Source organism: Homo sapiens, chromosome 1 (genome assembly GCF_000001405.40).
Source record: "Homo sapiens chromosome 1, GRCh38.p14 Primary Assembly".
Taxonomy (NCBI): Eukaryota; Metazoa; Chordata; class Mammalia; order Primates; family Hominidae; genus Homo; species Homo sapiens.
Window position 1 is genome coordinate 18,617,130 of NC_000001.11, and position 958,325 is coordinate 19,575,454.

Sequence of the window (958,325 nt, forward strand, 5' to 3'; positions counted from 1 at the left end):
CTTTTTTTCACTCAATGTTTCATGAATACTTTTGCAGGTCATGAAATTTTTCCAGGTACAAATTTCAAGGGATAGGATAGTTCCATTAAGAAAGTAGACTCATGGCCGGGCGTGGAGGCTCACGCCTGTAATCCCAGCACTTTGGGAGGCCGAGGAGGGCAGATCACCTGAGGTCGGGAGTTCGAGACCAGCCTGACCAACATGGAGAAACCCCATCTCTACTAAAAATACAAAATTAGCTGGGCGTGGTGGCACGTGCCTGTAATCCCAGCTACTCAGGAGGCTGAGACAGGAGAATCACTTAACCTAGGAGGCAGAGGTTGTGGTGAGCCGAGATCGTGCCATTGCACTCCACTCCAGCCTGGGCAACGAAAGCGAAACTGTCTCAAAAAAAAAAAAAAAAAAAAGAACATAGACTCAGCCAGGTGCAGTGGCTGACACCTGTAATCCCAACACTTTGGGAGACTGAGGCAGGCGGATCGCTTAAGCCCAGGAATTCGAGACCAGCCTGGGCAACATAGTGAAACCACAACTTCTACAAAAAATGCAAAATTTAGCTGGGCATGATGAGGCACACCTGTAGTCCCAGCTATTCGGGAGGCTGAGGTTGGGGGATCACTTGAGCACAGGTAGGTGGAGGCTGCACTGTGCTGTGATTGCACCACTGCACTCCAGCCTGGGTGACAGAGTGAGACCCTGTATCAAAAAAATAAAAATAAAAATAAAGAACATGTATGTAGCCGGGCGCGGTGGCTCATGCCTATAATCCCAGCACTTTGGGAGGCCGAGGCGAGTGGATCACGAGGTCAGGAGATCAAGACCATCCTGACTAACATGGTGAAACCCTGACTCTACTAAAAAATACAAGAAAAATTAGCCGGGCATGGTGGTGTGCGCCTGTAGTCCCAGCTACTCGGAAGGCTGAGGCAGGAGAATGGCGTGAATCTGGGAGGCGGAGCTTGCAGTGAGCCAAGATCGCGCCACTGCACTCCGGCCTGGGAGGAAGAGCGAGACTCCATCTCAAAAAACAAAAAGAACATGTATGTAGACTCTGAAGCCAAACTACCTGAATTCACACTGGCGTCTGCCACTTACCAGATAAGGGAAGTTGGACAAGTTACTTAACTTCTGAGTGTCTCCGTTTCTTCACCAGTATAATTGGGATGATAGTATTTGTACCTATCACAAACAGTTGTTAGGAGAATTAGATGAGCTAATCTATGTAAGTCATTTAGGATGGTTGCTAGCATGAAGCTAAATTTTTGGTGGAATATGGGTTATAGCCTAGAAACATTACACATTGTTGCCTCTTATTATGTGTCCTTGCAATGGCCTGGAGTATTCCATTATATGGATGTTTCATAATATATCTGTCAATATCCTATTGTTAGGAATGTTTACTTTTTTCCAGTTTTCCCTATTAGAAAAAAATATTGTGATGTACTTATATCTTTGCACATATGCGTGGTAAATTCCTAGGCATACAGTGATGTACTAAGGATGGTTCTAAACATTTCTAGAGCTTTTGATACATACTTGCTAAATTGCCCTTCAGAAAGCACAGTAATTTACTCTGCCACACAGTATGTGAGTCACACGTTCCAGACCTCTCAGTCATCCTGATAGTACCATTCTCCCCTTCACAACTGCCACTTAGATAGGCGGGGCATGGCATATCATTGTTTTAATTTGCTTTTCTTTGAGGTTTCTGGTAAGACAGACCATTTTTCATATACTACCAGCCCTCGAGTATGTCTTTCATAAATTGCCTGTCTATGTCCTTTGCCCAGAGATTGTTCATCATCCATATTGATTTGCAAGTGCTCTTTATATAGCAAAGATATTAACCCTTTTCAGCAGAGGCATTGAAAGCATTTAATCTAGTGTGCCATTTGCTGTCAATTTTATTTTCGGTGTTTTATCTTCCCCACCGCGTGTCACTTTGTTTGCCTCAGATCCCAGCCAGGGGAGCCATAGTCTCCTCCCCCTCAGCATCTTCCCTGCCCAGCTCCACCAGCCTTGGGCCCTTTTAAGTCTGCAGCCTGGGGCAGTCTCTTTGATTTACTGTCCCCTACGTAATGAAAAACCCCAGATTGGAAAGTGGTCTATCAGGTCTTTTCAGAAGTCTAAGATGACCCCCAAATCCACTGGGTTCCTACCCCTGCTGGCTGCCTCATAAGGTCACAGGTCATAGGTCATCACGCCCCAATGACCCCCAAAAAGGGATAACTCAAGCCCCCTGGTGATAACAGTTGATGCCAGCCAACTGGTTTGGCTGCTTGCTTCTCTAAATTTCCCTGATAATTTTTGGCGGAATGTAGATTATAGCCTAGGACTGCAAGAGGAAAAATAATATTCAATTGAGGATAAAAGATAAGAGATGCCCCTTACTGAGCCCTGCTAAGTGCCAGCCGCTCTACATGCATTATTATCTCTGCAGCAATCTCCACAAGCTAAGTATCACTGTGCTCATTTCTTAAAAGTGGAAATGGAAGTTCAGAGAGGTTAAGTAACTTGCCCCAAGAAACCCAGCTCCTGAGGATTGAAGCCAAGATTAAAATTTAGCTTGTCAGATTTCAAAACTTGTGTCCTCTTCCTGAGCCCCACTCACCAGGTTTAACCCCGGCTTTGCCACATGCTTGTTTTATGACACCAGAAAACCCCTTCACCACACTAGTCCCCAGGTTTCTTTCATCTGGGGATAATAACAGCTTGCCTCCATACCATGCAGTATCAAGAAGAGAGCCAAGGTTTTTAAAAAACATGGACATGAAGACTCCATAACTGTAAACTGACAGTTTACCTTTGACAAAGGCACACATGGCACCTTCTTAGATGAATTCTCGGAATATAGCCATTAATTCACTTTCAATCTTACAACCTGTAACAGTCATATATAGTCAGATACTTATATTTACAGGATGGATTGCCAACCCCCCTTCCCATTCCCACAAATTGTTTTCATTTATTCAACAGATATTCACAGTTTTCCAGGTCCTGTGGGAGACAAGACTGTCTGTGACCTCGAGGAGCTCACACTGATCCACAGATGCACACACATACACACACATGCATTCTCACCTCCATTTGAGTTTTCCTTTAGAGTGTCTTTTTTTTTTTTTTTTTGAGACAGAGTCTCGCTCTGTGGACAAGGATAGAATGCAGTGGCACGATCATAGCTCACTACAACCTCTGCCTCCTGGGTTCAAGCAATTCTCCTGTCTCAGCCTCCCAAGTATCTGGGACTACAGATGAATGCCACCATGCCCAGCTAATTTTTGTATGTTTAATAGAGGGGTTTCACCATATTGGTCAGTTTGGTCTCGAACTCCTGAACTCAGGTGATCCACCCGCTTCAGACTCCCAAAGTGCTAGGATTAGAGGCGTGAGCCACCGCGCCCGGCTAGCGTATCTTTCTCTTCCATGGCTTGAAACCTCTTGACTCTCCAAGGTCTTAGAGACACAGAATCCCTCGGTTCACATGAAACTGGGTCCCTAACAAACCCGGCCTTCCTGACACATGGCAAACCTGTGTTCAGCTGAGTCCCCGTACCTGGAGGTGCAGTCAGAGTGGGTGTGGCCCTACCCTTTCAGAACATGGCAGCCAGCGGCCAAGTGCCATGGCTCATGCCTGTAACCCTAGCATTTAGGGAGTCCAAAGCGTGCGGATCACCTGACGTCAGGAGTTCAAGACCAACCTGGCCAACATGGTGAAACCCCATCTCTCCTAAAAATGCAAAAGTTAGCTGGGTGTGGTGGCAGGCACCTGTAATACCAGCTACTTGGGAGGCTGAGGCAGGAGAATCACTTGAACCCGGGAGGTGGAAGTTGTAATGAGCCAAGATTGCACCATTGCACTCCAGCCTGGGTGACAGAGTGGGACTCCATCTCAAAACAACAACAACAACAAAAAAGAACGTGGCAGCCAGAGCCAACCCTGCATTTGCCCTGCAGAGCCCATTCTGCAGATGCAACTCCAATATCCTTCAGAATCCAACTGCATCTGCCCAGCAAGTGAGACTCTTTCTTTCTTTGAAACCAACATTACCTGGGTCAATAACGATAATCTCGAAAACATGATGTTGAGCAAGAGAAGTTTCAGAATGATGCCTAAAGTATACTGTTACATAAACTGTAAAAACTGTTTATTTTAATATACATATGTAGTAAAAAATATGGGCCAGGAGCAGTCGCTCATGCTTGTAATCCCAGCAATTTGAAGGCCAAAGCAGGAGGATTACTTTAGCCCAAGAGTTCAAAGCCAGCCTGGGCAACACGGCAAGACCATGTCTCTACAAAAAATTTTAAAAACTAGCCGGGTATGGTGGTGTGTGCCTGTAGTCCCAGCTACTTGAGAGGCTGAGAAGGGAGGATCGCTTGAGCCGGAGAGGTGGTGGCTGCAGTGAGCCGTGTGTGTGCCACTGTACTCCAGCCTGGGCGGCAGAGAACCTGTCTCCAAAAAAAATTATAAAAGCATGTATATTCGTTTCCTATGGCTGCTGTAACAAATTCCTAAAAACCTGGTGACTAAAAATAACAAAAAATTATGCTCTCATGGTCTGGAGGTCAGAAGTCCTCAATTACTATCACGGGGCTGAAATCAAGGTGTCAGGTGAGCAGAACGCGCTCTCTCTGGATGCTGCAGAAGAGAATCCCTCCCTTGCTTCTTCCAGCTTCTAGTGGCTGCCGGCATTCCTAGACTTACGGCCACATCACCCAGTCTCTGCCTCCATGGCCACATTACCTTCTCTTCCATCTGTGTCAAAGCTCCCTTTTCTTCCCTCTTATAATGACACTTGTGATTGCATTTAGGGGCCACCAAGAAAATCCAGGATAATCTCCCCATCTCATGATCTGTAACTTAGTCACATCTGCAAAGACCCTTTTTCATTTGAAGGTAACACTTACACGTTCCAGGGATTAAGAACTGATATTTCTAGGGCCGTTATCCAGGCTACTACAAAATGTAGAGAAACGACAGATGCCACCTTAGGGAGTGTGCTTCCTTCCGGGGAGAGAAGAAAGGGACTGAGGCAGGGAAGGGGTACTCGATGGTGTTGACTCTGTCCCTAAATAGTTAATGGTAAACATTTATTAAAATAAATAAATAACTTAAAGTTTAAAATTTTAAGGCCTGCTTTCTCCTAGCTATGCAACCCTAGGCAATTTATTTCACATCTCGGGACCTTTATCTCCTCATCTGTCATATAAGGATGCCAATATCTACTCCATGGATTTGTATGAGAATTAAATAATATAATGAATGGAACATGCCTAACACAGCGTCCGGCTCATTGTGAGTACTGAGTTACCATTATGATTATTATTTTTTTAAGACAGAGTCTCACTCTTGTTGCCCAGGCTGGAGTGCAGTGGCATGATCATTGCTCACTGCAGCCTCTGTCTCCCGGGATTCTCTGTCTTCAAGGGATTCTTATGCTTCAGCCTCCCAAGTAGCTGGGATTACGGGTGTGTGACATCACACTTGGCTCATTTTTGTATTTTTACTAGAGGTGGGGTTTTACCATGTTGGCCAAGCTGGTCTAGAACTTCTTTTTTTTTTTTTTTTTGAGACAGAGTCTCACTCTATAGCCCAGGCTGGAGTGCAGTGGCACGATCTCAGCTCACTGCAACCTCCGCCTCCCAGGTTCAAGAGATTCTCCTGCCTCAGCTTCCCGAGTAGCTGGGACTACAGGCATGCGCCACCATGCCCAGCTGATTTTTTATTTTTAATAGAGACAGGGTTTCACTATGTTGGCCAGGCTGGTCTAGAACTTCTGACCTCAGGTGATCCACCCACCTCAGCCTCCAAAAGTGCTGGGATTACGGGAGTGAGCCACTGTGCCCCGCCAGGCTGGTCTAGAACTTCTGACCTCAAGTGATCTACCTGCCTTGGCCTCCCAAAGTGCTGGGATTACAGGTGTGAGCCACCGCCCCCGGCCCATCATTATTATCGTTGTTGTGGTTGCTACCTTTCTGAAAGTGAGGAGCATTTTCTACAATGCACCTGTGGGTGCCAACATGTGCATGAGGGCACACACACACACACACACACACCCACATGCAAGCGCATGACCCTTTCTGATGAGAGAAATAAGTTTTTCTGCTCCAAGCCCTGGTTTCTGAAACTCAGCATTGGTAGGGGCGTGGGTACTCAGGCGAGCTGGAAACTACAATGGTAGAAGCGGGGGGAGCCCTTTGCAAAGGTACTTTTTGATCTGCTCTAACTGCCACTATAGAGAATTAGATGGAATTCATTTTTATGATGAAGGAATTAATGGCTATGGAGAGAATCGGGTTCAGGTGGAAGACTTGAATCCAAAGAAGGGAATAAAGCCTTGAAATTCAAATGAAAAATTATTATATAAGCATAAAGGAAACCTATTTTACACCTGTAAGACTAAATGTATAAATATGAACCAACTGCTCCCTCTGGGAAATGGGGATTGTGCTTTTAATTCACCTAGACAAATATGCAGTGCATTCTCACTTCCATCTATACATTTCAATGAAGACCGGGCACCCGCCAGAGGCTCCTGAGTACCCCTAGACTGGCCACCTCCTTCCCCAGGCTAAGCACCTTCTGGCCCAGCAAAAGCCTCTCTGGCTTCCCCAGAACTCCCAGAAAGCAAGTGAGGCTCTCTAAGCTGCAAAATCCTTGAGCAAGGGCATGTCAAATGCTGCTTCCTGGCAGTAACATTCTCTGATCCTACAGTCCCACACCCCCACCAGGACTCCCAAGGCAGTATCTAAAATCTCACAGTCATCAGAATGTTTCAGCTGCATTCCGTCATTCAATCATTCATTCATTTAATAACACCGCTGAGTACCCACCATGCACCAGTCTCTGTGCTCAGTGTTGAAGATCATCTGGTTTACAAAAGAGAAACTGATGCTGCAAGAGAAGAAACAGAAGCAAAAAAGAGCTTTGAAATCTAGGAGGCCTAAGTGAAAAATATCTTCCCGGCCAGGCGCGGTGGCTCACACCAGTAATCGCAGCTACTTGGGAGGCTGAGGCAGGAGAATCGCTTGAACGGGGGAGGCGGAGGTTGCAGTGAGCCGAGACTACACCATTGGACTTCAGCCTGGGCAACAAGAATGTGACTCCATCTCAAAAAAAAAAAAAAAGGAGAAGAAGAAGAAGAAGAAAAAAGAAAAGAAAAATCTCTTCCATGCTATCTGATAACTCTTTGACCTTGGACTCCTCTCTGAGCCTCCCTGAGTCTATTTCTTCCTCTGTAAAATAGAGATGCTGCTATCTCCTACTTGGGGTAGCTTTGAGATTAAGCAGGCTTACTGTCAATTGTGTGGCACAGAGTGGGCATTCAAAAATTCTAGTTATAAACGTGAGTGCCCAAGGTCAAAGAGTAACATAAGCTTCCAACTTCAAGATCATTCAGCTCTTTACTGTGCACCATCTGTGTTCTTTCAGACACTGAGCTCCGTCCCAGAATTGCAGAGATAAATACAAAAAAAAAAATCCCAGTGGCCAACTATCAAGGAAGTGGGAAACAAGGAAGCCAGCTTGCGTTGACTGCCAACCAACTGTAGACCAACCATGACGCTAGGCGTTTTCCCCCAACTCATCCCTGCTCCTCAGGACAGTACAGATCACCATGTTTTGAGTTCTGTTGGAGCACTGTTCACCATGCCTATATGGCCATGCACCCTCGTGGTGCTCCAAGGGACAAGTCTCCAGTTAACCTATGAGGAAACCTTAGCACATAGAGAGCAAGCCAAGGTTCAATGTGCTAGGATAATTCATTCATCCATTCATTCACCCAATGATGTTTACTGAGCATCTACTATGGTATATAGTATACAGCAATGAATACACAGAACAAGTACCCTTGTCCCTGTGGAGCTTCCATAAGCTTCTACCAAGTCCATCCGTATGCTCCTCCTGCATGTGGGAGAGGAAAGACCCCTCTGCATGGAGTGAACCATGATAGAGGAGGGAGATCCCCAGGGAGAGAAGGAAGCAGGAGACTTGCAAGCAAGAAAACTCAATTCCATCAGCTTCCTCGTCTCAACAAGCCAATCTAAGGTGGAGTACAGGCAGCGTTTGATCTTTTCATCTTATTCCCATCCTGCCTCAGCCCTGAGAAAGCCTGGGGGCCTGGAGGGAAAGTTCACCTGGGCTTGTGGGCTTCCCTGGAACTTGTGCACAGCCTGGAGCTCCAGGCCGGCCAGTGCTGGGCTCACCACATCCCTTTGATTGTTTAATGAAAGTGCTTTGAAGGTCCCACAGATGCTCCACTGTGATAAGGTAATTGTCCAAGGGCAATGTCTACAACCCATTAATGCTGGACTTGGTGCAAATTGAACTTGGAGAAGGTGCCTCGACACCGTCTGACACTTGGTCTTTTGTTCCGGCAACTGGGAGTTTGGGAGGAGGCTTTCCTCCCGAAGCTTCCAAAGGGTGCCAAGAGAGAGAAATTCCTGTTACACACGCCCTACCTCACATCTCTGCATGAGCATATGCACTCGTGTGTACACACATGCACATAAGTACATATGTAGGCGCACTCATACTCTCTTGTGTACAGGCTCTTGTATACTCTTACATAGGTGCACACATGCCCTCAGCTTCACATATTCATATGAACGTATCCCAATATACCTTCATCCCAATCCATTACCTTTAAACCACTGGGACCAGACTGGGGCGGGCTGGCAGGGGAGGAGGGGTATTCTCTTCCTCCTGGGAAGGTTCTTTTTCCACTTGAGAAATGGAAAGGAAAGAGGGATTACCAGACACGGGCAGAGAGGAAAAGGCTTTTACAGATATCAGGGAACACTCTGTAAAGATGGCTTCAACCGCATCTCTGAAAGCCAGTAGAAAAGCATTAATAGGAGAGGAAACTGCAGAGAGGAGAAGGAAGAGAAGTGGGAGAAGCACCTTGGCCCGTCTTGGGTCTCTCTCTAAGCTTTAGCCTTGCTTGTCTTTATTTCCAGAACCTTGAGAGGTAAAAGGCTCCCAGGACCAGCCTGAGAAGGAGATGAAGGGAGAAATGGAGGAAAAGAAAGCAGAGAGGAGGAGAAAAGGAGGAAGGAGAAGAAGAGAAGGAGAAAAAGAGGAGACATAAGAAACAGGGAGGAGAAGGAAGAATGGAGGAAGGAGAAAGAGGGAGAGGGAGAAGAGGAGGATGAGGAGGGGAGGAAGGAGAACACAAGGAAGAGAAGGAAAAGAGGTGAAGAGTGCCCCATGCCTGTAATCCCAGCAATTTGGGAGTCTGAGGTGGTTGGATCACCTGAGGTCAGGAGTTCGAGACCAGCCTGGCCAACAATGGTGAAACACCATCTCTACTAAAAATCCAAAAATTAGCCAGGTGTGGTGGGGGGTCCCTGTAATCCCAGCTACTCGGGAGGCTGAGGTGGGAAAATTGCTTGAACCTGGAAGGCAGAGGCTGCGCTGAGCCAAGATCACACCACTGCACTTCAACCTGGGTGACAGAGTGAGACCCTGTCTCAAAAAAAAAAAAAAAAAAAAAAAAAAAAAGAGGTGTAGAGGAGGAGGAGGCGAAGGAAGAGGAAGAAAACAGAGGAGAAAGAGAAAACAGAAAAGGAAGGGGAGGAAGAGGAAGAAAACAGAGGAGAAAGAGAAAACAGAAAAGGAAGGGAAGGAAGAGGAAGAGAAAGGGTGAAGGAAGAGAGGAAGAGGAGGAGAAGGAGAGGAAGGAAGAAGACCAGGAAGAAAAAAGGGAGGAGGCTCACTCGAGAGCCCACTTAGCAGTAGGCCTGAGAGAAACCTGGTTATTATTACTGTTGTTGTATCTTTAGTGATGTTGTTCTTGCCCAGTTCTTGAGAACTGGAATCCAGTGCATACTATTCCATTTTTCTGGGGAAAATGAAAATGTCAAGCAAGCTATCAACTTTCCTTTTTGTTTCTATTCAGGTTTGGGCAGATTATTTCAAGCTCACCCCTAGAAGAGTGCCACTTCTTAAAAGAAAAGCATAATAATAAAAGGTCGGTGCCTCTTGGAAATGTAGCGCTGAGGAATTCCAGCCTCCGAAACCTGGAAGGAGACTCCTGAGAGTCCTTTGTTCCTGGATGTTCAGTTTCCCTCCCCACCCCCACGCCCACCCCCTCCTCTCTCATTATCAAACATTTGAAGACTGAGTAATTCCATTTGTTGATGTCTTTGGCCTCCTCTAGCAGAGCAGGCCAGAGCCTCTGAAAATGCAAAGGCCCCCAATGAAATAAAAACCCCTGGTTTTCAAGGTGGATTTATCACCCTTTAAAGGAATATTTATTGGGTAATCACTTTCCAAAAGTGCTCATGACACAGGGGACTGAAATAAAGAGCGTCCTCTCCCTCGGGCTGAGGGAAGAGGCTGTTGGCCACTTGGATGCAGGGAGGAGGGAGCCTCTTTGTGGCCTATGTCTTGGGAGGGAGCAGCCAGAGACAGGCCAAGTTTCCCCAGCTAAACTCAAGCTGGGGTCTTGCTTCTGTACCTTGGGCCTACTTATTTCTCTCCCGTTTCCAAACCCAAATTGGGTTTGGAAGATGCCACTTGGAAACTTGGGAAGAAGAATTCCTATTAGCATTGTTGTTGCCTTTAAGAAAAGGGAAAAGGAGGAATGCAGAGATTTCAGACCAGACGGGGTGAGCTAGAGATAGGAGACAATCATCCAAGCCAGACCACACTGAGACGGGAATGATTCCTGGCGGATTAGTGGGCTGGGCTGGGCCGGGCCGGGAGATGCACCCCAAGACCAAGCAGAGAAGGAGGATCTCTTCCCCAAGGTCTTTAGCCAACCTCATCTGGACCAAAGGATCTTCCCAGGGATTCAGGTCTGAGTTACAGCCCAGAGAGCAATGGAGGCCCATACATACCTCAGGAAACCATGGAGATGGGGGAGGCGGTGACAAGACAGACAGTCCCAGAGAAAAGCCGCTGGGGTGAAGCCAGAAAGGCAAGGAGGAAAAGAGAAAGAGAGACCAAAAGAACAAAACAGATGGAGGAGACCATAAGATAGACTGAGGGGGAAAGAGAGACAGGAAAAATGTTTGTGTGTGAGAGAGAGACAGAGAGAAAGAGGGTGAAAGAGGGTGAGGAGAGACAGGGATAGAAAGAGGGGGTCAAGGGCTAAAGGAAAACTTTCTGGAACAAGTCTGGCCCAGCCCACACACTCAGAAGCCCTCACACCCTCCCAGCAGCAACTGGAGGTCTTAGGAGTTGATTAAGCCTGCATGGGGGTGACTTTTTCTAGACAAGGGGGTAAGCAAAGGGAAACAAGAGGAGGGGACGCGGCTCTCCCCCATCCCCAGCCACAGTTCCCAGGTGAACCCCCCTTTCCCCTGCTGGATGTGAAATCGCCATTTCACCCCACCACACTCCTTAATTGTTGCAAAAATCATTTGTGAAATTGGTCTCCAACAGGCAAGAACGGCCACGCTCATTCCAATAGACAACCCCACCTCAACCCTTCCCTCTGCAAGGGCCCATGGAATCCCGGAGCTGCAGAAACCCTGGGGGCCTGTGTCGCTACTGCACCCACTACTGTGAGTCTTTTGCAGGGAGGGTGAGGGACCACACTGTGGGCAAGGTGGCCCCAGTGCAGGACTCCTGAGGTTCTGAGGGTCCCTGGCAGCAGAAGTGTCCAGCTATGCACTCGCCCCACTCAGCTCAAGATGCTACATGAGCACTGGCCAGAAGAGAGGGAGCCTCCCACCCTTGGCACACCCTGGAGGTCTTTTCTCACTTGAGAATTGACCTAAACACACACTCACACATTCCTGACGCGCGCTTAGAGCCATACCAAGGCAACCTGGAGGTGACCTCAAAGCAGAAATACAGACATGGACCCTCACTTAGAAACACACATTTACTCAAACTGACCCCAAACAGACCTACACACAAAACCCACCTGCACCTTGACACACAGACCCGGGCACAGGCCTATATTCACACGCAAGCACACTGGCCCATTCCACAAATACAGGGAAGAAGTGCCTTGAAACCTTCCAGGCAGAGGACAGCTAGTGACGAATGAATGGATGAATATGCAATATACCTAATATATATGTGTGTGTGTTATACGTGTGTATGCATAAGTGTATATGATACAAATACATGTATATATACACACAGAGAATATATATCCACCTATGGAGGTCAAAGCAGGCCAGGTCCCCAGCAAGGCTGGTGATGTAAGGGGGTTGCTGTCTTCCCTGGGCACACATGCTATGGCTTAAAGCTTGATCTCCCAATCTCTCCCGGGGGAGGGCCCCATAACTTGGGCCAGGCAAAGTACCCCGGTGTCCCCCTTCCAATTCGAAAGCTACTTGGCATCTGTCTTCTCAGTTAGAGAGAGTATGAGCTCAACAAGTTTTTCATCAGGGCCCCCATTCCCAGAAGGCCCCCCCAAAATCTGATGAGCCCCTTGTGCTAGGAGAGTGGGGAGAGGAGGGAGATCTGTCACATGCTGCAAGGGGCAAAGGTCACAGGTGAGGCGAAGGGGAGGGATGGGGACACCCTGGGGCCAGCCAGCGGTGAGCGCCCCAGGCTAAGACAAGGCTGACCCCACTGCCGAGAGAGGGCGGGCAGGGGGTGAGATTGAGGGCTGGGTTCATTTTATTGTATTTTGCCTCCAGCGTGGGGCCAGAGACGCTCTTTCCCCCGGGAGACAAAAGGCCTGCAGTTGTGGCGTCCTGCCCCGCTGGGAGGGCGTTTCGCCCCCAGGACTCGGTGTCCCGAGGTTGAGGCTACTGGTCACCCTGGCTTCAGAAAGCGAAGAATTCAGGAACCTCTGATCACCCCACCCTGACTCCTGATCATTCAGTTGGGGCGTCCCCTCAAACCCACCAGCAAGGAGCTCAGAGTTGGTGAGTTCAGAGCTGTATCAAGTCTTGACGGGCTCCCTCCCTCCCATTTCCCACCTCTTTGGGCCCCCAGATCCTCACACCAGCACCAACTCCCTGTAAACCCAACTACCTGCTGGAAAGGAGTTATAGGCCCGGCCTGGGGGCCTGAGGAGGACGGCGGCGGCTGGAGACGTCTGCACGGGGCGGAACTGGAAGGGGAGGAAGAAACCTGTGCCTAGCACTTGGCAGACCCACTTTGCCAAGCCTCGGAACCAGATACGGTTACTGGGGGCTTCTCAGAGCGGCAGGAAGGTAGAGTAAGAACCGGACACCGGGGCTCTGACATTACACAGAAAAGGTCAGAATTCCTCCCTTCAAGTCACCCTAGGCCGGTTCCCGGGGAGCCTCACTGGAGGAATTTCAGAGGGTGTAAGACGAGGGAGAAGATGAGAAATAGGGCGGACTCTGGCCCTCGGAGGCCAGAGAAAAGGCGAGACTCCAGAGAGGCGCCGGACCCGAGGCAGACATTCCCATACAGCCGGGACTCCGAGAGCAGCCGTGGGCGACCTGGGGGCCGGGGACTCGGCGGATCCGGCCCATTCATCAAAGGAAGGCACTGGGACAAAGTTGGCCCCCTCCCCTTCTCCCCCAGCCCCCAACTCGCCGGGATCGGCTCCCTCTCTTTTCACGGCGGTTCAAATTCTCCCCCAAAACGAGGTCGAGCCGGGGATTAGAAAAGAGGGAAAAAAATATTCGTTGGCGATTTCTTTTCGTTATTGGTCCTCCGCTCCCTTGCGCCCTGGCCCCCTTCCCTCCTCATGAATAAAAGAAAAGTCCGAACCTATCAGATCGCGCTCACTGCCTCCTCCTCCTCCTCCTCCTCCTCCTCCTCGTACTTCGGTGAACACTTTTGCACAACTTACCCAGCTGATCACTCGCGCCCCCTCGCTTTTCCATTTCTCTTTCCCCAACCCCGTCACCCCCTGTCTCCTCCGTCCAGCCCTGAAACCCGAGGAGGCTCCTTCTTCCGTCTGTCCCCGGGTCTCCTAGGGGACGGGGCTGTGAAAGCTGGTGTGGAGGGAGAAGCGAGTGTGGTCCGGAGAAAGAAGGCGTGGAGAAGAGGGAGGGAGCGAGAGCGAGAGAATAAATATATAAATAAATACGAGAACGAAATCCACTCCGCAGTCTCCGGGCTCGGAAACTTTGGCCCCGAGCGCCAGAGCGCCAGAGCGCGAGAGCGCGGCGCTCGCCACTCTGAGGCTGGCGGCCTCGATTCCGGCCGCGTTCCCCCGGCCCCCCTCCGCCGCGGGGCCTGGTCTCCGGGTTCTGCCAGGCGCATCAGCCCGCACAACTTCTGGCCGAGGCCAGCCGGCAGAGGCGGACTTGGGGTTGGAGTGTTTGTTTGTTTGAACTTCCTCGTCGTCGCCACCTTCCCTCCCCCCAACCTCCACCCCACCTCACCCCCCTCCCCAGCTTCTGGACGCGTTTGACTGCAGCCAGGGGTGGGGGGTGGGGGTAGGGAGTGTGTGTGGAGGGGAGGGAGAAGAGGTTAAAAAAAAGAAGACGAAGAAGACGGAAAGAAAGAGATCGCAGCAGGGGTGAAGGGAGCGGACGGGAAGCGATTTTTGCCGACTTTGGATTCGTCCCCGGCGTGCGCAAGAATGGCGGCCCTTCCCGGCACGGTACCGAGAATGATGCGGCCGGCTCCGGGGCAGAACTACCCCCGCACGGGATTCCCTTTGGAAGGTAAGAACGCCCAGGCTGGCCTCGCCGCGACTCCGCCGCCCGGAACTCGGGGTCCTTGGAGAGGCTGCGGTCTCCAGGGGACGGTGGCGGCGCCGGCGATAGCAGAGGGATCCCGTTCTCTTCTGGGTCCCAGTCCGGGCGCGGAACCCAGGGAGTTTCTGGGACCCATACTTGTCCGCTTCTGCGTGGGTTTCACTGCCCGGCGGCCTTCGTTTCGCAGGTCGCTAGCTGCCGGTCTTTACCCGCAGGGCTGAAATTCTGGTAGATTTGGACTCCTAGTAAATATCAGGTCCTGGTGAATTTCAGCTCTTTCCACTATTTCCAGACACTTCTTCCCTGACAGTTTCTCGGCTCTCCTGGCTCGCTGGCTGCCAGCTTTCTACTCTTGTTTTGAATTATTTTTTCCACCCCCGGGATTGGTCTTCCAGTCCTTTATTTCGAACCACCTACCATGGGTGATACTTTATATGCCTCAACTACCACGGCTATCCATTTCTTCCGAAGCCACAGTCAAACACTCCTGCTTTTCCGCCTGGAAACAAACTAATTGGAAATAATAATTAGTAATGATTTTCCCCCTAAAACTTTTTACTCGGGCTTCCGCACTCTGGAAATCTCCCGGGAGAGAACCTCTAAACGGCGAGGTTTAGAGAACCTCTAAACGGCGAGAGGGGCACGGCAATGTCCAAACGAGAAGAAAGAGCTGATTTTGTAAAGCGTCCTTCCTAAACATCCAGCGCCCGCCCGGGGAGACCCGATAGGACGGGCGGCGGCGAACCGGGTCCTGGCTGGAGAAAAGGCTGGGAGCGCACAGCGGAGAGACCCGCTCCTGTGTTTTTGTTCTGTTTTCTTTTTAAACTAATGGAAGGCCTCAACCTGTCACTGAGGGATCATTTGGCTTCTGAGGGTAGGTAGCCTAGGGTGTCACAGAGAAGTCATTAGAAATATGTGCGACTTTTTTTTTTTAAATTACTCTTCCTGTGATCGTTTGAGTCCCTGGCGCGTGAGGAAGGGGAGAGGAGGCAGGGAGGGGGTGGGTGGGCTGGCAGCCTGCGATCCGGGAGGAGCTCCCTTGGGCAGCGAGACGGCGCCGGGTCCCTGAATTAGACAGAGGCGAAGAGAGCGGCTCCGTGATCAAGTGCGCGCCGGCAGCCACGCAGGCGGGAGAGCGCGCAAACCCGGGGATTTGCAGTGGCACTCTCCTGTAGCGAATGCAAGTAAAACAGGCGGCTGAGGACGCGCGGCGGATTAGAACAATATTTGCCCAACATGACGCAGAATACTGAGGAGAGCCGAGTGCCGGTCGCTAAAGAGGCTCTTGAATATAAAGTTGGGCGCTCGAGAGCTCTTGAGCGCTAATGGCATATCCCGCCACGGAGACCGAGTGACTCCGACTTTGCGACGCACGATTTCTGATTAAATCCGAGAGTGGCTTCAGACACCGACTTTTACAAAGAGAGGTGGGGGGACCGGGAGAGCGAGGGAGGGGGCGGTAGGAACGGCCCAGCAGCGGAGCCTCTTCTCGCCTCCTCCCTTTCAATTACAGTCAGCTCCCTCCACTCCCGCGGCTGTGAAATCGTTCTAATCTTCCAGATCTCCGCAGCCGCTGAGTCCCCAAATTGGGGGGATCGAGGCCGGATTAGTGCGCTGGGTGTCCCCCCAATCTTCTGTGAGGAAATTGTGTAGACTTTGCATTAAGGCAACCAGGCGTTCTCCCCTCCCCAGCACACACCAGTGATGCCTGTCTTCCCGGTTCCCAAAGTCACCCCCACCCGGGGGGACTGTGTCCCATCTGCCTACCAGCCTCGCAGAGCCTGCAGGCACAGTTCATGGATTTGTGAGGCCAAGTCGACTATTTAATTTAGGAGCTTTGGGGCAGTAGTGTCCTAAAATTGTCCCAAAACGAAATTAGGACTTCGAGGGTGGTTAGAAGCAAGGAGAGTCACCCAAGGGACAACCAGGTGCCCTTGGAGGCAGCAGCCAACAGCATATGTCACCCGTCCCTCGGCTGTGCCTCAGCTGTTCCCTGGGACAGTTCCACGGCTCTAGCCAGAGCTGTAAATGTAGTAATCAGCCAGGCCTTTCTAGCCCCCAACAAACTGGATCATTCATGACTACCAGGAGCGTAGAACTGAGCAGATGAGCCACATCACACCCGTTATTGGCCTCTCCAAGACGCAGGCAGGCCTGCAGCCCAAGCTTCGGCCTGAGGGACAGATAGTCATTGGTCCCAAGATCTCTAAGGCTCTACCAGCCTGGTGGCTCTGTCTGCAGTCTCATCTTCATCTCTCTCCCTCCCCTTCTTAGCAGCATTCGAATCCCCCAGGTGTGTCCTCATCCCTCGTAGTGTGGCAGGAGTTGGGGGACACAGCATCTGGGGAGACTCTTGCAGCTGTGACTCCTCTATCCATCTCTGCAGGAGATTTCCTAGATTTATGACAGTTGTTTCTCAAACTACCTACCTACCGAAGCCCCAGTGTGAGGACCACCGGGATTGCTGTCTGAGGTCTTGGGGCTCAAACAAACAAAACTGGAGTCAGGGAGTGTACTCAGTGTCTGCTCTCCATCCTCACCCTGCACCTCTCTCCTTCTGCATCTCCCCTCCCTTCTCCAGTGTCCACCCCGCTTGGCCAAGGCCGGGTCAATCAGCTGGGAGGGGTCTTCATCAATGGGCGACCCCTGCCTAACCACATCCGCCACAAGATAGTGGAGATGGCCCACCATGGCATCCGGCCCTGTGTCATCTCCCGACAGCTGCGTGTCTCCCACGGCTGCGTCTCCAAGATTCTTTGCCGCTACCAGGAGACCGGGTCCATCCGGCCTGGGGCCATCGGCGGCAGCAAGCCCAGAGTGAGTGTCTTTGCCACAGAGGCTGGCAGCTGGCTTCCTATAGTCGGGGGCTCCTGGTTGTGGCCCCTCTTACTACCTCGTGGCACCAGGCTGTAGGAAAGTACAGCTGGAGGGTGTCTTCTACTCCCAGATGTCCTCCCATTGTTTTCCTATTATTTGAATTTCTCAGAGATGGAGCTAAGTGAGGTCTAGGTTGTGCAAGACCTTGAGGCCAATGAGCCATTCCTGGACTGTCCCCACATTTGCCTCAACCCCTGTCACCTTCCAAGACCAGAAGACATCTTCTCTCAGTCTTTCCTGAGATAATGACGGGGACCCTGGGGGTCCTAATTAGAGTTTTTTATTGCCTATCCATGTCCCACCCCACCCCACCTGGCCAGACCCCCAGCTGCCTTCCTGGGAGCCAGGAACCGGTTTCTTGAAAGGATAAAGCCAATCTCTTGGGGGATGGGGGGACACAAGGTAACCAGAACCACCAGCCTGGTCTGGGGCTCTTAAGAGGTGATATTAAAAGTATTTTCCTCCCCCCATCCCATCTTTCCACTCCTACTCTCCCACCTCCACCTCTGAAGCAGGTGGCGACTCCGGATGTAGAGAAAAAGATTGAGGAGTACAAGAGGGAAAACCCAGGCATGTTCAGCTGGGAGATCCGGGACAGGCTGCTGAAGGATGGGCACTGTGACCGAAGCACTGTGCCCTCAGGTGAGAAGGCAGCTGAGCCGGCAGAGCTGGCCCAGAGTGTGGCCAGGGGTCCAGTGTGGAGGGCTGGAGGTGGGAGAGAGGGGAGAGGAGATGATGGCTGACTGTGAACTTACTGAGAAGTTGGGAGGAAAGGAGTACAGAAAGGCAGAGTTAAGGCATAGGAGTAAATCAAAACAGAATGGAATAAGATGGAAAGAAGGAATAGGGAAAGAAAAAAAGTTAAGAAAGGAGAGAGAAATAAGAAAGGGAGGAAGAAGGAAGGAAGGAAGGTAGGAAGGAAGGAAGGAAAGAAGGAAGGAAGGAAGGAAAGCAGGCAGGCAGGTGGGCAGGCAGGAATGGGCAAAAAGTTAACCTAGAAAGCTGGATGATAAGAGAGCCCCCCTGGAGGCTTTTTCGGAGAAAATGGCTTCAATAGATGGATCTGTCCTAGGAGGGTGGATGCCCATGGGCTTCCCTAGACCACCGTCTCAGAGTTATGATTTCTGCTGTCGCCAACACCAGCCATTTGAGTCCTAAATTTGGAGGTCCCAAACCATACTGCCTGTGAGAGAGAAAGTGATCTGTTGTGTGTGTGTGTGTATGTGTGTGTGTGTGTGTACATGTGCATTCAGGCACGCAGGGCCAGAATGCACACCTGAGTGTGGGAGTGGCAGCAGGAGCTGGAGAGACTCCAGAGAGGCCCTGGGACCTCTCGGGGGTGTGGGTGGAAGTGCACCTAGGCAGGTGTTAGTGTAAGGCACGAATGCATGCAAGCATCTGCATAGAAATGCACAGTCTAACCACCCTGTGAGTGCCCGGGGTGTGAGTCAGGCTTCTCCAAGTGGATGCTGGTTATGGAGTACGTGTCAATGCCTAAATGCCTGTGTGTGGAAGAGGGATGAATGGATATCTGTAAGGAAGCAGGGGGCTTCCTGACTTTCTCCCAGGGGCCCAGGCCACCGCTCGCTCCTCTGCTCCAACAACTTATACTTGCTCTTTTGCCTTTGAATTTCTGAGGTTTAGTGAGTTCGATTAGCCGCGTGCTCAGAATCAAGTTCGGGAAGAAAGAGGAGGAGGATGAAGCGGACAAGAAGGAGGACGACGGCGAAAAGAAGGCCAAACACAGCATCGACGGCATCCTGGGCGACAAAGGTAGGGAACTTCCCTGGGCTGCGAGGCCCCAGCCCGGGTTTTCCCACGCTCCGGTGTGCGGGCCAGTGGTTCGCTCCCGCCGCCGGAGCAGGCGACCAGAACTCCAGCGGAGAAACTCTCATGCTGCGGGGCAGCTGGGAGCCGCTCAGGCTTTGCCGACAGCGCCCCCTCGGTGCGCACCCCGGATGCCGGCTAGATGCGAAGCCCGCGCCTTCTTTGCGCTATGGAGGCCGGGCACGGACGGCCTGTGAGTCCCGGGAGAGCCCGGCTGCGGGGCTGCGCGCCTGGTCTACCCCAATACTGCGGGGAGTGCGTCCTCCCGGGCTGGCGTTTTGGCTGCTACTCTCGGCGTCGATCAATTATTTATAGGAAACTTGGGCAAGGGGGCGGGGGACGGGAGGGAGGGAGAGAGGAAGGAGGAGCCGGCCCGCGGCTCCCTAAATGAATTTGTTAACCAGACCCCCACACGCTCTCTAAACGGTCCCTTGAAACCCCGCCTGACAGTTGACTGACCGCTGCAATCAATAAAAATTAGCCAGGGCCGCCGCCTGACTCAGCCCCGCGTTGCCAGGGCGGACTGGGGGACAGAGAGTGCCTTCCTCTGTGGCGTGCGCCGGCAGGGCTGGGAGTGGAGGCCAAGTTCCCAGATGCCCAGGGTCGGAGGATCGCAGTGGGGGAGAGACCCAGGCTCCACACACCCTCTCCCCATTCTTAGCACGGCTTCCGCGGGCAGGCTGGAGTCTGAGTCCTGCGCCATGCTTTTTCTCAGGATCAGCTAAGGAGGGCGTTTAGTTTTCAAGCGCCCGGAAGCCCGGGAAAGGGGATTGTGCTTTTGTTTCTTGACGGGAGGAAGTTTCGAGAGAAGGAAGGGAAAGTTTTTCCTCATTACCCCCTCCCCTTCCTCATTGCCCTCATAATTCCCCTCCTAAGTCTCTTTGAGACTTGGTAAGTGCACGTTAAGGGGCGACAGGGAGAGAAACAGAAATGGAAGACCCAGAGTCACAAAGACTGACAGTTAAAGAAAAGGCCCCAAACACATACGCGGAGAGGCGGCAGGCTGAGGGAATCGGAAAGACAGTGGCCATGGGAACCCGCAGACTGATGGCTTTGGAAAAAGTGGCGAGTGCCCTGGAACCTGAAAGCTTGCAAAAAGCCAGTGTTGTTTCAGTCTCCCTTCAGAGGTTTCTCCCAGCACCCCTCTCCTCACGACCCAAGCACTCCTAGCCCAGGTCTCTCTCCAGTTCTCAGAAGACCCTCCCAACCTTGAAGATGAACTTCACAGACAAAGCCGGCTTACTAAGACAACTCCCATCTACGCCCAGCCCCCACAGGCGTGGTCCGAGGAGGAAGGATGGGTGGCCGGGCAGCCCCGTGTGACAGCGGCCTGGAGCGAAGGGAAGGGGCGGCCATTGACAGACAGGGCCCCTAGTGATGCCGCAGTCCCGCCCGGGACAAAAGGGCGAGGGAAGAAAGGGAGCCAGCTGTGCCGGGCGCCCCGCTGTGCCCGGCCTGCCGAGGGGCCACGGGTCTGCGGCGGGAGGCAGCCCTGCACTGCCAAGCGGTCCTTGGCTAGGCCAGTCGGCCCAGAGCCCTGGGACACCTGCCGGGGGACCCAGTCCTTATTTCAGTTCCCATTGGAAGGAGACTAGATGGACTTTTTGTGGGTTGTGGAGGGGAGGCATAGAACTCGAATAATCTTTCCTGGACAAATAATCTTTCCTGCACAACAAACAACTCTTCTGAGGTTATCCCAGGGAGAAGCAGAGGAGGTTTGGTTTTCCTTGGAGAGACTTTAATTGTGTTTGCACGCAGGGAGTATATCCAGTTCAATCTGTGAGGAAGCACAAATAGGTAAATTTCCTCTGAGAAAAAAGGGAAGGGAAGGAAAGGAAGAGGATGGAAAGATCGTGCGGTTTGGAGGATTCCTCTGATTCCAGGGAATGCGGGGCGTTCCATGCTGGCCTGTGCTCACCACACCAGCTAACAAGCCACTTTGCTGGATAGAGGTTTTCCCTGCAGCAGAACCAGGAAGAACCACGTCTCCAAGGGTTTAAAGTGGAGCCTGTGCCAGATGGGGGAGGCTGAGGACACAGGTGCTAAGTCTAGAGGAGCTGAAGAAATGAAATGATCTTATGCAGTGAGCCTGGTCTCCAGAAAGTCCCGCAGTTTTTGCGTGACAGTGGGTGTGCTGGGTGCGCTGATTGTGCTTTGAATGGCTGTGTAAGCGCAAGCATCTCTTAGTGTGACTGTTTACCCACGGGCCTTCTGATCTGAATGCTGTAGGCCATATATCTGTGCAAATGGGATTCAGCATAGATGTGCAGGGAGTGTGTAGATGGGTGTGAATGGGCAATATGATGGTGCAGATGAGAGAGGGCCATCTATCCATCTGTGAGCAAATTGTATCCGTTTCCTATTTGAGTTCCTGGGCTGGTCGGCAGGCACCCCTGTGAACCCCTCATCTCTCTTCCAGGCCCCAGACATCAGTTTCATGTCCAAGTTAAAGGTGAAAAGACCTTCCAATCTCCATCCGAGTAATCCAGGTAGGGAGAGGCAGAGATGCCCCATGGCCAGAGCAGGGGGAGTTGTGCACACCCACAACTTTGTTTTGGCTTCTTGCTCTTGAAAAATGCTTTCTCTGGGGGAGTTGCCCCTCTCATGGCAGGGAGCCACCAAAGAAGGGGTTTAAGAGCTCTCCTCTTTAAGCACTAAAGAGAGATCCCTCCCTGAGTCCGTTTTTTCCTATCGTCCGCTTGGCATTTAATAATGTTAAGACTTATTAGAGCTGGTAATGAAAACTGGGACTGCTGAATAGGAAACTGTGTTGGAGAGGGGTGTAATAGCTTCCAGGCATGGTAAGAAACTATTTATCCGCAATCAGTTCTCACTCTCAGAGTTTGAAGCACAAACGTTAAGTTGAAGGGTTTTAAAGCAGATTAAATTGAGCTTTTATTTCTGTGCACTTTCATCTCTGAACAGCTCACTCCTGCTCCCCTTGGGCTGATATTCATGAGGCTGTTCATATTTTTTTTTTTGCTCTTATCCTTGTTAAGACTGAGTTATTAGGATTGTTGGTGGTGAGTATTCTCAGACCGTTGCCGATAGGTGCTTGCCCCAGTCAAGCTTGGCTCACCTGGAAAGGGAAGTGGACAGTTCCTTGCCCCCATGCACTTAGACTCCCTCCTCTTCACCCCTTTCTCCGAGGATCAGGGGATAGACAGGCCGGGGACCCAACAGGGAGGGGATTTGAGGAGAGAAGAGAAAGGAAAAGATTTTCATAGAATCTGAGCTCAGAGAGATTCTTGTGGGGAATTTGATAGGGGTTTGCAATGGGTCAAACCGTTCCTCAGTGGGAGCTGAGGGAGTGAGTGTGAAGAAATAAGCAATAGTATAAAAAACAATAACAGCAGTGACAAACAATAAGAACACCAAAGCCGCATGCATCTGACAGTGCACCAGTTTAAGCCAAAACTGACCGGATCAGACCAGGGGCTCCGCTTTGTTCTCTAGGATGGAAAGGCCAATGAGGTTACAATTAATATGAAATATAGGGAAAAGTTACAAGATTAGAAAAAAGAAGTAGTAGTAGTGGAGGTAGCATTTTTCTCCAGGGGACGGGGCGGGGGGGAAATCCTGGGGGTGTCAAAGTCCAGGTGGAGAATTTGCAGACTTCCTGGGTGTGAAAGACCATCTGAGGTGGGGGGAGGATTGGCGAGGACGGCGAGTGAGGCAGATTTGTTTCTCTTTGTATTTTTCCTTTATTTATTTTTAAGGCAGCAAACTTACAGGTGTGGAGTGGGAAATGACGGGGAAGGATCGGAAAGGAGGGGAGAGCCCGGAGTGTCGGTTTTAGACACTTGTAAAAGGAGGTGGGAAACAATTTAATTTGGCAGCAGCGATAGCTGCTAATGCGGTTTTCGGTCGTTTGCTACACTGGAGGAAGCTGTTTTGATTGTGTGTACAAGGACCTGCCAAATTTAATTAGGCTCCGGGGGAGCGAGTGAATAGGGGAAGGGGGGCACGGCTCCCCTCAGCCCACACCATTTTTTCGGCTTCACACCTGGAAGGGACATTGTTTACGGGATCTTCGAAAACCAGGAAGGGGCGGGGGCGGAGAGGGACAGGAGCCTTGGAAGCGGGGGCGAGGGAGGGGACGAGGATAGTCCATTTATCACGAAACAATCTGCATTGATTTAAACCAACAAGTTCCCTCCTCTGTAAATGTGTGTTTAGAGAAAGGTAATTGACACTCCACCAAATCAAAGGATTACCCCGGGTTGGCAATCTAATCAAACAGAGTCCAGGCGGGATTTGAAGCTGTTCAGAGTGGGATCAGCTTCGCATAATGGGGGCTCGGAGGAAGATGGGAGGGTGTCAGGCAATTCCCGGCTTTAGGCAGCGCTCGGCGGTGGATATCCAGTGCGACCAGAGGGAGAGAGGGAGGGGGCGCTGGAGGGGCGCGCCGGGCCGGGGGCTGGGGGGGATGGGGCGAGCGGAGAGGGGCGTGCGGAGCTGGGAACGTCCCGGCGGAGGGGGCTCCCGGCGGAGGGGGCTCCCGGCGAGGGGCCGAGCCCACACTGGGCTGACAAGGCTCCCCTTTTCTTCCCTCCATCCCCCCAACCGAAGAAGAGAGAGGGGGAGGCGGGAGCAGAGACTAACGAGAAACAACAATGAGGAGATAACTATTACAAAGGCAAACACTGGCGCTCGCGCGCTCGCAGCCCCAGAACCCGCGGTAAATAAACAAAGTCTGCAAACTGTTTGCTAGATAAACTCGTGCCTAAATTGAGTGTGACGAGCAAGGAGAGAAGAGACAGAAGGAGATAAGGTTGGAGGGGGATGAATGAGCATAATCTAATAGAAGACATTTAGAAAACAAACTTTAAACAAGGGAGAACAGGCGAGCGGAGGGCAATTATCCGCCCCAGAGAGCGGGGGAAGCCGTCGGAGGTCTGGGAAGGGGTGGAAGGGAGGGGACTGGGAGCTGCGGAAGAGCTGAGTGTTGGGGGGTGCCTTTGGGACTCCGTGGGGAGCCAAGAGGGGCTCCCCAGGGCGCGCAAGAAAAGAGGCTCGGTTCCCGGATTGAGTGAGGTTCCCGTGCTCAGCCGGTCTTGGAACGCAGGCACGTCTGAACCGGGTGGGGTCCCCCGCTGCGAGGGCGTGCGGGTTTTGTGTTCCCCTCGGGGCACGCACCGCCACACTTGGGCTGTTTCAAGGCGTTTGTACCTAAAAGACTAGTGTGCACGGCGCAGCGGTTAAAGGAATTAGATATTTACCAGTTTGAAATAAGCCTGGCTAAGAAGAAGAGAGAAGAGAGACATTGAAAAGACGAGGCTGGGGGAAGACTTCAAACGAATTCATCATTTGGAATGGTGGAGGGGAGATTTACCAGACAGTATTGGGAAGTTATTTAGATATTAATAACACATTTTCCTGAGGCGCGACCACAGCAGCCATCTGCGCTGCTCTCGGAGCTATTTGGCTGGGTAAAATATGGGCGTCTCAAATGTTGGGAAGAGATAACGCAATCAGGCTAACCCTGGTCCTGAGACTGCATCGCAGCGTTAAACCCGGATTAACCTCCCCCCCCCCAACTCCCGCGGCCCCCTCCCCTTTCACAGCTTTCCAAATTTTCAGTGGAATTTACATGGAAGGATTTAAAAGCACATATAACAGTAGCCTTAAAGCAGTAAGGTGATTATTTGGGCTTTTTTTTTTAAGAATGTCTTTCTGAAAATGATAGTTGTCACACATTACATTATATATAAATAATATTATATAAAACATATTTTTATATAGGAAAAGAGGGCTGAGCAAATGAGATTTCATTCCAGGTTACCTCTTTGGAGTTTCTATTTGCCATCATTCTATCACCATCAACAAAGTTGATGAGGCTTCATTCTGTACTGTGAGGCAAGAGCACCTAAGGATATAAACATGTAATGTACAAGGTCCTGGCCGTGGCCCTGGAAGCTCATAGTCTAAGACTAGACAGAACTCACACCCCTGAAAAGACAATGCCTGGTTGAGGGAAGGGTTCCTGCACAGAGGAGAGACCCCCAAAGAAAGGTTCTCTAGAGGCTCTGGGGCCTTGAAGGCCATGACTAAGGGGGGAGGACACATTCCAGAAATTCCAGAAAAATAGCTCTTCTCTCCCTCCCATTGCAGACTAAAGGGGTAATTAGCAAACAGGATGAGGGTTAGAGGCGCTGGGAAGATTAGGATGCCCCCCTCAGTTTTTGCTGTCCGGGGCCTTCCCTCTTCTTTTCCCCTTCCCCCAACTCTGGCTGAAAGAGGAAAAGGTGGAAATGGGGTCAGCGCTTTCTGACCTGCTCTGGAGCGATTGGCCCCGGCTGGGGTGGAGCAGGGGGAGGGAGGGAGGGAACTCGCCTTCCCAAATCGAATCAAGGCAGAACGGTGACCTAAGGGGGAAACTTCGCCATTAGTAGATAGATGTCTCCAAAACTTCAAACGAAGTGGGGTGGGGGAGAGGTGAGGCGGGGAAGGAGTCCAGTGAGAGCGCAGGGGGAACTACCAGCATGGGAAGGGGAGGGGCCTGGAGGAGGAAGAGACGGGGTCGAGGGCAAAGGGGAGGCGGGGGCCAAAGGAAAGGGTGTGGGGAGGGGATGCGAAGGGAGGGGGTCGGCTGCACTTGGAACTTCAACCTCCTGGGAGAGGAAAAGCGTCTGCGGGTCGCTACAGCCTCGGGAGGGGTGAAGGGAAGTTGTGTGCGCCCCAAGTCCAGCTCAAAAGAGGCCCCGAGGGCATTCTAGGGCGCCTTGGGCACGCGTGCCAGGCCCCCGGTTTGGCAGCCGAGCTGAGCGAGGGTGGATTGCGAGGGGCACTGGGGCCGCCGCGGAGCTCTGCGTGTCGGCTGCCAGTGAATTGGCCGATTTCCCCAGTCTGAGGGTCAGCGAACGGACCTTTCCATGGCTTGGTCGCCCTGGTCCTGGAGGTGCGCTGGGCCCGAGCTCCGGTGGAGACCAAGGGAGGGGTGGGGAGAGGCAGCGGAGACAGAGAGCCACAGAGGAGGAGAGAGCTAGAAAATTCAGAGTGAGAAAGTCTGAGCGCAGCAGAAGAGAATCTTGCGCACAGTTTGAGGACGCTGGAAAATGCGGAGGCGCCGAGGGAGGCGCCGAGCAGCAGGAAGAAAGACAAAGAGATGCAGAATCACCGAGAGACTGGCCCTGGGACAGGCGGATCAGGAGAGCCAGCGGGACCTAGAGACAGCCCGCGGGAGAGCACGGGCCGAGAGGGCGAGTGCTCAAAGCCGGGCAGCGGCTAGGGGAAGATAGGAGGCGGGCGAGCCGCGGCCGCCCTTTTGATCCTTCGTGGCTTCGCCTTATCAGAAGCGCTTTCGGTGACATCCGCACAAAGGCAGTTCATCATATTACAGCACGTCCCGGCGGCTCGCTGCGATCCTGCCGCTTAATTAGAGGCGAGCGAGCTGGGCCGGCAGGGCGGGAGGGAGGCCGACCCCGAGGCGGGAGGCCGGGTTCTGCGCTCCAACCCGGGGCGCTGGGCAGGGGCCAGCCCGCGTGCCTGGCGGTGTTGGGACGTGGAGAGAGGGAGAGGCCGGGAACTGCATTCAGAGCGTTGCTAAATTAACAGGCCGGCCCGGGCTTCACTGCCCGGAGAGTGAAGCTCGCCGCCTTCCAATTTAGCCGCCGCCCCTTCTAAGTTCTTGGGAAGGGATGGCGCTCCGGCCACTTTCCCCTCTTCCAGGCTGCGAACGCTGCGGACTGGAGGGCGAGTAATGGGGAGGCAACCCAGGGCGAGCTGAAGGCTTAGTGCAACTCCGGGTCCAGGTCGCACCCACCAGCCCCCCGCGGCTGTGTTCCATCCCCTCCTCCGACCGCCTTGCTCTCCATCCGAACCCAGGTGTGCCAGGCTGGAGCAATCTGAGAGGGGCAAAGTGCATCGTGGTCGAGGTTCTACTGTCCATCCCACCCGCAACTCACTAGCGATATCACTCTAGACAACCCATTCAACTTCTTTGGGCCTCAGTTTCCTTCCATGAAAAAAGAGAATTAGCTAAGACAAATGTTGTTATCCTTTTAGGGGATCCTGGATCCCTTTAAGAATAGGCTAAAACCGAAAAAATAATTCTAAAACCTTGCCATTTACATACTTATATACTTTCATACAGGCAGAATTTTTCATCTAGTATAAAGGGGTCTTTGGGGCTTCTAGAGGCCACACCCCATTCAGAACCTCACATCTGCGTGCTTCCTGATGACTTCAGTATTCTCCAGGGAGCTTCTGATTCCAGCATCAGGAAGCTCAAAATGAGGACATGGGGCGGAGGGGCACTGAGATCCTGCCCTTGGTCTGGTCCTTGCTGCTTCCTCCCCTCTCCAAAACAGAGCGGAGAGCTTCTCCTCCACCCCACTTGGTATTGGAAGGGTCCTTTGGGAAGTGTTTATATGCTGATATAAGCACGTGTACTATGCTCCCCCTTTTACCTATACCACCCAAAAGAGAAATTTTCCTCTGGAGTGTATGTGTGTGAATGTCTTCATTCATTCTGCAAAAATTTTTGGAGCACCTACTAGGTGCCAGGCGTTGTGTTAAGTGACCTCAAGAAGGTCCCTGCCCTCATGGAGTTCTGAGCCAGGCGGTGGAGACAGAAAATAAACAAGCCCGCAAATAAACAGATGTGTCTCGTTATGTGTTTGTTGTGTGTTTACCTGGATAGCTTTGTGGGCTTCCCTCTTCGCAAGACTGTCTTGTGTCTGGGTGTTTGTGAATGGTGTGTGAGTGTGTGTGCGCGCGCGCGCGTGCGTGCGCACGACAGCAGAGTGTGTTTGCGGGGCTGGGGCTGAATTTGGCAGCCAGCCCCCAAGCTGACCTCTGGAGTGGCCCGCGTCGGCGGGCTGGGCCTTGCTTCGCCACGGGTTCGAGGGAGAGGCGGAGGGAGGAGCGGCTGGGCTGCGGAGCCTCTTGCCTTCACTGCACTCTTTGTCTGACACCACGAAAAGACCGAAGATCAAAGAGGCCCCCGAGCGGGACAGAAAAAGGGGTGGGGCGGCGGGCGCGATAAGTAGCTCGGAAAACTCCACCCTAAACTTTTCTGGGTCCTTTCCATGGGACCCAGACCCTACAGAACCTCACCCAAGTGGGCGAGTGGGCGGCCGGCCGTGGGTTCTCTACAGTCCCAAGCCTCCGCGAGGGCGACAGGTGGAGAGGGACAGCTACGGCTGCGGGCTCCAATTCAGGCCGAGGTCTTTCGGTGACTGGAGAAGGTGGAGACAGAGCAACATTCAGAAGTTTTGTGAGGCGTGTGTGTGTTTGTGCGGTGTGTTCTGAACACTTTTGCAGGGAGATTGTGAGTCTGGATCAAGCCTCCTGGTTTCCTGAAAACTTGCCTTAAGTCTGCTCTGGCTTTACCTGGGCTGCAGACTTGGGAGTTGGAAGGAGTCAGGAGGAGTCCTAAGGAAGCTTCTGGAACCTCTTGTTCCCAGTGGAAGCCTGCAGAAGCACCTCCGTCTCCCGCACTTTCTTGTAACCACAGCCCTAACTCAGGAAGCTGGTCTCTAAGCCACCTGGCAAGGCGCTTTCCCCCGCCTCCCGCGGTCCTCACCCTGCAGCTCTCCTTCCCGCCTGGACTTCTTGAGTTCGAATTCACCCTTCCGAGGGTCTAAAAATATGGTAGAAAAATAAAGTCCAATGTGGGGGGATATACCCCATCCTCCATTCTCCTCCCTCCCGCTGCCTGCAAATGCCAAAATTCAAAATGCCCACCCGTTCTACCTTTTCCATGGGGGAAGATTCTGAATGATTGCAGAATCCCAGCATGTCCGGGATTTGTCGGAGGTCCTCGGAGTGAACCCTAAGAAAAGAGGCCTTGGAACTTTCTTTAATAAATGGGGCTGAACCTCCCTCTCTCTTCAAATTAGGTTCTGGTTGGGACTTTTTCTCTGGTGGCCTGGTGGCCCATACAGGGGACACAGAGAGGTTTGCCCAGAGCTGCCTGTTACAGGCAATTACTGCTGTAAATGGCCCCCTTTGCGTCGACCCTCTTCCCCAAAAACCCGGTCTTTTCCGTCTCGGCGGTACCTGAGCCTCAGTTTCCCTATCTGATTAGTGAGGATAAGAGCCGCTCCTGGCCTCCCCAGGCAGCAGGAAATTAGGGCCGGGAAAGCGGTTTGGAAACTGGTCAGCGGGTGCAGGCGGGCAGAGGGTGGGAGGCGTCAGGAGTTCGTCCTCCTCCCCGGGGCGCCCCCTCCCCGCCGCCCTCTCGGCACAGTCCCCGCTCGCGCCTCAATGGCCACTTTAGAAATACAAACAACTTTAGAAATAAAGTAACCAAACCCCCGAAAGCGGCTTTGAAGAGGCGAATGCCTGGTGGCGCTTTACTATGGTGTGGGCCGAGGCCCCGGCCTAATCCCGCTTTCATTTCCACCGACGGCCGCGGGGGAAGCGCTCCCGGCCTCCCGGCCCCTCAGGAGGCTGATTAGGCCACAAAGAGCCCCCATTATCCCGAGAAGAAAACCGGGGGGCGGCGCGGGGCGGCGCGGCGCGGGGGGAGCGGCCCGCCCGCGCCCGGGCTATTGACTTAGTGGATGAAGTCAAGAGCGGGCACGCTGGGAGCCCGGGGGTGGGGTGGGGGGGAGGGCTGGGGCCTTGGGCGGGGATCCCGGAGGTGGGGTGGGGGAAGGGCTGGAGGGGGAGGGGCGACCCGCGCGGGAAGGGGCGGGGGACGGAACAAAACAGAACGCACAAAACCCACAACAAAACCGAGCTCCGGGCGAGGGGAGCCGGGCCCTGGTGCAGGGCCTCGTCTGCTGAGCTTGGCTGGGTCAGCTGCCCGCGCCGGCCAGCGGAGGGGAGGGGGGCAAAGGACCTGGGCTCCGCCGCCACTGCCGCCTGGGCTGGGTTGCTTACTTGGGACGGGGTGGTGGAGGAAAGGAGAAAGTTGCAGCCGTTGGACAGTCTGTCGCTAAGTGCTACATGGCTTGGGCACGCGGCTCTGTGGCTCAGGCTCTCTAGTCCTCCTCTGTGACCCCAGGGAGCTGGGTACAGAGGTCTCCAAAAGTCATCCCCGCTGTGGTGGCCTGCGAATCTGTGGTCACAGCTATAGTGGATGCTGTAGAGGAGATGCCTGAATTGGGCGGGGTGGGGGGGGAGAGGAGAAGGAGGCAGGAGATTGAAGGAGAAAGAGGAGGACCCTGGATTCTGAAAGATCTGGGTAATTTTGAGTGAAGCATTCTGAGATCCTAGATGTCCTCTTCTGCAAAATGGGTCCATGGACACAACCTCAAAGTAGGCTAGGAAGCGTAAATGCTATAATTACGTAAAGTACAGGGCAAACTGGGAGGCTGGAGAAATATCACTCCCCCATCCTCTCCTGCCTCCTCATTTCCTCCAAGGCTTCTTTCAGTCACTCCCCTATGACTTGAGAAATAATAGGGGCCTTGGAAGAAACGGGCTGTGAATCCATAAGTGATCACCAAATGTGGGCGCAGGTGGGGTGGGGGCAGATGCTCAGCCAAGTGCAAATAAATAGTATCCCTCCTGATCTACAGTTCTAGACAGAAGAAATAGACCTGCTCTGTGGGCAGCTCCTCATTCAGCAGAAGGTCAAGAGAAGAAGGTAGAAACGCACAGAGCCAGTTCCTGGAGCCCAGTAGACACTGTTCTGTGTGTGGAGGGACTTCCCTCCCCTGATGGCTTCTGTCCCCACAGGCAGAGGCTGGGCAGCCTTGACTGACAGGGTAGGGAGGTGTGGGTGAGTGCTCTGGTTTGAGGAGATGGTGAAAACATCCTCCAGGTATAAAGGAGGTAGGTGAGGGTATGTGACACAGGCTCCTACCTGACTGGCCCCCAGTCACCTCCCCTCCCCAACCACAGCTGTTTTCCCCACCCCCAGCCATCTCCCAGAAAAGGGGCCCTGACTCCAGTGATTTGGAAGTTCTTTGAAGGCAATGTCACTCTTCATCCATTCACTCTACTACTTTATTTTTGTCTTTTTTTTTTTTTTTTTTTGAGACTGGGTCTTGCTCTGTCACCCAGGCTGGAATGCAGTGGTGTGATCACTGCTCAGTGTAGCCACAACCTCCCAGGCTCAAGCGATTCTCTCACCTCTGCCTCCCGAGTAGCTGGGACTACAGGCACGCACCACCACACCTGGCTAGTTTTTGTGTCTTTTTGTAGAAACAGGATTTTGCCACGTTGCCTGGGCTGTTCTGGAACTCTTGGACTCAAGCGATCCTCCCATCTTGGCCTCCCAAAGTGCTGGGATTATAGTGATGAGCCGCCATGCCCAGCCATTCCACTACTATTTATCAAACCCTAGGTTGTGTGGGATGTGCTGGGGAGGATAACCCCCACTGCCGGTCCAGACTCATCAAAGGCTAAGTTAAGGAGGTAGGACTTATTCCAAGGGCAGCGGGGAGCCATGGAGGATATTTCAGTAGGGGACTGATGGATTCACCGAGCCGAGAATGTACCGGAAGATGTGGAGATACCAGCTAGGAGGTCAAGGCTGTGGGAAAGGAGCAGAGAGGTGCAGAGGGGCTGGAGAGCAGAGGATGCAAGGAGACATGGTTAGGAGAGGACTGCCCCAGCTGGAGGTGGAAGAGGAGGAAAGCAGCCCATTCCCAGACTCCCGCCACTGATGCCCAAGGGTACTGAGCCCGTGACTGGCTGCTAGGTTCATTCAAGGGAACTTGGAATTCCTCTGCAGGCTGAGATTACAAAGGGTGGAGTCAGACTCAAACAGGCCTTAGAGGTCATCTGGCCATTTTACAGATGGAAAAGCTCAGGTCCAGAGGGAGTGACATGAGTGAGGCCAATGGAGGGGAAGGCCACTCTGGTCTGCTGACAGTTATGTGCGGGTACAGGAGCAAAACGGACTGGTGGAAGCTTTGCTCCCAGGAATTAGGAAGGCATGGGATAAGGACAGCCATGGGAATGAGGCCTTTCCCCATGCTGGCAGTTCATCGCCCTTCGTGTTTAATGTGACACATGCCTTAAAGTTCTGATTCACAGAGGGGGAGACTGAGGCACAGAGAGTTGATTAGCCCAAGGAAGTAAGGGGAGGAGGGTCCCCTTCTAACAGGCTCTGCAGGACTCTGACACCTTTGCCCTAAGAAGCCTGAAGGGCAGCAAGAATCTCCTCTTCTTACCCCATCTGGACAATTGCAGCCCCCATCCCCCTCCCCCGTTCTTCATAAACCCCAGATTCTCAGGTCCAGGGGAGACTGTGGTTCAAGCCATTGCCACACCCACCCCACCCCGCTATCACCCACACTCCCAGCACCCATAAGCACCTACTGGGATCTCAAGCCCTGCTAGATGCCACAAACTTGGCCTGCTGAAGGGTTAGTCTGTCCACCATCCGGGGAACTGTCCTTTCAACAGCAAGGGAAAATAAAGCCCAGAGGGAAAAGAATCACAGATTGTGGTTAGGGTTGGAATTCAGATCCTCATGTAAATGGCCCCATGCAGAGGCCCTAGCCTGAGCACTAACTGCTGTGTCATTCTGGAAGAGCCGCTTCATGTCTCTGGCCCCTGGTCCTTTTGTCTGAACAATGGCAAGGCAGGATCCACCTAGTGGTTTTCAAACTGTGTTCCATGGAGTCCTGGGATTCTCAGCCTCAGGGGCCATCCTTTGAGCTGTAATACTCTGGGCGTGTGTTTAGTGGAGGGGAAGCAGTGAAAAAACAGCCTGTTTCCCCATGGATAGAGGAAACTCCGGGGAGGCAGGGCTTTGTCCTGGGAAGAGCAAGGACCACTTCCCATCCAAGGCTACTCTGGAGGAGGGTGAGGGGAAGAAGCTCTGTATACTCCTGGAATCAGAGCCCTCAGGCTGTGGTTATTGGTCTTCAGAGATAAGGTGATAACTGCTTATCTGGTGACAAATGATTATCCTCCTCTTCTATTCCTCTGATTAGGGAACTTTCTCTCCTGGCTGGGAGGTCTCTTTGGAAAAAGGGCAGGGCTGGTCAAGAGACACTGACATCTGCCTCTTCAGTCCCTGCCCGGCTTGCTGTGTGACCAGAAAGCAGTTACACACTCTGTGCTTCATTTTGGGGCCTGGTGGAGCAGCTGGCTTGCAATGCCATCCTGGGATGGTGCTGGAAGGAGGATTCAATGCAGCCTGTGGGGGATGGAAGGAGCAGGAGGGCAGAGGGCGGAGGACAGAGGGCTGTGCCCCGGAGTCACCCAGGTGCTTTTGCAAGACATACACACCTGGGTACTTTCTTGATTTGGGACATCTGAGTACAGTGGCTTTGGAGCAATCTGTCCCGATCATTCTGATGGCCTCCCCAGCAAGAGCCACTGGTCTCATGCAACACCTTTTTTTATAGATGGAGAAACTGAAGCCCAAAGAAGGGAAGAGAATTGTTACCTGTTGCATAGCAAACGGAGAGGAGTCAGAAGAGAGACCCAGTCCCCAAAGTATTATGCCAGGCACCATGAAGGGAACATTCTTCCAAAGTTTCTGGGTCCCTCAGCTTTTGTTACGGTCACCTGTCCCTACTGAGGGTCCCATCTGCCAGGGTACCATGCTGGGAACAATGGGGCTGGCAGGGCAAGACCTCTGCTTTGTCCTACTGTCCCCAACTCCTGCTTGTGCCATGGATGGTCTCCCAGACACTCACTGTCATCTCAGCTCTGGGCTCTGAGCCCTTATATCCACAGGCAGCTTCAGTGCACGGAAGGACCCCTGGACTTGGAATCAGTAAGACCCAGGTTCCTCCCCATTGCTGCCCCCACCATGTCCCCTGAGCTGTGGCTTCCCCTCTCTCAGCCTTAGTTTTCTCATCCAGACAATGGGAGCAAATGAATTAAAACACAGAAAAGCTATGTGGCACATAGGAAGTACATGCTTAAAATGAGATGAAAGACCTGAAAGTGATTTGTGTGAAATACATGATCCCTAAAAGTCTATATGCTGAGAATTTCCCAAGTCAAAAGCGCATTGTCTCATCGGTGGCTCTAAAATGTATATGCATATATTTTTATAGGTTTTTGAAAGATTTATTGCAAAAGTAATATGTACTTGTAAAATTTCGCATCGTAAAAAAGTATATAAAATAAAAATTAACAATCCTTCTCTATCCCTAGCAACAGCTTTGTTGAGTTGGGATATAACTGTCTAGATTTATACAGTGATATCTAGATACGTCTCTCTATCTAGATCTACCTATCCATCTATCTGTTCAGATGCAGATATATATTTGAAGGAAAGTGGTGTCACATCTGCTTAACTTGGGGGCAATAGAAGCTTCAAGGGGTGACTGTGAATCCGCAGAATTAATTTATCAGTGGTGGGTATGAGTCTGGAGAGAGATTCCGAGTGTTCCAGAGCTCAGGGTCCCCCAAAGGTTAAGCATCCTGAGTTGGAAGATTTGCAGGTGTTTGTCCTCTCAAAGTTCCGTCCCTCCCCAACACCCTCCCTCCAGGCTTCACAGTGCCACCCCTCCCCCTCTCCCCTCCCCGCCCCCCCCACCCCACCGCCTCTTCATGCACCTGCTGAGGCTTCCGGCCTCTGCTGCTTCAAAGAGGCAGGCTGGGCTTTACCTGCCTGCCTTGGAGAAAAGCAGCCTGGTTTGAAAGGGGAAGTGGCATTTCAGGCACTTAATTAGACCCGGGACAAGAATGGAAGTTGGCTCTCAGGTCAGGCCAGGGGGGATTGTTGGGGGATTAACACTCAGGTAAACCCATCAAGGCTCACCGGCCCCCTGGCAGGAGGCAGCAAGAGAATCCCGGGCAGCAGCGGAAAGGCTGGGCCGGCTGGGCCCACAGCCTGGGAATCACATTCCAGAGTGGGGTAGTGGGGGTGTGCAGAGCCGGTAGAGGGTGGGAGGGGAAGGGTGGGCCACTGGCTGCCTCCACCCTTAACCTCAACTGGCCCCCTTCTCTTCCCCGCCCCCCCATTGCCCCAGGAAGGTAGAGTTAGAACTACCATTTTATTCCTGCAGCAAAATGTATTGAGAACCCACTATGTGCCAGGCGCTATTCCTAGGAGCACAGCCAGCAATAGCGCAAGGTCCCGGCTGCACAGAGCTCACACACTGGGGGAAGAGCAGGTTCACCAATACGGAAAGGCTTTCAGAAGGTAGATAAGGGCTTGACAAATATAAAGCAGAATTGTGATAGAAAGGGACTGACAGAGGAGTGATGTTTATTAATAGTTGGGCTATCAGGGAGGCCTGCCACCAGAAGAGGTGATATTTGACCTGAAACCTGGATGGAAGGAAAGAGGTAACCATTTATGGAAAACATCTACTACTTAGGACAATGGCCAGTTGAGAGCTGACTGCATATGTGTTAAGTGCTTTACATTAATGAATTCATCAGATCCTCCCAAGAATACCTCAAAGGAGAGATTATTAATTAAGAAGCCCATTAGTAGATACAGAAATTGAGGCATACAGAGAGGTGCCTCAGCTCTTTGGGTCCAGATGGGCAGGGCCATCTCACTGGACACCTGTGCCCTCCCCTTGCCCACCTCTTGCTATGTGCCAGAAACTGAGCCAGGTGCTCTATACACCTCCCTTAACTCCCCAGCCATGCCCCGTGGGTATCTGTTTTCCCAGTTTTGTAGATGAAAGCACAGCTCAGAGAGGTTTACTCAGTTGCCTGGAGTCACACAGTCAACAAGTGGAGAGCCAGTCATTGAATCTGGTACCACAAACTCTTCCTGCTGCAACAGCTGTGCTTTTGCAGGCACTGACTTTGGAATACCCTCAGCTGATTCACAGGGTCCTTTGTCCTGGGGAATGGCCTTCCCTGTCTCCTTCAGGGAAAGGGTTTCATCCTTCAGGGAAGATTCATTGAATCAGGATTTGCTGGGTTTTTTTCATTTTTTTTTTTCATTTCTTTTTTTTTTACACGAATGGGCTTCCTGGCCCGCATTTTGATTTGCGCTTGGGTTTATGAATTGAGGAATCACAGTCAGCCTTGGGAATTAGTTGCAAGATAAATATTGCAATCCTGGTTAAGGACTTAAGAATTGTCACTTGTGTGTGTATATTGTTGTTGTTGTTGCAACGGTGCTGTGTACGCACGGTTACAGTGGATCAAATTTGGGGAGTTAGGAAGTGGCGTTGGTTTGTGGTTAGACTTGGGGGAGGTGTCGCTTTCGGTTGTTGGTGTGCTGGTGGCTGTGTTCCTGTGATATGGAATGTACTGTCTGAGAATGTGTTCAGGGGTCTGTGGTTATGTGGATATGGGTGTGTAGCTGCTGATGACATGGATGGAGGGATGTATCTGGGTGTGTTTCTGCAGAACAAGTGATACCTGTACCATGTGACTTTGTCAGTTCCACCATGTCCAGGCACAGGTCGGGGGGGTTGTCCATGGTTCTGAACGTATCTGCCCCCATTTTACAGATAGGAAACCAAGACTTAGAGAGGCCAAGTCATCTGCTTGAAGTCATCTAGCTGAGAAGCGGCTGAGCCTGAAGGGAAACCAGGGCTGCCTTCAGAGTCCAGCCTCTTTTCCCTGCTCCCCAGGAAAGGTTTTAGTAACAATAAAAGGTTTAAATGCCAGCAAAAGGTCTAAACGCCAGCGTCGGTCATGGGGCCTGGCAGACGTGTGTGCGGTCACATGCATGTCCCCATTCTCGTTCTGGTGTCTCAGCTCCTGCCCATTCTATGGGCCCCCAGCCCAGCCCTGTCGCAGGAGAGCCTTTCTTTCTCGGGACTGCAAATACGCCAAAGATGAACGCCGCCCGCAGCTGGCTGGCTGCAGCCCTGAACAATGGCAAGACCTAGGAAGTGAAGAAATTGCCCGAGGAGCACAGCAGCCCAGTCCAGAGAGGCAGTTCACAGAGTCTGCCTGCTGGCTCTGGCTCGAATGCAGTGAGCCCTCCCCCCACCCGCCAGCTCCACACTCCTGGCTGAAAGGATAAACAGTCTGCAAAGAAATTTTCCCTAGAAAGAACACTTCGCTCAAGTGCAAGTCCACCACCTTAGACCAGTGATTAGGGGAGAGTTAAAGAAGGGGAGGGGTGTCCCCTCTCAGGGGGAAATATGCAATAAATAATCACAGGTGGGAGAGCGTGAAGTGGAGGGGCTGGAATCCCAGCTGCATGCTGAACCCAGCTCCAACACCGTTCTCCAGAATGGATGACAAAATGCAACACAGTAAAACAAATCTGGTGCTCATGTGCAATGCCTTCCTCCTTCCTAAATCTCCACTCACCCACTTCTTCCCAGCGAGTGGCAAGGTGGCAGGTGCCATCTGAGAACTATCTAGGGTAGCAGAGGAAAAAAACCACAACAGCGGGTGGGCTGCAAGGTAGCTTGTACAAATTTGCCAGGCCGTAATAATTAGAGATGAACAGAGCATGCTCACGTCCAGTTGGGAGGGAGCTCTGGAAAGCAAACTTGGAATTCTGGAGGATTTACCATGAGCTAGACACAGCTCCTTTAATCAGCACAGCCCTATGAACTTCACAGGTTTTACTAATCCCATTTTACAGATGAGGGAACTGAGGCTCAGTGAGGTAAAGTCACTTGCCTGAGATCACAGGGCTGAAGAAAGAGGCAAGAGGAAGCATTTGAATCCAGGCCTCTCAGGCTTTGGGCCTGGGGCCTCCTATCACCCCTGGGGTGGCAAGGGAGGAGCCGATCAAAGGAAGAACTAATCTTGCTTGGCACGTGCCTACAATGCCACCGTGATATTAGTTCCTGGGCCAGAACCATATATGCATTCCTTTAATTTGGGCATCATTGTTATCATTTAATTTTAACTCTGCTATTTTGTCTGGAGCTAGTCAGGTTTCACAAACTCCTTCCCAATTCATCTCATTACTGCAAAAAATAAAGACTGTTATTTTCAATGAAGACAATGTGACTCCTTTCCAGGGGCCAGAAGCTGGTCTCCCTGGATTCCAGTTTCCACGGTCAGAAACAAGGGCTGCGGCCGGTCCCAGCCCATGACTACAGAGCTTAGAAATGCAGGTGGCACGTCCCCTCCGTAGATGAAGCCACTTAATTACCATGCAATCAATATGCAAACAAGTGCCAAACTGGGTTTGAATCAAATTTCTCATTGGGGACTCAGTGGGGGAGGAAAGTCCAGCCGAAGGGGGCCAACCGGGATGAGCTGGCAGGGAGGGGGCTGCAGGATGAAGAGATGGGCTTCAGCTGGGACCCAGGCACCTGAGGGTTGCTCAGACACCCTCCACAGTCCCCAGTGTCTGGCACGGGGCCTCGCTCCCATTGAGGGGAGCCGGGGCCTGTGGCTCAGGGCTGCAGTCGGCGGGAGGGTTTCCAGGCCTGTCAGCTGAAGTCTGGCGGCCTCCGCTAATTCATTTGACTCGGAAATCTCAACTTGACCAGGTTCCCCCTCCCTTCTTTAAAACAAACTCATTAAACTTGTCAACACTCATTAGGCCTGTAAAACATTGAACTAGAGCCACTGGGGAGACTTGGAGAGGGTGTGTGTGTGTGTGTGTGTGTGTGTGTGTGTGTGTGTGTCTGGGAGTGTGTGCTCCAAAGCTGAACCAGGCCCTGGGAGACCCATCTCCTAGGCTTTGCAGGGGCAGAAGTCACATTCGTTTGTTCATCTACTTCCTTCCTTCCTGCATCTGTGTTTCATCAAAGGCGGAACAGCTTGGGGGTTTGCAGCATCAGACTTGAGCTGGAATCGGCCTTTACCCTCCTGGCACTCCAATGCAGCCCTCTCCTTAGCCTTGCCAGTGTATCAGTTTAACCCATCTGCGATATGGGTATTGTCATAACGGACCCATTTCACTGGGCTGTTGGGAAAATAATGCATCTAATGCGCTTATAACAATGCCTGGTGCATTTTAAGAGTGCAATGACTGGTAGCTATTATTCTTGTTGCTGTGATTGATGATCTAAAATGTAAGAGGCAAGTCCGGGCGCAGTGGCTCACGCCTGTAATCCCAGCACTTTGGGAGGCCGAGGCAGGTGGATCACTTGAGGTCAGGAGTTCGAGACCAGCCTGGACAACATGGTGAAGCCCTGTCTCTATTAAAAATACAAAAAACAAATTAGCCAGGTGAGGTGGTGCACACCTGTAATCCCAGCTACTCGGGAGGCTGAGGCACGAGAATCACTCGAACCTGGGAGGGCAGAGGTTGCAGCGAGCCGAGATACCGCCACTGCACTGCAGCCTGGGTGACAGAGTGACGCTGTCTCAAACAAATAAATAAATAAAATGTAACAGGCGGCTTCATTTAGCACTTTGAAATTTGGATTTGGAAAGATTCAAGTTTGGATTTGGAAAGATTCAAGTTTGAATTTCAGCTTCCTGGTATGAGACTCTAGATCACAGACCATTTCCCTGAGTTTTAGTTTCCCAAAGTAAAATGAGTAAAATAAATGCATGCATAAAAAAAAGGGGGGGATAATGAGGCGAGACGTGGTGGCTCATGCCTGTAATCCCAGCACTTTGGGAAGCTGAGGCAGGAGGATTGCATGAGCCCAGGAGTTAGAGAGCAGCCTGGGTGACACGAACCCTCTCTCTACCAAAAAATAAAAAAATTAGCCGGGCATGGTGGGGCACGCCTGTGGTCACAGCTACTCGGGAGGCTGAGGAGGGAGGATTGCCTGAGCCTGGGAGGTCGAGGTTGCAGTGAGCCGTGATCACACCACTGCACTGCAGCCTTGACAACAGAGCAAAACCCTGTCTCAAAAAATAAATAAAGAAAAAATAGGATCATGTCAAGAAGTGAGTTAACACATATGGAATCAAAACTAGTATGGTGTCTGTTGCTGTAGGAATATCAGGAATGTCCTTTTTTCTTTATTTCCCTCCCTATTCAACCCACGACCCCACCTTACCAGGCAGCGCACAATCAGGGGGACAGGTTGAGATCCCATTGCTTTGGCATGGAGCATGGGGGTGATAAGAGGCTACACCTTCTTATGACCTAATCCAAAAGTGAGGCAGATATGGGCTCCCAGGAGAGGGGCTGGGGATTGAAACTCCACCCCCAGCCTAAGGGTGGAGGTCCCTCTGATCTGAGAAGCAGAAGCCTCATGTGGAGAGGAAAAAGTGCTCAGAGGAGGAAAAACTGGCCCCATCGCCTCCACCTTCCATGAAAAAAAAAAAGCCTGCAGTTTTTAAAAACTGCCTGATGGCAAAGAGACCAAATGACCCCAGATCTAGAAAGAGAAACCAGAGGAAGGGTTCCTGGCTGCTCTTGCTTTCTGTCACTCTTTCCTCCTAAGAAGCTCCTCTTCTTAGCCCGCACTCTCTGAGCTAGAGACCTGGTCTCCTCTGCCTCCTCCAGGCTGCCAGCAGGACCCAGCTCCGCTAGGCCCAGGGACACTTAAAGGGAAGCAGAATTCAGGGGCCCGATGAATAGCGGTTTTGTCTGGGCTGCCTTTTAGGATCTGCGACTGCAGTGGTGGTGTGTTCTTTTTCCCTTTAAAGCGGAGTGTCTGCTGGCTCTCTCTCTCCTCTCTCTCTCCCCTTCCCCTTCTTATTGAGAATGCCCCCTAAAAAAAAAGACGCCAGCCTTCTGCTATTTTTCTTCTCTCTCTGAAAATGAGAACATCAGCTATTGAAGCGGATTGATGAACTCTTCCCAAAAGTTTATTAAGGGAAGGTTAGACAAAGGCCCCAGGGCCCGCAGGCGACTGAGCAGTCAGTATATATACTGGGCCCTTTTGTCCCCCCAGGGCCGACGCATGAATACCTCTCAATGGCCCTCTTTAGAGTGACAAGATCAAGCCAGACAACAGCTTGTTAAAAGGAACTGCGAGCTGTTTCTCTTTTTCCAGCCCAAAGCTCCGTCCATCACTTCTCCTGCATTAATGTACATCTGCAGCGGGAGGAATAATCGGCTGGAATTCTGTCGGTTTTGTGTGGGTTTTTCTTTTTTCTTAAATACACCCTTCTCCTCCTCTTCCCTGCCCCCACCTGCCCCTCCTCGCTCCTGCCCTCCCCCTCCCCCCACAAAGGTCCTGGAGCCATATGTTACTGAGCCCATCCTGGCTGTGTCTTCGAGGGACCCCAGGGTGGGTATTTCTGGAAGACAGCAAGAGAAGGGGGTTCTGAAGCTTCTGTTCCTTCCAGTGCATGCTTATAATAATCACCCCGTTTCCGAACACTTACTGTGTAGCAGGGGCTGGACTAGGGACCCAGGTGTACCATCGCCTCTGCAGACTTTTTCATCAAGGTAGGTGTTATTGGCCCCACATGATGGAAGGGAAAGTGAGGCAAGAGAGAAGTAACTTTCTCAGGGAATCATCTGGGATGCAACTCTAGGCCTGGCCCACTCTTGGGGGCTCACCCTGATTTTCAGCTGCTGCATGCAGGACAGGGGTTAAAGCCAAAAGCAAATCTTAGCCCCAGTTCTATGGCAGGCTTCTGCCCGGCTGACTATGGCTCAGGCAGCTCAGAGAGAATGTGTTCTGCAAGGAAGGTTTGCTGGTAGAAGCCTGACCCCAAGGACACGTGGCTGGGCAAGGTTGTAGGAGAGCTGGCTGGGGTTGACATTTCATAAACATGAAGTTGCCTTGGGAGAAACCTTTCTTCATTATCAATGCTAAGGGAACCCTTGCTCAAACAAGCCAGGGTTATGCAAAACTCCAAAATTTCCTTCATTTGAGCTGGAGAGTGTGTGTGCATATGTGTGTGTGCATGCACGTATATGTGTGTGTGTACACATATGTATGTGTGTGTTGTGTGTGCATGCATGTGTAATGTGTGCATGCCTGTATGTATATGTGTGTGCATATGTATTTGTGTGCATGCATGTGACTGTGTGCACATAAGCATGTGTGTGACATGTGTGTGTATGTGTGTGTCTGTGTGTGTACTGCAGATTCACTGTCCTAGTGAGTTTTGTTCTGTGTTTTCAGCTCCTGCACCAGATTAGGACCTTCTTTGAGAGCAAGGACCAGTCAACTACATTTTATTCTGCTTTGATCTCACCTATTTAGTGCCAGTGCAATACCATATGCAGAACAGGTGCTCAATAAATGCTCCCTAACTTGAGAACTTCTCTGAGACACCTGAGCAGGAAAGGGGAGGGGGCAGCCAGGCCTCTGCTGAGAATTGAAGGCAAGGCTTTCCCTCCCCCTCCTTTCCACTTCTCTTCCTCCCTCTCTCCCAATCCCACATCTGTCTTAATTTGGGTGCTACTGAGGGGGCCTGAAAAGGGAGTGTCCCTAATGATCATGGTGTAGAGAATTCCACCCATGCCATTTACCTTCACCTTCTAAGGAGCTTCCCTGCTAGCAGGGCCAGGGAGGTCATTTGTACTCACCTTCCCTGGTGGTTTTTCCCCTGGGGAAAGAGAGAGTGGAAAGGAAAGGACCTTAGGCAAGTAGCCAGGTGGAGGGAAAACTGCTCTTGCCTGAGAGGTGGGAACCCTGCCTCTGAGTCCTGGTAGCAGGCAACTGTCCCATTTGGCCTGGGACTTTCCTGGTTTTCCCACTGAGGGTCCCACATTCCAGAAAAGCCTTCAGTCCCAGGCAGACTGGGATTGTTGCTCACCCTACCCCCTGGCGTGTAAGGATCAATCCCGTAGGTCCGTGGGGCTCAGGTACCTGTCACAAGGAACGGCCTCAACCTCCTCCCACCTTTGTTAAGGAATGGGTTGGAAGGGAAGAGTGACTGCAAAAGAATTGGGAAAAGCCCAGCGGGCCATGTGCTCGAGGACCTTACCCTTCGGCATCTGCCCCTTGCGTGGGGTGGTTGAGGGGAAGCATGGATGTAGGAGGTCGGAATTCGTCCACGTTTGTGGGTAGAATTGGAGCCCAGTGGCTGGAGCCTGGGGTGTCCTCCTTATCAACGCTCCCAAATTGGAGCCTCTGTCAGGGGAGGGGCCCCTAGGATAGGGCCAAATGGGCCTCCCATTTGGAGCTTGGCTCTTTGACTTAGACCAACTCAAGTTCGAATCCTGGCTCTGCCACTTGCTGGCTGGGAGGTTTTGGCCAAGTCATCCCCCTACCTGTGGAAGACAGGTGACACCACTCCAACCCAACTCTGCCCAGGACACAGCAGGCCTCTGACACACGCCACATTCTTCTCTTCCTTTCTGCTCTTCTCTTCCCCTAGACACCTTATTTTTTCTGGCTTAAGGACAAAATTAGGAGGGAGGAAAACGGAAAATCCAGATGCCAAGTCCTTCCAGGGAAACCAAAGTGGGGGATGATTGAGGCCTGGGAGGTGGAGGGAGGGTTGTTGTGGAGTCATCATAATTTAAGAAATCTGCCTCCCTTCCACGCCCCAAGATGAGCATTACTATTTCATGGATGATTCAAGTCTAACTTCCCCCTAGGAAGGGCTGTGACCCCTGACCCCTGCAACCTGTATTTACCACGTTCAAAAGCCCCTACTAGCCCCAGAGAGCTGACCTGAGCTGGGACCAAGGCACCAGGACTGGCAGGGCTATAAACAAGCCTGCCTCCTTGGGCTCAGGAATCCTGAGTGAAAAAACAGAAGGGGGCTCAGAGGTGGGGCCCAGTCCTGGCCTGTGAGCCAGCGGCTAAAGGGAGGGGAGAGAGGACTCACGGGGGTGGGGGACCTGGAGGATGAGTTAGGGGAGAAATGGGCACATAAGGAGCTATTTCCTCCCCTTGACCCTCGGTTTTCTTGGCTGTAAAATGGAGCAAAAGCTACTTTGCTCGTTAGGGTTTTGTAAGGCTGAAGTGAAATAGTGAGTGTAAGGGCTTCAGAGTGCTAGAGGGGAAAGTAAAAAGCACACACGCATGCTAGAGCAGGGGGCATAGAATAGGGAGGGGGCCAAAGCATGGAGGATTAGACAGTTGACACGTGGTTGTTAGATGATCAGTAAATCTCTGTTGAGAAATAAATACCCAGAGCTTGGCTGAAACAGAACAACGTGGGTCCATCCCTGCCCTCAGAGGCCCCCTTGCTTGGTGGGGTAGACAGGCAAACAGATATCCCTCCCTTCAGTGTAAGGGTTGCCATGAGGAGTAGGGGGCATAGGGGCTGTGGGAGAGTCCCGCTTTGGGGTCCATGAGGTGGAAATGAATTCGTCTTTATTTTTTCAAACTCACATTTCCTGTGCCTCTTTGCAGAAACTTTCTGATCTCTCCTCCCACCCCAAACTTGCCTTTGGTGTGTCCACGTCTCTTGGATTAGACTTTAATCCTCCTCCAGCTCCTTGATGGGCATGCAGAGGCTGAGAGGATCGAACTGGCCTTTCCCAGCACTTGCTCTGGGACTATCTGGAAGCCTGCACGCTAACTCAGCCCACTGCCCCGCCCTGTAACTGCAGACAAGAAATGACCTCCATGAGCCTCAGTGTTCTCATCTGTAAAATAGGGCTAACAACACCCACCTCACAGTGTCGGACAAAGCCACGTGTGGTGCCTGGCACACAGTAGGTGCTCAGAGTATGGGCCTGGAGCCCATGCTGGCTTTCTGGCTGCAGCACACAAGAGCCTGGGCTCCCTCGGCCAACTGGGCCTGGCCTTTGAAGCTTAGTGTGGCTCCTTATTATGGCAATTAATTACCCAGGGACAATGGAGCACAGCCCTGCCCTCTGCCCGCGCCTTCCAGTGACAGGGGGTGGGCGGAGGGCGCCGGGAGGGGGAAGTTAAGCGGCTGCCTGTTTGTTTATGGGCACAGGAAGCTTTATTGGTTTTACACTCCAGCCTGTTCTGAAATCAAAGACGATTTCCAGGGAGCAGGTGGGAGTCAGCCACTTGGAGCTCAGAGAGTGGCTTTGTTTATTTTGGGGGCCCTGACTGAGCACAACCTGGTCTCTGCCTGCACCAGTGTCCTAGAGACCTGCTCTGGGGTTGGGCAACAGGAGTTGGTGCTTCGCTGGGGGTAGGGTGGGTGCTGGGGGGTTGAGGGGGGCGAGGAGGCAGCTCCTCCTGCAGGCCTGGGAGGAGAGGGAGCTTTGGTTTCCCAAAGCCTGGGGTGAGTGCTGCTGAAGTTATGTGACCCGGCCTTGGCCAAGCTACTCCTGCTCTCTGAGCTTTGGTGATCTTGCCTTCAAAACGGGCCTAAAGATGACCCCTGCCCCGGCAGTCTTGGAGAATGCGCGGGGCAATGCTCATTGGTGTGGTTCCATGAGGCGACCTTTCTGCAGTCCTGGAATTTGCAGTGCTCCTTTGTTCCTTCTTTAGTTCATTCATTCATTCATTCATTCATTCACTCATTCTCTCATCCTGTAAGAGAGCCTGTAGATTCACACTTCTACTTGGAATTAGAGAAAAGAAAGCTGGTTTCTCAAATTCAAAAACATTGTATTAGTTCTAGTTTTTTGTTTGTTTGTTTGTTTTGTTTTGTTTTTGTTTTGAGACAGAGTCTCACTCTGTCACCCAGGCTGAAGTGCAGTGGCACAATCTAAGCTCGCTGCAGCCTCCGCCTCCTGAGTTCAACCAGTTCTCCTGCCTCAGCCTCCCGAGTAGCTGGGGTTACAGGGACACGCCATCATGCTCAGTTAAATTTTTTTGTACTTTTAGTAGAGATGGGGTTTCACCATGTTGGCCAGGATGGTCTAAATGTCTGACCTCAGGTGATCCTCCTGCCTTGGACTCCCAAAGTCCTGGGATTACAGGCATGAGCCACCACACCCAGCCTGTAAGTTCTTTATATTGAAGGAATCACATATTATTGTGAAGAAAAAAAAAAAACCTCAAACACTAAAAGAATATAGAAAGTAAAAAAGCTTGTCAGCCTCTGCTTCCTACTCTCCAGAGTTAAATACAATGAATAACTTGGGAGTCTGATCTTCTAGATGTTTCTCCACAGAGAAACGGCACATCTATACATATGTTTATTTTGACAAAGTGGGATTGTGCAACAGACACTGCTCTGGACTTAATCAGTTAATAATGTGTCCAGGACATCATTTTCCGGAGGCTGGTTCCTTCTCGACACCTCGCCAGTGATGGGTTTTACCCATTGTTTTATCACCTTCAACCTGATGGTAGCTGAGCCCTGGGCTCATCACTTCCACCTGTTAACTGAGGAGCCATTGCTGTCCCCATTGTACAGATGATAAGACTGAGGGCCAGAGAAGCTGGATGATTTCTTCAGGTCTCCTGCTAGAAAGCAGATGAACTGGAATTTGTGGGGTTTGTTTTGTTTTGTTCTGTTTTGTTTTTGAGACAGAGTCTTGCTCTGTTACCCAGGCTGGAGTGCAGTGGCATGATCTCAGCTCATTGCAACCTCTGCCTCCCATGTTCAAACGATTCTTGTGCCTCAGCCTCTCGAGTAGCTGGGATTACAGCCATGTGCCACCATGCCCAGCTAATTTTTATATTTTCAATAGAGGTGGGGTTTCGCCATGTTGGCCAGCTGGTCTGAAACTCCTGGCTTCAAGTGATCCACCCGTCTCGGCCTCCCAAAGTGCTGGGCTTACAGGCGTGAGCCACCACAGCCAGCCTGAGCTGGAATTTGAATTTGGGTTTTCTGACTCTCAATCCTCTAGGATAATTTGGGGTACGTGGAGGAACTGGCCGTATCCTAAGTTCAGAAGACAGACTCCAGACAAGAAGTATAACAGCCTGTGGTGAAAGATACGTGGTATTGACATCTTCCCACAGGTCAGGAACAGTTATCACTTTAACATAGCCTTGAAGTTCAGGCCAGCTGCTACCAGCCCATGCCAGATGGCTTCTTAGTGCCACAGTCTTCCCTTTTCCCTCCCAGTGAGAAAGCACAGAGGTGAAATGGGGGCTTAGAAAGCCCCCACCCCACCCACTGGCCTTAATAAAGTGGGATTCCAGGGCTGCAATTCACTTTTCCAATCCAGGATCTTGAAACTCACAGCTCTCCCAGATCGTTGTACCAAGATTGGGACCTGGAGCTGAAAGAGCTTCTCCAGCAGACACTCCTCAGATGTCAGCTCTGGAAGCATCCAGTCTGACCCTCTCACTTTCACAGATGGATGGGCAGAGGCCCCAGGAAGGTTAAGTGACTTGCCCAAGGTCACACAGCTAATCAGTGGCAGAGCTGGGACAGATTCCCTTTTGTTGGAAAGATGATCTCGTGCCTCTGAGGCGGTAGTGACCTCTCTCCTGGCCCCTGTCAGCCTATGGCCACATCTGAGTTTTTCCTTCCCAACTGTTGAAAGTCTTCCAAACCTCGGGGAGGCCGGGAGGCGTAACAAATGGGGAGCTGGTGACCTGGAAGAGGGAACACCATGCCTGGGGAAGGGGAGGGAGGAGGGCGAGGCAGCCACACGAAAGTCCAGTTACCAGGCTGTCACAGCACTCTCATTTGGTCAGCACTTTACAGTTTATGAAGCTTGTCCCAAGCTGTGATCCTCACAGCCCTCTATGAACTAGCCTTGTCATCCCTATTTTCCACATGGGGAAATCGAGAGGCTCAGAGGATGACATCCGTTGCTCAGAGTCCCACAGTAAGTGATGGAATGTCAGATCTGGGGTGAGGCAGGGGCAGCTTGGGACCATCTAGTCCTATCCCCCCATTTTACAGATCAGGAAGGTGAGCCCCCGAGAAGGGGAGGCTAGGAGCTCCCTGTTGTAATGCTCATTTCCCTAGACATATGCTGGCCTCCTGGGCATATGATGGTAAACCCCAAATCCTGAAGGGAGACTGGATGATGTGTTCCCTTTCCAGGGAGCGTGCTTCTTGACAGGGCCTAGTGGGAGACATTACCCTTTGGTTCCAGTGATTCTAAACCTGGCAGTGTAGTGTGGTGGCTAATCTTGAGTCAGCTGGACCCAAGCTCCAGTCCTGACTCTGCTGTGTGTCCTTAGGAAGATGACATCTCTCTGTGCCTCAGTCTGCTCACGTGCAATATAGAGCTCCATTACAGGGTGGTTGAGTGGGTTAGATGATGTGATGTGTGCACACAGCTTAGCAGCGAGCCTGGGCACAGTAAGTGCTCAGTAAAGGTTAGCAGCTTATTATTATTTCTTAAATCAGGGCCTAGTGAGAGGGGTGGAGGATGTCCCAGCTCTCAACCTCAATGGCCTTAACAACACACCTATGGCACATGACCTTCACAGGTCTCTAGCCAACCTGTGAAGGTGAGCAATGAGGCGGGCTTGTGCCTGGAACTAGAGAGATATGGCATGAGCGGGCTCGGGTGGCATTGCTTTTTTTTCCTTTTTCTTTCTCTTTTGTTTTTGAGACAGAGTCTCACTCTGTCACCAGGCTGGAGTGCAGTGGCACGATCTCGGCTCACCGCAACCTCCACCTCCCTAGTTCAAGCAATTCTCCTGCCTCAGCTTCCCGAGTAGCTGGGACTATAGGCACGTGCCACCACACCCAGCTAATTTTTGTATGTTTAGTAGAGATGGGGCTTACCATGTTGGCCAGGATGGTCTCCATCTCTTGACCTCGTGATCCACCTGCCTCACCCTCCCAAAGTGCTGGGATTACAGGCGTGAGCCACTGCGCCCAGCCTTTTTTTTTTTTTTTTGAAACAGAGTCTTGCTTTGTTGCCCAGGCTGGAGTACATGGCATAATCTTGGTTCACTGCATACTCTGCCTCCCATGTTCAAGAGATTCTCCTGCCTCAGCCTCCCCAGTAGCTGGGACTACAGGCGTGCACCACCATGCCTGACTGATTTTTTTGTATTTTAAATAGAGACAAAGTTTCGCCACGTTGTCCAGGCTGGTCTCAAACTCCTGACCTCTGGTGATCCGCCTGCTTCAGCCTCCCAAAGTGCTGGGATTACAGGCATGAGCCACCATGCCCGGCTGGGGTGGCATTTCAGCTGCAGAAATGGTGAAGTTTTCCTGTAGAAAAAAGAAAGAGGCTGGGCATTGTGGCTCCAGCCTGTAATCCTAGCACCTCAGGAGGCTGAGGCAGGAGGATCGCTTGGGCCCAGGAGTTTGAAACCAGTCTGGGCAGCGTAGCTCCGTCTCAATAAAATAAGACTGCATCTCAATAAAAATAAAAGAAAGGTGGTAGTTCATTTGCACCTCCTTTCCCCAGGCTGTGCCCATCTAATTCATTCTGTTTCAAAATCATCATTTAATTTAGAGGGGAAAAAAATAGCTCTGCAGACCAGGGCTGAAGGCCAACTCCAAACCTTGGGTCTGTCCCCCACCCCTTTGCACTTAGTGGCCTGGCTGTGGTCTAGGGGAGGCCCCGAACTTGCTGTGATCTGTGGGGACCTCATAGGCTCTCCAAAGAAGTTGTCAGGGAAGGAGGTGGCATAGTCCCTGCCACAGGCCCCAGAAAGGCTGATGGCACAGATGAACATACCTGCAAATGCCATAGTCTTCCTAATAGCTGCCCAGCAACATTTTCAGGGGTGCTAAGGGCCTGCGGTCAGCTTTGATCCTCTTAGCCCCCAATCTGAGTAAAGGTGATGCCAGCCAGTGATTGTGGGCAAAGGCTTTGGGGTGGGGGAAAGGGTTGATGGGGCCTGGAGGGTGACTGAGGGAGGCATCTAGCCAATCACAGAGCCCTGACACCACCCCATTGCCCGGCAAAGTCCTCGGGGTTCAACCCTTCACCCAGGTGCTGTTTGGCTGCGCTCCACCTGGAGACAGGCTTTGAAAGTGAATTATTTGAAACTGAGGAAGTCAAGGCCTCGGGCCTCTCAGCATTCTCAGAGCAAACAAACTTTTGGCAAGTTCAGAGAAAAGGAAGTGGGATTGAATTTCCTCTTCGACTCACCTGGGGAAAAATTCAGACTGCTTGGTGGTGGGGGCATCAGGGACCTGGCTCCAGGATAGGCTGAGGGAGTGGGGGTCCTCTGGGGTCATTGAGAAGGGTCCCTGAGACGCTCCGTAGCTTCTCCATAGCAGCTGGTTCTAGAGCTAAGGGCTACCAAGTTTGGACAGTTCTTCGTTTGGTCTGATTTCATTCCCTCCTGCTGCAGATCAAAAGACAGCTTCTCCCTTGCTCACCAGCTGAGTTGAGGAGTCAGGTTCAAGTCCTGACCCTAGCTGTGTGTGCTGTCAGATAAGCTGCTTTACCTCTCTGTGCCTTTCCTCATCTATAAAATTGGGGAAAATAATAATTGCCCCCTCAGAAGTTCTGGGCCAAGTGGAAAATTTTACAAGAAGGGAAGAGGTGGGGAGAAGTTTGTACAGTGGTTGGGTTTTGCCCGCATCTTCAGAGAGTGGAAGGAAGGAAGGAAGGAAAAAAGAAGGAGAGAAGGAAGGAGAAAGGAAGGAAGGAAGGAAGGAAGGAAGGAAGGAAGGAAGGAAGGAAGGAAGGAAGGAAGGAGCTTTGGTCTGCACACACCCCGGAGCAGCAGCCCGGTAAAAGCGGATCTTTCCCCAAGAAGCCAGATTCTCATAAAACTACGGAGCGCCAGGAGGACAAATCACAGAAGGTAGATAGTGGAGGATGCGGTGGAGGGATTGAGATTAGACATAAGGAAACACAAACCTGTTAGTATCTACAAGTCATGGAATCCTGGGTTTAAGGGGGTGGAAATTTGAGGGCCATTGAAAAGAACTCTACAAATGTGGTAGAGTCAGGGATATGGTGTCAATGACCTTCCTGCATCACACCCAGGAACTCTGGCCCACCTGCCTACTTATGTGGGATCCCTGTCCCTAAGCTAGCCTAACCAGCACTGGGGGTTGATGAAGGTCCAATCTTTGCTTTCCTCATTCCCCAGCCAAGGCCAGTAGGACACATGCCCTCTCCCCAGCTCCCAATCCTCCCTTTCCTCTGAGGAATTAGCTACATGCCTCCCAGCTGAGCCATCAAAGGATGCTTCCTCTACATCCCAGTCTCCTAACCATGCTGCCTCTGGAACCGAGTAAAATATGGGAAACTTCCGGGCAAAACCCAGGAGCCCAGGAGCAGGGGTTCTCAGCCTTGGCTGCACACGAGATTCATATGAGGGAGCTTTCACAAATCCCAGTGCCCAAGATGCACCACAGCCCCATTAAATCAAAATGGACAGGGGGTGGGGCAGTATTTTTTAAAGCTCCTTGAGTGATTCCAAGGAGCAGCCCAGGCTGAGAAGTTCTGGCCCAGAGTCAGAGCTGTGGATATTCCAGCCACATTAGATGCCTGAGCCACACCCTCTGAATTTCAACGTCCTGGCCCACACAAAGCAGGCACTGTCAGGATCATCTCACAGAGCTGTAAGGCAGGCAAGAAGAGAAAGCAGTGTGAGGCAGCAGTGCCTGGCACCTAGTAGGTGCTCAGTAAATGCTTGTTAAAAATAATAACAATGGCCAGGTGTGGTGGCTCACACCTGTAATCCCAGCACTTTGGGAGGCCAAGGCAGGCAAACTGCTTGAGGTTAGGAGTTAGAGACAATCCCTAGCAACATAGTGAGACCCCATCTTTACAAAAAATTTAAAAAAAATTAGCTGGGCATGGTGGCATGTACTTGTGGTCCCAGCTACTCAGGAGGCTAAGGTGGGAGGATGGCATGAGCCTGGGAGGTCGGGGCTGCAGTGAGCCTTGATCTTGCCACTGCACTGCAGCCTGGGCAACAGAGTGAGACTCTGTTTCAAAATCATAATAATGACATAACAATAATAATAACAGCTCTCATTTTTGCAATGCCTACCTGGTACCAGATACTTTGCATGCATTCACATAAACTTTTCTCTGGACCTGAATGATTCCTGGGATTGGCACCACATTTCCCAAGAGGAGGGCTGCCTTTGTCCTGGTTTGAGGCAGGCGGGTGTGTCTGGAAGCCCTGGAGCAGGACCCTGGCTGGTTCTTGTTTGGACACATCTTAGGTAACCTTCAGCAAACAGTGACTCAGCCGCCTTGGCTATAGATGAGTTCTTCCCAGGCCAGGCCTGGCTTCCTCAAGTTTCCTCCTGCAACATGTCAGGGCCCAGGAGGATGTGCTAAGCACCTGTGTTGGTTTTCCTTGGGGGCCCTTGGGAGGGATCGGGGGCCAAGGGACAGGGGTCTCTCCTTTCCTTCTGCTTTCTGAAGTGCTTGTTTTGCTGGAGCATCTTCCTGCCTGCTAGATGCTGGGGCTCAGAGAGGCAGAGTGAGCAGCCCAAGGGCACCAGGATTCAAACCTAGTCCTCAGTCTCTAAAGCTATATTCTGCTGGCAGCCTCTGGTTCCACATAGCAGGGGAGTAGAGGAGGAATCCATAGCCTCTTTAGAGCTCCACAGCTGGTGTCCCGAGTCAGTGGCCTTAGGATTTAGCAAAAACAGTGACCATATGGTGGCACCCTCAGGAGATCTGCTGTTGGCCACCCCTTCACCCCTTACTGATAAACCCCTAGAGTGTCTGAGAACCAGTCCCAGCTCCCTCACTGACTGCCGTGTGACCTCTAGCAAGTCACATTCCCTCTCTGGGCTCAGTATTTGCATCTGGAAGACAATGAGTTGGGACTAGGTTATCTCTCAGGTTGCTTCCAGCTTGAACCGACTCTTTTGATGCAGAGAGGATGTCTCAGACATTGGAGACAAAGTCCGTACTGGGGGAAGCTGTCCCAAAAAGGAAGGCTGGTGCCTGCCCCAGACCTGAGTACAATCCCATACTCTGCTGCTTAGAAGCTTTGAGACGTGGACAGTAGCTTGGCCTCTCTGAGTTCTGGCTTCTTTATCTGCAAATGAAATGATAATGGTTGCAACATAGTTGTAATGGATAAAGGAGCTAATCCACAAAAAGCCCTTAATAGGGAGGCCAAGGCAGGTGGATCACGAGGTCAGGAGTTCGAGACCAGTCTGGCCAACATGGTGAAACCCCGTCTCTACTAAAAATACAAAAATTAGCTGGGCGTGGTGGCACGTGCCTGTAGGCCAGCTACTCGGGAGGCTGAAGCAGGAGAATCATTTGAACCCAGGAGGCAGAGGTTGCAGTGAGCCGAGATCGTGCCACTGCACTCCAGTCTGGGTGACAGAGTGAGACTCCATCTCAAAAAAAAAAAAAAAAAAAAGAGCCCTTAACAGCTCCTGGTACATAGGAAGCACTTTTTATGAGCTGAAATTATCACTGATGAGGATTTCTCTGCATCTTAGACCCCCTGCCTATAAATAGTACCTACCTTGTAGAGCCATGGCAAGGCTAAAATGAAACAGTAAGTGCCTGTAGCTTGGTGTCCAGCAAATGATCCCAACTATTGTAAAATCAATTATTTGCATGGGTGTGGCTGAGTCTCCTGTTTCCAACCCCCATCATGAGAGCAGAAACTAAGGAGTGGAGCATTGCAGGGCAGGATGGAGGTGGCTTTTGTTTGCCCTGCCCAGGGTGCCAAAGACATTCAGTTCCCAAAGTCCTGAGTGCCCAGGCCCAGGGGACCTGTCTGCGCCCCTCCCACCTCCTCGGCTGTGGCACTACCAGCCCTAGCCCAGGCCTTGTTCTCCACTAAGCACCTCTCCACTCTCTTGCTTTCCCTCGGGCCTGAGCTCTCAACCCCTAATTCATGAAACCTGTTGACTCAGGGCCCAGACCTGCAGCCCCAGGCATCCGTCCGTCAGTCTATCTGTCCATCCGTCACACCAGAAGCCTTGCTGGCCTCTCTCCAGGGCCTGGTCAGAGGGTGCCAGCCAGCCGGCAGGGGCTGCAGGCCATGGAGACGACAGCCCGGGCCCGTGCGAGTCCCTCCACCTGGCTCCTTGTCCCATCAGGCACCACTTAAGAGGATGTACCGTTACATGTAGAGGGCAAAGGCAGGGCTGGAGACGCCTTCAGAAATGGAAATGGGACCCATTTGTTTATAATTTACTCTCTGACACTTAACAGGAACCTGATGGGACCAATAAAGGCTCAGAACTCACCCAACTCCTGCCTCAAAAGTGCTGGAGCCGGTCCAGTTCTCTAGAGGCAAACACATCTCAAAGCCTGGCAAACCGCTTGGCTCCCAGCACCCCATACCCCCTCGCTCCCTCCCTCCTCGCTAAACTTTTGAAAGACCCCTCACTGTTCCCTAGCTCAGTGGGCCTGCCAGCCTTTCCAAGCTGTGGGGCAGGAAGGCAGCAGGACTTGCTTTTGAGGTAGAGAGGGGCCTAGAAGGCAATTCGGGAGAGGACTAGAATATTCTGGGCACAAGGTAGGCAAAGAGAGGGGGCCAGTGATGGAGGAGGAATCCAGTTTTCAATTTTCCTCAACAGAAAAATGAGTGCATGAGAGACAGAATAATTTTCCAGTGTGCAGGCCCTAAGTGAAACCTCCTTGAGACATTGTGAGTCATTAAAGAGGAGGAAAGAAAAGAAATGGTAAAATCAGTTTGCCTTTAGCAGAACTGTACAATGCACTCTTATTTCCAGGGGAATCTAATTAGAGGGCAGACAGCCGAGCCTGGAAGGGGAAGAAAGCCAGAGGTTGGGGCTGGGAGGCCCCAGTGGGCCAGGTGGGAGGAGGGTGTGATGGTGGAGGTTGGGCCCTGGGAGGACGACCTTGGAGAGACATATTCCCTCCCAGCATCTCGGAGGGCTCAGCAGGCCTGGATTCAAATCCTGAATCTTGGCCCTGCCTTATATCTTTGGGTTGGTGGCATAACCAGTACCTCCACTTTCTTCATTTTAAAATGGGAACAGGCCAGGCCTGGTGGTTCATACCTGTAACCCCAGTGCTTTGGGAGACTGAAGCAGGAGGATCACTCGAGGCCAGGAGCTGGCATAGCAAGACCCTAACTCTATAAAAAAAAAAAAAAATTAAAAAATGAGCCAGGCATGGTGGTGCCCACCTGTAGTCCTAGCTGCTTGGGAGGTCGAGGCAGGAGGATCACTTAAGCCCAGGAGTTAGAGGCTGCACTGAGCTATAATTGCATCACTGCACTTCAGCCTGGGTGACAGAACAAGACCCTGTCTCTTAAAAAAAAAAAAGTAAATAAATAACTAAATAAAATAGGAATAATAAAGTTCCTGTTGGTGTAGTTGTCAAGATGAAATGAGGGAATGTCTGAGCAGAGTATGGCACATACAGGGCACTCTGTGAGTGTTTGTTTCTGTCCCTCCTCATTCACCAAGGTGATCAGCCTGATGTCCAACCCTAACAGCTTCCTCATCCCACGCACCCTTGATAATACCCTTTACTTTCCAGAATCTCCCTTTGCCATCTCCTGTTCTTTCACCACTGCCCCTCTGAAACTAGCCACCAGGTCCCCTGGCATCCTGGTATTACAGATCTAGCTTAGCCTCTGAGACCACCAAGCCATCCCCTTCCCCCATCTCTTACAGAATACATAAGATTCTTATAATAAAATATCAACTTTTTTTTGTTTAGAAACATGTAACAGGAAATAAATGTCCTCAGGATTGTAAGGGTGCGCCATGCACCCACCCAGCAGAACCATGGCTGGCAGGAGGTGTGTGTCCTTCCATGTCAATTTCAGGAAACACGAGGTGCAGCATCTTCCCAGGATATGCATCCCTGTCTCAGATGCAGTGTCCCCTCCTGCCAAATGCGGCCCTAGACTGGAGAGCACTGTGTTTTTTTTTTTTTTTTTTTTTGTGAGACTAAGTCTCGCTCGCTCTGTCGCCCAGGCTGGAGTGCAATGGCGAGATCTGGGCTCACTGCAACCTCCGCCTCCCATGTTTAAGCAATTCTCCTGCCTCAGCCTCCCGAGTAGCTGGGATTATAAGCATGTACTACCACGCCCGGCTAATTTTTGTAGTTTTGGTAGAGAGGGGGGTTTCATCAGGTTGGCCAGGCTAGTCTTGAACTGACCTCAGGTGATCTGCCTGCCTCAGCCTCCGAAAATGCTGGGATGACAGGAGTGAGCCACTGCATCTGGCCAGAGCACTGGTATTTTATGAAGCCTCTATCGGGGCTATTTAGAGCAAGCACAGCACGGCGCTGATGCGGGGAAGAGGAGGTAAAAGATTGTGGATGCAGCAGCACTGGCACATGCAGAGCTGCAATTTCCAAGGCCTCCTCACTGCCCTCCCTTAGTGAAAGGGAGTTGGAGTGGCAAGGGGTCTGTAGCGTGGGTTCCGACTCCCGATGGGCCTGGGTTCAAGTCCTGACCCAGCCACATATAGCTGTGTGACCTTGGATAAATCACTGCCCCTCTCAGAGTCTCTTCTTTAGGACTGGTTTAATATTGATGCCTACCATCTCTGAGCGCTTGGAATGATGACAATTACGCATGCAAAGCTTAGTACCTGGCATAAGGCAAGAGCGTCATAGACACCCGTTACCACTGTTTTATCCCCATGGAGAAGACCACATGCTCTTCAGAACTAAGAAGCCCAATCCCACACGGTCAGCTCCTTAAGTGAACACATTTTTGTCCACTCCCAAATATCTAGAAGCATGACTTCGTGCCCTGTCAGAACCAGTGTGTTTTCAGATTGTACCACCCCCTGCTAGTTTAATGTAACTAACCTATGGTTGGCCACATTTTTGGAAAATAACATTGTTTATTTGATCAAGATTCAGTAAACTGGGCTCAGAGCAATAATTGTCCCAGGGTGCGAGTAACAGATTTTATTTTTATTGATCAAAAAAAAGTTTTTATCTAAAACACATCAAACTTTTAAAAGGCGTCAACAGCAGGATCAAATTGGATTTTAACTCCTTTAAAAAGTGGCTCCTTCAGGAACCCATTCCAAAGATGTCCGACCCTTTGCAGTGAGATACTCAAACCCCAGGGTGGATGAGGGATTCCACGGGCAAGGGAGGTTATTTTGGAGCCATAATGAAGACACTGCATTTGCATTTGGGGGCCCTCTGAGCAGCTGAGACATCTGGAAGCAGAAGGGGGAATTCGACGGAATATCTGTGTGTTGGTTTAGAGTGTCAGTCCTCGACCTCTTGGAACTGTTCAGCTGGCTAGCTGGGGCTTCCAGCGTGGGGCCAGGTGTCTGGTGTTGCATAAATACATCTCTAATGAAATTATTGTACAAAACAATCCTAACACACTCACCAACAATCACGTTGGCTTGAAGAGCAAACTATTTGGAACATTGCACCTTATTGCACAGATCTGGCCATATAGGAGGACGCAATTCTTTGACTCCTTCAACAAATGTCTGTTGAGCAATTACCATGGGCCAGGCCCTCTTCTGGGCATTGAGGATAAAGCAATGAATAAAACAGATAAAATCCTTATCTTCTTGGAGCGGAAACAGGGTTCCTCCAAATAATTCAAGAGGGGAGGCTGGAAGACAGCTCATGGAGGAGGTAGGTGTCCGGTGTGGTTCCTGACTTCAGTCTTTTAAAGGCCACTCTCCTGATACTATGACGGCTCTTTCTCCTTGCAAACACCAGTGACACACCTGATTGCTGAACACAAAGGAAAAGATGGTGAGGAGAAACGGGACTTAGGGAAAGAGCCAGGGTGGAGAAGAAGAGGTGAAAAGAGGTGAGTTCAGAGCCCGGAGCAGGCAGGGAGGCAGGCTTCCAGGCTGTGGTCTGTCAAGAATCTGATGGCACAGCCACCATGGCAAGTTGCAGGAGCAGGCACAGAGAAAGAAGTTCCTCCTCCAAGCTGGCCCCCTTGGCATCGTCTCCACCCTTCCCATGTGAAAAAGATCCAGGGCTTTGGAGCCACGAGGGGCTAGGGCATGGCACCGCTGTCTGTCCCCCTTTTTCCACTGTGCTGATGGGTGAGAGGGGTTGTGTGTTTCTCCCCAGGCTCTTGCTCCCTTTCACAGAGCAGCGTGGTCCTGTTTATTTGCTGATGCTGGTTTTCTCTGCATTTCTATAGAACAGTGGTTCTCAAATTGTGAACCACCCCCACCAACAGCAGTGGCAGCATCATCTGGGAACTTGCTGGGAATGAGACTTCCTAGGCTCCCTCATGGGGCCCAACAACCTGTGTTTCCAGAGGCCCTCTAGGTGATTCTGATGCTGCTAACACTTGACAGCTGGTCTAGAAGATGTTGGGGAGGTGGCTTGCTTTGCTTAAAATGCATTCATTGGCTTCGGTGTCTGCCCCACCTGGGTTTGGATGGAGACTTTGCTGCTTAGCATCTGAGCAAGTCTGCACCTCTTTTTGAGTGTTTGAAAGAGTCCTCTTCCCACGAGATGATTGTGAGGGTTCTATGAAAGGATGTAGTGCACGATGACTTCCTGGGACATAGTGGACCCTCAGCAGCCCCCTTCTTTCCTCTGTGGCTGCCTTACCTGACACACGCCCACCATGAAAAAAAGCCGAAAGTGTCCAATAGGCACGTGCCGATCGCCTTGGAAAAATCAACCTCACCAACTCTGACAGCAACAGAACCACAGCATCTTAGAATCACAGAATCTTAAGATGTTAGAACCAAAAAGGGAATATTTAGCCCCACCCAGCCTACCCAGTTTTTATGGGTGAAGGAACAGAGGCTCAGAGAGACCACCTACCTGGCCAAGGTGACATAGCATGTCAGGGCATCTCTCCTCTCCCCAGCCCAATTGCATGCCGGTGCTGTCCTGGGCTCTGGAGGTGGGGTAATTAATACATCAGATACAGCCCAGGACCCCTTCTCAGGCTGTCCCCCCAACCCCACCTGCTGTCCTGCTCTCTGAACAGCTTTGCAGAGACTCTTAGCCAGGAAGCCGAAATGAGCCCCCGGCTGCTTTTTGTAAACAGCTTTTGAAGTCTCATTTTCTGTCGCAGCTCTCATAACTAGCTCAGAACGGGGCTCATACCTGTGTTCGACCCCGATGTGTTGAGTGAATTCATATCTTGAAGGCATGGCTCTAAGTTCGAGTCTCTCTTTCACTTCTTCTCTTGGTGGTGTCTCGGGGGCCAGGAGTCCCGGCAGCGGGGAGATGCAGCAGGCCCCAGGGTCGCTCCCCTGATCAGGGCAGGTGACAGCCCTCACTTAGCCTCCCATCTGCCCACCAGCATCCCTGCACCAGGAGCTGGCTCCAAGCCGGGGTCCGCTCAGGACCAAGTTTTCCAGGGTTGGGGCATCTGCCTGACATAATACGTAACAGTAATTAAGAAATAAGCCACCTCGCCCAGCTTCACAGCAATCATTTGGCTAAGTAACTACCATGGTCCAGTGCCTCAAAAATCACCATTAGAGTACGCTCCTTATGGCCATAAAATTTCTCGTTTTCTGCCTTTCACCAGCCTCCCCCTGCCATCTTCGCCTTGCTTTATTTATACATTCGTCCTCAAACAATGGCAATAAACTCTTTCCCAGAGTGTTGCAAATCAGAAATTTGTCCACATTTTTCCACCACCTTCCACTGTGGACCTGCTCTGCCTGGGAACGGCCCATCCAGGCCAGCTGGAGAGGGCTGGGTTGCAGTAGATTGATGGGGGCACGACAGGTTGGGGTTGCTGGGGAGAGAGGGTGGGGAGGGGGGCAGCGGGAGAATGCACCATGAAAGGCCTCTCGCTGCCCAGCGACCAGCCGGAGACACAAGAGGCCCATGAGTGGCTGGGGGAGGGGAGGGGAGGGGAGGGGAAGTTGGGGGAGGAGAGGGGAAAGGAAGGATAAGTCTTCCCCACCCCCTTCTCCTAAGAGGAAAAGAGGGGGATTGGGGGATCCTGGGAGGCAGGGCAGGCCCCAGGCAGAATGGGAGGGTGATGAAATTGGTCCTTCCCCTCCCCCACAGGAAGCAGATGATCTCAGGGTGTCCTGTAGCTCATGCTGCACACGCAACTTAGGATCATAGTCCCTTCTGAAACTCCTCACCACCCCCACCAGTCAATGATCCTTTCTCCAGCAACAGGCATTGTTGAGAGCCAGCCCCGCTGTATGCCTGGCACTGTCCTGAACCCTGAAGGTGGAGTTTATCCATCAGATACAGCCCAGACCCCTTCTCAGGGGGCTGTTCTTTGAGATCCAGGAAGACCCCTTGGTTTTAGGGGTAGGGAAAATGCAGCTCAGAGAGGGGTTTAGAGGTGAAGTCAGGGACAAACTTCAGGGTTTCAACCCCAAGCCCCCTCGTCTTTACAGCCAGCCCACGGGCTCCTGGGGGATGCCCCTCTGGGCAAGGTGAAGAGTCCTCTCATCTAAATGGGGCATGCTAGCTGACTGTAGGTGATTTGGGGGACACTTCCGCCCTGACAACTCGTGTTTTAATCTGGCATTCCTGGAGGCAGTAGCAGGGGAAATAACCAAGTTGATGGCTTTGGTGTTGGTGTCTCCAGAGGGTGAAGTCTGTTTCATAGGGTGGGCTTCTCAGGTGGAGATCTTGTTTCTAAGGGGGGCGGCATGGCCTCCATTACAGCAACTGCCCCAGTGGTGGGGGTGTCAGGCTTATGTTTCCAGTGATCCTGCTTGACTTTCTCATCAGCACTCCAGGACCGGCGCACAGCAGACCCATCTTTCGGAGAGTGGGTCTCTTTCATGGTGGCATGATCCTGAGACCCCTAGTTCCTGTTGCAATGAACATTCACTGCTGTAGCTTTTGTTAGTGTGGTTTGTGAGGCACCAGTGGGTGCTTGGTGAACACCTGTTGGGCACATGCTTCTCTGTACACCTTGTTAGGTGCACAGAATGTTAGGTTTCAGAGTTTTCCTGGGAGGCCTATTTGAAGGAAGATAGAAATGTGGGGATAGACGGGAAGCTGGAAGCATAGAAATAACTCTGGAGGGAAAAGAAACTGGCACAGAGTCCTGGGAGAGAAGCTGTGACTCTGGGGAAGCTTAATCAGTTCTCCTTGCTGTGTGTGTAATGATGAGGGTCCGTGGCTTCTTTATTTAACTGATGGCTGCAGTTCCTTTAGACTGTGATTAAAAGCATTCTAGCCAGGCGCAGTGGCTCACGGCTGTAATCTCAGCACTTTGGGAGGCTGAGGTGGGCAGATCACAAAGTCAGGAGTTCAAGACCAGCCTGACCAATATGGTGCAACCCTGTCTCTACTAAGCATACAAAAATTAGCCGGGCGTGGTGGCATTCTCCTGTAGTCCCAGCTACTCCGGAGGCTGAGGCAGGAGAAATGCTTCAACCCAGGAGGTGGAGGTTACACTGAGCCAAGATCGTGCCACTGCACTCCAGCCTGGGTGACAGAGCGAGACTCCGTCTGAAAAAAAAAAAAAAAGAAAAAGAAAAGAAAGAAAGAAAAGAAGCATTTAGCCGGGCGCAGTGGCTCACGCCTGTAATCCCAGCACTTTGGGAGGCCGAAGCAGGTGGATTACCTGAGGTTGGGAATTCGTGACAAGCCTGACCAACATGGAGAAACCCTGTTTCTACTAAAAATACAAAATTAGCTGAGCATGGTGGTGCATGCCTACTCAAGAGGCTGAGACAGGAGAATCGCTTGAACCCAGGAGGCGGAGGTTGCAGTGAGCCGAGATTGTGCCATTGCACTCCAGCTTGGACAACAAGAGCAAAACTCTATCTCAAAAATAAAAAAAAAAGTGTTCTAGAATGATAGGAACTACAGAGCTGTTCTTAGTTACCCTGCCCTCGAGTAATGCCCGATATAAGAAAAAATAGAGTTTCCATCCTCGAGGAACTCCCTGTCTTATTGTAAAGGCACCATCTCTACCCTGAGCTGTCCTCAGTTTGATGGGGAGATGGACTTTCCACACATATCCACTAAAAGCTAATGATTAGTCTCCAGCAGGAGTTGATACCAAGGGCTGAGAAGATGGCACAGGCAGCAAGTGCCACAGGGATTCAAGCAGAGTTCTCTGGATGTGGTAGTCCTGGAGGGCTTCATGGATTATGTGGCCTTCATGTCTAGATTGGGAGGATGGTGGGGTTAGACAACAGGAACTAATTTGAAGCCATCATCCCAGGGCACAAGTCGGTATGGAGGCTGGAAGTGGCTCTGCAGGGTGGGCATGTTTGAGCCTGTGCAGGAGACCTGGCATGGCACGCTCAGAAGTGCCCATCGCGATGGTTAAGAGGGCTCTGGGACTGGCTGCCTGGCCGTCACGGTCACTCTGCCATTGAGTTACTTAACCCCTTTGAGCCTCAGTTTTCACACCTGTAAAATGGGGCTAATAGAAATACTGATGAGCATTGTAGTGAGGTGTTGTGATTTGCTACAGGAAAGGTGCTTCGTAAGGTCAAAGCACACCAGCAGCGGTTTGAACGCTTCTTCTCTGTGGCCTTCACACCCAGCCCCACTGGGGGATGCTGCATGGGTTCACAGAGCCCCATCTTCAGGGTAGAGTGAGCCCCAGGTTTAAGTCCTTCTTCATGGCTGAGCCCGGAAGCAGGGAGTTACATGGACAGAGGGACGAGGCCCAAAGCCATTTTCCATCTCCACCTCCAAACAACTTTCCAACTGGACACAGCCCCTGTGTCTCCCAGGGCTCCAGCACTGAGGAGGGGTGAGGGCGTGGGGAGGGGGAGAAGGAGGGTCCCGCAGGCTTGGCCTCTCAGGCATATGGTCCTTTCACAGCCGCTTTGTGGGGCGCGGATGGGTGGTCAGGCTGCCTTTTCCTTTCCATGCCGGGCAGCTTCATCTGGCCACTGGAGCCCCAGCTGCTGCTCTTTCCCCTCTGCTGATTTTGAGACCTCTCCTTAGGCCTCCCCTGCTCCAGCTTCCTGGGCGTCTGTCTTCCTCTGGCCCCTTAGTGCCTCTAGCATTTATGCTACAGCTGAATCACTTACCTGAGACCACCTGGCCCCCTCTTCTCTGTAGGTACGTTTTGCATCCAGGACAGATTTCTGGGAAAAGGATGGGATGGGATGGACGTGGGGTCTGTAGGCATGGCTTGGGGATCTGCAAAGCCTCCACCGTGGAAGAATAAGGAAAGGATGACAAAGGCATGTTCATTCATTCAGTCAGTTGTTCATTCATTCAGGCATTTGTTCATTCATTCATCCATGCATTCATTCCTTGCCTTTGTGTTTTGCGCCAGGCAACTGTGCTTGCCTCTGAGGGATACAGAAGTAAAATAGGTCCACACTACATGGAGGGGCCAATAATAACAATAGCAGCAATAATAATCGCTAACATGGATTGGGTGCTTACTGAGTACCTGGAACTGTTCTTGCCTTGCAGTAATTCCTTTCATCTTTGTGCATGACAACTCTGTGGGGTTGGTACTATTCTTGTCCTCATTTTACAGATGAGGAAATTGAGGCCCAGAGGGATGAAGTTACTTTCCTAGGTTAGTGGGGGGCTGGGACAGTTGTATCAAGGGTACCTCTGTCTGTGTATTTCTCAAGGTTCCCACCCCTGGAGCTGCATCAGTACCCTAGGGAATAGGCAGGATGGCAGCTCTTATTCCCAGGGGGATGGATAAGCAAATAGAGATTCCAAGAGGACAAGTGACAAGTGACATGCTCAGGGTCACACAGCAGGTCATGGATGAGCCCAGAGTGCCAACTCCCCACCTGCCAGGCTTCTGTTCTGAAGGAGAGGAGAGACTGGGTCTGGGATTGGTGGCTGGCAGGCTGGCCAGCCCAGGAGCGCCTGTCACACACAAGGCTGGGAGCTCAGCCTCCATCTAGTTTTCCTCACCTCCCCTCCTCCTTTCTGTCTCCCATCACTCTCACCATTTAGAAATAACAAGAACGAGGCTCAGGACTTAAACATACCCAGGAGTTATGGCTGGTAGGAGGCAGATTCCGAACTCAAACCCAGGTCCGTCTGACCTCACTGCCTCTACTCTTCTCACCTCTCCCCCAGTGCCAGCCCTTGCTACCTCCACCACACTTTGTAAGATAGGACCAAGCGGGCAAGCCCTTCAGGAGCAGCATAGTGACCTCTGCTCTGCCCAGCACAATCGTTGCTCTCCCTGCTGCTTAAATAACTTGGATGAGTAAATGATTGAAATAACCCATGAGAGAAGTGAATGAGAACTAGTGAGTAATTTCAAGATGGACTTAAAGTCACAGGAAGAGTGTAAAAGATTTTGAGCCGGGCGCGGTGGCTCACGCCTGTAATCCCAGCACTTTGGGAGGCTTTGGGAGGCTAAGGTGGGCAGATCACCTGAGCTCAGGAGTTCAAGACCAGCCTGACCAACATGGAGAAACCCACTCTCTACTAAAAATACAAAGTTAGCCAGGCATGGTGGCACATGCCTGTAATCCCAGCTACTCGGAAGGCTGAGGCAGGAGAATCGCTTGAACCTGGGAGGCGGAGGTTGCGGTGAGCTGAGATTGTACCATTGCACTCCAGCCTGGGCAACAAGAGCAAAACTCCGTAAAAAAAAAAAAAAAAAAAAAAAAAAAGATTTTGAGCTGAGCTCCTCATAGAGTGGGCCTGCCCCTGCCCCCAAGGTGCCCTCTTAAAATGTCCCACCTCATCCTCCTCACTAATTCACAGCTGCCACCCCTTCCAAAACTCCATATTAGCTGCACAGGACACCAGCATGTTAAAGAGACCAAGTTAGAAGGGTCCTCATGATATCTTCAACTTCAACCTCTTGCTTCATCTCCCATATGTGCTTTGTGCTTGGTTCACAGCTTGGCGCAGAAGAAAGAGCTCTGGGTCTGCCACGAGAATACAGGGCTCTGAATTCTGTCCATGCAACTACACAGTACCATTTCCAGCAGTACTACTTCCTTCTTCCTAGAAAGGCTCTTTCCTGGCAGGAATGTATACACAGTGCCCTCTAGTGTCTAAGGACAGTACCATGCTGCTAGCAGAGAGCCAGGATCAGAGAATGCCCCACTGCAGTTTCCCCTTGCATCAGATTTTGTGGTGCAAATCATCTACCTAGGGCTTAGAATTTATTTTATTTTATTTTATTTTATTTTATTTTATTTTATTTTATTTTATTTTATTTTATTTTTATTTTTATTTTTTGATACGGCGTTTCATTCTTGTTGCCCAGGCTGGAGTGCAATGGTGCAATCTCAGCTTACTGCAACCTCTGCCTCACGGGTTCAAGTGATTCTTCTGCCTCAGCTGGGATTACAGGCATGCACCAACATGTCTGGCTAATTTTGTATTTTTAGTAGAGACGGGTTTCACCATGTTGGTCAGGCTGGTCTCGAACTCCTGACCTCAGATGATCCACCCACCTTGGCCTCCCAAAGTGCTGGGATTACAGGTGTGGGCCACTATGTCCGGCCGGGCTTAGAATTTTAAAATCCGGCCTGGTGGGGTTCGATGGGAGCTCCCTGGAGAAAAAGTTTTGTCAAGTTTTGTGAACAAGGTGAGAGTCCAACTCTGGCTTTCCTAAAGACACTCTCCTCCCTCCCTCCTCTCCTTGAGTTGGGAGAGTGAAATTGAACCTGTGGGGGTCTCTCAGTCACTGGGAGAGAGTGTAGGATTTGGAGTCAGACAGAGCATATTTGGATCCTCACATTGCCAATGCTTCCTAGCCCCCAGGAGGCCTCTGGGGCAGCCAGAGGACCTGGCCATGGAGCCTGAGGCCTAGGTTCTGGTTAGGGGCCGGTGGGACCCTTCAGACATCAGCATGGAGGAGTCTTGCCCTTTGCCAGCTGTTGGGCCCCATGGAGGGGGAGGAGCCATGTTGCCCCCTTTCTAGAATCTCCTTCGAGAAGAAGCAAGAAGTGTTCTCCCTGGATCAATGCCAGCTCACCCTGTCTTCTTCCCAGTGGAGAACTGGGGATGGGAGGAGCAGCCTGAAGTGGGCGGGACTCCAGCCCTAGAAAACCCCACATTAGAATCCCACCCTGCCACCTTCTGGCAGTGGCCCTGGGCAAGTCCCTGAGACTCTGAGCTGCCACCCCCTCCTCTGGGGCCAGCAACTTGGTGGTTTAGCCTTGGTCCAAGGGCTGGAGATAATGGACTCCCCAGATGTGCTGTGGCCTTAAGACATTCTCGGCCCCTCCTGGGTCTGCCTGGGAAGGGGAGAGAGGAGGTGCTGCCGGGCTGTGGGGGCGGGGTAGGCAGGACCTAGGGAGTTGATGGAGAACCCATCTTTCAAGGACTGGTCTCAAGGGGAATATGCAGAGCCCCCTCCCTGCTCCTGTACCCTCACTCAATCCCCTTCTCCACCTGTCCCTGCACAGCTGCCCAGCTGCCTGGGTGGGGCAGGGCACCTGGCTGGGGTCCCTGCTCACCAGGACAGGGGAGTACCTGTGTGGGGGAAGTGGATGGGGGTCAGGAAAGTGGTCAGCTACAGCCAGAAACCAGAGCAGGGCCAACTGGTCAGGCGGTTGACTCAGTGGCTCTATCCAGGACCTGACCTCCCCTCCACCCATCTCCCCTGCACCCCCAGAGTAGGGCTGGGTTGATTTCACCTTTGAACTCCTAGATACTGGGACTGAGTGAGCACACAGACACATTTGAAATGAATCAAGCGTGGATAGTTTTGCTCTGTCTCAGCAATGAGAATGCAGCTATGGATACCTTAGACCCAGAGCACCGAGGAAGGCTTACCTGTCCCCGGCACTGTTGTTTTTCTAAATTTCGTTTTCTTTGAACATTCAGTTGTTACCAACCCAGCACTACTTTATGTGCCGTAAGATACCAAGTCATTTTATCATCCATTCATTCATGCAACAAATATTTGAGTGTCCACTTTGTGCTGAGCATTGGAGATTCGGCAACGAATCAATGAATTTGAATGAATTTGGACAGTCAATGCTCTTGACTATCCAAAGGACAGTCAAGAATGCCCATTGGCCGGGTGCGGTGGCTCATGCCTGTAATCCCAGCACTGTGGGAGGCTGAGGCGGATGGATCATCTGAGGTCAGGAGTTTGAGACCAGCCTGGCCAAAATGGCAAAACCTTGTCTCTGCTAAAAATACAAAAATTAGTCCGGCACGGTGGTCGGTGCCTCTAATCCCAGCTACTCGGGAGGCTAAGGCATGAGAATCACTTGAGCCTGGGAGGCGGATGTTGCAGTGAGCTGAGATCAAGCCACCGCACTCAAGTGTGGGCAACACAGGGAGACTGTCTCAAAAATAATAATAATAATAATACCCATCCTTGTGGAGTGTGCGGTGGGTGGTGGATGGGTGCTGGGGACAGATGACAAAACAGAATACATAGCACGTCTGTGATTGTGCTGAGGGAGGGTCGAGGGTTTCTCTGTTATTATCTGTGTTTTCACATGTGGGGGCCACAGAATCCAGCCAGACTGAGCCCGGAGTCTGTGCTCCTCAGTGCCCGCTCTTCCTGGCCTGACCCGCTGCAAACTGCAGGGGTTCACCAGGCCATGAGGAGGGTGGGACAGGGCATGGGCAGAGGGCACAGCCTTTGCAAAGCCCTGCCATTGCTGGGGAAGAAGGTGGTGGCTGGAGTCCAGGAAGAGATGGGGTGGGCGGATGCCAGGACAGGTTCCAAGCTAACAGGGACTCGGGATCTCCTGGCCTCAGTGCTGGGCCAGCTGCATGAGAGGCGTGAAGGGAGAGGAGGGGATGAAGGACAGTGCTGGCTGGGTATGGTGCCCAATGCTGAGATGAGCTCCCAAAAGGAGTGTGAGCAGAAGAGGTGGACTGTAATGGGACGCTTCATCCTCTCCTGGGCCCCCAAGGAGGTTTAACTTGGATTCCAAGCCCCTGCCTCTCAGTCTGCTCCTCCGTCGCCCTGTCCTTGTGTGCAATCTGACTCCCGCAGCCACGCCCGAGCCCCGTACACCGTGCGCTGGTTACAGCTGAGCAGTTCCCTCGGAGGAGCAGGGAGGGCCCTTGCCATGGTCCCGGCTTGCCGGGCCCCCAGCTGAGCTGTAAATGACTTTTCCATTTTCTGAGACCTGCGCCCAGGCCTGTTTGGTATTCAGAGACGCCTGGCCCACACTCGCCAGCTCTCAGCTCTGCCCGAATTACTTGATTAAAACGCATATCAACTATTATGTGATTCGTTTCTCTGCCGCAGCTCAACACCGGGGCCTATGTTAAACTGTAAGAAAAGCTGGGTTGGGAGGCTGCGGGAGAGGGGAGCGCAGAAGCAGGGGTGGGAGGGTTTCCGGAGGGTGTGAGGGAGGCTGAGAGAAGGACCCCAAACCTCAGGGCCACTGCCGGCCTCCACTGATCCGGGATGGGTGATTTAGAAATGGGTCAGCTCCTGGTCCTCTGTGAGCTGGGTAGATTCAGAGATTGTGGCCACCTTATTTCAAGGCTTTTCCTCTGGCAAAAGAGGGAGGAGGGAAAGGTTGGGGATGGAAGAGAAGCCACGTTGGTTTTCAGGACCAGAAATGGAATTTTCCATCACCCGGGAACTTGCTGTAGCCATATTGGCCTTCTCCGGGCTGGGAGTCCTGAGTCCTGGGTTTACTTTGCAGCCCCACTGCCCTGAGACTCCACTGAACATCTGTAGAATGGGGATAACACTGCCTGCCTTCCCCTCCCTTTATTGGGAGAAACTGTTGGGACAACAAAAGGGCTTGTAAACTGTAGAGTGTTGTGTGCAAGTTCGGGGGGTGACTGCTGCAGTGTGTCAGAGTTTAAGAGAGACTTTGCCAAGCTCTGTCAAGCTCTATTCATTCAAGAGGCCTTTATTGAGCACATGCTGTGTCCTAGGCATAGTCCCTGCCGCACTCAAGGATCTCCCAGACCAGTGAGACCCACAGACCCATAAACAGTCTAGTTCAGTGTCTCCTGATGAGCTTTGAGAACGCCAAGAAAGGGAACTGAAATCACCTTGGATGGGCCCAGGAAGCCTTGCTGGGGGAGGTGGCCCAAGAGCTGGATGGTGCTGGGTGAGCACTCCCAGGAAGAGGGAAGGCACTCTGAGCAGAGGAAGCTCATGTTCAAAGGCGTCAAAGCAAGACCCACCTGGCTCACTCACTCACAGAAGCCATGAGTGGCTGGACAGGGAACTGTATGGGATGGCAAGGTGAGTGGGGACACATGGGCAAGGCCCATAGTGGTTGAGGCCTTGCTGGCGTGGCTGAGGCTTCCTGGCACATGCTGGCAGTCAGTGATGGCTTCCAGAGGTCAGTAGCTGTGAAAGGAGGCTTTGAAGGGAGAGGCAAAGGCTGGGGGAGAGATGATGGGAGCTGCCCCCAGCAACCTTCCATCCATCACCATCACCATCACCATCACCATCACCATCACCACCATCACCTCAGCCTGGGCCGGACTTTGCCCGGCCAACTTGCTCCTGCCCACCCCAAAGCTTTGACAACGCAAATGGCTCCCAGCACCTTCCGCCCCTCATTCTGTCCTAAGGCTCTGCTGCTTTAACGAGCCACAAGCTGCCTTGATGTTTTACGTCTGTCCTGTGCCCCGGTTCATCTGGCAGTGTTTCCTCCACTGGACTGGAAAATCCCCAGGACAAGGTGATACCTCCTCCATCTGACTGGGAGCTTCCTAAAACAGAGGCTGTTTCTCCCCCATGAGATTGGGAGGTCTCTCAGGTAGGAGCTGCAATTCTCCTTTGCTCAGTATGGACTGCTCCACATCCCTGACTAGAGACAGGATCCAGGAACTCAGAGAAAGCATCTCTCCCTGTATCCTTCTCTTTTGGGGCAATCTCCAGACCAGCACCCCCTGGGACCATCCCATTCCTTAGCTGTTTGATAGTGCGAGGGCAGGAGCCCAGGCTGGCCATGAGGCTGCTCCCCTACTGCGTACCCCGAATCTGGCTGCCGTTTAATGAATGCGTTCCCATGTTCACTCCCCCCACGTCCCCCTCCTCGAACCAGCTGCCCAGGCTTCACCAAGGTACCTGCTTTTGGTACACAGAAGACTCAGCCCCAACCAGCAGGGCCTCTGTGGCCAATTCCACCTAATCCTGTTGATTAATTTAACTCTGAGGCTAAAGGATTTCCAGGGGTGGGGAGAGAGAAGGGCACCCCAAGAGAGTGGGGGTGCAGGAAGCTGAAGTGAGGTTGATGTGGTGGCATTGGGGCTCTTTGTGTCTTCTCACACTGCTTTGACCCTGTACTCCCCGCCCCGTTTCCTTTTCTGTCATCACCACCGTCATTGTCCTCATCATCAACAATAGTAATAGCCTTCATGGGTCCTTGAAGTTGCAAATTACTCCTATCATCTTTATTTTATTTTATTATTATTATTATTATTTTTTGAGACAGAGTCTTGCTCTGTTGCCCTGGGGGACATGCAGTGGCGTGATCTCAGCTCACTGCAACCTCCACCTCCCAGATAGAAGTGATTCTCCTGCCTCAGCCTCTCAAGTAGCTGGGATTACAGGCGCATACCACCATGCCCAGCTAATTTTTGTATTTTTAGTAGAGACGGGGTTTCACCATGTTGCCCAGGGTGGTCTTGAACTCCTGACCTCAGGTGATCCACCCGCCTCAGCCTCCCAAAGTGCTGGGATTATAGACATGAGCCACCACACCAGGCCCCATCATCTTTATCTCATTCCATTCTCAAAGCCATCCAGGGAGGGAGGCATACAAGGGTGTATTGTTATCTTCATTTTTATAGCGGAGAAAACCAAGGTCCTGAGAAGGGGAGCGACTTGTCCAAGACCACACAGCTAGGGAAAGACAGAGCCCACAAGCCAGGTCTCAGGCTGCCGAGACCAGGATTCCTGATTAGACCGGGGCTGTCCCAGAGGACCCTCAAACTCCTTCCCAATCTGTCCCTTCCCGCCAATCCCTCTCCAGGGCTCACTGGCTGTGTGTCCTCCATCCAAGTGACTGAACCTCTCTGAGCCTCGGTATACCTATTTGTAAAAGAGTCAATAGTCCCTGCTTCACAGACCTATGAAGGCTGGCACAGAGGTTTCTAAAATGGGGGTCTCTTCCCCTGAGCTTGGCCAAGGCGGGTAGTGGATGCTCTTTTTTAGGGGTTGAAGTCACAAACAAACTGCAGTTCTGTTCTCTTGAGATCTCTCTGGATCTCGGTGGGCAGTGAGACAGAGCTCTGCCCTCCCCACTCAGTGTCCAGAGGGTTGTTATGGCAACCTCCAACATCCAAGAGGATCATGCCAGATCCTTTCGGACAAGAGAGATCTGTGGGCCCTGCTTGGCCTTCCCCAGTCTGGGCTTCGGTCTGGGCATCTCTCTGGATCCACGGAGTTCCCCAGATCCCTGCAGAATAAGGAGTGGGAGGGACAAGGAGACAGGAAGGAATTAGACCCAGAACTCCATGGTGAGTCTAGAAAGCTGCAGGTGACTTGCAGGACCCAGGGATCAGCTGAAGCATGGGAGGGCACTGGGGCCCGGGGCTTGGCAGAAGCACTTGAATTTTATCTCTCAGTGGCATAAAGCAAATGTTGGTCCTTTGCTAACTGCAGTCATGATTTTGGTCACAACTCTATATCTTGTCCTATTATTTCCTTAATATTTTACTATATCTAAAAGCACCTTTAAAAAACTAATTCAAGGATACTAATGCTCTTATAAATGGAAAATGAGTATCATTTCCTGTAAATAGATGGGAACCATAAAAACCATAAATAGCATAAAAACAAGGAACGTTGTTAAATTCTACCTAGAGACTAGCACACGGGAAGTTGTGAGCGTGGGGCCTGCCCTCTCTTTGTTAAGAAGAGACAACAACTGTGTTAATGACTGTATCGGATTGTGCTGGCCTCAGTGGTGGCCACCAGCCACGTGTGACTATGCAAATTTGAATTACAATTAAATACAATGAAAGACGAAGTTCTTCAGTTGCAGTAGGGAAGTTTCAGGTGCTCAAAACCCCATGTAGCTAGTACTGCCACATTGAACACTGCGAATCTAGAACGTTTCCGTCATCGCAGAAACTTCTATTGGACAGCACTGCTCTAGAACTGAATGGAGACTCAGTCAGATTAGTATTTCCAGGCCAGGCATGGTGGCTCATGCCTGTAATCCCAGCAATTTGGGAGGCCGAAGCAGGCGGATCACCTGAGGTCAGGAGTTCAAGACCAGAGTTCGAGACTAGCCTGGCCAACATGGCAAAACCCTGTCTCTACTAGAAATACAAAAATTAGCTGGCCATGGTGGTGTGTGCCTGTAGTCCCAGCTACTCGGGAGGGTGAGGCACGACAACCATTTGAACCCGGGAGATGGAGGCTGCAGTGAGCAGAGATGGCGCCACTGCACTCTAGCCTGGGCGACAGAACAAAACTCCATCTCAAAAATATAAAAATAAAAAATAAATAAGAAAGACTAGGATTTCCCCCAGGACAAGGCTGTGCCTCCTCCATCAGACTGGGGCTTTCTGAGGGTAGGGCCTGTGTCTGCCCTCATCTCTGACCTCACAGCTCTGAGGACAGTCTCTGCCCAGAGACTGCACTCCCTACAACTCTAGTCCCCATCCGCCTCAGCTCCTGTCTGAGCTCAAGTGTCCTCACTGGAGAACTGAATCTGGTGCCCCACTCCCCATCCACGGGCTGGCCTCGCTGCCTGCCAGACAAATGCCTGCTTCCTTCTTCTGAAGCCCCAAGGGCTGGCTTCCGTTGTCACCGTCAGAACACTGAGGTTATGCACTGCATTTCAGGAATTGAATCCTTGGCATTAGTTGTATTTGGCTCTGAGCCCCAGAAATGGTGGGGAAGGGGCCCCAGGATGGCAGCTGTGCCCACTGTGGTCTCCCCACAGTGACTGGGGGGCTGGGTAACTGGAAGCCCTGGCAGGAAAGGCCAGGGCAGAGCCCTGGCAGGAAAAGCAAGGGCAGGGGTTAGATCTGACTCCAGGTCTCTGCCCTTGGGGATGAGCCAGGCCATGATGAAGGCAGGACTCCCTTGCAATCCATTCCTTCGCTGTGTGGCATGGCGTCACCATCAGAGACCACCTGGCACTGGCCAAAAAAAAAGCAAGGATAACTTTCCAACGGACAAGATAGCAGGATGGAAGGAAGTGGGCCCAGGGCAGAGAGGCATTGCCAAGATGGATGACCCTCCAGGCGCATGACCTCTCACACATCCGGGCCATACCCACCAGCTTCCTGGCTATGAATGTGGCACCATGATTAAATTACCCAGCATGCCTTTTGACACACCAGGCGTTTGCATGTGCTCTCCTGTCTGCCTGCAGTGCCCTTCCCTTCACCTCCACTTAACATGTAAGGCAGTACTAGTTTCTCTTTTTGTTTTTGTTGCGGGGAGGAGGGGGTTGCCCCTTGGGGGAGGGGCCTAGGCCTATTCCTATAATTAACACTTGAAGCGATTGGGAGGAAGGGATCTTTGTATTGGTGGAAGGGGTCAGGGGCGGGGAGCACAGTTTGAGTGAACCTCACGTTACCTTTCTGGGACTCAGCTTCTCCCATCTCTGATGCGAGCACAAGGTCTCCCAAGATCTTCTAGCTTGACTCAGGCTGAATGCTCCAAGCCCAGGGCTCAGGTCCTACCTTGCCCACTGCATACCTAGCCTCTTCAGGTGCATAGCAGATACTCAATAAATGCTTTAGGGGAAGGAGTGAATGAGTCAATGACAAAAAATAAAAGTGCTTCCAGGAATACCAGAGATGGAGAAGGAGAGGAAGGGGGAGAAAGAAATGAAGGCAAAAGAGAAAAAGGAGGAAGAGGAGTGGGGAGGAAGGAAGGTAGCCTCTGAGTGTCTGCTCTCTTTTCCATCTTCCTTTCTGCTTCCTCTTCTCTATGCTTCCCGCAGCTCCCCAGGGGCTGCTGAGGGGCAGCTTCAGCGCCCCGGCTGGGAGATGCCCTGCTAGCATCCCCTCTGTTGGGTCAGACGTGGGCAGGAGCCACAGGATTGATGGGGACAGGGAGCTGATACCTGGGTGTCTCAGCCCCAACAGCTAAGGAGGCTGAGCAGGGGCTTCCTGCAGCCTCCCTAGCTTGGGCCCAGGGCTGAAGCAGATTCCTGGCCTGATAACCCCAACCAGGCCTGGGAAGTGAGCTGACTCCAACCTTCTGGGCTCTCCAGGCCCAGGCCCAGGAAGCAACAGGCCTTCACCCACCCCCAGTCTCCATGGTGGAAATTAGTGGGGATAATGGGGTGGGGTCCATGGCCTTGACCAAGGTCATTCAGGTGAGGTCTCCTCTAGCCTGGGGGAATCACTCAGAGACCCTGGGACATCCCAGAGAGAGCTTGTCAGTGGAAGTCGCCTAATCCAAACCCTTCATGTCACAAATGGGGAAAGTGAGGCCCGAGGAGGGGAGGTGGCCTTCCCAGGGTCACCAGCATTTAGGAGCAGAGCCAGGCCTGGAATCTAAGCTTCTTGATGGGCAGCTCTGGACACGTGCACTTTTTCTTTTGATGAGACAGGGTCTTGCTCTGTTGTCCAGGCTGAAGTGTGGTGGTGTGATTGGCTTACTATAACCTGGAACTCCAGGGCTCAAGCGATTCTCCCACCTCAGCCTCTTGAGTATCTGGGACTACAGGCATGCACTTCCACACTCAGCTAATTTTCTTACTTTTTTCTGGAGGTTGGTTCTTACTGTGTTGTCCAGGCTGGTCTTGAACTCCTGGGCTCAAGCAATCCTCCTGCCTCAGCCTCCCAAAATGCTGGGATTACAGGCATGAGCCACCATACATGGAGGCCTTTTTCTTAAAGTCAGGATTATTGAGGTATAGTTAATATACAGTAAAATTCTGTCCTTTTAACTGAGAATACAGCTCTACGGATTTTGTCAAGTGTATCTCACCACGAAACCATCCCTTGAGTCTTATGTCATGGACATCCTTGCATGTCAGTGGAAATAAACAAAATGCCCAACCAGAGGGGACTGTTTTGTTGTTGTTTGTTTGTTTGTTTTTCCCTAAAGGGAAAGGTTTTACAAGAAAGTATTTAAGCAATACTCTAGGGTTGGGCATGGAGGTTGCTTCCCATCCTTCACATTGATAAACAATGCTAGGGTGAGCATCCTTCTATCTTGTGCTTGGGAGGAGTCTGATCGAAGTGCAGTCATGGGTCCTAGGTGGGCACGAGTGTGCCTTGTGCTCTCCTCCCAGACCCCGGCACCCTTCCATCTCTCTAAGCCCCTGCCTTCTCCCTCCCTCTCCTCCGGCTGTAGGGAACCGGCTGGACGAGGGCTCGGATGTGGAGTCGGAACCTGACCTCCCACTGAAGCGCAAGCAGCGACGCAGTCGGACCACATTCACGGCCGAGCAGCTGGAGGAGCTGGAGAAGGCCTTTGAGAGGACCCACTACCCAGACATATACACCCGCGAGGAGCTGGCGCAGAGGACCAAGCTGACAGAGGCGCGTGTGCAGGTGAGGAGGCACCTGCGGTGTCGGTGCTGCAGATATACTCCAGAGATTCAGAAGTTTGGGATGGCCAAGGTCAGTGGGTTTAATGGGACCCCTCGGGGGGTTTACAACAGGTTCAGGGGGTTGTGTAGGCAAGTAATGCCACCAGCATTTGATGCAGAGTTAGTTGGCAGCAAATGTTGGTTGACTGAGAGCTGGACAGCCCAAGGAGGAGGGAAGAATGAAGGGAGAGATAGAGGGAAGGGGGGAAGAAAAGGAAGAAGGTGGAAGGGAAAGAAGGACAAAAGAAGGAATGAAAGAAGGGAGGGAGGCCAGGTGTGGTGGCTCACACCTGAAATCCCAGCACTTCGGGAGGCCGAGGTGGGCGGATCACATGAGGTCAGCAGTTCAAGACCTGCCTGGCCAACATGGTGAAACCCCATCTCTACTAAAAACACAAAAATTAGCTGGGCTTGGTGACGGGCACCCGTAATCCCAGCTACTCGGGAGGCTGAGGCAGGAGAGTCACTTGAACGTGGGAGGCGGAGGTTGCAGTGAGCCAAGATTGCGCCACTGTACTCCAGCCTGGGTGACAGAGCGAGACTCCATCTCACAAAAAGAAAGAAAGAAAGAAGGGAGGGAGGGAGGGCATTAGTTCAGCCAGAAGAGAGGGTTTGGGGAGTATAAGAATCTCCAAATCTCTGATGAGCAGAGGAAGTGATCAGGAGGAAGATTTCCAAACAAGCCTAGCTTCCTCAGATGGATGATGAGTGTTCTGTTACCGGAAGCATGCACGTAGGCTGGGTAGGCCAGTTCCTGGCAGGTTAGATGCCTCAGGGCAGGGTGGGCAGCCCCCAAAGACCCTGAACATCCCCTCCATGGCCTCAATATATGGGAAGGAAGAGGGGAGAAGAGCAAGAGCCTCCCAATGGCTCGAGGACTGCCCCGCCTGCTCTCTGTCAGTGGGTTGAGGGGCAAAGGCCTGCTGTAGGGGGCCTGGGGACATTGCCTCACCTCCCCAGGCCAAACTCTCGGATTCCAGGAGGCCTACAGTTGTTCTCCAAGTGCAGGAGCCTCTCTGGGGATCTGGCTGGAAAGGGCTGAGGCTGGAGGGTTGGGGATGGAGGAGGAAGAGCCGGGACAAGTCGTGATGAACGGCTCTTGTGGGAATCCATTCCCTGGCTGTCTTCTGCATGGATTGGGAGGCATAGAGAGAGGGGAAAGATCCCCATTACCAGAATCTAAGCAGTGCTCAGGGAGTCAGAGCGGCCTGCAGAGGGGCCACCCCAAACTGCTGACGGCGGGCACTTCCATCCAAGAGGAGCCAGCCTTTGCCCGGCACCCACTTGGTGCCAGTGGCATTGCTGGGGCTGCTTCTCAAACGTGACCTAGTGGAAGCTCAGACCACCTTGTCGGGTCAGCGTGGTCACCCCCTGCAAGCCACGGGTGCAGAAACTGGAAGTTCAGAGAAGCAACATGCCCAGGGGCACAAGCTGGATGGGGGCTGAGCCAGGCCCAGCTGCTGGCAAAAACCACGTCCTTTCCATCCAGGGAAATGAACAAGCTGAGTCACAAGCTGAAATTTGAAAGCAACTGGGACAATCCTAGAAGCAAGGGACGTTTCAGCACTCCAGGACCCAGCGGACACCCCTCCGCCCCCTGTCCTCACTCCCAGATTAGGGGTCCTTCGCTTCCTTTGAGGGAGACCCCAAGGGGAAAGAGGCGGGAGGCAGCAGCCAGCTCATCTCTTTCCCTCCCCTCCTGACCGAGGTGATATCCGAGCTGGCTCCAGGCCTCCCTCCCGCTCTGATCCTCCTGCAGCTGTTCTCCTGGGCACATTCCTGGGCGCTTTCTCGTTCCCACGTCTGGCGGCCACGGCGGCTTCCCACCACCTTGAAGCCTGACTGCTCCTTGTAAAATTTCCTGGCTGTCAGAGCAGTGCTTTTATTGGCCCAGGGGACTCAGAAACAGGTGTCACTCAAGGTCCACGGAGGGAGGGGGTCTGGGAATGGAGAGGCAGCCGGAGCCCAGGCAAAGCCATCCTGAGGGGGCGGGGCCCGCCTCCTGCGTCTTATTGACTTCCTATCATACTCTGGGCTTCCCCAGTGCATGGAGCTCCCTCTAGGGCAGGGCAGGGACTCCCCATTAGACCAGAATCTCTCCCAGGGCAGGGCTGGATCTCCCCATTTAGCCTGAGAGCTTTCTCAGAGAAGAGGGAACAAAAAACGTTTGAGTTTTTAAAGAATAAACGGACTGGTGCGGTGGTTCACTCCTGTAATCCCAGCCCTTTGGGAGGCCGAGGCAGGTGGATCACCTGAGGTCGGGAGTTTGAGACCAGCCTGACCAACATAGAAACCCTGTCTCTACTAAAAATACAAAATTAGCCGGGCATGCTAGCGCATGCCTGTAATCCCAGCTACTCGGGAGACTGAGGCAGGAGAATCGCTTGAACTCGGTAGGTGGAGGTTGCAGTGAGCCGAGATCATGCCATTGCACTCCAGCCTGTGCAGCAAGAGCAAAACTCTGTCTCGAAAATAAATAAATAAATAAATAAATAAATAAATAAATAAATAAATAAATATAAAATAAAATAAATCAAGAACATTTAGCCTGGAGAAGTGGAGACTTGAAAGATACAGCTGCTCTGAGCATCCCCAAAGGGTTAACCCAGGGCCAGGGTCAAGAGAGGAGCATCTAAAGTCCAACATGAAGGTCTCCAGGAAAGAGCTCAGGACTGAGAGCTCAGGGTTCCTGCCTTTGGTCAGCTGTGTCACCTTCAACAGGTCAATTTCCTTTCCTGAGACTTCGTTTCCTGTCTGCAAATAAGGGGATGGAACTCAACAATTACTAAGACCCTTACATTTCTGGGATCCCTATTTACTGACAATCAGGGATGCTTTGTGAGGTGATGAGATTCCCATTACCAGAAGTGTTCAAACAAAAGCACAATGTCCAGTCAATCAGGGACCCTGAGGTCTTTGAGTTATGACCTCAAAGCCCCCTGAGTACTGCTTACATTGTATGGCTTCATACATTTTAGGTCTTGGTCTTTGATTCTAAAGGTCTGTGGTTCTGGGATTTTCCAATCGTATAATATCTCATCTCAGTGGACCTGGCAGATGGGTGGGTTAGTGGATTGGTTCAGGGTAGGCTTGGAGCCAAATACCTAGATGTGGATTCCAGCTCCATGTCTTACCCTTTCCACCCTCCACCCATCTCTCACAGGCAAGATGATGATAATGATGTCTACCTTGCTCTGAGGATTAAATGATTACATGTAAAAAAAAAAAGAAAAAAAAAGAGGAAGTACCTGCACACAGAAGTGCCATAAATGGGGGTTGTTCTTACTAAAACTCTGCCCGTTCTTGGCAGCTCCAATTCTAGCCACCTTTGCAGCTCCAGGTACATTCACCCAGCAGTCATTTACAGAGTACTTGCTGTGTGCCAGGCGCTGTTCTAGGCATTGGGGATTCACTGGGCAAAAAGCTCTGCTGTCTTGAAGCTGGCATTCTCATAAATACGTGCACAGGTAAACATGATGTCAGGTGGGGATCTGGTCACCAAAGAGTGGCCTGTTATCCCCTCTGGCTCCCTCAAGCTCTGCCTTCCTGCAGGGGCCAGGAGCCTCTGCTTGAAGCCTGCTAGATGTTACCAGTGCCTGTAACACCTCTGCCTCAGCCAGGAGAAAGCCAGAGCCACATGAAGGGCAGCCAAGGGGGTGTCAGGCAGGAGAACCCATGCCTGGGGACCCATGACTCCTTTCTCTGGAGTGATACATATATCTTCCTTAGAGGTGAACAGACCCATTTTTTCCTGGGTGCCACAACCCTGAGCCTGTGAATTTCTTCTAGAAATAGAGGCTGCAGGGCTAATAGGTCCCAAGGTCACCCCATGGCCTCTCCCATGACTGCCTCTGATGACTTCCCCATCCTTCAGATGATCAGCACCAGGAAACTAGGGCAGTGTACAACGCCTCTTTACTTTACCGTCCTTGGAACCCTGCTCTGTGCTTGGGGTAGGGGTGGGATGTTCTGAACGGAAATCCCATTGTGGAAGCACTACAGAGATTCACTAATTAACAACTTACACTGAATCTCTTAATAACACTAGGTAGCATTCATGGTGCATTTCTTTTCTTTTTTTTTTTTTTTTTTTGAGACAGAGTTTCACTCATCGCCCAGGCTGGAGTGCAATGGCGCAGTCTCAGCTCACTGCAACCTCCGCCTCCCGGTTTCAAACGATTCTCCTGCCTCAGCCTCCCGAGTAGCTGGGATTACAGGTGCCCACCACCATGCCTGGCTAATTTTTTGTATTTTTAATAGAGACAGGGTTTTGCCATGTTGGCCAGGCTGGTCTTGAACTCCTGACCTCAGGTGATCTGCTGGTCTTGGCCTCCCAAAGTGCTGGGATTACAGGCATGAGCCACTGCACCCAGCCTTCATGGTGCATTTTTTATGTGCCAGGCATGATGGCTCACCAGTCTACGTGTGTTATGTTTATTAATTCTCACCATGACCCTGCGGGGTATGTGTGATTCTTCTCTCCATTTTGCAGATGAGAAAACTGAGATGTAGCTAAGGAAAGTAACTTCCTAAAGCACAGCTATACATATACACAGTGGAGTACTATTCAGCCATAAAAAAGAATGAGATCCTGTCGTTTGCAACAACATGGATGGAACTGGAGGTCATTATGTTAAGTGAAATAAGCCAGGCACAGAAAGACAAACTTCACATGTTCTCATTTATTTGTGAGAGCTAAAAATTAAGGCAATTGAGCTCATGGAGATAGAGAGTAGAAGGATGGTTACCAGAGGCTGGGGCGGGTAGTGGGAGGTGAGGGGAGAAGTGGGGATGGTTAACGGGTTCAAAAAAGGAATAAGGATAAAGAAGATGTATTTGTATTTGATAACACAATAGGGTGACTATAGTCAATAATAAGTTAATTGTACCTTTAAAAATAACTAAAAGAATATAATTGGACTGTTTGTAACACAAAGGGTAAATGCTTGAGGTGATGGATACCCCATTTACCCCGATGTGATTATTATACATTATATGTCTATATCAAAGATCCCCTCTATCCTATAAATATGCATGCCTACTATGTAGCCACAAAAACTAAAACTTAAAAAAAAGATACAGTTCAAAGTGACTGTGCTGGGACTTGAACCCAAGTCTATCTGCTCAGGTTCGTTTCCTCTGTGCTACATGAAGAGAAGGGCCAGATGGAATATTGGACACAGTACACAGATGGCATCAACTGTACCCTACTCCCAGCGCAGGGTATTGAGAGAAGGATCAGAAATGAAGAATAAAACCCAGCGCCTGCTTTCAAAGAACTCAGTCCTGACCAGAGATTCTGGGTAGGGTGCTGGGGCTGTCACTGTCCCTTTTAGAGCGTTTATTTCCCTCTCTGTAAACGGGCAGCTCATACGAGACGCTGGCAGAGACCCTTCCAGCTCAGCTATCTCAGAGGGTCTCCAGCAGAATGATACTTACCTGTGGCTGGCGCTGTTCTAAGCATGTTGCCTGTGCTAGCTCATTTGAGGTCCAGAACCACCTAGGAGGTGGCTGTTATTAGCCCCATTTTATGAAGAAACTGGGATAACAAAAATTTTCCCATCTTAGGAGTTAGAGGCAGAATTCCATCCCAGGCAGTTGACTCCAGCATCCCTGCTGTCAACCATCCTGTTACACTTAGTGAGAAGGGAGGTGCCTACTGGGAAGGAGGTGAACCTAGGGACATAGGACAATGAAGGAAGAAGAGATGACAGAATTGGCAACAAAGGCATGCCCTCTCCTCCAGGAAGTCCTCCTGGATTCTGAGAGGCAAAGTTGGAAGCCCCTCCTCTGAGCTCCTTACCCAACCTTGCATGTCACCCCATCTGAGCTTATTGCACTGAAAAGCAGCTGCTCTTTGACTCGTGCCCAGGCAAAGGGCAGTTTGAGGGCTAGGAGTGGGTCCTGTCCATCTCTCTAGCCTGTCTTGCTTGGCACAGAGAGGAGTCCCAGTAAAAGTTTGAGAGGAGAAGGTGGGAATAAAGAAGGAAGGGAAGAGTAGGAAAAGAAAAGGAAGGGATTAGAAGGGAAGGGAAGGAGGAAGAATGCATCCAACTTTATTCAGCATTCTTTTTTTGAGGAAAAGATGAGCGGCACCTAAGGACCTGCTGCTACATGACAAACTACAGTGGCATATCCCAAATGCCCATCGCTCTCCCACCCACCCAAGATGTTCGCCACCTTCACCTATTATCTATATTGTTATTTACTTTTCAACGAAATCAAGTGTTTTAAAATAAAAATGCACAACACTCCCATAAAGGGAAGGCAATTGTTAAAATACACACACACACACACACACACACACACACTACACACAAAGGAAAACAAAACAACATGATTAAAGCCTTTCAGGAAAATGTCACCTGCAAACGCCTCCTCTCCCTGCATTCAGAAGGGAGATTGGCACAGGTTAGAAAGGCACTGAGGATGCATTAGCACCAAACTGAGACCCCTCTTCCCCCCTTCTCCATGCCCAGGAGGCCTGGGAGAGAAGTGGAATGGAATAACTTTCCCATCCTCATGTCCAGGTTATTGAATTCTGTTTCTCCAACAGGGAGCAGTGGCAGGAGGCCCACTGTTTGGGAAACACTGAATTAGTACAAAGACCTCCTCACACCCTTCCCGCAGAGCCTGGAAGCTCGGAGGCAAGGCCATTCCTTGCAGGGCTCCCTCCAGCATCCCTGCCACTCCAGGGTGCCCCGGGGAAACCCTCGGCGCCCTGTGGAAGTGGGGAGAAGCCAGGGCTTTGAATCCATCGGGAGCCAGTCGTTTTTCCTCCAGGCTTGGCTGCCTCCTCTCCCTTTCTCTGTGAAACCTCAACAGGTGAAAGCCGGCAGCTCTTGTTTATCCAGCCTGCAAGCTGAACGCTGCTTTTCCCACCCGGGAAGGATGGCTCTAGGGGTGCATAAGCGCCCTCCACCTGGCTGCATTCCCCTCCCCCATCTCAGCAGACACGGCCCAGAGATTTGGGGGTCTTGGGTGATCAGGTGCCAGGGGAGGTGGCGGCCTTCACCCCCCATCAGGATGGAACACCAACCAAGCCTTGTAGCCCCAGCCCCAGCAAAGGCACCCCAGTGCCAATCCTGCCTCCCCTTGTTCATTCATTCATTCGTCATTCACTCCTTCATTCATTCAACAAGTATTCCTTGAACACTTACTGAGCTCCAGGCATTGGGCAAGGAATGCATGGCCTCTGTCCCGTGGAGCCTGAGTCTGAGGGGGACATTAGGAGCAGCACAGCCAAGAAACAGATATATAGAATCATTGATCCTGTGGGGAAGCACACAGGTAGGAGGCCCACCTGACAGAAGGCAGAGAACCTACCTGAACCCACCTTAGATGCGGCAATTAAGGAGTAGGAGTAGGAGGAAGCATTTCAGCTGAGCTCTGAAGGCCAAAGAGCCAGCTGCAGGAAGAGTGTTCAGGGGAGAGGGAACAGCATGTGCAAAGCTGAAGGTGGAAAAGAGCCCCCTCAAGGCAGCCCCAGTGTGCACCCTCATTCTCCTCTTTCTCTGACCTGTCCCAGGAAACTTGCAAATCCAGATAAGTGGGCTCTAGAAAGCCAGACTGATTTTTTTTTTTTTTTGAGGCAGAGTCTCGCTTGTCGCCCAGGCTGGAGTGCAGTGGCGTGATCTCAGCTCACTGCAAGCTCTGCCTCCCGGGTTCACGCCATTCTCCTGCCTCAGCCTCCCGACTAGCTGGGACTACAGGCGCCCACCACCATGCCCGGCTAATTTTTTTGTATTTTTAGTAGAGACAGGGTTTCACCTTATTAGCCAGGATGGTCTCAATCTCCTGACCTCGTGATCCGCCCGCCTCGGCCTCCCAAAGTGCTGGGATTACAGGTGTGAGCCGCTGCGCCCGGCCAGACTGATTTTAAGTTTGAACCTCAGCTCCAACACAGACTAGCTGTGTGGACTTGGGCAAGCAACTTGACCTCTGTGAGCCTTGGTTTCCCCTTCTGTAAAATGGGAATAGGAGAATACGTCTCATGGGTCTATGTATGGATTGATACGTGAAGTGCCAGCACAGGAAGGGGAGACAAAAATGTTGGGTTATTATCCCACTAATGTTTGATAAATCCGTGTGTGTGTGTGTGTGTGTGTGTGTGTGTGTGTGTGTGTTTCCTATTTCAAGGAGGCCCAGGGTGTGTAAGCAAAGTAGGGCCTCAGTCTCCAGAGAAAGAACCCGGCTTGCACATCTGGGTCTGAAGTGCAGGTCTCATTCAGGTGGGTTGCAGATGCGTGGCTTCCTCCTGGGGGGCTTCCTGGAGGAGGTGGTCAAGCAGGGCACCAGCATCCCTCCAGGAAGGAGCAGCTGCAGAGGAAAGAGCACTGGCCTGAGAGCCACACAGGACTGGCTGGACCACTGACTCAACCTGGCCCATGGACAAGTCACCCACTTTCTTTGGGTCTTGGTTTCCTCATCTGTAAAATGGGGATAATATAGAACCCCCTCACTGGTGGTTGTGAGGGCAGAATGGGGTCATACCTATGAAATCACTCTGCAAAGCGTCCTGTGCTGCACAATGCCGGGGCCTGCAGGAGGATGCTGGCTGGATCAGAGGGTGATGGCTTGGGCAACTGGGTCTACATGTGTTGCAGCTCTCTGCCAGGAACCTGGCCGAGGGGTCTCCATTCTCTGCTCTCCACCTCCCAGGTCTGGTTCAGTAACCGCCGCGCCCGTTGGCGTAAGCAGGCAGGAGCCAACCAGCTGGCGGCGTTCAACCACCTTCTGCCAGGAGGCTTCCCACCCACCGGCATGCCCACGCTGCCCCCCTACCAGCTGCCGGACTCCACCTACCCCACCACCACCATCTCCCAAGGTGAGTGTCTTGGCCCCGTCCTGCCATCTCAGTGGTGCCCCTTCCCTTCTTTCTTTACTTTCACTTACAAAGGCTCTTCTTTTTTTTATGACCATTTCTTACTTTCATGTAAGCAGGCTATTGAGAGCAAAAAGATGCAATCCTGCCCTTGAAATTCTTGGCCCTGACACAGAGCAGCCAGGTGGGATCCCCAAGGCAGCCCCTGTGCACCTGTTTAGAACTGAGCTTCTCAAATGGTACCAGGGATCTCCCAGGAATGTTACTAAAATGCTGGTCTGGGTGAGGCCTGAGATTCTGCACTTCTAAAAATCCCCCTGGGAATGCCCAAGCTGGTGGAGCATGGACCAGGCTTTGAGCAGCGAGGATTTGGAGGAGAGGACACTGGGCTGACCTGCTTTGGAGGGAAAGGAACGGATTCTGCAGGGACTTTGGGACCATGCATAGTCACAGTCTTTGAGTTTTTAAAGTGAGAGAGTGACATGAGTACAAATGTGCGTGTGAGTGCGTGCATGAGTGTGTGCGTGTGAGTGCATGAGTGTGTGCGTATGAGTGAGTGAATGAGTGTGTGTGGGTGTGTGCATGAGTGTGTGCGTATGAGTGAGTGAATGAGTGTGTGAGTGTGTGCATGAGTGTGTGCATGTGCACGTGTGTGTGTACTTGTTGGGAAGATGTTGGAATCATGTTGGAATCATTTTTTTTTTTAGATTATGTTGGTCTCCAACCTATGACAAAAAAAAAATTTACAAAGGGGCTTAAATAATTTGCTGGGACCTCATTTTCTTGCCTCTCTCTGGAAAGATCCATTTTCAGAGATGGAATAAAGGTCAGGGTCTCCTTTGAGGACCTGAGAAAGCTCCCTATGAGGGATTCCCCCCACTCTGGGGTGAACAGCCCTAGGCCAGGCTGGGCTGAGAGGGGTCAGAGCCCTCAGGTCCTCCTGGGAAGGAGGCCTCACTTGAGCCCAGTTCTCCCAGTGGCTTGAAGTATAAGATTCCCTTCTAGCGCTGGAAAGGGATAGGCAGAGGGAAGAAGGTGAGTGGGTGAGAGAGGATAGGGGATCAGGGGGCCTTGGGAGAGGAAAGGAAAGTCTGGGTCTCAGGAGAGAAGGTGAGCCTTGTAGGGGAAGAAGGGTTCCCTCCCCCTACCTCACCGGAACTTGCTCTCATTCTGTCACCCCAGAAGCCCTGTCCCAGCACACACCAGGAATACCACTACTTGATATTGGCCTCATGGGCTGGGCGCAGTGGCTCACAACTGCAATCCCAGCACTTTGGGAGGCTGAGGCGGGCGGATCTCTTGAGGCCAGGAGTTGGAGACCAGCCTGGCCAACATGTGAAACTCCATCTCTACTAAAAATACAAAAAAAAAAAATTATCTGGGCATGGTGGCGTGCATCTGTAATCCCAGCTACTCAGGAGGCTGAGGCAGGGGAATCGCTTGAACCCGGGAGGCGGAGGTTGCACGGAGCCCAGATCGCGCCACTGCACTCCAGCCTGGGCGACAGAGTGAGACTCCATCTCAAAAAAAAAATTAAATTTTAAAAAAGATAGCTACCTCATAAAGCCTCCTCTTAAATGACTGGCAGGCTGGAGTTCTGGAGGCCAAGGAAAGAGTCAAAGAGCCCCCTCCAGCACCACTGTGACTTGGTAAGATAAATTGAACCAGTGTTGAGGGTCCCAGCCTCTGCAAAGCTGCACAGAAGGGCCCAGAGAGCGCAGAATAACAGCCTAGCAGCAAAGAACAGAGATGGCTCCAGAGTTAGGCCATTCAAATCCTGGTCCCATCACTCACTAGCCTGGTCATCTTGTGTGAGTGCCCCAAGCCCACCAAGCCTTGGTTTCTTCATCTGTAAAATGGGATTTACAGTCTTGCTTCATACCCTTAGGCAGCGTTTGTAAAAGCACCTGGCAAGTGGTTGACGCTCACAAAACAAAACAGACTGGGTAGATTAACAGAGTCCCCATCAAGGTCTGGTTTTCAGCCCAGCTGACATTTATTGAGCACCTACTGTGTGCCAAGCACTGAGGAACAGTGGCTGGTGTGCACCTGTCTAGGGGTTGTCTAGAATGTTGGGTTGTCAGTCAAGACCTGGCCAGTGCCTACTGCCCTGCCCAGGAGCCAACTTGTCTCATCCCAGGTAGCATGAGAGGGTGGTCCCTTCCCTCCAAGGAATGGAGACCGGGAGGAGGAGTCTCTTGGCTTGCCTTCTGCTCTCAGAGGCCCAGCGTCCAGGATGAGGCCACTTGCTTAGGACCTCTCTTGGGTCTCTCTACAGATGGGGGCAGCACTGTGCACCGGCCTCAGCCCCTGCCACCGTCCACCATGCACCAGGGCGGGCTGGCTGCAGCGGCTGCAGCCGCCGACACCAGCTCTGCCTACGGAGCCCGCCACAGCTTCTCCAGCTACTCTGACAGCTTCATGAATCCGGCGGCGCCCTCCAACCACATGAACCCGGTCAGCAACGGCCTGTCTCCTCAGGTAGGTGGTCTCAGCCCAGCACCCAGGATCCCACCGCCACGAAAGTCAGACATCTGCAGACAGCACGTGGGTGGAAGCCTTGCGCTCTTTCCTGTAGCAGGCTGACTGCGGTTGGGGTTTTTGTTCTAGAATCAGGAATCCTCCCTGGACTCTGTCCTGTGCTCTTGGCTTTTCACCAGGAGTGACCAATTCCTGAAAGGCAGGACCATGTCCTATTGGTGGAGAGAATTGTGGATGGGGTTCTGGGCCGGTAACTCTACCCTGATTGGTCAATGGAATTCTGTTTGCTCCTGTGTGATTGGTTAAGTCATTCATTGCCTCGGGGTGCTGTTAGAAGTCACAGGACCTGCTTTGGATGAAGTCAGAGAGATAATGTGGGCGCTGATGGTGGTTATTGGTGAGTTTGGGGAACAGGACTTGATAATGCCGGAAGTCCCAATGAACTTGAGGAACTGATGGGCTCATTTTTTTGTAGCTTCAGCAGGCTCCCAAATATCCGTGGGGGAAGGGATGAAGTGCCCCCTGCCACATGTCTGTGGTGAGAATCCACTGCACATGATCCAAACTGATCTGAAGAGCCATAGTGTGGCAGAACAGTGAAGCCTGTGGAATGGGTCTAAATCCCAGCTCTACTGCTCAGGGGTCTCTGAGGCAAGTCAGCATCTGTGAGCCTCAGTTTATCCCCTATTAAACAAAGAGAGTCTGTAACTAACGTCTCAACAAGAGGTGCTTGCCACATTCAATATGCTAACAGGTCAGAGCACCTAGCCCAGAGCCTGGCACGAAATCAGTGCCAAGTAAATATTAGTTCTCTGGCCCTCCCAGTGTCAGGACAATGTAATTAATATGGGAAACCCATTACCTAAAAGGAGAATAGAAAGAATTCAAAGAAGGCCAGCAAGCTACATCCTGCGGGCCACATCTGTCCAGCTCCCTGTTTTTTGTAAATAAAGTTTTATTGGAATACAGCCATGTCCATTTATGTATGGTGGCTTTTTTGCCACCACAGCAGAATTGAGTAGTTTTAAAAGAGATCATATAAGGCCGAGCGTGGTGGCTCACACCTGTAATCCCAGCACTTTGGGAGGCCGAGGCGGGTGGATCACCTGAGGTCAAGAGTTCGAGACCAGCCTGGCCAGTACGGTGAAACTTTGTCTCTACAGCAATACAAAAATTAGCCAGGCATGATGGCAGGTGCCTGTAATTTCAGCTACTTGGGAGGCTGAGGCGAGAGAATCGCTTGAACCTGGGAGACAGAGGTTGCAGTGAGCCAAGATTGCACCATTGCACTCCAGCCTGGGTGACAGAGTGAGACTCCATCTCAAAAAGATAAATAAATAAATAAAAAGAGAGACCATGTGGTCCACAAAGCCTAAAATATTTACTATCAGGCCCTTACAGTAAATTAAAAAAAAAAACAAACCTTTGTCTGAAACATTCCCAAGAATGTTAATTTTCTGCTTGTCTGGATTCATTTCTGTTTGCCTCCATTAATTTGTGTAGTTGAGGGTTAATTGCCTTTCAGCTGCATCGTTTATTTATGGGAAAACCCTTGAGTAAGTCCCTTCCCCTTTCTATGCCTCAATTTTCTCATCTATGAAATGGAGATAAGCCCAGTACTTGCCTCCCAAGGTTGCTGGGGATTGAATGAGATGATCTGTGGAAGGCAGTCAGCTCAGGTCTGGCACAGAGTGAGTGCCCAGTACCTGTAGGCAGCTGCCTGCGGAGCTCCTAATGGTGACGTATCAAGCCCTCTCAGGGTCCGCAGTATGAAGGGTGATGCCACTTACTTGGCTGACCTTGTCAGCCCCTGCACTAGTCCTCACCAGGCCACCCCACTCTCTTGCTGGGATCCCAGGTGAGCTAAACCCTGCACATGGAATACAGCCTGTCGGCCAGAATGTCTTCCCTGGGGACCCCAGTTGGCTTCTTTGAGGTTCAAGGTCATGGCCTCCATCTCACTAGTGCTAACCTTCCAGAGCCCTTGAGATGAGTCACAACAGGATCCCTGAACTGGCTGGGGGAGGACACTGCCGAGATCCAAGCTTTCCACACCCAAGAATAGGGTCCAGGCGTGGCTTGGTGGTACAAAACAAATTTGGGGGAGTGTCCTTAGAAAGCTGAAGAGGGTCTTTGGGGTTCTGTGTGCAGCTGTCTTGCTTTGGAGATGGAGGGCCCCAGTACACATTGGCCAGGCCAGGGTTGACAATCCGGCGCACCTGACTCCATGACCACTGCTTTTCCTAGCCCGCCCTGTCTCACTGTGGGCTGAGGTTTATCCCCAACACAGGACTCTGTCACAGGACAAAAGAGAGACTTAGCAAAGAAGGGGCCCCAGGCCTCCAGAGTGTGGGTCGGGGATGGGAAACCAACCCACTGGTGTGAGCAGTGGATCAAGGGGAAGTATCTCCCCCATGGCAAGGAGACTTCAGGGTTGGATGACGTGTTTTCCATCCTCTCCTGGAAGTTCCTAAGTTGGACGCCCAGCCCTCCACCCAGCCCAGAATTTTACTGAAGCTAAAAGCGAGAGGCCTCCAGCCCATTCCTCAGGGCTGGGAGGCTGACATGATGAATCGGAGAAGCTCAGAGGCTCCCATCAAAGGTGTGAAGACAGATGGAGGGTCTGACCGGGGCAGAGGGGACCAGGAGGTGAACAGCTGCTGGAGGAGGGCGGGTGCAGGGGCAGCAGGGCAGGCCGTGTGTGCTTCTGTGCATGTAAACCGCAGAGGTTAACCTGCGAGCACTTCCTGAAGGACGGGTGCAGCGAGCAGGGCGGGAGTTTCTGGGTCTTGTACAAAAGCTCCCGGGGTTGCTAGGCTCCGACTCCCACTGCCCTCCCTCCTCACTCTGGGCAGGTGGACTTGACACCATCAGCACATCACTGTGGTCCTGGGAGGTGTGGGGCCAGGAATCCTCTGTGTATAAGGATCTGCAGGGAGACGCCCTGTGAGGACAGATCTGCCTCCTGCATCCTCTCTTCCCAACAGGACCGGCTTCTCTATAGCTCACCTGGGCAAGAGGGACAGGTTAAGCTTCCCCGCTGGGCTGTGGGGTAGGCACACTGTCCCTTTCCCCAGGATGGCAGGTCCCTGACACATTGCCCAGATAGATGTGGACCTCAAAACTGGAAGGAATTTTTTTCTTTTCTTTTCTCTCTCTCTCTCTTTTTTTTTTTTTTTTTTTGAGACAGAGTCTAAGTCTGTTGCCCAGGCTGGAGTGCAGTGGCGCGATCTTGGCTGATTGCAACCTCCGCCTCCTGGGTTCAAGCAATTCTCCTGTCTTCGCCTCCAATTCTCCTGTCTTCGCCTCCTGAGCAGCTGGGATTACAGGCCCCTGCCGCCACTCCCAACTAATTTTTGTATATTTAGTAGAGACAGGGTTTTGCCATGTTGGCCAGACTGGTCTTGAACTCCTGACCTCAGGTGATCCACCCACCTTGGCCTCCCAAAGTGCTGGTATTACAGGCGTGAGCCACTGCGTCTGGCCGGAATTTTTGTTCTTACAGAAGCCAAAGGGGCTTACACTGGAGGATGAATTTGTGGCTCTACCGAGAACCTGGACAGACCCGGGTTAAGCTAGCTGTGCATCACGCTGGCCAGCTTGCTACTACCGTGGGGAAGACATGCCTCCTCCAGTGGCTTGACCCAAGTCCCTTGTCTCAAACCCAGCCTGGGAAGTGGGGACCACAGAACATCAAGGACTCCATGCAGAATCTCAAGGAAAAGCCATTTACTCATCTCATCTCTGCACGTGCCCCCTGGCTTGGAAGGGAGTCACTAACATAATGAATATTTATAGAGAATCTACTATGTGCCAGGCACTGTTCTAGGCACTTGGGATAAATCAGTGAACATGAGAGGAAGACCCTTATATTGTCCTAGTGGAGGTGACAGTACAACAGGGTCAGACAGACAAAAAATATAATTTTAAAAGGCATACAGTATGTTTAATACCAGTGTTGACAAGGACAGCTGAATTTTCTGGAGCCCTTCTGACTTTCAGATCCTGCTCTGGGTGTTTTACTTATATTAATCCACTTAAAGGGTAGAGCCAGGATTCAAACCCATGTCTTTAGAGCCTGAAATCTTTTCCTTTTCTTTCCTTTTCTTTTTTTCTTTCTTTTTTTTTTTTTTTTTTTTTTGAGATAGGGTTTCACTCTGTTACCCAGGCTGGAGTGCAGTGGCGCGATCTCAGCTCATTGCAACCTCTGCCTCCTCCCAGGTTCAAGCAATTTTCCTGCCTCAGCCTCCAGAGTAGCTGGGACTACAGGCATGCGCCACCATGCCCAGCTAATTTTTTTGTATTTTTAGTAGAGGCGGAATTTCACCATGTTGGCCAGGCTGGTCTTGAACTCCTGACCTCAAGTGATCCACCCACCTCAGCCTCCCAAAGTGTTAGGATTACAGGCATGAGCCACTGCGCCTGGCCTAGAGCCTGAATCTTAGTTACTTGTTCTGTCTTCCTGCCTCTCAGAAATGCCCTCACTTGCACTCTTTTTAGAGATTGGCTGGTGCAAGAAGAAACCATCTAGGGAAGCCACCCCCCATCTATGGAAGCCACCCCCTTCAGTTTGGTGGAGGAAATAGCTCATTCGACTCATGTGGTGGATGAGAAAACTGAGGCCAATGACTCAGGTTAGGGACCAATAGGCAGAGCTGAGTTATATGGGCAAATGCTTTTCAGGAGGTTTAGATACCCTTGAGGCTTGGTTCCCTGATTGTCTCCCCTACCCACCCAAGCCCCAGCCTAATAGGATTAGGGATTAGGCACTCAGCACATGCATGTCCCTGGCTTTGTGCACTGGGTCCTTCTGAAGAGATGTAGGGAAAAGGAATCCTGCTCATGAGACCTCATTCCTGATAACGTTCATCTGGGGTTAGGATCATAGACTACCCGCAACCCCCAGCCCACTCTCTCCCCTCTGCTCCGGGCTGAGGGCCAGTTACTTGGACAACGACTGTAAGAAAACAACTTAGAGGTGGGGTGCCGTGGCTCACATCTGTAGTCCCAGCACTTTGGGAGGCCGAGGTGGGAGGATCACTTGAGGTCAGAGTTCAAGACCAGCCTGAGCAACATAGCAAAACCCAGTGTCTACAAAAAATTTAAAAATTAGCCAGATACGGTGGGGCGAGCCTGTGGTCCCAGCTACTAGGGTGGCTGAGGTGGGAGGATTGATTGACCCTGGGAGGTTGAGGCTGCAGTGAGCTGTGATTGTGCCACTGTGCGCCAGCCTAGGCGACAGAGAGAGACCCTGTCTCAAAATTAATTAATTAATTAAAAACATAAAATGACTTAGGATGAAAGGAACCTTTTGTAACGCAAATGACTTTGAATAATGTGACACCTGCAGATTCATCCCTTCATACCAGCCCCTGTCTAGGAATCCCAAGCAGGCCAGGCTCTTAGGAGTAGTGACCACAGGCAGAAAGGAGAACACAAGGCTGGCCCTTCAGGGATCTCCAGTCTGGTGGGGAAGACACAGCCCCTGTCTTCAGGAACTCATAGTCTGACGGAAGAGACAAAACCCTCATCCTTAGATGCCTTAGTCTGATGGTGGAAGCACAGCCCTCTCTTGGAACAGAGCTCCAAGAGACAGGTGGGGAAGACAGGCATCAGAAAGTCATTCAGAGCTGCAGTATTTGGCAGGCTGAGATCCCAAGCAAAGAACCAGGAGAAAAGTTCTGCCAGTTTCGAGGGTCCCTTGGGTTGAAGGCTGCAGGCAGGGTGCCTTGTGCTGGAGGCTTCCTCAGGGCCCAGGTGGTGTGTGCCAGGTGGGGCTGGGAGGTGTGGTTAGCTGGAACTTCCTCATCTCCCAACCTTTTTAAGATGCCAACTATATCAGAGTAGGAAGTGGAAACTGAGGCCCAGAGAGGGCCCAATCTCCCCCGAGATTTTCTGAAAATCACACGGTTGGGTTAGCGGCATCCTTGGCTGGGGTCTGGAGGGCTCCTGCCACGACCTCGTGGAAGGGGCGTCTGTCTCCCCAGCACCGCTCCTGGTGCTCTTTTGTAATGTCCCATACTCATCGTCTCCTTTGTTCCTTTCTGGAGCTTAAAACGAAGGAAGCCATAAAGGGATTTACATATTTACAATTTCCCCACACACCGACCTAATGAAGAATATTCTCTAAGTGTGCAGTTAACCACACAACCACGATCACGGCCAACCAGCCTTTCTGTCCTTTCCTGCTTCTTGATACCCTTCTCTCCGGTCCAGCCTGTGCCTTTAGTAATTACGGCGACAGCAATGGCAGAGATCATGCTTACAGAGGGCCAGGTCCCGATGGGCCTGAATGCTGACCCCACTTGCCCTCCTTGACTCTTGGCTGTTATCTTGTGACCCTCGTTTTACAGATGAGGAAACCTTCCTTGTCCAGGGTCCCCTATCCATCCAACCACCTAAGAAACATTTATGGAGCCTCTTCCAGGTGCCAGGTTGTGTGCTAGGATCTGGCAAGTGGCAGAGTTAGGATTCCAACAGTGGCTCCAGAGCTCACGATGCTACTGTGTTGTATCTGCCTGGTGAGGTTGGTCTGGTGGTCCATCCAGGGAAGCTGAGGTCCTAAGTCATAGGGGCAATTAATGGCAGAGTCAGGTTCAGAGTCGCTGTCCCCAAACGCCAAGCTTCCTCTTTCCTCCTGAGACCCACAGAAATCAAGCTCAAGGCTTTACCTTTATTTATTTGTGAATGGGGTCTCCTGGGTGCGTCTTAACAGCACATGCCCAGTACTGCCCTCCTGGCATTGTCTGAGGCCTCTGGGCAGCCAGTTCAGCAAGAAAAGACATTCCATCAATGGCACACCTACTGGACGCCAGATCCCATGTAAGCACTTTGCCTATCTGAAGTCATTCCAGCCCCACAGCAACCCTACTCTTGGGGAAATAGGCTCAGAGAGGTCAAGTCACTTGCTGAAGGTCACAGAGCAGGTGAGTGATGGAGATGGGGTTCTAATTCAGGTCTGCCGGACCCAGGAACCTCACCACCACTTGACTCTCAGCAAGACACGACCAAGACAGTCCTCTTGCCCTAGGGAACTGAGCAGTGCCACTCACACAGTGGACACTGGAGATTCCTACCTCTCTCTCCTATCACTTCCTCTTCATGCCCCCACCCCTTCATTGGCGACACTGCGTTTATAATAGGCATTTAAAATGAGTCTTGCTGGACCAGGGACGAGGAAGGAGGAGGGAGCGAGAGATTTGTAGGCAGGAAGATGGGGAGGGGGATTGTGGGGTGTTAAATAGCCCAGAATTTAAAAAAAAACTGATGCAAATCACTGGTAGGAGAGAAAATTATGTGCAATTACGTCCTGATATTGGAAGGTTTTGCCTAGCCCAGGCAACAAGATCTCATTAACAAGCAGAAAATAAGATTGAAATGGTGTGTAAAAGAGCTGAAAAATGAATTTGAATGCTGCGTTTGTCCACAATTACCCCCTCCTTCACACATATTTTATTGCAATTTTTTTATTATTCTTAATCTCTCCATTCCTCAAAGCAGATTGGGGACATCCTGGCATTACCAGGGCGTCAGGAGGAGGTGTGGAGGATTGCCTGCCCCGCTGAAAGGAGACCCTTCTCTCGCACATTTTCCGAGGTTGGGTTTTGGAGGGATCAGAATTCATTTCTCCGGCTTAGCAGGTTGTAGGAACATGGGGCTTTAACCCCAGCTGCGCGCTCCTCTGCGCCCCGCCCAGCCCTTCCTTCTCCTCCCTTCCTGGGCGAGTCTCCTGCTGCCCGCTTCCTCCCTTTGCCTTCTCTGGGTCTCTTTCAGGCCTCCGCTTTCTCGGGAGGCCTCTCCCTCAGGCCCCATGGGTAGAAGGAAGCCTGGAGCGAGAGAAACTGTGCCACCTGTGCCAACAAGCAGCCGTGAGTTGGAGCTCTGGTTCTGCCATTTACTAAATTGCTGTGTGGCCCTGGCACAGCTTGCTTAACCTCTCTGGGCTTCCTTTTCCTCATCGGAAAACAGGGGTAATCATTGCTACCTCTCAGGGGTTGCTGTGAGAACTAAGGGAAAATTCAAATTAGGTGCCTGGTGCAAGTAGGAGCTCACTAAATGTGCCCTCGTCACACCCCCCTCACCTGTGCCCTGGCCTCCACCTCTGCCTCACTGCCATCCCTTCTGTTTCCTTCCCTCTGTTCCCTTCTTTTACTTCCCTGCTCTCCTTGACCCCCTTCAGTTAACTGGACAATGCTTGAGTTGGTTTCCTATCCAGGGCAATGTAAGGGGTTCTGCTGACCTAAGTCTGGGGAGGAGAAGGTGCCAGGTGCAGGGGGTTCCCTCTCTGCAGAAAGCAGGGGAAAGGCTGTCTCCTGCTCCTCCCTCAAGCCCCTGGGGAAGGACGAGCTGATGGAGGAGTGCTTGACTCAAGTTGGCAGGGCATGGGCTGAGTGGTTTTTCCCAGGATTAGGGGAAAGCTAACTGAGTCATCCCCCCACCCTCCAACACACATCCCCACACCCCTGTTTCTCTTTCTCTTCATGACCAGTGCGGTTGGTACAGAGTCAGGGGTCAGTTTGTGGAGTGGACCAGGAGTCCGTGGCTGGATCTTCTTGGACCTGAAGCCGAATGACATTTTTCAGTGTCTGCCCTCCCCAACTGGCCTTCTGCACCCAGGAAGAGCCCAGCTCCCAGAGACTGCTCCCCTGCCCCACCCAAACCACATCCACCAGCCCCTGGTCACAGCATCAGGCTAACAGTTAGGCTGCCCGTCCACTCTGCTCATCAGGCAGCCCCCAATCCCCCAGGGCTTTTTCCCCCGGTTCTCTTGGCGAGGCCAGCCCCAGGGTAGGGATGAACTGCAAGGCTCAGGGAAGCAGCCAAGGCGTAGGTGTGAACTGATGGTCAGTGTGAATTGATGGTCAGTGTGAACTGACGGTCGCTTTAGTCCTTGGCCCTGAGCATCCTCAGCCCTTCCAGAACCTGGGGAGACAGACCCGGCCAAGACCCTGCTCTCACATCCAGCTCCATCTTTGTCCACAGTTAACCCACCTCAGTGGGAAACGCTCAGTTATTTCCCCCCGGCAGCTCCTCACCAAACAAAACCACCTGCTCAAGTCCATCAGAGGCCTCAGCTCCAGCCCACAAGGGAGCGGCCTGGGCAGAGCCTCTTCTCCTGTGAAAATAGACTCGTGTTTATGTCTCTGCCTTTCCTACCCCTTTTTCCTGGGTGGAGGGAAATGAGGGGGCAGGGGAGAAGGAGGAAACCCCTCCCGGAAAGAAAGGCTAAACCAGGATTAGGAACTTTCCAGACTGCTGCTGAGGGGAGTGGAGCATGCCTATGAGTAGGCTCTGCTAGGAACTGGGAGGCCTGGCGGATTGCCTGGCTTTCAGGGTGACATTAGAGCCCTTGGATCATTGAAGGAGAAGTGGGAGAGCAACCCTGACCTTGCCTCCTTTCTTAGAGAACTGGGTAGAATTCTGGGAAGATATCGGGTCTTCAGCCCACCTATCTGAGTCCGAACAAGAGGTGGGTGGAGGGTGGCCTTCAAGGACCACTCTGGGGCCGGGTGTGGTGGCTCACGCCTGTAATCCCAGCACTTTGGGAGGCTGAGGCGGGCGGATCGCTTGAGGTCAGGAGACTGAGACCAGCCTGGGCAACATGGTGAAACCCCCCCTCTACTAAAAATACAAAAATTAACTGGGCGTGGTGGTGCATGCCTGTAATCCCAGCTACTTGGGAGGCTGAGGGGGGAGGATCGTTTGAATCCAGGAGGCGGAGGTTGCAATGAGCTGAGATAACGCTACTGCCTTCAAGCCGGGGCAACAGATCAAGACTCCATCTCAAGAAAAAAAAGGGGAGGGGCACTCTGGGCCTCTTTTATGCCCACCAGCAAAACATCTTCCATCCAAACTCCACACCTCCAGAGGGTGTGGGCAGGAGCTGACCTCTGCCCCTTTACACAGATGGAGTAGAGGCCTGGTATAAACAAGTGGGGAAGGGGAAAGTAGCCTGCTTGGAAGCTCTAGATGTTTCCACACACCACTGTTGTCAGGGACCATGGTCTTCAGTAGGACCACAGGCAGCATGGCAGTACTTGGCACACAAAATCTTGGTGTGACACTTGTATTATAACTAGGTGTCTGGCAGGTAACGGACCACCACCAACTGTTGGGCAACCCGCAGGCATACAGCAGGCCTGGTGAGACACAGCTGTAGTCCATTCTCAGGAGGATTTTGAGGCAGCTGATCATGTGGTTTGCACTTGAATATCATTACATATGATTCCCTTCAAATTCATTTATCTAACTCCACTTAACAGCCTAGAGGGAGACTCAAGAAAGAAATATGCATGGCTGTCTCTGCTCTTATACTTTGGAGAGACAATACTCCTCATCCCACCCCAGAGATAAATTAGAGTATTCATTGTAGACAATTTAGTGTGATTTCTAGTCAGACAGGAAGACCAGAGGAAGTCTAGAGGAGGGAGGGCATAGTCAGAGAAGGCTTCCTGGAAGAGGAGTTCCAGAGGGAAGACTGGATTTGCACAGGGATAAAGGAAGGGGTAGGAGGTTGGTGCCGACCAGACAGCAGCAAATGACATGGCAGATGTGAAAACAGTCACTAATTTAGGCACATCGTGGACACAGTGGAATGAACATACAGACCAGGGCTCAAATGCTCACGTGCTCAGCCGGGCACAGTGGCTCATGCCTGTAATCCCAGCACTTTGGGAGGCCAAGGCGGGTGGATCACTTGAGGCCGGGAGTTCGAGACTAACCTGGCCAGCATGGTGAAACCCCGTCTCTACTAAAAATACAAAAATTAGCCGGGCATGGTGGTGCGTGCCTGTAGTCCCAGCTACTCGGCTGAGGCAGGAGAATTGCTTGGACCCCGGAGGCGGGGGCTGCAGTGAGCCGAGATCTAGTCACTGCACTTCAGCCTGGGTGACAGAATGAGGCTCCGTCTCAAATAAATAAATAAATAAATAAATAAATAAATATACAAAAACAAATTCTAGCTCCTCTACTTATTTGCTGTGTGATCACAGGCAAGTTATATGAGCGCTCAGAGCCTCATTTTACTCATCTGTGAAATGGGGCCTCTGCCACTCACCTTGCAGGCTTATGAGAATTAAATGCGATTGTTCATGTGAAACCCTTAGTTCCACACCCGGCATCTAGTAAGAGCTTAAGACAATGTTCCTCTTTCTGCTTCTCCTCGCCCTGAACAGAAATTGAACTCCAGAAGTCTTGCTAGGTTTCTCTACCCAGGCAATTTCCTTTCTGGTCAAAGGTTGGAAACTCAGGAGATCCAAGTTTCCTCTAGACTCTGCCTCCAAACCACCATGTGATCTTGATAGAGGCCTTACTGCTGTGGGCCTCAGTTTCCCCATCTGTGCAATGAAAGAGATGGACCAACTGCTAGCAGAGAGCCTTCCTATTCAGAATCAGTGATTCTGTGGGTTACTTGTACATCCAGGGGAGTCACAGCCTCCAGATCTGCGGGCAGGGCTGGCCCGCCTCTCAGTTGTACATCCGCACCTCCTTCCTGCCTCCTGAGAAGCCTAGCAGGCCCGGGTTTAGCCTTCCAGAGCTGCATGGCTTGGTGGGAAAGAATGCAAATAGTGGATCTGTCCTTCTTTCTGATTAGCACAGGGACTGGGGACGAGACAGTACAGCAGACAGAAGGAAAGAAAATGAGGGAGATTAGGAATTAATACAGCAGGCAGACTTAGAGTTTCTCAGGCCTGTCCCTGGGGTCCCCTGCAGGAGGAAGGCCGCTGGGATGGTTGGGCAATCGGGCCTGGGAGGCCAGGCAAGATCGCAGGTAGGAGAGACGGGGGGTGACTTTGAGGGTCCCCAAAGGAGACTTGTGCTCTCCTCTGCCTCCAAGCCTTTGTACCTGCTGCTCCCTTGGCCGGGAACACCTTCTCCACCACCCCATTGTCATCTCAAGCCCACCCGTACTTCTTTTTTAAGACTTGGCTCCCTTCCATGAAGCTTTCCTTCAGGACACCCCCCACACGGTGGGTTAGCTGTGCTTTCCCTGTGCAGTTACCACATTTTATCAGTACATTAAATGTATATATTGATATAAGTAATACAGTATGTCTGTATTGCTACACAAATATTATTAAATAGTAATAAGTAAAATGTTTTAGCATTTACCACAAGCCAGATGCTGTGCTAAGTCAGCTACATGAATTATCTCATTTAATCGTTATAACATCCCCTTGGAGGAAGTGCTGGAATGATTATTTCTGTCCTACAGATATAGGGACAGAGGCATGGAGCAGTTTAAATAATTTGTCCAGGGTAAGTTGCTCTTTAAGGCAGGAGAGCAGGGGGGTCAAGATGCATGCTAGAATCCCAGTGCTTGGGCTCAATCCCCAGCATTGTCACTTCCTACCTGTGTGACCCCAAACAGGCTCTTCCCTGCCTCTGTTTCCCCTTCTGTAAGGTGAGGCTAATAATCATGCCCATTTTATAGAGCTAGCCTGAGAAGTGTGTTCATATATGCAAAGCATGAAGAAGAACAGCTAGCATAATATGAGGTAGCTGTTTGCAGATGGGGTCTGAGGCTCCAGCAGGTGCCACCAGGGGCCAAGGTCACAGTGAGTTAGCGCAGGGCCGGGATGCAGACCTCCTGTTGCAGAATTCATGTTCCCTCAACACCTTTGCAGCTGTCTCTTCCACACTCATTTCCCATCTTCTTTCCATCAGCCTTTTCCATCCTGTTCCCCCCGCTCCTTCTTGTCCCCCACTCTAGGTTCCTGCCCTGCTCCCACCTCAGCCCCAGGGCTCCCTAACCTTCCCCACCGGCCCTTCTCTCTCCTGGCCCTTTCCCCGGCTGTGAACACGCTTCTCCAACACCTTTTTCAGTGGGGACGGGTGTCCTTGGCCACCAGGGGAGTTCTGCTAAGGGCAGGGGAGGCTCCTCCCTTGGAGCTTTGGAGAACATCAGAGACCTGGGTCGGGTCCCCCAGGACATTGTTGGAGGCCTTTGGAAGGATGGGCCTGGGTGCGCCCTAATTCCTGCGCACCTCGGCCTTGTCACTCCCCCACTCTGTGGCTCTGTCGCCTTCTGAGTGATAAGGGCCTGCACTTTCTTGAGAGGGTGGACAGCCTCCCCCACCCCTCAGCCCAGCCAGGCCTGCCTTTCACTTTCTCCTCCAGCCATTCGTGCCTCCCTGTCCCCTGCCACAGCCCAGAACTTTCTCTTGGGCTCAGTTGATGGGAAATCCACGTCTGTTTGTTGTTTTTTGTTTTTTGTTTTTTTCACACACTCTCTGCTTCCTATTTCTTTCCTTTCCCCACTTCCTCTTTTCTCCCTTCGCGCCCCATTTCCCTTCGCCCCCTGTGCCACCACCCCCTTGCTCACCGTCTCCCTGATCGCGTCATAACCCTGAGAATACCTCCAGCCTGGGTCCTCTCTCCACCCACTCCATTCTCTCAAACCCTCATTTCCCTCTTTGCCTGCCTCCTCCCATAGCTGGCCTCGCCTCTACCCATTCTCTTCCCCCTAATCTCTCTCATTCTCCTCTCCTCTCTCATTCCGCACCCAACAAACACCTCTTCCCCCTCCATCTTCAGCCCCTGCGCGCCCCCCTTGCCCTTGCCCTCTCCCCCACCCCCGTGTCCCCTTTCCGAATTCCTCCGCTGCTGGTGGGCTCCGAGGCAGGGACCGGGCGCGGGCTCCCGAGGCCGGGCGGACCCAAGTCCAGGGCGGGGGTTGGGGCGGCGGCCGGAGCGGGGATCGGGTCTGGGGGGATCCGCGCGGCCGCCCCTCCCCGCGCTCCGCCGCCGCCGCCGTCGCCGCCGCGCCTTTGATCCATGGCCCGAGGCCGCCTGACAGTGGAAAATGCGGGGAGACAAAACCACTCAGTCAAAGTGATTCCCAACAACTGTCTCCCCGAGATAAGGACGCCCTCGGGCTCGGCGGCCTGCTTAATTCCCGCTGCCCGGGCCTGGGATCCCGAGCAGCCGCGCGCCTGGCCGCCCCCCGGACTGCGGAGCCGCCGCTCGCTCGTCCAGTCTTGGTCGCGGGGCCTCGGCCGTCTCGGGACGGGGCAGGCGGCGAAGGGACGGGCAGCCGGTAAGCAAGACCCTTGCTGCCTGCTGGAGAGAGAGGCTCCCTCGGGAGCGCCCCGTTCCCCACCCGTTCATTAGTTCATTAGGGCCTTCTCCACCAATGCACTTGCCCTTCCCTCCACCTAGAACCTTCTTGCCCCTCCTCTCCTCGCTTAGCCAGCTCTGCTCATCTCTCTGGTCTCAGCTCAGAGGTTGTTTGCTCCAGAAGTTTGCCCTGACCTGGCTGTGGTGGCCAGGCCCCCTCCCATGCCCCTTGTATTCCCCTGGGTAGCAGCTTTGCCTCTGGTTTCTAACTTTTTGGATACCGCTCTCTCCCTCTAATGCAAGGACCCTAGGCTCTTGGCGTGTGTCCCCAGCACAAAGCCTGGCACGAAGTAGGTGCCCAATAAACAGCTGCAAACATGCCCTGGGCTCTCCTGAGGGTCTATTTTGTGCCCCATTCTGTGCACAGAGGATGCCAGGTGGGCTAAACCTGGCCTCTGCCCTCAAGAACCTTCCAGTTAGTCCACCCACAGACAAGCAAGTGACAAACCATGAGCCAGAAGCCTCCAGAGAGGAGGGAGGCCTAGGGAGGGTCTGCAGCCCCCTCTTAGGGGGAGAAATACCGTCTTGACGGCCAGCTGGCCTGACTCGCTGGATAGACCACCTAGAGCCCCGACTCTGCTGTCTGACCACCCTCCTTAACAAGCTATGGTTCAACAATGTGTAGATTCCAGAGGGACAGGAGATGAGATTATATAAAGTGAGGCCAAAAGGGAGCCCTCATGATCCCACCTGAACCTCCATGGGGGTGTCAGGGACAGGAGAGCCAGCATGTTTGGGATGATGGCAGGAGGCACACGTCCTGTGGAGGCAGAATTCAGCTGAACTGAGTTCACTCAGAGCTGGCCAGGGATGGAAGGGGTAACTTTGGAAAGCAGGGAGTGCGCCATCTCTGCTCAGAGCGGGGTGCCAGCAGAATCCAGGCCATACCTGCCAAAAGGATTGGAGGGTGAGTCTTTGCAGGGTGGGGCGATTGAGCTAGAGTCAGTGGTTCCCAAACCTGAGCCTGTCAAAAATCTCAATTTGCAGACTCCACCCTGAGAGCCTGTTATAGTAGGTCCATGGTGGGACTGGGGAAATCTGTGTTTTTTAAAAAGGTACAGTGCAAGGCAGCCGGTCCCAGGCCTGGCACATCCAAAGCATGGATTAGCGAGGTTCCATCTTGTAAACCTCTCCCCAAGTGGAGGAACGTGGGGATCTGTTGAAGGCCTCCCTAACCTCAGTGCACCTGGGGGTCCCTGTGCACCCCAATGGTATCCACGCCTTGACCCTTCCTTTTTTTTTTTTTGAGATGGGAGTCTCGCTGTGTCGCCAGGCTGGAGTTCAGTGGCTCGATCTCAGCTCACTGCAACCTCCGCCTCCCAGGTTCAAGTAATTCTCCTGCCTCAGCCTCCCGAGTAGCTGGGATTACAGGCATGCACCACCACGCTGGCTAATTTTTGCATTTTTAGTAGAGACAGGGTTTCACCATGTTGGCCAGGCTGGTCTCAAACTCCTGACCTCATGATCCTCCCGCCTCAGCCTCCCAAAGTGCTGGGATTACAGGCATGAGCCACGGCACCCAGCCGACCCTTCTTTTCTTTAGAAAACAGGTTGGGGGGAGTGTCTGCTTGAAATGAACTGAGATCCCCCTCCCCAGCAATCTCAGAGCTAGAAGGCACCTAGAAAGAGTTAACTGGCTGTCTCATTTTGCAAATAGAGACACTCACAATGCTCCTGCACACTTTCACTGTCCAAAAAGACTCAGGAGTTAGCAGGGCTTTTGAGGGCACAGTGGGTGCAGCAATGGCCTTATCATTGCAAGAGGTTGATTTGCAGCACGTGGGGTCATTCATGCTTCTGCTCCCAGTGGCTTAGGTGACTTCTGCTTTGACACAGAGCCCTGGGAAATCTTTTCAAGCATCCACAAAAGAGGTAACCCGTGTGGGCGAATGAGTGCTGGATGAGGAGACGGGAGACCTGGGTGGGGCTTTTGAGGGAGATCCGCCCCTGCCCTGTTCCTGTCCCTCCATCCTGCTGCGTGAGGGCTGGGGCTTTGGGGAATAGGAGACAGTGTGCGCTCTCGGAACCCAGCCCCTAGGCCCTGAGGACTGCCAGTGGAACTGGCCTGAGGCCAAATGAATGTGACCCTCTCACCAGACCAGGGGTCTCTGACCAGCGGCATCGAAGGATTAAGGTCCCGTGAGGGCCCTGGCAAGTGTCTTATCACAAAGGGGACATGTCCAGGCTGAAATTGAGACATACTGCCCAGGGGCAGAAGTTCCGGAGCCTCCCCGGCAAGGGGCTCCCTTCCCTTCTTGGGCATAGATAATGACCTCTGCTGGCCCTGGAACTCCATAGCATCCTTCCCTGAGCCCCCTGGACTGTGGCTCCAACCCCAACCAACTTCATTCTCCTTGTCTAGGTCTCTGGGGTGAAACAGCTGTCCCAACTGGGTCATATTCTGCTTTTACCCCCAAAGAAGTGAAGTTGGTATCCCAGCATGGTTACTGATCATAGTAGCAGTCATGCCACACCACATTGGTTTGGCAGTTGGCAAAGGCACCTCTACTCCTATTAGTATTTGGCCCTCCCTGAGCCCTAAGGGCTTGGAATCATTGTACCCATTTTGCAGACTCGGAGAGGTGAGCCCCGTGGTCAGCAGCAAGGCACAATGTTGGAACCAAAACCCTTGGTTTATCCAGATACTAAATTCTCTCCTCCAAGCTGGGCTGCCAGAACAGGCAGGGTCTGGAGCAGATCCTTGCTACTCCAAGTCTGTTCTGCACTTTAACGAGGTCCCTCCAAGGCTCTGCGTGCCTGCGGATGTTTGAGAAGCACTAGAGGATGACCTCTCATGCCGTCCCCTCCTCCCAGCTCTCAGATGCTCCATAAGCTCCCTGCGATGACTCAAAGTAAACACCCTGAACAGCAGAGGACAGAGAAAGGAAGGGGCCTGGGAGGGAACCCCAAATCCTTCCGAGGCCCAGAGGAAGAGGCAGGAGAGCAAGGGAGGTGGCTGCGTTTCTGTACTCAGCCAACACCCAGCTAGACCAGGGTATGGGCCTGGCACCCTGGCATGACAGCTCAACCCTGGGCACATCAAGCTCCTGGGCTGATTTGGCAGGTGAATCTAGCAGGGAGGTATGCAGTGGGCAAGGAAGTGGTCAGAGAGACAGACAGACAGACCCAGAGAGAGCTGGGGTATGAGGTGCTGATGGAGAGAAGGGAGGTGTGTGTGGATGGACCCATGGAGAGAGGGGAGGTGGGCGCAGACGGACCCATGGAAAGAAGGGAGGTGGGTGTGGATGGACCCACTGAAGCATCAAGGAAAAGGAGGGATGGAGAGTGGTGGAGACTGGGGGGAGAGAGAGAGAGAGAGAGGTAGAGAGACACCCAGAGACCAAGAGACAGAAACAGGAGCAAGAAAACCTAGGGCAGAGCAATGCGGAGGCAGGGGCATATACAAGGGTGGGGCCAGGAGAGGAAGAGACACAGGGAGAGAGATAAATCAAGAAGGCCAGGGATGATGGAGGGGGGACCCAGAGCTGGAGGGACGAAGGTGCAGAGAGAGGGCTTGAGGGCTCGGAGGAGAGGGACACAGACAGCTCTGCCATCAGAGGAACCCGAATTTGAATTCCAGGCCCACCACCTGCTCCCCCATGTTGGTCCACGGGAGCAGCAGCAGCAGGCAGGTCCCTTTCTCTCCCAGCCTAGTGACCTGCCAGAGCCAGCTTCTCTCCACACTCCCTCCAGCCTCTTCTCCCACTCCCAGTCCAGGTGTCTGTGGCGAGGACCTTTTCCCATGCACAGGGGGCTGCCCGGGCCTGAACCCCAGATGCCCTGGCCTCCCAGTGCAGCGGTGGTGGGTCCCAGAGCGCTCAGAGCCCAGGGTGAGAAGTCCTGCCCTTTTGCCAAGTGTTTTCCTTTAGTTCCAGATGCCACCCTGACAGGTGCTACCCTGTGATTAATGTCCCCACCCCCAAGGCCTGGGACCAGCCCCTCCTCCCCAAGCCAGAGGTGGCGGTGGGTGTGCAGCGCAGGGACTGAGCTTCCCGAATCCCTTCCTGGTTCCTCCCTCTCCCTCGACCCCCTCCAGCCACCAGGAGCAGAGAGCAGACCCCTCCTCAAAGACACTCTCAGATAAGCCACATGGCCGTGACTGAGTTTCCCTTTAAGCCTCAGTTTCCCTGGCTCTCTGAAGGTGGCAATAGTCCTGCTGCTGTGCTCAGGAGGCTGTGCCAGCAGAAAGCCCGGAGCTCCCTGGGGCAAAGCAGAGAGGCTGCTGGGGGCCTCTGGGGAGCCCCACACACTCTTGATACCAGAGCCACTCATGGTGGTGGATGTGGGGATAAAAAGAACCATTTCTGCTCCGTCAGTGATGCGGGGAGGAGAAGCTGGCAGTTGTCGGACCATGTCTGGAAACACACAGGCTTCAGCAACTTGAAGGCCCTGTGCAGAGTGGCAGAGAAGCAGACCATGGTTACTTCAAAGAGAGTCATAACTAGGGACATTGCATGGTTTGGGGGACTGCTGTCAGAGATGGGGATCAAGGTTGGAGTTAGAATTGGTCGTGTTAAATTGGAGAGTATTATCTAAGTTGGTGGCAATGGTTACCAGCTGTGTGATCTTGGGCAAGTCACTTGACCTCTCTGTGCCTCCATTTGCTCATCTATCAAATGTGGATGACACAGGGTTAGACCTGCTTCCCAGGGCTGTTGTGAGGAGTAAATGGGTTAACTCACTGAAATGCTTAGAATACTACCTGAGATGGAGACAGCATTACAGAAATATTAGCTTAGGATTATGGGTGGCTGACCTTGGAAGTGTGGTCAGCACCAGGGTCATGGAGTGGGGTCGTAATCAGAGCGGGGGGCCCAGGTTGGAGTTGGGGTGCATGCAGTATAGGATAAGGCGGGGACTCCATTTGCCCAACCCCTTCCCCATATAACCCGAGGCATCGCCTTTCCAGCCTGCATCGCCAGCGAGAAAGCTACTATCTCCTCCCGCATCTCTTAGGGCCTGGGGACTGAAACGAGACAACATCTCTCCACCACCGTCCCCAGCCTCTTGTTTGTTTGGTACGTCAATGCCGTGGGCATGTTTTTGCTAATTTCGTAGCTGCCTTTATCAAATGGGGATTCACAGGCGCTTTATCCTCGATAAGTGGATTAGTCTTTGAGCTAAACAAGAAGGTGTGGGACGCGGGGGGCTGCTCCGGAGAAGATATTTGTTTTGTAAAGAATGGAGCCTGCGTTCCCTGCCCTGTGTGGGTGAGGCGGCAGGGCGTCGACATAGCTGGAAGGGCTGTCTCTGTTCCTTCTCCCAGGGCCCCAGAAGCCCTAACTCGTGGGAACTTTCTACAGTGCCAGCAGGGAGCAGGAGGGAGGCTGGATCTCTGGAGAAAGAGCTCCTGGGTCCATCTCGTGAGGGGAGAGTGAAACTCCAAATCAGACCTGGGTAAATAGGTATACCGGGGCTCATTTTGAGTTGTGTCACCTCCTTGGGTTGCAGCTTTTTCCTCTCCATCTTCTGTCTGCATCCACCTTTCCTTTCCTTCCTACCCTTCACCTCCTTTATTTGTCTCCTTTCCTCATCCCTCAAACCCCTCCAAGGGCCTTTTGCTAAGAACTGCACATTCAGGCACCAATAAGACATTGTTTCTGCTCTTGCAGACTTCATAGTCCAGTTGGACAAAACCAAGACAACAAATTAATGGGCCCCCAAATGTGGCAGCAAGAGGCGAATCTGGTTGGAAACCCTAGAATGCTTCCAGCTGCTTCCTTAGCCTTGATGCTCTCTAAGGAATGGCCATCTGCTGCTCACAGGGCTTCTCAAGCTTCTCAAGCTTCTCTTCAAACACCCGGGATAATAGTTGAGTATGTTCCCCCCGAGGCCCTGGGGGTGGGGTGTAATATAGAGTTTAATGTATTCTCTTTGAGATGCATTCTTTGCCACTACGGAGCCATATATGTTGGGTCATAATAATGGAATAAGTTGGCATCGTGTCAAGTTGACTCCTCTCCAGGAAGTTGCGCCATGTTTAGCTTGTGGCTTTCCATGGCACATGAAGGACAGCCGAATATGGGCACTGAGAGGGAAATCGAAGATGATTGGGATGTCTGAAGTCTGAGTGACCAAGAAGGTGAGGTATCGTAGACAGAAACAGGGAATGCAGGAGGAGGACCTGGGTCAGAGCTAGCTCTTTGTAGGTCAAGACCAGGAGATAGCCACAAACGTGTCCAGGACAGAGGTTGGGGCAAAGATGTGGATTTCAGAGACATCTCTCTGCAGAGACCTGGAGGTGGAATAAGATGCACAGGGAGAGAAGAGAGAAAGGCTGGGAGGTTTCATTGCACCCATGGCGGGGGGACCCAAATGCTTTCTTTTTCCCTTCCATTTTTAATATGCATAGCCAGGATCTTGAGGTCCTTGCTCTGTGTTGCAGCAAGAGCCTGGCTGAGGGGGAGAGAGGGAGCAGAGACTCTAAGAAGGAAAGAAAAGAGTGGAGCAGAGCATTCCGGTCCCCAGCTGGTCTTTAGCAGCGTCTGTCCTCCCCAAGCTGCCTCCAGCTGAGTGTGATTTTGCTATTTATTTACATGTAATTATTGCTATGAGGTGCAGATATTAACGCTGTCAAGAGCAATTTGCTCTGACATTTTTCACTCGCTCAGTGCCCCCGCCACTCTCAATGGGGCCCAGGGTTCTCCCGGCTCAGGCCGCTGCGTGCTCGGTGGGCCGGCCGGGAACCACCCAGCCGGCAAGGAGTGGCGTCAGCGGGCTCACCCGGCTCCTCTGCAAACTCATTAAGCTTCGAAATTGAATTTGGTCCGGGAGAGGGCTGGCTGGGCCCCACTCCACCAGTCGAGGCTGGCTCAAGGCCTCCCTGCTCTGTCTTCCACAGAGAAAACTGGGCAGGGCCAAGCTCACTGGGGCACAGGCCAGTGGCTAAGGCTGGCAGCAGGCTGCAGAGGCAGCTGGTGAAGGCAGTGGAGGGTCATGGTCAGAGAGGTGAGATGTACACAGCCACCATCAGCAGAGCCCCAACACAGCCAAGGCACACTGCGGGCATGGTAGCTCAAACCCTCTCTGTCTGCTCCATTACCAGGTCACCCAGAAAACCAATCCGTAACTTCGAGGGACAGCACTGCAATTGACAGGTGCACCCACCTAACTAACAGACTGTCCTATGAAGCCAGTCAAACACCTTAGTCATCCTGCAGAGGATGGTACTATGGAGGTAGGAAGAGGTGCTGAGCTGGCCCTGCAGCAAGGCCCCTGGGTGGATGCTAGAAACAGAACCGACTCTATTTACAACTTTTGAGTTCAAATCCAACCCCCAGTGCTTACTAATTGTGGAGACTGGGGCAAATTATTTAGCTTTCTAGAGCCTCCGTTTCCTGATCTTGAAAATGGAACAGGCATTTTTCATTATATTTCATATTTCATTGAATCTAAGACATCTGATCCTGGCCCTCCCTTGATCCTATCAGAAGATGGGAACAAAAGCTTTCCACACAGCTACGCAGCCACATAGCCACAGCAAGGCACTGACGAAGGCAATACACATCCTCATTTCAGAGAAGTGAAAATGCATGTCTTCGACCTGCTGTGGGGAGGAGGGGCTGGCAGTCCGCCTGCACAAAGTAGGTGATGGGCACATAGTAGGTGCTTAAGGCTATGATCCTTTGCCCATGTGAGCTTCTCTATAACCAGGGGCCATTTTACAAATGGGGAAACTGAGGCTTGTTTATTAATTCATTCCACTGAAGGGATTTTGTTCCTGGGAGGGGGCAAGCCGGGCCTGAGCTATCACGGCCCTGAGTCCTTAACACGTTGTGATATGTGCCAGCTTGTCTGCCCAGGTACTAACAAGGCCTCCCTGCCACCGCTCAGTCCCTGCCAGAGCCAATCTGCATCCTCGTCTCCACCAATTACAGAGGTGGAGACGCCCCCCCCCCGCCCCACCAACACCGCCAGGCCAGGGGGGCCTGAGAGCCCAGACGTCCTCCTTTTCCAACCTGGGCGGGGGACCAGAGTCAAGGAGGCCCTCCTCCCTCCCCTCTCCTTCCTCCCGCCTGCCCCTCCTCCCCTCAGCTCGGCCAATTAGGCCCCTGACACCTGGAGCCGCTGACAAACTGTTTCTGTCACTTGCTCTCTGTCTTTCATTAGGGCCGCAGAAGAGGGGGAGCAGGGAAGGGAGGGGGAGGAGATGGGATCTTTCATGCTTAGTAAGGCCAGATACATTAATTACAAAACGGCCATTTGCCGCGTGAAAGTGTGCTAATTAAATTTATGCAATCATTATCTTTAAATAGTCATATCTTTTCCAGCGATCGGCCCCTTCCCCCCGAGCCTCGCCGCTCCGAGCAGAGTCACTCTAATCCCTCGTCCACCATTTATCGAGCCATCAGAGATGGTTTCAGAATCTCACTACACCGTTAGCACCAGGACCCACCAGGGGCCCTGAGCCCTTGGACCCATCCTGGCGTGGGCACCTTCAGACTCAGGCCAACCCAAGGATCTGCCCTGGGATGAGGGGCAAAGCCTCCATCTGGTGTTTCCAGATATTTCTAGATGTTTCCAGAAATTTGGAGATTGACATCTTGTAAAACAGACATTGGAAGAGTGTGTGTGTGTGTGCGCGCGCGCGCGTGCGCGCGTGTGTGTGCGTGTGTTTGTGTGTGTGTGTGTCTTTGACTTCTTGGACAATAAGTGGAATGCCATTCTGTTCCTCCCTCCGCCCCCACCTCACCTCTAGACATCTTATAAAACAGACATTGGAAGAGTGTGAGTGTGTGTGTGTGTGTGTGTGTGTGTGTGTGTGTCTTTGACTTCTTGGACAATGAGTGGAAAGCCATTCTGTTCCTCCCTCCACCCCCACCTCACCTCTAGACAGTCCTTAACTAAAAGCCTCCAAGGACCCCTGGAATGGGGAGGGGGCACTTAGAAACCCATTGGGTTGGAGGATGTTTGCAATATGTCCCCTCAATTTATTCTTTTCCTCCAACCAACTCTGTGCTAGATCCTGTGCTCAGGATAAAAAGATAAATTCATTTCTTCATTCATGAATTCCTCACTTAGCAAATGTTTATTGGGTGCCTTCTGTGTCCCAGGCACTGGGAATAAGACGCCAAGTCTGTCCCCAGGCAGCTCCTGGCCAAATCCAGGCACGTCATGGCCAAATCCAGGCACGTCATGGCCACAAGAAAACAACAAACAGGGTGAGGCTCAGTCTGTTCCCAGGCAGAGGGTTGGGCCTTAGTGGGACTGAAAGTTTCCACGGGGTAAGGCTTGAACACAGGGACCTCACAGCCTCTTTTGGCTGCACCTCCCAGGGTCTCTCCCTCACACACCAGAAGGTTCTTACCAAAGTCTCAGCTGGATGTCTTCTGCTGCAGTTTCACAAATTATCCCCTCTGCTTTCCTCTTCACTCAGACAGAGCCGGCCTCATGAGTCTTTCCAAGTCTGTATATCAAGCTGCACGTGGGAGGAGAAGAGACCCCACCAGGGTTGTGGGTGGCTAGCCCCCACCCTGGTCAGAGATGGCAGTCAATGACCCGGTGTTCACCACGTATCCTCTGAGCTTCCAAGGTCCCCGAGCTTCAGCCTGTACTCTGGGTTGGGGCACACAGGATCTGTGCCCTATACATGTGCAGTGCTCACATGCACACACACCATGCACACACAGTAGTAGATACTGCATGCACATGCAATACTTATGCACACACAATACTCACAGAAACACATAAAAAATTCACACATATACACACAAATACTTGCACATGCACACACAGATTCTACACATGCACATACAATACTCCCATGCACATATAACACACAGGCACATACAAAGACACAATGCTCACACATCACACAAGGACTTAGAAGCATGCATACAACACACACACACAGTACTTCCATGTGCACAAGTTGCATGAACACACAGTACTCACACATGCACACACAGTATTCACACATGCACACACTCTCTCATCCTCTCTCTCTCTCTCTCTCATACACACACACACACACACACACACACACACACACACACAGAGTTAACACTCAGGTAATAAATGACCCTGAGCCACCTATGGTAAATGAAGGCCACAGCCAGGCACAAGGCGATCACCTTCTAGCATCAGACCAGAAGTCGAGAGTCAAGGGTCCTTGCCCCAGTCCTGTCACTCATCCCCCAGGTGATTCTGGGTGAGCCGCTAAGCCTCAGTTTTCTCATCTGAAAAATGGGGTCACAGTACTTCCTAGAGTCATGATGAGGCTTAAAGGGAAATACTTCACAAACTGTAAAGTGCTGTGCTTGTGCAAGAGAATGCCATCAGCCAGGCTTAGAAAAGCGTTCATGGAGGGCTTCGAGGGTGACAAATGAGAGGGAACCAGGAGTCAGGGGGCTGGGTCGGGAGAGGGAAGGGAACCTTCTTGCCCACACGGCAGGTGCAGGGCTTCGGTGTGGGATGCTGGTAGTGGAGGGGGTTGGGTGTGGAGGCCATAAGCAGAGATGGAAACTGAAGTGGGGGACAGGGAGACCTGCAGGAAATCTTGTTTGGAAGCTCCAAGTCAGCACCCGAAGCCTATTACCGCTGTCCACAGGGGGAAAGGAGGGGGAGGGTCCAGATCCTCTTAGTGGAGTATTGAGAGGAAGAGGGGGTGAGGGTGGGCAGCTGCCCGGGTGGGTAATTTCTGGCTTGCACTAATCCCAGTGTGGGGCTGGGAACAGGCAGCCGCCAGTAGGGGCATGCGTGTGTCTGGGTGTCCCCTGGGGGCTGGAGGAGGGTGAAGGGCGCACAGGTTTGCGTGAGTGAGCTGACGAAGGCGGAGTTGTGGGGTGGCAGTGTGTGGGTGCGTGAGGGTCTGTGTACCTCTTTGTGTGCACATCGGGGAGGCCGGTGGATCTGTGGCCAGCGGGATGGGTGCCTGCGGGTTTTCATGGATGTCGTTCTCTGTCTGTTCGTGTTGGCGTGTCTGTAATGTGTGTGTCTTCCTGCACGGGTGTCTGGGTGTGTGTTGGTGCGTCTGTAATGTGTGTGTCTTCCTGCATCGGTGTCTGGGTGTTTTTTGTGTGCATCCCATATCTTCGCCTGTATGAGTATGGATGTGTCATGGTATTACGCGTGTGTAGCAATTCACAGTGATGTCTTGAGACTAGTGGCCGTCAAACTTGGCTGCTCATTAGAATCACCCGGGAGCTTTAAAAACTCCTGACCTGACCGGGCGTCGTGGCTCACGCCTGTAGTCCCAGCACTTTGGGAGGCCAAGGCAGCCAGATCACCTGAGGTCAGGAGTTCGAGACCAGCGTGACCAACATAGAGAAACCCCATTCTACTAAAAAAAAAAAAAAAAAATTAGCCGGGCTTGGTGGTGCATGCCTGTAATCCCAGCTACTCAGGAGGCTGAGCCAGGAGAATTGCTTGAACCTGGGAGGCAGAGGTTGCGGTGAGCCGAGATCACACCATTGCACTCCAGCCTGGGCAACAAGAGTGAAACTCCGTCTCAAAAAAAAAAACAAAAAACTCCTGACCCCCAGACCCCCAAGTGATTCCAGTGGACAGTCAAGACGGAGAACCAGTGATGGAGCAGACAGACCCAGGGGAGAGGCCCATCTCTCTTGCCCAGTCCTCAGCCTGCTCTGACAGGATCTGCCTGGAGGCAGAGGTGGATTCCAGACCCCAGACCCTTAGGAACCAAGGCAAGTTGTGAGCTGGGCTGCCACAGGTCATCTCCCAGCCTGGGGACAGTTCTTGGTCCATAGGGACACTTTCATGCAATTCAGACAAAGCATTCTATTCCTGGCAAGCTGTGTTCTGACAATGGGAACAGAGGGCTCTGAAAATATCTCCTCTTCTCACCTCTTGGGGAAGTCAAAACGGTGAGCCAGGGCTGGAGGTGGACCTGAGGCTTGGAGATGAAAGTGCTCTGTGTGTCAAGCCAGCAGATCCTTTTGGAACCACACCCAAGACAGGGGGCAGGAGGGAGTGGCAGTAATCCCTGGGGTGCCAAGTCACTCTCCCTCTTTCAGCCTCAGTTTCCCCATCTGTGAACATGCAGCAAACTCCAAGTTGCCTCCCAAGTTTCATGTGCATATTTGGGTGTATTTACATGCAAGTGTGTGCATGTGTAAGTGTATTGGATGAGTTTAGGAAAGTGGGAGTGCAAATGGGAAAAACTATCCTGCCCGTTAACTGGGGCTCTGATGAAAGGCTATTTGGCGATTGGGACCAGAGATATTTTCAATGGACTCATCGTCCTGGATTCAGTTGTGTGTCCTGCAGAGTGTGGTGTGGGCTGCCCTGTGCAGTGTGTGTGTTGTGGAGTTGTGTGGATTCCAGGCCTTGCTCAGCTGAGACTGGGAGACTCCAAGGATTTGTACTTTGATGGTTCCTTCTTCCTATAGGGGAGCACACTCAGGCCAGAGTGGGGTGCAACTTGTCAAAGCCTCACACTCCTGCTCCCTTTCCAGTGTGCAGGCCCCAGCTTCTGCGTGGGGACAGAACAGTTCTAAGGGGGCAGAGCAATGCTTCATTCAGAAAGAACCCACTGGGTGTTGGCCCCCATGGGAGAAAAAGATGAAAAACTGCACAGCCCCTGACTGAGAGCTGTTCCCAGAGTCTGCTTCCAAGTGCTCATTTCCATCTCAGGCAAGGTCCCTGAGCCACCTGCCTCTTCCCTTCTAATCCAGGCAGAAGAGGTGTCGGGGAGGTGAAAAAGGAAGGGGAGGGGGACAGCTGATATTTACTGGGAACTAACAATGCACCAGGCATGGCACATCCAGTGTACATTTACTCACTTAATCCTTACAATAACTCTCTAGGTAGCTACAATTATCATCATACCTATTTTATAGATGAGAAAACCGAGGCACAGAAGGTTAAAGAAATTGCTCAGAGTCGCAGTTAGTCAGGGCAGATATTCTGGCCCCTATGCTGCAGGAAAGCCCTTCTGAGCACTGACTGGTCCAGGCCCAGTGCCCTCGGGGAAACTGTTGTCCCTCTTAGAGCCTCAGGGTCCCTCTCAGGCAGTGTAGAGGTGGGGCTCTGTGTCCTGCCGATGGTCCCTGCAGCCTTGACCTGATTCCTGACCCCCACCCCTATCCTGACCTTCAGTCTCTAGGCCCTGTGCCTCCCTCTTCCTCTGCACCCTGCTGCGGCCCCCACCCACCCACCACAAACCCTGCCACAGAGCCCCAATGATGGCGATTGCCCCTTCTAATTGCAGCCACACTCCCAAAGCCACGTTCAGTTATCACAGAGGGTGCAGATCTCGCAGCTCAGCCTCCTCAGTCCCAGGCCCTCGGGGCCAGCTCAGGAACGGAGGGAACTAATTACATTTTTCCCATCCCCTTCTTTTAAAGTAGGGGAGCGCGCCGGCATGTCCCAGGGGAGGGGGCGGTGAGCAGAGGCTGTGGAAGGGGGGCCCCCACCCCCAAACCAGCAAGCCTCTCCCCAGCAGACGGAAGGGAGGGTGAGGCTGGCCTCTTATTGATTTAGTCTGGTCGAGGCTGGGACTGATTTGGAGTAGAGGGAGAGGAAGGGGTTGGGGGTGGGGTAGGGGCCGTGGCGGGTGGGGGGAAATGGAGGAGGAAGGGAGAGGAAGGGACGGCTGTCTGTCAGCCTGACGGACAGCCCTGAGATTTGCCTTCAGATAAAACCTTACAGATGTGGAGGTCGGTATTGATTTTGAGTTAGTAACGGTAACCTACCAAGAAGTAATACATTAGTGAAAGCAAGGTCACCAGGAAAAAAGTAAAATCTACCCGGGGAGAGGCCTTAGCATTCTTGAGAGGGGTGGATTACTGCATCAGACCTGAACTTCCTCAAGTTGAAAAGTTTGCAGGCTCCGGACCTCAGCTGGATTCCTAACTGTGGGCCAATGCTTCCTGCTTCTGCAGGCCAAGAGGGAGCCCTAAAGGTCCCCGGGAAGCCAGAGGCCAGCGAGGGGCATTTAGGCCCATAGGGCTCTGTGCAGTGAGGTTGCCAAACCTCTCCCTGTGTGCTCTCCAGCACAGCTGGTGGCAGGGAAAGAGCACAGCTAGGGACCCGGGAGACCTGGGTGCAAATCCCAGCTCTGCCACTTACCGGCTGTGTGGTTGTGGGTGAGCCCTTTTGCTTCCTCGTGTCTCAATTTCCCCATCTGCATAATGGGAGTAATGATACCCCATCTGCTTGAGGAGTCCATGAACTGGCCAATATATGACTCAGGCCTTGTGGTCTTCATCAGTGAGTGTTCTCCCCTCCCGCCGCTCTCCAGTTGGGTCCTGTCCCATTAGCTTAGACGCTGCCCTGCCTGGAGACAGGGGGTTGGATGAAATGGAAGCCCTTTGATCCACAGACCCCCAGGGGCTCTGGGAGAGAGTAAGCAGTGGCAGCACATCCTCCATTCACACCCTCCCCAGATGTGGATTTGATTTGATGTTCCAGGGCAAATCCCATTGAGCAAATCCCATTACGGGAAAAGCTCCCTGGACCCAAGCTGTTTCTGAGCTGTCAGTTCACAGCCCAGGGTCCAAGGCCTCTTGAGCCACCGGGCACCACCCAAGCCCCTTCTGAGAAAGGACTGCACAAGCCCTCGCAGCTCCTGGAATTTTTACTCTCCGCCTTCACCTTCTTGCTATTTCCTAAACCTGCTGGGTGTATCTCGTGATTCAGCCCCCTCAGCCCCAGGGACCTCAGGGCCTTTGCACTTGCTGACTTCTCTGCCTGGAAAGCTCCCCTGCCTCGTCTTCTCAGGGCTGTTCTTTCTGGTCTTGCTGGATATCACATCTTTGGGGAGGTCTTGCCTGACTGCCCCACATAGCCCCTTATTTTTCCTCCGTAGCATTTATCAGTATCAGAAATTATATTATTTGTTCACTTGTTTATTGTCAGCTTCGTTCCTTAGGCCGACAGCTCCAGGAGGACATGGGATTGGCATTTTTCATGGCTGTGTCCCCAGTGCCTGGCTTAGTGTCTGGCATATAATAGGTGCTCAGTAAATGTTTGTTAAAGGAATACACATGAATTCAGCAGAGGTTTTCTGAGCTCAGAATATGTAGCAAGTACCACGTAGGCACTGGGACTACAGAGACGGACAAAATGCAGTTCCATCCTGCTCTCAAAGAGCTCATAGTCCAGCCCTAGCTCCAGACTGGCACATAGTAGCACCCTATGAAATGCTTGTTGGACGAATACGTGAATGAATGAAGGATATCTTCAAGAAATACCACATTGTTTGGGATAGCTGGAAGGTAAAGTGCAGGGTAGAAAGGGGTGAAAGGAGTTGGGACAGGCAGCTAGAGGTCTGGTCACTAGGAGCTTTTGCTGAGAGATAATGGGGAGCCATTCATAATTCTTGAGTGATACTGTCAGATTGGGCAGCAGTTCTGTGCAGGTCTCTGTCTTAGAGGATGAGTAGTGGGACTACACATAGCTCTCAGCCTGTCTCAAAACATCCTCGTCCTCTTCCTAACCATCCCCCGACTCCTCCCCTCCCATCATCCCATCCGGGCTTGGCATCCTGGGGATGGGCAGGAGGGAAGGATCAAACTGGAGTCTCACGGGAGCTGACAAACCCTCCCAGTAGTCTCCCAGCCCCCGTCAACTGTCCTTCTGAAAGAAGTGATCTGGAGCCTGAGTGTTTTTTCTGAGCCTCTAAGTCTATTCTTGGAGTCCAGGCCTCCTTTGAGCAGGGAGCAGGGTCCGTGTTTGTGTTGGGTGAGAAAGGAGATGGGTGGGAAAAGGTCTAGACTGAGAACCCCAGGGTAGACTCAGATTCCTGAGTCTGCCCTGGGACCTTGCTCTCCTCCCCAAGCCCCTTAGCACATTCTTCAAGCTAAGGAGATCCCATCTTGACAGACAGAAAGCAACAAACACAGTCCCACAGTGTCAGACACCCTCACATACCACTACCCCAGCACCCTACTGTTGACCCGACCACAACAAAGATCTCAGAAGCACATTCAACACAGAGCGAGTTAGGGAGACCTCAGCTCCCTAAAGTAGTGCTAGTGTCCAAAGGACTCTAGACCCTCCCCAGCCCAGCCTCCTGCCTCCCAGGCAGACTTTCTCTCTCCTTCTTGCAAACCCATTCCAGTGTGTCTTTGCCATCTTGATGAGGTTGACACACCCCTATGTCCCACCCAAATCTCCCCAGCTGTGTGGAGATGAAGACTAGCCAGTTGACGGTCTCAGCTGGTCTGAGCTCTGAGCTCTGGTTCTGGGGTGAGAGTGACAGAGGGAAAAGGTGGAGGAGGGGAGACCCCCAGGGCTGAGGGCATGGGGGAAAGAACCAGGCAGAGGCTCTGCTCAAGACATTCCAGAGGACCTAAGCTTCCCCCAGAGCAAGGGACCCCACCCCACTCACCCCACATTAGCTGCCCAGGAAACAAACTACTGCTGGTCCTTGGAGTGAGACCCTCTAAAGTGATCAGATGCCTCAACCTCATTCATTCTTGAGAGTTGAACTTGACATTTTGCAGGTGAGCCAGGGTCAGGCGAACTGAGCCCTGGGCCTGCTGTGAGATCTAGGGAAGCCACGGCCCCTTTGCGGGCCTCAGTTTTTCATCTGGGAAATGGGCATCCTAGCTTTGCCCCACAAATCTCTGTGGGCTTTTGGGTTGGGAGAGTCAAATGAGTTAACTGCTCAGGGATACTCCCGAGGTTACACAGCTGGTAAACGGAGGAGCTCGCTGTCTGTCCCTAGCCCGAGGAATCCATCAGTGCCCTCGACTGTGGCCAGGCCTCAATGCCTGTGGCACAAGCCAATAATAAAGGCAAAGGTAAAAATCTTCAGAAGGTGTCTAGTCGGCAAAACGATCACTGCTCGAATGCCCGCAGCCTGCTTTCTTACCCTGTAAGGGGAGTCAGGGAACTCAACTGTGTGCCCAGCAGGGATTGCCACGTGGTTCTCCGTCTCGGTGCTGGGCAGATTATCAGCAAAGCCGTCCCCACCTCATACTCAGGGTCTTCCTCCCATAAAGGGCGGCATCACCAGGAGGTCATCAGGGGCCTGGGCCCTGCAGGTTAGGTTCACGAGGGCCTGCCTCTCCCTCCTACCCTCTCCCCTGCCCTCCTCTGAACTCACTGGGACACTGTGCCCTCTCTCTCCTGCCCTCTCCCCTGCTCTGCTCTGAACTGACTGGGACACTGTGCCCTCCCACTCTCCAGGAGCTCCTGCTGCACCACTCCCAGTCCCACCCCAGGAAAGCACTGCTTCTCCCCGTCCTCTTTCCTGGAGAGCTAGACAGCAGGTTCCACCTCCCCTAGATTTCCCAGACTGCCAAGGATGACTGGGTGCCCTCCTCTGTGTCCTTTGATAGATAAGATGCCTGTATCACTACTCCATGTCTCTATGATCTTTGCTAGTAGCTTCCCTCACCCGACCCAGACCCTTCCTCCTCCTCTCCCCCGACCGAGGGCAGGGACCATGGCTCTTTCTCCTCTGAAGTCTCAGAGCCTTCAGCTCTCAGCCTGGGGCCAGAGTCACCATCCATGCCTGTTTGTGGAGTAAACAAGTGAACATCCCAGTAAGTGAACACCTGGACCTCCATCCAGGTCCCCTAAGCTGAGCTTCTAGAGACAAGCCTCCCCTGGTAGTCTGTGTTGCCAGCACTGACAGTGAGTTCCTATTTGCGGAACCTGGCCAGGCAGGGAAGGAGGGGATGCTCACAGACCTCAGGAGCTGGTAGAATCAAAGGAAGGGGCCTGAGAGGCTCTTTGAAAGCATTGGCTGTGGGCTTCAGTGTCGAAGGGGCAGGAACCTCAGAGTCCGGAGGAGTGGCAGGCAGAGCAAGCCACACACAGTGACAGCAGACAGATCAAGAGTCCTGCTGTAATGTTTGTGTTAGAAGATGGGGCCATCCCAGTCTGATGGGGGAGGCACAGTTCTCTGAGCTTGGAGAACTCCCTGACTGATGGGAGAGGCCTCATTAGCCAGTTCGTTCATTCATGCATTCATTCATGCATTTATTCATTCAATAGACAGGCCCAGAGTGACCCTTAGGGCCAGACCCTGGAGCTAGAGAGGCGAGTAAGGCCCTGCTGAGTTCTCAGTGGAAGGAGGATCCCTGGGTCAGGACCCTCCTTCAAGAGAAACACCGAAGACCAGCAGCCATCCCATGCATGAGGGCACGCAAATCAGGTAAACTGAGGACCTCGAAGCTACAGAGACTTCAAGGGAACAACTCTGGCAAAGAGTGTTCCAGGGCCAGCCTGGCATTGTGCCCAGTGTGCTCGTGTCTCTGGGGTCTGTCCGGTGAGCCTGGCACTAATGGCCTTTTCCCCACAGGTGATGAGCATCTTGGGCAACCCCAGTGCGGTGCCCCCGCAGCCACAGGCTGACTTCTCCATCTCCCCGCTGCATGGCGGCCTGGACTCGGCCACCTCCATCTCAGCCAGCTGCAGCCAGCGGGCCGACTCCATCAAGCCAGGAGACAGCCTGCCCACCTCCCAGGCCTACTGCCCACCCACCTACAGCACCACCGGCTACAGCGTGGACCCCGTGGCCGGCTATCAGTACGGCCAGTACGGCCAGAGTGAGTGCCTGGTGCCCTGGGCGTCCCCCGTCCCCATTCCTTCTCCCACCCCCAGGGCCTCCTGCTTGTTTATGGAGAGCTACAAGGTGGTGTCAGGGTGGGGAATGTCCATTTCACAGATGGAAAAATTGAAGTCCAGCCAGATGGAACAGTTCACCTAAAATGACACTGAGTTGGGCAAAACCCAGGACATCTCCTGGCTAAGCCTCTGCTTCCGTACTATGGCTCCAACAGAAATAAAATACACAACACAAATATCACTTAACATTTCTAGTGGCCACATTTTAAAACATAAGAAGAAACAGGCCAGGCGTGGTGGCTCATGCCTGTAATCCCAGCACTTTGGAAGGCTGAGGCAAACGAATCACTTGAGCCCAGGAGTTCAAGACCAGCCTGGTCAACATGGTGAAACTCTGTCTCTACTAAAAATACAAAAATTAGCCAGGCATGGTGGCGCACACCTGTAATCCCAGCTACTCAAGTAGGTGAGGCACAAGAATCACTTGAACCCGGGAAGCGGAGGTTGCAGTGAGCCGAGATCACGCCACTGTACTCCAGCCTGTGTGACAGAGCAAGACTCTGTCTCAAAAAAAAAAAAAAAAAATCAAGGAGAAGAAACAATGGAATTATTTTTACTAACATTTTATTTAACCCAGTACATCCAAAAGATTATCATTTCAAAATGCAATTCATATATAATTATTGAGATATTTTACATTCTCTTCTTTATGCTATGTCTTTGACATCATGTGTGTGTTTTACACTTACAGCCCATTTTAATTCGGACACTGAGTTTTCAACAGAAATACTTGATCTGTATTTAAATTTCATATAGTTTGCAACTGAGAAAATATACTTACAAACCCAAAGTGTTCCAAATTGTAAGTTTTCCAACTACTAAATAACCCAATTGAAGATTGGTTTTTGACTTTAAATTAGTTCAAGTGAAATCGGCATTTGAAATTCTGTTTCCCAGTCGCACTAGCCACATTTCAAGTGCTCAGCAGCCATGTGCTGCTGGTGGCCACTGTGCTGGACAGCTCAGTGGGAGACCCTGCCCCTTCTGCCGCAGGGCATGGGAAAGCTGTGTTTCCAACTCTCTCCTCCACTCCAAACTCTGCAATGGTCTCATGCACCCATCCCAGCTGCTATCCCCTTTGTGCCTTGCCTTGAGGCAGGGACCGTGGATCCTCACACCAAAGGCTGGAAAACGCAGGCCTGGACACAGCCTCCACCGCCTGGCAAGGCCAGCAGCAGGGCAGGTCCAGATGGGACAGGGAGCCAGAGGTCATGGGTCACTTTCCTGCCCCACCGCCCTGCAAAGGCCTCACCTGCTGGTGTCAAACTAATCAGAAGGGCGTGTGGCAAGAGGGTGAGGCCCCCATCCCTGAGGGTGTCCTCTCCCCCAGCCCAGCCCTGGGCCAGCCTTTCTGACCTCTGCTTCCTGCCCACCCCCCCAAACCCACTCCTCTTCACGTGTCGTTGGCCTCCACTGCCAAATGAGGGCCACTGCCAAATGAGGGCCAGCTATGTCGGCCTCCACCTCCCAGCTGTGTTCACAACCCTTCCTGTGCATGTACATGTTTGCATATGTGTATGTACACATGTGTGTATGGGTGTTTGTGAGTACGTATGTTGGGACATGTTACAATTCTTGTGTGTGTGTGCATGTGATGCTTCTATTTCAGCACCCATGTGTTATTGCATGCATCTTTGCATATGCGCGAATACATGTATGTGTCAGTGGGCACATGTGAGCATATGTGTATATGACTTCACATGCGTGCACATAAATGAGCATATTGTGCATACATGATGTGCACATCTGTGTGTGTGAACACACATGTGCACACATATATGTAAGTATATGTATCTGCTTAAACATGTTTAAATGTGCATTCAAGTCTGTACATATGGTTGAGCGTGTCTTTATGTGTGCCTCCATGTTTGGCATAGGTATGCATATGTCAATATGTAGATAGGTATAATGAATATGTATGCGTGTGTATAGATGTATATGAGTGTGCAAACATGTGACTGTATGTACATGTGTATAGCCATGCATTGAGGCATGCACACATGCTTGAGTGTGTCTGTGATTGTGTGTTTGGAAGTACCTGTGTGTGGACACATATTCTGTGTGCAGTGTGTAAATAGGGGTGAGTGTATGAGTGTATGTTTGAGTATGTCATAGGTGTGGCTGTGTGTACATGTGTATGGATGTACATCTGGGTGTAGACATACACTGTGTCTGTGTGTATAACTGTGTGTGTGTGTGTGTGAATGTGTACGTGGGGGTCTGCATGTATATTTGAGAGCAGGGTGCACGCATGTGCATGGGAGAATTTCCAGAGGGTCCCAGGGTGACCTCCTGACCCAGCCCGTGTTCCTGGGCATGCAGCAGGACACACATGCTCTTGATAAATATTTTAGAGTGACCCCAGCGGCAGCGGCAGCCCCGGCCTGGGGCAGGCGTTAGTCACACCCAAGCTCGGTGCCCTGCTCCAGGGGCGCCTGCTCAATTCGGAAATAAAATTAACCCCAAAGTCAGCATGGGGGCAGCAGGGGAGGGGATCAAAAGGGAAGGGGCCTAGGAGGCGAGAAAGGAGGGTTTGTTCTCCTCTTGCTTGGACAAAGCCAGCCAGAGCAGCTTCCTCCTCCCCCACCACCCCCTACTCCATTCTTCTCTTTTCCATCCTCTCTTTCCACTCCCTTCTCCTCCTGTCACTCCCCTTCCAGCTCCACCCCTGCTGCCCTGGCTTCTCCAGGAATAGCTCAGAGCTCCTCTTGGCCACATTCTCCAGCCCTCCCCAAAGGGAGCCCAGCACAGACCCCAACTCACCCCACAGAGACTCTGGGCCCAAGCTGGGAGGGAAGGGCTGGAGGAAAAGCCCCCTCCTCTGCCCCCAATTAGTGCAGGCAGCCACACACTTGCCTCTCTGAGCCTCAGTCTTCCCATCTGTGAAATGGAGGCCACGAATTAGACTTAGCCGTCTCAAAGTGTTTCCATTGCACCACCTCCCTCTCCTTTGGCATTTTGGAGGCCCTGAGACACATCATGTTCCCGCTAACCACTTGCCCCACATCCCTGGGCAACTTAATCCATCTGTGGCTGGGATGCCCCAGTGTGTGTGCAAGAGTCCCATGTCCTGGACTGTGCCCGCCTATGCCCAGGTCCATCTGTCCTCCCTTAACACCTGCCCTCTGCCCAAGTTCATCCCACAGGGCACTGGGCAAAATGCATGCTCCTCATTCATGTCATTCTCTAAGTTATTTGTCCCCAGGTTGCAGGTGCAAAAACGAGGCTCAGAGAGGCGAGGTAGCTTTTCCAAAATCCCACAGCATGGCAATGGTGGACCCAAAGTCTTCTAACTTCAAACCACAGATTTGTGGAGGCCACTGAGCAGCGATACACACCTGAGCCCACCCATGCGTGGATTCATGTCCACAGCTTCACATGCATGTGCATATGGATAGACACACACGCAGAGAGAGGGGTTTATATGTGAGTGTTCACTAATGTGTGTACACAGCTTTAAGATATAAATATACAAAATGTGCATGTGTAAAGGAAGGAGGAACGACCATTTATTGAGCATCTACTATGGGTCTAGCATTTCATCCTTATGCCACCCTATGCAGTACACGTGGTTATTCCCATTGGACAGATGAGGAAATGGGATCCCAGAGAGGCTGTTTATGCAAGGTCACCCGGCAGCCCATACTGATGTGTACACAGCCACACCTGCAGCCTGGTTCCTGGAGAGCCACCTTCAGGTGTGCATGGAACAAGCCTACACATGGGCCAAACTCTTAGGCCCCAGAGTACTCCTCCTCTTCTCCGTGGGCTTCTCATCTTGCCAGGGACACCTTCACTCCTTTTCCTGCTCTGGCCATTGTCCATCCACCTGTCCGTCTTTCCTCGTCTCTAGGGGAGTGGGGGCAGGGGCCCAGGGATGGGGCACATGGCAGATTAATACGGCCCTGGTGTTCCCAGAGGCCAGGGCTGTACTAATAATGGGGCTGATAGAACGCTGAAGTGTGAAAAGAATTTTAATAGATCTGACAAGTCTAATAAGAATTTGTGTCTAGAAGGGTCCTCCTCTGGGGCTGCGGGCTGACGAGGCGCTGACGGCTGAGATTGTTTACCGGTTGGCATCACCACCACATCTCCTGCCAACTCCCAATTAATCTAATTTGAGACATTTAGAGCCCAGCCACGGGCGCGAGGCAGAAGAGGGGAGATGCGGAGAGACAGAGGGACAGGGAGGGCCGTTGACGGAGGCCATAATAAGAGATGTCACAACCCTGCCCTCGCCGGCCCCTCGGCTCCACCCCTGGGAGAGGCAGGCTGTGCAGCCTGTTGGGTGCCCTTGAAGTTGGCAGGGTCATCAGGAAAGTTTGGCTTCCTGGTGTTTCCTTGGCTACCTAGACAGGGCCTGGCAAGCTCCTACTGTGTGCTGGGCCCATGGGCTGGTCGCTGGGAGAGGCTGACAAGGATAAGGCACGCAGAGTGGCCAGAGGCACAAGCAGGACCAATGCAGACTCCTCCTCCATGTCACGCACTGCATGTGACTCTGGGCCAGCGACCTCTCCGTACCTCAGTTTCCTCATTTATAGAAGGAGAACGCTGATACCTAAAGCATGGGGCAGTTGAAAGAAATAGATGTGGTCATGCCTGCCAGCACACAGTAGGTGGTCCATACATGAGGGTGCTCGCCTTGTTGTTCTGATTATTATTCAAAGCCAGTGAAAACTAGAACTACCATATTTATCAAAAGGATAGGAATCAGTGTATCAAAGGGATGCCTGCACTCCCATGTTTATTGCAAAACCATTCACAATAGCCAAGACGTAGAATCAACCTAAGTATCCATCAACAGATGAATGGATAAAGAACATATAGTGTATCTACCCAGTGGAATACTATTCAGCCATAAAAAAGAATAAAATCCTGTCATCTGCAGCAACATGGATGGAACTGCAGGTCATTTTGTTAAGTAACATAAGCCAGGCACAGAGAGACAAACATCACATGTTCTCATATATGGGAGCTAAGAAGGTTGATCTCATGGAGGTAGAGAGTCAAATGATGGTTACTAGAGGCAGGGAAGCAGGGAGGGAGATGAAGAGAGGTTGGTTAATGGGTGCAAACATACAGTTAGATAGAAGGAATAAGCTCTAGTGTTTGATAACAGAATAGGGTGACTACAGCTAACAACAATGTATTGTATATTTCAAAATAGCTAGAAGAGAGGATTTGAAACACATAGAAATGATAAATACTGGGCCAGGCATGGTGGCTCACACCTGTCATCCCAGCACTTTGGGAGGCCAAAGTGGGCAGATCACCTGAGGTCGGGAGTTTGAGACCAGCCTGGCCAACATGGTGAAACCCCATCTCTACTAAAAAATACAAAAATTAGCCAGGTGTATTGGTGGGCACCTGTAATCCCAGCTACTTGGGAGACTGAGGCAGGAGAATTGCTTGAACTCGGGAGGCGGAGGCTGCAATGAGCCAAGATTGCACTGTTGCACTACAGCCTGGGAGACAGAGTGAGACTCCGTCTCAAAAAGAAAAAAAAAAAGAAAGAAAGAAAGAAAAGATAAGATAAATCCTGAAGGTGATGGATGCCCTAAACAGCCTTACTTGATCATTACACATTCTATGCACGTAGCAAAACATCAGAGGTACCCCCAAAAATATGTGCAAATATTATGTATCAATTGTTTAAAAAGACAGAGCTCTCAGCCCATCCACAGGAATAGCTGAAGAGGTTGGTGTGAGAGGCTGGCATGGTGTGAAGTAAGGAGGGGAGGCAGCGGCTGCTGTGACTCCGGGAAAGTGTCACCTGCTTTAGCGGTGTGCCCTTGGACAGATCGCTTACATTGCCTGGAGCAGAACATGGGATCAATGCAGAATTTGGGGTGCAGAGCACCTCGTGCCCTCTAGTGTTTTGCATGTACAAAGGGTTATTCTCTAGGAGCCTGCAGGGGTGGCTGGGATCCAGGCTCAGACTGCCTGGGTTTGAATCCTGGCTCCACAATTTATGAACTGTGTGATCTTTGAAGTGGTGCAGTCTCTCAGAGCCTCAGTTCCATCATCTGTAAGATGCGGATACCACCACTACCAGCCTCATAGAGTTGTTGTAAGAATTAAATGGAAAATGAGCACAAAATGCTTAGAACAGGACTAGGATAGAACAAGCTCTCTGTAAACCCTGGCTTCTCCTCTTTCTATTCCGACTGTCCCTCTAAGAATGAGGCTTCTTTTTTTTTTTTTTTTTTTTTTTTTTTGAGACGGAGTCTTGCTCTGTTGCCCAGGCTGGAGTGCAGTGGTGCGATCTTGGCTCACTGCAAGCTCCGCCTCCCAGGTTCATGACATTCTCCTGCCTCAGCATCCCGAGTAGCTGGGACTACTGGCATGCGCCACCACGTCCGGCTAATTTTTGTATTTTTAGTAGAGACAGGGTTTCACGGTGTTAGCCAGGATGGTCTCAATCTCCTGACCTCGTGATCCACCCACCTTGGCCTCCCAAAGTGCTGGGATTACAGGCATGAGCCACCGTGCTCGGGCAGAATGAGGCTTCTTAATGGGATGGACACTGGAGCCCGGGTAAGGCAGGCTTCCAGTAGCAGAGTTGGTGTGGCCAGGGCTACAGAGTCCCCCCAAGGCCAGAGATGGGAATGGCCCTACCCTCACACAGAGTAAGGGGCAGACCCAAGGCAGGGCCAGGCTGACTGCCACCAACTCTGCTCTACCAACTGGGAGCCTGGAGGCCAAGTGACTTCAGAGGAAGGCTGGCAGTCCCTGGGGGCTCAGCTCAGACCCTAGGCAGACTTAACTTTCCTCTCATCACCCACCCTGGAGCCTGGTAAGCAGAGGGGCACAGGGTTCAGACACTCCAGAGAGATTCCAGGGCATTTGCACATCCCTTGGGACTGTCGAGGGCCAAGCCCCTTCATGCTCTGTAACCACCATCTTAAAGAACAGTGTCTCACTTCATCCTGATAGCAGCAGCCCTGGAGGAGGCTGGACTTTATTTCCCCCATTCTGCAGACAAGGAAGCAGGTCTAGAGAGGTCAAGTGATGTGCCCAGGGCCACATGAGCAGGAGGTAACTGGGACTGCAGCCACCTCATCTGCTGCTTCATCCCCTCCTGCCCCCATCAAAGGCCATGTTTACTTACTAAATCCCAATCCTAGTCTTCTGCTGCTTCCAAACCAACATCTCTCAAGCTCACATTGTGCCAGGCATAGTACTAGCTAGCCACTTTGTACGTATTTCTTCTTTAACCTTCATAACAGCTCCTCAGATAGCTGCTGTTACGATCCCCATTTTACAGACAAGGAAACTGAGGTTTGAATAGATGAGGTGGGATGCCCCAGAGCACACGTTAAAAGTTGGCATGTGCAGGATTTGAACCTCCGTCATTTGAACCACTAGGCAATACAGCCTCCCGTGGCTCAACGATTGGCACTGTCCACTTGGCCTCCCTGGCCTCATCCTCAGGCCGTGCGTATCACCTTTTGGCTCCACCCACCTGCCCTGGGCAGGAACCTCCAACCTTGGGGAAGCATGTAGAGTGCTACAGCGTCCCCTGTGGTCAGGTGACAGAACAAGTGTTGAACCAGGCCTTGCAATTCTTAACACAGTGTTCTTTCCATCTTCCTCTTGCTTCTGGATCCTACAAATCCCAGGGGTTTGGACTGGCCACAGCCACAGATCCCAGCTTGGGAGGCAGCATCTCTGTGCTTCTGGAGGCCTTGGCCACACCCCAGCCAAATCATTTGGTCAGGGCTGATTTCTTTTGTAGCCTCAGAAAGGCAGAATTAGTACAGTCAAGACAGAACACTTGTACATGCAGGTCAAGGGTCATCCCTGCACATACACAAATATAGAGGCAGGTACCTGGCTGAGTTGGAACTCACCTGTACACAGTGCCTGCACATGCACTGGCATTCCCAAGGTTCATCTATTCACAAAGGTGCACACAACTCACACACATATGTGCATGTGTGTGTGCAAATGTTGCTCTTCTGTGGACATTCATGTGCAGTCTAATTCAAGGAGATTCTTGTTTCAGTTGTTCACACACACAAGTATGCACCACTCTCAGGCACACACACCCTCAGACACTCATCTGTCTCCTCTGGGGGACCAGATGGACAGAGCTGTAGGTCTCAGCTCCCTGCGTATCTGTGTCCTGGCTCCTTCTGCATGGATCCCTCAGCTCACCCACAGCCACTTTGGCCTCGCAGCAAAGGTCTTGCTTTGCCTTATCTGTAAGCTGGGCACAGATAGAGAAGGCAGAGAGACCTTGCCCTCATCATTACCTGCACTCAGGGATTCACAGGGCCTTCTCCATAGCAGGTATATGTAGTGGGCTTGTTGAGGGGTGGTTAATTCTTTGCTCAGCAATGTGGGTAATCTTCTGTGCCTCCCTAGGAACTTACCAGGGAGCTGGGCACAAAATGCATTAAACATATTTGCTGAATGATTGGAGAGGAGGTGAGAGAAAGAGCTTCATGAAGAGATGGATAGATGGAAGGATGGATGGATGGATGGATGGATGGATGGATGGATGGATGGATGGATGGATAAATGGATGGATGGATGGACAGAGAATGGATAAATGAATGAATGGATGGATAGATGGACAGAATGGATGGGTGGATGGAGGCATGGATGCATGGATATGGCTGGATGGATGAGAAGATGAGTGGATAGAAGGATGGAAGGATGATGGATGGATGAAAGAATGGATGAGTAGACAGGACGGATGGATGGATGGATGGATGGATGGATAAATGGATGGATGGATGGATGGATGGATGGATGGATGGATGGATGGATGGATGGGTGTAGATAGAGTGAATGGAAGAATAAACAAAAAGAACCTCAATTTCTAGGAGAGTCTCTTCTTTTTTCCAGCTGCTGTTGATTATCTGGCCAAAAATGTGAGCCTCTCCACCCAGCGTCGCATGAAGCTCGGGGAGCACTCTGCTGTGCTGGGACTCCTGCCTGTGGAAACTGGCCAGGCCTACTAGGGCCCCTGGGGCGACTTGCCCCAGCCCAATTCCCAGCCCAACCCTAACTGACCCCTGAGCTTCCCAGCCTTGCCGCCTCACCCCCCTGTTGTCCTAGGAGGCCAGGAAAGGAGCCCACCTGCTTCTCATCACCAGCCCCCTGGAGGTAGACAGCCAGCTTGTCACTCACCTGTGGTTAGGGATCCAGAGTGATGCCCTTGGAGTCTGCTCCCCACTTTCCCCAAGGAGGGTTTCTGGTCAGCCTGAGGTCCTCCCCTGTCAAATCCCATGGTGGCCTCTGTGCCATCTCAGGCATGGAGATTGGGGCCCACCTTGAACACCTTGGGTGTCCAGAGGAGGATGGTGCCTGAGAGGAGGTCCTACAGCCCTTTGGACCCAACTCCAGTGGGGGCCCTAGCTAGAAGTGGAGGTGAAGCTTTCAGGGCTGCTCTCAGCTGGATGTACTGGGAGCCAGCCCTGCAAGGAGGGTCTCTGGCTCAGTGTCAGAACCACAGCCCTTTCCTCCTCTAGACATTGGGACTCCAGCAAAGAGGGGACCCTGGCCCTGGGGTCTTCCCAGGGGAGTCAGCAGGGGGGCAGTCTCACCCCCACCCAGGAATTTGAAGGACTTCAGAACCCTCCCCAGACACCTCTACTGGGTGCATGGGGAAATCTAGCACAGGCAGGGAGACTGGGGAGACCAGGAAGAGGCTTAACCAGAGGGTAGGGGCACATGGGGGTGGGGCTTGTCAGCCGTGGGCCCGCCCAGGATACAAGGACCCAACTCAGGCTTCTGGAAGCAGAGGGCTCTTATCCTGAAGCCCAAGTTCCCAGCATGTCCACTCCATCTGGGGCCTGGGGAGCCCACAGAACTTTTCAGTTTCCTTCATTAGCTGAATCAGATGAGATGGGGAGGGGATAAAGTCTTGAGGATACATGAGTGGAGGAGCAGGAAGTGGGCTCAGAAGGCACTTTCATAACCAGATCCCTCTGTTTGTGGGAGGGCAAGCCTTTGTTGCCCAAGGCTTCAGCTCTCTGCCTGCAAGTCCACACCCCAGGGAGTTGAGATTTTGCCCAAAGCCTTCCGCAGAGGCCCGAGCCCATCCTTACCATGCCCCATCCTCTAGGAAGAGGTCTCCATCTTCCCCAAACCCCTTTCAGTTTGTGGGGATGCAGAGAGCTACCCTCAGAGCTTTGGAGGAGGGTTGTAGACTGGGCAGGGATGGTTTGCCCCACAGACAAGATGATCCCCCCTGGCATGTTGTTAGGGGCAAATTGCTGTCCTGCTCAGAGTGGCATCTTTCAATGTTGCCTCCATCTTGGCCAAGAGGTCCCTGCCTCCTGATCCGGCACAGCTGAGCTGAGGCAGATGTGACCAGTTTTCAAGCTACCAGCCCTGGGCAGAGGAAGATGTCAACAATTCCAGAGCAGAGGGAAGAGGCACCTTCCTTGACCACACCAGTGGCCTCCTGAAGTTCCATGCTTTTAAGAGCTGGGACCTTGGGAGGATGATTCAAACCCTCAATTCCTCCTCCCTGGGAACTTTTTACCACCTTTACCTATTTATCAAAATCATATTCATCTTTACCATCACTGTCACTGTAATCTACATTCCATCACCTTTATCAGGTGCTGCTGAGTACAAAGCACTTGGGATGGGAGACACAGCACTGAATTCACAAACATTGGACCAAACTGTTTGTCCCCATCTGGGTTCATGAGGCCACCTCTTTGCTCAATCCATGCCTCTTGCCCTCAGTCAACAAGACATTCCTAGAGGGAAAGGGCTGCTGCTCTGGGAGTCAACCTGAGTTCCTCCCTCCTGGGAAGCTGGGTTGGCAAGATTCTAGGACACTCACCTGCATGGACATCACCTCTGTGACAAATGCTTACCTGTTTCTCATCTTCAGACTTGGCGATATCAAGCCTGTTCTGGACCATGACCAGGCTGGCTCATATCTCTGGTTTAGAGAAACCTATGAATAACTGGGGACAAACAGACTCTTTGGTAGCAGCAGACACATGTGATCCATCAAGATCAACCAAGGTTGCAACTGGAGCGTCCACTGCCAGAGACCTTTGGCTCTTCAAGCTCGGGACAAAAAAGAAGACTCTGTTGTCCCTTGGTAACCCAGTCCCTGCTTTTGTAGCTATCACAGCAGAAAGCAACTCTTCCTGAAGACCAAACACTCGTCATCCACATTCCTTGAATGGCCAATCCTTCCATCTGGAGGCCTGGCTCAGAAAGTATCTGAGTATCCTGACACCCTCTGTGACTCAGGAGCAGGGATCTCAGGCAGCTGATATCAAAACCACCCAGCCCCATCCCCAGGAGGCGACATTCCAATGCTAGGACCAATCCCAGATATCTGGTCCCGATGGTGAAATGGAACAAAGACCTGCTTGGGAATAAACCAAATGATTTCTCATGACGTTGAACATAAGTTCTCCCAAGCCATCATCTTGGTAGAAAATGGGACTTATTCCTTGACAGGCCCCACCCCCTTCAGAAAGAGGCCCTTGACCCTGATAGGTTCTCTCTAAAACCCGTATATTAACGCATCTGGCCAACTTGGGTTATAAAATTCAGCCTTGTGTTGGCAACTCGAAACATCACCAGAGAGGTGATGTTGAATGAGAGACACAAGGCCTCCATCTCTTTGGGGCTGACCACAGCCTGAGAAAGAAGGTCTGGGTTCCAGTGGCCAGGCCGTCCCAGAAACAACCCCCATCCATCCCTGTAAATAGAGTCTGTAGCAAAATAAGAGCTGCTTCCTCCAACTTATCACAAGTCGCCGTTGGTCCTCTCTAAGGAGGGCTCTCTTCTGAGTTCATTGTACAATAGTTGGAAACGTGGTGATGTGCTGTTCGTTTATAGAAAGCTGACTTTTTATAAATATATATATATACTAAAAAAGGAAAGAAATCCCCCACAGTGTGTGTCGTGCTAGTGCCAGAGACCATCTGTAGGGATATATCTTCATATTGTGTGTTTCAAATTATGCATTCCAGGCTCTAGTGGGTTCTTTCAATCTTGTTCCTTTATTTTTTTCATTTGGTATTTCTCTCTTGCTATATAAAGAAAAAAAGAAGTGATGTGTAAGAACCAAGCTATGCTTTTATACTTCCATTTTATACTTGATTTAGCTTTGTTGTTCTTTTGCCAGAGGAACATCAAAGGGCAGAGCAAACAGAGAACTAGGGGGATAAGAGAGAAGAAAAGAAGAATGGAGAGAGAGGTTTGCCCAGAAGGAAAACGAAGAGCCAGATTGAAATCTGACTCTGGCTTGAGAACAGGACGGGTCCCAGAGTTTGACCACTGCCAGAATCCAGTGTTTCAAGATGGAGTTGGTGAAGCATCCAAGATTTTGGATCCTGGGCCTCAGTGACACTCCATCACCCAACTAAAAAGATGTTCTCTGGGACCTCTCTCAGGCTGATGTTCTTCTCATCAAGCTCCCGAATGTGTCTCGCACTATTGGACACTTTTTGGGGGTACACAGGTCTTCTCTCCTCCCCTCCTGCAGAGGCACCAAAACCAAGACCAAATGGGGGTTCTCTAGCCGCCAACTTGAAACGCTCTGAGACTTCTGTGTATTTGATGCTTCTTCAAGTCAGCTCTGACGTGGCCAATTCCCTGACCTGGGAAATATTTACATAGTACTCTAGATCATTCCTTCTTCCTAGTAACTGCAACTTTGTTGCTTCTGTGTTTGACTCACAGCCACTTTCCCCCATGCGGAAGTGAGTGGGTGTACGTGAGGGTGTGAGTGGGGTGTGTGCGTGGGCGTGTGGGCGTGAGGTGTGTGTTTAAATATAATCACACCATAATTTATTCAGCTATATGGAGTAGTAGACTAGAAAGAGAAACTGGTATTTGCTTTAACTACCTGCTGCTTGTAAGCGCTTCCTCTGTAACTCAGGCGTAACTGTTATACATTAAAAGAAATTAAAAGCATTTTGAAGGTTTCGTGTACTCAATTGATTGTCATTATGCAGCTGCTCCAAAAGGGACTCTGAGGGGTGTCCAAGAAGCCTTTGGACCTAATTTAGAGGATCAGCGTAGAAACTGTGTTTCTCTTGCTCCCCACTGGGTCCTCTAGTGCCAAGCAGCTGCGAGGTTTCTAGTGAATGCCTAATCAATATTTGTTCAATGGATGTTGTTACTTTAAGCCTCGCTCTGAGCTCATAGAAACAGCACAGTGTCAAAGAATAAGGTGAAACTTTAGTTCTCTTCACCAGAGCAAACTTTTCCTGCTGCTAATCTTAGAACCCTCAGTGGCTGTCTCCCATTACATAGGATTTGGGAGGTAGAAGAGAGCTCAGAAACTTACATATTGCTTGGAAGCATATGGGGATTCTCGGGCAAATTTCTGGCTTTGTTCTTTTTAGAGATGGGGTCTTGCTATGTTGCCCAGGCTGGAGTGCAAGGCTATTCACAGGTGTGATCATAGCACACCGAAGCCTTGAACTCCTGGGCTCAAGTGATCTTCCCGTCAGCATCCTGAGTCATTGGGACTACCAGTATGCCTGGCTCTTTTTCTCTTTTTGAATTATTGATGGAGAGATCTCCAGAGAAAGCTGTAAGGGAATGAAGGAAGCAAGATAGGACAAGTAAAGAAGGTGAGCAAAGAGGTGGTTTTACCTGGAGTCCAGCTTGAACCTGATGCTACAAGGAGCTCTGGAGTGTGGATTGTAGTACCAGAGTAGTCCCACCTTGAGGCTGGGGGCTGGCTTTTGGTACTGTGTCAGTCAGTCATTGACTGCTGGCTGTCCCATTGATGTGGGTGGGTGGGTGATATGTAAGTGATATGTAAACTATCTGCCCAAGCATCTCTAAAGTGGCTTTTGTGGGCTGCAGGCACTCCTGCAGAGAAAGCACAGCTATGAGCCCTTAGCAACAACAAGCACATCAGTTAGGGGACAGGTGCACTGGCCCAGGAAAAGGGACCTGGGCAGGGACCAGCAATGTCCACTCCACATATGTTCCCCTGGCCCTAAAACCTGGGTATCCAAGTCATTCCAGGGCTCTGGTTTCCTTGGATTGTCTTCTGAACCAGGAATGCAGTGGGGTGAGAGAGTTGTTGGTTGAAATTGTACATGAAGAATTGATAAGGTGCTCCTGTCGACCTGTGTCCAGTTAATCCAGCCAAATTCCCCAGGGCAAGATCTGGAGGGAAACCCTTGGATCTTCCTAGGGTCTGAAACCAATCAGAAGTTGCCCCAGTATCTTCCTCTTCACAGAGTCCCTGGAGTGTGATAAGCTCTGTGCCAGTCCCCTATGGAATCCAGAAAGCGTATATCAGAGCTAGTGCTCCCAGCCATGTCCTGTCTCACATCTGTCCCCCACCTACCCATCTGCAACCAATCTATCCTTCAGGTAAGTCAGGAAGATGTGGGGGAGAGTCAGCTCTGCAGCTAACTCACTATGGGTCCTCAGACAATTTTCTTCCCTTCTTGGACCCTATTTTCATATATTTTAAAAAAACAGGCTTGCTGACACCTAAGGATCTTCCAGGTCACCGTGATGATAACCTAAGCCAAAGGTTTGTTGTCATGCAGGCAGCTCAGAGAGTGCCTGCATCACTTGGAGGTGTCCATCACAAGTGCTGGGAAAGCAACACAAGACATGAGGTGCTGAGTGCATGAGGCCAAGGAGCTCCACAACATAGCCTGCCCTTTGAGACCCCCAACTTGAGGAGCTTTGCTAGAAGCACCCCCTGCCCCCAAAGACCTTTGTGTGCATCCCAAGGAAAGCTGAGGAATGTAGTTTTCTACCCAGGCACATGACTGCCCAGAATAAAATCAGGTTCCTGTATATAAAAGAAAAGAGGAGATGGATATTGGATAGACAAGTGTATCAGTCAGCTACTGCCACAGTAATGCTGTGTAACAAAGCAGTCTCTCTTCCTGGTTTCATTGATCTGCACGCCTTATGATGAATGAGTTTCACAGCCTTTCCTTGGACAAAATTTGCTAGTTAGGGAAAGGAGCTCCTTAGATAAATGAAGCCTCTGAGGTGGGAGGGACACACAGGACAGGGAGACCGAAAGCAATTGCACATGCTGTGTGGCTGAATCTAGAATATCTGGTCCTCCTGACAGTACAGATTCCAGAGCTCCACCATTCCCCTCCCTAGGCTGCCACTGACTTACTCTGAACAGAGATCATTTTCCTACTGCTGAGTAGGAAACAGCTGCAGTGTAAACAGCTGCAGTGAGGAGTGGGGACCCATTTCCTGAAGGCAGCAAGTGGGGCTGGTGTTCAGAGCTCCAGTCACCTTAGCTCTTAGCACCTTAGTTCAGAGCTCCAGTCACCTTAAAAAGTGCTTCCTTAGGTAAAGCCCCACCCCTTAGTACTCTCTGTGTGACCATAGGCAAGTCACTTCCCCTCCGCTGTCTCGTCTTTCAGATGGAAGTAAAGTCTGTCCCACTGTGTCAGCATAGAATACAGTAACCAACAACCCCAAATGTTGGTGGCTTAAAACACCAGAGGTTTGCTTTCTTCTCATCCATATTCATGACCACTACTCATCCTAGTCAGCCTGATGGAGACAGGCATCCTCTCGAGCGTGCTGGCCTCAGTTACCTAAGGAAAGACAGAGCAGGTGGATCAGCCACTGGCTTTTAAAGCTTCCACTCAAAACAGGACACATCTGCTCACATGCCATTGGCCAGAGCAAGTCACATGGCCACACTGCACTTCAAAGGGAGCAGGGAGGTGTAATCTACCACTTGCCTGGGAAGTGGGAAGCGGGATTGCACTCGCTGCCCAGAGGGTTTTTATGAGGATCAAGAGGAGAAGCAAACACCTTCCTGAAGCACCTGCTCTGTGCTCCTCTCCAAGGTGGGCCCTGGAGGGAGGGTGGGGCAGGGAGCTTCATTAAAAAGAACAGGAGACATAGATGGCCCCTGCTCTGAGGGAAGGGGAATGCCATTTAATTGAGCTCCTAATTGGCTCCAGGCAGCAGCTTTTTGTGTATCATCAGTGTAAAAACAGCCTTGTGAGGTGGGAATTTAACCTTTTGATGTACAGGAAGGAAATCAATGGTCAGAAATTTAAAGTCTTGGCTCAAGCTCACACCACTGGTCAGTGGTGGAGACTGAGCTCTCCATGTTCATGTCTGATTTTTAATATCAAAGCACTGGGGAGATGGAGCAGGGGTCTTGTGTGAGGGTGAATCCCTGGGGTCTCTACCCCATAGAAAACAGGTGGGGCTGCCTTCTGCTAGGGGGCTCACACCAGAGGGGCTACCCCAGGTCAGGGAGCCCCGGGGGTCACCTTCTCATCTGGCAATGAGACACCTGCCAGGAAACCCTCAGGTATTAGCAGTGGAGTGACCCCTCCCAGAATTCACACCACATTCATTCTCTTGGGCCTGTTGGCTAGAACTAAGAGCTTAAGAGAGAAACACTAATATTACGTACCAGGTACTCCACGTCCATAGTTTTAGTTAACCCTCCCAATATCCTGCAAGATAGGCATTGTGAGTCCCATCAGACAAATGAGGACATGGACCCAGACAGTGAAGTAACTGGATCAAGCCTCCCCCAACTAGAAATTGGAGAAGTAGGGATTCAAACCCAGATCTGCCTGATCTCAAATGCCTTGTCCATCATACCAGGCTGCTTCCCCAAAGTGGAGCTATGACACTGGTTAAACTAGAAGGACAGTGCTTATTGAAAGGAAATTTAACAGTCAGCTATGTCACAATAATGTTGCATAACAAACCACCTCAAAACTCAGTGGCTTAAAACAACAAGCATTAATTCTCACATTCACAGGTTTGTGGGTTGACTATGGTTGGGTTAATCTAGGCATGGATGGTGTGATAGGCACAACATTAAGATGTCCCCTAAGATTCCTGGCCCTTGGTGTACACACTCTATTTAGTTCCCACCCCTTTAGCATGAACAGGATCTGTGAATATAATGGACTAGTCACTACCTTCACAGGGTTATGTTACCTGGCAAAGGTGATGGAATAGTCAGTCACTCTCATGATTATGTTACGTTACATAAGACTTCATCACAGCAGACTGCAATGAGATCCTCCTGCTGGCTTTGAGAAGTAAGCTGGCTACATGGCTAGGATGTTAAGGCATCTTCTAAGAGCTGAGAGTGACCCTTGTCGAGCAGCCAGCAATAAAATGGAGACCTCAGTCTTACACCCACTAGAAATTGAATTCTTCCAAAAGCCCAAATGAGCTTGGGAACAAATTCTTCCCCACACAGGCCTTCAGATGAGATCATAGCCCCTGCCAGCCCCCAATTTCAACCTGGTCAGATCCTCAGCAGAATGCCTAGCTCTTCTGCACTCAGACTTTGACTTGCAGAAACTGTGAGAAAATAAAATGAATGTTGAGTTAATCCATAGAGTTTGTGGTACTTTGTGATGCAGCAATAGAAAACGAATACAGCCAAGCAGCTTTGCTTCAGGCTGCAAGTCTGACAATATTTGTTCTGGGACCCCATTAAGAAGGCAGCTTCTAGGCAATGATTACAACTCATGAGTTCAATGGATGTCGTGGGGGTTCCAGTTCAATCTCCATTTCAAGCTCCTTTTCTTGTGAGATTCACTGATATCCCATGGCCAATGCAAGTTTCATGGCCAAGCTCAAAGTCAAGGAATGGGGATGTATATTCCACCCATCTTAATGCATGAAAAGAGTATAAATGTCTAATTCTGTAATAGTGAAGAATTAGGACCCATTATTCAGGAAATTTAGGGGAAAATCCCTCTATCTGTTTCTACCTCCTCCACTTCCATGGATACACGGCTGATCAATAAGCAGTTACCTCCATGCTGAGTTTAAAGTTCATCAAACCCCATACCAGCCCTGTCACATTGGTCCACAGAAGATAGGCCTCCAAGAGAGAAATATGGGACTTAGGGGAAGTCCGGCGAATGTCAGAATATCAGTAGGAGTATCGGGATGAAGTTTGTGGGGTATCAGGAGACGCTTTGGACATCTGAACACCAGCAGGAGCATTCCCAGGCAAAAGGGTAGAAAAGTTGACATAGAGGTGGCTGGTTTCCCTGGGACCTTGTGCTGGGTCCCACCTAATTGACCCTACAGATCCCTTCCTCCTTTTGTGAAGCCAGGCTTGAGGTAAGCACTTTAGCTGCCCATACTATAAGGATAAGCATTTTTTTTTCTGTGTCAGGCACTTTACATACAAGATTTGACTACAGTTTCAAGACAGCCGACTCTGGATCCAAGCAGCCTATGTTCCAGTCCTGACACCACTACTGTATAATCTTGAGCAAGTGGTCTAAACTTCTCTGAAGACTCAGTTTCCTCATCATCTATAAAACTGGCATAATAATGGCACCAACCTCCAAGGTGGTTGTGAGGTTAAATGAGATCACAGAATAAAGAAATCAACCTAACTTTCTTTAGCCCTGTGTTTTGCACATTTATTTGATCATAGGGCCTTTTATTGTAGGAATGCTTATTAACATTACAGGGAGATGCTTGGAGCTTTCTAGCAGCCAACAGAAAGTGGGAAATCTGAAGAGTTACACAACCACTGATGCCAATGAGAAAATAAGAATCTTACTAAGGGAAGGTTCAAAGATTTCTACCCTTCAAAAGGGTAGGTTCAAATAATTTCTCTCTGGGAAGAGACTGTGTGATACAATAAATAAAAACTCAGGAAACTTGTGAAATGTATAAAGATGAGTTGTGAGGGATTGTTTCTCACAATGGTCTTCAATATAGGTTGACAGCAGTGTAGCAAATATAATCCTGCTGGCAGGTGAGGAGATATGAGAACAGGATATAATCTAGATACTGAATTCTTTGATGTGTTCATTTGATCTAGGGATCGTTTGGGAGCATCTAGAGAAGGAGGGTAATCCCATTAAGAAAATCATACTTAACATGACCTTTTAAGAACTAGACTTTTGTTTAATGGCAAAGAACTGAAAAATATACACTCTGGAAAATTTTTAGAGTGTCAGTTATATAGATATGTAGGTTTTTTATAGACAGCATTATCAGAATCTGACAATCTCTATCTTTTAAGGTCTATGTTTAGACCTTTTACATTTAATGTAATAAGTGATGTAGTTGGATTTAGGTCTACCATTTTATCTTTTTTTTCTGGTTTTAACCTCTTTTGTTCATTTGTTTCTGTGTTGCCTTTGTGCTGCCTTCCTTCAGATTATTTTAATATATTTTAGTATTTCATTTTAATTTATCTATTGGCTTTTTGCTTATATCTCTTTCTATTATTTTTTAGTGATTGACCTAGGGATTATAATATACATACCTAACTTTTTACAGTCTACTTAGAGTTAATTTGTACCTGTAAATAAAAATAAAACATAGAAGCCTTACAATCCTTGATATTATAGTTGTCCTATGTACATACATTGAACCCTCCCAGACAATGTTATATTTTATAATCATGTATTTTAAAGAACTTAAGAGACGAAAAATAGTGTATTATATTTACCCAGATATCTAACATTTCTGTTGCTCTTTCTTTATTCCAAGTTTTCTTCTGGTATTGATTCCCATCATCAAGAAGAACTCCCTTTAACTTTTCTTTCAGGGCATTTCTTCTGGTTAAGAATTCTCTTAGTCACAATAACGAGATCGGGTTGTTTAAAAGCGTTGCAAACCACCGCCTTTAACCTTGTTGCTCCTGCTCTGACCATGTGACATGTCTGCTCCTACTTGGCCCTCTGCTATAAGTAAAAGCTCCCTGAGGTCCCCCCAAAAGCCAAGCAAATGTTGATGCCATGCTTGTATAGCTTGCAGAACTGTGAGCCAATTAAACCTCTTTCCTTTACAAATTACCCAGCCTCAGGTACTCCTTTATAGCAACACAAGAACAGACTAACACAGGGGTGGAAGTGATAATGTGACTTCCAGGCCAAAGGATTAAATTGTCATATATGTTTCTCTAACAATCTTTTCCCCTACTATATTCATCAGAGAAGCTGCATAATCCAGAAAATGCAGCTACATGATGATGAAATCTAATGGATGCAGATGCTGAGACCTATAGCAGACTTTATAAGATAAAAACATAAAACCTTGCTGTATTCAGGAACTGAGATTTTGAAGTTGTAGATTACTGCAACTTATCCCCACTAATCCTGAATAATATCCCACATGAGAAATATTTAGTTTCTAAAACATGTCTCTAGAGTTTAAAAAATGATACTAAGAATTAACAGATTGAACTACAATGATGAATACATCATTATACATTTGTCAAAATCTGTAGAATGTACAGCACCGAGAATACACCCTAATGTAAACTATGAACTTCGGATGATAATGACGTTGGTGCAGTTTGGATCTGTGTCCCCACCCAAATCTCATGTTGAATTTTAATCCCCAGTATTGGAGGTGGAGCCTGGTGGGAGGCGACTGGATCCTGGGGGTGGATCCTTCATGAATGCTTTAGCATCACCCTCAATGCTGTTCTTGTGACATGTGAGTGAGTGAGTTACCGTGAGATCTGGTTGTTTAAAAGTGTGCAGCACCTCCCTCTTCTCTCTCTTCCTCCTGCTCCAGCCATGTGAAGACACTTGCTCCTGCTTTTCCTTCCGCCATGAATAAAAGCTTCCTGAGGTCTCCCCAGGAGCAGAAGCCACTATGCTTCTTGTACAGTCTACAGAAGCATGAACCAATTAAACCTCCTTTCTTTATAAATTACCCAGTCTCAGGCATTTCTTTACAGCAGAGTGAGAATGGACTGATACAGATGTGTTAAAGTAGACTCATCAGTTTTAATAATGTATCCCTCTGGCAGGGGATGTCAAGAGTTGGGGAGGTTGTGCATGTGTGGGGGTGAGGGGTAGATGGTAACTTTCTGTACTTTATGCTTAATTTTTCTGTAAATCTAAATCTGCTCTTAAAAAAATTAGGTCTATTAAAAAAAACTTTGGGAAGCCGAGGTGGGCGGATCACGAGGTCAGGAGATCGAGACCATCCCGGCTAACGTGGTGAAACCCCGTCTTTACTAAAAATACAAAAAATTAGCCAGGCGTGGCGGTGGGCGCCTGTAGTCCCAGCTACTTGGGAGGCTGAGGGAGGAGAATGGCATGAGCCCGGGAGGTGGAGCTTGCGGTGAGCCGAGATCACTGCACTCCAGCCTGGGTGACAGAGCAAGACTCCATCTCAAAAAAAAAAGAAAAAAAAAAATCACAGATTGAGATATTGTATTTTTTAAACCACACATTTTAATGTTGATATCTATTTCTTATTTCTCTGCTATAATGAGAAAATTGGCATTTCCTTCAATGTTTCTTCAAATTCTTACAAAATTTTTGTTACATTATTATTTTTACTTTATTATGCCCATATCAAATTACATTCTGTTTTATAAACATAATTTTCATAGTTGTTATGTCTTACATGTCTATTTAATAAATGGATTAAATGCCTATCACAAATGCTTTCAACATGGTTTCTATAAAATTTTTTTAAAAAGAATCCTCTTAGTTTTCCTTCATCTAAGAATACCTTTCTTTTGTTTTCATTTCTGAAGGATATTTTTGTTAAATAAACAATTCTGGGTTGACAATTATTTCTTTCAGAAAAGATGTCCCAGTGTTTCTTCTAGCATCTATGGTTTCTGATGAAATATTCACAGTTATTTGAACTGTTGTTTGTTCTTAGGTAACATGTATCATTTTTCTGACTACTTTAACAATTTCTCTTTGTTTTTGGCTTGCAGAATTTTTGTTAGGTTGTGTCTGGGCATGGGTTTTTTAAAAATTTATCTTCTTTGGGCTTTACCAAACCTCTTGAACCTGAATATGTATGGATTTTTCTCCATTAAGTTTGGAAACTTTCCAGCCATTATTTCAAAAAATATTTTTTCTGTATCCATCTCTTACTCTTCCTATTCAGGTATTCCAATGACAGAAAGGTTAGAGTTTTGATTTTTTTGTTTGTTTGTTTTTGTCCCATAGGTTCTATTCTGCTATTAAACTCATTCAGTGATCTTAAAATACATATATGTATAATATGTTTCAGTTATAATATTTTGTTTGGTTCCTTTTTATAGTTTCTATTTCTCTGCTAAGAATTTTTATCTCTTCACTCATTTTAATACCTTTACCTCATGGGGTATGGTTATAATGGCCCCATTAAAGTCTGATAATTCCAACATCTGGGTCATCTCAGGGTTAGCATCTGTTGATTGTCTTTTCCCTTGAGAACTGGTTTAGGGTTTCCTGGTTTCTGGTCTATCAACTAATTTTGGACTTTCTGAATATTACATTGTGAGACTCTCAATCCTGTTAAAATCCTCTGGAGGATGGAATTTTTGTTTTTTAGGTTTTTTTTAATTGTTTTAATTTAGCAGGCCATCAACCTGTTGATGTTCAGAACCCAAGATCCACCTTGCCTTCCATGAATGATGGCTTCAACTTCAGTCCAGTTTTCAAAGCCTTTGCTATGCTGTTTGGGTCTGTCCCTCCCAGAGGTTGGTCTCAGACTTGGGCAGTGTTTTATGTCATCATTCACTTCTCAAATCCTTTGCTTTTTTTAAATATGTATTTCATGCATGCATCACTTGAAGGTGAGCCTGGGACTTATGTCAGTTCATACACAGAATTAGGGGGTTTCCTTCTCCATCCTCTTCTCTTGGAGATTTTGCCCACATCCTGTCACTTCCAGGGGTCCCATTTTCTGGTCCCTCTGGCCAGAAAAATGACATTCTCTGAGTGTTTTAGCCTCCCTTGCTATCACACAGATGCATGTGAGTGGGTCTGCCCTTAGGAAGAAGGCACAAGATATTTTAAAAGATTTTTAAAATTCTAGTCATAAAGAGATTCACCATTTGTCTCATGTATTTGGAAAAGAAAAAAAACCTCTAAACTCTTTCCACACTCCACAAAATAGGGGGTCCCTCTGCCTGGCTCCTCTATCCGGGGTGACAGGTTTTCTCTCTGGCCCTTAGGTGCCCACGTGCCACCAGCATCATTACAGAAGTGTGGCTTCACTACTAGGGTTGGTCTCAGAGTAGAGCAGAGAATATTTTAAAAGAAGAAAAAGAGGCTGGGCACAGTGGCTCATACCTGTAATCCCAGCACTTTGGGAAGCCGAGGCAGGTGGATCATTTGAGGTCAGGAGTTTGAGGCCAGCCTGGCCAACGTGGTGAAACCCTGACTCTACTAAAAATACAAAAATTAGCTGGGTGTTTTAGCGGTCACCTGTAATCCCAGCTACTCTGGAGGCTCAGGCAAGAGAATTGCTTGAACCGGGGAGGCAGAGGTTGCAGCGAGCAGAGATCACACCATTGCACTCCAGCCTAGGCGACAGAGAGACTCCATCTCGAAGAAGGAGAAGGAGGAGGAGGAGGAGGAGGAAGAGGAGGAGGAGGAGGAGGAGGAGGAGGAGGAGAAAAGGAGAAGAAGAAAAATAAAACAAATATTTTTCTTACATTTTCCAGCCTAGAGGGATATTTTTTTCCTGATCCTATGGCCAGAAAGACAGTTTCCAATCTGTCCCACCTGCAGGTAAGTGGAGTCCATATGACCCTGGTCCTTGTGTGTCAGGATGCAGACTCGGTGTGATCCTTTGAACCCTCCATAAACTGTCTGTCCACTTACTCCAGCATTCTGTGCCTTCTTTTTGTTTTTTTCTGAGACAGTGTCTCACACTGTCACCTGGGCTGGAGTGCAGTGGCGCAATCTCAGCTCGCTGCAACCTCCACATCCCAGGTTCAAGCGATTCTCCTGCCTCAGCCTCCCGAGTAGCTGGGATTACAGGCTCCCGCCACCACATCCAGCTAATTTTTTGTATTTTTAGTAGAGACAGGGTTTCACTATGTTGGCCAGGCTGGTCTTGAACACCTGACCTCATTATCTACCCGCCTCAGCCTCCCAAAGTGCTGGGATTACAGGAATGAGCCACCGCGTTGGGCATTTTTTTTTTTTTTTTTTTTGAGATGGAGTCTCGCTGTGTTGCCCAGGCTGGAGTGCACTGGTGCAATCTCAGCTCACAGCAACCTCCACCTCCTGGGCTCAAACGATTCTCCTGCCTCAGCCTCCCAAGTAGCTGGGACTACAGGCACGAGCCACCATGCCCAGCTAATTTTTTATATTTTTAGTAGAGACGAGGTTTCACCATATTGGCCAGGCTGGTCTCGAACTCCTGACCTCGTGATCTGCTCGCCTTCTTGGTTCCCCAGTTTTGTAGGTAGTCCTAAAAATAAAAAAGAAAACTTTTGCTTCTCTGTAGATAAGAGGTCCAAGATGCAGGTGGGAATTAGGAGCTTAATTTAGGGGTGGCTGAAAAAGAAAATGAACGTTGTGCTAGTCCGAACTTAATAATGACATTGTGTGTCTCATCTGTTTGAACAGCTTTAAAACAGCTCATCTCAAACCAACATTTTCCTGAGAGCCTGGCCTATGCCAGCTCCTGCCCAAGATGGTTCAGAAACAGCTTAGCTGGGGAGAGACAAGTAGAAAACTTCAGTGGAGCATGACAGAGACTCTGAGAGGGAGGCCAGGGGAGGAGCATGCGCCTCAGTGATTCTGATCCCTGGGTCAGAATCCAAACCTGGCAGGCCTCTAAAGCTTACCAGTGGGACCCCACCTCAGCCAATTGTATCAGCATCTTGGTGGGGGGGTGGCAATAATTTTTGAGACAGGGTCTCACTATGTTGCCCAGACTGGAGTGCAGTGGCATGATTTCAGCTCACTGCAACCTCAATCTCCCTGGCTCAGGTTATCCTCTCACCTCAGCCTCCTGAGTAGCTGGGATTACAGAGGCATCCTGCCCCACCCCATGCCTGGCTAATTTTTCTGTCTTTTTCAGAGTTGCCCAAGGGGCTGGTCTTGAACTCCTAGGCTCAAGTGATCCTCCAGCCTTGGCCTCCCAAATTGCTGGGATTGCAGGCATAAGCCAGCGCCTGAGGTAGGAGTAATTTTTAAAGTGTCCCAAGTGATTGCAAACTGTAGCCAAGATGAAGACCCCCAACCACCTGGGTAGAGGCATCTAGATCTACCCAACAGTGCATTTGGTCTCATGGGACGCTGAAGGTAGACTGGAAATCAGGGAAATGAAAAGTGCAGGAAGCAGAAGGATCTTCATCAACGTGGGTGAGAGCAGGTGTACTTGCCTGAAAGGAGGGCTGGAAGAGGGGGAAAGACCAATGCAAAGACTCCACAAAGGGAACAAGACATACAGGCCACAAAGTCATGCCAATAATCCTATAGCCTACAGTGCTGCACTAGTTCCGTAATTTCTAATCAAATGTCACTTTCCATTGTCTGATTTTATTATTTTCTTCATCCACTGGCATCCTCCTTCTTGAATGTATGTCCTTAGAGTCTTGAAAATTAGCTTTATGTGTGTTATAAATTTACATCAATGTCTTTGTGATGCAGATTTTCTCTGTTTCTGCTCATTTTCAGGTGGCACTGACCCTCCTCCATGTGACTATATTCAAGCATCACCTCTGTGTGCTAATGAACATTTCATCACAGTTCACTTCTCCAGTCCCTGAGGGATGCACACCTGAGCTCCCTCCAGCTCCCGCTCCCACCAGCAGTGCTGAAATGAACATCTTCATACCAGACCCCTTGCAGATGTGACCTGAACATCCAGATGGGGCTGCAAGTTCATCAGACTCTGTCAGATGACCCAGTGTTGTCAAAGGAGAGTCTCCATCATTTTCCTCATTTGTGATGTTGGCCCCTGAGGACAGATGGGCCCATGAATCTATCTCCAGGGTCTGGCAAGGTCCATTCACATGGTGCCACCTTTGGCTCCAGGTCTTTCATGAGGGAAAGCAAAGGCAGCTTGAAGTCAGGGGGGCAGTCCACAGACCACCCTCACTTCTAACTGTGGAGTTTGGGCGTTCATTCCCAAGGCCATTCTCAGGTTTGACCATTTGCTAGAAAGACTCATGGAAGTCACTGAAAGTGTTTATACCCATGGTTATGGTTTATTACTGTGTAAGGATACAGATCAAATCAAGGAAGACACATGTGGGGTAGAACCCAAGAGGGTTCCAATGTCAGAGCTCCCATTGTTCATTGCCTGTGGAGTCACAGACAGGGCTGACTCCTCCAGGTATGATGTGTGACAATAAGCAGAATATTGCCAACCGGGGGGCTTACCTGAGCCTTGGTGTTCTGAGTTTTTACTGGGGAGTCATGGTCGATGCCTGCCTGCCTGCATGGCTGACCTTTAGACCCCAGACCCTGGAGGTTGAAATGATATTTTCAACAGGCCCTGTTATTAGTCAGGTTAGGCTTGGCTCTGCTGCAGAGGCAGATAAACCCCCAAGCTCAGCAGTGCTAGACAATAAAGGTTTGTTTCCTCCATTGCGGTCCCATGTCATTTGGAATGCATGGCCCCCAAGGTCACTGCATCTGGGGAAGAGGAGGGAGGCCAAGGCGCTCTGGCTGTTAACCGCCGTGGCCCAGAAGTTACACGTGTCATTTCCTCTCACAGCCCATTGATGGGGATTAGTCACACGGCTGCAACTTACTACTGTAAGGAAGTCTGGGACACGGAGGACAACTCATGGAATATTTGCCGAATGGAGGCCCAGTCCCCAAGAAGACACCCTCCAATCATGAGACAATCCCTATCCCTTCCTGTCAGCCCAGGGGAAGTGGACAGGCACTGAGTAGGAAGTAGGTGACCTGCCAAGTTCATCCATGCTCCATACCCAGCTGGAATTCCTGGAGGGCTTCCAACGCTCTATGCCAACTCCTGAGAGTCCGAGAACACTGAAATAATTCAACCAGCCCAGACAGCTGATGAGAGAAGGGGGCCAGCCCCTCAAGAGTGCAGAGGAAGCAAGGGGAAAGGGCTGAATGGGTGGGAGGGTCCCCTCATCTGTGGCTTCAGCAAGGACCTTGCTGTCTGCTCAACCACCAGGAATTCCAGATGAGGCCTTTTCACAGCTGGTGCCGAGGGGTGGAGGGCTTGCACGAACTCAGAGTCCTTCATGGGGATTAGAAGTTTTGTCTCCATCCTGCTGTCTGGGTAGCTCAGACTCCCTCCAGGGCCATCACAAGGCTTAGGGCCGCCCTCGCAATCTGGGCTGGAGGTAGACTGAGGATACTGCTAGGGTGAGGTTCTGGAATGAGGCTGTCTTCCCTGTCTACTTGCAGACAGTGAAGTCCTTGTAGCGATGTCAGAGGAGCTGCTATGAGCCCTGAGGAGTCCTGCTATTGGCCAGGTCCTCACTCTGTGCAGGTGGTCCACATACTGTCCTGGGTCATCTTACTCAATCCTTACAACAACCCTGTCAGCTGGAAATGATTATGCTCAGTTTAGGGAGGAGGAAACCAAGGTCTAGAGAAGCAAAGAAAAGTATTCAAGATGACACCCTGGGTGGTGAAGCCAGGGCATAAACCCAGACAAGAATTCAGTGTTCACACTTTAAAAGTCATCGTAAGATGGAAAATATCACAAGAGTTAAAGACATAGCCATCACCGGCCTCCACAGTTACCAGCTTACCACCCATCCCATTTCATGTGTCCCCCCACCAATCACTCCTCCACACCCTGGGTTAGGTTGAAGCAAATTCCAGACCTCACATCATCTTTAGATAGTTCAGCATTGTCTCTAAAAGATAAGGAAGGGCCTGTGTTCTTAACTACAGGACCTCGCATGGAGTGGACATCAATAACTATTCAATAAATCTTCACTTATTATCTATGTGAATAAAATCTCTAAGCATCTGTCAAGCCAAAAGTGTATTTGCGCATCTCTAAAAGGCAGTCAGGAGTAGTGGGAAGATAACGGGCTTCACCATAAGCTTTGGGTTCAAACCCTGGCTCTGCCAGTTGCCATGGCTATGGGATACTGGGTGAGTTCATGGAAACTGCATGAGCCTCCGTTTCCTCCTATGAAATCCACACATCATGGCACTTTGACTTGTAAAGTAGTTAGGATTCAATGAGCACATAAATGCGGGCACATGCCCTGCAGAGAGCCTGGCTTTCTGGGGTAGTTTGTCAACAGCATAACCCTGAGTAACTCATCGAACCTCTTGTGCTTCAGTCTCCTCATCTGTAAAATGGAGTAATAAGAGTACCTGCCCCAAAGGGCTGCTGTGAGGAGTCAGTGAGTTGATCTATGTTAGATGTGGGATGCCTGGCACTTAATAAGTGTTCCATGTGAGTTACTGATCACTAGAAGCCTGCAGTGTGGATAAGTAATGTCCAGTGTAGGGGTTATTATCCTGCAACATCGAACAGCTCCGGATCAAGCTATGCTTAAGATTTGAGCAATGGTTCTTACCTGGGGGCAATTTTACTGTAATCCTAACTGGGGGCAATCTGTTGTCTTACTGACCCCAGGAGACATTTGGCAATGTCTGGAGACACTTGTGGCTATAACAGTTGGGTGGGTGAGCTGCTACTGGCATCTAATGAGTAGAGGCCAGGGATGCTGCTCAACATCCTATGAGGCACAGGACAGTCCTTTCAACATACAATTATCTGGCCCAAAATGTCAGTGGCAAGGTTGAGAAACCCTGGATTAGAGAAAGGATCGGGAGGGGGTTAGCTCCATTGCACAGAGGCTGGGAGATTGACGCTTCAGTCATCTGGGGCTGTGTCCAGACTCAGGAAATTAATGGGATTTTTTCCATCTTCAGCAGAGTAGCAGTTGATCTGGTTCTTTCCGGAAGACAGCTGGATGTGGCAGCACGCCCTTTTTGAGTTGGGTACACTTTGTCTTATGAAGTGTCCTCTCCAAGCCTCTGCAGCTGGTTTGGGAGTGGCCAGGCGCTGGTGGGTGGAGGGTTCTGCAGCACGAGGGGGCCCAGCTCCCTGCCCGAAAGCAGGGTCAGGTGGGGATTTCTGGCAGCAGCTGGATGTGCTTCTGGTCCCAACCTGGAGACAAGAGGAGGGATCTGGGGATAGAAAGCACATTCAGAGAAAAAGCACGACGAGGACATCATGAGCTTTGGAACCAGATGGGCAGCTGTTCAAATTCTAGCTCTTTCAGCTACCACTGGATGACCTTGGCATGGAACTTACCCCCTCCAAGACTCCTTTGACAAGACAAGCAGGAGTTGTCCAAAGTCCCAGAGTAACCAGGGCTTGAGTCCATGTTTCTTAATTCTCAGTCTAGGCCCTTCCCCATGCATTCATTCATTTATTCATCCATTTACTCAATCAGCCTTACATTTGTGATAGGAGATTGGAAGGGTGAAATGGACAGTGGCCACAGAATAAAGGGCCTTGTAGATCCTGGCAAAGAAGTTAGATTTTATTCTAAGAATGAATGAAAACCATGGAGGGTCTTGAGGGACATAATCAGACTTAGAAAAAGTCTGTTTGACTATCGTATGAAGCTGGACAGGCAAGAAGCCAGGGGCTCAGTGACAATGGTGGCTTTGACAGGGTGGTGGCAATGAGGTGGAGAGGAGAGAGATTCAGGACACATTTTGGAGGAAAAGCCAGCAGGTCCTGCTCATGAATTGGGATATGGTGGGGGTTAGGAAAGGAGGGAATGGAGAGTAACTCCTCGGCTTTGCTCCTTTACAGTTGGGGAGACATGGAGGCCACTAACTGAGATGGGAAAGGCTGGGAAAGGGGTAGGGTGCAGGGGGCAGAGATTCAACAGGTCTGCTCAGCCATGGCAGAGCTGGGAGCTCCACAGGAGACCCCGAGTAAAGATGGCGCTGCCTGACAATTTTGTAGCCTGGAGAAGATGATGCATGTGGCTCTGGAAATTTGGCTGGAATGCAAATTTGATTGAGATCATTTAGGGAGGGGGTAAGATAGAACATGGAAGAAGAAAAGAGAGCCAGGGACTGGACCCTGGGTGCTCCAACCTTTAGAGTTCAAAAGAAAATCAGCTTCCAGCAAAGCAGTCTGCAAAGTAGCAGCAGACAACAGGGGAAGAGCAGGGAAGAAGGATGCCAGAGCCGCAGAAGAGAGGGCTGGGTGAGGCCACACGCCCCGGCACATAGCAGGTCCTCCATGAGGCGACATGCGTAAGGCATCTGGAACATAGCAGGCCTACAGTAATTGGTCCATATTGGTATTAACTCTTAAACATGCTTGGAAGATGACTGCCACATATCAGTCCACCATCAGCCAATTGATGCTGGAGTCTGGCCCTTGTCTGACAGGGCAGATGCTTTTTGGGAGGACATCGGGTCTCAGGCTCCAGCCCCCACAGCCTCAGCATCCATTCTCAGCTCTGCCTGCCCTGGGGGTGTGGCCCTGAGCATGTTCCAGAAGCTCTTGGAGCCCACGTGTTCTCATCTGTAACATAGGGTTATTGATAGAATGTGGGGACAGAATTAGGATTCGAATCCACTTCTGCTGACCCCGGAGCCCACTGTCTTTCCATGACATAGCACGGCAGCCATTCCCATAGCAGGAGGGAGCTGCTGAAGGGGCACTGAAGACGGGGCTGCCTGGAGGCGCTATTCTTGATGATTTCTGCCACACAGGGGCCCTGCTTCAAGTACATTGAATCCACTTGTTCTCAATTCTGGCTGCTGCCTGTTAGAATCAGATCTGGGTAGGTGAAGAGGGCAGAGGGAAGGGGGCTAAAACATATCAATGTCCAGGCCTCTCCCCTGCCCCGTTAAATCAGAACCTCTGGGAATAAAGCCCAGGTATCAGGATCATTATCATCATCATCATTGTCATCATCATCATCATCATCATTTTAGGTCCCCCGTTGATTCTGACACAATCCAGTCTTGAAAACCAATGGAGAACCTGAAGCCCTAGAGCTCTAACCCTAAGTCTTTCCTATCCTGAGTTCCTACAGGATGGAAAATAAGGCTGGCTTTCTCTTCCCTGCATAAAAGACCTCCAGAGAGGAAGTGTGATGGGTAGTTAAGAACCCCCAGCATGGGGTTAAACCCTTCTGAGTTATGTTTTAGCCACATGGCCTTAGTTAAGTTCTCTCCAGCCTGATTCCTGGGAAAGATCAACTCTTCAATAACCATTGCACGACTCTATACAGTTGATAAGGCATTTTGATATACACCATCTGTTTGAATTCTCCCCCACAATCCTGTAAGGAAGAGGGAAATGATTAGTTCCATTTTCTAGTTGGGGAAACTGAGGCTCAGAGATGAAGTCAGTTGCCAAAGTACATTCAGCTATGGTTTGAGTGCAGGTTTTCTTTCTCTTTGCCAAAGGGAGGCTGGAATTAAGAAGGCCCACAATGGAGCTTTGCCTAAGACAGTGACTGGAACATAGGAGAGGCTTGGAAATTGCAGAATGAATGAATGAGTGAGCTAAAAGATGGGCAGGAGATGCTTCTAAACAGGGTCCTGTAGTGACCAAGGCCCCCACCTCAGTGAAAGGAGAGGAAGAAACTAACCATTCCAGGCAGTGGCTGCACCAGGAACAGGCCAGCCATTTACACGCAGCATAGGGCATTCACAGTCATACTTCTGCTGGAAGGGACCCATTTTACAGGTGGGAGGTTGAGGCCCACAGTCACAGGGTGGACAAGATCCTCTAACTCCTGATCCAGAGCCCCTTCTGACATCCCAGAGTTCAAAAAAAGTCATGGAATTTTCGAGAAAAGTCTGGGTAAAGCTTCTCTGGGGAAACAAAGTCCTCATTCTGGTGTTCATCCCAAAGAGAAATTCTGCATCTCTGACCGGTATGTATCAGGTATAAGCTGGAAAATGGAAACTGCCGCAGGAACACTGACTGGTTAATTTTCTTCCTGACATCCAAACTCCCTCACATCCCATGCCAGATTGGGTTAAGTGCTTTACTTATGTTATTTCAGGGGCTGGCAAACTTTATCCACAAAGGTCCAGTTAGTAAATATCTGAGACTTCTTGGACCATCCAGTCTCTGCCAGTTTCTCTGCTCTTAATGTTGTACAAAAGCAGCCACGTGTAAACACATGAGCATGTCTGTGTTCCAGGAAAATTTTTTCCAGCCCAGGCTGGAGTGCAGTGGCACAATCTCGGTTCACTGCAACCTCCACCTCCCTGGTTCAAGCAATTCCCCTGCCTCAGCCTCTCGAGTAGGTGGGATTACAGGTGCACACCACCACACCCGGCTAATTTTTTTGTATTTTTAGTAGAGATGGGGTTTCACCATGTTGGCCAGACTGGTCTCGAACTCCTGACCTCAGGCAATCCGCCTTGGTCTCCCAAAGTGCTGGGATTACAGGCGTGAGGCACTGCACCCGGCTCCAGGAAAATTTAATATGTGCCAGTTAAATTTGCATTTCACATAATTACATATCACAAAATGTTGTTCTTCTTTGAATTTATTTGTCAACCATTAAAAAATGCAAAAACTCCTCTTAGCTCCCAGCCTGTATGGACAGGGGACAGGAGGATTTGGTCCAAAAGGGCCACAGTTTGCTGGCAGAAACCATACGAAGTAGATTTTGTTGTTACCCCCATTTTAAAGATGAAGAAACTGAGTCCCAGAGAGGTTCAGGAATTTTCGTAAGATCACACAGCTAGCAAGTAGCAAAACTTGGAGTCATAGTCAGACTCGGAGTCAGGCAGTTGGGCTCCAGAGCCAGGCTCTTAACCACTCAGTTGCCATATGGACACAGAATCTTCACGTGGAGGAAACTTTTAAGTGCATGAAACTGAGGCCCAGAGAGGGGATTAAGGCTGCAACCTAACAGAGACACACAGTGATGGAGAGGCAGAGCCCCACCTGGCTCCCTGACTCAGTCCAGGGTTGGTTCCTCCAGATCAGGCAGCTTCCTCATTTATTCCAACTAATTATCATCAGTTAAGCAGATCTGGAAATGCCGACATGAGAGTTGGAAGTGGGGGTGGGTGACTGACAAGGCGGGAGAGGGAGGTGGGCAAGAGGGGCCCCTGCCTCCACACGCGTCCACACGTATCCACATGCACGCACACACACAACGGCTTCCATTTCCTGAGATGTCCACCTGCTTTTATGAATATAAGTGGATTTGTAACAAGCATTGCAGCTGCATATAAGGCATTCAGACATGGAGACAATTTTACTAGATAATAGACTATCATGCAGGATACAATTTAAATTAAAAAATGCAATTTTCACCTTGAAATGAACAAATGATTACAATTTCTATACAAATTAAGGCATTCAGCCTCTCTTTCAGTAGTGGCACCAGCCCATGAAATATGACATAATTACCATGAAATACATTTTCAAATATTTTGATTTTTGTCCGCTGCTTTTTAAAAAACATAGGCCGCCTTCTAGGTCTCCGAGTATGTGTTGGCATTTCCCACCTTCTGGGAAAAACACATTAAAAAGAAAAGCCAAAGTCCCCGAAGATGAAGTTGGCCCCCCTCCCTGCCCTCCCCTCCTCCTATCTCCTCACCCCTCAGAGTTCTCTGCCCTCCCCCTCCCCCTCCCTTGGCTCAGAGATAAAATTGAAAAAAGGCAGACAGAGGAGAGGGGACACAGGCGCCCACCTCCAAAGCCTGAAATTTATCTAAGTTGCCACGCTTATCTGCAGAATCGCATCTGTTGGTTATCACGACGCCAACTGCTCCAACCCTCCATCCCGCTCTTCTCTGGAAATGGCTCCCCCATCCCTCCTACCAATGCATTCCCCCCCGCCTCAACCTGCACTCTTATTTTTTAATTATTTTTCCATTGTGTTATCTCTTTGTGGCTGGAGATGGAAGGATGAAAAGCCACTGCCTGTGGCTTGATCCAGCCCCATGGAACTTTGGAGTTCAGAAGGAGTGGACAGGGTAGGCAGCCAGTGAGTCTCAGCTACCGAACTGGGTGGAGCTCTCTGTTCTTTGTCCTAGTTGAGTGACCTTGATGAAGGTCATTCCTACCTGCATCCATCTCCTCCCTGTGCCTGTAAACCTGCCGTCTTGAACAACCCATCCCTTTGGTCCAAGCTTTGGGTGGAAGATCTCTTGGGACATTAGATCTGCATCCAAAATACTTACAGGCAGACCTTCGTCCTCTTCCTTGGTTCTTAGCGTTGGTCTGAGTCTTCTGTTCTGAACCAGCATCCACTAGGCAGGCTTCACCACTCCCGATTCTGCATCTGCTGTCCCCAGAACTTGGTTCCTATCTGTTGCGTGGTCTCACATCACTCTTTGGGCCAGCTGTGCCCTGCCTTTCCCTCCTTAAGGATTATTCTGGCTCTTCCTCCATCCTGGCTAGTCTAGTCTGGCCCAAGTCTCCTCCACTTCAGGGGGTTGTCCTTCTACCTAAACGAAGCCTGTGGAGGAAGATTGAAGATGAGATGCAGCGCTTAAAGCCCATTGCTTTTGCTTAGCACATTTGTTTTGGTTTTCCAAGCATTTTCACCTGCTTCAACATGATCCCATCTTGCCACGGCCCTGTACGGGGGACCTCGCTCACAAAGGAAGCATTCAACATTTTATAGAGGAGTAACCAGGTATTCTAGACCAATGTGGGAAATGACCAAAGCAAGTCCACACTCATTCTTGGAGCGTGGACCACACTCTCTTCCTCTGATCCCAGCCTACCCTACATTCCACCCTCCCTACTCTCCTTCCTCGGCCCAGGGCGAGGTGAAGACTGGATCACACTCCAGCTCAGAGAGCAAAATGGGACATCCTAGTGGAAAGAGAATGGGTTTTAGGATCAAACATTCAGAGTCTCAGACTCTGATCTCCACCTCTTTCTTGTTCTCTGACCTTGGCCAAATTAATTGGTCTCTGTGCCTCGAGTGTTCTCCTCTGTAAGATGTAGAAAATGATCTCTTCTGCATGGAGGCTGTGAGAATGAACTTTGCAAGAGTGTGGCAGACCTTCAGCAGATGTAAATTTCCCCTCTCATGCTCTGACTCCCAGCTTGCTTAGGGATTTTGAGGTTTTATTTTTAATTCCTTTGGTTCACTAAGAAAAGCCCAAGCCCCAAAGTGTTCATCACTTAGAAACTTTTTGGTATTTGGGGGTGAGTCAAGTGTCTATGCCTGAACCAGATACCAGGGTATTGAGAGATGAACGTGCTAGCATCCAGGGAGGGGGTGGTGGAGTTGAGGGGAAGCAGGAGGGCAAGGGATGATCATAACAATGTTTTACTAAACACCCACGCTCTGTCGTAGCCACTGTGCTAAGGGTCTTCATCTCGTTAATCCTCACGATCATATTATGAAGTTAATATTAACCCCATTTAACAGATGGAAAAACTGAGTCACAGAGAAGTTATGTCATTTGCCCAAGATCACACAGCTAGGAAGTGACAGAGCTGGGATGTAAACCCAGGCTTCCTGGCTCTAACAAAATGCTCTACTCAAGTATTCTGGGTTGACCAGATGACCATCTTTTCCCAACTATGTATTTTCTTAGTAAAAATATATAAACAAATGACATGTGCCCTAGGAAGTTAAGGCACATCAACAGATAGCTGGTTAAGTAAGACAAGTACACAATTAGCTTTAAGTAAGACAAATACACAATTAGCTTTACTCCAAGGCAAAATTGACTGATGCCAAGCACAGGAGGCAGGATTGCCAAGCACCCATGGCACTCTGCTCAGACTATGACCCAGGGAGCAGCTGAGCCATGCGGCTGGGAGAAAGGATAGCACATGCATAGTCAGGCAGTCAGATTCCACTCCTGGTTCTGCAAAGCCCCCCATGTGGTGTGGCCAGATCACCTAGTGACTCTGGGCCTCCCCATCTTCACGGGTGGAATGAAGGGACTGATCTGAAATCAGTGATCTGCACATATTTCCACAATCAACCCTAGGATAGGAGAAAGGAGCTGTGAGTGCCCACACCCAGGGCACACAGAGTGGGGAAGTAACCCCACCTAGCCCACCCCAGGCCAACATTTACTTAAATGGTCAAAATGGTCTTTTTTTTTTTTTTTTTTTTTTTTTTTTGAGACGAGTCTCGCTCTGTCGCCCAGGCTGGAGCACAGTGGCGCGATCTTAGCTTACAGCAAGCTCTGCCTCCCGGGTTCACGCCTCCTCCTGCCTCAGCCTCCCGAGTAGCTGGGACTACAGGCACCCACCACCATGCCTGGATAATTTTTTGTATTTTTTAGTAGAGACGGGGTTTCACCGTGTTAGTCAGGATGGTCTCCATCTCCTGACCTTGTGATACGCCCGCCTCGGCCTCCCAAAGTGCTGGGATTACAGGCATGAGCCACAGCGCCCGGCCTAAATGGTCAAATTTTTTAAGTGTCAAAAATGCATGCAAATTTGGCGTTCTGTTCCCCAATGCGCACTATATTATAAAAACGGTGACAGTTCAGTTTGGAATTTTTCTTTGCAAAATTCTGTCTAAAACCACTACTACCAACCGCCAGAAAAGTTATATCACATTTTTTTCTGTGGCTTTTTTCATGTCTACAAATTCAGCAAAAGGCCAGATCCTCTGTAATAGTCCTTTATTTTATTTAATAAAATAAAATAAAGCCAAAGTTCTTCTAGGACAATGTTCTATCCATTATTATAACACCCACACATTCTAATATTGAGTTGTTTTTAACACTCTAACATTATAACATTGTTACCCTTGATTATTCTAATGTGCAGACACTATCTCATTCTAATATTCAACCTCTCTACCACATTGAAAGATCCTCTAATCTTCAATTCACCTGTTTTTAGTATTTGATTCTAAGTCATGGATGGACAGGAAGGTGCTTCCTTGTCATGGGAGGGCAAATGAGCCCCCAGGAACCCGTGGGAGCCTTTCTGCCAGCACCCAGGCAATTAACAACCTCCACAGCCACATGACTTGAATTTGTTCATCCTGAAAACGGGACAAAATGACTATCTTAGAAGTTGTTTGAGATCCTTTTCTGCAATGTAATAGCAGTTTATAGCTAATATTTGCTGGGTGCTTACTAAGAACTTTACATGCATTCTATCATTTAATCCACCCAAACACCTTACAGGCTGCTATTATTGTTCCCAATTTAGAGGAAAAACTGAGACTAAGAGAGGTTCAATGACTTGCTCAAGTCTCACAGCTAATTGGGAGAGAGACAGGATTTTAACCCATGACTGTCTGACCTCAGCTCATTCCTCTGTTGAACTAATGAGCACAGATGGAACTTAGGGGAATAAGGAATCAACCCCAGAACCTAACACAGTGCTAATTAAATATTTATTGAGTAAATGATTGAGTGAGTGAACAGTACTCTTAGAAATGGACCAATCCTAGGAAATCACTCACTGGCATTCAGATGGGTGAAGGGTTAACCCTACTTTAAAGATAAGATGTTTTGCAAGATCACACAGCAACAAAGTGGCAGGGATGGGGATGGTGGGTGGACACGGCTGGGACCCAGGTTTGCTTCACATGGTGGCAGAGCTCTCTGTCCTCCACCCTGCTGCTCCAACAGTGGAGCAGTGCCCACCCTTGGCAGGACCATCCTGGATACCTTGGAAATTTGCTTGCACTGGCTTCAGACAGTCTTGGATTTAGGTAACTTGGAGATGCTTTAGGGAAACAAGTGTGAAATTTGTGTCTCTCAAGTGAAAGGCAGGATTTTTAAAACCACAGATTAAAATAAAGCTACTTAGAGGTAATGGGGATGTGAATCAAGAGAATCAAGATCCTTAACCATCTTTATAGCTGCTTCACCATCTCCCTAAAGCCTTAACCATCTTCATAGATCCTTGGCCATCGTCATAGTCATTGGCCACTCCTGGGAATTCAAGCCTCAGAGAAAAACCTATGATAAGGGCAAAGCTCTCTTCATGGAGATGCCTGGGATAGTGAAATAAAATCAGAACAACCCAAAGGTTCAATAATAGAAGGGTGGTTAAGGAAAATGTGGTATTTCCACTCAAGGGGCTACTCTTTAATGTCCATTAAAATGTACATTTTCCACATTTTTAATATAGGGAGATATTGATACTCCACTGATGAGCCAGATAACATAGGACAGGAAACTGGCCCTTATGATGTGACCTCAAGGTACTAGAAGGTAGACTAGAAGGGGCAGTATGAACGTGTCCATAGAAGTTGCCGTGGAGAATGGAATTATGGGGATTATTTTACTCTCCAAATGGACGCTCTATTGCTTTGATAACTAGAAATTCATTAAAAAGAGAAAAGCAGACAAGGAATAAATATAAGAAGGAAGACGAGAAGAAAAATGCCCTGTTCTTGGCTGTCACTTCTTTTAAGTGACAGCTTCCCAAGGAAAGCGGAAGTCGCCCCATAGAAAGAAAAATAGAGGAAAAGGATTTAACAAAATCAGAAAGCTTCAAGCCCAAATGTACCCCATGACTAAGAACCGATAAAAGCCTGCAAAAGAAAACTCCCACCCCATCTGTCTCCACGACCGAGGCCACCATTCATGAGCCATCAGCATGGCTGTTTCTAAACAGAGGATTCCAGCTTCAACACAGCACATGTGTCATGACCTTCAACAATTTTCATGCCCTGCCACAGGACTGAGCAACAATACTTATTTTTAAAATGAATAATAGTTGTCAAAGCAGCCATTATGTATGGAGTACCAACTGTGTGCCAGGTACAGAGTCAACACCTCAACATGCTTGACCTTATTTTATCTAGATGGCAACTCACAAGACAGGTGCTGGGGTCGTCCTTTGGAGAGATGTGACCTGAGGTTCTTCCATTTTAGTAGCCCACCCGGGGCCAGTGGCAGAGCTAGAATTCAAACCCTGGCCTCTGACCTTCACCACAACCAGACCCAGCTCCCTAGGCAGGAGCTCTGGAAATATCAACCAACCCATTGCACAGAAGGAAACATTGCTCCTTTTTCTGCTGCCATAAATAAGAATGTGGATGTTCTCTAGTTATTAATTATGGAACGATCTCCAAGTTATCCAGTTAGATTAAAAAATAATAATAAAATGCATGGTATACCACTTGTGTATGAAAAATAAAAAAGAATAAATCAATGTGCTTGCCTGTACAGGTATAAAGAAGTCTCTGGAAGCTATGTGAAAAGCTGGTTACATTGGTTACCTTTAGGGAGGGCGACTGGGAGCAATGCCTTTGTCCTTTTGAATTTTGAATCATGTGAATGCATGATATTAAGCATATAGAATTTACAAATTCTTAAAATTTAAGGAAAACAAATTTAAAGAACTCATTGCTCTTGAAGGTACAAACAGGTAGATGTCACCAGCCACGTACTCATTAGGACAGGCTCTGAACCATCCCTCCTGGGCTGCCCTTGGGTTTCGCAGCATTAGACCTGGATTTCTTGCCTGTCATTGCCCATAAAAGCTTATTGGCACCATCAGGTAGTTCTTTAAAGGAGCCCAAGTTAGTGAGTTAGTTCCAAGGGCAGGAACGTATTTGATGGTTGAGATTTGAACTAGGAAGTTCAAAATAAAAAGAGAGACAAAAAAGTTCAATAACATTTGACTGAAAGAGAGAGAGAGGATTAAAAAGGATTTGATCTATTCCACAAACATTACATAAGCCCTTTTGTATCCCAGAGCATTGTTGGGCACTGGGATGCAGCAGGAACAGCACGGAGTTCCTGACCTCAGGGAGCTCACGTTCTAGCAGGTGGAGGCAGATGGTAAGTCGCTGAGAAATTACGTATTGAAAATAGTCATTGCAACTTGTCTTAAGCCTGGCAAGGGAGCAGAGGGCTCTGGGAGGGGCTAGCAGGGCTGCATTCAGTGCCTCTCAGGAGGCTACATTCTTACAGCAACCTAAGTGATGTCCAGGAGGCAGCCACCTAGAAGCTTGGGAAAGGCATTCCCTGGCTGAAGGAACAGCCAGTGCAAAGGCCCTGAGGCGGAATCTTCCAGAGTGGGAGATCATGCACTCTGGGGTGAGAACACCCTGACTGTGGTAGGGGTCTCAGCAAGTCATTCAACCTCTGTGAACCTTAAATCCCTCCCTGGAAATGGAATAGCAGTAGCTCCAGAGTCCCAAGGCTTTGCACAAGTGCTGTGTGAAGCCCCTTATGAGCCTGTCTCCTCCTCCTTCAGCTTTACCAGTGGTTCCCAAAGTGGCTCCCATCAACGGCAGCATCTGGGAACCTGCTAGAAATGCAAACTACCCAGCTTCACCCCAGATCCCCTGAATCTGAAACTCTGGAACTGGGGACCAGCAGTCTATGTTTTAACAAGCCTTCCTAGTGATGCTTGTTGCAAACTCCGGTACAAAAACCATAGATCTACATCATGGTCACCATCATCCTCTTCACCCTTCTTGTCTAGCACTTCCTCTGATACCATCCCTTAACAAGTCACCCACTTCCCAATGTCTCCAATGTTGACCGCTAGGCCCTTCTGTGGTCCTGAATCAGCAGCTTTTGCTACATGCCTTCAAGGTCCCAGAAGGTATGTCCCTGCCCCTTCTCCCCTTCTCCAGGGACTCACCAGCCACACGTGCATCCAGGGGGGGCCCATTTCCTTTATAAGTGAAATGAAGTGATTTAACACACAGAGGCCGGGCACGGTGGCTCATGGCTGTAATCCTAGCACTTTGGGAGGCCGAGGCAGGCAGATCACTCGAGGTCAGGAGTTTGAGACCAGCCTGGGCAACATGGTGAAACCATGTCTCTACTAAAAATACAAAAATTAGTAGAGTGTGGTAGCAATTGCCTGTAATCTCAGCTACTCGGGAAGCTGAGCCAGGGGAATCACTTGAACCAGGGAGGCGGAGGTTGCAGTGAGCCGAGATCATGCCACTGCACTCCAGCCTGGGTAACAGAGTGAGACTCTATCTCAAAAACAACAACAAAAAAAGACAAACACACACACACACACACACACACACACACACACAGATAGTTTGAATCCTGGCTCTTCTACTTACCAGCTGTGCGTTCCCAGAAAAGTTTCTTAACCTCTCTGTGTCTTGATGGCTCATCTTTAAAACAAAGATAATACATTTCCAGGATGGTTGAAAGGATTAAAGATATTAATGTAGATAAAGGTTGGAACAACACCTGCCAGGGGGCACACAATTGAATTTTAGAAATTCTGGTTCTCCGGGCCCTTTCTACCCAGGCTCCTGGATTTACCTGCTCCTGTTTCCCTCCGTGTACCTCAGGGACCAGCCAGACTGGGCCACTGTGATTCCCGAATCTGCATTTTTTTTCATGCCTCCATCCTTTTCCCCATGCTGTGACTTCTATCTGAAACGCTTCTTCCTCCTCACCTACAAAACTCCTGCTAGCCCATCCTTCCCCTCTGTCCTGCCCCCTCTCCATTCACAACCAGGCTGGCCTAACTACCCCCTCCCCCAACATATGACATCCCTCCCTCTCAGCCTTCAGTCCCCAGGTACTTAAATGCCTGGTTTTGATGTCTGGCTTCCCTCCTAGTATGTGAGTTCCCTGAAAGCAGAGTTTAGGTCTTATTCATCTTCATAACCTACATCTGGCTCTTAGTGAGTGTTTAATAAACATTCATGGAGTAAAAATTAGGAGTGAATTTTTAAAAATGAATTAGAGTTACAGGGACCAACAACTCAAGATCTTTAAGATACAGTAAGTAACAATTAGAGATGGCAGAAAATTACATACAACACGATCCCATACAGTGACCCTCCGAAAGCTGTATTTCTGGATGTGCATTTATATATTGTGTGCAGGATATCTGGAAGAGTAACCAGCAGTAATACCAGGGCTGGAGTTAGGCAGAGAGACTCATTTCAATGGTGGGTGAAGGGTTTGTCTCCCTGTCTTGTTTGAATTATTACCAAGAGAATGAAGAATTTGTTGTATACTAAAATCAAAGAAAAGAGTTCTCCTATAAAGAGTTGATGTGGAAGCCTTCCCTCCCCCCGCTTCAGATCCATCCTACATCTGCAGGGGGCTGGGGAGGCCAACAGGTCCTCTGGGCCTGTCCTCCCTGCCCCCCCCCAACCCCCCCACAGTCCTCGCTCCTTCCTTGGCTGAGGTGTGATGGACTGGTGAGCAGGACAGTGCTGATGGGGCTGCTTTGGGAAGGGTGGTCAGGCCAAGGGGTGCCTCAGTCACCTGGGAAACAGCCAGGGAAGGAGAAGATCAGTGAGTGTGGATGGAAGGAAGAGAGAAAAGGATGGAGAGCCTTCTGAAAATCACTGAACCAGCATTTAGTGAGCATCTACTGTGTTCTGGGAGCTTGCAAGGAACCCAACAGGCCTTACATTTCAGATGGAGAAACTGAGGCCCAAACATGGGAAGGGGCTTGTCTAGATAGAGGTAGGCCTGGGACTAGAACCCGGGTCTCTCTGCCCTGAGTTCTTCACTGAGAGAGTGGCTCCCAAGGCAGGCCAGGCTTTTCTTACAGACTCCAGGAGATGGGCTGCCGCACCTCTGGCTGCTTGGGCGCTGGCCCACAACCCCGGAAGGCAGGAGGGAAGCACCTGCCCTTTGTCAGGCTCCTACTACATGCCAGTTCTCCCCGGAACCCTGAAAGGTAGGCACAATTATCTCCATTTTACAGATGAGAAAACTGAGGTTCCAAGTGATGAAGTGACCTGCCCAAGACTGTTTGGTGAATACCTGCTATGTGCCACTCCTACTATGTGCCAAACTAGCCCCCACCTACTGGTCTTGGAGCGATGCTGGGATATCCTAGCTGGTTCAGCAGGTGAGGAAGACAAGGCTCAGAGAGGCTCAGATGAGGTTGTGTCACCCGAGGTCACACAGCCAGCACATGTGGGCATTCTCACCCTCACCTAGAGAGAAGAGGACGCTTTCTGGAAAAGGTAGAGTTGGTTGGACAGGGGGTACCTGGGTTTGGGTGTGTCTGTATAGCCCTCCGCTGACCCTAGACAGTGGGGCTCCTACCTCATTTCTGTCCTCCGTGCCCCAGTCCTTGCAGCTGTGCCTGCCCCTTCTGGCCCCCTCAACTGTCACGGATTATGCCAGGGACCCTGGGGACAGGGGAGCAAACATCTGGATCCTGTTACAGGGCCTAGCTGGAGGTATGGGGGCAGGGGTGTGAAGCCAGTGGAGCAGGGGCTCTAAATGAGATTCAGAATCTCAGCAGGGCCCTAGCATGGGTGGGTGAGGGGCCGAGGGGCCGCAGATCCGGGCTGGGCAGGAAGGTGGGATCAGAGCAGACCAGCAAACCCTTCCTGAGCTGCTGGGGCCAGGCAGGAGGCAGGATTATGGAATTAGTTCAGGAGGCAGTTTTGGGCAGGGGCTGGTGATGGTGGCCCCGGGCAATTGCCCAGCCAGGTTGTGTCCACCTCCCAGTGGGACACTGGGAGTTCAGTGGGAATATGGTTTGGTTTAGAGGCCAGCCCTTAAGGACAGGTCGCATCAAATTCAGCCTGAAATTCCGGGCCAGTCAAGGCAGCCCCGTTGTGTAACAAAGTCAACAGGGAGCCTGGGAAGGGCTGTGCAGGGAGCATGGATGGAGGTCCTCACCATGGGGGTGTCCAAGGGGCTTCACTGTTGCTACCCAGTATGGCCCGCTCTGTGTTGGCAGATTGGGAGGATCAAAAGAAGAAACCCCGCAGTGGGCACCACTTTCAAAGCACTTACTGTGCTTGGAGAACATTTGGTGTTCAAGAAAATGCCACAGTGTGGGCATGGTGAGTGTCCACTTGACAGATGAGAAAATAGAGGCTTAGAGAGGTTGGTGAAGAAACAACTCCCTGGGAGGAGGTGAAACTCAAGCTGGAACAACAGAGAGAGAAGGTGGAGAAGGTATTCCAGGCAGAGGACACAGCAGAAGCAAAACCAAGGTGGCAGGACATCCCATGCATTGGGTGGGTGCCTTCTGGGGAAACAGAAGTTTCTCTTGGGCAGGGTAAGAATTCAGATTGGACAGTGAGGAGGGAGGTTCAAGACGGTTTCTGAAGTGCTTTGAATGTCAAGGTAAGCGGTTTGGACTTTGTCTTGGAAGTAAGAGGGAGCCATCGAAAGTTCGTAAAGATGGCAGTGCCACGATTAGAGATGGGCTATCAGGAGAGTCACGAGGGCAACTCTCACCAAATGGGTTAAAGAGAGGAGACAGTGAACACGGAGAGGCAGGCGAGCAAGGACTCTGTTCACGGGGCCCTGAACAAATGGGCTACTGCACAAATATGTCATGAAGAGGAGGAAATCAAAGAATAATTCTGATTGAAATTACAGTGGTGTTAGGCCATTCTTGCATTGCTCTAAAGAAACACCTGAGACTGAGCTGGGCACATGGAATCATGCCTGTAATTCCAGCACTTTGGGAGGCTGAGGCAGGAGAATCACTTGAAGCCAGGAGTTTGAGACCAGCCTGGCCAACACAGTGAAACCCCGCCTCTATCAAAAAATGCAAAAATTAGCCAGGTGTGGTGGCACATGCATGGAGTCCCAGCTACTCGGGATGTTGAGGCAGGAGAATTGCTTGAACCCACGAAGCAGAGGTTTTAGTGAGCCGAGACTGTGCCACTGCACTCCAGCCTGGGTGACAGAGTGAGACCCTGTCTCAAAAAAAGAGAAATACCTGAGACTGGACAATTTATAAAGAAAAGAAGTTTAATTGGCTCACGGTTCTGTAGACAGTACAGAAAGCATGATGCTGGCATCTGCTCGGCTCCTGCGGAGGCCTCAGGAAGCTTTTGCTAATGGCAGAAGGTGAAGCGGGAGCAGGCCCATTACCTGGTGAAAGCAGGAGCAAGGGATAGGAGGAGGCACCACACACTTTTAAACAACCAGATCTCAGGAGAACTCACTATTGCAAGGACAGCACCAAGGGGATGGTCCTAAGCCATTCATGAGAAATCCACTCCCATGATTTAATCACCTCCCACCAGAACTCACCTCTGACACTGGGGGCTACATTTCAATGTGAGATTTGTTGGGGACACAGATCCAAACTATATCAATCGCTTAATGTTTACTGTGAGCTTCCAAGCTTACTGAGTTCCAACATCTACTGAGCCTCATTCTGAGTGCGTGCAGTATCTGCCTGGGAAGCGGTGTTAGCATCCCCATTCAATAAATAAGGACGCTGAGATGCATAGGGACCACTTGCCAGAAGGCCACAGAGCTAAGAGGCAGCTGAGCTGGGGCTGGGATGGAGGCCTCCTTACTCTCCCAACAGTGCTGTTTCCCCGGACCACACTCTCTCCCCACAAGTGTGAGGTGCCAATAGCCAAAGTGGAGTGGTGAGATCTAGGCCAAGGGCACTGGTAACTAAAGGGGCAGGGCTGGACACCGAGGCACTGACGCCCAGCTCCCTACATTCCTGAGCCTTCCAGGGCCAAGTCTGCCCTCCAGATGCTTGGACCTAAAGGCACTGGCCATGGGAAAAGCCTTACATAAGGCCTATGTGAGACAAACCTCGGATCATGGGACAAGTGGTTACAGATGGCAGCAAGAGGACAGGGGATATTTACTCCCACTCTGTCCTTAATCTAGAAAGACTTCTTAGCCAGAGTGGAACCTCAGGGACAAGAAGTAGACATAGTGCTGTATCATGGTTAAGATCATGGATTTTGGAGTCAGATAGATCTAGGTTTGAATCCAGTCTCTTCCTTGTACCTGCTGTGTGATCTTGGGCAAATTATTTAACCTCTCTGAGCCCAATTTCCTTATCTTTAAAAAAAAGAATGATGATGCCTTCCTCTCAGAATTTTTGTGAGCATTACATAAGGTAATAAATGTAAATTACTTAGCTTCAGGACTGGCACATAGTAGATACACAATAAATAATAGTCAGATTAGAGCCTGGGGCTCACCCCCATGACCATGTGACACCATGGGTGATCCCAGTTGGATCTAAGTTCCTTGGGGATCTCTGAATTCCTGATAGCATGTGGTGGCGTTGGCACATCCCAAGGCAGGTGTGTGCCCATCCTAGGATGGGGCTGCAGGTATTCCAGGTACCTACATCTGGGTCCCAGGCCAGTGCTTCTTGGGGGCTGGGGTGAGGATCAAAATAACAATGGCAGTGGTGGGGGTGGTGACAAGGAGGATGTCAGAGGTGATGAAGTCTTGTGGAACCCTAATCTGAGTCCTTCCCTCACCCCACCCCCACACTTTTAGTAAAAATTTCAACACTGACTGAGCCATTGTTTGCACTGTTTTCAAAGCTTTACACGCATCGGCACATCAATCTTCCCAGTATCCCTGTGAGGTGGCTCTGTGCCATCCCCATTTTCAGATGAGGAAGCTGAGGCACAAGCAGGCAGAATGGCTTGCCCCAGATCCCATAGCTGTAAGTAGCAGATCCAAGATGCTAACTCAAGTCTGTCTGATTCTGGGGCCCAGACACCTGGTCTCCCAGAGCTGCCTCCTCAGCCCAGTATTCAAAAGTTCATGCCAACACTGCTCAGATTTTAAGAGTGGAATTGGCCAAGCGCGGTGGCTTCTGCCTGTAATCCCAGCACTTTTGGAGGCTGAAGGAGGTGGATCACTTAAGGTCAGGAGTTCAAGACCAGCCTGAACAATATGGTGAAACCCCGACTCTACTAAAAATACAAAAATTAGCTGGGTGTGGTGGTGTGCTACATAGTCCCAGCTACTCAGGAGGCTGAGGCAGGAGAATCACTTGAACCCGGGAGGTGGATGTTGCAGTGAGCCGAGATCGCGCCACTGCACTCCAGCCTGGGCAAAAGAGCGAAACTCCGTCAAAAAAAAAAAAAAGTGGAATTGTAGAGAGTTTTGCAGTATTCTGTGGGTTTCCAGAAAGACAGGTTGGCAGGCTTCGAGGAGAGGGTACTCTTCTCCTGCCTGCCTGTTCATGAAGCCCATCAGAAAGGCAGAAGGTCTGGTGTTTAAGAACCTGAATGCCGAAGCCAGACAGTTTGGGCTTAAATCTTCCCTTTGCCGTTGACCTCTGCATGTCCCTGGGAAAGTTGCCTAATTTCTCTGTGCCTCTAATTCCTCATCTGGGTAAATGGGGTTCATGATCATGCCTGGATCTCAGAGGTGTCCTGGAGGTTAAATTTTTAGATGTTTTTTAATGCTTGTAATGTGCTTATAATGTTGCCTGGTAGACAGCAAGCAATAGGGGCGTCCCAGGCTAGGTCTCAGCTATCAGGGCCATGTGGTTCTGGAAGGCAGAGGACACTTGGCTGAAATGGAGCCATCAGGGAGTGCAGAGACCCAGGCCATCAGCAAGGGCGTTGATGTCTCAGGATCTAAATTTTTCATTCCCACTCTACCTGCCAGGAAGCCCTGCTTGCCGGCTCCCTCTCCTCCACCCCTAGTCCAGGAGGCCACCAAGACCTGAGACTGCCTGAGAGTCCTAGAGAGCCCCAGATGCAAGGTTGCATGCTGATTTGGAGGCCCAAGATGTCAAGCCAGCCCCCAACTAATCTTTGTTTCTGAAGCCAGTGGAGCCCAGCTGCCCAGCCTTGGGGGGACCACAACCACGACAGAAACTGATTAAGTTGCTCTGCAAGTGTTTGCTGAGTGCCTATTGTGTGCCAGGCACTGTCCTTGGCACTGGAGATCAGGCTGCAAACAAAGTCTCTGCTCACATAGAGCTCACATCCTAGCAGAGTCAGTGGTGGGAAATTAAAAAAATAAACCAGTGTGGCCAGGCGTGGTGGCTCACGCCTGTAATCCCAGCATTTTGGGAGGCGAGGCGGGCGGATCACAAGGTCAGGAGATCGAGACCATCCTGGCTAACACGGTGAAACACCATCGCTACTAAAAAAAAAAAAAAAAAAACTACAAAAAATTAGCCGGGCGTGGTGGCAGGCACCTGTAGTCCCAGCTACCCAGGAGGCTGAGGCAGGAGAATGGCATGAACCCAGGAGGCGGAGCTTGCAGTTATCCGAGATCGCACCACTGTACTCCAGCCTGGGGAACAGAGCGAGACTCCGTCTCAAAAAAATAATAATAATAATAGATAAAAAATAAAAATAAATAAATAAACGAGTGTGAGATTTAATATGATAATTTGAGGAACTGATAAGTATAGTGAAGAGAAACAGAATGAGTCAAAGGGTGGAGAGGGAGGAGGGAATCTTGGGAAAAGAAGATTGTAGACATCTGGAAAAACGACTTAAAAAGAACTAACTTTTCTGGTCTTCCACTAAACATTTGCTCAGGAAAGTGAACAGATTCAGGATATGTATAAAAACTGGATTCTTGGTAGGAAACCCTTTTGTAGAATCAAGAATCACTTGGTCAAATGCCCTTAAATGATAGCCAGTTATAGGCACGAGCTCAGTCTACCTTGTTAAACCCATGACAGAGCCTCTACCCTTCTAAGCCTCAGTTTCTTCAGCTGTAAAATGGGATCACAAGCCCCTACTGGTGGAGTGGTTAGCCAAGCTCAAGGAGATAGTCTGTGTGGAGCCTTCACACAGCCCCACCCCAGCCGGGCACTCACTGTTCACTAAGCAACATTGTTGAGCGCCTGCTGGATACACTGCAATCCAGCGTCTCAGGACTTCTTCCTTCCCCAGGTCTGCCATCCCCCTTCATGCCCAGGTCTCAGTGGTGCCTGGCGCTAGGCTGGCCCGGCATCCCCAAGCAGGAAAGGGAAGCGGCTCCTTTAAGGCAGGCCCCAGCTGGGCCGCCTGGATATTGGAGCATGGACGAGATTAGGTGGCGGAGGCGCTGGCCGGGCCAGATGCGCCTGAGCGCGGCCTCGTTATGTATTCATGAGCTGTGAGGAAAAGAAATAAAAGGATTCATTATCGTCCAAACTGTTACTAATGACATGTACCTGGAGCCCGTGCACCTCTGGAAATCTAATGCGACACACTCCGAGAGAAAATGTATTCCCGGGCTCGGCGCCGCGGCCGACGGAAAATGTCCCCTCCCCGCCCTTCCTCATTGCCATTCACTCAGGGCGACATTTACAATTCTTCTGCCATTATGTCCGACCAGGGCCTCTGAGCCTCTGTCACGACCTGCACATTAGCTGAAAATTGGAAATTCCACAGCGTGGCCGTGGCCATGGCCGTGGCCGCGGTGGGCTGGGCCAGAGCAGGGCTCGGAAACCGAGAGGCACAAGGGACTGAGCAAGAGGGGCGCCCAGGGGCAAGGCGAATGGACAAGGGGAGGAACAGTGCTGCTGGCCTTTAGGGGTCCTGCTGGCTCCGATCTGCCCCCAAGCTGGCCACCCACCATGCCAAGCCCAGCCTCGGGGTGCCCAGGGTGGCGACCCCAACCCCTTTTACCTCTTCACCTTTGCTCTCCCCCCACCCCTATCCTGCTCTGAAAGTCTTCTGCCTCCCACATAGCAATCCCAATCCTTTGCTCCCTTCAAAGACCCAGTAAAAATATTAACAACACAACAAGAGACATCCGTCTGAAGCTTATTTTGCAAGATAAACCTGTCTCAGGTGCATTATAAAAGCATTGTCTCAACTGATCTTCACCACTACCCTGTGAGGTGAGTTCTATTCTGATCCCCATTTTACAGAGGAGAAAAACTCAGACTTGCAGAGTAAAGGGACTTGCCCACAGTCACGCAAGGAGAAAGGAACAGAGCTGGGATTTGCCCCCTGGCTGGAGTGATTCCAAGACTTGGGCCTTGTCCTAGCACCACATGGGAACTCCAGGCTCCAGGCTCAGCTCCTCCAAGAAGGCTTCCCAGGCAGGTCTCTGCCTATTGAAGTTAAATCCTTGGGATGCGAGCCTCTGGGCTCCCATGTGACAAACTACGGGCCTCTGTTTAATGCACCTTCCTGGGAAAGACACAGCTGCCCATCCAGACTGCTGTGCCCTAGAAGGCAGGTGCCCATCACCTGAACCTTCTGTGTCTGCTTGCAATGTTTATCAGTCAGTACGTGCACAGCTAAGTCCTGTGGAGTATACGTCTGTCCCATGTGGCTTCAGAGGCAGAGCTGGGATGGAATGGGGCACCCAGGGAAAGCGGATTTGGGCCTTATCCAAGGAAGAGCTTTTAGTAGAAAGGACAAATAAAAAACAGTATTTCAAATAGAAAATGAATAGTGTATTAGTCCATTTTCACGCTGCTATAAAGAAATGCCTGAGACTGGGTGATTTATAAAGGAAAGAGGTTTAATTGATTCACAATTCAGCATGGCTGGGGAGGCCTCAGGAAACTTACAGTCATGGTGGAAGGTGAAGAGGAAGCAAGACACCTTCTTCATAAGGCGAAGGAGGAACTTCCAAGCACTTATAAAACCATCAGATCTCGCGAGCGCTCCCTCACCATCATGAGAACAGCATAGGAGAATCACCCCCATGATCCAAATCGCCTCCCTCCTTTGACAGGTTAGGATTACAAGTTCCCCCCCTTGACATGTGGGGATTACAATTCGAGATGAGATTTGGGTGGGGACACAGGCCAAACCATATCAAATAGCTTTTCAGTGTAAATATATCTCAAATATCATTGTTTATTTGAAATTCAAATTAACTGGGTGTCCTGTCTTTTGATTTGCTAAATCTGGTAGTCCAAGCTTGGAGATACCCCAAGCAAACCCACAATGGGCCTGACTCACCTAGGAGATTTGGGGTCAGTGCCCCAGGCCACTAGATCCTGAACTCTTAGAAACATCAGCCAGAGATTCTATTCCCCAGACTTCCTTTCGTCTAAGTGTGGTCACATGACTAAGTTCTGGTCAGCGGAATGCGAGTAAAAGTGATACCAGACCCTTCTGGTTAAAAGGAAAGGACAGACATTTATCTTGCCCTTTCCCCCTTCCTGCTTGCTGGGTTGCAGAAGAAATGGCAGGAACTGCAGCAGCTATATTTGACCCAGAGGTAGAAGCCACATGTTGAGGATGACACAGTTGTCCCTAGTAGGCCTGGACCACTTACCTCTGGAGTGTTATTCAAGGTAAAACAAACAAATAAATAAACAAAAAAGAGCTAATTGTTTAAGCCACTGTATGGTTGGGTTTATTTGTTCTAGTAGCTTTGACTGTACCCCTAACTAACACATTCTCCCACCAAAATATCAGCCCCCAGGAAGGTGAGGACTTAATCATTCAATGTGCTAACACCAACACGTGTCACCAAGTAGATCCTCAATAAATGCTTATTGAACAAATAAATGAATGAATGGCCTAGATGACCTCTGAGAGTAAATAAACAAACAGCTGACTAATTAATTATACTAACTAGCAATTACTGAATGCTCACAAAATTTTCTTATAACCATTGACTCCTTCAATCCTCACAACCCTATGATGTAGGAACCATTCACATCCCCACTTTATAAATGAGGACACTAAGGTGGCTTGGCCTGGTTTAGAGAGCAGGTGAGTGATGGAGCCAGGGTGCAGTCTGGCTCTGGGGCCCTCTCGCTTAACCTTCTCTCCTGCCTCTCTTTAGAAAAAGCGATGAGCCAGTGGGTGAATGAAAGGGCAACTCTCTAACTTTGTTTATTCAGCAAATCTTTTACTGAGTGCGACATGTACCCGGAGCCTGAGCACCTCTAGAAATCTAATCTAGGGCACTGTTCTAGAAGCTGGGAATTTAGCAATAAACAAGACAAACAAAAATCCATACCTACAGTGCTTATATCCTAGCTGGGCAGACAGGCAATAAACAAGATAAACAAGCCAAATGGATAGTGTTACTATAGAATTCTGTTTATATGAAGTTCAAGAACAAGCAAAACTAATCCATGGGGACAGAAATCACGGCAGTGGTTGCCCTCGGAAGGAGGATTGGAGGAAGGGGCTCTCTGGGGTGGTGGAAATATTGTTTATCTTGTTTGGATATTGGTAACATAGAGGTAGCTTTTTTTTTTTTGAGATGGAATCTCGCTCTGTTGCCCAGGCTGGAGTGCAGTGGTGCCATCTCAGCTCACTGCGACCTCCACCTCCTGGGTTCATGCCTCAGCCTCCCAAGTAGCTGGGATTACAGGTGTCCGCCACCTTGCCCAGCTAATTTTAGTATTTTTAGTAGAGATGAGGTTTCACAGTGTTGGCCAGGCTGGTCTCAAACTCCTGACCTCAGATGATCCGTCTGCCTCAGCCTCCCAAAGTGCTGGGATTACACAAGTGAGCCACCGTGCCCAGCCGGAGGTAGATATTTACCAAAACTTGTCAAACTTTATATGTAAGGCCTGTGCATCTTACTGTATGTATATAAAGTAAACCTCAGTCGAGAATCAGTAAAATCAATATGTATAGAAAATAGATATAATATTGGGTGGTTCTAAATACTAGGGAGAAAATAAGAAGAAAACCAAGGTAGGGTAGGGAGATTTTACATAGAGTGTCATGGAAGGAAGGAAGGAAGGAAGGAAGGAAGGAAGGAAGGAAGGAAGGAAGGAAGGAGGGAGGGAGGGAGGGAGGGAGGGAGGGAAGGAAGGAGGGAAGGAGGGAAAAAGGGAGGAAAAGAGAGAGGGAGGCAGGGGAGGAGGGAGGGAGAGAAAGGGGGAGGGAAAGAAAGAGGGAGGGAGAGAAAGAGAGAGGAAGAGAAGGGGGAGGGAGGGAGGGAGGGATGGGCAAATGAGGGAGTAAAAGCCACGTCTTGTCCAGAAAGGAGCACTCCCGGTGAACAGGGATTCATGCTCCCAGAGCTCCAAGCCCTGGGGAATCAGGCTTCTCCAGTGTGGGAGGGGCAGTGGTGGTGTCTGTTTGAGAACAGCCTCTTGCATGGAGTCCTGCTAAGGAGTAGTTTGAGGACAAACCCTAAATCCCAGGGTCTAGGAGATAGAAATCACGGGGCAGACAGACTACTCTGCTAATTAAAGAAAAGGAGATGTCCCTTAACTCTGCTCACCCTGCCCCCAACCCTAATGTCTCTACCAGCACATTTCCCACCCACCCCAGCCTCCCTACCTCCAACAATAACTGGACATCCCAAAAAACAGCAGTGGGAATTGGAAATCCATATGCGAAAAAAAAAATCGAAACCCTCCTTCACACCATACACAGAACATCATTCCACATGGATTGCAGATCTAAATGTGGAAGGTAAAACAGTAAAACTTTACAGTAAAACAGAACATCTCTATGACCTTGAAGCAGGCAGAAATTTCTTCTAAAATGTGCTATCTATCAAAAAAAAAATCTAAATTAGGCTATGTTAAAATTAGGAGCTGCTGTTCATCAAACAATATCATTAGGAAGGTGAAAATGCAACCTAGAGAAAAATAAGATATTTGAATATATTTGACAAGGGACTCATATCCATTATGTTTCTTTTTTTTCTTTTTCTTTTTTTTTTTGAGACGGAGTCTCGCACTGTAGCCCAGGCTAGAGTGCAGTGGCACGATCTCGGCTCACTGCAAGCTCTGCCTCCTGGGTTCACGCCATTCTCCTGCCTCAGCCTCCTGAGTAGCTGGGACTACAGGTGCCCGCCAACACGCCCAGCTAAATTTTTTGTACTTTTAGTACAGACGGGGTCTCACCATGTTAGCCAGGATGGTCTTGATCTCCTGACCTCGTGATACGCCCACCTCGGCCTCCCAAAGTGCTGGGATTACAGGCATGAGCCACTGCGCCTGGCCCCATTATATATCTTAAAAAGTTTTTCTACTAATAAATGTGAAAAAAATAAACCCATAGAAATATGGTCAAGAGTTTGGAACAGATACTTGAAAAAAGAAAACACCCAAATGGCTAATTAACACGAAAAGATACTCAATGCCACTAATCATTAAGGAAATGCAAATTAAAACTACATATCAGAATGAGGACACAGGAAAAGATACTAAGTACTGTTGAGGATGTGGTGGAGCTCTTCGTGCTCTGCTATTAGGGCTTGAACTGGCATGATCACTTCAGAAAACTGTTTTGCAGTGTCTGTAAAGGTGAATGTGTGCCTTCCCTATGGCTCACCAGTGCCACTCCTAAGTACATATTCAACAGGTGTGCTTATGCCTTTTGCAACAATGCTCGTGGCTATTTATGGAGCCCCAAACCAAAACTCCAGGCCCCTCTTGCTTAATGTTCTCTCCTGCCTCTCTTAGAAGAAACGATGAGCCAGTGGGTGAATGAAATGGCAACTCTATAACTTTATTTATTCAACAAATCTTTTACCGAGTATGACATGTATCTACAGCCTGAGCACCTCTGGAAGTCTAATCTAGGTCACTGTTCTAGAAGCTGGGAATTTAGCAATAAACAAGACAAACAAAAATCCATACCCACAGTGCTTATATCCTAGTTGGGCAGACAGGCAATAAACAAGATAAACAAGTCAAATGGATAGTGTTACTGTAGGATTCCATTTATATGAAGTTCAAGAACAAGCAAAACTAATCCATGGGGATATAAATCAGGGCAGTGTTTGCTTTCAGAAGGAAGGGACATATTTAAATGTCCCTCAAGAGTAGAACAGATCAAGAAACTGAGACTTATTCATGCAACAGAATAGAATACTACAAGACACTGAGAATCAGTAAATGAAGATCAACTAGCCATACGCAACAGCAGGTCAAGTAGAAGAAGCCACGCACAAAACAGAATGTGTTGTGTGATTCCATGTATAGGAAAGCGGCCATTTTTGAGGGGCGGTGACTGGCAGGAGGGATCGGGGAGGTTCGGGAAACCAGTGATGTTCTATTTCTTGACCTGGATGCTGGCTTCCCAGGTGCACTTACCTGGGGAAACATTTTCCAGCTGCATGCCTACAATTTGTGCTCTTTTCTGTGCTTAGGATGTAAAGCAATACAAAATTTTAGAAAAAGACAACTTTAAAATAAAAATCTGTTGCTTACAGCAGGGGCTCAGCTCGCCAGCTCCTTGACATCCTGAAGTGACAACTACTTGTCCACCCTTAGTTGCTGAGCTTTTAATGAGAACTGCCTTTCTTTGTGGTTAGGTGTGTGTTTTTCTGAGAATGGCTTTTTCCTCTTTTCTGTGATTTGTGAGAGAAAGATAGAGAGAGGGAGAGACGGAGCGCTGTCAGAAAACTCCTGTAACATAGGATCAAGACACTTTTGGCCAGGGAGGGATAAATAGGGTTCTCATTCCACATACCCCATGCTTTGGAAATCACAGATCTGATTAAATTTTCCACCCCAAAATTTATGTTGCTTATCCATCAGCATAAAGAGGTGCTCAATAAATGAACGAATGCATACAAAAATCAGTGAATGGCTGGCCATGGTGGCTTACACCTGTAATTCCAGCACTTTGGGAGACTGAGGTGGGAGGATCACTTGAGCTCAGGAGTTCAAAACCAACCTGGGCAACATGGTGAAACCTTATCTCTACAAAAAATACAAAAATTAGACTGGCATTGTGGCGAGTGCCTGTAGTCCCAGCTACTTGGGAGGCTGAGGTGGGAGGATCACTTGAACCCGGGAGGAGAAGGTTGTGGTGAGCCGAGATTGCACCACTGCACTCCAGCCTGGGCAACAGAGAGAGACCCTGCCTCAAAAAAAAAAAAAAATCAGTGAATGAATGAAACAAAGGCTCTGTAGCACCTCTGATCCTGGTTACACACATCTGGTGATGGGTAACTTATCCCCTCTAGGGGAAGCCTGACCTGCCACTGAGGAGCTCCAGTTGGCAAAGGCTGCCCTTAATGGAACCCTTGTTCTCCTCTCCATCCTCCTCTTCCCATTTCTCCAACCTTCCTTCAGTATAAACCTCCCCCAAAGGGCATGGGTCCCAGCTGTCCACCCCCAAACACACACACACACACACACACACACACACAGAGAGAGAGAGAGAGAGAGGTTCCCTGTTAGAACCAAGGAAGGAGGGGAGATCCGCTCATGCCTGTAAGTGGGGAAAGAAAGGAAAAGATAATCTGAGACCACATTGTGCATTCATTCATTCATTCACTTACTCGTTTATTCACTTATCAGTTAACCTCTTGGCTCCCCTTCCTGGGCAGATCTTGAGCTAAGCATTAAGACCTGAAAGGAGGCCAGGTACAGTGGTTCATGCCTTTAACCCCAGCACTTGGAAGGCCGAGGTGGGAGTAACACTTGAGGCCAGAAGTTCAAGACTAGCCCGGGGAAGATAAGTGAGACCCTGTCTCTACAAAACAAAAAAGAAATTAGCCCTGCATGGTTGTGCATGTACCTGTAGTTCCAGCTACTCAGGAGGCTGAGGCAGGAGGATCACTTGAGCCCAGGAGTTGGAGGTTACAGTGAACTATGGTCCTGCCACTGCACTCCAGCCTGGGCAGCAGAGCCAGACCCTGTCTCAAAAAAAGATAACCATGATGAATAAGAAATCACTTTTGCCCTCAAGGAGCTTCCAGTTCGGTGGGGGTCAGGCTGACATGTAAGAATATCTGTGCATTACCTGGGCTGCACTTGAATCCAGGAAGGTGGTTGATGGGGAGTGGCGGGACCTGGAGCTGATATTTCTCTCCCAGCATCCCCCCACCCCACGTCTAAAGAGGAAAGAGATTCATAAACAAATGGTCACCGACCATGCAGATGCTTGCTGGGCTGGTGAAAATAATAGTGCTAATAATAATAGTAGCAGTTTTTCAAGCAACTAATCTTCAATGCTATTATTATCTTCCAGTTTACAGATGAGGAAGCTGAGAGGTTAAGTCACATGGCTCAGGACACGCACTGCTAATGGGAAAGGAAATGAGATTCAAACCTGTAATCGTCTGACCTAATGACCAAGGTGCCTCCTTGGAGAGGAGTATGCGAGCATGGAAGGAGGACACCCACTCTGACCTTGGAGGCTAAGGAAGGCTTCCTGGAGGCAGTGGCCCTTGATCTTGTTCTTGAACGATGTTGAAAGACTGAATATACAAATGGACAATGGCCAGACCATATATGAAGATAGAACTTAGCCCGCAACCCACAGCACCCTGCCCAAGAAACAAACTCCCTCATCTGCAAAAGAAAAAACAACCCAGGAAACCAGCCTGCTGGAAGTCACACATGCTATCTCTAGGGACAATCCAGAAAGCTAAACAATAACTTCTATAACAATAGACCCAAAATGGTCAGGCCCTGATTAATAACTGACAGCTTCCCTAATTTTTGTTCCTGTATCCAACTTACAACCAGAGAAAGCCAAATGTGCACCCCTAATCAATCACACGGGATGCCCCGCTTCTAGTTAGCCACCTCCAGCCTCCCCATGCCCATGGCCTCCCATCGGGCCACACCCGAGGCTTCTCTTCCCTCACCACCCCACCGCTCCTCTCTTTGAATCTCAGCCAAAACACAAGTGATGGAGGCTGACTCCTTTGCTACAGCAAGCTCAGAATAAATAGCCTTTGCTTTTCTCATTGGGTCAGTCTTCTTTATTTCCACAAGATGTAGGAGTTTGCCAGGTGGCACAGTAAGGGAAGGAAGAAGCCAGAGAGAACGGCATGTGCAAAGGCATGGAGGTGTGAATTAGCCAACCATGGGAAGCGGAGAAAATAAGAGATAAGGCCAGTGAGCCAAGAAAACTCCTACTCATCCAACAACACCCAGTTTGAGAAGTCTCCTCTATGCATACAGAATAAGTACCTCTGGGGTCTGCAGGGACCAAGTGAACTTGCTCAGCTGGTACCCACCCAAGACCCCCAGGAGTAGCTTACATCACCAGGTGAGGGTGGTTGGAGATGGGGAGCTCTGTTGCCTAGATGCGGGGCCAAGGCCAGTGAGCCCTTCTTATGCTCCTGCCCTGTCTGGGCTGCCCAAGCCTCCGCCTGGCCCTGCACCCCACACCCTGGTGCCCCCTCCCCTCATGCATCAGCCATGTCTTCTCCACCTTAGCTGCCCTCCGTGACTGTGCTAATGGGTATGGACTGGCAGCGTGTTGTGATTTAATCAAGGCTGGAGACAGGATTCCCCCCGCTGCCACCGCTTGTACTGCCCGGGGCCCAGGATGCTCAGATTAATTTACAGGATGTCACAGACACTGTTCTGCCGTGCTTTTCATCTTCCCCAGCCAGGTGTAAGGTTTCCCAAGGTCCTGAACATGAAGCCTCAGCACCCGGGCTCAGAGGCTCCATGCTCCATCCCGTCCTCATATACCTCCCCAGCTTAGGGGTACAGGCTGCAAATGAGACACTCCAGCCACGAGGAGGGGCCTGGGGTGGAAGCTCCATTCAGATGTCTGAATCTGGGATGGGCTGTGTGGCACAGGAAGAGAGAGGCTAGCCTGGGATGCAAAAGAAATGGGTTAGATTGTCAGCCCCAGTCTAGAGGACATTAAATCATCCTAAGCTCCCTATTTACCCCCGACCCTCACGCCAATTCCTTCCTCTTTTCATCTTCAACTTAACAAGTGTTGTCTGATCACAGCCTATGGGCCAAGGGCTGGGGATGCTACAGGGAATAAGATACGGTTCCCGGCTGTAGATAGTCAGTGTTCTCTGGGCCTCAGTTTCTCATCTGCAGAACGGGGCACCAATCCCTCCCTGGATGGCTTCATGGAGCGACTGTGAGGATCCTGGAGGGTCGTTAATGTGGGCATAGTGGGAAAGCAGTTGGTGCAGAGAATAGATCACCCAACACAGAGTCAGGGTGCCTGGGTTCAAGTCCCGGTATAGCCACCGGCAAGCTGAGGGGCTGCAGGCAAATTACTGCTTCTCCCTGAGCCTGTCTTCTCGCTGCAAAGTGGGGAGAGCAGACATAACCTAAATAATATCTATTTGTCAAGCACTTACATGTGCCGGGCACTGTTCCAAGCTCTTCGGAAGACATGAGTTAATTTAAGCTCCACAACCTCCCGTTTCGTAGATGAAAGAAACTGAAACACAAGAGGTCAAATAACAGGCCCAAGGCCACACAGCCAGGCAGTCTGGCTCCAGTACCTGCTCTCCTAAGCCCCTTGCTCCGGCATCTCTCACCACCCATCCATGAGCACCTCGGCCCAATCAGGCATCTCTCCGCCTCCCCAGAGTTCACGCAAAACAAATGCCTCTATAATGCTCTCTCAGAGTCCACGGCAACCAGGTCTCATTTTATTTTTACCTTTCTTGGTATGTGTTTCTGTCTTTTGGTTTGGTTTTAAGCATCAGACAGGAAACTCTATCAGGGCAATTGCTATGCCTCCCCCATCCGGTAGCTCCCTCAAACAGGGGCTGATCTCCCCATCATTCTGGGGGTTCCCCAGAGTGAGGACAGGAGGGGAGCTCTGGGTCTCATGGCAGTTTTTCCACCGGCCTGTTCTTAACCTCCCCAGTTCCCATCGGAGGCCCAGCCCTTCCTGGAGCCATCTGGTCTACCTCCTCAGGGGCACCACCTGCAGGATGATTCTCTCCAGCCGCCTTGGGGAAATGAATATGGTAATACCCTTTCCTAAATTACTGTCGTAGTTGGCTGAATGTGAGAAACCTAGAGCTGGGGGCATTGGCAGCTCAAGTGCTAAGAGTTAATTCAATTAGCCAGAGCACAGAAAGCTTGGGCCTGCTGTCTGCCTGCAGCACAGACCAGCAGGCTTCCGGGGCACTTTCCACACCTCTGAAATCTCAGCTCCCCTTCCACACCCCATGTGGCTTTCCCAGTCTTCCCTTATCCAAAACTAAGGCTTAGATTAGGACAAATACCTAATGCATGCAGGGTTTAAAACCTAGATGATGGGTCGATAGGTGAGCAAGCCACCGTGGCACGTGTATACCTATGTAACAAACCTGCACATTCTGCACATGTATGCCAGAACTTAAAGTAAAATACATAAAATAAAATAAAATAAAATAAAATAAAATAAAATAAAATAAAATAAAATAAAATAAAATAAAATAAAATAAAATAAAACTAAGGCTTGGAAGCATGAGCGAGTCCAACTCCAACAGGCGACCTGACATGAAAGGGCCCTGACCCGAGGCCCCTCAGCACGTCGTGGCAGCCTCAGGCTTTGAACCCAGGACTTCCGGTTCAAAGTTCTGCTTTTGCATTTGCTGCTCCCCCTGCCTAGAATGCTCTCCCCTAGATCTTTGCCCAGCCCCCTCCTTCTCATCCTTCCCTAATCCCATCATCTAAAGCCCAGGCACACTCCCTCCAGGGCAGCACCCATCCCCCTCCCTGCCTTGCTTTCCAAGCGTGTTGTCTTCCACGGAGAGGGCCCTGTCTACCTGATCCCCACCTCCCCCCATGTTTAGGCTGCCAGCCCCATGAAGCCAGCGCCACGGCCGTCTGCCTCACATCAGTCTAGGTCACAGCTGTGTTGCCAGAACCTGGCATGTGGTTGTCTTCAGTAAATCTTTGTGGAATGAACAAATGGGGGTCCATGAAGACCCCATAGCCTGGAACTTGGGCCTCTTGTTCTGTGGCCATGGCAGGAGGGATGCCAGGGGGACCAGCACTATGGGCCACACCCTTCCCAAAGCCTAGCTGTGGCTGCAGCCGCCTCTGATTAGGCCCCGATTCACAGAGAGGCCTTTTGGCCATCAGCTTCCATTAGTTGCATCAAATTTTAGCTGGGAAGCCTGGCTGTTGCCCAAGAAGGTGGTCTCCAGAGAGGCCTGGGCAGGAGTAAGCTTGGGTGAGACTCAGCATCCAGGGTCTCAGCAATGTGACAGTACAAGCTCTGCGGGAAGGCTGGGGTAGGGTGAGGGAAGGGCAGGGGAAGCTAGGGGCAGCGAGGAGTGTTCCCTGAGTGGTGCCTCTGACATCCATCACGGGGTCAGGAGCTCACTCAGCCTCCCCCTTCTTCACCCTTATTCTGGATCTGCCACCACCATTCCGTGTGACCTTGGGCCAGTCACTTGCCTTCTCCAGGGCTCACTTCCATGACTGCAAAGGGAGGGGATAAAACATTTTGGGGGCTCCCCCAGCTTAGGGATTCCGAGGTTCCATCTGGCTATGATTCCCACATTCCCTGGATGCTCGGGGGTCTCCACGATCTCCCTGCCTCTTTCCCCCAATCACCCTGTCTCCCTGTGGCTGGAGTTATCTTTCTAGCACAAATCACCCCATGTCCTGTCCCTCAGCCTCTGTCTCTGCTGCCTCATCTCTTGCCACTTGCCACCAAATGTAGCAGTTCCTTTAAAAACCAAACATACACATACCACGCAACGCAGCAGGGGCGCTCCTGGGCATTTATCCCAGAGATAGGAAAGCTGATGTCCGCACAAAACCTGTGCACACAGATTCGTAGCAGCTGTATTTGTTGGAATGGCCAAAAGTTGGAAACAACCAAAATGCCCTTCAGTGGGTACATGGTTAGGCACACCCTGGCTCATCCATCCCATGGAATAATACTCAGCATGAAAAGGAATCAACTATTGATACATGTAGCACCTGGATGAATCTCTAAAGAGTCATGCTGGGGCTGGGCGTAGTGTCTCATTCCTATAATCCCAGCACTTTGGGAGGCCAAGGCCGACGGATCCCTTGAGCTCAGGTGTTTGAAACCAGCCTGGGCAACATGGCAAAACCCCACCTCTACAAAAACAAAATCAAAAAAGAACCTACAAAAATTAGCCAGGCGTGGTGGCATGTGCCTGTAGTCCTAGCTACACTGGAGACTGAGGTAGAAGGATTGCTTGAGCCCAAGAGGGTGAGGCTGCAGTGAGCCCAGATCGCACCCCTGTACTCCAGCCTGGGTAACAGAACAAGACCCCTGTCTCGAAAAACAAACAAACAAAAAAAACCCTGCTGGGTAAAATAAACAAAGCCAACTCAAAGTCACATGCTGTATGAGTTCAATTCTATAACACTCTTGAAATGATGAAATCATAGATCAACAGATTAGAGACTGCCAGAGGTTAAGGATGGTTGTGGGAGGAAGGAGAGCGTGGTTATAAAGGGGTAGCACAGGGGTCTTTGTGTTCTGTATATTGGGTGTGGTGGTGGTTACACAAATCTACACATGTGAAAAAATGGCAGGGAACTGGCTGGGCTAGGTGGCTTATGCCTGTAATCCCAGCACTTTGGGAGGCCAAGGCGGGCAGATCACTTGAGGTCAGGAGTTCGAGACCAGCCTGGCCAACATGGCGAAACCCTGTCTCTACTAAAAATACAAAAATTAGCCAGGCATTGTGGCACACACCTGTAGTCCGAGCTACTCGGGAGGCTGAGGCAGGGGAATCACCTGAACCTGGGAGGCAGAGGTTGCAGTGGGCCGAGATCACCTCACTGCACTCCAGCCTGAGCAATGGAGCAAGACTCTGTCTCAAAAAAAAAAAGAAAGAATAAAAAAAAAGAAAAAAAGAAAAGAAAAAAAGCAGGGAACTATACAACACATTGTCCCAATGTCAACTGCCTGGCTTTGATATCAAACTAGAGCTATGTAAGATGTCACTATTGGGGAAAACTGGGTGAAGGGTACATGGAACCCCTCTGTACTATCTTTGCCAATCCCTGCGAATCCATAGTGATTTCTAAATAAAGATTTTTTTTAAGCAGGATTCAAAAGTCTATACAGCATGGCTCTAATGATGGGATGACGGTTGTGGGGAAGGTGGAGGCCGCTTTTCCATAATAACACCATGGTAGACTCACATGATCCCTGAAAGGCTCTTTACAAGCATCAGCTCATCTTATTCAGACAATCCTCCCATGATGTTGAAAGGGATTCTTATTCCCATCTTACAAAAAAGGAAACTGAGTCTCAGGAAATTGGAGTCGCTGTCCCAGGGGCAGAAGAGAAATTTAAGCCCAAAGTGTCCTACTTTCAACCCCCCCCCCACCTGCCCCTCGCCTCTGCTTTAGTCTCATTTGCCATTGGGTGGTGGTGTTTATTTTCTTCTTTCTACTTCTCTGTATTTCCTCTAATAAGCATGCCTTCCTGTAATAATCAGAAGAAAAAATAAGCAAACACTAGAAAGTGTTCCTTGGTGGGTTGCCTGTTTCTTCTGGAGCCTGTGGCACCACAGTCTACGATTTCTGTCTCCTTGGCACTCTCCTGGCTGCCCAGGACGGCAGCCGCCTCCAGGGCCTTCTGCCACACGCACCCCCACTTGCCCACTGTAGACAGTGGGGTCTGCAGTCAAAGCCCCAGGGCTGCTCACACACACTAGGAGCCCTAGCACAAAACTCTTAACCTGGGAGCCTCAGATTCCTCATCTGCAAAATGGGAATTAGTAATACTTCCCGCTTGTCAAGGTTGTTGTGAAGATCCAATGGAATAAGATGGTAATATTCCACCGATATTTGCTGTGTGCCTACTGTGTGAGAGCATTTGATCATTTGCAAAACTGAACGCTGCCTCAAATCCCTCCTGGACCATGGTGAGGTAGGAATTGCTAAGTAAACATCACGGCTGTTATCGTTGTTCTTGTCCCTGCCTAGCTGGCGGCAGCCTTGTACATCCAGACGGGCAGTGGTTCCTTGGGAACCTCGCAGAACCGGGTGGAACCGAGCCTCCCTGGGAATGGCAGCCCCAGAGGAGAGTGGAACATGCCACAGCCCACAAGACCCCGAAAGACCCCGCTAGACCCCGCTTTGCCTGCTGGTTTTCTGCACCAAGAATCGATTTTCAAGGGTGTTTCCCAGAAGTGGTCTGGCCTCTCTGGTATCATCATTCATCCCACCCTGGCCGCCAGCCACTCCTCACCAAGCCCTCTCTGCCCTGACCGCCTCTTGTAATTGGGGCCCCCATCACAAGTGAGAAGGGGGAGCAGCTGGGACAGGAAGCCGCTTCCTGAAAATACCCTGACCTCACCCATGAGGGTCTGGATGCCAGCACCCCCTGCCCGCCATGTCCTGGCCTTCACCCCCTGAGGCCCTTGGCAAGGCTGGGCCAGGAATGCCACACTGGGGCCAGGGGAGCCTTTCCCAGGCTGGGGCTTAGAGAAGAAGGGTCTAGGCCAAGTGGTCAGAGCTGAGGGTGGGGTACTTCCTGCGTTCCAGGGGGAAACGAAGCCACTGCCAGCTTCCCATGCTCATCCCAGCTTGCAGATGTTCCAGAGAGTGTTCAGAGGAAGTGCAAGGATTAAGACAGGGAGTAGGGGACAGAACAGGAGAGGATCCACCCAGGGAAGGTGAGAGAAGAGCCCTGGAGAGGTCACAGGGATCAGTGGGAGGAGCCTGGGACAGAGGACACACAGGCTGCCGCTGCTGCTGACCTGCTGCATGACCCTGGGACAGTCACATCCCACTCTGGACCTCAGTCCATCTGCAATCCAAGGGGGCTAAACAAGACAGTTTATTTCAAGAATTCACTCAGCACCTCCTGCTGCGGGCCCTGGGCTGGCCCCTGGGGGCAGAGAAGCAAAGGAGACAGGCCTCCTTCCTGCCCCCTGGAGCTAACTGTGGGTGGGAAGGCAGAGAACAAACAATTTCAATAAGGAATGTGAGATGGGAAGTGAAAGGGTGCCAGGGCAGACCGGGGTGCCAGGGGCTGGGAGGATGGGGCAGGGTCTTCCTGGGGGATCAGGAGGGCTTCCCTAAGGAAGGAAAGACCTGGATACATAGGAATCCACTGGATGTCCCAGACTCAGGGAATAGCATGGCTGGGACTGGGAAGCTGGTATACGGGGAGGACCAAAAGGCCCAGGGGGGCTGGGCCATTGTCCCTGTTGGCCACGGTAAGGATTTTGATCCTCTAACAAGAAACCACGGAAGGGGAAGATGGAATAGAGGTGCTGCTGTGCCTGGGGCTGGGGCCTTCAGTCCCCTTCTCATTTGCAGAGGTGCCTCAGTGGAATCCCAAGGCCTCAAGGAACCCAGTTGGGAACCACTAGGGCGGCCAATTTCTAAGGACACTTCTGGGCTCCATGAGGATTCTAGGCCATCCCCAAGCTGCACTTGGGCCCATGCTAGCACCCTCCAGCAAGGCTTTGACCAAGCCCCACCCCAACCTGACCCAAGGGAGCAGCTCACCAGGGCCTCGTGCCCAAGAGGCTCATCACTGACCACCACCCCCCACCAAGTCTCAGGAAGTAAGGAGGGGAGAAGTGAGGTCATCTGGCCCCAAATAAAGGCTGGTTTCTGCAGATGTAAGGCCTTTCCTTCTTCCTTCCTCCTGTTCCGGCCCTTATCATGTCCAGGTCAGGCGCCACCTCTTGAGGAAAGCTTCCCTGGACCCCTTAGGCAGAGTTGATCCCTCCCTCCCTTTGGCTCCACGCCACTGTAGCCACTGATGATCTCACCAGTGTGTGAGTTCCCAGAGACAGGGGTGGCATGGCTGCATCTGTGCATTCATTCATTCGTTCATTCAACAGGGGCTGGGAATGCTGTGATGAACAAGGTAGGCCAGCTCCCTGTGCTCAGGGTGCTCGCAGTCACCTGTGACCTAAAATAGTGCCATATTTATCTTTGTACCTCAGGGGCCCTCTCAGGGCCTGGCACCAAGGGCCCCCAGTGAGTCTGCTGAATAAGTGGATCAGAGAACAACAAGGGTGGACAGAAAGAGAGTTAGGGGAATGTGGAAGTGGGGAGGAAAAGCCCCAGTAGGGAAGGTTCTGTGGGCCTCACCTTCCCCAGGTCTCACCCACATCCTAGGTTGCCCCCAACCTAGGGCAACTTCTCACCCAACTCAAGGACCTTGCTTAGCAGCGCTACCGGACACCCTGATCCCCTCCCTAACCCCACTGAACTGTGGCCATATGCTTTCCAGTCCATGCTGGATTTTTCAAAAGGAAAACAAGGAACGGCAAAGAAAACCAGATCCCAAAGAAAGCACACAGGCATGGCCGCAGGTACAGATGCCTTCAGGCAAGTCTGCCTGGACAGCTGAAGGGATGTTGGCCAAGGCATTGTTTCAGCATGGCTGGGCGGGTGCTGCACCCAGAACACAACAGCATCCCTCAAACCACCACCACCACCAACATCAGTAACAGTGTCAGCATCAACACCACCACGACCACCACCAAAACCAGTAATAACATTAGTACAAACACCACCACCACCACCACCACCACCACCAGTAACAATGTCAACACCAATACCACCACCAACACCAAAACCAGTAACAATGTTAGCACCACCACCACCAAAACCGGTAATAACATTAGTACAAACACCACCACCAGCAACAATGTTGGCACCAATACCGATACCACCACCATCAAAACTAGTAATAATGTTAGCACCAACATCACCAACACTGACACCACTTGTAACCATGTTAGCACCACCACCAACACCACTGTCAGCATAACATTAATACCACCACCAACACCACCATCAGCATAACATTAATACCAACACCAACACCTCCAAAACCGATAATAATGTTAGCACCAACACCAACATTAACACTACCAGTAATCGTGTTAGCACCAACACCACCAAAACCAAAACCAGTAATAACATTAGCACCAACACTACCACCAACACCACCAGTAATCATGTTAGCACCACCAGCACCAACACCAAAACTAGTAATAACAGTAGCACCAACACCATCACCAACAAAAATACCACCTGTAATCATGTTAACACCACCACCACCAACAGCAAAACCAGTAATAATGTTGGCACCAACATCACCAACACTGACACCACTTGTAACCATGTTAGCACCAACACCAACACCACCATCAGCATAACATTAATACCAACACCAACACCACCATCAGCATAACATTAATACCAACACCAACACCACCAAAGCTGATAATGTTGGCACCAACACCAACATTAACACTACCAGTAATCATGTTAGTACCACCACCACCAAAACCAAAACTACTAATAATAGTAGCACCAACACCATCACCAACAAAAATACCACCTGTAATCATGTTAACACCACCAACACCAACACCAAAACCAGTAATGATGTTAGCACCAACATCATCAACACTAACACCACCCGTAATCATGTTAGCACCACCTCCAACACTACCATTAGCAATAACGTTAATAGCAACACCACCACCATCAACCCCATAACATTACCACCTCCAATAACAATAAAAAGAACACCCTCAACACCAACACCAATAACTTCAACATTACCAGTAGTGACAATACCCCCAACACCAATAACAACATAACACCTACATCACCAGTAAAACATTAACACTACTATCACCATCACCACCACCACTCCTAATAACCTCAACACCTAATAACCTCAACACCAACACCAGTAACTTCAACATGATCAATACCAACAACACGATCCCTCTCTAACAACACTACCAGCAGCAACATTAACACCAACACTGTCAGTGTCAACGCCAGCATCAACAACCCCAACACCAATAGCAAAACATGACCAATACCAACACTACTACCAACTACATCAATACCCCAGCATCATCACCAATACCATATCACCGCCGTCAACAACAGCAGCAACAATTATTCCAACAACAGCCACTGCTACCTTAACCCACCTGTAACACCTTCTACATTAGTAGCAAACCCGGTAATACCATGATATCAACAAAAACCCCCTTCCCGACACCCCACTGCCACCAGCACTCACTTCGTACCAGGAACTGTGCCATGCACTCTACACACATGATTTCAATGAAGGCTCATCCCAACCCCATTCAGTGTCTCTCTTATTATCTCCAGCTACATAGGAAAATACAGAGGCTCATAAAGGTTAGCCACTGTGTATCAGGACAAGAATGCTGGACTCCTGACTCCTAGTCCAGTGCTCTTCCCACTGTATCTGTGTCTATCTCCATTGCCTGGACATCCTCCTCCAGCCTGCTCCTCTTGCTCTGTGAAGTTGGGCTGAAATTTTCTCCATGGCACACACAAGCTGTGACGCCTTGGGTGAGTCTCTCCATATGTCAGGGTCTTTCTACCCCCTCCTGCAAAACAAGACGGTACATTATTCTATCCTGAGCGGCAGGCAGACCCTGAGATCGCACATATAAGTCTTCAGGCAGGGCGCCCAGGGCACAGAAGGCATGGAGTAAGGGGCAGTTGTTATTGTTATCAGGATTGGCAAGAAAAAAAAAGAGTACTCTCATTCTGCCGACCAGGGCTGAAAGCCTGCATTCATTCATTCGATGTTGGTAGCAACAATCACAGCCATAACAGCTTGTGTTTATCGAGGACTCACTGTGTTGCCAGGCATGTCCAAAGCGCAGCACATGAGAAAACTGAGGTTCAGAAATGTTAATGAATTAACCAAGCCGAGAAGTGGCAGAGGTGGGATTTGAACCCAGGCAGCCAGGCTCTGCCTGTGCTCTTAATCGTTTGTCTACACCTCCTCCAGTAATATAATTAGCCTCTACTGAGCACCTACTATGTGCTGGTGCTTCTCAGGTATTATCTCTCATCTTCACAACAACCTTGCAGAGCAGATAATACTGACCCTGAAATGAACTTGAACTTGGAGTCCACCAGGCTCTCGCTGTGCCACGGGGCCCCCACCTCCCTGTCTCCTGGGCCATGGCACTCTGGATACCCGGGGGAAACCCTGGCACCCTGGGGGCAATGTCCTCAGGTCCCCTCCCAGGGCAGGTCTATGTTAAAGGCTATTCAGGCACACAGAGGGTGGCTGATTCCAGGCAGGGCCCTCCTGGCTCCCAGAGCTCTTTGGGATCCAAATGCCACCCCCTAACTATCACAGCCCCAGGGGAGCCCAGGGGCCAGGCCGGTTGGTTTTTGGCATCCCCATGAGCAGCTGCCCGGGCAGAAGGGTTTCGTCTTTCCAGGCTGGATGGGAGAATCCTGCCTCCCTCCCGAGTTCTTGTTCCCAGGGAAAGACCTTGGCAAGATCCCTGATCCTTCCCTTCCCTGGGACGGATGGCTTCCAGCTGCCTGCCGCCCCCAGCCTGGGAAAATTCCTCTGTGCTCTGCGGGTCCCTGGATCTCTGAAACCTGAGTGGCGCCTCCATGGCCCCACGCAGGGCTCCCTTGGCCACCATTTTGCTTTAGCACCAAGCGCTTTTGTATTCCCAGCAAGACTCCAATTACAGCAATAACAGGAACGGGCGACTTTAACCTGGGACGGGCTTAAAACAAAGAAATTCTCAGTCACTTCTCCCCTATGTGTGCCAGGCCCTGTGCTAGGCACCTTACAAATGGCAAGTGGGTGATCCCACATGCCTGTGAGTTTAGCATTTTACAAATAGGGAAACTGAGGCTGGGGCAGCTCTCCATCACTGATTAATGACAGAGCTGCGTAGTAACTCGGGCTGGTCAGAGGTCCACCACACTTTGTCCGTCCAACTCCCTCATTACAAAGGTGTGGAAACTGAGGCCCAGAGAAGGGAGGTACCTTCACAAGGGACACTGCCAGGAGTACCGGGCTGGGTACAGCCCAAGAGGATTTGACTCTCAGGCTCGTTCTCAGTCTCCCCTCTGCCTTCCTTGGGAACGCATCCCTGACCTCCCCTATTGTTCTCTGCCTTGTTGTTCACCTCAACCCCTCCTCCCCTCCGAGAGCAGAGAGGTTTTCACGTGTACCGCTCCTGCTTGCGAACACACAGCCACCTGCAATCACTGTCAAAATTAGTCCACACGCATGCCCTGTCTCTAATCTAGCTCCCCGCGCCGATCTCATACCCTGTGAGTTTCCCAACATGCCCTGCCCTGCCGAGCCTCTGGGCTTTCACAGGTGCTGTTCCTGCAGCCTAGCTTGCCCTTCCCCTCACTGCCCGTGCCACCTCTGCACTGTAACTGCCTGCTGACTCTGTCTTGCTTTTGAAGTTCAAGCCCTAGCAGGGCCAGGGCTGGCTTCTCTCCTCTCTGGGGGACCCCAGGGCCTGCCACCCCTTCTGGAAGAGAAACCAGCATACTAGAGCAGTGGGAAAGCCCAGGCTTTCAGGGACCCCCACTCTTGTCACAGCCCTGTCACCCTGAAAATGTCAGCAATGCTCAGGGTCTGTGACTGTGACAGAGGTTCCCCAGTCCCCCTCCCCACCCCTATCACCCCCTTCACGAGGGACTGGAAGGATCCTCGGTGCTGAGCTTAGGGAGAGTGAGAGCGACAGGTGTTGCCCCTGCCAGCGGGGCCTTTCCCACATGCAGCCGCCAGCTGGGAAGATGGATGGGCCTTCCCGAGCCAGGGCCAAGGAACGGGGAGCTCATGTCGCCAGAGCTTCACATCCCTGGCTGGAAAGGGCCGTAAAACGTTCCGGGGCCAGACACAGGATTTGGGCCATTCTTCAAGTCATGGGGGATCCATTGTTTTGTTTTCTTTTTAAGGAAGAAAAAAGAGAGCAAGAAGGAGGAGGAGGAAAGACCATCTGCAGTGCTACCCCCAACCCCATATCCAGAGGCATGGCCGGGAGACACCAGCAGCTCCCAGAACGGACCCTGGTTCCATCTTTGACCTGCCCTGCCTCTAGCAAGCTCGGTTGACCTTGGGCCAGGGAGCTCTCTGGGCCTTAGTCACTCATCTGCCAGATGTATGGGATGATGCCCTCCCAGCTCTATTTTCTACAAACCAGGATTTATCAGGAGCAGAGGCAGGATTCCAGAGGAGTTTCTGAAAAGCCTCATCCAAAGCAGAGAAATTAGGCAGAGTGGGGAGAGGGTGAGAACCATTGAGAGGCTTCTCCCCTGAATCTGCGGACAACTTAGGCCCTTAACTAAATATTCAGGACTTCCCCTCTTGGGACTCGATTTTCCCTGCTGGGATATGAGTATGAAGGTTCCTTTGATTATGGAGAGGAGACTGAGTGCTTACAATGTGCCAGGCACACTGAAGCCCTGCGTTTAGCACAGCAGTGTCTATGCTGAGTAGAGGTGCTGACCTCCTTCCATACAGCAGGTGTGAAAGGGAGGCTAAGGCCTGCCCCGGGGTCATCCAGGAGTGAGCAGCAGGGATTTGCACCCAATATGCTCCCCTGCCTCCTCTGGCTGCCTGTGGGTGGCCTTCTCCGACCCAAAGAATGCAGAACCTAAGCAATGCTAAAGGCCCTGAGCCAAAGCCAGGAGCCCCTGGGGCAGCTCGTGAGGAGGGACCCTTAACCTGGGCCCAGCTTCCAGGGCTGGCCTTCCTGTGGCCACTGTGATGCCCACGCTCCAATGTGAAACCAGCAGCCGAGAGGCACAGACTCATCCCAGACCCTCCCCAATTCCCTCCCCAATCAGTTCTTGCCCTTCACCCCAGTCTGTGCTCCAGGCCATCTCTCCAACCCCTGCCTGGCCTTTTGCTCATTGCTTCAGAATTCAAGGAATCTGGGAGCATGTCCACCAGCCCCATTAGACTGTTATAGCTCCTTGAGGCCAGGACCTATCTTACTGCTTCCTGGAGCTTCCAGAGTGCCCAGCAGAGGGCCCACCAATGGCTCATTCATTCAGCAATTATTTATTGAGAACCTACTATGTGCCAGATGTAGGCCCTACTATGTGCCTGTGTGTAGGCCCTGGAATACAACAGGGAACAAGAAGCCACACCCTCCCTCACGGAGCTTACCTTCTAGAGGGAGAGATGGGCAAAGATGAAGCCACTGGGGACAGTGCTGAGGGCAAGAAGTGGAGGAAGGATGATAGGGTGGGTGGAGGAGAGGGGCAGGCTCTCTAAGGAGGTGATACTTCTGTATTTTTTTGAGAGACAGGGTCTCACTCTGTTGCCCAAGCTCAAGTGCAGTGACATGATCATAGCTCACTGCAGCCTTGAGCTCCTGGACTCAAGCGATCCTCCAGCCTCAGCCTCCCAAAGTGCTGGGATCACGGGCAACCACCACCATGCCCGGCCAGGAGGTGATGTTTAAACTGAGACCTAAAGCATGAGCAGGAGCCAGCCTGGCTCACTGTTTCCTGGGAAATGAGAGAAATTTAGACCAACTTCTTCTACTTACGCATGGGGAAACTGAGACCCAAAGGGGTCACACAGCCATTTAGAAGCTTGACCCCTGTACCCGGACTTGGGTTCTTTTCCTCCCCAGGAGCACAGGAGGAGGGAAGGGAGGGTCTCAGCCTGAGGCACAGCCAGGGGAAGAGGCAGGGGGTAGGGGAAGTGACAGGACTTCTAGCGCTGGGGGAGGGGCTGCCTTCCACCTGCTGGACACAGAGCCCCTCCCCATCCTAGACCCAAGGTTCCCCAAGGCCTGCCTGCCCACCCCACTGACCAGGCTTCAGAAAATTGATTTCCTAACAGCCATCCATCAACACGGCACCTCCAGCTGTTGGTGTGACACCCGTGTCCCCAGAGCCTAGTCCGCCCAAGGAAGCTGCTCCTGGAACGCCCTCCCTCACCCCTAAAATGACCTCTGTGATTCCAGGAACTGGTAACTGGAGACCCAAGACAGCACCTCCCCTGTGATTGCTCCTCCCCACCCCCACCCCCCATCACTCTGAAAGTGGTTTTCAACCGCTTCCCCCAGAGGCCCTCTGCAGCCTCACAATACTGGGTCTACTTGAATACCCCTCAGTGACAGGGTGCTCAGCCCCTCCTGGGGCAGCCCTGATGATAACTCAGGTTCCATTGATCGTGGAGCAACTGGGAGTGGTCATCACTGTAGTTAAGCCTCAAGGTAATTAGGCAAGGCAGTGTTATCCTTCTCATTTGAGAGATGACAACATTGAGGCTCCAAGGTCAACCGTTCTCCCCAAGGGCTGGCTCACCCCCAAAGGTATAGGTGTCACCCCTGCCTTCCCAGTTCTCCTTCCCGGTAGTAAACAAGTTCCTTCACCCCATGGCTCCTCCCACCGGCCTTGGTTCCCCTGAAGACCACATGGCATCTTCCCTAGGCTGCCCCTGGAAGGTCATAGCTGGGAGCAGTGGCTTCAAGCCAACTCTGAGCTTCTATTCCTTGGCCCGAGTCCCCCCAGCCTCCATTCACAGGGGAGACTGGACATCCATCTGATCACCTTAGCCCTGACAGCAACCCAAGATCCTGGAATGGCCCACAGATCCCCTTCCAGTGGCAGGAGGGAGGAAAGGAGATGGGAGGAGGGTGTTAGCCCTGGGATCAGCAGCTCCAGCTTAATTTGCAGCAATTTGCTGTATGATCTTGGGTAATAGAAACTCCTATCTGGGCCTCAGGTTCCAAAATGGAAACAGGAATTAAGAGGCTCTATGGAGAAGCTCTTCCTGGAGGAAGGAATCTGGTGTGAAGATGGTGGAGCCCAAGGCCAGTTTCACCCACATTGAAGACACTGGGACAACCACGGTGAGATCAGCAAGGGGTCAGCTGGGAGGTGAGGAGCAAGCCCAGAGAGGGGAAACAACTTGCCTGAGGTCACATAGCCACAAAGTAGAGAGACCTTGAGCCAGAACACAGATTTCCAGGTAGGGCCAAAACCATCCTCTAATCCATGGGCCTTTCTGCAGGTCTCTGGGAGCAGTCAAGACCCCAGAAGACCTTGTCACCTCCGTGTAAGTCCCTCTGTCACCCCTGAGGGACCTAGTTTGGTAGGGTTGGAGGAGAGGAGCTGTGCCCACAGCTGGTAGAAACAGGACCACAAAGGGTTAAGGCGCTGCCCGGGTCTGCTTGATCCCCCTAAGCAGGCAGGACCCCAGGCAGAGTCGGGGCTTGGGTTTCATGCCACCCCCACCCTGGTCTGGCTATAAAATACAATCGTGTCTCGCTGCTGATTGATGGTCTGGGGGAAACCTTGGGGAGATGGGCTGGGGCGAGATCAGATTTTCAAGGGCTCAGCCACTGATATTCTATCTGGGGCCTTCCAGAACCTGCCACCGGCCCATCTCCATGGGCCCTCCAAATCCTGGAGGAGGCAGGAGTAGAGAGGCAGTCAGATCACCCTCTGAGGCCACGCCACAAGGCAGAGGTGCCTGGGCTTACCTCCAGCCCTGAGAGTGGCCTACAGAGTCCCCTCCAGAAATCTCAGGAGACTTGCCTGGGTGGCTGTTCATTCATTCATTCATCCATTCATTCATTTCCCAAATACCTACTAGATTATTTCAGGCAAAGGGGTTCCAGAGGTGAGCCTCGGCCAGAGATAGTCCAGAGACAGCTCCTGGCCTCATGAAGTTTTCCATGTAGCAGGCCCAGAAGAGCACGATTCTGAGACTTCAGGCCCACCCCCAGCATCCAGGATTGAGGACCAGACCAAGACTGAAGCAACAACTGGGGCTTGGGCTCTGTCTCCAGGCTGATCTGAGTTTAAATCCCAACTCTGCCACTTAGGAACTACGTGACCTTGGGCACGTTGCTTAACCTTTCCATGCCTCATCTATAAAATGGGCAGGTAATAGCATCTACCACTTGGCATTCTGGTGTGGAACAAATGAAGCAATGAATCCAGAGTGCTTAACATCGAGCCTGGCATTGAGTAATTGAGTAATTATAGTTTCCCATTATGATTTTGGATTCTGGTAGACTGTCTGGCACTCTGTGTGAATGAATGAATGAACGAATGAAGCTGGTATGCCAGGATGTATTTGGTGCTTCCTACAAAATATCTCATTTAACCTCCACCATGATGGGGAAACTGAGGAGGCATTCTCAGAAGCATTCCCTTCCTCCTGCAAGCCCCAGGCCCTCAGTTTTGGCCTCGACTGGAGACTGACCACTTTCATAATGGGGGTCCCCATCTTTGTTCTCCCAGTCAATCAAGAGAGTGCTGGGGACAGAGGTGGTGCCAGTTTGTCTCTGAGACCTCTTCTTGCTCATTTGGCACCAAGCACACAGGAGGCATGAAGGAAAGGGAAGAAAGAAGAAGGCAGGAGGGAGATCAGAAAAGGGGACAGGGGCAGGGGTCCCAGCCAACCCAAGGGCCTTGGCTCCAGGTGCCTGCGCTCCAGGCACAGCTCAGACAGAAACCGTGCAAACCATTTCAGGTTCCTCTTTCTGCCCCCACAGCCATGGACATCCATACCCAGCAGGTGAGTTTAATATGCAGGCTTGAGGGTCCAGCTGCCTGGATTCCAGTCTCACCATCCTCTAACAATGACGTGAGCTTGGGTGAGTCATCTCCCCTCCCTGGGGCTCAGTTTTTCCCCTCTGTGAAATGGGAATAATAATAGTGAGATCCTGCAGACTTTTCCTTGCCTATTCACGCTGGCCCAGCCTGGTCATCTGAGCACAGCCTCCTCGAATGGTCTTTGAAGGAAAAGGAGCCCCGACCCAGCAGCTGGCCCTCAGCCCTGCCCCTCTTCTCCCCCTCTTCTCAGTACCCCCAATCCCCAGGCCCCAGGGTCCTTAATCCACCCCAGAGTGACATGGAGCAAGTGCTGTATCCCAGCGCCCGCCTGCTGCGAGGGGCGGAGGATCACACAGGCCGGGAGAAACCCTAGCTCCGCGTGCAGCCTGGGGACCCAGCAGACTGTCAACAGTAGATTAGACCCCACACTGTTCCCAGGATCCAAGAAGGGTGAGGGGGGCTCTCTCCCCCGAGTCCCTCCTAACTTTCTGCTGGGGGTGAGAGACCCAGGCGCCTGTCCCCAGAGCTTGGAAAGGCAGAACTGTTGAGAGAATTTATTCACTCATGTCACAGAGGCTCAGAGATGGAGAGGGGCTGGCCCACGGTCACAGAGCAGGCTTGTCCAGAGCCAAGGCCAGATCTCTGGCTTCCTTGCTCCCAGACCTTGCTGCTTCCTGCATCCCAGTCTAATGCCAGTGATTTGCCCTGACTGTGACCTTGACCAGGTCAACAGAGCTTTTCTTCCTCATTAACTTGTCAGCTACCAATGCACTGCCTCAAATACCCTGGACTGATCTATCTCCCCCTGCCGCAACCTCAGAAAGTCCCAAATCTCTTCAGCCAGGTGTTCTGTAGACAAGGGTCCACACTGGCCAGCTCTGGGCCCACGGCCATTTTATTTGAAGAGTGAGGGTTCTTGCACCATAGCTGTGGGAAATTTGCATTAAAATTCGCATTTCTAGCCTCTCTTAAAATAAACGTTCAGGCTACAGAGTTCCCCATCGTCCCTGCCTGAGCAAAAACCCTGTGTCGCACATTATTCTGGGTATGTCACATATATCAAGTCCTTTAGTCCTTATAACAATGGGAATTCCTATTCCATCAACAAAGAAACCAGACGCAGAGAGTGAGCTGGCACACAAAGATCATCTTCACAGCCTGGAAATGGCAGAAGTGGAACTCAAACCCAAGTCCAGTGACTCCAAAAACTCGGAGCTCCTACTGCTTCTCGTTCAAGGCAATGGGGTTACTGCCTCACAGCCCTGCAAACTGAAGTCTCAAATTCTCTCCAGTTCACATGGTTTTCTAGTTGACCTCTCCTTTCCTCCTCGACAATTGGCATGGAGCTGAGCTTAGAGAAGCTTCCTCCCCGAGTCTCTCTCCCTCTGGACTGACTTCCTGGGAAATGTCCTAGGGTCCAGATTGAACCCCAGTTTCCCTTTATTACCCACACTGTCACCATGATAGTGAGACAAACGCCAAGGGTCTGGCTTTGTGGGCACACCATGGTCTAATCCAGCTCACCTTCCTCCTTCATCTTTCTCCCTTCTCCTCCTGTCATCCCATGTCCCCAGGAAAACTAAGCCACTCCCCGATTCCACAGCCAGTTGCTCTTTCCTACCGCCTTCCCCAGCTCACACCAGACCCCCTGTCGGAAATTCTCTCCTCACTCCATTTCCCCTGGCCCTCAATTGTGTCCTCCCCCATCCCAATCACATGTGACCTCCTGCTTTCTCTTAGGCATAGATTTTGGAGCCAGACAGACCTGGATATGAATCCAGCTCTGCCATGTGCCAGCTGGGTTACCCTTAGGCGATGCACTGTCCTTGCATTCCTCAACTTCCCCATCTGTAAAATGGGTTTTTTTGATAATTCATCTCATCCTCTCTCCAACTGCTATTAATTCAATGAGGACTCGATGGGATGATGTTTGCAAAGCACCTCCCACATAGTAGGTGCTGCCTGGCTTGCATTAGACCATTGTCAATGTCTCTTCTCTTATGCTCTGCACTTTAAGCACCCTGAAGGCAGAATCTTATTTTTGTGCACTTTTTTTTGCCCTGGGCCTAGTAGGCCACATGGCACGTAGCAAGAAGTTCATGCTTTGAGTATTGCAGGAAGAAACATGAGTCTCAGTGTTTCAGGGATTAGGCCCAAAGTGTCCTTGGCTCACTGACAACAGCAGGGGTGGGGTCCCAGCCTGGGAGTGTCAGGCAGACAGGCAGGTGGCTAGAGAGGAAATGTCACCTTTGAACTCAAGGCGATCTTGGTCATGTAGTCAGTCAGTCAATCACTAGCTTATTGAGCACCTATGATGTGCTGACGTTGTACTAGGAACAGGGGTTACAGGAGTAAACAGAACAGATGAAGTCTTCGCTCTCAGAATGTTTATATTTTAGGTCAGGGAGACGGATCATAAACTCAAAAGCAAAGAAGCAAGTGAGATGATTTCAGATGTTGCTAAGCACTATGAAGACAGTCCAGCCCAGTGATGTAATTGGAGATCAATGTCAGCAAAGGCCAGGCTGAATCGACAGGGAGACAGCAGTGCATAAATGTGGGGAAGAACAATCCAAGCAGAAGAAAGAGCACATGCAAAGGCCCTGGGGTGGGAACAAGCTTGGCGGGTTCAAGAAAAAGGAAGGAGGGCATTTGTGTCTGACACAACAAGAGGGTGACAAGAATAATGACGAGAGTTGTGGGAGATGAGATCAGAGCAGAGGGAGACAGGGCTGCGTGGGGGCCTATGGGCTGACTGAAAAGCCTACAGTTTCTTCTAAAATTGGAGGTGAGTGACACGATCTGATTCCCACTAGTGGAAGTGTCCCTGGCTGCTTTGGGAAGAATGAATTGCCTGGGTTGGGGCGGGAGCAAGGATGGAGGCAGAAACAAGCAAAGAGGCCGTAGGTATCCGAGCAAGAAAAGATTGCAGCCAGGCCGGGCGCGGTGGCTCACACCTGTAATCCCAGCACTTTGGGAGGCCGAAGTGGGAGGATCCCTTGAGCCCAGGAGTTCAAGACCAGCCTGGGCAATATGGTGAAACCCTGTCTCTACAAAAAATACAAAAATCAGCCAATCATGATGGCCCACGCCAGTGGTACCAGTTACTTAGGAAGCTGAGGTGGAGGATTGCTTGAGCCCAGGAGGTCAAGGCTGCAATGAGCCATGATAGCGCCACTGCACTCCAGTCTGGGTGATGGAAAGAGACTCTGTCTCAAAACAGACAAGAAAGCAGCCAGTTTCAACATGGTACCCATGGAGACAGAGTCAAGATTTGGGAGACGTGAAGGAGGATGGGAGGAATTAAGGATGACTCCTGTATCGCCAGCAGGAGCCACTGGGTCTGTGAAGAGTTCACAATTCCTAGCCTGCATTCAGTGTCTAGGAAGATTTGCTACTATTATTATCTGCTGTGTGACTAAGCGAATCACCTCAATCGTCTGAGGCTCAGTGTCCACAAGTGTACAATGGATTCACAACATACACAGAGTGCGCAGTTAGGATCACACGAGATCATGGGCGTGAAGGGCTTAGTAATCTCTGAAATACTATAAAATAGAAACTACCAAAGCTATTAACTGTTTATAAAATCAAAAAGCTATGAAATGTTATTAGTATCCTCATTATTACTATTTCAAGGTTGGAGTTCCCGGCTGGTGAGCGGACATGTGGCACCCTGTGTAAGTAAGCTGAGCCAACGGAGTCTGTGTCCACTGTCCAGTTAAACTCCTTCCCCGAGACGGGGGCAGGATGAGGAGCAGCTTGGGCAATAGAGGAGGTTCCAGCTTTGGGGCCAGGAGCCTTGGGCCTGTTCCTAACTCAGCCACTGATTCTTGGGTGACCTTGAGCCACTTGATGCCCATCCTTCTCTGGGCCTCAGTTTCCCCTTCTATAAAGCAAGAGGGTAGGGCTAGAGGCCCCCAGTGGCCTTTCCAGCTGTGACCCTGTTAAAAGCTAGTTCCCTGGACAGGCGCGATGGCTCATGCCTGTAATCCCAGCACTTTGGGAGGCTGAAGCGGGCGGATCATCTGAGGTCGGGAGTTCGAGACCAGCCTGGTCAACATGGTGAAACCCCGTCTCTACTAAAAATACAACAATTAGCCAGATGTGGTGGCGGGTGCCTGTAATCCCAGCTACTCAGGAGGCTGAGGCAGGAGGATCCCTTCAACCTGGGAAGTGGAAGTTGCAGTGAGCCGAGATCGATCACTCTATCGCACTCAAGCCTGGGTGACAGAGCAAAACTCCGTCTTTAAAAAAGAAAAGCCTGTTTTTCTCCTCCCACTCTGTCATGCTCAGAAGTTTAGTCTCCCAGCACCTCCTAGGGAGGGCCAGCTGGCCACACCTGGGGATCGACTACCCAGAGCAGGCTCACCCACAGGCTCTTTCAGACCTCGCCTACTCCCCTCCCTAACCCCAAGTCGCCTCTGCTTGCCTTTCTCTTCCCACTTCCCCACCTGCTGACTCCAGCCCTGCCAGGGTTAATTGGCCCGCAGCTCCCACCCCTGCAGGAAAAGCAGAGAAGGGGGGCCCAGGCTCCCCCCACACCCGCCACAGCTGTCTCCCCACATCCAGGATAAACAGGTCCCAGGAGCCTGGGAGGAAGCGGACCACATTCTTGAGGGCCTTATGTCAGGCTGGCTGCTTCCCACTCCCCTCCCCAACCCACCAGCCCCCCATCAGCCCTCCAGACCCCTCCCTCACTCTCCCCTGCCAAGGCGGCTCAGCGGGCACAGAGCCAGCCAGGCCTGGGCATGAATCCTGGCTGGACAAGCTTCCTACCTTCCTTCTCGGTTTCTTCATCTGCAAAGCGGGGATAATTCCTACTTCAAGGGGGGACAGGATTCAACAAAGCTAATTTGCATATACAAAGTGCAGAGCACATACTAACAGCTAGGTTTTCCACGGGGCAGCTACGCCCTAGGGCCTACATACAAACTCACTTAATCCTAAACCGAGGCACAGAGAGGCTGAGTAGATTGCCTGAGGTCACACAGCACTAAGTGGTAAAGCTAGGATTCAAATCCAGGCCTTTCTGGCTCCAAAGTCCACAGGCTTAATTACACCGTGTCCACTAGATAAGGGGTAGTTTCCTTTGTCCCTACTCCCCCTGTCCTCCACTGCTCCCCACCCCGGTGGTCAACCCAGTGAGGGGAGAACCCTGGACAAGATGGGGGTCACACCGTGGCTTTCACCTGTGTCCCCTGAGCTGCTGTTCTGCCTCCTCTGGCTGTGTGGCATCGGGCAAGGTGCTGCCCTCTCTGTCATGACACACATCTGGGACACCAACATCAGAAGAGGAGGCACTGGCATGGAATGTGCTTTCTTAGACTTTGATGTATGCAGGTAACTAAGCTCCCAGAGCTGCTGGCCATGGGGGAAGGGAGGCTGGCGGCCAGAGATGCATCTGCAGATACATTTTAAACATGCAAATGAGAGGAAAGGAGGGATGTTCAGACATCCCTGTGTGATTCCTCAGAAATGGATCTCAACCCTGATGTCACACATGCCGGCCTGATTACCTCCGAGGATGCCTTCTGCAAGGTCAGCATCTGCTTGCTAAAATGAGGATTCAAATGCACTCGGTGTGTCCGTCTGTAAAATGGACACTAAATCAAGAGGCTTGAAGCCTTGGGGAAACCAGGGCCTATTTCTAGGGACAGAGACAGCCCAGGGTCATAGAGAAGGTCAGGAGTGGAGCTGGGACTAGAACCAGAGCTTGAGACTAAACATCAAGGTTCCTCTTCCTCTCCCGCCAGTCCCCCACCCCCAGCCCTGGCTCCCACCTCTCACTCTTCCCTCAGCTTGCAAGAAGCACCATCCCTGCGCTTACCCCTTTCCTGCCTCCTGGAACACCCAGCCTCGGAACCACCTCCCCCTGGTGCCTTCGCCCTGCTCCTCCTCTGATGGAAAGCACCCAGTTGACATCCAATCATGTGCCACCTTGTTTTTGTTTTTATTATTATTATTATTATTATTATTATTATTATACTTTAAGTTTTAGGGTACATGTGCACAATGTGCCGGTTAGTTACATATGTATACATGTGCCATGCTGGTGTGCTGCACCCATTAACTAGTCATTTAGCATTAGGTATATCTCCTAATGCTATCCCTCCCCCCTCCCCCCACCCCACAACAGTCCCCAGAGTTTTATTCCTACCATATGTGTGTGAATTTTCTATTTTATTCATGACTCCTGAAAACCAAGGGTCGTATTTATTTTTCCCCCAAATTTGCTGACACAAAACACATGCTGCTTGTTTAACCGACAATTGAATTAATCAGTCTTAAGCTTCTCTGTCACCATCACCATCATCAACATCATCAGCATCACTTCGCCCTGTCAACTGCCCCTGCATCAGGAAAAGCACCCACAATGGCCATCTTCATCCCCTTCCTCCCAAATGTCACCATCATCATCCCCAGGAATAGTAGCAGCCCTGGGGCCATCACCACCAAGCTATCATCCTAATGATGTCATTCCGCGCATGGTCACTCAAAACCTCACGTGGGCCAAGCACTGCGCTAAGAGCTCTCCAGGCATCTTCTCATTTAATCCTGACAACAGACCTAGTCCCAGCCATGCCCCAATGGAGTAGGTACTCTTATGGTACCTGCTTTACAGATGGGAAAACTGAGACACTGAAGGGTTTCTTGGATGCCTAAAGCGATAGGGGCAGGAGAGGAGCCCAGGTTTGCCTAACTCCAAAGTCCATTTTCTCAAACATGCTTTGTACCATCACCCCAAAGCCACAGCAAAATTGCCATTGTTTCCACTGCCAAATAAGCAACCAACATCAGCATGAGTATTTTCATTACCGCCATCATCAACACAGTCACCACCACTGCCAAGAGCTGTCACCTTTAGCCTCACCACCATCAGCTCCACCCACCCCACCAGCCACATGAGCATTCTTTACATTTTGCTCAGCTGACAGCCCCCAAGCACCATCACACATCAGAGACAGAAGAGAGACAGAGGAGCAGGCTTGGCCCCTGGCCTCAGAGAGCCTATTTCCCCTCCCCTCATCACGACCATTCCTTCCTCTCCCAGCCTCATCACCCTCATTACACAAAGGAAGGCCTGGAGCAGACCCATTCTCTTCCTCATGATTGCGGGGAGGGACATTGTCACGGCCAAAAGATCAGGCCTTTGAGTGGCTGTACTCAGCAAACATTCATCCGATAATTCATTCAATTCACTAAGCATTTATTGGGCATCACTGTATGAGCCCAACAGCTACAGAAGTAAAGAAAACAGAGAGGGCCTACTCGGATGGAATGAGGAGGACAGATGTCAAATAAATCACTACAGGAGGGATGGGGTGCCAAAGAGATGAGTTGATTGTAAAAAGGGGTGAAGTGGAACAACCTAGCCTAGTCTGGGAAATCCAGGAGGACTTCCTGGAGGAAGCACCAGCTAAGCTGAGACCCCAGTGCTAAGTGGAAGCGAGCTAGGCAAAGAGGAGAATATGCTGGGGCTACTAGGAAGGCGTTCTGATGGCAGGCACAGCATGTACAAAAGCCCTGAGCTGGGAAAGACTTCTGCTTTTAGAGCAACCAGAGGGAACCTAATGTGGCTGATGCCAGGTGACACGGGAATGAGGAGGTGACCAGAAACTGAGGAAGCCCTGCCAGCCTCATGGGGAGTGCAGCGGGGATGGCAGTGGAGGGCAGGGGGGCAGCTCTCGCGAGGACTTGGAAAAACAGCACCCAGCCCCGGAAGAGAGGGCATGGGCAACCCAGCGTGAGGCCCAGAGGAAGGAGCCCAGAGGGCCAATGGGGGCTGATGAAATGTTATGGACGGTGCTGAGCGATTATGCAGAGAGAATCGATTGCTCGGGCTGGTGCCTGCCTGGCACAGAGACACAAGCGCTGAAATGTCAGGCCTGTGATCTGAGAGTGCCACCCGGCAGCCGCTGAGCTAGACAGCCCCCACGGGTGCAGACCGAGCTGCGGGTGTGCAAAAAGAAATCCCAACGCCCCCCAGATGGAACTGTTGTCCTGGCAGGGCTGAGGCAGCAGGGATAGGGACGGGGCATCTCAGAAGGTTCTGGAGAGGAGGGGCCGGGTGGACCTGCTTTTCTCGGTTCTCGTGCATGCAGATAGCTCAGCTCCCAGAGACGCAGGCAGGAAGGGAGGGAGGCAGAAAGGCTGGGCCCCGTGCTAGAGAGATGCGTCTGCAGATACATTCTAAACATGCAAATCAGAGAAGGGAAGGGGCACTGGGAGACTTCCAAATGCCCACTCCCTGGGGCACAGTGTAGGGTGGAGGGAGGGCTGGAGGGAAGGCAGGTGGAGGGGGAGCTGAGGGAGGTGGGGGGGAGCTGAGGGAGATGGAGGAGGAGACCATGGGACCTCACGTGAGCCTGACCCCCTCCTGGCCATACCCCTGCCCCCAAAGCCACCTCTCTGCAGAACGGACTGGTTCCTGCCTCCCAGCCAAAGAAGGCTGGGTAGGCTGGAGCAACTCCCCAACACAAGCATCCTGAGCGCCTGCTATGTGTTACAGGCTTTCCCAGTTCTCAGGGATTCTACAGGGAGAAAACTGCCGTTAAGAGACTTCAGTGACTTGTGCCAGGCCATATGGGTCACTTAGTGATCAGCAAGATCACAACAGCTCTGACGATGTGACAGGCACTGCACAGAGCCCTCGCCTGCTCCATCCTGTTTCATCCTCACTGCTACCATCAGGTGCTCTAAGAAGCATCATTACCGTCATTTTACAGATGGGGAAACTGAGGCTCTCAGAGAAGCAACTTGACTGAAGTCATCCTGCCAATAACAGACCAGCTAGAATTCGAGCCCTGAGCTGGGATAGAGGGTCTATGCCTGGAGACCTCACTCCCAGGCTTCACAGTGGTAAAATAAGTCACCCCAGGCATAAGAAAATAAGCCGGGGAAAGAGCCTGCTTTAGGGTGGGGCCAAGGGGAAGGGAGAAACCAGGTAGAGGGCTTGCTCAACGGTACGGAGTTCAAATCACAGCTTCCCAGGCCCCCCGTGCCCTAAACGCACCGGCTCAGGGTGGCTTTTTTATAGAATCCCTGCCACATCCTGGTCTCCTTCTGCAGTCATTGGTCCCCATAGAGCATTCTCCACATTGCATCTGGTGATCTTTCAAGCACGAATCAGATCGGGTCCTCTCCTGCTTAAATTCTCTGGGTGACGTCCTGTTGCCCTGAGAATGAAATCCTGAGAGGCCCTGCCCCATCCAGCTCCTGCCCCCTCCCCATCCCTCTGTCCGGAAGATGCTTTCCCCAGAACCTGCTGCGGCTGCCCCTCCCCGACAGCCTCCCTCCCTGGCCACAAGCGGCCCCAGCCCCTGTCTGTCCAGTCGCCCCGGCCATTCTTCACAGCACTTACCTCACTTACTTCAGTCTCGGCGCTTCCCCGCTTCCCTTTATTGTGGGAATTTGGGCTTGTGCACTGGAGTTTGGGCTTCATGAGGGTGGAGAGCTGGCCTGTCCTGTTCCCCATGGCACCCCCCAGTGTCGCATAGTAGATGCCCAATAAACATTTGTTTAATGGGGAAGGGGCAGTGCCCAACAAGGTCTCTTGCATGCTGTCAGGGCATAGCATGCCTGGGCCGAGCCCGTTGCCTGGCAGATAGGGAAACTGAGGCTCTGAGGGGCTGACCCCACAGCTAAGGGCAGAGGCCAATGCTCTGAGGGAGCACTTAGCTCCCAAGCCAGGATTTTCCACTGCCCCAGGAGTCACGGGCTCCCTTCCCTCCTCTCATCCTTGCCACTCTCCCCTGCCTCTCCCCACCGGTGATCACCAGCACCACGTCTCTCCCTCCTGCCAGGCTGGCTTGAGGCAAAGGTGATTTGCTGACAGGGCCTGGGGCTGGACTTAGGTTCAACACCCAGCTCCGCCACCTCCTCGCTGACTGACCACAGGCAAGTTCCTCTACCTCCCCCAGCCTCAGTTTCCTCCTCTGTACTGTGGGGACGTCAAGGGTTGTTAGACGAGAGTGTGTGTGAGTGGAAAGGGCCCAGCAAGTGCCTGGTGCCGAGGACACTCATTTAACCCGTGATGAGAGTGGCAGTGCCATCTCCCCGCAGCTCGTGAGGACTGGCGCGCCCCTCCCCGATCCGGGCCAGGGTCTCTGCGCACTGGGTCCACCTGCTTCAGCCTTCACCCTCCTAACAAAGAGGTTGGTTGGTCTTTCCAGCCTGTCTACTCACACCCTCCCTACTACTCAAACCATTCATCATTCCTCCTGCTTCCTGTCCCATCAGCCCAGCCAAAAGGTTGTGATTACCACACAAGCACACGCACGTACCAAACACACGTGTGCACGCAAGCACAGATGCCTGTATGCACAGTCATAGACGCACACATCTCCCCACACACAGCCAAATAGTCGCCCAGAGGGACACGGCGTTGGGGTGCTTAACACGCACCCCCTCGCACACCCGCGTGCACACACGGGTCTCCGTGGGCACTGCGTACACACGAACCACAGACACTAGCACCTGTGTGCCTGCATTCACCCACACAAACCGCCCTGCTTTCGGCCCTTGCCTCTCTCCGACACCTGCAGCCTGGCAGACCCCGTGCCGTAGAGGTGACACAGAAACACACACTGGGTGAGTTAACAGTCGGGGCTGGCATTTGGCACCACACTCTGGATAGACGGGAACAGCCTGCACGCATGCACCTCCGTGTCTCTGCATCGTGTGTTTGTGTGTGTGTGTGTCTACCCAAGCGTCCAGCCTTGGGCCTGGAAGAGACGGGACTTCAAGCCCTGCCCAGCACTTCCAAGCACGGAGCCCCTGGCAGCGGCTCAGCCTCCCTTTGCACAGGAATGGGGCCAACAGCACCATCTGCTGTCAGCTTCTGGAAGTGCCCTGCAGAGAGCGCACACCTGGCTCTCGGATCAGCTTTCCAGAAGGACCTGGGCTGTGGCCGCTATCCTGACAACAAGCTGGGCCACAGGGACATCCCCAGTCCAGTGAACTAGAATGAGGCTGGTCTTCAGAACCACCGGGAAAATTTGTGTCCAAGTTAGGGACCACTCTCCTTGCGTGGATGGGGAAACAGGCCCAGAGGCAGGGAGTGACGGGGTCCATTGGTTGGCCCAGGGAAGAGGATCATAGCGATTTCATAGAGTTCTTGTTCTCCAGCTCCTCATTTTGGTTCATATCTTGACTGTGTTTCATGTTTTGACAGGCAGGGCACTGATTTAGGGGAGCCGCCCAGGAGGCAGGCAGGCTGGGGTGAAGTGATGGGATTCGCAGGTCCCCTGCCCACACCAGGCCTTGCCCTGGACAGGAAGGCCCGCTGCAGGAATCCTGTTCTCAGCCACACCGAGGTACACATACCTGACGCCCTGTGAGAAGGGCTGTGGACGGAGATAGGGAGGCCGAGGCAAGAAACAGCAAACGGAACGAGCGATGAGGAAGGCCAGGCCACAGGTGGATGGGGAGATGCTGAGGTCCTGCTGTGCTGGACTGAATGCAGATGGGAAGCAGCCTTAGCTTAGAGATGACCTGATCCAGATTGGGAGACTGAGGCCCAGGGAGGAGGGGTGACGGGCCCAAGGTCACTGGAGCCAACAGCCTGGCTAAGAATCGATCCAGGTCTTCTGGTTCCCAATCCAGAGCTCTTGCCTCTCGCGTGACTGGCTCCTTCCTTCCCCTGGGTTAAGAATTACTCTTTCCAGCGGAGCAGGGGCCGTCTTTTCACATCCCTGGCAAAAGTGGCTGAGATAAGCCCTTAAAGAGTCTGAGAAGCTCCCCCTCTTAGATCAAGAGGATCTAGGGAGCCTGGAGGCAGAGGAGACCTGGGGACTCTACCAGTTTCCTAAGTTCAACTCTAGGCCAACCCCTATTCCTGCCTCCCTTTTGTTAATGCATACATATCATGGACCGTTGGGGTTAAGAATTCACAATAATAGTAGTCATGATGCTATGGACTGAATGTTTATGTCCCCCAAAAATGCATCTGTTAAAATACTAATCCCTAATGTGATGGTATTGAGAGGCAGCGTCTTTGGGGGTGATTAGGTCATAAGAAGGGAGCCCTCACAAATGGGATTAGTGCCCTTCTTTTTTTTTTTTTTGAGACGGAGTATCGCTCTGTCACCCAGGCTGGAGTGCAGTGGTGCAATCTTGGCTCACTGCAAGCTCCGCCTCCCAGGTTCACGCCATTCTCCTGCCTCAGCCTCCCGATTAGCTGGGACTACAGGCGCCCACCACCATGCCCAGCTAATTTTTTGTATTTTTAGTAGAGACAGGGTTTCACCGTGTTAGTCAGGATGTTCTCCATCTCCTGACCTCGTGATCTGCTCACCTCGGCCTCCCAAAGTGCTGGGATTACCGGTGTGAGCCACCGCACCCGGCCCTTTTTTTTTTTTCTTTTCTTTTTTTTTTTTTTTTTTTTTTTTGAGACAGTATTTTGCTCTTGTTGCCCAGGCCGGAGTGCAATGGCACAATCTCGGCTCACCGCAACCTCCACCTCCCAGGTTCAAGCAATTCTCCTGCCTCAGACTCCTGAGTAGCTGGGATTACAGGCATGTGCCACCACACCTGGCTAATTTTGTATTTTTAGTAGAGACGGGGTTTCTCCATGTTGATCAGGCTGGTCTCAAACTTCTGACCTCAGGTGATCTGCCTGCCTCAGCCTCCCAAAGTGCTGGGATTACAGGCGTGAGCCACCAAGCCCGGCTGGGATTCGTGCCCTTCTAAAAGGGACCCCACAGCGTTCTCTCACCCTCTTTCCACCATGTTAGGATATAACAAGTCAGCAATCTGCAACCAGAGGAGGGCCCTCACCAGGACCCAACTATGCTTGCACCCTGAACTCAGACTTCCAGCCTCCAGAACTATGAGAAATAAAGGTCTGTTGTTTATAACCCACTCAGTTTATAATATTTTGTTATAGCATCTGAAGCTAAGACACATGATAATAGTAGCTACTGTGTGTTAAGTAGCCTGGAGACATCTCCCTGCAGTGATGGATTATTCTTATTTCATTTACAGCTAGGATAAGCCCAGGGAGGGGCAGTAGCTTACCCAACATCACAACACCCCAAGTGGCTGCAGCAGGATACACCCTGGGACACCAGCTTCAAGTCCAAGGCCCTCCCCACTGCTCCTCACCACTACATACAGGACAGGAAGAGTTTGTGTCCTTGAATTTGTTCAGCAGTATCAGTGCCCGACTGCAACAGGGGTACAAAAAACACAGAAGTTCATTGAACAAGTATTTAGTGAGCACCTACTATATGCCAAGCTCTGTCCCAAGTGCTGAGGGTACAGCAGAGAATAAAACAGACAAAACTGCCCTCTATTGGCAGGGGCATAGGGGACAGATAAACACAATGAGCTAGCAAACACGTATCCTGCCAGATGGTGACATGGGCTGTGGCGTAAAGTGGAGTATGGAGGGAGGATAGGGAGTGAGGGTGACGATACGCAGAGGGGGCCTCAGGAAGGTGTCACTGAGAGGGGAATGGCTGAGCAGAGGCCTGAAGGAGGTGGAGGAACCAGCCAAGTGAGTGTGCTTCTAGCAGAGGAAATGACCTGTTCAAAGGCCCTGAGGCAGGCCCATGGTTCATGTGTCTGAGAAACAGCAAGGAGGCCAGTGCCGCTGGAACAGAGGGGAAAGTAGATGAGATCAAGGAGGTTACCGGGAGACCAGGTAGGGCCTGTGACAAATCTGGCTTTTACCCAGATGAAATGGGAAGCCATTTTGAGCAGAGAGGTAGCAAAATCAGACTTGGGTTTTAAAGGGCACTTTGAAAGTCGTGTGGTTGTATTCATCCGTTTAATACTTTTGCATTGCAGATTAAGTTTCGTATTAGTTTGTTCTCACTCAGCTATAAAGAAATGCCTAAGACTGGGTAATTTACAAAGAACAGAGGTTTAATTGGCTTACATTTCTGCAGGCTGTACAAGAAGTATGGAGGCTTCTGCTCAGCTTCTGGGGAGGCCTCAGGAAACTTACAATCACGGCGGAAGGTGAAGGGGAAACAGCTTTGTCTTACATGGCTGGAGTAGGAGCAAAAGAGAGAGATGGGGGAGGTGCTACATACTTTTAAACAATCAGATCTTGTGAGAACTCACTCACTATGCAGTACCAAGGGGAGATGGTGCTTAACCACTCATGAGAACTCCACCCCCATGACCCAACCATCTCCCACCAGGCCCCTCCTCCAACACTGGGGATTACAATTTGACATAAGATTTGGGTGGGGACACAGATCCAAACCATGTAAGTGGTTAATAGATTTTACAGGGCCAAGGACAGAAGCATGGGGGCTACTGAGGAGCTGCCCAGCACCCAGGGGTGATGAGCTGGAGAGTTAGGCTAAGGTTGTCAGGGTGGAAGAGGTGCAAAGTGGTCAGATCTGTGAAATGTTTTTGAAGGTAGACACACACACACACACACACACTCATACACACACACACACGGGAGAAGCCTGTGAGCCACGCTTAGCTGTAATGGGACCCGCCATACCTGACCATCCATGCTTTTTCATGCAGTACCCAGTGATCAGACTACATAGGTCAGAGAACCCGTCAGACAAGCTGATGGTGATGCCTGGCAAGGCTGCTCAGGGGGCCTGGCGTGGTTTGTCCACTTCACTCTTGCCCCACAGCAGTGCTTGTGCCACTGGGAGAAACAGCTTAAATCCTCAGCCCTTGTCCAGCCTCTTCATTATGCAAGTGGGGAAACTGAGACACCAAGAAGCAAAGGGACTTGACACTCAGGGAGTCAGAACACAGGCACAGTCTCCTGACTCCCTGTCCAGTGCTCTCTCGTACCACAAGCCCAAACTTGCCCCTCAGGACTGGGTGACAAGGACACAGGGGCTTGGTCAGGCCTGCACAATCTTTTCTAGAGAAGGGGGTGACGGTGAGGGGCCTTGGCCTCCAAACTTCATCCCCACTTCACTCCATCCCACAGGCTGCTCTGCCCAGCCAGAATGTGGGTGAATCCCCTAATGACCCAAATCTGACAAGGAGCAGAGTCCGTATGTTGCCAGCATAAGAAAGGACAAAAGAAGAAGCCTTAGCCTTTGGCCCCTAACTGGAGGCTTAATGAAGGCATCCAGCAAGAAAGGAAAGGGTCAGCATTAGTATCTTTGTCAACATCACCACCACCACCATCACCATCACAATTACCAACATCACCACTACCACCATCATTATCACCATCACCATCACCATTACCAACATCATCACTACCACCATCATTACCACCACCATCACCAACACCACTACTACCACTACCATCAACACTACCACCATCATTATCACACCACCATCACCATCTCCAACATGGTAACCACCACCGCTATCACCACCTCAATACAAAAAACAACACCATCATCACTACCAACACCAATACCAATACTCTACCACCACCACCACATCACCATCGCCATGACCAACATCACCCCTACCACCGTCATTATCACCATCACCATCACCATTACCAACATCATCACTACCACCATCATTACCACCACCATCACCAACACCACTACTACCACTACCATCAACACTACCACCATCATTATCACACCACCATCACCATCTCCAACATGGTAACCACCACCGCTATCACCACCTCAATACAAAAAACAACACCATCATCACTACCAACACCAATACCAATACTCTACCACCACCACCACATCACCATCGCCATGACCAACATCACCCCTACCACCGTCATTATCACCACCACCATCACCAACACCACTACTACCACTGCCATCAACACTACCAACATCATTATCACCACCACCATCACCATCTCCAACATGATAACCACCGCCGCTATCACCACCTCAATACAAACAGCAGCAACACCATCATCATCTATCAACACCAATTCCAACACTCTACCACCACCACCACCACCATCACCATCACTACCAATATCATTAGGATCTCTAACACCATCACCATCATCATCACCACTAACACCATCAATACCATCAACACCTCTTCACCCTCATCACCACCGTCACTGAGCCAGATCTAGTTTGGGTTGCACTGGAGAACAAAGAGGACCCCCTGTAGCTAACACTGAAGCCAGAAAGCTTCCCAGATAGACTGTGCATGGGCTGGGCATCTGCCCCGGGGAGAGCCAAATGGCTATCGGTCGTCAGGGACATGGAGCTGGAATGGCAGGAGATGGGGTTGAGTTAGGACTGGGGAGTAGAGGCAGCAGACACGAGTCTATCCAGGGCAGCCAACAGGCTGGCTAGGAGAAGGAGGGACTAGGGAGTCTAAGGAGTGAGAAGGCAGCTGGCAGCTGTTCGGATGGAATGTCAAAGAGGGAAAGAGAACAGCCCCTACAGGAGCCCGTTCATGAGGTGAAGAGCAGGCCAGGAGTGGGTGGAGTGCAGCAGGCAGGTAAGCATAGCCCAGTTGAATGAACATCACCATTACACCTCCACAGCATCCCACTCTCTAGCACAGCCATGGCCACCATCACCATGACAACCAGCCTGAACAGCACCTTCCCCATAGCTATGGACTCTCTCACATCCCCCAGTGACCACCACCACGACTGAAGCAGAGACTGCTCTTGCCCATCAGCAGTCACTGTACCCTGCTGCCTTCAGAGCTCCCAAGTTTATCTGGGCATAGGAATGCTGTTGCAGGTTGGCTTGCCCTGCAAGCAGACCCTGAGATGGAGATCAGCAGGCAGATGGGCTGGGGGTCGCCCTTGGGGTCAACACACGTGTAGGAGCAGGAAAAGAAATGGAATTGGACAAAGGGACATGCTGGCTTCATGCCGTCTCAGATAAGGCCTTGGCTGACCCCACAAGGACCTGTGAAGACCGGGTAGCCCTTCAGAATTGTGCAGGTTGTGACACTCCCATGCCATCAAGCCACTGTGTGCAGGCTACCCCCAGGTAGGGAGCATAACCTTGGGTAGGGCAGCTCTCTCCGGCCAAGAGCCATTTCTGGAAAGCGTTGAGGACTGTCAGCCAGCAGCCCTCCCAGCAGCTGGAAAAAGATGTCCTTCAGTTCCAAAGGGTATTGGAGTGGAGCATCACAATGTTCACCCCCAATGCCCACTAAATACCACATTCCCATCTTCCCTTGTAGCAAGATGTGGCCAAGTGGCTGAATTCTGACCAAGGACATATGAGAGCAAATTATGTCTGCCACTTCCAAGTCGTGCCTGAAAAGAAATAGCCATGTACCCCTCTTCCCACTCTCCCTCCCACTAGTTGGGCTGCAGATGTGGTGACGGGAGCTGGAACAGCCACCTTGGATCCAGAGATGGATGCTAAGTGTAGAGGGTGGCAGTTGCTTACCAGTTCTCAACTACACACCTGCCACCTCCAGACTGTTACATAGCAGAGAAATAACTTCTGCTGCGCTTACACATTGGGGGAATCTCTGTTTCAGCCAACTCTCCTTTACCCCAGTTGGACAGCCGTGACCTCCATCACGGGTCCCCAGTCCCCAGTATCGGTCTGTGGCGTGTTAGAAACCAGGCTGTACAGCAGGAGGTGAGTGGCAAGTGAGCCATCGAGAGAGGCTTCATATGTATTTACAGCCACTCCCCATCACTATCATCACCATCTGAGCTCTGCCTCCTGTCAGATCAGCAGCAGCATTAGATTCTCATAGGAGCGCGAACCCTATTGAGAACTGTGCATGTGAGGGATCTAAGTTGTATGCTCACTATGAAAATCTAATGCCTGATGATCTGTCACTGTCTCCCATCACCCCCAGATGGGACTGTCCAGTTGCAGGAAAACAAGCTCAAGACTCCCACTGATTCTACATTATGGTGAGTTGTATAATTATTTCATTACATATTACAATGTAATAATAACAGAAATAAAGTGCACAATAAATGTAATGCGCTTGAATCATCCCAAAACTATCCCACCACTCTGGTCCATGGAAAAATTGTCTTCCATGAAACGAGTCCCTGGTGCCAAAAAGGTTGGGGACTGCAGACCTACATCACTATCCTGCCAACCATATGACCACTTGTCCACTGTCACCAACACCAAGTGACCACTCCAGGTTCCAATCCTGGCTGTGCCATCTATATGCTCTATGATCTTGGACACAGCACTGTATATTTCTGGGCTTCAGTCTCCTCTTCAGAAAATATGTCACTTCATAATAACGTAATTTTTTATACCTTGGAAGGTTGTCATAAGGATTAAACACAAGATCTACATATGACAGGAAGGAAATGTGTTAACATACAAGCTTTGCCCTCCTTCACACCTTCCCACCCTGTTGTCTGAACTTAGAGCTGTCTCAATGGTGGCTGTTGTCATTGATACTGCTGTTACATTCAATGTTATCACAGCATTGTTACAAAGGCCACTGTGCTATCCCCACCTTAACCACTAGAAGAGCCACTTCCATTTTCATTTTAGAGTCAGACAGACTTGAGTCCTAGTCTCAACTCGAACCATGACTGAATGAATGGCCCAGGACAACTTACTTAACTCCCCTGCACTTCAGTTTTCCCATCTAGAAAATGGGGATAATAGCAATGCCCAAGTGGGTGGCTAGGAAGATTAAATGGGATGATGTGTGCAAAATGCTAAACACTGTACCTGTTTCATAGGAAAAGGCCAATAAATGGCACCCATTGCCATTGCAGTGGTTGTTCCTTATCTTTGTAAAACACCTTCAGTTTGTCATCATAAGAAAGCCATGCACATGGTCCTCCTTGGACTTTGAGATGTTTTGGGCAAGGTGGGAGGCACACCCATTCTCGGGGGCTTTGTAACTTGTGTTCAAAGGACCTGCTGGCACCACAACCAGGCAGCAACCCCGAGGGCTGGGAGAAAGGACTGAGAATGGTGCAGCCCAGAACCCAGAGTTCAGCAAACATGTCCCCTCCCCGGGAGCCTGTGTGTCCAGGTCACTAGGAGAGGAGCTACAGACACACAAGTCCACTTGAGGAACCCCCAGAAAGGCAGGTCTTGAGGCGACTCCTGAATGTCTGCTTGGGCAGGCCAGCTCATGGCTCAGAGCACAGTCAAAGAGTGAGCCTCTATTGATGGCTCAGCCTTGGGCCAGCGGTCTGGGGTAAGCAATCCAGGCAGCCTCCCTCACAGGTACTGGGAAGGCCTCCTTGGCAAAATTCTCCTCCTTCCAGGCTGGTGTGTCAAGCGTGGTGTCCAGGTTTCCTCCTGAGGGCTCCTAACTCACCTTTTATGAATTATTCTACGCGAGCCTTTTCCTTACAGCAGCAGGGATCAGACAGGCTCGGGGAGGGCCCTGAGCTCCTGGGAAACCAGAGCCTGAAGGGAGAAAGAGCACAAACAAGTGTGGGGACATTAATGACAACATTTGAGAAACTCATCATTGTGCCACAATCCAAATCAAACTCTTGACTAAACATTCGAATAATAACCCTCCCTGTCTGTGGGCCCCTGTGTTCATCAGAACCCTCCACACATCGGGAGCCCCCCCTGCTGTGAGAGGACTTAACTCCCTCACCCATCAACACTGGGCTTAAGATCAAGTAACTTGCTTTGGCCAGTGAGATGTGAGCATGGGTACATATGCCACCCCCTGCAGAAGCTTTAAGAGTCAAGGTGAGCTTTTGCTGTGACTCTGTTCCCTCTGCTGTGACTATAGCACATTTCAGACAGGCCTGCTCCTTCAGCCCAGACCCAGGAAAGAAGACACAAGGAAGAAAGCCACAGCCAGCCCACAGTGGCTATGTAACACAAGAGAGAAATCCATCTTTTTTCCTGTAAACCATTGAGATTCAGGGGATGTTTGTCACAACAGCACAACTCATCAAACACTGACTAATACAATAGCTAGCACCCATCTAGTGTGTGCTTGGGCCAGGCACAGTATTGAGGACTTGACATGTATTATCTCACTTAATACTTATGACAACCCAAGTATTAACCCTGTTTTACAGGTAAGGTTAGTAACAGATGAATTGCTTAACCGACAGGTTAAGTATTCTGTCCTAGTCTGGGCAATGTGGCAAAACCCTATCTCTATAAAAAAAAAATATCCAATAATTAGTCAGTCATGGTGTCGTGCACCTATGGTCCCAGCTACTTGGGAGGCTGAGGTGGGAGGATCGCTTGAGCTAGGAGGCTGAGACTGCAATGAGCCATGATCATACCACTGCACTCCAGCATGCTTAACAGAACCAGACCCCGTCTCAAAAAAAAAAAAAAAATTCTGTCCAAAACAGTAAGTAGCAAATCAGGGATCTAAACCAAATCTATCCACCTTGAGTGAGGCAGGATTATTTTCCCCCATTTCACACGTGGGAAAGCTGAGTCTCTAAGAGACGAAGTCACTTGCCCAAAGCCACGTAGCATCAATTCTTTCATGCGGTGTGACCCGCAGCAGGTCGTATGGGAAGTAAGTACTGAGGTCTTTCCACTTTGTGCTCAATACTTCTCCACCGTCACTTCTCTTTGCCTTGGCTGGACCTGAGGGCTCCTGGGTGTCCCCAACCACAGCTGGTGTCAGGAAGCCACCCTCCGAGGCCTCTTCCCTCCCCCTCAACGTTCAAGCTTAAGTTTCAGGAGCCCCCGCGCCCCTCCTCGTCGGCCCAGGGGGAAGAAGGCAGGGCTGCATCTGCCCAGGCGCTTCAAAGCTTCTTGACACTTGTGAATATCCTCCCGCTTCTGTGCACGAGGGTCTGGTTCGCATTAGCACCCCAGACCCCGCGGTGGTAGGATGTAGGGCTTGGGCTCCATCCAAAAAGTGTCAGACTCCGCTGGGGCTGCTCTAACTACTTATCTAACATGGAACATCAAATGGTTTGATCTGCCAATTAGGCTCACCCAGAGCTGCTAACTGGAAGCAGATGGGCCTGTCCATTATTGTATGGAAAACTTGCATTTCCCACTTCCCTGTAGAAGGGGAAGGCAGTGCCCTGGCCCCTCCTCTCACCCACCCCACACACCCCACAGATGGCAGTGGGTCTGAGGGTCTCCTGGGGAAGCCCAGGGTGGGAGAGTTGAAGCCCAGGAAAAATGGGCCTTATCTCCTGTCCCTGAGGATGAGTAAGAGTGGTTGCTTCTGGTTATGGAGTGGGCCTAGATGGGCATCTGCCCAGGAGGTCCCAAATTCTCAGAGTGTCTACAACCTTCTGCCAGGTTTCTCCATCCAGTGTTCATGGGCCTGCCCGGGGAGACAGATATGGTTTGGATCTGTGTCCCCTCCCAAATCTCATGTCGAATTGCAATCCTCAGTGTTGGAAGTGGGGCCTGGTGGGAGGTGACTGGATCATGGGGGTGGATTCTCATGAATGATTTAGTGCCATCCTCTTGGTGCTGTCCTCGCAATAGTGAGTTCTCATGAGATCTGGTTATTTAAAAGAGTATGTCACCTCCCCACTCTCTCTCTCATCCCTCTCCCACCCTATGAGATGCCTTGCTCCTCCTTTGCCTTCCGCCATGATTGGAAGCTTTCTGAGGGCTCTCCAGAAGCAGACGCTTCTATGCTTCCTGTTCAGCCTGCAGAACTGTGAACCAATTACACCTCTTTTCTTTATAAAGTACCCAGTCTCAGGTATTTCTTTGTAGCCATGCAAGAATAAACTCACAGAGACCTTTATAAACCAGACCAGCACTGGCCACTAGGCTGGGTCCTAGGCCTGCCCTGAGGCAGGGGCATGGTGGGAATGACTTCAGGGTGTCCCTTCTCACTCTTGGGTGGTACAAACACAGCCACCCAACAGCCTTTTCAGCTAACCGCTGCCCAAACCAGGGTGTGCCCACCCTGTCTCACTCCCACGGCCAGCCAGTCACCAAGACCACTGATGTGGCCCCAGCACCACAGCCACCACTGGCCAGTGCCAGGCCACCATCCTCACTCACCTGGGCCCAGTGGCAGACTCCAAGGGGTCTCCATGCCTCCTCCCTCAGACCCCTTGAGCCCATTCCCCACATTGCCATCTCCTCTCTCCAAAACCCCTTCAAGGTTCTACCCTAGGAGAAAATCCAAATTCCTTAGAATCAGCGCAGCTAACAGTGGGGGAGCACCTGTGCACATGCCAGGCATCCCTGCTTTGAGCTTCCCAGCAGCCCTGGGAGGGCAGTGCTGGCATCATACCCCATCACACAGAAGGGAAGGGCAGCACAGAGGGGTGAGGGCCTCCAACCCAAGCTGCACAGCCCAACAGTCTCTCTCTCTCTCTCTCTCTCCCTACCCCACTTCCTCCCTTCTTCTCTTCTTTCCTCTCAGTTTCTCCCTTCCTCTCTGATATGGTTTGGCTGTGTCCCCACCCAAATCTCATCTTGAATTATAGCCCCCATAATCCCCAAGTGCCATGGGAAGGACCCAGTGGGAAGTAAGTGAATCACAGGGGCAGGTTTTCCCCATGCTGTTTTCAAGATAGTGAATAAGTCTCACAAGATCTGATGGTTTTATAAAGGGCAGTTCCCCTGCACAGGCTGTCTTGCCTGCCACCATGTAAGACGTGCCTTTGCTCCTCCTTCACCTTCCACCATGATTGTGAGGCCTCCCCTCCCTTGTGGAACTGTGAGTCTATTAAACCTCTTTTCTTTATAAATTACCCAGTCTCAGGTATGTCCTTATGGCAGTGTGAAAACAGACTAATGCACTCTCCTTCCCTTTTCTCTCTCTCCTTTGTCCTCCTTCCCTTCTTCTCTCTCATCTCTCTCCTCCTCTCTCCTCACTCTCTCCCCCTCTCCTTCCCTCTCTTTTTTCCCTCTGTTCTCTCCCTCTTCCCTTCTATACCCCTCTCTCCCTTTTCTGCCTCCCCCTCCAACTCCCTCCCTCTCTTCTTTCTGTCTCCCCACTCTCTTTCCCTCTATTTGCCCCTGCCTGCCTCTCCCTGTCTCCCTGTCTTCCCCTCCCCAAGCTCACCCACTTTCTCTCCAGCTCCAGCTCCACTAGCCCCCACTCTTTTTTTTTTTCTGACCTTCCCAGTCTCCCTGCCCTGGGTCCTTGCCCAGGCTGCTCCTCTGTCTGGTGCACTCCTGGTGACACCTCCCTTGCTTGGCTCACAGTGATTCGTTCTTCAGGTCTCTACTTGAGGCCTGAATGCTCAGGAAGCCTTCCTCCACCTCCCAAGGCAAGAAACCTTTTCTGGGTGTCTCTGTGGCACCATGAGCCACCCCATCACAGAGGATCGCATGGTGTTGTGAGCATCTGCCTTGTGTCCTGAGTCCTCCACTAGAATGTGAGCTGCTTGGGAACGGGGACTATGCTCCTGGGTGCATACCCTCAGTGCCACACAGGGCCTGACCCTTAATAGTGCTCAACAGCCATGTGCTAAGTGAATGAATAAGTGAATGAGAGTAAATGAATGAATGAGTGAATGAGGTGTTGGCCACCAACACCCTCTCCTTGCTCACAGACTCACTCTGTCCATTACCTTCCCTATTTCCTGGCCTGCTGCAAGTTCTCTTGGCTTCTGACCTCATGATCCATTAAAGTTCTGTTTCACTCATTCATTCACTCATTCTTTCTTTCTTTCTTTCAAACAGCACCTACTGAGCACCATTCTGTGCCAAGTGCTTTTCTGGGTTCTTGAGAAACATCTGCAAACAAAATGGACAAAATTTGCTGCCTTCACGGAGTTCACAGTATATTGGGAGAGATAAAGACAAAGAAGTGAACCATATAATGAGTTAGACAGTGGTAAGTGTTAAGGAAAAGAGTTAAGCAGGAAGAGAAATAAATGAGGGAGCGAGCCACGTGCCTATATGGAGAAGAGCATTTCATGAAGAGAGAACAGCCAGTGCAAAAGCCCTGGGGCAGAAATCATGGCATGTTCAGGGGATGATGAGGAGGCCAGTGTGGCTGCAGAGGGGTGTAGGAGGCAAGAGGAGGCTGCAGAGAGGTCACAGAGGTAGAGGGGAGCCTGTGGGTCTGACACACGCATCAGGACTTTGGATCTTCTGTCCAGTGAGCTGGAGAGCTCTGGAGGGTATGGAGTAAAGAATGAACATGAACCAATTCAGAGTTTTAAAGGACCACTCCTGACTCGGAGGGCAAGGATAGAGGCAGAGAGGGCAATTAGGAGGCTGTTGCAGGAATCTGGGCTTACCTATGTTTGGGGTATATTTTGAAGGTAGAGCAGATAGTTTTGCTGACAGTGTTAACGGAAAAACCAAACTCTGTCAAATATCTTAAAGAGGTTTATTCTAAGCCAATATGAATGACCACAGCCCGGGGACACACAGTCGCAAGGAGTCCTGAGAAAGTGTGTCTGAGGCGGTCGGATTACAGTTTGGTTTTATACATTTCAGGGATGCCAGGGTTACAAGAAAAGAGATAAATCAATCCATGGAAGGGATACATTGATTTGGCCCAAAAAGACAGAATATCTTGAAGTGGGGGCTTACAAGTCATAAGTGGATTCAGAGATTCTGTAATCCACAATTGCTTAAAGGAAGAAAACTTCTTTGTCTAAAAAGTTTGAGTTAGCAGAAAGGAATGTTTAAGTTAAGATAAGGATGCTGTAGGCTGGACACAATGGTTCACACCTGCAATCTTGGCATTTTGGGAGGCCAAGGTGAGCAAATCACTTGAAGTCAGGAGTTCAAAACCAGCCTGGCCAACATGGTGAAAACCTGTCTCTACGAAAAATACAAAAATTTAGCCACGTGTGGTGGTGGGTGCCTGTAATTCCAGTTACTCCGGAGGCTGAGGCAGAAGAATTGCTTGAACCTGGGAGGCGGAGGTTGCAGTGAGCTGAGATCATGCCACTGCACTCCAGCCTGGGCAACAGAGCAAGACTCCATCTCAAAAAATGAAAAAATAAGGATGCTGTATCAGAGTCAGTCACGCTATGGCCTGTTTAGCAAGATCAATGGCCTGCAGGTTGACTTAACCCTTCCTTGCCATGGCTTTCGGTCTTGCTTATAACTTGGTATCTTATTGCCACAAAGAGCCTATTATGTCTGTCTTATGATCTCGATTTTACCATGAATGCTGGTTAGTTGTGCCTAAACCCCAAAATGGAAGGGACATAACAAGGCATATCTGACTTCCCTTCTCTTCATGACCTAGGACTCTGTTTTTAAGGTTTCTCTGGTCCCCTTGGCCAAGAGGGGGTCCTTACCATAAGGTGCGGGATGGGAGAAAAACAGAGTCAAGGATGACTCAGGTTTCTGGTCTGAGTGATGGAGATGCCACCTGTGAGACCCGACCACACCTTCCTCCTTACCTATGAGGCTCAGCTCCAGCCTCTGCCTTCCCCTTGTCACCCTTTCCTTCCCCCTCTGCAGCCCCAGCCACTGGAGGAAATTCTGGCCCATTTCACCTGGTCTGGAGCCAGGTCGCCCGATTGCAGCCAACTCCCCACAAAGGACACTCCCACCAGGTCCAGTGCCAGCCCTGCAAATGGCTCCAGGGATTGCCCTGCCCAGCCAACAAGTGCTCAAGGCTTCAAGCAGCAATGGGCCGTAGGTGACCACAACAGGTGAGAAAAGAGCTGCACAGAGAACAGAGCTGAACCTCTCCTGCAGGAAGTCCCAGACCAGAAAGACAGCAGCCAGGTCCCAAGCGTTAGGACCAACGGTATGAAGCTCAAGAGGCTATGGGAGCAGAGAATCCCCTCTGCCACAAGGCAGGAAAGGCTTCCCGGGGGAGGAGGCATTTGACCCGGGCCCTGAAGGATAAATACAAGCTTCCCATAGGAAGATCAAGAAGGAACATCTTGAGCAAAGGTGTGAAATCAGGAACCATGTTTGGGGACAGCCAGGAGTCCAGTGGGGCCACTGGGAGATGAGGCTGGGAAGATGAGCAGGATTCAGATTTTGTGAGGCTTTCCACACACAAAGGAGGTCAGGCATGACTGTCCAGGAAGTCCTCACTTAATGCTGTAGTGGATAGGTTTTTGGAAACTGCGACTTTAAGCAAAAGGACGTACAGCGGGTCCTCAAATAACGTTGTTTCATTATAACATATTATAATACGGATGAGAACAAAATATTGGTTTCATTATATGCCTTGTCCTTTTATCTAAAGTCAGAGTTTCCAAGAATGTAGCAACAACGTTAATGAGGACTTACTGCCCAGGCACTGGGGAGCCACAGGAGGTTCCTGAGGCAGGAGGGCTCCTGACTGTGTCAGGTTTAGGGGACATGACTCAGGCGGCCAGAGACTGTGGATTTGGGAAGGATGACAGGAACCAAAGAAAGGAAAGCTCGAAAAGTGGTCGAAGAGAGGGGCTTGCAAATCAGAGTGTCCAAAGGAAAGGACCGGGATGGTGGCCAAAATCATGTCCTAAGAGCACCTGGGACCTTCAGACCAAAGAAGAGATGACGTGAGGAGAACACAATTGCTGTAACCCCTCCCAAATCCCCCCTTTGAGCCCAAATCCTAGCTCGCTCACTTAAGAGCTGGGTGACCCTGGGCAAGTTAATCAGCGTCTCTGAGCTTCAGTTTCCTTTACAGTAGTACAGGGATGCTTTGGGTTGCAGAGGACAGAAAATCCAACTCAAGTTAACTTAAGCAATAAGGGATATTAACCGACTCATGAAATGGAAGTTTTCAGAGGCAGGGCTGCCGTCAGGTGAGATCCAATAGCTCACAAAGAGTTTTAAGGGCTGAGTTTTTCTATCCTTCCTCTTTGCCTTCTATAAGGTTCAGCTTTCCCCTGAGGCTGACTCGCCTCGTGATCCCACAAGAACTGCCCCCAGCTCTTTGCTCTAGGGCCTTTCAAGTTATTATACAAAGAAGCTTGGTTCCAGCAAAAGTTCTGAGAGTCTCTCTGATTGGACCAACCAAGGTCATGTGCCCACCTCTGAGCCAATCACTGCAGACTGGGAAGAACAGTGCCGATTGGCTTGGCCTAGGTCACTTGCTGCAGCCCCTGGAGCCAGGAGATGGCCTCATCTTCCCTGGAACCATATAGGGGCTGCCAGGTAGGGCGGAGGGAAGGGGTGTGGGAGGCATCAGCCTGTGTCCACCAACGTCACTGGTACCCATGGGGCATGGTCATTCTGGGGACTGGAGATGATGTGTGAAAAGTACCTGGCACACAGCAGGTGCTCCTTGAAAGGCAATTCTTTTTGTTATTGTATATAAAAGGCATCATGAGAAAGAGGAATTCGATTTTGTGGGGAAGGGTGAGACAAGATCTTGCTCTGTCGCCCAGGCTGCAATGCAGTGGCACAATCACTGCTCACTGTAGCCTTGAACTCCTGCACTCAACAGATCCTCCTGCCTCAGCTTCTTGAGTAGCTGGGACTACAAGCGTGCACCACCATGCCCAGCTAATTTTTACTTCTGTAGAGATGGGGTCTTGCTACATTGCCCAGGTTGATCTCAAACTCCTGGCCTCAAGCAATCTTCCCACGTTGGCCTCCCAAAGTGCTGAGATTACAGGTGTGAGCTACCATGCTTAGGCTAGGAATTAGATTTAATTCATGGTCCCAAAGGATAAAACTAGTGTCCATAAACTGAAATCCCAGGGAGTAGGGTTTTGATTGAATCTAAGAATTTTTTGACAACTACAGTTGTCCTCGGTGAGGCTCCCATCACCGGAGGGGAACTTTAAAGGCTTAACATCCCAGCCTCAGGGCTGCTTTAGGAGGTGTGGAGCAGAGGCCCCCTGAGGTCAGTGGGATTCCAGGATTCTCTTCTCTCATGGTGGTCTGTGAGGCAGAACCAAGAAATTAGGTGATTATCTCTTTTACAAAAAAAAAAAAAAAAAAACTAAACCAAGGCATCAGAAGCATGCAAGAAAACAGAGTTAATAGCTTAAAACTCTCTGAGCCTCTGACAATCTGGTCCCCAGGGCAAGGGGGATGGGACACAGCCGCACCCAGGGACGGATCATTCAGTGTGGCTCCCTGAAAGCTTGGGGCTGGGGTGGGCCTTGGCCCAAGCTCTGGGCTCCCCTGGGAAGTAACTGGAGGGGACAGAGAAAGGACATTCTGGAAAGACCCTGACCATCTATTCTTGGGGTCTGCGCCCAGCAGTCTCCAGCCCACTAGGCCAGGCCAGCGCTGGGGACTGTGGGAAGAGGACCCAGCCACAGAGGAGGCTGGTCACAGTGGCCAGACAGGGCCTGGATGGCATCCCAGGTGACCCAGGAGAGGGGTAAACCAGCATGTGCACAGGATGCTGACAGTAGCCACCCAGAGAAGACAAGGTCCAGACACCCAGGGCCAGGCCCCCCACATATGGCCCTAGCTGTCCTTCGAAGCTGGGTTCTCACAGTCCGGCCACTCTCAGCCACACGATCCTCCTGGAACTGCCTGGTCTTCCTTCCATCCCACCTTTCCTCCTGCTGTCCCCACCTGCCCCTCCCCCACACACCCAAATTTCCTGCCTTCCAACACTTCTCTGTCCTTCAAGGCTCTTTCCAAATGTCAGCTTCTCTCAAAGGCTTTCCTGGTCACTGCACCCACCAGCCACCTGCCTAAAATCTGAAGCCCCTGCCATAGCACAGTTCCTTGTCCGGGGAGCTGGAGCCTTCCCCCTGTGCACTGTGGTGGGGACAGCTTCCCAGGCAGGGCTGCCTGGATGTTACTCTGTAGAGGACAGTGGCTCCAGGAATGGGCTCTGGGGAGGGGAAGGAGGTGCTCAGACAAGCTTTATGACTCTGGGTAAGCTCCATAAACTCTTTGAGTTCTTCTTCCCCCTGCCCTCACCCCACCATCTGTAAAATAAGGAGCATAATTGCACCCAACCAACAGAGTTTTGTGAGGAATACATGGGTAAAGTAGTAAAGTTCTTAGCCAGGGACTTGGCAATAAATGTTAGCTGTTGTCCCCATCAAAGTCAACACAACGGCCCAAAGTCACACAGTTTGGAAGTGGCACTACTGGCATTGAGACTGAGGTCTCTCTGATTCCACATGTTCTTTCTCAGGGGACGTCCAAAAACAGGAAGGAAGTGCATTCATTTCACCCAAGTGAGGTTTATTCACAAGCATTTGGGAAGCACGCTATGCCTGGCCATCCTTTAGAGATAACCCAGGGACCTGGGCCCGAGCGCTTCGGGAATAACGAAAGGAAATGGACACGTGAGACAGCTACCAAATGGAGCCATGGCTGCACTATCCGAGCTCACATGCTGAACGGCAGGCCCCACCCACCTACACCAACCCTGGCCCAGACCAGAACAGCCCACCCAGCCCAGTGCACCCAAGGCCTCCCTTGGCCTTGAACATGAGTGAAGGGAATGAGCTGCAACCTGCTGGTGCCCACTGTGACCGCCAGATGCGGCTATAGGCTGCTAAATCAGACTTTGTCTTTGGAGACCAATAGGTCACCTTGGGTGGTTTTTTTCTAGAAGATGACAGTGCCTGGCATGTAAAATAGGTCAAGGGAAAGCAATGAAGTGTGGATGTTTTAAGACACCCAACACTAAGTGGGTAAAAATGGCCCAGATGCAAAGGACCTCCAAGGAATGCTAAATTATTAACCAGGGCAAGGTGGGAGTAATTGGGGATGGCTTCCCTGCTTCCATCTGGAGTTGAACCAGCCAGGGAAGACCCCTGGCTTCCGCCTCCCAACTCTGTGGCCCTCCCTCCCTCCCAGACGCCACCGGATGGCACTAGTCCCTCCTCATGGTGTAGCCCTGGATCATGCTGTTGAAGTAGGCGGGCGTGTTGCGCTCCGGGTAGAAGAGGATCATGTAGCACTTGGGGCCGAAGTAGCCCAGGCTGATGGCCAGGAGGTTGAGCACAGTGACCAAGAGGTCCACGATGGTGACCAGCACCCCGCTGTAGGCAGACATGAAGGTGCAGAGGGAGACGGATGAGGTGAAATAGAAGGTCATGCTGAGGGTGATGAACTTGGCCTCGTTGTAGTTGGTGGGCAGCTCTTTGCCCATGTAGGCGAAGCTGAAACCCACCACTGAGAGCAGCAGGTCCAGGCTGGTGTTGAACAGCAGGCTGTTGCGGTAGTTGGGGTTACAGGAGACAATTGTGATCTTGGGGTCATCGGGGTCAGTACGGGTGGTGGGACTGAGGCCCGTGGCCAGCATGCCAATTACCACAATGACCATTTTGAGTACCGTGATAAATGCCATAGAGACGTAGGGCCCCTGGTAGCGGACCCAGTAGCTGTAGGCGCGTGGGAAGCGGCTGGCCATCTTGAAGGCGCAGACGATCTGGAAAGAACGCACGGCGATACAGGAGATGCAGATTGTGAAGCAGAGGGGAAAGAGGGCCTGGCGGCAGAGGCAGGTGGAGACCTTGGGCGGCCCCACGTACACCGGGACCACCATGTATGCCACCAGCAGCAGTGTCAGCATCAGGAAGCACATGGGGCCCCCAGCCGAGCGAACTATGGGTGTCTGGAAGTGCCTCCAGAATATCACCAGGATGGCCAGGGTGCTGAGGAAGCCCAGGGCGGCCAGCAGGGCCACAGCGATGGTGGGTGCCTCATGCCATTCCAGGAAGACCAGCTGCCGCTTGAAGCAGGAGGTCTCACTCTGGTAGGACCACTCGTTATTCGGGCAGGCCTGGCATTCATATTCATCTGCAAAAGCCACAGCGACTCCCATTAGCCAAGCCCATCTTCCAAGCACCTGCATCCTCCCAGCCCTGCACAGGGCCAGGCTCCAGGGATGAAGAGAGAGCACCAAGGGCAACCCTTGCATTCACAGCCAGTACTCCTCAAGTCTCATGTGCATTGGCTCATCAAATCCTCACAGCAACTGCATTTCACAGATGAGGAAACCAAGGCTCAGCCAGGTTAAGTAATTTGCCCAAAGCCAGTAAGTTAGAGAGGCAGGACTTGAATCCAGGTCTCCTTGACCCAGAGCCTACCAACTGCAGTTCCTCCCTTCCAAGACCTCACCCTCTGGTGTGAGAGGCATTCAACCACTGACTCAAAGAATGCATTCAATACACGTGTTTTTGAGCACCATCCATTGTGACAGGGACCTGGGGTGGAAGGCCACAGAGAGATGGATAAAACCCAGCCCTCACCTCGCCGCTATTGACTGACTGTGGGAGGAAGGCCAATGAAATCATTCCACAAACTTGTTCACCACCTGCTCTGTGTCCTGTGCTCTGCTAGGCACATATTAAATACTTGCATTGGTAAATGTCATCATCCATTTAATTTACATGAAGTCATGAAAAAGAATTGAGCTCCAAACTCTGAACTGTGCTAAACACTAATGTGGACAGAGATGACGTTGTCTGCATGTTCCTAGATTTTATGTTCTATAGGGAGAAATGATCATTCTTCTCATCAAGGAAGTCATTCAACAAGCACCCACTGAGCAACTATGCTATGCTTTGAGCTACGCTAGGCACTTGGGAGGCCAGAGGGATAAATGAGATGGTGTCTTCCCTGTCTGCCAGAAACTTTCCTCCTATTGCAAATACCATTCATTCATTCATTCATTCATCCAGTGGGTGTTCCCCAGCCTGACTCCCTGGGCCCTGGGCTATGTGTGTGTGGAGTGGGATCAGCTGCAGTCCAGCGTGGGGGAGTGTCGTCCCTTCCCTTCTCCCTCCCTCTCTGAAGCAGCCTGTATGGAGGATTTTGCTCTACACTAGGTTTTGGGAGGATACAAGAGGAATCAGATCTGGTCCCTGGCCTTTGGACACTCACACCCCCTGTGGGGTACTCCAGAGACCCTGCCAAGGAGGACAAGCCCTAGAGACTCCAGGGGCAGGGCAGGGGCAGGGCAGGGGCAGGGCAGGAGTGCTAGGCCTGTGAATCATACCTTCAGTGTGGTTGAGGAAGGTGCCGGGAAGGCAGTCGATGCACTCGAAGCAGCAGACGTGGATGCCCACAGGCTTCTTCTTTTGCCCTGACTGGCACCTCTTGGAACACATGGACATAGGGATCTGGAGGGAGGAGGGCAAGAGACCCTGAGTCCTCTTTTCCCACATTCTGGGGGCCCCCTCCCCTCTCCAACCAGCAGGATGTTCAGGGGAGGAAGCCTAGAAGCCCCCTAGGTTTTGGGGTGGAAACTGTAGAAAAAAAAAAAAAAACTCTCATGCTTCTAGCAGGGGATAAGGAAAGCAGCCATTCTGAAATATGCTCAGAGCATTCTGTTCTCCTTAACAAATGCCTTTCCTCAAGGGAAACCATTTTACCAGAACCCAACTGATGTGAATTTTACCAGAGCTTAACTGACATGGAAAGAGAAATTCTGAACTCCAGCCCTCTCTAGCCTTCTTGTCTTACCTAAGGGGGTGGGGTGAGAAGCACTTATGAAGGTCACAGTTCTGGGGCACAGGCTTACTGAAAGATTGAGACCTAATCACAGGATTACAGAACACTTCCCCTCTATCTCACCACCACATCAATCAAGGCATACAACCGAAATAACTGCAAGGCTGAGACTGCATTTAAGAAGGAATATCTAGGGAAACCCAAAGATAAAATGGGAGACAAAAAAGGACACTGGAGAAAATTTTGGCCTCTGACACCATTGCTATTTATTTATAGCAAATAGTAAGCATAGTTTTAATAAACTTGAAAGGACTGAAATAATAACAGGTATGTTCCCCAACAACAATGTAATGAAATAGAAATCAATAACAGAAGGAAGTTTGGGGAATTCAAAGACATGTGGAAATTAAACAACATACCCTTAAATAACAATAGGTCAAAGTAGTATTCACAAGGGAAATTAGAAAATACTTTGAGATTAATGAAAATAAAAACACAACATAACCCCACAAAAAGACAAATACTGTATGATTCTACTTATATGAGGTGTCTTAGGTAGTCAAACTCATAGAAACATAAAGTAGAAGGATGGTTGCCAGAGGCTGGAGGAAGGAAGAAATGGGGAGTTGTTCAATGGGAATAGAGTTAGAAATTTGCAAAATGAAAAAGTTCTAGAGATCTGTTGCACAAAAATGCGAATATACTTAACATTACTGAAATGCATGCTTAAAAATAAACAAATTGGTAAATGTTATGTTATATGTCTTTTATCACAAAAATAAAAAATTTTAATGTACCAAAATTAATGGGGTACAGTGAAAACAATACTTAAGAGGGAAATTTATTATTATAAACATCTGTATTTAAAAAGAAGAAAGATGTTACATCATTAACACTCACTATCTTATCAAATCACTGACATTCACTATCTTATCGTAGAGTTTACTCTTTCACTCTCGATCTCAATGTAGTCCACATGGAAGTTGTTCATCTTGACATTCTGCAGAATATCACGCTGGTCTATGATATTCATGACACCGTGGTAATTGGACCTGGTTAGTAGAAAGTAGCAAGCACTTTTATATCCAAGTAAGACCTATGAATGCCAGAGGATTGGAGATAAACCTTGTAAAGATTCAAAACTTGGGGTTGGGGGTGCTGTTACATTGGTGATGTTTTTAGGAGGCCAAAGGTACAGAGAATGCCAGGACATCCATTCTAAGATAATAGACAAGTCATCCACCCTACACCTGCTACCATGAAAGTATGGAACTTTATAAACCTCTTTAGATTTGCGGGACAACATAAATTGCTCCTGGAAATACTACTGCAACCCGTTTATCAGGTGATTCAGAAGGCTTTCAGTTTCAAGGCAGAGGGTAACAAGTCCAGAAAATGACTCTGAAGAAGGCCCTGGCTTCTGTATAAGCGATCCTGCCACTGGGGCCACATGATCGAGGAGATCTGATGATGTTTGAGTTATCTATGCTTATAAGAATGGGCAAGCCCAAAGAGAGAGATGCAACAATGCCATGCCTTCTACAACAACATGCTACTCACTACTTGAAAATCAACTCTTGGAGTCCTGCTGGGCCATCATGGAAATTGAGTACCTGACCCCAGGACATCAAGTGACTATCAGATTCACAGAGTCTTATAGAGAGGCAGGAATAAAAACAAGTCTTCATATAAGGGAAATGGTATCCAAGAAGCGCCAGTGGGTCCAAGTAAATTTCTTAAATCAATTATTGTGACTCCTGTATCTATTTCTGTTGTAACAAATGCCTCTCCCTCAAATCATACCTAAGACCTCAGGGAGAGATTCTTTATGACAAATAAATAGAGGAGAACATTCAGGAATGATTCACAAGTAGGTTGGTTTGATATATTAATGTGAGCTGACAGTGGACTGCTGCCATACTAAGCTTTTTTCAGGGATACAAAGCTTTTTTCAGGGTGAATTCTGAAGGACAGTAATGATGGGAGATACTGCTTGTATGTGGAGATGCAAGCAGGACACTTGGTTGTTTGCTTTGTGTGAATGGAGAGATGTCCTGAAGGATGGATATTCTTGAGATCCTGGACATATGGAATGGCTTGGCTGGTTGTTCAGGGGCCTGGAAGGAGCAAGAGTGGAAGAATGGAGACAAAGTTGCTTGGGGAAAGGTATATGTATGGATCCATGAGAGTGAGCACAAAGCATGAAGATCTCTGTGTCTCATGTTAATGCAAACCAGAGAGCAAACACAGAGTAATAGAAACCAGATTAAAAGGTTGACTTGTCCCAGCCAGGCACCGTGGCTCATGCTTGTAATCTCAGCATTTTTTGGGAGGCCAAGGTCGGCAGATCAATTGAGGTCAGGAGTTCCAGACCAACCTGGCCAACATGGCGAAATGCTGTCTCTACTAAAAACACAAAAATTAGTCAGGTGTGATGGTGCATTTCTGTAATCCCAGCTACTTGGGAGGCTGGGGCAGGAGAATCTCTTGATCCCTGGGGGCGGAGGTTGCAATGAGCCAAGATTGTGCCACTGCACTCCAGCCTGGGCGACAGAGCGAGACTGTCTCAGAAAAAAAAGAAGAAGAAGAAGAAGAAGAAGGTTGACTTGTCCAATGAAGGTCAGCTGGCTTTTGTCCTCAGCCACCCCAAGGCCTGCACAGAGTGGCCATGATGTCAGGGATGGAGGCTACAGATATGAACCCAACAGCTTGAGCTTCCTCTCATCATGGCTGACCTAGCTACTGCCATTGCAGAACACCTAACATTCCAGCATCAGAGACCCACCCATGCTGAGCCCTTGACTTGATACAATTCTTCAAAAAGACCAGCCAACCAACTGCTGAAAGATCTATTACATCAGATCTTTTCCTCTCTGGGAAAATTCCAGGAAGGGAATTTTCCTTCCCTGATTTCAATGCAGCATCGCCATCTGGGGGCTTACAGAGCAAATGATTTATTGATGCAGGACACTGTATCACCTCAGATCAGGAGTCAACTTCATGGTAAAGGGGTGTGACATGGGCATGTGACCACAGGCTCCACTGATCCTAACATATACCACATTACCCAGAAGTATCCTATCTAACCAGGTGATGAGATGACATACTAAAAGCTCAGCTAAGGTACCATCTTCAGGACCCCCTGCAAGGTGGGGACACTGCCCTTTAAGATGAAGTTTTGAATGAATGGCTTGTGTATAGTGTTGTGGCCTCAACAGCTAGAATATGTGTATCCAGCAACCAGAAGGATTGGCTACATGCACCATTATTCTCAGGAACCCATTGCAGCATTGGTGCTTCTCCTCTCTACAATCTTACACTCTGCTGGAATAGAGATTCTGGTCCCCAAAGGGGGAATACTTCCACCAGCAGACACTATAGGGCTCTACGATTACCATGTGGTCATTTTGGGTTCCTCATGCCAGTGAATGAGAAGGCCAAGAAAGGAAGAAGTAACTGACCTGGATTCGTGGGTGGAGCTGAGGTGGTTGCTACACAAGTGGAGTAGGAAGGAGTAGGTCTGGCACCCAAGGACTCACCAGGCAACCCTGGGTGCTTCAATCCCAGTGCACCTGCGGGTGGGAATCTGCAGCAGGCACAGCCCAGAAATGCAAGGCAACTAAGGGCCCAGACACCTTGGGGAAGAAGGTCTGGATCACCCCCCAGGCAAGTGACTGAGAGCAGCCAAATGCTGGCTGAGAGTGAAGAAACCCAGAATGGTAAGCAGAAGAGAGAGATGAATATCAGTGACAACTTTGGGTAGTGGCTAAGTCCGCCAAACTCCCTTTCTGTTAGAGACTGAGCTGGCGGCTGCTCTAAAAAGTCTGTGACTCCTCAGGCTCAAGGAAAGCCACTGAGTGGAACAAGAAATGGGCCTCTCTGTGGCCTGCCTCATATTTTCTCAACCCACTGTTTATTCCAGCCATTGCTGCAGTCACCAGTTTCAAGCAAGTGCCACCTGTCAGCACCTGGCCTCGGCTACACAGCTGTGTCTTGTATTCTGCCCTAAGGCTGCAGTATGAAATGCCCATGGGAGGCCTCTGAAGCTAACACCCCACAGAGCAACCCCTGACCACCAGGTGATGGGAGCTAGTGGATTACTGCCACCCTCCTCCCTCCTCTGGGAGACAATGCTAAGGTGGCTCTTCGGGAGGTCCCAGTAAGATTGACCTCCAGTTGCTCAGAGTAGTGTGTGGCTTGAGGTTGTTCTCTTGGACCAACTTTCCCTGTTCCCTGTGGAACTCTCCCCAGTCTCCCACTCCTGTTCCTGTCCATGTATCATGTCCTGGAATAAATCTTCTGCACATAAACCCTTGTCTCAGGCTCTGCTTTCTGGGAGACACCAAAGCTAAGACAGTATATGGGCTGAACTATATCCTGCTTAAAGTCCTAGTCCCCAGGACCCCAGAATGTGACCTCATTAAGAAATAGGGTCACTGCAGTCAACATAGTCATATAATTAGTTAAGATGAAGTCATCCTGGAGGAGGGTGGGTCCTTAATCTCATATGAGTGATGTTCTCATAAAAGGGATGAACTTGGAGACAGACACATGGAGAACACCACCTGAAGGTGAAAGCAGAGATGGGGTGGTGATGTGGGTGTCCCCACCCAAATCTCATGTCCAGTTGTAGTCCCCAGCGTTGGAGGTGAGTCCTGGTGGGAGGTGATTGGATCATGGGGATAGAGTTCTCAAGAATGGTTTAGTACTATCCTCTTGGCACTCTCCTCCTGATTGTGAGTGAGTTCTTGTGAGATCTGGTCGTTTAAATGTGTGTGATATCTCCTCCTTCACTCTCTCTTGCTGCTCCAGCCATGTAACAAGGTGGCTCCCCCTTTGCCTCCCACCATGACTGTAAATTTTCTAAGGCCTCCCCACAAGCTGAGCAGATGCCAGCATCATGCTTCCTGTACAGCCTGCAGAACAGTATGCCCATGCAACCTCTTTTCTCTATAAATTACCCAGTCTCTGGCATTTCTTTGTAACAATTCAAGAGTGGACTAATATGGGTGGTGCATCTACAGTCAAGGAATATCAAAGAGTGCCAGCAAACCACCAGGAGCTTGGGGAGAAGCCTGGAACAGATTCTACCTCACAGCTCTCAGAAGGAGCCAACCCTGCTGACACTTTGATCTTGGACTTCCAGGCTCCAGAACAGTGAGACAATAAATTTCATCTGTTTAAGCTCCCTACCCACCCCAGTCTGTGATACTTTGTGAGGCAGGCCTAGGAAACTAACACAGACACCACCCTAATTTACTCCACAAAAATCCCCAAGGCACTCAGAAACTCACAGCATCAGGTACCTCTGCAACTGGGGATAGAGTGCTGTCGGGGACTGGGGGGAAGAGGGTGCAGGCTATTAGCAAAGGAGAGTGATGAAGTCTCTTCCAGAAGCTTTTAGATCTCTAGATCCCCTCCCCAACTCCACAAGGCAGGTCTCTATCCTTTCCTACTCCAGCAGAATTCTGATGGTCTACTCTCTAAAGAGGGTAAAATAATGGATCTTTAGATTGACAGATGTCAGACTCAGTTGAAGGCATAGCTACCAAACTAAAACAAGAGTATCCAATGACAGGCTGTATTAGTCCACTTTCAAGCTGCTGATAAAGACATACCCAAGACTGGACAATTTACAAAAGAAAGAGGTTTAATGGACTTACAGTTCCACATGGCTGGGGAGGCCTCACAATCATGGCAGAAGGCAAGGAGAAGCAAGTCACGTCTTAAATGGATAGCAGCAAGCGGAGAGAGCTTGTGCAGGGAAACTCCCATTTTTAAAACCTTCAGATCTTGTGAGACTTATCCACTATCAGGAGAACAGCACAGGAAAGACCCACCCTCATGATTCAATTATCTCACACTGGATCCCTCTCACAACATGTGGGGATTATGGGAGCTACAAGATGAGATTTGGGTGGGGACACAGAGCCAAGCCATATCACAGGCTTTAGCCTGAATGCTGTATATAGAGAACCTCCGCCACAGACTAGCTGTATGCTGTATATAGAGAACCTCCACCACAGACTAGCTGTGTGGCCTCAGACAGGTCACACAACCTCTCGGTGCCTTCAGTTTCCTAACCTATAAAATGGAGAAAATGGTAGCATTTATCCTCTAGGGTTGATATGAGAATTGAGGTCCTTAGCACCAGGCCTGGCACACACATGTTCAGTGAGTGTTTACTTTGCAGAGGTCTCTGAACCCCTCTTCCTGGGGAGCTGGAAAGCCCTGAACATGCATAGTTCCCAATCAGTGGGGGAAGGACAGGACCCCAGACTGTATACCCACGAATAGAGGTCCTACCAGCTATTGATAAAGCAGAGGTCCCTAATCCCCGGGACACAGACCAGTACCAGTCTGTGGCCTGTTAGGAACCTGGGCCACACAGCAGGAGGTGAGCAGCAGGTGAGCGAGAGCAGAGCTTCATCTGTATTTACAACTGCTCCCCATCACTTGATTACCACCTGAGCTCCACCTCCTGTCAGATCAACATCCGCATTAGATTCTCATAGGAGCACAAACCCTATTGTGAACTGTGCATACAAGGGATCTAGGTTGCACACTCCTTATGAGAATCTAATGTCTGATGATCTGTTACTGTCTCCCATCACCCCCAGATGGGATCGTCTAGTTGCAGGAAAACAAGCTCAGGGCTTCCATTAATATTACATTAGGGTGAGTTGTACGATTATTTCATTATATATTACAATTATATGTTACGATAATAATAGAGATAAAGCACACAGTGTAATGCACTTGAATCATCCGGAAACTATCCTCCTCCCAGTCTGTGGAAAAATTGTCTTCCACTAAACCAGTCCCTGGCGCCAAAAAGGTTGGGGACCACTGCCCCAGGGTTGATGTGAGAATTGAAATCATTAGCACCAAGTCAGGCACACACACAAAGTGAACGTTTACCTTGCAGAGGCCCCTGAGCCCCTCTTCCTGGGAAACCAGAAAGCCCTGAACAGGCATAGTTCCCAATCAATGGGGGAAGGAAAGGACCCCAGACGATACACCCACAAATAGACATCCCCCCAGAGATTGATAAAGCATCTCCAGGCTCTGTCCCTAATGAAAAGGGCCCTAGCCACTCCAGCAAGGGCCCCAGGCCCCGCCCCAGGCCTGCCCACCCACCAGGCCCCCTGGCTGACCGTGTTGTTGATGGTGTGCCAGGAGATGTCTTGGATGTTCTTCAGCTGTCGCTGCAGGGGGTAGTAGGAGGCGACGCTCTGGAAGGGATTCTGGCTCCGGTCCCATTGCCACTGGACAATCTCCAAGTGCAGAGCCACGTCCCCTTGCGGGTCGAAGAAGATTTGGTGGTCCAGGAGAGTGAAGTTGACCTTCCAGATCTCCTCAAGCAGCTGGCGGGGTCAGAGGGAAGGGAAGTGGAGCTAGCATCAGAATCTGAGCCAGAATTTTTCCTGGACCTGGGAAAGATTCTACCATTCCATTAGCCTTGATTTCCAACTCTGTAATATGGAGGCAATAAATCTCCGAAAGGGTGGCAATTTAGGAGTCAGTGGCTGAGAGCTCTGCTTTGGAGCCAGACACATCTGGGTTCAGGCCTCAGCTCTGCCCCTTGCTGTGAGGCCTTGGGCCTGTTTCTTAACCTCTCTGAACCCGTTTCCTCTTCTGCAAAGTGGGAGCAATAAAAACTCTATCTTCTGGGCTTGGAAGCAAAAAATAAGTTCATCTATGTTAGAGACTTAGAGCAGAGCCTGAGACAGGAAGCACTCCTACCAAGGTGCTGATAGATTTCCTTTTCCCTGGAAGTCACCTCAGTCATCCCTCTTGAACCCAATACATGAGATGAGGTACAGAGTCCACTGTCTCTGTCACCTGCAAAGGCCAATTGGGGTCTCCCCTGATCCCTGGGTCCTTCCTACCTCCCCAGACCTTAGGGTCAGCTCTCATTCCAGTCTCTCCCCACCTCCCAACCCCCCATCACTCTCAGTAGGCAGCAGCTGGGACAAACTAGAGCACACTTTGAACTGGGCATCCTCCGACCTAAAGTCCAGTCCCAGTTCTGTTCGCAATTTGCTGTGTGACTCTGAGCAAGTTTCTGAACCTTGCTGGGCTAACGCTGAAAGGACTTCCAGCTCAAATATCCCATGGACCTGGCTCCTAGATTTTCCCTCCATAAATGGTAGTGTCCATTTGGCTATATCTTTAGGGCTCACCTGGCCTCAGGGACTGATACACACAGACAGGTAGCCAAGGGAGTCGGGCCCTGGCCTTCTCCCTTCCCTGCCTAGCACGTGAGGTCCTGACTCAGAAAGACTCTTTGGAATGTGCACAGGTTGCTAAGCCCAAGGGCAATGGTCCTTTGAGCCAAGAAGGAGGCTCCAACCAGGTGGTCGGCCTGAGGATGAGGATCAGGATGGCGGAGGCCCCTGGGAATCAGGTCCTGGGTGCCCATGTTGCACCTCTGCAATGACCTGCCCAAGCAGGGTTGAGCACTTGGGACTTGAGGGATCCAAGATATCACCCCCAAGGGGTCGGAAAGCACTGGCCTTGTAATTGTCCTGAGTGGGTGGGAGCCTAGACTATTATTGGCAGGGACTTGGGCACCTTGGGGTTCCCTCATCAGGTTGAACCCCGTTTCCCCTTCCCCATCTAGCCCTACCCCTATCCCAGCATAAGCTGTACATTTAAGGCAGACTCAAGTCCACCTCTCCAACCCCACACTCTCTCCTGAGGCCAGCACTCGGTGTCAGAGAAGAGGAAGAGGAGGAGTACATTCAGCCTCTTCGCTGCCCCAGGTAATTTGCATCATGATTGCACATCCCCTCAATAACTCAGCAGGGCACATATGATTCCTTCCATTTAACAGATGAGAAAATCAAGGCTCAGAGATATTAAATTTGCCCAGGTTTGCACAGCTAGTAGTGGCAGCACTGGGATTCCATTCCAGGTATGATAGCTAAGCTCTGCCCAGCTCACCGCCACCTGCCTTACAATGTACGAACAGGTGGGCCATATCCGAGATGCCCGAGGGGTGGAGAAATGTGGAGAGAGCTGTGTGGGGAAGAGCCAGACCAGTGCCGAGGGCCCCATTTGTGAAATAAAAGGATTGGACCAGAACCTGAGAAGAGCTCGCAACCCTGACCCTCCTGATTCAATGACTGGCTGAACATTTTGTTTTGCTTTTTTTTTAAGACGGAGTCTCACTCTGTCGCCCAGGCTGGAGTGCAGAGGTGCGATCTCAGATCGGACTACAACATCCGTCTCCTGGGTTCAAGCAATTCTCCTGCCTCAGCCTCCTGAGCAGCTGGGATTACAGACGCCCTCCACTATGCCCAGCTAATTTTTTGTTTTTTTAGTAGAGATGGGGTTTCACCATGTTGGCCAGGCTGGTCTCGAACTCCTGACGTCATGATTCATCTGCCTCGGCCTGCCAAACTGCTGGGATTACAGGTGTGAGCCACCGCACCCGGCCAACCTGCTGAACAGTTTTGCTGTGATGGCCACAAATTTGCCAGCCTGGATTTACCCAACCTCCCACTGATCTGACCCCACCACCACCATCAGCACGGGCAGCACATCTACCCAGTGTCATCTCCAACTCTTCTCATCGCCCCTGAGTCCTGTCTCTCTACCTCGCCTCTCATGGGGTGCCCATCCCCACTACCCCAGCACTATTTCATCACCATCCCTTACCACCACCCCTGGCCACTCCCTAGCTGGGTGCCTGTCACTTCTTTGAACCTCAGTTTGACCTGTGTATGGGACAGCAACCGTGTAGTAACAGTATCTGCTCAACAGTGTCTGTCTGGGGGTGACTGAGAATTCATGTAAAGAGGTGAACACCGTGTCCGGCACATAAGTGCCCATTCATTCATCCAATATTCACTGAGAATCAACGCGAAGCCAGACCAGTGCTAGCAACTTGGGATACAGCATTGGAAAGGATTGGCAGGGTCCCTGCTCTCACTGGCCTCGGTTTGGGAGGTGTGGGGAATAGCCAATAAACAAACAAAGGATATCAACACAATCACAACTTGGGATACCTGTTATGACAAAAATAAACAGAGTGCCGTGGTGTGACCCAGCAAGGAGGGTGGGAGGTAGTAAGGACACCACATACCATTTTGCAGGTTGAGCCCTTCATGAGGGGGTCCATTTAGGACAACTGGGAGGAACAGCTGGAGTCCAGCCCATTCAGGCCACAAAGCCATGTGCCTGCCACAGGTCTGCGTGCATCCAAAGCCAAAGAGCATCTTGGTCTAACTTGTCTGCACAAAAGGGCATCATTTTCTAATTCTCCCAAGGACGCTGTTTATGCCAGCAGAGACCCTGGGTGAAGCCTACATAGGGTGGGCTGGGCTCCCTGCCTCTTGACTGCATCATCCCCAGCCCTAAATTGGCTTGTTGGGCTGTCTCAAGAATGTCATCTCAGTGCTTGGAATGCTCTATGAACGCCTGCTGCCTCTAGACAAAGCCGCCTCTCCTTCGGGGCACTAGATGCCCTCCAGTAACACCTGCAGTTCCCGTCGCCTCTCAGTCTTCACCACTCAAGCCCAGTCACGTGGCCAGGCCACCACTCTCCCACTCTCCTCCTGGAAGGTCCAGTGCCTGTTCACTCCCTACTTCAGTCCTGCCTTCCCTGACCCTCTCCCACCATGATGATGCCCCTGCTCTGTGCACAGGTGCAATTCTGACTTCTTGCTGCACTTGGCAGACAGATCTTATTAACTGTCCTCATCTCCTCCTAGGTTGGGGGTCCCCCAGGCCTGGCACATAGTAGGTGCTCAACAAAAGGGATGGGACATCCTGGTTGCTATGATTGGTGCCCTTTGGTCTCCGCTGCTGGGAGAAGGAAAAAGTCAACTGTCTTTCATCATAGCTCCTGCCAGTTGCAGCTGGGAGGATGCCCAGAAGGTGAAGTGGGAAAACCACAGCAGAATGGGCCAGACCTGGGTTCAAAAGCATGGTCCACCACTTACCACTGAGCGATCACGGGCTAGTCACATTGACTTCCTGCCCCTCAGCTTTTCTACCTGTAGATTATCCTCACAGGAGGGTCATGAGTTAGATGTGATGTATACTAGGCATTCAGTGCCTAGTAGGCACTCAAAGAGGAGTAAAGCACCCATGATAATTATGTATATTATTAATGTAACAGGACATACAGCAATACACAGTATTTTTACCAACTGGCACCAGAATTCCTTTTAAAGAATAACTGCAATCTTTTAAAAGAAAAGTGTTTAAGGTTGCAAGGTTAGGATCTGAGATTATGGGATAGAGAGGTACAATTATATAGAATGAGAGAGAGAATTTCTTCAGAGCAAACTAATTTGTTCTGTTAAGGAAGTGAACAGTTATTTGAGGATGGGAGAGGGATCTAGCAAGGGGGCGAAAGGGGAGAACAAAGAGGGGAGTTGGACAGGGTTTAGGGAAGTGGCTAAATAGCAGGGTGGGAGGCTGGCCCCAAACTGTGAAAAAGCCAAGGAACCATTTAAGAACAGAGATCTCTAACAGCAAAGTATAAAGTGTGCGTCTCTAATGTAAATCCCCCCTGCTCCTCTGATCCTCAGTAAAACCTTCTATATCCCAGAAAGCTTCGTGGTGGGAGGTCTCTGTGTGTGCCTGTGGATGTGGATGTGTGTGTTAAGCCAGAAGAACAGATTTAAAGTCTATGTCTGAACCAGGGTGATAGAGAACTAGGGTAATGAAGACCCACAAAAGCAATTCAAGGCCTTTAGAGGGTCCACGCGAAAACACAAGCCCGTCCCAGGCTCTCAACCTTGGAGAGACTGGGGGAGGGGGGCGCTGCCGTTCCCACTGCCTGTGGGATTTCCTTCTGGTGAATTCCACCTGAATCTCCCAAGAACAGACTACTATCTTGAATGGTGAGTGTTCAATTAATTTAAAAAGCAATTTTGTTTTGGCACCAGGAAGGACTAGTGCTATGTGTCTGGAAGAATGGGATACTCATGCCCTTTCACACCCATTTGCCCAGAACCCCAGGGGAGGAGGATGGAGGTGCCCTGCAGACTCTATGGCAGCCACCCCCTCACCTGCCAGGGGTAGACCACCCTCTTGGTGCAGGTGCTTTTGTCACAGCCGAGGAGGCTGTGCAGGGCATGGGCCACAGCATAGACCGCAGAGTACACGCTGTAGACGACACGCTCCCCAGAGAGCCTGAGAATGGTGTTGAAGGACAAGGTGGCGTTCAGGCAGTTGTCGCACTCCTGGTTGCAGGTATAGCTCTGGCTGGTCCTGCTGAGGGGTGGCGGCCCAGCCTGTGGGCCCCACTCGCGGAACTCACTGAAGCCCGGGATGGGCACGCTCTGGATGGTGATGCCCAGGAAGGTGCCCAAGTGGCGCAGCTCCGTGAGGTTGTGCAGGACCGGGTCGATGGCCCAGGACTCGGAGGCGATCCACACGGCGCCAGTGAAGTTCTGGCGCAGCACCTCATTGAAGAAGTGGTACAGGGTCAGGTCGGGCGAGAACACGACCACGACGCGCGCTGTGCTCTGCTGCAGCTTGTCCACAATGGTCACCAGGCGCTGGCGCTCCTCTGACGTCATGTTCTGGTTGGGCTGCAGTGTGGGCAGCGTCTCCTGGAAGGCGATGCAGATGTCGCGCCGGGCCACGCGCTCGCCAAGCAGCTGGCCATTGTCGCGGCCATAGGTGTCGCTGCTCACCAGCACAATGATCCAGTTCCAGCGGAAGTGCAGCATCAGCTGCACCATGGCCTCGATGTGGTGGTCGGCGCTGGGTGTGGTACGCAGCAAAGCCGGGAAGCGCACCTTGTCTCGCAGCTCATCGCTGATGGCGCTGTAGGTGATCTGCAAGGGGAAGGGCTGTGGCATGAGCGAGTGCCCCGCTGGGTGCTCTGCCCCCACCCCAGGGCTCTATCCACCATCATCATCTGGGAAGCACCTAGTGCAAGCCACCCCAGGGGTAGGTGGTTTACACCATCGTCAATCATCATGGTCCCCAGGTAGCCCCATGCAATAAGAACCTACTGTGTGCCAGGCCCTAGGCCAGGTGCCTTATCTCAGTCTTATCACGATTATTGAGCACCTACTGTGTACCACACCCTGGGCCAAGCCACATACACCATCATCCTCATGGTCATCAGCACACTGGCTTTTATTGAGAACCACATCCTGGGCTAGGTGAATGACATAGCCATCATCCCCATCATCTAGAAACTCTTACTAAGCACAGCGCTTTCCTCCTCCCCCTCATCACCGTCAGGCTCATCAACTAGCCACATTTCTTCCCTCCACCTCCAGGGCTCCATGGTTTCCTTCCCAACTCACTGGGAGTTCCATCTCCTTTCCTGGTTCCTTCTCTTCTCTATGACCTCTTAACCTTGGAGGACCCTGGGCTCAGGCCTCAGTCCCTGCCTTTTCTCCAGCTGCTCTCCCCCTCCCTTGGTGGTCCCATCCAGCCTCATGGCTTAATATCCCATTTCCACGTCAACAACTCCCAGTGGATAGCCCTGGCCGGGACTTCTCTCCTGAACTTCAGATGCATACCACAACTGCCTGCCTGACATCTCAAACTTCACAGATCGAAACTGAACCCTGTTCTCCTCTGAGCCTGCTCCATCCACACCCTCCCCCATCTTGGCTGGTGATGAATCCATCATTCCAGTGACTCAGGGCAAAAACTCTGGAGTCGTCCTTGACTCTTCTTTCGCACACAGGTCACACTGGATCCATCAGCAAATCCTCTTGGCTCTACCTTTAAAATGTATCCATCCAGTGCCTACCAGCTCCCCACTCCCTCCTGTCCAGCCACCATCATCCCCGGCCTGCACTGCAACATTACCCATCCACCTTTCCCCTATAGTCTATGCTTAACATGGCAGCCCAGTGACCCTGCTCACACACATGTCAGGTCACTTTACTCCTCTTCTCAGAACTCCTCAACAGCTCCTAACGTCACCCAGGAAAAGCCAGTCCTTGAATGGCCCCTAAGGGCTCCGTCATTTATCTGCACAACTCTCGCCTGTCTGATTTCATCTCCTTCTCCTCTCCCTCTGGTTCCAGTTCTGCTCATCTAGTTCCGCAAACATACCAGGCACCTCCTGGCCTTGGCACTTGCTAACCCCTCTTCTTGGAATGTTCTTCTGCTAGGTCCCTCATGGCTCCCTCACTCCTTCACCTCCCTCAAGTCTTCGCCCAATTGTCAGTGACACCCACCTGACCACCCTGTTGAAAATTGCAATCTCCTTCTACCAACTCCTCCTTTCCACTGACATGCCAGACACCCCCACCCTGCCCACATTTTTATTTTATTCATTGCACTTCTCACCTCTAACATCCTGCATCACCTATTATTGTTTACATTTATTTTCTGTCTCTCTCCACTAGAAGAGAAACTCCATGAGGGCGATGATTTCTAAGTTGTTGCCAGCTGTATCCCAGCACCTACAACAGTACCTGGCACATAGTAGGTGCTCAATAAATATCTGTTACATGAATGAAAGAATGAATTCAGTCCTCAGCTAGATGCTTCATGTAAAAGTACTAACATTAAACAGTAACAATCACAATATTTGTGACTACCTACTGTGTGCCAAGTCTTTTGCTAGCTGATCTTTAATGAATATATAGCCTGTACCAGTACTGCACTTGGCACTTTCAATCATGATTATGATAATAGTTATAATAATAGTAGTAATACAAATCACCCTTTTGTGAGGACCTACTACGAGGCAGACCTTGTGCTAGGCAGCTGTACAGAATAATACTAAGCACTTCAAGTTTTTATTCCTGTGCAAGATGCTTTATAAAACAACATTATTTACTACCTACTGTGTGCCAGAAATTTACACAGGTTGAACACTAACCTTCAGACAGTCCTGGGATGGAACGCTTATCATCCCACTTTACAGGTGAGGAAACTGAGGCTAGAAGAGTCAAGAGATTTGCCAAAGGCTTCACTGTGGCCAAGGCTCGGTGCCAAGTTGCACAACCAGATCTGCCCGCTTCCAAAGCCTGAGCCCTTACTCCATAAGCTGGGCTACCTTCTCAAGATTTGGGCTGATGTCCTGACCCTGCTTCTGGTCCTATCATCACCTCCCATGATTGATGGAGGAAGTGGCTTCTGAGGCCTCTAGACAGCCATTCCTCTGCCCCCCTCCCCAGGTCCTTCTCCAGGGCCCAGGGGCCTCACCTGTGGAAGGAGAAATAGGGAGAGGAAGTTGGCCACAGTCATGACAGACTCGGAGTTGTCAGGGCCAATGACAGCCACCACACGGGAAATGTAGTTACTGTAGTCCTCTTGGATGGGAAGGAGGTTGTCCTCGTGTGCCAGGAAGTAGAGCACCGGCTGGACATTGTTGGAGATGTAGCACACATCCACGATCTCATAGCCCAGCAGCACACCAGGCAGCAGGCTGCTGTCATTGTTGATCTCCTCCACCGCAAAGCGCATGGCCTGCATGAGGTTGTAGCCTATCACCTTCACTTCATACCTGGAGGGGCCACAGCATCATGAGGTGGAAGCAGATCCAGAATGAGGAAGGAAGAGATAAGAGAACCAGCCCACTCCTCCTTCCTGCCACAGGAAAGCCAAGGCATTGACTGAGAAGAGCCACTCCAGAAGACTCGGGCATTTTCACCATGTCATTGTCACCATACCACATCTCTAGGGTCACCATTGCCCATATGGCCACCACTGATACTGTTATCCATGTGGCCATCATCACTACTATCCCTATAACCTCCATCACCACTCTACCAATGTCCACCAATGTGACCATCATTATCCACTAAGACTTCCATCACCACCATCACCACTATCACCATCATCACCCACTACCCATATTACCAATATCACCACCAGGGCCATCACTGTCACCACAACCTTGTGACCATCATCACCACCATCATCACCGTCACCACCATCACTATCAGCACGACCATTATCACAGCCATCATCACCACCATCACCACCACCATTTCCACCATCACCACCACCAACATCATCATCACTACCATCACCAACGCCATCAGTAACACCCTCACCACCATCACCATCATCAGCACCATCATTATCAGCATCACCATCATCACCACCCCCATCACCATCATCACTACCATCACCAACGTCATCACTAACACCATCAGCACCATCATCAGCATCACTACGATCACCACCATCACCAACACCATCACTAACACCATCACCAGCATCACTACCATCGCCATCATCACCAACACCATCACCACCATCAGCACCATCTTCAGCATCACTATCATCACCACCAACACCATCATCACTACCATCACCATCATCACCAACACTATCGTTAAAACCATCACCATCATCAACGCAACCATCACCATTATCACTACCAGCACCATCACTGCCAACACTATTACCACCACTGCCATCATCATCACTACCATCACCATCATCACCACCATTACCACTATCATCATCATCATCACCATCATACTTTTTATCATTGTCATCATCACCAGTATTACTGTTATCAACATTATCAGCATCACCACCATTACTTTCATCACAACTATCACCATCATTATACACCCCACCATGATCACAAGCATTAGAAAACCCAGCATCATGCCTGGTGCCATCACCTTCACCATTCTCAAGCCAGCATATAATCTTCCCCAGTGTCATAAATGATGCATTTCTCATACTCAACCCTTAATCATCTTTTGCACTGTTCTTCCTTTCTCCTTGTCTCCCGCAATACCTTCACCCTCTCTGCAAGAGGTCACTCTTTTTTAGTCCCAGGCTGGCTCCATGTCCTTCGTGCTTGCATGCAGATGCACACAGCCCCCACAATCTCCAAGTGATGCTGCCACCCCAAGGGGCTCAGGGAGGAGGTGGGGGAAGAGGAACTTCCCTCTCGGCCCAAAAGCACCCCTACCCACCACAGAACCTGCTACAGAAAAATCACATTCTGCCTCCCAAAGGTTTTCAGAATGGGCTTTGACATGGACCCATTGGGAGTCCCCCAGTTGCCAAAGTGGGTGGGAGCAGTCTTGATGGCCTCTAAGAGCCCTCTAGGCTCAAACATTCTGTAACTCTATTTAAAAAAAATGGCACTGAGATGACCCCAGTCTCAGTGTTTCAGAGCACAGTCGCCAAAGATTTTGGTAACCCATATTATACGGGGCCTCCCTGAGGACTAGGGGCATGGATCCAGAATAAGGGGGTTGGCAATGAATGGGGAGGAGTGCTTTAAGCCCTTGGTCCTGGTCTGGCTCCCAAGGACCCACAGGACCAGGCCTGGCCTCCCACCCCATCCCCACTGCCACTTCCAGCCCCACACTGGAGACTCACTCCTTGCACATGGGCACCTGCAGGAAGTTAAGGTGAACAATGCCCTTCATGTTGGCATGGAGGGAGAAGAGGCCACCCAGGAGGTAATCCCCAGGCAGGTAGAAGTCCGAGTTCTCAGCCGGCTCAGCCAGGACCCATAGGAGGAAGAACAGGGAGGAGATGGTCTTTGCCCTGGGCCCCATGGCTGGGAAGTGATGGTCTCAGGAGGTAGTCCTGCCTCACTGGAGAATTGGCAGCTTGACACCAGGGTATTTGCACAGACATTTACATAGCGATGGTCCTGCCACCGACTGTGGGGCACCTGGAGCAGGTGGAGAGGTTTGGGGGCCCAGAGGGAGGAAAGGAGGGTGGAATTATGATGATTCTTTCTTAGAGCATAGAGGGGCTAGGTGGTCTAGGGGAACCCTATTTGGAAAGAGAGAGCATCCTGATAACTTGGCCATGCCCTGGCCTTCTGCCACTTGTCCAAGGACAAGTCTCATCTTCCTGACATTTCAAATATTTCAGGAGTAAAGGACATAAGTGCTGTCAGGAAACAGAGTACTGTGGCCAAAAGAGCCCAAGCTCTGGAGTCCAGCCAAGTTAGGCCAGGCATGTAGTGATGTATAGGTGTGGAGAAAGTGGTAGCCATTGTCAATAAGAACCAGGCATCATGCTGGTGTCGCGGTTCATCATCTCATATAATGGTTGCAGTAACCGGGACTATTACTAACCCCATTTCAAAGATGAAGAAATGGAGGCACTGAGAAATTAAGAAATCCAGCCCAGGCTTCCTGACTAGCAGAGCTGAGATTCAAACCACATGGTCTGACTCCGGGGCTGGGTCCTTCATCGCTACATCACATTACATCACAAAATTAGTGCTTTTGATAAAAAAAAAAAAAAAAAAAAAACCCAGCGGTGTCAAAGAGGGTGGGGGAAGGAGGGAAGGGAGGGGTGGTCTCACTCCCTCTGAAGGCTGCCATCAGTCAGCCTAGCAACACCCACTCTGGGTCCCCGACCCCTTGGACCCCACACCAAAGGGCAGGGTTGTTGGCAAAACAGAAAGTTGAAAATTCCTAAATTCAAAGGTGAATACGCCCAAGGAGTCAGAAGCGGGGAGGTGGCTCCAGTGAATTAGGGACCCATTTGAATCAGAGACCCCTGTCCATTTAGTGCTGTTTTGCTCCTTTCCAGGCCTACCAACATGTGGCCGAGCCCTAGGGAACCTGCCACACACCACATGGCTGGAATGGGTCTGTCACAGGCACATACCCGGCTGCTGCGCTCCATGGTTCTGATGGGCAGAGGCTTCAAGGTAGAAAAAGGTGATCAAAAACCCCATGATCGGCTGGGCACGGTGGCTTACGCCTGTAATCCCAGCACTTTGGGAGGCCGAGACAGGAAGATCATCTGAGCTCAAGAGTTTGAGACCACCTTGGGCAACGTGGTGAAACCCGGTCTCTACTAAAAATACAAAAAATTAGCTGGGTATGGTGGCACACACTGTAATCCCAGCTACTCGAGAGGCTGAGGCACAAGAATCGAGAATCGCTTGAGCCTAGGAGGCAGAGGTTGCAGTGAGCTGAGGTCATGCCACTGCACTCCAGCTTGGGCTACAGAGTGAGACTCCATCTCAAAAAATAAAAAATAAAAACAAATAAAAACATGCTCTCTCCTGCCCCACCCCAGCCAAGCCCTGCTCCTCCTTCAGGGCCCAGTCTGAGCTTCTCCTCCTCCTAGGAACCACTCCTGCCCCCAGTTCAAGGGAACCTCCCCGGCTCTGAGCAGCAACAAGCCTCCTGTCTGCGTCATCGCTGGGCACTGGCTACCAGCCTTACACCGTTAACCGGATCCTGCTGCGTGTGTCCACTCTACTTGAGGACCCTTGAAACCACGTGACGTGGACCCACCTGGATTTGACATCAGCTGTTTGCTGGATGAGCATGGGCAGGTTCCTTAATCTCTCTGAGGCTCTGTTTCTTCCCCGTTGAAACAAGGATAACAATTTCAGCCTCATGGACTTGGTGTGGGAATTAAGTTAAATAAAACTGGGGGGTGTGGAGCAGGCTTGGAGAAAGGTGAGTTTGCCAAAGTGCGAGGTTGTTTCTTTTTACAACGAAATCAACTGCCGCAGGGGGCACCGTGGGCTCCATGACCAGCTGAAATTGCCCCTTTGTGTCCCAAAGCCTCTCGAAGTTACCCTGAAGGATGTTGGATGTCTTTAGCTACTGCAGAGCCGAAGTGGCGCCTCCTCCCCTGCCCCTGACCTCTCCTGGGACGGGGTCATCCCGTGGGCCTGTAAGCCAACAAGGGGAGGCCTCCTGGTGCTGCAGGAAGAGGCAGAATTGGCTGTGTGATCTGGGCTTGTCCCTGCCCCTCTCTGGGCCTGTGTAAACCAGTGGATTGGAGGTGGGGACTCATAAAATAAAAGGAAGCGCCCTGCAAGGGGTGTTTGGAGGTGTGGGTTCTGGGCCTGACTCTCCTCTCTCTGGGTCTCAGTCCCCTCATCTGTACAGTGGGGAGCCCCTCTTTGCACTGCCCGTGTCTGCCTCCATGTCAGCTGGCCCAAAACCCCAGCACTGACCCGTCACCACTGCCCCATGGGTTCTCTCCATGCCCTCCCACTTTCCACGCCACAACCCCCGCAGACCCTCATCACCCCCTTTCTGCACCTCTCCATCTGCCCCACACTGACTGTTTAAAACCCCAAACCACAGCTGTCAGCTAATCACTCCTCTGCTCTAATACCCGCCGGGGCTCCCCGTCACCAGCTGGATCAAGTCTGAGCTCCTTGTCCTGGCATTTGAGGCCTCCCCAGCCCAGCCCCAGCTCACTCATCCTCCCTTTCCTGGCCTTTCCAGCCTGGTCTCTCCTGCACCACGTGCCACAAACCACAGCCACACTGGCCTCCTTGGGTCTGGGTCCCTGGAGGATCTTCCTGGGGTGGCATTCTAGGGGCCTCCGAGACCATAGACGCCCGCCCTGCCAAATACCTAGGGGTTTATGAGTGGGTTGTAACAACAAATAGCGCCTTTCCCAGAGTGTGATGTATTGTTTCTGTTTTTTAGAGACAGGGTCTCACTCTGTCACCCAGGCTGGAGTGCAGTGGCATGATGAAAACTCACTGCAGTCTTGACCTTCTGGGCTCAAGTGATCCTCCCACCTCAGCCTCCTGAGTAGCTAGGGCTACAGGCACGTGCCACCACACCCAGCTAAGTTTTTTTAATTTTTTGTAGAGATGGAGTCTCTTTATGTTGCCCAGAATGGTCATGAACTCCTGGCCTCAAGAGGTTCTCCCTCCTCTGCCTGCTAAAGTGCTGGGATGACAGGTGTAAATCACCACGCCTGGTGTGTATTAAATCCACCCAGAGTCTATTAAACACCAGGCATTGTGCCAAGCATTTTATATACATTATCATTTAATTCTTACAACTCCCCTTCAAAGTAGCCATTTTTACTACCATTTTGAAGATGAGGAAACTGAGGCTCAAAGAGGCTAAGCAACTTTCCAGAAGTCACAAAGCTACTAGGTGGTGAAGCCAGAATGTAAATCCACGCTGCCCAAGCTCTTAGCCCCTGTGCTAAGTGTGTTCTGCCTACAGAAGCTGTCACTGCACCTCCTGCCATGGGGGTTCTGGGATGGCCCTGCCCTCCCTCAACTCAGGTCCCACCCCAGCTGTTGGGGAAGGATTCGTTCCTGGTACAGCCACAAGAAGGCACATATGACTGCACATGTCAGTTCTGAATTGGGGAATAAAGAGGCCAGGAGGCACTGGGATGTCCTGAAGACTTCTAGAAAAGGCACATTATTTGGCAAAGCTTAGGGGTGGGGGTATGCCAGAGAGAGAGAGAGAGCATCTAAGTTAACTGGGAAGCCCAGGATGTAGCCCTGATCTCAGGGCACGCCCCTCCCTGCCCCTGACCACCCCTGGGGCAGGGCCATCCTGTGGGCCTTTAAGTCAAGATGGGGAGGCCTCCTGGTGCTGCAGGAAGAGGCAGAATTGGCTGTGTGATCAGGGCCTGTCCCTGCCCCTCTTTGGGTAAACCACTGGATGGGAGGTGGGGACTCATAAAACAAAAGGAAGCACCTTGCGTGGGGTGTTGGGACGTGTGGGCTCTGGGCCTGACTCTCCCTTCTCTGGGTCTCAGTTTCCTCATCTATAGAGTGGGGAGGCCCTCTTTGCCCTCTTTGCACTGTCTTCATCTGCCTCCATGTCAGTCGGCCCAAAGCCCCAGTCTCAGGGTTTGGGACGGGGAGGGTGGTAGAAAACAAGAATGGTTAAGCAAGCTGTTTATCCAGTGGGCACCAGCTGAGCCCACTGTGTGACAGGGTTTACCATCCGGAGACAGAAACCAGGGCCCGGGTGAGGGCAGTGCACACTGGAAGACACCGGGGAACCAGGCCCATCCGCAGTGTGATGTACTGTGTCAGAGCTGAGAGAGCCTACGGAGACCCACAAACCCACCCAGTATACAGATAGGGAAACTGAGGCCTGGAAAGGGGCAGTCACCCAAGTCCAGAAAGGCATATTGACTTTCAGGACCAAGTTCTTTCTGGACCAAGTCCAGAAAGGCAGATTTCTTTCAGGAACAAGGGGCTAAGGCTGGGATTTGAGACCTCTGCTCTAATAAAGTCAATCAAAAGTACATCAGGACGGTGTGTGATGCCACCGGGATAGAGTAAAGAGGAAGGAAGGCACCGACCAGCCAAGAGCTCCTTGGGGAAGGCAGGGTCTGTGCCTTGAAACATGGGACAATGATGGTGATAGTGAGCACGAGTGATTTATGTTGTTAACGTGATTTGAGTGCTCACTCTCCACCAGGTGCTGCGCTGAGCCCTTGTTATGCTCCGCCATTCTGTTTTATTCTACCTCTTTTTTTTTTTTTTTTTTGAGATGGAGTCTTGCTCTGACACCCAGGCTGGAGTGCAGTGACGCGATCTCGGCTCACTGCAACCCCCACCTCCCGGTTCAAGCGATTTCCATGCCTCAACCTCCCGGGTAGCTGGGATTACAGGCATGTGCCACCATGTCTGGCTGATTTTTGTATTTTTAGGAGAGATGGGGTTTCGCCATATTGGTCAGGCTGGTCTCAAACTCCTGACCTCAGGTGATCCACACACCTTGGCCTCTCAAAGTGCTGGGAATACAGGAGTGAGCCACTGCGCCTGGCCTATTCTACCTTTTAAGGTGCTACTATGTCCTCATTTTGCAGAAGAGGAAATTGAGGTTCAGCGAGGACCAGTAACTTATTCAAAAGCACATAGCAAGTATGTGGATTGGAACAACCCAGCACCCTAATGGGGGCTAATGGGAGTGGTAGAGATGCAGGGGCTCCAACGAGGAAGAAATAATGGGGGTCCCATTGACAGGGAGAGCTTTTTTTAGAGTGGGCTGCCAGTATGGATAGATGATGTCCCTGAAGACCGAAATCTGAAGGCACACTGGACAGAGAGCCAAAATCCTGGTCCAGCTCTGCCCCAACTTGCGATGCTGCCCTTGAACAAGTCACTTCCATTCTCTGGGCCTCATCCTCCCATCTGTAAAATGGACTCAGTGCTTCTTAATGGTTTTGAGATGAGCATCCTTTTGAGATTCTGACGACAGCCCTGCATGCCAACACGCCCCCAACAAATGCAGCCATGCACCCACATCCAGGGCATTGCCAGCCCTTGAGGCTCATCTGAGAACTCTGGACTGAGATGATCTGCAAGGTCCCCTCAGGCCCTGACGTTTATCTAGGAGGGGCAAGCGGACACCATCCAGAGCACTGGCTTCCCTGAGGACAGATGCCTGGGAATGCTATGGGAATGCCTGGGAATGTCACTGGGATTCTCCTTCAGTGCCACACACACAGCACATGCCCCCGCGTGGCTGGACACAGCGCAGGCCAGCCCCAGCCATCACCCTCACCGCCTGGTCCAGGGCCTGCCGTCCCCATGCTCATACCTGTGTGGCTGCCAAGGTGACCAACAGCCATGACAGACTTATGCAAAGTCCACGGGGGAAGGAGAGAGGGGTGAGCCATGGAAACAGCCAGCCAGGAGCTGCCCATTTGCCTTGGCATCTGCTTCCCCTGAGGTGCAGGGAAAGGAAATGGGCATGTCGGCTGGAAGGGACTGCCCTGAACGTCCTTCCTCCCCCTGCCCTGCGGTTGGATGGAGGATGGGGCACAGGGGGAGCCCCCAAGAGGATCCTGACCCTAGGGACTGGGGGATACATCAGCTGCTGCCCCTGCCCCACCCTCTGATCTGTCTCTGTCTCTCTACTTGCATATCTCTCCATTCACTCCTGTCTCCTCCTTCCCCACCCACCATTCTCTCTCCCTCTTTCTCACCAGCACTCCATACTCCAGGACAAAACTGGGCCGCTAGAAACCCACCTCCAGTCTGGCTTATGATGGGGAGAGGGTGGGCATGCAGGGCCACCCCAAGAAAGTTCTGGGAGATGGGCAGTTCCTAAGCCAACCCACTTGGTTCAGAAGCACCTCGGAGGAGGGTTGCTGGGAAGGCCTCAAAGCCAGTTCTCAGAGGGCCCAGCCTCATCGGCACTCCTCATCCGACCCCTCTGAAACAAGAAGTCCAAGGAGTGGAGTGGTGTGGGCTCCTAAAGTTGGGAAGCCAGGGATCGGCTAAGACCTCAGGAAGGGACTCTGCTGTGGTTGGGATACTCTTTCGCACCCAGGGATCCACTCAAGCCTCCTCACCAAACTTTGCTGAGTGACGGTGAGCAGTTTGCCTCTCAACCAGAAAAAGAGCTGGAGGTCTCAAATGACCACAAGCTCAATAAGAGCCAAAAGGGTAATAATGACTAAAGCCTAAAGGAAAGGAAGCAGCTTTTATGGAGCCTCTGCAATGCTTTCAAACATCACCGCATCTGCTCTCCAGAACTCCGTGAAGGATTTTGTATCACCATTGTACAGATGAAGAAACCAGGGCTCAGGAGGTTAAGTGGCTTGTCCAAAGTCCCTGGGAATTGACTTTTTTTTTTTTAAGAGAAAGATCTTGCTCTCTTGCTCTGTTGCCCAAGCTGGAGTGCAGTGGCGTGATCATGGCTCACTGTAGCTTCAACCTTCCGGGCTCAAGAGATCTCTTGCCTCAGCCTCTCAAGTAGCTGGGAGCACAGTCACATGCCAGCATTCCTGGCTAATTTTTAAACTTCTCTTTTTTTTTTTTTTTTTTTTTGGTAGAAGTCGGGTCTCACTACGTTGCCCAGGCTGGTCTGAAATTCCTGTCCTCAAGTGATCTCCCTCCTCGGCCTCCCAAAGCACTGGGATTACGGCAAGAACCACCGCGCCCGGCCTGAATCCACTTTCATTGCACTCCAGAGTTCTTAATCTTTCCACTGTATTCGTGTAAGCCAAGTGAAATTTAAGGTTATAGCCAAAGGAGCAGATTGTCCAGAACAAGAGAGGTGATCGTCCTGCCGTGTGATGTTGTGATCAGACCTCACACGGGTGCATGACCTTAACAGTACTGGCTCATGTTGACTGACCTGTTCCTGGCCACCAGGCCCAGCACAAAATCTGTTTTCACATTTCAGACCATTCAGTCCTCCTAACAATTGTAAGGGATGAGTACTATCAACATTATGTCCCCATTTGACAGCAGAGTAGACTGAGGCCCAGAGAGGGGATGTGATTCAGCCAATGTCACACAGCCTGGATCCCAGTTCAGGATGATTCCAGACTCTACTCCCTGGCATCACCAGAGCAGCTCACTAGGTAGACAAAGATCCAGAAACTACATCCCACAGAGAGTAGCTGAAGGAATAAAAGATGTTCAGCCTGGGAAGGAAGAGGCTCAGGGAGCTCTTGATGGAAAATAAAGGGCTGGGATGAGGACAAGGGAGTGGTCCTGTTCTGTGGGGCTCCTGAGGCCCCAGCCTGGCCCAAGGGACAGGGGACAACAAGCAGGCTTTGACTCCTCGAAGCTTCCCCACCTGTAAAACGGCCACAGGCACCCTCAAATGGTGATTAAATGAGGTTAATATATCAAGCACCTGCTTAGTAAATGATCACCAATAAATGATGCCCTCCAGTGCCGATGGCTTTGTGCCTGGCATGGTACTGGCAAGGGACCCTCAATTTTTTTTAATTTTTATTTTTGAGACGGAGTCTTACTCTGTCACCCCGGCTGGAGTGCAATGGCACAATCTCAGATCACTGCAACCTCTGTCTCCCGGGTTCAAGAGATTCTCCTGCCTCAGCCTCCTGTGTAGCTGGGATTACAGGTGCTCACCACCACATCCGGTTAATTTTTGTATTTTTAGTAGACACGGGGTTTCACCGTGTTGGCCAGGCTGGTCTCGAACTCTCGACCTCAAGTGATCCTCCCGCCTCAGCTTCCCAAAGTGCTGGGGTTACAGGCGTGAGCCAGCACGCCTGGCCGGGACCCTCAATTTTAGCCCTAGTAAAAGGCTGGGGTCTGTGACTCTATGGCTGTCGACTAACACTCTAATCTGACTCACTGGGGTTCCAATTCTGGCTCTGCCACTTGCTGTGTGGCCTCTTCCGGGCATTTCCCTCGCTGAGGCTCACTCTCCCTCCAGCGACGCCTGCCCCGATGCACATCCTGGAGCAGGTGCCCAACTGAACGTCAGCTCCCTCCAACCTCTATGGACCAGATGCTTCGGGGATGAGGGCAACTGCCTGGGCACATAGGGCTGAGGGAAAGCATGGCAGAGGCCTGGAACAGCCTTCTGCTTTACCTTGGGTGCCTGAGGGGCATGTGGTACCTGCTCCGTCATCCAGGGGGGCTGGCAGCCCCCCGGACACAGGACAAGGCTGGCTGGTTGTGTTCAGAGCCATGACAGCAGCAGTGCCTCCTCCCACCCATGCACAGAACACCCGGAAGGATGGATTCCTGTGAGGGACAATGACAAGGGGTTGCTGGTATGTTCATCAGAAACAAGTTCTTCTCTTGCCCCCGTCCCTTACTAAGCAGGTCTCTCTTCACCTCTTTAAGCCTCAGTCCTCATCTGTGAAATGGTGCTAAAATACTATCTCACAGGCCGGTGTGGTCCAAGAGAATTTGTAGGAACGATTGGCCTATTGATAGGTGCTCATTTAAATCTGGCTTCTCCTCTTTCCTGGGGAACACACATATCTAGGATGAAGAAGTGTTGAGGTTGAAAATTAAAAGTTCACATTGATTGGGCACCTCACCCTGGCAGGCCATGGGATGCAGCGTTTTGTTTTTAAATATTTCATTTGGTCCTCAGCTCCTGGAGGAGTCTGAAGCTGGGAGGTCAAGGCACAGGAACAAGACGCTAAGGTTGGGATCTGAGCCCAGCGCCTGTCCAGCTCCAGGGCACTGTGCAGTGGTGGTTATGGCCAGGGGCTTGGGAGTCAGAGGTGTGGGACTAAAACCCAGTTTGTTCATTTCCTACTGGCATGTTAGTTACTTAACCCATTGGTGTCAGTTTCCTCCTTTGTAAAATGGGAGTAACAGCACCTACTTTATGAGACTTCCATGAGGATCCGAGGCCATGATGCCCGAAGCATTTAGCCCAATGCCTGGCACACAGCCTGCATTCAAACAATGGTGGCTCTTGTTATTTACTAATCTGGCCCCTAAACAGAACACCCAGGAAGTAAGACGATGAATGGGTCGGGGACGAACTAGTGAAAATGAAGACTCTCTGGAGAGGGTGGGTCTGCCTCCTGCCACTTCCCCTGACTCCCCCCGCCAGGAGCTCTGGGTCAGCCTGGTGGCCTGCAGCCAGCACAGGTGGCCCCTCATTTCCTTAGAGGGCATGCTCCACTGGCGGCCCGTGGGACAGTGGTGGCAGGGACATCCGGCCTCAGTCAAATGGTTCACGCTCCAAGCCCTGGCCCTGGCCACAGCAGGGAAATGAAGGGGCTCCTTGGGCCACCGCAGACACAGGGACTTATTGTGGTGACCATGCAAAGAGGCCTCAGGTCCCCGAGCAGGCACTGGGCCCTCAAGAGCCACCAGCCCCAAGTCTAGGGGACGAGGTAGAGGAGAGAGAACAGGGTAAGCAACAGCTTTGAGTCACCCCTAGTCCAAAAGGAGGCAAAGGTGACAGGTTGAGGAAGGTTGGATAAAATAATATTAGGAGAGGAGGAGCTTGGAAGTCAGGAGCCCAATGGAGCAGGTGGCGAAGAGCGTGGGCCGTGGGCAGCTGCAGACCCGGGTGCAAGCCCGAGCCTTCCTCCTAACCAGCTGCGTGAGCTTGAGCTAGTTATCCCACCTCTGACCTCTGTGGGTCCTGCCACAGTTACCTGGTAAGGTCACTGCCAAGGCTCTAAGTGACCAGGTAGGTAAAGCATTTAGTAATTAGCCAACTCTGTCTCAGTGTGATCTTAAGCAAGTCACACCAATGGTTCAAACACATCCACAGCCTGCTGGTCCCACGACTATAAATGCAGTTGCCACCCTTCCCTTCTGTGCTCCAGCCTGGGGCACTCTGGGTATTGCCTATTGTCCCTGGAGGTGTCAGTGTGGTTTACAAAACAGCCCCTTTTACATCATGGGCAGGTGGGAACAGGCCAGGTCACATGTTTCCACCCCTCCACAAGTCACCTGGCCTGCATGGGCTAGGGCCCACAGACCTGGGCTCAAGCTAACTGGCTGCAGTGGCTCCTCTCAGTCATCGTTTGGCCAGCTGAGCGTGTCTTTCCAAGACAGCAGTCATATGTGCCTTCTTGTGGCTGTACCAGGAACGAATCCTTCCCCAACAGACCAGGGTTTACGTCTCAGCAATACCATACCCCCAGGAAGGCCCCTGACCTCTGTACCTAAATTTCCTTCTCTCCAAAATGGGAGGGTGGCAGAATTCCTTCCAAAGGCTGTTGTAAGGAAACATACTGGGCCTTCAGCACACATATTCATCAGGATCCTCCAGAGACACAGAACAGGAGCAAGAGAGAGGTTTTAAGAATTTGCTCATGTGATTATGGAGGCTTACTAAGTCCAAAATCTGCATGGCAGCCCAGCAGGCTGGAGGCCCAAGGAAGAGCTGCAGCGATTCAGTGCAAGGGGAATCTGCTGGCAGAATTCCTTCCCGCGTGGAGAGCTCATTCTTCACTTTATGAAGACCTTCAGCTGATTAGACCACGCCCACCCACAGGATGAACGGTCACCTGCCTTGCTTTTTACTTTTAAAACTCCACTGATTTAAATGTTAATCTCATCCAAATACACCTTCACAGAAACACCCAGAATGTTTGACCAAATACCTGGGCACCATGCCCAGCCAAAGTGACACATAAAATTAACCATCACCACACAGGATAGTGGTTCTTACAACGAAAATGGGTAACGGGTATTTTTTTTTTTTTTTTTTGAGGCAGAGTCTCACTTTGTCACCCAGGCTGGAGTACAGTGGCGTGATCTCAGCTCACTGCAACCTCTGCTTTCCAGGTTCAAGAGATTCTCCTGTCTCAGCCTCCCCAAGTAGCTGGGATTACAGGTGCATGCTGCCATGCCTGGTTAATTTTTTTATTTTTAGTAGAGATGGGGTTTCACCATGTTGGCCAGCCAGGTCTCAAACTCCAGGCTTCAAGTGATCCGCCTATCTCGGCCTCCCAAAGTGCTGGGGTTACGGGCGTGAGCCACCGCACCCGGCCTTATGGGTAATATTTTTGAATCATCATGTGTCTGGCACTATTCTAAGCATGTGGAAGTGTTAACTCATTCAATTCTCATGATGACCCATGGCGGGGAGAGGGGGCGGTTACCCCATCTTATGGATGAAGAGATGGAAGGTCAGAGAGGTTGCATAACTTTGTGGCAATCATCTGGCTGGCGGGGGGGCAGTGAGCCAGGATGTGAACCCAGCCCCACCGCCTCCAACAGACAATTTCAAACATCAGCACCTACTGTTCCTTCTGTCACACTGAGAGCACTGTGCCCATGACCAGGTGACACATTGGCAATGACACCAGACTTAAAAGATGTTGGCTGCCCCCACCATCCCCTCCAGAAAGACCATCCACCACTGTGATTAAGTAACAGGCATTTTATTGGGTGGCATCTGAGCAAATCCCATTGCCACCTCACAGTGTAGAACCAGTAGAACTAAGAATACTCCAGCCTGTGCCCCCACCCAGCCACCTGCCCCGGCCCCTCATGGGAAATGACACATATCCTGGAAGGACACAGAACCCACACCCAGCCCAGCTGGCACCAGCACCCACCCCCATCCATGGGCCAGTGGCACTTGGGGAATGGCCACACCAGCTCCGGGTGGGGTCCCATGCAGGCATCCTGGAGGAAGACCCAACACTTTCACAGTCCCCTAAGAACCATCCTTGAAAGTCATGCTTTACAGATCTCTGACCACTCAGAATCCAAGCAGGAGGCATCTGTGGGAGGAATCGTGGTCACAGATTGGCTGCGTCAAAAAAAGAATGGGCCAGTGAGGGACTGGTCCACACAGAGCCACTCCCAGGCAGAGGAGGATTCTACAGGCAACGTCCTCGGCCCATGCTGACGAACCCAAGGCCAGGCCTCTGGGGGCTGGGAGAAGGGAGGGCCAATGTCTGCCTTGGCCTGTGTCACCATGGCACAGTGGTGGCTGAGCTCCTGCAGGGAAATCCCAGACCCTGAGACTGGCTCTAGGAGTGGAGGTCTCTACAGGTAGGGCCTGAGGATCAAAGGGAAGGCTGACATAGGACGAAGGCCCATCCAAGGTTTTCCAGAATCACGGCCTAAACCGGCAGGACCATCCCATCCCACGCCTTGGCAGGTGGCCTCCAGCGGCCCCCCAACCCCGCCATGTGGTGCAGACCGGGAATCACACAGGCCTCGGCCAAACACAGGCACCTGGAGTAAGGCATGCCAGCATCTAAGGTGTGTGGCTGGGGACAGGGGCCTACTGGCCCAGGTGGGTCTGGGCAAAGATACAGTGAGGAAGGTAGACAGCCCAGACCAGAGAGGGCAAGGCCAGCTGGTGCCCCCTGTGCCCCACAGGTCAGTCTGAGTTACACTTTACCCTGGACACCTGGAGGGGCAGGGATCAAGGCCAGGAGCCTCTGTGAGTGGTGAGGTTTGCCAAGGGGCCCAGAATGGCCTCCTTTTCCCCAAAGGATCCCAAGAGCTGCTCCATCTCCTTTCCCCAGGTCCCTGAGCCACTGGGCCCAGTGGAGGGCAGAGGGAGAACCTGCCAGGCACCAGGGTCATACCTCCCACATGGCCGATGGGATAAGGGGTAGTGGCCATGTTCCTCCCCAGCACGATCTCAAACCAGAGCCTGAGGCATGGGAGAGGCCAGAATACAGTGGTAAGAAGGGAGTCAAGCCCGGATTATAGAAAGGCAGCTGTGCATGAAGAAGGGGTGGAGGGGCTGGAGTGGGGTCTGTGCAGTGAGGTCGGCCACCTGGACGGACAGACAGCTGGACGGTGGAGCCCGAGAGGGGCTCACTGCATGTACGCGTAGCTCCAGTCCCCCAGGGGCTTATGTGTCTCCTTGATGACCTGCGGCGACGTCCAGCGCAGGATGTAGTGTGGGCCCCCTGGCTTGTCATTGGTTCCTGCGGAAAAGACACTTCTGTTTTTCTCTGAAAAGATGCAACAGCCTGGGCAGAAGGGGAAGGGAGGAGATGATGGAATCAACGGACCAGCAGTGTAGCGGCCAGCAGCGAGCCTGCTGCCAAGCTTGGGGCATGCAGAAGAGCCAGAGGGATGGACAGGAGACCCTGCCTCCAGTCTCCAGTCTGTGGGGAGCCTCCATTGTTCTCTCCAGTCGCACCCAGCCTTGCATCCTTGCTGGGATGCGAGGATGTCTAAGAGGCAGGGTGTGGCGTGGAGAGAACACTAGACTGAGAGGCAGGGACTTGGCATGGTCCTGGGGTGCCATAAGAGGTACATATCTAGCCTTCACCCCTGGTTCCTAGCCAGAATTCCTAAAGCTCTTGGAATTTCCAGAGTGATGGGGGTGAAAGGAGTGTCTTCCGTTATTCATAACAAGCCCCTTCTAATCACACATGAGTTTATGCTAATGAGGGCTCTTGCAGGATGGCACTGATTGGCAAAGGAACCAACCCTGTGATTAGAGGCTTGGAACCTTCAGCCCCAGGGAGGGCAGAGGGGCTGGAGGTTGAGTCGACCCCAATGGCCAATGATTGAATCAATCGTGCCTGTGTAATGCAGCCTCCATAAAAACCTAAAAGGACAGGGTCGGGAGAGCTTCCAGATTGGTGAACACGTCCACATGCCAAGGGGGTGGCACAGCCCGAACTCCAGGGGGACGGCGGTGCCCCTGCCGGGGACCCTTCCAGTCTTTGCCCTATGTGTCTGCGCATCTGGCTGTTCATCTGTATCCTTTAAAATACCCTCTGCAATACATGGGTAATAGTAAGCACGCTTCCCCTCGGTTCCGTGAGCTGTTCTAACAACGTATCAAAACTCAAGAGGGCATCATGGGAGCTTCTAATGCGTCGCAAAGTCAGACAAGGTGTGGGTAACCTGGGGTCCCAGTACTTGTGATTGGCATCTGAAGTTGGGGGGTCAGTCTTACGGGACTGAGTTCTTAACCTGTGGGGTCTGCACTAACCCCAGGCAGTGAGCATCAAGTTAAACTGTAGGACACCCAGCCAGCATCCATCAAGAGCTGGAGAACTGGTCGGTGTGGGAAACCCCAGCACGCCTGGGTTCAGCCCTGGCTCTGCCACTCAGGAGCAGTCACCTTTGGCAAGCCATTGCTCCTCCTGAGCCTCAGTTCCCCATTGTGAAGTAGAGGTTGTTGGACTTAAGGGACACTGGCTATGGTGCAGAAAGTGCGGCTGCTGGAGCCAAAATTACAATCCCACCAGGGTCATGTGGCCTTGAGCCTCAGTTTCCTCCTCTGTAAAATGGGAAGAATAGTCCCTTTGCTCACGAGTTTGCTGAAAGGACCCTGAGCTAGTGCACTTGCTTGGCCCACAATAAGTGCTCAGTAAATGGTATCCTTCCTATTACTCTGAAGCCCCTCGAGACGTAACATCTAGGGTCTCCCACCAGGAACTCAGCTCCCCTGTGGGAAGGGGGACCCACTCACCAGAGGCTCGGGCCCCCCCAAAGGGCTGCTGGCCCACTATCGAGCCAGTGGACTTGTCGTTGATGTAGAAGTTGCCGGCAGCATTCCTCAGCACCTTTGTGGCCTCCTGCACGACGTCCCTACAAAGCAGAGCAGTGGTGACAGAGCAACCAGCTCATCTCCCCTCCAGCCCCAGCTCCAGCCTCAACACCCCTGCTCCAGCCCACACTGGCTTTCCAGGTTCAACAGGAGGCCGAGTCAGGGATGAGGGATGCTGCCAGCTGTTGGCTGTGGGCCTTCGGTCAGGTTACCCAGTCTCTGAGCCCAGCTTCCTCCTCTGGGGAGGGGCTTGGCACGCCTCGTTACAGGGCTACTGCGAAGTTGAAGGGAGTGGCCTGTCCTGGTCCAATGTTCCTGTCCCTCAGGAGCAGCGGAAACTCCAGCTCCCAGGCCCACACCCTTCCTCCCTCTCCAAGCTCACCTCCACTTTCTCATAGAGGCAGACATGGGGGCAACCAGTGCCACGGAGGAAAGAAGAGGCGAAGCCTCAAGTTTAGCCTCATGTGACCCAGGTTCGAATCCTGCCTCTGCAGCCCCTGGCCTGCCCTGCTTTGTAGCATGGGACAATCACCTCACTCAGTGGGGCAACACCAGATCCCGCAGAGCCAGTCGAAGACACCAATTCCTAGCCCTGCCCCTAGAGGTTCAGATCCACTGGTCCCCAGTGGCACCCTGGCACCGGCACCACCAGTACCGGCAACAAAGAGCCTGCTGCTGTGGGCCCATGTGGCGAGCCCTGGCTGCCTGTCTGGGCTGAGGGGAGGGGACAGAGAGAAGGTAGGGGCAGCATTATTACTGGGAACCACGTCCAGGAGGTGGGGATGGGGACACGGACAGGACACCCGGAGCACAGCACCAGGGCTGCGGCCTGGCCACTCACTTATCCTGGGAGAACACTGCCCCCGTGAGGCCATAGCTGGTGGTGCTGTCAACCAGCTGCAGCGTCTCCTTGTACTTGTCATCCGGGTAGACGTACACAGACAGTACAGGCCCGAAGATCTCCTAGGAGAGAGGCCCCGGCGTCAGACCCTCCACGGGACCAGGGACCAGGGCCCTGAGCCCTCCCAGTGCCCCTGCTCTGGCTCACCCTCTCCCCAGTCCCTGGGCCTCAGTTTACACTTCAGTGTCTGCAAGAAGGGTCAGGTGTCGCCTCCTCCTGGGTTCCCTCCAGGACAGCAACGTGCCCAGCTCCCTGTCCTGTCCATCCCACCACAAGCCGGCAAAAGATGCAAACATTTTCTGGCTCTCCCTGCCAAACCCACACCCGGAGAACTAAGGGTCCAGGTCCCAGAGGCTTCCAGCAGCAGCTGGCATGAGAGTTGCCCAGAGATACCATTCCCTCCAGAAGGGTTCATGGTTCCCTCTGCCACCAAGGGGCTGGGGGGAAGATCTTCTCAGGCACACTCCAGCCCTGCACTACCAACTTGGGCAAGTGCCTTGACCTCAGTTTCTCATCTGTAAAATGGGAACAGTAACACCCACGTCATCTCAGCCAAGTGCTCAGCCACAGCTGGCCCCACAGTAAAAGTCTATCAGTGTCAGCCATTATGATGGCTGCAGTGGACGTGGTTGCTGAGGGCACTGGAAATGCTCAGACCCCAGCCAGGGTCAAGGACACAGCCCCGGATTTGGAGTTAGGCAGCCTGAGCTCAAAACCTGGCTCTACTCTCTCCCGGTCGGAGGCATTCCCTTTTAGGGTCTCCCTTTAGGGCCTCATCTGTGAAATGGGAGAATGTCTCCAGGAGAACTGTGTGTGTGCTGTGCTCCGGTGGGATTGTCCTCCTCTGGACCCCAGGCTGCCCACCCCAGTCACCTCCTTCATGATGGGCTCCTGAGGGTCCTTGCTCTCCACGATGCAGGGCTCCACAAAGTAGCCCACGGAGTCATCACACTTGCCCCCGGCCAGGATGGTGAGGCTGGGTGAGGAGCGTGCGTGCTCCAGCCACTTCTTGATACGGGCAAAGGACTGGGGTGGGCAGGGAGGAGGGAGGTCTAAGAGGCTGGGAAGGCATCCCTGCGGCAGCCCCCACAACACACTCACCCCGAAACACCTGCACCTGAAGGGCCCAACTCCTGAAACAGGGGCAGGGGTAGGGGACGCCAAGGGCAAAAGCCAGGGTCTGGCTGAGCCACAGCAGAGACAAGGACAGACATGAACACTGTGTGTGTGTGTGTGTGTACACACACAAGTGTACGTGTGTTAGTACTACAGGTGCACTCGCATATAAACACAGACACACATCAATCAATGCATATATAGGCATATGCATGGTCACATGTCTAAGCATGTAGGGATCTGCATGCCTTCTCCATGTACATGCGTGTGGGTGGACTTATCGACATATGCGTGTGTGTGCTTATGTGCAAATGGATATGTACGTGTTTATATGGAAAGACCTACATGTGGAGCCACACGGAGCCCTATATGAACACATTCACAAACACACGTGTACATGCACTCATGCAAATGCTATTAGGAGCTCGCTGAGCCTGGTTCCAGGGTGGCCGCAAGATGAGCTCTTGTCTGGCTACGGCTGATTCTGCCCTTTCTGAAGCTGGAGGTGCGTGTGTGGCTGCTGAGCTGCCTTGATCAAAGCAGTGGGGCTGGGTCATGCCCTGGGTCAGGGTACCCTGTATCTCTTCCTCCCTCTTCCACCCACTCCAGGGCTTGCCCCCACCCAGGAACGCCCACTTCCCACCCCGTACCTTGGCATCAATCACTGCAGAGAAGAAGGTCCCAAAATCCTCTGCAGGCTGGAGGCAAGGGAGGCGCCAGAAGAGACGAGTCACTGCAGGCCGAGACCAAGGGAGACCCCTCCCCGCACACCCCAGCCCCGGCTGCAGAGGAGCCTCCCAGGGACCCAATCCCATCAGCCCCCCGCTGGGCCGCGGCGGGGGTGACGGTGCCACTCACGTCGCCCACTTTGATCCGACTGTGCTCCTCCAGCAGCCGCCCTTTGATCTGCGGCCACAGCGAGTGCGGCACGTAGAGACGCGAGCACGCGGAACACTTCTGGCCACCGTACTCGAAGGCTGAGCGGAGGGTCCCGCTCACCACGCTCTCCACGTCGGCCGAGCGGTGCACGAAGTGGAAGTTCTTTCCGCCGCACTCTACAGGGGTCGGGGGTGGGGAAATGACCAGAGGAGCTGGCTCCCCCGGTTGCCCAGGGGCCCAAAACACCACCTACGCCATCCATGGCCCGGGACCAACACGAGCACGGAGCAGCCCAGAGCGGGCGGAGGCTCAGAGTGAGCGCTGGCCAACATCCCAGAGACCCACGGGCCAGGCCCATTCTCCCACTCCACAGATGAGGAAACTGAGGCCCAGGGAGGGGTGAAGGGCATCAGAGGTGATCAGGTCCAACAGCCCCATTACACTGATGGGAAAACTGAAACTACCCAACACAACAGCAGAGGACAGATGAGAACCCAAGGCCCCCGAGAGCCAGCCATTCCCAGAAGTGGGCACAGCTTTTTGTGAGGTTCTCCTGAGCCCTCGTCCACGAGGGACATTGGAGCCTACCCTATGTCGGCTGCCAGGGTTGGGCCCCTCCTCCCCACGCGTGCTGGAAACCGCTCCCCCATTTCCCCAGTGGGAGGGAGCTTCAGACAGGTCACTTCACTCTCCCGGCCTCAGTTTCCTCCCTCCGTGGGAAGCAGCAGCTAACAGCAGCTGAAAGCACTTAACAGCTGCCCAACTCTGGACGAAGTACGCTGTGCTTTGTCTGACCAAAGCCTCACAACAACCTCCCATTACTATCCCCAATTTCAAGCCAAGAAAACTGAGGCACAGAGAGATGAAGTCACCTGCTCCAGGTTGGAAAGTGGTAACCAGCGGCCTCTCTCCCTCAGGGAGGCAGGGAAGGAGGCTCTGAGAGCAGAAAGCCACACAGCTGACCCTGAGGAGCGCTCACCTTCCCTGACACCCCCATCCGAACTCCCACCAGTCCAGGAACAGGGTCCAGACTCCCCAGTGGGCCCCAATTCACGCCACAGAGAAACATGCTGGACCACCGGTCCCAGCTCTGCTGGTCACGTGCTGGCTGCAACTCTCCCTCCCTCTAGGCCTCAGCACATTCCCAAAATGTGCTCCACAAAACACTTGGTCCATGGGGGTCTTTGCAGAAACGGGGTTCCATGGCCCAATGCGTGTGGGAAACACTACATGGCAGACCTTGTCCTTGAAGATGTGCCATGCGTATTAGAGCATTCAAGGCTCTGAGAAGTTCTGCACGGGAGGAGTCCATTTTGCTTTAACACCACACATGCCAAATTTCCTTGACCATGAAACTGTTTCTTTGTGGGAAAACTTTAATATGCCAACAAGGTCCAGCCCTGCCTACGTCTCAGCCCGTCTTCTCCTACCAGCCCTCCTCCCTCCCTACTCATGGGCCTTGCTTTGTTTCTTCAAATACAAGTTCATTCCCACTTCTGGTCTCTGCATTTGCACTTGCCTCCGCTTACAGCTGCAATGCCCGACACGGCAGCCACCAGCCACGACTGGCTACTAAGATTTAACTTAATTAAAATGAAAGAAAACTAGATAATGCAGTTCCTCAGTCGCACAGGCCACCCTTCAAGGGCTCCATGGCCATGTGTGGCTGGTGGCTGCATATTGGAGAGTGAAGGTACTGGACGCATCCCTCATCACAAAAAGTTCTACTGGGCAGTGCTGGTGCCTGAAATGGTTCATCCACCTGACTTGTGGCTGGATCCCCTCTACCTCCCTCCTCTTTCATAATGGCCAGGGGAGGGGTCCCTGGGGCCACACGGGAGGAGGAGGTGAGGCAGGCCTTACCTCCAGCCAGGCGTGGGAAGGTGTGGAACCGGTCCAGGTTCTGGGCCACCTGCTTCCACAGGTGTTTGAAGGTGCTGGAACCACAGGAGAAAGGGTGGGGTTCAGGGAGCCAGGCCAGAGGAAGGGGGCGGAAAAGCCCAGGGAGGAGCATTGCCGGGGGCAGCCCAGCAGGAGGTGGGAGCCAAGTCGGGGATGGCGGCTGGGAACAGGCTGCATTCCAAGACTACGGGGAGCGGGCAACGGGGGGCTAGGCAGCAAGATGCTGCAGAGGAGGTCCATGTTCTGCAGCCAGGAGGACACTAAGGGCTGTGTGATCCTGGGTTCATTACTTAACCTCTCTGAGCCTCGAATTCTGCACCTCATCTGGGAAACAGGGAGAACAATCCTGACCTGGCAGGGTTGTTTTGTGATGAGTTCAAGTGTGAGGCATGTGCTTAAGACATGCTGGGCACACTGCAGGTACCTGGCAGGGAACAGACCCCGCTGTGGTCTGCGAAGGATCCCCCCCAAGCCCAGCGCCCAGGCCTGAGAGGCCAAACCGAGGAGAGTCCTGGGAGAGGGAGCTCAGGCCCCGCCCGAAGCCACCACCCTGGAGGGCCTCGCCTCCTCCCCAGGCTCCAAGTGTGACCAACCTCAGCACCACAAAACAATAAAAATGCTAATCACCCGGGAGCCAGCGACACAGTAGCTAATACTAATTTATGGCCTTCCCACCTTTAAGCCCGCTGCTCATCAGAGCGTGGAGAATGGGGTCCAGGCCCGCTCCGCCCGCTGATAGGCGGGGAGCCCAGGGGCCCGTGGCTGGCAGAGCAGGCCTTTTGGAAAACGGCCCTTCTCAGCAGTTCTAACGCTGCCACCACCCACTCCCACCCCCAGCAAAGCTGCGGGGAAGGGGGTGGCAGAGCCTGGGGCCTGGAAGAGGAGGTAAGAAGGACCCTGAGCTGCAGACCCGGGCGTCTGGCTGCCTCCAGGCATCTCCACCCAGATAACACCCGAAGTGACCAACAGGAGATTCATCTTCCCCCGAGCCCGCTCGCCCTCCCAGGTGCCCATCTTGAACATTCTCGCTGACAACCCCCCTCATCCCCACACGCACCCCAACCCCAACTCCAGGACAGGCAATGGCCACTGTGCCTCCCTGCATCCTTCTCACCTGAACCTGCCCCCTTCTCCACATCCCCCATCTCTCCCCTGGTTCAAGCCCCTACCACCCCTCCCTGGAGGTCAACAGTCCCTGGCCAGTCTCCTGCATCAGGTCACAGAGAGATCACTGAGAATGAGGGTGCCAACACAGGGGCCCAGAGGAGCCAGCAGGGAAAGGAAACAGCGTGGATCAGGTATGCAGGGAGCCAGAGGGCACCCACCCACTTCCAGCCAGTGGTACCACCAGGAAATGCAAGATCAGAGCATCCAGGTCCAGGGGACCAAGACAGGCCAATATTTGGATTTATCTATGAAATTGTCCCAATTATACAAAGTTGGGCCATCACTGTTAGGAGTCAAAGAAAGTAGAGCCTCTTGCCAGATCCAATTTGGGGGCCATTATTTGCAATCTCTGCCTGACACAGAACTCTGACTCAGCCACTCTCCCTGCTTGAAGCCTTCCATGGCTCCCATCACCTTCAGGATAAAGGCCAGACACCTTTGCAGACTCCTAAGTATCTTATGGTCACTGAACCACTCCCTGCCGCCACCTCCAGCCTGAGAGCCGGGACCTTGTCCCTGGTGTGTGCTCACCACTGAGCCTTAGTGTGAGCTCCAAATTTCCTGCTCAGCCAGTGAGTGCATGGATGGTCGAGATCAGGTAGTGGCCTGCCTCCCCTACCTCAACTCAAACCATGCCCTGCCCTCACTCTCTTGCCCTGTCGCCCCCAAACTCCACACTCCAGCCACACAGGATCCTGCCATGCCCCAGAGCACAAGTTTTTGGCTTGGCAACATTGTATGTGCTATTCCCTCTCCCAACATATATATTCTTCTCCTGCCTCTTCCCCTCTGCCTGGCCAACTCCTCTGCTTAGATGTCACCTCCTCCAGGAAGGCTTCCTGACTCCTCCAGTTCATTCTGTGCTCCCCTGTGCCCTTTCCAGTAGCAGAGGTAGCACTGAAATCAATATTACCCACAGCTGTAGGGTGCACTTCCAGTCTGCGAAGCTCTTTCCTGTTCATTAACATGTTTAATCCTTGCAATGACTCTGCAAATTAAGGATAATCACTCCCTGTACAGGTGAAGAAATGGAAGCTCAGAGAGGTGAAGTGGCTCACTCATAGCCACACAGCAAGTAAGGGAGTAGAGTCCGTGCATGACCCCTGGGTTCACAGCCCCATCCCCAGGCAGACAGCAGGTGAGCAGGTGAACGTCCCCTAGCCACCACAGCCTACACCATCCCCAGGGACTTACGGCACACTGCCTGTGAAGTTGATGCCACAGAGGTGCTCTGAGCTGGTGACAGTGTCCCCAAATAGGGGCCCATCAGCTGGCACAAACTGGATGATGTTGGGGGGCAGGCCAGCCTCCCGAAGGATGCGGTAGACAGCATAGCTGGCCAGCATGGCAGTGTCACTGGGCTTCCATAGGACCACGTTGCCCTGCCCGGGAGGTGTTTCAGTGATGCATGAGGATGGCGCCACCAGCCCCCAACCCCCACCCCACCCTACCCTACAGCATGGTTGTCCCTCACCTGGAACCACCAGACTCTGTGCCAACCAGGACATCCCCTACCCGACCCCACTCCTCCAAGGCGTCTGGCCCTATCTCCAAAAGTCCCTGCCAAGGAGGCCACGGCACAGCCCAATCTGCCCCACGCTCTGGCCAAGGCTCCCTTTCCCCAGAAGCCTGCACCAACCGGTCCTGCCATCACCTAGGCAGGTCTGTTCTTACTGCTAGAGTCACTGAGTGCTCACCGGGCGCGGCGGGGCAAGTACACACGGGCTCTCTCAGCACATGTCCTGGGTCAGGCATGTGCAGCAGCCAGGCACGTGGGCGCCTGGCCATGCACCGTGTTTGTCTGTGCACAGATGCATGAGGACGTCCCCATCCATGTCCCTAGTACACACTCCGGCATCAGCATCCAGTGCCCCTGTCTGGGGCTCGGGGTTCCCGACAACTATGTGGACCTCTCCCACCCAGGCTGTCTGGGAGCTGGGCTGCACCTCCCCCACAGGCCTGGGACTTCATCCAGTAATAGCCAACCTCACTCCGATAATGGCAGAGGAGTGACTTGAATACCATCAACCCCGAGAGAGACTACATCCAAATCTTTCTCTGCTCCATCATTTATTTACTAGTCACTCAGTCTTGCCAAGTAAGTCACGGCTGTGTGTCTCAGTTTTGTCATCTGGCAAAGAGGCAGAGTCACAACTCCCTCTCGAAGCTGCTGAGAGGATGAAATGAGATCATCTCCATGCCGTGCTTGACAGCAGCAGGCACGTGGTGAGCACTGAAGGTCAGCGGTAATGATCATCAACAGAGCCACCAACACTCAGCCAGCTCCGGGCCAGCCCTGCCTGCTGCTGGATGTGTCTCATTTGAGCCTCACAACCCAGTCATGGAGGCTTTCCTATTATTTCCACTTTGCAGATGAGGAAACTGTGCCTCAGAGAAGTTCAGGGATTGCCAGGGTCTCCCAGGCAGAGAGGCACGACGCTGGGATTCAAACTGGGTCTCTGGTCCCAAAGCCTACCCACAGCCCCAAGCTGCCTCCACCTTCTGTGCCTCTCCCCATGACTAGGCTGAGACCCAAGGGGCTCAGGGTGGCCTCTGTCTGTCTGTTGGGACCAGGAGGACAACCAGCTGCCGCTGTCCCACCTGTGCCCACATCTCACCATCAGGGCCGGTGCCCCCGCCAGGTTGCCGCCGATTGCAGTGAAGTTAAAGGGCGAGATGGCCGCCACGAAGCCCTGGGGAAGGAGGCAGCGGTGAGATCAGGCCCATGGCATTGGGCTGCCCCGCCTGCTCGCCCACTGCCTCCTGCAGGTACCTCCAGACCCCGGTACACCGTGCTGTTGGTGCTCGGGGGCACGCTGATGGGCTGCTGCCCCTCCAGCTCCACCGCATACTTGGCATTGAACCGGAAGAAGTCGATGAGTTCCGCTGCAGCGTCAATCTCCGCTTGGATCACGGTCTTACCCTGCAAGGCAGAGGGCCGGGGGTCAGGAGCAGCCAACAGCCTCCTGTCCATCCTCTTCTCACATCTGACGCTGTGCCCAAAGCGAGCACTGAGCCGGGCCCCAGGAGGGACCAGGAAACATTTGGAGGGCTCACCAGGTCCCATCCCAGGGGCTGAGGGGGAAAGGATTCTCAAGCCCCTGAGCTAGCACCTCCTGTAGCCGGCCCTCTGGGCTGGACGGGGATCAGAAGAATTTTAGTGATCCTCTGTAGCAGGCCAGGTACTTGCCATGCACTGTCTTCATTTCATAGCAACTCTGAATGGTGGTGCATGGCAAAGGATCTATGGTCAAGCCTCAGACTAAATTCAGGATCAGAGCCTTCCAGACAGAAGGGCAGATTAGCATGAGCTGGAGATTGGTCACTGGAAAACCAGGAGAGAGACTCGGTGTGTGGGAGGTGGATGGCTCCTTCCCCAGGAATGATGTTCGGCCTTGCTGGTTAGTTTGGGCCAAAAACCAAGAGGCGAGTGACTGTGATTCCCTTAAACCGTCAATTCTTAATAACAGCAAATGTGAGCTGCAGGGAAAAGAACTGTGGACAGCCAAGAACGGGGCTTTTCCAGATTGACGTGGCCTCCTCTTGGCACCCAAGGTCACTGGCAGGTGCACGACCTATTAGAGACACACAGCCCATGAAGCTGAGCTAAGATGTGTACCTTGCTTCCTAGAAGTTCCTGAGTCTTAGGCCAAATACAGAGAAAGCCTAAACTGATCCTAGACTGTCTTCCCAGCAACGTGCGGCTCACCAGGAACACGCAGAGCTGACGCCCACCCCAGAGGGCTGCTGAGCCAATCTAAGAAGGCATTTAGCAGGCTGAGGGGCTGTCATACCAGCTCTGTGCAGCAGAGGGGGCGCTCACCATGGGGACCGAGGAGCAGGCAGTGGCAAATGCCTGATCCAGAAAGCAGCCTGGGTTCTGGCTCCTGCAATTTACCCTTCAGGAACCCAGGTTAGTTGGCAGCGTAGGGCTCAGGTCCTGGAGGTGGTGAAATAACCCTTTCTCCCTCGACTCCTGTCCCCCGCACACTCTGCCTGCTAGAGCCACTCCTCACTCAACTTGCATTTAGCAGGGTGAGGAGCTGTCATGCCAGCTCTGTGCAGAGAAAACCATTGATCAGGGGCTTGCTATGCCTCCTGAAAGGTATCATGCAAAGCCCAGAAAAAGACCGAGAATGTCAAGACATGTTTACTATGTCCAAAAAGCTTGTAAAGGGGCAGTACCTAGGAACTCAATACACTCCAGTGCAATCTGAGCTGTAACTGATGCAGGAACAACATGCTCTGGGGAAACAGAGGCAGGAATAGTCCTTTCGGCTGGAGAAGGCTCAGGAAGTCTCACGGAGGGGGTGACATCTGGGCTGGACCAGGAGGTAAGAGTTCACTGAGCACGGAAGAGACAGCAGGCATTCCAGGCAGGAGGACACGTGGGCAGAGGCAGAGAGGATGCCTGCCATGGCCGGGGAGTCCTGCTAAGTGCCAAATGGCTACACTATGGGCAGGACAGCTTGGCAGGGAAATGCAGAGCAGTGGGCGAGCTGGACAGAGGTGGGCAGAAGGGCCCTGGGTATGGGGCTCAGGTCTTGGGACTTGCCTCTCAGTGGTGGAGAGGTCTGGGTGGGTCATAAGCCAGGAGTAACATCCTGGAGGTGTTGGAAAGACCACTCTGAGGGCGGCGAGGGGCTGACCAAGCTAGGAGGCAGGGAGACAGTGCAGGCCACCACCAGTCCAGGCAAAGCATGACAAAGGCCTAGGAGCGAGGACAGAGGGATGGAGGAGAGGGGACATTTCCGAGGCAGGACACATGGGCTCTGCACAATCTGTCTCGCCTAATAATCTGTGATCATCCATCCCAGCTCCTAGGCCTTGTCCCTTGAGGACATCTCTGGGTCCCCAAAAGGGCTTAGGACCCAGAAGCGCTTCAGCTGATGTCTGCTGCCATGGGTAGGGCACACCTGACTCCCACCCCACCCCGCCCCACCCACCCGGGCCCACCAGCACCTCACCTGTCCCACCATGGTCTTGGCGAGGATCTCAGCCCTGCGCGGCCCACTCAGCATGTCTGCCGCCTTCAGGAAGATCTGGGCCCGGTCTGCAATAGGCTTCAGGTCCCACTCTTTCCGGGCAGCCAGGGCAGCCTCAATGGCTTTGTTGAGCAGGCTCTAAAGGGAGAGGGAGAGGTTGGGGACTGCCACCTGCAGCGGGAAAGGCCCTGGGGAGTGAGCGAGGGAGGAGAGACCTGGGAGGCCACTCTCTTCCATCCGGGGACAATGCCTGTCTCCCTGGGCCCTCAGCCCCCTGCCACCATAGCTGCCAACAACAGCGTCCCATCAGAGCCTGTAGTGGCTGCCAGTCTGAAGCCTGAAGGGCCCGGCCAGGTTGGTCAGCTCTCCGAGGCCTTGGCACTGAGTCCCGCAGCTGTTACACTGGCTCCACTTTCTCTCATGGTCTAATCAAAACCTTACCTTATTCTTGGGACCTGGTGCCCCTTAACCCACCATCCAGAAACTTGAGGTCAACTGGAGCCTGAGACACGGCTCTGCTGCTGGCCTCCCAGACCCCAACTGCCCTCATCGCCACACAATGCCAGTTCCTGGACCCCCAGCCACCCCAGCCCCTCCTGCTGGCCCTTTCCAGTGCCAATTCTTGGCCTAGCTTTCCATCAATGGTGTCTCCAATTGCCCTGACTCAGCCTTCCAGAATCCACCTCCTCCCCAGTCCAAGGTCTGCCCCACCACAATGGGCATGTCTGGGAATGTCTCAGCCCTGGCTGAGGCAGCTTGTGTTTGGCTCAAGTTAACCTTTGTATGCCTGGCCCAGTCAAAGACATCACCCAGGGACTCCCTCAGTGTCAGCCACCCCCTGCCCACCTACCCACCATGGCCAAAGAAGGACACAGCAACTGATGCCCCCTGCCCCCGCCATATCAGCAGCTGGCAGGGCAGAGCAGGGGCAGCAACCCTAACCCCGGGTCACCAGGCACACAGGCTCACTCACCTTGTCTGCATAACAGAACTTGGCCACCTTATGTCCATGGTTAAAAGGCTGAAAGGAGAGAAGAGTGAGGTCCTTGCCCGGGAGGGAGGTGCCAGGATAAGGATGAAGAGGACTGGACTCAGAGCCGGTTTTCCAGGAAAGTCCTGGACACGCCTGCTGTCCCCCCTCCCCCGCTCCCATGAAACCCTCCCCAGTGCCCGGCCCACAGGTTGCTCCCTGTTAAGGGTGCTGGTGTACCCGCTATACCATGAGTAAGACATGGCTCCTTCTCCAGAAGGCTCAGAGTCCAGGAGAAAGGCATAGACCCCAGGGTCTTTCCAGGAAAGCACGGACCTTTGTGGTCAGAGAGACATGGGTTCGAATCCTGGCTCTGCCACCTACTAGCTGTGGGGCCCCAGGTAAGCTCACTTCCTTCCCTAAGTCTCTTCATCTAGGAAATGGGGACTGCCCTCCCTGTCTCTTAGCATGGACAGGAGAACCAAAGGGGATCATGGATGAAAATTCTTTGGTCCAGTATGAGGCTGCGACTATGGGCAACAAAACCAGGTGAGGCCCAAAAGAATGCACCGGTGTTGTGACATGCTTGGGACTTCCGCCCTGCCCCGAAGCCATCATGGACAGAGCAATTGTTTCCTAAGCCCCAGATTTACTAATCTAAATAGGAAGATCCTCAACAAACATTTATAAACACAACCTGGTGTTGGTCCAAACCGCACCATTTTGTCAGCTCCCCGCTATTTTGCAGACCTCGGGCCAAGTGAAACATTTCACAGGAGCTCAGGCCATGAGAACCATCCGGCTCAGCCGCCTGACCGCAAGGCGGACGAAGGCCCACCTAAAGAAACTTCCCTGTTGGCCGGGCGCGGTGGCTCACACCTGTGATCCCAGCACTTTGGGAGGCCAAGGCGGGCGGATCACAAGGTCAGGAGATCGAGACCATCCTGGCTAACATGGTGAAACCCTCTCTCTACTAAAAATACAAAAAATTAGCTGGGCGTGGTGGCGGATGCCTGTAATCCCAGCTACTGGGGAGGCTGAGGCAGGAGAATGGCATGAACCTGGGAGGCGGAGCTTGCAGTGAGCCGAGATCGCACCACTGCACTCCAGCCTGGGCGACAGAGCGAGACTCCGTCTCAGAAAAAAAAAAACCATCCCTATCATATCTTGCTGGGTAAAGGTACAAGGAACACCACGATGACATCCCACCGGAGAGGGCCAAACCACCTGATCATAACAACATCTTATCAATATCCTGCCAGGCAGCAAGCCATACTGCCCAGACCCGTCTCACCCATACCGATGAGTACCTCAGCCTGTAAGCAGCGGTGGGCCCTGGCATTAAGCTGGTCCCCCACTTCCTCAGGTTTCTGCAATATACTGGTGTTGCTGTTTCAGCTGCCCTCTCTCTGTGTGTGTGTCTTTCTTTAACCCCTGTCTTCCCTTCAAAACCTAATGCCCGGCAGTGGTGAACGCTAGCATGACCAATGAAGCAGGGAGAAATTTCACTTCTTTCCTTCCTAGGGCTGGCAAGATAGTTTATATCGTAATAGCTGACACTTTTGCTACCTATCCGTCTTCTGGTGGGTTATTGGAGCTTTCCTGTCTAAAAGAGTAGCCACGAGCCACATTTCACATGCTCAACAACCACACGTGGCGGCTCATGGCCGCTGGAACGGACAATGCAGATCTGGAACATTTCTGTCCTCACTGCAGGAAATTCTACTGGCCGGCGCTGGTCTAGGCTTGAGTAGAAAGTGACCATTCTCCTTCATGTTAAAGCTTGGCACAGTCACTCTGTATTCGGGCCACACCTGAGATTGGCCTGTGATGCTTAAGGGCAGAGAAGGTGGCTGCGACCTGGGCCCCAGTGGACTGCAGAACCCCGTCAGCACTATGTCCCGGCAAACATAGATCCTGCCCTCACATGCCCCAGAACCCCAAATGTCTCGTGCCACAGTGATCAGCACATGGCCAGAATCTCCAGCCAGGTCGGCAAGGCAATGTGGGAAATGAAAATCAGCAGTATCCACCCAGGGGCTTATCAGAATGCCGGAGCCTCGCTGCCTGGAAAAATCCCAGCTGCCATGCAGCCTCAGACGCCTGCGGAGCTACAGGTGAGGGCAAGCTCTAGGCAGCTACAGAGACAACCAGGGAGCTGGGTGGCAGGTGCTGCTGTCAGCTGGCACCTGCACACACACCCAGTGACAGACAGAGTGACCTGGCCAATGCCTGCAGACCCCAGGCCATGCTTGGACAGCTCCAGGTAGTCCTGACCCAGCAACTAGAGCTCCAGGACACTGCTGTGGTCAACTCCTGCCCCAGGCTGTCCTGGGAACCTTCAGAGTGGGGGACCTGGGTCCTCCCCCTCAGTCACCCCTCCCCCTGCACACGTCTGCCCAGGGTTTCAGCCGGACAGAGCCAGAATGTGCTTGCCCTGTTTGCAAAAGGGCTGACCTTTTATTCTCCCTCAAATCACAGACCTATGAGTTTCCTGGCCCACGTAAAGTGCATGCCAGTTTCTGGATGGATAAACTCCAAGCATGGGGGCTTCTTAGGCCAATGCCATCTGAGGTGCTCGGGGCCCGGGGCCCAGCTTTTTGTCATTAGCTCCCAAACCCCCTTGGCAAGAAATCTATGAGGAATAACAGAAGATGCTGTGTGGCCCCCTCATGGCCTTTCTTGCCCAGACACAGGATGCCGCTATGGGCTGGATGCAGTGTGGGTGCCGTCCTTTGCTTTGGGAGTTTTACTGGTCCACAGAATTCAAAATCTGGGGTGGGGAGGGGCACTATAAAGGCCTTGAAGTCAGAGCCCACACATTATAAGCTTACGAGCTGTCAGAGAAAGAGGTCACATATTCAGGGGAGGGGCTGAGCTCTGCCCACCCGCTGGACATACCGACACTTGGTACTGCACGTCCGACGTCCACACCTCCTCATCCCCCACCACGCATGGGATGGCTTCCATCCGGCCCTTCAGGTCCTTCAAGGCCTGGGGAGAGGGACAAGAGTGGGTATGGTCACCGCCTTCCTCGCTTCCTCCCATCTAAAACCCTAACGCAGAGTCCACAGACGGAGGTGCCCAGGCAATACAGAAATGAGAAGGGGGCCAGGCCAGGTCGGTGGCCATCAGAGAACATGTGCTGCCCTCGGGGACAGCCGGACTCTGCTCCAGCCATTGTCACCCTGCAGGAAGGTGAGGTCTACCCATGACACAGAGATAAAAAAACTGCACCTGAAACTTATATGAAATCTCATGATTTTTAAAATGCTGGCAATTAACTGGAAAACATGTTTAACTATAAAACAACTAGGTTTATGACATCTGACCTGGCCTGAGAAGCCCCAGAGTAGCTCCAGGCTGCCACCTTGGTCCTCCCAGCTGTTCCCACACTCCAGACCCACAGCCCTCCCAGGCTTCCACCCAAGGCTGGGAGCAAGGGTAGAAGCGGGTGATGGCTGCAGGCACGGGGCGCTATCTCAGGGCTGCTGGGGATGGCCTCTGCTCCATGCCCTGCACCTCTCGGGTGCCTCCCACCCTCCCATTACCTTTTGCAGGGCATCTCGCTCAGGGCTGCCCTGCGTGAAGGCTAAGACGGGCTCGTTGGCCACCTTCAGGGAGGAGGTGTGCTTCCACCGCAGGCTGGAACACAAGGGCAGGGGACAGAGGCAGAGAGGTCAGCAGCGGCCCCACCACCAGACCCCAGCCCCTCTACCTCCGACAGGGGGTCCTAGGTGGGCACCCAGAGCCTGAAATCCAATGCAACTAGAAAGTGGGGGGTCAAAACCCCACCTTGGGCTGGGCATGGTGGCTCACACCTGTAATCCCAGCACTTTGGGAGACCAAGGCGGGCAAATCACTTGAGGTCAGGAGTTCGAGACCAGCCTGGCCAACACGGTGAAATCCCGTCTCTACTAAAAATATTTTAAACGTTAGCCAGGTGTGGTGGCATGTGTGCCTGTAGTCTGAGCTACTCAGGAGGCTGAGGCAAGAGAATTGCTTGAACCCAGGAGGCAGAGGTTGCAGTGAGCCGAGATCGTGCCACTGCACTCCAGCCTGGGTGAGAGAGCGAAAAACTCCATCTCAAAACAACAACAAAAACCCACCTTGGGGGTCCACAACCCAAGGTTCAAGTCCCAGTCCCACGGTTGTGTGTCCTTGAGCCTGTGAGTTGCCTCCTGTGAACGTGGTTCTACGTCTATCAAGTAAGAATAATCGCACCGAACTCACGCGGTTGTTTGAAGTTTAAACACACAGATGCAAAACCACGTTGAAGTATTTTCCACATGCAAAGCGTTACTCTCCCTTTCTTCTCCCACAAGGCAGGCTTTATCCCAAAAAGACCCAAACTCCTCTCTCTAAGCTGAAAGGGCAGCACATTCCAGAACACAGTCTCAGAATGTGAACCAGCTGAGATCCCCTTGGCACAAAGGGCTGAGAGCTCTGGCTGGGCAGGAATGTCCAAGATGTGGACCATGAACTTGGAGAGCTGCCCTGAGCTCAGCTCACAGCCCCGGGAGGGCTGGCCCTGGGGGTGAGGTGCCTGATTCCAGGACACTGAGTCTCAAGAACTCCTTGCTCAAATCCTCTGACCTCTTTCCACCACCCCCTACCACATCTGAGGGTCACAAGGTGGGAGGTCAGGTGGCTCAAAGCTAGGACGCTGGGGTCAGTCATTCCAGAGCTGGAGCCTCAGCCCTGCCACCTCCCAGCTGTGGGGCTTCCCCTTCAGGCCTGTTTCCCCCTCTGTAAATGAGAAGAATGATGATGACAAAGTCAACTAATGCCCAAAGGGCACTTGAAATTGACAAACTTCCCATCTACCGTGGCATAGGACGGGCCTCACCAGCCACCTCTCTACAGAAATAAGGTCATTTTGGTCCTAAAAGGAAAATGACTAGTTCAAGATCAAGAGTAGGGGAAACCTGCACTTGAGTCCAGAAGGCCCAGATACCATCTCTCTCTGGTGTCAATGGCCCCAGACAACCCGAACAGCTGGAAGTGCACAGGTGGGGTTCACTGGTCGGCGCAATGAGGGAAAACACACAGCGTAGGGAACCACAGGGCATCTCAGTAAGATGCTGTTAGGAAACCCATGGGGTTTGGCAGGGTGACTTGGGGAGGGTTTAAGGAAGCCACGGTTAGCTCTGGATTGGCTGCCATCAGAAAGTGGGGGTGAGGCTGACTGGGAAAAAAGGAACATTTACCAAGATGTGCAGAGCTTTGTGGGTGGCACAGAGACCTTGTTTTTGTCCGTGCTTAGACAAAAATCATGAAGAGAAGGCCCGGCATGGTGGCTCACACCTGTAATCACAGGACTTTGGGAGGCCAAGGTGGGCGGATCACTTGAGGTCAGGAGTGTGAGACCAGCCTGGCCAATATGGTAAAACCCCGTCTCTACTAAAAATACAAAAATTAGCTGGGCGTAGTGGCCCACTCCTGTACTCCCAGCTACTTGGGAGGCTGAGGCAGAAGAATCACATGAACCCGGGAGGCAGAGGTTGCAGTGAGCTGAGATCACGCCACTGCACTCCAGCCTGGATGACAGAGCAAGATTCCATCTCAAGGAAAAAAAAAAAAATCAGGAAGAGGGCTTATTGTGTCTCATCTGATCATGGTCTCAGAGGGACGTGGCCTGAGGCTAGTGTTCTGCGGGATTGTTTTTGCCCTATGGGAGACAGACTGGCCCGGCTATGAGTGTCGGGGGCCAGAAGGAGTCTGGGGCTCAAAGACCCAGCCTGGGAAGCCTGAAGGAAGGACACAAAACCAAAGGAGTGTGGCCAGGCCCTGTGTTCATTCCACTTGACTTGAGGTTGACTGAGGACCTGCTGGGTCTCTGGTGCCGTCTCAGACCCTGGAGATAAAGCAGTGACAGAGACAGCGAGGCCCCTGGCTGCACACAGGTGACCTTCAGTGTGAGGCCTGGTCAGGAAATAAGCAAGGTAACCGCAGATGGTGAGCATGGCAAACAAGGGGGAGAATAGGGCTGCTTCAGCCAGGGTGGTCAGGGAAGGCCTCTCTGAGGAGGTGACCCTGAGAGGGACTTAAAGGAGGCTTGAGAGGAGCTGGGAAGAGCATCCCAGGTAGAAGGAGGCGGGGGGGGGCTGAGAGGGGCCTGCGTGGTAGAGGGAGAGGGAGAGGCAGGGGCAGGGCACCCAAGATCCTGACAGGTAAAGTGAGCACATAGGACCTTCTCTCCACTCCCCTCCCCTCCCCACCAACCTCCACCCTGAGCCGGTAGCTCTGCACTCCCCACCCCCACTCTGCCTCCCACTAGCTGTGTGACCTTGGGCAAGTCACATGTCTTGAAGCCAGTTTCCCTCCCTCCCTAAAACACTGACACCCCCTCATGGGGTTAATATGGAGATTTGATAACGATAAATACATTAAAATCTGCACGGCCCTCTTCCATCTACCATCATGAGAAGAATGGAGAGGCAGCCACGAGTCTCCACAGTCCCTCAGGAAGGGACAAGGCAGTGTCAATCCCCTGGGACCATCTGGAAGCTTCTGACAGGGACCTCAGCTAAGCTCCTGACCCTGCATTCAAGCTGCGCTCCAGGCCTCAACAGCACCACACCCACCAAAGATGGTGAGCCAGATATCACCATCAACTCTTTCAGCCGAGAAGCGGGACTCCAAATAACTGAGTCTGTCCCAGCCCCTCTTTGGAGCCCAGGTCCCAGTGGATGGGAAAAGCACAGGCCCCAGAAGTGGACAAATCCGGAGGCAAAGCTCACACCTGCTCCATGACCTCAGTGCATTCTTAGAAAGTCTGCGAGCCTCAGTTTCCTCACCTGGAAAATGGGTACAATACTACCGAAAAGAGAAAAATAGCTCAGAGCAGCGTGAGCTATGTGAAGTATGCAAAATGTATCAGGCCCAGGGAGACACGAATATGGGACCTGAGTCATGCCCTTTGCATCCACACCCGATGGCAATTATTTCAAGGCATTTTGTTTCTGACTAGCTGCCTCATCCATTAACTTCATGATCCTGGAAAGCGTCACACAAAGAACAATGCACAGCAAATCAGTAGCTTTTTTTTTTCTTTTTTGAGTCGGAGTCTTACTCTGTCACCCAGGCTGAAGTGCAGTGGTGCGATCTCAGCTCACTGCAACCTCCGCCTCCCGAATTCAAGCAATTCTCCTGCCTCAGCCTCCCAAGTAGCTGGGATTACAGGTGCCCGCCACCACACCCAGCTCATTTTTTGTATTTTTAGTAGAGATGGGGTTTCACCATGTTGGCCAGGCTGGTCTCGAACTCCTGACCTCAAGTGATCCACCCGCCTTGGCCTCCCAAAGTGCTGGGATTACAGGCGTGAGCCACTGTGCCCAGCCGGTAGCTTATATTATTTTAATATAAATTTTTGGTAAATGACTTAGAAACTGCCTCTTTCCTCCGCACCTTAAAATCCCACTTGTTACTGCAGCTAATCGGAGTGTATATTCGAGGTAACTTGAATCTATGCTCCCCGGTGGCCATCCTCAAGTTCTGAGCTCGAATAAACTACTTAATCCTTCTTTCTGAATCTCACTATTTAAGGTTGACATGATGCACCTTGCAGGGCCATCAGGAGGATTACAAGTGTTGGCCTTTCCTCACCCCTCCTGCTCTTGCTTTCCAAAGAAAACTGTAAAGGTCTCAGAATGCTATTTCAGTAGATCAGGCTTTCAGAGACAAATGGGCTCCCAGATGCCCCCAAAAATCACAGCCTCGGGGACTGGCCCAGGTACTCAGCAACTGCTGGAGGAATACACAGCACCATATTCCATCCCCAGGTTAAAACGGAGTAGGCCGGTTGCAGTGGCTCACGCCTGTAATCCCAGCACTTTGGGAGGCTGAGGTGGGCGGATTGCTTGAGGTCAGGAGTTCGAGACCAGCCTGGCCAACATGGCAAAACACCATCTCTACTAAAACTACAAAAAAATTAGCCAGACGTGGTGGCACGCGCCTATACACCCAGCTACTCAGGAGGCTGAGGCAGGAGAATCACTTGAACCTGGGAGGTAGAGGTAGCAGTGAGCCCAGATCGTGCCACTGCACTCCAGCCTGGGCAAGAGAGCAAGACTCCATCTCAAAATATATAAATAAATGTAGTAGCGGCCAGTTCTCCTTTCTCCGTTCCCTCCCAGGAAATGTCAGAGTCAGAGATCCTGCAGGCCTCCCTCCTCCTTCCACAGGGCAGAGGCCCAGATGCCCACTGTGACCTCAGGATCACATGCCCCCACGGCTTTCCCTGTGCCTGGAAGTCTCCAAGCACTGGCCCAGCTGTCCGTCCATCAGTCTGAGTGTGGCCTGGAGAACAGACACTAGTTCAAAGTTCAGCCTGAGTCGACTGCAGCTAAAAATAACCTAAGGACTCCCACCCATCAGTGCTTTCTTTTTTCTTTCTTTCTTTCTTTTTTTTTTTTTTTTTTTTTGGTTCATGAACAATTTTGGGCTAACAGGAGTATCCATCCACTGGCTGCTCGGGTGAAGGCAGAGATGAATCAGTCACAGGACTTGGGGCCTCTCTGAGGATCCATGAGGACCTTCTTGGCAGGACAGCATTCCTCATCCATTCACGCATTTATGCAGTCAGTACACATTTATTCCACATGGCAACGATGCAGAGATAAATTGGATCAGGTCAATAACAGCTCACTCAATTATTCAGCATGCGTTTTCCAAGCACCCAGGAAGTGCCTGGCTCTGGGAGGCAGATATGGATCCAACCCAACCTTTCTCAGAGCAGCCCTCAGTCCTCCCACTTAGGGAAGGCGGCACAAGACAGAGTCTGAATCTGACTCAGGTTTCCCTGAAAATCTGCAGTGCCCTTTCTGCTCATGCCCTGAGCCTGAGACCTCAAGTTGGTCCCCCTCACCCTCTACAAGTGGGATCTAATCTACGAAGGCCATGCACCGTTTCACCTCCTGCACTGGAAGTTGTCAGGGCTACAAATGCTGGGATCTGATCCACGAAGGCCATGTACCGTTTCACCTCCTGCAGCGGGACATGTCAGGGCTGCAAGTACTGGGATCCGATCCATGAAGGCCATGCACCATTTCACCTCCTGTGGCAGGAGATGTCAGGGCTACAAGTACTGAGATATGATCTACAAAGGACATGCACCATTTCACCTCCTGCACCAGATGTCAGGGTTGCAAGTACTGGGATCTGATCTACAAAGGCCAGGCACCATTTCACCTTCTGCACCAGGAGATGTCAGGGTTGCAAGGAGCTGTGGGCCAGCCAATGCAGCTTCAGAAATCTATAGAGGGAAAAACTGAAAAGACACAGAGGGCCCAGACTCCACCTTGCCCAAGACACCTCGTCCGAGGTACTAGTCACTTCAACCTGGACTCACGCCATGCCAGCCCTGCTCCAGTCTCCAAGTCACTCAGGTCCACACCGCAACCAAAGTTAACATGAAAATCTGATCATCAGAGAGATGGCACAGTGGGGAGCTCAGTGAGAAACTACTCAGTGGCTTCTCATTTCTTCTAAAATAAAGACATCAGAATCCTTACCAAGGCCTCCAAATGTATTCCCCATCACCCTGCCCCATTTGGTGCAATCCGGTCACCCCGGTCTCTTCTGGGGTCCTCTCTGCTTGAGATGTCCTCCACTGGTCCAACCTCACATAGCCGGAATGGGGCTCCTATCGGATTCCTCTCATAGCTCTAGACTTTTCTGGAAGCACTAGTGAAAACCCTATTATAGAGCTCTGACTGACCATCTGTGTGCCCGCCAGGCCACAGGCTCCACACAGCCAGCCCGTACCCATCCCATTCACCACCAGGCACCCCAAGCCTAACACACTGACTGGCCACAGTAAGCACCTGAGAAATACAATCAATGCATGAGTGTCAGAGCTGACACCAGGCCCCCAGGACTGGACTCCAAGGCCAGTGCTCTTCTGCTATCACCTGGGGCTGGACACTGGCCCCTTGGGTTCCCCAGTGGCTAAGGTGAGGGGTGGCCAAGGACAAGGAGAGGAGAAATAGAAAGGAAATTATCTTTGCTTCATGCAGCCTCCTGACTTTTCCAGCCATTATCTGGAGCCTGATAAGGCTAATCCTCCCTATCACCGACATAAAGGCAACACTAGGTGAGCAGAGAAAGTGCAGGGCCCAGGGCGGGGCCTGGAGGGAAAGAAAGGCCCAGCCAGGCAAAGTGGCTCACACCTGTAATCCCAACACTTTGGGAGGCTGAGGAGGGTGGATCACTTGAGGTCAGGAGTTTGAGACCAGCCTGGCCAACATGGTGAAACCCCGTCTCTACTAAAAATACAAAAATTAGCTGGACATGGTGGCACATGCCTGTAATCCCATCTACTTGGGAGGCTGAGGAAGAGGAATTGCTTGTACCCGGGAAGAAGAGGTTGGAGTGAGCCAAAATCGTGCCACTGCACTCCAGCCTGGGCAACAGAGTGAGACGATGTCTCAAAAAAAAAAAAAAGAAAGAAAGACCCAATGCCAGGGATGAGCTGCTTCAGCCACTGCCCAGCAAACATCAGGCAACATTTGTCAAGCACTTGCCACCACATGCCAAGCATTAACCTAAGTGAGACAGGATCATCTCACTGAATCCACCACATAAGCGTATGAGGAACGCATGACAAGTTGAGCATCCCTGATCCAAAAATCCAAAATCCGAAATGTTCCAAAATCTGAAACTTTTTGAGTGTCAACGTGACGCTCAAAGGAAATGCTCATTGGAGCATTTTGGACTTTGGAACTTGGGAGTAGGGATGCTCAACTTGTTCGGCAAATTCTCCAAAATCCAAGCAAGTCCAATATACAAAACACTTCCGGCCAGGCGCAGTGGCTCATGCCTATAATCCCAGCGCTTTGGGAGGCGGAAGAGGGCGGATCACTTGAGGTCAGGAGTTCTAGACCAGCCTGGCCAACATGGCAAAACCCCATCTCTACTAAAAGTACAAAAATTAGCTGGACGTGGTGGCGTGTGCCTGTAGTCTCAGCTACTTAGGAGGCTGAGGTAGGAGGATGGCTTGAGCCCAGGAGGTGAAGGTTGCAGTGAGCCAAGATCTGGCCACTATACTCCAGCCTGGGAGGTAGAGCGAGACTCCGTCTCAAAAAAACAAAAACCCAAAAAACGAAACACTCTGTTCTGAAGCATTTCAGATGAGGGACACTCGACCGTAGAATGATCTGTTTACGGATGAGGTTCAGAGTTACTCACTCCTGGCTCAGGGTCACAGCTCATGAGTGACAGAGCAGGATTTGACCCCAGCTGTTCCTTACTCAGGAGACTTACAGTATGGCTGAAGCACCTGGAACATCTCAGAGGCCCATGGTCAGGTGGGGCTGATGGGACACGTTCATCCTCCTCACCATACAGCTAGAACCTCATTTCCACCTGAGGAAAGCCGCCGCCCCAAGGTGGGCAGTGACTTGCCCAAGGTCACTCAGCTGTCCACTGGCACAGCAGCTCAGCCCAGGGACTCTTCACTCCATGCCATGACCTCTGCCAGGAAAGGGAAGGTTTGGGGATTAAGGAGGCTGCAAGAAAGGGAGAAGTCTTTTCCATCCCCTGAGGTGAGCAGGGTCAAAACCCTAACAGAAGGTCGGACGCAGTGGCTCACGCCTATAATCCCAGCACTTTGGGAGGCTGAGGCAGGAGGATCACTTCAGCCCAGGAGGTTGAGATCATCCTGGCCAACATGGTGAAACCCCGTCTCTACGAAAAAAAAAAAATACAAAAATTAGCTGGGTATGGTGATGTGCGCCTGTAGTTCCAGCTACTTGGGAGGCTGAGGTGGGAGGATGACTGAGCCCAGGAGGTTGAGGCTGTAGTGAGCTGAGATCATGACACTGTACTCCAGCCTGGACAACAGAGTGAGACTCTGTCTCCAAAACAAACAAACAAACAAACCAACAATAATAACAGAAGAGGTTTGGCATCTGGGGTACTTAATTGGAATAAACAGAAGAGACCGAGGACATCTGAGTTCCATACCTCCCCTCCTGCCACCATCCTTCACTGCTGGGCCCTGCTGTCTTGATATTCCTGATCGAAGATGATCACTCCAGGAAGCCCATTGGTGGGAGAGGGGGATCATCATAACCACAGCAGCACTTACTGAGCATTTCAGGTGCTGGGCACTCCAAAGTGCTTTCCATGTATGAGACCATTTAACACGCAGGACAATCCTATGAGGTGACTACTACTGTCATCTTTATTTTCCATATGAGAACATAAGGGAGCCCAGAGAGGGTGAGTAACCTGCCCGGGGCCACAGAGCTGCCAAGAGTTGGAGCCAGGATCCAAGCCATGCTGTGTTCTGGACCATCTCAACAGCAACCGTTCAACGCCTACTGTGTGCCGGGCCAGATGCAGGGCACAGGAGGCAGGCTGCTCCCAGGGGTGCCACTGCCAAGCACTGCCTCAATGGCGCTTTCACTACTTTAGAAGTGTGATGATAATCACAGGTTTTAATTATTCTCCAACTCAAATACTCACAGAGCACGCATTCGGTACCAGCATCCAGGAAACCACTGATCACATCACCGCTAATCCTTGCAGCCACCTGCTACGTGGCTGTTAATACAATCATCCCCATTTTGCAGACGAGGATACTGAAGGGACAGAAGCTGCCTTGCCAAGGCCACAAAGCACTGGATGGGCTCACCGAGGTGGCCAGCAGGACATTCCAGGCCAAAGGCACTGCCCCAGCCACTGGTTGGAGGAGTTCAAGAGCAGAGAATGTCTAAGGAATGGTGGGAAATGCCAGCCCTCGACCCAGGGCAAGCTGTGCCCATCCAAGGGCTGGGCAGACTAGGAAAAGCATTGTGTGCTTTTGATATTTTGAAAATTAAACCATCAGGTAGCCTGAGAAGAGTCCAAAACCACCCAGGATCACTGCAGGGGACACGGTAGTAACCAATTCCGGCCCACAAGCCCCCTGATGTCAGACGGGCTGAGCTGGAGTCATGTCTGGGCTTGGCACAAGAAATAAGGAACAGAAGTGAACTCTTATAAGCCTACTACATGCCTGGGCTGGCTATTAATCTGTATCCTGCCTGTTTCCAAAGAGAACTGAGGATACTGATGGTAAAGTTGATTGAGAAAAAAACAGGAAGTCAGGGTTAAAGGAGGAAAGAGACAGTCAGTTGGGAGGCCTGGTGTTCACCAGCTCAAGGCCTCGGACAAGTTTTCCTTAATTTCCATGGGCCTCAGTTGTTTAATCTGTGAAATGGGGGTGGTAACCCCTACATCATAGGTTGCTGAGAGGCTGAGTAAAATAATCCACATGAAAAGTAAATGGCAGTCATTGTCACCAGCTGCCATCCCTGGGCCCACCTATAAAGGCCACACTTTATGGTGATTGTCCTGAGGCTGGCCGTGATAAATATCGATTGACAAGGAAGGGCTCACATGATTAGTTCATTCATTCCCTAAATGTTTGCCAAGGGCTTACCAGGTGCCAGACACAGTTCCAGGGCCTGGGAACATACTGTAAGGCAGACAAGTGTATAAAGGGAAAAAACAAGCTACAATAAAGTATGGGCAGATGAGCTTGTTTCTATGAGGTTTTTTTTAAAAGCATATCTATTCATGGAAAGTTAAAGGACATGAATCAAAATGTTAACAGTGGGTACCTCTGTGTGGTACAATTCCAGGTGATTTTTCTATTTTTTTGCCTTATCTGTACTTTTCACAGTTGACATGTATTAAACTAAAAGAAAACATGTATCAAGGGTATTTTTTAAAACTAGCAGAGATTCCTGGCACTCAAGGCAAAAAAGAAAACACTAAGAAGCATCTCCTATACCCGTTCCTCAAAAGCAGCGGTTTTTCTCAGGACTAGAGTTTTACACGTAGGACACTGAGGGATGTCACTGAAAATGCCCTGCGACTGTTTCTCCATAAATGCAGACATGGCATGTCACGGGTGTGCTCTAAATGTTCACTGAGTAAATGAACAAGTGATCAAACATCAAAGCTGTTCCTCTAGAGCACTGGCTCTCAACCGGAGGTGACTTTTGTCCCCCAGGTAACATCTGACAATGTCTGGGAACTTGTGTTTCCTGTCAGGGCCAGGGTTTTTTTCGTAATTGTCAGGGCCGGGGGTGCCCCTGACATGCAGCGGGTAAAGGCCAGAGACGCTGCTAAACATTCTACAGTGCACAGGACAGACTCCACAGCAACCAAAATGTAGCCCCAAATGCGAATAGTGGTGAGGTTGAGAAATCCTGTCTAGGGCATGCGGCCAGCTGCTGTATCAAAGGGGTAACTTGAGCCCAGGGAACCAGCTGCAAAATGCTCTTTCTCTTTCCCCTCTCAATTCAGGAGGCCTCATAATTCAGAGCATAAATCTGGATTTAGACCAAATGTAATTTCAGTCATATATCTCTGATGGCAGATCGTTTCCCATGATAATACAGGAATGAGACAGTACTTACCGGCTCGGTGTTAGGCCCATGGTGCTTGATTGCTTGATAATCATTATTGTTATCATGGGCTTATCTTTTAGAATATGGATTGCTTTCTACTAGATATTGGAGGGTTTTCCTATGCATTTCTCCCCTATTAAGCCGAAAACTCCTCAAAGGCCCCACCCCATGTAAATTCCCTGGGTACCCCTCATCTCTAGGGTGTTTGGCAGAGCACCAGCTCACAGTAGGCACTCAGTAAACACAGGACTCTATAAGCTCCATCTTCCTGAGTCTCAGAGTGCAGGGAAGGCCTGCAAACGGGATCACACAGGGAGTATGGCAAGTGTGGCCCCAGTCTCAGCCTAGAAGAGGAACCCCTCTGTCCCATGTCCTCTTCCTGCGCCCTTTCCTATCCCCTCTTCACCCACAGAGGACACACAGCAGTGTTGCAACTCACTTGTGCTCAGAGCACCACCATGCCATCCCTTGGGGGAAGGGAGAGGGCCACTGATTAACTCAGAAAGGGCACAGCTCATCAGGAAAGACACTGCCACTAACAGCCCCAGGGGTCAAGCAAACAAACCTCAAATGGGAGGGGGGGCTGATCCACAGGTGGGCAGCCCCACCAGACTAGGAACCCCTCTGGGGCAGGGTCTGTGTCCCACCTACCTCTCCAAACCTAGCTCCGAGCTGGAGGGGCTCTGAGAATATTTGTCATTGAGTGGGCAAGGGTCCAGGCACCTGGCTCCACAATGTCAGGTTTGCAAATCGGGATTTGAAGGGCAGGTCCACCCCTGAACTGCTCCTGGGTTTCTTCATTATTTGGAATAATGACCTGCCTCACAGGAGTGAGAAGTTTAAATAGAGGTGATAATGATGATGATCGTGGCAATAATAATAACCGGGCGCTGCCTTTGTGCTGGGCACTGTTCAGTGCACTCCCCATGTATTAACTCATTTAATCCTCATAAGACACCTGCCAATTGCCCGGCCAGCATTTGGTTCATTATAAGCACTCTATAAATATGATTATTCCACCTACAAGAAGAAAGGAATCCTTTTTTCTGTCCAACATTTAACTTGAAAAAAAAAAAAAAAAACGGGCGGCGGGGTGTGTGGGGAGCGGAAAAGAGAGAGGTAGAAATCCTGGTAGAAGGAGAGGACTCGGGGAATCCGGGGCGGGATGGGGACACTGAACGTGAGACGAGGGTGGGGAAGTGAGATGTGTGGTGTGCTAAAAATAGAAGGGCCCCTCAGGGGAAGCCAGCAAATTGCGAAGATCCAGTATTAGGAGTGAGGTGAGTGACTACAGAGGCTACTTTCCGAGCGTGGGAACCGGCAGGGCCACCGAGGCACCCTACTCGGTCGCAGGATTCGGGAAGAGGGGTCCCCTCGCTAAAGGAAGGTGACTACCTGAGGGAGGAGGCTAAGGGATCTCAGTGGGAGAAAGGCCTGGGTGGGGGTCGGAGGGGAGCCCCTGAGGAACCCGGCGTTGACCGAGGCAGCTTGGGGGTCCGGCAGGGAGGGAGTGCGGCGCGGGGGACGCCCAGTGACTCTCAGGCTCCCGGGCCCCAGGCGCGCGCTCGGGCCGCCCCGGGCCCCGTGCTCACTCACCCGGCCCCGGTCCAGGGGCGGGACAGCAGGGCGCGGCGGAGCGCGGGCGCCGGCAGCAGCATCTCGGGTTAGAAGCGGGGCTGTTCGCTGGATCGTCCGCCCGGGCGCGGCGAGAATGCACAACCCCGTCCAGAGCGCACCACCTCGATCCTCGGGGGGAAACGGATCACCCCGGCTGTCCTCCGAGCTCGGGATCAGCCAAAGTCCCACTATATTTAGCTTCGGCTAATAAAAAATATTTCTAGTGCCATAACGGGGGCATTACACAACACAGGACAAGGGAACCCGAAAGCGAAGTCCTGAAATGCATGCGTTTTCCCCTCCTCTCTTTATGGTATGACCCGGGAGAGAGGGCGTGAACTCTGTCGACCAGTCAGAGTGACACACCAAAGCTTCTGAACCAATCAGCGGGGCGGTCCTGCGGCAGCCTTCCAAAGCGGAGCAGAGAGGGGCTGAATAGAGCCAATGAGATAACCGAAATGGGACACGTGCTGAAGCGGGGCAGAAGGACTCGCTGCGTCCGGCCCTCTGGCGTGCGCCCCGGGTTCGATGGGAGTCCGACTGACTTCTCTCGGGCTGCCGGTGGCTTGTACAAGGCTGGAAACCTGTCCGCTACCAGACTCCTCGACCCCGCAGGGCCACAGCGCGGCCAGCCCCCTGCTTCTTCCCGGGGGCTGCGGCCCCTGGAATGAGCCTGCCTTCCAGCTTCTTGGCCAGGACCCAGCCGCTCTCCACCTACCCTCCAGGCGCGGGGCCGGCCAGCTTCTTAGCTTCCTTGCAGATTACGATCAATGCAAGATAAAACCTGAGCTGGCCAACGCTTAGCTTTTCATTTAAAGCCTTTGGCCGCAAAACCAGTTGTTCCTGAGCCTTTTACCCCCAAGTAAAAATTTCAGCTTTCTTTGCAAAATGTTGTGTGCTTGGTAAACACTAGAATGCTATTTAAAACTTGGATTCTGAAGTCTTCTCTGATGACGAGGTCTCAGGGACCCAATCTATTCCTAAAGTAATGTTACGTTTCCTTACTCTCTGTTCTAATTTGTTTATATTTCTTCCAGCAGCATGAACCGCGCACCTGCTTAGGAGTCAGTTCCCATGCTGATTTTGGTTCCTCAAGCAGGGCACTAGGCAGACTACATATCCTTTCCGGGCCTCAGTTTCCTCATCTGTAAAACGGAAGTAATAGTACCCAACTCACAAAGCCCCCGTGATCTTAAGCCACTTATTTTTCTCCAGATTACACCATTTGAGGTACTTTGGGAGAATGTAAACATTTAAATGAAGAGTAGGAGAGGGAGATTACCTAAATGCCAAGTATTAGGAATGGCAAAAAGCAAATTGGAATTGGTGGCGGCTATTTGTCTTCACCTTTGGAGAAAACCCTAGACAGGTGGGCTCAGTTCACATTTGGGCAATGTTGCCCTGAACATGCCCATTGACAAGAAAAACTAGAACATTGGTTACTGTCAAATCCAGAGCCTGGGAAGGTGACCTCCTGTGGGCACGTTGGAGAGCCTGGAAAAATGGGGGCTTTGTGGTTAAAAGGACATCAGTTCCAAACCAGGCCAAGCCAGTTACTGAGCCTGTGATGTCTCATGTCCTCTCTTCCCCTTCAGTAAAATGTGTGTAATGATTCCTGCTTTGTCATCTTCCAAAGCTTTTATTGTGAGCTACAAATGTAACAGGTGATATGAAATCCCCTATTTTATGGCTAATTAACTAATGAGTTTGAGGGTTTCTGTGGCCTTCCGTCCTCCTACCCCTCCCCCAACACCAGATTCATCTTCTGTTTAAAAACAAAAACAAAAAAAAGCACCATCAGTTCTAAGACATTTCACTTTATTTAAAAGAAGCCAATATACAGGATATAAAGGGCATGATATTTACAACAGTACAGTAAACAGGTTGGTTTCCGGTAGGATCAGTAGTCTTTCCATGAGTATAAATCCCCCCCTTCCCTGTGATGCTAGACCCAGCTGGCAGACAACAGCAACGGTGGGGCAGGATCATGGGGTATAAAGTCTCCCTGGGTGGGGCTAAAAATCAGGTAGATGCAAAAACATCCACAAGGGGTCTTGCAGGGAAGGGCTTTGCCTCATTTCTTTGAGGGCTTGGGAGGGAAGGGTCTTGGTGAGGGATTTGCTCAGAACTAACACACAGCCCACCCTGAGCCTGGAAATCATCCATTCATAGAAAATTCCCTTCCAGAGAGAATCTGGCTTTACCTGCACCCACCCAGTCCCCTCCAGACTCCCCACTCCAGGAGAGAGCTCTTCTAGAGCCAGAGCTTGGTGTCTCAAGGGGGAAGACCCCTGTCCTAGGAAACCCCCAGCACCCTGATCCCTCCCCCCAGGGCCCTGGGGGGAACATAGCAAGGACTGCAGCCCAGGCTTGGCCTGGAGTAGACACAGCCGGGGCTGGGCTATGAGCATCTTAAGCCATTTCCACTTCTGCTCCAGCTGCCTGACCACCTGGGACCCGCAAAGGCCCAGGCTCCAAGGAAGTCGTGTGCTCCCACTGTCACCCATGCTCTGCTGCCTCCCAACCCTCTCCCAACGCAACTGGGTTGGAAATGGATCTCGGCAGACCAGAGTCAGAGTAACTAATTAATCAGAGCCTATCCCCAGAGCCCAGCTTGTTCCCTCCCTAATGCGCCTTGTCCCTTCCCCCACCCACCACATTTCTGAATTTCCTGCAGCCCACCCACCCCCTCAGATCCCCACCCCAAGACTTCCAAGGAGCTGAGGGGTCAGAGGAGAGGAGAATGGGGTGAAGTGGGACCTACACTCTGCTGAAGCTGCTCATGGGTGTGGATGACCAAAAGTGAGGACAGAAGACGAGGCCGGGGGACAGGAATGGGTTCCATTCAATCCAGCAACAACATGCACCATGTCTCGTCCACAGGAAAATGCTGGGCTACCACAACTGCCTACCCTAGATTAAAAAACCCTTCCTTTCATAAAAATAGATGAGAGTCTCTTGCTTTATAAATAGATTACATTTAGCTTAAGTTACATCTTATATTCTCCCCCACCCCACCCCCTCTCCTCCCACTCCAAGCTTAAGTGGTTTAATTCTCCCTAGGTCATCTGAGCTCTACCCACAGAGTTAGTCCACGATGGATTTGGCCCTTCAGGGACCTCAAGACATTTTCTCAAGACGAGAAAGAAAAATGTGTTGATTTGCCAATAATTTTTTTCTCTGTTCGGAGTCTCAGAGGAGTGCGAGTGTGTGTGTGTGTGTGTGTGTGTGTGTGTGTATTTCACAACCAACCAGGGAGCCAAAAGGATGCTAGTCTTCCTATCCCTCCCCAATCCTCTGTTTGTATAAAACCCCCAAAAACAGGAGACAGAGGGCAGCGCAGGAGAGCCCATCTGAGAAAATTCTAAAATACCAGTGTCAATATGACACTGGGCTTAGAAATAGAAAGTCAAAATTAAGTATTTACAGCTTTACAAAGGATGGACCAATTCGTCCCAGCTAGGACTGGTGCTGCCCCAGCGAGCGTTGGGGTCTTTCTTGGCAAGCTGTGGGCTCATGGTGAGGGGACAAGCAGGGCCCACTGACATTAACTGAAAAAAGCATGTGGTGGAGAGGCAGGCAGGCAGGCAGGCAGGCCGGACCCAGGAACCAGCCCAGGAGGCAGGCCCATCACACTCTGGCTTTCCCTCTCCTACCCACCTGCCCCAAGTCCTCACTCCCAAGAGGAGAGCAGATATTAAAAGCCAGCCAGAAGGGACTCTCAGGCCAGGATCTCTTTCTGGCTCCTGCAGTTTTCAAACTCCCTAGAGTACCCTAGTCCTCAAAGACAAATGACCTATGTATACAAGGAGGAAAGTAAAAATAATACCGCCGGACACCGATAACCACAGTAACCTTAGTTACTCCCATGCTAACACTGCTGCCTTACAGTCTTAAGTCTAAAGATATATCTGTCACCCTCCCACCACCTTGGGGAACAACCCAGGGCCGGCTTCCACGCTGCCCACGAAACTCCCATACCACATTGTCCAATGCCTCCCTCGGCCCTGGACGGAGGAGACCCACGAGGGTGGATGTTTTCCTGCCCTCGAGGAAACGGAAAATCTTTTTAGCAGCTGAGGTCCAAGCCCAACTGGCTCTGATAACCTTTGGTTAAAATAAAAATTCAACAACAATAACAACAAGAATCAGGTATGTTTGAACCCTGTAACCTTTAGAACAAGGGTGAGTGAGGAGAGAGAAGGGCCGTCTCTCTTCCAAAACCATTGTCCCTCCAAGTACCTGTCAAAGGGAACTGTTTGGCTAACAAGAGATGCTGACTATGGAAGTGTCACAGCCAGACTGCCACAGGGGACCCGTGGGAGGTGCCCCCAGCAAAAGAAAACAAAGGAAAAAACTCATGACGAAGGCCACCAAATCGTGATAAATTACATCACACATAGTCACTAACACATTCTCACGCTCTCTCTCTCTCTCTACATATATCTTTTATGTACAGTATTTTTAAGACTGTAACACAGGTGGGGGAAACAGAAAAGAGAGAAGAGCCTTAAAGGCCACGGACCCCTGGGGACCACAATCCCAGTCAAACCCAGAGCCCCCTCCTTCTGCCTCCAGGCAAGGCAGAGGGACCCAAGTTCTAGTCCTTGGGCACATTTTGCTACCTTGACCACTAGAGGGAGCTCCTGGGACAATAAAAAATTAAAATTGGCAACAGACCCACTGCAGTAGGCTTAAAAAATAATAATAAAGCAAAGCCTGCTCAGCTGGCTCCAAGCTGAGATTTGGAAGGGGGCCACACAGTGCCCTTCAACGCAGTCCCACTCAAGCCATTCAAGTCTTGGGGGATGCTGGCTCAGATCAATACCCCGACTGGCCAGTCGAGGGAACTGCTGAGAGCGGCTTGCGTGTGTCGAGGAGCAGAAAGAGGATGGCCCTCACTCCAGCTCCTGCACTGCCAGCAGCCCACCCTGCTTCTCTCCTGCCAGCAGCCAAAAGCAGGCAACTGCCGGACAGTCCTAACCCAAGGCGGGTAGAAGGGAGCAGAGACCAGGCCTGGCCCCTTCAGACTTTCTCACAGAGAAATTACAGATCTCTAAGCCTCTATTGTTGGCTGGCGAGGGAGGGAAGAACATCAAGTTATCAGGGAAATCAAGGATCCCTCCGCCCCCGCCCTGAACCCAGAGGTCCGGAAGGAAGCAAGCGGTCAGGGAGGCCAGTGCCTTGCGGGAACCCCAGCCTCATGACCAACCTCGGCCAAACCCACACTACCCAGTCAGTGCTGCCACACAGATCACCCTAACCCCGGCCTCTCTCCCAGCTCCAGGGGGAAGCCAGGAGCCCAGGAGAGGTCCTGCCTTCCACAATGATATAAGGCAAGCTGCTTTTGTTGTTTGTTTTGTTTTTTGCATAGTAGTTTAAACACAGTGAGGCTCTGCCTTCCCCTCACAGTGCCTTGTCCCTTCAACTTTGCCACTCGATCCCCCCAAAAAATTAAAATGTGTCCTCCTTCCCTTCCTTCCACCTTTCTCTCCTTCAGGGAGTGAGAAAATTGGGGTGGTCCCTACCCAGGCCTAGAAAGCTCACAGAGGCAAGCGGCTCCTTCCTGGGGGTTGGCAGAGCACCCCAAGCTCCAGGCCGAGTCTGGGCTGGCTCAGGAGGAAGGGAGGGCATAGCCCATGGCCAATCAGAGGAGCAGGTGGGACGGACGGCAGAAACCACATTACACCACGGCCGGTTGGCCCGGCCCTCAGCTTAGAGTTCTGTATAAAAACACCTGCTAGGAATAATTCTTTGGAGCTCAAAGTGGCTCAGCTTAAGGGAGAAGGCACAGTTAACACTGCAAAGTCCGCACAGAAGTCTGCATTTGTAATGTGGAGAACAATAGAAATTGACAGCACCATTCCTTGGGTGGGTGGGGGATGGAGACGGGGCACCCGTTGGTGGTGTGGAAGGAAGGAAGGAAGCAGCAGTCCCTCAGGGCCTCCAGAGAAGGGAGGGCAGAGAAAGTCTGTGTGGTGTGGCTTCGAACCCCACTCCGAGGGGCCTTCCTGGCCCCATGAGGAGAGGTGGCAGGGCCCCATCACCAAGACCACCAGGCTCGCAGGGCCTCAGTCATCAGCTGACCATGGGCTCCACATCCGCCTCGCGCTCGAACTCATCCTGGATCTCATCTGTACTTCCTGAGTCGCTGCTGGCCACGGAGCTGGGGGACGGTGAATTCCTGAGAAGCACAAGAGAGTGGGGAAATTCAGAGAGCAGCCCTGGGCCTCTGAAGGGTCAAGGAGTGGGAAGGCTGAGCTGCCACTTCTATAAGATCTACTCTCAGAGGGGCCTGGTCCTGAGCTCCTGCCTCACTCAGCTATCCTTAAGATCCTTTAAGCTCACGAGGTAACCCCCTGCACCAGCCCCTACTTGGTCTGGCTGTGTTGGCTTCTCTAGGAAGAAAGCCCCTTGGGAGCTGGACCGTGGATCAAGTTTGGCTGTTACTCTCCAAGCACCTAACCCATGTCTGGGCATATAGTAGGTGCTAAGTAAAACCTGAATGACTCAGAGCTCAAAAGGAGGCCATGCGGGATATGGTTAACATCACTGGGGTGCAGTTCTGATTCTATCTCGGATGAGCTGGGGGTGGGGGAACTTGGGCAAACCGTTTAACCTGCCTGAGCGTCTGCTCTTCTGTCTGGATAATGGAGATAACCACACTGGGTTCTGGGGGTTTGAGGAGTTAAAGGTCTGAAAGGCAAGGCTACGGCCCTGCACACAGATCTGGCCCCCACAGAGCTGTCCCTCCCTCTCGTACAGTAATGCAGCAAAACGAGGAAAACAGTGACAACGTATTTGTGCTGTGTGGCAGGCATTCTCCTCATATTAGCTCATTCTCAGCGTGGCTGTCCCCCGATAAGGCTGTGTGTCTTTGAAGGCAGGGGCTCTGCTTTATGTGCCATGCCTGACACTTGTCAGTCTCCTGGGGACAGGCCCTGGGTTGGAAGAGGATGCTATGGTTTGGCTGTGTTCCCACCCAAATTGCATCTGGAATTGTAGCTCCCATAATCCCCACGTGTCATGAGAGGGACCAGTTAGAGATAATTGAATCGTGGGGGCGGTTTCCCCCATCCTGTTCTTGTGATAGGGAGTTAGTTCTCACGAGATCTGATGGTTTTATAAGGGGGGGTTTCCCCTTTGCTAGGCACTCATTCTCTCCCCTGCCGCCCTGTGAAGAGGTGCCTTCTGCCATGACTATAAGTTTCCTGAGGCCTCCTCAGCCATGTGGAACGGTGAGTCAACGAAACCTCTTTCCTTTATAAATTACCCAGTCTCAGGCATTTCTTTTTTTTTGAGACGGGGTCTTGCTATGTTGCCCAAGCTAGCTGTGAACTCCTGGGCTCAAGCAATCCTCCCACCTCAGCCTCCCAAAGTGCTGGGATTACAGGTGTGAGCCACCACGCCCAGCCTCAGGCAATTCTTTATAGCACCATGAGAACAGACTAACAGATGGGAAAGGAAGGGAAATCACTTCCTGTGAGCAAATGGGAGCATGCCCTGTCCACCTCTGCTCCCCATTTCAGCAGAAAATGGGGCTTAAGCTCCTTGAGGGCAGGGGCTATACTTACTGGCCCCACCGTCTTGCACAGAGCAGGCCTTTGGCAAGTATCTATTGAATCAACAAAGGGCAGGGTGGTGGTGGGACTTGCATGAGGTTAGATATGTAAGGCATCTGGCACATAGGTGTGCTAATAGTCACTGGATGGATGGATGGATGGATGGATGGACGGACGGACGGACAGATGGACGGACAGAGAGACAGGTTGGGAGCATGACACATGGCCGAGTTGCAGCCTTGGGAATTCCCCTCCAAGGATGCCATAGCTGAATCCCCTGGGAGGATGGGCGGGTACCTGTCTGCGGAGCCTTTGATGAGCCGGCGGCAGGTCTCCATCTGCACGTCCAGGCCTCGCTTCATGCTGCACATCTCCATGTACTCGTGCAGGTGTCGGTTCATGTCACTTTTGGCTGTGGCCAGCTCGAGCTGGGAGGAACCAATGAGGAATAAGGGTGAGGGCAAGTCATCCTCGTGACAGAAGCCTCGGCAACCTCTCCTCCTGGATTCCTCAGGGATGGTGCCATCAAGGCCACCATTGGACACCATGCCATCAGGACCCTGCCTCCGGACATCAACCTCCCTCACCCTCTGCTCTCTGCACATGGGTCCACTTCCCCTAGAACTCCTTCTGGCCAAAGGGGAATGGTTGCTTAGCAACCCCAGCAGCAGCCTGGCTCTGATGCACCCCACCCGGTTCTGAGAACTCAACATCTTTGGGTTCCTTTATCCAGACCTGATTACAAAAATCCTGAAGGCTTTTTCATGTTTCTGACTCTTGTCCTCTATCAAGTGATACTTCCTCTAGGGAAGGAGCTGGGCTTCCCTTTCTCCTGCATAATAGCAATGACTATCGTTTATAGAAGTGATCACATGCACAGCCTCTGGAGCCAGAGAGAATTATACTTCAATGCTGCTTCCTGGCCGCAAGGCCTTGGGCAAGTCACTTGGTCCTTTCCAGCCTCATCTCCTCCTCTGTAAAAGGGGTGCACGGTGCCTACTGCATAGGGCACAGGTAAGGATACCGGGCATACTCAGCACCTTGTGTCACTCACTATCACTCGAATGTCAGCTCTGTGGTTATTATGGGATCATCTCAGCTACATATATTCTTTCTAATTCTCTGAGGCAGGCAAGGATCACCACCCCCATTTGACAGATTAGGAAACTGAGGCCCTAAGAAAGACATTACTCGCCCCGAGGCCTCCTGACTCCCGATCCTGCGCCTGCCCCACTCTACCAGCCCCTGCCCATGACACATGGGTGTTTGATCGCCAGGATCTCAACCATGTGGACCTCAGGAGAGCCTCACGAGTGGGCTCCACGTCCCGAGCCCTCACCTCGATCTGACCTATCGTTTCCTGGTACTCCTTGTCTCTCGTCTTGAAGAAGGATTCGGTCTCATGGATCAAGTTGCCCAAGTTTTCCTCTTGCTGGGGAAATAGAACAAACGGGACAGTTTATTTTATTTATTTATTTATTTATTTATTTATTTATTTATTTATTTATTCTTGAGACGGAGTCTCGCTCTGTCACCCAGGCTGGAGTGCAGAGGTATGATCTCGGCTCACTACAACCTCTGCCTCCTGAATTCAAGCGATTCTCCTGCCTCAGCCTCCCGAATAGCTGGGATTACAGGTGCCCACCACCAGGCCTGGCTAATTTTTATATTTTTAGTAGAGATGAGATTTCGCCATATTGGCCAGGCTGGTCTCGAACTCCCAACCTCAGGTGATCCGCCCACCTCGGCCTCCCAAAGTGCTGGGATTACAGGCATGAGCCACTGCGCCTGGCCCAAAGGGGACAGTTTAGCTGTGTGGTGGGGGCTGTAGAAAAATAACAGGGATGAGGGACCATTGAAAGGCGGTGTCCCCCAGACCCCTAGTCCTGGCCTTTGGGAAGCCAGGCGCTGGGCTTACCTCGCCCTGCAGGTCGATGGTCGGATTGCAGTTGGTGAAATCCTCCCAGAGCAGCAGCGTGTCTTCATTCTCTTCCCACGTCAGGCTGTCACAGTCGTCGTCAAAGTCAAAGGTCTCCCGCCTGTGGGGGTGACACCAGAGGGCATGACTGAACAGAAGGCAGGCTCCAGGGACCCATACAGGGGACAGAAAGGGGCAGCTGCCCAGCAGGTACACAGCTTCAAGGCTGTCCTCAGGAAAGACAGGGGTAGTAAGCCAAAGGGGACATTCGCCTTATCCAAAAGGAGTTTAACTCTTTTAAAATGCAGAATGTATTTATGTATTGCTTGTACAATTAAAAATGTGTATTTTTTTTTTAATGTCAGGCTTTAATTAATTGGGACTAAAGATATTTTCCTCCAAGTCCAATCTTGCAATTTTCCTCATTCATTTAACAGCTATTTCTTGAGCCTCTAGTTTGAGTGAGATGTTCAATATAATATCATCTTCTCTGCAATTTGGAAAGGTTGGTATTATACCTATTTTACAGATGAAGAAATGGTGGCTCAGAAAGGATAACTCAACTGTCTAAAGCCACACAGCTAGCATGTAGCAGAAATAGGCTAGAATGCCGAATGTTTCTGTTTCCTACAGCTTTTTCCTCCCCATCAAGACACTCCCCAAGCACCCATTAGGTGCTGGGCACTGGACCAGCCACTAAGCATGCAGCAAAATGCAACGCCCTCAAAACAATTCCACCCTCAAAACAATCCTATGAGGTAAGCATAACTATCGTTCCCATTTTGCAGGTGAGGAAACAGAGGCTCAGAGGGATTCAGTGGCCTTCTAGACCAATACATGCTGGAAATGAGATTTGAATTCAAAGCCTGGGAGATGTCAAGACCTCCCTATTGGCTAGAACTAGAAGTAGGTTGACCAACCAGGCAGGTTTGCCTGGGACTAAGGGGTTCCCAAGATGCCTTGGTTACCCCAACTGGAGGAGACCTAAAGATCAGCTCATCCAACATACCCCTATTTCCAAGGGGAAGGCTGAGTCTGTAGGAGTGAAATCACTTGACTCAGTGCATCGGTAGCACAGGACAATGTGGACCCTGTCTCCAGGCTGCCATCCCAGGGCTCTCCCCATTGCCTGCCCTCCCTCAACTCCTTCCTGGATCCTCCAGAGCAACAATGAGTGTTCCCAATGGACTGGGTTGGGGACTGGGCCGGTCCCAAGAAGGCCGTCTGGTAAAAAGCTGCCTCGAGCGCCCCCTGGAGTCAGGCCGGGCCGGCTCCCCTCCAAAAGCCATTCCCACAGGAGCCCATAGGTGGCTCCCCGAGTCCAGGGTCCTGAGCTGGTAGGGGGTGGGTGCTGGAGAGGGCCGTGTGGCCCGGAGCCGCCAGGGTCCAGTGGTCACTGCATCACACACTCAATTCCTGACTTCACTTCCTTCCCAGCGTCTGGGATCTGAAGGAAACCCCAGCCGAGGGACAGGAAGCTGGAAAGGACAGAAAGACGGGCAAGAGAAGGGACTCGGAAGAGGCCTCCACTTCACAAATCTGCGGAGTGGGGCTGAGGAGGAGCCTTGGCCCCAGCGGGGGAGACCCACACGTTCCCCCTCTTCTCCTTGGTCTGAAGCCCAAACAACCGACTTGGATCAAAACAAAACACAACTGTAACACGGCTGCATTATTCAAACACTTCATCAGATCTGGCCAGGGGCAGCCTGGCTAGGGTCCTGCCCACAGCTGGTGGAGATGTCCATGGGAAAGGCCCAGGGCCCCGCCTGGGGTGGGGTCAGGGCGGCCCACACAGAACTGCAGAATGGGGGTGGGGGGTGATCAAAGTGATCAGAGGTTTCGTTGTTTGTTGTTGTTGTTGTTTTTTTGTTTGTTTGTTTGTTTGTTTGAGACGGAGTCTCGCTGTCGCCCAGGCTGGAGTGCAGTGGTGCGATCTCGGCTCACTGCAGGCTCCGCCCCCTGGGGTTCACGCCATTCTCCTGCCTCAGCCTCCTGCGTAGCTGGGACTACAGGCGCCCGCCACCACGCCCGGCTAATTTTTTGTATTTTTAGTAGAGACAGCGTTTCACCGTGTTAGCCAGGATGGTCTCGATCTCCTGACCTCGTGATCCGCCTGCCTCGGCCTCCCAAAGTGCTGGGATTACAGGCGTGAGCCACCGCGCCCGGCCTGTTTGTTTTAACTTAGGTAACTTTACAACCAGCTAAATCGAATTCCATACTGAACCCAATTTAGCTCTATCAACACAGAGGCGCCCACTCCTGCAGCCAGTCTCGCCTGACTTGGATCTGAATGCTCTTTCTACACACTGGAGCCTTTGCCCATGGGGCCCCCTGGCTTCCACTCTGATCTGTCTCCTTTTTAGCTCACTCCATTGCTGGTCAGCTTAACAATGCCCTGGGGACTTTATAAAAGCAGGGACAACAATTTCTTCAGATAAGTCCTTTAATTTAACCACATGGACCCAGCCTGGGATCTCCGGGACATACAATCCTGTCTTAGGGCTCAGAAGTGCCCAGGGCAACGTTCAGAAAACCTAGACCCAACCACTGCTTCTTTCCAAAAGCCCCTATTGGCCAGGTGCAGTGGCTCATGCCTGTAATTCCAGGACTTCGGGAGGCCAAGGTGGGCGGATCACTTTAGGACAGGAGTTTGAGACTAGCCTGGGCAACACGGTAAAACCCAGTCTCTACTAAAAAAATACAAAAAAAAATTAGCTGGGTGTGGTGGTGTGTGCCTGTAGTCTCAGCTACTTCGGAGACTGAGGCAGGAGAATTGCTTGAACCCAGGAGGTGGAAGCTGCAGTGAGCTGAGATCGCACCACCACACTCCAGCCTGGGCAACAGAACAAGGCTCCATCTCAAAAAAAAAAAAAAAAAAGCCCCTCTTGGCAGGCAGCAAAAGATGAGAATATGAGATGGGGGGTATCAAAAGAGGAATCAAGAATCTAGGGGTCTCCTTATCACCCTTAAATAGCAAACCCCCAAAATACAGCTCCGATCCCAGTTCTGTTTCAAGGGAATGGCAGGTCCAGGAAGTATCAGGCAAAAGAGTTCCTGTCCCCACCCAGTTCCAACCCTGCCTCTGCCTCCTGTCTACCTTAAAAGTCAGCCTAGAATAGGGACAGAAGAGAGAATTCTCTTCCAGGCATGGCGTGGGGGACAAAGCACTGGACCAAGAGTTGGGGGCCTGGCTCTGTGTGCCCCTCTGAGTCCATTCTCTCATTTGTACAATGAAGTGGCTGGGCAGAGTGAGCTCTGGACTATGGAATTCTGAGCCAGCCTCAGAGCTCTGCAGGGAGGTTAGGAGAGCCCGTGCCCTGGGCTTTTGAAACAAATGATGTCAAAGGCATCTGCTAGAAGGAGCATGCCCTCTCTGGGGGGCTTCCGGGAGGTGGCAGAGCCTCCCAGAGCTCTGATTGGTAGCTCTGATTTCCTGCAATGGCAAATTTTAAGGTACTAATATGACATCACTGAGCCTGGAGTGGGTATAGCAGCTTCTAAGAGCTGGCGCCAGCAGGCTCGCCCACCACTGATCATACCCAGCCCAGACCCTGCCACCACCCCAAGCAGTGTTTCCTACTGACAGCGTACTAGCGTGGGAGGCAGCCTGGCTCTGAATCCCAGCTCAGCCACATACTAGCTGAGTGGTGTTACCCAAGTCCCTTCTCCTCTCAGAGTCTCAGTTTCCCTGTCTACAAAAGGGGAGTGATACCCCATCTCCTAGGATGGGCGTCTGGAGTGAGCAAAGTGACATTTGTGAAGCCCCCTCCAAGCGAACATCAGGAGCCATTTCTGCAAGCCGTGCGGTCAACACAGCCAGCCCACCAAGGGAAACTAGTGCAGGTGGGTCTGGTTAAGGTCTGCTCAAGAACGGCCCACAGGCTAGGAACGGTAGCTCATGCCAGTAATCCCAGCACTTTGGGAGGCAGAGGTAGGCAGATCACTGGAGGTCAGGAGTTCGAGACCAGCCTGGCCAACGTGGTAAAACCCTGCCTCTACTAAACATGCAAAAATTAGCCGGGCATCATGGTGCATGCCTGTGATTCCAGCTACTTGGGAGGCTGAGGCAGGAGAAACACTGGAACCCGGGAGGCAGAGGTTGCAGTGAGCCGAGATCTGGCCGCTATACTCCAGTCTGGGTGACAGAGTGAGACTGTCTCAAAAAAAAAAATAGCCTACAAATAAGACCACATCTGCCATTGCCCCTTCTGGGTTCATGACATCCTCAGACACAGACATGTCCAGAGAGAGGACAGCCCAGCCCCTGTATCTCATGGGCAAGAACACCCCTTCTCCCACCGCTTTTTTGGAGGAAGCTTTCGAAGGAAAGGCAGGAGAATGGCAGACAGGGAACATAAAGGATGCTGGCGAATGGAAGAGTATGCGCCTGTCCAGATTCAGCAGCTGCCATCCAGCCCTGTCAACTGTGCCCCAGGCTCAGCAATGCCTGACCTCCTCGAGCTTCCAAGAGAGGCTGAACATATGAAATTTCCCAAATTACAAATGTTGAAAATGAGTCTTGGCTGTGTGCAGTGGTTCACGCCTGTAATCCCAGCACTTTGGGAGGCCAAGGCAGAAGCATCGCTTGAGCTCAGGAATTTGAGACCAGCCTGGGCAACACAGTGAGACCCTGTCTCTACAAAAAAATTTAAAAATTAGCTGGGCATGGTGGCACATGCCTGTGCTCCCAACTACTTGGGAGGCTGAGATGAAAGGATCCCTAAACCCAAGAGGTTGAGGCTGCAGTGAGCTGTGACCATGCCGCCGCACTCCAGCCTCCAGCCTGGGTGACAAAGTGAGACCCTGTCTCAAAAAAAAAAAGGAAATGAATTCAAATTCTTCCAGTGCTGCAGGCTACTCTCAGCCCAAGCCTCCCATTCACCGCCCCTGTGCAAGCAATCCGGGGAAACGGAGAGTGTGCGGGCCACGGGGATACTCACAGCTGGTTAAACATGCGCTTCATCTCATCGGTGATGTTCATGGAGCCGACCTCATCGTCCGAGAACCGGTTCACCTCCCCGTCCTGCTCAGAGATGTCATCATCGGAAGCCACCTTACGCTCTTTCTTTTTGGGGACCACCTGAACCGGAAAGGAAGCAATCAAGGTAACTGGGGGGCTCGGCTAGGATGGAAGGTAGGGGTGAACTGGGAAGGGAGCCGGCATCTCACAGGATGATGAGCGTGACTGGGGCCGGCCAGTGCCAGGAAAGGTGCAGGTCCTCTAAGAAGCAGGCGGCGTTAGCAGGAAGCGCGAGGTGGGAGACATGCAGGGGGACACAGACGGCCTGGACTCTTCCCTGCCCTGGGCGGCCTGGTGGGTGCGCCGGCTCGGCTCGCCCTTTTACCACAGAAGCAGCCCCACAGTTTGGGGAGAGGAGCAGGCCAGACCGGGACACAGAGTTGCCTGGGATATCTCAGAGCCAGCCAGAGAGATGGAGAACCCCTGACAAAGGCTATACGGCCCCATGCTGACCAGAGCCCTCCTGCTCACATGCAAAGGCAAAGGACAGACGGCCCAAGGTTCACCGAAAGCTTCCACTCCAAGCAGACAAGCCACGAGCAAACGAAGGCTGCGTTGGCCTCCCCTGCTTCCCGGCAGAGGGACAGCAAGAAGGCATGGAGGTGGAGAGAGGGCCCCAGGGAGGCCCAGATCTGGCCCAGCGACGTCAAAGTCACACACACAGAGCGACAACACACCGTATTGCCCTGGGCTCAAGCAAAAGCCAAACCACAACCCGAAACTCAAGAAGCAGCCTTCGGAGAATGACATGTGCCTCATTCGGCTGGACTGGCCCCCCAAGCCCTCTCTGGAAGACAGCCTCACTGGCGCTAACCTGATCGCCGTCTCTCGGGGGCACCCACACTTGCACGTTAGGTCGGGGGGGTATCGAGAGCCTCTTTGGGGTGGAATGAAAAATAGTCAAAGGCCAACAGCTCCTCTTCTGAACTCTGAGGCCCCTCTACCAGAGCTCAGGCCAGCTCCCCCACTTCTCCCCATAACCTGGCCAGGGTTCCCCAACCGTGGGGATGATGCCCAGTTCTGGCACCCAGAGGAAGGGGCAGGAAGCGGGACAATGGGTACAGTGTGGGCTGGTGAACCAAGCCCTGGAGGGGCAGGAGACTGATTTCTGCCACTTCCTTCCGTGAGCACAGCACATCACCCTCTGGGCCTCGGTCTCCCCAGCCATAGGATGAAGCAGTCAGACGAGCCTATGAGTCCACGGGTGCCTGATTCTACGTTTTCCTGGGGAGGCCACAGGGTCAGGTAGTGCTACCTCTCGGGGAAGGGGAGGGAGTGAGTGGGATGTGGAGGCAAACGGGTTGGCCGGGCAGGGGTGGAGGCCAGGGCTGCTCTGGGAGAGTGGGGGGTTGGCTGGTGAGCAGGGCAGCCCTAGTCACCTGGAAGATCTTGGACACGTCTTCTGAGTTCCGCTGCTGTGCGACATCGCACAGCTTGGCCGTGATATCGATTCGGCGGCAGATGTCCATGTCCACCTTCATGGCCTTTTCTTGGATCTTTGTGTCCAGGTCTGTCATGGGCTGCAGGGAGGACAGCAGGGTTTACATGAGCGAGGGATGGAGCAAGCCTGGGGGGCTTGGCAGAGAGGTGGGGAGACCCCTAGGTGTCAGCAGGGGTGGTGCGGGGAGGCCTCCAGAGTCCGAGGGTGCCTTGGGCTTTTCCGTGGAGTGGAGGGCTGCGGCGGCACTGGTCAGGGTGGGATGGGGTTGGGGCCTTGGGAGTCAGGGGCCAGTGTGACGCCGTGTGTGCTGCTCTCCCTAAGGGCTGGAAGGCATCCTCCCAGCAGACACAGGGTCCGTGTTCACTTTGTTAGAGCGAAGAAAAAAGACAACTCCCGCTGGAGAAAGACAGCCCTTCTTTTCCCACCGGCACACCCCACCTGTCCCCCACACAGGCAGCTCTCTCTCCTGGATGCCTCCCAAGGCCGGCAGTGGGAGTCACTGAGGACCACAGGGTTGATCCCCTTGGACACAAGTGAGAGGGAGCCCAGTGGCCTCCAACTAGGGTCCTGGGAGGCTTCTACCAACCACACCCAGCTTCACGTCCCTCCACACCAGGAGCCATGCCAGGCTCAGTCACCCACGTTCTGGCCCCTTCTGCCTTCTGGTGGGGTCTCCCCCTGTACTGCCCACTGTTTGAAGGGGAGGAGACCTGGGTCCCCAGCAGCAAGGAGCCCTTTGCTGCCAACAGCTCCCCCCACCCACAGATACTTAGAGGGGCCCCAGATTGTCAAAAAGACACGCGCACTGGCCTTTCCTGACCTCATGGAGCAACCCTGCCAAAGGCCGCTGGGCCTGCGAGTCTCTCAGGCCCGCACAGACCAGACGGCACCTGGCCCAACCTGCCAGACGCCCTGCTACGCCCAGACACCGAGGCCTGCCCTCATCAAGGCGAGCTGGGAAGGAGTGGGAGCAAACACACACAGACCATCAGGGGAGCCCGGGGGAGGGCGGGATAGGTTAAGCGGCAGATTAATGCATCTCTACTCAGACCGAGGGAAGCAGAAGTGGGGAGGGGGCGGGAGGAGGGTGCCTGGTCTCCGATGCATCCAATGCATCCGTCATCCTCATGGTCAAACACAGCCAGCCAGGATTCTAACTAGAAGCCGAGCCCCGGAGCCTCGGAGGGAATGAAGCATTTTGCATGATGGGTGTGGGGGAGGTCATGACACCCAGGGGCGGCGGGCGGCACTTACGTCACTCATAAGCCCCTTAAACACCACCAGCTCGGCCTTGAGCCGCTCGATCTTCTCATTCATCTCCTCCTGGATGGCATCAGCCTCCTGTGCTGCCTGCGGGGACGGAGATGGGGAGGCTTCAGAGGGGCCGGGTCCTCTGGGGATAGGAGGGTCTGGACACCTGAGTCCAGAGCCCTAGGCACCCGATGTCCACCCCAGCTGGGCACCTGCAGCCAGGGAAGGGGCACCAAGGACCTCATCCCAGCCTGACTTCCCACTGAACACTGTTGACTGCTTAAAACACTTTTCAAAGCGTTATCTATTACGTGGGAAAATCCATGGAAGGTATTAAAAGAGCAGGTTAATTAACAAGCAATCCTATTACGTTAAAAATATGAGATCAATCCGTGTGAAACTGCCAGTATTGGGCCATCTCTGCTTTCAAAAATGACAATGTCATGTGTGTCGACCTAACATGCGTCTGAAGAGCGTGGGTGTGTGTCCACACAGACAAGATCGGAAGGTCACACGCCAGTTTTTCAACTGTGGAAGGAGGAACTGGAAATAATTTTTATTTTTGGGCTTTTCTATAGTTTCCACATATTTGACGATGAACCCGTTAAATTTATAAAGAAAAAAGCCCTTTCATTATAAAAGAAAGGGAGATATTCAACCTTTTCCTTCTACGCATTGACAATTATCTTAATCTGTCTCTAACTGTCTTAGACGACAAATGCTTTCAGTATCAGAACGCAATTTCTAGACATTTTTGGAAGAACTTTTCATGCCTTCTCATGGGGTTGCTACTCTTGCTCCCACTTGTCAGAGAGGAAAATAGAGGCTGAGAAGATGAAGTTTGCTGCCCAGGTTACACCGCAGGTGGGGGAGTTGCAGAGCCCAGAATGCAGAGATTCCAGCTAGAGCAGCAAGGGGAATGTTCCCAAATGCCCACCACAGAGAGCCTGCTCAGGCTGGGAGCCCACCTGCGACGTGCCCACCTGCCCTCTCCAAGGCCTTCAGCCCCAACCGAGGGCACCCTTCTTGCTTGGGGGCTTACAAACCACCTAGTCCAAGCCTCAGGTGGGGAGACAGTGACGGGTGAGAAGGGTCGCTGGTCCCAGGTCATACAGCAGCTGGGACTTGCACCCCGGGACCTGGACCCAGGCTTCTCAACCCCTGCATCAGAGCTCTTGTGCAACACTGTGCTGGTCCATTCCTAGCTTCCAAGCAGAGGAAGTGGAAGGGATCTCTTGGCTCCATAAAGGAGAGACTGAGGTGGTAGGAGGTAACAGAGTAGGGGCTGTGCAAGAATTTCCTGGCTTTGCCGCATGAAGACTGTGCCCCTTGGCCACATGGCTCTCTGGCGTGCCTCTCCTGGTCGGGATATCGGAGGGCTCTTACCTCCTGCAGCGTGTCCACCATGGTCTGAAGGTTCATGCGCTTGGCGAGCTCCTCCTCCCACCTGCAAAAGCCAAGAGGAACAGGTGGTCAGAAGGTGAGTTCCCTGTGCCAGTCCAGCCCTCAGACACAACCCCAACACCCACCCAGGGACTATCTTGAGCTGGGCAAGGAAGGTGCATTGGGGCATCCATCCCTGCCTGCCCTCTGGGAGCTCCCAGCCTAGGGGAGGTGGTGTGAGAGGACAGCCAGGCTGACATATAACCAGAGTATCAGGTGGTGGTGACAAGTGCCACGTTAAGGTATGAGCCCAGCACTTCGTGAAGACAGAGGTGGGAGGGACCACCACCCTGCCTGCATGCAAACTGTAAAGTGCTGTGCAAGCACTGCTGCTCCTGTTGTTGCTGCAAGATGCAGTAGCAAAGCCAGTCCTTAGGAGCCAGGCTGCAGCCAGCTCCACTCTCAGGCTGTTCTTTGCACCCACAAGAAACAAACTTTTATTGTGCTAAGCATTGCGATGCCCGACAGCCTACCCAAACCAACACAGATCTCTCCTACGTAGGTGTTATCATTCCATTTTACAGAAGTGGAAACTGAGGCTCGGAGAGGTTAAATAAACATCTAACCCAAAGACACACAGCGAGTCAGCAGGTGGGGCTGTTTTATTACATTGAAACAAAACTCAATAAATACAGTTCCCACTGATTTAGCGTTTACTATGTGCCAAGCCCTGTTGTTCCAAGGGCTTCCACACCACTACTTTGACACGAGTACTGCCCGAAGCTGAATAGGAAACGCGGGCGGGAGGGGAGAAGGCAAAGGAGGGTTCAGTGGACCCCCGCCCTTAACTGCAGGAAGGGGTGGGAGCAGTTCCCTGGGACTGGATGATATTACCAATTCCAGAACCACCTTCACTGGGACTTACTTTGTACCAGGCACTGTTCTACATGAAGTTAATTCAATCCTCGTAACAACCTATGACGTAGGCACCGTCATTATCCCCAGGTGCAGAAAGCAAGGCCCAGAGGCACAAGCTGAACCCAAGGCCAGGGTGAGATAGTGTGGAACTAGGACTGAAACCCAGGTGGGGACGCTCCAGACTGGTTGCTCAGAATCCCCTTGCGGAGCTCCTCATAGACCCAGGAACTGTCAAAGCCTAAAGGCCCTAACCCAGCTCCTCCAACAGAGTTCCTCCCTCCCTGGAGGAAGCTGGGGGCAGGTTCTTTCCCTCCTCGGATGTCTGTCCATCCTGGGACAGACAGAGGAGTTTCTTTCCTTCCTCACCCCACTGCTACCCTCCCTACATGGCCTCGGAGCAGGGCAGTCTGGAACCCTTTTAGGATGCTGTCAGGGCCAGCTAAAAATAGGCCAGAGGGGAGGGAGGGGTGGAGAGCCGGTTACGTCACCGGCTTTTGGAAACAAGAGAAAACGGATACTGTTTGCACACACAGAGGAAAATTCCTCCTCTCTCCCACAGGAGACAGCCCAGCCAGGGCTCCTGGAGGACACACACTCTCTCCCTCTCCCCCTTTTCTCCAGCCTTTCCCAGCCCCAGCATTAGCTGTTAGGCTGAGATCTGCGTGGGCTCCCGGGCCCGGACCTGGAGGGCAAGGGGCTGGGATTCCTTCCAGGGCTGGAGGGCACAGAGAAAGCTAAGAGGGGGCAGGGAGGGAACCTAAGGGCCTAATCCAGCCAGGACCATCTCACTGAACCTCCCCTCATTGTACAGATGGGGCAACTGAAGCCGAGTGGTCAAGCCATTTGCCCACATCACCCAGTATATCAGGAGCAAGGCTAGGAGTCCGGTCCCAGGCCACCTCTCACCGAGAAGAGCAGGCCCCATGTTGGGGACAGGAATCACAATGGGGGGAAAGTTCCCAGGCCACCCCATCCCTGCCCAGGAGCACAGGGCATCTGGGGCTTCTCTGGGGGGTAAAGGCTGGAGCACAGGTCCCGAGCTGAATCATCTCTCCTGGCCACACGGCTCAGAGCGGGGAAGGCGACTCAATTCCAAAGCCGCTGAGCAGGGCAGGTGCAAGGGCGAGCCCCGGCAAGCCTCTGGCTGCAGCCTGGAGTCTAGAGCGAACCTGCTAACACATCTTGCAGCAAGAGCAGGAGTAGCAAAGAAGGGCACAAAAAATAAAGAATGGCATGGCTCCTCCCTTGGACGCAGGCACCCAGGGGCACCTCCCCGACACTCCCCATTCCCCAGAGGGGCCCTTGGGAATGAGGCCCAGCACCCCTCACTTCTCCTTTGAGCAACCATCTCATGAGGAAGGCGAGGCAGGGGCCAATAGAACCCTTGTACAGACGGAGAAAACGAGGACCAGAGAGGGAATGAGACTTGCCCCAAATCCACCCAAGGTGACAGCAGGAGCCCAGATCTTTGGCTTTCCAGACACAATAACAGCAACAGCACCAGCAACCATTAACTGGGGGGTACGTTCTGGGCCCCACACACCCGGCTCACTGCCTTGGACACACACATCACTGGCTTGAATGTGAATTATTAACCCTCTTGGGGAAAGAATTTCTAACTAAGCCCATCTTGCAGATGAGGGAGCTGAGGTTCAAAGAGGTAAAGTAACTTGTCTAAGGTCACAGAGCTAGCAAGCAGGGAGCTGGGACTCAAAGCTAGTCCAGTCTCTAAAGCAGCGTGTCTCAGCCTAGAATGTGCATACCAATCACCTGGGCATCTTATTAACATGCAGAAGCTGGTTCCGCAGGCGAGGGCTGGGGCAGACAGCTCCCCAGTGATGCTGGGCTACAGATGGCACTGAGTGGCCAGGCTCTGAAGACCACACAACCCAGCCCCTCCACCTCACCTCTCCCTTCCTGCCCCGAGTTCTGCACCCTCCCAACCCCACATCTCAATCGTGTTTCCTGACTGCACATACCACACCCCCAGGATGAGCTTGCACAAATGATTTCACGGGCTTTTTATTTCCAAAGCCAGACGGGGGAGGCAGCCGGCTGGCCTGCTCCCAGGAGGTTGAGGACAGACCCCGCATGTGGACAGCAGCTGGCTTGACTGAAGAGCCTGTCGCCCGCCCTGACATCCCTCCCGGCGGTGGTGGAGAAAACCTGGCTCCGCCAGCTCCAGTGTTGACAATGCAGAAAAGCTCTGTCCTTGGATCGTTCTGAGGACTGGCATGAAGGGCCAGGTGGGCGATGTGTTTCTTACGGCACTCCAGACACCTGTATTCCCTGCCCACCCACCCAGAGCCAGGGAGCACTCAGCTTAACTGAGAACTGGTGAACCAAGTTGCTGGCACAGAGATTTCAACACCAGCTTCCCAAGCACAACCCTCCCTCTTCCCTGGGTCTGCCCACAAGAGTAAGGTTTCAGTGGGGAGGGTGTTTCAGGCAGAGGGACCAACAGAAACAAAGAGGGCAGCAGGAAGGGACAGGCCAGGCGCTGTCTGCCACCAAGAGGCGGGTGCACCTACTTTGGATCAGCGGTTTGCAGACATCGTTTCCTTTCAGCCTGCACCATCCCCTCTCCCAGCCCCAGCCCATGGCTGAGCAAACGACTTGCCCAAAGACTGCCTAGGAAGTGGCAGCGCCTGGATTCGAACCCAGGTCTGACAGAATCCTACGCCCGGGCCCTTTAAGGCTGAAAGGGGAAGGAAGGCTGGAGTGAACATAAAGAGATCACTTTTGGGGCACAAAGGCCATTTTCCTCGAGTCTCCCTCAGCAGTCCAGGAGCTGTTCTGTTGGCTGGGGAGGGGTCCTTTCTGGTCTTTTGAAGACTCCAGAATATTGACAGGCCTGCCACTGGCAGAAAATGAGGTGACAAACACATCCCAGTGCTCTCTGCAGGGCCTTTCCATAGATCCCCTCCATCATACTGCACATGCACTGGGCTGGAAAGCTACCCTGTCCCCACTTTACAAGTGGGAAAATGAAGACCCAGGGCCTATGGACAACTCCAGCCACGGCTGACACGGCCTGAATCACTGAGAGCCGCCCCTGCCCACCCTGACCCAACAGCTCATAAAACTTCCAAATCCTTCTCTTTTCTAGCGCTGGATGAGAGAAGGGACATTTATTGATTACCTTCTCGGTGGTATCCACCACATTAGGCACTCATACTTCCCTCTATAAAATCCCGCTGAGCCCTCCCCTGGGGATCATCCCCATGTTGCAGATGAGGCTCAGAGGTCAGGTAACTCATTTCCCCTCTTCCTCTCTCCTCCTCAGCCTCCTGAAACCCTAGCCATTCTCCCAGGCTTGTCTCAAATGTCATCTCTTCCCCAAGCCTCACATCCACTTCCATTGTTTGCCCCACAGCTTAAAGCAGTGGAGGCCCCAGGATCTCCTCTTCCCCAGTGGCATGGTTGTGGGATCCCACGGCACACAGCTCTTGCCCAAAGGAGCCAGTCCCGTGACGCCAGGGCCAGTGATGGCTCCATTGTGTGGTCACCGCCACTTCCACCTTCCCCACCGCCACCGGGGGCTGGCACTCATCTCGGGAGGTCTCAGGCACAGAGATGGGGCAAAGAGGAAGCAAGAGGCAAGTTCCCTGGTCTAGGTGGGAAAACAGGCACAGGAGCCGGGTCTCAGGTCGGGGGTCCAGTCCTTCTGCAGGCCCAGAGAGCTGGTTATGATGATCATTCCTGTGCTTGCTACTGTATTCCCTGCACCTCAAACTGGCTGGGCACTTGCTAAGGAGTCAGACATTTATCGAATGGATTGGTTGGATGGATGGATGGATGGATGGATTGGTTGGATGGATGGATGGATTGGTTGGATGGATGGATGGATGGATGGATGGATGGATGGATGGATGGATTGGTTGGATGGATGGATGGATGGATGGATGGATGGATGGATTGGATGGATTGGTTGGATGGATGGATGGATGGATGGATGGTTGGATGGATGGATGGATGGATTGGTTGGATGGATGGATGGATGGATGGATGGATGGATGGATGGATTGGTTGGATGGATGGATGGATGGATGGATGGATGGATGGATGGATGGATGGATTGGTTGGATGGATGGATGGATGGATGGATGGATGGATGGATGGATGGATTGGTTGGATGGATAGATGGATGGATGGATGGATGGATGGATGGATGGATCCAAAGCTGCACTTACTCCTCAGTGCCCTGATGGCCCTCGCCTCCAGACAGAACTCCTTTCCCCCAGAGCATCCTTAGACTGAACATCCCAGCCCAGGGGCTCACAGGAGGCAAATTCCCAGCATAGCCCCTGCACTCAGCTTCATCCATTCGGCTCCAGAGCCTCTCCTGGGAGAGGCCAGGCCAGGCCAGGGGGAGGGATGGCCAGGGCAGGAAGCAGGCAGGAGAAGGAGAAACCTTCCCTTTCCCACTTCCCACAGCCCTGGGCCAGGGAGGGGAGGCAGGGATGTCAGAACAAAGAGTGCAGGGAGAGGAAATGACTCCACAAAAGCACAAAGCAGCTGAGATCAGGGGCCTCGGCCACCATCTTAGCAGAACAAGCACTCTCTGAGGCTGGTGGCCAGGAGGGAGAGGTGGCAGCACCACCCCAGCCAGATGTGGTCTCTCCGCATTCCTGAGGAGCCACCACTGGAACCACGTGAGGGACGAGAAGTCTCTGCTGGCCTCTGGGGAAAAGGGGTGGGCAGATTCTATGCCAGTCCCCACCCCCACCCCACTCAGGGCCAGTGCCTCCCCCTCTCCCGTCAGCTCAAGATGACACACAGACCCGCAGGAAAGGGACCGACAAGCCTGCCCTACAGAGGGGCGGAAACCCAAGCTGAAGTCACCAGCAGAGGGGCTGACTCACAGATTTTTCACTTCCTGTGCAGTCAGAAAAAGAGGCTCGAGGCTCCCGCTCAGGAGGAAAGTAGGTGCAGGCCCAGCAAAACAATGAAGCCCTCCAGGGACGAACCTGGGGCTCCTGGAGTGAGCATCCCAAGACACCAGGGCAGCAAGAGACGGGTTCAAATCCTGCCCCATCACTTCCCAGTTGCGTGATCTTGAGCAAGTCAGTTACCCTCTCTGGGCCTCAGTTGTCCCCTCTGTGAGTTGGGAAACCAGCCACCCCCTTTCGAAGGTGGCTGTGAGAACTACAGGAAGGGGATGGTGTGGGTAAAAGCACCCTGGCATCCAGCAGACCATGGGTGTTCAGCAGCTCCACGTCAACGGCACAGCGCATGGCTGCCTCCCACCTCCAGAGTTGGGAGGGAGGTGTGGAAATGGCCCACACCTTGCGGGAAGGCGAGCGGCCGGCACGCCTAGGCCGACTCACTCAGGTGAAGGGAAATGAGCTCAGGTGAGGCTGGGCTGGAGCCCTCAGTGGAAGACTTCATTCTGGGCCAAGCGTGGGCCTGGCCTCTGGCAGAGGGCAGGTGGGGGCAGAGAGCAGCTTCCTTCCCGGCGGGTGGAGGGCTGGCACCTTCTCAGCTCCACCCTGGCCTCGGGGAGCTCACCCCACTGCAGCAGGGCTGGATGCAGGTGGCCAGGGAGCTGTGCTGGAGCCCGGCTGCTCAAACCACAGATTTGGCCCAGCCAATGCCCCTCAGCTCTGCGCTGCCCTAGCTCCTGTGTTTGCCCACCTGCAGATGCACAGAGGCATCCTCACAGCAGAGCCAGGGCCAAGCCTGGGGGCCCCAATCAGCTGTTCTTCTCTAAAATAATATCTGAGCTGGAAGAAGAGGCTGCAGGCACAGTGGTAGACCAGGGGAGCCCTTTCTGCAAATGCAGTTTTGCAGAAGCTGATGGATTGGGAAGACCAGAGCAGGCTCCCCGGTGGGGTCAGGGCTGCGTGCCCCCAACAGCCTCCACTTGCTTCTTCTGAGCCCTTCTAGAGAACCTGAAAACCACAACCGAGTCAACTTCCTCCTTGCACACCATCCCCCTCGAATACCACAGACAATTCATATTTAAGGCAGAAAGAAAATCCGATAAGGGAGTGGGAGTGGGGCAGGGCTGGGAATACAATGTGGAAATCCCGCCACCACTGCTAACACAGGGCTCACCTCCTGGGCAGCTCAGCACTGATGCACGTGTGGATGCCTTGCCTCCTGACTTTCTCTCCCACATGGCACGCTGCAAGCCCGTCTTCTCCCCCGAAAATGGACAGCCAATAAGCTCTAGCCCCTGCGCATGAAAGAGGCCCCCTCCTGCCTGCCCCAAGCCCCACCCCCTGGGGACACCTGGCACCACCTCTTGTGGCCTCCCGGCTCCCATCTCCATGGAGCCCCTGATCCCAAGGAAAGGCTGTCTCGCAGACGTGCCCATCAGAGCCCGGCTGCCCAGCTGTACTCTCCAGCTCTCGGAAGGAAAGACAAATTAAATGCCAACTGATTGTCTCCACGGAGGAGGTATTAATTTAATGTGAACACTTAACCAGGGCAGCCGATTCCATTACAGGCGGGCAGTAATGGCCTGAGCAGGACGGAGCACAGGCTGTACACTGAGGATGGGGGCCAGGTTTGAGAAGCCACTAATCAAGTGTGCCCCCAGAACACTGCCACCCACACAGACACACAGAGCTGCTTTCAACCAGAAACGGCAGCCTCCTCCAGGGATCCCAGCGTGCCAGGTCTGCGCAAGGCTGCTCAGGGGAGAGGCAGAGGGGTCTGACATCCATAGGGAAGTTCCCTGTGGAAGAGCGGGTACTGGGCTAGGAAGCAGGAGGTCCTGGTTCATGCCCTGGCTGCGTTGCTAATTTGCTGCATGACCCTGAGCAAGTCCCTTCTCTGCCCTGGGCCTCAGTCTCCCCATCTATAATAGGATCTCCCAAAATCCCTCGGGACATGACATTTGCAGTGTTATTTGCACGCCCTGGATAGGGCCCTTCCTTGGAGTCCAGAAGTGGTGACAGCCTCAGGGATACCAACTCCATCCGGAGTTATCCTGGGTGCCATCAGGGCTCTGACAGCCTGCACTCAACAGCAGACACCCGCTGGGTGCCCTCTCCCAGAAGAAGCAGCAGCGTGGTGTGGGAGCATGCATTCATTCGTTTGCCCCTCACTCATTCATTCCATAAACAGTTCCTGAGGGCTTGCCACGAGCCCCGCAGGCCTTAGAGAGTCAAAGGTTGTAGGCAATTCTGCAGAAGGAAGGGCAGGTGAGCTGAGAAAGTCATCTGCCTCTGTGTGATCCCCTGAGGGCCTGCCTACCTCAAGCTAGGAGCCTCAGTCTCCACTTCTGTAAAACGGGGATAGCAATCCCACCTTGTAGGGCTCATGGATGGATCAGGAGAGCAGGCTCAAGTGAGGCACACAGATGCCCTTGACAGATGATGCCCATGCTCTTCACCGGTGTCACCCTGGCTCTACCCACCTGGGGGAGGGAGGGGCAAATGGGTGGGTGAAAGTCTGGGCCCCCTCAGCAAGGACACTTCTCCAACCTGTCCTGGCCCTCTGGGGACCCAGGAGCAACTGAGAGAGGCAGCACTGAAATCGAGTTGCTAAGGAGTTTTCCCAGCAAGGAGGTGAAAGTGAGTCCCATCGCCAGGCAGGGGGGATGAGCTGTGTGGGGTCATCACATTCCCCCACCTGACATTCCCCTCACCTGACATTCCCCCCACTTGTTTCCTGGTGACCAAGGGGCCCTTTGCAGGGCAGCTAGCTGGTCTCTGGGCTCTCTGTGGTGACTTGAGAGGTGAGAGGTGAGTGGGAAAGAACGGCAAGCCCCTAACTGGGCTCCGGCCCCCCAGCCACACACCCCTTCAGGCAACGAGGCAGCAGCCTTGTGCTGGAAGTCCTGAAGCTAGTCCTGCCTCTGCCCCAGCTGGCTCCGTGATCTTGGGCAAGTCCCTTCCCCTCCTCTGGCACCACTTTCCCATCAGTAATGCAATGATGTCAAACTGGATGAATTCTAAGGGCCCACCCAGCCAAGCCAGAAAACAACTGCCATGATCCCTGGACAAGCATCCTACACTGACCACAAAGCCGCCTGACAAACCACAAATGCTCAAAAGCCAGCTGAGACGTCTGTCCTTGCGTTCCAACCAGTGTGTGTAGTGGAGAGGGGAGCAGGGACTCTGGAGCCAGAGGGTCCTGGGATCAAATCCCAGCTATCCATCTTGCAGTTCTGTGACCTTGAGCAAGCTATGACCCTCTCTGGGCCTTGGTAATACCTCCCAGCTCCGAGGGGTTTTGCCCACATTCCATGGAATAGCATATGAAAAGTGCCCAGAATAGTGCCTGGTCTACCATGAGCATGCCATTGGTGTCATTCTCATCCTCACGACCTCCCAATGACAGCTGCTCAGAGAGGTGGGGAGAGGCTGGGAGAATGCTCTTGGACCACATCGTAAGTGAGGGGGTCAGACTTGAACCCAAGGCCATCTGACCCCAGAGCCACTGTCTGCATAACAGTCATGTTGTTGATAGTCATGGTAATGAGCTAGATGCCGCCTTCACCTGGCTGGGTGGCTGGCAGTACAAGGGGACAGGGTGGCAGAAGGAAAGAAGCCAGATGCTAATGCCACAGAACCCCCGTCAGCAAAACCCACTGAAAACCCTGCTTTCACCGTCCACACCCCATAGACATACCCCAGGAACTAATGGGCATGCCCAGCCCTTTGAGGTCTGTCCTAACAAGGGCCACTGTGGCAGCAGGTGGGTCCAGGGCAGGAGAGCCCAGCTGGTCTCATGGCACCTTCCAACACACACAAGGCATTTAAGGGTATTCACCCAGGCCAGCTGCTGGCTCTTTTGGGCAACATGGGGCCCAGGGAACCCCCGGGTCACCTGCCCCAATGCCAATCTGAGGTTTCAGTTGTTTTCTGAGCCACCTGTCCAATTCCCTCCTGTCTATATTTGCCCAGGTTCCCAGCATCACTGCCACTTGGTATTGCTTATTGAACACAACTTTGGAGAGGCTGAACATGGTGGCTCACGGCTGTAATCCCAACACTTTGGGAGGCTGAGGCAGGAGGATCATTTGAAGCCAAGAGTTCAACACCAGCCTGAACAACATAGTGAGATCCCATCCCTACAAAAAATTTTAAAAATTAGCCAGGCATGGTGGCACGCACCTGTAGTCCTAGCTACTTGGGAGGCTGAGGTTGGAGGATCCCTCGAGCCTAGTAGTTCAAGGTTGCAGTGAGCTAGGATCGGGCCACTGCACTCCATCCTGGGTGACAGAGTGTGACCCTGTCTCAAAAACAAACAAAAAACACCTTTGGAGAAACTGCAGCTCTGTGGACACCCATAATCCCAAGCAGCATGCTTGGCAGTGCCCTCCTCCCACTGCTTCTGTCTAGAAACTACACCCACGTGGGCACTCCCCCTACCCCTAAAAAACCAGGCCACTCCAAGGAGGAAATTGTCTCAACCAGCATCTCACAGTGAGGAAAAATCTGCATCACAAATTGCAGGCCACCATGAAGTTTCTGGAGTACCACTGCCAGCCTCTTCCAGGCTTGGGTACCCCTTCATCACCTCCTCCAGGGAGCTTTTCATGACTTCCCCAGAATAAGTCACTATGCCCATTCTGATGTTCCCAGTCCTGAACCCACTCCTTCAGCACTGGCATCCAGGGGCTGTGAATTTTCACTTCCCTGTCTCTCTCATCAGACTCCACTCTTCTACGAGAAGGGAAGAATTTGCATTTATTGTAAAATGCTGATTAGGTGCTAATCATTCGACACCCACCATCTCTAATTCTCACCACAGTTCTGTGAGCCGGATGTTATCATTCCCACTATACACACTCAGGTGAAATGACCTGTTCAAGGTCAAATCCAGGTCCATATGGCTCCCAAGCCTGGGCAGCCTCTCTATGGTCTGATGGTGTCTCGTCGGCTCCATAAGCCCCACTCCCTGCCCACACCCCCAGCACATCACTTAGAAAATGCCCCTGGGTTACAGTGCCACGGTCAGATGCACAGATGTGTACACATGGGGTCACAGTCACTGACCTGGAAACAAAGCCACTTTGCCCATGCACTTATTTCTCAGCGCCAGAGAACCCAGGGTGCAGGAAGGCCTCGGCACACCACCACCTCCACTGCCAAGGCAACGAGCTGGGGCCGGCACGTGGTGAGCAAGAAAGGCACCAAGCTCTGGAGCTGGACGGAACAAGGCTCAAATCCCAGTGGTACCAACCACACGCTCCCGGGCAAGTGATTTCCAATCCCTAAGCCTCCCCATTTGGTCATCATAAAGATCCCCCCTGCCTCTGGAGGCTGCTACAGTTTGTGAAAAGGAGGGTATACACAGGCTCCGAATAAACGGAGGCTCTCGTCCCTTCTCCGCCTTCCCTGTCACTGGCTCCAGGGTCTGAGAGAGCAGCAACCTTGTTTCTCTGGTCTGTAAAATGGTCTGTTTCTTTCTGGCTCCACTGCGCTATGGAAATCGTGGGGTTGCGGGGAGGCTGCAGCTTGTCATCCAGCCCCCAGGCACTGACTGCAGAGATCCCACCCCTGACCCCCCCAGACTGGGATGCCAGGAGGGGCAGAGGATCTGCACTTCTGAGCTGTGTGCCTTGAGCCAAGCACTTGACCGCCTGTGCTCCAGGTCCCCTAGCTTTGAGCAGGGGCTAACGGAAGAACCTGCCTTGCCAGGTTGTTGTAGTAAATGAGTCAACACACGTTTCACACTTAGCACAGTGCCCAGCTCCCAGTAAATGCTCAATAGATGGAAGCTATGATTAGTCATGGAACACGGCCTTTCTGCTGTCCTCCCTGCCATGGAAAATGGGTAACTCAGCTGGAGGGCAGTTCCTCTGTGTAGACTGGCCAAGGCCCCGGGGATGAGGCAGGGTACCTGGGTGCCAAACCAGCCCCCTCTGCTACCAATGCTCGGCAACACACCGACAGTCAAGACACACAGGAGGACGTCCCATCTCCCTTGTATCCAATTCGGCACCATATCCCAGTGCCTGGCACAAGACCTGGCACCAAGAGAGCCTTCATGAGCGAGCGTTGGGTGTTTCTGGAGACACCCAGGCCCGGCAGCCCAGAATATCTCCCACAGCCCAACTCAGGCTGGCTGCCGGCTTACATTTCATCTTCTTCCCCCAGGACAGAATCAACAAACATTTCCCAAGTGCTCACCCAGGAGCCAAGTGCTGGGGACACAGAAGTGGATTAAGAGTATTCTCTTCCTGCTGAGAGAGGGGAGGCGAGTTCCGGAGCTCTCGCTGGGGCAGGACCTCTGGCTCCTCCAGCCTCAGATCCTCAATCCCTTCAACCCAAGAAGTGTGGGAAGTTCTGGGCACTGGCTGCCTTGTGCCAGGCAAGCAGGGATGGAAGGGAATGCTCACCCTGGGACAGGGGGCATCTTCCTCCGTCCATGAGTGAAGGGGCCCCATCCAAGTTGCCACTGCCCATTTGTACCCAGGGGCACGAGAAAGGAAACCAAGCATCCACCATCACACTGAAAACATTGGTTCCCTTCAGCAGCGACGTGGGTGGCTGGGGATTATGGGGTAGAACTGTCACTCTGTCCCCTCTGTATCTTTTCTTAATACACATAACAGGCCAGGCACGTTGGCTCACGCCTGTAATCCCAGCACTTTGGGCAGGTGGATCACTTGAGCCCAGGAGTTCCAGACCAGCCTGGGCAACATGGCGAAACCCCATCTCTACAAAAAATTTAGCCAGGTGTGGTGGCACCGCTTATAGTCCCAGATACTCAGGAGGCTGAGGTGGGAGGATTGCTTGAGCCCAGGACCTCAAGGCTGCAGTGAGCCAAGATCGCGCCACTGCACTCCAGCCTGGGTGACAGAGCAAGACCCTGTCTCAAAAATAAATAAATAAATAAACCATATAACATAGAATTTACCATCTTAACCATTTTTAAAGTGGCATTAAGTGCATTCACACTGCTGTGCAACCATCACCTCCATCCATCTCCAGAACTCTTTCATCTTGCAAAACTGCAACTGTGCCTGTTAAGCAGTAGTACCCCGTACCCCTCTCCCCGCAGCCCCTGGCAACCACCCTTCTACTTTCTGTCTCTGTGGATTCGACTTCTGGGTACTTTGTATAAATAGAATCAGATAGTATCTGTCCTTCTGTGAATAGCTTATTTCTCTTATTTCTTTTTTTTTTTTTTTTTTTTTTTTTTTGAGACAGCGTCTCACTCTGTTGCCCAGGCTGGAGTGCAGTGGTACAATCACACAACTCACTGCACCTCCACCTCCTGGGCTCAAGCAATCCCCCTGCCTCAGCCTCTGGAGCAGCTGGGACTATAGGCATGAGCCACCATGCCCAGTTAATTTTTAAAAATTATTTTTTGTAGAGACGGGGTTTCACCATGCTGTCCAGCAGGTCTCGAACTCCCGGGCTCAAGCAATTCTCCCACCTTGGCCTCCCAAAGTATTGAGATGACAGGTGTGAGCCACCGCGCCCAGCCTGGCTGATTTCATTTAGCATAATATCCTCAAGGTTCATCCATGTTGTAGTGTGTGTCAGAATTTCCCCTCCTTCTGTATCTTTTTAATTTTGAATGATGTCATGTATACCTGCTCAAAACATCAAAACCACTTAAATTTTTAAAAGACAAAAATACCTGCTCGTTTTCCCCTTGCTTTAAATTGCATGAGTGTTTACAATGATTACACAAGAAATAGAAAAAGAAAAAAACAGGTAAGCCAGATAAAACCAATGTAAAACCCACCCAAATGAATCCCCCTCCCTGAGAGAATTACGGTTAACATCGGCTCTATATCCTTCCCAACTTTTTCTTATGAGATTTTCTCTTCTTATGAGATTGGTTTTTAACGACAACGGGATGCGACCATATGTGGTTTTCAAATGCATTTTTTCCACCTAACAATATACGGCAGCATCCTCCCGAGCAGGTGACACAGCAGGTGGCTGCAGGGCCACTGGTTTGATGGGTCCTCCACTGTCAGCGCAGAGTCCTTGCAATCTAAACAAGACTGTGAACACCTTTGTACCCTCACATTTGCATATGTGTCCAGGTATCCCTCTGGGATACCCAGATTGGGTTTCTGGATCAAGTGTGCAGATGTAGAAAAGGCTTTTGTGCCCCTCTAAAGAGCCATGTGTGACGTGTTAGAGAGAACGCTCTCTGGCATTCTCTACCACAGGCTCCCAGTTGCCCAGGGAGCCAAGGAAAAGCAGGGTCCTGGGCCCTTACTCCAGTTCCTGCAGCAACAATGTTTTGTGCCTTAGTTTCCTCATTAGTCAAAAGATTGCCTCCGTTGGGTGCAGGAAGACTCCGCTATAAATACTGTTCTTCCTCACCAGTGGCCCTCTACCTTCCCCAAGGAGCAAGGGTTGGGAGATCAGGCTCATCTGAGAAATGGGCCAGACACTTCTTCTCCAAAAGGGTAGACAGAGGTCTCACCTGGTGGGTGATAAGCCCTGGAGAACAAGGCCACGTGCTAGGGTAGAGTAAGGCTGAATAGCATCCCCCCAACACCTCCAGCCCCCCTGTGCCAAGCTCCATCACACCTCCAAGGCATGGGCTGCATTCTCTGCCCAACAGGTTCTACACCCCTTCCCCTTTGTCCTTTTCCTCTCTCTCTCCCTTACCTAATGTGACTTCAGGACCCAGCTTATAACCCCCTCCAGGAGGCTGACCCGACTCCTTGGTCAGGGTCAAGTGCCACTATTCTGTACTACAAAGGCTCTGGGCCACTTGGTATTGAGGTTACTGATCCCCTGCTGGTCTCCTCTGCTTAACTCATCTTTCTTTTCTCTCTCTCCTTCTGTCTTTTTTTTTTTTTTTGAGATAAGATCTCGCTGTGTGCCCAGGCTGGAGCACAGGGGTGCAACAACAGCTCTCTCGACCTCCTAGGCTCAAGGGATCCTCCTGCCTTAGCCTCCCAAGTAGCTGGGATTATAGGTGCATGCCACCACACCTGGCTAATTTTTCTATTTTTTTTTTTTTTTTTTTTTTTGTAGAGACAAGGTCTCACTATGTTGCCCAGATTGGTCTCAAACTCCTGGGCTGAAGCGATCCTCTCGCCTCAGACTCCCAAAGTGCTGGCATTACAGGTGTGAGCCACTGCGCCCGGCCCTCATCTCTTTCAAGATCAGGCCCATCTATGGGTCACAGCTGCAACTCCAGTGCCCAGCACAGAGCCTGGCACATAGGAGGCCCCATAAATATTCACTGGATTAAAAAGGCCCAGTAAGTGTCATCTCCAGGGCCTTCTCTAGGAGATCCAATCTAGGCCAATGCAGCCCTGTCGCCTTAGATATGGCCACCCTGCCAGCCCCTCCCTGCCAGCCTCAGTTTCCCCAAACAACCTCCACAGTCCAGGCCAACTCTGCTACTCTCTTCTCTGCACCTTGAAGCCTGGGCCTACCTTGCATGGAGCAGATGATGGGAAAGTTGGTGTCCACGGCTCTCCATCCCTGGGACATTGTCTTTCTGCCTAGGCCTGGCCAAGCCCCCATGGACCCTCCACCCCATCCCCATCCCGTGTCTGCTGGCTCTTGCTTAAGTGGAAGCCAGCAGGGGGTCTGGGCAGCAGGTCTTTGGGCACTCAGGTCAAGAGGCAGGAGGCCCAGGGGGTCTGTGCCCAGGAGAGTGTGGGGGCCCCCAGGCCCAGGGTTATGTTTACAGCTTTGAGAAAAACAGCAACTCCCAAGGCTATTTTGGAAACCTAATATGTACTTTGGGTCTCTCCACTGTTTATTCCAAGTGACTGTGCTGCCCTGGAGGTAAATGTAGGGCACCTCAGGGTAATCTCCCGCATACTTACTCACCCGCAGCCGCCCTGGAGCCAGCTGCCTGGGAGCCCAGATTTTCCTTATCATGTGCAGCCTGAAAAAATGAGGGGCTGGCAGCCAGGCAGAGCCCACCAGGCAAGAGTCAGCACACCTGGGTTGAAAGCAAGGCTCTGCGGCCTTAAGCCAAGTCACTTCTCTAGGGCTCAGTCTCCTCACCTGTAAAATGGGTGAGAATGACCCCACCTGGATTCAATGAGGATGTGCAAACACAAACTGGCTGCAGGTGGGGCAAAAAAAAAAAAAAAGCACAGAACACAGGATCCTAGGACATCAGACGGGGAAGTCCAGGTCATTCATAAATGAGAAGTCTGAAGCTCAGAGGTGGGAGGTGATATGTCCAAGGTCCCACACAGGCAGCGGCTGGCTCAGTGCAACTCCAGAGACTAGGAGCTGCCTGCCATGCCGCTGGTAAGGGGAGGAGAACATTCCAGAGCAATCTCCAGGAGGGAGGAGGGAAGAGTGACAAGGACCCAGCTAACAAAAGACACGTGGGGCTTGTGCAACCAAGGATGGGTAACAGGGCAACGGTCACCTGTCTGTGCAGAGCCGTCATGGTCCTCACTAGCTGGGAAGGGGCAGGTTCCAGCGCAGCTGAGGCAGGTAATTAGACTGCAAACACGCGCACCAAAAGAATTAGTGACTAAATACAGCTCAAGGGGATGGACTCATTACTTAATCCCAGGCTCCTGTCATCATGGCGGGCCCTGGCATTCCACCTGATGTGAACCACTGGGGAGTGTGGAGGCTGAGCACCAGGCAACCCCACAACACACAAACAAGAGTGTTCCTCCCAACTACCCATGGGGCTGGAGAGAGAAGTCAGTCCCCTTAAGATGAGACGGGGAATGAAATGGAGCAAAGCCTCCCAGGGACCCTTCCATGACTGCAAAGCCCCTCGGAGGGCATCTTTATTGGAGCTTGTCATCTCCTCACCCTCATTCTGCTGATGGGGAAAGTGAGGCTCACCAAGGTGCAGTGACTCATCCAGGGTCACATAATCATAACAGCATTATGGAGGCTCCCAACGGCCTGGCCCAGCCGCCACTGGAGGGCAGAGCCTTGGGGCTCTCAGATGGATGGAGGGTCCTCCGAGGGGAATCCCTCAAGCGCTGCCCAGATGCTGCCGAGCACCCCACACATGGGATGCAGAGGGTCACTAGCCCCAGCTATGCAAAAGAACCGGCACCAGCACAGCCTCTCTTCTCAACTCCAACCCAGCGGGGGCTCTCTTCCCCCTGAGATTTGGGCCTCCAGCCACAGGATTCCCAGCCCGGACTCAGCAAAAAGCCAAAAAGGAGATGGTCCAGGCCAGCATGGCGAGAAGAAGCCGGCTTGGGGCAAAGTGGGAGGCCACTTGCAGCCACCCCCTGTCCCTTATCCCAAAACACTTTGACGTCAGGCAGAGCTGGGATGGGCGTCCAACTCAGCCGCTCCGCAGCTGGTGATCTGCTAAAGCGACTTTACCTCTCTGAGCCTCAGTTTCCTCATCTGTAAAATGGGAATAACAATAGTACCTACACCTCCCTGGATGGTGAAGACCCCATAAGATCATAAACACCAGTGCCTAACATTATTTTGCTCCTCCTAGTGAGCAAGCCCCACCTCCAGCTGCTGGGAAGGCTGGGAGGGAGGCTACTGGGAGGGCTGCTACAGCGTCCAGGGCCCCGGGCTTGGCTGAGCTGCACCATGCTTCCCCTTAGAGGCTCTGTCTCTGGGTTCCCTCTCCCATGCTGGGACTGGGGAACTGTCTGGTATCCAGAGTGACCAAGTGCCCAGCACACCGTAGGCCCTCAACCGCTACTGACTGGATGAATGAGCTTGTGAGCTGGAGCCACTGGGCGTAACCACCAGCAGGCCTCGGGGGAAGCCCAGCTCTGCCTGTGCTGACTTACTGTGTGGCCTTGAGCCCATCCCTGCACCTCTCTAGACCTTCTGCACAAGGAAGCTCCGACCACACCAGGGACTGAGACTCCCCCACCTCACACCTAGGGAGACCCTGCAGGGAGGGTGGCCAGAGGACAGCCTGCCCAGTGGGGAGCCCCTCCCAACTGGCCTGGCCCCCCCAGGGACAGACAGCAGGGGCCACGCCCACCCCTGCAGGCCCTCAAAGGCAGTAGGCAGTCTCCTCCTGGTGATTTTGCCTTGGGACAGATGGGACACAGTGTGGTATCTGTCAGGCCAGATGGCCTGGTTGGCCCCAGGGGCCGGGACACCAGCTGGGAGTCCAGCCCTGGCAGGCAACACTGCTTAACCCCTTCTTGCCCCAGCCACAGGAGCTAGTGTCCCCCTGGCAACTTAATTACTGGTGTACACTCAGGCCTCCTGTCCTCTCCCCTTGGAGGTGAGGGGCCTCCCTGGCACCTCTAGGGCCAAAAGGGAGGCTGGGAGGCTGTGGGAGAGAGGAAGCCACAGGGTGGGTGGGAGCGGAGAAGATGCCACTGCTTGGCCCTGAGGGCAGCCCAGGACCGCCAGGAATCTGCCAACCCAGGGAACCAGCAGGCAGGAGCACTGATTCCAGGCCAGGGAGCCCTCTGGGGCCACATGGGGCTGGCTGTTCTGCTTCCAGGACATCTGTCTGCGGCAGGGACCACCAGGCCAGAGGCCACCGGCCACCTTTATCAAGCCCCCTGCCCAAACCATAGAAACAGCATTGCCACATGAAGGAGGACACCCAACTCGGACAGGCTGGCTGAATGGCTGTGGACATGTTGCTCAACCTCTCTGGGCCTCAGTTTCCCCATCAGGAAAGATGGGACCAGAGTGATCCCTGGGATTCAGGCCACTTCTAGCTCAGAGGGCTCCCTGACTCCTAGAAAAGGAATGTGCCTCCCTCCCAGAAACTTGTGGGATACTACAGGGACCAGCCAGATCTTTTCTGCATGAAGATTGTGTCTCAACTTGTATCTGAGTCAAGGCACAGTCTCTCAGGAAGTGGAGAAAAGGGAGATTGTAGGTGGGAAGAGGGTACGCAGCAAGGTAATGGTGCTGCCTTGAGAACCACCAGGCAATTGATATCCAACCACTTTCCTCCTCTGTGAAAGGCTAAACAAAGGGGGAAATGAAGCAGTAGGGATCATGGTTAGACACCAGGAAGCACTTCCCAATGGAAAAGGCCACAAGGACACTGGACGGCCCGTCTCAGAAAGGGTTCTGGAATGTGCTTCCTAGGCAGTAAGATCTTCAGGCAGGATTTGCAGTGGTCCTAGCCCCAAGATGAGGAAGAAACAGATGACCTCTGGAGACCCTTGGAGGAAAAGAAGCCAGTGTCCAGTAGGGTAAAGTAAACAGGGCCTTGGAGTCTCTCCCCTCAGGGGCTCAGCCAACCTGCTGTTCCAGATGCGGGAGGGTGTCATCTCAGGGCAGAGCATAGCCAAGCTTGGCCCCAGTCTGGGGCCTGCATGCTGGTTCAGTAGACACCTCTAGAAGTCTCTCAGAACAGAGGCTGCCAGCAACTCCCGAAAAGCCAAGAACCCATGAAAACAGCAGAGGAGGAAGAGCTAGGTAAGGGAGCTGCCGGCCAGGAGTGAGAGCTGTCTGTTGACACAGCAGAGAAGCAGAAACTTGGGGCTGGGACCTACAGACCTGACTTTGAGCCCTAGCTCCGCCACTCGCCCCGTGCAACTTTGGGCAAGTCACTGCCCCTCTCTGACAAAAGGGAGAGAAAATATCTAACCAATCTCTAAGGACTCTTCCAGCCCTGATTTAACAGTTCCTTGGCAAGCTCCCCAGATTCTGCAAGCTCCCAGTTCATGCAGCATCATCCCCAAAGCCCAAGCATAGGGACTGAGCACCGTGGCCCAGAAAAGGATGGATGGATGGACAGACTGATGGACAAACGGATGGATGGATGGATGGATGGATGGATGGATGGATGGATGGATGGACAGACGGACGGACAGACGGATGGAAGAATAAATGATCAAGTAGGGTAATCCTGGCAAAGAAGAGCAGAAGGTCCTAGGTGTCCCCTGGGATGACTCTTTACACCTGCCCACAAGGCCTCCCTGGAATCACTTGCCAGTGATACAGACCCTCCAGTATCCAAATCCCTTCTTTAACTTGTACGTACACGTGCAAATACCTAAACATGCAGATACAAATACGCAACACGTGCTCAAAGCAGTGACCCAACTCTGAATCCTGACAAGAGAAAGCTCCAAGTCCCCCCCAAAAGCCATGAGGTTTATCTGCTCCAGTCTGATTCCAGGGTATCTTGGCTTTTAGAATTCCCTTTCCAAAGCTGGGTGCAACACGAGACTCTAGTGGTGGAACCCAGTGGTGATCTTGGAAGCCAAAGAGACCTGAGGTCACATGCCCACTCTGCCACTCTCTAGCTTTGACAAGGAACAAGTCATTTCACCTGGCACGACTCAAAGTTTTCTCATCTGTACAATGGACATACCCACAGCCACCTTGCTGGAGTGGTGCGATGTTCCAGAGAACACATGTGTGCGGCTTCAAACACTGCAGTGGGCATACAGAGTGCTCTCGGGAAGTGAGCAAGATGGCGATAGAATTATGAGATCTTGGCTCCCTTCTTGGAGGGGCTGAGCGCAAGCCAAGCCTCCCAAGGCTTCTCTGTTTGGGCCCTGCAATCCCTTCCACCTCGTTTCCCACCTTGGGGGGTGATGTGCTTGGACTTAAACCGGGCAGAAGCTACAAAGCAGCCTTTGTCTCACAGATGAAACCCTAAACCAGCTGCCCTGACGTCAACTCTGGAAAAACAATGCCAAGCCAGCCTTCAACGTCACTCCTCTGCCAAGGTCTGGGATTGGGCCCTTCACCCACAAGGCCTCGCAAGGCAGTCTATGAAAACACAGAAACCATCTACCCATCGCCTACAGGGGCCCAGAAGGAGGAACGGCTGCCTTGCTGCTGCTGGGTGCAGGGCAGGGCTTGAACCCCTGTCTTCCAATTCCCCTATCTCAGCCTGCCAGAATGAGCTTGCATGTGTGGCAGAGAGTACTTTGGGTAACAGTCTGCAAGAGGCAGGTTCGAATCCTGATCCTGGCCCTACCTCATAGTGAGACCTCAGACCAGCAATGTGACCCCCTGAGGCTGCTTCCAAATCCACACAACGGGGAGGCTGAGACAGTCCATGATCCCCAGGGAGGCGGGGACAGGGAAAGATTCCCCCATTCATGTCCACATTCCATCAGGCCCTCCTAGGAGCCACAGGCTCCAGGTGACACCCTGCACTGGACACAGCCTTGAATGCCAGGTCTTGCCTTCCCAGTCACCCTGTGCTGACAGTCTGCTCGAGAAGAGAGGGGACATGACCTCCTCCTGGCTGCCCAGGCGGCTCTACCGGGGAGAGGAAGTGCTCAGAACACAAAAGGCCAGTCTTCAGCCAAAGCGGGAGGGAGCAGGCAGTTCTCACTGTGCCGCGTTTTCCTTTTGTATGAGATGGGATGGGATGATGAGAACCACAGGGTGTTGGTGAGCCTGACCCAGGAAAGGCTGCCCTGTCTCCTTATCTCCGGGGTAAGCCCTGGAGCTGGAAGGCTTGAGAACTTTGCCTAGAATGTTGGAGTTGGGTGAACCATAGAGGCTGATCCTTCATTCCCCCACAAAGACTATGTTTCCAGAGCTCCTTGTCTGGGGATGTGGCCTGACAAATAGTACTTTGGCATTTGTTCACATTTTTATGTGTACAAATTGGGGCCTGGGGGCTGGTGGGAGCCAGGCCAGGGCAGGAGGGAGGGAGCGGTAACAGCTGAGGGGCCAGCAGCACACGTAGCACTCTGCAGGCAACATCAAATCCTCGCAACCTCATCAGCTAAGATTGTCATCCCCATTTTACAGATGAGAGAACTGAGGCTCAGAGCAGTAACACAACTCCAAGCAGTGTCACCTCAGAGCCAGAGTTCCCACCCAAGAGAAGGCCCAAATCACGGGCCAACAGGAAACATGAAGCAAGAGCAAATGAAGCAATTTCTTTTTAATTCCCCACAATTGAATTATGTCTTAGGGCTCAGAAAAGGAATAACCTACAAGTTGGAGGTCCCTCAACTTGGCATCAGGTTAATTCTGGCTCTGCCAGCAGTAGCTTGCTGAGTTCAGGCCATCAGTCTCCAAGTCAGATAAGTCCTGATGTTTTATTTTATATTATTTCTTTTTTTTTTTTTTTTGAGATGGAGTCTCATTCTGTCGCCTAGGCTGGAGTGCAGTGGCAAGATCTTGGCTCACTGCAACCTCCACCTTGCGGGTTCAAGCCATTCTCCTGCCTCTGCCTCCCAAGTAGCTGGGATTACAGGCTCGTGCCACCACACCCGGCAAATTTAAGTCCTGATGTTTTAAATGCTAATATTTTATTTAAAGGTAAGTGTGAAACCAACAGCAATGTAATATTAAGACTCAGCCAGCCATGGTGGCTCACATCTGTAAGCCCAGTACTTTGGGAGGCCAAGGCAGGAGGATCACTTGAGGCCAGGAGTTCAAGACCAGCCCCGGCAACATAGCGAGACCCCTATCTCAACAAAAATTATTTTTTTTAAAAAAAAATTAGCTGGGTGTAGTGGTGTGTGTCTGAAGTCCTAGCTCCTCGGGAGGCTGAGGCAGGAGGATTGCTTGTGCCTAAGGAGTTGAAGGATGCAGCAAGCAGTGACTATTCAACAGCACTCCAGGCAGGGCAACAGAGCAAGACCCTGTCTTAAAAAAAATGTCTTTCCATATAAAAACATGTGCAAATCCCAAAGTACTATTTGTCAGGCCACATGCCCAGACAAGGAGCCCTGGAAACATGGTCTTTATGGGGAATGAAAGATCAGCCTCTACGGTTCACCCAACTCCAACATTCTAGGCAAAGTTCTCAAGACTTCCAGCTCCAGGGCTTAACCCAGAGATAAGGAGACAGGGCAGCCTTTCCTGAATCAGGCTCACCAACACCCTGTGGGTATCATCATCCCATCCCATCCCATACAAAAGGAAAACGAGGCACAGAGAAATGGTGCAGCCAAGCACAGGGCTGGCAGATCGGGAAGGCAGATCAGTGTCAGCATCCCAAGACCTCAAAACCAGGCCAGAGGCTGGAGAAGTGCCTTTTGCGACATGGAGACAAACCCCACGGGCAACCTCAGATGTCTCTTTTGTAGGTGGAGGGAGCTTCATCCACAGCGCCAGGGACCCAGATGTCTGGTCAAGGAGCAGGGCCCTGTCTCTGCGGACCCCACTGTACAGGCTCCGAGTCATGCCTTTGGCAGTTGCTTCTCTGCTCCAAGTGCTCTGTCCTCTGGGAGTTTTCCAAACCCCTCCTGAAAGTGCCAGCAGCCCCCAGAGGGAGCCCTGAGCTCAAGGGTTTAAGGGGAGTCCTGTGGAGGGGACAGGGTGAAAATACCTGGGTTCCGGCCCCTGCTCTGTTGCGTGACCTCAAGGTAGCTGCTCTCCTTCGCTGGGCCTCAGTTTTCTCATCTATAAAATGGTCGTGAATATGCAAATAGGGGTGAGAGAGAAATAGAAACCACTACAGAATGGCTGAAGGTCGCTTTGAAAGACAGAAGGCATAGCTAACTTGGTTGGGATGTCAGGGAATGATTTTGCCTGGAAGCAGGAGGATGGATGAGATGAGCTTGAAGGGTACCTCAAGTCCTCTGGGGCATCCAGGGGATGAGAGGAAGTCATAGGTGTGAGGGAGAAGGGACAGCCAGGGCGATCGGGGGCCGGGGCGGGGAGAGGTAAGGGGAGCAGCCAAGCCTCCCCCCAGCCCCAATTCCTGACCTGTGTCTAATCCTAGGCCCTGGACCATAATGGGGGATGGGGAGGCTGAGGGTCTCCAGTGGCCAGCATTGAGCTCCAAACCAGCAGCTTCTCTCTCACTAGGCAGCCTCCCTTGCCCCCCACCATGATGTCAAGACCCTACCCCCAGCCCCATAGTACAAGGGGTCTGCAGGGCCCGCCACAGGCAGGGCAATGACCTTAAGGGCTCCAAATCCAGAGGCTCCAGACCTGTGCTCACATGCGTGTATACACACACACACGTACATACATGCACACTCATGGGCTCACAAGGCCCCAGCAGTAAGAGCCACTCACCAGGGCCCAGCATCTGGCTGAGGGATGGGGGACAGGATGTCCCTCAGAGCCCTGCCCCAAGCAGGATGGGAGTGAGACAGCCAGCCATAAAGAGTAGAGATCAAAACAAGAAAGAAAGGAAAGAGGGAGAGGAAAGGAGAGCAAGACAGAAAATGAGAGCCAAGAAGAGCATGAGGAGGGAGGAGGGGACAAGACAGGGCAGAAGCAAGCACAGGACAGGCCAAGTTCTGGCAGTGCCAGGCTCAAGCCCGGGCACCAGGAGCAGCTCCACACTGTTCTGCACAGCAGCTCAACTCCAGGCCCTTGTACACGCTGTCCTCTCTATCTGGAACACCCTCTCTCCTTCTCTTCCACTCTTACTGAACCTTCCAGATACAACCTAGGTGATGTCACCTCCAGGAAACCTTTCTTGACTGGCCCTGAACTGGCTTGGGTACCTTCCAGAATCCCTGGGTTTTGGGCACCCTAGGGTCTCACCAGTGTCCCACCCAGACCTCCGAGACTCTCTGGTCGTGACTTTGCAACAAGCTTTCCCTAAATCTTCCACTACCACCCCCCAAGATGGCCTTCTGCCTATTGCCACAGTGGGCCAGGAGCAAAACGGGGGTGCCAACGGGCCCTGGGAAGATGGGCTGACCCTATACAGAGAGGAGCCTGTCTGCTGGGGAACTTCACAAGATCTACTTAGACCAGTAGCTCTTCCCCTCCCCCAAGACAGCAAACAGGCGGCAGTGAGCCAAGAACCGTCTTAAATAACTCAAGTAATAAAGATAGCCAATTAAGAGGGCGGAAGGCGCTGTCTCCGCTGCAGGGGCCTCTCTCCATCGAGCAGCAGATGAGCAGGGTCTGTGTGAACACACATCCCAGAGTCGGAGCACGCAGGCCAGAGGGCGCTGAGCAAGCATCTCAGAGACAGCTCAGAGACAGGCCCCACCCCCAGCACAGCCACATGGAGGGGCTTCTGCCAGGGCCAAGGCCCAAACGCCATTCGATTCCTGCCCAGCTCCTCTCCCCAGAACCCCCAGCCTTATTTAGTGATTTTTGCCACAGCAGCCAGAATCGGAGCACCATCATCGCACTTGCCATCCACGCAACATGACCATTCCCATTTCCAGATAAGAAACGGAGGCTCAGAGAGGCACAGTGACTCTCCCAAGGTCTCAGAGCTGACAGGCAGCAGAAATAAACCCTGCAGGTTCCTCTCTTCCCAGCTTTTGGGTTCCACACAAACGTTCTGCTCTAAGCTGTCTAACATAGCAGGTTTCTGTCCAACCTCCCGTCCCAGGATCTAGGGGAGGTGTGAATGTAAAGGCAAGAGAGGACAAGGCATTGCATGGAGCTTCAAGGAGCTTCAGCCTGCATGGGAAGTTGGAAAAGAAACCGCAGTGTGGGTAGAGCTCAGGGCTCCCAAGGATTTGGTCCCCACAGGCACTCCGCTTGCCAGTTTACAAAGTGCTCCACGGGTATCATTTTAGACAGCCCTCCAAACAGCCTCATGAGGTCAGATTTATTACTTCCATTTCATAGAAGTGAAAACTGAGGCTCAAGCAGGGAAGCTACTTGCAATGGGCACGGCCCTTTCTGGTACTACACAGGTTTAAGGTTGGAACTGGAACCTGACTTCCTGCGGTCAGATCTGGGCTTGCCACTTTCTTTTTTTTTTTTTTTTTTTTTTTGAGATGGAGGCTCACTCTGTTGCCCAGGCTGGAGTGCAGTGGCGAGATCTCGGTTCACTGCAACCTCCGCCCTCCAAGTTCAAGCCATTCTCCTGCCTCAGCTTCCTGAGTAGCTGGGATTACAGGTGCCTGCCACCATGCCCGGCTAATTTTTTTGTATTTTTTTTGTAGAGACAGGGTTTCACCATCTTGGCCAGGCTGGTCTTGAACTCCTGACCTCATGATCTACCCGCCTCGGCCTCCTAAAGTGCTGGGATTACAGGCATGAGCTACCGCACCGGGCCTGGGCTTGCCACTTTCAAGGTGTCTTGGCCCAGTTCCCTCCCCTGCCTCTGTGGCTCAGTTTTAGCATCTCTAAAATGGGCTAATGATAGCACCCAACTCACAGGGTTATTACAGCTTCCATGAATTAAATGTTTGCAAACCACTTTGAATGAAGCCTGGCAAAGAGTAAATGTTGTATAAATATTTAATGAAATTCATTAACTAACACATGTTTATTGTGTTCCTACTATCCGCAAGCACTGTTGGAGAAGGTACTGGGCACATGCTGTTGTCACATGATGCTGCCACATGGCATGACACATTTGTCTATGTCCCCAGATTCTGAGTTCTCGAGGGCAGGGGCCTGGCCCACGGTGGGTACTCAGCCACTGTTCTGAAACCACCACCACTTTGGCTTCTCAGACATCCACACCCAGCAGTCTCATCTTCCCCAACAAGAGGCACCAAACGATTGTAACAACTTCCCTGTTCCCTGGCAAAGTTCACAGCACTGACTGAAAGCAAAAGCTAGGGATACTCCAGCCCAGGGCGGAGGCGAGCTCCCAAACAGCCACCAGAATGCCCGAGGCCCTCTGCTGCTGGTGATCCGTGGATGAGAACCTCGGGCTGGCTGTGCCCTGAGGACACTCAGGGGCCGGGCAAGATAAATGGAGCATTAATTGAGAGCCTGAGATCCACAGCCTGCCCCAGCTTTGCTAGGCAACATTTCACAGAAATGAAAACTGAGGCTCACAGCAGGAAAGCGGCTTGCAATGGGCATGGCCCTTTCTGGGTACAGCACAGGATAAAGGTTGGATCTGGAGCCTGACTTCCAAGTTACTTCTCCTCTCTGAGCCTCGGTTTCCATCCTGCAGTGCCACCACCGGGTTTAAATGAGACCGCGTGGAAATCACCAGACGGGTCATAATATGTGTTCCCTGTTCCCCAACTCCTCCCCTGCCAGCCCTGCCAGCCCCCATTGAGACCTTCTCCAAAGAGCAGGGGCCTGGACAGGCCTGCTACAGTGGCCCGGGAGCCTCATCTGCCTGCTACTGCCAGTGATTCATTTGCTTCTCAAGAAATAATTTCTGTAAAGTGACAGCAGGGAGTCTTCCCAGCGCAGCAGCCGCCTCCTATTCTGCCACCCGCCATGGCAATATTGTGACAGGTGCTGGGGAGACCCCGTGCCTCCTGCCTGCCTCCTCACCCTGAGCCAGCCTTTGGCAACCTCCAGGGGCATGGGACAAGGCCACCTCCTGGGAGGAGCACTGACCTTGGGGTCCAGAGACCCAGACGGACTCGTGGCGAGATCTGGGACAGAAGTCTTCACCTCTCTGAACCTCTCATTTGTAAAATGAGCATAATCACTTCCCACTGCTTGGGACTGCTCCCATAATTATCACATATTTAAAGAAGTCATCACTGCACCTAGCACAAAGTAGGTGCTCAATAAACGGAAGCATTAAGCCATATTGATTTATTTTCAAATCCTTTTGCAAAATGTTTTCCTACTGCACTGTTTTAATTGACTTTTACCTCAACCCTGGGAAGCAGAACTCGTAAGAAACCACACCCCCATTGTACAGAGCGACAAACTGAGGTGCAAGAGATTAAATGGCATGCACAGAGTTGTGCTACATTACGGAGAGAACGTAGTCTTCATAGGGTTGCTGGGCAAGCCCACCTTCCCACTGTCCCCATTCCCACGTGGGCATAGTGAAGCTCAGACCACATCGCAGGCAAACCCAGACCAGGACCTGGGCTCCACGGACCCTCCAGAGAACCAGGCATTGCCATTTGCCAGGTTTACTGTTGGGTGAAAACTACCCTCTCTTGTACCAGGTCTAGAATGAGAAACCACATCCTGCTCAGGAAGCCAAGCACCCGGTGCCCAGTGTGGGTGGGAGGACACTCCCCTCGTGGGCAGGCGGCGGCAACATCACAAACCTTCAGCAGTCTCCCATCTGGCCTGGAATTTTCTAAACACCTCACAGTCTGGCAATGCTCAAAGGGCTGTGCAACTCACAGATGCTGCCAGCAAAGGGCACGGGACACCCTCTCCCAGTTTCCAGCTTGGTTCTCAACCTCTGCCCACCCCACAGGGCCAGCACAGATCTGCCTCTGTAGGGCACCCACTCTCTGCCCTGTGAAATCATTCTGAACTTGACTGTTTACACGCCCTGTGCTGTAGCTAGGCGAGCCTGTCTACTTCTTCCACAACCTCCGGACACAGAGCTTAGCATCCCTGTTTTACAGATGAAGAAACTGAGGCTCGAGAGGCAGTGACTAGCCCAAGCTCACTCGGCTTTTAACTCCTGCCCTGGGGCCCCAGCACCCTGCACTGCCAGGCTTGGGGGTTCATTCAAACTTTGAACTTTGGCCCAGGCCTTCTGATTCCAAGTGCAGGCCCTCCCCTCCACAAACAGCCGAATCCCTGGACGTGGTCTGTGTTGTCCGTCTTCTGTCCCATCCTCCTGGAGGCCTACTAGCTCACAGCAGCCAGACACAGAGGCCTCCCTGCTGCATGAGTATTTACTCAGCATGGACCTTGGCCAGGTCCTGGCTGGGATCTGCCAGTGGGAGACGAAGCCAGAGTTGGAGCCGGCCCCCACAGAGCTTCCAGTCGATGCAGGGGCAGACACATGCCAGGTAGTTACAACTCCGGGTGTGGGGGGCTGTGATCGGGAGGTGGTGGGTGCTTAGGACCGCCTGACAGCAGAAAGTCAGGAAAAAGCAACACATCCCTAATCCTGAGCACAGGGACATGACAGGGCTGCCTCCTTCCCGTCCCGGGCCTTCAGCCATCCGCGACATAGGAAATAAATGGAATGCCAGCCGGCCTTCACCTCTCAATGCGATCAAAAGCCAGGACTGCAAATGCAAAGCCCACAGCCTCCGGTGTCACTGACACATGGCACAGTTTAAATCAATTCTCCTGGAAGGCAACGCATCTCGTTGCAGCAAAGGGCGTGTTCAAATTCCGGGTCTACCCTTCTGTGTCCTTCAAACACGGTCATGTGTGGGGACGTGGGCCACAGGACTGAACGGAGAGTCTGGTGTGTGCATCTGCATGTGTATGTGAATGTGTGTGTGTGCACGTACATGTGTGTGAGTGTGAGTGTGCATACACGTGGGGGGAAGGGGGACCCGGGGACCCGCATCCGGTCTCGTTTGCCAAGGCAAAGCCCCGCCTCGCATTCCTCTGAGAAGGAATCTTCAGCGTCAGCTGTCTCCCTGCTTCCTTTTCTTTTCTGGGACCTCATTCCCCTCCCTCTAGCTTGAGGCTCTGAGAATCGCTCCCAAATTTGTCCCCAGTGAGAATGCCAACCCAGCCAAGGGATTCTGTAATATAGTTCTCAAGGGACCCGAGGCGCTAGATGGAGGGGTTTGTGTGTTTCTCTTAAAGGAAGTTGGGAGAAAGGGCTGGGGGATGGCGAGAGATTTCCGGAGGCACAAATCAACTGCTAAGAGTAGGTCAAACAGCCTTCTTAGATGCCGGACAAAGAAGCAGCCGTTCTCCCTCCACCCCCAACACCATCTCTGGCGCCTCCATGGGACAGAGAGAGCGGCGACATGCCCTGAAATGGACTTGTTAGGCAGTCAGGGCCATGCTGAGAAATCCTTGTAAATTAAAGGAACAGACTTTGCCAGGGGAAGGGGGCTGGGCTGGGGTGGAGGTAGGTATGCCCAAAATCTGCCAAGCCCCAGGTACCTTAACACCAGACCTCATTTGTTCCTTCTCAATCCCTGGGAGAGCAACAAGATGATCCCTCTTTTACAGAGGACGAAGCGGGGAGCTCCACGGGCAGCTCAGAGAGGCCAAGCCACTTGCCCATGTTCACACAGACAGTGGCAGAGCCAGGATGCAAAACCCTTTTCCACCATCGAAGGCTGCCTCACTGGAAAATCAGAAATAAAGAATCCGTATCGGTGCCAGCTTCAGAAATAACGAAAGTGTCAATGGGAGTGGCAGGGAACAAAGCCCTCAGCTTTCTATTCCAGGGCAGCCTTCGGGCTTCGGGACATTCAGGGGCCAGCACCCACCTGCTTGAGGGCCCCCCTGGGGTGTGACGGGAATGGGCGGGGGACACTCCAGCTGACCCACCCACCATCCCTTTTTGGAGTCCTCCATTCCAGCCGACAGCCCAGCCCCTTCCGGCTCACAGTCAGAAATAGCTGTGACAAAAGTCCCTCCCATCCCAGAAAGTGGCTTTTTAAAAAAATGTTTAAAACAGACATACAAAAAGGTGGAAAGAACATAACAAAGCCTCGACTGCTGGCGGATGATGCGGGCATCATGTCGAGGCGGGGAGGCCAGCTCTGCACGGCAGATGGAAGGTCTGTCCAGCTCAGCACTGAGGGCCAGCCCCCCTCTGGGCCTTGGTTTCCCCACCTTTAAAATGAAAGTACTCAGCTGAATCAGCGGTTTCTTTCTTTTTAAAACAGCAGAACCCTTTTTAAAATGGAATACTTTTTGGACAGTCTGGGAGTCAGAGAGGCATGGAGCTATGGTGGGCAACATGGGTCAAATCTCAGGTACTCAGCCTCCCACTGTCCCCCGAGTCTCCCAAGGCGCCCTGCTATGGACTCCAGGGCTCTAAAAAGCCCACCTGAAAGCCACCAGGCTGAATGATCACAGTGGTCTCTCCAGGCTCCCAAACCACCCTCCAATCACCCCAGGCACCAGGAAAAAAAGAAACCTAGCCTCCAGGCTGACTTCAACTGGGGGGCGCATACAGTCAGCCACTCGCACGGGAGGGAACCAGGCCAGCCAGCTGCAAATCACACTAGGCCTGAGGGGGCCAGGATGGCTGGACAGGCTTCTGGACAGGGACACCAGGCCCCCAAAAGAGTCGCCCTGTCTGATAGGCAGCTAGGCCAGCACTACTAGCGCCGGGCAACTTCCTCTACCAGCCCAGGGCAACTTCCCCTACCAGTCCATGGCAACTTTGTGACAGCTGCCAGGCTGGAGGGACCTTTTTCTTGACAGCCTTAAAGATTTCCTGCATCCTTCCTTGGAGCCAATGAAGACAGGGGAAACGGTTGAACCGGTTAAGCCTGGGGATGGGATGGCCAGCGCTGCCTATGCCTGGAGCCTGGACCCTAGTTATCTGGGGCAGAGATAGGAGAGGGAAGGGGAAGCCCAGAACAGAGAAAGGCTTCAGCGAACACAGTGTGGTCTCCAGAGGCAGAAAGATCAGCCACAACACGGGCCTCTTGGAGTCACTGACCTAAAGTAGAGAGCAAGCTGAGAGAGATCACCCACAGGAACTCCTGCATGTAAAGGTGGAGGAGCTGAGGCCCAGAGAGGGCAGCGGTTGGCCAGAGGTCACACAGCACCTAGTGGCAGAGCTGGACCTAAAGTCCAGGTCTCCTGGATGCCAACTCAGGGAACTCTCCACTGTTGAGTTCAGATAAACTCAGTGGGAAACTCCAGGGAAAAGCCCCCAGCTTGCAAAGTCAGAACAAGATATTTTAGTGGCCCTGGGTGGTGACAGAGTAGAGATGTTTGTTTTGGTTTCCAAATCAACGCTTGACAACCTCGTCCTCATTGCGGCTTCAGCGACCACATTTCCCACGTGGTAAAGACCTGGTTGGGCCAAGGGAAAACCAAAGCAGTGGTGACTGGGGCCAGGACCCAGGCACCCCAGGCCAGGGGCTCTGGTTTGGGTTGGTGTTTCCAAAGCACAGTTTGTGGACCACTGATGGCACATGAGATGATGCTCGGTGGTATACAGTTGACGTTTTAAATTTAAAATACATTGAATACCTGGGTGGATTCATAAACACAATATGGTCTATACTACAGAGGAATATTTTTAGCTATAAAAAGGAACAGCCTACAAATACATGCTACAACATGGATGAACTTCAAAAAAAATTCTCTAAGTGAAAAAAGCCAAACACAAAAGACTGCAGAGTGTATGTTTCTATTTCTATGAAATGTCCGGAAAAGGCTAGTTTCTAGAGACAGAGCAGGTCAGTGATTACCTGGGCTGGGCTTGGAATTGGAATTTTCTGTAAATGGACATGAAGGATCTTTTTGGGGGCTGATGCAATGCCCTAAAACGGGATTGTGGTAATGACTGCACAACTCTGTGAATTTACTCATCTTGACTTGTACACTTAAAATGGGCAGTTTTTGTGATATGCAAGTTGTACCTCAATGAAGTTGTTAAAATATTTTATGTACGTAATAGCACAGGCGGTAGTACATGGATGTGGCCAGAAATCATGGAGGTGGAACTCAACAAGCGTCCGGCTTGAAGATCGCTGAGCCTCGCAGCCTAAGTTGTCCTTTGGGGAAGCAAGTGGGGGTCTCTGGAGCTGCAGCTTCCTCCAGGTGGACCAGGGGAAACCCTGGAACCTTTCCCTTCTGGGTTAGGCTCCTTCTGGGCATCATTGCTTGGAGTTCTGTAATAGATATCCTGGGATGATTTAAAGCCCTTCATGGCCACAACAGTCCAGGCAGACACCTGGGTCTCATCCCTTAGACGGTGACTTCTCTTATGGCCAGGGGATCAGAAGCGGGCTGGGAGCTCAAACTCAGATTTATATATTGCCAAGGCTGGGAAGACCCTTTGAGATCATCTAGCCCAGTGGTTTTTCAACTTTTTAAAAAATGTTTATCAAATGTCTGCCCTCCTCCCCAAAGAAAATTCTTAGGGATACCCAAAACATACTACTAACAAGTTAGCATGTTAGTAGAACCCAGTGAGTTAATATTAAGAACTTAAAGGTGGGTGAGCACATTTTTATCACTGTATTAACGTCTTAATGTTCTTTTAAATGATCATTTTTATTAGATATTCAAGGAAACCCTAAAGCATCTCTAAGAAAGCCTGGGGTTTCAAGGACCGCAATTCTAGCCCCCCCTCAACCTCACTTCACAGACGGGGAAACTGAGGCCCCAGGAAAGGAATATACCTGCTTTGGAAAAATCCAACATGAGTCTTGAGTTAACTTCAGAAAATAAATGGAAGACAAGGTGTGCACGCATCCCAGAAGGGCGGGAAGAGAGACGCCCGCACTCCACCTGTCTCAGCAGCACCGTCTCATTCCAGGCCAGCGCCAGAAGCTGACATCACACCCCACGCCCTGGGTGCAACTTGAATAGATCGTTGCTCAATGCCAACCCATCTCCCTCCAAGACTGGGCACGGTTTTTCCATCACCTTAGTAGCCAGGTCCAAAAAGCACACACACAATAAAACAAACACAACACAAGCCTGAGGCATGACAACACAATCAACAGTGGCAGACAGGAGGGCCCGGCCCATCCCTCCCCAGTTTCACCATTGAGAGCAAGTGCCTGCTTCCCTAGCCTGCCCCAATGACATTGACCATGAGGGGCGGCGAGGTGGCCTCCCTGTGGCAAGGCACCAGGCGGGCCATTCTCAAGTCCTCCAGAGAAACAGGTAACCCAGGAGAGAAGCCCGTCTCCCAGTGGAGTGTAAGACCTACCCCCAGGAAGCTAGGCGCCACATGAGAGAGCTTGAGGACTCTCAGCATTTCTACTCCCTGCTAGCTTGACAAAGTGCCTATCATCTTTAATAACACCAGCATGATTACTTTATACCTCCCAAAGAGCATCACCATCCTGCTGTCTCCTCGAGCAACTGTGGGCAGATTTTATTATTCCCATTTCTCTGATGAGCAAACAGGCTTTCAAGTGATTTGATAATCTCACCAGCAGGTATAAGGCTGGCATTTGAATCCTACCCAGTTGCTAGCCTGTCCAATGGGAGAATACGGAAGGAGACCTATGCCCAGCTCCCTGGACAGACCTTTAGAGATGGAAGGAAGGGTCCTTCTCAGTACATCCTCCAAGCCCTGGAGTTCAGAGCCAATAGCTCCGAATGGAAGGCTGCCTGTGCCTGGAACAGCGATTGCCAGGGCCAGAGGGCCCCTTCCCCAGCCAGGCCTGAGATGCCAAAGACAGACCCTTCTTCTCTTATGGGAAGAGGAGGAGGATAGGAGACCCCTCTCCTCTTATCGGAAAGCCAAGCAGACAGTATTGTCGGCCAGACTGCAGACAGGAAGCAATGACAGTTTCCCAGCTGGGGAATCTGGGCTAGGCAGGAATGCACTGGCCAGTCTTGCAGAGTCTGGACCCCAGTTCTAGCCAGAGATTGTGGTCTCAGTCCATTCAATGTCCAGTCTCCAGCCCAACATTATCTTCTCCTGGGGGCTTTTAAGGCTGAGTTTGTTAGGGCTCAATAAACCATGAGACTCAGGGAGTGGGGAGAAGAGGGATGAAAGGAGGCATTTTATAAAAGCTTGTGAGCAGTCTGTTGTAGTTGTGGTTATCCAACCCAGCAAGCTGGACCTTACAGAGCTGGAGCAAGACGGCAGACACTGGCCCCAGGGGGTAGGGGCAGATCCATCCATTTTCAAAAACGTGATCTCATTTAATTCAAGAAATAAAAAGGCAGTGGGTTGGTTAGAGTTTTTCTTTTCATATGTTGAGGGAGGGGAGCATATTTCCTACTTCCTTGGTAAAAATACTTATGCTAGGAGACAGACTAGCCAGGAGTGGTTAAAATCTCTGGTTGAAATCCCGGTTTCACCACTTACTCGCCAAGCCACCTTAGGCAAATCACTTAGCATTTCTGCACCTCGGTTTCCTCATCTGCGAGATGAGGATAAGACTGCCTTACACAATACGCTGTATTGTGCTGAGAATTAAATGAGATCGCATAAAACACAGACAGTTATTATGTCACCTAGAAAACAATGTGCCTCACCAGTGACAGCATCGAGGTGGCCCCCACGGTAGCCAGCGCCCGCCCCCATCCTGGGATCTAGATAACTGGGCCTTCCTGGCGTACGTAAGACGCTCTGCAAACACAGCTTCCAGCCCACCTGCCAGTACCAGCTGCCCGCCCGGCCCCCGTCCCGCATACGCATTCCGCGGCAGCCTGGACCTGGGCGCCCCGTCCCAGGGCGGCGGGGGAGGGGCGGCCACTCACCTCCGCTTATACTCGTCGCGCTCGCGCTTCACCTTGGCCAGCACGTTGTAGAGCGCGCGGATCTCCGGCGTGATGGTGTCGATCTGCACGCCCACGCCGTCGGGGTGCACCCACGACACGCCGGGGCCCTGCACGGTCTCCACGCCGCCGCCGCCCGTGCGCCGCACCTGCGTGTAGCTCCAGATGGTCCCGGGCAGGCGGCCGTAGTGCTGCGGGTGCGAGCCGCCGCCGGGGGGCAGGCCGCCCAGGGCCACGGCATTGGCGTTGGCGCCGGCCGCCGCGCCACTGCTGAGGCCGTGCCCGCCGCCGGGCGCCGGGGGCCGCAGCAACTCGGGCCCGGTCTGCACGGCCTGCTCGCGGGAGAAGGTCTTGTAGCGCAGCCGCCGCTCGCGCTCGCTCTGCTGCTGCTCCAGCTGCTTCTCCAGCAGCCGGTTGCGCCGCTCCAGCTCGTGCACCTTAGCCAGGAAGCAGCGGAAGCGCACGTTGAGCCCCTTCAAGAGGTGGATGTTGGAGCCCAGGTCGTCCCGCAGCGCCGCCGTCACCGGCGACGGACCCGGCCCTGCCCCGCCGCCGCCGCCGCCCCCGCCAGGGCAGCCCCCGCCGCCGCCGCCCGGCGGGCAGCCGAAGGCCAAGGCCATCTCCCCGAACAGCAGCGAGTTCACCATGCGCCGGCTGCGCGGCTCAGGGCCCCGGGCCCGCGGCTCCAGGTGCGGCTCCAGCTCCGGGCAGGGCTCCCGGCGCGGCCGGGCCAGGGTGGGCGCGGGCTCCAGCGCGGCCGGCCGGGCGGTTCCAGATGCGCGCCAGATGCGGCCTCCGCAGAGACGGCAGGACGGATGGCCCCGGATGCGGGCGCCGAGGCGAGAGAGGGCACTCGGCCGCTCCTCGGGACGCGGTGGAGGCCGCGGTATCTGCGCGGGGCCAGAAGGGTCGCGGGTCTCACCGCCCGGGCTGTCAGAGACGCTGTGGAGGGGCCGCGGCAGCCGCACGCAGAGGACTCTCGGCCGGCACTGCCCCTTCTGCGGCGGGCCCCGCCCACTGCAGACACTGGCCCCGCCCCCGCCGCGGCCCCGCCCACCCCTCCTCCCTCTGCGGCGTTCCCCGAGCCCGAGGCTCCGCCCCACGAGGCCCGCAGCGCCGGGCCCCACCCACAGACCCTCGGCTCCGCCCACCTCCGGGTTCTCCCGCTTTCTCCGCAGCATAGACTCCGCCCAGCTCCCCGGCGGGGCCACGCCCTCTCCTGCGTCTGGTCCTGCCTCCCCGCCGGGTGCCGATTCTCTGCTGGGGGACCCGGACCGCAGAGCTGCACCAGGGACCGGGTTAGCTGGAACCGCCGCAGAGCCAGCCGGGCCTCTTAAAGGGGCCAGCAGCCTCGGCAACGCTCGCTTTCCACTTTTTAGGGCGCTCCTCTCCCACGTCGCCTGCCGAGAGGGCTCCGTTTCTCTGTCCTCTCTGCCCGCAATGCCCCTGGCCCCAAATTCCTTCGGATGTGCGCGACCGCGGCTGGAAGGGCTGGGGGACCACAGTATCCGAAGGTGCATCGGCACCCCACCCCCACTCTAGCCTGGGGAGGCCCAGATCGACCTTTCGGGGATAAGAGGGCGCCCGTGCCCCACGCTGCGGACCCGGGGGTGGGCTCCTCGAATGCTAGCTGCGGGCCTTGTCCTCTCGAGATCGGCCCGGGCACAGCTAAGCCCGCTGGTTCCCCCGCCCACTGAGGAGCCGAGCAGCATGGGGGTTGGGGAGGCCGAGCAAGACCCTCCCGGGATGACACCCACAAACTCGGCCTGGGCCTCGCCTCTGCTGAGCTGCTCAGCACCTCCCCACCACCCACACCCACACGCTGAGATGAAGCTGACCCCGAGAGCTGGGGATTCATTTCACAGACATGGGGCTTAGCGGGCCGCCTGGGGCAGACCGAGGCAACCCGAGGACCCATTCATTCATTCATTCATTCATTCAAATGTTTTCACACCTACCACGTTAAAGGCCAAGTTCTCCAGTCTCTGGTGTCTCCTGAACCGTGTTGCAAACATTAGTATATGTCAGGCGCCATACTTATTTATTATCCCCATTTTACAGAGAAGGTCACTGAGACGTTAAGTAGCCACAATGGTCCAAAGTGCATGCTCTAACCGGCCTTCCACAATGCTGGCCTCGGGCCTCGTGTCCATTTCCGCATTTGGTCCTCACCGCAAACCTCAGAGGGGAGGTGACCCCCACCTTGAACCCCCACCTTTGAACGCCTGTGGCTTGCATTGTATGCACTTAACCAGATATGTGGCATGTTTCAGATACTTCCGACTGCATTTTTTACTAGCAGTTTAATTTTTGTCTTGTTATTAACTTTTGTGTTTGTTTTGTCTCTTTGTATGTAAGCTTGAGGACAGGCACACTGTCTTACATGGACAATGCCTTGGTGTTCTTGGTGACAAAGGAGACACGGGCTTGCCCTGGAGTGATGTGGCTGTGATGTTAGTCTGCTGTGTTTTTGATTTAGCCACAAAAGCAAACCTTCCCCATAGTTCCTTCCCTCAACCACAGTTCCTTGCTTCCTGCCAACACGGACTCACCTTAAACACCCAGCTCTGAAACTCACTCATCTAGAAACCTTTCTCTGCTTAACCCAACCCAGTCTGGACACTGCCCTTTACTCTTCGTTCTCTCGTCTCTTGATGATGTTCTTGTTTATCTAACCTAAGGAATCAAAACCCCTTTGCCTTGAAGCAGAGGTTCATGGACCCCCAAGAGGACTGAGGATAGAATTCTGGGGGGTCCATGACACAGGGGTGGACAAAAGTTATACCTTTAGCCTCACTAATCTCTAAAGGCTTTGTTGTCTGTTTGTTTATTTGTTTGTTTGAAACAGAGTTTCACTCTTGTTGCCCAGGCTAGAGTGCAATGGTGCGATCTTGGCTCATCACAACCTCCACCTCCGGGGTTCAAGAGATTATCCTGCCTCAGCCTCCCAAGTAGCTGGGATTACAGGCATGCGCCACCACACCCGGCTAATTTTTTTGTATTCTTAGTAGAGATGGGGGTTTCTCTATGTTGGTCAGGCTGGTCTTGAACCCCCAACCTCAGGTGATCCGCCCACCTTGACCTCCCGAAGTTCTGGGATTACAGACGTAAGCCACCGTGCCCAGCCAATGGTTTTTAACATATCCTTTGATTATGAATGTAGGCAGCAAGTAGATGTCCCTGTGATTTTGTCACTAGTAGAAATCACAGGTATTTATGTAACACACTACAGTTATTGTAAACATCTCAAGATATCATCTAAGCTACGAGAACTGTGAAATTAAAGTCATATTAGACCGACCACTAAATCTTATTTAATGTATTAGTAAAAGAGAACGTATGTTACTATATGAGAAATTGTTAATAGTTTGATATCTATTTTTAGTAAAATGACTTTTCATAGTAATCCTAATGCCTTTTTAAAAAAATTATTCTCAGAAGGGGTCCACAGGCTCCACCCAATGCCTGAGTGGTCCCATGGAAGAGAAAGGGTTAAGAAGTCACACCTGGGGAGTGGCTCCCTGCAACCTCTTCCAGGAAGGATCTGTCCTTCCAACAAAGTTGCCCTGGAATTGGGGTGTGCAGCCCTCCTTGAGGGTGGGGGCAGCCCTGCCCTGGGCCCTGGAGATATTCAGACTTTCCGTGATGACTTGTGGAGCACCTGCTTCGGCACAAATCCTGCATTAAATGCAGAGGAAGGAGCTAAAGGGGCTCCAGGGGAGCTGATGGAGACAACCAAAAAAGACCATCCTGAGGCATGGGAGTGGGTGCAGAGGGGGGAAAAGGAGATGGCCAAGCAGAGCCCAGAAGATCTGAAGGAATTGAGGGAAGTGGTAGCTGGACCTGAGAGGGTTTTCAGCTGAACCCTAGAAACATGATATGTGCAAACAAAATGGCTTGAAAATAGCTTCGTGGCCACATAGGAATAAAGGCGGGTGCTGCGTGTCTTGCTCTTTGTGGGTAAAATGTGAGGTTAGGTTAACCTAACAGTCCTCCAGCTAGGGTGACCAACCATCCCAATTTATCAGGAACTGAGAAGGTTTCTCTTGATGCTAAAACCTGGAAAGTAAATCAGAACGAGCAAATCAGAACAAATGTGTCACCCTACTTCCAGCCCATATCAATCTGGAGGCATCTGAGGCCAGAAGTCCTATAGTTCAGGATACAGCCAGCCCAGATTTCTTGTTTCAGGGACCAGAAAACTGAGGACCACAGAGAGGTAAGGACTGACCCAGGTCTCCTGAATAATTGGTATCAAAGCCTGGTCTGGAATTCTGGTCCCATTCCCTTTCCAATGGTAGGTCCTCCCTGGCCCAGACAATGAATTCAGTGGTCTCCTCCCCTTAACCCCAGACACTGGCAGGCTGGCTCCCCCATTCAAGATCCAAAGGGGGCTAAAGGTGGGTCCTCAAGGCAGCGGAAGAGTTCCAACAGACAAAGGAACATCCCTGTGGGGGACGCCAGCCTCCTCTCACTAAACAAGGATAATTAGGTTTTTGTTTTTTGGCAGGGTACCTCCCCTTGACCCTCAAAGTCACAGCGGTGTGTCTAACCTGTCCAGACTGTTTTTGGAGGCAAGAGTGGGGAGTGGAAAAAGGTGGGCTTTTAAGACAAGAGATTGGCTAAGGTTTGTATCTAAGTCACTTTACCTCTCTGAGGCTCTATTTCCTCATCAGGGAAATGGGCATAACTGCTCTCAATGAACAGTTGCTGAATGAATGAATAAAAGAATTAAGAAATGAATGAGAAAATGACTTTTATTCTTCCTGCCCCACTCCCCAGCCATTTCACCTGCTAACAACTCCTCATCCTTCAGGTCCCAGCCTCAAGCACGGAACCTTCTCTTCTCGGAAACTTCTCTTCTCGGAACCTTCTCAAGTACCTGCCAGGTCTGGGTGGAGGGTGCTTCCTCCAGGCTCTGCCAGCACTGCCCACCCTGTGGCAGCCCCAAGTATACGCTCTTGTCATTGCTGGATTTCTCATCTGCATCTCCACCCCTTCTAGCCCAGCCTTCTAACACTTGCTAACCCATATTCTCTATTAGAGCAGAAGCACTTGATCAGATTCACCCTGGAACCCATATCCTGGCATGGTACCTGGCACATAATAGGTGCTCAACAAAGATGAGTTCAGGTGAACAAATGAATGAGCTGTTAGTTACTGGAGAAATTCCTGTAAAGTGGATCATGGCTGCTTAGGAAATGTTATATTTGCAGAACGTAATTGCATTTCTTTTTTTTACTTTATTGAGGAATATTTTACATATTATGTAATTCACCCATGTCAATGGTTTTTAATAAATTTACCAAGTTGTGCAAACAACGCTATAAACCAGTTTTAGAATATTTCATCATCCCCACTCCTACCCCCTGCCCCAGACAACCGCTAATCTGGGATCTGTCTCTATGGAGTTGCCTTTTCTACATATATCAGATAAATGACATTTTACAATATGTGATCTCTTGTGTCTGGCCACTTTCATTGAGCACAATGTCTTTGAGGCTCATCCATGTGGTAGCATGTATCAGTAGTTTGTTCCTCTTTATAAATGATCTCTTTTTAAATTTCAATAGTTTTAATTTTTCCTTTTCTGTACTCAGTTCTTCATCTGGAAATAAGACTATAGGACTATCTGACCTGGGGCCAGGTGCAGTGGCTCACACCTGTAATCCCAACACTTTGGGAGACCGAAGCGAGTGGATCACTTGAGACCAGGAGTTTGAGACCAGCCTGGCCAAAGGCTTAACACCGTCTCTAGTAAAAATGCAAAAAAATTAGCTGGGCATGGTGGCATGTGCCTGTAGTCCCAGCTACTCAGGAGGCTGAGGCACAAGAATCACTTGAACCCCCAGAGGCCAAGATTGCACCACTACACTCCAGGCCAGCCTGGGTGAGAGTGAGACCTGGTATAAAAAAAAGAATATCTGACCTGGTGCAGTGGCTCACACCTATAATCCCAGGACTTTGGGAGGCCGAAGTGGGAGGATCGCTTGAGCCCAGGAGTTCGAGTCCAGCCTGGGCAACGTAGTGAGACCCCATCTCTACAAAAAAAATTTTTTAAAAATTAGCTGAGCATGGTGGCACATGCCTATGGGGTCCTAGCTACTTGGGAGGCTGAGGTGGGAGGATCATGTAAGCCTGGGAGGTAGAGTCTGCAATGAGCTATAATCTTGCCACTGCACTCCAGCCTGGGTGACAGAGTGAGACTGCCTCCAAAAAAAAAAAAAAAAAAGGTGGTTGTAAGGGTTAAGTGAGTTCATACATGGAAAGTCAGTATGTTCGATAAATGCTCAATCGATGCCAGCAATGCTCAATAAATGTTAACTATTATCATTGTCATTTTTTAACTTTTTTGCTTAAGCAAATATGGAAAGCCCATAAAATGTATAAAGAGGCAGGAAAAAAACAAACATCTCCCACAGTCTCACACCCAGTGGCCCTCTGGCACCAAAGTTCAGTCCTGCTGCCAGGGAGAATAAACTGCTCCCCACTCCTCGCATCCCCCGTCCCCACCCCTAGGCTGCAGTTTCCAGAACATTCCTATCAAGTCTCTTCATGGTGGAATTAAAGAGAACAGTAAAACATGATGGTACAGAGGATAGGGAGTGGCTGTGAGTCCACATGAGGCTGCACGTGAGAATTCAGCAGCACAGGCGAATTCCTGAGATGTCCCATCTCTCCTCCCAAAAAACAATGACAACAGCTAAGAAAAAAAAAAAAAAAAAAGCTTGGCAAAAACAGTGACTCTTACTGGTTTTGGCAGTGGCAGCTCATTGCTGGGCCTCAGCCTTCACAGGCACCTCAGGGCTTATGAGCGGCTTAAGCTGCTTGTTGGCTCAACAATTATTCTGGGTGGGTTTGCCTTCCTCAAAAAGGGCGTGGATTTTGCCAAAGTCAGGGCATTGGAGTGTCCCCCTGGCTGCCCTGACAGCACTGATCTTGGTCAGCAGCCCTGGGGGAGCCCTGGTTGCCTTTGGCACCTTCTCCAGGCCTCCCGGTAGAGGCAGCTTAGGCGGCCTCATCTGTTCTGGCCGTGTGGTAGTGTCGTTAGGTACAGGGGACGAGGGCCAGGCTCCATCAAATATTAACAGAGTGATTTTGAGCAAGTCACTCAAACGCTCTGTGCCTCAGTTTCCCCTCTGTAAAACGGGAAGGTAGACATCCATAGGTCTGCTGGGAGGATCAAAACAGAAGTCCACAGGTATGACACATTTGGAGCAATGCCTGGCACATATTAGGCACTAGCTATTATAACCCAATGCTTCTTGAATCCCTGGTATGTGCCAGGCACTGTTTGAGGTGGTGGTTTAAGTTCTATGTGACAGATGATCAATGCCGGGGTTTGCAGAGGCCTTATCAGGGCCACACTCAATCACTTTAGGGGGAGCCCTGGGCCTGGCATGGGGCCCTTGCCTTCAGACCTTATTCCCTCATTCCCATATGATGGGCACCTGTTGAACACCTCCTGCAGCCAACTCTCTCACTAAAACTCTGTATGTTAAGAAGACCTTCTTACTGATGGGGAAACTGAGGCTCATAGGGGAGAAAGGGCTTCTCCAAGAACACACAGTTCATGGCATAGCTAAGCTTTGAATCCAGCTTTGAATTCCAAGGCCAGCCCCTCTCCTGCTCTGACTGTAGCTCCTCCCTCAACAACTCAAAAGTAGAACATTAAACATGGACTGGAGGAGCGTGTTTTGAAATGACTTCTGTCAACCTAGTTCACTGTGTCAGTGGAAACCTCCAAATGAGTGGAAGGGGGCATAGAGAAGAGAAGGACAGGAGCACCATCGGCAACCCTGGAACCAGGCAGAGAAGCAACACCACACACTCGGGCCCCTGGGTCTTTGCACCTTCTGGCTTCTCCTCCAAGACACCATCCCCCTCCTCACTGGCTGGCCCTTGCTTATTGGCCAGAACTTAGCTTTGGGAGCCCTTCTCCTTCTCTTTTGTTGTCTTGTTTTGACTTTGCATAGAGGTGCGTATATAGGTAGAGTGCACAAATACTAATCGTAGAGCTCTATGAATTCCTACATATGCACCCCCGATGAGCTCACCAGGTCATTTCCCACACACCAGAAGGTCCCTTCATGCTCCTTCTCAGTTGATACTTCCCAAAGGTAACCAGGTGCTGACTTTTCTTTCCCCAGATTCCTTTCTAGGCTTCATTAAATGGAATCATACGGTCTAGTTTTGGCTTCTTTTGTTCAACCCTACGTGTATGAGATTCATCCATTTAGTTGTGTGTTGTGTTTTGCTTCATCCATTTAGTTGTGTGTTGTGTTTTGCTCTTTTTCTCTGCTACATAAAGTTAGATGGTGTGAGCATCACCATTTATTTATCCATTCTACTGCTGATTTGGGCTGTTTCTTAGTTTGGGGCTACTAGGAGTCAAGCTGGAACCTTCTCATATATGTCTTTTGGTGAACACAGTACTTGTTCGTCTTGGGACTCGCCCCAGGGGCAGGATTGCTGTGTCACAGGGGACGCACATTTTTAACATTGGCAAATACTGCCAAACAGATTTTCAAGTAGCCATGCAATTTTACCTCCCCACCGGCAATGCATGAGGGTTCTGATTGCTCCACCTCCCAGCTAACATTTAATAAGTCAGTCCCTTTTATGTTAGACTTTCTGGTGAAGGTGAGGGCAGCACTTTTTCCTAGAAGCCACCCCACACCCCGTAACCCAGGGTAGGGACCTCCTGTTCTTCTCCATTGTAAGCATTCATTTCTCTGTAGCATTTCCACCAGTTCACTGTCTTCCCCATCTCAGGAAGGGAGGGCTCATTGAGGGAGGGAAGGACACTATCTGCCCGACTCACAGCTCCTTCCGGAGGGAGAAGCCAGACCCTATGGCCCCAGCCCCAAGCACTCACCTTCTGACTCTTCTCTCTACAGCCAGAAGTCCTGCCCTGAGGACACAGTACCCCTGTCTTTGATGTGCCCTAATTTATTTATTTATTTATTTTTTTGAGTCAGTCTTACTCGCTCTGTCGCCCAGGCTGGAGGGCAGTGGCACAATCTCGGCTCACTGCAACCTCCGCCTCCCTGGTTTAAACAATTCTCACACCTTCCAAGCAGCTGGGACTACAGGTGTGCACCACCCTGCCCAGCTAAATTTTGTATTTTTAGTGGAGACGGGGTTTTGCCATGTTGGCCAGGCTGGGCTCGTACTTCTAACCTCAAGTGATCCGCCCACCTCGGCCTCCCAAAGTGCTGGGTTACAGGCATGAGCCACAGTGCCCAGCCCCTAATTAATTTAAAGCCCAATGCTTAACAAGACAGCTTCTTCCAGAGGCCTCTCCCAGCCTCAGTTTCCCCATCTATAAAATAGGAAAGGCACCTCTGCCCCTTAGGGTTTTGGTGAGGGCTAAATGAAATGCTGTCCAAGTCCTTGGAAGGATGCCTGGCAGAGGGCAAGTGCTGCATCAGGATGACTCTCTGAGGCCACTCCAGAGCCTGCAGCCCTCTCTCAGCAGAGACGGCCTCTCCTGCCTCATTCTTATCATCATGGGAAAGCACTGTAAAGTGCCCAACAGTGTGAATCGATGCATCTATCTCTGTCCAAAGAGATGACTCCCTGACCTCAGGAACCAACACCCCTGAGCTCCTTCTCATTGCTCCACACACCATCTCTCATTCATCCTCACCTCACCCTGCTCGGACCAGTTCTAACGGCAGTGGTTTATGGAGCACCTAGACATCAAATCGAGTGCCAGGCATCAGATGGAGGCTTCACATGCATCATTTCATTCCATCCTAACCTCATCAATTTCAGGAAGGCCCATCATTCCCATCTTACACATGGAGACGCTGAGGCTTGGAGAGGAGAAGCTCCCTGGCCGAGGGAAGATTCCAGGGCCTGGACATCATAGGTCCAAAATAGTAAGCCAGGTCCTGCCTAGAGACTGCAATGTCCACACCAGCCTCAGGGCAATGGATGAATCCACAGCTGAATGCAGGACCAGGATAAGTGGGTTGTTGCCAGGGAGACCCTGGGAGTTCCACAAACCCCAGGGCAAAGGAGGACAAGGGCATCCTTGCCCTGGGGGTCCCTCCTGTCTTCTCCACCAGCTTGCTGAAGGCGAGCCCGGTAAATCCCCACTTACCTCACCTCTGACTGCTGGTTTACAAATGACTCTCTCACGTGTCAGGGAAAACCCTCCAAGGGAATCAGGGCAGGTCCCCTGAAGTTTCATCATCTTATTTCTGCTGAAACAGAAGTCGCAGCAATGGAGACACCTCCTGGGAGGTGACTGAAAGGAAAGGGTGAGTCAAAAGGCCTTCTTCCCGGAGGACTGCCCCGTCCAACGCTATGAAAAGGAGGAATGCGGCTGAGCTCATCCCAGCCCCACGACAGGAATGTCTCCCTAATTGTCCTTAACACAACTTCAAAATTACTTGCCAGCCAGAAGTCACTGTGTCAGCCTGGTGACATCCCTGATGGCTGATTTGTAACTGCAGAGGCCTCCGCCGGTGGGAGGCTTCCTTGGTCTACACCTGCCCAGCACTTTCCAGCCCTACCCAGAACAGATTATGGGAATCACCGAGTGCCATCAACAGGAGATTGACTAAATAAGTCATGGCACATCCATACCGTACAATACTCAGGGCCATCCAGCAGGATAAAACACATCTGTAGTTATTGGTGGAGAAAGAGTTCCTCCACTTATCAATAAAGTAAGAAGGCACACTGTAAAACACAGAACGACCATTTTAAAAAGTGTGTGTGTTTTATATCTGTGAGTTGTCTAAATTTATATACATGGAAAAACATCAGTGAGGACATCCCAGAAGATCAGCAGATGTTTTTTTACTTTTTGAAATGCCCTATGTGTTTTTTGAACTAATGAAAATGACAATACTTGGAAGGCTCTGTGACAGACACAATGGCAGGCACCTTACCAGCTTTATCACAGGTAATCCTCGCATCAAGATGATGGAGGGAGGTAAAATTCTTTCCCTATTTTACAATGAGCACTGATTACTTTTATTAGGAGAAAAAAATGGAAAAGCTATTTGCACTTTTTTAAAAAAACACATTGGTTGGATATGACTGCATCAAATGTACTAGGCCAAGTGGGAAATCTAAAGATGTTTGGGAGTGGCCCTTGACTTCAAGAAGTTTCCAGCCCCAGGTGTCTAAATAACAAGAATACCTGTTCACACTTGGTAAGTGGACCAAGGGAGAAACCGGAGATGTGTTATGAGAACACAGAACAAGACATGGCTTTAAGGGCAATGAAACAAATATTTATTGGGCAGCTACTATGTGCCTACTGCTCTGAGCACTTTGTCTCATTTTGGGCTCACAACAGCCTTCGAGGTTAATGTAACTTCCACCCTTGTACCCTTGAGGAAATGCAAGCTCCTGGCTTTTTCCAGGGCTATGAAATTAGTAGTAGTGGAGATGGGATTCAAACTTCTGTCTCCAAATCTGATGCCATCTCTCCTGCCCTCACCATTCCCAAAATCCCTGGGGATATATTAAGGACAAAGCAGCTTTCGAGGCCAACCTTGCTTCATAGGTCATGTTTCAACAGCAGGAGAGGAAAAGAAGGCAATTCTCTCTCCAAGCCTCAGTTTTCCCACCTTTAAATTGGGGGTACTCATACCTACTTCATAGGGTTGGTGTGAGGATTAAAGGAGAAATCCAAGGTATTGCAGGGCAGATGCAGTAGAGATAATCCTGAGCTTAAAGCACCTGGATAATATGCCTGGCCAGGGGGAGTGTTTGGTGACATAGAAGCTGTATGGGTTCTGGAATCAGGCCGCATGGGTTCTGAGAACCTGGGGAGGCTTCCTGGAGGAGGTAGCCTTGAACTGGGTCTTGCAGGTGGTGGAGCTAGGGCACCCCTTGGGGACCCTGCACCTTGTAGCAATCACTCTGCTTCAGCCAGATGCAGCAAAGAATCATTTATGGAACTTCTACCCAGTGCTTAAGACATACAATCCTAACTGTGACCCTGTGAGGTGGCTGTCACTATGCTCATGTTTTAGATAGGGAACTTGAAGCTCAAAAGACTAAGTAATGTGTCTAGGGTGGTGGCATGAAGGTTGACGCCAGGCGCATCTGACCACCAAACCTGTGCCACTCATACAGTAAAAACCCAGTCCCCGAAGGTTAGAGCTGGTCCCACTCCCCACATGACCCCATCCGACTTCACAGCCTGGGCTCAATCCAGCTTTCTGCCTTACTTGCTGTGTTACCTTAGAAAATGTACCCCAATTTTCTGATCCTTGGGTTCCTTATCTGAAAAATAGACAAATGGACCAAGGGAGTCCTTAAGTAAGAATGCTTACTTAGAAGAATTTCTTTTTGGGTTTTTTTTTTTTTTTTTTTTTTTTTTTTTGAGACAGAGTCTCGCTCTGTGTCCCAGGCTGGAGTGCAGTGGCGCAATCTCAGCTCACTGCAAGCTCTGCCTCCTGGGTTCACGCCATTCTCCTGCCTCAGCCTTCCGAGTATCTGGGACTACAGGCGCCCGCCACCACGCCTGGCTAATTTTTCTATTTCTTTTTTTTTTTTTTTAGTAGAGACGGGGTTTCACCGTGTTAGCCAGGATGGTCTCAATCTCCTGACCTTGTGATCCACCTGCCTCGGCCTCCCAAAGTGCTGGGATTACAGGCATGAGCCACCGTGCCTGGCCAACTTAGAAGAATTTCTGTGAAGATTAAACAAGATGCTATATCTGACATGCTCAGCACAGCCCCTGGAATAGTATAAATACCCAACAGTTGATAGCTACTTTGTTATTTGACATGGTTTGGCTCTGTGTCCCCACCTAAATCTCATGTCAAATTGTAATCCCCACGTGTTGCAGGACCTGGTGGGAGGTGATTGGATCATGGGGGCAGACTTCCCCCTTGCTGTTCTCGCTGTTCTTGTGAGCTCTCATGAGATCTGGTTGTTTAAAAATGTGCAGCGCTCCCTGCTTTGCTCTCTCTCTCCTGCTGCCATGTGAAGGTGTGCTTGCTTCCCCTTCAACCTTCCGCCTTGATGTAAGTTTCCTGAGGCCTCCCCAGCCATGCCTCCTGTACAGCCTGTGGAGCTGTGAGTCAATTATACCTCTTTTCTTTATAAATTACCTGGTGTCAGGTAGTTCTTTATAACAGTGTGAGAATGGACTAATACATTATCATTGCTATTATTATGACAATGACTGTTTCAATTATTATTAAGGCAAATAATATCTATTAAGCAGGCATCACAATTTCAAATGCCTACAGAGGCTGAACAGGCAACACAAATCTATGAATAGGGCAGTGAGCAATAATGGGGCATGGTGGAGTCTGTGGCAAATTGGAGTGTGCATGCCTTTGCTTAAAGGCACTCTGTGAAATAATTAAAAAATAAATATTTAATCTTTTTGTCTGGTTTCTAGTTCTCAGCAGGGTTTCTGAGTTTCTCGGAATTTACTGTACTTTGCTTGCTAGTGAGGGGACTCCCAAAGAGCTTCAGGATGAGAGCTAGTCACCAAAAAGACCAAGCCATGATTAGAGGGTTGAAACTTTCAGCACCACCACTCATCTCTGGGAAGCGGAGAGGGGCTGGAGATGGAATTTAATCACCCATGGCCAAAGATTGTAATCAATCATGCCTAAATAATGGAACCTCCATAAAAACCCCTTAACAATGGGGTTCAGAGAGTTTCTGAGTTGGTAAACACATGGAGGTGCTGGGTGGGAGGGTAGGGGGCCGGGAGAGGACACAGAAGCTCTGCGCCCCTCCACCAGTACCTTCCATCTGGCTGTTCCGGAGTTGTACCCTTTGTAACAAGCCAGCAAACATAAATGAAGTGTTTTCCTAAAATCTGCGAGTCATGCAAGTGAAATATTGAGCCTGAGGCGGGGTCAGGAGAACTCTCGATTTGTAGCCAATTGGTCAGAAGTCTGGGTGATCTCCTGGGACCAGTGTCTGAAGTCAGGCAGTTTTGGGGGACTGAGCCCTTCACTTGTGCAGTCCGCATGCATTCCAAGTAGTTACTGTCGGAATTGAATTGAATTATTGGACCCTCAGTTGGTGTCGGAGAATTGCAGAATAGGTGTGAAAAAACAACAACATAATTTAGTGTCAGCTTAAGAAGACAGCAAGGTAGCACATGGCCAAACTAAAAATAATAATAATATTTTAAAGTACAGGCTGGGTGCAGTGGCTCATACTCGTAATCCCAGTGCTTCAGGAGGCCAAGGTGGGATGATTGCTTGAGTCCAGGAGTTGACCAGCCTGGGCAACATGGCAAGACCCTGTCCCCACAAAAAATTTACAAATCAGCCAGGCATGGTGGTGCACACCCATAGTTCTAGCTACTCAGGAGGCTGAGGCGGGAGGATCTCTTGAATCCAAGAGGTGAAGGCTGCAGTGAGCTATGATCACACCACAGCACTCCAGCCTGGGCGATAGAGCAAGACTCTGTCTCAAAAAAAATAAAAAAAGTACAGCACAGTGTCAAGTGACTGAAGGAGGCCCAGGGTGAATCCTGAGGGGCCAGCCATGCTTGGTTGGTGGTTACCCCAGTGTCTGCTAGGTGACAGTTCACTGAGCCAGTTAATAAAGTATTGTACTTGTTTCTGTCTGTGTTATTACTTTACCATATGTAATAAATCTCAAAAGCTGTTTATAAGTATTTAACTATACAAGTCAAATAAAAAACATCTAAGGACCAGATCTGGCCCCCAGGCAGTGCGTTTACTACCCCTGAGTTAGGTACTCCTCCCAGAACGAGAGCACCTGGCATGCTGCAATCACCTGGGTACCAGGAGTTAAGAATCTCATCGAGTAAGAGCTGGCAGAATTGGAACAGGACCAGAAGAGCTCATCTGGTCCATGCACATATGCTATTATCATTCCCATTTCTCAGATGAGGCCACTGAGGCCCGGAACATCAGAAGGCATCATGTCACTTGGGACCTTAAAATTCCCAACAGCCTGACTCTTTTGTCCTGTCTTCTTCACAAGCCTCATGAAGCCCCCCAGCAAGCTGGTGTCTAGAAAAGGCAGGCGGGGTTGCGAGGTTATCTCAGTCAGCTTTTATGTTCTTGATTCCCCCTTGTTGCGATTTCAATTATTATTTTAGCGATGCTTTTCAAAAATACTCCAAAGCTTTCAGGCATTAATGTCTCATCAACCTGGATTCATCATAGTTGTGATTACAATCTTCTTAAGAATAATAATTCTCTGCATTGGCCATCAACTTGTCAGTAGGCAAGCTCAAAACACTTAGCAGAGGTTGACTCATGCCCCCGAGGCTGATCAGAGACAGAAATTTTCTCCCCAGATATTCAGCAATCTTGGTTATAACTCAGGGCACCATGCAGCCACCAGCGGTCTCCAGTAATAGAGCCAGGCTCATCTCTAGGCACTGGATGACATCACATCAGTGCTGCCTCCCACCGTGGATCCCAAGATGATTTGAGGCTGTACAAGGCAAAGCATTGAATAAACATTGACTTACATTAAGAGATAACCTCTCATTCATTCCTTTCCCATTTTTTCTCGCAGATTTCAACAAGTAGAAAGTCTCAGTCTTGTTCTCATCTGTCCTTGACACCTCTGTATTCCTCTTCAACAAAGAAAGAACAAGCCCCAGGCTCAGATGAGAGGTCTGTCGAGAATTTAATAATGTAAATTTGCATTAATCATTTTTTTTTTTGAGTCGGAGTCTCACTCTGTTGCCCAGGCTGGAGTGCAATGGTGCGATCTTGGCTCACTGAAACCTCTGCCTCCCGGGTTCAAGCGATTCTCCTGCCTCAGCCTCCTGAGTAGCTAGGATTACAGGCACGTGACACCATGCCCGGCTAATTTTTGTATTTTTAGTAGAGACGGGGTTTCACTGTGTTGGCCAGGCTGGTCTCAAACTCCCAACCTCAGGTGATCCGCCTGCATCAGCCTCCCAGAGTGCTGGGATTACAGGTATGAGCCACCGCACCCTGCCTATCATAGTTACATGGCCATCTTGTATCTATGTTAAGTGACGTTGGTATGATGAAAATTTCCTTTTCAAAGGAATTGTTTAAGTAAGTAAAAGGTGAATCTAAAAAATATATAATAATTTAGGTCACAGGTCTGCAAACTATGAGTCGAGTCAAATCTGGCCAACTGCCTGTTTATGCACCGTTCACAAACTAAGAATGGATTTTATGGCCAGACATGGTGGCTTACGTCTGTAATCCTAGCACTTTGGGAAGCCAAGGCAGGCAGATCACCAGGTCAAGAGATCGAGACCATCCTGCTCAACATGGTGGAACCCCATCTCTACTAAAAATACAAAAATTAGCTGGGCGTGGTGGCGGTCACCTTTAGTCCCAGCTACTTGGGAGGCTGAGGCAGGAGAATTGCTTGAACCCGGGAGGCAGAGGTTGCAGTGAGCCGAGATCACACCACTGCACTCCAGTCTGGTGATGGAGCGAGACTCTGCCTCAAAAAAAAAAAAAATGGATTTTACATTTTTTAATGGCTGGAACAAAGATCAAAGGAAGAATACTATTTTGTGTGAGTCAGCCATGGTGACTCACACCTGTAATCCCAGCATTTTGGAAGGCTGAGGCAGGAGGATAGCTTGAGGCCTGGGGTTCAAGACCAGCCTAGGCAACATAGCAAGACACCATTGCTACAAACAATTTAAAAATTAGTTGGGCATGGTGGAGTACATCTGTGGTCCCAGCTACCTGGGAGGCTGAGGTGGGAGGATCACTTGAGCCCAGGAGGTTGAGGTTACAGTGAGTTATGAGCACACCACACACTTCAGCTTGGGTGACACAACAAGACCCTGTCTCTAAAAATAATAATATTTTGTGGTAGTGACAAATATATGAAGTTCAAATTTCAGGGTCCATAAATAAAGTTTAATTGGCATACATCCAGGTTCATTAGTTTACTTCTTGTGTAAGGCTTCTTTCCTGCTACAATGGCACAGTTGAGTAGTTGCAACAGACAATGGGCTGCAAAGTCTAAAATATTTATTATTTAATCCTTTATGGAAAGAGTTTGCCACCTCCTGGTGGAGGTGGTTAGCTAATATGGCAAAGATCTTGGTGATATGGCAAAGATCCAGTGAACTCGTCACTGAAACTCTGGGAGATTGTCATCATTTATTTCCACCCAGTTTATAGGTGAGGAGGAAACTAAGGCTCAGCGAGGTTCAGTGGCTTCCCCAAGGTCACACAGCTAGTCAGCAGCAAGCAGGGATTTGAAATCAAGTTAGATTTGAAAGGGGCAGGAGGATACACAGGGCTAAAAATAACATATGCTTTACTGAGCTTTCTTTCCACAACTCACACCCGCTCCGTTCTGCATGTCCCCCACACACTTCCCACTATCTCTCTTTTTTATTTTTATTTTTTATTTTTATTTTTTAAGAGATGATATCTCTCTATGTTGTCCAGGCTGGATTTGAAGTCCTAGGCTCAAGAGATGCTGCCGCCTCATCCTCTCGAGTAGCTGGGACTGCAGCCCTTCCTCTTCTGCCCTCACTCTATGGGAGGAAGCCGTGGATTCATCATCATTTCCTAATAATGTGGCTCGTCTCCTCAAGCTCAGGACAGGCCCCTGGGGAGGGAACTGTGTCTTATACAAAGTTCACACACTTTAGCAGGACAGGAGAGGTCCTCTGCGGCTTGAGCCTGGTCTCCAGCCTCACCTCACCTCTCCCTTGCTTATGTTTGATGCTCCAGCGATCCTGAATTGTAACTCCCAAACCCGTCCCCAAGTAATATCACTACCAGTTACAACTTCCCCAGCCTAATGTGCTAGCTCAGGATTCTACCTTTACACAGGCTGTTCCTTCTGCTGAAAACCCTCCCTGCCTCTTTTATACCTAACTCCTATTCATTTTTCAAAGCCTCAATCAGGCATCAGTATGGAAACCACTGTGTTCTCCAGTCTCACTCCCAACAGAGGAGATCTGTCCCCCGTGCTGCCTCCGTGCCTCCTGTTATTGATAAGACCGTAGAACGGGCAGCTTAGACTGCAAGTTCTGGAGCCAAACAGCCTGGGTTCCAGTCTGGCTCCTCCTAGTTCTAACTGTGTGTTCTTAGACAAGTGACTGAGCCTCTCTTTGCCTCAGCTGCTTCATCTGTAAAATGGGTGCAGTGACAGTAGATTGTGCCTGGCATCAGTGTTAGGATTGAATAACACCCGTGAAACCCCTGCACATAGTAAGTGCTCGATAAATTTTTGCTGTTATACTGCACTGTATTTGCAGTTGTCAGTTTCTTTCCCCTCCCACACACCCTGGAGTTGATCGATCAGGGGTTCTGTGGGACTGGAGACTGGCTCTTGCCTAAGGGGACAACTCCCCAGTGCCTAATGCAGTGTCAGATATGGGATAGATACTCAGTAAAGGTGAGTTCCCTCCCATCTTTTTCCTCCTCACCTCCACCCTACCCCTGCTCCCAGCTGAATCAAGCAAACTGAGCACAAGCAAACTTGTACTAGCCTGCCCAAGTACAAGTCTGCTTTCTCACGGGGGTCCCAGGGCCATGCCAGGAGCTGCCCCTGCGGTGTCCCTTCCAGCCCCTTGAAAATCAGAGGACAGGCCGGACGCCATGGCTCACGTCTGTAATCCTAGCACTTTGGGAGGTCGAGGCAGGTGGATCACTTGAGGTCAGAAGTTTGAGACCAGCCTGGCCAATATGGTAAAACCCCGTCGTACTAAAAATACAACAACAACAAAAAAAAATAGCCAGGCATGGTAGTGGGTCCCTGTAATCCCAGCTGCTCGGAAGGCTCAGGCAAGAGAATCGCTTCAACCTGGAAGGCAGAGGTGGTGGTGAGCCAAGATCATGCCACTGCACTCCAGCCGGAGCGTCAGAGAGAGACTCCATCTCAAAAAATAAAAAAAAAATAAAATAAAAAGAAAGGAAAGAAAGAAAGAGAGAGAGAGAGGAAGGAAGGGAAGGAAATCAGAGAAGAGTACCCTATAAACACTGGTTTATGAGCCAGGAAACAGACTAAGAGGCTTGCCTTGTTCCTGAGTCAGTGGGACCTCAAACAAGGCCACAGCAGCGTCCTTGTTCCTGGTCCAGCCCCAGCCTCTCTCCTGTGAGTGGGCTTCCCTGCTAAACATAAATCTGTTAAAAAAAAAAAAAAAAAACCCAGCCAAAGACATGCCTGAATGGTGTCCTCGCAGCTGGGCTGGGGGCCAAGGTAGCAGGAGGCAGAGCAAGGCCGAGCCTCCCCAGTCAAACCAGAGTCCCCATCCGTCTAAATGGAAAGGAGGTGGGTCAGCTGCAAAACAGGCCTGAAAGCCCGGGTATAACACCATAGCGAAGAGCTCCGGCCCTGGGTTCAAATGTGAACCTCACAACTTAATAGCTGTATAACCTTGGGCAAGGCACTTCACCTCTCTGAGCTTCAGTAAAATGGGAATAGTAGCATCCTGTCTCACAGAGTGGCCATGAGGATGAACAAGCACTGGAAAGTGCTTTGCACACAGAGCCAGGCACAAAGTACTGTCATCCGCCCTTCCCTGTAGCTTCACCTTCCGCAGTTTTGGTTACCCCTGGTCAACAGTGGCCTGAACACAGGTGAATATGTACAGCACAATAAGAGTTGTTGAGGGAACGAGAAAGATCACATTTACGTAACTTTTATCACAGGATACGGTTATAATTATTCTCTTTTACTTTTACTGTTGTTAATATCTTACTGTGCCTAACTTATAAATTAAACTTTATCATAGGTATGTATGTATAGAAAAAAACACAGTATATATAGGGTTTAGTACTATCTGCAGTTTCAGGCATCCACTGGGGGTCTTGGAATGTAGCCCTCTCAGATAAGGGGGACAATTGTAAGTCTTTACTTCACCCAGCTCTTTTATTTATTTATCTATTTATTTATTGGGAAAAGATCTCTCTCTGTCTCTCAGGCTGGAGTACAGTGGTGTGATCACGGCTCACTACAGCCTCGACCTCCCGGACTCAAGCTATCCTCCCACCTCAGCCTCCCCAGTAGCTGGGACTACAGGCTCACGCTACCACGCCAGGCTAATTTTTGTATTTTTTGTAGAGATAGAGTTTTGCCATGTTGCCCAGGCTGGTCTCAAACTCCCAGGCTCAAGCAATCTGCCTGCCTCAGCCTCCCAAAGTGCTAGGATTACAGGCATGAGCCAACGCACCCAGCCAAACCGGCCCTTATCCTCAGTGTAGGCACTTCCAGTGACTCACGGGAATCCTTGGGACCCCGTCTTTCCTTCTCCAGGCCTCAGCTCCTTCAGCGTAAGTCATTCCTTATATTCACCTCCTCAGGGTGGAGAATAGAAAGACCAGGCTTGTGGGGCACACTGGGAACAAGATGTGGATGGGCCAGCAGGGGTCATGAGACTCATCTGGCCCCCATAGGACCATAATCACAACTAGTGCTTGGGAGCACTGCCTAAGCCAGGGTGCCCCCAAAAGCTGATCTGATACAAGGCTTCGTGTACCTGAATATGTCGCTTACTGGGGTGAGAAGTTTGAGGTCAGAAGTTTGAGACCAGCCTGGCCAATATGGTGAAACCCCCCAATATGGTGAAACTGGGGAGGTGATCCCAGGATGAGGAAGTGAGACAGAAAAAGGAAGGCAGACAGCCACCTCCGCGGACAGCTAGTGTTCATTCCTTCCCAATGGGGGGATCCTGGGAGCCACTGGAGAACATGAGCCGAGGGATCTGGGGTCTTCGTACACCAACTCCCGTTTGCCACTTTACAGAGGGCTGCTATCTACATATGTGATGGAGGAGTGTTAATTCCCCATCACTTTATACCTGCGGAGGCAGCATGAAAAAATCCCAGGCAAAAGGTGGAAGGGGCTGGCAGCTGGAAATGGGGTGTGTGCTGTTGCCAATGAGGGTGAGGGACAGTGGAGGCACCCACTGCACCTGCTACAAGCTCCTACTGTGTTCCAGGCACTCAGGCACCATCCACATGATTTCTCACTTAATCCCCCCAACAACCTTGAAAGATGGGCATCACTATCTCCTTTCTTTTTATTTATTTATTTATTTTTTCTTATTTTTTTTCTCTCCTCTCTTTTTAAAGCAGCTTTATTGGCCGGGCACGGTGGCTCATACCTGTAATCCCAGCACTGCGAGGCTGAGGCAGGCGTATCACCTGAGGTCAGGAGTTGGAGACCAGCCTGGCCAACATGGTGAAACCTCGTCTCTACTAAAAATATAAAAATTAACCAGGGGTGGTGGCGCATGCCTGTAATCCCAGTTACTCAGGAGGCTGAGGCAGGAGAATCACTTGAATCTGGGAGGTGGAGGTTGCAGTGAGCCAAGATCATGCCATTGCACTCCAGCCTGGGAGACAGAGCAAGACTCTGTCTCAAAAATAAAAAATAAAAAATAGGAAGCCACGGTGGCTCAAGCCAGTTATCCTGGTGCATAAAGAGGTGAGGCTACGTGTTTGAGGCCAACATAGGCAACATTAAAAAAAAAAAAAAAACTCTTACTCATTAAAAAAAAAACCGCTTTATATACCACAAAATTCACCCATTTTAAGTGGACAATTCAACTTTTTTTAGTCTATTTGCAGAGTTTGGCCACCATCGCCACAATCTAATGTTAGAACATTGCCCATTTGCAGTCACTCCCCATTTTCCCACCATGGACACCTCCCACCAGTCCTAGGCACTCATTAATTTCCAATTTCACTTATTTCACTATTTCCTGTCTCCATACATCTATCTATTCTGGACATTTTATATACATGGAGTCATACTGTGTTAGTCTGTTTTTGCTATGTCATAGAGGAATATCTGCAACTGTGTAATTTATCAAGAAAGGAGGTTTAATTGGCTCATGGTTCTTCAGGCTGTACGGAAGCACGGTACCAGCATCTGCTTCTGGTGAGGGTCTCAAGAAGCTTCCATCATGGCAGAGGCAAAGGGGGAGGATGTGAGTCACATGGTAACAGCAGGAGTGAGAGAGGGTGTAACGGGGCCGGGGGGTGGTTAATGCCACTCTTAAACTACCAGATCTCGTGTGAACTCACTGAGCGAGAACTTACTCATCACCAAGGGGATGGCACTAAGCCATTTATGAGGGATCCACCCCGCACAATCCAAACACCCCCCACCAGGCCCCACCTCCAACATTGGGGATTACAATTCAACATGAGATTTGGAGGGGACAAACATCCAAACCATATCACATACAACATAGGGTCTTTTGTGTCTGGCTTCTTTCACCTAGCATAATGCTTCTGAGGTTCGTCCATGTTGTAAATGTTTCAACACTTCATTCTTTTTTATTGCTAAGTGGTATTCCATCATATGGATGCACCACATTCTGTCTATCCCTTCATCTATTGATAGAATTTGAATTGTTCCCACTCTCTGGCTATTGTGAATAGCCAACATGCTATGGACATTCACATACAAGTACTTGTGTGGACATCTGTTTTCACTTTCCTTGAGCAGACTTAGGAGTGGAATTGCCTGATCATATGGTAACTCTGTTTACTATTTTGTGAAAATGCTTTTTCAAAGACACTGCACCATTTGACATTCCCACCACAATGGATGAAGCCTCCAATTCTTGACCACCTTGTCACCACTTGTTATTATCTGTCTTTCCAGTGTAGCCGTCCTGGTGGGTGTGAAGTGGTATCTCACTGCGGTTTTGATTTGCATTTCCCTAAGGATGCAAAGCACTAAGCAAGTGGAGCAGCTTTCCATGTGAAAATCTTCTTTGGAAATGACTATTCAAATCCTTTGTCCATTTTGTAATTGGGTGATATGTCATTTTTACCATCTCCCTTTTATGCAGAGCAGCTTGTGGGGACCAAGCAGCCTGACCCCTGGGCACTGCCCTACCCCAAGCTGTCTTCAGATCCCCATTTGACCTGATTGCCTGAGGGCAGAGTTAAACGCTGGATGAGAGTCGAACTTTTGATTCTTTGGAAACGGGCTGGGAGATTCCACATCACTCCTGCTTTCAGAGGCCTGTAATTACCAGAGAAGTCCCAGAGGAAAGTGCTTTGCTTCAGCCTGCTCCCCTCACCCAGATAAGCCTGCACCTCTTCCAGAACGAGGGACCAGGTCACAGCCCAGGCCCATCCTGCCAGGTGCTCTGAGTTTGCAGACGTGTGTTGTGAACCATGTGGCTCCTTCAGCCTCCTACCCCCATCCCTCCCTGCCCTCCACTTAAGAGCATGGCCTGCTTTCTTCTGACCTCAGGTCTTGGCTCTACTTCTAGCTACTATTCTCGGCTCTTCTCCACAGTGCAATGATTGCACTAATGGCCCTGTGGGTAACACCCCTGCTGGGCTGACCCAGCTCTCCTCTAGAAGTCATCAGTCAGTCCTCTCAATGGACATTGTCTTAGCACCTGCTTGGTGCAGGATGCTGGGGACATGGAGAGAACAGGACAGTCTGTGCCCCTGACAAACCCCCAGCCTGGTGGAGGAGGCAGAACCATCAATGATTGATGGCAATGAAGTTTTATGGGAGGAATATTAGGCATGAAAAGTCTGTTGGAAAATTGTGGGGTGAGGGGTAGGAGGCAGAAGTGAAGCCAGTTTCATGGACAGCCTCACTGTTGGAGGGTCGGCTTGGGAAAGGGCGTTCCAGGCAGAGGGAACAGCAAGACCATGGCAGAGAGGTGCAAAATATGTTTAGGGAAATACAGGTTGCTCTGAGTTGTTGGATCATAAAAGGAAGGAGTGGGGACCTAGTAGGGCTGGGGTCATAGAGGGTCTTGAGTGCCATGCAAAGGAGTTTGGAACAGGGGGAGTGAATGAGGGATTTAAGCAGGGAAGGGGCTGTTCAAATCTGTAGTCTGGAAAAACACAACTATGTAGATCAGTTTCTATTTATTTATTTATTTAATTTGTTTATTTTGAGGTGGAGTCTCACTCTGTCACCCAAGCTGGAGTGCAATGGCATGATCTCAGCTCACAGCTGAGATTACAGGTGCCTGCCACCATGCCCGGCTGATTTTTGTATTTTTAGTACAGACAGGGTTTCACCATGTTGGCCAGGCTGATCTCAAACTCCTGACCTCGAGTGATCCACCCGCCTCGGCCTCCCAAAGTGCTGGGATTACAGGTGTGAGCCACCAAGCCCAGCACAGTATCTCTTTAAATGCAGCCCTCTGCTGCTCCCTGGGGTCTCTCGTGCTGCCAGGTAATTCCACTACATTTCCCAATCCATTCACACTCCCACTCTCCTAAATGACCGTTTCACACCTTCCCTCTCCCATAGCTCTGACACCTCCTCCCCATCCCCCATCTCAGCTAATGACCTTCCTTGCTACTTATGAAGAAGAGAAGCAACCAGAAGAGACAGCCCACACCCATCCATCCCCTCATTCCCAACCTATGTGCCTCTGTGCTCTGTGGTTCCTTTTGTTGCTATGAGTGAACTCTCCCACTCTTGCCTGAGACCAATTCCTCCTCTTGTGTATTGGACCTCTTCAGCTAGGAAGGACATCCATCAGCTGGCCCCTGTCTGCTGGGTCATTCTCCTCACCATACAAATCTCTACCTTACTGATATGGTTTTGCCTTGTCCCCATCCAAATCTCATCTTGAATTGTAGTTCCCATAATCCCCATGTGTCTTGGGAGGGACCCAGTGGGAGATAATTAAATCACAGAGGCAGTTACCTCCATGCTGTTCTCATGATAGTGAGTGAGTTATCGAGAGATCTGATGGTTTTATAAGGAGTTTTCCCCACTTCGCTCTACACTTCTCTTTCCTGCCACCATGTGAAGAAGGACATGTTTGCTTCCCCTTCCACCATGATTGTAAGTTTCCTGAGGCCTCCCCAGCCCTGCAGAACTGTGAGCCAATTAAACCTCTTTTCTTTATAAATTACCTAGTCTCAGGTATTTCTTCATAGCACCATGAGAACAGACTAATACTCTTACCTTAAGATAATTTCTCAATCCTCACTTTTTTTTTTTTTTTGACCCTACATGTCCCTCCAGGTACTGGCTCATTTCTCTGATCATTTTTAAGAACCCAATAACATTTTTAGAAATAAAAATATATTAATTGAAATTTAAAAATCAGTGGCTAGATTAAAAAGCAGATGATATAGGGTTGAAAAGATAATGGAGAAAATGGAAGATAGATTGGAAGAAACTGTCCAGAATGCAGCACAGAGACAGAATTATAAACTATGAAAAAGAGATTAAAGACATAGAGGACAGAGTGGGAATATCTAACATGTATCTCATTGAAGTTTCAGAAGGAAATGAGTGTGGTAGGATTAAAAATTCAGAAATTTTCAGAAAAGATGGGTGTGGTAGGATTAAAAATCCCCTCCCTCCAGATATCCATGTCCTAATCACTACAACCTGTGAATGTTACCTTATGCAGCAAAACAGGGAAGGGGATCTTTGCAGAGGTGATTAAGTTAAGGGTCATAAGATGGGGAAATTAGCTTGGGTCATCTGGGTAGACCTTAAAGGCAATCATATGAGTCCTTGTAAGAGAGAGATGGAGACTCAACAACACACAGAAAAGAGGTCTGTATGAAGACAGAACAGGGAGAGATTTGAAAATGCTGCCCCTGAAGATTGAAATGGAGCTGCCACCAACTAAGAAATGTTGACAGTCATCAGAAGCAGGAAGAGCCAAGGAATAAATTTGCCCCTAGAGCCTCCAAAGAAAGCATGGCCCTGTCAACATCTTGATTTCAACCCAATAATTTTGATCTAGTACTTCTGACCTTCAGAATAATGAAAGAATACATTTCGGTTTTAAGCCATCAAGTCTGTGGAAATTTGTTACAGCAACTACAGGAAACTAATACAATGGGAGAGAAGCAATATTCAAAAGGATGATAGCTAAAAAATGTTCAGAACTGATGAAAGACATGAATTGTCAGATTCAAGAAGTGCAGGAAATAAAGAGCAAGATGACAGTTTAAAGCCACATCTAAATATAATGAACCTGCAGGAGCGTGTGGTCAAAAATGAAACATAGGCCAGGCATGATGGCTCATGCCTGTAATACCAGCACTTTTGTAGGCTGAGGCAGGAGGATTGCTTGAACCCAGGAGTTAAAGACCAGCCTGCGCAATATAGGGATACCCCATCTCTACAGAAAATTTAAAAAATTAGCCAGGCATGGTGATGCATGCCTGAGGTTCCAGCTACTTGGGAGGCTGAGGCAGGAGGATTGCTTGAACATGGGAGGTTGAGGCTGCAGTGAGCCACGATCACACAACTGCACTCCAGCCTTGGTGACAGAGTGAGACAGGAATGAAAGAAAGAAAGAAAGAAAGAAAAAGAAAGAAAGAAAGAAAGAAAGAAAGAAAGAAAGAAAGAAAGAAAGAAAGAAAGAAAGAAAGAGGGAGGGAGGGAGGAAGGAAGGAAGGAAAGAGAGGAAGGAAGGAAAGAAGGAAGGAAAAGAAAGAGAGAGAGAGGAAGAAAGAAAGAAAGAGAAAGAAGAAAGAAAAAGAAAGAGAAAGAAGGAAGGAAGGAAGGAAGGAAAAGAAAGAAAGAAAGAGAAAGAAAGAAAGAAAGAAAGAAAGAAAGAAAGAAAGAAAGAAAGAAAGAAAGAAAGAAGAAAGAAAAAGAAAGAAAGAGAAAGAAGGAAGGAAGAGAGAAAGAAAGTCAGAGAGACAAACAACAGATTACCAACAAAGTAACAGGGACTAGTGGGCAGCTGACTTTTCAACAGTAACAACTGTAGCCAGAAGACAGTGTAACAATATTTTGAAAGGGCTAATAGAAAATAAGAGTCTAGAATGATGTACCCAGCAAAACTATCTCTCAAGAACAAGGACAAAATATTCAAACAAAGCAATGTTGAGTGTGTTGGCCACCAACAAACCTTCATCAAAGGAGTTTATTAGATACACCTCAGGAGGAAGGAAAATGATCCCAATGTAAGGTCTAAAATGCAAGATAAAACAATAAGAGGCAAAAAGAGGCAAAGAGATAGGTAACTATTAGTAAATATTAACTATAAAAATAGTATCTGTACAAATTAATTTATTATTCAATGCAGCTCCAAATTAAACCCCAACAAGGTGTTCATGGCATATGACAATCTCTTTCTATAATTTAGAAGCAAAGGGTCAAAAGGAGCCAAGACATTCCTGAAGAAGAATAGCAAGGAGTAGGGCTTGGTCTACCAGGTCTCAAGAGAACATAAAGTGATAATTAAGACTTGCTTTAAAGCACTTGTGATCAAGATAGTGTGGAATTGGCCCAGGGATAGACACATAGACAGTGAATGAGACTAGAGAGTCCAGAAGCAGACTCAAGAATAAATGAAAATGTGATCTGTAGATGACATGGTTTTGCAAAATAAGGTAAAATATGAACTATTCAATAAACATAGCTTATGTAGTTACTTATCCATATGGAAAAAAACTGAAATTGTATCCTTCTCTATACAAAATCAATTCCAGATGGATTAAAGTCTTAAATGCATAAGGCACAACTTTTAGAAGAAAATAAAGGAAAAGTACTTCTGTAACCTCAGGGGAAGGAGGAATTTCTTTTAAAGGACACAAAAAGCACAAATAATAAAGGAAAGTATCAACAAACTCTACTACATTAAAAATAAGAACTTCGGCTAGGTGTGGTGGCTCATGCCTGTAATCTCAGCACTTTGGGAGGCCGAGGCGGGTGGATCACAAGGTCAGGAGATTAAAACCAGCCTGGCTAACATGGTGAAACCCTCTCTCTACTAAAAACACAAAAAATTAGGCGGGCATGGTGGCATGCACCTGTAGTCCCAACTACTCGGGAAGCTGAAGCAAGAGAATTGCTTGAACCTGAGAGGCAGAGGTTGCAGTGAGCCAAGATGGTGCCACTGCACTCCAGCCTGGCAACAGAGTGAGACTCCATCCCCCCACCCCTCCCCCCCAAAAAATAACTTCTGTTCACACACACAAAAACACCATCTAGAAAATGAAAAGACAAGTCACAGGTTGGGAAATGATACTTAGAATGCATATAATTTACCTAAGATTAGGATAAGAATATGTAAAATGCTCCTGAAGAATCAATACAAAAAAAGCAACACAAAAGAAAAAGGACTAAAAACATAGCTAGACCTTGTGGAGACAAGGAAACAAGTATTGCCAATAAACATGAAAAGATGCCCAAGCTCATTAGAAATTAGGGAAATGCAAGTTTAAAGCCTCCATTTTATGCCAACTTACACCCACCAAGTTGGCAAAAATGTTAAAGTCTGGCAACCTCAAGTGTTGTAAGGGCTGTGGAACAATGCAAGCTCTTATGTATTGCTTAGGGGAGTGTAAATTCATATAAACATTTTGGAAAGCAACATGGTATTGTCCGGTCAAGTTCAAATGCACATAACTTCCTATCCAGAATTTCTATTTCTGTGTACTTCACCTGCAGACCCTTACACACTTGTATCAAGAGATATAACAGATATTGATGAGAGCAATCCTATATCCATCAAGAGGAGAATGGATCCATAATCTGTGGTTTATTAATACAGTACAGGGCCAGGCGCAGTGGCTCATGCCTGTAATCCCAGCACTTTGGAAGGTGGAGGTAGGAGGATTATTTAAGTCCAGGAGTTTGAGACCAGCCTGAGCAACATAGCAAGACCTCATCTTCACAAAATATTTCAAAAATTACCCAGGCATGGTGGCACGTACCTGTAGTCCTAGCTACTCAGGAGGCTGAGGCAGAAAGAGTCCTTGAAGGCAGGAGTTCCAGGCTGCAGTGAGCTATGATCACACCACTGCACTCCAGCCTGGCTGACAGAGCAAGACCCTGTCTCTACACGAACACACAAACAAAAATACAATAAACTACTTCATGGCAGCGAAAATGAATGAATCACAGCTATACTCAACAACGTGAATGAAAAATGTGTAGCAAAAACACACACGCTATAAGAAAACACATATGGTAGAAATTCTCCAAATGAAAAAAATGCGTATGTTACATATGAGACTATTTCTCCAAAGTTCAAAGGCATGCAAAACTAGACAATATATTGTTCAGGAACGCAACTATCTGTGAGGAATCAGTAAAGAAAAGGGCAAAGAAATAATAAACATAAAAATCAAAGCAATCATTACCTCTGGATAAGAGGGAGAGGAGAGCTTGAGGAAGTCATGGGGAAAGATTTCACAAACTTGTAATGTCAGCTCTCCAAAGCTGAATCGCAGGTACATGGATTTATTATTATTATTATTATTATTATTATTATTATTATTATTATTATTTATATGTCACACATATGATATGTTTTATATGGATGGATGTTCTTAATTTTATCAAGGAAGTGATTGTGGGATGAGAGAGCCAATAATGATATCATTATTTCATTGTGTGTGTTAATATACTTAGTATTTGCAGAAAAAGCAGGGACTAGTAGGGAGAAGCAATTGAAGGTCTCAGGGGTGATGGCTGCTTCTGATGCATGTTTGGGTCACACGGAAGGTTGTTGTTATTAATATGCTGTGTGCACTGGACTGAAGAAGCAGAGTGAAGAAAGTTAGATGGAGACTTTGTATAAAGGAGGAGAATTGAGGACTCACTGGAGGAGCTGCCCCTAGACCCACCCTTGGAGCCATGTGCAGACTCCATAGCTTGAGGGCAAGGCTGCTTCAGCCCCAAGGCAACGCCAAAGAGTTTGCTGTCACCTTTTTGGTTCATAGAACCTTTCTATCATGAGGCTTTTTCATTGTCTCTTAAAAATGCCCAGGCGATGGCTCACGCCTGTAATCCCAGCACTTTGGGAGGCCAAGGAGGCAATCAGGTGGGTGGTGGCCTTGAGCTCAGGAGTTCAAAACCAGCCTGGGTAACATGGTAAAACCTCACCTCTACAAAAAAAAAATACAAAAAATTAGCTGGGCATGGTGGTGCATGCCTATGTTCCCAGCTACTCAGGAGGCTGAGGTGGGAGGATCACCTGAGCCCCGGAAGTCAAGGCTGCAGTGAGCGTGATTGCGCCACTACACTCCAGCCTGGGTGACAAAGTGAGACGCTGTCAAAAAACAAACAAACAAACAAACAAACAAAAATGCCTGGCATCTTGTGGATATCTGTGGAAACTCCTGCCTGAGCTCTTGGAGGCAAAGTCTTTGGAGACCCACCCAGAGTCCCTGGCACTCACAGCAGAGGTCAAGGTTAATCTTGATCCTTGATGCTGCTTCCACAGTTTGTCTTGTTGTCATTGAAACCTAAAATCCAGTTCTGGAAGGGACCTCAAAAGACCGCCTGAGCAGCTCTGCCTCTGGAGACCAACTCAGACAGATCTTGATCTCTTCCCTCTCTGAATGTTTCCTGTCGGGGAGAGGCCATTGATTCCCTTAGGAATATTTTCTCCATCTACATCAGAAGTTCCTCTTGAAAAGCTTGAGGCAAAGGGGTTTATTGGGAACATACTGCCTTGTTCAGACTTCAGTGAGCTCCCCATTTGCGGAAGGCATATGGACAATGTCTATCAAAAGCTTTAAAGTGGCTTTAGCCTGGCACACTTTCCTAATAAAACTATCCTAAATGAGCAATGGGACAGCTGTATCAAGATGCATTTCCAAGGCTGTATATAATAAAGGAAATTTTTAAATGAGCTGTGTGTCAACATGAAGGGATTTAAATATATAATATAAATCCAAGCAGCATGATGCAACGCGTTCATTAAGAAAAAAAAGAAAACCTGTCTTGGGAGAATATTTAATGGCATGGAAAGATATCTTCAATATAGCATAAAGCGTTAAAAAAAGCAGATTGTAAGACAGTATATTCAACGGAGTCATATGTTTACTTTTTAAGCATAGAAAAATATAGAAAAGATTTGGAAAGATGTAATAAGATTTTTTTTTTAGACAGGGTCTCTCTGTCATCCAGGCTGGAGTGCAGTAGTGCCATTACTGCTCACTGCAGCCTTGACCTCCCAGGCTTAAGTGATGCTCCTTACTCAGTCTCTAGAGTAGCTGGGACTATAGACGCATGCCACCACACCTGGCTAATTTTTTTGTTTTGTTTTGTTTTGTTTTTTGAGACAGAGTCTTGTACGTCGCCCAGGCTGGACTGCAGTGGCGCAATCTTGGCTCACTGCAACCTCCGCCTCCCAGGCCCAAGCAATTCTCATGCCTCAGCCTCCCAAGTATCTGGGATTATAGGCGTGCACCACCACGCCTGGTTAATTGTCATATTTTTAGTAGAGACAGGGGTTTCACCATGTTGCCCAGGCTGGTCTCGAACTCCCGACCTCCAGTGATCTGCCTGCCTCAGCCTCCCGAAGTGCTGGGATTACAGGCGTGAGTCACCGAGCCAGCCTAATTTTTGTATTTTTAACAGAAACGGGGGTTCGCCATATTACACAGGCTGGTCTCAAATTCCTGAGCTCAAGCGATCCACCTGCCTCGGCCTCCCAAAGTGCTAGGATTACAGGCATGAGCCACCGCACCCAGTCAGTAAGATCTTAACATGATTATCTTCGGGTGTAGTGTTGTGTTTTTTTCCCCTTCGTTTGGCAAGGCTGCATTTTCAAAGGATCAGCAATGAATATATATTAGGTCTAATTTTAACTTTTTCATTGCACAAGTAATGCATGAAGGCAGACTCATGGTGAAATATTCAAACAAAACACAGAAGGTCAGCTTCACCTTTAACCACCCGCTGCCCACCCCAGTACCTGTCCCTCCTCATGTGTGACCACTGTCCCAAGTTTAATGTCATTCCTCTCAGTCCTTCTTCTGTGCATCTCGCTCACTGCCCCCTGCTCACTCCAGGCCAAGCACCCTGGCCCCCCTTCCTATTCCGCATAGATCCCCAGCCCCTTCTTGCCTCGGGTTCTTGCCCAGGTTATTCCCAGGTTAAAGACCCTCCTCTTCCCAGGTTGGCTCCTGCTCCTCTTTCAAGTCTTGGCTTAAATGCCACACTATCTAAAATGAGTCTTCCCTTTCTTGTCCTAATTTTCCATCCTCTGCCTTCATAGCACTTATCAGACCAGAAACACAGAAGTTAATCTGTGTGGTTGTTTCAGGCATTTCAGGTCCATCTTCCCATCAGGCTGGGAGCCCATGAGGGCAGGGCCTTGTCCATCATGTTCTTCTCTGTGTCTTCAGTACCAAATACAGTGCCTGGCACATACTAGATGCTCTGTAAGGACTGATGAATGAATGAATGAAGGAAGGAAGGAAGGAAGGAAGGAAGGAAAGAAGGAAGGAAGGAAGGAAGGAAGGAGGTATCCTCCAGAAAGAGGGAGAAGAGGCAGCCTGGAAACCAGAGAAAAGATACAGAAGTAAGACAGTATGGAGAGGGTTAAGGAAGTCCTTTACCATGGAAGGAGAGCTCAGGGGAAACCCCACCAGGAAGGAGTCCTGGGAGGTGGTGGTGGCCCAGAAATTGCTAAGAAGATGAACATCTATTTTCATCCCCAAACCTTGACCCCAAATCTCAATAAGAAGCCTGTGCTGCTCAAGTGAGTGATGCCTTGAGAAGCAGATAAAGGAAAAATCGAGCTGCTCGTGAGTACACGTCAGGTGGAGAGAAGAGAACAATTGCAGGGCCCGGAGAAACATAAGCCTCTGGGAATCCCTGGGAATCTGGGCCGGGTGGGGACACCACGGGTCTTCATGATAGGGACTCATGGAAGGGAAGGGTGACCCCACAAGTCTAGAGGAATTTGGTGACACCATTTTTCTACCAGATTCATCACCTAAAACTTCAGAGGAAAAGAATATTAGAAAAAAATCAGAAATAAGCCAGGTACAGTGGCTCATGCCTGTAATCCCAACAATTTGGGAGGCCAAGGCGGTGGATCACTCAAGGTCAGAAGTTCGAGACCAGCCTGACCAACATAGTGAAACCCCATCTCTACTAAAAATACAAAAGATTAGCCAGGCGTGGTGGTGCATGCCTGTAATCCCAGTTACTTGGGAGGCTGAGGCAGGAGAATCACTTGAACTGAGGAGGTGGAGGTTGCAGTGAGCCGAGATTGCTCCACTGCCCTCCAGCCTGGGTGAAAGAGTGAGACTCTGTCTCAAAAGGAAAGAAAAGAAAGAAAGAAAGAGAGAGAGAGAGAGAGGGAGGAAAGAAAGAAAGAAAGAAAGAAAGAAAGAAAGAAAGAAAGAAAGAAAGAAAGAAAGAAAGAAAGAAGGAAGGAAGGAAGGGGGGAAGGAAGGAAGGATGGAAGGAAGGAAGGAAGGAAGGAAGAAACAGAAAGAAAAACATCAGAAATAACACAAAAAAGGAGGTGGCTCATTCCTCTTTGTGTGGTGTGGGGGCAGGGTGTGCATGGAACAAGCCTGGGCTTTGGACTCAGGTAAGTTTTGGGTTCGAATCCCAGATCTTCCTTCTCATCTTCACTTCCTCATATGGAGAGTGGGCATGATAGCCATTATTGACATCGGATGTTGACAGATGACATGAGATAATAAACCTCTAAAGCACTAGCTGGCATGCCTTTGGCCTCCCTCACAGTGGGTGGAGAGAAGGGAAGATACAGGCCAGTGCAAACAGTGGGGGACCTTGTGTGTCTGTGTGTGTGCAGGGCCAGCTTCTCCGACGTGTGTCCTGTGCAGCCACCCGGGGCCCATTAGAAGGCCCCTGTGCTTGTCTAAACAATCTACTGTCGCGGCCTTAAAATTCTTAACTTTTGATCAAGGGACTTTGCATTTTCATTTTGTCCTGGGCTCTGCAAATTAAATTTTATAACTGGCGATGCACACGTGTGTGTGGGAGCGTGCAAGTGTGTACATGTGTGAAGGAGGGGGAGAGGGATGCTGCAATGGGTGCTCCATGAAGGGATGTTACTGACAGCAACTGCACCCCAGCAAGTACCCACCCCACAGTCCTGAGCCAACACCACACACCAATAAGCTGAGGCTTTGCCTGACAATAGCCCCTCTCAGTTCCAATCAACAACAAAAACAAACCCTCCTAGCCTTTGGGCTGTTACCCAAACACCACACACCCACAGGCCGAGGCCCAGCAGCTCCACATGTGGGCTCCCCACGGATTTTCCCAAGGTCCCTTCCAGCTGGTTCCGCCAGCCCAGGAGGCTGCTTGCTGGGGTTTTCATACACTAGGCATGCAATCTGCTCACTCCCACAGCACTTCTGCACGGCTCTGTATCAGACCCCACGCCACCCTCTGCACACCCTAAGTGAGGGGCTGACCACTCTGCCCTCCCTGGACCAGAGGTGAGCTGCCCGAGGACCAGAGCTGGGCTGTCTTCATCTCCGTATCTTTAAGGCCAGGTGCAGGGCTGGAAACACAGTAGGTGCTCAATAGATGCTTGCTAAAGTCGTTTATGCACTCTTTCCACACATATGTATATCATCCAGTGGTGGAGAATGGTCACAGGCAAGATTCACATAAAATAAAGAAACGCTAAGAAGTTTACTGTCTGAGCAGGAATATGTTGTTAGGCTGTGCCTTCTGACTCCACTGCTGAAACTGCTGCTTCTTGGGTCGCTGCTTGCTGTCCTGATGAAAATAGGGCAGGCAGTGAAGTGGAGCGGAACAGCTGTGATGGAGTCAGGGGACCTGGGTCCTGGTCCCACTCAGCTCAGTGACCTTGGGCAGACCACGCCCTCCTTGGACCTCGGTTGCCCGTGGGTCAGGTGAACGTGTTGGAGGCAGGGCTGCACTATCCAATCCGGTAGCTGCTCGCTTCAAATGTGGCTGGTGACCCTCAGGAACTGAATTGGAAACTTCATTTATTTTTAATTAATTTAAATTTAAAACCAGATACAAGCTTCAGACAGGAGAATTTTTTTTTTTTTAAGACAGAATCTTGGTCTGTTACCCAGGCTGGAGTGCGGTGGTGCAATCTCAGCTCACTGCAACCTCCGCCTCCCAAGTTCAAACAATTCTTCTGCCTCAGCCTCTCAAGTAGCTGGGACTACAGGCACGTGCCACCAAGCCCAGCTAATTTTTGTATTTTTAGTAAAGACAGGGTTTCACCATGTTGGCCAGGCTGGTCTCAATCTCCTGACCTCAAGTGATCCGCACCCCCTTGGTCTCCCAAAGTGCTAGGATTACAAGCGTGAGCCACCGCACCTGGCCAAATTTTTAAGTGCATTTGGAATAACTTACATACATGAACCTATCATTCTCAACTGTAAATGTAATAAAATCTGAACACAGATCAAGTATGTCGCAGCCTGGCAACATAGGGAGACACTGTCTCTACAAAAAATAAATTAGCCAGGGGTGGTGGGGTGCACCTGTAGTCCCAGCTACTAGGGAGGTTAAAGTGAAAGGATGGTTTGAGTCCAGGAGGTCAAGGCTGTGGTGAGTTGTGATCATGCCACTGCACTCCAGCCTGGGCAAAAGAGCAAGGCCCTGTCTCAAAATAAAAGAAGTATTTTCTGAGAAAAATGTAGCATTGGGACTAAGATATGCTGTAAGCGTAACAGATTTTGAAGACTTATTTGAAAAAAAAGGTAATACTTTATATTGGTTACATATTGAAATTATAATATTTTAGACAGAATGGGTTACATAAAATTTATTATTAAGATTAATTTCACTTGTTTCTCTTCTTCATTTCTAGTATGGGTACTAGAAAATTGAAAATTACCTATGTGCGGCCGGGCGCGGTGGCTCACGCCTGTAATCCCAGCACTTTGAGGGGCCGAGGCAGGTGGATCACGAGGTCAGGAATTCAAGACCAGCCTGGCCTGGCCAAGATGGTGAAGCCCTGTCTCTACCAAAAATAAAAAAATTAGCCAGGCACGGTGGCAGGCGCCTGTAATCCCAGCTACTAGGGAGGCTGAGGCAGGAGAATCGCTTGAAGCTGGGAGGCAGAGGTTGCAGTGAGCCGAGATCGTGCCACTGCACTCTGGCCTGGTGACAGAGTGAGACTCTTATCTAAAAAAAAAAAAAAAAAAAAAAAAAAAGGAAAGAAAAAAAAGAAAGTTACCTATGTGCTTCATATTCTACTGCCATTGAACTTCACTAGATTAAGGAATCTCTTAAGGTACTTCCTTTTTATTTTTGTTATTCTGATACTCTACAAATCTACCAGGAATCATTAACTTCTGTGGGTTTGCCTATCTGCCATCATACCCTTCCTCATCCCTTTCTTATGTTGGCACCTTGATTTTCCAAAGGAAAATTGCCTCTGTAAAATCTTCACCCCAGCTATAGGGAAGGGCATATGGCCCAGGCCTGGCCAATCAGAGCAGAGCACTCTCCTTTGACCATCATGATTGGTTCAGAAATGACACGTGACCAGCAGGCACAGCCAATGAGACTTCATTTGATTGAAAGTTTGGAAATGAGTTTGGCTTTTCCGCTGGAGTTGTTAAGGAAGGGATGGAGCCCCAGACCTAGAGGGGGCCATCTTGCCGCCATGAGTGAGCAGCCTGCCTGAGAAGGAAACCACTGCAGAGAAGAGGAAAACCAAGAGTGAAGAGAGTCATGACCGGCCCCACTTTCTCTTCTGGCATTTTCACATGGCCCTCCCACACCACCTTGCCCGCTACCTCCCAGAACCTGGCAAACTCTTCATCCTTCCAGCTTCAGCTGCCCTTGTCAAGGTCACCAGTGACCTCTATGTTGCCAGATCCAGGGGTCACTTCTCTGTCTAGCTCCTGCATAACTTCTTGACAACATTCAACATAATTGGCCATTCCCACCCTCTTGAAAGCTTTCTCCCTCTCTTGGCTTCCATGATGCCTTATGCTCCTCCTCCTACCTCATTGGCCACTTCTCAGTATCTTCTTTCATTTATGTGTTCTTTCTGCAAGTATTTACTAAGAGGCTTCTATGTGCCAAGCCTTATGCTGTGTAGTAGGCAGTCAACAGAGCAAAACTCCTGCCCTCAGAGAGTGACATTCTGGGGCAAGTCTTCTTTATTGATTCTCCACTTCTGCTCAGCCTCGAAATATTGTCATGTACTGAGGCTCCACTGAGAACCCCAGGCCTTTTCCATCTTATCCTATCTCGTGGCTTTAAATTCCATCCACATATCAATGACTCCCAAATGTCTATCCGTAGCCCTGGCTGGGGCCCTGAACTCCAGACTCATAGATCCAACTGGCTACTTGACTTAACCACTGGATTATCAACAGGCTGTCTCAGCTTAATGTGTTCAAAACATAACTATTGATTCCTCTATTGCCAGCCTCAACCTGTTTCTCCACTTGTCATCCTCCATCCCAGTCAATGGTATCACATCCACCCAGTTGCTCAGGCCAAAAACCAAGAGTCATCCTGATTCTTATCTGTTCTCCTCACCCACTTCCCATCCGTCAGCAAGTGCTGACAGCTCTGCCTCCAAAACGGACCCTGGAACTGTCACTTTTCCCTATTTCCGCTCCCATCACCCTAGTCCAAGCCACCATCATTGCTCCCTGGGCCACTATCATGACCTCCAAACTGCTTTCCCCTCTTCCATTCATGCCCACCCCTCCCTTCAATTCTTCATATCATAGCCAGAGTGATCTTTTAACCATGTAAATCAGGTGTCACTCGTCTCCTTAAAACCTTCCAGTAAAGAGCGTGGACTATTTACAACATGTATAAAAGACAATGGATTCATAATTTGAATATATAAACAACTCTCACAAATCGATTAGAAAAAGACAACCTTTTAGAAAACTGGGCAAGGGATATACACTGACAATTCACAAGAGAAGAAATTCCAAGAGCCAATAAATATAAAATTACATGTTTAACCACGCTAGTAATCAGGGAAATACAAATGAAAACGAGTTACCATTTTATATCCAAAACATTGTCAAACATTTTAAAGGCTGACTCTACCAACTGTTGGCAAGGATATAAAGAAATGGGATCTTTTGGATGCTGCCAGTGGGAATATAAATTAGTATGACAACTTTGAAGAGCTGAGTGACAACTTCTCATAATGTTGAACATCTGCACACTCTGCAACCTATTAATTTTCCATTTCAGAATCAGTTGTAATGGTAAAAAACAAAGTATGACCTCAGCATCTATCAATATGAGAATGGATGAATAAAATATGATGTGTGTGTGCCATATAATTCTATATAGTAGGTAAAAAGAAATTAACTAATTTAAAATTATACCTATAAAACACTGTCAGATGAAAAGAGGTGGGCCATCAAAAGACAGGAGGTGCACACTGCTTCCATTTGTGCAAATTTAAAATTCTAAACTTAAAAAAGAAAAATAGCCAAGTGCGGTGGCTCACGCCTGTAATCCCAACACTTCGGGAGGCTGAGGCAGGTGGATCACTTGAAATCAGGAGTTCAAGACCAGCCTGGCTAATAGGGTGAAACCCTGTCTCTACTAAAAATACAAAAATTAGCTGGATGTGGTTGTGCATTCCTGTCCCAGCTACTTGGGAGGCTGAAGCAGGAGAATCACTTGAACCCAGAAGGTGGAGGTTGCAGTGAGCTGAGATCCCACAACTGCACTCCAGCCTGGGTGACAGAATGAGACTCTGTCTCAAAAGAAAAAAAGAAAAAAGAGGGAAAATGGCTTCTTTTTATGCTTGGGGTAAAATCCTAACTTCCTGCCCTGGGGCACAAGGTCTTTGCCTATCTCTCTAACTCCATCTTATCCCATCCCCTAAGCTCTGGCCACACTGGCCTTTCAAACATCCTTTAGTACAGCATTTTCATGCCCATCATCGGGCCTTTCCTTGAACCTCACTGCCTCTGCCTGGCATTTAACCTTGATCTTCCCCTAAGCCTCTCCATCACCTCCAGACATTCTCGTGTTTGTCCATCTATTTCCTTGTTCATTTCCTTGTTTACCCCCAGTAGATAGTAAGCGTCAGAAAAATGGGAATGCTGCCTTTCCTTTTCAGTGGTGTATCCTCAAGGGATGGCATTTAGTAGGCCCTCAATAATCGCTTGTTGAATGAATAGATGTGACTTCCTTCAAGAAGTCTTTCCCGAATTCATAGGCTAAGAAACATTTCCCCAAATCTGCACTCCTACAGCCTCCTGGCTTGGCTTTCTCAGCAATTTTCCCACTACGATTCAGGAACTCTTTTTCTGAGAAGGAGTCTTGCTCTGTCATCCAGGCTGGAGTGCAGTGGCACGATCTCAGCTCACTGCAACTTCCGCTTCCCTGATTTAAGCAATTCTACCACCTCAGCCTCCTGATTTGGTGGGATTACAGGCATACACCACCATACCTGGCTAATTGTTGTATTTTTAGTGGAGATGGGGTTTCACCATGTTTGTCAGGCTGGTCTCGAGCTCCTGACCTCAAGTGATCCACCTTCCTCGGCCTCCCAAAGTGCTGGGATTACAGGCGTGAGCCACCGCACCTGGCCTAATTCAGGAACCCTTAATCTGGGGTTCTCAAATAGATGTCTGGGGAGCCCATAAACATTCTAAACTCATAGGCAGAATTTCATGTGCATGTGCTTATTACCTCTTCTGGGGCCAGGGTTCTCAGTTTGCATCATTTTCTTAAAGGCATCTATGACACAAACACATGAAATCATTTTTGTAACACTATCCTCTTTCCATTTGGGTTATAACTGGACCAGGTTCTCCAGACCGTAGGCTGCTCCAGAGCTGGAATCTGCTGAGTCCACCACTGTTTCCCAAAATGCTAGTGGAGGGCCTGCCATGTGATAGGTGAATCTCAGTGAAATCTTGAATGAATGACAAATGAATGAGTGAGTGAATGAATGCATGCATGCTTTTGGAGCCTGGAAACCAGGCCCATATTCACTCTCAGATCCCTTGGGTGCCTGAGATGTCAGACATTGGAACAGACAGGGAAAAGAAAGCTGGCCTCAGAGCAAGGAAGGCTAAGCGCTCGGCTCCCCAAGAGACCAACAGGGCCCTGGAGGGGGCTCCCCTCTTGCTCATCCTGAGCCCAAGGCTACAGGTCAGGATCCGTTACTGCTACACCGCTCAGGGAGTGCCTACCTCCTCCTCCTCCTCCTCCCTCCACCTCTCCCGGGAAGGAAGGCTGCAGCCTCCTCAAAGATGGCTTTGGTAGCAGGGGTGTTGCCCCCGAGATCAGTGCAATCACCAAGCTCAGACAGCCCCATGGAAACCCCACAACAAGGCACCCAAACAGAGACCAAACCCATCCCAGGAAACTCAAGGGGCGAGGAGAGGTATCTACTCCACCAGTGACTTAGGAATCTAGAAATTCCGGTGGGGCCAACTGAGCAAGGGGTGCGGGACACCCAGCCTCATTCCATAGAAAGAAATCCCAGGCTCCAAGATGAGTCCCCGTTTTCCATGTGGCCAGAGTCTTTGTCCAAGGCCGCAGAATCCTACCCACATTCTTTATGGGGCAGGGGCAGGGGGTGAGGGGCTCTTCCACCCAGAGAGTAGTTGTTCCCCAACCTTTTTATTCACTCTCAAAATGTATAGATTTATGTATCTATAAGTTATAGAAAAATTCCATTTTTAAATATGTATGCACATAAAAACCAAAGCTCATCTTGCATACCCTCAGCAGCACACACCTCCCTGAGAAGTTTATGAAGGAAGTCTAAGCTCCTTCATGGCTGGGCCCGCAGGTATCACGAGGAATATTTAATACCACTGGCCACCATTGATTGAGGTCTACCATGTGCCAGGGTTTGTGCTACATGATCTACATTTTTAACAATTGAATCCTCACAATACCTATGAGCCCCATCTGACAGAAGAGGAAACTGAGGCAGGGCAGGCCAAGTGACTTACCAAAGTCCCCTTGGCCAACAAGTGGCAGAGCTGAGATTCAACACAGCTCATCTGATTCCTGTGACCTTAACCTCCACTTTACAGGCATCATTTATAGAGTCCAAACTCAGACACTTGGGGCTGCCCCGATTTAGATTCAGTCCTCACAGAAACCCTGGCAGGGGATCACCATTGCTTTTCACATCTTACAGAGGAGCAGAGACTCAGAAAGGCTAAGTAATCTGCCCTAGGTCACACAGAGAGGTAAGTAATGGCAGAGACCCACACCTATCCGATTCCAACATTCTCCTATGAGGACTGTTTTCCCAGGCAGGACTGAAGTCTGGGTCAGTTTGGCCACTTCCACCCACTACCCCCATCTCTGAGTCCAGAGTACAGTAAGTTCTTCTCTAGGTTGAATTTCTCAGACACAAACAAGCATCTAAAACAGTGACTGGCAAATAGTCAGAGCTTGATGAATGATGATGAATGAATGAATGAATGAATGAATGAATGAATGAAAGAGTGAACTACAGAACATAGAGATGAATGGATGAATGAATTTCCCCTGATCACATTCTGTCCTCTCAGAAAGAAAGAGTCTGTGATTCCTACCATGAGAGGCAGATCTGGGTGCCCACCAACACTTCCACAATATCTGGACACCACCTAAGAGGTGTGGTCTAGGATGTGGGCTCACCACGTGTGTTTCTGGAGAACAAGCCCCGTTGTTTCCGCAACAATAACCCACCCTTGGTCCACAGAGCCTGTTTTTACTCACGTTTTCACGGGCTTCTCCCCACGGCTATGGTGAAGTAGGCACTACCCTCCCATTTTACAGGTTGAAGAGCCTGCAACATAGAGAGGGGAAGTGAATTGCCCAAGGTCACACAGGAAATGGGTGGCAGAGTCAGGGGCTTACCTATTCTTCTCACTTTCTCCTTCAGCCTACTTCTGTGTATTGGGATCTAACCTTAAGTCACCATGGTTCAGGGATGGAATCGTTAGGGGTTTGTCCCAAATCCACAGGTCAGGAAACAGCATCCTACTCCTCATTTAGGCAGAAATAACATGGAAATAAACACACGGCAAGGGATCCCAGCTAGGCAGCACAGCCAGGTCCAGAGACCTCCAGAGAGCCACAGGGTGTGTCCCAGGCAGAGTCAGGCTAGGAACCAGGAAGAATCAGGGGCATCACCCAGGGATGGCAAAACAGGCACAACCCAGTAAGAAGTAGACCCAAGAACCTTGGCAAGCAGAATCAGCAATGGGCTCTTCCTCTGCCCTCCTGCTCACCCCTCCTGGTGGGGCACAGTATCACTAAAGAAGCCACATGCCGGATGATGGGCTGGGAGGGCAGAACCTTTCCCTAGAATGGGCATGGTGCTGCGGTGCCTGGCCCTGCTGCCAGCCCAACCCAGCCCGGCCCGCACCAGACAACCAAGCACAATGGCTCTCTCAGGCAGGCAGACAATTCAACCCTTTCAGGCCAAGGGCAGCCGGGCTGGCATTCCCTGCACCTCTGTTTCTCTCTGCCTCCTGTAAGTGAATCACTCAGAATTAATGACCCTGGGAACAATGAATGGGGAGCAGGTTTGGGTTCTTCTTGAGCAGACAGAAGACTGGATCCTAGGAATACCCATTCCATGGCCACTGATGAAGACCAGAGCAGTGGATGCTCCAGGGTCACGGAGGCATGCTGCAGGGTGCACAGAATCATTACTGACTGTGGTCATCCGAACCATAGAGTGTGAGGGCCGCAGCCTCATGGATTGTTTGAGCCACAGATTGTTCTAGTCACAGAGCCACAGAAATCCAGTGTCTCAGAACCATCAATTACTAGCATCCTAGAATCAGTAGCTCAAGGAACCACAGGCTTCCAGGACCATCAATCATCAGTTGCCAGAACTCAGCTGTTTAGGGTGGGAAAAGAGCCTTAGAGACCATCCTGTCTGAGGCTTCATTCTGCAGTTAGGGGAACCCAGTCAGCTGATCAAGGTCACAAAGCTAGGACTAGTGGCCAGGCCTTGCTACTCCCTGTCCTCACTCCATTCTAAAGAAGGGCGCAGGAGCGGCAGCAGCCTCAGCTCGTGGACGCTAGGCTCCTCGGAGGTTGGTCTGGTCCCCCCGTAGAAGATTATCTGACACTGTCAGGGCACTTGTGGTCAAGCCCTTCCACTGCATCAAAACCAGAGGCTTCGTGGATTCTAATGTGAGGATGATGTGTTTTGCAAGTCTGGACAGGCCTGGATTCTTTTAACCAATCCTCCACTTCCTCGCCTAATAAGGGAGAATCATGCACCCTTGTGATTTTACCTGGGGCTCTGCCTACTGGTGATTACACAGGAGAGCGAGCCAGTCCTCCTGGGTTTCAGCTTGAGATACCCATTGCCTCATCAGGGTCACTTCAGTTCACTGCTAAGCCACAGAAGGAAATCCAACCTCACTTTCTAAAGGCCTATCACATGCTAGGTTCAAGAAAGTTACTAATACTAAGAAGAGAGAGACCCCATCCCCACCTTTGAGCCCCTTAGAGTCCACTGAGACAGTCAGATATGTATGTGATTATATTAATATGTCAAAGCAGAATGTGATGGTAATACACACAGAAGAGACAGAAATTAAGAAAAGCTTCATGAGAGAGGGGCATCATTTAAATGGAGTCATTCAATGGCTTTTCTACATATCAGTTCCTGACTTCTGCTTCTGGCTGTGATGGAGTAACAAGGACTGGACTTACCTTCCCACCCTAAGCAACTAAAAAACTGAACAAAACCAGCCAGGCGCGGTGGCTCACGCCTGTAATCCCAACACTCTGAGAGGCTGAGGTGGGCAGATCACCTGAGGTCAGGAGTTGGAGACCAGCCTGGCTAACATGGTGAAACCCCGTTTCTACTAAAAATACAAAAAAAAATTGGGGGGGCATGGTGGCACATGCCTGTAATCTCAGCTACTTGGAGGCTGAGGTATGAGAATCATTTGAACCAGAGAGGTGGAGGTTGCAGTGAGCTGAGATTGTGCCACTGCACTCCAGCCTGGGTGACAAGAGTAAAACTCTGTCTCAAAAAGAAAACAAAACAAAACAAACAAACAAAAAAACAGTCCATGAAATAACTTTTTTCAATCATTGAAAAACAGGAATGACTTAATGTGACTCCTAAGAGAAGATAAACAAATGAAAGGAGCCCTATGTTTGCCTTGGTTTTCTTCCTGAAGTTATATTCCAGATCATGGCTTGGGGCGAGGCATACCAAGCAGAATATAGTACTCTTGCAGAACTGAGGATTTGGAGACTGGAATTCAGGGATTCAGCCAGAAGTTGCGTGGCACAGTTCCAGAAAGGAAAACACTATGCAGAAAATAAACTCCAGAAATCTGCATGGGATGTTTTTGAGTTGTTTCTGAGTCCTAGGTCACACATACATGGGATCAAACCCTATGAGACTGGGCAAAGAACAGCTGGAAAGTTGCAAGCTGAACAATTTCCAGAGTTGGCACAGACCAGGAGACACTGCAGTCATTTAGAGTGGTTAGAACTCATTGAAAACCCAGTCAAGGCTGGGCATGGTAGCTCACACCTATAATCCTAGCACTTTGGGAGGCCAAGGATGAAGGATCACTTGAGCCCAGGAGCTTGAGACCAGCCTGGGCAACATAGTAAGACCCTGTCTCTATTAAAAAAAAGAAGAAGAAGGAGAAGAAGGAGGAGAAGAAGAAGAAGGAGAAGAAGAAGGAGAAGATGGAGAAGAAGAAGAAGAAGAAGAAGAGGAAGAAGAAGAAGAAGAAGAAGAAGAAGAAGAAGAAGAAGAAGAAGAAGAAGAAGAAGAAGAAGAAGAAGGAGGAGGAGGAGGAGGAGGAGGAGGAGGAAAGGGGAGGGGGAGGGGAGCGGGAGGAGAAGGAGGAGATGGAAGAGATGGAGGAGAAGGAGAAGAAAAAACCTATTCAGCAGAGAATCCATAGAGGTCAGGCCTTAGCCACAAGCTGAGCTATCCCTAGCATGAAGGCCAGTTCAGACCAGCCATACCAAAGCTTAAAAACAGGCTTCAAAGGGCTCACACTGACTTGCAAATAACTTAGGTGCCTGTTAGAACAAAGCCCAGCATTCTTTTAAAGGAAGGCAACAGAATTGAGACTCTCAACAATGTAACATTCACAAAATCTAGCATCCGGTCAAAACTTACTATATATACCAAGAAGCAGAAAAATGTGACCCATGGTCAGAAGAAAAATGAGTCAATAGAAGTGTACCCAGAAATAACAGAAATGATGGAACTAGTACACAAATATGTCAAAATAGTTATCACAAGTATGTTGAAGTATTTATGGGAAAAGATCATCATAATGAGAAGGAAAATTGAAAATATAAAAAAGAATTAAGTGAAATTTCTAGAGGGGAAAAAAATATAAGTCTAAAATGAAAAATTCATTAAATGGAATTCCCAGGAAATCAGACACTGCAGAAGAAAAGCTCATTGGCCCTGTAGTTATAGCAATAGAATTTATCTAAAGTGAGGCACAGAGAGAATAAAAAAGCCTGGAGGGAAAAATGAGCAGAGCTTAGTGACCTGAAATAAGACATTAAATGGTTTAACATATATGTAATTGAAATTCAAGAAGGAGAGGGGAAGAGAAAGTAACAGGAAATATATTTGAAGAAATAATGGCTGGAAATATTCTAAATTTGATAAAAACAATAAACCCACAGATCCCAGAAGCTCAACAAACCCCAATCAGAATAAACATAAAACTCCACACCAAAGTATATCAAGCTCTGCCTCCCGGGTTCATGCCATTCTCCTGCCTCAGCCTCCCAAGTAGCTGGGACTACAGGCGCCCACCACCAGGCCCAGCTAATTTTTTGTATTTTTAGTAGAGACAGGGTTTCACCGTGTTAGCCAGGATGTTCTCCATCTCCTGACCTCGTGATCCACCTGCCTCGGCCTCCCAAAGTGCTGGGATTACAGGCGTGAGCCACCACACTCAGCTAGAAAATCTTAAGAGTACACAGGAAAAAAAGACATGTTACATATGGAGAAATTATGACAAAAATTCACAGATTTCTCATCAAAAACTATGCAAGCCAGAAGACAATGGAACCTCTGTAAAGTGTTGAAAAAAAAAACTGTCAACCTAGCATTCTACATCCAGCAAAAATACCCTTTAAAAAAAAAAAAGAGAGAGAGACAGAGAAATAAAAACTCTTTCAGGAAAACAAAAGCTGAGAGAATTTGTCACCAGCAGACCTGCACTACAGGAAATGGTAAAGGAAATTTTTCAAGTGAAAGATAAATGATACTGGGTGGAAACATGAATCAACACAAAGGGCTAAAGAGTGCCAGAGATGGGAAACATGTCAGTAGATGTAAAAGGTTTCTCCCTCATTTTTCAACTTCTTAAAAATATACCTATTTAAAGCAAAAATAATATCAGTGTATGGGGGTTTATAAGGTACATAAAAGCAAAATATATTACAACAATATCACACAAAATAGAATGGGGAATGGAAGTATTTCTAAGTTTCTTACAACATCTGTTGTAGTTTATTTTTGTTGTGTCAATTAAGCTTAGCTACATTTCTTAGAATTCCTTTCTCTGTATAGTTTTGAATGAGCATGGATCACTAGAGACATTCACACAACATTTGCAAGGTAGAGCAAAGCAGTAGCAGCTTACATTTTGTTTTTGTTTTTGTTTTTTTTTAATCTCAGAAAGCTGGGGCAGGGACACCAGGTGCTGTTGCAGCTCACATATACTGGCACTTAACTGCTGGGTCACCTCATTGTCATGAGGCAGCAGCTGGGCCCACAGCTCTCCCAGTTCCTGCTGGGTCATCCTTCAGTATCCCTGACTCCAGACCAAGTGTGTGTTTAGCTTCATGATGAAAAGCCTCACCCTCTCTTATAGGCTATGTTATCATTGAAGTTGGCCTCATGGAAGAGGTGAGAGACCACACGCAAGTTCTAGTTTGTTGCGGCTCTTTTCCTATTCTTTCCCAATTTAAACACATCTCCCCTTCCTAGTTGCCTCCTCTGCACTGTCAGTATAGCAGCACCAGACACATAAAAAATAGCCTTTTATAGACTGTTTAGCCAACTCCATATCATTGTATAAGGACAAATTCCTATAATAAATCTCTCTCAGCAATTCTGTTTCTCTGATTGAGCCTTGACTAACAAATATGTAAAATGGCATAATATTTTGTGAACATTATAAGTTAAAGTGCATGTTATTATTATTATCATTATCATTATTATTATTTTAGAGTCAGGATCTCCCTCCTTCACCCAGGCAGGAGTGCAGTGGCATGATCATGGCTCACTGCAGCCTCAACCTCCTCTGCTCAAGTGATCCTCCTGTCTCAGACTCCTGAGTTGCTGGGACTACAGGCATGAGCCACGCACCTGGATCCTAAAGATGCATATCATTAACCCTAAAGCAACCACCAAAAAAAAAAAACAAAAAACAGTGAAACAGTGAAAATAAAATGGAATCTTTTTTTAAAATAATTAATAAAAAGGAGCCAAGCAAATGGAAATTAAGGAACAAAGAAGATATGGGATAAACAGAAGGCAAATGGAAAGATGGAGTATTTAAACCCAATCATATCAATAATTACATTAAAAGCAAATTATCTAAATAGTTACATTTAAAGGTGGAGATTGTCACATCGGAGTTTAAAAAAAAACAAGACCTAGTTATATGCTGTCTACAAGAAACCCACTTTAAATATAAAGACACAGATGAGTTAAACGTAAAAAGATGAGAAAGTATATACTAGGAAAACACTAATTTTAAGAAAGCTGGAGTGGCTATAATAACACCAGATATAGTAGACTTAAGAACGAGGGTTATTATCAGAGATTAAGAAAGACATTTATTAATGAAAAAGGGATCAATTAATCAAGAGGATATAACCCTTCTAAATATGTATGCACCTAATAACAGAGCTTCAAAATACTTGAAGCAAAAACTGACACACCTGAAAAGAGAAACAGACAAATCCATACTTGGAGTCTGAAATGTCAACATTTCTGTCATTGATAGAACAGGTAGACAGAAAGTCACCAAGGATCCAGAAGACTTGAACACTGTCAACCAACTTGAATTAAGTGACATTTATAGAACACCCCACCCAACAACAGAGTACACATTATTTTCAAGGGCACACAAAGCATCCAACAAGATACGCCAAAGGCTGGGCTGTAAACAAGTCTCAATATATTTCAAAGGACTGAAGTCACCACACTGATTCTGGAGAAGAAAAAAAAAAAGATAAGAGAATGCACAAGTTCTTTCAACTCAAAGATAGAAAAGAGAAATTTTGTATGTGATGCAAATGAGTCATCTTTGCTGCGGAGGAGTGATAGCGATGGATTACTCTAGTGTGCCTTAAGACCTAACTTCTTTCAAACCAGGCCATGAATCAGACAGGACTTCCAGGCCAGAGGAGCACGTCAATGGAGGACTTTCAAAGAGAAAGCACTGATAATAGTGGCGTTAAAGAAACTGGCCAGTATATAGCCAGTTCCCTGAGTCCTGTGATAAATCCCACTCCTCTACCTCATCTTGGGTGTCCCCTGGGCACCTCAGTGTGTCCAAAACCAAACCAACAGCATGTCCCCAGCCTCCCAGAGCCTCCGCCTTTATATAACCTCCTTCTCAAAACAGTTGTTTATCCTGAATGATCCATCTTAGTTAATGACACCACCCAGAAACTTACAGGTATCCTCAACTCTGCCTCTCCTTCAGTCTCCCCTTGGTTAGTCAGTCACTGAGCCCTGTGAAGTCTCTCTCTCATTGATCTCTCCAACCCGTCTTCTCTTCCCTCCTCACCGCCACTGCCAAGTCCAAGCCCCTTCTCATTTCTCGTCATCTTCTCCAGCCTCCTCATCCCTCCCCGGCAGCTGGTCCTGCCTCCCCACCATGCTCAGCCCCGCTGGCCAATGGACTCTCAACTTTGTTTTTCAGGTCTTAAAAGTCACACAACAGTACATATATCATGTCAAAAAATGTGTAATACAAGCAAGCAAAACTCAAAATACATTAATAAATAGAAGTAAAAACAAATTTTAACTTAAATCAAAAGCCCATCACCATCCAGCAATAACCAATGTTAACATTTTGGATCACCAGACTTCTGACCCTTTCCTAAATGTTCATTTATGTTTTTCTTTTTTCTTTTTTTTTCCAAGACAGAGTTTTGCTCTTGTCTCCTAGGCTGGAGTGCCGTGGAGAGATCTCGGCTCACTGCAACCTCCACCTCCCAGGTTTAAGCGATTCTCCTGCCTCAGCCTCCGGAGTAGCCACCACACCCAGCTAATTTTTGTATTTTTAATAGAGACTGGGTTTCACCATGTTGGCCAGGCTGGCCTCGAACTCCTAACCTTGTGATCCGCCCGCCTCAGCCTCCCAAAGTGCTGGGATTACAGGCATGAGCCACCGCATTGGCCACATTTATGTTTTTCACCAAATGGGATTATTCCAGACATACAACTAGGGTGACCCAGTTTACCTGGGACTGTCCTGGCTTTTGCACTGAAGCTCCTGTGTTCCAGAAAACCACTCAGTCCTGGGCAAACCGGGATGGTTGGTCTCCCTACAACTTGTCTGTTTAATAGATTAGCACCTTTTGATGTTAATAATAGACAGCTATGTCTTCATTTTAATGACTATAGGAATACCAGTGAATATAAATATCTAAGTGGTCTTTTAAAGGTAAAAAACCTGCTCTCTTCCATTTCCATCCCTTCAGGCACCCCATGGTATTAAGTAGTAAGCTCAAAAGTGGGGTGGAGGGGAATCCAGGGGACGCGTAGGAAAAGCCATCGGCTTAGGGAGAAAGAGTAGCAGAGGTTCTATTTATATGTATTCCTTTTTTTCTCATCATAGCTCGCTGTAGCCTTAAACTCCTGGGCTCAAGCAATCCTTCTGCCTCAACCTCCCGAGTTGCTAGGACTACAGGTGCATGCAACTATGCCTGGCTAATTTTATTTATTTATTTATTTTGTAGAGATGGAGTCTCCCTATATTGCCCAGGCTGGTCTTGAACTCCTGGCCTCAAGTGATCCTCCCACCTTTGCCTCCCAAAGCACTGGGATTACAGCTGTTAGCCACCATGCCCAACCTACATGTATTTTTTTTTTATCTCATGTTTTTCATTTTTCTATTTTTGTGTGTCTTATAGTGTATATGATACAAGTGTACAGTAGTGCACGTATATAACTTAGTTATAAATAAATCTCCATATAATGGAGGGTTTATTTCCAGCATGCTTCTAAAGGTTGGAAACACTAGTCCAGCTGATAAAATATTTCCTCTTTAGCAGTCCTGGAATGTCCAGCATAGTCAAGGCTTTGCTTCTCCCTCCAGTTTCATCTGCCACCTCCCTCACTGATATGGTTTGGCTGTGTCCCCACCCAAATCTCATGTTGAATTGTGGCTCCCATAATTCCCATGTGTTGTGGGAGGGACCTGGTGGGAGATAATTGAATCACGGAGGTGGCTTCTCTCATAGTGTTCTCGTGATAGTGAATAAGTCTCACGAGATCTGATGATTTTATAAGAAGAAACCCCTTTGGCTTGGTTTTCATTTTGTCTTGTCTGCTACCATGTAAGACATGCCTTTTGCCTTCTGCCATGATTGTGAGGCCTCCCCAGCCACATAGAACTGTGAGTCCATTAAACCTCTTTTTCTTTATAAATTACCCAGTCTCGGGTAGTCTTTATCAGCAGCATGAAAACGGAGTAACACACCCATCCCCCAGCAAGCCGCACCAAACCATATCTGTTCCCTGAATATCCGTATTCTCCCCTCCAAGCCATTCCCCTCCAAGAGGTTCCCATCACCCCACCCCCTTCACCTCCTGGCTAACCTCCTCAGTTCCTCCACTGCAGCTCACAGGCTAACCCAGGTCAGATATCACCTCTGCCAGGAAGTCTCTCTGGAACACTCCTCCTCTCTAGCCCAACCCATCCAGGTTAGGTGCCCTTCCTCTGCATTTCCATAGCACCCTGTGCTTACCCGCACCACAACGCTGACCACATGACTTAGTAATTACCTATTTAACCCTTTGTGACTTCCCCTGATTCGCTGGTGGCCACCCAGCCCAGTGCCTGTCACATAGCCATCTTCTAGCAAATGGTGAAAGAATAAACAAACAATAATTGCAAACATGTATGTAGCACTTTCCAAATGCCAGACACTGATTACAGATCAGGAAACAGAGGCACGGAGAAGTCAAGGTACTTGTCAGGGTCACAGAACTAAATGGCAGAGCTGGGCTTCAAACCCAGGCAAACTGGCTTCAGAGTCCATGCTATCCATCGTTATGCTACGATGTCACTCAGCAGAAGAATGAATGAATAAATGAATGAACAAATAAAGATAGGAATGAAGGAGGGAACAAATGAATGAGCAAAGGAATAATTTAAGTAAAGGAATGCCCAGGGGCCTGGTCCCGGGCTGCTTTGCAGACATCAACCAATTGCACTGTCTTTAAGTTGCCCTTGTCATTGTCCATCTGATGCCATTTTTCATATTTTAGTTGCTGCCTGTGGAGGCACCAGAAGTTTGTCCCTCCTCCCCCTTCACCCCTGTACCAGGATCAACCAGATCTCCCTCCCTTCCTAACTCCCCCATTGCAGCTCACAGGGTAATGAGCATCAGTACTGCAGAATCACTGCATGTTACAGCTGGAAGGTACACTTAGCACTATCCAGTCCAATCTTCCATTTTGTAGATGGAAAAATGGAGGCCCAGAGAGGCAAAGCAATTTCCCCAAGGTCACACAGCAAGTTAGTGGCAGAGTCAAGAGTGGGCCCAGTCTCCTGATTTTCCATCTGTCTCCCTTTACTAAGCTGTCTCTATTGCTTGAACTTTGTCAATCGAAAGCCATTCGGGGCAAAGTACAACAGATGGGTTTAGTGAGTTCTCAAATGCACTGTTGAGAAAAGTTCCTGGGAATAGGGAGGTGAGAAATGCAAGGTCAAGGCCCTGCAATTTCCTCCAGGCAGGGAAATAAATAACCAAAACCATCACTGAGGACTCACCATGTGCTAGATGCTTCCCTGCATTATCCCATTTCGTCCTCCGACAGATAGTAACTATCCTGGTTTTAGATATGAGCAAATTGAGGTTCAGAGAGGTAAACAGAGCGATCAACACATCCCCAGTTTCTTGGCACTGTCCCAGTTCTAAAACTGGAAGTCCCATGTCTCAGGAACCCCTTTAGTCCCAGGCAAACCAGGACAGTGGGTCACCCCCGAGGTAAGCAGCCCACCCAGAGGACTGGATCCCAGAGATCCAAGCTCAGACCTCCTGTGGATTTCCATGCCCTTTCTCCTACACCACACTGCACCCTCTGGGAAAATACATAAACTCTCATGGGAAAAATAAACAGATAAGCAGGTGGGGTCAGGAGTGGGGAGTGGGAAGTGGGCCAGAGGAGGGTGGGCACCAAGAGGCAGTTCTGAAGTCAGGTCAGCCCTGGGTCACAGCAGCCCAGCCATCTGGGAGGTAGAATGCTACTGGGTGTCAGGCCAGGAGAGGACAAACAAGGTTCTTATTCTTCCCTCTTTATCTGGAGGAGTCTGTTTGTGGCAATAACCCTGTTATCTCAGCCAGGTCTCTGGTCTCTTGCCAGGCTGTGACAAGGGGTTTAGGGGCTGAGGCTCTGACCAAACCAGTCTCCCTGGGACCCTGGCATGCTCTCCCTCCTCATCTGACAACCTGATCGGGGTCGAGGAGGCATGGTGAGCACCACAGGGCAGGGGACCCCTGCCCACCCATGGAGGCCACAGGGAGATGAGGACCCCACACTTGGACAGTGGATTTCCCTGTCGTCACGAGGGGATTTGAGAGTAGCTGACCTCCTGCTAGGAGCCAGACTCCTGACTGCTGTGGTCTCTTTCAACCTTCTCCTCCCTAAAGCACTCAGACAGGCATCCTCACCTCTACCTTACAGAAGCGGAGGGGATGTCCCTTAGAGAAGTCACATAGCATGTCGGTGACACAGGGCGGCCAGGGCACAGCAGTGACTCCAACTCTCCCTGCCTCCCAAGCCTCCTCACGAGACTGTCAAACAATGGTGGAGACATAGACTCTGTCTTGGCTGCGTGTCTCTGTGACTTGCTTACCACACCACACCTGCCCAGACACCTCTCCTGCCCGGACACCTCTCCCACCCTCCTCCACAGGGTGATTTGTCCTCGTCCTAGGACCTCAAGCTTGGCCTCCCCTGACCTTCAGGCTGGGGTGAGTGCCCTGTCTTAGAACTCATGGTGGCCTCTGCTGGGGCAACCACAGTTCGTGGGGATTGGGGTGTAAAAAGCACCTCCTGACCCCTTCTGCACTAAGACCCCAAGAGGACAGGAACTGACTCCCTACCCCAGCACTGATATATTAGGTTGGTGCAAAAGTAATTGCATTAATTGCATTAAAAGTCATGGCAAAAACGAAAACATTAAGTAGTTTTTGCCATTACTTTTTTTTTTTTTTTTTAGACAAAGTCTCACTCTATTGCCCAGGCTGGAGTGCAATGGCACAATCTTGGCTCACTGCAACCTCTGCCTCCCGGGTTCAAGCGATTCTCCTGCCTCAGCCTCCTGAGTAGCTGGGATTACAGATGCGCACCACCACGCCTGGCTAATTTTTGTATTTTAGTAGAGATAGGGTTTCACCATATTGGTCAGGCTGGTCTCGAACTCCTGACCTCATGATCAACCCACCTCAGCCTCCCAAAGTGCTGGGATTACAGGCGTGAGCCCCTGCACCCAGCCAGCCATTACTTTTCATTGTAATTCATGCAATTAGTTTTGCATTAAAAGTAATGGCAAAAGATACTTAATATCTATTTGTTGCACAAACAAATAAGTAGATTAATTAATTCATTGCCAAATACTCTTGAGCTCCAATTCAGTCAGGTGGCATCCTGAAGGCAATGGCCCACCTAAAAGTCTCCCAGCTGCTGCCTCTGTTCCACCCCCCCCCACCCTCCCACTGGCCTTCCTCCGTCACCACTTGACTCAAAGTGTGGTCCCCAGATCCACAGTACCAGCATCACCAAGAGCTTGTTGGAAATGGAACAACTCCGTCCCCCCCAGACCCCGGGACCCTGGGCTGAGAGCCTGAAAACTGTTAGAAATCGTGACATACTGTCTTAGGTGAGCCTTGCTACAAGACCTAAAGTGTGCTGGCGTTATTCACATCGCTACAGATGAAGCTGGGGTTCAGGGAGGGGAGATAGCTTCTCAAGATTAAACAGCCAGGAAATGGTAGAGGTGGGATTCAAACTTGGGTTTGTCTCTCTTCAAAGCAGATGGAAATTGACGCTGCTATCCATGTGGTGAAAGGAGAGAAACCTGCATTTACTGAACACCCACAATGTGCCAAGTCCCGTACGACTCTGTCTCATTTCATCTTCCCCACTCCCTTATGAAGTAGGGGATCTCACATTCTCGTTTTACAGATGAGACTCCGAGGCGCAGGAAGGGGAGGTGACTTGCCCAAGGTCCACAGCTGGGAAACAGCTGAAATGGGGCGCAAAGCTGGAAGTCTGCTCCCCAACCTGGGGAATGGACACCAGGTGACGACATATAGTGCCCTCGCTCGGCAGCAGGCACTGGCTCTCAGGGGACTGCGGGGTCACTGCTTAGCTCACACCTGTCCTTTCTCTCCCCTGAGAGAGCTTGTGGCCTTGGGCCACATCCATGCTTTCTTTTTCTTCCTAACCCTCAGCCCTCAGCTTAGTCATTCTCCAGCCCTGATGGAGCACAAATGCATGCTGCTGGTGACGACTGGCTACCAAGGTGGGATGTCACCCTCCCAGCTATTCCCATCATTTGTCCTGGCGGGCGCCAAGAATTCCTGAGGTCACCTCAAGGCCCCTTCCTGCATTCCTAGCGTTCTTGTCACAGGGCTCTCCTTTCTGACCCCACATGTGAACCTCCGCTGCAGGCTGGGCTCACAGGCAAATGCATCACACCGTGGTGACTGGGGCAGGAGAGTGGGATCAGTGATGCCCTGCCTGTTCTGGATGTGAGACCTTGGCAGATTCCTTTGCCTGTCTGAGCCTCAGCTTCTCCATCTCTGAGAGGGGCGGGTAATAATCGGACCTCCCAAGGTGTTTGTAAGGAGCATTCAGGGTGCATGGAAGTGGCTGGGCCTTCTGTATCTCTCACTGCCAGCAATCAAAACATGGCCCAGGACTGTCTGATGGGTCAGCCAGCGGGACTGGGCAGCACACGAGCATCCATTTGTATGAGCAGCTCGCAGGGACAGGGGTCACTTGGAAGGAGAGGAGGGAAATGGGATTGGGCCCGGTGTGTGCCACATGAAGAGGTGGCTCTTGGGAGACCCAGGCAGGGGCTGGGCAGTGCTGCCCAGGGAGGAATATTTGCCCCAAATCTGCAGAGAACACACCTCCATGGCCCCAGGGAGGGAGGGGAGCTTCAGTAAACAGTCTCTTGGCATGAATCTCCACATTTCCACAGAGGACACCGGCCACAGTGGCCAGACCTGTTTAGTGACCTGAAGGGCAAACAGCATAGAAGAGGAGAGGGGTGGCCAAAAGAAAGGAGGAGTGGGCAGGGGTCGGTGGTGGTTGTGGCTGGGGTTTGTGAGCACTCAGGACACACTCGACTCTCAGACCTAACCAGGTAAGGTTTTGCAGAAGCCAGACATGTAGGAGAGCATCTGGCAACCAGATCCACTGAAATTGGGTGGGTGCTATTAACGCAACCCGTTTATAAGTACAGGCTGGGGATGGCTGGAGAGACGGGCACCGCATAGAGGAGGCACACACCAGGAGGAGATGGCAAGGGCTCCAGACACGCAGCCACCAGAGCCCGCGTCCAGCCGAGGCTGGGCGCCCTGCAGCCTGTGTTCAACCACTTACCCTTGTCCAGACCTAGATACAGGGCAAAAAGGCATGCCTATGGGAGCCCCAGTAAAGTCCTTATAAAGTGAAGACTTCTTGGTGAGTCAGCCCGAGCCAGGCGGGCCCAGCTCATTCATTGCGAAAGTATTTTCTTTTCAGTGCTTTTCTGCAAAGCCTTTCACTGCCGCGGAGGTGAAGTCATCGGCTGGTAAACGCTCTGCCTTGCGGTAAATTTCCTCTGAACTTTCTGCTTCTGTTTAACTCGCCAAACCTCAAGGCGAGCTGGCAGTCAGAGTCGTGCAAAGGTCACTGGGCTGAGTTGGAGGCCTGGGTTTAAATCCCAGCCCAGCCTCTTTCTAGTTTCGGGATCTTGATGGATGTAAGTCACATCTTTGGGCTTTAGTTTCTCTGTGTCTAAAATGAAGTCACTACTATCAAAAGTATCCTAAAGAAATACAATGCTACGCACTCATGTAATCAAAAATATTTACTGAGTTCTTAGTGAGTGTTAAGTACCATGCCAGAAAATGGAAATTATGGTAAGGAAACACACATACACACACATATGCACATGTACACACATATGCACATATGCACATACATACACACACACACATACACATATACAAGCATGTATATGCGACGTGTATACATACATTAGCACAGACACACACACATGCTTTCCTGATTCTTGCCCTCAGACGTTTCATATTCTGGTGGGAAAGACAGACGTGAATCAAATGATCCCATCAGTGAATATTAAAATACAGCTGTGATTAGTGCGGAGCTCTCTGGTGCTCTAAGAGCTTGCAATGGGGGCTTGAGCCAGTCTGAGGTGAGCAGGGGTGGGACAGGGAAGACTTCCCAGGGCACAAACAGAGTGGGAGATGGGAAAGACGACCAGCCATCACCCAGGCAGAGAGAAGGGGCAAGCAGAGCCCCTGCAGAACCGTGGCTTATCCCAGGCCAGGAAGGTCAGCTTACCAGGGGCAGAGCAGTGAGGGGCCAGGAGGACTGCGGACATAGGAAAGATGGGAAGATGACTGAGCTGGCAGCCCTGAGGGCAGCTTCCTGCTCCGATATCCCAGACCAGCAGCTCCCAGTGTGATCAAGTGGCTTTGCAGCAAACGTTATGAAACATCAATGGATTAAACTTAATTTGGGGCTAGATGAGACACTATCATATACCTACACAAAGAGCAGTGGGTACCGAAAAACTGATCACTGAAAATATTCTACCCATCAGTTTTATTTTTCTGTTATTTGAAAAACAATACCATGGTTGGGTTTGAGTTAACAGTAAACTTCAGCCCAACACACAGAACAACAGTTTCCCATGGGAGGCCTCCCTGAGCCCAGCTAAACTCAGCACTTGCCTTTCCAGGAAACGGCATCCGTGAGGCCACCAGGGGGTAGCCTAGGAGGGGCAGTGGAATTCCTGGACGACTGCTGAAAAGCAAATCACACACTGGCGATGGTGCCTACCCTTTTGTTCCAGAAGTAGAAGAAAATTCAGGTCCGCGATCCAGACAATATTTGTCTTACAAATATGCTAAATAATGACTTTTTTTTTTTGAGACACAGTTTCGCTCTCGTTGCCCAGACTCTTGTTGCCAATGGCGCAATCTCGGCTCACTACAACCTCCGCCTCCCAGGTTCAAGCGATTCTCCTGCCTCAGCCTCCTAGTAGCTGGGATTACAGGCATCTGCCACCACACCTGGCTACTTTTTTTGTATTTTTAGTAGAGACGTGGTTTCACTATGTTGGCCAGGCTTGTCTTGAGCTCCTGACCTCAGGTGATCCACCTGCCTCGGCCTCCCAAAGTGCTAGGATTACAGGCATGAGCCACCACGCCCAGCCAATAATGACCTCTTATTGGGTGGTCCCTGACTAGTAGCCATCTGTCATCCTGACCCAATAGTGAGCACCAAGAAAACTGAGGCTATGTCACCACTGTATCCCCAGCCTGGTTGGTGTTTGGCACAGAGGGCCACTCCGAAAATACATAAGGAAAGGAAAATAGGAAAAGGGAGGGGATGGTGCTTGTCATATGGAACTCTGGGAAGTATCATGTCACCGCTTAAACTGCTACATCAACTTTTACGAATATTAGATATTGAACTACCTAAAGTTTGTATTGCTTTCTTTAAGATCATAGTAGGTTTAGGGATGAGTGATTTAGATAACTCAGGTCTCTCTCTATATAAAAAGTTGATCTACAGGCCAGGCACGGTGGTTCACACCTGTAATCCCAGCACTTTGGGAGGCTGAGGCAGGCAGATCACAAGGTCAAGAGATCAAGACCATCCCGGCCAACATGGTGAAACCCCGTCTCTACTAAAAATACAAAAATTAGCTGGATGTGGTGGCACGCGCCTGTAATCCCAGCTACTCCCGAGGCTGAGGCAGAAGAATCACTTGAACCTGGGAGGCGGAGCTTACAGTGAGCTGAGATGCCACCACTGCACTCCAGCCTGGCGACAGAGCAAGATTCTGTCTCAAAAAAAAAAATAACAAAAAGTTGATCTATAAGGGTGGAGATGAAGACATTTCCCCTTCCTCGATATATTTTTCTTGCAACAACCATCATCATCCAAGATCATTCCTTGGGAACAAAGGGATGGAAGAAGGAAGGAAAAGGAAAAGCAAAAAGCAATTCCTCAAGCATCTCTGGCACCCGCTCTGTGCCCAGCCCTGTGCTAAGCCCAGGTTATCCAGGGAATGGCCAGTGGGGCATTCTAGGTACCAGATAATAATTAAACACAACAGACATGGGTTCCCATACCAGGGCTCCATCCGCAACGTAAGCAGGAAAAGATTCCAAGCCATGCACATGATTCACAAATGACCCTTGGACATGGGCAGGGACAGGCAGCTGACCTCTAGAGACAGATGACCTGCCTTCCAATCCCGGCTCTGTTGCTTTCTTGTTTGAGCAAGTTCCCGCTCTGCTCAGAGCCTGGGTTTTCTTGGCTATCAAATGGGACCACCAAGTGTTGGTAGGGCTGTGTGAGCAATGAGTGGGATGAGCTGTATAAAGACCTCAGCACCAAGTACAGCTCTCACGGGTGGAGAGATTAATTTCAGCTGGGGCAACTGGGATGGTTTTTCGGGTGGGATTGACATGTCACTAGAATCAGGGCGGGACTGAACAGGCGAGGCACAGGGCAGGGGAGGGCGGCTGCACACCCACAGTGAGGGCTCTCTGTGCACAGGTAAGTCTGGTTTGTCGTTGATGATGGTAGCGGAGGTGACTACGCCCTTTGAAAAGTGATTTATTTTTAAAATGAGGGCTGACCACAGACTAAGCCACTTCATGCTCTGTTACCACCTGCCTCGGTTTATTCAAACTTCAGTCAAGCTTTGGGTTCAATAAAAGTCACCAGGAAATAACTGCCTCGCGCTTCATAGGAAACCCATTAAAAAAATTCATGCACCATTAAGGACCGGTGAGAGGAAGCCAAACTCAGGCCTTCACTGAGCTGCAACTACTGGCCCAAGATTGCCCTCTGAGCAGGGACTCAAAGGGTAGATAGATGCGGGAGATTTCGGGTCTCTATGTTAATTTGTTTGCAGCAAGAGGGAGGGAAGAGCACAGATGGACAGGTAACAGACAGAGGGCTGCGGCTCAGACCCCCGCCATCTTTGCCTGGTGCTTAGGATGAATGAAATATGCCAAAAGGAGCACAGATATCACCATCTGGAAGCTTTGACCAGCAACCTTTCTGTTCCACGATGAAAATAAATTTGACTACAGCTGTCAAGAGACTTTTTAAAGTTCATGCCCTTTGGCCCAGTCCTCTTCCCTATTTGAAGGCTTCTTCCTAAGAAGTCATTTGTAGGCCGGGCTCGGTAACTCACATATGTAATCCCAGCACTCTGCGAGGCAGAGGTGGAAGGATCGCTTGCGCCCAGGAGTTTGAGACCCATCTTGGGCAACATGGTGAAACCCCATCTTTACAAAAATATCAACATATTAGATTGAGGCTGTAGTGAGCTGTGATCGTGCCACTGCACTCCAGCCTGAGTGACAGAGGGAGACCCTGTCTCAAACAAACAAAGGAAGTCACTAGTGGTTCTAGCAAATAGTTTAGATATCAAGAACCTTCAGAGGAGAGTTATTTATTAGTAATAATTGGAAGAAATTAAATCTCCGACAATAGAATGGACAACAATAGAATTTGTTCAAAATTCAGCATAGAGATACCTATGGGATGCTAAGGCAGGCGGATCACTTGAGGTCAGGAGTTCGAAACCAGCCTGGCCAACATGGCAAAACCCCATCTCTACTAAAAATACAAAAGTTAGGAGGTTTTCTAATAATGATATGGTGAACTGTTGGTGATAAAAATACTCAGTAGGGGCAAATACACAACATTATATATTTAAAATATGTCTCCAAATTTGTGTTTTTTTTCTTTTTTTTGAGACAGAGTCTTGCTCTGTCACCCAGGCTAGAGTGCAATGGTGTGATCCCGGCTCACTGCAACCTCTGACTCCCAGGCTCAAGTGATCCTCCCACCTCAGCCTCCGGAGTAGGCAGAACTACAGGCATGCACCACTACGCCCAGCTGATTTTTTATTTTCTTGTAGCGACAGGGTTTCACTATGTTGCCCAGACTGGTCTCAGATTCCTGAGCTCCATTGATCCGCCCACTTCAGCCTCCCAAAGTGCCTGGATTACAGGCGTGAGCCACTGAGCTTAGCCCAAATTTGTGTTTTCAACAAAATGTGTGCAAGGAGCTTATTTCATTCAGCCTTGTGTTGTAATTAGCTGATTGCCTGTGCCCTCCTGCCCCCCAGCTATAAACTGTTAAAGGACCACAAGAGTAACTTGTCACTGTATTAAAAGAAAGAATGGAGTGTTGGGAGGGGGGAAGTGGATTATCGGAGAATCTGAGTCCTTTATTTTAAAATAATAGTAATAGCATACATGAGTGAGTATTTAGTAAATGCCAAGTTCTGAACTGAGTTCTTCACACACTTGTCGCTTAACCCTTACAACTCTACTATGTAGGATGATGCGGTTAATTAGGGCAGTGTTCTCAAAATGTGGTCCCTGGAACCAGCAGCATCAGCATCACCTAGGAATTTGCTGGAAATGCAACTTCTAAGGTTCTACCCAGACCTACTGAATCAGAAACCCTGGGAGTCAGGAGCCAGCAATCTATGCTTGACCCAGCTCTCCAGGTTCTCCTGATGCAAACTCAAGTTTGAGAAGCCTGGACTAGGGGTAACAGGCAGCTCAGGGTTATTGAGGGCAGCCTTGAACTTGAGGATTAAAAGTTCTGTCCTGGGCCGGGCGTGGTGGCTCACGCCTGTAATCCCAGCACTTTGGGAGGCCGAGACAGGCGGATCACGAGGTCAGGAGATCGAGATCACCCTGGCTAACATGGTGAGACCCCGTCTCTACTAAAAATACAAAAAATTAGCCAGGCATGGAGGCACGTGCCTATAATCCTAGCTACTCGGGAGGCTGAGGCAGGAGAATCGCTTGAACCCGGGAGGCGGAGGTTGCAGTGAGCCAAGATGGTGCCACTGCACTCCAGCCTGGCGACAGAGCAAGACTCCATCTCAAAAAAAGAAAAAAAAAAGTTCCGTTCTAGCCCAATCAACGTAAGACCACCTGTAGCCTGACAAAATCAGATTTATCGGCCCATTGCAATGAAGGATAACACACACCAGAGGAACCAAACAAAGGACAGGATGGTACTATCATGGAATTTTGGAGCAGCATGGAATTCAGGTAAAATGTAAATGAAACAATGTTTTGATTGGCTCAAAGCAAAGCAGAACTGTGTGTTAAAAAATCAACATCAAGTCTGGACCACAAATTAGACCCAGAGCTCTATTTCCTTGAAAACTACAAAATTAAGCTAGGTTCGGAATGTTGGATCCAGAAAGCGCTATCTGAAGCTCTGCACCTGGGCTGGAAATCAGGGCTTCCCCTCTGTCAACGTGACTAAGACCCTCAGGGCAAGAGCCTGGTGTTTCATTCATACATTTCATCCCTCATCAAAATTCCTACCTACAACATTTCAAACAGCAAAGTTTCCGGTAGTCTGATTTTAGAGAACAAGGCTTCTTCTCATTGAGTAAAAAAGCAGTTGTCACTCAAAGATGCGAGCTGCTATGACCTTGTACAGCTGCAGCGTGTCCTTGGGAGAAATACGTTTCCTGGTAACTTTGCAGCCAGCTTTATCGATGTCTGTCCTTCCAGACTGACCAACAGCTGGCCAGGTTTATATTTTCTCGATCCAAGCTAATTTTTTTACTTTCTTGGCTAGAAGGTATTAAACAAGTTAACATTCATAAATTACTTAGAAAAGTGTGACAAATAATTAACATAAAGTATAATTCATATTACATAAACATGAACTAATATAAGTAAATATAATACATAATATAATGTTATAATTAGTACAAATATTAATTAACTAATTAAAGTAATAAGGATTATGGTTACATAAAAAGAAGAAGAGGCCGGGTGGTGGCTCATGCCTGTAATCCCAGCACTTTGGGAGGCCGAGGTGAGCAGATCGCTTGAGCTCAGGAGTTCGAGACCTGCCTGGTCAATATGGTGAAACTCTATCTCTACAAAAAAATACAAAATCAGCCAGTCTACTCTGGAGGCTGAGGTGGGAGGATCACATGATCCTGGGGAGGTTGAAGCTGCAGGAACAAGTGACCACGCCACTGTGCTCCAGCCTGGGCAACAAAGTGAGGCCCTGTCTAAAAAAAAAAAAAAAAAAAAAAAAAGAAAGATAGATCCTGGGTTCTAGTTTCAAAAATGCTGAGAAGGAGAGGGAGAAGTATTTGCTGAGTGCCTATTTTGTGCTGGGCTCCAAGTTACCTCATTTACTGTATAAGCCAAGAACTGTTACCGTTACTCATGAAGAGAGGTTTAAGGTGGTTGCCTAAGCTCATCTCGCTGATTAGGAGCAGAGCCAGGATTCAAACCCAGCCACAGCTAGGTGCGTGGCCATCTGTAAAACACCCACCCTTTAGGAGCTTTTGTCTTTTACTTGTAAAATAGAGGAAATACAACAAAATATTAGGTTGGCACAAAAGTAATCGTAGTTTTTGCCATTTTAAAAAAAATGGCAAATTTTTGCACCAACTTAATAGTTTTAAAGTTCTTTCTTATGCCAGTTTTCTCTCATAATTAAAGCTCAGTGATGAATTTCCTCCCCACCAAAGACAATATATGAAAAGATAATGGGACAAGGATAGTCATTATACATTCTTTATAATATCAAAAGTGGAGCCAGGTGTGGTGGCTCATGCCTGTAATCCCAGAGCTTTGGGAGCCGGAGGCAGGTGGATCACCTGAGGTCAGGAGTTCGAGACCAGCCTGGGCAACATGGTGAAAACTTGTCTCTACCAAAAACGAAAACAACAACAAAAAAAATTAGCCAGGTATGGTGGCGTGTGCCTGTAGTCCCAGCTACTTGGGAAGCTGTGGCAGGAGAATCTCTTGAACCTGGGAGGCAGAGGTTGCAGTGAGCCAAGATTGTGCCACTGCACTCTAGCCTGAGCAACAGAGCAAGACTCCACCTCAAAAAAAAAAAAAAAAAAAAAGTGGGAACTAACGTAAATGCCAAAAAATAAGGTCTGATTAAATAAATTAGAATATACCCATACAATTGAAGACTATTCAGCCATTACAAATGATGTTGTTAAAGTATATTATGAACATAAATATATGTATGACATGTTGTTCATATATTCCTAATATTTTGCAGAAAACATAGTTTAAAATAATGTATATCATCTACAGGTTCAATCCAACCCCGATCAAAATCCCAATGACATTTTTTACGGAAATAGAAAAATCCATCCTAGAAGTCATATTGAATCTTAAGGGACTCTGAATAACCAAAACAATCTTGAACAGGCACAAAGTTGGAGATAATACATTTCTTGATTTCAAAACACTACAAAGATACAGTAATCAAAACAGTGTGGTACTGGCATAAAGATAGACATCTAGACCAATGAAATAGAATAGAGAGTCCAGAAATAAACCCCTGCAAAAATAGTCAAATGATTTTCTTTTTTAAAAAAAAAAAATTTTTAAGGTCAGGGGTACATGTGCAGCTTTGCTTCACAGATAAACATGTGTCATGGGGGTTAGTTGTGCAGATTATTTCATCACCCAGGTATCAAGCCTAGTACCCATTAGTTATTTTTCCAGATCCTCTCCTTCTTCCCATCCTCCACCCTCTGATAAGCCCCAGCATGTGTTGTTCCCCTCTATGTGTCCATGTGTTCTCATCATTTGGCTCCCACTTATAAGTAAGAACATGGGGTGTTTGGTTTTCTGTTCCTGCATTAGTTTGCTGAGGATATGGCCTCCAGCTCCATCCATGTCCCTGCAAAGGACATGAGCTCGTTCTTTTTTATGGCTGCATAGTATTCCACAGTGTATATGTACTGCCAGTCTATCACTGATGGGCATTGAGGTTGATTCCATGTCTTTGCTATTGTGAATAGTGCTGCAGTGAACATATGCGTGCATGTGTCTTTATAATAGAACAATTTATATTCCTTTGCGTATATACCCAGTAATGAGAGTGCTGAGTCGAATGGTATTTTGGTCTTTGAAGAATCGCCACACTGTCTTCCAATTAGTTGAACTAATTTATACTCCCACCAACAGTGTATAAGAGTTCCTTTTTCTCCACAAACTTGCCAGCATCTGCTATTTTTTTTGACTTTTTAATAATAGCTATTCTGACTGGTGTGAGATGGTATCTCATTGTGGTTTTGATTTACATTTCTGTAATAATCAGTGATGTTGAGCTTTTTTTCATATGATTGTTGGCCACATGTATGTCTTCTTTTGAGAAGTGTCTATTCATGTCCTTTGCCCACTTTTTTAAGGGGATTGTGTGGCTTTTTCTTGTAAATTTGTTTAAGTTCCTTATAGGTGCCGGATTGGTTTTCAGCAAGGGTACCAAGACCATTCAATAGGGAAAGGAGACTTTTCAATAAATGATGTTGGTAAAACTGGATACCTACACGCAAAAAAAAAAAAAATGAAGTTGGACCCTTACCTTACCTTATATACAAAAAATTAACTAAAAATAAATCAAAGACCTAAACGTGAGAGCTAGAACTTTAAGATTCTTAGAAGAAAACATGGGGGGAAAGCTTCGTGACACTGGATTTGGCAGTGGTTTCTTGGATTTGACACAAAAAGCACAAAAGAAAAAACAGATAAGTTGGATTTCAGTAAAATAAAAAACTCTTGTGCATCAAAGGGCACTGTGTACAGACTGAAAAGACAATACATGGAATGGGAGAAGGAAGATATTTGTAAATCATCCATGTGATAAGGGATTAATATCTAGAATATAAATAACTCCCACACCTCAACAACAAAAATTCAAATGATCTGATTAAGAAATGGGCAAAACTGGCCGGGTGCGGTGGCTCACACTTGTAATCCCAGCACTTTGGAAGGCCAAGGCAGGCACATCAGGAGGTCAGGAGTTCGAGACCAGCCTTACCAACACAGTGAAACCCCATCTCTACTAAAAATACAAAAATTAGCTGGGCCTGGTGGCAGGTGCCTGTAATCCCAGCTACTCAGGAGGCTGAGGCAGGAGAATCGCTGGAACCCAGGAGGCGGAGGTTGCAGTGAGCCAAGATGGCGCCACTGCACTGCAGCCTGGGGGACAGGGCGAGACTCTGTCAGAAAAAAAAATAAAATAAAATAAAAAAGAAAGAAGGAAGGAAGGAAGGAAGAGAAAGAAAGAAGGAAAGAAAGAAAGAAAGAAAGAAAGAGAGAGAGAGAGAAAGAAAGAAAAGAAAAGAAAAGAAAAGAAAAGAAAAGAAAAGAAAGGGGCAAACCTGCACATTCTGCATGTGTCCCAGAACTTAAAGTAAAATAAAAATAAAAATAAATGGGCAAAAGGGCTGAGTGCAGTGGCTCATGCCTGAAATCCTAACACTTTGGGAGGACGAGGCAGGCAGATCACTTGAGGTCAGGAGTTCGAGACCAGCCAGGGCAACAAGGCAAAACCCCTTCTCTACAAAAAATTACCTGGGTGTGGTGGCACACACCTGTAGTCCCAGCTCCTTAGAAGGCTGAGGTGGGAGGATCACTTGAGCCCGAGAGGTTGAGGCTGCAGCGAGCCAAGATCGTGCCACTGTACTCCAGCCTGGGTGACAGAGATCCTGTCTCAAAACAAAACAAAAATAAAATAAAAAGACAAATACTGCATGATTCCACTTATACGAAATGTCCAGAGTAGCCACATTCATAGAGTCAGAAAATAGAATGGTGGTTGCCAGGAGCTGGGGTGAGGGAGAATGTGGACTTAGTGCTTTGTGTTTGGTGGGGAGGGCCGTTTATTAGTTTATCTTTATTTTTGTAGTGATGAGGTCTCACTGTGTTACCCAGGCTGGTCTCGAGCTCCTGACCTCGTGATCCACCCACCTCAGCCTCCCAAAGTACTGGGATTACAGGCGTGAGCCACCGCGCCTGGCCACCTCAATTTTTTTTTAAGTGTGTATCAAATGGTCTCATTTTTGTTTTTTATAAATGCCTATGTTTAAAAATATATGAAAGGATATATTTATAATGCCAATAGTAATTACCTCTAGGCAATCGATTATGAGTGATTTGAGGAAGTTACCTTATTTTCTAAAAGTTTACAGTGAATTTAATTATATAATAAAATACAATCCTGAAAAAATACAGACAGCAAGATTTCCAGTAATGTCAGCATTAAACAATTCTCTTCCACATAAAACAAGTATAAACTGGAAAAAATTATTTTGAAAATAACTATTTCAAGGCACTGGAAAATGACCAAAGGCAGATACCAACTTAACAAGTCTTCACTCTCAGGAAAAATGGCTGCTAAGAATAGGAACCGAATTTTTGACCTTCACACCTGGGGGTGTTCCTATTCTTCCAGTAAGGGTAATAAAAACCTACAGCTTTACTGGGCACCGGTGAACATGGTTCAAAGGTGGCATATTTCACAGGGAGATGTTGAAGGTGATAGAGCCATAGTAGGGCTGAGACAATAAACTCTTCACACATCTTCAGGTGACTGCTAAATTAAGCATAAATGTGGGAAGGCCCAGGGAAAATGAAAAGCCTGGGACACTTGGAAACTTCCTCCCTCTCCTCAGCATGCCTGAAACTAGAATCTTTGCATGAACTCCTCAACCCCTGCAGAGTTCAGGTGGCAGAGAGTTGAGTCCCAAAAGGAGAGAAAAGAGAGAAGTGGGTGGAAAAGGATTGGAAGCACAATGGCCAGTTTCTTTCCAAATTTGGTGAGATCCAGGAACAGATCCAGGAAGCTAAACAAGCTAAACAAGAAGGTGAAACACAACGAGAATCACACATAGATACATCATGGTCAAACTGCTGAAAGACATAGTCCTGACAGCAGCAACAGAACAGCCACACATCACATACAGAAGGTAATGATATGATGAGCTGCTGAGACCAGCCTGGCCAACACAGTGAAACCCCATCTCTACTAAAGATACAAAAATTAGCCAGGCATGATGGCACACACCTGTAACCCCAGCTACTGGGAAGCCGAGGCAAGAGAATCGCTTGAACCCGGGAGGCGGAGGTTGCAGTGAGCCGAGATTGTGCCACTGCACTCCAGCCTGGGCGACAGAGCAAAACTCCATCTCAAAAAAAAAAAAAAGAAAAAAAAAAGATAAGCAGCTGAGTTCTCACCAGAGACAATACAGGCCAGAAGACATTGGGATGACATGGGATGAAGTATTCACAGTACTGGAAGAAAAAAAATCTTGTCAACAAAAAAATTCTCTATATAGTAAAACTATCATTCAAAATAAGGGTAAAATAAAGACATTTACAGAAAAATTACAATGTGTTGGTGGGACCAGGTGTGGTGGCTCACGCCTGTCATCCCAGCACTTTGGGAGGCTGAGGCGAGTGGATCACTTGAGGTCAGGAGTTTGAGACCAGCCTGGCCAACATGGTGAAACCCCATCTCTACTAAAAACACACACAAAAAAAAGTAGCTGGGCATGGTGGCGTGTGCCTATAATCCCAGCTACTTGTGAGGCTGAGGCAGGAGAATCATTTGAACCTGGGAGGTGGAGGTTGCAATGAGTCGAGACCACACCACTGCACTTTGGCCTGGGTGACAGAGCAAGGTAAAATATACATCTAAAAAAAGTATGTTGGTGACACATTTCATTGCAGTAAAACTCAAAAGGTTAAAGACTAAAAGAAAATTGAATAAAAACTATAAACTAAAGAAAAATCATATCTGAGGGTCATCCAGCTCCACAGGTAGGAATGAAAGTGGTAAATATGTGATCTGTTTTTTTCTTTTGTTTTCTTAATTTCCTTAAAAGATATATGACTATTTAAAGCAAAAATTACAACAGCATACCATTGGGTTTATAGCGTAAATGGATGTCATATGTATGACAACAATAGCATAAAGGAGGGTGAGGGAATATGCTGACACAAAGTTGGTGGGAGTTAGTCATTATTAATATAAAGTAGATTTTGATAAGATAAAGATGCATATTACAATGCCTAGAATGATCACTAAAAATCCACAAAAATATCAAAGAAGAGAATTTAAATGATGTACTTAAAATATTTGTTTAACACAAAAGAAAGTAGTTTAGAAGGAACAGAGGAACAACAAGGAGATAAGACAAGTAGAAAACAAATAGCAAAATTGTGGACCAATTCTAACCATGTCAATAATTACAATAAATGTGAATATGAACTAAACCTCCCACCAAAAGGCAGAGATATTTCAGATTGAATTAGAAAGCAAGACCCAACTATATTCTGTCTACAAGAAAGTAAAAGGATGGAAAAGGATATACCATGCAAATAGGTGCAAGAGAGCTGGGCTGGCCATATTAACAACAAACAAAATAGACTTAGAGACAAGCAGTATTACTATAGACAAAAGAAGAACAGTTCATAATAATGAAAGGGTCAATATGGCATCAAGATATAGCAATTATAAATCTATATACTTATGATAACAATGCCCCCAAATACACGACGATTTTGATATTCCTTTCTTAGTAATTAATAGAAAAAGTAGTCAGAAAATCAGAAAGGATATAAAATAACACTATCAAGAAACTTGACCTAATTGGCATTCATAAAACTCCACCTAACAAAAGCAGAATATAGTTATTCTAAAGTGTATATCACAAAAAGGAATATGGGAAATCCCCCAAACATGAAAATTAAACAATATACTTTTAAATAACTCATGGTCAAAACAAGATATCACAAGGGAAATTAGAAAAATATGTTGCCCTAAAAACACAACATATCAAATTTTGCAGGATTTAGTTAAAGCAGACTATGCAGGGAAATTTATACCTTTAAATGCTTATACTAGAAAAGAAGAAAGCATAAAAATAAGTATCTAAGCTTTCAAGTTAGGAAGCTAGAAAAAGGAAAGCAAATTAAATCTGAAATAAGTGAAAGAAAGGAATAAAGAGAAGCGCAGAAATTAATAAGGTAGAAAACAAATAATTTTTAAAAACATAATGAAACTAAAAGCTCATTTTTTGTAAAGATTAATAAAATTGATAAACCTTTAGTTAAACTGATCCAAAAAAACAAGTGGGGGAAGACGTCATAAATTACCAATATCAGGAATAAAATGGTGACATCACTACGAATCCTACAGACATTAAAAGAATGACTTCCACTTACAACCAAAATGAAATCACAGGAGCCCGATTTACTCTCCTACTGAAAACAACTGAAGTTGCAGACAAAATGTATGAAATAAAAGTTCTCAAGACATTGGATAGTAGGCAACAAAGATCCCTGATCCCTGAAAGATAGAGAACAGGCTGGGCACAGTGGCTCACACCTGTAATCCCAGCACTTTGGGAGGCCAAAGGGGGCAGATCACCTGAGGTCAGTAGTTCAAGACCAGCTTGGCCAAAATGGTGAAACCCCATCTCTTCAAAAATACAAAAATTAGCCAGGCATGATGGTGGGTGCCTATAATCCCAGCCACTTGGGAGGCTGAGATGGGAGAATTGCTTCAATCCGGGGGGCAGAGGTTGCAGTGAGCTGAAATTACACCATTGCACTCCAGCCTGGGCAACAGAATGAGACTCTATCTCAAAAAAAAAAAAAAAAAAAAAAAGATAGGGAACAAATGACATGAGCCCTGCAATTACTGCAGCTCATTGCCTTGAATGAGTTTCCCGGCTGCAGCACAGGGAAGGGAGACCCAAGTGGAGCTCAGCAGACTCCCTGAGTTGAGAATATAGAGCTGAAAGTCCGGGAAGACTAAGTTGGCCAGAGTTGCAGGACAGAGTACTGAAGAGAGCTGCCCAGAGAAGGAATCTCAGCGTTCTGCAGAGGGTCCCCATCAAATATGCATTTGAGAATCGATTGGTATATGAGTGCTGGAAAACTACCTAAGACCATGGAAAGAACCATCACAATGGACTAGAGGAAATAGTAACTTGAGATCACACAGGCTGGGAATAGTGCCTGTTTCCATTGGCCAGACTGAAAAGCCTCAGAATTCATTGGACATTGTGTAAAGTATTCAGAAGGGTCTCGACTTGGTAGTAATGCTGCTCTGGTCTCATTTTACAAACCTTAAGGGCAAGACCCAAAAGGATGAAGCTGCTTCCAAGTAGCTTAACTGTGTCCCAGAAAAAATGAACAAACTCAAGAATACTTACAGGAATACAAAGTATTTAGCATCCAACGAGGTAAAATTTTCCAGTCAAAAATTATTAGGGATGGGGCACATGTTGTCAGGACCTCCTGAGGCTGTGTCACAGAAAAAAAAATCAAATATACATATATATATTTTGAGACAGAGTCTCACTCTTGCCCAGGCTGAAGTGTAGTGGTGCAATCTCGGCTTACTGCAACCTCCACCTCCTGGGTTCAAGCAATTCTCCTGTCTCATTCTCTTGAGTAGCTGGGATTGCAGGTGCCCGCTACCACGACCGGCTAATTTTTTGTATTTTTAGTAGACATGGGGTTTCACCATGTTGCCCAGACTGGTCTCGAACTCATGACCTCAGGTCATCTGCCCCTCAGCCTCCCAAAGTGCTGGGATTACAGGCCCAAAAATAAATTTTAAAAATTACTAGGCATGCATAAGGAAAGAAAATACCACTCATGATGGACAGAAAAATCATTCCATTGAAATGGACCCAGAATTGACATAGATGTTAGAATTGCAGATAATGACCTGAAAACATATAGCTGTATTCCATATGTTTAAAAACTAGAGGAAAGATTGAACATGTTAAGTGGGGATTTTTTCTTTTTTCTTTTTTTTTTTTTTTTGAAGGAGTTTCACTCTTATTGCCCAGGCTGGAGTGCAATGACGCAATCTTGGCTCACTGCGACCTCTGCCTCCCAGGTTGAAGCGATTCTCCCGCCTCAGCCTCCTGAGTAGCTGGGATTACAGGTATGCGCCACCACGCCCGGCTAATTTTTGTATTTTTAATACAGACGGGGTTTCTCCACGTTGGTCAGGCTGATCTCAAACTCCCGACCTCAGTGATCCACCCGCCTCGGCCTCCCAAAATGTTGGGATTACAGACATGAGCCACCATGCCTGGCCTAAGTGGGGAATTTTAAGAGATGAAAACTATAACGGAATATACAATGGGATAGAAAACTTTTGGGGTGGTGAATTTGTTATTATGATGTGGTGATAGCTTCACATGTTTGTATGTCAAAATATATAAAATTGTGCCCTTTGAATATGTGTAGTTTATTGTCTGCTAATTGTGCCTCTATAAAGCTATTATAAAATAATATAAATTTAAAAAAGGACAAGAGAATATTGTAAAAAATTTTATACCAACAAATTTGAAAACATAAAATGGGCAAACATACAGAAAAATAAAAATTACCAAAACTGACTCAAGAAGACATAGAAGATCTAAATATACCTGTATCAAGTAAACAAATTGAATTGGCAATTAAAAACTTTTCCACAAAGAAAAGTCCAGGCCCAGATGGTTTCACTGGTGAATCCTATCAAATATTTAAGGAAGAAATGCTACCAGTTCTATGGAAACTCAGAAAATACAGGGGGAAGAAGCAATTCCAAATTCATTTTCTGAAGCTAGTATTACCCTGATACCAAAGCCAGACAAAGAAATCACAAGAAAGAAAACTATACCTCAATATTCCTCATGAGCACAGATACAAAAATCTTTAACAAAGAGCAAATCAAGCCCAGCAATATTTACAGAAGATAATACATCATGGCCAAGTAAGATTTATCCCAGTAATGCAAGGTTGGTGTAACATCCAGAAATCAATTCCTGTTCTACACCATATGATCAGATAAAGGAAAAAAAATTATAAAGCCATCTCAATAGATGCAGGAAAAGCATTCAACAAAATTCAACAACCATTCATAACAAAAACTCTCAGTAAACTAGGAATAGAAGGGAACTTCCTTAACCTGATAAAGAACATCTATGGACTGGGTGCAGTGGCTCATGCCTGTAATCCCAACACTTTGGGAGGCCAAGGTGGGTGGATCACTAGAGGTTAGGAGTTCGAGACCAGCCTCGCCAACATGGTGAAACCCTGTATCTATTAAATACAAAAAAAAAAAAAAATTAGCTGGCCATGATGGCAGGCACCTGTAATCCCAGCTACTCAGGAGGCTGAGGCAGGAGAATTGTATGAACCCGGGAGACGAGGTTGCAGTGAGCTGAGATCATGCCATTGCACTGCAGCCTGGGTGACAGAGCGAGACTATCTCAAAAAAAAAAAAAACAAACAAAACAACAACAACAAAAAACACCTATTAAAAACCTACAGCTAACATCATATTTAATGGTGAAAGACTAAATGCTTCCTACCTAAAATCGGAAACAAGATAAGGATGTCTGCTCTCACCATGGCTACTCCACACTGTGCCATTTGAATGGCTGAGATAAACAAAACAAAACACCTGACTCTACCCAGTAAAGCAGGAAAAAAAAATGGGGGACAAGGAAGTTGCTGCGGAGGAAGGACTGTGAGAACAAGGATGGATACTCTGACCTATATTCACGGCTGGTTTGACATCTGTGTGCTACAAACCACCAACCTTCTGGCCGAGATTGGCGGAGAAGATGGGCTTCCATGGAGACGGAGCCCCGCCCAACAGGGCAGAGAGGCATGTGACCCAGTCATTGCAGAGCACTGTGACAGGCTCCACAAGGGCTCCCAGCTCTGTGGGCACACTGAGGAGGGGGCCATCAACCCCTTCTGGGAGAGGGGAGGCTTCCCAGGAAACGAAGTGCCAGAGGGTGGAGCCTCCTGGGAGCCCAGACGGTGGAGACTTGAAGCTATTAGCTTCACTTCCTGCCATTCCCTCCCTCCTCTTCCCACCCACTAGAGTGCCAGGTGACTGTGATTTCTTTTTTAATTAAAGTGAACCCAATTCAATCTTGCCTAGAGAGTTTCCTGATACCTCTTGGAATAGAGTCTTGCTGGGGTGTTGCAAAAACTGGGTTGGGCATCTGTATTCTAAACTCTGAGGGCAACTGTGGGGACCACCCTCCCGGATGCGAGTTTGGTCTCAGTGGGGTTGGGGGCAGGACTAGGTGGCAAGGACAGTGTTCCAGGTGCATAGAGGGACCTGTGCCCACCCGGTGCTGTCTTCATAGAAGAAAACAAAAGCCCCTGCACAAAGGCCCTGCCATGGTGCCCGGTGTGTTGAACTGTCCAGAGACCCTGTGTGACCAGGGCATCATTAGCAGAGACCTCAGGGAGCCACAGAAGTCTGGGAGGTAAACATCTGTGTCCAAGGGCAGGGCAAAGTCTTGGGGTGGTTATTCAGCTCTGTGAGTGCATCTAATTGTCTCAAGGGCGTAGCTTTGTCCCAGCAACATTGGCAACTCCTGGCGGGCAGAATTTGGCTTCACATAGTTTCCTTATGCGCCTAGAAAGGAGGGAACGAACATCTATTGCAAGCCTGCTGAGTGCTTATGGGCATTATGTATGCATTCAGTCTTTGTGTCTACATGGGGACATTATCCCCATTTGAAGATAAGGAAACTGAGGCCCAGAGAGGTGAAGTAACTTGTCCGAGGTCACACAGAGGCAGATCTGGGATTCCAACCACAGTTTGTTTCACCAAAGCCCCCGCTTGGAAATCCTGGGCCAGTGAGGGCACCGCTGCGACTAGCCTCCTCATCTGGTTCATTCCCCAAAACCCGGCACCCCGGAGATGGGGCAGCAGGCGGGCATCCTGAGGTCAGTGCCTCCCTGCCTGCTTGGCTGTGTGCCTCAGGTGTCCTGGGTGCTAGGAACGTCATGGTAATCTCATGCATGAGTAAGGCTCGAAAGATGTACTGAAAGTTAGATGCAGTGATTAAGAAGACGGAAGGGGTGTCCCCCAGCTTCCCACCCCTGCCCCACTGTCGTTTCCCAATTCCTTCTACTGGTTTGACAGAAGGAACCAGTCCAGTTGACAGGAGGGAGGTGCTGGCCTCAGGCATGGCTGCAGGAAGCAGGCTGGGCAGGAGCAGGGCACGATTGCAACAGCACCCTGCCGCCAGCCACCTGCCGCCTGCCGCCTGCCGCCTGCCTTGCTCCATCCTGCCTGGCGGCCGTGTGAGGCTGCCTGTGTGTCTGTCATTGCTACTGGGACCCCTCGGGGATACCCACCCCCTGGGATTGGCCTTGGATCCTGCTGGTCCTCTACTAGCCCAACATTCTGCTCCTGTTTGTGGATGTTCAACTCTGAAAGTCCTCAAACAAGCCCCTATGTGGTCACAAAGTACCCCCCTGGTCACTCAGGTCTGGAGGACTCCAAGCACTCTTTGCTGGGGGCCAGGCTCAGGGGCCTGATGTTTCGAATCGCCTTTCTGAGGGCCTGTCCTGGCTCCCAGGTGACTGTGGGAGATCCTGAGCTATGCCCTTGGAGCACCCTTCGCCAACTCCAGGCACAGCCAGTGTCCCCACCCTGGTGGCCTCTCCCCCTTGAACAGGCACACTGTGGCCCTGAGGATGATGTGTGATGATGACTTGTTCCTGATTTGCCTCCCATCAGTTTGTAAGCCTCTGGCACATAGAAGGTGCTCGGGAAAAGTCTGGAGACAGAAGGGAAGGAGGGAGGGAGGGAGGAGAGAGGGAGGGAGGAGAGAAGGAGGGAGGGAGGGAGGAGAGAAGAAGCAAGGGAGAAAAAGTGGGAGGCTGGAGCAGGGGAGAGAGGAAGGAAGGAAAGTGGGAAAGAAAGGAGAAGGAGGGAAGGAGGGGTGAGTCTAGCACAGTGCTCAACCCATAGGGGTGTTGTTGAATAGAAATAAATGATTCTGGGCTCACATCTGTAATCCCAGCACTTTGGGAGGCCGGGAAGAGTGGATCACGTGAGGTCAGGAGTTCGAGACCAGCCTAGCCAACATGGTGAAACCGTGTCTCTACCAAAAAATACAAAAATTAGCTGGGCATGGTGGCATGAGCCTGTAATCCCAGCTACTGGGAAGGCTGAGATGGGAGAATCACTTGAACCAGGAGGCAGAGGTTGCAGTGAGCCCAGATCGCACCGTTGCACTCCAGCCTGAGTGACAGAAAAAGACCTGTCTAAAAAAAAGGGAGAGATGGGGGAAGGAAGGAAGGGAGGGAGGGAGGGAGGGAGGGGAGGGGAGGGGGAGAGAGAGAGAGAAAGAAAGCAAGAAGGAAAGAAAGAAGGAAGGAAAGAAAGAAGAAAGAAAGAGAGAGAGGGAGGGAAAGAGAGATGGAAAGAGAGAGAGAGAAAGAAAGCAAGAAGGAAAGAAAGAAGGAAGGAAGGAAGGAAGGAAAGAAAGAAGGAAGGAAGGAAGGAAGGAAGGAAGGAAGGAAAGAAAGAAAAAGAAAGAAAGAAAGAAAGAGAAAAAGAAAGAAAAGAAAGAAAGGAAGGAAGGAAAGAAAGAGAGAGAGAGAAAGAGAGAAGAGAAAGAGAGGGAGGGAGGAAGGAAGGAAGGAAAGAGAGAGAAAGAAAGAAAGAAAGAAAGAAAGAAAGAAAGAAAGAAAGAAAAAGAAAGAGGATTCTGATGCATCTGCTTGCTAAATGTATTACCTTCTGAAAAGGAAACATTTTGTTGTTTTTATGATAGCGTTAGCACATGTCAATGTTAATGTTTTTCTAGATCAAAGATTGGCAAATTATTTTTCTATGCAGAGCCTAAATAATTTAGGTTTTGTGGATCACATGCTCGCTATAGCAAATTCTTCTGTTTTTGTTTGTTTGTTTTTACAATCATTTCAAAAGGTAAAAGCCATCCTTAGCTCATGGGCTGTATGAAAACAGACCATCAGCTGCATTTGGCCCATGGGCCATAGTTTGCAACCCCTATTCTAGATAATCCTGAAAGGTATAAATCAGAAAGCAAAGATCACCTGTAAAGCCCTCATCCAGAAAGAACCCCTGACACCATGTTGGTGGGTTTCTCTCTGGACTCTCTCTGGGAGTTTTGGTGATGAATATTTTACTGAAATAGGGTCAAACTCTAGATTCTGTTTAGCAACTGTCTTCTTTAAATTCAACAATATTATGTGGACCTAGCGCCACACTCCTGAATATGTACCTAGGACATCGTTCTTATGGATGGGTAGAGCCGCATTGCATGAGCCTAACCATTTCTTAGGCATATCTTGAGAGTAGAAGAGTTATGGCTTCTAAGTCCTTGCTCAGCTTATTCAAAGAGATCAAAACGATGAATGAATGACGGAGTTTAGTGACCTGGATACACAGCAGCCCTCCTACGGCAGACACACAGAAATGCCTCTTTGGTTTTTTTTGAGACAGTCTCATTCTGTCACCCAGGTTGGAATGCAGTAGCACGAGCTCGGCTCACTGTAACCTCCGCCTCTCAGGTTCAAGAGATTTTCATGTCTCAGCCTCCCAATTAACTGAGACCAGAGGCGTGCGCCACCATACCCGGCTAATTTTTGTATTTTTAGTAGCGATGGGGTTTCACCATGTTGGCCAGGCTGGTCTCGAACTCCTGGCCTCAAGCGATCTGCCCACCTCAGCCTCCCAAAGTTCTGGGATTACAGGCATGAGCCACCGCACCCAGCATGAAATGCCTCTCTCTGATGACTTTATTATGCATTTATTTTCACCCACCGCTTTCCAGCAAGGGCAGGAAGTCTCAGGTGGCGCTGACGGAGCAGAGAAGAGACACACAGACCCATGTGAGCCTTCACCCCCGGGCTGGGCTGGAGAGCGATGCTGTTGGACTGAACAGGAGCCCAGTTGATCGGGGCCTGGTGGAGGCGACAAAGCTGCCAGGCCCCAGCCTCGGAGCTCTTTGATGGGCCTTTCAGGCCAGGTGACACTGACTCACCCAGTCACACAGAGGTTTCTCCAGCATGAGTGTGGCCACAATTTAGAGACTCTGGGAGTCGGGGTCCTTCACTTTGCAGGTGGGGGTTGGATGCCCCGGCAGACAAGACCTCAGAGGACGGGAGATGGGAGTCTTTTCAACACATCCTAAGGCACCAGGGTGGCGGAGGCTTCGTGCATAGTGATAATACACAATGGAATGTGTCAGCCATGTGCAGGCCAATGCAACTTCATTTAAGTCTCCCCCTGCCCAATGAGAACAGCCCCTCCTTACAGGTGAGGAACTTAAAGCACAGAGCAGTCAAGTAATTTGCCCAAGGTCACATTGTGGGAAGCGGGAAACCCCAGAGCTGACCCCTCCACCCGGCTCGGACTCTAGTGCTCTCGAACAGTGCGACAGGGCCTGTATTCTCCTGTGCAAACCAAAAGCACCCATGTTGGGGATGCTGCCGTGCAGTGGGAAAGCCACGTGAGCCCCCCACCCTCTAGAAGCAGGAGAGCGTGGGGAGTCCCCCGGCCTCTGTGAGCTGCATCTCATCTGTGCAATGGGGGGCATTGCGCTTCCCTCCTCATCCTCCAGGAGGGGTGCTGGGAGACACAACCCAGAGCATGGACATGCACGCACTTTGGGTCATGTGATGTGAGGGGTGACAGCTGGGCAAGCTGGCCGATGGGGGACATCTCAGAGAAGTGGCACTGAGGTCAGAAGCAAGATAAAAGCACTGTCAGCTGAGAAAGGCACCTGCCCTCCTCTCCAGCCAGGGACCTCTCCACCAGGCCCCAATCAACTGGGCTGCTGTTGAGTCCAATGGCATCGCTCTCCAGCCCAGCCTGCGAGTGAAAGCACATGCGGGTCTGTCTCCCTTCTCTGCTCCATCAGCACCACCTGAGCTCCAGGTCCTGAACCCTCCCCTCTGCCCTTGCCCTGCCCTGGTCCAGAACCTCTCCCGTCTCCCCTGAACTATTTCAACAGCTTCCCGCTGGGCTTCCTGCCACCTGTCACCACCCTCCGTCCACCCTCCCCACCCAGCCGCCAGCATCACTGACCTAAAAACTGAACCTGGTCATTTCACTCTCTGGCTCCAAATCCTTCTGTGGCCCCAGTGTCGTGGTCTGAGCTACATGGCATGGCAAAGAGCCCTCTACTGCCCAGCCATGCCTCCCCGCTCACTCATCTCTCCCTGCTCTTGCTCCCAACACGTACCTCTGAGCCTTAGCACATGCCATTCCCTCTGATCAATCCGCCCCCTCTCCTTTCCCGGTGACTTCCAGTACATCCTTGAAGATTCTTCCAAGTATCGCCTTCCCAGAAGGCCTCCCCCCGACTCCTGGGTAGTCAGGTCCCTCCTCAGTGCACCACATGCTTTGCACAAATAGTCCAGGGCTTGGAACTCTCTGCGCGTACACTTCCCCTTGCCCATCAGGGTCTGGGAAGACCCTCATCCCCGTATCCCCAGGACCCACACCAGGATCTGGCCCAGCATCAGCTCCAGCCTGCAGGGGCTGAGTTAGGGACCAGATAAAAGCCAGCACCAGAGGGGCCTGGTGCCCAGCCCCGCTCACCCACCCCTTGTGCAGGGTCCCAGCCCATGTGCCAGCCTGGGTGGAGCCGGGGTGCCAGTGAGAACCCAGTAAGACAAGCAAGAAGATGCTTGTCTGAGGACCGAGCCAAGGATGACTTCACCGCCAAGTCAGCCTCCCAAACATGCAGGGCGGGGGGTGGGGGCCGCCCTCCTAGGAGGGGCGGTACCTGGGACAGTTTTAACAGGCAAGGAGCGTGCTTGGGGGCCAAAAAGCGAGGCGGGTGAGTCAGGGCAGGGGAGATGCCTTGCCCTTAAAAGGAGAACAGCCTCCTTCTCACCTGTCCCTCCTGAGCACATCACACTCATAAAGAGAAAAAAGGAAAAGAAAAGCAATCAGAGGGAACGGGCCCAAATCCCACAGCTGGCACTTTTTCTCGGAGGTGATTAGTGCTCATTCGGAAAGAATGGATGACACCATCCCTGGCGTGAGCCAAAACACAAGGGCCTCAGGTGTCCCCCAGGGGGAGGACCCAGGACCCAGCCCACTCCTCCCGTCCCTATCCCCACCAGTCATGCCCCAAACACGTCTGCCCCGGAGGGGCCTGTGTGAGGTTCCACACCTCCCAGGAGGATCTGGATCCAGGCGCTGCCTCTTCCCGAGCCCACAGAGCTCCAGGTTCTGCGGGGACTTCCGGAGGTCACAGCAGAACCACGAGGTGGGTCCTAGGGACAAGATGCCACAGGCAAAGAGACAGAGGCCCGAGGAAGAGAGGGGTGCTCAGCCTACACCATTAGTGAGTGACAGCGCCAGGAGACAAGGGACTCACAATGCAGCCCCCTTGGTGTCATCCTCCTGGAGAAAGGGACGCCATCAGTTGTCACTCCCGGCAGTGACTGCCCCCACCGGAGCCCCATCGCAGGACCCAAGTGAGGGTGTCGAGAGCAGAGTTGCCAGCCCTCAGGTGACAGCTGGGTTATGACCTGGGTCGCCAGGGTTGGTACCCTCCCAAAGTCACACTGGGGACCCCCAGTCCACGGAGGCAGGGCAGAGACCTGTGAGCCATCAGGTCCAGAGGGTCCACCCTGCCTCCTGCCAGGGAGTTCCGTGGGGACAGGAGGTTCCTGCAGGGCAGGGTCACTTGCCCCAGGAGGGAGCCGGGCACAGAACTAGTGTCTGTCCATGTCCACCAAGCTGAACTGAACTGAAGGAGGCTGCTCAGTGGGGCCACAGTTAGAGGCTGAATCGTGTTCCCTGCCCTCCCCCCAAAACAAAAAAAAATTGATGTTCTAACCCCAGAACCTCAGAATGTGGGCTTATCTGGAAACAGTCTTCATAGAGGGCACCAGGTTAAAATGAGGTTATGGTAGTGGCCCCTAATCCAGTATGACCAGTGTCATTTTAAAAGGGGAATCTTGGGCACAGAGACAGACATGCTCAGAGCAAAGAGGACGTGATGAAGGCAAAGATGGGGTTATGCTTCGACAACCCTGGGAACGTCAAAGAGTGGGGACAGGGGCCTGTGCTGGGGCCTCCCTCTGAGCCCTCCGCAGGAGCCAAGCCTGCTCTTGGTCTCAGATCTCTGGCCTCCAGAAGAGTGAAACAATTTCCTGTTCATTTCAGCCACCCAGTATATGGTACTGTGTTACGGCAGCCCTAGCAGACTCCCAGCTGGCTTCCTGGATGTGTGACACCTGCAGTTACACAGGGCTCAGAAGGACCCACCCTTGGTTTAATGCTCTGCATTCCCTGTCCTGAATTTCTTAACTTTTGAATGAGGGATGCACGTTTTCATGTTGCATAGAGCCCCACTAAGGGTGTAGCTGGTCCTGTTTTCAGACCTCCCTGGCAAGCCCCTGTCAGGGGCCCAGATACCTCCCCAGAGCCAGGGCGCAGCTCAGCACTAGGTTTTGAATTCGGTGAGACCCAGCCCCAGCAAGGTCAGAATCCCAGGGGATGGCTCCAACTTGGCCTCCTGCCACCTCAGTTCCCCAAAGACCTGCTCAAGGATGGGAGGTCCCCATCATGGCCCTTAAATCAGGAGGAGTCCCTAGACATGGCCACACACCCCATGCCCTCCCTAAAGCCCCTCAATCTTTTCTTGACTTTGTGCTAACTCAGGTCACAGCAGCCAGCATGTCTAGACTCCTGCCTGGCGCTCGGCATCACAGCCTCGCGATTCTGCACAGGACACTCAGCCTTCTGGGAACTAGCTGTAGGGGATAAGAAGCAGCTCCTATTTATTTATTCTTTAAAAACCAAACAGACCCTCCCAGCAGGCAGGTCACCTCATTGGGCGGGAGTTGTGTTGGCAGCTCTGGAGAGAGCCAAAGCACTGTGTCCCTGACACCCAGGGTGACAGGAGCTGGGTCCACTCCCTTCACCCGGTGGTCAGAGAGAGCCTGAGCAGGGAGGAGGAGGGGCTGGCAAGGGGAAGAAGGGCCTGATTCTCTGGGCGGCCGGCTCCTGCCAAAAGCAATATCGCGTATCATCATATTAACTCCCTACAACAAAGCCAGGGAGAGAGAGAGAGATAAAATAAAGCCAGGATAATTGAGGCCCACAGATCATTCCAAATCCGACTTTAGCGCTGAGTTTCACGGTGCAGCAACCTTTTACTCATTCATGTCGGCTAGCGAGAGCTCCTCTTCTCATCTTGCCCCCACCCAGTGAGCTAGTACAGTGGCCAAGGGAGGACGCAAGGGGCCGAATGGAGGGAGGAGAGGGAGAGGATGATCCTGGTGGTGATGGTAACTCACAAAAAAAACCAGCCCACCTGCCCTGAGTAGGGTGGAGTTGGCTGTACCTCTCTCAGCCAATTACAGTGTCCCCTGGCCCAGCCTATCTGTTCCCTCCCTTCACCCAGCCAACTCCTCCTGGCACCCTTGAAGACTCCACCATGCCTTGCCTCCTCTGGGATGCCCGTCCTGATATCAACATCACCCACCCCAGCCTGTCTCTTGCTCCGTTCCTTTACGATGTGTTCATGAAGCCTGTAATCCCAGCACTTTGGGAGGCCAAGGTGGGAGGATCGCTTGAGCCTGGGAGCTTAAGACCAGCCTGGGCAACATAGCGAGACTCAAGTCTCTACTAAAAAAAAAAAAAAAAATTTTATATTAGCCAGTCACGGTGGTGCTCACCTATAGTCCCAGCTACTTAGGAGGCTGAGGCAGGAAGATTGCCTGACCCTAGGAGGTCGAGGCTGCAGTGAGCCGCCATTATCACATCACTGTACTCCGGCCTGGGTGACAGACTGAGACCCTGTCTTTAAAAAAAGAAAAAAAGTGTTAAACATTTTACCTGGATGATCAGCCCCGCCGTCTTGTTGGAGCCTTTGATTGAACGACTTGCCTCTCTGCCTTATATGGAACCTAGTGCTGAGGAGGAGGACGTATGTGCTGGACACTTTTGGGAGGGGAAGTCTCTAAGGAGGCAAGAGAGGAGACTCAAAAACCACTCAGGATGGCCTGGCAAGAGATGGCGTGCTTACACTAGGGGGTCACTGCAGGTCTGGTGAGCGTGGTCAGATGTTAGGTATATGGATGAACAAAGAAATGGATGGATTGCCAAAATAGAGAAAGATCTTGGGGCCCAGTGGAGACACAAGCTTAAACCCATTTTGGTGGTGGTGCTGGTGAGAGAATGGCAAGGGCAGAGGGCAGGCAGGTAACTTTTGCTTCTTCCAACCCAGGATCTCAGCAACCTGGAATGGATGTGGCTCCCTCGGAAGCAAAGTCAGATAGTGGCATTTATTGGGTAACCTCTGTGGCTCTTTTGAGCCTATTCTTGGCATGGACCCCATGCCAGGAGGGGAAGGAACAGATACTCCCCAAGTTACCTCCAGCCCTCCATTCAAAGAGCTCAGTCCGACCAGGAAACAAGGCAGCCATGGGCAGCTTGCTGGCAGTGCCTGAATTAGTTCCCGTGAATCTCAAGCAATCAAACAAAACCAAGGGCACAGGCAGAGGCCTGTGGGGACCGCCAGGGGGGACTTTGCACGGGAGCATCAAAGTATTGGGGTTTGCTTCATTATCAAGGTCATGCTTGGGAATTTTGCAAACAACAAGGAGGTAGTAACTTACCACCTCCCACCATGCTTCCCAAGACAATGGCTGTTTTATTCAGGTGCTTTCCTTCTGGATCGTTCTAGGTATGGTTTTCTGTACAGGGGAATGGAGAGGCAAGGGGCCCCCACTGAAGGAGGCTGCCCCACCACCCTATTCTTGGGCCCCACACAATTCAATCTTAGAGGGGCACAGCATCTCTGATGGCAGAGTTGTGACCCTTGCCGCGTGGGTCTCAGGACTCCACCTGCTCTCTGGGTACATTTTTACAAGGCTGATGCAACAGTCCACACCTGCACAGGTGTGTGCAATCCTCATGGGGCTCTCTGGCTCTCCAAGGAGGGGGTCAAGAGGGCTTCGAGGTTGTCCAGGGCAAATGAGCAAACAGTGCTGCCTCCGTGAGGGTTTGCATGCAACTCCCGCCCCCCACATCCCTATTCATTTATTCATTTACTTAGATGTCCATCAGCACACCTTCTGGGGATCCAGGGAAAAGTACAACAGAGTCCCTGCCCATTAGGAGTCCTTGTTTTAGAGGAGACAAACAACCAAAGAAACAATTACAGCTGGGCTTGCGAAAGGCACCATGGAGCTGCTGACTCCCACAGTAGCCCAGGGGGGTTCCCAGGGAACAGACACCCAGCCTCCCTGTCCCCCGCCCAGACACTGAGGGTGGGGACCCTGGAAGGCATGAGACCAAGGGCTCCCTAAGGACACGCAGCAATTGTCTCTTCAGACTGCCCTGGAAATAATGGGGACAGGAATTCTGCAAAAGCCTCCCCAAGGCTGGGAAGATCGGCTTTGCAAGTGGGTTCCTTGAGAGCTGGGACCATGTCTCCTTCTCATTAGACAAATCGCTGAACAAAACTGACGGGTGCAAAAACACTTTGCAAACTGGAAAGCTTTGGATGAAGTTGGGAGCTTGGAAGCAGAGATGGTCGTCACTAGACTGGGAGCCTCCTGAAGGCAAGGGCTGTGCCTCCTCCGTCTGACTGGAGGCCCCTGTTTTAATTCTGTAGTCCCAGAAGCTTCTGCATCTGGGGCATGCTTAGTGAACCCTCTTCCTCCAGTTACATGGATGCTCCAGAATTAAGGCTGAGCTGATGCACCTGAACCCCTTCTGTCTCTTACAAAGAAAATCCTAGCTGTACTCTGACATCTGAGATCATAATTTTAAACCATTTATTAAACCCCTTACTATATATATCACATAGTGTATAAGGGTAACTTTGACCTAAATTTATACTAGTTTGTAAATGACTATACAAGAAGATCTTTAACTTTTTTTTAACTGACAAATAAAAATTGTGTATATTTATGGTGTAGTTTTGATACAAGTGTATATTATGAAATGGCTAAATCTAGCTAACTACTATATGCATTACCCTACATATTTATTTTTTGTATATGATGAGAACATTTAAAATCTGCTCTCTTAGCAATTTTCAAGGACACGATACATTGTTGTTTACTATAGTCACCACGTCGTACTATAACAAAATCTTATCATCTTGGAGTTAGAAGGAAGCCGGGTGCTCTGGTTCTCAAACTTGTCTGCACAGGGATCACTTGGAGAGCTTTCAAAAGCACCAGGCTGCACTTCAGACCAATTAGATCGGAATCCATGAGAGTGGGATCTACATATCTGTACTCTTTAAATTCCCCGGATCACAGTGGCTCACGTCTGTAATCCCAACACTTCGGGAGGCCGAGAGCGGGAGGCTTCAGTTCAGGAGTTCAAGACCAGCCTGGGCAATATGGCAAAACCCCATCTCTACAAAAAAATACAAAAATTAGCTGGGCATGGTGGTGTGTGCCTGTAATCCCAGCTACTCAGGAGACTGAGTTGGGAGAATTGTTCAAGCCCAGGAGGTTGAGGCTGCAATGAGCCAAGATTGCACCTCTGCACTCCAGCCTGGGCAACAGAGCAAGACTCTGTCTCTAAATAAGTAAATAAATCCCCCCGGGGTGACTCTGGCATGTAATCAAGCTTCAGCAGTGTTCTAGAACGACTTCCTACCCAATACAGGAATCACAATCATTGATTCATTCAATAAGTATATATAAAGCACCTACTCAGTGCCTGAAACCAGGGCTGTCTCAGAATCTGTTTGTTGGTTTTCTAGCCTTTTCTTGGATACTTGAAGTGATGGCGAACTCACTGCCACATGAGGCAGAACTCTGCCCAAGATCTGGTTTGCAGTGGTGTGTAGAGAGGAGAGATGGGTTGAGAACGGGCAGCTGAGATGCATTGGGTCCTACTATGTGCCAGCAATGGTGTGGGAAATTTCACAGGAACTGCTTCTCTGAAACTTTACACACTTCTATCCAGTGAGATAGGAGATACAATCACAGTATTGCAGATGAGGAAACTGAGGCTCAGAGAGGATAAGGGGCCCATCCAAGACCACTCAGTTTGTGTGTGGCAGAGCAAGGTCCACATCCCAGGGTGTCACTTTTGTGGGGAGTTGGGGCTGGTTGGGGGAGAGGGAACACAGGTCAGGCAGGGGATCCCATCCGGGGATCATGCCCAGATGTCCAGAAAGAGTGCACTGCATTAGGCTGAAGTGCGGTGATGCAGTCAAAGCTCACTGCAGCCTTGACCTTCTGGACTCAAGTGATCCTCCCACCTCAGCCTCCTGAGTAGCTGAGAGCACAGGCATGCACTACTACACCTGGCTATTTTTTTAATATAGTTTTGTAGGGACAGGGTCTCACTATGTTACTCAGGCTGGTCTCGAACTCCTGGCCTCAAACAATCCTCCTGCCTCAGCCTCCCAAAGTGCCCTGTTAGGAAGTTAATATGGAGGTTGACTTACTAACCTCCACATTCTGGACACATGCTTCCCCCTCTTGGCCCTGAGCTGGGAGAGATTCTAACAAACTTAATTTCCCCAGAGAATTGGGGACCTGAGTCACCCCTCCAGAAAGTGGCACTTACATATAAAAGGACCAAGCTGAGCAGAGTAATGCTCAGCCTGAGGACTGACTGATGGTGACAGTGAGGTCCTGTGGGCAGGGAAGACCCATCCTGGGCATTCTCAAATCCTAGCCCAGAGGTAACGCCCTGGATGGGTCACCTATGTGGCAGTAACAGCAGCTGCCATTTTTTGCACACCTACTGTGTGCCAGGCGCTTTCCCTCCATGACCCCAGCCCTCACAGCAACCCTGCAAAGCCAGATTATGATGCTATTTTTCCAGACAGAAACAAAACAGAGACAAATCTGTCTTCTGATCCTGGGTTCCTCTCCACCAAGACCAGCGTTTTTCAAGCTGCAGGTTGTGACCCATGAGCGGGATGTGGAGTCAATGTAGGGGGCCCTGAGCAATGTTTTTTAATGAAATCAAATGGGGTAGGAAAGAGAGGAGAAAATAATGCATAAAAGAGAAGACTTGTTTCACGAAACTTTTGTTTCAGTTGTATGTGTGTGTGCATGTGTGTGTGTGTGTGTGTGTGCACGCGTGTGGTGTGCGGGGTCCCAATGTAGAATATATATTTATTTTATTTATTTATTTTTTTGAGACAGAGTCTCACTCTTGTTGCTCAGGCTGGAGTGCAGTGGCACAATCTTGGCTCACTGCAACATCCACCTCCTGGGTTCAAGTGATTCTCCTGCCTCAGCCTCCCGAGTAGCTGGGATTACAGGTGCACGGCACCACACCCAGCTAATTTTTGTATTTTTAGTAGAGGCAGGGTTTTGCCATGTTGGCCAGGCTGGTCTGAAACTCCTGACCTCAGGTGATCCGCCCGCCTCAGCCTCCCAAATTGCTGGGATTACAGGCGTGAGCCACTGCACCCGGCCGGTATATTTCTTACTGAGAGATGTGAGCCAAATGTTCAGAAGCCAACACCCTACGCTGTTGTCTATATGATGCTAATGTGAAGTGGCTCCCTTTCTTCCTGGGAAGGGATGGGGTGACAGTGTGCTTTGAGCACTCAGAAGGGAGGGCTCAGGAGGCCACAGGGTGAGATCACCCCTATTTAACAACTCCTCTGGGATGCGTAGAGTGAGAGAGGGCTCTAGCACCCAGCACTAGAGCTAAGAGCTCCTCCTACCCAGCAGGTTCAGGGTGGTCTTTATGTAACCTCCATGTCCAGCTGGTTCTTGAGGAGATTTAGGAACCAGCCAAAGGCGTAGGCAGTCTCCAGGCAGCATGAGGGATATGGAGTAGGACTCTGGAGGCCCGGTTCACCCAACAAAAACCCTGGAACCAAAGCAAACCACACCTATGAGCCCCATTTTCCTCATCTGTGAAATGGAACAATGGCCTAGCTCAGCGCTCCCCAGTAGAAATATAATGTGAACCATAAATATTCTAGCAGCCACATAAACTTGTAAAATTAAACAGGTGTCGTTAATTTAAATACTGTGTTATTTAACCCATCCATCCAAAATATTATCAATTCAACATGTAGTCAATACAAAAATCTATGAATGAGACTTTACATTGTTTTTTGCGTATGAAGTCCAGCGTGTATTTCATACCCGTAGCACATCTCAACTTGAGCTACTTACAGACCCAGGGCTCAATAGCATCTGTGGTTAGTGGCTACCAGATTGGGCAGTGCTGATGTAGATAATGTCTAGGGTCTCCTCTAAAATGCTGTGGCTGGATTCCAAAGGCCAGGCTCGATTGCCCACACATTTGTTTCCTGCTAAACCCTGAGACCCTGGCTGGTCCCAGCTGTAGAAAACCATTCAGGTGACACGTTTGGGGAGTTACTTCAAGTGACAATAAAATGGATCCTTGATTCTGAATTGCTCAGACCTGGCTTACTGAGCTGTGTGCTCTAGGGAAGTCATCTTCTCAAGCCTCAGTTGTTCTATCTGTAAATTGGGAATAATAATAGCTAGCATTACAAAGCACCTACTATGTGCCGGGCATTGTTCTACCACTTTTATGCGTATTAGTTCCTCATTCAGCATCTATCATTCCTCCTAATTTGTAGGAAGGAGCATGGAGGCACAGAGAGGTTAAATAACTTGCCCAAGGTCACGCAGCAATTATGTGGTAGAGCTGGGATCCGAACCCAACTGCCTGGCTCCAGAGTCCCTGTGCTGAACCCCAGGTCCACACTGCCAGCCTGGGGTGGCCCTAATGACTGAGTTTAAGGCTGCCCTGAAAGTGCATGGCACGGCGTCGGGCAGGCAGGCAGGGAAGAAATTGTTGTTGCTGCTGCCCTCAAATGGGGCAAGAAAGGACGTGGGAAGAGCCCCCTGGGTGACTTCCAAACACCTGGGACACAGCACAGTTATAGCGGGGAGGGGACAGCCCCTGCTGAGCCTTCCTTGTCCCGCCCCCAGTCGGAAGCCGAGAGGGGAATTTGGCTGAGAAGGCATCTTCCTCATAGCTTAGATGCAGAGGGCTCTGGAGGCGGGTGATTCAGGGTCTGAAGTGCCTGGGGCTCCTGGCTCTGGGGCAGTGGGGTAGGCTGACAGGGGTGGCCCTGGCGAGAAAGGTGGGTGGGCCAGGAGCCAGATGGGGGTGCCTCATCTAGGTCCCACCGCCAGCATCTTAGAGGGCGGAGGATGAAAGCAACCTGGGGGAGGGGCTCACCTGGGGGCCATCGCAGTAGCCAGGTCTTGGCAGGAGGAGGAGCTCGGCCACCACTAACTCAAAATCAGACTCAAACTGGCCTCAACAATAAAGAGGGTTCTTTAGCTGAAAAGTCCAGAAGTGATTCTGCCTTTAGGTGAGACTGGACACAGCTGGTCTAAATATCACCAAGGGCCAGGTGTGATGGCTCACACCTGTAATCCCAGCTACTCAGGAGGCTGAGACTGGGTGGGAGGGGGTGGAGGGGGGATCGCTGGAGCCCAGGAGTTCAACACCAGCCTAGGCAACAGAGCAAGATCCGTCTTGACAAAAAATTTAAAAATTAGCCAGGCACTGCGGCTCATGCCTGTAGTCCCGGCTACTCAGGAAGCTGAGATGGGAGGATCACTGGAGCCCAGGAGTTCAAGGTTACAGTGAGCCGTGATCACACCACTGCACTCCAGCCCGGGTGACAAAGCAAGACCCTTTCTGAAAAAAATAAATAAATAAAATTTAAAAATAAAATAAAAATCACCCCAATCCACCCTTTTCCCCCATTTTTCCCCGGCCTGCTGCAGAGTTGGCTCCACTTCCGGCTGCAGAGTTCTGACCCCAGGCAGCTCCCAGGGCTATGAGCCTCCCTGTCCCCTCCAGCAGGAGAGAGAAGCTCTCACCTTAGCATCGCCAGCCCAAGGCCTGAGACTCACTCCGACCAGGGCTGGCTTTGGTCACACGTCCAACCCTGTGGCCAGAGGCATGGCATACACTGACTGGCTGTTTGGATCACACGCTGTACCTGGTTCCCCACCGCCTTCTTGGGAAGGGGAGATGGGAAAGGGCAGATAGGGGCTCTGGGCAGGCAGTGAGCAGATGTCTGCCCATCGGCCTCCGGTTCCATGTCTGTCTGGCTGTGTGACCTGGGCAGTCTCCTCTCAGGCCTCGGTGGACTAGAGAAAATGCTTCTGACCTTCATTTTCGGTAAAGAACCCTGATGGTAAAGCTCCAATGAGTAGGGAGGGATAGCATTTGGAGATATATTATAGCAGGGAGGGGACAGCCCTTGCGGAGCCTTCCTTGTCCCACCCCCAGCCGGAAGCCGAGAGGGGAATTTGGCTGAGAAGGCATCTTCCTCATAGCTCAGATGCAGAGGGCTCTGGAGGCGGGTGGTTCAGGGTCTGAAGTACCTGGGGCTCCTGGCTCTGGGGCAGTGGGGTAGGCTGACAGGAGTGGCCTCAGTGAGAAAGGTGGGTGGGCCAGGAGCCAGCAGGAGCTTCTCTCTCCTGCTGGAGGGGACAGGGAGGCTCATGACGAGTTACTGGGTGCAGCACACCAATATGGCACATGTATACATATGTAACTAACCTGCAAGTTGTGCACGTGTACCCTAAAACTTAAAGTATAATTTAAAAAAAAAAGAAATCAAATCCAAGTGGAGACGCCGTGGTTGACGTGGGGGTGAGGGTCCTGATCCCTGCTCCCTGCAGGGGACCCCAAGGGCCTCTGCTGCTCCCTCTGTCCCCAGAAGACATGGGTCACCAGAGTCAACATGGAGTCCAGCACAGTTGCCAGCACCCGATCTCGGCTGGTTAAACCAACCAGGCAACATCCAAGGAAATGCGACCTCAAGGTGGCAGCCCGACGGGCTTGTCATCAAGGAGAGAAGGGGATCCATAAACTCCACTCCCACCATCACCGCCACCCCTCAGCACCCTCAGCCTCCTCAGAAAGCCCCCGCCCCCGACCACAACCTCACAGCTGAAGTGGTGTGGGTGAGGGTGGTGAGGAAGTGGTGCCAGTCGGGGCAGCACAGTCGAAGCCATCACCGCTGTGGGTGATCGGGCCAGAAACCAGGCTGGGGAAGACAGGGTGATAGCCATGAACAGAGCTGCCTTTGACTCCAGAGGACAATGCCCCCCCAGTGTCCCCTGAGGCTGGCCCTTGCTGTTGAGTCACTGTCTGCTCCCTCAGAGCGGTTTGGGCCAATGCTGAGTTATTTCAAAATAATAATAGACTAGCGATGCAGTCATAGAATAGAGAATAGAGAGGCGTGCAGGGTTGCGGCTCTGTTATATGAACTGACACTTACTGAGCCCCTGCTCGGTGTAAAGGCCGTACATGTACTGACTCATCTCACCCTCACGACAGTGACGTGAGGTGGGACGTGAGTTATGCCTGACCTGCATGAGGCTCAGAGAGGCAACAGCACCTGCCCGAGCCACTCAGCTAGAAGTGGTAGGTGGACCCGGGTCTGTGCAACTCAAAGCCTGCAGTTGACACACTGCAGCCATTAATTTTGCAGAAGACGACACTATTTGGTCACCATCATCAAATCTTCCAAGGGTGGAATGGAAGAGAATTCCATGAGAATTCAGAGGACAGAACAATGTCTAACACGGGGGTGTGTCTGGGCAGCAGATTTCAACTCGACCCAGGAAAGAACTTCGTGGCACTCCGAGGGCCAGGGCAGCCTGGTGGTGTGGAATGAGCCATCTATTACTGGAAGTGCCCAGGCAGGGGCTGAAGGTCATTTGGAACAATGTGGCGGGAATTTCCACACTGCTGAGGGTTGGACAAACAGCCTAAGAGCTTCCGTTTGGCTCTGAGGTGCTGGGATTTCAAGTTGATTTATGTAATGGGCCCCCTGCCTGCAATCTCAGCCCCTCCAATCCACTCTCCATGCTGCAGACTGTAAGCTTTCCAAAACACCCCTCCAGCGTGCTGTCCCTGCAGAAGTCCTCGGGCGGCTCACCACCTGTTCCAGTTACCACTGCTGGCTAACAACCCCTTCCAAAACTTAGTGACTTAAAACAACCACCTGACGCTCAGTCTGTGGGTCGGGAATTCAGATGACTCTGCTCCATGATGTCCTGGGAAGATTAGATGGGTAGGAGCTGGGGTTAACTGGAAGAGTCCTCTTCCCATCTGGCTGTCGATGATGGCATAGTCGGGACCACAGCAGGGCTGTTGGTTGGACACCTAGATACAGTCTCACCTGTGGCCTCTCTGCATGGATGGATTAGTTTGGGATTCCTCACTGCATGGTGGCCGGGTCCAAAGAGTGACTATCCCAAGACAGCAAGACAGAAAGGTATTTGTGTGACCTAAGCTTGGAGGTCACAGAGCATCACACAAAAAGCGCCACCGTACACACAAAGTATCCATTATACACAAAGCTCCACCCAGGCTCAAGGGAAGGGGACAGACCCCAGTGCTGGATGGGCGGAGTGTCAAGGCCATTTTGCAAGAAGAGCAAGTGGAACAGTAGCCAGGGTTGCAGCCACATTTGGGAAATATAATCTACCTACCACATGTCACTCTTCAAAAGGGGTCCAAGCCATCACTCGACACAGCTGATGAGGCCCTGTTCACATCTCCAGCCTCCCTGGGTTTTGCACATGCTGTTCCTTCTGACCAGAAAACTTGTGCACACATCCCACCTCCACCCGCTTCACCTGGCCCACCTCTACTCACCCTTCAGGGCTCAACAGAGATATCGCCTCCTCGCCCAGGAAGCCTGCCCTGACCCTGCCCACATCCAGCTGAGTGGGAGTCTCTCCAATCCATGACCACATTTGTCTCTTGGGATACGGTGGCTTCTCTACTGATTGGTCTCCAACAGACTGCAAGCCCCAAGGGCGTGGATAGGGTCTACCCCATCTACTGTGATATCCCTGGCACCTGGCCAAATGCCAGTCCCTTTCTGGGTCCTGCTGGCAGCCTCCTCCCACAAGAAGTCTTCCTGGATTGCACCTGAAAGCATTAGGTGTCTCTCCTGTGCTCCCACGGTGCCCCCACTCTACCCCAAGCAGGTGTTTGGGAATGCCTGGGGGAAGGGAAAAGCTCTTTTCCTCGTTCCCAAGCCAGAGCTTGTTACTGCAATGAAAGAAGCAACAAATTACCAGCCAGGCTTGGGGGCTAATGATGGAAACCAAGGCATTGTTCTGGGTGCTGCTAATTGCATGCCTCCGCAGTGAGGCCCACTCAGCCTGCAGCATGTCACCGCTAACTTCTGCCCATAGCGCCAGGCCCAGCCTGGAAGGGGGCCAGACACAGAGTTTACTGGGGCAGGAGGGGTGTCCCTGGAGCAGTGGGTCCCAAAAGCGTGACTGCAGCTGCCTCTCCTGGAGGCCTATTACAAATACAGATTCCCAGGCCCTGCCCCAGAACCACTAAGTCTATATCTGAGGGGCTGAGTCTCCAGGGATAGGCATTCTTGACAAGCCCCCAAGGGGATTGTGAAGCCCAGCCTAGGCCTAGGGTTTCTGATCCCATCCCCACCCCAAAGCCAGACAGAGACCTTCCACACCTAGCCCAGCTCACCCCGACAATGTGGCAAGATTCAGAAAATGAACCTGTTTAGGGGAGAAGGGTGGAGATGACAGAAGCCTCACCCAGGAACAGAGGTCAGGTCTTCTCATGAGCTGAGAGACCCAGGTCAAGTTAGTGCACCTTTCTAAACATAGGTGGGTTTCCCAGGAAGCTGAGAGACCTCAAACTTCACAGTCTCTGCAAGGCCCTGGGAGGAGCCCTAGCAATGGGCTCACTTGCTTGGAGATTTGTGTACAATTTGTGAAAGTAAGATATCTTAGCCTAGGCACATGGCAGCTCACGCCTGTAGTCCCAGCACTTTGGGAGGCTGAGTCAAGGAGTTTGAGACCAACATGGCGAAATCCCACCTCTACTAAAAATACAAAAATTAGCTGAGTGTGGTGACACATGCCTGTAATCCCAGCTACTCAGGAGGCTGAGGCAGGAGGATTGCTTGAGGCCAGGAGGTAGAGGTTGCAGTAAGCCGAGATTGTGCCACTGCACTGCAGCCTGTGTGACAGAGCGAGACCTTATCTCAAAAACAAAAGGAAAGAAAAAGGAAGGAAGGAAGGAAGGAAGGAAGGAAGGAAGGAAGGAAGGAAGGAAGGAAGCTAGGAAGGAAGGAAGGAAAGAAGGAAGGGGAAAAGAAAGAAAATGAAAGTAAGATTATCTTTTTATTCTTTTTCTTAAAGAGCACCCCACCACCACCAAATTGTATAAGCCTCAAACTCCCTTAAAAAATGAGGAGAGGCCGGGCGCAGTGGCTCACAGCTATAATTCCAGCACTTTGAGCGGCCGAGGCAGGAGGATCATGAGGTCGGGAGTTCAAGACCAGCCTGGCCAACATGGTGAAACCCCATCTCTACTAATAACACAAAAATTAGCTGGGCTTGGTGGCATGTGCCTGTAATCCCAGCTACTTGGGAGGCTGAGGCAGGAGAATCGTTTGAACCTGGGAGGCAGAGGTTGCAGTGAGCTGAGATCGTGCCACGGCACTCCAGCCTGGGTAGCAAGAGCGAAACTCTGTCTCGAAGAAAAAAAGAAAAAAAAAAATGAGAATAGGCCAGGTGCAGTGGCTCACATCTGTAATCCCAGTGCTTCAGGAGACCGAGACCGGAGGATTGCTTGAACCGGAAGGCGGAGGTTGCAGTGAATCATGATTGTACCACTGTACTCCAGCCTGGGCAACAGAGCAAAACCCTGTCTCTAAAAAAAAACTTTTTTTTTAAGAAGAATTTTAAGGACCTCGAGTGGTTATTGTGAGAATAACCGAGCGAAATGTAAACAAAGCTGGCAGCACAGTGCCTAAAACCCCACCACGGAGAAAGCGCCCTGGGCAAGGGGCTTGATCCCCCTGCACCGCTGTTTTCTCATCCGTAAAATGCAGGTGCAACCATAGCTACCTCCTCACGTGGTTTGAGCATGAAATGAGCTAATACAGGTGACGCACCCAGCTCAGGGCTTGGCACAGGGCAAATGCCCTCCAAGTACTGACTACTGCAACTGTCACTGGCAGGGGAACATGGCTCCCATCAATGAATAATTGTGGACAAGTGCAAGAGCCAGCGCATGAGTGACAGAACGCACGGCTTCTTGAGGCAGCCCAGCCTTCGAAGATTGCGTGGCAATGGGACACATGCTTTTGAAACTGTGTTTCCTGGAAATACTGGAAAGAGATAAGACCCTCTTTCACCAAGCCGATTTAAGAACAGCCCTGCCAAGAAGCAGGGGAATGGATCCAATGAACCAGATTTGTTGCAAATCTGGGACAGAAGTAACAAGAATGGACTTGACCTTGGGCAGTGATTTCTGAGAAGGAGCCTGTTCTGAGGAAGGGGGTGGATGCCCAGATTAGAGGATGCTGGAAGGTTCGAGCAGGATGAGAGCTGGGATGGGAACAGCGCGACATCCAGTCCAAACTTCACTTCCTGTGCTGCAAGCAATTATGAATTAAAACAAAGCTGGAGGTGAGACCCTGGAAGGTGATGGGTGACCAGAGTCACCAATGCACATGACACTTCTATGGAGGACCTCCTGGAGGAGGTTACTTCAGAGCAGGGAGAGAAGTTACAGGTCAGCAGAAAGAAACAGCAAGTCCAGCAGACGCAGGAAGCTCTGCAGTCATGCACTTAATTATGGACATTAGATGAGCACATACTACGTCGGAACTAGCCTAAGCGCTGCCCTCAGACACTCTCATTTTTGGAATTCTTTGGTTGTTATTTGTTTTTGTGCTAATAATTTCTCCTTTTTTGAGGCAGTATCTCACTCTGTTGCCCAGGCTAGAGTGCAGTGGTGTGATCTTGGCTCACTGCAGCCTCCACCTCCCGAGCTCAAGCAATCCTCCCACCTCAGCCTCCCAAATAACTAGGACTATGGGCACACACCACCACACCCAGCTAGTTTTTGTCTTTTTATTTTTTGTAGAGACAAGTCTCACTATGCTTCCCAGGCTGGTTTTGAACTCCTGGACTCAGGTGATCCTCCCACCTCAGCCTCCTAAAATGCTGGGATTACAGGTGTGTGCCACTGTGCCCAGGGCCTATACTAATAGTTTTTTAAGCTTAGAAACAGTGGCAAACTTATAGAAAATTTGCATGTATAATACTAAGAATTGTTTTTGGTTTGTTTGTTTGTTTTTGAGATGGAGTCTCACACTGTTGCCCAGGCTGGAGTGCAATGGTGCAATCTCAGCTCACTGCAACCTCCGCCTCCCGGATTCAAGCAAATCTCCTGCCTCAGCCTCCCGAGTAGCTGGGATTACAGGCGCCTGCCACCACACCCAGCTAATTTTTTGTATTTTTAGTAGAGACGGGGTTTCACTATGTTGGCCAGGCTGGTCTCGATCTCCTGACCTTGTGATCTGCCTGCCTCGGCCTCCCAAAGTGCTGGGATCACAGACATAAGCCACCGCGACCGGCCAGAATTGTTTCTCTGCAACCATTGAACTGTAAATTGCCGACCTATTTTCTACCAACAAAAGCCTTTCCCTACACAACCGCAGTAAAACCATCAAATCAGGGAGCTAGCACTGATCCATTCCTACCTTCCACTCCACAGACCTGGCGCCAGTTTTGCCAACTATCTCAACAATGCCTCGGTAGCAAAAGGACCCGGTTCAGTCTCCTGCGTTGCATGAAATTGTCAGGTCTCCTTCGGTCTGGAACAGTTACTCAGTACTTCCTTCACGGCCTTGACATTTTGAAGATTACAGATCACTTACTTCATCAAATTGGGGTTTGGCTGGTGTTTCCTCGTGGTTAGATTCAGGTCATGCGTTTGTGGCAGGACTATCCTAAGTGGCAGTTATGGGGCGCTTTGGATCAGTTTCAATAAAGGTGATGTTAAATTTGATCACTTAAGGTGGTGTCTGCCAAGTTTCTCCACTGCAAAGTTATTCCTTCTCTCTTTGTAATTAATAAGTATTTTGTGAGAAGATACTCTGAGACTATGTCAATATCCCTTTTCTCATCAACTTCCAGTTTATTCACTTATTTATTTGTCGCAATACGGACCTGTGTTTTCTTAGGGAATTCAACAGGTTATCATCCATGACTATCACTGGTTTTTTTGTTTTGCTTTTTGTTTTTTTGAGACGGAGTCTCGTTCTGTCCCCAGGCTGGAGTGCAGTGGCGTGATCTTGGCTCACTGCAACTTCCACCTCCCGGGTTCAAGTGGTTCTCCTGCCTCAACCTCCCGAGTAGCTAGGACTACAGGCACACACCACCACACCCAGCTAATTTTTTTTTTTTTCGCATTTTTAGTAGAGATGGGGTTTCATCATGTTGGCCAGGATGGTCTCGATCTCTTGACCTTGTGATCTGCCCGCCTCAGCCTCCCAAACTGTTGGGATTACAGGCGTGAGCCACTGTGCCCGGCCCATTGTTTATTTTAATGCTCAGATCGACCCAGATTTGGCCAGTGGTTGCCCTTTCAAGTAGCTCCAGGGGCATTTTGACTTATCTCCATCATTCTTTGACCATGTCCTGAATTTCTGGCACAAAAAGATATTCCAGGCTCATTCTGCCCCTTCCCTGCCCCAGCCCTAGAATCAGCCATGGCTCCAAGGAAGCCTGATTCTTTAGTGGGGAACGGTATACAGAGGCCAACATCTGGGTGCCAGGTGTGCTCACTGCTACTGGGGAGTTGCTGCTTCCAGTCCCTCTCAGTAGACAAGGCCATGGGGACCCCTAACCCCCACATCATTCAAGGGTCAACTGTACATATAGACTGTACATATGTCCACACACACTCACATATGTGTATATGTATAGTAAATATCTAATATACACATTTGCATGTGTATATGTTTGTATTTATTGCTCTCTTATATTGAAAACCCTGGCCAGGTGCGGTGGCTCATGCCTGTAATCCCAGCACTTTGGGTGGCCAAGGTGAGCGGATCACAAGGTCAGGAGCTCAAGACCAACCCGACCAACATGGTGAAACCCCGTCTCTACTAAAAATACAAAAATTAGCCAGGCGTGGTGGCGTGCGCCTGTAGTCCCAGCTACTCAGGAGGCTGAGGTAGGAGAATCGCTGGAACCCAGGAGGCAGAGGTTGCAGAGAGCCGAGATTGCGCCATTGCACTCCAGCCTGGGTGACAGAGTGAGATTCCATCTCAAAAAAAAAAAAAAAGAAAGAAAGAAAAAGAAAACCCTGAGTTCACACTGATATTTCAAATTCCAGTCCAACAGCACGGGGCTCCTTTGCGTTTTCTCCCTCTCCATATGTGTAACTCCGGCTCTGATGTGACATTCCAGCAGCTCTGATGTGACATTCCAGCAGCTCCAATGTGACATTCCAGCGGCTCTGATGTGACATTCCAGCGGCTCTGATGTGACATTCCAGCGGCTCTGATGTGACATTCCAGCTTCCTTTATGCTTCACGTATTTAATTTACCAATTCCCTCAATAGCCCCTTCTCCATACACACACACACGTGCAGGGACACCCTCAACTCGGGCTTGGCCCTCCACGCCAGACCTCCTCCCCACCGGGTCACCTTCCATTCGTTGCCAGAGCTCAGGCATCCTCTGTGGGCCACTCCCCCACCTATGTGGACACCTTTCTAACCCCTCCATGGGTGACCTTCTCCCCAGCTCAGGCCCTGACCCCCCGACCAGCCACTGTCCCCACTCAGACATGATCCTCGCCAGAGCTACCAAATGGCAAAGCTAAGATGCAAACCCAGGTGTGTCTGCTCCACACCCTGAGCTTTTTTTTTTTTTTTTTTTTATGGAGTCTCACTCTGTTGCCCATGCTGGAGTGCAGTGGTGTAATCTCAGCTCACTGCAACCTCCGCAATTTAAGCGATTCTCCTGCCTCAGCCTCCTGAGTAGCTGGGATTATAGGCACACATCATCATGCCCAGCTAATTTTTTGTATTTTTAGTAGAGATGGGTTTCGCTGTGTTGGCCAGGCTGGTCTCGAACTCCTGACCTCAAATGGTCCACCCGCCTCAGCCTCCCAAAGTGCTGAGATTACGGGTATGAGCCACTGAGCCCGGCTGCCCTAAGCTCTTGATCGCCATGTTCTCTAAAACTGAGAATGAGCCCATTTTGTCTGCCAAGTGATTTTTTCCCAGCAGGAACATCAAGGGAATCAAGGGAGTTCTCAGCCTCAGCCTGGACTGATTCCCCTTGAGGGTGAAGGAAGGCACCCCCGCCTCTAGATCTTCCTTCCGCAGGGCTGCAGACCAGCCCCCAGCCCTCCTGCCGGCTCCTGGCCTCAGCAGGGCCCTCGTGCCTCCCTGATGGGGAACTCAGGAATTGGGAGGGATCCACCCGCCTATGGCAGGTGATAAAAACAGCTTGTCATGTTCACAGCGCTCTACAGTTTGCAAAGCCCTTGGTAGAGGTGCTGGGTCCTCACAACAGTCCTCCCAGGGCCAGATGAGTAAACACACTTTACAGTCAGTGAAACAGAGGCTCACAGTGGGGAAGAGACTTCATCCAAGTCCATATCATACAGCCCCTGGAGTCAGAGCTGAAAGCTCATCCAAGACAGACCGAGCCAGGCTCCACCCTTCACACACCCCTTCTGCCACCCCGCACCCTCTGCTTCCCTCTTTGGGGGATGGCTTAGCTCTGAAAGGCTCCTATCTCCCCTGAACCTCTCCTAAGGACGCTCAGGTGTGTGGCTCTGGACCATGTGGGACCAGGTGGTTCCTTCCCTGCCCTTCAGCACTCACAGTCTGAAGCAGACATCCTGCGGGGGGCAGTTTGGTGCCCACACCCTCTCCTCCTAGAAGCCCGGCCACCCTCCCCTTTAACTGGGACCAGCAAACTAGGGGGTGAGTCTGCGTTGTGGGGGGTTAACTCATTTGTTTCACTGTCCCAGTGTCCCATTAGCACCCAGGTCAGACATCCTCTCTCAAACAGGTGGGCTCAGCCCATCCGAGTCTCACGAGAGACACCCAGCCCCAGCATAGGACAAGACCCCCAAGGTCAGCAGGAACTGGTGCCAGGGCCCGCCCGAGGGTAAGGGCGGCTCCCCAAGCCCAGCATTTGCAGCTCTTCTCAGGACTCATGGCAGGCGGGGCTGGCCGGGAAGGAAGGCAGGCACCCTCATTAGCCCCACACGTGTACCACGTGGACCGGGCCCCTGAGCCACACAGCACTGCCTCGTGGGAGCCCCAGGGAAGCTGGGCTCTGCAGCTGGAGCAACTCCACTGGTCCAGGGGAGAGGCACCTGCAGTGAGTCAGCCGAGCTGAGCTCAGCACAGAACTCCTTACCCGGCCCCGCCAGGGACGCCACTCCCCACAGTGGGAACAGCCTTTGTGCCCCCCAGATTCCACAGAAGGGGAACTGAGTCTTGGCTCTGCCAGGTATGTGGTGCCTCCCAAGGCAGCAGACCAGTGCCCATGAGGAGGGACTGCTGGGTGTTTCTGAAGCCTCTGCCCACCCCAGAAAACTATAGGGTCCCCCACCCTCCCCAGTGCATTCTTGAGGTTCGCAGCCCCTCTCCCCCAGGACAGAGGACAAGTCATGGGCAGCTGAGAGGCGACTGGGGACAGGACCTTGGCTTTGAGAGCCCTCTGTGGCCATGGTAAAGGCGGGGCAATGCACAAAGCGCCTTCTGCTGGAGGGTGGGCACACGTGAGCCAAGGGGCAGAGAACCACCTGGAAGGGTGAGGGGCTTGTGGAGAGGTCCCTGGGGGCGCTGGCCAGCTCAACACCTGCTCACCATGCTCCCCTCGTTACTCCCCATGTTGGGGCCTCAGCTTCCCCACCTGCAAAAGGCGTCTGTTGTTTCGGATCAGTGGTTTCTATGTTGTTCTCCAGGGAGCCTGGGAATTCTGCAAAAGCACCTCTGTGGCCCCTCTTGGGGGAGCGAGTGAGACAATGTCCCCAGGGCTGGACCTTGAGCAGCTCCGGGGGTGAGGCTTGGGAGGGGCTTCCGTTTAAGGAAATAACAGGATGTGAAAATTGAGAGGAGCCCAGGAGCCCCTCAGCGCTGCCGTTCCCTCCTCCCTTCCACTAACCTCTTTCAACAACCAGACGGCGCAGACCTGCTGTCCACAGGGTACTAGTCGGGCACTGGGGCATCTTCAGACATGACAGTCATGTGGTCCCCGCCCAGGATCATTGGGAAGGTATTGTGAACAGGTAGGGATAAGCCCAGGACCAGGAGATGGGGCTGGGGACAGAAATGAGTTGATACCTGCCTCGGTTTCCCTAAAGTGCATGTCCTCAAAAGGTCAAAGATATAACGAACCGTGAGGCTGCCGAGAGAAAAATCCTCAAGGTTATATCTACTTCAATACCAGGGCTACAAGGAAAACAGTTTTTTGTTCTATCCTTGGGGATCTCAGGTCACCAGGATCTGATACTTAAAGGATAATTACTCCTCAAAAAGCCACAATTAGAACTACCATAAGATCCAGCAATCCCACTGCTGGGTATATATCCAAAGGATATGAAATCGATGTATCAAAGAGACAGCTGCACCCCATGTTCATGAGCACTGTTCACAACAGCTGAGAGACGGCATCAATCTGTGTCCGCAGATGAAAGAATGGATAAAGAAAATGTGGGCCACATTCACAACAGGAGACTATTCAGCCTCAAAAAAAGAAGGAAATCCTGTCATTAGCCACAGCGTGGCTGAACCTGAAGGACATTATGTTAAGCAAAATAAGCCAGACACAGAGAGACAAATACCACATGATCTCACTTATATGTAGAATCTACAAAAGTCGCACTCACAGAAGCAGTGAGCAGAACGGTAGTCGTCATGGGCTGGGGGTGGAGGGCTGGGGAGATGTTGGTCAAAGGACACAAAATTTCAGTTAGACAGGAGGAACCAGGTCAAAAGATCTCACGTATCACATGGTGACTCTGGTGAATAGCAATGTATTGTCTTCTTGAAAATTACTAAAAGACACTCGGGAGGCTGAGGCAGGAGGATTGCTTGCACCCAGGAGTTTGAGACCAGCCTGGGCAACAAAGTGAGAGCTCATCTCTACAAAAACATCAAAAAAGTTAGCCGTGTATGGTGGCACGTGCCTGCGGTCCCAGCTACTCAGGAGGCTGAGGCAGGAGGATCACTTGAGTCTATAGTGAGCTGTGATGGTGCCACTGCCCTCCAGCCTGGGCAACAGAGCAAGACCCTCTCCCCCGCCATCCAAACAAAAAAAAAAAAAGAAAAGAAAGAACATTTCTAAGAGATTAGATTTTAAGTGTTTTCAACCAGAAAAAAAAAAATAAGCCTGTGAGATAATGCATAATTAGCTTGATTGAACCATTCCACAATGTAATCAAAATATCATGCTGCGCACCATCAATATGTACGATTTTTAATGGTAAATTAAAAAGAGAGAAAGAGGCTGGGCTTGGTGGTGCATGCGTACACTCTGGAAGGCTGAGGCAGGAAGATTACTTGAACCCAGGAGTTCGAGACCCGCCTAGGCAACATAGTAACCCCATCTCCACAAAAAATTTAAAAATTAGCCAGGTGTGGTGGCGCATGCCTGTAGTCTCAGCTACTTGGGAGGCTGGGACGGGAGGATCTCTTGAGCCCAGGAGGTTGAGGCTGCAGTGAGCCTTGATCATGCCACTGCACTCCAGCCTACGGGCAACAGAGCAAAACCCTGTCTCAAAAAGAGAGAGAGGCCGGGCGCAGTGGCTCATGCCTGTAATCCCAGCACTTTGGGAGGCCAAGGCGGGTGGATCACCGGAGGTCAGGAGTTCGAGACCAGCCTGGCCAACATGAGGAAACCCCATCTCTACTAAAAATACAAAAATTAGCTGGGCATGGTGGTACGTGCCTGTAATCCCAGCTACTAGGGGGGCTGAGGCAGGAGAATCGCTTGAACCCGGGAGGCAGAGGTTGCAGTGAGCCAAGATTGAGCCACTGCACTCCAGCCTGGGTGAGAGAGCGAGACTCTGTCTCCAAAAAAAAAAAAAGAGAGAGAGAGAAAGAGATCGTTATACTCAAACTGGAGAGGGTTGTGACCAAGCGATGACCAGGGGGAGGCCAGCTGTCAAGCTGTCAACACGTGAGCAAGTAGATAAGCACGGTCCTTTCGGAGACTGATGAGTGCTACAGAGACAATGAAACAAGACCCTAGGATAGAGAGGGAAGGGGCGATATTGGACGGATGCCTGGGAAAGGCCCCTTGGGCGACATGTCACCTCGCCCAGCAGACATGAACAGAGACCTGGGTGACTTGAAGGAGTCTATGACCATGCGAGGCAGAGGGACAGCCTGAGCAGAGGCCCTGGGGTGGTGCAGGCTTGGCTGTTGGAGGAACAGAAAGGCCAGGGTAGGTGGCGCTGCTTCCTCACAGGCCAGTGATCTCACTGCCTTTTGGGGGCACCAGCCCAGCCCTCTGACCCCACCCTGCCACTTAGGAACACCAACACAGTGAATTCTCTGCTTCCCCTGTCTCCTGAAACTCAGCCGTCTTTGACTCTGAACTTCGGATCCAGGGTCACAAGATGAGGATTCCTGCCTCATGGAGACCAGGCCATGGGAAGGACCATGGCCCACCCCAGGGCAGGCTGGGAAAATCCCCAAGAGACAGGGACCTCAGGCTGCGGGGCTGCCTCCCTGTGCCCCCACCCCCGCCTGCCTGGGCTCAGGTGTCCAGACATGTGCCAGTCTCTACCTGGGGTGGGGTGCCCTGGCAAACAGAGCTTACCCAAGAGGAGATGATGCCATGGCCTCCTGGCCCAGAGACCAGCTCTGCCGAGGTGATGGGGCAGCGTGTCACAGCCGCGGGGCAGGGGGCCAGGCCGCCCCTGCTCAGAGAAAGGCAGGAGCTTTGTCAGGGGCTCACGGCTATCCCACCCTCCCCAGGCCTGTCTGGAGACCTGAGGGAAGGGGGAGGGGGAAGAGAAAGAGGCTGGAAAGGGGGAGGGGGAGGGGGAGGGGAGGGGCAGGAGCACCTCTTTAAGCAGGTTTTATGACGGTTGGCAGCTCCACCCGGTTGGCAGGGGTTTTGGATTGAGATGTCTTGGTGGAGACAGTCGGGCGGGCGGAGGGTACCCACCCCGGAGGTGGCAGAGCAGGCAGCTCAGCCCGGCAGGCTTCACACCTGCCCACTGCCTTGGGAAGAGGTAGCTGGGTGTGTCTGGCAGCCCCTTGATGAACACCAAGGTGTCAGGTACCTGCCCCTGCCTTTGGGCCACACTTCCCTCCACAGGGGCAAATCCAACAGCCCCTCTCACGCTTGTGACACCCCAGTGACTCCATGCTGCTCGACCTCACACCTTTCCCTGGCCATCCTGCCTGGAACGTCCTTCCCGAGCCTAACACCCACCTCTGCCTGTCTAAGCCCTGTCCACCTCCTGCTAGGTGTTTGGGACTCAGCCCCAGAAGCCTCCCTGGTCCCTCCCTCTCTCCTGCATTGGCTCCGTCCTGTCCCCTCCGTCCTCCAGCACAAGCGACAGCTCTTGTCTGCTCCTCGCTGGGCTGACTGTGCTGTGTCCTCCAGGGCAGACCCCAAGGGGGACATGTCTAATTCATGTCCACATCCCCGTGCCTGGCACAGAGAAGCTGCTCAGGAGACATCAGATGAACGAAGAAATGAGGGATCCAAGAAGCCACCAGTCAACCTGATGCCCACCCCTCAACCAAGTGATCAAACTTGGCATCACCCAGCGTGGGCAGCCTGGCGGGACATGTGCCAAACAAACCACACAGCATCGTCCAGGCTGGCCAACATTTTAACACGACCCCAGCCAAGCAGTAGGACCTGACTTCCAGTTTACAGAAAACCCCCAGGTAGAGGAACCGGCTCATTGCTATGGGGAAAAGCCGGGGGGAATAGCAGGGGGAGCTCTTTTCGAATAAAAGAGAATGAAAAGACAACTAAATGCCGTGTGTGAAGGAAAAAGGACATCAGTGTTTCTCTGGAAACCACTCATTGTGCCCTGCCCTGCAAGGTCCCTTTATGACCCCAACCCTGTTTGCTCATCTATAAAATGGGGGAATAGGCTGCGCCATGAAGCCACAGAAGAGCAGGCAGAACACGTGGGAAGCTAGAGGGCTCTGGAAAGAGGGAGCTGGAGCCCAGGGTTCAAGGGGGGGGTGGGAGGAGGAAGGGGGTGGGGCTTCATGGTGGGAGGAGGAAGTGTGGAGGGGAGTGTGGTTGAGCCAGGCTGGAGGACGGGGACAGGGCTCTGGGATGAGTCTGAGCCAGGCCTTGAAGGAGAGGCGAGTGTAGGTGGCAGGTTAATGCAGGGTTTCCACTTCCACCCCTGGGGGCTGACAAGGAAAGACTCTGACATTGACCAGAGTCACGGCAGCAGCTCCCAAACCCACTCCGAAGCTGGCTACTGGGGGGTCATGGCTGGACACCCAGGAGAACCATGGGAGCCAGGGCTGCACCCCAAAGCAGGACCCCTGCACCTCCCATCTCACAGCAGCTTGCAACTCCCAAGGAGGAGCTTTGCTGGGCTGCGGGGCACTCACCTCACCTGCCACAGCGCACCTCAGTGACCTGTGTGTATATATTGAGCAGATCGCTATGGTTTGGGGTTTGGGAAAGTTTTAACATCAGGGTCCCATCTCCTCCATCACATTGGGGGCTCCTCTATCAGGCTGGGGGCACCGAGGATGGGCTCCTGCTTTCTCATTCCTCACAAGATCCAGGCGAGCTTATTCAGGGGAGAGTGACATCTGACTAATGTGGTCACATTTCTGTGTCACTGACATTTGTCAAAGCCTTTGGCTGCACGGGTGGCCTTCAACACTAAGCCCAGAACTCACCCAGGCTCCAGACAAACTCAGCTGGCTCAGGACTGGGACAACCATGCCCCCACCCCCACTCCACCACAGATCCCAGGACCACCATGCCCCCACCCCAACTCCACCATAGTCCCTAGACCACCATGTCCCCAACCCCCACTCCACCACGGATCCCAGGACCACCATATCCCCCACCCCCATTCCACCACAGATCCCTGGATCACCATATTCCCCACCCCCACTCCACCACAGATCCCTGGACCACCATTCCCCCACCTCCCTCTCCACCACAGATCCCTGGGACCACCATCCCCGCCACCCCCTACTCCACCACAGATCCCAGGACCACCATATCCCCAACCCCCACTCCACCACGGATCCCAGGACCACTATGCCCCCCACCCCCATTCCACCACAGATCCCTGGACCACCATATTCCCCACCCGCCGCTCCACCACAGATCCCAGGACCACCATCCCCCCCACACCCTACTCCACCACAGATCCCAGGACCACCATTCCCCCACCCCCCACTCCACCACAGATCCCTGGACCACCATCCCCCCCACCCCCCACTCCACCACAGATTCCTGGATCACCATCTCCACCCCCAACTCCATCACAGATCCCAGGACCACCATGCCCCCCACCTCCCAGTACATCACAGATCCCTGGGCCACCATGCCCCCCACCTTCTACTCCAACACAGATTCCTGGGTAGCAGGCGCCATGCCCTAGCCTTTGGGTGGGTTGTTGGCTGAAGGAGAGCCACTTGCTCCTGTCTCTGGTAGCAGGGACTTGTCCATCCTGGGCAGCCCCCCTCCAAGACAAAGTCCTACCTGTACAGCCTCACTGCTGAGCTGGGCAGGACAGGTGGCTCAGCACCTTTGGGGGATGCTAGGAGCAGGAAAGAGGCTGGGGATCTCCGGGCCAGAACAGGGCAGGGAGTCAGGCTCAGAGGCAGGGCTTCTGGGCTCTTACCTTGTTGTGGAATGAACCCTTCAAAAAAGGGGCCCAAGACTTCAGGCTCTGCAATGAGATAAATCTCTGGCATCAGATAAATATCTGAATTACATTTATCTGATATTGCTGCTCTACTACTTCCCTGCTTGTGAACTCAGGGAAAATACTTACCGTCTCTGAGTCTCAGCTTCCTCATCCGTAAAGTGGGAATGATACATCTACTTTGAAGAGCTACTGTAAGAATAGAGAAGTCAAATAAGTTGAAGCACAGAAAGTGAGCCTGGCATAGTGAGGGCTTAAAACCCCTATCAACATCATCGCCACCACCACCACCACCACCACCATCATCATCACCACCATCATCATCATCACCACCACCACCATCATCCCCACCATCACCATCACCACCACCACCATCACCACCACCACCACCATCATCACCACCACCAACATCACCACTACCACAATCATCACCACAACTAGAACCACCATCATCTCCACCACCACTATCATATTATCATCATTACCATCATCATCATCATCATCATCATCATCATCATCATCATCATCTGAAAAGCAGGGAAGAGTCCCTGGGGAAAGAAACTGACACACTACCTGTGCTGGCCCCACTTAGAGCAGGGGTCAGGTGCTCTGAGACCCACTCACCCTGTCACGGGCAGGAATGGCCCTTGTCCATCCCAGCACTTGGCACCCAGTAGGTGCTCAGCAAGTGTGGGTTGAGTTGGTTTAATCCAAAATACGAACAGAAGGGGCTAATGATCACTAGTGCTGGGGGCAGTTCTCTCAGGGGGCAGGGCTGGGGAAGGCCAAGAATCTGCATCATTGCCCAGCCCTCCAGGTGGCTCTCTTGGAGAAGGAAGGGGAGGCCTCCAAGGGCTCCCAGGAGCACCAGGGGAAGGGCTGGTCTCTTCCAATCCCCTTGTGTTAGAGATAGGCAGGGCCTGGAGAGGGGCGAGGTCATGCAGGGAGCCAGGGCAGCCGTCCACTGCAGCCAGGCCACCTCCTCAAGCCTTCCCTTGTTCTGCTGTCTCCCTCTTCCTGCCTCCCAGCCTCTCCCAGCCACACCCTGCATCTGCAGCCCCTCCCAGCTCCCACCACCAAAACACCTGGCACCAGGCCTTACCCAAGAAATTCACCTGGTAGCCTACACTGGCTGCAAGACACACCTAGGCCCTCAGGGGCTGGCCTCCCTCCAGAACCCTCCACAACAGCCCTCCTCGACCCCTCTGAGATTCAGCTTTCTCTACTTAGGAACCCCTGTCTTGAACACCACCTCCTACAGGAAGTCCTTCCTGATGCCTGGACACCATCCTCCAACCAGATGTGATTTCTCCTTCCCTTAAAATCCCTTCATCCAGGGACACCTGGCTTTGAGTCTCGTGCTGCAGGACTGGGAACAGGTTCAGTGGATGTCTGCTGGTCGCGCCCTGTGCCAGGTGCTGTGGGTGGCTCACAATAACGGTCGTGTGGTGGTTAATGACAGGTCCTGCTGGCTTGTCCAGGCGTTGTGTTAAGTGCTTAGCAGCCATAATCTCAGTCAGTCCTCCCATAGGTAGTAGTACTCCCTCTGTAGGGATGAAGAAACTGAGGCCCAGAGAGGCTGAGCAATTTGCCCAGGGTACACAGCATGGCAGATGGCAGAGCCAGTCTGACACCAAAGCTCCCCTGTAAAATCCCATCTCTGTTTTTCAAGCTCGTGCCTGGATAAGCTGGGCTGGCAACCCAGCCTCTGAAACCACCTCCTGGTCTGGGACCCACCCACCTGCAACTTGCAGGAGGCCACGCCCACAGGATCCTCTAGTGCTTTCCCAGCCTCTCTTGCAGCTGCATGGTCATGGGACCTAGCTCAGCCAATCAGATGCACTTGTGCAGATTTGACCCCAGAGCCAGTGATGCAAAGAAGCAGGATCTAGGTAGGGGCAGGTGGCATGGTGGTGGCTGTGGGCACAGCCATGTTCTGTGTCTAGAGTGTGGCAGCCTGTGTTGACCAGTTCTTTTAACAAGAAGGAAGGGAGGGAGGGATGCTGGGTAGCCGGGGTGGACAGTCACTGGCATCGCTGCACAGCCACAGGCATTCCCAGGGGCTTCAGGGACCTGCCCTGCCCTGCCCAACCCCAGGACGTGGGGTGAGGGGACGCTCACAGGGGCTTCCAGGAGAGCTGTCCTGAGAAGAGGACTCAGGGACCAGCAAACCCTGCTTCCTCTGGACCTGCTAGGGACTCTGAAGGACACCGGCCTGGGGACAGAGCCCACAGACTCCTCAAAGGCCCGGGTCCCTGCAGGCCTGAGCTGCCGGGTCAGACTCCTGGGGCCAACCTGCCCCTAGACTTGCTGACACGTGCCCAAGACCACAGTAAGTTCCCCTCACTGTCCAGGCCGCTTTGCATTGGGTCTTCTGCCACTTGCTACCACACGCCTCTCAGCGCCCCACCCTCCGGCGGTGACACCAATGTCCTCTTGTTCCCTGGGACAGAGCCTGGACGCTGTCTCAGTGAGGGTGCAGTGGGTAAGCTTGGCAGTCAGCCACCAAGTCCTTAGAGCTCTCCAAAGCTCAGTTTCCTCACCTGGAGAGTGGGCTCCTAAGGTGGCTATGAAGCCCAGGAGGTCAAACGCGAAGCTCTCAGAGTAGCCCCGCCAGCTCCCCGGCTGCTGCTGTTACCGGTAATCATCTCTATTCTTACAACAACTCTTTTTTGTTTTGTTTTTTGTTTGTTTGTTTGTTTGAGATGGAGTCTTGCTCTGTCGCCCAGGCTGGAGTGCAGTGGTACCATCTTAGCTCACTGCAACCTCCGCCTCCTGGGTTCAAGCAATTCTCCTGCCTCAGCCTCCCAAGTAGCTGGGATTATAGGCGCGCACCACTACACCTGGGTAATTTTTATATTTTTAGTAGAGACAGGGTTTTGCCATGTTGGCCAGGCTGGTCTTGAACTCCTGACCTCAAGTGATCTGCCCACCTTGACCTCCCAAAGTGCTGGGATTACAGGCGTGAGCCACCGCACCTGGCCAACCCTTCGAGGTAGGTATTAACATCTCCATTTTACAGATGAAGAAAGTGAGGTTCAGAGAGGTGAATTCAAGTGCCCAAGGCCACACAGTCAGCAAGAGGCAGAGTTCCACCTGGAACTCAGTCTGTCTGACTCCCAAGGCCAGTGTCCTCCCACCTAAGCTGCCTCCCTCCCTAGCATTGGCAGAGAGATGGGCAGGTGGCCTGGAGGATGGGCGCTGGGGCAGGCGCGGTGGTTCCCAGGCCTGTGTCTCTCTCCTGTAATCCTCCAGAGATCCCTGGGCCAGCCTTTTTCTCAGCCAGGGCTTAGCAACTTTTCCTAGAAAGGGCCAAGCAGGAAATGTCTTGGGCTTTGAGGGCCACCTCTGGTATCTGTCGCATATTCTTCCAGCCCTTTACAAATGTGAAAACCATTCTTCCTTGCTGGCTGTCCAAAAGCAGGCAGGATTTGCCACCCCAGTTTGGTAAGCTCTGCTGGAATTGATCTGCCATTTTCAGCCAGGTCAGCCTCTGGGACAATAAGTTCTTTGTGTCTGTCCCCACAGTCCTGGCCAGTCAAGTCTGTATATTTCCCAGGTAATGTCCAGCTGGACTGCGGACCAAGATGAGGTGGCAAAGGGGATGGTCTTGGATTTGGACTTAAATCCCTGTTTGTCACTTTGGACGGAGTGGCCTCAGTTTCCTTGTCTGGAAGATGCAAGTAATAGTGCCGGCCTCACGGGGTGGTTATAGGATGAAACTCCCCGTAAGCACTTCCCACGGAGCGAGGCACACCTTGGCAGGTAATTGCGGTGTGGGAAGCACCTGGCGGCCCAGCCCTGGTCTGAACAGCACCTACGCCCGCTTCTTGATGAGGCTGTGGGCCTGGTAGTGCCTGATACCATGATCTTGTGCAAGGCCCTGCCCCTCCTGGGCCTCAGTTTCCCTGTCTGAGGTTGGTTGGATCTGACCCCTGAGGGTCCGCCACCCTTCAGGAGTTAATGGAATGAAAACAGCCATGGGCATGCCAGCCGTCTTGTGCTGATGGCTCTCCCAGGCCGGACGCCACCCTGTGTGGTGCTCAGAGCAGCACGACATGGCAGGGAAGGAAGCCCAGCCTGGGCCCATCCCTGCCCGCCCCTCTGGTTCAAGGCTGCCTTGCCTTCCCTGGCAGGTAGGCAAGCGCAGTCCAGGCTCCGGGCCCCACCATCCCAACCCTGGAACGTCAGGCCCCAGGGAGGCAGAGGGCTCTCCCCTCTGAGCCACCGCTGTCCCCAGGGTCCGTTTGGATTCTGAGAAACCTGTCTGCCATTCTTACCGCAGTCCAACCCTGCGGCTGGGGTGCCAGCCAGGGTAACCGGGAGGAGGACGGGGTGGTTCCCAGCCGGGCCCTGGAAGGCTTCTCAGAAGCCTCTGTTCCCACATCAGGGAGATGTGTCTTAGAACCCACAACTCCTTGGCATCTGCTCAGAGCTGGGCACTTTGCAAACAAACATGTCACATCTATCCTGTGAGGCAAGGCTGCTGACTGCCTTTTACAAGGGGCAAAACTGAGGTTGCTGGGGAAGCAGCTTGTCCAAGGTCGCATAGCCAGAATTAGAACCCAGGACTGTCTGACACCAAAGCCCTTGAACTTTCCACCTGCCACCCAGCCCATAGAGTTGGAAATGACCGTTGACATTGTCACCTCCCAAGTGACACATCTGAGGCACGGCCAGTAGACTGGCCTCTGCTTGGATACCTCCAATGACAGGGGACTCACTACCTCCAAACAGCTCTTGTCACTGTGGGAGCCCTGCTGTCAGCTGTGTTTTCCTTAGACGGAACGGAAACCGCTTCTGTGAAGACCCTTCCTGGGAGTAGGTCCTTCATAACTCCAATGACGCACTTCCAGCGCCGCCTCTGTGCCAGGCTCTTGGTGAATCCAATGAGGCATGTTTGCTTTACACATGAAACCGAAGGCCTGGCCAGGTGAAGGGCTGTTGCCCAGCCAGCCCTGAACCCAATCTGGCCCCAGACTCCAACCTCAACCACTTTCCACCCAGCCCTGGCTTCGGGGCCCCATGCAGAGCTGGCAGGTGTGGTGGGGCAGAGGAGGGAGCGGCCTCAGAGAGACGAGGCAGGGAGGGGCTGGGGAGCCGCCTGGAGCAGCCCCCACCCCCTCCCCAGGACTCAGCACAGTCCTGTGGAGAGGAAACGCTGCAGAAAGGCGGGGTCCTGAGGCTTCTGGAACCTGCCTCCCCTGCTCACAGCACTTCAGGGCCCTCGTGGCGCTCAGATTGGCCCCTTCACCAGCCCCTCGACGTCCCTGTTCCTGACACTCCAGGCCTGTCCTGGCTTCCAGGCAAGGGCACCTGCTGCTCCGACGGCCTCCATGTGGGAACCTGTGTCTGGGACTTGTCTCTCTGAAGCAGAGGGGGCTCCCTGAGGTCAGGGCCTGAGCTGGCTTAACTCAGCACGTCCTGTGAGCACCTGTGCCAGGACTGCCAGATTTAGTCAATAAAAATACAGGCTGTCCAGGGAAGTTTGTATTTCAGAGAAATGGTGAGTCATGTTTTTTTAGTATACTCCATACTAAAGACTGTAATAGTTCAGGGCGCTGGCTGAGCCCCCTGTAAACTTGGCACCTGGATCTAATTCTGGTCCTGTCCCAGCCCACTGGGCTCAGGAACCTAGCAAAGCACAGATCCCACTGCCCGATACCCGTTGTGGGTCCCGCCACCGTCAGAGGTTTACATGTATTTGGTGTTTATGTGAGATTCAGATTTAACTTGGCACCTTGAATTTCACCCAGCAGCCCTAACCCAAGCCCCTCCTTTGGGTGAAGCAACCTCATCCTCGAGCCCCGATTCCCTCATTGGAATGGGATTAACAGTGCCTGCCTCAGAGAGGTGACTCGGGACACGACCGTCGGGTATGGAATCCAGCCCTGCACAGTGGGTTCCAAGTGGGGCCCCAAGGCAGAACCCAGAGCGAGGGAAATGGGAAGGTGCTGGGCCCGCGTCCCATGGCCTGGGCCACCCCTGTGATCGATGGCTCTTGAGGTGACTGGAGCCCTTTTGGCTGCCGGGACAGGAAGGGAGGGAGGGACTGGTGGCCCCATTCACACTGTGCTGTGAAAAGCAGCAGCCCTCCAGCCATCACTTCTGAAACTGGGCGAGGAAACAGAGTGGCATTGTCCTTTTGTCTGCTGTGACACTCCGCATGTGACCCTGTCCCGTGAACGAGCAGATTCCCGCCACATGAGGGGGTAGGGGCTGAAGCGCCAGCAGCTCCATGCCCAGCATTCAGGCCCCACCAAACAAAAGCCACCTCCTAATTGCCCTGTTTGTTCTGGCACGAGGGCTGATGGGGGTGCCTGCGGAGCTCCCTGTCAGCCCGGCCTGGAGCTGGTTCCCAGGGCCTTGCACCTTGTCCGCCCAGCCCCGAGCACGGCTCCCAGCCTGCGGCCAGTTAACCCTTGGCTGTGGCTGCCCTGCCTGCCTGCTGGGCACCTGGCCAAACCCTGGATCCCAGAGCTGTGCCCTCCTGCTGGGAGCTGGGATGATCTAACCCAATCCGTGCCCAGACCAGATGGGGAGCAGGGCCAGGTGAAGAAGCAGGGCTCAGGCTGGCTGGACAGGGAGGCTGCATCTCACTTACGTGCTGTGCAGCCTTGGGTAGGTGAGTTTGCCTCTCTGAGCCTAAGGTTCCTCATCTGTAAAACAGGAAGAACAACAGTAAAAGGACTGGAGATCACGTGAGGCATGGTGATCCTGCTGGAGTGGGTGCTCAGTAAATACAACTCTGGTACAGTTCCCAGATCTCTGAAGCCGGGAACAGCCTAACAAGGGGTCCAGCCAGGACTCCTTGTCGGGACCAAGCTGGCTTGTGGACAGAAGGGGTGGATGGGGTGTCAAGGTCATTGGCCAAAGGCAGCAGAGGGATCTAAGGAACAGAGTCCAAAGAACAATGAGCCTGAGACCCTGTGCCCTTCACTCCTGCCCATGCCCAGAACACCCCCACCTCCCATCCTGCGTGAGAGTTCGGGGCTCTGGATGACTTCCCCCTGTAAACTTGGCACCTGGGGCTAATTCTGGTCCTGTCCCAGCCCCCTGACTCAGAAACTCAGCAAAGCACAGATCCTGCTGCCCCATACCCACTGTGGGTCCCACCACCGTCAGAGGTGGTGACCTTAGATACCTCCCACCACAGCTTCCTCACCCCAGCGCCCCAGAAGCTCATCTCCCTTTTCCTGAGAGGCCTGCCCAACCTCTGGCAATGTCCCGAGAGGCTGCCAGAGGCTGGCACCCCACACCCCTCAGGAGGAAGCCCGCAACCTGCTGCAGATGCTGAAGGTCACTGGGGCTTGTGGCAGTGGCCGGAGATCGGCACCGACTCAGAGCCAGGAGTAGCCAGAGGAGGTGAGCTGGCGGGATACTTGTCTTCATACTCCATCGTCACTTTGACCCCTAAAACAGAGCACCAGCTCCCCCCACACTTCAAGCCAGGCACCTCCCACCCCACTCTTTCCTCCAGGAAGTCATCACACTGCTGGGTGCCCACCTGGAGTGCTGCCAGGCCCCACGTGCCCGGGACCCTGTTGGCCTGTGTGCGATGTGGGAAAGTGATGGACTGCAAGTTGGGGGCCTCAGGCAACTCCGCTCCTGCTCTCCATGCCCACTGTCCCCAACCCTAGAGTGAAGGGGTCAGAGTTCACCTTCAAGCTCTGAAGTCAGGGCAAAGGGGCACAGAGTGAAACGCAGTGGGTGCCGACCCCGGCACCCTTGGCCAGGGGCAGCTCCCAGGGCGGATGGCAGCCGGTAGCCCTCCCATCCCAGGCTGGGGCCCTGATGCTCTGGAGGGCAGGGTCCCTCTGACCCGGCCAGGCGGCAGCAGAAACGGTTCTGCCTCTGCACATGCCTTGCTCAGCTTCTCCAGGCCTGTTAAGGAGGCCAAAGGGGGCAGGTTGGCAACTCATGGGTACCAGGCCAAGCTCCAAGACTGAGCAACAGATAAGGATGGGGAGGAAGGGAGTAGCCCCCCCAGGGCAGGAAACACAGAGCAGAGAGACAGAAATAAAGCATGGAAAGCAAACAGATGTCACCAAAGCAACTGAACTCGTGAGTGCCTGGAAGGCGTGTACATGTGTGTGTGCATGTCAGGTTGGGTATCTGTCCTGACACCCGTAAGATAAGGAGAGGGGTGCTGTGGAGCCTAAGAGATCCTCCCCCAGACATTCTGTGATTCCTGGTTTTTGTTGTTGTTGCTGCTGTTGTTTTGAGATGGAATCTTGCTCTATCACCCAGGTTGGAGTGCAGTAGCGCGATCACGGCTCACTGCAACCTCTGCCTCCCAGGGTTCAAGCGATTCTCCTGCCTCAGCCTCCCAAGTAGCTGGGATTACAGGCACCCACCACCATGCCCGGATAATTTTTGTATTTTTAGTAGAGATGGGGTTTTGTCAAGTTGGCCAGGCTGGTCTCAAACTTCTGGCCTCAAGTGAGCCACCCGCCTCGGCCTCCCAAAGTGCTGGGATTACAAGCGTGAGCCATCACATCCAGTCATCTGTGATTCCTTGACACACTGATACAGTAACACTGACGGTCACAGCTAAGGCCAGCTGTGCCGGGGCTGTGCCAGGTTCTAGGACCTTCTGTATTTGTTCCTTGAATCTTCACCCACACAGAGAGGTTAGGAAACTTGCTCAAGTCCCACAGCAGAGCTGGGCCCCCTCTGGAGCCCTCGGTCTTGCCTCTATGCCATGCGGCCCTTGCCCTCTGATGGGAAGTGGCACCCCAAATTCAGAGCCCATGCAATGCAACTGTTTAGTCCTAGGACATGTACCTCTCAGCCGCATCCTCAGGTACAGGGCCCTGAGGCTGCCTCCGCTGGCCATGGGGACAGGAGAGAGCAAACTGGGTCACACTCCCTAAGTCAGCCTTCACCCTCTTCCTCCTTCTGGTCCCCGCACCCCAGCATGAACAGCAACCAGTCTCCCCAGGCCAGCAACACTCTCTGAAAAGGGGGTTTCAGAGCCAAACACATCTGGGTTCTCATCGTGGCTCCACACTTCGCTGTGTGAGCCTGCGTAGGTCATTAGCCTCTCTGCACCTGTTTACCTGTGTGGAGAAGGGAATACCACCTGCCACTTGGGATGGCCGCAAGGATGGAAGGACGTGCTGCAGGTGAAACACCAGCTTCCCGCGGGCCCTGAGTAAAGGCTGGCTCTCGGCTCCCTTCCTGTTCAGAGGCTACTCTGCTCCCCCTATTGCATCTGAGCCACCAGCCAGGATGGGGTCAGAAAGAAGGCCAAGGGCACCAAGAGAAGGCGGAGGATTCGTCCAGGCCTCGCCCCAGGTAAGCGTCAGCAGCCAGCTCCAGGGAGCTCAGCCTGGGGATTTACCTTGTCCCTCTCTGCCATCCTCTTGGTGCTGCTGGGAACTGCTCCAGCTTGAAAAGGACTTGTTGTGGTCTCGGAGACCAGAGCTAGCTCCAGGCAAAGGAATGGCCCTGCCCTGAGGTGATCTATGACAGGAGGAGGAAGGGGCAGGGCCCGGAGCAGGAGCCGGGCAGGAGCCCTGACTTGGGCACTCCAGCCTGCGTCTGAGCCAGCTCTGCCTCCAGCATGTTCCAGGGTCTCAGCACAGCCTTGCTGCAGGAACAGCAAAGGGCAGGGGTTGGTGGGGAAGGGCCCTCATGGGCCCACCTGCTCCAGCCTCTTACTGGAATCAGGTTTGGATTTATTGCCCTTCATCCCAGAGTTAGGCATAGGGTTGTGGAGATGGCTGACTGTTCCCTGGGAGATGCTGACATAGACCCATCATTTAGCCAACAAATACTCCCCGAGCGTCCTCTATGCACTGAGCACTGTTCTAGGCACTGTAGATGCAGCAGCAAATAAAGGAAAGCTACTAGCAGGACGCAGCAGAGGGAGATGAACAGGCGAGCTGACCACAGCTGCATGAGGCCGAAGGAAAGGACCGAAACAGGGCAGGCAGGGGCAGAGAGAGCCCCGGAGGGCACTGCTCTCCCAGATCAGGGCTCAGGGGCATCTCTGAGACCTGAGTGGAGGGAGGAGATGAGCCACGCAAACATCTGGGCTAATGGGACAAAGTGAGAGCCTGGGCGGTGGATATGTGCCCTGTGCGAGGGAACAGCAGGGAGCAAGTGTGTGGAGCGGGGATGAGAGGGAGTGGGGAGGAGGGAGGCTGGAGAGGGTCTGGGAGCCTGGGAGGTAGTTTAGCTGCCCTTCAAAATGTGAAAGTGAAAAGAGTTTCAGAGGCAACCGCCTGCAGCGTGTTTTTAAGTGACTGCTCTGGGTGCTTGGAGAATGGACTACGGAGTGGGAGGAAGTGGGAGATCCAGGAGCTGGGTCTGGGTGCGAAGGTGGTGGGAAGTGGCCAGCTCTGGGCTATATTCCGCAGCCTAGAGAGCAGAGTGAGTCTCTTTTCTGGCTCCTCCCAGTCCCCTACAGGGACCCCATGCTGACAGCGGAGCACAGACTAGGTGCCCAGCTGAGGTTTGCTAAGTGACCAAAGAGGATGCCTGTTGCAACCAGGTATGAGAATCTGGCCATGGGCACTTTGGAGCTGGGAGCTGACCAACCCGGCCACCCCACGTAAGCAGCATGCCAACTACAGCCTGTCCCCCACATTGATCTGTCTACACTTCACACTGCCACCTCACACCTTATGTCCCTGGAACCCCTCAGTTCTGATTCTCTCCTTTCCATGAGGACAGAGCCTGTTTGATGCACGCTGTGCCCCCGGCCTCTGGTAAGTCCCTGGCACCGAGGAGACACTTGCTACATCCTGGAAGGAACAAATGAAGTCGCATGACCCAGAGTAATCTTTGGAGTCCCGCAGACCCCTCAGCTCCTGACTCCTTAGCAGGCGAGTTACCTCCTCTGGGTTACCGCCTCCCCATTGGTAAGGCGGAAATTCCACCACCTAACATACAGGGTTGACGCAGGAGTAAAATGCAGAGAACCGAGCGCAGCCCCCGGTGTCCCAACAAACACCCCTGGGGAGGGGAGGTGCAGGCAGGGGGCCTCTCTTTTCACCTCTAAGGGCAACAAACTTGGACAGCTGGGAACCAGGGCGGCTGCTGACTGAGGAACACCAGAGGCTTCAGCCGTTCTACAAGGAAGGTGTTGACACTGCCTCCCCAACTTTATTGCTGAACTCGAACTTTATGGGTTTCAAATTGCAGCTATCATTAGGCATAGCCAGTCCAGAATCAACTTAATTCCCCAACTGGGGCTGCCTGTTGAGAAAGACAGGGACCCAAGAACCAATGGGCCCAGATAATGGTGCAGGACAGGAGAGGGCTAAGTGGCTTTTTCCTCGGTGCCCTTCGATGCTCCTTTCGTGAGACCTGGGCCTGGGGAGGTGTAGCTCTCTCCCCAGACCAGCCTCCACTCCTGCTGGAGCCCAGACCAGCCTCCACTCCTGGAGCCCAGACCAGCCTCCACTCCTGCTGGAGCCCAGACCAGCCTCCACTCCTGCTGGAGACCAGTCCAGCCTCCACTCCTGCTGGAGACCAGTCCAGCCTCCACTCCTGCTGGAGCAGGCCAAAAGCACCCCCTGGAACCTGTCCCAGACCTCATGGCTGCCGTGTCAGCAGCTTGTCTGGGGCTATGGCAGAGCCACTGGAAGCACCCCTGTGCAGACACTAGGAAAAGCTCTACTAGTGAAAACAAGATGTGTTTGGGCTGGGGCCCACATCCTCTGAGGCCTTTGCAAGAAATAAAAAAATGCAGGGCAGACAAAAATAAGCAAACACTTTGTAATGAGCTTTGGTGACTCCACCTTTGCAGGCCAGAGCAGCAGGCCTCGGGTGGGCTTCTGAAGGCACCAGGTCCACTCTCGCTGCCCTGAGGTGTGATGACGGACGTGCTGAGCCTCCCTGAGCCACATGAAGCAGCGAGGCCGGCCTCTGCACAGGCGGCCCCATGCCACCAGCTCACCTGGCTGCTCCTCACGCTCCCTCCTTGCTTTGCTGTCTGGATGAGGCTGCTCCACTTTATTTCTCACAAGGAGGTGATGTAATAGCGAACAGACTCCTGAACACCTGAATCAGTCTCTCGGAGACCAGCAGAAAGTGGGCAACCACAGACACACAGCAGGAGCAAGCCTGAGGCATTCCCAGTATAAGGCAGAAGGGTGCCAAGACCAAGGGTCTCCATCGTCCTCACTGAACTCAGCTGGACTTCACCTGGGGCATGGGTGCCTTCCTTCAGACTAAAACAAGTTCACTAACAGTAAGAAAAGCTACTAGTTACTACACAGCAGGCAGATTAGCTCGTGGAAACCTCAGCACCCTCCCGCCACATAGATATTCCCATTTGACAGGTGAGGAGACTGTGGACACAGCAGGCAGTGGAGCTGGGATCTGAACAACAGAGTGAGTGCCTGGCCGCGCTTCAACCAGGCTGCTCCCCACCCTGGAGCCACGCCAGTCCCTCAGAAGCCCGGTGTCCCCAACACAAACACCAAAGTATGCTCGTGCAAGCCAGCACATGCATGCTCTGGCCTGCCAGGGCTTCCAGCTGGGCCCTTGCCACAAACGCCTTTGTCTCTCCAGCTTAGTCCAGGCACGACACTCATGGCTGCTTGTGGCTGTTCGGTCCGAGGCTCTGGGGAGGGATGTGAAATCCTGGCTGTGGAAGTCTACAGGAGCCCAGAGGCCACCCTCAGTCCCAGATGATCTGGCTTGAGGAGTGAGCCACAGAAACTGGACATCCAGACAGGAGAGGCCGACGTCAGTTGGCCGAGTGGCCCGCAAAGAACGAAAGGAGATGGGCATGAGCGAGCCCTCCCTCCCACGAGGTGAGCCTTCTCCCGAAGTCTGGGGAGAGGCCCTCGGGAGTCCTGCTGCCCACGTGTGTAGGGGAGCAGGTCTGAGGCCTCCAGGAGCGGCAGCCACAGTGGTCAGGACACAGCTTCGGAGGCACAAACCTGACAACTCCACAGCCCCTGGCTGGGAGCCCTTGGGCAAGCGGCTCTGGCTCATGGGCAAAGAGATTAGAAATAAGATACACTGGGTGCTTGGCAATGTCAATAGCAGCCACTCTCTTTATCCTGATCCTAAGTCTGCCCCAGGCCCTCTCTTAACATGACAACCCTGGAGAGAAGTCACCAAGGGATTCCCGATTCACAGCAGCATGAGAATGTCAAATGCTCCCCAGGCCTCTGTGGTCCAACAAGACTGTGCCCTACTCCGCGAGCCTTCCTTCAGCCGAGGGCTAGGAAAGCTCTGGGCTCCACGTGTCTTTGGGTTCCAGCTCTTAAGGCCAAAAAATTAAGAGCAAGGCATGGGCTTTGTTTTGGGAAAAATCAGAGCCATCCAATGTGGTGCCCCAACTTGCTGGCCAAGAATAGACAGGTTGCACTTAGCGCTGACAACAGGCCTGGAGACAGCGGGTCTGACATGAGTCTTCCCGGGCTGACGCCGGAAATGGCTGTGCATTCAAGGGAAACCATTTGGCCTGCGCCACTGAGGACGAGTTGAAGCAGCAGGCAACACCTTCCTTTTCAATGTGTGTTAAGTCACTTGTTTATTTCTCAAGATGTGCACACTCAAGTATGAAGCTGGCCGGGACAACTCATGGCTCCTAGGTATGTACAGGCCCTTTGATGGCTTGGGTTACAGACAACCTCATAGCTGGTGCACCACACACACGAGATAAAACAGGAAGCCTAAAAACCCCAAGCCACACCAAGAAAAATGAGAGAGGGGAGGGCGGGGTAACAATGCAGCATCCCGCGGAGGGAACTTAATGCACAAGGAGGGAGAACAGAGGGTGGAAGGCAAGCCAGCTTCGTCTTCGCCGCCGCAGCTGCTGTGTGGTGGTCAGGGGACTGAGTTCAACAGGTCCTTCAGGAAGCTCTCTGGATCGGTGATTTCTGATAAAAGACCTGCAAAGCACAACGGGCAGAGGTGTGTCAGGAGCAGGCATACAGCCCCCATTCCCCCTGAGTCACAGCTGCCGCATCTAGCAGAGAACACACTGCGGTCCGACAAGCTCTGGCCCGGCTGCTCACTGGACAGCAGCATGACCGGGGAGGTAGTCATTGAGCAAAACCCTGTTCCGCAGGAGGAGTCCTGTTCCAGAAGCAGGCACTGCTGGAAGGTGTTTTTGTTCTCACATTTGAATAGGGTGTGTCTGATGTTCTGAAATTTTCTAACAGCTTAAACAAAGTAATAAAGTGGTGCTGTCAAAACCTGACCTAGGAGTGGAAGGCACGGAGGCTCGCTGCCTGGCAAAGGCTCTGGCTCTCCCTGGCTGCAGGCCAGGGGTGCTTGCCAGCAGCTCAGGGCTGATGTGGAGCTCGAGCCCAAGGGACCCTCCTTCCTCTGCCCACCTCCTCCTCCTCTCACTAGCTCCAACTTCCACAGTCACAGTGACACAGGCTCATGCAACAGGCACAGGGCCCAGCACTGAGGACTTTACCAGCCCACCTGGTCCCAGGGCTGACTTTCTGGGAAGAACGCGAGGCATGTGCTAAGGTATGATGCTGGTGAAACATCTAGGCTGAAACAGAGCCAGTGGGAGCCGTAAAGAGGTGGTGGAGTTAACAAACACACAGAGGTGAGCAGTGTTAGCACAGGCCCGCCCAGACGCGGAGGCAGGCACCAGGTCGACGAAGACCATCCCAGCACAGAGCTTCCGCTGAGGACACTGCAAGGGGCAGCCAATGCGGAGGCACAGAGCTGTTTGGGAAAATCGGTCAGCTGGCTCTGAGCTGGGAAGAAAGAGGAATTCACACTGAGCAACACTCTAGCCCTTTAGTGGGTCTCATTCCCAGAGGATAACAAGATAGAGAAAATGTTAGCAGAGGCGTTCTCCTAACAGTGGGATCTGGGGGGAGTTTGTTTTCCTGCTTCTTTATACTTTACAAAATTCCCACAACGAATGCCATAAAAAAATGAAACAAGATCATAAAAAAGAGCTGGCAGGTTTGGTTACCTGTGCGTTGGCTCTGGGGAGCTGACCTTTGTAGGGCGGGTGCTCTGATGGGGGCTGTAATGCCGCGGCGCCCACAACCTCACAGGGCACTGTCTTTTAACCCTAGGTGGATTTCCCAGGCACGGGCCAAGTCACCTCCCCCTGCTGTCACTTGGTGCTTGGTTATGAAATACAAACCAATTCTAATGTGTTTGTTTGCAATTAGAATGACAAATTTGTTACACAAAGAATTTCAATTTTACTAGCAGTAGGATAAGGAATTGTCTGACCACGTCTCCCACACCCACAGTTCAGAGCGGCCCTGCTGGGTCGCCCATGCCTCCCTGGGGTCAACTGTGACCTAAGACGCAGGAGGAAGACAGGGGCATTCCAATTTGCATGTTAATTCTCTGAACTGCCATTAAAAAACAGACTCAAACAGGGATGCTATCACTTTCTAGCTATGTTCCCTTGGCCACTTATTTGATCTTCAGAGCCTCATTTACCCCATCTATAAAATGGGGATAACCAAAGCTCCTGCCTCATATAGGGCTGCCTCGAGGGCTGAGATCACATACAGTGAACAGCCCATGTCGGGGAAAGAGGGGGTGCTCAGTACATGTTAGAGCTGCTGTTCTCGTTATCGGTGACTTGCTATTTACGCATCTTTCCCAGGGCTTTCAGTGGCAGCTGACAGGCTGGTTCATACTGCGTTTCCTCTGGTCGTGAAGATAAAGCTACGGATGACCCACGGAGGAAGACATGGGGCTTTGCTGCGGAGGATCTTTAAAAGAGAAAACCTTGACACTAACCGGCCACATCGAGGAACTCTGAGAAGGTCTCCACTGGCATGAACTCCTCCTGGAAGGTTTTCAGGGCTTTGTCGGCAGCTTCGTAGATGGGCATGTCGTTGTGGCGGATGTACTCAGCGAGAGAGCAGGACCAGCCTCCCTCTGTGTTACTGGTAGGCACCTTCTACGAGAATCAACAGGAGACAAGAGAGGTGGGTGACTTACTGCTGCCTCATCTTCCGCCTCAAGTCAGTCAGGCCATTTCAACCCCTCAAAGGACAGCCCTCCCAACCTACACCAAAGCATACCAACAGGCACCCTAGAGCGTGCGTTTTGTCTCCAGGAACGACACAATTTCACTTCATTCCTCTTAGGCCCTCCTTATTAGGCACTGTGTCACCTGAAGCTACAGGCTCCAACAAGTGGCTGCATTCCCTCCCCGTACACTTCCCATTCGCATTCCCCAGAGCAAAGGGACTTGTCAATGTGCTTCCATGAGCTGTCTCATTCCGATGATGAAAGGAACCAACTCAAAAACTCAGATTCTCTCCGGAGAGGAGTGTCCTGTTATAAGCTGGCTGCGGTAAGTCAGACTCACTCAGGGCAACAGAGCTTATCCCAATAGCACGGCAAGAGCAGCAAAGAGAGACCCGGCGGGGAAGGTCTTCCTGCACAGCCGAGTCTGGAGCAGGCTCGGGAGCAGGTGACAGGAGTGATCTCAGCTACAAATGTGGGCCAGGCACAGTGGCCCATGCCTGTAATAGCAGCACTTTGGGAGGCCAAGGCAGGCGGATCACCTGAGGTCAGGAGTTTCAGACCAGCCTGACCAACATGGTTAAACCTCATCTCTACTAAAAAAACAAAATTAGCCGGGCGTGGTGGTGCCTGCCTGTAATCCCAGCTACTTGGGAGGCTGAGGCAGGAGAATCACTTGAACCCGGGATGCAGAGGTTGCAGTGAGCCGAGATCACGCCATTGCACTCCAGCCTGGGCAACAAGAACAAAACTCCGTCTCAAAAAAACCAAACCAAACCAAACCAAACAAAACCAAACAAAACAAATGTACCTCACAGACACAAGGCTCCAGGCTGCCAGTGTCAATCCCTCCCACAGTTGGGGTTGTTTGTTTCTAGGAAAAAAGCGCCCCCAGGCCCAGCGGAGGAGCAGCCATGTGGGTGCTGAGGCAGAGTCAGGGACAGGAGTGCAGACATTTTACACTCTTGCCAAAACCCACTGGGCCTCTGACAGCCTCCTTACCTTAAACATGTTGTAAATGAGATCGACGAGGGCCCAAAAGAGAAGGGAAGAACGGTAAGCGGAATAGTCCTTCACTGCCTTATCTGTCAGCCTGGAAAAGAAAATCCAGTTCCATCACATGAAGTCCCTAGGAGGATACTCACAAGGACAGAGCAAGGCATGCTGGGAGCAAGGGAAGAGTCACAGTGGTGTATGCATCTCGGAGTTCCAGCGACTAGCCTTCTGCTTGGAAAAAAGCAGCTGTGGGCAAGAACCTCTGGAGCCCTGGGACCCAGAAGTTTATTGGTTACAAAAATGCTCCATGAAATTCATCTGATTCTCTCAGTGCTCATCTTCCAGATCAGGGTAAAATGGAACCGGGGGAGACATCGCCAGGGCAGACGTGGCAAATGCAAGGCTAGTGACTTAAAGAAAGGCAAAGGATTCCTATGTATCCCTTGTGTTTGGGCCCCGACAAGCTCTTGGAATTTGATGGAACCTAATAAATGAGGTAGGAAACAAGGTTTTAATTCAGTCTTTACATTCCCACTAGGAGAAATTTCTTAAAAGCCAGCAGACCTAAACCAGTCAAACACGGTAACTTGTCAAACATGTGCTGTGTTAAATGGCAGCAAGCTGCTAGGAAGTTGGTATCAAGCAATGGTAATGTCTAAGATGGAGCATGCAGCCACCCTGACATCACCTAAATCCTGGGATAATCCAAGTTGCTCACCACACCCCATTGTTTCTAACCAGTATCGTTGCTACTTAATCCAATGATTCAGTTCAGGATTAAAGACCAGCCAGTTCCTTGGAATATGGGGAGCGACAGGCAGGGGGAGACTGCCTCTAACAATGTCCACTGCCTTCTCAGCAGAATTCTTGGTTTGAGGTTTGAGGAATGATTACACCAGGTAGAGCCAGTATGAAACACAGAAATATCAGGCTCCCCTCGGCACAGACAGTGAAATATCAGTGTCAGGATTCAGTTTCTACCACCCAAGCTCTACGGAGGTTTTGTTTGCCAACAGCCATCACATCTGTAATAAGTAAAGCCTAGGTGAGCCCTTGTCACAGAGTATTCTACACCTCAAAACACACTGGAACACATCCCATGACTAAAGGGACATATATTAAAATGTTTAGTATTAAAATGCATGGGTATATATAAGAATCATAAAAATAAGAAACATAGATGGTATTCATTATAGAAGCTAAAACTATATGGGCCTCAAGTGAAGGGGCTGCCTAGCATGAGACAGGCTATCCACACCTGCATTCAATAAATAACTCGCAAAAAACAAATAATATTAAATGGGGACAATTCCCTCTCTACTGAAATATGCTTCCTGTGGCCTCCCTCTGCCCCAGTACCTTCCCAAGCCCCCACTTTCTCTCCCGCATACGTGTGATGATGCTGCAGCCTAAAGTCCTGGAAGGTGGACCCGTGGATGAGGACAAGAATCCATTTCTCTGCAGCTCTTTACCCTGGCAGACAAGATAACAGATCAAGTTCTGACAGACGCCTGAGAATGTCCCAGGCTTTGTACTTGCAAGTTCCTGGCAGAGGAACTTTTTTTCTGAATGTCAAGTGTGCAGAAGAGGCCAGCTTCTGCTGAGCTACATTTCTGTGTCTCTGCTACTACCCCTTACCCCATGACTTACAGGACTTAGGACAAAGCCTGCCGCCAGTGAGGCTGCCCCAGCATCAGGATGATATCTCTACACGCCCTTCCAGCCGCGGTCTCTCCCCCATGGGTCTCCTCCCAGTATCGGGCTAACCCACAGTGCCTTTCCTAGTCTGCCTGATGAGTGCCGGGCTCACGGCCCCGGACCACGGCCGTATTTGGCCCTTTGCTGTGGCTGTTGTGCTTTGGTAAGCAGAAATCCTGAGTGACCCTGCCCAACTTAATTATTTAAGGCCAATTAGTAAAGGTGACGAAACTGCTACAGAGAAAACAGCAACTCATGAATGTAGTAGCTCACACTGGATTTCCTAATTAAGCTGTGACCAAATCAGCTTTTCCTGAACTGCCTGGGACAATAATGAATGCTAGTCTCCTAAGTGAGAGCAAAACAGCTCCTGTGGGTTCAGATTGCACACCCGCCATGGAGAGACTGTGCCCAATAAATGGCCACTCTATTTGCTGTGGATGCAGCATATGGATACTGGCCAAGCCTGACTTATCAACTTAGTATTCTCAAGATCTAACTTTTGATTTCCAGCAGCTAGTTAACTATTAATTCAGGCTCTTGGGAAATACTGGAAAGTGATATGTTAGGAATGGGGGCAGGGGTTACCTAGGAATCTAACAAGACGCCCCCTCCCACTCTCCAGTGATGATCTGGTACAGGCCAGATTCAACAGGACAGCTCCAATCTGGTCTCTCTGGGAGCGTGAAGTGCCCACAGACCAGCAACGCTTGATCAATCAGGGCTAATGGAAATAAAGACACCAGGTGTGCCAATGAGGGCACAGGCTATTTTCCACTTGGCTTGTCTTTATCACGGCCCTAAAAGTTTCTCTCTGCTCCCTGGATGGCCTACAAATGTGGACATGATCCCTCGAATCCTGGGCTAAAGCAGAATCACAAAAATCACAAACCCGATCTTCCAGAAATGAAGCAGAGGCACATTTCACTCGAGGGACAGAAGCAAAATGCCAAACCCAGAGCCTGCTCCGTAGCTCCCCAGGAAAGGTAGAGACTGTGTGGGGCCATTGGCAGCCTGAGTGGTACCCATGGGGTCTCCTCTGCGCACAGCAATCCATGGGGGTCCTCAAAGAGATGCTGTGGTGGCAGTTTCCAGCTGTTTCTCTTGAGACCATCTGTCCCAAATCACAGCCCAAGGTCATAAATCAAAGACCACTTCCTTTCTGACATGCTCTTTCTTGGGGAGGTGTCCACACGTATAGGAGAGTGGTCTAGAGGAAGAAAGGTTCATGGAATGTGGGACGCATGGGATAGGAATGTAACCAAGAAGAGAGAATGAAGACGAGTTTTTAATTATTAGAAAATACCCCATGTGGCCACACTGAAACTTTCCTGGCTTATGCCAACACCAGCAAGATGTGGAAAACCTGATTACTGTTCTTAGCCCTGATCATCTCATTGGTTTTATCACCCTGTGCCTGGCTGCCTTCCTAACATTTTCTACAGTAGGTAAGACTGGCTCTACCTTTCTAGTAGCGGAACAGAAAACCCAGAAATGACCAGGCAACCTGCCAGCCATCAGCTTAGACTCTTGACATGACAGACTGAGAAGGGAGAAGGGCTGGTGTCAACCACCGCAGTCACAAAGCATGCCTTCACCTAGCACGTGCGTACCACTAAGCAGCTTTTCAAAACTGATGATGGGAAATAGTGAGCAGCAGCTTCCGGAAGCAGGTACTGACCTGGTGGCTCCACCTGGAGCCACTGCCCGAGCCTGCGAGGTCACCAACAGCCTCCGCAAGATTTCCACACGTGTGGCTCTCCACTGCTCAGGGGGCAGGATGTGAAGGGCCAAGACTGTGAAATAGTAGGGCCCGTCCACTTCAAAGGCACTCTCCACCCACTTCTCCTTGGGCTGTTCCAGAAAGCCTTGGAGGTTCTTCTCTTCTCGGGAAGTTGCTCGGGTTCTAGAAGAAAAGCGGCATGATAAAATAAAAGCAGGGTGGAAGCAGGACCCGGCAGCAAGAGCAGGAAGAATTTGCTCAATTTGTCGTTGTCTTGTGACATTTGCTGAACGCTTGGATGACTCAACACTCCCCACCCATCCTTGCCGACTACTCCCACTTCCTCTGATAATCCACGCCCTTCGTCCCCTTCCAGGCCCTTCTTCGCGGCATCTTCCCTTCTTCCCTGGCCCCATGTCTAGCTCCTACCCCAGCTCTAATACAATTCCAAGCAACTACTGGTTCCTGAGCACCATATATCAGGGACGTTCACAATCTCCCCAACATGGAACTGTGCTAGTAACTCCAGAGGCCCAGAAAAGTGAAGTGACTTGCCCAAAGTCAGCAAGCTAGTGAGTGATGGGGCCAAAAACATGAATCAAGATTCCCTGGTGGGTCCACAGCCTGACTCCCCCTTGCTCCACATAGTCTTGTTATGTTATGTTTACATGGTTTGCACTAAATGTGCATGTGGTTCCTTTCCTAGGCTCCCTCTTCCGGTTTGTCTTCTTCTGATCTAGGATCCTCCCGCCTTCGTTAGAACAGCCTCTTCCAGATGAGCGCTGCTTCTTGTCCTCATGCGTCCTAAGTTGCAATGATGATGATGATGATGACCACACCAGACTCAGTGCCAGGCACTGCTCTAAGTGCTTTACGGGATTATTTCACTTAGTACTCACAAGAATGCTATGGGATAGTGCCACCACTATCCCAATTTTAAAGAAACAGAAAACTGCAGTACAGAGGAGGTAAGGATTCTGCCCAAGTCTCACATCGTGGAAAAAACTGTGTTCTGAAGCCAGGTAGCCTGTCCATCTTAACCCTACCTCCTTCTCCACGCTGAAGCTTTGACAAAAGGTCACGGAATCAGCACTGAGAGGTGACTTAAGTCCTTCCTGATGACACGCTTCTGGGTACACTCTCTCCTTAGATCCTGAATGGTGCTCTCATGCCATGAATGCTTGATGCCCTATCCTAACTCCATGGGGCACTGGTAGGGAGAGGTGGGGACAAACACAACACTAGAACCGGGAAAAAAAAGTTACCAGGTCTATAGGTGGCACTGGCACAGATGCTGGACTCTGGGAAAGCAGGAGGAGAGGGTGCAAGGACACCCTGCCTGCTTCTGCTGCCTGCAGATGGGCATGGATGGATACATTCAACTTGATCTTCCAGCCCTGTAGGGAATCTGAGGCTGTTGGCTGCTGCAGGATCTGCTCAGGCTCTGGTCTGGCTTACGGTGGCCATGCTGTGACATACTTGCCTCCATAAACAAATATTCCACCAAAGGCACTCAGCCCCACTGTGACCAAGCTCCCACCAATGTCAATTGGATAGCTGTCGACTGGGAAGCAGTCTGGGCCGAGAAGCAAGGCCTCTCTGTGAAGCTTCTGGGTCAGCCTCTGGCTGACCAAAGAAACTGTGAGACAGCCAATTCCCTTTCCAATGAAGGGACCTGACAATTACAAATGTCTGGCTTGTTCAGAAACATACTGACACCTAGTCACCCAGGGCTCTGTCCAGGGCCCCAGGAACACTGAGAAGGAGCGAAATTTGGACAGTGGGAAGGTCTGCGCCATCAGTGCTGCCAGGTGCTGCTCCCGCCAGTCTAAGCAGTTCAGCAGATGATGTAATGCACTCTGATGTCAACCTGCCCCTGCGTGTTTTAACAATGAAGCCTGTGGTCTCGAGGTCAGCCTTTTAACTCACAAGGAAATGGGAGGGAAGGAAAAGATAACATTGTTGAAGAGAAAGAACTAGAAAAGACAAGAGACAGATTGTCCTGTTGCCTAAACTGTGCTGCAGCTACCCGGGGTGAGCTGTACACAACCTTTCAACAGGGAACCGTAAGCCTCTTGCTAGGAGATGGGGCCTACAAGCATGAAACAGTGAATTAAATGGAAGAGCTAAAGGATAGTCAATCTCCTAATTTTTTTTTCTTTGAGACATGGTCTTGCTCTGTCACACAGGCTGGAGTGCAGTGGTGTGATCACGACTCACTGCAGCCTCAACCTCCTTGGCTCAAGCCATCCTCTCACCTCAGTCTCCCGAATAGCTGGGACTACAGGTGTGAGCCTGGCTAATTTAAAACAATTGTTTTTTTCATTAAGACAGAGTCTTGCTATGTTGCTTAGGCTGGGCTCAAGCAATCCTCTTACCTTGGCCTCCCAAGTGCTGGGATGACAGGCGTGAGCCACCGTGCCTGGCCTAAGTGCTTCTTTAAAATTACACTTCCAGGTACCAACCTAACTGTCCCATAATGTGCATATGGATAAAACTACCAATCTCTTTTTTTTCCTGGCTGCCTTCCTTGTCGGTTGACTTTCCCAGATAATCTTGAACATTCCCTTTCCCTTCACACTTGCCAGAAGCATTACCCACTGTAGAGAAAACAGGGATAACAAATCCAGTTTTCCATTTATGAACTGGGTCCTCAGCTCTGCTGCATCCCCTTGATGGGAAACCATCACCTGTAACAATCTATATGCCCTTGACTAATGATGTGGGCACAGCTCCGACCTGTGGCCTCCCCCCATTCAAGAGAACAGTCTGGAAAGTAGAAGTAGCCGCTGCATCGAAGTAGAGGCTTCAGTGGCCTGACTTTTCCCACTTCCTGCTCCCCTGTGAGCTGAACGTCAGTCCAAGGATGCGGTCTTGGGCTGCCCATGGTGGGAGACAGGGCAGTTTGGGGGAAGGAAGTTCCCTTTATTGCTTTTTCTGCATGGCCCTAAAAGAATGCAGATGAGCATCCCCACCTCGGCAAAAAGGCTGCCTTAGGCCAGACGCTTGCTCCGGAACTAGCATGAGAGGCTATGAAAAAGCTGAGGGGATCTCGGGCAGAGGGATGCAGGGTGGGTCTGCGAGATGCCGCCCCTGGGACACAGGGTACTGACGTGTTCAGGACGTAAAGCACAGTGTGAATGATGTACGGGATCAGGTGGATGTTGCTCTCCCGGCCGCCCCCGCCAGTGTCTGCGCTGAACGACTGCTCCATGGCGAAGCGCAGGAAGAGCAGTTTGATGTCATGGATGTTGAGCTGATACGTGGGCTCCCGCTGGCCTGTACATTCCTGGAGGTAAGTGTTGTGTCTAGAGGGAAGCAGAACAAACAATGAAATGGAAGTGAGTTCCTGGTGAAAACCCAGTTTGGGAGACAGAGCCTCCTTCCAGTACTCCCAGGCCTGATGGCTGCAAAGGTTTGCAAACGGAGACAAGAATACAAGGGAAAGTTGAGGCCAAGGCTGGGGCCAGCAGGACGACAAGGCCATAGGACGTTTTCATTTCTGCAGTGACTGAACGTGACACTCGCCAAGTTTTGATGAGAGCCCACCACTCTTGGGCGCCCATTTCTTAATGAACTAATGTTGTAGGACATACCGTGGCTGCATGTGGAGTACATTTTGGAGGAAGCAATGTAGAACTCATCCATTCTGACTGACAAAGTGACCTGTCCATAAGAATGAGCTCTTCAATCTCCAAATAAAAGGGTTTTTTGTTTTTGCTTTTGTTTTTCCTATGTCAATACACATTCCCATCTATCTGGGCTGTGCCTCTTATTAACTGGGTGACCTCGAGCAAGTTGCTCAAACTCTGCATCTCATCTGTACAATGTATACAAGAATACATGCCTGGCCGGGCACAGTGGCTCACACGTGTAATCCCAGCACTTTGAGAGGCCGAGGCAGGTGGATCACCTGAGGTCAGGAGTTCCAGACCAGCCTGGCCAACATGGCAAAACCCCGTCTCTACTAAAAATACAAAAATTAGCTGGGCATGGTGGCAGGCACCTGTAATTCCAGCTACTTGGGAGGCTGAGGCGGGAGAATCGCTTTAACCTGGGAGGCGGAGGCTGCAGTGAGCCAAGATCACGCCACTGCACTCCAGCCTGGGTGACAAGAGCAAAACCCTGTCTCAAAACAAAAGAATAGAGGTTAAGCATTTCAACATGCTCTCCATTGTCACTGCCAGCTGCCTGTTTTATGACAGGCATCTTTTTATCCCTGAGCTTTGAAATAGGACTTGGGGTGGGGCACCACTCCACAAGGCATCAGCAAGACATGAGGACCTCACAGATGCTTTAGCTATTCTTATCTGGGTTTTTAGGACCAGGAAGGCCTTCTAAGGAGCCCAACATCCCCCCTGCCACTAAGCCACTTTCGTATTTAAACCTCAGAGCCACACACTGTAGAAGTGAACTCAGAAATTCTGGCCTCAAGGACCAAGTTGGCCCCACATCTTCTGTCATAAGATCAGCAAAGGAATAGTGAAGACCCAGAAATTTCATCTGGTACCCTGGAAGCTAAGGGTGCTGGTTCCTCCCACCCTGTGGTGGGCCATGTCAGGTCACCCCTTGAGTAAGCCTCCATCCCCCACCCTGTATGCTCTGGACAGCTCCCCAGTCAGCAAGCAGACAGACATGGATTCCCAAGGAAGGTAACAGGAAATGGTGTCACCAGGGGATTGGGCTGATAGCGGGTCTTGTCCCATCCCCTGCAAATCCCCTCCATTCCACCATGAAAAATACTCAACACTCACCTTGCCAAGCAAGTGGCAAAAGCTGATTCAGGGACATGAGGTCCCCAGACCGGAAGGAGCCCGTTGCACTTGGTGTTGGCATTCTGCAGGGCGGCACTCTCCCACTCTTCCCGGCCTCGAGCCAACCTGGATAGGGAGGAGAGCAGGGACAAGCGACTGCTGGCATTAACGTGGCAACCAGGCACCTGGGCGGGGGGGCGGGGGTGGGGGTGGGGGCATGCCAACACTAAGAAGTCAGTCGGCCCAGGCTCCTGACCCTGCGAAGAGAATTTGCTATTTGTAGCCTCAATGTGGTACACACTGGCTTTGCTGACTCAGGTAGGCAGGGCTGTTCTCACTAGCCTTGGGCCCAGGCCAAAGCATATTTTCCTATCATTCAAATAACTGCTTGGGGACCTATATGGTGTCAGGCAGAACACCCTACTCTCCAGAGACTAAGGAGCAGATTTAAAACCACGAGGATGGCAGTCCCACCCGCTCCAGGCCCACAGGCAGGCCTACTGAAGGAGCCATTCCGCAAGAGCCAGGGCCTACCTGACGGCAGCCAGATGGCAGTCGTAGTGCACAATGTTGAAGTGGGACACGGTGCTGTAGCCCTGCTGTTTCCGGGGCTTATTCTCCATCTCCTCCAAGGCTACCCGCTTCGTGAAGGTATAAATGCCCAGGACCTTTGTGGGCTGCAAAGACGACAACATAAGGAGAGGGGAGGAGAAACTCCAAGTCAGGCTCAGGAGAAGCAGAATAGAGGGGAACTGCCGCCCTTCTTGGGCAATGCCTTGGGTTTCAGGTTGCTCTCACTAGGGAAGTTCAGAAGAGCAGGTAAGGCCAGCCCCTCAGTCTGTTGGTGAAGCACTTGGCTGGCCGCAGCCCTAGTGAAACAAGGATTATGGGAGCAACCAGCAAGAAGGGGATGCGGTGCAGATGCAGAGGCATACACATAAGCAAGCCTCGGCCATCTTTCTTTACTTTGTGCTTCATCTGTCTGAAAATGCAGAAGTGACTTCTTGATATTCCCTTGCTTTTCAAAACCTGCTGGGCAGCTCTGAAGAGCCTGCATTACGCAGGACTAACGAGCCCTGTGGCCCAGGCACCTGCCCTTTCACAGCCTGTATTCTAAGCAGTAAGTTCCAGCTGGAAAGAAGAGGCCACCTTTGAGCCTTCAGGAGAGCCAGCAGGTCACTGGCTGCTCTGCTCCTTTCAGGTGGAATCTAGTTTGGATAAGCCTAGAAAGTTCTGATTTTCTCCCCAGTTACCCTGAATGGAGGCAGCATGGTATGTTTTTAAAAGCCCAGGTCTGGAGTCTGAGAAGCCTAGGCTGGAATTCTGGCTCTGCCATGTGACCTTTGTTTGCTTAACCACAAGTTGAGACTTTTTACAGGTTTAAATAAAATTATCCAGTTTACACAAAGCTCTGAGCATGAGGCCTCACATATAGGAAGAATCCAATGAGCAGCATTTGTCATGATGATGATAAAGATAACAAAGTCTAAAGTTCGGATGAGCTCGCCTTCCTGCCTCTAAAGAGGACAGCTGGTCCTTTTGTTAATCTCCTAAGATGCAGGCCTTGATCTTGCCTAGCTAAGAACAAAATGGCCTGGAGGAGGGGGATGCTACCTAGAACAAGGGGTCAGGCTGGGCCCTCAGGACCGACCGTAGGCCCAGCAGCTGTACCTGGAACTTGTATCCCTCCCTGCAGATGCAGCACGTGAGGCCAGGCTCCTCGATCAGCTCTTCCATCTGCTTCAGGAGTGCTGTCTTGGTCACGACCTGGCCCTTTTCATTTGTCTGTAGGGGAACCCCGGTGGCATGTCAAGGGGATTTCCACACACCCTCTCCCACCCTAGCTTGGAGATGCTCAGGAACAGGGCTAACCTTCTACCTCCACTAAAAGGACAGGTGCATGAGAGGAAAGCCCTTGAGCTGTCTTCTAATAAGGATAAAGACCCAGGCCCTTCTGCTATTCTCTCTTCCTACAGGAACCACTGAAGCAAAGGAAGTCATCCAGCTGGAGCCCTGGCAAGGTGCCACCTGCCATCAGAAAAGCCCCCTTTCTTCATGCCAGCATCTTCGTGCCAGCAATGCCAAGTCTCAGCTTCCAAGGGTTGTTGCACTATGATTCATTCACTGTTCCCAGGTGAGCTTTTCAACTGCTGACACTCAAGTCTGTGCTTTGGAAAAGGAGCTTGTAGGACTCTGCTTCCTCCAAGGTGGGACAGTTAGAAGAGCACAGAACCCTTTGTGTCAACCACTTATTAGTTATGTGCCTTGGCCTATTTACTTCACCTCTCAGTTTCAGTTACTTCATCTGGAAAATGGGTATAACAATATCAACCTCCTAGAACTACTTGAGGGCTTAAATAAGTCCTCAATAAACTTAATGGCTATTATCACTGGTTTACTGTTTTGGTAAACTTCGTAAGTCACTTACTCCGAGTCTCATCTGTATGATAGAACGATAGTAGTTCCACCTCTGAGAGGGCCGAACACACCTAGTTCCTTCCTCCTACTCTGTCCAGCCTTCTCTTTCCCCATGGCCAACCCCAGGGCTGTCCCATGGCCACCTCCTCATCAACAGTGTGGGCAGAAATATGGGGACTCTAGGTGGTAGCTTTACCGTCATGCCCAGGGTGCCCAGGGCCTTCTGCCTCATTGCCATGGCCATGCGCTTCTTCTCTGCCCGGGTCTCCCTGCGGGCTGCGTCAATCTTCTTGTTTACGTCAGGGTGTTCCCGCAGGGCTTCCAGCAGGTTCTCTGCCAAGGTCCCAATGCCCTCATCACTGGACACCTGCTCCAGCTTATGCAGGTTCGGGATGGAATCAGTTCCAATCAGAACCTGCCAGTAAGAGACCAGAGAGACACATGCCTCCAATTATGTAGACAAACCTTCTTCCCGGGAGCTTAAAGGTTTAGAAACTCAACCAGCATGCACCATCTCATGTCACCTGCTCAGCTGCAATCAGGTCCTTTGATTCCACACTTTGACAGACACAGACAAATGGAAGAGGGTTTGGCTCTGCCACTGCCTCTGACCAATTCCTATGCTCTAAGCTCAGTATTTCCATCTATAAAATGGGGATAGTGCAAGGGCTGCTGTGATGACTAAAAACTAGATAACATATGCAAAGCATCCATCACAGAGGATGTGGAAAGGGGCCAGGAGAAGATCCCCGTATTCTGGTAAGACAAGCAGCAACACCTGATGTGTACTGAGTGGTGAACCAGCAGCCAGAGCAGGCACTGGACGTTCTCCTAAGGACCTGCCCTGAGTTCTCCACGGGAGCCCCTGGGTCCACCAAACCTAGGAGCACAGTTTTCTCAGGCTAGGGATACTAGAGGTGCAATGACTACAAGCAGGTATGGACATGAAAAACTTTAACAACAAAAAAGATATTAACAAGAAACCTCTGTGCCTGAAAAAGCTGGAAGTCACTACGTATAGCGCTATGTGATAAACGGGGGTGGAGAACATCAGAAGGCTAAAGACAGGTGTAGTTGGAAAAAGCACTCCAGGTGAGCTCACTGAGAAATATTACCACATCCCTGAAATCCTCACCAACCTGTCACAAGTGACTTGACAGCAATGATTACATATGAGACAACAGGCTGAAAATAACACAGCCAGCAGATCACTCAGTAGCTCATAAATCTGTTCTCACAGCAAGTCCACTTCCAATCTGTGTCTCAGCGAAATTACCTATTCCCTCATGTCTCATGCTCCTAAATGCTGAGCCCATATTTCAACTCCTACTGAGCTTTTCCACAGGTACCCCAAACTCAACATTCTGGCTGTTTACTGTGTGTGCATGCTTGCACATGTGTGTTTTCGGTGCTGGGAAAACAAAGACCTTGCTCTCATTTAACTTACATTCTAGTTATTAATAGGACAGACCATACATTCATAGCATAGTCTAATGAACTCTCCTCCACCTTACTCGCAAACCTCTGATCTTCTCCATCTCAGTGGCACCACCATTCACCTCATCACTCATTCCAGAAACTGAGCAGGTTCTTGATTCATTCAGCTTCTTAGCTTCTCACGTTCGGTCACTCTCCAAATCCCATTTATTCTTCCTCCCAGCTCAATCTCTGTTGAATCTATCCATGAACTAGTTTAAGCTGCCATTTCTCTCACTTCAATTACGATAAAAGCCTGTCAACTGTTCTTCCTACCTCCAATCTCACCTCCCTTCAATTCACTCTCTGTAATATGGCCAGGGCACTGCCCTCAGGAGAAAACCCACACTCCTCTTCTGGGAGAAAGAACATGCCTTTCCCCTGCTTGGATCTCCATCGGCAGCTCTTGCCATGCCTCGCCTCCGACTGCAGCTGCTTTCAATTCTTGGAAGGCTTTAAGCTCTCTTTGGCCTCTGAACCTTTGCAGGTGCCATGCCCTCTACTTAACAATCCTATTTCCTGAGGCCCCTTCCACACTGCATCTATCTCGCTGTTTAGTTACTACTCTGTATTTGGCTCTATCTTCCACCAGACAGTAAGCTCCCAACAGGCACAGGCGACAGCTGTCTCCTCAGTCTAACACAGGACCAGCTACACAACAAGATGTGTTGCAAGAAAAATGAATGGCCATAGCATAAATGCCAAGTATCTAACTAGATAAAGCCTTATTCTAAAGAAAGTAATTCAATTTGGTAACTAAGAATAAATCTGGATGGCCAGACACAATGGCTCACGTCTGTAATCCCAGCACTTTGGGAGGCTGAGGGGAGCGGATCACCTGAGGTCAGGAGTTGGAGACCAGCCTGGCCAACATGGTGAAACCCCGAGTCTACTAAAAATACAAAAAATTGGCCAGGTGTGGTGGCAGGTGCCTTTAGTTCCAGCTACTCGGGAGGCTGAGACAGGAGAATCGCTTGAACCCGGGAGGCAGAGGTTGCAGTGAGCCGAGACCATGCCACTGCACTCCAGCCTGGGTGACAAGAGCAAAACTTCATCTCAAAAAAAAAAAAAAGAATAAGCCTGGAAATCAGCTGACTTTGAGTTCCAAACTCATTGTGTTGCCTTTGGCCAAATCACAACCGTGTTCCTTGATTTATCCATATACAAAAGAGAGATGTTACAAGGATATGGAAAACAATACATGTGAAATTCCTATGCAGGAAAAAGTATCTCCACAAATATATACAATTATGACTCCACTGAGTTGAACAGAAGTTTAGAAAAGGGATTTCAGTGAGACACAGTGAAGAATCTTTACTGTACTCAAGTTACCATGTTTTTGGAATGAGTTACCGAAACAGATTACCAAATGAGACAGTGGAACTATTTTCAATGCAGAACACTACAAACAGAAAAAACGCAATGCTGAGGACTCTCAAAACTCAACATTAAAAAACAAACAATCCAGTTAGAAATTGGGCAAAAGACATGAACAGACATTTCACTGAAGATACACAGGGCACATGAAAAGACGTTCAACATCATGAACCACTAGGAAAACGCAGAACCACACGGAATCACTGCACATCTTCCAAACAGTTCAAACTAAAAATAGTCACCAAATGCTGGCTAAGACGCAGAGAAACTGGAGCAGCCATACATTTCCGGTGAAATGTAAAATGTAAAATGCTGTAGCTACTCTAGAGAACAGTTTGGCAGCTTCTTATAAACAAAATATGCAACTACTATACAACGCAGCAACTGCACTCTTGGGCATTTATCCCAGAAAAATGAAAACTTATATTCACACAAAAACCTGCACACAAGTGTTCATGGCAGCTTTATAAATAACAGCCAAAAACTGGCAACAATCCAGGTGTCCTTTAATGGGTGAACAGTTAAACAAACCTGGATGAAACTCCAGAAAATCATGCTGAGAAAAAAAAAAAAGACAATCCCAAAAGGTTACATTCTGTACAACTGCATTTATACAACATTCTTGAAATGCCAAAGTTACAGAAATGGAGAACACATCGGTGGGTGCCAGGGGCTTGTGGCAGGGGAGCAGGGGAAGATAGATGTGGCTACAAAAGGCCAACAAGAGGGACCCTTGTGCTGATGAACCTGCCCTGCGTCCTGATGGCACTGATGTCTATATCCTGGTTGTGGTGTGTGCTCGGGTTCCACATGATGTTACCACTGGGGGAGAGTGGGGAAAGGACCCACATGATTTCTCTGTATTGTTTCTTAACAACTGCATGTGAATTTATAATAATCTCCAAATTAAAACTTTGATTTAAAAAAAAAACCCAGCCCTGGCCATCTATCCAGGGCCAGTTAGGATTGGATTTGTGAGGGGTTAACGCTCAGCCCTGTGGGGAGAAATCAGGAATGAGCTGCGGAGTGGAATGGGTGGGACTCCCTAAGAACAAGGGGTTCAGCTGCTTGAGGCAGAGAAGATAGAGGTGATGGTAATATAAGTGTCCTAGTGACTGTGGCCAGACACCCAAGTGTTTTACTCTCTGGTCAGCCAATCCCTCACAGTTCAACAGTTGCACAGGTGACCCATTAGACAATGAAGCCCCACTTAAGAATGAGTTGAATGAGGAAATCACAAATACAACTTACTTCTCTCAGCACACATAGATGAAGTAGATGACTTCTGAGGCTCACTTCTACTCTAGAAGTCTCATATATTAGGGTAAGTCATGTCTCAAGGTAAACTAGGGTAGTTATACTTGTACCCCTGTACCCTCACACTACCTGTCCTGGCTACCCACCTGGGTGCCAGGGTGCTGGATGGCCAGGCCCCGAAGCAGCCTTAGGATAAATGGCAAGGCTGGGCGAGACAAAAACTTTTTCCAGATGTCGGCATCCAAACTGCAAAGCAAAGGAAGGCTTATTAGCAGGCCAGGGAAGCAAAGGCTACCTAGAAACCAGTTGTTGACTCTGGCTTGTTTAAACCCCCAGGGCATGATTAACCGTGACCCTCTCCGAGTGTCATAAAGAATCACATAGAACCACCCAGCTCAGCTGAAAAGCCAGAAAGAAGTGAGTACTCTAAGTAGAAACCAAAAAGTTGCCATCCTTTTCCGGCAAGCCCCGAGGACTCTGCAGTGGTTGAATGGTCACCCACATAGTTTCCAGAAGCGGTTGGGAGGCCCCAAGGAGGGCAAGGGGCACACGTGAAGCTTTATGCCAAGATGCTGATGGAGAAGGAAAAGGAAAGGGCAAAGCGAAGGCAAAGCAGCCCCGCTGCGGGAGGGCTTCATACTTCTTGGCGCTAGGGATGTGCTTTTTCATGTAGTCAAGTGCATTCTGGGTGATCCCCTTCTGGAGAATCAGATCCTTCAGCTGGTGCCCATTGCTGTTGTTCTTGATGCCAGCAGCTATTTTACAGAAGCAGTCCAGGAAGACTTTATCATCACCACTGTGATCTTCATCATATCTAGGAGGAAAGAGCAGAGTTTGAGGGTGTGAAAGGCGGGACAAAACCCAGTCATGTCACCCTCTTGGTTAACAACTGTCAACAGCCTATAGAAGATCAAGGCTAAATTCCCTAACGTGACACAAAGACCTATCTGCCCCGGCTCCTGCCACTCTCCCTGTTTACCTGCTATGTCTCCCACGCTCACAGCCTTCTCTTGCACTCACATTTGCGCACACGTGGCTCCATCTCGTCATATTCCTCCCATCTCACCAACCACTTTGCCTTCTCTGACTAGCCAATTGCTACTCTAATACAGTATATTTTAACTATTCACTTCCCAACTAGACTGAGCTCCTTAAAAGCCAGAACGAGGACACAAAAATCTAATAGGTATTCAGAGGATTCTTCCTCATCTCACAGACCTAGTTCGGCGTTTTAGTGGAGACTCTCATTTCACTATATGAAATCAAAGTAACATACTTATCAAAGTTGCAGTATGGTTTGAATCGCTCCACCAAGATCTGCATTTTCTCCACCTCTCCAAAGGAAAGGTACGGGATGATGCGAAGCAGGCCCTGGAGCACACTGGGGTTGGAGCGAACAAAGGTGCTGTTGATCTGGTCCAAGAGCATCACCAGTTGATCCTTGTCACCTGTCAGGAGGAGGTTGCCCTGCAACAGAAAAGAGGGTGAACATGCCATTAATGCAGTCAGGACTGTGGCTGCAGCCAACATCTGAGCCCCAAAAGTCACCACTTCCATCAGAGTCATCAGGAATACCCCTAGAAGAACTATGTCTCGGCACTTCTTGGGGAATAACAAACAGTCGGAGTTTCACTTGAGAAATTCGTTTCTAAATTTCTGTGACAGTGCTGTTAATTGTCTCAGGTGGTCAAAATATACCAATACAATCTTCCCTCCCTGTAAAAGAATGCAGGCTGCTGGACATTCACTTGGTCATAGCTCTAGCCAAATCATTAGCACCAATAAGAATGGAGGAAATTACAGGCATAGCAGGTGGAGAGAAATTCTGGGAGTTGGAGATCTGGGTTCTAGGCCTGATTCCACCAGTAACCAACTATGTACCACAGCTGAGGAAATGCCAAGTCCAGGGAAATGAAGTGGGCTATTCAATTCCTCAACTATGAAATGAAAGGTTGGACTAAAGCCTCTGTCTATCAACTGAGACATGCCAGGATTCCATTAACGAGCAGCTTTTGAGTGAAAGACTATCCTTAGCAATTGTGCTTGCTCTGAATCCAAAGATTTCACATTTCGATACAATTATGTCATCATTAGTTGAGTCCTAACATTCCAATGCTTAAGCAGGCTCCGCCATTCTCAGGTGGGCTAAGCCAGACACAAACAGGCCTGTTGTGGGCAATGAGACAGTGCAGGCTCTCAGTGCCTGCAGATGGAGGGGCCGAGCCCCACTCACCTTGTCCTCACTCAGGGGCTCAGCATTGGACTCATCTAGAATGATCTCCATGATGCTAAGCACCTGCTCAGCCACAGCTGCACCCCCACTGTCCTTGCTTTCTTGTTCAGCTACAAGGGCCTGTAGGAGAAGGAGACTCAGTCACTCTCAGAATAAGACCACAGCCACTAACTGCTGAGGACAATTGCTCTCAAGGATGCCCTCACAGCCTTACTCCCCAGAGACCATGTGTGTATGACCGTGTGTATGTATGTGCGTGTATATGCATGTTCTGAGAGGGAGACAAGCGTGTGAGCTTTTGATGACAGGCAGCTTTGCTGCCCCAAGGAGAGGGGCACTTCTTTCCCACTGGTGTGTAGTCTAGACTGTTTAAGGGACTGCCTTCCTCTTATCTCTGATCTGAACTCAGGAAAGGAGCAAGGAAGCTCTTGAGTGCCATGGCAGCAGCATGGGGGCAGGAGGTGAGCCAGCCAGAGGAGAAGGGCAGCTGAATGACCCAAGCCTCTGCACCAGTCAGCCAGAGAGATGAAGGGCTTGAAGAAGCCGTGAGTCCATTTCATCTGAGCCCAGAACTGAGAGGTCTTTCACACCCAGACTTCCAAGGCCCACTCTTCTTCACCTGCAGTCCATGCTCCTTACCAGGTTTAGGGTCCCCAGCATGACGTTCAAGGTGTTCATTTCCAGTTTGACCAGTTGCTGCCGGTTGACTTTCACCTTCACGCAGTAACTGAACAATTTCAGTAGCACCTGACAAGAAAAGCCAGTCAAAACCCATGAGGCCACATGAGAGTGTAGGACATGGGGGCCAGTAGGAAAGGGATGTCTAAGCAGGGTCTACACCATCAGCAGGGGCTCCTCCTGAAATGAAGAGGACAGGAGGGAGAAGCGGCTCTTCAGGGGACATGGTGAGATGGCTGGGCTCTCACATTAGGCTGGTAGCTCCAATGGCGGGATATATCTCTACCATCTCTAATACAACGGCAATGACAGCAGTTCCTAATGGAAGAGGTGATGCTCTGTTTGTTGTCTTGGGGGAAATCCCAGCATCAACTCAGACCCTAAACTAATAGTAAAGAAAATGATCCCAAAGCTCGTGGCCTGTGAGAGCTCAGAACCACATAGGTCATTTAAAACAAAGGCACAATAATAACAATAATACATATTCTCATAAACCCTGGGGGAGTGGGGGTGGGGAGTAGTGAAAATAACAGTGTAGTATTTGTGGTGCCTCTCTGGAATGCTCTAATCCTCACTAAGGAGATTAGTTGGATGAATACCCAAACAAAACCCTACAATGCAAGAAATGAGTTACATTACAAAATCCATTTTAAAAACAACAACAATGATAATAGTTAACACAAGTGCAGCTATTTGGGGAAAGACAGTCAGATGCTGGCTCTATAGAGAGGTATTGGAGAAGGGAAGTGGGCCAGCAGGACGGGAAAAGGTGTGCCTAAGAATGTAGTCCTAACTGCCAGGTCCTTCACTGGCTCGCACTGCTCCACGGCACCATGCTGCCCTCTAGGGTAAAATGACACAGTGGCCATAGCTTCTTTCCACAGGGGCCTCTCCCAGTGCAGAAAGGCTGGCCCCCACAACTTGCTGCCCCCAACTCACTGTTAGAAGGTGGCGTCCCTGCTTGAAATCTCTGATCCCTGCGAGTCTGTTAAGCATGCATTCCAGGCCCCCACACTGGGCCATCACACCAGCCATTTTATACACTTCTTCTTCATCTTCTTCTTCATCTAGGGGAGAAGGGAAGCCAAGCAGAAATGGAGGGTAAGGTGAAGATGGGAATAAAATAGGCCAGGATAAGACAGCCCTATTCCTGGCTGATGGCTGACAGCCCTTTTCCGTATCTCCAATAAAGACACGGCCAATAAAAGGGGTCAATGATGGATGATATTAAACTGTCCCACTCTCAGTAGGAGCTTTTTTAAAGTTTCAAGTCAATTAAAATTACTTACTCAAATGTCAAAGTATGAGCACCAATACCATCAATGGAGTGGGGGGAGAGGGAGTTAAAAATAAATCTGAACTCCAGTTTACTGTTCATTGCATTTTCCTCTAAAAGTTTGCTGGTATTCTTTTTTTTTTTTTTGAACACTCAGTGGTATCTGCATCATGCCACAGACACCTCTTTTTTTCCTCAATTGAAGAAACAATCTCCCCACAATTCTGATGCAGAGGTACAAGAGAGAAGCAACTGAGAATGCCCCTAAGTCCTGGGACGTGAGCCGCTCATGAGTCCCAAGCCTCAGATCCAATGTGCAGTGCCATGATCTACCTGTAGTAGAGTCCAGGGACTCAATGAACTCCTCTGTGGCATCGCCCAGCAGCCCCCGCATACGATAAACAATCCTCATGGGCTCTCCCTGAGCAGAGAAAGTTGGAGAAAGGTACTTAAAAACAGGCCCAGACAAATGCAAAGGACTCCATACTTGGTCTTGCTTAAAGCCCCAGCAATGTGGAGAGCCTCTATTTTTCTACAAAGTCTCAACCACAACATCTAGAATCCAAATGCACAGCAATTCACTTAGGGGAAAGAATGCTAATTTTATTTTGTGTCTACTAGAAGCTAGACATTGTATGAAACATTTTAAAGACACTATCTCCTTCAATTTCATTAGAACACTATGTAATAATCTAACAAATATTTATTGAATGTTTTACTCTGTGCCAGGTCCTATGCTAATTAAGTACTTTCTATGATCCTTTTACATAAGGTTACACAGCTTGTTCAAGGTTACCAAGCTATAAGCGGAGGTCTAATTCCAAGCCTGGACCTTCCTCAGGAGTAGAAACTGTCTCCAATCAATAGGGACTACTACCCAGGACAAACAAGGCCATTTAAATCAAAGAGCTTTGACTCAAGCCTCGGGAATCAAAACAGGAAAAGAGAGTACATCAATCTTTACCTACAGAGATTCAGACGTCTTTATATAACCATACAAGGAGGGGGTTCATCCACAATTCTTTAAGCTAAACCCACAATCTGACTAGAATGATAAGAATCAAGTCTTTTATAAATGACAAAATTACAGCAACTTCACTAAATTGGAGAATAAGGAAAGTTCCCTGTATGTCTGGCACTGAGCACATATATTAATATTATTCTCATTTTGCAGACTAGAAATTGGAGCTCAAAGTAACCACTGATGAAATCCAGTGGGGGATTTGGTAGCACGCTAATTCAAGCAGCCTGCCTCCAAGTCTATGCTGAGCTTCAGGACAGGACACCCTGGAGGAAGACAACCTGCCAGAAAGGCCAGTTGCAGAAGTGTTTCCGGCTATAGAAGCCCAGTGAGAATTCCTCAGAGAGAACCACCACAGACACTGAACACAGAGCAGGTTCTAGTTCTAGTCAGTAGCTACAGAGGTAGGCTGCTTATCAGGGAAATGGAGGGCAAGGTAGAGAAGGGAAGCTGAAGTCCCAGAACATAGGCTATCACAAACTCAGAACTTTGCCAGAAAACCTTCTAACTGGATTAAGCACATCAATGTGAGGGGCAAATGATTCTCAACTTCTATCTTGCTTCACCATTCAAGGGAGATACCCTGGTGCATTCTGTGGGTTCACTACCACCATTTACCAGAGTGCCCACAGAAGCTTGGTCTTAATTTTTTATATGCATCAGGGATTAAATCTGTATTGTTCTGTTTTGATGCTACAATGTCTGTAACAAGAGGTACTGGCTGGGACAGTTCTCTGCCTGTCCCTCAGCCAACAGTGCAACAACGACCCCACTGGCAGTAGACCAACAGTCAACAGTAAGCAGGATTCCCAGCCCAGTGGGAGAAAAGAAAGGAGAGAGGCGGAAATATGTAACAAATTGAAGATCAAAATCTACAAATAGTATACTGCCAATTTAGTTTCTCAAACTCTACAGAAGTATTTGGGACCAAGTCTAGAAAAGTTTGCTGTGCATCCCTGCTACACTAGTTTGCTGTAATTAAGTTACTTATCTGATTCATGTGCTAAAGACCTCTCCTCCCAATAGAAACAAGAGAAGGGAAGAAATGGCAGGGGGAGAGAGAAATGGAGGGGAAGAAAAAGAAACAGGAAGAGAGGAATGGAAGGAACAGAGAGTAAGAAAGGAGGGAAAGGTGAAGGGGACCATCTAATACTTCCATAAGTGGACAAACAGCATCACTCGTGGTGGCCAAAAGGCCCAGAGCGCTGGACTTCCTTCATTTCCCTTTTCCCCTCCTCAAGAATAACTGCCTGTTTGAGCCTCCATTCCCCAACTAGTAAAACAGAAATGATGCTCCTTGACACAGCTACTGGAAAAATGTTCTACTAAGCGAGCAGGCCCATAAAAGCTGAGAACTAATCTCAGCTGAGAGGTGTCCATACTGAAGGGAACAAGACAGCAAGCATTCCCAGCACAGAGCCTCCTTCGACACCCCCTGGCTTTCAGTTCTTGGGGTTTGACAACTTGCACAGCCCAGCAAAATGCTTTTGCTTTCCTGAAGCTTCATGAAGGTCATTAAATGTCCCTCCATTAGTCAGATGCCTCCAAAGGAAAACAAGATTGGTTTTCTCCACACAACCCCAAACAGGGACAGTAAAGCCTTAGAGAGCTGCTACAAGCCAGGTAAGTGATGATGAACAATGGCTCCTGCTGGTACAAGTCTGCATAAGTCAGAAAAGTGAAACCACACCTCCAAACGAGAAAGCAGGCACATACCTCATTCGTGGTACACCAGACTTTCTTGTAAACTTCAGCCACAGGAAGGTCCAAACTAATGATTTTATTGTTCACTAGAAGCTGAACAGAAAAGCAGGTGAAGCTGTTGTTCCAAATAATTGTAAGACAAGTAAAATCCAAGAGCAAAGGGCACCTTACGGCAATGGTTGATAATTCACAATTTTTATATGTCATGGACCTATCAACTCTCCCACTCTTAAAAAATCCGCACGTATGAAAAACACACAGAATTTTGTGCACAATTTCAGGGGCTGCTAACGTCCCTAACCCACACACAGGCTCCAGCTTAGACACACCCACCGGGGACCTTCTCCTGCAGGCTCAGCACCAGAAAAGGCTTTTCACTATGTAAAAATGTCAGACCCTCAACGGTCTGCCAGAAAGTAACTGACACGGGGACATAAACCTGCACAGGGGGTAAAACGCCAATATTTAGGGGGCTCAGGTAACTCAGACTCACCGAGAAGTCTCTGCCAGAGGCAATAACGATAATAAATACCCACCACCACTACAACCAACAGCCATTAACAATATGCTTACTTCCTGCCAGGCACTGGGCAGAGCCCTTTACAGGTTATTAACCTTAGCACTAGGTGAGGTAGAAAGGTGGGAATCATTAACCCCAACTTACAGAGTGGAGAAACTGAAGGCCACCTGCCCCAAGTTAATCAGCTACTAGGAAGAAGCACCTGGATTTGGTTAGCCTAGGAGGAAGCCCCTAATCGTAAACGTGGGCAGCACTGTCCTATGGTCATTACCTCCATGCCACTGTCATCTTCCAGGAGGGCCACTAAGTCACAGTCCTGGCAAATCTTGTTCTTTATATCCCTCATCAGCGGCCCGATGCCTGGCTCATTGCTGCTATACGGGTTCCCAGGCATCCTGCCCTGTAAGAAGTCTTCTTGTTGGGGATCCTTCTCCAGGGTCACAAAGAACTCAGTGACTTCATTCTCCTCCTGGAGGACAGACAGAAGGGTGCATCAGAAGGGATGGCAGAGGTGGAGATTTATACCATGCTACCTTGTTCCATGGACACTCGAGGAAAACACACCAAACTCAGCAAGCCCCCCAAACATTTAAAGATACAAAGGACAGGAAACTCAGAGGTACTTCCAAAAATCTAAACAAACTCAAGTAGACTAAAATATCAAGCATCTACCCTGAAACCCCAGGGTGGATTAGGAGATAAAGCCTAACAAAACAAGCAGACAAGGAGTGACATATGAGAGATATATTAAAAAATCGGGGAAGGGGTGCGAGGAGGGACTTTCCTTCCTCCTCCTGCTGGTCTCATGTGATGCTAACCAATTTGGGGCCAGAGGACTTTGTCACTGATGACCCTGAAGTCAAGAAAAGGGCTTCTCTATGGGACATGACACTCAGGTACACACCCCCAATGAGCTCTCATTGCTAGCTCATGATACTAGTGTTCATCTTTCCTCAATAGCAGGAAGGGTTCTCTGGATGATACTGTGCTTCTACACAGTTCAGGCTAGGGAAAAAAACACACGCTGCATGTGTGCACAAAATACAGGGCAGCTAAAGAAGGAAGAGAGTAAAAATATCTTTATATTCAAGCTCAATACCGCTTCTTCCACAGTATGTTGGATTGATATGCAATGGGATTTTGGTAATGGAGGTTAGACCTAGTTTTTAAAAAAACATGATTCTTTACTTGAATCTAGGAAATAAGACCAAGGAAGGTCATTAAATGTCCCATCGTTAGCAAGAGGAAAATTATGAGGTTGCTTCACTTTTATGGCGGTGGATCTTCTTTCACTAATGACTAAGTGGCCCACAGCTGGTACAATTCCCCATAACTTTAATGAATCACCAAGAGGCTTCATGGCAAAGTGGGCTGTGCTGACACTCGAGAGCCATGGGAAGCACCGCACTGCTTACAGGATAAATGATGCTGCAGAGCCTCTCGAAGATGAACACCGGGGTCCGGTAGTCATCCAGATTGTAGCGCTTGGCTGTCTCAATGCACACAGCCATGAAGGCCTTGGTTTCTGATTCTGTACCTGCCAGAAATCAAAGCGGCCAAGTTAGGAAAGAGCCTCTCCCATGGAAGGTGAAATGAGAATTCTAACTGAAGTACCATCACTGACAAATTATTTCTGCCTGGTAAGTCTTTAAATGCCCTACATGGCAATATCAATAGTTCAAATTGGAAATTTGATGCTGATTGATTTTATCCTCAGACCACATTCAGTTTGAAACCCATAACACCCAAGTCCACACACTTCATCATGGTTGGCTGTGTACATGTCTTGCTCTCTCTCAGGATATAACCTCCTCAAGGAGAGGGACTGTGCCTTATTTAACTAGCATCTCCTTGCCCAAAACAGGCACTCAGAAAATGTCAAATAATCCTGTGTTCCAGTCAAATCAAAAGGAAGTTACAGTTAGTTTTTAGCTTCATTCTAAAAGATTAGGTAGACTGTCCTCTATAAGCGAAAAAACACAACTTAAAGTAACATGAAGGTGAGAAAATATGGTCTTTAAAAAATAAGGTCTTGTGAGCACTTTGAGCTCAAAAGCTGGAGACCAGGCTAGGCAATGTGGCGAAATGCCATCTCTACAAAAAATACAAAATTAGCTGGGCGTGGTGGCACACGCCTATAGTCCCAGCTACTCAGGAGGCTGAGGTGGGAGGATGGTTTGAGCCCAGAAGGCGGAGGTTACAGTGAGCCTCGATCACACCACTGTACCCCAGCCTGGGTGACAGAGTGAAACTTCGGGAAAAAAAAAAAGTCCCACTGTTGCATTACTGGGTGGGTCTGAATTAAAATTAAAAAAAAAGGTAAAGGTCCCTGACGAAGTCACAAACCAGCTCAGTATGGCACGATGAAAATGGCATCAGAAAGAGTTCCATTTTGGGCAATAAGGCAAACGAGGTTCCCTGACCTACTCCTCACTCTCCACCACTCAAAAACAATTTAAAGTGTTGAATAAAAATCCATCAGTGAACTGCCACACTAACACAGAACAGCCAAAAGCCATAAACTAAGAGAAATCGGGAAGCCAGGGAGATAAGCAAAACACGAGTCAGTTTTTGCGTTGAGCTTTGGTTTCCATGCCCTGCCCAGATTTGAGAGGTGGATAAAGCCCCGAATCCACTGAGGCAAAGAGTCTAGCAGGAACCCCCAACCCCATGCCCCACAAATACAAATCTAGTACCCCAAAGAGCTACACCCTTGGTGCAGAGATCAGCTATCCCTTTCCCCCAACCAAATAACTGAGGAAATTGACTTTCCTTAAACTTTACCATCAAGTGGCAGGGAAAAATCTCCTCTGAAAACTTGTAATGAGCTGTCCCCTTATAGGGGTTTGCGGCTCAAACCTCTCACTACCTAGGAGGTCTGAAAATCCTGAGGCTCAGAACTGGGACAGCAGTACCCTGCACTGCCTCACAGAAGCAGTTCTTTACCTCCTCTGGAGAAACCCATCTTTGGCCCAGTCCTAAAGAATTTCCACAGATAAAGCTAAAAAATATGAGGTCACAGTCAAAACTCATAAAACACAACAAGACTTTAAGGTATCATCAGCAAGAGCCAAAATAACAAACTGCAGAATCAGGCATGTAAATATCTCAAATTTTAGAATTATCAGACACAAATGTTTAATATGCTTATAGATCATATAAAGGAGGGAAATGTGAATTTTTAAAAAGAGACCTCACACCTGTAATCCCAGCACTTTGGGAGGCCGAGGCAGGCGGATCATCTGGGGTCGGGAGTTCGAGACCAGCCTGACCAAAATGGAGAAATCCCGTCTCTACTAAAAATACAAAATTAGCTGGGCGTGGTGGTGCATGCCTGTAATCCCAGCTACTCAGTAAGGCTGAGGCAGGCGAATCGCTTGAATCCTGGAGGCAGAGGTTGCGGTGAGCCAAGATCGCGTCACTGCACTCCAGCCTGGGCAACAAGAGTGAAACTTGGTCTCAAAAAATGAAAAATAAAAAAGAGACCATAAAATCTAGAACCACAAGAATTCAACAGGTAGATTAAACATTTGCACACAGTGAAGAAAAACTGAATTGAACAAATTGTCAAAAATGCAGCATAAATACACAATGAGATGAACATTATGAGAGATGGAGAGATATGGATGACAGAGTGAAAATGGAGTTTCACAAGGAAAAGAAAGAGAATACAGCAGAGGGGATTAAAGAGACAATGGCTGAGAATTTTCCAGACTGATAGAAGACACCAATGAGAGAGCCTTTGACCTTGCACCACTCTATAAGCTCAACATGAAAAATCCAAAGTGACTGAGCCCAGCTCTAGAATTTAAAATTCCAAGAGCCAACACTTTGTCAAGAAATGAGTCTCCCTTTGAATGCAGGGAGATGTTTGCCACCCCTCCTCTGGATCTGTGGAACTGGGGGAAATTGGTCGAATGCACCTCGGCAGCCCCAGAAGGGACAGTGCCTTAGGCTCCAGGCCACTGGGCAGTGCTACCTGTGGTCATGTCCTCCAGCATCTCCAGCAGCATGTCCTGCGTCTCATCGATCAGCTTGGTCCTCTGCACCACCAGCTTCCGCAAGCACAGGTATCCATTCAGCACAGTACCCACCAAGCGACTTTTAAAATGTCTTTTGATGGATTCCACCTCAACAAAGGAGGAGAGAAGGCCTGTGGAGACAGGAAAATGTTGCTGTGAGAGCTCTGGATGAAAACATAAGGACAGTCTGTGTCTCAAAAGATTATGAGCAACTCAAAAAGCAGGGAAAATCTATCTTTGTGCATGGCACAGAGCAGGTGTTCAACAAGCGGAAACAGTCAATAGCAAACAGGGTCTCAAAATCATAAACGTATCAATACAGAAAAAAAATGCAGAGCTTAAATCTGCACTAAGGTCAGTACCAGAGAGAAGAGAGTCAACCCCAGCACCCAAGGAACTAAGGGTTGTCCCTAAACAGATTCAGGATGCCCTAAAGGAAGGTCCAGGTGGCTCTTTACCTGTGAGACTTTTAAGGGCATAACCCTGCTGCAGATCGGTACTCAGGGTAGCCTCCTCCAGGGCCAGCAGACGAGCTATTTCCTAAACAGGATGACAAGTGCAGTCAGTGTGATATCACTGCCAAGGATACCAGTTACCTCCACCACTGTCCCAGGAGCTTGCAGCACCAGACACTCTGTAGTTACATCTTCTTAATCGAACCCTTGCAGAACTCCTTTCCAGGAAGCCAACAGTCACAGCGCTGGTAAGGGATTGCTTAAAAACTGTAAACAGTCCAAATGCTCCCAAGAGTTTGCTACAGCTACATAATAAATACAATGAAGTCATAAAAATATTTCCAAACACCTTCAACAAATATTTCTTCTCAGCAAAAACAAACAAACAAAACACCATAGTAGAGTTTACATCAAGGTACAAGGGGGAATTAGGGAAGGGGCTCTCTTGGGCAATAGGGTAGGATACCTTGGTGATGAGGTTGCCCACATAGGGTAGGACTCCCCGAGCTGCCAAGTAGACTTTCCAGTGCGCAGAAGTGATGAGCTTCTGGTAGAGAGCCAGGTACTCAGCTGCACACTCCCCAGCTATGCTCAGCTCATCCAGGTAACTGCCACCAAGAGGGACAGGGCACTCTAGTCAAGAACTCTAGCATTTCGAACAGCTCCAAGGCTCCCCTTTCTCCTCCCAATCTTTCCTATCTTCTGCTGTCTGTCTCTCCTGCTTCCTAGAGGGTGGAGGAACAGCATCCAAGACAGCTCCAATTCCCACATGGGAATTTCCCACATCTAGGAAGCATTCAGAGCACACTGCAGGGAGTGAATGCCACAGAATCTAAGCATTCATATTTTGGCACTGATTGCTATGAGAGAATTAAATAAGATAATGCATGCCAAGCATTTATGCACTCAATCTCGATCAATATTAGCTGCATAAGATCTCAAATATTAGCTGCTGCTGCTGCTAACACCCTCACCACAACGACCACCACCACTACCATCACTAAAAGTCAGCTTTTTAACACTTTGTTGTTTCTGGGGTCTTCTACCCAGAGGTGTGCCTCTCATTACCCTGATCCATGGATTCCCCGGGGAAGATGAAAAGGCTCTAGAGCAAGTCTAACCACGCTCCTCATCCCACTCCCAAATGGTACCTGGTAAGCAGGTCCAGGACCTGCTGCTTGCGGCTGGGAATGGTGGCTAGAGCTTCCACAATGGTACAGGCTGCCTGCCGTGCGGCCTGCGTTGCTGGAGTGAAAAGCACCTGCAGGACAGGGGAGAGAAGGGGTCGTAGACTCAGAGGATGCCCTGCCTCACCAGGCCCCCAGCAGGGCAGTCAACTGCCACCCATCTAGGAGAGGTCTTCTGGGCACCTCTCTAGGAAAATGTTAAGAGGTAAAAATCACCAGCTAACACAAGACTCTACTGTTTTAGATGGGGAAAGGGGCTGTGAAAGAGCCCTGCTTCTGCCTGGAGACTTCTCCATCAGGAGATGTGAAGAACATACCTACAATAAGTGAAGTAGGAAAAAGGGATCTTCCTTAGCAAAGATGCTGATCATTCTTTTTTGGGGACACTTATATGCTGAATACTTTCATTTAAATGTAAACCAAGTATTTCTTATTTTATATATCAATGGACAAATGGATTACCTAACATAGAATTACTTTAGCTAGAGAGAGGAGGGAGAGAAAGGACAGCAGAAGATACGAAAAATGGAAGGAGAAAAGGGACTATGGTCAGGGAGGAAAGCAGAAAGCACAAGGAGCGTGTTAAGATAAGCAGAGGAAGTTCTGTTTCGGCCAGTCCACCATGCTAGCCCAACAGCTACAACCAAGAACCTGTACTCACTCCCTATTTGAAAGGAAGCAAGAAGAGCAAAGAGAAAGAAGAGATGGCAGTGCAGACACATGGTGAGGGGCAGAAACATATTGCTCAGAGTCTGGGGTCAGGGGCGCAGGGGGTGAAGAGTCCAGAAGTGGCCACTCACTTGTCGCAGCCAGTTGTTATGCCCCAGTTTGAGATCCAAGGGGGAGGTCCTCTTCCCCCGACGACTCAGGAACTGTTTCCACCTCCACACATACTTCTCAGTCAAATAGAGATGGCGGAGCTCTGATTTGCTGGGGGCTTTCCCATTGCCATCTATCCCTGCAAGGCCAAGGGTTGCAGGGGTAGTAGGTAAGTAAATGAGAGTGACAGAAGGCAGGGCTGTCAGAGCGCAGGCAGGACTTCCCGGCGTCTTGAAGAGAAAGATATACCTCTGATAGGAAGACACTTCTTCCAGGCATCATAGGATGCCTTGGGGTCTCTCTTGAGCCACAGTTGAGCCTGGGCATGGATCTCATTGCAGTATGGCTTCACCGTGGTGAGGGCCTCAACGGGGACATCCTGGAGGAGGCAAGTGGAGCAAGGTGAGGGCGCTCAAGGGCACACCTGAGCCATAGCCCCAACAGCATGGCACTGGTGCCCCAGGGGGTGATGTGCAAAGGCAAGAAGATCAGGAGGATCAACACGTGTATCTCTTATGCCCAAATATGTGTTCCTGTTAAACCATTTTGATCCAATTTAGCAGCAGCATCTCCACATTGAGCTTAAGGTCACTCATTTTTATTGTGCAGCAGAAGCTGTGGCTGGCTTCCTACAATCCTATAGCACTTACACTAATTCCTATCCCACGGCTGATTTGCAGTTTCCTAAGCAAAAACCTTCCTAGGGTCACAAGCAGCCTCCAGAATGCAAACTGTCACTAACCAGAAGCAGCCTGCAGAGAGAGAGCCACAGATGACACTCCAGTCCAGCGTGTCTCAAGCTGTTTGGCCTCAGAACCCTGTTACAATCTTCAAAAATTATTACGGACTCCAGAGAGCTTTGCTTTACATGGTTGTATCTATTGCCATTTCTCATGTTAAAAACTAAAACTGGCCGGGCGCGGTGACTCACGCCTATAATCCCAGCACTTTGGGAGGCCAAGGCAGACAGATGATGCTTTAGTCCAGGAGTTCGAGACCAGCCTGGCTAATATGGTGAAACTCCATTTCGATACAAAATACAAAAAAATTAGCTGGGCACGGTAGTATATGCCTGTAGTCCCAGCTACTAAGGGGGCTGAGGCAGGAGGATTGCTTGCACCCAGGAGGCAGGGTTTGCAGTGAGCCGAGATCATACCACTGCACTCCAGCCTGGGTGACAGAATGGGACCCTGTCTCAAAAAAAAAATAAAAAATAAAACACTGAGAAATTCTGAAGATATTTGTTAATTCATTGAAAAAGAAGAGTAAATCTATTATTTGTCAACATAAATTTTATATTTTCCAAAACAAAAATAACCTACAGAAAGACGTGGCACTGTTTTACATTTTTGATAATTGTTTAATGACTGCTTTATAAGACATCTGGATTCTCATATCGGTTTCTATAGTTAAATTGTCATGACAGGTTGTTTTGGTTGAAGTATATGAAAAACATTTGGCCTCATACAGATATACAGTTGGAAAAGGAAAGAATATTTTAATACCTTTTTCAACTAGTTGTGGATTTTTTTCATTGAGACTATACCAAAACTCAACAAATTACAGGGTCTGAAAGATTAGCTGTAGTATGGACTCTGAAATCACATCAATAAACTTTTCATACTTCATTACACTAACCTTCATCTTTTACCCGGCAGGATACTATAACATGCATTGGTCATTTAGAAAACACTGGTTTACACAGTTATGTCAGTTCTTCTTAAAGCTCACTTCATTCATTTTGAGGAAAAATCTGCCAAATACCTAAGCCTGAACAACCACAATTTGCCCATCAGCCATTTTTTTCAAGCACAAGCGGAGATCCATGGAAAGGCAGCTGGTTTGGCTTGCATCTCACACAAGTGCCTTTTCTCAGCACAACTGCTGTACTTGGGGTGCAGCAGAGGCGCTTTCTGTGTACTCATTTTGTCACACTGAGCATTAAATAGATTAGTACCCAAGAGTGGAGATTTAATAAAATTAATTTGTACTGTTTCATCAAGGATATTCTTGATGAAACCGGGTGGCAGTGAAGAACTGCACAGGGCCACCGCCTCGTCAACCTAAGGCACTGGCTGTCTCCCCAGCAGCAAAGGTTTTCTACCGTCAGCACAAACATCAGAAGAATTACAGGGGCAAATAGTGTCTTAGGACAATTATGAAAATAACTTTGTCCTCACAGATCTTTGACAGTCTCAAGAACACCCCGGAGTCTGTGAGCCAGATTTTAGGAACTGCTGCTCTCGCTAAGTTACACGGAGCAAATTGTGAACATCCACACCAGGCCTCAGTCCTTACAGGGCAAGTAATTCCGTGAAAAATCTCCCTTTGCCTCCCACTGTGGAAACAAGGATGGTCATATAGGGATGGGTGTCCTCTTCTCAACCAAGGGCTGATTTTAGTTGCTGGGAATCTGGGGGGAAATAATTCCTCCATCAAAGGGAAGGAAGCAGAGTGCCCCGTGCTGCCTTTTCTGAAGGCAGCTTCAATGTCCAGCTTCCCCACATCATAACCCTAGTGCTTAGCACTCAAAAAGCAATCTTCCTGCCATGAGGACTCTGTTGCCCAAAAGGGATGGCCCATCAGACAGAACAGGAGTCAGAAGGACCCAAGGCCCAATCCAGGGCAAGTTGGTGGCAGAGCCTTAGGCATGGCCCAAAGAAAGAACTATGGCCTCCCAATTCAAAAGCTGATACAAGCAAGTCAATCTGTGGCTCAGCTACAGTTATTTTAGGATAAAAACTTGGTTTCATTTATTCACTTAATAATAATTCACTAAGCAGCTATTATAGATGTTATACCATCCTATATACTAGACATAAAAAGTATTACTAAGATGGTCCAGTTCCTGGAATCAAGGAGCTCACAGCTAGCCTAGTAGAGAACTGACCCTCTAAGGAGCAGCTAACAAAGTGAAGGAAAACATTCTAGGCAAAGAAAGCAGGAGATAGCCACAGCTAACATTTGTTAAGGATTAACTTAGGCAGACACCGTTTTGATCACTTAGTCTGCATTATGTCATTTATTTTTCACAACACTTCAAGGTGGAGACTATATTCCCATTTTATAGATGGGGAAACTAAGGAACAACTTGCCCAACATCATGATGCTAATAAATGGAAGCGCTGGAATTTGAACTCAGGAAGTCTGCTTCAGAGCCTGGGATTTCTATCACCGCACAGCACTGCATGTGCAAAGGCACAGGGGTAGGAAGGACACAATGCTTTCTGGGGGCTGCAAGTTATCTAACATGACTGGAAAGAGTTCATCCTTCACAGCTAGCCACTTTGCTCTCTGCTTTGCAGTTTCATGTTTATTTTACTTGAACCATCCTTCTCAAAAATCCCAACCCATATCTGCTGAACTAAGGCAAAGGCTGCACTGGAGCCTCTCAGGGGAGGTGGGCTCAAGGCAAAGCGGAGACCATGAGGAGGCAGGGCACACTGCCAGGGAATGAGGAGGGTGGCCGCCCTGCCCTTCCTTGTTAGACCCCTGCTTGGCCCAGTACCTTGTTCTTCTTGCTAGTGGGAGCAGGTGGTTTTATCAGCTTCTGCAAGATCCTCAGGCACATGAGGGTAATGTTTTCAACCACCACAGGAGTCTTAATGTTCACAGCCATGAGGAAAAGGCTGAGAGCTAGGGATGGTCAGGAAAGGCAGAGTCACAATCAGGAACACTACACATCTGCTCTGCAGAGGCCGCCCAAGCATCAGTTTCCCTCCTCCCCTCCCAGTCCGGCCAGGACTGCTCCTTTGAGCCTCCTTTCCTTTCTCTGAAAATCCCCTAACTCACCACAGCGTAACCGGAGCTCCCAGCAGCTGTCCTCCTTGGAGATAGAATCCGTCAGCAGCAGCATTTCATACTGCAGGCTACTTGCCTAGAAGGCAATGGGAAGAGACATGAGTCAAGAGGGTCAGCTCCGGTCCAGCGACTCTTAACTATTAATACAATTTCTGGTCCTAGGTGGCTCCAACAGAGACAAAGGACAGACGGAGACCCTTGTGCTCCAGGCTCTTCCCTGGGAAAACCATTCTGGGGTAATGTTCTGCTCCTTCCCTCCTCAGTCACCGCAGGACCTGGGAGGGGAAGCTGAGAAACACAAGGCATGTGAGGGGAAGTCAGAGAGGACAGCTGGGCCTGCTAGGCCGGCTCACCAGATCGGGGTTGGCCCAGTGGCCCTTCAGGGCTGTGGAGACCTTGCCAATAATCAGGTCATTCATCTGTTGGGTGGCTTCTGGGTTGTCTCTGCAGAAGCAAATAGAAATGGAGTCCTATAATTCACAATCAGGTGTGACACTCCTTTCCACCTGAAGGGGCCCAGGGAAAATGAAATCAATGTCTAAGGCTACCTGGCCCCAAATTTTCTACTTCCTTCCCGGGGCAAGACTAGAACTTTAGCTTCACAAAACCGTGGTCGGTAATAATAAAGGGCCCATTACAGCCGCCTTGCCTATGAACAGAAGCTAACTGAGGGAAGAGCAGCACCACCTTATGGGGCCCATGTCCCAGGCGACAGAGCCCCTGCTGTCTGGTGTGACACAGTCTCCAAAACCTAGACGTCCACTCTCAGTCTTGGTCACAACTCTTTCCCTGTCTTCTCCATCTGCCTGCATTTCATTTTCCACAAGGCCCTCATATTCCAGTTTACGTCTCTTTGTAACAATGTTCCCACTATTAATAAAAAACACAAACCGTATCACTCACTCTTGCTTCCCAACATACTGAATAAGCCCCAAAGTCCTTACAGAGGCCCACAAGACCCTATGGGATCTGGCCCTCGCACCCTCTGACCTAAGCCTCCTCCCGAGTCTTCCCTACTGCATCCCTGTCTCCAGCTACACGGGTTCCTTGTGATGCCCTAGCATTCCTGGCAGGTGCCTGCTCTCAACTACCCACTTGCTACTTCCTAGGCATGCAGCCCACTGCTGAGACATTGCCATGACCTCATGATCAACTCCTGACCTCGTGATCTGCCTGCCTTGACCTCCCAAAGTGCTGGGATTACAGGTGTGAGCCTGTTCAGCCCTATTTTTGTATTTTTTTTTTTTTTTTGAGACGGAGTCTCGCTTGTTGCCCAGGCTGGAGTGCAATGGCACGATTTCGACTCACCACAATCTCCGCCTCCCAGGTTCAAGCGATTCTCCTGTCTCAGCCTCCCAAGTAGCTGAGATTACAGGCATGCACCACTACACCTGTCTAATTTTGTATTTTCAGTGGAGATGGGGTTTCTCCATGTTGGTCAGGCTGGTCTTGAACTCCCGACCTCAGGTGATCCACCCGCCTTGGCCTGCCAAAGTGCTGGGATTACAGGCATGAGCCACAGCACCTGGCCCTATTTTTGTATTTTTAATGGAGACGAGGTTTTACCATGTTGGCCAGGCTGGTCTTGAACTCCTGACCTCAAGTGATCTGCCAGCCTCAGGTGCCAAAGTGCTGGGATTACGGGCAAGAGCCACTGTGCCCAGCCTACTGTCAGTATTTTTCAGATGAGGAAAACACAGACTCAGAGAAATTAAGGAATCTGTCCAAGGCGTATAGTACAAGGTATCAGATACTGAAACTGAGCCTTTCCAATCCAGAGTCCAAGCTCTTAATCTCCAGGCCCCACTGCTCTGCTTCTTTCATGTGAGTCTTTCTCGAGTTCAAGTGTCTCCCTTCCCTTCCCTCACAAGGCCTCAGGGAGAGTTTCCTCAAGACACTGTACTGGAACCAAAAAAGCACAAGCCAATCATGCCATTTACAAGGAAACCTGGGTTTCAATGCTCCCCAAGCTCGCTCACCTACACCCTGTGTCTCTTTCCATCTTTCCTTTGTTATAAGCTACCTAACTTGCTGGGTGGTCAGAAGCACTATTCTGTGCACTCTCTAACGCTCCTGGCATGGCTGCCAGTGTCAGTAGGAACCACTAGGCCCATAACCATGGTGTAGGTACTGACCGAGTTAGGAGGCACATGAGCTGGCGGACCTCCTCCCGCATGGCCGCAGCCCCTCGGCGAAGATTATAATCAAAGAGCTCCCGGATAAGGCCCTGGGAGACAAGGATGTGCCTCAAGGCTGGGTTGGTGGCCAGGGCCCGAAGTAGTGTGATACAATGTTCTGTGACAGCCGAGGCGCAGCCATAGCACTTGGTGGAGGATGTGTGGCCACAGCCCAGGACGGATAAGGCACGGTACTGGCTGGCAGTGAATGTGGGCTGCACGGAGGTCCGGGATGATTTAGTGGCTGCTTCCCTCTGCTGTAGGTCATATTCCAACAACTCTTTGCGCGAAGCAAAGACTTTCTAAGAACAAAAAGGCAACAATAATGGGAATTAGCAATTAAAATAAGAAGAGGATGTTAATTAGAAAATTAGTTTTGCTTTAGAAAAAACTTTACATGCATTATATAACTTAATCTTCTCAATAACCCAACTGGTTAGATGCTTTATCTCCATTTTACAGAGAAGGAAACTGAAGCTTGGAGAAAGTGGCTTGACCAAGATAAGTGGCAGAGTCAGAACTCAGACTCAGATGGCAGGCTTATGCTCTTAACTCCCATGTAACAAAGACAAAGGTCAGAAGCTAATACACGTGTAGCAAAGATGGCACTCCAGCAATTTGGGGTTGAGGGGGAAGGTAAACTGGATGCTCTCCTTATATGAGGTACCTCTGTCTATGGCCAGCCTCCCATCTCATGGAGATTAGGTCTGTGACATTGCAACTGACACAAGGCCCACCCTGGTTGATTGCAGTTGGTATGCCCTTACCCTACAGCCTGCAAACACGGCGTTATCAGAAGAGGGAACAGAATCTTGGCATCAAATTTTTTAAGACCAGTAACCCCTCTACTAAGAGATGGGTTGTTAATGGCTAAAAAAAACCCTTATCTGTGTTACCTTCCCATCACCAGTATGTTCAGTTATCTAGCATGAACTCAGCATTCTGACCAGCGCCATAAATCACGGTGGGGGAGATGCCGTTTGGTGCAGCCATCTGCCTGCCTTTTCAGCTAGATTGGGCAGGGACAACACCAAGACCTGGACTGCTAGATGAGAGAGCAGCAGGACTGCTGTGAAAACAACACCAGTAACACTTGGACAAAACACACCCAAAAGCTGCTCCCCGCTCTCTACCTGGATGATTTTGGAGAGTTCATCAAAAGAGTTCTTGCAGTCTCCACAATACTCCTGAGCCAACTGCAGGATGTAACGATTCACACTGGCAGAAGTGGAGCTGATGCCCCCTGCTGTTCCTGAGTCATCCTGCAACCCCAAGAGGTAAGCTGTCAGGCTCCCCACCTAAGGTGATCTCACCTAGGAGGCAGTCTTCTGATCAAGACCCAAGCCCTTATCCAAATGCCCTTTGCAGCGTGGGACTACCTGTGGCTTTTCTGGAGCTGCCTCATTCACTTTGCAGAGCAGGTTCTCCAGCTGTGGCCGGTGTCCCATCAGCTGATGATACACTCGATCAGCTTTGTCCAAAAGTGTATTGATGTTGGATACAGCCTAGACAGGAAAAGACAGGGACTGAGTGAAGGCTTTTTGGCTGATGACTTTCCCTGAGTAATCCTCACTGCTAACCATTTACCAGAACATTTCCTATAGGTCAGGCACTGTGTTTCATACATTATCTCTGTTCTTCACAATAATCTTTCCTGTGAGGTGGGTATATTATTTCTAATAAAAATACAATACACATCTGTGATATATAATAATACAATGCTGAGAGAAGTAACTTATACTAGGTTACACAAGTATTAAAAGTATGGCTGGAATTAGAATTTCTGTCCTTCTGACTCCAAAGCTAAATGTTCTTCTGTTAACCCTATAGGTGCCCCTTTTTCACTGTTCTTTAATATCTAGAACCTCCCCCCGCCCCTGCCCATATTATGCAGGCTGGGAACTAGCACTGGACAATCTAATACTGAGGGAGGGCCAGCAGCCTCAATATGAAGCAGTCTGTGGAAGAAATGCAGGGCAAAGCATCCAAATCCAAAGTTATCTGTACCTGGAGATACTCTAGTTTCATTACCAATCAACACTTTTCTAAAATCCTATGCAAACCATGTCTTTCAATACAATATACCTCATGCCATTCTTTGCTCCCACCCAAAAGCTGGGCCCTGAAACTGGTGTTGAGTCGAAGAAGGCTTAGGCTAGAAAGTAAAGTGCACTGCACTGCACCAGGTCTGCCCAAAGTCCAGATCAAGGCCACAGCCCTGAGTCTAGGCCAGATCTGGCCTCACCTTCTTCCGGTCTTCTTCATTCTCAATGGGATCCACTGCACAGCAAGGCTTGGCATAGAGCATGAAGTCGAAGCGGGCATATTTACAGAAGCCACAGGCATTGCAGAGGAAGGGATCCTTTTCATCGTAGTTGATGGATCTGAGTAACCAAAGCGTTTGGGTCAGTAAGGTGACAAGGCTGGGTGGGGTGGGGGTCACTCTGAGGAAATGGATTGTGCCACATTTATATACTCTGGTAACTACTGCAGGGGCTACTGAAGGGACAATAACAAATGAATGACTTAAGCAGCCAGGTAACAAGAAAGCAAGACCCAGAGCTAAACTTCTGGACCTCCCTCCGCCCTTACCCTCCACCCCTGCCACAGGACAGACACACTCGTGTGCACATGCACACACACACACACACACACACTCACTCACTCTCTCTTCTTCCTCCTCCCTTTCTACCCTTGAACCCACTCTACAAACCCATAATTCTCTAAATGTTCTGAGGGAATCAGACACTGTAATTGCTCACACTGACACTACTACAGAAAAATAACAAGGAATGTGCACAGCCCTGGCCTAGGGGATGACCAATGACTTACCTGCATTTGTGACACTGGTACACATTCTCTCCACAGTTGCCACAGACTCCTGGGTTGGCAGGGACCGAGGCACTACAGCGAGGGCACTGCAGGGTCTCTGTGGAGGCCTGGTAGTTTTCATAGAAGTCTGCAAACTCAATCATCAGATTGGAGGCCACAATGGGCAACGGCAGGTCAATCTTCACCTCTGTCTGTCCAGGGGTCAGCTGAACCTTCTTGGCTTTGTGCCAGCGAGCTGGCCTAGGAAAGACAGACAGCCTTGAGATTTTCTCATCTAACCCTCAGTGATAACAGTCTGATGAGACAAAGAGGAAGACTGTCCCATGTATTTTTCTAAGGCAATTAAGTGGTTACTCTAAGGAAAAGAAATCTGGCATATAATAGGAAGCCAGTTTTAAAAAAGTTTTCTACTACCTTTTCTCTATAAAAAAAGGAAAGAACATACAAGTGCTTTAAGCTGTTATACATGATACCTTTTGAAATTCCAGGAAAACAACAGAAGTATATAACAAGGGAAACCATGACTCCAAAAGCATGCCACACTGAAGCCTGTAAGAGGTGCAATGATGATGCATGCCAAGTTCCCATCCTGACAGCAACCTTGGAAAGATAAACCCAGGCTATTTTAGAGAGGCAGAGGAAGAAAATCAGGGTCTGAACCAAGTGCTAAGTCAAGTCATAAAGAGGAAGGTATGTAATAATTTTGGGGTGATTATATAACACAATGAGAGCTAATATTTACTGAGTACTTACTATGTACTAGGCTCTGTTCTCAGCACCTGACACATACTAACTCATTTAATCCTTAAACCCTGGAAGTGGGGTCCTACCTCCATTTTATAGTTACAGAAACTGAGGTTAAGCAGCTTCTCTAAGGTCACAGAGCTATGTAGCAGAGCTGGGATCTGAACCCAAATAGTCTACCAGTAGCTCTGCTGACTCCACACAATGAAAAATCAAACCCACCTCCTCTGGAGGGGAATGGGCCACCCTAATGTGCAGCATCTACTTTCAGGTCACCAAGGTTAAACTAGGCTTTTCAAGGCAAGAAGAGAAAACCTCCCTAGGCAGCCTTCATGGCCACGTGTTGCTGTGGTACATGAGCCTTATTCTGCCTCTTGGAATAACAGCAATACTTCCATCCTGTGTGCAGAACAGCTCTGTAAGTCTTACTATTCAAGTAGTGTCAACCTGTGTTCTCCCTTCAGTAGCAATGCCTGAGAGTTCAAAAAAAGGCGATCTGTCTCTGTGAAAGTCAACACTATAACCCATGTGAGTGCCTCTCTTGGCCTAAATATGACATGCCCTGGTTCAGTCACTGGGATACATGGGCTAGGAAGATCCAGTATCAGCAGATACAGAGAAAAGGCACCATGTGGAAATCGAAGAGTGTGTGTACTAAAGAAGCTTCTTGAGAAATAACTTTCTGCCCTGTGAGCAAGAGCATAGCTGTCTTAATCCAAGAAATGACAATTACTTCCCAATACAGAAGGTTTTATCTAAGTCTAGACCTTTGTGTAAGAATAGTTAAAATGGGCATGAGAAGCCTGGAGGTCCCCTCACTCAGCTTCCCCTCCCTAGGCAGGCTGTTGAGGAACTTCCACAGACCCCTATGGCTCCACTGGGCTAATTTAGAAATAATCTTTGTCAACATGCTTAGAACTGTTGTTTCACTTTTGTCCTTTGGTCATGAATGGAGGGGCCAAGAGGATGTATTAGGCCTCTAGGGATGTGCTGCCTTACTCCATTCCAGGAACCGAAGGCAGCAACTGAGCTTCAGCCTTACAACCTGCTGCCCCTCCCGAGGCCTAAAAAGCCCGTACTTGTTTTTCAACTCCACGATGGCCTGCACGGTTCGGTTGTTATAATACAGGTTGATGGTCCGCACCATCTTGGTCCGTTTCAGATCCCCGATTTTCACTGTCACTTTGCTGATGGTGTGACTGCCAATGAGCTTCACAACCTGCTGGGTGGTGGTGTACCGCGTGTCCACTTTAATGGAAGACAGCTTGATATACTAAATACAAGAGTTCACAAAACATGGTATTAGTTCAAGACTCGTACTGCCTTTTTAAAAATTCATCAGTGTAACCCACTCTTCATCCACAAGATGAAGTTTCTATTTAATTTTTTAAAAAATATTTTGTAGAGATGGGGTCTCACCATCTTGCCCAGGCTGGTCTAAAACCCCTGGGCTCAGGGGATCCTCCCATCTTAGCCTCCCAAAGTACTGGGATTATAGGCTTGAGCCACTGCACCCAGCCAAGTTTCTATTTAAGGTAATAAATGTGGCAGATAAAAATTCCTACTATCGGTGACCAACCATTAGGAGAGGAACATCTATGTGATAATGATCCATCTCTGGAAACAAGAATCCCACTGGACCTATTGGCCTCAGGACTGTCCATGTACAGATGTTACTTACACAGAACGGTACTTCCGGGTTATTACACACCAGGCAGGGATCGCTCTCCAGGTAATAGCCATCAAACTCCACTAAGCCAGACAAAGTGCTAAGGAAGAAACCAGTCTTAGCATGAACACATTTTCATCTTAGGAAGCACTGAGTTTCACAAAAAAATCATGACAAAGCCATGGCTCAATGTGAGCCAAAGTGAGCCCAAAGTGAGCCCCACCCTAGTGAGAACTCAAGGACACAGGAGAAATCCCAATAGGGTTACGAAGCCACAGGAAAGAAATTTCAACTAACTGACCTTAGATGTTTCCTAATCTTTGATCTATCCTTCAGAGGAATTCTAAAAAGTAGTAAAATTTGACTCAAGAGTCACAATTAAATTTACTAAAAATCATTGAACTGTACATTTAAAATAGGTTAATACATAAATTATCTCAATAAAGTTTTTTTAAATTTTTTTTAAAGAACAGTCACTACTAAACCAGAGAAATAATAAACTGTCAATTTAACCAATATCCTCTTTTAGAAGTTTTTTTAAAAAAAGGAAGACATTTTCTTTAAATTTGTTTCACCTTATTTAACTTAAACCCTTGAAACTAAAGACCTTTTTTTTTTTTTTTTTTTGAGACAGGGTCTCACTCTGTCACCCAGGCTGGAGTGCAGTGGCGTGGATCACAGTTCATTGCACCCTCGAACTTCTGGCCCCAAGCCATCCTCCTGCCTCAGCCTCCCCAGCAGCTGGGACCACAGGTACACGCCACCACGCCTGGCTAACTTTTTTAAATTTTTTTTTAAGAGATGAAGTCTCACTATGTTGCCCAGGCTATACAGACCTTTCTACATTACTACTCACCAAACCCTGAACTCAGCAATGACATTTTGAGTACCTTCTATTTGCAAGACCCTGGCCTACATGGAGGGGATTGGAATCTCAACTAGGCAGATTCGCTCTTCTCTCAGGCGCTTGTCAATTCCTATGTAAGAGCCTATCACCATGCAAATAACTCCTCAGAATGCTGACTGAGCTTCCCACAGGTAGAAAGCAAAACAAAGCTCACTTATAAATGTTCGAGTTGGGGTGGTTGGTAAGAATATGGTTTTGAGTCCGCAGAATCTCCACAGCCTTCTGTGAATACTCCTTCAACTGAAACAGAATTCAGTAAAGAAACAACTTAAAGCCCAAGGTGAAGTCTTATTGGAAAAGACTTTTGTCTTCTGCATTCTAGCTGAATACTGCCCTAGACCTACCAGACTTCTCAGTCAGAATCATACAAAGCTGGGCCTAATTTCAATCATTTAAATGGATTCTATCTCCTTTAGAAGTTTCCATGAGCTTTAGTGATAGGTAGTACCCTTTTCTGACCTGATGGAGGAAGATCATTTTTATTTTTATGGAGAAGCCATAAAATGGTTAGCTAATTGCAGAAACATTTTCTGGTATGTATAATCAGGGCTACTAGCAAAACAAGGAGCACTTGCTTTTCCAAGGAACTGTAATGAGTTCTATCTTCTTTCCCCACCTGACCTTGACCTACGTCCTATGTTAAGTTAGATTTGTTAGTGTATACTGTCTACATCACAGACATATTACGAGTGCTTACCAAGAAATGCAAAACTAGATATATTTAAAAGAGGTTTCCTATATGGACTCCCTATATCTGGGTTGTTCATAATATTCTTAACTCAAGAGAAAAAAGGTTAAATATGGCAAGTTGGCCCCTCTGACCATAAAGCAACTGTTACCTTCTTCTCTGTTTGTGGAGTTTTCAGGGAGAAATATCCTAGTAGGTCCACAAACTGGGCAGCCTTACGACCATAGGCTGGGAGTTCTGGCCAGATGGACCACATCAGATCTAGCAGGAGCTCCTGTTGAGATTTGCTGGAATTTCTGTGGATATATGACAGCTCATGTTACCAAGCAGCAGAAAACCCTGAGGCACCTGTGTTTATCATTGAGGCTCTGGTACCTCAATTTCCCCACAATTATGGGTTAAGTTTGAACGGTTTTGTTTCACTTTTGACAATCAATCCTACCAGATGCAGCATAGTCATTTGCTGCCTCTACCCATCACCCAACATATCCCAGAGCAGAAGCTGAGCTTTTTTAGCCTGAAGGGTCAAGCTTGGTCATGTTACAAACCCCGATACATAGCCTTCTGAGTAGAAAACAGATCGTCTCCTGCCTATGACGTCAGTTTAATGGCTAAAAAGCAGACAACAATAAAGAAATCTCTAAAGCACAAGAGGATTCAGGCTGGCGTAACTACTGACTCTGTGACCATATGTAACCGAAAACAAAATAGAACTGCATTACGCACCCTGGCCTCACACCCTTGCAGATCTGTCAAACCAAGCCCTGGCCCTACCTGTAGATGTGCAGTGTCAGACAGTGGGCCTGCCAGCGCACCGAGGAAGAATTGGACTCTAACAGGAAACAACGCAGGAACTGGATCAGGGTTTCCTTATCGGCAAATTTGTTCAGCTGGTTCACCAGAGCTGTGCACAGCTGGTCCTCCTGGCTGCCAGAGGTCTCACCTGCAAGATTAGGACAGGACTAAGGGCTGAAGAGTAGGAAGAAGTCCTCCAGGGTCCTAAGGCCTGGGCTACCAAATGGTGAGGGAGGGAATTCTGTCCATTTCTAAAAGTTTCTACTGAATGCTGATATTCTGCAAAACAATTTTTAGTTGTTTACTGGGGGACAAATAGGTCAGCCCCAAATGAGACATATGTGTAACGTTGGTGATGCAGTGGTGAGCACAGCTGCCTTCCAGACAAGACATACAATAATGACACTAAAAACCACAGGATAAAGTGCTATGTAAGCTGGCACTGAACAAATACAGTGACACTGGAGGAGGAGGAACTTCCTTTCAAGGGCTTGCAATAGGCCTACACAGAGATGTCTGATCATTAACTGGGGGAATGTGAACCACCACCATGGCTCTCAACCCTGACCACTGATCTCAGGTCTCCAAGGACCATGGAAAGCAGTGCAGCTGATGGTGAGGGTCAGCTAAGAGAGCTAACATTTACTGAGCATTTACCAATGTACTCAGTGTCATTTCACTGAACTCTGATGGGAGCTCCATAGAGAAGGTGTTATTATTTCACAGAATAAGAAATTTGGTCTACTAAAAATGTTCAGTGCACTTTGACTTTTCTTATTACTGTCACTTGGTATGAGAAGTCATGCTGTTTAAGGTGTCACTTCAGTATAATTGAAAATGAGACCAAAAGTAGACACTAGAGAACATTTGGGCTTTAAGTCCCCTCTAAATCAGGATTAAAAGACCTTTTACAACAGGACAAACCATGTGCTCCAAGAGAGATTTACATACATCATTGTAGTCACAATGACAAGAGGGTGACCCTTACCATCTTTCTCCTTTTCTTTTTCTTCTTTCTTGCTCTTTTTAGTGGAAGACTTGGACTGTGTTGTGGCTTGTCCAGAACTGGCAGCCACAGGGGCTGAGGAGGAAGAAGCACTGGAGGATCCCGAAGAGGCTGCCAGTGCAGCGAGCACCTTGCTGCCGCACAGAGCACAGGAGAGCAGTTGCAGCAGCACTGGGGACACGCCCTCATCCACAAGGAAACTGACTTGGAGGAGGAAGTACAGGACGGCTGCAAGCAGAGGAGACAGAGGCTCACCTCTGAGACGACCTCAACCAGACTCAGGAGAACCAAAACAACGTCTCCCTACAGCTGAGACTGCCCTGTTCTCACCAGCTTTCTTTGCCATGTTCTCTCTGCTGGACATTGTGAAGAAGTTATACTTTCTGTGGAAATCTCTGAAAAGTATTTTAACTACACACCGACCAGAGCCCCCTGCTCCTTTGAATAAGGGGTTCTCTAGACTCCACCTACTCCTCTTTGACTTTACTGCCACTACCTGGAGGTCAGAGACTCCTACTTTGTGCTTCTACAGCTCCCCAAACTTTGACGACCAGCCCTCACCACTCTTTTAGATTTTTACTTGTCTTCTTTGCTAGACAGAGTTCTGTCTAGTCTATCTTGTTCACAGCTATATCTCCAGCATCCAGTTCAGTGCTTGGCATATAGTAGGCCTTAACAGTTCCTGAATGAATGAATAACAGCAATCAAAAGGAGCAGCATTGCTTACAGTCATCTTTGATGCAGAATTTCTGCCAGTTGATGGTTCGCTGGGCGGCAATCTCTGCACAGGCTTTCAGGTGCTCCATCTGAAATAGGAACCAACCACGGGAAAGGAGTAACTCCACCACATTGCCCAGACAAGCACCACACCTGCTGCCTGGAGCCATCTCCCTGACTTTGGACTACACCTGAACATGATCTTCTGAGCAAGGCAGATGCTTGCTGAGATGTCTGGTCAACCTGGGACCATGACCCACACACTGCTGCAACCGCTGCAGCTCTTACCGAACCTGCCTTTGTTCTACCCCATCCCCACGCAAGGCGCTGTTTTCAGGAACCTTCAGACTACTCAATAAGGCAACAGCAAAAGGTAGACCATGACCTAAGAAACTATAATCCAGTTTACTTTTCTTGATATATAACGATAAGCAAGAACATGAGCCAGCTAGATTAAAGACGTTCTTTCTAGGTTGTTCACATACAAAATACTCAGTTTACTCCTCTAAGTCCAAACAGTTTCTCTTTAGGCAGCAATACATTTTTCTACTCGAACCTTCATCATTTCTTTAGTATTCAAGGGTAAAAACCAGAGGTGCACAAAGAGATCAGTCCTGACTAGGATGTAAGCAAATGGCACTGGTAAGAAGCTCGGGCCACTCACCTCACAGTGGAGGAACTGCTGCCAGGTGGGATGAGAGTGCTGAGGGGGACATCCCAGATCCTGAAGCCAACTACACATGGTACAGCACCCAGACAGGGGTTATGGATTTACCCTCATCTCAGCCCTAACCATGCCATTGTCAACACAGTTAAAAGTCCTGCATTATTACCTCCAGCCCTATTACCTACTTGGCTAAGCCTTATCACATCCCCCCTCCCTGCCCTACCAGGTCCCAGCCCTCGTACCAGGCTGATGAGTGTGTCATATTGCAAGGCGGAGCCTGAGCTGGCTGTAACCACACTTGCCCGGAGGAATATCCCCTGCTCTTCTAGCAGCTTCTTGATCCCACGCACGTGAGAGTCCAGGGTGTGCAAATCCCGGAGCTGGCGGTACTTCTCTTTGGATCCACAGATGAAGAGCAGAAGTTTGCGGACTTGACGGCGCACAAATGGAGTCTGCTGGATCATGAGGTACTTGAGAAGAAAAACACCACAAAGAGTAAATGACTCTGGGACTGTATCTATATCAACTGTGGCTCTCACACCCTGGGTTTTAATAAACTGTTATTAAAAGCTGGGGACAGGCCGGGCACGGTGGCTCACAGCTGTAATCCCAGCACTTTGGAATGCCGAGGTGGGCTGATCACTTGAGGTCAGGAATTTGAGACCAGCCTGGCCAACATGGTGAAACCCCATCTCTACCAACAATACAAAAATTAGCTGGCCGTGGTAGCACTGCCTGTAATCCCAGCTACTAGGGAGGCTGAGGCAGAAGAATTGCTTGAACCCAGAGGGCGGAGGTTGCAGTGAGCAGAGATCGTGTCACTGCACTCCAACCTGGGTCAACAGAGTGAGACTTGGTCTTAAAAAAAAAAAAAAAAACAAAGGCTGGGGAGAAACACAAACCAAGCTATTTCCTCTTGACCAAACCAGCCTCTCTTAAACTTAAATATCCTTTAATGAGACCAGGAGAAAGAAAGGGAGAGAAAGAAATCAAAGAGGAAAATACCAATATTCATGCATCTCTTCCTTGTGCCCTTAGGAATCTACAGGCAAGCTGGACTCCACTTCAGCCCACCCAAAGGGAAACTATCAAGAAAAAAACCATTCCAAATCTCTTTTTCAGGTAAAAGAGCTAAAGAGAAGATTGGGTTGGTACAACTATGTAACTCAAAATCCTCATCTGAGGTTTGCTAACAGATTATTCTTCCCAGAGTTAATCTATCTCAGGGTTGCTGTCTGGTTACTAAGGTTATTAAAGCCATTGTCTCTCAGTTCCCAACCCACCCCTACTGACACTGCCCAGTGATGCTGAGGCCAGAATTATGCCAATGCACTACTTCTTTGCCAGCTGGCTCCCTCTTAGGTTCTGCCAACAGGGAGGGACACTGGCAGCAGGAGGAAGAAGGGGCTTGCTTCTTCCCATCTGCCTGCAGTCCTAGCAACAGCCCTGCACCCTGGCAGCCACAGTGAGTTCTAATCATCAGCTTCTCTCACTGCTCCCAGCATCAACCGCATCACATCCCCTCAGGGAACCCACTTCCTGATAACTGCTTCAGGCAGTTACTATCCCTGTGTTACCTCATGTTTCCTTTTTATCTTTTTTGTTGTCCAACAGCATTTACCCAATTTCCCATATTGAAATCTCTCTATTAAGATAACTAGTATACTTTGTTTTTCTGACAGAACCTAAATTATTAAACTTGCCCATTATCAGCACGTGAGGCGAAGTTCAACACACAGAATCAGAAGGTAAAGTATGGCTTGTTTGATACACATCTCCCACAGTTCTACCACACAGTATGTTCCAGAAGGGCAAGACCAAGACCTACAAAGGTGAAAGGGACTCTGCAAGGGGAAATACCAAGTAAGGATGAGGAAGAAAGGGGCCCACAGAGGTGAATGCAGATGTGTCCTCAGCCCAACAAGCATGCAGCTTGGGACTTTCACTTACCTCGGAGAGAAAGTAAAACCACGAGTGGTCAAAGACAGGAGGTGGGATTCGAGAATTGGTGTCAGTAATCTTTTTGATTTGGTAAGGAAGCCTCAGTACCATTTCTGTTAGAAGCTGAGTATAGGCCTCAAACACATCAGCAGCATGACCCTGGGAGAAGAAAATTTGCATGAGAACCTGTGACTATCGATTTTCCATGACCACAATTAGGAAAAAGCCTGGCTCATTAGACGTATTACATGTTGGAGGTGGTAAAGGGTGCCTTTCAGAGCTGGAATCAAGACTGACTGACAGTTTATTCTATAAACCCAGAAGGCCCAGGCTTCTGCGGCCAATTTAATTACATGCAAAGGTTACAGTGGAGGCAGACCTCACTTCCTAAAAGTCCTAATATTTCACTCTATGGTTTTTGACATTGGGTTGATTGTACTCTGCCTACATAAAGATGAGTGCTAGAAAGGCCAAAAAAATTGGAAAAAAAAAAGAAAAAGGGAGTAAGGATCTCTGACTTCTATGAGATGTATTCTATCCCTAGAACCAAAATTTCCCATGATAACAAGAAATTGTTAAATAAACCAAGGTGGGCAAGATCACTAAACTCAGCCAAGATTCCTGGCTTCATGTAACACAAAAAGGCAGAGGTAAATGAGAGATGTGAGGACAGTGGAAACAACAGCTATCCTGCAAGCTGTGTGGTCCCATAAAAAGAATCTGTAAGAGTTTGAGGGCACAACGTGTCTCACATATTCAACTCCCAGTTATTCATCAGTTCTGTATCAAGCACTGGAGTTGTAAACAGGAATAAAATATGGTTTCTGCTGAGAGTGTAGAGGGGAAGACAGGTGAAGGAGCACACAGGGTGCTCCGGGAACCCAGGACAAGGCTCTCTTGAGCAGACTTGATGGCAGGGAGTATATGTTAGGGAAGTTTTCCCAAGGATCCAAAGCTCGTGCTGGATCTTGAAGATGGGCTAGGAATTCGCTAGACAGGAGAAGAAAGGGGAGCAGAGGGAGAGGAAAGAATTCCAGAAGGGACAGCATGAACAAAGGCAACACGCCACACCTTGGGAAATGTGCAGGCTGGCAGGGCTGCGTGTAGGGTGTTATAGGTGACAAAGCTAGAGTCAAGCAGGTGGCTGGGTCCTCCAGAACTCTTTGGCCTGTAAGTTATGGAAAACCACCAAAGAGTCATGAAAAAAGAGCAAGACAACGATCAGATCCACACTCTATGCCTATCGTATTCCTACCCTACTCAAAGCTATTCTGAGGGGGCAGTGAGGAAGAGACTGGTGATATCAGTTAATACGGACTGGGCATTGATACATGCTAGGCATTGTGCTAAGTCCTTTACAAAGGGCACCTCATTCAATGCTCACAACAGCCCTGTAAAGCAGATACCATCTGTATGCTCATTTTCCAGCTGTAGAAGCTGAAGGTTAGGGAGGTTAGACAGACAGAACTTCTCCATGCTTCAAGACTGGTAAGTAAGAACACAAGATGGGACTTATCCCAGATCAATCTGATCAGAAGGCCCATCTTCTTAATAAGTACGTTAAAGGGCCTCTCAGTGGTGACAGCACAGGGAATATCTGACACACATGTCATGACCCACAACTCATGACATTAGCTTGTACCTTCTCATCTTTTTCTAAACTTAATGTGAAACGAGATAACCATGATCTCATTCAATTCCTCCAATTTACAAAGAGGCAGGAATGAGAATCCCACAGAAGGTTGGGAGAAGTGGTCATTTATTCAATCACGCCGAGATTAACCCCCACCAAGGAATGCCGGCTCCTTCCTATGGCTCTTCACCCTCAGCCCCTTGAGCTCTCTGCACCGCGAGGAAAGAGAAGAGTGCTCTGAACAAAGGACGAGTGTTTCTTTGATGAGGGAAAGATCTCACCTTCACATACTGGCGGAGAAAGAATGGGCTCATGTCAGGTGGGGAGGAGGTAGTATGTGGTTTCAGCAACTGGCTGGTAGCCACAGGCTCCTCGTCATTCTGTTGGCTCTTCCAATATTCCAGCAGTGATTTGAGCACGTGCAGGCAGTAGTCCACAGCCCCAGAGCTCAGTAGAGCTGCTGCTGTGGCACTGGAGATGAGGGAAGATGACTGGGAGACAGAGAAAATACAGAGATGGGAAGAATGGCTTGTAAAAACAATGTGAAATCCAGGTGGGTGTTGGGGATGGGAAACACACTCACAACAGTCTTAGCTTTTATGGCAGTGAGTGAATCAGGCTCTTGCACTGAAACTTCCCCAAGGAAGTTTGTGAGGTTTTTCAGAACTTTTTTGAACAACCACATGGTAAGACAAACAAAGAAACACATCTGTTCTCAACTCTAACCTTGCTACACGCACATATGCCAGAAGCCAGGGAGGCAAGGATTAAATAACCTTTCCCCCTGGAGGGGACGCGTTTCCTCTTTTATCTTGAGCAACTAGAAAAGAAGCCCAATTCAAGAAGGAGAGAGAAAACTTTCCATTATAGGCACTTCTGAACGACCCCACCCCACCCCCTGTAGAGTCTTCCATAGAACCAGCTTCCAAAGGAGTTGGGGGTGAGTGATCACATGCATAAAAAAGGAGAAAAGCTACTGTAAATAAGACCATTAGAAGAGCCTTGCAAATCCCAGCAAACCCCACAGCTCCCTAAGCTCATTAAGATTGGATGCAGTTCAGCCTCAATTTCTACCTTCTCTGCTTTATGCTAATCTCCTTTCACCACACACACATTGCTTTCTCTCTGCTTTATTACCATACCTTATAGCAACATACACTAGGGGAATCCTCTTAGCCACTCTGTGCCTTGCAGAAGAGAGCCCTGCTCTTCAATAATGGAACTTCCAAACCCTTTTACCCCTCCATTGGAGGGATTGTTACCAAAGACCAGAGCTTGGAAGGGATTCGGGAAAAGGTGGAGGTTCTGCTCTTGAAAAGGTGACAGCTTAGAATCTTACTCCCCTCAGGGAACAATGGCTTTATTCTTACAGAGGACTACCACCTCTGTGCTGGCCCTAGCACTACCCAGACAATCCGCTTACCTTTCCCCAAACCCATGAACCCAAAGCAAAAATACCTCACATATGGAAGACTTGGATCCAGATTTGGTGCGGGACATGAAGACACTCAGGAGTCTCATTACTACCAGATGGACTTCATTCAGGGCGCTGCGCTCATTCTTCTTGGAGACATCCTGCAGGCCAAAGCGTAAGTCCAGAAACCTCTACTTACTCGATGCTTGAGGCATCCTCTGAACAAGATCCCTTCAAGTCAAGCCCATCAGCCCTAAAATGTTCCTCAGATTGAATCAGACACAAAACAACCCCCAGTATATCCATGGACTATACTTGGGGTACCTAGAGCCCGATACACTTAAGAGGCCATATTAAGATACGAACAACTAATTTAATGTTCTCACCTCACTGAGCACAAAAGGGCCATGAGGGTAAGAACTTCATCTTTGCCCTCAACTATGCTCAGGGTCCAAAACTATGCTCGGGCCAAAGCAGGCCCTGAATACGCTTTTGTTGACTCAACAGAATGCAGCCCTCAGTGGATGGTTACCCCTTGAAACGAGGTGAAGTTCCTCTATGAAACGAATGGGAACCTGAGAAAGGATCTCAGCCAATCCTGTTTCTCACACAGTCTGCCTCTCAGATTTTACCTTTTTATCCATACCCAACTCAGCAATAAGCTGGGAGAGCAGGTTGTCTAGGGCCCCCTTGTCTTTCTCATCTTCTCCATCCAGATCTGTAGTGAGCATTAGAATGACCTAGAAGTCAAAGACAGAAAACACAAAACCCAATTTCCTAAAGAAGAACGACTTGAAATACGGGGTGTTTCAGAAGAAATCCTAATCTTCCTGACATCCCTATCAATCATAACTGTAATCCATTATAGCGTTCTAAATTCCAGGTATCCAAAGCTTCAGTGTTCAGAGTCAGAAAAGTCAAATTCTGATATATGCCACACTTGACATTACAAAAAAATGTTTTGTAAAAAGTTTGTAAAATTAATGGACTAACCTATATTATATCCAAGCAAGTAGCTTGAGAAAGGGTGGTACACCAAACTAAGAATTAAAGAACAGTTTTGCCTCTGAGGAAGACAGCTAGTGAGTGGAAGAACAGCTATTGGCCCACACTCTAATATCAACATAAAGACTAGAGACTCAGAATCTCAGAAGTGGGCTTTTGCACTGGCTCTGTCAATAACTACCTGGATGAACTTGTGCATTTAAAAAATTCTCTGACCCTTAGCTTTCTCATTTATAAAATGAAGAGCTATAATTTGTAGCTCAAAAATTAGATTTCATTATTCTGTGGCCTAACACCAAACGAAGGCTTCCAGGTCCTCTGGAAGAGAGATGTGGGCATGCTTAAGGACGGTCCAATCATGACCTGACAGAGATCCAGGTGAGCTAAGAGATACCTGCATGTATGGGATGGCCCGGACACCGCCAACGTTTCGTAATTGAGGCAGGGTCTGCAGTAATCTCTCCAACAGCATTAGACGGACCATGTGCAGCCTAAAAGGGTGGGGAAAAGATAGAAAATATGAGCTGTACTCCAACAGGACACAGCTGAATACAGTTCCCTCCCCAACCCCACCCTGCTACCAAGGTCAACAAGAAGCCTAATGCTTAGGAACAATCTCCAGCATTAAAAAAAAAAGTTAAGAACTGCCTAATCGGTATGCCAGTCAGCAACACAGAAGGAGAGATCCCACTCTGTTAAAAGAAAGTGAAACTATTCTAAAATACAACTGATGGCACTGAATTAAATCCTACTACAGGGAAGTTCAAAGTATTTCCCAAGCCTCCAGGCCCTAGTAGTTCTCAGTTTCAAAACCAAACCTCCAACTGCAAGATTTATGGCTTTTTTCTAATATGTGGCCCTATTCTGCCTCCAGACATTATTTTCTAGAATTCTGCTATATACAAATTCTATATCACCCAGCTGCACAGTGACCCAGCCCTTTCTTTCTCACGTTTCCCAAATTCTTATAAAGTCCAGTCACTGCTCTACTCTCTCACACCTTGTCCACCATCTTCCTAATATAATGTTCTGTTTCAATGCCACACTGTCCTACTGGACCCATGAGTTTTCCCGTATAATCAACTGGCCATTACCTAGCCTTCATCTGCAGATATACAGCTGACCTTCTGTACTAAGTATGTGCCCCTGGATCTCTAGCTAATATGCTGATTCAAGAGGATGATGAAAATTAATTAAAGTCCTACTGACAATTTGGTTGCTAGTCTCACCTAATACACAATCTCATACAGATTAAGAATCTAGTTGCTGAATAAATCAATGGATTCACTTTCATAATTAGCAAATGGTCCTTGTCTCATTTTTATCTTCAGATTATTTGTAAGAAACCATATACCTATTTTTTTTAATGTGTGATTGGCATGTGTTACATATCTTAGCAGGTATCCAGAATATTGTCTTTTTCTTTTCTTAAAAACAAAATGTTTTTAAATACAAAAAAGGACCAAAAAAATTGTTTTAAAGAAAATAGCTGGACATGGTGGTGTGCCTATCATCCCAGCAATTCAGGAGACTAAGAAGGGAGGATTGGTTGAGCCCAGGAATTCAAAGATGCAGTGAGCTATGATCATACCACTGCAAACTAGCCTGGGCAACAGAGCTGAAGTGAGCTACTGTCCCCAGCCCAGAATATTTTCAAAGTAATACAAGTCTGGATGAAAGTACAGGGTCTAGGGTTGGGTGTGGTAGCTCACGTCTTTCAACACTTGGAGGCTGAGGCAGGAGTTCAAGACCAGCCAGGGAAACATAGCAAGACCTCATCTCTACAAAAAATTTAAAAATTAGCCAGACGTGGTGCCATGTGCCTGTAGTCCTGCCTCAGGAAGATCACTTGATCCCAGGAGTTCAAGGTTACAGTGAGCCATGATCATGCCACTGCACTCCAGCCTGAACAACAGAGCAAGTCCCTGTCTCTAAAAATAGAACGAATGAAAGAAAGTACGGGGTCTTACGTGAATTATAAATTATTGTCATTCTAAAAAGAACTCAAAGGAATGAGCTAACTGTTCTTCAGAATACCACGCATGTGTCTGTTAATAATTAGCCAAGCTAGGTGGGGACTACAAACGTTTAAGAATTGCTCAAAGATGAACAAGGTACAAGTGAGGAAAGGTGAGATGACAGCAGCAGTTCAATAGTTTGAACATAAAACATAAGACGGCTTTGTTTTGAGATGGATTAATATCTTCAGATTTGGAGAACATACAAGTGAATACACACACATGAAGAAAAAAGTCAACAAAATGAGCAGAGTCTAGACTTGGACCAAGATCACAGCAGAGTATTTTCAAACATCATTCATTCATTCATTTTGTTATTTTTTTTTTGAGCCTGGGACACTCTGTTGCCCAGGCTGGAGTGCAGTGGCACAATCACAGCTCCGTGCAGTCTTGACTTCCTGGGCTCAAGAGATCCTCCCACCTCAGCCTCCTGAGTAGCTGGTACCACTGGCGCATGCCATCATGCCAGGCTAATTTTTTTATTTTTTGTAGAGACAGGGTCTCCCTATGTTGCCCAGGCTGATCTCAAACTCCTAGGCTCAAAAGATCCTCCCACTTCAGCCTCCCAAAGTGCTGGGATTACAGGTTTAAGTCATCATACCCAACCTATTTTCAAACTCTTACACAGTACTCTTGAAACTTAAAAAAAAAAAAAAAAAAAAAAAAAATAAACACAGCACCAAAAACTGCAGTTTCCTTTTCTTTAGTGACTTAAAGTAAAATTCTGTTTTATTTAAAATAATTCATGTTTCAACCAAGCAAAAACTGAAAATAAAACCAAAATTTTTAAAAATAATTCATTAACCAATTATTTAATTAACTTATTCATGAAAAAAGGTTAATTTAAAACCACTATAGAGAATTCCATTGTCAATATGGCTAGGTTACCTAAATTCACCCTACTCCTAAAAACAAATGAAAATCCTAAGATATAACACCATTTTAGAAGCAGTGATGAGTCTCAAGAGATTTCAAAAAAAATCTAAAATACACTGGGCGTGGTGGCTCATGCCTGTAATCCTAGCACTTTGGGAGGCCAAGGTGGGCAGATCATCTGAGGTCAAAAGTTCAAGACCAGCCTGACCAACATGGAGAAACCCCATCTCTACTAAAAATACAAAATTAGCCGGGCGTGGTCACGCATGCCTGTAATCCTAGCTATTTGGGAGGCTGAGGCAGGAGAATCGCTTGAACCCGGGCGGCAGAGGTTGTAGTGAGCCAAGATCATGCCAATGCACTCCAGCCTGGGCAACAAGAGTGAAACTACGTCTGAAAAAACAAACAAACAAAAAAATCTACAAACACCCAGTATGTTCCCAACCATGGTAAAATTAAAATATAAACCAATAACAAAAAGATAACTAGAAAATTCCCAAATGTTTAGAAATTTAGTAACATACTTTTAAATATCCCATGGGCCAAAGACTAAATTACAACAGAATTTAGAAAATAATTTGAATTGAATAGCAATGAAAATACAGCATTATCAAAACACAACATTATCAAAATATGTGAGCTGCAGCCAAAGCAAGATTAAGATGGAATTTTAGAGAAAAATATATTGCTTCAAATATGGTTTTTTGTTTGTTTGTTTTTTTGAGACAGAGTCTCACTCTGTCACCCAGGCTGGAGTGCAGTGGCGTGATCTCGGCTCATAGCAACCTCCACCTCCCACATTCAAGTGATTCTCCTATCTCAGCCTCCCAAGTAGCTGGGATTACAGGTGCACGCCACCACACAAGGCTAATTTTTATATTTTTAGTAGAGACAGGGTTTTGCTATGTTGAGCAGGCTGGTTTTGAACTCCTGGCCTCAAGTGATCAGCCTGCCTCGGCCTCCCAAAGTGATGGGATTACAGGTGTGAGCCACTGGACCTGGCTGAATATGTATTTTTAAAGTAGGTTTAAAATACATATGATTAAATGATTTAGGTTTGTATCTCATGAGCCAGAAATAGAACAGGAACAATAGAACAATAACAACAAAAAAAAAGTAAAAAATGGTAAAAAAAAAAAAAAAAAAAAGTAAGTAAAAGAAAGGAAATAATAAAAAGCAGGAATAGAAAGCAGACATACAACAGAAAAAAACCAGAACCAAAAGCCAATTCTTTCAAATAAAGTTGATAACCCCTAGAGCAAGACTGACAAAGAATAAGTTACTATTGTCAGAAATGAAAAAAAGCAAATCACTACAGATTGTCAAGACATTAAAAAGATGAGAGAAAAATATATGAACAGGCTCACGCCAGTAAAACTGACAACTTTAATAAAATCAACAAATTCCTTGTAAAATACGATATACCAAAATTGAAACCAAAATAAATAAAAATAATTCTCTAGCATTTAAAGAATACACCTAATTTTAAATCTTCCCTTAAATAAAGTCCAGACTCAGATTACTTCACTGACTGGTGAACTTCTCTAAGAATTTATGGAAGAAATAATACTAATCTTATACAAACTCTTCTAGAGCAAGAGAAAAGGGGATCATGCCCTGACTTATTTTATGACGCCAGAATAATGTGAATACCAATCCCTGACAAAGACATCTCAAAGAAAAATTTTAAGCCTAAACTAAAAATTAGCAAATCAGGTCACATGATATAAAGGAAAATACATCATGACTAAATAGGCTTAATAATAGAAAAATCAATTAACGTAATCTATAACCTTAAACAAAATAAAGAAGAAAAACCATATAAGTGATTCAATACATGAAACACAAGAAACTGGAAATCTTGAAAAACCCATTTAAGATAAAAATCTCCCAGCAAACTAGGAACAAAATCTCCTTAATCTGATAAATATCCATAAAAAACCCTTGTGCTAACATCATACTTAATGAGAAAGTATTGAACCTTTACACCCTGAGTTTGGGAATGAGATAATGTTCATCATCATCACTTCTTTCAACATTGTACAAGAGGTCTTAGCCAACGCAATAAGGCAAGAAAAGAAAATTAAAAAGTATAAAGATTGGAACGAAAAAAGTTACACTGTTATTTGCAGGTGATAAGATTGTGGATACAGAAAATCCACTAGAATCTATCATTAGAATAAATAAATGAGCTGGGTGCAGTGGCTCACACATGTAATCCCAACACTGGGAGGCTGAGGCAGGAGGATCACTTGAGGCCAGGAGTTCAAAACCAGCTTGGGCAATAGTGAGATGCTGTCTCAACAAAAAAAAAAACTAGGCTGGGTACGGTGGCTCACACCTGTTATCCCAGCACTTTGGGAGGCCAAGGTGGGTGGATCACCTGAGGTTGGGGGTTCAAGACCAGCCTCGTCAACATGACAAAACTCTGTCTCTACTAAAAATACAATAATTAGCTGGGTGCCAGGTGTGGTGGCACATGCCTGTAATCCCAGCTACTCAGGAGGCTGAGGCTTGAGAATTGCTTGAACCTGGGAACTGGAGATTGCAGTGAGCTGAGATTGTACCACTGCACTCCAGCCTGGGCAAGAGAGTGAGACTCTGTCTCTAAAAAAAAAAAAAAAAAAAAAAAAAAAATTTAAAAACAGCTGGGCATGGTGGCAAGCACCTAGCTACTCAGGCAGGAGGATTCCTTGAGCCTAGGCATTTGAAGTTGCAATCAGCTATGATTGTGCCACTGCACACCAGCCTGGGCAACAGAGTGAGACTCTGTCTCAAAAATAAATAAATAAATAAAAATAAATAAAAATAGCTGGGCATGGTGGCATGTGCCTAGCTACTCAGAAGGCTGAGGCAAGAGGAGTCCTTGAGCCTAGGCATTCAAGGTTGCAGTTAGCTATGATTGTGCATACCAGCCTGGGCAGGTGAGACTGTCTTAAAAGAAAACAAAACAAGAAACAACAAGAATAAGTAAACTAAGAAAGATTATCAGATACATAGTCAAAATAAAAGTAATAATGAGCTCACTAGCAATTAAAAAGTTACTGGCCAAAGATGTAAGCAGAACTCAGAGACAAAGTTTAGGAAATCTGAAATTTGAAAAGTTAAGGCCAAGATGTTCTGAAGGCAACTTGACCTTCTGGCTGCCAGGACCTCACAGGGCATTTGGAATAGAAATAAAAGCAAAGGATCTTCCTCAAGTGGGGAAGGTCTTCATTTTTTTTTTTTTCTTTAGACCTCCTCTGTGGACAGTGGGGAAGGTCTTCAAAGAGAACCTCACAGAAGAACCACAGAAGGCTATACCCTCATTTTAAAAGTAAACTGTAATACATGACTTCCCTTCACACTCTTCCCTGCACCTGCACCCCCGACCCCACTCTAGCCTAGGAGCCTATAAGGAAAACTACCTAACTGAAATCTTAATACTGAGAAGAGGGGAGGAGAAAATGAATAGCTGCTGAGAATATAGTCCAGTTTATAGGTTTTTTTTTCCTTTTAATGCTTTTGTGTCCTATTCAATAAATCTTTGCCAAACCCAAGTTATGAAGACATTTTGTCTTTTAAAGGCAATAAAATGTTACTCTTTGTATTTACATCTATAATTCAACTGATTTTTGCATATAAGATCAAGTCAAGATTCATTTTATTCTATGTGCGTTTCCAGCTGACCCATTATTATTTATTGAAAAAACCCTCCTTTCCTCCATTGTACCTAAGTGTCACCTTTGTTATAAATCAGATGATCAGGTATGTGAGAAGCTGTTTCTGAACTCCAGCCCATTCCACTAATCTATTTGTCTATCTTCATACCATTATCACACTGTCTTAATTACCATAGCTTTATAATAAGCTATAATTCTATAAAGTCCTCTAAATTTATGAATTTTCTTCAATACTGCCTTGGCTAATCGACATAAATGTTAGTATCAACTTGTCAATTTTAACACATAACTCCAGCCAAAATTTATGACTAGGATTATATGGCTCTATATCAATTTGAAGACAATTATCTTCACAATGAGTCTTTCAATCCATAAACATGATGTAGTTCTTCACTTATTTAGGTCTTTAATTTCTCTTAGATTGTACAGTGTTCAGAGTAGAAGTCTTACATATCTTTCAAATTTATTCCTATTTGATGTTTTTTAATGCTACTCAAATAGATCAAGAAATTTATAAATAATTAAGCACAAGAAACACAAAAGAAAAAGAGATTCTAAGAGACATGAAGAAGAGAATATGATGGTCTCACATCTATTTAACTGAAATCCCAGAAAATAAGTGAAATAACAGAAAATAAGACAAAAAGAATATCTGATAAGATTAATAGATGAGATTTTTCCAAAATAAAAGACACTAGCCCACACATCCAAGAGTCCCAAAGACTACTAAGCAAAATAAATGTAAAGAAATAAATCACATATCCTGGTAAAACTGCAAAAATAATGACAAATGAAGATCTTAAAAGCAGCAGTAAAGACATTACTTTCAAAGAAGCAACAGTTAAAATAGGAGGTGATTTCTCATTGGAAATAACAAAAGCGAGGAAATAACAGAATACCATTTTCAACTGGGGAGGTCGGGGGTGCTGCCAACACAAAATTTTATACCCATCAAAAATACATCCCCAAATGTAAGTTCAATAAAGGTATTTCCAGACCAACAAAATCTGAGATAGTGTAAATCAGAAAACCTCCCTAAAGGAAAATCTAAATGATATCGTTTAGGAAAAAAATAATCCTGGATGGGAGGTCTCAGAGGCATAAAGAAATGTTAGGCACAGAAAATGGTAAACATATGAGTAAAACTTTAACAAACACTGACCTTATAAACTATAAAATCCTAAAGGCTTTAAGAAGACATTAAAAAAGTTAAAACACACAAAGGAGTAAAGTCTTCTAAGATCCTCATATTATTCAGGAAGAAGGTACAGCTATTAGTTAAATTTCATTTTGGATAAGGTAAGTATGCATGTTAAAATGCATAGTATAACCACTGAAAGATTAAAAACAGAGTAAACAACTTCCAAACTTGCAGAGTTGGAGGAAAAAAGGAAAGAAACAGGAAGAAAAAACTAGCAAGTCAACTCAAAAGAAGGCCACAAAGAAAAGGACACACATAGAACAAATAAGAAGCACAAAGTAATAACATACATCCATTCCAAATCTGTTAGCAATCAACATTAATTATAAATGAACTCAACTATATCAAATAGAAGACAAAAGCAGGCTGGATTTTAAATGTTTAAAGTAAATTTTTTAAAAAATCATAGAGACCAAATTAACTGAACATAAGGGAATTAACCTAGAAATCACATTAAGAAAAATGTTAGAAGATTTTTTTAAAACTCTATCAAAATATCATCTATTAACAGAACCAGAGAAATTCATCCAGAGATGTTAAGCGGCTTACGTTCAAGCAGTAGGATTCGGGGAACGTGGAAGGCACTCTTTGATGCCCCCTTTAAATGTCTCTGATGCCTGACTGCATCAGGCACCATTTTTTTTACCTGATAGAAATCATATAGTTCAAAATTCTGGGCCAGGTACAGTGGCTCACACCTGTAATCCCAGCACTTGGGGAGGTGGAGGTGAGTGGATCACTTGAGCTCAGGAGTTCCAGATCAGGCCTGGGCAACAGGGCAAAACTCCATCTCTACAAAAAATACAAAAATTGGCCGGGCGTGGTACCGCACACCTGTAGTCCCAGCAACTCGGGAGGCTGAGGTAGGAGAATCACCTGAGCCTGGGAGGTTGAGGCTGCAGTGAGCACTGTTCACACCACTGCACTCCAGCCAGGGTGACAGAGGGAGACAGTCTCGAAAAAAAAAAAAAAAATTCTGACTTACTATTTTTACACTAATGTAACAACTGCTGACCTCAACAAATTCAACAAACATTGTATCATGAGTCTTATTTTCAGGTTTTTCTTCTATTTCTCTAGTTATCTCTGGGTTAAGAATACATTCACTTCACCATCTAGTACTAAACCCCAACACAAAAATGGATTAGGATTTTATAGACCACTTTCAATTTCAAAATGCTCCACCACTGGTATTTCTAGCCATATGCATATATTTGCTATGTCTTATTTCTCCTTTACCTTACAAACATGCTGAACAAGGAGCGCTTCTAGGACACCTAATACGTATACCTAAATGTTGAGCCTCCAGCGGTGCCATTTGTAAAGAGGATGCCATATATTGAGTGTACAGATATTGATGAAACTGGAAAGATTTGAGTAAGGAAGACATGTTTTTATGACAATCACTTTACAGTTACTAAGATATTTAGAGGAGCCTTAAGAGAAATACCACTTTCTATTCTCTCCGTAATTAATATAATTCGAAGACAAAGACAGACCTAGAGCACTTCCTAAGACTTTAAACTGTTTCAGAAGTTTACACCTTTATATTTCAAAAGAAATATGCTGTTATCACTACTCTACCTCCTGCAATTGATCAGTCCTACTATTCCTGAAATAGTCTCAGATAGGCAAGCCTCTTAACTGTGAAGGACTAGGTCTTGACCTGTTGCTAGTGTGGACATCTCCTTCAGTTTCTCCTTCTCCTTCTCCCTCGGAGCCATCTCCCTCCTGGTGCCCAGTGGTGGTGCTGATGGCTCCAGTGCTTGAGCTGACACTTCCTGGTCCAGCCGGATGCCCCTCAGCTGTAGCATCGCCATAAGCACTGCTCCGGCCAGATACTAGAGGGAAATGGTTTAAAAAGCACAAATCAACTCCCAAAGCATGAAGGAACCCAGTGCATTCTAAAGCAGCAGCAATAGTTAAGACAGTAACTGACAGCATTAGACAATAACTGGTAGCATTTTTGTCTTATATGTAAAGCTAAGTAAGACCCCACAGCACTATGTTAAATCACTCTCACAGTAGCCATTCACCCTTCCCCAGTATGTAAGACCCACCTATATGAATGATCTTAATCTCAGATGCTAATACATTTCTATCTCATACTTCAGAGGAAACATACACTGATAGGGGAATCTAGAAATTATCAGCTGCTCTTCATCTCCTCTGTAAAAATTGTATCCAGTTGCTAACCACAGACTGATATGGAAGGTCAAACCAAAATGGCTTTGTCATGTTCCCTCATTCTAGAGCCCCACCTCATCAGCTAGTAGACTGTGGGGATGGTCTGCTATGTTAACACATCAGATCATTAACAATAAGATCGCTTAAAAAAAAACCCTTCCCCAAATAAATGAGGAGAAACCATAGGATAATGGGTTTCAAGGTCACATAATAACTGTTTTAGGCTAATCATGACTTATAATTATGCATATTATCGCAGTTTCAGAGAGGAAAAAAAAGACTTACGCATGTCATTGCTTTTTTTCCACTAACAGATAATTAGTAAATATCTGTAAAATATTTCAATACTAACCCCCTGAGCTTAAGCCACTAAACATTTGAAACTCGAAAACTGAGGCCAAATGAATTCCACAAGACTTTCAGAGAGTCCACAAGACTTTCAATGAGTCTCTATACCTTTTCTTTGCAAAAACCAACCCCAAGACCCAAGCAGAGATTCCTGTTTTGTCCCCACCCTCTGCCCAAGGAGACAGGACCCCCGCCATGGCACATTACCACTGTGCTCGCCAGCCACTGAGTCCACTGCACTGCCCCCGCTCTCCGAGCCCACACTACCACCGTGGTCAGCAGGAGAGGTCCGAAGGGTAGAACCATCTGTCGCTGCTGTACTGCCCTCGTCGTCTGAGGCTGGAGCTGAGAGAGTAACGAGAGCTGTTACAGGTTAAAAAACAAACAAACAAACAAACAAACAAAAAACAAAAAAAACCCCTCCTTGGGATGAAAGCATCAAACCACATAGTGCATAGGACACAATGCAGTTTATATATCCTGTCGTCAAAGAAAAAAGGGAGAGATTTGCTTTGCTGGTTAATCACTAACAGGAACAAACACTATACACGGTGCATTGCAAACAGTACTTAGACAGGAGTGAAGAAAACCCAGTTCACTGGGTATTTCCTTCACTGTTTTACATTACAGTGCAAGTAGAACAGTGCAGAGATTCAGTAAGAATCTGTGACATGGACGCTGAGTTTTCTAGCTAAAATGCTTCATGGTCACCATTGTTTAGGTGTTACTGACACCTGCTGAGAGATCTGAAACTAGCCATTACCATTCAAAGCATAGAACTCTGAATTTTAATGAGACTTGTTTTGAAATCAGTCAAGTTTTGCTTATGTTAGGAAATCACTTAGCATGAGCTCTTGAATCAACCCTGTTTTGGTTTTTTTAGCAAGTGGTCCAGAGGGGAGCTCATTGGGAAATTTCACACCTCCTAATCATCCTCATCAGATGCTAATAATGAAGCAAGGAAATTCCCCAGAGACAGCCACAGCATCCAGGATCAGGGCTGAGCTGAGACAGGAGGAAAATGCTGGATGAGATACATGGGGGAGGAAAGCCAAGACAGCCACAGAGCACAGCGGGAACACGACTGGCACAACACAACAGCAACCTCAGAGCCTGAAATGACAGCAACTAAAGAGACCTAAGAAAAGCAACAAGCCATGGCAGCAGGTGGGGCCAGCCGCTCTCTCCCTTTCTTAACTACCCAGGCTAAAACTTCCAAAAGAAAAGAAAAAAAACAAACACAAGGAAGCATCAGTCTAAAAAACTATAAATCAACCCTTAAATTACTCAGGGGTTGACCAGGTATCTCCATTTGGTCCAACTCTCTATTCAGGAAACATTTTTTTTTTTTTAATCAGATTAGGGAAAAGATTGAAAATAAAGAGAAGATGAGTTCTGGAGATTTGCTATAGATTTTAATTGTCCATAAAAACCCTCTCTCTCAAGCTCACAGATCCTGATGGTTGGTCACACTGAACAAGAATTCTGAAGTATAATCTAGCTTCTTATAGCTCTCCTTTTATTTGCAAATGAAGATAAAAAAGGTAAAAGGTATGAGTTCTATTTCTTGTCTCTCTTTTAATACTGTCTAAAATGTTAGAACTCTGACAAAGAACGCTGGAAGCTGAAGTGGAAGCCCTGTAGCTGATCAGCCTGCATGCCGCTCTCTCGGCTTTTCCGTGGGGAAGTAGCTGAAGCCAGGCAGCATGCAAAGTGTGAGGAAGCGGAGCTGTGCGCGGCGGGGCCGAGCCACAGCACTACACCCTCCACACCCATCTTTCTAAAGCCAAGGCAGAAGCAGGAAGTCCAGAATGGCCTGTCAAAGCAGCTGCCCATTACACTCTCACAGCAGTGGAAACAAGGCCTGAGGGTCCTGGGGCCCTGAGCCGTGCTCCTTGCTGTGGACAGTTACCTGATGCTGTGGTGTCAGAGAGGGTTCCTGCGTCCAGAGAGGAAGAGCTGGGTGCCTGGCCGGACAGTCCCAGGCTCTGCAGGCCCAGGGCACTGCTGCTGCTGCCTGGGAAACAAGTGGAGAGTGAGCACAACATCCCCTCCAGGTCCCATCCACAGCGCTGCTTTGGCCACCTGCTGCCCTCAAGAGTCTCCAAACACCAGCATGTGACCCCCTCTGGCCTAGAGGAAGTTAGCTAGCAGCCACTGCTGTCCACCCACCAAGTTCAGTTACAGAGATGGTGGAATGCTTCCTTCAGCTCAGGCAGGACACAGGCTGGAGGAATCTAAGATTCAAGAGGAAATAACCCAAACTGGCAGAAACTATGAGATTGGCACTCAGACTGAAATTCCCACCACATCCCTCTCACTCTCCACCTGTATCTCTGAACAGCTCTCACCCAGATCAACCTCTCCCCATATCTGGGGACAAACTAAGTCAGCTGGATATCAGTAACTGCCAAACCCTCTTTTCCTGTGCAAGGCCAATGGGCCGCTTTGTTCTTGGCATGGCCTTCTACCTTGTTGGTCCTGCTGCAGGCTCAGGGCAATGGCTAGTTCAACCATGGTCTCGTCATCTGCATCAGGTGGGATGTCCAGCATGGGGGGGAAGCCCTCTGCGCCTGCCAGCAGGGCCTCCAGGGGAGAGGGGTTGCCATTGTTGACATTTTCAGCTGTCTCCAGGACCATCGACTCAGACTGCAGAGAGAAAGCTCTGTCAGTGTCCCATGGTAAGTGGTAACTTTTGGAAGTCCACTGAATAAGAGCTAGAGGAGAGTTGTGAAGCTCCTCCTCCCCTTCTCCTGCTGCCAGAGACTCACCACCATCTCAAAATCTCCATGGTCCACCTCACTCTGTTCCTGGCTTTCCTGACGGATGTGACCACCATTCGGGATCCCTGATGACTGCATTTTCTCATCTGCATCATCATCGTCATCATCATCCTTGTCTCCTGAGTCAAAGAAACCCCAGTCACCTGAAGGTGCTTGCTTTCCTCCCTTGGCACATGGTGCCATAAGTCAGGTGGCAACAAAAACCCAAGACAAGCTACCAGCTAGCACCCTGGGCTTTAGCGGGAGAACTCCGGGGTGCTATGCCTGGCCTTGTTCTCTTACTTCTTGGACCTACAGCATCTGGGAAGATGGAGTTGGCTGCGACAGCTTGCCCCCCACAAAAATAAAATGTTCCAGCTGGTGAAGGAAACAAACTTGGATTCCAAAGGGATTTCCATAAAGGTGAGAGATCTAAAACCAGTAGGCCTCCCAAACTCACGCTAACTCTCAGGAGACCTTGGATAAGACAGGAAAAATCATATGATTGGGATCTTTACCTTTTGTCTGTCATGGCAGATTAGAATTTATTTCACTATTTTTTTCTAAAACAACTAGGTCAGTGAGATTTTCACACTACGTAATTACTATGAGAAGAACCAGAATTGAAGTGTAAAACCATTGACTGGAAACCAAGGACACCACTGCAGGTCCTGCCTGTGCCCACTTTTGTGTGAAGGTGAGAAGGCCTTCTAATAAGGAAGATGTCCAGGTGAGACTCCTAATTGTCAGAAGAGGATAGAGACCTCACCTTCCACTCGATGGATTGCTAAAGCTTGTAAATATGTCCGTTAGAAACATAAACTATCTCCACTCTAGGTTCTTGCTAGGGAAAAGAGCCACAAACTGCTGCCTAACCCAAAAGCTTAGGCAAGATAAATGATATGCAAGGAAGATTTTCTGAAAGTCACAAAGTTGTGTACAATCCTCTAGATGTGCACTGTCCACCAGCCACATGTGACTACTGAGCACTTAAAACATGGCTGTCTAAAAGGAGATGTGCCACTAGTGTAAAATACATTCTGGATTCCCAAAATGGTACCAAAACAGGCAAAATATTTCACTAATAAATTTTTTATATTGACAAGATGTAGATATAATATTTGATATACTGGATTAAATAATTAGTAAATCAATTTTACTTTTTACTCTTTATAATATTGCTATTAGAAAATTTAAAAGTACAGGCCGAGCAGTGGCTCGCGCCTATAATCCTAGCACTTTGGGAGGCCGAGGCGGGCGGATCATTTGAGGTCAGGAGTTCGAGACCAGCTTGGCCAACATGGTGAAACCCTGTCTCTACTAAAAATACAAAAATTAGCTGGGCACGGTGGCACGCGCCTATAATCCCAGCTACTAGGGAGGCAGAGATTGCAGTGAGCTGAGATGGCACCATTGCACTCTAGCCTTGGTGACACAGTGAGACTCTGAAAAAAGACGAGAGAGAGAGAGAAAGAAAGAAAGAGAAAAGAAAAAAAGAAAAGAAAAGAAAGAAGGAAGGGAAAGGAAAGGAAGGAAGGAAGAAAAAAGAAAGAAAGGAAGGAAGGAAGGAAGGAAAGAAAGGAAGGAAGGAAGGAAGGCAGGAAGGAAGGAAGGAAGGAAGGAAGAAAGAAAGAAAGAAAGAAAGAAAGAAAGAAAGAAAGAAAGAAAGAAAGAAAGAAAGAAAATTTAAAAGTACATAGTGACTTTCATTTGAAATTTACTTCTAAATCAAGCCAAGTAACCAGAATTATATAATTCTGTTATTCAGACACCTTTTAGAATTGCTTTTACTGAATCGTAAAATGTTATGCCCTTGACTGTATTGTGTATTGTGTATTGTGTACTGTGTATTGTGAGGGAAATTCCTGTGAAATTTGCTATCCAACTTATTGTAGGTAAGTCCACTAAGGATTCTGCCCCTTTGGCAACAAAATGGACATTTAATGAAGAGCTTCTATCCCAAGAAAAGTTATGTTTCTGTTTTGTCTTTGGTCACTGTGATTTTATTTTTGCTATGGCTCTTAGGAAGCTTTCAGCCAAATATAAGACCCTCGCTTACCAACCATGCAGGACCTTTGTGATGTGAATTTTCTGTATTTTGATTTTACTATGGTACTTTTATTTTCCCATGGCCTTTAATCTTTATTTTTATCCTACTTACTATATACATTTTGATGTGCCACCTAAATTCTTTATGGGGTGAGGTAGGATTAGAAAAAAGACAGATACATAAAGTCTCCAGGACCTTGGTCAACATGAGCAGCATGCCCAATGCTACTGTACCTCCCTCTCTCCCCTCCTCCCAAATACAGGCTTGAGCCTAAACCCAGACCTCATATTACCCATTGGAGTGTTGCTTCGAGGGGAAGAGGGTAAAGTCACATGTCTCCGTTTGTTCCTGGGCCTTAGGACTCGAATTAGAGCTTGTTTACAAGAGAAGCTCACAGCAGGATCCTGAGGTTTAAAAGGAAACTGTCACGCTTTGCTCTCATATTATTCATGAAACTCTCTATAAAACACTTTCCTTTCTTGGTCACTCACTCACATGCAAGTGGAATACCTCTCTACTCTCACCTGCAACCCAGCGGACCAAGTTCAGCAGGTTAAGTTAATCCCCGCTTCCTGTTCTGGCACACATTAAGAGCCATTCGCTAACCTCCTGTCTCTCAGTTCCTGGGGATGGACTGGCAGGTCATTTGCTCCTGAGGCCATTTTGGCCCCTTACAAATGGTTCTGGCTTTTTATCAGATGATCAAGCCCCCAGCGCACGTCTTAGCTCTGTGCTAAAATCAGTAGTTTTAACACTTAGCTTCTGTGAAAGGGTCACTGGAAATAGAAATCTTGATGTACTACTTTCATTCATGTGCTCATTTAAGTCACAATTCACCGAGTTACCTAGCACTTACTATGTAGCAAGCAGTAGGCTGTCCCTGGTGATTCAGCACTGAATAAGAAAGACTGAGCCCATCCCCTTTCCAAATCTTTCTCTTCCATGGAGTAAGATCTTAAAGCTTTTATTGATATTTGAAACTTCATTCCCTTCAGCTTCCTCTAAATATATTTTATTTCATTAGCTTAGCAAGCTAAAAACAATTTTCCAGATATTCCCTGGCTGCTGCGAGCTCTCTGGGATTGTAATGCTACGTACAGGACACAAGAGCATCTGCATGTAGATCTTGGATGCTGTGTTAATACAATCCAGCTCACAGGTACAGTAGCCATGGATGATGTCCACCAGAGCATTGACAGTAGCTTCAATATGAGTTAGTCCTAAAGGAGAGACAAACATTATTTGAAAATCTGGAGGAAAAAACTCTAACTACTTGAGAGTCTGAGACAAAAGTGTAACCTTTTATCTCCATGTAAAAGGTCATGCAAACAAAATGACAAACACTCACATACACACTCATTCACACACAGTAGCCTGTATTATTTATGATTTGTTTCATTAACAGTTTCCTAAACTCCCAAATTGTCCTCAAAAGTCTTTCCAGATATCTTGAGTCACAGAAATAAGTAGCTGTCCACTCTCTCTGGATATCAAAAGACAAGGCAAGGAAATATGAAGAGGAAGGCAGATACTAAATGTTCCCTAATATCCCCCAACCTCAGGTGATGACAAAACATGACCTTGACTTGCCTTTTAGGTTTACCACCCAAATGTCCTCCAAACATGAATGAGCACCAGGATCATCCTACTTTTCTATATTGCTATTCAGACCCTTTACTCTTCCATCTGAATTTTCAATAGTGTAAGAAGTTAGAGACCAAATAGCTTAGAAATAGAATAATCCTCAAGATACTTGTGCCTTTTGAGCTGGCTTTAAGCCAAGTTGTCAAAGATTTTTAAAAACAATTATAAACCACTGAGACACACACACACACACACACACACACACACACACAGTGCCTCTTTATGTAAAATATTCAACCCCGATGAAAAGATATGGTAGAAGAAAATCCCACTCTGCCACACTGCTAAATTCCTGTCTCAGGAACATTGCATTTATCTCGCAGACTTCTACTTCCCAATTATGAGTTCTGGAAGAAATGGATTATGAAGAATGAAAGCTAATGGCTAACGGTCATAGCTGTTCAAAGACAGAACTTACATCAGGCTTCATTACCAAGATTCAAATATCCCTTTTAACATACCTGGAAGGCAGGCAGGTGCCAAGAAGGCATTCTTGGGTTTGGATGCATGGAGTTTCCAGAAGTGGTTCACAAGCTGGGTGATGAAACTACAGCAATCTCCTTCCAACTGCTTCTGCGGTTCCTTCCCTTCATCCATTCCTTCTAAGCAGGAGAAAGAAAATTATCAACGATGGTAAATCTGAGATGGAATTTAATTTGTTTTAAGGTTAACTCAGGTCAAGGAAGCTTGCCTGGGGAGGGAGTTTCAAGTGGGGCCCCAATCAATATGCCAACTATCCCTAGACTCCAGCAGGCACATCTAGGAAAAAAACAGTCTGGGAAAGGAATATCGCAGAAAACATTGTATGTTAGAATTAAGTAGAACGGGGAGCATTTAGGATGTTTACCGCAGATTCAAAGATCTCAGTTCCAACTGTTCAACTTCTAAAACGTAGAGGAACATCTGAACATTCTAGAGATCTCTCTAGAACAATTCTGGGATTGTAGTATTAAAAGGAGGAACAGAATGATGATGCATATGGGAGCATGTAAATAACACAGAATTGTAAAGGCAGCAATCAACTCAATTTGACAATGACAAAACAGGTTTGCTACCCAGCCAACAGAAGAGGAGATGAGGAAACAGCACTGAGCACTGAGAAAGTTGCTACACATTATTAATAATAGCACTGGCAAAAGAATGGCATGAAAGCGAAAGATATGCCATAGTTGCTTTAAAGCAACCAGGGCCCAACCAAGCTTAGCTTTCCCCTGAAGCTCCTAAGAGGTAATAACTTCAGAGACAGATTATATCTGATGTCTAGAACACTAAATAAACTCAAGGATAATCGAAAGTATAAGCACTGGAAAAAGAATGTGTTTAAAATTGTACAATCTCAATGTCAAAAGGCCCTACAAGGTATAAAGACCAGGAAGCAAAATCCCTGTCTCTGAGCATGCAGTCAGTCAGAGGCCAGTAAGAACAGTAAGAATGAGAGGGTAAATAGGCATATGAAGCAGATCTCAGGACCACGGCCACAGAGGCCAAGTTCACCTGTTTCCATCTGGGGCAGCTTTGACTCCGTAAAGTGGACAAGGTTGTTGGGGCGCATGATGGCAATGGAGCGAGCTGTGATCACTAGCCTCTGGAACACCTCAGGGTCCAAATCCTTGCCCTCTTTGCTAGATGTGTTGAGACACTGCACAGCTTTGCTCAGCAAGGCCTGATCCTGTAAAACAACAGGAGCACAGAGGGTCAGCCATAAGCAAGAGCTGGGTACAAAAGCAAAGAGGAGAGAAAAGCTGGCAGATCACCAGGATTATTACCTCCTCTCAAGAGAACAGGCCAATGAACACCAATCACCTACAACAGATCTTCAAAGCAGCCTCATATAGTTAAGTTTCTTAATACATAAAATATTAATGTCATTAAAAAATAAAAACCCTGCAGTATCAAAGTATGATGGGAAAATTCAAATCTACTCAGTTCTCCAGAACTGCTAGATTTCTTTCTCTTACAATAGAAGAGTCATTTCTTAGCAAATTCATATTACCCAAGGACAGTGTTTCCAAAATTGTCTTTCCTTGAGAGACAGCAGGTTAAACTCACATTTCTCAGTTCTCCGGGTTGGAGGCACAGAAGCTAACCAAAGCTCTGGGTTGATGGCTCCTCTCAGAGCCTTCCTCCTCAGGGGTCTGAACTCTCATCTTTTCCATCTACAGAAATTGGCCCAGTTTGTCTCCTTTGGCAATGCCTTTCTTTTATAAGTGATACCCTCTTTCCCCAGATGTTCCCATCAGAGGCACTCCAAGAACTATTCAACACTTGTCTCACCAACAAGTACAGTACACTTCTCGTGCTGTGCCACACCTGAGGGAGCGAAAACACTAGCAGTCTATTTCCTGAGGGACTCCCTCACCTCACCCTTTTCCAGCGAGAAGGCTACCCACGCTCAATATCCCTCCTTCTCTTTCTTAAGTCTTGTTGATCCTGTTAGAGTGACAGAAAAATAAGTACAAACCAGGGGCCCAGTCACTGGCTTACCCTCGGTTTTGAGTGGCACTTGAGAATTTCTCAGGAGAAACTCTGTAAAATGTAGGTCTAATCTGAATGCTATCCTCCCTCTACCTTACTTTGCTGTGCTGTTGCTTTACAATGAAAAGCTAACTTATTTGATTCCCTGTCAGCACTGCAATTTCCTTTCCCTGAGAGAACAGTTACCTTGTGGCTGTGGTAGGCCGAGCGGCTGGTGTGCAGGCTGGCCAGAAGGCTCTTGGACTGCTGCTGGACACTGGCAGGTGCTGGCAGGGACAACAGCAAAGTGGCCAGCTCCTGAGCAGCATTCTTGTTTCTCTCCTAAGGCAAAAGACAGCAGGGTTATCACTAACCCCACCAACTCAAGGCAGAATGAACTATCTACACTCTGCCTGCCCTTCCTTCCTTCTAGGCCACCAGGGCTAGGTTATGCTCCATGGACTGCAAAGAGAAAAAAAAAAAAGTTTCAGAAATTATAATCCTCCTTCTTACCAGAGGAAGACATGGAATCCAAGCTCATGATTCCCAGAACAGTGTTCTTGTACCAACACGCATCCTATTCTGTGACACACGCTCACTATGGGCCCGAAAAGTAGGACATAGGCCTTAAGCTGAAGACTTCTCTGGAGCTTCTTAGCAAATCAAGATTATGCTACTATAAATGTTCTTTAGCTTCGAGGCCTCAGGGCCTCGGGCAACTCCACTGACTTCCTGCCTCTTCAGAAAGCTTCCATGTGCTTTGAAAAAGTGACTTGCCTTCTCGATGATTGGGCCAACGGCAAAGCAGCTTTCCAGGGCTTCTAAAGAACTCACAACCAGCCTGGGGAGACAGAAAACCTGGCTTGAGTACAACACCGTTCTCTCCGCCTTGCGCTTTAGCCTAAGCAAACTATAGTCATGAGGACCTTGGGGACAGCTAATGAATGCCAAATACAAAATCAAAGCACAATAAGACCTGCCACAGGCACCATGCATATCGTTTCCTACGTTACAGGCCAGGAGAAACCTGGCTCCTGCTCAGAGATCAACCTGAGGCCATGTTCGTAATCCGTAACTCAAAGACAGGGCTTTTCTTCCTCAAAGAGGATAAATGTGCTTCCTTCTGCTGCCTGTGGCAGGGATCACTGAGATGGGCTTAACAGTCTTGATGCAATGGGACCCAAAGCTCAGCTGCCCAGAGATCAGTGGGCAAAAGGACACACAAAGGGAAAGGTAAAAACCATCCTCTTATATTGGAAAGTTTAAAGCTATATATGCACAAAGGCATTTCCTAGGAGTCCCAAGTATGGGGGAGAGAACAAACTATTTTTTAGGTGCATGCCAATTGCCAACATTCAAGGGGTAAATACAAAGCATCTTTAGAAAACTTTTCCCCTTAGGAAAGGAATAGGAAACCCAACTATTACTATTAAAGGTACCAAGTAACATGCTCCCCAGGGTTTACTCCTTTCAATTTAATGTGGCATAGTAAAAAGAACAACATCCTGACAGCTGAAGCTCTGGACAGAGAAAGAAAAGTATTCAGAAGGTAACTGGAAAGAAAGGGGTTAAGGGGTAGAGGAAGGCAATAAAGAACTAGGGAAGAGGAAACTGAGGCATAAAACAAATTTGGATAGAACGAGCTCTCTAGTGGGTTATCAGATGGTAGGACTTTGCTGTTAATCCCTCTACCCCAAACCCCCTTTTCATCCACTTAGAAAGGGAGCAGAGAGGACTAGGGTAAGGAAGAGAGAGTTGAGAGAGTGTCCGACATGGCCAACACCAAGAGTGCACTTACGATCTTCCATATACTCCATTTTTACACATGGACAGCTCTGTAGCCATGCAATGACCAGAACAGAAAGAAGCAGGAAGACTCTTCAACAGAAGCAGAATCAATGCAAAGCCACACCATTGGTTACACGGCTCTCTGACACACACTCACTCGTGCAGAGAAAAGAAAGAGGGCATACTAACCGGTCCAGCTTGGTTAGGGACTCAGTTTCAGAACTTGGGGGAGAAGCAAAGAAAAAAAAAAAAGGAAAAAAATGTGAAGCTCAGAGAAACCCGGAAACACATCCTAAGCAAACCATGTATGGATAGGGCATCGGGGAAAAAGAAAGAGAAAGGAAGGGAGGGAGGAGGCTGGTGGTGGGAGGCAGTGATTCCAAGCAAGGCTATTCTTGTGACTTACAATGTAAGAAACTCAAAATCTTACATCATGAATTATAATATTTCATCTACCATGGCAAACCAGCAGCTACCTAGCACAAAGAAGCCAAGCACAATGCTTAAGAATATGCCACTGTAGGGAGACTTAAGGAAACTCTAGACTCTGCTACAAGAGGCAGCAGACAGCCTCTCTTGCTGGCAATGTTATTATCACAGAAGTAGCTACGCAGAGAAAGATGATGAAAAGATGATGAGCTCAGAATGGAAGGGAGGATGTTTTCCTATCATTTCAGCAAGCCTGGATCCTAATCTAGAATACTGGCTTGAGCATCGTCTAGCCTGTGGCCTCTGGCTACTCTAAAGGGTACCTGAGCATTATTAAGAGAAGGGACAGAACTTCTGTCCAGGGAGAGACTCTGGTGTCAGATGACTCTGAGCACATTTTTCAGGCTTTGCACGCTAAAGAGACACTGAATGTGGGCGAGTTGTATGAAAACTTAAAAAAATTCCAGGCTAGCCTTGAGATGGTTATTAGAAGCTGGCTCTCTCAAGACACAGGAAGGTTCTGCAGTGAGTGGAATATGTAAAAACTGAAGCCAACCCCTGCCAGCACTGGTACCTCTCCAGGACAGTTCCACTGGTCGTAGTGGGGGCAGCTGAGTCGCTATCTCCAGTGCCGTTGCTCTGGTTCAGATTTGAAGGGCAGATGTTGCTGACAGAGGCAGAAGGGAATTCTTCTGGGGGCTCATCAGGCCAGCCAAACTGCTCCTTAGTCTTGCCATAAATTTTTACAGCATCTATCATGGTGACACCTGCTGGATCCACCGAGGCCCCAACTGCAATAAGCAAGAGAGGCCTTTAGGAAGCACATTCTCTAAAAAGCCACCCCTCCAAAGCAAAGACCAGAACAGTTGGAGCAAAGAAGTAAATCACGTCAATTTTATAGACATAGAGAAACTTTATCTTCTGAGATATTTGCAGCACTTTAATCGTGTATATATGCTGAATACATGTGGTAAAAGTTCCATGGACCAAAAGCCGATTACGTCTCCTACTCAGAAGAGTCCCTAACCATCACTGCAAGGGTCCTCTTCTGCTTCAGAGTATTGTATCCCCTACCCCTCACTCCCAGGGGTCTCTACACACTTTCTTTGTTCAAAGTACAGATCATGATCATTCACACTAACAGCAACTATATCTAGAAGAAAGAATATCAGACAGTGGCCAATAAATGACAGAGAAATGCAGTCTTGAGTAAGGCTCAAGGATTTGTATTCTGAGAGTTTAGTTTTCAGTGGCATAGCAAGCCATTGCCAACCATCTCTCAGCCATGTGTGACCTGAGGTCTTCCTCTGTGCGTTAAGAAAGCCTTGCAATTTCATGTCAATCTGCCTCCTCTCGGCCTAAACACAGAAGTAGCCCCATTAGTGAGGTGGACACAACACTATTGAAATGAATACTCAACACAGTGCAGCCCTATCTTTACTGCTACCATGCTCCGGTGTACTCCTTTCCTGTCACCTTGCCTCTTTAATACATCAAATGAAGCTCAAAGTTTCCTGATGAAAGGACAGAAAAATCAGCAGAGTGGAGAGATCCCAGAATGTTGGACAGCCACAGGCCAGTGGCTCCCAATTTCGCAGTCACAATGAGGACAGAGTCTGCACCAGGGGTTGGTGACTCACTGAAGAGGTTCAGCTTCTTATCAGCCTGCAGGGCTTCTTCTCTGGTGAAGGGGAAGTCAAACCAGCGTGAGCGACTCAGGTTGAGCTGCATAGTTCTGCCGAAGATCTCGATATATGACGGGGCCCGTTCTATTGCTTGAGTCCCAATCTGGATCCGCATGCCTGTCATCACCATAGTGCTATTGTTGTTACTAATCTCAATGGTGAAGCCTCCGGGCTGTAGGGAGACAAGGCACACATCAAGAAACTACAGAAGTTCTTAAGTTTTAACTAGGACTCCTTCTTCTCTGACATTGTCTCAACATGTGAAGCTCATTAAAACTTATCCTTTTAACTCCCTGGTAATGACTTCCTTGTTTCTAAAAATGGGAAAATAGGAAAAGAGAGCAGATTCTCTTCAATGTCAGGCTTCCTTCTCCCCAGTATTAACCACCTCTTTGATGTCCTCTACACAGTAATCCTGCTGGTATTGGTGGAAACCCAACCTGTACAAGTCCTTTGCCAAGTGAGTAAGAATATCCATTTTTCTAAGGAACCATTTAACTAGAACCGAGGGTTGTGACTGTGAGTATATACTCTATACTTGCTTTCTAAAAGGAGATGTGTTCTCAAACCATATTGTTTGAGTCCTTCTACCCAGGGATTGATCCCAGCCCAGTGCCATTCTTACCTTGGTGTTGGCCACATACATGCCAGTGGAATTCAGCCGGTGTTTTATCTGTTGTGCATTATAGACCTGTAGGAGGTCGTTACCACCAAACTCCACATCTGTCAGCTGCTGGTTGTGTTCAAAAAAGTCAATGGGGAAAGTCACCTGGCTAGACGTGCGGGTTGCTGCAGAGAACGGTACCAGATCGTCAAGAGTCTCTCCCACCTCTGCCCCAACACCACTGGTAAAGACTCCTCCCAGACAGAGCCCACACTCACACTCTAATCTAAGCAAACTCTGGATTATAACATTTGCATCGGCATGATGCCTACATGTGGTTAGCTCTCCAATGGTTGTTATCCCTAACTATGACATGTCCTAGCAATACCAAGAAATCTGGCATTGGTATTGGGTGTACAGCTAATAACAATAGGCTCTCCTGTAACTGGGTTATTTAAAATAAACAATAGGAGCTACTTCTTTAATGAATGTAAATGAATAAACCATTCTTTCAAAATAGACTGTAGAGCAAATTTAAGGTAATGTGATGATCCCTGTAATGGTCTTTGCTTAGCTGGATTTGCTCACTGCTAAACTCAAGCTTTCACTTTCCTGAAGAGTCCTGAGTCAGTCAAGTGCTAGACCACCAGCTCAGAGACCTGTGGTGGGCTCTTCACTACTCAGTGGGAAATTAACCAGCTGAAGAGGTCTATACTTCAATCAGTTCTTCAGGGAAGTCATTCTCCTAAACCTAGAGAGAACAATCTCTCAAATAAGGTCCAGGACATAACTCGTTACTAGGCACCAAAGAACTGCTGGCCTGAAACAGGCAGCCAATGGGTGCTTGACATTTGGAAACATAACTCTGCTTTTGGGAAATTAACTTTACAAAATGTGCAAGTAGGACAGTCACATTTCTTCACAGATATTTTCAACAGTCTATTCTGAGTCACTGTCTAGAAGACCACCATTCCTACTCCCCCACAAGTCATCTGAGAAGGAGCCTTACTGATTGTAGCTGTTTTGCGCTTTCGAACAGGCTTCATGATGCTGATGACACTGCTGGGCTGCAGGGATGGCTGCAGCCAGTAGGAGGTGTTCTCCACGTTGGCCATGTAAATGCGCAGGCTGCCATCCTCACACAGCAGAATCATTGTTGTCCGCTGCTGCTCATTGCAGGCCGTGTGCCTAATAGCAACCATGTCTTGGATCTAGGAGGAGAGGACAAAGGAGGGTCTTCGTTCCCACACCCACAGATCAGCATCCTCACAGAAAAAGAGGCAGAGATGCAACTGGTTTCATGGTCAGTTGAGGGGCTGTACAGAAGGGTGGCAAAGAAAAGGCATCTAGAAGAAAAAGGACTGAAAATCTTTTATGGGCCTCCATTGAAAGAGCTGGGAAAGTGAAATGAATATACAAACATAAAAAGAGACCAGGTTCACAGCAAAGTAATGAATGGGAAAATCTGGCACTGACCTTCGCTTTAGCAGGAAGAGTCTTAATCTCCTGGATAAGAAAAGTGTCTGGTTTCACCATAACTACCAGCGGCACCCCTGTAGTTTGCTGGACACAGCACACCAAGCCAGGGTGGTTCATCACCTCAGACCACTGGCAAAGAGCAGGAGAAGTCTTACTGCCACCATTGGAACTGCAGACAACAAAACTGGCCACAGTTAGAGTGTCAGTCACCATTTAATAGTTCTTTTCTTGACCTAAAAACCATCCTCTAACTGGCTACGTGACTCCAAAGCAATATCCTTGGCCAGGGACTCAGATTATCCACAGGTTAGTTTTATTCCAAGCCATGCACACATGCTCATACACCCCAATGCGTGCTTATGGCAGGGCAGTCCTCATTTGGAGTCTCCACTGTGAGGTTCCATGTCCGAAGAACAGGTGGCCCTATGTGCCTAGAGGCTATCAACTGCAGAGGGCCATGGAGCTGCCTAAGGCTAATGACCCATTGTCCTATCAGGATCTCCAAACACATCGAGTTAGTGTGAACTGGTATCCATTTTATTTCATCCCAAACCATGTAATTCCCAAAGAAAGGTCTGAGAGAAAGTGCTACAATGGGTCATCAATGGCAGATAAGAAACAAGGGAAGACACCATAAGCCTCTTCTTCCTCCTCCCTAAATGAAACTCTCACTACCTTACACACCCCTCTATTATTTGCAAACTTGTTGAAAGTCTCTTCCTCCCCCATATCCAACCATGCCCCCATTACTGATACGTTCTATTTGCTAACAGAGTAAGTCTCCCCAGGAGAAAAACTTAAAGGGCATTATGGCAGAATGAGTGTCTAAGAGAAATTTAGGTTCCCTTCTCACATTAAAATCACATTTATAACATTAACTATAGGTTTTCCTTCTGAGTAACAGTGGACCCCTAAACTACCTCTGACAGCTTGGGGTCTCCACAGTGGAGGACAAACCGTGCAGACAACCCAACCTGCCAAACCCGGATGTTCCTTGATTTTAAAGATACCTAGCAGGGGAGAAAAAAAGGTTGGCTGGAGAAAATTAAGTTTCACAAAACTCAGAACAGATAGCAGATAGTGGGAGTGGAGATCCCACATTGAATGTGGACATTGCGGAAGTTGAACATTAAATGTTCATTCCCACCTTTTGATGTTGATGGGGAAGAGTTGCAACACCTCCAGGGTTGTCCTGCTGATGGTGGCTGCGAATGATTTGCCTTGACAATAGCTGAAGAACAACATCTGCAACACGTGGGAGTAGTACACGGACACACCACCGCCCGCCACCTGGCTGTTACTGTCCTGCTGGCACAAAGACACATATTTGCAGTAATTCATGTTGCCTTGGCTACCAACTTCCGGTTTATACTGGTTATTATTTTCAATCATGATCAGGTGCTCTCATACTCTAAGCATGAGATCCCTGTGGGTAAATCTTACAAAGACCCTGAGAAAAATGGAACTTGAAGTTGAATTAATTTAGCCCTAAAGGATAAGAGAGTTTGCTATTAGGTAGAAAGTTAGATGGAAAAACAAAGAAAAAGAAAAAAAGATCCAGTTAGATGAAGTCCACAGAAAAATGTTATAAAAGAACAAAGAAAAAAGAATAGAGGAGTTGCTAAATAATTAAATCCGGAATAGAAGGAAATAGCAACATGTGCTCTAACCTTCAGGTCCTCATGATTGATTTCCAACACATTAGTGACATAGAAGGGTCCCTGCTGGGCACTGCTGGCCTCTTCCATAAGCTGAGTATAGATGTACCCAGCCGAAGACATTATAACAATGATGTTCTTTCCCTCCTCATTGAAAAGGAAGGTAACATCTCTTATCTTTGAGCTTGGCAGGAGAAAATAGAAGGTTGGACTCAAGGCATCAACACACAGGTCATAAATCTGCAGGATGGAAGAAAAATTAAATAAGGGAAATCTATCTCAGTCCCATCCCCCAAATATCTTAGTGAATCCAAATAGCCGGAACTGACCAATAACAGGCATTCATTCTCCATTCAGTAAAAAAATGGAGTGTTAGGCACTGGTCTTATAAAGATGAACAGAACACCTTTCACTCTCCTTCAAGGAATGAGTAGGGGACAGACATACATAAATAAATTCTGAAACAAGTATGGTAATAGGTGTGCACTTGGTACAGTGAGGGTAGAACCAGAATCAATTCCCTATTGCCTAAAGACAGAAAGCTCCTACTCAGCAACATAGCAAAAGTGACAAAATATGGCTTGTTATCATTTTTAGAGACAGGGTCTTGCTCTATCACCCAGATTGGAGTGGAGTGGCGTGGCATGATCACAGCTCACTGCACCCTTGAACTAAGCCTCAAGTAATTCTCCACCTCAGCCTTCCAAGTAGCTGGTACTACAGGTGAAAGTCATGGCACCCAGCTGATTTTTTTAACTCCTGGGAGAAGCTAGCACATAGTGATTCTGGATTTAAAAGTAGAAAAATTCTAGGACCATATCATCAAAGAACTGTAACTGTACCTTAACAAAGTCTGCGGTGACAATTGCTAACTCGGTCTGTGAACCAGGTAACCACACGGCTTTGATGATGAAGTTCCCCGTTGCCAACTGAGGGTGCAAAACCAAGTGATCCGAAACAGAGCCTGAGCTACTAAAGGTGAGCACATGACAGTCCTGGACAATGTTTAAGAAACAAAATGGTGAAAAGATGATCTGAAAAGTGGGCTAATTCATTTCAGAGTAATGACGTTCCCTTTTTTCCTCTAATATCCCCTGCCTTCAGACAGTATTTAGACTGTCTAGTAACATTCAGGTTTCATGAACACAAAGATTACTTCCAATATTGGAGAAATCTGAAAGATCTGGGAGAAATTCAAAGAAAAATTCCTTTTGCATTTCAGTAGGTTTTAAATTTTAATCTCCACAACGAATAAGAAAAAGTAGTTCTGAGAACAGGGGAGAGAAAATGACTAGAATCCACAGCTCAAGGCAATCAAACCTAGATCCGGATTTTTACCTTTAGCCCACAAACCGCCAAGTAGTCTTCCTTGCAGGGATTTCCTGTGAGGCTCAACACAGTAAAAGGAACTGGGGCAGAAGCCAAGCGGGTCAGAGTTAACTTCCTTTTGCTGGAATCTGCTTGCTTCAGGAGTGCAGAGAGCTGCAGAACGGTGATCTGCAAAGGAACAATGACTAATTTATTCCTACTCCTGGTCCTCTCAGAGAAGTCAAAGCAAGTAACAAAAACTCTTTCAATAGGGATAACAGGTTGCACACTTTTTTCTTTACAGATAAGTCTAGTAGAAAATCCTAGATCAGTATTAGTCTCTATTACTCCTGGCTAAAAGCTATGGAATGTATTTCCATGGAGGACAGAACAGGTAAGTAATGAAAACAATTTCTCTTTATATAGTTCACAAAATAGTTTAAGAATACCTACGTACCACTGTCCTTTTCTAGTTTTCTAGGAAACTGTTTTTAAAATGATTTTAGAGTTGTTTGAAGGACTATCCATATTTTCACTTAAAATAAAAGTTAAAACAACATTAGTGGTGATGGAGAGGCCAGAATACAGAAAAGTGTGAGTTAAGATACCTAGCACTCTTCCAACTTCTACTAGCTCTATAACACAATACAAACTTACTTATGTGCTTAACAGAGCTGGGATGGCACGGCAGCACTACATAAGCAACACTGAGTGTTCCTATGAAAACTTTTGTCTCTCAGCTTATGCCCGCCAGAGTGACCAAACAGGGCAAGACTGGGAGCCAAGCCGTCCTCGGTAACTGCTAATCATTACTTTTTCCTGAGGGCTTTGAAGAATACGTTTTGAGTGGAAATTTACTAATTAGGAACAGTCCTAGTCATACCAGCTCTAGGTCTAATCAAATCAATTCAGGGTTCAAGTATTTGAAAAGCTCAACAAGATCTGTCCCTGAAGCATTCTTAGAACGCAGTGGACTTTTTCCCACAGAGGGCTAATCCGAATGTGGTCATCAATTTGTTTTGCTTAGCATTTAAGACAATATGACCTAAAGTAAGCGCACAAGAATTGGAGGACCCACCTTGCCCTTCTCATGGCTGACAGCCAAATGTTGGCGGCGCCCATGGGGAGAGGAGAGCACACACATAGCCACCCGCCTGAGCACATGAGCACTGATCAGCTGCCGGATGGTCTGGCCCTGGTCTCCACTGTAATTCATCCGCACATTCTCAAAGGCACCTTCCTGGGACCCTAAGGTGGGAACCTGGCAAAGAAGGAAGCAGAGAAAGTGGGCAGTAATGAGGCAAATAAAATCAAGTGGATTCACGCACTATTCATGTGCCTGAGACACTGCACAATTCAGTCATTCAAAAGCAGTGATTTCGGCCTCCAAACCGTGGATGGCTGTGTAAATGTGTTAAAGTTATTATCAATCCATTAAGAATAACATAGTAAATGTTTTCATAAAGCTAAACTTAAATACAAAGTACTGGTCTTTTAAAAAAATGTTAAAATGTCCAATCTCTTACAAATTGTGGTGACAGATGACATTTGTTTTCATTGATCTAACCTGGCAACATAAAAATCAGCAACTTTATGGGCCCCCAACCCAAGTATTTTTTCACTTCATCTTTAATATCTAAAAACCAATGCTCTAAAAGTGTGACTGATTTTACGACTTCTTTTAATTCCAAGAGTATCAAATAAAACCGTGACTCATTTTTTTTTTTGAGACAAGGTTTCTCTCTGTCACCCAGGTTGGAGTTCAGTGGTGAGTGCAGTGATGTGATATCAGCTCACTACAGCCTCGAATTCCCCGGTTCAGGCAATCCTCCTGCCTCAGCCTCCCAGGTAGCTGAGACCACAGGCATGCACCACCATGTCTGGCTAATTATTTTTGTATATTTTTTATAGAGACAGGGTTTCACCATGTTGCCCAGGATGGTCCCGAACTCCTCTGGTCAAGTGATTTGCCCACCTCAGCCTCCCAAAGTGTGGGGATTACAGGCATGAGCCACTGCACCTGGCAAAAACTGTGACTGATTTTAATAAAATGCCAGAATATATATGGGTATGTATGTGTATATTTCCAACTGACTATTATTCCCTTAAAAATAGCCAACTTTGGCTGGGCACAGTGGCTCACACCTATAATCCCAGCACTTTGGGAGGCTGAGGTGGACAAATCACTTGAGCACAGTTGTTCGAGACCATTCTGGGCAACATGGTGAAATCCTATCTCTACTAAAAATACAAAAATTAGCCAGGCATGATGGTGCATGCCTCCAGTCTCAGCTTCTCAGGAGGCTGAGTGAGGCATGAGAATCGCTGGAACCAGTGAGGCGGAAGTCGCAGTAAGCTGAGATCATGCCACTGCACTCCAGCCTAGGTGACAGAGCAAGACTCCATCTCCAAAAAAGAAAGCCAATTTATGAGATCTATTCATATATCTCATTCGCAATATTTGTTCACTTCCTTTTTGGAATCGCCACCACTTTACTTTCTATTACTTAACTCTGCTGCTAAAAAAGGCCAGGAAGGCCACATCAGAAGTCTATATTCAGTGCTGAGCAGCAGGTTTTAAAGTGAATAATGACTTATACCTTATAACCCATGTGACATGAAAAACTAAAGGAAAGTTATCTAAAGGACTATATGCAAAAGAGGACAAACATTATTTTGTAAGTTAGATGAACTTTAGAGAAGATACAATAAAGTTCTATTTTCTAAAAATAAAAATTCTCTAACTATTCTAATTGCCCCAAAATGGAGTTCCCCACCTCTTGGAGATTCATATATTTATATGAACTAAAAAGGAGATTTATTCTCTTCATTGGCCAAAATGACCCTGGATTCCCCAGCCCCACTCCTTTTTTTTTTTTTTTTTGAGAGAGAGTCTCACTCCGTCGCCCAGGCTGGAGTGCAGTGCTACGATCTCAGCTCACTGCAACCTCCTGGGCTCAAGTGATGCTCCCACATTAGCCTTCCGAGTAGCTGGGACTATAGTTGCTGTGCCACCATGCCAAGCTAAATTTTTTGTGTGTTTTTTGGGGTAGAGATGAGGTTTCACCATGTTGCCAAGGCTGGTCTTAAATTCCCAGGCTCAAGCAATCCACCTGCTTCAGGCATCCCAAAGTGCTGGGATTATAGGTGCATCCTTGGCCAATTCTCTTCTTTTGAAGCCAAACCTCGTATGCTGATTTTCACACTGTTCATAATATGTTCTGGGCATGTCATGATGTCTTAGATTCTAAGTTTTGGATGGCCAAGCATCAACTGCTCTAAGTATACTCCTCAGAGCATCTAGCACATTTTGGGATCTCAATAAATTTGTTGGTTCCCACAGCCACCAAACATCATGGCCCCAAGACACTCACCATCAGCTGGTCTGTCATCTCCACTGCCTTCTCCACAGTGTGTAGCTCACTGAGGGCTTGCTGAGCACGGCTGCTGCTCCCGACGGCTGAAGCTTGCTGGAAGTTGGTCTGAATGGCATCCATAAGGAAATTAAGCATGTCTAACACGAGAGGAGCGAAGGAGAAATTGGCCTGAGAAAAATAGAAAAAATACACCAGTGAAAAAAAAAAAAAAGAAAAACAATGGATAATACTTGTAAAAATCATCTTGCCAGTAACTTCCTTCAGAATCCAGCTACTTCACTTCCAGTTGGATATTCTAGCCATCTTCTCATTCTCATAATCCTGGCATTGATTCCAATCAATATGCATTTGTGGTACTAACTCCAGAGCAATCTTTCTAAACCAGGGGTCCCACATAGATATCCTAATGCGCAAAGGCATCCCTCATATGAAATGAGCTAACTTCTCTCTTACGTTTCTAGAATGGTTTGGGTTTTGTACCATCCATGGGAAAATTGAGAATATATACACTCAAATCGTTTTGTTTTCTGTGTTTCAGATAAGGAACCCTGGCCAAGAAAGGGTACTCTACAGTATGACACAACTAAAATTTATGCTTCCATCACCCCCCATAATACTCCTAATAGTGCTCAGTCATAAATCCTTCCCTCGTGACGACAATACATAGTATTTGCATTCACACTATGAAAATGGGTAAAGGAGAAAATGAGTTGCAAGGGGAGCCATGTGCATTATTTACTCTCACACCAATTCAACAGGCTCTGAACTCTGTCTGCTTACTAGGGAGCATCAGTCAGCCCCACCTGGTTCTGTAATTCCTCCCGGCAGCCCTCTACTGTGCGGCAGAGGCTGCTCTTCTTGGGCTTCTCTTCGTCAGCAACCTTTCCATCACTGATGGTAACCTTGGCTTTGTCAGCTGGCGAGGAGGTGCTGGCATGACGCACTAGACTCTCTGAAATCCTGGGTTCACTCTGAAATGCCGACTCCTTCATGGTAGAGCTCATGCCACTGCTAGGAGTTCTCTTCACCAGAGCCTAGGGACAGAAAATGTCAGAGTCCCTAAGTTCTTGCCTCAAGCACAGAGGAAATACTGCCTGAGATCTCCGAGGAAAATTTGACCCAAAGAAGAAACTGGCTAAGCGTTTCAATGTTATCCAAAAGCCTAAATTCTGATCTTCATAGTATTCACCTAATATCTAACTTCTTTACCCACTCACAGTATCAGGCCTTATTATAACGTGTGAAATTGTGGGGAGGTCTTAGGAAAAACGAACTACAAGATCTCTAAGGAATCTGCTGGTTCTGATATTCTAAATGAAGTCCTTAGGCCACAACTGTGCAGATCATCGATGAGTGAGCTGGAACATATTCCTAGACTCAGGTATCCTGGAGGTGATGGGAATTTTCCAGTTTGGCTTCAGTAATCCCGTGTCACTAACAAGCCACCCTTTATAGCTCAGGGAGGGTCCTCTCACCAAACAGCTGCCATCTTCCTTGGCTCCACAGTCACAGAAGAAGGATCCATACTTGGCATAGGAAATCTCATGATCCTTGTGGCACACCTTAGCACACACTGTGCAGACACCCACGCCATCCACCATTTTACAGGTGTGACAGTGGTACCTACAAAGAACAAGAACCAGCAAATAAGCTCAGAAGTCCCAACAATCGGTGCCCAGCAAATCTTCACCTTAAAGGAAGAACTACCCTTACCAATGCTGGTTCATGAATTCTTTCTGTGTGATCGTAAAAGTGCAGAGTTTATTGCAAAGAGAATCTTCATCCTTCAAAAATAATAAGTCTTTTTAATTCGAAATATATCCCTGCATATAAACACCCACAAAAACACATGTGCCTCAACGCCCTATGGCGGGGTGAATAGTTGACTCGCAAATGACCCGTGGAAATCTACCACAACTGGAAATAGCTAGCTGGCTGAAAATCTGTTGTTACTTCAGGTGAGTGAGATCTTAGGGGTTTGTGGTTAAGAAAAAACATCTTATGCTTTCTCTATAGGGGAGCTTCCACTACCCCCCATGAAGAACTTATCCCTAAAATTCCATTTGGAATTAAAGACTGACAAAGCAGGACAAGTGACTCTGGAAAAAGCTTATGAAAAAGTCCTTTCCACAAGAGATTAGATCCCCATGCCTTGCTCTGAAGGCCTAGAAAATTGGGGCCTGGCAGCAACAAGGACTAGGAAGTTTTGAAGCTCACAGGAGGCTGGAAAACAGAGCCAAAAGCTTGGTACCATGCCAGTTAGTCATTACCTTGAGAGGTTAACTTCGAGGTTACTTAGTACTTACTGAATCCTCAGCCTGGGAATCTTCCTCTTCCACCGCCAACTCCTCCACCCAGTCTGAGTCTACTTCAATGGCCCGCTCTTCCCCATCCACTGAGAGATGACTTGGGCCTTGACCATTACTCTGGCTCAGGGCATTCGTGACATCAGCCAAGTAAGACATGATATGGCATGTGCACTCCAAGATCATCACATGCTGTAAGAGAAGCCCCACAGCAACTTCAGATTCTCCATGTTTCATTATGTAAACCATGTTTTCTCAAGCTTTTTCAAATAAAGCTCAAGATCAGAGAAATGGTATGAGAGCAGAGAAGAAAAACAGTGTGTTTTTATTTATTAACCAGGTTTTACCACTCCGTCCCCACGTAGCTGGTCAGTAAATTGTACTGAAGTAACATGTATTCATTCATTCTTAGGCACAAAGACAGCTCTTTACAAAGTCTTGTAAGATGAAGTAGGATTGAAATTAGAAGAATAGAGTAAAAACTGATTAAAATCATTCAAGAAAAGACCAGATTAGAGTATGAAGAGACTCCCATTAGCATTTCCCCCCTAACATTAGCATTTTTTAACCATTAAGTGAAAGTCATTTTAATTATCAGGCTTTAAAGTAATGCAGGAGAGGAATACCTTCAGAAATCAAGAGAAAAAAATTCTAGCAAATCATTGCAGATAGTTCATGCTTGCCTAGAAAACCCAATTAATTGGCATCAAAGACTCAGATTTCTAAGTTCCTTTGCTCTGCACTCTGACATGTCAGTGCTGAAAGGATAAAGATCAGCAAAAAAGGAGGGAGTAATGAATGGTACCAAAGTGGTTCTCAGAAGCTAGTTATCTGTTCCTAGCCACCTATGCCAGTTCATGGGTTGGGCAGGAGGAGAAAATGCCTGAATGCAGGATTTCTGTCAGTTTCAAACCGCTTTTCTTACCAGAGTAACCAGAACCTTCAGGCAAATTAAACAAAGCTTAGCATCTGGACTAGAGCTGAGGAGGCTGTATTTGGCCTTTTATAACACTGACTCAGAGTGGCACAGTTCCAAAGCCTGAGCAGGGAGACAGTTTCCCATAACATTCCAATATCTTAGGATGGCAGGAACTCTATGTTTTAAGAAAGATTCTGTCTGCTTATTTACCAGTATATTTCCTTCCCATCACTTCTTGCCAGCCAAAACATGCCTAAAGGCACACAGTTAGCAACTACATATTTCCAGTCTTTGAGATTATCAGCCTTATCCTTGGTAGGCTAGCCAGGCACAGAACTCAATAGGAACGAGAGACTTCCACCTGACCACAGAGGTGAGAATCACCTTTCCCTTCACCCCCCATTGTCATTCCTCACTTTTCTTACCTTTCCATGCATTACATTGGCATTCAGTTTTTCAACTACATTCTTCTGTGACAGGTATTTCTTGCTGTCCCAAAGAAAAAAAAGAGGGGAAAGAGGAGACACAAAATCATCGAAGAAACCAACGAAATGAGGCATCTTCATTAACTTTGAATCAATCTGAGGACACTGTGAAGCAGAAGCATTCTTAGAAAACTCCATAAGTACTATATAGTTACATAGCTTGGGGTGCTCTGGCCTTAGAATTATCATTAACACTTGGCATACTTTCCCCAAGAATTATCTTGGGAACAATGAACAGGAAACTCTACTAAGAAAATGATGAAGATGAAGTCTAAAGTGAACAGAGCTATTTGCTACCCACCCAACTCCCAAACTCCAATGAAAGGGTAGAGATTCAAATTTCTTCTGTACTCACTTTGAGCTATAAAGAAAGTAACCCACTTCTCAAGATCAATGTTGTAACCTACAGATACAACTTCATCATCTTACCATCTGCTCAGCCAATCCACAGCAGCATTATGAAGCTGAAGGTGACCAGCACCTTGACCTGCACTGGCCAGAGTGGCCATCACAACCATAAGTTCAGGGAAGCCAGTCCCATCACCGTTGGCCAGCATCTCTGTTGCCATGGGAGTCAGGGTGCCCAGAAGAACAGCACACACACCTTCCCCAACTTGGCTAGGAGAAAAGAAAGAGCAAGTTGGTGAATAATCAACAGGAATCTCATTCTGTGTGTTATAAAGGAAGTTTTAAATTAAACATTAAATACATAACTACAATACCAATCCCAGCTTTGGACTTGGGCTAGTAGAGCATAAAACATTCATTCAGGTTGTAACTGACAGGCCAAGTCATTCCAAAAGTTTTTCCATGGGAAAAAAATCAAGGAGCTACACTAGAATCCTTGAGTCTAGAGAGAGGTAGATACAAAAATGCTGAGAATGCTAAGACTGGTGCCCGAAGGAAAGATAACTGCAAATATCAACGTGTTTCTGGGGTTGCTAGGGAAACACGACAGAAATGTAGTTGTTCTACCTGTTTTCCCGAACAATGTATGTGGTCAGTAACTGCAGCAGCTGCCGGTTCTCCTGAATTACATCCAGCTGATCAGAATCTTTTGGGGGCGATGTAGTCATGCGGGTGAGCCAGGCCTGCAGGCGCACAGGTTCCACACAGGCCAGTTGTGCCAGGGAGCCACAGAGATGCAACAGGCTCGGGTTAGGGCTCTTCTCAGCTAGGAGCAGAACAAGAGGCCAGGGTCAGTAAAGAAGGGCAAGAGGAAGAGAAAGAAGGGGCAAACTGTTGAGCCAGGAAAAGGGGAAATGGCTTCAAAGCAAGTTTTCAACTTCCTTCCAAACTTTCTCTGAGGGATTCTCTCCACTCGTTAGCATTTTCATGCTGTAGTTAAACTCAGGCAGAAGATATGCACAGTATTAGCCGGACATCAAAGTTCCCATAAGAAGATTACTAAAAGCTGTCACTCACTCAGCTGGAAGAGTTTGGTGAAGAATTTCAAAACTCGGTTACAGAATTTAGCAGAGAGGTTCTCATTGGCTGTTGCCATCATGATCTGTACAAGTTCTCCACTGGGAGGCAAGATGGGAGAAAAATGGAAAGAATCACATTAAAGCCCCACATAAAAAGCATCCTTTCTTCACAATCTCATCTCCTCTGGGGAAAATGACCACTTATGAGTCAATAGCACAAGGTGTTCATGAAATTAACCCCCTCACCAACAACCCCAAGGAGTCAGCAATTAACTCCCCAAAGTGCAGACACCTAACCAGGCCTTAAATATTGCTGATAATAAGTACCTAAATCAACATATATAGCTCCTTGCTTTCAAGAGGCATTCAAAAAATATTCACTGAATAAAGCAAAACACGGCTCACCTGTCAGAGAAAAACTCCTCCATAGCTTTACGAGCCTGGCTACTTTCCAGCTGCTTTTCCAAGTACTGGAGACATTCCTCCAGGATGGATTCATCCAGTCCACTGAGGATCAAACGGAAAACTTAACCACCAGTATTAAGACCTGTTTCAATGTCCTCCTTATGGTGATTTATTAAAATCCAAAGTTTGTCTGTTTGACCTTGAGGGCAATGTCTAATTTTGTTTTGGCAAAGCTTAACATAAAGCCTGGCACAAAGTAGGTGTTCAATACATGTTTACTGAATTAATAGCAGCCCCTCAACTTTATTTTTCTATCCTCTTCATTAGGAAGATGAACAGGAAAGGCATCTAAAGCTCAGTCCTAATCCAGATCTGCCAGTGATTTAGGGAAAAAGACACTTTGGACAAATCATTTCTACACAGCTAAAAGTGTCTGAAATTATTTATCTGTTAAAAAGAAAAGAGGAGACAGGGAATAAAAGGAATCCTTGATGAAAACCTGGACTACTCAACAACGAAGAGACAGGAAATTCCAACATGTGGCACCTTCATTTGTACAATTCTCCGTGGGGTGAAAGTGAAACAGAACTGTTCTTTACAGCTCATCTACAGCCATGTGGCCTAAACTACCAAGGTCCAGCTATGCTGTGGGACCGCCCATTCCACACTCATTTCAGCAGCACAGTCAACAAAATATTAGAAATCAATTTCAGTGAGCTCCTCTGTCCATCTCATCAGAGCTAGTGCAGCACTTGATAGTCATTAAAAACAATTTTAAGTCTCCAAATCTAAACATCTAAGTCTTCCATTTTCTTAATGTCTATTCCTAAGAATTAATCACAAAAAACGACTCCAAAAAACTCTTCACACATTTCCACATTAATGCAGAATGCACACAAGTACAGAATTTTCTGTTGAAAAACACAAATAACAATAAGCTGGCCATGTGTGGTGGCTCACGCCTGTAATCCCAGCATTTTGGGAGGCCAAGATGGGAGGATCACTTGAGCTCAGGAGTTCAAGACCAGCCTACACAACATGGCAAACTCCATCTCTACCAAAAAAAAAAAAAAAAAAAAAAAAAAAAAAAAAAAAAAAAAACCAGCTGGGCATGGTGGCATGCACCTGTAGTCCCAGCTACACAGAAGGCTAAGGTAGGAGGATTGCTTGAGCCCCGGAGGCAGAGGTTGCAGTGACCCCACTGCACTCCACCCTGGGCGACAGAGCGAGACCATGTCTCAGAATAAAAAAAAAACCACACACAAAAACAATAAGCTATTAATGACCTAAAGGCAGCAGTGTTAGTACATTTCACTGATAGCAGCAGTAGGTCATAGGAAACCTGACTGTTCTCCATCAGGCTCACCTGTTAGGATCTGCATGATTGGCCAGAATGTTGTAACAACCAGTGATCAGCTTCTCATAAACACGAGCCAAGAACTCATCAGACTCAGCAGGGCCCAAGATGCGTTCCAGGGAGTTGCTACTGATCTCGGCAACACTCTCAGTGCTTGATTCCAAAAGAAGAGGTAGCAGTGTCCGAATTACCTGTGGTGGGTTCATCTCATCTGACCAACTTCAGCAAAGAAAATGAAATCGAGTTAGTGAATACACTCCTCCAAAAAGCTGCAAAGCAAGGACAGGGTAATTCAATTACTTGCCGGGGAAGAGGGGAAGGGGAATTGCGCAAGGGCCTTTATTCCAGTCTTTTTCCCATGATAGCTATTTTATACACAGGTATCATCATACAATTTCATATTCTTCTTTTTCATTATTATATCAGAAACAAAAATCATTTTCATTTGAAAAATCCATTTATTAAAACGTCAAATTAATGAGCTGCATTTTATAATATTCAACAAAGAAAATTAACTGAAACCAAAGCAAGTATTCCATCCCAGACAAGCCTTCTAGAAGAACTGCCAGGAACCTGGATCACTTTTAGGGCAATACAATATAAGACTTTACCTGTTACCTATGTATAAGAAGACAATAGTCCCTCCATTGGCCTGACCTAGTCCCTACAATGGTGGGAATTTATCCCACTATGATTCTGGAGAAACGTTATCAAATAATCTGTCACTATCACTTTAAAATTTAAACCCAAGACATCTCCAAATTGCAATATGTCTTAAAGCCAGCAAGTCTTTTCTGAAAAATACTACACAAAGGAGGAAGTACTCTATTGTCTTTCAGATCTAAGTTAAAAAATCATTCTAGGTAAGTGCTTATACTTTAAAGCAACAGGTTCTTTTTGCTAAAGAAGTATATAAGAAAGCATTACTACATAGTTATAAAACTCTCACTGTCCCTCTTTAACCACAATAGAATACAGACATAGAGTCCTTGGGGCTAGGTAGTAGGTACTTACACAATAAGATCTCCAGTCAACCTGACCAGTGAGAGGAGGGTATGCTTCAGGGAAGCAGCCAGGGGCAGACTTTGGCTACAGAGAGTCCCCAGGTGTGCAGCCTGCACTGCACTAATATAACTCTCTGAAGGGATGGTGTCATTGGCAAAGGCATTGCGCTGAAAGGAAGCAAAGCAGATGTAAATGGATAGACCATCTACCCTGGAAAAAATTCTCACATGGAAAAAAAAACTGACATAAACTAAGACCCCACTGACGTTTGTAAACAATAGCCTCTACTCAGTATACACTGTTATTCATGCTGGGAAGGGAAGTGGGGTACAGAAAAGGAAGCAGTTAAATTTTAATTAGTACAAAGTTAACAGTTAAATGCAACGAATATCCAATACCACTTTCAAATGATTAGAGTATAATATAATGCACTATATCTAAAGTAAAACTATTGTTTGTCTATAATGACTGAGAAGGAACTGGATTTTGCAATGCATCTGGTCTCTATTAAAGTTCTGGGTGGTGTAAACAGAGGTCACGATCATAAAGCAGGGATAACAAGACTATAATATTTAGCTTTTGAAAAGAACTTCAGTAAGCAAATAATCTGTTAATAGAGGTAGTGTGAGCAGAGGATATACAAAGAGTAAGTTAACTGACAGAAGACTCAGTAGTATTGGCTGGGCATGGTGGCTCACGCCTGTAATCCCAGCACTTTGGGAGGCTGAGACAGGCGGATCAGGAGGTCAGGCGATCGAGACCATCCTAGCTAACACAGTGAAACCCCGTCTCTACTAAAAATACAAAAAAATTAGCTGGGCGTGGTGGTGGGCGCCTGTAGTCCCAGCTACTCGGGAGGCTGAGGCAGGAGAATGGTGTGAACCCGGGAGGCGGAGCTTGCAGTGAGCCGAGATCACGACACTGCACTCCATCCTGGGTGACAGAGCGAGACTCCGTCTCAAAAAAAAAAAAAAAGAAGACTCAGTAGTATCTAAAAGCCTAGAGAAGCTAAAAGCGACCCTGTAAAACTGTTACAAAAGGAGCAGGTTCCTGACATACAACCTACAAAGGAAACAGAGTTAACACGTATTGGGAATTCGTGTGCCAGGTAATATGCTAGGCACTTAACATTCAATACATTGAATCGTCACAGCCCAATATTCAATTGGTGAAGAAACTGAGGCTCAAATAAATAAAATGGTTTGTCTTTTGATAACACAAACTTCTAAGCAAAAAGCCATATGAGAACCAACTAGGTGATTAAATGCATTGATTAATGATTCAGCCATAGCCAATATTACTGCAGTATATGAAGATATCTTGGTAGCTAGTTTAAGCCTAATTCCTTTAGGCTTAAGAACAAAAGACAGAATGGCTAGCACTCAGTATTTCTACCCTGGAACAGATAGGGACTCACCCAGGATCCAATATTGGGAAATTCATTGGTATTGATGTTGTTCCAGGACTCACACACAGTCTGCACTGACGATGGCAAATTCTGAACCAGTGTCGGACCTGGAGGCGACAGAAAGGACAAGGAATCATCACAAGAAAGAAGGAACGACACAGAGCATTTTAAAAGCCAAGCCCAAATGCAGAAAGAAACAGTACAGCCCAGGCTGTCAAAATAATTAGTAAGATAGCTTAGATAGATATTTCAATAGCAGTACTATGTCCAAGAACCAGTTAATTGCTTAATAGCTAACACTCTCAATTGTAAGGTTTTCATTTCCCATCATGTTCACTTTCTAATCTTGCAAGTAAAGAAGACAACTGAAAATAAGATGCAAAGTGAGGGTGAGTCATTGCAAGTCAGACTGAAATCACCATTAAACATCTGCTCCCCTTCTATAAATAGGTATCACTTTTCTCTTGATCTCTTTTCTCTTTAAGACGAATCTTAAGGGCAGGGATCATAACACACATTAAGAACAGCATTCAATGAAGCAGTACAAAGTGAGACTATCTGAATGTTAAATGAATATTTAAAGCTTGAAATTAAGGAAAATACAAACGATTGATTGTAAATTTTAAACGGTAACTACTGTACTTAACTCCAATCAAGCCCTTTGATTTTCCACCCTAAATTTCTACCAGATCATTCCTAACCCAGCAAAGAGATTTTTCCAGGCACAAAGTACTAGCTTGCTAATCTTCCTGTCCCCTATAAATGAAAAGAACACCAGCCTGGGCAACATAGGAAGACCTCATCTCTACAAAAAAATTTAAAAATTATACGGGTATGGTATTATGTGCCTGGGATCCCAGCTACTTGGGAGGCTGCGGCAGGGGGACTGCTTCAACACAGGAGATGAAGGCCGCAGTGAGCTGCGATAGCGCCACTGTACTCCAGCCTGGGTGACAGGGCAAGACCCTGCCAAGAGAAGAGAGAAGAGAGTGGGGAGGGGAGGGGAGGAGAGCAAAGATCTGTGCTAAAGACAAAATAGCCTTATGCTTTGGAACCAACAGATCCTGGTTTGGATCCCAGCTCTATCTCTTGCAAGATGCAGGATTGTGGACAAATAACTTCTCTAGGCCTAATTTATAATGAGTAAAAAGGGGATCAAAGTAACACTTCTTGGGTTATTGTGAAGATCAAAATAGACAAACCTACCTAAATGCTTGATACACAAAAAGGCTCCAATAAATAGTAAACGCCAGTAGGCACCAAGGGAGAGAAGCCATAGTACTAGCAGTAGTAGCTGTTGTAATAATATTACTCAAAAGCACATTTGTTCTCTTACCCAGAGTATTTGCCTTGCACCTGCTAGAGCCAATAGCCAAAACAGCAGCAAAGCCTTGCAGTTTCTCCTTGGAAGGTTTCTCAGTTGTTCCCTCTTCATTAAAGTTTTGCAGCAAATAGGCTCTGGGGAAAAAACAGGGGGAAAGTGAAGCCATAAGATTCTAATCCCACCAGTTAGGAAAAACTGGCCCTAGACTGGCTGAAAACCCTATATCTCAGTTTCCTATCTATTTAATGTAGTTGATAGTGCCTGCCCCTTCCTGGTCTCTAAGAATTCCAATGGGTAATCATTTCCCAAAGAATGTCCCCTCCTCTGAAATGCTCCCAAAACATGACTGCCTGACAAGTAAGCCTGAGAAACAGTGAATACTATATCTATCCTCCTTCCCCACCTCAGAAGATTGACAATGTATACAGTAAAGGCTCTGAATACTATATTTTTTAAAACAAAACAAAACAAAAAAAACTGTTTATCCAACATTTTGCAAACTTACTTGACCAGGAACGTTAACAGCTCAGTGTGGAAAGTACTGGCCTATTAGGCCAGATTAGAGTCTGTAAATTCCCAGAGGGCAATGACTTGGTCTGCTTTGGCTACTGCCATAACCCTAGCACCTAGAAAAGTACCTGGCACGTAGCAGCCATACATATTTGTTTGGCTCAAACAAATTTGAGCCAAAAAAAAAATTTGCCTCAAACAACAGCCCTCTATCTTCTGCAAGGCAGTCATACTAAGAGACAAGGTTAGTTAAGTCTGACAAAGATCTAGGTCCCTTTAAAGCAGCATAAAGCCCACAGAGCTGGGCACGGTGGCTCACACCTGTAATCCCAGCACTTTGGGAGGCTGAGGCAGGTGGATCACCTGAGGTCGGGAGTTCAAGACCAGCCTGGCCAACATGGAGAAACCCCATTTCTACTGAAAATACAAAAATACAAAAATTAGCCAGGCATGGTGGTATGCACCTGTCATCCCTGCCACTCGGGAAACTGAGGAGAATCACTTGAACCCAGGAGGTGGAGGTTACAGTGAGATGAGATCGCACCACTGCACTCCGGCCTGGGTGACACAGTGAGATTCCATCTCAAAACAAAAAAGCACCATAGAACAGGAGTGAACACTGAGATCCTACAGGGACCAGATAAAGTCAATAAGCTTAAGAGAGCCCGGTGAAAACTGCTGCAAAGGGAACTAATTCTCAGCTCCAGTCTGTTACTGTTGTTTGGGAAGTCAGGCCCAGTTTTGCCAGTTCTTCCAATTTAAGAAAAGCCAGAAATCTAAACTTGTGAATAATCTCCCAATTTTATATACTGAAATTAACTTTAAATATTTAAACATCATACAGACCAAAGTCTACAGGGCATGCAATTTGCAGTGTTTGTTATAGAAAGAGTTGAATTTCAAATAATTTCTAACTCATTTAGAGATTTTTTTTTTTCTCCAACTACATATCATCACATGTAAAGAGCATTTAAGGGCCAGGCACAGTGGCTCATGCCTGTAATCCCAGCACTTTGGGAGGCTGAGGTGGGTAGATCACCTGAGGTTAGGAATTCAAGACCAGCCTGGCCAACATGGCGAAACCCCGTCTCTACTAAAAACACAAAAATTAGCCAGGCACGGTGGTGCATGCCTGTAATCCCAGCTACTCAGGAGGCTGAGGCAGGAGAATCACTTGAACCCAGGGGGTGGAGGTTGCAGTGAGCCAAGATCGCACCATTGCACTCCAGCCTGGGCGACAGAGCGAGATGCCATCTCAGAAAAAAATTTTTTTAATAATAATAAATAAAGAGCATTTAAGGAGCTTTAACTCAGTTAATAACAGAAATGACAGTGTTTTGAAAAATTACCTTTCTCTGTATCCTACGAGTAAAATCGTACAAAATATTTAAAGAATTATAGACATTAAACTTCCTCCTGACTCCTCCTGCACTATTTGAAAATTTCCTCATCAAGCACCCCTTCATACTAGAGAAGAAAGCATTATACGTGGGGAAAAAAACCCCTAAGCTGAAGAAAGAGAAAAATGTCAAATTCTGAGTCAATGCGGGATCTGCACGGAGTGAAGAGTGCATGTGCATCTCTGGGCAGGCAGTTCGCCACACCTGGTGAACGATGCATAGGTGTCAATGAGTTGCAGCGTGGCTGGAAGTAGGTTCTTGGTAATCTCAGACGACTTATGAGGATCAGTCTCAGCAGCCATCTTAGAAAAATGCTCATCCAAAGAGACCTGGACCTTTGAGATCGCGGCATCAAGGGTGTAGATGGACTGCAGACTGGGAATTTCATGCAGCTGCAAGATGGTGGTACAGTCGATACTACAGAAGGATGAGATCTTTAAAAATATGCAAAATATAATTAGCTGTGGCAATGGGCTATGGTAGAAACCAAGTTCTATCATTTAGGTTCCAATATTACATACCTGTCGAGCGAAGTATTCCTCTACTATTTCAACATCATATTTCACTGAGCTACACTTAGTGGTGGATGCCAGTTCTAGAAGCGAGCTAGCATGCTCAGCCTTCATTCCCTGTTTGATAAGGTGATCCTATTTGGACAGCAAGAAAAAGTGTTTAGGAGATGACTATAGGCAAAGCTTTCATTATCTTCAAATTTAAAAGCTCCAGTAAGCACAAAGCACTTTGGCTTTGAATAGTCTTAGCAGCAAGCTCTGTGTTACCTTTATCCAGTTGACATAGGAGCTGATCCGGAGCCGAGAAGACCATCGCAGAGTGTGCAAGATGTCACATTCGCTCATCTCAGGTGAGTTCATGGATAGCTGGTTAATGTAAGTCTTTGATGGTGGTAAAATTCCTAGGATCCTCCACAGTATCAAGAAGTAATATTGAAGGGCACAGGCCTCCTGGAGAAAGGAAAAGCAGCATAGAGGTAGCACTTGGTATGGCCTCAAGATCTCCCTCACAGTACGAACTACTCCAAATACAACTTTTAAACCAGAACTGTATAGAGTCCTGATTTTAAATTGAGATTTGGCCCCCAAGTCCATTCTCCAGATCTTTCTAGAGAGTGCACCTAGCAGAAAATGGCAGAACACACATACAAATAATTTGTTCCGTATTCTGCACATTTCACAGACCAAAAAGGCTATTCCAAGACAACTTTGGCTCCCCAATAATTTACCAATTAACCAAAAGAGGGCAGGACATTCTGCTTAGCAGACCTGCAATCAGCTATCCGTTTTTGTGGCCTGGAATTGCTTCTAGAATATAGAGACACATTAACAGAGCCATGGAAAAATCTCAAGCGTGAGGCTTTCAATATCACACATCAACCAGTATTGACAGGAGATATAGCACTTGGGGGGGGACCACTAACTCTTAAATTACAGTTCTCTCAATGGTAACCAAAAAAATGCAACAGCTGATTAAATTATCTTTAAGGTGAACATAGCTACACAAACTACCTAGAAATACTCAAGTATCAGTCAGTTTTGCAAATCAATATTCAATAAACTGGTTACATTTCAGAAGGAAATTTCTGATAGAAATGATCAATGATCAAACACAACCCAAAGACTTCTCAGGGTTCCATGGTCTTACCAAGGCTGTTACATTCTTGTTTTCCTTTCTCCTAACTGTATCAAGCTGGGACCCAGCTGCAAGCAGGGCTGTCAGTGCAGCATAAAGCTCATCATACTTGACAAGCTTGGAGAAAAGGACGTCACATGCCTGACATCAAGAAAGAAAGAGAGTCATTTCCTTACTTTTAAAGTATTTTTTCCTACTGCCTATACACTATCACTTATCCTCATGATTGACAAAATATCCCATCAAATCATAATCATTAATTTCTCCTTGGAACAGATTCCCATTCTGGGACATTACTCACACTGTTTGCAAGCTATTGTGAGCACACAGCTGCTGGCTTTAGAATAAGGGAGTAAGACAATTATTTTTGTCCATTAAAATACTTGCATGTGAAAAATGCTAACAAAGACTGTCTTCAAAAATCAAGTGTCAGAGGTGCCAATCCAGAAAGGACAAACCCCACAGCAAAAGTGCACCCAACAAATAAATATCCAAGTAACATTTTCCTATTAGAATAAGCTCAAATCGTAACACAGACCACATTTCCTCACTATAAAAAGTCAGTCATTCCCTTTCCCCCCAGTAGGCTGATTCTGGTGGAAACCATCTGACCCACATATAAAATGCAGTTTTAAAATTCCTAGTACCACAGAATCAAGTCGGTTCAAATCATCCTCTGAGGCTTCTGGGGACAGGACACAGTAGAATCTGGGGTGTGGGACAGCATCTGAAAAGTAATATGCTGATTAAAAGAATGGTTCCATTCTTAACTCTATCTGACTAGTATGCAATGTAAAACTCAGAAAATACTTTATAATAAGGTTTCCCAACCTTAACAATATTGACATCTGGAGCCAGATAAGTGTTTGCTGTGGGAGGCCATCTTATGCACTCTAGGTGACTTAACAGCAGCCCTGGCCTCTACCCCCTGAATGCCAGTAGCACCCCCAGTTGTGACAACCAAAAATATCTAGACATTGCCAAATGTCCTGGAGGGGAGAGGGCAAAATCACCCATTGAGAACCATTGCTCTAAGAGTTAAGTAGGGTGCCCTAGAATCAAATCAATCAACAAATTATATCATTAGTCTGCACACATTAAACTTACATGCTGTTTCCCTAACATCAAATAGTAAAAGATAACAGTAAACTCACACTAAGGCTTCACAAAAGTTTCCACAAAACACACTTAACATCTAATAATCCTCAGGGTAAGTGCAAACACACACTAAAAATGAACACAACAAACACTTCATCCAAAGAACAGACAATTGCTATATGAGAAAAACACTAGAGATAATCTCATGTTCACATTCGTTTCAGACCAGCATATCACCAAGACCCAAAAGGAAATTTAGCTATACATTAGAACCACAACTCTAAGGGAAAATAAGGAAAATTAATGACACAGAGTGGCAAGAATCCATATACTGTACCCTATGGCCAGACACGAGGATTCTGATTTCTTGTGTCTCAATTTATTTTTTAGTTTTTATGTTTTTTTTGAGACAGGGGTCTCACTCTGTCAACCAGGCTGGAGTACAGTGGCGTGATCACAGCTCACTGCAACCTCAACCTCCCAAGCTCAAACGATCCTCCCACCTTAGCCTCTCGAGTAGCTGGCACCACAGGCACGTGCCACCATGCCCGGCTACTTATTAAAATAATTTTTGGTAGACGGGATCTACTCAGGCTGATCTCAAATTCCTGGGTTCAAGCGATCTTCCCACTTTGCCCTCCCAAAGTGCTGGGATTACAGGCATGAGCCACCATGCTCAGCCTCAATTTTTTTTTTTTCCTTGAAATAGAGTCTTGTTCTGCTGCCCAGGCTGGAGTGCAGTGGTGCAATCTTAGCTCACTGCAACCTCTGCTTCCTGGTGCAAGTGATTCTCCTGCCTCAGCCACCAGAGTAGCTGGGATTACAGGTAGGCACCACCAAGCCTGGCTAAATGTTGTTTGTATTTTTTCAGTAGAGATGGGGTTTCACCATGTTGGCCAGGCTGGTCTCGAACTCCTGACCTCAAATGATCTGCCCGCCTCTGCCTCCCAAAGTGCTGGGATTACAGGCATGAGCCACAGTGCCCAGCTTCAATTTTTTAAAAAATATAAATGTAGGCTATGTGGGAGTCCATTTCTGAAATGTTTTAATCCATAGGTGATTTGCCACCCATAGGGATTACACTAAAGCAAATGACCAAAGATCCTCCAAGAGTCCCCAAGCTTCAAATTCAACCCCACCAATGAGAATCAGTAAGTCAGTTTCTTATTAACAGTCTTCTTTCTGACCTGATGAGAAATGCTTAGACCAGTTTTCTTCTACTTCTTTGAATCCATGATAGAGAGGAGTGGTTGCCCGGCGGCTGTTGCTGTCCTGGGATCCACTTGCCCACCCAAAGGGAGGACTTAGCAGGTTATGCTGTACCTTTTAAAACACAAATACTGAAATTAAGAAAGATACACAGTCACCATTCAGCTTTTCACTCAGGCATGATAATAGCTCGGTACACTGAATCTTGGTAATCTGAATGTGGGTGTTCTACATTCAAATATTCTGTTTTATTGGGCACCATTCAGCTTTTCACTCAGGTACGATAATAGCTTGGTATACCAAAGCCTGGGAAACTCACAAACCAAAATAAAAATTTAAAGATTTTTCTGTGACTACTTTTGGAATGCAATTTTTGGTGCAACATAAAGGGTATAGTGCTCAATGAAACATTTTAAGAAATGCTGAACACAGTTAAGTCTGAACGGATCCTCCTATCCTTATTTTGGATCCTTACAACAAAGGAATTTACCAATCCATAAAATTTACTACTTGACTGTCATTCAACCACTAACAAATACTCATCAAGGGCCGATGCTCAGGGCACTGCATCAGACACAGGTAGAGCAGGGCAATTCGTGGGAGAATGCCTTTGAACACAGCCTACATTCCACTTTCAAAAAATGCATCAAATCAAGTAATCTACATGTATCACTTCTGGCTAAACATCAAGTACAAAGTCTCAGTGGTCCTCCTAATCCTACCCATCAACCTACCAAAACCTAAAACCTAAAGTGGGTAGGTCATTTGGGCTGCGGATCATGGTAACCATTGAGAAGAATAAAGTTCTCAGTAATGGTGAAGCAAAAAAGAACGTGTTGGTCTGTACCTGCTCAAATAGATACACAGGGGCTTTGGAGTACTGATGAAGCAGATAATCAAAGATGAGAAGGAGGCGAGCCAAGATAAGCGGCACGAAGCGCATCTGAGCATCCATGTTGACGCTCAACTCCTGGATGATCTGGACAAAAAGCGACAATATGGCCCGCCGGCCTGTCTCGGTGAAATTGTGGAAAATGAGGAGGAGCATCTGCAGGTGTTCTACATTCAGATCCTCTGTCTCACTGGGCACCACACCTTGCAGGGCATTCTGCTTCATTGTAGACAAAAACCTACCAGAGAGAAAAGATGACTATATCTGGTGGGAAAAAGAGCATTCCCCAGGAGTTATAATGTCAAGCACTAGAAGAGTTAAATTTCCTAAACCCAGGCAGTAAGATAACAAATTAAGGAAGAAAAAAAGGCTACATGGTAAAGACAAGACAGAAACTAAATTTTGGCTAAAAAAAGTCAGACTTGGCCAGCCAGGCACAGTGGCTCAGTCTATAATCCTAACACTTTGGGAGGTCGAGGGGAGGATTGCTTGAGGCAAGCCTTAACACAGGCGTGTTAATGCCCACCCTGTCATTTGTGGCCATGAAAAGTACTACAAGCTCCCCCACAAAAATGTTGCTATTGTTCCTTTCTGATTAACAAACTTGGACAGGTGAACCAGTTCAATTACTTTTCCCCATATTTTGATTCTATCATTTAATTCTAGTTTTGAGAGTTTATACTACAGGTTAAAAATCACTGCATGATAATAGTCAAAAATAACTCGATAGACTATAAAGCAATAAAAAAGAAAATATACTATTCAGAGAATTTGTCAGAAGAGCTTTAATGCAAAAAAGGAATGAATGTAGCCAACTGTTTCCATTGCCTTTGGCTATTTGGAAAGAGATTTGTGTTTTAATATTAGGAAAGAGATTTGTGTGTTTAACAAGGGTTTCCCTCATTGCACCCCTCGACCCTCTCAGCCTTTTTGCAAGATTCCACCAGGAAAAATATAGCGGGTCTTTGGCACTCAAGAAGGTTTATGCTTTCTCAAATCCAGCATTAGAGCTATTTGATCCTACAATGGGGAACAGAAAGCAAAGCCTTTTAGGAAAACAAACTGCTTTGAAGACTTCTAACCATGTAAACAAAAATGGCAAATACAGGTCCATCTAAAGTGGATTTAGATGATTAATCTGAGCTTCCCCCAAGGAAAAAAATTCTTTAAAATTTCTCCAAAAAACACTGCAAGTGCCCCTAAGTGGTTTCATGTTGAAAGCAAAATAACCAAGGACAGAGCTGGCTTCCCTGCTTGTCTTTCAAAAAAGCAGGTCAGGATAAAATTGGTTCTGTTCAAGATTGTGGTTCCATCGCATAATTATAACCAAATCCCCCATGTGCTACAGGGAGATTTATTTCCAGACCAAAGTTGACATACTTGTTTTTTAACAGCACATCTCCAAGTCCATCCCTCTTCTACCCTCCCCACTCTAAACATTATCATTACAGCAAAGCCTCAAAGCCACAGATTAACTACAAAGAAGTCAAACAAATAAAAAAGGAAATAACTTTCTCTATAGGCCTTCTCTTACAGACATCTTACCTGTCCCAAACTTTAAGGCATTCTGGGACGTCAGGGTCACCTTGAGCACTGGCTTTATGTTGCCAGATGAGCAGGAGGCGTGAAAGCACAGAGAGGCTTTGAGGGTGAATGTACAAGGGCCAAGGGCCCTCAGAAAAAGGAGCCACTCCTAGCTGCTGCAACAGTGTGTTCTGACAAGAAAGACATGGAACAGAACATTAGCAAACAGATACGGGATAAAGTCAAAAGGTTACTCATGTTCTCAAACGTTTGTTTGTTTAATATTGAACAGAATATTTTAAAGAAAGAAGGACCCAGAAATTCAGATTTTGGAATAGTTTGGATAAAGATCATTTAGGTCAACAAATGAGAAAAACATAAGTGAAAACTTACTGATCTAACCTCATTAACATTTATAGTTAATGAGTGTCAGATATGGGCTCCTGAAAAAAGAGAAAAGCATTGAGATACCAGAATCAGGATAATTTTGTAAATGGACAAAACATGAGAAGTTGTTGCCTTTGAAAGCAAACTTCTTGAACAACTGTAATAGCTAATAGTTTTTCTTTAATAATCAGTTACATAATACAAATAACACCCAAAAGGGGAAGATCCAACAATTTAGAGATCCGCAGTATTCGCAGAGAAATTCTGCCTATGAGATCTCAAGGCACCCAGAACTCAACAAGGCTGTTCTTCACCTCCAGGTGGAGCATGTCTTTCAAGTGAGCTTCATTTTCAGCCCAGTAACTAAGCTGCAAATTATCTTCTCAAACACACACACACACACTGAGCAGGATGCCAATGGAAAACCAGACAAATGCCTGCTTTCTCACTTGGCTTCAGAAGACACAAAGCATGGTTACTGTGGGATGTAGGATAAATTTCTAAGTCTGCCAAATTAAATTATATTTTTATACTACATCCTCAAGGACTCTTCCCTGGAAATGAATGTTTCGCAAAATGTCGCTGGCCTCAAGAGCAGTTTCCGTGGACTACACAGTTACCATAGGTTGAGCTAAATGCAGAGCATACTTTGTTGTCACACCGGATGTGCCAGGCAGAGACAGGAAGTATTATGTGCTCCATGTCACTGATAAGGGATGGTGAAGGTCTCTAAGTGGTAAAGCCAGGTTTATCTCTAAAACCATGTTCTTTATTTATTTATTTTTTTTTTGAGATAGAGTCTCACTCCATCACCCAGGCAGGAGTGCGGTTGCACGATCTCAGCTCACTGCAACCTCCACCTCCCGGATTCAAGCAATTCTTGTGCCTCAGCCTCCCGAGTAGCTGGGATTACAAGCGTGTGCCACCATGCCTGGCTAATTTTTTTATTTTTAGTAGAGACGGGGTTTCACAATGTTGGCCAGGCTGGTCTCGAACTTCTGGCCTCAGGTGATCTACCCACCTCCCAAGTGCCACGGCGCCCAGCCTCTAAAACCACATTCTTAACCACCATGCTCAACAAAGTCATAAACAACTTCTTAATTCCTAAGTTAAATGAAACAATTCAAAAAAAAAAAAAAACCTACCTGAGCTACATGAAAAATACTAACTGTAGCACAATTCTAATAATGGAAAAATCAGGAAAAAAAATCTAAATGTTCAAATCAAGGGGCGTACCTAGCCATATATATGGATAAGTAACATATATTCCTTATAATGCTATTTTTAATGCTTTTTTTTGCTCATTTTTCATCTTTGTGTCAGTTTTTCAGTCCTCAGAGCCACAAAAATGAGTTAACATTCCATAGGAACCTGGTCTTTCCCTTCCACCCCTATCCTTCCTTCTCAGCTCTAAGTAAGGTAACTGACTCTCTAAGAAGTCAAACTGCACCACAGTCCATCTAGCAGCAGAACTCTGGCTGAGTCCTCCCTTCCTCCACTCCTCTTTCATACTGGCATTTCTAAGGGTTCAGCCTCAGCCTTCAGCTATCTTGCTAGTCTCACTGTTTCTCATTACTTCAAAAATTGCCCCAATTTAATTCCTCAATTTCAGACTCACATTCCAAACTATTTTCTAGACACTGGCACCCCAAAACTTCATCATAGTTAAACTGAAACCTTAGGCCGAGCACAGTGGCTCACACCTACAGTCCCAGCTATACGGGAGACTGAGGTGGTAAGATCACTTGGGCCAGGAGTTCGAGCAGCCTGGGCGACATAGCGAGACCCCATCAGGAAGACGGACGGATGGAAGGAAGGAAGGAAAGAAGGACGGACCAGCCGGGCATGATGGCACACACACATAGTCCCAAAAGGCTGAGGGCAAGAGTACTGCTTGAGCCCAGAGTTCAAGACCAGCCTGGGAGATACAGTAACATCCCCACCTCTAAAAAAAAACAAAACAAAACCCAATCTCTCTTACCCCCAAACCAACTCCCCTTCCTGACTTTCCTGTCTCTATTAATGACAATAGCATCCTTCTAGTTTCATTTGAGTTTTAAACTCAGGCAATATCCAAGACTCCTTCCTCTCCATGCTCTTCACCCCATTCAAATAATGGCCCATGATCTCTGCAAAATGTCCTATGCCTATCTCCCTCCTTTTTCATGATCCCACACTAACTCAAGTTATCTTTATTTCCTCAGTGTCTATAATAGTACCTGGCACATAGTAGGTGCTCAATGAATATGTATTGAACAAATGAACCAAGAGACTGCAATAATAATATTAAACAATAATACAATTATTAAGAGAGCTAACATTTAGAAGGTACTAGTACTAGGTACCAAGCACTATTTTTGTTTTACTTTTCTTATGTGGTAAAGTATCACAACATAAAATTTACCATTTCAACCATTTTTACATGAACAGTTCTGTGGCATTAAGCACATACACATTATTCTGCAACCCTTACTACCATCCACGTCCAGAACTTTTTCATCTCTCCAAACTGAAACACTGTACCCACTAAACACCAAGTCCCCATTTTCCCATCTCCCTGCCCCACGCGACCACCATTCTACTTTCTGTCTCTATGAATTTGACTACCTAAGTACCTCAGAAGTGGAACCATACAAGGTTGTATTTGTGCTTCTGTGACTGACTAATTTAGTATCATGTCTTTACGGTTTATCCATGTTGTAGCATGTGTCACAATTTCCTTCCTTCTGAAGGCTGTATAACATTCATTGTATGGCTGGATGTTTTGTTTATCCATTCAAATGTCAATGGACACCAGGGTTGCTTCCATCTTCTGGCTACTGTGAATAATACTGCTATGAACATGGGTGGATAAACACCTGTTCAAGCCCCGGCTTTCATTTCTTCTGGGGTATATAAGTAGAATTGCTGGATCATATAGTAATTCTATTTTTTTTTTTTGGCAGATGGGGATCTTGCTATGTTGCCCAGGCTAAAGTACAGTGGCTATTTGCAGGCGCAATCATAGCATACTACAGCCTCAAACTCCTGAGCTCAAGTGATCCTCTTGCCTCGCCTCCCGAGTAGCTGAGACTACAGGCACGTGCCACCATATAGTAATTCTATATGTAATTTTTGCAGAATTGACATACTGTTTTCCACAGCTACTGTATCATTCTACATTCCCACCAGCAATGCATCAAGAATTCCACTTTCTCCACATCCTCACCAACACTTACTTTCCATTTAATAACAGCCACCTAATGCGTGTAAGCGAAGTGGTATCTCATTGTGGTTTTGAGTCACAAACATAATGGAATATCATACAGTAGTCCAAACAAGAACTATAGAAATATATAACAATATAGATGAATCTTGGCAATACAGTACTATATCATACTACATGAAAAAAGAGAGAGCTTGAAAACATTACATACAGCATGATGTCATTTGCTATAAAACTACAAGCAATTATTAAAACTTTTTTTAAATTTAAGGAATATAGATTATATATGTACATACACATACATATACATATATGACTAAGGACATGAGGAACTTGAGATTTAGGATTCAAGACATCAGCTATTTCAGAGGGGAGAGAGAACCATAAGATTGGAAGTTCACAGTCAACGTCCTAGATTTTGTTTTGGTGGTGAGTTTGCAAGTACAAGTGTATATGAGAGCATCTATCTCCTATAATTTGATTGATTCTTTTAAAACACACATTTTAATTTGTCTTTCTTCAATTACTAAGGATGTTGAATACTTTTCCTATGTTTATTGACCACTTATACTTCTTTTCATATAAACTGCCTGCTTGTGTATTTGTCCACTTTTCTGCTAGCATAATCATCAGGAGTTTCTGTTTGTTTTTGTGGGTTTTCCTTTTCTTTAAGCTTACTGACTTAAGATAAAAGACATATTTTTTTTTCTGGAAATGATCCTAAATATAAGGCACAGGGACATATTAGAATCACCTCTCAACGCTCTTTCCAGGGAGGGGATTTAATGACAAACTGTTCCTTAACAATTGGAGCTACAGGCCGGGCGCGGTGGCTCACGCCTATAATCCCAGCACTTTGGGAGGCTGAGGCGGGCGGATCACCTGAGGTCAGGAGTTTGAGACCAGCCTGGCCAACAAGGTGAAACCCTGTCTCTACTAAAAATACAAAAATTAGCCAGCCATGGTGGCACACACCTGTAATCCCAGCTACTCTGGAGGCTGAGGCAGGAGAATCGCTTGAACCTGGGAGGTGGAGGTTGCAGTGAGCCAAGACCGTGTCACTGCACTCCAGCCTGGGTAACAGAGCAAGACTCCATCTCAAAAAAACAAACAAACAAACAATTGGAGCTGCAGCCTATGGAAGCTGGTGTCATGAGCTCTTGCCTAGATGGTCACAGCACACACAAACCTGCAGGTTAGGTGACTGAAGGTCAGAGGTTACCAGTGAGTGGTTGAAGTGATAGAGAGCTGCAGCAAACTCTTCATCTGATGAACCTTAAAGACAAGTAGAAAAGCCAATTATTTAAGCAGCTATTGAATGCACCACACCTCCCTGCCAACAGCCAAACTCCATGAGAAAAAAAATCCATCAGGCACATATCTTGTCTACTGACCCTTGAGTCCATCTTTGTCCACCTCCTTGATGATACTGGCTAGGGTGGCCATATGGTGTTCTGAAAGAGATACACTCAGATAGTTTCGGATAAAATTGTTCCGAGAGTTCAGCATGGAAGAGGTGATGAAGTTCAAAATGTTGGAAGCCAGACCTAAGAACTGAAAGGAACACACACAAAAAAGCTCTTATCAGGGTCATAAGCCCAGCGTTCCTATAAACTCTGATTACAAATAGAAAATAAAATATGCTCATAGGTATCCTGCAATAAACACAATGAATGAAAGAATCAGATTTTAAATCACTTACAGTGGGCCTAAGTTTCATTATGAGTCTCTCTTTCCCACCTAATTCTACTTACACAAAATGGCATTCCAGTTTAATATAACAGATGTTACAAAACAGTGTATGAAAACAGGATTTCCAAATAGACTGACCCATTTCTTTTGTTCTCCTAAGGTCCTTTGTCCGGCTCCAATTCACTACTGATATATTCAATCCTGAAGCCTATATGAATGATTATTACACATATATAGAATTCCTAGCTCTTCTCTATTAAAATTAAATTGAATTATTGTATAAATGTTTTTTGTCCACATCCTTGACTGTAAGCTATATATATGAAGGCAAGAACTGTATCTGACTCACTCACATCATCAGAACGGGGACTGACACTTACTAGATAATACTAGTTGAACCAACAGTTCAACCACAGCAAGCACTGATGATATATCAGACCTATGCTAAGCACTTTATAAATAGTCTCTCTTTAAGATGTCACAACACCTTTAGATGCAGGTACAATCACTCCCATATGATAGGAGACAAAACTAAGGCTAGAAAAAATTCAGATTCTTGCCCAAAGTCACAAAGCCATTAAGTGATTCTAAAGGCCAGCAGAGAAACAGTAACAGTCACGTAAGTTATTTAATGACACATAATCAAGACATATAAGTCCTAAGCAAAAATATCTTTAAACATTACAGTTATCCAAGCCACAAAATGTTTGCATTCAAATTATCTGCTTCTCATACCCCTAGCTCCCCATGTCCACTTCCCCTAAACCTTAGAAACCTACTCTTACCAACTCAGGATCTTTGCGACTCGCCAGAATGTTGCCCTTCTCACCAGGGGCCTGCTTACTGGGGCTTTTAACCCGAGGAGAGCTTTCCAGTGGAGGAGGTGGGGGAGGAGGCGGAGGTGCTGCTTTCTCTTTACTGGGAGAAATAGTCTCCTCAAACCATTGCCCCAAAATAGGCTCACTGTCATCGTCTGAATAGAGAAAGATAAAGTAACGAAAATAAATATTTTTTAAAAGTGTTTTTGGTGCATCTGCTTCCTAAAAGTACTTAAGTCAAAAGGAATACAAGGATATCCCAATTGTGATGATGGTTACAAGATTGCATTTGTGTATCAAAACTCATCTAAATGCATACATAAAATAAGAGCAAAACTGATCATCAATAACTGATTCAAATGTTTGGATAGATTCAACCCGTTAAGAATTTCTCACATTATTGCATGTAAATTATACCCCAATAAAACTGATTTCTTTTTTCTTTTTTTTTTTTTTTTTTGAGAGGGAGTCTCGCTCTGTCACCCAGGCTGGAGTGCAGTGGTGCAATATTGGCTCGCCGCAACCTCCACCTCCCAGGTTCAAGCGATTCTCCTGCCTCAGTCTCCCGAGTAGCTGGGACTACAGGCTACAGGCATGTGCCTGGCTAATTTTTGATTTTTAGTAGAGATGGGGTTTCACCATATTGGCCAGGCTGGTCTCGAACTCCTGACCTTGTGATCTGCCCACCTCAGCCTCCCAAAGTGCTGGGATTACAGGTGTGAGCCACCGCGCCCAGCCAATTTTTCTTTAAGGAGCCCAACAAAGAAAGAAAAACAACTTCACATTATTTTACTGGTAACAAGCCAAATATTTTCAAGAGCGAATTTATACTTGCCTTATCAACCATAAATCACAGGACGGTAAGAATCACACCTCCCTTCGTATTTCACATTGTTCCCACAAACCTGATTATGAAAGAATCTGAGGTACTTACCTTATTCATTCTCTCATCAAACTAAGGCAGGAGGGCATGCCAGTGGGTTCACTACAACAGGATTAGGTTTCTCTACTCAAGCTTCCCTAAACTATGACTATGATAACATCCAAACCGAACACCTCACATGTGACCTTTTGAGTTTCACTGAGAAAGCTTAGAGCAGAGGTCACAAAATGAGTCAACACAGGAAGAAATATGGAACAATTGAGATGTTTTCTGATTTTGGAGGGAAAGGAATGAAAAGTAACCCAGGCTTGGCTGAAAGTTGTTTCCATCATTCATTCATCAACAGCTCAACTTGCTCTTAAATAACATGTCATCTTTGAATGCACATAAAACCAAGGTCCAGGCTAAGCAGGTGAAAACAAAATGGAAACTTTTGTTTGGTCAGGAAACTACAGGAATCTGCTGAGAACACTCCTGTTGCACTCTATAGCTTATCTCTGGGAGAGAGAAAAGAGCGGCCTCTACCTTGGCTGCTGTCCTCCTCCGTGCTACTGAAATCGTCCTCATAGTAAGTATTGGAGTCGGTGGAGGCGCTGGCATCGCTGCTCATGGAGCCCTTCCTCTGCCGCTGCAGGACACATGCCTAGGAAAATGACAATTACAAAACCGGAGCCATCCTATTTAATCTCATGCATCGCATGAAAACTTTCTCCATAATCTCTTTTATTTTTTCCTAAATCCAAGAGTATGCCTCTTAATAGCTCCCTTAATTAAGGACTTTCATCACTTTACCCTACAAAAACACTACCAACCAGAGACGTGGACAAGAATTGAAAACAGGAGTGTTTCCATAGTGTCCTCTATGCTTCTGCTTCAGTATGCCAATCATCACAAATCACCAAGTAGCCACGTGTATCACAAAACTGATAATTAATAACTGATTCAAATGTTTGGATAGATTCAACCCGCTAAGAATTTTTCACTTCTTCAACACCAGTACCAAAACTTTGGGTCTATAAAGGTCATGGTGTGTAGTCAGTCTTATTCATTTCAAGAAAGTTTTATATATATATATATATATACATATATATATCATATATATAAAATGAGACATTCTTCTAAATTATCAATGGCTTAACTCCCACCCACCTTTCTGTAGGAAGTTGAAAGTAACGTCAAGAGCAGGTTCATCAGTGGGACAGAGTCAATCAGCCGTTGAATCCTCTGTATGGAGGTGCTCTGGGCCATAATGCTCAAGGCTGCAGGGGGGCCATCTGTCTCCCAACCCTGAAGGCAATGATATCAAAGGGCAATTAATGATACTACTCAGCCAGAAAAAACAACTTGAGTTGATGGATCAAGCTTGCTTGGCCAGAAGTGGATCCCGCAATCAATATGCTGATTACCATGGGGATAACCTCCTCACCTTGTGAAGGGCCTCCACTTGTAGGTCTTGAAAGAGAGACGTTAGCAGTTTGATGGCATGGTTTGCCAATATTACTGAGAGTACCCCAAATCCCTGATGCCTACACAAAGAAAAAGGAAAACACAATCCTTAAAATAATTAACAATAAATTACAACTTCTGAAGCAGTGGATCTTGCCATTTTGGGGTTTCAGACCCCTTTCAGACTCTGTGGACCTTCAGAAAAAAAAAATTGTACATACATACATCTGCATATAATTTCTGAAGTTCACAATCTCCTTGAACCCCATCCACAGATGGCCTAAGGATCTGCAGGCTTCAGGTTTAGAACTCCTGGACTAGGCTGGGCACGGTGGCTCACACCTTAAATCCCAACACTTTTGAGAGGCCGAGATGAGAGGATCACTTATGCCCAGCAATTTTAGACCAGCTTGGCAACCTAGAGAGGGAGACCCTGTCTCTACAAAAAAATTAAAAAGTTACCCAGGCATGGTGGCATGTACCTATGGTACCAGCTACTTGGGAGGCTGAGGTGCACCACTGCACTCCAGCCTGGGTGACAGAACAAGACCTTGTCTCAAAACAAAAAATTAAATAAATAAATAAATAAATAAATAAATAAATAAATAAAACCTCCTGGAATAGAAGAAACTCCCAAATGGAAAAATTTTTGGAATTTAAACAATCAGTTCAAGGCTAATGGGTTATACAAAGATGCTGACTTTTAAATGTAGATTGAACTTTTAAAGAATCATTATTTTGAAAAGAAAAAGGTTTGAATTACCAACTTCTATAAAATATCTGGAAACAAATCTAAGAGAATAAAAAGAGAGGCCTGGAGCAGTGGCTCATGCCTATAATCCCAGCACTTGGGGAGGCCAAGGTGGGAAGATCACTTGAGCCCAGAAGTTCAAGACCAACCTGGGCAACATGGCAAGACCCCATCTCTACAAAATATGAAAAACTTAGCCAGAAGTGGTGAGGCACACCTGTGGTGCCAGCTACCCAACAGGCCGGGGCAGAAGGATCACTTGAGCCCAGGAGGTGGAGGCTGCAGTGAACTGTGTTCATACTACTGCACTCCAACCTGGGCGATAGAGTGAGGTTTTGTTTAAAACAAAAGAGAGAAAAGAAAATTACATTCAAGTAAAGTGTTTTCCTCCTGTCCAAAATCTCCACATAACAAAAGGTTAATATATATGATTTGCAAGTTCATATAAATCAAAAAGAAAAAAGAACAAACACAGGCCAGATGCGGTGGCTCACATCTATTATCCCAGCACTTTGGGAGGCCAAGGCAGGAGGATTGCTTGGGGCCAAGAGTGCAAGACCAGCCTGGTCAACACAGCAAGATCCCATCTCTGCAAAAAATTTTAAAAATTAGCTGGGCATGGTGGTGCACACCTGTAGTCCTAGCTACTCAGGAGGCTGAGGTGGGAGGATCACCAGAGCCCAGGAGTTCAAGGTTACAGTGAGCTATAATCCTACCATTGCACTCTAGCCTAGGAGACAAAGTGACTCTACCTCTGTAAAAATAATAATAAAAAAATTAAAAAGAAAATGACAAATACCAAAAAGAAAACCAAGGCAAAGGACATAAGGCAGTTTACAAAAGAAATACAAATGACCAATAAATAGGTGAAAGGAAATACAATCACATTAGTAATCAAAGAAATACAAATACATGAAATATCATAGCATTCTCTCCTCTAAGACAAGCAAACATGAAGACTAATGATGCCCATTGTCAAAGAGAGCATGGGGAAATGGGCATATAAGCACACAGCTGGTGTCAATGCAGATTAGTGTTACTTTTCTAACGAGTAGTTTGACAAAACATTTCCAATGTTTAAATATGTGAGCCCTTTGTCCTAACAACGGTACTTTTGGGAATTCATCCCAACAGGACAATTAAGTTCCCAAAAGTTTATATTTCAGGAAGTTATCAAAACAAGACATTTGGAACAATCTAAATAAGCGCTTAGCAATAGGGGAATTAGGCAACTACGGTATATTTACATAGTGGAATACTGCTGGCCATTAAAAACTTAGACATTTTAATAGTGTCACTGAAAAGATGATGCAGTATTTCATATACACTGATCCCATTTTTGTAAACTTATATATATTTTATATGTGCACAGAAAAATGTCTGAAGGAATGTTTACCAATTTGAGTGGTAGAATTTGGGATCATTTTTACCTTTCCTATTTATGTCCATCTGTATGGCTTGTCACTTATACAACATACATGTATTCTTTTAAAATATGAAGAAACAACAGCCATTTTAAAAGCATAACTGCTACTTCTAAGGATATACTTCTTGGCATTCTTTCATTTCCCTTTACAATGCCAAGAATGAAAATGGCCACTCATAAAATCACAAACTACCGTTTGCTCTGGAACACTCTTACCTCCTTACTTCGCCTAGTATCTATCAACTTACCATGTCAATACCGGCTTCAGATTTCAGCTTAATTAGCAATTCCTTGGGGAAGCCTGCTCTGATGTCCCTAGCCAGGTCAAATGCCCCTGTTCTAATACTCTCTAGATACAATTTGACATGGCCAGGCAGATTGGCTCATGCCTGTAATCCCAGCACTTTGGGATGCTGAGGCAGGCAGATCACTTGAGGCCAGGAGTTCAATACCAGCCTAGCCAACATGGCGAAACCCCAACTCTATTAAAAATACAAAAAAAAAAAATCAGCTGGGCATGGTGGTACACACCTGTAATCCTAGCTACCTGGTGGCTGAGGCACAAGAATTGCTTGAACCTGGGAGGCAGAGGTTGCAGTGAGTTGAGACTGCACCACTACACTCCAGCCTGGGCAACAGAGCGAGACTCTGCCTCAAAAAAAAAAAAAAAAAAAAATATATATATATATATATTTGTATGGATACCTAGTTCATGTCTCTTGAGAATATGTCCATTTTTATGTTCATCACAGCAATCCAGAACTAACACAGAGCCTGGGACACAGAAGATGCTCAGAGGGTAATTTGTTAATGCAGTCCAGGCTGTGACCTCTTCCTGAAACTCCAGACTCACATATCCAACTGCCCACTCAACATCTCACATAGAGGTCTGACAGTCATCTTACACTCAGCATGGCCAATATTACGTTTTTATTTCTTCCCCATCTTCCCATTCAACCCACTCCTAAACAAGTGTTCCCAGTATCAGTAAATTATACAACCCAGTGACCTCAAGCCAAAAAATTGTGATGTCATCTTTTTCACACCCAACATACAAGCCATCAGTAAATCCTGCCAGCTGTACCTTCCAAATATATTTCAATTCGGCCTCTTTTCTCAGCCTTTGCCGCACCACCCTATCCAAGTCACCTTCATATCTCATCTGGAATGATGCATTCGCTGCTAACTGTTCTCCCTCCTTCTTATCTTATGCCCTGCAGTCTATCCTCAGATCACCAATAAATCAGGTTGCATCTCTCCCTTGTTTAATCCTTCTAACAGTTACTGACTGCACTTGGCCCTAGGTGATCTGGCCACTGGCTACCTGTCTGACCTAATTTTCTACCACTCTCCCACCTTGGTTTCTCCATTTTAGCCACACTGACCTTGCTGACCCTCAGAAATGTCAATGATACTTCCATCTCAAACCTGAACAATTCTACCCCAAATACTTACATAGCTCTGTCACTTCACATATGGTCTCTACATCATGTCTTTGGAGCCCTTTCTGGATCATCCTAAATAACTAAATAACTAAAATAATAGCCCTGGGCTGGGCGCAGTGGCTCACACCTGTAATCCCAGCACTCTAGGAGGCTGAGGTGGGCAGATCATTTGAGGCCAAGAGTTCGAGACCCTGCCTGGCCAACATGGTGAAACCCCGTCTCTACTAAAAATACAAAAATTAGCTGGGTGTGGTGGCATTCACCTGTAATCCCAGCTACTTGGGAGGCTGAGGCATGAGAATTGCTTGAACCCGCGAAGTGGAGGTTACAGTGAGCCACAATCACGCCACTGCACTCCAGCATGGGCAACAGAGGGAGACTATGTCTCAAAAAAAATAAAATAATAAAAGCCCCTATGACTCTCCGGCCCCTCGCTCTGACATCTTTTTCTTCACAACGTTTATATATGATTATCTATAATCTACTCGTTAATAGATTTGTTCATTGTTTCTCCAGATATAAAATAAACTCCATAAAGGCAAGGACATCACTTTGTTTAGTGCTATATCCTCAATGCCTAGAATAGGGCCTAGTATATAATAGGGATTGAATGAAAAAATAAAATCCAGAAACACCTGGGCTTAGAAAACGAAACCTGAACAGTACATTGGTCATATCTCTTCTTTCAGAGTTCATCAAAACAACAGCAAATATTACAGGAAGCAAACCAGGAGGCCCTGACAATATTCTCATCTTACAGGTTATACACGCAAGTACTCAACTCCAAGTCAAACAAGCCCGCTTTACAAGACAGAAACATGTTTTTCTGATGTGAACTTCATAAAATTCCTGAAATACACATTGCACAGATATTTTTCCCCTTTGACAGATGAGGAAATAGAATCAAAGAGAATGAGTGACTTATCTAAAAATCACAAAGCTATGCTGTGGAGATAACAGGTCATGATCATTATCTTAGTTGCTAAATTCAAGCCAGGTAGGAAGGCAAATTTTCCTATTGATATGAAGTCATACTAGCTCCCTGTAAATATAAAATGTTAGCGAAATAAAACAAAATATAAGTTATAATCAAGTAGACACATACCCTTTTCCAGGCCCCAGTTTAGGGGAGCCCACTCCCTCTTTAGTACGAGAAAGGATGTCTCTGACTCGGAGGGCAGCCAGTGGGTCCTTCTCTTTCCCCTTATCAGCCAACGCAGTAGGACTGAGGTTCAGTATGAGGAAAAGGCTGTTTAACAAGCACCAAGCACCCAGCAATTGGAAATTCTGATAGTGCTGTTGTGAAAGGCACAAAATAAAAAACATAATCATAGAGATATTTACATCTCAGAGAGGACAAGATAGGAAGTATGCAGCAGAGACAGATACGCTTCTTACCTCACCACCAGCCCGGCGAGAACTGCTGATTGCTTGTCCAATCATGTCATAGATTTCGAGCTGTACAATATCAAACAGACACAAAAATCTGAACAAGCTGACAGATTTCATCATAAATGCTAAATCCTACCCAAACAATTTAACTTGAAGAGTTCAATATCCTCTTTTCAATGATACATTCCATCGTACTTTCCTTGACCTTCACATGGAGCTGACTCCCTCTTTTCATTTGGATCAAATGTCACCTTCTCAGAAGCCATCCCTCCTCCGAATCAAAAGCAGCATGCCCAGCTCCACATCAGATCACTTTTTTTTTTTTAAGACGGAGTTTCACTCTTGTTGTCCAGGCTGGAGTACGATGGCGTGATCCCGGCTCACTGAAACCTCCACCTCCCAGGCTCAAGCGATTCTCCTGCCTCAGCCTCCAGAGTAGCGGGGATTACAGGCATGCACCACCACACCCAGCTAATTTTTGTATTTTTAGTAGAGACAGGGTTTCACCATGCTGGCCAGGCTGGTTTTGAACTCCTAACCTCAGGTGATCCACCCACCTCCCAAAGTACTGGGATCACAGGTGTGAGTCACCACACCCGGCCCAGATCACTATCAATCACAATGTATTGTTTCAGCGCACTTAATCACTATCGGAAATTTTCCTGTTTACTGCATTTCCCTAAAAGTACACTGACACACAGTAGGCCCTCAAACATATTTGCTGAATTAATGGCTAATCTTTCAAGTGTGTTCTACAGAGATAGGGAAACAATATACCAGATCAACCAATATACCAAATCAACAAGCTGGATGCCTACCTCTTAGACCTACTAGTGCCCAGGGAAAGTAGTGTGGAGAATACTCTAAGTTCTTTCTTCTATCATGGAAGAAAGTGGAACTGGCCATACTCCCTCATTTGAACAATCAAGGTTCCCTTATCCCCAGATCTTTGGCTTACACATTTCTGGACAATTGTAGCTGCGTCACTTTCATAGTCATCTTCTTTGGAGCTCGTGGACCCTGTCCGCACTTGCTGGGCACTACCCACATGGAGGATGGCCATGCACGTTGCCACACTCACACCTGAAAAAGAAGATGCACAGGTCTCAGCCATGGAGTGCATCCAAGAATCCACCAAAGCTGAAACACAAAAGCACACCCCACCCACAAGCAATTCCATGATTTGACTACTTAAAATAAATGCCATTAAGAGCAAGACTAAATAGGTTTACCATACAATTCAGTAACCAGACTCCTAGGTATTTATCCAAATAAGCTGAAAACTTACACGCGCGCACACACACACACACTACACACGAATGTCCTTCAATAGGAGAACACAGAAACAAACTGTGGTATATCCATACAATGGAATATTAATTCAGCAATAAAAAGAAATGGACTATTAAGCCATGAGAAGACATGGAGGAACTATATGCATACTGCTAAGAGAAAGAAGCCAATCTGAAAATCCTGCTTATTGTATGATTCCAACTACATGACATTCTAGAAAAGGTAAAACTAGAGAGACAGTGGAGATCAGTGGTGTTACCAGGGGTCGAGGGATGGGATAAGGAATGAATAGGCAAAGGGGATTTTTAGGATAGTGAAACTATTTTGTACAATATGGTAATCATGGACACATGACACTATACATTTGTCAAAACCCATAGACCTGTACAACACAAAAATGAAACCCCAATGTAAACTATGGACTTCAGTTAATAATAATATATCAATACTGGTTCATCAATAATAAATCCACCGTACTAATTAAAAGTATTACTGATAAGAGAAACTAGCTATAAGGGAGAAGGAGGATATGCGAACTCTATGAACCTAAAATTGCTTTAAAAATAAAATCTAAGCCAGGTGTGGTGGTGCATGCCTCTAGTTCCAGTTACTCAGGAGGTTGATGTGGGAGGATCATTTGCACCCAGGGGTTTGAGGCTACAGTGAGTTATAATCGCTCCACTGCACTCCCACCTGGCTGAAACACTAAGATTCTGTCTCTTTTTAAAAAAGTAATAAAAATAAATAATTAAGGCTGGGCGCGGTGGCTCACGCCTGTAATCTTAGCACTTTGGGAGGCCCAGGTGGGTGGATCACCTGAGGTCAGGAGTCTGAGACCAGCCTCGCCAACATGGTGAAACCCCATCTCTACTAAAAATGCAAAAATTAGCCAGGCGAAGTGGCAGGCGCCTATAATCCCAGCTACTCGGGAAGCTGAAGCAGGAGAATCACTTGAACCTGGGGGGCAGAGGTTACAGTGAGCTAAGATTGAGCCATTGCATTCCAGCCTGGGCAAAAGAGCGAAATGCCATCTCAAAAAAATTATAATTAAATAATTAATTCATTCACTAAATTTAAAATCTAGAAGCAGGCACAGTCGACTCCAGAGGCTGAGGTGAGAAGATCACTTGAGCCTAACAGTTCAAATCTAGCCTGGGCAACATAGCAAGACTGTATTTCTTAAATAAATAAATAAATAAATAATGAAATCTGGCCAGGCACGGTGGCTCACGCTTGTAATCCCAGCACTTTAGGAGGCCAAGGCGGGCGGATCACGAGGTCAGGAGATCGAGACCATCCTGGCTGACATGGTGAAACCCCGTCTCTACTAAAAATACAAAAAAAAAAATTAGCCGGGCATGGTAGTGGGCACCTGTGGTCCCAGCTACAAGGGAGGCTGAGGCAGGAGAATGGCGTGAAACCAGGAGGTGGAGCTTGCAGTGAGCCAAGACTGTGCCACTGAACTCCAGCCTGGGCGACTGAGCGAGACTCCATCTCAAAATAATAATAATAATAATAATAATAGTAAAATCTAATAATTTCAAAAAATTAAAAATAAATTTTAAGATTATGAAAAAAAAATCCTATACCTGGAATTTCTCAAAGACATCATAGCCAAATCCCTTTCCTTAAATCAAATCCCAAGTGATCAAATTTTAACAAACCAGATTTGGGATCTTTAATCCGACTATGAATTTTTAAAGAATCTCTAGTCCTTACTGACTTTAATCACTTACTGACTGAGTACATTGAGATCCATGTGAGGGTAATGAAATCCCCTGGAAATCAAAATAAATAAACCCCAAATTTAAAAATGCAAAATCAACGGTAGAGCATGAGGAAGCTCAATACTGGAAATTAGCTATGAGAGAACATATTTTCACATGTATCCTTAACTTTCTACTCTTAATGCTGCTGCCCTAGCTGAGGCCCTAAATGTACGCTGCCTGAATGACTGCCAATTCCTCCTAAGTAGTTTCCCTGCCTCCAATATTTCCCCACACCAAAATACCTTGTACAGTACAGCCTGAATGTTCTTCCTAAAATATAGCTCAGATCCTCTCACAGCTCAGAATCTTTAATGGTCTCTACTATCTACAGGATATGGTCCAAATGACTTAGTCTGCATTTCTAATTGAGTCTTACTTTCTGTCCAATTATACAACACCCACGAACAGCCATAAAACCTACAGACTTACTTATACACACACACACACACACACACACACACACACACACACACACACACACAAACTTACGTAGTATGTTCCCCCAAACTCTTGGATACGTTTTGTCTGCTTCTGCCTCTGCCTAGAAATAGCCAAGCCGAGATCCTACCTGACTTAAGATTCAACATCAGAGCTCCTTCATGATTACTGCCTTTCTCAACTGAAAGTGAGCTCTCCCTCCTCTAAACTTCCAAAGTACTTTCTCATCTCTCATTCAGTTTCTTCACTTATAAGTTATTTACTAATATCCTCTAAAAGACAGTAAGGTCTCTGAGAGCACAAATGCCTTTATCTTTATCTTCCTATTCACACACAGATGTTCAAATTAAAACTGTTCAGAGAATGTAGGGAGATCAACCTCAGTAATTTCATGGTGTCCCCAAGGTCAGGTCTCCAAGACTATCTGCTCAAATCTTCACTTGCAAAACCAAGTAAACTTCTGAAATTGCTATAACTTCCAAGACATACCAGAGATATGATATGTCTCGGAACTTAAAGCCAAGGATCAGTGATCTGGGCTAAAAAGTCCTTTTAACAATAACTTAAAAGAGAGTAAACACCAGCTGTCAGGCCCTGCTTCAAAGGCAGTAAGATCAACAGGAAAAAAGGGGATTTTATGGAAGCTTAAAGAATATCATTCTTCGCATTTATCAGTATAAACAGATACCACCTGTTCCACGAAGCCTTCTTCAAACCTGATCCCACAGCAAGACTCAATCCCTCTCTTCTCTGTGTACCGAAAATATTCTATACTTCTATTGCCTTTAATACTGTTTTATATTATACTATTTAGCTTTATGTGTTCTCTGCTGCTCAGATGTAGGCTCCTTGAGGGCAGAGACTACATGTAGTTCATCTCAATATCTCAACAGTCTTAGGCAATTTGCTTTTCATATAGTAAATATTTAGTATCTGCACATACTATAAAATCAAATATGCCTATAACGCAATGGCAGCAGTGAAACAACAGGACCATTTACAAAGATTCCTATTGAGACCTCATTTCACCTTGATGCGACGTTAGATGATCCTTGAGAGAAGGAAGCAAGGGGGATGAGTAGAGTATTCAGGAGGATTTTCATGGTTTCCTGAAAGTATATCTCTGCTTGACTGAGAAAATGAGACCAGATATAATAACTTCTCACCTGCATACAGACAACTTAGGCTGAGGACTGTCACATCTTGTAGACGAGAAGGATTGAGAGGTTCCAACACAGGTAGAGAAAGGGTATCCAATGCCATAGTTACATCAATCACCAATGAATGAAAGCTGGAACATGACAGAGATCAACAAGTGTCTCTTAGAATCATTCACTTCTATAATGTGACAGTTAAAGAAATTATCAGCATGGGCCCGGCACAGTGGCTCACGCCTATAATTCCGACACTTCAGGAGGCCAAGGCAGGAGGATTGCTTGAGCCCAGGAGTTCAAGACCAGCCTGGGCAACAAGGCAAAACCCCGACTCTACAAAAAATACAAAAATTAGCCAGCCATGGTGGTGTGTGCCTGTAGTCCCAGCTACTCAGGAGGCTGAGGTGGGAGAACTGCTTGAACCAGGAGACGAGGTTACAGTGAACCGAGACTGCACCCCTGCACTCCAGCCTGGGTGACAGAACAAGACCCTGTCCCAAAAACAAAAAAAGTAAAGCATGTGCACTGTGAAGCACCTTACCCATTACGAACAGCAGTGGCATCTGCTACTGTTGCAGGCATTATGAAGAAGGAATTAGCTAAAACTGCATCTTGGAACCGATTGATATAGCGTAGGAAATATGGCAGGTTCAAACATACACGCAGTAGCTTCTCCGAGCCACCTAAATGAATGAAAACCACAACCTTACAAACAGGCCTTTGTCTGATGCTTGATTCTTATCCATATGACAGAAGCACACTTAAGGAATTTTTGACAGCCCAGAAATCAGCTTTCTGATAACAGTTGGGAGTCTTACCAAGCTCTTGAAGACTAGCCACGTTCTGAGCTATGAACACATTCTTGGTTTTGATAGCTGAGGCTTGATCTGTAGATGACTGCTCATCATTTTCTCCTTCCACCTGAAAAGAAACATAAGGCCTGTCAAGATACTATTATCTCTTCACCAAACCAACTGTCAAAAGTGAGCAGTAGCTGCACGGATACTCTCCAGACTCCCCAGTTAGTGAAGGGAAAATTCCTTACTCATGTTGGAGAAAATACAGGTTACATTTTCAGGAGGAGGGAAAAAATATACAGCTTTAAAATATATATATGTTCTATAACCAAAATGGAGTGATGCCTTTATATAGAAAACTGTACATACACCTTACATTTGTTAATTTGCATTGAGAGAAGCCTAGAATGGTCGTCAAAACAGTAATAACCGTGGACAGAAGAAGGAGTTGGGGTGAATTTTACTTGTTTTATTTTGTATTCCTCAATTTCTTTTGTCCCACAGACATGTATATCATTTTATATCACAAACATAAAATACATCACTTTTTCTCCCCTAGTGTTATCATCTTAACAAAACCCACAGAGAAGAAGACATTTGACTAAAGAAACTCACCAGAGTCTGTGTACTGATAGGTTGTGATGCTACAGTTCTAGGGTTAAAAACTGAGGTCAGCTGGTTCAAAAAATTCATCTGTACCTCCTTTTGCCTCAACTCAGGGCTTACTGGTGAGGCCAGCTCTTTCTGATCTTCCACTGTAAAATACAAAGGCAAAAAAAAGGGCTGAGGAAAGTGCCACTAGAAGGCAAAGGTGCCATGGAAAAGGTGCCATGGGGGTGGTCATGTGATCAGATCTGTCAAAGGAACACCCACCGTCTGAAAGTGTCTTCACTGTTTGGGGCAGCTTGGCGGATTTCATCATTGCTGTAAATGTGATAATTTCAGTTCTATCTAGTCGGCTACAGCCAGTGCACAGGCCCTTGATTAGGAGAATCAAGTGTTTCTGAAAAGAAAACAAATGCAAACAAAAGAAAACAAAAACAAATAGATCTTTCAGAAAATTCTACTCTTTTGGAAATTCTAACTGGCACAGGGCCAAATTTAGGTTCATATAAACACTAAAGCAAAGACTGCAAGCTGATGTCCTTAGACCGTATGTAGCTTATAGATTTGTCTTATTGTTCTCACAATATTTTTTTAAAATTTGAAGGGAATGAAAAGATTCACATGCAAATCTGAAATTCTCACGCTCAAATAATTCACAGTATAGCAACCTTGCACCTCCATTCCTGCATGGCAGTAATAACCCAGAGCCAAATAGTGGTTAGCCCCTTTAGTTGGGACCTGCAATCTTCTCAACTAGCACACTTTACTCATTTTCTGTTACCTACCTGGCCCCTGCAGGTATGTAAGTTTGCAATCCTTGAGAAGACTCTGTAGCCCCATGTACCAGAGGTTGGCAAACTACAGCTCCAATTCAAACACTGCCTGTTTTTGTAAATAAAGTTTACTGGAACACAGCCATGTTCATCATTTATATATTAATCTATGGCTGCTTTCACACTAAAAAGGCATAGTTAACTAGCTGCAACAGATAACATACAGCCTGCAAATGATTTCCTATCTGGCCTATTACAGAAAAAGTTCACTGACCTCTACTCTATTCCACTAGTCAGTCACAACACTGCTTCAGAATAGGGCAAGAAATGGGCCCATCACTCTCACCTGGGACACAGCACAAGCCTCATCTGGATTCTCCAGACGCAGGAGAGAAAACTCAATTAGAACTTTACAGGCTGCTGCCACTGACTGAAGTTGGTTCCGGGGAACTGAGAAAGTAATAAACATTACTCAATTTCAGACTGCTCAGCGTTGGTCAATAAATTAAGCAAAGTAAGTATTGAGCTCTATGTCCAACATTCCCAATATCGTAACAATTATTCAGAGCCAAAAACCCAAGGGGTAAACAAAGGCATTTTGACATCAATAACTACCAGATCAATTTATCTCATATTTACTAGAAATCAGGATAACTATAATAGGAAATACTTACATCACACCAGTGCCAAGCACTTCAAAGGTATTAACTCATTTAATTCTTAAACCAATTCTATGAGGCAGATATTCATATTATCCCTGTCCATTTTTAACAGCTGAGCTAACTAAATGACTTGACAAAAGTCACATAGCTAGGTTTAAATCCAGGCAGTCAGCCTCTAGAGTTCATGCTCTTAACCACTAAACCAGGAGTGTGCAATCTTTTGGCTTCCCTGGGCTACACTGGAAGAATTGTCTTAGGTCACACAAAAAATACACTAACAGTAACAATAGCTGATGAGCTTTAAAAAAAAAAAGGCAAAAAAAAAAATCTCATAATGTTTTAAGAAAGTTTATGAATTTGTGTTGGGCCAAATTCAAAGCCATCACATGGTCCTCAGGCTGTGGGTTGGACAAGCTTGCACTAGACAATACTACTATTGTAGTAGTATTCCCATGGATTCTAAAATGACGTCCTGGTCAGGCATAGTGGCTCACACCTATAATCCCAGCACTTCGGGAGGCTGAGGTGGGTGGATCACTTCGGGAGGCTGAGGCGGGTGGATCACTTCAGCCCAGGAGTTTGAGACCAGCTTGGGCCAGCATGGTCAAACCCCATCTCTACCAAAAATACAAAAATTAGTCTCATAACCCGATCTCAAAATAAATAAATAAATGGATAAAAATTTTAAGTATAACTTAAAAAAATAAAATGACTTCCTTACATAAAGTTTCTCCAAGCTAAAACTGATTCTTCTGCCAGTAGCCAGAGCTTATAATAAACAGTATTGGACACTGAAGGATTCCTCAGCAACTGGAAGAACTGTCTTGGGCCACACAAAAAATACACTAATTCTTCAATGTCCTTTCAGTTTACTTGCTTAGCAAACTGTTCAAATAAACAAATATGGGGACTCCTGCCTGTAATCCCAGCACTTTGGGAGGCTAAGCTGGGAGGACTGCTTGAGCCCAGGACTTCCAGACCAGCCTGGGCAACATAGAGAGACCCTGTCACTATAAAATATTAATTGGGCTTGGTGGCTTGTGCCTGTAGTCCCAGCTAGGACTGAGGAGGCTAAGGCAGGAGAATCACTAGAGCCCAGGAGTTCAAGGATGCAGTGAGCTATGATCACGCCACTGCACTCCAGCCTGGATGACAGAGCAAGACCCTGTCTCTAAAAAAGCAAATTTAAAATAATTAGAATTCTTCAGAACTATTTGAGTCAAGATTTTAGACAAATGTAAAAATTCAGAAATGTAAAATAGGGATTAGCCATTTTGGGGGTAGAAAAATGAAGAAAATGGAGAACTGAAGTTGAAATCCCTTCATATACCAGAGAACACAAAGGAGAATCCACATCCTCACCAAAACCAAATAAGGAATAGAGCCTTGAGTGGCTGCTAACTCCAGAGGTCAGTATCCACCACCGCCTTCCCCCCAGGGAAATTAACACACCAGTAATTACATGAGAAATCAATAAAATGCTTTGGATTAAGAAGGGAAAGGAGGTGGACTTAATACTTATAAAGCAGGTGTCCAAGCCAAGTAGTTTTAAAATTCCACTTGGTTAGCCTAGGTAAGGGAACCTCTGGAGCCTCATCCTAGCTGACAGTTGTCTCTACTCTTGGGTGAGCAGCTTAGGAGTGCTAAAACCTAGACTTCATTAACAACTTTTTCAGATACACTAACGAGAGGATAAACAATCCCCCTATTCACAAGCCCTCAGAAGGGAAGGACAAGAGTGGAATACTTACTGAGACTGCAAACTGTTGTAATATAGTGTGTGGAAAGTGCAACAAAAGATGAGTAGAATGGCTCGTACTGCTTCTCATGGTGCAGGATTTCTGATTCACTGTAAAAATAATAATAATTCAGCCAGCATCTGCTTAGCGCTTACTATGTGCCAGATACCCCTTTATGGATATTACATTATTTAATCCTTACTACCTGGTAGATAGTATCATCAACCTATTCCCCTTCAAGACTGGGAAAGATGAGACAGGTGGATCACCTGAGGTCAGGAGTTCAAGACCAGCTTGGCCAGTATGGTGAAAACCCGTCACCACTAAAAATACAAAAATCAGCTGGGCGTGGTGGCACGTGCCTATAGTCTCAGCTCCTCAGGAGGCTGAGGCAGGAGAATTGCTTGAACCTGGGAGGCAGAGGTTGCAGTGAGCCGATATTGAACCACTGCACTCCAGCCTGGGTGATAGAGCAAGACTTCATCTCAAAAAAAGATTGGGAAGGTGAAGCTTAGAGAATTAAAATTAAATATCTCATTCAAGGTCATCAGGCTAGGGAAGAAGCAGAGACTAACAAACAGAAAACATTTTCAAAGTCAAGCAGAACTAACGAAATGCAAGTAAAGACCTAACAGGATATCAATCTGTTCTATATTACTGACTGGCAAAGACCAACAGCTAATATGCCTTCATTATTGATAGCCAAAAAGGGGCAGACCAGAATACTCAATATACTGTTAGTGGGAATACAGACTAAAGTAACCAATTTTAGACCAAATAAGGCTGGCCTGTAATGCAGTAACTTAAAAGGAATCAACAACTCAAGATAAGAAGTCATATGATCAGTGCTAAAGTCCAAAATTCACTGGATAACAGAGTTATCCCCTACACCATCCCCCTGACTGTAGACTAAAGCGAGATCACAAAAGAGTCGGTGATTTTTTTTTTTAACCACATCCCTTATCCTTAGCTGGGGAAATGCCCTCTTCTGAAAAAATCTAGAGACCAACTAGGTTTAAAGGCTGGATACATTTAAAGTCATTGTATCAAATCAGGTGCTAATCCACAATTGATGAAACATGGGCCGGGCACGGTGGCTGGCCGGGTGTGGTGGCTCATGCCTGCAATTCCAGCACTTTGGGAGGTCCACGCAGGTGGATGACGAGATCAGGAGTTCAAGACCAGCCTGGCCAAGATGGTGAAACCCTGTCTCTACTAAAATTACAAAAATTAGCAGGTGGTGGCACGCGCCTGTAATCCCAGCTACTCAGAAGGCTGAGGTAGAGAATTGCTTGAACCCAGAAGGTAGAGGCTGCAGTGAGCCGAGATCGGGCCACTGCACTCCAGCCTGGGTGACAGCGAGACTCCGTCTCAGAGAAAAAAAAAAAGAAAGAAACATGAAGGTAAAGCAAAGACTAAAATATATTTTATTAAATGGAAAGAACAACAGTGTGGTTGAACAGTTTACTTAGTGAGTCAATCCCCAGCAGAAGTATCAACCTATGGTGGGACGCATTGTAGCTGGTGGCTCAAGCCTGTAATCCCAGCAGTTTGGGAGACAGAGGCTGGTGGATTATCTGAGGCCAGGAGTTCGAGACCAGCCTGGCCAATATGGTGAAACCCCGTCTCTAATAAAAATACAAAAATTAGCCAGGTGTGGTGGCACCCACCTGTAGTCCCAGCTACTCACGAGGCTGAGGCACGAGAATTGCTTGAACCCGGCAGGTGGAATTGCAGTGAGCTGAGATTGTGCCACTGCACTCCAGCCTGGGCAAAAGAGTAAGACTCCAACTCAAAAAAAAAAAAAAAGTATCATCCTAAGAAGGGAAATGTAAACAGAGTGAACACTCCATTCACTGCCTGCAAGACTATCTGCCTGCCAAATGAACACAGGAGCCAAAAGGACAAGTCACTATTTGGAAGGTGCCAATGTCGGTGATGAATCACCTTGAATAACACTTGAGAGTCTGGCATTGCGAGCACTTTGCTATATGCAGATCAAGGATAAATGGGTATGTATCAAAGATTAGTCCCTTAGAATAACTCCTTCACCAAGAAAAAAATATTTATGGAGCATCTATGATGTGTGCAAGGATCCTCCTGCCCACTAAGGGTCCTTTTCCATTTGTCAGGGTACATAAAAAGGAGAAAATAAAAACCTTTCCACAACAAGCAGCACTCAAAAGTTGCTGGTGACTAAACACAGTTTTAAGGCTCACATGTACAGCAGAAAACTCCCTACTAAATCCCCCTGTTTCTACCTCATATACTTAGTTTTTCCTTTACTTCCAGCCTTATACTTTATTTTTTTGAGACAGAGTCTCGCTCTGTCGCCCAGGCTACAATGTAGTGGCACTATCTCAGCTCACTGCAACCTCCACCTCCCAGGTTCAAGCGATTCTCCTGCCTCAGCCTCCTGAGTAGCTGGGATTACAGGTGCGTGCCACCACGCCTGGCTAATTTTTGTATTTTTTTTTTAGTAGAGATGGGGTTTCACCATGTTGGTCAGGCTGGTCTCAAACTCCTGACCTCGTGATCCACTGCCTTGGCCTCCCAAAGTGCTGGGATTACAGGCATGAGCCTCCACGCCTGGCCCCACCCTTATACTTTCTTATTTGTTTTTCTAAGGCTTTCCCACTCTGTCATTTGATGTTATTTTACTGGGTTTATTTCCAAAGTTCCTGATTTATTTCCAAAGTTCAGAGCTGCTTATCCCCACTTTTTCCAGCTGAACAGGTTTACCAAATCTAAGAGAAATACTGCCCACCCAAAGGATGGACTTAGCCTATTGCTTTCATACCCATTCTGATAATGAAATATATAAAAAAAAATATATATATATATAGGAGTAAACTCATTTAATTGCCTGGTTCAGTGTCATCCTATTGTGATCTAATGAACCCAACTTCCTCCCCTAGAAATACGTAACATCCTTATTCCAATAAAGAAACAGGAAGAATGCATTTTGGGGAAAGATAGACATTGGCAGAGGAAAAATGGAACGGTCTTCAGCTCTACTTATAATGTGCACTGGGCAACTAAGGATAAACCTGGGAAAAATTGGTTTTGAAGACTTGAAGGAGGAAATAGAGAAGTAATGGACATTGTCATATCTCTTGATTTTAAAGAAACAGTGTGCATGAGTCAGCTAATAGGGATGTGCTGCCATAATTTCCAACCTCACCCTCATGCCCTGAGAAAATGTTAAGACACCAAGACACCAGAGAATAAGAAATGGAAAAATGGAACAAAGGACAAAAAGTTAAGTAGGAAGGAGAAGAATGAAGAAATGGAAGCAAATATAAGCACGGGAAGGAAAATAAAGAGATAGAGGTGAAAGTACATCTTTGCTCTGGTTGGTCAAGCATCTTCCTGAATCACCTGTCGCTCCTAATGAACTGCAACAACAGCACCGCTGAGCGTGAAACACTGTGGATAGACAGAGAAGCTGAAGCTTTTATACTCTATACCAAATAAATGTGATGCAGAGTACAAAGGGAAACAGCAGCTAAGCAGACAGGTCAGAGAAATCCAATTTGATGTGTAAGTAAAAAAAGAACTGGCAGGGTCTGGAAAAATCTAGCTTTTTAGGAAGAAATGGAATCTGAGGAGGGGCATCATAAAAGACTAAGGATTCACCTCCCTTCTCCCTCTTCAATATCATACTATCAATCTTTTTTGTAAATGGTAGAAATTCCACAAGCTCCTTTCCCCTCATCAGTTTCATGTACTCTCTAGTATATATAGAATCCATTATGCTTATTCCTATCTTTCTATCTATAATCTGCTGCATGTTGACTAAAGAACTGAAAACTGTCTTTCAGATACTTCCCTCATACTCTTGAAAAATCTGTGGTTAATGTGATACTAAGACATAGAAACAGTAGTCACAAAGACTAATCTCACAATCATAATCTATCTTTTGGTGGCGGGCTTTTTTTTTTTTTTTCCTGTAGGTCAATTATCAATTTGCATCCTACTGCTTACAAATTCAAAAGATCACAGCATTAGTGCATCCCTTTCTTCCTTTGAAGACTTTTAGGAAATGACTGTGCATTATCTAATGGGAATGTTGTGACAGTCTCCCCCTTCCAAAGTAGGTGTCTTTGCCCTAAATTCTAGTGAATATCTGGAAACAGAAACCTCGAACAGGTTTATCATTAAAAAGGCCAGGTCAGCTCAGAAAGAATTGGCTCAGAGAGAAGGAGCATATTTCTTTTTATCTACAAAGAGTCAATCAAATTGTCGAATGATAACCATGCTCACCAGCGTATCTTGCACAGAGTTAAGAAAGGAATTATCTGTACCTTAACAGAGAAGGCTACATTCAGCAATGATTATACTAACTAATCCCATGGACGGTATGTGCTCCATTGAGCTAGTTCTGCTCCATTTCTGGCTTGGAAAAGTAACAGTGTGTTTAAAATGTTCTTTAAACTATGTAATAAGTAACAGTGTTAAAAAAGAGTTTAAGCTGGGCCCGGTGGTGGGAGCCTGTAGTCTAGCTAGCTACTGTAACTACTCAGGAGGCTGAAATAGGAGCATCCCTTGAGCCCAGGAGTTTGAGGCTGTAGTCAGCTATAATCGTCCCACTGTACTCCAGCCCAGCCAACAGAAGGAGACCCTGTCTCTCTTTTTTTTTTTTTAGATGGAGTTTTGCTCTTGTTGCCATAGCAATGGTGCGATCTCAGCTCACTGCAACTTTCGCCTCCCTGGTTCAATCAATTCTCCTGCCTCAGCCTCCCGAGTAGCTGGGATTATGGGCATTACAGGCGCGCGCCACCACGCCCAGCTAATTTTTTGTATTTTTAGTAGAAACAGGGTTTCACCATGTTAGCCAGGCTGGTCTCAAACTCCTGACCTCAGGTGATCCGCCTGCCTTGGCCTCCCAAAGTGCTGAGATTACAGGCGTGAGCCACTGCGCCCAGCCAACCCTGTCTCTTAAAAAAGAAAAAATATTTTAGTAGCCTTTACTACTAAAAGACATGCTAGCTAGCTACATGCTATAGAGAAAAATCTTCCCTTTAAATAAATTCAGATATCTTTTTCTTTTAAAACATCCAATGACTTGAGAGTATGCTTTCCAACTCATCCATGTTGATCAATTCCTCCTCTATTTCAGTTTGGTTGCAAAGTCAAACTTAAGAAACAGGGGTTAGACCTAGGAACGTTTAATCTACCTTTTCTTCAAAAGGTCAATTTCAACTATAAAAGAAGGTAGAATGTGGTGTACTGAGGAGTCTCAAGCACGTCATCATTCTCAATGGTCAAGAGATAAATACAATGGCTAAGCAGGCTACCAGGTCGAAAGTAAGAGTTGGCATGATGGAGCCAGGATATCAAAAAAGGAAGCAGAGAGTAGTAGACTGCAACAGAAAAACAGATGGTCCCCGGTGACAAGGAAGAAAAACATGGCAGGTTTAACAAGAGAAAAAAACCAGGAAACTGCAGAAGATGGGAGTGGCAACACAGAACTAAAGTGGCAGCCTAGACATCTCAACCTCTGATTAGCTAGACAACAAGGCCCACCTCAGCATCTACAGTGTTGGCTTTCATCTGGTACTATAGCTTCCTATGCAAGACATACTCCCACAATTCTGAGACCTTTACTTTTTAGAAAGACAAATAAATAAAACCTTTGGGCTGGGTGCAGTGGCTCACGCCTGTAATCCCAGCACTTTGGAAGGCCAAGGCGGGCGGATCACCTGCGGTCAGAAGTTCAAGACCAGCCTGACCAGCATGGTGAAACCTCGTCTCTACTACAAATACAAAAATTAGCCGGGTCTGGTGGCGCACATCTATAATCCCAGCTACTTGGGAGGCTGAGGCACGAGAATCACTTGAACCTGGGAGGCGTAGGTTGCAGTGAGGTAAAATCGTGCCACTGCACTCCAGCCTGGGTGACACAGCAAGACTCTGTCTCCAAAAAATAAATAAATAAATAAAACTTTTGAAAACCAGAATAATGATAGCAGGGTATAATTTGTGTGCTCCAAGCTAGGGGTTGGCAAACTATGGCCTGCAGGCCAAATCCAGGAAGTCACCTGTTTTTGTATGGCTAAGAGTGGTTGAAAAAAAAAAAATCAAAAGAATAGTTTGTGACATGTAAATATTACATGAAATTCAAATTTCAGTGCCCATAGATATAATTTTAAACACAGCCATGCCCATTCATTTATATATGGTGTGTGGCTGCTTTCACACAATGATGGCAGAGTTAAACAGTCCAGACAGAGACCACATGTCCCAAAATTATCTACTATCTGGCCATTTACAGGACGTTTGCCAACGCCTGCTTTATAACAAACTGAACACTTGATACGTTTAGCTGTTCTCACTGTAAAGAACTTGTAAGCCAGGTATTTCTTCTGGAAATTTTTCTTTAGATCATACTCCTCTCACACAGCCTGCAGAGGACACATAGGCTTTCAAAGCTAACTGAGCTCCAAAAACCAGAAGACTTAAAAGATCTTGCCTTCCGGCTGGGCACGGTAGCTCATGCCTGTAATTCCAGCACTTTGGGAGGCCAAGGCGGGTGGATCACAAGGTCAGGATATGGAGACCATTCTGGCTAACATGGTGAAACCTCATCTCTACTTAAAATACAAAAAGTTAGCTGGGCGTGGTGGCAGGCACCTGTAGTCCCAGCTACTTGGGAGGCTGAGGCAGGAGAATGGTGTGAACCTGGGAGGTGGAGCTTGCAGTGAGCTGAGATGGCGCCACTGCATTCCAGCCTGGGTGACAGAGCAAGAATCCATCTCAAAAAAAAAAAAAAAAAAAAAAAGAGATCTTGCCTTCCAATAAATGCGTTACCAAAGACCCATCAGTTTGGACTTATTTTCTAAGCCATAAAGAGAGATCTTATTAATGTCTACAAATACAACTCTTGATTATTTGTACAAACAGAGGGTATGGCAAAGACCACTACCACATACATGGCAAAATTCAAACCTAGTGATGTATTTGGTTGGAGGGTGTTCCTTAAGTATTACAGCTTTAAAGGTGGCCCCAGAATACAGGATTTATGGAAGGGTGTCAACAAATTATTAATATTTTATAACCTATCCAGCTCATGTCCAGAAAAACATAAAAGCAAATGCTCTAAAAAGACTGGAACGTTACTGATTCTACGTAACATGAGTATGAGTCAGGAAAAATACTGCCAATCCAAATGTTTAAAACAAAAAGCAGCCACGTAATTTGAAAGTAGTATATTTGAAACCTGTTTACATCTTCAGAACATTCCTGGCCTGATGATTAGATAGCAAAATCCGTCTGTAAAGCTGACTGTGAAGTTACCAAACTCAACCATTATTTTATTATAATTTGTTAAAAACTCTGCATCCAAAGGATTACAAGTCTACAACAAGAAAAAGCACAAAAACAATTTGTCAAACCGTGGGCCTCCTTTGAGTAACAAATAGCAATTTTTAACCTCTGGATAGCAGCTAGATATACCCTTGTCATCGTGAAGCTAAAATGACCCAGTTAACAATTGCAGGGAGTTGCTGAAATGAGGTATGGCTAGAAAAATGAAAGTCAGTCTGGCTTTAAAAGCAAAAGTCTACCATTAAACTAATGAAAGACTGCTCTGAGCACAGTATGTCAGGAAAAGGCAGGCACTCTGAGATCACCATCTTTGTACCTACATAACTGTCACTAGCTAAGAATCGCTGTGCAAAAAGACAAAAACACACAAAAGGAAACCAACAGATAGTACCGTTTGTAAAAGAATGTGATGATATTTTAATGCGAGGGGGATGGGAGGCAGCAAGAGAACACACACACCACACATCCTCTGGGAAAATGATCTCTCAGACACACACTGAAATGTTTTTAATCAAAGACCGATACAGTAGGAATGCACAAGGAGTGCAACGTAAAAAGAGGTCATCAATGTAGCTAGTGGCTTCAGTCACAGAAATAGCACGTGCCCCCACTGATTACAGCACCGCGGGGAGACCGTTATTAAATTATACCGTACGGCTCCGCTCCGGCCCAGGCTAGGAGGATGAGTGCGGGCGAGAAATGCAAACTCATCTGTGACTTGACCCAAGGGGCAGCCCCGTGAACATTCCCTTAAGAGGGCGAATGCATCTCACTCTCAACCATGTCCGGCCACGCCCTCCCGCAGGGAGGCCGCTAAAGTTTTGCTCGAGAGGGGAAACTGAGGTAGAGGTGATTTACATGCGTTGGCGGAGGGAAACCCAGGCAAGCCAGTCTCCCCGGGCCCGGGACCCCGAAGCCGTGGCTGTGGCGGGGATCCTCAAGGGGGCAGGGGGCGGCCCGGAAAGCGGGTCCAGACGATCCGGCTCGAAATCCCCTCCCCCCACAACAGCGTCGCCCGCCAGAGCCGCCGCCCGGTACCTCTCGATGACTGAGGCCACCAGCTGCGGCAACTCCTTCATCTCGAAGGCGGAGTAGGACGCGGACAGCAGGGGCCGCACAGCCACCTCCCAGCCCGGGGTCGTGTCCGCCCCCGTTGCCGGGGTCCCCGGCGCCGGAGCCGCTGCCGCCGCCTCTTCGCCGCCGCTCGTCGCCATCTTCCGTCGTACTACTGCGGCTCCCTCCGGGGGCTTGCCACCGGCCCAGCGCCGCCTCCCAGGAGGGGGCGGAAGTGACGCAATCTGTCGCGTCAGACTGCGCGCCGCCGTCATGGGTCAAAAACGCGACGCGCGGAGCGGCCTTTGCTCTCACCGGGGTCGAGCCGCGGCGAGGGAACGGATCGGAGACGCTGCGCCTGCTCAGAAGGTAGCGCAGCGGGGAAAGGCGGGAGAGCGTTAACTTCTGAGCCTGCGCGGTGGGAGTTGCTCAAGCAGGTGGTAGCGACTTGGCTTCCGGGCAGCGGGTAAAGGTGAGTCTGGGGCATGGGTTCAGTGGGCAAGTCTAGGGCAGCAGAGTTGACTACGCCTCGGCGTATAGAATGGCCCTGGCCTGGGACAGCTAAGGACGACAAGAGGAGGCCGAAGCCTAAAACGCTTTCACCTGCTTCTTCCCCTGCCTAGATCCCCCCAATAGTAATACTAAAGAGCGCCATAGTTTACAAAGATTTCTCCCTCTCACAACACCTTTTAATCACTGATCCGTATTCCCTTAGCACTCAAATCTCTTCTGTTTGGATTGCCCTCATTAACAATCTGACCAGCTCGTACAATGCATCCCTCTTTGCAATTTGCCACGTATGCTTACGTGTTCCCCTTTTTTCTACTGGCAAGGAAAGAATGTAAGCTTTTATTCACAGGAGATGTCTGAGACTTTTGCCGGTAAAATGATCTGGCTACAAGGTCTAAGAGGGAAAAGCAGTTTGCTCGAGGAAAGGTATTCGTGCATTAAGGACAGTCCTGTGAGTGAGATATTGGTGGACGGCTTCAAGCTCTAGCCTGTGGCCTACAGCTGGCCTAAATAAGACTGGGAAGGAACTGTGAAGACGGTTTCAAATTCCTAAAGCCCTGAAATTCTCCCCCTAAGTTTAGGAAGAGCTTTTGTTCTTGGTGTGTAACACTGATAAATGAATTGGTACCTAGTGATTAATCTGCACTTTTATTAAGATATGACCTACTTTACCTTTTTTGAGACAGGATCTTGCTCTGTCGCCCAATAGCCCAGGCTGGAGTGCAGTGGCAGAGTTGCAGCTGGCTGCAGCCTCCACCTCCCTGGCTCAAGTGATCTTCCAGCCTCAGCCTCCCCAGTAGCTGAGACTATACAGGTGCAGGCCACCACTCTTAATTTTTTTTGTTTGTTTTTAAGAGACAGGTCTCCCTACGTAGCCCAAGCTGTTTTCGAAGTCCTAGGTTCCTCCCACCTTGGACTCCCAAAGTGCTGGGATTACAGGCTTGACCCACTGCGCCCAGCCTGCATCTTTACATTCGAAATAAAATTCAGTCAAGTCAAAGCCGGTCTTGGAGGAAAATGTGGCTTTGATGACAGCAGTAGGGATTTTCCTTCAGTGCCTACTTACCAGAGGATAATAATAACAGCAAGTTTCTTAAACATAAAAACATCAGAAATGAAAAAGAACTTTCCATAACACTATAAATATTGCAGTATTTCAAGATACTGAACCAGAGCCCTAAGGAAAGGCTGGAGACCCAGAATTTTATAATGGCTTTGGGACATGAATTTTATTTTAACCAGAGGACAAAATTAATCTGCAAAAGCTGTCTTGGAGAAATTTCAGGAAATAAAAGATCAAATGTATCTGCTGTCCTCCCTTCCCTCTCCAGGAGAATAAAAGGCAAATGCAAACTATCACAGGGAGATTTTCACCTTTACCTAAATTATTTATTATATACTTTATATTTCTGGTTAATAGATTGGGAGAGAGCACTCCAGATAAAGAACTTCCTTTATAAATGCCACATTTATTTCAGTACTGGAGGTTTGGTCTTGTGTTGCCACAAAGATTTGGAATGGCATCTATGTTATAAATTTAGATGACAAAAGAGACTAATAAAAGACTTCTAGATGAAACACAAGCTTCTAATATTCTGGTCCAGGAAATAAGATAGAAACTAAAAAACAATAAATAACTTTTATGAATTAACTGAAGGACTTAAAATACTTGTTCCATTCTAATCCCAAGTGTCTGCCAAGGAACTGAAATTTAAAATGATAAAAGACATGATACAGTCATGTTACAGGGAATTCAATGAAGTAAAAATGGCAGACATTGATGAATGGTATGGTTTAAAGATTTGTGTAGAGGTAGTGATGAGGAGGCCTGCTGGGAGCTGGAAAAGTTCTATACCTTGACACAGTTATGCTTACATGGATATACACACACAGTAGTCACTAAGCCATGATTTGTACTTATGATTTGCACACTTTGGTGGTTGTAAATTGTACAGCAATCTAAAAACAAATGAGGTCAGTGTGCCTCACTACAGAGCTTCAAAAGTGGTAGATAGCACATCTCTTTTTTCTTTTAAGCCATCTAATACAGAGTTGCTTGGAATAAATCCTAATAGATACAGTGTTTCTAGAAACAAGTAAATGAATAAACCTTAGCTGTTACCCCGTAGGAGCCAACAGAGGTCAATCTGTTCTCAAGCTTTTACAAAGTTACAAGAACAAGTAATCAGTGCATATTTTGTTGAAACTCCTACTGCAATACTGAAAACTTCAAATGGAGAGCAGCTCCTTTTTGGTAATTCACAACAGACTTAGTTTTCAAATTACCAAGAATATAAGGAATTAGATTAGAAGCCTAATTCAATTTAGAATTATGAGACATTATTTGTAACCCACAAGTATTATTTTTCCCATGATACTGAACAATTCACCTGGCATGAACTTAAAAGAAGAAAATGCTTATTGCAGCCTTCTTGCTTTAAGAGCGAAAAAAACAATTTTGCTAGCTGTGGAGGGACTAGAATACAATGTCACTTTAAGATTTACACTCTCAAAAGTTTTGACCTATCAGATTGAGAGCCAGAGAGAGAGACAGACAGAAGGAGAAGGATAAATCAAATGTGGTAAAATGTTAACCTTTGGGGGATCTGGGTAGAGGGGATCTGGGAATTATTTGTACTATTGCAACTTTTCTGTAAGTCTGAAATTGTGTTGTCAAAAGTCAAAAGAAAAAATTTATAAATACTTTATCATCCATTTGCTTTATAATTAGGTACAGAGTATGATGACAGAGAGAGCCTACTGTATGCCAGATACTTAACAGAAGGAAAGTAGTTTATATGTAAACTCTGGGAAAAGTGGAGCCAAATGATTACACTGTGTGTACCCTTTAGCACTGTTTGGGGTGGGGACATGGGGGGTCAGGGTGCAGAGAGGGACTGTTCTGGTCTCCTTGGAAGGTATGTGCCTATAGTAAAAAGCATGAGTAAGATATCACATCTCCTAACTCCGTAACAACCAAGCAAACTTATAATAGCATTTTAACTTATATCACCTTTTTTATAGGAGCGGATATATATTCCAGCAGCATGAGTATTTTAGCCCTCTTTGCAATTGCAGTCTTCATTCATTATCATCAATAAACTGGCCTCTGGTTGATTGATCTAGTCTAGTTCTTATTTTATCACAGCACATGGGATATATGATATCATCAAAGCCATGATGTGAACAAACCATGAGGTATAATGGAGTTTGTATGAGTAATTGTGCCTTTTAATTATAGTTTTAGTTTGCTTTCTTGACTTCCATTCATTCAGATTGCACATTAGGGGACAGAGAAGAGGGTGCTTCAATATAAACCTTTGGCTATTTTACAAACACACTTTGCTAAATGTTCTTAGTCTCTATCCTGCAAAAGTCACCTTCTTGGATCAGAAATATATAAAAGCCTTAGTGCTGGTGGAAAACAGGCTTCTTCGTTGGAGGTCAGTCTCAACTAACTTCACACTCTGATTCCTAAAAAAAAATGGGAAGGTGGGTGTGTACACATCCTTTATGTTACAAATTTCTTACTGGAAAGGTGACCTAAATATTAGACTTTCCCGAAAGAGTATTGAGTCTCATAAAAATCTCTAATGGAACAGCACTTAAGAATTTCAACCGTGTGACCACTAAGAATGGTGTAGATCCATTACCTCTCACATAGGCACTCTCCACGATAGACTAAGTGATAAAACCAAGCTGCAGAAGATTGTATTACCTGGAGAGATACCAAATTGTTCAGTGGTGACCTCTGGGAAACATGGTGGGGGAGGTTTTGAAGGCAACACTCACCTTAATTTGGGGATATTGTTAAAAAATTTTTTTTACTTACATAGTCTTTTTAAAATAAAGAACTTAGCCACAAAATCAAAACAGCTGATTGATATGAAGCACCAGTATCTCCATTATTGAAAGGTTGCTTCAAGAATGCTGAATAGTTTGTTACATTTTACAAAAAAATGAAAGAGCACAGGATGTTGTCTACCTGTTTTAATTATGGAAGGATAATTGTCAATTTTTAAATAGCAAGATAGTTATAAAGAATGTTTTCCAAAGCAATACCAAAGAGATACTTTTCCCTTTTAGAATAGAAATTATGGTACCATGCAGCTTATTTCCCCATATTGATCAGGTGAGCATTTGTCTTAAGGAGTAAGAGAGTTTGTCAGACCTGGTGTCCATGGCTTGCCAGAGAGGCAGATTGAACTATCTCTTGGCATTTCCATAAATATACAAAAATTAGCCGGGCATGGTGGCGCACGCCTGAGCCCCAGCTACTCGGGAGGCTGAGGCAGGAGAATCGCTTGAACCAGGGAGGCAGAGGTTGTGGTGAGCCGAGATTGCGCCACTGCACTCCAGCCTGGGCAACAGAGTGAGACTCTGTCTCAAAAAAAAAAAAAAAAAAAAAAAAGAATTATTGGGGCCAGGCACGGTGGCTCACGCCTATAATCTCAGCACTCTGGGAGGCCACACAGGCAGACCACCTGAAGTCAGGAGTTCGAGACCAGCCTGGCCAACATGGTGAAACCCTGTCTTTACTAAAAATACAAAAATTAGTTGGGTGTGGTAGCACACTCCTGGAGTCCCAGCTACTCGGAAGGCTGAGGCAGGAGGATTTCTTGAACCCGGGAGGTGGAAACTGCAGTGAGTCGAGATCAAGGCACTGCACTCCAGCCTGGGAGACAGAATGAGACTCTGTCTCAAAAAAAGGAAAAAAATCCTTTACTAAGTCACCGAAGTCTTAGAAATTTGGGAAACTGAGGACAAAGTTCCTAAGGGTTCTGGAGAAGAAGGTACAGCCATTTGGGGAACTATTTGTCAAGGAGCAACTTCATGTCTGGGACAATAGGTAATTCAGAAAACAGTCCCTAAGAGACACAATATCTGAAATAATAAAGGGGTGTGGTATATCACTCAGGAAGTTACGTGGTAAGCAGCCAGGATGGTTGAAGGTCCTGAGTAGCTGAAACCAATAGGGAAGACTTTATGGAGGAGTTCAGATTTGAGACAAGCCAGATTTTAAGCAGGGAAGAAAACATTCCAAGTAAAGAAAACAGAATGGTTTCATGATTTAAAAGCAATTTTTTCATTTTATTTATTTTTGAGACAGGGTCTCACTGTGTTGCCCAGACTGGAGTGCAGAGGCATGATCTCGGCTTACTGCAGCCTTTGCCTCCTGGGTTCGATTCTCCTGCCTCAGCCTCCCAAGTAGCTGGGATTACAGGCATGCACCACCACACCTGGCTAAATTTTTTTATTTTTTTGGTAGAGATGGGGTTTCAGGTTTCACCATGTTGGCCAGGCTGGTCTTAAACTCCTGACCTCAAATGATCTGCCTGCCTTGGCCTCCCAAAGTGCTGGGATTATAGGCTTGAGCCACCATGCCTCGCCTAAAAGCAAAATTTTAAATAATTAGGAATCAGGAAATGAGTCTTGGGATGATTCTGATGATACTTTGTGTAATAGGCTCTTTAAAAGTATGACAATTTATGGGCCAGGTGCAGTAGCTCATGCCTGTAATCCCGGCACTTTGGGAGGCTAAGGAGGGAGGATCACTTCAGCCCAGGTGTTCGAGGCTGCAGTGAGCTATGACTGTGCCACTGCTCTCCAGCCTGGGTGACAGAGACCCTGCCTCCAAAAAAAAAGCAATTTATAAAGGCAGTGAAATTACAATTATGAAATTTTCAAATTGAAAGATGCCTTACGGAGCACATAACATGTACCCACACACAAATAATGAAACTAGTTCAGATTAGATAGCTTACATTAAAGTCTCTAACACTTAAATTAGGAATTGAGTATTTTTTCTATCAGACTTTGTTCCAGAAACTATTTCAGTCATCTTTATGAATACATGATATTCAAGATACATTAGCTGAGCCTTTATAAAAACATCTCATGTACCCCATAAGTATATGTACCTAATATGTACCCACAAAAAATTTAAATAAAAAACTTTAAAAGATCCATTAGTTGAAAAAACAAGTAACAGAATTAAATAGCATCATCTCATTTAAGAAAACACTGTATACAAGAACAAACACTAGACTACCAGTGCTCATATACGTAATTAATGAATACTAAAACAAACTAGTTTTTGTTTTTGTTTTTGAGCCAGGGTCTCACTCTGTTGCCCAGGCTGGAATGCAGTAGCATGTTCATGGCTCACTGCAGCCTCGACCTCCCAGGCTCAAGTGATCCTCCTACCTCAGCCTCCTGAGTAGCTAGGACCACAGGCACATGCCACCAGGCCCGGCTAATTTTTTTTTATTTTTTGTAGATAGAGTCTTGCTATGTTGCCCAGGCTGGTCTGGAACTCCTGGGCTCAAGAGATCCTCCACTATGGCCTCCCAAAGTGCTGGGATTATAGGCATGAGCCATCACGCCCAGCCAAATCTTTTTACGTGAAACACCATGGGGCCCCAAAATTAACCTAATTAATGAAGACAGGAGAAGAGGTAAGTCAAGGAATACACACAAAAAACAAGGAATGACAAGAAAGCAAATAGATCAGAGAATTGAGAGAGGAAACATAGTCTCAGCAGCCATTAGTGGAGACTGAGTGTAGCTGCTCAGAACCGAATGCTGCTTTAAGATTAAGGAAAGTTGAGAACTAAGAAAAGATTTAAATTGGACTGTGGCATTAGCATTAACTATTTTAAGCACTTGGCCAAGCTCGGTGGCTCACACCTGTAATCCCAGCACTTTGGGAGGCCAAGGCCAGCAGATCACTTGAGGCCAGGAGTTCGAGACCAGCCTGGCCAACACAATGAAACCCCGTCTCTACTAAAAATACAAAAAATTAGCTGAGCGTGGTGGCACATGCCTATAGTCCCAGCTGCTTGTGAGGTGGAGGTTGCCGTGAGCCAAGATCGTGCCACTGCACTCCAGCCTGGGCAACAGAGTGAGATTCTGTCTCAAAAAAAAAAAAAGCACCTGCTTTGAGGTAACTTTGATTACAGCTGAAATACAGGGAATTTTACTAAAGGACAAATACCTTCCCTCCCAGTAGCTTGTTTCAGATTCTGGCACACTGGTAAATAAAAACTAGAATCTTGCAGGCTAACCTTGCACATATGTATGTAAGACAGTCAGAATTCCAGCCAGGCTTTCTCAAAACTAGGGCAGAATTTTTTTTAACTTGTACTTAACTCTCTTCTCCCAGGTTATGTTAAAATATGCCTTGGGTCAGGATGATAGATGCCTGTTTTTTTCTGGAGATTCTTAGACATTCAGTCACTCAATATCAAACTGACAATTAATAAAATGGTTGTCATTTCCTCTTCCTTCTCTGCCATAATCTACCATCAGCATATGACCATAGAAAGATGACAAATTTTTAGATAACCTAACCAACCCATATATGATTAAACTGACCTTTCCTTACTAAAATAAAATACACTTACTCCATGTCTTCACTGCTTTTATCCCCTCTAATGTGAAAATAGCCTCAAAATGATCTTCTAAGACACAAAAGAGGACTTAAACAGTGTCATTTGTCACTTGCTTTATGCAAACATTCGAGTGTACCTCTTTCACCACAGGGCTAGAGATGGTCTACTCTGTACATACATTTCACAACAAAGAAAAATTCTGTCATTCCCCAACTCTATGACCAAGGAAAACTTTTAGGATTTCTTTAATTTGTAGCAGAGACACAGTGGCCTAGCCAATCGGCAGTGCTATACACACAGTATGCCAGTTTCCCACCCCTACCCTCTTTCTCCTTTTTTAAAGCTTCAAAGGTTAGATCAATAAAATTTAAAATTTCCTCATTTAAGGAGAAATATAATGACCCACATGTTAATTTATATTAAAAACTAAAAATAAATAATGGGGTTCTTAAACAAGGACATCTTTAACTAGGTTATGATTAGACCAGCCTGTGGGTGAAATGAGAGATTATCTCTTCTCCCTGGAAATGTCTTCAAGGCTCAGACAATTCAGTAGTTTTTAAAAGGCCCCAACTCACACATCTCAGGTGAAAAGTATAGGCAATGGGCAACAAACAAGACGCTAGTATGCACTTGGCTTCTGATAAATTGAAACAAAGATTTGGTGGCCCAGCCTAATAAATGACAGCACGAAACTAGAGGTTTAAAGTAAGTTTTGACATCACATATAGATCCCTCAACCCTAAGTTACTTTGGAGGGAAGCCATGAGAGGCTGGATCAGTCCTCAAGCCTCAGCTAAGGATGGATCCTATTTCTTCCCAGTGCAAAACACCAAATGTACCTATAAGGTGGAGTCGGCAAGGAGAGTTCCCCTCTTACTTTGAAGCAAGAGATGGAAAAAGTCAGAAAGATTTCTAGATAAAATTGAGAAACACAAAAGGCAAAGTAAAGTCAATTTAAACAGGCCTCACAAAAATCAGCCGGAATTCTTATTAAAAAAAACAAAACAGAACATTCATGGATGGGCAAAGAAAGGAAACAATGCAGACGCCTTTGGACTTCAAGAGAAAGCCCATCAGGAATCTCTGAGAGTGTCAGCTGAGAGAGTTCTGTCTCTCTCCATGTAGGATCCTTTCTGCATCATGTATATCCCAAAAGGAGTTCTGCGTGAAGGTCATCCATCTTCCCTACAGTTCTTAGCTGAGCACTGACACACACACATACTCCACCAATCCACCAAACTGCAGCTGTAGCTGCTTATCTGACCCACACTCCCCTGGCTCTCCACTTTTAGGCACAGTCTTTGTTCTTTATCGCCAGGCCCGATTCAGGAGCTTCACCTGTGCCAGTCTCTTAGTGATCATGGTGGCAAAAACCAGGCCAAAGAGGACGCTGCTGATTAACACGTAGTCATAGTCATCCTTCAGAACGTCAAACTGCTTGGATGGGTAGACTCGAGTTTGGTAAATGTCCAAACCATAGGCCACAACCTGGAAGGCAGATGGAATAAGAATTAGGAAAGAAACAACCAATGATCCACCAAGGGTGAAATAGGGCAGCTGTGGGCTCTACTCACCAAACAAGTGGACTCCAGACCCGAGGGAGCTGTGTAGATACCTCGCATTCGAGAAACTGTCTGGTTATAGTTGATGAATCGCTCTGCGTGTATCTGTACATCTGGAGAATACGGGATTAAGTTCTCCTCTCTGCAAAACACCAGCCGGGACAGGCAGTCTGAGCACTGCTGTAAAGGGATCTCTTGGCTGCCCTTCCTGAGTCCTGGGAGGTTTCCAGGCTACATATCTAGCCTCAAATCTCCTAGGAGGTCTGCTTGCATTAGGTAGTTAAAAATTTAGCAGCTGAATGTTAGGAAGGACTACAAGAAAGGAAGCTCTCTGGAGAGTAAGACTGAGATCTAGATTCCTACTTTGTTCTAAATCTGAAAAGAAAGAACATACAGATGACTGGCACTTCACACCACAAGAGGAAAGCCGACCATTTTAAAGCCAACACACTGAACCACTAAGCTAATTCCTGCTCTCCACTCCAGGGTGCCTCTCAGTCCCCATTTCTCTGAAACCTGATTATCATCCTGTGTCTTTTCCTAGCTTTAACCTCCTCTCTCTCATATACTTCTCCAAAACACACTCCTCTCCATTCCTCATGCCCCTAGGCAAAGAAATTCAGGATGGAGGTAAGAAAACCCGACAAGATGGTGGTTGTTAATACAACAATACCAACAGTGAATAAGATATTGGCTTGCCCACATGGTCTGGCCCGAATTACCTCAGTGATCTCATTTCCTAGCGTTGCCCTCCGCAAACTCACCAGACATGATCTCAGGGGATTTGCATTGCCTGTTCCCTCTGCCTAGAAAGTTCTTCCTCAGGTATCTACACAGCTAGCTCCTTCACCTCCTTCAGGCCTTCACTCAAAATGCACCTTCTCAAAGGGGCTTTCCCAGGCCACCTCTCAAATTACACCCACGCACATCCCCATCCCCACTTCCTAGCTCATTCCTGTTTTACTCTGCTTAGCATTTGAGTACCTAACATAGTATATATTTTACTTGTTTATCTTATGTATTTATTGTCCATTTCCCAGCAGACTGTAAGCTCCATGAGGGCAGGTGACTTTTTCAGACTTGCCCCCTGCTACATCCCCAGCCCCTAGCACAGCATGAAGGCACACAGAGACCAAGAACCAAGCTTAATCAGTGAGGTTAAGTTATGTAAGGTCAGAGCCTTCAGCACTGCCCATGAGGGTCTCACCTGCTTTGTTCTGTTGGGATCTCGGGGCGGCGGGGATCCAGCAAAGCCTTAGGAAGGGAAAGAATTGCTCCAGAAGGTAGTCCAACTACACAGGAGGAAGTGAATGTTCACACCGATCCAGTGTCCAGCAAGGGCCAGTTACAAAAATGTCATTATTGCAGACATTTAAATAAGAATTTAAAACAAAAAAATGGGTCAATGAGGCTCCCTTACATAGCCAAAAATAATAATCCAATGATACGCATGGGTCTGAATGAAGGTTCTCACTTTTGAAGACACTGGTTTCTTAACTTTCTGAGACACCAGAAAATAAAGTTCTAGAATCAAGATATGGATAATGATGAAAGAGAAAAATGTAGAAGGCCACTTGGATTTCCTCATGCCTCTCCCCGGGGCCTCCCTCCCATACCTCCCCCAGCAGGAAGTCTCCTTCCCATTGAGCAAACGCAGCTGTTCATGCAGCTGCGGTACAGTGGCCAGGGAAGACTGGAGGACCAGGCATGATCAATCATAGCACCAGTTTCAGTAATGGTGATTAAAGCTGATAAACTGCCAACAGGGCTGGCTTCTTCATATTTAAGAATTCAATAGGCCAGTCGCGGCGGCTCACACCTGTAATCCCAGCACTTTGGGAGGCCGAGGCAGGTGTGGATCACAAGGTCAGGAGATTGAGACCATCCTGGCCAACATGGTGAAACTCCGTCTCTACCAAAAATTTAAAAATGAGCTGGGCACAGTGGCACGCACCTGTAGTCCCAGCTACTCAGCAGACTGAGGCAGGAGAATCACTTGAACCAGGGAGGCTGAAGTTGCAGTGAGCTGAGATCGCACCACTGCACTCCAGCCTGGGTGACAGAGCAAGACTCTGTCTCAAAAAAAAAAAAAAAAAAGCAACAGCAATGCCAAGTGCCCATCAGATCTGAGAGTCCCAAACATCTTCGGTAAAATCAACTAAACACAGGAACCTGTTAACCACTAAGTCCTAAGTCCTGGGCTTAGGTTACATAAGGATGAGATTTTAGGGCTGGCGCAGTGGCTCACACATATAATCCCAACACTTTGGGAGGCCAAGGCAGGCGGATCACTTGAGGTCAGGAGTTCAAGACCAGCCTGGCCAACATGGCGAAACCCCATCTCTACTAAAAATACAAAAATTAGCCGGGCGTGGTGGTGCACGCCTGTTAACTACTTGGGAGGCTGAGGAGGAGGATCACTTGAACCCAGGAGGCGGAGGTTGCAGTGAGCCAAGATCGTGCCACTGCACTCCAGCCTGGGCAATAGACCCTGCCAGTTTCTGCAAGCTGTCAGCACAGGCTAGCTATGTTAACAATGCTATCAGGAACTGACTTTTTGAGCTAGGTGAAAATGCCAAATAGAGAGGTGGTATATCAGAAATGAGGACTGAAGGCCAGGCAGCCAGGCACGATGGCTCACACCTGTAATCCCAACACTTCAGGAGGCCAAGGCAGGAGGATCACATGAGCCCAGGAGTCTAGATCAGCCTGGGCAACATGGCAAATCCCTGTCTCTACCAAAAAAAATTTTTTTAATTAGCCAGGTGAGCTCAGGAGGTTGAGGCTGCAGTGAGTCATGATCACACCACTGCACTCCAGCCTGGATGACAGAGTGAGACCCTGTCTCGAAAAACAAAAAAAAGATGAGAACTGAGAGAGAAGTGGTCACCTTCATAGGTGGCAAAGATGAACTAAGAAACTTTTTCCACCGATATATAGCCCTCCTCACCACCTTTCCCTTACAGGTGGTTCAACAAGGCTCTGCCAGCAATGTGTCCCTTGCTCTGTCCTTAAGTGTGGTTGCCCAAGGGAACCCAGCCATCCCAGAGGCTCCCCAGTCACTCACTCAGCAGGTGTCGGCTGGTGATGCCCCGTTCGGTGATGGTGGCCTCCATGGCACTGATGGAGGACGGGAAGATATAGGACTGCTGGAGGACCTGGGGCAGCTGGGGGCGGTCCAGGGAGCTGAAGGCGGTGGCGTTGTATTGCTCAGTGCCCTCATAGAGCTCCAGTACGGTAAACTCGTTGCGCCGAGCCTTGGTGTTCCAGTACTGGTACTGCAGGGATAGGAGGTGGCAGCTCAGGGCTTAGCAGCTGCTTCAACTGGAAAGGGAAATTGCACTGGAAGGCACCCCTCTAATTAGCTACAGATCCATGAAGGAGAACCATCAACTAGCACCTCACTTTTCTTCCTTACTATCAAGTTTACTAACTTTCAAAGTAGTTTTATCTAGGCTATCGAAAGTTCACCACAAAACAAAGGAAATTCTCAAGAGTCTTAGAAGCCATAATAGTAGCTAACCTTTGAATCATTACTAGGTGCCAGGCATTGTTCTTTGCTAGACTGAAGGTGACTGTTATTATCCCTATTTTAACAATGATGCAACACAGAGCGTGTACATAACTAGTTCAAGGTTATACAGTCAGGAAACGGAAGAGGTAAGATTAAACCTAGGCAATCTGATTCCTGAGCCCAGTGCCCTAACCGGCACGCTTTGCTGCCATCCAGGGAATTTGAGATCCTAAGAAAACCAAAGCAGCAACTGGGTTTCTGGAAAGGACTCAGGAGGCAGGGAGACCTCTGGAGCTACCTTGGGTCCCTGGTAGTGACCGCTTACCACCACCCAGTTCTCTGAATGCACGATATGGACAGGGCCTTTGGCTTTCTTCTGCACAGAGGAGTGAATGATACGCCCAGTGACGCCATCAATGAGGAAGATGCCAATAAAGGTGCGCTCATGGTGCGCGTCTGTGCTCTCTGTCACCACGGCCAGCAGGTTGGGGTTCAGGCTCTGGAGAGAGAGAGAAAACCTCCCTTAGAACCACGACGACTCATCACACACTCCATTCCTGTGCTGTGAGACCAACCTGGAGCTCTCCAGCCTGGCAGAGGAATCAGGGTTTCTGGTGAAAAGAGCTTCCTGTTTGGAATTTCTCATCACTGCACTTGTTTTATGTGCATTGGGTACTGGGTGCCATGCCAGGTACCTTGTATTTTATCTAATCCCTTAAACAGTCTTGCAGAGTAGCTATTATGGTCCACATTTTGCAGAAAAGTCCCAAAGTAGTTAAGCAGCTTTTCAAGTCACAGATAGCAAATGGTAACCCAAGACAAAATCCAGGTCTGCCCACTCATTGACCTAGGGACAAATGCTGCAGTGATATTTTTCTTCTGAGGGTCACCACCCCCCTCCCCATCGCTAAATCCAGTGGCTAAGTCTTGGCCCTCAACTTACTTGACCCACTAGTACCACGTGACGCAGGTGATCACTACCTCCTTGCGACATTTTCTCACCTGGCTTCCAGAACATCCCTGCCCAGCACTCCTTCTACTTTACTGGCCTCTCCTTCTCAGTCTCTTTTGGAGGTTCTTCCACATCTCCCCAGTTTCTTCATGGTGGAACACATCAGAAAGCTCTCAAGCCTTGAGCATTTCCGTCACACTTACCCTCGTGGTGATCTCAAGCCAATCTCATGGCTTGAACACCATTTATGGATGTTGGCAATGCCCAATGTATATATCCAAACCAGATACTCCTTTGAACTCCAGACTTCACTAAGAAATTATCTCAGTATCTTTTCTCAGATGTTTCATCTGAAACTTAACATGGCCCAAGCTGAACTGTTCTAACTCCTGCCTAAAATCTGCTCCTCTCTCCTCCCCAGCCAGTCACGACTCCATACATCAGTGGCTCAGACCTAAAGCCTCGAGTTATCCTTGACTCCTTTCTCTGTAACACACATATACCTGCTCTTGGCTCTACCTTCAAAAGTACCCAGAACCTGATCCCTCCTTCCCACCTCCATGCTACCAGCCCAGCTCCAGCCACCATCAGCACCTGGATGACCCCACAGCCTAAATGGTCTGCTTTCCTCCTCACCCCTCTACAGTCTAATCTAGGTCAAATGAGCCTGTGGAATCTCAGTCACTGATGTCACTCCTCTGCTGAAAACTTCCCAGTGGCTCTTCACCGTGCTCCAAAGTGAAGGCCACGGTGGTGGCCTGTGATCTGGCCCTGTTGCCCTCTGCCCTCAGCAGGCCTGACATGCCTCCTCACTCATCATCTTCTAGTTACCTGGTCTTCTTTGCTGTTTCTCACACATACCAGGAGCACTTTGACTTTTCTCTCTGGAAGGCTCTCCCCGCAGCTACCCACACAACTCACTTCCTCACTCAAGTCCACTCACTCCGTGCCACTTTCTCACTAAGCCCCTCCTTAGCCACCCGACTTACACTGTACCTGCTTTCCCTCTTCCCGGCTTTATTTTTCTCTATAGAACTGGTCACTTTCTAATATACTATCTAATTTACCTATTTATTTTCTTTATTATTAGCCTCACCCAACTATGATGAAAGCCTCACGAGGTCAGGAAGTTTTGTCTGTTTTGCCCATTTTATATCCCAGTGTCTAAATGAGTGCCTGCATCCAGCTAGCACTCAAAAACTGCTTGCTGCTGGCCGGGTGCGGTGGCTCATGCCTGTAATCCTAACACTTTGGGAGGCCAAGATGGGAGGATTGCTTGAGCCCAGGAGTTTAAGACCAATCTGAACAACACAGCAAGACCCCATCTCTAAAGAAAATAAAATAAGTGCCTGGGCACGGTGGCTCCCGCCTGTAATCCCAGCACTTAGGGAGGCCAAGGCGGGCAGATCACGAGATCAAGAGATCAAGACCATCCTGGCCAACATGGTGAAACCCCATCTCTAAAAATACAAAATTTAGCTGGGCATGGTGGTGCGCGCTTGTAGTCCCAGCTACTCGGGAGGCTGAGGCAGGAGAATCTCTTGAACCTGGGACGTGGAGGTTGCAGTGAGCCAAGATCGTGCCACTGCACTCCAGCCTGGTGAAAGAGCAAGACTCCATCTCAAAAAAAAAGAAAAGAAAGAAAAGAAAATAAGCCATGGTGACATGCACCTGTTGTCCCAGCTGCTTAGGAGGCTGAGATGGGAGGACTGCTTAAGCCCGGGAGGTCAAAGCTGCAGTGAGCTGTGATCACACCACTGCACTCCAGCCTGGGCAACATGGCAAGACCCTGTCTCAAAAAAAAAAAAAAAGAGTCAATAGCACTAATAATAATGTTAAGTATGTGGCAGGCACTATTCTAATCACTTTACATGTTATCATTAATCTTCAAAACAATCCTCTGACGTTGGTGCTATTATCCCCATTATACTGGGGAAAATTGAAGCTCAGGCAGCCTAAGAGATGAACAGCTAGGCCACGGCAGAGCCAAGTCTTAACAGTCAAACTAGAGGCTTGCACTGTGTTGCACTGGCTCATGCTTAGTGATCCAGCTTTACCGTCAAGTTCCGTGATCTCTATTCTATGACACCCCCTCCAATTCAGTCTCTGCTGTACCAGAGGGTGTAATTAATGTGCATTACTACTATCATTACATTCTCTCCCATAACAGTTTTGCAGCCCACTAGTCACCTTAATCTCCCTCTCTTTAACACTAACTAGAGTGTTGGATCACAGAGATGGAGTTTCTGATGGCTCGACTATGGTTTAACCCCAGAATGCTCTATCAGTACTACCACTAGTAATAAGAGCTGGGCTAGGCGCAGTGGCTCAAGTCTCTAACCTCAACACTTTGGGAGGCTAAGGTAAGAGAACTGCTTGAGGCCAGGAGATAGAGACCAACCTAGGCAACATAGTGAGACCCTGTCAATATAAAAATAAAAAATTAAAAAAAAATTTTTTTTTGAAGACAGGGTTTTACTATGTTTCCTAGGTTGATCTCTATCTTCTACAAAAATAAAAAATTTAAAAAAAATTTTTTTTGTTTGTTTGGAGACAGGGTCTCACTCTGTCACCCAGGCTGGAGTGCAGCGGCACAATTGCAGCTCACTGTAGCCTCAACCTCCCCAGGCTCAGGTGATCCTCCTACCTCAGCCTCCCGAGTAGCTGAGACCACAGGCATGCACCACCATGCCCAGCTAATTGTTTTTTTTGTTTTTTTTTTTTGGGGGTGGTAAAGACAAGGTTTCAGCCATGTTGCCCAAGCTGGCCTCAAACTCCTGGACTCAAGTAATCCACCCACCTCGACCTCTCAAAATGCTGGGATTACTGGCATGAGCCACCAAGCCCAGCCGTTTTTAAAAAATTAGCATGACATGTGCCTGTGGTTCCAATTACTTGGGAGACTGAGGTGAAAGGATTGCATAAGCCCAGGAGGACGAAGCTGCAGTGAGCCATGACTGCATCACTGCACTCCAGCCTGGGCAACAGAGCAAGACTCTGTCACAGGAAACAAACAAACAAAAAAAAAGTCAAAAAAATAAGAGCTAACATCTGTTGCTTACTTACCATATGCTAGGCACTGGGCTAGACATGAACATCCCATGTGATCATCACAACAAGCCCAGGAGGAGGGTATATTATCCCCATTTCACAAACAAAAATTAAGGCTCAAAGGGATTAAATGACTTACTCAAGGTCATATATGTACCAAGTCCTACAGCCAGACTTGAAGCCCTTGTTTTCCTGATTCGAAAGCCCTTGCTGTAGACCAGACAGCTGGCTGTATGTACCTTGTAGAGCACACTGCGGTCCCCCATCACACGGCCCTGGGAATGAACGTGCTCACTGCTGCGTTTCCCCTTCACCTTGACGATCCGCTGTACTTCTGGGGGAATGGTCAGCTCCCAACTCAGCTCAGTGGTGAGATCCTAGGGCAGGGGCAAAAAAGCCTGTAATCAGGAGGGTACACTTAGAACTGAAACAGCTGGAGTTAGACACATCCTACAGTTCATTATTTGAGGCCTTTGTGCAGGAAGGAATAGAGATCAGAACTAGAAAAATGAGCCAGGAGCAGTGGCTCATTCTTGTAATCCCAGCACTTTGGGAGGCCAAGGCGGGCGGATCACTTGAGGTCAGGAGTTCAAGACCAACCTGGCCAACATGGCCAAACCCCATCTCTACTAAACATACAAAAAATTAGCCAGATGTGGTGGCAGGCACCTATAATCCTAGCCACTCGGGAGGCTGAGGCAGAGGCTGCAGTGAGCTGAGATCACGCCACTGCACTCCAGCCTGAGTGACAGAGCAAGACTCAAAACAAAAAATAAACCAGAAAAACAGCAATAGAGATCTAGTTTATGAAGAAATTTCAGAACTCTCGGTTTGATTAAGATAGATACTAGACCGGGCGTGGTGGCTCACACCTGTAATCCCAGCACTTCGGGAGGCCGAGGCAGGTGGATCACCTGAGGTCGGGAGTTTGAGACCAGCCTGACCAACATAGAGAAACCACATCTCTACTAAAAATGCAAAATTAGCCGGGTGTGGTGGCGCATGCTTTTAATCCCAGGTACTCAGGAGGCTGAGGCAAGAGAATCACTTGAACCCAGGAGGTGGAGGTTGCAGTGAGCCGAGACTGCACCATTGCACTCCAGCCTGGGCAACAAGAGCGAAACTCCGGCTCAAAAAAAAAAAAAAAAAGATAATAAAGCCAGTAGGAAAGGAGGCGAACGCTCAATAGTATCCCGTTGTTTATCTGAGTAGGAAATATGCAAGGAAAATTTACCATTTATTACTAAACTCCAAGATCCCTGTATACTGGGGCCAGCAGTGAATGTCTAAGCTAACAGGGAGCTCAAAACATTTCGTGTATGATTGTTTATGGTCATAGGAAACCAACCAATAAACACTCATGGTTAAATACATTATTATACATCCATCCTATGGAATTATGCGGAGCCCTTGGGGGTGGAGACAGGAGGTAGTTACTGGCAAAGGGCACAAGGGCCTTCTAGGAGCTGGTGCTATTCTGTTTCCTGAAGTGGTCACCAGGTACACAAGTGTATTCCCTTGGTGAGGGTTCACTGAGCCATACCTCATGATTTTGCACTTTTGTCAATATTTTTCTGTAATAAAAAACTGAAGTTGACAAAACAATGAGGTAGAAAACCCATTAAATGAAAAAAAGCAAATTTCATAAGAATAAATATAGGTCAATTGCATGTGAATGAGAAAAAAAAATAAAATGGGCCGGGCGTGGTGGCTCACACCTGTAATCCCAGCACTTTCGGAGCCCGAGGCGGGAGGATCACTTGAGGTCAGGAGTTTGAGACCAGCCTGGTCAACATGGTGAAACCCCGTCTCTACTGAAAATACAAAAATTAGCCAGGCATGGTGGCGTGCACATGTAGTCTTGGGAAGCTGAGGCAGGAGAATCGCTTGAAACCAGGAGGCAGAGGTTGCAGTGAGCTGAGACTGCGCCCCTGCACTCCAGCCTGGGTGACAGAGCGAGACTCTGTCTCTAAAAAAAAATAAATAAAGTATGAGCCACACACGTGTGTCCACACAGCTGTTGATAGGGAATCATAAATACACAAGGACAGTAGAAAGAGGCACAGCAAACTGCTGACAGGCTTTCCACCTGGGGAGGGGAAGACCGCTGGGAATGGGGCTACAAGGGTCTGTTCACATTTTGCTTGTTCACCTCTCTGTATCAATGGACTCTTTTACAATGAGAATATACTCAATGTATTACCTAAATTTTTAAAATAGTGAAAATTATTAATAATAAGCCTTCATTGCCACAACCTTCTTTGAAAACATAAGAACTCACTAAAACATCCCCAGAGAGGAAGGTCACCAAGTGAGGGCAAAGGCAGCACACTCCCTTGTGGTCCCGGACTCGCGCACACAGCTGGCTCACTTCCCACAGACAGCTCTGCCTCCTTTGTCTTCCTTGGTCATTGTTCACTCAGATGATGTCCTCAGGACTCCAGATTCATGACACCCACACTCCAGTTCACTCCCCTGAATCTACAAAACTGTCTCTTTCAAGGTCCTCTTTTTATTAACTCAGAAGGATGATTTTATTTATTTATGTTTTCATTCACAAGGGTAAAGGATGTGTCTTCTGGGCAGACCATTTCCAGTGCTGTTTATGCTAAGGTTAGCTGTTACAAATGTCACAAAAGGGCGCTGCATTTTCAAAACAACAGCACCTCCAACTCAGATGGCATTTACCATGTGCCAGGCAGTTTTATGTGATTTATGTGTTGAATTCTCACAACAACCTTATGAGACAGGTACTTATCACCTTATTTTACAGATAAGAAAACAGAAGACCAGAGCCCAAGGTCACAAAGTTAGTAAGTGACAAACCTAGACTTCCAATCTAGCAAATTGGTTAAACTCTATGCCTCTCAAAAGGCCTTACAGGACAGGATGGGAGAGCTGTTTGTGAGTACACACCACAGAGTACTTCTCCAAACAGTCCTGCTAACAAGGCCATGCCAGCCCCTCGTGAACTTCAGAGCTGGACTTCACAGCCAGCGTGTATTACTGTTTACAAGAGTTGGTCTCAAGTATGTGAGGATTAAAGCAAACTGACCCCCTTTCTAGAAATAAAATTCAAAGCACACATTCCATCACGAGTTGGTCAACATCATCTTCATATAAAAGTACAACTTATTACTCAACCCACATTCCTACCTTCTACCCTCCCAAGAATGGAAAAAAAGTCCCATCTCTCTGCTATAGAAAAATAATGGGGCCAGGCGCGGTGGCTCACGCCTGTAATCCCAGCACTTTGGGAGGCTGAGGCAGGTGGATCACAAGGTCAGGAGTTTGAGACCATCCTGGCCAACACAGCAAAGCCCTGTCTCTACTAAAAATACAAAAAATTAGCCGGGCGCGGTGGCGCACGCCTGTAATCCCAGCTACTTGGGTGTCTGAGGCAGGAGAATCGCTTGAACCAAGGAGGCAGAGGTTGCAGTGAGCCGAGATCGCACCACTGCACTCCAGCCCGGGCGACAGTGCAAGACTCCATCTCAAAAAAAAAAAGAAAAAGAATGTGGAATGAAAGCTCCACAAGGGCAGAGATTTGTTCTACTGTGCACCACTCCATCCACAGCACCTAGAACCGTATCTGCCATGTAGTAGCTGCCCAACAAATATGAACAAATGATTGACTTTGTATCAGACATCAGGATTATGCTAATCTAAGTTTACAGTAGAATGAGTAGCATAATTCACTTCTTAGCCAAATGGCCAGGAAACACCTGCATCTCATCCACAAAGGGTTGTGCCAGGACATGCCTTCCTACCTTTCGAAGCCGATATCCACACAGCCGTCCCTGCTCTGCATCCACCAAATAGAAGAAGATGGAAGGGGCAAGCTCATGTAGCTGTCGCAAGACATTCCGAGTGGCTGGAAAAGCTGTGACCTTGAAAAACCCAGAGAGCCCAAGGAAAGAGTTAGGAAATTTCCCCATCAAAGAGAGCCTTAAGAATAAAACTGCAAATCAGTTGATTTGAACTCAGTTTAGGGTTTACATTCAGTTCTGTTAAGAACCTGAGTTTTCACAAATGCAGACACAGCCATCATTTCTCTTCGGGATGGCCTTAGAGCCCAAACACGTGCTGGGTGCAGAGAGCACTCCATCTCCGGGCCGCTGTGTTTGACCACCTGGCCCCAAACCGGACTCCGCTAGCATGTTCTCCATCCCCTCTGAAGACAGTACCTTGTATTCATCATCTATCAACAGCAACACCTTGGCGTAGTCTTGATCCATGACTGGGAGAAGCAAGGACTGCAAGATGGGGCGCTTCAGCACTGGGGGAGCTACCTGACTCCACTTCCCAAAAATGGGATTGAAGACATACAGAGAACTCATTCCCGACTCCTAAAATGAGCAAACTGTCAGGCTCCACCAACAAGAAAAGACTGCAAATCCTAGGGATAGACCTGAAGAGCTGGGACTCCAGCTCAACAACTGTGGGGGTTCTCTAGTCTTTGCCCTCTTTGTGGAAAATAAGTTCTTGGCTGTAGGTGAATAGTCCCCTAGGCTAACGTCACAAAGAAAAAAGTCAAACTGTCTCTGCCAGTTCTTTTTCGTTTGAGACAGGGTCTCTCTCTATCACCCAAGCTGGAAGTACAGTGGCATGATCAAGGCTCACTGCAACCTCTGCCTCCCAGGTTCAAGTGATCCTCCCACCTCAACCTCCCAAGTAGCTGGGACTACAGGCACAAACCACCACACGTGGCTAATTCTGTTTTTATTTTTTGTAGAGAGGGGTTTCACCATGTTGCCCAGGCTGGTCTCGAACTCCTGGACTCAAGCAATCCGCCCTCCTTGGCCTCCCAAAGTGCTGAGATTATAAGCGTGAGCCACCGCGCCTGGCTGCTCTGCCAGTTCTAAACAAGAACTAATAAAAAAGTCAAGTAACAATTCAGCAACCTGGCCGGGCGTGGTGGCTCACACCTGTAATCCCAGTACTTTGGGAGGCCGAGGCAGGTGGATCATCTAAGGTCAGGAGTTTGAGACCAGCCTGGCCAACATGGTGAGACCCTGTCTCTACTAAACATACAAAAATCAGCCGGGCATGATGGCGTGTGCCTGTAATCCCAGCTACTCGGGAGGCTGAGGCACAAGAATTGCTTGAACCTGGGAGGTGGAGGCTGCAGTGAGCCGAGATCGCACCAGGCAGCCGTTCCAGGAAAGTGTCTACCAAGCCCGCCTTCTATGCTAGAATGAATACACAAAAATCCATTCTAATTCTGGGAAGACACAAAAATATCTTTGTGTCCTGCTCTTCCTCAAAGAGAGAAGAGAAAATAGCCACTCAGCAACCAACAGCCAATGTTTAGAAAAGAGGAGAGCTGGCTCCCTACATAGCTGGTGAAGTCACACCCACTTTCTAAACAATTCCACATCAGTGCTGGATGGTTCCTCCACCCATGCATGAAACTAGAAGAAACAGAGTTCTAACCCCTGAATGTTCCTCATTAACTCACACAATTCCAAGGGCCTAGGAGCAATTTAAGTTACAAAATAGCAAAAAAGCCACACTGAGTCTGGCTCAAGTCAGAGCTGGATGCCTCACCTTGTCCTTCACCAGCAGGGTGCACTGTGGGGGATGGGGGAAATGAGCAGTAGTTCTCTGGACCATCAGTTTAAAGGAGGAGTCTGGCTTGACATTGGGTAGATACTGTTTCCACAGGATGGTGCCAGAGCTGCTCTCAATGCCAAAAAGCTGCAAGATAAACAAATACTTGGCTCACTACTAGAAAGAGAAACCAAAGAACTGAGTCTGTCCTTGAAAACTAGAACCAGTGTTATCCCTCACTGAAGGCTTTTTGTTCCTCACCCTCAGAATTTGAAAAGGTTCAGTAACTGGAGCTTAAACCCCACTCACCTTGCCTGAGGCTGTTACCATCACCATCATCTTCTGGAGGTTGAATTCATCTCTGGCCAGGGTGTCAATGTTGATCTCATTCTTAATCTGACTCCGGGGCTTCCGAGCATCATAAAACATTTTCCAGAGGTGGGAAGTCCATGCTTGCAGCAGGATAAGCTGAGACGAGAGGCGTTTCAGGAACATCCCCAGCAAGCCATCTGGTGTAAAGGAAAAGTAACATACTCTACATCAGACTAGGGGTCCATAAGGAGGTACATGATTTTCCTAATGAGGGATCTCTGCCTCTCCTCTGGAGCAATAAAGTCCACACTCTAGGCCACAAGCCCAAAGGGCAGTCCTGTATCTGATGCCCAAAGTCTCACACTCAGGTGAGGCTCATGCAGGAGCTTCCAAAAACTGCTTAACTGGCTCTTAACAACTAAACCCAGCTGGAATCTTGGAATAGGAGACTAAGAGGTCAGGGATCAGGCATGCAGGAGACAGCCATGCTGTGAATGTCTCCACCACAGCCCCACATCCAAGATGCTAAAAGAAGGTTTCTGGGTGCCATGACAAAGCCAGAAGAGGTATGAGTGTGGGGGTGGAGGGTGCAGGTCAGTGAATATGTATCATGAGCAGGTACTTCCATCTCCCATTGCTTCATTCCTACTTTGTCAGCTGTTTAACCTGCACCCAACAGACGTACTTGCAACGAGTTCCCAGGACCATCATTCACTCTTTCCCTGATTCCGTCAATGAAGCCACTGCCCTCCAAATCTCCTCCATTGGAGACCACAGATTTGTAAACAGATGCAAGGAAGCAAGGTAAAGAGCATGGTCTCTGGAATCTAGCAGGCCCAGATTAAGATCCCAGCTTCACCACTCACTGCGGGGTAACACTGAGAAATGTACTTCACCTTTTTGCTTCTGGTTCCTCATCTGTAAAGTGGCATGTAACCCACTGGACTGTTCCAAAATTACATCATACGATGTACATAAAGGATTTAGCGTGGTGGCTGGTACATGGTAATAACTCACTAAAAAAGGAGCAGAACCTCTGCTTATCTTATTTTCCACCCACCTCTGCTCAAGGAAGAGAAGTGAGAAGCAACAGGACAACTCACAAGCATGGCAGTCAACACACACACACACACACCCCAAGGATGTACCTCATTGGTCCAAGTTAGGAAGAAAAACAATTAACCAAAAGCTAGCCATGTGAGCAGGCAACGAGCAACAAGGCAGCAAGAAGCAGGTTTTACCTTGAATTGCTGGATCCAGGCAGCAGAAATAAACAGTAAAGTCAAATTAATCCTCAGCTTAAGAAAATGTGCATTGCCTAGCAGAGTGCCTGGTCCAGAGCAGGCCCTCAACAGCTATCCGTTGGAGGGCTGGATGAATGGAGAGAAGAGAGAGGGTGGGGGGCAGGACTGAATCAGAGCAGAGTGAATCAAGTTCATCCTGGCAGTTGGGACCATGGCCAGCTTTAGAGGGCACTGGGCTGTTTCCACAATACCCAGATCAACCCAATGGTGTCTCCAGACAGATATGGCTGCTGCTTTAGGGACAATGAGTATAAGGTGCCTGGCAAATTTTTAGTACACAGGCAATGGTAGCTATTACAATACCAAGTTAAGACTTTATTCCCCCCAGGCGCAGCAGCTCACGCCTGTAATCCCCAACACTTTGGGAGGCCAAAGCTGGCAGATCATGAGGTCAGGAGTTTGAGACCAGCCTGACCAACATGCTGAAACCCTGTTGCTACTAAAAATACAAAAATTAACCGGGCATGGTGGCGCATGCCTGTAATCCCAGCTACTCAGGAGGCTGAGGCAGGAGAGCTGCTTGAACCTGGGAGGCAGAGGTTGCAGTGAGCCAAGATCGCGCCACTGCACTCCAGCCTGGGTGACAGAGCGAGACTCTTGTCTCAAAAAAAGAAAAAAAAAAAGACTTTTTTCCCTCAGCTTTCCCTAGAGGGATTTTTCCCTAGCTTTCCCTAGAAGGATTCACAGTTCATTCTTTCACAGAAAAGAATGGTTTCATAAACCATATGGCCATGAATGCACCGGAACCTCATCACAGAGCTCATTCAGAAAAGACTAGCAATCTGCCCAGCCTAGGAAGCCAGAGATGCATGATACAGTGTCTCTTGTGGTCATTTCCAGACTGGCCCCTCCAGCAACTCTGCAGCTCCAACCTCTTAGGTTCATACCTGCCTTTTTGCCAAATTCTCCTTCCAGCTCGGCCTGTGCCCCAGTCAGGGGGAGGTCCACCATCTCTAGGCACACCACTTCTGCCAGGGACTCCTCACGGCTCCACAGCACCACCTTCCCTGCTACAGGAAACATTTTTACAAAGCTAAGCCTGGGGCTGGGCACAGTGGCTCATGCCTGTAATCCCAGCACTTTGGGAGGCCAAGGTGGGTGAATCTCTTGAGCCCAGGAATTTGAGACCAGCCTGGACAACAGGGCAAAACCTTATCTCAACAAAAAATAAATATCAGGGCTGGGCACAGTGGCTCACGCCTGTAATCCCAGCACTTTGGGAGGCCAAGGCGGGCAGATCACGAGGTCAGGAGATCGAGACCATCCTGGCTAACATGGTGAAACCCCTCTCTACTAAAAATACAAAAAATTAGCCAGGCATGATGGTGGGCGCCTGTAGTTCCAGCTACTCGGGAGGCTGAGGCAGGAGAATGGCGTGAACCCGGGAGGTGGAGGTTGCAGTGAGCCGAGATTGTGCCATTGCACTCCAGCCTGGGCGACACAGCGAGACTCCGTCTTGAAATAAAATAAAATAAAATAAAAATAAATAAATATCAAAAAATTAGCCAAGCATGGTGGCGAGCGCCTGTAGTCACAGCTACTTAGGAGGCTGAGATAGGAAGATCACTTGAGCCCGGGAGATTGAGGCTGCAGTGAGCTATGATCACGCCACTGTACTCCAGACTGGGCAACAGTGAGACCTTGTCTCAAAAAATAAATAAATAAATAAACAAAAGCTAAGCCTGTCTCCCAGATTTTCTAGAGAGACTCTTCTCGCTGACTCAGGGATTACTACAAGCTCTTGCATAAAAGGAGAAATGGCAGAGCAAGGGGCTGGAATCAATAGGTCAAAGGAGGAAAGTTCTGTATCCCACCGAGAATGCCAAGTTATTCTTCAAAAGCAGGTAACGGGGCCGGGCATAGTGGCTCATGCCTGTAATCCCAGCACTTTGGGAGGCCAAGGCGGGCAGATCACCTGAGGTTAGGAGCTTGAGACCAGCCTGGGCCAACATGGTGAAACCCTGTCTCTTACTAAAAATACAAAATTAGCGCCTATAATCCCAGCTACTCAGGAGGCTGAGGCAGGAGAATCGCTTGAACCAGGAGGCAGAAGTTGCAAAGAGCTGAGATTACACCATTCCACTCCAGCCTGGGCAACAAGAGCAAAACTCTGTCTCAAAAAAGAAAAAAAGAGCCAGGCACGGTGGCTCACACCTGTAATCCCAGCACTTTGGGAGGCCGAGGCAGGTGGATCACCTGAGGTCAGGAGTTTGAGACCAGCCTGACAAACATGGTGAAACCCCATCTCTACTAAAAATACAAAATTAGCCAGGCGTGGTGGTGCATGCCTGTAATCCCAGCTACTTGGGAGGCTGAGGCAGGAGAATCACTTAAACCTGGGAGGCAGAGGTTGCAGTGAGCTGAGATCATGCCACTGTACTCCAGCAGTCTGAGCAACAAGAGCAAAACTCCGTCTCAAAAAAAAAAAAAAAAGCAGGTGACAGGCCAGGCACGGTGGCTCACACCTGTAATCCCAGCACTTTGGGAGGCCGAGGCAGGCGGATCACTTGAGGTCAGGAATTCGAGACCAGCCTGGCCAACATGGGGAAACCCTGTCTCTACTGAAAATACAAAAATTAGCTGGTCGTGGTGGCACACGCCTGTAATCCCAGCTACTCAGGAGGCTGAGGCAGGAGAATCGCTTGAATCCGAAAGGTGGAGATTGCAGTGGGCCGAGATCATGCCACTGCACTCCAGCCTGGGCAAGAGAGCAAGACTCTATCTCAAAAAAAAAAAAAAAAAAAAAAAAGCAGGTGACATTTGGCTATGAACGAAACACTCAGGGCACACTCCACTTGAATCTCTTCCAGAAACCTGCAGCCTCCCAAAAAACAGTCTGATTGGAACACATTGGAAGGCCTGGGGAAATAAAAAAATGGGTTGAATGAGGTCTACTTACCCAACTGCTGCAGGAAAAGTAGCAGATGATCCTCTGTCTGCACCAAAGCCCGGTAGCCCACTGAGTCATCCTTCTTCAAGAACACCTGGATATACAGCTATAAGCCACAGTCAAGACCGGTGTAGTCAGTGAGGATCCAAATGCCTCTGAGAGCACCAGACCCCAGGAGTCAAAGCCTGGACTTAACAGAGGTACAGGCCATGGCATTATTTGATGTCTAAACAATGTAGCTATTATCTGGATGCCAGTAAGTGATACATATTCTTAGGAGCCAACATAATGATGCTGGGGTCTCCCAGACCTTTCCATGGAAGAACCTGAGTACTCCACGGGTACCACGCCATTCATCCATGCTCTAATCACACCCCACAAAGTGAGCAGGAGGCCGGGATTAGACTTTCCGCTTTAGAAACGAAGAAGCCACAGCCCAAGCAGCTGAGGAACACAACCAGATGCACACAGAGGCAATACTGGGTAGTGATGAGGAGTCCAGGCTGTGGGGTTAGACCTGAATCTGAACCGCAGTGACACCTCTTACTGGCTCCGTGACTCTGGCTATGGTACTCGATCCCACCAGGCCACAGAATCATTTTAAAACCAGGTCAGGAACAACCGCTTCATGAGAGTGTTTGGAGGGTTAAATCAATTAATGTGTAAGTTAAAAGCTTAGAACAGTCCCTGGTGCACAATGATGAGCTGGCATAAATAATACCCGCCTTTACTGTGACTTCTAACAAGTCAGTGGCTCAGAGAGCACTAGAACACATGTTTAGAGAGCCTAATCCAAGCCCCATGGCTAAGACCTGGCCCTGAGGAAAGGAAGCCATGTGCTGAGAAGCCCACAGGACAGTCTGCAAAGAAAGGCTCTGCCTTACCCGCTCAGGCCGAGTGCCGCTCTGTTCCAGGCTAAATGTTATCGTGGTGTCCAGCAGCCGCCGACCTGTCTCCACGAGGTATAGGTTAATGGTGTAGGTCTGATTGAAGCAAGCCAGAGAGTCCTAGGAGTACAGACAGCACGTGTCAACTACAGGTATCCCCCGAAAGCAAAGCCCACCAAAGGAAGTCCAAGGATTGGGGGCAAATACCCTAGAGAAGGAGCCAGGCCAGAAGGGGAAATATATGCAAAGGAGAATAAAAGAGAAAAGCAAGCTAAATCCTAAGGCAGAAATAAGGTGCCTGAGTAAATAAATGAAATTACAACTACCATACTTGTCTTGGAAGCCAGTACAGAGTAGCAGAGACTTCTGAGAGAGAGGTAGGGCTGAGCAAGGTAAGACTGAGCAAGACAGGAGGCAGGGAAACGCTTAGATGGAAGCCACAGCAGGAACCTATGCCTCCAGCCAGGGGCTCATGCCTCTGCTACAGGGTAACTGCACAGAGTACTACTCAACTGTGCCAGCCAGGATCCCAAAAGAAATGGGGACGCTGAGGCCCAGAGGAGAAAGTGGCTAGAAACAGACTCTAGGGATTCTACCTCCTAATCTCCCGGTAAAATGAGATTAAGAGAAACATCATTTAATTTACAGTACTTAGGAAACCTCATTTGAAGCTGGGAACTCTAGGACCTGCTCCTAACCAAAGCTCTTCCCCCAACTCTCTTTGGTGGCCTCCTGCGTCTCTAGGTCTGGCATACTGCCCAGTGCCACACCATACCTTTGAACTAGACTTCTCCGAAAAGCTCCCCATTGACCCATCTTCAGAACTGCTACTTTTCTGCTATGAGAAAGAGAAGGACAGGAGAAAATTCAGCCAAAGGGTCACTTCCCAGTCACTGAAATGAAGCTTTTGTTTTTGTCTTCTTAGCACTTGAGAGAAGACAAAGCTCATTTCTCACCCCTGCCCACAAAGCCTATTCAACCCTTAATAGCCCCATATGAAAGTAAGGTCATCACATTAGGGTCTCGTTCCTGGGGAGAAATGGGGTGTGCAGAAAGCTCTATAGTTGAGGCAAGACCTCACTTCTCAACAGCCTCCTGCCCGCTGGGTTCAAACTGACCAGGTCAATGTGCCCAGACTTCTGATTTTCAGGGTTCCTAGTGGAGACCAGGAAGGAAAATCCCAAGTGCTGACTGTTGTTCTCAATACTCACCACTTCATTCCGACAGGCCATGACTGCAGCCACCGTCTTCTCCCCAGTGGTGGCAAAGCTCACTAGGGCAGTCTGGGGGAAAAGCAAGGCATCAGCTCCTAAATGGGACCAGTACTAGCCAGCTGCCTTACAGAGGGTCACCTCTCCAGGGAAGGCCCTTGGCCTTAGAGTTGAAAGTGCTCCCCACTTTGGAGCAGAATGGTCAGGCATTTAAGAGCAGAGGGAGGCCTCAGTTGCATCTACAGCTGAAAACAGAACTCTCCCTACCTCCAACGCAGGCACAGGTCAATCTTAAATCCCATGCTGCTTGTTCTTACTATCTATGGGGAAGCTCTCATTTATGTCCCCATATTTCCTTTGGACTAAGGAAGGCACTAGTTTTGCTCTAAAGATCCTTTGTAATACTCAGGAGGAAATACACCATTTCTATGATAAGGCTACCTACCCCCTCTCAAACCACTTACGGGAAGGTGTCATCAATCTTGGGCCTAAGAGCAAACGTTTCCAGATTCAAAAGCACTGCCTTCTAGCATCCATGTCTTGGAGAGATCTCCTGAATCCTAGCAAACCATGTTGCCTGCAGTTACCTGTGGGAAGTTTTTAAGCAAACTCAGCGTTCCATAATGGTACTGCAGCAGAGCATAGTGGCTTGGGGACAAGTGCAGGAAGAACTGGGCCCGGGAAGCGTCCACTGGGTTGGGCTGGGTAGGCAGGACCCGGGGTTGGAATCCACTTCCAAATTCTAAGTCGAGAGACTGGAAGGCAAGAAGGAGGAGGATTATGGCTAACAGCTGACGACTCCCTGACCCATCCCAGGCTCACAACCTCTGCCCTACTTTGCCGGGGGAAGTAACTGGGCCATGGCAGGTGGCTCCAAATGCTCCAGTTCAAGTTCCCCAAAGAGGAAAGTGACTGATTTCCTCTTACACCAGTTCAGCCAGAGGCCTGAATGGCTTCCACTGCTCAGGAAGAGTCTAGGAGAAAGACCCTCCAGGGGAATCATGCCAAACTTTCTACTCCCCGCAGGAAATGCCTCAGGCCAGAAGAAGCAGTGGCAGCCTCTCACCTGCAGTGGGATCTGTCTCAACTCCCATTCCGTCTCCAGAGCCAAAGTTTGGAGGGAACGTGAGCTCGGGTCAGGACACACCAGGACAGCCTCATCCACCACACCACAGGCTCCAGACAGGTGCTGCAGCCACGGAGTTGAAACCCTAACCTACAGAAAAGTCATCGTTAACAGGAAGCTCGTGAAAGATTTTTACATTTCCCTCTCAGCCCAACAGCAATATTGCTGCCAGCATCCCACTGGGGGTCCTAAGCTCAAAGGTTCTTCATGGTTGGTTGTATAGGAGTTCTTCCTGTCCCCTGAAACCCCACCCTCCAACCTCCTGAGAGCCTTCAAAGTTGGAAAAAATATCAGGATTTTCTTTCTGGTCACTGGAAAAATATATCCGATAATTTTAAATACCTGGCACTTCAGAATCAGCACTTCTTTACTATATTTGCCATATGTGGTGTCCTACTGTGATTTCACAGCACTGTAAGATACTTACAGGCAGAGACTAGATCTATGTAATTTTTTAGCCACCCCAGAAGATAACACATGCAAATATGAGTACTTTAAATAGAGGCCTAATGGGAAGGCAGCTGGCAAGTGACCAGAATGAGGGAGCATAAGTAGCTTTTGCATCTGCCCAGCCAAGTTCCCTGTTCCCCAGTACAAAGAAATCTATCAAGTCTCCCCCAACCCCACCTTATTCACAGGCTCCTGTCACCCTCCTGTACCTGCTGAACAATCTCTCCATCTTCCACATTAAACTTGACAATGTTCACATGGCTGAAGGGAACAACTCCGAGGGCCCACACCACCCCAGAGCCGTAAGAATACACCATCTGGTAGTGGATGCTGTCACTAAGAGAGGGAAGAAGAAACCGCAGCGTCAGCTTTCAACCCAGGACAGGATTATCCTCAGGGGCTGCCAGGCCTCAGCCAGATGTCACAAACTAGTAATTCCCAAATAGGTTTTGTTTGGCTCACACAGTTTGGGGGCTTTTGTTGTTGTTGTTCTTAATTTGAATTAGTTGTCAACATTTAGAAGATATTATACTTCACAATCAGATTTCTAAATTTTCCTACGGTTAGAAGATGTGGCAACACTAGGCCTAAATACAGAGCACCAATCAGGTGGGTAAGGCTGCCCCCTCCAGGCAGGCCAGGAGCACTGCAGCTCCCATCCAGCCAGTGTTGCTCATGGATATTTCATAACCCGCCTCATAGCATTTTCTTTGTTGTGTTTTTTTTTAGACAGCGTCTCACTCTGTCACCCAGGCTGCAGTGCAGTGGTGCGATCACGGCTCACTGCAGCCTCTACCTCCCGAGGCTCAGGTGATCCTCCCACCTCAGCCTCCCAAGTAGCTGGGATCACAAGCACGCACCACCATGCCTGGCTAATTTTTTGTACTTTTTGTAGAGATGGGGTTGCCCAGGCTGGTCTTGAACTCCTGAGCTCAAGTGATCTACCCACCTCAGGCTCCCAAAGTGCAGGGATTACAGGCGTGAGACACCATGCCAGGCCAGAATTTGAAGTTTTGAGTCCTGCTCTAAACTTTGAAAATGGCCACAGGGTGTCTAAGTAGATCCTTTTATCTTGTTCCTTCTCTCTTGTTCCTTCCCAATTTCGATGCTTTCTACCAGCAGGACCTCGAGAAACCATTTCACACCTCACTCAGCCTACCCTGGGTCTTCTTGAGTTGTTCTAACTCTTAATATGAACGAAAGGCTCAGTCAGAACTAGAACTAGAACTAGAACTTGAACTAGAAGTCAGAAGGCACAAAGTACCATAACCATGAGCGAGTGAGTGGCTCCCGTAGCATGGCTCGCCCTAGCACCCCAGTTTGAGAGTGTTCTCCTCAGTGCAAAGGAAACTCCAGGCATACTCCGGAGTTTCACCCATACTCACAGCCTTCAAGATATTCTGAGTGCAACACACTCCATGGAACACCAACAAGAGACAGGCCTGGGTTAAAGCAAATGCTTCGGGTCCCTCGAGGAGAAAGAGGAGCTCCTAGAGAGTAGAACGAGGCAGCTATTGCCTGTGAGCAGGCAGCCTTACCTTTCTGGGAGATGTTCCACCCACTTGAGGTGCCCACTGGAGAGGTGATGGAGGGCAAGTGTAGTCTTCTTCAGGACTGCGATGTACCTTACAGACTCCTGCAGGCCAACCAGCCCAAGTGCCTGGAAACTGAACACAAGTACAGGTTGAGAGCAGCCCACACCTGCAGAGCCTCAGGCTGGGAGAGACAGTCCAGAACAGTACCCACTGTTGCTTAGTGGGTAAGAAAACAGGCTTTGGGGTCAAACACAGCTGGATCCTAACCCTGGCTCTGCCTCTTGTTAGTCAACTTGAGATTCTGCACTTGCAACCATTTGGCCACACTACTTGCTTCCCTGAAACCATCTGTATCTCCTAAGGGCTGTTCCCTCCTTCCCCTGGGACTTCACAGCAACTGGACCTACCCTCTGCCACATATCCATGAGACAGTGCTGTCATTACTGTGCTACCTGCCTGCCTCCCAATGGACAGCGGAATCCTCAATGACAGCAACTGTCTCACAGTCCCATGTGTTCTCATCGCCTGGGGCTCAGCACGTGTTTACCAAATGAATTACTATCAGAAAATGTATAAGCTAATACAAATGACCCTATCATTTGAACAACTTTAGGGGCCAGGCCCGGTGGCTCATGCCTGTAATCCCAACACTTTGAGAGGCTGAGGTGGGAGGATCACGGGGTCAGGAGTTCGAGACCAGCCTGGCCAACATGGTGAAACCCCGTCTCTACTAATAATACAAAAATTAGCCAGGCGTGGTTCACATGCCTATAATCCCAGCTACTGGAGAGGCTGAGGCACGAGAACTGCTTGAACCTGGGAGGTGAAGGTTGCAGTGAGCCAAGATCACACCACTGCACTCTAGCCTGGGTGACAGAGTGAAACTATGTCTCAAAAAACTCAATAAATAAAAATAAACAACTTTAGCAAAGATGTTAACAATAGGTCAGGCTGTTCTTTAAACAAAACTAAACAGTGGAAGTTTTATATTATGTTCTTATATCTGGAACATTGCAAAACTCACGAATCACAGTGAAATTAGGAACAGCATTCAAGCACAAGCGCAAACATTGCACCTAGAAACTCTGCATCTAACAGGCGCTCAATACATGTTGGCTGAGCAAGCATATCCACAATGGGTACTCAATGTCAATGGCTGGCTCTTCAGTGGTCCCTGGGAAAAAGCCAAAAGCCCAGAGTTGCTGTCTATGCAGATCTGTGTTCCGGTGAAGCCTTTAACTCAGTCAAGATAAAATCCAGTTTCTCCCCTACCTGCCACTGTCCAGGGTTATCTCCCAGTTCAGGCCCCCGATGTTAGTCTCCCAGGAACGCATGATTCGGCCTCCATTGGACACAGTGATCACATCTGGAAAAGAAAAGATCGTGGTGAAGTCATTTCCCACTTGCTCTGTCGCTTCCTAGGGTCCCACTGTGAGCAGTGGCCTCACCTCTGATTTCTGGATGCAAATACATGTTAAACAGGTACCTGTCCTTCACTGTCAGGAGTCCCCAGTCTCCTTTCCCTACCAGACCCTGTACAGATCAAGGAGCCAAGGAATGGGACAGGGAGCTGGCCGCACAATGGAGACACGGGAGGACTCTGCTTACCCTGTCCGTGCAGCAGCATGGCATCCACAGCCCCTTCTGCCGTGCCCTTGTCAACATGGCGCCACACTGAGAGACATGAAAGTTAGACATTACTATGAACAAAAGGTGGCAACCCAGAAGACTAAGAAATAAATGAAGAGCTCTTCATTTGCACAGCAATGTCCAATTTTATCTCGAGGGAGTGAAGGAGTATAGCTAACTGGCAGTGATCCAGTCCCATTCACGGGGTAATGAGGGTAGAAGGGGTTAAGAGGGGCCACTACTGTCCAGGCCCCACTACCACCCCATCAAACATATAAACAAACAACAATAAGATTAATAAAATCCATCCAATTCACAAGAAAAATAGTGATCATAAATTCTATTTCCCTTATTTTAGTGCCTAAAAACATCCGGCCAGTGTAGGTAATTAAGTGAGGGTATCTGAGAGTTTACTGCAAAGTAGAATAATGTGTTTTTTGCAGCAGCATCTTTTTTTTTGAGACAAGGTGTTGCTCTATTGCCCAGGCTGGAGTGAACTGGCATGATCACAGCTCACTGCAGCCTCAACCTGCTGGGCTCAAGCAATCCTCCCACCTCAGTCTCCCAAGTAGCTGGGAATCTAGGCACACGCCACCATGCCTGATTTTTTTAATTTTAGACATGGGGCCTCACTGTGATCCCCAGGCTGGTCTCGAACTCCTGAGCTCAAGTGATCCTCCCGCCTGGGCTTGCAGCAATATCTTATTTAAGGACACTCAGGATTCAAGCTGAGAGAACAAACCGCAAAGGTCAGTTATAGGAACATACAAATATTCAAAGATGGTAAGACTGAAAAAAAAAAAGTATCAGAATCCACTAGGAGAGGCATCTTTTGGCCAACATGTTCCTTATTCAGGAATCAGCCAGGCAGAGTTGGCAATGGTAAGTCTTTCATCCCTGAGGCAGCCAGTAGACACAGTTCTCAGTTCACTCACAGATCTCCCCAGTTCGGGAATTTAATGCTGCAATCACATTCTTCTCTGTGGCTACAACCAACTTCTTGGATCCAGGGGAAAATTCCAAGGAGGCAAACTTGACCTTCCCAACATATTGCTGTCTCCTGAGAAAAAAAGAGTACAGGGGACCATAAGGAGCTAAAATCACCATTCCACAAAATGCTCCGGAAAAAAAATCACAGGGCTATCACCATCACATTCATTTTAGGACACATAAGACGTGTTTGTTAGCTGGGCGCAGTGGCTCACACCTGTAATCCCAACACTTTGGGAGGCCGAGGCAGGCAGATCACCTGAGGTCAGGAGTTCGAGACCAACCTGATCAACATGGAGAAACCCCGTCTGTCTCTATGAAAAATACAAAATTAGCTGGGCATGGTGGCGCATGCCTGTAATCCCAGCTACTCGGGAGGCTGAGGCAGGAGAATTGCTGGAACCCGGGAGGCGGAGGTTGCAGTGAGCTGAGATCGCACCATTGCACTTCAGCCTGGGCAACAAGAGCAAAACTCCATCTCAAAAAAAAGAAGTGTTTGTTAGTGAAGAGCTCTGACCAAAAGCAAGATTTCCATTCAATGTAGTCAGATGCAAAGAGAGTAAGAGAAGAAAATTAGCTCCTAATAGATAATACTAACTCTTCCTTCTAAATGGAAGCACATATTTACCTTCAGATAAGTGACACCCAAAAGGGCACCTTACCTTTCTTTTTTTTTTTTTTGAGACGAAGTCTCACTCTTGTCCCCCAGGCTGGAGTGCAATGGTGCAATCTCAGCTCACTGCAACCTCCACCTCCCAGGTTCAAGCGATTCTCCTATCTCAGCCTCCCGAGTAGCTGGGATTACAGGCACCTGCCACCACGCCCGGCTAATTTTTTTGTATTTTTAGTAGACATGGGGTTTCACCATGTTGGCCAGGCTGGTCTCGAACTCCTGACCTCAACTGACCCACCCGCCTCGGCCTTCCAAAGTGTTGGGATTACAGGCGTGAGTCACCACGCCCGACTGAGATCACAGCACTTCTTAACAGCACAGAGCAAGCACCTCCTTTGTACTTGGTAGCCTACCATGTGAGGCTAATAATTTTCTCGATTAGGATCGCTTGAGCCCAGGAGGTCGAGGCTGCAGTGAGCCGAGATCACACCATTGCACTCCAACCTGACAAGACTCTGTCTCAAAAAAATAAACAGGCCAGGCGCAGTGGCTCACGCCTATAATCCCAGCACTTTGGGAGGCCAAGGTGGGTGGATCATTTAAGATCAGGAGTTCGAGACCAGCTGGCCAACTTGGTGAGAACCCATCTCTACTAAAAATGCAAAAATTAGCTGGGCGTGGTGGCACGTGCCTGTCATCCCAACTACTCGGGAGGCTGAGGCAAAAGAATCGCTTGAACTCAGGAAGCAGAGGTTGCAGTGATCCAAGATCGTGTCACTGAACTCCATCCTGGGCGACAGAGTGGGCCTCTGTCTCAAATAAATAAGTAAATAAAATACTGTTGTTTTATCTGGATATAAAAGTAATGCCTCCTTATTACAGAAAATGAGTGGGTGGGGGGAACACTTATAACAATTTAAAAATCTCCACCAGGCACGGTGGCTCACACCTGTAATCTCAGCACTTTGGAAGGTCCAGGCATGCCGAACACTTGAGGTCCGGAGTTTGAGACCAGCCTGGCCAACATGGTAAAACTCCATCTCTTATAAAAGTACAAAAATTAGCTGGGCGTGATGGGCACCTATAATCCCAGCTACTTGGGAGGCTAAGGCAGGAAAATCGTTTGAACCCTGGAAGCGGAGGTTGCAGTGAGCCAAGATCATGCCACTGTACTCCGGCGTGGGTGACAGAGCAAGACTCTGTCTCAAAACAATAAAAAATAAATAAATAATAAAAATTTTAAAATGTAATATATCACTCTTCTGGATTGAATTGTATCCTCAAAAACTCCTGTGTTGAAACCCTATCCCCCAGTGTTACAGTATTTGACGGCAAGGCCTTTAAAAATGTAATTATGTTTTAATAAAGTCAAAAGGGTGAGGCCTTAATCCAATAGAGGAAGAGACATCAGGGATGTGTAAGCACAGTAAAGGCCATGTAAGGATACAGCAAGAAGGCAGCCTTTTGCAAGCCAATGAGCGAGGCCTCAGAGGAAACAAAACCTGCCAATGCCTTGATCTTGAATTTCCAGCCTCCAGAACTGTGAGAATATCAATTTCTATTGTTTAAGCCACCTAGTCTATGGTATTTCATTATAGCAGCCTGAGAAAACTAATACAACCACCACTATAGATACACTTTTTATTATTTGAGATGGGATCTCACTGTGCTGCCTAGGCTGGATTGAACTCCTGGGCTCAAGTAATACTCCCATCTCAGCCTCCCAAGTAGCTGGGATTTCAGGTGCATGCCATTGTGCCCAGCTTTGTACATATACTTTTAACGTTTTACTATACAGTCATGCACTGCAAAACAATGTTTCAGTCAATGATTGATCGCATATACAGCATATACAGTGGTGGTCACACAAGAGTATAATGGAGCTGAAAAATTCCTATAACCTAGTAACATTGTAGCTGCTATAACATTGTAGTCGAATGCATTAATCACGTTTGCGGTGAAGGTGGTGTAAACAAACCCACTGTACTGCCAGCTGTATAAAAGTACAGCATATTCAATAATGTATACTACATAATACTTGACAATGATAATAAATGACTGTGTTACTGGTTTACGTATCTACTTTTTATGGTTAGAGTACTCCTTCTACTTATTAAAAGAAAATTAACTGTAAAATAGTCTCATGCAGGTGCTTCAAGAGGTATTCCAAGCTGGCCGCAGTGGCTCATGCCTATAATCCCAGCACTTTGGGAGGCGGAGGCGAGCAGATCACCTGAGGTCAGGAGTTCAAGAACAGCCTGGCCAACATGGTGAAACCCCATTTCTACTAAAAATACAAAAATTAGCCAGGCATAGTGCTGTGCACCACAGTCCCAGCTACTTGGGAGGCTGAGACATGAGAATCACTTGAACCCGGGAGGTGGAGGTTGTAGTGAGCTGAGATCATGCCACTTCACTCCAGGCTGAGCGACAGAGTAAGACTCTGTCCCAAAAAAAAAAAGAGGTATTCCAGAAACAGGCATTGTTATCACAGATGATAGCTCCATGGGTGTTACTGCTCCTGAAAACCTGCCAGTAAGACAGTATGTGGAGGTGGAAGACAGTGATATTGATGATCCTGACCCTATTTAGGCCCAGGCTAATGTGTTTGTGTCTTAGTTTGTTTTTTGTTTGCTTGTTTTTTGAGATGCTCTTACTCTGTCACCCAGACTGGAGTACAGAGGCACCATCACAGCTCACTACAGCCACGACCTCCCAGGCTTAGGTGATCCTCCCACCTCAGCCTCCCGAGTAGCTGGGACTACAGGCACCCACCACCATGCCCGGCTAATTTTTGTATGCTTTGCAGAAATGGGGTTTCGCCATATTGCCCAACCTGTTTTTTGTTTTGTTTTGTTTTGTTTCTGAGATGGAGTCTCGCTCTGTTGCCAGGCTGAGTGCAGTGGCGTGATCTCAACTCACTGCAACCTCCGTCTCCCAGGTTCAAGTAATTCTCCTGCCTCAGCCTCCCAAGTAGCTGGGACTACAGGCGTGTGCCACCACGCCCAGCTAATTTTCGTATTTTTAGGAGAGACGGGGTTTCACCATGTTGGCCACGATGGTCTTGACCTCTTGACTTCGTGATCCACCCGCCTCGGCCTCCCAAAGTGCTGGGATTATAGGCGTGAGCCACCACGCCCAGCCCCAAGCTGGTCTTGAACTCCTGGACTCAAGCCATCCACCCACCTCAGCCTCCCAAAGTGCTAGGATTACAGATGTTAGCCACTGCGCCCGGCCTGTGTCTTAGTTTTTAACAAAATAGTTTAAGACTGAAAAAAAAAATTTTAGTATTGTAGGAAAAAGCTTATAGAATAAAGATATAAGAAAAATATTATTAAGTCAGGCATGGTAGCATATGCCTGTAATCCCAGTTGCTAGGGAGGCTGAGGCAGGAGGCTTGCTTGAGTCCAGGAGTTCAATATCTGCCTGGGGAACATAGCAAGATCCCATGTCAAAAATAAATTTTAAAAATATATTTTTGTACAGCTGTAAAGTCTGTGTTTTATACTAAGTATTATTACAAAAGTCAAAAATTAAAAAAATAAAATGTTTGTAAAGTAAAAAAGTTACATTAAGCTAAGGTTAACTTATTATTGAAGAAATTTTATAAATTTAGTATAGTCTAAATGCACAGTATTTATAAAGTCCACAGTAGTGTACAGTAATGTCCTAAGCCTTTACATTTACTCACCAACCACTTACTGACTAACCCCAGAACAACTCCTAGTTCTGCAAGATACATTCATGTTAAGTGCCCTATACCAGTGTACCATTTTTTATCTTTCATATCCTATTTTTACCATACATTTTCTATGTTTAGATACACAAATATTTACCATTGTGTTACAATTGCCTACAGTTTTCAGTAAAGTAACATGCCGTACAGGTTTGTAGCCTAGGAAGAATAGGCTGTACCATATAGCCTAGGTGTGTAGTAGGCTAAACCATCTAGATTTACATAAGTACATGCTACAACGTTTGCACAAGAGGGCATTTCTCAGGATGTATTCCCATCATTAAGTGATGCATACCTGTATGTCTTCATTTATTTTTCAATCTGAAAACTGTAGGCCAGGTGCAGTGGCTCACACCTGTAATCCCAGCACTTTGGGAGGCCGAGGCAGCCAGATTGCTTGAGCCCAGGTGTTCAAGACCAGCCTGGGCAACATGGCAAAACCCCGTCTCTACAAAAAATACAAAGAAACTGGAGAGGTGTGCACCAGTAGTCCCAGCTACTCAGGAGGCTGAGCTGGGAGGGTCACTTGAACCTGCAAGGTCAAAGCTGCAGTGAGCCATGATAGTACTGTACTCCAGCCTGGGCTACAGAATGAGTCCCTGTCTCAAAAAATTTTAAAAAGTCTTGGCTGGGCGCAGTGGCTCCCACCTGTAATTCCAACACTTTGGGAGGCCTAGGCGGGTGGATTACCTGAGATCGGGAGTTTGAGACCAGCCTGACCAACATGGAGAAACCCTGTCTCTACCAAAAATACAAAAATTAGCTGGGTGTGGTGGCGCATGCCTGTAATCCCAGCTACTCGGGAGGCTGAGGCAGGAGAATCGCTTGAACCCCAGAGGCGGAGGTTGTGGTGAGCCATGAGATCGCGCCATTACACTCCAGCCTGGGCAACAAGAGCAAAACTGTCTCAAAAAAAAAAAAAAAAAAAAAAAAAAAAAGTCTTAAACAGAGTCCTTTTCCCCCCTCATCAGCCTAACCTGGCCCTGGGCTCAGAGCAGAGCTGCCCAAGACACTAAGCAGTTAGGAAATGCCATTCATTCATTCATTCATTCATGAAAATAAAATTAAGAAAATTGCATATATCAAGTATTCTGCAAAATTAGATACACATATCACCCGATATATATGTGTAACATACACATATGACATTGTGAACAGTTGTGCACATCATTAAAAATGTAACATGTTTTATTTGTCACACTGTCTGGCATAACAGGTACTCAACATATATGCGAATCAACTTTTCCAAGACAGAAAATACTTCAGAGGAGGAGAAATCTGACCTGGGCCCTGAAGAATAAAGTGTAAATAGCAATAATAACAGATAACGCTTAATGACTGCATTCAATGAGCCAGGCATTGTGCTAAGTAATTTAATGGGATTGTCTCATTCATTCTCACAAGTACTGTAAGAGATAACGGACTGTTAGTAAACCCATTCTACAGACAAAGAAACCAAGGCACAGAGTGGTTAAGTCACTTTCCCCAAGATCACACAAGTCTTAACTAGTAAAATTCAAACAAAAGCAAGCTACTCCAGGGCCTTAAGGAAGACGTGGGTGGGTGAATGAATGAATGAGTGAATGGCATATTCTAGCTGCTTAGTGTTTTGGGCAATCCTGCTGTGAGCCCAGGGCCAGACTAGGTTGATGAGAGGGGAAAAGGACTCAGTTTAGGACTTTTAAGACGAAAGCTCCTGTTCACTTGCCTACAAGACACCAATTCGAGTAGGAATTAAAGTTCACTGACAGCTTGGCGACCTCTGACACCTGGTAGACCAGAAACCTCACAGTCAAAAAAATCGAACCTGACGAGGGAGGACGGGATCAGTGATCTCTGACCGGCACCCCAAGCATTCCTGGATGGCAGGGCCGGCTTACACGCAAGGATCAGCTTAGAATGACCCCTAACACTTGGTTTAAGGCTCTGCTTCCAACGACTTTAAATCCTTAATAATTTTTTAACAAGGGGCCCCACGTTTTCATTTTGTACTGGGTCCTGCAAATTATGCGGCCAATCCTGTTAAGTGACAACCTTTAGCAGGTAGGAGACAGGTACTGGGGAAACAGCCACTTATCTCTCGAATATGTTCCACACGTACGCACCAATCAAACTTGCCCACTTGGTCTTCGTAGACCGCGGCCGCAGGAATCAGCAGCGTAGCCCAAAGCCAGAAACGAGAAGCCCACTCAGCCGCCATGATGCGAGCGCATGCACCACCCACCGCCGTCCCGGCATGCACCGCGCCGCGGGCTCCGCCTCCGCGGGACCACAGAGCTGGGATAGCGCGCGAGGCCCTCGGTCGGACGGGACGCTCGGGATTCAGGGACTGCCTCGGCACACGGGAAGTTGCCCTACAGGCGCGGGAGAAAGCGCAGGCGGCGGCTTGGCAGGGAGAGGCAGGCTGCAGTGCACATTGGGTCAGGCACACGCGAGGGGCAGCCCCCGAGGGCCGTCCCAGAGTCCCCCGCGCCGCCGGGGTCCTAACGGGGTGCACCGTCTTCCGCCGCACGTGGATTCAGCGCGATGCCCAAATCCAAGCGCGACAAGAAAGGTGGGCGAAGGGGGAGTCGGGACCCTGGGGGGAGCTCCGTGGGCTGGCTACCCAGCCTGCGGTGAGGGCTTCGGGGCGGCGGGGGCGCAGATTGGAACGCCAGGACATCCTCGAGGTGTTCCGCTGCCTCGCTGCGAGCTGGAATGGGGGCTTCGGGGCTGTAAAACCGCCAGAGGTGGCTGACGCCCGGTCGGGTCTGGGGAGCGGAGACTCGTTTTGCCTAGTTTCAGGTGCTCTTGCAAGGCCAACTGGGTCGGGAGGCAGCTCCTGAACACCGCCCCCGGCTATGCCTGCTGCCGTTTCGGCCCACTTTTCCCAACTTCGGCCCTTTCTCATCTTCCTGCGCTCCCGCCACCCTGGCTGCCTTTCCCTTCTTTCAGCACAGGTTTGTTCCCGTGTCTGGCGTTGTGTGTCTGCGGTTGTTTCTGCCTGGCATGCTTACATCTTCGTATGGTTTGCGCCTTCTTAGTTGTCAGTTAATAGGATCCCTCTGAGACAGGGTCTCGCTCTGTTGCCCAGGCTGGAGTGCAGTGGCGCGATCGTAACACTGCAGGCCGGATGCGGTGGCTCACGCCTGTAATCCCAGCACTCTGGGAGGCCGAGGCGGGCGAATCATCTGAGGTCGGGAGTTCCCGACCAGCCTGGCCAATATGGTGAAACCCCTTTTCTACTAAAAATACTAAAAATTAGATGGGCATGGTGGCAGGTGCCTGTAATCCCAGCTACTTGGGAGACTGAGGCGGGAGAATCGCTTGAATCCGGGAGGCGGAGGTTGCAATGAGCCGAGATCGCTCCACTGTACTGCAGCCTGGGCACGACAGAGCGAGACTCCGTCTCAAAAATAAATAAATAAAATAAGTCACTGCAGCCTTGACCTCCTTGGCTTAAGCGATCCTCCCACCTCAACCTCCCGAGTAGCTGAGACTACAGGCGCACGCCACCACACCCAGCTAGGTTTTTTTTGTTTATTTTTTATAGAGAAGACTCAGTGTGTTGCCAAGCTGGTCTCGAACACCTGGGCTCCAACCACCCTCCCTGAGTGCTGGGATTACAGGCGTGAGCCACTACACCCGACTTGCGCACCTCTTAAGAGACCGTTTTTGACCACCTTTGCTGTGGTGGCCTCTCTCTTAACCCGGCTCCCTGGAATATTCAAAAATATTTAGGGGTCTGGCACTTTCTAGGCGTTAGAGGATACAGCAGTCACAAGGAAAGCCTATTTCTTATCGAGCCTAACGTTTTAGGAGAAACATATTCCGCAAAATGCTAAAAATCAGATTGAAAATGGGGTGAAGAGATGTTGATATTTTGTATAGTGTGGTCGGGAAAGGTCTCACTGATGAAGTGACAAATGAGCAGAAAATAAAGAAAGGAAGCGAGCAACCTGTGGAATTGAGCAGCTGTGGAATTATCTGGGAGAATGCTGTTCCAAGTAGAGGGAACCTGAAGTGAAAAGGCTCTGAAATGGGAGCAGATATGACGTGTTTGGGACAAGAGGCCAGTGAGGCTGGAGCAGAAGGAGCCAAATAGAGTTTGGGGAGGGAGTTAGGCAGAGAGGGCAGGACTTCCTCGGCCTTGGCAAGGCATTGGCTTTCCTGCCCAGGTGAAGTGAGTAGCAGAGGACCCATGTGATTTACCTTTACTTATGAAGGGTCACTCTGGTTGCCTTGGTGAGAATAGTTGGGGAAGACAGGGCAGAGGGCAGGAATGGAAGCAGTGAGACCAGCATTAATCCAAGACAGGGTGATGCTGGCTTGAGCCAAAGGTATAACAGTGGAAATGATGGGAAGTGGCCCGCTATATTTCGTTTGCCCTCCTCTGCTCCACTTACCATTGACTGATGTCATTGTCTTTGTCTGTGTGGTACCTAGTTAAGAGGGGCTGAGTGCGGGCAGGTTAAAGAAGAGAGGCCTGGGTCCCTTTGTGAAGGCGCCCGGGGCTTTGCAGTTGGAGTTCTGTTAAGTGTTTCTGGAACGATTTGATTCTGTGGAGGGGCCTGGGTCAGGTCTGGCAAATGCCAAACTCTGTGGGTAGAGGGCAAATTGGGCCCCAGCCATTTTTACAGTAGAGGTACATGTTCCTCCCCAGAGAGGTGTTGCTGCGTCTTTGGGTCCAAATTGCAATACTGGGGTGCAGATACATACCAGGAGATTCAGTCCCCAGCCTCATGGTTGCACAGCATAGGCCAGCTAGAGTGGCCTCTGCATCATGGTCAAGAGCAGCAAGGGGCCAGGCATGGTGGCTCACACCTATGATTCCAACACTTTGGGAGACTGAGGTAGGCAGATCTCTTGAGCCCAGGAGTTCGAGACCAACCTGGGCAACATGGCAAAAGCCATCTCTGCAAAAAATACAAAACTCACCTGGGCATGGTGGTGCATTTCTGTGGTCCCAGCCAAAATTAGCAGGCCATGGTGGTGTGTGCCTGTAGTCCTGTGTGGGAGGATTGCCTGAGCCTAGGAGCTCAAAGTTGCAGTGAGCCCAGATCGTGCCATTGCAGTCCAGCCTGGGTGACAGAGTGAGACCCCATGTCAAAAAAAAAACAAAAAACAGGGGCCTGCCTCAGCCAGCAGGTGAGGTCTGCCACTGAGAGCACTTCTAGCAGCAGGAACAGCCTCCACCCCCACACTGCAATCAAGTTTTTTGGGTCAGCCTTAGGAGCTAAGAAAGGCCTAGTTTGTCTAAATAGCAGGAGTTATATCCAGGGATCTTCAGGCCCAGGAATGCTAATGAGTAGGCATTCCATGGGCCCTGGGAATGGCTTTGTGTGCCAGAAATGATGGCCACAAAGGCCTTGCTGCCTTTTTTCAGAATGGCTGCATCCAGCTGAGTGCTCTCTGCCAAAGGGGAGAAGAAAATAAGTCTCCAGTGCATTTAGATTGGTCTCTCATCATCTCTCTCCTTTTTGTTTTTATTAGTCTCCTTAACCAAAACTGCCAAGAAAGGCTTGGAATTGAAACAAAACCTGATAGAAGAGGTAAGAGGTTGTTCTTTTCTAGAGCTTGCAATTGTTTGGTTTATAAAGGTAGGTATAGGACTGTTGGCCAGGGATAGGACTGTTGGCCAGGGGAACATACTAGTGGGGAAAAAAAAAAAATCTCCAAGCTGCCAATCCAGGCCTTTTTCCTCCAGCAGCAGCACCAGCAAAAACTTCCATAGTGATGATTTCCAGCTTTGACTAGCTCGTACTCTGTGCCCTGTCCTGCACTGTGTTTCTTATGCGTTGTTCCACTCCATCCTCATAACATCCCTGTGATGTGGGTACTAGGTGATGATGTTGCTGTTTTGCATTTGGGGTCACTGAAGCTTACAGAGATTTGTTAGCCTGCCTAATGTCAAAAAACAGGAGGCCAGGAATGGTGGGCCACGCCTGTAATCCCAGCACTTTGGGAGGCCAAGTGGGTCAGACAGCTTGAGTCTGGGAGCTCAAGAGCAGCCTGGGCAACATGACAAAACCTCATCTCTACAAAAAGAAAAGAAAAAAAAACTAGCTGGACGTGGTGGTACGCAGCCTGGGCAACAGAGTGAGACCCTGTCTTTAAAAAAAAAAAAAAAGAGCTGGGAGATTTACCAGGTGTAGGTGACTGCACCAACCCACTGTCTGTACAGCTTCTGACCTGCCAACCTGGGCTGCAGGCTGGGTGAAACAGTCTCCTCCTGCACAATGACTCCACTCCTAGAGGCTGCCTCATGGTGGCTTTGGCCAGCACCACGTGCAGAGCAGTACCGATCAGCTGCCTCCCCTTATAACAGAGAGGCTCCATGTGTTTCCATGTAGCAGGACCCTTCCTAATGTGGGTGAATGTTTCTAGGTTAACAGCTGATGATCAGTTCCACTGTTGGTCATAAATAAGTGAGAGACCTGGAAAAGGCCGTGGGGTGTAGATCCATGGCTCAGCCTCCCCTGTGGTTAGGGATCCTAATTTCAGTAATGGAGGTAGGAGACAACCAAATTAGAGGCCTCCAGTTCTTCCAGTTTCCATAGTTGTCAGGGGCCCAGAGCAGATTCATTCTCATCTGAGGCCAGAGTAGTGCCCGTTGTATGCTGCTGCTTGAACTCAGAGCCTCGTGAATTGTCCCACAGCTTCGGAAATGTGTGGACACCTACAAGTACCTTTTCATCTTCTCTGTGGCCAACATGAGGAACAGCAAGCTGAAGGACATCCGGAACGCCTGGAAGCACAGCCGGTGAGCGGGCAGGGGGAGGAAGGCCCTTCTGAGTGGGGACCCGGCCAGGCTGCTCTCAGTCAAAGCACAGGAGCAATTTCTGACCCTTTAGGTGCCTGGGTCATGCCGCTGACACCTTAATAAGGACAAAGTGCTACCTGCCACTGAAGAGCACTTCCTTTTCACTGTTAAAGCTGGTCTTGGGCAGGGTGCGGTGGTTCACGCCTGTAATCCTGGCACTTTGGGAGGCTGAGGCAGGGGGATCACCTGAAGTCAGGAGTTTGAGACCAGCCTGGCCAACATGGCGAAACCCCTTCTCTACTGAAAATACAAAAATTAGCCGGGCATGGTGGCAGGCACCTATAATCCCAGCTACTCAGGAGGCTGAAGCAGAAGAATCACTTGAACCCATGAGGCAGAGGCTGCAATGAGCTGAGATTGCACCATCGCACTCCAGCCTGGGTGACAGAGTGAAACTCCACCTCAAAAAGCAGATTTTGCACTGAGCTCCTAGGGGCAGGACTTGGCAGTTGCTCAGGAGATGTTTGAGAGGTGGGCCTTTCCGGAGAAGTGGCCCTTTAACCCTGGACTGTGGGCCATTTAGGAGCATCACACCAGTTTTAGAATGTCAGTAGGGACACTGCGACACAGACAGTGACCTGGGAGCAGGATGCAGGAGCCACATGGCAAGTTTCTGTCCTGGGGCAGGTGGCTCTGGTGGTGGTCTCTTGCCGCACCAGCTCTGGTTCAGGCTGTTAACATGCCTCCCGCATACATCCAGATAGAGAACTGGTACATGATGCTCGTGATGGGCTGGGAGACAAAATGTTGCCATGTCAGGAGTCTGTGGGTGGGAACATAATGAAAGGGACCCCAACGTGGGGACAGTGTGGCCAGGCAGCATGGAGAAGTGGGTGCCACTGGCTCAGCCTGGGCCTGAGCTCACTGGGGACCGGAGCTACTTTGCATGTTGCTGAGGGATGGGGAGGGCAGGGCTCTTCCTTCACAGAATGCTCTTTCTCTTGCTTGGTAGGATGTTCTTTGGCAAAAACAAGGTGATGATGGTGGCCTTGGGTCGGAGCCCATCTGATGAATACAAAGACAACCTGCACCAGGTAAGTCTCTGGCCCTCACGGGGTGGAGCTAAGGCAAAGCCGCCCTCTCTCCCACTACTCCCATGTGACAGCCTCCCCCAGCCATTGGCAGGCCGGAGGCTCAGGGAGAGCAGGGCCTGGCTTAAAGCTCTGGGTTCTCCCTTCACCTCCGGACCCAAGGAATAGCAGCTTCCTGCCTCCCACTCCTTCCTGCTATGACAACCAAAAACGTCTTTAAATGTTGCCAAATGTACCCGGTGAGCAAAAACGTGCCTAGTAGAGAACCACTGCTCTAATGTGACCAAGCTGTCCTCACTCCTGATTTGTAGGTCAGCAAAAGGTTGAGGGGTGAGGTGGGTCTCCTGTTCACCAACCGCACAAAGGAGGAGGTGAATGAGTAAGTACTGCTGAGGAACGGAGGGAAAGAGGCGGGTGAGAGGGGATTTCAGGGAGGGAATGATGCAGGAACTTCGTTCCATATGTGGCATCAAGTTGGAACTGCTCCTGGAAGCCTGTCACTGAGCTAGTGGCCTGGGACCACAGCCCTCTCTGTCCTCTCCAGCATGGTGCTCTGGGCTGGCTGCTGGCCAGCAGCCAAGGTCTGTGATGGGGGAAGGCCCAGGGCCACGGGACACTTGGGGGAGCCTGACTCATGGGCTGGTGGCGTGGCCAGGAGCATCTCCTCCTACCACTTCTCTTTTCCCTTAGGTGGTTCACGAAATACACAGAAATGGACTACGCCCGAGCTGGTAACAAAGCAGCTTTCACTGTGAGCCTGGATCCAGGGCCCCTGGAGCAGTTCCCCCACTCCATGGAGCCACAGCTCAGGCAGCTGGGCCTGCCCACCGCCCTCAAGAGAGGTATGGGCAGCCCTGGAGCCAAAAGGTCACAGCCTAGAGTCCAAGAGCACGGGCCTGCAAGCTCATCCCTTTCTAGCTGAGCAAGTTATTTCTACAAGCTTCCATTTTCTCATGAGAAAATGGGGCTAAGAGTGCATGCCTCACAGTGGGGGTGAAAGCAGACAGTAACTTACAGCCAAAATGCAGCCCTTGAGGCCCATCAGGGGCCTTGCGCTTGTTTAAAAAAAAAAAAAGTCAAAAAATTAGACAGCCATGGTGGTGTGTGCCTGTGGTCCTAGCTACATGGGAGGCTGAGGCAAGAGGATCACTAGAGCCCAGGAGGTCGAGGCTGCGGCAAATCAAAGGGACCTCAGGGAGACAGCCACTGCCCAGTGTGTGTTGGAGCCGTGGGGAGGGCAGGTGGCTGACTGGATTCCTCCCAACATGACCAGGGCAGAGAGGGCTCTGCAGGCCTCTGGGCCAGAGGTAACTGAGAGCCACCCTCTTCTGCAGGTGTGGTGACTCTGCTGTCTGACTACGAGGTGTGCAAGGAGGGCGATGTGCTGACCCCAGAGCAGGCTCGCGTCCTGGTGAGTCTGGCGCCTTGCGGGCTGTTGCGGGCGGGGTTGCTGGCTTTCCTCTGCCTGCTGAAAATGCCCCCCTGCACTTTGAATACCTTCATTCCTCCTGATTCTTTGTTCCCTTTGTCTCTTGCAGAAGCTTTTTGGGTATGAGATGGCTGAATTCAAGGTGACCATCAAATACATGTGGGATTCACAGTCGGGAAGGTTCCAGCAGATGGGAGACGACTTGCCAGAGAGCGCATCTGAGTCCACAGAAGAGTCAGACTCAGAAGATGATGACTGAAAGGGACTCGGGACTGAAGGTCTCCTGGAAGCTTCTGGGTCTCACTGGACCATCAGGACTGCTGCCGCCCCTCTGGAGAGAGCAGCTTTTTATTTGTCTGTAGACAGGGAACATGATGGGCACTGACCTCCTGTAAAGAATAAAACTGTGGGCCGGGCGCGGTGGCTCACGCCTGGAATCCCAGCACTTTGGGAAGCCGAGGTGGGCAGATCATAAGGTCGGGAGATTAAGACCATCCTGGCTAACACGGTGAAACCCCGTCTCTACTAAAAATAGAAAAAAAAACTAGTTGGGCATAGTGGCATGTGCCTGTAGTCCCAGCTACTCAGGAGGCTGAGGCAGGAGAATCACTTGAACCCGGGAGGTGGAGGTTGCCGTGAGTTGAGATTGGACCACTGCTCTCCAGCCTGGGCAACAGAGTAAAACTCTGTCCCAAAAAAAAAAAAAGAATACAACCTTGCAGGATGTCTCTCCTGGAGACAGCAAGAGGGAGAGGAGGGAGAGGGCTCTTTCTTAGAAAAGAGGCCTTTGGTGAGCCCAGAAGTTTGAAACCAGCCTGGGCAATTCAGCAAGATCCCGTCTCTACAAAAAATAAAAAAAAATTAGTCGTGGTGCCACTTGCCTGTGGTCCCCACTGCTTGGGAGGCTGAGGTGGGAGAATTGCTTAAGCCTGAGAGTTGGAGGCTCAGTGAGCCATGATCATGCCACTGCACTCCAGCCTGGGTGGCCATTGAATTCTGCGTGGATTGCCTCAGTTTGCCTTGTCAGCCAACTTCCACTGGCTGCCTTGGCACTGCCATGACAGCACAGCTCCACACCAGAGCTGGGGTTTCTCTTCAGTCCTGGGTACCCCTTGGCAGAGGGATTTGCTGAGGAAAATTAGGTATCCTTCCTAGCCCTCCACACACTTCCAAACCAGGGCTGCGGATCTGATGGATGCCAGGAAGACAGCCTTGGGCTGAGAGTGACATCACTGCAAGAGTTGAGAGCCAGCGTCTAAAGTGTCCACGGCATCCTGGGAGGTTTTATCCTTGGTGACTCTAATGGTAGATTTTTGTCCACCTTGTTCTATTTGCTTTTGTTTGTTTTTGATTTTTCTGTTTTAAAATTTTAAGGAGAGATGGGGTTTCACCATGTTGCCCAGGCTGGTCTCAAACTCCTGAGCTCAAGCGATCTACCCACCTTGGCCTCCCAAAGTGCTGGGATTATAGGTGTGAGCCACCGCATCCAGCCCACATTGTTCTATTTGTATTTCATGAAAGCAGTTCTGAATGAGAGTAAATCAGCTTCAGGGTGTACAGTGGCCCTCTTTTTTCTGCCATGCATGGAAGAGGGCCACCTCCAGCCCTGCTGTTGGGAGGTCAGGCTGGGTCCCACGGTGTGGGGTGACCTTCACAACGGCATTGTGCCTCTGACACCCTCTCAGTGCCTCTGTTCTTTGGAGACTTCCTACTCCCGCCCACTTCTCACCACGCCCTTGGGAAGGACAGCAGGAAGCAGGCTTCGGGCAGAAGAGGAATTCACCATGTTCACCCAGGCCTAGGCCAGGTCAAGCACCAGCCTCAGCAGGAAGTGCTGAAGGAGAGCTCAGGCCCGGCCCTCTCGCCTTGTGAGGATGACTGGGAAGACTGCACGAGTGTAGGGGAGGATCTGCAAACCGGGCTGAGAGGGGAAAGCAGCCTACAACCATTTAAGGCCAAAACTGGCCAGGGGGAGAGAATGAAGGGTGGCAGGTGGTGCCCTCCGCACCTGAGCCAGGTCTAGCCAGACCTGGAGGAGGTAGTGGGATGGTCAGGTGCCAGGCTTGGTCGGCGGCCTCTGTGACAGCCGAGTCCAGGGTCCCTTTGCTGCTGCCAGTTTCTCCAATTGCTCCATCCAGGATGACCACGTCCCTATGCATGCCCTGTAAGGGAGACAGCTAGACTTCAACACATTTCTGCTGCACAGTGACTAATCATGCCCCTCCCAGCCATGGCCCCGCCGCTAACTGGGCTCTGGTTATTCACGTATGCCTTGCATTACTGCTTGCAAACAGCCATGACCGTTGGGCTTTAAAGCCCTGCCTCCACGCTGTCTCAGCTTTAGACAGCTGACTTCAGAGCCACTCATCTGCTGCTCAGCAGCTGGGTAAACCCAGGTCAGTCACCCAGCCTTTCAGCTTCAGACTTCAGGCCGCTTGTCTGAATTAGAAATTGTGTGAAGCACTTTGCCTGCAGACCAGGCACGTAACGTGCTCACTAAAGGGAAGCCATAACCATATAATACCCAAGCTGGAGAAGGGGGTTAGGGACAGCAGGGAGAGGGAAACCCTGCCACTACACACAGGGTTGGGCTGTCTCCAGGGTGGGCAGCCAAGGAGCCAGGAAAAGCTAATGGTTAAAAATGTAGGTTTCAGACCAGATGCAGTGGCTTGCACCTGTAATCCTAGCAATTTGGAATGCTGAGGTGGGCGGATTGCTTGAGCCCAAAGACTCAAGATCAGCCCAGGCTCAGGCCGGGCACGGTGGCTCATGCCTGTAATCCCAGCCCTTTGGGAGGCCGAGGCAGGCGGATTACGAGGTCAGGAGATGGAGACCATCCTGGCTAACACGGTGAAACCCCGTCTCTACTAAAAATACAAAAAATTAGCTGGGCATGGTGACGGGCGCCTGTAGTCCCAGCTACTCGGGAGGCTGAGGCAGGAGAATGGCTTGAACCTGGGAGGCGGAGCTTGCAGTGAGCCGAGATCACAGCACTACACTCAGCCTGGGTGACAGAGCTAGACTCTGTCTCAAAAAAAAAAAAAAGATCAGCCCAGGCAATGTAGTGAGACCCCTGTCTCTACAAAAAATACAGAAGTTAGTCACATGGTGGTGTATGCCTGTGGTCCCAGCTACATGGGAGACTGAAGCGGAGCATTGCCTGAGCCCTGGAGGTCAAGGCTGCAGTGAACCATGATCAAGCCACTGCACTCCAGCCTGGGTGACAAGAGGAAGACCTTGTCCCCCCAAAAAGAAAAACATTAGTTTCAGTCAAACCCACGTTCGTTCCCTACCATGTGTAGCTGTGGGACCCTACACAAGTGAAATTGCCTCTGAGCCAGTTGCCTCATGTAAAACTGAGATGACCATACTTAACATGGCCATCGCAATAACTAGTGTTGGTTACCTGGCCGCTTAAGTAATTTGTGTAAGAACAGGTTTACCCCACCCAAAAGAACTGGGCCATGGAGAGCCTTCATAGGAAGAAAAGGACTTAACTCCTCTTGGTCAAAGTGACCAAATGACTGCATAGCCCTCGCAGCTTCCCCAGTCTCCCCACCCCCACAGAATTTGAGAGAAGCAGCTGAGCATCTAGAGACAGCTGGGTTACCTGCAGCTTGCGAGTGGTCCATCGCAGGACAGTCAAGGCCATGCCAGGGGCACTGGTGCTATATACACAATCTGCAGGACCTGCTCCACCAGGGCCATGGCCTTGAAGTGGTGCTTGTTCCAGAAGCTGGGTTGGGGGAGGGTATTGCACGGGGGTCAGTACTAGGGGTCATCTCAGGGCGGTTGCCTGCACCCAGGTCCCTGAAGCACTGAGGGGCTAATGGCTTCTAAGTAGACATCTTACATTTTTGAGCATCAGAATGCATGCATGTTTCTGGGCCCCTCATCCGTGTTCTTGGGTGGCTAGAGGGGAGGCAGTGGGCGAGAATCCTTGCATTTGGCCAGGCGTGATGGCCACACCTGTAATCCAAGCCCTTTGGGAGGCCAAGAAGGGAGGATTGCTTGATGCCGGAAGTTAGAAGTCAGCCAAGATAACGTAGGGAGACCTCCTGTCTCTACAAAAAAAAAAAAAAAAAATTAGCCGGGCGTAGTGATGTGCGCCTCTAGTCTCAGCTGCTCTGGAGGCTGAAGCAGGAAGATCACTTGAGTCTGGGAGGTAGAGGCTACAGGGAGTGGTGATCGAGCCCCTGCACTCCATCCTGAACAACAGAGTGAGACCCCATTTCGAAGAAAAAACCCTAGCATTTAACCTCACCAGGTGTTAAACACCCGCCACCTTAGGACCCCTCAGCACCTACAGCACCACACCTGTGTGCCCTGGGGGACACAAGGACCCATGACAAGTCCTGATCTCCAATCCTGGCTCTGCGGCCTTGGCTGAGCCACCTGCCCTCACCTGCTCAGTGAGGAAGGGAAATGCCCCATGCCAGCCCCATGTGCTAAATGCCAAGTATAAAGGTAGTAAGGGGCCTGGCCAGCTTTGCACACTGTAAAGAACAGATGGGATGAAACCCAGCAGGTCTCGATGCTCCAGGGCTGTAGCCTGGGCCCTGCAGTGTGAAAAGCTTGAGAAAACCTCCGCTTAGGACGGTGGTTCCTGAACATGGCAAGGATTATTAGAAACCCTTGGGGTTTCTGATCATCCTTATCATCCAAATAAGGCTGTAAATCACAGCAGTGCACACAAGGTGAACCCAAATGTTGGACACTGCTGCCTAAGTCCTTGGCCATTTCAACAAAACTAGCACTGGCACCACTTCCATGGAGCTTGGCTTGTTTCTGCCTTCCTCCCAGGGGGAGAAAACAAAAAGAAGTAATAAATCACATTGTGCACAAATATTAACCTTGCAGGTGTGGATTTGGTAAATCTAAGATCAGGAACTTTCCAGCAGCCCACACACGACATCTAAATTTGATATATTAAGGAATAGCGATAAAGTGTGTAGCTTTTTTTTTAATAAGAGATGGTGGTCTTGCTTTAATATCCAGGCCAAACTCCTAAGCTCAAGCAATCCTCCTATCTTGGCCTCCTAAGGCTGGAACTACAGGCCTATGACACCATGCCTGGCTAGTTTTTAAAATTTTTTTGTAGAGACAGTCTCACTGACCTGCCCAGGCTGGTCTCAAACTCCTGGGCTCAAGCGATTCACCTTTGTCTCCCAAAGTGTTGGGATTATAGGTGTGAACCACCACCCCCAGCCAAGTGTATACTTTAGACATAGTGCAGCAGTAACTGCTAGAGAAAAAGAAAGCTGCAAGAATTTCTAGAAGTTGCCTCTGAGGAATGAGACTTGGAAAGTGACAGCTTTTAACCATGGGCACATATCACTTTAATAAATTGTCCAAATTTTAAGAAATAGACTGGGTGTGGTGGCTTCCAGCTTGTATATATAAACTGTCTTCCATCCAACTCTTGGAATCAGAGTAAAGCTTTTGGAAATCCATTTTGTGAGAGAGAAAGCATCTAACTGTTGTGAATGCTATTTCAAATTCAGTTAATAAAGCTCAACATTGAGAATAGAAATTTGTTTCTGCAGTGGACATACACTTACAAATGCCATGGTAAGGACGGTGGCTCACGCCTGCAATCCCAGCACTTTGGGAGGCCGAGGCGGGTGGATCACGAGGTCAGGAGTTCAAGACCAGGCTGGCCAAGATGGTGAAACCCCGTCTCTACTAAAAATATAAAAAATGAGCCAGGTGTGGTGGCAGGCGCCTGTAGTCCCAGCTACTCGGGAGGCTGAGGCAGAGAATTGCTTGAACCCGGGAGGCAGAGGTTGCAGTGAGCCAAGATTGCACCACTGCACTCCAGCCTGGGCAACAGAGCTAGACTCCATCTCAAAAAAAAAAAAAAAAAAAAAAGCCATGGTAAAAACAGCCTTATTAAATTAAAAATCCATGCAGCAGAAATGTACTTGTTCATAAACAATTGTGGAGCCTGGCACTCTTACCTTCCTGTTGCTTCTGAAATGTATTCAGAATGGCCCAATTTGAGACACTGGTGATGCCAACCAACCCAGTCACTGGGAACAAGCAGGTCAGAAATGAAGCAAGTAGGGCAGCCCATGGCAGCCTGAAGTTTCAGGAACTCCCCTCCTCATGAATTCCCATGTGCAAAATCTATGTCACCTCCTTCTCCAGTCTTTTTTTTTTTTTTTTTTCTTTTTTGAGATGGAGTCTTGCTCTGTCGCCCAGGCTGGAGTGCAGTGGCATGATCTCAGCTCACTGCAAGCTCCACCTCCCGGATTTACGCCATCCTCCCGCGTCAGCCTCCCGGGTAGCTGGAACTACAGGCGCCCACCACCATGCCCGGCTAATTTTTTGTATTTTTAGTAGAGACGGGGTTTCACCATGTTAACTAGGATGGTCTTGATCTCCTGACCCCATAATCCGCCCGCCTCGGCCTCCCAAAGTGCTGGGATTACAGGCGTGAGCCACTGCGCCTGGCCCTTCTCCAGTCTTTTATACAGCACAGAGCAGTTTCCTTAGTTTGAGGATGAATAAATATATATTAGACGCTCTCCAGATCCAGCTCTGCTCCTTTAGGTCTTTTTGTTCCTTCTCATTTGTTTTTAAATTAACAAATACGAATTGTATATATATTTAAGGTGCTGTTTGGGAACTGTCTCTTGAAGAAGCTCTTTAGATATAAAATGGCTGAGGGAGGAGGTGGAGTGGGAAAAAAAGAAGAGAAAAAAGATATGAAATGGCTGAATTCAAGTGGACATCAACTATCTTTGAGATATAGTATCCAGAAGATTCTAATAGGTGGGATGTGGCATAGCAGAGAATGCATCCCTGATGGGGATACTCAAGAGTCTCAGCAGCTCCTGGGGCTCATCTCGACTTGACCACTCAGGACCGTTGCTCCCAGTGTTACAGTTTATTTTCCTAAGATAACCACCCCATGCTCTCAAATGCTCTTTGTACAGGTATCTTTGACTCCCCTCCCAGGACACAAGAGTGATGCTATGGACTCCTGAGGCTGGGACATAAAAGGCCACATGGCTTCTGCCTAGATTGCTTGAGATGTGCTCCCTTGGAAGCCACATGCAGAGGCCACATGTGTGCCAGTTAATGACAGCAGCTGATAAGTGAATGTCTTCAGGTGACCCTAGCCTACAGCTGCTAAATCACGCCTCAGACACCGGGGAACAGATGAGGCTTCCCCCACTGAGTTCTACCCAAACAGTGGGTTTGCCACCACCCAGCTAATTTTTGTATATTTTGTCAAGATGGGATTTCACCATGTTGCCCAGGCTGCTCTTGAACTCCTGGATTCAAGCAATCCCCTTGCCTAGGCCTCTCAGAGTTCTGGGATTTCAGGAATGAGACACCGTGCCTGGCCTGTTTTGTTTTTTAAAAACAACAGTATTGAGACATAATTCAGACACTATACAGTTGACTTACTTAAAGTGATGTTTAATGCTGTTTCATGTATTCAGAGTTGTACAACCATCACAATCAATTTCAGAGCATCTTCATAAGCGCCCCCAAAAGAAACCCTGTACTCATTAGCAGTGAATCTCCATTTCCTCGCAATCCTCCTCCCAGTCCTAGGCAAGTACTCATCTACTTTCTCTCTCTCAAACAGATTTGCCTATTCTGGACATTTCATATAAACGAAATCATACAACGTGAAACCTTTTGTAATTGGCTTCTTTAACTTAACACGTCTTCAAGATGCACTTACCTTGTAGATGTTTAACTACTTCTGTCTGTGTATTTGTTTGTTTGTTTGTTTGTTTGGAAACAGGGTTTGCTCTGTCGCCCAGGCTGGAGTGCAGTGGCACAGTCATAGCTCACTCCAGACTTGAATACCTGGGCTCAAGCAATCCGCCCATCTCAGCTTCCCGAGCAGCTGGGACTACAGGTGTGTGCCATGGGGCCCCAGTAATTTTGTTTTTATGTTTAGTGGAGACAGGGTCTCGCTTTGTTTCCCAGACTGGTCTGGAACTCCTGTCTTCAATCAGTCCTACTGCCTTGGCCTCTCAAAGTGCTGAGATTACAGGTGTCAGCCACTCTTTTTTTTTTTTAATGGCCGAATAATAGTCTGTTGTATAAATATACCATATTTTGTTTATCCATTTATTCATTCTTGGACATTTGGGTTGTTTTTACTTATTGGCTATTATGAGCAATGATAATGTGAAATCTCATACCCAAGTTTTTTTGTGGGGAGATATGTTTTCATTTCTCTTGGCTACATACCCACAAGTGGAACTGCTGAATCCTATGGTAATTTTATGTTTAATCCTTTGAGAAACTGCCAAACTGTTTTCCAAACTGGTTGTACCATTTTACATCCCCACCATCAGTGTGTGAATTTCCTCCCCTGTCTGTCTCTTGCTCCCTCTCTCACCATGTGACACGCTGGCTCCGTTTCCCCTTCTGCCATGATTCTAAGCTTCCTGAGGCCCTCACCAAGAGCAGATGCCGGCACCACACCCTCTTGTACAGACTGCAGAACTGTGAGCCAAAGAAACCTCTTTTCTTTATACATGACCCAGTCTCAGGTATTCTTTTATAGCAACGCAAACAGACTAACACACAGCACCCTGGGAGATTTTATTCTTCCTTAGGTGGTGACTCTACTGTTAGGTTTTTTTCCAAATACTTCCATCCCTAAGAATTTAGTGAGGCAGTTCTAAATTAGACAAAGCGGGAGAGAGCAAAAGAGTTGACAGAAAAGCCTTGGGCAGCCTGAGCCACAATGAGCTTAGATGAAGTAGTTGGGACATTCGTGGGCAAACAAATGCCAGGCTTGATTAAAGGCGTCCACGACAGCCGGCTCCAGGGGCCCTTCCTCTGCCGCTGCCAAGTTCTGCTCCAGCTGCTCCAGGCTGGACATGCCCAGGATGACCGCGTCCCCGTGGGCACCCTGCAAGGGAGACGGCCAGACTTCAACCCTCTTCTGCTGCACAGCGACTCCACTCACAGCTGTCCCAGCCACCTCCCTGCTGAGATTTGGGATCTCTTGTATCCCATATGTCCAGAAAGAACTTAAGGTGCCTTGGATAGCTGTACCCATGTGACGCAAAACCTGTATCCCTTCCCCTACTGCCACACGACGCTTCCAGACAGACCTACATTCACAGCCCAGTTCTGCCCCCCAGCAGCTGTGTAAACGCGGCTAAGTTATTAAACCTCTCTGAGATTCAATCCTCTTTTCTATTTTCAACATGGTTATGGGTGTGAAAAATTATGTAGAGCACTTAGCTCCCATTTATTGAGCACCTACTGTATATATGCCAGACACTATTGCAACATCTAAGGCTGGAGTTGGATATAAGTGAGGAAGACATGAGGCACTGAGAGAGGGAAACTCCAGCTCCCACCAAAAGGATGAGGCTAGTGGGCTTTACAGTTGAACCTGTGTTAAAATGTCTTCCCCTTTCATAGCTGGGTGAAACTCAGTTTCCTCATCAATAACACTGGGATAGTCATTTCATAAAGCTGAAGGAATAATGAAATCCCTGCAGTGAAGCCCTCATTACAAAGCCTGGCACTCAGATACCATCAAAGACCAATGGGAAGGCCGAGCGCAGGGGCTCACGCCTGTAATCCCAGCACTTTCAGAGGCTGAGGAGGGCGAATTGTCTGAGCTCAGGAGTTCAAGACCAGCATAGGCAGCTTGGCGAAACCCCATCTCTACTATAAATACAAACAATTAGTTGGTCATAGTGGTGCGTGCCTGTAATCCCAGCTACTCAGGAGGCTGGGGGAGGAGAATTGCTTGAGTCTGGGAGGCAGAAGTTGCAGTGAGCCGAGATCATGCCACTGCACTCCAGCTGGCATAACAGAGCGAGACTCTGTCTCAAAAAAAAAAAAAAAAAAAAAAAAAAAGACCAGTGGGAAGAGTGTTTATGAGAGTTGGAAGAAAGAAATTTCAGAGGAATCGAGAAAACAAATGCTTTGGGCTTCACCTGAAGGTAATGAATGCTGGTTCCCCTGGAAGGGAAGAAGCTGAGCACCCAGGGTCGCTGGTTACCTGCAGCTGTGAGTGGTGGTACATCCACCGGAGGGCGGCCGAGGTCATGCTGGGAGCGCTGGCGCCATACGCGGCCTGCAGGGCCTTCTCCACCAGGGCAATGCCCTCGAAGTGGTGCTCCTTCCAGAAGCTGTTCAGTGGGGATGGTGGCACAGGGGTCAGTACCATCAGGGTCACACTGGAAGCCACAACCAAAGAGCCATCCAAGGCCACTGCCCCACCCCACACCCTGCAGCCCTGAGGGGCGGGTGTCCTCTCTAGTCATAGGTCTCTCACTTTTCTGGGCATCAGAACCACCCAGGATGCTGGGCCCCTCAGCAGAGACCTCAACGAATCTTTATTCCTGAGAACTCAGCAGCCTGCTCTCATTTCCCCTACGGACATGAAGGCCACTGAGACAGGTCAGGACTCAGCCCCAGGCCTCCTGGACCTCCTTCCAGGGCTCTTTCTTTCCTTTGTAGCGGGTGATTGCTCAGGAAAGAGCTACGACTTCAAGACACCGAGGTCCAGGGAGTCTCCTTTCCTCCTGGAGGTCCCAAGACAACAAGAAAACCCACAGAGGGCTTGGGAATTCCTGAAGGAATGCAGGGGAGTAGGTGCAGACAGCGAGGAAAGGCCTTACCCCAGGAGCAGCCCAGGACTTCATTCCACATAAAGCTGACCCCACCCCAGCCATCCACATCAAGCACCCCCAACTAACTGATTCCTGTAGATCTCTGCCCACTGAGTCCCAAAGAAGCGGCCCACGGGCTGTTTCCCGTCCTTGTCCTCATACTTGTACTTGCCGGTCAGCAGGCCCCCTGCGGGAAGGCAGCAATCAGCCCCCGGGCCCAGAGTGCCCCAGAAGCTGCCACATCCCTCAGGGCTCTGGTCTAGGGGAGGGGCAGGGACCCAGGAGGGCTGAAGGATGCAGCCCAGCCTCTTGTCAAACCCTCCCTTCTTCCCAGGTCCTGGGCTGGGCATCTGTGGGTCGGGAATAGGCTGAGTCAGGGCCAGGAATGCTCCACGTACCAGCCAGAGGGTTGTAGGCATAGAACCTCAGTCCAAAGTGCCTGAGGCAGGGGAAGAGCTCCGTTTCCACCTGCCGGGTGGTGGCGCTGTACATGCCCTGTAAGGAGAAGGGCCCCGGGGAGAGGGTGGATGTGTCAAAAGAAGGGACCTAAATTTACCCTCATAGAACCCTTATTTCAGACCTTAACAATTCTAGGATTTTAACCATCTGGGCATATACTTATTCTTACTGGTGCTGGTGAAAGGGGCTTATGCCCTAGGAAAATTCATTCATTCTGCCAACTTTCATGAGCACCAACTGTGGGCTGGTTGTCAGATTTAGATTCAAAAGCTAAAAGGACAAGGTCCCTTCCCTCAAATATTTTGTAGTAAGGTCAAGCATAAACAGTTATAATCGAGTCATGAGGCAATCATAATAGACTAGAAAGTTCTGTGACCAGTGCCTGGCACCAAGCAGGTGTGCAAATATTTGTGCAATGAATCATGAGGAGGTAAACAAGGACCTGAGGTCTCAGGGTCTTCTGGGCCCATCTAGAAAGGCTTCCAGAGGAAGAGACACGTATGTGAGACCTGAACCATTCTCTCACAGAAGGGGCGGTGGTGGGGGAAGGGCTTGTTCCAGGCTGAGTGCAGGGGAAGGTAGGGAAGGAAGGGTCCAAGGTGCACAGATAGGCAGGAAGGAAGCAGATGCCCAGTGGCCAGCCTGAGGAGCTTGAATGGCATCCTGAGGGTACCTGGGAGCCATCTGCAGGCTTTCAGCAGGGGAGTGGCTGCTATGCAGAGGGCATGGGGGCAGTCAGAGGGGCAAAGACAGCCCAGGATGAGCAGGAGTTCTGGAGACCTTGGCCTCTGCAGCCCCGGCCCTCACCTGGTACACAGTGGGCAGGATCCAGCCGTTGCTCTTGCAGAGGGTACAGATCTCGGCCACTTCCCAGGCGGCATAGTTGGAGAGGCCAAGCTCCACGAACTTGCCCTGCTCGGGTGAGGCTCCAGTCAGAACATAGTGCAGCCCAGACCAGGAAAGGGAGGTCAGGGTGGGGCCCCTGGGAGTTGGGCTGTTCCCTGCTCCACCCTGGAACTGCCCTGGTGCCTCTGCTCTCACCATTAGGATCAGGATAAGGAGAGCAGCAGTGGACCACCTCCCAGAGCTCAGGGGTCCCCTCACCTCCTGGTGCAGCTGGTGGCAGGCACGCAGTGTCTCTTCCACCGGGGCGCTGTGGTCAGGTGCATGTAGATAGAAGAGGTCCACTCAGGGACACTGCAGCCGCTTCAGTGACGTCTCCAGCTGGGATCGGACACTGTCAGGCTTCAGGGAGTTCCCAATCCATGGATTGGCCTTGGTAGCAATTTTCACTGAGAGGAAAGAGAAATGAAAATTCAGGGCTGGATGTGGTGGCTCACGCCTATAATCCCAGCACTTTGGGAGGCCGAGGTGGGTAAATGACCTGAGGTCAGGAATTTGAGACCAAGCTGGCCAACATGGTAAAACCCCATCTGTACTAAAAATACAAAAATTAGCTGGGGGTGGTTGTACACGCCTGTTATCTCTGCTACTTGGGAGGCTAGGCACAAGAATTGCATGAACCAGCCGGGTGCAGTGGCTCACACCTGTAATCCCGGCACTTTGGGAGGCTGAGGCAGGCAGATCACAAGATCAGGAGTTCGAGACCATCCTGGCTAACACGGTGAAATCCCGTCTCTACTAAAAATACAAAAAATTAGCCGGGCATGGTGGTGGGCGCCTGTAGTCCCAGCTACTCAGGAGGCTGAGGCAGGAGAATGGCATGAACCCGGGAGGCGGAGCTTGCAGTGAGCCGAGATCGCGCCACTGCACTCCAGCCTGGGCAACAAAGCGAGACTCTGTCTCAAAAAAAAAGAAAAAAAAAAAGAATTGCATGAACCTGGGAGGTAGAGGTTGCAGTGAGCCCAGATCGTGCCATTGCAGTGAAGCCTGGGTGACAGAGCAAGACTGTCAAAAAAAAAAAAAAGAAGAAGTAAGCTTAACACTCTTCTCCCTGCCCCGTATTAAGAATCCTAGTTGGAGGCTGGTTTCAGTGGCTCAAACTTGTAATCCCAGCTACTGGAGAGGCTGAGGCACAAGAATCGCTTGAACCCAGGAGGCAGAGGTTGCAGTGAGCCGAGATCTTTCACTACACTCCAGCCTGTGTGCCAGAACAAGACTCTGTCCCCCCCGCAAAAAAAAAAAATCTTAGTTGGAGATTAGGCACAGTGGCTCACCCCCATAAGCCGAGCACTGAGAGAGGCCCAGGAGGGTGGATCTCTTGAGCCCAGGGATTTGAGACCAGCCTGGGCAAAATGGTGAAACCCCATCTCTACAAAAAACACAAAATTTGGCCAGGCATGGTGGTACATGCCTGTAATCTCAGCTACTGGGGAGGCTGAGTTGAGAGGATCACATGAGCCTAGGAGATCAAGGCTATAGTGAGCAAATATTATGCCACTGTACTCCAGCCCGGATGACAGAATGAGACCCTATTTCAAAATAAAAATAAAAATAAAAAATCCTAGATCCTAGTGGGCTGGAATAACAGGTGAGTGGAGAGTCCTCTTCCCACTTTTCACACTTAGAAAGTCACTTAGGCTGGCAAGAGGGCAGTCACTAGAGCCCTTGAGACCTGGGAGGGAGCAGGTTTGATGAATTATTCATTTGGAATTTTTCCATTCCACCACCACCCCTCTGCTTCTCAATGTGAACTTAACTTCAGATCTGAGATCTGAGGACTTTCACCAGCCAACCTTGGACTCAAAGACAGAAGACAAGGATTAAAAAAGTAAACAAAAAAAAAATCAGAAATAAGGGCCAGGCAGAGGGTGCAGATCTGTGGTGGCTCACACCTGTAATCTCAGCACTTTGGGAGGCCAGGGCAGGAGGATCACTTGAGCCCATGAGTTTGAGACCAGCCTGGGCAACAAAGTGAGACTCTGGTTTCGATGAATAATACAAAAAATTAGCCAGGTGTGGTGGCACAGGCCTGTAGTAGTCCCAGCTACTAAGGAGGCTGAGGTGGGAGGATCGCTTGAGCCCTGAGAGGCCAAAGCTGCAATGAGCCATGATTGCACTCCAGCCTGGGTAAAAGAGCAAGACCCTGTATCAAAAAAAAAAAAAAAAAAAGACCGGAAATAAGATCAGAGCTCTCACCGAGTGGCAGCCAGGTGATCTAGAAAGAGTGTGGCACTGAAATGCACGCACAGGCCTCTTTTGTTTGGGATGTACCATGTGGTGAATCAGAGGAGAAATGGACAAGACTCCACTCAGACACTCAGAGTGGAAGGAGGCAAATGGTGCTAATATTAAGAACAAAGAAACAGCTAACATTTCCCAGCCCTCACTATGTGCCTGCCAGGCATCGGCCTAAGCACTGCAAATGGCATCAGACTGAGGGCGGCTCCTCCTGCCCCTTTACACACATCTTCCCCTCGGGCTACACCTGCTTCCCCCAGCACCGGCGGCATTGCCAAGTCGCATTTGCCTTTCCACACCCATGCCCACTGCCCTGACGCCCTTGCCCCTTGTACTCTTCCTGGCAAACTCCTATCCTATCTTTCTTCACGGGGTCCCTCCCAAGAAGGGCTCACTCGGCTCCCCAGCCATCGCTAGAATTGGAGATTCCTGGAGTGGGTTAGTGTCCATTTCTCTCCAATAGCCTCAGACAGAGCATCCCACAGAGAGGGCAGCGAGACCCTGTACCACACCCAATTCCCCATCTCACTGAGGGAGCTGCCAAGGCTCCCAGGCATTGTCACCCTGGTGAGTTACCAGAGCAAAGTCCAGGGACCCGAGCAGTCTGGCATGAGCGTAGGAGGAAGCAGATAGTGTGCTGGGTCCAAACTCTGATTTTGGACTGTGCCAGGCGATAAGAACAGAATTTCTGCAGATCAGGCCCGTCAAGGGCACCTGAAGGGCACAGGTGGGGACAGGAGCTGCACAATGCTAGATTCCAATGTTTTTCGTGCTCCAGAGAGGGGCTAGCCAAGTCATTCCAGGCAAGACCAAGTCATCCAGGCGTCAGTGAGGGTGCTGGGCTACCTCCCGGAAGAGAAGACGACAGAAAAGGAGTCCGGACAAAGCACCATCCAGTTGTCCAGAGCTAGATGTGCCTGAGGAACTGGCGGTTCCCAGAGTTGCGGTGTGGACAGGGATGGGGTGGGGGACGAAGCCGTGGGTGCTGCCCGGGGCCAGGGAGAGCGGGGCAGCGCACGGCTGGTGACAGGCTCAGCTCTGCACCGTGCAGAGGGAGGATCAGGGGCCACTGTTACCTCTGCAGTCGCTGCTGCCCATTCGGAGCCCCAGGCCGCCAAGGATGGTCTCGGACTGGCCGTCGCTGTACAGGAAGGCCGTGTCTATCTCGGTGTGGCCGCGCTCCAGGAAGGCGCGCGTGACTGCGGCGCTGGTGGGCGCGTCCATGCGGCGCCCCATCTCCATGGCGCCCAGCACCGTGGCTGGCCGGGCCCGCGACAGCTGCCGGGACATGACGGCGGCAACGGGAGACTGTGACAGCCCAGGAGCCGCGCGCAGCGGTCGGAAGCACCAGGCTCGGAGCGGGCGGCCTCGTGGCTTTAGGGACTGGCTCGGGCCGCGCCCACCGGTGGTGGAGCGGAGGGCGCGGCCAAAGGTGCCCAACGCCGCCCACGCGCTGGACTCCGCTCTCAACCACGAGGACCGTCTGCACTTGCACCGAGCAAGCAGCGAAATGGCTGTGGCTTCGTACCGGTGACTCGCGTCTTGGAGATTTTAACACTCCTCAAGTCCGCAAGGGTGAGGGGGTCCAAGGGTGGCGAAGATCCCAAAGGTCTGGGACTCCTCCCTGCCCCGTCGTCCCCCATCCCTCGGCCTCGCCCGCCCCGGAGCTGTCCCAGGTCTCTGTCTCCTCCAGGAGGGAGCTTAACGGGTGTGGTGGACCTAAGTAAGGGCTGTCCTGCCTGCCTGCCGTGTGGTCCTGGAGGATGAGGCTTACCAAAGGCTCAAAACAGCGTCCCCGTGGAGTGACATGGTTAAAGTCTTGAAAGAAAAGAACTGTTGGCATTGAATTCTGTACCTAAGTGAAACAAACAAACAAACTGACTGACTGTGGTGGTTTACGCCTGTAATCCCAACACTTTGGGAGATCAAGGCAGGACGATCGCCTGAGCCCAGGAGTTTGAATCCAGCCTGGGCAACATAGGGAGGCCCTGTCTCAAAAGAAAAAAAAAAAGAAGAAGAAGATAGAAAAATGGACCAACGCCCAGCTGCAGTGTGCTGTGATAGCTCCACTGCACTCCGCCCTGGGTGACAGAGGGCAAATCTGTCTCTAAATACAAAAAAAAAAAAAAAAGACCAATAGACAGATGGAACAAATGAAAAACCAATAGCAAGATTAATTTAAACCCAACCATATCAATAATTACATTAAATATAAATGAAAAAATGCTTACAAGTAAAAGGCAGAGATTGTTAGAATGGATAAAAAAGCAAAACACAAGTATATAGTAAATATTAGAAAGCTATTGAAATATATAAACAGAGATAAGTTAAAAGTAAAAAGATGCGCCAGGCGGAGTGGTTCATGCCTGTAATCCCAGCACTTTGGGAGGCCGAGGGGGGTGGATCACCTGAGGTCAAGAGTTGGAGACCAAGCCTGACTAACATGGAGAAACCCCATCTCTACTAAAAATACAAAATTAGCCAGGTGGGGTGGCACATGCCCGTAATCCCAGCTACTTGGGAGGCTGAGGCAGGAGAATCGCTGGAACCTTGGAGGCGGAGGTTGCAGTGAGCCAAGATCGCACCATTGCACTCCAGCCGAGGCAACAAGAGCGAAATTCCATCTCAAAAAAAAAAAGTAAAAAGGTGGGAAAAGACATACCTTGACAAAACTAAATTTTAAAAAGTTGGAATGGCTACATCAATATCAGACAAAGTAGGTTTCAAAACAAAAAATACTGGCCCGTATAGTGGTTGACACCTGTAATCTCAGCACTTTGGGAGGCTGAAAAGGGAGGATTGAGCCCAGGAGTTTGAGACCAGCCTGGGCAACACAGAGAGATGTTATCTCTACAAAAAGTTTTAAAAAGATTATCAAAATGTGGTAGCATGTGCCTGTGGTCCCAGTTACTCAGGAGGTTGAGGTGGGAGGATCACCTGAGCCTAGGAGGTCAAGGCTGCAGTGAGCTGTGATCATACCACTACACTCCAACCTGGGCAGCAGATTGAGACCCTGTCTCAAATCAACAACAAAAACAACAACAAGAAAAACTACCAAAGACAAAGAGGGACCTATCATAATGACAGAGGTCAATTAACAAAGAAAATATAATCGTCAATGTATATGCAAATAAAAATAGAGCATCAAATACATGAAAAACAATAATAGAACTTAAGAAGAAATAGACAAATACAAAATTATAGTTGGAGGTTTCAACACACCACTCTCAACAGTTGTAGAACAGTTGTCAGTCATAATTTACAGAAACTCGGTAAAGGTATAGAAGACTTGAACAGCCCAGGCGCCGTGGCTCACGCCTGTAATCCCAGCACTTTGGGAGGCTGAGGCGGGTGGATCACGAGGTCAGGAGTTCAAGATCAGCCTGGCCAAGATGGTGAAACCCCGTCTCTACTAAAAATGCAAAAAATTAGCCAGGCGTGGTGGCGGGCACCTGTAATCCCAGCTACTCGGGAGGCTGAAGCAAAGAATTGCTTGAACCCAGGAGGCAGAGGTTGCAGTGAGCCGAGATTGCGCCACTGCAGTCCAGACTAGGTGACAGAGCAAGACTCCATCTCAAAAAAAAAAAAAAAAAGACTTGAACAATGCTATTAACCAAGTCCATATAAACAACATGAATGGAATATCCAACAACAGCAGAATATGCATCCAAGTGCACATCCACCAAGATATACTATATTTTGAGGCATAAAACAAGTCTTAATAAATGCAAAAGAGGCCGGGCATGGTGGCTCATGTCTGTAATCCCAGCACTTTGAGATGCTGAGGCAGGCAGATCACTTGAGGTCAGGCGTTCCAGATCAGCCTGGTCAACATGGTAAGAACCCGTCTCTACTAAAAATATAAAAATTAGACAGGCATGTTGGCATGCACCTGTAATCTCAGCTACTCGAGAGGCTGAGGCAGGATAATCACTTCAACCTGGGAGACAGAGGTTGCAGTGAGCTGAGATCATGCCACTGCATTCCAGCCTGGACAACAGAGTGAGATTCCGTCTTAAAAAAAAATAACAAAAATAAATTAACAGGCCAGGTGTGGTGGCTCACTCCTGTAATCCAAACACTTTTGGAGGTTGAGGCAGGCAGATCACCTGAGGTTAGGGGTTCTCTAGATCAGCCTGGCCAACATGGTGAAACCCCATCTCTACTAAAAGTACAAAAATTAGCCGGGCGTGGTGGCTCATGCCTATAATCCCAGTTACTCAGGAGGCTGAGGCAGGAGAATCCCTTGACCCCAGCAGGTGGAGGCTGCAGTGAGCCGAGGTTGCACCACTGCACTACAGCCTGGGCAACAGAGTGAGACTCCGTCTCAAAAAAAAGAAAAGAAAAAAATAAACAAATAAATTTGAAAGGATTTAAATAATACAAAGTACATCTCTGAACACAATGGAATTAAACTAGAAAATAATAACAGAACTTAGAGCCTGAGAGGGAACTGAAAATAAGTAAATAGGTAAATAAATAAATAGAAGAAAAAGGAAAAATAGAAAATAATAACGGAGTGATGTCTGGAAAATCCCCACGTATTTGGAAATTAAATAACCCATGGATCAAAGATGTAATCTCAAGGAAAATTAGATCATAATTTGAACTGAATTAAAGTAAAAACATGACATGTCAAATTTTCTGAGATGCAGCCACAGTAGTGCTAAGAGGGAAATTTATAGCACCACTTTGACATACTATAAAAGAAGAAATATCTCAAATCAATAATGTAAGCATTTACTTTTTTTTTTTGAGACAAAGTCTCGCTCTGTTGTACAGGCTGGAGTGCAGTGGTGCGATCTCGGCTCACTGCAATCTCGGTGTCCCAGGTTCAAGCAATTCTCGTGCCTCAGCTCTCGAATAGCTGGAATTACAGGCATGTGCCACCACACCTGGCTAATATTTGTATTTTTAGTAGAGACAGCGTCTCGCCATGTTGGCCAGGCTGGTCTCGAACTCCTGGCCTCAAGGGATCCTCCCACCTCAGCCTCCCAAAGTGCTGGGATTACAGGCATGAGCCACTGCACCTAGGTGGGTCTTTTCTTTAATTAAGTTGTAAGAGTCCTGTATCTATTGCAGCTACAAGTTTCTTTACAGATATGTGATTTGCAAAATACTATCCCATTCTGTGGCTTGTCTTTTCACTTTCTTGATAGTTCTCTGAAGCACGAACATTCTAAACTTTGATGGTGTTGATTTTACTTTTTCTTTTGCCACGTGTGCTTTTGGTGTCAATATCTAAGAAACCACTGCCTAATCCAAAGTCATACTTACTCCAGTATTTTCTTCTAAGAGTTTTACAGTTTTACCTTATACATTTAGGTGGGTGATTCATTTGAGTTAGTTTTTTTGTGTGTGGTATGGGGAAGGGGTCTCAAACTCCTGGGTTCAAGAGATTCCCCTTGCCTGGGCCTCCCAAAGTTCTGGCATTTCAGGCATGAATGAACCACCATGACCGGCCTGTTTTGTTTTTTAAAAACAACTGTATTGGCCAGGCGCAGTGGCTCACACCTGTAATCCCAGCACTTTGGGAGGCCAAGGGCAGACAGATCATGAGGTCAGGGGATTGAGACCATCTGGCTAACATGATGAAACCGCATCTCTACTAAAAAATACATAAAAAATTAGCCAGATGTGGTGGCACACGCCTGTAGTCCCACCTACTTGGGAGGCTGAGGCAAGATAATTGGTTGAACCCAGGAGGCGGAGGTTGCAATGAGCCAAGATCGCGCCACTGCACTCCAGCCTGGGCCACAGAGTGAGACTCCATCTCAAAAAAGAAAAAAACAACAAAAACAAAAACAAAAACAAAAAAACTACTGTATTGAGACATAATTCAGACACTATACAGTTGACTTAAAGTGATGATTTAATGCTGTTTCATGTATTCAGAGGTGTACAACCATCACAATCAATTTCAGAGCATCCTCATAAGTGCACCCAAAAGAAACCCTGTACTTATTAGCAGTGAATCTCTATTTCCTCGCAAACCTCCTCCCGGTCCTAGGCAAGCACTCATCTACTTTCTCTCTCTCAAACAGATTTGCCTATTCTGGACATTTCATACAGATCAAATCATGCAATATGAAACCTTTTGCAATTGGCGTCTTTAATTTTACAAGTCTTCAAGGTGCATTTACCTTGTAGGTGTTTCATTACTTCATTTTATTTACTTATTTATGTATTTAGAAACATGGTTTGCTCTGTCACCCAGGCTGCAGTGCAGTGATGCATAATCATAGCTCACTCCAGCCTTGAATACCTGGGCTCAAGCAATCCTCCCACCTCGGCTTCCTGAGTAGCTGGGACTACAGGTGTGTGCCACAGAACCCAGCTAATTTTCTTTTTATGTTTACTAGAGACAAGGTCTCACTTCTATGTCCAGACTGGTCTGGAACTCCTGTCTTCAATTAATCCTCCTGCCTTGGCCTCCCAAAGTACTGAGATTACAGGCGTGAGCTACTTTTTTATTATTTTTTTTAACAGCCGAATAATAGTCTGTTGTATGAATATACCACATTTTGTTTATCCTTTCATTCATTGATGGACATTTGGGTTGTTTTTACTTATTGGCTATTATGAGTAATGATATTGTGAAAACTCATGCCCAAGTTTTTTGTGGGGAGATATGTTTTCACTTCTCTTGGCTATATACCCACAAGTGGAACTGCTGAATCCTATGGTAATTTTATGTTTAATCCTCTGAGGAACTGCCAAACTATTTTCCAAAGTGGTTGTACCATTTTACATTCCCACCATCAGCATATGAAGATTCCAGTTTCTCTACGGCACTTCTATCGTCTGTCTGTCTTACTACTCCCATCCTAGTGGGTGTGAAGTAGTGGAAACACATTGTGGTTTTTATTTTTATTTCCCTCATGGGTAATGATGTTGAGCGCTTTCTCATCTGTCTACTGACCATCTGTATATCTTTGCTAGAGAAAGTTCTATTTGGATCCTTTGTTCATTTTTCAATTGCATTATTGATATTGTTATTGTTGAATGATAAGAGTTCTTTATATAATTCAAGCTTGTCCAACCCACGACCCGCAGGCCGCATGCAGCCCAAAGATGGCTTTGAATGTGTGGCCCGACACAAATTCATAAACTTTCCCAAAACATTATGAGATTTTCTTGTGATTTTTTTTTTTAAGTTCATCAGCCATCGTTAGTGTGAGTGTATTTTATGTGCGGCCCAAGACAATTCTTCTTCTTCCAGTGTGGCCCAGGGAAACCAAAAGATTGGACACCCCTGGTCTAGACAGAACATCATCGGGTAAATGATTTGCAAGTATTTTCTCCCATTCTGTGGGTTGTCATTTCACTTTCTTTATGGAGTCTTTAAAGTAAAAGAGTTCTAAACTTTGATGATGTCCAATTTAATTTTTCTTTTGTTGTTTGTGCTTCTGAGGAACAATTCCCCAATCCAAGGCCACAAGACTTATCTCTATATTTTCTTTTTCTTTCTTTGAGACAGACAGAGTCTTGCTCTGTCACCCGGGCTGGAGTGGAGTGGCACAATTTTGGCTCGCTGCAACCTCTGCCTCCTGGGTTCAAGTGATTCCGGTGCCTCAGCCACCACAGTAGGTGGGATTACAGGAGTGTGCCACCATCCTGGCCCTGTATTTTCTTCTAAAAGTTTTTATACTTTTAGCCTATACATTTAGGTCTATGACTCACTTTGTGTTTATTTTCTTATGTATGGTATGAGGAAGGGGTCCAACTTCATTCTCTTACTTGCAAATATCCAGATGTTGTTGAAGATGGTTCTTTTCGTTTCTTTTCTTTTCTTTTCTTTTTTGAGACAGAGTCTTGCTCTGTCGCCCAGGCTGGAGTGCAGTGGCGTGATCTTGGCTCACTGCAAGCTCCACCTCCTGGGTTCACACCATTCTCCCGCCTCAGCCTCCCGAGTAGCTGGGACTACAGGCACCCGCCACCACGCCCAGCTAATTTTTTGTATTTTCAGTAGAGACGGGGTTTCACTGTGTTAGCCAGGATGGTCGCGATCTCCTGACCTCATGATCCGCCTGCCTCGGCCTCCCAAAGTGCTGGGATTACAGGTATGAGCCACCGCGCCCGGCCTAAAGATGGTTATTTTCCTTGTTGAATTGTCTTGACGCTCTTTAAAATTAATTGACAATACCATGAAAGGGTTTACTGCTGGACTCTAAATTCTAGTCCATTGATTTATGTCTAGCCTTATGCTAGGACCACACTGTCTTTAGCATTGTAGTTGTTTTTTCTGTTTGTTTTTTGTTTTGTTTTGTTCGGAGAATGGAATCTCACTCTGTCACCCAGGCTGGAGTGCAGTGGCCTGATCTCGGCTCACTGCAACCTTCATCTCCCAGATTCAAGCAATTCTCCCTGCCTCAGCCTCCCGAGTAGCTGGGATTACAGGCGCCTACCACCACGCCCGGCTATGTAGTTTTGTAGTAAGTTCTGAAATCAGAAAGTGGGAGTCCTCCAACTGTGTTCTTTTTCAAGCATGTTTTGGGTATCCTGGGTGCCCTGAATTTGCTATGAATTTTAGAACCAGTTTTCCAACTTCTGTGTTCTCAAAAAAAAGCTGGCTGGGTGTGGTGGCTCATGCCTGTAATCCCAGCATTCGAGGCACCAAGTGGGGCACATCAACTGAGGTCAGGAGTTCAAGACCAGCCTGGACAACATGGCAAAACCCAGTCTCTACAAAAATACAAAAATTAACCAGGTGGGTGGCTCACACCTGTAATCCCAGCTACTCAGGAAGCTGTGGCAGGAGAATCACTTGAACCCAGGAGGTGGAGGTTGCAGTGAGCCGAGATTGCACCACTGCACTCTAGCCTGGGAGGCAGAGCGAGACTCTATATCAAAAAATTAAAAAAATAAAAATAAATAAAAAAGCCAGTTGGGATTTGGACAAAGATTATGTTGAATTTTCTTATCATCTTGGGGATTTTGTCATTTTAAGCAATTGAATTTTGCCCAAGGCCCTGGAAGCCCACCCCTTGCACCAGTGTGCCCAGGATGTGGGATATGGAGTCAAAGATTATTTTGGAGCTTTACATTTTCACGCCTGCCCTACTGGGTTTCAGACTTGCGTGGGCCTGTTGCCCCTTTCTTTTGGCTGATTCCCCTTTTGCAATGGGAATCTTACCCAGTACGGGTACCACCACTGTATCGTGGAAGCAAATGACTTGTTTGATTATACAGGTTCATAGGTGGATGAAACTTGCCTTGAGTCCCAGATGAGACTTTGGCCTTATGATTGAGTTGATGCTGAAACAAGTTAAGACTTTGGGTGACTATTGGGAAGGGATGACTGTACTTTGCAATGTGAGAAGAACATGACATTTGCGGGGGGGTGGTACTGGTACAATGATATCATCAGGGTATTTTGTCCCCTCCAAATCTCATGTTGCAATGTGATCCCCAATGTTAGAGGTGAGCCTGGTGGGAGGGGTTAGGGTATGGGGGCAAATCCCACATGAATGGCTTGGTGCCATCTGTATAGTAATGAGTGAGTTCCAGCTCTATGAGTTCACACAGGATCTGGTTGTTTAAAAGAGCCTGGAATTTCCTCCCCTGTCTGTCTCTTGCTCCCTCTCTCACCATGTGACACGCTGGCGCCGCTTCCCCCTCTGCCATGACTGTAAGCTTCCTGAGGCCCTCACCAAGAGCAGATGCCGGCACCACACCCCCTTGTACAGACTGCAGAGTGGTGAGCCAAATAAACCTCTTTTCTTTATAAATGACCCAGTCTCAGGTATTCTTTTATAGCAACGCAAACAGACTAACACACAGCACCCTGGGAGTTTTATTCTTCATTTGGTGGTGACTCTTCTATTAGGTTTTTGTCCAAATACTTCCATCCCTAAGAATTTACTGAGGCAGTTCTAAATTAAAGAAAATGTGAGTAACAAAAGATGTTACAGAAGAGCCTTGGGCAGCCTGAGAAACGATGGGCCTAGCGGAAGTAGTTGGGACATTCGTGAGTAACCAAATGCCAGGCTTGATTAAAGGCGTCCACGACAGCCGGCTCCAGGGGCCCTTCCTCTGCCGCTGCCAAGTTCTGCTCCAGCTGCTCCAGGCTGGACATGCCCAGGATGACCGCGTCCCCGTGGGCACCCTGCAAGGGAGACGGCCAGACTTCAACCCTCTTCTGCTGCACAGCGACTCTACTCACAGCCGTCCCAGCCACCTCCCTGCTGAGATTTGGGATCTCTTGTATCCCATATGTCCAGAAAGAACTTAAGGTGCCTTGGATAGCTGTACCCATGTGACGCAAAACCTGTATCCCTTCCCCTACTGCCACACGACGCTTCCAGACAGACCTACATTCACAGCCCAGTTCTGCCCCCCAGCAGCTGTGTAAACGCGGCTAAGTTATTAAACCTCTCTGAGATTCAATCCTCTTTTCTATTTTCAACATGGTTATGGGTGTGAAAAATTATGTAGAGCACTTAGCTCCCATTTATTGAGCACCTACTGTATATATGCCAGACACTATTGCAACATCTAAGGCTGGAGTTGGATATAAGTGAGGAAGACATGAGGCACTGAGAGAGGGAAACTCCAGCTCCCACCAAAAGGATGAGACTAGTGGGCTTTACAGTTAAACCTGTGTTAAAATGTCTGCCCCTTTCATAGCTGGGTGAAACTCAGTTTCCTCGTCAATAACACTGGGATAGTCATTTCATAAAGCTGAAGGAATAATGAAATCCCTGCAATGAAGCTCTCATTACAAAGCCTGGCACTCAGATACCATCAAAGACCAATGAGAAGGCCGAGCGCAGGGGCTCACGCCTATAATCCCAGCACTTTCAGAGGCTGAGGAGGGCGAATTGTCTGAGTTCAGGAATTTGAGACCAGCCTGGGCAACATGGTGAAACCCTGTCTCTACTACAAATACAAACAATTAGCTGGGCATGGTGGCGCACGCCTGTAATCCCAGCTACTGGGGAGGCTGAGACAAGAGAGTTGCTTCGGCCCAAGAGGCAGAAGTTGCAGTGACCCGAGATCATGCCACTGCACTCCAGCCTGGGTGACAGAGTGAGACTCTGTCCCCCCAAAAAAAAAACATAGAAAAAGACCAGTGGGAAGAATGTTTGTGAGAGTTGAAAGAAAGAGAAATTTCAGAGGAATCGATAAACAAATGTTTCAGCCTTCATCTAAAGATATTGCTGGTTCCCCTGGAAGGGAAGAAGCTGAGCGCACAGGGTCACTGGTTACCTGCAGCTGTGAGTGGTGGTACATCCACCGGAGGGTGGCCGAGGTCATGCTGGGGGCGCTGGCGCCATACGCGGCCTGCAGGGCCTTCTCCACCAGGGCAATGCCCTCAAAGTGGTGCTCCTTCCAGTAGCTGGGAAGGGGGGACGGTGGCACAGGTGTCAGGGCCACATTGGGAGCCACAACCAAAGAGCCAACCAGGGCCACTGTCCCACCCCACACCCTGCAGCCCTGAGGGGCAGGTGTTCTCTCTAGCCATGGGTCTCCCACTTTGCTGGGCAAGAGAACCACTCAGGATGCTGGGCCCCTCAGCAGAGACCTCAACAAATCTTTATTCCTGAGGACTCATCAGCCTGCTCTTATTTTCCTTAGGGACACAAAGGCCGCTAAGATGGGTCAGGACTCAGCCCCAGGCCTCCTGGACCTCCCTCCAGAGCTCCTTCTTTCCTTCCTAGCAGGTGATTGCTCAGGAAAGAGCAACGACTTCAAGACCCCGAGGTCCAGGGAGTCTCCTTTCCTCCTGGAGGTCCCAAGACAACAAGAAAACCGATGGAGGGTTTGGAAATTCCCGAAGAAATTCAGGGGAGTAGGTGCAGCAGCGAGGAAAGGCCTTACCCCAGGAGCAGCCCAGGACTTCATTCCACATAAAGCTGACCCCACCCCAGCCATCCACACCAAGCACCCACAGCTTACCGATTCCTGTACATCTCTGCCCAGGTATTCCCAAAGAAGCGGCCCACGGGCTGTTTCCCATTCTTGTCCTCATACTTGTACTTGCCGGTCAGCAGGCCCCCTGAGGGAAAGCAGCAATCAGCCCCGGGGCCTAGAGTGCCCCAGAAGCTGCCACATCCCTCAGGGCTCTGGTCTAGGGGAGGGGCAGGGACCCAGGAGGGCTGAAGATGCAGCCTTTACGTCTTTGACCTCAGAGGTCAAAGTTTGTCAAACCCTCCTTGCTTCCCAGGTCCTGGGCTGGGCATCTGTGGGTCGGGAATAGGCTGAGACAGGGCCAGGAATGCTCCACGTACCAGCCAGAGGGTTGAAGGCATAGAACCTCAGTCCAAAGTGCCTGAGGCAGGGGAAGAGCTCCGTTTCCACCTGCCGGGTGATGGCATTGTACATGCCCTGTAAGGAGAGGGGCCCCGGGGGAGAGGGTGGATGTGTCAAAAGAAGAGACTTCAAAATTACCCTTCCAGAACCCTTATTTCAGACCTTAACAATTCTAGGACTTTAACCGTCTGGGCGTATACTTATTCTAACTGGTGCTGGTGAAAGAAGCTTATGCCCATGGAAAATTCATTCATTCTGCCAACTTTCATGAGCACCAACTATGGGCTGGTTGTCAGATTTAGATTCTTAAGCCAAAAGGACAGGGTCCCTTCCCTCAAGGTTTTATAATAAGGTCAAGTATAAACAGTTATAATCAAGTCATGAGGCAATCATAATAGACTAGAAAGTTCTGTGACCAGTGCCTGGCACCAAGCAGGTGTGCAAATATTTGTGCAATGAATCATGAGGAGGTAAACAAGGACCTGAGGTCTCAGGGTCTTCTGGGCCCATCTAGAAAGGCTTCCAGAGGAAGAGACACGTATGTGAGACCTGAACCATTCTCTCACGGAAGGGGCGGTGGTGGGGGAAGGGCTTGTTCCAGGCTGAGTGCAGGGGAAGGTAGGGAAGGAAGGGTCCAAGGTGCACAGATAGGCAGGAAGGAAGCAGATGCCCAGTGGCCAGCCTGAGGAGCTTGAATGGCATCCTGAGGGTACCTGGGAGCCATCTGCAGGCTTTCAGCAGGGGAGTGGCTGCTATGCAGAGGGCACAGGGGGCAGTCAGAGGGGCAAAGACAGCCCAGGATGAGCAGGAGTTCTGGAGACCTTGGCCTCTGCAGCCCTGGCTCTCACCTGGTACACAGTGGGCAGGATCCAGCCGTTGCTCTTGCAGAGGGTACAGATCTCGGCCACTTCCCAGGCTGCATAGTTGGAGAGGCCAAGCTCCACGAACTTGCCCTGCTCAGGTGAGGCTCCAGTCAGAACATAGTGCAGCCCAGACCAGGAAAGGGAGGCCAGGGTGGGGCCCCTGGGAGTTGGGCTGTTCCCTGCTCCACCCTGGAACAGCCCTGGTGCCTCTGCTCTCACCATTAGGATCAGGATAAGGAGAGCAGCAGTGGACCACCTCCCAGAGCTCAGGGGTCCCCTCACCTCCTGGTGCAGCTGGTGGCAGGCACGCAGTGTCTCTTCCACCGGGGTGCTGTGGTCTGGCATATGCAGGTAGAAGAGGTCCACTCGGGGACACTGCAGCCGCTTCAGTGACGTCTCCAGCTGGAACCGGAGACTGTCAGGCTTCAGGGAGTTCCCAAACAGTGGAATGGCCTTGGTATCAATTTTCACTGAGAGGAAAGAGAAATGAAATTCAGGGCCAGGCGCCGTGGCTCATGCCTGTAATCCCAGCACTTTGGGAGACTGAGGCAGGCAAATCAGAAGGTCAGGAGTTCAAGACCAGCTGGACCAACATGGTGAAACCCCATCTCTAATAAAAACACAAAAATTAGCTGGGCATAGTGGAGCCCGCCTGTAGTCCCCAGCTAGTCCGGAGTCTGAGGCAGGAGAATTGCTTGAACCCGGGAGGCGGAGGTTGCAGTGAGCCGAGATTGTGCCACAGCACAATGTCTCACAGAGTGAGACTTCTCAAAAAACAAACAAACAAACAAAACAAACAACAAAAAAAAAGAATCTTAGTTCCTAGTGAACTGGACTAACAGGTGAGTGGAGAGTCCTCTTCCCACTTTTCACACTTAGAAAGTCACCTAGGCTGGCAGGAGGGCAGTCACTGGAGCCCTTGAGGCCTAGCAAAGAGCAGGTTTGAGGAACTATTCATATGGAATTTTTCCATTCCACCACCACCCCTCTGCTTCTCAATTGAATTTAACTTCAGATCAGATCTGAGGACTTTCGCCAGCCAACCTTGGACTCAGACAGAAGACAAAGAAGGATTAAAAAAGGAAAGAAAAAAAAATCAGAAATAAGGGCCAGGCAGAGGGTACAGATCTGTGGTGGCTCACACCTGTAATCTCAGCACTTTGGGAGGCCAGAGCAGGAGGATCACTTGAGCTCAGGGGTTTAAGACCAGCCTGGGCAACAAAGTGAGACTCCAGTTTCAATGAATAATACAAAAAATTAGCCGGGTGTGGTGCTACTGTAGTAGTCCCAGCTACTCAGGAGACTGAGGTGGGAGGATGGCTTGAGCCCTGAGAGGTCAAAGCTGCAATGAGCCCTATCGCACCACTCCACTCCAGCCTGGGCAAAAAAGCAAGACCCTGTCTCAAAAAAAAAAAAAAAATCAGAAATATGGTTAGAGCTCTCACTGAGTGGCAGCCGGGTGATCTAGAAAGAGCGTGGCACTGGGATGCACGCACAGGCCAGGTTCGTTCTGGATCTACCATGTGGTGAATCAGAGGAGAAATAAGACTCCACTCAGACACTCAGTGGAAGGAGGCAAATGGTGCTAATACTAAGAACAAACAAACAGCTAACATTTCCCAGCCCTCACTATGTGCCTGCCAGGCATCGGCCTAAGCACTGCAAATGGCATCAGACTGAGGGCGGCTCCTCCTGCCCCTATACACACATCCTCCCCTCCGGCCACACCTGCCTCCTCCAGCACCCGCGGCATTGCCAAAACACATTTGCCTTTCCACACCCATGCCCACTGCCCTGACGCCCTTGCCCCTTGTACTCTTCCTGGCAAACTCCTATCCATTCTTTCTTCACGGGGTCCCTCCCAGGAAGGGGTCACTCTGGGCTCCCCAGCCATCTCTAGAACTGGAGCTTCCTGGAGTGGGTTAGTGTCCATTTCTCTCCAATAGCCTCCGACAGAGCCTCCCACAGAGAGGGCAGTGAGACTCTGTACCACCCCAATCCCTCATCCCCCTGAGGGAGCTGCCAAGGCTTCCGGGCACTGCCACCCTTGTGAGGTGCCCTTGTGAGTACCACAAGGTACTCAGAGCAAAGTCCGGGGCCCCGAGCAGGCTGGCATGTGCAAAGGAGGAAGCAGATAGTGTGCTGGGTCCAAACTCTGATTTTGGACTGTGCCAGGGAGTGCCAGGCGGTAAGAACAGAATTTCTGCAGATCAGGCCCGTCAAGGGCACCTGGAGGGCACAGGTGGGGACAGGAGCTGCACAATGCCAGATCCCAGTGTTTTTTGTGCTCCAGAGAGGGGCTAGCCAAGTCATTCCAGGCAAGACCAAGTCATCCAGGCGTCAGTGAGGGTGCTGGCTACCTCCCGGAAGAGAAGAGAGACGAACAGAAGAGAAGACGAGAGAAAAGTTGTCCGGAGCTAGACGTGCCTAAGGAGCCTGGTGTTCCCAAGGCTGCGAGGTGAACAGGGGTGGGGGCGGTGGGGGGGACAAAACTTTGGGTGCTGCCCCGGGGCCAGGGAGAGCGGGGCGGTACACGGCTGTGGACAGGCTCAGCTCTGCACCGTGCAGGGGGAGGATCAGGGGCCACTGTTACCTCTGCAGTCGCTGCCGCCCAGCCGGAGCCCCAGGCCGCCAAGGATGGTCTCGGACTGGCCCTCGCTGTACACGAAGGCCGTGTCTATCTCGGTGTGGCCGCGCTCCAGGAAGGCGCGCGTGACTGCGGCGCTGGTGGGCGCGTCCATGCGGCGCCCCATCTCCATGGCGCCCAGCACCGTGGCTGGCCGGGCCCGCGACAGCTGCCGGGACATGACGGCGGCAACGGGAGACTGTGACAGCCCAGGAGCCGCGCGCAGCGGTCGGAAGCACCAGGCTCGGAGCGGGCGGCCTCGTGGCTTTAGAGACGGGCTCGGGCCCCGCCCACCGGCGGGTGCAGCTGAGGGCGCGGCCGAAGGTGCCCGACGCCGCCCACGAGCTCGACTCCACGCTCGGCTACTAGGACCTTCTGCACTTGCACCGAGCAAGCAGCGAAATGGCTGTGGCTTCGTACCGGTGACTCGCGTCTTGGAGATTTTAACACTCCTCAACGTCCCCAAGGGTGAGGGGGTCCAAGGGTGGCGACTATCCCAAAAGGCGGGGACTCTTCGGGCCTCCCTGCCCCGTCGTCCCTCCTTCCTCGGCCTTGCCCCGGAGCTGTCCTGGGTTTCTGTCTCCTCCCGGAGGGAGCGCTTACGGGGTGGGGTGGACCTAGGGCTGTCGCGCCTGCCGTGTGGTCCTGGAGAATGAGGCTTACCAAAGGCTCAAGACAGCGTCCCCATGGAGTGACATGGTTAAAGTGTTGAAAGAAAAGAACTGTTGGCATTGAATTCTGTACCTAAGTGAAAAAAAACTGACTGGCTCTGGTGACTTAACGCCTGTAATGCCAACACTTTGAGAGATCAAGGCAGGAGGATCACTTGAGCCCAGGAGTTTGAACCCAGCCTGGGCAACATAGGGAGGCCCTGTCTCAAAAGAAAAAAAAAAAGATAGAAAAATGGACCAGTGCCCAGCGGCAGTGAGCTGTGATAGCTCTACTGCACTCCACCCTGGGTGACAGAGGGCAAATCTGTCTCCAAATACAAAAGAAAAAAAAAGACCAATAGACAGATGGAACAAATGAAAAACCAATAGCAAAATTGATTTAAACCCAATCATATCAATAATTACATAAATATAAATGATGTAAATGCTCACAAGTAAAAGGCAGTGATTGTTAGAATGGATAAAAAAGCAAAACCAAACTATATGGTAAATACCAGAAAGCTATTCAAATATAAAAGCAGAGATAGTTTAAGAGCAAAAAGATGGGAAAAGACATACACTGACAAAACTAAATTTTAAGAAGTTGGAATGGCTAAGTGAATATCAGACAAAGTAGATTGCAAAACAAAGAATACTGGCCCACACAGTGGGTGACATACTAGCCCACACCTGTAATGTTAGCACTTTGGGAGCCTGAGAAGGGAGGATTGCTTAAGTCCAGGAGTTTGAGACTAGCCTGGGCAACACAGGGAGATCTTATCGCTACAACAAAATTTTAAAAATTATCAAATTGTGGTAGCATGCACCTGTGGTCCCAGTTACTTGGGAGGCAGAGGTGGGAGAATCATCTACGCCTGGGAGGTCGAAGCTGCAGATTGAGACCCTGTCTCAAAACAGCAACAACAACAACAACTACCAAAGACAAAGAGGGACATACCATAATGACAAAGAGGTCAATTAATAAAGAAGATATAATTCTAAATATATATGCACCTAAGCATAGATCATCAAAATACATGAAAAACAATAATGGAACTAAAGAACAAGTAGATAAATACAAAATTATAATTGGAGATTTCAACACACCATTCTCAATAGTTGTAGAACAGTTATCAGTCATAATTTACGGAAACTCCGTAAAGGTATACAAGACTCAATGCTATGAACCAATTCCACATAAACAACATGAATAGAATATCCAACAACAGCAGGATATGCATTCTTTTCAAGTGCCCATCCACCAAGATATACCATATTTGGAGGCATAAAACAAGTCTTAATAAATGTAAAAGAGGCTGGGAGCGGTGGTTCACGCCTGTAATCCCAGCACTTTGGGAGGCCAAGGCATGTGGATTAACTGAGGTCAGGAGTTTGAGACCAGCCTGGCCAACACAGTGAAACCCCGTCTCCACTAAAAATACAAAAATTAGCTAGGCGTGGTGGCGTGCCCCTGTAATCTCAGCTACTCAGGAGGCTGAGGCAGGAGAATCACTTAAACCTGGTTGGTGGAGAGTGCAGTAAGCCGAGATCAGGCCATTGCACTCTAGCTTGGGCAACAGAGTGAGACTCCATATTAAAAATAAATAAATAAATAAATAAATAAATTTGAAAGGATTCCAATCATACAAAGTACATCTCTGAACACGATGGAATTAAACTAGAAAATAATAACACAGGCTGGGTGCGGTGGCTCACACCTTTAATCCCAGCACTTTGGGAGGCCAAGGTGGGCAGATCACTTGAGGTCAGAAGTTCAAGACCAGCCTGTCCAATATGGTGAAACCCCATCTCTACTAAAAATACAAAAAAATTAGCCGAGCATTGTGGTGTGTGCCTGTAATCCCAGCTACTCAGGAGGCTGAGGCAGGAGAATTGCTTAAACCTGGGAGGCGGAGGTTGCAGTGAGCCAAGATCGCACCACTGCACTCCAGCCTGGGTGACAGAGAAAGACTCTACCTCAAAAAAAAAAAAAAAAGAAAGAAAGAAAAAAAGAAAAGAAAAGAAAAGAATAACAGAATTTAGAGCCTGAGAGGGAACTGAAAATAAGTAAATAAGTTAACAAATAGAAGAAAAAGGAAAAATAGAAAATAATAATGGAATGATATCTGGAAAATCCCCACATATTTAGAAATTAAATAACCCATGGGTCAAATATGTAATCACAAGGAAAATTAGATCATATTTTGAACTGAATGAAAGTAAAAACAGGACATATCAAATTTTCTGAGATGCAGCCACAGTAGTGCTATGAGGGAAATTTATAGCACCACTTTGACATATTACAAAAGAAGAAATATTTCAGATCAATAATGTAAGCATTTACTTTTTTTTTTTTTTTTTTTTGAGACACAGTCTCACTCTGTCACACAGGCTGGAGAGCAGTGGTGCAATCTCAGCTCCCTGCAACCTCAGCCTCCTGGGTTCAATCAATTCTCATGTCCCAGTTTCCTGAGTAGTTGGAATTACAGGCATGCACCACCATGCCCGGCTAATTTTTGTATTTTTAGTAGAGAAGGGGTCTCACCATGTTTGCCAGGCTGGTCTTGAACTCCTGGCTTCAAGGGATCCTCTCGCCTCAGCCTCCCAAAGTGCTGGGATTACAGGTGTGAGCCACTGCACCGGCCGAGGCTTGTACTTTAAGAAACCACAAAAGGAAGAGTCAAGTAAAACCAAAATTAGCAGAAGAAAGGAAATAATAAAAATAATAGCCAAAATAGGCTGATGTGGGAGAATCGTTTGAACCCGGGAGGCAGAAGCTGCAGTGAGCCAAGATCACTCCTCTGCACGCCAGCCTGGGAAACAGAGCAAGACTCCATCTCAAAGAAAAAAAAAAGCCAAAATAAATGAAATATAAAACAAAAACATCAGCAAAAGTCAGTAAAACCAGAAGTAGTTCTATAAACACATCGCTAAAGTTGATAAACCTCTGGCTAGACTGATCAGGAATAAAAGAGAGAATACACAGATTAACCACACCAGAAAGAGCAGAAGAGACACCACTACAAATTATACAAATTTATCATTTTAAGTGATATTTAAATGTCATTAAATGACATTAAATGACATTTTAAATGACAATAGGGTAGATTATTAAAACCTTTATGTGAATACATTTAGTAAGTTAGATGAAATGGACAATTTCCTTGAAAAACACAAACTACCAAAGTTTATGTTTGGAAAATGAGTAAGGAATGTGTTTGGAAAATGAGTAAGGAAAAATGAGACAGCCGGGCGCAGTGGCTCATGCCTGTAATCCCAGCACTTTGGGAGGCCGAGGCAGGCAGATCACTTGAGGTCAGGAATTGGAGACCAGCCTGGTCAACATGCTGAGACCCCATCTCCACTAAAAATCCAAAAATTAGCTGGGTGTGGTGGTGTGTGCCTATAATCAGTTACTTGGAAGGCTGAGGCAAGGAGAAACGTTTGAACCCAGGAGGCAGAGGTTCCAGTGAGCCAAGATCATACCACTGCACTCCAGCCTGGGCGACAGAGCCAGGCCCCGTCTAAAAAAATAAAAAAAACAACAACCTGAATTTTTTTTTTTTCTTAAGACAGGGTCTTGCTTTGTCTTCTGAGTTCAATGGTGCAATCATAGCTCACTGCAGCCTCAACGTCCTGGGCTCAAGCGATCCTTCTGCCCAAGCCTCCCAAGTAGCTGGGACTACAGGTGCACCTCAATACACCTGGCTAATTTTGTAAAAATATTTTTGTAGAGACAGGGTCTCGCTATATTGCTCAGGCTGGTTTCAAACTCCTGGGTTCAAGTATTCTTCCTGCCTCACCCTCCCAAAGTGCTGGAATTACAAGTGTGAGCCATCTCGTCTAGCCCAGATATTGAATTCTTGATAAAAAAAAATATTTCCACAAAGAAAACTCCAGGTCTACATGGCTTCATTGGACACTTAAGGAAGAAACAACATCAATTCTGGACAAATGTTTCTAGTATATAGAAGAGGAGAGGTCACTTACCAACTCATCTTGAAGCTAGCATTACCAGATACCAAATGACACAAAGATGTTACAAGAAAAGAAACTACACACATATCCTTCATGGATCTAGACACAAAATCCTCTTTATTTTTTTCAAAAATCCTTTTAAAATTTAGCAAAATGAATACAGTAGTAAATACAAACAATAATGCACCATGACCAAGTTAGTTTCATCCCAGGAATACAAGGTTGGCTTAATATTTTAAAATCAATCAATATAATTTACTATACTAACAGGCTATAAGACAAAACCCATATCACCATCTCAATAGATGCAGAAAAAGCATTTGACAAAATTTAATACCTATTCATGAAAGGAAAATAAACCTCTCAGCCAATTAGGAATAGAAGGGAATTCCTGAAACTGATAAAGGGCATCCATAGGCCAGGAGCAGTAGCTCATGCCTATAATCCCAGACTTTGGGAGGACAAGATGGGCGGATTGCTTGAGCCTAGGAGTTCAAGACCAGTGTGGGCAACATAGCAAGACCCTTCTCTACAAAAAATAAAATAATTTTTAAAGGGCATACACAAAACACCTACAGCTAATATACTTAATGATGAAATCAGAAAGTTTTGCCCTAAGATTGGGAACCAATGATGTCCACTCTTATTCAACATTGTATTGAAGATACCAGTTATTTCAATATATTTCTTTGTTGTTGTTGTTTGTTTTTTTTTGGGGGGGGGGGTGGGGGACAGGGTCTTGCTCTGTCACCCAGGCTGTAGTGCAGTGGCATGGTCTTGGCTCACTGCAGCCTTGACCTCCTCCTGAGCTCAAGAGATCCTCCTACTTCAGCCTCTGGAGTAGCTGGGACTACAGGTGCACACCACCACAGCTGGATAATTTTCTGAGTGCCAGTAGTGGCAACAACTCAATCACTAATATTCAGTGTTGATGGAGCAAGCTGGGTGTGGTGGCACGTGCCTGTAGTCCCAGCTACTCAGGAGGCTGAGGCAGGAGAATCACTTGAACCAGGGAGGCAGAGGCTGCAGTGAGTTGAGATTGCACCACTGCATTCCAGCCTGGACAACAGAGCGAGACTCTGTCTCAAAAAAAATAAATAAATAAAAATAAAAATAAAAATTTTTACCCTTTTGACAGCATGTCAGGCTTCTGGGTTCTGTTCCCCGAGCTCAACCCTAAGCCAAGCATTTTAAGGTTTGAGGAAATTAACTTCTCCCAGTTTGGAGGAACATTATAGAAGAAGAGATAGGAGCCATTTTAAATCATGAATGAAGGAAGGAAAAATACCATAGAAAAGTCTGGGGGTTTGGGTGGTAGAATTGGAGAAGCTGACAATGTGAAAGGGAGGGAGGAAGGGCCAGGGCATCTGGAAGTTTCATTTGAGGGGTTCCTGGGAGTTTGTTTCTCTAGTTTTGGGGAATCATTCCCTTTGGGCCTGTCTGATATGACTGCTGAAAGAGCTGAGTCCATTGTGCAATGCTTGCAAAGGTCTAGTAAGAAGGCCATGCTCTTGTGCAAAAGAAAATGAGCTGTTTTTTCTTCCAAATCTCAGAGTCAAAGGAGTCCCAGTGCTTCAGAACGCACTCCAGAGGAGGGGAAGGGGAAGACAGTGAGGGCGCCACCCCTACTGTTTTCCCTCCTTGGTTCCTGGGTCCCAGCATCTTGTTAAACATGCCTCCCATGGTTGCAGGTGTGACCCCCAGCCATGGAACCAGAGGAACTAAGTGATTGGGGTTAGTCATGCTTACCCATGTGACTCTAGTCCTGCACTTATGATTTCCTTTTGACTTCCAAGACTTGTGTGACCTGTGTGGCTCCCTGAAAAATGGATCTTGGGAGAGACTATGTAACAGTTGCATTTAGGCAACTGTTGTATTTCCCTCCATAATGGAGGAAGTGTGCTGGTTTGAGCTCTATATCCTGCTATTATGACTCGTGCTAAAGTACCCTTAGAGAATGGTTCCAGTTAACTTCCGGACTTAAATTACCCTTACTATTTAAGTACTATTTTAATTACAAGCAGAATAGGTGCCTTAAAAAAAACATAGGAACCAAATGGCTATTTTCCTGCTGATGGGACAGTATTGAGACTAAAATTTGGTTTTGGAGGACATTTTCCTCCTTATTGTTGAAGACAGAGTTTTCCCATTTATGGAAGTAGCATAAAGCCTGGTGTCCAGCAGAGGGGTGCAAAAAGGGAGGAGAATTGGGAAGCCAGAGTGTTTTGGCAAAGGGCTGACAATGTGCCTCATGGAGAGGATTCCTATGCCACTGGGTAGGGCCGTTGACCTTTAAATGCCATGTGCTCTCCAGACCAAGGGCAGAGAGAGACCTCACTATGGGGAGAGGAGGGGAAGACCCACTGTTCCTAGAAAATCACAAAAATGGCATTGCCTTGAGCTCTACCTCAGTTACTACGGTATTTCCTGATCTTGCCTAACAGGATTACTTCCTTGAACTGTAAAAATTCCCACTGCTTCAGAATGTTCTCCCCAGCAAGCCTGTCCCCCAAGTCTTGTAAGGCTGCCAGCCACACTAATCATTTTTAAATAGCTGAAGGGGGCCCAGTATTTGATTTGATTTTAAAATGGAGGCCAAGAACCTTGAAATGAAAGGACATGGTTGAGGTCCACTCCTGTCCTCACTGTTCTGATGATGATACCTTGATCCCACCTGGGGCCCCAAAATGAAGCAGTGTCGTTCATCTGGGGTAAGACCCAAGGATCATTGCCTCATGCCAAGGAATGAAGCAGTGTCGTTCATCTGGGGTAATACCCAAGGTTCACTGCGTCATGCCAAGGAAGTCAAGGACACGAACACATGTGAAGTGAGGTTAAGAGCAGAGGTTTAATAGGCAAAAGAAAAAGAGAATAGCTCTCTCTCCTGCAGAGAGAGGGGCACCTGAGTGGGTCTTCCAGCCTGCAGCAGCATGCACAAGGACAGGCATGAGGAGGCAGTGTCTGATTTACATAGGGCTCAAAGATTGGTTGAAACAGGTGCGATGTTTACATAGTACAGGAAGAAGCTCCCCGCCCCACCCTAATCTATTTTGCAAATGGATTTTTTTTTTTTTTTTTTTTTTTTTTTTTTTGAGATGGAGGTTCACTCCTATTTCCCAGGCTGGAGTGCAGTGGTGTGATCTCGGCTCACTGCAACCTCCACCTCCCAAGTTCAACAGATTCTCCTGCCTCAGCCTCCTGAGTAGCTGGGATTACAGACGCCTGCCACTACACCCAGCTAATTTTTGTATTTTTAGTAGAGACACCATTTCAACGTGTTGGCCAGGCTGGTCTTGAACTTCTGACCTCAGGTGATCTGCCCGCCTCAGCCTCCCAAAGTGTTGGGATTATAGGCGTGTGCCACCGCACCTGGCCACAAATGGCTTCTCTACCTGGCTGGCGCCACGTTGCCTGCTCCTTACTGTACATGTGGTTGATAAAGAAAAAGGGGAGATGGAGCCACCATGTTGAACATGCCTAGCCTCCAGGGGGCCTTTTCCTATTGCCAGAGCTGCTGGCATTCACCCCTGCAAGCTTCCAGCTTGCTGATCTATGTCTGCAGCTTGATTTTACAGGCTGCACTTCGTTAGGAAAGAAATGATTCGGGGGCTGCTTTTCATTAAAAGGAAAACCTTACCAAGGACTTCCTTACCCTCACTATCTGCCTAAATAAGTTCTTAGATCACAGGGAGTGTCCAGTGTGCCCACTGGCCTCCAGATACCCAAGCCTGCAGATCACACACATCTCCACCTACTTCCAGTGCATCATTGCACTCACAAGGTTCAGAAGTTCCAGGACAGCCAGCCATGGAGCCTGTGGACAGGGAGTGCATCGTGAAGGTTGCCAAGGCAGTGGAGGCCCAGGTTATGGCAGCCCAGGAAATGAGCTGGGAGGAAAGCATTCAGGAACTGATGAGCATGGAGAAAGAAAGCACTTTGTAGGAACAGATGAGGAAGACGTGGGGGATGATGTACAGAAGTTACAAGTAAGCGGAGCTGATATTAAACAGGATTTTGCTACACAGAGAAAAAGGCTAGAATGTATATGAATGCTTTTTTTTTTTTTTTTCCGAGACAGAGTCTTGTTCTGTTGCCCAGAGCTGGGGTGCAATGGCGCGATCTCGGCTCACTGCAACCTCCGCCTCCCGGGTTCAAGCAGTTCTCCTGCCTCAGCCTCCTGACTAGCTGGGATTACAGGCGCTGCCACCATGCTCGGCTAATTTTTTTATTTTTAGTAGAGACGGGGTTTCACCATGTTGGCCAGGCTGGTCTCGAACTCCTGACCTCGTGATCCACCCGTCTCGGCCTCCCAAAGTGCTGGGATTACAGGAGTATATGAATGCTTTTATCCACACCACTAAGAAGAGAATTGAACATGTTTTGAAAACACAAGAGGAAAGGCAGAAACTTCATTACAAATATTCTAAGCAGTTTCTGACTTTGTTTCAAGATTGGAACACGAACAGTGAAGGCTGAGGAACCAGAGGAACAAAAACTAGCTACAATGTTTCGAGAGCAACAAAAGAGTTGTCTATAAGCTAGAATGGTTCAGAGACAGAGACACTGAAACAAATTAAACTGAAATCAGCAATTCCTACGGAGTTTGGAGGACCTAGAAGAGAATCAGAGTTCATCTTACTGATGAACAAAGTGACCTTAGAAAAGAAATGGCCAGGTTGCAAACAAAACTTATGAAGGAAACTCTGCAGCAAGACTTGGCACTTATTCATTTGTCTCTTCTACCTGTGTTACTCTTGTGACTGAAGAAAGAACTTGAACCAATGTATAATGGTTAATATTGAGCATCAACATGATAGGATTGAAGGATGCAAATTACTGTTCCTGGTGTGTCTGTGAGGGTGTTGCCAAAGGAGATTAACATTTGAGTCAGTGGACTGGGACAGGCAGATCCACCCTCAATCTGGGTGGGCACCATCTAATCACCTGCCAGCCCAGCTAGAATAGAGCAGGCAAGAGAAGATGGAAGAGCAGACTTGCTGAGTCTTCCAGCTTTCATTTTTCTCCTGTGCTGGATGCTTCCTGCCCTTGAACATGAAACTCCAAGTTCTTCAGCTTTTGGACTCTTGGACTTACACCATTGGTTTGTCGGGGGCTCTCAGGCCTTTGGCCACAGACTGAAGGCTGAACTGTTGGCTTCCCTACTTTTGAGGTTTTGGGACTCAGGCTGATCCACCACTGGCTTCCTTGCTCCTCAACTTGCGGCCGGCCTATCATGGGACTTGACCTTGTGAACGTGTGAGTCAATTATCCTTAATAAACTCCCCCCCCTTTGTTTGTTTGTTTGTTTGTTGAAACAGAGTCTCACTCTGTTGCCCAGGCTGGAGTGCAGTGGCACAATCTCGGCTCACCGCAACCTCCACCCCCTGGGTTCAAGTGATACTGTCTCAGACTCCTGCATAGCTGGGATTACAGGCACCTGCCAACACGCCCAGCTAATCTTTGTATTTTTTTAGTAGGATGGGGTTTCACCATGTTGGTCAGGCTGGTCTCGAACTGCTGACCTCAGATAATCCACCTGTCTCGGCCTCCCAAAGTGCTGGGATTACAGGCATAAGCCGCCACACCTGGCCAATCAACTCCCTTTCTTATGTACATATATCCTGTTAGTTCTGTCCCTCTAGAGAACTCTAACATGCTATGTTATATGACATAAGCATGACATTAACTACACTAAACCATATGACAGTGTTTTTAAAATTCTTGTATAAAGCAGTATCTCATTAGTTTGTGTGTTAAATGCAAGACCTTGCTTCTTTAATCTGTTGAATGAACCCCAAACAGTTATATCAGTAACAGCAATTGCACAGTTATATACACAGTCAATTAAGTTTTAGCACTAACGATAATTTAATTTTAGGTGTGGCCTCTGTGGATCTGTATCAGTCCCAAAATTTAGAAAGCACAGGCATGGAAGGGTACATTTTTCTCACCTAAGGAAAAACAGTAAGATAAAACAAAACGTTAAAATAAAAAATCGGCCAGGCATGGTGGCTCACGCCTGTAATCCCAGCACTTTGGGAGGCCGAGGCAGGCGGATCACGAGGTCAGGAGATTGAGACCATCCTGGCTAACACAGTGAAACCCCATCTCTACTAAAAATACAAAAAAATTAGCCGGGTGTGGTGGTGGGTGCCTGTAGTCCCAGCTACTCGGGAGGCTGAGGCAGGAGAATGGTGTGAACCTGGGAGGCGGAGCTTGCAGTGAGCCGAGATCATGCCACTACACTCCAGCCTGGGCAACAAAGTGAGACTCTGTCTCAAAAAAATAATAATAAATAAAAAATAAATAAAATAAAATAAAAAATCGATGCCCCCTCCTCCTTCAGTCTTTCATACAGCACAGAACAGCTTCCTTAGTTTGAGGATGATTAAATATATGAGATGCTCTCCAGATCCAGCTCTGCTTCTTTAGATTTTTTTGTTCCTTCTCACTTACTTATTATTTTTTTTTGAGACGGAGTCTCGCTCTGTCACCCAGGCTGGAGTGCAGTGGCGCAATCTCAGCTCACTGCAACCTTGGCCTCCTGGGTTCAAGCAATTCTTCCACCTCAGCCTCCTGAGTAGCTGGGACTACAGGCACCTGTTACCTCGCCCGGCTAATTTTTGTATTTTTAGTAGAGACGGGGTTTCACCATATTGGCCAGGCTGGTCTTGAACTCCTGACCTCGTGATCCACCTGCCTCGGCCTCCCAAAGTGCTGGGATTCCAGGCGTGACCCACTGCGCCTGGCCTCACTTATTTATTTTTTAATTAACAAATAAAAATTGTATATATATTTAAGGTGTACAACATGGTGTCTTCAAGAATCTCTTTAGATATGAAATTGCTGAATTCAAGAGACCATCAACTATGAGATATAGTATCCGGAAGATTCTAACGGATGGGATGTGACATAGCAGAAAATGCATCTCTGATGGGGATAGTCAAGACACAGTCTCCTGGCAGGTCCCGGGGCTCACCTTCTCCACTCAGGACTGTTGCTCCAAGTGTTACAGTTTATTTTCCAAAGATAACCACTCCATTCTCTCACGTGCTCTTTGCACAGGTATCTTTGACTCTCCTCCCAGGACACAAGAGTGATGTTATGGACTTCTGAGGCTGGGACATAAAAGGCCACATGGCTTCTGCCTAGTTTGCCTGGGATGTGCTCCCTTGGAAGCCACATGCAGAGGTCACGTGTGTGCCGGTTGATGACAGCAGCTGATATTCCAGCTGGCCCTCAGCAGCAACTGCCACATGCTTGAGTGAATGTCTTCAGGCAACCCTAGCCTCCAGCTGCTAGATCACCTCTGAGACACTGAGGAACAGATGAGGCTTCCCTGCTGAGCCCTGCTCTAACAGATTTCTGAGCTAATTGATTGTTTTATTACATATTATTGAGGCACTATATACAACTGACCCACTTAAAGTGTATAATTTAATGGTGTTTAGTGTATTCTGAATTGTACAACCACCACAGTCAATTTCAGAGCATTTTTATCACCTCCCCAAAAGAAACTCTGTACTCAGTAGCAGTGAATCTCCATTTCCTCCCAAACTCCCTCTCAGTCCTAGGCAACCACTCATCTACTTTCTGTGTCTAATAGATTTGCTTATTCCAGATACTTCATATAAATGGAATCATACAATATGAGGCCTTTTGTGACTGGCTTCTTTCACTTAACATGTTTTTAAGGTTCATCCACATTGTAGATGTTTCATACTTAATTCCTTTTTTTTTTTGAAAAATGTTCCATTGTACATACAGATATTTTGTTTATCCATTCACCTATTAAGATTGACATTTGGGCAGTTTCCACTTTCTGGCTATTATGAATAATGCTGCTATAACATTCACGTAATTTTTAATAAGGACATATATTTCTTTTTTTCTTTTTTTTGAGACAGAGTCTCACTCTGTCACCCAGGCTGGAGTGCTGCGGCAAGATTTCGGCTCACAGCAACCTCCGCCTCCCAGGTTCAAGCGCTTCTCCTGCCTCAGCCTCCCAAGTAGTTGGGATTACAGGTGTGTGCCACCACGCCTGGCTAATTTTTGTATTTTTAGTAGAGATGGAGTTTCACCATGTTGGCCAGGCTGGTCTTGAACTCCTGACCTCAGGTGATCTGCCCATCTCGGCCTCCCAAAGTGCTAGGATTACAGACGTGAGACACTGCGCCCAGCCTCATTTCTTCTAGGTATACCTAGGGAGTGAAATTTCTGGGTCATATAAATGCTTAATCTTTTGAAAAACTGCCAGAATGTTTTCCAAAATGGTTGCACCGTTTTACAGTCTCAATGGCGGTGTCCTAAGTCTCCCATTTCTCCAAACCCTCAACACTTGTTATTTTCTGTATTTTATTGACTCTGATGATCCTAGTGCTTAGCAGATTTGAAGGGGTTTTGATTTGCTTTTCCCTGATAAGTACTGATTTTGAGCAGCTTTCCATGTGGTTACTGACCACCTGTATGCCCTCTGGAAAAAGGTCTATTCCAATAATTTGCCCATTGTTTAATTGGGATTTCTTTCTTTTCTTTTTTTTTTTTCTTTTTTGAGGTAGGGTCTTGCTCTGTTGCCCAGGCTGGAGTGCAATGGTCTGATTTTGGCTCACTGCAGCCTCCACCTCCTGGGCCCAAGAGATCCTCCCACCTCTGCCTCTCGATTAGCTGGGACCACAGGTGCCCGCCACCATACCCGACTAATTATTTTGGTATTTTTTGTAGAGACAGGGTTTTGCTGTGTTGCCCAAGCTGGTCTTGAACTCCTGGGCTTAAGTGATCCGTCCGCCTGGCCTCCCAAAGTGCTGGGATTACAGGCGTGAGCCAGTGCACCCAGGTGGGTTTTCTCTTTTATTAAGTTGTAAGAGTCCTATAGCTAGAATAGATACAAGATTCTTAACAGATATGTGATTTGCAAAATACTATCCCATTCTTGGGTTGTCTTTTCACTTTCTTGATAGTGTTCCCTGAAGCACGAACACTTTCATCTTTGATGGTGTTGACTTTACTTTTTCTTTTGCCACGTGTGCTTTTGGTGTCAACATCTAAGAAACCACTGCCTAATCCAAAGTCACACTTGACTCAAGTATTTTCTTCTAAGAGTTTTATAGTTTACCTTATACATTTAGATGGTGATTCGAGTTAATTTTTTGTTTATGGTATGGGGAAGGGGTCCAACTTCACTCTTTCACAGCAGGACATCTGGATGTTGGTGAAGATGATTCTTTTCCCTATTGAACTGTCCCTATTGAGTTGTCACTCAACTCTAAAATCAGTAAGAGTTTATTTCTGGACTCTCAGTTCTGTTCAGTTGCTCTATTCTTATGCCAGAACCATTGTCTTTATTACTGTAGCTTTGTAGTAAGTTTTGAAATCAGAAAGTATAAGTCCTCCAACTATGTGTTTTTCAAGACTGTTTTGGTTCTCCTGGGTCCCTTGAATTTCCATATGAGCTTTAGGATTAGTTTGTCAATTTCAGTATTAAGAAAAAGTCAGCTGGGAATAATAGGAATTATATCAAATCTTTTGATCAATAAGATTTTTTTTTTTTTTTTTGAGATGGGGTCTGACTGTGTCACCCAGGCTAGAGTGTAATGGCATGATCTCGGCCCACTGCAACCTCTGTTTCCGGGGCCCAGGCGATCCTCCCACCTCAGCCTCCAGAGTAGCTGGGACCACAGGTATGTGCCACCACACACAGATTAATTTTTTGTATTTTTGGTAGAGACAGGGTTTCACCATGTTGCCCAGGCTGGTCTCAAACTCCTGAGCTCAAGTGATCTGCCTGCTTTGGGCTCTCAACGTGCTGGGATTATAGCCATGAGCCACTGTGCCAGCCTTGGATTTTATCTTTTCAAGCAACTTATTAGTGTGGTTTGTTGTGCAAAGATAACTGATACACCATTCCACATGGGTGAGCATCTGTTTTGTTACGGGTAAACAGAAAAGACGGTGACAACATAGGGAGATCTCCACTCCACAAAAAAAATAAAAATAAAAACTTCTCGGGAGGCTGAGGTGGGAGGATCCCTTGAGCCCCGGAGGTCAAAATTGCTGTGAGCAGTGATCATGCCACTGTACTCCGGTCTAGGTGACAGAGCAAGAGCCTGTCTCAAGAACAAATAATAAATATAAATGAAAAAGTAAATTTCCAGGTTGGGCCTCTTTCATTGCTTCAAGAAGCTGCTCCAAGTGCTGCCTGCTGCCCTGCCCATGGCTGGAGGGATTTTGGTGCACTGGGAATGCAGCAGGTTCAGCAACCACTGAACCAAGGATTCTTATTCTCAGCCTTGGTGCCTCCTGTTTGGAGTAGGGGTTTCCAAGGGAAATGAGGACCTTGGCTGCCTATGTCTGTCCCCATGCCGAACAGGAGGCCCAGAGCCAAGACTGAGAACCTAATGGGTGAAAAGACAAGAGGCTTTAGTTAAGACAAGAGGAGGCTAAGATTGAGAGCTTCAAGATGTTCCACAGATCCTGGGAAGTGTTCTTCTTCTTGGTAGTGACTCTAATGGTAGTTTCTTTGTCCCAGTTGTTTCATTCCTAAGAATGTATTGAGGCAACTCTGAATTAGAGAAAATGTACTGCAGGTGTATGACTCTCTTTTCTATCGTGTGTAGAAGAGTGAGAGACACCTCAATGTTGAGAGGTCAGGTGGGTATTCAGACCAGGGGCCCGAGGAGACCCTGGGAGGGCAGTGTGCTTCTGTGACCCTCCTACTACCTCTGCCCTCTGAAGACTCCAGCCCATGGTTCTGCCCTTTCTCAGTCCCCAGGTAGGATGGGAAACAAAGTGTTAACAGCAGAGAAAGCAAGTTTTTGGGGTTCACTCAAGACCTAGGCTACAGCCAGGTCAAGTGCCTGCTTTATTCAACAGGAAGCGCTCAAGTGGGACTCACCCCCCACCTTTCACAGTGTAAAGTGAATAGGGAGCAAGGCAGGAAGCTAGAAAAATAATGCATGGATCTAGACAATTCAGAAAAACCCTTCTAAGTCAGCTTAAGGCCAAGACTGGTCAGTGTGAGAGAACAAAAGAGGTGACAGAAAAGCCTTGGGCAGCCTGAGCCATGATGGGCCTAGCGGAAGTAGTTGGGACATTCGTGAGCAACCAAATGCCAGGCTTGATTAAAGGCATCCACGACAGCCGGCTCCAGGGGCCCTTCCTCTGTTGCTGCCAAGTTCTGCTCCAGCTGCTCCAGGCTGGACATGCCCAGGATGACCGCGTCCCCGTGGGCACCCTGCAAGGGAGACGGCCAGACTTCAACCCTCTTCTGCTGCACAGCGACTCCACTCACAGCCGTCCCAGCCACCTCCCTGCTGAGATCTGGGGTCTCTGTTTATATTTATATCTTGTATGTCCAGAAAGGACTTAAGGTGCCTTGGATAGCTGTACCCACGTGACTTGAAACCCGCATCCTTTCCCCTACTGCCGCACGACGCTTCCACACAGAACTACATTCACAGCCCAGTTCTGCCCCCAGCAGCTGTGTAAAAATGGCTAAGTTGGCTGGGCACAGAGGCTCATGCCTGCAATCCCAGCACTTTGGGAGGTCAAGGTGGGAAGAACACTTGAGCCAAAGTGTTCAAGACCAGCCTGGGCAACAGAGAGAGACTCTGTCTCTACAAAAAACAACAAAACAAAATTAGCCAGGGGTGATGGTGCATGCCTTGTCCCAGCTACTAGGGAGGCTGAGGCAGAAGGATCACTTGAGCCCAGGAGGTTGAGGTTGCAGTGAGCTATGAGTGTGCTGCTGTTCTACCGCCTGGGTAACAGAGTGAGACTCTGTCTCAAAAAAATTAAAAAGCAGGCTACGTTATTAAGCTTGTTTTGACATTCGATCTTTTTTTTTTTCAAACAAAAATATTTTTCCTTGTGTTTTGTACACAAAAGGGGGTGGGAGGTAGTGCGGTGTGGTGGTGGCAGCGGAAAAATATGGAACACTTCACAAATTTGCGTGTCATCCTTGCGCAGGGGCCATACTAATCTTCTCTGTATCATTCCAATTTTAGTATATGTGCTGTCGATGCAGGCATGACATTCAATCTTTTTCTCTGTTTTCAGCATTGGAATGAGAAAACTTATGTAAAACACAGCTCCCACGTACTGAACATCTACCGGATATATGCCAGACACTATGCAACATGGAAGGCTGAAGCTGGAGATAAGTTTGTTGCTGTTATTTTCATTGTTGTTTGCTTGTTTTTTTTAGACAGGGTCTTGCTTTGTCACCCAGGCTAAGGTGCAGTGGTGTAATCTCAGCTCACTGCAGCCTTGACCTCCCAGGCTCAAGCCATCTTCCCATCCCAGCCTCCAGAGTAGCTGGGAACGTAGGAGCAAGCCATCACAACCTGGCTAATGTTTTTGATTTGTTGTAGAGATAGGGTCCCATTTTCTTGCCCAGGCTAGACTCAAATGCTTGAGATCAAGCAATCCTCCCATCTCGGCCTCCCAAAGTGCTGGATTACAGGTGTGGGTCACTGCCACTGATCAGGAAATAAGTTTTAACCAGGAAGACATGAGGCATCAAGAGAGAGAAACCAAAAGGGTGAGATGGGTGGGTCTTAGTTAAACCTGTGTTAAAATGTCTGCCACTTTAATAGCTGGGTGAACCTCGGTTTCCTCATCAATAACACTGGGATAATCATACTTCAGAAAGCCTAAGGAATAAGAAAATCCCTGTAATGAAAATCCCTCACTACAAAGCCTCCACTCAGATACCATCAAAGACCAGTGGGAAGAGTGCTTATGAGAATTGGAAGAAAGAAAAATTTCAGAGGAATTCAGAAATCAAATGCTTTGGGCTTCACCTAAAGGTGACGCTGGTCCCCCTGGAAGGGAAGAAGCTGAGCACCCAGGGTCGCTGGTTACCTGCAGCTGTGAGTGGTGGTACATCCACCGGAGGGCAGCCGAGGTCACACTGGGGGCGCTGGCGCCATATGCGGCCTGCAGGGCCTTCTCCACCAACGCAATGGCCTCGAAGTGGTGCTCCTTCCAGAAGCTGTGCAGAGGGGATGTTAGCACAGGGGTCAGTACCATGGGGGTCACACTGGGAGCCGCAACCAAATAGCCATCCAGGACCACTGCCCCACCCCACACCCTGCAGCCCTGAGGGGCGGGTGTCCTCTCTAGTCATAGGTCTCCCACTTTGCTGGGCATCAGAACCACCCAGGATGCTGGGCCCCTCAGCAGAGACCTCAATGGATCTTTACTCCTGAGGACTCAGTAGCCTAGGGACTTCCCTAGGGACACGAAGGCTGCTCAGATGGGGCAGGATTCCCTCCTGGGCTCTCTTTTTGCTTTTTGATACATGGTCTTACTCTGTTGCCTACACTGGAGTGCAGTGGCATCATTATGGCTCACTGCAGCCTCAACCTCTTAGACTCAAGTAATCCTCCTGCCTCAGCCTTCCAAGTAGCTGGGCTACAGACAGGTGTGCACCACCACACCTGACCACTTTTTTGCATTTTTTTTTTGTAGAGACCATGTTGCCCAGGCTGGTCTTGAACTCATGAGCTCAAGTAACCCTCCCACTTCGGTGTCCCAAAGTGCTGGGATTACAGGTGTGAGCCACCATGCCTGGCCCATCCTGGGCTCGCTTTTTGCTTCCCAGCAGGTGATTGCTCAGGAACGAGCTATGACTTCAAGACCCCAACATCCAGGGATCCTCATTTCCCCCCCAGAGGTCTCAAGACAACAAGAAAACCCACAGAGGGCTTGGGAATTCCTGAAGCAATGCAGGGGAGGAGATGCAAACAGCAAAGGAAGGTCTTACCTCAGGAACAGCCCAGGACTTCATTCCACATAGATTTGACCCCACCCCAGCCATCCTCACCAAGCCCACCCCCGGCTCACCGATTCCTGTAGGTCTCAGCCCAGCTATTCCCAAAGAAGCGGCCCACAGGCTGTTTCCCGTCCTTGTCCTCATACTTGTACTTGCCAGTCAGCAGGCCCCCTGCGGGAAGGCAGCAATCAGCCCCTGGCCCCAGAGTGCCCCAGAAGCTGCCACATCCCTCAGGGCTCTGGTCTAGGGGAGGGGCAGGGACCCAGGAGGGGCTGAAGAACACAGCCCAGCCTCTTGTCAAACCCTCCCTGCTTCATAAATTCTGGGCTGGGCATCTGTGGGTCAGGAATAGGCTGAGACAGGGTCAGGAATGCTCCACGTACCAGCCAGAGGGTTGTAGGCATAGAACCTCAGTCCAAAGTGCCTGAGGCAGGGGAAGAGCTCCGTTTCCACCTGCCGGGTGGTGGCGTTGTACATGCCCTGCAGGGAGAGGGACCCCGGGGACAGGGTGGACATGTCAAGAGAAGGAACTGTTGCCTTCCACTTTCAAACCTCTAAAGCAACACCGGCCCAGGACTTCAGCAATATTCTAACATCACTACTGTTAGTAGGGGATGGAGGGAAGGTGTTGGGCCCAAGGACAGAAAATTGAAGTGGAATGGTATCTTTCCACAAATATCTGCTGTATGAACTCCATGCTGGACACTGGTTACAACCACAAGTAGGTATCACAAAATCCCTGCTTCCAGGAGATGTTTACTCAAGTTTAAAAAAATAGACAAGGAAGGCAGTTAATTACAATAAAGTTAGGTTCTACAATCAAACAAGGAGCTGGAAAGTACTCGCTGAATGTATGAAGATGAGATTTGGAGACTGGAGACTCCTATGGGGCTGTCTAGAAAGGCTTCCAGAGGAGGAGACCTCTATGTAAGGCCTGAGTGCTTCTCCCAGGGAGGAGGGCAGGGGAAATGTGTTCCAGGCTGAAGTATGAAAGGAGGTGGGGAAGGAAGGGTCCAAGGTGCACAGATAGGCAGGAAGGAAGCAGATGCCCAGTGGCCAGGCTGAGGAGCTTGAATGGCATCCTGAGGGTACATGGGAGCCATCTGCAGGCTTTCAGCAGGGGAGTGGCTGCTATGCAGACGGCACAGGGGGCAGTCAGGGGGGCAAAGAGAGCCCAGGATTAGCAGGAGTCCTGGAGACCTTGGCCTCTGCAGCCCCGGCCCTCACCTGGTACACAGTGGGCAGGATCCAGCCATTGCTCTTGCAGAGGGTACAGATCTCGGCCACTTCCCAGCTAGCATAGTTGGAGAGGCCAAGCTCCACGAACTTGCCCTGCATGGGTGAGGCTCCAGTCAGAACGCAGTGTAGCCCAGACCAGGAAGGGGAGGCCAGGGTGGGGCCCCAGGGAATGGGGCTATTCCCTGCCCCACCCTGGGACTGCCCTGGTGCCTCTGCTCTCATGAGTAGGATCAGGATAAAGAAAGGAGCAGGAGCCCACCTTTGGAGCTCGGAGGGCCCCCTCACCTCCTGGTGCAGCCGCTGGCAGGCATGCAGCGTCTCTTCCACCGGGGTGCCGTGGTCAGGTGCGTGTAGGTAGAAGAGGTCCACTTGGGGACACTGCAGCCTCTTCAATGACGTCTCCAGCTGGGACCGGACACTGTCAGGCTTTAGTGATTTTCCATCCCAAGGGTTGGCCTTGGTGGCAATTTTCACTTGGAGAGAGAATGGAATGGTTAAGTGACCTATTAGAGCCATTTGCTAACCATGTAACCCTGGCTAAATTACTAATATTCTCTTGGCCTCAATTGTATGATCTGTAAAATGGGGTGATAATAATCAAACTGTCCTCATTGGGAGGTCCTGGGGATTAAATAATGTCATATATGTGAGTTCTCAATGTTCACCTATTAGAATAACTATCATTAGTCACCAACCTGCTGGCTGTGCCAGGCCTTGCACTAGAGACTGAGTATGCAGAGATGAACTGAACACAATGGATCTCTGCCCTCCTGGAGCCCTAGAGGATGATGGTACAATATGGTAAGCACAGGAGGGAAAGGCACACGATGCCAAGGAGCCCAGATGAGATGCATGAAGCCAACTTGGAGACTCCAGGGAAGGCTTTCTCTAGGGGATCACTCCCAGAGTCCCAGCCAACAAGGAAGAGCAGGAAGTACACTCCAGAGCATGGGAACCCATGCAAAGTCAAAGAGGCAAAAAAACACTATGTGAGGCTCCAAACCTTCAAGTCTAAGTTATAAGAGCATAAATTCTAGAGCAAGGAGCAGTGGGACGTAGGACAAGAGACAGGGACAGACCTCATCCCAAAAGTTCTTAAATACCATCCCACTGAATCTGAACTTGATCATTCCAGATTTTGTCAGGGTGTGAACCGGTCACCTGTGTTCACACTTGGCTGCAGTATAGAGAAAGAAGTCAAGGGGGCAGGCCTGGAAGAGTTTAGGAAAGCGAAGCAGCCACATAAATGTGGCCCAGTGGTAGAGATCAACTTGAGAGCTTAGAAGGCAAACTGAGCAGAATGTAATTATAATTCTCCCCTCCCCTTCCTGACTCACAGAAGCATGAGCATATATCCAAACACTGTAGGGACACATCGCTATGACAACAGTGTTCTGCATCCGAGCAGCTTGGAAATGAGTTAATTCTGCACTATTCTTTCCCCTATAAAGAACCCCAGCTGTTGGTCCAGATGTAGTGGCTCAAGTCTGTAAACCTAGTTTGGGAGTACTTTGGGAGGCTGAGTAGGGAGAATTACTTGAGCCCAAGAGTTTGAGATAATCCTGGACAATGTAGCAAGACCCTCCCTCTACAAAAATAAAAATTAAAAAAGAACCCCAGCTGGGCCAGGAAAGGTAGCTCACGCCTGTAATCCCAGCACTTTCGGAGGCTGAAGTGGGTGGATCACCTGAGGTCAGGAGTTCGAGACCAGCCTTGGCCAACATGGTGAAACTCTGTCTCTACTAAAAATACAAAAATTAGCCAGGCGTGGTGGCACGTGCCTGTAACCCCAGCTACTTAGGAGGCTGAGGCAGGAGAATCACTTGAACCTGGGAGGCAGAGGTTGCAGTGAGTCCAGATTGTGCTACTGCACTCCAGCCTGGGCGACAGAGTGAGACTCTGTGTCAAAAAACAAAAAACAAAACAAAAAAAAAGAACCCCAGCTGTCTGGATTGGTTGGGGGATGGATTCTGCACTTTTCATACTTAGCAAAGTCAGCTCAGTAGCTCAGAAGGGTGTCACGAGATCAGTTGGGATATGGGACAGAACAAGTTCCACAGTTTCTCATCCAGATTTTCTCCATTTCCCCACAACGCCCCAGGCATTCTTGGCATGAACTGTGCCTCAGGCCTGGCCTGAGGACTTTGGTTCAGTGAGCTCCTGGCCCCAAAGACGGAAGCGGGGAAGGGTTAGAGAAGAAAAACCAACTCAGGAACAAAATCTTCATTATTAATAGTATGTAACGTGGCCGGGCGTGGTGGCTTACACCTATAATCCCAGCACTTTGGGAGGCTGAGGTGGGCAGATCACTTGAGGTCAGGAGTTGAAGACCAGCCTGGCCAATATGGTGAAACCCCATCTCTACTAAAAATACAAAAATTAGCTGGGCGTGGCCGTGTGCACCTGTAATCCCAGTTACTTGGGAGGCTGAGGCAGAGGTTGCAGTGAGCTGAGATCGTGCCATTGCACTCCACCCTGGGTGACAGAGCAAGATTCCGTCTCAAATAATAATAATAACAAAAACAACAACATGCAGCCAGGTGAACTAGAAACAGCGTGGGCCTGAGATTCACATTTGCCCTCTTTTCCCCCCGACCCCCCAAGCGCTATGACTCAGGAGGACCCAGAGAGAACCTCTCCTCAGGGGTGGGGAGCAACAGCCTCAGGATAGTCCAGTGGGTGAAGCATGGTAAGGGTAACAGCCCACGTTCCCTGGGCCCTCACTGAGTGCCAGGCACCCTCCCAAGGGCTATCAAGGGCACCAGGCTCACGAGGGACAGTCCCCTCCATCCTCCACTCAAGCCCCACCTGCCCAGTGGCCTTCCTTTCACACATCACGCACATTGCATTTCCAAACCAAGTCTTTGCACAGACTCTAATGTTCCTTTCTCTTGTTCTCCTCCAACCTACCATTGAGCCTTTAAGGCTGAGCTCCATCCAGCATTTGCTGAGCCTTCCCTAGTGCCTCTCCCCGGCCTGCAGCTCCCTAAAGTACTCTCTCTTCTGGGCTCTCCAGCAATCATTACTTCAATCTTCCTCATTAGACTCTGAACTCCCTGTGGAGGGCTGGAATCACTTTCCCTCCTATGGCCCCAAGTCAAAGCCTGGCATAGAGTGGATAGAAAGTCCCTACACCCTGACCCGTCCGCACTCCCTAACACTCCTACTCTCCCAGCCAGCCTTACGGCATCGCCACAGTTCTCCCTGAGAGAGGCAGAGGTACTGCCAGCTGCACAGGTCAAATTCTAGTGGTTAAGAAAAGGCCAGGATGAGAAAAGGGTGCCCAGGGTGTGCATGCGTGATGATGGTAACGAAGGGGTAGAGAAAAGGGGGAGAGCCTGGGTGGGGACCGGTTGTGGGCACCTGGCAGGTTTGGAGGCGGGGGCATCAATGGAGGTGGGAAGCGATGGGTCAGACCAGGCTGGGGGGAGACTCTCGCGCTGCAACTCCCAAGGGAAGGAGAGTGGGGGAAAGGAGTCAGGGCAAAGCACTGTCTAGTTGTCCCGGGGTTCCCAGAGCTGCGGGGTGGACCTGGGGTGGGGAGCGAGGGACGAATCCGTCGGTGCTGCCCGCGGCCGGGCCCGAGCGGGGTGGTGCACGGCTGGGGACAGGCTCAGCTCTACACGATGCATGGGGAGGATCTGCAGCTACTGTTACCTCTGCAGTCGCCACCGCCCAGCCCGAGCCCCAGGCCGCCCAGGATGGTCTCGGACTGGCCGTCGCTGTACATGAAGGCCGTGTCCAGTTCGGTGTGGCCGCGCTCCAGAAAGGCGCGCACGGCCGCGGCGCTGGCGGGCGCGTCCATGCGGCGCCCCATCTCCATGGTGCCCAGCACCGAGGCGACCCGCGGTGGCGGTGGCCGGGACATGGCGAGCGCGCGGGCCTCGGGCGGCGGAGAGCGAAGCGCGCAGTGGACGGCGGCGCGGGAGACTACGCGAGACGCGGCACTCAGCATAGCAGCGGCGCCTGCGCGTTGGGAGCCGGGGGCCCCGCCCATGCCGGGGAGGAGCGCGGAGGCAGTTGGGGGCGGGGACAACAGGCGCGGCCCCAGCGGCGCCTCCAGGCCCGGTCAGCCCAGCGCGCGGCGTGGGGGCGGGGCCTGCGGTTCCCGCGGGGGCGGTGGCGCGCGGTCAGCTGACCCGGCGGGCCTTGACCCAGAAGCTGGGCCCTGGCGGCGGATCTGGACGTGGTGAGCCGGACCGGGGGCAGGTGGCAAACTTCACGGCTGGGGGTCGGGGCTCCTGGGCTTCCCTGCCACATCCTTCCAGCCCTCTCCTCCGGCCGCTGGACTGTCCCGGCTCCTGCGCCCTCCTTGTGGCGCGATATCGTGGGACGAGGCTCCGGGCCGGGACTGGGTGGCCCTCGGGAATCCGCAGCCAGTGGCCCCCCACCTCAAAGGCGACCAGCGCGGCCTCTCGAGCTGGCCTGGCCAGGAGTTGCCCTGCCCCGGCCGACCGGCCCCTTGGCATCTGATGGCTTCGTTTTTCCCGGGCCGGCCGGGCGAGGGGCCCTCGCGGCGCTGGCCCCAGCAGCTGTCCTATCATTATCCCTCCAAACAGGCGGCCCGCGCCGGGCTGAGTCACCAGGAGGGAGCTGTGGCCGAGGACGCCGAGGCCTGGAGTGGGTGGTAGCCCCGAGCTGGGACGCTCCTCCCTCCACAATCTCCCCAGGTCTGCAGGGACCGAGGGCCTACACTGCCTCCTCCCACGCCGTGCTTAGGGTAGGTTTCCAAACGTGTAAATGGAGAGTCTGAGTCTGGAAGTGTGAGGGGTCCCGGGCCTGGGTCACAGGTCATGTCTAATCAACGCTTACTGAAGGCGCCTGTGTGCCCGGACGCTGGAGGGGCTACAATGAGAACAAATAATAGTCATTTTGGGCTGTTGGTGTTGAGTGCCAGTGCCAGGCACCCTTGTAATCGCTTGGCCTGGATTGTCTCATTTAACTCTGCAGTCAGCCTAGGTGGTGGGTATTGCATTATTCCCCTACTTTTCAGATGAGAACTACGAAGCTCAATCACTTGAGTTCCAGACTGGTAGGCATCGGGCAGGTCTGTTCCAGAGTGCTTTTCTCCTCAACCCTGGGCTGTTCGAGCTCACAGCTTTCTCCCCTTCCTTTCTCCTTTCCTTCCTCTTCTCTCTCTTCCACCCTTTCTCCTTTCTCACCCGTTTCCTCTCTTCTTCACTCTGTCCTTCTCTCTACCTCTCTCTTTCTCTCACTGTCTCTCAACATTTGCTGAACCTCTAGGTGTGTTTACACCTGGAGAATAAGAAATGCACAACCCAGGGTGGGGAGAGTACGTTTCAAAGACAGTGGTCGCAGAGGACGGTGGTAGCGTTCTTCAGGTGTGTGGACAAGGGGAGAGGAGGAGGTGGAAGGTCCTGTCCAGCCAGCTCTCATGGGGCATCTTTGAAAGGGCAATTTAGAAGTGAGTCTTCTTATCTCATGACCAGGCCCTTGAAGGGGAGCAGGACACTTCTAGGGGAAGAGATGGCACGTGCAGAAGCCTGGAGACCTGAAATGACTGAAGACGTGGGTCAGGAGGCAGGAGATAAGGTTGGGAGGGCAGTTCTTGGAGTAACTTGAGGCCTAGCCTCAGGTAATTTGGACTTCATCCTGTAGACAAAGGTGGACACATGATTGGCTGTGATCATGTGCCCGAAGCACCCTGACTCAGCTTGGGATCAGGGAGAGGAGTTTGGGTGTGGCAGGAGATGTCATCTCCAGCCCAACCTTTCTCAAAGTGCACTAGATGGAGCAGAATCGCTGGAGGGCTTCTTAAACCCAGAATCTCTAAGCCCCAGCCCAGGTGCACTGACTCCAAATTTTGAACATGCACCCTCCAAGGGTGATTCCAGGGTACCGCTTCTGGGGTCCTTCCCATCCCTGCAGGTGAGGTCAAGCTCCATTGCAACCTTGGACATCCATTTGCTCAGAGCTGTTTGAACAGGATGTGGGCCCATGCCTGGCTTCTAGGTGACAGGAACTACGCAGGATGGCCCTCAGAGCCAGGCCTTTCTGTTCAGGGATCAGGTGTGTCTCAGAGTGTCCCGAGCTCCACATTGCACATGGGTCCTGTCCAAGGTCAGGGGGACACCCACCCAGTATCCTGGATCCATAAACCAAGGTACCTTCCTCAAGACAACTCCCCAACACGCACGCATACTGGGGTGCATCCATTTCATTTCCTCCTTAACCTAGGGAAAGGGGGAAGTGAGAGAGAGGCCGCAGGGGCCATAAACCAAGGTACCTTCCTCGAGACAACCCCCCAACACACACATGCTGAGATGTGTCCATTTCATTTCCTCCCTAACCTGGGGAAAGGGGGAAATGAGAGGGAGAGTCCCCAAGGTGGTTGAGATGCTGGACTCTCATCCTGAAAACAGTCGCTGCCATGTGTTGTCAGGCACAGGGCTGAGAGCTTTATGTGCATTTAGTCAGGGCAGCTGCCCCAAGGAGTGAGTGTCGTTAGCCCCATTTTATGGACAGGCTCAGGCAGGTTAATTCACTTCCAGGGCTGCTCAGCCTCACCTGTCAAATGAGCACAGTATACCCAACCTTGCTGGGGAGTGGTGAGGATGGCAGTGGATGAGCTGCAGCCTTGTGTTCAGACTCTGCAAGGGGGTGTGGGGGTGCACCCCAGTTGGCAGTGGTGGCTGAGAACATGAGGACTTGATTTGAAATGCCTTTGGCCTTGCAAACGTGTAGTTCTCACCTGGACTATATGGTTTTTTTTTTGTTTGTTTGTGTTTTGTTTTGTTTTTGAGAGTCTTGCTCTGTCACCCAGTTGGAGTGCAATGGCGCGATCTCAGCTCACTGCAACCTCTGCCTCCTGGGTTCAAGTGATTCTCCTGCCTCAGCCTCCTGAGTAGCTGGGATTACAGGCACGCACCCACCACGCCTGGCTAATTTTTGTATTTTTGATAGAGATGGTGTTTCACCATGTTGGCCAGGCTGTTCTCCAGCTCCTGAGCTCAAGTGATCCAACTGCCTTGGCCTCCCAAAGTGCTGGGATTACAGGTGTGAACCACTGCGCCCGGCCACACCTGGACTATATGTTAATTTGGAGTGGCCTTTCAGGGGCCGGAGATGGAGCATCAGGTGAAGGCTTCCAACATCATCTGTGCTGATGGTCCCCCAGGTGGGCCACGAAGACACAGGGAAGAGGCTTTCAGCCTCCCTGCCTGTGCCAGGCCCTGGAGGTAGTCCAGTGAGCTGGGCTGACAGTGACCTGGGGCACCCTTACCTTTAGGTCCAGGGTCTCTGCCCACAGCGAGTCACATTAGGGCTGAGGGTCTACGGCTTCCTGAGAGGAGGTGCTGACTCACTTCCTTTCCCTCCCGGTGCTCCCTGGTCTCTGTGTCCTCAGCAGTTCCGTGGGGCCAGCCAGGGACTAGCTGGGGAGCCCAGGCCTCCTGACACAAGTGGGAATGAAGGCAGCTAGAGACAGCCCCCACCTGGATGAGGAAATCCCCTCTGAGCACAGGGAAAAAAGAGGAAGCCCACTTTCTGGCTGTGCAGTCATGCCAGACCACAGAGGCTTCTCTGTCTCTCTCTCTCCCTCCCTCTCTCCCTCTCTCTCTCTCGAGCCACAGAAGTCTTCTGCTTCGCTGGTGACAGATGGACCTGAGGCGGGTGGTGTGGCAGGTGGCTATGAGCAGGGGTGTAGGTCTGAGTCTTGGGTTTGACTCTGTAGTTTCCTGGCTGGGTGGCGCTGGCACATCACTTCCGCACTCTGGCTCAGGCTCCTTGTGGATATCAGTGGTCCCCACTTCATAGTTGCTGGGAAGATGCAACATGAGTGCATGCAGGATGCTTGGCTCACCGGTCCGAGCTGTGGTGATGATCACTGATGGAGATGGCCCAGCCGAGCCTCACTTTCCCTCCCTCCTCTAAGGTGTCACGCAGGCAATGACTGCTCTACTCACTGTCCAGGGTGCCCGGGTAGCGGGAGAGGCCTGCCCTGCCCACCCCTGCGATCAGCCATATTCTGGCTTTGTCATTGTGACGGTGGGGAGGTGGCTGTGGACTCCCTGCTGTTAGGCATCCCCCCCACACTCTGTGAGCTCCTGGGAGAATACAGGCTGCATCGTCCCAAACTTGAGTCCTTGTCATTCATGCAACCCCGGGGATCCCTTGCTCCTCTTCTCCACTTGCCTCATCTGTGTGGGGCAACTCTTTATGGTTTGTGTGTGTGTGTGTGTGTGTGTGTGTGTGTGTGTGTGTGTTTTCTTTTAAGACAGGGTTCAGCTCTGTCGCCCAGGCTGGAGTGCAGTGGCATGATCATGGCTTGCTCTGCAACCTCCACTTCCTGGGCTCAAGCGATTCTTCCACCTCAGCCTCCTGAGTAGCTAGCTGGGACTACAAGCGTGTGCCACCACACCTGGCTAATTTTTGAATTTTTCATGGAGACAGCGTTGCCCAGCCTGTTCTCGAACTCCTGGGCTCAAGTAATCTTTCCCACCTCAGCCTCCTAGAGTGCTGGCACAGTGCCCAGCCCTTATTTTGTTGTTGTTTTGACACAGGGTCTTGCTCTGTCATCCAGGCTGGAGTGCATTGGTGTGATCATGGCTCTCTATAGCCTGTACCTCCTGGGCTCAAGTGATCCTCCCACCTCAGCCTCCTGAGTAGCTTGGACCAGAGGTGCACACCACCATGTTTGGCTAATTTTTGTATTTCTTTTCTTTTCTTTTTCTTTCTTTCTTTCTTTCTTTTTTTTTTTAGAGGGAGTCTTGCTCTGTCACCTCTTTTTTTTTTTTTTTTTTTTTTTGAGATGGGGTCTTGTTATGTTGCCCAGGCTGCCAGGCTGGTCTCAGTCTCTTGGGCTCAAGCTGTCCTCCCGCCTTGGCCTCCCAAATTGTGGGGATTACCGGCATGAGCCATCATTCGTGGCTACAACCTGCTTTAAATTAGATGAACTTGATGGGCCTGGCCTCAGCAGATCCTTAGAGAGTAATTTACAATAATAACAAGAAATTAGGAATACCCTAAGTGTTCAAGAGTCATAGGAAAAGGTAACATCGAGGGCTCAGTTCAACACACTGTGTATGAACTCACTGAACCCACACAACAGCTGTATGTGGGAGGCAGCACTGTGATGACCCCATTTACAGATGAGAGGGCTCAGGCACAGAAAGGCTGAGTCTTTGCCCAAAGTCTAGCATGAATGGGTGATGAAGCAGGGATTTGAACACACCCGTCCCTTCTGCAGATCCAGCACGCTGCCTGCATGTGTCTGTAGTTGGCGTGTGTTTGCTGTGATCTGTGCACCTGGGAGCTGATTGGGTCCTGGTGGGTGAAGATTATGTCTTTGCCCTTCTCTGGCTCAGGGCCAGGAGCCCCGTGAAAAGGCTGGGATGAGCTTAGTTTGGGATGACCATGAATAGGACCTGGACCTCCCAGTGCTGAAAGCCTCCTCCCTTCCTCCCTGTAGAACCCTTGCTGGCCTCAGAACACCAGCGCCCTCCCTCCGGTGCAGCCCTGCCTGGCCGGGGGCCCCTCCTCCACAGCCATGGTCTGGAAGAAACTGGGCTCCCGCAACTTCTCCAGCTGCCCCAGTGGCTCCATCCAGTGGATATGGGATGTGTTGGGTGAATGTGCCCAGGACGGCTGGGACGAGGCCAGCGTGGGCCTGGGCTTGATCTCCATTCTCTGCTTTGCTGCATCTACCTTCCCGTGAGTAGTGTCTTGGTGGCAGGACCAGGGCAGGGCTGTGGGGTTGAGGCAGTGGCTCCAGCTACTGCTCAGCGAGGGGTTGTCTGGTGGGCCACGGGCCTCTCCAGACTAGAGGCTGGGGTGTGTTCCCTCGACAGGGACCTGCACTGATTGCTACCGCAGGTCAGACCTAGTGCTGGGCAGTGCTGATACAGAGATCATCACCTTTGCAACAGTTTATTGAGTGCCCACCATATACCTGGCTTGCTTCTAAGCACTTGCCATATTTCTACCTCATTTAATCCTCACAACAACCTTGTGAAACAGGGACAGTTACCATCCATCTATTTTATAGATGAGGGATCCAAAACCCAGAGAAGTTAAGCAATTTGCTTTAGGTCACACAGCTGGTCAGAGATGGGGCGGGAGAGTGGGAGGGCTGGGATGCGTCAAACACAACCTCTGTCCTCCAGACTTTGACAGTCTCGTGGTGGAGACAGCAGCAGTGAACACAACATTGTGTGGCCGCTGCCATGATCAGGGAGTGAGGACATGCTGCACAGGGGTCAAGAGCATCTTGACCTGGGCGTGTCACCTCACTGCTCTGAGCCTCAGTTTCCTTGCTTGTGTCATGGAAATATTGTTACCTAACTAGATGGTTGCTGTGAGGATGGCATGAGGGTGTGTAGGGAGAGCTGCCCACTCAGGGCCTTCACACAATGTTTGCACAAGCCTGAAAGCTGTCAGTGGTGACACTGCTAGTATTTCATTACATGAAGCACAGAAGAGGGACACCCACCTGATCTGCAGAGGCGGAAGAAGATTACAGTCAGGAAGGACCTGGAGGCCAGGCACAATGGCTCACGCCTGTAATCCCAGCACTTTGGGAGGCCGAGGCAGGAGGATCACTTGAGGTCGGGAGTTTGAGACCAGCCTGGCCAACACAGTGAGACCCCCATCTCTACCAAAAAAAAAAAAAAAATTAAAATTAAAAACAAAAAAGAAGGGAGTTGGAGGTGTTGGCCTCTAGGCTAAAAGCCAAGGATAGGACAGCATTGGGGGTGAGAGCCAGGGGCTGAGTGTGGAAGAGCAGTTCAGGCAGAGGAAGCAGCAGATGTACAGAGAAGGGGCAGCTGCGTTTATATAGTGGACAGAGTGTGTGGGGGTCAGGGAAGGGAGAGGTGAGGTCACAGGAGTCATCAAAGGCCCTGTGGCCTAAGCGGCATGCTCTGCTCTTAAGAAATGTGCTCTTTATCCTAAGGGATAAAGACAAGGGTTTGATCAGGGGCTTGACATTGTTTTAACAGCTTTATTGGGAGAGAATTCGCATTTCATGCAATTAACCCATTCAGTGTACAGTCATTGGTTTTAGTATAGCCAGAGTTGTGTAACTGTCACCACAACTAATTTTAGGACATTTTCGTTAGCCCAAATGGAAACCCATGCCCATCAGCAGTCATTCTTCATTTCTCCCGGAACCTCTCAGTCCCTGCCAGCCACTAGTCTACTTTCTGTCTCTGTTGATTTGCCTTTTCTGGACATTTCATGATTCATATAAATGGAATCACACAGGACCTGTTGTGATTGGCTTCTTTCACTTAACATAATGTCTTCAAGATTCATCCATGTCATAGCATGTATCAGATCAGTACTTCAGTCCTTTTTGTGGCCGAATACTGTTTTACTCTGTGTATAGCACATTTGGTTATCCATTCATCCATTGATGGACATTGGGTTGTTTCTACTTTGTAGCCATTATGATTAATGTTGCTGTGCACATTCATGTTTTTTTTTTTTTTTTGCCTGGTGCAGTGGCTCACACCTGTAATGCTAGCACTTTGGGAGGCTAAGGCGGGCAGATCGCCTGAGGGCAGGAGTTCAAGACCGGCCTGGCCAACATGGTGAAACTCCATCTCTACTAAAAATACAAAAATTAGCGGGGTGTGGTGGCGCGTGCCTGTGGTCCCAGCTACTCGGGAGGCTGAGGCAGGGGAATTGCTTGAGCCCACCAGGCAGAGGCTGCAGTGAGCCAGGATTGCACTACTGCACTCCAGCCTGGGGGACAAGAGAGAGTCTCCGTCTCTTTTCTTTTTGAGACAAGGTCTCACTCTGGTCCCCCAGGCTGGAGTGCGGTGGTGCAATCTTGGCTCACTGCAGCCTCTGCCTGGCGTGCTCAAGAGATTCCCCTGCCTCAGCCTCCCGAGTAGCTGGGAATACAGGCATGCGCCACCATGCCTGGCTAATTTATGTATATATTTTTGGTAGAGCTGGGGCTTCACCATGTTGCCCAGGCTGGTCTTGAACTCCTGAGCTCAAGTGATCCTCCTCCCTCAGCATTCCAAAGTGCTGGGATTATAGGTATGAGCCATGGTGCCCGACCTTCAGGTATGAGTTTTTGTGGGGAAATATGTTTTTATTTCTCTTGAGTATATACCTAGGAGTAGAATTTCTGGGTCCTATGTTAACTCTAAGTTTAGCCTTTTGAGGATTTGTCAGACTGTTTTTCAAAGCAGCTGCATCATTTTACTTTCCCACCAAAAGCATATGAAGGCTCCAGTTTCTCCAAATCCTCCTCAACACTGGTGGCCTGTCTTTTTTTTTTTTTTTTTTTTTTTGACAGTCTCGCTCTGTCGCCCAGGCTGGAGAGCGGTGGTGCGATCTCGGCTCACTGCAAGCTCTGCCTTCCGGGTTCACGCCATTCTCCTGCCTCAGCCTCCCGAGTAGCTGGGACTACAGGCACCTGCCACCACGCCTGGCTAATTTTTTGTATTTTTTTAGTAGAGACGGGGTTTCACCGTGTTAGCCAGGATGGTCTCGATTTCCTGACCTTGTGATCCGCCCGCCTTGGCCTCCCAAAGTGCTGGGATTACAGGCGTGAGCCACCGCACCTGGCCTCACTTCTTTTTTTTTGAGACGTAGTCTTGCTCTGTTGCCCAGGCTGGAGTGCAGCAGTGCAATCTTGGCTCACTGTAACCTCTGCCTCCCGGGTTCAAGCGATTCTCCTGCCTCAGCCTCCTGAGGAGCTGGGACTACAGGCGCCTCCCACCACACTCAGCTAATTTTTGTATTTTTAGTAGAGACAGGGTTACACCATGTTGGCCAGGCTGGTCTCAAACTCCTGATCTCAGGTGATCTGCCTGCCTCAGCCTCCCAAAGTGCTGAGATTACAACTGTGAACCACCCTGCTCGGCCGTCTTTTCACTTTCTTGATGGTGTCCTTTGAAGCATAAAAATTTTAAATTTTGATGATGTCCAGTTTATTTTTTCTCTTTTGTTTCTTGTGGTTTTGGTGTCATATCTAAGAAACCACTGCCAAATGCAGATAACAAAGATTTATCCTTATCTCTTCTTTTTTTTTTTTTTTTTTTTTTGAGACACGGTCATACTCTGTCCCCCAGGCTGGAGTGCAGTAGTGTGATCACATAGCTCATTGCAACCTTGACCTTCTGCGCTCAAGCAGTCCTCCCACCTCAGCCTCTTGAGTAACTGGGACCACAGACGTGCACCACTAAACCTTGCTAATTGAAATTTTTTTTTTTGGTAGAGACAAGGTCTCACTGTATTGTCCAGGCTGGTCTCAAACTCCTAGATTTAAGCAATCCTCCTGTCTCAGCCTCCAAAGTGTTGGGGTTCAAGCATGAGCCATTGTGCCCAGCATCTCTTGTTCTAAGTGTTACAAAGATGTAACTCTTACATTTAGGTGTTTGATCCATTTTGTAAATGATGTGAAGTAGGAGTCCAACCTCATTTTTTTTTTTTTTCTTGAGACACAGTCTTGCTCTGTTGTTCAGGCTGGAGTGCAGTGGTGCGATCTCAGCTCACTGCAACATCCTCCTCTTGGGCTGAAGTGATTCTCCTACCTCAGCCTCCTGAGTAGCTGGGATTACAAGCATGTGCCACCATGCCTGGCAAATTTTTGCATTTTTAGTAAAGATGGGGTTTCACCATGTTGGCTAGGCTGGTCTCGAACTCGTGACCTCAGGTGGTCTACCTGCCTCAGCCTCCAAAAGTGCTGGGATTACAGGCATGAGCCACCACACATGTGGATATCCACTTGTCCCAGCGCCAGGTGTTGGAAAGACTGTCCTTCCCCATTGATTTCTCTGGGCACCCTATCAGAGGCTTGATGTTTTTACTGAGTTACCTTGTTCCAGGTGCCTGTTGGGTGTGGTGCAAGTAAGCTAAACAGACACTGTCCTTGCCTTTGGAGAGCTTCCATTCTGGTACCCTTGAAAAGATAATCTGGGAGTGACGGGGAGGAAGGAGCAGAGTGACAGAGAGAGAGTGGAGGCAGGGAGGCCACCTTGGAGGCTGTGGAAGCCTTCAGCAAGCATCAGTGGTGGGGGGATTGGAGAGGCCCTCACCAGACAGACTGGACGGGTGTAGGTGACTGATGGGGCCGGGGGCGGGAGGCTCCCTGTCCAGGGGTGAGAGCTTCCTCAGGACTATCCGAGTTGCTGGCTGAGGATCCCCCTTTCTGCCTGGGCTGGTTGATTAACCAGGGAGGGGATTGGAGGCCTGGGAGAGAGCCCTAAGTGATGGAGAGAGGGTGGCTGCCCCCCTGGTCTTCCCTAGGACTCAGTCTCTCCTGAGTGGGACAGAATCACTTTCCTGCAATTGATGAAGACAAGTCGAGTCATAGCATCTTAGGAGGAGCTTTACTGTAAGGGATAAACCTTGATTAAGGGCCTTCTCAGTGCTGGGCCTATGCTAGTCACTCCCCCTGTCCTCAGGAAACTTGAGGGAATCTGGGAGGGACGGGGATGTCAAGTGTTTCAAAGGAGGAAGGAGAAGATGCCAGCGGAGCTCGTGTCGGGGAGGCCCAGAGGAGGAACCGACATTTCCTGAGACGGGAAAGATGACTCCGAGGTCTCTGGGCCTGAGGAGGGGTGAGCGGGACATCTGAGACCAGAGCTGGGAGGAAGAGAGCCATCCTGGGGCGGCGAGCCTGGGGCCTTGCAAGGATCCCCTCACAGAATGGGGGCCTTTATCCAAGAGCACTGGAAGGCTCTGGCAGTTTTTGGTGACACTGGGGTTTTAGTTTTTTATTTGTTATTAAAGACAATTTTTTTTTTTTTTGAGACAAGGTCTCACTGTGTCATCCAGTCTGAAGTGCAGTGGTGCATTCATAACTCACTGCAGCCTCAACCTCTTGGGCTCAAGTGATCCTCCCACCTCAGCCTCTTGAGTAGCTGGGACCACAGGTCCCCACTCCACACTTGGCTAATTTTTTTTTTTGGTAGAGACAGGGTCTTGCTGTGTTGCCCAGGCTGGTCTTGAACTTGTAGGCTCAAGTGATTCTCTTGCCTCAGCCTCCTGAAGTGCTGGGATTACAGGTGTGAGCTACCACACCCAGCCTCCAAAGTGTTGGGATTATAGGCATAAGCCACTGCTTCTGGCTGAGATGGGGGTTTTAGAAAGATTTCTGAAAGGGAGGATGAAAGATTTCTGAAAGGAGGGAGGCTTGTTAGGAGGCTGAGGGAGGCAGGTGGAAGGACTCGCTGTGGGAAGAATGCCGGTTTCTTAGTTTCTGGCTTGGATAATGGATGGGATGAGCTGCCATTTAGTTAGTTAGTTTCTTTGTTTCTTTTTATTTTCTTTTTTGAGACAGGGTCTTGCTCTGTTGCCCAGGCTGGAGTGCAGTGGTGTGATCTCGGCTTACTGCAACCTCCACCTCCTGGCTTCAAGCAATTCTCATCCCTCAGCCTCCTGAACAGCTGGGATTACAGGCGTGCGCCACCATGCCTGGCTGATTTTTGTATTTTTGGTAGAGATGGGGTTTCACCATGTTGGCCAGGCTGGTCTCGAACTTCTGGCCTCAAGTGATCCACCCTCCTCAACCTCCCAAAGTGTTGGGATTGCAGGTGTGAGCCAACCGTGTCTGGCCACCATTTAGTTTCTTTCTGTCTGTCTGTTTTCCTTCATGCATGCAGGTGGTTAAAGAGAAACTGGAACAGTAAATGGCAGTATGTATAATGGTTAAGAGCAAGACCGGAGGCTCAGGTAGGGGTTGAATCCGAGTGGTATGGCACGGCTTCCTCCAGGCCCAGTGAGGAGGTCATCGTGGTAGACTGGACAGCACAGGTGTCTTGAGGACAGAATGAGTCAACACACATGCAGAGGGCTCAGAACTGCCCTGGGCCTTAGTGCCACCGCCAGCTTTGGCCTCGTACCCACACCTGGCCAGAAGTCCTAAGAGGGTCCCAGCACCAAGGACCTTTGGGAAAACAACCAGGGGACCAAAAGCCTACTACCTTGATAGTGGAGCTCCAGGCGCCTCAGCCCCGCCCTTCTCTGTTGCCCTCTAAAGAGAACTGGGCTGGGGTTCTGCCTGTCTTGGCTACAGCTGCTCCTGGAGACCCGGCGTGCCCAGGCCTTCGGCCCGCACGTCCCTTTCCCAGCACTGTTCTTGTTGCAATGCCCTTCCCTGCATCCACAGGAGAAAGGATCCAGGGTTCTATGCAGCGGTTGTCAGGGCCCAACACAAAACTTCAGGACCCTACATAAGCCCCAGATCCCCACTGGAGACCCCAGGGTGTGGTAGAGGAGAATCTGAGTAAGGCTGCGGCTTTCCCTGGAGAGATGCACAGCCGTAGAGTCCTCGGCTTAGAAGGGATTCCCCAGGGGACTCCTCCAAAGGGCCGAGAAGGCTTCTGAGGATCCCGCCCGTGGGGAGGATGGGCCGCCAGGCCACTTCCTCTCCATCGCCGCCTCGATCCCCATGGTCGTCTCCTCTGGGCGGTGTCCCCTATAAGGCGGCATCCCCTGTAAGGTGGCCTGAGCATGCATCCCTTCCTCTTCCTCTTCCACAGCCAGTTCATCAAAGCCTACAAGACGGGCAACATGGACCAGGCGCTGTCCCTGTGGTTCCTCCTGGGCTGGATTGGCGGAGACTCCTGCAACCTCATCGGCTCCTTCCTTGCTGACCAGCTGCCCCTGCAGGTGGGCCGGTACCCGGGCAAGGTGGCGCTACCCCTAACCCTGCTTCACCCTGCAGGGTTGCCTGAGGAGATGCCAGGCTCTTTGGCCCGCCTGGTCTCCAGAACCCTGACCCGTCATTCCATCTTGTGGGAGGGCCCCATCCTTCTGTCTGCCGAACTGTGACTGTGGGCAGGTCACTGCTCTTCTCTGGGCCTCAGTTTCCCCATCTGCAATATGAGCATGTCTAACAGGAAGGTTTCGGGGTCTTCCACCTCCAGGGTGCTGGAGTGCTGGCGAAGCTTTCAGAGGGTGGGCCCCTCGAGGAGAAAGGGAGTTTTTCCGTGGGAGGCCCAGATGCCATCCTGCTCCTGTGGGCAGGCAGAGCTGGGGCTCCCAATCAGGAAGGCATTGTCTTCCCATGTGGGACCAGAAAGTTCTGACTGCCCTGGTGTCAGGCCAAACCAGAGCCATCACTTCACCGCGGAGTCCCACTTTGTCCTGACTGCTAGCGCTGACCACCAGCTCATTGGCCCCTCCTGGGCTAGATCCTTTCCTGGGTCTTTCGCCCACCTGTTCTGTCATTCTGCCAGGTGGGAACTGGGAGTTCTTCCTTGCCAGATAAGGAAACAGAAGCTCAGAGAGGAGAAGTGACTTGGTCCGGGTCACCCAGCTGGGATATGACAGAGGGCTGCCGGGGCGTGGTCTCAGATCCTGGGACTGCGCCAACCCCTGGGCCCCCTGCATCTCTTACAGACCTACACGGCTGTGTATTATGTCTTGGCAGACCTGGTGATGCTGACGCTGTACTTTTACTACAAGTTCAGGACGCGCCCCTCTCTGTGTGAGTATGGGGACCGCTCTCTGTCAGATGCTCTACCAGCAGCAGGGGGCAGTTGTGGGGGGGGGCGCCTGGAGTGTGGGAGGAAGCGGGTTTCCCATGGCTGGGTGATAACCCAAACCTCGGAAAGCCTTCCCCGGGCCTTATCTAAGAGCCTGAGCCTTAACTGGCCAAGATAGAGGCTTGAGGGCAGTGAGCGCGTCCTGGCCCAGACCACAGGCCGGTTCCTCTCGCCCAGGGGCTCATTCAGCAGACACAGCTCCAGCTCCTCCTCTGTGTCCGGCCCTGGGCTTGGAGCTGGGGAAACGAGGGCAAGTCACACAGGCTGCCTCTGCCCCAGCCTTCAGGAGGAGCAGGAGACAAGGTCAGCTTGAGGCTATACAGACACGGGGAGGGACCTGGGGAGGAAGTTGTCTCATCAGCGTTCCTGCTTCGTGTAACCCCCTCCTGACCTCCCTGCCCTCAGCGTTTCACCTTTATAACTCTAGGAGAAGGGTACTGTTGTTGTACCCATTCGACAGATGAAGAATGAAAGCTCAGAGAGGTTAGGTCACTTGCCCAAGGTCACACAGCCCCTGAGGGGCAAGGCCAGGACTTAGCACCCTCCCCCGACAACCGCTGCCACTCAGCCATCTAACCTCAGCTTCCCCCTGCCTTGTGTGCAGTGTCTGCCCCCATCAACTCCGTGCTGTTGTTCCTCATGGGGATGGCGTGCGCCACACCGCTGCTGAGTGCTGCTGGGCCCGTGGCTGCCCCTAGGGAAGCCTTCCGGGGGCGGGCGCTCCTGTCCGTGGAGTCGGGCAGCAAGGTGAGGCGTGGGCGTGGCGGTCGAAGGGATGGAGGCTGGCTCATCCCCAGGGCTCTCCCCTGCACAGCCTCATGGGTGCTAAATGGGGTGGGGGATCACCTCTGGCTCCTACGAGACACCAAGTGCCCCCTTCTGCCCCACAGCCCTTCACCCGGCAGGAAGTCATTGGCTTCGTCATCGGCTCCATCTCCAGCGTGTTGTACCTGCTTTCCCGGCTGCCTCAGATCCGCACCAACGTGAGCCTCCAGCAGGGGCTGGGTGGGGCCGAGTAGAGGAGAGCTGGCCTGGCCACCCGGGCCCTCTGGGCTAAGGAGTAGCACAGCATAGGAGCCTTGGTTCAGAAAGTCTGGTCTACTCCCGCTGTTGGCTTGGGCAAGTTAATCCAATCTCCGAGCCTCCATTTCTGCTTCTGGAAAATGGGCGTGGCGTGGCCTGCCAGCCAGGCTACAAGAGGCCCATGTGTGTCTTGGGGGAGTGGGAGGTCAGGGGAAGGTGAGGGGCTGAGCTTGGAGGCCTGAGGGGAGAGGAGAAGCTGGGGAGTCGGGGAGGGGAGGCTTGCTGGGCAGCTAGAGCCTGTGTGGGGTGGAATGCAGGGTGGTGTGGGGCCACAGGCCTGGCACAGCCACGGTCTCCCGTGGACCTGGGCAGGGGCCTGGGGGGGCTTGTCTGTGGGTGGGAGGAGGCTCTTCTGTGTGTCGGGCCCATATCCCTGGGCACCCAGGGAAAGATTGGCTCAGAGCAGGTGCACTGTGGTGGGGCAGGTGGACATGTGGACAGTTACAATCCAGAGTGACAAGAGGCCTGTTCGAGGTCTCTGACCTGACCTCCTCCTGCCCCAGTTCCTCCGGAAGTCCACCCAGGGGATCTCCTACTCTCTGTTCGCGCTGGTGATGCTGGGGAACACGCTGTATGGGCTGAGCGTGCTGCTCAAAAACCCCGAGGAGGGCCAGAGCGAGGGCAGCTACCTGCTGCACCACCTGCCCTGGCTTGTGGGCAGCCTGGGCGTGCTGCTGCTCGACACCATCGTATCCTTCAGGGCGTGTGGGGCAGGTGGCGGGGTGTGGGCAAGGAAGCTTCTGCCTGCACACAGCGTCAGCACTCATCCGTCTCTTCCTCCCTTCATCCATCCGTCCATCCATCCATCCCTCCCTCCCTCCCTCCCTCCCTCCATCTGTTCACCCAGTCGTGCACACCTCCTGTGTGCCAGGCACCCAGCTGGACCCTGGAGCCGTGAGTGAGCAAGAACAGCCATGAGTGCCCCAGAAGCTTACAGCCCAGCGGGGCGCAGAGAGGACACAACGCTATCATCAAAGAATTACTTCATTGCAGTGGCACCAAGTGCTGCAGAGAAAAACAACAAGAGCGTCTAGCCAGGGACCGTCCTGGTTAGAGGGGCAGCAAAGGCCCCTATAAGTCTCATTGAACCTGTGACTTGACAGAGTAGGAGAAGTCAGGCGAAGGCAGGAGAGGAATGTTCTAGGCTGTGCAGACGAGAGCTGGAGTGTGGAGAGACACATGACTTGGTCAGACAAACCTGGGTTCAAATCCTGGCTCCTCCCCTGCTTCCTAGCTGTGTGACGCAGGGCACACAGTCAACCTCTCTGTGCTGCCGTGTCTTCACCTCAGTTAACAGCCACTGTCTCGTCAGGATGTTGTGTAAGATGAGGTATCTGGAAACACTCCCCACAGGACCCCGTTTTCAGTGAGGGCTCAGAAAGTGTTTGCTGAATGGCTGTAAAGAGCGTTACCTGGGTCTCATTTCGGAGCAAGTAAACATGGCCTTTGTTTTAATATTTGTTAAGTCCCTGCCGGGCGCAGGGAGGGGTGAAAGTTTAGGCTCTTGTGCCCCAAAACGGCCCAGCCACCTGGAAGCCTCCAGGACGCCACAGCTGAGAGCAAGCGAAGATCCTGGGCCAGGGTCAAGGGAGGCTGCCCACGGGAAGGAGAAGTCAGTGCTAGGCTTGGAGACAGATGGAGCTTGGCTAGGGCTTGAGGAGCCGGGCAGAAGTTCTGAGTGGAGGGCACAGCTAAGGTAGCGGCTGGGAGGTTATGGCTGGCCCTTCCCACCTGCAGCGTGGGGGTGGGAGGGAGGGGAGAGGGAGGCAGCTCCCAGGAGTCGAAGGCCCCCAGGGGCAGGTCCAACCCAGTCTCTGCTCAGCTTGGCCTTAACGGCGGCACCCCCAGATCTCCATCCAGTTCCTGGTGTACAGGCGCAGCACCGCCGCCTCGGAGCTTGAGCCCCTCCTCCCCAGCTGACCAGAACCAGGCTGAGCGCAGGAGGACAGGCACCACCGGATGCCACACCAGGCAGGAGGAGGTGTGGACAGTGATGGTACGGCGGCCCTGCATCAGCCTGCGGGTGGCCTCTGGATCCTCCGTGGACCGAACCGTCCCCCCAGGAACACACCTTCAGGTAGACCCCGAAGCCTCAAGGCCGGGGCTGGAGCGGAGACCCCAGGGCCTCTCAGGAGACAGTGAGGCTGCCCCTCCTACCACCTACCTCATTCTGCCTACTCACCCCAGGGGCCACAGCCACAGCCTGCTGGACTCAGGACTGTCCTGTCAACTCCAGACAACTGAATAAACAGGCCGGGTACAGTGGCTCGCACCTGTAATCCTAGCACTTTGGGAGGCCGAAGCGGGTGGACCACTTGACGTCCGTAGTTCGAGACCAGCCTGGCCAACATGGTGAAACCCCATCTCTACTAAAAATACAAAAATTAGCCAGGTGTGGTGGCACACATCTGTAGTCCCAGCTACTTGGGAGGCTGAGGCAGGAGAACTGTTTGAACCTGGGAGACAGAGGTTGCGGTGAACCGAGATCGTGCCACTGTACTCCAGCCTGGGTGACAGAGTGAGACTCCGTCTCAAAAAAATAAAAAAGATAACCGAGGAAACGGTACCTCCCCATGAGACCTGCTTCTGTTGCTCCTTCCCCAAGGTGCTGAGGGATCGGGGCTGCTTTGGGGACCAGCGGTGGATGTGGATGGGGATTCAGGACGAGCTGAGCAGAGGGGACCGCATCTGCCTGCAGCCCTGGCCCAGCCTCCTGGGGCCTCTGGTTTCTTTAGCCTGCTTCTCCGGGCCCTTTCCTGACAGGCCCCACACCTTACTGTGGGGACATAGCAGGGAGAGTGACTCCCCACGGGGAGCCTGCCCCTCGGTGTTCAGGAAGAAGCAGAATGGTTAAGGTTCTGTTGGATCTGGGTTCTCCATCGCAGTTCCTCAGTGCCTAGCTTATCTCATCTGTGAAATGGACAGTACTGTCATTTCCTGTGTCCTTTCAAGGATTACATAAGATGCTGACATTATGGAGTTTAGCCCCAGATCTGGCGCATAGTAAGGGCTCAATAAAGGTTAGTTTTGAGGACTTTTAGTTGGAGAAGAGGAGCAACCAGATCTTGGAGATCAGGGAGAGCCTCCTGGAGGAGGTGATAGGTCAGAAGGATGAGCGGGAGATATCACAGGGAAAGAGGGAGGATTGAAGGCAGGAGGAAGAAGTGGCGGGTACAGGAGCAAGGTGGGAGAGTGGAGAGGAGGGCAGAGCTGAGCTCCGAGTGCTTCCTGGACCCGCAAACTCAGTGTTGTCCAGACCCTGTTTTATTTTTAAAATTTTTTAGCCCAGGCCGGAGTACAGTGGTGCGATCATAGCTCACTGCAGCCTCGAACTCCTAGCTTCCAGGGATCCTCCCACTCAGCCTCCCGAGGAGCTGGGACTACAGATGAGCACCACCATGCCTGGCTCCAGACCCTGTTCTGATTCCACTTTCCTGGGGGTCATGACCCTCAGGTGCCTGGAGCACAGAGACGCCAGCTCCCCACCTTGTTGGCCTGATCTCACCCCACACACCCAACCCTAGCTGTGGAAAACCAGAACCAGGGACTTGGGGTATCTGGTGGGGTAGTCTTGGGGAGAGACGCTGCGTCCCAGAGTGGGCCTTGCCTTTAGGATCTCCCTTCCCAGCCCCGGAGAAGGGAAACGGTGCCATGGCCATTCTGGTGCCGCAGATCCTTTGTGAGCACAGCCCTCCACTCAGCCTTTGCTGTGTCAGACACCGGGGCTGTGGTGAACCAGCTCCAAGGCCCTGCCTTCCAGGAGAGGAGATGGTTACCATGACCAGAAGGTAGAAATGTCAGGAAATGAGCAGATGAGACCAGCCCCAGGAGGGTCAATCAGGGAGGACTTCTCAGAGGAGTGGCCTTTGAGCTGGATCTTGAAGGCAGAGGGGAGGGCAGTTCAGGAAAAGGGAGGGGCAGGTACAGAGGCCTGGAGGTGGGTGTCTCGGGTGCTTCCAAGGTGGGGCTGCTTACAAGGAGCCTTGAAAGCCACACCAATGCCAAGGACAAGGTCCTGGGGCACACCCAGCAGCAGCCCAGCAGCAGGTGATGGGGTTTGGTCGGGTGAAGAGCCTTTTGCTAGAGAGAGGAGGCAAGGCACACCTCTGAGACCCAGGTGGGCAGAGAGGGCCAGTCTCCCCTGCCCTGTCCCCCTAGGGGACACCCACGGAGCCCAGGATGCCATCTGGCATGCAGCTGTTAGTTGCACACTTGCCATGTGCGGGCTGCGCCGCCTGCCATCAGTGCACGAGATCTCCCCGTCTTCACAGCCAGCTCTGAGATGGGGGAGTTTTTATTTTTTTTTGACACAGAGTCTTGCTCTGCCGCCCAAGCTGGAGTGCAATGGTGCGATCTCAGCTCACTGCAACCTCCGCCTCCCGGGTTCGAGCGATTCTCCTGCCTCAACCTCCCAAGTAGCTGGGATTACAGGCGCCTGCCGCCACGCTCAGCTAATTTTTGTATTTTTAGTAGAGACGGGGTTTCACCATGTTGGCCAGGCTGGTCTCGAACTCCTTACCTCAGGTGATCTGCTTGCCTCAGCCTCTCAAAGTGCTGGGATTACAGGTGTGCCACCGCGCCCGGCCAAGATGGGAGTATTTTTATGGCCATTTTACAGATGGGAGAACAGTCTCAGCACAATTGAGCAGCTTGCCCAGCTAGGAGCAGCAGCAACACGAGACCCTCCAGCTTTGGGAGCCACCCCACACCTGGCCAACGCTGGCGGCCCGTGTCCCCTTCCTCCATCCTTGCTGGGGGCCCATGGCTTGTGGCAGTTCAGCTTCACCCTCAGGAGTGGCCCGAACCCTGCTGGACCCAGGCTCCCTTCTCACCATCCTGAATAGCGACTTTGCTGAGCCTCTGGCCCTGCCGAGATTTCAGGATAAGTTACCCCCAGGCCCGAAGCCCCAGCTTGCCCTGGCCTGTGCCTGCCTCAGGTGCCAGCTAGATGTCTCGCTCCACCTGGGTCTGGGACCTGGCTCCACACCAGTTACCTGGGACCAGTAGGTGCCCTTCCAGCCTGAAGATCTGGGGGCACAGTATAGCCACATGAGCCCCAAGTGTGGTCCTGAACTGGGGCCGGGTGGGGAAGAGTGAGATGGGATAACATAGCCCCTGCTTGGAGGCCCTTCTCTGATGGGGTGACATAATCCCTTCCTCCTGGGAAACACCAGCTTTTGGGGTGATAGCACTTTCAGGCAGGAGCTATGGTTCCTTCCTCAGGAGGCCTCCAATCTGATGGGGAAGACATGGCCCCTCCCCCTGGGGAGTGCCCTGTGTGATGGAGGCGATACAGCCCCTACCTTCAGAGAGCACCTGGCCTGCAGCTCATCCAAACCTGAGTCTCCTCTCCCTTGGAGGCCTCATTCCAGCGCCCCAAGGAGGATTCAAACTGTTGGGGCTGGAAGAACTTGGTGGCCTGGGTCCCTGGAGCCCTGTTGAAGGAGCTGGTGACATTCTGATGCTGGAGGCAGGTGACGGGGAGCACAGACTTTGTGTCCTGCACACTGAGCTCCAAGTGTGCCCCAGCCACTGAGCCTTGTGACTTGAGCAGATGTCCGAAGCCGTTTCTTCATCCCATGAGACCAACAACACTGTCTGCCTCAGAACATAGCCGTGATCAAGATGAGCACGGAGGCTCGTGTCCCAGCACCTGGCACACAGTAAGTGCCTGGTAAATAAACAATGGCTATATTTGCTTGTCATCAGGGGGCTTACCAATGCCTGGAACCTCCCCCAGGTTCCTCACAAAGAGAAGGGCCAAGGCCGGGTGCAGTGGTTCACGCCTGTATTCCCAGCATTTTGGGAGGCTGAGGCAGGAGGATCACTTGAGCCAAGGAGTTCAAGACCAACTTGGGCAACATAGCAAGACCCCATCTCTACAAAAATTTAAAAAATTACAATAAAGGCGAATCTCATCGATGGGATTCTGCCATACTGATGGGGCCGTGTTTGCTGATGGTGGGCAAACATGTTACCAAGTTAAACGCCTCCACAGGTGGCTTCCCTTTCTCCCTGGCTTACACCTCCTGCTCCTTCCTGCAGGTCATGGGATGGCAGGATGCTTGTCTCCAGGTGTGGCCTGAAGGGAAAAGTGTGGACAGTTTGGTGTGATCAAGGAAATGGAACCACGCTTACCAGTTGCCCTTGTCCAGGAAGGGCTGGCTCCCTTAGGACGCCCACATGGAGCATGAGGTTGGGCCAGGCACCCCCAGAGGTCCCCGCCTTGGCAGGTTCTGTTTTACCTGTTGAACGAGACACTGTATGGGGAAGTGACATGCGCAGTGCCTGGCCCAGTGCTGTGCACACACGCTGCTTCGCTTCCTCAGGTTCCGGGGATGGGATGGGACAGAAAAGCTGGTTGCTTAGCTGGTGGCGTTCTCCAGCAAAGCAGAAGGGATGGTCCTGGCAGCCCTGTGCCGAGCACTGGACCCCGCGCCCTCCCTGGCTCTCTCAGCCCCAAGGTCCCATTAGTTATCAAACCTGGTTTTTTGTTTTTGTTTTGAGACAGAGTCACTCCGTCACCCAGGCTGGAGTGCAGTGGTACGATCTTGGCTTACTGCAGCCTCCACCTCCTGGGCTCAAGTGATCCTCCCACTTGAGTGCCACCACGCCCAGCTAGTTTTTGTATTTTTGGTAGAGATGGGGTTTCGCCATGTTGCCCAGCAGGCTGTTCTCAAACTCCTAAGCTCAAGTGATCCTCCCACCTCAGCCTCCCAAATTTGCTGGGATTCCAGGGTTTTGAAGCCACAGCCAAGACGACATGGCCTTCCATTCCTGAAGCCGAGGAAGGGGAGAAAGCCACAACCTTCACCACTCTCCACCCTTTCTGTCTGTGTGACTTGGCTTTCATCGGAGCTGAATGACGGGACCCCAGAGGTGCCGGGTGACAGCCAGGTGCAGAGCCTCAACTACCCCAGATGGTAAAGCTTTAAACTGATCCACTGGCCAGGTGAGGCGACTCATGCCTGGAATCCCAACACTTTGGGAGGCTGAGGCAGGTGGATTGCGTAAGCTGAGTTCAAGACCAGCCTGGGCAACGTGGTGGTGTGCACCTGTAGACCTAGCTACCTGGGAGGTTAAGGTGGGAGGATTGCTTGGGCCCTGGAGGTCAAGGCTGCAGTGAGTCAAGACAGCACCACTGCACTCCAGCCTGGGTGACAGAGACCTTGTCTCAAACAAAACAAAACAAAACAAAACAAAACAAAACAAAACACAGGAAAACCTGGATCTGCTTAGCATTGGCCCTAGGGCAGGGAGTGGGTTACCTTCCACCGTGGATTAACTCAGTTCAACTGATAACTACTCCTCCAGGCCCCCAGCCTGGGACAGCCCTGGGGACACAGTCACCCAGTAGCAGCACTGTGCCCAGCACAGGTAAGCACTCAATAATGACGACGGTTACTAAGTACTCCACCCCCACCAAACAGTAGGCAGAGACTGTCTCTCCTGTTGGCCATCATAACCCCAGTACTCAGTAGGCGCTGAATGTTTGGTGAATGAGTAAGTGAAGGGAAAGCTGAGGCACCAACCCTCAGGGAGCCCTCAGTCTGGTGGATGTAACCAACAACCACAGAACTACAGAACTGTATACTTTAGATACATGAATTGTGTGGTATGTGAATTATATCTCAAAGCCATTTGAAAAAATACCAAATGTGCCATTAAGATTTGGATGGGAAGTTATGGGTAATGAGAATATAATGACATCTTGCAACATTATATTGAGAAAAATACAAATTGAAATGTTTTATCTTATATTTAACTTACATGATATTTAATTTACAGGATTTAACTTATAGTATTTGAAATGAGGCGTACTTTTTTTTTTCTTTTTTTGAGACAGCCGTGATGTGTTCCCCAGGCTAGAGTGCAGTGGCACAATCATGGCTCACTGCAACCTCCGCCTCCCGGGTTCAAGTGATTCTCGTGCCTCAGTCTCTCGAGTAGCTGGGATCACAGGATGCACCACCACACCTGGCCAATTTTTGTATTTTTAGTAGAGATGGGGTTTTGCTATGTTGCCCAGGCTGGTCTCGAACTCCTGGGCTCAAGTGATCCGCCTGCCTTGGCCTCCCAAAGTGCTGGGATTCCAGGCGTAAGCTACCGCACCTGGCCAAGAGAGAATGTCTTCATTGTCCCAGTGTGGGTCATGCACAGGGGAGGAGGGAGTGTCCTGAGTGTACTGTGCCCAGGTGGCATGGGGGCGGTTTGGCACCAGAAAAAGAGGAGCTGTCCCACCTAGCAAAATCCACAATGCCTGCATCACCCCACCTGCTGAGAGAGTGCCACACCCTCGGGTGCAACTAGCCCAGGGCCTGCCACAAAGCAGTTACCCAGAAAGTAATCTGAATGCAGGAGAAAATCTTGGGAGACTAGGAGTCTTGAACCTGGGGCCCCAGGAGAACCTCAGGAAAGGCTTCAGTCTGGGCGCAGTGGCTCACACCTGCAATCCCAGCACCTTGGGAGGCCAAGGCGGGAGGAGGGCTTGAGCTCGGGAGTTCAAGGCTGCAGTAAGACCACTGCACTCCAGCCTGAGCAACAGAGCGAGACCCTGTCTCAAAAGAAAAGGCCAGGCACGGTGGCTCACACCTATAGTCCCAGCACTTTGGGAGGCTGAGGCGGGCGGATCACGAGGTCAGAAGTTTGAGACCAGCCTGGCCAATATGGTGAAACACTGTCTCTACTAAAAATACAGAAATTAGTCAGGAGTGGTGGCGCATGCCTGTAGTCCTAGCTACTTGGGAGGCTGAGGCAGAAGAATCGCTTGAACCCGGAAGGCAGAGGTTGCAGTGAGCCGAGATTGCACCTCTGCACTCCAGCCTGGGCGACAGAGCAAGACTCTGCCTCAAACAAACAAACAACAACAACAACAAAAAACGGCTCTAGACAACAACAACAACAACAGACTCCGGAGGCTGATTTGTTAAGGCCAAGCAAGGGAGGAATGAAAGGGCTTCAGAGAGACAGGGACCCCCTGGATTACCCACTTAAGCCCTCAGCCCTGGAGAGACCCTCACCAAGGCTGCCTCCCCTTCTGTTAGTTGGCACCAAGGGGACCTCCAGGAAGCATCTAGTGAGCCCTTGGGGTGGGGGACATCTCTGCTGCTGCCAAACCCCAGGAGTCTGTAGCCTGCAGCCCATGAACCCCAGGGGCTCCCATACGCCTTCGTTCTCTTCTTAGGGATGCCCGAGGTGCCCTGCTGGACCCCAGAGCTTTCCTCACCAGGCAGCCAAGGAACGAGCAGGGAAAGGCATGGCTGGGAAGTGGGAGAGGGTCACCAAACACATCCTCGAGGCCCACTGTCCCCAATCTCACCAGCTGAGTTTAGCATTAAAACACTAGCAGTGAGGGCTGTGTGCGGTGGCTCACACCCGTAATTCCAGTACTTTGGGAGGCCAAGTTGGGGGAGGGATCGCTTGAATTCGGGAGTTCGAGACCAGTCTGGCCAACATGGCGAAACCCGGCCTCTACTAAAAATACAAAAATTAGCTGGGCGTGGCGGCGGGCACCTGTAGTCCCAGCTACTTGAGAGGCTGGGGCAGGAGAATCGCTTGAAGCTGGGAAGTGGAGGTTGCAGTGGGCCGAGATCACGCCACTGCAGTCCAGCCTGGGTGACAGAGCAAGACTCCATCATAAAACAAAACAACACAACACTAGCAATGAGGGCTGGGCGTGGTGGCTTACACCTGTAATCCTAGCACTTTGGGAGACTGAGGTGGGGGATCGCTTGAAGCCAGGAGTTTGAGACCAGCCTGGGCAACAGGGTGAGGGCCCGTCTCTACAAAAACAAAAAAACCCAACTGGTAGTGAGGGTCCCTGTGGAAGATTCTAGATAGCAGAGCAAGATCAGGCCTGTCATACATCGCAGTCACAATTTCTGGGTTTCAAGCATTATTTTTGGTCCCAGGATTGTACGGCTGATGAAAGTGACAGCTCAAGGAGCAACTGGTGGGTTTCCTGAAGGGAAATCCCCTGAGAGGAGAGCGGGCCTGAGCCTCCAGGGGTGACTCTCAGGTGAGTCAGAGTCCACTCCACCTCTGCAGTTCTGTGGAATTACCACTGGCGTGCACAGCAGCTCCCAGCCTAGCAGCCTCTGCTGCAGGACAGCAGGCCTCTGCTGTGGCGTTCCCGGTGTGCCTGTCTCACTGACTTCAGGGGTGGCTGTTTTTCCCTTGCGACCTCAGCTCCTCTCATGTGTCCAAGGAAAGGCATTTTCCATTTGTCCAGTTTCTTCTTGAAGTGACAACTGCCAAAGATTATTTGCTTGGCCAAACTTTAGTCAGGCTCCTGAACCTTCCCCTAGGCCCACCTGTGTGCCCTTGTAAAATCCAGTTTCAGCAATCCCTTGCTAAGTCAATTTTACAAAAACGGCCATCCTTGATATTTTTTTTCTTTTTTTGAGACAGGATCTCACTGTCTTCTAGGCTGGAGTACAGTGGTACGATCTCGGCTCACTGCAGCCTCAACCTCCCAGGCTCAAGTGATCCTCCCAACTCAGCCTCCCAAGTAGCTGGGACCACAGGTGCACACCACCACGCCTGGTTTGTATTTCTTGTAGAGATGGGGTCTATGTTAACCAGGCTAGTCTCAAAGCCCTGGGCTCAAGCCATCCTCCCAACTTGGTCTCCTAAAGTGCTGGGATCGTAGGCGTAAGCCACCACACCTGGCCTCATCCTCCACCCCCACCCCCAGGTGATGTCTGGTCACCCTGGCCTGTCTTCAGCAAGAATCCTGTTAGGTGTGTTTGGCCGGAAGACCCCTGACCCCTGAGGTTTCCTCTGAGTCATTTTCCACCCACTGCCCCCCTCTGCTCCTTGGCTCTAATCCCCACCTGCCCGTGCTGCTGCACTCAGAGTTGAGCCCAATCTCTCTCCCCATCCACAAGACCCCACTGCAGTGGCCCCTGTACCTACCTTGATGATCCTGGATAAAACTTTACCATGAAAGAAAATGAAAAGCAAAACATTTGTTTTTCCAGCCCCTTCTGTGTGCCAGGCACCTTGCCAACATGACCCCGGGAGGCTGCAGCACCCGTGTGCCCATGGGGAACAGCTCGCTGGGCCCTTCTGTGTGCCAGGCACCTTGCCAACATGACCCCGGGAGGCTGCAACACCCGTGTGCCCATGGGGAACGGCTCGCTGGGTGCATCCCCTCATGGCTCACGGCTGGAGTGTGCCTGCGTTCTCCACGTGGCACTAGGAACTCAGGGGGCAGGGGCTTCTCTGCTGTCTGTATGCCATGGCACTTGCACTCCATAAAGATACTGCATCGGCCGGGTGCGGTGGCTCACGCCTGTAATCCCAGCACATTGGGAGGCGGGAGGGTCACCTGAGATCGGGAGCTCGAGACCAGCCTGACCAACAAGGAGAAACCCCGTCTCTACTAAAAATACGTTAGCTGGGCATGGTGGCACATGCCTGTAATGCCAGCTACTGAGGAGGCTGAGGCAGGAGAATCGCTTGAACCTGGGAGGCGGAGGTTACAGTGAGCCAAGATCATGCCATTGCACTCCAGCCTGGGCAACAAGAGTGAAACTCCGTCTCAAAAAAAAAGATGTTGCATCAGACCCAGGGACCTCAAACACATGGGCTGGCCAGGTTGTGGAGCCCGCTGATTGGCCACGGACAGATGGGGGGATGGTCTCGGCAGGGACTTTGAGATCTGCTTCAGATCTTCCCTGGGGCAGTTTGGAGGGTAGAAGGCAGACTCTGTGGCTCTGTGCAGCCTTGGCTGAGTTACTGCAACTGAACCTCGGCTGCCTCACATTTGTACTAGGCACAGTGGGAAGGCGGCGGGAGGTGCGTGCTGCGGCGCCAGAACAGTGTTTGCTGGTGCTTCTGCCCTCCAACGGCAGAGGGCGGAAAGGGACAGGGACTCTGCACCTCATCACATACCTGGTGTTTTCAGGGCGGCGGGGCTGGGGACGGGACACTTCCTTGCTGCCGTGAGCGGGGCCCACACGCGTCCCAGCTTGGAGCCAGCGCACGGCCACGGCCACACGCGCTCGGAAAGCGAGGCCGGCGAGAAGGAACACAGAAGGCCAGCGCTAACTGCGCCCCAGTTTCTTTTTATTGATTTCTTTTCTTTTCTTTTTTTAAGTATGGAGGCTCAAGTATAAGATGTAGATTTTTTTCTTAAGCTTTACAAAAAAACAAAATAAAACAAAAACCTCCTTTTGCATTCCATAGAAATTGACAGAAAAGCACCTGGCCGGAAGAGCGGAACGGTCGGCGGCACCCCCCCCAGCCCCCACCCCGCGGCCTCCGTGGGACGGGAGAGTCTGCGCAGGACGGCACCGAGGGCCACCTCTGCTCCCAGAGCTGTCCCCTGTCCCCACGACCCCCAACCCCAAGCAACTCCCAAACACACACGGAATAAGATTTCCAGTTTTTCTTCTCTCTTTCACACACCACAGTTAGTTCATAAAATTTTTTTGTTTTACATTTTTTACACCAATGTACCAAAAAGGTGGGAGGGAAGGGAGGCTGGCAGACAGTGGATTTTATGCCTATAAATGGGGGGACAGGGAGGAAGACGGGGGGCCCGGGTGAACAAAAACCACACGGTCTCTATGGAAATGTGGAGAGAACTGAGAGCGAGGTGTGGCAGAAGCAGGCTCGGAGCCGGAGGAGGGTGGCTATCGGCTTTATTCTCAGGGAGAGATGGCGCTGTGCGGTCAATGATGCAGCTGTTATGTGACCTGTCGGGGAGGGAAGGGACGAGGGAAGGGAGCAGAAAACGAGTTTTCTAAGAAAGGAATCTAACGAGTGCACGGCGTGTCTGGTTAGCATGAAACAGAGGTTTAGCATTGCTGCTTTCTCTTCAAAGCCTCCACCAGGTCATTCTTCAGAGCTTCTTGTTTTGATTTGTCTGCAAAAGTCTGCACAGACCTGCAAGGGAGGAAAGGCGTTATCAGCAGATTGAACAGGGACTGGTGAGGCGGTGGAGGCCTGGGGGCCACCATGCCAGTGCCTGGCTGATTTGCTGCATGGACCCGCTTCCTGGGGTGAGGCTCTGGGTCACTGGGCTGGGCATCTGCCCCTCTCAGAAAGGGGCAAAGGGGTACATGGCCGAGACCTGCACCCTCTGCACCTTGCCAGGCCCTGTGGGGGTGGCATATGGCTTACATGGACAGGTGCTCATCTCTGCCCCTGGCCACCGGTGACCCGGCCATAGTCCCTAGAACCCTAAGTTCACTCCTCTGTGTGTAGGTCCCTATGTCACCCTAAGCCACAAGGTGGCTTCTGGGCTTCCAAACACAATGGAACAAAGCCCCTCTGCTTCAGAACAGCTACCCTGGGTTGCTGGCTGGGGACTCAGGCCAGGGGCTAAGAGGGGAGGACTCCGGGGCCATGCGGGTTCCTCTATAAAAGCTTCTCCCTTGCCCAGGCCCTGCCCAGCAGAAGAGCCTCATTCCTCATCCCACAAGTGCAAGGTGCAGCGTTATCCCACCCTTGGGAGTGGGTAAGAACCAGTGTCTCTGCGTGTCTGAGCACACTGTGTTTATGGCCCACGCAGCAGGTGCTTTCAGGCCTCTGCTGTGAGGCACCATCCGCTGTTAACTTGGCCCAGAAAACCCCTCAGCCCGGATTGCAAAGGGCGGCACAGGACAGCCAAGTGCCCCTGGGATCCCTGCTGTCAAATTCTGGATTTGTGGGGAAACGTTCAGGGCGACCGCATTCACGTATGTGTGGGGACGCTCATCAACAAAGCCAGAAACAATGAAGGCTTATGGAGATTTCACAGTTTACAAAACGCCTTTCACATATATTATCTCATTTAATTTTCACGGGCATCCTGGGGAAGTCTCAACTATCAACCCGGCCGGATGTGGTGGCTCAAGCCTGTAATCCCAGCACTTTGGGAGGCCAAGGCAGGAGGATCATTTAAGGCCAGGAGTTCAAGACCAGCCTGGGCAACATAGTGAGACCCCATCTCTACAACGACAACAACAAAAAGCGAAGTCAAGGCTTAAAAAAGAAAAAAGCTATCAACCCAATTTACAGATGAGGAAACTGAGGCTCAGAGGAATGCCCCCCTAGCAATTCTTTAATCATTTTGTCAAATTTACCCAACATATTGGTTAGGCAAAGACTTCCTAAATGTAGGTTTTATAACAGTTTAGAAGCAGTGGAAAGAGTGGGTAGAGGGCTGCTCAAGAAGAGTGCTACGGAGAGTGCACTCAGCCGGACTCTCACGTTTGATTCACACCAGCCATGGGAAGGAAGAATCAGAAAAATCAATCCCCAGAAGCAAAAATGGGCAAATGGAAGTGAAGCAGGGCCCAGGAGAAGCAACAGCACCCAGACTGAGTTCTGGCTACCGAATCCCTACAAGTCACAGGAAGAGCCCTCAAAATACTCAGCAGGTGCCATAAGACAAGACCTGGAAGCAAGCTGCATACAACTGAAAAAACTCCCAGGAGAAACGCAGACATTTGGTTCATGCTGGGGAAATACACGTTTCTGAGTATCTTCCCAGGACTGTCCCTGGCTCTGCGGCGGCCAAAGGCATCAGCCCCCACGGCCCCCAGGCTCCAAATCTCAGCCGATTCCCCAGGGGCTTCTTGCCAAGCTCACAGCGGGAGGTCAACATGGCCAGCGGGAGATGCGGCGGGCAAAGCAGCAGCGCACAGGACCTCTAGCCTGGGTGGTCACTGGCTCTTCTGGGAAGGAAGAGCCAAGCCCGCCAGGTCTTGGCTGGATCACACGAAGGAGAAAGTTCCAGAGCTAGAATCATGTTAGACACAGGAAGTTAGAAGTGAAATGGTGGAAGGCGGAAGGAGCAGGGGGCTTATTTAAGGGACAATGCTTGGGAAGGTCACGGCCAAGCAACCTCGAATCAGCGCTTGGAGACAGTGCTCGACTCTGTGGGAGGGAGGAGTCATCTTGAGCAGACCTGGCTGCCAGGGTTTCTACGCCAGGACGCCCCCAGTGGGCGGCCAGGGAACTGCACCATCACGGTGTATCTTAAAAAGAGTTTTTTCTCAATGCCATGATGGAAATGCCTGATGGCCACACTGTGAGGCTGACCCGAGTCGTGGGCCTTAAGTTGGCACACACAGACCAGACTGGTGCACTTAAGTCCCACGGCCTCGGAAAAGCAGCTCCACCTGGTTTTCTAAGTGCCTGACCCCACCTCCACCTTGGAAAGTCTGCTGCACCCCTTCTGGGGTGGGCCTTCAGTGCGCAGCCCCTGGACCTGGGCTCTGCAGCCCCAGTTGGCAGGGTTCCAAATGCCTTCTTTTTACAAACAAGTTTCCCTCCTACTCTCCAGGGATGCTGCCTCCTTCCCTACATCTGGATCTGTCACAAGCTCAAGTCATGGTTCTTGGCCATTACCAACAAGCAAGACTATTTTCCTTTCCATTAGCGAAACCTGTTTAAAGGAACAGCTGCAGCTCGTTAGGGGCGGAAGGTTATGCTGGTTGTGGCCGAGTCGGCACTGGGCGTCCAGGCAGCTCCAGCAGAGCATCTGGGCCAGCCAGGGTGGAGTCCAGCCCTGACTCTGCCCTCCAACCCCAGAGACTCAGAGATCAGAGAGTGAGGTCACCCCTTCCAAGCCAGCTAGCCCTGGACAGGCAATGTGCCGCTGAGCAGCGGGGAGGCTTATGTGGCTTCTGGGATCCCTGCACCAGCATCAGAGGCTCCTCTGAAGCATGGGGGGGTGGACGGCAGGCAGATCCCTGCCCTGGGGACAGTCAGGCCGGTGCACACAAGTGGCTGCTGCTGGAGAGGCAGCATCCGTCCCTTGGCCTGGGCTTCTTCAGAAGCAAAAGCCAAAAAATCAGCCGTCTTCCCCACACCCAGCCTCCACCCAGAGTGGAAAGCACACACACGTGATAGGTGCCGTGTTACATGGGGCCGAGGCTACACGGGAATGTGGCTGTGCACCGACCGGGAGCACACGTGGGGGTTAGTGGTGGTTTAAATGGCCGCGGAGCAGCAGCCGGACCGGCAGGGTCTCGGCGGGTTGGTGAGTCCTGTTTTAGTGGGGAGGGTCTCGCGGCTCTCAGGCAGGGTACCTGGATCGGCTTAATTATCAGGCTGGATGTAGATCTGGCGCTGGGTCAGCACTTGAGAGAGCTCCCTCTGCAACTGCTTAAACTTTTGGTTGTCAGGGATAGCATCAATAGATCTACAGAGAGTGTTCAAGATGAGTGGAGTGGGAGGGAAGAGAACGACGAGAAGCCAGGAACGCAGGGGGCCACAGCTGAGGAGGAAATTCAGGGAGACCCACGAGGCGGAAGGGGGGATGCCGTGGCGGCTCTGGGGTGTGGAGTGGTATCGCCGCTGCAGAGGTCCACGCTGGCGGTGGTCGTGGTATTCAGGGGCTCGCCACCACCACCCGCAGGCTCTTCGGCTTCTCTCCCCCACTTCCCAGCCACTGCCTGGGGACTGTGCAGGTTGGCTGGGCGGGAAAGTGTGTTTGGTGTATCGGGCAGTGGCTGCCAGTGGCAGGCCTAACGCCAGGGACCACTGGGCTCTAACCCTGTCACAGGTCACGAAGACCAAGCCTCCCCCAGGTGGGCAGGGGATCAGAAGACAAGGGTCCAAAGAGGACTCCTCCTCTGTTTTAAAACTGTAAAGCAGGTGACTGAAATCTGTCGCCCACCCCAGTCCACGAGCTGGGGCAGCCCCGGGACTGCAGCCTGCCTCTCCTCTGGGCTGGGCTGTGAGAGCTACACCACGGCAGTGGGTGAGAGGGCTGGCCGCTAAAGGCATAGCACAGCCCGACTCACACGGTGCTGCTGGACTGCAGAGCGTGTTCTAGATTCATCATCTCAGCCGACCGTGCCTCCTCGACTGGACAAGGGCCTCTGCGAGGAGTGCCAGAGGCCATGCAGCTCGGGATGACAGAGCTTAGGGGAGATCCCGGCCTCCTGACTCTCCTGACTCCAAGGCCAGTGCTCCCTCCACAGCCGTTTACTGCCCCCAGCTGGGCTCTGGCCTCATGTCAGAGGCCTGCCTCCTGCTCTGTCCGCCGTGGACCTGGAGGGTCCAGAGAGCGCCCGGCTTTTGTTTGGGCTGACACTGCAGAGCTGAGGGCACGAGGTGGGAAGGATGGTGCAGGACACTGGCCACTGGCAGCAGAGCCCTGGCAGAGGACGTCAGAGAGGCTGGGGCCCCCTGAGAACGCCCAGGCTGAGGGCCCTGCCTGCATGTGGCGTCAGGGAGGCTGGGGGCCTGAGAAGGCCCGGACTGAGGGCCCTGCCTGCACGTTGCGCTCTGCTGTCTCGGAGAGCAGGCCAGCCAGAGGCAGCCGGGCTGCCCGGAATGTGGTGTCATGGCTCCCCTAGGCCCAGGCTGGAGGGTGGGGAGATTTTTGAGCGGGGACTGACAAACTGCAGGGCTGAGGAGGCTCCGGGGGCAAGGGCACCAATGGCTGTTAGGGTGAACATGCCCCAGAAAACAAATGGTGCAGATAGGGACCGACAGCTGCTACGGAGAGTGCAGATGACACATCAGGACTTTACTTTCCAAAATCAACATAATGATCATCCCAGAAGAGGGGCACTGCAGCCTACCAATGAGGACACCGAGGCCCAAGACCACACAGCTAGTAACTGGCAGAGCCAGGGTTCAAATCCCTCTGTCTGCTTCTAAAGCTTGTGCTTTCTGGTACATTACCTCAGCCCATTGACGATATCCTTTGTTTTTCCAAAGTAGATCTCGTTCAGCGTACTTCTGATTTTATTTTCCATGTCCTGGAAGGGAGGTCGGTCAGCGCAGTGGCAAAAGGTCAGGAACCCTGAGGCCCACGCCCTCCCTCCACCTGCCAGCCCTGCAGTCCCCAGTGTGGCCACTGGAGGGTGGCACACGCCTGCTCTGGGGCATCAGTGAGCGCGCTCCAGGCTGCCAAGACCCCACCTGCCATCTGTGCTCCCGGCACCTTCCCATCCACAGTCCACAGGCAGGGAGGAAGCCAGTACCCAGGGATTGGCGGCCAGCTCTGCCCATGCCTGGGAGCTGCTCTAAACCACATCACCACCCCTTGGGCTCCCCACTAATTTTGTGAACAATTCTGTGAAACCCGAGAGCACCTCCCTGCCTTCCCAAACAACGTGGTGACAGGAGGGCCAAGGCAGCCGCAACTGAAGCCACACCAGGGCCCACTGGCATTCCTGGGATCTGCTTCCTCTCCCAGCGCAGGGCCCTGTTCACACCCAGGCGATCAGGGGAGACAAGACCTAGTGCGCCCCAGAGCCAGCGCCTGAGCAGTCTTCTGGGAGCCCAGGTCTGGGGGTGGAGCAGGAGGTGGCCCTGAAGCTGGAGCCTGCTGGCATCCAAATCAGAGGCTCCAAAAATATGAGGCCAGGGCAAAATCCAAGAAGCGCTCTGCCGGCTGCGGTGGAGCTGAGAGAAAGCAGCAGAGAAGGAGGCCAGCACAGCGGCTCCGGGGCTGCAGTGTCACTGCTGTGGGTCACTGCAGGAGCCAGCCAGAGCCCAGGTCACTCACCTCTACCAGGCGCCCGATGTTGGCTATGTGTGGGGAGCAGTCACTCACAGTTTCATCCTTCTCCATCTGCAAAAGACAGAAACATTCCAAGTCAGAGAAAGCCAGAGATTTCTGAGAACGGCAGACAGCCCACCCCACCTCCACGGTCTGCAAAGAGCCTACTGTTCCCACCGTGGAGCCAGCTGCAGGTATGACAAGGCCAGTTTTGCAGCCTGGGAACTGAAGCACAAACCGACTTCAGTTTCAGACCATAAAGAGCCCAGAGGGCAGAAGCCCAGAGTCCCACTTCCAAGGGAGAAGATTTTGCTGCTGCCCATGGTAGAGCAGGCAGATGCCCAGAGCCACAGCAGCAGCCCTTGGCAGGCACCAGCTCACCCGAGCCAACTGGAGAAGACTCACTCGGTTTGTCTTCAGGCCTCTACTGGCAGGCCCAGGCCCACGCTGGGCCATCCACCCCAGGTTCAGGGCCTGACACTGCAGGGGAAGCTTCTGTGCTGCTGCTGCGCCCTGGCGCTCCCAAATGGTGGCTTTGGGGTGCCATCTGCTGCAGTCTCGCAGGGAGGGACAGACAACCTCTGACGGAGACTTCAGGCCAGAGGGATTCAGTGGCTCACCCTAGTCATGCAGGTGGCAATGGCAGAGCCTGGGTCAAACCCTTCCTCGCACCAGGGCCTGTTCGTTCTACTCTGCGAGGAGAGTTTGAGCAAGAGAGTCTCAATATAGACTCTGAGGTTATGAGGGGGGCAGCAGCACTCAAGCCCCATCTCCTCTTCCCAAGCCCAGGAAGAGCTGGCTCTGACCCAATCATCTCAACTCGGAGGAGGGAGGAAATGGAGGCAGGTTAGGGTAGAAGGAATTCGGCACTTTCCCCCGAATTTTTTCTTATCTGAAGCCTTATTTCCCTGACAAGAATATAAATTCTTTCAGGAGAGATGTGCCTGCCTCATAACGCACAGGGTACCTGGAAGAGTGCTAGGAACATAAATGCTCAACGTTACTACACTGAAAACAGGAATACGCAGCTACGATGACTAATGTTGTTGAAATAAAATGTGGAAGCTGAAATAAATAATCAAGAAAGAGGAAGAAAAGAACAGCATCAGAAAGGGTAGAGTAGAAACCATGCAAGAAGTGGCCATCAAATTATAATACAAAAATGCAGTACTCTAAGGCTAAGCATTTATTGTTGAGATTCTAAATCTGCTTAGACATTATTTATAATTTTTGAAGCTTTATTAAAATAAAATAAAATTTGTGAGAGAAGCTAAAAAAAAAAAAAAAAAAAAAAAAAAGAAAGGGTAGAGTTCAAAATGAGACCAGGCCCACAGAAGAAAAACCAGCAAAAGGTGGGTTCCTCTCTTTGGAACCAGGAGAACAGGGTGGAGTCTGGGGGGAGATACTGTCTCAGAGGGTACGGGCTCTGTTGCTTCTCACCTATTTCTACATCTCCTCATCAGGGAGACTGACTTTCAGGCTGTGAAAGGTGGAACCAACCTGGTTAAGAGCGGGGTGAGCAGAGGGCAGGAGAGAACCAAGCCACTTTAAACGACCAGGCTTCCAGGGTCGGGCAAAACCGACCTGTGATTGAAATCCTTGACACTGGGGGCGGCAGCACTGACCCGACTTTTGTCTTTTTTTTTTTTTTTTTTTTTTTGAGACGGAGTTTCGCTCTTGTCGCCCAGGCTGGAGTGCAATGGTGCAATCTTGGCTCACTGCAACCTCTGCCTCCTGGGTTCAAGTGATTCTCCTGCCTCAGCCTCCCCAGTAGCTGGGATTACAGGTGCCCACCACCACGTCCGGCTTTTTTTTATTTTTATTTTTATTTTTTATTTTTAGTAGAGACAGGGTTTTGCCATGTTGGCCAGGCTGGTCTTGAACTTCTGACCTCAGGTGATCCACCTGCCTCAGCCTCCCGAAGTGCTGGGATTACAAGTATGAGCCACTGCACCTGGCCGACCCAACTTTTGTCAAAAAAGGAAGAATGGCCTCTGCAAGGAAACGCTAGCTCGAAACTGATCCAGACAACAATTTTTGATGGGATCGTTAAAATCATCTGCTGGCACATTTTAAACTCAGAGATCATGAGGAGCCAGCCAGGCTCACTGTGAACAAGCCCTGCACGAGAGCACTTCTTTTCCTGTTTTGGTGGGGATGCTGGGCTGGAAGAAAACACAACTACTTAAATAGGGTCGCATCCTTCTGGCAAGTTCCCATCTACCATCCTGCACCTGTGGCTGAGAGGAAGGGCAGGATGGAGCCTCTGCCGATAGGGGTAGGGACCTGGCCACATTTCCACAGCCCCCCACCCACTCCCCTCCACACCTGGTCAGGGTCAGCTCGCTGGCAACACCGACCCACCAAAAATAGAACCATTTGTGCACTGCATACACTATGTGGCACCCTGTAGCAGTCTCTGCCTGCCCTTGGTCAACTTGTTTGTCCAGGACTTAAGTAAAGGCCCAGCTGAGAGAACGACCAGCTTCCTATCGACAGTGTCAAGGGTTGAGATGGTCACAGGGTTAATACGGAACCCGGAAACCTGGGCTAGCTACAGAACGAGAGCAGCAACTTGGAATGGAGCCAGGCGGCAGCCACCTTTTTCCATCTCAGCTTCCTAGGAACCCTGTTTTAAACCCAAGGAAACCGAAGCTTAAAGAAGCAAGAATCATACAGCACTGTTAGATTCCGACGCCTTTGCTCCTCCTACTTCACCACGCCAGTTAAATGTACCAGGGCAAATGCAAGCCAGATATTTAGGCTCAAGGGTGCATTTCATGCAGTACAAAATGGGGAACTGCTGACTTGCAAACAGTTCCTATGAAGAGACTTGTGGTTTTTAGATAATTTCAAGTTTGACAAGGATGAGATGTCGCTACTAGGAAAGCTTTTGTGCAACTTTAAGGTGCACAGATGACACTATTCCTTGTGCCCAGATAAGGGGCAGCATTCCCACCCCATCGCGTGATGAAGACACTGCAGCTGCCAGTTTCCATTGCTTGCTTGGGAAGGCAGTGGTTACCCTCTGTTCTGTCCTGGCCCAGCTACATCTGCAGGGCTGGATTCAGTTTAGGGCACTTTTTTTTTTTTAATTTTCTTTTAAAAGACAAGGAGGTCTTGCTATGTTGCCCAGGCTAGACAGGAACTCCTGCAATCCTCCCACACAGCTGTAACTACAGGTGTGTGCCACTGTACCCTGCTAAGGCACTGGGTTTTAAAAGCCTTGAATGAGTTAGCATTCATCTGCTTAAAAGGTCTGAACACCCTGACACCAAGAAATGGGAGAGAACTAGGGCTATCCAGGCCTGGCGGTGGTGGGTGGGGAGGGATGTGTGTGTGCTAGGGGAGACACAAGAGATTCTGGCAGGGCTCTGAAGGCCTGCTGTCTGCCAGGGGAACAGACCCAACCTATGTCGCTGTAGATGGCAGAGGGGGGACCGAGCAGTGAGAGAACATCACGGCTCACTGGGCTGGACTCGGTCTGTTCTGATAGAGCTGTCCCTGACAGGCATCTGCTCACAAAGCAATGTGGTCTGGGAGACCGACGGGTCTGAGAAAACGGGTGGCATCTGACAAGGGGGGGGGGCGGTCTAGGTGAGGGCAACAGTCCAGAACCTGCTGCCTCCCAAGTCATAACAGTAAATATCTGCAGAAAAAAGACATCTGGTTCTGGCAAGGCTGTTTTACTGAGGACTAGTGGAAAAGAGGGAGAGAAATGCTAGAAAGACCGGCTTCTCTGCTCCCATCTGTCTTGGCATGCTCTGGCAAGTCATCCTGAGGAATCTCGACCCTCAGACCCCAGGGGGTCTCCATAAAACAGGAGTAGTGAGAGTGCCCATGAGCTTGAGAGTCACAGTTCTCATTTCAGGTCTAATAAACACACCAACCTCGGCAGCACTGGAGCGTCTGCTGGAACATCATCTTTATCTGCCACTAGCAAAACCCTGGTGCCAAGACGACGGGGTGGGCTGTCTGCTCAACAGGAGCTGGGGAGCACCCTCAGGAGGGAGGGGGCTCCATCCACCCAGCTTCAAAAAGAACTTTTGCATGCTGGCCCCCGGGGACTGTGTGTTCTCCCAGACGTGAAGGTGGTTACTGTGCCTAGGCTCAGGGCTGGGTGGAGTCAGCTCGGCAGGCAGGGAAGCCTGGGGGTTGGATGGAAATGAATGAGGTCCTTCCAGCAAATCAGAGTCTCTCCTCCTCCCCGGCTCCATGTGGACGGCAGATTCCCGGCCACCCTAGGGAAGGGATGAGGGTTTTGAGCTCACTGTGGGCCCCATTTTAAATGGGCACCAACAGCCCAAAGAGAGGCCGCGGCCATCGGCAAAGGTCCTGGGTCACCTGGGCAAGTCCAGTCACATCAGCAATTTGGCCTCTTGGTTACCATCTTTGTGTTTCAGAATCAAGAGCCATCTTAAAACAAACAGGCGAAACCCCTTGGCCAACAAAGGTAGGAGAGGTCGGGTGGAGGAGAGGGCTGGGTCTTGCAGTGTGCGACACTGTCCCCAGGAGCAGACTGATCCCCTAGAACACAGGCCCCCTCAGCCCATGGCAGGGAAGCTGAGCCCACGTAAATGGCCACGCAGCGGCTGGGGAGGGAAGGAGAAAGGTGCTTGGGGAGTGAGGGGCACAGGGCTCGGTGCACCCGGCCGTATTTCCACAGCCCCCTTGCCCGCCCCTGCTCACTCCCCTCCACACCTGGTCAGGGTCGGCTCGGTGGCAATACCAACCCACCAAAAACAGAACCATTTGTGCACTGCATATATTATTACATCCTTATAAAAGTGGCTGCCGGAAGGAAAACATTTTCATGTGTTGTGGCTGCAGATGTTCCACGAGGTGGTTCCAATGGCGTCTGAAGCCGGAGCCTGGCCCGTGTGTCCCCAGCAGGCGCCTCTCCTCCTCCCCATGGCCCTAACACAGGCAAGTGTTTGGAAGCTGGCAGCCTTTCCCCCAGAGGGGATGTATTACACCTCCCACTGCCACGTGGCATCTTCTAGCGCGACCCGCAGGGCGTGGCCCTAAGGCATGGGCCCCACTCACCGGCGCTGAGGCCCCGCAGCTCCTGTGCTGCAGCCCGAGAGGAAAGGGCCTGGGCTTGTCTAGGCCTCCATGTCTTTGCCTTCACCTCGCACTAAATAAACAAATGTACACAAAAGGCCTAGAGCGGGACTTGCCAGAATGGCAGCTCTCACCGATTGTCAAAGCACAGCTCCATCCCCAGCACTCTTCTGGCCTCTGGCATCCTCCTGGTCACCACACTGTGCTGTGGGTTGGAGGTCAGGACCCGGCGTGCAGCCAGGCCAGAAGATGGTGGTCAGACGGCTTCCCAGGGAAAGTTACGGTTGCCCAGTTTAGGAAAATTTTGAATCTAGAATTGTACATATTCAAAAAGCCTCTCCTTGCAAGATATATGGTAGTAGCAGTAATTGTTTTTATTTTTATTTTTGAGACAGGGTCTGGCTGTGTTGCCCAGGCTGGAGCACAGTGTTGTCACCACGGCTCACTGCAACCTCGGCCTCCCAGGTTCAGGCCATCCTCCCACCTCAGCCTCCTGAATAGCTGGGACTACAGGCACACTGCTGCCTCACCTGGCTAATTTTTGTATTTTTTGTAGAGAGATGGGGTCTTACTTTGTTGCCCAGGCTGGTCTCAAACTCTCGAGCTCAAGTGATCTGCCTGCCTTGGCCTCCCAGTGTTGGGATTACAGGCATGAGCCATCGCGCCTGGCAAAAGTTATTATTTATTGAGCATAAAACTGTGTGTAAAACAGTTTTTTGTTTCTACTCTACAATGATCTTTCCTTTTTTTTTTTTTGAGATGGAGTCTTGCTCTGTCGCCCAGGCTGGAGTGCAATGGCGCGATCTTGGCTCACTGCAACCTCTGCCTCCCGGGTTCAAGTGATTCTCCTGCCTCAGCCTCCTGAGTAGCTGAGATTACAGGTGCATGCCACCACACCCAGCTGATTTTTGTATTTTTAGTACAGATGGGGTTTCACCGTGTTGGTCAGGCTGATCTCGAACTCCTGACCTCGTGATCCACCTGCCTTGGCCTCCCAAAGTGCTGGGATTACAGGCATGAGCCACTGCACCCGATCTTTCCATTTTTTTTTTTTAATAAAATTTGTTTATTATGTTTTTTAGAGACAGGGTCTTGCTCTGCTGCCCAGGCTGGAATGCAATGGTGCAATCATAGCTCACTATAACCTCAAACTCCTGGGCTCAAGTGATCCTCCCATCTCAGACTCCCAAGAAGCTAGGACCACAGATGCCACCCTACCCAGATAACTTTTTGTTTTGTTGGGAGGGGTGAAGGGGTGGGGGGCAGTGCAACTGTTGCCCAGGTTGGTCTTGAACCCCTGGCCAAACAATCTTCTTGCCTCAGCCTCTCAAAGTGCTGGAACTATTATCTTTCAAAATGGGCATTATCAACACTGAGTTTCAAAGAGGTGGAGGTCTGTCTAGGTCACACAGCTGGAAAGTTCCTGAGCTAGGATCTGAATCAAGGTCTGGGTGATTCTGAAACCTGCTTCCTTTTATGAGATCTCTCTGCTGGCTCAATTTCACATACATCCTTTACCAGAAAACTGAAGGACAAACCACAATCCAGGGCTCAGAAAACCTGAGCAGGGTCCATCCCTGCCTCAGCCGCCTCCTGCCAGGGATCTCCGGTCCCTTCGTCTCCTGTTTCCGCCCTTCACAGCACGGGATGGTTGTGGGGAGCCTGTCTCAGGCCAGCTTTCCTTCTCAGCCAGGCACTGGTCACTCCACCCCAGGTCATCTGGCAAAAACCCAGACGCCCCTTGAAGCTGCGCTGCTCAAGCATCTCCACCCCTGAACCCAGGCAACCCCACAGGACACGAGGAGCGGGTGTGCAGCTGCAGCCAGGCCTCCCCAGCGAGCGTGCACTCCTGGAACTGCCAAGCTGGGCCCGGCCCACCCTCTGTTCCCTGCATCTGGAAGGGCAATGGGCTTCTTCCCTGTGACAAAAATATACTGCCTGGCCTAACTGCCAAACGCAAGTCAAAGAGGATGTTCCTGCTAGGATACACAGGCAAGTGCCTCTACTGGGGATTTACTGCCTGAAGATATATTGGGGGTGTCTCTGCTGAGTGGGGAGAGACTGCTCACTAGCCAATGACCTGCCTGATCTCCCCACTCAACAAAACATTCCACCTTCATTTCTAAATATTTAGAAGCTGAGAAAATATCAAACGAACATCTGCAGGGCCCTTCCCCGGATGGGAAACCTTGGATCTCTTTCCAGAGATTTACAATCTCGCCTCTTTCCCACGTCTCTGCTGTCACATAGGAGAAGTGACCTCTCAGTACAACTTCCTTTTCAACATTTTGGAACTTGGGGCTTGCAACCTTTTTTCGCTTGCTCTACAACCCTCCCATGGGGGGCCACGTGGCAGTGTACCAGAGGGTACCTTCTGCCCGCCTTTCCTCACACACATCCACAAGCCTGGGCAGGAAGGTATGATCCGGCCGGCCTGCGGCTCACCTTCACTCCGACAGCCTCACTGCTGCGGGAATTTGCCAGAATACTTTAGCTGTTTACCTTGTCTTCCAGTTGACGTCCCTGAGAAACATCTTTTGGTGGTTGGAGGTGGGAGAAGTAAAAGCCGAAAATGATGGAGGCAGGGCTAGGTGGAGGCAGCATCGCCTGGTCTGGCTGTGTTCTGGCTGGCTGGCAGGCCACGTGCCCAGGAGAGTGGCGCTCTGCCCCGGCCACTGGCCTACCACCAGCCGCCTACACTGGGGCACGAGTGGGCACAGGGCATAGCCTGATGTGCCCACGGAAGGGACCCCTGCGAGGTGCCAGCAAGCCAAAGCTGGCGGCCTTCTCCAGATGGGCCGTGGGAAACAGGAAGACAAGGGTGCGCCCGGGGCCACACACAGGGAAGGGCAGCTGCCGCTGCTGCCGGGGTGAGGCAGGCTGGGCCACAGGACCCTGGGAAAGCTGAGGACCCATGGGGCCTTGCTGAGGGTGCTGATGCTGGCTGGGATGGCTCTTGGGGCTAGGGCCTGGCACTGTGGGCCTGGGGAGACAGCTCCAAAACCAAGCAGCCTTCCTTCCTGACACACGTGGGGCAAGGGCATGTGAGCGTGGGTGACCTGGATGAGGCCAGGTTTCCAGAGGAAAAACCCAGGCCCAGGTTGCTGTAAGGACTGTGTAAGGAGGAACTCGAGTGAGGGGCTCTCATCTGACCCCCACCTCACATCTTGGTCGTCCAGCCCCTGACCACGCCACGCCAGAATGCCCCCCAGCCTGCCCCTCTTCCCCTGCCCTTCTGTTTCTGCCCTTGCCACCTCATGCCTCAGACTGACACTAGCTTCTTCACTGACCTCTCTGCTGCAGGGCTGTCCCCTCTGACCCTCCCAGGGCTGCCTGATCCAGGCCCTTGTCATCTCTCTCCTTGATGACTGTAACAGCTTCCCCCTGACCACCCATCCCCCAAGCCGACTGGCAGAGCCACCTTCTGAAAACACAGATCCAATCAGATCATTGGACTCCCTAGAAACCTCAAAGCCCTCCTGACAGCCTCTAGTAGTGAACACACCCCAGTGGCCAAGTGGCTTCCAGCAGGAGATCATCCTGAAAGACAAAGGCACACCTGCGGGAGGGGCCCAGAGGGCAGCGCTGCTCAGCACACACCTGGGGAGCCTTGACGCCGTGTGCGGCTCTGCAGGGTTGATCCTGCTTGCGGGGCCTGCTTGCTCCTGAGGCTACAGGTCCACTGCAGCTGCTCATGCCGGCTGCTGAGACAGAGTCCTGTCTACACTGAGCTGACTGCTCCATGCACTTCCATCTGACTATTTAGCAGTCACCGAATGGCAGGCACAGAGGACGAATTAAGACCAAAACAGTTGTGGCATGGTAGAAAGTAGCATATTTTTTTCTCACCAGGCAAATCTGGGTTCACATCCCAGCTTTGCTTCTTACTGGTTAAATTATATGGGCAAATTATTTAAGTTTGAACTTCAGTTTCCTCACCTGTTAAATGAGAATAACTTGACCTTGGTTACAATCTAATCCAAGGGGACAGCCTGCAAACCATGCATGTTCATGCTCACTGAGCTGCTCACTTCTCCCAGAACCCTTCGCCTCCCATCCAAACAAGCACAGGCGTTTTTCCAAGGCTCCTCTGGGACCCGTAGCCAAGCTCTGCAACCCTCACTTCCCCTGTTTGCTCAGAAGCTGTGCATCATTAACTTAGATTTGTCTACCTCATTGCAATCCCTCCCCCTTCTGTAGTTACTTACATTGGAACCCAGCCCCAGCTTTAATGCACCTCAAATGAATGATGTGGTGATCGGCCGTTAGAATGATGGCAGAGCATTAATTTCCTCATTAAAGCCCCCAGAGCAAAAGGCAACGCAAACAAAGTCCGAAGCCCTGGCCAAGGTGTGCTGAGGACAGGCACTCATCAGGCCTGGGTTTAGCTTGGCAGGAGACACTGCTCACGGCAAGCCGGAACCAGACTCTGGCCATGGGCTGACAGCTCTGATTTAAACTATTAGGAGGGCTGAGGATTAAATATTTGTCCAGGTCACTGTAAACCGGGTGGAATTATCAACAGCCTGGAGTGGTAAGTGATACAGGAAGCAGTCTCTGGATACAGATTCAGGATTTTCCACCCACTCCCCAGGTGGCAGGATGTGGGAGAGTCAGGCTGCAGGGGAGCTGGCTGCCTGGGGGTTTGGCTGTTCCTCCCTAGCCAATGGCCCCTGGAAGATAGGAGTCCACTTCCACGCAAAAAGGCTAAGTGCCCCCTGTGTGCACTAGTGAGTAGTCCTGGGATGGGACTGTGACATCCCTGCCCAGAGGCCAAAAAGAGGACCGCAACATCCCTTCTGGCCTCCAGCCCCTCTGACACAGGAGAGGCAGTGGAGCTTCTATAGGTGGAGGGAGGGTCCCAGGTATGACGGCTGACATTCACCTTGCGCCACTATTTTTTCAATGCATGTAGATGTTGTTGTAACTAGTAGAATGCAAATTCACTTAAAAGATTTACTACACTGGGCCGGGTGTGGTGGCTTATGCCTGTAATCCCAACACTTTGGGAGACCGAGGTGGGCGGATCACTTGAGGTCAGGAGTTCAAGACCAGCCTGGCCAACATGGTGAAATCCCATCTCTACTAAAAATACAAAAAATGAGCTGGGCGTGGTGGTGCACGCTTGTAATCCCAGCTACTCGGGAGGCTGAGGCAGGAGAATCGCTTGAACCCGGGAGGCAGAGATTGCAGTGAACCGAGATCACACCACTGTACTCCAGCTTGGGTGACAGAGCGAGACTCCGTCTCAAAAAAAAAAAAAAAAAATTTTACTGCATCGATCCTTTCGGTCATATTTTTTCTATCCACAGCTATTGAGAGCATAATTATCTTACCGAAAGAGATCTCTGATGTTAAAAGGAATTCTCACAGTGGACAGTCAGGGACTGCTGGAACTGAGAACGGAAGGGCATCCTTGCAGAAAGTGGCGCCCCGCTGAGGCTCTCAAGGCTGTGCCGTTTCTGCCAATACCGACTTCTCCGAAGGCAAAGAGGGGTCCTTGTGAAACCCAGTTGTGCTTGGTCTATGCTTTCTCTTCCCCCTTTACGCCAAGCATCTTGTGGCACTGCACTGGCACAGGTTTAAGGCCTTCTCTTGGGATGGGAATGTAAAGGGTCCTGAACATGGACCTTTATACAAGGTTCTTAAACCCACCCAGATGCTTATGGGAGCATCTAAGGTAGAAGGGCGGGCAAGTTTGCTCAGGGGAGGCAGTACCTTCCAGTCCAAGTCCAAGTTTGCCTTAGACAGAACCTGGGAACAACATCGTGGAGAAGGGTTGCTAGTGATACCCAAACAAAAGATGGATAAGAGAGAGGTATCCAGTAGGGCACTTCTGAAATTTCAATGTGCACACATTACCTGGGCAATTTTGTGAAAACAGAGATCCTGATATGCTAGGTCTGGGTGGGACCTGATATTTCTGCCTTTCTGACAAGCTCTTTGGTGATGCTGATGCTGGTCCTTGGACTACTCTGAGGGCAGCAAGGTGCAGACACTCTGAGCTCAGGTAAGCTGCTCCCAGAGAGCTGGCCTGACTGATGGGCTGGGCATGGCCACAGAGACGGCAAACAGGGCCAAGCACCACTTCTCACAGCACAACATGAGCTGAAGCATGGGGATGTGCGGGGCCCTGAGGGGTAAGGAGGAGCCACAGCCAGCACCCGGCCTCCCTCAGCAGGAGGCCAGCAGAGTGCCAGCAGCTGTGGGCAACCTTGCACAGCCCAGAGAGCTTTTATTTGAAAATGCAAAGCCCTACTTAGATGGTGGATTTATAGCTGGCTGAACATGCTTACCCTAAATGGGGCACCTGCTCACTCATCTCTGCAGGTCAGCACTGAGGCCAGCACCTGTGGGCACTGGCAAGTGGCTATGAGCGGGTAACTCTACCTGTCTGGTAAGGCTGCCTCCGAGGTTCATGGTGCCAGAGCCAGATTTGTTGGTCTGCAGCCACAGCATCACCGTGGAGGTCAACTTGTAATGGGCGGTGCGACCGCTGGATTTCTCCTGGAAGGACAAGACAGAGATCTGTTGAGCTGAGGGAGAGCCTGAAGTGGCCCCTGGAATTCAGGGTCATCCTAACATCTCCCTTCCTAGGTCATTATCACAATATTACCTTTTTTTTTTTTAAATTGGAGACAAAGTCTCGCTCTGTCACCCAGGCTGGAGTGCAGTGGTGCGATCTCAAGTCACTGCAGCCTCCACCTCCCAGGTTCAAGCGATTCTCCTGCCTCAGCCTCCCAAGTAGCTGGGATTATGGGCGCCCGCCACCACGCCTGGCTAATGTTTTTTGTGTTTTTGGTAGAGATGCGGTTTCGCCATATTGGCCAGGCTGGTCTTGAACTCCTGACCTCCGGTGATCTGCCCACCTCAGCCTCCCAAACTGCTGGGATTACAGGCCCGAGCCACCGTACCTGGCCTCACAATATTGTCTTTCTTAAAAAATCTCAACTGGTTTTTAAAGGGACATTTGTAATTATGTATTTCTTCTGGGAACTTAATCATCAATGACTACTGCAGACTTATCTTTATCCAAATGGCTTTGAGGCATTTCTCAGAATTAGGGGTTCAGAGATCACAGCATCCCCCTACTGCATCTGTTAGAGAGCAGCGCGGCACTGGTTGGTGTGCCATCTGTACTTAGTGGCCCGGGCCACCAGCTGCTGGGAGGCAGTACCTGCACTTCTACCACGTGGATGGAATCCCAGCAGCCTTTGATCTTCTTTGATCCATCTCCAGCCTTCTTTATGAGGATCACTCCAGCAAAGCCATGATCCAGATCCCAGAGGTAGACAGATGAGACGCCACCTTCAAAATACCTGCAGGAAACAGGCCAATGTGCCTGTTAGATGCTAAAGGACAGATCATCAGCCTGGGTCCCAGGCTGCTGCTCAGCAAAGATTCTGGGATTCAGGGCCCTCCCTGCGACAGTTATGGGAGCCGATCCTTGGGTGTGTTCTGATCGTTCTGTGGCTGGGGGAGGGGGTGCAGCATTCCTGGGGGTGTAGTAGGTTTAGGCGTCATAAAGATGAATCTGAGGTTGGACTCTGCCACCTCCTCTATCTGTGTGGTCTTTGGCTTACTGAACCTCTCTGGGCGTCACACTCCTCCCAGATAAAGAATGCAGCACGACTGACATCCAGTGACAATCCATGCAGGCCATGACTACTGGAGTCACCACGGTTGTTCGATATTTCTGTCTTTTGGGATATTTTACAGGGCAGATGAGAAAATACAGCAACAAACTCCCTACACCCTGATCCCTCCTGAGCCTGGCAGACCAGGGCTCCAGTTGGTCTTTCGGAGCAACCTCCTACAAAGCGCTAGCCGGAAATGAAGGGCTCAGCTTGAGACAGTGCTTCCTCCTCAAATCCGACGCAATGCAAAAACATCTTTTCTTTTTTTCTGTTTTTGAGATGAAGCCTCACCATCTCCCAGGCTGGAGTGCAGTGGCACCATCTCGGCTCACTGCAACCTCCGCCTCCCAGGTTCAAACGATTCTCCTGCCTCAACCTCCTGAGTAGCTGGGATCACAGGTGTGCACCACTGCACTTGGCTAATTTCTGTATTTTTAGTAGAGATGGGGTTTTGCCATGTTGGCCAGGCTGGTCTCAAAACCCTGACCTCAAGTGATCCACCCGCCTCAGCCTCCCAAAGTGCTGGGATTACAGGCATGAGCCACTGCGCCTGGCCCAGAAACATTTCTAATTATAATCAAATGGAAGAGGGATTTCTAATTACGATCAAATGGAAGAGGGAACGAAAAGGTTAGATGAGAAATGGGAATCAGTCTGGGATCCCAAACCCAACAGACCCAGGTCAACTACTGTGGCTCACTGGGACTGCCGTGAGCAGAGGTGAGGGGTGGAGTCAGCTGATGGGAACCGCAAATGCTGTTGATAACCAACAAAAACTATGCGAAATCTCATTTCTTGTGGCGAAAGTCTGTAGCCTCTCCGACCCCAATTAAGCCCCAAAGAGAGAAATCTCATCTCTCGTGGTGAGCACATCTTTATCAGAAAGTCTGGGGCCTCTCTGACACCTATTAAGCCCCAAAGCCACGGTGTGGCAGGTGCATTCTGGGAGCACCCTGCCCTCAGCCCTGGACAGCTGGGAAGGTGGGCCGCAGAGTGCACTGGGTGGGTACAGGCTTGGGAGTCAGACAGACCCAATGACAGCTCTAGCACGCCCAGCTATGAGTTATGCTCATGCATGCATGCGTCCAACAACTATTTACTAAGGGACCAGCGGTGTGAATATGGGCCTCAGGGACTTAATCTACTTTCTACGGCTGTTGAGAGACAAAAACAATTAGGAAAAGTAGACACCTGCCAAACGGTTAATGTAAAATTAAGTACTAGAAATTAACATGTATCTGTAGATTATGTCTCACCAAAGCTATTATATAACAAAAAATACACATTTACAGAATGTGGGTGATGGGTATACAAGAATTCTCTGTACTCTTTTTTTTTTTTTTTTTTTTTTGCAATTTTACAGTAAGTCATACCATTCCAAACTAAAAAGCTTTTGTGAAAAATCAGTACACGAATACACCGGAGTGTAATGTAACTAAGAGACCACCAGACCAAGAAAGCAAGGCATCCTCCCAGGAGAATGAGGGTGCCCTGGCTGGTCTGCCCTCACTCCAACCCGCAGACCTGCGGAGCATCCAGGGGGCCGATACTCAGGTGGGCTACCCTTGGCCCCCTGCCCAGGGCTCCCTCAGGCAGGCTGCGGCCAGCCCCTGCGGCAGGACCACATCCTGTCCCATTCCCCTCTCCGGCACTACCCACTATGATTAAGCTCTCAAACCGAGTACACCATGGTGTGTCCACGGGTGAGTCTACAGGAGGGCAGATGAGGGCAGGGCTGTCTGGCTAACCAAGTGTCACTCAGGGAACACCTGTCGGATGGAGGTGTCAGGTGTCAGATGCTGAGCCCATCGCTGGTCAAACTGCGCAGGGTGGGGAAGGGTCTGGCTCTGGCCAGGTGCAGCACAGGCATCCTTTCCTACGAGAGGAAAAGGACCACTGGATGAACAGACACACCTGTGAGGCCCAGAGCTCACTGCTGGCAGAGGTGATGTCCAGGAAACCGGCCAACACTGGCACTCAGAGATCCCACTCCAGAAGATCATTTCCTTTATTCCGGTCTGCTCCAAAGTCCCCATTCTTGGGGCGAGGCGAGGTAAGCAGATGAGTGTTTTGGTCCAGGGCCCAAAACCCCATCTGCCTCCATAGAGCCCTCCTGGTCTGGACCGGGCCCACACAGAGTTGGAGAGATCAGGCCATTCTGCAATGTTCCTGGAACACCTGGAGAGGGATGGACTGCCCCTGCTGGACCTGAGGGTTAGCAGGGCTCAGATGACTGGCAGCATGGGCTCCGTGAGCCTTTCTGGCTTGTTCTCCTGGATTCTTGCAAGTTAACTTACGAGGCACATCAATACTACCAACGGAAGAGCAACTCATAACAGACCTGCTAATACCCTTCCTGTTGGCAACAGATGGCTTGGTTCTAGCACACCGTTTTCCCTTTCAGTCGGCTTACAGGGAGAGCAGCCCCACATCAAAAGAGGGGGAAGAAAAACAAACAAAAAAACCCTACTTTGCTGGCAAAAAGGATGGGCCAATAATCCGTTCTTTCCTTCAGCCCTTCTGGAAAGAAGGCTTGCAGCCCAGGGGCATTTCATCCTTCCACTCCTTCACAGATCCATGCAGAGCTGCGGTGCTGTGCCTGCCCAAGGCTTGCTCTCCTCTGTGTGCTGGGACACTGGGGAGATGCAGGTCAGGATGCCCTGGAGGGGAACCAGGAGAAATCCCGATGGCCTGACAGCCCTTGTCGACACCCTCCGGTGACCAGTTCAAAAGCACCAGGTGGCCCACGGCTGCTTCCCCTCAGTCCCATCCCTGAGCGTTTCATTTCTTCCAGAAAAATAAAACAACCGCATTAAAGTTTTATAGGGTGGAACTGGCCGTTTCCACTCCAATGTCCCACCCTGTGGCCTGGCTCCCACTACGGGCAGCTTCTCCTTGGCGGGCCACGGTGACCAGGTCTAAAGTTTCAAATGCTGGAGCCAGGGGAGGTAAAAATGCAAGCTCAATTGTCACTCCTTGTGGGGTTACTATTCTTTTACCCACAATTTTAAAACTTACTGCAGGAACATTATTGTTTTTTAAAAAAGGAAATCTGAAAATTAGCCCACAATGCCATAAATCAACTTATCCCATAAATCTGATTTTTCCAAATTCCCTTCCAGTCCAGATGCATGACTTTTATATAACTGTAAGCACAGCAAGAGTACCATGCTGAATTTGGCTTTTTACACTTGGCACAGAATCATTAGCATTTTTCCATGGAGCCGCATGATCTCCATAATCATTTTTAACAGCAAGGATAGTATTCAGTCGGGTAGTATCCTAATTTACCATCAATCTGACTTTTAATAAAGAAACAACGGCGACAGAGTTAGAGGCGGCGTGGTCAATCTCTCACTTCGAATCTGTTCCCTCTCTGAATCGGGGTGTTCCAACTGAGGTGAGTCAGACGTGCTGAGACCTGGCCTCTGCAGGTACAGCTCAAACACTACAATAATTCAAGAATGGACTTGCATTCCATTCACCAAAAGGGATCTCCAGGGACTGGAGCAGCCACAAGTCTCAACCTGACATTCCGAGACAAAGGGAGCAGAGGACTGCATGGTTAGAAAGGCCTGTTTCAGAATTGCCCAGAAGCACCAGCCTCTCCTGCGAGTGCCATCAGGGCGCTCCGGCACCTTCAGGAGGGAGGTGACTGCAGGGCGCACAGACAGCGCCCCCGCTACATGGTTTATGGCTTTGCTCTGCGCGTGAAGCATTAATTAAAGGGGGACCACAACACGTTTTTGAAAATTTATTTCTTACCTACTGTACTTTGATCATAATGATATGAAACAAGGAAAAAATAATTTTTATGTGGTTTGCATTTATGAGTTTTTACATAAAGGCTTTTGTGGGTATTTTAAGAATGTGCTAAAACGTTGTCTGAAACCACATAAAGCCATCTGAGGAGTCGCCCGCCAGAATTAACAGCACATACATGGAAGCAGTTTAACTGGTCTTTGTATATTTAATGAGTCAAATAGTATTAATATTGTTTAAATGCTAACATGCTATTTCAATAAGGTGGCTCTACCATCGCCAGCGACTCACTCTCAGGCCTTGTACTTCCATGTGAGTGAATGATCAAATGTGGCCAAGCGCTGAGAGCAGGCTGCAGAGGAATTAATCCGCCCTGCCCTGGCCCCTGCCCATGCCTGATAATTTCAAAATCTCCCAACTCTGCAGGGAGGGAGGAATGGGCCCAGGACTCACTACCACAGCTCAGCTGATTTGGGCTCAAGAGGAAAATCCCAGAGAGTCCCTGCAGTGAGGTCTCTGGTCAAGGAGGTAGAAGGGGGAAATTTTTATTATATTTTTTTGAGACAGAGTCTCTCTGTCGCCCAGGCTGGAGTGCTTTATTTTATTTTTTTGAGACAGAGTCTCGCTCTGTCGCCCAGGCTGGAGTGCAGTGGCATGACCTCAGCTCACTGCGACCTCCACTTCCCGGGTTCAAGTGATTCTCCTGCTTCAGCTTCCCAAGTAGCTGGGATTCCAGGGGTCTGCCAACATGCCTGGATAATTATTGTATTTTTAGTAGAGACTGGGTCTCACCATGTTGCCCAGGCTGGTCTCTAACTCCTGGCCTCGGTCTCCACTCAGTGTTGGGATTACAGGCGTGAGCCACCACGTCTGGTCAAGAACCTCTTTTAAACATGCAGGCCTAGGACCAGGCGCAGTGGCTCACACCTGTAATCCTAGCACTTTGGGAGGCTGAGGTGGGAGGACTGCTTGAGCCCAGGAGTTCGAGGCCAGCCTCTATAAAAAAAAGAAAAAAGAAAGAAAAAAAAAACCGTGGAGGCCCAAAGAGAAATGCATGAGCTTTTCCTAGGCTTCTTTCCTAAATGGAAAGCCAGACAGCACGGGCAGCACAGGGCTGAAATCAATCCCCACAGTCAAGAGGCTGAATGACATGCTCAAATCAGAGCTCCCCAGTGGCCAGGACAACACAGGGACTAGCTTGCAAAGACTGCAGAGAAGTCAACTTGGACAAGTGTTGAACCATGAAGTGGGGGGGCCTCAGAAGCTCCAGGAAGATGAGGAGGGGGTGAAATGACAGACCAACTTGGGAATGACTGGGAGCAAAGTGCTGGAGTCACCTGTTTGCTTGCGTCCACTGAAGAGCTAACTCTTTCAACTGAGTGCCATCAGTTTTACCAACGGTCCCGGCGCCTTTTAAGACTTTCCTAACACAGATTAACATCTTGTTTTGTTTTTTGAGACAGGGTCTTGCTTTGATGCCCAGGCTGGAGTGTGGTGGTGCGATCACCGCTCACTGCAGCCTCGACTTCCTGGGTTCAAGTGATCCTCCTTCCCCAGCCTCCCAAGCAGCTGGGACCACAGGCATGCACCACCATGCATGGCTAATTAAAAAAAAAATTTTTTTTTTTTTTTTTTTAGAGACAGGGTCTTGCTATGTTGCCCAGGCTGGTCTCAAGCCGTTTATCAGCACAGCCAATTACAATTAAACATCTGGTTGGGTTTTTGTCTATCGTCACCTTGGTCCCTAAACGTGGATCAGCTAAAAGCCTAATGTGTCAGTAATTCTCTTCTTCTCAGAGTTTTAGGTCGTTTCTCCCTGAAAATCACTCTTCCAGTTGAATAATGTCATAGTCACGGATATAGATTCTATGTCCGTAACTTTTCAACCACAGGACTTCTGGGGGGAAGGAGAAAAAAGGGAAAACATAATACTTCACACTCAAAATGACCTAATTCACAAAAGTAAAAAGAAAAGAAAATGTTTCAGCTCCAAAAGCTTTATGGAGTGTCTGAAGCTGAGGTGTGCGTGGGGTGGAAACGTGCTCGGGGAATCTGAGCTGTAACTATGAATGACCCAATTCCCAGGCCTGGCCAACACGGGGCTGCAAATCTAACAGGGAAAACGGGAGGGGAAGAAGGGGCTTTGAAGCTGCTCTTTACTCCTTCCTTTCACATCACCTCCTGGGAGAAGAGCTGGATTCGTGGCTCGAATACAAAGGCTCCCAACAGATAATGAGTACATGCCACATGCCACAAGAACCAAGGCCAGGACAGACCTGCTGGGAGCAGGGCTTTCCAGCATGAGCCAAGAAACAGACTCTGTGGTTCTAGGGTTCACTGAGACATGTCCTTCTGGCTATTAGTGGGCTGGGCCACACTCACAGGACTTGGACCTCTGGCCTGAGATACCTGTGACGCTGAGGCACAGGCAGCAGCCAAGTTAGGGGCATTATTAAGGTGAGCTCCATAGGTGCTGGAACAGGGCTTTCTCTTGCAGTCAACTTCACTGAATAAAGCCAAGGGAAAGGCAATATTTGGCACCAACACAGTGCAAAAGACTTTTTTCTTATTTGTAAAATCAAAGAGCTGGATCAGAGGCCAGCGTAGAGGGTCCTCCCAGTTCTGACATTCCAGGATTTGGTGGTTGCATCAGGGCCTGTATGAGGCAGACTGAGCACCACAGGGCAGGTTCCTAACATCTTAGTCTCTGTCAAACTGCTGCTTACACACCTCCAGTGACAGTGAACTCATTACATTCCTGAGGCAAACATTTCTGTTCTGAACAACTGAGACAGTTCTCTCTGGACTTGAGTGAAGACTTCTCACTACTGCCTTCCAGAATCACAAAAAAACAAGGACTTCATGCCCTTTCCTTGCATAGTCCTTTCAAACATTTAAAACTGGCTTACACCAAGATTTCTCTTTTCTGGCCTTCTCCTCCTTGTAATTCCTCATACGACTCAATACCTTGTTTATCCTTCTGAACATACTCCAGCTTGTCAATGTCCTTCATAAAAGAACAGAAAACAATGCCCCAACTAAGTGTTAACCAATGCATAGCAGGGACCAGCACATCTCTTGGCAAACAGGCTACTCCTCCCTCCAGCACTCAAGACCAAATTAGCTTTCATTAGCAATCACACCTAATCCATGCTACACATACTGAACTTGCAGTCATCTCAAATGGAGTATTTTTTCTTTTTTTTTTTCTCTCTTTTTTTGAGACAGGGTCTCGTTCTCTTGCCCAGGTTGGAGTGCAATGGCATGACCATGGCTCATTGCAGCCTCGACATTCTGGGCTCAAGTGATCCTCCCACCTCAGCCTCCTGAGTAGCTGGGACTACAGGTGCATGCCACCACACCTGGGTAATTTTAAATTTTTTTGTAGAGACAGGGTCTCGCTATGCTCAGGCAGGTCTTGAACTCCTGGGCTCAAGTAATCTTCCCACCTCGGCCTCCCAAAGTGCTGGGATTATAGGCATAAGTCACCGTGTACAGCTGAATATTTTTTCTTATGTGTTGCCATGAAAATACCTCTCACATCCTGGACTTGAGAACTTGGTAGACTGGACCCAAGAATATCACTTTCCACTCAAATCTGTGACAGATCACTCTCGTAGACATGGCTTCAACATTTCAACGTCTCTTTTGGGATCCCGAAGCTGTTGTGATCTGTATTCTATCCAAGCCACTCTTCCCCCGAAGTCTTTATGCACAGGAATATACGTGAAAGCAGGAGACTGTGCAAATGAGGATGTCACTGAGTTCCAGATCGCGTGGATTTCCAGAAAGAGCACGGGCAGCCCTAGTGAAGGCTTCTGTGGAGAAACTGATGGTCCACCAGGAAGGAGGGCTCTGGTCTGGGCACTTTTTTCATGTTGGAGTCAGTATAAAGATGGAAACCAGGCCGGGCATGGTGGCTCACGCCTGTAATCCCAGCATTTAGGGAGGCCGAGACGGGCAGATCACCTGAGGTCAGGAGTTCGAGACCAGCCTGACCCACATGGAGAAGCCCCGTCTCTATTAAAAAAACACACAAAATTAGTCGGGCGTGGTGGTGCATGCCTGTAATCCCAGCGACTTGGGAGGCTGAGGCAGGAGAATCGCTTGAACCCGGGAGGCAGAGGTTGCGGTGAGCCGAGATCATGCCATTGCACTCCAGCCTGAGTAACAAGAGTGAAACTCCGTCTCAAAAAGAAAAAAAGAAAAAGAAAAGATGGAAACGCCCACAGCCTTGATGAGGCAGAAGTAGAAGGGAACACAGGAGGTGGGGCTGGCTGGAATGCCGGCTGAAGAGCTCAGGCTAAAAAATTTGAAGTGTTGATGTAACTGAAAAAAGCAGAATTCCTCTATGATCTGGTGCTAAGCTAGGAACCTGGGCCCTCAAACAGCTCCAACATGTAAGATTCCACGAGTCTTTCTTCTCCTACCCTATGTTCTCCCGTCACATGTATGGTGTGTTCTGCTTCTGGGATCTCACCAAGGAGTAGCAGCAAGACTTGGGACAAATAAGTGGTCTTAGGTCAGGCATGGTGGCTCACGCCTATAATCCCAGCACTTTGGGAGGCCAAGGTGGGGGGATCACTTGACTCCAGGAGTTCAAGACCAGCCTGGGCAACATAGTGAGACCGTGTCTTAAAATATATATATATATATATATATATATAAATAAAATAAATGGTCATGAGGGACACTTTTTGCTGTACTGGTGCTTGGTCATGACAAAGACAAGGTCATACAGGCATGAGTTCAAACAAACTCCTGGCCGGGTGCGGTGGCTCATGCCTATAATCCCGGCACTTTGGGAAGCCGAGGCCGGCAGATCACCTGAGGTCAGGAGTTCGAAACCAGCCTGGCCAGCATGGTGAATCCCATTTCTACTAAAAATACAAAAATTAGCCAGGCATGGTGGCAGGTGCTTGTAATCCCAGTTACTCAGGAGGCTGAGACAGGAGAATTGCTTGAACCCGGGAGGCAGAGGTTATAGTGCCTTGAGATGGCGCCACTGCACTCCAGCCTGAGCAAAAAGAGCGAGACTCCATCTCAAAAGAAACAACAACAACAAACAAACAGAAACTCCCAAGCTCCATGACTGATTTTATGGCAAAGAGGAAGAGAATAAAACCCAGAGGCAGAGCCATTCCCCGGCAGCTGAGGTTCTGGCCCTAAAACAATGCCTTTTTGTTCCCTCCTAGGGTAAAAAAGAAACTAAAATCCCCAGCTATCAGCAGTAGTTTGTTTTTCTGATCATCCTTAACATCCTTACAACAAAACAGGCACCTGGTCTTCACAGGTGGGAACAATCCAACTCCACCTCAGGAAAAAGAGAAAACTGTCCATTCTGCTCAGAGGGGCATCCAAAACCTGGCTCCCTTCCTCGTGGTGTAGACCAACGTTCCTTTTTGCTCTGCTGGCTGCCATCTAGCCAACTTCAAAAAGAAGCTGAGCGCATCCCCTGTCCAATGGATGGGCGTGGGTGCTGCCCAGTGGGCACAATGTTGCAAAGTCCAGAGAGCTGCAGACGGCACACGAGGGGCTGGAGAGTGTGGGTTCTCTTCCTTACACTGGTTATACCAGCCTGCACTCAAGATGCATCTGGCAAACAAGCATGAGGAGATATAAGGAAGATCACAAGAAAAAAATGAACGGGCAAGCACTTGCCATGGCACCTGGCAGAGCAAGCACTCAACAAGTGGTGGCTGCTGGTTTTCATCAGGCTCTTACTTTCTGAACAGAGGGGAGGAGAAGGCAACCTCGACGTGTTGTGAGCTGCCCTGGAAGTGTCCGTCAGAAACACAAAGTGCCGCTTACTGGGAGCGGTTCCGTACCCACTGGCACAGGCTCCACACAAAATGGAGAAAGATCAATGCTTGGCTTTGGGCGGGCCATGTCCAGAGCTGATGCTGAAACTCAACCACCCTTGTTTGTGTGTTGAGACCAGCTGTTTTCACCATGGTTTAGGGAACACGGCCCAGAGGCTGCCCATGGACACGGGACAGGTATTCAGCGGAAATTCCTTCCAGTACACACAGGTGCAACAATCCCCCGAGTCAACATACCAATCAGCTTAGGCATGTGCGACTTTAATGCCAGCTGCACTTAGAAGGCACATCTGGACTGTGGCTGCCGCGCTTTAGTGTCTCGCTTTTACGAGGCTTTTATTTTTTTACTTAAAGAAATAATGAAGGCCTCTCTGGAAACAATGGTGCCGCTGCAGGGGCCGGCTATCTGGCTCTGGGATCTGGTTTTGGGATCTGGCCAAACTGTCCACACTTGGCACCACTGCGACTGTCTTCTGCCCTCTGGACTACTTGTGAAAACACTGCTGGCCCCATGGAGCTACCTCATGAGCCGTCAACAGTCAGGGCTTTCTGGGCTTCCAAGTCATCACTCTCATCCAAAGCTGCCATTGTTGAGAACTCATTCTGTGTCAGGGGCTTTGCATATCTTTTTTTTACAGTTAAGAAAACTGTAACCCAGAGAGATAAGGAACGTGCCCAAGTCACAGGCTGAGAAGCAGGGATCTGGGAGTAGATGTCAGGCTTGGCTGGCCCCAGTGCCCATATTCTGCCCCATGCCAGGCTGCCTGGCCATCCTGAGACGTGCCAGCTGTGGTGGGATGGAGCGCAGGCGGACAGAACAGGGTCAGCCAGTAGGTTAGATGCCCGTATGAAGCCACACCACTGAACACACAGCTGCCCCAAAGAGGAGAAAGTCAGGCCAAGTGCAGTGGCTCATGCCTGTAATCCCCAGCACTTTGGGAGGCCAAGATGGGAGGATCACTTGAGGCCAGGAGTTTGAGACCAGCCTGGGCAACAGAGTGAGAGCCCCCGTCTCCATTTTTTTTCTTGGAAAAAAAAAAAAAAAAAAACGGTGGAGAGAGTCCGAGTTAAAAAAGGAACCCGCTGGGTGACCAGGAATCCGGGACATGCCCCGAGCACCCTGTACTGGGGATTTTGGAGGGTTCTCTGCCTCACTGAGGCAGCTGGGGCTGCTGGCTGGGTCACTGCAAGAATGCCTTTTTTTTTTTTTTTTTTAATTAGACATGGGGTCTCTCTCTGTCACCCAGGCAGAAGTGTGGTGGTGGGACCATAGTTCACTGCAGCCTCCACCTTCTGGGCTCAAGTGATGCTCCCACCTCAGCCCCCAGACACTGAGATTACAGGTGTGAGCCACTGTGCCCCACCGCACCTATTCTTGATACTTGCACAAAGCAGTTTTCCATCACAGAAGCCTCGGAAACATCTCAGTGAGGGGAGTGCAGGGTCTCTGGCAGGATGGGGGAGCTTGACCAAGGGAGGGAGCTGGTCCCTGCTTCCAGCAGCAGAGTTTCACTCCAACATGTGCAACGGCCCAAACCAAAGAGTGACTGTGTGCCATCTGGTTAGAGGAACCCAAGAATTCTAGAGGCATCAGAGTCCCTGATGCTGACGTGGGGATCATGTTCATAAGCAAACTTGTTTTCTGCACACTCCTGTTTTCCATTTAACTTTCTTTCAGCAGATGAAAATCAGACTGCACATGCCAAGCAACCAGACACTGGCCTGCAGCCTTGGGATGCCAGATGAAAGGGAACCCCAGGACAGGGGGCAACATGCAAGCCTGTCTAGATCCACTCTTTAGGGACTTGATAACTGTAGCAGACACCCCCACTAGGAGCAGTGGTCACGAAAGAGCTGAAACGCACTGCGAGAGCAGGAAGCAGGCTCAGCTGTACCCCTCCAAAGCTGTGAGGTTTCTCCAGACCTTTCTCTCTGCTCTGTGAAAACAACACAATAGAGGTGGGCTTGGGTTTCCCCATTAAGTGCTTCTGGCACTTTCTCACAAGCCCCAGGCAGTGGCAAGCCGGTGTCCCACAGCAGGCAGGGCGGGTTCTCAGAGGCCCTGTGCGCACATGGCTGAAGACACAAACATGTTCAAACCCAAGTGCTAATTACACTGTGGACATGCCAGAAGCCAGAGACGGCCTGGCTCCACCCTGCTGTCCCGAGTGCAAGATGAGTGGCAAGCGGTGCCCGTCACGGGATCCCTCTGGAGGCCTTTACATCTGGGGAAAGGTCCTACCTCTAGGCAAGGAAATGAGAACACAGACCTCGCTGAAGGGACAGGGAGTGAAGGGGGATGTCCCCAACCAAACCGTCCCTGCAGCTCCAGGATGTTCTTAAGCATTCTCCGTTACTCCCCTTACTCTGCCCACCTCCCAGTGGGGCTCTGAGTCCGCAGGCCTGGCCGTTTCCAGCGGTGGAAAAAGCCCCCGGGGCACCTGGAACTGCAGAGTTCACTCAGCCAGAGCAAAGGAAGCAGCCCTCCACTCTAGCTGAGCTGTCAGGCCCTTCCTGCTCCTGGCCTCTCCAATCCAGCCTCCACACTACTTCCGAGGAACTTCTTTGGATGCACATCAGAGCTGTCCTACCCTTGGAACCTTCCAGACCTTTCCCAAGGCTCCCAGAATGACACCCAGAGCCCGCACCCCACAGGCCTGTGCGCCTCTCCCCACTGCCCTGTCCTGTTCCGGCCTCCACTCACTGCCCACGACCACTGGGAATCCCTTCAGGGCGTGGCCCAGGCGGTTCCCACTGCTCAGGGCACTGTCCTTGTCCTCTCCCATCACAGTACAGGGCTGTGCCCGGGATCCCCAGACCACCCGAGGCTCCATAATTCGCTACAAGGACTCACGGAATGTGGCACAAAGTTGCCCTCGGGGCCAAGGGTTATTGAAGGGAACAGAGCAAAGGAGGCTGAGGGAGAAGGCGCTGGGGCTGGGGTCCTGAGAAACCAGGCACCAGCTTTCAACGTCCTGCTCCATGACGTCACACAGGACGTGATACACTCCCCCAGGGATGGGCTTGACGGCATGTGTGAAGTACTGTCTACTGGTGAAGCAAGCCAGGGACTCAGTGCCCAGGGCTGTACTACTAAGCACCCTCTACCTAGCACATGGTGAAATTTCAGATGCCCACAAGGAAAGGAGAAGGAAGGCCACACTGTTTGCACACAGTTCAGACGTCGGAAGTCACTCTTATCAGGGAGTGGTAAGAGCCCTCCTGAAACCCAAGTTCCCAGCTGCCAGCCGCGGGCCAAGCTGGCAAGCATGCCTCCGAGGGACAGCAGTCTCAGGCCAGCTCTGTTAGCCCTTTCCACTCAAGGGCAACCCCCCTGTAACCGACCCACAGTTCCTTCCTCAGAGCCTTCCCTAACATCCACACCCTTTGCTCTTCCCCACCGCAGGACCCAGCTCTCATTCCTTTGCAGCGTTTATCAAACTGTGCAAGTACTGTGTTCATCTGCTGACTTGTTCCTGTGTTGAAACATGGGCCCCATGAGGGAGGGACTGGGCCTGACACATTTGCCACTGACCCTGGGCACATGACACCATCCCCGGCAGGTTCTCATTAAGGACCTGGTGACCGATCCCAAGGATTCTCTCTCCAGTCACTGCAGACGGGCACTACCAGCATCTCTGTTCAGCCTCACTACACCCTGATGATGTGGATTGAGCAGGAATCATTAATTCCATTTTTGAGACAGAGATTTCCTGGAGGCCTTGCTGTGGGAGGTGGTGGAAGAGCCCCATCCCGAAACTACGGCCTTCTCGCATGATCACGAAGCCTGCTACCCCATCAGGTCCGCCACCCAAATGGTCCCGTATCTGTGATCATAAACGCACAGAATGTAAGATGCAGGTACAGAATGTAAGATGCACGTACAGATACCTGCTGCACAATTAGAAGAGCCCTGTCACCCAGCAGCCTGGAAGGTGCTGGCTGGACGCAAGGCGTGAGTGCAGCAGGGGTCTGACGCACAGTGTGTCACTGAGTGACGCCTCAGCCCACAGCATGGGTAAGGAAACGGAGGCTCAGAGAGGTTAACTCACTCGCCCAGTCAGTCAGCAAGAAAAGACAAAGAGAGAATCCAGTCCAAAGCTCTTTAAAGCCAAGGTCCTCTCCATTCCGTGGCTGGGCCTCAGACGCCATGGGTGAGGGTCAGAGGCTTTTGGTGGGAGGTGGTGGTGCCTTCTGCCTGGGAAGCCCCCCAGCACCTCAGCTGCCCGCTCACACTTCTGCACTCTTTCCCTGGAAAATCTCCCCCTACCGCCTGCAGTTCCTCCACACTCACGTCCCGAGGAAGGGGTGCCCTGAGGGGTCTGGGGCTGGGAACCTGCAGTTTCAAGGACCCCGGAAATCAGGTGCAAACATTTCTCACATGTGAACATGGACATCCTGCCCTTCCTGGGCCAATGTTCCTCAAACATCAAATGGCGGGAAGGAGCAGGAACAACTGCAGTTCTGAAATGGCCCAGAGAGGGGACAGGTGCTGGGGAGCCCAGGCCGGGGGGTGGGGCCCATCCACCCAGCTCCTGGCTGCTCCACTCCTGGAGAGGCCCTTGGGCCCTGGGACTGCCATGAGGACGCCAGCCTTGTTTCACTCTATAAACTTCTTCCAGACAAGGAGGGCTGATTGGAAAAGCTAATTAAAGCTTTTGAAGATTATCTCAGAACTGAAGCAAGGAAGAACACAAAATACCCTCCCACCCTGCTCCTCCACTCCCCAGACTCTGGCCTTCATTAGGCTTTGATTTCAATCAATTGCACACCCACTAAAATTAACTTATAAGGCCAATAAATTGCAACCGCATGTTTGAAGGTATTATCTGCTCCAAGCCAAGAGCCAAGGACTTCAGAGCATTGGGCGAGATGTCTGGCGCAGATGGGAGTAATCATCTTTGGAAGAAGGCAGTGCCAGCCCTTTGGTCAGAACATCTGGTCCCAGGCAGAACCCGGGGCCGACACAGGCCAGGGCCAGACTTGATGTGAAAGCTGGAGCAGGGAAGGTTTCCTATCTTCTCCAGGAACCTGAAAAATCAAAGTGTTAATCTTGGGGTTCATGGCAGCCCACTGGTCGCTCACACCAGCAAGATGTTCCTCTGACAGCTGCTGGTGCCTGACCTACAGCAAAGTCTCCACTTCTAAGTCTCTCCCAAGAAAGATCACTTAGGTCAAAAGATGAGGTTTTGTGACTGATGAGCTAGCCTAGGCTTGGACCTAAGAAAGCAGAGTCGGCTCTGCTGAGAAAGAGTGTCAAATGATCCTCCGAGCCAGCTGCCCAGGAGTCGGCCCGCTCGGCTGTCTTCCCCTCTGCCTCAGTGCTCAGTTCTCGTGACATCCCCTGGATGAGTCAGGCCCATCAATTACAGGCAGAAAACCATCTTGGGGCTTGGTAGAGAGAATAGCCTAGATGTTGGGGACCAGGTGGGTGGGCTGGCTGGGAGGGGAAGTGATGAAAATGAAGGTGACTTGCGAGCAGATAATACCCTCACCTGGCCCCAGCACACCAGCAAAATGTGCTTGTCATCTCCTAAGCATTTGCGCAAACTGGCTCTTTTCATCTAAAAACAAGGCTGTTTGGGTAGTGACAGTTACTCTCCTAGGGAAAGTACTACTATGATCTCTTTCTGCCCCTGAGGATGGCAGAGAAGGGAATCATCAGCATGGAAGGGACCTGGACGTGAGAATGCCGCAGGGACCCAGCAGAGGCAGGGCAAGCCAGGAGCTAGTGGACTTCAGAGGGAGCCGTGAGGACACACGGCTCAGCCCCCTGCACCCCTACTCGCCTTTTGCCCACCTTAAGGAGTCACGCTCCCAACTGCTAGCCCTTTCAATCCACAGGGGAGAGGGGCTGCCACATCTCCAAGGAGTTACAAGCCAGAAAGGCCTGCTGGTCAACCCGTCCCCTGGCCCAGCTCCATCATTCTGACATTGATTCCATGTGCTTATGATTAAATCCAACTCCCTACAAAGTCAGAGCCTTTACAGAGCCAGGGATCAAAGCCCAGAGCCTGAAGACAGAATCTACGTCTTTCCCTCAGGATCCAGTGAAGAAGATTTTTCTCTCCGGTGGCAGAGGGAGCCTCTGGGGAGACGGTAAGTTCTGCTATCTGAGGAGGCTGGTGTGGCCCGTGGGCTGCCTGGATCATGCTCTAGGTCTCTGGACCCTCAAGCCTATCTCTTTACCAATGTCTCCTTTCACATATTTTTTATTTTTTAGTTTTCTTTTTTTTTTTTCCAGAGACAAGGACTCACTCTGTCACCCAGGCTGAGTGTATGATGGCATGACTATAGCTCACTGTAACCTTGAACTCCTGGGCTCAAGCAATCCTCCTACCTCAGCTGAGTAGCTAGGCCTATGTGTGTGTGTGCCTCTATGCCTGACTAATGTTTATATTTTATTTTTTGGAGGTACAGGGTCTTGCTATGTCGCCCAGGCTGGTCTCGAGCTCCCGGCCTCAAGCAATCCTCCTGCCTCAGCCTCCCAAAGCACCACTAATCTTTTCAAGCAGGGCCTCAAGGAGTAAGGACAAAGCTAATGGGTTAATGGGTGGGGGGCAGGCACCTCGTTCCTGACTGTGGCACACACACGGCCAGTGCCTGTGGGTGCTACGTCAGCCGACAACAAACATGCCCACAGACAGCAAGTCCAGTCTTCTGGCATGAGCCAGCAGGGTACGGCGGGGGCAGGAACAGGGGCAAGACAGGGTATCCAAGGCCTCTTTATTCCTTTTCTTGGGTCAAATCTCTGTGTGAGCAAAGTCCAGTGTGACCTTCTCAGCATAAAGAGACTTTTTAGGCCATAAAACAAGCGGCTCCCTGGAGGCTGGCTGCAGCACAGTGTCCCCACGGGAGGATTCTGAGCTCCAACGTGGCAGGAGCCTGGCAGCTCTCAGTCATTCGATGGGGTTGGTGGTCATGAGGCTGGAGCTCAAGCCAAACATAGTCCTGATTGCGATTCATCAGGATCCAACAATTCAGAAGCACCTGGAATCGTGAATTAAAGACCCTGTCAACACAGTCTGCTCTTCCAACCCCCAACCACCAGGGGCGCAGGCCAAGCTCTAGCTTGAAGTGTGTGGTCTGAAAGTGGCAGCTGCACCTGTGCAGCCCTCCTGGGCACAAGGGCGAGCCCAGCCTGCTCTCAAGGGGTGGCTTCTCCGGCCACTCCCCTTTTCTCCTGGCAGGGTGGGTCTGGCTGAGGCTCTGGCCATCTCTCACAGGCCGGGGACACCAGCCACTTTCCTGGCCCCTCAGGCAGCAGCTCAGGGTGACCAAGCCAGCAGACGGGAGCATTGGGTGGAGGTCTCCTCTCAGAATGACCCTTGCCTGAACCCATCTGCCAACCTGAACAGAAGATAGGTGGGAGAGCTGTGGCCTTGCTCAGGGGACAACAAACAAGTCTTTCTGTGAGAAAGTGTTTGTATGGGGAAGGGCTAGATAAAAGATGAAGAGAAAGGGATGGCCTACTGCCTCTCCACCCCATGGAACAGCCTGGTCCCTAGAAAACCGAGTGTGACCCTGGCCAATGCCCCTCAGGAGACAAGGCCACCCAGCTGACTCCCCTCTGCTCCAAAGCCACGGGGAAAAGAGCTTGCATTCCAGGGCCTGCTGTGGTCACTTATGTGGCCACCAACAGCCTCGCGGGGCACTCTGGGAATGGGAACTTCTGGAGATGAGCAATGTACCACAATGTACCAAGATGTTTTTAAAAAAGAAAAAAAAGAGACTTGTTCTCATAATTTTTAGACTATAAATGGGTTGGTTCGTCACATGTGGTTCAGCTGGGAAAACGTTCCTCGCATGTGGTCCCAGGAGAGAGAGCTCTTCAGCACACTCCGATGGCACTGGGTGAGTCAAAATTCATGCCTCTGGTATCCCGGATGGCAGCTCCAACTGCTGTCCCTTTGGTGGTCTGCGGTCCCTGTCACCCAGGAAGAGCCTGGCCCCACTGCCCCTGCACATGCAAGGTAAGGAAGGGCCTCCTGCCTCTCCTGCGGGGCCACTCTCCTCCTTCCTCCCGAGGTGCTGGGAACAGAACGGCACCAGCCTGGATCCCACTACACACTGTTGCAGACCCTCGGGGTCTGGGTTATCCAGTTCGACCCCCAACTGGGGGCAGGATGCTGTCGTCACCCCTCTTTCAACTCCCCCGAGTCAGTTTACCTTCAGAGAGGAGTGTGTAGGCAAGTCAAAGGCACACAGAAATCAAAAGCCACCTTACAAATACACATTTCCCAGGGAAGGGAAAGGCTTCACCAGAGGCAGCGTGAAGAGTGAGGCCTTAGCTATGACTCCCGGCTCCTGTGGTTTTCTAGCTGTGTTAACCAGCTTGAGTACTTATCTGAGCCTCAGCTTCATCAGCTGCCAAATGGAATAACTCCCACTTGTCCTATAGTCACTGTAAGGATTCAGTGATTATTCTGAAGAGTTTTAATGATAGTAGGGAAATTCTCATGATAACAGGCCATAAAAGCCCCTGCAGAACCATACACCATGTATCATTACATATGTGAACGATGAGATGGGAAGGGAGAACAAGGGAAGCAGAAGTCCAAGATGAAACTGGGCTCTTCCCCAAGGCTGGCCCTAAATGGCGAAGTAAGGCAACACATCTGATTCACTTTATTAAGGGAGTAACAACATGAACACTTAAGTCTCATAAAGAATCAGAATCACCCCCACCTCCATATCTCAACATGCAGCCCAGTAATAAGCCAGAGTACAGCCTCCTCATAGAACAGAAGGGGTGAGGCCAGGCAACTTCCTCAGGCTTAGGGGATGACACGCATGGCACGTTAGCTCCCCAAGCTGGGGGAAAATCTAGCAAACACTTTCAAGGGGGAACTTTCCACTTCCACCTTCAAACTTAGCTGAAAGGGCAGGCTGTATTCCTGGAGTATCCTGAGATGGCTCCCAAGAAGCTTACATATAAAAGGGGCCAATTTTGCCCAAATCTCTTTCAAATTGACTTCCAATTTAAAAGAGGCTGAGGGTGTGCACTTGCTGGTTGACAGCTGTGTGTGCACATTAAGGGGCACCAGTCTCAGGGCCTTAGACAGGTGAGTTTGCCCCTGCCTCAGAGACCCTGGCACAACCAGCCCCCCTGCCTGGCTGGCTTCCTCAATGTCAGACCTCAGTCAAGTGTCTCCTCAAGAGGCCTCATGGGCCACTCTACATAACAAGTCAGCTGCTCCCTGTTATCACTAGCAGCAATGACTTGTTCACTGGTCCACTGTTTGTTTTTCCACAATGGAGTGTGGTGAGGGCAGGGGCCTCATCTACCACGTACGAGGTGCATCCCTGGTACTCAGCAAGCACCCGGCTCATGGGAGGCACTCAAATGTCTGCTGAGTAAATAAATCGATGTTGGACTCTGGAGCTGGGTAAGGATGGTTTGATATCCCAGTTCCACCACTTACTAGCTCTGTGAACCTGGGTAAGTTATATCACCTTTCTGATCTGTCAGCTCGTTTGTAAGAGGGGGATAACCCTCTCTCATGGGTTCTTGTGAAGACCGAATGAGACAGAGAATACCTGGAGGCCCACTTGCATGGCCACTGGTAACTGTTATCATCACCATCGTTATTTTATTACCAGTATTATCACTTTAATATTAAACCAATTCTACTTGGGCATTCTTGTTTAATAGCTGGATTGGCTTCTTACCAAATGGGCAGGTAAAAGAAGATAGTAAAAAACAATTACAAGTAAACTACCATAGAGCAATGAGTCAGCTTTTCAGTATCACTGGGGAAGGAACTATTCTACAATAGGACAAAGTTCTAGATGTAAGAACCTTTAAAAGACTGAAGCCTATTTTAACTGTGAAAATCAACAATTTGTGGGAATTTCAGATAAATATGGGTTCAAATTCTAGCTTTTCACCTCCATGTCCTGTGGTCTTGTGTGAGTCATTTAACCTCTTGGAACCTTGGTCTCATTTGTAAAAGGAGGAACAAAACCATCTTCCCCAGAGGTTCTTGTTAAGGAGTAAAGATAATGTATATAAAATATTCGTATATAATAGAACTACAGACTGGGGGCCAAGCCCCACCCACCTCAAAGCTCAAGAGGTGAATTTTACATTTTAAAGGTTCAACAGAAAACAAACCAAGAAGCAGCAACAGAGACCTTATGTGGCCTGCAAAGCCTAAAACGTTTAGGATCTGGTTCTTGACAGAAAAAAGTCTGCCAACTTGAATTAGTATTGCCTATTTTACAGTTTTGCTGTATTTTCAGTATAGAGCTTAATTATAAATGAGATTCTGTTGATTATGGCTAACTTTCTCTGGAGCCCTTCCTTGTAAGCCTGAACAATTAAGTGACATGTTGGTGCTGTGGTGCTGGGAGGCAGGATTAGACGGAGCAGGAAGAAATCTCAACAGATCTAGCAAAACGCTTTTTAAGGAAGGTGCCGAGGCCACAAACAACTCAGGATTCAGGAAGATGTTTGCTGCTCTGCTCCTGCTCTGTAAGGACTGCACTTATCTTGGCCTGAGAGCAGCTGGAGGCAGAGGCCCCTGAGCTCCAGGTCAGAAGTGAGCGTGTGGTATGGCAAAAAAATCCATACGGGCCTTTGGAGATAAACAGGTCTGACTTTAATTCCTGGCTCTACCCCTTGCTGTGGACAAATACTTTAATCTGTGTCTTAATTTCTTAATCTGAGAAACGAGGACTAAACTAGCTATGTTTGTGAGGATTTGAGATGCTATGTAGAAATACCTGGCACTGTTTCTTATACACAGTAGGCACTGTACCAGTGGCACCTGCTGTTATTATGAATCACGATGCAGGGGAACAGCACATAGTGAAGTCTGGTAGCATTCTATGACCGAGTCATCTCATAACCAACCCAACCACCAAACGAGTGCCCTGCATCCTGCTATGGGAGGCTCCCAATTTTAGTTAGGTGAGCCAGGTAACAGATTCAAGGGAGAATGCTTGGCCGGGTAACAGATTCAAGGGAGAATGCTTGGCCAGGTAACAGATTCCAGATAGAACACTGCCACTTAGGATTTACCTCTCAAAACTCACAAGCGCTAAAGTGCAACAGGAGAAAATGACTCACAGGTCTCGATACTGGTCAAAGGCATTGTTGGCTTCCACCTCCAGCTTTCTCAGCCGAGCTGACGGCATGGCCCCATCCTCCAAGGGAGGGTCATACTTGTTACTCCATGGTGACCTGGAGGGAAGGAAGGAAAAGTATATACCATGAATCGTTCCATGAAGACACGGCCAGCGAGCAGGGAGCCTGAGCCCTGGCTATCTGAAATCTCGGAGGCAAAGCCGCTAACTCCAGCAAAGATTTTTCTGGGTCCTGGCAACAAACAGGGCTTTCTGGAGGTTTGGAGAACAAGGGCTCTGATGCGGGCAGACTGGGGCACACGCCCGTGCTCCACCTCTCACTGGCTGTGAATGCTCAGCAAGTGTCCCAACTCCCTGAGCCTCACTTTTCTCCTGCGTAAAATGCGGCTGCTACTTGCTCCGCACACAGGGTCGTCATGAGAAATGAGACAAGCAGATCAAGCGCCCAGCCCAGAGCTTGCCAGACTGTCAGTGTTCAACAAATGCTAGTTCTTTCTTACCCGCTTTCTCAGTTTTGTGTTCACCACCTATTTTTTTTTCTTTCTTTTTTTTTTTTTTTTAAGACAGAGTCTAGCTCTGTCGCCCAGGCTGGAGTGCAGTGGCGTGATCTTGGCTCACCACAACCTCCGCCTCCTGGGTTCAGGCGATTCTCGTGCCTCAGCCTCCTGAGTAGCTGGAATTGCAGGTGCAAGCCACCAGGCCCAGCTAATTTTTGTATTTTTAGTAGAGGCGGAGTTTGGCCGTGTCGGCCAGGCTGGTCTCAAACTCCTGGCCTCAAGTAATCTCCCTGCCTCAGCCTCCCAAAGTGCTGGGATTATAGGTGTGAGCCACCGCGCCTGGCCATGTGTTCACCACCTTATAGTTCAACAGATGCCCCTCTCTCCTCCCTGATTTGCTGGAGGCTCTACATAAACTTTAAGACCTTCTTACATAGTAAGCGTTAAGAAGAGAGCTGTCAGTTACAGAGGCGGGCAAGAGATACAGCTCCACAGGGAAATGCTGATTACATTAGAAAACCTGAGCAATCAGGTTCTCCACGTGAACACAGGATAGCTTTTCCAACATCCAAGAGCTATGCACACATATGAAGACTGCTAAGTAATGAGAACCAGTCTTTTTGCAGCCCAAAAGACTTGCTGTATTTCTTGAAATGTATTTTGCCACATCAGGAAAGCATTTAATCACACTGAGAACTGGAAAGGGGGTTATAAGGGAAAGATCTACTCATTAATTCCTGCAGGTGGGGTTCAGAGGGCCGAGTGTTCAGAGAAAGTAGCAGAATTAAAAAGGTGAGAGAGGAATGAAAAGACAGAGAAGACAACATGGAATTCAGAAAAAGTCCTTCACACTCTTGGTCTAAACGCCTCGCTGTTTCCACTGTCAGAGACCCACAATGCCTTTTCCGCATCCCCTCCTGACCACATCATTGTGATGTGGAATGCATGTTAAGGAAAAAAAAAGTATGCTCATCATCTTCCAAACCCCAGTTTTAAAGAATTCTGCACGCAGACATCTTTCTTCTTGGTAAGTGATGCTCCACCAGGCACCTACGTCAGTAGATCATGGAGTATGGAACCAGAATAAGCTGGGCGGCCTCTTCCACCAGCCACCCGCAGGCAGCTTTCTCAGAGGCTGGTTCACAAACGGTATGTAGGGGAAGAGTTGCTGTGCTTGGTGTCCCCAAAGAGTCTCCAGGCAGGAATTACACTCCTGATCACCTCAAAGCAGAAGGAGCCTTGGAAATCCTTGTTTCCAAGCTGACCACTTTCTGCTGCTCACCGCAGTTTTGGTAGAGACTTTGCAAGAATGGGGTGAGACACCCCCTGCTGCCCCATGAGCAGCAGCCAGCTTTCATGGTCACACTGGGCCATCGCACACCATGGGAAGCAAACTGTCAACAAGCTGGGACCCCAGATGGCTGGGAAGACAGGCGTGCCGCCCACAATCGATGCCTCAGTTCTCCTGAGAAGCCAAGCGCGGGCTGACCTGTCAGTTCTTGTAGCCTGTCGCTCCTCCCTCTGAAACGGGGCTGCCCAACAGAACTTCCTGAGACGATGGAGATGTTCTAAATCTGTGCTGTCCAAAACAAGTCACTAGCCATGTGTAGCTACTTGCATACTTACAATGTGACCGGTATGACCAAGAGACTCAATTCTTAATTTTATTTAATGGGAATCAATTTGAATGCAGATAGCTCACTCTAGAACCTCAGCTAGGAGGCGGCAAGAGCCTTTTCTGTCATCTTCTCTTCGGGTTGCTCAGCACCTAGAACAGTGCCTGGCACTCAACTACACGCTCATTAAAAAAAAAAATGTTTTTAAGAATGAATTTGGCCAGGCGCGGTAGCTCACACCTGCAATCCCAGCACCTTGGGAGGCCGAGGCGGGAGGATCACAAGGTCAGGAGTTTGAGACAAGCCTGGCCAACATGGTGAAACCCCATCTCTACTAAACATACAAAAAATTAGCTGGGTGTGGTGGCATGCACCTGTAATCCCAGCTACTCAGGAGGCTGAGGCAGGAGAATCACTTGAACCCAGAAGGCGGAGGCTGCAGTGAGCTGAGATCGCGCCACTGCACTCCAGCCTGGGTGACAGAGCAAGACTCCATCTCGGGGAAACAAACAAAAAAAAATGAATGAATTCTTCTTGTCCAATCACAGTTGTAAATAAATAAAATAAAAAAGCATGAATTCTTGCACCCCCGCCCCCCCACCACAACAGAACCAACCACTCCCTCCTCCCTCTCACACAGATGTTGATCCTCATGCCTGTCATATCCTTGCCCTTCTTCCCTCACCCTCGACTGCAAGAGGTCTTTGACAGCAGAGAGCCTGTGCTGCCTGCCCTTGTCCCCAGTACCCAGCCCTGAGTTAGTGCCAAGCAGATGCTGCTGGTGGACCGAAGCCTCACAGCCCGGGAGAGGAAGAAAGGGGAATTCTGCTGGTGTTCCACTTCTCCAAACCAAGAGATGGAGCAGCTTTCTGGCTTTTTCATGCTGGTCACGGGCATGGCGCCCAGGTGCTGTCCTTCTTGGGAGCATCTTGCTCTGTCGCCCAGGCTGGAGTGCAGTGATGTGAACATGGTCCACTGTACAGGACCATAGGCATGTACCACCATGCCCAGCTAATTTTTTTTTTTTTTTTTTTTTTTTTTGAGACAGAGTCTCACTCTGTTGCCCAGGTTGGAGTGCAGTGGCATGATCTCAGCTCACTGCAACCTGTGTCTCCTGGGTTCAAGCAGATTCTCCTGCCTCAGCCTCACCTAAGCACTAAAAAACAAAAACACCAAATCAACAAAAGCCTCTCATCAGATCTCAGAGACAAAGATCCAGGTGAAAAGATGCTGTCGCCATGATTTATCTATAAACAAGGCTTGGTTCTTCTGCTGGCCGGGGGAGTGGATAAGAATCTGAGGGTGTGGAGCTGAATTCCCTCCTTCCCCTGGGTGGCCCTTTGAGACTCTGCAGCACACTCATACGCAGGACCGTTCCCACAGTTCGATGACAGCCATCGCCTTCCTGTAGGCTGGGAAGACCCGACCCAAGTGGCGTTCATTTCAAGGCACCCTGATTAGACACAAGAGCCCATCTTTCGGGCAGACTGGGGGCCTGCAATTTGCAAGAAGCCTGTAACTCACATTTCTACTGGCTCACAGACGATAGCATTTCAAGCTGTTAGTCCTGAAGCCAGGGTAATTGTAGCTGAGGGAAATATCATAACATTAACCAGAATATTCTTAGTGGAAGGGGCACTCAGAACACACTTAAGAGCTTAAATGGAGGCCATTTGAAAAAAGACAGATGGACAGGAATGCCTAGATTTCAAAAGTCAGGACTTTCATTTCCCTCCGAGAAGGCTTTTTGTTTCAGCTAACAGGTTTCAAACGGTGCTGCTGGCAACGGTCACACCATAAGGATCTTATTTAAGCAAACCATCAAACACAGTCAGGATGGAAATCTGTGGACAGAATCAGAAGACCTTGAAGTTTCATATCGAGAAGAGGAGAAAGAAAGACATACTTTCTGCCTCCACACCCCAGGCTCCTCTCTAAAGGCCTGAGATCCCCCAGAGCTGGTGGTAGGGCCTCAGGAATGCAGGTGGGGGACAAAGGGGTGACCTGGAAGGGCTGCAGGTACCAAGTCTCCCGCAGAGCCTGGCCTAGCCACGGACCTAGACATGATCCCGTCCTTCCACCAGCTCCTGCAGAACAGCTGCCTTACACAGTCAACTGGAGTTTTTAGGTGGAAATAATAAATATAATAATGATGTTGATTAAGCAAGACCAGTTCAAGGAACACCTCCTCCAGGAAGCGTTCCCTGAACTGCATGCCGGGCGAGAATACTTCTCCCTGCCTGCTCCCTGGTCTGTCAGACCACTCACCATCTTCACTGGACTTCTCTCTCTAAGGGCTGGTCCACCCACTTCATCAGTGGCTCCCTGGCTGGGCAATGTGGCTCACACCTGTAATCCTAGCAATTTGGGAAGCTGAAGTGGGAGGACTGCTTGAACCTAGGAGTTCGAGGCCAGCCTGGGCAACAAAATGAGGCCCCCATCTCTACAAAAAAAAAAAAAAAAGGAGAGAGAAAAAGTCAAAAAAATTAGCTGGGGCTGGGCGCAGTGGCTCATGCCTATAATCCTGACATTTTGGGAAGCCAAGGCAGGAGGATCATTTGAGGTCAGGAGTTCAAGACCAGCCTGGCCAACGTGGTGAAACCCTGTCTGCACTGAAAATACAAAGACTAGCTGGGAGCGATGGCGTACACCCGTAATCCCAGCTACTTGGGAGGCTGAGGCAGGAGAATCTGCTTGAACCCAGGAGACAGAGGTTGCAGTGAGCTGAGATCGTGCCACTGCACTCCAACCTGGACAACAGAGTGAGACTCTGTCTCAAAAAAAAAAAAAAAAAAAATTAGCTGGGCATGGTGATACATGCCTATGGTCTTGTGCAGGGGGCCATGTTCGCATCACTGCACTACAGCCTGGGCGACAGAGCAAGATGCTCCCAAGGACAGCACCTGGACGCCATGCTGTGACCAGCAGTTCCAGGCACAGAATGAGCCCTTCAAGGATGAATTTGATCGGCCTCAGGGCTGTATCACCATCTATATGCTGGGACATCTGCAGCCACATCCCCAGCCTAAACCTCTCTCCTGGAACTCCACATGGTACATCCACAGCCTACCTGGTATCTCCACTTTGATCTAATGGGCCTCTCAAGCTTAAAGTGTCCCTATGCCTGCTCCTCCCCGAGTCCTCCTCACCTCAATCAACAGTGGCTCAGGTCCGAAGCCTTGTAATCACCCTTCACACCCCACCTCCTCTTCTTCCATCCCCACCTACCTGCAGAGGCCGCTGGCTCTACTTTTAAAAGTGACCTCAAATCTCACCACTTCTCACCATTTCAACTCTAGTCTGTGGTCTGAAGGAGGGCAAAATATAATCTCTACCTAATTTCCATTTAAAGCCAGGAAAGGGACATGATTATAAAACTGTTGTCTAGTCTCTTATAAGTCAGTATTAAACTTTTTAAGTATATGACAATGTCTGTGCCATTCAACATTTCACGTGTGTTACTTCTTTTATCCCCCCAATAAATAACCCTGTGCTAACTTTTATTACCCTCAGCCTGGCCTTCAAGACCCTGCCAGACCTGCCCTGGCCATGCCTCCTCCCTCATCTCCGCCCCCACTGCCCTCCCCTCACTGCCTTCTCCACCTCTGGCCTTCTGCCAGCTCCATCCTGGTGAGCTCATCACCCAGGGCCTCAGCACCCAGCAGGCTCTTCCCCAGACCTGGACCTTTTCATCCTCCAGTTCCCACTTGTGGGAGAGCCTTCCCTGCCTGCCCGTCCTCTCCCTCCCTCCCACTGTCCTCTTTATTTTCTTCAGGAAGCATTCTGTTGAGTAAAGAAACACTACTATTTCCGTTTTACAGATGACAAAACTAAAAGACCAGCGACAATAAGTGATTTGTCAAAGTCCCATTGACACAGGGAGCTGTGCTGGTTTGAAGCCCACACTGGCTGACTCCTGATCATTTTTCCTGCTTTGACTTCCCAGAAGCCTTGCCCCATCTCCAAAGAGAGCATCAGGGTGAAGCTTCAAGACAACCCTGGTTCTGTGGTCTCCAAATAAACCTAAAGCAGGCTGTGTTCCTCTACCATTCTCCAAGGCAGTGACTACTGCAATTCATCATGGAAACACTGGGCCAGTTTAAGGATTCCCACTCTTAAAAAATAGAGGTATAACTCCTACATGCCCTTAAAACCCAGCTCAGACATCACCTCCTTCAGGAAGTCCTCCTGGAGTTGACCATGGCCTCTTCTGTGCTACCGTCCCACCCTGAACAGACTTTGCACTGGCTGTATGAATCACATCATACAGTTACCAGTTACCCAATGTGTCTCCTATGCTAGACCTGGTGATCAGACACCCAGGGCAGGGACTAATGTCAACTTAGTTATTTACAGCCTTGGGCGAGGTGACGGAAAGAGAGAGGAGAGTTGTGTATCTGACAGAGCTGCGTTCGTAGATCCCTTACCACAGAGACCCTCCCAGCCCTCAGGATCCCCATCATATGCGCACCCTGTACACTGCCCTCCGCAGGACTGAATGCAATTATAATAGAACAGTTGTTTTTGAACAACATCCCTCTCCCGTTAGACTGGAAGATCCATGAAGGCAGGGGGCCTTTGGTCCGCTGCTCTATCTCTCATGCTTGTGGGTGGCACTCTTCAAACGTCTGCTGCATGATTGGAATAACAGATGGAACGATGAGAAGAATGGGGAGGACAAGAGAAGAAAGGAGAGGAGGGCAGGGAACAAACGGAAGGAAAGCTGAATGGGCTGCCAGCTGCCCAAGTCCAAGGTCCCCGTGCTCTGCAGCAGGTACCTACGGCAGCCCGCGTGTGCCTGCTGTGCCTGCTGCATCCCCGGGGCATGAGCTCACCTATAGGAGTCCCCATCTCTGTTGTAGTCACACAAAAGGTAATCCTTTCCCACCACCTTGTCTCTGGCAATTTTCAGTGGCTGGTCAACAGAAGACAGGAGATCCTCACATAGACTGGGGACCTGGCAGAGAGAAAGGACAAGGTCGAAACAGAGGTTAAAACAGCACACCAAACTCAGGTGGCTAACAATACTGCAGCCATATTGTGGTCAGTACCTTTAACATCTGGCCCTGGGCACTGAGACAAAATTATGGGCCTGTTCTTTTCTTTTCCACATGTGTCTGACACCAACTGTGTCCCTCTATAAAGAAACCCATTCTTGAATTACAGTGGAGCGTGATTTCTAATACAGTCTTCCTTCCAAAAACTGTGTGCAGCTTTAATTACCTGGTCACCAGGGTGGCCTAGTAAATTTAAGTGTGTATGTGCTTGGTATTGGTCTCTGGTGGGCAAAGTACAAGCTGAAGTCCCGAGAAGAAGGTAAACATTTCAAATACACAGGAATCTAAAGAACTCGGAGTAGAAAAACTCGTCCGTGCCGGGAACTCCCACAGGCTCCTATGCTGGGTGGAGTCTCCAGTACTTTCCAGGCCCCTAGCCAAGTGTTACCAGTTGGCTTGTAGAGTCAACTCTATCTGCTGCAAAGAGAGCTTCACCCCGGCTCCCCCACAGCACAGAGCCCCAGTGGGCTCACCTCCGGCTGGCCTGCCAGGGGGCCGCCTCACCAAGAAAGATGACCCCGCGGTCGGGGGCTGGCAGGACTCAAACTCTGGGCCAATGTTGCGACTCTGACACAAGGCTCTGCAAGTAACCAGGCCACTGGCCTCCTCCTCCCAACTCAAACATCAATTTCTACCAAAATATCCCAGAAAGGGATGGCAGCACTTTCAGAAATGGATTCCTTCAGGCCTGAGTCACTTCCACGCTATATTTTCAATGTGCTGACTTATTTGTTTCATGGGCCTGGGTTTATGGGGGCTCCACCATATCGTTTACCAGGAAAGTGCCTGCCAGTTGCACCAATAACCCTTCCCAGTGGAAAAATTCCATCGTATGGCAAAGACACCAGCAGAGCAGCTCAGCAGACGGGCTGACAGCGACAGTGGTTCCTGTGTTCTTCCAGAAGGCCCTTGCCACCATCCAAGAGACAGGCAGGGACAGGGAGTCCCACCACCACAGGGACCACCCAGCCTCCACGGGCTCCTCTGCTGCCCCTCCAGGGTGCTTTAGAACTCAGCTTGGAAAGCAACGCCCAGCACAACTAAAGGACTGTAACCCTGCCTCATAACTCACAGAAATTCTGGCCTTGGTGAGATGATCTGTTTCTTATACAGGGGACAGTACCCAAAGAGATAGACATACACCACCAACCCCTGTGTACAATGTGCTGGGCTTACAGGTGTGAGCCCCCAGGCCTGGCCTGTACCTGTGCTTGTTTTCAGAATTCTTTCTCCATGTGTATCTGCCCTTTCCTAACAAACATAATAAAAATGGGGGCTACTTTCAAAGTTGGTTTTGGTGATAATATCATGCACCTTACCATTTCCATGTGCCTGCCATGCACCACGCACTATGGTAGAGCATATTGTTGACTTGAAAGCTCACACGCATTCTGCAAAGTGGGTATGCAAAGCCCCATTTTACAGATTAGAGTTGAGGCCGGGAGCCATAAAGTTACCCAAGGGCCACACAAGAAGCAAGCAGTGGAGACAGAAAACAAAACCAGGGCCAGATGAGTCCAAAGTCCCTACTCCTCCTACTCTAACTTTGGTTTAATGTCCAGCTAAGGGGAAGGACAGTGCATGCTAAAGGCACCCTCTGGTGGCAAACAGCCCTCTCCTAGCCCCAGCCCTGCTTAGCTGTGGCCACAGAGCCCTTCAACTGGAAGGAAGTCCTGGCTGAGGAAGGAAGGTCTAACAGCTTCCACCCGAGGCCATCTGGGACCTGAAAGAGGCCTTGCTGTGCTGCCACAGCCAATGAAGCCACCTCACCTAACACATCATGCCTGTCCCTAAGCATCTCTGTTTATAATGCTGGGATGCTGCCTTGGCTTATCTGTTGGGCCTCAACTTTTGCCTGGAACCCATTCTCTCTGGTTGGAGTCCTGACACCATCAGCTCAATTTTTCCTCAATTACAGTAGAGACTGAGCAAACAGGGTCTGAAGTTAGACCTCCTGACTCCGCTGCGTACAAGTAGCCTTATGGCCTGGGTAAGTCATTTTACTTCTCTACTAAGACTTGGTTTCCGTACCTGTAAAATGGGGATAATAAAACCAACCCATCTGGGTGCCCATGCCCATGTGATTTTGAGGACCCACATGACACAATGCATTCCGTGTTCAGGGCAGAGCCTGGCACAGGGAAATGCACGTATGTTACTGCCTGACACGTTCAGGTTCCTTTCCCTTCCTTTAGACAATATCATCTGTCACCTGTTACTCTCAGATGGCAACAATAGCCTGGATCATACCTGAATTCACTGTGCTGCTTCAGACACAGGGTACAAACGTACCTGTGAGGATCCGGTGCTTCACCCCAGTTCCACCTGGAGCCAGCTGTTTCCCTTCTCCTGCCAGGCACACTGCTTGCAGCTAAGTCCCCTCAACGTAGGAAAGCTCACAAGAAAATAGGGTTTGGTATAAAAGAGGCTTGACTCTACTCCTATCCAAGAGATTCATCTATGAATCGAAAGCATCTGAGTAATCTCTTCCTAGCACTTAACACCAGGTGGAGTATTTTTTCATTGATCAGTTATCTGTATCCCTCACTAGAATGTAAGTTTTACTGGGGCAAGGACTTCGATCTTACTCACTGCAGGATTCTCAGTGCCTGTGGCTGTGCCTGACACACAGCAAATGCTTAATATATTTGGGAGGAAGGAAAGAAAGGAGGGAAAGAGGGAGGAAAGGAGGAGTTTTACAACACGGAGCCTCCCAAACTCCAATCAACTTTACTTTAAAATTAATAAATTGGCAGGTAATAGGAATCTTTAGCAAAAGCACTTGTCCAGAACTAAATCTGAATGGATGCTGATGACAAGTTTCCTGTGTGGTTCCAACCCAGCACTCTCAGATATGAACCATGGTATGGTGGGAAAGCACTGAACAAAGAGAACCGGAGCTGTCATGAAAGCCCTGGCATTTTTTATTAACATATGACCTCAAGGAGCCACAGCATTGGTGGAAAGAGTGAGAACTAAGAGACCTGGGTTCTAGCCTCTGCTCTGCTGTGAGCTGGCCACGGAACCTTAGGCAAAGCCCAAGACTGTTCATTTGTCAAACACAGTAGATGAGCTGCACGGAGACAGACCACCCTTGAAGATCTGTGATGGGACTTCTGAAAGCCAGTATGCCAGGTACTAACCAACCCCAGAAAAACATACATTTAAACTGGAACTCAAAAACTGGCACTGCTTGTCCTACAGTGAAAAGCCTCTGGGACTTGATATGGCCAACGGACTCCACCCAAGCAGGCACCATTTTTGCCTTTTGGATCAACTCTTAAGCTGGGCCATAGTTTTGGCCATATTTCCATCAGCGCTGTTTCTTTTGATCAAAGATAATCTGCTCTGGAATAATAACATTTTCGTTGTCATGGGGAATGAGAAATGTGGAATAATACATGGTGTGCCCACAGACTTGGACCACAGCAGCTGCCCAAAGGTGCATTAGTCACGACCTGGCACCATCACTGATCCCGTCTCATACCCACGCCGTCCCTCCACCTCTGCCCGAAACTCCTCAAACAACCACACGGTCCCATTCACCACTCCCTGAACATGCACGTGCATTCCCCCACTTAAACATCTTCCCCATTGAGGGTTGCTGGATAAAACAGAGGGAGGCCAGTTCAGTCTGAATTTCAGATACACAATGAATAACATTTTAGTATGACTACTTCCTAAAGGTTACATGGGTCGTGTGTTTTTTTTTTCTCAATGAGATGGAGTCCAGCTCTGTCACCCAGGCTGGAGTGCAGTGGCGCGATCTCGGCTCACTGCAAGCTCCGCCTCCCAGGTTCATGCCATTCTCCTGCCTCAGCCTCCCGAGTAGCTGGGATTACAGGTGTGTGCCACCACGCCCAGCTAATTTTTCTATTTTTAGTAAAGATGGGGTTTCACCACGTTAGCCAGGATGGTCTCTATCTCCTAACCTCATGATCCACCCACCTCGGCCACCCAAAGTGCTAGGATTACAGGTGTGAGCCACTGCGCCTGGCCAGGCCATGTATTTTTATTTGCTAAATCTGACAGCCAATCCCCACTGCTCTCTTAAATCTTACTGATCCTTCAGGGCCTGGCCCAAACTCCAACTTCTTTATCAAGATGTCAAATTCTTCAGAATTCCTGCAGTAACACTAATATCAACTGAATCCTAAATGCTTTGGGGATGGCTGTTCTAATACTGCCAATGACTTTCACCTTACTCCTTCCTCACCACTTAGCATTTTTCATTGTGAATTGACTCCACACCTACAGAGGCCAAGACAGGCCCTCCAGCCTCAGCGCAGCATCACGCCCGCTGCAGCAGGGATCAGTCAATGCATGCTGATTCCATGTAAGTGGATATTAATCCTGTGGTCTGAGGCCATATTACAGAACCAGAATGAAGGCAGTGTATCTCTGTAATCTAACCAGTCCCTACACTCATCTGAACCCCGGCCCCCGCCCCCTACTCATGTCGAGTGCTTAGAGCAGTGGAAGAAATCACATTAAGTGTCACAGACCATGGGTTTGTACAGTGATTTAAATGAAACGACAGGTCCAAACAAAGCCGAGAGTTCACTTTGGGGTGCATGTGGCACTGGCTCTGTCGCCTCCAAAGCCAGGGAGGGCCTCTGAGGAGGAGGAGCGGTGCTGACACGCGGCAGCCGGATGGTTTCTGTCTAAACCACCCATCTGAACTGCCTAACGGCCTTGGAGGGAAGGTTCAGATAACACCAAAGGTGTCAGACCAATCCAGGCTGTTGGGGGGATTTAAACATAATTCCCAGTGACTTGGAATAATAAACACTACACTGGTCAGGACAGTGCCTGCCGTCTTTCTGGTGGGAGTTCAGGGCTCCACCAGTTCCTCTGCTGCCACAGGAGTGTGCCCACCCCAGGGAGCAGGAGCCACAAGTCCTTCACCACCGATACTTTTGCCGGGCTCGGTGGTACCCAGGAGGCCACTGGAAAGACGGGTGGGGAGTGGGTAAAGTGAACTAGGGCAGGGAAAAGAAAAAACCCCAGAAGGTAGAAGGTAAGGGAGAGACTAGGATGCCATTGGCAACGGCCTCAGGTGACACCTGAATAATAATCCGTGGAAGGACCAGGTGATCGTAATAGCCCTGCCCTGCGTGGCAGGCACTATGCTAGCAGCTCTCCCTGCCCTTCCCTATGATCCTGACAATGGCTCTTCACACAGACACGCACTCCAGTCCTTGTTTTAAAGAAGGGGAAACAGGGCCTTAGAGAAATAACTTGACCGGAGCCACGCAGCTACGGGCCAATGTCTGAGGAAGGACATGCAGTTATATACAGCACAGCTAGGTTCAAAAAGAAACTGCTTTTCCCAAACTGAACACTTTTTTTTTTTCTTAAATCATCCAACCCAACAGCTGATCACACGAAGAGATACAAATCAGAAGTTTCCGGCCACAAGTGAGGTTCGTGTTTGTGCCGCCATATGGTTCTACTTTGCCTCTTCCTCTTCTCCATTAGTTATTAATGTTGAAAAAAATTGTTCAACCAGAAAAAGAAACTTGAGATGAACCCTTAAAAAAAGCACAAAAGCCAGAGCAGCTCAGACCCACGGAGTCTAACCCACGGCGCCCTTGTCTTTAAGAAGTGCACCCTTGTACCTCGGTTTTTTAAAAAATGGCCAAATGAACACATTCCATCTTTTGATCTGCCTGTTGGCCGAGAGCCCACCACCAGCAAGATAGGAATCAAAAACAGATTCTGCGTACTTGGGTGCACTCAGAGGAAACTGCCACGCCAGAATGCTGCAGCTGCCGACGTCCAGCAGAGGGCTCTGTGACAATTTGTTCCTTTTATTTTTCCAGAAGGCCCAAAACTTTCTTAAAAAGATAAAAGAGCATTTCAAGTGGCACATACACTCGTGTCAGAAACAAAATATACAGTGTGGCATTCTGTAAAAACACCAACCTCGAAACCGAACAGGTTCAAATCCTCGGTCAGTCACTTGCTGGCTGAGTGTAACCTTCCTAAGTCTCTGGAACTGGGGGTTACAACATCCATGTCAAGGAGAAATTCACACTGTTCCATAAACCCCGAATGCCCGCTCCAGGCCCGTGTCAGGTGCAAGGGCTCAGCACGGGAAGAGATGGACATGGGCGGCCCTGCTCTGACAGCAAAGTCCAGCCACAGAGGCATCTCCAAGAGGCAAGGGTAGGCCAGGCATGGTGGCTCACGCCTGTAACCAGCACTTTGGGAGGCTGAGGAGGGTGGATCACTTGAGTTCAGGAGTTCAAGACCAGCCTGGCCAATGTGGCAAAACCCCATCTCTACTAAAAATATACAAAAATTAGCCAGGTGTGGTGGTGCATGCCTATAATCCCAGCTACTCAGGAGGCCGAAGCAGGAGAATCACTTGAATCTGGGAGATAGAGGTTGCCGTGAGCCAAGACTGTGTCACTGCACTGTAGCCTGTGCGACACAGAGAGACTCTGTCTCAAGGTAAAAAAAAAAAAAAAAAAAGAGGCAGGAAGCGAACCTGCAGGAGACGACAGAAGGGGGTTGCTGTGGGGGCAAGTCAGCAGTCTAGGAGGTGGCACAGAGATGACATGTGAATAATGACCAAGGAGCCGGCCCTCCAAGACTGCAGGGAAAAATAACAGGGGCATCCCAAGAAGAGGGAAGAGCTGGCATGAGGCTCTGCTGCAGAGGCCACTGAGGCAAGTGCAAGAACAGAGAGGAGCAAAGCGCGGCTGGAGTGAGACCCAGTGAGGCAGCACGCAGCACCTCCTGGGTCACTCCAAGTGTGAGGGCAGGCCCTGGCACACTGCTTTTCTTAAGAATTAAAAAAAAAAAAAAAAAAAGGCCAGCTGCGGTGGCTCGCTTGAGATCAAGAGTTCGAGACCAGCCTGGGCAACAGGGCAAGACTCCGTCCCTACTAAAATAATAATAATAAAAATAGCCAGGCATGGTGGCATGTTCCTGTAGTCCCAGCTACTCAGGAGGCTAGGGTGGGAGGATTGTTTGAACCCGGGAAGTCGAGGCTGCAGTGAGCCGTGTTTGCACCACAGTACTCCAGCCTGGGTGACAGAGTAAGAACCTGACTCAAGAAAAAAAGTGTTTACTTATGTATAATAGGTAATACATTCACATAGGTCAGAATTCAAAAAGGTACAAGAGCACATGCTGGGAAAGGCCTCCCAGTGAGGGCCTGCAAGCTGGCTGTCCTCGCCTAGGGAGATGGCCTCCAGGTCAGGATCCCTTCAGTGGGGCTCCCTTCACCGGTCTGTCCAGATGGACACATGGCCTCCACCAGCCTATGAGAGATGCAGGAATCCCCACCCCACCACCACTACTTAGTGTAGAGAAAACACAAGCCTGCTCCCCAACTCCCCAAGGGCAGCTTCGTTACAGGGACCCCAGTTTGTCATTAGGAACACTGAGCCACGGAAGCACAGCTTCATGTAGCCGAGGCTGGAGCTTCCGACCCATTTTGCCTAATGGCTCTCTGAGCATGGCCACCTCTGCAATGAGAAGGCACCTGCACAGGCGGCAGCTTCGCGCCGGGCCTGAAAGTCACACCCGGGTGGCCAAGCTTGTTTTTGGACGGGAAGCAGCTGTGCTCCCAGAGACTCAGGCAAGTGGTACCCCTGAGTAACCAGAGGGGGACCCCAGGGGCTCCCGCTCACCCCAGGAAGCATCAAAACATATCTCCTTAGGATAATAGCCACGTGAGCTAGGGTATGGCGCACCTATTCGGAGGCAGGATTGAGGGCACCCCCCAACCTGTGGATGAGAAAACCCAGGCACGGGGAAGCTGCTGGCCCCGGCTGTCCCAGCCAACACGAGGTGGAGAGGAATGAGAATCTCAATTTGAGACTGACCCAGCTCTTCCAAAGACCAGGCCCCACCGGGTCAACAAGGCGAGCTGCCCCCATCCCCAGTCAGGCTCAGGGGACAGGGGAGGAAAAAAGAATAGAATTGGGGGAATTATGGGACTGTGAGGACCAAAGCTTTTTCCCCCAAGTGCCCGGTCACGGCAGACCCAAGGTGCCTGGGGTCGCCTGGGAAGGGCTGCAGGGCTGGGCTCTCCTGCCCCTCACCACAGCCCACAGCCCACAGCAGATCCGACATGTGACCTTTCCACTCTGGGCCTCGGGGACTCCTGGCGTGTGGGCAGGGGCTCAGTGCCTACTGCCCAGCAGAGCCTAGTGAGAAACTGGCCCCCCGCCTGCCAGGGCCACACACAAGAGGACACTTCCAGGTCCAGCCTCTCTCCTCTTTAAGAAGTCACTTGGCGCTGAGGGCCATATTTTTTTGTTTTGTTTTGTTTTTGAGACGAAGTCTCGCTCTGTTGCCCAGGCTGGAGTGCAGTGGCGCGATCTCGGCTCACTGCAACCTCTGCCTCCCAGGTTCAAGTGATTCTCCTGCCTCAGCCTCATGAGTAGCTGGGATTATAAGTGTGCACCACCATGCCCAGCTAATTTTTATATGTTTATAGAGATGGGGTTTCACCATGTTGGCCAGGTTGGTCTCAGGTGATCCGTCCTCCTTGCCCTCTCAAAGTGCTGGGATTACAGGCATGAGCCACCGCGCCTGGCCAAGGGCCATATTCTTTAAGTGCAAGCACAGCCTGCTTTCTTCCTGTGAAGGCTGTAAGTTGTAAGATGCACCAGTAATTATAACATCGCTAAGTGTACACATTAAGTGTAAGAAGCAATTTCCCAATTTTGGCAACATTAAAACGCAAGCGATGGCTGGGCACAGTGGCTCACGCCTGTAATCCCAGCACTCTGGGAGGCTGAGGTGGGCGGATCACCTGAGGTCAGGAGTTTGAGACCAACCTGGCCAACATAGTGAAACGCTGTTTCTACTAAAAATACAAAAATTAGCCGGGCGTGGTGGCGCAGGCCTGTAATCAGCTACTTGGGAGGCTGAGGCAGAATTGCTTGAATCCAGGAGGCGGAGGTTGCAGTGAGCAGAGATCGCGCCACAGCACTTCAGCCTGGGTGACAGAGCAAGACTCTGTCTCAAAATACAAAACAAAACAAAACAAACAAACAAAAAAAGTGAGCAAGCCACGCAACATAGATTTGAGATAATGGTACATACAGCACATCTGGCGGAGTAACACAGATGTTTCTGACTTAAGATTTTTTTGATTCTGCGATAGTATTCAGTAGAAGCTGTAGTTTGAATTTTGATCTTTTCCTGGGCTAGCGATGCACGGTCTGATCCTCCCTCATGACGCAGGGAGACAGCAGCTCCCACAGCTCCCCACAAGCCCTGTGATCAAAAAGGTGAGCGATGACACTCTACAGCCACCGCGCGCCAGGTGCTTTCACCAAACTGTAGGTGTGTTCTGAGCACATTTAGGGTCAGCCAGCCTAAGCCACGACGCTTGGCAGGTTAGGGGGATTAAAAGCATTTTCTACTTCCAGTGGATTTTTCGTCACGTAACCCCTTCGAGGGTGCAGCAGCATCTGTACCTGCTCATATGAGGCACATGACTCAAGGCGGGGGTTGTGGTTGGTTACCTAGGGTTTAATACAACTGAGGCTGGCCGAGAGGGCCAACATTAGGAAGCCATTTTTGACCAACAAATGATTTATTCTACTTAGAAATGAGTCTTCCACATGCCATTAACAACAAAGAGCTTTTTCAGGAAACGGTAAGTCCCCTCCATCTCTTTCTTTTCTCAGACAGGTGCCCTGACCATCCAGAGATAAATAATAAACAAAAGCAGGCCTCCTGGGCTCGCTTTCAGCCATTCATACTCCAAACCCCAAAGCTTTGCCCTCTGGAATCTCACAGCCTGGAAGGGGCCACAACGGTTTCCTAAAGAAAGGGTCAGGAAGGGGCAGAACAAAGAAGACAAATGGAAAGGAGAAATGAAAATCACTACATTTGGGTCAACCACAGGCACACACAAGGCTCCTGTTGTCCACATGTAACCTTAAGCTTCCCTGAAGGGGATGAACCAGGCCCTCGGAGCCTAATTAAATGAACCATTTCCTGGCCAGGCACACAACCCATCACCTGTGTGCAGAGAAGCCAGGGTCTCTCTAAGCTCCCGGCTGCTTTTAATTAAGGACTCGTCCCTGAGAGATGAAGCACAACATACAAAACCACCTTCGAGTCACCAGAATGGAAGTCATCTTGGACTTAGTGCTGAGAACTGCCTGCAGCCGGCCAGCCAGCCGGCAGGAGAAGCTGCCGCCTACAGCCAGGCGATGGCCTCAGGCTAAGGAGCACAGGGAGGCTCCCCTGACTCAGGCTTGCCCCACACCCAGCATCCTGCATGTCTATCCAGACCACCTTTCTTCCCCGTGTTCCACCTAAGTCATCCTTCAGGGTCTGATTCGGCCACGCCTGCCTCTTCCACTGCAACCTCCCAAAGCCGCGACGGCAGAGGCCGTTGCCCCGCCTCTACTCCTGCACCCTGTGCAGGATGCGGTCTTGAGCCTCACAGGTTTGTGACATGCATGTGTCTCCCCAGGGCAGTGATGAGCTGTCTGGACGGCCTCATGCCCGGCTTGATGCTGGCAGGACTTCTGAAGCGTTGGTGGGATGGTGTGGGATGGTGGAAAACTAGGGCCACTTGGGTCAGGTTCTGATCTTTTGAAGCCCAAGCCTGCCTTGGTGGGAAGCAAGTTCTCAGCACTCTTCAGCACCTCCCTTAAAGGAGGGACTATTCTTCGGTGAGTGGGAGACAGACCGAAACTTGACGTGGATGGCATTTCATCTTCCTGACTGCCAGCCCTGAGTTGGATGAAGGTGTGCACCCACTGGGCGTGGGCTGCCGCCTGCTGTGGAGCTGCCGCTGCCCCTCGTACCCTACACAGGCTCCTCCTAAAGCCAGACCCGCAGCCTTCCCAGCATGAAGGCAAGCACGGGGTAGCTGCTGTTCTCTTCCCGGACGGTCCTCAGTCCTCGGTCCAGCTTTCTCAGTCCACATTTTTATTAAGGATTATTGGCCAGACGCAGTGGCTCATGCCTGTAATCCCAGCACTTTGGGAGGCCGAGGCAGGAGGATCACTTGAGGCCAGGAGTTCGAGACCAGCCTGACCAACACGGTGAAACCCCACCTCTAATAAAAATACAAAAAAAAAAAAAAAAAGAAATTAGGCACTGTGGCGAGCACCTGTAATCCCAGCTACTCAGGAGACTAAGGGAGGAGAATCGCTTGAACCTGGGAGGCGGAGGGTGCAGTGAGCCGAGATGGCGCCACTACACTCCAGCCTGGGTGACAGAGAGGACTCTGTCTCAAAAAATTAAAAAAAAAAAGATTATCGTATTGGCTTGTATTCTTCTGTCACCTGAAATCTTTTTGGGAAAAGACCAGGTAAAAATACACAAACATAACTCATATATAAGTTGATTTTTCTCCAAAGACACTGTAATTTCACAGAGGATCTCTGTCCTCTCGTTTAAGTGAAAAGATACATAGTGAAACCAAATTTTTGTTCTCGTCAACATTTTAATGAAACATTATTCAAGGGCCTGCTGTAGGTCATAATTCCCAAGAACCTATGGACAACATTAAGTGAGGACTTACTGAACTATCAAAGTTATGATTGGAATAACAGCAAAGATGTTTAGGTCTTACCATTTAAAAGGCATGTAACACACATCCTCATTTTATCATCACAGCAACCCTGCAGAAGGCAGGGGTGTTATTATCCCACATTACTGTTTACAGGTGAAAAAAAGAGGCACAGGTAGGTTAAGCAACTTGGCTATGGTCACACAGCAGGTAATTCAATGAAAGCCATGCGATCCCACCCTAAGGCCGTGCGGACTCTAGAATGACACCTGGTGAGTAACCTAGCAGGCAAAATAATTCAGCTGAAAGAGTCACCAGCTGGATGGTGGCAGAGAGAAGTACTTGGCAAGATTGGTTTTTCACACAAGGTCAACGCGAACGGAACCTCTCATACCAGCCACCTACTAGGGTACAGCATCAAGACCTAATTTCAGGGAGGGAAATGGGAAATGCATCCATTTCATCATCACTGGATACTAAGGGTTAGGCCTGGCCTCAGGCTTTATAAACCACATGTGTGCCAAATGTCCACGTCTAAACCTAGAGTTTAGGGTGAAAACTATGAATGGGCTACCATGGAAGTTACAAAATAAGAATGCAGGGGGAAGCCTGAGGGCGCGCGCCACCCGAATGCGGGAGGAGCCAGATGGGGCAGCATAGGAAGGGCTGTTCTTTACCACTGATCTGGGGGGCTCATGATCGCCCAGAGGGACAGACCAACAGCATCGGGGTCTGTGGGTTGATATTCATCTGCACGTCGACACTGGTGGGGATGCCAGGGAAATCTCACATGTTCTGTTTAGCAGAAACGAGACACCTGAGGCAGAAAGTGACAATAAGGAGTCACACGGCCAGGCAACCATGGGCAATGGCAACGCAGGGGATACTTTAGAATCTGAAAGCCTGTGAAACACCCTCAAGTCCGAGAGGATCTGCTCCATGATGAGGAACTCCGTGACCTCCAGGGCCCACACACGGAGGTGAGCCACAGTCATCCTGCCACACCTGCTCAGTCTCCCGATGAGCCAGGCGAGGTGCTGAGCCCTGTACTCCTCGCCCCAGGGGTCCTGATAGCCCCTTGGGAGGCGAATGACCTTTGAAGCCACAGCAGAGGCTGACCAGCTCAGAGCACGGAGCCACTGAGTCAGAGGGCGGAGGTCTGGCTTCCTCCAACAGATTCTCCAAAAATCCTCACGATCACAAGCTTCTAAACCTCCATGACCTACCATGATTCCAGTAATACTTCTGTTTCCCTTCAAGTGGGAGTGTTTGTGCCATGTTTACGTGTCTGAGTGGGGGAGCGGGTGCTAAGGCAGACTCAACAAGTCGGGTTGCTTCGCTGTTCTCAGCACAAAAGTCACCCAGGCTGTCTGGCCACAATGTTTCACACTGGATTCCTTCCACTGGAGGGATGTCTCATCAGGTTTTGCTGTAATTTCACTGAGTCACCCATAGAAACGACCAAGCAGGGGAGACTGGAGGGGACATCTCCAGGGGGCCACATCTGAGCTGAGTTACAGAAAGTGAGGCAGGGCTGGCAGTTAGGGCAGGTCGCAAAGCAGCCCAAGGACTAAGGTGCAGACAGAGAGCATCTCTGTCTGTCAAAGGCAGACAGCGTGGGATGCCGAATGCTGATAGCTGCACAACTCTTTTTTTTTTTTTTTGTCACCCAGGCTGCAGTGCAATGGAGCGATCTCGAGTACCGCAACCTCCGCCTCCCAGGTTCAAGCAAGTCTCCTGCCTCAGCCTCCCGAGTAGCTGGGACTACAGGTGCTTGCCACCATGCTTGGCTAATTTTTTTATTTTTTAGTAGAGACAGGGTTTCACCATGTTGGTCAGGCTGGTCTTGAACTCCTGGACTCAAGTGATCCGCCTGTCTTGCCCTCCCGAAGTGCTGGGATTACAGGCATGAGCCACCATGCCCAGCTAGCTGCACAACTCTTGCGTGTGCTAAAAACCATTGGACCGTACACTTTAAAAGTGTAAATGTTATGTTATGTGAATTATATCTCCAGAAAGCTGTTGTTAAGAAGGTGAATCAAGAGAGGATATTTTAGGCAGAGAGAACCACATGGATCCAAGACATCACAGGTAGACATCCAGGAAACCAACAGTTTCAGAATACGAGTACGTCATGTGACCCAGAGTTAGGTTGGTAAAAAGTGACCCTGGGTGTCAGGAACCATGGGCAGTGTTGTCTTTCTCCTCACTCTCAGTCGTAGCTGTTTGACTCTTCACTCTTACTACCCAGAGCTTTTCCTACATCAAAATAAACCAAGGTACTGCAGGGACTTGCCACTGGCCTGGAAGTCAGAGCTGGTTCTGCCATGAAACGGTGCTACATGGGGCATGGGCCACAGCTCCCTGGTCTCTGCAATGGATGGTTCTCTGAGAGAGGAGCACTTTGAGGGCTGTGAGTACAGAGGGAGGAGCTCAGGGTGTCAAGAGTGGGAGAGGAAGTCTGGGCCTACCACCTTCTACCTGGTTTATTCAAGTTCTAAGATTTTGCTTAAAAAAAGGGCTGTACCAATTTTCCAAATGTTTGAAAACCACTAGATGAGATAATCGGTAAGGTTCATTTTAGTGTTGACATCCTACGAAGTTTCATAGTTCAAGACTTGAGAGTTACTCAAAAGTTTGTGTCATCCCTCCTAAAACAAACCTTTACTAAGCAAGGTACTCTGAGGCTCAAACCAACTGTGGACTGCCCAGCTCTTCGGTTCACAGCCTTAGGACACAGATGCAAGCAGCTGAGTGAGTTATTCACAAGAAGGGGAAGAAGGAAAAGGCTTGGAACCCATAATCTTCTCCCCTGAATGCCATGTTCAAATTTAAACTCTTAGGGAATTTCTATATTTGTATACAGAATCCAAATTCCCTTCTCTTTTCTCTTCCAGGAGAGATTCCGAGCCCACCCCTTGCCTGCCTCCGAGACCTCAACACCATCCTGCTTACTAAAGGGAGCCCAGTTTTTCCCGCTACCCATGGCACAGGTCTTCGTCAATTTCAGTGTGCCCTTCATGAATCTGGCATGTGGTCACTGGCAGTTAAAGGGGGTGATGATGGAGAGGAGAAACCCCAGGCTCCAACTACAAAACCCTGCGGGACACGCAGGCTCCTCTGGGCTTCCCGGCCCACATTCCTGGCCTATTTCAAACATCAGGGAAGCAGACTGAGCGTGCCATGCCCTCCTCAAGTATTTTTAACCTGTTTCCAAAACCAGACATGTTCTAAGGGGGGCGACCCAGGAATTCCTCATCCAGGGCCAGTGCCTGCCAACCGCGAGATGTTGGCTTTCTAACAGCTCTGAGGAGGGAGTTGTTGTCTGCCTTTTCTGGCACGTGGGGAAGTGGGATCTCTCTCCAATTCACTTTTACGTCTCACATTTCTCATCAACCAGAGGGCAGGATCTAACTTAAAGTGAGAGTCTTCAGACCATCCTCAATGGAAGCTCTCCAAACACTGTTCTCCGGCTTCCAACAACAACAGGAGTCCATAAGGTTCCCCAAATGAAGGACCTGGATAGATCTTGTAGGAAAAAAAATCCTATGAGGACAAGGCCAAGGAACGGGCCTATATGCACTTCACTTGAATTATGCCTCCTGGCTCTAGGTGACAAGAGCCATCTTTTTCACCACTGGAGAGCTCAGCCTCCTACCACCTTGCCCCGATCCTGACCTGGTTCAGATTCCTCGCTAACATACTTCTCTCACCTTGTAGCACTGTTGCACATTGAACAGGAGGGAAAAGCTCTTTTGTTCATTTTCCTTAGAATGGAACCAAAATGATACTCCAGTAGCTCCATCTAAAAGCTCAAGTGGCAGCTAACAGCACGGACACCAGGGGCATCCCTTGCCAGCTTCCAATGCCATGGTGAGAGACACTCATCATGGTTTAAAAAAAGACCAGAGAGCATTTTCACAAGCAATTCCTAAGAGACTTAAATTTCCTACACATAGGCAGAATAAAAACCAAAAAGGAAAAAAAAAAAACTTCCCCCAAACAAAAGTGAGGGCTTTCAAGGAGACTTGCTGAGTGGGCAAACATTTTGGAAAGATGGAATTTTAAACACAAACACAAAAGGGCAAAGATTTGCAGCAGAAGAGCTATGCACACAGCCGGGAGGACTTTAATTAGGGAAAGCTTTGCAAAGCCCAGGGAGCATCAGCATCGGCAAATCTCCCCTTGGTCTCCGGAATGGAAAGAATGTGGAAACCAATGGGTGATCAAGGAGTTCGAATTTTGCCTGACACTCTTGCTGGGAATGAAGCATGCAGTCCTGTCTTTTGCCACCTTTTCAGCAGCCTCAGGTGAGCCTTTTAAAAAGGTGAAAAACGAAGGACCACCTAGCCTGGGAGAAGCCAGGGTGGATCCTCTCCTTCCTAGGGTGCTTCCTGCAGATGGCACACAGCCAAAGCTCTTCTGGTGTTTTAAGGCAGAAACAGAATTCAGGGGAGGACTAAACAACCCCTTTAGAGCTACGTGCTGTGTTTTTTGTTTGCATTTTTCCAAGTCCAGGCATTTTTCCAGGTATTTCCAATGAGACTGAAATGGCCTACACATAGGCTGACGACCTATAATAACATAAGAAAGTGATGTTGGCCCCCTGCTCCACCCAGAGGGGACATCTGCTTATTTGGCTTCCAGGTGGTGGGAGCAGTGGTTTTCCCCAAACAGCTAATACCCTTCAATTCTTTGCTTTCTGTATCATGAAGTTCACTGGAGTTTGGAGCACAGACTCTTTAAACCAGTAATTTAACTCTACTTTTGAGGATACCCTATGCCCCCAGCAGTTATGAGAAGGGTTGCCAAATCTTAACTCATAAGGGTGACAGGATCAGGAACAAAGGCCTGGACTCTCCACCCTTCTCCTCTGCCAAAATCTACGAGTTCAGGAAAATGGCAAGCCAGGAGTTTACTTTAGGTTCCCTCAAGAGCAGCAGCTGTTCCCACCAGGGCTGCGAAGGAATCAACAGGAACTGAGAGAACACCTGAATGGTCTGATTCAGAAAGTCCCAGCTCCCTGTGAGGTCAATAAAGAACTTTGTCTCAACAGAGGCAACAAGGCCACTGCCTCCTAGGAAAGGACTGATGTGGGCTTTTCTAGAGGCAGGCAGGCTCTTGGATCAACAGGCTTACAAGGGCACATTTCTCAGTTACGATCTTAAAATTGCAGGGAACCTGCTGATCTCTGTCCCTTACCCATCTAGAAAGTCTGAGTGGGAGCTAACAGCTGATCCTCAGCAAAACCAGAGTGTGCGCCCATCACCTGCTTTCTGGTAAGGGACCCATGTGGCCTGAATCAAAACTCAAAGCTCACTAGACACCAATTCACACGCTCTATCTAATCAGGCAGAAACCCAGCTGCTCCTGCTCAGTCCCTGCCCAGCTAGTACCTTCCCACCACCCACCAGCTGTATCTCAGGCTCTGCCCACTCTAAGCTTTCCCTGGGATTTGCCTGCCAAGGGTGGGCCACGGTGTCCTCTGTGGTGCTCTGCAGTGCCCATGTTCCTCACATCAGAAGCCTTGCATTCTGGCTGGGAGCGGTGGCTCACCTCTGTAATCCCAGCACTTTGGAAGGCCGAGGCGGGTAGATCACCTGAGGTCAGGAGTTCGAGACCAGCATGGCCAACATGGTGAAACTCCATCTCTACTAAAAATACAAAAAATTAGCTGGGGGTGGTGGCAGGCACCTGTAATCCCAGCTACTTGGGAGGCTGAGGCAGGAGAATTGCTTGAACCAGGGAGGCAGAGGTTGCAGTGAGCCAAGATTGTGCCATCACACTCCAGCCTGGGCAACAAGAACAAAACTCCATCTCTAAAACAAAACAAAAAAAAAGAAGCCTTGCATTCTATCCATCCTGGGTTATCTGGCTCCCACCGTGGCTATGAGCTCTTTAAAGACACAACTATTCTGTTGTCACTCTGACCCTGGTGCTTCAGCTTAGGCAGGGCCTTGCATTCATGGGGGCTCAAGTAGGCATGCACTCACTGAATGTCCGCTTCAGGCTTGACAGTGGGGATACAAAGGTGAACAAAAGAAAAGATCCCTGCCCTCCAAGAGCCAAAGCTCCTAGGATGGAGCAAGTCCAAGAGACAGGAGAAGCAAGGGGCATGCTGGGGGGCAGGGTGAGGGAAGTGAGGCTCCAGCGGAGATGGGAAGATGAGCAGTTAGAGGGAGCAGAGTTGGTGTGGACATGTGTCCCAGTCAAGGAAACGGCATGTACAAAGATGCAACAAGACAGGGCACAGGCCTGGGAGTGTGCAAGACAAGGAGACAGGAGGAAGGGGCAGGGCCAGATCAAGAGCTCTTCCACCTAGATGTGTTCTCCGGGCTTGATCCCGACAATGTGGAGTCATTAAGGGACATTATCCGAAGTGCATTTTGGCAAGACTACTCTGTATGCAGAGCAGGCAGGGGATGACAGGCAGGAAGGCCTGTCTACAGGCTATTATAACACTCCAGTAATGCAGGGAGGAGCAGTAGCAATAAACATTCATTGAACTGCTCTAAAATGAGGATTGGGACATACCTTCACCCAACAGGCTGGATAAGGTGGATGGCACTCTGTAAAAAAGTGACCCCGCTTTGGGCAGGTGGAACTACATCTCCACTGGCCTTCAGCAGCCTGAGCTGCACCCAGTGCCCCTTCTGCCTGCCTCCCTCCTGGACTCCAGCCGCAGTTCCTCCCTGTCACATGCCCTACTTAACGCCTGCAGCATCAAGACTCAAGAGGTTGAAGTACAAGAGGTAACAGTAGTAGGCCGGGCACGGTGGCATCACTTGAGGTCGGGAGTTTGAGACTAGCCTGGCCAACATGGTGAAATCTCGTCTCTACTAAATATACAAAAATTAGCTGGCTATAGTGGTACACACCTGTAGTCCCAGCTACTCGGGAGGCTGAAGCAGGAGAATCGCTTGAATTGGGCAGGCAGAAGTTGCAGTGAGCCAAGATCGTACAACTGCACTCCAGCCTGGGAGACAGACTGAGACTCCATCTCAAAAAAAAAAAAAAAAAAAAAAAAAATATGGCTGGGCGCAGTGGCTCATGCCTGTAATCTCAGCACTTTGGGAGGCCGAGGCAGGCAGATCACTTGAGGTCAGGAGTTTGAAACCAGCCTGGCCAAATTGGTAAAACCGCATCTCTACTAAAAATACAAAACTTAGCCAGGCACGGTGGTACAGGCCAGTAGTTCCAGCTATTCCAGACGCTGAGGCTGGAGAATCACTTGAACTCGGGAGGTGGAGGCTGCAGTGAGACGAGATCACGCCACTGTACTCCAGCCTGGGTGACAGAGCAAAACTCCATGTTAAAAAAAAAAAAAAAAAAAAAGAGGTAATGGGAAAAATGCTCGCTTGTCATTGCAAGATCTGAGCTCACCTCACAGTCCCTCTCCCACCTGGAAGAAGGCAGGACATTTCAGAGCCCGATCAAGCAGCATTCACCCACCTATCTGGCCAAACAGGGAAACGCAGGCTGCTTTTGACAAGGGGCACGCACCCTCCTCCTTAAAAGGACAGCTCAGCAATCATGGGAAAGCAGTGGATTCCAGCCGCTCCTGTCAGGGATTCCACCACCTTCTTTGGATGATTTGCACCAAGTATTTTCCCTACATGACTTCCTTTAATATTCACAATTGTCCTCTTTTAGAGTGAGGCAAATCCAGAATTCTCTCCATTACACAGATGAGGAAACTGAGGCCTGGAGTCTGGTAGCTTACCGAGGGTCACCTAGATATTCAGGATGCATGCTCCCAGCCCCAGCTAACTCATGACTCCGTGACCTTAAAGACTCTGTCCATATACTGCCACCTGCCGGGACCACCAGCCCTTGAGTCCCAGGGGCTGAGGTCTCCTGAGTCATAGCTCAGCTCCAAGAGGCATCCGTCCCTTCTCATCTCTGGGTCTCAGATCACACAGCCTAGAATGTCTAATGTGGACTCCCCTCAGAATTTGGGGATAGCAGGGTTTTTGGTTCATTATCTCATATTTATTTGTGGCCATATCGACATGTGGCCAGGCACTGTGTTAGGGTCTGGGGATAGAGGTGAGCATCATGGCATCCCGCAGGTGCTCGGAAGCCAGAGGGCCCTCCAGTGCTAAGAGTACAGTTACAGCACACAGCAGTGCTTTCAGTGCGTTAGATAAAACGTGGAGATTTGGCTGCCCCTACAGGCAGCGTTTGGGACTAGGAAGGTCAATGAGACAGGAAAACAATGCGGGCGAAGAAGTATTAAGCCTCTTTAAAACACCTGATGTACATATCTCCTCTACTCCCAACTGATGTTCAACACATAGCTAGAAAGAGGCAAAAAAAAAAAAAAAAAAAAAAAATCCCCTTGTATGAAGGATAATCCTTTCAGCCTGGGGCAAATCTCCTGAAGAGTTTTGTTCTGAACTAGGAGTGTTGTTTTAGCTTCCAGTCAATAGTAATTAAGAGTCCCAATATATTCCAGAAAGAGGGAGAGGGAGATTAACGATCATTAAATCTCTTCTGCATTTGGCTCCAAATCTCTTTTCGGAGGGGCCGGCTGTCAGATGATCCCTCCAAAGCGTCCATCTGACAGCACTCCCGCCGCCACCATCTGGAACATCAATTCGAGAGCTCGCCTGAAGGTTTCAATTACATAAAAGGCAATGGGCCCATTAGGACCCGAGAGTCTGGAGCTTCACAAGCGCTGCTCACACCCCCTCTCCTGTACACAAAGCCTCTAGAATTTGGTTGGCAGTCATTTGCAAAGGGACTCATTTTGGTGGGGGCATGGGGCTGGCCAGCCCCTTGGCAAGGCCTCTCTCAGGCAGGCTCTGTGCGTGCTATGACTGACAGGGTCTCTAATGAACCTTAATTGTGAGCTCGACAGGCCCAGGAAGGCAGCCACAGATGTGGCAAAGGGCAACCGCAAACCGTCTGATTAGTGAATAAGAAGTGTCCGGCCCAGTGAGGGCCAATGACCCAAAAAAGGAGGAGGGCGGGACTATTCCTCCCCCACGCATCCCTTCTAAAGCTCTGAAGCTTCTTTATGTAAGCAATGCAAAGCCTCTGGGTGCACTGGAACCCAACGCACCCCTCCCCCCGGCACTACTGCTTGGCAGCTGGCAGCTGGGATGTTGGGGTCTTGTGCTTGTTACCACGGATGCTTCCGTCTCCATCAGCAGTGCACCTTTAACCACAGGAGGCCAGAACAGAACGCCCTTTCAACGTGGGAAGGGGGAAGCTACCCACTACGGAGACTGAGTAACTTCTTGCCGGTGCTAAGAATTGTGAAGACAGCTGCATTCAGAGTCAGCCATCCTCTGGTGACCTGCAGTGACAAGGAGAAAGCTACTCCTGGGGCAGCTTTGGGCACAAACAGCGTGACGGAGAAGACAGGCTTTGCAGACGGGTAGATCCCAACTCTGCTCCTTACTAATTAGCTGTGAGGCTTGGACCAACTCATGAAACCTCACTTGGTTTCCTCATCTGTAAAATGGGCATAAAAGATCAACCTTGTGGTGTGCAGTTTAAATAAGCAAAGGGTCTGGAACAGTACCTGGCACACGATAGTCATCTCTTAAAACCCGGGAGAACAGCAGAGTATTTTGCGCAAGTTTGACATGACCTCAGAACTCCATGCAGACAGCTACTACAAGCCAGGTACTATGCTAGAAGCTTTACACCCCCCATCTCTCATTCTTGAAGTTAGTGTCATGCCCATCTCACAGATGAGGAAACTGAGGCTCAGTGGTCACACAGCTAAGACGTGGTAAAGACAAGAGCTGAACAGGATTGTGCCTTTCGATTTCAAGGCACTCCACTATCAACTTCAATGCTCCTAACCAAGCATTTCAGGCATCCTCAGACTAACAGCCTAGAAACACCTAACCAAGAATTTTGTAGAATTTGAATTCCCAAATACACCAAAACAGGCTTCTCTGGCCTGGCATATAAAGGTGTGGTAGGGGGCACTAAATGGCCAATCTGTTTCCAAGGAAGTCTGCAAAACAAATGAGGACTCCACTTCCAGCCTTGGTCTGCTTCTTGGCTAGTGGCACCTCACAAGCATTTTCTGCATCAGGGTCATGAATAGGTAGCAGCAGGTGAGCTGCTAAAATAGCCTCCCCACCAGAAAGCAGTCCCAGGAGAGGCCCAGAGATACAGAACAGAGGCCCATCACTGGGAGGTTGTGTAGGACCCTCACACATAGACTGGGGGGCTCTCAAGCTGGGGAAAAGGGTACCTGGGGGGAGACTAGAGATGTAGGTTCAAGAAGGGGACAAGAGATTCAGAGGAAAGAGGAGCAAGAGGTGAGCAGTGCTGATAAGGAAGAGGGTAAATGGCAAGGAAGCTGGGAAACCGACAGAAAGGATCCTGAGGACCCAGGTTTCACAGGTGACCTGGCACCTCTGGAAGGCTGAGGATTGAGGGGTCTGATGACCTGGGAGGCTGCAAGGCTGGCTTGTCCTTGGACACTGAGATCAACCTAAGACTCCTTCCTGCCGCCTTAGACCATCCAGCCACGCTCTTGTCTAGCTTTCTCTCCCAGGGCTTCCGAAGACTTTCCCAATGATAACCGGGGTCAGCTCCTCATTCAGGGAGCAGAAGCAGGAAGAAAAGTGCCTAGCAAGCAATCAGGAAGAGGAGGGGGAGAGACCCTCACCAGGGCGGACTGTGCAGCTGGTGTCAGATGACCCTTATCTCTGCAGAATGGAAACCAGCCAGCCAAAGTCTGGAGGCTCACCTTCTGACCTCCATGACTCGCCTTTGGGTGGGGGGCCGTGGCATTTTCAGCTTCCCATTCAGGGATCCTTACCTTGACAAGTTCTCATGACTATCTACAAGGCCTCAATGGAGGGCCTCTTAATCTCCTTCCTCAGTTAAATAAGCCAAGTCCTTGCAAACGTGCACTGGGTTATAAAATGCCCCACTGTGGGAGCCAAGGCTGGGACTTGGTTCACCTGTGAAAACTCAGCCCAAAAGGCTGCCCAGGGCATCAGGGCACAGCCTCTAGGCTGGTGGAACCCAGGAGTGAGCCAATCGGCCCTAGGAAGCCAACAAAGGCAGTAAAGGCAACAGCCAGCATCAATTAAGTGCCTGTCTTCCACTCACATCTGCAGTTTACACGCACCCCAAATCCTCACAACCGTCTCATGAATTCGGCTTTCGGAAACTGTGGGAGATGAAGTGCCTTGTCCAAGGTCTCAAAGCTGGAAGGTGACCAGGCCAGGATTCAAGTCCTAGTGAGCCTTCTCTTCTGGCTCTAGTGAGCCACCCAGGGACAAAGACTGTGGGCTGGAGTATCTGCTGGAGGCCCCTGCCGGCTCTGTTCTCTCCACCTATTTACCAGATGGGGCAGCTCATAGGCCTGAGAGAAACTGAGGTCTCTTCTGCCAGCAAAAGGGGAGCCTGAAAGTGGTGACATCAACAGAAGGGTATCCATGGTGATGTTCTTTTAGTTCTAGGCAACAGACCTCCAGTTCTGAGAGACTGAGAGACCATCAGGCCTGCACTTCGCAGAGTGGGGGCCCGAGACCCAAAGACCTGCAATTCCCAAAGCAAATTAGTGGCAGACTCAAAGCCACAGCCCAGGTCTCCTGACTTCCAGTAAGATTTGCCAAGGCACCTTCTTAATGGACATAGTGCTTCCTTTTCATCTACCTTTGTCCCTCCTATTGAAGCAGCAGGAAGTTTCCTGAAGCAGTTCTCTATTTGCACAAATAGATAAATAATTCCAAAAAAGCTATGTTTCCTTCTACCCCATTTTACCAAACACTTATGAAAATAAAAGGTTTGGCTAATATCACACTTAGGGCCATTGTCAAAAAAGGGTGTAGAATCCAGGCCACTTAGTGTGTAGGTTATGATCCTTCCCAGGAAAACAATGTTTCCCAAAGCACATTCCTTGAACGTGAGTTGGGATAACAGGTTCAGTTCTTTTTTTATTAACTGTGGGACTTCTCAGAGCCTTTAATATGCCAACATGGGTGATGATGCTCTTAATGGATAATGGAGTCTGATTATCCAGACTCTGGATTTCTCCCAGTCAATCGCTGCCCTTTATCCCTCAAGAGACTCAATGCCAAGGTGAGGGGATCCACTTCATTAGAAAGTCACGAAATGTGCAGGTCACAGTCCAACAAGAAACGAATCCACCCACCAAGCAGAAGGAACAGTCATCCATGAAGGAGGCTTTTCCAGCCATCCCATCTCGGTTTATTTTGCACTTCTAACTACTAGTGAGGACCAAAGTTTCACATATTAGGCGTTTGTGTTTCTTCCTCTGTGAATTGCCTATGTAGCCAGCTCTTTCTTCTAACAAAGTATTCCTACTTCTCCTATTGATGGAGGCAATGCCATGTGGTAGTTAAGAGCCCCGGAGTCAGGTTGTCTGGGTTCAAAGCTTAGCTCCACCATCATACTTGGTGACCCTGGATAAACTGCTGGAGGCCCTGCTTCTTCATCTGTCCAATGGGGACAACTCTAATAGCCTCAGCAGGTGTTCTCAGATTTAAAGAGAGAAGCGTTTTGCCAAAAGGTACAAATGCTTTTCAGAGTGTGTTCCTTGCTTTTTAATTTTGTGTAAACTTCTAAGTTAAATTTGCATGCAGTCAAAGCTATCATTTCGGCACTGGCTTATGCACCTTCTAAAGGCCTCTTCCATCTCAAGATCAAATACTGATGTTTGCTCTCTGGGTCTTTCATGTTCGTTTAATAGTTAATTCTTCAGTCCATGAGAAATACGCAATATGACTACATGCTGTTGCAATAGAGTTTTAGTGTGTTTTCCTTCAAAAGTATTAGCTGTTTCAACACATTTATTGAACAATTATTTTTCTCCCAAATAGGAATACCACTTGTGATTGTTCTAAGTTCTTCCATTACTGAGTCTGTTTCTGAGAATTCTGACTGATTTGCTTCCGCCACTCAGCCTGGAGCTCTGCAGCTGTCTTCACGCACTGCCTGCTTGCCTCTTAGGTGACTGCCTTTAAATTAAATGTACCAAAATCAGCCTGTGCTCCAGCATAAATCAGTTAGAACAGATAGGATGCCAGGGGAGATGGAGGGACAAGAGCCCATTTGTAACAGCAAAAGGAGATGCCACCTAGAAATAAGCTCCCTTACTGAACCATCCCGTTGGTTCTTGCAGTGCACTGCTTTTTCCAAAATTTTTACATTTGTTTTAACTGAAAGTATAGTGATATACTACTTGTGTCTGGGCAGGATGCTTTCAAAATAGCACTTTCCCCCCAAACACACACAATGCAAAGTGTGTATGGGTGGGGGGTGGTGGGGGGCTGCAATAGGAAGCTTTGCCTCTGCCCCACTGTTCCAACTGAGCCCGGGTTCCCCACAGCCCAGCCGGTTGAAGGGAGCGGCGGCTCCTCTGCTGGTCAAGCTCTGGAGGAACATCGCCTGCCCAGAGCTCCACACCAGCAGTGGCAGGAAGAGAAGTTCAAGTCCTTTTCCCTTAGGTACTTCCATGGTGACCATTCTTCCCAGGCCCTCATTATAAATTTCCTTTACATTTTCACTTTTAAAAGATTATTTAGCTTTGGCAGGACATTTAAGAAATGGCATACTATAATATTTTCATTTGTAAGGCTGTAATTCAGTGGAAAATACTGACTGGAATCAAGAGGTGGGCTTGACACCTCTTCCCCGCAACCCCACAGCACGCATCACCTATCAGGTCAGAGACTCACTGCCCTCCTCCATTCCTCAGTTTCCTCCCACTCACTTCACAGAATGGCTATGAAGACAGATAAGGTCCTGGATGAAGCGTATTAATAATGAGACCCATCTGTCAGTACTTGCTGACATCTGATGGAGATCCATTAAAAGTTACTTATTTTGGCCAGGCACAGTGGCTCACACCTATAATCCCAGAACTTTGGGAGGCCAAGGTGGAAGGACTGCTTGAGTGTGGAAGGACTGCTTGAGTTCAGAAGTTTGAGACCAACCTGGGCAACATGGTGAGACCCCCATCTCTATTTTCTATGTTTAATTTAAAAAGATGAAAAAAATTTTTTTCCATGTAATTGAAAAGTATTTTATAGGGAATGAAAGAGGGAAGAGTCAAATTGTTAATCTGAGACCAAACAAAAAATACTTTCTGTTTTGAAATTTGTATTCTCTGAAAAATAACCAAAGCTTACTGCGTGGCTATCTTAAAGATGATGGGAGAGCATCAATTTTCAAAATAGTTGGCTTTGGAGAAATTCAAGCCCCTTCCCCTAATGGAAAATCAACCATTACTGTTCTAGGACAGCTCAGGACTGGTGGATACATCGTTGCAGTCTCCTGGAATCAGTCTTTGCTCCCCAAGGAACACACACACAAAATAAAGCCAATGGCCCTACTAATCTCTTTGGTTCATTTCCTTTCTCTTGCACTCCTCTCTTTCATTCATTCCACCGTAATTGTCTGGATTGCCTTTACAGAAGGCAATTAATCGCATTCTTAATTGGATAAAATGAGGAACCATTACGCTGCATGTAACAGAACTCATCAGAATCTGAAATCACTTCTGGCCAAATCTATGAGGGAGCTGGTCAGGTAAGAGCACCCCAGGAAGCCCCACTTCCTCTTTCTAAGCAAATCATGCCATTTCTTCCTGGTGAAGGGCTGCCTGGCTGCCACCTGGACACAAATCAGAGGCTGCACTACTAGGTGGCAGGTCCTCAGGTTGATAACAGGCCGGGGTCATGAAGGGCCGCCATCCTCCGGAGAGGCCAGGATGGGCAGGAAACGCCAGCTTGGCACCCACCGTCCAGAGCATGCCTCCTGCTCTCCCTGCCTCAGTCCCCACAGCTGCCGCCCATTCACAGAGCAAAAGGCTCACGTGAAAAGACTCACCACAATTTTCCAAGGAATGGAGTTTATTAAAATACTGCTGGAGGCTTTTGGCTGGAATGTTTTTTCTCCTTGTAAAACGGGAACTATAGCAGTGTTGTCTATAGGAAAGCTCAGAATACGCTCAGAAACATCAGTCACAACAGAGACTATGTAGGGGCTGGTGCATATTACCAGTGATTCCATCCATTCCGCGGCTCCTGCTCCAGAGATAACATTCGGCTCAGAGGAGAAAACTTCCAGGCAGACCCTAGGATGGGTAGGAGAGAGGAAGCCAAGTTTCCCCACCCTTAACATAAACCCACGGGGAACTCTGGTGGAAAAAGCATTTTTTTAATGTTAAAATGTCTTGCATGTGGGCATGTTATGGATTGGAATACAATTTATTTTTTAATTTTTTTCTTACGAGATGGGGTCTAGTTATGTTGCCCAGGCTGGTCTTAAACTCTGGGTTCAAGCGATCCTTCCACCTCAGCCTCCCAAGTAGTTGTAACTTCAGATGAATGCCACATTTCCAGAGAGAAAACAATTTTTAAATAAGACAAAACATACAATGCTCTCCTTGAGGCAGGCACCTGTGGATTTTCCCCTAAAACCCCAGAAATGTGTATTTGCTCTTCTTTCTTCCTCTATTGACATGAGTACTTTGGGGAAAGAATGAGAAGCGCCAAGGCACAAGTCACTGAGAAACCGGTTAAAAGGTGGCGAGCAATGGCTTGCAGAAGTGGACAAACATTTACTGATAGCTGGGCACGACCATTAAAGAGCCTCTAACACCTTTATGAGTAAGTAAAAACAAATAAGCACAGCTGCCAGTTATCCTGTTCAACAGATGTACAGCGTGCAAAGCTGACCACAGCCAGGTCCTCCTTCCAGAAATTAATTCCCCATAAAATGTCAGCTCCATAGAGCGAGGCTTTTCATCTGGTTCTCCACGAAAACCCCGGCACCTAGAATAGTGTCTGGTGCATGGATGGTGCATTTAATAAATGTTTGCAGAAAGAATAACTCAGTTCTGCAGCTCTTGCTACTCATCCTCAGAGCTTATTCACTGGTCAATGACCAATGGCCTGAGAGAATCCAACTAGGGTCATTCTTTTCGGGGATCAAGCTGAAGAATCCTTGCATTTTGACCCGTGGAGGAGAAGGCAAGGAATAAAGGCTGCACTTCTTCCCAGAATTAAACACAGTGCCTGACTTCCAGGAGGTGCTCAATAAATGTCGACTGAATCCATTACCTTTTCACTTACTTCAGCTGAGACCCTTTTAGAAAGGCAAAAACTTAAAAACAAAACAGGGTCTCATTCTCTCACCCAAACTGGAGTGTAGTGGGGTGATCATAGCTCACTGCAGCTTTGACCTCCTGGGCTCAAGTGATCCTCCCACCCCAGCTTCCTGGGTAACTGGGACCACAGGCGCATGCCACCATGCCCAAAACATTTTTTAATTTTTAGTAGAGATGGAGTCTCCCTATGTTGCCCAGGCTGGTCTCAAACTCCTGAGCTCAAGCAATTCTCCCACCTTGGCCTCCCAAAGTGCTGGGATTATAAGTGTGAGCCACCAGGCCCAGCTTAAGTGAAGACATTTTAAATGTTGTCTTTGAAATAAAGGACGAAAAATGCTGGTCTGAGATTGTTTGAATGACAAGGCTAAAGGGGAAGCTAGGGAAGAAGAAAATGTAAGCCTGCTTACTCTATTAACACAGATAAAGCAGATCCTATCTGGCCTTCAAGATCCCCAAAGGCAGGGGTAGTCGTCTTGGGTCCCAGGCCCAGTGCAGCTTCATCACCTGGGGGACAAAACTGAGTTTTGCTTCACTCCACACAGCTGTCCCTGGAAAAATGATTTCCAGATTTCATTGCTTTGACTATTAAAGACTGAAAACTGAGCAGCACTGCTTAGCAGACATCAGATATTCTGCTAATCAATCGTATTAATGAACTATTGACTAATAGTATCATCCTTAACGTCACCAGTCAATTACAAATGTGTGTGAGCTGGCTCCATGGGCTGCTTCACGGAGAGCAGGTTTTTGGAAACGTAAGCAGCGGGTGTCCACTCACTCGTTCACTAAGGCTCGAATGTGGACACGTCCCCCAAGCACTCAGCCTTCTCATCTGTCAAATCACACTCCCTGCAGACATCATGCTGCCCCGATGGGGGTGGCGATGCGGGGGTGACAGGGATAATTTCAAAGCATGGCTACCGCTGAGGCTGGCAGTGTGAATACCTGTGCCCAGCTGGCTCTATTTCTAGAGGGCTGCTCTGGCTACTTAAAAAGAAGAATATGCTGAAAACAGTTAACCTATGAAGTTATCAACTCCCCGGTAAAAAATCAGGATGTCTCTTCCACCTTTACCTCACTGGCCTGGATACTTTCCCAGCCCTGATGTCTTCCCCTTGATAGAGTAAAGTCTGGGGACACCCAAGAGCTGAGCCTTAGGACAACTGTAAGAAAGAAAGAAGTGAAGGAACTAAAAACATGAAGTGACCAATGTTTGCAAGCAGAGACTTTCTTGCCTAGTTAAACAGATTCACGGCTATTTTTGGTTTGCTCTTAAAAAGGCAAAGGATGGAAGGCCTGCTGGGTGCCAATATGCAGAAACAAACTCCTTCCTCAGCTCAGGGCTCAAAATACACCCCAGCTGAGACATTTCTGCTCTTGCTGCCAGTGTGCAGAGTAAGGCCATAGAAGGGCCAAGTTTATGAAGCCAAGGGAACATCTTCACATCATATGATTCTTGGCCCTCATGGATGTGTGGGTATTTTTGAAACAGCTTAACAACGGATTTCAGCTGGATTCACTCTAGCACAATGGGATTAATATGTAATAAAATGATGTTTTGGCCATCTGCAAAGGAAGGTCATTTCCCACCAATCAGAGCAGGCCTCATAATCCCAAGGCAGCAAAAACTCTCTGATGCTGGGAAGAAAAAAGAAAGCTGACCTGGCATGATAAATTGGGCTGCCTTGGCCTGGCTGCCAAGCATCCCTCACATTTCTCTTCAATACCACTCTGTAATCAGACCATGGTGGACTGGATCCATTCCCCCACAGTTCCCTGGCCCTGACATCTTAAGCGAGGCCATTCCCTTCATGGGGAATGCTGGCAAATCCTAACATTCTCGTCCATCTTAAAACTGGAGACTTTTCTTGAAAACAACAATCTCCCCCCCTTCATTATCTTGGGCAGGTGAGCAGGGAGGAATGACTGCTGTTTGCATGGAGCAGCAGTGCATTAGCTACTTTCAAAACATCTGACTGATCCCAGATTACACGAGACAAAGGCCTGGATCCTTTGCCTTTAGACAGGTGCATAATAGTGTGAATTTTCTGAAACTACCGCTTTGGGAAGAAACTAAAACTGCATGTGAACTTCAATGCTACAACAGTATACTCAGCACAGACCAATCCTTACAGAATAAAAGCATTTCGTAAGTTCAGTTAAACAGGAAAAAAGAAAAACTGTCATTCCCAGAGAACACTGGCAGTGATGAAAATAAAACATTCAAAGAAGAAACCTCCAGGATCAGTCACAGGATCCAGTACAAAGCCAGCGCACTGCCCCTTATATGAGCATCGCACGTAGCGAGGAGTTCAAAGCCAGGCCATCAATCAGAAAGTGGCTTCTGAAGCATGTCAATATAGTTTTTTTTCAGTAGAGATGGGTTTTCGCCATGTTGGCCAGGCTGGTCTCGAACTCCTGGCCTCAAGTTATCCACCTGCCTTGGCCTCCCAAAGTGCTGGGATTACAGGCATGGGCCGCCGCGCCTGGCCAATGCATGTCAATATAGTTTTAATGAGGCATGCATTACCAGATCCTAATTTGTTGAAAAGTCATGCTCCATTTCCATTTTGACATTCCTCATACTTCAATTAAAAAATTAATGAGAACACCGTTTCCCCAACCCACTCTGGACGATGGGAATCCACTCTGGCCTCTTGTTCAGCCTCTGAGGTAGACAAGGCCCCAGGTGGCCTCCACACAGCCGGTGAAGGGAGCTGGTGCCTCTCAGGCCGTCCCGAGGCAGTGGAGGAAAGAGAACCACTAATCATAAATGGCCTGGTTCCGAGAAGGGTTTTTTTGCCCCGTGTCTAGTTCTTGCTTTTAAATTATGTGAATTTAACATTATTCTCCATAATATACCTATGTGTTAACATTTTAGATTACTAATGAATTTAATTAACAGTTTCTCTCCCAACAGGCAAAACTGACACAGCACATAGACACACCACATTTACTCTGTTGCTTTCAGTGTGACTAACCCAAAGGAACCTGGCAAGCAGGAGAAACCAGACCTCCCGGCGCTCCCAAGCCACATCCCTATCCTGGCTTCTTCCCCATAGAGTCTAAATCATCTAAAGGAGGTGAGGTGGCCATATGTACCTTACAGGGGTGTTGTATGACTTTGAAGAAACAATAAACAACACAAACAGAAGTCCCCAGCTTAGTCCTGGGCACACGGCAGGTATTCAACACGTCAGCTGTCCACCTCAACCTCAGCCCACCTCCACCAGCTCTAGCATACATTCTACAGAAGACAAAGTTAAAAACAGAAAAGTAGGATTGCCTGAGGTCAGCAGTTCGAGACCAGCCTGGGCAACATAGGGAGAACCAGTCTCTATGCAAAATAAAACATTTTAAAAAATTGGCCAGATGTGGTGGTGGGCGCCTGTTGTCTTAGCTACTTGCAAGGCTGAGGCAGAAGATCATTTGAGCCCAGGAGTTTAGGAGGCTGCATTGAGCTTTGATTGCACCACTACACTCTAGCCTGGGTGACAGAGCAAGACCCTGTCTCAAAAAAAAAAAAAAAAAAAAAAAAAAAAGTATGCTCTGACAGTAATCTATAGAATGTCACACAGTACACCATATATCAGTGGTAGATACGGCCTGGCACTTCAACCTGTGTCCAAGTACCATCCTGCAACTAAGCCTCAGAGGTGATCTCTCTCATTATCTGGCTATGGCGAAAGACAGCTCTTGATACTCTCCTTCATTCACCATCAATGCTGCAATTTCCCTGTTGAGCCCAGGGAAAACCCGCACGGGCAGCAAGGGAGCCAGTTGACCAGGTTTTCATAAAAGCAGCTACATGCACATCCCTGAAAGAGAGAGTGATGAGGGAGTCCCGGAGAAAAGACACAGCTGTAGTAAAACACTTCAGTTGCCATAAGAACAAAATAGCCTATTAAACACCAGGAAGGGTCCAATGAGAAAAATTTGCTCATCATTTCCTACTTCTATGTTTGGCTTATTTCTAAAATACAGTAATAACTAAATTGGCAAACTAAATTTAAACTCAGCCAAGCATGCTTTCATGCTGAGTTTAGAGGAAAAACAAGCCCCTGCAGCTGACCAAATTAAAGGCAGATCACACCTTCAACTTTTGCCCACCTCTTCCACGTAGGATCAATCATAGATTTCTGACCAAGAAAAATGCAAAGCCATTAAAGCACTTCCCAGACCACATTCTGTAGTCCTACCTCATAGGACTGATGAGAGTTTAAATATGGCTGCGCATGAGGCACTGCATACAAGTTCAGCCGTCAGTGGGCTGATGGTGACCATTCTCACCACATCAAGTCCAAGGTCTCCTCACTTTCAAGGATACCTCCTACCTATCCAACTTTATACTTCAGTATTTCTCAACAAAGGACATCTCCTCTAACCCCTCCAGCCCACACTGCCCGACCGCCCCCAGCTCACATTTCACATGCTCAGGCCCAGGTTCTACACAAAACTGGACCCGGCCAATCTAACGTGCAGCCCAATGTTTAAAAATCAGGATATTCTGCTGGGCACTGTGGCTCACGCCTGTAATCCCAGCACTTTGGGAGGCCGAGACAGGCAGATCACTTGAGGTCAAGAGTTTGAGACAAGCTTGACCAACATGGTGAAATCCCATCTCTAATGAAAACACAAAATTAGCTGGGCACGGTCGTGGGCGCCTGTAATCCCAGCTACTGGGGAGGCTGAGGCAGGAGGATTGCTTGAACCGGGGAGGCGGAGATTGCAGAGAACCAAGATCACCCCACTGCACTACAGCCCGGGTGACAGAATGAGACTCTGTCACCAAAAAAAAAAAAAAAAAAAAAAAAAAAAACCACCACACACAAACAAACCAGGAAATTTTACATAAAACCCCAAATATATGGCTCCTCTAGAAAAATGTGAAAATGAGCAACAGAGGCTTCCAACAGGGCAACAAGCACCAGGAGTAACGAGGGCAGCTGCTCTTCCCACAGGGGCCTGTGCCTCCAGATCCCACCATGCCCACTTCAATGATCTTCCTCACTCGCTGGCTCCTGGCCGGGGACCCCTGATCCTGAGCACACAGTGGGTTCATTTGCATCACAACTATGTTACTACCCCCCTGAAATGTCGACTGTCTGGCAGGACCCTCTCTTTTTGATACCTGCCTTCTCTCCGCTTACATCACAAGCATGTGCAGTTGTCTCTCTGAGCAGCCAGTGACCTCAAGAAACCTCTTTCTTCCCACTTCCTGAATTACTATGAATGAGATACAGCAGGTTCCCAACTCCCTCCACAGGCTCCGCTCTGTGTCACACACTTGCCTCTCAGCTGGGAGTTTGCATCCCTATAAATATACAAATAGTCGCACTACAGACCTTTCGGGCTGCTGTATAAAGTTTTCTGTGAATGACATCCGTGCCTCTCCTAGCAGTCATATATTTTTCCTAGTAAAAATGTTCTGAATGCATACAATGGAATTAAATAAATCACTACAGCATATGAACAAGTTCCCAACCCACTCTAAAAAGATACCTCACTGATGAGCCATGCTTGGCAATGGATAATTACATCCAAGAAGACACAGGACACAGTGGAAAAAACAGAGGACCAGACTCAGGGACTCACGTTCCAAACCCAGCACCAGAACTCACTGCCAAGTGATCAGGGTGATTCGGCTGGCCTCTTAGGACCTGATTTTATTTCTTTCCAATATTTCCTATGGCTTTATAGATGTTTTTGAATATTTTGAGCACTCTTCAAATAATATGGTGCTAGTGAATTTGAGGCAACATCTTGAGACCAATCATTCTGAGCATAAAAATCTATGAAAATGAATAGAATATTTAAAAACTAGATGTGACGGGCCCTTTAACAAGCCAACTTTTGCTTGTTATACCTTTTCAAACTAGAAATGAAGCCACGGAAGCATCTTACAGGTAGACGCTTGTACTGTGTTGGCTGGAGAAACTCACACCATAGCAGAGACTGACAGCGTCTGGCCTGCGTGCACTGCTGAATGCCTGCGGGATGGGTATGGCCTCTTCCTCACCACGTCTAAATGCAAGCTTCTAGAAACTGAAGACAAGGCAGCTGGGGAGGGAGCAGACTGTCATTAACTTTAGAACTCCTAACTTGGGCTTCAACAACACAGATGGTTCTGAATGACAGACCACCATATGAAATCCATCTTCTCTCTGCCTGGAGGAATCTCATAGTCCAGTGGCATGGTCTGCCAGGGAGAGAAAAGGTTTCCTGTGTTGTGAATTCTGCATGGAAAAAGCTACACAAAAGCAACTAACTCTTAGCCGCAGTCTCAAATGGAACCATATGAAGGAGGCACGTACCAGGTCGATCAGGTCGCTGAGGTTTTTCTCGATTTGCTGGGGAGGCAGGCGCCTCATTAGGTCCAAGGCACAGTCCAGCTGCTGATCACTCTGTGGAGGGAGAAATACAAGTGCGTCAGTCATTTTTGCCAGAAGGAATATCAAAAACTCCTTTTAAAAAGCATGCTTGCCCAAGGCATTCTAAAACCCAAAGAGCCACGCAGTGGGCCCTCCGCCAGGTCTCTGTGTGCCAGCAGCCTGGAGCGGGGGGCGACTGTGCAGGCTGTTTGCTCCCCTTTGACAGCAGTCTCTGTCTCAAGTGGGGGCATCCAAAAGACCCTGAAAGAAGTGGAAGCAGGCTGGAGACGTCAGAAAGCTCCCTCACCGGCTCCCCTGCTCCTGCTCAACAGGCCCTGGTGGCTGCAGATGTCGTGCCCCCCAGTTGGTTCCATGGTGAACACACTCCAGTAGCGGATTACTTTTGCCCTTTGTTGTAACCTGGGTGTAAACATCAGGTAACATCCCCAGGCCAGGTTCCTTGAGAAGCTCCAAGGGAGGGAGAAAAGCCAGGCAAAGAACAAGTGGCAAGATGCACACGGGGTTAAAAGTGCTTCATTCATTCAATAGAAACTTAGGACACTAAGACCTGAACCACACTACAGTCAAGAGCTCACTCCACCCAGCAAACTGGACTGCAAATGCAGTAAACTATGTCACTGCAGAGGCAAGGACTGGAAAGACAACCATTACTCTTGTTTATCAAGCACTCTTTTAAAAAATGTTTTTCATTTTTTAAAGATAGGGTCTTGCTGTGTCACCCAGGCTGGAGTGTAGTGGCATGATCTTGGCTCCCTACAACCCCCACTTTCCAGGCTCAAGTGATCCTCCCACCTCAGCCTCCAAAGTAGCTGGGACCACAGGTGCATGCCACCACACCTGGCTAATTTTGTAGTTTTTTTTGGGGGGGAGGGGGGGAACATGGGGTTTTGCCATATTGCCCAGGGTGGTCTTGAACTCCTGGGCTCAAGCAGTCGAACTGCCTTGGCCTCCCAAAGTGCCGGGATTACAAGCATGAGCCATCGTGCCCAGCCCAAGCACCTTTTTAAAGCTATGCATCCTGTGCTTCACCATACTCTCCTCACAGTACATATGCTGCAAATATTTACTCAGAGCCACCATGTGCCAGTCACCATAAACATATAAAAAATAAATAAATAAAGGGAGGGGGAGAGGAAGGGAACAGAGCGGAGGCAAGGCTGGTAAAATGCAAAGTAAATTCAATGCACAGTGGGTTCTAACACAGAAGGCTAGACCTCAGGAGATGAGACAAGAAATAAAGTGAGAAAGGTGGGCCAGGTACAAGGGTGAAGACCTGTGTATGCAACTCTTAGAAGTACAGGTGACTCCAAGTAAGGCAGATGGAGTCCCCAACACTACCCAAGCAGCCACTATCTGATTTGTATCTGGAATCTGCTCTGCTCAGACCAATTTCAGGATTTTTGGAAGGCCTAAATCAACAAGCTACAGTCTCATAAAATACACAAAGTAATCCTCAAAATGCCACATTTGGCCTTAACGAAATATAACTTTTGAATATTACCGTTTACACTCCAGGTCTGTTAACCACAAGTAGGCCGTGGGGCAAGGACCCACTTCATAGTCACCAGAGACATAACACATTATTAAGGAGAGTCAATTTCATTTTTTTAAAAAAAGATATTGACATGGCATATACAGCCAGCTGTTTTAAAAAAGAATGAAAGAAAAGAAAAAGCCTGTCCCTTGCTCAAGATGGCTATCAGTGACAGTTCATCCTGGAACACACAACGAACTGGCTCCCCTGCAAAGAGAAAAGAAAAACACCACACCAGAAATTCTACCACTTGTTTTGCTGAATGCCAGCAACCATGAATTCCCTACTTGTGCCACGCATTTCTATGCCAACATGTGTCAGCCAAGGCCACAGTGATGGGTTTGGCCCACTGGCATGAGAGGAAATTTTAACACCACGTCTTGGGCAGAACACACAGATAAGCTGATTCGACTCTAGAGAGACATATTCAATTCCCAATACTGCCATTCATTAACTTATGGCCTTGGGTGGGTTTCTTAATCTCTAGAAGTCTCTATTTATTTATCCATAAAATGGGAACACAGTATCTTCCTTAGAGAGTGACAATAATTTAGTAATGCATGTGGAACATTTAATACACAGTAGTATGTGTTTAATGATTGGGGATATTGAGTGCATACAAATAAACATACAGCTTTTAAATCTTTTTAAAAATTTTAAATGATTCCCCTGCCCAACCTCCCCGCCCCTCAACCCAGCCCTGGATCTCTCTCTCTCTCTCTTGCTCCCCTTAAACTAGAGCTAATGTTCAAACTCAATACAAAGCTACGTATTCTCTTGGCCAAGCAAGAATAGAAAACCCTAAATGATTCAAGTCAAACTCGTTAAAAGGTATAAACTAGTATTTCTCAACTAGGGATGATTTTGCACACGTGCACACACATACACACACACCTCCAACAACCCTGCCAGGAGACATCTGGCAATGTATGGAGACATTTTTGTCACAACTGGGAGAGAAGAAACTACTGACATCTAATGGGTAGGGGCCAGGGATGCTTCTAAACATCCCAAAACGCGATACACAGCCTCCCCACAACAAAGAATCACCCGGCCCAAACGTTAATAGAGTTAAGGCTGAGAAGCCCTGGGCGAAAAATAATTGGTTTGGGGGCTGCAGATTCCCAGAATCTGATTGACAATAAAGTCCCCCTCAGGAAGACTGCACATGCAGGCAAACGTTTTATATATAATTCTAATTTAAAGACCACACATACACTTTGGGAGGCCAAGGCGGGCGGATCATGAGGTCAGGAGATTGAGACCATCCTGGCTAACGTGGTGAATCCCCGTCTCTACTAAAAATACAAAAAAATTAGCCGGGCGTGGTGGCGGGCGCCTGTAGTTCCAGCAACTCGGGAGGCTGAGGCAGGAGAATGGCATGAACCCGGGAGGCAGAGCTTGCAGTGAGCCCAGATCACTCCAGCCTGGGCGACAGAGCGAGACTCCATCTCAAAAACAACAACAACAACAACAACAACAACAACAAACCCACACATAACCCCTAAAAATTTCTGGTCTTCAGAAAGTATCTCAACTAGATATTAGCAATCCTCCTTATAAATGAAAAGCAAATTAAGATATAAGTAAGCCTGTCTAATTTGAAACGGTGATCCAGACAGAACACAGAAGGGATTAACTAGAAAACTGAGCAGTGTTATCTAGGAAAAGACCTAAGTTGACCAGAGAAGCTCAAGGTGAAAGACACTGTTTTAACCCTTCTTCGGTGCCTGTTCACAAGCCCAGTTCCAATATGCTGATCACATCCCCACCCCGCAAGGGGCCGGACAGTCCTCTGTAGACCTGTATCTAGTTGACAGCACTAGAATACTACTACAAAAGGATCTGACTCATATTTTGCATTAATCCCAATTAATCTTAATTGGAAATGTTTCACTACAAATTTCTAAGGTTAAGGATGTTTAACTATCATTCAATGAGGAAATGACTAAATGCTTCCCATAAGTGAAGCAACATGGGAAAGCTTAATGACAGCTTTTAAGACGTTAAAATTAGAGTTAACTGGAGCCATTTGCTTGGGAGTCATCCCAAACCCTAAGGGGTCCAAACAGGAAACGGTACCGGAGAATGAAGCAGATGTGGATGACCTTCAGCTACAAGCAACAACGTAAGTGACCCAGGAAATGGAACGATGGGGACAGAGGGAGGGGGCTAGTCCCAGGGGCCTCCCTAGGATGCTGTCACTTTTATATAAAGCTCAATAACAAGCAATAGTGAACATTCTTTTTTTTTTTTTTTTTTTTTTTTTAAAGATAGGCTCTCACTCTGTCGCCCAGGCTGGACTGTAGTGGCACAAGCTCAGCTCACTGCAACCTCTGTCTCCTGGGCTCAAGCTATCCTCCCATCTCAGCCTCCTAAGTAGCTTGGATTACAGGCACACACCACCATGCCTGGTTAATTTTTGTTTTTCTTGAGACAGGGTCTCACTTTGTTACCCAGGCTGGAGTATAGTAGCACAATGTCGGCTCACTGTAGCCTCCACCTCCCAGGCTCAAGCCATCCTCCCACCTCAGCCCTCCAAGTAGCTGGGGGGCCACCATGCCTGGCTAATTTTTTGTAGTTTGGTAGAGATGGGGTTTCACCATGCTGCCCAGGATGGTCTCAAACGCTTGACCTCAAGCGATCCGCCCACCTCGGCCTCCCAAAGTGCTGGGATTACAGGCATGAGCCACCATGCCCAGCCAATTTTTCTATTTTTTGTAGAGATGGGGTTTTGCTATGTTGCCCAGGCTGGTCTCAAAGTCCTGAGCTCAAGCGATCCATCTGCCTCAGCCTCCCAAAGTGCTGGGTTTGCAGGCGTGAGCCACTGCACCTGGCCATGAACACTCTTATTATTTAGACACGTGTTTTAGACTAATATAACAAGGCTTTTTTTTTTCTTTAAGCCAAGACAAAGGTATGATAAATACAACATTTAAGAAGAGTAGAAGAGCAGTTCTAGGGAAGCCATGAGGGGAAGATGAAAGCTATACTGTCTAGGTCTCACATGGAATGGCAGGTTCAAGGGTATTCATCATCAACGTGATGCTTAAGTTATGATTATCAGATATCTAAACTTTTTTTAAAGGTAATAGAAAAAACTACAAGTATGCAGGGAGTGGTGGTGCGTGCCTGTAGTTCCGGCTACTCGGGAAGCTGAGGCAGGAGGATCGTTCAAGCCCAGGAGTTCTGGGTTGTAGTGTGCTATGCCCATCAGGTGTCCGCACTAAGTTTGGCATCAATATGGTGACTTCCTGGGAGCAGGGAACCACCAGGTTGCCTAAGGAGGGGTGAACCGGCCCAGGACAGAAACGGAGCAGGTCAAAAAATACAAGGAAGAGCAAGTAAAGAGAGGGCTTAGGACTCAGGAGTCCAGGGTCCAAGGTATGCCCTGTCACTAGACGTCTGTGTGCTTTGGACTGCTCACTTAACCTCGTGGCCTGGGATTTGGCCCAGATGAACTCTAAGACTCCTTCTAGATGGAGTGCCCTCTATCCTACTGCGAGAGCAGACATGCCTAACCGCCACACCCTTCAAAACAAGACCATCATCCTGGATTTGGCCGCTTGCAGGCCAGCAACTGGGCTACAGTTCAACAACTGTGCACTGAGTGCCAACCCTGGGCCAGGCCCTGAATCCGGCCCAACAAATGAGACCCAGTCCCAAGCCTCAAGGAACCAATTGTCCATAAAACAGCAAATAACCACAAGGTCGTGTGGTGTGTACAATGATGAGACAGAGAAGGTACAAAGAGACAAGGCACAGTTCACAATACACTGATTTGTACTTCTTTGTGTCAATTATTTTCCTAGGACTTCCCTCCCTCACATGGCTACAAAATAAACAGAAGGCCAGTCAGGGGAAGTAAACTGTCACCTGGTGGCTAAGAGCTCTCCACAGGCCAGCTCCTTCAAAACTCTGACTGGTCCAGGCACCTCCTTCATACAATGAGCTTCACCAGTTCCACCACCCAATGGTGTGTTCCAGGTGGAAAGGTAAATAGTAAAAGAAGGACCATTTCTCCTTATCCTCTGGAATTCTCTGTCCATTCAATTAATCATCTGATCATTATGTGAGTGTTTCCTAGGTAACAAGCACTGTTTCTGATGCTGAGTGGTGAACATAAAAGTCTCTGCTCCTCATGGAGCTTATGGTGCAGTCAAAATCAGTGTGGAAAAAAAAAATCAAGGAAGAGTCCTTGTTAGGATGTCAAATAATAAGGAGGGGAGTTACCCCATTTTAAGCTGGCAAGGCTCCAAGGGGTAGGTTTAGGGGGTTTTTTGTGTTATTTTCTTATTTTGGTATATAAACTGAGATAAGAAATATTTCACCTCCTGTTTTCACATGATTTAAAGAAAAAGCATAAAATTGCTTAAATCACCCTGCAATAAATAAAACCACCATTAATACGGACTAAAACAATTTTTCAGAATAAGAAATCAGTCAAATAAAACCCCACCATCTAAATATCTGCTACAGTGTTCAGACATCCGACGGTATTATGAAATCATCTGCATACAGGAAAACTTGGCCTACTAGGCAAACTCCAGGGCAAAGTCTGATTTGGAAACCATCAAGTGAGATGTAACCAGTACCTACACTCCAAGTTTGGTAGAGTAAACACACCATCTACAACAATGTCAATGTCAGAGTACAGGTGCCCACTAAGTAGGGCAGGGAGCCCCAGAAGATGTCTCAGAATGGGGCCACAGGAGCAGGTTAGCCCTGGATAAGCAGGTGTGCCTTTCCAGGCAGCAGGTGCAGCAGGCTAAGGAGAGGTGAGCCAGGTGCGTGGAGGAGGAGGTGGGGAACCATGGGGCATGGCCTGGGGAGGTGACTGGGGCCTTGTCACAAGAGCCAGATCACACCCAAACTACTCAGGGGGCAGCTATGCTGGCCCGAGGAGCTAGGCTCAGAATCTCACTTCTCCCCGCAGTTTTTTGCTCCTGTCCAGTTTATAGGTAAGGCATCTGTGCCACATTCTTTAAAATCCACTTTTCTGTGAAGGTTTTGGAGCCCCTAGAGATTTTTCCACAGGGGAATGACGACTGCTGTTGTGACTTAGAAGGCGAAGCAGATTATATTTTCCAAAAATGACCATAACAAGCAGTCCCATCCCACATGCTCCTCTTGCAGCGTGACTGTGACACTCCTCCCACTTGTGGTGGGGCGGGGGGGGGCTGTGTCCCCTCCGCCTTGGAACCGGAGGAGCTTTTGTAACTTTTTATCATCAGAGCCCAGCACAAATGATGCCCTATGACTTGTGAGCCCACAAGAGACAACGCGGCTTCTCCCTGCCTGCTAAACACACAGGCCTGGAGCCCACTCAACTGCCCCGAGGCCACCCTGTGCAGAAGACTTCCTGAGACTCCATGGACAGAGGGAGGCCCACTGAGCCCCCAGGTGCTCCAGGCTCCCACTGTTCCAGCTTCAGCTATCTGACTGCAATAGTATGAGACCCCAAGCCAGAACCACCCAGCCAAGGCCCTCCTGAACTCCTGACCCACAGAAACCATCAGAGACAATGAAATGAATTGTTCCTTTAAGTCACTAGGTTTCGGGATGGTTTTGTTAGACAGCAACAGTAAATGACACAGAAGGATTTGTCTGGTGACCTTGGGGAGACAGCCTGACCAGAGACGAAACTGGGGACAGAAGAGCTAGCAGAGGAGCCTCTACAGCAACCAGGTCTCTGGCTGGATGGCCAGAGAGGAGGAGAGCCAAAGACTTTAAGGTCACAACAGATAGGACGAGGTCAGTTACTGGAAATGGGAAGAAGCCCAAGGAGCCTGAGATGACTACGTTTCCTAGCTGGGGCCAACTGCTAGAGGATGGTGCCACAGCCTCACCGGAGTGTGTACGTTTTGTGTGTGCTTTTAAAACCCACTGTTTTTAATTTCAAAGACAGGCACAGGCAGTAACTCAAATTGCTAATGCTTGCAAGCAGAGGTCCTGCTTGGCCTGCTGTAGTGGCTGGTTAAGGCAGATTTGTGCTTAACAGCATCTGTCTGTACATAAACAACCAACCAAAGCTTCAAGGCCTTCAGAGTTTGTTCTTAAGTTCATCAAGACCTTCACTCGTTTACATTCCCGAGAGGCTTAGCAAATAACTTCATAGACAGCACAAAGGTAAACTCTGCTGGCGCCCAGAATGACTTACCACAAATTTATGGAGTCTCACTTAACCATGGTTTGTCTTGTATAATCCGTGACCCAATAAGCAACTTTGTTTAAACGTCGAATCTGTTTTCTGCCATGTGGCCCGGGAACAGTTTGTGCTGGGGGCGATTTGGAGAAGGAATCCTGGGCCGGCCCAGCCGACCACTCATCTTTAGGTCACTCTGGAAAACTGCACATTTTGGATTAATAAAAAGAAAAGTGCTTCCTCCACTGCCTGAGTGTCCTCTGGGATGTGACAATAGCTGTGCAGGAGGGAGATGCCTCAACCACAAACACACGAATACTCCTTGGATGACTTTCTGTTCCCATGGGAAAATCCAATACCCTCGCTGTCAAGGGAATCACAGCCACGACAGAAGTCCACTTGGCGGACCAAGCCTTCTTCAACCTTTTGGGGTCTGCTGTCTACCATCATAGCCAAGTCAATGTCATCTTTTTAAATTGAGGTTTTTTTGTTTGTTTTGTTTTTTAAAAACCATGCAACATAAAAGTAACCATTCTAGTCCTACTCTGACCATAGAGACAAACACAAAACCCTGGGAGATGGCAGGGCAACATGAAGGAAGAGGCTGGCTCTGTGGATGACCCACCAGCCAGAATGGGTGACCTGTTGTTATATGAGAAATAAACTCCTATCTCATCTGAGGAATAAAATGTAACCATTTTAGGGCTGGACATAGTGGCTCACGCCTGTAATCCCAGCACTTTGGGAGGTGGAGGCGGGTGGATCACTTGAGGTCAGGAGTTCAAGACCAGCATGGCCAACATGGTGAAACCCCACCTCTACTAAAAATACAAAAATTAGCAGGGCGTGGTGGCAGATGCCTGTAATCCCAGCTACACGGGAGGCTGAGGCAGGAGAATCACTTGAAACTGGAAGGCGAAGGTTGCAGTGAGCTGAGATCATGCCACTGCACTCCAGCCTGGGTGACAGAGTGAGACTGTCCCACACCCTCCCCCCACCTGCCAAAAAAAAAAAGAAAAAGAAAAATAAGCCATTTTAAAGTGAACAATTCAGTGGCTATGTTAAGGTCATTTGGATTACCGTGAAAACATAACTGCTTTATGTGTCTCTCTCTTTTTTCTTTTATAAACAAGTCTCTCCTTTAAAAAAATTCTGTTGGGATCACAGAAATTAGATCTGGACTGACATCTCAATTTCATCTGAGTCCTGCTCCTTCATTTGACGATGCATAATGAGGTCCAGCGCAAGTTTTGCCAGGTTGCACAGATAGAGGCAAAATCCGCACCTAAACCTGGATCTTCTTCGTGTTTTGAGGCCTGGCTCTGCCCCGAGCCCTTCTCCCCCGTGAGTCTTTCATCCAGGGACTGTGTAAGTGACTGGCAGACACAACCGAACAGTGAGATGAGATTCTCACCCTCAAGGAGCTGTGACCTAAGGTAGAGGACAGCCAGAAAAAAAAAGCAGGAAAGAACTACACCATCCTCCTACATTCAACGCCCAGCATCCCAGCTACCCCATTATTTTCGAGGACTGGTCCTCCCAGTGATTTGTCCAGGTCATCAAGGTATCAACTTTTTAAAAAAATTCTAGAAGACAGCAATCTCTCTAAAATGTATTACCTGCTCTACATTTTTACACAATGCAAATGATCACAGGACAATGCAATGAACACAGCTAAACCATTTCTCATTAGCCTAAGGACAGTGTATGAGTAGCCACTCTTGGAACAGCACCCTGTGTCTGCTTTTTACATTTATCTGCTTCTTCTGCCAGGCTGTCAGCTACACTTCCTCAACTAATATGTTGCTTCTAATCTGCTATGAGGTTGAGAACCCAGAAAATTAGAAATCTGCTCTCATTTCAAACAAAAAAAAAAAAGAAACTCTGAGAGAAGGAATAAATCAGGTTGATAACTTGGGGTCCAGAGTCACAGCCCACAAATAGTTTGTAAGTACCTTGACACTATATGAAGATTACTTCTTCCTTTTCTTGAAGAAGTTCAAGACTCTAAAGGCAGAGATACGATATACTAATAATTCCTACTTTCCCATACAACCTGCATAAGCAAGTCACCACCTCATCCCTTGGAACCTCAGTCTTCTTTAAAACCTGGGTCCGACGGTACTGTCTACCTCACGGGCCACTGGGAATGAGGTACCACGTCTGGGCCATAAGGGCACCGCCCACAGAGCATCCTCCATAAAGGGTAGGAACTCTCCCAGAGAGTAAAGCACATGGCTTATCTGCCAGGACTTTTACATAACATTTTTTAGGTGCTAGAGGGTCCTTTCTGCCTGGATTTTTCCCTCACTTGACACAGGTTTTCCATTCAGGCTGCCAGGAGTCTCTAGAAAGGTAGGCGGAGTGTTATGTCAGTTTCCAAGTCATTAAGCACCCACAAAGGAGGGCAGGCTTGCACAGCACTCACTCCACACAACCGCCCCTGCCCTGAGTACGACGGAGCACATGGCTTCCCTAAAGCCACAAGGAGAAGAGAGGCAGGGACAGTGAGAGCTGAAGGAATTCCACATGTGTCCATGGAAGATCACCTTCCCTTTGTTTTCCTGCACTCTAGTAACTCCCTCATGCAGCTTGCTTTCTGAAGCCCTCTGCTCCATTTCCCCAGCCCAGGACAGCATCAAGAAATATTTCCACCATCTCATCTATTTGAACCTTCTCCCTATTTACTGGTGCTCCCAACCCCATCTGAGGCCATCGAAACCAGACAACTGTGGCAGCACTAGCAGAGTCCCCAAACTACCCTGACACCCTCCCTGGCAAGGAAAATTTCCACGCGCCTCTCCCTGGCATATTTATTCCAGAGGAAAACTTAGCAACCTACACACTACACACAGGCTCTGTGTCAAACTCTACAACAGCCATCAGTTGATCTTTCCCTTACACATCCCTCCAGGAAGTGAAATATCCGAAATGAGTCATACTCAGGAGTCGGAGCTATACTTCCACTGTAGTTTTTTTGGATAACCAATTCACTGTTTACACTCCAAAACCTCTAATTGCTGAACACAGAACAGTTCCTTTGCAGAGATCAAAGCTTACCTGGTGAACCTGGCGAAATGACAAAAATTCTCCAAAAGGAGTTAGCCATCCAGAGTGCCAGAGGAGGGTGGCTGTACAAGCACATTTTAATTGGCAAAGCAGAGTCGCTGCCCAGCAAGGAAGAGTATGCAGGGGTTTATTCTGCTGCTCTTCTATTTCCCCTTTAAGGCATATATCTCTTACCCCTGCACCCACCAACTTTAGTCACTCCTAGCACACAGCTGGCGGCCGCCCACCCGCACCCGCACCTGCACCCGCACCTCAGAGAGCTTGCTGATCCCTGAGCCGTGCACTGAAGCTTCCAAGCAGCTCTACCTAAAGGCAAGCACTGCCTGCTTTTTACAACATATACAATGGGCTAACCTGATGCACAGAAAAACCCTGGGTCACATGACAACCAACAAACTCATTGCTCAGGATGGCTCTCCGCCACGTTTCTCAGGCACTGTGCTTGGCTCTGCTGGCCAACTGAGTGAGCTGGAGCATTTTCTCTTGGGTGTGCATACCCCTCCACCTGTCCAACTTTAAAACACAGAATCAACAGGGATGTTACACTAAAGGGGACCCTAGAAACCATATAAACGGTGGAAAATTGAGGCCTGGACTGACCCATAACAAATGAGACATCACATAATGGCAAATGAACCATGACCAGAAAACAAATCTCTTTAGTACACAGTTTAGCGCTTCTGCTTATACAGGTTGAACAGCCCTAACCCAAAAATCCAAATCCCAAACTTTTTGAGCGAAGACATGAGGCTCCAACGAGCATATCAGACTTTCGGATTAGGAATGGTCAACCAGTAAGTTCTGCAAATATTCAAAATCTGAAAAGAATCCAAAGAAGTCTCAAATCCAAAATGCTTCTGGTCCCAAGCATTTCGGATAAGAAACCTGTAGTTTAATCATCAGTCAAAATTTAAGAATAGAGTTGATTTTGGGCCGGGCACGGTGGCTCATGCCTGTAATCCCAGCACTTTGGGAGGCCAAGGTGGGTGGAGATCAGGAGATCAAGACCATCTGGCCGAGGTCAGCAGATCAAGACCATCCTGGCTAACACGGTGAAACCCCGTCTCTACTAAAAATACAAAAAATCAGCTGGGCGTGGTGGCGGGCGCCTGTAGTCCCAGCTACTTGGGAGGCTGAGGCAGGAGAATGGCGTGAACCCAGGAGGCGGAGCTTGCAGTGAGCCGAGATTGCACCACTGCACACCAGCCTGGGTGACAGAGTGAGACTCCGTCTCAAAAAATAAAAAATAAAAAATAAAAAATAAAAAAAAAGAATACAGTTGATTTTATCCAAGAAAATACTACTTCGGGCTGCAAGCAATGGCTTACACCTGTAATCCTAGCACTTTGGGAGGCAGAGGTAGGCAGATCACTTGACCCCAGTAGTTCAAGACCAGCCTGGGAAACACAGCGAGACCCCGTCTCTACAAAAAACTTTTTAAATTAGCCAGGTGTGGTGGTGCATGCCTGTAGTCCCAGCTACTCGGGAGGCTGGGGCGGAAAGATCACCTGAGGTTGAGGCTGCCCAGTCTGCATAACAGAATGAGATCCTGTCTCAAAAAAAAAAAAAAAAAAAAAAAGAAAAAAAAAGAAAATACGCTTTGACTCTTTTGAATAAAATTCTACATTATTAGCATTAACAATGGCAGTATTAAGAATATTTATATATTGTCCAGACTGGGCACACTGGCTCACATTTGTAATCCCAGCACTTTGGGAGGTCGAGGTAGGCAGATCATTGAGGCCAGGAGTTCAAGACTAGCCTGGAGAACATGGCAAAACCCCATCTCCATCCAAAATACAAAAATTAGCCAGGCGTGGTGGTGTATGCCTGTAGTCCTAGCTACCCAGGAGGCTGAGGTATGAGAATCACTTGAACCTAGGTGGCCGAGTTTGCAGTGAGCTGAGATAGCACCACCGCACTCCAGCCTGGGTGATAAGGTGAGACCCTCTCTCAAAAAAAATTTGAAAAAAAGAATACTTATATATTGTCCAGATAATTTTATTTTTATTTTTAAGTGAATTGATCTTTATTAAGAATACTAGGTATCCAAAAGGCAAACCAATTTCAAACGCAAAAGGGAAGGAAACTAACAACTGCTAAGGGTGGCCCGGCATGGGCCAGGCGCTGCACCCTGTGGGTTTCAGGAGAGCCTCACAACAGCTGCAGGAGGTGGCTCTTGGGTACCCCAGTTTCACAGATAAGTAAAATGAGGCCCTGAAGGGTTAGGTGACTTGCCCCAGAGCACTGAATGACACAGAAGGACATAACACAGGTCCCCTCCCATGCCCAAACATTCTCCAAAGAATGTTAAACACTCCCAATGAAATAAAATTAATTTCTAACGACTTGTAGGGAACAACTTGCAAGCTCACAAAATCAGATAGGGGCAATGAGTCTCTTCTCCCGGGATGAACAAATTATGGACAATGTCATCTACTACCAAATTCTGAAATCTGTCACCGTGGATTACAGACGGTATTCTCACAAACACTATCCCTGGCAGGTGGATTTGTCGAAAACAAGAAAGCCTCTCCCACACAGTTTCTCTGGTTGACGGTTTCCTGGACCCCTTGAGAAGATCTGCAAGGCGCCATCACCTTGTGTCTGATCATTAATGTTTCACAGATGTCTACAGCTGCTGCCTCCACATGATCCTGGCTGGTTTCATGTAACAAGCGACTAATCCCTGCACTTTGTCAACTGGCAGTTAGACACATAATTATGGGCAATCCTGAGACGTCTTCAAGGGATGCCGTACATGTTGTCCATTTCCCACTCAATGGCACGAGAAATTCAAGAAGCCTTTCACAAAAGTGGAAGCTGAGTAAAGCAGGGTGCTCCTGTCTTCCAAATAACAGTTAAAAGAAAAAACAATTCAGAAAAATGTCGACCACGTGTTCACTGACGAAGGCTAAGAAAAGTAAACTCCTTTTTTCATAGCAGAAGCAGCCAATTCACATAAACCAAACAGATTTATAAGATGGCCTAGATGAAATCTATAATATTTGGACACAGGTTTACTCCAACAAAACCCTGCACATGGCTTCCAAAGACATCGGGGAGAAGCTTCAGTCCAACCTGCAAACAGCACAAACGGGCATGTCTGGATGGGAAAGCAAAAAGGTTTAAAGGATCTGGAAAAAACGAAGGCTCCATCAATCCAAATATTTTATCTAGAAGGGGGTGGTGCTGCTTTTTTGACTTATGTCCAAAAGGAAGCTTGAGGAAAAGAACACAGTGCTTATTGATCCAACAAACCACTTGGGCTATTTCTTCCCTGGGCTCTTGGGCTCCAATTTCAGATGCCTGTGTGTGACTCAATATGGAAGACTCTATCAAATCTCTATTTGTCCCTGTCGGCCTTCCCCATCCAGCTCAAGGGTAACTCTATTACAGCACCACGCTCTACACTGACACCATGGGCCCAGCACTGCAGAGCACAACAGAATTCTGCAACAACTGGCCCTCTGGCTCCCCTAAATAGATCACCAAAGTTTTAAACATATTTTAGTGACAGAAATGTACAATGCAACACTCTACCCACCCATGATACCTTTGCAAACTTAACCCAAGACCTGTCATAACGTTGCCCTCTTCCAATTAATGTCAGGACCCACTGGGTAGGGAGATGCCTGAAACATGACATCCTTTGGGCTTCGATTTTCCAGACCAAAGACAGAGTCCTTGAAGGTCTGCAGCTGGCAGAAAGACCTTGGAAGTAAGACAGACAAGAGTTCAAAGCCCATACTCGCCATTTCCTAGCAATTAAGGTCTGAATAATTCCTTCACCTCTCTGAGCCTCGATTCCTTCATCTGTTTAGCGGCAATAATAATCAAACCTATCTTACAGGGTTATTTTGAGAACAATATCACAAAATATGTGTAAAGAAAGTAGCATAGTTCCTAAAACAACAAATATTCAATTAAATAAAAAAAAAACAAAAACAGGCATTGGCTGGGCATGGTGGCTCACATCTATAATCCTAGCACTTTGGGAAGCTGAGGCAAGAGGACAGCTTGAGGCCAGGAGTTTGAGACCAACCTGACCAACAGAGTAAGCCTTTTTTTTTTTTAAGGGTTAAAAAAATACAAAACAGGTATTATCACCATCTTCTTATACAGAACTTCATTTCAGAAAACATAAGATTATAATGTTTCTAGCCAACGCAGTGGCTCATGCCTGGAACCCCAGCACTTTGGGAGGCCGAAATGGGAGGATCACTTGAGCCTAGGAGTTCAAACCAGCTTGGGCAACACGGTAAAACCCCGTCTCTACAAAAAATACAAAAATTAACTGGGCATGCCTGTAGTCCCAGCTATTTGGGAGGCTGAGGTGGGAGGACAGATTGAGCCTGGGAGGTCGTGGCTGCAGTGAGCCACGATTGTGCCACTGCACTCCAGCCTGGGGGACAAAACACCCAAAAGGCAGGAGAGTGGGTAGCCACAGAACAAGGGGCCTGATAATCAAGTCAGTCAAAAAGTTTTTTTTTTCCTTTCTGTCTCAAAGGAAAAAAAAAAACACACTCATTATAATATGGAATTAAACATATACACGCACACTCTCACTTATGTAAGTTAACATTCCCTAAAGGCATGAGAGTGGGTAGCCCCGGAACATGGGGCCTGAAAATCAAATCAGTCAAGGCCGCTCCTTTTTGGTTCTTTTGGGTAAGCCAAAATGATCTTTACTAGTGGAAACATTATTCCTCCATCAACAGACAAGTTTCCTGAGAGCTGGTGAACATCTTGCCAACAAGACATATTTCGCAAGCTCAAAACCTTTCTTTCCATCCCCAATCAAACGCTGAGTGTTATGTCTCAAGAAGAAAGCTGGCTGAGGAAGGAGCTTAACATCCTTCCATGAGCAAAAAGAATTAAAGAAAGGGAAGCAACAAGTTCCAGTTCCAAAATAGCTTTTTGATAACTAGGAACTAAGCCCAGCCCTGGACAGTATTACTGACTCTCACCACCACCTAAAGCAGGCTCTGCCAAACACAGCACAACAACCAACTGCTACTAACAACTTTCACTAAGCAGGTAGTGCACGGCAGGCGCTGACTTAGGGCTTAAAACACAGCTATAATAGTAATAGCTAAAACTTATTAAGCCATTCTTCTAAGTGCTTTATATGCCAATATCTCATGTAATCTTAAAAATGAACCAAGGAGTTAAGTGCCAGTATCAGTCTCAGATGCAGAAACTGAGGTACGGAGAGAGTGGTGAGCTTACACATTTAAATGGATGGCAGAGCTGGGGTTCAAAGGCAGGTGCATCTGACCCCAGAACCTGTGTGCCTACTCAATACTCCACAGAGCCCAGCAGCTGGGCCACCTGTGCTAAGAACCACTGCCATCTCTTTGTTTTAAAGTCTCCAAAAGAAGAGGAGCGGGTTATTTAGCACCTACTTTTGCACAGTTGAGTCACAAGTGAGGAAGGCAGCACCGCTCTCTAGTTAAGGATACAGGTTGGAAAGCAAGATTGTCTGCATTCAAATCCTGACTCCACCGGGTCCCAGCTGTGTGACCTTGGACAAGTCACTAAACTCTTCTGAGCCTCGAGTTCCCCCATCTATAAATGAGGGTAGTAACACAGTAGTCACCCCTTATCTGCAGTTTTGTTTTTTGGCAGTTTCAGTTACCTGTGGTCAACCATGGTCTGAAAATACTAAGTGGAAAATTCCACAAACAATTTGGAAGTTTTAAATTTCACGCCGTTCTGCGTGATGAAATCTCATGCCTTCCCACTCCATCCTGCCTGGGACATGAATCATCTTTTTGTCCCGCGTATCCACACTGTACAAGCTATGTACCCGTTAGTCACTCAGGAGCCAGCTCGGTTCTCAGATCCACTGTCATGGTGTCACAGTGCTTGCGTTCAAGTTACCCTTATTTTGCTTCATAATGGCCCTAAAACACAAGAGTAGTGATGCCAGCAATTCAGATATGCCGAAGTGAAGACAAAAGGGCTTCTTTAAGTGCAATTTCTCAATTTAATAAAGGAAGGGAAAAACTATATGCGGAGACTAAGATCTATGGTAAGAATGAGTCTTCTATCTAAAATTTTGAAGGAAAAGAAATTTGTGCTAGTTTTGCTGTCACACCTCAATGCAAAGCATATAGGGTTCGATATTATCTGTGGTTTCAGGCATCCAATGGGGGTCTTGGAGTATATCCCCCATAGCTAAGGAGGGACAACTGCTATACATACATTATACTGTTATTTTAAGGATTATGTGGGGGTAATCCTCATTCAGCATCTGGCACATACCTGGGACATAGTCACTGCTCCATAAATTCTACATGTTAAGTCAACAGAAAAGAGGAAGAAACAAGAAAGTAAAAGCATATAATCTAACAATTTCACAACAAAGGCCTCGCTGGCCTTCTGCCAACCTCCAGAAAACAGTGCTGGACTCTGTGTACCCGCAGTGTGGCTGGGACTGCAGACACCAGGAAGACCTTGGGACCTGTGGAGCCTGGATGGTTCAGTTGTCTGAGCCAAGGAGGGCTGGATTAGGCTCAGTGATCGAAGCTGAGCAAGTTTCAGCACATACCTCTACAAAGTGGACGCCCAGGGATGGCTGATATGATGATTCTTTAGGAAGCCAAATGCTCAGTTTCTCAGAAAGGTGTTTTCCTGTTTCATGACAGATAAAAAGGTTTCTCATCCAGACAAATAAATCTGCTGACTGAGAGCTTTCATTAAAAGCAAACAGTCTTGCAATAAGGAACCGTAAGCTAGGAAGGCCTTCCATGAATATATGAAATGTCACAAGTCCTCAGCCTGTGTCTGAGAGTGAGAGAGGGAGAAATTTGAGAAGGTGCTGACCAGCTCAAAGACTGGGATATCATAACCCTAACAACATCCAGTCAGTACATTCCTCACCTACAAACGAAAATCACAGGCAAGGCCACGCACCGCTGAGTCCCAGGAGACACACCTTCCCAAATAAGTGTTTGGGTGGGTTGCTGTTAACTTCCAATAAAGCAGATAAATGTCATCAATTGCTTCCTGTCTTCAGGTCTTGTCAATACAGAATGCTAAGTCCGCTAGCCTCGAAAGCCTGTGTACCTTCCACAGTCTTAAAGACTTGATGGGAAACTGGAAAAGCAATCAGGAACAGAACACCATGGGCACGAGACTCATTCCAGGTACTGTCACAGCAAGATACCCTTCTAGTATTCCAAAGCTAGGAACACACCTCCCCTTGCTCCCGCCAGCCCAGGGAAACCGAATAAGCTGTTTACCAGGGACCCCAGCAAAGCGAGCCTCAAAACTCACCAGTGGGAGAACTTCATGACACAAAGAGAAAACATTGTTGCTTTCATTTGCCAATTTTTAAATACTTAGCTCATAAGTTCTGTGACCAAAACTAATAGAAGGCTCGGGAGGAGAGCTCGGAAAAGCAGAGGGGGTTGTTTTCCTAGGCTCCTTCCTCTAACACGAAGGTGGAAATCAATTCGCTTTCCCCTTCTAACCCTTGAATCCCTGGAGAACGATCGTATTTGGATGGCCTACGAATGCTCAGCTTTCCAGTAGTGCCCCAGACGAGGAATCCATCCATCCAAGTATTGTTCTTACCTCCCACTACCTCCTACGTCAGGGGAGGGGACCGGGCACATGGTTCCGAGGTCATGCTCCTCACTTAGAGGATCGTGGGAATGCTTACGGAAACACTTGTCACGGCGCTGCCAGCTGGAATCGCTGCTTAAGAAGAGGCTGGAAAACTAGGGAGTGCGCGATCAGAGACGGGAGGCTGGGGAGAGCAGGGAGGCAGATGTTGTGTGTTATCACTGAAACAAACACAAGCCATCCAGTTGTGCACTTCAGCTACGTGCGGCTTAGCGTACTTCGATAATGCCTCCAGAAAGTCAGGGAAAGGAAATACAGAGGAAGCTGGGCCTCTCTTCTACCACCTCGAAACTGTCCTGCTGCCAAACAGATCTGGGAAAGCAGGTTTTAATGAGAAAATTCAATTAAGAAATAAACTTAAGTAACCCCATAGCATGCTGAGTGAAGAGAGGAGCCTTTCTCAAGTGTCTTAGTGCCGAGGAGTGGACCAAGGGGCTCTGAAAAATGACCAATGAGGCTTCCCGCCACTCAGAGGAAGCCAAGCTCAGAAAGGCCACGAAGACCATCCTCGCTTAAGCGCGGGGCCAGATTCCAAGGCCAGGTCTGCTCCGCCTCATCCATTTCTTGTGCTGCTTCCCAGTGAGACTCAGCAGAGGACACACGAGGCCACATGAGGTACTCACATCAGGATCTCAGCTCTCTAACACAGGGAGGGGTGCAACGAAGGCAAGGACACAGGTGCTGTGCGTGACTCCCCACCGGGGCCGGCGGGCACTGGGTGGCTCAGAGATCATTAGGAACGGTCGCTCCCTCCCTTTCTCCTGGTTTCCCTTCTGTCCTCTGATAGAGGAAAGTGGCTTAGATCATTCTCACAGGAAGATTAAATCCAGAGCAAGGGAAAGGGATAGGAATCCGTTTCCAATCAATGATGGAAACCAGATTCCCTCATCAGTTGGGATTCATTCTTACATGTTGTAAACATCACAGAGCTCCACCCATGGCTACAAGCGTTCAGGAGGTATGAAGCATGGTGGCACATCCTGGGTGAGAGCTGCCTGTGGCCAAGAAGCCTCCCGGCTTGGGCTGGCCCATCTGAGGGACAGGAAGCAACACGTCTCTTGGAAGTTATCCCCAAAACTCCCATCTCAGAAAGGTGAGATAAAGCACAAGACTGTCCCACTCTTGTAAATGTTCTATATTTACAGGAATAAAGTTTTAAAACCATCTTAGACAACTATAACCTCCTTCCTGTAGAACATACCCATGTACATTTGTACTCATATGGGAAAATATGGTATCAATTATTAATAGTAAAGTATTTGAATTAAAGGTCTTTTGTTCTTGAAGAACCACGGGATCTCAGTTTCAGTGGCCTTGGAGTCCCACTTCCCCCGTATGAAATCCCTAAAGCACTAGGTGTTTTGACCCCTGCTTGATCTTGACTATGGGGAAAATGCACCATGTCCCCAGTCAGCCTGTGTCACGCGGTGCTGGCTGTTTGGCAGCTCTGCCTTACACTGCAGCCTCCAGCACAGAGAGTCCTCTGTCCAGAACCACCTCAAGGATGTGCAAGTTCTCTGCCACATGGCATCCCTCAGACACCTGAAGTGAGCCATCTCAGCCTCCCTCCAAGCAGCTTCCCTCCCGGCTGACACTCCCAGCTCTGCTGTGTCCTGCACATGGCACGCTTCCGAGACCACTCGCCCTCGGCTGTCCCCTGGGGTTCATGCCACTGGATCACTGGGTGCTTAATAGGCGCCAACCATTTCAGAAACCACCTCTTATTCCCGTGAGAGCAACCCCTGCAAGTATTCTGTTTTGGTTTTGTTTGTGCTTTTTCTTTTTGCAGGAATCAAGGCCCTAACATCCAGAACCTCAGCAGTCTCTCTGGCTGCCATCCACATCATCTGCCCAGACACAAAGAGAGCGGGACAGGACCACAGCGTGGCCAGGTGGGGGTGCTACCGGTTTTCCCTACAGCTGACGTAAAATACATATATTACTGCAAATCTAATAACCTGCTTAGAAAGCACTTCAAGGCAGAACCATTCAGGAAATACCTTAATACAAAATACCTTTGTTTTTCTTTTCTTTTTGTTTTTCTGAAGCAGGGTCTTGCTTGCATACCACCATGTCTGGTTAATTTTTGTACTTTTTGGAGAGACGGGGTTTCACCATGTTACCCGGGCTGGTCTTAAACTCCTGGGCTCAAGCGATCCACCTGTCTCAGCCTTCCAAAGTGCTGGGATTACAGGTGTGAGCCATGCACCCGGCCCATAAAATACACCTTTGTAATGAATATGTGAGAAATAGATACTGGAAGAGATGATGTAAAAACAATTTTTTATTTTTATTTAATCTCTCTTATGCAGATTAAGCATTTCCCCTGAAATCCAACCCTCACAGCTCAGTCCAAACTTTTCCTCACCGTGAAAAGGTGAACTCCAGACCAGCCTAAGGCCAACCGTTCTGAATGGCAACCACTAGATTCAAAGCAAGGTGCTGTGATGTTGCTAGGTGTTTGGTTTGTGCTCCTATGACCAGTGTGGGGGGAAGGGACTTGGGCAGACATCCAAGCTGAGGTCCCCTGGGCAGAGTGACTCAGAATTAGTGTCTGGATAGGCATCCGTGCACCCAACGCTACTGACTTACTCCAGTTCATCCTGAAGACAGACTATTACAGTAAAAGCCATGTTTTAAAAAAGTTATAGCTGCTAGGCCGGGCGCGGTGGCTCACGCCTGTAATCCCAGCACTTTGGGAGGCCGAGGAGGGCAGATCACAAAGTCAGGAGATCGAGACCACCTTGGCTAACATGGTGAAACCCCGTCTCTACTAAAAATACAAACAATTAGCCAGGTGTGGTGGCGGGTGCCTGTGGTCCCAGCTACTCGGGAGACTGAGGCAGGAGAATGGCGTGAACCCGGGAGGCGGAGCTTGCAGTGAGCTGAGATCGTGCCACTGCACTCCAGCCTGGGCGACAGAGTGAGACTCCATCTCAAAACAAAAAACAAAAAACAAAAAACAAAACAGTTATAGCTGCTAAAACCTTATGCAGAAAGTCCACGAAATTTGAAAATATACATCATATAAACGTAAGCAAGGCTGAAAACACGTGAATCCCAGTTAGCTCACCCTGCATTCCTGCCCATGCAGCTCGTGACCCAGCTACAGCCTTGGGTCTGTACTCTCCCTGCAGTCAGAGGATGGGGACAGGTGGCACACTGCTGGCCTGAGCACAACAGGAGTCCGTTTGCTTGGGGACATTTCTTGGAAATAAAGTAAGTATAAGGGTGTACTCAGGAACACTGCATTTTATCTGGGACTCGGCTTTGTTGCCCAGCCCAGCACAGGGAAAGAGGAGTTTTAAAGTGTTTCAGAGGAAGAAAGAGAAAACCTTGTTGGCCTCAGGGGAGTGAGGTATAGCACACTCATTCAGCTTCATTTACTGAGTACCTACCTAGTATACACAGCAGGGCATGTTCACCCCTTTTTTTGCATAACAACATACACCCAGGGTGGCTCCAGTATACTCAGAACTACGGAACTGAAGAAGCATCACATCACATCTTTCCCAAGTGATGCTGGGTGGGGTCCCCAGTGTAGAAGGCAGACAGAGAAAAAAAAAAAAAACAGCAGCACCAAGCGGCTCAAAAGCTCAGGAGAGGCCGGGCACAGTGGCTCATGCCTATAATCCCAGCACTTTGGGAGGCCGAGGCGGGCAGATCACCTAAGGTCAGGAGTTCGAGACCAGCCTGGCAAACATGGCAAAACCCCATCTCTACCAAAAGTACAAAAATTAGCTGGGCGTGGTGGTGGATGCCTTGTAATCCCAGCTACTTGGGAGGCTGAAGCAGGAGAATTGCTTGAACCGGGGAGGCGGAGGTTGCAGTGCGCTGAGATTGTGCCACTGCACTCCAGCCTGGGCGACAGAGCAAGACTCTGTCTCCAAAAAAAAAAAAAAAAAAAGCACAGGAGAGGTATCCACAGCCCTTAAAAAGCATCAGTGATAGCTCCAAATGCTGAAAGATGAAGGGCTCTGTCATCTTTAAACCCTGTTTGTGATTTCCAGTTTCAATGAGCCTGTTACATTATTACTGTAATCCTAAAAAAAAGGCTCACAAATTTTTTAACTGACAATTTTCAAAAAACAAAAGTCAGTGCTTAGTCCTGTTGTTTACATCGGGTACACTATTAGAATCTGGCTTTCAGAATGGAGAGACCCAGACTGCTCATGACAATTACACCAGAGGATCTGATTCAAACTGATTCGAGCTGGGGAGTGGGGGGGCGTGGAGTGAGCAGGAGCAGCTGAAACAACGCTGGGCACGGAGGATAACTGCTGAAGTTGAGTGACAGATAATTGGGGGCTCATTATATCACGTGCTTGAAATTCTCTGTAACAAAAAGTTCTCTGAATTTAAATCAGGCAACACTAACTTAAAGTTCCCTTACGGTAAGGCCTGGTTGCCACCTACTCCTAGGCTCTTGCAAGCTTTAAGGCCAGTATGAGTCGAATGTTTACTGGACATTAGGCAGTTTTCTCACACTCACACTCGCACTCGGTCCAGGAAAGCCCTCCCGGGGCAGGGGGCCAAACGAAACCCTAAATGCAGCTTTGTAGCAGCCCAGCTGCTCTGAAGGACTGAAAAACACAGGGTCCTCAAAAATCACCAAAAAACCCTTTGGCTTGGACAGCTTTTCCTTCCCTGGCTTCCTGTAAAGATGCCGCAGGCTCCCTAGAATCTCCAACTCCGGTTTGTTTTTAGGAAAGTTCCGTTGCTCCTGCCTTCAGCTTGGCTGCCTACTCCACGTTACACAAATACACCTCCTCTGTGCGGCGCAAACAACCTCTACGCCAGTGGTGCTGAAGGAGGCCTTCGCTACTTGCATCCATCCTATCAGCGTCCAGAGGAGTGAACACGTAGATGTCTATCACTGACTTCATACCCTTCCCCCAACAAAAAAACCTTAAAATCATAATTACATCCTTCTCTACAATGACCTTTCTTACTTTTATAACAGGATTTTAAAAATCCATTCCTGGCCAGGAGTGGTAGTTCACGCCTGTAATCACAGCACTTTGTGAGGCCAAGCTGGGAGGATGGCTTGAGCCCAGGACTTCCGAGACCAGCCTGGGCAACATACTGAGATCCCATCTCTACAAAAAAAAAAAATACAAAAAAATTAGCCAGGCATGGTAGCGCGTGCCTGTAGTCCCAGCTACTCGGGAGGCTGAGGCAGAAGGATCACCTGAGCCTGGGAGGTCAAAGCTTCAGTGAGCTATGATCACACCACTGTACTCTAGCCTGGGCAACAGAGAAAGACCCTATCTCAAAAAAATAAAAATAAAAGATAAAAATCCATTCCTTTTTTTAAAATAAGACACTGTATAATATTAATATAGCCACGGCAGCACCACTGGACTTACGGCCTGGCTTTAGGGAGACCTCAGACTGTTGACGTCAGTTTCTGGTCCACAGCTGCCTTGGAAACCTCCCTGAGCCAAAATTAAAACAACAGCTTTCTCTCAGGGTATGCTTAAGTTATTGTTGTTGTTGTTGTTGTTTTAAAAAGAAAAAAAGACAACAGGTTTGATGTGACACTCAGTGTCTCCGGTGTGCCAGGCACTGTGTCAGGTACTTTACAAACAAGGAAAGCAAGGCACAGAGAGGCCAGGTCACCTGGGCAAGGCCGCCTGGCAGATGCTGTGTGTGGCCGCAGAGTGAGGCATGTCCCAGACTCAGCCTTCCTCACCAAGAGGGACTCAAAGCCTTCTGGGGCACTCTGTGATGAAAGCTATGGGCTCTCTCCCCAGGGAGTGCACACACACAAAAGTCTGAATGAAATATCTGGTGGGTTCATAGTGCCCCTCTGTTCCCCAAACGTCCCCTCTGGTTAAAAAAACTCTATTCAGGTGAAACCCTGTCTCTACTAAAAATACAAAAATTAGCCGGGCGTGGCGGAGCACGCCTGTAATCCCAGCTACTCAGGGGGCTGAGGCAGGAGAATTGCTTGAACCTGGGAGGCAGAGGTTGCAGGGAGCAGAGATAATGCCACTGCACTCCAGCCGGGGCAACAGAGCCAGACTCCGTCTCAAGGAAAAAAAAAAATTCTATTCAGATTTTCATCAATGAAGAGCTTCAGCAGGAGTGTCTCCCATAGAAAGAGGCAGGTGTGTCTCTGGCCTCAATCCCTCTCTCTCCTGAGGTGTACATGGCCCCAGGGCTTGCCCCTCCATCAGTCTGCAACACCCCCCAGCCCTGAGGTCTCAGACACCCAGCTGCCACCTCCCCACCCTGTGACAACTTGGGCTTGTATCTTATTAAAACACTCTAGGGTCCAACCCTCTTAAAACAATGAAAACATTTTCTCACTCATATAAACAAACAAACCTTTACTGAAAACTAATGACGAACACAAAGGGACTATTTACAGAAAACAGCGTGCCTAGCCCCATCTAGATTATAAACATAACTGCACACTGGCTCTAAGGACCCTGCCATCTTCCCAGGCCCTGGCCTGGCTGTTCTGCCACTCCCCACCTCATGCCTGAAACTGACACAAAGGAACCAATCCTCCAGCCAAAGTAAGCAATTACAACGTGTAGCTGAAATTCAGAGAGGTGATCTAAAAAGCAATTTTGTAAGATAGCTCCAAATTGGGAAGAAAACAAATTTTTGTATTTTATTTTTATTTTTGAGATGGAATCTCACTCTGTTGCCCAGGCTGGAGTGAAGTGGCGCAATCCTGGCTCACTGCAACCTCCACCTCCCAGGTTCAAGCGATTCTCTTGCCTCAGCCTCCCAAGCAGCTGGGACTACAGGCGCCTGCCACTACACCCAGCTAATTTTTGTATTTTTAGTAGAGACGGGATCTCACCACGTTGGCCAGGCTGGTATTGAACTCCTAATCTCCAGTGATCTGCCCGCCTCGGCCTCCCAAAGTGCTGGGTTTATAGGTGTAAGCCACCACGCCTGGCCTTTTTAAAATTTTTTTGACCCACGAGATCTTTGACACAAAGATATCCATTTCAGCATTATTTATGATAGCAAAAAGTGAAAACAGCCTTCATGTCCAACATGAGTAAATTAAGGTACAACTGTAAGATGAAGCACTGTACGATCACTAACAGGAAGTTTGCAAAGGTGTTTTAAGCAAGTGGGAATAAGACTTATGTGACCCAATAGGAAAAAGCAGGATGCAAATTTCAGAGCCATATTTTAAAAATGTGCTCAGAAGACTCGAACAAAAACCCACCAAAAAAGCAAAAGTTGTTTCATCCATGAGGGGGAATTTTGAGTGACTTTTTTTTTTTTAATTCTCTTTATACATTTTGGCATTTTCCAAGAGTAAAACATGCACTTTCCCCGCTTTGCCCTTTCCTTCTGATTATAAATGGAACATAGGCTCTCTGTAGGAAATTCAAAGCATTACAGAAAGTGAAACATCCCCCTGTGATCTCACCACCTAGAGACTCCCCAAAGGTAACTGCCAATAATAACTTGGTTCCCATTCTTCCAGATGTTTTCCAACAGGGATTACTTTTAGAATCAAATAATTTCTCTAAAAAATAATCCGCATGATTCCATACATATGAAATGGCCAGACAGAAAGTGAATGGTGAGCTGGGGCAGGAGTGGGCATGAAGAATAACTGCAAATGGATGCAGGAGGTGTTCTGGGGGTGATGGAAATGTTCCAAAATTGGATTGTGGTTATGGATGCACAACTCTGTAAATTTCCTAAAAATGTACAAAACCGCACTGTACACTTAAAGCTGGGGAATCTTATATGTAAATCAGATCTCAATAAAGCAGCTGAAAAAAGAACAAAACAACCACTAGAGGCAGGGAGTGCTGGGCTGTGCAGGAGGGCAGTCCATGGCTTTATGCTCTGCCCTCAAGAGCACATGGTAAGACCCTGTAGCAGGAACAGAGGAAGCTGGAGGCCTCTCGGCATCACCTGGACAAACAGCCCTCGGCAGAGAGGCTCAACAGATAACCTGAGAGCGGCAGGGTCAGCGAGGTCAGTTCCAGTCTACACGGGAGGCAGGAAGAGCGCCAGCCCTGAAAATGCATTCCTGAGGCTCAGGCTGCACTGCCAGGCTCGCTTTAAAGCCAGGCCAAAGGAAAACAGCACTGGCCGGGGTGTCCAAATACTTTACCAAGTTCAGGATGCACTGCGTGCAGGAAAACTGAGACCATTTTTCTCTGTTTCAACAGAAACTTGAAAACCACCCCTGACAACATGTTAGTCCCTGGAAGTACTCAATTACGGTGAAAAGCCATCGGCAAAAGTTAAAGTGAGTAATATGACAGTGAGCCATGTAAGAAGTAAAGGTGAGTGGAAGATTATGAACTACATAAAAGGCACAATGATCTGAGTCTAGAAAGGCAATCTGGAAGCCTGAAAAGGTACAAATGGGTGCAATTCTCTTAGAAAGTAATGGGCAAGTAAATGTCAAAAGCGTTTAAAATATTCATAACCTCCTAGGAATCTACCCTAATGAAACCACTCAAGCTGATGAACAAAGATGCCCACTGCTCTACCCACTGCTCCACGGCAAAAAAAACTGGAAATAATCTCCCCCAACAACAGGGAAGTGATCATCTACTGTGTAACCCTTACAATTGCACAGTGTTAAAAACGTGGGAAAATGTTTTATGTTTAATTAGCGAAACTGAATATAAAAATTTACTATCAAGTGAGTAAAAAAATGCCCAAATCCTGGAAATGATATATAAAAACGTTAACAGTGTTTTTCTTTAGGTGGAAAGATTGATTTTTTCCCCTCCTTTCATATGTATTTAGTGAACTCCAAGTTTTTTCCATCACATGATTTCAGTCTCTAAAAATCCGTGATCCATCACGCCAACTGGATTTTGTCAATTTTACCCTCTATGGTTTGTACTGTGCAAAACTAGGCTTCACTTTATTTTCCAAACAAAAAATACTATTACTGAGTATGTTTTCTCAAATTACCACCCCACTGCCCAAAAAATGACACCTGCCACACTCAAGATTATGGTGGCCCCCAGGAGGTGTGCCCATCCCAGCCCTCACTGGGTGCAAGCTCTCTCTTTCTTCTATCATCCTTCTGCAGAGAAGGATTTTGTAATTGTTGTTGCTTTGTTTTAAAGTGGGAAAGAAAAATATTGACGAACTTAAAACTCGACATAGACAGAGACATTGGGCAGCACCAGACCTAATCTTTTTTTTTTTTTTTTTTTTTTTTGAGATGGAGTCTCACTCTATTCAAGCAATTCTCCTGTCTCAGCCTCCTGAGCAGCTGGGATTACAGGCACGCTCCACCACATCCAGCTAATTTTTTTTTTTTTTTTTTTTGGATTTTTAGTAGAGATGGGGTTTCACCATGTTGGCCAGGCTGGTCTCAAACTCCTGACCTCGGGTGATCTGCCCACCTCGGCCTCCTAAAGTGCTGGGATTATAGGCGAGAGCCACTGCACCTGGCCCAGACCTAATCTTTGAGGGAACTCAGCATCATCATAGAAGGCTGAAACCACAAGATCTATTTTTTGTGCCTTCCTAAGAGTGTTGTGTGCATGCAGCAATCCAGCGAAATGGTGAGTTGCACAGATACACCTGGGGGATGCCAGCCTAAGATCAGGGCCAGGGTGGCACAGCAGCACCCTGGGAGCTGGTGGAGGAGGGCACGGCTCACTGACGCCATCCGACCCAGCCCCAGCAGCTCGCAGGCCACACTGCTCCTCTCCGCCTCGGTGGCCTTGCCAGAATGCTGGGCCTCTCTGATGCACTGGTACTATCTAAGCAATCGGCAACTAACAGTAGTGAAAGCGTAGTTCATTTTAGGTTTAAGAATTAGAACAGGCTCAATGTTGCTCTCTAATCACACCCTCACTCCCCTGCACTCTAATAAGCTTCCGTCAGTGTGAAGAAAAGAGGGCGGAGGGAGGGCTTACTCGAGGGAACTGTGAAACACACTCCCCCAGGAGTGGGTGGAGCTCAGGACACCTCTCAGGCCTGGCACAGGTGGGCTTTTCTTTCGGAGGAAAATTAAGTAGTAGCCAGTCAACCTATCAGCCAACTGCGCATCAAGGGGCCACAGTCTATAGGATGGGAAGCCAAAATATCTCCAAGCAAGAAGGGTGGTGCGCCGCTGCGCACATCCCAAATACCCGCTTCTCTCCAGGCACTGCCCACCCATGAGGGACTTTCCCTTTTCCAAGTGGCAGAGCTCCACTCCTGGCTGTCAACCACTGTGAATGGGACATCTCCTCTCCTCCTCCCTTCCACCCTTTCGGGAGAGCATTTGATTAATATTTTTCTACTTTTGTTGCCCCAAGTTGAGGAGTGTTTAGAGATGGAAAATAATACATTACTTCCCTCTCTGACAACCGCCTTAATCCACAAAGCCCAGAGGTAAAAACTCACAAGCTGTTTCTTCTCTGAACCGCAGAAACAAACCTGGTTGCAGTTGGGGCACTGTGGACCAGAGAAAGATGCAGTGTTTCATCATTACCTACCCATGATAAATGCTGTAGGGGTTTTTTCTTATTCAACTGCAGATGATTCACATTAGAAGCTGCCTGGTGACCAGACTAACTTTCCTCCCTACTTGGGCAAAAAGTTGTCACCTAGCCAACACATTTCCTGGGGGTAGACTGTGCCTTGTGGATTCCATCAGCTTTGCTATTTACTTCTCCCTTCACCCTGGCAGTTAACATTTCAACCCTGATGGCCACGGCCACCTGTTGCTCCTCCTCCCCCCTCAGATCTAAAGTGCGTGTCACCTTTCTAGGTTCTGGGTCACATCTTCTGGGCTGGCCAAGGCCTGGGCGAGAGAACCCTGTATCCTGGAACTGCCTGGGCATTGGAGGAGGTGATGGGTTAATAACAATCGTTTTGCAGGCAGGGGAGGCGAGGGGGCAAGAGGAAGTGGAAACATGACGTGACTAGGGACGCTGCCCCAGGCTGCTCGCTGCCCGCTCCTGACTTCTCCCATCTGGTTTCCATCTGACCCAAGCAGCTGGCCAGATGGTTTTCATTTGCAGATGAAACCCCAGCAGTTCCATTGCCACAAAAACTCCTGACCGTAGAGTCTCTGTAAGGCTGATAACGCACAAAGTGCACTGCGGTGTCTCTGAGCAGGCCTGAAAGGTCATGCTTCCCAAAGCCGGAACCAGGACAACAGGAACAAAGTGGGGTCTTGACACTTGAAAATTCCGATGACAGCCAGAAGAGGAAATGCACTGGCCTGGCGAGATGCGAGTCACGGTCAGGCATGGAGCTGAGGAACGGGGAAGATTTTGCCAGTGAATCAGACCTTGTCTCTATGCCATCCACTAGCATCCTTAAGGTGAGGAAAGAACCAGCAGGTCTCAGGGTGAACCATGGTATGTCCACTCAGTGGAACAGTACGAAACAGCTAAACCCAGGTTCGTAAAGAAAATGTAGGCTGGACTGGCTGGGGGCTGTGGCCCACACCTGTAATCTCGGCACTTTGGGAAGCTGAGACGGGCAGATCACTTGAGATCAGGAGTTCGAGACCAGCCTGGCTGACACGGCAAAACTCTGTCTCTACTAAAAACACAAAAATTAGCTGGGCGTGGTGCGTGCCTACAGTCCCATCTACTTGAGAGGCTGAGGCATGAGAAACCTTGAACCTAAGAGGCAGAGGTTGCAGTGAGCCAAGATCATGCCACTGCACTCTAGCCTGGTTGACAGAGCAAGAGTCTGTCTCAAAAAAAAAAAAAAAAAGAGAGAGACAGAGAGAAAGAAAGAAAGAGAGCGAGAGAAAGAGAAAGAAAAAAATATAGGCTGGGCACAGTAGCTCACGCCTGTTATCCCAGCACTTTGAGGGGCTGAGTCAGGAGAATCGATTTGAGCCCAGGAGTTTGAGATCAGCCTGGGCAACATAAGGAGACTCTGTCTCTACAAATAATTAAAAAATTAGCCAGGCATGATGTTGCGCACCCGTAGTCCCACTTACTCACAGGAGGCTGAGGTGGGAGGACTGCTTGAGCCCAGGAGGTGGGGGCTGCAGTGAGCAGGAATTGTACCATTGCACTCCAACCTGGGCAACAGAGCAAGACCCTGTCTCCAAAAAAAAAAAAAAAAAAAAAAAAAGAAAAGAAAAGAAAAGAAGAAAAAATGTAGTAATACAATACATGGAAATAGTGATAATGCAGGCTGAGTATTAGTTTTCCTTATCTGAAATGCTGGGGACCTGAAGTGTTTTGGATTTTGAATTTTTTCCAATTTTGAAATACTTGCATTATACTTACTGGTTGAGAATCCCAAATCAGAAAATCCAAAATCCATGTCCCAAAGAACATTTCCTTTGAGCCTCATGTCAGTGCTCACAAAGTTTTGGGTTTTGGAGCATTCTGGGTTTTAAATTTTCACATTAGGGATACTCAGCCTGTAAGAGTGTGTCAGGCACTGTTTTAGGCATGTAAAATGTGTCAACTCAATCTTCATAGCATGCCTGTAAGACAGCTTATGTTATTAATCCTACTTCATAGATGAGGGGACTGAGGTAGGGAGAGGTTAAGGAGCTTACCAAATATCACACAGGTAATAAGTGGCAGAGCTGGAAGCCTGGTTCCAGAGACCCAGGTGAATCCCAAAAAAGAGAAGCTGGGCACAAGGCCCCAGGGAAGCAAAAACCTGAAAAACTATCCTTTCACACTTGTGCAGGGTCAGTTGATGTTAGGCTTGTATTGCAAAATTTATACTTCTGAAGAAGGATAAAGCAGCAAGAGGGAAAAAGTATCTAAAATGCAGACACATATACCACATTTGTTTTGGAAAAGACAAGTCAGGAGCCCACAAAAGGTTATGAAAAACCCCAGTGACACCACCACCAATGTTTGTCTTTGGAATAATGGAAAGAGATGTGTATTACTTGTAAGAATGATCTCTGCTATTACATGACTCATTCCTGCATGCAAGGACTGCTCTCATCTGGTGCCAAGGAAAGACTGCTGAATTATGGAATTGCAAACATTATCACTGACTGTTACTCACAACACTGCAGGGCAAACTGATATGCGCCAAATCAGCCATGTTAAGGGGTTGTTATTGCACCTCTCCTCAGGACCAGCTGTTGCTATTTCGCATTAAGACTTTAACCATATCTTAGTCCAAGAACTCATCAACCTCAGCAGTTGAGTTGCTTGGAAATGCCCAGGGTCCACACAAGTTCCCCAGGGGAACCCACCATGGGTCTGGGGACTGGAGTCATGGGACAAAAAGGGGAATGGTAGAGGCAGAGAACAGAAACAGGGAACGGAAACAACAGATAAAAGGAAATCACTGACACAGATGGCATGCAAAAGGCCTTTCAGAGTGGAAATGGACAATCCCGAAATTGGCAACATATGATGTGCTCTTTATTCCTGCTCCCCACCGGCATGTGGTAGAAGGATGCAGAGGAAAGGACGGTAATGGGTAAGATAATATGAATACCACCCTACAGGCACGTGTCATCTAGGAGCCTACCGAGTGTCCCACCTTAGTGATCTGACCCTCAGACAAAACTGAGAGGGAGACGCCACCATCCCCACCCTGCAGATGGGAGACAGAGGCTCTGGGGAGTGGTCCCCAGAAACATGTGGCTACTCAGAGACAAGGCTAGGACCAGGGGGTGATCACTTTCCACATGGACAGTGTGGAAATATCAGCCAATAATGTGTCCTCTAATCTATTTATTATGGCCTCCACCTCTCTGATGACTTTAAAGTGCCTCACCCTCAACATAGCTGAAACCGAACTAGGTTTGCCCCACCGAAACCTAGCAGTTATCATGCAGATAACAGCTAACATTTACTGAGCATTTATTATGTGCCAATAATAATGCTATGAAGCAATTTTACTGTTTATTATTGTAATTTACTGTTTATTATTGTAATTATTATTTTATTATTTCTCTCCACCCAAGTACCAACCCTCCCCCACTTTGTCCAAGAGACCACAGTGATTGCCCTACACCTGCCCCAACCCATCCTCTCTGCACATCTGGGTCAGGGCAAGCTTTCCAAGACTTACCTGGCCAGTCCTCACTGCCCACCCCCTGCAGTCCTCTTACCTGATCATCCCTCCATCCCTCTCCATCCCATGTCCCAGCCTGCTCCTGCCCCCGACTCAGCTCCTTCCTGCCAGGCTTCTGCATGTACTATTCCTTCTGCCTGGACTGCCACCCCCTCAGCTCAAGCCTGCTCCCCCGCAACGGCTCTAGGGCAGCATCTCCCTCCAGATGCCATGACCCCGTAGTTGTTGATCATTGCCCCCACTGGGACATAGGCTCCAGGGGAGCAAAGGAAGAGGCTGTTCTTGGTCGCCTCTGTACTGCCCGAGTCCGGCACAGTGGTCGGCTCATAGCCAATGAATAAACATTCCCGGAACAATTCTATGACTCTCAAATTAGCCTGAGCACCAAAAAGAGGAGCAGGGTCTGAGTTGTGGGCTGAGCTATCCTGGTGCCAAGGCAGGCCTTCCACTGCCACGTACACACCCTGAAGGCAGAGTCAGCACGCCCAAATCCTGTGGGGCCTGATGGTGACCACTCAAGCTCGGACAAACCCCAAGTGTGATCTCACTGGAATCCATGTCAACGCCCAAGTCCTCAACTCCAGCAGAAACTCCCCATCTGTTCCTCTGCTCTCCTCTCCACCACACTGCCCTCCTGCCACTGGACCCTCACCACTCCCCTCCAAGCCCCACCTTCGGCAGTCAGAATAATTTCTTTCTTTTTTTTTTTTTTTTTTGTCTTTTTTTGAGATGGAGTCTCACTCTGTCGCCCAGGCTAGAATGCAGTGGAGCGCTCTTGGCTCACTGCAACCTCTGCCTCCTGAGTTCAAGCGATTCACCTGCCTCAGTCTCCCAAATGGCTGGGATTATAGGCACCTGTCACCATGCCCAACTAATTTTTTTTATTTTTAGTAGACATACAGTTTCACCATGCTGGCCAGGCTGGTCTCGAACTCCTGACCTCAGGTGATCCACCTGCCTCAGCCTCCCAAAGCACTGGGATTAGAGGCGTGAGCCACCGTGCCTGGCTGGCAGTCAGAATAATTTATTTTAACATAAATAAAGTCATCGCCCAGATTGACACCTTCCAGCTTCTTGTGACTGTTAGACTTACAACCTGGCATACAGGCCCGGTGTCACCGGGCCCCTGTGCTACTGATAACTAACAGCACGTCTTTTATTCTATTTTTTTGTTTTGTTTTTTTGAGTTGGGGTCTCACTTTGTCGCCTAGGCTGGAGTGCAGTGGCACAATCTCGGCTCACTGCAGCCTCCACCTCCCAGGTTCAAGCAGTTCTCCCACCTCAGCCTCCTGAGTACCTGGGATTACAGGGGCGCACCACCACGCCAGCTAATTTTTGTATTTTTAGTAGAGACGGCGTTTCACCATGTTGGCCAGGCTGGACTCGAACTCCTGACCTCAGGTGATCTACCTGCCTCGGCCTCCCAAAGTGCTGTGACTACAGGCGTGAGCCACTGCCCCTGGCCACCAGCGCCTCTTTCTATGTCTCAACCTGGGAAGCCTTGTACCCGTGGCCCCTTCCTTGTCTTCTCCTCCCACCTGGAAGGCCTCTCTCTCCTTCTAGGTCTTCCCTGTCACCTGACTTCACAACACATCTCACAACTCAAAATGACTGTGTTTGTATCACAATCACAATCTGTCCCGCCCAGAATAGCAGGGGCTTTGTCTTGTTCACCATCCCTGTGAATATTTGCTGAATCCACCCCTTTTACTATGTGAATAGTGAACAATTACTGAGCCCTTGCTGGGGGCTAGGCAGTGAAATGCACATTAGATGCATTAACTCATCCCCTGGTAGACATCCCTACTGCCATTTTACAGATGAAAATGAGGAACAAAGAAGCTAAGGACTGGGGCCACTTGGGACTCACGCCCAGGCAGCCAGCTGCAGCGTCTGCAATTTCAACCCTCCCCTAAGTGCGCTGCCTCCTGGAGTTGTAGAAGGCTACAGACTCATCCCCCAGAGTGGCCAGGGCTCCTGGAGGGCAGGCATCACATCTTAGGTTTCTCCAGGCTCAGGCCCTCCAACAGGAGGTCCTGAATAAAAGCTCAGGAATAACTGCAGTTCAAGGAAGCCTTGGCTAGAAAACCCTACAATAAAAGGCAGGCAAGACTGGCCATGAGTAGCGCCATCCCTGCAGTGCTGATAATTCACACCTGCACTCACAGGTAGGCTAAGGCAGTCCCTCAGGTGGGCTGAAGAATGAAATGCTGGCCACGTAAGATGTAAACCCCAAAGAGCAAGTTTGTCCCATCAGGTCCCCTATGTTACCCCATAATATCTGCATCCTGATCTTTAAAACTCTTTTCCAGAGAAAGTCAAGCAAATGATATTTGGAGGGCTTTCCTGCTGCTTTTATTTTGGAAAGTTATATAAGAGTCCTAAGAGTCACTCCTGAGCGCTTAGAGTAGTGGCACATTTATGCACATTCCTCACTTGGTCCTTACAACAACCCTCTGAGTCACACACGATCATCCCAAATGACAATTGTGGAAACCGAGGCTCAGTGACCTGAGGGACTTGCCTAGGGCCACAGAGCTGCCAAGCAGGAAATCTAGGCTGCCTGAGTGCAAGCTCGCAGTCTGTACTGTAATGCCAAAGGCTTCACTAACTCATTTCAGAAAGCAATTGTCACGATCTTCTCTAAACTATTAATACTTACAAATACTCATTCAAGGAGTAGAGCTTAGAGGCTGTGAGGCAAAGGCAGAACCATTTCTGGGTGACACATCAGAAAATTACTGTTCCGTTCATCTAAATGATGTTTAAAATGCCCACTGCAGCATGAAAGTGCCTCTGCTGAGAAACTGCAGACATCAGCAGGAGCCATAAAGGAAAGATAAACTCTTGGTAAAGGGAAGGAAGAGGGGCTGAGTGGGTGAGTTACAGCTGAATTCACAGGACACCGGTCCCGCAAAGAGGAAGCCAAATTGCAGTCCAAGCAGCCAGGATGCGGAGGGCCCGGAGGGCTTGGAACCCTGCAGGCAGCCTGGCTGTGGAGACAGAGCAGGACAAGCTCTGAGACACCCCCAGGAGTGGCAGACAGAGACAATTCATGCCTCCCGTCCCGGGAGCAGGCAAGGGTTCCTGGGTTAAGGGGAAACAAAGGGGTCCATCTAAAAAATATGAAAGGCCTGGCTGTGCTGAGTGTGGGTGAATAAGGTGGAGTATGGTTAACAAAACGATTCCACATCAGCAAATGCTAACACAGGGCTCCTGGGATCCCATAGAGAGAGAGTCTATTTCCATTTTTATTTCTTAACTCAAAAAATAAAATTAAACTTTACTTTCTAGAAGAGGACGATGAGAGAAGATCGCTGGGTGGCCACGTGATGGATAAGACATGCAGGCCTCCCTTGCTGGTCCCCACTGGCCTCATTAAGGCTGGGACTATTATTTCTCAACACACATGGTCTGTCCTGTCACACGCTAGTGGTTTCCAACAAGCGGGATGCCCACAGCAAGTGCCCTCCAATCCGTCACAGTCCCTGCCGCATCTTGGGTCTCTTGACCTGGCCTATTTACTCTTATCTACCAGCCACTGTGGGCCTTTGGATTTGCATCCTGCTTGATAAAAATCACTGAGGAGCTACAAAGAGATGAGATTGGCCCTGACGCCAATTGTCACTCATCTCAGGTCCTTCCAAAAGAGCTGGCAGACTCAGAGGTCCATGGACACTGCCACATCCAGTACCACAGGCTACAACACATACACTTCCTTTCTAAGCCATGAATAGGTCACAATCTCAAGCAAGTTATATACACAGGAAAAACAAGGGCCAGTTTCCTACATTTTATAAGATTCTTATATGCAAGGCTCTTGTTTATTTGTTTTTCAGACCAAGTCTCACTCTGTTGCCCAGGGTGGAGTGCAGTGGCACGATCTCAGCTCTGCAACCTCTGCCTCCTGGGTTCAAGCGGTTCTCCTGCCTCAGCCTCCCAAGTAGCTGGGACTACAGGCGCGCACCATCATGTCTGGCTAATTTTTGCATTTTTGGTAGAGATGGAGTTTTGCCATGTTGGCCAGGCTGGCCTTGAACTCCTGGCCTCAAGTGATGTGCCTGCCTTGGCCTCCCAAAGTGCTGAAATTACAGGTGTGAACCACCAGGCCCGGTCCACAAGGCTCATAATTTTAAGGGCAACCAACAATCTGCTGCTATAGTAAACAGAACACATTGAAGAGAGAAGCAAGAGCTTTGAGAAGTAAACAAAAGAAATTTTAAAATAATCTGAATACTAATGACACCTCTAAGAAGAGGGTCAGGTGCAAATCCAAGCCAGGATCAGGTATTCCATTGGAAACTAGTTTTTTAAAAAAATAAATCCCACAAGATAATCTCTGGTTTCACACAGAGACTGGTATACAACAGGACCATCTTTCCAGCGTTAGCCTCAATATCCCAGTCTTGGGTTCCCTTCAACGTAGGTGTTCTTGGTTCATCGACTGCCTCACATGGAATGCAGAACTATCCCCCTACCCATGCACGATTCCCCCGTACAGAAAAAAATTCAGAGCAAGAATACTCCAGCCCACAGACCCAGCCTGTCTTTAAGGATCAGACCATCCCACAACGTGACATCCTCGAACAGACTATTTCACTGGGGCTGCCCATGGAGTCTATTTGGGAAAGGCAAACAGAGCGGCCGATGGCAGGGGCTGCTCAGATCACAGGAATCCCAAACCTAACAAAAACCCAATAATGTTATAAAGGGAGAAGGGAAGATGATGCTTAAATCTCAAACACAACTTCAGCAAAAGGTATTGTTGCATGGGTCATCTGTATTCCTCCAGGACAGAAGATGGTAAGAGCACTAATAAAGGTCATTATACTCATTTGAGCAGGGCACTCTTGAAGATTTTCATCCAGGAAATGGACCAGCATTCCAAACTATTACTTAGAGATTAGCTCTGTGTGTGTTGGAGGGTAGCCTAAAGGGTTAGGGTTAACCCCAGAAAGGCAGGAAGTTCCAGAAAAAAGGCAGTCATTCTACCCAAGTCTTGTTGGAACTAAAGCACAGCGGGAAAAGCGAGCAAACCAAAGGGGAATTAGAGACACTCACAAAGGGAGGGGCCTTGGGATTAATGGACTCTCTAATTTTTGAATTTCCTGAGGTTTACGGCTGATTAGGCCCCTTAGCCATACTGTAATGTGATCAAATTTCAACTGGGTTCACAGCACAGTTGAAGGTAGAAGATGACACAGACATCACCAGTGGGCCCCAGAGACTACAGACAAGGTCCGCAGTGCTCGCTTCCGGGCTTGATCGCACTAATTAGGCACCTTTAATTCCCCAAACAATGGCGCACAGGCTGGCTCAGAGGGCACTGTGTGATCCACCGCATGCTTGAGGAGCTCTTACAATACTATGTACTGATAATTCTCTAATTTGGTACAAGCATATTTAAGCACATGGCTCAAAGGTGGAGAGAAATGACATTGCAACCCGCAAACACATATGCACAAAAATATTCAACTTTGCCAAGTGAAGACATACAAGTGAAAAATGAGGGACGATGTACTGCTGACTAAATTAGAAATTAAGGGAGAAAAGCGCCCAGTGTTAACAAAGAAGCAATAACCTGATGCTCACACTGCGGACGGTGTTATGAATCGGCCTGACACTTTGGAAAGCAACTTGGCAGAATTTGTCAAGAGCTGTAAAAGTGTTCATACTGTGGCACGGTAACGTTACTCCTGGGAATCCAAACACAGAAACCACTTCAGAAGGACCAGTCACTGTGACATCGCTTATAAGGAAAAAAAAGAAAAACAACAACAACTGGAAAAAACCTAAAGGGCAACATCAGGGAAGTTACCCCCCTGCCATCTGATGTTTAAGGAGTAAACAGCCAGTAAGCAATGATGGTTGTAAGGACTTCCTGATAATGTGGGAAAAGTCTTAGGTCATAATAATTTTTAAAAAGGAAGATGAATAATTATATGTAGCCTATGACCACAACTAATCAAAAACCTCATGTATATAAGAAATAAAAGGAGTTGCCAAAAAAAAAAAAAAAAACACTAAACTGGTGCAAGTGACTTTTTTCCTTCTGTGATCTGAGCTTTCCACAATGATGCTTTATTAAGTTGAACTACATGAAATTGCCAACACACAGCCATTTCTGACCTACACAAGTGGCACTTTCACATGGGTCAACATAATATTTTTTGAAAGTTTTAATACTTTTATGAAAGTATTTTTATGAAAGCTTTAATACTTTTATGAAAGTATTTATCCAAGTTTTGTTTTGTTTTGTTTGTTTGCTTAATTTTGAGACGGAGTTTCACTCCTGTTGCCCAGGCTGGAGTGCAGTGGTGCGATCTCAGCTCACTGCAACCCTCCACCTCCCGGGTTCAAGTGATTCTCCTGCCTCAGCCTCCCAAGTAGCTGGGATTACAGGTGCCTGCCACCAAGCCTGGCTAATTTTTTGTACTTTTAGTAGAGACGGGGTTTCGCCATGTTGGGCAGGCTGGTCTTTAACTCCTGACCTCAGGTGATCCGCTCGCCTCAGCCTCCCAAAGTGCTGGGATTACAGGCGTGAGCCACCATGCCCAGCCTTATGCAAGGTTTAATAACTTTAGATGTTCACAGTATCTGCCCCTGCTCTGCGCTACCACCCCTCTTCAATGTCTAAGGACAGATCTGTAAACACATGTGACACACAAATAGAGTGGTCTAAAAGCAGTCCTCAGAATTCTGTAATCCAAAAAGGAGAGAAATCCTTCTAAGGTGTGAAGCAACGGACAGAAACAAAATGACCAAAGTCAGTTTCACCACATTTAAGCCCAATTCTGAAAAATGCAGGCAGGCTTCTCCTTTTTAACTACTAGGTGGAGAGGGCACCTCCATGTGGAACATTCGAAGGGCAGAAACAGCTCACCAGGTCAGGAAAGCCAGCAGGCAAAGTCTGTTGGCAGGAGACCGTTGGCAGGAAGGTGTGGTAGGGAAAGTGCCACCCCACGGGCCTGACCCTCCCGCCTGCCTGCCCTTCCAAAGGCCTCCTCCACCTTCAACCAGGTCCCATTTTTCCAGGCCAGAGTCTTAAAGGATGTTTGCTTCCCTTTGCTGGCCTGAGGACAAGGCTAATTTTACTCAACAAAGTAAAAAGGATGGAAAGAACACACTGAAAAGAACAGGCTGAACAACCACCTGTATGGGTAGAGCCATTTAAAAATCATTCAAACACAGGCACAGAAAACACCTCAACAAATGTCTATCAAAGTCTTAGCAGTATCTCAGGGGTAGAATGAAAAGTCGTTAAAGTTGTTAAAGTTCTGTGTTATTTAAATAAAATAAGCATTACTTTTGCAGGCAGAAAGACAATTCGGAGATTAAAATATTTTTAAAGAGAGAAAATAGGAGACCTGCTTTGATTGATTTTTTTAAAACCTTCTACCACGCCTTGCTCAGCCTCTCAGCCCCCACACCTGGGGTAGAATTTCTTCATCCAAAAAACGGGATAGGGGCTGGGAGAAAGAAATGCCAGTACCCGGACAGCCACTGTGGGCCGGGCACTGTGCTGGGAGCTTTAGCCACATCGTCCACCCTTCCACTTGGTTGAAGAAGAGTAAAACAGTCCCCCTTACCTGCAGTTTCACTTTCTGCAGTTTCAATTACCCACAGTCAACAGTGGTCTGAAAATATTAAGTGAAAAACTCTAGAAATGAACAATTCAGAAGTTCAAAATTTCCCACGGCTCTGAGTAGCATGATGACATCCTGCTGTACCGCCCCAGACGTAAATCATCCCTTTATCCAGTGAATCCACTGTCTACACCGCCCACCCCATAGTCACGTAGTTGCCTTCTTAGTGATCACACAGTTGCAGTCCTTGTGTTCAAGTCACCCTTATCTGACTTAATAATGGCCCCAAAGCGCAAGAGTAGTGATGCTGTCAATTCCATTATCCCAAAGAGAAGTTGCCAAATGCTTCCTTTAAGTGAAAAGGTGAAAGTTCTTGATCTAATAAGGAACGAAAAAAAACTGTATGCTGAGGTTACTAAGATCTACAGTAAGAACAAACCTTCTATCTGTAAAATTGTGAAGGAAAAATAAATGCTAGTTTTACTGTCACACCTCAAACTGCAAAAGTTACAGCCACAGTGTGTAGTAAGTGCTTAGTTAAGATGGAAAAGGCATTAAATTTGTGAGTGGAAGACATGAACAGTATTGGTTTTTTGTTTGTTTGTTTTTTTATGAGACGGAGTCTCGCTCTGTCGCCCAGGCTACAGCACTGTGGCGCGATCTCAGCTCACTGCAAGCTCTGCCTCCCGGGTTCACACCATTCTCCTGCCTCAGCCTCCCGAGTAGCTGGGACTACAGGTGCCCGCCACCGCGCCCGGCTAATTTTTTGTATTTTTAGTAGAGACAGGTTTCACCGTGTTAGCCAGGATGGTCTCGATCTCTTGACCTCGTGATCCACCTGCCTCGGCCTCCCAAAGTGCTAGGATTACAGGCGTGAGCCACTGTGCCCAGGCTTTTTTTTTTTTTTTTTTTTTTTGTATTTTTGGTGGAGATGTTGCCCCGGCTGGTCTCAAGCTCCTGAGCTCAAGCGATCCACCCACCTCAGCATCACAGAGTGCAGGGATTACAGGCATGAGCCACCAAGTTCTGATCAACGGTACTAACCGCAGTTTCAGGCATCCACTCGGGGTCTTGGCACACATTCCCCACGGATAGGGGAGGATGGCTGTATCACTCCTTAAGAGCAACAGGCAGCCAGGGACCCCAGCTCAACACCCACCGACACATGATGTCTACTGTGTTCTGAACATGCATAAGCATATAATTTGAACTGCATTGTTAGCCTTCAGGAAAGGGGCACCAGGAGCTGTGCTGGCCAGGTACCTAGATCATTTACTGTTCAAAACCAACCCAGGAGCTGAGCTACTGAGCTCAGCCTCCCTCTCTCAAGGCTGGGAAAGGAAAGTTCATCTTCACTCAGATGCAAGCTTCAAGTAGGCAGAGCAGCTGTCTCTTATTCACCCCTGGGCGGGGGCGGGGGGGGGAGGGGCGGGTTCCAGCACAGCACGTGGCTCATGGGCTGAGCCTCCAGAAGTATTGTTAGTGGATGGGAGAATGGATCTTCATATGGGCTTAGAGAGGTGAAGGGACTTGCACAAGGTCACCCAGCTAGTAAGCAGGGGGTGGAGCCCACTTTCAGGTCCAAACTGGCAAGCCTCAGCATAGGTCACTGTTGCTTTGCAAACTGGCAACCCTCAGCATAGGTCACACAGAGGGACAACTGAACGTTGTAGGACCAGGCTCTGCCTCCTTCTCTCTCCCCCGACCCACCTGCCACTCCTTGGAGCTCCTGGCTGAGGCGGAGCTTCACCCAGCCTGAGCTGAGCATGGGCATCCAGAGGCACTCCAGTCGGGGTCTGTTTCACAGAAGCAGGCCCTTCGTGAATATGCATGAGGGGCATGAGCTGGCTTCCACGCATGCTTCCTGCTCACCTCATCCTAAATCCTAAACCCGCAGGGCCATTGCCCCCTTGACTTGAGCACTAGGGTAAAATCTATTTTTGTAAAAACCTGATGGAACTTTTACTTAAAATAAGAGTTTTAAGTGTTTATGGAAACGAAATCTATCTTTTAGAAGCCACTGCATAAATACTTAACTGAAGAAGAGTTTGGAATGGGGCAAGCCTGAGTAGGAATCCGAATGCTATGGATCACCAGAAACATCATAACAGGCGAATTACCTACCCTCACTGAGCCTCAGTTTTCTTGTCTCTAAAACTAGGATAATAACACCTAGCTCACTGGGGTGAATGAAGATTAAGTCATTACATTTAAGTGAGATGATGCATTGACTTAATGTCTTGAATACTGTCTCTGGCACACAGCAATGAATAAATATGTGCTATTACTACTGATTCTATTAATGATACAATCATAAAAATGACTGCACAAGAAGGGACCTGCAGTCTCGGCTACTCAGGAGGCTGAGGAAGGAGGATCACCTGAGCCCAGGGCTTTGAGGCTGCAGTGAGCTGTGATCACACCTGTGAATGAGCCACTGCACTCCAGCCTGGGCAAGATACCCCATCTCTTTAAAAAAAAAAAATTAAGGCCAGGCGCGGTGGCTCATGCCTGTAATACTAGCACTTTGGGAGGCCGAGGCAGGTGGATCACGAGGTCAGGAGATTGAGACCATCCTGGCTAACACGGTGAAACCCCGTCTCTACTAAAAATACAAAAAAAAAAAATTAGCCAGGCGTGGTGGCGGGCGCCTGTAGTCCCAGCTACTCAGGAGGCTGAGGCAGGAGAATGGCGTGAACCTGGGAGGCGGAGCTTGCAGTGAGCTGAGATCGTGCCACTGCACTCTAGCCTGGGCGACAGAGTGAGACTCCGTCTCAAAAAAAAAAAAAATTAAAATTAAAAAAAGTCATCTGGTCCAAACCCTCAATACAGGTGGGGAAACTGAGGCCCAAGGAGGGTAAGCATGTTAGATAACTCCTGATAGTCCAACAGCATTTACTGCAGTGTTTAAAAAATAGTAGGCACGAAGTAAGCGCATTGAATAAATAATAACCACATATGAAACAACATATTCACCTATTCACCTAATGTGCTTCAAAACAGTTAAAAACAGGTCCAGTTGAATGGCATTCCCTCTGGCTCCTATCCAGAAGAATTCTTTAAAGAAAAGTTCTCAATGGGAGTCAACATTCATCAGCACCCGCACTGTTCGCTAAGGCAGCCACTAGCCTTCGATAATTTCAATTTATCAAATTGAATTCACTGATACTGAAATTTCAGTCCACTAAAATGAAATAAAACCAAATATTCAGTTCCTCAATCACACTAGCCACATTTCAAGTGCTCAAGAGCTGTATGTGGATAGTGATTATGGAACAGCCCAGATATAGAACATTTCCATCATCACAGAAAGTTCCAGTGGACAGCACAGCTGCAAAGAGAAGATATCATTAATGTGTAATTTCTGTTCTCATCCAGCAGATTTAGTTTCCTAAATCCTATTGCAAGGCAGCAGGAAGGGAAAGACCTCGTTAGCCTTGCTTTATTATGCAAATCTGCATATTCCTGTCAAGTCCAATCTCCCTCAGAAAGTTCAAATAGAGTATTATTAGGTGGCTGCGCGGGTCTACAGGGCAATGTCTGGGGTCTGAGGGCAGGTGAGAGTACACAGGATTTTATGAAAATGTGTTCTGTGCAAACACCTCACTTGTGCCGCTCTTCTCCACACCAGCAAACTGAGCATTCTTTAACACAGTTCGGCAACCGCTGGCCAAGCCTCACTTACATAAGAGTGCCATAAAAGACTGGGTCGGCTGCTTCTGCAAAACACCTGTGGTTTTGCAAAAGGATGTGATTTCTTAGAAGTCAGTAAACAGGCTCATTTCCTTTACAGTTAAATTTTGGCATCAGAATACCAAAATACTCTATGACCCCACCTAAGCTCACATAACCTTACTCCCCACCTTAAATGGTTGGGAGAGCAAAAGGCCCTGTGAGCTGGAACTGCCCAGGGTGCCAGCCTTGCTGCTGGGCCAGTGGCCACCATGCCCACCTCCACCACTTTCCTTTGAGGCCCCAGGAGGCTGGTACACACTCCAGGAGCCAGGAAGACCACTTGGCACCCTTAGCTCCTGGGACACTAGAACACATGGCCAAGTTATAAAGACTTCATATGCATCTTCTCATCTGGAGGTGAGGCCCTTTCAAAGCACACAGGGTGGAGAAACGTGGATAATATTTCACCCTCTATGTTAAAAAGAGGAGAAATGAAATATATTTGTATTTGCTTGTTATGCCTAAAGAAATGAGGACAGCAGGCCAGGCACGGTGGCTTATGCCTGTAATCCCAACATTTTGGAAGGTCAAGGTGGGCAGATCACTTGAGACCAGGAGTTTGAGCCGGGCCAACATGGTGAACCCCTATCTCTACTAAAAATACAAAAAAAAAAAAAAAAATTAGCTGGATGTGGTGGTGCACACCTGTAATCTCAGCTACTCAGGAGGCTGAGGCAGGAGAATTGCTTTAACCTGGGAGACAGAGGTTGTAGTGAGCCAAGATCATGCCACTGCACTCCAGCCTGGGCAACAGAGCAAGACTCTGTCGAAAAAGGGAAGAAAGAAAAGAGAAAAGAAAGAGAGGAGCAAAGGAGGAAAGGAAGAAAGAAAACCGAAAAAGAAAAAGTCCACATAAAAGCTTATCTCTGAAGATTTTTTTTTTTTTTTTTTTTGAGATGGAGTCTCGCTCTGTCGCCCAGGCTGGAGTGCAGTGGTGCAATCTCGGCTCACTGCAAGCTCCACCTCCCGGGTTCACGCCATTCTCCTGCCTCAGCCTCCCGAGTAGCTGGGACTACAGGTGCCCGCCACCATGCCCGGCTAATTTTTTGTATTTCTAGTAGAGACGGGGTTTCACCGTTGTTAGCCAGGATGGTCTCGATCTCTTGACCTCGTGATCCACCCGCCTCGGCCTCCCAAAATGCTGGGATTACAGGTGTAAGCCACCGCACCCGGCCCTATCTGTGAAGATTTATAACAGATTTACTCTCAACATCCAAAAACTGGAGGCAACCCAAATGTTCATCAACTGCTGAATGGTACGTCCATACCATGGAATACTATGGAATGCTCTACAGCAAGAAAAGGAAATATTAATACATGCAACATGAATGAATCAAATAAATCATGTTACACGAAAGAGGTCAAACACAAAAGACTCCATACTATCTGCTTCCATTTATTTACAATTATAGAAAAGGCAAAACCGCGGTGACAAAGCAGATCAGTGGTTGTCTAGGGATGGGGAACAAGGCTGTCTAGGAGGGGGAAAAGGGCCAAAGGGGCATGAAGGGACTTTTTAGGGTGAGGAAACTGTTCTATAACTCGATTGTGGTGGTGGCAACATGATTAGTACCAAAACTCAAACTGTACACTTAAAGCTGGTTAATTTTATTACTTGCAAATAATACCCTGATTAAAAACAAAAAAAAGAAGACCCTAGAAATCTTAGCTGTGGTTGGCAGGGGAGAGTGGAAGACACTGGGCATGTGAGAAGAGAAGGCAGTGTTTTATGTGTGTTGTGGTCTGAATGCTGGTACCCCCTCAAAATTCATATGCTGAAACATAATCCCCAATGCCAGAGTTAAGAGGTGAGGCCTTTAAGAGGTGATTAGATCATGAGGGCCCCACCTTCATGAATGACATTAATGCCCCTATAAGAGGCCCAGGGGAGCTGGCCAGCCCCTTCCACCATGTGAGGCGCTGTCTATGATGCAGAGAACAAGCCTTTGCCAAACACTGAGTCTGCCAAGACCTTGCTTACGGACTTCCCAGCCTTCAGAACTGTGAGTAATCAATTTCTGTTGTGTACAAATTATTCAGTTTAAGGTATTTGTTCCAGGAGCCCAAACAGACTAAGACAATGTATATATTTTTATTTTTGAAACCTGTGACTGAATTGCCTATTCCAAACTTGAGCTCTAATTCTTTCAAAGCCAACTGCAGAGGTGACTCTGTGCAATGGCTCAGGTAGAAGTGGTGTGGTCCATTGCTGGGTTCCTGTTGGTCAGGGATATAGGCACCAAAAGCTTAGAGGGTGGGGAGAATGAAAACCTCTGGATCTAACCAGAGCTGAATGTAGAAAACCATCTATCTCCTCTCCTCCCAGAAGCCAGTGCCTCCTGTCCTGGGCCTCTGGGCTCATGTGATAAAGACAAGAGCTACCATTTATTGGGCACTTACTATGTCCCAGGTGCTACGACTCATTTGACGTGCATTAACTCATTAACAGTGATAAGACCAACAACATGTACGGAGCCCTATATGTGCTAGGTATGACAGGCCTTCTTACCTGCTTGACCTCATTTAATTAGCCTCAAATCGATCCTATGACAAGGAACCAGTCCCAGAGAGTTAAGTGAAGCCCAAGGCTACACAGCTAAAAGTGTAAGGGAACAAAGATTTAAACCCAGGCAGTCTGGCCCCAGGAGCCCAGCTACCATCCATGACCAAGGACAACCCTTTTATTGGGACAGAGGCGACACTAATCACTGCACGCACTTAGGCTGAGGTGTGGTGGGTGGAGGATCAGACTCAGAGGTGAATCTGTGCTCCTGGCCTACTCCACCAGCTCCACAGCTCCGCCAGGAGGGTCTTTCACTCCCACACTGGGGAGGCAGAGCCAGATGCATGGAGCTATTCAAGGTCCTGCCTAGCTCCAAAGCCCTTACTCTTTGCACTAGACCAGGCTGCTTCCTTGGCTAATAAACAGTGAGAGCTGAAACCCAAACAAAAACAAGCAGCACACGTGAAGACAAAATGTTCCTGAGCTGCAACGTTTTTCAATCTTTTGAGCTCATAGATCACATGTCTAGGTCAGAGTCCTGAGCTTCCTCACGGCGCAGGTGATGTGAGAGGGGCTGAGTAACCTCGAGGTACCACTGAATGGCATCCTGCAGTCACTCAAAACGTGTGAGCCTGGAGGGACCCTGGTGCTCACATGGTCTGATATGCAAAGAAGAAAAAGAGGCATGGGGGATCGGGAATAGTTCAACATCACCCAGCACATCAGAGGCCAGGATGCAGTCCCAAGTCACGCTCCAGACTCCTGGTACAGTGCTCTTTTCACGCCTGCAGCATTTCCCATGGCATGCTGTGCAGGCCAATGGGGTTTAAGGGAGGTTTTAGAGAGCATATGGATGAATGCAGTTTAATAATTACCTATATTTAATATTCATAGGAAAAATATAACTAGCACATCAAACATGATTTTGTAGATGTTTCTGCTTACGAAGAGGCTAGATAGCGGTGTTAGGCTCAGGCCAAAGTTTTTTGTTTTTGTTTTTGAGAGAGGGTGTTGTTCTGTCACCCAGGCTGGAATGCAGGAGTTATTCATAGGAAAAATCCTAACACACAAGCTCCAGGGATCCTCCCGCCTCAGCCTCCCAAGTAGCTGGGACTCCAGATGCACCATCACACCCAGCTTTTATTTATTTATTTATTTATTTTGTAGAGATTGGGTCTCACTATGTTGCCTAGGCTGGTCCCAAGTGATCCTCCCACCTTGGCCTCCCGAAGTGCTGAGATCCACCATGCCTGGCAACTACGGGCACTGTGCCCAGCCCTCAAGCCAATTTTAAGGAAAGCCTCAAATAAATAATAATAAAAGTAGCATACAAATCCAGCAAACATTGTGCTGGTAGACAGCCACACTGGGCTCATTCCTGCAGTGCAGCAGGCTAAAGCAAGAAGGAATAAAAGGAAAGATAAAGCAAACAGAAGGGAGAAGGGAGGCAAAGAGAGGAACAGTCCCCTCCAGCGGCTCAGCTCTTGCGCTGAGGAGTGAGGCCCCCACAGCAGAGGACACGGATGTGCCACACTCATTCTCCCTACAAACTTATCTAGCCTAAGTCACCGCTCTTCTCACCCCAAACGTGCTAAGGTCCAAAGGTCCAAACACTGTGTATCAGCCCAATCACAGGGAGCAAATGGCCCTTTAACACCCGCCCTGAGACTACTATCAGAATGGCCTCCCTCTATCCCAGTATGTGGGACAGGTATCAGCTCAGATATTTAATCCATTTTCTTGCCTGAGTGATTCAGGTGTCCCCATTAAATTCTCTTCCATCTGCTGCATGCTTCCCAGTGCAGAGAGGCCAGAGGGCCCCCGAAAGCCTCCCCATTCACAAAAGCCCAAATGACCAGGGCTGTTTTGGTTTAAAGCACAATTTGGGTTCACATAACACCTCATTATGCTTCCCCGACATCGTTTCCACACCAGCATCAGATGCTGGGAACTAGAGCTTGAAAACACTGCAGGGCCGCAGAGCTCTCAAGAGCTGTGCCCATTCCACCCCTGCAGGGCCTAAGAATGCAGCCCTCAGCCAGGCGCAGTGGCTCACGCCTGTAATCCCAACACTTTGAGAGGCTGAGGCAGGAGGATCCCTTGAGCTCAGGAGTCCAAGGCTGCTGTGAGCTATGATTGAGCCACTGCACTCCAGCCTGGGTGACAGAGTGAGACCCCGCCTCCTAAAAAAGGGGGCTAGGCACTGACAATATGAACTCCAAACTATGCATATAGACTAAGACGCTGAAACAATATATTGAAAGGTTAACAGTGCTGCTGGCAAGCTAAGATTATGAATTATTTTTGTTTCTTCCCTCTTTTCTATATTTTCAAACTTTTCCATAATAAACATACTGCTTTTATAACAAAACAAAAAAACACAATAAACTTTTATTTAATGATACTATCAGGTTACAAAGGGCTCCCTCCTGATGGGGAGAGGGGTCCCTTGCCACTGGTGCTCACACTCAACCAAGCGCCATCCACTCCCCTCCACTAGCCTGTGGGCCTTTCACTAGCTCGGGGTCCCCAAGGCCTGGAACATAGGAGGCGCTCAGGGAATGATGATACACAGGGGTTGGGGGTGGAGTCGTGAAAAGGAAGTCAATGATAAACTCTGAGGTATCAGCTGTGCGGCAGGGTGGGGCGGAGCAGGGCAGGGCAGAGCAGGGCAGGGCAGGAGAGTGTACTGAAATAGAAGAGGGTAAATCAGAGCCTCCTTCCACCCAGGACTTCCTTCTCAGCATGGCCCTGCCTCCCACCCAGCTGCTTTGAAAGCTCTCCCACCCCTCACTCTTCTGGCTCCTCTGAGTTTAAATTAGTCATTTCCCCAGCACCCGCCATGCCCTCCTGGGCCACTGAGTCGGCACACGCCGTCTCTCTGCCTGCCATGTCTCTGGGCCCACCTCTCCTCCTCCTGGCAAATGAGCCCTCTCACCTCCACTTCAACAAAATCGGTCCCCTGGGACCCGTGCCTTGAATCTCTCAGCGAGACGCCTCCTTCAATGTACGGCTGCACTCAGACACAGCCCCTGACAGCAATTATCTTCCATTCTACAAGTCTGTCCGTCTGTCTGACTGGCTCCCACCAATGGTCTCCATATAGCGACGGCAAGTACCTTTTCATGCCCACCCCCAAGCTGGGCACACAATATTAATCAATGTCTCTTTGAATGAATGGACAGGGAGACGGGTACGAAGGCCAGCAGTAGTCAAAGGAAGCTTGGCGGTGAAGACGGGATAGGGCCAAGCCCTGAAAGGTAAGACAGAAAGACACAGGCAGGAGGGAACAGGCAGGGAAGGGGGAGCCACAAGCTGGTGGTGGCCAGAGGATTGTGGGTGCTCTACAGATGAACATCTTTTACGGCAGTAGATGACTATATGTTTATTTCAGTGTGTACTTTCTATATACAGCAATTGATATTGTTTTCCATTCATGGTAAGGACAAAGTTTCCTTCCTAAATAATTTAAGTTAAAAAGTGAGGAAACTTAAAGAAAAAATTAATAAATAACAGTTCTGGCATAGAGATTAATACAGCAAAAACCATGAGCTAACCTTAGAACACATTTTTGCAGGAAGGGAGTCCTCTCAACTTGGCCAGAACAGGGAGATTGAGGAAGTGAAGTGAAGCCTGCTAGGCAGGGAGGATGAGTCAGCTCAGAGGGCTCTGGGGACAGGCAGTGAGGCGGCGGCCACGGAGAGAGCATTTGTCAGAGCAAAGTGACCGGTTCAAGAAGGTGCAGAGAGAAAAAATACTCTACACTCTCCCTCCTGGGGACTTATCTCAAGGAAGGAAGATACTCAAAAGGAGGAAAAGAATACACACACACACACACACACACACACACACACACACACACACACGCCCGCCCACTGCAAGCAACAGAGAGCACAGTAAAGGGCTTGCAAATTGTTCACTTCTGTAATGCCCACAAGCACCCAGGTCGGGGGGTATTCCACAGAACCACAAGCCCAGGACAGACGGACTACTGTGCTTCACTCAACACTAGCACATCTTCCAAACTACAACACCGTCTTCACATGTCACATGTTAATGGCTGCATTCCATTCCATTGTGGCTTGAGCACAAGAGTTTGAGACCAGACTGGGCAACACGGTGAAACCCCGTCTCTACAAAAAATACAAAAATTGCTGGGTGCGGTAGAGCAAATCTGCAGTCCCAGCTACTCGGGAGGCTGAGGCAAGAGGACTGCTTGAGCCCGGGAGGTGGAGGCTGCAGTGTGCTGTCACCACGCCACTGCACTGTAGCCTGAGCAAAAGCATGAGACGCTGTCGCCAAAAAATAAAAAATAAAAAATAGTCCATTGCATAGATGTGCCACCATTTTTACCTACTGTTGGACAACCACTTTCTCCAGTGTCTTGTTACGATGATTCCTGTCCCTATGTACCCCATAAACATGAGCTACAGATCAAAGGGACCTGGGCTTGAATCTGGACCTTTCCTTAGATTTCTTCTTGAACTCAGGCCATTGGCATTCTGACTGTTCGACCCAATTGCCACGAAGCTCTCTCACAATGTCCTATTTGGAAAATGTGGTCTTTCCATGCATCACTGAAAAAGGATGTTCAAAGATGAGCTTTGAAACAGGCCTAAGTTTATGTGGCAGAAAAGACTCACACAAGAGTGTAGAATCTAGATTCTAGAGTGTTAGACATAGGACCTGATCCCAGTGCTCCAGTGGTTTACTGTGGGACCTTGGTCAAGCCCCAAACCCCTGTGAGCAGTAAAATTCCATGACACAGCAGAGGCTGAGGGCAAAGGCTTTTAAATTCAGAGCAGCTGGGTTCAAGACCTGACTCTGCCACTTATTGGCAATTTATATAAAGTCTAAATCTGTATCATTCTGAATTTACATAAAGGCCTAAATTCATAGGATCCCATGCTTAGAAGGATTCTGGGAAGGAAACGGAACGGTGCATGCAGAGGACCAGGTGAAGTGCACAAGAACCAATGCCACCACCTGGCCTGCCTTCCTAGCTCTGAGGCCTGCTGAATGCTAAGGCTGAGGTGTGAGCTGCTTGTACAGTGGCCCCCCTTTATCCTCGGGGGATACCTTCCAAGACCCCCAGTGGATGCCTGAAACCTTGGATAGTACCAAACCCTATATATACTGTTTTTTCCTACACATGCATACCTATGATGTTTAATTCATAAACCAGGCACAGTTATTATCAATAACTGATAACATCGAACAATTCTAACAACATACCATAATAAAAGCTACGTGCATGTGGTATTCTCTTCAAAATACTGGACTGGGGTTGATGGCGGGTGACTGAAATTGCAGAAATCGAAACTATGGAAAAAGGGGGGATGATTATACTTGTTCCAAAACGAGGCCCATCACCTAAGGCTTGGAAATCACTCTTTCCCCATTTGTTTCCCTTTAGATTCTGACATGTAATGAAATTCAAGTGGGAATTTTATCAGTTAACCCAATGCCTCAAACTGACACTGGAGTAAGTAGTCAAGCCTCTTGAAGCACTCGGAGCACAGACCCCAAGGGTGCAGGGCTGAGGATCCCACACTCACAGTATTTACATGTCTATGTTCTGACAATCAGTCACGTGATGGGAGGGCCCTTCGTTGGAACCATGGCAACCAGTTCTTGTCTGTTACGTCGAGAAATGCTTCCTCGGCTGGGCGCTGTGGCTCACACCTGTAATCCCAGCACTTTGGGAGGTCAAGGTGGGCAGATCACAAGGTCAGGAGATCAAGACCATCCTGGCTAACACGGTGAAACCCCGTCTCTACTAAAAATACCAAAAAAAATTAGCCAGGCGTGGTGGCGGGCGCCTGTAGTCCCAGCTACTCGGGAGGCTGAGACAGGAGAATGGCGTGAACCAGGAGGCAGAGCTTGCAGTGAGCCGAAATCGCTCCACTGCACTCCAGCCTGGGAGACAAAGCGAGACTCCGTCTCAAAAAAAAAAAAAAAAAAAAAAAAAAAAAAAAAAAAAAAAAAAGAAATGCTTCCTCAACAACCAATATGCATCTCACAGATAGTATGTAACCAAGATAAAAGTAGGATCCTTGAGGATATTCCCAGGATTCTCCTACGTGCTCTCCATCTGGAATACAGAAAGCTCAGAAACCATGGGCCATCAGCACACAGGGAAAACCAGTTCTGTGGCAGGCAAAAGGACAAGGGTATTCTAGTTAGAAGGTTGATAAACGCCTCCAGATAAAGTTATTAGAGGAAGGACAGATGAAATCAGTGTTTAAGAAAATGCGAGGCCTGTTTCCCAGGAATATTACCTAGTGCAAAGTAGGATGAAAAAGTAAGAGAGGTTGTCATGAACTGAGGACATGGAGACCCTACTCATCTCGAAGGCAGATGTTGCCATCTACAGCCTAGAGCTCTAAACCCTCTGAGGTTAGGGATCTCTTTCAACATCTCTGGGTGGCTCAAACCCTTGGGGCATGAACTAATAACCTGTCGGTTATGTAGGCAGGCAGCAGACTGTGGCCTCTGCTCGTCCCTGGCCGCAGGTGTAACACAGCCAGGGCAAGGAACCAGCTGGTCCTGAGTGTGAACACCAGCTTAGCCAATGACAGCTTTATCCTCATACTATGCTCTATTATTCCAGAGTCTGCCTGGATGTGTGCAGAGAAGAGGAGGAGAAAGGGAAGTGAGGGGCAGGACTATGCAGTACCCAAGGACTCAAAGGTGATTCCAGACCCTGACTACCGATTAGTAGTTACTATGTAGAGAATGAGGTTCCATTTTAGATGAAGAGCTGCAACTACTGCGCTTTCATTCTTCATTTTTTTTTTTTTTTTTTTTTTTTTTGAGCTGGAGTCTTGCTCTGTCACCCAGGCTGGAGTGCAGTGGCACGATCTCGGCTCACTGCAAGCTCCGCCTCCTGGGTTCACGCCATTCTCCTGCCTCAGCCTCCTGAGTAGCTAGGACTACAGGCGCCCGCCATCACACCCGGCTAATTTTTTGTACTTTTAGTAGAGACGGGATTTCATCATGTTAGCCAGGATGGTCTGGATCTCCTGACCTCATGATCCGCCCGCCTCGGCCTCCCAAAGTGCTGGGATTACAGGTGTGAGCCACAGTGCCCGGCCCATTCTTCCTGCATTTTAAGATGGGTTCCAAGTCATTAAAGCAAAACTGAGGGAGTCACCTAAGAAATACTCCACTTTCAGCTGCAGAAGTTTAAAAAACTCTAAAGAACATCTGTTGCAATCACTAACATAAAGCACTTTCCCCTGTACATGAAAATGACATCCTTGGATCAGACTCCAGGGTGCCTGCGAGGGACAAGTTTTAGAATCTGAAAGGAATGGCTTGAAAGGCCATCTCTGCCCCTTCCTAGCTGTGTGATGTTTTACAAGTATTTTTTAACTTTTCAAGGCCTCCATATCCACATCTGCAAAATGGGGGCATGCCAAGGCTATGGTAGTAATTGCATAAAATAATAACTACAAGGTTAAGCACAGAGGCCAGCCTAATCCAAGTCCCCTTGCATGATAAACCCCATAAGCAGAAGTGCAAAGGCCTGATCAGCTTAAAGGAGTGGCCCAAGAGCAAGCACCCTAGAGCCTGAAAGTCAGGATCTGTCCTTAGTGTGATCACTATTGCTTGCATTTTAGATGTACAGTATCCTTCAGCACAGTGATTTTTAGATCTGGCTGGGCATGGTGGCTCACACCTGTAATCCCAGCACTTTGGGAGGCCGAGGCAGGTGGATCACCTGAGGTCAGGAGTTCGAGACCAGCCTGCCCAACATGGCAAAACCCCATCTCTACTAAAAATACAAAAATCAGCCGGGCATAGTGGCACGTGCCTGTAATCCCAGCTACTTGGGAGGCTGAGGCAGGAGAATCACTTGAACCCAGAAGGCGGAAGTTGCAGTGAGCTGAGACCACGCCATTGCACTCCAGCCTAGGCAAAGAGAATGAAATTCTGTCTTAAAAAAAAGAGAGAGATTTTTAGACCCAATCCAATGGTGTTAATAGCATGACAAATGATGGAATTCCTATGGACAATCACAAGCCTGTATTAAATGTCCACATGGGAGAACTAAGCTATAGCATTTTATGTACATTCTTTTTTTTTTTTGAGACAGGGTCTCACTCCATCACCCAGACTGGAAGGCAGTGATGTGATCTCGGCTCACTGCAACTTCTACCTCCCAGGCTCAAATGATCCTCCCACCTCAGCCTCCCAAGCAGCTAGGACTACACGTGTGTGCCACCACATTTGGCTAATTTTTGTATTTTTTGTAGAGACAGGATTTCACCCTGTTGGCCAGGCTGGTCTCGAACTCCTGGCTCAAGCAATCCACCTGCCTCAGCCTCCCAAAGTGCTGGGATTACAGGTGTGAACTACCTCACCGGGCCCTATTTACAGTATTCTTACTTAATCCTCTGGACTACCCTGGAAGAGGACAATAGTATTTCCATTTTGCTGCTCAGGAAGTTGAGGCTGAGACATGAAGTGACTAGGTTCAAGCCCGCACAGTTCATAAGCAGCCACAGTGGGGTGTGGATCTGGGAGGCTCCTTTCGCTATACTACCCCAGGCTGCCTTCCAACAAGCCCTATTTTTCTTCCTGCATTCCTTTATCTTGCCCCCTTCTTAAACCTAAACCCTGACACTTCACATGCCTTAGAATCAAACACCTGCCCTTAAAATGAAATATCAAACCCTGAAGCAGGGCAGCTTGTAAGTACGGGGCAGTTTACCAATGCAAACGGGTTAGTAGAAGCTGAGAGTGCCTAGGAAGACCTGCCACCTTCACAAGAGGAGAAAATGGACCAGAAAATAAACACAGTACCTGTTGAGGGGGTCGTGCGGGTGACGAGGAGCATCTAAAGGCACCATACTTTGGCTGCCTCAAAGGCTCTGGGTACCAAATGTAACTGGCATGCCTGGGTGGGCCACTTACACCCAGAGAAACAAAAAAATTAAGTCTTCCAGAAGAGTGACTTGTATTATCACCTGAAACAAAAGCACCATTTCAAACAACTTGTTCATGGAGAGGCAGGTGCATGGTCTGCGAGGCCCAGAACTGACAAGGACCTGCAGGGAGCTATGGAGGAGGCGGGAGATCAGGTGTCCACACTAAGTCCAAGCTCCCAACACAAAGCAAAGGGAGTGTCCACATGCGAAGACCCTTCCGGCTCTAATAACACACTACGAGTCCATGTCACTGATAATAACATCGTGTTGTGGTTAATGTTAATAATTATGGTTAACACTTGCCTGGCTTTACACATATTAACTCATTTAATCCTCATAAAATCCATCAGAAATATCTACTTTTATGCTCACCATTTCTTAGACAAGGAGATGGAGGCACAGAGTGAAGGGAACTGCCCTGGTCTATACATCTTGGACCTGAAGCCAGGCTCTCTGGCTCCAGAGTCTGCCCTTCACTGCCCCTGGACTAGGAATCATGACTGCCTGGGATCACATAGAAACTCCAAGAAAGCCACCAGTGTGACTTCAGGCCAAGCGCTCAGCGCCCACCATGTGCACAGCGTTCAGTAAATGTCAGCTGCTGTTAGGATCACGGCTCCCACCACGGCCAAACCCTGACAAGGCCAGCACCACTGGGGCAGTCCTGAGCAGCAGAACCGCTCAAGAGAGCACTGCCCCATCTCGGGGGCAGACCCCGCTCGGCTCCTCTGTTCTCGACTGAGAGCCTGACACTGACAACTGGGTAGGCCCTAGGAGAAGCCAGGCTTGGCCGAGAGCTCAGGCCCAGAGATCTGGACATGGCTAGTCTCACAGTGGAATTGCCTGGCCCCAGTGTTTAGTCTGTATTAGGTTGAACCACATGAAAGGCTGGTTAATTCAACCCTTTTTTACCTAGGAAAATGGCAACTTCATATGGTTCAACCTAATGGAGGGAGGGATTCTTACATTTATTAAGGACCTACTGGACATTCAGTCATTCATCTAACACCTGTAGAGCAATGGCTGTGTCAGGGCCAGTGTGTAACACTGCTTCAGCACCCCAAGACTGAGAGCCAGGATTTTTCATCTTCCCTCCTAAGGATAAGAAACAAACTTACCAGGCAGAACAAGGGTAACCAACTCGATCTGCCTGAGCTCAGGTAACTACTAAAACAGGCCAATTTTGGCCAGGCATGGTGGCTTCACGCCCATAATCTCAGCATTTTAGAAGGTCAAGGCGGGAGGATCCCTTGAGCCCACAAGTTCGAGACCAGCCTGGGCAACAAAGTAAGACTCTGTCTCTAAAAAATAAGTAGATAGATAGATAGATAGATAGATAGATAGATAGATAGATAGATAGATAGATAGATAGGCAGGCAGGCAGGCACTGTGGCACATGCCTGTTATCCCAGCTGGCAGGCACTGTGGCACATGCCTGTTATCCCAGCTGCATGAGAGGCTGAAGGGGGAGGACTGCTTGAGCCGAGGAGGCTGAGGCTACAGTGAGCCAAGATGGAACCATGCACTCCAGCCTGGGCAACAGAATGAGACCCTGTCTCAATCAATCAATCAAACAGGCCAATTTTGTCTTTCCTCTCAGAATCCCTGCATCTTACACTGTATATGGTGACCAGGGCTGGGATGGGGCTTCATAGGAAAAAGCCAAAGGATCCTGCAAGGCTTTGTCACCCAATAGTCCCCATGGAGGGCTGTCGCAATGATTAAGATGTGCTGCTGCCACTCACGTCACAGGCAGGAAGAGCCAGGGACACTGACACTACTGCACAAAGAACCGTCCTGTCCAGTAGGCCAAGCCACACAGTGGCCGACGCTAGGCTAAGACTATCTCGCCCTTTCAGCTGAGTGGCTATCTTTTGGAAAACAGATTGCAGTTCACAAAGTTCCATCTCCTTGCATTTCAACAAGTGGAACCAAAAAAACCTCCTAAACAAAACCCAGACCTCTTCAGCCACTGTGGCTAGACGTACAGGGGAACCTCTCGGCCCCAGTTTCCTCATCTATAAAATAAACATCCCCATGGGCTGGTGCCAGAGAGGCAGGAGAGGGGAATTCCATCAGCATGCGCTGAGTGCGGTGGACCTGGACCTCCATGGCAACTGCCATTAACTAGCTGGGGGCCCTTCAGCAAGTTACTACACCTCTCTGAGCTCCGGTTTCCTTATCTGCAAAATGAGGAAACAGACCTCACAGGGTTGGTGTTGAGAGAATTACAGACAATGACTGTGGGCATCCGGTAAATACTGGCAGAAGGAAGGGGCCACTCTGTGAGTGAACACTCAATACCAGCCTACAGACTGAAGGTATCCTTCATTTCATGGCATCCCCTGATGCCTGTGCCATGAGTGCACTCCTCAAGACCAAGAATGGACTCTGCTTAACCACACCCCAGCCCATCCTCTCTGCCTGAACAAGGTCTCAAATCTCAGGACAACCAGGGGTCCACACCACCCTGTGCCCAAAAGAGATTTCAGGATAGAAGGTGTCTGGAGGGTATACACTGAGGACATGACAACAGCTCACATTGGAAATTCTCAGCAGAGGAACTAACAGCCAAGCCTGGCCGCTGCTCTTTTGGAGTCTGAGTTCCTCAGTGTCTCAAGACTTTTCACACCAGAAGGATGTGGTGGATTAAGGCTCCTCCTTCCAGTTTCTGAGCACAAAACTGCAACGCAGGGAGCCCACTCATGTGAAACCAACGACAGCCCATCAGGGTCAAAGCCTCACGACGGAGAAGCCTTCAGCAGCAACACTCTACCTGCCAATCACTGCTGCAACTGAGAAGGGAAAAGGGCACCGGTACCACCGGAAAATGCCACTGGCTCAATTCTAATTGGAAGCTCCAGCAGATAGGGTGCAATGCAAAAGCATCTTTTCATAACTTTTTTTGAAAGAAAGATGGGGTCTTACTATGTTGCCCAGGTTGGCCTTGAACTCCTGGGCCCAAGCGATCCTCCCACCTCAGCCTCCTGAGTAGCTGGGACCACTGACACACACCACAGCACCTGGTTTAACTTTCTATTTTAAGTTAAAGTACTTCACTTGGTAAATACGATGCCTGAATCCACTTACTAGGGCTCTGAGACAGCAAGCCCAAACACTGTTAAATAAGATACCGAGCCTAACTCAGGAGCATCATGCTGAGTTCAGCACTAGAAGAGGAAGCTGCACAGAGCAATTGAAGCAGAGGGTGGAGAAGTGCGGGGTCTGAGCCAGTGGTAACAACTGCTTCCAAGCTGCAATGTGGTAAGAGCTCTTGAGACCAGAAACCCTGGGCTGCTGTTTTCAGCAGTCTGGTGTTTAAACAGAATGAGCCCCTTAAGACCACTCTCCTTGGGCAAGGGACTCTACATCTTGGAGTCTCAGAAGAAGGAACTAGCACCTGCCTTCCAGGCTGGTTGGGAAGTTAAATGAAACACCACCTATCATCCATCCATGTTAACAGAATAACCACAATAATAAGAGATAACACTCCTACTGCACTTACAACGTGCCAGGCATCGTCTACACTTTCCACACATAAACTCAGTCCTCACAATCATCACTACGTGCCAGGTGAATGGCAACCACCAGGGTTGTTGCCTTACAAGACACGTGACGACACAACTGAAAACCTAACACTAGAAAGTTGTAGGCAAAGGCTCCTGTTCACAAGCATCCAGAGATGTCAGAAACATGTGGGGTGACCATAGGAGGAAGCACGGAAAAACGCAGGCAAGCAGCCTCCCTGCCTGTCTGACGCTGTGGACTTCCCCAGGCTGGTTCTGCACTCACTCCTGAGTCTTTCAGAACTTTGGACATACTTGCTTCCACCCGCTTCCTCCATTTAACCTTAAGACTCAGATGGCATATTCTATTAGGTCTACCTGACTGCTCAGTAGACATCCACGGAATGAATGACCCGATGGAAAAAAATCACTAAAGGGAGCATAGCGCAGTGCCAGGACTGCCAGGTGGGCCTCGGTTTCCTCACCTGCATAATGAGGGTGACATGAGAATCTGCCTCGTAGGGCTGGCTGGAATATTAAAAAGTCATCAGTCAAAACTAGCTCCTGGCCAAGTACAGTGGCTCATGCCTGTAATCCCCAGCACTTTGGGAGGCTGAGGCAGGCAGATCATGAGGCCAGGCGTTCAAGACCAGCCTGGCCAACATGGTGAAACCCTGTCTCTACTAAAAATACAAAAAATTAGCTAGGCATGGTGGTACGCACCTGTAGTCCCAGCTACTTGGGAGGCTGAGGCAAGAGAATTCCCTGAGTCTAGGAGACGGAGGTTGCAGGGAGTCGAGATCGTGCCACTGTACTCCAGCCTAGGTGGCAGAGCGAGACTCTGTCTCAAACAAACAAACAAAAAAAAACTAGCTTCTGTTATTCCTACAGCTGCCATGCAGAGCCCGCCACCCCACCATCTCCCTCAGCAGACTGGTGTCTTAGGCACCAGAACCTAATGCTGTGTGCATCAGGCTGAACTTGGTGCCACCTGCAGTCACAGAGTCACTGGCTGGATGGATCACTGGGCTACCCAGACTGAAATCCCCATTCAGTTGTTAACAGGCTCTCAAGGCTTTGCAGACACCACTATCTAGGATTTAGACTGACCTGAAATAGCTGTGTGTCAATGATAAACTGTCCAATCAGAACACCTACATGGGACAGCTCTGGGGCAGACCCCCTCAGCTCCAGAGGTGGTAAATCATTCCGTGTCACTCTGCCTTTATCTCCTTCCACCATCCCTTCCTTTCCACACCCACAGCTGCACAGTGGCCAGGACCCTCATAAGCTCACAAGCTGATGCTTGTGGAGGCCTCTCTCCCATCTCTTTCACCTCCCAGGCCTCCTGCATGCACAGCCAGAGGGCTCTTCCTAAAATACCACCGCTCTGCCAGCCTCCTCGAATTTCTACCTGCCCTGTCAAAAATTTCACTGGCTCCACACTGTCCCAGATCTAATGCAAACTCCTTAGCTTAGCAACTCAGGCACTCCACAACTCACTCCTGAGACTGAGGCACCCCATGGGCTCGCATCTACTGCTTGTGTGACCACACCCCCTGACCTCTGCTTTTGTGCCAGTCCCCTTGACCATACCCCACCCTGTCCTCTCTGCCTGAGCACACTCTTCCCAGGCTTCATGCCCAGCCCCCAAGCCGACTGCAGGCTGGAGTGGTCTGCAGGGCTGCGTGGAGGAGGGGGAAATGCAAGCCAGGCCTGCAGGGATGGGCAGACCACAGCACCCATGGGTCCCTGGCTAAGTCTTTTCTAGTACTACTTCATTCCTGCTGCACTTGGCTTTTTGGACGCATCTTGCCTCCCCCTCCCAGATTAGAGGACAGGGATGATGGCTTCTATTTGTGTCCCTTATTCTGTGGTATGCAGAATAAGACATGCAACAACCACAGCTACTGTGTGCCAAGCACTGGAGTAAGTACATTACAAATTTCACCCCTACTCCCCATCTCTATAAAATGTTATCCTCATGCGACGGAACAGGAAAACTGAGACCAAGGGAATTAGCCGCCTCACTGACAGTCACATGCTGAGTGGCAGACAGGACTCAAATCCAGATGTGCCCAACTGCAGAGACCATGTTCTGTGGAGCAGGCAGCCGCCTCTCAGCTCTCACTCAGTGTTTATGTAGCTGGCGCTAAGTGCCAGGCGGCCAGTGCAAGGTGTGGGGTACTCAGAGGGAACCAAACAGACAAGGTCCCTGCTCTCACAGAGCTCATATGCTCTGTCCCCAGCCCTGTCTCTCTTCTTCCAAGCCTGGAAGAGGGCAGGAACCCTCCAGTCACAGGGGGTTCCACTGGCACAAACAAGGAATTCGGGCCTGACATATAGCATGAGGCTCTGGCAACACATGGTGCCCAGCTCACAGTGAGCTTGTCTTTAATGGAGAAAAGAGCCCCAGGCTCTATTAGGTAAGTTGTGCGTTCAAGGCACAACCCAGAGCCAGACAAACTCCAAAGCAGCCATCGGCAGGCAGTACGGAGTGGAGAAAAACGGTTTGCTCTGGAGTCAGAAAACCCAATTCCTCCACTTAGTAGCTAGACAGGGACTAACCATACACCCCTTTGCACACTTTTGGAAAATGGTGATAATAACAATAGTTAATGTTTACATCACTATGTGCCAGATGCTACTGGATGCACTTGACAGATATTACTTAACCCTCATTACGACCTTATGCAGAGGTACTGTTATCCTAAAGCAGTCTGGCTCCTAACTCTATTTTCTTGTACTATGCTGCCTCCAGCCTAAAGTTGAACCTACCTTGTCAGGCTGTGGTGAGGACCGTTCTAACAGAGTGCATAGCATGTGGCTGGTGCTCCATAACCATTAAACCTCCCTTTCCTTCCACTGAAACATGAATCTGTGAAAGCCTAGGTCTGGAAATAGCATATGGCTCTAGCTGGTCCCAATATGGGTGATCTTGCAGTTGCATCCCCTGGAATTCCACACCGCACCCTCACTGGTGGATCTGCTGCAAGGGGAAATGGGACAAGATCCTGTATTTACGGGGCCCTCTGCTCACTGTGTTCTGGAAAACACAGTGAGTGGGGTCCAGCACATGACTTGGGCTGACAGGGATCCGAATCCCAGGCCTGCTGTTCACACCGGTCACTCAAGCTCTCAAGCTTCAGGTTCCTTGTGAGTAAAATGGGGGCTGGGCTATAACCTAAGTCATGTTTCTGGGTCACAGCAGATCCTCGGGTACCCGGGTTGGACAGGCTGGACAAAGCTACCCAGGCTGGACTTCCAAGGTACTGTAAGGTTTCATTTCGGGGCCCCAGAAAGCCTTGGCTGTGCAGAGGAGCGGACTGCGTGCACGTGCAATCCAATTCCACCCAATGGCAGACACAAGAGAAGACACACCCCAAAAGGCCTGGGAGTGGAGCCTGGCACAAGCCCCCAGCTTTCTCTTCAGTTTCCTGCCATAGCTCATGCAGATGTGCCTGCAGGTACACTGAACAAGGCTCTTTCCCCCTTAAGCTTTAGGTAACGATGACATCCCCACCCCTCAACAATGTGAGCCATGAGGGCAGAGATCCTTGTCTTGCATCCTCAGCACATAAGCACCACAGAGTAGGCACTTAATACACAAAAAGCTGAATTAACATTATCCTGTAGCTGCAGGTACCCCACAACATGCCTCAGTATTTGCCTAACAATAAGCATTTCCCAGCCTGGAGGGAGGGCAGGCTTCTAACGGGCGAGGCACCTGCCCTGCCACCATTTCCCTGTGGTCAGTCATGTCCTGTTCCCCACCTCATGGAATGTAAAAGTATAGGATGTCTGAGTTATAAATAGGAGCATCTGCTTTCAAAGACACGGCTTATCATTTCCTTAATCTCAAGCCACTGATCACTGCCTACTTTTTATAAGCATGCCACCAAAAAGAGGCCAGGTGGGCTTAAATGAACAGGGCTGTATAGACAGACAAGAGGGATGTGAGTTGAACAATGTGTCTTATCCACATCAAGAGACATTAATGTCAACTATGTTGTTTCACCTTGTAACAATACCAAGTTCCCATCAGCTCCTGCCAGGCAAAACCATCTGTGAGCTGGAGCAGCAATTCCTGAGGGGGCCTCCCTAGTCCCCGTTCCTGCTAAAGCCTCACCATCATCATAACTAAGAATAATTCCCAAGTCAGAAACTGAAGCTGTGTAAGGAACGGTGCTCTGAAATTGTACAGCACTCAGACAGTGGTAAGATTATTACCTGCTAAGGGAATGCAAATAAATTCCATTTGCCTATGCATTTTAACTGGGAAGGAGAAACTCATGCCAACAAAAATCATGGAATTCATTCCAAAGTCAAATGCATTTTAGATTCTCAAGTCACTATTTCCCTCAATGGATAACAGAGATCTAGCTGTATTCTCTACCATCAAATCTACTGAAAATGAAAAACATGGTGATCTGAATTCATTTACCTACAATGCAACCTCACACCACCACTTCTGTCCTACGCCAACCATCTACACCGGCTTAATGGTCAGAGTATTCAAATAGGGGATAAACGTAACAATAAGCAGTCAGAAATTACAAGGCTAAGGGATACTAAGAACAAGTGACTGAGAGAATGAATATGAAATCCAAGCAGGTAAGTTCATGGACACAGACACATGCCAAAGAGAACATTCCAAGTGGTTTCTTCCAACGCCAGGTGCTGTTCTAGGCCCCACGGATACAGCTGCGGAAAACACAAGACACAAATCTCTGCCCTCCAAGAGCTCATTCTGGCCCATGCTAAATATGCCTGTATCACCATACAGCTATTTCACTATAAACATGATTTCCTATACAAAGGATCTAAAATACAATACATGGGCAATAAATACTGCTCCTCCCCCCTTGCCATGTTTGAATATCCCATTTTATGTTTTTCAAACGGTATCATTAAACCTTCTGACATACAAGCAGCTTGGTACAATGGGAAGAACAGTTTAGAGCCTGCCAGATGGGCTTCCACTGACCAACAGTGGTTCCTCCACTGGCTGAGCAACACCCTGAATAAGTCACTCCACCTCCTGAGCCTCAGCTGCCTCATCTATAAAATGGGGACAGCCCCAGAAGGGCTTCCTGTGGATGAAAACAGCTTGTACAGGTGAAGCACACCACAGTGACTGGCAGACAGTTCCTCCACCCTTTCCAGCCTTTTCAGATGAGAGCTGAGTACAAGACTCCTGAGAAGCTTCAGGTGTCATGTGCTCCTCCTGGGGGACTGAGGCACTTTCCCATCACCTGGCGAGAATCGCTGCTTCCTGCCTTATACTTTGTCCTGAGTGCACACTCAGGAAACTTCAGCCCACTTTCAAAGTCCTCACCCACCACTGCCCTGGAGAAGTCGTTCTCCATCAAGGCCTGGGGCCAGGCCCACCTCCCCAAACAAGGAGTTTTCAGCCAAAGTTACTGGACAAATCCGAAGGCCTTAAAAGTGGCATTGCCCATGTTTTTAATCAGCATACAGGAAGGCATCAAAAGAAAGCTTAACCCATCTCAACTACTCACCCTCGTTCAGCAGCAACATCCCTTGACTAAACAAGGAACCATGGTCCTCAAAACACTTTGAGGCCCAAAGTCCACATACAAACATGCTCCAAAAATCCCTTGATCCTGTCAGGAAGAAGTTCTCTGGCCCTTCCAACCTAAGTGCTGGGCCTGTCCTGCAGAAGGGTCAAGTGGCAGGAGGGCAGGTCTATCTGTGGGGGCCTATGTGAAACCCCAGGTTCCTCAAAAGTCTGGATAGCATCTGCCTTCTTTACCAAAACAAACACCACGAGCGGAGCCAGCACTCTCCCTAGGCGTTCTGCTCACCTGATCCGAGGGACTTCCATAATCAGCAGTTCCAACCCTTGCAAGCTGACAGTTCAGAGGGAAGGGGAGGCTGCGCCTGCTTGGGTGCATCGTGTCCAGGCCATATGCTGGATCCAGGGCCTGGTGGCCCCCCAAGGCCACGGCCTCACAAGGGCGATTGTGCGTTCATCCTTGTCCTGTGGGCCACCCATCCTCGCCCCTCGGCTCCCACTCAGGCCCGGGCGCCGTGGACCCCGGCCTGCCCTGCAGAATGCTTCGCACGCACAGCACCCACGGCGGCAGCCTCGAGAAGGGCCCGCAGAGCAGCGCGCTGCCTTCTGGGCACACCGATGCCCGCCCTTCCCTCGCTGGCTCCTAGGCGGCCTCCCTAGAAGCGGCAACTGAGAAGGCACAGCACCGGGACCACCCCATCCCTGATGGAGAGCTCCCCTCGCTCCCCAAAGGCTGCAAAGAAGGCGCGCCCCAGGTACAGGGAAGGGGACCCTGGGTCGTGCACCAGGCAGGGGGCAGGACCCTGATGAGAGGCTCAGGGCGGGGACCGAGCGGGGCTGACGCAGGTTACGCTAGGAGTGGCGAAAAGTCCAGGGAAGGGGATCATGGTGGGGAGGGGGCAGTGAGGTCCAGACGGGGGCCATGGGCGGAGAAGAGGAGGTCCAGATTTAAGTTCACAGAGAGAAGAGGAGATTCAGGCTGAGGCCACGGAGAAGAGGGGAAGCAAACCTAGGCCGCTGCAGAAGGGGCTGACCGGGGTCCAGCCTGAGGCCATGGAGAAGGCAAAGGGGGAGGGACAGAGGGAGGCAGCGGCCTAGCCTGGGCCATGGCAGGGAGAAACGACGGCCTAGCCTGGGCCGGAGAGACGGGGGAAAGCAGACCTAGCCCTAGACCGGGGGAGGAAGGGGGCCCACGCCAGGGTCACCGAGGGGGTGCCTGGCTGGGGACACGGTTCGGGAGGGAGGGTCTAGCCTGGGCTATGGGAGAGACCAGCCTGAACACAGAGGTAGTGAGTGGGACTCCAGCTTGCGCCAAGGGCGGGGGCTGGGAGCGGGGGCAGGGTCACTGCCACCCAAGTCGTCCGCGCCGGCGGCACCCTCCTGGGCGGGGAGGGACCGGGTCCACCCAGGGTCCGGGACCCCGCCCCTCCCCCACCCCGGGAAGCCACCCGTCCCAGGCCAGGGATGGGCAGGGGGAGGGGGACGCGAGCTCCGGAGGGGCCCCCGGGCCGGGGAGGGGGCCGTGCGGCCTTTACCATGGTGGCGGCGGCGGCGGCGGTCCCGGTCCCGGCGTCAGTGGCTCTCCCCCCCGCAGCAGGGCCCGGCGCTTCCACTTCCCCGGGTGCCCAGGAGTGAACATCCGGGTCAGCACCCCCCTCCCCCCGCGCCGGGCCGCCGCCACCTTCCTTCCCCGCCCCGGCCCGGCCCGGGCCCGCCCCCCACGCCGCCAGCTCGCGGCCAATGAGCGCGCGGGGCTGCGGCGATCGCCAAGTATGGAGAGCGGCGCGAGAGGCGGGCGCCGACGGGGTGCGGGGGCGGGGCCTGCGAGGCGGGGCGGGGCGCGGCGCTGCGCGGCGCGGCTGCCGGGAGTCCCCGGCACGGGTTGCGGGCCGGGGCGGAAAGGTCTCCTGGCTGTCTGAGGTCCAGTCCCCGACTCTGGGCCTGCAGCAGCGAGTGGCGGCGAGGGAACCGCACCCCACAGTCCCCGCGGGCGGGGATGCGGAAGGCACCGCGGCTGGGAGGGGACCGGCCCTCCGCGCCCCACCCCGTGCACGCGCTCACTCCTGCGGCGCACCCGGAACTGCCGCCGAGCGCGGACCGGCCCGGCCCAGCCCAACCCAGCCCAACCCAGCACTGGGGGAGCGCGCCGGGAGCGGGGCAGGAGCCCAGCGCTGCCGCTCGCTACGGCAGGATCTGGAGCGCCGCGCTGCACCTGAGCCCGGGCACGAATTGAGGAGCCTCGGGCTGACGCCATTTATTCAGCACCTACTATGTGCCAGGCCTTGTTTAGGCACCGGAAGATAACAGATAAGACATAAAGATCCCTGCCGGTATAGCTGCAGACAGAATATCTGTGAGGATGACACAGGTAGAGATTAGAAAATTAAGTTCAACAGGTCGGCCGCGGTGGCTCACGCCTGTAATCCCAGCACTTTGGAAGGCCGAGGCGGGCCAAGGTCAAGAGATCGAGACCATCCTGGCCAACATGGTGAAACCCCGTTTCTACTAAAAATACAAAAATTAGCTGGGCGTGGTGGTTCGCTCCTATAGTCCCAGCTACTCGGGAGGCTGAGGCAGGAGAATCGTTTGAACCCGGGGGCAGAGGTTGCAGTGAGCCAAGATCGCGCCACTGCACCCCAGCCTGGCGACAGAGCAAGACTCTGTCTCAAAAGAAAAAAAATTAAGTTCAACAAATGCTAGCTGTTATGAGTACTGTTGAATGTGCTACAGAGAACCATTCCATTAGCCCAGAAGGGCTTCCTCGCTCCACAAAGTGACTCAAGTTTCTCTCTCCCAATCTCTCTCTCTCTCTCTCAATCAAATATTTGTTAAGCTTAGTCTAGGTAGCAGGAGAGATCTGGATTGCTAACAATATCTGCCTCCGTGGCCTGTTTGCTTTGGTTAAATCAAATTAGGCGATCTGTGAGGGGATGGTAAACTGCACAGATGACAGGAATTGTTTCCCTGAGCCAGGCCCTGTCCTCAGGGAGCTCATAGACAAGTCGAAGCTTTCACAGGTAGCCACTGGCAGAAAAAGCATACGGGTAAGTCTCGCAAGAATGGTATTGGATGAGTATTACAGAAATTCAAGGAAGAGAATGGCACACGCAGTAGATACTTATTGAGCATCTGCTATGTGCCAAGCACTGTGCTAGGCTCTGGAAATAGAGCAATGAGCAAAATAACCCACATGGTTGTGGAGCTTGAGTGTTGTCAGGGAGACAGTCGGCCACCAGGCAAATACAGTGTCCAAGGCCAGGCACAGTGGCTCACGCCTGTAATCTCAGCACTTTGGGAGGCCGAGGTGGGCAATCGCTTGAAGTCAGGAGTTCCAGATCAGCCTGGCTAACATGGCGAAACCCCGTCTACTAAAAATACACAAAGTTAGCCGAGGCCGGGCGCAGTGGCTCACGCCTGTAATCCTAGCACTTTGGGAGGCCGAGGTGGGCGGATCACGGGGTCAGGAGATCGAGACCATCTTGGCTAACACGGTGAAACTCCGTCTCTACTAAAAATAAAAAAATTAGCTGGGCGGGATGACGGGCGCCTGTAGTCCCAGCTACTCGGGAGGCTGAGGCAGGAGAATGGCGTGAACCCGGGAGGCGGAGCTTGCAGTGAGCCGAGATCGCGCCACTGCACTCCAGCCTGGGCGACAGAGAGAGACTTCGTCTCAAAAATAAAATAGTAATAATAATAATACAGTGTCGGGTAGTGATTAGAGATAATGAGAAAAATTCAAGCAAACAGGTAGGCAGGCAAGGCCTAACTTAGCAATATTTGATCATATAGCTGAAGGGAAGGAGGGAGCAAGCCGTGTGGATAGCAGAGGCACAAGGAGCAGCAAGGGTAAAAACCCTGAAGGTGACAGTGCTGCATCAGCACTGGTGTGTTTTCAAGGGCCAGACAGGAGGCCAGTGTGGCTAGCCTAGGTCGAGCAGGAGCTGAAGGACAGGGCAATGACAAGATTTGACCTAGGCTTTAAAAGGATCATGAGGCTGCTGTGTTCTGAATGGACTGTAGGGGGACTAGGGCCTTAGAAAGCCATTTCTATATTGAGGACATTTATTTATTTAAAAAGCACTGATATGGCACATCCTATGTGATGAACACTGTTAAGCACCTTACAGATAATAAGCCATTTAATCCTCATGACAGAAGCCTGAAAAGGTAAGGAGCTTGCCCAAGGTCACACAGCAGAGAGATGAAGCTGGCTTAGACCAGGGTAGTAGCATTGGAGATGGCAAGAAGTAGATAGTATTCTAGGTATTTCCTGATGTATTGGTGGTAGGCATGAGAAGAAAGGAATCAAGGATGATGCTAAGATTTTTTTTTTCATATTTAAAGACTTTGTCTTCTGTTGTTTTTTGTTTTGAGACAGTGTCTCAGTTCTGTTGCCCAGACTGGAGTGCAGTGGCGCAATCATAGCTCACTGCAGCCTCAACACCCCCGGACTCAAGTGATCCTCCCACCTCAGCCCCTCCCCACCCCCGCCCTGAGTAGCTGGGACTACAGGCGTGCATCACCGTGCCAGGCTAATTTTTTTGTAGAGACTGAGTCGCACTGTATTACCCAGGCTGGTCTCGAACTCCTGGGCTTAAGCAATCCTCCCACCTCAGCCTCCTAAAGTGCTGGGATTACAGGCATGAGCCACTGCACCCGGCCAAGACTTTGTTTTTTAGAGCAGTTTTAGTTTCACAAGAAAATTGAGAGGAAGGTACAGAGACAATCCATATATACCCCCCTGCCCCACATATGCAGAGCCTCCCTGAATTGTCCCCATTCCCCACTAGTGTGGTACATCTGTTGCAAATAACCTGCATTCATACATCGTGATCACCCAATAGTTTACATTAGGGTTCACTTATACAATCTATGGGCTTGGAGAAGTGGATAATTACATCTAGCCACCGTTAGAACCATCATACGGAATATTTTCACTGCCCTAAAAATCCCCCGTGTTCCACCTCTTCATCCCCTTTCCCCCAGCTCCTGGCAACCACTGATCTTTTTACTCCATAGTTTTGCCTGATGCTAAGGTTTTTGGCTTAACACTGGAAGGATTTACCATTTATTGATCTGGGGAAGACTGTAGGAGGAGCAGGGTTTTTCTGAGGAGAGGGTTGTGGATAAGAGGGAGCAAGTTATGTTTGAGATGCCTATTGGAGATTTTTTTGTTTTTGTTTTTGAGATGGAGTCTCACTCTGTCGCCCAGGCTGGAGTGCAGTGGTGCGATCTCGGCTCACTGCAGCCTCCGTCTCCTGGATTCAAGCAATTCTCCCACCTCAGCCTCCCAAGGAGCTGGGACTGCAGGCGTGCGCCACCACGCCTGGCTGATTTTTGAATTTTTAGCAGAGACAGGATTTCACCATGTTGGCCAGGCTGGTCTTGAACTCCTGACCTCAAATGATCTGCCCGCCTTGGCCTCCCAAAGTTCTAGGATTACAGATGTGAGCCACCATGCCTGGCCTCCTACTGGAGATTTTTTATTTTATTTTATTTTTTTTGAGACGGAGTCTGGCTGTGTCGCCCAGGCTGGAGTGCAGTGGCACAATCTCGGCTCACTGCAAGCTCCGCCTCCCGGGTTCACGCCATTCTCCTGCCTCAGCCTCCCGAGTAGCTGGGACTACAGGTGCCCGCCACTACACCTGGCTAATTTTTTTTTGTATTTTTAGTAGAGATGGGGTTTCACCATGTTAGCCAAGATGGTCTTGATCTCCTGACCTCATGATCCGCCCACCTCGGCCTCCCAAAGTGCTGGGATTACAGGCGTGAGCCACCGCGCCAGGCCCCTCCTACTGGAGATTTAAATGGAGATGTCAGGTGGGCGTGGTGGCTCACACCTGTAATTCTAGCACTTTGGGGAGACAAGTGGATCACCTGAGGTCAGGAGTTCAAAACCAGCCTGGCCAACATGGTGAAACCCTGTCTCTACTAAAAATACCAAAATTAGGTGGGCATGGTGGCACATGCCTGTAATCCCAGCTACTCAGGAGGCTGAGCCAGGAGAATCACTTGAACCCAGAGGTGGAGGATGCAGTGAGCAGAGATTGCACCACTGCACTCCAGGCTGGGTAACAGAGTGATACTCCATCTCAAAAAATAAAAATAAAAATAAATAAATGGAGATATCAAATAAGTAATTAGATATGGAAGTTTGGAGTTGGGGGAAGAAGTTAGAGCTGTGATAAACTTATGAGAACTGTCAGCTAGTAAATGGCATGTAAAGATACTTGAAAGCACAGACATCTTGGTGAACTCACTTTGTGGGTGAATGTAGAGAGAAGAGGTCATGAAGATAAAGAGGAACCAGCAGAAAGACTGAGAAGGAATGACCCGCGAGGCAGGAACAGGACCAAGAAAAGGTGGTGTCCTTCTTGGATACCAAGGGATGGAGGCCAAGCCTGAAGGAAAGTTCATTCACTGGACAGGTCACTCCACAGATTGGCTGCCCACTGCTCAGATCCTGCCCCTAGATCCATCAGCTATTGCTATGAGCATGGAGACACATGGCATTAAACATGGTCATCTACAAGGGGTTGTGAATTGGTATGCAGGCACTATAAATTTTGTTTATTTTAAAATTTTTTGGCCAAGCATGGTAGCTCACGCCTGTAATCCCAGCACTTTGGAAGCCTAGGTGGGAGTATTGCTTAAACCCAGGAGTTCGAGACCTCACTGACAAAGTGAGACCCCGTCTCTATAAAAAAGTCAAATAATTAGGCATGGTGGCACATGCCACTGGTCCCAGCTACACAGGAGGCTGAGGCAGGAAGATTCCTTCAGCCCAGGAGATTAAGGCTGCAGTGAGCCATGATTGCACCACTGCATTCCAACCTGCACAACAGAGTGAGACCCTCGTATCCAAATAAATAAATAAATAAATAAATAAATAAATAAATAAATAATAACTTTATAATTTAAATAGGGACGGGATCTCACCATGTTGGTCAGACTGATCTTGAACTCCTGGGCCCAAGTGATTCTCCTGCCTTGGCCTCCCAAAGTGTTGGGATATCAGGTGTGAGCCACAACATCCAGGCCATAAATATCTTTAGCAATGTTTCTCGTCTCATCCTCTTTTAAAGACCCTAACCCCCTTGAAGTTCATACTGTGATATTTTTCCACCTGCCACACCCTTTTTTTTTTTTTTTTAGCTTTCATGAACTTACCTCCATCTCCCCTTCTACACTTTCTTTAGGACTTCAGCATCCATAAGCATAATCCACCAGAAATCTTACTGACTTCTCCCTGATTTCTTCCCTACCAATCAGTTTCCTTTGCCTCTCTCCAGGTCCCACTCCTGTGGTCTTACCCTGGCCTGTTCTCGCCTTTAACTGCACTATCTCAGAAATCACAATCACACTGGCCAGGCATGGTGGCTCATACCTATAATCCTAACACTTTGGGAGGCTAAGCCCAGGATTTTGAGACCAGCATGGGCAACATGGCAAGACCCCATTTCTATAAAGATTTTTTTTTTTAATTAGCCAGGCATGGTGTCATGTACCTGTGGTCCCAGCTACTTGGAAGGCTGAGGTGGGAGAACCTCTTGAGCCCAGGAGGTTGAGGCTGCAGTAAGCTGTGTTTGTGCCACTGCACTCCAGCCTGGGCAACAGAGTGAGACCCAGTCTCCAAAAAAGAAAAGAAATCACAGTCACAAAGATCTCAAATCTGAGTCTAACCCGCTTACCATAGTATCACCACAAAAGCATTTCCTCAACCTCATTATTTCTTCAACCTCATCAAGACCTGCAAACCTTTGTCCCTGCCAGATTTTCACAATTACCTTCCCCTTCATGCTCACATCCCACCTGACCCAGCTTAGTAATGAGTATGATACTAACTCCCTTACAAAAGCCCAGAACCCTTTTACCTCCACCTTTTTTCATCAGAACATCTGAACATTGGCTGGGCAAGGTGGCTCATGTCTGTAATCCCAGCGCTTTGGGAGGCTGAGATGGGCAGATCACTTGAGGCCAAGAGTTTGAGACCAGCCTGGCCAATATGGGGAAACACTATCTTTACTAAACATACAAAATCATCCAGGCATGGTGGTGGGCGCCTGTAATCTCAGCTACTCAGGAAGCTGAGACAGGAGAATCGCTTGAACCCGGGAGGCAGAGGTTGCAGTGAGCCAATATCACGCCACTGCACTCCAGCCGGGGTGACATAGTGAAACTCCGTCTCAAAAAACAAAACAACAACAACAACAAAACCATCTGAACATTGCTGGAAAGTTGAAAGTGATTGCTCTTCCTTTAAGGTGAGGTCCACAAATTTCAAACGAGCCCTCAAGCCTGCCTAGCAATTCTACTGTATTACTCCACTGTAGCCCCCTGCTCACACTCTTAAATGGTGATTTTTCATCCTTCTTCCTCCTCAAGCTTCCTTTGTCCCCTTTGCATCCTTCTCTCTAAGCAGATGGCCTTGCCTCACACTTCACAGAAATAATGGAACCAGACAGGAGCTTATCATCTACCAACATCTCTGCACCTTCCCCGCAATCTTTGACTCCCCAGATTTTACAATAAATGAAGCGTTTTTGTTCCTATCAGAGTCACCCCTCCACTTGTTCTCTGGATCCTTCCTTCCTTAGTCACCAGTTTCTCCCTTGGTACTGGATCATTCCTATCTGCTTCAGAAAACATGCTCTAATAGCTCCTATCATAAAAAAAAAAAAGTTTTAAGAACCACCACTCAAAACTCCTGGATCCTGCGTCTCCCTGTAGCCACTTCCCCCATTTTTCTGCTCTCATTCACACCAAAACCTTGTAAATTCTTTGCAGTTGTTGATTCCACACCTGCTCCATTTTCTCCTCCAGTCAGTCTGATCAGGCCTCTGCCCCCACCTGCCCAGGAAGAGACATTGCTCTCCTCAAGCTGACCTGGGAACTCGATGTTGCAGAAGCCAGTGCTCACTTTGGGGACTCATCTTACTCCTGGCTTCTCCTCCTTCATGTACCTCTCTTGGCTTGCCTGAGATCAGTAAGGCTACCACATCCCAGCACATAGCATGGCAGTTACACATAGTAGGGGCCCATAAGCATTTCCTGATTGGAGGCAAGGTGGAAAGGAAGCCTTCTCCTGGTGCTCAAGTTTCCCCTGAGTTTCCTTTGATGGTTCTTCCTTTCCTGAAGGCTTAGTTCTGGGACCCTTGTTCTTCTGCATCTGAGTCCTCTTTTGGTCATTATGGACCTAGGTGTTCACCTAGAACATAATCAGTGCTCAATGAAGGTATGTGAATGAAGATAATAGTATCAACAGGATAAGATTATTGTGTGAATAAACAAAGAATGAATAATACAGCTACTTTTTCATGAGTACTTGCTATGTGCTAAGCACTTTTTGTGTATTATAGACTCCTCCCAACCATCCTTTGAGTTAGGAACTTTTTTTTTTTTTTTTTTTTTTTTTGGAGACAGGGTCTCAGGTTGGAATGCAATGGCACAATCTCGACTTACTGCAACCTCCGCCTCCCAGGCTCAAGCAATCCTCCCAACTCAGCCACCTATGTAGCTGGTACCACAGGTGTGAGCCACCACTGCTGGCTAATTTTTATATTTTTTGTAGAGACAGATTTTTGCCATGTTGCCCAGGCTGCTCTCAAACTCCTGGGCTCAAGCGATCCCCCCACCTCAGCCTCCCAAAGTGCTGGGATTATAGGTGTGAGCCACCATGCCTGGCCAGAACTTTTATTATTACCAATTTATAGAAGAAGTTGGGTCTTAGATGAAATGACTTGCCTAAAGTCACACATAATACGTGGATGGATTTATTCTCACTTTGGTCTTCCTGACTCAAAATCTGTTCTCAGAATCACCAGATTGAGATCATAGGTAGGAAAGGGCTTTGTAAGCTGCAAAAGGCAGTGCTACCACATCCCGGCACATAGAATGGCAATTACACATAGTAGGTGCCCATAAGCATTTTCTGAATTGAGGCAAGGTGGAAGGGAAGCCCCAAGCCATATAATACCATCACCTGAGGAAGGAAGCAGCAACCTTGAGGTCCTTGAAAGACAGCCTTCTACCCTATGCCAAATCAGCTCATACAGGACCCATTAAAGCAGACATTGCCCAGAAGTTGCCCAACATCTGTCTTTCCTTCTTCAATTACATCTATTAATTGGGTTAATAAATGCACAGTTATCCCAGGAGCTGGGGATTGCCTAGCTCCTAAATTACCTCCCGTCTAACAGGTCTGGGCCTGTTTCCTAAGTTGGGCATCTTCTCAAGTTACTAACACGGTTTTAGGTGTTTTACCGTGTCTTTAGAAATGCCTGAGAACCCTTAGAATAAGCCAGATTTTAACCCCTCAATACACTGAATTCTACAGCTAGCCGTATTGCCTGAACATCCTAACTCCATATACTGAAGTTTCAATGGGATTCAATTTAAGAATCTTTGTTACCGGCCGGGCATGGTGGCTCATGCCTATAATCCCAGAACTTTGGAAGGCTGAGGTGGGCGGATCACCTGAGGTCATGAGTTCGAGACCAGCCTGGCCAACATGGTGAAACCCCATCTCTACTAAAATACTTAAACTAGCTGAGCGTAGTGGTGTGCACCTGTAATCTCAGCTACTCAGGAGGTCGAGGCATGAGAATTGCTTGAACCTGTGAGGCAGAGGTTTCAGTGAGCTGAGATCACGCCACTGCACTCCAGCCTGGGTGACCACAGAGACTCTGTCTCAAAAAAAAAAAAAAGAATCTTTGTTACCAAGAGTTCCAAGAGGGAGGGAACACCACATGGCAAGGCCATCTGCACCATCATTCAGTTGGCTTCGAGGTCACTGCTGGGGTACCTCCCAGGTATGAATACCGTCTCTTTCCTACAACTTAACCCTGTCTCATTTTCAGACATTTAGTTTGGGTGGGGTTCAGCCCACCCCCAGCTCTAGAAGAGAGGATTCTGATTGACCAAAGTCAAAGTATAGCCTTGGCCATGCTAATTGGTTTGCAGATCAGCCCCTGACCTAATTTGGGCCAGGGTGCTTTCTGCGGAACAGTAATCAAAATGAACTCGGCCTGAAGAGGGGCAGTTCACCAAGTAAGTTTGGGAAATCCTGTAAACAATATTCCCTCTTGGGGATTTTATTTTCTCAAGAACCTTACACTTCAATTATCCTGTCTCTCCCCAGATTGTTCAACTAATGATTACTGTGGTTTTAAACATGCCTAAGTGTTCTGATTTTTTTTTTTTTAAAGAAAGAAACCTACGTGAATTCCTCATCTTCTCCAGCTTACCGCCACCTCCTCCCTTTCCCAGCTGGAGAATTGTCTGTGTTTCCTCCTTCCACTTCCTAACCTCCCATTCGCTTACGTAACTCCTCCACTGAAATAGCTCTGAGGTCACCCATAACCTTCATGTTGAAGGTCACATGCACAACTTTCTTTTAAATTTTTTTTTTTTTTTTTTTTTGAGACAGGGTCTCGTTTTGTTGCCCGGGCTGGTCTCAAACTCCTGGGCTGAAGCACGAAGCACTCCTCCCTTCCCAGCCTCCCATAGTGCTGGGATCACAGGCATGAGCCACCTTGCCGGGCCACATGCACAGTTTTCAAACTTCACCTCCTGTAACTTCCCAGTAGCCTCTGGTGCTTTGGCCACGTCCTCCCTCCTTGAAGCACTCTTTCCCATTGGCTTCCATGACATCATGTGACTCTCCTAGTCTTAATCCTACCTCTACGCTCCTTCTCTGGGTTCTCTGGAGACTCCTTCTCCTCCACACACCTACTAAACGATGGAGTTCCTTGAGATTTGGTAGCAGGTTCTTTCCTTCTCTAACTTTGCCCTTTTTCCTTAGGCAATTTCAGCCATGTTCATTTCTTCAGTTACCAGTGGCCTCAGCCCTGGAGCTGGCAGATGGGGACCTGATGATCAGGGAGGGAAACTGTTTCCCTGATGATGGGGGAAATCAGGATACTGTTACCAAAAGAAGGAGAAGGGCTGCTGAAAAGTAGAGAGAAGGAAAGAAAGAAACAGATGGGCATTACGGGCATCCTGAGTAAGCTCTGGCAAGTGAATGAAACAGACTTATTTGTGGTCTCAGAAATTTCTAGTCATTGAAACCTTAAGCAGGACTGAGTACAGGCCAAAAAAAAAAAATGCTGATTTCCTTTGAAGACAGAAAATTGTGTGGTTTGTAGAGGAGGCAGCCTCAGCTAGACAGCTTAGATCAACTTTTTCCAGCCTTCAGCATCTTGAAAGTACATGTAGCAGGGAGCAGGGAGGTGGACAGACCACTAGCAATCCACTTCTTTTTAATGCATCCCCAAAGTCTTCAGTGCCAAGAGGATACTTTACTCTGAGGTTAGACACAATCATCTCAGGGTTTTTGCTTTTGCTTTTCTAATAGGTACCTGGGAGAACTCACAGCTGCCTTCTGCTGGACCAGAAGTATTTGTATCCTGACCATCTACGGGGTCTTGGTCAGAGTTATGGAAGGGCCTCTCACATGCAGGCCAGCTGTTGGAGTTTTTATATGCATATTTGGGAAACTTCACGTTTAGTGTATTAAGCTGGCCAGCCAGTCACCCACCAGGGTTGGGCTGGACTCTACAATGTGTCTAATGCTGACTCTTCCTTTAGATTCAGCATAATCACCCTCTTATCCTGGTAATATCTCTGACAGTCCCCTCAAAAGCTGGGTTTGGGACCCCCTGTTCTGTGTTGCCATGGAAACTTCTACTTTGTGTACCTTATCAGATCACTTTTCACTTGGTCCCTACTGCGCTATGGCTCCTTGAGGCAGGGACTGTGAGTCATATCACTAACAATTAGCATGGAACCTGGGATATGGCACAATATGAATGAAGCCTGTCAAATTGTGAGCCAGAGAACCTCCAGTCATCCAGGATGCAAACCTCAGCCATCCTCTACTTCTCCAAAATCCTCATCTCTCATTCCAGTCAGACACTGCAGTGTTCCAAATGAAGCTAAACTACATGCAGAACTGACATAGGACCTGATAAAGTGGTAGGACTTGAGAAAAATCTAGTGAAAGGCTGGAATAAAAGATCAGAGCAATGAACAATTGTAAAATAAATTTAAATATCTTTATAATAATATCAAAAAATATAAAATACTCAGGAGATATAGATATATATATATTTTTTTTTTTTGAGATGGAGTTTCACTCTTGTTGCCCAGGCTGGAGTGCAATGGCATGATCTCGGCTCACCGCAACCTCCGCCTCCCAGGTTCAAATGATTTCTCCTGCCTCAGCCTCCCTAGTAGCTGGGATTATAGGCATGTGCCACCATGCCCGGCTAATTTTGTATTTTTAGTAGAGACGGGGTTTCTCCATGTTGGTCAGGCTGGTCTTGAACTCCCGACCTCAGTTGATCCGCCCACCTCGGCCTCCCAAAGTGCTGGGATTACAGGCGTGAACCACCGTGCCCGGCCACTCAGGATATATTTAATGAAAGATGTACAAGGCCTGAAAACAAGAAAACATTGCCAAGATAAATTAAAAATCTAGATCAATAAGATGTACCCTATTTATGGATTGGAAGATTCAATATCATCAAGATGTTCATTCTCCTGAAAATGTACCATAAATTCAATGCAATTAAAATCACAATCCCGGCAAGTTTTTGTATATAAACTCACAAACTGATTCTTTTTTTTTTTTTTTTTTTTGAGTCAGTGTCTCACTCTGTCACCCAGGCTGGAGAGCAGTGGTGCAATCATTGCTCACTACAGCCTTGACCTCCCAGGCTCAAGCAATCGTCTCACCTCAGCCTCCCAAACAGCTGGGACTACAGGCACATGGCACCACACGTGGCTAATTTTTACAATTATTTTTAGTAAAGATGAGGTCTCACTATGTTACCCAGGCTGGTCTTGAACTCTTGGGCTCAAGCAATCCTCAGCCTCCCAGAGTGCTGGGATTACAGGTATGAGCCACTGTGCCTGGCCTGATTCTAAAATGTATACGGAAATCCCATGATAGTAGAACAATCTTTTTTTTTTTTTTTTTTTTGGGATGGAGTCTCGCTCTGTTGCCCAGTCTGGAGTGCAGTGGTGCAATCTTGGCTCATTGCAACCTCCACCTCCTGGGTTCAAGCAATTCTCTGCCTCAGCCTCCCGAGTAGCTGGGATTACAGGCACCTGCCACCACGCCTGGCTAATTTTTGTATTTTTAGTAGACACGGGGTTTCATCATCTTGGCCAGGCTGGTCTTGAACTCCTGACCTCGTGATCTACCTGCCTCGGCCTCCCAAAGTGCTGGGATTACAGGCGTGAGCCACCGTGCCGAGACAACAATCTTTTTTTAAAAAAGAGCAATCTTTAAAAAAGAACAATCTTTTAAAAAGGTATATGGAAATCCCAGAATATTTAGAACAATCTTTAAAAAGAGGGAAAAAGTTAGAGGGCCTACACTACCTGACTTCAAGACGTAGCTATAAAGCTATCAACCCAATGTGGCATTGACAGAAGGATAGACACATACATGAATGGAACATAATAGTCCAAAAATAGACCCACATGTATATACAGTAAAATAATTTTTGACAAAGGCACCAATGTAACAATGTGGTGAAGAACAGTGTTTAACAAAAATTCTGGGACAACTGGAGATTGTTTGTTTGTTTATTTACTTGTTTAGAGACAGGGTCTTGCTCTGTCACCCAGACTGGAGTGCAGTGGTATGAGCTCAGCTCGCTGCAGCCTTGACCTCAACTGGGCTCAAGCAATCCTCCCACCTCAGTCTCCCAAGTTGCTGAAACTACAGGAGTGCTCCACCATGCCTGGCTATTTTTGTTTGTTTGTTTGTTTTTGGGACAGGATCTCACTTTGTCACCCAGGCTGGAGTTCAGTGGTGTGATCTTGGCTCACTGCAGCCTCGACCTCCTGGGCACAAGCGGACCTCCCACCTCAGCCCCTGAGTAGCACTGGGACTACAGGTGCATGCCACCACTCCTGGCTGATTTTTGTATTTTTTGTAGAGACAGGGTTTCACCATATTGCCCAGGCTGGTCTCAAACTCCTGGACTCAAGCAATCTGTCCGCCTCGGCCTCCCAATGTGCTGGGATTACAAGCATGAGCCACCACAGTGCCTATTGTTTTTTTTTTTTTTTTTTTTGCATTTTTTATAGAGACGAGGTCTCACTATGTTGCCCGTGCTGGTTTTGAACCCCTGGGCTCAAGGGATCCTTCTGTCTTCTCCTCCCAAGATCCATTTAGAAAAAAATGAATCTTGACCCTTACCTCACACCATAGATAAACATTAACTCAATGGATCATAGACATAAACATGAAGAGCTAAAACTTCTAAAAGAAAACAGATGAGAAATCTTCAGAACATTGAGTTGGCAAAGATTTCTTAAGATACAAAGAGCACTAACTAAAAAAGAAAAAAATGATAAATTGGATTTGATGAAAACAAGAAAATTCTGCCCTTCCAAAGATACCATTTAAGAAAAAGATTTCAGAGCTATGTAAAGCATTATTTAAACATACACAGGACATTAAATTTTTTATAAGAAAAGGCATTCTGTCTATAAGTTTCAATCCTTCCAAGTAAATAAACATACATATCAGCTTAATATTTTTGTTTAAGTGAAAAAATGGAGTGTATAGCATAAAAGGACCTTTGTTGAGATTCTTAACTCCCAAGACCAGACTAGACCTGATGACCTATTTATCTGAAGCAATCAGTAAGGCAATCAATGGCATTATAGTCAGAAAGACTCCAGATTATGGTCTGAAAGAAAAACAGAGGTCAGAGAAACGATGTTGAGTATCTGGTCCAGCTGTGTAAAGTGAGACTATAAGTGGGGAAAATGAATCACCAAGCCTGAGGCTTGGCAGATTGGGAACAAAATGTAAAGGGGGAAACTGAGGGGCACAGAGAGTTAGGATGATTGAGCAGAGAGTCCCAGAGCAATGTCAATGGTGATAGGGCCTATTTCATAGCTGCTGCCTCTTTGCAGCTTAAAACTGCCACACTGGATCAGACATATGTGACCTAAGATCCTATAAGATCTGGCTCAGCTTAAAATCTGTATCTGTCAAGAAAAACTGACTGCCAGTGATTTCTGTCTGTCACACACCATTGCTTGGACAACTGCCATTGCAGTTCTCTTGGGCTTTAATCTTTTCTATTTTTTTTTTTTTGAGACAGGGTCTTGCTCTGTTGCCCAGGCTGGAGTACAGTGGCATGAACATAGCTCACTGCAGCCTTGACCTCCTGACTGAAGCAATCCTTCTGCCTCAGCCTCCAGAGTAGCTGGGACGACAGGCATGCACCACCACACCCTACTAATCTTTTAATTTTTTGTAGAGACAGGATCTCCCTATGTTGCCCAAGCTGGTCTCAAACTCCTGGACTCAAGCAAGCCTCCTACCTCGGCCTCCTGAAGTGTTGGGATTACAGGCATGAGCCACGGTGCACAGCAAGAGCTTTAACCTTAATGACCATTCATTCTCTACCCCACATTACCTACAACTGATACAGGTATGCTAGCATTAATAAGCTGCATGATTACCTTTTCCATTTCGTCTTTCTGGGCACAAACATAGTCATATGGTCATGTGACTGTGTTTTAACTAATGGAATGTGGGCGGAAGTGACATGTGCCATCTCCAGGCATGGCGATAAAATGGCCCTTGTGTCCTGTCGCACACTCTTTCTTTGTTCATCAATAAACTGAATGCAGAGGACCTAAGGGAGGACTCCAAGATGGAAGAAGCCTGTATCTGTTTCCATGGTAGTCGCTGAAAACACCCAACCAGACTGTGCCTTTGGGGGCAAGTAAACCTTTATCATAGCAGTAAGCCACTCAAAGTTGGGAGTTCTTTGTTCCATCAGCTAGCATTACCCCCAACGACTTCAGGTCTGAAGAGCTCCTATGATAGCTTTCAATATAGCAGGAAGTGTTTGGGATGATAAATCGAAGCAGGATTTCCAGCCAGGTGCGGTGGCTCACGCCTCTAATCCCAGCACTTTGGGAGGCCGAAGTGGGCGGATCATGAGGTCAGGAGATCGAGACCATCCTGGCTAACACTGTGAAACCCCGTTTCTACTTAAAAAAAAAAAAAAAAAATTAGCTGGGCCTGGTGGCGGGCGCCTGTAGTCCCAGCTAGGCGGGAGAATGACGTGAACCCGGAAGGCAGAGCTTGCAGTGAGCCGAGATCATGTCATTGCACTCCAGCCTGGGTGACAGAGCGAGACTCCGTCTCAAAAAAAAAAAAAAAAAAAATCGAAGCAGGATTTCCATAAAAGTGTGAAGGTGCCACAGGGATCTCAAGGCCAAGCTGGTGAAGTGGGACAAAGATCACATAGCTATTAATACGTGGATGGTAAGGCAGGATTTCAGTGGAGGTCTGTCTGGTCCCACAGCCTATGCACTTTCACTCCTCTACCTTACCCCAAACAAGGAGGTGTTTATATGTTTTGAGTGATGATCACAACGATAATAGACTCTGGGCTTCTGTGTAATTTACTCTCTGGTGCATCGGCGCTATATATTCCTACAGAACTTCCACCATTTCCCACTAGCCAGTGAGGTTGAATATAATGACACTCTGTAATCCTCATTTTTATGTCAACATCATCCCCAAGCGCTCAAAGCAGGGTAGTTAAAATTATTATTTTCTCCAGCTTGCAACCTGAATGTTTACCAGTCTAGGTAAAAGGCTTTTGTAGGTCTTCGTTCTCCATCCACTTGTACCTTCCTATCTTAACTATTTAGTCTCAGAAGCTCTATCCCTCTCTTACCTGAATAACTGCATCTACCTCCTCCCTGAAATGTTGAAGGAGCGGGAGACTAAAACCTCCTTCTATACCTACTTTTCCCTTCTATAAATGGAGAGCATGATACCTATCTCATACAATTGCTGTGAGGTTTTTGTGTTTTGTGTGTGTGTGTGTGTGTGTGTGTGTGTGTGTGTGTGTTTTGAGATGGAGTCTTGCCGTTGTTGGCCAGGGCTGGAGTGCAATGGCACAATATCGGCTCACTGCAACCTCTGCCTCCCAAGTGCCAGTAATTCTTCTGCCTCAGTCTCCTGAGTAGCTGAGATTACAGGCACCCGCCACCATGCCTGGCTAATTTTTGGATTTTTTAGTAGAGACAGGGCTTCACCATGTTGGTCAGGCTGGCCTCGAACACCTGACCTCAGGTGATCCACCTGCCTCAGCCTCCCAAAGTGCTGGGATTACAGGCATGAGCCATCACGCTGGGCCTTTTTTTTTTTTTTTTTTGAGACAGAGTCTCACTGTTGTTGGCCTGGGCTGGAATGCAAAGGTGCGATCTCAGCTCCCTGCAACCTCTACCTCCCGGGTTCAAGTGATTCTCATGCCTCAGCCTCCTGAGTACCTAGGACTACAGGCTTGTGCCACCATGCCTGGCTGATTTTTGTATTTTTAGTACAGACAAGGTTTCGCCATGTTGGCCAGGTTGGTCTCAAACTCCTGACCTCAAATGATCCGCCCATCTTGGCCTCCCAAAGTGCTGGGATTACTGGTATGAGCCACTGCTCCCGGCCAAGATTATTTTAAAAGGCATGACACACTGTCTCTCGTGCTCCACCATGGTAAGACGTGCTTGCTTCCCCTTCACCTTCCGCTATGATTGTAAGTTTCCTGAGGCCTCCTAGTCATGCTTCCTGTTAAGCCTGTGGAACTGATGCAATTGAAGACACTGGTTATTTTATCAAGGTTTTGACTAGAATGGCATGCTTTCAGATACAAACAGACTGTTCTAAGAAACCAAAGTTGACTTATAGGGCCAATAAAACTCCTCAGGAAAGCTGGCCTTATACCTTGTCTACCCAGTCCCTGTATAGGGTTCCTGATCTGTGGGGTTTTGCATGTCTGACCCCCATGGCTCCACCTGGACCTCCCAACCCCACTCCTGTGGCCCCACCCAGAAGGAATTCAGCTCACAGGAGGGCAGTTTAGACTCCCTATGATTTCATCCGCCCCAATCAATCAGCAGCAAGCCCCAGTTACCTGACCTCCCCCCTCTTTCCCCAAACTGCCTTTGAAAAACTCCTAACCTAGGAACTTTGGAGGAGATGATTTGAGTGCTAACTCCATCTCCCACATGGCGTGGTCAGCCTTGTGTCTGTTAAGCTCTTTCTTTATGGGGGAAAAAAAAAAGCTTGGCAGCTTATTATTTTTCTGAAAAAATAGCGTTTTAAACATCTGACTACAGAAATACATGCTCATTGTAGTGGCCAGGTGTGGTGGCTTATGCCTGTAATCCCAGCACTTTGGGAGGCCAAAGTAGTGGATTACTTGAGGCCAGGAGTTCGAGACCAGCCTTGTCAACATGGTGAAACTCCATCTCTACTAAAAATACAAAAATTAGCCAGGCATGGTGGCACATGCCTGTAGTCCCAACTACTCAGGAGGCAGAGGCAGAGAATTGCTTGAAGCCAGGAGGCAGAGGTTGTAGTGAGCTGAGATCATGCCCTGTGCTCCAGCCTGGGCAACAGAGGGAAACTCGTTCTCAAAAAAAAAAAAAAAAAAAAAAAAAAAAAAAAAACAATGCCGGGCACGGTGGCTCATGCCTGTAATCTCAGTACTTTGGGAGGCTGGGGCAGGCAGGTGATCACCTGAGGTCAGGAGATCAAGACCAGCTTGGCCAACATGGGGAAACCCTATCTCTACTAAAAATACAAAAATTAGCCAGGTGTGGTGGCGTGCACCTGTAATCCCAGCTACTCAGGAGGCTGAGATGGGAAAATCGCTTGAACCCAGGAGGCAGAGGTTGCAGTGAGCCAAGATCTCACCACTGCACTCCAGCCTAGGTGATAGAGCAAGATTCCGTTTCAAAAAAAAAAAAGAAAAGAAATGCATGCCCATTGTAGAAAAATTATAAACAAAAGCACCAGAAAAGAAAATTCCCAAGAAATACTTTCATCTTTTTGAATTTATCCTTCTAATCTTTTTTATTGTCACCAGGTTGGAGTGCAGTGGTGCCATCTCGGCTCACTGCAACCTCCACCTCCCAGGTCCAAGCAATTATCCTGCCTCAGCCTCCCAAGTAGCTAGGACTACAGGCGCCCATCACCATGCCGGGCTAATTTTTGTATTTTTAGTAGAGACGGGGTTTCACCATATTGGCCAGGCTGGTCTCGAACTCCTGACCTTGCGATCTGCCCACCTCGGCCTCCCAAAGTGCTGGGATTGCAGGCATGAGCCACCGCGCCTGGTCTTTTTTTTTCTTGAGATGGAGTCTCGCTTTATCACCCAGGCTGGAGTGCAGTGGTGTGATTTCGGCTCATTGCAACCTCTACCTCCTGGGTTCAAGCGATTCCCCTGCCGCAGCCCCCCAAGTAGCTGGGATTACAGATGCCCACCCCTGTACCTGGCTAATTTTTGTATTTTTAGTAGAGACAGAGTTTCACCATGTTGGCCAGGCTAGTCTCGAACTCCTGATCTCAAGTGATCTGCCAGCCTTGGCCTCCAAAAGTGCTGGGATTACAGGCATGAGCCACCGCGCCCAACCGGCATAATTTTTAATAGTGGCTCAGTATCCATTGCATGGAGTGGGGGTCATGATTTTTTTTGTTGTTTTACTTTTTAAAAATTGTTTGTAGAGACAGCGTCCCACTGTGTTGCCTAAGCTGGTCTCAAACTGCTAGGTTCAAGTGCTCCTCCCACCTCAGCCTCCCAAAGTGCTGGGATTATAGGCATGAGCCACTGCGCCAGTCCTGTATTTTGATTTTTTTTAAGTAACCCCCTAATGTTGTACAGTTTGGTTGTTTCCAGTTTTTCACCATCAATAGCAATAAACATCTTTGTATGTATCCTTCTGCTCATATCCCTAATTATTTTTTTAGCACTCACAAGTAGAATTTTGCATCTAAGGAAGAGCTACATTGTCAAGACTTTTGCTATTCATTGCCAAATTTCATTAAAAAGTTGTACAAATACACACCACTGGCAGCAGTGTATGAGAATGCTATAATAAAGGCTTTGGGCCAAGTTGACAATTATGAGCAAAAAAAAAAAAAAAAAAAAACAAAATCAAGAAGATAAGTGTTTGCTAAAGGCTCACCCTACGCCAGCTGTGTTTATTTGTTGAACTCTATCACCATGTTCCTTGGCCCAAACACTGAAGGTCCTTTAGATTCTTAGTTTATTTAGTGCCTCTTTCAACACTCTAGTACTTTGACCCCAGTCTTATCTGAAGGAAAGAGGATTTCTGGTAAATAGTTTCCAATTTGGAAACTCAACCCAAGCACTTCCATCCCTCATCCCAGTGTGGACCACCTCTGTGGTTTTAACTGCTGGGGATGAGTCAGAAAGTGATGCTGGCTGAGTTGGAACTGAGAACTGTAATGCTTATAAGAAATAATAGAGAAGGTTTGAGGTGAAAAAGTCATGTTCCGAGGTACAAAGGAAAAACCAATAACAACCCAGAGTTTGGAGTTTCATTCTGCCCTGCTCTGATAATATCACTATGGTGATGTTCTCCATAAACAATTGCAAAATAGCAAGATGAAAAGGAACAAGCAAGTTCCACCCAGGCGATCTGGAGTTATTTTAGGGATCAAGGCAGTGTCATCTGGGGTAAATATGGAATGCAAAATCTGTTCTTGTAATAATCATCCCCTTCTTTTGTGAGGCTGAACAAAGACCTGGCAAATCAGTCGTTTTGTGCTCAAAGAAGCACTGACCCAGTGTTCTCAGGGCCAAAGAGAAAGTGAAGCCAAAACAATGGAAATGATGGTTAATAACAGATGCTGGAATTATTCTTCTCACACCCATGGACTCTGAGACTCCACTGAGCCTGGTGTGGAGTCCAAGCGGGTGGAACAACGGTGATGTTCTTGGGTAGGGTTGGCCCAGTTGAGAGGCTGGGATCGGGACCCCAGGTTGCTGAGCTCGGTTGCCTGCCCTTGACCTTGATTCTTGGGCCAGAGTCGGTGGAGGGAAGCATCTTCAAGGCCACGGTCTGTCTCTGGGGCATCACCATCTGCTGCAGATGACATTTACTGCTCCTATCCTCATGCTATTCTCTTTGAACCCCTGACTCAGCGAGCCCCAGTCCAAAAAGCAGAACTAGCTATTTTTTGCATCAAGAAAAAGATGTCAGGCAATACACTTGCCGAATTCTTTGCTGACCCTGAAACGCTTCCTCTTTGCACTTAACTCCTGTTCTTCCTTTATTCTCTTTGCTGCCTTCTCTTCTAGACCACTAAATTGCAAGCGCCGCTATCTTCTCCAATGAAGATGCTCAAGGGAAGGGCTGTACTCAGCCATGGAGGCTGGCACAGTGCCTGGGGCACGCAAGTTTCTCCATAAATGTCAGCTCATAGGAGGTGAATTCAAAATCCCATGCCTACCCTAAAATGGACATTTCTCCGGCAGATCTGAGACTGAGGCTATTTGTTCATTCATTCAACAAATATTTATTGAGCACCTACTAGAAACCAGAATTTGTGCTAGGGACTGGAGCTGTAAGGGAAACAAGATTCCAGGGCCCTGTCCTTATGGAGATTACATTCTTGTACACTGTAATGCAAGTGGTGAGCACAGCTTCCATCTTGTCACAGTGGTGAGCACAACCTACTTCTCTGACCATTGGACAAAAAATTGCACTCCCCACTTACCTTGTCTTATTTTATATTTCTTTGTTGCTGATCTTTCAGTCTTTGCATGCAAAAATGTATCCTCTTTGAGGGTGCTTTATGATGTTCATTGCTGAATCCCAAGCACCTAGAACCACTTCTAGCATCCAGCAGGTGTGTTGGTCTATTTGGGCTGTTATAACAAACTACCATGGACTGAGCATTTTATAAACAGCAGAAATTTACTTCTCACCGTTCTGGAGGCTGGCAAGTCCAAGATCATGGCGCCAGCAGATTTGGTGTCTGGTGAACGCCCTATTCCTGGTTCACAGGTGGTGCCTTCTCACTGTGTCCCCACATGGTGGAAGGGGCTGGCTAGTGCCCTATGGTCTCTTTCATAAGCACACTGATCCCAATCCTGAGGTCACCACTCTCATGCCCTGATCACTTCCCCAAATGCCCACCTCCTAATACCTTGGAAGTGAAGATTTTACATATGAATATTAGGGACACAAAAACATTCAGACCATAGCAAAGTGTTCAACAAATACCTGTCAAATCAATTTATTTAATAAACTCTGCAATCTTCTAGAACTTTCTAGCACAAATCTCCAGGGAATGAGCTGAGAACTCCAGAAATTCATAACTACAAATTACAACTACCCAGGACTTTCCAGATTACAAAGGAGGGAGGTGCATGGGAAGGAGCCTTCGCCTCTCTTGAGTCCTGGGTTCCTTCTTGTAAAATAGAAACAATAACACCTACCTTTGGGGCCTGTTGTGAGGATCGGATGAAGTAATGGGTGGGAATTACTCAGCCCAGAACCTGGCAAGCAGTATTTGCTCCATGCCTGGGGACAGTGCTATTGTTTATTATTTGAGCGTCCCAATTCTGTGTGGACTTTATTATTAGCTTGGCCATTTAACTGACACAGAAAACAGGACTAACGGGGGTATACTAATTTGCCGAGGGTAGCTCAGGAGGGACTAGAACCCCAGCTACATACACCCATGGGGCTGAATTCCAAACACAATGCCTTATCTACCACCCCAGGGGTGCCACCTCTGGAGGGAAAACACAAGGGTGCCTCCTGATTCTTCCAACCCCCGACTCCACCACCCCATCCTCTCCCACCATTGTGTTGTTCTCCATTCTCAGTCTACCCCACCCATCACCAAGGGCACAAAAGAGCTCAGAGGAGAAGCAAGCTTGAGGGGAAGACTGTGCATTTGGTTAGTAGGAGCAGGACGAATCCCCCTCCCGCCCACCTGCAGCTTCCTGTGATGCTTCCTCCAAGTTCCCCACAGCCCCCTCTTCTCTCATGCCTTGGGGACCCTCAGCCTGCCAGCCTCTAAGCTGTCGGGGATTCTGATCCAATCAGAAGAGATGGGCTATGAGACCTGTTAGCATAAACAGATCGGGAAATCTTCTTGAAACAGAGAGGTCCTTGAAATTGAACTTCCTAAAAATGATTATGGTTTTTTTTTTTTTTTTTTTTTTTTTTTGGAGACAGAGTCTCGCTCTGTCACCCAGGCTGGAGTGCAGTGGCCAATCTCGGCTCACTGCAAGCTCCGCCTCCCGGGTTCACGCCATTCTCCTGCCTCAGCCTCCCGAGTAGCTGGGACTACCGGTGCCCGCCACCATGCCCGGCTAATTTTTTTGTATTTTTTTTAGTAGAGATGGGTTTCACCGTGTTACCCAGGATGATCTTGATCTCCTGACCTCATGATCTGCCCGCCTCAGCCTCCCAAAGTGCTAGGATTACAGGCATGAGCCACTGCGCCTGGCCAAAAATGATTATGATTTTTTTAAAAAGTAGGCCAGGTGCGGTGGCTCACACGTATAATCCCAACACTTTGGGAGGCTGAGGCAGGAGGATCACTTGAGGCCAGTGTTACTGGAAAGGGGTCCCAATCCAGACCCCAAGAGAGGGTTCTTGGATCTTGTGCAATAAAGAATTCAGGGCAAGTCCATAGAGTGAAGTGAAAGCAACTTTATTAAGAAAGTAAAAGAATAAAAGAATGGTTGGCCGGGCGCGGTGGCTCACGCCTGTAATCCCAGCACTTTGGGAGGCCGAGGCGGGTGGATCATGAGGTCAGGAGATCGAGACCATCCTGGCTAACAAGGTGAAACCCCGTCTCTACTAAAAATACAAAAAATTAGCCGGGCGCGGTGGCGGGCGCCTGTAGTCCCAGCTACTCGGGAGGCTGAGGCAGGAGAATGGCGTGAACCCGGGAAGCGGAGCTTGCAGTGAGCCGAGATTGCGCCACTGCAGTCCGCAGTCCGGCCTGGGCGACAGAGCGAGACTCTGTCTCAAAAAAAAAAAAAAAAAAAAAAAAAAAAAAAGAATGGCTACTCCATAGGCAGAGCAATGGTATGTGCTGCCCACCTGAATGTACTTATAGTTATTTCTTGACTATACGCTAAACAAGGGGTGGATTATTCATGAGTTTTCTGGGAAAGGGATGGGGATTTCCAGGAATTGAGCGTTCCTTCCCGTTTTAGACCATAAAGGATAACTTCAGAACATTGCCACGGCATTTGTAAACTGTCATGGAGCTGGTGGGAGTGTCTTTTAGCATGCTAATGCATTCTAATTAGCATATCATGAGCAGTGAGGTCAACAAGAGGTCACTTTCATCATCATTTTGGTTTTGGTGGGTTTTGGCCGGCTTCTTTACCACATCCTGTTTTATCAGCAAGGTCTTTGTGACCTGTATCTTGTGCCGGCCTCCTATCTCATCCTGTGACTAAGAATGCCTAACCTGGGAACGCAGCCCAGGAGGTCTCAGTTATTTTACCCAGCCCCTATTCAAGATTGAGTTGCTCTGGTTCAAATGCCTCTGACACTAGGAGTTCAAGACCAACCTGGGCAACATAGTGAGACACCATCCATACAAAATAAAAATTTTAAAATTAGCTGGGCATGGTGGCATGCCTACAGTCCCAGCCATTGGGGAGGTTGAGGCAGGAGGATTGCTTGAGTCCAGGAGTTTGAGGCTGCACTTAGCAGTGATGGCACTACTGCACTCCAGCCTGGGTGACAGCATGTCTAAAGAAAACAAACAAAACGAAAACTATAATAGCGTTAGCTGTAATTCATTAAATATTTCCATGGTGCTGGGTAGTGTGAGAGGCAATTTATAAATGTCCAGCTCTGATAACAACCAGGAAAGGCAGGTAGTATTATTCCTATTTTATAGATGAAAAAGTTGAGGCTCTGGAAAATGAATGATCTTGTGGGCCGGGCATGGTGGCTTATGCCTGTAATCCCAGCACTTTGGGAGGCTGAAGCGGGTGGATCACTTGAGGTCAGGAGTTCCACACAAGCCTGCCAACATAGTGAAACCCCATCTCTACTAAAAATACAAAAATCAGTTGGGCATGGTGGCACGTGCCTGTAGTCCCAATTACTCAGGAGGCTGAGGCAGGAGAATCGCTTGAACCTGGGAAGTGAAGATTGCAGTGAGCCGAGATCGTATCACTGGACTCCAGCCTGGGCGACAGTACGAGAGAAAAAAGAAAGAAAGAAAGAGAGAAAGAGAGGGAGGGAGGGAGGGAAAGAAAATGAATGATCTTGTCAGAGGTCATGTGGCTACTAAGTAATGAATGCTGAGATTTAAACCCGGTCTATCTGCCCTCAAAACTCATGCTCCTTCTGCCTTACAAAAATGGTGGGGGGTGCAGGGGAAGTTATGTGGCACCCATCCTAGCGTCACTCTGAAAAAAATTGGAAACATCCTAAAAAATACAAAAATTGAGGATGGTTATGTGATTTATAGTGAGTGTAGTCAGTAGACTATTGCAATGACTAAAAACGATGCAAGGGGCCGGGCATGGTGGCTCATGCCTATAATCCTAGCACTTTGAGACGCTGAGGTGGGTGGATCACCTGAGGTCAAGAGTTCAAGACCAGCCTGGCCAACATGGTGAAGCCTCATCTCTACCAAAAATACAAAAAAATTAGCCAGGCATGGTAGTGGGCACCTGTAATCCCAGCTATTCGGGAGGCTGAAGCAGGAGAATTGCTTGAACCCAGGAGGTGGAGGTTGCAGTGAGCCAAGATCGCACCACTGCACTCCAGCCTGGGCGACAGAGCAAGACTCTGTCTCAAAACAAAACAAAATAAAACAAAACAAAAACAAACAGAAAAGCTAAGAAGTTTTGTGCTGTGGCAGTATCATAGCCGATGAAGTTTATCCAAGGCACAATTATTGCTAATTGAAAACTTTACCCAATACCCCACCATGACAACTTGCAACATATTCAGCATTGGCAATTTTTTTTTTTTTTGAGACAGAGTTTCACTCTTGTTGCCCAGGCTGGAGTGCAATGGTGCAATCCCGGCTCACTGCAACCTCCACCTCCCGGTTCAAGCGATTCTCCTGCCTCAGCCTCCTGAGCAGCTGGGATTATAGGCACGTGCCACCATGCCTGGCTAATTTTTGTATTTTTGCAGAAATGGGGTTTCACTGTGTTGACCAAGCTGGTCTCAAACTCCTGACCTCAAATAATCGGCCTGCCTTGACCTCCCAAAGTGTTGGGATTACAGGCATGAGCCACTGCGCCTGTCCAGATGACTTTTCTTTAGTACCTCTCTAAACCTGGAGACTCACCTGCTTCTAAGCCGTAGTAACTTTTCCTGCCCAAGTAAGCACTGGCTATTATTCTCATCTACTTCTGTGCCTGTCTGCTAATGCCATGCTCCAATCTGGAGCTGCTCTATTCAATATGGTAGCCATTGCCCCATGTGGATATGTAAATTTAAATTAATTTAAATCAATAAATAATTCAGTACCTCAGTTCCACTAGTCCTCTTCCAAGTGCTCAGTAGTCACATGTAGCTTGTGGTTACTCTGGTAGACAGCACAGATATAAATATTTCCATCAGAGAAGGAAGTTCTGTGAGGCAGCAATGATCTAGCATCTAGGCTGAAGACCATTTTTAGAACTCTAGCTGAATGAAAGATTCCCCAGTTCCTTGTACTCAGTGGATGGACTGGACAATGACCTTTCCATTCTGAGATTTTACTCTCTCATCCTTTCTCTACTCTCTGGAAAGCTCAAGGGTCATGGAAAATTAAGTATGGCCCTCCCCACTAAAAGGTAGGTCTCCCAATTATAGCTTTTTAGAAGAGCTTTACAGAGCAAAGGTTGATCAAGCAGGGTGGAACAGTGAGGAAGGTTAATTAGAGTAGTGTTTTTTATTATAAAGGTTATCAACAGAAGCCACTTACTGATATCTACTCTGTGCCAGGTACTCCATTTTGTCTCAGTTAATCCTTAAAGAAGTAAACAAACTTGCCCAACTCCATGAGCCAGAATCCATAGCTCCAGTTACCAAAGCTCATGCTTTCTCTATTATACTAACTTGCCTCCTGAGAGATTCCAAATCTCATAGAAGGATTCTGATTGGCCCTTCTTGAGTAACAAGCCTATCCCTAGGACCAGCCATATTGGATGAAAAGTTTGGCTACTATGATTGGTCTGTCCCAGGTCACTGTCCACCACTGTACTGGTAGACAGTGACTCAGGAAACTTACAATCTTGAAGAACAATGGAGGTACAAGTGTGAACATCAACAATAGCATAAAAAGCACACACAGCTGGGCTTGGTGGCTGATGCCTATAATTCTTTGAGAGGTCAAGGCAGGTGGATTGTTGGAGTCCAGGAGACCAACATGAGATTTGGATGGGGATGGACTCCAGCGATCCACCTGCCTCGGCCTCCTAAAGTGCTAGGATTATGGGTGTGAGCTGCCAAGCCCAGCCTCATGTGCTTTTTATGTGCACTATTGGTTGATGTTCTCACTTGTACCTCCATTGTTCTTCAAGATTGTAAATTTCAGTCCCCTTAGAACCACCTAAGATCAGGCCAGGCATGGTGGCTCACGCCTGTAATCCCAGCACTTTGGGAGGCCAAGGTGGGCAGATCACGAGGTCAGGAATTCGAGACCAGCCTAGCCAACATAGTGAAACCCCGTCTCTACTAAAATTACAAAAATTACCTGGGCATGGTGGCAGGCTCCTGTAATCCCAGCTACTTGGGAGGCTGAGGCAGGAGAATTGCTTGAACCGAGGAGGCGGAGGTTGCAGTGAGTCGAGATCGCGCCATTGCACTCCAGCCTGGGTGACAGAGCAAGGCTCTGTCTCAAAAACAAAACAAAACAAAACAAAACAAAACAAAAAACCACCTAAGATCAGAGAAAGGCAATCACCAAGTAAAAGGATAGGACAGACAGAAACTACTATTAACTGCTTTAATTCTGTCAGTATAATTCCCACTGGGCCTACCCACATGCCAATTTCATTAGTTGATATGATTTGGCTCTGTGTCCTCCCCCACATCTCATGTCGAATTGTAATCCCCACGTGTCAGGGGAGGGACCTGGTGGGAGGTGATTGGATCATGGGGGTGGAATTCCCCCTTGCTGTTCTTGTGATAGTGGGTGAATTCTTATGAGATCTGATTTTTAAAAGTGTGTGGCCTTTTCCCCTTTGTTCTCTCTCTTCTGCCAGCATGCGAAGAGGGTCTTTGCTTACCCTTCACCTTCCACCATGATTGTAAGTTTCCTGAGGCCTCCAAGCCATGATTCCTGTTAAGCCTGCAGAACTGTGAGTCAATTAAACCCCTTTTCTTCAAAAATTACCCAGTCTCAAGTGGTTCTTCACAGCAGTGTGAAAATGGACTAATACATTAATTTTCCAAGTTATCTCAACGAGAACAATAATAACGATTACTACTACATTTTATTCAGAGCCTAGGTACTGTGGCATGTGCTTTTTTTTTTTTTTTTTTTCTTGTGAAATAGGGTCTTGCTCTGTCACCCAGGCTGGAGTGAAGTGGTGCAATTATGGCTCACTACAGCCTTGACCTACGAGGCACAAACAATCTTCCCTCCTGAGTAGCTGGCACTACAGGATCACGCCACCACACCCGGCTAATTTTTGTATTTTTTATAGAGATGCAGTTTCACCTTGTTGCTCAGGCTGGTCTTCAACTCCTGAACTCCAGTGATCCACCTGCCTCGGCCTCCTAAAGTGCTGGGATTACAGGTGTGAGCCACCGCGCCCAGCCGTAAGTGCTTTTTATGTGCACAATTGTTGATATTCACACTTGGACCTCCACTGTTCTTCAATAACATAGGGCTTGTTTTCTTGCTTTGGGTAGAAATAGCAGATCGTGTTTCCTGAACACTCAGACTTCACCTTCCTAGGTTCTCTGTGGCCAGTTTCCCACAGCGGGCCCATGTCCTGAATTATGCTCTAGACTAATTCAAGTCACCCACATATTAAACATCAAATCCTTTGCCCTGAAGCCAAAGCTCTCTCTTTGGGAGTTAAATAAATGAGATGTTCACGCACACAATTACTCAAAAGGTTGGGCGCGAAGGGGCCAATTCTTCTTGTTGTCGTTGTTGTTGTTGTTGAGACAGAGTCTCGCTCTGTAGCCCAGGCTGGAGTGCAGTGGCGCAATCTCGGCTCACTGCAAGCTCCGCCTCCCGGGTTCACACTATTCTCCTGCCTCAGCCTCCCAAGTAGCTGGGACTCCCGGCTAATTTTTTGTATTTTTAGTAGAGACGGGGTTTCACCATGTTAGCCAGGATGGTGATCTCCTGACCTTGTGATCCGCCCGCCTCGGCCTCCCAAAGTGCTGGGATTACAGGCGTGAGCCACCGTGCTCAGTGTTTTTTTGTTTTGTTTTGTTTTTTGTTTTTTGAGACTGAGTCTCGCTCTGTCGCCCAGACTGGAGTGCAGTGACACGATTTTGGCTCACTGCAACCTCTGTCTCCTGGGTTCAAGCAATTCTCTGCCTCAGTCTCCTGAGGAGCTGGTATTACAGGCGCCCACCCCCACGCCCGGCTAATTTTTGTATTTTTGGTAGAGACTGGGTTTCATCATCTTGGCCAGGCTGGTCTTGAACTCCGGACCTCATGATTCATCCGCCTTGGCCTTCCAAAGTGCTGGGATTACAGGTGTGAGCCACTGTGCCCAGCCTGGGAATTCTAAAAAAGGACTTAGTCTCCGTTGTCTAGGCTGGGCACTGGACAGTTGACCAGAGGCTCAACCGGATGCCTTCGAGAGGGCCCTGGAGAACTGAGAGGTCTGCGGTTCAATGGTCAGGGGAGAAGGAGGAATGTTCCCGGGCCTTGGTTTCTCCTTGGATTGAATTCAGTCTACACAAGGGCCTCTTGGGGCCCGAGTTGTCTAAGTAAACACTGATTCCTTGACAAGTTTCCAAAAGTGGGAACAGAGCAACTGTTTGGTTTGAACAAGCTGTGCTCTGTAAACCACCACTTGCATATGACCAGGGCCCCGTGTAAATATTTTAGCTACAGATGGAAAGAACATAACTTTTTTTGAAATCCCATCACTTCACTGCTAGACTTATAATGAATTATGTGTTGTCTCTATTTGCTGTTAGACTTAAAATGAATTATGTGTTATTTCTATTTGTTGGGAGGTCCAGTTCTCTAATTTAATTGTAGGCTGCTTAGATGTGCCTCTACTGAGACTGCTAGGGTTTGGGGAAAGCACAGTAAAGAACATGCCACTTTTGGCCGGGCGCAGTGGCTCACGCCTGTAATCCCAGCACTTTGGGAGGCCAAGGCGGGCAGATCACCTGAGGTCAGGAGTTCGAGACCAGCCTGGCCAACATGGTGAAACCCTGTCTCTATTAAAAAATACAAAAATTAGCTGGGCGTGGTGGCAGGCGCCTTAATCCCAGCTACTTGGGAGGCAGAGGCAGGAGAATTGTTTGAACCTGGGAGGCGGAGGTTGCAGTGAGCTGAGATCGAGCCATTGCACTCAAGCCTGGGGGATAAGAGCGAGACTTGTCTCAAAAAAAAAAGGAACATGCCACTTTTTCCTGCTTGAATTTGGCACAAAATGAAAGGAAGACACAAGAACCAAGTAGGTGGGGATGATAATATCACTTGATTTCCAGTGAACTGATTTTGGAGATATTTGATTTGTTTTAGGTGTGTGGTAAAGAGCTGCTGCTGCTGCTTCTTCCTCTTCTTTTTTTTTTTTTTTTGAGACAGAGTCTGGCTCTGTTGCCCAAGCTGGAGTGCAGTGGTGTGATAATGGCTCACTGCCGCCTTGACCTCCCAGGCTCAAGCAATCCTCCCATCTCAGCCTCCCAAGTAGCTTGGACCACAAGCACATGCCACCATGCCCAGCTAATTTTAAAAATTATTCTTGGTAGAGATGGCATATTAGTTTGTTCTTGCACTGCTATAAAGAACTACTGGGCTGGGTGCGGTGGCTCACGCATGTAATTCAAGTTTTGGGAGGCTGAGGTGGGCAGATCACCTGAGGTCAGGAATTCGAGACCAGACTGACCAATATGGTGAAACCCCATCTCTACTAAAAATACAAAAATTAGCCAGGTGGGTGCCTGTAGTCCCAGCTACTTTGGAGGCTGAGACAGGAGAATCACTTGAACTCAGGAGGCAGAGGTTGCAGTGAGCTGAGATCATGCCACTGCACTCCAGCCTGGGTGACAGAGCGACACTCCATCTCCAAAAAAAAAAAAAAAAAAAAAAAAAAAAAACAAAAAACTACCTGAGACTGCGTAATTTATTTTTTAACAAGTTTTATTTTATTTTATTTTATTTTATTTTTTGAGAGGAGTCGCGTTCTGTCACCCAGGCTGAAGTGCAATGGCGTGATCTCGGCTCACTGCAACCCTAGCTTCCCAGGTTCAAGAGATTCTCCTGCCTCAGCCTCCTGAGTAGCTGGGACTACAGGTGCGCACTGCCACACCTGGCTAATCTTTGTATTTTTAGTACAGATGGGGTTTTACCATGTTGGCCAGGCTGGTCTCAAACTCCTGGCCTCAAGTGATCCACCTGCCTCGGCTTCCCAAAGTGTTGAGAATGCAGATATGAGCCACTGTGCCCAGCCTTAAGAAAAGAGGTTTAATTGGTTCATGGTTCCACAGGCTGACCAGGAACCATGGCTGGGGAGGCCTCAGGAAGGTGAGGGAAAGCAGGCAAGTCTTACATGGCTGGAGTAGGAGGAAGAGGGCAAAGCAGGAAGTGCTACACACCTTTTAAACAACCAAATCTCATAAGAACTCGCTCACTATCACAAGAACAACAAGGGGGAACTTCGCCCCCAGGATCCACTCACCCTCCCACCAGGCCCCTCCTCCAACACTGGGGATTACAATTCCACATGAGATTTGGGTGGGGACACAAATCCAAACCATATCAGGTGGGCTCTCACTATGTTGCCCAGGCTGGTCTTGAACTCTTGGGCTCAAACAATCCTCTCACCTCAGCCTCCCAACATGCTGGGATTACAGCCACTGCATCCAGTCAACTAAGGAGCTTCTAATTCCTCACCCTAGAGTTAAGCAGACTTAGCCACCCTGTTTGAGTGCTTGGTGCTTTACTACCCAGCACTGAAGTGAGCAGACCTATGCTTCAGAGGTAGAGCCTGGCCCTGTAGGACTTAAGGCATGGAGGAACAGAAGAGAAGGTGTGTTGGCAAAAAGAACAGAAAGAAGGAACTCAGTGGAGCATGCCCAGTTCCTTCTCCCACACCCACCAGAGTGTTATTCTTCCTCCCATGGGAAACAGTAAGGGAGGGGACCAAGAGCAGCTAATATGTTACTCTGATGGACCTCCTGCCACATGGAAACTTGAAGCCAGAGCAAAGGAAGTTTGCCACCAATAGACACCTTGATGAAGAATGAAGCAAAGGAGAGGCCTGGCCAAGGAACCCAGACACAGCTTCTTGGCAAAGAAGATGACAACTGCTTGAATCAGAAAGCAGAACTAGGCTGGGTGTGGTGGCTCACATCTGTAATCCCAACATGTTGGGAGGCCAAGGGATTGCTTGAGGCCAATAATTAAACATCAGCCTGGGCAGCATAGCAAGACCTCATCTCTACAAAAAATAAAAATATAGCTAGGTGTGGTAGTGCACAGCTGTAGTCCTATCTACTTGGGAGGCTGAGGTGGGAGGAGTGCTTGAGCCCAGGAGGTCAAGGCTGTAGAGTGAGCTATCATTATACCACTACACTCTACCCAAGAAGAACTTGACCTTGAAAAGGAAGTTTGCCTTCAGGAATAGTTCCAATACTGGTAATACTTAGACCCTGTATTAGTCAGTTCTCACACTGCTAATAAAGACATACCCAAGGCTGGGTAATTTATAAAGGAAAGAGGTTTAATTGACTCACAGTTCCACATGGCTGAGGAGGCCTCACAATCATAGCAGAAGAGCAAGGGACGTCTTACATGGTGGTAGGCAAGAGAGAGAACTTGTGCAGGGAAACTTCCCTTTATAAAACTATCAGATCTCGTGAGACTTATTCACTATCATGAGAACAGCACAGGAAAGACCTGTCCCATCATTCAATTACCTCCCACCACGTCCTTCCCAAGACACATGGAAATTGTGGGAGCTACAATTCAAGATGACGTTTGGGTGGGGACACAGCCAAACCATATCAGACCCCTTTATAGGTAGGAAGACAGACTCTGAGAGTATTGCCTCCAGATCCAATCACCACAATTGACATCATCTCCCTTTGCCAAGAACACTCCACTCCCTGTCCAACCATGCCTCCCTTCGTGACTGGGGCAGACCAGGCTGTGCCCTAGTCAGGTGGAAATTAGCATCATGAATTTCAAACCTGATTCTTTATATGTTTCCCCTCTGGTTATGTGGCAGATTGGGTTTTTCTGGTACCTCTACCTGGAAGGAGATGAGAGGGCAGATCTTTCAACATAATAATTCCCCAAAGATCTACAAGAACCTATTCATATTATTAAGATGTAAGTATATCTCTTTAGCCTCAATCACAAAGGCTGAGATTGTGGTTGGATGGAGCCAGAGACTCTGGAGGAGGGTCGAGGGGTAGAAAATGAAAGAGGGGCTGGGCAAGGTGGCTCATGCCTGTAATCCCAGCACTTTGGCAGGCCGAGGCGGGCAGATCACTTGAGCGTAGGAGTTTGAGACCAGCCTGAGCAACATGGCAAAACCCCATCTCTATAAAAAAATTAAGAAATTAGCCGGGAGGCCGGGCATGGTGGCTGACACCTGTAATCCCAGCACTTTGGGAGGCCGAAGCTGGTGGATAAGCTGAGGTCAGGAGTTTGAGACCAGCCTGCCCAACCTGGTGAAACCCCGTCTCTACTAAAAATACAAAAATTGATTACACTTGTAATCCCAGCACTTTGGGAGGCCAAGGTGGGAGGATTGGGCACCTGTAATCCCAGCTACTTGGGAGGCTGAGGCATGAGAATGACTTGAACCCGAGACGCAGAGGTTGCAGTGAACCGAGATTGCGCCATTGCTGTAATAAGATGGGAACCTTCCTGGGAGTGGAGGCTGCCTGTTTGCCTTTCTGGAGGTTGCTGGGAGTAAGGGCAGGGTTTTTCTTGAAGAGCCTAACCATCCTCAGTCACTGTTGACCTCTCTACTGCGTTCCTCTCTCCTCGTTGATTTCTGCCTTTGTCTATTTGGGCTGCTATAACAGAATACCATAGACTGGGTGGCTTATAATAGAAAGTGTTTCTCACAGTTCTGAATGCTGGGAAGTTGAAGATCAAAGTACCAACAGATTCAGAAACATCGCTCTGGTAGGAACTGAACAGTAGGAGGGCAATCAAGGCAGGAAGTCTAGGTAAGAAGTTTTTCCAACAGTTCAATTAAGAGTTGATGAGGCTGGGTCCAGTGGCTCATGCCTTTAATGCCAGCACTTTGGGAGGCCGAGATGGGAGGATTGCTTTAGTGCAGGAGTTTGAGACCAGCCTGGGCAACATAGTGGGACCCATCTCAAAAAAAAAAAAAAAGAGTTGATGAGCAGGAGGATTGAAAATAGAAACGAGGAAGCAGATGAGAGAAAGATCTTGGCAGAGAAAGAATGCACAAGGCTGGTCATTGCTATATCTGAATGTTTATGTCATCCCAAAATGTCTGGTGAGCACCCACTTTCTGGTTCATAGAAGGCACCTTCTCACTGTGTCTTTACATGGTTGAAGGGGTGAGGGGTTTCTCTGGGGCCTCTTTTATAAGCGTACCATTCCCATTCATGAGCGCCCCCACCCTAATTATCTTATCACCTCCCAAAGGCTCTACCTCCTAATACCATCACCTTGGAGATGAGGATTTCAATCTATTAATTTGGGGATGACACAAACATTCAGACGATTGCAATGACCGGCCTTGTGCATTCTTTCTCAGCAAGGTCTTTCTCTCATCTGCTTCCTCGTTTTTATTTTCAATGCTCCTGCTTATCAACTCTTTTTGTTTTCTTTTCTTTCTTTTCGAGATGGGGTCCTGCTATGTTGCCCAGGCTGGTCTCGAACTCCTGGGATCAAGCAATCCTCCCAACCTGGCCTCCCAAAGTGCTGGGATTACAAGTATGAGCCACTGTGCCCTGCCTCATCAACTCTTGATTGAACTGTTGGAAAAACTTTTTACCTAGACTTCCTGCCTTTATTGCCCTCCATCTGCACTTACTGTTCAGTTCCTACCACAGTGATGTTTCTGATAAAACTGATCTAATCTACTTAAGGCCCTCTGCTACTCAAGTCTTTGCTCATTCTCCATTGTCTATAAAACAAAATCCAAGATTCAAGAGTCTTAGGCAAGCTTGCAATTTATCTTCTGCTATGATTGTTCATACATCCTATACACTAAGACAAGCGCAGCCAAGCAAGTATGGAATGTTGGGTTAGAAGGAAAGAGGTTGGGGGTAAACTGAATAAATGGGCCAGTTTTGCAGGAAATTGGCGGAAAAGAGAAATAATTTGGTATTTCTAATATTTATTATGTCTTCCTAAAGGGAATGGTCAAGTGATTTATGGAACCACTACTTATGATATGTTATAGACCCTTTAAAAAATTGCATTCACACTTCAAAAATAGGGTTATATGTGTACTAATAGAATCCATGGTATATTAATATAATACTTTATTATTAAGACTTCTAAAAATCAAATTGGAAAAATATGGGAGTATAAAATGCTCAACATATTAATATAATGTTACAGTGAAAAAAGTAGAATAAATTTATTCTTATACTATCATTTTTTTTTTTTTTTTGAGACAGAATCTCCCTCTGCCACCCAGGCTGGAGTGCAGTGGCACAATCTTGGCTCACTGCAACCTCTGCCTCCCAAGTTCAAGCAATTCTCGTGACTCAGCCTCCCAAGTAGCTGGGGCTACAGGCACGCGCCACTGCACCCGGCTAAATTTTTTGTATTTTTTAGTAGAGATGGGGTTTCACCATGTTATCCAGGTTGGTCTCGAACTCCTGACCTCAGGTCATCCGCCTGCTTTGGCCTGCCAAAGTGCTGGGATTACAGGCGTGAGCCACTACGCCCAGCCGATTTTTGTTTTTAATTTTTTTAATTTTTTTTATTTTTTTGAGAAAGATCTTGCTCTGTTACCCAGGCTGAAGTACGGTGGCATGATCTTAGCTCACTGCAGCCTCAGCCTCCTGGACTCAAGCAATCCGCCCACCTCAGTCTCCTGAGGTGCTGAGGTTACAAGCATGACCCACCATGCCCAGCTATACTATAATATAATTTCCACAAAGAGAACACAGACTACAATGTATTACAAAAACATATTAATATATGATGGGATTATAGAAGAGTTTTTATTCATTCTTAAATTTTTAAACATTTTTCTTCCTTTTTCTTTTCTTTATTTTTTTTTAAATTGAGATAGGGTCTTACTGTGCTGCCCAGGCTGGTCTCAAACTCCCGGGCTCAAGTGATCCTCCCACCTTGGCCTCCTAAAGTGCTGGGATTACCGGCATGAGCCACTGCATCCAGCCAATTTTTTGTATTTGTCAAATGTCCTACAATAATCCTACTTTTATGATTAGAAAAGAGGAATAATGGTTACAAGGTTTATAATATGAGGAAATGCAATTTGTTATAATATTAAATTTAAAAGGCAGAAGACAAAATTATGTAAAGTGATCTCAACGGTGTTAAATTTTTTTAAAGTGGGAAGGAAACATACCCAAATGTTAACAGAGAGAAAAAGAGAGGGTGAGAGAGAAATTCATTATAAGAAATTGGCTCATACAATTATGGAGGCTGGCAAGTCCCAAATCTGCAATGTGGGCTGGCAGGCTGTAGACCTAGGAGAACTGGTGGTATAGTTTCAGTACAAAGGCAGTCTTCTGGAAAATTCCTCCTTGCTCACAGAGGCCAGAGTTTTTGTTCTATTCAGGCCTTCATCTAATTGGATGAGGCCCACTCACATTATGGAAGGCCGCCTGCTTACTCAAAGATTTAAATGTTGATCTCATCCAAACACGCCCTCCAAGTTGACAGATAAAATTAACCATTACAGACAGCACCACCAGTAAAGTATTCCTGCCAAAAATATAAATCTAGCTGAATCTCATTAATCTTGTCAATGTAATTATCAGATAATGTGATGAACAACAGGGGATAGAGGAGCATGTTAAAAGACACCATGAGAGGCCAGGTGCAGTGGCTCACACCTGTAATCCCAGCACTTTGGGAGGCCAAGGCGGGCGGATCACCTAAGGTCAGGAGTTCAAGACCAGCCTAGCCACCATGGTGAAACCCCATCTCTACAAAAATACAAAAGTTAGCTGGGTGTGGTGGCGGGTGCCTGTAGTCCCAGCTACTTGGGAGGCTGAGGCAGGAGAATGGCGTGAACCTGGGAGGCGGAGCTTGCAGTGAGCTGAGATCACGCCACTGCACTCCAGCCCAGGCGACAGAGCGAGACTCTGTCTCAAAAAAAAAAAAAAAGACACCATGAGGAGGAGATTAGTCAATCCTCTACATGATAAATGAATGGCATTAAAAAATAGAGGAATCATGATAGATGAAAAGTGATTCTTTGTTTGTATCCTGATTTGAACAAAACAACCCTACAGAGACATTTATAAGAATATCAGAGAAATCTGAACACTAACTAGACATTAGTGGATATTAAGAATTTTTTCATATGTTAATGGTATCATAGTTTTATTTTTTATTTTTTAAAACAAAGGATCTTGTTTCTTTTTTTTTTCTTTTCTTTTTTTTTGAGAGGAGTCTTGCTCTGACTCACAGGCTGGAGTGCAGTTGTGCAGTCTCACTGACTGCAACCTCTGCTTCCTGGGTTCCAGCGATTCTCCTGCCTGAGCCTCCAGAGTAGCTGGGATTACAGGTGTGCACCACCACTCCTGGCTAATTTTTGTATTTTTGGTAGAGACAGGGTTTCACCATGTGGACCAGGCTGATCTCGAACTTCTGACCTCAGGTGATCCACCCAACTTGGCCTCCCGGAGTGCTGGAATTACAGGCATGAGCCACCATGCCTGGCTGATCTTGTTTCTTAAAAATGCATGGTGAGAGGGCAGGCACAGCGTCTCACACTTACAACCACAATACTTTGGGAGGCTGAGGGAGGCAGATAGCTTGAGCCCAGGAATTCAAGACCAGCTTGGGCAACATGGCAAAATCCCATCTCTATGAAAAATACAAAAATTAGCCAGGAGTGGTGGTTCCAGCTACTCGGGAGGCTGAGGTGGGAGGATTGTTTGAGCCTGGGAGGTCAAGGCTGCAGTGAGCTATGATCGTGCCACTGCACTCCAGACTGGGCGACACAGTGAGACCCTGTCTCACATACACACAAAAATACATTGTGACACATTTGCAAATGGGAAGATTTGATGTCTGAGCTTTGCTTTAGTATAACCAAGCACATTGGTTTCAGGGCATGGAAATTCTGTGTTCTCAAAGTCACACTTACCTGTAAAAGAGCAAATCAGTGGGATTCTCCTGGCTTGCATAACTACAAATCTGGAATGAAAGCAGCATATGTAATTTAAAATTTTCTAGGTCACATTAATGAAAGTAAAAGAAACAGCCTGGGCGAGGTGGCTTATGCCTGTAATCCCAGCATTTGGGAGACCAGGGTTGGAGGATTGCTTGAGCCCAGAAGTTTGAGACCAGCCTAGGCAACATGGTAAGAACCCATCTCTACAAAATTTTAAAAATTAGCCAGGTGTAGTGGTGTGCGCCTGTGGTCTCATCTACTCAGGAGGCTGAGGCAGAAGGATCGCTTGACCCAGGAGGTCAAGGCTGCAGTGAGCCATGTTCTCCCCACTGCACTCCAGCTAGGGCAACAGAGTGAGACCCTGTCTCAAAAATAAATAAATAAAATAAAATAAAAAGAAGAAGAAGAAGAAAAGAAATGAAACAAGTAAAATTAGTAATCAGTATTAATTATTATTATTATTTTGAGACAGAGTTTCACTGTGATGCCCAGGCTGGAGTGCAATGGCATGATATCGGCTCACTGCAACCTCCACCTCCTGGGTTCAAGCGCTTCTCCTGCCTCAGCCTCCCCAGTGGCTGGGATTACAGGCGCCTGCCACGGCACCCAGCTAATTTTTGTATTTTTGGTAGAGACGGGGTTTCACCATATTGGCCAGGCTGGTCTTGAACTCCTGACTCAAGTGATCCACCCGCCTCAGTCTCCCGAAGTGCTGGGATTACAGGCGTGAGCCACCACGCCCAGCCTAATACAAATTCTTCTAACCCAATATATTCAAAAGATTATTTCAATATGTAATCAACATAAAAAAGTATTGAAATATTTTGGCTTTTTTCATCCTAAGTTTTTGAAATCTGTTGTGTATTATACACTTACAGCATATCTCAATTTGGCCTCACCATATATTTTGAGTGCTCAGTAGCCACATGTGGCCACCGTATTGAACAGCACAGGGCTACAGTTGGTTGATAAGGACTCTGGAAACACTATTTTGGGGGATTTTCTCTTTTTATTTTTTAATTTTTTTTAGAGACAGGGTCTTGCTCTGTTGTCCAGGCTAGAGTGCAGTGACACAATTATAGCTCATTACAGCCTCAAACTCCTGGACTCCAAGCAACCTTCCTGCCTTAGCCTCCTGAGTAACTAGGACTACAGGCACACACCATCACTCCTAGCTAATTTTTTGTTTTTATTTTTATTTTTAGAGATAGGGGTATCACTCTGTTGGCCTAGGTTGGTCTCGAACACCTAGCCCCAAAGGATCCTCCTCCCTCGGTCTCTCAAAGCTCTGGGATTGTAGGTGTCAGTCACCGCACCAGGCCAGATATTCTCTTTCTTACTTCAAATATTGTCTAGTTCTCAGGATGTCTTTTTCATGACTGCAGAAGGACTTCCCATAGAAACTAGAACAATGTGTTTCTAGTTTACATTCAAAAAGACTGAGAACTTAGCAAAATTTTCCAGTATCTCTTTGGCCCACATTGGCCTCGACCTGCCATCCCTGAACCAAACATTAGCAAAAAAAAAAAAAAGAAAAAAAAGGTGGGTGATTGATTAGACTAATCAGAGGCCTAGAGGTGGCATCAATTCCTTGAGCCTCTCAGCCATTATTCTGCGGAGGAGAGATGGAGAGGATGTTGAGTGCCGAGCCCAAAGTCATCTACTTTAGGGAAGGTTCTAGCACCCAGAAATACCATCCAGCAGGCTCAAAATCTTCTCCACCAGCTGGGTGCAGTGGCTCATGCCTGTAATCCCAGCACCTTAGGAGGTTGAAACGGGAGGATCACTGGAGCCCAGGAGTTTGAGACCAGCCTGGGCAGCACAGCAAGACCCCACCTCTACAAAAAAAATTTTTAAAAATCAGCCAGGTGTGGTGGTGCGCCCCTGTACTCCCAGCTATTCAGGATGCTGTGGTGGGAGGATGGCTTGACCTGAGCCCATGAGGTTGAGGCTGCAGTGAGCCGTAGTCATGCCATTGCACTCCAGCCTGAGTGACAGAGCGAGGCCTTGTCTCAAAAGAACAACAAAACTTCTCCACCATTCATGGGACAAGAAAGCGCAACTCCTCCAGGGACCACCTTCAATGACCTTTGCCATGAAGAAGCAAAGAGCTCTTTTTTTTTTCCTTCTTTTTTTTTTTTTTCGAGAGGTTCTCCCTCTGTCACCCAAGCTGGAACACAGTGGTGTGATCACAGCTCACTGCAGCCTCGACCTCCTGGGATCAAGCAATTCTTCCACCTCAGCCTCCTGAGTAGCTGTAACTACAGGCGCACATCATCACGCCTGGCTAATTTTTGTATTTTTTTTGTGTAGAGATGGGGTTTCACCATGTTGCCCAGGCTGATCTCAAACTCCTGGACTCAAGGGATCTGCCTGCCTCAATCTCCCAAAATGCTGGGATTATAGATGTGAGCCACTGCACCCAGCCAAAAAGCTCATTTATACCATCTTTTTTCAAGCTGGCATGGAGCTGAGCTGTTACCAGTGATGTATGAGACTTCCCTAGGAAAACAAGACCCCAAAATTCCAGTCTTTCAGCACAGTATAGACAGCGCAGTGTAGTGAAGCAGCCCTTCCCTGGTTTCTGCACCTGTTCTACCCACCTCTCAGTTGTGGGACCTCAGGCAGAGCACATAGCTGTCCTGGTTGTGTTTCCCATTTGTAAAGTACAGGCTTACATTACAACACGAGTGAGTGTTCACCCATTGTTCTTCCTTTTAATGACATTTTACAAGGAAGCCCAACATAAAAGCAGATAAAAGCAAAGCTTCTCTGCTTGTAGTGAGAACAGGGACCTGGCCTTTCCCTCAGTAGAGCCACTGAGTCATTCTTTAACAAACACTTAAATTGTATTTACTTTAAGCTCAGCTCTAAGTGTATTACATGCATTAATTTAATATTTTACTTAAATCTTCTTAGTAACCCTGTGAAGTGGGCATTATAATGATCCACAATTTCCATGAGGGAGTTGAAGCCCAATGGAGTTGAGCAACTTGCTGAAGGTCACACAGCTCGTAAGTCACAGAGCCAAGATTCAAACCCAGACACTCAACTCCAGGATCCACGTCTCTATCTTTTTAAAGCCCAGTGACTCCACAAACCAGCTCAAAGCCACTCCGCTGGATGATGCCTAAGATACCCTTCAGTCTTCAAGTGTGTCAGCCTATGAGTAATAGTCTGGTGTGTTGCTTGTTTATTTCAGCATAGTAGACATCCTCAATCGAAATCCCACTGTCCAGCCTCCAGCACTCCATGCATGGGTGCAAGTGAGAGTGGTGGTAGGAAGAGCGATGGAGAGGGCATGTCTTCTGCAGATCCTCGATAAGTCTAAGTCCAGGCAGCTCACTCCAGTCCACTTCAACTAAAACCCATGGACTCTTATTTCAGGCTTTTGACTCTACTCCTACACCATAATCTCAGGAGGAGTATATTTTTCTAACCTCAACTCACATATTCACGGGGAATATGGGAGAGAATTGTAGTAGTAAAGGTTATCCTGGATATGGAGTGTCCCCAGAATCCTGATCACCCAACCTATAGCCCTGTGCTGTCCAATATGGTGGCCACATGTGGCTACTGAGCACTCAAAATATATGGTGAGGCCAAACTGAGATATGCTGTAAGTGTAAAATACACAACAGATTTTGATGACTTAGGATGAAACTTATATGATGTACTTGGATCAGTCAAACTCATAGAGACAAACTAGAAGAGCAGTTACTAGGGGCTGAAGGGAGGATGGAATGAGGAATTATTTTTTAATGGGTACAGAGTTTCAGTTTTGAAAGATAAAAAAGTTCTGGAGATAAATAGTGCAAGCAATGTGAATCTACTTAATACCACTGAATTATACACTAAAAAATGGTTGAAATAGTAAATTTTATGTTATAGATTATATAAATATAGATTTATAAATAATTTTGGTATTATAGCATACATATATTAATATATACATATTAAAATATTCATGATATATAAATATTTTACGCATATATGTAAATACATATACACATATGTAGATATACACATATTATAATATATACATATTATGTATTTATGCAATGTATATACATATTAGTATACATATTAATATGTACATATCATAAATTAATACATATTATTCAATAATAAATATAAATTATATTACATGAATATTATATAATTGATATGTATATAATGTATATATAATATGTATATATACAGACTATGTATTATGCATTATATATTATATATACACATAATGTGTATATACACATATTATATATGTATACATATTATATATAACATGTATATATTTATACATATTATATTATTATATTTTTATCACTAGGTATATGTATGTTTATATATAAATATATAGTGGTAAAATATATACTTATATATATTAAAAGGTGGCTGTATATATAGTCATAAAATAAATATAACAAAATTTAAATAAATAATGTCTACTTCATGGGGAGATATATGTGTGTGTATGTGGTGTATATATACAATGGTAAAATATATACAGTGGGCCGGGAGCAGTGGTTCATGCCTGTAATCCCAGTACTTTGGGAGGCTGAGGTGGATGGATCACCTGAGATCAGGAGTTTGAGACCAGTCTGGCCAACATAGTGAAACCTCGTCTCTACTAAAAAAAAAAAAAAAAAAAAAATACAAAAAATTAGCCAGGTTTGGTGGTGTGCACCTATAATCCCAGCTACTCGGGAGGCTGAGGGAGGAGAATCGCATGAACCCAGGAGGTGGAGGTTGCAGTGAGCTGAGATTGTGCCACTGCACTCCAGCCTGGGTGACAGTGCAAGACTTTGTCACAAAAAATAAAATAAAAAATATGAAAAAATATATATAGTGGGTATATATATATATATAAAATAGTGGTCATATATATAGTGGTAAAATATATGTTACATAAAATTTAAATAAATAATGTCTACTTCATAGGGAGAGATATGTGTGTGTATGTGCATATGTGTATGCATATATATATATATATATATATATATATATATATATATATATATGAAGACCCTACTGGAAAATTTACAATGTGTTGACTGTATTTTAGTTGGGGAACAGATTCACTGTAGCGCAATTCTCAGCTCTGTTCTGCCACTTATTCTGTCACCGCTTTGAGGAGGTTAGATCAGAGATTTGATAGTCAGTTAAACCTAGGGTACACTCTTAGCTCTACCACTTGCTAGCTGTGGGACCAATACAAGTTACTAAAAAACAAAAAATATCAACTAATATTTATTAATTGATTGAGCATTTTCATTTATGGCAGGCACTGTACTGAGCATTTTACATACATTGTTCATTTCATCCTCATAATCACCCCATACCATATAGTCTACCATTTATTCCCACATTACATAAAGTGAGGCACAGAGAGGTGAAGTTGGCTAAGGTCACACAGTCAGCACGTGGGAGAAGCAGGACTCATCCCACAAAGCCAACTTCCCCATCAGACACCGCAAGCACAGGGCCCATGAGGCTTTATTTTATTCTAATAACATTGTTTTATTTTAATTTGTTTTAAACTTGGAAGAAAAACATAAATATAATAATAATGAGCATATAATAATGAATTCAGCAAGGCACAGTGGCTCACACCCATAATCCCAGCACTTTGGGAAACCAAAGCAGAAGGATCACTTGAGTCCAGGAGGTTGAGACCAGCCTGGGCAACATAGTGAAACCTCATCTCTATTATTACATTTTTTAAAATTAAAAAATAAAAAAATACATTTTAAAAATAGTGACTTCAGTCTGGATTAGATTTAACTTCATTCCAACATAGTCGTGAAATATAAAGTTAAATTTTTTTATGGAGGGAAGGGGCCCACAGAGGCAAGATTGCCTAGGGTCCATGAAATCAGGCCCCCTCACTGCAGGCCCCGGGCTTAAACTGTTACAGTTTACCAGCTCTCCGCACCCCAGCAAACCTGCTTGAAGACCATATATCTATGCGCACCCAGACAAGTCGTCCGTTTTGTATTTTCTCTCTCTTTTTTTTTTTTTTTTTTTTGAGACAGAGACCAGGCTGGAGTGCAGTGACGCGATCTCGACTCACTGCAACCTCTGCCTCCCAGGTGCAAGTGATTCTCCTGTCTCAGCCTCCCAAGTAGCTGGGATTGTAGGCATGCGCCACCATGCCTGGCTAATATTTGTATTTTTGGTAGAGATGGGGTTTCACCATGTTGGCCAGGCTGTTCTCGAACACCTGATCTCAAGTGATCCACCCACCTCGGACTTCCAAAGTGCTGGGATTACAGGCGTGAGCCACTGCGCCTGGCCCAAGTTGTCCTTTTTGTGTCTCAGTTTCCCCCTCTGTAAGATGGGAATAATAAAGAGTATTGACTTGTGTATGGCCATGAAGACACTGAGTAAATGTGCACACCTAAACCCCGTGCCTGACGCTCAGCAAAGGCTCCATAACATTTAGCTACATCTGACCTCATTCCTTGGGGCAGCAACAGGGTCTGGAGGTTTTCTCAGAGAGCCAGCTGTCTGACAGCCTCGGCGCAGCAACACCTCATCAGACACACCAGGAATTCCACAGCATCTTCACAGCAGACTCTGGAGAGATTCTGATCTAGTCTTCAACCAACCAGGGGAAATCCACGCTTGTGAAAACTTCCAGGCACCAGCAATAATTTCCCCCCTTCCCACGCTCCTCCCCAGTCTCCTGGGCCCTTTTCCATCTAGCTCTGTTTCTGCAGGAAGCAGGACAAAAAGGATTCCATTTTAAGCAAGTGTAGAAGAAAGAGCACAGACTCGGCACTCTTGGGACCTGGCTTTGCAGCTCGGCTCTGCCAAAAACAACGTTGGACAATTCACTCATGCTCTCTGAGCCTCAGAGTTGTCAGCTAGGTAACAGGAATCCATCATTAAAACAGTAATAATAACTGTCACTGTTATTACTAGAACACTCTATGGTGTAAGCATACAGACTTTCAGGTCAGAGTCCTTTGGTTCTGCCATGGCCTGGATGTCTGTGATCTGCACCCCTCCCAAATTCATACATTGAAATCCTAACCCCCAAAGTGATGGTATTAGGAGGTGGGGCCTTTTGGAGGTGACAGGTCATAAGGGTGAGCCCTCATGAATGTGATTAGTACCTTTGTAAAAGAGGCTCTAGAGAGACCCCTCACCCCTTCTACTACGTGAGGACACAGTGAGGAGATGCTATCTGTGAACCAGAAAGTAGGCCCTTATCAGATACTGAATTTGCTGATGTCACAGCCACTGGAACTGTGAGAAGTAAGTGGTTGTTGATTATAAGCCATGCAGTTGATGGTGTTTTTTTGTTATAGCAGCCCAAACAGACTAAGATTCACATCACGGGTTCTACCCCTTGAAAGTACATGACCTTCCCTTTCTAAGGTTTCTCATTTGTAAATGGGGAATAATAACAGCCCCCACCTCAAAGGGTTATTGGGATAATTAAATGAGATAATTAAATCCAAAGATCTTTGTAGTACTGGGCACACAGTAAGTGCTAGATAAAGGCCAGCAATTGTTGTTGTTATTATTATTATTATTATTATTGAGACAGGATCTCACTTTGTCACCCAGGCTGGAGTGCAGTGATGCAATCTTGGCTCACTGAAGCCTCTGCCTCCGAGGCTCATGGTCCTCCCACCTCAGTCTCCCTAGTAGCTGGGACTACAGGCACACACCACTACATCTGGGTAATTTTTTTATTTTTTGTAGAGATAGGATTTCACCATGTTGCCCAGGCTGGTCGCAAACTCCTGAGCTCAAGCGATCCTTCCGCCTTGGCCTCCCAGTGCTGGGATTACAGACATGAACCACTGTGCCCAGCTAGCAATGGTTATTTTAATTATAATGGTGTTTGTTCTTGAGCCCTGTAGCATATAATAGAGTTTTCCAACTGCACACAGTAATGGTCAATTAATAGCTGTTGAATGAGTGGATGAATGAATGGATGGATGAATTAGTGAATGAATCTTGCTATCACTGTCAATCTAGGACTCTTTTCTTCATACTAAATTCCCATTGTCCTAATGGCAGCAGGAGTTTTAGCAGCCTCAAGACTTTCAGGTTTCTTGTTTCTTTTTGATTTGATGAGGTGGTTTAAGATATGTCCACAATTTGACACTTCCTTCAAAAGGTGGACCCTATTTCCCTTCCTCTTGACTGTGAACTGAATTTAGTAACTCATTTGTAACAAACAGAATAAAGTGGAAGTGACAGTGTACAACTTCCAAGACCAAGGTCACAAAAGACCTTGAGGCTTCTGTCTTGGTCTCTCTCTCTCTCTCTCAGATTGCCTGCTCCTGCAGAGGGCTGCTGCCATGTCATGAGCACTCTCAAGCAGCTCTAGCGAGGGGTCATGTCATGAGGAACTGAGACCTTCTGCCAATAGCTGTGTGAATGAGCCATCATGGAGGCAGGTCCTCCAGCCCCAGTCAAGCCTTCAGATGATGGCAGCCCCAGCTGATGATTTGACTGCAAACTCTCATGCAACCAGGAATAAGAACCACTCAGCAGAACCACTCCCAATTTCCTGACCCACAGAAACTGTGAGATAAATAAATATTGCTTTAAGCTGCTGTGCTTAGGGATAATTTGTTACACAGCAATAGATAAGTTATACATTTTGTATGACTTTTTTTTTTCTTTTTGAGACAGGGTCTCACTCTGCCACCCAGGTTGGAGTGCAGTGGCATGATCACAGCTCACTGCAGCCTCAACCTCCCAGGTTCAAGCGATACTCTTGCCTCAGCCACCTGAGTAGCTGGGACCACAGTTGTGCACCACTACCCGTGGCTAATTTTTTATATTTTTTGGTAGAGACAGGGTCTCCTTATGTTGCCCAGACTGGTCTTGAACTCCTGAACTCAAGCAATCTGCCCACCTTGGCCTCCCAAAGTGCTGGGATTACAGGTGTGAGCCACCATGCCTGGCCCATATATGACTTTTTTTTTTTTTTCAGGTTAGACGGGTAATGTGACAATGTTGTAACAAGGTTCAGAGAGTGGCAGATCTCACACATACACATAAACACCCAATCATCATGCTCATGAACTGCAAAAGGATCTTATATGACTATTCTTGATAAAAGGTTGTTGAACGAATTCTTTTCTATCAATCCTTCCTCATGGAGACTTCGGACTGTTCATTCTCCATATTATGTTAGCACTATTCAGAAACCCTGAATCCCACACATTATTGGTGATGTTACTGTTACTAAACCATGCCTGCTAACTAATGAAGGACCCCCTACCCCTTAAGGTCTCAGGTGGGCTGCATCCTGACCTCCGATGAACACCAGACCTCAGCGGGATTGGCATCACCAGATCCCTGGCTGGGGAGGAAGATTCAGGCTCCATAACAAGCAGGCTTCTTTCCAGTCAGTAGCTCATATTTGGAAGGCTCGTGTTGTATATTTCAGCAGGGCCCATCTCAGAGAGAATATTTCCTTACTCACAGCTCTCACACTGTTTTAACAACAGCTAATCCTTTCACCTTATTTGGATGCGATGTCAGAATCCCTTCTGTGGCTGGCGAAGTCTCAGCACTAACTGGAGAGAAGACTTATAGGCCTTTGCATCTGAAGACAAACTCTGCCTGAGGTGGAAAAGAGAGGCTGGGAAGAGCGTTGAGGTTGACATTTGACAGCCTCATCAGCTCAGGGCTGAAAAAGACAAGCTGGCCAGGTGCAGTGGCTCATGCCTGTAATCCCAGCACTTTGGGAGGCCAAGACAGGCGGATCACTTGAGGCCAGGAGTTTGAGACCAGCTTGACCAACATGGTGAAACCCCATCTGTAATAAAAATAAAATAAATAAATAAATAAGATGGGCTGGCTAGCTCTCTCTGTTTCACCACGAGGACCTTAGCCAGGCTGTCCTAAGGGTATGGCGGTGTGGCTAAGGCCAGCCAGTTCAACAGTCTTTAACCAAGCATGTGCTATGCACCAGTCACTGTAGACAAGGCCAGCACACAAAGATGAGTAGCCAAGGTCCTTGCCCTTGGGGAGTTCATGGTCCAGTTGGGGAAGACAAGCAAACCAATTAGTAACAACAGTTCAGAGCAGTAGCTGCTGCATTCACTTGGCCAGGTGCAGCGGCTCTTGCCTGTAATCCCAGCACTTTGGGAGGCTGATGCGGGCAGATTGCTTGAGCCCAGGAGTTTGAGACCAGCCTGGGCAACATGGCAAGACCCTGTCTCAAAAAAAAAAAATACAGAAATTAGTTGGGCATGGTGGCACACGCCTGTAGTCCCAGCTACTTGGGAGGCTGAGGAGGATCGCTTGAGCCCGGGAGGTCAAGGCTGAGGTGAGCTGAGATTGCACCACTGCACTCCAGCCAGGGCGACCAGAATGAGAACCTGTCTCAAAAAAATAAAAAACAAAAAAACCCCAGAGCAGCAGCAGAGGTGTACTGCCACGCCAGGTGAACTGGGGGCACAAGACAGGGGAGGCCAAGGGAGGGTTCCTGGACTCTTGGAGGCAGTGTTTCCTGAGCTAATTGTGAGGCGAGAGAAGTAACCACACAACAGAGGCTGGGAACAGTTACCTAGGCAGAGGGAAGAGACTAAGCCAGGCCTCACCAGCAAGGCAGGAAGTGGAAGGAGGAGCACCAAGTGCTGGGTGAGGCTGGGGGTCAAGTGGGAGTGAAGTGGGAGGGGCAGGAAGCGTAGCTGGAGGAGAAGGAAGTGTCCAGCGGAGGAGAGTCTTGCATCCCACGATACAGAGCTAGCGTTTCATCTTGGACGTGATGGGCAGTCACTGAAAGGTTTTGAGCAGAAAAGGGACTCCATTAGGTTTGGGTTTTAGGATGTTCATTCAGTCAACCCTGGGGAGGGTGGATTTGAAGACTGGAAGCAGAGAGGCCAGTGAAGAGGGACGCTGCCATCACTTGTGCAGCCAAGTGTGATGAGGGTCTGGAAGTGGCCTTGGAGATGGAGAGGATGGGATAGATCCAGGGAATAACAAGGCTTATCAGCCAGGAGCCAAGTACAGGGAAGGGTATTTCCTGGCTGGAGGACTTTGAAGGCTGGGGCAGGGATTCCTCTGCATTCTTGGTCATAGCTTCTGAGACCTGGCTGGCAGGATCTAATTTAGCCTCCTCCGATCCCTTGTAGAGTCTAGCTGGAACACTAACTGCCAAACTGGATTTGATATTAGAAGAGGTATCACTAAAAGAGGTCTATAAACCCACACCCAGTGTGTGGCGAGGATCCCGCGACAGGATGAAGTGCAGATTTCTTGTGGAGTCTGCATTCTGGCTGCTTCTCTCCATCTGCTCTTGCCCTCACCTGGATCTCAGCCAACATCTTTTCTTGCCTAGACTACTGCAGTAGCTTCCTAACTGGGTGGCTCTTTTCTTTTAATTTCTCTTTCTTTTTTTATTTTATTTTATCTTACAGAGACAAGGTCTTACTATGTTGCCCAGGCTGGTATTGAACTCCTGGGCTCAAATGATCCTCCTTCTTTGGCCGAAGTAATCCTCCCTTCTTGGCCTCCCAAAGTGCTAGGATTACAGGTGTGAGCCATTGTGCCTGCCCTTTTCCTTTCCTTTCTTTTTTTTTTTTTTTTTTGAGACAGGGTCTTACTCTGGCACCCAGGCTGGAGTACAGTGGTGCAATCATGGCTCACTGCAGCCTTGAGCTCCTAGACTCAAGCGATTCTCCCACTTCAACCTCTTGAGTAGTTGGGACTACAAGTGCATGCCACCACCATGCCTGGCTAATATTTTAATTATTATTTTTTTTTTTAGAAACAAGGTGTCACTGTGTTGCCTAGGCTGTTCTCAAACTCTCAGCCTCAAACGATCCTCCCACCTTGGTCTCCTGAGTAGCTGGGATTACAGGTGTGAGCCACCATGCCTGGCTGGTTGATTCTTTTCTACCCCTTACTTACTACTCTGGACCCCTACATTCGGGCCTAACAAGGCAGCCATTGTGACCCTTTAAAAATACAAATTAGATAATGTCACTCTGCTACTTAAAACCCCTGCAAGGTCTTCTATTATTGTTTAAATCCACCCTCATTTCCATGGCCTAGCAGCCTGTGTGTCTGCCCCCTGACCACCCCTCCAAGCTCCCCTCCTGCCCCACTGACTTGCTCCCTTGTCCCATCCACTGGCCTTCTACTGTTGCACAAATATACCAAACTATTTCCCACACAGAGCTACCTATTCACTCAGCAAGTGCTTATGAAACACCTACTATGTGCCACACACCGTACTTGGTGCTGAAGAGACAGGAATGAAAGGCATGCAAATCCCTGCCACTGGGAAACTTACATGCTAATGAAGAAAGACAGACCGTAAACATGACAAGTAAACAAATATAGTATGTCAGGCCAGATGTGGTGGCTTACGCCTGTAATCCCAGCACTTTGGGAGGCCAAGGCTTGAGAATCACTTGAGTCCAGGAGTTCAAGACCAGCCTGGGCAACATAGTGAGACCCCATCTTTACAAAAAAAAAATGAACAAAATTAGCCAGGCCTGTGGGGTGCACACCTGTAGTCCAAGCTACACAGGAGGCTGAGATGGGAGAATCACTTGAGCCCAGGAGATCAAAGCTGTAGTGAGCCATGATTGTGCCACTGCACTCCAGCCTGGGCAACAAGAATGAAACTCTATCGCAAAAAAAAGAAAAAAAAGTAGCAAAATTTCTTTGCTGTAATATAAGCTCCACTGAGGTTAGGAGCCCTGTGTTTTTGACCCATTATAAACCCAGACTTAGAAGACAGTTCAGCCAATTGTCCAGCAATTGTCCAGTACATGCTCAATAAATCACTGGCTGAATGAAAGAAGCAGGGACATTCTATAATTATGATTCCTTAAACCTTACGGAGTATGGAGAACTGTGTTTTGATGTGGGAGGAATAGCCCCAGGAAACTTGTGGCCATTGGGCTAGAGGTAGGAGAGGTAGAGAAGAACCTAACAAGATTTCAGAGAGAGAGAGGAGGAAACCTAAAAGAATGCCACATCTAAAGACTTGGGGTATGGCTAGGTGCGCTGACTTATGCCTATAATCCTGGCACTTTGGGCCGTGGTAGGTGGATCGCTTGAGCCTAGGACTTCAAACATCAGACCGGGCAACATGGGGAAACCCCATCTCTACAAAAACAAAAACAAAAATTAGCCAAGCATGGTAGCTCACACCTGTGGTCACAACTACTGGGGAGGCTGAGATGGGAGGATCACTTGAGCCTGGGAGGTGGAGGATGCAGTTGAGCTGTGATTGCACCACTGCACTCCAGCCTGGGTAACACAGTGAGATCCTGTCTCAAAAAAAAAAAAAAAAAAAAAAAAAGACTTGGGGTGTATTAATTATACATCAATAAAATTGTTTTTTAAAAAATATGTGAATTAGAATGGCCTTGAACTTCTAAATAATAACATTAGAAACTAGAAGGCAAAAAACAACAACAAATGGTATCTTCAAAATACTCAAAAGTCAGCTCTAGTTGACTTAATTAGAAAGGGAATTTATTAAGAGTGAAAAATATCATTAACATAGAATTTTATTCCCAGCCAAGCTATCAATTGGATGTGAGGCAGAAGGAACATAATTTCTTTTTTTCTTTCTTTCTTTTTATTTTTTGAGACAGTCTCACTCTATCGCCTAGGCTGGAGTGCAGTGGTGCGATCTCGGCTCACAGCAACCTCCGCCTCCTGGGTTCAAGCGATTCTCTTGCCTCAGCCTCCCGAATTGCTGGTATTACAGGCACGCACCACCACTCTCAGCTAATTTTATATATAATATGTGTGTGTATATATATATATATATATTTTTTTTTTTTTTTGAGACGGAGTCTTGCTCTTGTTGCCCAGGCTGGAGTGCAGTGGCGTGATCTCTGCTCACTGCAACCTCTGCCTCCTGGGTTCAAGATATTCTCCTGCCTCAGCCTCCCGAGTAGCTGAGATTACAGGTGTGTACCATCACGCTCGGCTAATTTTGTATTTTTAGTAGAGATGGGGTTTCTCCATGTTGGTCAGGCTGGTCTCGAACTTCCGAACTCAGGTGATCCGCCCCTCCCCACCCCGGCCTTGGCCTCCCAAAGTGCTGGAATTACAGGCGTGAGCCACCGCACCCAGCGGGACAAGGTCTTGCTCTGTCACCCAGACAGGAGTGCAGTGGTGAGATCTCAGCTCACTGCAACCTCCGCCTCCTGGGCTCAAGCCATTCTCCCACCTCGACCTCCCAAGTAGCTGGGGCTATAGGTGCACACCACCATATCTGGCTAGTTTTTGTATTTTTTGTAGAGACAGTGTTTTGCCATGTTACCCAGGCTGGTCTCGAACTTCTGACTTCAGGTGATCCGCCCACCTTGGCCTCCCAAAGCTCTGGGATTACAGGCATGAGCCACTGCGCCCGGCCAGTAGCTCATTTATTTTTATCACTGAATTAATATTCCATTGTGTGGATGTGCCAGTTTGTTCATCTCTTTACCTGTCAAAGGACATCTTGGTTGCTTCCGAGTTTTGGCGATTATGAATAAAGCTGCTATTCATGTGCAGGTTTTTGTGTGGACATGTTTTCACCATATTTGAGTAAATACCTAGCAGTGTGATTGCTGTATCATATGGTAAGACTATGTTTAGCTTTGTAAGAAACTGCCAAGTTGTCCTCCAAATTGTCTGTACCATTTGTATACCCAACAGCAATGAATGAAAATTTTTGAGGTCAGGTGCAATGGCTCATGCCTGTCATCCCAGCACTTTGGGAGGCCAAGGCGGGTGGATCATGAGGTCAGGAGTTCGAGACCAGCCTGACCAACATGGTGAAACCCCATCTCTACTAAAAATACAAAAATTAGTCAGGCATGGTGGTGCACGCCTGTAATCCCAGCTACTCAGGAGGCTGAGGCAGGAGAATCGCTTGAACCCAGGAAGCAGAGGTTGCAGTGAGCCCAGATGGTGCCACTGCATTCCAGCCTGGGCGACAGAGCGAGACTCCATCTCAAAAAAAAAGTTTTTGTTGCTCTGCGTCCTCACTTGCATTATCAGTGCTTCGGATTTTAGCTGTTTTCACAGATATGTAGTGATATCTCATTGTTGTTTTGATTTGCAATTCCCTGATGACATACAATGATGAACATCTTTTCATTTGCTTATTTGCTATTGTCTTTCTTCTTCTCCCTTTTTTTAAAAATTTTTTTTATTTGAGACAAGGTTTCACTCCCATCACCTAGGCTGGAGTGCAGTTGTGGGATCTCAGCGCACTGCAACCTCCACCTCCCGGACTCAAGCAATTCTCCAGCCTCAGCCTCCTGAGTAGCTGGGACTGTAGGCGCACGTCACTATGCCTGGCTAATTTTTGTATTTCTATTGAAGTTTTAGTAAAGATAGGTTTTCGCTGTGTTGCCCAAGCTGGTCTCGAACTCCTGAGCTCAAGCGACCCTCCTGCCTCGGCCTCCCAAAGTGGTGGGATTACAGATGTGAGCCACCTTGCCTGGCCTCTTCTTTTTTCTTTTCTTTTCTTTTTTTTTTTTTTTTGAGACAGAGTCTTGCTCTGTTGCCCAGGCCAGAGTACAGTGGCATGATCACAGCCCACTGCAGCGTCAACTTCCTGGGCTCAGCAAGTGATCCTCCCACCTCAGCCTCCTGAGTAGCTGGGACTACTGGCATGCACCATCACGCCTGACTAATTTTTTGTATTTTGTAGAGATGAGGTTTCACCATGTTGCCCAGGCTGGTCTGAAACTCCTGGGCTCAAGTGATCTACATGCCTCGGCCTCCCAAAGTGCTGAGAGCCACCATACCCAGCCATCCATCTGTATATCTTCTTTGGTGAGGTGTCTCTTCAGATTTTTTGCCCACTTTTTGCTTTGGTTGTTTATTTTCTTATTCAGTTTCAAGAGTTCTTTGTATACGGCCAGGTGCAGTGGTTCACGCCTGTAATCCCAGCACTTTGGGAGACTGAGGCAGGAGGATCATTTGAGGCCAGGAGTTCAAGGCCAGCCTGGGCCACATAGCGAAACCCTATCTCTAGACTCCATCTCTACCAAAAAAAAAAAAAAAAAATCAAAAAATAAGCTGGGCATATGGGATTATGTGCCTGTGGTCCCAGCTACTCTGGAGACTGAGGCGGGAGGATAGCTTCAGCCCAGGAGGTCCAGGATATAGTGAGCCAAGACCATGCCACTGCACTCCAGCCTAGGCAATAGAGTAAGACCCTGTCTCTGAAAAATAAAGAAAAAAAGTTCTGGCCAGGTGCAGTGGCTCACGCCTGTAATCCCAACACTTTGGGAGGACAAGGTGGGTGGATCACCTGAGGTCAGGAGTTCGAGACCATCCTGGCCAACATGGTGAAACCCCATCTCTACTAAAAATACAAGAATTAGCTGGGTGTGGTGAGCCACACCTGTAGTCCTAGGTACTCAGGAGGCTGAGGCAGGAGAATTGATTGAACCTGGGAGATGGGGGTTGAGATGAGCCGAGATTGCACCATTGCATTCCAGCCTGGGCAGCAAGAGCAAAACTCTGTCTCAAACAACAACAAAAACAAAAAATTCTTCTTTCTCCATTGAATTTTCTTTGTTCCTCTTTCAAAGATCAGTTGATTATATTTATGTAGGTCTATTTCTAGGCTTTCTCTTGTATTTCTTTTCTTTTTTTTTTTGAGACAGAGTTTCACTCTTGTTGCCCAGGCTGGAGTGCAATGGCACAATCCCAGCTCACTGCAACCTCCGCCTCCCAGGTTCAAGCAAGTCTCCTGCCTCAGCCTCTCGAGTAGCTGGGATTACAGGCATGCACCACCACACCTGGCTAATTTTGTATTTTTAGTAGAGACGGGGTTTCTCCATGTTGAGGCTGGTCTGGAACTCCTGACCTCAGGTGATCCACCCACCTTGGCCTCCCAAAGTGCTGGGATTACAGGCATGAGCCACTGCACCTGGCTAGGTTTCTCTTGTATTTCATTGATCTAATTGTCTATTCTTTGTTTCTTTTTTTTAAAGTATCTATTCTTTTACCAGTGTCACATGTCTTGATTATTGCAGTGTATAGTAAAGATGAGTAATGTTAGTCTTCTGTCTTTGTTCTTTTTTACTAATATTGTCTTGGCTATTTTGAATCTTTTGCCTCTCCACAAAAACTTTAGAATTAGTTTGTCAGTATCCACAAAATAACTTGCTGGAATTTTGATTGGGATTGTATTGAATCCATAGATCAAGTTGGGATGACTGGCATCTTGATAATATTGAGTCTTCCTATCAATGAACATGGAATGTCTATTTATTTATTTATTTATTTTGAGACAGAGTCTTGCTCTGTCGCCCAGGCTGGAGTGCAGTGGTATGATCTCAGCTCACTGCAACCTCTGCCTCCCAGGTTCAAGTGATTCTCCTGCCTCAGCCTCCTGAGTAGCTGGGATTACAGGCACCCACCACCATGCCCAGCTAGTTTTTGCAGTTTTAGTAGAGACAGGGTTTCGCCATGTTGGCCAGGCTGGTCTCAAACTCCTGACCTCAGGTGATCTGCCGGCCTTGGCCTTCCAAAGTGCTGGGATTACAGGCATGAGCCGCTGTGCCTAGCCAATTTATTTAGACCTTCTTTGATTTCTTTCTTCAGAGTTTTATAGTTTTCCTCCTGTAGATCTTGTACATATTTTTTTAGATTATACCTAAATGTGTTTTTTGGTGGTAATATAAATGTTAAATTATAAAATTAAAATTATTCAAATTATTATTATTTAATTTTTATTTTTTTGAGACAGGGTCTCACTCTGTCACAAGGCTGGAATGAAGTGACATGATCATAGCTCACTGCAGCCTCGACTTCCCCCAGCTCAGGTGATCCTCCTGCCTCGGCCCCCCAAGTAGCTGGTAGTACAGACATGTGCCACCATGCTTGGCTAAATTTTTTTTTTTTTTTTGTAGAGACGGGATTTCCCCATGTTGCCCAGGTTGGTCTTGAACTCCTGGATTCAAGTGATCCACCTGCCTCAGCCTCCCAAAGTGCTGGGTCTATAGGCATGAGCCTTTTATTTTTTATTTTCTAATATATATATATATATATATATATATATATAGAGAGAGAGAGAGAGAGAGAGAGAGAGAGAGAGAGAGAGAGAGTGAGTCAGTCTTTCTTTGTCACTTAGGCTGGAGTGCAATAGCTTGATCATAGCTCACTGCAGCCTCAACTCCTGGGCTCAAGCAATCCTCCCACCTCAGTCTCCCAAGTAGCTGCGACTATAGGCACACATCACAATGCCTGGTTAATTTTTTAATTATTTTGTAGAGATGGGGTTGTCACAATTATTTTGTAGAGATGTCACTATTGTTGGGAACATGCCCCAAATCTGGCCATAAACTGGCCCCAAAACTGGCCATTAACAAAATCTCTGCGGCACTGTGACATATTCGTGATGGCCACGACACCACGCTGAAGGTTGTGGGTTTACTGGAATGAGGGCAAGGAACACCTGGCCCACCCAGGGTAGAAAACCGCTTAAAGGCATTCCTAAACCACAAACAATAGCATGAGCGATCTGTGCCTTAAGGACATGTTCCTGCTGCAGATAACTAGCCAGAGCCCATCCCTTTGTTTCAGCCCATCCCTTTGTTTCCTGTAAGGAATACTTTTAGTTAATCTATAATCTATAGAAACAATGCTTATCACTGGCTTGCTGTCAATAAATATGTGGGTAAAACTCTGTTTGGGGCTCTCAGCTCTGAAGGCTGTCAGCCCCCTGATTTCCCACTGCACACTCCATATTTCTGTGTGTGGGTCTTTAAGTCCTCAAGCACCACTGGGTTAGGGTCTCCACGACTGAGCTGGCCTCGGCAAGTAGCGCCCATATGTGGGGATTGAACCTGGGTCGAAGGGTTGCTGGAGCGATGGTTGGAGAACGTGGAACTAAGCTGTGGGATCTGGTTCATTCCACCTTGGAACCTTTTCACACTAACGATGAGGAGGAAGGAAAGTATGACGAAGTAACAGAAGAGGTGACAGAGCAGGTTTGTTTGCCAGCTAAAGCTAAAGCGGCAAAGAAGGAAGAGGTTAATGCCTACTCTTCTGCACCCCCTCCTTATTTTGAAGAGAGTGGCCTGACCCTCCAGATCTTTCTTTTTTGGAGGACACTAGGTGAAAAGTAGTTGCCCCAGTGACTGTTTGAGGAGTGCCTTAAGCGATCACTCTCAGATCTATTCAGGCAGGAATCCAGCAAGCTAGATGAGAGGGTGACTTAGAGGCTTGGCAGTTCCCTGTTAGGATACACCCCCCAGATCAACAGGGAAATATTATAGCTACATTTGAGCCTTTTCCTTTTAAATTACTCGAATTTAAACAAGCTATCAATCAGTGTGAGCCTAGAATATGTCCAAAATGCAAAAAAAGGAAAACATTAGGCTAATCAGCATCACTCTAAGTTTGATAAAGATGGGAACCTGATTTCAAGAAACGCCATCAGGGGCCTGACCTGGGACCTGTTCCAAACCAGGGCATTTCTGGCTCAGGCCACTCCTTCACTCCTGTACAAAGTCTGTCCCACACCACAGCCAGTAGTGCCACAGATTTATGCTACACAAAAGCTGTGAGTCTTCTGCCTGGGGAACCCCCACAAAAGGTCCCAACAGGAGTCTGTGGACCCTTGCCAGCAGGGACAACAGGATTACTTCTAGGTAGATCTAGTTTAAATTTAAAAGGAGTACAAGTACATATAGGAGTCATTGATTCAGATTACAATGGGAAAATTCAAATTGTTATATCTACTTCTGTTCCCTGGAAAGCAGAGCCAGGAGAGCATATAGCACAGCTCCTGATGGTACTGTATGTGGAAATGGGGAAAAGTGAAATTAAATGAACAGGAGGATTTGGAAGCACAAATAAACAAGGCAAAGCAGCTTACTGGGTGAATCAAATTACTGATAAACGTCCTACCTGTGAAATAACTATTCAGGGACAGAAATTTAAAGGTTTGGTAGATACAGGAGCAGACATTTCAATCATTTCTCTACAGCACTGGCCATCCGCGTGGCCAATTCAACCCACTCAATTTAACATAGTTGGAGTTGGTAAAGCCCCTGAAGTATATCAAAGTAGTTATATTTTGCATTGTGAAGGGCCTGATGGACAACCTGGGACTATTCCACCAATTATAACTTCTGTATCTGTAAATTTATGATGGAGAGATTTATTACAACAATGGGGAGCACAAGTTCTAATTCCAGAGCAATTATATAGCCCTCAAAGTCAACATATGATGCATGAAATGGGGTATGTCCCTGGTAGGGCACTAGGAAAAAATTTGCAAGTTTCAAAGGAACCGCTTCAAGTGGGAAGACAAAGTTCCCGCCAAGGTTTAGGATATCATTTTTCATGGTGGCCATTGTTAAGCCTCCAGAACCTATACCTTTAAAATGGTTAACAGATAAGCCAATTTGGATAGAACAATGGCCACTAAGTAAAGAGAAACTGGAGGCTTTAGAGGACTTAGTTACTGAACAATTAGAAAAAGGACACATAGCTCCAACATTTTCCCCTGGAATTCTCGAGTTTTTGTAATGAAGAAAAAATCAGGTAAATGGAGAATGTTAACTGACTTAAGGGCCATGAATTCAGTTATACAACCTATGGAGACATTACAGCCAGGATTGCCTTCTCCTGCTATGATTCCAAAAAATTGGCCTTTAATAGTCATAGATTTAAAAGACTGTTACTTTACTGTCCCCTTAGCTGAACAAGACTGTGAACAGTTTGCATTTACAATTCCTGCAATAAACAACCTGCAGCCTGCTAAGTGTTTTCATTGGAAAGTGTTGCCACAAGGCATGTTAAATAGTCCACCAATTTGCCAGACTTATGTAGGGCAAGCAATTGAACCTACTTGTAAAAAATTTTCACAGTGTTACATTATTCATTATATGGATGATATTCTTTGTGCTGCCTCAACTCGGGAAATATTACTCCAATGTTATGATCGCTTGGAAAATTCAATTTCTCATGCTGGTTTAATTATAGCTCCTGACAAAATTCAGACTAACACTCCTTACTCCTACTTAGGGACCTTAGTAAATGACACTATCATTGTACCACAGAAAGTAACCATATGTAGGGATCAATTGTAAACATTAAATGACTTTCAAAAATTACTAGGGGACATTAATTGGATACGACCTGCTCTAGGCATTCCTACCTATGCCATGAGTAATCTATTTTTTATCCTTAGAGGAGCTCCTAGTCTCACTAGCCCTCGACAGTTAACAAAGGGGGCTGAGGCAGAGTTACAGCTAATAGAGAAGCAAGTCCATAAGGCTCAAATAAATAGAATAAATCCAGAGAAGACTCTAGATTTGCTAATTTTTTCAACTCAGCATTCACCTACTGGTGTTACTGTTCAAGAGCAAGATCTTGTAGAATGACTTTTTCTTCCACATACTAATTCACAGACTCTAACTCCTTATTTGGATCAAATCACTACTATGATAGGAAATGGGAGAACTCGGATAGTTAAACTGCATGAATATGATCCTGGAAAAATCATTGTCCCTCTCACGAAGGCACAAATACAGCAAGTTTTTATAAATAGTCTTACTTGGCAAACCCATTTAGCTGACTTTGTGGGTATTCTCGATAACCATTTTCCTAAAATGAAACTGTTTCAATTTTTGAAATTACCTAATTGGATTCTCCCTAAAATAACTAAATTTAAACCAATTGAAGGTGCTGAAAATGTCTTCACAGATGGGTCTAGTAACGGTAAAGCTTCTTACTCTGGCTCAAAAGGTAAAGTTTTTCAGACGCCCTATACTTCAGCTCAAAAAGCAGAACTTGTAGCTGTAATTAAGGTATTGACTGCTTTTGATATGCCTATTAATGTAATTTCTGATTCTTTATATGTGGTTCATCCTACACAGTTAGTTGAAAATGCTCAGCTGTGATTCTATACAGATGAACAACTTATGACTTTATTTACTCAATTACAGACAGCAGTTAGGGGTAGAATACACCCATTTTTCATCACTCACATTAGGGCTCATACACCTCTTCCAGGACCTTTGACTGCAGGGAATCAATGATCGCCTAGTTGCTACTGCAATGTCTAATGCCAGACCCTTTCACAATTTAACCCATGTTGATGCCTCTGGTCTCAAATGCAGATACAACATTACCTGGAAAGAAGCTAAAGCTGTTATCCAGCGATGCCCAACTTGCCAAATGGTACATTCCTCATCTTTTACAGGAGGAGTAAATCCTCAAGGATTAGAACCTAATTCTCTTTGACAAATGGACGTCACACATGTTCCCGCATTTGGGGGACTAGCTTATGTACATGTATGTGTGGTCACCTTTTCTCACTTTGTCTGGGCTACATGCCAATCAGGAGAGTCTTCTGCCTGTGTTAAACGTCACCTTTTGCAGTGTTTTGCCGTGATGGGCATTCCAGCTTCTATGAAAACAGATAATGCCCCAGGCTATACTAGCCAAGCTCTAGCTACATTTTTCTCTATATGGAATATTAAACACATTACTGGTATCTCATATAATTCTCAAGGACAAGCCATAGTGGAAAGAATGAATCTCTCCCTAAAACAAAAATTGCAAAAGCAGAGGTCGGGGGGGAGGGCAGGGAACAGGGACTACAGGACACCCCATATGCAATTGAATCTAGCATTATTGACTTTAAATTTTTTGAGCCTGCCTAAAGGCCAGATGCTATCAGCAGCTGAACAGCATCTACAGAAACCAGCTGCAAAGACATAAGCAGAACAACTGGTTTGGTGGAGAGATCCGATAACAAAAAGTTGAGAAATAGGTAAAATAATAACTTGGGGTAGAGGTTATGCTTGTGTTTCTCAGGCCAAAACCAGCAGCCAATTTGGGTACCAGCAAGATACCTGAAACCTTGTCATGAGCCAGATGCTGAGGAAGAGATTCCAGGAGGATCCCAAGGACCCCCTAGTTGCAGCCATGTCGAGACTGACGCTGAGGAGGACCCCAACTGTCATGAGCAACATCCGTGGAACACAGCCACCCACCTGGAGACAGATCAAGAAGCTGTTGCAGATGGCAGAAGAAAACCTGAGAAAAGTGGGACAACCAGTAGCAATGAGTAATTTAATGATAGCTGTGATAGCGGTGATCACCATTGCCATGAGTATCCCTTTAGCAAGCGCACACACAAAGAACAATTATACTTATTGGGCATATTTATCAATCTTGGCTGGCAATAATGCCTGGATGCAATCACTCTATGACACAGTTACACATGCTTCCCGATCTCAGTATTTACCATAATGAATCTGCTCCTATAGTTGAGGCATACTGCCCTCAAGAACCTATTTGTAAACAGAATTGGACCTGGCCAGACATAGTGAACGTACTTGTTTGGGAAGATTACATTGCAGAACAGGCAGAGGTGCTGCACAATGATTCCTATGGAATCATTATTGATTGGTCCCCCTAAGGGGATGTTTAGCTTGAATTGCACCTCTCAGTCTGCATGCCATGGCCACACTGTGTTCAGCTGGTCTGAACAAAACGGTCAGATAGTAGAAATGGTAAAAAAAAAAAAAATACTGCAAGAGTTCCTATTGTCTGGAAACATGGAGGTATAGTGGCACCTCAACCTCAAATGATATGGCCCACTTTAGGAGCTAAACATAAGGATTTGTGGAAACTATTAATGGCTCTTAATAAGACCAAAATTTGGGAAAGAATGAAAAAGCATCCAGAAGGACACTGTACAAACTTGTCTTTGGATATTGCAAAATTAAAAGAACAAATATGTAAAGCATCCCAGGCACACCTGACCTTAATGCCAGGAACTGGAGTGCTTGAAGGAGCTGCAGACAGATTAGCAGCTAGTAACCCATCAAAATGGATACAAACACTTGGAAGGTCTGTGATTTCAATGATGATTGTGCTTTTAATCTGTGTTGTTTATCTTTATATAGTTTGCAGATGGGGATCCCGATTCCTGTGAGAAGTAGCTCACTGTGATAAAGCCACCTTTGCTTTTACTGTCTTACAAAAACAAAAAGGGGGAACATGTTGGGAACAGGCCCCCAAATCTGGACATAAACTGGCCCCAAAACTGGCCATTAACAAAATCTCTGCAGCACTGTGACATATTCATGATGGCCATGACACAATGCTGAAGGTTGTGGGTTTACCAGAATGAGGGCAAGGAACACCTGGCCCACCCAGGGTGGAAAACCACTTAAAGGCGTTCCTAAACCACAAACAATAGCATAAGCGATCTGTGCCGTGAGGACATGTTCCTGCTACAGATCACTAGCCAGAGCCCATCCCTTTGTTTCAGCCCATCCCTTTGTTTCCTGTGAGGAATACTTTTAGTTCATCTATAATCTGTAGAAACAATGCTTATCACTGGCTTGCTGTCCATAAATACGTGGATAAAACTCTGTTTGGGGCTCTCGGCTCTGAAGGCTGTCAGCCTCCTGATTTCCCACTGCACACTCTATACTTCTGTGTGTGGGTCTTTAAGTCCTCTAGTGCCTATGGGTTAGGGTCTCCATGACTGAGCTGGCCTTGGTCCACTATGTTGCCCAGGTAGGTCTTGAACTCCTGGGCTCAAGTGATCCTCCCACCTCAGCCTCCCAAAGTGCTGGGATTACAAGCATGAGCCACTGAACCTGGCTGGGTTTTCTTAAGGTAATCAAATGTATAGCATTTCTTGAGATTCAAAAAGTTGCCATTTTCTGAGCCCAGACAAAATACAACTATTCACCTAGCATTTATCATGTGAAAAAAAAAAAAAGAATTAGAAACAGCCATGTTGTCGGAGCAATTAGTTTGTTTTCAATCTTAATGACACTGTGACTCACACATCAAAAGTGTTTTCCTGTTTGCTTTGCAAACCAGGAAGCTCAGAACAAGATTTGAGTACATCTCTAATATTTACATGGTGCTTAAGGCAAGAGATGTTTCAACAACTGTTTTAATTTGTCTCTTAATTCATCTCATCTTTTTTCTTTCCCCAATTTTTGATTAGTTCCAACTTCATTTTTTTTTTTCAAGACAGAGTCTTGCTCTGTTACCCAGGCTGGAGTGCAGGGGCAGTGGTGTGATCTCGGCTCACTGCAACCTCCGCCTCCTGGGTTCAAGTGATTCTTCTCCTTCAGCCTCCTGAGTAGCTGGGATTTTGCCCAGCTAAAATATTCATCTTTAAATATATATATATATTGCAGGCTGGGTATGGTGGCTCACATCTGTAATCCTAGCACTTTGGGAGGCCCAGATGGGTGGATTGCTTGAGCTCAGGCGTTTGAAACCAGCCTGGATAACATGGCAAAACCTCATCTCTACAAAAGAATACAAAAATTAGCCCAGTGTGGTGGCACGTGTCTGTAGTCTCAGCTATTTGGGAGGCTGAGGTAGGAAGATGGCTTGAGCCCAGGAGGTTGAGGCTGCAGTGAGCTGAGATCATACCACTGCACTCCAGCCTGGGCAACATAGTGAGATCCTGTCTCAAAAAAATAAAAAATAAAAATAAAAATAAACTATGCAGTGAGGAAACTTTTAAAGACATGGTTGTATTGTGAGTCAAGTTGACACTAATGAGTTATGTGAGTTGTAATCTGCCTTGAGCTGTTTCTCCAGCAGTGGGAAAGAGGGACTTTGAGCCATCCCTACTCTCCCTTCTAACTTTCTTTCCTAAGAGCCACAGAGAATTAAATGAGATTGAGTAAGTGCTGCATCAATCAGGGTTCTTGGTTGCAGGCCACAGAAACTGACTCTACTTTAAGCAAAACCAAAATTTATTAGAAGAATGTAGGGGCTCATATAATCAAGAGGAAGCTGTGGGGCCAGGCGTGGAAAATCAGGAGGAACAAACAGAGCTCTGGAGGCCTGGCAGCTATGTTTGCACCACTCTAGGGGCTACTCTCAAAGTCCAGGGATTAGCAAACTATGGCCCACTGGCCAATTCCAGCCCACTACATGTTTTTATAAATAAAGTTTTAGGTCAGGCGTGGTGGCTCACACCTGTAATCCCAGCACTTTGGGAGGCCGAGGCAGGTGAATCACCTGAGGTCATGAGTTTGAGACCAACCTGGCCAATATGGCAAAACCCTGTCTCTACTAAAAATACAAAAATTAGCCAGGTGTGGTGGTGGGCACCTGTAATCCCAGCTACTTGGAAGGCTGAGGCTGGAGAACTGCTTGAACCCAGGAGGCAGATGTTGCAGTGAGGCGAGATCATGCCATTGCACTCTAGCCTGGGTGACAGTGTGAGCATCAGTCTCAAGAAAAAAATTAATTTAAAAAAAAAAAAAAAATAAATAAATATAAAGTTTTGTTGGAACTACTTCTTTCTGATAACATAGCTGATTTCTTCAATCCAGTCTGCAATGAACAATAACTGTCCACCAGAATGTTCATCAGTTGCTGCCTATGGCTTCCTTCACACTTGACAGAGACCATGTGGCCTGCAAAGCCTAAAATATTTACAGAAAATGTTTCCTGACCCCTGTCATTGCTTAACATAGAATAGAATGGAAATGGCACTCCTCCTGGAGTTGTGCAGTATACAGCTGGCCTTGTCTGGAGGGAGGCTGAGCAGGCAAAACTGCATGCTGCAGGACAGGTGAGGTTTATGTGCTTTCTCAGTGATGAAGCTGGGGTTTCCAATCTCTTTTCCTGTTCTCTGTCTTTAGAGAGTCCATGGGTTGAGCTTAAGTCCAATGTCCAGCCCTGGCTATTCTATGGGACAGAAGGTGAAAAGATCTGGTCCACTTGGTTTCCTTTACAAGGGTGGTAAAGGGTGCCAGAACTGCCCTCACATCAAGACTCCAAGTGTGTTCCTGTAGAGGTGGACTGGGGTATTAACAGGAAGAAAGAAGGCGATGGATGCTGACTGGCCAAAAGTCTATAGATGCCTTCACAAATGCTTACAAATATCACCACTGCTGTTATATGACCCTTCCAGGTAGATCTAGGTGGCTCCTTCATTCATGTCCTATTGGGGGAACCAGCCCCCAATATTTCAGTGTAGGTTCTTTCTATTTTCCCTAAGTGTCGGCCAGTCTGAGAAATAAAGAGAAAGAATACAAAGAGAGAAATTTTACAGCTGGGCCTCCAGGGGTGTCATCACATATTGGTAGGACCGTGATGGCAACCCTGAGCCGCAAAACCAGCAAGTTTTTATGAGGGATTTTAAAAGGGGAGGGGATGTATGAACAGGGAGTGGGTCACAAGGATCACATGCTTCAAAGGGCTATAAAGATCACAAGGCAAAGGCAAAATTAGAATTACTGATGAGGGTCTATGTCCCACTGTGCATGCATTGTCTTGATAAACATCTTAACAGGAAACAGGGTTCAAGAGCAGACAACCGGTCTGACTAGAATTTACCAGGCTGGAATTTCCCAATCCTGGTAAGCCTGAGGGTACTGCAGGAGACCAAGATCTATTTCAGTCCTTATCTCAACCGCATAAGACAGACACTCCCAGAGCGGCCGTCTATAGACCTACCCCCAGGAATGCATTCCTTCCCCAGGGTTATTCCTTGCGGGAAAAGAGTTCAGCAATATTTCTCCTACTTGCTTTCTGCAAGAAGAAAAATATGGCTCTATTCTGCCCTACCCCACAGGCAGTCAGACCTTATGGTTATCTTCCCTTGTTCCCTGAAAATCGCTGTTATTCTGTTCTTTTTCAGGGTGCGCTGATTTCATTATTGTTCAAGCACACATGTTTTACAATCCATTTGTACAATAGTGGTCCTGAGGTGATGTACATTCTCAGCTTATGAAGGTAACAGGATTAAGAGATAAAGACAGGCATAAGAAAGTATAAGAGTATTATTAGGGAAGTGATAAATGTCCATGAAATCTTCACAATTTATGTTCAGAGATTGCAGTAAAGACAGGAGTAAGAAATTATAAAACTATTAATTTTGGGAACTGATAAATGTCCATGAAATCTTCACAATTTATGTTCTTCTACCTTGGCTCCAGAAGGTCCCTCCATTCGGGGTCCCTGACTTCCCACAACAGTGTCTTTCCTCCAGCATCTGGCCACTTCTCACCACCTGCACTGCTGCACCCTAGTCCTGCACCTGCACCCTAGTCCCAGCCAACTCCATCTCTCACCGGTATTATTGCAGCAGATGCCTAATACCCATCTCCATGCTTCCACCTTTGCTTACTGCAGTCTGTTCTTCACACAGCTGCCAAAGTACTTCTTCTGTTGTCTGTGTGTTGGTTTTTTGGTTTGTGGGGTGTATTAGTCTGTTCTCACATTGCTATAAAGAAACACCTGAGACTGAGTAATTTATAAGAAAAGAGGTATGGGCACAGTGGCTCATGTCTGTAATCCTAGCACTTTGGGAGGCCGAGGCAGGTGGATTGCCTGAGTTCAGGGGTTCAAGACCAGCCTGGGAAACATGGTGAAACCCTGTCTCCACTAAAATACAAAAAATAGCTGAGTATGGTGGTGTGCACCTGTAATCCCAGCTACTCAAGAGGCTGAGACAGGAGAATCACTTGAATCTGGGAGGTGGAGGTTGCAGTGAGCCCAGATTGCACCACTGCACTCCAGCCTGGGTGACAGAGGAAGACTACATCTCAAAAAAAAAAAAAAAAAAGAAAAAAAAGAGGTTTAATTGGTTCATGGTTCTTCAGGCTATATAGGAAGCATGGCAGCATCTGCTTCTTGGAAGGCCTCAAGGATCTTTTACTCATGGTGGAAGGCAAAGCTGGAGCAGGCATCTTCACATGGCTGGAGTAGGAGGAAGAGAGCAAGGTGGGAAGTGCCACACAACTTTAAACAACCAGATCTCATGAGAACTCACTATCGTGATGACAGCACCAAGTGGGATGGTGTTAAACCATGAGAAAAAACCCCCATGATCCGATCCCCTCCCACCAGGCCCCACCTCCAACATTGAGGATTACAGCTGAACATGAGGCCAGGCGCGCTGGCTCATGCCTATAATCCCAGCACTTTGGGAGGCCGAGATAGGCGGATCACATGAGGTCAGGAGTTCAAGACAAGCCTGGCCAACATGGTGAAACCCTGTCTGTGCTAAAAATACAAAAATTAGCTGGGCATGGTGCCAGGTGCCTGTAATCCCAGCCTGAGGCAGGAGAATTGCTTGAACCCAAGGCGGAGGTTGCAGTGATCTGAGATCGTGCCACTGCACTCCAGCCTGGCAACAGAGCAAGACTCCGTCTCCAAAACTATATCATTGTGTGATTCCTTAACACCCAAAGTCAGATAATGCTCACCATGCCCACTGTCTTCCTGTCTCACTCAGAGTAAAGCCAACATTGTTACCAAGGTGACCTCCTTTTATCTCTCTGACCTCACCTCCTACCATTCTCCCTTTCACTCACTCTGTTCCAGCCACACCAGCCTTCTGGCTGCTCCTCCAATGAGGCAGGCATCTCTTGCCACAAGGCCTTTGATCTTGCATTTCTCTCTGCCTGGAATTCTACTCCCCAGACAATTGCACGGCTTCACCCATCACACCCTTCAGTCTTTGTTCAAACGTCTTCTCAACAGAGAGGACTTCCTCGGCCACCTGGTGACCCTCTACCCCTCAGCCTGTTTCATCATTCCTCGCTGCATCTCTCACCACTGGACATGCCACACATGCCTGTTTCATTGGTCATTCTGTGCCCTGTCTTAGAGAGTAAACTCCATGAGGACAGGAACTCTCGCTTGCTGCTGTATCACTGTGAACTCTGCATGAAGCAGAGAAGGCACTTAATGATTAACTGCTAAGTGAAAGACTCCTGACCCAGGAAGAGGTGTGGCTTCACTCAAACACAAGGGAAGATCAAGACCCTGAAACCCCTGCAGCTTGTAATTGAACATCTTTTCCCACCCTCAGAAAGTTGTTAATGAATTCCTTCACTTCACCTCAAAGAATCTCCAGAGTGCAAAGCTAAAAGCTGAAGGCATTGACCTTTCAAGCTCCAAAAATGCTGCAAGAGCAGCTTCAAAAGAGGTATTAGTTTCAGAGCAGTGAAGATTTTCTCTCTTTTTTTTGTCCCCATTATCCTGCTTAATTTTTTTTTTTTTTTTTTGAGGCAGGGTCTCACTTTGTTGCCCAGACTGGAGTGCAGTGGTGCCATCACATCTCACTGCAGCCTAGACCTCCAGGCTCAAGCTCTCCTCCCACCTCAGCCTCCTGAGTAGCAGGGGATGACAGGCATGCACCACCATGCCTGGCTAATTTTTGTACCTTTTTGTTGTTGTTGTTGTTGTTGTTGAGACCAAGTCTCCCTCTGTCACCAGGCTGGAGTACAGTGGTGTGATCTTGGCTCGCTGCAACCTCCGCCTCCCGGGTTCAAGTGATTTTCCTGCCTCAGCCTCCCAAGTAGCTGGGACTACAGGCTCGTGCCACCATGCCCAGCTAATTTTTGTATTTTTAGTAGAGATGGGGTTTCACCATGTTGGCCAGGATGGTCTCGATCTCTTGACCTCATGATCTGCCCGCCTCAGCCTCCCAAAGTGCTGGGGTTACAGGTGTGAGCCACTGTGCCCGGCCTAATTTTTGGATCTTTTTGTAGAGATGGAGTCTCACCATGTTGCCCAGACTGGTCTCAAACTCCTGGGCTCAGGTGTTCCTCCCACCCCGGCCTCCCAAAGTGCTGAGATTACAGGTGTGAGCCATAGTGCCTGGCCCTGCTTTATTTTTCTTTGTAGATTTGTCACTATTTGAAATGGAGCTGAAGCCTCATCCAGCCACTTGGCTGTCCCTTTATTTTATGTCTTTTCTTTCTCAAATCTCCTTCTTCTGATTTTTCTTTAGGGATACTACCCCTTCTCCACTCTCAGTCCATGTGACTTGGTTGGAATAACTTACCATGCTCCAGGAATGGGCATGCAGATCAGGTCTACACTAGTCAATCTATTTTACCCCTGGCCACAGTGACTGCTTTGAATATGGCCATGTGACCCCATTCAAACAGAAGAGAGTCAGGACCAATGTAGGCCAATGAGCTCCAGGGGCATTAGGGCATCTTCCTGCTGGTTTTAAGAGAAGATAAGGTGTAAGCCTGGAGTTGTTGGTGCCAGTGCCAGAGCTTTCAATAAGCCTTCCTATATAACATTCCACAATAAAAAGACAAAGAGAGATAGGTCCTGATAACCTTGAGTCCCTGGATCCAGCCATACCTGAAGCCAATGGGATTTTCAGAGACATATTGCCTAAGATGGTTTGAGTTTCATTTCTGTTACTTGCCACCAAGGGATCTTTACTTATTCATCTACTCTTTCCTCCCAACTCACTGTTCATTCATTTGTTCCCTCTAACTCCTCTTCTGCTAGTGAGAGTGTGTCTTTAGGTCAGACATCAAACCCTGAAATAGGACACAAAAACACTTCCTGCTCAAAGTCAAAATAACTGGCTCAAGAAGGGAAAAGATCAGGCTGGCACGGTGGCTCACACCTATAATCCCAGCACTTTGGGAGGCTGAGGTGGGTGGATTACCTGAGATCAGGAATTCAAGACCAGCCTGGCCAACATGGCAAAACCCCATCTCTACTAAAAAATACAAAAAACTGGCTGGGCCTGGTGGCGGGTGCCTGTAATCCCAGCTACTCAGGAAACTAAGGCAGGAGAATTGCTTGAACCCAGGAGGCGGAGGTTGCAGCGAGCCAGGATTGCTCTATTGCACTCCAGCCTGGGCAACAGGTGAGAAACTCCGTTTCCAAAAACAAACAAAACAAAACAAAAAATCTTTGAACTAAGGGCATACACAGCGGCTCACACCTGGAATCCCAGCACTTTGAGAGGCAGAGGCGGGAGGATCACTTGAGCTCAGGAGTTTGAAACCAGCCTGGCCAACAAAGTATGACCTTGTCCTTACAAAAAAAAATGTTTTTAATTAGCTAGGCACTGTGGCATGTGCCTGCAGTAGTCCTAGCTACTCTAGACGCTGAGATGGGAGGATCGCTTGAGTCGGGAGTTTGAGGCTGGGGTGAGCCATGATTGCACCACGGCACTCCAGCCTGGGAGACAGAACAAAACTCTGTCTCTACAAAACCTGAACTGATACTAAAATGAGTTATTTAATGAATAATCATTGATACCTAAATGATTGCTAACTAAAGATAGAAACAATGCTTACTAAACATAATTTAAAGTTTATATACTTCTGCTCATATGCTATATAAAATATTTATAAAATAGTATATGTACTATTTAAAATATTTGGGGTTATGTTAATGGACATTTTTTAAAGGTGTAAAAAAGGATGTGTGGCTGTATAAAGTTGTACTGTTATCTTTGTTAGTCAGCTCCCATGCTGGATAAAGCAGACCGGCCTTAATTACTTACCCTCTCTCCACCCCCTAGCTTGACCTGCAAAATAGAAGTCCATTACTTTGGTAAAAAGTAAAACTTTGGTATCAAATAAAAATTAATATGAGTGGTTGAGATTACACTAGAAGCAACAGTGACCAAGAGATCCATCTTTATGTAAGCAGAGTTTCTCAGGTTTTTGTTTTGTTTTTTTTTGTTTTGGTCTCTTGAATCCTTTCCACTCTTGGGACTTCATGAAGATCCACAACAGTTTTTGTTTATGTGAATTATAGCTATCAATATTTAATCAATATTTAATTAAAAAGAATTATTTTTTTTCAAGACAGGGTCTTGCACTATCACCCAGGTTGGAGTGCAGTGGCATGATCACAGCTCACTGTAACCTCGAACTCCTGGGCTCAAGTGATCCTCCCACCTCAGCTTCCCAAATAGCTAGTACTACAGGTGCTTGCCACCATGCTTGGCTATTTTTTTTTTTTTTTTTTTGAGACAGGGTCTCACTCTGTTGCCCAGGCTGGAGGGCAGTGGCACGATCTTGGCTCACTGCAAGCTCTGCCTCCCGGGTTCACGCCATTCTCCTGCCTCAGCCTCCTGAGTAGCTGGGACTACAGGCGCCCGCCACCACCCCCAGCTAATTTTTTGTGTTTTTAGTAGAGATGGGGCTTCACCGTGTTAGCCAGGGGGGTCACCGTCTCCTGACCTCGTGATCCACCCGCCTCGGCCTCCCAAAGTGCTGGGATTACAGGCGTGAGCCACTGCACCCAACCCATGCCTGGCTACTTTTTTTAAAAACTTTTTATTTATGCTGCCCAGGCTGGTCTTGAACTCCTGGCCACAAGTGATCCTCAGCCTCCCGAAGTGCTAGGATTACAAGTGTGAGCCACCATGATTGGCCTAAAATACTTAATGAGTGACTCATTTAAAGCTAAGAATTATGAACACATTGTATGCTAATATAAATAACATTTTACTATTAATATGAAAATTGTTTTGACCTCATAGACCCACTGAAAGAGAAACATTGTACTCAAGTAAAGCATTAATGTGGCCCAGAATATAAAAGAGCATTAAAAAAGACAAAACTCAAAAGTGAATTTCACTTCTCTTGGTTTGTCCATATCTGAGTCTGAAAAGGAGCTATGAAATACATTGAAATTGTATCAAAGTTTGCTCAATCTTGATGGGCTTGATTTACCGCAATATAAAAGGTTATTCTTTACTATATAATTACACAGAGAACAAAGACTCCAGGTCTTAATAAATTCTTTTTTCCCCCTAAATAATCAATTTACTTCAGGAATTCTCACTTATGAAGAAGCTAATGTTCTTTACCATTTTTGTTACCTTCTATGCTTATTTTTAAGTGCTTCTTGTCACAATTACAGGCACCCAAGATCCTATCTTAATCAAATGTCCAAATCTCCTTGACAACTGTTTTGATTTTTGCCTTCCTAAATTGAATCCTTAAATAGAAAAAAATAAAATAAAACTTTCAAAATATGTTCTTCACCTAAAATGATCTTTGAGATTTCCCAAGTAACCCTGGAAAATCACAAAGATTTGTTCTTTCACTTTAGATGAAAAATGCAAGAAATAATTAGGTTTAATTAAAAAGTTGGACGGGAAGAGTTGTCAATTCAGAAGAGATGCTCAGGTTAAATTTGTGTAATTAAAATATTATTCACATAAATATTTTAAAATTGCATGCTTTATGGGAAGCCCCTGAGACAATGGCCTTGTCCCTTATATTTTTGTTTTGTTTTTTTGGGGGGTTTGGGGTGGTCCTGGCTGGAGTGCAGTGGCGCGATCTCGGCTCACAGCAGCCTCAACCTCCCAGGTTCAGGTGATTCTTCCACCTCAGCCTCCCAAGTAGCTGGAACTATAGGCGCACGCCACCATGCCCAGCTAATTTCTTTATTTTTAAAGTAGAGACAGGGTTTTCACCATGTTGCCTAGGCTGGTCTCAAACTCCTGGACTCAAGGAATCCACTGCCTCAGCCTCCCAAAGTGCTGGGATTACAGGCGTGAACTCCTGCTCCCGGCTGTCCCTTGTATGTTTTTATCCTTAAGGAGAACGCTCCCATGAGCTAGTTCTCTTATGAACTAGAACTCCTGAAACAGATCTGTCGAGTTTTCCGACTTTTATCAAAGTCCTGGTCATGCTTTGCCTGATGATATTGGCAACAACAGTACAGTGTTATCAGCTATGAGTTCAGTTTTCTTTCTTCCTTCCTTTCCTTTCCCTTCCCTTCCCTTCTCTTCCCTTCCCTTCCCTTCCCTTCCCTTCTCTTCCCTTCCCTTCACTTCCCTTCCCTTCCCCTTCCCCTTCCCCTTCAATTCCCTTTCCCCTTTGCCTTCCCTTCCCCTTCCCCTTCTGTTCCCCTTCCCTTCCTCTTCCCCTTCCCTACCTCTTCCCATTCCCTTCCCCTTCCCCTTCCCCTTTCACTTTCCTTTCCTTTCCTTTCTTTTTTTTATTTTGTTGAGACAGGGTATCTGTCACCCAGGCTGGAGTGCAGTGATGCAATCATGGCTCACTGCAGGCTCAACCTCCCCGGGCTCAGATGATCCTCCCACCTCAGCCTTCCTTAGTAGCTGGGACCACAAGCAGGCACCACCATGCCTGGCAATTTTGTATTTTTCTAGAGATGGGATTTCTACATATTGCCCAGGCTAGTCTTGAACTCCTGGGCTCAAGAGATCTGCCTGTCTTGGCCTCCCAAAGAGCTGGGATTATAGGCGTGAGCTACCACACCCGGCCAAGTTCAGTTATTTAAAATGTTTACTTGCCACAACCTTCCTTCTTTAATTTGAATCTATCATGGTCAAAGCCAGTGTGTCTTGGTTAGGATGCACATCAGACTCGTCATGGAACAGAGAGCTGTAAACATTTGTAAGGTGTCTAGGCTCTACTCTACTGTTACTGAATCTTTCTTCTTTTTTTTAAACAGTTTTGCTTTGTTGCCCAGGCTGGAGTGCAGTGGCGCAATCTCGGCTCACTGCAACCTCCACCTCCTGGGTTTGAGCAATTCTGCTGCCTCAGCCTCTGAGTAGCTGGGATTACAGGTGCATGCCATCACGCCCAGCTGATTTTTGGTATTTTAGTAGAGACGGAGTTTCACCATGTCAGCCAGGCTGGTCTCAAACTCCTGAGCTCAGGTAATCCATCTGTCTCAGCCTCCCAAAGTGCTAGGATTATAGGCATGAAGCCGCCACTCCTGGCCTGAATCTCTTTAGTTGATATTCTTGGTACCAAACTCCTGGGCTCATAAAAACAAAAATTATGTCCAGGAGCAGTGGCTCATGTCTGTAATCCCAACATTTTGGGAGGTTGAGGTGAGAGGATTGCTTGAGCCCAGGAGTTTGAGACCAGCTTGGGCAATATAGTGGGATCCCATCTCTATAAAAAATAAAAATAAAATTAGCTAGGCATGGTGGTGCATGCCTGTAGTCCAAGCTACTTGGGAGACTGAGGCAGGAGGATCACTTGAGCTCAAGAAGTTGAGGCGGTGGTGAGCCATGATCATGCCACTGCGCTCCAGCCTGGGCGACGGAGTCAGAACCTGTCTCAAAAAAAAAAAAAATGTTTCTGTATTATCATATGTTCAATCTCAAGATTTTCTTTCCTCTGTACAAATTATGTTCATACATTTCTATGAATCAGATGTAATATTTACTGATTTCTGTGCAGATAGATGTAATCAATTATCTTTAGAGGTATTTTGTCAAAATTTTGGATGTGGTTTTATTATCTCTGTTTTGCATGCCACAGAAACAACCACATTTCCTTGTTTCCTGGCTCCTGTTATGAACCTTCATCAGATCTTTCTTATTTTATTTTATTTTATATTGTATTGTATTGTATTGTATTTTAAGATGGACTCTCGCTCTGTTGCCCAGGCTGGAGTGCAGTGGCACAATCTCGGCTCACTACAACCTCTGCTTCCTGGGTTCAAGCGATTCCCCTGCCTCAGCCTCCTGAGTAACTGTATTACAGGCGTGTGCCACCATGCCCAGCTAATTTTTTGTATTTTTAATAGAGACAGGGTGTCATCATGTTGGCCAGGCTGGTCTCGAACTCCTGACCTCAGGTGAGCTGCCCCCCTCGGCCTCCCAAAGTGCTGGGATTACAGGTGTGAGCCACCGAGCCCGGCCAGACCTTTCACATTTTAAGATGATCTATAATAAATTAACCAAAGCCATATTAACTCTCTGTCATCTGCAATGCCTCAGAGGTTTACTGCTATAAGCTACAGGCTGGATTTGGTGTTTCGAACCAAGGACAGTCTCAGAGCTGTATGGGAAAGGACTGTACCAGGTACTTCAAACTGAGCTGAGCTGACATTACTTAGAAAATTCTTAGACTATTATCAATGGAATGAGTCAGGATTTCCAGGGCTGTTGAGGGTTAGAAGCAAATAGTTTCATGTTTAACTCAGAAGACAGCAGAATAAGAATTAATTACATAGGACTGAGTGAACTGATGAGGGAAATTTTATTGTATTTTTCTAAACAAATATGTTTAGAAAACTGCTGGTGTTGTTTCAACGTTCTATTGTCCTTATTTATTAAAGAAGAAATGTCCTTTCTCTCTCTTCTTAATCCATCTGTAACCATAACAATTTTGTCATCTCTGCTTTTATAAACGGAAAGAAACCATTTAAAAATGATATCTGATTCTCCCTGGCCTTCTAGAATTCAGAAACTCTTATAAAGTCTTTTTACTTTTTGGCCAGCCGTGGTGGCTCATGCCTGTAATCCCAGCACTTTGGGAGGCCGAGGCGGGCAGATCATCTGAGGTCAGGAGTTCGAGACCAGCCTGACCAACATGGAGAAACCTCGTCTCTACTAAAAATACAAAACTAGCCGGGCTTGGTGGTGGGCACCTGTAATTCTAGCTACTCGGGAGGCTGAGGCAGGAGACTCTCTTGAACCCGGGAGGTGGAGGTTGCGGTGAGCCGAGATTGCGCGATTGCACTCCAGCCTGGGCAACAAGAGCGAAACTCCACCTAAAAAAAAAAAAAAAGTCTTTTTACTTTTCATGGTAATAGTTATTTGCACATGTTCAGCAGGACTATGTCCTCCTTCTTACCAGGACAAATGGATTAATTGTAGCCAAGGCCTCACTTGGAGCATCATATCTGAGAATGGTGCTCACTAAATCAGGTGTGACAGGGCATTTTAAGGGATAAAATTTGTGTTAATACTTACGGAACACACGCCTACAAAGGTCTCCATGAAAACTGGCTTGGGGCCAGGTGCGGTGGCTCACACCTGTAATCCCACCACTTTGGGAGGCCAAGGCAGGCAGATCACCTGAGGTCAGGAGTTTGAGAACAGTATGGCCAACATGGTGAAACCTCATTTCTACTAAAAATATAAAAATTAGCCAGCTGTGGTGGCGGTAATCTGTAGTCCCAGCTACTGGGCAGGCTGAGGCAGGAGAATAGCCTGAACCGGGGAGGCGAAAGTTGCAGGAGCTGAGGTCGCACCACTGCACTCCAGCCTGTATGATAGAACCAGACTCTGTCTTAAAAAAAAAAAAAAAAAAGGGCCGGGCGCGGTGGCTCACGCCTGTAATCCCAGCAGTTTGGAAGGCTGAGGCGGATGAATCACCTGAGGTCAGGAGTTCGAGACCAGCCTGACCAACATGGAGAAACACCATCTCTACTAAAAATACAAAAAAAAAAATTAGCCGGGCATGGTGGCGCATGCCTGTAATCTCAGCTACTCTGGAGGCCGAGGCAGGATAACTGCTTGAATCTGGGAGGCGGAGGTTGTGGTGAGCCAAGATCGTGCCATTGCACTCCAGCCCGGGCAACAACAGCGAAACTCAGTCTCAAAAAAAAAAAAAAAAAAAAAAAAAGAACAAACAAAAAAAACAAAAGTGACTTGGTACCTGATTTACAGATATTAAAGACAGTCACTTCCTGGAAGGCCAGGAACTTTATGATATTCAGAGAACAAAAAAAGAGAAGAATTCACTCAGATATACAGGTTTGACAGGTGAAAGAAATTTTGTGGGAAGCGTCTTGAGCTGGGTGTCTTAACTTTGAAATAACAAATAATAGAGCCTTTTACGATTCCAGCTGGGAAAAGAATAAAGATTCCAATTGGAGATTCCTTATGAAAACTTCTAGACAAAAGCTAATTTTGTAATTGTTTGAAACGACATGGCTGTAAATTTTGTGAAGCACATTTAGGAGGCCTATACGACAAATTAATATTTTTTTTTCTTTGAGACAATGTGTCATTCTGTCGCCCAGGCTGGAGTGCAGTGGCGCAATCATGGCTCACTGCAGCCTCAACCTCCTAGGCTCAGGTAATCCTCCCACCTTAGCCTCCTTAGTAGCTGAGACTACAGGTGTGTGCCACCATGCCCAGCTAATTTTTTGTATTTTTTGTAGAGAAGGGGTTTCACGATGTTGCCCAAGCTAGTCTGGACCTCCTGGGCTCAAGTGATCCATCCACCTCGGCCTCCCAAAAGTGCTGAGGTTACAGGCATGAGCCACCATGTCTAGCTGACAAATTAACTCTCTTGCTGTACCTACATAAACAATCAGACCACATCTAATGAGAACAGTCAATTTTTAAATCAAGAGTCATTTTTCTTTAAGATTATAATGATCCTAAGGGGTTGGGGAGATCATAGGGACAAATTAGAAAAACCTCGACATTCAGTGGGTGTCCTGACTAGCTCAACCCATAGGATTATTTTTGGCCCTTCATTGTCTTTGAGCTACTTTATAGCTCTGTATCTTGTAGAAAGCTGTCAGTAAAACAAATTGTTCTTTTTTTTTTTTTTTTTTTTTTTTGAGATGGGAGTTTCACTCTTGTTGCCCAGGCTGGAGTGTAATGGTGCGATCTTGGCTCACCGCAACCTCCACCACCCGGGTTCAAGCGATTCTGCTGCCTCAACCTCCCGAGTAGCTGGGATTACAGGCATGCACCACCACACCCAGCTAATTTTTGTGTTTTTAGTAGAGACAGGGTTTCATCATGTTGGTCAGGCTAGTCTCGAACTCCTGACCTCAAGTGATCTGCTGCCTCGGCCTCCCATAGTGCTGGGATTACAGGCATGAGTCACTGTGCCCGGCCTGGTTCTTGTCCATAGAAATGCAACTTGTGTCCGGTAGAATGAAATTAATTATTGCCTTGTGGATATCAACCAACTTTGCCAGTTTCGTACCTAATCTGTAAGTTCACTTCCCTGTTCCTTACGCGACTATAACTGTGAGATATTTTGAACTAGTCGTAACATCTTATCAATTCCCTCATTACTTAATGTGTTCCACAAAATCTTTGATATGGGTTCATTTAATATCTGTATGAAAGTCATAATTTTATTGTTTTTGAAAATTACCCCTGGACTTAATATATATAAGGTGCTTAGAATAGGGTCTGGCACCAAGTATGGACTCAGTAAATGTTAGCTTTTGTAAGTAACGGATTAATAACATCCCTTGTTTTATAGATGAACAGAATGAAGTGCAGAGGAGACAAGCACATTTGCTTAAATGGCACTGCTTGCTGGAGATGGAGCAGGAGCTAGAAGCCAAGTCTCTGCTATCAAGCCCCTGCTTTCTTGCTGCCACCCCCGCCCCACCCCTCTCCTACCCACAGTCCTCTCTGGCTGTGCTTTGCTGACCCTACACATTCTTTGGGTTTCATTCTGGATCCTTCTAGGCTAGGTTAGCAGCCCCAACCCCAACCTTTGTGTCTTCCCCTGTGAAGCTGGTATTGTAAATATATTGCAACTATCAATTTCTTCATCTAGGCCAGGTGAACTACTGGCTCATGCCTGTAATCCCAGCACTTTGGGAGGCCGAGGTAGGAGGATGGTTTGAGGCCAGGAGTTTGAGACCAGTCTGGGCAGGATAGTGAGACCCCACCTCTAAAAAATAAAAAAAGAAAATCATCTTCATCTAAGCCATGAGCCACACACAACCAAGGACCGAAACTGTCTTGATTGCCACCCAGCCTGGCACACAGCAAGTAGAAACACCAGAAGTGAGGCCTCATATAGGTGTGGTGTTCTCTCCCCTGGGGATGGGGAGCAGGGCTGCTTTCCAGAACTGACTGGAAACCCTCTGCTCCTCCATCCTCTGACGGCCCAAAACTCCCCCAGGCTCCTGGCAGCTCTAGGCAATATCAAGCCTCCTAGAGAGGATGCCTGGAGCCACTAGCCTCTCAAGACTTGAGTTTCTGTTTTGTTTTTTTCCAAATAAAATTCCAGAAATCCAGGTTTAAAAATAACCAAGCAATGCAATCTTCTCCACCAAGCTGCTTGGCAAAAACAAACCCTCAACAAAGACTAGTGTGCAGTCTCACTTCACACTTACTCATTTTCGGCCGCCAACTCAGCTCTGTTTTGGGTGGGGAGGAAAAGCGGGAGGCAGGACTCCCAGGGGCAGAAGCGCAAGGGCACAGGCGCTGGGCAGAAGCTGGGCTGGACCGTAGGGCCGCCCCGGCTTTGCAGGCACACACCCGTTTGGGAAGACAGCTGCTAGAGACTGCTGCGAAGTCCGGTTTTCCTTGGAGTCCCAACTTGCTGGTCTCCAGCCCTGGATCTGGCAAGAGATCAAAGCAGCCCTGGAAAATGGTCTCCATTCGTAATCCAGAATTCATTCTCCTTCCCCGGGGAGACATCAGCTTCTGCCTGAGCCTGCCTTTCCCCATTATTACTTAGGGAACTGGCCGGTCATAATGGGGAGCAGCATTTATGCTCTTGCGGAACAACAACCTCAAGACTCCCCACTTTTTTTGACATGGTCTATTTTCTAACCTGTCATCCTTTTTTTAAGGCCCATTTTGTGGGTGAGAAAAACGTGTGATGGAAGAGAGGAAATTCAGGACCAGAGGCCTGGAAAACTGTCAGATTTCATATTTCCTCCTCCTTTGAATCAGCATTAATGCCCCTCAATGGGGTTTTCCTGCAAATGCTTGTATAACTCCCTTTTAAAACAATTTTTGCTGTTTTTTCCTTTCCCTGCCCCTGGGTAAGTTATTCCAACTGACTACTTTCCACCTCAAAAGAAAGTAGTGGACAGGAAAAAAGTGGTCGTGTGGTCTGTTGGCTACAGCTCCAAGTGGAGCCAGGAGATTTGGGTTCTATTCTGAGCCTTTCTGAGAACATGACGAGGGGGAGGGACACAAACTTGGCTCTTTTACTGGAGTCCAGGGACTCCATGCCAACAGGAGGAAGTTACTTATTCCGGATCAGAAGGGGACCAGGAACTGGCATTTATTAAACACCTGCAAAGCGCCACGCCCTTGACCAACTAGCTCTTTTTTTCTTTTTTCTTTTTTTTTTTTGAAATGGGATCTTGCTCTGTCACCCAGGCTGAAGTGCAGTAGCGCAATCACAGCTCACTGCAGTCTCTGCCTCCCAGGCTCAAGCAATCCTCCCACCTCAGCCTCCCGTGTAGCTGAGACTACAGGCATGTGCCACTGTGCCTGGCTAATTTTTTTGTATTTTTTGTAGAGATGGGGTTTCATCATATTGCCGAGGCTGGTCTCCAATTCCTGAGCTCAAGTGATTTGCCCACTCACCTCGGCCTCCCAAAGTGCTGGAATTACAGGCATGAGCCACCATGCCTGGCCCCAAGTAACTGTCTCTCTTTTTTTTTTTTTCGAGATGGAGTCTTGCTCTGTCGCCCAGGCTGGAGTGCAGTGGCGCAATCTCAGCTCACTGCAAACTCTGCCTCCTGGATTCAAGCGATTCTCCTGCCTCAGCCTCCTGAGTACCTGGGATTACAGGCATGCGCCACCACACCTGGCTAATTTTTGTATTTTTAGTAGAGATGGGGTTTCACCATGTTGGTCAGGCTGGTCTCGAACTCCTGACCTCATGATCTGCCCACCTCGGCCTCCCAAAGTGCTGGGATTACAGGCATGAGCCACCTCACCTGGCCTCTAACTAGCTCTCTTAATCCTCACAACTTTGCGGGTTAGCTTCTGTAACTTCCTTGTTACAGACTGGGACCCGGAAGCTCAGAGAGATGCAGTGAGTTCCTCAGGGTAGCACAGCTTGTTGGTGCTAGAGCTGGGAACAGAGTCCAGCTCTGGTTCTGGGGTCTGAGTTGTTTCACTACAACATGTAACCCACCAGCTATGCTTTCGTCCTTGACTTACTCCATGTACCGAGTACCTATTACGTACTATAAAGATAACAGTAAGCAAAACAAAGATTCTTTTTCATATGGAGTTTATTTTCTAGTTGGAGGTGGGTGGAAAAAGGAGGAAGACAGAAAATAAATAGGTAAATTATATAACATGCTGTAAGATCTTAAGCGCCAAAAACGAAAGAAAGATTAGAACAGGGTAAGGGGATTGGGAGGGCTGAAGATAGATGTTTCACATTTAAAGAGGGGAATGAGGGGCCAGGCACAGTGGCTCACGTCTGTAATCCCAGCACTTTGGGAGGCCTAGGTGGGAGGATCACTTGAGGTCAGGAGTTCGAGACCAGCCTGGCCAACATAGTGAAACGCTGTCTCCACTAAAAATACAAAAGTTAGCCAGGTATGGTGGCATGCATCTGTAGTCCCAGCTACTTGGGAGGCTGAGGTAGGAGGATCACTTGAGCCTGGGAGGCAGAGGTTGCAGTGAGCTGAGATCACGCTGCTGCATTCCAGCTTTATTTATTTATTCTCAAATACATAAGGTAATCAGGGTAGGCCTCATAGAAGAGATGACATTTGCATGAAGAGTTCAAAGAGATGTGAGAATTAGAAATGCTGCTGTTGGAGGGAAGATTACTGCTGTCAAAGGGAACAGTCAAGTCAGTGCAAAGGCCCTAAGGTAGGAGTGTGCCTATCATGTTTGAGGAGCAGCAAGGAGACCAAAGTGCCTGTAGCAAAGTGAGCAAGGAGCCGGCACATAAAGGGTCACTCTGCCTGCTGTGTTAAAAATAAACAGCAGGGATGGCCGGGTGCAGTGGCTCACACCTGTAATCCTGGCACTTTGGGAGGCCAAGGTGGGTAGATTGCTTGAGGCCAAGAGTTCAAGACCATCCTGGGCAACATGGTGAAACCCCATCTCTACAAAAAACACAAAAATTAGCCGGGCGTGGTGGCGTGCACCCATAGTCCCACCTACGTGGGAGGCTGAGGCGGAAGGATGGCTTGAGCCTGGGAGGTGGAGGTTGCAGTGAGCTGAGATTGTGCAGCCTGGGTGACAGAGCCAGACACCGTCTCAAAAAAAAAAAAAAAAAAATGAACTGCAGGGATGGCCAGGCATGGTGGCTCATGCCTGTAATCCTAGCACTTTGGGAGGCTGAGACGGGAGGATCACTTGAGCTCAGGAGTTCAAGACCAGCCTGGACACCATAGTGAGACTATGTCTCTACTTAATTTAAAAATAAAAATAAAAATAAATGAACTTCAGGGGGACAAGGAGGAAGCTGGGGGAGTAGATGGGGCCATTGCAGTAACCAGGTGAGAAGTCACTGTGGCTCAGACAAGGTTGGGAGCAGTGGAGGCAGGCAGCGGTGGGCAGAGTCAGGAAGGCAGAGCCAGTAGGATTTTCCAATGGATTCAATGTGGGGTGCTTCAAGGCAACGCCAGGGTTTTTGTTGGGCAATTGGAAGAAGAGAGCCATCCATGGAGCTGAAGAAGGCTTCGGGTGTGGCAGGTCTGGGGGTGGAGGGAAGATCAGCAGTTATGCTTTGAGAATTGTGAATCTGACGTGTATCACTGCTCTCCATACAGGGCCAAATCAATAACATCCAAAAAGATGACTGAAGAGGCCCATATACGAAGCGCTTCCAAACAAACTGGCTAGTTCCAGAGTTTCCTCTCCACTGCCTTCCTCTACACCAGCTGTTCTTAACCCAGGGGTCTGTGAACTTGGATGGAAAAAAAATTACACCTTTTTTTCTTTTCCCTTCACTGACCTCATGCTGGAATTTAGCATTTTCTTCCATTGTGATTGTAGGCAACAAACCCCTGCAGACTTAGCAGGACTGGCTCCTGTCACTGATAGAAACCATTGCTATTTTCATCTCACACAACGGGTGCTCTGGATTATCCCCAAATATCTTTCACCCTCATCACTTCTTTGAATTTTTGGTCTTTTTGGATCTGCCATTAAGTCTTATTACTTAACGCATTAACAAGCTCATAAATTATTATATCATAAATTTAAATTTGAAACATTTTTGATAATGGTATTTCACTATATTTGACCTCCCTTGTAGTCCTATGCATTTTATTGTTTGTATGTAAAATCATTATTCTGAGGCTGGGTGCGGTGCCTCACCCCTGTAATCTCAGCATGTTGGGAGACCAAGGTGAGTGGAGTGCTTGAGCCCAGGAGTTACCACCCTGGGCCACATGGTGAAACCCCGTCTCTACAAAAAAAAAAAAAAATACAAAAAGTAGCTGGGTGTGGTGGCGCTCGCCTGTAGTCCCAGCTACTTGGGAGGCTGAGGTGGGAGGATCACCTGACTCAGGAGAGGTTGAGGCTGCAGTGAACCGTGATGGCACTACCATGCTCCACCCTGGGCAACAGAGTGAGTCCCTGTCTCAAAAACAACAATAATAATAATAATAAAAATAAAATAAATATTCTGAGAAAGGCCTCATCAGCTTCCCCAGACTGCTAAAGGGGGTCTGTGGCGCAAAAGAGTTAAGACCCCTGATCTAAGCTAAATATCTTCAGCAAGATGGGAGGGAAAAAAAAGTCATTAAAATGTCTTGATCATGCCAGGAACTCTGCCAGGAACTTTATATTCATGACCTCATTACTCCTCACAATTGCAAAGTGGATATGAATTTTTTTTTTTTGAGACGGAGTTTTGTTCTTTTTGCCCAGGTGGAGTGCAGTGGTGCGATCTTGGCTCACTGCAACCTGCGCCTCCTGGGTTCAAGCAATTCCCTGCCTCAGCCTCCCAAATAACTGGGATTTACAGGCGTGTGCCACCACACCCAGCTAATTTTTGTATTTTTAGTAGAGACGGGGTTTCACCATGTTGGCTGGGCTGGTCTCAAACTCCTGACCTCAGATGATCCACCCACCTAGGCCTCCCAAAGTGCTGGGATTACCGGCCTGAGCCACCACGCCCGGCCTGGATATGGTTTTTCTTTGCATTTTACAATTGGGGAAAGTCACCCAGCAAGTCACTGGAAAATCAGATGTTCAAACTCAGGGCTATCTATTCCTAAAGTCTGTGTTTATTTCACCAAATCAAACTGGATCATATGTTGCAACCTAAATGCCGATAATCAGCCTTGCCCCTCACTTAGCCAAGCAGCAGGGTAGTATTTATTAGTTATGAGCTTGGAAGCTGGGGCTAGACTGTCCGATCTCAAATCTAGCCTTTCTGCTTATTTATATGTGGCTTTAAGTAAATCACTTAACCTCTCCATGTCTTTGTTTCCTGGTCTATAACACAGGCATGATGGTGACAATAATATTGCCAGCATAGATGTGTTGTAGGGTAGCAAGTGTGTGACGCTTAGACCAGTACCTGGGCCTGGCAGGGTGGCTCACACCTGTAATCCCAGGACTTTGAGAGGCCAAGGCAGGAGGATCACTTGAGCCCAGGAATTCAAGACCAGCCTGGGCAACATAGCAAGACCTTGCCTCCACAAAAAATACAAAAATTAGCCAGGTGTGTTGGCAGATGACGGTAGTCCCAGTTACTAGGGAGGCTGAGAGAGGAGGCCAAGGCTGCAGTGAGCCAAGATTTCACCACTGCACTCCACCTGGGCATCAGAGTGAGGCCCTGTCTCAAAAAAAAAAAAGAATAGTACCTGGATTATAGAAGGTGCTTACATTTTTGTTTTTTTGTTTGTTTGTTTGTTTGAGACAGAGTCTTGCTCTGTCACCAGGCTGGAGTGCAGTGGCGCCATCTCGGCTCACTGCAAGCTCCGCCTCCCGGGTTCACGCCATTCTCCTGCCTCAGCCTCCCGATGGGACTACAGGCGCCCGCCACCACACCCGGCTAAGTTTTTTTTGTATTTTTAGTAGAGACGGGGTTTCACCGAGTTAGCCAGGATGGTCTTGATCTCCTGACCTCGCGATCCGCCCGCCTCGGCCTCCCAGTGTGCTGGGATTACAGGCGTGAGCCACCGCGCCCAGCCGCTTGCATTTATTTTTGTTGAGAGCTCTGGCTCCAGAGAAAAACAGATTGGGTTTGAAGGTCAGCATAACTTTTTACTGTGTGATCTTGGGCAACTCATTTAACCTCTCTTTGCTTCAGTGTCCTCATCTGTAAGTGGAGACCATAATACCTACTTCCTAGGGTGGTGGAAAGGATCAAATGAGATAATCAATACAAGAGCCTCAGATACTTACTGACTAGTATAAGCAATCCCTAAAGAGATACATGCTCAATGTGTTAGCATTAATTATTATTATCTGTTGCTCTCTTATTTAAGCCCCATCCATTTCTCTAGTTCTTGTCTTTCTTTCTGTTAAGGCTTTCTTAGCCCTATTTCCTTACTCTTGGGGATTTCATGGAATGTCTAATCAAATTATTAAGGTTATATTCAGACATTTATTACCCAAATATTTACTTAGCTCTTACCATATGCCAGACACTGTTCTGGACATCTGGAAGTATCAGTGAACAAAAGCCACAAATCTCTGCCCACAAGACTCTGATATTCTTTTTTTCTTTTCTTTACTTTTTTTTTGAGATGGAGTTTCACTGTTGTCACCCAGGCTGGAATGCAATGGCGCAATCTCTGCTTACTGCAACCTCCGCCTCCTGGGTTCAAGCGATTCTCCTACCTCCACCTTCAGAGTAACTGGGATTACAGGTGCGCACCACCACACCCAGCTAATTTTTGTATTTTTTAGTAGAGATGGGGTTTTGCCAAGTTGGCCAGGCTGGTCTCAAACTTCTGACCTCAAGTGATCCGCCCACCTCGGCATCCCAAGGTGCTGAGATTACCGCGCCCCGCCTTCTTTTTTTTTCTTTTTTTTTTTTTGAGACAGGATTTCATTCTGTCATCGAGGCTGGAGTGCAGTGGTACAATCAGAGCTCACTCCAGCCTCAACCTCCCAAGTTCAGGTGATCCTCCCACCTCAGCCTGCCTAGCAAGAAGCTGATATCCTAAACACTAGATATTCTGCTTCACTTCAGTCCCTTTTGCTGATCTGGAGAGAATCAAATTAATATTTGACAATAAGGACTTCATATCAACATACTGATTTTTCCAGGAATCACACTGAGGAATTCACCTTCTGTTGGTGATTATTCACCCTCAGCCTTACATTGTTCTCCATTGCACTGATAGCCTCCAACAATTGTCATCTGCTATGGTTTGAATGTGTCCTTCCAAAATTCATGTTGAAAATTAATTCCCAATGCAATAGTATTAAGAGGTGGGGCCAGGTGTGGTGGCTCACACCCACAATCCCAGCACTTTGGGAGGCCGAAGCAGGCAAATCACTGGAGCCCAGGAGTTCAAGAGCAGCCTGGGCAACATGGTAAGACCCCATCTCTATGAAAAATACAAAAATTAACTGGGCACGGTAGCATGCACCTGTAGTCCCAGCTACTTGGGAGGCTGAGGTGGGAGGATCACTTGAGCCCAGGAGGTGGAGGTTGTAATGAGCTGAGATTGTGCCACTGCACTCTAGCCTGGGTGATGAGGTGAGACCCTGTCTCAAAAAAAAAAAAAAAGAAAAAGAGGTAGAGTCTTTAGGAGGTGCTAAGGTCATGAGAACTCCACCCTTGTGAATGAGATTAGTGCCCTTATGAAACGGCTTGAAGAAACCTATTTTGCCCTTCCATCCCTTCCACTATGTGAGGACATGGTATGTGTTCCTTCCACCATGTGAGGATACAGCAAGAAGCTGCCACCTTGGAAACAGACAGGAACCCTTCACTAGACACTGAATCTGCTGGTGCCTTGATTTTGGACTTCCCAGCCTCCAGAACTGTGAGAAATAATTTTTTATTATTTATAAATTAGCAAGTCTAAGGTATTTTGATATAGCAGCCTAAAGGAAGCAAGACACTATCCAATTCCAAAGTCTTTAAAACTCTCAAACACCTGGTAGATTGCACTCATCAGTTTATTTCTCTCATATCCCACTCTAGTCCACCATCAGTGAAAATCTTAACAATTCTCACACAATTGCGTGCCAGAGGCTATTGGTACTCCACAAATGACCAGTGACAGGGTCTTTGTTGCCAGCTAAATGGCAGGTGATCCAGCTCTGAGATCTCATTTTAGTTTGCTTCCTAAGACTACTTTGAGTGTCAGCTGACCTAGGTTGAGTTCTCTGCTGCTATGATGTGAATGTTTGTGTCACCCACCTCAATTCATATGTTGAAACTTAATCTCCAGTGTGGTAGGGCTAAGAGGTGGCACCTTTGGGAAGTAATTAGGTCTGGGATTAGTGCTTTTCTAAAAGGAGCCGAAGGGAGCTTGTTCGCCCTTCTACCATAAGAAGACACAGGAAGAGGGTGCCAGGTATGGGGAGTAGACCCTCGCCAGACACCAATTCTGCTGGCACCTTCATCCTGTACTTGCAAGCCTTCAGAACTATGAGCCATTGATTTCTGTTGTTTGTTGATTCCCCAGCCTAAGATATTTTGTTATAGCAGCCTGGATGGACTAAGACATCTGTGAAACAGATTCTGAGTCTGAAATCTGCAGGCAAGCAGTTTAATGGGGAGGTAGTATGCCAGGGACTGACGCCTGTGAACAAGTGAGTGAGAGAAGCAGAATTGGACAGACGGAGAAGCTGAACTGTGATGAAGTTGCTCTGAAGGCTTCAGACAGAAACATGGGGTGCTCTGGAGCTGGGATAGATTTTTTTTTTGTTTTTTGTTGTTGTTGTTTTTGTTTGTTTGTTTTGAGACAGAATCTTGCTGTGTCACCCAGGCTAGAGTGCAGTGGCATTGCCTCGGCTCACTGCAACCTCTGCCTCCCGGGTTCAAGCGATTTGCCTGCCTCAGCCTCCCAAGTAGCTGGGATTACAGGCACACACCACCATGCTGGACTAATTTTTGTATTTTTAGTAGAGATGGGGTTTCACCATGTTGGCCAGGCTGATCTCGAACTTCTGTCACCACCCACCTTGGCCCCTCAAAGTACTAGGATTACAGGTGTGAGCCACTGTGCCCAGCCTGAGATGGATTTTTTGGAGTTGTCTTGTGATATGGTTTGGCTGTGTTCCCACCCAAATCTCATCTTGAATTCCCACATGTTGTGGGAGAGACCTGGTAGCAGGTAATTGAATCAAAGAAGCATGTCTTTCCTGTGCTGTTCTCGTTATAGTGAATACATCTCATGAGATCTGATGGTTCTATAAGGGGGAGTTGCCCTGCACAAGCTCTCTCTTCTCTTGTCTGCCACCATGTGAGACGTGCCTTTCACCTTCCACCATGATTGTGAGGCCTCCCCAGCCACACGGAGCTGTTAGTCCAATAAACCCCTTTCTTTTGTAAATTGCCCAATCTCGGGTGTGTCTTTATCAGCAGGGTGAAAATGGACTAATACATCTTGCCTCTAGGCTAGCAAGCGAGGCATTTATACTCCCTCTTGGACCAGTCATTGGATGTAGGATGCCTTTGGGAAGGGCACTCGATCTTGGACAAAGCAACACTCTTTGGCTGAGCTGGGGTAGTGAGTGCCTCAGCCGCTGACAAGGGATCTGCGAGACTATCACAGCATCCTCCACAGAGTCTGTCTTTTTCGTAGTGATGTGCAGGCATTCCCTATACATTTTATTTATTTATTTATTTATTTATTTTTTTGAGATGGAGTTTCGCTCTTATTCCCAAGGCTAGAGTGCAATGGCGTAATCTCGGCTCACTGCAACCTCTGCCTCCCGGGTTCAAGCAATTCTTCTGCCTCGGCCTCCTGAGGAGCTGGGATTACAGGCGCCCGCCACCATGCCCAGCTAATTTTTTGTATTTTTAGTAGGGATGGGATTTCTCTATGATGGCCAGGCTGGTCTTGAACTCCTGACTTCAGACGATCTGCCTGCCTTGGCCTCCCAAAGTGCTGGGATTACAGGTGTGAGCCACCGTGCCCAGACCCCTATGCATTTTAAATATTAGCTTCTTGTCAGTTTTAGACATTGTGAATATCCTCCTTCAATCTATCATCAGCCTGTTAGCTTTCTCTTAGTGTTATTTCTTGGAACAGAATTCCTTAATTTTGATGTAGCCAAGTTAATAAATTTTCCTCCTTAAGGATTTATGCTTTGAGAGGTTTGTTTAAAAGATCCATCTCCGGCCAGGTGTGGTGGCTCACGCCTGTAATCCCAACATGCGGGAGGCCGAGGTGGGTGGATCATTTGAGGTCAGGAGTTTGAGACCAGCCTGACCAACATGGTGAAACCCTGTCTCTACTAAAATACAAAAATTAGCCAGACATGGTGGTTGGTGTTTGTAATCTTAGCTACTCTGGAGGCTAAGGCAGGAGAATCCCTTGAACCCAGGAGGTGGAGGTTGCAGTGAGCTGAGATCAAGCCTCTGCACTCCAGCCTGGGTGACAGAGGGAGACTCTGTTTCCAAAAAAAAAAAAAAAAATCCATCTCCATTCTTTAGGCCACAAATATATCCTCCTACATTATGTCCTTGCTTTGAACACATTTTTACCTTTCACATTTAGGTCTTTAATCCTTCTGGAGCCCACTTTGAATGTGGGTGTTAGCCAATTTTCTTCTCTTTTCCTGTGTTATGAACCAGTTTTCTGTACTTGTCTTGAACCCTCTGCTCTCTGGTTTCTGCTTCACCACTGTCTTAAGATACTACATCTGCAGAGAATTGCACCCTCTTAATATTCTTATTCCATGGCTTTAAAAGAATTCTCCTTCATCTCTCCCTGTCTGCAGTATGGGGCACATTCGACCATCTCCCTTTCTTGCAACTCTGTGTGCAGTGCCCTTTCTGAACTTATTACCCTTGTTTGCTTTTTCTTCTTTTATCTCTTCCTCCTCTTTCACCCCTAGGGCTTTCCTGGCTTAACTTTCTCTTGCAGCTCCTAACAATCGGTGAAATTTAAGACTATGCTTGTCTTTCTTTTTATCCCTCAAAACTCCATCGTCTCTGAGAAATTCTCAAAATTTCAGTCCCTCTAGGTGGGTGATTTCCCTATTAGTAAATCCATCCCTGACCTCTCCTGTGAATGCTAGTGACCATTTTAAAAAAAAATACTTTAGTTTTTACTTTATCATTTTATTATTATTATTATTTTGAGACGGAGTCTCACTCTGTCATTCAAGCTGGAGTGTGATGGCATGGTCTCAGCTCACTGCAACCTCTGCCTCCCGGGTTCAAGCAGTTCTCCCACCTCAGCCTCCTGAGTAGCTGGGACTACAGGTGTGTGCCACCACACTTGGCTAATTTTTGTATTTTTAGTAGAGACGGAGTTTCACTATGTTGGCCAGGCTGGTCTCGATCTCCTGACCTCGTGATCCACCTGTCTCGGCCTCCCAAAGTGCTGGGATTACTAGCGTAAGCCAGGCGCCTGGCCTAAAATATTTTTAAAGAGCAGTTTGGGGTTCACAGGAAAATTAAGCAGAAGATGGCCAGGCACAGTGGCTCATGCCTGCAATCCCAGCACTTCGGGAGGCTGAGACGGGAGGCTTGCTTGAGCCCAGAAGTTCGAGACCAGCCTGGACAACAAAGTGAGACCCAGTCTCTACAAAAAATCAAAAAGTTATCCAGCTGTGGTGGCACATGCCTGTAGTCCCAGCTACACGGGAGACTGAGGCAGGAGGATCACTTGAACCCAGGATCCTGGTTGAGGCTGCAGTGAGCCAAGATCCCAAGATTGTGCCATTGAACTACAGCCTGGGCTACAGAGTGAGACCCTGTCTCAAAATTTTAAAAAATAATTTTAAAAAACAAACCAAAAAAAACAGAAGAAACTGAGATTTCCCATATACCCCCTTCCCCAACTCATACACAGTGCTCCCCATTATCAATATCCGCCACCAGAGCAGTACATATGCTACAATTGATGAATCCACGTTGACACATCATTATCACCCAAAGTCCATAGGTCACATTTGGATTAACTCTAGATGTTGTACATTCTGTGGGTTTGG

The 958,325-nt window shown here is 49.0% G+C and overlaps 11 protein-coding genes, 10 long non-coding RNA genes, 3 other non-coding genes and 4 pseudogenes across 122 annotated transcripts, besides 146 other annotated features; 11 read left to right on the forward strand and 17 right to left on the reverse strand.

Annotated features, from left to right (window-relative positions):
* Nucleotides 13,401–14,186: a promoter, noted in NCBI's record as "BamHI/NaeI fragment spanning -403 to +373". NCBI's record gives the evidence for it as "EXISTENCE:reporter gene assay evidence [ECO:0000049][PMID:12234688]".
* Nucleotides 13,401–14,500: a biological region, named in NCBI's record as "PAX7 promoter region". NCBI's record gives its function as "regulatory_interactions: PAX7".
* Nucleotides 13,590–14,500: a promoter, noted in NCBI's record as "-781 promoter fragment". NCBI's record gives the evidence for it as "EXISTENCE:reporter gene assay evidence [ECO:0000049][PMID:10839462]".
* PAX7 (paired box 7) lies at nt 13,717–131,737 on the forward strand. Of its 3 annotated transcripts, NM_001135254.2 has the most exons (9): nt 13,717–14,559; nt 17,174–17,409; nt 17,982–18,111; nt 19,108–19,242; nt 74,625–74,824; nt 83,524–83,689; nt 85,965–86,167; nt 118,503–118,749; nt 127,685–131,737. In NM_001135254.2, the coding sequence occupies exons 1-9, from the start codon at nt 14,475–14,477 to the stop codon at nt 127,798–127,800; spliced, it is 1,518 nt and encodes a 505-aa protein (NP_001128726.1). In that variant the 5' UTR covers nt 13,717–14,474; the 3' UTR covers nt 127,801–131,737. The 3 variants fall into 3 exon arrangements, with proteins under 3 accessions (NP_001128726.1, NP_002575.1, NP_039236.1); NM_002584.3 differs by lacking the exon at nt 127,685–131,737 and having other exon boundaries at nt 118,503–119,009; NM_013945.3 differs by lacking the exon at nt 127,685–131,737 and having other exon boundaries at nt 19,114–19,242; nt 118,503–119,009.
* Nucleotides 14,224–14,500: a promoter, noted in NCBI's record as "-149 promoter fragment". NCBI's record gives its function as "minimal promoter in A673 cells" and the evidence as "EXISTENCE:reporter gene assay evidence [ECO:0000049][PMID:10839462]".
* Nucleotides 15,040–16,553: an enhancer, noted in NCBI's record as "NRF1 and E2F4 HCT region in PAX7 intron, chr1:18831250-18832763 amplified region (NCBI36/hg18 genome assembly coordinates)". NCBI's record gives its function as "activates a Hsp68 promoter in transgenic mouse embryos {active_cell/tissue: diencephalon}" and the evidence as "EXISTENCE:transgenic organism evidence [ECO:0001131][PMID:20363979]".
* Nucleotides 15,040–16,661: a biological region, named in NCBI's record as "PAX7 intron homotypic clusters of transcription factor binding sites enhancer".
* Nucleotides 15,048–16,661: an enhancer, noted in NCBI's record as "VISTA enhancer hs1702". NCBI's record gives its function as "enhancer in: midbrain (mesencephalon)[6/8]" and the evidence as "EXISTENCE:transgenic organism evidence [ECO:0001131][PMID:17130149]".
* Nucleotides 15,560–15,800: a conserved region, noted in NCBI's record as "conserved region; HCT with multiple NRF1 binding motifs". NCBI's record gives the evidence for it as "EXISTENCE:sequence alignment evidence [ECO:0000200][PMID:20363979]".
* Nucleotides 15,728–15,931: a conserved region, noted in NCBI's record as "conserved region; HCT with multiple E2F4 binding motifs". NCBI's record gives the evidence for it as "EXISTENCE:sequence alignment evidence [ECO:0000200][PMID:20363979]".
* Nucleotides 16,058–16,593: an enhancer, noted in NCBI's record as "H3K4me1 hESC enhancer chr1:18959681-18960216 (GRCh37/hg19 assembly coordinates)". NCBI's record gives its function as "activates a minimal SCP1, AML or CMV promoter by ChIP-STARR-seq in primed H9 embryonic stem cells {active_cell/tissue: H9 hESC(primed)}" and the evidence as "EXISTENCE:reporter gene assay evidence [ECO:0000049][PMID:30033119]".
* Nucleotides 18,821–19,438: an enhancer, noted in NCBI's record as "H3K4me1 hESC enhancer chr1:18962444-18963061 (GRCh37/hg19 assembly coordinates)". NCBI's record gives its function as "activates a minimal SCP1, AML or CMV promoter by ChIP-STARR-seq in naive H9 embryonic stem cells {active_cell/tissue: H9 hESC(naive)}" and the evidence as "EXISTENCE:reporter gene assay evidence [ECO:0000049][PMID:30033119]".
* Nucleotides 19,439–20,055: an enhancer, noted in NCBI's record as "H3K4me1 hESC enhancer chr1:18963062-18963678 (GRCh37/hg19 assembly coordinates)". NCBI's record gives its function as "activates a minimal SCP1, AML or CMV promoter by ChIP-STARR-seq in primed H9 embryonic stem cells {active_cell/tissue: H9 hESC(primed)}" and the evidence as "EXISTENCE:reporter gene assay evidence [ECO:0000049][PMID:30033119]".
* Nucleotides 20,056–20,673: an enhancer, noted in NCBI's record as "H3K4me1 hESC enhancer chr1:18963679-18964296 (GRCh37/hg19 assembly coordinates)". NCBI's record gives its function as "activates a minimal SCP1, AML or CMV promoter by ChIP-STARR-seq in primed H9 embryonic stem cells {active_cell/tissue: H9 hESC(primed)}" and the evidence as "EXISTENCE:reporter gene assay evidence [ECO:0000049][PMID:30033119]".
* Nucleotides 23,822–24,343: an enhancer, noted in NCBI's record as "H3K4me1 hESC enhancer chr1:18967445-18967966 (GRCh37/hg19 assembly coordinates)". NCBI's record gives its function as "activates a minimal SCP1, AML or CMV promoter by ChIP-STARR-seq in primed H9 embryonic stem cells {active_cell/tissue: H9 hESC(primed)}" and the evidence as "EXISTENCE:reporter gene assay evidence [ECO:0000049][PMID:30033119]".
* Nucleotides 32,402–33,031: an enhancer, noted in NCBI's record as "NANOG-H3K27ac-H3K4me1 hESC enhancer chr1:18976025-18976654 (GRCh37/hg19 assembly coordinates)". NCBI's record gives its function as "activates a minimal SCP1, AML or CMV promoter by ChIP-STARR-seq in naive H9 embryonic stem cells {active_cell/tissue: H9 hESC(naive)}" and the evidence as "EXISTENCE:reporter gene assay evidence [ECO:0000049][PMID:30033119]".
* Nucleotides 34,474–35,263: an enhancer, noted in NCBI's record as "OCT4-NANOG-H3K4me1 hESC enhancer chr1:18978097-18978886 (GRCh37/hg19 assembly coordinates)". NCBI's record gives its function as "activates a minimal SCP1, AML or CMV promoter by ChIP-STARR-seq in naive H9 embryonic stem cells {active_cell/tissue: H9 hESC(naive)}" and the evidence as "EXISTENCE:reporter gene assay evidence [ECO:0000049][PMID:30033119]".
* Nucleotides 36,246–36,402: a silencer, noted in NCBI's record as "fragment chr1:18979869-18980025 (GRCh37/hg19 assembly coordinates)". NCBI's record gives its function as "represses an EF-1alpha promoter that drives an FKBP-Casp9 reporter gene in an ReSE screen in HepG2 liver carcinoma cells {active_cell/tissue: HepG2}" and the evidence as "EXISTENCE:reporter gene assay evidence [ECO:0000049][PMID:32094911]".
* Nucleotides 36,846–37,140: a silencer, noted in NCBI's record as "tiled region #1855; K562 Repressive non-DNase unmatched - State 20:ReprD". NCBI's record gives its function as "represses a minimal TATA promoter and a strong SV40 promoter by Sharpr-MPRA in K562 cells {active_cell/tissue: K562}" and the evidence as "EXISTENCE:reporter gene assay evidence [ECO:0000049][PMID:27701403]".
* Nucleotides 74,738–75,237: an enhancer, noted in NCBI's record as "H3K4me1 hESC enhancer chr1:19018361-19018860 (GRCh37/hg19 assembly coordinates)". NCBI's record gives its function as "activates a minimal SCP1, AML or CMV promoter by ChIP-STARR-seq in primed H9 embryonic stem cells {active_cell/tissue: H9 hESC(primed)}" and the evidence as "EXISTENCE:reporter gene assay evidence [ECO:0000049][PMID:30033119]".
* Nucleotides 120,708–121,215: an enhancer, noted in NCBI's record as "H3K4me1 hESC enhancer chr1:19064331-19064838 (GRCh37/hg19 assembly coordinates)". NCBI's record gives its function as "activates a minimal SCP1, AML or CMV promoter by ChIP-STARR-seq in primed H9 embryonic stem cells {active_cell/tissue: H9 hESC(primed)}" and the evidence as "EXISTENCE:reporter gene assay evidence [ECO:0000049][PMID:30033119]".
* Nucleotides 121,216–121,722: an enhancer, noted in NCBI's record as "H3K4me1 hESC enhancer chr1:19064839-19065345 (GRCh37/hg19 assembly coordinates)". NCBI's record gives its function as "activates a minimal SCP1, AML or CMV promoter by ChIP-STARR-seq in primed H9 embryonic stem cells {active_cell/tissue: H9 hESC(primed)}" and the evidence as "EXISTENCE:reporter gene assay evidence [ECO:0000049][PMID:30033119]".
* Nucleotides 122,578–123,079: an enhancer, noted in NCBI's record as "H3K4me1 hESC enhancer chr1:19066201-19066702 (GRCh37/hg19 assembly coordinates)". NCBI's record gives its function as "activates a minimal SCP1, AML or CMV promoter by ChIP-STARR-seq in naive H9 embryonic stem cells {active_cell/tissue: H9 hESC(naive)}" and the evidence as "EXISTENCE:reporter gene assay evidence [ECO:0000049][PMID:30033119]".
* Nucleotides 175,566–176,067: an enhancer, noted in NCBI's record as "H3K4me1 hESC enhancer chr1:19119189-19119690 (GRCh37/hg19 assembly coordinates)". NCBI's record gives its function as "activates a minimal SCP1, AML or CMV promoter by ChIP-STARR-seq in primed H9 embryonic stem cells {active_cell/tissue: H9 hESC(primed)}" and the evidence as "EXISTENCE:reporter gene assay evidence [ECO:0000049][PMID:30033119]".
* Nucleotides 176,068–176,567: an enhancer, noted in NCBI's record as "H3K4me1 hESC enhancer chr1:19119691-19120190 (GRCh37/hg19 assembly coordinates)". NCBI's record gives its function as "activates a minimal SCP1, AML or CMV promoter by ChIP-STARR-seq in primed H9 embryonic stem cells {active_cell/tissue: H9 hESC(primed)}" and the evidence as "EXISTENCE:reporter gene assay evidence [ECO:0000049][PMID:30033119]".
* Nucleotides 200,377–200,877: an enhancer, noted in NCBI's record as "H3K4me1 hESC enhancer chr1:19144000-19144500 (GRCh37/hg19 assembly coordinates)". NCBI's record gives its function as "activates a minimal SCP1, AML or CMV promoter by ChIP-STARR-seq in naive H9 embryonic stem cells {active_cell/tissue: H9 hESC(naive)}" and the evidence as "EXISTENCE:reporter gene assay evidence [ECO:0000049][PMID:30033119]".
* Nucleotides 202,574–203,083: an enhancer, noted in NCBI's record as "H3K27ac-H3K4me1 hESC enhancer chr1:19146197-19146706 (GRCh37/hg19 assembly coordinates)". NCBI's record gives its function as "activates a minimal SCP1, AML or CMV promoter by ChIP-STARR-seq in naive H9 embryonic stem cells {active_cell/tissue: H9 hESC(naive)}" and the evidence as "EXISTENCE:reporter gene assay evidence [ECO:0000049][PMID:30033119]".
* Nucleotides 203,084–203,593: an enhancer, noted in NCBI's record as "H3K27ac-H3K4me1 hESC enhancer chr1:19146707-19147216 (GRCh37/hg19 assembly coordinates)". NCBI's record gives its function as "activates a minimal SCP1, AML or CMV promoter by ChIP-STARR-seq in naive H9 embryonic stem cells {active_cell/tissue: H9 hESC(naive)}" and the evidence as "EXISTENCE:reporter gene assay evidence [ECO:0000049][PMID:30033119]".
* Nucleotides 203,772–203,950: a silencer, noted in NCBI's record as "fragment chr1:19147395-19147573 (GRCh37/hg19 assembly coordinates)". NCBI's record gives its function as "represses an EF-1alpha promoter that drives an FKBP-Casp9 reporter gene in an ReSE screen in K562 erythroleukemia cells {active_cell/tissue: K562}" and the evidence as "EXISTENCE:reporter gene assay evidence [ECO:0000049][PMID:32094911]".
* TAS1R2 (taste 1 receptor member 2) lies at nt 222,470–242,531 on the reverse strand. Its single transcript, NM_152232.6, has 6 exons — nt 242,350–242,531; nt 240,202–240,502; nt 237,084–237,857; nt 232,212–232,421; nt 224,600–224,723; nt 222,470–223,398 (listed from the first exon to the last, which is right to left on the reverse strand). The coding sequence occupies exons 1-6, from the start codon at nt 242,529–242,531 to the stop codon at nt 222,470–222,472; spliced, it is 2,520 nt and encodes an 839-aa protein (NP_689418.2).
* Nucleotides 232,535–232,668: a silencer, noted in NCBI's record as "fragment chr1:19176158-19176291 (GRCh37/hg19 assembly coordinates)". NCBI's record gives its function as "represses an EF-1alpha promoter that drives an FKBP-Casp9 reporter gene in an ReSE screen in phorbol 12-myristate 13-acetate-treated (for megakaryocytic differentiation) K562 erythroleukemia cells {active_cell/tissue: K562(+PMA)}" and the evidence as "EXISTENCE:reporter gene assay evidence [ECO:0000049][PMID:32094911]".
* Nucleotides 254,301–285,426, reverse strand: ALDH4A1 (aldehyde dehydrogenase 4 family member A1). Of its 4 annotated transcripts, NM_170726.3 has the most exons (16): nt 285,333–285,426; nt 272,883–272,976; nt 272,233–272,325; nt 269,335–269,382; nt 268,344–268,499; nt 266,150–266,299; nt 265,995–266,069; nt 264,571–264,758; nt 262,171–262,244; nt 260,287–260,483; nt 260,079–260,126; nt 259,186–259,338; nt 258,253–258,374; nt 257,334–257,452; nt 255,675–255,828; nt 254,301–254,661 (listed from the first exon to the last, which is right to left on the reverse strand). In NM_170726.3, exons 1-15 carry the CDS (start codon nt 285,392–285,394, stop codon nt 255,716–255,718), a joined length of 1,692 nt encoding a protein of 563 aa, NP_733844.1. In that variant the 5' UTR covers nt 285,395–285,426; the 3' UTR covers nt 254,301–254,661; nt 255,675–255,715. The 4 variants fall into 4 exon arrangements, with proteins under 4 accessions (NP_733844.1, NP_003739.2, NP_001154976.1 ...); NM_003748.4 differs by having other exon boundaries at nt 254,301–255,828; NM_001161504.2 differs by lacking the exon at nt 285,333–285,426 and adding an exon at nt 273,565–273,762 and having other exon boundaries at nt 254,301–255,828.
* Nucleotides 258,166–258,460: an enhancer, noted in NCBI's record as "tiled region #7483; HepG2 Activating DNase unmatched - State 25:Art". NCBI's record gives its function as "activates a minimal TATA promoter and a strong SV40 promoter by Sharpr-MPRA in HepG2 cells {active_cell/tissue: HepG2}" and the evidence as "EXISTENCE:reporter gene assay evidence [ECO:0000049][PMID:27701403]".
* Nucleotides 258,166–258,767: a biological region, named in NCBI's record as "Sharpr-MPRA regulatory region 7483".
* Nucleotides 258,263–258,352: a silencer, noted in NCBI's record as "silent region_345". NCBI's record gives its function as "represses an Ori minimal core promoter by ATAC-STARR-seq in GM12878 lymphoblastoid cells {active_cell/tissue: GM12878}" and the evidence as "EXISTENCE:reporter gene assay evidence [ECO:0000049][PMID:35858748]".
* Nucleotides 258,268–258,767: an enhancer, noted in NCBI's record as "H3K4me1 hESC enhancer chr1:19201891-19202390 (GRCh37/hg19 assembly coordinates)". NCBI's record gives its function as "activates a minimal SCP1, AML or CMV promoter by ChIP-STARR-seq in primed H9 embryonic stem cells {active_cell/tissue: H9 hESC(primed)}" and the evidence as "EXISTENCE:reporter gene assay evidence [ECO:0000049][PMID:30033119]".
* On the reverse strand, nt 266,073–266,146 carry MIR4695 (microRNA 4695). Its single transcript, NR_039844.2, has one exon. It is a non-coding gene; the product is annotated as a microRNA 4695 (primary transcript).
* Nucleotides 267,000–267,231: a silencer, noted in NCBI's record as "fragment chr1:19210623-19210854 (GRCh37/hg19 assembly coordinates)". NCBI's record gives its function as "represses an EF-1alpha promoter that drives an FKBP-Casp9 reporter gene in an ReSE screen in K562 erythroleukemia cells {active_cell/tissue: K562}" and the evidence as "EXISTENCE:reporter gene assay evidence [ECO:0000049][PMID:32094911]".
* MIR1290 (microRNA 1290) lies at nt 279,942–280,019 on the reverse strand. The gene has a single exon (NR_031622.1). It is a non-coding gene; the product is annotated as a microRNA 1290 (primary transcript).
* LOC124903866 (uncharacterized) lies at nt 284,984–286,242 on the forward strand. The gene is made up of 2 exons (XR_007065519.1): nt 284,984–285,123; nt 285,681–286,242. It is a non-coding gene; the product is annotated as an uncharacterized LOC124903866 (long non-coding RNA).
* Nucleotides 285,193–285,412: a silencer, noted in NCBI's record as "silent region_346". NCBI's record gives its function as "represses an Ori minimal core promoter by ATAC-STARR-seq in GM12878 lymphoblastoid cells {active_cell/tissue: GM12878}" and the evidence as "EXISTENCE:reporter gene assay evidence [ECO:0000049][PMID:35858748]".
* Nucleotides 285,493–285,722: an enhancer, noted in NCBI's record as "active region_282". NCBI's record gives its function as "activates an Ori minimal core promoter by ATAC-STARR-seq in GM12878 lymphoblastoid cells {active_cell/tissue: GM12878}" and the evidence as "EXISTENCE:reporter gene assay evidence [ECO:0000049][PMID:35858748]".
* Nucleotides 285,493–286,479: a biological region, named in NCBI's record as "H3K27ac hESC enhancer GRCh37_chr1:19229285-19230102".
* Nucleotides 285,662–286,479: an enhancer, noted in NCBI's record as "H3K27ac hESC enhancer chr1:19229285-19230102 (GRCh37/hg19 assembly coordinates)". NCBI's record gives its function as "activates a minimal SCP1, AML or CMV promoter by ChIP-STARR-seq in primed H9 embryonic stem cells {active_cell/tissue: H9 hESC(primed)}" and the evidence as "EXISTENCE:reporter gene assay evidence [ECO:0000049][PMID:30033119]".
* IFFO2 (intermediate filament family orphan 2) lies at nt 287,151–339,547 on the reverse strand. Of its 3 annotated transcripts, NM_001136265.2 has the most exons (9): nt 338,539–339,547; nt 303,932–303,992; nt 302,549–302,644; nt 301,233–301,373; nt 299,774–299,913; nt 294,834–294,954; nt 294,255–294,347; nt 293,213–293,343; nt 287,151–291,537 (listed from the first exon to the last, which is right to left on the reverse strand). In NM_001136265.2, the coding sequence occupies exons 1-9, from the start codon at nt 339,201–339,203 to the stop codon at nt 291,432–291,434; spliced, it is 1,554 nt and encodes a 517-aa protein (NP_001129737.1). In that variant the 5' UTR covers nt 339,204–339,547; the 3' UTR covers nt 287,151–291,431. The 3 variants fall into 3 exon arrangements, with proteins under 3 accessions (NP_001129737.1, XP_011538932.1, XP_047300795.1); XM_011540630.3 differs by lacking the exon at nt 301,233–301,373; XM_047444839.1 differs by lacking the exons at nt 301,233–301,373; nt 302,549–302,644.
* Nucleotides 305,209–305,789: an enhancer, noted in NCBI's record as "H3K27ac-H3K4me1 hESC enhancer chr1:19248832-19249412 (GRCh37/hg19 assembly coordinates)". NCBI's record gives its function as "activates a minimal SCP1, AML or CMV promoter by ChIP-STARR-seq in naive H9 embryonic stem cells {active_cell/tissue: H9 hESC(naive)}" and the evidence as "EXISTENCE:reporter gene assay evidence [ECO:0000049][PMID:30033119]".
* Nucleotides 309,501–309,720: an enhancer, noted in NCBI's record as "active region_283". NCBI's record gives its function as "activates an Ori minimal core promoter by ATAC-STARR-seq in GM12878 lymphoblastoid cells {active_cell/tissue: GM12878}" and the evidence as "EXISTENCE:reporter gene assay evidence [ECO:0000049][PMID:35858748]".
* Nucleotides 309,746–310,372: an enhancer, noted in NCBI's record as "H3K27ac-H3K4me1 hESC enhancer chr1:19253369-19253995 (GRCh37/hg19 assembly coordinates)". NCBI's record gives its function as "activates a minimal SCP1, AML or CMV promoter by ChIP-STARR-seq in naive H9 embryonic stem cells {active_cell/tissue: H9 hESC(naive)}" and the evidence as "EXISTENCE:reporter gene assay evidence [ECO:0000049][PMID:30033119]".
* Nucleotides 310,001–310,120: an enhancer, noted in NCBI's record as "active region_284". NCBI's record gives its function as "activates an Ori minimal core promoter by ATAC-STARR-seq in GM12878 lymphoblastoid cells {active_cell/tissue: GM12878}" and the evidence as "EXISTENCE:reporter gene assay evidence [ECO:0000049][PMID:35858748]".
* Nucleotides 310,621–310,710: an enhancer, noted in NCBI's record as "active region_285". NCBI's record gives its function as "activates an Ori minimal core promoter by ATAC-STARR-seq in GM12878 lymphoblastoid cells {active_cell/tissue: GM12878}" and the evidence as "EXISTENCE:reporter gene assay evidence [ECO:0000049][PMID:35858748]".
* Nucleotides 311,041–311,090: an enhancer, noted in NCBI's record as "active region_286". NCBI's record gives its function as "activates an Ori minimal core promoter by ATAC-STARR-seq in GM12878 lymphoblastoid cells {active_cell/tissue: GM12878}" and the evidence as "EXISTENCE:reporter gene assay evidence [ECO:0000049][PMID:35858748]".
* Nucleotides 315,600–316,587: an enhancer, noted in NCBI's record as "H3K4me1 hESC enhancer chr1:19259223-19260210 (GRCh37/hg19 assembly coordinates)". NCBI's record gives its function as "activates a minimal SCP1, AML or CMV promoter by ChIP-STARR-seq in naive H9 embryonic stem cells {active_cell/tissue: H9 hESC(naive)}" and the evidence as "EXISTENCE:reporter gene assay evidence [ECO:0000049][PMID:30033119]".
* Nucleotides 318,239–318,784: an enhancer, noted in NCBI's record as "NANOG-H3K4me1 hESC enhancer chr1:19261862-19262407 (GRCh37/hg19 assembly coordinates)". NCBI's record gives its function as "activates a minimal SCP1, AML or CMV promoter by ChIP-STARR-seq in primed H9 embryonic stem cells {active_cell/tissue: H9 hESC(primed)}" and the evidence as "EXISTENCE:reporter gene assay evidence [ECO:0000049][PMID:30033119]".
* Nucleotides 318,785–319,329: an enhancer, noted in NCBI's record as "H3K4me1 hESC enhancer chr1:19262408-19262952 (GRCh37/hg19 assembly coordinates)". NCBI's record gives its function as "activates a minimal SCP1, AML or CMV promoter by ChIP-STARR-seq in naive H9 embryonic stem cells {active_cell/tissue: H9 hESC(naive)}" and the evidence as "EXISTENCE:reporter gene assay evidence [ECO:0000049][PMID:30033119]".
* Nucleotides 319,330–319,875: an enhancer, noted in NCBI's record as "H3K4me1 hESC enhancer chr1:19262953-19263498 (GRCh37/hg19 assembly coordinates)". NCBI's record gives its function as "activates a minimal SCP1, AML or CMV promoter by ChIP-STARR-seq in primed H9 embryonic stem cells {active_cell/tissue: H9 hESC(primed)}" and the evidence as "EXISTENCE:reporter gene assay evidence [ECO:0000049][PMID:30033119]".
* Nucleotides 324,146–324,440: an enhancer, noted in NCBI's record as "tiled region #2400; HepG2 Activating DNase matched - State 5:Enh". NCBI's record gives its function as "activates a minimal TATA promoter and a strong SV40 promoter by Sharpr-MPRA in HepG2 cells {active_cell/tissue: HepG2}" and the evidence as "EXISTENCE:reporter gene assay evidence [ECO:0000049][PMID:27701403]".
* Nucleotides 324,146–324,440: a silencer, noted in NCBI's record as "tiled region #2400; K562 Repressive non-DNase unmatched - State 20:ReprD". NCBI's record gives its function as "represses a minimal TATA promoter and a strong SV40 promoter by Sharpr-MPRA in K562 cells {active_cell/tissue: K562}" and the evidence as "EXISTENCE:reporter gene assay evidence [ECO:0000049][PMID:27701403]".
* Nucleotides 324,146–324,460: a biological region, named in NCBI's record as "Sharpr-MPRA regulatory regions 2400 and 6542".
* Nucleotides 324,166–324,460: an enhancer, noted in NCBI's record as "tiled region #6542; HepG2 Activating DNase unmatched - State 5:Enh". NCBI's record gives its function as "activates a minimal TATA promoter and a strong SV40 promoter by Sharpr-MPRA in HepG2 cells {active_cell/tissue: HepG2}" and the evidence as "EXISTENCE:reporter gene assay evidence [ECO:0000049][PMID:27701403]".
* Nucleotides 324,754–325,271: an enhancer, noted in NCBI's record as "H3K27ac-H3K4me1 hESC enhancer chr1:19268377-19268894 (GRCh37/hg19 assembly coordinates)". NCBI's record gives its function as "activates a minimal SCP1, AML or CMV promoter by ChIP-STARR-seq in primed H9 embryonic stem cells {active_cell/tissue: H9 hESC(primed)}" and the evidence as "EXISTENCE:reporter gene assay evidence [ECO:0000049][PMID:30033119]".
* Nucleotides 327,025–327,074: an enhancer, noted in NCBI's record as "active region_287". NCBI's record gives its function as "activates an Ori minimal core promoter by ATAC-STARR-seq in GM12878 lymphoblastoid cells {active_cell/tissue: GM12878}" and the evidence as "EXISTENCE:reporter gene assay evidence [ECO:0000049][PMID:35858748]".
* Nucleotides 333,052–333,971: an enhancer, noted in NCBI's record as "H3K27ac-H3K4me1 hESC enhancer chr1:19276675-19277594 (GRCh37/hg19 assembly coordinates)". NCBI's record gives its function as "activates a minimal SCP1, AML or CMV promoter by ChIP-STARR-seq in naive H9 embryonic stem cells {active_cell/tissue: H9 hESC(naive)}" and the evidence as "EXISTENCE:reporter gene assay evidence [ECO:0000049][PMID:30033119]".
* Nucleotides 333,093–333,222: an enhancer, noted in NCBI's record as "active region_288". NCBI's record gives its function as "activates an Ori minimal core promoter by ATAC-STARR-seq in GM12878 lymphoblastoid cells {active_cell/tissue: GM12878}" and the evidence as "EXISTENCE:reporter gene assay evidence [ECO:0000049][PMID:35858748]".
* Nucleotides 334,353–334,482: an enhancer, noted in NCBI's record as "active region_289". NCBI's record gives its function as "activates an Ori minimal core promoter by ATAC-STARR-seq in GM12878 lymphoblastoid cells {active_cell/tissue: GM12878}" and the evidence as "EXISTENCE:reporter gene assay evidence [ECO:0000049][PMID:35858748]".
* Nucleotides 334,513–334,652: an enhancer, noted in NCBI's record as "active region_290". NCBI's record gives its function as "activates an Ori minimal core promoter by ATAC-STARR-seq in GM12878 lymphoblastoid cells {active_cell/tissue: GM12878}" and the evidence as "EXISTENCE:reporter gene assay evidence [ECO:0000049][PMID:35858748]".
* Nucleotides 334,853–334,902: an enhancer, noted in NCBI's record as "active region_291". NCBI's record gives its function as "activates an Ori minimal core promoter by ATAC-STARR-seq in GM12878 lymphoblastoid cells {active_cell/tissue: GM12878}" and the evidence as "EXISTENCE:reporter gene assay evidence [ECO:0000049][PMID:35858748]".
* Nucleotides 334,923–335,252: an enhancer, noted in NCBI's record as "active region_292". NCBI's record gives its function as "activates an Ori minimal core promoter by ATAC-STARR-seq in GM12878 lymphoblastoid cells {active_cell/tissue: GM12878}" and the evidence as "EXISTENCE:reporter gene assay evidence [ECO:0000049][PMID:35858748]".
* Nucleotides 338,300–338,489: a silencer, noted in NCBI's record as "silent region_347". NCBI's record gives its function as "represses an Ori minimal core promoter by ATAC-STARR-seq in GM12878 lymphoblastoid cells {active_cell/tissue: GM12878}" and the evidence as "EXISTENCE:reporter gene assay evidence [ECO:0000049][PMID:35858748]".
* Nucleotides 338,730–338,989: a silencer, noted in NCBI's record as "silent region_348". NCBI's record gives its function as "represses an Ori minimal core promoter by ATAC-STARR-seq in GM12878 lymphoblastoid cells {active_cell/tissue: GM12878}" and the evidence as "EXISTENCE:reporter gene assay evidence [ECO:0000049][PMID:35858748]".
* Nucleotides 339,560–339,729: a silencer, noted in NCBI's record as "silent region_349". NCBI's record gives its function as "represses an Ori minimal core promoter by ATAC-STARR-seq in GM12878 lymphoblastoid cells {active_cell/tissue: GM12878}" and the evidence as "EXISTENCE:reporter gene assay evidence [ECO:0000049][PMID:35858748]".
* Nucleotides 348,684–348,843: an enhancer, noted in NCBI's record as "active region_293". NCBI's record gives its function as "activates an Ori minimal core promoter by ATAC-STARR-seq in GM12878 lymphoblastoid cells {active_cell/tissue: GM12878}" and the evidence as "EXISTENCE:reporter gene assay evidence [ECO:0000049][PMID:35858748]".
* Nucleotides 351,065–434,299, reverse strand: LOC105376815 (uncharacterized). 3 transcript variants are annotated; one of them, XR_001737918.2, is made up of 3 exons: nt 390,129–390,413; nt 379,861–379,930; nt 351,065–354,160 (listed from the first exon to the last, which is right to left on the reverse strand). It is a non-coding gene; the product is annotated as an uncharacterized LOC105376815 (long non-coding RNA). The 3 variants fall into 3 exon arrangements; XR_947015.2 differs by lacking the exon at nt 390,129–390,413 and adding an exon at nt 433,749–434,299 and having other exon boundaries at nt 353,349–354,160; XR_001737919.2 differs by lacking the exon at nt 351,065–354,160 and adding an exon at nt 372,734–373,142.
* Nucleotides 384,072–384,272: a silencer, noted in NCBI's record as "peak97 fragment used in MPRA reporter construct". NCBI's record gives its function as "represses an SCP1 promoter by STARR-seq MPRAs in K562 erythroleukemia cells {active_cell/tissue: K562}" and the evidence as "EXISTENCE:reporter gene assay evidence [ECO:0000049][PMID:32103011]".
* Nucleotides 391,156–391,799: an enhancer, noted in NCBI's record as "H3K27ac-H3K4me1 hESC enhancer chr1:19334779-19335422 (GRCh37/hg19 assembly coordinates)". NCBI's record gives its function as "activates a minimal SCP1, AML or CMV promoter by ChIP-STARR-seq in primed H9 embryonic stem cells {active_cell/tissue: H9 hESC(primed)}" and the evidence as "EXISTENCE:reporter gene assay evidence [ECO:0000049][PMID:30033119]".
* Nucleotides 393,528–394,727: an enhancer, noted in NCBI's record as "P300/CBP strongly-dependent group 1 enhancer chr1:19337151-19338350 (GRCh37/hg19 assembly coordinates)". NCBI's record gives its function as "activates an origin of replication core promoter dependent on BRD2, BRD4, P300/CBP, MED14 and CDK7 cofactors, with strong dependence on P300/CBP, by STARR-seq in HCT116 cells {active_cell/tissue: HCT116}" and the evidence as "EXISTENCE:reporter gene assay evidence [ECO:0000049][PMID:35650434]".
* Nucleotides 394,143–394,202: an enhancer, noted in NCBI's record as "active region_294". NCBI's record gives its function as "activates an Ori minimal core promoter by ATAC-STARR-seq in GM12878 lymphoblastoid cells {active_cell/tissue: GM12878}" and the evidence as "EXISTENCE:reporter gene assay evidence [ECO:0000049][PMID:35858748]".
* Nucleotides 394,802–395,713: an enhancer, noted in NCBI's record as "H3K27ac-H3K4me1 hESC enhancer chr1:19338425-19339336 (GRCh37/hg19 assembly coordinates)". NCBI's record gives its function as "activates a minimal SCP1, AML or CMV promoter by ChIP-STARR-seq in naive H9 embryonic stem cells {active_cell/tissue: H9 hESC(naive)}" and the evidence as "EXISTENCE:reporter gene assay evidence [ECO:0000049][PMID:30033119]".
* Nucleotides 411,174–411,674: an enhancer, noted in NCBI's record as "H3K4me1 hESC enhancer chr1:19354797-19355297 (GRCh37/hg19 assembly coordinates)". NCBI's record gives its function as "activates a minimal SCP1, AML or CMV promoter by ChIP-STARR-seq in primed H9 embryonic stem cells {active_cell/tissue: H9 hESC(primed)}" and the evidence as "EXISTENCE:reporter gene assay evidence [ECO:0000049][PMID:30033119]".
* Nucleotides 418,684–419,255: an enhancer, noted in NCBI's record as "H3K4me1 hESC enhancer chr1:19362307-19362878 (GRCh37/hg19 assembly coordinates)". NCBI's record gives its function as "activates a minimal SCP1, AML or CMV promoter by ChIP-STARR-seq in naive H9 embryonic stem cells {active_cell/tissue: H9 hESC(naive)}" and the evidence as "EXISTENCE:reporter gene assay evidence [ECO:0000049][PMID:30033119]".
* Nucleotides 426,489–427,463: an enhancer, noted in NCBI's record as "H3K4me1 hESC enhancer chr1:19370112-19371086 (GRCh37/hg19 assembly coordinates)". NCBI's record gives its function as "activates a minimal SCP1, AML or CMV promoter by ChIP-STARR-seq in naive H9 embryonic stem cells {active_cell/tissue: H9 hESC(naive)}" and the evidence as "EXISTENCE:reporter gene assay evidence [ECO:0000049][PMID:30033119]".
* Nucleotides 451,306–451,600: a silencer, noted in NCBI's record as "tiled region #2200; K562 Repressive non-DNase unmatched - State 20:ReprD". NCBI's record gives its function as "represses a minimal TATA promoter and a strong SV40 promoter by Sharpr-MPRA in K562 cells {active_cell/tissue: K562}" and the evidence as "EXISTENCE:reporter gene assay evidence [ECO:0000049][PMID:27701403]".
* Nucleotides 452,812–453,737: an enhancer, noted in NCBI's record as "H3K4me1 hESC enhancer chr1:19396435-19397360 (GRCh37/hg19 assembly coordinates)". NCBI's record gives its function as "activates a minimal SCP1, AML or CMV promoter by ChIP-STARR-seq in naive H9 embryonic stem cells {active_cell/tissue: H9 hESC(naive)}" and the evidence as "EXISTENCE:reporter gene assay evidence [ECO:0000049][PMID:30033119]".
* On the reverse strand, nt 457,381–593,137 carry UBR4 (ubiquitin protein ligase E3 component n-recognin 4). Of its 50 annotated transcripts, none has more exons than XM_047416458.1 (108): nt 592,944–593,137; nt 584,589–584,686; nt 582,522–582,625; nt 581,670–581,799; nt 581,412–581,551; nt 580,818–580,920; nt 580,541–580,682; nt 580,012–580,136; nt 576,304–576,428; nt 575,352–575,411; nt 575,059–575,249; nt 570,312–570,411; nt 570,035–570,172; nt 569,411–569,528; nt 567,970–568,157; nt 566,887–567,046; nt 566,682–566,767; nt 561,922–562,091; nt 560,332–560,614; nt 559,463–559,598; nt 557,825–557,904; nt 557,190–557,318; nt 556,310–556,492; nt 556,052–556,177; nt 555,735–555,964; nt 553,633–553,754; nt 552,306–552,403; nt 550,898–551,055; nt 549,893–550,102; nt 548,527–548,628; nt 548,120–548,220; nt 547,670–547,868; nt 547,124–547,312; nt 546,635–546,698; nt 545,291–545,482; nt 544,698–544,768; nt 544,460–544,607; nt 543,788–544,018; nt 542,982–543,152; nt 540,686–540,868; nt 539,638–539,796; nt 539,142–539,294; nt 538,312–538,539; nt 537,789–537,946; nt 536,639–536,825; nt 536,172–536,373; nt 535,184–535,347; nt 534,514–534,730; nt 533,448–533,664; nt 532,634–532,666; nt 531,434–531,497; nt 530,864–530,998; nt 529,697–529,871; nt 528,894–528,977; nt 528,664–528,804; nt 527,657–527,778; nt 526,851–526,962; nt 524,518–524,648; nt 524,218–524,395; nt 523,659–523,763; nt 521,954–522,091; nt 520,878–521,052; nt 511,849–511,945; nt 511,082–511,189; nt 510,494–510,610; nt 509,317–509,526; nt 507,412–507,561; nt 505,704–505,931; nt 504,805–504,883; nt 504,060–504,305; nt 503,051–503,219; nt 502,428–502,572; nt 501,743–501,828; nt 500,694–500,781; nt 500,092–500,285; nt 498,269–498,508; nt 497,682–497,820; nt 496,816–496,941; nt 496,570–496,698; nt 495,395–495,738; nt 493,613–493,703; nt 493,251–493,335; nt 492,967–493,094; nt 489,708–489,837; nt 489,440–489,597; nt 488,604–488,713; nt 487,919–488,060; nt 487,456–487,537; nt 486,955–487,128; nt 484,391–484,512; nt 483,247–483,444; nt 482,468–482,548; nt 480,064–480,151; nt 479,394–479,521; nt 478,416–478,523; nt 477,777–477,896; nt 476,820–477,010; nt 476,184–476,357; nt 475,690–475,789; nt 471,630–471,848; nt 470,687–470,800; nt 469,550–469,692; nt 469,016–469,141; nt 467,375–467,569; nt 464,220–464,444; nt 460,847–460,937; nt 459,611–459,773; nt 457,381–457,767 (listed from the first exon to the last, which is right to left on the reverse strand). In XM_047416458.1, exons 1-108 carry the CDS (start codon nt 593,117–593,119, stop codon nt 457,703–457,705), a joined length of 15,684 nt encoding a protein of 5,227 aa, XP_047272414.1. In that variant the 5' UTR covers nt 593,120–593,137; the 3' UTR covers nt 457,381–457,702. The 50 variants fall into 50 exon arrangements, with proteins under 50 accessions (XP_047272414.1, XP_047272419.1, XP_016856311.3 ...); XM_047416463.1 differs by having other exon boundaries at nt 521,954–522,085; nt 524,518–524,645; nt 537,789–537,949; XM_017000822.3 differs by having other exon boundaries at nt 524,518–524,645; nt 537,789–537,949.
* Nucleotides 460,275–460,443: a silencer, noted in NCBI's record as "fragment chr1:19403898-19404066 (GRCh37/hg19 assembly coordinates)". NCBI's record gives its function as "represses an EF-1alpha promoter that drives an FKBP-Casp9 reporter gene in an ReSE screen in K562 erythroleukemia cells {active_cell/tissue: K562}" and the evidence as "EXISTENCE:reporter gene assay evidence [ECO:0000049][PMID:32094911]".
* Nucleotides 463,966–465,165: an enhancer, noted in NCBI's record as "P300/CBP strongly-dependent group 1 enhancer chr1:19407589-19408788 (GRCh37/hg19 assembly coordinates)". NCBI's record gives its function as "activates an origin of replication core promoter dependent on BRD2, BRD4, P300/CBP, MED14 and CDK7 cofactors, with strong dependence on P300/CBP, by STARR-seq in HCT116 cells {active_cell/tissue: HCT116}" and the evidence as "EXISTENCE:reporter gene assay evidence [ECO:0000049][PMID:35650434]".
* Nucleotides 470,542–470,911: an enhancer, noted in NCBI's record as "active region_295". NCBI's record gives its function as "activates an Ori minimal core promoter by ATAC-STARR-seq in GM12878 lymphoblastoid cells {active_cell/tissue: GM12878}" and the evidence as "EXISTENCE:reporter gene assay evidence [ECO:0000049][PMID:35858748]".
* Nucleotides 502,427–503,626: an enhancer, noted in NCBI's record as "BRD4-independent group 4 enhancer chr1:19446050-19447249 (GRCh37/hg19 assembly coordinates)". NCBI's record gives its function as "activates an origin of replication core promoter dependent on BRD2, P300/CBP, MED14 and CDK7 cofactors, and independent of BRD4, by STARR-seq in HCT116 cells {active_cell/tissue: HCT116}" and the evidence as "EXISTENCE:reporter gene assay evidence [ECO:0000049][PMID:35650434]".
* Nucleotides 505,024–506,223: an enhancer, noted in NCBI's record as "MED14-independent group 3 enhancer chr1:19448647-19449846 (GRCh37/hg19 assembly coordinates)". NCBI's record gives its function as "activates an origin of replication core promoter dependent on BRD2, BRD4, P300/CBP and CDK7 cofactors, and independent of MED14, by STARR-seq in HCT116 cells {active_cell/tissue: HCT116}" and the evidence as "EXISTENCE:reporter gene assay evidence [ECO:0000049][PMID:35650434]".
* Nucleotides 509,629–510,428: an enhancer, noted in NCBI's record as "NANOG hESC enhancer chr1:19453252-19454051 (GRCh37/hg19 assembly coordinates)". NCBI's record gives its function as "activates a minimal SCP1, AML or CMV promoter by ChIP-STARR-seq in primed H9 embryonic stem cells {active_cell/tissue: H9 hESC(primed)}" and the evidence as "EXISTENCE:reporter gene assay evidence [ECO:0000049][PMID:30033119]".
* Nucleotides 522,244–522,993: an enhancer, noted in NCBI's record as "NANOG-H3K4me1 hESC enhancer chr1:19465867-19466616 (GRCh37/hg19 assembly coordinates)". NCBI's record gives its function as "activates a minimal SCP1, AML or CMV promoter by ChIP-STARR-seq in naive H9 embryonic stem cells {active_cell/tissue: H9 hESC(naive)}" and the evidence as "EXISTENCE:reporter gene assay evidence [ECO:0000049][PMID:30033119]".
* Nucleotides 538,894–540,093: an enhancer, noted in NCBI's record as "CDK7 strongly-dependent group 2 enhancer chr1:19482517-19483716 (GRCh37/hg19 assembly coordinates)". NCBI's record gives its function as "activates an origin of replication core promoter dependent on BRD2, BRD4, P300/CBP, MED14 and CDK7 cofactors, with strong dependence on CDK7, by STARR-seq in HCT116 cells {active_cell/tissue: HCT116}" and the evidence as "EXISTENCE:reporter gene assay evidence [ECO:0000049][PMID:35650434]".
* Nucleotides 543,622–544,821: an enhancer, noted in NCBI's record as "BRD4-independent group 4 enhancer chr1:19487245-19488444 (GRCh37/hg19 assembly coordinates)". NCBI's record gives its function as "activates an origin of replication core promoter dependent on BRD2, P300/CBP, MED14 and CDK7 cofactors, and independent of BRD4, by STARR-seq in HCT116 cells {active_cell/tissue: HCT116}" and the evidence as "EXISTENCE:reporter gene assay evidence [ECO:0000049][PMID:35650434]".
* Nucleotides 585,208–585,709: an enhancer, noted in NCBI's record as "H3K4me1 hESC enhancer chr1:19528831-19529332 (GRCh37/hg19 assembly coordinates)". NCBI's record gives its function as "activates a minimal SCP1, AML or CMV promoter by ChIP-STARR-seq in naive H9 embryonic stem cells {active_cell/tissue: H9 hESC(naive)}" and the evidence as "EXISTENCE:reporter gene assay evidence [ECO:0000049][PMID:30033119]".
* Nucleotides 592,807–593,126: a silencer, noted in NCBI's record as "silent region_350". NCBI's record gives its function as "represses an Ori minimal core promoter by ATAC-STARR-seq in GM12878 lymphoblastoid cells {active_cell/tissue: GM12878}" and the evidence as "EXISTENCE:reporter gene assay evidence [ECO:0000049][PMID:35858748]".
* Nucleotides 593,177–593,226: an enhancer, noted in NCBI's record as "active region_296". NCBI's record gives its function as "activates an Ori minimal core promoter by ATAC-STARR-seq in GM12878 lymphoblastoid cells {active_cell/tissue: GM12878}" and the evidence as "EXISTENCE:reporter gene assay evidence [ECO:0000049][PMID:35858748]".
* Nucleotides 593,257–623,575, forward strand: EMC1-AS1 (EMC1 antisense RNA 1). 2 transcript variants are annotated; one of them, NR_135114.1, is made up of 2 exons: nt 593,257–593,430; nt 623,128–623,575. It is a non-coding gene; the product is annotated as an EMC1 antisense RNA 1 (long non-coding RNA). The 2 variants fall into 2 exon arrangements; NR_135115.1 differs by lacking the exon at nt 623,128–623,575 and adding an exon at nt 612,718–613,034.
* Nucleotides 593,477–593,526: an enhancer, noted in NCBI's record as "active region_297". NCBI's record gives its function as "activates an Ori minimal core promoter by ATAC-STARR-seq in GM12878 lymphoblastoid cells {active_cell/tissue: GM12878}" and the evidence as "EXISTENCE:reporter gene assay evidence [ECO:0000049][PMID:35858748]".
* Nucleotides 594,152–594,221: a silencer, noted in NCBI's record as "silent region_351". NCBI's record gives its function as "represses an Ori minimal core promoter by ATAC-STARR-seq in GM12878 lymphoblastoid cells {active_cell/tissue: GM12878}" and the evidence as "EXISTENCE:reporter gene assay evidence [ECO:0000049][PMID:35858748]".
* EMC1 (ER membrane protein complex subunit 1) lies at nt 598,531–634,395 on the reverse strand. 6 transcript variants are annotated; one of them, NM_001375821.1, is made up of 24 exons: nt 634,286–634,395; nt 627,777–627,901; nt 626,821–626,886; nt 626,485–626,578; nt 625,216–625,344; nt 623,887–624,013; nt 623,168–623,317; nt 622,689–622,856; nt 622,102–622,173; nt 621,666–621,725; nt 620,888–621,010; nt 620,013–620,109; nt 618,001–618,123; nt 617,051–617,059; nt 615,807–616,006; nt 615,495–615,644; nt 614,132–614,293; nt 613,715–613,834; nt 610,184–610,321; nt 606,267–606,440; nt 605,495–605,705; nt 603,635–603,719; nt 602,440–602,569; nt 598,531–602,353 (listed from the first exon to the last, which is right to left on the reverse strand). In NM_001375821.1, exons 1-24 carry the CDS (start codon nt 634,378–634,380, stop codon nt 602,174–602,176), a joined length of 2,988 nt encoding a protein of 995 aa, NP_001362750.1. In that variant the 5' UTR covers nt 634,381–634,395; the 3' UTR covers nt 598,531–602,173. The 6 variants fall into 6 exon arrangements, with proteins under 6 accessions (NP_001362750.1, NP_001362749.1, NP_001258356.1 ...); NM_001375820.1 differs by having other exon boundaries at nt 621,666–621,728; NM_001271427.2 differs by lacking the exon at nt 617,051–617,059.
* Nucleotides 618,580–618,750: a silencer, noted in NCBI's record as "fragment chr1:19562203-19562373 (GRCh37/hg19 assembly coordinates)". NCBI's record gives its function as "represses an EF-1alpha promoter that drives an FKBP-Casp9 reporter gene in an ReSE screen in HepG2 liver carcinoma cells and K562 erythroleukemia cells {active_cell/tissue: HepG2 | K562}" and the evidence as "EXISTENCE:reporter gene assay evidence [ECO:0000049][PMID:32094911]".
* Nucleotides 634,308–634,813: an enhancer, noted in NCBI's record as "NANOG-H3K27ac-H3K4me1 hESC enhancer chr1:19577931-19578436 (GRCh37/hg19 assembly coordinates)". NCBI's record gives its function as "activates a minimal SCP1, AML or CMV promoter by ChIP-STARR-seq in primed H9 embryonic stem cells {active_cell/tissue: H9 hESC(primed)}" and the evidence as "EXISTENCE:reporter gene assay evidence [ECO:0000049][PMID:30033119]".
* MRTO4 (MRT4 homolog, ribosome maturation factor) lies at nt 634,676–642,999 on the forward strand. Of its 2 annotated transcripts, none has more exons than XM_006710675.5 (8): nt 634,676–635,119; nt 637,653–637,711; nt 638,819–638,922; nt 639,935–640,016; nt 640,325–640,392; nt 640,704–640,855; nt 641,348–641,424; nt 641,552–642,999. In XM_006710675.5, exons 3-8 carry the CDS (start codon nt 638,873–638,875, stop codon nt 641,699–641,701), a joined length of 579 nt encoding a protein of 192 aa, XP_006710738.1. In that variant the 5' UTR covers nt 634,676–635,119; nt 637,653–637,711; nt 638,819–638,872; the 3' UTR covers nt 641,702–642,999. The 2 variants fall into 2 exon arrangements, with proteins under 2 accessions (XP_006710738.1, NP_057267.2); NM_016183.4 differs by having other exon boundaries at nt 634,676–634,734.
* Nucleotides 636,630–637,131: an enhancer, noted in NCBI's record as "H3K4me1 hESC enhancer chr1:19580253-19580754 (GRCh37/hg19 assembly coordinates)". NCBI's record gives its function as "activates a minimal SCP1, AML or CMV promoter by ChIP-STARR-seq in naive H9 embryonic stem cells {active_cell/tissue: H9 hESC(naive)}" and the evidence as "EXISTENCE:reporter gene assay evidence [ECO:0000049][PMID:30033119]".
* Nucleotides 636,923–637,068: a silencer, noted in NCBI's record as "fragment chr1:19580546-19580691 (GRCh37/hg19 assembly coordinates)". NCBI's record gives its function as "represses an EF-1alpha promoter that drives an FKBP-Casp9 reporter gene in an ReSE screen in HepG2 liver carcinoma cells {active_cell/tissue: HepG2}" and the evidence as "EXISTENCE:reporter gene assay evidence [ECO:0000049][PMID:32094911]".
* Nucleotides 637,132–637,631: an enhancer, noted in NCBI's record as "H3K4me1 hESC enhancer chr1:19580755-19581254 (GRCh37/hg19 assembly coordinates)". NCBI's record gives its function as "activates a minimal SCP1, AML or CMV promoter by ChIP-STARR-seq in naive H9 embryonic stem cells {active_cell/tissue: H9 hESC(naive)}" and the evidence as "EXISTENCE:reporter gene assay evidence [ECO:0000049][PMID:30033119]".
* Nucleotides 643,000–648,852: 5,853 nt separating the features above from the next.
* AKR7L (aldo-keto reductase family 7 like (gene/pseudogene)) lies at nt 648,853–656,993 on the reverse strand (annotated as a pseudogene). Of its 2 annotated transcripts, NR_040288.2 has the most exons (7): nt 656,732–656,993; nt 653,619–653,806; nt 653,322–653,426; nt 652,454–652,550; nt 652,143–652,242; nt 651,443–651,572; nt 648,853–650,332 (listed from the first exon to the last, which is right to left on the reverse strand). The product of NR_040288.2 is annotated as an aldo-keto reductase family 7 like (gene/pseudogene), transcript variant 1, noncoding (transcript). The 2 variants fall into 2 exon arrangements; NR_040289.2 differs by lacking the exons at nt 652,143–652,242; nt 652,454–652,550.
* Nucleotides 651,918–652,766: an enhancer, noted in NCBI's record as "H3K4me1 hESC enhancer chr1:19595541-19596389 (GRCh37/hg19 assembly coordinates)". NCBI's record gives its function as "activates a minimal SCP1, AML or CMV promoter by ChIP-STARR-seq in naive H9 embryonic stem cells {active_cell/tissue: H9 hESC(naive)}" and the evidence as "EXISTENCE:reporter gene assay evidence [ECO:0000049][PMID:30033119]".
* Nucleotides 656,994–657,099: 106 nt separating the features above from the next.
* On the reverse strand, nt 657,100–671,641 carry AKR7A3 (aldo-keto reductase family 7 member A3). 3 transcript variants are annotated; one of them, XM_011541046.4, is made up of 7 exons: nt 671,367–671,641; nt 669,056–669,243; nt 668,759–668,863; nt 667,889–667,985; nt 667,557–667,656; nt 666,867–666,996; nt 657,100–657,510 (listed from the first exon to the last, which is right to left on the reverse strand). In XM_011541046.4, the coding sequence occupies exons 1-7, from the start codon at nt 671,578–671,580 to the stop codon at nt 657,217–657,219; spliced, it is 1,128 nt and encodes a 375-aa protein (XP_011539348.1). In that variant the 5' UTR covers nt 671,581–671,641; the 3' UTR covers nt 657,100–657,216. The 3 variants fall into 3 exon arrangements, with proteins under 3 accessions (XP_011539348.1, NP_036199.2, XP_047305563.1); NM_012067.3 differs by lacking the exon at nt 657,100–657,510 and adding an exon at nt 665,444–665,763; XM_047449607.1 differs by lacking the exons at nt 657,100–657,510; nt 666,867–666,996; nt 667,889–667,985 and having other exon boundaries at nt 667,558–667,656.
* Nucleotides 666,498–667,373: an enhancer, noted in NCBI's record as "H3K4me1 hESC enhancer chr1:19610121-19610996 (GRCh37/hg19 assembly coordinates)". NCBI's record gives its function as "activates a minimal SCP1, AML or CMV promoter by ChIP-STARR-seq in naive H9 embryonic stem cells {active_cell/tissue: H9 hESC(naive)}" and the evidence as "EXISTENCE:reporter gene assay evidence [ECO:0000049][PMID:30033119]".
* Nucleotides 670,874–671,696: an enhancer, noted in NCBI's record as "H3K27ac-H3K4me1 hESC enhancer chr1:19614497-19615319 (GRCh37/hg19 assembly coordinates)". NCBI's record gives its function as "activates a minimal SCP1, AML or CMV promoter by ChIP-STARR-seq in primed H9 embryonic stem cells {active_cell/tissue: H9 hESC(primed)}" and the evidence as "EXISTENCE:reporter gene assay evidence [ECO:0000049][PMID:30033119]".
* LOC124903867 (uncharacterized) lies at nt 670,931–688,219 on the forward strand. The gene is made up of 3 exons (XR_007065521.1): nt 670,931–671,231; nt 684,749–685,704; nt 688,082–688,219. It is a non-coding gene; the product is annotated as an uncharacterized LOC124903867 (long non-coding RNA).
* Nucleotides 671,697–672,518: an enhancer, noted in NCBI's record as "H3K27ac-H3K4me1 hESC enhancer chr1:19615320-19616141 (GRCh37/hg19 assembly coordinates)". NCBI's record gives its function as "activates a minimal SCP1, AML or CMV promoter by ChIP-STARR-seq in naive H9 embryonic stem cells {active_cell/tissue: H9 hESC(naive)}" and the evidence as "EXISTENCE:reporter gene assay evidence [ECO:0000049][PMID:30033119]".
* LOC100506730 (uncharacterized) lies at nt 676,118–678,607 on the reverse strand. Its single transcript, NR_037847.1, has one exon. It is a non-coding gene; the product is annotated as an uncharacterized LOC100506730 (long non-coding RNA).
* AKR7A2 (aldo-keto reductase family 7 member A2) lies at nt 685,579–695,017 on the reverse strand. Of its 3 annotated transcripts, NM_003689.4 has the most exons (7): nt 694,698–695,015; nt 691,326–691,513; nt 691,029–691,133; nt 690,185–690,281; nt 689,873–689,972; nt 688,889–689,018; nt 686,836–687,257 (listed from the first exon to the last, which is right to left on the reverse strand). In NM_003689.4, exons 1-7 carry the CDS (start codon nt 694,993–694,995, stop codon nt 687,096–687,098), a joined length of 1,080 nt encoding a protein of 359 aa, NP_003680.2. In that variant the 5' UTR covers nt 694,996–695,015; the 3' UTR covers nt 686,836–687,095. The 3 variants fall into 3 exon arrangements, with proteins under 3 accessions (NP_001307908.1, NP_003680.2, XP_047289051.1); NM_001320979.1 differs by lacking the exon at nt 691,029–691,133 and having other exon boundaries at nt 685,579–687,257; nt 694,698–695,017; XM_047433095.1 differs by lacking the exons at nt 686,836–687,257; nt 688,889–689,018; nt 690,185–690,281.
* On the reverse strand, nt 687,948–688,052 carry RNU6-1099P (RNA, U6 small nuclear 1099, pseudogene; annotated as a pseudogene).
* Nucleotides 694,606–695,105: an enhancer, noted in NCBI's record as "H3K27ac-H3K4me1 hESC enhancer chr1:19638229-19638728 (GRCh37/hg19 assembly coordinates)". NCBI's record gives its function as "activates a minimal SCP1, AML or CMV promoter by ChIP-STARR-seq in primed H9 embryonic stem cells {active_cell/tissue: H9 hESC(primed)}" and the evidence as "EXISTENCE:reporter gene assay evidence [ECO:0000049][PMID:30033119]".
* Nucleotides 694,606–695,336: a biological region, named in NCBI's record as "H3K27ac-H3K4me1 hESC enhancer GRCh37_chr1:19638229-19638728".
* Nucleotides 694,697–695,336: a silencer, noted in NCBI's record as "silent region_352". NCBI's record gives its function as "represses an Ori minimal core promoter by ATAC-STARR-seq in GM12878 lymphoblastoid cells {active_cell/tissue: GM12878}" and the evidence as "EXISTENCE:reporter gene assay evidence [ECO:0000049][PMID:35858748]".
* Nucleotides 695,197–717,334, forward strand: SLC66A1 (solute carrier family 66 member 1). Of its 14 annotated transcripts, none has more exons than NR_109848.2 (10): nt 695,197–695,229; nt 695,600–695,760; nt 700,471–700,712; nt 707,504–707,633; nt 708,366–708,453; nt 709,116–709,258; nt 709,402–709,494; nt 710,098–710,283; nt 711,443–711,799; nt 714,094–715,299. NR_109848.2 is itself a non-coding variant. In NM_017765.3 (9 exons), exons 3-9 carry the CDS (start codon nt 700,549–700,551, stop codon nt 711,512–711,514), a joined length of 876 nt encoding a protein of 291 aa, NP_060235.2. In that variant the 5' UTR covers nt 695,197–695,229; nt 695,600–695,760; nt 700,471–700,548; the 3' UTR covers nt 711,515–712,171. The 14 variants fall into 14 exon arrangements, 8 of the variants coding, with proteins under 8 accessions (NP_060235.2, NP_001035214.1, XP_011539936.1 ...); XR_007061311.1 differs by lacking the exon at nt 714,094–715,299 and having other exon boundaries at nt 711,443–711,671; nt 711,782–712,171; XR_001737253.2 differs by lacking the exon at nt 714,094–715,299 and having other exon boundaries at nt 695,197–695,760; nt 711,443–711,671; nt 711,782–712,171.
* Nucleotides 695,417–695,506: a silencer, noted in NCBI's record as "silent region_353". NCBI's record gives its function as "represses an Ori minimal core promoter by ATAC-STARR-seq in GM12878 lymphoblastoid cells {active_cell/tissue: GM12878}" and the evidence as "EXISTENCE:reporter gene assay evidence [ECO:0000049][PMID:35858748]".
* Nucleotides 698,320–698,819: an enhancer, noted in NCBI's record as "H3K4me1 hESC enhancer chr1:19641943-19642442 (GRCh37/hg19 assembly coordinates)". NCBI's record gives its function as "activates a minimal SCP1, AML or CMV promoter by ChIP-STARR-seq in primed H9 embryonic stem cells {active_cell/tissue: H9 hESC(primed)}" and the evidence as "EXISTENCE:reporter gene assay evidence [ECO:0000049][PMID:30033119]".
* Nucleotides 698,320–698,900: a biological region, named in NCBI's record as "H3K4me1 hESC enhancer GRCh37_chr1:19641943-19642442".
* Nucleotides 698,731–698,900: an enhancer, noted in NCBI's record as "active region_298". NCBI's record gives its function as "activates an Ori minimal core promoter by ATAC-STARR-seq in GM12878 lymphoblastoid cells {active_cell/tissue: GM12878}" and the evidence as "EXISTENCE:reporter gene assay evidence [ECO:0000049][PMID:35858748]".
* Nucleotides 701,293–701,483: a silencer, noted in NCBI's record as "fragment chr1:19644916-19645106 (GRCh37/hg19 assembly coordinates)". NCBI's record gives its function as "represses an EF-1alpha promoter that drives an FKBP-Casp9 reporter gene in an ReSE screen in HepG2 liver carcinoma cells {active_cell/tissue: HepG2}" and the evidence as "EXISTENCE:reporter gene assay evidence [ECO:0000049][PMID:32094911]".
* Nucleotides 717,540–718,041: an enhancer, noted in NCBI's record as "H3K4me1 hESC enhancer chr1:19661163-19661664 (GRCh37/hg19 assembly coordinates)". NCBI's record gives its function as "activates a minimal SCP1, AML or CMV promoter by ChIP-STARR-seq in primed H9 embryonic stem cells {active_cell/tissue: H9 hESC(primed)}" and the evidence as "EXISTENCE:reporter gene assay evidence [ECO:0000049][PMID:30033119]".
* Nucleotides 718,042–718,541: an enhancer, noted in NCBI's record as "H3K4me1 hESC enhancer chr1:19661665-19662164 (GRCh37/hg19 assembly coordinates)". NCBI's record gives its function as "activates a minimal SCP1, AML or CMV promoter by ChIP-STARR-seq in primed H9 embryonic stem cells {active_cell/tissue: H9 hESC(primed)}" and the evidence as "EXISTENCE:reporter gene assay evidence [ECO:0000049][PMID:30033119]".
* Nucleotides 720,225–721,189: an enhancer, noted in NCBI's record as "NANOG-H3K27ac-H3K4me1 hESC enhancer chr1:19663848-19664812 (GRCh37/hg19 assembly coordinates)". NCBI's record gives its function as "activates a minimal SCP1, AML or CMV promoter by ChIP-STARR-seq in primed H9 embryonic stem cells {active_cell/tissue: H9 hESC(primed)}" and the evidence as "EXISTENCE:reporter gene assay evidence [ECO:0000049][PMID:30033119]".
* CAPZB (capping actin protein of muscle Z-line subunit beta) lies at nt 721,646–868,410 on the reverse strand. 12 transcript variants are annotated; one of them, NM_001206540.3, is made up of 10 exons: nt 868,307–868,410; nt 802,532–802,621; nt 768,376–768,497; nt 761,411–761,524; nt 740,293–740,434; nt 739,506–739,622; nt 728,058–728,123; nt 727,229–727,305; nt 725,623–725,735; nt 721,646–722,488 (listed from the first exon to the last, which is right to left on the reverse strand). In NM_001206540.3, the coding sequence occupies exons 1-9, from the start codon at nt 868,307–868,309 to the stop codon at nt 725,633–725,635; spliced, it is 834 nt and encodes a 277-aa protein (NP_001193469.1). In that variant the 5' UTR covers nt 868,310–868,410; the 3' UTR covers nt 721,646–722,488; nt 725,623–725,632. The 12 variants fall into 12 exon arrangements, with proteins under 12 accessions (NP_001193469.1, XP_011540530.1, XP_006711001.1 ...); XM_011542228.4 differs by lacking the exon at nt 868,307–868,410 and adding an exon at nt 867,061–867,166; XM_006710938.5 differs by lacking the exon at nt 868,307–868,410 and adding an exon at nt 835,004–835,101.
* Nucleotides 722,356–722,857: an enhancer, noted in NCBI's record as "H3K4me1 hESC enhancer chr1:19665979-19666480 (GRCh37/hg19 assembly coordinates)". NCBI's record gives its function as "activates a minimal SCP1, AML or CMV promoter by ChIP-STARR-seq in naive H9 embryonic stem cells {active_cell/tissue: H9 hESC(naive)}" and the evidence as "EXISTENCE:reporter gene assay evidence [ECO:0000049][PMID:30033119]".
* Nucleotides 723,623–724,597: an enhancer, noted in NCBI's record as "H3K4me1 hESC enhancer chr1:19667246-19668220 (GRCh37/hg19 assembly coordinates)". NCBI's record gives its function as "activates a minimal SCP1, AML or CMV promoter by ChIP-STARR-seq in primed H9 embryonic stem cells {active_cell/tissue: H9 hESC(primed)}" and the evidence as "EXISTENCE:reporter gene assay evidence [ECO:0000049][PMID:30033119]".
* Nucleotides 727,294–727,343: an enhancer, noted in NCBI's record as "active region_299". NCBI's record gives its function as "activates an Ori minimal core promoter by ATAC-STARR-seq in GM12878 lymphoblastoid cells {active_cell/tissue: GM12878}" and the evidence as "EXISTENCE:reporter gene assay evidence [ECO:0000049][PMID:35858748]".
* Nucleotides 736,114–736,798: an enhancer, noted in NCBI's record as "OCT4-NANOG-H3K27ac-H3K4me1 hESC enhancer chr1:19679737-19680421 (GRCh37/hg19 assembly coordinates)". NCBI's record gives its function as "activates a minimal SCP1, AML or CMV promoter by ChIP-STARR-seq in primed H9 embryonic stem cells {active_cell/tissue: H9 hESC(primed)}" and the evidence as "EXISTENCE:reporter gene assay evidence [ECO:0000049][PMID:30033119]".
* Nucleotides 738,873–739,373: an enhancer, noted in NCBI's record as "H3K4me1 hESC enhancer chr1:19682496-19682996 (GRCh37/hg19 assembly coordinates)". NCBI's record gives its function as "activates a minimal SCP1, AML or CMV promoter by ChIP-STARR-seq in naive and primed H9 embryonic stem cells {active_cell/tissue: H9 hESC(naive and primed)}" and the evidence as "EXISTENCE:reporter gene assay evidence [ECO:0000049][PMID:30033119]".
* Nucleotides 739,374–739,874: an enhancer, noted in NCBI's record as "H3K4me1 hESC enhancer chr1:19682997-19683497 (GRCh37/hg19 assembly coordinates)". NCBI's record gives its function as "activates a minimal SCP1, AML or CMV promoter by ChIP-STARR-seq in primed H9 embryonic stem cells {active_cell/tissue: H9 hESC(primed)}" and the evidence as "EXISTENCE:reporter gene assay evidence [ECO:0000049][PMID:30033119]".
* Nucleotides 740,298–740,467: an enhancer, noted in NCBI's record as "experimental_1531 CRE fragment used in MPRA reporter constructs". NCBI's record gives its function as "activates a minimal promoter by MPRAs in K562 erythroleukemia cells, with activity observed for both the introgressed and non-introgressed 1:19684006 variant alleles {active_cell/tissue: K562}" and the evidence as "EXISTENCE:reporter gene assay evidence [ECO:0000049][PMID:34662402]".
* Nucleotides 741,839–742,339: an enhancer, noted in NCBI's record as "H3K4me1 hESC enhancer chr1:19685462-19685962 (GRCh37/hg19 assembly coordinates)". NCBI's record gives its function as "activates a minimal SCP1, AML or CMV promoter by ChIP-STARR-seq in primed H9 embryonic stem cells {active_cell/tissue: H9 hESC(primed)}" and the evidence as "EXISTENCE:reporter gene assay evidence [ECO:0000049][PMID:30033119]".
* Nucleotides 752,918–753,610: an enhancer, noted in NCBI's record as "H3K27ac-H3K4me1 hESC enhancer chr1:19696541-19697233 (GRCh37/hg19 assembly coordinates)". NCBI's record gives its function as "activates a minimal SCP1, AML or CMV promoter by ChIP-STARR-seq in primed H9 embryonic stem cells {active_cell/tissue: H9 hESC(primed)}" and the evidence as "EXISTENCE:reporter gene assay evidence [ECO:0000049][PMID:30033119]".
* Nucleotides 754,510–754,679: an enhancer, noted in NCBI's record as "experimental_1534 CRE fragment used in MPRA reporter constructs". NCBI's record gives its function as "activates a minimal promoter by MPRAs in K562 erythroleukemia cells, with activity observed for both the introgressed and non-introgressed 1:19698218 variant alleles {active_cell/tissue: K562}" and the evidence as "EXISTENCE:reporter gene assay evidence [ECO:0000049][PMID:34662402]".
* Nucleotides 774,324–774,373: an enhancer, noted in NCBI's record as "active region_300". NCBI's record gives its function as "activates an Ori minimal core promoter by ATAC-STARR-seq in GM12878 lymphoblastoid cells {active_cell/tissue: GM12878}" and the evidence as "EXISTENCE:reporter gene assay evidence [ECO:0000049][PMID:35858748]".
* Nucleotides 775,906–776,045: an enhancer, noted in NCBI's record as "active region_301". NCBI's record gives its function as "activates an Ori minimal core promoter by ATAC-STARR-seq in GM12878 lymphoblastoid cells {active_cell/tissue: GM12878}" and the evidence as "EXISTENCE:reporter gene assay evidence [ECO:0000049][PMID:35858748]".
* Nucleotides 784,052–784,731: an enhancer, noted in NCBI's record as "OCT4-NANOG-H3K4me1 hESC enhancer chr1:19727675-19728354 (GRCh37/hg19 assembly coordinates)". NCBI's record gives its function as "activates a minimal SCP1, AML or CMV promoter by ChIP-STARR-seq in primed H9 embryonic stem cells {active_cell/tissue: H9 hESC(primed)}" and the evidence as "EXISTENCE:reporter gene assay evidence [ECO:0000049][PMID:30033119]".
* Nucleotides 785,410–786,087: an enhancer, noted in NCBI's record as "H3K27ac-H3K4me1 hESC enhancer chr1:19729033-19729710 (GRCh37/hg19 assembly coordinates)". NCBI's record gives its function as "activates a minimal SCP1, AML or CMV promoter by ChIP-STARR-seq in naive H9 embryonic stem cells {active_cell/tissue: H9 hESC(naive)}" and the evidence as "EXISTENCE:reporter gene assay evidence [ECO:0000049][PMID:30033119]".
* On the forward strand, nt 791,561–799,277 carry LOC124903868 (uncharacterized). Its single transcript, XR_007065524.1, has 4 exons — nt 791,561–791,683; nt 792,925–793,054; nt 793,939–794,052; nt 799,189–799,277. It is a non-coding gene; the product is annotated as an uncharacterized LOC124903868 (long non-coding RNA).
* Nucleotides 802,315–802,815: an enhancer, noted in NCBI's record as "H3K4me1 hESC enhancer chr1:19745938-19746438 (GRCh37/hg19 assembly coordinates)". NCBI's record gives its function as "activates a minimal SCP1, AML or CMV promoter by ChIP-STARR-seq in naive H9 embryonic stem cells {active_cell/tissue: H9 hESC(naive)}" and the evidence as "EXISTENCE:reporter gene assay evidence [ECO:0000049][PMID:30033119]".
* RN7SL277P (RNA, 7SL, cytoplasmic 277, pseudogene) lies at nt 807,255–807,470 on the forward strand (annotated as a pseudogene).
* Nucleotides 810,106–810,400: a silencer, noted in NCBI's record as "tiled region #10658; HepG2 Repressive DNase matched - State 5:Enh". NCBI's record gives its function as "represses a minimal TATA promoter and a strong SV40 promoter by Sharpr-MPRA in HepG2 cells {active_cell/tissue: HepG2}" and the evidence as "EXISTENCE:reporter gene assay evidence [ECO:0000049][PMID:27701403]".
* Nucleotides 813,248–814,136: an enhancer, noted in NCBI's record as "H3K27ac-H3K4me1 hESC enhancer chr1:19756871-19757759 (GRCh37/hg19 assembly coordinates)". NCBI's record gives its function as "activates a minimal SCP1, AML or CMV promoter by ChIP-STARR-seq in naive H9 embryonic stem cells {active_cell/tissue: H9 hESC(naive)}" and the evidence as "EXISTENCE:reporter gene assay evidence [ECO:0000049][PMID:30033119]".
* On the forward strand, nt 822,769–829,407 carry LOC124903869 (uncharacterized). The gene is made up of 3 exons (XR_007065525.1): nt 822,769–822,884; nt 824,087–824,211; nt 829,155–829,407. It is a non-coding gene; the product is annotated as an uncharacterized LOC124903869 (long non-coding RNA).
* Nucleotides 830,114–830,781: an enhancer, noted in NCBI's record as "H3K27ac-H3K4me1 hESC enhancer chr1:19773737-19774404 (GRCh37/hg19 assembly coordinates)". NCBI's record gives its function as "activates a minimal SCP1, AML or CMV promoter by ChIP-STARR-seq in primed H9 embryonic stem cells {active_cell/tissue: H9 hESC(primed)}" and the evidence as "EXISTENCE:reporter gene assay evidence [ECO:0000049][PMID:30033119]".
* Nucleotides 831,536–831,625: an enhancer, noted in NCBI's record as "active region_302". NCBI's record gives its function as "activates an Ori minimal core promoter by ATAC-STARR-seq in GM12878 lymphoblastoid cells {active_cell/tissue: GM12878}" and the evidence as "EXISTENCE:reporter gene assay evidence [ECO:0000049][PMID:35858748]".
* Nucleotides 837,814–837,993: an enhancer, noted in NCBI's record as "active region_303". NCBI's record gives its function as "activates an Ori minimal core promoter by ATAC-STARR-seq in GM12878 lymphoblastoid cells {active_cell/tissue: GM12878}" and the evidence as "EXISTENCE:reporter gene assay evidence [ECO:0000049][PMID:35858748]".
* Nucleotides 843,779–844,279: an enhancer, noted in NCBI's record as "H3K4me1 hESC enhancer chr1:19787402-19787902 (GRCh37/hg19 assembly coordinates)". NCBI's record gives its function as "activates a minimal SCP1, AML or CMV promoter by ChIP-STARR-seq in naive H9 embryonic stem cells {active_cell/tissue: H9 hESC(naive)}" and the evidence as "EXISTENCE:reporter gene assay evidence [ECO:0000049][PMID:30033119]".
* Nucleotides 844,280–844,780: an enhancer, noted in NCBI's record as "H3K4me1 hESC enhancer chr1:19787903-19788403 (GRCh37/hg19 assembly coordinates)". NCBI's record gives its function as "activates a minimal SCP1, AML or CMV promoter by ChIP-STARR-seq in naive H9 embryonic stem cells {active_cell/tissue: H9 hESC(naive)}" and the evidence as "EXISTENCE:reporter gene assay evidence [ECO:0000049][PMID:30033119]".
* Nucleotides 851,246–851,540: an enhancer, noted in NCBI's record as "tiled region #3035; K562 Activating DNase unmatched - State 1:Tss". NCBI's record gives its function as "activates a minimal TATA promoter and a strong SV40 promoter by Sharpr-MPRA in K562 cells {active_cell/tissue: K562}" and the evidence as "EXISTENCE:reporter gene assay evidence [ECO:0000049][PMID:27701403]".
* Nucleotides 851,269–851,318: a silencer, noted in NCBI's record as "silent region_354". NCBI's record gives its function as "represses an Ori minimal core promoter by ATAC-STARR-seq in GM12878 lymphoblastoid cells {active_cell/tissue: GM12878}" and the evidence as "EXISTENCE:reporter gene assay evidence [ECO:0000049][PMID:35858748]".
* Nucleotides 851,919–852,709: an enhancer, noted in NCBI's record as "H3K27ac-H3K4me1 hESC enhancer chr1:19795542-19796332 (GRCh37/hg19 assembly coordinates)". NCBI's record gives its function as "activates a minimal SCP1, AML or CMV promoter by ChIP-STARR-seq in naive H9 embryonic stem cells {active_cell/tissue: H9 hESC(naive)}" and the evidence as "EXISTENCE:reporter gene assay evidence [ECO:0000049][PMID:30033119]".
* Nucleotides 852,710–853,499: an enhancer, noted in NCBI's record as "H3K4me1 hESC enhancer chr1:19796333-19797122 (GRCh37/hg19 assembly coordinates)". NCBI's record gives its function as "activates a minimal SCP1, AML or CMV promoter by ChIP-STARR-seq in primed H9 embryonic stem cells {active_cell/tissue: H9 hESC(primed)}" and the evidence as "EXISTENCE:reporter gene assay evidence [ECO:0000049][PMID:30033119]".
* Nucleotides 860,557–860,656: an enhancer, noted in NCBI's record as "active region_304". NCBI's record gives its function as "activates an Ori minimal core promoter by ATAC-STARR-seq in GM12878 lymphoblastoid cells {active_cell/tissue: GM12878}" and the evidence as "EXISTENCE:reporter gene assay evidence [ECO:0000049][PMID:35858748]".
* Nucleotides 864,436–865,121: an enhancer, noted in NCBI's record as "OCT4-NANOG-H3K27ac-H3K4me1 hESC enhancer chr1:19808059-19808744 (GRCh37/hg19 assembly coordinates)". NCBI's record gives its function as "activates a minimal SCP1, AML or CMV promoter by ChIP-STARR-seq in naive H9 embryonic stem cells {active_cell/tissue: H9 hESC(naive)}" and the evidence as "EXISTENCE:reporter gene assay evidence [ECO:0000049][PMID:30033119]".
* Nucleotides 866,687–867,195: an enhancer, noted in NCBI's record as "H3K27ac-H3K4me1 hESC enhancer chr1:19810310-19810818 (GRCh37/hg19 assembly coordinates)". NCBI's record gives its function as "activates a minimal SCP1, AML or CMV promoter by ChIP-STARR-seq in primed H9 embryonic stem cells {active_cell/tissue: H9 hESC(primed)}" and the evidence as "EXISTENCE:reporter gene assay evidence [ECO:0000049][PMID:30033119]".
* Nucleotides 867,196–867,703: an enhancer, noted in NCBI's record as "H3K27ac-H3K4me1 hESC enhancer chr1:19810819-19811326 (GRCh37/hg19 assembly coordinates)". NCBI's record gives its function as "activates a minimal SCP1, AML or CMV promoter by ChIP-STARR-seq in primed H9 embryonic stem cells {active_cell/tissue: H9 hESC(primed)}" and the evidence as "EXISTENCE:reporter gene assay evidence [ECO:0000049][PMID:30033119]".
* Nucleotides 867,391–914,658, forward strand: LOC105376819 (uncharacterized). 4 transcript variants are annotated; one of them, XR_947020.3, is made up of 4 exons: nt 883,092–883,234; nt 900,992–901,095; nt 908,999–909,259; nt 914,372–914,658. It is a non-coding gene; the product is annotated as an uncharacterized LOC105376819 (long non-coding RNA). The 4 variants fall into 4 exon arrangements; XR_947019.1 differs by lacking the exon at nt 914,372–914,658 and adding an exon at nt 895,823–895,867 and having other exon boundaries at nt 908,999–909,252; XR_007065522.1 differs by lacking the exons at nt 900,992–901,095; nt 908,999–909,259; nt 914,372–914,658 and adding exons at nt 867,391–867,526; nt 895,823–895,952 and having other exon boundaries at nt 883,061–883,234.
* Nucleotides 867,704–868,212: an enhancer, noted in NCBI's record as "H3K27ac-H3K4me1 hESC enhancer chr1:19811327-19811835 (GRCh37/hg19 assembly coordinates)". NCBI's record gives its function as "activates a minimal SCP1, AML or CMV promoter by ChIP-STARR-seq in primed H9 embryonic stem cells {active_cell/tissue: H9 hESC(primed)}" and the evidence as "EXISTENCE:reporter gene assay evidence [ECO:0000049][PMID:30033119]".
* Nucleotides 867,704–868,226: a biological region, named in NCBI's record as "H3K27ac-H3K4me1 hESC enhancer GRCh37_chr1:19811327-19811835".
* Nucleotides 868,117–868,226: a silencer, noted in NCBI's record as "silent region_355". NCBI's record gives its function as "represses an Ori minimal core promoter by ATAC-STARR-seq in GM12878 lymphoblastoid cells {active_cell/tissue: GM12878}" and the evidence as "EXISTENCE:reporter gene assay evidence [ECO:0000049][PMID:35858748]".
* Nucleotides 868,257–868,986: a silencer, noted in NCBI's record as "silent region_356". NCBI's record gives its function as "represses an Ori minimal core promoter by ATAC-STARR-seq in GM12878 lymphoblastoid cells {active_cell/tissue: GM12878}" and the evidence as "EXISTENCE:reporter gene assay evidence [ECO:0000049][PMID:35858748]".
* Nucleotides 870,246–870,753: an enhancer, noted in NCBI's record as "H3K4me1 hESC enhancer chr1:19813869-19814376 (GRCh37/hg19 assembly coordinates)". NCBI's record gives its function as "activates a minimal SCP1, AML or CMV promoter by ChIP-STARR-seq in naive H9 embryonic stem cells {active_cell/tissue: H9 hESC(naive)}" and the evidence as "EXISTENCE:reporter gene assay evidence [ECO:0000049][PMID:30033119]".
* Nucleotides 892,761–895,354, reverse strand: LOC105376818 (uncharacterized). Its single transcript, XR_947018.1, has 3 exons — nt 895,312–895,354; nt 894,102–894,159; nt 892,761–892,799 (listed from the first exon to the last, which is right to left on the reverse strand). It is a non-coding gene; the product is annotated as an uncharacterized LOC105376818 (long non-coding RNA).
* On the forward strand, nt 893,464–893,604 carry RNU4-28P (RNA, U4 small nuclear 28, pseudogene; annotated as a pseudogene).
* Nucleotides 893,575–893,736: a silencer, noted in NCBI's record as "fragment chr1:19837198-19837359 (GRCh37/hg19 assembly coordinates)". NCBI's record gives its function as "represses an EF-1alpha promoter that drives an FKBP-Casp9 reporter gene in an ReSE screen in K562 erythroleukemia cells {active_cell/tissue: K562}" and the evidence as "EXISTENCE:reporter gene assay evidence [ECO:0000049][PMID:32094911]".
* LOC105376817 (uncharacterized) lies at nt 895,411–912,716 on the reverse strand. Its single transcript, XR_947017.3, has 4 exons — nt 912,536–912,716; nt 906,053–906,102; nt 900,954–901,015; nt 895,411–895,449 (listed from the first exon to the last, which is right to left on the reverse strand). It is a non-coding gene; the product is annotated as an uncharacterized LOC105376817 (long non-coding RNA).
* A 382-nt stretch (nt 914,659–915,040) lies between the features above and the next one.
* LOC124904816 (small nucleolar RNA U13) lies at nt 915,041–915,145 on the reverse strand. Its single transcript, XR_007067412.1, has one exon. It is a non-coding gene; the product is annotated as a small nucleolar RNA U13 (small nucleolar RNA).
* Nucleotides 929,632–929,832: a silencer, noted in NCBI's record as "peak99 fragment used in MPRA reporter construct". NCBI's record gives its function as "represses an SCP1 promoter by STARR-seq MPRAs in K562 erythroleukemia cells {active_cell/tissue: K562}" and the evidence as "EXISTENCE:reporter gene assay evidence [ECO:0000049][PMID:32103011]".
* Nucleotides 953,133–953,382: a silencer, noted in NCBI's record as "fragment chr1:19896756-19897005 (GRCh37/hg19 assembly coordinates)". NCBI's record gives its function as "represses an EF-1alpha promoter that drives an FKBP-Casp9 reporter gene in an ReSE screen in HepG2 liver carcinoma cells {active_cell/tissue: HepG2}" and the evidence as "EXISTENCE:reporter gene assay evidence [ECO:0000049][PMID:32094911]".

Coding starts and splice junctions, on each gene's coding strand:
- MRTO4 (NM_016183.4), top strand. CDS start 634,707: ATGCCCAAATCCAAGCGCGACAAGAAAG. Junction 634,735..637,652: donor ATCCAAGCGCGACAAGAAAG/GTGGGCGAAGGG, acceptor TGTTTTTATTAG/TCTCCTTAACCAAAACTGCC. Junction 640,017..640,324: donor ACAAAGACAACCTGCACCAG/GTAAGTCTCTGG, acceptor CCTGATTTGTAG/GTCAGCAAAAGGTTGAGGGG.
- PAX7 (NM_002584.3), top strand. CDS start 14,475: ATGGCGGCCCTTCCCGGCACGGTACCGAGAATGATGCGGCCGGCTCCG. Junction 17,410..17,981: donor TCGGCGGCAGCAAGCCCAGA/GTGAGTGTCTTT, acceptor CCACCTCTGAAG/CAGGTGGCGACTCCGGATGT. Junction 83,690..85,964: donor CACCACCACCATCTCCCAAG/GTGAGTGTCTTG, acceptor GTCTCTCTACAG/ATGGGGGCAGCACTGTGCAC.
- AKR7A3 (XM_011541046.4), bottom strand. CDS start 671,580: ATGTCCCGGCAGCTGTCGCGGGCCCGGCCAGCCACGGTGCTGGGCGCC. Junction 667,986..668,758: donor TCCTGCCCACTGTGTACCAG/GTGAGAGCCAGG, acceptor CTCTCCTTACAG/GGCATGTACAATGCCATCAC. Junction 667,657..667,888: donor TGCCTTCAACCCTCTGGCTG/GTACGTGGAGCA, acceptor GCTTTCCCTCAG/GGGGCCTGCTGACCGGCAAG.
- SLC66A1 (XM_047423394.1), top strand. CDS start 713,389: ATGTCAGGAAATGAGCAGATGAGACCAGCCCCAGGAGGGTCAATCAGG.
- ALDH4A1 (NM_170726.3), bottom strand. CDS start 285,394: ATGCTGCTGCCGGCGCCCGCGCTCCGCCGCGCCCTGCTGTCCCGCCCC. Junction 272,326..272,882: donor AGCGAGATGCCCTGCAAAAG/GTAATGGGAGGG, acceptor CCCTCTCCCCAG/GCCTTGAAGGACCTGAAGGG. Junction 259,339..260,078: donor CTGCAGTGATTGATGCCAAG/GTACGGGGTGGG, acceptor TGCCCACCCCAG/TCCTTTGCCCGTATCAAGAA.
- CAPZB (XM_011542228.4), bottom strand. CDS start 867,150: ATGCACCCAAGCAGGCGCAGCCTCCCCTTCCCTCTGAACTGTCAGCTT. Junction 802,622..867,060: donor ATGGAAGTCCCTCGGATCAG/GTGAGCAGAACG, acceptor CTCCCTCCACAG/AGTGATCAGCAGCTGGACTG. Junction 740,435..761,410: donor TTTGACCAGTATCGAGACCT/GTGAGTCATTTT, acceptor TGTTTCCTGCAG/GTATTTTGAAGGTGGCGTCT.
- AKR7A2 (NM_003689.4), bottom strand. CDS start 694,995: ATGCTGAGTGCCGCGTCTCGCGTAGTCTCCCGCGCCGCCGTCCACTGC. Junction 689,019..689,872: donor GCTGAGACCTACAGGAATCG/GTGAGCCGGGGG, acceptor CCCTCTGCACAG/CTTCTGGAAGGAGCACCACT. Junction 687,258..688,888: donor ACCACCACTCACAGCTGCAG/GTAACCAGCGAC, acceptor TCTCCCTTGCAG/GGTGCCCACGGGGACGCGGT.
- IFFO2 (NM_001136265.2), bottom strand. CDS start 339,203: ATGGTGAACTCGCTGCTGTTCGGGGAGATGGCCTTGGCCTTCGGCTGC. Junction 301,374..302,548: donor TTAAGGGGCTTATGAGTGAC/GTAAGTGCCGCC, acceptor TCCTCCCTGCAG/CCCATGACAGACCTGGACAC. Junction 291,538..293,212: donor ATCAAAGGCTCCGCAGACAG/GTACCCGCCCAT, acceptor TGTGCTTCTCAG/GAATTCACCGTCCCCCAGCT.
- UBR4 (XM_011541114.4), bottom strand. CDS start 593,119: ATGGCGACGAGCGGCGGCGAAGAGGCGGCGGCAGCGGCTCCGGCGCCG. Junction 524,649..526,850: donor TCGAAGCAACACTCCAATGG/GTAATATGAGGT, acceptor TCTTTGACTCAG/GAGACAAGGATGATGATGAC. Junction 488,714..489,439: donor ATAACAACTGGCTGCGACAA/GTGAGTGGCCAC, acceptor CCTGTCCTGCAG/GTGCTTTTCACTCCAGCAAC.
- EMC1 (NM_001375820.1), bottom strand. CDS start 634,380: ATGGCGGCTGAGTGGGCTTCTCGTTTCTGGCTTTGGGCTACGCTGCTG. Junction 624,014..625,215: donor GTGGAACATCTCCCAGAAAG/GTAAGGCTGCCT, acceptor TCCCTCTCTTAG/TGACAGCATCCACTACCAGA. Junction 610,322..613,714: donor GTGGATATCGGCTTCGAAAG/GTAGGAAGGCAT, acceptor CCCCTGCCCTAG/GATCTCACCACTGAGCTGAG.
- TAS1R2 (NM_152232.6), bottom strand. CDS start 242,531: ATGGGGCCCAGGGCAAAGACCATCTCCTCCCTGTTCTTCCTCCTATGG. Junction 232,422..237,083: donor GGGTGGTCTACCCCTGGCAG/GTGAGGGGGTGG, acceptor TGACCCCGCCAG/CTGCTTGAGGAGATCTGGAA. Junction 224,724..232,211: donor GGCACACCATCAACAACACG/GTCAGCCAGGGG, acceptor TCCTCCCTCCAG/ATCCCTATGTCCATGTGTTC.